This window comes from Lissotriton helveticus, chromosome 11 (genome assembly GCF_964261635.1).
Source record: "Lissotriton helveticus chromosome 11, aLisHel1.1, whole genome shotgun sequence".
Taxonomy (NCBI): domain Eukaryota; kingdom Metazoa; phylum Chordata; class Amphibia; order Caudata; family Salamandridae; genus Lissotriton; species Lissotriton helveticus.
Genome location: NC_136072.1, coordinates 882,119,949 through 883,273,381, shown reverse-complemented (window position 1 = coordinate 883,273,381; position 1,153,433 = coordinate 882,119,949). Strand labels below are relative to the sequence as shown.

The following is a 1,153,433-nucleotide window of genomic DNA, read 5'->3' as shown; positions in this document are numbered from 1 at the left end:
TAAATCCACAGTGGGTGAGGAAAAGAGTCCTTAATAATCATGCTGCACTGTACCACTTTCTTCAGCGCTCCCTCAAGCCTCTTCAAGGCGGAGCACCCTAGATGCTGCCACGAGACCAACTTTGTGGCGGAGCTTCCTCACGACCGAGCTGGCCGTTTCTAAATCCAAAAATGAAGGTTGCCCTCGTTTAAGGAAGCCACACGCAAGAGGTATGTTTTCACCGCTTTATTGAGGAAAGGCTGCAGCAGGAAATCAGGACACATCCAAAAGTCTTAAGAGCCCGACGCGTTTCGTGCAACCCTGCACTTAATCATGGGCGTGACAGTCATTCAGCAGCGCCTTGCATTTTTATACAGCACCTGGTGTCCTAGATGAGACCCGCCCCAGTGGGAGTTCACAGGTGCACTGCCTGCTGGCCTCTGTAGTGCTAGTAAATCCTTCTCATGTGAGCTGCGTGGCGCTGCCTTCCATTCCGACTAATAAATCCACAGTGGGTGAGGAAAAGAGTCCTTAATAATCATGCTGCACTGTACCACTTTCTTCAGCGCTCCCTCAAGCCTCTTCAAGGCGGAGCACCCCCAGATGCTGCCACGAGACCAACTTTGTTGCGGAGCTTCCTCACGACCGAGCTGGCCGTTTCTAAATCCAAAAATGAAGGTTGCCCTCGTTTAAGGAAGCCACACGCAAGAGGTATGTTTTCATCGCTTTATTGAGGAAAGGCTGCAGCAGGAAATCAGGACACATCCAAAAGTCTTAAGAGCCCGACGCGTTTCGTGCAACCCTGCACTTAATCATGGGCGTGACAGTCATTCAGCAGCGCCTTGCATTTTTATACAGCACCTGGTGTCCTTGATGAGACCCGCCCCAGTGGGAGTTCACAGGCGCACTGCCTGCTGGCCTCTGTAGTGCTAGTAAATCCTTCTCATGTGAGCTGCGTGGCGCTGCCTTCCATTCCGACTAATAAATCCACAGTGGGTGAGGAAAAGAGTCCTTAATAATCATGCTGCACTGTACCACTTTCTTCAGCGCTCCCTCAAGCCTCTTCAAGGCGGAGCACCCCCAGATGCTGCCACGAGACCAACTTTGTGGCGGAGCTTCCTCACGACCGAGCTGGCCGTTTCTAAATCCAAAAATGAAGGTTGCCCTCGTTTAAGGAAGCCCCACGCAAGAGGTATGTTTTCACCGCTTTATTGAGGAAAGGCTGCAGCAGGAAATCAGGACACATCCAAAAGTCTTAAGAGCCCGACGCGTTTCGTGCAACCCTGCCCTTAATCATGGGCGTGACAGTCATTCAGCAGCGCCTTGCATTTTTATACAGCACCTGGTGTCCTTGTTGAGACCCTCCCCAGTGGGAGTTCACAGGCGCACTGCCTGCTGGCCTCTGTAGTGCTAGTAAATCCTTCTCATGTGAGCTGCGTGGCGCTGCCTTCCATTCCGACTAATAAATCCACAGTGGGTGAGGAAAAGAGTCCTTAATAATCATGCTGCACTGTACCACTTTCTTCAGCGCTCCCTCAAGCCTCTTCAAGGCGGAGCACCCCAAGATGCTGCCACGAGACCAACTTTGTGGCGGAGCTTTCTCACGACCGAGCTGGCCGTTTCTAAATCCAAAAATGAAGGTTGCCCTCGTTTAAGGAAGCCACACGCAAGAAGTATGTTTTCACCGCTTTATTGAGGAAAGGCTGCAGCAGGAAATCAGGACACATCCAAAAGTCTTAAGAGCCCGACGCGTTTCGTGCAACCCTGCACTTAATCATGGGCCTGACAGTCATTCAGCAGTGCCTTGCATTTTTATACAGCACCTGGTGTCCTTGATGAGACCCGCCCCAGTGGGAGTTCACAGGCGCACTGCCTGCTGGCCTCTGTAGTGCTAGTAAATCCTTCTCATGTGAGCTGCGTGGCGCTGCCTTCCATTCCATCTAATAAATCCACAGTGGGTGAGGAAAAGAGTCCTTAATAATCATGCTGCACTGTACCACTTTCTTCAGCGCTCCCTCAAGCCTCTTCAAGGCGGAGCACCCCCAGATGCTGCCACGAGACCAACTTTGTGGCGGAGCTTCCTCACGACCGAGCTGGCCGTTTCTAAATCCAAAAATGAAGGTTGCCCTCGTTTAAGGAAGCCACACGCAAGAGGTATGTTTTCACCGCTTTATTGAGGAAAGGCTGCAGCAGGAAATCAGGACACATCCAAAAGTCTTAAGAGCCCGACGCGTTTCGTGCAACCCTGCACTTAATCATGGGCGTGACAGTCATTCAGCAGCGCCTTGCATTTTTATACAGCACCTGGTGTCCTAGATGAGACCCGCCCCAGTGGGAGTTCACAGGCGCACTGCCTGCTGGCCTCTGTAGTGCTAGTAAATCCTTCTCATGTGAGCTGCGTGGCGCTGCCTTCCATTCCGACTAATAAATCCACAGTGGGTGAGGAAAAGAGTCCTTAATAATCATGCTGCACTGTACCACTTTCTTCAGCGCTCCCTCAAGCCTCTTCAAGGCGGAGCACCCCCAGATGCTGCCACGAGACCAACTTTGTTGCGGAGCTTCCTCACGTCCGAGCTGGCCGTTTCTAAATCCAAAAATGAAGGTTGCCCTCGTTTAAGGAAGCCACACGCAAGAGGTATGTTTTCACCGCTTTATTGAGGAAAGGCTGCAGCAGGAAATCAGGACACATCCAAAAGTCTTAAGAGCCCGACGCGTTTCGTGCAACCCTGCACTTAATCATGGGCGTGACAGTCATTCAGCAGCGCCTTGCATTTTTATACAGCACCTGGTGTCCTTGATGAGACCCGCCCCAGTGGGAGTTCACAGGCGCACTGCCTGCTGGCCTCTGTAGTGCTAGTAAATCCTTCTCATGTGAGCTGCGTGGCGCTGCCTTCCATTCCGACTAATAAATCCACAGTGGGTGAGGAAAAGAGTCCTTAATAATCATGCTGCACTGTACCACTTTCTTCAGCGCTCCCTCAAGCCTCTTCAAGGCGGAGCACCCCCAGATGCTGCCACGAGACCAACTTTGTGGCGGAGCTTCCTCACGACCGAGCTGGCCGTTTCTAAATCCAAAAATGAAGGTTGCCCTCGTTTAAGGAAGCCACACGCAAGAGGTATGTTTTCACCGCTTTATTGAGGAAAGGCTGCAGCAGGAAATCAGGACACATCCAAAAGTCTTAAGAGCCCGACGCGTTTCGTGCAACCCTGCACTTAATCATGGGCGTGACAGTCATTCAGCAGCGCCTTGCATTTTTATACAGCACCTGGTGTCCTTGATGAGACCCGCCCCAGTGGGAGTTCACAGGCGCACTGCCTGCTGGCCTCTGTAGTGCTAGTAAATCCTTCTCATGTGAGCTGCGTGGCGCTGCCTTCCATTCCGACTAATAAATCCACAGTGGGTGAGGAAAAGAGTCCTTAATAATCATGCTGCACTGTACCACTTTCTTCAGCGCTCCCTCAAGCCTCTTGAAGGCGGAGCACCCCCAGATGCTGCCACGAGACCAACTTTGTGGCGGAGCTTCCTCACAACCGAGCTGGCCGTTTCTAAATCCAAAAATGAAGGTTGCCCTCGTTTAAGGAAGCCACACGCAAGAGGTATGTTTTCACCGCTTTATTGAGGAAAGGCTGCAGCAGGAAATCAGGACACATCCAAAAGTCTTAAGAGCCCGACGCGTTTCGTGCAACCCTGCACTTAATCATGGGCGTGACAGTCATTCAGCAGCGCCTTGCATTTTTATACAGCACCTGGTGTCCTTGATGAGACCCGCCCCAGTGGGAGTTCACAGGCGCACTGCCTGCTGGCCTCTGTAGTGCTAGTAAATCCTTCTCATGTGAGCTGCGTGGCGCTGCCTTCCATTCCGACTAATAAATCCACAGTGGGTGAGGAAAGGAGTCCTTAATAATCATGCTGCACTGTACCACTTTCTTCAGCGCTCCCTCAAGCCTCTTCAAGGCGGAGCACCCCCAGATGCTGCCACGAGACCAACTTTGTGGCGGAGCTTCCTCACGACCGAGCTGGCCGTTTCTAAATCCAAAAATGAAGGTTGCCCTCGTTTAAGGAAGCCACACGCAAGAGGTATGTTTTCACCGCTTTATTGAGGAAAGGCTGCAGCAGGAAATCAGGACACATCCAAAAGTCTTAAGAGCCCGACGCGTTTCGTGCAACCCTGCACTTAATCATGGGCCTGACAGTCATTCAGCAGCGCCTTGCATTTTTATACAGCACCTGGTGTCCTTGATGAGACCCGCCCCAGTGGGAGTTCACAGGCGCATTGCCTGCTGGCCTCTGTAGTGCTAGTAAATCCTTCTCATGTGAGCTGCGTGGCGCTGCCTTCCATTCCGACTAATAAATCCACAGTGGGTGAGGAAAAGAGTCCTTAATAATCATGCTGCACTGTACCACTTTCTTCAGCGCTCCCTCAAGCCTCTTCAAGGCGGAGCACCCCCAGATGCTGCCACGAGACCAACTTTGTGGCGGAGCTTCCTCACGACCGAGCTGGCCATTTCTAAATCCAAAAATGAAGGTTGCCCTCGTTTAAGGAAGCCACACGCAAGAGGTATGTTTTCACCGCTTTATTGAGGAAAGGCTGCAGCAGGAAATCAGGACACATCCAAAAGTCTTAAGAGCCCGACGCGTTTCGTGCAACCCTGCACTTAATCATGGGCGTGACAGTCATTCAGCAGCGCCTTGCATTTTTATACAGCACCTGGTGTCCTTGATGAGACCCGCCCCAGTGGGAGTTCACAGGCGCACTGCCTGCTGGCCTCTGTAGTGCTAGTAAATCCTTCTCATGTGAGCTGCGTGGCGCTGCCTTCCATTCCGACTAATAAATCCACAGTGGGTGAGGAAAAGAGTCCTTAATAATCATGCTGCACTGTACCACTTTCTTCAGCGCTCCCTCAAGCCTCTTCAAGGCGGAGCACCCCCAGATGCTGCCACGAGACCAACTTTGTGGCGGAGCTTCCTCACCTCCGAGCTGGCCGTTTCTAAATCCAAAAATGAAGGTTGCCCTCGTTTAAGGAAGCCCCACGCAAGAGGTATGTTTTCACCGCTTTATTGAGGAAAGGCTGCAGCAGGAAATCAGGACACATCCAAAAGTCTTAAGAGCCCGACGCGTTTCGTGCAACCCTGCCCTTAATCATGGGCGTGACAGTCATTCAGCAGCGCCTTGCATTTTTATACAGCACCTGGTGTCCTTGTTGAGACCCTCCCCAGTGGGAGTTCACAGGCGCACTGCCTGCTGGCCTCTGTAGTGCTAGTAAATCCTTCTCATGTGAGCTGCGTGGCGCTGCCTTCCATTCCGACTAATAAATCCACAGTGGGTGAGGAAAAGAGTCCTTAATAATCATGCTGCACTGTACCACTTTCTTCAGCGCTCCCTCAAGCCTCTTCAAGGCGGAGCACCCCAAGATGCTGCCACGAGACCAACTTTGTGGCGGAGCTTTCTCACGACCGAGCTGGCCGTTTCTAAATCCAAAAATGAAGGTTGCCCTCGTTTAAGGAAGCCACACGCAAGAAGTATGTTTTCACCGCTTTATTGAGGAAAGGCTGCAGCAGGAAATCAGGACACATCCAAAAGTCTTAAGAGCCCGACGCGTTTCGTGCAACCCTGCACTTAATCATGGGCCTGACAGTCATTCAGCAGTGCCTTGCATTTTTATACAGCACCTGGTGTCCTTGATGAGACCCGCCCCAGTGGGAGTTCACAGGCGCACTGCCTGCTGGCCTCTGTAGTGCTAGTAAATCCTTCTCATGTGAGCTGCGTGGCGCTGCCTTCCATTCCAACTAATAAATCCACAGTGGGTGAGGAAAAGAGTCCTTAATAATCATGCTGCACTGTACCACTTTCTTCAGCGCTCCCTCAAGCCTCTTCAAGGCGGAGCACCCCCAGATGCTGCCACGAGACCAACTTTGTGGCGGAGCTTCCTCACGACCGAGCTGGCCGTTTCTAAATCCAAAAATGAAGGTTGCCCTCGTTTAAGGAAGCCACACGCAAGAGGTATGTTTTCACCGCTTTATTGAGGAAAGGCTGCAGCAGGAAATCAGGACACATCCAAAAGTCTTAAGAGCCCGACGCGTTTCGTGCAACCCTGCACTTAATCATGGGCGTGACAGTCATTCAGCAGCGCCTTGCATTTTTATACAGCACCTGGTGTCCTAGATGAGACCCGCCCCAGTGGGAGTTCACAGGCGCACTGCCTGCTGGCCTCTGTAGTGCTAGTAAATCCTTCTCATGTGAGCTGCGTGGCGCTGCCTTCCATTCCGACTAATAAATCCACAGTGGGTGAGGAAAAGAGTCCTTAATAATCATGCTGCACTGTACCACTTTCTTCAGCGCTCCCTCAAGCCTCTTCAAGGCGGAGCACCCCCAGATGCTGCCACGAGACCAACTTTGTTGCGGAGCTTCCTCACGTCCGAGCTGGCCGTTTCTAAATCCAAAAATGAAGGTTGCCCTCGTTTAAGGAAGCCACACGCAAGAGGTATGTTTTCACCGCTTTATTGAGGAAAGGCTGCAGCAGGAAATCAGGACACATCCAAAAGTCTTAAGAGCCCGACGCGTTTCGTGCAACCCTGCACTTAATCATGGGCGTGACAGTCATTCAGCAGCGCCTTGCATTTTTATACAGCACCTGGTGTCCTTGATGAGACCCGCCCCAGTGGGAGTTCACAGGCGCACTGCCTGCTGGCCTCTGTAGTGCTAGTAAATCCTTCTCATGTGAGCTGCGTGGCGCTGCCTTCCATTCCGACTAATAAATCCACAGTGGGTGAGGAAAAGAGTCCTTAATAATCATGCTGCACTGTACCACTTTCTTCAGCGCTCCCTCAAGCCTCTTCAAAGGCGGAGCACCCCCAGATGCTGCCACGAGACCAACTTTGTGGCGGAGCTTCCTCACGACCGAGCTGGCCGTTTCTAAATCCAAAAATGAAGGTTGCCCTCGTTTAAGGAAGCCACACGCAAGAGGTATGTTTTCACCGCTTTATTGAGGAAAGGCTGCAGCAGGAAATCAGGACACATCCAAAAGTCTTAAGAGCCCGACGCGTTTCGTGCAACCCTGCACTTAATCATGGGCGTGACAGTCATTCAGCAGCGCCTTGCATTTTTATACAGCACCTGGTGTCCTTGATGAGACCCGCCCCAGTGGGAGTTCACAGGCGCACTGCCTGCTGGCCTCTGTAGTGCTAGTAAATCCTTCTCATGTGAGCTGCGTGGCGCTGCCTTCCATTCCGACTAATAAATCCACAGTGGGTGAGGAAAAGAGTCCTTAATAATCATGCTGCACTGTACCACTTTCTTCAGCGCTCCCTCAAGCCTCTTGAAGGCGGAGCACCCCCAGATGCTGCCACGAGACCAACTTTGTGGCGGAGCTTCCTCACAACCGAGCTGGCCGTTTCTAAATCCAAAAATGAAGGTTGCCCTCGTTTAAGGAAGCCACACGCAAGAGGTATGTTTTCACCGCTTTATTGAGGAAAGGCTGCAGCAGGAAATCAGGACACATCCAAAAGTCTTAAGAGCCCGACGCGTTTCGTGCAACCCTGCACTTAATCATGGGCGTGACAGTCATTCAGCAGCGCCTTGCATTTTTATACAGCACCTGGTGTCCTTGATGAGACCCGCCCCAGTGGGAGTTCACAGGCGCACTGCCTGCTGGCCTCTGTAGTGCTAGTAAATCCTTCTCATGTGAGCTGCGTGGCGCTGCCTTCCATTCCGACTAATAAATCCACAGTGGGTGAGGAAAGGAGTCCTTAATAATCATGCTGCACTGTACCACTTTCTTCAGCGCTCCCTCAAGCCTCTTCAAGGCGGAGCACCCCCAGATGCTGGCACGAGACCAACTTTGTGGCGGAGCTTCCTCACGACCGAGCTGGCCGTTTCTAAATCCAAAAATGAAGGTTGCCCTCGTTTAAGGAAGCCACACGCAAGAGGTATGTTTTCACCGCTTTATTGAGGAAAGGCTGCAGCAGGAAATCAGGACACATCCAAAAGTCTTAAGAGCCCGACGCGTTTCGTGCAACCCTGCACTTAATCATGGGCCTGACAGTCATTCAGCAGCGCCTTGCATTTTTATACAGCACCTGGTGTCCTTGATGAGACCCGCCCCAGTGGGAGTTCACAGGCGCATTGCCTGCTGGCCTCTGTAGTGCTAGTAAATCCTTCTCATGTGAGCTGCGTGGTGCTGCCTTCCATTCCGACTAATAAATCCACAGTGGGTGAGGAAAAGAGTCCTTAATAATCATGCTGCACTGTACCACTTTCTTCAGCGCTCCCTCAAGCCTCTTCAAGGCGGAGCACCCCCAGATGCTGCCACGAGACCAACTTTGTGGCGGAGCTTCCTCACGACCGAGCTGGCCATTTCTAAATCCAAAAATGAAGGTTGCCCTCGTTTAAGGAAGCCACACGCAAGAGGTATGTTTTCACCGCTTTATTGAGGAAAGGCTGCAGCAGGAAATCAGGACACATCCAAAAGTCTTAAGAGCCCGACGCGTTTCGTGCAACCCTGCACTTAATCATGGGCGTGACAGTCATTCAGCAGCGCCTTGCATTTTTATACAGCACCTGGTGTCCTTGATGAGACCCGCCCCAGTGGGAGTTCACAGGCGCACTGCCTGCTGGCCTCTGTAGTGCTAGTAAATCCTTCTCATGTGAGCTGCGTGGCGCTGCCTTCCATTCCGACTAATAAATCCACAGTGGGTGAGGAAAAGAGTCCTTAATAATCATGCTGCACTGTACCACTTTCTTCAGCGCTCCCTCAAGCCTCTTCAAGGCGGAGCACCCCCAGATGCTGCCACGAGACCAACTTTGTGGCGGAGCTTCCTCACCTCCGAGCTGGCCGTTTCTAAATCCAAAAATGAAGGTTGCCCTCGTTTAAGGAAGCCCCACGCAAGAGGTATGTTTTCACCGCTTTATTGAGGAAAGGCTGCAGCAGGAAATCAGGACACATCCAAAAGTCTTAAGAGCCCGACGCGTTTCGTGCAACCCTGCCCTTAATCATGGGCGTGACAGTCATTCAGCAGCGCCTTGCATTTTTATACAGCACCTGGTGTCCTTGTTGAGACCCTCCCCAGTGGGAGTTCACAGGCGCACTGCCTGCTGGCCTCTGTAGTGCTAGTAAATCCTTCTCATGTGTGCTGCGTGGCGCTGCCTTCCATTCCGACTAATAAATCCACAGTGGGTGAGGAAAAGAGTCCTTAATAATCATGCTGCACTGTACCACTTTCTTCAGCGCTCCCTCAAGCCTCTTCAAGGCGGAGCACCCCCAGATGCTGCCACGAGACCAACTTTGTGGCGGAGCTTCCTCACGACCGAGCTGGCCTTTTCTAAATCCAAAAATGAAGGTTGCCCTCGTTTAAGGAAGCCACACGCAAGAAGTATGTTTTCACCGCTTTATTGAGGAAAGGCTGCAGCAGGAAATCAGGACACATCCAAAAGTCTTAAGAGCCCGACGCGTTTCGTGCAACCCTGCACTTAATCATGGGCCTGACAGTCATTCAGCAGTGCCTTGCATTTTTATACAGCACCTGGTGTCCTTGATGAGACCCGCCCCAGTGGGAGTTCACAGGCGCACTGCCTGCTGGCCTCTGTAGTGCTAGTAAATCCTTCTCATGTGAGCTGCGTGGCGCTGCCTTCCATTCCAACTAATAAATCCACAGTGGGTGAGGAAAAGAGTCCTTAATAATCATGCTGCACTGTACCACTTTCTTCAGCGCTCCCTCAAGCCTCTTCAAGGCGGAGCACCCCCAGATGCTGCCACGAGACCAACTTTGTGGCAGAGCTTCCTCACGACCGAGCTGGCCGTTTCTAAATCCAAAAATGAAGGTTGCCCTCGTTTAAGGAAGCCACACGCAAGAGGTATGTTTTCACCGCTTTATTGAGGAAAGGCTGCAGCAGGAAATCAGGACACATCCAAAAGTCTTAAGAGCCCGACGCGTTTCGTGCAACCCTGCACTTAATCATGGGTGTGACAGTCATTCAGCAGCACCTTGCATTTTTATACAGCACCTGGTGTCCTTGATGAGACCCGCCCCAGTGGGAGTTCACAGGCGCACTGCCTGCTGGCCTCTGTAGTGCTAGTAAATCCTTCTCATGTGAGCTGCGTGGCGCTGCCTTCCATTCCGACTAATAAATCCACAGTGGGTGAGGAAAAGAGTCCTTAATAATCATGCTGCACTGTACCACTTTCTTCAGCGCTCCCTCAAGCCTCTTCAAGGCGGAGCACCCCCAGATGCTGCCACGAGACCAACTTTGTTGCGGAGCTTCCTCACGACCGAGCTGGCCGTTTCTAAATCCAAAAATGAAGGTTGCCCTCGTTTAAGGAAGCCACACGCAAGAGGTATGTTTTCATCGCTTTATTGAGGAAAGGCTGCAGCAGGAAATCAGGACACATCCAAAAGTCTTAAGAGCCCGACGCGTTTCATGCAACCCTGCACTTAATCATGGGCGTGACAGTCATTCAGCAGCGCCTTGCATTTTTATACAGCACCTGGTGTCCTTGATGAGACCCGCCCCAGTGGGAGTTCACAGGCGCACTGCCTGCTGGCCTCTGTAGTGCTAGTAAATCCTTCTCATGTGAGCTGCGTGGCGCTGCCTTCCATTCCGACTAATAAATCCACAGTGGGTGAGGAAAAGAGTCCTTAATAATCATGCTGCACTGTACCACTTTCTTCAGCGCTCCCTCAAGCCTCTTCAAGGCGGAGCACCCCCAGATGCTGCCACGAGACCAACTTTGTGGCGGAGCTTCCTCACGACCGAGCTGGCCGTTTCTAAATCCAAAAATGAAGGTTGCCCTTGTTTAAGGAAGCCCCACGCAAGAGGTATGTTTTCACCGCTTTATTGAGGAAAGGCTGCAGCAGGAAATCAGGACACATCCAAAAGTCTTAAGAGCCCGACGCGTTTCGTGCAACCCTGCCCTTAATCATGGGCGTGACAGTCATTCAGCAGTGCCTTGCATTTTTATACAGCACCTGGTGTCCTTGTTGAGACCCTCCCCAGTGGGAGTTCACAGGCGCACTGCCTGCTGGCCTCTGTAGTGCTAGTAAATCCTTCTCATGTGAGCTGCGTGGCGCTGCCTTCCATTCCGACTAATAAATCCACAGTGGGTGAGGAAAAGAGTCCTTAATAATCATGCTGCACTGTACCACTTTCTTCAGCGCTCCCTCAAGCCTCTTCAAGGCGGAGCACCCCAAGATGCTGCCACGAGACCAACTTTGTGGCGGAGCTTCCTCACGACCGAGCTGGCCGTTTCTAAATCCAAAAATGAAGGTTGCCCTCGTTTAAGGAAGCCACACGCAAGAAGTATGTTTTCACCGCTTTATTGAGGAAAGGCTGCAGCAGGAAATCAGGACACATCCAAAAGTCTTAAGAGCCCGGCGCGTTTCGTGCAACCCTGCACTTAATCATGGGCCTGACAGTCATTCAGCAGTGCCTTGCATTTTTATACAGCACCTGGTGTCCTTGATGAGACCCGCCCCAGTGGGAGTTCACAGGCGCACTGCCTGCTGGCCTCTGTAGTGCTAGTAAATCCTTCTCATGTGAGCTGCGTGGCGCTGCCTTCCATTCCAACTAATAAATCCACAGTGGGTGAGGAAAAGAGTCCTTAATAATCATGCTGCACTGTACCACTTTCTTCAGCGCTCCCTCAAGCCTCTTCAAGGCGGAGCACCCCCAGATGCTGCCACGAGACCAACTTTGTGGCGGAGCTTCCTCACGACCGAGCTGGCCGTTTCTAAATCCAAAAATGAAGGTTGCCCTCGTTTAAGGAAGCCACACGCAAGAGGTATGTTTTCACCGCTTTATTGAGGAAAGGCTGCAGCAGGAAATCAGGACACATCCAAAAGTCTTAAGAGCCCGACGCGTTTCGTGCAACCCTGCACTTAATCATGGGCGTGACAGTCATTCAGCAGCGCCTTGCATTTTTATACAGCACCTGGTGTCCTAGATGAGACCCGCCCCAGTGGGAGTTCACAGGCGCACTGCCTGCTGGCCTCTGTAGTGCTAGTAAATCCTTCTCATGTGAGCTGCGTGGCGCTGCCTTCCATTCCGACTAATAAATCCACAGTGGGTGAGGAAAAGAGTCCTTAATAATCATGCTGCACTGTACCACTTTCTTCAGCGCTCCCTCAAGCCTCTTCAAGGCGGAGCACCCCCAGATGCTGCCACGAGACCAACTTTGTTGCGGAGCTTCCTCACGACCGAGCTGGCCGTTTCTAAATCCAAAAATGAAGGTTGCCCTCGTTTAAGGAAGCCACACGCAAGAGGTATGTTTTCACCGCTTTATTGAGGAAAGGCTGCAGCAGGAAATCAGGACACATCCAAAAGTCTTAAGAGCCCGACGCGTTTCGTGCAACCCTGCACTTAATCATGGGCCTGACAGTCATTCAGCAGCGCCTTGCATTTTTATACAGCACCTGGTGTCCTTGATGAGACCCGCCCCAGTGGGAGTTCACAGGCGCATTGCCTGCTGGCCTCTGTAGTGCTAGTAAATCCTTCTCATGTGAGCTGCGTGGCGCTGCCTTCCATTCCGACTAATAAATCCACAGTGGGTGAGGAAAAGAGTCCTTAATAATCATGCTGCACTGTACCACTTTCTTCAGCGCTCCCTCAAGCCTCTTCAAGGCAGAGCACCCCCAGATGCTGCCACGAGACCAACTTTGTGGCGGAGCTTCCTCACGACCGAGCTGGCCATTTCTAAATCCAAAAATGAAGGTTGCCCTCGTTTAAGGAAGCCACACGCAAGAGGTATGTTTTCACCGCTTTATTGAGGAAAGGCTGCAGCAGGAAATCAGGACACATCCAAAAGTCTTAAGAGCCCGACGCGTTTCGTGCAACCCTGCACTTAATCATGGGCGTGACAGTCATTCAGCAGCGCCTTGCATTTTTATACAGCACCTGGTGTCCTTGATGAGACCCGCCCCAGTGGGAGTTCACAGGCGCACTGCCTGCTGGCCTCTGTAGTGCTAGTAAATCCTTCTCATGTGAGCTGTGTGGCGCTGCCTTCCATTCCGACTAATAAATCCACAGTGGGTGAGGAAAAGAGTCCTTAATAATCATGCTGCACTGTACCACTTTCTTCAGCGCTCCCGCAAGCCTCTTCAAGGCGGAGCACCCCCAGATGCTGCCACGAGACCAACTTTGTGGCGGAGGTGACCTCCCTCCTCCAAAGTCACAAATCGAGGCGCACACTGACAAAGTACGTTTTATGGATTTATTTTAGTTACACGATTAAATGGACAGACGAGTTTCGGCTACGCCTTCCTCAATGTCACATAATTCATTCCACAGTGTTGTAACTTATACAAAAATAGTAAGCCAAATTATAAAGCATGAGAGAGGACTTACGGTTCGTAGTCAACAACATAAATGAGGGACAAAACTGATCTCAGCTCAATTCATTTGGCAGCCATACTAGAATGTCTCAATCCATTCACATTCCCAGCTATGGCATTGAATGCAAGGGAGAAAATGTTATAAAAAACCTTCATCAGTCATCTTAATGTGCAACTGTACAATTAAACGTATATATATATTGCATTGGTAATCAAACATTATAATTCTTGTTGGATTACTCCACTGACCTTAGGAAACCCAACCATCTCGCCCTGAATGGGCTTACTGTCTAGTCCATTTCCGTTTCTGGTTTATCTCCCAGAGCATCCTTCCAAAAATGTATTCATCTGCATAATTGTGCCCTGAATAGGCTTAAACATTGCACACTTGCCATTTGATTCTATTATAATTTCCTCATTTACCTAATATGGACATATACACTCTATTCCAATGTTCTCATTTATTCAATATGGATCCAGAGTTCCTCATCTTCATTAATTCATTAAGTCCCCGTGGGGCTTTTGTTTGTAATTCAATAATGTATCGGGATTCAAGTGTTCTTAATGTTTTGAATCTATCTCCCCTTCTTTCTTTCTTGGAGACTTCATCTAGACAGAAGAATTTTAACAAGTTGGCATTCGCATTGTGTTGCTCTTCAAAATGTCGTGCAACAGGATATGTTGCATCATGATTCTTGATTGCACGCATGTGCTCAAGTATTCTCTTGTTTGTGGGATGGATCGTACTTCCCACATATCTGCTGTTGCAGGGGCACACTAGACAATAAACTGTATGATCAGAATTACAGTTCATCATCTTGTGCATTTTCTTCCTTCCTGGTACTGCGAATTCCTTCACTTTGTTGCTATTTCTACATGCCTTACATGCCATGCAGGGATAGAAACCAGTTACCATATCTTTCTTCCTGGTGGTTTTTGAGAAATGACTCCTTACTAGCTGATCATTAAGTGCTGGACCTCTCCTATAAGTAATCAAGGGTGAGTGTGAGCTGAGGAATCCTATTACATTGTCTGACTTTAAGATCTTCCAGTTTCTTCGGAAGATTAGAAGAAAAATAAAATATATATATATATATATAATGAAAAAGGCTACACACCGAAACGCATCGTCCTTGATCTTGGTGCACAATAAAATATTTGTGTAGTCTCCTGGTGTGCCGCTCCTTGTCTTCTGCATTTGGAGAATTGTTAAGGATCTCATGTTCATATTTAACTGCGGATGTCACCGGTTAGCAGGCACCGACGCCATAGGCTGCGAACTGCTGAGTACAGCGACTTGGTAGGTACATATATATATATATATATATATATATATATTTTCGTACAAATGGAGCGGCACAAACAGAGAGTTTTTAGAAGCCTTTAATCAGCGGTGGGGTGAAGCGCTGATTAAAGGCTTCTAAAAACTCTTTGTTTGTGCCGCTCCATTTGTACGAAAAAGTAATTGTTTGGGTCTGGATCCGACCCCTGAGCCGAGCACACATTGTTGAGCGCTCTCACAGCCTGCTGGATCACTTTGTGACAGATATATATATATATATATATATATATATATATATATAAAAAATATATATATATATATATTTCTCTCTCGCTTGCACCGAATGAATGCACTCTCGGTCGGTTGCCTTTTTCGCGGCGGTGCAGTCGCATCAACAATTGTCGCTCTCTCTCCGTAATTTACTTCTGAAGATAGGCACGCACGACATTTTTGGCTCATCCACTTTTATTTCAGCAAAACATAACGCGTTTCAGCATCCGCCTTCGTCAGATGTTTTACTTGTGCGCCAAAAAAACGACATTTCTTTAATATGTTTCAGTCAGCCGCCATACTTTGCGATCACATGATTTACTCGGGCATAGAAATTGAAAATGGACTTCAAGATTTCCGCCATATTGAATGGTTACGATCTATATATACAGATAATAACACATTATTTAATATATTTACACAATTCATTTACAATTGTCATATATACATATTTACACTACATTCGGCAGATGCATGCCACAACTTTATTCTGCCCATTTGTAATTGACTTTTGCCCGTGTATCGGCTATGGTGCCTCCAACTCTCGTTGTTAGCACCTTCATCACTATCTTAAATTCCTAGTGACTATAACTCGCCGTGAATCGGCCAAATTATTTAAAGGTAAATAATGTACCATATATGTGATCGTTAGGTGGTTGTTGTTTTTATATTTTTATCTAAAACCAAGATTTTGTATTATTCCTTTTCTTTGTTTTTTGCTTTATAGACTGGAGTTCATACTGTACTATTCAATTTACTTAAACTATTCTATTTTCCTATGTGTATTGCCAATTCTTCCCCACTATTCATTCCTTCTGGAGGTTTTGTTTCCAGATCATTGATGAATCGCGACTCAAGCCTCCTCAATTTCTTAGTTCTATCTCCTCCTCGTACACTAAGAGGCACTTGATCCAAACCAAAAAATCACAATAGATCCCTATTGCCTTGGTGATGTTCCGCGAACTGCCTAGCCACAGGATAACTGGCATCATTTTTGGCAATCGCTCTCATGTGCTCTAAAATTCGAATTTTCAATGGGTGGATCGTGCTTCCAATATACGTTTGCCCACATGGGCATACCAAACAGTATATTGCATGGGAGAAGTTGCATGTTAAGAACTTGTTAATGAGCCTCGGTGTTTTGCGTCCTGGTACATCATGTGTGAGTGTTCTCCTGCTCCCCACACACGCCTTGCATTTACCACAGGGATAAAACCCCCTCATCTCTTTGAGTTTTCCCCTGTCTTCATAACTGGTTCCAAATGGCTGTGTACTAGAGTATCTCTTAAAGACCTGGCTTTTCTAAAGGTAAATAGTGGTTCTACGGGTATATCCTGACCTATCACACTGTCAGTTTTTAAAATATGCCAATTCTTTCTAAGGATTTTTCTGAGGCAATTGGCATTATTAGAGAACGGTGTGATTAGTCGAAATTTGGTTTTATCATCTTGTGTCACTTTTTTTGTTTTGGATTTAAGCAATTCTTTTCTAGGCATATTTTTCACTCTAGCCAGAGTTCTATCTAGAAGACTTGCTTCATAACCTCCATATGACATAAAAAATCCTTAGAATCCTTTATATATGGGGGTAATTCCTTCACCAAATCAAATAAAAAGTGATCAATAAAGATAGATAAATGTTCTGTGAGACTATCCTGGGAAGACACAATCGGTCTTCCAGGTGGTCTCTGCACTTGTTTATGAATTATTGGAACGTGATAAAATGTGGGAACAATGGGATTCGGACATCTCAAAAATAAAAATTCTTCCGTGTCCAACATTTGCTTGCCATACCACACTTTAATTAATTCATCATACTTGGAAACACTTTCTAGATAAAACGTTTTATCTACTTTTTTGCAACAAGTTGCATCTGAGAGTTGTCTGTGTGCCTCTCTGCAATAACCCTCTCTTGTTTGCGGCACCATGTTTCCCCCTTTATCTGAGGGCTTATGTTATTAAAGTTTTGTCTTTTTGTATTGATTTCAGTGCACTTGTTTGTCCTTTAGTCAAATTTTTTTTCCATATTGTTTTTCATCTTAGTGCCAGTAAGTCCTTAATCACTGCATCTGAAAAGACATCTATGGCATCACTGGGTTATTGGGGCAAAAATTGTGATTCTGGTTTGAAAGGGCTCTCATCCTTTTCTTGCTCCACCCTTAGTCTGGAGACTCTTTCCAATTTACCCTCTTACATTACTCTATCTCAATACTCGTTCGCTTCCCAAACATCACTTAGATATATTCCAACTTCTAGATGGAGGTTCTATTGACATCTTACTCCTCACGGAAACTTGGTTAAATGCCGACTCCTACCCCGACATCCTGGCCGCCATCCCTGCGGGTTACTATATTCTCCATTCTGACAGAAACCCTGGCAGACCTGGCGGTGGAGTCGCTGCTATCATTCGCTCTCATTTACAGTTCACCACTCTCTCCACTCCTTCCATAGCTAACACGGACATTCTTACACTGAAACTGTCCTCCCCCAATTCCTCATTTATCTGTATATTAGTTTACCGTCCCCCTGGCAACTCGCCTCTTTTCCCATCCTTATTTAGCAGTCTGATCTCGCAAATTGCCATCAATTCCGCTAGGGTATTGGTGGCGGGCGACTTTAATTATTGGCCCTCCGACCCCCAGGAATCATCCCTCTCCCGTGAGTTCACTGACTCTCTGCTTGGCCTGAATTTCTCCAGACACATCTCTGCGGCCACCCATAACAAAGGCCACACACTAGATCAGATCTGGTCTATCAATCTTGACATCCCCTCCCCCCTGGTCTACCCTTGCCCCTGGTCTGATCACTTTTTTATTTCTTTCTCCTTGCACTTACTCTTGCCTACCCGTCCTACCATCCCCCACAACCTTCAGGTTCGGAATTGGAAACAGGCTGACATCCCCCATTTCCATTCTATTCTTGCCTCATCATCCCTTCCTGACTACTCTGACCTGGATTCTCAAGCCACTTCTATTGATCAATGGTTGTCCTCCGCCTGTGATGCCGTTGCCCCCATCAAAACGGTTAAGTCCAAACGCCCCCATGACGCTCAGCGCTGGTTTACATCCACTCTGAAGGCGGACAAACTTCGCCTTAGACAGGCTGAGCGCCGTTGGCGGCGGAATTACGACCCTTTACTCCAAATTACGTATATCGATCTATTAAAGGCCTACAAACGATCGATCATTTCGGCCAAACTCTCTTATTTTTCTCAGAAGGTCTTGACTTCGGCATCTAAGACCAAAGAAATTTTTTCTATCGTAGCTGAGCTCTCCCTTCCCGATCGGGTCACCCCTCAGCCCCTACCCTCACAAGCCCTTTGCAATTCCCTCAACTCTTTTTTTTCTGACAAAATCTCTGCGATTAAAAACAATATTCCCCTCACTACTCTGTCTCATGATTCTGTTCTCCCTTCCCCGAATCCCCACTCATTTTCTACATTTCCTCCTATCTCCATGGATACTTTTCTCTCATTGCTCCAGACTGTGAGCTCCGGCTCACCTAATGATTGCTGTCCCACGTCCATCTTAAGAGCTGCCTTCGTGGCCTGCCCCGGTCCCCCCCTTGACCTCCTAAACCAATCCCTCCTGTCAGGCTCTGTCCCTAATGCTTTCAAAAGCGCTGTGGTGGTTCCGATTTTAAAAAAACCTGGCCTCGACCCCTCTACGCTGGCCAACTACCGCCCCATCTCCCTCCTTCCTTATTTAGGAAAGGTCCTAGAGACCTATGTCACCCGCTGCCTCAGTGCTTTTATCGAGGAAATCCATTTCCTCGACGACTGTCAGGCTGGGTTCAGACCTGCCCATTCCACTGAGGCAGTTGTGGTGGCAGTTATGGACACGTTGAAACAGGGAGCTGACAGGAATTTGTCCCAGGCCCTTGTACTTTTAGACCTCTCAGCCGCTTTCGACACGGTCGACCATGGTATCTTGGTCGACCGTGTCAGAAATGCTGGCATCTCCGGCCTGGCCCTGTCATGGGTGGTATCTTTTCTTTACTCTCGTTTTCAATCGGTCCGGCTTTCTTCCTTCTCTGCCCCTCTATCCTCTCTTTCTTGTGGTGTCCCCCAGGGTTCTGCTCTGTCCCCGCTTTTGTTCAATCTCTACATGCAGCCCCTTCTTGTTTCCCTTCGTCGGTTTTCACTCACTGCTTTTAACTACGCAGATGATCTGCAGCTTATCTTTCCTCTCAATTCTTCTCCCTCCTCCTGCTCTAACTTTCAAAATGCCATGCTCTTCATCTATGAGTGGATGAACCTTAGTCAACTCAAGCTCAACCCTAGTAAAACGGAGCTTGTAGTGACTGGTGGTTCTCTTACTCCCTGGTCTCCCAACTTCTGGCCTGCAGCTTTGGGTTCCCCTCCTTGCCCTGTGAATACCGTGAAGAGCCTGGGGGTCACTATTTCTAGTGACCTCTCAATGCGGCCTCACATTAACACCGTCACTTCGGCTTGCTTTTTCCACCTCCGCCGAATCGGGAAGATTCGCAGGTTTCTATCTCAAGAGGCCCTTATTCTTGTAATCCTTGCCCTCATCACCTCACGTCTAGATTATGCCAACTGCCTATACGTGGGGGTCCCTGCCTGCCATCTTTCCCGACTCCAACTGGTTCAGAACCAGGCAGCCAGATTAATCTTTCGGCAGCCCAAACATCAGCATGTCACTCCTTTGCTGAAAACTTTACACTGGCTCCCCGTTGCACAGCGGTGTGTTTTTAAAATGGCCTGTACTATTTTCAAATCTTTGTTCCTATGTGCTCCTGCTTTTATTTCTTCTTGCTTGCACGCCTATATCCCTTCCCGCCACCTCAGATCCTCGGCTCACAACCTCTTGATCACCCCCAGGTTTAACCGCAAGAAACATGGAGGAGCCTGTTTCTCCTTCCTTGCTCCTGCCACCTGGAACTCCCTCCCTCTTGCCATTCGTCTGTCTAACGACTATCGCTGCTTCCGCAATTCTTTGAAAACTTACCTGTTCCGTCTGGCGCACGGCTAGCGGCCCTGCCCTCGTATGTTCTTCTCCCACCTGGTCTAGAGCGCCAAGAAACCAATTGGTGTATGTGCGCGGTACCAAATCCTTTTTAATAATAATAATTGTTGGACTTGGCCCTTCTGGCAGGTACACCCCTGAACTTTTTGCTTTTGGTATGTGACCTGGTGTTAGTGATTTTTGGTTTCTGCGCACTTTACCACTGTGTCCCAGGGTAAAGTGTGTGCATGTGGTGAGATTGGCCTGCCCTCCCATAGGAATGCATGGGGAATGTATGTGTCCATGTTAGTTCCTGATGTGTGGGGAGTGCAGGCTCGAGTTTAGTATGTGTGGACTTGTGTGATTAAATGCTGCACGATGATGTGTGCGGCATGATTGTGTCTAGTGTGGAAGTGCCACTTCTAGAAGTTGGCCTGCCTGTGTAAATTATGTGAATTGGCTGTTTGGCTTATGATTGGCTGGAGCTGGCTGGTGTGCCAGGCTCCATAAGTCAGGATGGGTCTGCCCCAGTGGTGAATGGGAGATCTGCATGTTAATGTGAGGGAGGGATGCACCTGGGACCTGAATAGGGCTGGGCTTTCCCCACACAATGCTGGCTCTGCCCCCTGTAGTGCGACTCATGACCCCACCCCTCCTGTGAATAGGCAGAGGGGCTGAGCAAAAAAATTGCTCAGGAACCAGTTGTATCTGGTTCGCCCCTTGCCTGCACCTTTAGACAAAGGAATGGTGTGTATAAAAAGAGGCTGTGACCTCTTGTAAAAGTTTCTCTTGCCTGATCCTAAACTGGAGGGGGGCCTGCTGCTGCTGGGCGCCAGGAGGAACCCCCACTGGGGACTGCCTTCCTGCCTGGAGGGCCCTGTGAGCTGGCCCCTGGGCCCAGCCTTGCCACCCCTACCTTTCTAAAGACTTGTTCCTGAGCCTTGCCTGCTATGCCTGGAAGCGCATTGTTTCCCTTGCCAGGAGTGCTGTGTGGCTGGCCCCTTACTCGTTTTGTGTGGGGGAGAGCAGGTGCCCACCCTGCGTGTGGCCCCGCAAATTGCTCTGATTCACGGCGCGGGTGCCCACCCCGCTCATTGCCATATTTCTACCTCGTGACTGGGTCCCTGGCAGGTGCCTACCCCGCCAGGGACTCTACATTTAATTATACTGGGAGCCTACCCCAGATTACTGCCACTTCCCCCCTCCGGGCCGCCACGCTGCCTGCGACGACCCGGAAGTGACCCACCCCAGAAAGCGGAAGCAGGAAGCCACGGGAGCCTACCCCGTGCTCCTGTGACCCCACCAGGTGAGGCAAGCCAATCGAAGAGCCCGGAGTGCCTCCGGGAAGACAGAGGGTTGCCGGCGCTGGCGGGGCTCCCGTAGTGTGGGGAGAGCCCTGCATGTAGCAAGAGTCCGCCGCGTCTGCCCACAGAGAGGGAACCAACCAGAGAGCCCTGCCTGAAGACCAGATCCCCGCGAGCGGCCCAGGACGACCGGAGACAGGAGCCCGGTAAGGTGGGGGCTTGGGGTTGTCTCTGGGAGTTCTCCCGGGCGGTCCCACGTTGCAGTAGGCCGCCCCCGCATTCCGGGGCATTTTGTACTCTGAGTCCCCAGAGGCGGGACTCCAGCGTTTAGGGACAATTTTTCTTAAGAGCCCGAGAGGCTCCTACCCACGGGGGCATTTTGTGTATTTCGAGCCCGCCGAGGCTCCAACGACCCCCAGGTATATTTTACTTCAGAGCCCCCAAGAGCCTCCGGGGGCGATTATTCTCGAGTCCCCCAGCGAGGGACTCCAACACGGGGGCAGTTGTTTTCCGAGTCCCCAGAGGGAGGACTCCAACGTTAATTTCCACATTTAGGGGGCATTCCAGACGGTAGAGCGGCCCCGGTTGGCAGCGGACCGCTCCCCCAGTGGGTGCATTTTCGTCAAGCCCACGAGGCTTCCGGGCCCACAAGTCTTCCCAGCCCACGAGGCTCCAGGGGGCCATCGTTGTTCAGAGCCCACGAGGCTCATGGGGGCACAGTTGTCTTGGTCATAGAGCCTGCGAGGCTCCTGAGGCTCCCACGTTGTTTTGGGCCCCATTGTTCCTTTAGGGCTCAGAGGAGATCCCCAGCTGCCCAGCACTTAGTAAGCAGCTGCTTCGTTTAGGCTTGCCCCTTTGCGCAATCTTCTTTGGCTGCCTGCTCAGCCTGCCCTGACATTGCTGGACACAGGGCGTTTCAGCCCCTGAGAGGCCAGTTGGCATGGGGACAGTTCTTTTGTTATACCCTTGCGTGGGGTACGTGTTCATGCCCTATGTGATATTTTGCGCAAATGTGATACCTGCCTAATGTCATTGCTGCATCATGTGTGATGTCTGGGCCATATCAATCATGTCCAAATGCGTTCGCAAATGCCGAAATTCGCAGAATTTCGGCGTTTGCGAACCCATTTTCGCAAAATTGTATGTATCACCCAAATCTGCATGCAAAATAAGGAATCACAAAATTTGCGATTCCTTATTTTGCAATTGCATTTAAGGAATCGCAAATTTTGCGATTCCTTAAATGCAATGTAAGAAGCCAAAAAAATTTGCTAAATGGCCTTAAGGAATCGCAAATTACCACCAACTTCTAGTTGGTGGTAAGTTGTGAATTCCTTGAAAAATTCACTTTTTTGCATTTTTCAAAGTGCCATGTGACGCACATACATGCCCTTAGGGCATGTATGTGCACCACATGTGCACCCATGCATATTTCAGGGGTGCAACAGGGTGTCCTTTGGACACCCCTGCACCCTTGAAATTATTCTCAGTTTGCGATTAGCAAATTGCGATTCGCAAATTGAGAATAACTTCTCATTCATTCCTATGGGCCTCCTGGCCCATAAAAATGAATGGGAAAGTATTCCTTAATTGCTAATTCGCAATTTGCGAATTCGCAATTAAGGAATATCAAGACATCGCTAAGAAATAGCAATTTTCTTGATACATACCAATTAGCGATTCTAAAATAGCGATTTCTTAAAAATCGCTATTACAGATTCGCTAATTGGTACCTTGATACATATGGCCCCTTGTGCCTATACCTCTAAATGTATTGTGATGCTTAGGAGGTTGTTTTTCCTAGTATAAGGTTATGCTAGTGGGTTTATAATTCCCTGCGTGATATTTTCCTACGGTGGTTAGGGTTGCATAGGTGGTACTTACCTCTTACCAGTGGTTACTGGTTGTGTGCTCTATTTGCTATTTTGCGCTACAGTTATGTGTTCTATGTGCTAATTATTATTCCTACAAAGTGCTAATTCTACCAAGTGCTAAGTCTAAAAGTGCATATTCCTGACAGTGGTCCATGTGGCCCTGTCCTGTACATAATCCCCCTGTAAATTCTGCCCGTGCCTGTTGGCACATTGTAAAGTGTGTGTTTTTATCTAATGTGTTGGTTATAATACAAAGGCTATTTTTATACATAACCTTGTGTGGAGTTTCCTTTGTGGTGGGCCTTGGGTGTTGTTGCTGGGTGCACGCGCAAACACTTAACCTACATTGCCTCCGAGATTTGCCTTGCTGCTCGCGTCACGTTACCTAGAGGGTGAGCAGGGGTTCTCTTTGGCGTGTAACTCCCTTGCCCTGACTAGAGTGATGGTTTCTGCCTGGCTTTGGCACAAACCTTAGCCAACCGGAAATCCCATTTCTAACAGTGATGCTATATTTGTGTCCATTCCTTCGTTGGCAATGGACGTCATTGCTTCCCAGGTGCTTAGATCTTCTATTATCGTGCCATATGTTTCTTTGGGCATTCGTGGTGGTTTCCTTTTTTTACATCCCTTTGGCCTGGTCTTAAAATATTTATGCAGTTTTAATTTTCTGGTCAACTTGATCACATCAATCCTTGTTTGAGTGTATTCCATGTTTGATGATGGGCAGAACGTGAGGCCGAGCTTGAGCACTGTCTCTTCATCTTTTGACAGTACTCTTGACGTTAGATTGACGATAGTCAAATTCTTTAACATCTCTTGCCTTTCTTGTTGCGAGTTGTTCTTGGTGGGGCGCTTTGACCATTTCTTCCATCCCCCTCTCCTGGTTGGTCGCTTTTGTTTTCTGGGCGTTTATTTTTCCCTCCCCTTCGCCATGTCTGCCTCCTGAACAGGGGTCTTTTTGAAGGTCGAGGTGGTTGCCGTGTCGTCGCCAGAAGATTCTCCTATTACTTCTGATTCTGATGTTTCCACTCTTGGTACTGTCACTGGGGGCGATTTAGACGCCATTTCCTTCCTTGTACCATCAAACTTCTTCGCAAACGTTAAAACTCGGCCTTGGGCATAGTCACGGGTATCTCGTTCAAATTTCTCTTGTTTACGTTGTTTTATTTTTATTCATATTTTAGCAAGCGTTTTTTCATGTTTTCCCTGAGTTCTTCAATTTTCTTTTTATCTTCTTCTTTGTCCAATTCGGCTTCTAATTTTTCAATTTCTTGCATGGCCTTGTCTCGATCACTCCACGCAAACTGAACTAGTATCACCAGCATCCCCTTACATGATTGTGCTATATGTTCAGCCCAGGTTTCCAATAGCTGGGGTTCGGGATTTTCATAAGCCGGAATGGTATAAATTCGCTGCCCCCTTGGGACCCGTTCCACATCAATATAACTTTGGAGGGAGGTTGCCTCCCACCATTTTCTTATTTCTCTCTCGTATACCCGTTCCAGTATATTGAATTTGGACAACACATTGGTATTCCCTCCAGTCTCTTTACTGCTCGGTATATGTTGCAATGGTGTTTCTTTTTTGAACATGTCCTGTGCCGCTTCTCGGCATGCTGTCACGTTAAACATTGTTTTATTGCACTTGCCGTTAGCAGTGTGCCAATTCTGACCTTTCGACCTGCTATGACTTTGGGTTGCGATTAGGAATAAAATAATCGCTTACCCACCGCTCCGGTGTCTGCATCGGGCGTCCTCCGACTCTCCGCTCCTGGCGCCTGGCGGCGAGTTCCTCCCAAACACGGTGCAATCCAAAATTCAATTCTCGTTCGGTTGCACCAAATGAATGCACTCTCGGTCGGATGCCTTCGTCCCAACGGTGCAGCCGCGTCAACAATTGTCGCTCTCTCTCCGTACTTTACTTCTGAGGATAGGCACTCATGACTGTCATTTTGGGCTCATCCGCTTTTATTTTAGCAAAACATAACGCTTTTCAGCATCCGCCTTTTCGTCAGATGTTTTACATGTGCGCCAAAAAACCTACATTTTTTATATGTTTTAGTCAGCAGCCATACTTTGCGATCACATGATTTACTCGGGCATAGAAATTGAAAATGGACTTCAAAATTTCCACCATATTGGAGTGGTTACGATCTATATATACAGATAATAACACATTATTTCATATATTTACACAATTCATTTACAATTGTCATATATACATATTTACACTACATTCGGCAGATGCATGCCACAACATTATTCTGCCCATTTGTAATTGACTTTTGGCCGTGTATCGGCTATGGTGCCTCCAACTCTCATTATTAGCACCTTCATCACTATCTTAAATTCCTAGTGATGTGATAGAAAAAAAGAGGAGGATGTAATAAGGCAACGTAAAGCTTATAAGTTCCACAGAGACAGATGTGACTACGAATATGGAAGAATCTTTACATTTGTCCGCAAATATGATGCACTCATAGCTGATAACAGGGGAATGAAACAACGAGTAGAAGATGCAAATCAGCATCCAGATCTGACATCAGCGTCAGGAGAAGGCTTTAATGTGGAGAGTGTGTCAGAAGCGGAGATTAGAAATAGGTCAAGAGCAGCAACTGCCTGCAAACCCTCGCTCACGGAAGAAGTTGATTTTTTATGTATGGAGCGCCTCCAATCCCAAAGGGGACAGAAACAGGAGGACAGCGAAAGTCGAGGAGGAGTAAAAAACGGAGGGAGAGAAGAAAAGCCAATATAAGAAGAAAACAGCAACAAAAAGCAACAAAAGAAACAACAGAGGAAACACTGGAAATCACTGAAGTCAATTTGACAGATTTAACATTGAACACTACAACTATTGGCTTTAGGTATCTCCTTTTGCCCTGAGAGCTCATTCAATTACTCAAAATCAAGGGTCGACATTTATAAAAGAGTGATAAAACTGAAACTGAGGAAGTTTCATGCTCAAACCAAAAAAGCAACAAATAGTGAAGACTCTTCCACTATATCTGATCTTCCAGCACAAGAAAACAAGACAGGTTCAAACATTAAACAGGGGTCACAAGAACTGGTTGATACTCTTTACGATCTGATGCAGGAAGGCAACCAAGCCAGTGGAACTTTGGCTGAAAAAACAATGCATAATGGCGTGGTACCATGCAAGACTCCCTTTAAACCACCATCATCTTTCTATCCATAAATGCTGAAAGACACAATCGATGTATTCCAAGACCAAGTCATCAAGGACTTAAAAAACTTTAACAAATCAATAACAAAGAAAAAAGTAAGGTCAAGAAAAACATAAAGGAATTACAATACCATCAACTTATGACCAAAATCAAGAATGACAAGGAAGTAGTAGTAAGAAACGCCGACAAAGGCGGAAATGTGGTTCTGTGGAAAAGGGAGCATTACCTCAAAGTAGCAATGAACCACTTAATAGACGGAACCTGCTACGGAACCAGCAACAAAATGACCTGGAATGCAATACAATCTTCTTTTCGGGTCAAATTGATGGCATGGCAAGAAATGGGCCTCTTAACAACTGAGGAATGCAAGTACCTATGGATAGCAAACCCCACAATCCTCATTCTTTACTTTATACCATAAGTACATAAGGACAGTGCAAATCCGCCGGGGAGGGCAATCATATCAGCCAAAAATAGCATTTTTGAAAACACTTCAAAATATGTGGACTACTTTCTACAGGAACATGTACAAAAGCTTGCCTCATATATCAAAGATACAGGGGACTTTATGTTTAAAATGAAAGACTTTCAATGGCAGAATGATTATCTTTTAATCACTTTAGACGTTACCTCACTCTATACGTCCATCAAACACAGGGATGGACTACGAGCATTGAAGCACTACCTGGCAAGGAGAGGACAATCTTATACAGAACACAACAGAATGATTGTTAACATGGTGGAATTATGTCTAACAAATAACATCTTTATGTTCCAAAATGTACTGTACCAACAATTACGCAGTGTTGCCATGGGAGCCAGCTTCTCTCCAGCGATGCGTGTTCACACATGGGCTGGTGGGAGGAGCTGGTTCTCAAGGCAAACTACGCGGAGACACTAAAGAAACATATAAAATGCTGGTGGAAGTTCATTGACGACCTGTTCCTAGTTTGGCAGGGTAAGGAAGAGGAGGCGAGTAAGTTCATTGCTTCACTCAATGTAAATGAACTTAATTTGAACTTCACAGCAAACATAAGTAAGACTAGTGTAGTGTTTTTAGATGTGGAGGTATTGATTAATCAAGGCAAGGTTGAGACCAAATTGCACAGGAAACCAACGGCAGGAAATGCAATTTTGCATGCTGTGGTAAATAAATAAATAATACCCTATTTTTGACTAAGCATATATCATAGCAGGTAGCTCAATAAATAAGAGTCAAGATTCGAGGTAGTAGGAGTTTCTGCAGGTTTATTACAGCATAAGGACAGGATCGGGACAACCTGCATAGGATGACCCAACAGCTGCTGGGGCCGGGTCTGGGATGAGCGCGCTAACTTTTAATAACAATACATCAACTTATATACATAGCGCAAACACATAGCATTACATTGCAGTAGGCGTAACAGTGGGTGGAGCAGAAGGCGTGACGCGTAGCAGTCGCGAGAGATAACAGTAAAAGTAGGTGTAACTGGGAGTATACATAGACATGTAATGCAAACGTAACAGAATATGTCATGAATGGGCGGAATCATTGGAGGGGGCTACCTAAGGAGCCGGGACCTCTAACCTGGTGGTGCGCGTAAACTGACAATGACGTGTTACTAGGAGAAGCTGGGGGCTACGAACTCTGTGCTAGGAGCAGAGACTTGAGTCTGGAGGGTCGGAGCGACATGTGCCTGAACCCTATCTGGTATCTGATGTTTAGGGAACATGTTGATATAAACTAGAAGTCATGAGGGGAAAAGCTAACTTGATTCTAAGACTGGACCATGCATTATTCTACATGTAGTGCGTGATGAAGAATATTAAATGACCATTAATACAGTATTTCTCTAACGTGGAGCCGAATAGGCTAGACAATGACGGAAACTATTGATGCAGTTCAGTAGCTTAGGAATGCAGAGAAGAAGGACTGAACTGATAGCTGGAATCATAACATACTCTTGGCAGACTCAGAGGCAGAGCCAAGCTGCACCGGGCACTGCGAGGCAGGAAGTAAGTGAAGGGTCGAGGATACAGGTGGGGGCTGTATCGCTCCTCAGCGAGGCTTTCAGGAGACAGGAGCTGAATCTGTTGTCCGGGCCCTTTTGAGGCCTGGAAACGGGGACTTTATAATGAAATAACGTGCACACTGAGAAACGTGGCAATATAACTTTACATAGGCCTGATATTCGTAGTATTCACGAGGACTGGAAACTGACATACCAGAGGTGGACACAACTGTAATTGCGTCATTAATCAGACATGGGGAATAACATATGCATATTGGTCATGCACACATAACCTATGATGGATGAGGCGTAGGGACACAGAACATGGCAAAATTTACTTTTCCACATTCCCTCCTTGTCACTACGTTTCCATCAGGAAACATCAATATTCATAATACCATCTATCATTTCATACAGTACCATTTGCTCGTCTCGAATTGTCTTGGAACGGGATTTAGAACGGGGCTTGGGACTAGGAATACAAGAGGTAGCACACATGCTGCAAATCGCAGGGCCACATTGTATACAGAGGCAGCAGCTGAATATGATCGCTACTGCAATACCTAGAAAGGACAGGACTTTCCATCCCCATGCGGAAATTATATTCCAGAACCAACCGGACCATGTCCAGGTGCCTGGATCTTGGTGTAACAGATGGGCAATTTTATGGAGTCTGGTTATAGCTGAATAAACAGACGGCGCGTTATTTGGAATGAAAATGCAGCAACTAGATCCGATGACTCTACAGGCCCCGCCCCTATCGGCCAGTATGACGTCAAGGACGAGACGATTTTGCAAAACGACAAATCTCATAGCAGATTGTTCTTCGGTTAGGTTACCTAGAGCAGAGGCAGTCTCATTTACTACAGCTTCAAGGGTTCTTGTTAACCTACGGATCAGTTTACTATTCTGGACAGGTCCTACAAAGAAGAAGAAACCTTTATTGAAATCTGTATACTGTTCTAGAGTAGTTTCAGTATAATCGACAATTGGGGACTCCCTTCTATGTCTAATGTGTACTAGATGTGTGTTTCTGTGATAATCAGATGGGGCTAGGAAAACAGGTGGCAGTAGGAAGGCGATGTAACAGGTTCCCTCCCAATCGAGGGGCAGACGGACATATGCGGTCTGACCACAAATAAAATAAGAATGACGTGAAGCTTTGAAAACAGATTTCCCACTGTCACTATACTGGATAACAGTAGTACATTCACTATGTCCTACATGTACAGAACCATAACTACGGACACATAATTCGCCTTTGACAGGTAGTACTGAAATAGCAGGTAAGTCTGGAGTAGTATCAGACTGAACATTCAGGACCATAAAATTCGACGAATAATTACCTAAATTATATACTTCATTTTCTAGATCTAAACCTGTTCTGTGGGGGAAACCTTGCTTGTCTGAAAAACATGTACTGTTAAGAAAAGACATATCTGTTGAGGATGACGTTAGCGTGGACCATGCTCCACACGAACCATTATGTGAGAATGGATAAGGAAAGAGTGGCAGAACTCCCTTCGGTGTCTGGAAAGGGGGGAGTCGACCACACACCCAACAATTAGTGGCATTGCTGGTCTGGTGTGAGTAATGTAACATACGGATAAATGTGTTGTTGCGCATAGCGAGGCGGTATGAATATTCGTGAGGAGGCAGATCACTAAACGTGTGCTCTACTGTAGCATTAGCAGACATATTTACATGAGGAACTGGAAAATACAGATAGAACGCATAGCTGGTGCAGGAAATCAAGATGCTGATGAATAATACGAAACTCAGAAAAACGATACATTGAATTGAACTTCGACTGACTCTCTCACTATGGGGGTCTATTTTATACATGTCAGAAACAGTCTAACCGTTTCACCTAGGGGAGGACTTATACAATCAAACTGACTGACTTATTAGACCTGAGCTTTTGCTTATACTCCTGCTGCGGAGTTTTCTCTAACCAGGGAGGGGTTGTAGTAATGTCTTTTGCGGGACAGTCCTTTAAAACAATGTTCTGGCAATCTTTCGAATCCTGGGAAATGTTTTTAGAAACGGATTTCAATCCTTTAAAAAGTTTAATATGAGAAAGGTGGATCCATCCTTTTCTGCCTTCCAACTTGACGGCTGTACGGGTGGTGAGGAGGACCTGACGGGGCTCCTTCCAACGAGGCTCCAGCGGACTTGATCGGTCAAAATTCCGGACCATCACTAGGGAACCTGGAACGATTTCATGCGGTGCCACCTCGGTATTGTCTGGAAATGCGGCAGCAACCTGTGAACGACATGAGTTGAGGGCAGACATCAAGGAAGCTAGGTAATCTGTCAGCATATTACATGAAACATCGGTAATACTTCGGGGTCTAGGAGTACCCCACATATTAGGGGGGCGGCCGAATACGACCTCATACGGGGACAGACCTGATCTGGAATGTGCGACCATGCGCATATAAAACAAAGCAACTGGCAGAGCTACTAGCCAGTCCACACCTTTTTCTTTACAAACTTTGGCAATACGGATTTTCAGGGTTTGATTATGTCTCTCGACTAGACCGGCTGCTTCAGGATGGCGTACACAATGAAACTTCCACTGGTACCCTAACAACAGGGAAACGTGCTTCATCAGTTCAGAGGAGAATGGCTGGCCGTTATCAGAATATACGACTCTAGGGAGTCCGTATCTAGGGAAGAATTCACGAACCAACTGCTTGGCAGTGGTCGCGGCTGTGTAATCTGGGACTGGATATGCTTCTGTCCACCTGGACAAAGCGCATACAACTACAAGGACATACTTGAAACCTCGACATCGCTCCATCTGAATATAATCCATCTGGAGGACCTCAAAAGGGTGGTCAGGGGGCTGGAAACCACCTTGTTCCACCGGGACACCTTTACCTGGATTAAACTGACAACATATCATACAGGTACGGACTTTCTGCTTGGCTGCAGCTCGTAAATGCTTGTTGAGCCAAATGTTCTGGATACTGTCTAACATAGCTTTTTCTCCTAAATGTGCTGGACTATGTGCGGTATTGATAATGACTTGAACCATAGAATCGGGGAGAAACCATGTGGCTCTACCCTTCGTTAACCATCCTTGATCTGTCTGGACCCCTCCTTGTTCAGACCATTTCTTGATTTCGTCGGGAGTAGCATGTAACTGGATATCTATGACATCTTGTGTAGGGTCCTTAACTGTCATGCATGTAATCGGATCTGGAGTATGTATTATGTTAACTGGAATGTCTGGATTCTGTGCTGTAAGCTTGGCTGTGCGATCTGCTAGATCATTACCTTGGGAAATAATGTCAGTAACTTTCGTATGTGCTTTGCATTTCATGATGGCAATGGATGTCGGTAAATGTATGGCATCTAACAGGGCTTGAATAAGGAGACCATGCTGAATCTTGGTTCCATGAGAAGTCATGAAACCTCTCTCCTGCCAGAGCACTCCGAAGTCGTGTACAACTCCGAATGCGTAACGTGAATCTGTGTAAACATTAACTTTCAGGTTCTTGGCATGTATACAGGCTTGTGTCAGAGCGACTAGCTCTGCTGCTTGAGCGGACAGGGTATCAATACGGTGTGTTTCAATAACTTCAGTGTCAGTAGTCACTGCATACGCGGCGACTAGTTCTCCTGTACTAGTTCTCATACATGAACCATCCACATAAAGTGTCAGGTCGGGGTCTGGTAACGGAATGTCTGTCAGGTCTTGTCTTGGCTTTGTCGTAATGTTAACTACTTCCACACAGTCATGTGTGGCTGGATTTGAATTAACTGATGGTAACAGTGTAGCAGGATTCAGGACGTTGCAGCGTCTAATTTCTATGTGTGGCTGGAACAGTGTCAATTCATAACCTGTTAAACGTGCAATTGTCAAGTGCTGAGTTTGTGTTCGGTTTAAAAGAACTTCTACTGAATGTGGAACTTGTACTGTCAGGGAATGTCCTAAAACTATGGAATCACTTTGTCTGATAGCTAGTGCTGTGGCTGCAACTGACTTGAGGCACGCAGGCAACGCCTGGGCGACTGGATCTAATGTGCTCGAAAAATAAGCACAGGGCTTGTATTGTCCTGCTTGATCTTGTGTGAGAACAGATAATGCTGTACCTTCGCGTTCAGTAACAAAAAGTGTAAAAGGCTTACTGTAGTTCGGTGTAGCTAGAACTGGAGCTTGGCATAAAGCTTTCTTTAACTCGTTGAAACTCAGTGTATGTTCAGATGTCCAAGGGAGGACAGTCGATACGGCTGCCTCCTGTGTCGTTAACTGTATCAGTGACTTGGCTAGAAATGCATACTGGGGAATCCATTGTCTGCAATAAGAAGTAAGGCCGATAAAGGCACGTACCTCCTTCTGGGTTCTGGGCTGGGGAAGACTCGCTATTAACTGGATACGGTCTGGTGTCAACTGCCTACCCCTCTTGGACAGTAAGTGTCCTAAGTATACCACTTGCTGGACACAGAATTGAAGCTTCGAAGGTGACACCTTGTGCCCCATCTCGGCTAGAAAATACAAAACTGTAAGTGATGCTCGCTCGCAGTCACGTTCAGAACGGGCTGTGATCAGTAGATCATCGACATACTGGAGTAGGGCAGTGTCAGTTGGCATGTGAATGTTGTCTAGTTGTCTCTTGAGTGCTTGACTGTAAATACTAGGGCTTTCTGTGAAACCTTGAGGAGCGCGTGTGAACATATAGCTCCTTCCATTTAAACAAAATCCGAAAAGAAACTGGCTGTCTGGATGAATTGGAACACTGAAAAATGCATTCTTGAGGTCTATGACAGTGAAAAACGTGGCTTCGGAATCAATAGCTGTTAACAGGGAAGAAATGTCTGGGACAACTGGGTACTGAGGAATAATACATTTGTTAAGCTCTCGTAAATCAATCACTAATCGATATACTGGAGGTGCATTTGGATCAGTACGTTTCATGACTGGAATGATCGGAGAATTACATACATTGGAGTCAGTTTCTACAACTACTCCCTGAACGATGAGCTCGTCAATAATTTTGGATAAGGCTGCTACAGCCTCAGGTGGCAATCTGTACTGTCTGATTCGGGGTAACACTACACCTGGTTTGAGAGTCACACGATGGGGTGTGATTTGCATGTAACCTACATCAGTTGGACCTTGCGCCCATAAATGCTGTGGAACATTAGACAATCTGGAATCAAAATCTCGTAATACATAGTGACCCTTGAAGTCACGTAGGAACAGACGTATTCCCTCTGGGGAACAGCAAATAACTGCACCTAATTCTTTCAGTGTCTTAATGCCTAATAGATTTTCTGGACATGACTTAGTAAGTAACAGATCAGTAGTGCGGGACAATGGACCTACTTCTAGAGTGACTGGCTTTGAAATCTCATTAACTATTGGTTTTCCTGAAAATCCAAGGGAAACATTTCTTGAGCCTGAGAGCGGAGCCCCTGGAACTTCGGCGTGACTGATTGTGGTCCTACTTGCCCCTGTATCGATCAAAAACTTTCTGTCTTTCCCTAATACTTGACTGTGAACATAGGGACCTTCTTGATCTACAGGTATCTCGATGAGAGGCAAGCCTACCTCCCTCTCTAGGCTGTTTCATGAATATGGCTGGTACTCTGGATACTCTGTCTGAGCATACTGGTACATCTGCGATGTAACGTGCTGTGTTGCAGCAATGGGCTGCGGTGCGGGAACTGTCTGTTGTGCATTCTGTGGCTGAGGAGTCTGTGAAACTTGTTCTTGTCTAGGCGGACGTGGTCTTTCTTTAGTCTTACCAGTAGCTATATTATGTTTCAGAACTGCACACTCGTTTATAAAATGACCTGGCTGTTTACAATAATTGCAGTTCCCTTTAACGGGAGCTGCAGGATGACTGGCTTGATTCGGACCCCTCTTCTGACTGTCTTGAGGAATAGATTGTGCAACTAGCACTTTCATTTTCGTGTCTTTCATACGTTTTCTTTCGTGTTCTTGCTCTTCCCTGATTCTATTCTGGTGATACTGGAGCATCTGGAGCATCTGGGACGGGGTGTTTGCTTGCCAGGTGCTTTCGACTTTCAAAACTCGGTTTTTAATTTGTGGACTTGAATTCTCGACTAATTTGGTAACAAAAAGGTGAGGGTATGACTCACTACTTGTCTTGAGACCACTGTTAATACTGAAACATTTCTCAAATCTAGAATAAAAATCACTAATATCTTCATCTTGTTTCTGTTTACAGGCTGAGATTGCATCCCAGTCTTCCTTCTTAGTTGTCAATAATCTGGGTAAAACTTGAATCAATAATTCTGGTAATTCTTTACATTTATCTCCAAGACCGGTACCTGGTACCCGTGCCTTGTCTTCTGCTTCTAGGACTGCCCAATCGATCTTTTTCTCTCCCACCTCCCATTCCTTTTCCTTTAGCTTTTCATACACCCCTGCGGGTAGCAGGACCTTTAACATTTTAACGATATCTGGGTAAGTGTATTCTCCCATACGGAGCATGTCTTTTAATTCTCTATGGAACCCTGCTGGATCTTTGTCATGACAGGGAATTAATTTCTTCATTTCAAGAAGTTCCATCTTTGAAATCGGAGTGTATACAAACACTCGTTGCATTTCGCCACCCGCCCCTTGGACTGGGTGGACTTCTCGTAACGGATTCTGTCTGTCTATGTAGAATGATTTGCTTTCTGGGGGTGAAACATGAACAAAATGCGGATTCAGAAACGTTCTATACTTGTGACGCTGTTCTAGAATGACACTAACTAAATCGGTACCTAGACCTCTCCATCTATACTGGAGTAACTCGTTCAGGATATCGTGTAACGGACCTGGATCAGAGTGTTGACCCTCATACAGAGTAATGAGGTACTGGATCATATACATACCCACCAGTCGTTGCTCGGCTGGGGGCAGTTTCAGAAACATTTGTGCCACTATTTCGTCTGGAAAAGTGGTAGAATCAGTAATCCATCGGACTGCTGATCGGGCTAGTTCTTGTTCGTGCATAGTACTTAACTCACTGTAACCGACTCGTGATTTCAGAATGTGATCGGTAGCTTGGAATACTTGTTCTAGAGAACCTTGTTCTGGTGCTGGATGATGAACAATAGACTTGTGTTCTAGACGTAAATGGCGATCTGGAAATCTGGATTTTCCTACATACGCTATTCTGACGGGATTCTCGTTCTCTTCTTCTTCAGGATCAGAGATACTTTCTTTCTCGCTTACTAGTGCTGCTTTACGCTGCTCGTGTATCTTTATTATTTCTTTACGGATTTTCTTGTACATACTCTCCATAGCACTGACGGTCTTGTGCTTACCCTCGGCTATATTATCACTCCACCTTGTCAGAATTTTCATCTCGGCGGAATCTTTAGACGGGTAATCTTGTTCTCTTATTAGACAATTAATCAGGAACTTTAATATCATGAGCTGGATCTCGGCTTTCCTTTGAGACATAATCTCGCCAATACTTTCTGGATCATCCCCTGTACGGATGAAACGATATATTCTGTCTAGATCTTCTTTCATATTCGGTAAGGTGACTAGATACTCGGTCACTCTCCTTACACGTAAGGAATATAAAACCATATTATATTCGCCTGGAACTGGATCATAGACACATTCGTTAAGGGTTTGCCTGATTTCTGTAACAGACTGATGTTTAGGCGTGCGCTGTAACGCTTGAGCATGTAATTCGAGTAATGTTAAACGCTTGTGTGGCGGCGGGGTTTGAGGAAGACCTCCTCCTGCGGCCCCTAGACTAGAATCGTCGACTGACATTCTTCGTCCTGGCAGGGTCGGTAATTGTAACGTGGGCTGGACTTGTATGGCGGGCTGGACCGGGGAAGCTGTTAAGGGCACCCCGGTGTCTGGAGGAGCATGAACTACCTGGTTTACAGGGACTGGCGGAGCGCGAACAGGATTTGCATATTCGGGGACTGTGTCGTCCAGATAGGACGAAATAAAAATATCAGCTGCGGTCGGTTTGTGACGTAGCTTGGTCGGAACTAATGGTGGCGGGAAATTACTAGATGCCTCTGGGGTCGCTTTTGGCAAACCTTCGGCAAGAAGAGGATACATACCCTTAATGAGGGCATGCCTCTGTCTGTCTGACTGTTCGGCTTTGACTTGTTCACCTATCTCGATTAATTCTCTTTCTTGGGCTCGTTCCTGGGATTCTCTACTTAACTCTGACTTTCTGACTTCTTTCTCGGTCCTTCTATGGGCTTCCTTACGCCATAACTCGATGGCATCTTTCTGTGACTGTCTGGCTTTCTTTTTCCATAATGCTTCTTCTACTCGCATGATACATTCGGCATCCCATGTACCCGATACGGGCCATCTATACTTTTCGTCTAACTGTTTGGTATACTCTACCCATAAATCTAGATACAATATGGCGCTTATGCCATGTTTCTGATACATAAAATGACCTGGACTGTCCCTGGGCGGGACAGGAACTGCTTCCTCTAATAAACCCTTTCTCGTTTTTAACTGACGTAACTTGGAAAAGAGCGGCATTGTAAACTTGAATCGGAACACAATACAATACACGAAAAACAATAACAATTGGGAAAACAATTCAGGCATACCACGACATTGGAAATACATTGAACAACATTATAAATGACAGGTCGAACAGAATATTACCTGGAATACTGAGAACAGAAACAGAACAGAATTTCTCGAGAACGAAACAGACTAGAGTTACTGGATGCACTGCTATAACAGTACGGAACATACCGGTCCCATAAAGGGACGCATCAAGACCCGTATCCACCTAGGTGAACACTTCGTTTGTGAGTCTGGGCACCACCAACCCACGGACCAGGAGTCAATTTAGATTGGTCCTGTCTAGATACTACCCCAGCAATGGTACTCACCGGGCAGCAAGAACGGAAGGCCTCAGACTGGACTGGACGACGGACGACGAACTTCGGACTTCAGTTACGGGTGGGCCTCCGGATACCTCGGACCTTGGACTCTTGACTTGGGCTCTGGTCGGGACTCGCCGCGTTCCTCCACCGTCTCGTTCGGATGCTGGACCGCCTCCTCCGTCTCCTCCGTGGGCCTGAGGGATACTTGAGGCAGAAATATCTGCACGTGGCCGGTATGGTTCCGTCACGGCTGCAGAGGGTCAGGGGGTCGGCGTGGCTTCACCGACGCGTGGGGAAAGGGCAAGTCCCTATTCGGGCGCCATTATGTGGTAAATAAATAAATAATACCCTATTTTTGACTAAGCATATATCATAGCAGGTAGCTCAATAAATAAGAGTCAAGATTCGAGGTAGTAGGAGTTTCTGCAGGTTTATTACAGCATAAGGACAGGATCGGGACAACCTGCATAGGATGACCCAACAGCTGCTGGGGCCGGGTCTGGGATGAGCGCGCTAACTTTTAATAACAATACATCAACTTATATACATAGCGCAAACACATAGCATTACATTGCAGTAGGCGTAACAGTGGGTGGAGCAGAAGGCGTGACGCGTAGCAGTCGCGAGAGATAACAGTAAAAGTAGGTGTAACTGGGAGTATACATAGACATGTAATGCAAACGTAACAGAATATGTCATGAATGGGCGGAATCATTGGAGGGGGCTACCTAAGGAGCCGGGACCTCTAACCTGGTGGTGCGCGTAAACTGACAATGACGTGTTACTAGGAGAAGCTGGGGGCTACGAACTCTGTGCTAGGAGCAGAGACTTGAGTCTGGAGGGTCGGAGCGACATGTGCCTGAACCCTATCTGGTATCTGATGTTTAGGGAACATGTTGATATAAACTAGAAGTCATGAGGGGAAAAGCTAACTTGATTCTAAGACTGGACCATGCATTATTCTACATGTAGTGCGTGATGAAGAATATTAAATGACCATTAATACAGTATTTCTCTAACGTGGAGCCGAATAGGCTAGACAATGACGGAAACTATTGATGCAGTTCAGTAGCTTAGGAATGCAGAGAAGAAGGACTGAACTGATAGCTGGAATCATAACATACTCTTGGCAGACTCAGAGGCAGAGCCAAGCTGCACCGGGCACTGCGAGGCAGGAAGTAAGTGAAGGGTCGAGGATACAGGTGGGGGCTGTATCGCTCCTCAGCGAGGCTTTCAGGAGACAGGAGCTGAATCTGTTGTCCGGGCCCTTTTGAGGCCTGGAAACGGGGACTTTATAATGAAATAACGTGCACACTGAGAAACGTGGCAATATAACTTTACATAGGCCTGATATTCGTAGTATTCACGAGGACTGGAAACTGACATACCAGAGGTGGACACAACTGTAATTGCGTCATTAATCAGACATGGGGAATAACATATGCATATTGGTCATGCACACATAACCTATGATGGATGAGGCGTAGGGACACAGAACATGGCAAAATTTACTTTTCCACAATGCCAGTAGTTTGCACCCCAATCACCTAGTGCAAAGTATCCCTTATGGTGAGCTACTGCGGATCAAACAAATCTGCAGTAATTATGAGGCACTAAAATTAGCACAACAGGATTGTATTGGCAGATTCAAAGCCAGAGGTTACAGCAACAAATGTTTAGAAAAAGCTTTAATGAAATGCAATCTGGTCAAAAGAGAAAAACTAATGAACAAACAGCCAAAACAATCCACTACCCCAGATGAAACAGCAAGTGATTTTAGATTCATTCTAGATTACAGTCGTCCAGAGGTAGCTGTAAGAAAAATTATTAATAAAAACTGGCACCTCATAAAACAAGACCCCGTAATAGGCAAAACAGTCCCCAAAAAACCTTCAATAACATACAGGAGGGGGGTATCCATGAAAGATACTCTGGTGGAAAATGATCCCTGTGGCACGCCAACCAAGGGATCATGGTTGGCACAAAGAACAGGATTTTACAAATGTAAAATATGTAAAGCGTGCCAAAATGGAGTGTCCACAACTGAGTACACCACACCCTTTGGAGGGCCTAAACAGGAAATAATAAAATCCTTAAACTGCAAAACGGATCATGTGGTGTATGTTTGGAGTGCCTGTGCAATCTAAGATATGTCGGTAGTACCATCTTGCCGGGCCATAAACGGAAACTCCGACACATACGAGCTATAAAAACCATGATCAGGCATATCCGGTGGCACGCCATTTTCATGAAAAACATGATGGCAATCCTAAAGACTTGAGATATTTCCTCATTGATGTGGTTCCAAGAAATAAAAGAGGAGGGGATAGAGAAAAATCCCTAAGAATATTAGAGATGCACTATATTCTTAACTTAGATAGCAAGCATCCAAACAGGCTGAATAGTTCAAGCTGTAGAGTCACAAGATGAGGTACATGAACTAGGATCGCACAGAAATAGGACTTATGAAAAGAAACCGCCTTCAGAATCTGACTGTTTATAAACAACACATTCGCCCTAAATATTTTTAAGTTACCAGGGTTTTTAATGAAGCACATTTTGCACTTTCTCTCTATATTTGCACAGCTCTTTTTTGCACGAATCCTTTCCTTTTGTTTTATTATGTTATGTTATTAAAATCTTATAGAGCGCACGCACACCCAGAGGTTTCATGGCGCTGAATCTAGCAGGTACCGGGCTAACACGGATTAAACATAAACCTGTGTGAATAGCCACGTTTTGAGCAGCTTCCTAAAGTGTAGCAGATTGTTTCAGGAGCGTATCTCCAGGGGGAGGGAGTTCCAAAGCTTGGGGGCAAGGGTTGCAAACCTGCGTCCGCCCTGGCGATGTAGCCTGAAAGATGGTGTGGCCAGAAGATGGAGGTTGGCGGAACGGAGGTTGCGAGATGAAGTGTACCGGGGTAGGAGGTTGTTAATGAATTGGGGACTGCGTCCATGGAGGGACTTGAAGGTGATGCAGGCAGTTTTGAAAATGACCCGCTGGGGAATTGGGAGCCAATGGAGTTTTTTTAACAATGGTCTGGCAGACTGCCAACGCGGTTGTTGATGGATGAGTCTGGCAGCCTGATTCTGGGCCAGTTGGAGGCGTTTGCCAAGAAAGAGTGGGAGGCCTAGATAAATAGAGTTGGCATAGTCCAAGTGCGACAGTACCAAAGCCATCACCACCTGAACCAGGGCCGAGTAGGTGAGCATCCGGCTGATCTTCCTGATTTTATGAAGCTGGAAGAAGCAGGAAGATACAACTGTGCCCACATGAGTTTTAAGGGAGAGATCGCCATCAATGATCACTCCCAAGCTTTTTGCCGACAAGGTGGGTGCGGGAGGGGGGCCAAGTTCTGGAGGCCAGTAATGCGGGCCCCAGAGAGTTTGGCTCTTGTCATTGAGGACTAGCTCGGTCTTCCCGGGATTTAGTTTCAGGTGGTTAAGGTCCATCCATTGGTGGATGTGAAGCAAAGTGTTCTGGAACTCGCAGATAGATTCTGCCGAGTTGTCTATAGTGAAAATTAATTGAAGGTCATCGGCATAATTGAAGGTGATGGCCTTGAATTGCTTCAGGGAGTGAATCAGAGGGGACAAATACAGGTTAAATAATAAAGGAGACAGTGAGGATCCCTGGGGGACACCACAGGATGTGTACAGTTTAGAAGCAGTGAAGGGGGTTAGGCGGACCGCTTGAGTGCGCTCACTGAGAAAAGACTTAATCCAGCTGTAGGCAGAGCCGCGGATACCGGCCTGTCTGACACGGTCCATCAAGATGGTGTAATCGACCGTGTCAAACGCGGCCGAGAGGTCTAAAAGGAAAAGGGCCTGTGGAATTCCTTTATCTGCATTTCCTCGGAGGACATCCATAACCGCGGTGATGACTGTCTCGGTGGAGTGGGCGGGGCGGAACCCAGCTTGGTGAGGGGCTAGGTAACTGGTCTGTTCTATGAAGGAGGATAGATGAGTGGTGACGTGGGCCTCTAGGACCTTGGCTTGATAAGGGGGAAGAGAGATGGGGCGGTAGTTTGAGGGTTCTAATGGGTCTGCTCCCGGTTTCTTCAGGAGGGGGACGACAACTGCCTCCTTAAAAGCTACAGGGACTGTACCTTTGTCCAAAGATTGGTTGAGGAATGACAGGACAGGAGGCGCAAGGGTCAGGAAGATATCTTTCAATATATGTGGGGGACAGCAGTCCCTGGGAGAGCCGGATTTTACCCAAGCCAATAGGGCCTGCAGGGTGTGGGTATCTATGGATGGAAAATGATCCAGGGTGTGGGGGGTGGGTGTCATAGCCGTGGAGTCAGTCTGAAGTCCAGTGGTAGGAATGCTGACTTTGATAGTGGCTATCTTGTCTAATAAATAGTTATTCAGGGAGTCACAAAGTTGTTGAGAAGCAGCGGGTTTGGGGAGGATTCTCTCACTATTGGACAGCTCGTTAACTATGGCAAAAATATCCTTAGATTTATTGTTAGATTTCTCGATTTTATCAGAAAAATAAGCGGCTTTAGCTAAGGTAATGGATTTTTTATATTTAGAACGGACGCTCAGATGTATGTTTGGTTTCCGAGGAGTAAGCTTGTCTCCATTTCCGTTCCTTTTGGCGGACATCCAGTTTTTGAGCCCTAAGGTCAGAGGAAAACCACTTTTGAGCTTCAAAGCGGCGGGAAATTTTAAGTTTTTTAAGTGGGGCGTGTTTGTCGCTCGCAGCTCGAAGCCAGTTAGAGATGTTGGCTTCGGCTAGGTCCACGTCTGGGGTTTCTTCAGGAATGGAGCTGGCTAAGCTGTCCAGAAAAGCAGATTTATCGAGAGTGCTCCATTTCCTGACCAAGCCTCCCTCCGCTATCGGGGGCTTGCTGTAGATAGGGATGGAAATAGTAAAGTTGATCAAAAAATGATCAGACCAGATGCAGGTAGATATAGTATGTCCCGAAACTATGATGTTCGTGGTCCATACCTGGTCCAAAGTATGGCCTTTGATATGAGTGGCAGCAGTGATGTGGTGGCTGAGGTTCAGGTTCATTAGAAGTTCCATTAATTCTGTTGCCTGGGGGCCTCCAGCATCATCATTGCACCAGTAGTTGAGGTCTCCGAGGAGGAGTATTTAGCGTAATCAGTGAGCAAAGGGGCCATCTGCTCGCTTACTGCTAGAGGAAACAAGGGCGGTCTATATATTAAGACACAGATAATTGGTATGAGTATGATCAAAATATAAGATTTAGATCAAATTACCACATCAACTTTAAATACTGTAGATCTAATAAACATAAGGGCTGACTCCAAACTAGACTGCAAACAGAGTCAAAAAGGGATTTATCCTAATACGTCCAATAATACACTCGGTGGGTTAGTATAGATGTTGTATACAAAGGCTAAAAGAGATTTTTAAATAATATTTCAAATGACAGTGAATTATCTATTTATGTATTTATTTATTTATCTATATATGTATTATATTTATGAGCAAGTTGGTGTTTTAAATGTATATTTACATGCATTTGCCATGTGCACATTCAAGCGCATAGCCATGTTCGTATTGACCCGTGACCAAGGTGCGGCTGCACCGAAACGCGTCGGGCGTTTTTTGACCATTTTGCTTAATTAAAATCATCACGCTTATGAATTTGAGGCTCGAGTTTCCTTCTTTGAATACGAAAGTTGGTGCGAAGAATTACTGAGGATCGCCTCCTCACTCGAGCCCGCCGCCATCAAGAAGGCTGGGGGATTGGCGAACAATGTTCTTTGGATATATATATATATATATATTACCTACTGGCGGTCGCCAGTAGGTAGTTATAGTTAGGATTGATTTCCATAGGAAATCCGCAACATTCTATTGGGAATAACTTTGGCGCCGGTGGACGAATCATCGTAAATTTCTCAAAGAAGATGGCCCGCTCCGCTCTGCTCCTTCCCTGAAAGTTTGGGGGGGGATTCGTCAAGCGGGGGCCGAGATAAAAGGGGGGTCCCAAAACGTGTTTTCCCCATGTTAATTTCCATAGGGCGGTTGGACTCACTTTTAGCCCGAACGGCTGAATGGATTTCCACAAACTTGGCAAAATTGTAGGGACTGGTAGCCCGATGTGCCTTTGCTATGTCTAAAGATATGTGCTCCAGTGGATTTTGAGTAATTTAGGTTCAAAAAAATATATATATCTGGGCGGAGCCTAACCACACATCTGATCTGATTGGCTGTCAGCACTTCATCCAAGAAGTGTTGGCAGCCATCTTGGGACCAATATACATGATAGCACCTCATTAAAAAGCATTGTAGTTAATAGAGGGTTTTAGGACTTTAGTTACATTATAAATCATTTGTTGATGGTACCATACTCATTTTAGGAATTGTGGTGTGTTCTAAGGGGATTTTACCATGTGAAAAAGCATTCTGCTGTGATATCATGAGTCATGTTTGAAAGAAAACTAATATCTCATGATTTTCCCACAGTGGTTTGGAAGGGTATCTATAAGCTAAACTGAAAGCATATTTTCTGTAAATTCACATTATCTTTCTCAGTCATGTGAGAATGAAGTCTGACATTCTCAGTAAAACATGTACATCCAACAAGGACAGAGACTGTCAGTTGATTCCTTTGTGTTCTACGGCAGCCTCCTAGAGTGTTCTAAAGAACAACTAGAGTGCTAACAGTCCTACTTATTACAAAGGTATAGCACACCTGAAGCCATCGTGATGGGAATAAAGTGGTAACTCTTAAAACATTTAATTTAAAAAGGAACAAAATGAGGGGGTATATTATGCCATAGAAAGTATTATTAGTGCTGCAAAAAGAAAAATTAGGCACATTTTGAGTGACTTCTCAAATCCTCTTCTATTTCATTAAAACATTCTGACATGCAGTCTCCCAAGATGGCCACCAGAGACAAAAGAGCCCAAATGTAGCCCAAATATCACCCAGATGTAGCCCAAGTATAGCCCAATGACAGAATGTCCCAGAGTGTTCTAAAGAACAACTAGAGCGCTAACAGTCCTACTTATTACAAAGGTATGGCACACCTGAAGCCATCTTGATTGGAATAAAGTGGTAACTCTTAAAACATTTAATTTAAAAAGGAACAAAATGAGGGGGTATATTTTGCCATAGAAAGTATGATTAGTGCAGCAGAAAGAAAAATTAGGGCACATTTTGAGTGACTTCTCAAATCCTCTTCAATTTCATTAAAAAATTCTGACATACAGTCTCCCAAGATGGCCACCAGAGACAAAAGAGCCTAAATGTAGCCCAAATATCACCCAGATGTAGCCCAAGTATAGCCCAATGACAGAATGTCCCAGAGTGTTCTAAAGAACAACTAGAGCGCTAACAGTCTTACTTATGACAAAAGTATGGCACATCAGAAGCCATCTTGATTGGAATGAAGTGGTAAGTCTGAAAACATTTAATTTAAAAAGGAACAAAATGAGGGGGTTCATTTTGCCATAGAAAGTATGATTAGTGCTTCAGAAAGAAAAATTAGGGATCATTTTGAGTGACTTCTCATATCCTCTTCTATTTCATTAAAGAAATTCTGACATGCAGACTGAAACATGCACTTTGAATACCAGCAGCAGACTTCCCTGGTGAGCAGTAGCTTTACTACAGTGATCTAATGAGCAACTAGAGTGCTAACATTCAGAATTTATGGCAAATGTGTGACACATCTGAATGCCTTCTTGATGGAACCAAAGTAAACAAGCATTGAAAATGCAATAGATCTCGCCCTAGTTTAAGTTAAAGCCATTCTGTTTGTAATGAGGTGGCTTTTTAGCTTTGCTTTTATTAGTGTTTTTTAAACTTTCATGTAAATAACATGCATCTGTATGCATATATGTATATGTATGAATGCATTTATATTTGTATTTATTTAGATATACAGATTATATATGTTTATATATGTATTCATATATACATACACATACATATATTCACTGAAAAAACCATAGGTTATAGACCATATATAGTTAGGAATTAGCATTTACAAAACCTTGAAAATTCACTGAAAAAACCATAGGTTATAGACCATATATAGTTAGGAATTAGCATTTAAAAAACCTTATTTTACTCACACAAAACCATTGAAATTCCATATATAGTTAGTTGCACTAACTATATATCGCGCACCTGCAATCCACTGCTGATCATGTCACATATTACATCATTCATGACATGGTCAGTGACATCACTGATGACATCACTGATGACATCTCAAATGACATCACTGATGACATCACTGATGACAACATCCAGTGACTGTATGTTTCTGTAAAGTTAAAATATATCTTACATATTGAAGAATGAGTGGATGTATAAGTGTCTGGATGAAGGATTTAGTAGGTGCGTGACTGACTGTATGAGTGAGTGATTAAATGTGTCTCACTGAATGCATGGGTTAGTGACTAAACTGTCTTAATTTGTGCATCATTATGTCTGTTGTTCTGTAAACTGCTGCATGTGTTGATCATTAGCTATACGAGAGGCTATATGTGTTATTAATTGCTTGCCCAAGTATTTCTATGGGAGATTGAGTTTGTGTGGGGGTGGCTGGAAGGTGTGTGACTCTATGCATAGATGTGTGAACAGTTTATTCACTAGGTGTATGAGTTCAAGAGTGCATGTGGAAACAGCTACATGGGCAGTTGACTGTGTGCATGAGTGTATTGATGAGTGAATGGATATCTCAATGCTACATGTCATAGTAAGTACATATGTAAAACACAGTACATGTGAGAGTTGGCATATATAAATAACTGTGCATGAGAGCCACCGAATGAGTGAGTGGTTGTATCGATCATTGTGAACTTGTATCAGGGATTGTATAAGAGAGTAAATATGTGTTAGTATATGTTTCAATAAGTAAGGTGTGTTTAACTGTATAGTTGAAGAAATGGAGATGAGATTGTTTCTTTGCATGACTGACTGGGTGTGTGAGTAACTCCATGGATGAGTGGAAGTGTGTGAGTGTCTGTATACACTGAGTGTATCTAAGGTTATATTAGAGTCTGAAGAGGTTTATCGTATTAGCACAAGAATGATGTCAAATGAGATGTCATCAGTGATGTCATCAGTGATGTCATTTGAGATGTCATCAGTGATGTCATCAGTGATGTCACTGACCATGTCATGAATGATGTAATATGTGACATGATCAGCAGTGGATTGCAGGTGCGCGATATATAGTTAGTGCAACTAACTATATATGGAATTTCAATGGTTTTGTGTGAGTAAAATAAGGTTTTTTAAATGCTAATTCCTAACTATATATGGTCTATAACCTATGGTTTTTTCAGTGAATTTTCAAGGTTTTGTAAATGCTAATTCCTAACTATATATGGTCTATAACCTATGGTTTTTTCAGTGAATTTCAATGGTTTTTTAATAGCAAATATCATAAGCTGTCGAATGTCAAGTACGTGGTAAGTAAAAACATTTTCGTGTTTATGCACACTGATCTGCTTTGAATGGTGCCCCCCCCCCCTCATTTCTATTAGGAGTACTCTCTCTTTGCAGATAGTGAAAGGTAGTTAACGCAGGTCTTTGCCCCCATTGTAATCCGTCGTGCCTGCTTCTCTCTCCATTTGATTGATTGTTATCCAAGTATTTACTGTTTTAGAATTAGTTCTCTTTGGTTCATTCTCTATTTACAAACAAACACAGAGTCGCAATACTCTGTTTAGTCTTTGCAGATAACGAAAAATCGTGTAAAAAAAAAAGAAAAGGAATCGAGCAAAATCAGTAGGCCACTAATGGGATCTCTTTTTGACCTCGCTAAAATAGAAACATTAGGAACAACCCCTCATGACAAATACAAAACTAGTGAGATGAACTGAACTCCACACAATGATGGCTGCAAAACAGCTCGGCTCCGCCACCCACCCCGCCCAAAATAACGATAAAGAACGGCTGCCATGATTGGTTGCGGAATGACCACGACGGAGCTACGAAATGGTGCTGCTCTCATGCTAACCCCAGCTTCAGTCTGAAACATCCAGAAACACTGTAGACTACCAATTCGATCAGTTCCGGTAGCGCCCCAATGTAACCCGGTAGAGAAGAACTAGCTCTCCCCTCTTTGACTGATGGTTCTTGTTGCCTGTCCCTTCTGTTGTCATTTAACAGAACTATTTAGCCTGCTGAAAGGGGTTGTGTTCCGAACGCTGGTTGGTGGAGACATTTTGACTATATTCTGTACCTGCGTTGTCGCGTAATGCGTCATATGACGCGCCGCGTTAGCGCATCCGGAAGTCATCCGGGGCGCGCAGCGCGTAACGTAAGCATAACAAGTCATGTGACTTGTTAATAAAACTTTTCATTGGTTCATTTTACTTTTCTTATTGTAATGATGAAAGGCTTGGTCATATGACCTAAAAATTACGCTTTTCATTACTTCCGAACATTATTTTTTCTTAAATATATGTTATAATGTTCCAGGCTAATGTACTTTCCCGGAAATTTTACAACTGTCCTGCAAGTAAAATATATTCTTTTTTCGAGAAAAAGAGCGTTTCTTCGTCCCATGACGGAGCCGTTGAGCAAAAGAGGGTCGACCTGCTGTCTTAGTCGCCGATACGCCTGAATATGAGATTCTTATCGATCACTTTATGTTGCAGGAATAGAAAACACAACAGCCCTTGACCATTTATCTTTACTGCGTTCCTTCGTATTATACCTTTTACCCTTCATGTAATTGGTCTGCTTTATTTCACTTGCCTTTTAATGATTCTAAAACAGTCACTATTATTAAAAACTTTACCAATGTATATACTACTACCATGTTTTCTTTTAAAAACCTTTATTGAGAAAATTTCATTATACAAATACGAGCCTATAACCACGTGGGCCTGCCACAGAGCAAACTGTAATCGTATATGATGAATAGACATTTACACTGTAGAGGAACGTAACGGGCGGGCCATTAGGTTGCAAGAACTAAGGTGTCTAACAGTTACGGAATCGGTGGACGTACATTTTATAATTAAAATACGACAGGGCCAGTTACAATAAAATTATCTAGATATACATTTGCGGGCAAGTACCATGGGTGACGTTAATTCGAACTTTCAACAGTACAGTAATCAATAACACATCAGAACTTAATATCAATAGGGATGTCGAAATATTCAATCAATTCTCGTCCCCGCCCGCCATGTGCTTCAAAACTGCATACGTATCTCGTGATTTCAAGGTTCTGCAACCAGTACACAACAAGGAGTTACGAGTCCCATTTATTCCGGCGCCATTTTGGGCGAGGACGGGCAGGTCCAGGATATAGTCAAAATGTCTCTACCAACCATCGACTATGATGATGTTCATATGCTGTATTTATTAGAGTAACACTCATCTGTCCACATGAAATTAATTTACCACAATCTAAACATGTCATTTTAATCTTTCCAAAGTTCTTCTAAATATTTGGGACCGTTTCCCTTGCCTCTGAAGCTCTCAGTGCCACTTCTTTGATGAATGTACTAGCAGGTCAGGGGTTCTCCTCCAAATCTCTCTTTTATGCAGCACTATAATTAATTGGTGCCACCTCTCCATATGACGATGCATGGTATAGTTACCACAACTATATTTTTTTTCGGTTCCTCTGGAGAGTTCATCGTGGCAGATGAAGCGTGTAACGTACCGGGCATTTACCTTTTTTTGCATGTACAGGAAAGGAAAAAAAAATCGAGCGTCTGAGTTCTAAGGTGTCCCAGGGCCATTTTGGTGGACCAGGCCCAAATCCAAAGAACAGCCATCTCACAGGCTAATGGGGCGACCCACGCCGAGTTTCAGCATTGTAGGATGACCACACAAGTACAGCAACTTGCTAGACATCACCTCGGTGCCATCCGGATCTCGGCGCCCCACTGCAGATGAAGTGCCTCTCAACTATGAAACCACCACGGTGACATCCGGATCTTGGCGCGTTGTGCTGCCTTCGGCCTATTCGCACATCGGTCCGCTACTGACGCCATCTCACAGGCTAATGGGGCGACCCACGCCGAGTTTCAGCATTGTAGGATGACCACACCAGTACAGCAACTTGCTAGACATCACCTCGGTGCCATCCGGATCTCGGCGCCCCACTGCAGATGAAGTGCCTCTCAACTATGAAACCACCACGGTGACATCCGGATCTTGGCGCGTTGTGCTGCCTTCGGCCTATTCGCACATCGGTCCGCTACTGACGCCATCTCACAGGCTAATGGGGCGACCCACGCCGAGTTTCAGCATTGTAGGATGACCACACCAGTACAGCAACTTGCTAGACATCACCTCGGTGCCATCCGGATCTCGGCGCCCCACTGCAGATGAAGTGCCTCTCAACTATGAAACCACCACGGTGACATCCGGATCTTGGCGCGTTGTGCTGCCTTCGGCCTATTCGCACATCGGTCCGCTACTGACGCCATCTCACAGGCTAATGGGGCGACCCACGCCGAGTTTCAGCATTGTAGGATGACCACACCAACTTAGACATCACCTCAGTGCCATCCGAATCTTGGCATCTCAACGCCTAGTGGTATCTTCCATACAAAAAATATTGTTACGCTGCCTTTGGCCCCATTCGCACATCAGTCCGCAACTTAGACATCACCTCGGTGCCATCCGGATCTTGGCATCTCAGCGCCTTGTGGTGTCAGTCAGAAAATATTGTTGTGCTGCCTTCGGCCTATTCGCACATCGGTCCGCTACTGACGCCATCTCACAGGCCAACGGGGCGCCCCACGCCGACTTTCAACATTGTAGGATGGCCACAGAAGTGCGACAACTTACTAGACACCACCTCGGTGCCATCCGGATCTTGGCGCGTTGTGCTGCCTTCGGCCTATTCGCACATCGGTCCGCTACTGACGCAAACTCACAGGCCAACGGGGCGCCCCACGCCAACTTTCAGCATTGTAGGATGGCCACACCAGTGCGGCAACTTGCTACACACCACCTCGGTGCCATCCGGATCTTGGCGCGTAGTGAAGCTGCAGCAGCTGCAAATAAGCTTCAGACAGTGTTACAACCGCTGCTCAGAACTCTCAACTATGACACCACCTCGGTGCCATCCGGATCTTGGCGCGTTGTATTGACTTCGGCCTATTCGCACATCGGTCCGCTACTGACGCCGCCTCACGTGCCAACGTATTTTCTCCGCATTTTATACCCTATGCCGCATAACAGGTCATGTGACTTGTTTATAAAACTTTTCATTGGTTCATTTTACTTTTGGTTTCCGAATGATGGAAGGCTTGATCATATGACCTAAAAACAACACTTTTCATTGGATGAAAACTTTTTTTTTCCCCCAAACGATGAAAGCCCCACCTTGTTTCTGGATGTTTCAGACTAAACTGGCGTCAGCATGAGAGCACCACCATCTCGTAGCTCCGTCGTGGTCATTCCGCGAGCAATCATGGCAGCCGCTCCCCACCAGAAGCCTGCAGGAGTCGGGGCCCCCAAAACTTTTGATGAATTCTCAAGGCGGAGGGGACGCTTTCGAGAATGGGGTCCAAGACCTAGCAGACAAGCGTCCGATTTCCAAGGTGTCCCAGGGCCATTTCAGTGGACCACGCCCAAAAAGGAAAGAGCCTGCCGCCATTTTGAGAGTCCTGTGGCAGCCGCCTATCGCTGCACCGCAAGAGTGGGCACAACTCAGCTGAATGGCGGATTTTGACACAGTGGACCAAAAGCGGACGGAATGGCAACTGAAACGGTAAAGGGGCGCCCCACTAAAACAGATGAGACTCCACCTGGAGAGGCCCGTTCACGCCGCCTCCCCCGGGGCGCTCCACGCCGTTATTCGGAGCAGCATTGTAGGATACCAAAACCAGTGCGGCAACTTACTGGACATCACCTTGGTGCCATCGTTCTGCTGCCTTGGAACTATTCGCACAACAGTTTGCTACTGATGACCCACCCCCCGCGACGCCCCACGCCGTTATTTGCTGGGTGGCAACTTACTAGACATCACTTTCGTGTCATCTAGATTTCGGCGCGTTCTGCTGCCTTGGAACTATTCGCACAACAGTTTGCTACTGATGACCCACCCCCCGCGACGCCCCACGCCGGAAATCTGGACGTTGTGCTGCGTTGGGACTATTCGCACAGCCGACCGCTACTTCGTTGTTTTTCTCTAAAAATGTTTATATGTTATTACTATTTTTGTTTTCTTGTATATATTTATAAATTATTAAAGTTTTATAATCTTACTACTTTGTCGGAGTGCTATATATTTTTAATGTGACACATAATTGTAAAAACTTTGATGTACAAAGAGTCATCCCTGGAATCTTCCGCTTCACGCTCGGTCCCCTCCCCAATCACAATACAGGATGGTTTTCAGATAATAGCAACGCTTCTGCTGTGACGGATCTCATCGAGTGTGGGCCTTGATCTACTATAACTCCTTTGAAGAGGGGTGATTCTTTACAGCTGTGGCCATAAACTACATCTGCAGGGCTAGCTGATAGCCTAGGACCGGCCTGGACAATCGGACACAGAGGAAAAGGAGTGTCAGAGGGTGCGGTAGTGAATAGGGCAAAAGGGAGGTGTCGGGCGGGCACAGGGTGTGATTCTCAGGGAAGAGCAGCGCAGATGGGGGGAGGTTTATTACCCATGCATAAGACAGAGAGCGGGGGTGACCACTGCCTGGGTGAGATGCTTGCGAGGGTGGGGAGCCATGCTAAGGATCGACAGCGTGCACAGAGTGGGTCTGGTCAAGGCATCTAAAATGGCTGCCGTGCACGACAAAAGTGTGGCATTTGAAAAAAGACAAGATGGCGCACACAATGTTTTTCAACAATTCCTGATTTCCTTCGAATCGAACGTTAACAGACGTTGGGGCATATTACCAAAGTTAAGCGATATTTATCCCTAACGATGCATTGCAAAGATTTTTTTACCGTCAGAAATTATCGCAGATAAACCTTGCTATTATCAAGGTTTATCGCAAATACGATAAAAAACGAGCGCAATGCATTAATATCGCTGAAAACTCCGCGATATTCATGCATTACCGAGCTAATGCTCTTAGCCATGTTATCCACCTCCCATTGAATAACATGGCTAAGAACTGCTCAGGGCAGCTGTTACTTTTTGGAGATATTCGCGCTTATCTCGAATATTTCCAAAAGTTGATAATAGGAGATAGCGATGTTAGCGACTGTTTCCAGTCGCTAACATCTTGGCATGCCCACTTTGCATGTCATTAGTGATAAATATCACTCACATGCAAAGTGGGACCCAAGATGGTCGCTATCTCCTACTAGCCGTCGCTAACTGGTGTTAGCAACAGCTAGGTAATACAGATATAATTTTATCTCCGCGAAGCGGAGCGCTGTTACAGATATATATCTTGTTTTTGAACGTTAATTTCTCAAAATGCACTGAAGCACATATATTGAGACATAGCAAAGGCACATCGGGCTACCAGTCCCTAATATTTTACCAAGTTTCGTGCAAATCCATTCAGCCGTTCGATTATTATTATTATTTTTTTTTTTTGCCCCGCGGGGCCCTTCTAAAACCTCCACATCAAACCTAGGGGGTCAGCGAGGATCTACTATGCCCCCTTATGGTCATTTGCCCCTTCGCTTTGGCCTCCTCTTGTCTCTCGATCCTACCGAGAGACAAGATGGCGGCCGCTACGTACTGTTTGGAATGTTTACAGACACCGGAGAGCCAATCAGCTTCGCTTCGCAAAGCTCCGTAACGCGAAAAGTACGCGAAGCGGTGCGCTGTTACAGATATATATCTTTTTTTGAACGTTAATTTCTCAAAATCCACTGAAGCACATATATTGAGACCTAGCAAAGGCACATCGGGCTACCAGTCCCTACAATTTTGCCAAGTTTCGTGCAAATCCATTCAGCCGTTCGATTATTATTATTATTATTTTTTTTTGCCCCGCGGGGCCCTTTTAAAACCTCCACATCAAACCTAGGGGGTCAGCGAGGATCTACTATGCCCCCTTATAGTTATTTCCCCCTTTGTTTTGACCTCCTCTTGTCTCTCGATCCTACCGAGAGACAAGATGGCGGCCGCTACGGACTGTTTGGAATGTTGACAGACGCCGGAGAACCAATCAGCTTCGCTTCACAAAGCTCCGTTGCGCGAAAAGTCCGCGAACCAGTGCGCTGCCCGGTCCGCTGTTACAGATATATATCTTTTTTTAAACGTTAATTTCTCAAAATCCACTGGAGCACATATATTGAGACCTACAAAAGGCACATCGGGCTACCAGTCCCTACAATTTTGCCAAGTTTCGTGCAAATCCATTCAGCCGTTCGGGCTAAAAGTGAGGCCAACCGCCCTATGGAAATTAACATGGGAAAAACGCGTTTTGGGACCCCCCTTTTTTCTCGGCCCCCCCTTGACGAACCCCCCCAAAATTTTCAGGGGCTGCTCAGAAACAAAATGTGCCATTTTCCTGAAAATTTCAGCCAATTCCGTCCACAAACGCCAAAGTTATTAGACATAGAATTTTCAAAAAACCCATAGAGAAAAAATCCTAACTATATATACCTACTGGCGACCGCCAGTAGGTAATATAAATGCATATGCATATATATGCATATATATATGTGTATATGTGTGCGTGTAGAGAGAGGTAGAGAGGTAGAGGTGTAGAGGTAGAGAGGTAGAGGTAGAGAGGTAGCGGTAGAGAGGTAGAGACTAGTAGAGAGAGAAGTAGAGAGAGGTAGAGAGGTAGAGAGTAGAGAGTAGAGAGTGAGTAATAGAGAGTAGAGAGTGAGTAGTAGAGAGTAGAAGAGAGCAGTAGAGAAAATAGCAGAGAGTGAGTAGTAGAGAGTAGTAGAGTGAATAGTAGTTAGTAGTAGAGAGTAGTAGAGAGTGAGTAGTAGAGAGTGAGTAGTAGAGAGTAAGTAGTAGATTGAGTAGTAGAGAGCAGTAGAGAGTGAGTAGTAGAGAGTAGTAAAGAGCTAGTAGTAGAGAGTAGTAGAGAGTGAGTAGTAGAGAGTGAGTAGTAGAGAGTAGTAGAGAGTGAGAGAGAGAATAGTAGAGAGTAGTAGAGAGTGAGTAGTAGAGTGAGTAGTAGAGACTAGTAGAGAGAGAGTAGTAGAGAGTGAGTAGTAGAGAGTAGTAGAGAGTGAGTAGTAGAGTGAGTAGCAGAGAGTGAGTAGTAGAGAGAGAGTAGTAGAGAGTGAGTAGTAGAGAGTGAGAAGTAGAGAGTGAGTAGTAGAGAGTAGTAGAGAGTGAGTAGTAAAGAGTGAGTAGTAGAGGGAGAGTAGTAGAGAGTGAGTAGTAGAGAGTAGGAGATAGTGAGTAGTAGGGAGTGAGTAGTAGAGAGAGTAGTAGAGAGTAGTAGAGTAGTAGAGAATGAGTAGTAGAGAGTGAGTATTTGAGAGTAGTGGAGTAGGAGAGAGTAAGTAGTAGAGAGTAGTGGAGAATATTCCAAAGTTTGGCACAGCACCACTTGCACAATAAGTCCAATCAAATCATATCACTTAGAGTCCTTATTGAAGCGCTGAATCTTGGTGTATATTCAAATGCTTTTATTTTCCTTAAGTTTATGTACCACAGCCAGCCGAAACGTTTCGTTCTGTACAACTGAACTTCTTCAGGGCGTTCTTATTTCCTTCAAGTTATGTCGGTATCCTGTTGTCATATAACTAGATATTTCTTCCAAATGTTAGACGAGACGTAAGTACATTCTTATTCAAAGTCACTAGGTATCAATTTTACCCACACAATTCGGGCAGACTTGAGTAATTTATAGCATCCTCAAAGTCAGTCTTTCAAAAATTCCAAAGTATAGGACATGATAATCCAAATCCAAATGTTTCTCAAGAAAAGTCATTTTCAATCGTTCGGAATATCGGTGTTTGGGCAGATATGACCCAGGGACCCCGAGTATGCAAGGGGAATTAGTCCCCCCTCTGCAAACGCACCAGTGGCCTGCGTTGCAGAGAGGTGTAAAAAGGGGCATAGCCTCATTACACCTCTGTGCAATGCAGCCCCCTGGCACATACTGGAGGCTCCTGGTGGGCTAGTTGGCCCCCAGGGACCCCCAGTATGCAAGGGGAATTAGTTCCCCCTCTGCAAACGCGGCAGGGGGCTGCGTTGCAGAGAGGTGTAACAAGGGGCATAGCCTCATTACACCTCTGCAATGCAGCCCCCTGGCGCATACTGGAGGTTCCAGGTGGGCTAGTTGGCCCCCAGGGGCCCCCAGTATGCAAGGGGAATTAGTTCCCCCTCTTCAAACATGCACGGGGGCTGCGTTGCAGAGAGGTGTAAAAAGGGGTGTGGCTTCACTACATCTCTCTGCAATGCAGTCCCCTGGCGCATACTGGAGATTCCTGGTGGGCTTTCAGGTCTTATATAGTTAGGAATTAGCAGTAAAAAGCTTTGAAATTCACTGAAAAAAACATAGGTTTCAGGCCTTATATAGTTAGGAATTAGCATTTAAAAAACCTATGAAATTCACTGAAAAAACCAGAGGTTTCACACCAGTTATAGTTAGGAATTAGCATTTTAAAAAACCTATTAAATTCACTGAAAAAACCATAGGTTTGACACCAGTTATAGTTAGCTGGAAATTTTACTGACATAAAACCATTGAAATTCCCACGTTATAGTTAGTTGGACTCACTATAACTTGCGCGCCTGCAATGCACTGCTGATGACGTCACATATTACATCACTCATGACATAGTCAGTGACATCACTCATGACATCACTGATGACACCATCCTTGTGACAGAGTGACAGACCTCCTTTCAGTGTAATGTAACCCTTGAAACACATATTCAAAAATAGAAACTAAAATTTTCAAAAAAATAGAGATACCCATACCAGTTACAACAACCAATTCAGTAATACCACCATCTACATACACATCCACTCATTCACCAACAGTTCTATATAGTCACTCATCCATACATTCACTCATCATATGTAGTGAAACACCTATACATCCTGTTACACACCGACAGTCATCCAAAAGTTACTCACACACATAATCACACATGCAAATAAACTATTGAACATCCATTTATTTGCATATACAGCTATACACACACTACCACCCTACTTCTAAGGAAACTTACACATACTTACTCTCTTAAACAATCACTTATAGAAACACATACTTATTTAAACAAGAACTCTTTCAATCTCTCACTCTCACATATACTCACTTATATACATCAATACTCACATATACTAGATTAAAACATATGTAGTTACTGATAAAGACACTAGTGAGACAGTCATTCACTCACTAACACACACATATACACACTCATCCACCCATACAGTCATGCACATATGCTGTCTTCAAAACACATACAAACAGTGAGTCAGTCATTGATGCATCTATGTGCTAAGTAACACCCCCACCAAACCATACAGACACTCATACTGATACTAAAAAGAATCTAATAACCTATATACACACACATGTAGCTACTCACCAACCCATGCAGCCACTTATACACAAAGTGAAACACTGATACAAACACTTAAATATTTAAACAATACTCGCTAATATATGTATTCACTAAGATACACTTAATAAGCCAGTTAACCAATCAATTTTTTTTTTAAAAAACATCCATTAGGACACTTATTTAAACATTTATTCTTCCATCGACCTTTACATATACATATATAAAACATATTTATTTTTCAGAAAGACACACATTCACTGGATGGTGTCATCAGTGATGTCATGAGTGATGTCACTGACCATGTCATGAGTGATGTAATATGTGACGTCATCAGCAGTGCATTGCAGGCGCGCAAGTTATAGTGAGTCCAACTAACTATAACGTGGGAATTTCAATGGTTTTATGTCAGTAAAATTTCCAGCTAACTATAACTGGTGTCAAACCTATGGTTTTTTCAGTGAATATATATATATATATATATACGCCAGTAGGTAGTTATAGTTGGGACCTATTTTCCATAGGAAATTCGCAACATTCTCTTTGGAATAACTTTGGCGCTGGTTGATGAATCCTCTGGAAATTTTCTAAACTAATGGCCAGCTCTGGTCCGCCGCTATCCTGAAAGTCTCGGGGTGATTCGAGAAGCGGGGGCCGAGAAATATTTTCCATAGGGACCTTTAGCTGCAGCTACAGCCCGAACTGCTGAACGGAATTACACTAAATTTGGCAAAGAGGTAGTCCTTAGTTCAGACTCGCGCCCCCAGTGACCAACAGAATTGAGGAGGAATTAATTATCTAACTTAAAAGGCACCACAGGGCGTGTTTGCAAACATATCACCTCAGGCTACGCCCCCTTCCTTCACAACTGTGCAAACACGCCCTGTGGCACGTTTTAAGTTGGGAATTAATTCTCTTTCAATACTGAGGGTCCCTAAGGGCCAAATAGCCCAACAGGTATCTCCAGTATGCGCCAGGGAGCTGTGTTGCAGACAGGTGTTCAGAGGCCACGGCCCTTTTTACACCTCTCTGCAGCGCAGCTCTGTGGCGCTTACTGGAGGTACCTGGTGGGCTAGTTTTACCCTAGGTACCCTTAGGATTGAAGGGGACTTAATCTCTCAACTTAGAACGGTGACAGGGCGTGTTTACAAAGTGGTGAAGGGAGGGGACGGGGCCTGACGTGATGTGTGCAAACACGCCCTGTGGCACGTCCTAAGTTGGGGAAAAAATTCTACTTCAAACCTGAGGGACCATGGGGGCCAAGTAGCCCACCAGGTGCTTCCAGAAAGTGCCACTGTGCTGCGTTGCAGAGAGGTGGTGCAGGCCGTGCCCCTTTTTACATCTCTCTGCTACGCAGCTCTGTGGCGCTTACTGGAATTACTACGAATTCCGATTTACTCACCTGTTATCAGGAGAGACCTCAGTGCTGCATCTTTGAGCCCAGAACTAATCCTGAAAAGTAATTCTAACCATACTTACCAGTAACTTGAATGTCCTTCCATAGGCTAACATTGACTGGTTTCACTTGGAATTTTTTTTCTAAATGTGGAGTTTTGGAACTTAAAAATATTCACCTAAAATCATCCGAACAACGAATTCCGATATACTCACCTGTTTTTAGCCCTGGGCGGTAAATTCTGTTCCGCTCGCGGAATTTGCGGAATTTGGGTAATTTCACGTTCCGCGTAGAACGCAAAATTACCCAAAATTCTGCGTTCCGCGACTTCGCGATATTTTTGCTTGTTCACGTTCTCAAAATGCTTGTTTGCTGGATATTTCCCCCTGAGCACGCAAACAGCAATTGCGAACAGTAAAAAATCATCGCGAACAAGCAATTCGGCGTGTTCGCGGAATTTTTGCTTGTTCGCAGACACTTTTTACCGTTTTGCGGAGATTTGCATAACGCGATTACACGAAATTCCGCCCACCTCTACCTGTTATCAGGAGAGAACCCAGTGCTGCATCTTTTAGCCCTACGAAAGGGGATGATGGGCGGAGCGTTTAAGCAAATCAAACACACACCCCCAGTCAACTGATCTGGGTTTAATCCATCACCATTCTTTAGCTCACTCCGCCACCCCAGTTCAAACATGGCCATATGCAAATCAGTCTGACCCTGTGCTTCATGGGAACAGTCCATCCCGAACTGTCAAGCCATATCTTCCCTGGACCAGAAACAAGCATCCTGGGACTGGTTTCGGATTCATAATCGTCATCAGCCAGGCTATCTTGAATCCAGTGGCAAAGTGAGCAAGGGACTCAAGCCTGAGCATACCCTGCCAACTTATGGCAAACAAAGCGATACAAAAGGGGATGGTGGACGGAGCGTTTGAGCAAATCAAACACTCACCCCCAGTCAACTGATCTGGGTTTAATCCATCACCATTCTTTAGCTCACTCCGCCTCCCCAGTTTAAACATGGCCATATGCAAATCAGTCTGACCCTGTGCCTCTTGGGAACAGTCCAGCCCGAACTGCCAAGCCATATCTTCCCTGAACCGGAAACAAGCATCCTGGGACCGGTTTCGGATTCATAATCCTCATCAGCCAGGTTATCTTGAATCCAGTGGCAAAGTGAGCAAGGGACTCACGTCTGAGCATACCTTTTTTTTTTTTTGCAGAGTTTTATATAGCGCAACTAGAACCGAACCGAATCAGTTATCAGAGCGCTTTACATAGCACCAGTTACGTTACATGAGGACACACTTTCATTTTAGGCACGGGGAGATTAAGTGATTTGCCCAGAATCACAGGGGGTTTTTGGCGTCGTTACCGAGACTCGAACCCAGATCCCCAGGTCCGAGGTCGAGCACCTTAGCCGTTAGGCCAACTTATGGCGAACAAAGCGATACAAAAGGGGATGATGGACGGAGCGTTTGAGCAAATCAAACTCTCACCCCCAGTCAACTGATCTGGGTTTAATCCATCACCATTCTTTAGCTCACTCCGCCCAGCACTGACCCTGAAAAGTAATTCTAACCGTACTTACCAGTAACTTTTATTTCCTTCCATAGGAATCCATTGTCTGGTTTTCACCAGCAAAGTTTCTAAGTGTCTATTTTCACAAACTAAAAATGTTCCTAAAAAATCGCCTGTATGACTTAAACACATTCTTTCAACTGTTTACAGGAGATGCACCAGTGCTGGATCCAGGATCCACCACTGTGTAAGAAAAACTAATGATAACACTACTTACCTGCTAAGTGAATTTCCTCCCATAGGATAACATTGATGATTCTATGTGAAAACATTTCTAAATGTCAACTTTTAAAATACAAGAATATTCCTTAAAAATCACTACTGTAACAAAAATGCTTTTACTCAACTGTTTACAGGAGATGTCCAAGGACTGAATCTAAGATCCAGTCCTGTGGTTAGAAAAGTAATCCATAAAGTAACTAATTGCATTTAACTAGAAATTCACATTGAGGTCAATATTGCATTGTGTTTGAAATTGTGTTGCCCATTGCAACAACTGTAACTACTGTACTTAAAAGTCTATTGCCTATTTGCAAAGTATTGAAACTAAAGTAATTCATTCTGAGAAAGTATATTTTCTAATGTAATGTATAATGTAATGTATAATGTCGTTTATAAAAATGCAATTTCTAAAAATAAATATTTTTTAAAAATGTAGTAAATCAGTATCAAAAAAATAAATAGAACAATTAATACATTTAAAAATTGTCATTGAAAAAACCTTTGAAATTCACTGAAAAAACCATAGGTTTCAGACATGGTATAGTTAGGAGTTAGCATTTAAAAAACCTTTGAAATTCACTGAAAAAACCATAGTGAATTTCGAAGGTTTTTTAAAAGCTAATTCCTAACTATAACATGTCTGAAACCTATGTTGTTTTAGTAAATATATATATATAAATATATATACATATATATATTACGAGATTCCAGCCTGAATCAAAGTCTCCCGATTCCAAAAACAGCAGACACGGACCCAAATTCGTGCTTAGTAGTTTTTATTTCCTGATGTTAAGACGCGTTTCAGCTCACACGAGCCTTGTTCACTCGACATTACAAGATGATTTAACAGTGCTTTTAAAGTGACAGTGCAACAGAACTCGATTAGCCATGTGACCGGCATTACAATGGAACTGGAAGTACCGTACAAGTCATTTTGCGTAAAGCCTCCTAACATGGTTGGTTCGTAAAATACATTAATTAAAAATAATCAATGCACATATTGAGGCTGCTAAAATTAGTTTTAACTCGATGGCAGTAAAATACATCATGCTATTACTAATGTCCTTTTAGATTTCATATAAGTCTCATATTATACGCTATGACACAATGTACTTAAAAGCCTGTTCGTATTGAATAAAACCAAGACATGTCCTTGAGTCACGTGGACCAAAATCAGTGCAAAAGTGTATAACGTGCAAAGTGCAAAATAAATATATAGTTTTATGAATAACAGCTGTTACATAAAGGACTATAGATTTCACCATGATGGCACCAAACATAGATTCGGATAGTACAACATTCCATGATGTGTACTGAAGTGTGTTGCCCTTCAGAAAATAGTTTCATTCATAAAGTTGATTTTTCAAAAATATTTGCGGGGGGCACATGGCCCCCCGCAGCCCTGGCGACTGCCACCCCTGGGGCTTCTTTTTTAATCTGCGGGGGACCTCTAAGGCCCCCCCAAGCCCCGGGGACCGCCACCTCCGGGGCTTTCATTAATTAATTAGCGGGCACACGCCCCCCCCCTGCCCCGGGGACCGCCACCTCCCAGGGCTTTTTAAAAAATATATCTTCCAGCGTGGGGGGCTTGAGCCCCCCCCATATGCCCCGGTGACTTAATCTCCCAACTTAAAATGTGCAACAGGGCACACATGTCACCTCAGGTCCCCCTCCCTTCACCAGTGTGCAAACACGCCCCCTGGTGCATTTTAGAAGGTAGTTTTAATCATCTGCCCTATTATGTACCAGGGTCTTACAGAGGAGGTCATGATAATCACAGGGGTACCCCAATGCATAGTGTTCCCTAGTGTATGTAGGTGTTTTCACTCAATCAATCAATCAATCAGAGTACTTGTAGAGCGCGCTACTTACCCGTGAGGGTCTCAAAGCGCTGAGGGGAGGGGTGTTGTTACTGCTCGAAGAGCCAGGTCTTGAGGAGTTGAGTAGGTATTGGGTCTGCCGTATGTGGGGACGGAGGGTGTTCCAGGTCTTGGTGGCGAGGTAGGAGAAGGATCTGCCGCCAGAGGTCTTTCATTGAATGCGGGGGACAGAGGCGAGGGTGAGGCTGGCGGAACGGAGCTGGCGGGTGGGGGTGTGGAAGCTGAGTTTGCTGTTAAGGTAGGCTGGTCCGGCATTGTGGAGTGCTTTGTGTGCGTGGGTGAGTAACTTGAAGGTGATCCTCTTGACGACTGGGAACCAGTGTAGGCCTCTCAGGTCGGGGGTGATGTGGCTGCGGCTGGCGACGTTGACGATCAGTCGGGCGGAGGCGTTTTGGCTGCGTTGTAGTCGTCGTAGGTGTTTGGCTTTGATTCCTGGTTAGAGTGCCTTGACGTAGTCCAGTCTGCTGCTGAAGAGGGCCTGTGTCACTGTTCTTCTTGTTTCGGTCGGGATCCACTTGTAGATCCTGTGGAGCATGCAGAGGTTGTTGTAGCAGGAGGAGGAGACGGCGCTGACCTGCTTAGCCATGGAGAGGGAGGAGTCGAGGATGAATCCTAGGTTGCGTGCATGGTCGGTGGGATTTGGTGCTGTTCCCAGTGTGGTCGGCCACCAGGAGTCGTCCCAGGCTGAGGGGGTGGGTTCGAGGATGAGTACCTCCATCTTGTCCGAGTTGCACTTCAGAGGGCTGCTCCTCATCCAGTCGGCGATGGCCTTCATTCCCTCATGGAGGTTGGTTTTGGCGGTGTGAGGGTCCTTGGTGAGGGAGAGGATGAGCTGGGTGTCGTCGGCGTAGGAGATAATGTTGAGGTCGTGCTGGCGGGCCACTTGTGCGAGGGGGGGCATGTAGATGTTGAACAGCGTCGGGCTGAGGGATGAGCCCTGGGGGACACCGCAGATGATGTCGGTGGCTTCGGATCGGAAGGGTGGGAGGCGGATGTTTTGGGGAGAGGAATGACGTGGTCCAGTCAAGGGCCTTCTATTGGATTCCGGCTTCTAGGAGGTGTGTCTTTAGAGTGCGATGGCAGACCGTGTCGCACGTGACCGACAGGTCCAGGAGGATGAGGTCTGATGAGGGCTGATGTTTCGCCGTTGAAGGCTGTCTCGGTGTTGTGGTTTCGTCTGAATCCGGACTGGGACGGGTCCAAGATATTGTTGTCTTCCAGGTAGCGGACCAATTGCCTGTTGGCATTTTCCTCAATGACCTTTGCCGGGAACGGGAGCAGGGAGATGGGCCTGAAGTTCTTGAGGTCCTTGGGGTCCGCCTTGGGCTTCTTGAGGAGTGTGTTGATTTCGGCGTGCTTCCAGCTTTCTGGGAATGTCGCTGTTTCGAAGGAGATGTTGATGATCTTCCGTAGTTGGGGTGCGATGGCTGCGTCTGCTTTGTTAAATTCGTGGTGTGGGCACGGGTTTGATGGAGATCCTGATTGGATGGAGTTTATGACCGTGCGTGTCTCGTCGTCGTTGACGTTGGACCAAAAGGTCAGGCGGATGGCGCTGGTGGTGTTCGCAGTAGAGGTGGAGTCTGGTGTAGTCAGGGCGGTTGTGGTGTTGAAGCTGTCGTGGATGTCAGCGATCTTGCGGTGGAAGAAGATGGCTAGTGAATTGCACAGTTCTTGTGAGGGCGGGATGTCGTTGGCGTTGGTGCTGGGGTTGGAGTGTTCCTTTACGATGCTGAAAAGCTATTTGCTGTTGTGTGCGTTGTTGTCCAAGCGGTCTTTAAAGGAGGATCTCTTGGCTAATCTGATGAGGTGGTGATGTCTGCGGGTGGCGTCCTTATGGGCTGCATGGTTGTCCGGTCTGCGTTCGTGGGCCATATTTTCTCCAGTTTCCGGCAAGCGCGTTTGGAGGTCTGGAGCTCATCGGTGAACCAGGTGCCTCTCTTGCTGGTGTGGTTGTTGGAGGGTTTCTTGAGCGGGGCGAGGGTGTTGGCACAGTCGTCGATGCACTGTCTGAGGTTACGGGCTGCGGCGTCTGGGTTGCTGGGGTCGGTGGGTGGGTTCCGGGTGGATTTTCTCCAGCAGCGGCGAGGCAGCTGTTGGGTGCGGTGGTGCGTGGATGGCTTCTAGAAGGTGAAATTAATGCAGCGGTGGTCGGTCCTGTGGAGTTCGGTGGCGCGGTTGAAGGTGACGTGGGTGCCTGAGGAGAAGACGGGGTCCAGCGTGTGGCCGGCGGCGTGGTTGGGTAAGGTGATGAGTTGTTTGAGGCCGAGGTTGGCGAGGTTGTCAGGGTGGTGGCGTTGGCGTTTTTAATGTTCTCAAGGTGGAAGTTCAGGTCCTCGGGGAGGATGTAGTCAGTGGAAGCGAGTACGTGGGTGCTGACAAGGTCGGCGATGGAGTCGCTGAACTGAGCCCGGGGTCCGTGGGGTCTGTAGATGAGTGTTCCTCTGCGCGTGGTGTTGGGGTCGGTGTGGATCCGGAAGTGCAGGTGTTCGGCGGTGTAGAGGGTGTCGTCTGCGTGGGTGGCGACCTTGCGGGTGGACTTGTGGACGATGGCTATTTCTCCTCTGGTTCCGTTGGCGCGATCCCTGTGGGTGATCTTGTAGCCGTCCGGGATGGCTATGGAGATGTCGGGCGCTGAGAAATCATTCCACCAGGTTTCAGTCAAGAAGACCACGTCTGGGGCGGAGGTGTCGAGCAGATCCCAGAGCTTGATGGTGTGTTTGCGAGCGGAGTGGGTGTTGAGGAGTATGCAGCGGAGGTGGTTGGGTCCAGTCCTTGGAGGTTTGTTGGGTCTGTCGCAGGTGAAGCTGCAGGTGTGGCAGGAATGGGAACCATGGGTCCATTTCGGGGTGGCATGGAAGCAGGTGTGGTTTTGGCCAGCATTGAGTGAGTGGGGGCTGCTGGCGTCGTAGTGGAGTTGTGGCGTTCGCGGAGTCCAGGCGTTCTGGCGCTGGGCACGGTCCAGGTGTGGACGGACTTGCCTTAAGCGCGGCCGCGCAGCTGGCGCCATTTGAAAGGGAGCTGGGCAGGAGGAGCAGCTGGGAGTCGAGAGGCAGGGGATGGCGAATGGGCGCAGGGGGGCGGGGCCGCAGGGGCAGCAGCGGTGGGAAATTGAGCAGTGGGCAAGGGGGGCAAGGGAAAACAGCGCCAGGAATGGGCAAAAACAGAAGGATGCGGGCACAAGCGCTGGTGGAGCTGCAGCGGGGGGAGTGACCTACCTGGCAAGGTCAAGGGTCGTTCTCCTCACCACGCAGCTGGCGCCTTTTGAAGAGGAGCTGGGAGGGAGGAGCAGCTGGGAGGCATTAGGCGGGAGGCAGGGGATGACGAATGGCCACGGGGGCGGGGCCGCAGGGGCAGCAGTGGCGGTAAATTGGGCAGTGGGCACGGGGGGGCAAGGGAAAACAGCACTCAGGAATAGGCAAAAACAGAAGGAGGCGGCCACATGCGCAGGTGGAGCTGCAGCGGAGGGAGCGACCTACCAGGCAAAGTCAAGGGTCGCTAATTGTCTTTAAGCATTGCACTGCCTCTGAGCCTGTTAGTCAGAGTCAGTTACCACCAGCAACCGTTAGCAAAAAGTTGAGGGCACAGGATGACTTTGCAACAAGGCCTCTTTCTGCTCCCCCTTTGGCACTTTGTGCACATCTCTTGCTTCTTCCTGCACTTTTCTTCATCTTTCTGGACTTATGTTTCCGCTTTCTGGATTTGGAGAAGTGGCGAAGTATGGCTCAACGGTTAAAGGCAGCAGACCCGGAGGCTGAGGTCGGCCCGGGACCAGGGTTCAATTCCTGACGCGGCCGGGTGCAGGACCAATGTCAGCGGGTCCGATAAATCTTGCCTCGGTGCCACTCTAACCATGGGGTCCAACGCTGCAACTCTGGGCAATAGCTTGCTTAATCTCCACTCTGGCCCCACCACCGCCGGGGATGCCTGGCTTCACCTTGGGGATGCCCAGTAAAGGGACCATCTCACAGGGAAAGCCAGGACGGGTTCCCCAGTGGTACAGCGCTGGGATGCTCCAGGGTAACCACGCGCTCTATAAATCCAACATTCATTCATTCATTTGTCTTGCTTCTTTCCGCGCTTTTTTTCCTCTTTCTTCACATGTCCTAACTTTGTAGGCATAGTTAGAAATTGCCATTTAAAAAACCATTGAAATTCACTGAAGAAACAATAGGTTTTAGGCACGTTATACTTAGAAACTAGCATTTAAAAAACCTCTGAAATACTCTGAACAAACCACAGGTTTCAGAGACGTTATAGTTAGGAATTAGCATTTAAAAAACATTAGAAATTCACTGAAAAAAACATAGGTTTCAGGGGTGTTATATTTAGCTGGACATTTCACTCCTACAAAACCATAGAAATTCCTCCATTATAGTTAGTTCTGCTAACTATAACTCGAGCGCCCGCAATGCACTGCTGATGACATTGCTGATGACATCTCAAATGACATCACTGATGACATCATCCACATGACAATCTGATACACCTCATCACACACTAGTATAACCTTTCATCACTCACTGTAAAATACAGAGTACCATATTTGAAACCATTGACACACCAATACCAGTTAATACATACCCACTCACTGATTCCTAAGTCAACACACAGAACTACCGATTCACCCACAGAATCACTTATACATGCAGTCACTGATCAATAGAACACTATCAAATGCACTCATACACTGGCGGATATACGCGACTCCCTGCACGGGGCCGAACTCCTGCTTCATAATTTTGGCCACCTCTCGGGACTAAAGGTCAATTGGGGAAAGTCTTGTCTCTTCCCCATGACCCCCAGAGAAAATACACCCCTGATCACTGGTAACCTTTGCTGGGAGCATCACTGTCTCCCGTATTTGGGCACCCATATCTACCACTCTCAACTAGATCTGTTGGAGGGCAATGTGCACAGGGCGACCAGGAACCTACAGAGTAGCATGGGGTTTTGGCGTACCCTGCCTCTCTCGGTAGCGAGGAGGGTGGCCCTGTTGAAAATGGTGGCGCTCCCTCGCATACTGTATTTTTTTCGCACGTTGCCGATATGGATCCCAGCATCAGTTTTTCGGAAACTACATTCCTTGACCACAGGCTTCATCTGGGGTTCGGGCAGACGACGAGTCGCTTTGACCACCCTGTTGCGTCCCAGAGCTGAGGGAGGCCTAGCAGTCCCTGATTTTGAATGGTACTATTTGGCGGCACAATTGCAATGGTTTACGCAGGCAGTGGCTCAGGAGTTCAGGGGACCGGAAGGTCCGCAGGGCAGACTGATTCCCAGACACGTACTCTGTTTTATAGTATTACGCCAGAGGATCGACTTAGATCAACTCACACTGGAGGAACGCACCATTCGTCTCTGTTGGAATCGGAGTCATAAACGATCGGGTACCACTCATCCGTATGCACCGGAGATTTCTCTAGGAATGTGTACGGCTCTCCCGCACGCTGGCAATTGGTCGGCATTGGTTGGTTGGGAAGACCTTGAGCTACATATGGTTGGCGATTTCTATAAGGGTGGGGCCCTACTGACTTTCCAAGAGTTGCAGACTGCTTACGGGCTCCCGAGGGGAGATTAGTTGCTTCATGCTGCGTTGATCGCTGGCATCCAGAAATATTGGAGTATGGGGCTCTCGGAGCCTCCGACTTCTCTGGGCTGCCAATACGTGGTTATGGTCGCTGGTACTTACAAAGCTGTGACGTGCCTCTATAGGAGGCTCTCAACGGAGACTTTGTTGCCGCTCGAGGGATTGCGAAGTAGGTGGGAAGTGGATATCAGAAGACCCATTCCTGAGTCGACATGGCCCCAGTTGATCCGACGCGCCTGGAAGGGTACTCGGAATGTTAGATTTCAATTAGTACAGTTCTTTACCTTGCATAGGGCATACCTGACTCCGATTAAGATCTCACAGTATTTTAATGGCGCTCCTTCGCAATGCCCGAGGTGCAGAATCGATGGGGCTGATTTCTCCCACATGTTTTGGTCATGTCCACACCTGGCAGGTTACTGGGCGGCGGTGGTGGATTGTTTAAATACTGTCAAAGGCCGGCAGCTTGAGGCGGACATGAGAACCTGTCTATTATTGTGGTTCCCGCATACATCCCGGACAAAAGTTACTAGCAAGTTTTACGACCTGGGTCTGATTCTGGCCAAGAGGGAGCTCACCCTGCATTGGAAATCGAACATAGGCCCTAGTTATCTGAGGTGGAAGGCGAATCTACTGCGCTGGGCGCATGCTGAGGGAACGCTCCGGCTGCAGCAAGCCAGACGACTGGATAATGATAAATCCCTAGCTGTGGCCAGAGCTTGGGAGGCTCTGGTGACAGCGCTACAGACTCCTACAGAGGGTTCCAGTGAAGGAGAGGATGATGGAGATTAGGGATGCATTGCCCACTGGACCTGTATCTAGCATAGGAGGGGTGGATGGGGTTTTCCCCCTACCAGATTAGCTGCAGAGACATCCCCTTTGCATCACACAATGAGGAGAATTCTTGATGTACGGTGGTAACCCGTGTAGGTTATACTTTTAGGTTCTTAGTCGCAGGCGCACTGACAGAGGGTGGGGGGGTCTGACGGGGGAGGGAGGTAGGATTGTTTTTGCGGGCTCAGAATGTCATTTATTATTGAGTGTCATGTCGATACAATGACCTGTTGTGTTCTTAAATATGATGCTCGTTTTGGTGGTTGATGCCAATAAAATTTATTTACAAAAAAAAATCAAATGCACTCATACACGTATATAGACATTGACACATCAGCAGTCATCCTAGTGGATTATGCAGTCATCCTACTCATTCATAAAAAGAATCAATCACACTTACATTTACTCACCTACACAGTTATACACACAACACCTCAAAAATGTGCTAAAAAATTCCACGGACTCGATAATTCTCTCTCCGGTGCCTACTCGACTCACGGGGTCACACTCTGCGACTCTGGGCAATAGCTTGCTTAATCTCCACTACGGCTCCTCGTGGCGGGATGCCTGGCTTTCACCTTGTGGATACCCTGCCGGGGTATCTCACAGGGGAATACCAGGAGGGGTTCCCTAAGCAAGCGCTTAGATACCGGGTCGGTGATTTGTGCTATATAAATACATGCACATTTACATTTACATTTACATTTATATTACATTTATTCATACACATAGTAACTCATAGTTACTATGTTAAAAAATCCCCATTACAATGATGCACTCATTCATAAAGTTACTCTCACAATCACTGAACCTTACATTTACTTATTTATATGCACCAACTCTCACATACAATGCCTTTTATTTTTGTACTTTGTTGGAGATGTACAACTAAAACATATATTCGCTCATCAATACACAAATAAACACACTCAGTCACCCAAACAACTGTTTCCACATGCACTCTTTAACCCATACACCTAGTCAATCAACCACATCTATGCAGAGTTACACACACCCCACCCAACCACACACACACTCAAACTCCCATACAAATACTCAGCCAACTAATCAATAAGTAATATAGACACTCATGTAGTTAGTGAGCAACTGATGCAGCAGGTTATACAGGAACAGAGACAGTGATGGACACATTCACATAGTTTAGTGACTAACCCATGTATTTAGTGAGACTCTTTTAATTAGTCACTTAAACAGACAGTCAGACAGCCACTAAATCCTACATCCAGACAGTTATATATCCCTCAATCTTCAATACAGATTGGTATATATATAATACATATTATAATTTCAAACAAAACCACATTCACTGGATGATGTCATCAGTGATGTCATTTGAGATGTCATCAGTGATGTAATCAGTGATGTCAAAGAAAACCATGTCATGAATGATGTAATATGTGACATCATCAGCAGTGCATTGCGGGCATGCGAGTTATAGTTAGCAGAACTAACTATGACGGAGGGATTTCTATGGTTTTATACGAGTGAAATGTCCAGTTAACTATAACACCCCTGAAACCTATTGTTTTTTCAGTGAATATATGTATCCCTCTTTCTCTCCCTCTCGCGATTTCTCTCTCTCCTTTTCTGTCTCACACTACACATGCTCTCTCTCAAGCATGCTAGCCTTGTGAATGTCTGGCCACCGCCCATGAACCACAGCCTTCCTACCAACTCTGCAAGAGGCAAGAAAGACTTTAAAAAAACACGAGTCGTTGGCAACACATGAGGAAAGTGGCGCACCCGACCTAGAAAGACAGTCATTATTTTACTGCCGATGTAATGCCCAACTGAGCCATGAACTGACAGGGTGTAGGAGCGGATGTATGACGTTACATCGCGAACTTTTACAACGCACACCGTTACAACGCAATTTTTACAACGCAGATACATTTACAACGAATACTTTTACAACGCATGCCATTACATAGCAGATGCTATTACAACGCATGCCATTACAACGTAAGTATATGTAAGTATATTATTTTTTTTTTAAATGTAATTTATTAAAATGTATTTAATTTAATAAATTAAATTATTTTTTAATAATTAATTTGTAAATATATATACTTTAAAAAATAGTTTATTTAAAAAAAAACAATTATTATTAAAGAACTAATATTAAAAAATAATACAATTATTAAAATTAATTATTTAAATTATTTAAAATTATTTATTTAAAAAATTAACCCTAAAAATACCCGTTACCCTGAACCCTTAAAATACCCATGTACCCCTTAACCCATACCTATCCTTGAAACCTAAAAATACCCCTGTACCCCAAAACCCATACTTAGCCCTGAAACCTAAAAATACCCCTGTACCCCAAAACCCAAACATAACCCTGAAACCTAAAAATACCCCTGTACCCCAAAACCCAAAACTAGCCCTGAAACCTAAAAATACCCCTGTACCCCAAAACCCAAACCTAGCCCTGAAACCTAAAAATACCCCTGTACCCCAAAACCCAAACCTAGCCCTGAAACCTAAAAATACCCCTGTACCCCAAAACCCAAACCTAACCCTGAAACCTAAAAATACCCCTGTACCCCAAAACCCAAACCTAGCCCTGAAACCTAAAAATACCCCTGTACCCCAAAACCCAAACCTAACCCTGAAACCTAAAAATACCCCTATACCCCAAAACCCAAACCTAGCCCTGAAACCTAAAAATACCCCTGTACCCCAAAACCCAAACATAACCCTGAACCCTGAAAATACCCCTGTACCCCAAAACCCAAACCTAGCCCTGAAACCTAAAAATACCCCTGTACCCCCAAAACCCAAACCTAAGCCTGAAACCTAAAAATACCCCTGTACCCCAAAACCCAAACCTAGCCCTGAAACCTAAAAATACCCCTGTACCCCAAAACCCAAACCTAACCCTGAAACCTAAAAATACCCTGTACCCCAAAACCCAAACCTAACCCTGAAACCTAAAAATACCCCTGTACCCCAAAACCCAAACCTTACCCTGAAACCTAAAAATACCCCTGTACCCCAAAACCCATACCTAGCCCTGAAACCTAAAAATATCCCTGTACCCCATAACCCAAAACTAAATATATACTATTAATTAAATTAATTAATTTAATTTACATTTAAAAAAAAATATTTTAAAAAATAACGTACTTACCAATACTTACGTTGTAATGGCATGCGTTGTAATAGCATCTGCTATGTAATGTCATGCGTTGTAAAGGCATGCGTTGTAACGGATCCTGCGTTGTAATGGTGTGCGTTGTAATAGTTGCGTTGTAAGGGTTGTTTCCCGTAGGGGATCGGACACTGGAAGTTCCTACGACTTCGTAGTGGACCATTTCCTTCTTGCCCAGGAGCTTTCCGGAAGGCTTGTTTTCAAGTTTCACAATGTGCGAATGCGCGCCTCTTTTGGCGTCTGCCAATGGGAGTGCTGCCATTCACATCCGGCCTCCTTCTGAGCTTTGCTGTCTACGCATTAAATAACAGAGTTCCTTGATTAGGAGCCGTGGTTGGAAAGTCGAGCTATTTCTTGAGAACTCGTAATCCTTTTGAACCGGGCCCAAGTGCTACAGTGTCCAGGCCGGCAAATGCTTTAATCTGCAATAACAGTAAAGAGGCAAAATAAAATAAAACTACAGCTCTTCAGAAATTCGTAAGCTTTCCTAGAACAGAGAACTATTTTAAGCACTGATGAGAGAGACTGGCTGTATTTGGACAACTTATTAAAGCAAGCTTTTTCTTTGCTCTGGCCTTCCTTGGCAATGTCACAGAAGGGGGAAGAGGTCAGGAAGGTAGTATAGTCGGAGCATTTTTGTGAACCCGGACTGAAAGCGCGCAGACAGGGCAGCAGGGCACACAGACAGTGTAGTGGGAAACATACATCGTGTTCTACAAGGCATTATATTGCAACATCTCTTGGCAACCATCTATACTGACAAACGGCCTCTGACGTTGTGAATGCAGCGCCTCTACTATCTCAGCAAGTTAAACTTCAGAAATATACAAACATTGATGGGTGAAATGCTTGAATTATTCTCAACCACTGGTAATCAGTCAGGGACACATCACCATCCACTGTTGTTTTGCATACAATGCCACCTCAGTTTAGACACAGCCCTATGCAAATCATTTGTGACTCTCCTAGGAAAGGAAGAGTCCAGCCTGACCTGGCACAGCAGGTCCAGCCTGAATTGTAACACAAGCACCCCAAGACCAGTTTTGCCCTGATTGGGGCTTGTCAGTCAGGCGTAACTTGGTTACTGTGGCATAGTAAGCACAGGACCAATGTCTGGACATATCCATCACCCTTACCGCGCTACACTGAAGTATACAAAAAAGTGACAGATGGAATGCTGGAATTAGTCTCAGCCACTAGTAACTACTCTTCCCGGATCATGAGAAATCCCAAGTAATCCCAGTACATCGTTTTTTGGCACACCATGCCACAACAGTTTGGACCCAGCCATATGCAAATCATTTGTGACCCTTCTAAAAAAGAAAAAGCTCAGCCTGGTCTGCTTGATCAGGTCCATCCTTAACCAAAACATAAGCAACCCAAGATCATTTTTGCCCTAATTGGGACTTGTCAGTCAGGCGTAGCTTGGTTCCAGTGGCACAGTGAGCACAGAACCAATGTCTGGACATACCATCTCACTTCGTCCTCCCTGAATAGGAACAAAGCTCTCTGATCCCTTTTGTAGATGGCCTCACCTGGCAGTTCGAGACAGACTGTTCCTTTGAGGAGCAGGGTAAGTACTGATTTGAATAAAATGGCCTTTGTCTGGCGTGACATAGTGGGTAAAAAATGATAGACTGGAATGTGGTTCCAGTGATTGCCAGTGGCTGAGATGAATTCAACCATTCCATCCATCAAAGCTGTTGTGCGGTTGATGCCTTTAGTGCAACACAATCAATCAATCAATCACAGAATTTGTAAAGCGCACTACTCACTCGTGAGGGTCCCAAGGTGCTGAGGGGGGTGGTTACTGCTACTGCTCGAAGAGTCGGGTCTTGAGGAGCCTCCTGAAGGTGAGCAGGTCCTGGGTCTGCCGCAGGTGGGTGGGGAGGGTGTTCCAGGTCTTGGCAGCGAGGAAGGAGAAGGATCTGCCACCGGAAGTAGTGCGTTGGGTTCGCTGGATGGCAGCGAGGGCGAGGCTGGCGGAGCTGAGCTGGCGGACAGGGGTGTAGAAGTTGAGTCTGTTGTTCAGGTAGGCTGGTGCGGTGTTGTGGAGGGCTTTGTGTGCGTGGGTGAGGAGCTTGAAGGTGATCCTCTTGTAGACGGGGAGCCAGTGCAGGTCTCTTAGGTGGTGGGTGATGTGGCTGCATCAAGGGATGTTGAGAATCAGGCGGGCTGAGGCGTTCTGGATGCGTTGCAGTCGCTGTAGGTGTTTAGTCGGGATTCCTGTGTAGAGTGCGTTGCCGTAGTCCAGCCTGCTGCTGACGAGGGCTTGGGTCACCGTTCTTATGGTTTCGGTCGGGATCCACTTGTAGATTCTGCGAAGCATGCGGAGGGTGTTGTAGCAGGAGGAGGAGACGGCGTTGACCTGCTTAGACATGGAGAGGGAGGAGTCGAGGATGAATCCCAGGTTGTGTGCGTGGTCCATGGACATCGGTGCTATTCCTAGTGTGGTCGGCCATCAGGAGTTGTCCCAGGCAGAAGGGGTGGGGCTGAGGATGAGGACTTCCGTCTTGTCTGAGTTCAGCTTCAGGCAGCGACGGCCTTCATTCCCTCGTGGAGGTTGGTTTTGGCGGTGTGCGGGTCCTTGGTGAGGGAGAGGATGAGCTGGGTGTTGTCGGCTTAGGATATGATGTTCAGGTCGTGTTGGCGGGCCACTTGTGCGAGGGGGGCCATGTAGACGTTGAACAGGGTCGGGCTGAGGGATGAGCCCTGGGGTACACCGCAGATGAGGTCGGTTGCTTCGGATCGGTAGGGTGGGAGGCGGACTCTCTGAGTTCTGCCAGAGAGGAAGGATGTGGTCCAGTCCAGGGCTTTCTCCTGAATTCCAGCTTCTGGTAGGCATGTGTGCGGTGGCAGACCGTGTCGAAGGCGGCTGACAGGTCCAGGAGGGTGAGGGCTGAGGTTTTGCCGTTGCCTAGTTGGCGTCGGATGTCGTCTGTGGTGGCGATGAGGGCTGTCTCGGTGCTGTGGTTCCGTCTGAATCCAGATTGCGATGGGTCTAGGATGTTGTTGTCCTCGAGGTGGCGGGTCAGCTGTATAATGGCGATTTTCTCGATGACCTTCGCCGGAAAGGGGAGCAGGGAGATGGTCCGGAAGTTCTTGAGGTCCTTGGGGTCCGCCTTGGGCTTCTTGAGGAGGGCGTTGCTGTGTTAAAGGAGATGTTGATGACCTTCCGTAGTTGGTGGGCGATGGTAGCGCCTGCTTTGTTGAACACGTGGTGCGGGCAGGGGTCTGCTGGAGAACCCAAGCGGAAGGAGTTCATGACCTTCCGTGTCTCGTCGTCGTTGACGTGGGTCCAGGAGGTTAGCTGGTTGGTGCAGGTGGAGTTCGGGGTGGGGTCTGTCTTGGTCTGGCGGACGGGGTGTTGAAGCTGACACATATGTCCAGACAATGATCCCATGCACAATGTGCCACAGGGCTCAAGCTACACCCTACTGACAAGCTCCAAGTATGGCGAAACCATTCTGGAGTTGCTTGGGGTCCCTTCTAGAGGATGCCTTTCCTGGCAGCTCTTATAGGTTTTCCCTTGAGTGTTAGTATTGATCTGCATAAGGCAGAACTTTGTCTAGTGTGGCATGGAGGGCGAAAAGCGATGGACTTGAATGCAGCCCTGAGTGATTTCAAGTGGCTGATAATATTTCATCATTCCATCCATCACCTTGTTGTTGTTGAAGTTAATCTTCAGCACTGTGCAACTGGACATTTTTCTTTGCAAGGCCACCCACTAGTGCTACTTTAGGGGAAAATGATTTGTAATGGCAGGGCTGCCTGGGCATGCTACATTCTGTGCTTAATTGTTAAAAACAATATACATCATGGCCAAGTTTTTTTCTCAGAAGCCCAGAGCCAGCACTTACCAATATCAGGACTGCCAAAGGCCAAGGATGAGTTTGCTTAATTCAACTTCATGCCTGTTTCATCAACCACCAGACACTCCTTACCCCTTTATCTCACTCTTTCAGGTTTCTTTCATCCTTGCTTTCTTTCTTTGTGACTGTTTTTGCGTTTCTATTCTTCATTCTTTCCCCCTTCTATGTTTTTCTTTCTCTTGCTCTGTTTCAAAGTCTGCTAGGAAAAAACAGAGCTGGTCCCCAAAAATAAGCGCCAGTATCCCCTCCATCAACTACTGGCTCCAATTAAGCACTGTTTATGTTATTTCTTAAAACAGACACCAAAGTGGGGGTCCAGCCACAGAAATAATGTAATTAATATCCACAATGTGCTGAGTTATTAAAGAAGGATTTCAGTCCAAAACTTCCATCGTTTTCACGGGGGTCGTGGAGAGCAAGGGCACAGTTGGAAATAGCAACTCATTTGGTCTCCCCTTCCTTGTGCACCTATTCAATGATATTTTCACCACCACTGACTCAACTAAAATGTTTATTTCCCATGCCAGACCAAATGGACTGCCATTTAAAAATCTGCCTTCTGGTGTATTCTAAATGGGATGGAGGCATGATGAGAAGAGCAGATAGAGTTGTGCCAGTTTTTGACAGATGTCCCATTACCACACTGTTGCATTTTAGGTTCATGGGCCTCATTTATCATTGGACCAAGTATCCTGTTGGCCAAACTCCAAATCGGCCCCAAGTCACTTAGTCTCCAAATTTAAAGTCATGTGCAAAAGGCATTAATGCCAGACATCAGACAAAAATGTTGTTTCACAATTACACCAATATAATGTTTTAAACCTTTATTGTTTGGACCTAATTACAGCAACTTTATACATGATCTATTGTTGCCAGAGGAATGTCAGTGGTAATAACTTAATATGAACAAAGACAAGAAACGGTTATCGCTCACCTCATGACAGACGCTAGTGCAACAAGGATTTGCAATGCAATACGTCTAGCAATTACTGAACATTTTAGCTCTTGGCATTGCAAATGATGATGTTTGTCATTTCTTTTTGTTAAAAAATATCCCAGCAATAGCATAAATAATAAAATCCACGAAGCAAGTGGATGGTTTGCACATCCATGTTGGTACTTCTTGACCTGTCAGCAGTGTTTGAAACGGTGTCCTTTTCCATCTTGCTTGATCTACTTAAGCAAATTGGCATCCATGGGACGGTGCTGGCCTGGATCAGGTGTTTCTCCGCACTTTCTCCTCCAGGGCCAAGCCTCTAAGATGGGGGGTGCCTCAGGGCACCATTGGCTGAACTCATCGCTAACACCGGGATCAATGTGATATCCTACACGGATGACATCCAAGTGAAGTTTTCCTTTAGTGAAGTGTTGGTATCCGCCTTCGACTCTTTTATAGAGAGCCTTAATAATATCTCCGTCTGGATGAGCAGCAATTTTTTAAAGCTCAATGCCGACAAAATGGAGGTTCTGTTTTTCAACCAAGCAGTCCCTACCCCAACGGCCTTGTGGTGACCGGTTGAATTGGGAATGGCTCCCACTCCTAAGGACTCGGTCAAGAATCTTGGTGTCCATTGGGACAACAACATATCCCTTTCCGTACATATCCAGCAAGTTTCTGTGGTCTGCTTTGTTAAGATGAAAATGTTTAGGACATTCATCAACTTCTTGCCAGAGTCAGAGCGTAAAACTGTGGTGCATGCGTTAGTCACCTCCCATCTTGACTACACCAATGGACTCTATCTGGGTGTGCCCTGGGGCTTGATCCGTAGGCTGCAGATAGTGCAAAATGTGGCAGCTAGCCTGATCCGCAAGGTCCCTCTCCGTCATCATATCTCCCCCACCTCAGACAACTTCTTTGGCTCCCCGAGGCCAAGAGAGTTGAATTTAAGGCCCTCACATTTGCCTTTTGGACCTACCAGGAAAGAGGCCCTAAGTATCTGAGGATGAGACTTTGCCCCTACCAGCAGGGTAGATCACTGAGGTCCAATTTTAAACGCTACCTATTCATCCCCTGTTTTGTTAAAGCGAGAATGGGGGGCAGAACTTTCACGGTGGGAACCTTTAAATGCTGGAATGACCTGCACCCTCCAACTTCGTATGATGCACTCTGAGCAGGAGTTTAGAAAGACCTTGAAGACCTGGCTGTTCAGCCGTAGAGACACCTCAATTGAGGTAGCTGCATGATTTACAAAAATGTCTCTTATAATTAAAGGGTGCAGTACTACAGGCTGTTACTAGATGTCCCTGTGGAGTTGTAATGGGACCTATATGTGCCACATAAGGTACTGAACCTTTACTTATGCTACTGCTGGGATATTTTTTATAAAAAATATCTGACATACATTCTTTTTTGTAACGCCAATAGCTTAAACTTTCAGTAATGCTAAACTGTTTCACTTTGTAAAATACAGGCATTTTTTTATGGATTGGTATATATAACCTATATGTCTCGCTCCAGGTTGCTATTAGTGCATAGGTCATCTTGAGAACCAGCACTGAGTAGAGTGACCAGATTTTGAAAGCAAAAAACCAGGACATTTCACTAAAAAATAGAAAGGCTAATTGAACATTGTATGAGGGGCAGAGAATGACAGCTTTTATGAATATAAAAACACAAAGGAGAAATAAATACAAACATCATTTTTTAACCCAGAATCAAACATGCTATTTGGACAGCTTTTTAATAAGAGCTGCTAATTAGTACCTGTGATATGAAACAATTTCTAAATAAAATATGCCCGCATTTGCGGGCATTTTGTTGCAACCCCTGCTTTTTTTGGTAAGTTGCAGTGACAGTCACGATGAATGTAAATAAATCCTAAAAGAGCTTTATTGTCCACATGTTGGGGATAATGTGGAATATCAGCCAATACTGCAATTCCTAATAAGCTTAAGCTCGAACATCCCTTTTTTTTTAATACAGCCTAGAAAGCATCTAACCTGCTCTTAAGCCATTTCGTCTTTGTTAAATTTCTCTTTCTTTACGCGTCTGTTAGAAGAGGTAAGATGGGCTGGACCTGGGCTCCTTATGGTTACACAGCACCATTAACATGTGCAGTATTCATCTGTGTTAGGAGTGAGAGAGCGCAAACTGACCTAAATGTATGAGTGCATCACACTTACCTGTAGTAAGCACAAATCATGAGGAGAAATGCCATGAGTGCTAATAGTATCTGAAATTATATTCTAAATGTATAGCTAATATAGAGATTTAAGTAGAAGTGGAACTAATACAGAAATGTGTGACATTATATGATTTTATTAGATGTGATTATTTTTGAATCTATGTCGTGTAGCTGTCAAAATGTAAGATGGTAGGTGGTTAAACGCAGAATGTGGTAGGCCTCAGGGCCAGAGCTGGAGGGAAAGGGAAGGTGTTTCTTTTCACGACACAGATTGTATTAATGTTTTGGTCATTGCATTAATGGGCCAGGATTTATGGAGATGTTTACTGAATAATAGAATAAGAGTATTAACATGCTTTAATTAATGAAGAAGTTGAATGCTATAATCATTATGAGAAATATTGTAGGCCTGAAACGTTTTAACATTGATTTACACGTACATGTCTGGGCTGAGAAATGTTGCAAGCCTTTTTGGAAGTCTATGAGAGTTGGGTTCTTGGCGGCAGATATCTGTCTGCAACAGGAAAGGGGGGATCCAATTATAAATGAATGAATAGAGGTCTGTTCAGTAGACGGCCCAGACATGGAGGAGGGTTCTGGAATGTTTAAGGGGTATCAGCGGGCCGGAGAAGAGTCTGAGAAGCAAGGTCAACTCTAACGTATGAGGCCCAATACAAAGCATCATGGAAAAAACCAGAAGCTACACCACGTGAGGGGCGTCTCGAGAGGGGCGTCTCAAATGTTGTTGACTGTTTTGTATTAGGGACAGCACCCCTGGGTGGAGTTAGAGCAGATACCTGAGGACCCTTAGGAGAGCGGATGGGTAGGCAGAGAGGGGTCATGACTGGAGAACTATAGGTTTTCACCAAGAGACTTAGAGTGAGTGACTTCCCTTGGGGGTCATTCACTGCTGACACCTTTGTTAGGTTGGGACTTGGTTAAGTAGGGATACCATCTAGAGCAGGGTAGGGACAGCCTAACCTGTGCGTTTTCCTCCAACTTAAATGAAGGAGCGATATGCGTCGATGCTAATAGCTTTATTATTCTTAGAACTTGTGTTAGTGATTTCCGTTGCTCGTCTGAGGGCTTTCCGAGAGCACATGTATGTAATTGGACCTGTGTATCTCGTGAATCTCATTCTGAGATGCCTGTATTTGCAGCTAATCATTTCCTTACAATAAACTTTTGAAAGCTAGAAGTTGTTTGTGATCTTTGGGAGTAGAGTCCTTTATTGGGTGAACTAACTTGGAAATAGGTGTACCTTGTACCTTAAAGACAGGCAACAAAGGTTCAGTCGACCAGATCGAGGTTTGGATTAATAGTGCTAAGGTATCGATCAAAATCTCGCCCTTCCAGTTGGTAGCTATAGAGGATGGTTGCCTTCTTGAGGACGGTAACCTAGGCCAGGTTAGCTTACCCCAAGGCCCCTAGAAATCGATGATCGGAAGAACAGCCCGCCGAAGAAGATCCGGATGACGTGAGACAGAAAAAGCAGCAGTATCGGTCGAGAGTGAGTATAAAGGGTTATGCGTGTTAGATTGCGGTGTTTTGTATTGTATCTATGTTGTAATGTCTGGCGGAGTTGAATGTCTGTAGAGTGACTGTGGAACAGGTTGTGAGCGCGCGCAACCGGTGGAAATCTTAAGTTCAAGGAGAGCTTAAGTGGTTCGGGTGTATCGGACACCCAGAGTAATTGTCAACTAGTGTGAAGGGGGTCATGAGGTACCATTGATCACCCGAAAGACCGAGATAGGGGGAACGTAAGAGTGAGTGCGTGAGTAACGGACGCTGGTCGGAAGTTACTGTGTGTGTAAGCAACCTATCAGAGAGACGATAGACATTTCGTCAGTTGTGTTGACAATTACAGATAGACTGTGGACGTACAGTCGAGAGAAGTGACCGCTTGGTCGGAAGTAGTCATTTTTCGGTGTATGAATGGGACGCATGCATAACCGGGAGACGAGTTGAGAAAGGAGGGGTGCTGCTGCGAAGCGGAGAAAAGTGACGTCAGAAAGGGTCGCGACGTGATTGGCCGACCGGAGAAAGACCGCGCTGCGATAGGCCAAGCTAGCAAAGCCGCGACAGGATTGGTGGATTGTCATCAGGAAGTAAACAGAGTAGCGAGGCTGGATATTGTGCGCATAATTATGAAGTGTTTTAAATGGTTGAAAGCGGTGTTTAAAAGAGAGAAGCGGGGATCGTATGAAGGGGAAGAAGCCCCGCCGGAGGGTACGCCAGCTCGTTACATGGCAGTGAATGTTGGGTTGCATACGATCCTCTGGATATCAGAGTGGAGTAAGATTACGGAAGGAAATGAGGAACTGACGTTCCCGAAGTACGGGACGTTCAGATTAGAGGTGTTACATCGATTAAAATCAGTCATGACCTCAATAAGACCCTTGCCTAGACCGACCCAGTTTGAAGCCCTTGAAGCATGGATTAGGGCAGCGCATGAAAAGAATATGAACAGACGACAAGAAAGGGTGAAACGCTCGGTAAGGGCAGTGCAGGATGCCAGGTGGGATGCAGATGCTAAAAGATGGAGAGTGCATAACCTGGAAGTAAATAAACTGTACCCAGTGTTAGAGGTGCCCGTAAATAAAAGCCCCCTAGAAGAAGATGATGAGAGCGAAACAGAGGACAGCCTGATAAACAGATTATTGACAGACAGGCCACCCCCGTATAATAGAGCAGGGGGAGAGGTCGAGCATACCGAAGGAGAAAAGGGGGGCAATGCAGGAGAGCATAGACCGCTTCCCAGTTCAGAGTGGGATCCTGAGCCAAAGAAAGAGCTGTCCCAGCCTAGTCAGGTGCAGCAGGTAGTCGGTAGGTTTGTGGTGCAAAGAGCGCCGGAAACGGAGAGAGCCACATCCTACACATTACCAGATGCACTACAGGTACCTGTTACCATAGGTCCTATAATATCGATATATGACCAAGAGAGAGCAAAAGGGGAAGAACGGGTACGGAAGGACAGAGAAAGAGCAGAGATGGCAAGGAGGAGCGATACGATTAATTCCCCTTTTCAGATGCCGATACCAAGAGAGTGGAGCACCCCGATGCACACAGCAGGGGACCCAGGAGGAGATCCTGGGGGCCCTAGATGGCCAGCGGATCTGAGGGGATCTGGACGAAAATCCTTTCAAGAGCTAAATGAGTACATGAAGCAGTGGGATGAGGCAGTGAAGGCCCAAAAGAACATCATAGCTGCGGAAGCTGAAAGGGAAAGTCAGGACAGCCGAGCTCGGACTCACTGCGGGGCTGGGGAGAGCAGCCCGGAGTGGGACTGTAGAGAGAGAGAGAGTAGGGGAGTCACCCATTGGGCCCGGAGTGGAGATAGAACAGATCTGGAAAACGGGGGCCCCGAGAGAGGAGGGGTGGCGCGTCCAATACTCAGAGAAGGGGAGAGGAGAGCACAAGAGTACAGAAACAGCTTTAAGTGTCCACACTGTGTGCCTGGCACCAGAGAACTGAATGGGAGTTGTGAGAGGTCGCACCATAGACCCTGTGATGACGGAAATGAGCGCAGCCCAGGGAATATGGGGAACCAGGAAGGATCGTATCGGATACTGAGCGATACGAGGCAAAGGGAGAGTAGCGACCAGAGGGAAAATAACAGAGAGGTGTACGGTGAGAGGAGAGAAGAAGAAGAGAGTGGGCAGAGCAAGAGTAGGGGTAACAGGCCCGTGTTCCATCACCTTCCAAGACAGGATGGCCGAGCATGGGACCTGGAGAGATGGGAGCAAGGGAGGCCACCCATTAACTCTCCCGAGCCCAAACGCAGAGCTCGAAGTTGGGATGGTAGGGAGACCAGTGAGCCCCCTTCGAAAGACATATTGCGAGCTGAGATAAAAGCCAAGAGACTTGATGTCACCAGCTTAAGGTCAGACCTGGATGACATGGTAGATGGTACCCTGCCTTTAGAAAGAATGGAAATGTATGAGCAGGATGAAATACTGTATATGGCAAAGGACATCACTCGAAAGGCGAGAGCAGTCCATGAGAAGTTAGTCGAACTAGCAGGCAAATATATGGTGGATCTGTCAAGAACCAAAGCATTACAGGGTAACCACAGGCTACATTACACAGATCGAGACCTAGATGAGAGGAGAACGATTGGGCTGAAAACGCACATAAGGGAACTGATCGCTGGAATAAGGACATGGAGGGCACTAGATAAGTGGGAAGAGAGGTGGTCCAAGAAAGGGACCGGCAGGAGAAGCACGCTTGGTATGACACCAGGACTGCAGGGAATAGAAGCATACCCTTTGCGGGAAGTCGCAAATGGGAACTATGTGCATGTCCCTTGGAGTAGGGGAGATTTAGCTGCTTTTACCACCTCCTTCCCCAAATTGCGGGAAAACCCTGTGGAGTGGTACAAGCAAGTCGAGAGGTTTGTAAAAATCTCAAAGGTCCTATGGATAGATCTGAACACGCTGTTTGACATTGTAGTACCAGGAGATCTGTGGACAGCATGCAAGGTTAGCGCTGAGTGGCCCACAACGGAGCCAGAGAGAGATGCTAAGACTAATGGGCCGTCCGAGATTGTGATGGCAAAATTCGAGAGAGTGATGACTTGGCTGAAAGAGAAAGTGCCAATGCAGGACATAGATTGGGTCAGAATAGACCGAACCAGACAGGAACCCAAAGAGACAGTCCACGAATATTACGAGAGATTGCTGAAGGCGTTTAAACAGTATAGCGGCTTGGATGTAATGGATCCAAAGGACATAGGGCAATTTGTGTCCAAGTTCGTCCTGGGACTGAGACCGGATATTAGTTTAATGATTCAGCAACACTCGATTTGTTGGCAAAGTAAACCCCTAGACGAAATACTGAGATATGCCAGGTACTGCTGTGATGAGATAGACTCCAAGGCTAAGAAACTAAAAGAAAAGTTGATGGTGGTACAGATGCAGGCAGCAGGAAAGGGGGGACCGCAGCAACAGCAGCAAGGAACAGGTACAGGAGGAAAGAAGCAGTACAGTCAGAACAAGGGCAATGAGGAGAGTTCTACCTTTAGACCTAGAATAGACATAGCTACCTTGAAGAAAACGACTAGGTGCCACCAGTGTAACGAGGTGGGGCATTGGAAACGCGAGTGTCCCTACAATGTAGAGATAGGAGAACAAGAGATAGAGGAGGAAGAGGTCCAGAGCGCACCTACGAGAGGGGTGACGCCATACCAAGGGAAGGTGCTCAAAGGGGGGGGGGCTCCTCCCCGAGCCCAGTTCCCGCAACCTCCTCGAGTAGGGACTGTGGGTAAGACTTATAGACAAATGCCCCTGTTTGTGGAAGGTGAAGAGTGCTATTATGTGGACCCATTAACCGGACAGAGAGTGGAAAGAGAAGACTGCACCCTCGGGGCAGCCTTAGAGGTGGACCAGAGGGGACCCTATGTGGAAGCAGAAGTAGCAGGGTGCCCTACGACATTTCTGGTGGACACAGGAGCCACTAGGTCCACGATCAGATCAGCTGCAGTTCCAGACCTGCCCATGTCTGGAGAGACCATACAAGTGGTAGGGGTCGCAAATAGGAGAATAACCAGCCAATTGACAGAACCGGTACAGGTGAAAATAGGGAAGTACAGCGATGAGCACCAATTTGTGGTTTGCGATTCAAGCCCTGTGTGTCTGCTAGGAAGAGACCTGTTGTGTAAATTGAATTGTACTATATATTGTACACCTCAGGGAGTGGAGGTATTGACCAATGATGATGACGCAGATTTCAAAGTTGCAAACTCAAGAATATGCGTGGAGCTGTATCCTACTTTGACAGTAGATGAGCTCCCCTGGGACTTGAGAGAGACAGTGGCATCAGAAGTATGGGATTTCACTGGGGAAGAGATAGGTTTGGTCAAAGGGGTGGACCCAGTGAAAATTGTAGTGAAACCGCATGCTGAGTTCCCAAGAACACCCCAATATAAATTGACTCCAGAAACGATTGCAGGCATAAAACCCGTGATCGAGTCCATGATTAAACAGGGAATACTGAAAGAAATCGTGGGTAGTCCATGCAACTCCCCGATTATGGGTCTGCAGAAACCAAATGGGAAGTTTCGGATAGTGCAGGACCTTCGAAAGATTAATAACATAGTCGTTTCGTGTTGTCCAGTGGTACCGAATCCATCAGTGATACTGTTTCAGATTCCATTTCAAGCAGAGTGGTTCACAGTGATCGATCTTTGTCAGGCTTTCTTTTCGATCCCTCTGGACGAAGAAAGCCATTTTCTTTTCGCATTTAAGCTGGAAAATCGCGTCCTAACATGGTGTCGTATCCCTCAGGGGTATACAGAGAGTCCATCGATCTTTAACCAGCTTTTGAAGAAAAATCTTGAAAGTCTAGTGTTGCCCCAGAAGTCAGTTCTGGTCCAGTACATAGACGACCTCCTCGTGGCGTCAGAAACAGAAGAAGCTTGCAGGGAGGACTCCATTGCTTTGTTAAATCACCTAGCTGCCAATGGGCACAAGGTGTCCCCGGGAAAATTGCAGTACTGCCTGACAGAGGTGCAGTACTTGGGACACAGAATAGAGAAAGGCAAACGAAAGGTGTCACCAGACAGGATAGAGGCGATCATGAAAATGAATGCGCCTAAGACACAGAGAGAGGTCAGGATGTTTCTAGGGATGGTGGGTTATTGCCGACAGTGGATCGCGAACTTTTCACTGAAAGCAAAACCCTTGCAAAAACTGACGCACAAGGAGGTGAGCGATCCGGTACCATGGGACAAAGACTGTTTGATGGCATTCTTACAGCTGCGAGAGGACCTGTGTCGTGCTCCGGCATTGGGAATGCCTGATTACAATAAACAATTTTTTCTTTACTGTTGTGAGAGAGAAGGTTGTGCGTTGTCTGTGTTAGTCCAAATCCATGGGAATGCCCGTAGACCAGTTGCTTATTTCTCGGCTACTTTAGACCCAGTAGCCGCAGCGTTGCCCGGATGTCTCAAATCCGTTGCTGCAACGGGTGTCAGCATTGAAAGATGTGAAAATATCGTCATGGGGCACCCGTTAGAGGTGTGCGTGCCCCATTCTGTTGAACTGTTGATGACCAGGACCAAAACACAGCATCTGACCAACAGCAGGCTCACGCGATATGAGCAAGTTATTCTTGCTGCAGAGAATGTGACCCTCAAAAGATGCTCTGTTTTGAACCCTGCCACCTTGATGCCACTTCCAAATGATATCGAGGATGATGATGAATGTACAGACCATGACTGCCTTGATGTGACTGAACTATGCACCAAACCCAGACCCGACATCGTAGATGAGCCACTGACTGACCCAGACGAAATTTTCTTTGTCGATGGCTCATGTGTAAGAGACGAAGTTGGGCAGTTGAGAGCGGCTTACGCTGTTTGTACAATTGCTGGAGTTGTGGAAGCTGGGTGCCTGGAAGGAGTACACTCCGCTCAGGTAGCCGAGATTATTGCCCTGACACGTGCTTGCTTGGCAAGCAATGGAATTCGAGTCACCATATACACCGACAGCCAATATGGTTATGGGGTAGTTCATGATTACGGGCAGTTATGGTCTCAAAGAGGGTTCATGACCTCTTCAGGCTCTCCCATTCGCAATGGAGAGTTTGTGCGCCTGTTGTTAGAGGCGTTGCAATGCCCAGCAGGTATCGCAGTTGTAAAGTGCACCGCACATACCAGAAATGAGGACTTTGTTTCAAAAGGCAATAGATATGCAGATGAAGTTGCGCGGTATTGCGCAGAGCAAGGGTACTCTTTCACAGAGGTGGAAGTGGGCGGAATAAATGTAAGAACTGAATTAGCCATGATATTGGAAACTGTTGATACTTGGGATGAACTGTCAAACATGCAAGAAAATGCTCCTGATTCTGAAAAGGAAACATGGGAAAAGGCAGGATGTGTAATGGGTGAGTCCCATTTTTGGGTCTCAGCAGATGGCAGAGCAGTGTTGCCCAATGAGATGGTGAGTCCAATGGCTAGACTCATACATGGTCCCGTACACTTAGGGAGAGATGCTATGCTGAGAGTGTTTAGACAGACTTGGTACAATCCTAAGTTTAGAATAGCAGCAGAAGCAGTGTGCCAGCGTTGTGTGACCTGCCAGCAGCTGAACGTAGGAAAAAGAACACCAGTTACACTGAGTCACATAGGAAGGTCTGGAGGTCCATTCAACAGAATGCAGATAGATTTCATTGAAATGCCAAGATGCAACCGCCTTCGCTATGTCCTGGTGGTTGTTTGTGTGTTCTCCAGATGGGTTGAGGCATACCCTACACGTAGGTGCGACACCCTCACAGTGGCCAAGATACTGCTTAGAGAACTCATTCCTCGCTTCGGGGTGCCGGCCTTTTTGGAATCAGATAGGGGAACGCATTTTAACAGCGAGCTTGTGAAGATGATTTGTGTAGCACTTAATATCGACCAGAAGTTGCATTGCAGTTATCGACCAGAAGCCTCAGGGATTGTGGAACAGATCAATGGCACAATCAAGGCCAGGATAGCGAAAGTGTGCTCCTCAACGACCCTGAGTTGGCCTGACGCCCTGCCATTGGTCCTCATGAGTCTTCGTAGTACCCCAGACAGAAGAACAGGGTTGTCACCTCATGAGGTGTTAATGGGGAGAGCAATGAGGCTGCCATCTATCCCAACTGCTGCACTGTTGAATATCACAGATGATATGATCCTGGACTATTGTAAGGGGCTGTCTGACGCCATTCGTTCTGTGTCCCTTCAGGTGCAGGCTGCCGAGGTTCCAGCGTGCCAGGGCCCGTGCCATGACCTGTATCCTGGGGACTGGGTCCTGGTGAAGAAACACGTGAGAAGAAGCTGTCTGGATATTCGTTGGCGTGGGCCCTTCCAGATCATCCTGATCACGAACACAGCTGTGAAGGTGGGAGGCCTGCCCAATTGGATCCACGCGTCACATACGCGAAGGGTTCCAGCACCTCTGGAAGAAACAGCTCCTCTCTCGGATAGACGTCCAGCAGAGGACCGAGAAGCCAGAGAGGGGGCTAGCCAAGCTGTAGAGGTGCCAGCGGAAGCAGGGGAAGAGTCTGACCAAGTTGAGGACGGTCAGTACAACAGCGAAACAGACGACGCTACAGAAGGAGGAAGTAGCTGGGAGTACGAGTCAGACACTGACCGGTCTGAGAGAGAGAGAGAACAGACAAGAAGGAGAAGGAGTAGAAGGGCACGTGGAGAAGCTAATTGGCCGCAAAGAAGGAGCTCTAGCCTGAGGTCAACTCCAGAAGCAACCCTTCCTCCGATATCAGAAGACTCAGATCCGGAAGAAGGTGCTCAGGGCGCTGAAGCACCAGACCGAAGAAGGTCAAGAAGAGTGCGTGTACCTAACAGAAGATACTCCACACCTGAGTGGACATATCTGGCGACAAATGTCTGTGAAACCGGAGACAGGGAGGATCCGAGCGGTGGTGGTGTCCAGTTCTGAGCCCATTATCACCGTGGAAATACGACTGTTGGTACCCGGTGTCGAACAAGAAGGGTCACTAACATTCATGCTCCCCAGACCTCCCCGCCTCAGCAAGTTAAAACACATGTTTCTTTCAGAATTGCAATTCCCCGACTTTGGTACAACGATAACAGCACATGAAGAGCACAATCTTCGTTTGGAAATATTGAACTATGCTATTGAAGCTGCAACAACAAATCTGATAGTAGACTGTTAAGGACTTTGTAAATAAAGCAAGCAGAGAAAGAAGATTACCTAGCGCCCAGGAAGCAGAGAATATTAGGGAACTTCCCTTGAGTTGATGGAGAAGGGCTAGGGTTGTCTTTTTGAACTGTTAAAGGACTTTTGCGGAGAAGGTTGTCAGCCTCCAGTTGTGTGGATTCTAAAGACAAAAGGATTAAAAAGAGAATGTAAAGGAACGAGAGGAAAAGAACTTTTTGCTAAGATAAGAGAGAGCCATATTGTCTGACGAAATGGAGGCCGGCACCCCGAACCGCAGAGCAAAATGTATAATAGGTACACTAATAGTAGGAGTGATAATATTAATAGCTTTAGTGGTAACAATTTCTTATGTAAAGGGACATGAGGAAGAGGCAAAGGTAACAGATGTGAAATCTGTAGAAACGCTTACACCCACTGTTGCAGGTGAAAAAGGGGAAAACAATCAAGAGAAAGCGTTATTAGCTGCAGAAGCCCGCAGGTTACACGTAGACGAGTCCCAAGGAGACTTTAGGTCAAATGCTTATGCTAAACTTTTATATGAATACGTGGATGCCATGGAGGTTAAGGATTGTTATGTCTGCATGCAGTTGCCGGCATCTGTAGATGAAGGAATCCGATATCATCACCTCCCGCTGACATATGGCATCACATGTAGCTTATTGCTTAGTATATTTTATGAAAGAGATAGTTTTGAATACTATTTCTCCAATTATGATTCAGTGCTGCCAGAAGTCCCAAATTATAAGCAGATGAACAAATGGGATTACTGGAAGAGTGAAGACAGATTGGCTAAGTTCTTCATTCCTTGGATTACCTTAGATACTTCACATGCCCGTAGAAATAACCTGACATGCAAGGTGTCAGAAGTCGAGAAGAAGTTCATAGGGCAGGTGGATGATCGTTACAGGAGACAAAAGATTTTGAAAAAATCAGGACAATGGAAAACAGATTGGACCGAGGAAGAGAAGGCACACAAGAGAAAGGGTAGTAGTGGTCCAATAGCTTTAGATAAAACGCAGAGAGGAAAGCTATGTCTTCACCGAGCCAAAACGTATTATGAAAATGTATACGTTGGAGAAGTTGACTGTGAACATGCTTTCAACATAGAGTACTATACTAAAGATTTCCTGAAGGGAATGCAAGTGATTCCAAATGTGTATTTTGTATGTGGAAGAAATGCCTACGTGAGACTACCTGACAACTGGTATGGATCATGTTACTTAGCAATTGTCTTCCCCAAAATATATCATGCACAAGACTTAGTGATCATTGAGGGCAAGACATCTTCGAGGGGAAGGAGAGATATAGGCGATGCAGAAATGGTTGGAGATGTCTTTGGAGCTATGTTCCCTCTTTTGGGAGTAATCCTTAATGATGTTAAAATTAGACGACTGGCAACAGTTGTCGACAGGTTGTCTGCCAGCACTGCTCAGTCCTTAATGCTGGTAGAAGGAGAGATGCAATCGATAAGGGCTATGGTTCTTCAGAACCGTCTTGCATTAGATGTCCTACTAGCAAAAGAGGGCGGAGTCTGTAAGGCTTTGAAGGTCCAGGAATGTTGCACTTACATTCCAGATAATTCAAAACCCCTTGAGAAGGTTATTAGGAACATAACTGATATTCACAAGGAGATCGAAGACTTGAGTAGAGAAAATGTCTGGGAAAAGGTGGGCCACGGAATGAGTGCAGTTGGTGGGTGGTTTTCCACCTTAGGCAAAAGCTTTGTGTGGTATATTCTAAAACCTGTCATCATAATATTGATCTGTGGGATCATATTGTGGGGACTGGTGAGGGTATTCAAATGGTACAGAGCAAGAAGGTCAGAAAGAGCCCAAAGAGAGCAGCTGCAGAGATTGGCTGCCATACAAGATAATCAGTACAGGAGTCTGAGGGCTCTGGAAGCGCAGAGAATGCCAGCAATAACTGCAGTTTAAATGTTAGTGATGACCCCGAGAGGTCATCAAAGGGGGGAACTGAGAGAGCGCAAACTGACCTAAATGTATGAGTGCATCACACTTACCTGTAGTAAGCACAAATCATGAGGAGAAATGCCATGAGTGCTAATAGTATCTGAAATTATATTCTAAATGTATAGCTAATATAGAGATTTAAGTAGAAGTGGAACTAATACAGAAATGTGTGACATTATATGATTTTATTAGATGTGATTATTTTTGAATCTATGTCGTGTAGCTGTCAAAATGTAAGATGGTAGGTGGTTAAACGCAGAATGTGGTAGGCCTCAGGGCCAGAGCTGGAGGGAAAGGGAAGGTGTTTCTTTTCACGACACAGATTGTATTAATGTTTTGGTCATTGCATTAATGGGCCAGGATTTATGGAGATGTTTACTGAATAATAGAATAAGAGTATTAACATGCTTTAATTAATGAAGAAGTTGAATGCTATAATCATTATGAGAAATATTGTAGGCCTGAAACGTTTTAACATTGATTTACACGTACATGTCTGGGCTGAGAAATGTTGCAAGCCTTTTTGGAAGTCTATGAGAGTTGGGTTCTTGGCGGCAGATATCTGTCTGCAACAGGAAAGGGGGGATCCAATTATAAATGAATGAATAGAGGTCTGTTCAGTAGACGGCCCAGACATGGAGGAGGGTTCTGGAATGTTTAAGGGGTATCAGCGGGCCGGAGAAGAGTCTGAGAAGCAAGGTCAACTCTAACGTATGAGGCCCAATACAAAGCATCATGGAAAAAACCAGAAGCTACACCACGTGAGGGGCGTCTCGAGAGGGGCGTCTCAAATGTTGTTGACTGTTTTGTATTAGGGACAGCACCCCTGGGTGGAGTTAGAGCAGATACCTGAGGACCCTTAGGAGAGCGGATGGGTAGGCAGAGAGGGGTCATGACTGGAGAACTATAGGTTTTCACCAAGAGACTTAGAGTGAGTGACTTCCCTTGGGGGTCATTCACTGCTGACACCTTTGTTAGGTTGGGACTTGGTTAAGTAGGGATACCATCTAGAGCAGGGTAGGGACAGCCTAACCTGTGCGTTTTCCTCCAACTTAAATGAAGGAGCGATATGCGTCGATGCTAATAGCTTTATTATTCTTAGAACTTGTGTTAGTGATTTCCGTTGCTCGTCTGAGGGCTTTCCGAGAGCACATGTATGTAATTGGACCTGTGTATCTCGTGAATCTCATTCTGAGATGCCTGTATTTGCAGCTAATCATTTCCTTACAATAAACTTTTGAAAGCTAGAAGTTGTTTGTGATCTTTGGGAGTAGAGTCCTTTATTGGGTGAACTAACTTGGAAATAGGTGTACCTTGTACCTTAAAGACAGGCAACAAAGGTTCAGTCGACCAGATCGAGGTTTGGATTAATAGTGCTAAGGTATCGATCAAAATCTCGCCCTTCCAGGAGCACGCAGGCATTTGCACTTGGACTGCTGTTGCAACTTTGGCTGCAGAGAGGGCGGACAATGGGCTCTTACTGATACTCTTGCACTTGTAATTACATTTTTATAGTGTTTTATCCCTCTCAGACATGTTATCACTTTAGATTGCATCAAAATAGAAAACAGATGTGAAACCAATAGTGAATGGGTGAGTCTGTTGGAGGCACGAAGGGCGACTGACTTAGACAAACGCCGGAGCAGGGAGTACTTGTGAAAAACTGAATTAAACTGGCTACGTCTGCCAGTACGGTATTGGTATGCTATGTCTAAAATGTACAATGGAAGCGCCGCCGCATTTAGAAACTGCCTTCACACACCCACCGGAGAGAGCAACAACTAACCAACCCCTCTTTTCCCTGCCTCAAACATGCAACGCAGTGTTCGCCGTTTTCACACGTGTGATTACTCTATTCATTAAAGTTGAAAAGATGTGAGGCTGGGTCAGTCCTGCAAAGATTTAAAGTCATGGAGCGGTTAGTTCCTGTATTAAAGCATTTTGGGGGGATAGTTAGTAGCATGTACCCTACAAAATAAAAATGCAAATGTCTGTATACTCCTCAGAAGTTCAGGCACCTAATATTTTACTGGGTTTCTTACTAGCACGAAAATCCAGTATCATCCTTCATGGTAAAATATGTGGATGTAGTCGTGTCTTTTGCATACAAATGACAACCTGTCAATTGTTTACAACAACAAGTGGGCAACATACTGGGAAACACAATGGTTGTTAATCATAAATTCCAATTTTAACAAGCACCGAAAGTCAAACACTCTTGTGTGCACACAGAAATTATCTTTTCAAACTTCATTTGCATGGAAGAACACGTATAGCATGCTCAACAGCAAAGCAAGTTTGCTTCACACCCATAAGAGGTAGCAGTGTACGTTTTTCAAAACACAAACAGACATGGAGACCCACAACAAGCATTGTCATTTAATTTATATAGCTCTTCATAGCCCTCACAGTGTGCTGAAGCCCACTTGTTAATTAGTATCATGCTGCACTGTAGGGGAGAGCTTGCTTAAACTTCTTAAAGTTCAGTATTGCTATTTATTTTTTAATGCTTTTTGCAGTTTTATACTGCGCGAACGTGGCCCAAGGGACACTGGAGGGCTTTACTTTCACTGCATTTGCTTAATGTTTTCTGGGTTGGAGGGTTCATTCTACGGGGAGCTTGGGGGGGCAGCCGACCGCAGGGAGGTCCCCCCCCCCAGCGATTTGGGAGGGGCTGTGTGGGAGGGTTGGAAGCTGGAGCGTCGGCCATTTTGGGCTTTGGGCTGTTTTTAGTAGGTAGCCCAATTGGACCCCAAGCATAAATGCTTTGGGCTCCTGCTCCCAGCCACATTTTAGGTTTGGTGACCTGGTGGCTGGGAGCTTAGGCAGGAATTTTTTCCCTCCCTCCCTCCCAATTTTTTAGGGTTTTGGTTTTTACCCTCCCTCTCTTTTTAGTTAAGGTAGGGTTTTTCTTTAATTTTTTAGTTTTGTTGGTCTTGTTGGAACAGGTGAGCAGGGGTTGTTGTTGTATTCTGTCGCTTGGAGCAGGTGCTGTGCGGGGACTATTTGTTTTTGGGCAGTTTTGGCAGAGGTTTGTTGATTAATGGTTAAGTTGTGTTATCGACAGGGAAAGGATAGGTTGGTCGTTTTTGGTTTGGTTACACGTTTTGGGGGATTGACAGATGTGAAGGGGCAGGCATGGGAGTTGGTTAACGGAGGGCTTGTATTTATAGGTTTATACTGGTTTATATGGTGATGTAATGTTTTTGTAATGTTTGAAATATTGTATTGTATTGTATGGGTGGGGGCGGGGTCATGACATTTTAGGGGAGGGGTGGGGGCGGGGTTAGGTATGTTATGTATTTAGTGAGTAGTAGTTTTGTAAGGCTTTTTGCCGAGGTTTATTTAATATGTGATGTGCACCTGTTCCAATAAAAGCGGCCTTTTGCACACATTTCTTTGTCCGTGGTCTGCTTAACCCCCCCTCACTCCTCCCTCCCAATGCTGCTGACTGTCCTATTCCTCTTCGGTGTAGCAAAGACGTTTCACATCCTAATTGATGGTACACGGGTGGATGGAAAGGTGGGAATAGTGTGTATTTGGAAGCCACACACAGAATAGGCACAGTACAGTCAGTAACAGTGGAATGATCCCTCAAATCCAAACAAATTTAAGCAAATGCAGTGAAAGTGAAAGCAATGCAAGCATTGAAGCATCTCTCTTCGAAACAACCCCAAGGAGGCAGCCGAAGACCAAGATGCAGGGGAAAGAAAAGGGAGAGGAGGAGGGATTTGGGCAACACAGGTAAGGGAAGGGGAAAGTAAACAGATGCAATTACTAAACTTTACTAAGACAAGAGGGGAGTCAGAGTGCTAACTCTATTCAAAGTGGTTAATTGAAATAATGGCATAGCCGAGTTCGAATGCAGGCCATCTATGCAGTTAAGAGATATCTCGTAAGTCGGCACCACCCTAACCTTAAGAGCAGCTGTCAAAAACACAAAAAGTGCCTAATTAAACACATACCCAATGACAGCGTAATGAAACTGTAGTTGGCCGGTGCTCCCAAAGTATGAAATTGGAAGTGAAGTATCAGGAGCATCACCAATAAGGACCCAAGAAATTCAAGTGACACGGGAGTTAACAAGCTGAAGCAAAAGTCGGGATTACCCCTGTATAGAGTAATCAAGGCAGGTCCAAAACAACGCATGCGCGCTATAGGCTTGATCTTAAAATGGGTCCAAATACGGATGTTACACTAGCACTCATTTCTAAATTAAGGGTGTGGATATTTTTAATTCCATGTGCAGTTAGGTGATATAGGGAAATTCCACCCCATGGTAGTTTGTGGCTATTGCTGGTTATGTTACAAATATGCTGTGCATAGTTTAAAAGGTTGTCTCACCTCATCGATTTCCTGCTCAAGCATGTCCTTTAAGAGCGCTTCATAAAATGGGAAAAGGCTTAGGAGAGGCTGTACATTCGCACAGTTACCTGTCAGTGCATGGAAGAGTAGCAGAGTTGTTACTGCATAGAATGTGAGGGAGGAGGGTCCATGAAGGGTGAAGATAAGCTGGGCTGAGTCGGCTGGGAAACACTGTAGGACTATGGGTATGGTAGGCTGGACTGGCTGGGAATGAGTGGACTGGGTGGATAGAGTGGCCATTCAGTGCTGCTTGCGGCAGTGGTAACAGTTGCATGCTGCTGCAAAGGAACGCTTATACTGTGCCTTCGCTTGTATTGCAACCCAGTGTTTACAAAATGATCGGTGGCGGTCACCGCTAACAAAGGTTGGTGACGCGGTAGGGGAGAACAGGGATGGGTTAATAATAATATATACCTGATGTTGCCAGCTGCCTCCCACGTCGTGTCACTCCTGCTGGCCGCTTCCTGGTCCCAGCAGCCCCTGGGACCGACTGATTTGCCTAAGCGGGCAGAAAAGATGCTCCTCTCAGATCATGGAGTCAGTGGGATTTCTCCAACCTGGCTGCTAAATGCAGCCAGGCTGGAGAAACTTAAGGGCACATGTGTGTTTTGGTAGGCCTGAGACAGCTGGCCAAACACACATGAGCACTTAGAGAGTGCACAAGTACTCCTCCTCCCCCCTCCATGCCCCGCACCTCCATGCACAAGCTGGCTCAGAGCCGGCAAGCTAAAAATAAAATGATCCTAGAGCATCATTTTATTATTGGTTGCTGGCTCTGCGCCAGGCAGTGGGGTGAAGCACCTTTGCCATTGCGGAGGAGATGCCACTGAATATGATGTAGATTTGGAAGACATCAGGCCTTGCCACGGAGTCTAGAAACACAGGTTCTGAAACAGGAAACAAAGAACAGATGTAAGAAGGGGCAAGGAGAAGTCTGATTTGGGCTTTTTATATTAAAGCTCTGAAATAGTGATTTAAATATATAGTTAATTGACATTAGTGGATTTGGCTTGACACAGTATGGGGATATTCACTCACAGACTAATGATTCTAAAAACCTGACAGGTCTCTGATCCAGACTCTCTGGCCTGCCCATGGAGGGGAAATGCAAGAATTATAGTGCCCGCGGACAAATGATATTTTGATGGTACTTTTCCCCTGGAAAGATTACTTATATGTTAGTGGCAATATGACCACGAATTAGCTAGTAGCACTCTAGGGCACCTACTACGAGTTATGTTATTTCACCCAGAGTGATAACTCTAAAAGAAATAAAGCAACCTGCAAATGTGAGTGTTTCAAGGCCCAGAATTATTGGGTCCAAAATATCCTGGATTAATAATTCTAACCCTAGAGACACCAGGCCTCTCAGCGAGGCAGCAGGGTCTGAGGCTACGGTAAGCAAGATTCAAAAGCCCCACCTGATGCCTGCTGCAAACCAGTAGGAGCAGTTATTTATGCTCTTGACACTCACCAAGTACTCACCACACCTTCCCCCTCATTCAACACCCCCATTTGCCCAGCAGTTCCACTGACATTTTTGTGCCTGCTCAAAGCTGAAATGTTGCAAAATCACTCAGAAAAACACCAGCTAGATCCAACAGTCAGCAGTTAATCCCCAGTTTAGGCAACAAAGTCGTAATGACTGGAATGTTGCCACAGAGATACCATCCGGTAAGCTTGATTCTGGGCTACTAGTATCTCGGCTGCAAACTGTGACCACCTTGTAATGAGGCCCTAGGTGGTACCCTTGTATAGCATTCTCATGACAACACCAAGACACAGTAATCATTTAAGCCTTATATGACTTCCAGGAAGATATCAGTGGCTGTCCTCCTGTATGTCTACAGGGACACCACAAGATGTAAGAGACTCTTTATCTGGAGTAACGAGCTAACCAATAGCAATCTTGGCAGGACCCTGCTGATGGCCTTTACTGTTCTTTAAGTTCTGGGAGCCTTAGTGACCAAGAGAAACTGCACCAGAAAGTCTGAAAAGTTGGGTCTTAAAAATGTTTGGCCTTCCAAGACCTCCAAAGCTTCATCACAACCTCATGGCAAAGGTGTCTGATTTCAAAAGGGCTTCTTTGGCTTCAGATGGCACGTTTTGCCCCCCTGGAGTATTTTGAGCTCATAAAAAGACATTTAGTCCGAAAGTAGAAATTTGGAAGGCATAGGCACAATAAGAATCTGACATAAGAGAGGACTTTGACTGTGGTGAAATTTCAATTTTCCCACTCGTAGGTTTTCTTGCCAAACCAACGGTATCAGTGGGACCCCGTCCAATGGTTAGGTGACTTCAAGAAGATTGTGCTTGCTACAGCCTACAACCTTGCTCCACCTGAGGATTTCAACTCTCATTTCGGAGATTAAGTAGGAAGGTAAAAACTTTGAGAGAGATGACTCGCCTGGTGTATCTGAACTTTACTGCATTGTGCTCAGCCTGAAATTGCTCCTAGGAGCCAAGTAAAAGTGACTACAGTATGCAGGAACAGGGACATCTGATTGGTGCTTTACGTTTTCCTTAAAATACAAAAAAATATTCCTTCACTTCTCCTTATTGGATTTTTTATGTAAAATTGTATTTTTAGAAAATGGTAGTGGAATTGTAATTTTGCTGTGTTTTGACTTTTTTTAAAAATTCTTTTTATTGTGGATATCTTCAATAGTTACAAGTACATATCAAATTTTACAATATGCATAGGATACATTTTGCGTGTACGTACATTCTGATCTATAACTTATGAGTTTTGCCTACCCTGTGTTTCTTCTATCTCTAGTGCCGAGTGTCTTGCTGCTTGGGGGGGTTCACAGATATTCCCTCAATATTCGTTTCATTTATCCCAAATCTGTGACCTCTTCTTGAGACAGCCGCGCGACATTTATACTTGCTTCTTCATTATCATGCACTAGTCCACATCGTTTTTCAATGCGTTCAGTGTAGGCGTCTCAACTGCCCCCCATAATTTGGCAATGTTTCTCTTAGCTACCATCAGTCCCAATTCCATCCAGGTTCTTTACCTCCCCCCAAACATCCAGAATACATAGTTTTAGTTGTCATGCATTGAGTCACTTTTGCTCAATAATGCTGGATATACACACAGTTCCAAATGATATGTATAAAGGTTCTCTCCTGGTCACATCCTCGGTTACTTCTGGGATCTTCCTTATAACCCATCCTCACCAAAACAGTGTTTGCTAAATATACTATATGTGGTTTCTTTAGTTGTACCAGTCGCAGTTTTGACGAGATTGCGACCTCTTTAGGGGACGATAGAGCTTATTGCCATTCCTCGTCTTCCATTTCCATTGTCGCAGTATTCTCGAAGTTGCAAAAGGGGGTCTGGCATGTTATTTCTTAACTTCCTTTACACCAATGAGTTTGCTTTCCTGGGCATATATACTCTTCTAAAATCCTATCTTCAAGTGGGGAGGACTCGGGAAGCTGCTGACCATGCGGGACGACTGCTTGCAGTGCGTGTTGGATCTGCAAATATCTAAACTTTTCTGTCTCGGCTATGTCATGGTCACTTTGCAAATGGGCAAATGGGATAACCTCCCCTTTTTCCCATAGGTCACCCAGATGAGAGATGCCAATCAAGTCCAAAGCTGTGAATCCCTTGGATTTCCTCAAAGTGCCCAACTTTTCTGAAACTGAATTCTGAATGCCGCCACGGAAAGGCAGGTGGTCTTCACTTTGGGGGCCCCCTGTAGGCCCCCATGGTGGAGGCGAGATGGGGGGTGCACATGGGGGGTACTTGTGGTACCCCCCTGCATTTGCATACACACCACGCGGTGTCTGCCGCTTTGTGTATGCAAATGCATTACATGCATTTTTAGCATTGTGGCGGGCGGTGCTGAGAGCACCGCCCGCCACAATGTTAAAAATGCATGATGCGTTCACCACTGTGGCGGGCGCATCCTAATACCCTTCACGGGACGGTAATCCGATAGGATGGCGGCAGACTAAGCCCGCCCGTCATCCTAATGACCCAATAGTGTTTTCTTCTTTCTCTATCTCTTTCTCTCTCTCTCTCTCTCTCTCTCTCTCTCTCTCTCTCTCTCTCTTTCTCTCTTTGACACAACATAACGTTTGTTGATGCGCTGGGTTGCTAGAAAACTTTGCAAATCTGCCCCTACATTTTGAACAATTTTTAGCCATTATTATGTGCAGAGATGAATACCGGTCTGTCCATTTTCCAAAGTGTGAAACAGCAATCTAGCAATGCCCTTGCCTTTGATTATAAAGATACAACGTCTGCTAACACACATCAATGACTCTTACACCTTGGTTTAGACACTCTTTCCATATTATAACCCACAGAGGCATACTGGCCCTTTAATTACACTGCCGAAAGCAAGAGAATGTACATTTAAATGGTCTCCAGGAGGTGACCAGTGCTGTCCCTTTAAAAGAGCTCATAGAGAGGTGCCAGATATTGTTCCTTTGAAAAACAGGAAGCACCAGTACAGAGACTGCTACTGCCAGCTAGCTCTGGGTGTAATGATTAAAAGATGTTATTTTCACGCTGTATCAGCCCCTTGGCCTGCATGAGCTAAGCAGGTTCCAACGTTAAACTGCCTCACATTTTTTTTGGCCTTCTTGGTGACTGCTCACTGGCATCACATGAATAAGCAATGGAGTACTGCACTCTATTTACTCAGTTATAGCGATTTTTTATAACTGCTCTACTGCATATGTAACTATGTACCCTGAACATGTGGAGCTGTACAACAATAAAGGTTGGAAAAATCATCTAAAGTGGAAATCAAAGTTAAAGGGATTCATAGACTCTGTTTGAGACGGATGCACCACAACCCTGTTGCAATTCCCAAAGTTAGTTCTACTGCTGGTCTGGTATACCTGAAAGCTCCTTCTTGACTACAGCTAACACATTGGCTCTAGCCATAGTAGTTGAAAATGCTGTACGGCTCAATCCACATCTTGTTAAGTAAAACTCCAAGGGCCTGTGAAGAAAAGGTATGTCACACATAGTCTGCGTTTGTAGACAAATGAGCAGTACTAGAATGGGCAACTCAAATACTTCCAGACATGGAGAAAGTGGAGCCTTTCCATAAGGGTGTGTTGGGAGGAGATGTTGACCAATGTCAATGGCTGCCAACTTTGGAATGGGGGCCATGTTCCAGTCCTCGGTTAGGCTCAACATTCTGTGATTCTGGGCAAATTATCAAATCTTCTTGTGCCTAAAAAATGAATATGACATTGTGTCTCATGCACAGTGCACTAATGCCCTTGGGCCAAGTTCATGCTTTATGAAAGCGGCAACGTCGCTGCACGTCAGACGCCGTAGGTCAGCGCAGCTCAGGGAGCTGTGGAGTAAGGTGCGTGGAAGCCGAGGACATCCAGGACATCAGCCGAGGCCAACCTAACACACGGCCCTCACATCGCCTGAGTGGAACGGAGCTAAGGAGAGCCGAAGACAGTGGTATGGGTGAGTGAACCATGGAGTGAGCTTGACCCAAATGCGGCAGCTTAAGTAGTCTGCCCCAGAGAGTGAGCCCAGGACCCTGCGAAAGCGGCCCAGCTAGGTCTGGGTGCAGTTTGTAGGGGGTAACCTGGTGAGCTCCCGCTCAGCCAGCTGCTCCCCACTTCCTCCCCAACTGCCTTTTGTTCTTGGGTTCATTCTCTTTTAATGAAGATCAGCCATTAACATCTATGTTGGCACTTTTATCATTTACAGCAATTAATTTTTAAATCAACAAATAGAAAAAAAAAATAGAAACAACCATAGAGCTCGTGAGAAAACAACTGTAGTAACCTGTGGGAAACCGCTGCCCCTCTTCCTCCTGCAGTGTTGTGCTGTGCCGTTGCAGTATGTTGACATGAGCGTGGTTTCGAAGTGAAAAAGGGATGCATAGTTATCACAGTGCTCGTACGATGTGTGCGTCATACGCTTGTGGATCTGCCGTCTTCTGCTGTTGTGGCAGACGGATTGGGAAAAATTGAGCAGTGGCCTGTAAGGTTGGTGGGGAAATTATGCAGAGGGCCATGAAGTAGTCAGCCTGAAAAGATCCTTGGAATAGTATTGCGGGAAGAGTAAAAGAGCTAATGATATCTTAAAAACCCAAAAAGATCAACTACCGAACATTGTGGGAGAACTAAAAGTAATTCGGGCCCATATGCCGACTATAGGAAAACCTCTAATCCAAAACCCGAATATGGAAACTGCTGGGGAACCTGCTCGGCCAGCAGAGTTACAGAGTGTATAAATCTCTAGGTGCCCAATGCTGGTGAAGAAATGGGGGAATAATTAATGTATAGGCAACATGTCCCGCGGATAAAAACCGGGAGCAAGGCCTAGCAACAGGGGAAGGGGCTGAAAAGGAAATGGCATAAGGCAAAAGAAGGGGAAAGTTCCCTACAAATAAATAAACAGAAGGGGAGAGACCCTGTAAGTAACCTAAAGATATGCTAGCTCATATTTGTCTTTTCTAAATGTACTAGTTTAAAAGAAATAGGAACCGTGGATCTTAGACAAGTGGGTTTCACTCAGAATAACAAACGGAATGAAATCACGAAGGTCTTGAGGTACTTAGGGTTGGTAAAGGTGGCTATTGTAAAATCAGAGAAAGAGGTACTAAAGGAAGGGATAGGATTAACCCCAGACACAGATTTGGTTGAAAAAGACCCCAAGGCAAAGCTTTTATGAAGCACCATGTGGGTCTAGGGGTAAGACAGCTCAGATTGATAGATCTGAATTGTGACGAAAAAGCAAATATCGAAATTACCATAGACACCACAGAGACAAATAAACATTGGGGTCATTGGAGTTTTGAAAATAGTTTGGCGGGCCCATCGTCACTAGCCACGGAGGAAGTAGATGGGTAAGCAAAATCGATTAGGGTACTAAGTCGCCGCACAGCCTTGAAATATTAAGATGGAACATAAATGGGCCTGAGAGAATAGCAAAACTAGAAAGCTTTAACAAGTTAGCCAACAGTCTAGAGATTATATGTCTGCAAGAAACATGGCTGTGTTACGAAACCCCTATAATCTAAGGGTTTCTTCAATTAAAAGGGTCGGTAAAGAGGAGACAGCAGCGACGCCCCATGAAGGAGGGGAGTTACAATCTTAATATCAACTAAGATTACAAAAATGGTGATAGCCATAGTCATAATATGTAATAGACTATTGGCCTGCAGAGTATGCCCGCTGGATTCTGACAATAAGTATGACAACATGGTAATCATGAATGCATACTTGCAGAGGGGGAGCCCTGAAGAGTGTAGTACACAGCTGGGGAAATTTAAGGAATATGTTAACTGTCTGTGTGAAACTATGACACTAGTGCTTATCGTGATGGGAGATTTTAATCATAAAATTAACCCAAAAGGGATAGACCCATGTTTTAAAGAAATATTATACTCATGTAACATAAGTATGGCTAGCTTTCCTGATACTCCACAATCCTCACAAGAAATGGCATTAGGAAAGTATCTGAGCATAAAGGGATTGTTTTGTTTGAATGGAATGCTAGAGACCGACCCCACTGTGAAACAAATGTTTAAGGTATGCTCGCAATGCTTCCCAATTGATTAAATTTTTATACATGCCTGGAAATTTGGAAAAATAAAGGGGTTTCATGTAGCACGAGGAGGGGGAATTGACCATGACTTGTTAAAACTAGAAATAATTAGAGGCAAAACAGTTCACAAGATACAGTATTTCCCCAACAACTTCCCTAAACGCCTCACCACTAGATTAACAGACGAATGCTTGATAAAACTGGCTAACTTCCAACAGAACTTAAGCCTGAAAAATGCCAGGATACTAATCTAGAATTGTAAAATAAAATATTCGATAAGTGGTGCAATATCTTACGGTAAAATTAAAAGACAAAGAATAAAGGGCTAAGAGGAACTGAATTAAACCTGGAATGAAAATGGAATGGTTTAGTGGGGAATTTAGGAAACTAAAGGGGCTGATGAGGAAAGGAGAGAGAAGTCTCAGAGTTAGTTTTTGAAAGTTATATTAATCTAGTAAAAATAAGGACAGTGTATAAAATGGTAATCTGTAATCAGAAAAGGAAATTTAAAGAGAAATGTTGGGGGAATCTGCTGGAAGCAATTGAACAAAAAATGAAAGAAACTTCCAGAAGTTAGTACGGGAAGGCTCAGGCAAGACACAATGGGCAATGAATTGCATGGTGGAGGAAGCTGCATGGAAAGAGCATTTGGGGACAGAGCCTGAAAAAAGAGTTATAATGTCCTGGGAAGGAGTGGATGAAGATATAAAAGTACACTTTACAGTAGACAACATAAAACGTATTAAAGTAAAACTAAACTTAACTCGCACAGCTGGCCCTGATTACCTCCCTGCGATTATAATAAAGACACTGTCTGAGTGGTGGGCTGTAGTACTATCTCAAAGGTTTTTACTCATATTAGATACAGGTCCAATCCCTGATAGCTGGAGAGGTGCCATAATTTGACCAATACATAAGAAAGGATATCTGAAAAACTATAGGGTGATAAATCTCCTAGATGTAGGAGAAATAGTATTCACAAAAAAAGTTTTGGGAATACTGAAGGAATGGGTGGAACAGAGATCAATTGTGCCGGTAGAACAAGGCGGTTTCAATGAGGGCCACTCCATAATTGATCACTGCTTTGCCCTCTGGTCTATTGCACGGAAATCAGTTGAGCAGAGAGGTAAGTTGTTCTGCTGTTTCGTAGAATTCCGTGCAGCTTTTGACCTGGTAGGCCGGAGTTTCCTTTGGGAAACCCTGATAAAATATGATGTTCCAAAAGGTTTTCTGTCTATAATACAGGAGTTGCATAGGCAAAATTGGGCACAGGCCAATAAGGAAACCAAGGGGACATTGAGGCTGAAAATAGCAATTAATAATGGATTAAGACAGTGATGCGTGTTGGCCCCACAACTCTTTTCCATATTTCTATCTGACCTACCAACTGCTCTTGTGGAGGACAGAAGTGCAAGCCCGAGAATGAAGGGCAAACAAATACCTTGCTTGTTGTACGCAGATGATTTGGTAATACTTGATCAGACAAAGATGGGGCGCCAGAAATAGCTGAATGCAATCAGTGAATACCGTAGGTCCAAATACCTAACTGTAAATATGGATTAAACCAAGGTTCTGTGCTTTTGAAAAAAAGTAGATAAGTTTAATTGGTACCTGGGCTCCACAAAACTGGAAACAGTTAACGCATATATATAAATATCTAGGGTCTGGTTTGAAAGGTCCAGGAATTGGCATACCCATATGAAGGTCTTTTAGGATAGGTAACAACAACATATTCTCCTTTCTGTGTTATTATTACTTAATGTGACAACTGTCATCAGGTAAATACTGAACCTTAGTGAGTCTATATAGAGAAACTAGCTACATGTAAATTGACAATAGTTATTTATTATTCATTTCATAATGACAAGTTAAAACCATATAAAACATGATACATTGGCAAGATTTAAAATTGCATTATACTAAGTTGATACAAAGCAATACCCAAATTTAAATGGAAAACAAGCTATAACAGTATTCTCATACTTATTCAAAGGTTTTTCTACAATCATTGTTCCATTCACAAAAACCATTTAACTGTATACATTTCATACACAACTTTCCACAAAATCAATGAAAACATTAAAATACATCATATATTAATGTCCTTAAGTCGACGCATTTCTGTGTGTCCGGTAGTTTAAAAACACCTTCCTCAGGACAAGTACATTAAAACCATATATTCTTGACAATAACCGCCAATATATCAAAAAATAAATACATACAATTAAACATTTGTCATACATGTGCTATATTCATAATTCTATTCTAATGCTCACTGTTCAGTCTATACATATATTGTATTTTATTTTTCCAAACAAGAGTACAACCATGAGTCTTCCGTATACTAACATCAGTGGATTAACTTTTCAATCACACTAGTTCTTCTTATCACTATCGGTCCCCATTGACTAAAACAAACATTTATTTTAATGGCAAGATAACTGGTGTCCTCATTTGATGCCATCTTATGCTCAGTGGGGCCAATGTTTAAGCCTCATTTACCACCTCTTGCAAATATTGTACCATACTTGCACTTGCTACAACCTTATTTCTGTATTCCTTATTTACTATCAGGGAAACACTTGTTACAGAGACAGGTATCTAGTATTCTAATATAATGTCATTTAGCACTAACTTGAGGCTATATTTAATAATGCCTCTAAGCTCGCTGTTTACTCTTGAGGGCCTATTGCACTTAAATTGTAATTTGACAATATACCACCGTGCTTACCCTTCTTGATTGGCTGCTACTGGACTACGAATCTGTACTTGATGGCAAATATATTTTTTCTCAAGATGCCATTGGTCTCGATATTTTAAAATTATAATCTGTTGGTAGTAACATGAGGGAGAAATAGGACTATCCTTGCCCTATTCTTTAAAGTCACTTAGATATGGTCATAATGATTTTTGTACTCACATTAAGTAGGCTGTATGTAGTTCCCACATTACGGGGTCGATTCCGATCTGGTAACATTCTCGTCCGTACGATTCGCATCCGGAGCCGTCTCCGTACGACTCGTACTCACACCGTACGACTCGACGAGTACGATCCGGACCGGGGTATCAGGATGCGATTCGTACGGTCAACGTCAGGTAAGGGCGATTCATATGGAAATTCACACATTCACATACACACCGTACGGTGCGTACCCCCCCATGATCGCAGGGGTACACACCATACCCCTGCGATCATGGGTGGTACGCACCGTACACCCAGCGGACACGGGGTACGCACCGTACACCCAGCGTACATGGGGTATGGTGCGTACACCCTAAGATCGCGGGGTATGGTACGTGGATCACTGACATAATATCGACGACACAAATATCGAGATACACAAATATCGAGTCAAAAATATCGATTGACAAAATATCGACTCCCTATCTTCAAACAGGTAAGTACCAAAATATCGACTCCAAAATATCGACTTACAAAAATATAGACTGTCAAAATATCAATTTTTTTAAATGTCTTAAAATTAAGTTAAAACTATTATAGTAATAAATATATTTAATATAAACTTAGAAATAATTAATAAAAAAATGTAATTTTAATAAATAATTTATATAATTAAAAAAATTATATCACCAAAAATTACACATATATATATATATATATATATATATATATATATATATATATAAACATATTATTAAATAAACATATATAACATTTTAGAAAATGTTTAAAATTTATTGTTACAACTATAGTGAGTTCAACATTAGCAAAAGTGTTGGATAGCGTAGAGGTAAAATTTACTACTCCCACTCCAGTGGGTGCAACAGTAGGGAAAGCGCTGGATAGCGTAGAGGTTAAAATTACTATTCCCACTCCAGGGATGTATGACGTTACAACGCATACTTTTACAACGCCTACCATTACAACAAAACTTTTACAACGCAAAAACTTTTACAACGCATACATTTACAACGCAAGATTTTACAACGCATATACCTTTACAACGCATACCATTACAACGTAAGTATTGGTAAGTATATAATAATTTTTTGAATATAAATTAATAAAAAATATTATAATATAATTTAATATAATTTAATTTTATTAAATAAATTTAATTTAAATGTAATTTTACTTTATTTTTACAAAGTACCCCTGTACCCCAAAAACCCAAAACTGACCCTGAACCCTAAAAATACCCCTTTACCCAAAAACTGAAAACTGACCCTGAACCCTAAAAATACCCCTTTACCCGAAAACTGACCCTGAACCCTAAAAATACCCCTTTACCCCAAAAACTGAAAACTGACCCTGAACCCTAAAAATACCCCTTTACCCAAAAACTGAAAACTGACCCTGAACCCTAAAAATACCCCTTTACCCCAAAAACTGAAAACTGACCCTGAACCCTAAAAATACCCCTTTACCCCAAAAACTGAAAACTGACCCTGAACCCTAAAAATACCCCTTTACCCCAAAAACTGAAAACTGACCCTGAACCCTAAAAATACCCCTTTACCCCAAAAACTGAAAACTGACCCTGAACCCTAAAAATACCCCTTTACCCAAAAACTGAAAACTGACCCTGAACCCTAAAAATACCCCTTTACCCAAAAACTGAAAACTGACCCTGAACCCTAAAAATACCCCTTTACCCGAAAACTGACCCTGAACCCTAAAAATACCCCTTTACATAAAAACTGAAAACTGACCCTGATCCCTAAAAATACCCCTTTACCCCAAAAACTGAAAACTGACCCTGAACCCTAAAAATACCCCTTTACCCAAAAACTGAAAACTGACCCTGAACCCTAAAAATACCCCTTTACCCAAAAACTGAAAACTGACCCTGAACCCTAAAAATACCCCTTTACCCAAAAACTGAAAACTGACCCTGAACCCTAAAAATACCCCTTTACCCAAAATCCCAAACATATAACCTTTTAAAAAGAATGATATACTTACTAATACTTACATTGTAATAGTATGCGTTGTACCGGTATCTGCGTTTTAAAAACATGCTTTGTAAATGTATGCGTTGTAAAAGTTTTTGCAATTTAAAAGTTTTGTTGTAATGGTAGTGCATAGTAAAAGTAGCGTTGTAAACGTTGCATACCCACTCCAGTGGGTGCAACAGTAGGGAAAGTGTTGGATAGCGTAGGGGTTAAAATTACTATTCCAACTTCAGAGAGTGCAATAGTAGGGAAAGTAAATACTTCACAAATAGATATAAATAACATAAATAGTAATACCAATTACAAATAATTAAAATATTAAAAAAGTGTATAAAAATATTAAATATGTATTTATAAATACAAAATAAAATTATTTAATTATAAAAATTGCCTACTCATACTAATTAATTACCTATTAACAATAAATTAATTTACAATTTAAAAATTAATAAATTAATTTCAATTACCAATTATATTTTAATTAATTACCAATTAATAATTAATTAACAATTAATTCTAAATAAATATCAATAAATAAATTAACATATTTAATAAATTATAATTAAATTACTTCCCACCCTATTCCCCTATAAACCCACAACCCACTACAGAAAATAAATTACTAAAATTAAAATATTTATCAATTAATCAATTATAATTAATTACCAATTATATTTTAATTAATTACCAATTAATAATTAATTAACAATTAATTCTAAATAAATATCAATAAATAAATTAACATATTTGATTAATTATAATTAAATTACTTCCCACCCTATTCCCCTATAAACCCACAACCCGCTACAGAAAATAAATTACTAAAATTAAAATATTTATCAATTAATCAATTATAATTAATTACCAATTATATTTTAATTAATTACCAATTAATAATTATTTAACAATTAATTCTAAATATATATCAATAAATAAATTAACATATTTAATTAATTAGAATTAAATTACTTCCCACCCTATTCCCCTATAAACCCACAACCCGCTACAGACTTATATTACACAAAAAATAAAAATTATTATTAACTTACCTTAAATTCGATATTTTTGTTGTCTATATTATGTCTAGTCGATATTATGTCCATTCTATATTTTTGATTCGATATTATGTCCATTCTATTCGATATTAATTTTCTCTAGTCGATATTTTTGTTGTCTATATTATGTCTAGTCGATATTATGTCCATTCTATATTTTTTACTCGATATTCTGTCCAGTCGAAATAAAAGACTCGATATTATGACTGTACACCATGGTACGTACCCCCAATGATCACAGGGGTACGGTGCATACCCCTGCGATCATGGGGGGTACGCACTGTACCCGGGGGGGGGCGTTCCGTACCTGTTCTGGGGCGAACTCTGCTTTTACGGCTGTTTTCAGCTCCCGTAGAAAAAGGGTCGTACGGTGCATACCCAACACAAATCGTACTTGCCGGTTTGGAAAAAGCAGCCGCGAACCGTACAGATGTCGCGTACAGCGGGTTCCGAGGGAGATTCGTATGGGGATTTCATTTGTACGGTCCCTGTACGATTCGTACGGAGTCCAGCTCCTGGTACGAATCGTACTTCGCCATACGTACGGGGGACATTGCAGGGTACGATTCGTATGGGAAAAACGCTCCGAACGGCAATTCGGAGCGCTTTTTACCGGATCGGAATTGACCCCTACATGTTAGATAATACTGATAGATCTTTGGTAATGCTGCCCTTCAATTCTGGCAGATATCCTTGGATTTCTTTTCCATCCTGCAGTATGGATATACATTTAATTATTAATTACATATTGTCCTCTAGATGGCGATAAAATCTATCCAGTAATGAAAGAGACACTTAACGATTGTAGCAATTAATGGTAGTCTTGTTAGTTCCCTTGTGGCTTTAGGGTTTAGTGCTGGGAGCCTGTTCGGTATCCCACTTAATAAACACCCTCACTGCCTTTTTTAATTGTGACTTGGCATTCGTTCCTATTAAGGAAATAAGGGACCCGAAGTCATATATTTCCGGTGTCCTGTGCACAAATTCTAGTTCAATGACATAAATCTTAGCGCGCTATGGTGCTCTCTATTTAAGTCCCGGTGCCGCTTAGACAATTGCATATCCCGCATCCTCTTGAGATTGGGATACCCCAACTCGCACCCCCGTGAATTAAAGGGCTGTCATCCGTAACTCTATCCGCATATATCTTACTCAATACCTCAAATCTATACGTGAAATTATACTATTCATTCACATTTTCATTACGCGAGCCCACAGTCTCCTGGAGTCTGACATTGTCAATTTGCGACTCCTTTAATTACGAGCTGCCGGTTATAACAATGCCGGCTGATGGGACACCCTATTTTCTAATGGTCTCTCGCTCAGCTTGATACAAAGTGCCACTGAAATGCAAACGCCAAACACGTTTAGAAAGACACCCGCTTCTTAATAGACTCGCGTCCGGCTTGTTATAAATTCATGCACAAGAACTATACGTCATGACTGGCTTCTATTTTACAGACTCTCGTATCCCAACATTATAGCTAGTCATTGTCGCGCTTTATCTATTAATATAGTATCAACTCATCTAAACTAGTTAGCGCTTAGCGTCAACTGACATAGGGATTCTCTTTTCGGTCGTTCGCGGGAGAACTGATCCCGCTGAATTTCCGGTATATATAATCCTGCGCATGTTCAGTTCTGCGCGATTATAACATTGGGCCGCCATCTTGGTAGTTTTTCTAGATAGTGTTTTTTGATAGTAGTTTAAAGTACCGCGTTTGTACACATATTTCTCTTAATTCTACCCTAAAGGCCGTATATCTACACAAAAAAATGCCGAGATTGTACATTTAATCATCAGGACGGTAAATTACTAATGCCCAATACATGTTCTCGAAGAATCCATGTATGATAGTTTCTTATTGTTATTTTTTTCTCTTTTTTTATGTAAATACCTTTATTGATATAGTTATGTATTATGCATCAGAGTGGACGGCCGGTGCATCTCGCATATTTCACCCTCCTGGAATACCAAAAAAGGGGTTAGATATCCCGCGTCTGCCTAACTTGATGCCTATAATTTGCAATATTCTTTTACATTGATAACAAATTGCAAATCCATATCCCATAGACCAATCAACCTCTGTGTTAGATATATGTTGTATGTTTTAAGTCATTAATTAATGTGATTCCTATTATTGGACATATTCTGCATACACAGTATTAGAATAATTTCTCCACCTTAGTACTCGGTGTCTGAAAAGGTCCCCTATGTATAAATATTATTACATGTGTCCTCAAAACCCCTCCACGTTCACTCCAAGTGTGCCTACACATCACACTCGATTAAACCATTATTCAAGAGTCCTATTCCATTTACATATAATTGCAGTTAATAGCCCTGCCACAGCTATATAACAGGGGGTTACAGGTTGAAACTGTCATCTATTTTCTTCCTACATTCTAGGGGTAGAAATATACTGAAACTTTTACAGTTAGTAACATATTCTAGATGCCTCAAAAATCCTTATCTAATCAGCCTCTCCCATTCTTCTCTATTGTTGAGGCCTTGATAGTACGTTTTGAATTTGGACATGAAGAATTGCTCTCTTACTTTTCTTCTTTTATCCATGTCCCCACCTCTAGTTGAGAATTTCATTTTTTCTAAGATGAACCATTTATATTCATCTTCCTTGTGGTTCATTTCCAACCAATGGTCAACAAGTGGTGCATTCTTTTTATGGATTTTTAGGGTAGACCTGTGCTCTGTTAAGCGAAGCCGTATTTCACGACTTGTTTCTCCTACATACCCCTTCTGACAGGTGCAAATGATTAAGTAAACAACATACTGTTGAAAATGGCAATGTATATGTACATAAGCGGCGTTCATTTGTGTTCACTGTACCCCCTGTTGTAAGCAGAACGGATATCGCGAAACACTGACTGTGTTATCCCGCCAGCATAGACCCATGCACACACGTACACGACAGCCATTTTAGGCACCATGGCCTCTCTGCCCGTTTGTTAAACCCCCGGCACCCCTCCCCGCGCGCACTGCTCATGCATCGGCCATAAGACCCTCTCCCTCTGCGTGACCCTGCTCTAGAAGTAACACTCCTGCTTGACCCACACCCCCCCATTTCCTCCCAAGAACACCCTTCCCCTCAGCTGACGAGCCCCCCCCTCCCCCCCAGCTGCACTTGGCCTTTCGACCCGGTCCCAAGTCCTAAGACCAAGCCCCGTGGATATACACCCCCCCCTTTTCCTGCCCAGCATAACAAAACCGTGATACACCAACCGAAGTGCCCGATCTTATAGCCTGCCCAACCTTTGATCTGATCATCCCCTCCTGCCCTCGTGTCCTGTAGGAATGTCCGGCTGAGAGATCACAATCTCTTGTTACATTCAGGAGGGGAGAATGACATCTGAGCGACTGGTATGGGAATAGGCCTGAAGCTGGGATTCCAAGCATGCTTTTTCCTACTTCAAAGCGTCTTTATTGCAATAAGGAATGTTTTGTGCATCATAAACATGTGTATAAAAGACGAAGCCTCAGAGAAACTTGTTAGAGCACCTCCTGAAGACACTATGCGAGTGTCCGAAATGACAGGCTCTCCTCATGAGAAATAAAACTCTGTTCTTGTTTTCCTGCTTCCAGCGCCCGTCTCTTTATTTGGTAATTGTTCAAGATGCGAACTAAGAGGCGTCCTGCGCCAGCAGCCTGGGCATCAGGTGCGTTATGGGCTGACTTTTCCACAATTGGCGCCCAACGTGGGGCCCATCAGCGACATAAGGTCTGGTAAGAGAGGTCCAGACGATGGGGTGAACATCTAAACGATTGGAGTATACCTGCCTTGAGAGGGCCCTCGTCCGGCTGCCGATTGAATGAACTTCACCGATTCCGAACGGACCTCTCTCAAGTGACCTACTGTCCTGACTGGAATCCCACAGAAATGCTGCGGTAAAAAAACATGGAGAAAGAGAACGATTGGGCGCTGGAAAAGGGAAGGCGAAGAATTGCCCACACGGTCCGGTCCGGGTAAGGTTAAGTAGGACGTCTTTACGTCCGATTGGTAGGATGGCTTTATCCATCTGATTGATTGATTGATTGTACTTGAAGTATTGGTTCTCTTTGAGACATTTTCTATTTGCAAACAGCGATGAATAGGAACGTTCCTCTCTCTTTGCAAATAGTTAAGGATAGGTAATGCAGACGTTTGTCCCCCATTGTAATCCGTCATGCCTATCTTTCTCCCCACTGATTGTTTGTTATCGATGTTTATCGATTATTGCTCTTTGAGATATTCCCTGTCTACAAACAAGGAAGAATAGAAATATTCTGCCCCCCTTTGCAGATAGTGAAGGATAGGTAATGCAGACGTTTGTCCCCCATTGTAATCCGTCATGCCTATTTTTCTCCCCACTGATTGATTGATTACTTGGACATTTTATTGTTCAAGGAATAGTTCGTTCGAGGCATTCCCTGTTTGCAAATAACGTAGAAAATAAATATTCTGTCTAATCTTTGCAAGTAGTGAAGGGTAGGTAATGTGGAACTTTGTCCCCCGTTGTAATCTCTCGTGCCTATCTACTCCCCAATGATTGGTAAACTAGTTCCACCCGGACCATTTATTAGAGGTAGGTCATCTGGCTCGACCGGAGGGCACCCCTAATAAAAAGGACATATGCAACAATAACGAAGTAATCACCGTATCCTGTTAACAGAAACTTTAGCATGAAACACGCTAGAAAGAGAAGAAAAAAAAAGAAAAAAAAAAGAGAGAAAGAAATAAGAAAGCAAAATCAGTAGGCCACTGATGAGTTTTTTTTTCGCCACAAATAGGAAAACGTTAGAAATAAGCTCACGATAAAACACATGATTTCGCTAGAAATAAGAAACGTTAGAAATAAGCCCGTAATAAGAAACATGAAAATGGTGAGAGAAGCCAAGCTTGACATCGCGACGGCCACGAGGCAACTAGGTTTCGCCACCTCTCACTGCTCCCAACATGTCTGTCCCGCCTGCCACGCCCCAATAACGGTAACATGAGATAGATACAAGTCAGCAGATACCTACCCCCATTCTGGAAACTCCCGAAGTGCAACAGGTCCGCGGCTACGCCCATCCGGAAGACGAGATCTTCGGCACGTGTAGGGCGGGTCCTGCTGCCAGCCGTCGGTCGGGGAGGTCGTCGCATAAGGTGGGCCAGAAGAGGAGCCGAGGCCGACGGGATCCGGGCGTCCCCTCTTCTTTCTTCAATAATGGCTGCGACAACATGGGGGGGGGATGTCTTGCTCATGCCACCGACCCCCCCCTTGCATCTCCTGGTCCAGCCACGGCTTGGTAGAAGCTCCCCATTCGGCCCTGAAGCGGCGCCTTGCAGGCCACCGGGGGGAGGATGTCTTGCCTATGCCTCCGACCCCCCCCCTCTCATCGCCTGGTCCGGCCATCATGAATGTTAACGCCGAGAAAAACGGTGTGGGGTGCGCTGGGAGGGAGAGGCGGCGCGAACGAGCCTCTCCCACCTCCCCAGGTGGAGGCCCCCAGTGGCACCCCCAACGCTCCACTCACCCGACAAGGGTTTGTCCACTCGTAAAATGGCGGTCGACCCTGCAGGAGCGGGCCCGGCGTGAAGGGATGGCCCGGTTGCTTGTTGATTAAGAAATGAGTCCCACAATCAGAAGTGTTCTCCTCGACTTTGAAGATTCTATAAGAGCCACGGGGGCCCCCGACCCCAGCAGATACCCCCGATGGGGAATGACTGCCATGATTGCCCGCGGAACGATGAAAATGTAGCCGCGAGACGTCGGCGCTCCCATGCTAGCGCCAGCCTCAGTTTGAATGACTAAAATCCGGCAGACTACAGTTCGGATCAGTTCCGGTGAAAACCCAGTTCCGGTAAAAACCCAGTATGACCCGGTAGAAAAAATTGTTGCCTCCCTCCCCCTTTGACTGATGGTTCATACTGCCGATCCTTTCTGTTGCCCTTTAACGGAACTTATGGACTGCCGAAGGAGGCTCTGGGCCAACCACGAGTTGGTGGAGATTTTGACTATGCCTGGATCTGCCTGGCTGCCCCCAAAATGGCGCTGGTACAAATGAAACTTTCAACTCCTTGTTGTACCCCGATTGCTCAGCCTTGGTGTCATGAAATATGTATGCAGTTTTTAAACACAATGAATTGACATGAGATGGGTACTGATTGAACATTCGGACAATGAATTGTTGTTAAGTTTTGGCGCATCATGATTATTGAAAGTTTGAATTTCAACACTTATGATACTCGCTCACACTGAAGTTTCGATATGATTTTATTGCACTTGTCGCACTTTTTATTATGAAATAAACGACCACCGACTCCATTAGGTTTTCCACTAATAAGTATCCCCACATGTACAGTTCCAGCCTGTTCCGTGGCCGGCCCACGGGGTTGTAGGCCCGTATTTATGCACCGACATTTTTATTAAAGATTCTTGGAAAAAGCAAGCGTAGTTGTCACGCGTAGATTGGTAAGTTTCGAATAAATGACCACTATTTCCGATATAACTAAAATACAGGTGAAATGGCTCAGCTCGATTAGTTAAGGGTTAAAAAGTATAGTACGCAGAAATATTGCAAATATGAATGGTCCAGGTTTTTGTTGTATGTGTTTTTCATTTTTGTACAGCCTAAAGCAACCGCTAAAGATCCTGGTATTTAGCCTATATTTTATATGCTACCTGTATCAGGAAAGTTGTTTTAAAATGCCCCTAAGTCGCCCCGAAGGAGTGCCACCTGACCCCCCTGCACACGATCCGTAATACCACACTTGGGCGACCTATGCTATCCACAGGCTTCCGATAATCATCTCTCCCACACTAAATGGTCCACCTGGGCTTAAACGCCAAGTTGGCAGGGACTGCGTCCCGTGGAGATAGACCGAGTATGTAGTAAGTAAAAGCCTTTTCGGGTTTATGCGCGCTAATGTGTTTTTAAAGTGCTGCCCCCGCCCCCCCCCCTTCTTTTTCCCTCTTTCTGCAGGTCACATCGGAACGTCGATTAAAGAGATGGGAAAAAGGGGTTCGATTATGGTGCCTACACACGACGAGCGAACAATGACTATTTCTCTCCCTGAACTTAGCGCTTGGGAGGACAGCCTGAAGCGGAAACTACAAAATATGACTTCGCTTGGCACCCCGAATAATACAACCAGGAATGACGTGCACTAATGAATAAATTCCTACGTTTAACTAAATAGGGAAAGTTTAAGGAATATTCCGAGATGAGGTTTACCCAAGTACCATCCGCTCGGAGGACTAGGAATGTTGCCAGTGTTTAAAATCTACTACCTCCTTTCGCACCCTCATAGACATGAAACTCAAAGCTGCCCCATTGTTCTCCCAACTGACACCCACTGTTGCCTCAGCCCACCGTGAGCATTAGCCTGACCAGGTTAGTTCTTGACCAATTGCCAAAGGCGTAAGTGTGTGCAACCAAAGCCACCAGTGAAGGCAGCCGACGATAAAAGAGAAGAAAAAGGTAAAAAGAGCTTAGGATGCTAAGGATGCGCAGCATACAGGAAGAGATCATTTTGACCAATAACTGTTCTATGTTTTGTCTTGGATTTTTGTAAATAATACATGTACTGTCTCCCCCGCCTGAGTTTGTGTGCACGTAACGTATGGATCTACGTCGTCCCTCTGCCTGTGTTTCCGTATTACTTGACCCCTGCTGTTCTGTGTTGTGTGCGCACTGAATGGCCCATTATTGTACACGTTTCTCTCTCTCTCTCTCTCTCTCTCTCTCTCTCTCTCGCTCTCTCTCTCTCTCTCTCTCTTTCTCTCTCTCCATGTCATACGTGTACCGAGTGGTTCGTTTAGAGTGCGGACGACTCTCTCTCTCTCTGAGGGTCCCCCTGTTCCCTCCTCCCTTGTGTGGTAACGTTGTGCCCCACCGGCACAAACCTAATTGGGTCTCTTCGAACACAAAGGTGTTCGGCAAAATTGACAGGAACTAAAACAATTGTAACTTGCCATATTACTACCTCTCCTTTCTGCAAAACAATAGAACCCGAGTTGGTAATGAAAGAAAGGACAGGTAAGACGACTGATGTCCCCTAATCTGGCCTTTTTATAGGGGGACTATAACGTCAATGGTCTTCTGTTTTTCAGTTCGTTAGAAATACTATCCCCAATGCCCAGATTGCCTCACCCCTCTGCACTTAAGTGCGGATGTCCAAAGCGTCCTCGCTCCTCCCGATTGACCCCAGCTCCCTGTCCAAAGCGTCCTCGCTTCTCCCGATTGACCCCAGCTCCCTGTCCAAAGCATCCTCGCTTCTCCCGATTGACCCCAGCTCCATATCAGCTATCCCCGAAGCGTAATTGATGACCTTGATTAGCCGTCGCTCCCCAAGAAAAGCATGTTTAACCTCTGCCCCCCCTCTCATGATGATAACCCCCCTGCTTGCAAGAGTTAGCCGACCCCGAAGGGAAATGTAAGATTGTCAGTACTTGGGTTAGAAAAAAGGGCGAGTCTCTACCTAAGGACTCGATTTCGAGTTTGATAGAATACACTGTCGATGGGAGTCCGATTTCTCTCCACGTACGCCACGAATGAACGCCAAATAGGCTTACGAATACAGTGGAAATTCCCTCCTACATACTCCATAAGTGATGACTTCTGACTATGACCGATGAACCTATCCCCCACCTACTTAGGATTGGGGACGGAATTGAGATGTATAAATGTCTTCTCCTGCCAGTTTTTCTAAAACTTGTTTTGTACCCATTCAAAGATACAATCACCGGAGGAGAGGAGCTGGAGGTGACGCACAGCCTGGCCACAGATCATGAAGCACGTGTGACCTCAACCAAAGGTGGAGTCGCAGAGCAACGAGACGCGGGACGAGGCACCACTCTCAAACTCGGCAGACGAAGGAATGAAGGGCTGCCTTGAAGCCCTCGATTTGCTGACCCACTCGTGCCTGAAGTCCCCGTCCCTTTTGAGCCCGACTGATGGGCCTGCCTGCTCGTCGTCCTTTGCTCCTTTGGTCCCTTGGTGTGTTCAAAGATCTGTTCCCACTCCGCCCTCTCTTCCCTCGATTATTCAACAACATCACCCTTTTCGCATAACTTTTGACTCAGAAAAGAAGAGCAGCATTTAGATAGAATAAGGTTTTGCCACGGAAGAAGAAAGACACGCAGGTGCCCAGCATGAGGCACCCCTAAGAAGATCAGTTAGGAAACAGGACTGTGATCTAACAGCAGAGGACTGATCGCACCCTGCAACGCGTAAGGATGAATCCGAGCTGGACCTATAGCTCCACCGCCGGTGCTCTACAGCGCCAACGAAAGAAGACGGACTACCAGAGCCTACCAGTAATGGCTCGCTGTTTAAAAAGACATTGTGACGAAGACCCCCCCCTTCCTGAACTTTCTGCCCACCCCTTGACTAATTGCTTGTATCGAACTGAATTCCTCCCTCAGCCATTTTTTGTATTGCTTTCAAAAATGTTTCATCGGTCACTCATGTATTTAGTTTTCCAAAAGTCTCTTATAGCACTGACAAGACCCGAAGGTATCAGAGCACTTTTTACTGTATGTTGATGTCCCCGGAGAAAAAGTCAAAACGTGATTCTATAATGTGTCGGAACCTTTTTCTTGATTGACCCCGACTAAGTATTATGCCGATCCCTAGACTTGTATGAATAACCCAACAAATGTAAATTCATATGTACCGCATTCCGCCAATCGTATCGACTGTATATGGTTACACGCAATCTGCTAGTATTGACAAACGCTGTTTAATTGGCCACACATGGCTATATGTACACTCCGTCAGTTGAGGTAAACACCGAAATGAACTTACTTATGTAAAAAAGCGGCGACTGTTGAAAATGGCAATGTATATGTACATAAGCGGCGTTCATTTGTGTTCACTGTACCCCCTGTTGTAAGCAGAACGGATATCGCGAAACACTGACTGTGTTATCCCGCCAGCATAGACCCATGCACACACGTACACGACAGCCATTTTAGGCACCATGGCCTCTCTGCCCGTTTGTTAAACCCCCGGCACCCCTCCCCGCGCGCACTGCTCATGCATCGGCCATAAGACCCTCTCCCTCTGCGTGACCCTGCTCTAGAAGTAACACTCCTGCCTGACCCACACCCCCCCATTTCCTCCCAAGAACACCCTTCCCCTCAGCTGACGAGCCCCCCCCCCTCCCCCCCAGCTGCACTTGGCCTTTCGACCCGGTCCCAAGTCCTAAGACCAAGCCCCGTGGATATACACCCCCCCCCTTTTCCTGCCCAGCATAACAAAACCGTGATACACCAACCGAAGTGCCCGATCTTATAGCCTGCCCAACCTTTGATCTGATCATCCCCTCCTGCCCTCGTGTCCTGTAGGAATGTCCGGCTGAGAGATCACAATCTCTTGTTACATTCAGGAGGGGAGAATGACATCTGAGCGACTGGTATGGGAATAGGCCTGAAGCTGGGATTCCAAGCATGCTTTTTCCTACTTCAAAGCGTCTTTATTGCAATAAGGAATGTTTTGTGCATCATAAACATGTGTATAAAAGACGAAGCCTCAGAGAAACTTGTTAGAGCACCTCCTGAAGACACTATGCGAGTGTCCGAAATGACAGGCTCTCCTCATGAGAAATAAAACTCTGTTCTTGTTTTCCTGCTTCCAGCGCCCGTCTCTTTATTTGGTAATTGTTCAAGATGGGAACTAAGAGGCGTCCTGCGCCAGCAGCCTGGGCATCAGGTGCGTTATGGGCTGACTTTTCCACAATTCTTGGTACGACAGTTTACCAAATCATTCATCCGGTGTGAAATTCCGTTAAGGTCCACTTTTTGTTTTTTAATATGGACTTACAATGTGTACAGGTGTTGCAAGGGAAGTTACCTCTTAATTTAGTACCATCCATAATACTGGCTTGACTATTTGTTTTGGGTTCCCTATATGTTTTGACCAAACAGTTGCGTATGGTTTTATTCCTTCTATACGCAAATGTTGGTTTTGCCAACGAAATTGTCCCTGATTTGTTTAAAAGAGACCAATTTTTATTAATCAGGTTTTTGAGTTTATTGCTCATCCCGTTATAATTGGACACCATCACTATATTAGGTTCTTTGTTCATAGGTTTTTCCTTATTCTCAAAGAGGCTGTGTCTATTAAAATATTTCGCTCTCTTGTAGGCTTCTTTTATCAACCTTTTATGATAACCTCTCTGAGTTAATTTCTGTTTTAGGATCATTGCATGAACTTCATAGTCTCTCATGTCACTACAATTATGCCTTATATTTACTAAATGGGATCCCATCTTTCTGGCATTTAGGATGGTAACTCGTGTGATGCAATAAGGTGTTTCTATCTGATGGTTTCACAGAGTTCAACGGTCAATTTGCCCTCCTTTTCTTAAATTTTAATATCAAGGACAGTCCTGACTCTTATTACATGTAAATTTCAGGTTTGGATCTTCACAGTTAAGCCATTCTAAAAATGCAATAAGGTCCATTTCATCACCCTCCCAAATAAAAAAACACATCATCTAAAAATCTAAACCACTGTTTAATATTTTCAAAAAAAGGGCATATTTCATTGTAAATATGCATTTCTTCACATTTTCCTACATATAGGCATGCCAGACTGGGATCACAAGTGGCTCCCATGCTGGTGCCCTTGATTTGATAGTAAAAATCATCATTGAACAGAAATATATTATTCATAATAATAATCTCAATGCATTCAACAATGAATACTTCATGGGGAGAGAGATCTTCTTCATCCTGACTAAAAATGTTACTGATCATTGTCACAGTGTCCTGCTGTGGAATGTTGGTATATAAGGACTCTATGTCCAAACACACCATCCATTGTCGCTCTTTATTAAAATCCAAACCCTTGACTTTCGAAATCATATCGGTTGTATCTTTGATATATGAGGGTCGTTTTTCAACCAAGGGTCTAATGAATCGGTCAACATATTTGCTCAACGGTTCAGTAACTGAATCAATGCCTAAAACAATAGGCCTCATGGGTGGATCAGCAAGGTTTTTGTGGACCTTAGGTAGGCCGTACAGTGCTGGTATCATAGGATGTTCATTTAATAAAAATCTAAGCTCTTCATCACATATTATGTCATCTTCCTTTGCCTGATTTACTAAATTGCGAACTTTGATTTTTAGTTTGTTCCATTCCTCCCTGCTTGACTTCCTGTAATGTGACGGGATGTCAAGGAGGGCCTGCATTCTCCTATTGTAGTCTTCGGTGTTAAGTACCACTATGCTCCCACCTTTATCCCCTGGCTTGATCGTGACTGCGTCACATTCTTGGAGATTTTTAATAGCTGTTCCTTGATTCTGTGACAAGTTAATTTCTACCCAGCTGTTTTTTTCTAATAATCTTTCTAGGCCACAGGTTACCACTTCTTTGAAAGTGTCTACCTCTTGTCCTACTAAGCAACTGGCTGATGTCCAGGTTGACAATGGTTTAAGGCCTGATTTATTGGTGGAAAGTCTCTGTTCCTTACCCTCAAAGAATGTCTTTATTCTTATTTTTCTAAAAAGATCACGGACATCCTTCTCAATAGTAAATTTGCAACCCTGAGTGCTAGGTGCGAAGCCTAGACCTTTCTCTAGTTAACTGATTTCATCTACACTCAGTTCTTTCCCTGCCAGATTAATAATCGGGGCTTTCAGTGGATCAGATTTTATTCCCAGTCTTTGTGACTGCGGGTCCTCATGTAGTGTCTCCTGATCCCTGGATCTCTATGCTGATTCCCAAGACGACCCCGCCCTCTCGTCCAGAAAGTTTGGGGCTGTCTCCTTTGTTGTTGACCTAAAAAAACAGGATAATCCCTACTGCTTCCTGCTGTTTCCTCTCTTTGTCCTTTTCTGATCCTATTGTCCGTACCTCTTTCTCCCTCAGAATGAGAACTATTGTAGGATGTGTCTGAGAAGGTAACATTCTTTTTAAAATACGTGTTTCTCTTCTGCTGATCATTCTTGAAACCTTTAGGATAGGGCCTTTACATCGGTGAGTGGTTCGAAGAAATTCAACCGCAACTATGGAAAGATGTCACATCGACAGACCTATGATGAAAGCCTTTATGGCCATGATACCTCTACAACTACAATATGGAGCAAAATTATTAGGAATAAGAATCAGTATTAACCCCTGGGTAATAAACAAGAGAATTAAAATGTAAATGATTCAACCCGGTGGGAAGTGTAGATGTTAGCTGTACACAGAACACAATATTTTGCACATATTAGTGGATTATTTAAAAGTGTTACCCTTGTGGAAATTGATTCTCTTTCCAATTTTCTCAAAATATGGAATTAAGAACTGTGCTCAAGCTGTACAACTTTTTATTGATATGGGAACCTTGATATTGCAATAGATATTGGAAGGTTCATGATTGCAGTAAAACAGTTCTTGCATGGAGAAAATAGATTATCAATGTATTTAGGTATTTAAGGAATGGAAGCCATAGTGAGAAATGAAGGATATAAAAATAAGTAGGGCTTGTTTTCCAACTGGTGTTGATTTTAGCTTGATTTTGGTACAAGCACTCTAGGCAGGTAAAATCCTTGTAAAAATGTATAAACTTTTATTTAGTATGTGCATCGAAGTGGTATGTCTATAATCAGGCATTTTTAACCAATATTATTTTCAGCCACAAAATTGATGATGAAATTATTTATGGTATTAGAATTGCATATAAACTGATAAATGTTATATAAGTGAACTATACATAGGTTTTTGTATACCAACGGTCTGAATAAACATTACTTTGACTGACTGACTGACTGAAAGCAGCAAAAATTAAAAACTGAAGCAGATCAAGGAAATTTGCAGAATCAAATCGAAAGGCAGGTTCATTTTGAGGATTTATAAAAAAAATTAATCTTCACAAATCCCTAAATAATTGAACACTACAACCAAGCAAGTGCTTTCTCATGATCAAACTCTGTATTTATGTTATCATATGCCAAGGTATGCTCTAGACCCATCAGTTGCCATAACCATAAACACATATTCACAGCTATTGATCTTTAAAGGTTTTCATTATGGATCACTAAAGAAGTTATTTTGGTGATACATTTTACTTTGTGTCTTCACCTTACACATTTTTATTGACTAACTTGGCTTCATGATCTTGTGACTAAGTGCCTAACAATTTATAGTGAAAAAACGGTTTGCACAAAACTTTACCATTTAGGCAGATGTACGCACTTGTCCAACTAGTAGATGCTTTTTTGATAGGGCAAATTCATGGCAGCTAGTCCTGAGTGTGACCACCCTAAATCATAGAACGAGTCAGACACACAACTTATTTTTGTGTGCTTCACAATATGTATCCGTAGGTTACCTGGGGCCATATTACAGAAAATGGTATTACAGAAGGGACAGCAGACACTTGTGCGGTCACTTTTGGAATACAGATAGCACAGGCGCCTATGTAGCTCCAGTGCTATCTCAAAGGGTGTTTCCACATTTGCATGGGGACATGGCCCCATGCAAATAAGGGAATCATCCTACCTATGGACAGAGGTGCAAAGACAAAAAAGCTGTCAGGAGGAGCACTGAAAGTGTGCCACAAAAATGTGGTGCACTGTCAGCCTGCCTCTGATTGCAGCCCTCTGGAGGGAATGAAAGGGCCGTATAGAAATCACTTTGCAGATGGGTGCAGTCACTCACTATACCTGCCTGAAAAGGGAGCTCTAAACCCTCTTTATAGTAAAGGCTGGTTTCTGCCTTCACAGGGAAACACAGGGCAGCTTTGAAGCAGCCGGTCAGTATTTCACTTGTATGAACTGTTCCTAGGGCAGAATGAGTTTGAAGGTGCCCTGAGAACAGCACATTCACTGGAATAGAGTGCAGTTTCCCTGTTTGCGCATGACACACCTATTTAAAGGTGAGCCATGGCATAAACAGGAAAAGTGCTCCCTATGTGTAATAGGGCCCCTGATGTCTATCCCCTACTCTCATCACATTAAACCCTTTTTGTAGTAACTGAATCGCCTCCTTTTAAAATCTCATAAAGCATAATACTCCCAAGAGAAGAGTGACGTCTGAATCCTAAAATACTAACAACGACATTTCCCCATGTTCCCCAAGAGTTTGAGAAATATAATCCGGTCAGATTTTAACTGTGTATAGGAAGCATTAAATAAAATAGCAGCAATGGAAAGAGTAAGACTCAGAAAAACAATGCTTTGACACCTCTGGAGACTGGAAACTAAGTGGAGTAAACACAATGTTTTATTTGAAAAGATTCTGTATTTGCAGCATATGTTGGTGATTCATTTTCACTGAAAGTGTTCCCAATTACACTGAGAGAGCATTTTGAACAAAGTTGCATGCCAGGCAGGGGCGATGTGTGGTGACCAATTCATTGTGTGTTTTGTTTTTCTAAAACAAATCCCACAAGCAGAGGTTTAGTTCTGTGACAAAAAGAAGCAACAACCCTGACATATAGGGAGTTTTCCTCCTGTGGATGGGGACTATTGGTAATTCGATACAAAGCATAATTTGAACTCGGCATCCAACTTCTTTTGCAGTCTTCTAAAATTGGATATTCTGAGTTAAGAGATAGGTCTTATGGAATAGCACTGAACGAAGGAGGCTGGATTAGTATATGGTGCACACTTATGTAAGTTTAGCCTCCTGCACTAATCCAGCCAACCCTTATGGTTATTTTAGTGGTCTTAGACAACCTTAGAAAGCTCTCTAAGTGGTAGCTGTGGAGAGCAGCGTTCAGGCTTAGTCCAAAAGGAATATAAGGGAGCTTGTTTACCAGTACCTAACATTATGGTGTAGGTTAAGTGAAAAAGACCCACAAAGTATAGTTATATAAATATGTATTTATCATAAACACTCACTAACACATTACAATATCTCCTACCTGGAGATATAACCACAATACACACAATACTCTTGTTAGACCTGGCACCATTGTTGTGGGCCTCCCTTCCATTTTGTCATTGTTGCCTCCTATGTTTTGCTATGTTTGCCGGACTAGATGCTTTGGGCACTTTGCCACTGATATCCAGTGCCAAAGTGCAAGTGCTCCCTTTTGTAAATTGTTGTAATGGATTAGTGACTCCATGATTGGCTTATTTAATTTACTTGTCAGACCCTAGTGCAATGCACCATGTATGCCCGGGGCCTGTAAATGAAATGCTGCTGGTGGGCTTGCAGCACTGGTTCTGTCTCCCACAGAAGCAGCTTGTAAAATGTGGCTCTGGCCTGCCATTGCAGTCTGTGTGCATTCTGGGACTGCCATGTCGACTTGGCAAGTGCACACACTTGCCAGTCCCTAAACCTTCCCTTTTCCACATGTTAGTCACCCCTAAGGTAGGCCCGGGGTACCCTCATGGGCAGGGTGCATCTTCCATTTCCAATGTGTCTGTTTCCCAGCATTCTCGAAGTGGCAAAAGAGGGTCTGGCATGTTATTTCTTAACTTCCTTTACACCAATGAGATTGCTTTCCCGGGCATGTACTCTTCTAAAATCCTATCTTCCAGTGGGGAGGACTCGGGAAGCTGCTGACTATGCTGGACGACTGCTTGCAGTGCGTGTTGGATCTGCAAATATCTCAACTTTTCTGTCTCGGCTATGTCATGGTCACTTTGCAAATGGGCAAATGGGATCACCTCCCCTTTTTCCCATAGGTCACTATGCTTCGACCTATTGTTCCCAAATGTCATAACAAACGTTTTACAAAGCTCATGATTGGAGACTGAGAGAATTTGACTGGGAACTCAGGAGAGCTGAGGCTAAGAGAGCCTTGGCCTAGGAAAAAGAAAAGTGTGTTGCTCAGGATCTAAGCTTGGCTCGGCCCGAGGGATGTGGGTGGAGTCCAGCTCAGATGGTAGCAGCAAAGATGTTAGGCCCAGTACTGACCTTGGAGATGTACACACACACACAGACGTGGTAACCTGCTTCACGGAGGGGGTGGACATACATCAGGGGGTTCGGGATTGTGAGGAAACTCCTGTGGTGCGCAGTGTCGTTGAGGTGCATTGGGGAACTGGCACAGGGGATCATATTCCTAGTGGTGAGAAGCACACTCTACTGATTCTAGATGAGAGGTGCAGGAAGAGGGGCTACCCATGGTAGAAGCCCTGGTAAGTGAGTATGGAGACCACCAAGAAGAGTATGGGTTGAGAGACAGGAAAAGTCAGACACTGTCTCACCAGTCTTGAAAGGGTGATGTGGGGTACTTTTATAAGGCACTGGATGGTTAGATGAAGGGTAGTTTGGTTGACTAGAGGCTGTGAAATTTGGATGCTGGAGAGCATATTTTGAGTCCCTGTTTTCTTGGGCTATGCCAATAACCGGTTGGAGTGTGAGTTCTATGACCCAGGGTACTTGCACTGGAGGCAGACCTTTTGGTGGGTTTCAGAGATTCTGAAGAAGCTTTTTGGAGTGATCCTTAAGGCGGAGGCTCAGGCTTTCCCCAATCAAGTGAGGTAGGGGAGGTTGGTAGTGACTCAGATAAGTCCCAGTATAGTTGGATGGGTGAGGCGTCCCATGTCCTGTCTCTGAATAGAAGGGGTGGGTTGAGTCCCAAGGTTCCCGAGACCCCATCCCAGGGCCTGCTTGGTTGCATGAGGGAATACCAAGAAGGGGGTCTAGTCTGTACTGAGAGGCTTTCCCCTGAGGGGGATCCCAAAGTGTCAGGTGAGCTGTGGGGCTGCTGTATTCGGCATTCCACCAGTTCTGGTGTCTGGAAGCACCACTTCTGTTGGGAGGGTGCTTGAGTCCAGAGCAAAGGGTGAGCTGGAGACAGTCCCCAGTGGAAGAACCCGTAGGTCGGGGTTGCCAGCTCTGAGGTCAGAGCACCCCAGGACTGACCCTGGTGAGGCCACTTGAGCCCTGGGGGGGTCTTCACTCACTGTCAGGTGGCATGGAGGCAGGAGACCTGTGCCAGGCAGACTTTCGCACAACTCAAGAGGAATGTGTTTCCCTTGGGGGGGTGAGTGTACTCCCCGGAAGTCCTGGATTTATAGGCACCGCTCCAGCCTAAGGGTACAGACCCTGGGTTGGAGGGCCAGGTCTAGGGTGTCCTCCCGGACCTGGGGAAGGTGTGACTGCTAACAGTGCCCCTACCACTTTCAATTCTAGGTGGTACTTCTCCGGGTGGGAGAGTGCAGAGCCTCCGGTAGGAGGACAGGGTGTGGGAGAGACCACCACAGTCGCTTGTTCAGCCTCAGGGTGCAGACCCCCCTAGGCTGGAAAACCAGCTGCAGGTTAGCACACCTAAACTGGTGGGAGGATTGTGTCGGATGGCTGGCCCAGTCGCCCTGACAATTCTGGAGCCTAAGGGTACATCTCCATAGTGGCGGGTCCAGGACCGCAGGAGGGAAGACTGCATGTTGGAGAGCCCACCCCAGTCTCCTGGTCAGCGTCCGTGTACCGACCATGAGCTGAGTATCCAGTTGCAGGATAGCACCCCTGAACTGGTGGGAGAATTGTGTGAAACACCTACTACAGGTGCCCTGACAGTTCTGGAGTTTGGGGGTACTGCTCCAGGTGGGAGGGTACAGAGCCCCAGGAGGATAGCAGGGTATGAGAGAACCCACCCCAGTCTCCTGGCCAGCCTCAGGGTATAGATCCTGGGCTGGTGGGTCAGTGTCAGGATGTCATAACTGATCTGACAGGAGGGAGAGTGGACAAAGGGTGTCAAGCACCTGGGGCTACCGCTCAACACTTTCTAACACAACAGAGGTTAGAGAGCCCTAAGAGGCATGAGGCCTGGCTCTCATCACTGACAGCTGTCAGTGGCCACTGTGGCTGGCTGTCCTAGTAGACAGAAGAGCCCCTGGAGAGGGGACCACAGTCATACCCTGGGGTGGGCTGCGCCATCCAACTCTCTTGGCCATGTGGGATTCATCTCCCTGCTGTGTGACATTTGTGAGCAAGCTAAGGTTAAGTGCTGCACGGATGGTGTCCACAAGTGTGGAGAAGAGCTCCCCAGGGGTTAGCTTAGTGGGGCCTGCCAGTATGGACTGAGGGATCCAACTGAGTTCGACAAGGCGTAGAACCAGAACGTATCCCCGTTGTTGTGGGCCAGGTCTATGTTATATCGCCCCAAGTAGGGAAGTCCGTGAAGGGATTGATTAATCTTCCCTGGCTTTAGGCTTGGATGGGGTTGTGTTAGACTTGGCTTTTTCAGCAGGTTTACCCCCAGACTTTCAGCTTTTTGGCCTCCTGTTTTTGACCCTGTTTTGGTTGGTTTTAAAACTCTTGGTACTTAACCACTGCTATTCAGTGGTAAAGTGCATATGTCCCACAGGAACAATATTTAAATGGATTTGTGTTTCCATGTTTGGCTTATTTGATTTACTACTAACCCCCAGATGCATCAACAACCCATTTTGCGATTCCTTAATAGCGAAAAATACCGATTCACTATTAAGGAATAGCAAAATGGAATGCATCAAGAAATCACTAAAAATATAGCGATTTCTTAGAATTCCTTCATTGCGACTCGCAAATTGCGAGTCGCAATTAAGGAATACCTCCCCATTCATTCCTATGGTCCTAGAGGCCTATAGGAATGAATGGGAAGACAATCTCAATTTGCGAATCGCAATTAGCGATTCGCAAATTGAGATTGCGATTTCAAGGGTGCAGGGGTTTCCAAAGGACACCCTGTTGCACCCCTGAAATTCATCAGTGCACATATGCTGCGCACACACATGCCCTTAATGCATGTGTGTGCGCAACATGAAACTTTCAAAAATGCACTTTAGGTAATTTGCGTGCCCTATTAGCGAATTCGCTATTTTTAAAACTTTCATGCATTGCATTTAAGGAACAAATGTAAATAATCGCAATTTAGCGATGATGCATCCCAAATGCAAAAATACCGGTCGGATTCTCAGAATCTGCCCCTTTGCGAGCGGATTTTTGTTTGATGCATCTAGCTATAAGTCTCTAGTATAGTGCACTGTGTGTTCCCAGGACCTGTAAATCAAATGCTGCTAGAGGGCCTGCAGCACTGATTGTGCCGCCCACACAAGCAGCCCTGCAAAGGGTTCTCAGACCTGCCACTACAGTGTCTGTGAGCAGTTGTGACTGCCATGTCGACTTGGGAAGTGCACCCACTTGCCAAGCCCTAACCTTCCCTTTTATTACATGTGAGTCACCCCTATGGTAGGCCAATGGTACCCCTGTGGATAGGGTGCAGTGTATATGAAAGAACGGACATGTACTGGTGTGTGTGAAATGTCCTGATAGCGAAATACAGTGTGTTTTGTTTTGCATCAATGAAAGGCTATCTGTCCCATAGGATAGAATGGGAGGTACTTTGTATCATCTTACAAGTATAACTTTTCATTGGGATGAGATAGATAAATAGAGTTTAGTATGCCTAAGCTCAGAATGTAAAAACACATCATATTAGTAAAGATAATTTTTATGTTGTGTGTTTGAAAATAATACATTTACAAAATGTGTATTTTCTTGCTTAGCCATCCTGTGTGCCTCTGCTGGGCTGTGGATTATTGCCTGGCTTTGGAGTGACAGGGGCTGAGTATGCAGCCACAGGGGGGTTAAGGTGTGTCCTGCCTTCCCCTGGATGAGTCAGGGCTGGCCTGAATAGACCTGGGATGTAGTCAGAGTAGTGGGAGGAGTTTCACTGGCACCTGAAGAGGCCTGGTCTGTATTTAGAGTGGTTGGAGGAGATTTCCCTTACACCTGAATAGGGCTTGTCTCCCTTGCACAATGCTATCTCCACCTACAGCCAGGAAACTGGGTGAAAGAGGATAGAACTGGTTTGGGCTGAGTTGGGAGACTTTTGCTACAAGAGAACAAAGAAAAATGTGCTATACATTTTGGGGCCCAAAACAACAGAACTTCAGATTACTGCTGAACCAAGGAACCTGCCAGGAAGTAGGAAAATCTGTCAGGTGGAACTGCCACTGTGCTGCTTGCTCTGCTGTGTTAGCCTGCTGCTTGCTAGTTCTGTCTGGGGAAGGGAAAGGACTGGATTGTACTTTCATCATCCTGTTGTTAGAGTTTTCTCCAAAGGCTTGAAGTAGAGCTTGCCTCCTATTGGAAGTCTCAGGGAGAAAAAAGACTTCAGAGAACTAATTAGGATCAAGGAATCTGCCAAGGAGAAGAGCTGGAAGAGCTGCCAGTAGGAGTACTGCTGCTATGCTTCGTTGTTGCTTTGCTGGGTTGGCCTGCAGTTGCTGCTTCTGCCTTGGGCAGTGAAAGGACTGCACTGAACTTGTAGTTACTTATTGCTGAGTATCTCTAAGGGCTTGAGATAGAACATGCCTCCTGTTCACCAAGTCTCAGGGACAGCAAAGACTTCACGTACCTCTGGGTACCGCCTTTGGGATTGCATGTCTCAGTGCCACAGAGGGAAACCGCAACCCAACACTGTCACCAAGAATGCTGGCGGTTCCGTGACCTGATGGCACCGCAGAGGCCACCGCCACTCCTTCACACCACAACCCTGTCCTCACCAACTATGAAGACCTACTCCACATTCGAGCCACTGCTTGCACCGCAATCTGTGGGCATTGCACTCCACATTGCCTCGCTTCACTCCTCTGCCCTGGTCTCAAAGAGGATGCCATTGCCAGCTGACCTTACTGCCGTGGTCTGTACCTTGGTCTGGGGGTACCGTTTGTAAGCTACATGCATCACCTCCCATCACACACTGCAGCCTCAGCCCACCGACACTAGCCCCATTGACTACCAATCCTCGAAGGCTGCCGAAGTTTGCACCATGACCGTCAGCACCCCAACAAGCACTGCTCTGATTTGCACTGCAGCTCTGGTCTCACCAACGCCACTAGGCGACCGCCACTGTGCCACTGTGTGCACCGCGACCTGAGGGCCGGAACAACAACAAGGCACTGTTTGAAAGTCTTCTGACAACGATGCCGGTCTACACCAATACGGTTGAACAACCGTGTTGGATTTGGTTGTTTTCAGCATTGTGGTAGCACGAGATGGAACTACCAACTTCAAGGAACTGCATTTATAAGTGTATTCTTACATAGTACAGATTTTGATCATTGAATGTTGGACTTTTATCATTTTGGTCTTGTTTGCACAGATAAATATTGGTTATTTTTCTAAAACTGTTGTTTTGTAGTGTTTTCACTGTATTACTTTATGTCATGTTCAAATGCTTCACACACTGCCTCTAAAATAAACCTGACTGTTAGTGCCAAGCTACCAAATGGGTGATCAGAGGTTATTTCAGTATTGTATCCCCCTTATCCTGACTAGAAGAAAGGGTCCGTATTTGGTCCATCTGTCGTAGTTTGACAGTGATTGGGTTAGCATTTGCTTCAGCTTCACGAACTTCTCACTGTTAGCTTGACTATATTCTGGAGGCCATTTTGTATTCCTGGCTTCCATTCTGAGTGAATGTGCTGGCTCGTGGTCAGCATGCCCTTTTGCCTTTTCTCTCTCCCGATGGCCATTTGATCTGCCCAGCAACAGGCTATTTTTAGTAATGGTCAAGCCTGCACATGCGTATTTGGGCTTACAAGGTTAATGATCGGTCACTGCTTAGGAATGTTCTCCAAACTGACCAGTGGTACTAAACTCCTCCCACAAGTTGGTTGTGTTCCAAAAATGCCCTTATATGTACCTAAAGTTGTGTAAAGTGTGTACCGCCTACTTTTCAAATTCCTGTAAACTGTATAAAAGAAGCCACATATTCAATGTTCGGTGTGATACTCCTTGCATTACCGAAGGGTGCTGTAGGATTGTATCACCACCCCATGGGGTCTTAATAAACTTGTCTTTTGCATTTTCAGTTTCCGTGCCAAATTCTATTCTATGGTATCGAGAGTTTTTGCAGAATATGTAGGTCTGTTGAAACCCAATACCACAAATTGGCGCCCAAACAGGGACTCATCTGCGACTCGGATGCCCGAAGGATTGGTCGTGACGAAGGATTGGAAACTCGCCCTGGACGCGCGCTGCCACTGAGTGACCCGAGTCTTGGCACCCACGGTGTTTTTTCCTTTCCTTCCGACCTGACCTTCCAGGTGGTGCCGGTCCTCGACTGAGATCCCGATCATTGGGTTGCCGTGCAGTGACCGTTTGGCCGATTCGAGAACTTGGCAGTTGGAACATGGACATTTGGAATATTTGGTAAGCTTTGGATTGGTAAGGTAGTCTACTGACACTTACTGTGGCTTTTTGGATTTGTTTGAGTTAGCTAACATTTGGATCTATGATTTGTACTATATGTGGAGTGCACCTCACAAAGGAAGGTAATGTGGAGATATTTCTCTGATTTTGTATTTGCTTGAACAGCACATCATGTGTAAAACACTTTAAGTGCCATTTGGTGTAATATCGCGTTTTCGTGATATTTTTGACATGCCTATTTTTAGCACGCTCCGAGGAATGTGCTGTCTTGGAAATGGTACCAGTTATCGATTAAATGAATCTCAGACGGCTCCCCTAGAGAGAACACCTAATCGTGAAATGTACATAAAATTTGGCCTTCCCCCTATTATGTATAGTACATTATGGAATAAGTACACTAAGGCCGATCTTGAATTGCAATGGCCACTACATGGGTCGTTTGATTTACGGTATGTAAGAGCAGTGTTTGTTTCAGCGCAGGTCTAGACAGGATATGTTTGATTGTGTGCGTATGTGGGAAAAAGCGGTACATGAACGAATGAAGCGTGAACAAGCCTTGGCGGACAAGGAGCAGCGAAAGGCTGCCCATGTTAAAGCTTTACAGTTACCGGAGAAGGAGCTATAGGACCAAAAAGATAGGGAGATACGAGAGCGTAATTTACAAATTAATGGTCAGTTTCCTATTCGACGCCCTCTCTATCCTGTCTAATAATGAATCTGATGATTTTTCATTGTTAGATCGTTGCCCGCCTCCGTATATTATGCCTACGTCCCCAGCTGTGGATCCTGATTCATCTGAAGAGCAGGATCAAAAGAGGGATACTCGTTCTATGCTTACTACTGCTCGATCTGCGGAATTACGCGGGATGGCTCATAAACTTAATGTTGATGTTCTTTCTATTTCAGAGATTGAAAATTGTATGCGTACGTGGTCTGAAAAAGAGCAATTGTATTTTCTGGAACATTTTGGACAAGAAGTTGTTGACCGCTTTAGAAAGTATTCATCTGAGCTGGAAAATAAGGATATAGCAGTTGGTCGTGAAAATTTACGTAAAGGTGTTTTTGTTCTCGCAGACGCAGATGGTCTCTTCCGGCGTTTGGTCCAGCTACGGGACGAGACGTTACGACTACGCGAGTTGAAAAAGACATCGGGTTCGACTGCGTCTGGATCGATGGTTGACTCCAGGGAGTGCCCTATCTTTGGAGCAGATAAGAGTGATGCAGTTTATGTTATGCCTATGCGAGAAGCTGCGACTTTGTATGTCTCTCCCAAAGGTCAAGGTACAGATGATAATAAGTTGTCTGCGGATTCGAAAGGTTATTTCATATATAATTGGGTTTATACTCCTTGGAATAGAGCGGATGTTATGGCGCTTAAAACAGCTTTACCTGACCCGTGCAAAAATCCGGCAGCTTTCTATGAGGGAGTAGACGGAGCTATTTCATCATGTGTCATGACATTAGTTGACATTGATCTTTTCTTTGGGTTAATATTGCCTCCCGATATGTGGAGGGCAATTCGTAAGTTTGATGATCGACAGATTTTAGGTGCAGATTGGAAGGATCTAGCACAGGCCGATTTGGATAGAGAACCCGCGTGTAAGCCATGCCAATTAATTTTAGACCTCCCGGCGGCTATTTTGAATAAATTAAAAACGCTCATTCCCCCTAAAAAGATTGATTGGACGATGTTGGCCTCTTGTAAACAGAAGCCAAATGAATCAGTCTCTGATTTCTTTACACGCTTCGAGGAAGCGTTTCATGATTACAGTGGTCAAATATTAACAGAGGACACGGGCAGGCATATGTTTGTTGATAAGTATGTAGCTAATCTCCTACCGGAGATTGCAAAGCGTTTAAAGGCTAGTGAAAGTTCATGGACCACTGTAACTCCTGCTTCTCTCCTAACTATGGCTCAGTATTATGAACGACAGGAATTGGAGGCTAAGGAAAGTAGTGATAAAAAGGCGAAAGATTGAAGACGAAGGTGATGTTGGCTCAGGTTTACGCTACGCAGCCGAGGGGAAACGATAGGGGTAAACGTGTGTCTTCTGGCCCGTCTTCTTCCCACTCTGATCTCTCTGTAGATCAGTGTGCATACTGTAAACAGTTTGGACATTGGCTTTCAGATTGTCCGATGCTTCGAGAACAACGTGTTCAGCGTAGTCGAGGAAATAATAGGTTTCGAAATAGTTATTCAGGTCCGAGGGTTGGAGCTAATGATCGTGGAAGGTTTGAAACTAGGGGTCGTGGTCAGGCTGACTATAATACTTTTGATCGACGGAATCAGTATCAGAAAGCTGAGGGTGAGTCTTCTGTGTTTCAGGATAATACGTATGCATAGGATTGCGTAGGATGTGGTATGGAATCAGTTGAAGTACCAGTAGATCAAAGGGGTCCATATATTTCAGCGCATGTTTTGGGTTCTACTGATCAGTTTCTGGTCGATACAGGAGCTACAATTGGTTCCAAGGGCTCCCACGTCTGACGAAACGATTTCATCAATAGGGTTCGATGGAACACCTTCCCTTAGCCCATTGCCTCAGCCCCTTCCATTTCACATTGATAAGTTCACTGCCCCATGTCCATTTTTGTTGTCTCCAAATACACCAGATAATATTGTGGGACTTGATATGCTCAAGTATTTTCGAGCAACCATACGCTGTGCCCCTGAAGGGGTGCTGGTTATTTTGAATGAGAATTACCCAGAGATTGAGAGATCGTGCATTCTTCAGGAAGCTGATGCGTTAGCCTCCCTTCCAAGTACTTTATGGGCCACTTCTGATACTGATGTAGGACAGATGAGTATCCCTCCCGTACACATCACCGTAAAGGAGGGAGTGCTTTTGCCCCGTGCGCCACAGTATAAAATGTCTAGAGAAGGTGAAGCTGCTTTGACCCATATCATAAATGATTTGATTGCTGTAGGAGTGGTGGAGGAAGTTCCCTATTATGTTTGTAACAGCCCTATTCTTCCGATTCTAAAGAAAGATGCAGACACTAGGATTTACCGTTTTAGTATTGATTTGAGGGAAGTCAATAAGATAGTAGTGCCCCAATATCCTGTGGTGTCCGATATTACTACCTTACTTACTTTGATCCCACCCACTGCCACCACCTTCTCTGTCATTGATTTAAAAAATGCTTTCTTTTCGATCCCCATTCATCCCGACAGCCGGTATCTTTTCGGCTTCACTTTAAATAATAGATCATCCAGATTTTGTCGAGTTCCTCAAGGTTATACAGAAAGTCCTAGTATTTACAGTCAGGCTTTGAAAAGACAGCTTGATTCTTTTGAGCTACTGTCTGGAGTGGCTCTTATTCAATATGTTGATGATATTTTGTTAGCAGCAGATACGCATGAACAATGCAAGGAGAGTACTCTCTCCCTGCTCTCTTTCCTTGCCAAAAATAATCACAAGGTTTCAAGAAAGAAATTAAAATATTGTAGACCGAAGGTGACCTACCTCGGTCATCTTCTGTCTAAGGAGGGGCGTGCATTAACATCAGATCGAATTCAAGCAATTTTAGACACACCAGTTCCTTGTACTCCGAAAGATGTTCGTGCTTTCATAGGTCTGACGTCCTTTTGCAGGCAGTGGCTATTAGGATTTTCACACATTATAAAACCTTTGTTAGCGTTGTTATCCAAAAATACACCGACTCCTCTTGAATGGACAGAAGAATGTCAGAATGCTTTTGAACAATTGACACAGGCCCTTTGCTCTGCACCAGTGTTAGGTACACCAGATTATACAAAGATTTTTACATTATATGTACACGAGAAGGATGGGTGCGCATTATCAGTTTTAGTGCAGACAAACGGAGATAAACAGCGACCTTGTGCGTACTTCTCAGCAGTACTTGATCCCGTAGCACAAGGATTACCTGGGTGCTTTCGAGCAGTTGCAGCAACTGCAGTGTCTATACGACAGAGTGAGGGAATAGTTTTGTCACACAAATTGTTGGTGTTAGTGCCCCATGCGGTAGACGCCTTATTGAACCAAACGAAAACACAGCATCTAACTAGCGCTCGTTTAACAGGATACGAGTTAACGTTGTTGGTGCCACATATTACACTGAAGAGGTGTGCCACTTTGAACCCTGCTACTTTACTGCCATATCCTGTTTCTGAGTCCCAAGAGGAAGAACAACATGATTGTGTTTTTCTGACTGAAGAACAAACAAAGGCCCGTATTGACTTACAGGATACGCCACTTCCAGATGTAGATGGGGAACTGTGGGTTGATGGATCATGTTTAAAGTTTCCAGATGGTACGACTTCCGCAGCCTATGCAATTACGACACTTAAGACAGTGGTAGAGACAGCTCGCATACCACAAAAATCGGCCCAAGCAGCTGAACTGATAGCTCTAACGAAAGCATGTGAGCTAAGTGCTGGATTATGTGTGAATATTTACACTGATAGTCGTTATGCTTTTGGAGTAGTGCATGATTTTGGCCTACTCTGGAAGGAACGAGGGTTTCTGACTTTGCTTGGGGTGCAAATCATGCATGGAGAGTTAATACACGATCTTCTGAATGCACTATTATGTCCAAAGAAAGTAGCGATAGTCAAATGCAGTACACATAAAAAGGTGAGAGATAAAATAGGACAAGGAAATGCCTTTGCAGACCGTACAGCGTAAGAGACTGCAATGTTAAAGAATGTCTCTCCTATGTATGTGGTGAAATCACAGGCTGAGCGATGGCATGAAGCCAGAGAAGAACTATTAGACATACAGAAATCAGCTTCTGAAGCAGAACTTGCAAGTTGGGCAACAGAGGGAGTGTTGGATGATGAGGGCTGTTGGCGTAGCAAAGATATAGAGAGATGGAAATTGCCTGCCGCCTATTTGCAAGCAATGGTTCAAATGACACATGGGCAGGCACGTGTTGGAGCTCTTGCAATTACCAAATTGCTTACACGAGTTTGGGAGCATCCTGAGATTGCCAGCACGGCTAAGAGAGTAGTACAGACCTGCTTGATATGCTTACAGTACAATTCTGCCAAAGGGACTTATACTCCTAAAGGAGGGTTCGCTCCACCGACTGCACCATTTGAAGTACTACAGATGGATTACATCCAGTTTGAACGCTGTAATAATTTCAGGTATGTCTTAGTGGTGGTGTGTGCCTTCAGTAAATGGATAGAGGCCTACCCCACGAAAGACAATATAGCGTTGACAACAGCTAAGGTGTTACTCAAGGAGTACTTTCCGAGATTTGGTGTTTGTAAATTTTTATGGAACAACAACGGTGCCCATTTTGTCGGGAAGATCGTGGAGTATGTCCTGAAAGGATTGGGGATCAAACAAAAATTCCATGCTGAGTTTCATCCGCAGTCAGCAGGTTTGGTGGAGAGATATAATGCTACTTTGAAGCTGAAGCTAGCAAAGATCGTGGCATCCACGTCTTTGAAATGGCCGGATGCCTTGCCCTTAGCATTATTATCTATTAGATCAGTACCACACTCCCGATCTGGCTTCACACCCTATGAAGTGGTGTTTGGAAGGCCTATGAATATTTGGGGTGTTCCTAAGCCTCGCTTAGTACATGATGTGCCTTGTATAATGATAACTGATTATTTGGTACGATTAACAAATGATTTACTTTCTATTCATCGCCAGATTCGAGAAGCGCTCCCAGATACCTGTCTCGGAGAGGCTCATGATCTCCGACCTGGGGACCACGTGATGGTCCGAGCATTCGAGAGGTCCAGCAGCCTAGAGCCAAGATGGCGTAGTCCTGAGTAAGTGTTACTTGCAACCCGAACAGCGGTGCGAGTTACGAACAGTAAGAGGTGGGTGCATTCCACTCATTGTCGCTGTGTCTCTCCTGATCTGGTGAACCCTGCTGTGATGTCTGATTCTCGGGATATTTTGGATGCAGAGAAGAGCCCAGCCACTACGCCTAGCGAATCTGAGGAAGCCTTCCCGGACCACACTGTTTCTGGTGCAGCGAAGTACAATCTGAGATCGAGAAAGGCAGTTGTTTTGTGCGAGACTGGTTGAGTTACCGCCCTGAGGTTTGTGAAAACGGAAACCGAGAATATCAAGGGGGGGGGATCAGTTCTGCCCAGTGTAGAGACACCCGTCTTGAATCTCGGAGAAGAAACCAGCGGCTAGCTTAGGGCTCAGCACACATTTATTTTTAGCTTTTATTTTGATTATTCTGTTTTGAGACTATGGCGCGTAATACGATGAGAAATAAGAACATTCTTGGTGCTGTGATTTTTGTTTCTATAATAGTGGTGATAGCAATAATAGCTTGAATCATAGAACGAATGGCCCCGGCGAGAAAATATTTGCTGCCTACCACTCCAATTCCATCTGAGCATTTTCAATTTACTTTGCCTTATCATGAAGAAAGACATAGGCAAACTTATTTGAATAACAGTTTCATCCAAATTCTACACCACACCCACAATATGACAAATACTACAAACTGTTGGGTATGTGGAATGTTGCCTGGACATCAAGAGAAAGGAGGAACTCCACTTATTCCTCTTCCATTCTCTCGTAATGGTTCCTGCAATGCCTGGTACACTCTCCTTTTCACCTTGAGATGGCCAACAAAAGGTGGCCTTCTTTTCCGACTCAATAAAGTTTGTCATAATGATAAAGATGGTTACCCACAAGCAGAAGGAACTAAATTTGAGTGGGAAGAATATCGACCGGACAATGTATCTTCACCCCGTATTTTTACTAATCAAAGAACTGTGAACATGTCCAATTTATTTGTGATTACAGTTATTGAAGCAAAAGCTGATCTTTGTGTAAGAAATAAAGGTACTATTCCAGTAGGGAAAAGTGAATGTACTACTACTCTAGCATTTGACACTCCAAATAATATTGCTTTTGTCGCATCACGTAACACTTATTTTATTTGTGGAAATAAGGGCTACCACCGCCTTCCGATTGGGTGGTTAGGAACATGTTACATATCTTTTTTATTACCCCCTGTGTTTATTGCCCCGCCAAAGTACCATAATGATTTTGTGCTATACCATGATTTTATATTGAATAGAGTTAAAAGGACATTAGATATTGATGATATCGATCAGACGGATTATTCTCTGCAGCAATATTTTGACTTCAATTTAGGCCTGTTTTCATTTGAAGGTGCAGCCCTGAACTGTAGAAAAATAAGACGGCTAACACGTGTTGTGGAAGCTGTTGCTAATCAAACTGCCTCCGCTTTAGAGAACCTAACTGAGGAGCTTCATATTACCAGAATTGTGACGCTTCAGAACCGAATGGTTCTAGATGTAGTATTGGCTGATCGTGGGGGTGCATGTCGCATCATCGGTAGTAGTTGTTGTGTATATGTCCCAGATAATTCACTTTCTGTATATGATGCTATCTCTAAGTTACACAAGATCCCTGCTGAAATCCACCCCGAAAATGGTACATGGACATTTTCAAATTGGTTCTGGACTTTGCTTAGTACCTGGGGTTGGAAACTATTGACTATTTTTTGTATTTTTATTGGAATGTTCTTCTTCCTTTGCCTATGTATCCAATGTGGCCCTACACTATGCTCCGTATGTATCACTGCTTGTATTCCGTCCAAACGAGCTATTGCCAAAAATGAGCAAATGATCGGCAACGAAATAACGAACATAATGCTGATTAATATTGATGATGAACACCCTTGATTACTTCAGATATAAGGTAGCTTCAGCTAAATGCTAGGGCAGCGATTGGGTTAGCATTTGCTTCAGCTACACAAACTTCTCACTGTTAGCTTGACTATATTCCGGAGGCCATTTTGTATTCCTGGCTTCCATTCTGAGTGAATGCGCTGCCTCGTGGTCAGCACGCCCTTTTGTATTTTCTCTCTCCCGATGGCCATTTGATCTGCCCAGCAACAGGCTATTTTTAGTAATGGTCAAGCCTGCACATGCGTATTCGGGCTTACAAGGTTAATGATCGGTCACTGCTTAGGAATGTTCTCCAAACTGACCAGTGGTACTAAACCCCTCCCGCAAGTTGGCTGTGTTCCAAAAATGCCCTTATATATACCTAAAGTTGTGTAAAGTGTGTACCGCCTACTTTTCAAATTCCTGTAAACTGTATAAAAGAAGCCACGTATTCAATGTTCGGTGTGATACTCCTTGCATTACCGAAGGGTGCTGTAGGATTGTATCACCACCCCATGGGGTCTTAATAAACTTGTCTTTTGCATTTTCAGTTTCCGTGCCAAATTCTATTCTATGGTATCGAGAGTTTTTGCAGAATATGTAGGTCTGTTGAAACCCAATACCACACAACTAGAGACACCCATTTCTAACACACCCCTTTAAACATTATAGAATAGGATGCATGATGCTGCCATGTAAGTGATGGCAGCTAAGTAAAATTAACAGTACGGATCAGGGGTGGGCCACAGGAACCTGGTAACAATTAACACTTCCACTACAACAATTCAAATACAAGCATTAATCTTCTGAAAAAATAGGGCTGCTTATGGACTGCCCAAGATTTAGGACCAAACAAGATAATTGCATACTTAACTGTGTTAACATATGGGAAAACATGGCGGCCACTGGCTAGAGTGGTACAAAAGGGGGTGGTGATGGACGGAGCATCTGATTCAATCAAACACTCACACCCAGTCAAAAGATCTGGGTTTAATCCATCACCGTTCTTTAGCCCACTCTGCACAGGGTCAGACTGATTTGCATATAGCCATGTCTGAACTGGGGTGGCAGAGTGGGCTAAAGAACGGTGATGGATTAAACCCAGATCTTTTGACTGGGTGTGAGTGTTTGATTGGTTCAGATGCTCCGTCCATCACCACCCCCTTTTGCACCACTGGCTAGAGTGGTGCGCGCGTCCTGGCAGCTCCTCCGGTGTATCGCTGTGTTGCTCAGCTCAGACGGCGATTTTCTAGCGTTGTTTATGGGTGTGCTAATGAAGGTCTGACCCCTCCTCTGGAGTGAGTGAGAAGACCTCGGTCTCCAGTGTTTGTGTGCCGTACCCACGCCACGTAACGCCGGACAGACGCCGCTCTTATCTTCGGACCAGACCCTGACTACCTGCCGTGCCGTGCTGCTGCATCCGCGGATGTGCTTGTTGGTCGGGGTTCGCCTCCCGCTTCCCGTCTCTCTGTGCCACTGGGGTTGGGCAGTCGTGGAGCTTAGGCGTAGCCGCAGAGCGTCGGCGCGGGGGCTCCTGACGCACAGATTGTGCGGCAACAGAGGGGCTGCTGCTAGCTTTCGAAATGTGCCTGACTCCAGCGCATTAGCATTAACCGTTGAGACAACGGAACCCTCCAGCAATCCAGAAAGCTTAGCACTGGATCCGGACTCTGGGAGTAGGGGTGAGGGGGCGGGAGGGGATGCTAACTTTTGTCCTGTTGATACCAGCTTCAAAGGAACGAACAAAAAGCTAACTCCCAAGCAGATCCTCAGAGTTCAAGGCCAGCGGAAGCAAAGAAAGAATCAGAAAGCTGGTAAAAAACAACAAGTCCCAGAATGCACCGTCAGTGAAGGGAAAAGTCTGGGTAAAGTAGCAGAGAGTGCCAGTGCTACTGGGTCAGCTGAGGGAGTACAAATGAGGGGGGGGGCTTGGGCTCACCAGAAGAGTAATAGCAATAGTAAAAACAGCATCATTAGCTACAGCTACACTCACGCTTGAACCCGCACAGCGGACCGATGGCGGACATATCTCCTATTCCAGAAGCAGAGGGGGACTTAGGTTCCCAAGAGAAGGCACCAATAGTGTTGGCGGGGGCAGGTAATGCAGCAGGCAATGCAGCAGAAGGGGGTGAGGAGGTTGAGGAGGTGGGGGGCATCATTGGAAATAGTGTTGGGAATACACTGGAGGCTCTTGTGGCGTCCATAGCCTCAATGAGGGAGGAGATCAGAAACGATTTTGTTGTTTCCAAGGCTAACCAGAATGACATAAGGTCCTCATGTGAGATCTTAGAGAGGAAGGTGGATGGCCTATATGAAAGAACAGAGGAGTTGGAAGGGGCAGTGGGCTTATTGAAATCCAGTCTGGGGATCGTTGAATCTAAAATTCAGAACCTGAGGCGAGAGGGAGACGCCATGCGGGAGAGGGTCGAATCATTAGAAAATTATTCACTGAGAAATAATGTCCGGCTCTTGAAGATCCCCGAAGGAAAAGAGGGGGGAGATGTAAAGGCATTTGTCATTAAGATACTAAAGCACTCCCTTGACCTTGAAGAGTCAGTGGATGAGCTTGCGAAGGACATTCAACGGATTCACCGTGACCCCTCCCGTCTAAACCCAGGGAGAACTAAAGCCAGAAAGATATTGGTTAACTTTCTCACCTATTCCCTGAAGGAAAAAATTTTAAACCTGGCCTTAAAGGCAAAATCATTGAAGGGCCCGGACTTCTCGTTCGAGATACGGTGAGATCTGTCAAAGACTATACTGGACAGACAGTGGGAGCTAGGCCAGCGAATGGACAAGTTCAGGACTCTAGGGGCAACGGTGCAGATGCGGTTCCCTGCGTTCCTAAGCGTGATGTACAATAATAGGATGCATAACATCCGATCACCAGTGGAGGCAGATGAGCTTTTGGAATCCATCAGTAATCACTCTCAGGGAGGGGTGTAGGTAGAAGATCTGGCCTTTGTTCTAGCCTCCACCTGGCCCGCATATGTAGAATAAAACGCAAAAAAAATCACCAGGGAGCGTAAGTGAGAGTGGGAGAGTCCTTAAAAATGCCCTCACCGGCATAAAAAATTGTTGGATCTAAGGGTTTAATACCTTAAAAAAAAAAAAGGTTATATAAAAAAAAAGGGTTCTTGTGCACATAAAGGGGGAGTGTGGCGAGCACTTGGTAGCAAAAAAAAAAAAAAATTGAAACAGAGAGAAAATTAAAAAGAAAAAAAGAAAAAGAAATTAAACATCGTAATCAGATCAAAGCACTGGGGTACGAGGGCGTTAGTTTTGCTTTTTACACTGGGGGGTATCAGGTAGAGTCTCCCGATTGTTAATTCTTTGCAAGCCGCTGGGCCTAGCAAGCTCTAGGCGGTACGGAGAGGGGGAGCTGTCGGAGGACGCAAATCCGGCTTCACATCTAGTCGGAGTAAGTATGGGTGGGTTTTCCAGGGGTGGGGGGTGGGTTGGGGAGAGGGGGAAAATGCTAAAAAATCCTCATAAGGTTGTTCTCCATAAGAAAGGTCAGTATTTTAGTTGGGTAGTCACTCATTTTCAGGCCAGAAGGTTAGGCAAGAGGGAGTATAGAGGGGGGGAGTGGAAATGTATACGTTGATGTCAGTCCAGTTCTTGTCCTGGAACGTCAACGGTTTGCGGGTGGGGAGCAGAAGAGATCGAATTTTGCAATATTTAAGGGACTCCCCCGCGCAGATTATTGTGTTGCAGGAGACACATCTTTTGAAGGTTGAGGCTAATGGCTTTTTAAAAAAAACACAGATGGATAGATAGTTTTTATAGTACGGACCATAATGCAAATATTAGAGGGATCATTTTTATTTTTTAAAAAATCTGCGAAAGTCCAGATTTTGGATTCTAAGGAGGACCAAAGCGGGAGATGGCTACTGCTGAGAATCTCATGGGATGGCTGGATCTGCACAATGGTCGGTTACTATGGCCCTAACTCGGATGATACAACATTCCTTGATATTATTAGCAATCACTTGATTTCTTCGCAAGATCCTATAGTGTGGGTGGGAGACTTTAATATTGTGCTCAACCCCGAATTGGATAAAACACCAAACTCCAGAGCCAGTGTACCCTCCAAATCGAGGCAGTCGCTCATTGCAGCAATGCTGCAACTTGGGTTGGCAGATCTGTGGCGGGAAAGGACTGGTAATAAACTAGGGGTCTCTTCCGTAACTTGAAATACAAACATAAATCAAGGATTGATTATGCTTTGTTTACTTATGGCCTTAAGGACTTCCTAACCACCATAGAATATCTCCCGTCCCATCTGTCGGACCATCTAGCTTTAATGTTTTTTCTCAAATTAGAGTCTCAGTCGAAACATCCTTCCTGGTCATTTGACCGCACCTTACTGCTGGAAGCAGAGGAAGTGGACTTCCTGGTATCCGAAACTACATCTTTTTTGGATACTAACTTAGACTCTGCAGCAGTAGCAATAGTCTGGGAAACTTTAAAAGCCTTTCTCAGAGGTTGTATAACAAACAGAGCCTCTTAATGGCGGAAAGCATACCGGGAAATGATAAGTAAGCTTGAGTTGGAGATGAGGCAATTTGAGATAAAGCTGGGGGACTCTATTGGGTCTCTGGAGGAACAATAGCAATTAGGAACAATGAAAAGACAATTGGAAAATATCCTCCAGGAAAGGGTGGCGAAAAGGTGGGAGGTTTGTAAGATCTCGCACTTCGAGGTCGGAGAAGCGTCTGAAAGGATCTTGGGTTGGAAAGTCAAGGCGGAACAAGCTAAGAATTACATTAGAGAGATAAGGGTGGAGGGAGAGCCCATGGCAATGACCTCTAAGCAGGAGATAGGGCAGGCATTCTTTGAATTCTTTGAGGAGATTTAGAGGGAGGACATTCCGAATGATGTGGCCAAAAGAGATACATGGCTTGGTAACATCTCATTGCCTACTCTTTCAATAGTACAGAGGAACTGTTTGGAGATGACCATTTTGGAGTCCGAAGTCAGCAGGGCCATTGGGCAATTAAAGCAAGGGAAGGCGGCCGGCCCGGATGGTCTGCCAGGAGAGTTATACCGAGTCCTGGGCGCGGCAGTAGTTCCTATATTGACGACCCTCTTCAATGGAATATTAAGGAAGGGGGAAGCCCCCCAAAATCTTGGGGGGAGGCGACTATTGTTTTAATCCCCAAGCCAGGGAAAGATTTAACGGACTGCGGATCTTATAGACCAATCTCGCTCTTAAATAGTGACTACAAGATCTTTGCGTCCATCATGTCTGCGAGATTGGGGGCCATAATTGGAGAAATTGTACAATAAGATCAGAAGGGGTTTATTAAAGGGAGGCAGCTTTCTGACCTAACATATGACTTGGTAGGGTCAATTGACATCGCCTCGACCTTTTCTCTCCCTCTGGCCACTCTCACCTTAGACGCGATAAAGACCTTTGACAGGGTCAATTGGCTTTATCTGGAGGCAGTGTTGAAAAAGTTTGGCTTTGGCGAGGGTTTTTGTCGTGTCATCTCTCTGATGTATAGTGCTCCATCGGCAAGGCTTATGGTAAATGGAGTCCTGACAGAACCTTTTAAAATCTCGAGGGGAACGAGGCAGGGATGCCCGCTCTCTCCCATTCTCTTCGATTTGTACATCAAGCGTTTTGCTCAGACATTGCAGGGGGATGAAAATATCCCACCGTTTAAATTTGGAGAATGGGAGAGGCGGGTCGCACTGTATGCGGACGACATTTTAGTTTTTACGTCAGACCCAGTTAAAGCATTTCCCGTGGTAATCAAGTGGGCGGAGGAGTTTGGGCATATAAAGGGGTACGAGATCAACGCCAGCAAAACTGAGATCATGGCGTGGAATATCCCCAAATTACATCTTGGGGTGAAAACATCTATGAGGTACCTCGGTATATGGGTGGTACAAGAGATAGGGGACATTGCCCGAGTCAATTTGGAGCGGATACACAATGAGTATAAGAAGCTAATGAAATCATGGACTCACCTCCCACTAACAATCTTGGGCAGGATTAACCTAATCAAGATGTCTATCCTGCCTAAATTTACTTTCATTTTTAATACCATTCCATTGGCCTTTGATGTTAAATTACTGGATAAAAGTCAGCGGGAAATCAACTCCTTTGTATGGAATTATAGGTCCACTCGGCTAGCGTGGAAAAAGTTGAGGAGGAGGAGGGAGAAAGGGGGGCTTGCCTTGCCGGACCTGCAGTACTATGCATGGGCTTTTCAGTTGTCCCACACAAGAATGCTCTTAAAAACACCAGTGGGTACATCTCCTGGGACAATATTTAAAGCCATGCTGATTGGTGCGGACCTGTCAATGGACGGGTTCCTATTTAAATTTGGGGACCAGAAATTTTTTTAAAAGGTCAAATAAATTAAAAATATTAGCATCCCTGGGGACAGCCTGGTCTCAGATTAGGAAGAGAATAGGGTTGACCTATTATTCCAACTATGCACCGGTATGAGACTCCCCTGGGTTACCATTATGCTTACAAGATAGATTGTCCATTCCGGTGAGAGACGCCGGGGTGGTAAGATGGGGGGAGCTTGTGGCTGAAGGGGGGTTGAGGGCCTGGGAGGATTTACGGGAGTTGGTATGCCCGGGCTTTTCTAGATTTAAACATCTACAGTTTGAAAGTTGGGCCAAGGTGTTGACCAGGAAGGGGGTTCCTTTAGGAAAGATATCCAGCTTGGAACAGCAGCTAGTAGAGCGGTCAGGGGGGGGGCAAGGAGGTAGCCCTATGGTATTGGAGTATGTTGGAGGAGGCTGATGGGGACCTGGCTCTCCCTGATGAATTGTGGAAGGAAGAGATGGGGTTCCCTTGTGAGGAGATATGGTTAAAATCTTTTACCCTCCTTTATAAAATCGTGAAGCCTGCCTGGCTCAGGCGAAATCATCTGTTCACGCTGCATCGAGCCTATCTTTCGCCCCTGAGATTGTCGAAATTCCTCTCAGGAAAAAAATGTAATAAATGTAACTACAGCGAAGCATCCGATGTCCATATGTTCATGGACTGTCCCCACATCACCAGGTTCTGGGATGAAGTAATAAGGTCTCTAAACTCTATCTTAAACATCTCGCTGTCTCTCACGTTGCCTTTAATCATCTTTGGCTTTGAGGCAGGCATAACTGGCCAGGCTAGGTCTTATTTGTTCTATGCGATTCTCCTGGCCAGGAGGCAAATTTGTAAAGTTTGGATGGAGAATACTGCCCCTTTACATTTGGGACTTGTTGGTTCAGTGGAGATGATGGCCCCGGGGTTTTTTTTTTTCCCCGGGTCCAATGATTATGCCTAGTTTGACTCCATGGACCTAGGACAAGGGCCCCCTTCGAAATACTGTTGGTCCAGCAGGTTGAAAAACACTGAGATGGAGTTGGAGTTATGGCATGCTTGCATTCTATCCTCCTCCCTTCATATGGGATTCTCCTTCCGCCAGTAATATTAATTCGTGTCTTGAAACGGGAGAAGGCAAAGACCTTAAGTCTTCTGGCAGGCGACACGCAAGGTGGTTGGCGATTCTGAAAGGAGGTTCCAAAAAAAAAAAAGAATAAATAAAAAAAAAAAAAATGATTTAGGACCAAACACAGGGGCCCATTATGATGGCGGACGGACCTGAGTCAGTCCGCCACCATAGAGTAGGAGGGACCATCCGCAGGGGCTGCGGCGGTCCCTCCGTGCAGGTTAGGATGTGACCGCCAGGATGGCTGTCACATCCTCAATCTTTAACATTGCGGCGGGTGCAGCTTCAAGCTGCAACCGCCGCAATGTTAACCCCTCCCATGCTCATGACGGAACGGTTCCGTCATCAGCGTTGGTGCTCCGGTGCTGATGACGGAACATTTCCGTCATGAGCCAATACGATTTTAAACCCTTCAGCACTGCAGCCAAATTCGCGCAGCACTGAAGAGGTTAAAAATGCATGCACGGCATTTGCGTGCACAAAGCAGCAGGCACCGTGCGTGCCTGCCGCTTTGTCCACGCAAATGCAGGGGGGTACCATAGGCACCCCCCATGTGCACCCCTACCCCCCCTTCACCAAGGGGGCCCGCAACAGGCCCCCGAAGACATTGTCCTTATGCTTTTCTTTGTATTGGAACACAAAGAAACTATTGGTGCTCTAACCTAGATACTATAGAGTAGTCTGTGACAGACTCCATTGCATTGCAATGATAGCAGATGTGGAGTTTGTTTAAACTAATTTCTTATTAGTTGTCATTGCTGATACTTCTAGGTCCAATCCCATTATATAAATGTCTTGTGTTTGCTGCTATTTTTCATATTGCCAACAACTATGTATGTGTTTCAAATTCAGGAACCTGGGCCCTTTACGCATTTTTTTGGAGATTGCTTATGACCACGTCAGGGCGAGGACACAAATGAAAACTGTTGATCTTTTTCAGAAAAAATACCTTTTTCTTAGAGAAACACCTATCACGTCTGGTGGAGGTTTCTGTTAATATCTGTTTTCTCTATGAATTACTAAACGGACTTAACCTCTGGTGACTTGTTTTCTTACTCTTTTCGTTGCTTTATGTCTATCTGCACAATTTTGGTGATATTCTTATGGTGCCAAAATATTTAGTTGGTATAGCACTTTTGTGACTTTTCACATGACTAGGTTTTTCCTCTTCTTCCTATTCTTCCTTTCCCCTTTTTTCTGTTTTCTCGTTTTCTTTTTCCTTAACTCCTTTGTTTTTAAAAAAATATCTATAGGTTCAACTGCTATGGTTGTATCGTGTGAACATTGGGAAGAAAATGGAAACATTGTTTATTACTTTTGTTAAACAGCTTGAAAAAGTCGTCAAAAGATGAAACACGTGTCGGCTGTCTCTGCTCTTGTTCTCCGTGTCAACTTTGAAGAATATAAGAGAATAAAAGAACCACTGTATTTGTACACAACTTGTTCTGCTTTAATATTGTGCGCATTCCTCTTTGACTCACTGGAGCTAATGGCTTTGACTTTATAGGATTGTGCTCTGTCAACCAAATTTGTGTACTGTCAATTAGTTACAAGGGCCATTATGAATGTGAACACATCTATACAAGCAGGAACACCTTTCGAGAAATCAGCACTTTTTTTAAGAAGTCTATTGGGGAAACATCACTTACAACGAAACTTTTACAACGCACTACCATTACAACGCGGTCATTACAACACAAACTATTACAACGCATTGCGCTGGGGGGCGCTCTAGGATAGGGAATAGATTAATTTACTATCCAATAACCTTCCCTAGTGTCCACGGGGACTGGAGTTGGAATAGTAAATTAAACTATTCACTATCCAACACCCAAAAGCGCTATGCGTTGTAATGGTATGCGATGAAAAAACCGCGTTGTAAAGGCATGCGATGTAAAAGCATGCGTTGTAACGTCATACATCCAGTATATTGACGATGAGAACTTCTAATGATCTGGACTGGGGAGGAGAAAAACTATTGGAAATATTTGGGTGGGTAAATAATAAGTCAAAAGACATACAATCGCATTATCATACAATAGACTTGAAATCAATTTTTTCTACATTACAATTAAAGTAGAAGATGTGAAATTGTATACAATGTTATTCTGCAAACCCACAGAATGGAATCCACTGTTAAGATATACAAGTCATCATCCTAGGAACTTACATATTAATCTCTCATTTGAACAGCTCCTCAGACTTAGAGGGAACTGTTCCCAAAATGTTGATTACTTTAGCGAATTAGACATTTTGATTCAAAGATTGCACAAGACAGGCTATCTCAAGGGCCTTTTGAAACGTTCATGTAAGAGAGCCTGGTATCCTCCCAGAGAAATACTATTAGATCCCAAGAACAGAACGGATATCACCAGATAAAGATTAATATGTGTTACCACTTTCTGCAACCGTAGTAATGAGATGAAGTGAATCATCAATCAGCATTGGAATCTGGTCTCAGATTAATTGAATCATAATAACAAACCATTGTTTGCATTCAAAAAGGACAAAAATGTCAGGGACCATCTTATGAGTTCCCTGTTGTGAGCACTGGACTATTTGAATCTGTTACTCCAATGGAACATGCCTCTTGTGCTGGGTCATCACAAATGTTGGCAATGCAAGGCTTGTGATCTGTCTATCAGTTAGACATGGGCAGAGCTCGTGGAGTTTCACACTGCGGAATTCCACGGAGTTACCAAAACACTGAGCCAAAATTTGCAGAGTTCAATGAGCAGAGCTGAGTATTGCTTGGCCAACCCTAATTGGGGATCAATAATAGCAAACATAAAAGAGGCAGGCTCACCCATAAATTGAGCCGATAGCTGGTGCTTTGGTAAAACCGCAATTTGTGTGATAGCTTGAAAAATACCTTTCACTGCTTCAAACAAACGCTTTGCTTCAAGGTGCGACTAGTGGTAACTGAATTTGTCAACATTGCATACTCTTCCCTGCTAAGGTATTCAGACAGTAAAATGTTTCAATTTGTGCAAAATCATATTTTGAAACTCTCCTCGCCATTTTAAACTTGTCATAACGTGGGATCAAAATGTGCCTTTACAGTGCCCTCTGAACACGCACACACTCAAACACCATAGTGGCCACACAGTCCATCCACAAACTCACGTCAATCTCGGGTGAGTAGTTATGCTTCACAAACTTCTGCTTGATTGATTGATTGATTGATTGATTGCTTTTTTGAACTCTTGGTGTTTTGGGATATATGATAGTGATTTTTCTTGCACAATGTCCAGTATTTGTTATTTCATGATGTCATTTGTGTAATGGATTTTTATCAATTTAATACAAAACAATTAGTTCATAACATTGTTGCCTGAGAGCATGTACCGGGTCCATAGGGGATTGTTGCTAGAATGATTCCAATCCCTTAGGCTAATTACATTCTTAAGCGATCAGCTTTAAAAAAATATAAGGTTCTAAAGAGGTCCTTAGGTTATAGTATGTTTCGCCCAGCTTGCAAATGCAGGACAGTGAATATTTTGATACACCTGATTTCGTTTTGACATGTCTTCCTGGGAACTTAAATGATAAATTACGTAACATGAGCCTTTATCTTCAGGCCACTGTGTATTATTTTGATTGGGTTAATATGTATCCATCTTTTTCTTCAGGAACACCTTGCTATATTGATTAGGAACTGAGCGAGGAGGAGTTTGACTGTAAATGTTAGACCACTCACCTCACAGCCACCATGTTGGAAAGAGGATTTTTCCCTCGCAGGAAGCATCCACACATTTCTCTGTGTGCCACTTATTCACTATCTATTTGACCGATGATGACTGCTTGGCACAAGTGGCTTACCGCTGAGAGGGGGGCATTCCAGTCATTTGGAGGTAGGTGAAAAGGAGACTTCTTCACCTACACCATGCTATTGGATGAGTTCTAGCTATTAATTCTTTCTCATTTTTATTCAGTGAATTCCACTTTTGATGTGATAAATTATAATTAATCTACGTGCATTGGACATTCCAGCAGAATTTTATATATGTTTGCCCCCCTTTCTTTTTACACACATTCTTCTAATTGTGACAAAAATTTTAAAACTGGTCTAATTCTTTATCAGGAGTTATCCCTGAAGAGGATCGATGAAAGTGACGAGCATTCCCAGCCATCAATTTTTGACCCAGAGTGGAGTCTATCACCAGTTGTTTAAGGGAATCTTTCTCCGACTCTTGGTGATTCAAAAACATGGTTCACATTTTTCAATGATCAGGTACCTATTGTTTACACATGAGGCCTGACAAAATATGCATGCACATTGTTCCATATTCAGTCGTAATGAAGACCCTAAATATGTCAAAATAAACACACACTTCTTTAGAGGGCCAAAACGCTGACAATTTGGGGTGGCATCAGCATTTGTAACTTACCCTTTTTGTGCAAAAAGTGGACATATGACTATTTAGCCCACTGAAGTGAGAATACAAATTGGGATACAACATGCAGGCTTACTAAAAGAATCAGAAATTGGTTGATGTACTGTTGCTAGGTGATGCACTGCACAAGCACCTTTTCACCTAGCACTTGTGGAGTTCCTGATTGTTGGACTTAATTATTCTTTGTCATGAAATGACCATGAATACATGACATTTTTTCAATAATTACTTTGTCTGCGCAAACATGTTTTCAGATATATTTCCAGGTTTAAGTTTAGTTTATAAGCATTTGTGTGACTTTAGACTATGCTAGGCATAAAAACTTTATCCAATGGAACCATTGCTCAAAATACCATAATTCTAAGAAAAGGCCTCCTATCTCTAGAGGCAGTGCTGGATGCCAGATTTTAACAGGAAGTCTAACAATGTTTCAGAAAATATTTCAGCAGGAAGGAGAAAAAACTGGGGACAGTAAAAGCGAGCAATGATTCAGGAACATTTGTGCTGCAACTGGACCAACAATAGAGCTATTTTAATAGTGAAGAAGAGGACATGAGATCATTTTCACATGGTTCAGCCATCTTGGAGTGGGAATGAATCTAACAATTAAGTAATTAAAAATATTCAAGAGCGTGTGTGATAATAATATATATATGTTATCAGAGAAATTTTACTTTTAATTCTGTTATGAGTGGCTATGAGCATCTTTTGTTCAACGAGCGCATGGGATAAAAGGAGTGCAGTTCTCATGGAGGACACTGCCGCATCCTTGTTACAAACAAGTTCCTCTGACCTGCGTCGGAGAAATAAGCCACAGCAGGGCAATGCACTTGCGATGAGTGAGGAGGAAAGGCAGCTTTCGCTGCAGAGCCTATCTGTGGTGGCAAGATAAGGAAAGATTCCTTACAATTAAGAAGAAGAACCACATTCCTTGGTTATGTGGAGAAACTGCAGACAACTTTTCATTATTCAGAAGGAGGAAGATTTTCAGTTGGTTGGATCCCGGGACATTGCGTGATGACTAGGCTTGCTAACAAGCTTTCCTGTGCTCCAGCTTGAACCAAATGGATCCTCAAATGAGGCTCTTGTGAAGACTCCCCTTCTCATCATAGCCAGAGACATTGTTTGGAAGGTAAATGTGGCACTACAATGCGGTGCCAAGATCATTGGATCCCCTCCTTGAGTAGTAGGGGTTGCAGCATGAAAGATCAACTGAAAGAGTTTAGTGATCATGACGAACTAGAGTTTATAAGAATGTTGGAAAGTGCCATATAATCTTGACATTGCCTGATAAAGGTGATACAACAAGAGCCATAACTATATGCACATGGTAAATAATATTGAGATAAGAAAGTACTATAAGGAGTATATTGTAAAGACAAATCAAGTTTGTGGACAACATATGAATGACATCAATTGCTTTTCTAGAATAGTTTAGTATGATTGAGAAGTGTGCTTGTGTGTGGGTTAGATTTATGTAGTTTTTTGAGGTTTTAAAATCTAGGTGCTCAATTCACAAAGGTAAAGTTAGACCAAAAGTCTACCTTTAAATCTGAAGTCTAACTTTACACCTAAGGTCTAACTTTACACCTGAAATTTAAGTTTAGTCCTGAAGTCTAAGTTTAGACCTCAAATCTATCTTAGACCAAAAGTCTAACTTTACTACTTTTCATCATTAACAATGGTAAGCTACTACTAGTAAGTGTACTACAAATAAACTTACTAGTTGTAAAGTTACTAGTAGTAAAGTTACTGCTAGTATAATTACTATTATTAAAGTTACTAGTAGTAACTTACCTTTGTGAACACCGAAAAGCAGAATAGTTAGACTTTGGTCTAAGTTAGACTTTTGGTCTAACCTTAGGTGTGATTCACAAAGGTAATCTGAGACAAAAGTCTATCTTTAAGTCTTTTGGCATTCACAGAGATCATTTACGAGTCGTATTTTTACATCTGCAGTGGGGCCGGAATCTCTGCACCCGGGCCGTACTCTTCACATCCGGGTCATACTCTCCTGCTCAGGCCGTACTCTCCAGCTCGGGCCAGATGAAGCGTAATCAATGGACCAGAATTCAATTTTTACAAAAAGGAACATTAGGAACATGTGATAAATGGTAGAGGAGGTCACAATAATAAGTTTCGGCAGGGAAAAGAGTGTGGGCAGACACTACATTATATCCCAGAAAAGTTTGCTCCTTTTCATCATGGTATACGCAGTGCACAATTTGCGTTCCCCTCAGAGCGACCTTAGTGTTGACTCTAGTGGTAACACTACAGTCAACACTGAGGGGAGCGCAAATTGTACCATGATGAAAAGGAGCAAACTTTTCCTGGATATGATGTAGTGTCTGGCCAAACCCTTTCCCCTGCCCAAACAGTGTTTCATGACCTCCTCTAACATTTTGCACGTTCCTAATGTTCCCTTTTGTAGAAATTGCATTCTGGCCCATTGATTACACTTCACCCAGCCCAAACAGGAGAGTAGGCCAGAGCCAGAGAGTACGGCCTAAGCCAGAGAGTACAGCCCGGGTGCGGAGAGTACAGCCTGGGTGTAGAGGTTCCGGCCTGACTTCGAATGTAAAGATATGACTCGTAAATGATCTCTGTGAATACCAAAAGTTGTAAAGTTAGACTTTTGTCTCAGATTACATTTGTGATTCGGCCCCTAAGACTTCAGGTGTAAAGTTAGACTGAAGGTGTAAAGTTAGAATTTAGGTCTAAAGTTAGACACTTGGTCTAACTTCACCTTTGTGAAACAAACCGTAAATGTGTAACGGTAAATAATGTGAAAATACTAATTATTGTGATGATTAAATTATATTAGATCATTTATGTGATTGAGTGTTTTCTATGAAAGTTGAGCATTAAAGAGGTGGAACATGTCCATAGATACAACTTATTCTTTATCTTAATTAATCTGGAATGTATGTGCTGGGAAAGGTATCACTGATGGATATTTTGAGGACGTCTTGAGAGTCATAAGACATGACAAAGCACAAAGACAGGATGTGAAAGATGTGCTGTCGAATTAAACACCAGAAACCTCTGACATTGCGAGAAAAATATCCCAAACTACTTTCTTTCAGGGTCATGACTGTTTTCAAAATCTGGCTTTGTGGTTCTTTTTTTGTGATTCAGCCTGTATTGTTGGAATGGTGGATGAGTGTTATTCTTGTTGGAAATGTGGCTCCAGATGCACAAAACTAAGATCAGGTACCTGGCATTTTAATCAGAAAGGAGTTGATTAAACTGACCAGTAGTCACATGTCTAGACATACGTCTTCCTAACTTCCTTCAACTGTCCATCCTCTTTTTTCTGGATTATTGGGGACTTTTCTGAATTCAATGCTACAGTCTCAGAGGTGGGAAGAGCTACATGCGACAGCATAACTTTGATTGAGTGCAAAGGAAACCGCAATTCTGATAACTTCAATGTACACATGACAGCCCAAAAAGGAGGAAGTAGCTTGTTGGGCAATATTGTGGTGTCGACAGTAATTTCTTGAGGCCAGATTACAACACGGATGGACTTCGACTAATGTAGTGTCCTAACGACTAAGAATGTTGAACGACATTTACATTTTGGAAGAAATGCTTAAATCCCACCTCACTGTTATCACTTGCTGGTACCTGGGACATGTGCCGAGTTCGAATATATTGAAACACAGATTTCATCAATGAATAGTGGGAAATTGGGTTGTGTAACGATATTGAAAAAGGTATGTATCCACAAAAATAGACTAAACTACAAAGATAAATTGTTCTCACCGAGCACAAACATCATTATAGCTACTACCCAGTCTTCTCATACGGGGTTCTCTCTCTCACATCACTCTGCTTCACTCCATGTCTAAACGCAGCAAGAAATTGTCCGAAGATTTTTATATGAAACTCACACCTGACAACCAAATTCTACCCACATACACCACTTCATTAGCCCACATGCTACCAACGTAGCAGATCAATTGAAGTGTGTGCTCCGTGACGACCCTGAATTTTTGGATTCCGTGCGAGAGATATTAGATGCTATTCAAATTCTAAAATGCAACACAATACAGTACAGTACAGTGGCTGCAGATTGCTTCTTATGTGCAAGCTTCCAGCTAGAGCGCCAGTGAAAGGACTTCAGTAACTACATCTGATCTATTTACCAGCTGCTCAGTCTGGAGCTTAACTGGAGCACTTAGACAGGAACGAGGATCTTAGTGTCTCTGCAGGCAGATAAAGCTTAAAGTCATAGCTTTGCTGTTTAAAGTAGAAAAAATAAGGAGACAGTTATGCTGCATTAAATGTATTATGAACAAGCGCTGCTTTAGTTAACAGGAATTAGCAGTTTGCTAAAACGGTGGTACAGCTGAACACTTTTAAATGTGCTGCCATGGACATTTATTTAATTAAAATTCATTAAAGCAAAAGCATATGAGCAAATTTTGCTAAACATATATGTTCTCGTAAATTAAGTGGGTCGACTTTCTTGTTTTCTTAAGTTTTCTTCAGTGGTGAGTGTCTGAGATTTTTTCCAGTAAGGAGGCATACACAGCACCTCTGTGGCAATTTAAAATGCCTCCCTTCTGAGGGTCTCATTACGAGTGCCCTCCTGAATCTCTCATTAACCCATCTCTACACTTATCCGGAATAGCGATAACCCAGGAGGGGGGAGAACAGGTCGAGGAGTATAAGGATTACAATTGAAAATCCTAGGTTCCCCTGATAAATGAAAGTGGAAGTACAGAGTAACACTCCTGGGTACACCGTAAATTCGCAAACCTTTTAAAGCTTTTGGGGCCAAATGTAAGAAGCCGTTTGCGATTCGCAAACGCCGGAATTCACAGAATTCCGGCGTTTGCGAATCGCAAACTGTGTTTTGGTATGTATGAGCAAAATAAGGAATTGCAAAATTTGTGATTCCTTATTTTGCTCAAGCATTTAAGGAATCGCAATTTTGCGATTCCTTAAATGCTATGCATCACGCATTTTTTTTTTGCCAATCCACATTAAGAAATCTCAAATTACCACCTACTTGTAGTTGGTGGTAATTTGCGATTTCTTTTACAAATGCACTTTTTGGCATTTGTAAATGTGCCATGTGGCGCTCATACATGCCCTTAGGGCATGTATGTGCGCCATATGCGCACACATGTAAATTTCAGGGGTGCAGCAGGGTGTCCTTAAGACACCCTTGCACCCTTGAAATTATTCTCAATTTGCAATTAGCAAATTGCGAATCGCAAATTGAGAATAACTTCCCATTCCTTCCTATGGACCTCCTGGCCCATAGAAATGAATGGGAAATGATTCCTTAATTGAGAGTTCGCAAATTGCGAATTCGCAAATAAGGAATAATAAGAAATCGCAAAAAATTGCGATTTTTTTAGATACATACCATTTTGCAATTCTCAAATAGCGATTCTCAAAAAATCGCTATTAGAGAATCGCAAATAGGATTTTGATACATCTGCCCCATAATTCTGATGGAGACCGTAATAGGAGTCACTGGCCTCATCAAAATCCAGGGCCACTGGTACAGAGCCCCTCGGTTAACTTCCAAATGAAGCTTAAGTGTTTTATATAACCCTTCTTTTGTGATATTCACTGCATCAGAGAGCTCACATTTCCACTGATTTAAACTTTGCATTAGATGTGTACTGTGAAACATTTGCCACACCAGTATACTGATGCTCCGCCAAACATTGTGTTGTGGTACTATTGACAACGTGATCCTGACTGACTGACTGACTAGATTTTTCTAAAGTGCACTATTGCCGAGGAGTCTTGGCGCTAAGGTATGTGCCGGCCGGCACAGGGAGACAAGTTAGCGTTGAGAGAAGAGACATGTTTTTATTTGCTTCCTAATCTTTGCACAAACCAACAGAACACAGAGTTGACGTAACCTAATGTATCCTGATTCTGACAGATGCTCATGAGCATGAATGCTGTTCAAGAAATGAAATAACCACACTACCAGTCCTTAGTGTGGCGAAGTGAACGTGGTGACAGGGCCTACAAATGGGGGCACTCTAGTAACGAGGACCACTCACACTGGGGATAGATCGGGAGATGAACCATGTGCTGTTCCTTCCCTTTTATTTGTAAATGTAAATGTAAATGTAAATGTAAATGTATAGGCATTTATATAGCGCACTACTTACCCGTAGGGTCCCAAGGCGCTTCGACCGCTGCGAAACCCTTCCTGGCTTCCCTGAGAGATGGTCCCTTAATGGGTATCTCCAGGGTGAGACCAGGCATCCCCGGCGGTCTGGTGGGGCCGTTAGTGAAGATGAGGCAAGCTAATGCCCAGAGTTGCCGAGTGTGATTGCTGATCAGAGTGGGCACCGAGGCGAGAGAATTATCGAGTCCGCTGACCCTGGTCCAGAAACCTGCCGCGCCGGGAATCGAACCCTGGTCCCGGGCCGTCCTCTGCTCTCGGGTCTGCCGCCTCTAACTAGTGAGCCACACTACTTCACTAAGGGGCCAGGGGTGGCCCCGCGGGCCACCCCTGGCCCACGGAGGACTTGTCACACATATCCGGTTTTGGCACCGGACAGATAACAGGAACGCCGGACTGGTACACTTAGCTCTGTTCATGGTAGTGTAGATCAGTGGAGAGTTGGAAACACATGAATGGCCATGGTCACCGTCTTTGTGCGCCGATGTTTGATGCTCCTTTTCAACCTATGAATGTAGTGTAAAACACTGCTGCGTTCACCTTATTATACATAGGAATGAGTAAAGGGAATGGCAATGTCCGAGATTCTTTGGCTATCTTACTAGAATAGCACTAAAATCAGATAATATTTCATCTCAGCTATTTCCATACACACCGAGAGGACCTTGAGTTCAGCCATGGACTTTCTATGTTGAAGGTTGATATATCAAGCCAGAAAAAATATGCAGATCTGTATTTTATTACAAGGTACCTGGTCACAGACATGGGGTCATACTAAAAAGATAATGTGCTGTGTTGGAGTGAATCTTTTCTCAGGAGCAGAGAGCAGGAAGATGCTCTGTGCATTTCTGGTCCTGCATTCTGACCAATTGAGTGTGGGGTGCCTCATGGTTCTTCTGTGAGCCTCACACTTTTCAACGTCCATAGGAACTCATTAGCCCATTCTTTCAAAAACCATAGAATACTTTTCATTCTGCTACGCACAAGATACTCAAGGAAGTCTAAGGCTTCCTCATCCCAAACGAATAGGACATCTGCAAAAAATATTTCAAGATTCCCTCAGGAAGATTTCTGCATAGAAACAGGCTCACAGAAACAGTTTAATCCAGAGTCATTCAAATTAGTGAAACCTTCTCCCTTTCAACTAATTCCTGGTGACCAGCCTCTATGGCCCAACACGAGTTCCTTTTTATCAAAACTGTATTGGGACACCGTCATTGATGATCATCTATCCTTTCTATCTCAAATTGCTAAGCTTGTCTGAATGTATCCGGTTCTGAATATTTTGTGCGAATTGACTTCTTTCTGCCCTAAATCTATCACTCAGGCATGTAGCTCCTCAAGATATACTTTGCCCAGTTTAAATATCTTATGCAACATATAGTAGTAATTCAAAATGTAGTTGCTCATTTCTTCACTAGATTACAGTACAAAAACACATTCTTTTTGAAGCATCATGTATATGTATATTCCATAGCATTAGCCAACATTGGTCTTCAGGCCGTGAGGCCATTCCATCTCTATCATCATAGCCAAAGGCTGTAAATCACTTCCATTATATAAAAGATCAATTTCAACCAATCAGCTTGTTTGTAATTCTGAGTTTGATTAGTTTTTTCACTTTTCCAGTCTCCAGCAATGTTTAAGCTCCAGGAAACCTCAGCGAGGTAACAGTTTTGTATTTTGCAAGTTGTTAAACCTGGCACCATTGGTAGGGGTCTCCCTTCCATTTTTTGCTGTTGCCTCCTGTGTTATTGCTATGTTTTTACTGGTCTAGATGCTTTGGGCACTTTGCTATTTAATGCCAAAATGCAAATGATCCCTATCTTAAATTGGTGTAATGGATTAGTTATTCCATGATTGGCTTAGTTGATTTACTTGTCAGACCCTAGTACAGTGCACCATGTGTGCCCAGGGCCTGTAAATCAAATGCTGCTGGTGGGCTTGTAGCACTGGTTGTGCTAATCACAGAAGCAGCTTGTAAAATATGTCTCAGGCCATCCATTGCAGAGCCTGTGTGCAGCCTGGGGCTGTCATGTTGATTTGGCAAGTGCACACACTTGCCAATCCCTAAACCTTCCCTTTTCTACATATTAGTCACCCCTAAGGTAGGCCCAAGGGCAGGGTGCATTGTATGTAAAAGGTAGGACATGCCATGTTGTGCGTGGCATATCCTGATAATGACAATTAACACTTCTACTACAACAATTCAAATACAAGCATTAATCTTCTGAAAAAATAGGGCTGCCTATAGACTGCCCAAGATTTAGGACCAAACAAGTTAATTGCATACTTAACTGTGTTAACATATGGGAAAACATGGCGGCCACTGGCTAGAGTGGTACAAAAGGGGGTGGTGATGGACGGAGCATCTGAATCAATCAAATACTCAAACCCAGTCAAAAGATCTGGGTTTAATCCATCACCGTTCTTTAGCCCACTCTGCACAGGGTCAGACTGATTTGCATATAGCCATGTCTGAACTGGGGTGGCAGAGTGGGCTAAAGAACGGTGATGGAGAGGTGTGGCTCACTGGTTAGAGGCGGCAGACCTGTAAGCAGAGAACGGCCCGGGACCAGGGTTCAATTCCCGACGCGGCAGGGTCTTGGACCAGGGTCAACGGACTCGATAATTCTCGCCTCAGTGCCTACTCTAACCAGGGAACACACTCGGTAACTCTGGGCATTAAGCTTGCCTCATCTCTACAACGGCCCCCCACAGACGCCGGGGATGCCTGGTTTCACCCTGGAGATACCCAGAAAGGGACCATCTCACAGGGAAAACCAGGACGGGTTCCCCAGCGGTCTACAGCGCCAGGACACTCGGGTAGAGTAACAGTGCGCTTTACAAGTTTCCAACATTTACATTTAAACCCAGATCTTTTGACTGGGTGTGAGTGTTTGATTGATTCAGATGCTCCGTCCATCACCATCCCCTTTTGTACCGCTGATAGTGAATTACAACAAATTTCATTTTTCACTATTGCAAGGCTACCTGTTCCTTTAGGCCAGAATGGGCAGTTTGATTATAACAGCTTATGGGGCACATGCATCAAGGTAAATTGCATTCGCAAACGGTGCGAATCGCAAAATTCTGCCGTTTGCGAATGCAATTTCCTTTTTTGGGATGCATCTTGTTTTTTAATTTTTTCGCAATTTAAGGAATCGCAATTATGTTGCGATTTCTTAAATTGCGATTGCATTTAAGAAATCGCAATTTGTGATTTCTTAAATGCAATGCATTTTTTAAAGTTTCATTTTACACACACGTGTGAAAAATTTTCTTAAAGTTAAATTTCAGGGGTGCAGGGGGGGTCCTTTGGACCCCCCCTGCACCCTTGAAATAGCATTCTCATTTTGCGATTCCTTAAAATTGGAAGGGATTCCTTAATTGCGATTCGCAAATTGTGAATCGCAATTAAGGAAAATTAAGAAATCGTAAAAAAATTGCAATTGTTTAATGCTTAGCATTTTGCGATTTCTTAATTGCGATTCCTTAATTTTTGCAATTAAGAAATCGCAAACTGTTACAATGATGCATGTGGCCCTATAATCCTAACTTACTCAGGGAATTAGGTAGACATTCAAGTATAGTATGCCTGAACTCAGAATGTTAAAATGCATCTTTTAGTGAAGGTGTTTTTTACATTCTGTGCTTGAAAATTAACTTATAAAAGTAGGTATTTTCTAGCCTCAACATCCAGTATGCCTCTCCTAGGTTTGTGTATTCCATGTCTGGTTTGTGAGTGACAGGGGGCTGGAGAGGGCCTTGGCTCCAGCAGTCTGATGGGTCAGGGCTGGGCTGTATATGACCTGCATTGAATAGAGAGTGTGGGGTGGAGATTTCCTTTCACTGACCTGAGCCCTCATAGAATAGAGATTAGGGGAGGAGATTTCCTTTCAGCTACCTGGGCCAGTTCTGCTTTCAACAATGCAGTCTCTACCTCCTGCCAGGAAGTTGCACAGAACTGGTTTTGGCAGGGCACAGGCACCCTCTGCCTTCAGAGGACAAAGGATTTACTGGTATACTTATTGGGGCCAAGTTCCGTTTTTGTGTATGTTTCCCATTTTTAACAAACTATAGTGTATGGTAATAAACTGTGCAGATCTACTTTTATTGCATCGCATCGAGGCGCCATCTTGTCGCATCGTTATCAGGACGCAGTAAGAAACAACGCCTCAACTCCCCACACAGTAAGGAAGCGAGCCTCAAATCCCCTGCACAGCAGTAAAGAACCGATGCATCCACTCCCCTGAGTGTAAGGAACAGCGCTTCAACTTCCCTGCGACCCTTTTGTTTGTATTGCGTGACGCATCCCAGGTACTTTGAGAGTAAAGTGTCGCATGTACCATCTACATTGAACTAAGCTATTTTCTACCATTTTAAAGTATATTTTTGTTAACAGTATTGTGGATTTTTGTCGTTTGGTCTAGTGTTAAGTCTAGTAAAGATTGCTTATTTTTCTAAGCTGGTTTGGTCCATTTGTATTACTGTATGTGTTCACAAATGCTTTACACACTGCCTCTGAGATAAGCCTGTCTGCTTGAGCCAAGCTACCAAGGGGGTGAGCAGGGGTTATCCAGGAGTGTACCCCCCTTTCCCTGACTAGATGCAAGGGTCCCTCTTTGGGCAAAGGTACCTACCTCTGCCAACTAGAGCCCCCCAATTCTAACACGTTATTTTAATTAGTTCATTAATTGATTGACTGATTGATTGCTTCGCTCATTAAGACAAAAAAGTGAGAGGTTAAAGAAGTACAGTGCCTCATTGTTTCAACTCATTTTTCAAAAACACTGAAAGGAGGAAATGTTATGGGTACGCAATAGTGGGACTTTTGGTGTTCCACTTATAAGGTGCACAGCCTGAGAGTGATTGATTTGTTCTACTCTTTCTGCTGAAATCAGGGATCTTAAGTAGAAGAGTGTCTGAACTTCTCCGAAGACAAGGTGCTCCTGATCTTTTTAGTTACTTAGGCAGACTGTAAAGCAAGCCAGAAAAGCTATATGTGTGTATTGTACAAGTTTATTTTTAGATAGGTCCATTCTTAATGGGTAACCACCTAAAAAACATCAAAACTGCCATGGTGTGGTAAATGCAATTACTCACTGAGACAAGACTGGCAGCTACACGTAAGGTTGCCTTTAGGATGGATTTTTCTTAGTCAAGTTTGGAGAGAATCAGGAGTTGCATTTTTACCTGAAGTCTATTCCAGAATGAAAGGTTTTGTCCCATGGTTAAGCCTGAGCTGCTGGTAACCGTTTTTGCCATATTGTTAGTATGTTTGTGTATATCGACAACAAGGTTAAGACCTAAACCAAGAGATTTAGAATTTGTGGTAGACACACCTTGTAACGTAATTGAGGAGTGTAGCTGACATCTAATTTGAGGTGATGAAATATGAGCTGGGATTGTATGTTGTTAAGCAGATGTTTTTAGGGAAGAGTCTTTTATTTAAAGGTGTGTATTGTGTGCATATTTGTGATATGATGCTTCTGATTTCTTCAGTATATCGCCAAGCGGTTCAAGATATAATCTGATGAGGACTTTAAATAAATCTCTGAGGCACTCCATGTCTAATTTAAGACTTAATATTCCAATTCCATGCAGTCTCTTGAATTTTGTATCAACAAAAGTCAATTAATACTGTTGTATGTTGCAAAAAAGTATTTTGGATCAAATTGCAAGAATCAGAAGTCACTATGGTCAACTAGATGTGCAACAGTTCTATTTTTTTTAAGAGGAGAAACTGGGCTTAGTAAATTTTCAAGCAGTCTGACAGCATCCTTGGGAAAATATTAGTTGAATACGATGGTCTTTACATTGTGCATGTGCAATTCTTTGTTTATTTAGGCAGGTATGCAATCACAGGACTAAGTAGAACGTATGTACATTTTGTGAATAGCATTCATCAGTTTGGGCTAAAATTCAGTGAAGCGGGGACACATTTTTTGTTACGTCTGAGACAGAGTTGTAAGTGACTAATTAGAAGATGATCAAGAGAGGATTAAATATTTTTGAAATTCTTATGTGTCCTCCATTGAGATGGTGTAGGGGGGATTAATAACAAAGTGTACAATATCAGTTAATATTTTGAAAATGATATTTAGCTGAGTGAATTTGGAATTTAAAGGCTATGGATTTTGCTTTGAAAATGCGTTTCTTCCAATTTTCATGATTCAACCCTTAGTCATTTCTGTATATTGAAATTGTATGCTGTTGCAGCAGTTCCTATTAATGTACAAAATGTTTGGTGGACAGCAACTGTCAGTTTTAATGGCCATTCACAAAACATTTTCAAAGTTTTTGGTTTTCAGAAACAAACTTCCAAAGCAGAAGTTTTTTTCTAAAAAAACAAAATAAAAACGATTGGTCCCACATTCTCTGAGTTTTCAGCCATGGTGTGGGGGTCATGAAGTCTTTTTTGTCATTCATCACTGGGATTTTTCCGTGGTGATGGCCAGAAAATAAAACACTAATTAGCGCGGGCAGTGTAATGTACTTCCACCAATGGCCCATTCTCTAATGGGCCGTCTCTAAACGAGGCAGAGGGACAGAGTGCTCGGTTGCATTGTGATGGCGTTTCCTCTCTGCCAAACTCTAAATCAGGCCCAAAGTATCCTCCTTACATGGTGAAAAACAAGATGGTTACTGAGATTATGATTCTTAGTGTCCCATACCCTTATTGTCTGCCGTTTAAATTGGCCAATAATAATAGCTTACAAAAATTACATATGAAAAGAAATTTGGCTGTCATCTGACCAGTCAAATGAAGCGGGGTCCTCAAACAGATGTGCACGGGTTTCATGGCATGGTTGGATTATATAATTGTTTAGAAGAAAGGAGAAAGGGGAAATTGAAGGTTCTAAATTATTTTGCTAATGCATATTCACATTTCCTAGAAATGCATTAATGTTGCATTTAATCACTATTTTGTACATCAACCAATATTCATTTGAGTCGTTATCAGAACACAGTGGGTGAAAGAGAATACTGATTCTTGTAGTTGCTGAGGAAGTGAACTTAATATGTACAATCGGGCATTAAAACAAAAGGAAGGATTCATATTGCAGATTCCTGCATTGCATCATTTGAATTCATAGCTATGCCAGCTCCCTTCTTGCTTTCACGGTAAAAGCAGGTGATGGAATAGGGCCAATACATAATTAGCTCCCTGAAGGTTTAAGCAGCTTCTTTTGGGTGCATTTGAAACAAGACAGATTAGTCAAAGCGTTGAAATTAAAGCAGCTCCAAACGGCACTTTTAAATGTGTGATATGCAAGAAAATAAAAGTTTTTCCAACCCATCTTCTGACTAGTTAAATAGAATAATAGTAAATTTAGAACTGAAATCTCTTTGGACTTTAAATTTCATTCACAATAAATTCAAAAGATTGGCAAATGCTCAGTGTAAGTGATTGCCGTTTAGGAAGCCATCATTATTTGGATGGAGAAAACAGTATCATCTTTTGGACATTAAGGTTGGCAACAAAGAGAAAATTCATACGATTAAGGTTTCAACTAATTTCTTGATTAGAGTGTCGTGCCAATTCAGATAAGCAATTAACGTTTGTGTTGTAGGCTTTCTGGATACAAATATGAATCTTTGGAACATGTGCTCTGTAGCTGCCAGCTTTATTGAGCGAAAAGAAGTGTTTTCTCATGTTAGTTTTTAATCTACAAGCAGATTTATAATGAAGTAACGCAGCGTGGTGCTGCAAGCCCTTTGGCTGGGCCGTGCTGCTTCACTTCAGAAGCAAAGGGATACGTCATATTTACAACAATATGACATATTCCTGAGTTTTCCCCTGTGCTGGCACAATATTGGCTGCCATGCGCCAATGCAGGCACTCTTGCACCACGGTGCAAGAGTGCCTGCGTTGCGGGGTGATTGTTTTTGTGCAGGGAGGGACATCTTCCTGCACAAAAACAATCACAAGGGGTGTTTTCACCTTTCTATGTGTGTGAATGCAGCACACATAGAAAGAGGAAAAACGAGGAGAAATAAGTGTATTTCTCCTCTTTGCGACTCCTATGCCTCCCCTTGGGAGGGGTAGGATTCTGACGCTTTCCCAGGCTTACGAAAAGTTGTAAATCTGGGAATGCGGCAGAACCCATGGGTGTTGCATGGGAACACCCATGGAATGCTCCTTTCACACAAAGTGCTGCGTGAAAAGGGCCCATGTCCACAAGTAGATGAAAAGCCACAAAGGGCTGCTTTACGTGTCCTTGCTAATCACAAATTGGCAAAGACTTTGCCCCCCCATAAGTCCCTAGTATATGGCTTCATGGGTACAAAAGGGCATAGGTGGTAAAGGGGTCCTCAGGGCTGCAGTACAGTTTTGTGCCACCCTGGCGACCCAAGCAAATTACTGAGAGCTGGTCTGCCATTGCAGACTGCAGGAGCAGTGCAAACCGCTCAAACTCGACTGTGCCCTCACCATGTGTGGTGCAACCAAATCCACTACCTTTACTATATATCAGAGACCCCTGAGGTAGGCCTACTCAACCAAGGAATCAGGGTGCAGTATATTGAAGGTGAGGACATATACGTGCAATTAGAGTACCTGGAAGCAGGAGGATTTATTTGATTCTAAGATCCCCAATGGGACTGTCACTAAGTTTAGTGATGGTGATGATGTTGACAAATGGCTTGCAGCCTTTGAGACGGTCTGCAGAATGAGGAGGATAGCACACTGGAACTGAGGCTCTCTACTTTGGGAGTTATTTGCAGTGAAGGTCACTGATAAACTTCTGACCTTTAATGAGGAAGAAGCTGAGTCTAATCAGCATATGAAGGAGACCTTGATAGAAGGATCTGGACTCACAACTGGAGAATACAGATTGAAGTTTAGGGACACCCATAAAGGTCATAACCAGGCATGGGTGGACTGAACTTTGTGGACTCTTCAGTCAAAGCACTAGATGGCTGGTTAAAAGGCAATGATGGGCTGTGTAATTTAAATGTGAACGAGCATATGCTAACTAATTGTACCACAAAGAAATTGCATCAGCTTGTGGTGGCTTCTAAATTGTCTTCTCCCAGAGAGCTGGGGAACGTAGCTGACACATGGCTCAGAACCAGGGTGTACAGAAAACAAAGCCCATGGTGCGAGTGATCAGAAAAAGGGTTCACAAACTTCATAGCATGTGAAGGAGGTGAGTAACAAACCAGACAAAAAGAATGAGTTTTCTAAAGGCCCCCATAATGGCTCTCAGGTGGGTGGGCCCCAATACGTCTCCCAGTTCAAAGGCAAAGGGTACCAAGGAAAGAAATGGGGTCCAGCAAAGGCTTTCGTGTTTACAAATAACTATCATAATGCAGGTCATAAGAAAGGAGATGCAACATGCTTGAAAAGTCCCCAGTGGTTGACAGTTCAAGTAATTAGCTAACATAGGAGTGGGGGTAGAGGTGTACTCTGGAGAGGCCAGAGGATACACAGAGGCTACTTTAGTTTCTCTGGGTGTGGTGGATATTGAAGCCCTGGCTGTCTTGTCTCCAAGATTGGAGAAGTATAGACAAAGGCCAAAGACCAATGGAACTCAGGTAGAGGCTCTGAGGGAGACAGGTGCCAGTGTCATTATAGTGGCAGCTAGACTGATTTCCCCAGACCAAATGTTGCCTAATGTCAGTCACAGGTTACCAATGCTGACAATTAGACTAAGCTCCATCCAGTGGCCTCGTTAAACGTAGAATGTGTCCCCTGCCATTCCAGTGGAGTGCCTGGCGGGAAATTATCTTGAGACTTCTGCATGGGCAGAGGTGGGGAGGAAGTCTCATGCAGAAATGCTGGGCCTCTCTATGTGTTTGTGTGTTACTACCAGAGCACATGCAGCACGCTAGGGCAGTACAGTTTTGTGCCTCCCTGGGAGACCCAAACAAACTACTGACATCAAACTGCCTTGGAAGACTGCAGGAGCAATACAAAATGCTCGAACTCGACCGCGCCCTCACCATGTGTGGCACAGCCAAATGCACCTCTATGGTTGGCTTCCTCAGCCCAGGAGTCAGGGTGCAGTATATTAAAGGCAAGGGCATATAAATGCAAGCCTAAATGTCCCTATAGCGGTGTTCCCCATTGGAAACATCAACAAATGTGTTAGCGGTCCACAGGATGGACATTATGGTGCCAATAAAATATGTCATGTTTGGTATCAATTGACATGCTTTCTTCCCCCTGACACAAATCTTGTGCCCTGAGTGACATTGTATGCAGCCAGGTGGTGACCTTAGAGGTTGCCCACCCGATTGCCCCTGCTTGGAGGTTGCCCACCCGATTGCCCCAGCTTCACTGTATTCTGGATAATCAGCTCATGCTTTCATGCACCTACTGCCACCAAGACAGGATTCTGACCTCCTGCCAGGCAGTGTGATTACTCCCTGGATTCAGGAAGGAAGGGTTGGACAGAAAGAAGGTCACAACTCCCTACTCCCAAGCAGGCTAGTGATGTGGCACGTAAAGGTGGTCAGCTTCAAAGGCTGTACTACCTCTGATATGCATTAGGGCTTACTCCCATCAGAAAAAATAGACCTTCCCCTGCCCCAGGCACAATTACACCCAGGCAGGCAGGAAATTAGCAATTCCCACCAAAAAGCTGGCCACACGTCCAGGGTGAGCAGCCTGGTCTCTACACCACAATTTTATTTCTGCCATCTTTAGGACTGACAGAATAGAGGATTCTGGGTAGAAAAGGTGACCTAGACCCCCAGATGTGGTTTCCTCACAGGAAGACTAGCTGCATGGATTCATTGCCCATTGGCTACTAGCTACCACACCTCTAATTTCCTTAAATTTAGGATTTAAGGGACCCTTCGACACCAAAACCTGAGATCTGAACAACATGCCTCAAGGAAGAACCAAGAGGAGACATCTGTCGCAGACAACAGAAATTTGTGAACGACCCTCGTCCTTGGCTAAAACTTGCCACTCCTGATTAGAAGGACCCCTATGTAAGCCAGAAGCATCCGCAGATTACTCCTGGACTAGTGGCAAGCCGCAGGTAAAAGCCCTCACCAGATCCAAAGATTCACTGTCTATCGGGCCCTCTGTGGGATCACCCAAATCCAGTTGGTCCAGTGCATTGTGAGAGTTGTAGTCTTGCCTGTACCAAAGTTTCAAGCTTCACTCCCCCAGACCCAGTAAAATTCCAATACTTTTTCGCTGCGCTTACTGCTGCCAAGGCTTGTTGGTCACCAATCCGTTAACTATTCCCCACACTCGACACTGTACCCACAGGGAATACCATGCAACCATCATCCGACATCAGCACCAGTATATATGTTGGGTTTTTGCATTCTGTTTCTTGCAGCACTGGTTAAACAATATAATCCAGCCCTGCTCCCGTTCAGCACTAAGGAGAGCAAGGACAACGCTGCACCCACACTCCACAGGCTAAGGAAAAATTATCTGATTGTCGTGGCCTAGTTCTGGGACCCACATGACCATAATACGGTTTCCATGTAACTCGACCTGCAAGTGACCGATTGTCTCTAGTGGTTTTTCTCATTGACCGCAATGTTATCTTTTCCATGTATTTTTCTGCACTGATGTAATATTGTTTCAAAAATCTATAACTCTGGTTATACGTATGCTATTCTGTTTGTTATGGTGTCCAAAGTAAGGTAAAGATACATTCTATATCTCTACATTGGTGTTGGATTTCTCTTGAGCCATGTCAATTACTTATCGTCCATGTTGGCCCTCTGAAATGCCTAACAAATGTTCTGTGTTCCTCTAGTAAAGCCTGGTTGCTCTAGGCCACTCTACCAGGACTAAACTAAGCATTTAATATCGTGAATCCAAAGACCATCTCTGAAGTATTGTGATAATATTACATGGTAAGGCTACCCAGCCATATCACATAATATTACACTTTTCTACAGAGTCACAAAGAGGTCTTTGCTAGTTGGGTTGAGGTAGAGTAACAAAAGAGGAGTCAAGAAAAATATATTGATGGGGAAAGTCAGCGAAGGTGAGAAAAAATGAGATAGAGAGTGATTTAGAGAGTTCGCAAGCATGACATGTAGGAGGCAGGTCAGATTGCATCTGAAATATGCTCACTTAATCTTGCCTTAAAAGTAGCAAAAGTGTCGTTTTTTGCATGTGCCTGTGTATGCTTGGATTGCCATATTTCCATGTTTCTTTCTAGCGTATGCAAATTTTTCTTTCTCTGGTACACACACTGTGAACGAAGCAGCAGGAGAGATAGCTGCAAATGGGATGACCCTGTGTGTCGGATCCATCAGGAAGAAGGAACGAAAGTAACAGTAGGTTTTCTCGTACACTTTTTTGGACATAAAGCATTGTTTAAATATCACATTGTGTTTTGGGGATAAGAAGCATTTTTCAAATATCACATTGTGTTAATAACCTAAAGACGATGCAGGAGCTGAGCATGAGCTGACCTCTCCTTTCCACTTTGAACATCAAGGGCTAGAAAAATTGAATGATGTATTGATGTTAGAGTAGAGTTTCACACACAGACTGGTTACTGGGGGGAGAATTGAACGATGTAGTTCTGACTTTAAGATAGAGCCATCTATGAAGGGGCATTTCTTGGCTTGGCATATTGCTATATTAGCATATTTGTTTATAATAAAATGTATCTAACCATGCCTTTGGAGGATAGCTACAACCTGCTTAAGAAAAACCAGAAAGACAGACACCTGTGATGAAATAGGAGTAGCAGAGGAATCAGCAGGGCCACTGAAATTATGAGGCAGGAGAGGGACAGATTATGTGGTAGAGTTCAGTAAATTATGCAGCAAGGAAAGCCAAATTATGCGAAGTAATGTGGCACTCTTATGAAAGTATTACTTCATAATATTGTCAATTTGACACTTATTAACACTTCCTGGGCATTGGTTGTACCTCATTAGTCCCAGTTTAGCATACAAATCTAGCAAAGTGCAACATAAAGGTGACCAGTCTGGCTTTGCAAAGGGTCGCCCACTGTGCGGCAACACAGGTGCTTTTTTAGTAACTTTTGAACCGTTTGAGCAAGAAACATTTTTTTATGTTAAAATCTGCAGCTAATGCAGCAGTTGATGGACTAAGTGGCAAATGCTGCAAATGTATAATTATGACAAAAATTTCACAGCCGCACAATCATGTAATTCCAGCGGCCCTTGCAATAAGCACAGAAGAGTGATTGCCCAGGAGCACAAGATTTGGCCAAATGGGAGGCAATGATTAAAAATTGTTTCTCCTGGTCCCATATTTCCAACTAGTCCACAACTGAAGTGTCAGTGATACTGTTGGCAAAACAAAGGGGCTGCCTCTCCCAGGGAATGGTCACTTAGTTACGGGCCCTGCCAGCTTTAAAAATTGTTGTTTATTTCCATCATAAACCTGGGATTAGATGACAACTATCCTAATTCCATGGATAAACGTACTGGTTGGACCAGTAACCTGCAGCAGTGGGTAGTTACTGGACAGTATGCGTGGTACATACTGATTTTTACCACTATATGAAACCCCAAAAATCTGATTTGTGACAACAGTTTACCTACTACCCAATGAAAATCTTTTGACGTCTTTGCACACGCAATGTGCCTCCACACGCGTAGTGTTTCGCCAAAGGGACACATTTTCATTTTAAGTGATAATGGAAAATTGGCAACCATATGTAACCTGGGGTAGGTAGACATGTGACACCACACAGATTGAAGTCAGAAAAGTGGGGGTTTATTTTCCAATAAACAAAATGATTTGTAACAAAAGAAGTCTGGTCTGTACTTGGCTCCCATGACGTTGTCTGCAGGGGCATATCCGTCTCCCTCCTTGGCGTCTTGTGGGGGACAAGCTGACCGGGGCTCCGAATGGAGGGGAGAAAAAACCAAAAGGCAGAGAAAGCGCTCCGTTAGTGCTCGGACCACAATATGGTCATAAGGGAGGGAAGAGATGGGAGGCAACACCGCTAGGACGTGGGATGTGAAGGGACGGGGATCGTGACCCGAGAAAAAAGAATGGAGGGTGGAATATTTACGCTGCGCATAGTATCAAACACCAGCCTCTCCCAGCTCAGGTTCCCCGCTTCCTCCTGCCTCCCGGTGGAGCAGGTTCCGACCTCCCAGGACCCAGGAGACGAGCTGGTACCTGCTCTAGCCACGTTCCTCCTGGAGCGGGGTGCAGCATAGAAACGTTGGTCTCCTGACTGGTCCTCAGCACTCCGGGTTGTCTCAGCAGACGGTGTATTCTCTTCTGGCAGGGGCTCGTCTGACTTGAGATTCAACGCGGTCTCTTCGTTTTCTGTCTTCCGGTTCGAGGCGCGCCATTCATTGGGAGACAGCTCCTTTTCACTTGCTGACGTCTCAGGATCGACCTCCAAGGGGCGTGTCCAGCGTTGTCATGCAGGGGATCCTTAATGGGCCAGTGATATATTCCTTTGGTCTGGCCACTCCCAGGCAGGCACACCTCTGAGTTCGGGAGCTAGGGAAGAGAAAAAGGGCCCATAGCATCAATCTGGTCGGGACCGCCAGGACCTCCGGAAGGATCCTGGCACACCCCTCCCCTAGAATCATCCCGTTCGGGGATGAAGGGGAAGCGGGAGAGAAAGTCTGCGTTGGCGTTTAGGGTCCCTTTCCGGTGACGTACATCAAAACTGAAGGGTTGGAGGGAGAGGAACCAACGCATTAAGCAGGGGTTATTGCCTTTGTTCCTGCTCATCCACTTCAATAGGGCATGGTCCGAATACAGGGTAAAGTGTCGACCTTCTAGATAGTATCTTAATTTATCAATGGCCCAGTAAATGGCCACACACTCTTTTTCCACAACCGGGTAGTGTTGTTCACGGGGAAAGAGTTTACGGCTGAGGAACAAAATGGGCCTTTCAGATCCATCTTTGATAATCTGGGATAGACGGCACCTAGACCCGCTTCAGAAGCATCGGTCTGGAGGACAAAGGGCCGAGTGAAATTCGGGTAAACAAGTATGGGACTACTCGTAATAAGGGTCTTAAGTCTGTGGAAGGCCTCCCTGACATACGAGGAGGGATTGGTTATGGCATGATTTGGGGTGTTATTCTTCAACAGGTTGGACAGAGGAGCGGCTATTTCTGAGAAATTAGGTATGAATCTCCTCTAGTATCCCAATAACCCCAGGAAGACTCTCACCTCTTTCTTTGTTTTGGGCAAAGGTGTTTTGGTTATGGCCTTAATTCTTTCTTCTGGGTTTCTATACTGCCATTACCTAAGAGATAGCCCAAATACTTGACCTTTTGAAACCCCATACAAGATTTTTTTGCGTTTACATGGAGCCCTGCCTTCTCCAGATCCCGAAACACTAGCTGACAATGCTCTAGGTGCTTTTCCCAGGAGGGGCTGAAGATGACGATGTTATCCAAGTAGGCAGATGTGAAAGCCTGAAGGAGATGTAATACCTGGTTCATCAGTCTTTGGAAGGTGGCGGGATCTCTATGTAAACCAAGAGGGAGGACTTTGAATTCAAAAAGACCATCAGGAGTGGAGAAGGCGGTATTTTCTTGGTCAGAGCGGCAAAGGGGTACCTGCCAATAGCCCTTGCTCAGGTCGAGAGTAGAGATATAAGACGCATCCCTGAGACATTCAATGAGCTCATCCACCATGGGAAGGGGATAAGCATCCAGTTTGGAAATGGCGTTCACCTGGTGAAAATCAATACAGAAACGTACGGACCAGTCAGGTTTCGGGACCATGAATATGGGAGAGGACCAGTTGCTTTGGGAGGGATGGATAACCCCCATGTGTAACATCTTCTCTACCTCAAGAGATATGGCTTCCCTCCGGGCTGCTAGGATTCTATAGGGGTTTTGCCTGACTACTTTTCCAGGAGTAGTCTCAATACAATGCTCAGTAAGGGTAGTTTTGCCTGGAAGATCAGAAAAGAGGGGAGAGAAGGGTTATAGGGTTTCCAATAACTTCTCTTGTTGGGGTGGAGTTAACTCTGTATTGACAACCAACTGACCCAGGGTAGAGGAAGGTGGGCTCTCTGAGGGAGAATAGGTCACTCTTTGAGGGGGCGGCCCAGTCCATTTTTTTAATAGAATGATTTGATAGGTTTGAAATTTGCTTGATCCAAGTTGGATTCGATAGCTGGTCTTCCCAATGGTGCCGACCACTTTGTAGGGACCCTTCCATTCGGTCTTTATTTTAGAAAGAGAGGTAGGAAGAAGGATTAAAACCCAGTCGTTTAAAAGTAATACCCTCCATTTTTTTCCTTTGTCATAGAGGTGCTTTTGTTTTTGTTGATTTGTTTCCAAGTTGGAGTGGGCCAACTCTCGTAACTTTCCTATACGGGAGCGGAGATGCTGGGTATACTCAAGGAGGTCTGAACTGTTATCACTCTCCGTTTCCCATGTCTCTTTTGTCATTTCAAGTAAGGTCTGAGGTTGCCTGCCATAGAGCATTTCAAACGAAGAGCACCCCAGGCTACTCTGAACCTGTCCTTGTATGACAAAGAGGGCGAGAGGTAAGAGACGATCCCAGTTCTTTCCCTCCCCGGTCAGCATTTTTTTCAGAGTCAATTTTAGGGTCCCATTGTACCCTTCTACTAGGCCATCGGTTTGAGGGTGTTAAACTGAGGTTTTAAGATGTTTTACATCCAACAGTTTACAGACCTGTGACATAAGGCAGGATACAAAGGGGGTGGCTTGGTCCGTGAGGATTTGGGTGGGGTAACCTACCCACGAGAAGTACTCTATCAGTTTATCAGCTATGTTTGCAGTGGGCGGGGCTCAGAGGGGGAAGGCCTCAGGGAAGCGGGTACAATAGTCAACTAGGGCCAGAACGTACAGAAACCCTTTACTAGACTTGGGTAAAGGACCGATAAGGTCCATTCCAACCCTCTCAAAGGGTCATCCAATAATAGGCAATGACTGTAGGGGAACTGTGGGTGGTCTGTATGGATTCTCTTGTTGACAGATTGGACACTCCTGGCAGTACCGTTTAACTTGTGCGTGTATCCCTGGCCAATAACACATGCGCAGAAGGTTCTGGCTGTTTTTTGGGGCTCCCGAGTGTCCTGCTAAGAGGTGAGAATGGGTAAAAAAGAGTACTTGATCTTGAAAGTCTTTAGGGACCAACAACTGAGGGCTGGCGCCTTTTTCAGCCACTCGATACAGTAGGCCGCTTGTAATTTGGAAATGGGGATAGGTTTTTACACAGTGGTTTTGTAGGTGGAGAGCTTCTTGCCATGCCTGGGCTAGGGCAGCGTCATTTTTATGAGCCCAGCGGAAGTCTATATGCTGGATTAATGCTTCCATTTTTGGGCTCACAAATGGAGTCAGAGTGGCCGCATTCTCCACCACGTGTAACCTAGGGTAGGTAGACAAGGGACACCACACAGATTGAAGTCAGAAAAGTGGGGGTTTATTTTCCGATAAACAAAATGATTTGTCACAAAAGAAGTCTGGTCAGTACTTGGCTCCCACGACATTGTCTGCAGGGGGATATCAGTCTCCCTCCTTGGCGTCTTGCGGGGGACAAGCTCACGGGGCTCCGCATGGAGGAGAAAAAAAACAAAAGGCAGAGAAAGCCCTCCGTTAGTGCTCGGGCCACAATATGGTCATAAGGGGGGGAAGTGATGGGAGGCTACACCGTTAGGACGTGGGATGTGAAGGGTCGGGGACTGTCACCTGAGAAAAAAGAATGGGGGTGGAATATTTATGCTGCCCGTAGTATCAAATGCCAGCCTCTCCCAGCTCAGGTTCCCCGCTCCCTCCCACCTCCCGGTGGAGCAGGTTCCGACCTCCCGGAACCCAGGAGACGAGCACATACCTGCTCTAGCCACATTCCTCCTGGAGCTTGGCGGGGCGCAGCATAGAAACGTTGGTCTCCTGACTGGTCCTCAGCACTTCGGGTTGGCTCAGCAGACGGCGTATTCTCCTCCGGATGGGGCTCGTCCGACTTGAGATTCAACGCGGTCCCTTCGTCTTCCGTTGTCCGTTTCGGGGTGCACCATTCATTGGGAGACAGCTCCTTTTCACTTGCTGATGTCTCAGGATCCCACCTCCAGGAGGCGTGGCCAGCATTGTTGTGCAGGGGATCCTTAAAGAGCCAGCGATATATTCCCTCAGTTGGATGACTCCCCGGCAGGCACACCTCTGAGACTGGGAGCTGGGGAAGGGAAAAAGGGCCTATAGCATCAATCTGCTTGGGACCGCCAGGACATCGGGAGGATCCTGACACCATACTAGGCCCTTGCAGAGGTGACTGGAGATCATGGCTTCACAGTCCAGGGAAGGGGGCACTCCTGCCCTGGGCCTGCATCACCAGACCATAAGTTTGAGTTCCAGGAGATGCGACCACCCTCCCCTGCACCTCAGAGCTGTGGATCATAGTAGCGTGGTATGGTGGAGGTGCCCCCTTCCCCTGACTTGTAGCACCGCACCATAGTTGTGAGGTTTGTGGTAGAGGGCTCCACTATTCTAGGTCCCCTCTCCTGGGCCTCACAGCACTAGACTATGGTTACAAAGCCCACACCTCATAGCCATGGTGTAGCATTGCAAGGTTTTGTGGAGGGCCCCTCTCCCCTGGGCCTCATAGACATGCTTATGTGCTGTGAGGCCCATGGGTTAGCGGGTTCCCTCCCCTAATCCTCTCAGCACTACACCATGTCTGAGAGGCCCGAGGGGCCCCCCATGTGTGTCCTGCCCCTGGGCCCAATTGAAACTGGCTCACAGCTCTGCACCATCGCTCTGTGCATGGGTACATGTCAGGGGCATAGCTATCAGTAGTGCAGTGAAGACGCCTGAAGTCACGGGCTGGAAGCTGCAGTAGGGCACAGCGGCCGGCTGCACGGGCAGTGTGGGCATTGCGGGCACCTTGCCACTGCCGCCGGAGTTGCTGCAGAGCTTGTGGAGCGGGCGGAGGTCAGAACGGAGTGCCTTGCTGGAACGGAGTGCCTGGGAATCGGCTCTTGCTCCCGCCCCTGCTCCCGCCTCTCCCGCCTCTCCACGGAGTGTTACAGCCCCAGGTGCTCGGTCGACTACGCTCTGCACCGGGCTCACCGGTCCCTCCTGGTACACCGCGAAGCTGACTACTGGTGACTGCTGGACTGGAGGACTCGGCAAACAAGCTCTGGAAGACCTGTTGACCCTCCCAAACTGCCTTCCCAGCGGCTGATCGGCACTCTAGGAACTCCTAGAGCGGTGCAGCACCTGGACTAGGACTTGGACCTGTAGCGGTGGCGGTGGAGGAGGAGGAGCGGCGTTGCAGGCACAGTGGACAGTGGAGAGGTGAGAGGTGAGCTGTTGTACCCCTTTTTCTCACCCCTTTAACACCCAACGAGAGCAATTTGAGTCAGCAGTCGTATCAAAACTCCTGGACAGTATTGTCAGCGCACGTGCCCGAGGACTCTTCGCTGTCTCTGCCGCATCATCGCCGCACCTGCGCAGCTGCGTCATCTTTCGTCCATCCTAGTGAGGAGCAGCGACCGGCGCTGAGCGACTCTGGAACCCGTCCTCTTGCCTCTCTCCCCTGCCAGTACAACCCTTGAACAAGCCCCTCGGTATAACAGTCAGCAACAGTCAGCGTAGCTAAGCGCACTCTTGAACCCATTGGTTTAAACTACTACTTAATTTCAGCATGAGGTCAGGCAAAAAAGGGTTCACATCGAGAACAAGGCAAAGAGCAAGGCAAAAGTCAAAGCTAAGCAGAATGCTGTAGCAGCTGTAGCAACTGCTAATATAAAGGACAATGCACCTGGAGTCAGTAGCAGCTGGGATCTTCCCCTAGGAGAAAGCGAAGCGGCTTGTGATCAAGTTCTACGGGACGTGAATCCTCGCCCCAACCTTCGGCAGCCAAAAATCACATCAAAATTCTACTTTCTGAAAGACCCACTCTCCACCATCTTCTCGTCCAGTGGGAAAATCCTGGGTCTTCAGAATTCATTACTTCCACTATCTCCCGGCAAAGCGCGAAACGACCAACCCCCGGGCCATGGAAGTGGTATTACGAACAGCTCTTCAACAGCAGGCGGCCAACCGGCATCGCGCTCTTCTGCGGAGGGAAAACTATGTCCCACAGGTACAGGCAATCTCACAGACACGGCCATCTGCAGCCCACCAGGCCCATGGTTGGACGACAGCGGGGTTACGTCTGACCCACAGTTACCTTCATCTCCCATGTGTATCAACTCCCGTCCGCCACCCTTACCTGCACTAGGCACCAGTCAGAACTCAAACAATGTCTCGTACAATCTTACAATTTGCAGCGGTAAGGACTACTCCCAACGGCAAGAAGCCCTAAGCAGCGATAACCCACATAATCCAAACAACTCTCTTATCACCGACAAAAGGTTTTTGGACCAATTGGTCCATTCGGACAGCTCAATACCTCATTTAATGCCAAAGGATGGCACTGGGAACGATCAGATCTCTGAAGACCAACTACTAGAGGACAGGGGTAACACAACAAGCCCTGGGAGCGACGGCCCCGCCAATCTAACCTATCTGGGCTCTCAGGAGTGGGCCGAACTAGTTGCCTCATATACTCCGACAACATTGACGAACCCATTTTCGCTCACTGAGGTACCAATAAAAAAAAAACAGCGAACAAAAAGGGGTCACGAATGTGAGGGCGTCCTCACGTGCCTAACCACTTTACCGAATTCCTCTCTGTCGTCAACCCCCAACAAAGGACAACCCAAAAAAGCCCTCTACCAAGGACTCAAGTATCAGACACGGCAAACACGTGGGACATTTTGCTAAACACCTTTCAACGAACCGTAGACACTCTTCATTTTCAATCTGACAAAATGGACTTGCAGCTGACCCTACTTGACACTCTGGCTGTTTTTGTTGGGCGAATAGATGAGAAACTTGGCCAACTCATTTCGCTAATCATCAGAGCCCAGCAAGAGGCAAAGCTAGTGTGCAGCTGTGGGCCTGTTATCAACAAACTGTCAGCCCTTCCCGAAATAGTATCATCTCTTATTGAACGGTTGCCAAAAGGGCAAAATGTAAGGCACGAGCACACCAATTCCAGTGATACAGTCTTCTCTGGACAATCAAACAGAGTGCCTACAGCAGCCAGCTCTGCCGATAAGGGGGTATTGACATCGCCATCAGCTGACCAGGTGTTATCAGAGGGCCACCCGATAACAAATACCACCCCTCCCCTAAAGAACAACACTCTGCCCTTGAACGCGAAAGGGCGGCGGCAGCAAAGGAGGAAAGGCCGCAACAAACTGACCACTACAAGCATGCCAGAGTGTATCCGCTTTTCAAGCCAGGGAGAAAGCAGGAGAAGCTAGCCCACGGCTCGACGCCAGGACCAGACACCAGCGGAAAACCTACCTCTATGGGGCCTCGATCCTCCGTAAATGGACCACACGCAGCAGCCCCCACTGGGGTTCTTTCACAGGAGGAGGGGTCGACCCCGCCTGGCATCGACAAGGAAAAAAAATGCACGTTGGAAAACCGCTGCCCGAAAAATGAAAAAGTCAACAGCCCCAGCAATCCACCTTCAATATCTGAAGCTAGGGGGGCACAGTCTAAGCATAGCTTGGACTTGGCACAAGTAGGACCCATCAGCACCTACCGGAAAGGACCCCGTGCTCAAGAACTCAGGTCAACGGCACTCCCGTGCCCCCAAACTCAGCTATACTCCACCATAGCGAGCGCCCCTACAGCTCCAGCTGCTCCCGTTTTTAAGAATTTTCCCTTCGGGGGTACTCGTCCAGGAAACTCATTCCAGCCAAACAATAGCGTCTTAGGGTCCCAAATTCATCCCCACCTGCCAACCGCTCAGGTGACTGATCCAAGCAAGACGCCCACCATTGTTCTCTTTACCCCAGAGTACGATTCAAAAGGCTCCTTTGATATTCTGAATAGAGGCAACCTCTTACGACTACTCAAGACAATACCAGCATTAAATAACATATCCTCAGCCGACCTTCTCTCCATAGAATTTGTAGAATCTGTCAGACCACATGGTAATGAAGCGACTAAAGCTACATGGATTTCATCCGAAATTGCTAGCAAAATCCTAGAAGAGCAAAATCTCCTTAAAAAACGGGGGATTAAATCTGCACTATATCACAACATCGGATACCCGCTGCCCCTGCTTGAGAGACCTAAGGAGGGAATACCTATAACAACTTCGAAAACAAGGTCGGTGCTGAGAGGCGCTTTGGGTCGATCTCCAACAACCTGCCAGGCGTCAGGGTTTAAAAACAGTTCATTGATGGCAAATCCCCACAGCACGGTAGAAGACCGACTTTTCAGAATATGCAATACATCATTTAACCGCCAATGACAAGGACACTTAACGGAGTTAGGCCTGTGCCCAGCTACACCACGTTTGGAGTTATGTTCGTGGAACTTAAACGGCCTTAACAATAAAGCGGCGGATACCGACTTCTTACAATACGTGAAATCATTTGACATCATTCTCCTCCAGGAGACATGGCTGGAGGAGCCGATTCACTTAGAGGGCTATACCTGCAATCATTCCCCAGCCATAAGGAGAAGCAAGTTCGGTCGGATGGCAGGTGGCCTACCAACTTACACAAAAATCTCAACTGTTGGTAATGTACAAGCGCTCACTTCCAATTCTCCATCCATAAATACTGTTGTGATGGTAATAAATCTTGGGGGAAACAAGAACGAGGTTCAGCTGATTAACACCTACATTAACCCAAAAAAGAAATCACAAGAGGCAAAGCGTTTAACGGACCATCTACATCATGTCTTGACAACGCAAACCTCACCCTACTTAATTGTTTCCGGTGACTTCAACCAATGTATTTTAGGGTCATCCTTGAACAGTGACACTCAGGCCCAGTCTTACCACTGGAACATCCCAAATCAAACTTGGAGCAGCCAAAGTAAAACCGCCAAGTCGGCAAAGGACCTGTTGGAAGACTTGGAACATATGGGCTTGAGGGTCCTAAATGGAAGATTCCCTGAAGACTCTCCGCCCATGGCCACGTTCAACTCAGGCAACGTAACCTCGACAATTGATTACACGCTGGTCTCCCTTCCTCTTTTTCACAACATCTTGGGCTTTAACTTAGGAGACAAGGGAGACAGTGATCATCGCTCTCAGGAAGTCTCTCTTTGCGCCCTCCCGGACCCAATACTTTTAAACCCAACTGGTCCACATGCTAGCCATACCATAGACTTTAAACGGATCAAAACCTCAGCCGCTAACACGCCGGAGGTATTACAAGCGGCAAAACACCAACTAAACAGCTTAAACTACCCCTCAGGCAATCCAGTAGCAGGCTGGGAACAATTTACGGCTGATTTTGCAAATCAATACTCATCTATTGTACGGCACAGTTCATCTGCCGGCTGTGGTGCCCTAAGGAAGATCTCAAGCTCCCAGAAATCAGCCCTAAAAACTCACAAAAAAGAGATCAACAGTCTGTTAAGAATGCTGAGAAAAAGCCGGGGGGACAAGGCCCTTCTTGTAAAACTTCAGAAGGTTCGAACGGACCTAAAAAAACTGACATGGTCAGTCAAAAGATCCAATGAAGAGGACCTCTGGGTAAAACTTCATCACGACTTGAAGGGTAACAGCAGCGCCCAGCTTTGGTCTACAACAAACAAAATATTAAATCCAAAAAACTGGGGAATAACGTCCCACATTACCAAATCTTCTTGGGAATCCTTCCTAGACTCGCACTTTAACCAGCAGGTCACCACTGAAAGCAAGCCCCAGGAAGCCCCGGATGGCCACACGCTACAAACAACAACAACTTGGTTAGAATTCGAACCTAGAATTTCAGCGACTCTGCTTAAACTTATTGCGAAGGGAAGGAAGGATGGTGCAGCAGGGCCAAATGGGATTCCCCGGCCCTGTTCAAACTTGAGCCAGAATACTGAGCAGAAACGCTCACCCCTCTTTACACGTCTGTGAGCCAACTCAGGACTCTTCCTGCCTCATGGAGGGGTTCGTTTCACCAATTTATAAGGCGGGGGATAGAACGCTGCCAAAAAATTACCGGCTGATAGCACTCCTGGATATTGAGGCTAAATATTTTGGGGGGCTCCTACTGACCCACCTGTCGGATTGGGCAACACACCACAATATAATTCCTCTGAGTCAAACTGGTTTCAGCAAAGAAACGGGAACAACGACAAACTTGCTGGCAATTTCGCAACTCATCGACAAAGCAAGGGTGACCAAACAGGCTCTCCACATTTGCTTTGTCGACTTCAAGGCGGCGTTCGATAATGTCAACCGGGCTACCTCTGGAGAAAATTGGTCTCCTGGGGGATCCCCGATCCCCTATTGCACCTTCTGATCGAACTGCATACCAACACGTGGGTCCAGGTTAAGCTTGGCAATGGTACACACCTTTCCAGGCGCATTCCGACCACCAACGGCCTAAAGCAAGGGTGCGTCTTAGCACCGACCCTTTTCAACTTATTTACATCCGATTTACCACCTGCTCTAGAAACCTGCAACGCACACACTCCACGCCTGGGGGGCAAAGCGCTGCATAGTATAAACTACGCAGATGATGTGGTCCTGTTCAGTCACACCAAAGTAGGTCTTCAAAACCTCATCAATGCACTGCACGGATACGCCGAAGCGAACCTGTTAAAAATAAACATTGACAAGACCAAAGTTCTATCTATAAATGGGAACAAAAAGCGGCATACTTGGTTCCTTGGAACAAAGGTTGTCGCAAACTGTTCAGAATATAAATACCTCGGAATATTGTTCGACAAAGGAGGTCGCTTCTCGAACCAACTAGAGGCAAGCAAGAGGAAAGGGATGCTGACAGCTACCACGCTCAAACAGCTAAAGGCTAATCTGTATGGACCCACTCTTCTCCCACTGCTCCGTGTGGCACAGGTTAAGCTAGAGTCATCTATTACATACGGCAATGAGGCTCTAAAAGGCATAGACGCGAAACTGCTGGACACAACCATTGTAAAGGCCTACCGACTTCTCTTCAACCTGCCAACCTACACCTCACAAGCCCAGATCCAGTTAGAGTTTGGACTGACCTCCCAAAAGCTTGCTAGAAGAGGCTCATACATTAAGTGCTGGCAGAAAATAAAGAACTTGCCAGAAAACTCACTTAACCACCTGCTATGGCTAGACCTAAGCAGCTCTCTTCAACTGCCGGCGAAAACTTTCCTAGAGGAATCCCTGACTGTCACAGGTCTAAAAGAACTATGGGAAACTCCTTTACCGCATGTGCAATTCAAGCATGTTGTCAACAAGAGCATAAAAAGACAATCGCACTTGGAAGATAAAGCGACCTTTTCACGCATGGATGACTTTGTCCACATACAAATCGCCTGGGTTACAAGCGTACTTTGGTCTGGGAAGCCTTCTTAAAACATAGGCTAGGAATTTTACCCTCTATTCCGCATCTGCAACCATGGCTGAGAAGGGACTGTGGGACAAAATGCAGGCTGTGCGGGGCAGAATATGAAGACTTAGAACACCTACTATGCATCTGCCCAAGGCTAAAAGAGGAAAGAGTAGCCCTGTTAAAAACTGCCTTCAATGAACAAAAAATCCGCACACGTAGACAAGCGGTTCTTGCTTGTTTCGACCCAGCCCTTCCCCCAATAAACGGGAAGTTGGTCAAATTCCTGAAATGTTTGGAATTGAAACTAAAAAATCTGGAAGTTGGCACCAGACCGGACTAGTTGAAAACTCGCCAAGACACCACACTACAACCACACACCCGCACCAAATTGTTTTTATCAAAGGTTTTTTGTTTTAAAACATAATATATTTTTTCTTACAGTTTTTTATCGGAAGGTATGAGTGATCAATGTACTTTTGTAATGGTTTTAATTAACCTAAAACAATAAAAATTACTTACTTACTTACAGTAGTGCAGCAGGTGCAGTGGCATTGCGCCCTGGGGTATTAAATGCCCAATGTTCCCATATGATGGTCTTATTTCACTTTTGCAGCCAGTGGACAAGCTTGTACCACACTTACTTTGTACTAGGGTGCATGGCACCATTACTGTGCAACTTGGCTCTCTTCCATTGGCCTCACAGCCATGTTCCAGTGCTGTGAGACTTGGGAAAGGCCATCTCTCCCCTTGGCCTCTCAGCCGGCCATGGTTGGACAATGAGGGAGGTGGCACCAGACCATGATCTTAGCAGTGCAGGAGTATGGCTGTGAGGCTCATGGGGTCCTCTCTCAGAGTTGTAGCTATCAGTAGTGCAGCAGGTGCAAGGAGACCAGGGTTAATGGATGTTATGGACTCAATGCACCCAGATTATGGCTGTGTTTTACTGTCCAGCATAATGTTCTTGCATCAGTGCCCATGGCTACATTACTATGCCACTGGTCCTTTATCCATGCACCACATCAGTTATGATCCAGATCTACAAAGCCAAAGAAAGGGCCATCCTCCCGTAGGCCTACCAGCCATGGTTCAGTGCCCAGAGGACCAAGAGAGGGAGCCTGCTGTCTTGGGCCTTGCCGTACTTGTCTATGGCTGCAATGCCCAGGGCAAGAGGCCCCTCTGAAGAGTGTGGCTATCAGTAGTTCAGCATGATCATTGGGACCATGGCAATGTGTGTTCATGGGCCCAATGCTCCCAATTTATGTCCGTAAAAAAAGAATACAAATACAATTAATCTAGAAAACTGGTAAATGTTCACGCTGCTTCCCAGTCCATTGTTATTTTGCATACCATGCCACCTAGTTTGGACTGTTAATGTCAAGTAAGAACCTTCCAGACCTTGATACAAGCAACCTCTGACCCGTTTCAGCGAAGTTAGCTTGGTTCCATGACAGTATGCAAGGGGCCCAAATCTCGACATATTCATCCCACTTACGACAACACACTGAATTATTCAAATTAATGATGGATAGATTGCTTGAATTCATCTCAGTCACTGCTGAGGCTGTGTCCCCTGAGATCAACTGAGGCCCATTGGAAAACCTCTATTTACACCATGTGCCTTTATATTTTGTGCACTTCCAATCAGAAAGATGTTTTACTTAGTTGATGAGGCACAATTATTTGTTCTATATCATTTTATCCCATGATGCTCTGTTGAGAATGTTTGCTCTTTTGCTCTGGTTTAGAAGTGAAAATACTGTCCTTAATGGCTTAATACTGACCAGAGACAGCCCTGCAGCCATAGTCCAGAACTATCGGGCTATAGGAAATGGGCCGGTTAACAGGTCAGTGTTAGAAATTGTGTTTCTGGTTGACAGAGGTATACACTAAGAGTTTGACTGTGCTCACCCTCTGGTAGCTTAGCACAGAGCAGTCCGGTTAAACTAAAGAGGCAATTTGAAAAGTATTTATGCACACACACAAACACACACACAGTAACACAGTGAAAACATCATAAAATTACTCCACATCAGTTTAGAAAAATAGCCAATATTTATCTGAGTAGCACAAGATCAAAACAACAAAAATCCAACAGATACAACTCAAGATATGAATTTTTCAAGATTAAATCAAAATGCAGTGCTTAAAAGTCAATAACTCTATCTGGGGCCATCTTGTCACGCTTGACCAGGAAAAATCCAAACGTTTAGTACGACCTTGATGGAGCATGGGCCGGATACAGGAGTCAGACAGACCCAGGTAACAGTACCTTGAATGTGTCGGAAATCACAGACGATGCATTGCGCAGATCAAGTGAGGTGTCACGAAGGGAGGTGAGACGTCAGTTTCTTAAGGCAGTGCTGGGTTGTTGAGACTATTGCTCGGGGACAAAGCAGTGCTCAGAGGTGGTGATGTGTCCATTGTCCTTCGGTGTTTGTGTTGAACTGCTGGGCTGCATGCGCTGTGTTGGTTGGAAGCCATGCGGGGCCTAGACTGCTTCGGAGTCGGAACAGTGCATCATTGATTTCGGTGAGGTGGAGTTCGGAACTCTCGCTGTGCTGGTTCTTCTGTGCTGCTGCAGCAAAGTCGGGCTGTGTGCCATGTTATGGTCAATGCATCACACACTTGCGGAGCAGGGACCACAGATTCATGCAGCCAGCGGCGATGCATCGATGAATTGGATGGAAGGCTCTGCATTGGTTGGAAACCACACAGGGCAAACACTGCATCGGAGTCAGACCGATGCGTCATGGATTTCGGTAAGGCAGTGTTTGAAACTCTTGTAGTGGCAGTTTTTCAGAGGTGCTGTGGCAAAGTCAGGGCTGCACTGTAAGTCACGGTCGATGTGTCACACACTCGGAGCGCAGGGACCACAGCTATGTGCAGGCAGTGTTGTTGCATCAGTTTTGCAGGAAAGTGCCAGTTCTGAAATGATGCTCGGAGACGATACGTTGGTTATTTGATTGCAGCACAAAAGCGCCCAGGAGTGGATTTAGCACCACTTAGCAGAGCGGACTCACAGCAGAGGAGCCCAGGTGCTGGTAGCAAGATGCAGGTGAAGTCGCTCTTGTTCCTGAGACTTCAGCAACAGGAGTAAAGCTCAGTGAAGGCCTTGGAGAAACTTTAGATGCAGGATATATAGAGTAAAGCCCAGTCCTCTCACTCCCAGGCAAGAAGCTGCTGGCGAACAAAGCAAGTAGCAAAGGGGCAGTCCCTCCTGACAGCACAAAAACTCTTCTTCATGGCCAAATGTCCTCAGTACATAAGTGTTCTGAGTATATGGAGCCAGAGTTCCAGTACTTATACCCATTTTGGCCTTTGAAGTAGGTGCATTTCAAGGGAAGTTCTTTGTAGTGCCCAGGACCTTGCACTTCATGGCCCTGGCTCCAGATATACTGGGGGGGGGGGAAGGGGGCAGGCACAGTTCTATTCAGGTGCAAGTATCAGCTCTTCCCATCACTCTGGCTCAGGAATGCCCCACAGCCTGGTGATGGCTATAAGGATATGCAAGGAACACCTCAACTCCCTTTGTTTCTGACTGTTTAGAGTGAATTCACAAAGCACAGCTGTCATCCAACCCAGACATGTATTCTCGGGACAGGCAGAGGCACAGAATGGGTAAAGTAAGAAAATGCCATCTTTCTAGAAGCGGCATTTTCAGAACTGCAACTTCACTAAAAGATGTCTTTTTTTAATTGTCCAGATTCACCAAACTCCAAATTTATATCTGTTCCCAATTGGAAAATACATGTGTAAGGTGTTACATGGCAGTTCCAAAGCTAGCGTATGGGAGAGATAAGACTTGCTGTAGTAAAAAACAAATTTAGCAGTTTTTCACTACCAGGACATGTAAAACTCAAATGTTCGTGTCCTACTTTTTAAATACACTGCACCCTGCCCATGGGGCTACCCAGGGCCTACTTTAGGGATGCCTTACATGTAACAAAAGGTAAGGTTTGGGCCAGGCAAATTGGTGAACTTGCCAGGTCGAAATAGCAGTATAAAACTGCACACACAGGCTGTGCAGTGGCAGGTCTGAGACATATTTGAAGGACTACCTATGTGGGTGGCACAATCAATGCTGCATGGCCACTAGTAAGCATTTGATTTACAGGCCCTTGGCACATGTAGTGCACTGTACTAGGGACTTATCAGTAAATCAAATATGTCAATCATGGAAAATCTAATCATACCATTTGTTTAAAGGGTAGAGCATGTGCACTTTAGCAGTGATTAGCAGTGCCCAGAGACATAAATCCAATAAAAAGAAGGTTAGAAAAATAGAAGAAGGAAGACAAAAAGCTTGGAGCTAACCCTGTAAAAAGGGCCAGGTCCAACACAACCCCTTTCCAGCCTAAAGCCAGGGTAGACTAGTCAATTCCTTGATTGGCTTCCCTGCTTAGAGCGATATACCATGGACCATGGCCCGCTACTGCAGGGGCATGTTCCAGTTCTATGTTTCTCTGAACCCAGTTGCAGTTGGATACCTCTGTATAAACTCTCAGAGCCCACTAAGCTAACCCATGGAAGGTCCTTCTCCTCAGCTGCAAACCCATCTGTGCAGCACCTAACCTTACTTTGCTCACAGATGCATCCCTGTCAGCAGACAGTACCATCTAGGCCAACGCAGTGATGTTCTCCCGTTCCATCCCTTGGGTTTCACTTCTGTCCCCAAAACCCTCCCTAAATACAGAGTGTTACAGAACTATAGACCCATCTCCTTGTTACCGTTTCCTGCAAAAATTGCTGAGCGTTGGGTGAGCTCATGTCTCTCCAAACATCAGGAGCAGCATACATTTCTGGACGAAATACAATTCGGTTTTCGCCCAGCCCATGGCACCGAAACAGCTTTACTCACTGCTATGGAAGACCTTCGAATGCGTGCGGACAGGGGTCAGGCAGTGGCTCTGATTCTGCTGGACCTGTCTGCCGCATTCGATACGGTAAATCATGGGATCCTCCTGGAGAGACTGAGGGAGGCCGGGGTAGGTGGTAATGCCTTGCGATGGTTTCGTTCCTTCCTGCTGGATAGGAAGCAGGCTGTGTCCCTTCCCCCGTTTCAATCTGCTTTTTCTCCGGTATCTCATGGGGTGCCTCAAGGCTCGTAATCCTAACAACAAAAGAACCGGGGGTCTATAACGGAGCTTCAAGTACTCCGAGCTGCTGCAAAACTCCTACATAAGTGAGTTAAGCGCTAATAGAGCTACATAAGTCTCTATATCAGAATGTGTGCCAGGACAATCCTGTCGAAGGACCTACTGAGATTGTTGGTAAGACCCGTACAGAGATGTGTTGGATTCCCATCAAATAGGTATGTAGATCAAGTGTTCTCATTCGGTCATCCAAAAATGGGGTGGTATGTCTCTTGATCAATGAGACCCATCCATCGCCCTTACTCAATTGGGTCGCACCATCAATCGCTAAGGTACCCATGAACAAATGATAAAGATGGGATCGAGTGCAGTGCAAAAATCAAAAGATGTGTTAGTTAAAAACAAGGGGTAAAAGGATCAATAGGCGAAAAACTCTAATGTAATTTGTCCTTTCCCTCAAACAAACAAGAACAATGCAGAGGAAGCAGTCTAAACATATAACTGCATTTACAAGGCCAACATGTTTCAGCCGGTAGGGACAAGATCACATGGCTTTCTTCAGGGCCAGAGTTGTAAGCATTAGCTACTGCATACATAAAGTGAACGTAACGACAATCTGTAAAGGATATACATAAATAGTCCAAAATCGTGTTCCTCTGTACCAAACGGTGTCTCTTACATCTGAATAGTACAGGGAGTGTACCTCACCTCTCCTGGAACCCAGCTCAGGAAAAAGGAGGCCCCGCTCTGTCCGGCGTTGTCTCATCGCAGGACCCGAGCTTGGTGGAAGGCCTCAAGGCTCGGCCATCAGCCCGATTTTATTTAACGTGTATCTAAAACCTTTGATTACGTTGATAAAATCTCACAGGTTAAAAGCTATTAATTATGCTGACGACACTCAACTCATCCTCTCTTGGGAGGGTGAGGAATCAATTCCTTTGGAGTCCTTTCACGACTGTCTGCGAGATACGGCAGGTTGGCTACACAACAACTCATTACAGTTTAACGCCTCCAAAACTGAGGTTTTGTTCTGTGCTGGTAGCCGGATTCCTCGTCCCTTCCCGGTGGATTTTTGGCCTCCAGAATCCGCGGGAAAAACTCAGCCTGTCTCCACTGTTCGCAATCTGGGTGTTATGATGGATAACAAATTGAGCATGGAAGCCCAGGTTGCGAAAACAGTGTCCACCTGTTCGGCCCTCATTCGGTCCCTACGTAAGATCTTACCACTGCTTCCCTTACAGGCCCGGGCATTAATAGTCAGGTGTACTATTTTAAGTCGCCTTGACTATTGTAACGCGCTGTTACTTGAGTCTCCAGGCCTGCTGTTAGACAGACTTCAAAGAGTACAGTCTGCTGCTGCTATTTGGTTCTTGGCTGGTCCAGAAGGTCCTCGGCCACAGCGGCGATGGCTGAACTCCACTGGCTCCCGTTAAAACAGCGAGTGTCCTTTAAATCCCTCTGTCTCGTTTTCAAAGCCCTGCATAGACTTGGGCCCAGCTCTTTGCAAGCCATGTTTGCCTGGTATACCCCAACCAGAGCACTTCGATCTGCAACGGCTTGTCTTGTGAAAGTGCCGAGATTTAAAAAAGCTCGGGCCGGGGGCAGATCCTTCGGAGTTGCTGCCGCTAAACTCTGGAATAGTCTGCCCCTGGATATCCGTCAAACGGAAGAACTTCTTCTTTTTAGGAAACGTGTCAAAACTTGGCTGTTTCCGAAGGGTTAACTTGATGGTCACCGTACTGCTCTGCCTCTCCCTGCCTCTTCTTCTTAGAGAATATCTCAGCGCCAGGATGCCTGTAAGGTGATAGCTGCGCTATACAAATGTTTTCAATAAATAAATAAATAATAACGGCAACTCTCACCACAAAGACAACAACCTACAAGTGGGCACCGACAGCTGTCAGTGACAAGAGCCAGGCTTCAGGCCATCCAGAGCTCTCTAACCTCTGTGGTTTCTCAGAGTGGGGGGTGGTAGCCCCAGGTGACTGGTACCCTTTGTCCACTCTCCCTCCCACCAACTAATAGGTGATATTCTGAGACTGGTCCTTCAACTCAGGGTCAGTACCCTTAGGCTGAGCATGTGCCTGGCAAACCAGGACTTCTAAAGAAGTACAACTAACACTCCAAGGGAAATACGTATTGTTAGTGCTGTGCAAGAGTCTGCCTGGCAATTCTCTCTAAAGCCCTGTCCATCTGACAGAGCATGGAGTCCTCCCCTGGTCAGAAGTGGCATCATCAAAGTCAGTGCTGGGGTGCTTTGACTTTGGAGAGTTCAACCCCTGACCCACTGGGGACTGTCTCCCCCTCATGCTCCTCCATCTGGACTTTTGCACCTTTCTCTGTGGAATGGTACTGCTAGACACTAGAACTGGTGAGTCGTGTGTGGCAGCCACCTCTTCCAAGTATTCCTGATATTATGGGACCCCCTCAGTGGATATTCTCCTGGCACAGACTAGACTCCCCTCCAAGGCACACCCTCGGGGAACTATCCAGGCTATGGCCGCTGTCCATCCCAGCTCTCCTCCACCACCACCAATACTACCAATACCACCAACACCAATACCAATACCCCCAACACCACCACCAATACCACCACCACCACAATACCACCAACACCACCACCAATAGCACCACTACCACAAATACCACCACCACCAATACCACCATCACCACTACCAATACCACCACCACCAATACCACCAACACTACCACCACCGATACCCCCACCACCATCAATACCACCACCACCATAAATGCCTCCACCACCACCAATACCACCACCCCAATACCACCACAAACACCAATACCACCACCAATACCACCACCACCAATACCACCATCACCAATACCACCACCACCACCACCAATCCAATACCAACAGCACCAATACCACCGCCAATACCACCACCAATACCACCGCCATCAATAGAACCACACCAATACCAACACCACCAATACCACTACCATCAATACCACCACCACCAATACCACCACCACCACCAATACCACCACCACCACCACCACCACCAATAACACCACTAATACCCCCACCACCACCAATACACCCACCAATACCCCCACCACAACCAATATCACCACCACCACAATCAATACCACCACAACCACCACTACCACCACCAATACCACCACCACCACAACCAATACCACAACCACCAATACCACTATTACCATCACCACTACCATTATGTTAGAGTTATGTTATATTAGAGAGTATTTATAGAGCGCATAGTAGATTTGGTTGTGGGTAGAAAGATAATTGAGGACTGAAATGAAAAGGGTTAAACGATGCTCTACATAGTGCATCTAAAGCAGTGAAATCCATGTTTTCAGGGTCTTCCTAAAGAGGGTTTCTGATTGAATGTGACGGAGGCTGCTAGGAAGTTGGTTCCATGCCTTTGTGCCTAACACTGCAATGGATTTGACCGCTTTTTAGATACATCTGAAAGCTGGGGTGTTTAATACATTTGAATTAGAAGATCTAAGGGTCCAGCAGGGTATATAGTAAGTGAACTTGGACCGAAGAGATTGGGGCCAGTGGAGTGAACATTTCTGAAAGTGATTCTAAAGATTTTAAACAAAATTCTTTTTGTGGACGGGTAACCAGTGCAGAGTTTTTAGAGCAGCAGAGGTAGATGATATCCTAGGCCATTTTAATACTAGTCTTCTCTTGCTGCAGCATGTCGAACCATCTGAAGTTTATGAAGAACAGATTTATTGGTTCTTGCATAGAGGATGTTGCAATAGTCAATTCTAGATGTAATTAAAGCTTGTGCAACTGTCTGCCTTGCCGAAAAGGGAAGTACATTTTAATGATTTGATTAGGTGAAAGCAGGTGCCCGCCACAGACAGCACTTGTTGGTGGAAAAGAGAGGGCTGAGTCAAATCTGACCGCCAGGTTTCTGGCTCCCGTTACTGTGTTCGAGGTGGGGGGGGGTGTCAGCCGGTCACTGTCTACAGGGGTAGAAATTGTTCCCCTTCCCTAATGGCATCATTTCAGTTTTTTCTGAATTACATCTCAGATGGTTGGTCTTCATCCAGTGAAAGACTGCAGCGAGATGTAGGCATATTTTTTAGTCATATAGTAACAAAAAGGAGCCAAGAGGGAACGGAAAGGTATATAAGGGATCGCCCTCCACTCTAAGAAATCAATCTACAACAAGATCCCTATACCTGGGACAATTAATAAATTTAACAGACATGAGTATAAATCACTCAGGTTGTATTTTTTCAAACATACCAGAGTAGACCCCTGCTATCTATCGCAGTGGGGTATAGATCCTCTAATGTCTTATTGTCCCCATAAACTATTGTTCCAAACAGGTTACGGAGTTCTCAACTCAAACAGTGTCCAGGACAATGTCCAACAAATGTCTGCCTTCTTTACCGGCAGTACATGTATCCACACTCAACCACATGTGCACAAAACTAAGAAAAATTGTGTGGTGGAGCGGAAGGCACCTCACGGGTGAACAACCCTCGGGGATGTTGGCAGATGTTACCAACTCAATGCCCCTTTCTCATCATCGGTTGCCTTCCAGTCCCAAAAGGAAAACAAACTAGGTACAACACATAAAATGAAATGCGTGTAAAGGTGCAAAATAAAGAGTTTTACAACATTAACTCATAAAGGACAGAGTGACATAAAATCAACAGACACACCCACTCAATTACTTTATTCTTCGTTTTAGTGTGTACTGATGAGTTAGAAACGTAGGTTGGTAGCTTAATATCGCCTACCAGTACCTGATACCGACATGTTTCACTGCCCCAATAATTTCGGCAGATTCATCAGGGTATTCAACACTCGGTCACTGCACCAATTTTTGGAACATCCTTTCTGGACACTGTTGAGTCGAGAGATTAAAAACCAGAGACACACCCCATGGGCAATGTAAATTATTAGGTCTCCACAATTGAGTAATGGTTACAAATATAACTATAATTCTCTATAATTACCCCAGGCCAGCATGGGCATCTCATACCGGCTGACCGAATCACACTCCGATTCGCTTAAAAACGATTGAGATATCAATCTATGGGAAGTGAAAAAGAATTATTTGAAATTTTTGAAACAGCCAGCACTTAGGAATCGAGGTTCAACAGCAGCGCTAATTTCTGTTATACAATGGTATGTTATGCAGTGGTATTTTGACATGGGGCCCCAGGCAACCCTCACCGGGTGTGATCCAGGAAGATTCAAGGCTCTCAGGGCCAAATGCATAACTTCATCATCGTGCCATTTACCATATGTGGGGCTCAAGGCACCCGAACGTAATGCACACCACTCAACTTCTTGATTTCTTTATCAATCGCTAGTTACGACATCACTTAATGTGACTGCCTATATAATACTACCGCTTCATGCATCCATCTGAACCCCCGACTCCTCACCGTACATTACGGAACCAGGACCATGTATCATCCCAGGAACACCGCGCTCTTGATGGCGTTTGTATTTAAAGCTCGCCGGCGAGGGTCCGGTCACGTGATTGTTCGCGCATGCGCACAGGGATACGTTCCTACGTTGAACGGTGGCGCCATATTGGAATGGGGCCAGGGGACGATTTCCTTCTTTCTCACTTGACTACAATCAATGGTCCTAGCGCCAACTTCCTCCTACAGTGAGCCACACTGTTACTTAGTGTGAGATATAACTAAATATATTATATATATATTTGTGCAGCTGGTCTAATTTGCTAATATATCCCCGCTGTACTAATCCAAGATTAAGATACCTTCGTGGCACCATCTTAGAGTGGGGGAATTTTTTGGATGATGTAGTATAATGTGCTGTCAGATTATAAGGCAGTCTATACGCCAGTGGGTTCACGTGCTCACGTCGCAGACCTGGGCAATAGATGCACAATGCCAAACATAGACTCGCTAAACAGGAGTAGGGCAGGGAAATGCAACCCTGGCGGAAGTGTATATGCATATATATTTACAACGTATTTACAACATATTTACAACCAGTTAAATCAAGAAGAAAATGTATCCACCCCATGAGTATGATTCAGGTGTTATAATTCAAAACTCTGGGATAACAGGTATAGAATCGCTACGGAGCACAGAATCACCTGTCCAAACTTATTGGTGTTTCATTCTCTCTCTTACTCGTATAGGGTGGTAAGATACCATGCAGGTTCATCCAAGAAAGAGCACATCAGACGGAATACAGGGCGCGAACCACAGCCCTTACAAATATTGGTTGGGCAACAAGGAGCACATACAAAAATTGAGGGGGAGGAAGGTAGTTGTCCTAAATTCTTTATGTAGCTGTGTAACCCTTAAAGGCCTATTTCACTCGATTCCACTCAATAATTTCATTCAGGCCTATGCTGTCACTACGCTCTCTGTATATCCATCTTGCTTCCTTGCTAAGCAACACTGTTTCCATATTCTGTGGATTTCCTTTTATCACCTCCAGGACAGTCCATGTGAAATTGTGTTTCTCTTTGTGGCAGTGTTGTACCAACTTGGTGGTTAGTTTACCCACCCTGATCGTGCTGAGGTGTTCCTGAATGCGCACCTTGATTTTTCTCGTGGTTAGCCCGATGTACTGGAGGCCACAGCAACATAACAATCTGTATATAACGTTCGTGGTGTTACAATTGCTAAAGTGGTTAAAAAACCACACCTTCCCTGTGCTCAGGGTAACACTGTTGCTCTTCTTGGTAAGGGGGCAAACTGAACATGTCCCACAGGGATAGTGTCCCTTAGGTAGAGTGGTGTGATCTTTCTTTTGTGGTACCGGGGTACGGGTATGGACTAGTTTGTCTTTGAGGTTAACTGCTCTCTTAAAAGCAAATCTGGGTGGTGGCATATGGAAGTCTATTGTGGATAGCAAGTTCCAGTGTTTTCTGATGGACTGCCTAATTTTCGTTGCCATGGGGTCGAATGTCATAACCACCGGCAGGCAGTCTCTTTTCTCTTTATTTGTGTGCTCCAGAAGGGCACTCCGGGTAATAAAGGGGGTGCGGTAGTGGTGCTTAATACTTCAGATTATGAGACAGAGGTGCTCCGTCTATTGAACATCCGCACTAACTACAAACCCCTTAGAAAAGACCCGGTGGATGAACTGCTCCAAACTATACGAGAAATGGTCAACAAAGCCAAAACTAACAAATGGATCTCTGTTAAAGAAGCGGAGTTCCTGGTGAATAACACCCCCAGGACTCCAGCTTTTTATATCTTACCAAAGATTCATAAACCCACCCGCCCTCCGCCCGGCAGACCCATCGTGTCGGGGATACAATCTGTGTTGGAGCCCCTTTCACAGTATGCGGACTACTTCCTCAGGGAGTCGGTGGTTAACCAACGGTCCTTTGTCAAGGACACCACCGACGTGTTGAACATCTTAGAAAAGACCCCATATGACTCAAGTACCCAGTTCCTTGTGACCATCGATATCGAGTCCTTGTACACGAGCATCCCCCAGGACGCAACGCTGGTGGCAGCAGCACGCGCACTGGGGGACCTCGAGTGGCCCTATGATGCTCCCCAATCATTCGTCATGGAATGCGTTGAGCTTGCCCTAACAAGGAACTACTTTGGATACAAGGACCAGATCTACCTGCAAACCTCTGGAACATCTATGGGGGCCACAATGGCCCCCAGCTTGGCATGTATCTATGTGGGCAGATTTGAGGAGCACATCGTCTATCCTGATACCAACCCCTTCCAGCGGCACATTTGCCTCTGGAAGCGATATATAGACGATGTGCTCTGTATCTGGGCGGGTACCGAAGAATCTCTGGGGGAGTTCCTGACATGGCTTAACTCGCAAGATGAGAGCCTGAAGTTCACGTGGACCTACAGTCGCACCAGTGCTGTTTATCTGGACCTTGACATCGAGTCAGGCGTGGATGGTGGTCTGAACACCAGGGTACACCAGAAGCCAACTGACAGGAATTCACTCCTGATGTATAATTCGTACCACCCGAGAGCCCTCCGCGACAACCTCCCAGTGGGCCAATTCCTGAGATACAGGAGGAATTGCTCCAGTACGGGTGGCTTCTTGGAGCAATCACAAGACCTGACAAAAAAACTCGTGCAGCGCAGTTATCCCAGCAAAGTTGTTAAGAACGCTAAAAAGAGGGCACTGAATACATCCCGGAGTGCCCTTCTGGAGCACACAAATAAAGAGAAAAGAGACTGCCTGCCGGTGGTTATGACATTCGACCCCATGGCAACGAAAATTAGGCAGTCCATCAGAAAACACTGGAACTTGCTATCCACAATAGACTTCCATATGCCACCACCCAGATTTGCTTTTAAGGGAGCAGTTAACCTCAAAGACAAACTAGTCCATACCCGTACCCCGGTACCACAAAAGAAAGATCACACCACTCTACCTAAGGGACACTATCCCTGTGGGACATGTTCAGTTTGCCCCCTTACCAAGAAGAGCAACAGTGTTACCCTGAGCACAGGGAAGGTGTGGTTTTTTAACCACTTTAGCAATTGTAACACCACGAACGTTATATACAGATTGTTATGTTGCTGTGGCCTCCAGTACATCGGGCTAACCACGAGAAAAATCAAGGTGCGCATTCAGGAACACCTCAGCACGACCAGGGTGGGTAAACTAACTACCAAGACTACCAAGTTGGTACAACACTGCCACAAAGAGAAACACGATTTCACATGGACTGTCCTGGAGGTGATAAAAGGAAATCCAAAGAATATGGAAATAGTGTTGCTTAGCAAGGAAGCGAGATGGATATACAGAGAGCGTAGTGACAGCATAGGCCTGAACGAAATTATTGAGTGGAATCGAGTGAAATAGGCCTTTAAGGGTTACACAGCTACATAAAGAATTTAGGACAACTACCTTCCTCCCCCTTAATTTTTGTATGTGCTCCTTGTTGCCCAACCAATATTTGTAAGGGCTGTGGTTAGCGCCCTGTATTCCGTCTGATGTGCTCTTTCTTGGATGAACCTGCATGGTATCTTACCACCCTATATGAGTAAGAGAGAGAATGAAACACCAATAAGTTTGGACAGGTGATTCTGTGCTCCGTAGCGATTCTATACCTGTTATCCCAGAGTTTTGAATTATAACACCTGAATCATACTCATGGGGTGGATACATTTTCTTCTTGATTTAACTGGTTGTAAATATGTTGTAAATACGTTGTAAATATATATGCATATACACTTCCGCCAGGGTTGCATTTCCCTGCCCTACTCCTGTTTAGCGAGTCTATGTTTGGCATTGTGCATCTATTGCCCAGGTCTGCGACGTGAGCACGTGAACCCACTGGCGTATAGACTGCCTTATAATCTGACAGCACATTATACTACATCATCCAAAAAATTCCCCCACTCTAAGATGGTGCCACGAAGGTATCTTAATCTTGGATTAGTACAGCGGGGATATATTAGCAAATTAGACCAGCTGCACAAATATATATATAATATATTTAGTTATATCTCACACTAAGTAACAGTGTGGCTCACTGTAGGAGGAAGTTGGCGCTAGGACGATTGATTGTAGTCAAGTGAGAAAGAAGGAAATCGTCCCCTGGCCCCATTCCAATATGGCGCCACCGTTCAACGTAGGAACGTATCCCTGTGCGCATGCGCGAACAATCACGTGACCGGACCCTCGCCGGCGAGCTTTAAATACAAACGCCATCAAGAGCGCGGTGTTCCTGGGATGATACATGGTCCTGGTTCCGTAATGTACGGTGAGGAGTCGGGGGTTCAGATGGATGCATGAAGCGGTAGTATTATATAGGCAGTCACATTAAGTGATGTCGTAACTAGCGATTGATAAAGAAATCAAGAAGTTGAGTGGTGTGCATTACGTTCGGGTGCCTTAAGCCCCACATATGGTAAATGGCACGATGATGACGTTATGCATTTGGCCCTGAGAGCCTTGAATCTTCCTGGATCACACCCGGTGAGGGTTGCCTGGGGCCCCATGTCAAAATACCACTGCATAACATACCATTGTATAACAGAAATTAGAGCTGCTGTTGAACCTCGATTCCTAAGTGCTGGCTGTTTCAAAAATTTCAAATAATTCTTTTTCACTTCCCATAGATTGATATCTCAATCGTTTTTAAGCGAATCGGAGTGTGATTCGGTCAGCCGGTATGAGATGCCCATGCTGGCCTGGGGTAATTATAGAGAATTATAGATATATTTGTAACCATTACTCAATTGTGGAGACCTAATAATTTACATTGCCCATGGGGTGTGTCTCTGGTTTTTAATCTCTCGACTCAACAGTGTCCAGAAAGGATGTTCCAAAAATTGGTGCAGTGACCGAGTGTTGAATACCCTGATGAATCTGCCGAAATTATTGGGGCAGTGAAACATGTCGGTATCAGGTACTGGTAGGCGATATTAAGCTACCAACCTACGTTTTTAACTCATCAGTACACACTAAAACGAAGAATAAAGTAATTGAGTGGGTGTGTCTGTTGATTTTATGTCACTCTGTCCTTTATGAGTTAATGTTGTAAAACTCTTTATTTTGCACCTTTACACGCATTTCATTTTATGTGTTGTACCTAGTTTGTTTTCTTTTTGGGACTGGAAGGCAACCGATGATGAGAAAGGGGCATTGAGTTGGTAACATCTGCCAACATCCCCGAGGGTTGTTCGCCCGTGAGGTGCCTTCCGCTCCACCACACATTTTTTCTTAGTTTTGTGCACATGTGGTTGAGTGTGGATACATGTACTGCCGGTAAAGAAGGCAGAAATTTGTTGGACATTGTCCTGGACACTGTTTGAGTTGAGAACTCCGTAACCTGTTTGGAACAATAGTTTATGGGGACAATAAGACATTAGAGGATCTATACCCCACTGCGATAGATAGCAGGGGTCTACTCTGGTATGTTTGAAAAAATACAACCTGAGTGATTTATACTCATGTCTGTTAACTTTATTAATTGTCCCAGGTATAGGGATCTTTTGTAGATTGATATTTTTTACTCAGCCTATGAGGAATTTTTGTCAAGTACCAGCACCAGCTGTGTACCATCCGTGTATGAGATGGTCTCAAAGTTAAAGGACAATATTAGCCTGATCAGTGGGGCCATATATGCATTAAAAAGTACTGGACTGAGGATAGAGCCTTGTGGGACCCCAGAGATCATAGGCTTTTCTGCTGACTGATATTGCCCGAGGGTGATGACTTGCCTTCGATTTTGAAGGGAAGATTTTAACCAGGTCAGGGCGAGGTGGGAGATGCCACAGGTTTCGAGGCGGTCAAGGAGAATGTTATGCGAGACCATATCTAAAGCGGCTGATAGGTCCAATAGAACCAACACAGTGCTCTTTTCCTGGTCTAGGGCGGCTTTTAAGGATTCAGCTGTGTACAGAAGGGCTGATTCCATAGAATTCTGGAGCCTGAAACCTGATTTATTTGGGTGTAGGATATTTGTTCCCCCCAGGTAGGTCATAAGTTGTAAATTTACCAATTTTTCCGTGATCTTACTTAACCTGGGAAGGAGGGAAATAGGACGGAGGTTCGTGAGGGTGGTAAAATTGGCAAGCTGTTTCTTTTGCAGAGGTTTAACTGCCGCAAGTTTCCACTCATAAGGAACCTCTGCTGTAAATAAGGAAGTATTTATTATGTTATGGATGACTGGGTTAACAGTATCTATCAGGGCATTTAAGATCATAGGGGGGCAAGGGTCATAAGATGACCCAGAATTAACAGCTAGAATTGTTTGACGATTTTGATCTAGACTGAGGTTTTGGAACAATTGAAGGGAGGAACTGTTCCTGTAGGGGATGATCTCAGTGTGTGTATGGGGGATAGGAGGAGGGTGAAAATCTTTTTGCAGCAGCTGGACCTCTTCCTCACAGAAATCTGCTATGCGGTAACAGAGAGACTGTGAGGGAGGAATTTCTTGTTTAAGTGTCGTGGGGTTTAAAAAGGAGCTCACAATTTTTAAAATAGTGTTTTTGTTTAGAATTAGCATGTTCGGGCATCTCAGTAAAATATGATTTCTTGGCAGTTTTTATATCTTGATGATAGTTTTTAAGGGTGGCCTTGAAATTGGTATGATCTGTCTGATGATATTTAAATCAAGATCTACATTATAATTTTCTGCAGTGGATGTGAATTCCTTTTAGCTCTTGGGTATACCAAGGGGCCGAGGGTTTCTTTAGCAAACGGTTCTTTTCAGGACCGGGGGAAGTAAAGTAATTCTTCAGGATGGTTAACCACATTGTAAACCATTTGTTGTCTTCAGTTGGGACCCCTGATAATATAGGCTTGCCTGTTGAGGCTACAAGATTGAGATCAGGATGAGCTGCCATGTCCTTCCATCTAGGCTGTGAGGTTTGGTTGGTGCATACGTGGCCTGTGTGTTATGTCAAATGCTCACGCCTAATCTCCAGGTGTATAAGTTTATGATCAGACCAGGTAAGGCTGACTGGATCCTTAACGATGAGTGTCGTAAGGTTTGAGCAAATATCATCCAAGGTGTGACCTGCATCATGGGTAGATATCAGTATGTGTTGCTTTAGGCCAAGAGGGGGCCATGGTTTTTCGGAACTGAATTGTCCCAGGGTCACTTTGGACGTCTAGGTAAATATTGAAGTCTCCTAATAAGGTAAAGTTGGCGTATCGAAGCGCAAGTCCACTCACAATGCCACCTATACTTTCTAAAAAGATATTGTTAGGGCCAGGTGGGTGATAGGCCAAGGCTCCTGAGAAAGCAAAGGAGTGGTCTAGTTGGAAACAAAATCCAATACTCTCTACTCCTCTGAGGTCAGATAATTCAAATACTGAACATTTCAGAGATTTCCGTAAATGATAGCCAGGCCTACTACCCACTATTCAGGTCTGTTTTGTCTATGAATAAGGTAGTCAAGGGAGGGCCCACACAATGTATGGATTGCACCAAGATTTAAGGCAGGTTTCTGTTATGAACAGGCAGTCTAATTTGTCATTGAGGATAAGATCATTAATGTGTCGGATCGGACATTGATAAGCCCTCCTCGTAAATAGGTAGTTTTGAAACTATTTCTCATCAGAGTAGCTTGAGTAGGCTCAAGAATTATGTTACAAATTCTACAGCCGATGGGACCACTCCATGTAGCCACATTGATGTAGTCTTTACACTTGTGCGGGGTGTTAATGAGTGCCAAAAAAGATTCTTGAATTTTGTGTAAATTGGACAGCATTTCTGGTGCTGGACGCATTCTGGATGCAGAAGGGCACAGACGGGCTTGCCTTTGGCACATCTGCGCCATTACTTACTTATGACAAGTAAACTAGAATCATTGAGGTAGCGTTTCAACAGTATTAAAATTCGGAAGTAATGTGCTTTTAAAAACAAACCCTTAGAATTAAATTATAAGCAGTTTCAAAATCAGTGCAATTTATACTTAAAATAAGTTAGACTGGTTCCCAAGAGGGTACCTGCCCACAACTATCAACTGCGCGTCGGCGCCATCCCTTACTTAAGTATCTGTAGAGAGGTGCTCAGGGAAGAGACTCTCCTTCCCAATATGGCGACTACTAAGTGGCCACATGGAGGTGAGAGAGTCTTCCCTCCACTAAAAAAGTACAGGAGAGCTGTAGTGGACCAGGGAAGAATGACGAGTGAACTGGAATCACTGAGGTAGCGTTTCAACAGTATTAAAATTCGGAAGTACGGCGCTTTTAAAAGCAAATCCTTAGAATTAATTTATAAGCACTTTCAAAATCAGTGTAATTTATAGGTAGACCAGTTCCCATGGGGGTACCTGTCCACAAGTATCAACTGCGCGTCGACGCCATTGTTTACTTTTAAAAAAAAACACAATATTTGACATTTTGCCATAACAACAAACATACATATCAATGTATCCCGTCTATACAGCGCAACCAATAGATATAATCTCACAACAAAACAACTTAAAAACAACCGGTCAGTGCTTGAAGTGAGTCACAATAGAATAATTTACCATTTTTGCATTCATAGAACAATTCAGTTATCAAGTACCTATTTTTACATCACCATGGAGTGTACTGTACATGAGGAAGCCACAAACCCGTAGCAAGTTTGAGATGGATATGCATGCCATTTCGTATGATATGGAGTCAGTAGGAGGAGCCGCGTATGGTCTCGTTTACAGCAGCCCTATCACGGAACCATGCCAGCAATGGCTCCCAGAAGTCCTTTGGTCTAGAGATGGTAGGCATTTGCTCCCAAAATAGTGACAATTGTGTGTGACAGTAAGTAATGTCTTGTAGCCAGTTGTTTACTGATGGAGCAATAGTGGAGCCTCAATGTATAGCTACTCTGTGCTTTGCCATCAATAGGTGCATAGCGAGCAGACAGTGATCTTTTACTTGGGCGTCTTTAACGTACCTGTTAGATCTGGGGGTCTCTAGTTGGCAGAGGTAGGTACCACTGTCCAAATAGGGACCCTTGCTTCTAGTCAGGGCAAGGAGATAACCCTCTGAGATAACCCCTGCTCACCCTCTAGGTAGCTTGGCACGAGCAGTCTAGGCTAACCAGAGGCAATGTGTAAAGTATTTGTACCAACACTCACAGTAACACAGTGAAAACACCACAAATTGACTCCACAACAGTTTAGAAAAATAAAGGTATTTAATCTAAACTACACAAGACCAAAACGACAAAAATCTAACATACACAGTTCAAGAATATGGTTTCAAAAGAGTTCTTAAGGTTTGAGTTAAAATTCTTTAGGTTGCGATAGAATAATCTACAGATGCGTGAAAAGTTCACAGTTGCGTCACGTTTACTCACAGTACCTTTTAGTTGCAACAAAGTTCCAAAAGTAGAAGCTGGTGCGGTGGAAAACAAGCGATGCGTTGCTCCTGAGACCCTGGGGAGGCGATGCGACAGTCCCGCTGCAGCAGCGGGCGTGATGCGATGAATCCGGTCTGTATGGGGAGGAAGGCCACCTGTATGGATTCCGGTGCATAGGTTCCGTAGGAAGTTTGTTCTCGCAAAGGCACGATGCGACGATCTCGAAGGGGCTGCGACGATCTCCGGGGCGAAGATGCGCGGTCCAGCGGTGATTCTCTCTCTCGCAGCTCCTCGATGCGATGGTTCTGCGACGATGCTCGCAGCGACGTGATGCGGTCCGCAAGCAAGCGGTGCGGCGATCTCACCCAGCGACGACAGGCTCTGCGACGACACTCGCAGCGATGTTCGATTTTCCCGCACCGGTCTGGTGCGTCCCGCAAACGAAGGATGCGACGTCTCTGGCAGCGGCGTCAGGCGCTGCGATGATTTCGACCTCCTTAGCGGCGGGAAACTTCTCGCACTGTCGGGGATGCGCTCCGCAAGCGAGCGATGCAACACTTTTCAGTTTCAAAAGTCTCTCAAGCTTAGTTTCAAGCTTCCCAGCACAGGTACAACTTCCAGAGGCCCCACAACTGGATCAAGCACTCTAGGAAGGACAGAACTCTCTCAGCAGAGTTCAGGGAAGCTGGGGGTGAAGTCCTTTTGTTCCTGGGACTTCAGAAAAGGGAGCCAGCTCTACTCAGGACCTTGGAGATTCCTTCAAGACAGGGGACACAGCTCAGCAGCAAAGTCCTTCCCCTCTCCTTGGCAGCAAAGCAACAGCAGGTCAGTCCAGCAGAGCTATCACACTACCGTAGATTGGGGGTCAATAGGGAAAGTTTATAGACCAATAGGTATACATTCCCTAGTACCTATTCAACAACATAAGGTATACCTATAGTCTAAATAAATGTGTGTCAATAAGCATAAGTGGTGAGTCTCTCAATATTAACCACAAGTGAATCCAAGAATTAAGCGAGAAGAGGAGACATCCCTTAAGGATAAGAACCCTCACTCACCCGAAGGTGACATGCTTCATCATTTGGGTCCTCCTTACCAATGCTGAAAACCTAGTCAACACTGGGAGCTACTACTTCAGGGAGAGTTAAGGAAGGAGCTCGGAGATGTTTTAATTGGTAAGGAATAGGATGATAATCCCAAATGAGAGCTACGGTGTAGTGAGGTGTGCAGCGCTGTGAAAAAGGTGAGTGGTGACGTTAAAACTATCTAGGTAAAATCACGAAAAAAAATACTTTAATGATGTGTTATACCTGACAGGGTTAAAAAGAGAACAGCACAGTGGTATAGATTTAGAACCACTGTCACTAAGTGGTCGACATGTTTCAGCCTATTGATCACTACCCGTGTATCAGCGGCTTTCTTCAGGACCAGATTGACTGTATGATTGTGCTGCTGCACTGTTAAGTGAAAAACCATTTGAAGTGATAATAAAGATTATTTATACAAAACCGGTATTCCTGCTTCTCTTTGTCTGTCCGGTCATACCCAGGTATCTATAAATAAATAAAACACACGTGGTAGAACGGGAGAAAGACAAACACAAAACTTATACTATGCTTAATAATCACATTTACTACACTTGTCATCACAAGTGTCATACCATTTACAACTGGTATCAAAGACTTACCCTCGAGTGTAGGATAGTCCTGCCTCACCTCTACCTGGCAGACTGCTCTGGAAGGAGGCCCCGCTCTGCTGGAAAATTTTTATATATAAGTGTCTACAAGGGTACACTAATCTCAATACACCAACCTATAGGTTGTCATATATAAGTGTCTGATGCAGTACACCTATATCAGTACACAAACCACTAAAAGCTGAGACCTGTGATAACCAGCCCCCGTGGTAACAGAGTGCCCTATCATTGAACACTGGATGCAAATGTATACAGCATAACCAGAAATTTATCACAGACAGACCTATTAATTTACAGGGTAGAAACGAAGTGACAAAGGAATGAGAAGTTTTAGACATCAACACTAATTCAAACAAAGAATGTTTCCTGTGTCCTTACCTATCCGTCGGTACCTCGACACCCACGAGAGCCAGTCCCGGGAGGTACCGACTGGTAGGTCAACTGATGTTTAAGTAATGGAAGTTTAATTGATTGCAGCCGTGAACGCGGGGTCCTGGCGAGCTATAGTGGACTAATGTCCGCCTGCCTTCTCGCTGCGCATGTCCGTGTGCAGAATAGTCATTCGCGCATGTGTGATTGTGCTGCCTAGTTCAAGACGCTACTTTTCTTGCGCAAGCGCTGGGGCTCATCCGTTAGTGCCGCTTATTATGCGCCCTCGCGCATGCGCTAAGGACCAGTGTTCAGTTCCTCAAAGTGCCGCCCGAGTATATCCCAGGGCTCTTGTATCGGGATGATCCACCATTTAATCTTAGAGCGCTTGTTTCACCTTCTGTGTGGCCAAAATTACATAATGAAGGTTTGTAACGAGGCCAACTCGTACATGAATTTAAGATGTATTAATTATCACTCGATATTATGGTCCCATATCCACATCATAAGGGAATCAATACCAGAGTAACAGTATGTTGGAACCTAACTGGAAACGTAATAACATGAGGACGGAGAAACTATCCTTAATGTTATGTTGTAATTAGGGGACAGACATTCTACTCATTCTGTCACCCCAGAATAACCTGTTTCTCCTTCTGTTAAGCAGAAAAGGAAGCATATACCCAAACTAAGTACATCGTACACTATATAAATATAAAGGTGTCAATGCCATGAGATTAGATGGATGACCAGGGAATTTCGTCATTCAGGCCCAGGCTGTCTGTGCCAAGTTTATAAATCCATTGTTGTTCCTTACGGAACAGAAATTTCATGGGGTCTGTTAACTGTGGTGGAATCCAGGGTTTATCTAGAACTACCCAACGTAAGTCAGTATCAGCGTGTCCTTTATCTAGGAAATGGTTGGTAAGTTTAGTAGAACGTTTGCCACATCTGATCGTGCTTTTGTGTTCCTGGATGCGTGTCTTAATTTTTCTGGTGGTCATTCCTACGTATCGAAGTGGACAGGGGCACCATATCAAGTATATTAGTCGCTCACTATTGCAATTAGTGTGTTTGTTGACTTTCCACGGGCAAGGGGTGCCTATATCAATCTCAAGGGTTCTCTCTGTTTGTGGACACACTGTACAGGTGCCACAAGGGAAATGTCCTATCCCTTGTGGCATGTTCCACAGTGTAGTTTGTAGCCCAGAGTTCTTCTGCCCATGTGGGCGTGTGTAAACTAATTTGTCCCGCAGATTTGCACTCCGTTTGTACGCAAACAAGGGTCGTTCAAGAGTGTTATTGGCCAGATTAAGAACTCCCCAATGTTTATTAATACTCTTTTTGACTGAGTTAGAGAAACTAGAAAAGGTATTGACAAACGTTATCCTTTGATTGGTGTCTTTAGTATGTCTTTTTTCTAATAGAGCTTCTCTGTTATTGTTTGCTGCTCTTTTCTTGGAATTGTGGATCAGCAGTGTGGGATAGTTCTTCTCTTTGAGATCTCGTGTCAGGTTTTTGGCATGTTCATCATATTTTTCTAATTCAGTGCAGTTCCTTCTGATACGTAAAAATTGTCCGAATGGCAAATTTTCACGAAGGGCTCGTGGGTGGTAGCTGTTGAATGGCAATAGGGAATTGCACAAAGTTGGCTTTTTGTATAGTTCTGTTACTAGTACTCCGTTTTATGGTTTAATCAGTAGGTCCAGGAATGGTAGACTCTCTCTTGAGCATTCCAAGGTGAACCGCAGGAAGTCATCCTGCTGGTTAAGCCAATGGTGGAACGTTTTAAGAGTGTCTTCGTCACCTCTCCAGATCACAAAAATGTCATCTATGTATCTTTTCCAGATACATAGATGACTAAAAAATGGGTTGCCCCGTGTGAGTATAGTCTCCTGTTCAACCTTGTGAACATACAAATTTGCCAAGCTTGGGGCACAAACGCTGCCCATACATGTACCTGAAATCTGAAGGTACAGCTGGTCCTCGAACTTAAAGAAGTTCTCTTTGAGAACTTTCCTTGCACAGAACATCACAAAGTCAATGGGTGTTATGCTCTCCCAAGTCTGAGTTTCAAGCATGGATTTGATAGTGGTCAGGGTTTCCTCTTGTGGGATACAAGTGTATAGTGACTCTACGTCAAATGATACCAGCCACTCTTTTTCGTTGTCAAATGGGAAATCTTGGATATCAGAAAGTAGATGTTTAGTATCTTGAATAAAGGTGGGCATCTGTGATACCAGTGGCCGAAGGAATGAGTCCAAAAATGTTGATAGGGGTTCCAACAGGGAACCTAACCCAGAAACAATGGGTCTTCCTGGTGGTGGTCTAGCAGCCTTATGTATTTTGGGCAATACATAGAAGTAAGGTATTATGGGTGAGTTCACCACTAAATAGGACGCCTCATGGTCGGTAATCCATTTCTTCTCTTTGGCTTCATCCACTTTATTGCTGATCTCACTTGTCAGGCGTTTGGTCGGATCAATTTGTATCTTTCGGTAAGAATTAGTGTCACCTAGTTGTCGTAAGCACTCATTCCTGTAGGTGTCTTTATCAAGCAGTACCACTGCTCCCCCTTTATCGGCGGGTTTTATGACTAATTCAGAATTGTTAGACAGATTTTGTAATGAAGTTTTCTCAATTCTGGTAAGATTCTGGAACTGTTTTGGGTTACTGTTCGTAATTTCTTTAAAGTCATACAGCACTGCTTCTTCAAAAGCAATAATGCGTGCAGGGATCAGATGTGTAGGTGGATTAAACGTGGATTTCGGACGTAATCCTGTGTTAACAATACTAAGTTGTCCTGCATCTTTATCCTTGAAAAAAGCATTTAAGCGAATTTTTCTGAAGAAGGCTGCTAGTTCTTGCCGGGTTTGGAAGGCATCTTTTCTGTTGCTAGGCACAAACCCAAGTCCTTTCTTCAGTACTCGAGTCTCTTGCTCCGTAGGTACATAAGAACTCAGATTCACTATCATTTGTTGGTGCCGCTCGTCGTCGCTGTTCCTGATGCTGATGCCGCCGGGGTTGTTACCAATGGGGAGTTCCAATTCACCCTGGTTTTCGATCGTCTTCTTCTGCCTCTTTGGTTGTTGTGACCAAACCCTAAAAAAGGCTGGGGTGGCATCATTTGGTTATAGGGAGGATAAGGAAAAAATGGTGCTTGCTGTTGAGGTCCTGGTGGGCCAAAAGGCATCGTTGGCCACCATGGATTATATCCTTGCCCGAACTGGTTTCCCCTTCTAGGACCTCTTCCTCTTCCTCGTCGATTAGGTGGTCTATTAGTCTGACCACCATAGTTGGTATTGTCGTGAGAATAGGAGTCCTCCTCACTAGATGTTGAGTAATTGGATCCGTATCTGCCACCTCGCTGGTTAAATTGTGGTTGGACGTAGTCTTCGCTTGTGTATGGGTAAACTTTGTCCATAGCAAATTTATCTAGGTCCTTTTTGAACTTCGCTATTTTGGTGTTTAGGATTGAATCCTTGAAGTCTGTGTTATTTTTATTAGTGTCTTCCACTTGTTTTTTAAAGACTTCTTCAGCTTGCTTTTTATCCGATTGTTTTTTGTACACTAGATTTACAATAGTTGCCCTGATACTAGCCTCCAGAGTTTGTATTTCCACAAGTACGAGGTCCGCTGCCTTCTTGGCAGTGGTGATGATTAATATTAACCAGTCTCTAGTGCATTTCCATGCAATAAGAGACCAGTAACGGAGAAAGGTTTTGTCATTAAGGAAGAGGCGTGGGGCATTTGTTACAATTAATCCTGTTGGTGCACAATTGGCTCTAAAGTATTCGGTCATAATTATCCTGTGTACTTCTGTTCTAGTATGTGCCTTTTTTAATGTGGTTAACTTAGCCCAGTCATCGTTAGGTTTAGATATGGTATTAGAGGGTTCATCTAAGATACTAGGGGTGCTTAAAATTTCACGTGTCATGTCTTCATCAAACGTTAATCCCAATCTGTCTGCCATCTTTGAACCAACCGTCACAGCACTTATGCCACCTGAAGGAGTATGGAATCACCTGATCTGAACCAAGTAGATGTGTCTGTATAAATGTGTGATTAGAACAAGTAACTAAACACACAGAAAAGACCCACGGGCTTCAGCCGTACTAAATACTATCACACTACCGTAGATTGGGGGTCAATAGGGAAAGTTTATAGACCAATAGGTATACATTCCCTAGTACCTATTCAACAACATAAGGTATACCTATAGTCTAAATAAATGTGTGTCAATAAGCATAAGTGGTGAGTCTCTCAAAATTAACCACAAGTGAATCCAAGAATTAAGGGAGAAGAGGAGACATCCCTTAAGGATAAGAACCCTCACTCACCCGAAGGTGACATGCTTCATCATTTGGGTCCTCCTTACCAATGCTGAAAACCTAGTCAACACTGGGAGCTACTACTTCAGGGAGAGTTAAGGAAGGAGCTCAGAGATGTTTTAATTGGTAAGGAATAGGATGATAATCCCAAATGAGAGCTACGGTGTAGTGAGGTGTGCAGCGCTGTGAAAAAGGTGAGTGGTGACGTTAAAACTATCTAGGTAAAATCACGAAAAAAATACTTTAATGATGTGTTATACCTGACAGGGTTAAAAAGAGAACAGCACAGTGGTATAGATTTAGAACCACTGTCACTAAGTGGTCGACATGTTTCAGCCTATTGATCACTACCCGTGTATCAGCGGCTTTCTTCAGGACCAGATTGACTGTATGATTGTACTGCTGCACTGTTAAGTGAAAAACCATTTGAAGTGATAATAAAGATTATTTTTACAAAACCGGTATTCCTGCTTGTCTTTGTCTGTCAGGTCATACCCTGGTATCTATAAATAAATAAAACACACGTGGTAGAACGGGAGAAAGACACACACAAAACTTATACTATGCTTAATAATCACATTTACTACACTTGTCATCACAAGTGTCATACCATTTTCAACTGGTATCAAAGACTTACCCTCGAGTGTAGGATAGTCCTGCCTCACCTCTACCTCGCAGACTGCTCTGGAAGGAGGCCCCGCTCTGCGGGAAGAATTGTATATATAAGTGTCTACAAGGGAACTCTAATCTCAATACATCAACCTATAGGTTGTCATATATAAGTGTCTGATGCAGTACACCTATATCAGTACACAAACCACTAAAAGCTGAGACCTGTGATAACCAGCCCTCGTGGTAACAGAGTGCCCTATCATTGAACACTGGATGCAAATGTATACAGCATAACCAGAAATTTATCACAGACAGACCTATTAATTTACAGGGTAGAAACGAAGTGACAAAGGAATGAGAAGTTTTAGACATCAACACTAATTCAAACAAAGAATGTTTCCTGTGTCCTTACCTATCCGTCGGTACCTCGACACCCACGAGAGCCAGTCCCGGGAGGTACCGACTGGTAGGTCAACTGATGTTTAAGTAATAGAAGTTTAATTGATTGCAGCCGTGAACGCGGGGTCCTGGCGAGCTATAGTGGACTAATGTCCGCCTGCCTTCTCGCTGCGCATGTCCGTGTGCAGAATAGTCATTCGCGCATGTGTGATTGTGCTGCCTAGTTCAAGACGCTACTTTTCTTGCGCAAGCGCTGGGTCCAGCAGAGCAACAGCAGGACAGTCTTCCTTCTTCAGAGTCAGCTTTCTCCTTGGCAGAGGTTCCTTCTTGATTCCAGGATGATCTAATTTTCTGTTGTCAGGGGTCCTGTACTCATACCCCTAAAGTCTTTGTTCTCTCTGTGCATGTGGGCCCTGAGCCCGGTCTAAACCAGTTCTGGGTGTTTCCTGAGTACTTTGTTTGCTGTCTTCTTCCTTCCTTTCAGAGTGAGGGGCAGGGTCGTTAGCCACCCAGCGGGAGGTGGAGCCAGTGATAGAGCGTGCAGGTCACCCGACCAACAATTTCACCATATACGTATCGGGCCCATAAACTTCAAATTATCTCATACATTAATCAGGTGACCTTACACTCTGCTACCAGTAACCCTAGTTCCTTCCTATATATTCCTACTATACCCGACTTACCAAACCACCGTTACGGGTACCTAATGACCACAATGGATCAGGGAGCTAGCTGTGAAGAAAGATACAACCCAAGAAAATACCAACATATATTCTTTTGTATTTACATAAAATGACCACAGACTACTGGGAAGTTTTAAAGATTTTATCTAAATTTCAGATTCGGAAAGCATCAAGTTTACAACCAATAGACAATCAATAACCAAAATAATGAAGAGCACAAAACCATACAAGAAGTAAATTAAGCTGATCATTTATGAGTTTACGGAAAAGTAAGAACAAGAAGCATGCTAGTCAGGAAATTCAGAGTTTAGATTTCAATGAAGTAACTTAATTTCGGAAATTTTTAGGAACACGCTAGATGTCGCTATGGGAAAAATACCCCTGATATATGGGTAGGGAGAAGAGCTTTAGTTTATTTGAAAGACTCTGGAATACTATACACCTATAGGGAAGGTAAAAATGGAACACGCTATAATTCTATAAACATCAATTCAGTTAGAAAAAGGAGAAAATTATCAATCACATCTATATTTCATAAACAAGTCTGGAGAAATGTGCTTAAAGGAAGGGTAACATAGGGACATGCTAGAAAAACAGTAATAACGTATAAGCTTTTCATTCAGTAGTTTTGCGAAAGCATGGAAAATCAACTATGCGCAAAGGTATGTCTTTATTAAAGCAAAAGACAGAAAAATGGAAGGTGCAGTATAGAGTTTCAGCACTATATATTTACCTAGAATGGTGTAAAGACCAACCCTGGTCCCGGATCAGTCAAGGACAGGAAAAACCCCAAGGAAGGACAGTCATCAATGGGACCGCAGGTGCAGAATGGACACCCCAGGACAGGACCGGAAACCCAGATTAGGATCAGGACAGGACCACCAAGGCACGAACAGCACCCGCAGTTTGGAAGCAACGCCTGCGCTCCACCCTCTCTGCAGCTATCGGCCAGAACCCCGATTGGGTTATCGAACTCCCCAGCAAAGTGCTCCACCAGCGCTTAGGGTTTCTTTAGCAAAACCCCGTGAGTCTATGGAAATTTCGGACAGAGAGCTCCGCAGCCCTCTGTATCAAGTCACCTATTGAGTGCGTTGGGTCAGTGACAGGTCAGCTATTCGGACAAGTCGGACAATTTCTCTAGCTAAACCTAGGCTAGTTATACTGTTTTCGGGTCAGTGTACCACCCCCCAAATGTTGCAAGTGTCAGAATCCCCAATTTCGATTGGTCCCTAAGTAGGATAGGTCAACACACCAATCACATTTAATTTCTACAAGCCTATATTTGCATATTCTGGGACCGCCTATTGATTTTGGGGTTCCTATGACCTATTCTACAGAATACAATGGAAAGTAATACAATTGTTGCTAATGTAAAACATTTCAGCTTCTTTGGCTGGGTGAAGGTGCATCTTCCCAGGCACGTTTTGGCCGCGACCTCTGGTTGGCAACCATTCAATGCCACCGGCAGAAGACAGTCATGCGCAGTGGTGTACTTCAATATGGATTCCTGCGTGTCTCGCAGACCCTCAAAAACCCGGTACATGAAAAGTAAGCGAAAACAATTAAAACACAGAAAATAAATGAATACACTGTATACCATGAATAACTACTCTGTACCCCTTCACTTAAAATATACTATGGCGTTAAAGTTTAGTGCAACAGACAATGACATGAAAGCATCAGGGCAAGCTTCACCATGTGAGGACACAGGCAGCCATCTTAAAAGCCAGTGCGCAAGTGCAAAGGTTCCCACCAGAACTGCAAGTACGTCACGTCACGTGAGTGTGACTAACGCATGTGCAGAAAGAAAACCCACCAAGCAGCTGCCATTTTTAGGAACAAGAGTTATTGAATTAGTAAACACATATGCAAGCGTCACTAGGACACCCCAATGTCAGAATAAAGGGAAATTAGTATGACAAACAGATTGAATTACATTGTTATATGTTATTTCGAGGTTCATGAATCCAAGCAAGTCGCGTAATATGCGAATCCTTGCTCCATCAATCCCCTCTTTGATGATATTTACTATCATCATAAAACCAATGGAATCAGATGCCAACTTTTCTCTCACACTTTGTTCATTTCAATTTTTTCTAACATTCGATTTAATTTCTCCTTTGTTTCTTTGTTAGGGTGTGAATTCTTCACCCTTTTATAAATCTGATTATTCAGTTCTTCTAATTCCAGTTCATCCACACTCCCTTTCACACCTCTTTTATTCACTGTATAATTCTTTTGGTGTTTGCGACATTTGCAACAGACAAATATAAGGAATATTATAAAACCTATTATGGCAATTGGCATCAGTACCTTAAACAACAAACCTCTACCTAATTGTGCAAACCAATGACCTACAGCTGAGAGACCATCAGTAAGTCTTTTCCAGGCACTGTCAACCTCCAGTGGTTTAAGTTCCTTTTCCAAATTTGTAATGTTCCTTACATACCTTTGGATTCCTACACTTTTGTCAGGTATGTAAGTGCAACAATGTTGCGCTTTCAACATTCTGCAGACTCCGCCCTCTTTCGCTAATAGGGTTTCAAGGGCAAGTCTGTTCTGTAAAACCATTGATCTGATCGCAACCATTTCGGTATTGACCATCAGGAACCCTCCAGCAGTGTCGGTAGATAACCGATCTACTACTGTTGACAATTTGCAAATTTTGTTTGAGTTCAGAACCACTCCCACTGCAGGTATTATTGCGCTAAAAATATCTCCTACAATCTCACCAACAGTTTCTCTTCTATTGCGTACTACTTTGTTAGTTTCTTCATTGCTTCCAGTGATTTTCCCCACATGGTATATCTTTGGGAAGACAATACCAAAATAGCAACTCATGTACCAATGGTCGGGCAATTTGAAGTAAGCCTTGTTCCCACTTCCCACAAATAAAATAAATTCCAGGAAACACAGGCTCTGTCCCATCTTTGAAACCTCAACCTCCAATTACCTTGTAATTATGCTCACATTCACTGGAACCGATGAAAACATTGTTATAATAACTAGTCATTTCCCTTTTAAGACAGAGCTTCCCCTTCTTTTCGAAATCAAGGAGCATAGCAGCAGTAGCTCCACCATTTGAGGTGCTCCCAATACTTTCTGCCCATTTAGGAATTTTATGGTTCCTATCTTTGGCTTTCTTTTGGAAACTCTCTCTTCTTTTCTGTACCATGTCCAGAAATTCTTTTTCCTTTTCATGTAAAGAACAGGTCAGGTTATTTTTATGTGCATCATCTATATTAATTTTTCCTACAGTTAGAAAATAATCGCTCATGTATTTAGCTACATTTCTAGTCGTCTGTACAGGGTTTAGGTTTCTTTGAACAGGAAGTTCAGAAAATGTCACGTCATAGTTTGAATAGTAATACTGTAAAGGTCCTTTTTTGTAAAATAAGCTAGTCAGTACACTACAGGAAATTCCATAGGTTAAGGGCAAGTGATGATAAGTCACGCCTTCAGCTACAGAAGTAGGTAGCTTCATGCAGACATAACAGTCATCTATTTCCATAGTTTCTACATAATGCAATAACAGGTTCGCGAAAACGTTTAAATGAGTCTTGTTCTTAATCTTGTTAAAGTGTAATGCTTCCTCATCTGGTGCTTCCAAATTTAACTGTCTCCGTTTCAGGCTCAATGGTTTGTCCAATGTATCTACTCTGTGTGGCGTAATCCTAGTGTGTGTTTCTACAGTGTCGTCAGGTAAGTTATTATTCGGGTACAGGCTTGGATTTTTACTCATCAGAGAAGGAAGGGTTACAGTCAGTCCTATCCAAAGGATCAGTACTATTGCTACACTACATAAACATACTTGGCAGCATGTTTTACAACAACTACGTCTAGGTCTTCCATTCACATTTGAATCAGACATTTCTGCTTAACAGAAGTTTTCCAACCCCTCTTTATTACTTTGCACAGATAGCTTACACTGAGCAACTTCAGGTTGGTTCGTCTTCTTCGGCAGACTGATCAGCTGTCTGTTCTTCGTCACTTTCGTCAGTTATATCATGATCCTCAAATTCCTCCAACACCAAGTAAGTCCACTCAGGATCTCGATACTTTTCGTTCAGTCTTTTTATTCGGTCACTCCTTCGTTTGGAGCTCTCTCCAGTTTGCTTTGCTATACGGGAACTTTGTCTTCTTTGCTCGAGTTTTTCTTCTACTGTTTTGAGTCTCAGTCTCAGTCTTTTAATGAACCTTGGTTCAGTATTTTTCTTTTTCTTGAGTCTTTTAACTGGCACTGTCGTTTGGCTTTCTTCTAAGGCTCTTTTATTTTCATTTGGCTGTGGCACTTCTGCTTCTTCTTTTTCCCTTCCTCTCTGACTAGTCCCAGGTCTTGTATCTGTTTCTTCTGCCTGGTTCCTAAGCTGGCCTTGTTCAGGTGTAGACTGGATTTGACTTTTGGACGTTTCACTTTCTGTCTCCTGAACACGTTTGTCTATTTCTATCTGATCCTGTTCAAGCACTTCGAACCTTTGATTTTCTTCCGCTTGAACTTTCGTCCTAATTTCTGTCTGTCCCTTTTCAATCTCAGGAGTTCTTGGAGGTGTGTCGATCACCTGTTCTGTCCCTATCTGATCTTCCTCTTCTTCAGATTTTACATGGACTTCGATAATCTGATTGTCTTCTTCTATTCCTGTCTCTTCCTCACTATTCCACTCTCTGTCTGCGTAAGTTTGACTTCTTGTTCTGATTGGATCATCAGTCAGGTCGATTATGGGTATCCACTCATCTTGACTGGTGCTCGGTTGTTCATCATCAGCTACTTCAGGACCAACGTCTGGAGACCCCTCAGCTGGACAACCTTCAGCGTCAGTTTTCTTGTCTTCGATCACCTTCTTGGTGTGGCTGGCATGGATCCACTTCGGCACACCAGCACACTTCACCGCTGTCGTGGTCACTAGGATCACCTGTCTCGGCTTTCCCCACTTCGGTGCAAGGCAATTCGAACGGGTGTACTTCTTGAGTACCGCCCAATCGCCTGGAATCAATTTATGGACTGGAGTTGCTGGACTGGCGACGGCGTCTTCCCCAATCTGGCGAGAGATAGAACGCACTTGGTCACCCAGTTGCTTGCAGTACTCAAGTACCAAATCATCAGAAATGCTTATCAGTTTGTGTCCTGGCACCCATGCTTGTCTCATCACTCTTCCCATCAGGATCTCATGGGGACTCCGGCCTGTATTTCGATCTGGAATACTTCGGATTCCCATCAGAACAAGAGGTAAAGCCTCTATCCAATTCATATTAGTAGACTCACACATCTTTCCTAGTCTCGACTTGATAGTGCCATTTATCTGTTCCACCACTCCAGAAGCCTCTGGACGATATGCACAGTGCAGTTTTTGTGTAATCTTGAAAGCTTAACAGAGCTGGTCAATTACTTCATTCTGGAAATGCCCACCTCTATCTGATTCAATTGTGACTGGAACCCCGTACCTAGGTATTAGTTCTCGCAGTAACAATTTGGCTACAGTGATGGCATCATTTTTCTTGGCCGGGTAAGCTTCTACCCATTTTGAAAATAGGCAGACAATGACAAGGACGTATCTCATTCCTTTACAAAGGGGCAACTGAATGAAGTCAATCTGCAATCTTACAAAGGGACCTCCTGACTTTCCAATTTTTCCCATTTCAACTACTGTTCTCTTCCCAGCGTTGAACTGTTGACACGTCAAGCACCTCTGGCAGAGAGACTCTGCTACTTTCCTGAACTTCGAGCTGTACCATGTCTGTTGGAAAACACGTATCATGGCATCCCTACCAATGTGTGTATTTCCATGTATAAGTCTGGCCATAGAAGCAAGCAAGCGGTTAGGCAACACAGGCATACCATCAGGGCCCACAATTACACCATCCTCGCTTCTCTGTTGACAACCAAGCTTTCTCCATTTTCCCTTTTCCTTTGATGTCGCAGCATGGTGCCACTCTTTCAATTCTTCCCATGTAGGCACATCCTCAAACACAATAAGTTGGCAGCTGTTTCCGTATCCCCCCAATTTGATATTGACAGACATTCGATGTCTGGCACAATGTTGGGCTACTTGGTCAGCATAGTTATTGCCTACTGTCACATGGTCATTGCCAGATTTGTGAGCAGCACACTTGACCACTGCCAATTCTTTTGGTAACTGGATTGCGTCCAGTAATTCTTGTACAACTTTCCCATTTCTGATAGGAGTACCTGAAGAAGTCAGAAACTCCCTTTGCAGCCACAATTGGCCGAAGTCATGCACAACTCCATAACCGTACTGACTGTCAGTATATACGGTTACTCTTTTATTTTTCCCAATTTTACAGGCTCTTGTCAATGCAACCAATTCGGCTACTTGTGCAGACTTTACTCCAAATAGGCAGGAAGCTGCTATAGTGCGTTTTACCGTGACTACAGCGTAAGCAGCACTTAGGCCTGCATATTCATGTCTCAGACCTGAGCCATCCACAAACAACTCATAATCTTCTACAGGCAGGGGCATTTCCTTGATATCTGGGCGTGGTTTAGTACTAAACTCAGTTAGGTCAATGCAGTCATGCTCAACCTCTCCTTTTGCTTCTGCAATCAGTGATTCGGGTAATAAAGTTGCTGGATTCAGTATGTTACACCGAGTAATGACTACATTTGCAGCACCTACGAGGATTCTCTCATACTTAGTCAGCCGACTAGGGGTGAGATACTGGGTTTTAGTTCTGGTCAGTAGGATTACAACTGCATGTGGAACATACACAGTTACATGATGTCCCATAACAATGGATTCACTGTGTTCTAGACTCATGCAAGTTGCAGCTACTGCTTTCAGGCATCCAGGTAATCCATCAGCTACTGGCTCCAAAGTAGCAGAAAAATATGCTACTGGACGTCTAGTCAGTCCATGCTCTTGGGTTAGGACTGACAGTGCACAATTATCTCTCGTATCACAAAACAGTGCAAACTCCTTTGAATAGTCCGGCATTCCCAATGCTGGAGCTTTACACAGACATTCTCGTAATTTTGTAAAGGCTATCAAGCTCTCCTCATCCCATTCCACTGGATCCTTTGCTCCTTTCTTTGTCATTTTGATTAATGGTTTTGCCAGGACTGCAAATCCCACAATCCATTGCCTGCAATAACCTACGACTCCAAGGAACATTCTGACTTCTTTCTGAGTATTTGGTAATTGCATGTTTCGAATTATTCTGATTCTTTCTGAAGTAACTTTCCTGATACCCTTCTCTATCTGGTGCCCCAGATATTTTACTGAATTGGTACAGAACTGTAGTTTGTCAGGTGATACTTTATGTCCTCCCTCACCTAAATGGTTCAACAAGGCAATAGTGTCAACAACACAGTCTTTCCGGCTCTTAGACGCCACCAAGAGGTCGTCTATATATTGCACCAGAACTGAATTTCCAGGTAAGACTAGGGATTCAAGGCACTTTTTCAGAATCTGATTAAAGATTGAGGGGCTTTCTGTGTACCCCTGGGGGACACGATTCCAAACGAACACGTGACTGTCGAATGCAAATGAGAAAAGAAATTTGCTGTCTGGATGCAATGGGATTGAAAAGAATGCGTGACATAGGTCAATCACGGTGAACCACTCAGCATCCCAGGGAATTTGATACAGGATCACTGCTGGGTTCGGAACAATAGGGCAGCAGGGAACAACAATTTTGTTTACCTTTCTCAGGTCCTGTACTACCCTGTACTTGCCACTAGGTTTCTTGATTCCAATTATGGGTGAGTTACATGGGCTACTCATCACTTTTTGTATGATGTTGGCTTCTAGCAATCTTTTTATTTCACTGGCCACTCCTGCTCTCACTTCTGCACTCATCTTGTATGGCTTCGTATTGGGGTACACTGCATTTTCTTTCATGGCTATTTTGATTGGGTCAACATTTGCCATCAAGCCTACATCCCTTCCAGTAAAGTCCCATACTTCTGGTTTTACTGTCTGTTGGAGTTCTTCAGGTAAGTCTTGTATAGTCAGTGGTTTCATTTCTGAGTCAGGTCTTATTAACATTAATTTGTATATTCCATCTTCGTCTGGGGTTTATATTTCGACGCCCTTTGGTGTACAAAAAATGGTACAATTCATTTTGCACAACAAATCACGTCCTAATAAGTTTACATGACTGGTGTCACAAACTACAAATCTATGCATTTTTTTGAAATTCCCTATTGTAATCTCCATGGGCTCAGTGACTGGGGTACTAATCAATTGATTAGATACACCTACTACTTGGATTGCTTCTCCCGAGAGGGGTAGGTTTGGAACGTCTGCTGTTCTCACAGTAGAACGGGTAGCACCAGTGTCCAACAGAAAGGTGACATCATTGCCTTCAACCATTCCTTCAATGTATGGCCCTGACTGGTCTACCGGCAAGGAGGCGCCAAGTACGCACTCCTCGTCCTCTCCCCTCAGGCCCCGTCAGTATTGGTCGTCACAGAGGAAAGTTTCATTCAATAAAAATGTCAAAGTTGCTGCATTTCTATCCTCCTTTCCTCCCCAGATTTCTATGTCTTCACCTTGCGGTGTCTTTCCCTTATAATTCGGTTTAGGTGCACGAGGCAACTGACTCGCCTTTACCTGTTGCAGTGTCTTTCTTGGTTTTTCATTCCGCGTCTGTGGATTTAAATCAGGGGTTTGGGGGTTATTATCTTGTGCATATGGACACTCGTCTCTCCAGTGCCCTATTTCTCCGCACTGGTGACAGGGGAATTTCTTTTTGGCTTCCTCTCGACTCATTTTTACTCTGGGCTTCCCTCCACCCCCAGAACCTTGATTTTGGGAATTCTTATTCATTTTACCTAATTGCTTTTCCTGCTGTTCCGCTAGTTTTACTTGTGCCCACATGACCTTTTCTTTCAGAGCTTTTCGCTTATCAGCCATCTCGTCTTTGCAATACTTTGCGGATCGCAAGACTTCATCTATTTTCTTAGACTGCCAACAGATTTTATTGTCTTTGATCCATTGACAAATTTCAGGTCTTAAACCGTTTACAAACCTGTAAATAAAGTGGGTCATATCCTTCATCTCGATGTTATCTATACCGCTGTATGTTTTAAACACCTGTAATAGTCTTTCATAAAAGGAATGCACAGTCTCATCTCTTTCCTGTGTAGTTCTATCTATTTTGGTCCAATCAGTTTCCTTTGCAGGCACCTTTCTCTTCAGGTGTAACATTACCTGTTCGTATTTTGTCATTACCTCATTGGAAGGTGCTCCTGAAATAGGATCCCTCGGGTATTCCTCACTAGGCCAACCAATGGCAATCTTACATTCCGTCCACAAATCTACGGGAACAACTATATCGAAAAACCCATCCAGGTCTTTCCACAGGCATTTTTGTACTTTCACGAACCTCTCAACCTGTCGGTACCAATATACAGGCTTCTCTCGCAATTTAGGGAAATCATTCGTAAAGGACACAATATCCTGTCGGGACCATGGAATGTGCACATACTTCCCACCAGGTACTTCTCGCATGGGGTATAACTGTTCTGGTTTGTCAGTTTCCCTTAAAACAAACTCAGAAGTCGTCTGTTTGGATCTAACCTCATCCTTTTTCTTTGCCCATCTGGCCTTCCATTTTTCGGTGTCTCCCCATTTTTGCAACACGGTCAACAATTCTTTGATCTGCACCTTTTTCCCTGACACGTTCATATTTTCCGGATCCTTGTCTGAGAAGTCAGCTCTATAGGGTTTTTGCAATGGCTTTGATTTTGAAATATCTATTCCCATACTAGCTGCAGTGTCTGTTAATTTCTCATGGAGCACTCTGGTATTACGGGTAAGACTCTTGCCGATAAACAGCAGCTCTTCCTCGGAATAGGTATTTAATCTGTCCAACCCCACATTTCCGGCCGTCAGTTGTTCCATTTCAATTCTCAATTTGTAAATATCTAATGGCTTTGTCTGAGGAGTTTGTCTCTCTAACTCTCGACTCCATCTCTCAATCTCTTCAGGAGTCACCAATGTGACACTCTTGGTACCTGAAGTCGATTCTATTTGAATCTCTCTCGTATTGAAAGGATTATGTCTTTTCTGCAAACTCCTTCCTGTGTTCCTAATCGGCAAATCCATTAAAGAAGCTTCAGATTCACATTCACTCGTCTGATCATCTACAATCAAGGGCTCTTTTCTTGGCTGCACTACAGTTGGGGAAATGATCGGAGTCTTTGGACTCCCTTGTCTATCCCCATAGAAAGGAACAACTGGTCCAATAGTTACTGGGATTGTCAAGGCTTCGGGGCTTGTATTCAACTGGGAGATTTTCTGAATTATTTTGGTTCTTTGTTGGGCTAGAGCCTCTCGCTCTCTTTCCTGCAGTATTCTTTCCAGGCTTATTTCAGGTACTATTTGCGGAGTCAACGTTGGGGCAGTTGGATGCGTCATACTTGGCCTTTCACCATAATTAGGTTTTGGGAACAGGCTTCCTGTGTTTACAGATTTCGGTTCTTCCTCATAAGGAGGTCTTGGACAAAAGTCTCTTTCACCTGAAAATCTTGATCCTCCACTAAAAGGTGGTCTTAGACAGGTGTCTCTGGCACCTATGGGTCCTAGTCCCTCGTTATAGGAAGGTATTTGACAGATGTCTCTTGTGATTACAGATCTATTCCCTTCTGTACACGGGGGTCGTTGGGAAGTATCCTCTACACTAGAAGATCTGGGTCCTTCATTATAAGGAGGCAGACTTTTCATAAACATGTCATCCAACAAATCATCATCTGAATCCCCACAGGACACCCAATGCTTGGTCTTTTCTGTCTTCTTCTCTCCCGCAGGACCACCCATTGCCATCATTGGATACAGTCCTTCTACAATCATATTCTGTCTCCACTGTTTCATATTTTTATCCCGGGTCTCTTGCTTCAATTTTGGATACCATTTGGTTAACCCTTTATCCATTCGGGGCTTATCTCTCTCAAAAGCCTCTATCTCCCATTCCTCTAATGCTTCGTACTGCGTTAATCTAGGTCTGGGATGTAAATCATTCATTCGGGTTCTCAAATTAAATAAAATCCTACCATTAAATGTACGTTCTAACGGAAAAGCCAAAATTCCGTCATCCTTTGTGTACTCCGCCCAATTTTCCAACCACACACACGAATGATACCCTTTATCAAACATCATGAACGATGCAGGAGTATTAGGTGGCGGAATGACAACACCTTCTCTAGTTTTGATAGGTTTGTCCTTTTTGAAGTAATTCTTCACTTTAGTCACAAGGGACAACTTTCTCTTATTTCTGTACATAATGTCGGTTTTATGAGCTTTCCACTGATCGTTTTCAAACCCTAAATGTCTTGGATCAGGTCTAGTCACTGGCCTATACGTATGCCAGATATAACTTCCCACAAGCGACTTTGTTTACAAAATCACTTCCAATCTAAGTGCGTCTTTTATTTTCGTGTAACCAATCAAGTGTACGGTTTCAAATAATCTTGACCAATGGGTGCGCGGCCTTTCGCGAGACAGGTTCTCACGCTTCGGCTCTCACCCCTCCTTTACAATTCCAGTTCCGTTACACACCCGCTGTTTCGACCAATACCAGCGCGGCACAGAGTGACGTCAGAGCAGCTCCGCAACTGACTCCCTCCCTCACAAGGTAACGGAAACTTTTATTTCTTTCTTAAAGTGCAAGTGCTGTATTTAATTTACAACGTAGAAACATTCGCCACTGTACTAGAGTGTCTAGAAAGAAAGATTTGTTTCACTGCAAGTAAACTACTTCCATTTGCTTTTCATACACTACGGATAGATCTCTTCCGCCTACCCTTCACTCAAGCATTAGAGAACCTGCTATTACTTTGACTCATCCACTTCTTTTCGGGATATATACTAAGTCTAAAGTTTCACCAGCGAACCCTTTTGCTGTCACCTAAGCTCCGACGAACCTGCTACTCCTTCCGTGTGACCCTTGCAAGGTTATGTCACAATAGAAGTTTTGCCAGCGAACTCTTTGCTATCAGTTATTCGAACATACATTCAGAAAACCCTAATTAGTGCTTCCAGTTCTGCCTAACCTGCACCAATTTTCCTCTAGCCAGTGACCTCAAAGCGAAGTGGATTTTCTTCACCACTCGCTATTCAATTCCCCGGGGATTCCAGACAACAAGTCACAATTTATAAACGAATGGGTTAGTACATGTATCAATATAACAATAGAAAAAACAATTTAAAACATTTCATAATTTTCAAAGCAATAACACATTTGTAAATATGTTCGAATGTTTTTTTTAGCAGCAAATCTTTCACAATTAGCAGCAATAACTTTTAGCAGCATCTGACCTACTTACTTATCTTAACTAGTCCTACCTAACTTTAACAAGTCCCTAACCATTTCCTCTGCTACCAGAAAATTACTGATAGAGCGCGCAGGTCACCCGACCAACAATTTCACCATATACGTATCGGGCCCATAAACTTCAAATTATCTTATACATTAATCAGGTGACCTTACACTCTGCTACCAGTAACCCTAGTTCCTTCCCATATATTCCTACTGTACCCGACTTACCAATCCACCGTTACGGGTACCTAATGACCACAATGGATCAGGGAGCTAGCTGGGAAGAAAGATACCACCCAAGAAAATACCAACATATATTCTTTTGTATTTACATAAAATGACCACAGACTACTGGGAAGTTTTAAAGATTTTATCTAAATTTCAGATTCGGAAAGCATCAAGTTTACAACCAATAGACAATCAATAACCAAAATAATGAAGAGCACGTAACCATACAAGAAGTAAATTAAGCTGATCATTTATGAGTTTACGGAAAAGTAAGAACAAGAAACATGCTAGTCAGGAAATTCAGAGTTTGGATTTAAATGAAGTAACTTAATTTCGGAAATTTTTAAGAACACGCTAGATGTCGCTATGGGAAAAATACCCATGATATATGGGTAGGGAGAAGAGCTTTAGTTTATTTGAAAGACTCTGGAATACTATACACCTATAGGGAAGGTAAAAATGGAACACGCTATAATTCTATAAACATCAATTCAGTTAGAAAAAGGAGAAAATTATCAACCACATCTATATTTCTTAAACAAGTCTGGAGAAATGTGCTTAAAGGAAGGGTAACATAGGGACATGCTAGAAAAACAGTAATAACGTATAAGCTTTTCATTCAGTAGTTTTGCGAAAGCATGGAAAATCAACTATGCGCAAAGGTATGTCTTTATTAAAGCAAAAGACAGAAAAATGGAAGGTGCAGTATAGAGTTTCAGCACTATATATTTACCTAGAATGGTGTGAAGACCAACCCTGGTCCCGGATCAGTCAAGGACAGGAAAAACCCCAAGGAAGGACAGTCATCAATGGGACAGCAGGTGCAGAATGGACACCCCAGGACAGGACAGGAAACCCAGATTAGGATCTGGACAGGACCACCAAGGCACGACCAGCACCCGCAGTTTGGAAGCAACGCCTGTGCTCCACCCTCTCTGCAGCTATCGGCCAGAACCCCGATTGGGTTATCGAACTCCCCAGCAAAGTGCTCCGCCAGCACTTAGGGTTTCTTTAGCAAAACCCCGTGAGTCTATGGAAATTTTGGACAGAGTGCTCCGCAGCCCTCTGTATCAAGTCACCTATTGAGTGCGTTGGGTCAGTGACAGGTCAGCTATTCGGACAAGTCGGACAATTTCTCTAGCTAAACCTAGGCTAGTTATACTGTTTTCGGGTCAGTGTACCACCCCCCAAATGTTGCAAGTGTCAGAATCCCCAATTTCGATTGGTCCCTAAGTAGGATAGGTCAACACACCAATCACATTTAATTTCTACAAGCCTATATTTGCATATTCTGGGACCGCCTATTGATTTTGGGGTTCCCATGACCTATTCTACAGAATACAATGGAAAGTAATACAATTGTTGCTAATGTAGAACATTTCAGCTTCTTTGGCTGGGTGAAGGTGCATCTTCCCAGGCACGTTTTGGCCGCGACCTCTGGTTGGCAACCAATCAATGCCACTGGCAGAAGACAGTCATGCGCAGTGGTGTACTTCAATATGGATTCCTGCATGTCTCGCAGACCCTCAAAAACCCGGTACATGAAAAGTAAGCGAAAACAATTAAAACACAGAAAATAAATGAATACACTGTATACCATGAATAACTACTCTGTACCCCTTTACTTAAAAATATACTATGGCGTTAAAGTTTAGTGCAACAGACAATGACATGAAAGCATCAGTGCAAACTTCACCATGTGAGGACACAGGCAGCCATCTTAAAAGCCAGTGCGCAAGTGCAAAGGTTCCCACCAGAACTGCAAGTACGTCACGTCACGTGAGTGTGACTAACGCATGCGCAGAAAGAAAACCCGCCAAGCAGCTGCCATTTTTAGGAACAAGAGTTATTGAATTAGTAAACACATATGCAAGCGTCACTAGGACACCCCAATGTCAGAATAAAGGGAAATTAGTATGACAAACAGATTGAATTACATTGTTATATGTTATTTCGAGGTTCATGAATCCAAGCAAGTCGCGTAATATTCGAATCCTTGCTCCATCACCAGCATTGTGGAAGGCAGGCACAGCCCTATTCAGGCCCAGGTGCTAACTCCTCCCACCACTTCAGTTGCAAATGCAGTCATCCAGCCTAGGGCTGACTCAGCCAGCCTCCTGGGGAATCCCCAGCCCCTGTCACTCTCAAACCAGACAGTCAATACACAAACAGGCCCAGGCACACAGAAGGGTCAGACAAGAGAACAGCAACTTTCTAAAAGTGCTGTTCTCAAACACAGGATTTAAAAACAACCTTTCCTAAAAGATGTGTTATTAAATTCTGAGTTCAGGGATACTAGATACTTATGTCCGATCTTGTTCCTATGGAAAGAAATGCTGTTAACCACTGTAGCCAGCATCCCCCATGTTAACCTATGGAGCAAGATAGCCTTACAGTAGTGAAAAACGAAAATGGCTGCCATTCACTACCAGAGCATGTCACCTGCACTAGTACATGCTCTACCTTTTACATACACTGCACCCTGCCCAGGGGGGTACCTTGGGCCTTCCATGGGGGTGACTGATGTGCACAAAAATGGAAGGGTTAGGCCTGGTCAGTGGGGACACTGACCAGGAGGACATGGCAGTTCTAAACTGCACACAGGCACTGCAGTGTCAGGCCTGAGACATCATTTTAGGGCTACTCCTGTGGGTGGCACAATCAGTGCTGCAGGCCCACTAGTAGCATTTGTCATTACCAGCCCTGGCACACCCAGTGCACTTTACTAGGGACTTCATGGTGATACAAATATGCCAACCATGTATATCCAATCAGAATAGCAATTTACATAGGGAGCACTTACACTCTAGCACTGATCAGCAGTGGCAGAGTGTCCAAAGCATCTAAACCAGCAAAAACGAAATCCAGCGCAGCATCAAAAATACAGGAGGTAGAGGCAAAAAGATAGGGGAAACCACGCCAAAGATGCCAGGGCTAACAGTACCCCAGTATGCCTATCAGAGAATTGGACCCGATTGTCGTATCCAGAAAGTCTCCCACCATGGCGAAACAGCAACCCAGTATGTTGTTACAATTGGGCAAGTCCAAGCCAGGTGCAGAAACATCACAGAAACAGTCCCACATTTCCTACAGTTGGAGTCCAATCGGAGGCCCATCCGGACCAACTGCATAGGGGTGAAATAAAATCTATGCAAGTATTTAAAATTAATTAGACTTAATTTGTAGTTGGGGGATAGCATGCGGAGCTGGCTGCAACAGTATTTCCATTGTTCCATATCGACTGTGGGACATAGGTCCTCGTTCCAACCAGCAAGTGCTTTGGGCATGACCACTGGATAGGATGTCTGCATATTGTTCTAGATGCGTGTGATAAGCTTGCGTTGGGAAATGCAAGTTAATATTTACTCAAGCATGAGCATTGTGGGTGGAGAGTTGGGGACTGTCTTGTATTTCTGTTTGCATGCATCCCGTATTCTATGATATAGGAATAGGTCAGCGAAGTGTGATCCGGCCCCTTTTGCCTCAACCAGTACAGAACCGATAGTACCCTCGGGAAACAAATCTGCGAAAGTATGGAGACCCAGTCTGTGTGCCCTAGTCACCGCATCCTTGTCTCCCAGGGGAGGAATATGTGGATGATAGGACAGTAGCATGGATGGTGCGTAGAGGTCCTCAAGGTTGGCTCTTCTCCTCAAGCCCTCCCAGTTCCAGTGCAGCGATTCTACTGTATCTATCTTAGCGGTTGGTCTATTGTATTTGTGATATACCGCCACTGAGAGAGGAGCAGGAACCACCCTGTCCAGCTCCACTGCAATATGGTGCTGGAGTGTAACCGGGTGTTTCCAAAAGTGCAAGTACTGGGCTTGTGCACAATAAGCATATAGCTGGAGATCCAGATCCCCAATACCTCCCTGTGACAACTGGAGAGTCAACAACTCCCAAGAAATGCAAGCCTGTGTGCCCACCCAAATGAACGATATCAATAAGGACTGCAAAGTATCGTAAAAGGCTTTGGTTAGAAAGAGGGGTAAATTAACAAACAGATGCAAATTTTTTGGCAGAACAACCATCTTGGCAATGGCAACTCTGCCAGCCAGGGAAAGCAGCAATCACGCTTAAGTTTGTACCTTACTTTCCAGCCAGGCTGTAGCTTTCACATAGTTAGCTGCCCATAACTCCTGTAAACCATTGTAGAGCCAAATGCCCAGACAACGGACAAGGGCTCTGCACCCAATCAAGAGGGAATTCCATTGGAAAAGGGTTAATGCCCTTAGTGAGAGGAAAGTGGACCGACTTGGCCCAGTTTATTTGTATACCTGATAGTCCACCAAATCGGAGCAGCTCACGCAGCACCAGGTCTAAATTTACCTCAGAGTTGTTTACATATAGGGTAATATCGTCGGCATACAGTGCTATAATGATCCCCCTGGAGGTGAACCCCAGTACCCCAGCGGCATGGTGCTGCCTAAGTCTTGCAGTCAGAGGCTCCATGGGGATGGCAAACAATAAAGGGACAGGGAGCAACCCTGCCTTGTACCACGTGTGATTGCAAACAGGGCATATGTTACACCGTTATGGCATTTGGATAAGTATATAGCAATTTTATTTGGGTAATAAATAAAGGACTAAAATCCAGCCGGGTCAGGAGAGTGTATAGGAAGGACCACTCAAGAGAATCAAAATCTTTGGTAGCATCTAAGAGCACCACTAGTGCCTTATAACTAGGATCCAGGTAATGCAAGACCATAAAAAAGGTTCAGAGGTTATGGGCAGTAGACCTCCCAGCTATAAAATGGATTGATCGGGCATGCAATTAGAGGTAATAGGGGTTGTAGCCGAGAAGTCAGGAGCTTTGCATAGCTCTTGGTGTCCGTATTGATCAAAGACAAAGGCCTATAAGAGCCCAATTCACTGGGGGACTTTGCTGGCTTGAGTAGGGTGAGGATTATGGCCTCTCTCATTGTGGGGGGAAAAACTCCCATCTCTAGTGCTTCCTGATACAACAATTGCAATTGGGGCACCAATTGTTAAGCATAACTTTTATAGAATGATGCCGTAAGTCCATCCGAGCCAGGAGCCTTCCCGGAGGGCAGGCCATTAATGACCTGAATAAAGTCCTCCCTGATGAACAGCTTGTCTAAATAGGTTCTGTGCACCCTGCCCAGCCAGAGCAACTCTAGAGAGTCGAGATAACCCTGTATCTCTTCCAGTGATGTGCCCGAGTAGGAAGTGTACAGAGAGGAATAAAAGTTTGTAAACTGCTCCGTTATGCCCTGAGTACCCCTCACCTGCCCCACATTGGCACCATGTAGTTCATTAAAGTATATCTCCCTGCTAGGAGGATGCAGGAGATTGGCAAGTGTCCTACCTGGCCTGTCCCCTTCTCCATATTTCTTAGCTTGAGCATATTTCCCTCAAAAAACTATCTCCCTCTGTGCCTACTCCTCAAACTCAGAGATCTTAGCATGGATGCCCCCTAACAACCTGGAGTCATCAGATTTAAAGTATTTCAGCTTGAGGTCTCTAATGTCTACCTCAAGCCTACTTAGAGAGCCTTGTATAGATTTCAGCACCCATGCCTGCCTGGCTATGCACTTCCCACGTATCACCACTTTGAAGGCCTCCCACAATATAGCTTGTGACTGTACCGATTCCGTATTGGTCTTGAAATTATCAATTATGTCTCCCTGATTTCTTCTCAAAACACCATGTCAGTAAGGGCATTCATGAACAACCGCCAGCTAACCTTACGTCTGTGGCAATCTGGCATGTCTAACCGAAGGGAACAGGTGCGTGATCTGAAAGTGTTTTGGGTAAGTGTTGCACCCCCGTGATCCAGGCCGCGACGTCACGAGATACCAACCAAAAATCAAAGCAAGACCAGGCATTGTGCTGAGTTGTGATACAGGTGCTCTCAAGTTTATATGGGTGCCACAACCTCGAAATGTCTACTAAGTTACCCTCTTGGGCGATATTGTTAAGTGCTATATTTGCCTTGTGATGTAGCCTCCAACCTCCACCCCTGTGGTCTAAATCATCGTTCATGAGGGTATTGAAGTCCCCCCCAAATCAAAGTGTCATAGTCCACAGTGGTGATCCGGGCCCACAGTTTTTGGAAGAAATCAGCCGAGTCCAGATTCGGGCCATAGACTGCCACCAACGTAACAGCAATAGTTCCCAGCCTCCCCGCTAGAATTTTGTACCTGCCCTCGGGGTCCATAATTGACACTATCGTGGACCAACCAATACCCTTTTTGATCAATATTGACACCCCTCTAGCAGAGTTAGAGGAAATGGAGGAGTAGATCTGATCCCAATGGTTGCAAGGAAATTGACCTTGGAAGTAGTATTTAAGTGCGTTTCCTGGAGGAAGCAAATGTCTATGCCGTGCCTTCCCAAATACAAGTAGAGTAGTCTGGTCTTGCGGAAAGTGTTCAGCCCCCTTATATCCAGGTAAGAATATTATAGGAGATCATGTGGACACTATTGTATTTATTGTAGCAGTAAAATAGTTAGTGGGAACCCAGGCATTTCCCTTATGTCTAATCCTGACTGGGTCCGATATGTTCCATCTTGTACATGCACCAGATCCTGAATACAATACTTAAACTGCGTACAAGGTAAGGAGCAAAGCAAAACCAACACCAACCCCCCAGTCAGGTTGTGCATAAGTCCCATCCACTAGAAGCACCCTCAAAGATGACCCCACGACTCTTGCGTGAAGTTCAGATACAGGAGATATCCCTGTGGCATGGGTTACCCGGCATACACCCCTGCCAAGCGACAAGGTGACTGCATTAAGATGAGATACCCCAGAACCTTAACGTTCGGAGGGCCGGCGGTAATATATTAGACTGTATATACAGGGCCAACAGTAGCATCTAAAAAAAGGAAAAGCATTATGCAAAGATAGAACATTTTAGGTATCAGCAATTACACCTTTCAGATCAACAGAACGATTCTATATCACTTAGTCTGGAGTCTGACTGGGATGCTGTAGCTCCTTTCCCTTGGTTCTTCTTTTCCCCCCTACATGTTTAGCAAATTTCAGTGCTGATTTAACATCCGTGAAATAGTGTGTCATACCCTCCAGTGACCCCTTCAATTTGGCAGGCTATAATAGAGTATAATATGGAATTTTTGCCAGCCTGAGTATATGTTTAACCAGCACGAACTTGCGCATGGCCGCCTCGACCATCGGGGTAAAGTCCAGGTACATTGAAATAGTGTCACCCTTATAATCGGTAGACCCTGTTTCAGTCGAGCTTTAGAATAGTGTCCCTGTCTCTGTAATTTACTATACGCGCCAGTATGGGTCTGGGTGTTGAACCCACAGGAGGTCAAGGGCCCAGCGTGCGGTGAGCTCTCTCCACAGTGAACATTACAGACATGTTTCGATTTTGTCTATGGCTGTTGTCTCGGTAACGCCCATAATTCGAAGGTTGTCCCTTCTGGACCTGGCTTCCAAGTCGTCATTCTTGGCGCATATCACATTCAAAAGCCTGTCCATTTGGAGCAGCTGTTCTTTAGTGTCTATTTGAAAGTCATGCAGTTCTGTGGAGCAGTTGTCAAGCTGGTCGAGCTGAGTCTAATGGGTATCAACCTGCTTTTTCACCTGATCCAGCTGTAAGGTGAGGATGTCTAATTTAGTATCTATTGTTTTCAAACTAGACTTCATGTCAAGAAGTAGAGTCCGAAGATCGTCCCCGCACCCTAAGGTACCATTCCTTGCGCCAGTTTCAGAATCTGTGTCACCTTTGTTTTCAGTATGCCTGGTTAGGCGCTTGTTCCCAAATAGCAATTTGGTTTGCTTTACCCATCTTGACTGACCTTGGGCAGACAGCAGCGGAAGGAATGAGACCAATGTGATTTAAGTGTCGAGTACGGTCAACAACCTGTGTGCAGACATACATTAACTACCAATTTGGCAAGCGACATCTGAATTAAGTGATGTGGCGGGGTTCTATGCCCAGTCAGTCAGTGACAGAGTAATGAGGGTGATCAGTGGAGAGCTGCATTGTTAATTACTGACCAGCACACACCACCTTCCTATCGTGGATTGCCCCACCACAGCTCCAAAGCATCAGGCACAAACCTGAAGCCAACTGTGCTCCCACAGGTTGTCATATACCTTTGAGGAATATGACACTCTTTGAAAATGCGGGACAGGCCGGACCCAGATGCCCCACCTGAGCTCGATCTACTGGGGGAAGAGTGCACTACAGTCTCAAACTCACACACCTTGACGACTGATACAAGGTATTTGCTGCTGTTCATATAAGCCCAAAGCAGTCACACAGCCAGTAGGTTAGGCAACAGAGAGTTTGTTTCTGTGTGGAGACAAGAGATCAACTCCTACCAGTGAAGCTCTCAATAATTCAGCCGTCTCCTCTTCGTCAAGAGCGTCGATGGTCTGGCCCGGTTCCCCCGAGGATCAGACCATGTGAGGGTGGTGAGCACACAACCCCCAGGCCCCGGGGGCACAGGTAGAGCAACTCACCACATGGGATGGCGTCAATGAACTGGTGAGATCTCCGTGCTCGCCCACCTCATAAGCAGCAGGACCCCACAATCTGCCATCACGTGCAAGACTCCTCTGCTCAGCACGATCAACAGATGGTTTGGGAGCACAGCAAACAAATCTCCCAGTAGGCCTAAGCCGGGAGCCAGCAGCACCGCCCAATGCACGTCCGGTCTACAGGACTCTGCGCGCTCAGCTCCAGGTGGCACAGCGGCGGCCTCCACCTCAAAATGGTGGGTCCTCTTTTTGCAGGTACTCACTCGGTCTACACACGGCCCCACCAGAGCGGCACATCAAGGGGACAATCGCACTGCTCAAAAGCACACCAGCGGCCAAGCCCCCTTCTTCAGCGCCAAGCAACTCCGAACACACCTGCTTGCACCCCGGAGCTGGAGTGCCGGGAACACGGACACTTTCCTCTATGACTGGCTGAACATGGTGAGTGGAAGTTCTATATTTGTAGTGATGCTGCACCAGGTTGTGGTGCAGGGTGCAGGAACTCTGCCGGAGGAGCCACTTAGCAGGCATTCCATTTATGACAGCCACCAGTTGCGGCTCGGGGCCGCAGCCCTCGTATAGACACCAGACCATCTATTATTGTCACCACTGGAGAGAAATCGCCAGCAGTGGTACTGATCAGAGCGCACTTCTGTCCACTACCATCTCCCGTGGTTCAGAGTCGTGGTTGGCTCCGGGCGATGCAGGATGTTCTTTGCGGCCGGCGGAGCCCTCTTAGTGAGTGGCCATCTTGCTGATCGGTCAGCCACGCCCACCTGCGCCATCCTTTACTTCAATACCCGAAGGGAGGTGCTCAGGAAAGAGACTAGAGCATCTCCTTCCAAATATGGCAACCACTGAGTGGCCACACGGAAGTGAGAAAGTCTTCCCTCCACTCAAATGGCACTGGAGAGCTGTGGTGGACCAGGAAAGAATGACGAATAAACCGGAATCACTGAGGTAGCATTTCAACAGTATTAAAATTCGGAAGTACAGCACTTTAAAAACCAAACCCTTAGAATTCAATTATAAGCAGTTATAAGCAGTTATAACAATTGTAAGCAGTTTCAAAATTAGTGCAATTTATACTTAAAATAAGTTCGACCAGTTCCAAGAGGGTACCTGTCCGCAACTATCAACTGCGCGTTGGCACCATCCCTTACTTAAGTACCGATAGGGAGGTCCTCAGGGAAGACACTAGAGTATCTCCTTCCCAATATGGCAACTACTAAGTGTCTTCCCTCCACTGAAACAGCACAGGAGAGCTGCGGTGGTCCAGGGAAGAATGACGAGTAAACCGGAATCACTGAGGTAGTGTTTCAACAGCATTAAAATTCTGTCTTATCTGGGGAAATTGGCTGTATGGAAGACTATCACGTAAACTACGTTGATGAAGGCTAGTATAATGCAAGACATTGTTCCTATCCATTGATTTAGTAAACAATGTAGTTCTTAATTGGCCATTATTGCCAAAGACCTCCACATCCAAAAATGTGATAGATGACTTCTACTAGAAACACAGAATTGTATTTCTACTGATCTGCCATTCAACCATTCAGTGAACAAATTTAAGGTGTCATCTTGTCGATCCCAAATGCAAATTAAGAACTACATTGTTTATTAAATCCACGGATAGGAACAATGCCTTGCATTATTCTAGCCATCATCCACGTAGTTTACGTGATAATCTGCCATACGGCCAATTTCTCTGGATAAGACGGAATTGCTCAGAAAAAAGCGACTGCTTCTCTAATGCAGAAATCCTTGTGCAGAAATTAAAGGAAATCGGGTACCCAAACAAATTGTTGAAAAATAAGATGAAACTTGCCTGGTGGACTCCAAGCGAGACCCTTTTAGAAAAAAGACCAGCAAAAGACATGCTAGAATGCATGGTATGCGTTTCCACATGTTGTTTAAAGACTAACCAGTTCAAAAAAATCATCAGACAAAATTGGCATCAGATTGAACGAATTAATAAATCATTCAAGCAGCCATTGTTTACATTAAAAAAGAACGAACTATTGGAAGCCAGCTAGTTCGTGCTGTTATACTTTCGGGCCCAAAGGAAACAATCTACGCATGCTTTGGAATTTACCACCACTAGAGGGCCAATACAAATGTGGCACATGTGTCTGTTGCCCTCAAACGATGGAAGAAACACTGTTTCAGCACAACTATGTTAAATGGCTACATAAGACTTTTTCGAACTGCAAAACAATTTTTTTTATATATGTGATTTAATGCCCTTGTGAAAAACCTGAATATTGGCAAGACCAATCAGGAGATTCGGCAAAGGATCATCCAACATAAATCACGCATAAGGCAGAAGGTTTTATCTATTCCATTAGTAAAATATTTGATAGATAATCACCATACAGGAGCGGATTTACGCTAGATACTTTTGACAAGTATCAAAGCAAATCCTCCGGGGAGGTGACATTGATAAAAAAAACTGAACCGGAAAAAGGCCTATCTTATATTACATTTTGACACTGTGTCGAGTGACTCAATGAAATGTCTGAAATAAATAATTTGTCCGTGATGTAACTTTTCTGTTTAAGATTAATTTTTTTCAACTTTATTGAGATGTGTCGTCCCCTCACATGATATTCCGTTACTTTCCAAGTCGTGCCTACTGTGTTTTGGAGTATTAACTTAAAGATTTTTTTAGGAAAATCATTTGTGGACTTGGAGAGCACATGTCCCGCAGAATTCCTTGGTGTATCGCAAAGGATTAGGCTTGACCGTATAGATATAGACTAAGTCTGAATTCGGACATCTGTTCGCTGACTTCCTTCGAGCAGGGAGCGAGCGAGCGAGCTGCAATGAGATGCTGTGCATGGCTACGAAGAACACAATTGAAAATATTTATGTTGGTTTGAAGGAGAACCAGGGTTAGCACGGCAGCCCCAGTATCAATTGTAACTGCCCACGCATTAAGTCATAATAGCGTGGCACACTATGGAAATTATTTGCGTGTCAATAAACGTGTATGTCTCAGCGACAATTTCTCATGTGGTTGGCTAAGGCTTAAATCGTCGCACATTGCCTTTGCTACAGGTATGAACTAGTAGTCGTATGAACTGGTTCAAATAGTGGCTTAAATAAACGTCCCTCTCCACTTTTTTGTTTCAATGCCTTTCAAGCTTCATGTGTAACAGCCAGCACACTGCTATGTCGACTAGACGTTTGTACGGACATGAAATGGCCCTTGGTCTAATTCATTTACTTATTTGTAGAATGTTCTTTTTCATCTTTGATGGGTCAGTATTGTATTGGATGATCGTGTCATAGAGGAGGGCTGTCAGTCCCTATTGCCTGTTAGTACATACTCGTAGTGGTCTGGTTTTCAAAGTGGTTGCTATAGCTAGTACCTGTCAGGGTGGTATAGGAGGCATCTTTTTGATATATAATGTATCGTTTTTATACCAGGAACCGAGTCTCCTTTAACACATTGGTGCTAATAATCTCAATCAAATGAGGCAATGGTGTTTTTGACGATGAGCTAGTTTAACCCCACTTTATTTAAGTATTATGATATTGATGAATGGATTTTTTGTGTTTTGTTGTAGAGTGGATATCAGTTCTTTTTGTCCTGAGGAGAACCCCTGAAAAAGATGATGTACTGTGTTTCTAACGCGTTGACCATTACTCGTGCACCTACTATGTAGTAACCTGGCTTCAGAAGTCACGTTTTTCTAGAGGTGCACTGTCCATTGATAATGGAGCAACAGTATTTCATTTAAACTATTGTGTTTATAAATGTATTTGTTAATCATTCTATGCTCGTGGTCTGGACTTCTGATGAATAAAAACTGGCATTTTGCATTGTGTTCCTTGTAATGTTATTTCTGTTTTGTATGAATTTTCAACTTTGTGATTTTCTTTTTGTATCTACAATTGTGTTGTGATTTTTGTTGGTGGGTGGGCAAATTAATATCATTGTGTGTGATCGAATTTTGTATGTGTTTCTTTGTTAACAACATTTAAGATTAGCATTTTGTATGATGACTTTTTTATATCAAAAATTTGAAAATAAATGGTGGTCATCTTTATTGGTTAAAGCGACCATGAATGAATTTAATTTTAAAGGAGTAGTCAGTTTTGGCACAGTTGGTGTTGGTTACTTTTTTGGCGGCTCAGCCTGACTGACTTTAATGAGCCCAACCCCTTTGTTTGGCTTAACACACCTCACTTGGGCATAGAGAAATATGACCACATCATCCCACCATGATGTAACTCCACAGTTTCCGCTTACCAGCCCGCTCAATCTTCAAACCCAACTGCATCATCTGTAAAGCCATCACAATGCATTAATAGTCAACACACCAGCTACCTTTCCTATCACTCTTTGACTTTATACTTGTCATTGACCCTGTATAGTGCCCTGCTGCCTTTTGGCTAGGTTTAAACTATACAACTGAAACCCATGCCTTCTTGAATGACAAGCTCGCTATCTCCAGGGGCTATCCTTACATCTGCAGCAAGGACACCTTCATACGGAATAAGGTGATGTGCAAAAAGAAGAAAAAAACAAGCAAAAGGCATTTCCCAAATGTGCACTGAGGATTTGGAATGATATCCCCATATCCATCAGGACACTGGCAGCTCAACTTCCAAGGTGACCATGAGGCCTATCCATGTCAATTAGCTGTATTAAACATTTGCAATTGGCGAATACAAGAAGTCAAAATTTAGTCTCCACACTAGGTTGATTATACTTTTTGCTCAAAGTTTATTTTATAAAAATTCATATTTAGGAATTCATTTTAAATACACATTACAATTTTACACTGTGGTACTCTGGTACAGGTATATATCTACAAGCTAACAATTCCGTGTTACGGTTCTCTATCACAAAGTCACCACTTTATAGTATGCATTCAATGTTTAAAATACAACAATACAGTAAATTCATAACAAACATTTTTTCACAGTTAAAATAGTCCAAAAGTCGACGCGTTTCGGTGCGTTTGTTATGCTTGGTGCACCTTCATCAGGACAGAATAAATTAAAAACAGGTATACTTCTTCTTTCTGAAAAAATGAATAGAATGCATATAATTAGTGCGGAATTCCTAATTTGAGTTTATCCTAGTGGTGGGCTTTATACTTCAAGATTATATTCAGTTTTTCTTACTTTAAATTAAAGAAAAGGCGTCCTTCAAGTAGTTTCTGGGACGTTTTGTTGTTAATTTGTCTGGTAGCACGTTCGTAATCAATTCACGGCCATCCGGGATCTAGAGTCATAATTACTTTTTAGTTCCTTTTGCCATTTAATATACTTTCAAGGCTAGAGCTAGTTACAGTATGCTGTACTGCACTTACTTATATAGTTTGTTAGTGGCACATAATCAATGATGCATTGTAGATGATGTCATCTCCCAGTTGCGTTTTTTTGAATATGCGCTCCTCAATGTAGTCACGTGACAATACTCTTAAATGGGAGAAATATAATATATTTGAGGTGGTGAACCATGTTTAGGGGATATTAGTATCCAACATGCCATATTTATACATACCGATCATGTGGGTCGTGTCAGGTTTCAAGGCTTTAGCTCATTGTATTGGTAATCCTGACGTTTCTTTGATTAGTTGTCACTAGTCTTGCTTGCCTGGGATCAACCACGCTCCTTTCTTGACTTTTAGAGCTGTTTGTGGGGCATAACAAGGGTGAGGCATAGATGTTATTTTTACTTGGACGTTTCTGCAGTGTTTAATGTCACTGTCAGTGTGAGAGAGAGACATAGGCCATTCTGGCCTGACAGTTTACTTAAAAAAATCATATGGGTTCATGTTAGCCATTTAATATAAGGAACATAAAAAAGTGACCGCTTGTACTCCAAGTTACCCATTTTAACTCAAGGTACACTCCTCTGCCTGTTGGAGATATTTAAATAACCCTGCCTCGACTCCGCTTTGTAGAGCAAGATTTTTAGCGCGTTCTCACCTGTAGTGTTGCTGGTGATTCCCTCGTGTGGCTGGCCTCCGCTTCACTGGAACTGACAACCACACGAGGGCTGCTGGGTGCTATTTATACCTGTGCTAATTGGTTAATTGTACTGCTGCCGGCACTGATTACGCATTCAGTGTATCTGATACGTCTATCATCGCCATTATTGTAGTTTTTGCTGCATGTCTCGTCTCGGTGCACCGGAAATACTTACTATATCCCGGAAGTGTTATCTCTTCGCGAGTAGCGGTGGCCATGACTGTAGTTTGTTGTCAATGCGCAAAAAACTACAAAATAAAAGGAGCCGATGTTCGTAAGAGCCAAGTGTTTATTAATAAAAAGGCCCGTTTGGACTTCCTTGCATATGCTGTATCTGTGTCTTGCAGTTATTTGCGCACTACGCTATGCATGCATTTCTTTAGTCACTGCCGGATTCTGGGGATATTAAATCTTCGTGATTATTCTTCGTTATGCTTAAAGCTCCCAACGCATGTAGTACTCTCCCTAATTTGCCGGGGTGTGCTATGCACAATCTATAGTGAAAGCATTACTTTGCGCGCCATCTTGAAGATATTTTTATAAATAAACAGGGGATTGTTTTGCGCATCAGGTCGCTCACGGGGGCCAAAACTCTCCCGCGGTGTCACTGTCCTATTCGCTTAGATACAGAAAATTTAGAAGGGAAATTGCCATACATTTTGGTATTAACCTTCATTCATTTCAGTGCACATGTTGAGACAAATATGATCACCAACCATCATTTTTTATAAGATGCATTGTGATGCAGTCCTTTGTTTGTTTCTGTGCAGTAGATCTAAGTCTAAAAAAGGGCATACATCCCATACATCATTGCTGTCAATACAGATGTTATACAGTGTTAATCACTATTTTACATAACTAATAGGTCTGAGTCTAACAAAACAGGGCGTACATGCAATACATCATTCCTGCCACTGCAGATGTTATACAGTTTTAATCCCTATTACTCAAGAAAATGTGGTACACAACCTCATCAAGAATATGCATTTAATGGGCAAATACACGCTGCTATACAATTAATCCATTGTTCACTCTATGTTCAGTTAAGAAAGGCTACTATCTTCACCATTTTACCTTTCTGCTCTGGATGTTCTTGGCTTTTATTATGTCACTAGCAGCATCTATTTATCATGGACTATCTGATTATTTTATCCCACTCTTCACGGTTGTTGAGCCCTTGATAATATGATTTAAATTTAGACATGTAAAACTGTTCTCTCAGTTTGCGCTTTTTATTGGCATCTCCTCCTCTCACAGAGACCTTAATTTTTTCAAGAATAAACCATTTTAGGTCGTCTATTTTATGGTTCTCTGTGGTCCAATGTTCGACTAGAGGAGCATTTTGTCTCTGGAGCCTTATTGCTGATCGATGTTCTGTCAGCCTCAAGCGTATTTCTCGTCCTGTTTCTCCTATGTAACATTTGTTACAGGGGCAGAGGATCAGGTATACCACATTGGAGGTCCGGCAATTCACGTGCTCGTTCATCCAATGGGTAATACCGTTCACTTCCACTTTGTCAGTTTTAATGATACCTTTGCAATGTGTACAAGACCCACATGGCAAATTTCCCCTGATAGGAGCATCATTGAGAATGTTTCTCTGTCCATTGCTTTTGGGTTCTTTGTACGTATGCACTAGCTGGTTTCTAATAGTCCTGTTTCGTCGAAAAGCATACGTGGGTTTTGCTAGCGGTGTAACTCCTGTTTTATTTAGTATTCCCCAATTCCTGTTTATCAAATTCTTTAATTTGTTGCTAAAACTGTTATAATCGGATACCATAATTATATTATCCCTGTGTTGGTTAGTTTTCTCAGTTGGCTCAAATAGGCTTTCTCGATTATAATACTTAGCCCGCTTGTAGGCTTGTTTAATCAAGCGTTTGGGATAGCCTCGCAGTGTCAGTTTTTCTTTTAAAATCTGTGCATGTTTCTCATAACTATTTCTGTCACTGCAGTTACGTCTAATTCTTAAGAATTGACTAAAAGGTATTCCATCTTTTTGGCATTTTGGGTGATAACTAGTGTGGTGCAACAGGGTGTTTCTATCCGTAGGTTTAACAAATAATTCCACGTTTAGTACTTGATCTTTCTCGTAAATCTTGATGTCCAAGAAATCCACAGCAGATTGGCTTTTGTTGAAAGTGAATTTTAAGTTTGGATCACCACAATTTATCCATTCAAGAAAATGGTCGAGGTCCTCTTCGGGGCCATCCCATATGAAGAAAATGTCGTCTATAAATCTAGACCATCTCTTGACATTCTCAAAATATGGACAAATTTCATTGTATATGTGCTTTGCCTCGAATCTCCCTACATAAAGGCAAGCGAGACTAGGAGCACAGGTGGCTCCCATGCTGGTGCCCTTGATTTGACAATAATAGTCTCGCTTAAACATAAAAATATTGTTCTTAAGGATAATCTCGATACATTCTAGGATGAAGGTGTTTTGAGCATTCAAGTCGCCCAAGTCATTTCTCAATATGTCATCCATCATTTTAACCGTGTCCTCCTGGGGGATATTAGTATACAATGCTTCAATATCCATGCATACTAACCATTGGGTCTCTTTATTAAATCTTAGCCCTTCTACCCTGGAGATCATGTGGGTTGTATCTTTTATGTAGGACGGCAATTCTGCCACTAATGGCTGGATGAAGTGGTCCACATATTTACTGAGGGGCTCAGTTAAAGACTCCATACCCGATACTATTGGCCGCATGGGCGGGTCTTCCAAGTTTTTGTGAACTTTGGGAAGTCCATACAGTGCTGGGACTTTTGGATTTTCATTTATAAGGAAGCGGTATTCCTCCTCACATATTACGTTGTCCTCTTTGGCAAAGTCTACCACTGTCTTAACCTTTTTCTTCAAATTTTCCCATTCTCTAACGTTACTGGGTCTATAATGCATTTCGTTGGTCAGGAGTTTGTACATTCTAGTCTCATAGTCTTCCGTGCCGAGGATGACTATGCTCCCTCCCTTGTCTCCAGATTTTATTGTGATATCATCACAGGATGACAGAGATTTTAATGCTTCCCTTTCCAATTTGGGTAGGTTATTCTGCGTCCACACTTGTGTATCCAATAATTTCTCTAAGCCCGTGGTTACCACTTTTTCAAAAGTATCAACCTCCGGACCTACCATGCTCGTGTTAGGTGTCCAATTAGATGGTGGTTTGAGGCCTGATTTGTTATTATGCACTCTATTTTCTTTCCCCTCGAAGAACTTCTTTAACCTAATTTTCCTAAAAAGATCCCTGACATCCCTCTCTATATTAAATCTGCTACCAGTGGTGCTTGGTGCAAATCCAAGGCCTTTCTCTAAAACTTTGATTTCATGCACAGTGAGTATTTTGTTTGAGAGATTTATGATAGGGGCTTTTTGGGTCAAGGGTTCTGTTATGTATGTTGCTGGGTATTCTGAATCTATTCCCAGTCTTTTTGGCTGCGGGTCCGCATGTAGGGTCTCCTCATGGTCCCCCCTGTCTGTTGGTTACCCTGACGTCCCCTCCCCCGTGTTCTGAAACCCCTCTGCTGGCGTCTCTGTTGCTGCCCTAAAAAAGCCGATTGATACTCTCTGTTGGAACCCTGTACTCCTTCTCTTTCCTCTCTCCTATTTCTGGAGTCGGAGTTTCTCTCACCCTCTGATTCCGAGCTATTGTATGAGGTGTCTGAGAAAGTGACGTTTTTCCTGAAGTACCTATTTCTATTATAGTTAAAATGTTTGCCATTATATTCAGTGGGGGCTGGTTGGTCATAGTAATCTTTTTGAGTATATGGGTATACTAATACATTTTTATAGTTAGCTACATCTTTGCGTAACTTGTTTGTTTTTTTGTTGATCATGTACTCTTGATAGCCACTGATATCTTCCTTAATCTCGTCTAGTATTTTTTTCGCATCTTCCAATGCTGTGCTCTCATTAAGTTGTTTCTCTAAGGTTTCTATCTCCTCTCTTTCTATAATAATAATGGCCTGGGCGGTCTCTATTATAAGCAACATCCAGTCGCGACTGCACCTATTCGCGATTAGGGTCCAACTTTCCTTAAACTTCTCGTTAGTCACGAACAGGCCTGGTTCGTTCCTAATTTGAAGTCCCACGGGGATAATCCCCTTCCTACAATATTGGATAATGAACTCAGAATGAAGTTCTGTACGTATCATCTTTTTCTTCAGGTTCCATAATTTATTCCATTTTTCATCATCCTTGTTAGATAATGTTAAGGAATTAATAGTTTTTGAGGAATCTCCTATTAGTTGTTTAAATTGGTCCTCTGTGAACCCGAAGGTGCGTAAAGTATCCATTTTTATTAAGCGCCCACTCTCCAGCTACAAGAGCTGTTAAACAATTCTCAAAAAAAGAGAGTTTCCCAAGGACCAGAAAGGACTGGGTCAATAGGTAATATCAAAGAAAAGATTCCTTTCTGGGTAATTATTTCACAAGGTGACCATGAGGCCTATCCATGTCAATTAGCTGTATTAAACATTTGCAATTGGCGAATACAAGAAGTCAAAATTTAGTCTCCACACTAGGTTGATTATACTTTTTGCTCAAAGTTTATTTTATAAAAATTCATATTTAGGAATTCATTTTAAATACACATTACAATTTTACACTGTGGTACTCTGGTACAGGTATATATCTACAAGCTAACAATTCCGTGTTACGGTTCTCTATCACAAAGTCACCACTTTATAGTATGCATTCAATGTTTAAAATACAACAATACAGTAAATTCATAAAAAACATTTTTTCACAGTTAAAATAGTCCAAAAGTCGACGCGTTTCGGTGCGTTTGTTATGCTTGGTGCACCTTCATCAGGACAGAATAAATTAAAAACAGGTATACTTCTTCTTTCTGAAAAAATGAATAGAATGCATATAATTAGTGCGGAATTCCTAATTTGAGTTTATCCTAGTGGTGGGCTTTATACTTCAAGATTATATTAAGTTTTTCTTACTTTAAATTAAAGAAAAGGCGTCCTTCAAGTAGTTTCTGGGACGTTTTGTTGTTAATTTGTCTGGTAGCACGTTCGTAATCAATTCACGGCCATCCGGGATCTAGAGTCATAATTACTTTTTAGTTCCTTTTGCCATTTAATATACTTTCAAGGCTAGAGCTAGTTACAGTATGCTGTACTGCACTTACTTATATAGTTTGTTAGTGGCACATAATCAATGATGCATTGTAGATGATGTCATCTCCCAGTTGCGTTTTTTTGAATATGCGCTCCTCAATGTAGTCACGTGACAATACTTTTAAATGGGAGAAATATAATATATTTGAGGTGGTGAACCATGTTTAGGGGATATTAGTATCCAACATGCCATATTTATACATACCGATCATGTGGGTCGTGTCAGGTTTCAAGGCTTTAGCTCATTGTATTGGTAATCCTGACGTTTCTTTGATTAGTTGTCACTAGTCTTGCTTGCCTGGGATCAACCACGCTCCTTTCTTGACTTTTAGAGCTGTTTGTGGGGCATAACAAGGGTGAGGCATAGATGTTATTTTTACTTGGACGTTTCTGCAGTGTTTAATGTCACTGTCAGTGTGAGAGAGAGACATAGGCCATTCTGGCCTGACAGTTTACTTTAAAAAATCATATGGGTTCATGTTAGCCATTTAATATAAGGAACATAAAAAAGTGACCGCTTGTACTCCAAGTTACCCATTTTAACTCAAGGTACACTCCTCTGCCTGTTGGAGATATTTAAATAACCCTGCCTCGACTCCGCTTTGTAGAGCAAGATTTTTAGCGCGTTCTCACCTGTAGTGTTGCTGGTGATTCCCTCGTGTGGCTGGCTTCCGCTTCACTGGAACTGACAACCACACGAGGGCTGCTGGGTGCTATTTATACCTGTGCTAATTGGTTAATTGTACTGCTGCCGGCACTGATTACGCATTCAGTGTATCTGATGCGTCTATCATCGCCATTATTGTAGTTTTTGCTGCATGTCTCGTCTCGGTGCACCGGAAATACTTACTATATCCCGGAAGTGCTATCTCTTCGCGAGTAGCGGTGGCCATGACTGTAGTTTGTTGTCAATGCGCAAAAAACTACAAAATAAAAGGAGCCGATGTTCGTAAGAGCCAAGTGTTTATTAATAAAAAGGCCCGTTTGGACTTCCTTGCATATGCTGTATCTGTGTCTTGCAGTTATTTGCGCACTACGCTATGCATGCATTTCTTTAGTCACTGCCGGATTCTGGGGATATTAAATCTCCGTGATTATTCTTCGTTATGCTTAAAGCTCCCAACGCATGTAGTACTCTCCCTAATTTGCCGGGGTGTGCTATGCACAATCTATAGTGAAAGCATTACTTTGCGCGCCATCTTGAAGATATTTTTATAAATAAACAGGGGATTGTTTTGCGCATCAGGTCGCTCACGGGGGCCAAAACTCTCCCGCGGTGTCACTGTCCTATTCGCTTAGATACAGAAAATTTAGAAGGGAAATTGCCATACATTTTGGTATTAACCTTCATTCATTTCAGTGCACATGTTGAGACAAATATGATCACCAACCATCATTTTTTATAAGATGCATTGTGATGCAGTCCTTTGTTTGTTTCTGTGCAGTAGATCTAAGTCTAAAAAAGGGCATACATCCCATACATCATTGCTGTCAATACAGATGTTATACAGTGTTAATCACTATTTTACATAACTAATAGGTCTGAGTCTAACAAAACAGGGCGTACATGCAATACATCATTCCTGCCACTGCAGATGTTATACAGTTTTAATCCCTATTACTCAAGAAAATGTGGTACACAACCTCATCAAGAATATGCATTTAATGGGCAAATACACGCTGCTATACAATTAATCCATTGTTCACTCTATGTTCAGTTAAGAAAGGCTACTATCTTCACCATTTTACCTTTCTGCTCTGGATGTTCTTGGCTTTTATTATGTCACTAGCAGCATCTATTTATCATGGATTATCTGATTATTTTATCCCACTCTTCACGGTTGTTGAGCCCTTGATAATATGATTTAAATTTAGACATGTAAAACTGTTCTCTCAGATTGCGCTTTTTATTGGCATCTCCTCCTCTCACAGAGACCTTAATTTTTTCAAGAATAAACCATTTTAGGTCGTCTATTTTATGGTTCTCTGTGGTCCAATGTTCGACTAGAGGAGCATTTTGTCTCTGGAGCCTTATTGCTGATCGATGTTCTGTCAGCCTCAAGCGTATTTCTCGTCCTGTTTCTCCTATGTAACATTTGTTACAGGGGCAGAGGATCAGGTATACCACATTGGAGGTCCGGCAATTCACGTGCTCGTTCATCCAATGGGTAATACCGTTCACTTCCACTTTGTCAGTTTTAATGATACCTTTGCAATGTGTACAAGACCCACATGGCAAATTTCCCCTGATAGGAGCATCATTGAGAATGTTTCTCTGTCCATTCCTTTTGGGTTCTTTGTACGTATGCACTAGCTGGTTTCTAATAGTCCTGTTTCGTCGAAAAGCATACGTGGGTTTTGCTAGCGGTGTAACTCCTGTTTTATTTAGTATTCCCCAATTCCTGTTTATCAAATTCTTTAATTTGTTGCTAAAACTGTTATAATCGGATACCATAATTATATTATCCCTGTGTTGGTTAGTTTTCTCAGTTGGCTCAAATAGGCTTTCTCGATTATAATACTTAGCCCGCTGGACGTCAGGGCAACCAACAGACAGGGGGGACCATGAGGAGACCCTACATGCGGACCCGCAGCCAAAAAGACTGGGATTAGATTCAGAATACCCAGCAACATACATAACAGAACCCTTGACCCAAAAAGCCCCTATCATAAATCTCTCAAACAAAATACTCACTGTGCATGAAATCAAAGTTTTAGAGAAAGGCCTTGGATTTGCACCAAGCACCACTGGTAGCAGATTTAATATAGAGAGGGATGTCAGGGATCTTTTTAGGAAAATTAGGTTAAAGAAGTTCTTCGAGGGGAAAGAAAATAGAGTGCATAATAACAAATCAGGCCTCAAACCACCATCTAATTGGACACCTAACACGAGCATGGTAGGTCCGGAGGTTGATACTTTTGAAAAAGTGGTAACCACGGGCTTAGAGAAATTATTGAATACACAAGTGTGGACGCAGAATAACCTACCCAAATTAGAAAGGGAAGCATTAAAATCTCTGTCATCCTGTGATGATATCACAATAAAATCTGGAGACAAGGGAGGGAGCATAGTCATCCTCGGCACGGAAGACTATGAGACTAGAATGTACAAACTCCTGAACAACGAAATGCATTATAGACCCAGTAACGTTAGAGAATGGGAAAATTTGAAGAAAAAGGTTAAGACAGTGGTAGACTTTGCCAAAGAGGACAACGTAATATGTGAGGAGGAATACCGCTTCCTTATAAATGAAAATCCAAAAGTCCCAGCACTGTATGGACTTCCCAAAGTTCACAAAAACTTGGAAAACCCGCCCGTGCGGCCAATAGTATCGGGTATGGAGTCTTTAACTGAGCCCCTCAGTAAATATGTGGACCACTTCATCCAGCCATTAGTGGCAGAATTGCCGTCCTACATAAAAGATACAACCCACATGATCTCCAGGGTAGAAGGGCTAAGATTTAATAAAGAGACCCAATGGTTAGTATGCATGGATATTGAAGCATTGTATACTAATATCCCCCAGGAGGACACGGTTAAAATGATGGATGACATATTGAGAAATGACTTGGGCGACTTGAATGCTCAAAACACCTTCATCCTAGAATGTATCGAGATTATCCTTAAGAACAATATTTTTATGTTTAAGCGAGACTATTATTGTCAAATCAAGGGCACCAGCATGGGAGCCACCTGTGCTCCCAGTCTCGCTTGCCTTTATGTAGGGAGATTCGAGGCAAAGCACATATACAATGAAATTTGTCCATATTTTGAGAATGTCAAGAGATGGTCTAGATTTATAGACGACATTTTCTTCATATGTGATGGCCCCGAAGAGGACCTCGACCATTTTCTTGAATGGATAAATTGTGGTGATCCAAACTTAAAATTCACTTTCAACAAAAGCCAATCTGCTGTGGATTTCTTGGACATCAAGATTTACGAGAAAGATCAAGTACTAAACGTGGAATTATTTGTTAAACCTACGGATAGAAACACCCTGTTGCACCACACTAGTTATCACCCAAAATGCCAAAAAGATGGAATACCTTTTAATCAATTCTTAAGAATTAGACGTAACTGCAGTGACAGAAATAGTTATGAGAAACATGCACAGATTTTAAAAGAATAACTGACACTGCGAGGCTATCCCAAACGCTTGATTAAACAAGCCTACAAGCGGGCTAAGTATTATAATCGAGAAAGCCTATTTGAGCCAACTGAGAAAACTAACCAACACAGGGATAATATAATTATGGTATCCGATTATAACAGTTTTAGCAACAAATTAAAGAATTTGATAAACAGGAATTGGGGAATACTAAATAAAACAGGAGTTACACCGCTAGCAAAACCCACGTATGCTTTTCGACGAAACAGGACTATTAGAAACCAGCTAGTGCATACGTACAAAGAACCCAAAAGGAATGGACAGAGAAACATTCTCAATGATGCTCCTATCAGGGGAAATTTGCCATGTGGGTCTTGTACACATTGCAAAGGTATCATTAAAACTGACAAAGTGGAAGTGAACGGTATTACCCATTGGATGAACGAGCACGTGAATTGCCGGACCTCCAATGTGGTATACCTGATCCTCTGCCCCTGTAACAAATGTTACATAGGAGAAACAGGACGAGAAATACGCTTGAGGCTGACAGAACATCGATCAGCAATAAGGCTCCAGAGACAAAATGCTCCTCTAGTCGAACATTGGACCACAGAGAACCATAAAATAGACGACCTAAAATGGTTTATTCTTGAAAAAATTAAGGTCTCTGTGAGAGGAGGAGATGCCAATAAAAAGCGCAAACTGAGAGAACAGTTTTACATGTCTAAATTTAAATCATATTATCAAGGGCTCAACAACCGTGAAGAGTGGGATAAAATAATCAGATAGTCCATGATAAATAGATGCTGCTAGTGACATAATAAAAGCCAAGAACATCCAGAGCAGAAAGGTAAAATGGTGAAGATATTAGCCTTTCTTAACTGAACATAGAGTGAACAATGGATTAATTGTATAGCAGCGTGTATTTGCCCATTAAATGCATATTCTTGATGAGGTTGTGTACCACATTTTCTTGAGTAATAGGGATTAAAACTGTATAACATCTGCAGTGGCAGGAATGATGTATTGCATGTACGCCCTGTTTTGTTAGACTCAGACCTATTAGTTATGTAAAATAGTGATTAACACTGTATAACATCTGTATTGACAGCAATGATGTATGGGATGTATGCCCTTTTTTAGACTTAGATCTACTGCACAGAAACAAACAAAGGACTGCATCACAATGCATCTTATAAAAAATGATGGTTGGTGATCATATTTGTCTCAACATGTGCACTGAAATGAATGAAGGTTAATACCAAAATGTATGGCAATTTCCCTTCTAAATTTTCTGTATCTAAGCGAATAGGACAGTGACACCGCGGGAGAGTTTTGGCCCCCGTGAGCGACCTGATGCGCAAAACAATCCCCTGTTTATTTATAAAAATATCTTCAAGATGGCGCGCAAAGTAATGCTTTCACTATAGATTGTGCATAGCACACCCCGGCAAATTAGGGAGAGTACTACATGCGTTGGGAGCTTTAAGCATAACGAAGAATAATCACGGAGATTTAATATCCCCAGAATCCGGCAGTGACTAAAGAAATGCATGCATAGCGTAGTGCGCAAATAACTGCAAGACACAGATACAGCATATGCAAGGAAGTCCAAACGAGCCTTTTTATTAATAAACACTTGGCTCTTACGAACATCGGCTCCTTTTATTTTGTAGTTTTTTGCGCATTGACAACAAACTACAGTCATGGCCACCGCTACTCGCGAAGAGATAGCACTTCCGGGATATAGTAAGTATTTCCGGTGCACCGAGACGAGACATGCAGCAAAAACTACAATAATGGCGATGATAGACGCATCAGATACACTGAATGCGTAATCAGTGCCGGCAGCTGTACAATTAACCAATTAGCACAGGTATAAATAGCACCCAGCAGCCCTCGTGTGGTTGTCAGTTCCAGTGAAGCGGAAGCCAGCCACACGAGGGAATCACCAGCAACACTACAGGTGAGAACGCGCTAAAAATCTTGCTCTACAAAGCGGAGTCGAGGCAGGGTTATTTAAATATCTCCAACAGGCAGAGGAGTGTACCTTGAGTTAAAATGGGTAACTTGGAGTACAAGCGGTCACTTTTTTATGTTCCTTATATTAAATGGCTAACATGAACCCATATGATTTTTTTAAGTAAACTGTCAGGCCAGAATGGCCTATGTCTCTCTCTCACACTGACAGTGACATTAAACACTGCAGAAACGTCCAAGTAAAAATAACATCTATGCCTCACCCTTGTTATGCCCCACAAACAGCTCTAAAAGTCAAGAAAGGAGCGTGGTTGATCCCAGGCAAGCAAGACTAGTGACAACTAATCAAAGAAACGTCAGGATTACCAATACAATGAGCTAAAGCCTTGAAACCTGACACGACCCACATGATCGGTATGTATAAATATGGCATGTTGGATACTAATATCCCCTAAACATGGTTCACCACCTCAAATATATTATATTTCTCCCATTTAAGAGTATTGTCACGTGACTACATTGAGGAGCGCATATTCAAAAAAACGCAACTGGGAGATGACATCATCTACAATGCATCATTGATTATGTGCCACTAACAAACTATATAAGTAAGTGCAGTACAGCATACTGTAACTAGCTCTAGCCTTGAAAGTATATTAAATGGCAAAAGGAACTAAAAAGTAATTATGACTCTAGATCCCGGATGGCCGTGAATTGATTACGAACGTGCTACCAGACAAATTAACAACAAAACGTCCCAGAAACTACTTGAAGGACGCCTTTTCTTTAATTTAAAGTAAGAAAAACTTAATATAATCTTGAAGTATAAAGCCCACCACTAGGATAAACTCAAATTAGGAATTCCGCACTAATTATATGCATTCTATTCATTTTTTCAGAAAGAAGAAGTATACCTGTTTTTAATTTATTCTGTCCTGATGAAGGTGCACCAAGCATAACAAACGCACCGAAACGCGTCGACTTTTGGACTATTTTAACTGTGAAAAAATGTTTTTTATGAATTTACTGTATTTTTGTATTTTAAACATTGAATGCATACTATAAAGTGGTGACTTTGTGATAGAGAACCGTAACACGGAATTGTTAGCTTGTAGATATATACCTGTACCAGAGTACCACAGTGTAAAATTGTAATGTGTATTTAAAATGAATTCCTAAATATGAATTTTTATAAAATAAACTTTGAGCAAAAAGTATAATCAACCTAGTGTGGAGACTAAATTTTGACTTCTTGTATTCGCCAATTGCAAATGTTTAATACAGCTAATTGACATGGATAGGCCTCATGGTCACCTTGTGAAATAATTACCCAGAAAGGAATCTTTTCTTTGATATTACCTATTGACCCAGTCCTTTCTGGTCCTTGGGAAACTCTCTTTTTTTGAGAATAGCTCAACTTCCAAAACACTTTTTTTTTTAAACTACATCATGACGCAGTCACAGTTCACAAACTATCTATTTCTCCTATCACAAGTTGAGTGAGTCTGACCCTGTACAGCACTTCTCAGCCTTTCGCAAAGCACTCCGATTTGCATTGGTTTTCTAAGTGCCAACCAGCTCTCTGTAACTTTTAAAGACTGTTTGGACGACTAAAAACGGATTGTTTAGACAGCTGACACACTGATTGTCTCATACAAGAAACTGCTGATCAATCCTATGTCGGATCTTTAATTTATTTAAAAACTCCTCTCCTGCATATCAGACCCCCTAAGACTTTAAATCCCTGCTGCTTAGCACTGTACTGGAATACGGGGATGTTTTATTTTATGTTATGTTATGTTACAATATGTTATGTTTGATGTTATTTTACAAGTGTGTGTACAACTCATTTCTACCCTTTGCAGTTAGGAATCCTCCCAACGTTACCTAAATGGGTTGAGACTCTCTTGGCTTTAAATTTAGGACAAGCAATATTTCTAATACAATGCATCTATCTAAAAATACCACACTCCATGATCGAACTTATTCTTTTTCATTTCCTAATGTTGAGACTTGTCGGTCTTTTTTTCCTCCTTATAAGGAGAAGGCTTTAAGTTGGGTTTGAACATTCCAGAAATTACCCTAAATCATTCAGTAGAAACACATTTAGTTAGTAGTTGTTTTAGGTTGAGCCTGGGCAGCGCATGCGCTGCTCTGAGTGGCATGCTGTATTTAAGTATGGACTGGAAGCCCCGCCCACTCTCCGCCTATATTTTTGATTGGCTTGTGTCATTGTAAATGCTGGCTTCTGATTCATTAATAGGCTTGTTGGTACCTCCTTTTACTGCCTTGTCTTCATTTGTAACTTTCCATGAGGACTGGCCCTTTTACTTATGGTGTTACACGGTATGACTTATTTAGGCTGTAAGCACTATTGTCATTTACAATGCCCATAGCTTAAACTCTTGCAAATACCAGACCTATTGCATTGCAAATTCCTGTTTTTTTCCTATATGTAAAACTGCCAGTCTCAAACTGTTTTGATGACTTGCGAGAAACTGCATTATAAGTGCTCGACGCTAGCCATAAATGTGGTACTTTTAATTATTTTGATGTTTGGCTTCATGTCGCTCTTTCGTAGCTCTTAACAGATACAGACTGCCTCCCTTTTATTCAGACTCAAAGTGTCCATCATTTCAGTAATTTAATGTCGGCGTCCAAACGTGTTACAGACACAGGGGCAGCTCTTGGATTTTCATTTGTATCATTTCGGAAACTGTCTCTGTCTAAAGTGTTAAATTCCCCTGGCTTTCCTCGTGCTATGCTCTGCAGAAAATATTTGCTTTTTTCGCCCTCACCGCTAGTGTGTTTTTCTCTCTCGATGATTTCCAGATGTGGTGGGTCACGTGTACTTCAGACTGCCATGGCAACCTAGGGATCTCATAATTCTTCTAGCTGGCGGGGGACACAGGTCTGTCGGAAGGCCCGGTTTTATGTGAGAAGCTGTAGGGCTGCCCGGGATCTTGTAGCACGAGGAGACGTGTTTAGATTGGCAACAAGGCTGCAAGGTTAGTTTCTTTTTCAATCCCACCGTCCACGCGAAAAATGGCATAGTTAGATGTAAACAGAACCTCCTGCTGTCTCTTGGGCCGGGCAATGACCCCGCTTCACCTGCCGGTAATTGTTCTCATAGAGGAGCAGTGTCAAGAGGTTTGTGCAGTGGGTGCTCCTACGGTGCCCCAAAACACTCTCTGGAGCAACAGTTGACAAGCAGTTAACTTGTCAACAGTTGCCACTCAGATGCTGCCATGTGTGGAAAATGGGGTCTGGACCAAGTCAAATAGTTGTGTCTAAGATCTGCTGACGTTCAAAACGGTTCCAAAGGAATTCCAAAATATTTTTGGTGCCATAAACTCCCAAGAGGGTACATATTGGATTACTGAAATGAAGGGGGCTCGAAGGAGTGCTGGGCAGCCCCTCCTATGAAGGGCCATCTCCGTGTGGGCTTTCAATATTTAAATGAATAGTATTGTTTTAGGCCAAACCTCTGACAAAGCATCCTAGGCGGCTGCTGATGACGCTGCTACCATAGTCCACTCATGGCACACTGAAGCAAAAAAGTTTTCCCTTGTGGCTTCATTCACAGGCCCTGCCCTTATTTTTAAAACCTTTCTTCCATTAAGTCACTAGGTATTCCAAACGTTGGGCTCTATTTACAAAGGTAAATTTAGACATGTAGATTTACTCACATGTAAATTTACTCTTTCACCTAGGAGTAAATCAGTTTCCACATAAGTGTAGGCTTGTGTGTCTCCACTCTCTGAAACGAGGTAGGGGAGACAGAATTTACAATAATAAATATGAACTTAGAATTTATCAAATAAAACATTACAGCACATTCATTCATCGACTTAAATGGTCTTTAAATAACTTACTAAACAAGTATATTATTTTAAATTATGAATATTATTTTTTTAAACACCATCACTAGCATGATAATATTTAATTAATATTTAGTAAATACATTCAAAAATTATATTTTTAAATAATGTCAAGATCTGAAAGCCACCACTTGAGGGTTAGGACTCACCCCAGTAGAGGCTAGCAGCAGGGTCCAGGGCAAGTCCAGTGTGAACTGATCGGCTGGACAGTTCTGCGGAGAGAAGGCTCTGGAAGCTTGTTATGTCCATGTAGCTCAAACAAGAGGTGAATCTACTGACCCTTGAAGTAACTTCTGAAGTACTGGGTCCAAGGCAAGCAGGTCTAGTCTTCCTTCAGGTTCTTCAGCCAGCACTCCCTCTTCTGATCCTCACAGGCCCAGGAGTGTTCTAAGAGGAGGTCAGAGAGCTCAATTTGTATGCCCAGTCCCATCCCTTAAACTAGTTCTGGTCAGTGCTTGCATCCTCACTGGGTTTGGTGCCAGCCTGCCTAGAGAGACAAAGGGCAGGCAGGCCCAGGTGTGAGCAGAATCTGCCAGTAACAGGGTTGGCACTATTTGAAGTCAAGAAGGGGCTGGGTACAGCCCCAGGATACCCTTTGAAGCTCAAGCAGGGGCTGAGTCAGTGGCGGCTGGAATGAAACAGGGGTCGTGGGAGGGTTTGAAAAATATTTTTTTTAAACCACATACCTTTTTTTCCGCCATATCTCCCCTATGCCTCTGCAATTCAGCATTGTGATTGATCTGAGCGCTGTGGTTCCGCACTCAGACGGGGGACAGGGAGCCTGTTCATGTTCCCCACCAGGCTGTGTATTACAGCCTGGTGGGGAATATGCAGAGTGTGCATGACTGTTTGGCCAGCGCAAGACAGCTGGTCAGACCATCATGCGCACTTAAGTGCATGATACACTCCTCTTGCCACCTGCCCCGCTCTAACCCAGCCCGCAGCAACAAAAAAATAAAATGATAATAATATTGTTTTGTTATTATCATTTATTTTTCCCTTTTCACTGCTTTTAGAGCAGTGGGGCGTTGCTCCTCTGTCTTAGCGGAGGAGCCGCTCCAGGCTGGGTACAGCCCTCAGGCAATGCTGCTTAGGAGCGGAACACCCTTCCCCACACCTGAAGCCCTTTTCCAATGAAAACAATACAGGGAAGCCATCATGGATCAGGTGACACTGGACACTGGCAGAAAGGTACATTTAGCTTAGCTTTGACAACTTTCTGAAAGAGTCATTTAAAAACTAATAATATAAAATCAGACTTTATCATTAACTTGTATTTTAATTACTATTCAAATGAGTCCTTGAATAATTTTTCTAGCTGCTTCAAACAGAAGGTAACCATTATAAAATGTTTAACCCAGTGTTTTTTTTTCCTATGGGAGAGCCAGCCCTGCCACAGTGAAAAACAACTTTAGGGGTGCCATGACATGTAAATCCTTAAATAATCATGTTCCACTTTTAAAATAACATACACACTGCTCTATGGGCAATTAGGTGACTTATAAGTACTAAAAATGAAGGTTTAGGCCTCGCAAAAGGTATATTTTCCCATGTCGAACTATAGGTGAAACTGCACACATAGGGCCCGATTAGGATTGCGGTGAATCGCATCCTCCAGGCCGGCGGAAGCCACCGCCGGCCCGGAGGATGTGGATTCACCGCTGCGGAGAGAGAAAAGACCCCCCGCCAGATTAGGATGGCAGGGGGGTCATCTGCGGATGGGGAGAAAAGCGCTAATATGGTGGCGGTGTCTATCAGACACCGTCAAACATATTAGGATGCATGGGGAAACATGCTTTGCCACGGCGGGTTTTCCGCCGTGGAAAAGCATGTGTTCTTTGCCGTTTGGGGGCCCGTTGCGGGCTCCCAGGGTGTCAGGAGGTGGGGGGTGCTCATGGGGGGTACCTATGGTACCCCCAGCATTTACATGCACAAAGCGGCAGGCACCGCGCGGGTCCGTCCACCATCCTAATAGGCCCCCTAGTCTGTACGGGCAGACCTGTAGACATGTTTGCAGTACTACTTCAGTGGGTGGCACAACAAGTGCTGCTGCCCACTTGCCGCACTTAATATACATGCCCAAGGTACATGAAGTACTATATACTAAGGGCTTATAGGTAACTGAAATATGCCAATTAACCCCTTCCGTGCGGCCGCGATTCTGCGCCTGTGCGGCAGAATCACGAACGGGCGGGGTTATGACGGCCCCCAGCCATCATCAGCATGCAAGCCCCGTCGTGCATGATGGCTGGGGGCCGTCATCAGCATGGAAGGGGTTAAGTGTATGCCAATTTTACTGGGTTAGCAGGGGTAACATGTGCAGAGTTCTAAGGCCAACAAAACAGGTACAGCAAAGGAAGGCAAACATCTGGGGTGATCCCACATAAAGGGCACATTTCCAACACTGTGTATAGCCATGATTGTTTTTGACAGTTTTACTGGTTAATAAACTCTTACTTTAGCACCATTTTCTACCATTGGCAGCACCCACATTGTGTTTATGGTTTTGGTAAGAGGAGGGAACCTATTTTTTTCTCTTGTATCACTGCTGAAAACTGCTTCTTCTACCTGCCTCATTTTACCTGTGAATGAGCCTCTATTGATTACAGTTATACTGGGTAGTAGTATCAAAAGATACTTGTGCAATTGCCACACACCATCATGCTAATCATTTTCTCATTCTAGTAAACCTGTTTTTTTTTCTGTACAAAACACTCCTGTTGCAAATTTCCTGAAAGTTTCTTAACCCTGTTGTATTATAAGGGGCACTTCAAAATGACTAAACCTTTTGTCAGTGGTGAAAACCAACACCATGACTTGACCATGACATGATTAGGGGAGGCTAATCTATAGTCATTCCTTTTCACCAGCACCTCACAGTGTGGAGATTTTACACTGGAAATTCCACTAGAATGCAAGAGATGCACCAGATGTACTGCTTAAACACCTGAGGGGAAGAGAATCCCATTGATGGGGTCCTCCTGTCATCCCATTTGTGGGGTCCACCTGTGTGTATTTAGTGCTAATGTCTTAGGGTACTTCATAGGCTTAATGGCAGTCAGACGTCTGCTGTCTACTATCCCTTTCAATCCCCTTCTCAGTTCTGCTTGCTGGAGTTTATCCTTTGCAGGTCGTATGTTTGAGCCTGGCTTTGAAATGAACTCCCTTTCAATGGAGAAGGGGGCACCTACATTTCCACTTTCCATTTAAAAAGATAGCTCAACAGGTCAGCCTATAGGCTAAGAGATAGGAAAAAGGACTTGACCAAGATTATGGACTCTTCAACACGTCTTCACAAGGAGTCTGAGTTCACAGAGCACCCCCCCACCCTCTCCCCCCACACACACACAGACACACACACACACCTCCTATCTCTAGAGCTCTGCAAAGCTGCTCACGAAACAGTTCCAGCAATTGCCTCATATTGGATGGAGATCACCTGTTTCCAATAAAATATACACCTCAACAGATATTATTGGATGGCTGCCATTCCCAAAGAAATCAGCGTGGCGGTGCGCCTTATGATTTTGTTTGTGCTGAACATGATCTTATAGATTATGCACATTGTAATGATTGTTACCTCCATCATGTGTGGTGACATCATTGAATTTAATTGTTGATTTGGGTCAAACTGGCACTGTGTATCCGAGTTCACCTTTTTAACGCAAGGAGCTCAGTACCGTAGACCAGATGAAAGAATATGAAAAGGAAGATGAGATTTGTCTGTACCTTTTGAAAGAGTAAGGACTTTAGACCTGAGGTACCAAACACATTTACTGACATCAGAGGAGGCAGAGTGACCTGTGAGGAGCTCTGGAGGATGAACTGTGTTGTTCAATTGTGTGCAATACTTGGCACAACAATTGCCCAGTTGGTCTTATCATCAAAGGCCTTGCCTGACACCACGTCTGGCTATAGCAACCAGTCTGCTTCTTTGCGGCCTATATTAAAAGGAAGACCGGTCATAGTAAATGAGTTGCTAACACAATATACCACTGCAGATAAATAACAATACCGCACTACACCACACAAAGCACCAAAAAGGGGGACCAAGCCTAATGTAAAACCTCACCATGCTTATGCCCATAGTGGTCTGAAAGTGAAAGGGTCATGTAGGTTCTGGAGAATTTTGTAAATTTTAAATCATAGGGCTTGATTTAGAGTTTGGCAAACAGGATACTCCATCACAACAGAAGACCCTGTCTCTAAACTCTCGGTCTGCCCGCCCAATCTTTAGTCAGATTGACCACCAGGTTTAGGCTGAATGAGAACATTTTACTCTGTCGGTCTAAACCTTCCTCTGGCAGCCTGAGGGTATATGGGCTATTAGAAGTAAGCCATCTGATTGTGTGCTCTATTGAGAGTGGGCAGTAGGATGGCTTTCTTTTAACTTTCCATCACTAGAAGGAGCATTGTGGTGGTGAATGAACTCACAACATGGGGTAAAACTCTGATGGTGTAGAGGCCATTTGTTTTTACTCATCCAAAAACAAGCTCTTGCTTTGTGGCTATGGTTTTGGCAAAGTGAAACGTTTAAAAGTTTGGTGTAAGCATCCATTATCAATGAACGATGAACACCTAACTTTTAAATGGCTTTTTGTAGGAATCTCCTTGACAGTGGGTCATACAAACCCATATAGTTCACAGCGGGGCAAGCGGTGACTCACAAATTAATGGGGGTGTAAAGACAGGGTGGAGGCAGTAAAGTTGTCTGAAATCCTGACTACCTTTACTCCATCCGCCAAACTTTAAATCAGGCTCATAGTTGTTTGTAAATTCTAGTGTAGATGCTTGGTCACTTGAGGTACATTTGTTTATGAAGTAATACAACCACAGTCATCTTTTGCATTTGCAATAAAATCTACAGTACTTGGACACTCGTGTGCATTTGTGTTGGGGGCTGTGTTCAGCCCGGGTGACTTATGTGTTCTGGAAGAGAGGTGCATAGGAATGTTTTGGCATAATGCCAGAACAGCTACAACTTGGTGAAAAGGCAGTATTTAATTTGAGGCAGCCTTGTTATTCACTTATGTCTCCACAGTAGATTACCATTAGGCGTAGGCAAAATTTTAATCATGCTGCCTTAATTTTGCGTAGTGATGTGTATGCAAAATTACCATGAATATGCCATAACACCACTTCACATAATTTTGGGGAACATTTTCTGCAATAGGAATTCTCATTACTGAGATTCCACCCAGAGTGCAGAGACTCCTCCACAACTGCTGAGTCTCTGCCCTCAAGTGTAAAGACCCTTTGTGAATCAGTCCCACAGTGTATCAATTGGGTAATTTTTTAATACAAGGCACATTTCATTTCAGGTAGATTTTGTTCCTGAACGGATGGTTTGAGTAATTTTTTTGCACAAAACTTCAAATCTGAATGTGAGCAGCAGTGTTTCGAATGTGAGCAACCAGAAATCATCTTGAAATTACATTTTCGTGTTGAATGGACTTTTTGGGTACGTTTTTGAGTGTGAAATGCATTTCTCGTGATTACGCATAATTTTGCCGTAATTTCACACAATTACACAACAGCAAATTACTCGAGTTTCGCACACCACTTGGCATTACTCATGGAGGCTACAACAGAGTCATGACTGGAAAATTTGAAGAAGATCAATTTAAACCTCTCACTTCCATTCAAGAATTCCCTATATTATGACAATCTAGGTTAATATCAAAACCATAGGATTGGCAGTATATGTGCAATCATTGCAGCCATTAATCGTCAACCATTTTATGAACCTACTTTGGCAAAAAATATCGGACTTCTCACTTGCAAAAATGCATCTTGAATTCTTTTGTACTATATTGCAAACTTAGGTTGTATCTCAATTGTGCCTGTAGCTAACTAGCCATTCGGCAAGGGTGAAGAAATCTGGCCATCTGCTGTTGCTCAGAAAATCGGGAGAAAATAAGAATTCTGTGGCCTGCATCCACCAGATGCCCCGAACATGATCTCTCTTCCTCTTACCCTCTTTCAGTATGTGGGTAGATGCATAATTGTATCCGTTAGGGAGGCTGCTTGGGGGTCAGACATTAAACACTATGGAGAGAAGGAAGAATGCAGTCTTCCAACTCTCAGGGTCTTTATCTGGCCAGCCCTAGGAATTTCTTCAACAAATTACAATGAATTCTAAATCAGCCATGCCTTTTCCCTTTTTTCCACTTCTTGAGCCGTTCTATGGGTACTTCCTACATCAATGTGTTCCTCCTTCCTGTTGCCTGCGCCCATCCTCCATACTTGCCATTCGGAGAGTTAGGACTGGCTGCTTGCAACAGGGCTTTGTCCTGTTTTACATTTTGTATTTTCAGGAGGATGCTCTCCAACCACCAGGATTTTTCTCTTTCCCTCTATTCACGCGCTCCCTTTCTTGGATTCTTTTTTCATCGTTCCTGGCCCCGCTTCAGGAGCCTGAGGTAACCTCATGGTGCCATGAACCACTAGAAATTCATGATCATTTAATACATTTTAGCCTTTGACATGATGCCCGGAACTCAAGGGACGTGAGAAGGTTTTATCATTTTGAACACGAGCATCTCATTCAAGATGAACTTTAAGAAAATATGTATATTGCAGATTTTATACACACTCCTTTCATTGAAAAATAATTGCAAATAAGTGTAAATCCTTCATCATCGCAGGGATTGCGAACAGGCCACACTTACTGTACCGATGCTTATGAAGATTTTGTTTCAGGAAAATGGCTTTTCCCTTAGACAAGCCATTCACCAAAAATGAACTTTGGTTATGAAGTTTATGATAAAGAGTACAGTAGGAGAAAGACTTTACATTCTGAAGTAGCTATTAAATAAAATTAATTGTGATGTTACTCAGCAACTGTGTTTTTTTGCTAGTTAGATGGTAGCTGCAGGATGCTTATCTTGCTCCCTGGACTGATAATATTTATTGTTTTATCATAGTCAGTCGCTTATGTTGGGTGAGGTTCTGCGCGAAATGCGCTGTTTTACAGCTGTCTCACATCTTAGGAAATGTATGAAATTATCATTTTCTTCACACATATAAGCTGTACAATTAACTCTTATGCACAAATGCCAGTAATATGCATTGTTATTTGCAATGAAAGATGATCTAGATTGGATAAATTCAAAGCTACACTAAATAAAATACATGGGGGCCTATTCACAATGGTAAATTTACACATGAGTAAAGCGACACAGGTAAATTTACTCCTACGTTTTGTAGTACTTTAATACTTTCCAATATTCTTCATTTCAGAGGGTGAATTTACTACAAAGTGTAGAGTTACATGTCTCCACCCCAACTTTACCAGTGCAAAGTTATGAGTACTAACAATCACATGTAAGCTGAGGTTTACGTCATCAGGGCAGAAATCTCCCTATGGTAAGGTATAGGGACATTTTTAAAGTTTATTCAACTTAAAAATAGAATAGTAAAAATAGTTTTTGTTAAATATTAATGTACATTAATTTTATTTATTTATACAAAATAGTACAGTACTATTAACTTAACTTTAAATTAAATATTTAATTCATTGAAATGTATTACATTAAATGAAAAGTATTTCTTAGATATGTAATAAAACAAATCCCGCCTACAGTACAATGTATTTATTTATGTATAAAGTTGGTTTCTGACTAGCTCTGTGGGTGTATGAGTGATTGTGTGAATAGTTGTACAGTGCGTGAGTGGGTGTCGAAATGGCTGTATGGGTGTGTGTGTGTGGTTTTGTGGGTGTGTGAGTAGCTGTGTCAGTGACTGTATAGGTGTGTGAGTGGGTGTTTGAGTGGCTGTATGGGTGTTTGAGTGGGTGCGTGAGTAGCTGTGTGGGTGAGTTAGTTGCTATATGGGTGTGTGAGTGGCTGTATGGGTGGGTGAGTGGATGGGTGAGTAACTGTATGGGTCAGTGAGTGGGTCTCTGAATGGCTATATGAGTGAATGACTGCAGATGTAAGTGGGTATATGGGTAAATGAGTGGCTGTTTGAGTGGTTGTTTGGTTAAATTAATTGGTGTTTGAGTGGCTGTATTGGAGAGTGAATGTCTGCGTGAATGGCTGTATGGGTGAGTAACTGGATATGGGATTGCTTGTATGAATGTGTGAATGGCTATGTAAATGGTTGTATGCGAGTGTGTGAGTGAGTGTGTGAGTGAGTGCTTGTATGGTTGCGTTGAGTGGCTGTATGGTGAGTGAGCTGTATAGGTGAATAAGTCTGTGTGTTAGTGGCTGTATGGGTGAGTGACTCATTGAATGAGTGGCTGTATGGGTGAGTGACTGGTTGTATGAGTGGCTGTAAGAATGAGTGAATGGTTGTGTGGGGGTTTGTATGAGTGAGTGAGTTGGTGGGTGAGTGGCTCTATAGAGGAGTGAGGGGTTGTGTGAGTACCTGTATGGGTCTGTGAATGGGTATCTGAGTAGTTGTGCTGGTGTTTGAGTGAGGTTATAAAGGGGTGTGAATGGGTGTGTGGGTGGTTCTGTGGATGATTTCATCATTGATGTAATTTGAGATGTCATCAGTGATGTCTCTGACCATGTCTTGAGTGATGTAATATGTGAGGTCATAAGCAGTGCATTGCAGGCATAAGTTATAGCTAGCCCAGTTAACTATAACTTCTGAATTTCAATGGTTTTGTAAGAGTGAAATCTGAGCCTAACTATAACGTCAGTGTACACAAAACCCTTTTGATTTGAAGGGATGGGGAATGAGAGAAATTATGTAGGGGAGCTTTTGCACTCTCTCTTATCATATCATAACCACAACAAAGCCGGCGTACCCCGGTATGGCTCTCAAATACGAGAACCAGACATCATCATTAGTGAAACAATTTTTACTCAATTTTAGGATGATTCCTGTCCCAATAAAAGGATAAGCAGATTTAAAAACACTTTCAATGAGAAACACAAAATAAATAATGGTAAGAATGTTTTAGATGACAGCAATAGAATCGCTTCTTGTAAACAATATATTAACAAGATGGTTTCGATTTTCATGTCCAAATGTGGGACAAAAAAAAGCTCTGGTGACAAATCTCCACATCAAAATCTTCTCTGTTGATAAACCTTGATTGAAAAACACGAGCAGACTAAGCCACGGTTAAAAATAGTAAAATCTCTAAACCTCGCATGTGTGTATCCAACCCATTTCATAATCGGCAGGCATCACTCGGTCGTCGAAAACAAGCCAATCTCTCTGTTGAGGAAGGCACAATTAGGCCATTATTAAAAGCATAACTAAAAGGATCCCAATCACGTCAATATTTTTTATTAAGAAAAGAACCTAGATACTTCAAATGTCATTCGCCACAAAAACAAGAATCTTTCCAGTAAACACCTGCAATCATCCTTTCACAGGGGTTGGTTATAGGGATAAACCGCTCGTTCTAAAAATAACAAAATTCCAGCCCATAACGTAACTTAATTGCCTCAAATGTATTCCACTAATTAAATTTTTCACAGTTCTAAAACCAGCCACTTTGATGGTTTTAATTTACTTTGTAGTAGTAATCACAAATAAAAGATAATGTTTCAAGTCAATTCCTGGCCCCTTTCCTGATTACACAAAAATCCTCAGGTTATTGCTGCCGCGAGCCTTTGGTTCAAATCTGCTGTCTGTCTCTGTTGATGTCTGCTGGGACAAGCGCGAGGAAGAAAGGAGTGATGTTTGCCACAATCCCACACACGGACACATACGTCGCCAATGATTTCCATAGTATATTTTCTCTATTTTGGTGTTTCCTGCACGTTTATTCTCTGAAAAGCACTCCCCGGTCAACATTTGTAGAACTTTGATTTGACAACTAATACAAGTAAAGAAATATTTCACAAAAGGAATCCTTGTCAGTTTTTCCCCCCCAAAAACATACAAACCTGCACATTCACCAGTTATACAATACACCGACGGAGGAAATGGCGCAGCTTTAAGACTCGAAAACAGTTCCAAATCCTGCCTTGCTTCGTTTATCATCTCTACCACTGCATGACCGAAATAATACAGAGAGAAGGGGAACTAGAAAAGATACTGAAATAAGATCAATTGAGTTGCCTATGTATAATGAGCATAATTTAAACCTATCAGTGTAAACTGTACACAAGTGAACTGCACCGCACACTTCCTCCTATAGAGGAAGGGGTTAAATGGGCTACCCCTCACTTCATGCTGCTCGAGCCCTCGCAGCGACGGGGAACAGCATTGCGGCACAACAGCAAGCAAACAAGCCAAAGAGTGGTGCGTGCACGGGCGCCACAGCGAGATTTGTGGTTTCAATTATCGCGCCCGTGTCTGGGCACGGTAATTGAAACCACATGGTGGCCGTGCGGGTTACCGACGCCAATAGACCATGGGCAGAGCAATGCACCCGCCTTTGGCCAATTGCAATTACCTGGGGCAAAAGTAAAAGCACACATGCAGAGTGTGCGAGCATCTGAAGCGAGTTCTGGAAGCCCCTACATGAAGTCTTAACCAGAACAGCGCATGCACGCTGTTACAGGCTCGACCTGAAAAAGGACCATGGGGTGGGGGGATTTCCAAAAAGGAATGGGATGTTCTCACACAGAGAATGCTCTAGTGGGGGGCACCCCACATTGTAGATAGAGGGACTATTCAGCGATGTTCTTGAGGAGTGGGGGATCCTGACAACTAAAAACATTGTGCATCTACACGTGTTCAAATTACGTCATTTATTAATGGGTGCTGCAGGGGTGATTAAAACAGGTTTTGGATACTTAAGGCACAATTACGCAGCTTGTATCCTATCTAGGATTACATGCTTCAACCCGACAAGGGTCCGCAGATGGGTCCAGAGCTTTCTTCAGGACTTGGATCCCTTTTTAAATCCCTGTCACAAGCGTCAACACCCACTCAGTGCACATGCAAACATACTGTATCAGTTCCTTATGGCTGGTCAAGGTGAATGACAGGGTCCTAAAAGGACTTACGAAATATATAAACATTTGCATTTATCAAAGCAGTACATTGTGCAAACCCCAGTAGTTGGGATATGTAATATTTAGAAACACGGGCAAGACCGATGATTGTCAGTCTTGCAGGACCCAGCCATGTCACTAGCGGGGCAGCATTACAGCCTTTTAGAAAATGTGTGTGTATGGTGTGGTCTCACTCATACAACATGCAAATAACACAAGCTTAAAATGTGATTTTTCACACACACATCCACATTCATAATCTAATTCTTACCCTAATTTTGGAACACATAAACCTCATGAAGGACTGGGATGGGGGGAGCCTTGCAGTTACACACTTTAAGTAAATGAGAAAATGGTTTCAATGTGCTTGTAGTTTAATATCTGTGAGGGTCCTTTTCAAGTATTGCAAGCAAACAGGTATGCCCCACTGAATCTCTCTTACTTCATCAATGGGCTCTCCTTCCCATCAGCACCTACTCATCCATCTTCCTCCTCCTGATGCTGCCATGTATTGTGGCAGTCCAGTTTTTAGAACAAACTTGAAGGAGACACACATGGGTGAAGGGGCGGGCAGTCACATGTGGTTACGCAACCATCCCTTTGAGCATGGTGGGAATTGTAGTCCTGTATTAGCGCAAATGTAAAGTAACCTATTTGGCAAACGGTTGTTTCCTTGAGCATGTTGGGAAAAGTAGCACCGTATACATTCTATACTTGTTTTAGACTATTGAGTCAAGACAGCGGTTCTTAAAAAGGGCCCTCACAGATATTAATTAGATGTTAGGATAAGGGTGTTTATAGGGTTTTGAGTGGGTTTTGGTTTTTTGTTTGGATATAATTTTTTCGGGTTTAGGGTGGGTGTGTTTTTTGGGTGGCAAGGGAATTTTTAGGATTTAGGGTGGGTATGGGTTTTTGATTGACAATGGAATTTTTAGGGTTTAGGGTGGGTATGGTTTTTTGGGTGGCAGGTGAATATTTAGGGTTTTTTGACTTGCCTATATCTTTTGCGCAGGTTGATGAAACCTCACAAAATGTTCCCTAAAAGAAAATGCACCTGTGGTTCTTGTTGTGAATGGAAAGTTTCGGGATGTTCCGTCAAGCGTGGGATGAGAAAAGGAGAGGGGTCAAAAATGGTAGGTTTTCCATTTTAATACCCTTTGGGCCAGATTCACAGAACTAACTTAAGACAAAATCCTAAACTTACTACCATATTGGTATTCATAGGAGGCACTTACTCATTTTGGTATTCACAGAAGGCACTTACTCATTTCGGTATTCACAAAAGTTAGGAGTCCTAACTTTAGGACTTCTAAATGCCTTCTGTGAATACCAAAAGTCTTAAAATTAGGATTTTTCTCAATTTAGTAGTAGTAAAATTAGGACTAACTTTACTACTACTAAACTGAGAAAAATCCTAATTTTAAGACTTTCGTTATTCACAAAAGGTATTTAGGAGTCCTAAAGTTAGGACTCCTAACTTCTGTGAATACCGAAATGAGTAAGTGCCTTCTGTGAATACTGAAATGAGTAAGTGCCTTCTGTGAATACCAAAATGGTAGTAAGTTTAGGATTCTGTCTTAAGTTAGTTCTGTGAATCGGGCCCATAGACTCTTTAGACAAGCCTGGAGCTGGAACCTCTCGACGGAATTACACCAAATTTGACAGAAAGGTAGATTTTGTTCTGGAGATCATGCTTTTGTTTATTTGGCTTAAATCTTTTTACTATTGTTTGGAGATATTATAGGAAAACCACATTTGTATATCTGGGCATATGTAGTACTTTTGTAGTACCTTAGTATATGTGTTTAACACTCATAAACATTTGATAAACATCCAATATCACAGGATGATGTCATCAGTGATGTCACTGACCATGTCATGAGCGATGTAATATGTGACATCATAAACAGTGCATTGAAGGGGCATAAGTCATAGTTAGCTCAGGTAACTATAACTGATGAATTTCACAGATTTTGTACAATAGGAATCTGAGCCTAATTATAACATCCCTGTAACCTTTTCTTTTTTCAGTGAATTTCTTTGTTTTTTAAAAATTCTGTTTCCTAACTATAACGCCCCTGTAGCCTTTATTTTTTCATGAATTTCTAAGTTTAACTTAATGTGAAGTAAGACGTCCATCGCAATGAACAGTGTGGGGGGGTTGAATGCTGGGCCTTACCTATTATTGTGTTGCTCCCACCCAAGCTTTCTGCTCCTGCCCCTCATCCTTGTCATCCATTGTCCATGTCCATGACCCTGCTGCCTCATTACAGCCTTGTGTGGCCGTTGTTCTGCCACTGCCCTTCCTGTCTGCCCTACAAAGTTAGCTTGCTGCCCCATCCACCTCCTCTATACCATCTGTTGTCCAAGTCCATGAACCAGCCCCTTTCTCCTGCCCTGCATGGACCGATGTGCTGCTACTGTCCTCCATTTAGCATGAGGTCCCTTCACACTCATACTGCCCTCCGCTGCCTGATTCTGTGCCCCATCATTGCCCTCCTGCTTAGGCTTTGTGCTTAGCTTGCTGACCCTACTCTTCTTCCACCTGCCCTCCGATGTCTGTGTGCATGCCTCTGTTCCCTCCATTCAGTCCACTACCTTCCATTGACCTACCATACTCCTATCTACTCTAAGTGTTCTGTTCAGCTGCTACTGCCCCTCCCAACTGCCAAGGATGGTTAGATGGCTTCCACCTGTCCCTGTAGCCTCCACCCTGCCTGTCCAAGTTCCATGCCCCTATCTACTCCCACCTACCCTCCATGGTTCATTTTGGTGCCACTCCCTTCTGCCTTCTATGCGTTCTTGTGCTACAACTGCTCCTTCTTCCTGCCTTGCATGGTCTGTCTTGAAGCCCCTTTTTGGTCTGGGTCCACCCCTACCCTTCCCTTCTAACCTCCATGGTCCTTTGTGCATGCCCCTGCTCCTCCTACTTGATAATTATGGTTTGCTGTGCTGCCACTGCCCCTCCCACCTGCCCTGTGTGGTCAGCTTGATGCCAATGACCCCCTTGGACCTTCCCTCCTTCGTCTATGTGTATGTCATTATAATCTCACTGTTGCCCTCCATGGTGTATTGTGCAGCCTGTGCCCATCCCGTCTGCCCTCCATGGTCAGCTTGATGCTTCTGCCCTGCCCACTTGCCCCCTTCCCTCTGTTTTCCATGTGCAGATCCCTATCCCCTCCCTCCTGCCTTGTCTGGTCCAGTGGCATACCCCTTGCCCCCTCCCTCCTGCCCTTTATGGTCCATTTTGCTGCAATTGTCCCTCCTGTCTGTCCAGTATGGTCAGCTTGCTTCCCATGCCTCTCTCTGCTCTGCTCTCTGTAGTCCATGTGCATGGCCCTGTCCCCTCCCTATTGCTTTCCATGGTATGTTGTGCTGCACTGCCGTCCCGATTGCCCTGTGTGGTGTATTTTGCTGCTACAACCCCTGGTGCCTGAACTGTAAGGTCAGTTTAGTGCCCCTACACATCTCCATTCTGCCCTCTCTTATCCAAGTCCATGTCTCTACCCCATTTCTCCTGCCCTTCGTGATTCAATGTACCTACCTTGCCAACATTTTGAATTTGGTAAAAGGGAGAATTTGAGAATTAAAACCTGGTGAATTAGTTCCCCCCATTGACTTACATTGAAAAAGAATAGATTTTAGGCAGGAGACAGATAAAATAAAGCCCTTTTGGGCTTAAAAACATTGGGAGTCGCCTGCCTGAATCAGGTCTGTTGGCATGTATGGCTGTACTGCCACTGCCTCTTCCTTCTGCCCTCAATGGTCTTTTATATTGCCCCAACCTCTGTCGCCTATACTGCATTGTTGGTTTGTTACCCCTGCCACGCTTTCCATACTCACCATGGTTTGTTGTGCTGCCACTACCCCACCCGCCTACCCAGCTTGGTCAACTTGTTGCCTGTGCACCCTACTCTATGAGAGAGTCTTATTCCCATATAAATTGTGGTTAGTGCTCTAAACAACTAAAATGAGAACATATTTTGTGAGTTCTCAAATAGTGAAAAAGCACGTTAAAATAATTTGCTATCTTTATGTTTTTTTCATCCAGTTGATCACTTGATTATATGTTACACTTAAGGGATAGGATGTGGCATTATTGCCAGACCTGCAGATTTTTAACTGGGGGCCCAGGTTTGAGTTCTGACATCAGCTTGACATCCTGTGATTATGGGCAAATCACTTAATCTTCCCACGCCAAAAATCAAACTGAATGTTTTCTTGTGTAATGTAACTGATGCTCAGAAAAAAGTGCTCCAATACTTTTGGGTCAAGTCTGTGCAATATAAAACTGCAAAATAAAAGCAAACAAATTAAGTGTTCTTCACATTTCTTTCATTAGGCTATACTTGGGCTACATCTGGGTGATGTTTGTGCTATGTTTGGTATCTTTTGTCTCTGATGGCCATCTTGGGAGACTTATTTGTTTTGAAGCTCCCTAATTTCCTGCAGTATCCTCAGTAGAAAATGCTTTCAGTTTTTTACTTCGATTCCATCAAGATGGCATTCAGATGTGCCACACTTTTCGCATAAATTTTGAATCTTAGCACTATATTTGCTTATTAGAACACTGTGGTAAAGCTGCTGATCACCAGGGAATTAATTGGCAGTCTGCTGCTGGTGCTGAAAGTGCATGTTTCAGTCTGCATTTCAGAATGTTTTAATGAAATATAAGAGGAAAATATTTGAGAACTCACTTAAAATGTGTCCTAATTGTTCTTTCTACAGCACTAATCCTAATGTCTATGAAAAACTGTACCCCCTCCTTTTGATCCTTTCTAAATTAAATGCTTTAAGTTTTACCAATTTGATTCAATCAACATGTCTTCAGGTGTGCCATAATTTGGTCATAAGTAACACAGTTAGAGTTCTAGTTGTTCTTTAGAACACTATTGGAGGTTGTAGTAGACACAAGGGAATCAACTGACAGGCTGATTCTGTTGGAGGTACACAATTTTATTACAAGACCGAAGGCTTATATTATGCCATCTTTTCTGGCAGTTCATTTAATAGCAACCAATCAAAAAAGAGAACTACATTACCCAGAATATCTAGATAAAAAAACTACAGAAAATGACATCATCATAGAAGCACCAATTGGACATCAAGTTCCTCTAGTAATTATCTTGACTGACAGCAACAAACCTCTTTTCTTGAGCTTGCAGTCTGGATAAGTACCATTTTTCAATTACCAATTTACTTTATTGTGGTTGTGCATATTTATAGTATTTAAGTATTTACTTTGCTTTAATTTACAATACTTTTCCTTTTACATTTCACTTGTACTCATGATTGCACTTCTTTAGCATGCGCCTTTCCCTCATGATGCTTGTTCTTTTCAGTACTGCGTTGGTTATTTATTTATTTCAAACACTCCTGGCCTGCTTGCATCTTTGCCGGCTTTCTCCTCAAGGCGGTAACGCTTTGCCCGACTGCTTTCCTCCAACAGCCACTTCTTATCACACGGGTCACTCCACTCACATGCCCACTTATGGCTAACCGATCCCCCGTGCTATTTGATTGTATTAACCCTTCTTTGACCTCGAAATTTAAATTTGTTGTGGTTTTGAGCCGTTTTAACAGTTTTTATGAACATTATCTTTGTTTTATTGTTATTATAATATCGTTCTTTTATCATGTCTGAAGAAAAGGATAGTCAGGGGTTTAAAGATAATTTAAAATCCTTCATTAAGGATTCTGTGCAATAAACTGTTGCTTTGTCTTTATTAGATGTATCAAAACATCTTGTGGTGTCCCTGTCTAAAATGTTTTCTTCCTCTGAGGACCCTTCACAAAAGGGTAAGAATCGTGCAGTCAGCTCTGGTGTCGCTCATAAAGGCATTTCTCTCACTGCTGGTCCTTCCACATGAGAGGTTTCTTTTTCAGTGCTCCCTTCATCCCCCTTATTGTTACCCATTTCAAAGACACCGATGATGATGATGATGATGATGATGATGACCATGATGTCATGGGTGATAATTTGGATGGATTTTCAAATCGTACAGAGAAAAGCTGGAAAATTTCTCCTAATGACGTTGGTTTCACTCACCCAGTGTCTGATGATTTAGTAGACCATCTTGGTGAACCCATGTTTGACCCCTCCCTCATTCATCTCCCCAGTTCTACTGAATGGTTTGCCTCTGAGCATGTGGCTGACTATGTTTCCTTTTATCTTCACCATGCTCTTGATAAGACATCACGTAACAAATTAAAATCTGTATGTACCCGCTCTTCCCTCCCAAATAATATAACTTCCACTCCTGTTATTGATCCCAATATGAAATGAGTTTCACTAAATACAGAAAAGACCCTAGAAAGGTGTTGAAAGGGCCTGCTCCATTTGTCAGGAATGCATTTTAGATCTGGTTGGTACTCTCGCCAGGATTCTGGATTTAGCCAAGGAGGCTAAAATTGAAGGCACTCAGGTGGATCGAGATACTTTATCCGACTGGGCTAAACAGGTTTTATGTTTTTTGGGCAATGCTAATGCCCATATTTCACAGGAAAGTAGAAAAAGCCTTCTTCGCTATAAATTAACCTGTGCTCACTATCTTGTAGTTTGGCACAGAGTAGTCAGGCCTAACTTAAGAGGCAATGTGTAAAGTATTTGTGCAACACTTCAAACAGTAAGAACGTGAAAATACCACACAAAAAATAGAGAAAATAGAGCTTACTTTGTTGAACAAAACTAGCCCAAAACAACAAAAATCCAATAAGTATAACAAGAGTTATTAATTTTTAAAGATTAAACTGAAATGTAGTGCTTGAAAGCAAAAAGCGTCACCCTGGGCTATCTGGTCATGAAAGACTGGGTCAAATGCAAAGATTCAGGCCACCATGATGGAGCATGAGTCAGATATAGGGACCAGCCTTGGCCTACTGAAACAGTAACTTGTATCATGGTTGCTTCGATGCCGAAGACGAGATGCAAGAGGCGATACTTCGGAGTCGATCCTTAGGATGGAGGCGATGCATTGTCCTCAATACTCGCAGTAACAGCAATGCTTCGACGGAGATGCAATGTTCTCTATCATCGCAGCCACGGAGAGGCATCGCTATCGATGGAGATGCACCACTTCCGATGGGTGCAAAGATGCCGATGCATGGATTTTGGCAGTTGCAGCATTTTATACCCACTTCGACGGAACAAGGCACCACTTAGCAGGGCAAACTCACAGATGGCAGAGTCCAGGTGCTAAAGGCACATGGGCTGGAAGTCTTTGATGTCACTGAGACTTTAAACAAGAGGAAAGCTAGCAAGCCCTTGGAGTCACTTTGGTTATGGGTTGAAGAGATGTAGGTCCAGTCCTTCTCATTCCCAGGGAAGTAGGGCATCAGGTCAGCACAGCGGGGCAAGAGTCCAACAGAGTGACAGTCCTTTCAACAGCACAGCAGCCCTTCTTCCTGGCAGAGTATTCACAGGTCAAGAAGTGTACTGCGTTGGTGGGGTCAGAGGTCCAGTACGTCTATATAGTTGTGCCTTTGAAGTAGGAGAAACTTCAAAGAGAGGCCTTTGAAGTGCACAGTGGACCAGCCCTTTCAGCCCTGGCTTCAAACTCATCACAGGGTGCTATGCAGCCCTTTGTGCATACAAGGCACAGCCTATTCAGGTATAAGTGAGGCGGTGCTCAGCTCTGCTCCCCATCAATACAGTGAATGGCCCATTAAGGTCAATCAAGTCACACCTATGCTCCCATTGTGTGTGGCTGTCTAGAGGGAATGAACAAAGTACAGCTGTTTTCCAGTCGAGTCGTGTATTCAGAGACAGGCAACCTAGTCCAAATTGTTAAAATAAGAAAATGCCAACTTTATAAATGTGGCTTTTACAGAATTACAATTTAAAATACGACTTCCACAAGTTGTCATTTTAAATTGCGATTCCAGAGGCACCAAACTTGGGGGTCCAATTTCTTCACAAATGGGAATTACACATAAAATCTAATAAGACAATGCCAATGTTATCCTATGGGAGAGATACACCTTTACATTCACTGCACCCTGCCCTTGGGCTGCCCAGGGTCTACCTTAGGTGTGACATACGTGTATTAAAAAGGAAGGTGTGTACTTGGCAAAAGGGTTAACTTACCAGGTCAACTGTGTAGTTTAAAAATGCACACAGGCTCTGCAGTGTCAGGCTGAGACATGTTTAGCAGGCTACATAAGTGGGTGGCACAATGAGTGCTGCAGGCCCACTAGTAGCATTTAATTTACAGGCCCTGAGCACATGTAGTGCACTTTACTAGGGACTTATAAGTAAATTAAAACTGGGGAAAATATTTCTTTCAGAACGTTTGTTGGAGAAATGCTTGATCTGTTCATGGTCTCCCACTTTGTGATTCTGAAGACCATCTTGCACACCAAGCCGTGCATGCCATCAGCGGCAAACAATATTTTACTTATGCTGAAATACAACTTGCATATAACTGGTTGTCATGACAAGTACTCAGATTCTTGAAGATGTCCCAAAGTTGTACTTGCAACAGCTCCTCTGAGCTCAGTATCGTCTGGTACAGTCTGCATGTCACATACTTTGAGGGGAGGTTTTTTCACCTGCAAAGATACTAAAGCACTTATATAGGATAGGCTTAGGTGGTGATCTTGAAAACTCAAATTGACCATCTTCCTATTCTTTATTGCTCTCCTGAACATGTTCTTCTGGGCTTTCTCTCTCCTATTGTTCCTGTCCTGAAGATGTTGCTAAAGAGCTAACCGTTTTGAATACCTAAAAAAGGAAAGCAAAGTCAAAATACTAGATAATCTCCTTTGCTGCAGCGCTCCTCTATTATAATGAGTGTAATGCAATGTACAGAAAGGTCAAGGAATGGTAAATGTGGAACTGTGCATTCTCAGGAAGCACTAAAACATCTCAGGTGGTCTACAAGGATTCACAGATCCATTGTGGATCCAGGAGCACGTCCTGGAACCGCGGGTCCATTTCCAAGGGCTGCAACTTATAGCAGGCTATAAATATGGAAATTTTGAAATCTACCAATTCAGGCGTGAGTTTAAAGTTGCAGTTGCCAACCAAACACATGTTTGTTAAAACAATTAAGGGACATTTGTTTCCCATTTTTAGGTTAGTGGCATGCAGAAAGAAACTTCGGTCCTTGCAATCTCATGAAAGCTGCAAACCTGGGAAAAGCGTTACAGCACCATAGCACTGTTTCTGTTGGTGTTGCAGAGGATCTGTAGACTTTGGAAAACCAACAAATTGGGAATTTCATTGGTTAAGCACTCCACACTATTTAATAAACAAGTGCAGAAATGTCACACGCATGGAGATGGTAAAATAATTAAGCATATGATGTTACTAGTATGGCATACCAACAGACAGGACAAAGGCAGGAATCAGTAGACACCAGAAAACGGTTGGTCTCTGATGAGAGACAGCAAGACGAAACTATTAGGAGATGGTAACATCTTCAAGAGTGAGGTGCATTGATATTTTCAATGATGTCATTTGAGATGTCATCAGTGATATCATCAGTAATGTCAATTAACATGTCATGAGTGATGTAATGTGTGATGTAATGTGTGAGGTCATAATCCCTGCAAGACAGAGGATCACGTTATTGTTAGCTCACTTCACTAAACTGTGACTGGCAAATTTCAGTTGTTTTTAAATGTTGGAGCTTAACTCATTTCAATACCTAACTATTCCCTTACTTTACCTTTGTTTTTTCAGTGAGTTTCTAGGGATTTTAAACATAAGTTAAGATCCTATTACCATAACTAACTATAACATCATTTAATTTTTTCTGTTCATTTCAGTGTTTTTTTAATGTAAGGGAAGAGCATATTAGCAGCATACCTAACTATAATATCTATTTAAGCTTTGTTTTGTTTAGTGAGTGTCTGTTTTTTTAATCATATTCAGCCATCTTCCCCACGGTGCATGATGGAGTGTGGGGCCGGTCCAGGCCTCCATGGTCCATTATGCAGCTGCAGCATTTGTGCTGCCACTTCTCTCCATTGCTACCCCTCCACCCTCATTCTCCCTGTGCATACCACTGCCTCTCCCCTCATGGTCCATTAAGTGGCCACCGCCCCTTTGCTGCTACTGCCGTCCATTGCTGCCCGCCCCATTCCTCTGACACATTTTTCTCAATGTGTATGCATCTACCCCCTCCCACCCTGATCAGGGGTGCTGCCAGTGCCACTGTGCTGCTACTGCCCTCTGTTGCTTCCCTGCCCAATCCCTCTGACCCCTTTTTTTCCAAGTGTGTGCCCCTGCCGCCTACATCCATGGTCTGTTGTGCTGCTTCTGCCCCTGTACTTTCACTGCCCTCTGTTGCCTGCCTATGCTCCTCCACCTTCCCCTGCCCCCATGTTCTCCATGTGTATGCCCCTGCCTCCCCCATGTGTCTGTTCTGCTGCCACTGCCCCTGTGCTGCAACTGGCAAGATTTACTGACCCTGACCCCTCCCCCACATTCTATGTGTGCATGTCCATGCTTCCTCCCTCACTGGTCTATTGTGCTACCACTGTCCCTGTGCCATAACTGCCATCTATTGCTGCACCTGCCACCCTCACAACGTTCCTGATGTGCATGCCCCTGCCTCCTTCCTCCCTGGTTTGTTGTGCTGCCACTGCCTCTGTTCTGCCATTGTCCTACATTGCTAACCCTGCTAACTCCACCCCGTTCTCCTTGTGTGTACCCCTCTCACCTATCTCCCTTGTCTGTTGTGGTGCCACTGTCCCATGCTGCCACTGGCCTATGTTGCAGCCTCTGTCCGCCTCATTCTTAATGTGCGTACCCCTCCTCAAGCACAAGTCTTTAGGATCATTTTCACATTGACAAAGGAGTTGTGGTATCCAGCACCGGTATTGCAGTATTGCAGGGGGTCATTCTGAGTATTAGGGTACCAGATGCTTGGTACTGGGGTAACAGTCCCCTGTCGGCCACCAAAGTGGGCCTTTACTGTATATTTTATAGGGCTCCTATAGCAATTAGGGTCTGAAAATAGACTCCTACATGTGACATTACGTTCTTTTAAGATGATGTCATGGCCTAGTATAAGGAAATGCCCAAAGAGTTGTTTTCTCCAGAACATATTTAGTTCTAACACTGTTAAAGTGAAAAATAGACCTCTCTCTCCATGTAGTTTTTAGGCGTCGCGCCTAGCATTGCAGTCCGCAGCACTGCTCGCGCAGCACGAGACTTCATGTAGGGGCTTCTGAAAGCTGACCACACGCTTGTGCGTGTGGTTATGTTATTGTTGCAGGCTATTGGCCGTTGCGTGCCTCTTTCTAACAAAGACAGCATGCAATTGGGCAAATGCAGGCGCATGTCCCGCATTTGCCCTGCCCATGGCCTATTGGTGTCTGTTACCCGCATGGCCGACATCTGTTTTGCATTATCGTGCTCGATAGTTCAAAACAGATGTCTCGCTGTGGCGCGCGCACGCGTACCACTTCCATGCTTGTTTAGGAAAGGAAATAATAAACACCAGTGTTCCCAAATGTTCCATGATCCATCAGTGGCGCTTCTCATTGAGTTGAAGGAGACACTTTCCACTCAGACTCTTGGCTAGCAATGTCCCACAAGTGTAATACTGCTGATCGTGATAGACTGCGACCTCTGAATCACGATTTGTAACAATGTTGAATTGGATCATAGTTTTGTCTCCTCTAAGGAGGCTTCCTTTAAGGTAAGGCGTGGACGCTTTGAACTCCCACCACGCCTGAGCAGCCAGAAAGCCCGGTTTCCACCCTCTTCTTGCTCTTTCTTCTGTTAATTTTCCCCTCACCGTAGCACACTTAGTAACACACTCAGATCTTTTGAGTGTGCTCCAGCACGCATCACATTTTGCATGGTACTCCCTTTATTCACAATGCAGAGAGTCCTGAACAACCAAGCACACACCGGTCATTATTTCTTGCTGTTATGTTCCAAACCTCATTTCTTTCTGGCCTTTGTTCATCGATCGGCCGCCTGCTTTAAGCAGGGTTTTTAGCTTTCAGCGATAAGGCTGAACCCCAGCTGCCCTGCAACTCTTTACTTTTCACACACTCTGCCTGCATTTGAATCTGACAGACGACTCGCACCTTGTCAGGCATTTCCAGTCATGGGGTGCTTCCTTTTTTTCTTTAGCTTAAATACGTCAGGGAATTTTTGGCTGTGGTTTTGCTGTAGATTTGAGACTGTGGTGTTGTTGAGGGGAGCCAATAACTGAATGTGAAAAAGGATGTTTTTTTGTGTATTAACGTTTACCTTCTACACGAAGGAGATGGGTAAGTGAGAGATCGGCTTTTGTCATTTGCAAAGTTGCTTACTTCCGGATTTCATTATGTCCGATTTCCTGTTCTACAATCCTTCTAATCAAATGCAGAAGAAAACTTACAATTCACAACATATCATAACAGATACTAATTAAACAAAGTATTTTAAATTGCCTTTTGTGACATACTTATCTCACAGTTACACCAAACACAAGGAAAATAATTGTGGTCATCAAATGCAAAAGCCACTTGTTTGCAGTTGCATCCTATACAATGATGTGCAAGACATAATGTATTCTGTTTCCTACTCAGATACTCCAAAATTAAACGCTTGACAAAATAAAATCATCATATTCTTTTTTCTAAAATATATATTGCCCTTCTGGTTCGTAACTCTAAAAAATCATGTGTCAAAATATTTCTCAATAGGTTCCTAAATTCTCAAGATCCATATATTTGTTATTTAATCCCATTTCGGTGTCTCCTTTAGATCAGATGTTACATGGTAAACTTGAAACGGTAAAAAAATTCATCAATGTAAGGCACAAATAATATTTTAGTTGTTTGCTATTCCAAAGCAGTGCTGAAAGCAGTCACTGGTACCTTTATCTGTGTGGAAGCGTTTAGTTGTTGGGTTTTCCACAGCACCAAAAAGCTCTAAGAACGTTCTAAAAATAAATTAACATAACATGACCCAATCATTGACACGTGACATAGCAAGGGCATGGCAGAAGTGAGTGAACGACGAATAGAGAGGATGGAAGTCGTGCAATAGTGCTTGCCTAGCCCCTTTCGCTAAAGATTAAAAGTGTGGAGACATAGTACCTGTTCTTGGAAGCACAGTAAAGTTTTTCTTACTTTTTAGGTAGAGCCTGGGCAGCGCATGCGCTGCTCTGAGAAGCATGCTGTATTCAGGTAGGGACTTGAAGCTTCGCCCACTCTCCGCCCATACTTTTCATTGGCTTTTGTCATTATCCACTGTAAACTGTGGCTGGTCATTGGTCAATAGGCTATGTAGTCCCTCATGGGTACTGCCTTGTCTCATTTTGTAGCCACCAATGGCCACACCCCCTGTTAAGTGTGTTGTTACTCTGTAGGATTTAATTACAGCCTCCCAGCACTATTTTCTCAAATAGCTTGACACGCTCTCGCCAAACACTTTTTTTTCTCCATTTTTATAGCATGAACCCATTTGCAATGCAATAAGTCTGGCATTTGCGAGAATTTAGACTATTGGCATTGTACATGACAATGCCTTTTATTTATAACAACAAAGGGAACCAGGAAGGACAATATTTAATGGGGTCCAGTGTACGTGTCCAAGAGACTAGCCACAAAGTAATGTACAAAGTTCCCCAGGTGGGGTGATGAGAAGTTAGAGTATGTCAAATGAAGCGTGCACAGAGAAAGATAGAAGAAAGCCAAAGAGGGGAATACCCTAGTTGGGACTAAAACCCTCACACACCTAGCAAGCTAGATGTCATGCTTCATCATATGGGTTTGCTCCTCGTCGGACTGGCGCTGCAATGTCCGGCGGGCACCCATAAAGGGGCTCTTTAACGGAGATCTTTAATCCCTGCCATATGATGCATGCGGGTGTGCGGGGAAGAAAAAGGTGTAGTCGTGAGAAGTGTGGTGAAAATTAAAAAAGGTGGGTCAGTCCACAAAGAACTTTATTAGCGTGGCTGGCGCCCTTGGTTAAAATGGTGGGAGGGGAGATAACTGCTACAGGTAGTATTGAGCAAGATACCTACAACCCCCTGGTATGGTCAACATGTTTCATGCCCGGAGGGCAATTCATCAGGACCTAAGTGGGACGTACTACACAGTGAAGAAATTAATAAGTGATCATACAACCTTATGCCATGAGGTCATAAAGAGGCAGGCAAGGAAGTCCTGCTGAGTACGGGTGACCTAGGGAAGATAGACAACAACACATAGTGAAGGTTTTGTATATGTAATGTTGCAAGGCCACACACATAACTAGCTTCAATGACATACTCGTGAGTGAAAAAAAGTGAAATTAAAATTAAAATTAAAACCAGCAATGATACTCGTAAGTGCCTACTTGACGGGGACAACAAAGGTCTATCAAGCAGGGATTAAATTGATAAAAAATTGCCGAGGGACACAGGACAAGTGAAAGAAGGGCTCATCATTACCGATCTTACCCTAAGGGAGATCATAAGATGCCCCGCAGTCTGCTCCAGTGGGACCTGCACATGTGGGTCAGGAACCTGGGAGAAGAGGGAGAGAGCGTTGATGTGAGGCAGCAGTACGTGCCCTACCGTAATGGAATGATAGCATCACAGGGGTCAGGACTCGTAGGAAGGAAAATGCCAATGAGAAGGGAATATACCTCAACAACCATTGGGGCGCCTATTGTAGCCCAAGTGAGTCAAGTGAGCTAGAGTCATCCCCGGGGTCAAGGTGAGCGCACGGAAGCCGAATCGGCGAAGACCGACCCCGCGCACCCAAATGGGGGCAGAAGTCAGACAGCACCAAAACAGCGCCCCGGACACCCATCGAGGCAACCGGGAATGCAGCCACAATCGCGTCCAATTGGAGGCGTCGAGCAATTGGGCGTGTAGGTTACACTCCCAAACCATCCACACAACCGTCCACGGCCCATGCAGAAACCGTTTCAAGCGGATCGAAGCAAGCTTACCCGGATGGCGTGCGGTCAGCGCCGCTAACACCTACCCCCACCGCCTGGTCAGGACAGAGCAGCTGGTCAACAACCCAGTGCTCGTGTGGAATATAAGTAGCCCATATCTCGCCGAGTCCGCGTGGGGGCGGGGCCTCAGCAGAAAGTCACGCATGCGTCACAGCGTAAGGCTTACGACCACTGGAACGGATTCAGAGGAGTCGATGCAAGTCCAAAGTGGCGGCCATCTTGGGGGTAGAAATCAAAAGGTCCGCTATGTGGAGCTAAAAGTATCGGTGGTCTGGCAAAGACAAAGTTTCATATTGTGGGCCATGGGGATGGGTATTACCGTGACAGTGCCGACCATGGTACAGAATCGTTAAGGCCAACTATGTCCAGTCGAAGGCGATGTACCCATCTTTGTTCAATTTTAAACAGTGCTTGCTGTGAGATGTGAGGATGGGACTCTAAGACTAGCCATCGTATGCTGTCTGCCTGATGGCCATGCTGTGTGTAATGCTCATAGAGCCTGGTATGTGTTTTCAGACACCTGATGTTGCTTTTATGTTCCATGATGCGGAGTTTGACTGGTCTCATAGTCATCCCCAAGTAATGTTTATTGCAGGGGCAAGTGATCAGATAAATGCATCTGGTACTATTGCAATTTGTGTGTTTGCGTAACTGCCACTTGAAGGTCTCTGTGAGCGTGATCTCCTTGATGGATCGTGTTTGTGGACAAACCACGCAGCCACCGCAAGGAAAGTGCCCTGTCACTGGAGGTTGACCCCATAAAGTACTTTGACTCTTGCTGTTATGTTTCTTCGGGCGTGTGTGTATGAGAGAATCCTTAAGATTGGCCGTTCGTTTAAATGCAAAACGAGGTGGTGGAATATCAAGATCACTGGAGTTCAGGATGTGCCAATGTCTATTGATAGTTTTCTTGATATGGCTGGAGTTTTTTGTGAAGCAAGTCACACAAGTGATCACATTATCAGGTTCTTTAGGACTAGACTCCAACAATGCCTCTCTAGGGTTGTTAAAGGCTCGTTTGCGAGAATTATATATCAGCCGAGCTGGATACCCTCTATCCTGTAGTTTATGTTGTAGGATATTTGCTTCATGGTTGAAGTCAGTCCTCTCAGTACAATTCCTGCGCACTCGCAGGAACTGTCCGAAAGGCAGGTTGTCCCTTAAGGCTCTCGGATGATGGCTCCCATAGAGAAGGAGACTATTCCTATCCGTCCCTTTACGATACAGAGTGGTCTTCAACCCGTCCAGGTCGAGACTGATGTTGAGGTCAAGAAAGGGAATGTTGGTGTCTGATATGGTACTCGTAAATTTAAGGAAGGGATTCTGCAGGTTGATCCATGTGCAGAAGGATTCACACGTGGTGCGGTTGCCTCTCCATAGTACGAAGATATCGTCTATATACCTTCGCCACATAGTCAGATTATCTTTGAAGGGATTATTAGGAGAGTTGATGATATTCTCTTCGAAGGTAGACATATAGATACATGCTAGGCTAGGAGCAAATGTAGATCCCATCGAGGTCCCGCTGACTTGGTGATAAAGCTGGGTACCGTACTGGAAGAAGTTTTCCGTCAAGGCTATGGTGGCACATGCCAATATGAAAGAGATAGGTGTGGGCGAGTACCATTCTTCCTGTAGCAAAGTGGACTCAACTGCGTCTAGCGTAGCCTGTTGGGGGATGCTGGTGTACAATGCTTCAACGTCTAATGTCAATAGGAGATCAACACCCTCCCTCCCATTGATGTTGTCTATTAGACGGAGCACATCCCTGGTGTCCTGGAGAAACGAGGGTATCTTTCTCACCACTGGTTGTAAAAAGGAGTCACAAAACTTGGACAGTGGTTCAAGGAGAGAGCCAATCCCTGAGACAATAGGTCTACCAGGGACTGGACTCTGCCCTTTATGAATCTTAGGAAGGGTGTAGAAGTACGGAATCACAGGGTCGGTGGTTATTAAGAACTCTGCTTCGTTCTTGGAGATCCAACCGTTAGTTTCTCCTTCCAAGACAAGGCTGGAGATCGATGTGGCGAGTCTTTTTGTAGGGTCTGTTTTGAGAGGTCTGTAGTGGGTACTATTAGCCAACTGACGTTTGCACTCTGTATCGTAATCACTACTGTTTTGAATCACAGTGGCCCCACCCTTGTCCGCCTGTTTAATAACGATGGAGGTGTCATTAGATAGATCCTGGACTGCTTGTCTTTCAATTTTACTCAGATTGTTAAAATTGCTAGTTGCAGGTATGGTTTCGAGACCTTTGAGAACAGCCTTTTCAAAGGCTAGGACCTCAGGGGGAACCATGTTATCATTGGGGGTAAAAGTAGATGGTTTGCGTAAACCAGTATCAGTACTTTCTACGGTGGATTTTTCATGGAAGAAAGCTAGTAAGCGTATCTTTCTGAACAGTTGTTTCAGTTCACACATTTCCGTAAAGCTATCGGGGATAGGTGTCGGTACAAAGCCTAAGCCCTTCTCCAGGACCCTGCTTTCAATTGGGGTGAGCGATCTTTCGGAAAGATTAACAATCAGACTCTCCTTCCCCTGGTCGTGCTCCTTGTCTCCACTGAGGGGGTTGTGGTTTGCTGGTCCTGCCACTGCACTCCTTTCTGCGTACCTCTTCTGTTGCGCCCTCTTCCTCTGCCCCAACCTCTGCCTAAAAAAGGAGGGTTCATGGGATAGAATTGCGGTGGTGCCTGGGGATAGAAGGGATATTGCCAAGGAGGCAACATCTGTGGTGGACCATGGAACTGTGGTGCATTTTGGTAGCCATGATTCCAATTACCCCGTCGTTGATTACGGTTACTCTTAGCGGGGAAACCTCCACTAGAATCACTACTAGATGAACCCCTGCGACTACCAGTATCTGAGTTCTCATCAGAGGAGTAGGTAGATCTTTTATTTGAGTATCCGTCTTTGAGGTAAGGGTAGACTTTTTCTTTATCGAATCTATCCACCTCTTTTTGGAGCTTTGTCATTTTTTGCTTGAGCAGAAAATCTTGACTATCTTCAATTTCTTGATTTATTTCTGCTAATTTGGTGGTAAAGGGGTTTTGGTGAGTGTACCCCTGATAGCTACCTCCATGGCTGTAATTTTGACCTGTAAGGCATCTGCCAATCTCTTGGCAGTTTTGACTATCAGGAAAAGGAGGTCCTTGGTGCATTTCCATGAAACATGGCACCAATCTATCTTGAATTGCCCATCCTCTAAAAAGAGTCTGGGTATGATGTTGACTATGAGTCCCTGTGGAGCGATGTTTGCTCTTAGGTATTCGGTCATCATCAACCCATGGACAGTGATCCTGAGCCATTCTTTTTTTAAAACTGTCAAGTTAGTCCAATCGTCATTATTTGTTGTGCTTGAGGAAGAAGCTCCACCCGCCCCAAAGAGTGGGGGAGCCTGTCTCAATGCTTCGGCAATAGCGTCTTCATCAAAGCTCAAACCAGGGACGTCCTCCATGTTTGGTAGGAACTGTCTGGAGATTTGTATGAGCTTTGAAGGTGGAAAAGAGGATCAACCCGATGTTCGGCAGTAGCAAAGGGGATCAAATGGTCCTAATAGTAATGGGTATACTATAGGTAGCCTAGAGTGGATTCCACGGGAGGGATCCCGTGCAAAATATATAACAACAAAGGGAACCAGGAAGGACAATATTTAATGGGGTCCAGTGTACGTGTCCAAGAGACTAGCCACAAAGTAATGTACAAAGTTCCCCAGGTGGGGTGATGAGAAGTTAGAGTATGTCAAATGAAGCGTGCACAGAGAAAGATAGAAGAAAGCCAAAGAGGGGAATACCCTAGTTGGGACTAAAACCCTCACACACCTAGCAAGCTAGATGTCATGCTTCATCATATGGGTTTGCTCCTCGTCGGACTGGCGCTGCAATGTCCGGCGGGCACCCATAAAGGGGCTCTTTAACGGAGATCTTTAATCCCTGCCATATGATGCATGCGGGTGTGCGGGGAAGAAAAAGGTGTAGTCGTGAGAAGTGTGGTGAAAATTAAAAAAGGTGGGTCAGTCCACAAAGAACTTTATTAGCGTGGCTGGCGCCCTTGGTTAAAATGGTGGGAGGGGAGATAACTGCTACAGGTAGTATTGAGCAAGATACCTACAACCCCCTGGTATGGTCAACATGTTTCATGCCCGGAGGGCAATTCATCAGGACCTAAGTGGGACGTACTACACAGTGAAGAAATTAATAAGTGATCATACAACCTTATGCCATGAGGTCATAAAGAGGCAGGCAAGGAAGTCCTGCTGAGTACGGGTGACCTAGGGAAGATAGACAACAACACATAGTGAAGGTTTTGTATATGTAATGTTGCAAGGCCACACACATAACTAGCTTCAATGACATACTCGTGAGTGAAAAAAAGTGAAATTAAAATTAAAATTAAAACCAGCAATGATACTCGTAAGTGCCTACTTGACGGGGACAACAAAGGTCTATCATGCAGGGATTAAATTGATAAAAAATTGCCGAGGGACACAGGACAAGTGAAAGAGGGGCACATCATTACCGATCTTACCCTAAGGGAGATCATAAGATGCCCCGCAGTCTGCTCCAGTGGGACCTGCACGTGTGGGTCAGGAACCTGGGAGAAGAGGGAGAGAGCGTTGATGTGAGGCAGCAGTACGTGCCCTACCGTAATGGAATGATAGCATCACAGGGGTCAGGACTCGTAGGAAGGAAAATGCCAATGAGAAGGGAATATACCTCAACAACCATTGGGGCGCCAAATGTAGCCCAAGTGAGCTAGAGTCATCCCCGGGGTCAAGGTGAGCGCACGGAAGCCGAATCGGCGAAGACCGACCCCGCGCACCCAAATGGGGGCAGAAGTCAGACAGCACCAAAACAGCGCCCCGGAAACCCATGGAGGCAACCGGGAATGCAGCCACACTCGCGTCCAATTGGAGGCGTCGAGCAATTGGGCGTGTAGGTTACACTCCCAAACCATCCACACAACCGTCCACGGCCCATGCAGAAACCGTTTCAAGCGGATCGAAGCAAGCTTACCCGGATGGCGTGCGGTCAGCGCCGCTAACACCTACCCCCACCGTCTGGTCAGGACAGAGCAGCTGGTCAACGACCCAGTGCTCGTGTGGAATATAAGTAGCCCATATCTCGCCGAGTCCGCGTGGGGGCGGGGCCTCAGCAGAAAGTCACGCATGCGTCACAGCGTAAGGCTTACGACCACTGGAACGGATTCGGAGGAGTCGATGCAAGTCCAATGTGGCGGCCATCTTGGGGGTAGAAATCAAAAGGTCCGCTATGTAGAGCTAAAAGTATCGGTGGTCTGGCAAAGACAAAGTTTCATATTGTGGGCCATGGGGATGGGTATTACCGTGACAGTGCCGACCATGGTACAGAATCGTTAAGGCCAACTATGTCCAGTCGAAGGCGATGTACCCATCTTTGTTCAATTTTAAACAGTGCTTGCTGTGAGATGTGAGGATGAGACTCTAAGACTAGCCATCGTATGCTGTCTGCCTGATGGCCACGCTAGACGCAGTTGAGTCCACTTTGCTACAGGAAGAATGGTACTCGCCCATACCTATCTCTTTCATATTGGCATGTGCCACCATAGCCTTGACGGAAAACTTCTTCCAGTACGGTACCCAGCTTTATCACCAAGTCAGCGGGACCTCGATGGGTTCTACATTTGCTCCTAGCCTAGCATGTATCTATATGTCTACCTTCGAAGAGAATATCATCAACTCTCCTAATAATCCCTTCAAAGATAATCTGACTATGTGGCGAAGGTATATAGACGATATCTTCGTACTATGGAGAGGCAACCGCACCACGTGTGAATCCTTCTGCACATGGATCAACCTGCAGAATCCCTTCCTTAAATTTACGAGTACCATATCAGACACCACCATTCCCTTTCTTTTTTTTTTTTTTTTTTTTGAAAACCTTTATTGAGACAAAAACAGGAGATACATGCGCAGGCCCACAACCATCCTGGCCGGCCGCAAAAATAGATGAGAAATAATGGAAAACAGTACATCAATATATAGTCAGGATATTACAAAGGACGCCAGAAGCGACTGTGGGGCGCGCAACTCAGGATAGGAGGTTTTACATTTTTAAATCAAAGAGAAGTGAGGGGGCTGCAACAAGAAGGAGTATATACCTTACATTAAGGGACCCAGAAGAAACACGGCAAGAGGGGCGTACCCCATGTATGAGTGGAGGTGGGCCATACATGCAGCAATTATACAGGAACAATAGGCAGCAATAAACATGATAACAGTGTCAAGCGTAACCACAGGAAGCCCATCCCAGGAACAAGATTCAAAGATCCAGTGAAACACAAGAAGAAAAAGGTTACGAGGCCCCGAAACAGCCAACCCCACGGAGAGGAAAGAACCCTCCCAAAGCAGGAAAAGAGCAATAGGGACCATAGAACAAAACAAACTAAAATAACAAACCCCCCCCCACACCCACCACCCCGCACCCCTGTAATGGCTACGGCCAAACCCACTAACAGCGTGCCTGTCGCCCCGGAACTGCCCCACAGTAGGGAAAGTATATAAAAGAGTGGAGGAGGAGAGAAACAGACCCGCTCTCGGAGGTCACTACTCGGGTCGCCCAACCCTAGACCCCATCATCAATACAGGATGAACGTAGAACAACCCCGACTATCCAACAGCACCCAGTGGTAATAGCAACAACAGTCCGAACATTGGAGGAGACACCCCCACCCCACCCCCCCACCCCCGCCCGGCGCAATGACAAAGTCCAGCTTCACAGTACCGTTCTTCACCTACAGTCCCAACAGGATACAGTATCACGGTGATTGAGAGGGAAAGTTCAACCTTGTCCCTTGCGATCGAGAATTGCGACGTGGGCCAGCAACACCGTAGCCATCTTGAATGGGACAAACAAGCCGTGTGACCCCAGGAAATCAGAACGCCGTCTAATAAAGTCTGTCCAAACCACTTGCAGGCGTGCAGCAGCGATAGAAAGGTAGACAGCAGCCTGGAACAGCCTTCCCGGCCCGGACGGTAGCAGCAGCCGCAGAAGAGCGTAGAAAGTGCCTCTAGACATCAACACTGGAGTATCCGAAGATGGCGTCCGTGGATGAGACCCCACACACTGAGCAAGCACCCGGACATCCGAGCGCTGCACCCCCATCGCGGACAACATTGGGGGGGTATCGAGAGCGCAGATCACTAGCCCCTCCGGGCACACCTGGTCAGGCAGTCCACCGCAGTCGGGCACAGGATGAGGTTCGGCGCCACACAGTCGCAAATGTGCGTGGGCAGGAAAGGGCACAACAGAGAGAACCGCATCCAAACTGCGCCCTAGGTCACAGGCAGCGGCACACAAAGCAGTATGAAAATCTTCCAGGGCTCTCAGAATATCCATAAGTCGCACTGGCGCCTTAGGAGGGAGAGATGCAACGCAGCTTCGCACACGGGGCTCAGAAACTTGGAGCAGCCCACAAAGCCGGCCATCCACTTTACCATCACCGAGCTGTGCACCACGCTCGCACATCGTAGAACACCTTCGGTCCAGGGGCACAAAGGGAACACCGCCCAAGTCATACCAAACAGGCGTGAGTGCGGCGATCGGAGCAGCCATGTCAGCAATTATAGCCCAGGATCGTGAAAAACGAGCTCCGGGGGCTCCGTCTTCAAGATGGCCCCCCCTGCCTCACACTGCGAGACCAAAGGCACACAAAGGCATACAGGAGCCCGGGCGGTGAAACAGTGTAGCAATCGCCGTCAGTGCAGCCCGCTCGGATAAAGAAGCCAGGCGGTGAGAGGAAACACACGGAATGCAGCCGCGGCACTCCGTCGGCCGGTCCAGTGTCGATCACAGCGGCCGCTTTCGTGTGTGCGATGGCGGCCGCACCCAGGAGAACAAAGACCCGTCCACGCCGGGCAGCGTCAGGAGGAGGCGAGGGTGTCCCGTCGTTGTAACCGCATGGAGCAGCGAAGGAAACACATCAGCGGAGGCGAGGCCCCCTCCCGCGCCCGAAAACAGCACTTAAAATCAGGATCGATGCCAGGACAAGATGCGGGGCGGGAGGGAAGCGAGAAGGTCGGCGGAGCCAAAGGATCAGGCGGCCATCGTGGCTGCAGGCTAGGCTCCTCCCCACCATTCCCTTTCTTGACCTCAACATCAGTCTCGACCTGGACGGGTTGAAGACCACTCTGTATCGTAAAGGGACGGATAGGAATAGTCTCCTTCTCTATGGGAGCCATCATCCGAGAGCCTTAAGGGACAACCTGCCTTTCGGACAGTTCCTGCGAGTGCGCAGGAATTGTACTGAGAGGACTGACTTCAACCATGAAGCAAATATCCTACAACATAAACTACAGGATAGAGGGTATCCAGCTCGGCTGATATATAATTCTCGCAAACGAGCCTTTAACAACCCTAGAGAGGCATTGTTGGAGTCTAGTCCTAAAGAACCTGATAATGTGATCACTTGTGTGACTTGCTTCACAAAAAACTCCAGCCATATCAAGAAAACTATCAATAGACATTGGCACATCCTGAACTCCAGTGATCTTGATATTCCACCACCTCGTTTTGCATTTAAACGAACGGCCAATCTTAAGGATTCTCTCATACACACACGCCCGAAGAAACATAACAGCAAGAGTCAAAGTACTTTATGGGGTCAACCTCCAGTGTCAGGGCACTTTCCTTGCGGTGGCTGCGTGGTTTGTCCACAAACACGATCCATCAAGGAGATCACGCTCACAGAGACCTTCAAGTGGCAGTTACGCAAACACACAAATTGCAATAGTACCAGATGCATTTATCTGATCACTTGCCCCTGCAATAAACATTACTTGGGGATGACTATGAGACCAGTCAAACTCCGCATCATGGAACATAAAAGCAACATCTGGTGTCTGAAAACACATACCAGGCTCTATGAGCATTACACACAGCATGGCCATCAGGCAGACAGCATACAATGGCTAGTCTTAGAGTCCCATCCTCACATCTCACAGCAAGCACTGTTTAAAATTGAACAAAGATGGGTACATCGCCTTCGACTGGACATAGTTGGCCTTAACGATTCTGTACCATGGTCGGCACTGTCACGTTAATACCCATCCCCATGGCCCACAATATGAAACTTTGTCTTTGCCAGACCACCGATACTTTTAGCTCTACATAGCGGACCTTTTGATTTCTACCCCCAAGATGGCCGCCACTTTGGACTTGCATCGACTCCTCCGAATCCGTTCCAGTGGTCGTAAGCCTTGCGCTGTGACGCATGCGTGACTTTCTGCTGAGGCCCCGCCCCCACGCGGACTCGGCGAGATATGGGCTACTTATATTCCACACGAGGACTGGGTCGTTGACCAGCTGCTCTGTCCTGACCAGACGGTGGGGGTAGGTGTTAGCGGCGCTGACCGCACGCCATCCGGGTAAGCTTGCTTCGATCCGCTTGAAACGGTTTCTGCATGGGCCGTGGACGGTTGTGTGGATGGTTTGGGAGTGTAACCTACACGCCCAATTGCTCGACGCCTCCAATTGGACGCGAGTGTGGCTGCATTCCCGGTTGCCTCGATGGGTGTCCGGGGCGCTGTTTTGGTGCTGTCTGACTTCTGCCCCCATTTGGGTGCGCGGGGTCGGTCTTCGCCGATTCGGCTTCCGTGCGCTCACCTTGACCCCGGGGATGACTCTAACTCACTTGACTCACTTGGGCTACATTTGGCGCCCCAATGGTTGTTGAGGTATATTCCCTTCTCATTGGCTTTTTCCTTCCTACGAGTCCTGACCCCTGTGATGCTATCATTCCATTACGGTAGGGCACGTACTGCTGCCTCACATCAACGCTCTCTCCCTCTTCTCCCAGGTTCCTGACCCACACGTGCAGGTCCCACTGGAGCAGACTGCGGGGCATCTTATGATCTCCCTTAGGGTAAGATCGGTAATGATGTGCCCCTCTTTCACTTGTCCTGTGTCCCTCGGCAATTTTTTATCAATTGAATCCCTGCATGATAGACCTTTGTTGTCCCCGTCAAGTAGGCACTTACGAGTATCATTGCTGGTTTTAATTTTAATTTTAATTTCACTTTTTTTCACTCACGAGTATGTCATTGAAGCTAGTTATGTGTGTGGCCTTGCAACATTACATATACAAAACCTTCACTATGTGTTGTTGTCTATCTTCCCTAGGTCACCCGTACTCAGCAGGACTTCCTTGCCTGCCTCTTTATGACCTCATGGCATAAGGTTGTATGATCACTTATTAATTTCTTCACTGTGTACTACGTCCCACTTAGGTCCTGATGAATTGCCCTCCGGGCATGAAACATGTTGACCATACCAGGGGGTTGTAGGTATCTTGCTCAATACTACCTGTAGCAGTTATCTCCCCTCCCACCATTTTAACCAAGGGCGCCAGCCACGCTAATAAAGTTCTTTGTGGACTGACCCACCTTTTTTAATTTTCACCACACTTCTCATGACTACACCTTTTTCTTCCCCGCACACCCGCATGCATCATATGGCAGGGATTAAAGATCTCCGTTAAAGAGCCCCTTTATGGGTGCCCGCCGGACATTGCAGCGCCAGTCCGACGAGGAGCAAACCCATATATTGAAGCATTACATCTAGCTTGCTAGGTGTGTGAGGGTTTTAGTCCCAACTAGGGTATTCCCCTCTTTGGCTTTCTTCTATCTTTCTCTGTGCACGCTTCATTTGACATACTCTAACTTCTCATCACCCCACCTGGGGAACTTTGTACATTACTTTGTGGCTAATGCCTTTTATTTGTCTGTTTTAAAAACAAGTCATAAATAAAAGGCATTATCATTTACAATGCCAATAGCTCAAAGTCTCACAAATGCGAGACCTATTGCATTGCAAATGCTTGTTCATCCTGCTACAGGTGTTCAGGGTATACATAGTTTATAAGTTGCAGTTGCACGATTGCTGGGGACCACTGGTCACGGATGGTAGAATCAGAATTCCAGACCACACTGGAGGTGAAGAAGTAGTCAGGGTGAGTACACAAGCCCTACCATTAAGATTGCTAACTCTCTGTTGCAGGAGTGAGAGTGCCAGCTACAGATATTGCATTCTCAACTGCCAAGTAAAAGTGAGTTCTTGAGAGTCTGAACATCCAAGCATTGCACAGTCATAAGTTGCTTGAAGAAAGTGTGTAGTGCACAATGGTTGGGAACAAGGGCCTCAGACAGCAATCACTCACTTGAAGAAAGAATGTGGTGCATGAGTACCTGGGAACACAGGCTTTGCACACTCATCTGTCATCCGGGAATGATAGAGATAAAGTGATGCGGGGTGCAAAAACATAGTCTTTTTAGGATAATTGGGCAATATTAAAACTTGAGGTGGTTCAGGATACAGGCACACGTGCCTCACATGTCCACTAGCTGATATGCTCTCTATTGGACTGGGGCTTTTAAGACCACATACAATGGAAAAGACAGGTCAAGCTGAGCAGAGGGTTAGAGCACCTCATCTCAGAAAGCTTTGCTTTTCCAAATGTTTAATGTCAAAATGATCATGCTGAACCCATTTTTGATTGAACTAGATAGGGTATCTCTACAATGAGGCACCTATTGAATGCTTTAGCAGGTGAAGAGTTTCATCTTAGTCCTCAGGGTGTAGTCCTTACATTTAGAAGTGAAAACGTGAAGGATCCAGTCCGAGGTCCTCAACTTCCTCTTCACTGGTCTTCAGAGCTCCTAGAAAAAAGTGGGCCCCAGATATGCTGGTGACTGGAGAGGCCAGTATATTTCCTGCCATTGAGCCTGAGCCACTTGACTCATTCCAATTCTCCAATCAAGTTATCAGTTTAATTCAACCCCTGGATGCCTGGGTGGAAAGAATCACAGTGCAGAGAATTCTCCTTTTGGCTGTCCTTTTGGCTGTCTTCCTTTTGTGGGTTCAGGTAGAAAATCCTGCTTTCACACAATGCACAATATGTGGGGTTGGGCAGATAGTCCAAGTCTTTCCAAGAGGTGTGTATCCAAGGACATACTTTCAGATCACATTCATTATTAAGACTGTACTCTCTGATCAGATACACCTTCACCTTCTGGAGGTCATTTAGTTTTAGTCCACAGCAAGAAAACATCCCTCCCTAGGGGTTTGATTATTCCAGGCATCACACTGGATTTCCAAGGGATGGGGTATTCTAAGGAGCAGTGAAGGGGGAATGTAGGGAGATGGGAGGTAAAAGTCAATGGCTACACCTAACCATGCTGATCTCCCTAACATTTAAGAGCTATACACACACAGGAGTGAGTCCTAGCATGGAGACACAGCCTCACATTACCCAAGCACATGTAGACACACTTTACATACAACCATGGGTAATTAGGGAAGACTAACTATGATAAACTACGAGCATTACATCAGGGAGTGCCAGTAACCAGTCTGCCCCCCCCCCCCAGCATCTGTTAAAAAGGCCTGTATCCTACAATTTTAATTGTCTGTCACACACGGTTAGTAGTGGATTGGCCATGGGTATATTAGTCATCTATGTTAAAAGTAGTACCATATTTTGTCGATCGTAGTGACTCCTCTTGAGCGTAACATGTAATAATCATGTAAAGCGCTGGTCAGGGGATAGCTTGATATTTTTCCCTTTCACCATATAGTATAGTATACTTGAACGATAAAGTATGGAGCAGGTACCATCAACCACAAGGTAAGTCAACCTTTTTTGGAAATGAGACATGCTGTTGAGAGTGTATTAAGAGTGAACTCCTTGAAATGCTGTGGAAATGCTACAGCAATTCATCATATTTAACTCCACCTAATTAGGCGTTCCCCTGGATAGACATCTTGATAACCCATATACTGGTCCTGATCAAGCTCACATCAATCAGTGCATCACCAGGTTGAGGTTATAGTTGCGTGGATGCTTCGTAATTGTAGAGTGGCTTTTCATCGCAAAGCAAGACTCGTCAGTGAATTGTGCTGAGCAGATATGCTGGTCCTGCGTCATGGAGGGCTCTGTAGGCATGAGTGTTAAGCTTGACAGTGATTCTTTTGTTGACTGGGAACCAGTCGAGATCGCAAAGGTGTTTGGTGATGTGGCTGTGGCAGGGGATGTTGAGAACCAGTCTGGCTGCAACGTTTTGAACATTCTGTAGTTTCCTGAGGAGTTTCTGGGTGACGCCGGCATAGAGTGTGTTGCAGTTGTCGAGTCTGCTGGTGATTAGAGCATGGGTGCCTTTCTTTCTGGATTCGGTGGGGATCCATTTGAATTGCTTTTGAAGCAGGTAAAATGTTTGGAAGCATGATGAGGATCCGGTGTTGATCTGGTGGTTCATTGTGAGTGAAGAGTCCTGTATGATGAAGAGGTTACATGCATGGTCCTTGGGGTGGTGGGGTTCCCAATGTGGCTGGCCAGCAGGAGTTGACCTAAGCTGAGAAGGTGGGTCCCAAGATGAGTACTTTGGTCTTGTTCGAGTTGAGTTTGAGGCAACTGTCTTTTATCCAAGTGGCAACGGCCTTCATTCTGCTGTGGAAGTTGATTCTGGCAGCTGTGGGTTCATTGGTGAGGAAGAGGATCAGCTGGGTGGTGTTGGCGCAGGAGACAGGGTTGAGTCCATGGTTCTTGATAATGGTATCAAGGGGGCCATGTAGACGTTGAAGAGGGTGGGGCTGTGTGAGAAGCCCAGGGGCACTCCTCAGCTGATCTCTGTGGGCTCTGAGAGGAACGGAGGTAGTCTGACTTGCAGTGTTCAGCCAGTGAGGAAGGAGTGGATCAAGTCCAGGGCCTGTTGGTGGTGGGGTGAAGCGCGGTCTCGGTGCTGTGGTTGCTTCAGAAGCCGGGTTGTGAGATGTCCAGGATGTGGTTCACTTGCATGAAATCAGACAGTTCGGAGTTATTGCCTTCTGGATGACCTTGGCTGGGAAGGTGATCAGTGAGATGTGTCTGAAGTTATTGAGGTTGCTTAGGTTGGAGAATGGCTGTAGGAGAGTAGGATCTGCTTCTTATAGTTACCCCCACTTTTTGCTGATGTTTCACTGTTTTTGACTTAGACTGGCTGGGATCCTGCTATCCAGGACCCCAGCCTAGCTGCTTTCTCCTCTAAATGTATTGGTTGTACTTTAGGTACTCTCCAGGTGGATTCTGGGGTACCCTTATAAGTCCCTAGTATATGGCATACTATGTACCTAGGGCATACGTACCCAAGAGACCTCCCAGGGGCTGCAGAATATATTGTGCCACCCTGGAGAGACCACTCAAACTGACACCATAGGTCTGCTACTGCAACCTGTGTAAGGTGGTGCATGCACCCCTTACTTAGATATAGGTTCACAATATCTACCTTATATCACTGCATATACAAACCTATCAGTCACCCCTATGGCAGGCCTTATCAATCCTGAAATCAGTGTGCTGGGTTTTATGTGAGAGGGTGACCATGCATGAGCAGAGCCCCTCTGCAGCCTTCGAAATCTATTATTCGGGGTTGTTCTGTGATGCAGCCAACCATATAATCTTAAGTGCATTATAACCTTGCGGTAAATGCTAACTTTAAAATGACTGCATGGAAACATGTTTTGTTTGGTGTCAAACACCTTGGAATCGGAGGTATGATTCCACCCTCCTAGAGGGAGAAATATGACAACACCGGTACACCCAGGACCAGATTTACAGAACCTGGTATCACAAAATGGATGCCGCCAGCCACAAACACGAGTGTGCCCTCCTGATGCTGAGCGGTGCTCGATCATGGGAAGGCTTAACAATAGGCTTCCTGTCACAAGGAGGTTTAACCACCTCCCAGACAGGCTTTAGTGTATTGGGGCTGGGTGGGTGCACTCTGAGAGTGCTTTTATGTCTGCACCGGGGACACTTTGGTGTCCCTGTGCATAGTCCAGTTCAAACCGGTTGCAGGAGCCAATTGCTCCTGCTGTGGCGTGAAACTGGACAAAGGACATGGATGTAATCACCACCCTCTGTCCTGACCCTCCCGTAGGTGGGTCCCCAGGGTTTGTTCCACTCCTTCCTTGGGTATAAAGTAGTAACTCCTGACTAAAGGACTTTAGGTTTACCTGGACAAAACTCTGCTACATAAACCAAGTACTTTGATGATCTACACTATTCTGGATGACTGAAGAATCTCCCTTGTAGTAAAGGAGTTACTCCCCTGCAAAGCAGGCACCTTAAACACATCTGACCGGTTTGCATCTCCCGAGCTCCTGAGGACTTCGAAGATTTCTGCAACACAGGAAGTAGGTTCCCAAGTGTCCCCGAGGTCAATAAGGGCTCTCAGCAAATCTGAGACCCACAGCCCTGAAGGGGACCGTCCAACCCGTACCTCCGAACACAGTATGCATTTGCAGCAGCATTTGCTTTTCGGCAATCCCTGAGGCTGTGCTTTCGGCTACCTGTAGTGCTTAACCCGAGCAGTGTTTCCACTGAAGATTACCGGCCTACACACCACAAGTGTGCCGTGGGCTGGTATTTTGTTATTCCTCTCGAGGTCCCTTCGCAATCCCTGGTCCGTTGGCCTGTGGGTCCCTGTGAAGGCAACTTTAACTTTCAGTGGGCTTTCCTGGTTGCTTCAGATGTGCCCTGACTCTCCATCACTTGGAAAGTCTCCAGGACCTTGCTGGTCCTCGCAGAAGCATCTTTCCTCTGACTGCTGGGTTGCAGTTGCCAAGGCTGTTGGTGTTCAATCCGGATTCTGACCTCCCAACACTCGTAATCCTTTGTGGGATAGCTCACAATTCCAACAGCGACTTTCCCATTGAATTGTACGGAGATCGCACCTGTATTCTCACCCTGCACACGTCCTCCGTGGGTCCCCTGTGTCACTGTCTTGGGTGGTTCCTTGGGGTCCCAGCAATTCTACGTGCTCTAGGCACTATGGCTAGTCAGGTCGTGGTTGTTATACCGCTTTCTTAGTATATGGTTCGGTCTCCCCTTGGTGCCCACTGCGCATTGTGCTATTTACTGTTGTTCTGTTGCAAAAAATGCCTTAAGTACAGGTGATTTCTCCTAAAATATTAACATCCAACGCCGCTCCGCAGTCAGGAACTTCCTTTAACCAAGCTTAAAGAGGGATTGCAAAAGAGGATAAGAGACGAGAAAGAAATCGCCATTTGTGACTATAAATACAAATCAAGGAGCATTCTCACCCCACCAATTCGATGTGAGCTTCGGATGTTGTTTAACACGGTATCCCCCCATTGTGAGCGGTGAAGTTACAGTTGAATACGCACTCCGATTTATCAGATGACGTATAAGTCTATCTAGAAGAGCCTTAAGTGAAAATTTTGACAGACAACATTTTCTGCTTCCTTATATTCGTTTCTGAAGGCACACATGTTCATTTCATACTCTTAAAAAAGAGACAATTATTCTGAGAAGTCCTGATGAAGGTGCTGCTATATTTGTGTGCACACCGAAACTCGTTGACACCATTGTGATATTAAATTCGAGGAACTATTACGTCAGAAATGTCTCTATATGACATGACTGCAATATAGATTCAATCTAATTAATGTTTTACTGATGATTTTTTAACACGTCACTTGTTTTTGTCTCTTTCTATTTGATTCCTCATTAGTATTGTTTTTATGAATTATGGACAGCTTTTGCTGACTTTTTAAACATGTGTTTTGATGACGGTTAATGATGTACATTGAATACATGTATGTGCTTTTTTAATTTATTGTGTGGTTTATAATTGCAGGTTTGGTTTTGAAAGCATTCATTTTTACATAGTGTATGGTTGATTGTAATGGATTGGTTGATAGTTGAGTCCAAGGGGATATATTTTTTCCATTTGTGACAATACTCCAAAGCCAGGCAGTGCCTTAAAATCTTTTTATAAAATTACAGATCAGTTTTCTGTGGTGAGCGTGGTCCAGTTGAGCAGGATCTGTCGGGTGTGGCGTGGTTGGGTGCAGTATTGGCAGGTGTGGTGGCAGCCGCGGCCGCTGCAGTTAAGAGCGGTGTGCATTGGGGCCAGGTGAGGGAGGATTTTGAGAGATGATTACAAGGGAATATTAATTATTTACTTCATTTTCCCTCGTGGTCGTCTCTCGAAACCCCCTCACTTGGCCCCACCGCTTACCTGCTTCAGACGCAGCTGCATGGAGGGAGGGTCTTGGGTGTCAAACCTGTCATAGATCTGCCTGATCTTGTGGTTTAAGAAGGTACTGAGTTTGTTGCAGAGGTATTGGGAGGGTGGGACGTCTGTGGTCTCGCTGATTGGCCTGCAAACTCCCTGATGATGGCGAAGGTTTCTTTGCTGTTGTGCATGTTGGCATTGATTCTGTCTTGGAGGGCCGTTATCTTTGTGGTTTTGAGGAGGAGGTAGTGTGCAGTGACAGCGGTTTTGAAGGTTGCGTGAGTTTTCGGGATTTTGTTGTTCCTCCATCTCTTCTTGAGTCGTCCACAGGTGCGTCTGGGCTTGTGGAGGGCAGGAGTGAACCGGCAGGCTTTCCTTGAGTGTTGCTTGCTGGGTGCCTTCTTGAGGGGTGCTAGAGTGTGGGTGCAGTTGGAAATCTATTGGTGGAGGTTGCGTGTTCAGGTATTAGCGTCTGCTGATGTCGGTGGTGTGGTAGTGCTGAGAAAGGTGGTGAGATGTTCTTTGGTGACCTTTTTCCAGCAACTACTGGGGGGGAGAGAGGGCAGTGGTATACAGTGAAGTGCATGCAGTGGTGGTCAGTCCAGAGGGGTTCAGTGGTGTGATAGTAGGTAATGTTTCCGCTGGCAGAGAAGACGGGGTCGAGTGTGTGTCCTGCTGCGTGGGTCTGAGCGGTGACTAGCTGCTTGAGTCTGATGTTGGCGAGGTTCTCTAGAGGCATGTAGTGTTCTTGTCACTGGGGTTGTCCAGGTGAAAGTTGAGGTCACCGAGTAGGATTTAGTCGGTGGAAGCGAAAGCCTGGGATGTGATAAAGTTGATGATGGCATCGGTGAAGGGCAGGTGGGGGCCAGGAGGCCTTGTGACGAGGGTGCCGTGGGGGGTGGTGTTGGGGTTGGTCTGGATCTGGAAGTGTTCTATGGTTGTCGTTGCGTCATCCGAGTGGGTGGTCAGGTGGAGGGTGTTCTTGTGGATAATGGCAATGTCTCTTCCTGGTCGGTGAGTTGGGTCTTTGTGGGTGGTTTTGTAGCTGTCGGGTAAGGCGGGAGGCGATGTCTGAGTCAGAGCTAGGGTTAGTCCAGGTTTCCGTGAGGAAGGCGATGTCGAGAGAGACGGAGTCAAGGAAGACCCAGATTTCTGTGGTGTGTTTGTGGAGGGAGCACGTTTTGAGGAGGATGCATCTGAGCCAGTCGGGTGTGCTGTTGTCAAGTGGGTGCCAAGAGGAGCTTAAGTGTGGAGTTGGGTGAGGGTGTAGATGCAGTTTCGGCAGAAGAAGGGTCCTTGGGTATCGTTTCGTGACCCAAGGTGGCAGGCAGCATGGCATTCTGTGTTGAGGGCTAGGATGGTGCCTGCTCTGTATTGGTGGAAGGCCCGAGATCAGGGTCTGTGGTGCGGTCCAAGCGTGGACAGACGCAGACGGACTTGCCTTTGGCATGCCTTTGGCGTACCAGTGGTGTGGCCGCACAGCAGCCGCCATGAAGTAGTGTGCAGGGGATGACAGCTGGGAGGTGGTAAATTTGGGGAGTGGGAAAGTGACACTGGAGGTTGGAGGGGGTGGGCGGGCCGCGGGGTACTGCAGGAGCAAGAGCATCCAATGGACAAAAGAAAAGTGCAAACGGGACAGAAAAAGAATCAGAAAAAGGCAAAGTCAAAAAAGGCAGAAAAATGCAGACAAAGAGAGACAGAGCTCTCTACACAAGCTGAACAACATGAATCTGACTGTATCGGTTTTGTACCCTCAAGGTGATGAGCCCTACACTATTGTGGACTGCAGACTCAATTAAATTCTGGTCACATTTGGCTGCTTCACAACAATTTACATGCTAAGCCCTACTTCCTTGCTACTCGCTACCTGAAGACCTCAGACATCAGGGAGACGTCTACCGTTCTGTAAAAATTAGAAACCTACCTCTTTAGACTCTATCTTGATATTTAACTATCTCTTTACGTTTTCTTCTTTAGCCCAATCCCTCCTTACGCATCCTTGTCTTTATCCTTTCCTCACCTGCCTCCCCCTTCCCCACCACACTCCTCCTACCCATTCCCCTCTGTGCCATCGCCATCTTGTCTCCATTTCTGTCCCAGACTCCCGTTTCTCATCTGCATCTTTGCCCAGTTGTTATCTCCTTCCTTGATTCTGCTGAAACCCTCCATCTCAAGTTGTTTTACTTGTAAACCGTACTAACTCCAGTATACAGATGCACAATCCATATGAAATGCATACGATGGGCCCCTTGCACCGTGAGACTGCACCATCATATTATATAGTATATATAAAAATGTACAAATGTATAATGAACAACTCATGCCCTGCGTGAGTAGATTAGGGAAAATATCCCCAAAAGAGAGGCAACTGCACAGCATCTGGCAAAGCACCGAAAGACCTAACAACATTTTCAGACAACACTCATGGAAAAGTAGAAAGCAGAGATTGGCACAAAACAAAACATGAAGATGAACTGTAGGAGGGTGGATTTTAGTGGGTTAGTAAACATTAAATACAATTTGGTAAGGTGGTGGCATATGGTGAAACACAGAATAACTCATTGAAGTAATGATTGAGACGAGGAAGATGAGGCAATAACAAATGTGTCATCATGCCTGCACAGACTGTCTTTGCTGTTCGGAATGTTTTCCTCATCACTGACCGTCAAGAACACAGGTTTCCTAACATTGCTGTGACCCTTGTGTAGGCCATTCAACCTGCGCCTCGAGCACGATTCGGGCCACTGCAACAGCCATGCCAATTACCAATATTAATGCGGTTCGCTGCGGGCCGCAGTTCCAATCTCGAGTAACACACAATAAAGACCCTTGCTTGTTTAGTCTGCAGGACTGCAAAATTTGTAGCACTATGTCATCACTTGGACAACATCTGGATTCAATTAAGAAGCACAAGATCTGCGTTTTCTTTTCCTCCCTTCCAGGTCCTTCTCCCAGCAGAGTAGAGATTTTCTGCATACGATACATTAACTGCAGGCCCCGCACACTGAGCTATGCCTGTTAGGATATGAATAGCCCCCTTGTCCTCCTGCGAAAACTAACAGAGGGTCCCTGACTCCAATTTCACTGCTAGTTTTGATTTAACCACTGTAGACACAGCCGAGTAGGTACTCCTTGTGCCCGCTGGGACATCAAATCGCAACTTATTGGCTGGGTAACTATTTTGGTGAATTGCATAGTGACTGGAAAGTGAATGAGAGAACAGACGGTGTCATCCGTGAAAGTTTGTGGAATTCTAAAAAAATATTCATTTCGATTAAATATGCTGGACAGTGAAGAAACTGAGATGTCGCCTGAAAGGCGAGTTAGGGCTTGGCAGAGACATTCAAAAGTCAGGCTTGTCTGACCTGTAATTACCTCCATAAACGTCCAGGCCCTCAGGAGCTTGACCTAGAAAAACTGCACGTGTATCCACGTGTCACGAAGTCAGTCAAAAACGAAATTTGGTCATATATAGGACAAGCCAAAACGAAGCAGCTACCCGTAGACGGGTACCCAGTCACCCCCAGAAATTAACGGGGTGCCGACATTGTCAGCGGACAAATGCAGGAAAATGGCACTTCATGTAAAAGCGGGGGCATAGGAGAAAACTTGCATAATGGTAATAAAAGAATGAAAGAAACAAAGAGATACAGAATGTGGGAGAGATAGGAAGAGATGAACAAGAGAAAAGAAAACGAGGAGAGTGACAGACACATGCAAGAGCTATAATGGGGATAGATGGAGAGAGATATCATTAGCACGGTTGGTAGAATGTGGAATTACAGTTTGGCCTTCATGGGAAGTAATGGGTGCATGAAGTTCGAAAGGATGCTGCAAATGTGTTTTGTGAAATTGTGGCTATGTTTACGAACGGATTAAAGGATAGAGCTGTAACAAAGAGTTGCACTTGCATATATGTGGTTGAGAAGGTGGTCCTCTGTTTTTTTGTGCGTTGCCATGACGGTGTGGATTTGTAGTGTGGCTGTGTTTACAAATGTAGTAAAGCATAGAGGTGTAACAAACAGTTGCACTTACATAAATGTGACTTCTTCAGGGTGGTTCAAGAGGATTGTCCTCTGTTTTTTGTGTGTGGCCAGGATAGTATGGGTTGGTAGTGTGTGCTGTGTCGTAAGCACTGGTTAATTTGTGTGCGGCTTAAATGGGTTCTACAATTGTGCTGTGGTGATCTTGCAACTGTGTTTATTCATAGGGTGCAGCAGAGAGGTGTAAGGCTGCTCTCTTTCCTACCTTCTGGAATTCTAAGTGGTCATTGATGATCCTTTTTTTGCCGTGATTAATTTAATTGTACTGTTGCCTGCACAGTGAAATGGGCACTGACAACACAAGATTTTCTTACCAAGGCTACAGCTGTGATTGGAATGTCCTTATTGGGAATATGTCTAAACGCCAAGCTGAAGATGTCATGCAGACCAGGCCAACTTCTTGCACTTGCTCCTGCGACTGCCCCCAGATAGCGGAATACTGGGAAGAGATCTTTCAAAAAATAAATTAGATTCTTATGATATGCATTGAGCCTGGGGCATTGATGGGCCTACGGGGCTATGTTAAGAATGCCCCTGTGGGCGCTCACAGAATTTTTAGCTATGTTATCACTGTTAGCAAAAATCAGGATTTCCATGAAATGGGGTAGAACGAATCCTCCTAAGCTCAAAGACTGGATTCTGGATGTTACGTTTTTTCAAGAACAACTCGCTGCATTTTGGGAATTAATGCCTGTTGCGTCCAGGCCAAAGGATATTTGGGGTCCATTTGTAAACTGGCTGAGGGCGGTAGACCATGATACACCAGACCCCAGAGAAGGGAATGACAAAGCCCACTGCCGTCTGCTGTATAGATCCAGAATGCATACACCTGTATAGCCATCAATTACAGTTGTAGCACCTCCTAAAGGTTTTATGTATGTGCAAGATTAACCTTATGCCGTAAATGTGCTATTGTTTAGCCCTTTGTTTGATTACGACTGTCCAGCACGATATCTAATGTGTCTTCAAATGCTTCGTATGAAAATTGTATGTCTTCTCTTTTTGAACTGCCAAAAATAAAAAAAAATAAAAAACCTAGAGCTGAGGGTTGTGACCGATGTCCTAGGTGCTTGTTTCTTTGTTGTTAACATAGTTTATTGCAAAATGCCACCACTCGCTCATGCTACTATATTTAACTTAGACGGCTGTAAGCACAAGTTCAACAGAATGGTTACTATTATTACAACAGAATCCCTTGAACTAATACCTCAGTTATCACATAAAATTAAGATTTAGTGAATTAAAACTGTTGTGTGATCCAGCCTTTGTCAGTAACTCAAAGGGTTTCTGACCCAAATGAGACAGTAAAACAGTGGGAACACGAAACGCTATGCAGTAGGTTTCTCTCCTTAAAGGGGAATAAGCGCTGTTCCAAAAAAGCTGACATAAAGTTGCCGTTCGAAAAAACGGAAGGGGAGCTAAGAACATCATTCTTATAGTCTGGCAAAATAATCAGTTGGAAAGCTAGTCCCAAAGTTAATGTCAAGAAGCATTAATAAAGAATCCAGCTGATTCAGCAGTGAATACAACGAAACAACAATCAAAGGGCAAGCACTGTACAGGTAATAGCTTAATAGAAAAAGTCCTTCAAAGCAGATGAAAACAATACTTGGGGCCTCGGGGCACCGATAAGAGAAACACATGAGAGGAACAACAGGAAAAACAATGCTACAGCCATTAGAAATGGAGGAAAAGTAATTGGCAAACACAGGAAACAATGAAAAGCAAGGTGGCGGGATGTAAGTCCGTTTTAAGATTTATGTTGAATAAAATAGATTTTTCAAGCACAGTGCAAATGCTGAGCAGGCAAAACCTAAATAAATACCAAAAGAAAATCTCAATGCATTTGCCTTTCAGAATGAGGAAGAGCTGGCTACCTTAGAGCCACTTCATCTGCTTTGTGCGAGGAGGCAATGACTCTTTGAGTTCAATTCACAAAACTAGAAAGACTGTTTCTCTAGTAACTGGTTACTATGAGTATGTGATAACTTGAATTCAAGATGTACTTTCAGCACATTTGTTTCCCCAAAACAAATAGGGCAAACTTTGAATTTGACTGGTCGGGTGGGTGTAGCCAACTGCTCCTATAAATTTACTTAGGCTGACCCTCTAAATTTTAATACAAGGTTCAACTTTTCACTCTTGGAACTCTGTAAATCTATTTAGGCAACGTCAAGGGACAGAGGCAGAATTATACTTGTCTTCTTTCTAATGCATACCATAGGGAGTGAAGAAGAAACTCCGTACTAAGGAGATGTACGTTTCGAATGATGAGAAGATCTGCTCAAATCAGTGAGAGAAAATGGCCAGCTTTCATCAGCTTTCTTAAGGAGATCGAAAATGTTGAGTCTGTCAAGACTGCAACTCTGGCCCAGCCCTACTAGTACATCACTTGGAAGTGGCATTTTTGTTTACTGCTACAGTCGAAGTGAGAGGTAAGGTTTGTGTGGAGCTGATTCCCATGAGCCCATGTGCCTGCACCCAGAATTTACCACACAACTGCTTCTTCAAGTGACCTGATGACAAGGGGGCTGTGGGCTTGCACCCTACATTTGCTGCACATCTGCACTGTGTACTTGCACACCAGATTCTCCGCACAACTTTGTTCAAGCAAATTCGGGGATCCTACAAGATCCTTAAGCCTGCATCGTGCATCATTCATTTTTACGTGGCAGGAGGACCTTATGTGGCCCAAATGTGCTGCATCATGCATCTACCCTGCAACCTTGCCCCCTTGTCTATTAATGGCTAAATGATTGCCACACAGCAAGTCACTGCTACCTACCTGCTGCACCCGTTACTTTTTGAGGTGGCCCCAGATTTTGTGACTGCTTCTCTCCAAGCTGGATCGAGAAGCGTGGCGACAATCAATAGAGACTACCTTAATGGTAAGAATAGCCAAGAATAATCCTGCTTCTCCATCACCTTTGAGGATAGGGTATCTGGATCGGCAGTGCACATATCACACTCACCAAATGTAAGTTTTGACAGGCCGACGTTTTCTTTCCCCTTATGGTCAATGATGAAAATGAATGATTTGGCATTTCAGTGAGCTCTCAGCTGTATCTGGTGTTTGCATTTGCGCAGAAGCTGAAAAACTGTCCTAACAAAGAGAGAGAGAGATTTAGAGAGCGAGTGAGAGAGAGGAGATGTCTGTTACTTCATCTGCCTATTTTGTGGATATCTGCATAATATCATATGGCACTTCATATGTGTGCTCCTGTTTGTTGGCATTTACCTACTGTCAGAGTGATTACATATATGTTAAGGTGGTCCCTGCTGTGTGTCTGATTGTACCTAAATTTGTCATTTTTAGTGTGAGTGCAGATACATCTACTTCTGCATGTTCTATGCAGTCTATTATCCTCTTGAGAATCACAACTATCTCGTTTCCTCAAAATCATAACAGACTAAATAACATCAATGGAAACAGGTCACTGTTAATGCTCGTTTTTTTTCCTCCCAGAGTTACATAAAACACTTGTCTTGGAGAAGTACTCTGTTAAACAACCTCCTGTTCCTTGCTAAAAAATCCCCAATACATTTCACTACAGAAACCGGCCGCTTGTCAATGGTGGCACTATATTGGATCCTTTTCACTTGACCTTTAGGGGCTTATGGTGGGACTCAGTAGCTTTGGGGCAGGAAGGGCAGAGTTTCGGGCCTATTTATGTCAGAGAAAAAGCTCTCCTAACCGTTTTTCCCTTCTTAATGCCCTGAGAGAATATTGTTTCATACTCTTGTGTGCACTATTGGACTGCATTTAAAAAGATTTACTACGAGTAGATGTCACTTATTCTAGTAGTATACTTAGGTTATTTTATAATTTCAGGAGCTAGGAATAATCCAGGAGTGGCCCTGGAAGTCAAGACTAAGCCAGGAGTATGACATAAGTAATCACACCTACTCACAGCTAAATCTTATGTTTCAATATGTAATGTAGAATGCATCCATAAATCACTGATAGCAGTACATTCAGAATGTATTAGGACTAAACCAGGAGTGCTTCAAGAGTAAGTAATAACAAAATGTTTGTGAATAAAGCCTTTGGTCTTTATTCCTGGGAAATTATTGGGCTGCGCCGTGTATTATTGGCTCATAATATGGCAGACGAGCTATCAGTCATGTTTTGATGGAGGATACCGTCTGTCAAACTCTAAATAAGTCCCTTAGTCTTCAAATGCAGGAGTAAGTCATGAGTACTCTAGGGTTAAGGCAGATGAGTTTTTGAAATGTGCCATGGATTTTTTTAGAACTAGCTGTAAACGGCATGGTAAATGATCCCCTAGTTATAATTAGAGGAGCTAATGTTTTTGTTCAAATAGCTTTCACATTTCAGACAACTCGGAATACATGAAAATGACAAAATCTCTTAATGTACAGTTTAGGCAGGGTTATAAGCGGTAATACAACTTGCCCAAGATAACATAAGGTACAGGTGGGGATTCACTACGAGGGCTCGTAATCTTTAAACTCAAATCTATTCCTTGGACATGGAAGGTCCGGTTTGCAAAGATTTTGCTTGGGGAAAGGGTATTTTTCATTTGTAGTACTCCTTACATACTCCTAAAGGACAAGCGTAAACCAGGGTAATACTTGATTACTCTTAAAATTCAGACATAAGCTAGCACAACAAGCAAAACTACTGGCAAAATCTTCATGAAATTGGCTCGCCAATGGTGGGGTTTTGTTACCAGAACCTCGGAAAGTGAATAAAATTAACTCACGTTGCTTAAGAAATTCAGGGCAAAGTGACACAGAGCCCTAGACAGAACAAGCATTTACAATGCATTGATCTCGGCAATATTATAGGTAGAGCTATTGACATTGCTCATAATTTTTGTATTTTTTTTTTTTATCCCTAAATAAATGGCATTGTTTTTTCTATTGGCAATAGCTGAATTGTTTGCATATGTGAGACCTTTGAACTTTGGGCCCATGATGTGGTGTTTGGGAGGCCAGGCTGGAGTGCTATACCCATGGCTAACCCACCTTCTCGGTCGGTTGTCTGCAGCCCACACTCGGCTACCTGTCCCCATATGAAGCTGATTTCAAGGAGGAGGAGCGCAGAGGTCACAACCTGAGGATATGGCTTAACTGCTAGAGCTGTTGACTTGGACGCTGGGGAATCGGTTCGAGTCTCGGCGGCGACGTTCATCATACTGTGATTCTGGCCAAATCGCGTAATCCTCCCCGTACTAAACTTCGAATTCATGAGTCCCTCGGTAATGAAACTGATGCTCGTGTAAAGCGCTCTGATGCCTTCAGGCTAAGTTCGCGCTGTATAAAACTTCCCCAAAATAAAGAAGCTATTTTGTAGCAGTCCGATTCTAAGATGGAAATCTACGATGCAAAGCAGAGGAAAAATTAGAGAGAAGGAGAAATTCCCACAATACTCTTAACAGAAGAATTGCGACATAACATGGCTTTCAGTAGAGTATGACTACAAGTGACCGCTGCGTAGATGGCGCAGATATGGGTGCACGAAAACAAGCAAACAGTCAGGGGGCTTGCTCGCGAGACAGTACTCAGCTGCAGATTGCGCAACATAAAGACAAATATAAAAAATCATAAATAAAACACACCTATCTGCAGTCTTGTGTCTCCATTGGCGCACGCACCGGAAGTCAGGCAATGTCGCCTGTGACGGGGGCGGGGCCGCGTCCGGACCAGAAGAGGAGGCAGGCGAGTAAATGCGTATCGCGGCCCGGGGCTCCTGTGAGCGGTGGAGAGCCCCGGGGCCGCCAGCAGGAGGTTACGCAAGTGTTGCGGGGCTCCCTTCACCAAGAGGGAGCCCCGTGAAAGGAGCTGACAAGAGCTGCAGCGGCGGAGTCCCCCGAGATTGGCCCGGTAAGTTAAAAAGTGGCTGGGGGGGTCTTGGTGACCTTGTGTGTGTGTCTGTGTGCGACGGGCGGGGGAGGGGGGAGCACTCGTGTGTGTGTGCATGCGCGTGTGTATGTGTGGTGGGGTGTCTGTATGTGCGTGCGTGCATGGGCGCTCGTGTGTGTGTGTGTCTGTGTGAATGCGCGACAGCAGCTGCCCACAGCAAGCGCGTTCGCGTGCTCGTTTCAAATCGCCTCCAAGGCGATGCGCGCGGCCAGGATTGTCTCCTGGAAAGCAGACACGGCAACAAAAGGTTCTCGGCGAGAACGCGCTTCCGCACGCTTAGCCGAGACCTAAAAAAAAATTCAGTTAATGCAGGAATTTCTTTTTTTTTTTTAGCTTTGGTCACCTATGCAAACTTACAAAATGTCCCAAATTTACTTTGACAATGTACGCCCAAGGCCCACAAACAAGAAATTAACCTGGCTAGACCCATTATTTCTTGAAAGCGTGGTCATAAATGGAATAAAAAACATAAGCCTAACACTGACTCACAAAACAAAGGAATGAATTATAGTGCTAGTCAGCATTAAAATGAAAACGTGGGCAGTTCTTAAGTGGAAAAATGTGGACGGGTAGGCATTTGTCCATATAAAATGACTCACTGAGTCAAACAATCCCGTACACGCTGGTGAACAAGTTGATTTCCAGTTGGGAAAGAGAAGTGGCGATATGTTAATTTACCACTGTCTCGAGTGGAAAATCTTTACCTTTTCACTTGAATTCCCTGCTGTATGTTTTTCAGCCTTTTTAAGCACCTGTGAAATCTTTTCCCTCCAACTTAACTGCTGTGAAAGATTCAACTTAATTAATCTGATAAATAGTTTCACTCAGTCTACAGACCTTGGTTGTGTTGGGGAATAGTTATGGCAGAAATGCACAAAATTGTGTGGGAGTCAGCAAGTTGGGTCAAAATTGCTCCTATTATACCATTTATGTTGTCTTAGCTTGAAAATCAGGTTGTACGAATATGCATTTGTAGAGTTTAATCACGCCCTCCCGCACTACACCTGATTCCACCATAAATCTATCTCTTGACAGGAGGGAGCTAAAATAATAATTCAAAGTGTCAAATTAAAAGTTGCAATCAATTAAAAAACTTGTCAGGGCTGGATTTAATATAACTATTGTAGGAAAGAAGTTATAGCACTGCGTTCCTAAAATTACCAAATTTAGCACTGTAACAGCCTCTTCTGATTGGTCAGCCTTTGACAGGCTGAGCCAAGCTGCCTTAATGAGGTGTGAAGTGGCCTGAATTGTGAAAAAGATGACATTTGGTTAGAGGAGATCAGCTGCCTGCAGTCACAAAGACAGGAAGGGTGCTGGGTAGCCAAACTGGTCTTCAAAGGGAGGAAGGTCGCTAGGACAAGAACTAGGTCCACCCCCACTACCTGCACATAAAGCCCAGATGGGAGCCCCTGAAATTGAATCAGGAGAGGGGATAGAAGAGTAATGCAGTGGAAGGTTAGCCACACCTGTGAGTGGGCTTAGCCAGGCCTGAATCTCCTGGAGACAATTTCTCCATTTTGATTTTGGTGGAATAGTGCTTTCTGGAACAAAAATATGCATATGGATATGTGTATATGGGAGAGCTGCTCAACTACTCAGAACCCTTCCTGGAAACATCAAGAGAAGAAGGACTGCCCTGCTGAACTACTGGTCTGCACCAAGAGTGGACTCCACTCACAAGGACTGCACCGGATTTTGCCTTTCTTCAAAGGTTTAAATAGTGCATTCCCTGAAAACAACAGGTAGAAAAGAGCTTCAAGAAGTCACTTACATCAACTGCACCAAGACAAGCTCAGCTGACCAGCTTTACCTTAACTAGAAAGATTTTGATCAGATGCATTGTGGGAATTATAGTCCCAACTCTCCAAGGGGCAACTCCGAGCTTTGAACCCTTGGCTGGTGTTGTGAAGCCTCAACGATAAAAAAAAACATCTGGAGAAGAAATACTGCCCTACTGGACCCTTGGACTGCACAAGAGATGCCTGCTCTCATAAGGACTGCACCTGCTGCACTCACAAGGCTTCATAATAAAAGGACTTTGCCTCTCTTGAAGGAGAGGACACTCTGATGAGCAACAGGTAGAAGAGTACTTGAAGAGATACCTGCAACATCAACAAGGACAACTCCAAATGAAAAGCTTCACCTGTATTTTACTTGGATTGACTAGGTACATTGTGAGAATTGCAGTCCCAGACCTTAAGTGGACAATAAGAGATTTTGAACCCTTGTCTGGTGCAGTGGGCGACTTTCCTGCATCATGAAACACTTCTGGAAGTGAGTGTAAAAGTGATACATCATGGGCTGCCTGAACTCTTGACTTTGTCCCGGTCGAGAGCTAACTGTTTTTAAACCCTTTGAGCGCTAGTTGTTTCTAAGTGCTAGTTTTACTTTTCATATTTATAAATTCATATCTCTTGTTCTTTACATTAGACATTTGTCATTTTGGTGTTATTGTAACCATAAACATATTACCTATTCTTATAAATTACACCTCTCTCCTAAATGAAGCCTGTCTGCTTGCAGCCAAGCTACCAAGGGCTGAGCAAGGATTAATTTTTTGAGAACTTGACTGGACCTTATTTTGATTGTGGTGTTATTACTCGTTGTAGATACCTACTTGCAAGTACTAATAAACCACCGTACAACATCAATGATGCAGAATTTTGAGAACCGATCTACTAGTACATTAGTCGGTTCCCAAAATTAATTCCCATTCACAAAAAGTAGAACGCAATTAAAATCACTTTCTGTAAATGTAAATTACAGACATTGGATCTTGATCTTTGCTTTTACATTGTGTTGAAAGGAAATCTTTTGTGGTTGAATCAAATAGAGGTGTCTTTTTCCAAAATGTTTTTTCCTTAAAGAAGTTAAACAAACCCTTCCAGTGGTGTTAGTTGCTGCAAGGATCATTACTCAGGAACTTAGGGCCTGATTACAATGACGGAGGGACCGCCACCAACAGCCCATCGGTGGCGGTCCCACCACCATTGTAACCATGTATTCCACCTGCCACATTAGATGGCGGAGCATGGGTGGCGGTCAGAGAGACCAACCGCCACAGATCCGACAGGTGCAAGGAGCCCGTCAGAGGAGACTTGAATCCCTGCAATGGTGGCTGTGCACCACCAAAGGTATTATGATGTCCCTCCCCGCCGACTGTTTCATGAAAAATCTGGCAGAAAGGGACATTGGGGACCTGTATCAGGACCTCTTTGCGCCTTGGCTCTCTTTTTTGGTTATTGGGGGCACCTATGGGCACAGCATGGTGCCTGCCACATAGTGAAGGGATATACTAAACGTGTATTTTTTGCACTGCGGCTTGTGCTGCAGCCCACAGCACACCTCACAATACAACACATACACTTTGCAACCAGCTTAATGCGGTCACATTGTAATACCTTTGGCGGGACCGCTGACAGCAAGCCGGGCGGTCCTGTCTCTGATGTGATGGCGGTTGGACGTAAGTCCGAACGCCATCATAATTATGCCCCTAGATTTCAAGCGTTCGTGATACATATTGAACTCATTGCTTCTACTTTTTGTGACTTAGTGAAGGGACTCAAAGAACTGCAGTAGTTAACATGGACGCAGCATCTGCACTTGTGGAAACTTGGAATCATAAAATGTTAGTTTAAAGTACACAGTAGAGGCACAGTCATACAGTTTAAAGAGTGAAGAGGATTTGCTCAACATACTTGAAAAGTTAAATTTTCAGATACAGGTATAGCATGGTTGCATTGGAAAATTAGCAAAAATTTGAAATCAGAAATGTAAGAAAGCCTTGGAAATAAAATCAGCACAAAGAAAAGAAAATACTTCACTAAAGAACTGGAAGAAAACCAGAAAAATGTTGCCAAGAACATTTAGCAAGGAGCTGAAAATTAATACACTGCAGAGGGAAAGTAATGCTCTTAGCAGCTAACAACTCTGATGGCTGCGACTGAGCAGAATTGCAACTTCTCTGGTTAGATTTCAAAGAGCAATACCTCTGTGATTTGTAAGGGTTTCTCACCGCTTCAGAGGGAGATATTAGCACTAACGTATTGGTGATGCCTATAAAAGCAAACCACAGTGGCACAAACCACTAGGATATTGGTGTCATCAGTGACGTAGCAATACTCTAGAGTCTAGAGGCTTGTGAATGCGCCTGATTTTTCCAGCTTGATGGCATGTTTATGCACTGAAGAGAGAGTGTAATTTCAGAATTTTTAATATTGAGTGAGGTTAATACGTTTAAGCGTTGGTTAGTTAAAATTAACACCATTTTAGGTAAACATCCTAACTGTGTACAAGAGATAAACTATGGGCCTTGGAGGAGAACCTCAGTATAAATGTGGACTCATTAAAGTACATACAGCAAACCTGCGAGGAAGCATAAAACAGGGGCATAAAATAATCCAGAAATTGCATAAAAAGAACACTTGAGTGCTAAAAGTTCCAGGCAAGTGGAGCATGGTAATAGGGATACAGATCTATTGTCTACGTATCTCAGTAAAGTATATCTGGTGAATTTCAGTGGTTTTGTGAGTTTAAAATATTATGGGGGTCATTAGAATGGCGGACGGACTTAGTCCGCCCGCCATCATATCGGTTATTGGGACCGCCCGCCATAAGGGCGGAGATCCCGTGGGGGTATTAGGATGCGCCTGCCACTGTGGCGGGCGCATACTGCATTTCAAGCATTGTGGCGGGTGGTGCTCTCAGCACCACCCGCCACAATGCTAAAAATGCACGTATGCATTTGCATAAACAAGGCGGCAGGCACCATGCGGTGCCTGCCGCTTTGTTTATGCAAATGCAGAGTGGTACCACAGGTACCCCGCGTGTGCATCCCCACCTCTCCTTCACTCTGGAGGATCCCAAAGTGAAGACCGCAGGCATCAAAACAAGCCCATGCTAATATTGCTGGCGGTGTCTATTAGACACCGCCACCATATTTACCTTTTCCGCCCGGTCGCCTTGCAACCTGTGCGGAAAAGGTATAATATGGTCCCCCGCCATACTAATATGGCGGGGGTCATTTAGGTGAGGATGGCGGGCAGATTGCCCCCGCCAGGCCGGCTGTGGCTACCTCCAGCCTGCCGGGGGCAATCCGCCTACCATCCTAATGGGCCCCTATGTTTTAACCGCCATTTTCATCTAGCGTCACATTAACCTTCATTGAACTGCTGAGTTTGTATTTTAAATGTAAAGTAGGATATTATTACCATTCCTAACTATAATATCACTTTAATCTTTGTTTTTTCAGTGAATTTCTAAGGTTATGTTAACTTAAAGTAAGATCCTATTACTATATTCAACTCCCCATGAGTGGCCAAACACCAAACACCACTGCGCAAGGCCTTTGGTGATGTGTGGCATAGGTTTGTGCACAGTGCCTGGTGCCGTACCTACTGACTACCCAATAGGCGGCCAATCCCCACTGTGCACAGCCTTTGGCTATGTGGGGTGTGAATTTGGGTGCAGGGTCATGCCTCAGACCAGGTCCTGTGCCCAATTGACTGTGGTTGACTAACTTATGCCATGCACAACTATCGGCCATGCACAGCGTGAGGTTGGATGGAGGGGCAGATTCTGTGCCTAACTGCCAGTGGGCACCCAACCCACCCACGTCACATGTTCTTCGGCTGTGTGCAGGGTGATGTTGGGTGCTAGGCATGGCCTGAAACCAGACCCTGCAACCAACTTCCAGCGGGCGGCCAAATTCCCTGCCATGCACGGCCAAAGGCCATAAGATGTAAAGAAATAGCTTGGAAAGTATTCCTCATTAGATAAACCAAAATCAAATTTAAATTCCTGAAACTGAATTTTAAAATGATATTGTAGTAGCTGTGAACTAGTAACAATGATTGCCTTTCTCATTCCAGTCATTGAAAAAACAGCTCTTTGATTATGTTTAACATATTCTTTGTACTAAATTATGGTAAAAGATTGCACCATTTTTATCACATAATCCCAACTCTATTTAATTCATGGATAGAATGCACACTGTACCTGTATAGCACTTCATGAAAACAAATTTATGATAATTCTATGTCAACCTATCTCATTACTTTTTTGGTGTAGCAGAAAACAACGTTCTCAGATAACAGAAAGGGAATGATAGAATTTAAAATCCAGAAATGTCAATTCACATCCATTTTAGGTTTATTCAGTTGAGTAATAGTGATCCTATAATATTTCATTTAAAAATAAAAGTTTAAAGAGAACAGTTTCTGTACTTTTTCCTAACCAATGGTTTAAAAGGACACATAGAAAATAAAAACAGAACTTTGGGTACAGCCTTCACTTCAATGGAGTCAGGACAACCCCTACAATACAAGTATGACTGTTGCCAACAATTAGTCAAAGAGGAAAGTTTCTCGTTAATGGAAGCTAATTTTATTAAGGATAACAATATTTTTAGAATTCATTTTATATGTTAGTTTTCGACTTTCCTTTTTTTATTCCATGTTGTTTATTTGATTTAGTTTTCCCTCTTACTTTAATTATTTTTAGTTTTCCAGTAGGGGGGTGAGGAAGTGCTGAACGTCTTTTTACAAGAAGCTGCTCAGTTCTAGTTATCCACTTCATTTGGCACACCACTTCGTTGGATCTTTTCTTTCATTTGGAACAAGCTAATGAGTCTGCCGCCCCCCTACCACACTCATCGGATGTGAATGGTCTTTATAACCTTGCTCTTGCCGTATGAAAAACAGATTTGCCAGTGAGACCAGCAATTGAGTACATATTATTTTAAACATTATTCTATTTTATATTTGTTTTAATTTTCTTGAACTCTGGGATAGTCTGGCATGCATGCACAGTTCATTGCTTTAATTAATTATGTTAAATCAGGCTGGAGTAAGATTTACTTTTTGAATTCTATGTTGTTTGTTTGTTTATTTCCTTTCATTTAATCCTACCTATTATTTTAATATTTTAGTTTTGTAGAATATGCAGGGAAGGAACTTATTCCTCCTGCATCAGGAGCAGCTAGGCTCATGTTATCCTCTTCATGTGGCTCACCACTTTAGTCCTGGCATAGTTTCATTTGGCACACATTGTTGGTTCCACCTGCACGTTTTACTCCTACGTAGTGCCAGGCCTCTATAAAAGGCTGGTGCTCAGCTTCTCTTGCTGCCTTCTTTTGGGGGATTTTTCTAGTTTTAGGGCAGTTCATATCGAGCCCTACTTGCCACGAGGAACACATTTTAGTTCTCCTGTTTGCTGACCCAGATCATGTACAGGGGGATGTACGTTGTTACAACACATGCTTTTACTACGCATGCCTTTACAACGCAGGTTTTTCAACGCAAGTCGTTACAACGACTTGCGTTGGACGGTGCTGGATAGTGAATAGTTTAATTTACTATTCCAACTCCAGTCCCCGTGGATAGTAGGTAAGGTGTTGGAAAGTAAACTAAACTATTACCTATCCTAGAGCGCCCCCCAGCGTAATTCGTTGTAATGACTTGCGTTGAAAAACCTGCGTTGTAAAGGCACTGCGTGGTAAAAGTTGCGTCGTAAAGGATGTTTCCCTGTACAGGGTGCTCAATTGTACTCTCTTCTGTGGACAAATCATTGCGCCATACCACTCAAACATGTGGGGCACAAACTCTCCTCTCTAGTTCCTGCTTATATTCTTAACACTAACATTTAGCTCCACCACTGTCTAGAACAGTGATGAATGTAAATTATGGTGTTAATCAATCGCTCAATAAGCTAATCCTTTTACAACATCTTGTTGTCATTGCGGATTGCCATCATCTACATGGTTTATTAAAGTTTCTCAAAGCTGAGAAATGTGTTTGCAAAAAACTGTAAAAAATCATGACCTTCCTATTATTCTCACACTAAGCACAGTGAATACAAAATAGTACTTCACATCTATTTTCAAGAACACACCTATGTTGCCTCATATTTTTCATTACTCAAGGTGGGGTCCATACACTCTAATCCCTCCACAGTGCCCAATGCTTCCGCCAACAACTAACTCAATAGTTTAGCCATCTTCTGGGCTGCCTTTCTGTAGTAATGAATTCCCTTATTCTTGAGAATGTTCCCTAGTTCCATGGTAATGGAATGTGTATATTTGAACTCCCAGGGACTGTTAGTCATTTCCCTGGAAGCTGTGGAGATGAGCGGTAATTAAACACAAGGTTTACCCACTTACCTTGTCTTTACGGTCACTTCAATTGGGAGCGAGTTGGACTGCCATTCTATGTCTCCGCCCACGTGTGTAGCTGAGAAGAAGTGGAACATCCTGAATCTTGAGACTGTACTGTGTACTTTGTTTTCAGAAGTGCAACGACGCCGGTATCTGCCAGGAAACTGCCAATGGAAAGTTGTAGTTCTTCTTTCATGGACTACAAATTCCATGCTTTCTCTGCTCTAATGCCCGTAGCGGTGGTGCCCGAGGATTATTGAGTTGAAAAGTGAGGGGTGAATTTAATTTGCCGATGGGACATCGTGTTTCGGTACACATTCTGCAGCCTCCTTCAGAGTCCTGTTGAGCCTTGTGGTCTACTCTGCAAAGCAGGTGCGCAGTTGGTTGTGTTGTCGTTTTCTTGGGAGCTGCGCGGCGAGACTGGAGGGGAATCAGTTGATCTGTACTCTTCAGTTGCTGAGCTCCTACTGATGACGTAGTTAAACGCAATATCCGTGACGTGTGCCCTCCGCATGCAGTTTCTGCCACGTATATTCTCTACCATCACGTCTGCATTGGAATGCACAAGAAAGAGAAGAGACTTGCGCCATATGAATGCGGCATCTGTCATGTCAGACGTCGGGTGTCTGTAGTCAGGTACGGACACATGGAATTATCTTCGCGTTGAAGGAAGAAGCTTATTTTTCAGTCTAGTGTGGCACTGTGGAAGTTAAACCAGTTTGGTCCCGCGTTTGTCATTGAGGACATCTTCTATGCTTTACTCGTGAGACTTTTTTCGTGGGATGTTTAACATTTTTGTGATTTACTGGTGAGACAATCTTCATGCTTATTTCAAACTTAGGGATTTAAAAAAAAAATTGAGTGTGCCATTTTGTGACCTTGAACTTTACAGAGTTCAGACTTGTTTTATGTTTCTCTTTCTAAAACAAGAGGGCTTTCACAAAAACATAATCTCAAAAGGTGTGTCTGTTACTGAAAAGGGGGCGGAAGTTAGTTCACTTATTGATGATTATTGTACACAATACATCTGTGCTGTTATTTTTAAGTTACAGTTTTTGCTTTAGTGTGCTCACATTTGTATTTCTGTTTAAAGCAACATGCAAAGTTTCTGTTTAAATCAGCATGCAAGCTCCTCCTCCCCTTTTTTTTACAGCTTCCAGGGGACCCACCAGTTAGGTGGAAAGTATGGTATAGGGTTTTTACAAATATTTAGGAGCTATTGGAGGAATTAGATTTAGTGCGGATCGAAAATAAATTTTTTAGAGCACAATCTTGGGCTTGACGGACAACCCTTTCTGTTACATTTACCTCCTCTTGAAGTACTGGAGGGTGAGGAATTTGACCAGGCTGTCGCTATATTAGAAAAACAATTTGACGATGAGGGTAGTTTAGATGTGGCTAGGCACAAATTATTTACTAGAGAGCAAGAAACAGATGAAAGTATTGTATCTTATGTAGCTTCTTTGCATATTCTGGCATCAGAGTATGAATTTGAACATTTCACTTCGCAGCTGATCAGAGATCAAGTTGGGGTACGTTGTAGGGATAAAAAGTCCAAGAAAAGCTTCTTACATTGAAAAATCCCTCATTACAAGAAACTATTTCTATTGTTAAAAGTATAGAGTTATCCCATATAGCTTCTAGTGAGTTGAAACCAGACAAAACTGCTTTTGGTGTAATAAAAGAAGGGCAGGACCATGGGGAAAAACAAACCAGTGAACAAAAGGGGAATAAGTTACCTTTTGTTAAGCCTGAAAAAAAAGTAGTCAACAAAGGAATCTTTGTACAAAGTGTGGTTTCCCTTTATATTTTCCCAACTCATGTGTGTTCCCTTCGAGATATTCATCATGTCGAAAGTATGGAACACAAGGTAATTTTGCAAAAGTGTGTCATTCCAGAGGTAATGTCAATGCAGTGTGGGTTGGCAACGATAAGTGTGACACGTCAGTGGATGTGGTAAGTTCTATGAATGATTTGTTGTTAGTGGTGTAGGATGACTATGAGGACTGCGTAGATCCCATTGTTGATATCATTGGAGATGGGAAAACCATTCAATTACTTGTTTACTCGGGTGCCCGTATGACGATGATCACAGAGGAATTCTTTGAGTCTGTTTGGACGGATAAGTGTCTGGAACCTCCTGACAAAAATCCTGTCTGATATGAGGGCAAGAGAATTGAGTTAAAAGTTTTTTTTTTAAAGTAAATTGGTGTTCAAAGAGAGATGTATCACTGGAAAAGTGTACGTCGCATAAAAAGTTTTGAACAGTTTGGGGTGGTACCACTAAGGGTTATTTGGCATGACTCTTAGACCTGGAACAAAAGAACCTGTGTCTGTGGTGGATGATGGTGTACATAATGATGGTCCATCTCCTTGGGCTATCAAGTTCAGCAGTGTATTTGATGAAAACCTTGGACTTATCAGGGTGTTCAAACATCTTATCAAGGTGAAGGATCAAGCCGTTCCTGTAAAACACAAGTTGGGTAATGTACCTTTTAGTGTTAGAGATGATTTAGCAGAGGAATTTAAGAGAATGTGTGAGTCGGGTGTGATTGAGCCTGTGGAATCGTCTTTGTGGTTAAGGCCCTTTGTCGTGGCCCAAACAAAATGGTAATCTTAGAGTCTGCATTGATTTGCGAGGCCTGAACAAGGAAATATGGGTCAATTCACACCCTTTAGCCCGTATTGATGATATTCTTTCTAAATGTACAGGTTCAAAGTGGTTTTCTAATATTGATTTATCTTCCGCGTAGCATCAGGTTGAGCTGTCCTCATCTTCTAAACACCTTACTGCTTTTGTTTTCCCTGTTGGAACTTTTCAGTTTAAAAGGATGCCTTTCGGGTTCGCCTCAGCGGCATCTGTGTTTCAGCGTATTATTTTGGTGGTAATTGAAGATACTGTTGTGTTCCCGTATGATATCCTGGTAGCAGGATATCACAGGCATATCAACAACAAATAATCTAAAATATGACCATATATATATCGAGCACAAAACAACCTAATATATGATACATTTCTTTTATTTTCTTTTTTCCTTTATTATATTGGTAGAAAAATTATTACTTTTTTATTTTCTTTTTTCCTTTATTATATTGGTAGAAAAATTATTACTTTTTTTAAAAAAATTCTCCTGTTAGAAATATTTCTCAATACAAAAAATATCTGTTCAATAATTAACAAAACATGTTTTTATATAAAAACAGGTATTTTAGTGTGCATACATTAAATACTAATAGTTTCTCTCACATTTCAAAATTATTTTATCTCTGCATATTGTTTAATTTTTTACAGAAGGAAAAATCAAGATGTTAATTTCATCAGATAACAACCCAGTTGATTATACATCCAATGATTTCAATATAGTCAACATTTTCTGAGGCAAAGTGCATCCCGTTGATACCGCACCATTCATCTAGGAGGTCGTGCTCAAGAGATCACCCATGTGCTCAAAGAGTTAAGGCATACGGTGTGTGAGAAAGCAATAGATTGAGCCTGTATATAAATTATACAAACTCCAGATTTCTTCACCAAGTTTTATCCCTTATCGTCCTTTAAACATAGTTTTTTCTATGTATATACCTTTGGTGTGGGTTCTGAACGGAGTGGCCCTGCTTGTTCTGGTTTAAAAAAAAATTTGGGCAGTTACCGGATTTCTGCTGGTGAAAAATAAGGAAAAATTTGGGGGTAATGTAGACAAACCTGTGGTTTAAGGATATTTAACATGTTTTATATTTGCTATTCACGCCGAAATCAACGCCCTGCTCAAGAAGACCAAAGCAGACCCCCAAGGAACTGAACAACTTCTGGTCCATCTCCCTGCTCCCGTTCCCGGCAAAGGTCATCGAGAAAATCGTCAACATGCAACTGACCCACCACCTGGAAGACAACAACATCTTGGACCCGTCCCAGTCCGGATTCAGACAAAACCACAGCACCGAGACAGCCCTCATCGCCGCCACAGACGACATCAGGCGCCAACTAGACAACCGCGAAACATCAGCCCTCATCCGCCTGGACATGTCAGCCGCCTTCGACACGGTCTGCCTTCGCACTCTAAAGACACGCCTCCTAAAAGCCGAAATGCAAGAGAAGGCCCTCGACTGGACCACGTCCTTCCTCACTAGCAGAACCCAGAGCGTCCGCCTCCCACCCTTCCGATCCGAAGCCACTGACATCATCTTCGGCATCTCCCAGGGCTCAACCCTCAGCCCGACGCTGTTCAACATCTACATGGCCCCCCTCGCACTAGTGGCCCACCATCATGACCTCAACATCATCTCCTACGCCTACGATACCCAGCTCATCCTCTCCCTCACCAAGAACCCACACACCGCCAAAACCAACCTCCACGAGGGAATGAAGGCCGTCGCCGACTGGATGATGAGCAGCCATTTGAAGCTGAACTCGGACAAGACGGAGGTCCTCATCCTCCGATCCACCCCCTCAGCCTGGGACGACTCCTGGTGGCCAACCGCACTGGGAACAGCACCAACACCCACCGACCATGCACGCAATCTAGGATTCATCCTCGACTCCTCCCTCTCCATGTCAAAACAGGTCAACGCCGCCTCCTCCTCCTGCTACAACACCCTCTGCATGCTCCGCAGGATCTACAAGTGGATCCCGACCGAAACAAGAAGAACGGTGACACAAGCCCTCGTCAGCAGCAGACTGGACTACGAAAAAGCACTCTATGCAAAAATCCCAGCCAAACACCTATGACGACTACAACGCATCCCGCCGCAGCCACATCACCCCCCACCTGAGAGACCTACACTGGCTCCCCATCCTCAAGAGGATCACCTTCAAGCTCATCACCCACGCACACAAAGCACTCCCCATCGCCAGACCTGATTACCTGAACAGCAGACTCAGCTGCCACACCCCCACCCACCAGCTCCGCTCCGCCAGCCTCGCCGCTGTCGTCTGGTGGCAGATCTTTCTCCTACCTCGCCGCCAAACCCTGGAACACCCTCCCTACCCACATACGGAAGACCCAAGACCTACTCACCTTCAGAAGACTGCTCAAGACCTGGCTCTTTGAGCAGTAGCAGCACCCCCCCCCCTCAGCGCCTTGGGACCCTCACGGGTAAGTAGCACGCTCTACAAAAACTCTGATTGATTGATTGATTGATTGATTGGACCAGGACCGGGGCAGATGATGCTCACTGTCATTCCCCCATTGTCCCCAGCACAGCAATTTGAGGCGCTTCACTAGGGCACAAGAGTGTCTGGGTGGGCACCATTACTGGAGGGGATCCCTCTACCTGGTCATTTTTTTTTTTGAAATATGTTTTTATTGCAGAGTTAAAAAAAAAAAAGGACAGAGCATCCAATCAAGTCAACCAGTACACCCTTGACCCCATAATGCCCAGTAGTATCCACACAATTGCACACAGCCATTTCGCCCACATCCCGGAGGCTGGGTGGCGTATCATTATTCCGGCATAGTGTCACGGTGACCATCTCACTGAGATGCCTGGTCAACAACAAAACTTAGTATCTGCATTTTCTAACCAACAAAACCCCCCCTCTCCCCGAAGCCCCGCCTAGTGTAGCTGTGTAGCCTATATGGGCTTCGTCAGTATCAACTGTGCCCGCTGTCATGGATCCTTATGAGTACCTTCCCATTGTGGCTTCTCGTGAAGTCTATCGAGGACCATTACCCCCACATCTAATACTCTACACCCATTAGACATGCCCAATCTGATATGTGTGAAGGATCCCCACTACAGGCTCCCTTCCTAGTACTACAGCGGGACTCTAACACCTACCCACCTCCCACCCCCCTCTCCAACTGCAGTTGATGTGGGTAATATTCATGGGATTCGGCTCTAGGGCTCTCCACCTATTAAAGTCAGCTTATCGCACTTCCAGGCTTCACTCTACCTCACTCTCTGGTCGTTCTCGCTCTTCACCGGACGTCAGGTGATCACGCAGCACCTGCACAATTGTCTCCCAAGCTCTCGCTGCTTCCAAACCCTTCTCACTACCCGCCTTGGTGGCCTGCCGCATTCTCACCACACTCTCACATCTGGACCATTTTAGCATCTCATTCGACCATCTCCTAAAGGAGGGGCCCTCCTTGGATTTTCAATGCCAGGCAATTTCTCTTTGGGCCAATACGAGTCCCAGGTCTATAAATGTACTCGTAAGTTTTGTCCGCTTTGTATGAGGGAACCAAAGCAGCAGGCACGTCGCCATGTCGAATTCCACCTCCCTGTCAGTCACCATGTTCAGAAGTTCTCCCACCTCGGGCCAGTATGTTCCTAAATTCGGGCAATCCCATAATAGGTGATCCAGCTCCACCTCCAGCGCTGAACACCTTGGGCACGCTGCGTCCTGTACCCTAAAATATCTTCTAATCTTCCCTGGGGTTAGATAAGAACTGTGGAGTATAAAAAAATGCACCTGCTGGAAGCGGGCATTCCTGCTACTCTTCCATGTCCTTTCCATTATATGGCTCCAGACCGTGTCCGGTATCGGTTTGCCCACACTCTCCTCCCACTTTTCTTTGAGGGTAGTCAGCGGCTCCAATCCTTCACGCAGCATTCTAGAGTGAAGGCAGGTCACCGCCTTAATCGTTCCTGCCGCCATCACCACATACTGGCAGGCCAAAGTCGTGTTCGGCTCCGTCAGACCCCCCTTCCAATACTGCCGTATCGCTGCCACCACCGCCGCATGCAGTAGGTAGTGTCCATCGTGAAGGCCATCTTGGTCCCGCAGCACCTGGAAGGGGACCAACAATCCGTCGACAAATAAGTCCCCGACCATCTGCAAACCCAGCTCTTCCCACTCCCGCAGCAGGGACCAATCGCCCCCATGCGGAAGCGCTGTCAACATCCCCAGCGGGATCTCTGGCGCGTACGGGCGAGTTGCTTTCGCCCTCCGTAGGCTTCTAGTACAGCTCAGCCGGAGAGTCCTCTCTTCTACAGCCAGATCTTTCAAGTCCAATTTCTGCTGCATAATTATGTATGAGAGGACATGACGCTGTATGCCGGACCCTCGGTCCTGTTCCGGGCCTCAAAATTCTTTAGCTACATTTTGCGTCAACACCTGTAACTGGGCAGCCAGGTAATACAGTTCGAAATCGGGAACCGCTAACCCTCCCTCAAGTTTGGGCCTCATCAGAGTGTTCAAAGCCACCCTACGCCGCCCGCTCCCCCAGATAAAGTCGATTGTCATTGACCTAAGGTCTCTGAATATCCACTGAGGGATCCAAATCGGTAGGGTACGGAAGTAATATAATAATCTCGGGAGAGCCACCATCTTTAGCAGTGCTACCCGGCCCTGTACCGACAGGGGGAGGGTGGTCCAAAAGGCCATGCATCCTCTCAGAGCCCTTACACAACGGCCAACATTCCCTTCTAGCAGATTAGCGGCTTCGTGGTAAATGCGGACTCCCAAGTATGTAAAGCATGTATCTTCCCAAACCACCTCAACGGTAAGAGGGGGATACCGCGCATTCGCCCGTAATGGGAAAACGCATGTCTTATTCCAGTTGACCCTAAGGCCTGAGTGTTTGCCAAAATCAGACAACAGCCCTACTGCTCCCTCTAGCGCCCTCTCTGTGTCCTCCAGGTATAACAGCAAATTGTCCGCGTATAACGAGATGTAGTGATTTTCCATTCCACAGACAATCCCTTCATACCACATTCTCGACCTCGCTCGTGCTGCCAGCGGCTCCATTGCCAGTGCGAACAGCAGGGGGGAGAGCGAGCACTCCTGCCTCGTCCCTCTGCACACCGGGTAATCCGAGGATATGACGGATCCCAATCGCACCCTGGCCGTAGCTGACGAGTAAAGAACCCTCGTCCACCGCCCAAAACCATCTCCCAGGCCAAACTTCTCCAGCACCCCATCCAGGTACCTCCATTCAAGGCTATCAAAAGCTTTTTCTATGTCTACTGATAAGACTGCTGGTAACTGGTCCGACTCCGTCACACCGTCCAATATCCTGACCAGACGGCGAGTGTTTATGGAGGTGTTTCTAGTCGGAATAAACCCGGCTTGATCCCGGTGCACCAGCGTTGTCATGTGCGGCCGTAGCCTAGTGGCAAGGATGCAACTCAAAATTTTATAATCCACTGTCAACATAGACAGAGGTCTGTAAGACGTCACATCAGAAGCCTCCTTGCCAGGTTTTAGCAGCGGCACCACCAAAGCCTCCCTCATCGATTGAGGCAGGTGTCCCAGCGTCATTGCCTCAGAATACACCTTTAACAGCCTGGGCGCCAGGACATCAATATACTTTGCATAAAATTCAATCGGTAGTCCGTCCACCCCCGGCGTCTTATTCCTAGCCATCTGCTTGACGGCTACCCGGATTTCCGACAGTGTGATAGGGCCCCCTAGCTCTTTCGCGATCTCGGCCTGCAATACCGGTAGACCAACTGTCGCTAAATATTCCCCTATCTCAGGAGCCTCCACTTCCAGCCTACTCTTATAGAGATTCCTATAATAGGATTGAAAGCGCAGCACAACTGCAGTCTGTGAGTAAACCACCTCCCCCGTTTCTGTTTTAATGTTCATGATCGGGGCGCTCCTAGGGTCCGGATTGGCGAGTTTAGCAAGGAGCGTTCCCACCTTATCCCCTTCTGCATGTATTTTGGTGGCGTATAACTTATAGTCAAAACAACGCAAGCGCTCCGTTTCCGTTGCAACCAATTCTTTCGCCTCTAGCAGTTGGCCCTGTATTTCAGGTCGCTCTGGCCTACGCTGCTCTAGATCCCTCAGTACTCCCTCTGCCTTCTCCAGATCAGCCACAACCGTCGTTCTTTCATTCGGGAACCTACCCATGCATACACCCCTCACCACTACTTTCAGTGCATCACATTCAACCGATCTCGTGGTAGCAGTACCTTCATTCTCAGCAAAATAATGCTCGATTCCCTGGAGGACCATGTCACTGAACACTGGATCCTCCAAAGCAACAGGCTGCAGCCTCCATGATGGAACCGCCGATCTCGCCTGCTGCCACTGCATCGTCATCAGGAGGGGGTTATGGTCCGAAAGGGTTCTAGTCAGGTATTCAGTATGTGCCGCCATGGCTGCCAAAGGGCCGCTACACAAGATGGAGTCTATCCTAACGTGTAATGCATGTAGCGCTGAAAAGAAGGAATAATCCCTGACTTCAGGATGCTGTTCTCTCCAGATATCTATGAGGCCCCACCTCTCTTGCCAATCTTTCCTATGGGCGGCTAGCCTACGTACTGGAGAGTCAGACAGTGGGGGATGTGATCTATCCAGTGCAACATCAGTAATTGAATTGAAGTCCCCTCCAAGGATGATAGGGCCCGCCAGAAAGTGCGCTAGCGAGCCGGATAAGCCGTCAAAAAACTGGGCCTGGTCAGAATTAGGGGCGTACACACTACACAATATCACATCACGACCATACAATCTTCCCTCTACCACCACAAAACGACCCTCAGGGTCCACCAACTGGTTCGTAGCCTGAAAGGGGATCCCTGCCCTCACCCATATCAGTACCCCTCTGGCGAATGCCGAGTACGCGGTGCCGAACACCTGGCCATGCCACCTCCTCTGCAATGCAGCACATTCCTGTTTAGTTAGGTGAGTCTCCTGCAACAGTGCAATCTGGACACCTCGCCTCACCAGATGGGCGTGTACCTTATATCGTCTAGACATAGTTCGGAGTCCGCAAACATTCCATGTGAGGCATTTTAACTTAGGTAACGTCCCCATTGCCACCATCACCCAACCAGTTTCTCATAATCAACCCACTACCCACATCAATGCAGTTTATCCCCCAATTCAAAACACCCCAACAAACTCCCTCAACCCCACTCCCCAGAACAGGACCTAACAACGCTGTATCAGTTCCCATCCAAACCCGTAACACAACACACAATCCACTATCCTGTGGTCGTCACCACAGAAGGCCTTAAGGGCCACGGGAGGGGTAGTCAGGGCCGACCCGGAGCAGGCGGGGCCCTCACCCCGAGCCCTCGACCCCAGTCAGCGGTTCAACACAGTACCTGCCCATCTTCAGAGCACCAGGGCAGCTCACTCCAACAGGAGTCAAGAACACAAGTTCCGCAGGCAATGTCATTCATTAAATAGACCATCCGCCGTCTGCGGGGTAACCGCTGGCCCCCCAGAGCTATCAACATCCGAAGCGTCCCCTTTAGACTTGCCATCGTCCTCACCAGAGTCCGAGTCCAGCGAGGTTCTCTCTTGCTGCGAGCCCGTGATGATCGCCGTCGCAGCAAGCGCCCCCCTCTTGTCTGCCGCCATCTGTTCCGCCTGCTGCGCTCTCTTGAGTTTATCCTTTTTGCGGAGACGCTGTGATTTCCGCACCTTGACCAGTGGTAGCCTCTCCTTACCCCCTTTACCTTTACGGTCCGTACCAGCACGATATAACTTGAGCCATGACCACACCTCATCAGGGGTTTGAAAGAACTGGGTCGTGCCATCTATGATCACTCGCAGCTTTGCCGGAAAGAGCAGAGAGTACTGTATGCCCTCATCTCGTAGTTCCTTCTTCACGGCCAGATACGAGGCCCTGCTTCTTTGGACCTCCTGCGTGTAATCGGGGAAAACCGTGAACGGGCTGTTGTCCACTTGGAAGGGGCCCACAGAGCGTGCCCTTTGTATCAATAGGTCACGATCCTTAAAGTGCAACAGGCGGACTACCATCGGTCTGGGAGGGCGGCCCTGCATAGGTGGACGGGACGGGACCCTATGTGCGCGTTCGAGAGAGAAGAAGGGGGAAAGCCCTTCCGGGGCCATGACCGATTTAAACCAGTTCTCCATGTACGCTACTGCGTCATCCCCCTCAATTTTCTCTGGAAGGCCCACCACCCGCACGTTATTCCTCCTATTGCGGCCTTCGGAGTCCTCTGCTCGCTTCACAAGCGTCGCCAAGTGACTGAGGATGTCAGATAGTTTATGTTCTGCGGTCACCACCGCCGGCTTCAGTTCTTGCAGCAGTAGTTCATTTTCCTTTACCCTGTCCTTGAGTTTAGCATGATCTGCCTTCAAGAGGCCAAGCCCCGTTACCACTTGAGCTATATCCTGACGCAGGGCCTCCTTGGTTGCGGTAATCGCCTCCAATATCCCATCCAGCCGCGCAGTCAGCCTCCGTTCCTGTGCCGAGCTCTCCGGGTCAGTACATGTTCCACCACCTGCATCCGGCGTCTTCGCCCATTCCTGTTCCTGGTGCAGCAGCAATCCGCTGCCGTCGGCGGCCATCTCCGCAGAGATCGTCCCAGTGCCGTTTCCAGAGACTATTTCGGCCCCAACGGTCGTTCGATCAGGGGAGAAGGCCCCCGAGCCCTCTGCTCGCTCAGTTGTCCAGTATCCCCTCCAGAGGAGGCAGCCACCTCCAGTAGTCAGGTCTTCCGTGACTATCGGGCCCTTACCGGCTAGCAAAGATGGACGCCCACTGTCTAGTACTCCTCATGCCGGAAGGCCTTCTCAGCCACCATGCGGCGCTCCACAATCTCAGGCTAGGGAGAATCAGAATCCCATTCGGGGGCACGAAGTGTTCAGCGGCCCTCGCTCGGCCACCCCGAGCGGTTCTGCGCCTGACCGAGCACTCGGCTAGTTCTGGGGCGTCATCCCACAGCAGGCCGTCTCATCAATCTCCAGTCGGCTCTGTACCCCAACACGCCGTCATTGCGCGGACACCGGGTCCTGCCGCCAATCGACGGGTGCCCGGCTCCGCCGCCTCCCCGGTTCCACACTCCTCTTCGTCCCGCAGTGCTTCCCAGACGCTCCGGTGCGGGGTCAGCAATCTTCCTCGAGGTTGATCACAGCAGCCGCTTTCTCGTGGTTGTCCTCGGTGGGCCACCTCCGTTCAGCTCTCCTAGGCCCAAAGCAGACGCTCGGCACCCAACCACTGCATGCGTCAGAGGTACCAGCTAGGCCGCGATGTCCTCAGCTCCAGGCCTACCCACTAGGTGCCAGGGGAGGGGCGCCCCAGTCCAGGATCTCCGGTACGACGGGGACTACTCCCGGTTGCTCCTATGATCAGCGAGCCATCCGCGGCAGGGGCCACCTTCCTCACACCCCACTGCACCGCGCTCAGTGTCGTGTCCCAGCTACGGCGCCGCTCGCCTCGGAGGGCAGGTCTCTCAGGCCCAGGCTGCCGCCATCTTGAACCCGGTACGCAGCTCTCTCAAAGTTCGAGGTCGGGTCCGGGCATCATCGGCAGACCCTCGCCGGCCCTCGACAACGACCTTTTGTTCCCCTGGTGCTCTGTGCAGGGCCCCCGTGCTGCAAGCAGCCCGGGCGGGTCGTTTTCAGGATGTTCGGCGGGATCAGGCACGGAGCTGCAGGCTCACGCCGCCATCCCGATCGGCGTCCAAGCCACGTCCCTCATCCCTCTACCTGGTCATGGTATGTTAATCACATTTGTATAGCGCCTTGCAAGATGGTGGCAATTGAATGTATCGGTGAAACCTTCCTCCCTACAACCTTACACTGTGATCTAACACACAAGTGTCTGGTAGGTTGGGCATGTCTACCACACGATGTCTGGACACCTCATCGAGGCTGCAGTCATGGACACCTCATCGAGGCTGTAGTCAGGGCCCCGACCCAGATTTCCCCCGCCTCTACAGCAGACAGGGTCAGGTTTCTACTGCCGAACTTCTCTTGACGACCTGAGAGACGTTGGTCCAGGTGGTACCGATTCCCAGCAGCCTTCGTTTCTCTTGGTCCTGCGCCTGCCTTCCTTAACCAGTCCTGCTCCTGGAGGTTGGTTTTTGCTCCTCAGATTTTTTGGGGGCGCTCATTTTCTGTTGATCTGGGAGTCTGCCATTTTGTGCCGATGTTGTTGGGGACTGTGACTCAAGGCACTCCACCTTGATTGTCTTTGACTGGTTTCTCAATCACTGCTTATCGCCGCCTGCCCGTCCATTGCAGTGGGATGGCCCCCACTTAACTCTTTGACCACATGGGTGATCTCCTGAGCACGACCTCCTAGATGAATGGTGCGGTGTCAACCGGATGCACTCTGCCTCTTGTAATCCACCCCCTTCTATCCCAAATGTGAAACTATGATTAATCATATTCATCCATCAGGCATATTAACATCAGACCATATTATTGTCAATCTCTCCTTTCAAGAATCTGTGACGGAGTCCTGACAAAGGCGCCAGTGGAACGCGTGTAGCTAGAACACAAACCGCCAGTCTCCTCATATCAAGAAAATGTTGAATATATATTGAAATCATTGGATGTATGACCAACTGTGTTGTTATATGATGAAATGAACATGTTGATTTTTCCTTCTGTAAATAATTAAACAATATGCAGAGATAAGATCATTTTGAAATGAGAGATTAACTATTAGTATTTAATGTATGCACATTAAAATAACAGTTTTTATATTTTAAAAAAAATTGCTATTAATTGAACAGATATCTTTTGTATTGAGAAATATTTCTAAAATTAGAATTAAAAAAAAAGTAATTATTTTTCTATCAATATAATAAAGGGAAGAAAAGATTTTTTTTTTTTTTTTAGCAGATATTAGGTAGTTTTGTGCTCGATATATATGTGCTCATATTTGAGATTATTTGTTGTTGATATGCCTGTGATTTGTTAAAACCACCTTGCCAAGGTGTTCTTTTCCAAGAATTCTGATTCCGACATCTTGAGGAGTTCTGCTGAGTCTCCTTCTATGCGGCGAAGTGGTAGGAGAAGAGTTCCACCAAAATGCATTGATCTGTAATCTTTTTAAATGATTCTGTGAATGTTCTTCATGTATCCCATAAGTTTGTATCTGTTTAAATGGTCATGTGAATGTTTTTTATGCATCCCATAAGGATGTATCTGTTAAATTGTATATAGTTATTTATTGTTTGTAATGCTTCCTATGATCTGTTGTTCTTGCTTCTCTTTACTATTGTTTCTTTTTTCCTTTTTCTATGGTTCACTTATGTTCTTTTTCTTCCACAGTTTAGTTTTTATTCTTCTTTACTTTTGTGTAGTAAAGAAGGGAGATGTAGTAATGTGTTCTCGGGATCAATGACAAAATATCGAATAAAGAAATATAGAATACCCAAAATATCGATGACAAAATATAGAATGCAAACATATTGAAGTCCTATCTACAAACGGGTAAGTACAAAAATATTGAATCAAAAATATCGAAAAAATATATAGAGTTAGTCAAAATATCAAATTTTTAAAAATATCTTAAAAGTAATTTAAAATTAATGAAATAATAAATATAATTAACTAAAACATACTTAAAAATACTTTAATAACCTTACAACTATTAAATAATTAATTTAAGTTAAAAAATAAATAAACATACAATTTTATTTTTTTATCACACACTATATATATATATATATATATATATATATATATATATATATATATATATATATATATATATATATATATATCCATATCCATAACACAAAAGGATCCTTCCTGAATGGTTCCCGTAGTCAGGTGGCGCATGTGCCGGCAGGACCCCAGCGCCGGTAAAGTTTGTATAAATTCCAAAGTTCCCAGCAAAAGGATTTAATGCGCACTCGAAAGGAGGGTAGAAAACACCAAGTTTTTATTTTTTGTAGTCGCTACGCGTTTCAAGACCCACCGGTCTCTTGATCACACCTTGATCAAGAGACCGGTGGGTCTCGAAACGCGTAGCGACTACAAAAAATAAAAACTTGGTGTTTTCTACCCTCCTTCCGAGTGCGCATTAAATCCTTTTGCTGGGAACTTTGGAATTTATATATATATATATATATATATATATATATATATATATTCACTGAAAAAACCATAGGTTATAGACCATATATAGTTAGGAATTAGCATTTAAAAAACCTTATTTTACTCACACAAAACCATTGAAATTCCATATATAGTTAGTTGCACTAACTATATATCGCGCACCCGCAATCCACTGCTGATGATGTCACATATTACATCATTCATGACATGGTCAGTGACATCACTGATGACATCACTGGTGACATCTCAAATGACATCACTGATGACATCACTGATGACATCATCCAGTGACTGTGTGTTTCTGTAAAGTTTAAATATGTTTTACATATTGAAGAATGAGTAGATGTAGAAGTGTCTGGATGAAGGATTTAGTAGGTGCGTGACTGACTGTATGAGTGAGTGATTAAATGTTTCTCACTGAGTGCATGGGTTAGTGACTAAACTGTCTTAATTTGTGCATCATTATGTCTGTTGTTCTGTAAACTGCTGCATGTGTTGATCAGTAGCTATATGAGTAACTATATGGGTTATTGATTGATTGCCCAAGTATTTGTATGGGAGACTGAGTGTGTGTGTGGCTGGCTGGGAGGTGTGTGACTCTGTGCAGATCAATGTGTACTTGTATCAATGATTGTATAAGAGAGTAATTATGTGTTAGTATATGTTTCAAAATGTAAGGTGCTCTATGTTTAACTGTATAGATTAGAAAATGGAAGTGTGATTGATTCTTTACAGGACTGACTAGGTGTGTGAGTAACTCCATGGATGAGTGACAGAGTGTGAGAGTCTGTATAGGTGTATGAGTGCATATGATAGTGTTGTAAAGATGAGTGATTGTATGTATGAATGATTGTATGGGTAAATGAGTGAATGTGTGTGTAAACATAGGAATCACTGAGTGCGTATGTAGTAACTAGTATTGGTGTGTCAATGGTTTCAAAAATTATACTCTGTATTTAACACTGGGTGTAACAGAGGTTATATTAAAGTGTGAGGAGATGCATTGTATTGTCACATGAATGATATCATCAGTGATGTGGTCATTGATGTCAAATGAGATGTCATCAGTGATGTCATCAGTGATGTCATTTGAGATGTCATCAGTGATGTCATCAGTGATGTCACTGACCATGTCATGAATGATGTAATATGTGACATCATCAGCAGTGGATTGCGGGTGCGCGATATATAGTTAGTGCAACTAACTATATATGGAATTTCAATGGTTTTGTGTGAGTAAAATAAGGTTTTTTAAATGCTAATTCCTAACTATATATGGTCTATAACCTATGGTTTTTTCAGTGAATTTTCAAGGTTTTGTAAATGCTAATTCCTAACTATATATGGTCTATAACCTATGGTTTTTTCAGTGAATTTTCAAGGTTTTGTAAATGCTAATTCCTAACTATATATGGTCTATAACCTATGGTTTTTTCAGTGAATTTCAATGGTTTTTTAATAGCAAATATCATAAGCTGTCGAATGTCAAGTACGTGGTAAGTAAAAACATTTTCGTGTTTATGCACACTGATCTGCTTTGATTGCTGCCCCCCACCCCTCATTTCTATTAGGAGTACTCTCTCTTTGCAGATAGTGAAGGGTAGTTAACGCAGCCCTTTGCCCCCTTTGTAATCCGTCGTGCCTGCTTCTCTCTCCATTTGATTGATTGTTCTCTTTGGTTCATTCTCTATTTACAAACAAGCACAGAGTCGCAATACTCTGTTTAGTCTTTGCAGATAGCGAAAAATCGTGTAAAAAAACAAAAGGAATCGAGCAAAATCAGTAGGCCACTAATGGGATCTCTTTTGACCTCGCTAAAATAGAAACATTAGGAACAACCTGTTGAAAATAGCAATGCGTATGTATATAAGCGGCGTTCATTTGTGTTCACAGTACCCCTTGTTGATTGTTTCAATCGAGCATTGAATTGTTCGAAGTTAATTCTCTTAAGGATCTTCTCTACCTGCAAACGAGGAAGAATAGGAATATTCTATCTCCCTTTGCAGATAGTGAAGGGTAGGTAACGCAAGCCTTTAACACGTCGTACCTATTTCATTCCTCATTGATTGATTGATTGTCCGAACATTGACTGTTTGGGAATTAGTTCTTTTTGGAGGTATTCCCTGTTTGCAAATAAACGTAGGAAAATCTTTGCAAGTAGTGAAAGGGTACGTAATGCGGACCGTTCTCCCCCGTTGTAATCTGTCATGCCTATCTACTCCCCACTGATTGATGCACCTTTTTCACCCGGACCATTTACTAGAGATACGTCATCTGGCCCGACCAGAGAGCACCCCTAGTGAAAAGGACATATGCAATAATAACGAAGTGATCACTGTATCCTGTTAACAGAAACTTTACCATGAAACAACCTGGAAAGAAAAAAATAGGAAAACGAAAATCAGTAGGCCACTGATGAACATGAACTTTTATTAAACAACGAACAAAGAAACGATAACATAACGTAATGATAAAACCTATTAATGTCCTAGAAACAAGAAAACGTTAAAATATGCCAGTGGTGAGAGACCAGAAAAACAGTAAGAGAAACCAAATCACCCCTCGCTGTCCCACCGCCTGCCACGCCAAAAAAATCGATAGACTAGGGAAAATGCAAGTCAGTAGAACATCCACCCCCACTCTGGAAACTTCCAAGGTGGGGCAGGGTTCGGGCTACGCCCAGCCGGGAGCAGCCCATATAAGGCAGGTCCTGCTGCCACGCCTCGGCCAGGAGATCCTAACGTAGGGTGTAGCCGAAGGAGAGGCCGAGGCCAGCGGGACCCGGCCAGGGGATTGCCTTTACAATGCTGAACAGTTGCAGGGGGGGGGAATGTCTCCTCGACCCTCCCCTCTCTCTCCCAGTCCGGCCGCGGTGGCCCTTGAGAGTTGCAGGTAGTCCCGCCACATGCTCTTCCGGTCCGACCACCAACGGTCGGGGGGCCGAGGCCGACGGGATCCGGGATCCGGCTGCAGCCGATAAACCAAGAAACCCGTTCATGGGGCCAGAGACAGGGGCGTCCGGCCGACATCCACCGGAAGCCCGGCCCGAAGACGGACGGGACACTTCTTTCTTTTATAATGGCTGCGACAACACTGGGGGGGGATGTCTTGCACATGCCTCCGACCCCCCCCTCGTCCTCATCGCCTGGTCCGGCCATAACAAATCTCAAGCGAGACGCCGTGGGGTGCACTGGGAGGGAGAGACGGTGCGAACAGGCCTCTCCCGCCTCCCCAGGTGGAGACTTCCCAGCTGCACCCTCAGCGCTCCAGGCGCCCGGAAAACGGTTCTTCCACTGTGGCCATGCTGCAACGTCTCGCCCGGCAGGGTGGAGCCCGTCCGCTCGTGTGACCCCGCGATCGCCGGTAGCTGCCGAACTCTCAAAATGGCGGTCGACCTGGCAAGAGCGGGCCCAGCATAAAGAAATGGCCCGGTCACTGGTTGACTCCACCACCGTAGTCCTCCACGACCTTGAAGATTCTAGAGGAGCCGCGGGAGTCTCCGACCCCCGATGGGGAATGACTGCCATGATCGCCCGTGGAGTGACGAAACTGTATCCGCGGGACGTCGGCGCTCCCATGCTGGCGCCAGCCTCACTTTGAATTACTAGAATCCTGCAGACCTCACTTCCGGTGAAAGCACAGTGTGACCCGGTAGGAAAAATTATTGCACCCCCTCCCCTTTTTGACTGATAGTTCAAACCACCGATCCTTTCCTTTGCCCTTTTAACGGAACTTTGGACTGCCTCCCCCTCTTTTACATTTTCTAGAGAAAACAAAACATTAACCACTACATTAGCATAGCAGTTGACACCAGAACTGTTTTCAAATTGAAAACCAACAACATCTTCAACAGAATCCTTTTTGTTTCTGCTGTGACCCTGCTACAGCACAGGCATTGTCCCCAGCAGTAATTCTGCAATGCCGGTAAGAATAGCTGTGGTGCCTACTGGACTCACTCACCCCCGCGGCGCCCCACGCCGTTTTTTGCTGGGCGGCAACTTACTAGACATCACTTTCGTGCCATCTAGATTTCAGCGCGTTCTGCTGCCTTGGAACTATTCGCACAACAGACCGCTACTGACAAGAATATTTCATTATTGGTGCTGTCAATTTCAATAAATCTATTGGATAATTAAAAAGAAATTGCCACGGTCTCTTCGTTGTTTAAATGTTTTTACTGTTTTTGTTTTGTTGTATATATTTATATGTTATTAAAGTTTTATATTCCTACTACTTTGTTGGAGTGCTATATATTTTTAATGTGACACATAATTGTAAAAACTTTGATGTACAAAGAGTCATTCCTGGAATCTTCCGCTTCAGGCTCGGTCCCCTCCCCAATCACAATACAGGATGGTTTTCAGATAGTAGGAACACGTGTGGTGTGACGGATCTCATCGAGTGTGGGCCTTGATCTACTATAACTCCTTTGAAGAGGGGTGATTCTTTACAGCTGGGGCCATAAACTACATCTGCAGGGCTAGCTGATAGCCTGGACAATCGGACACAGAGAAAGAGGAGTGTCAGAGGGTGCGGTAGTGAATAGGGCGAAAGGGAGGTGTCGGGCGGGCACAGAGTGTGATTCTCAGGGAAGAGCAGCGCAGATGGGGGGAGGTTTATTGCCCATGCATAAGACAGAGAGCGGTGGTGACCAGTGCCTAGGGAAGATGCTTGCGTGGGTGAGGAGCCATGCTACGAATCGACAGCGTGCAGAGAGTGGGTCTGGTCAAGACACCTAAAATGGCTGCCGTGCACGACAAAAGTGTGGCATTTCAAAAAAGGCAAGATGGCGCAGACAATGTTTTTCAACACTTCCTCATTTCCTTCGAATCGAACGTTAACAGACGTTGGGGCATATTACCAAAGTTAAGCGATATTTATCGCTAACGATGCTTACCAACCAATTTTTTACCACTAAGCATCGTCAGAAATTATCGAAGATAAACCTTACTATTATCAAGGTTTATCGCAAATGCGATAATAAACGGCCGCAATGCATGAATATCGCTAAAAACTCAGCGATATTCATGCATTACCGAGCTAATGCTCTTAGCCATGTTATCCACCTCCCATTGGATAACATGGCTAAGAACTGCTCAGGGCAGGTGTTACTTTTTGGAGATATTCGCGCTTAGCGCGAATATCTCCAAAAGTTGGTAATAGGAGATAGATATCTTGCATGTTGTAATGCAAGTTATTGTGGTATATGGAACTCATACCATAATCTCTCAGGAAAGCAGAAACTGATCCTTTTGGGACCGCCTAAAAAGGCCTAGGGGGTGAGGAGTACTCTACTTTGCCCCCTTTTCACGTTCCGAACTATTTTATTTTACTCTCTTCTGTAATTACACAAAATACCAGCGATAAGATGCATCGGAGACACACAGTGAGAGAAAGGAGGCCGGAGATGAAGAAGACATGTCAAATACACATTGGAGATAATATAGTGGCAGAAGGGAAGTAAATATGAGTAAACTTACCATGTAACATAAAAATGTTGCACTCTATACTATAAGTCTCATTTTATACTACAATCACTTCGCTACAACCTCATAAATTAAAAATAAAAATGAATAATGTCTCAAACAATTTTTGATTTCTAAATATAAATTTATTCTTCAGAATTTTCTAAATTTGAAAGAACTAGTAACATGTCCTCATCAGCAATGTCCTCATTAAAAGTCTCCAATGATGATTCTTGTAACTCTATGGTCTCCAAACACTCGATAAATTCGCCATCAAGAGATTGATCAAAAAAATCATTCAAGTCATCTCCTCCTTGTGACAATATTTCATTATTGGTGCTGTCAATTTCAATCAATGTAGTGGAATCATTCAAGTCATCTCCTCGTGACAATATTTCATTATTGGTGCTCTCAATTTCAATCAATGTAGTGGAATCATTCAAGTCATCTCCTCCTTGTGACAATATTTCATTATTGGTGCTGTCCATTTCAATCAATCTAATGGAATCATACAAGCCATCTCCTCCTTGTGACAATATTTCATTATTGGTGCTCTCAATTTCAATCAATGTAGTGGAATCATTCAAGTCATCTCCTTGTGACAATATTTCATTCTTGGTGCTGTCCATTTCAATCAATCTAATGGAATCATACAAGTCATGTCCTCCTTGTGACAATATTTCATTATTGGTGCTCTCAATTTCAATCAATGTGTTGGACAATTCAAAAGAAATTGCCACAGTCTCTTCATTGTGAGCCATTTTATTTTGAAATTGCTTGCTGTAAATTGCAGAAAAAAATAATCACTTTCATTTATCGTTTTTAGTAATACATAATATAAAACTAACTTTATCAAGTATTTAGTATAACAGAAGGACTGCAAATAAATAACAGAAAACATTTTTCAAATTATCTTCAAGTGTACAACATAGTTCCCCTTACAAATTAACAACTCACCTTTTTAAAAGTAGCAGAAGTGTTAGTACTGTGTAAATCAAACACCAGAAATTCACCACCAAAAATTCCTCACAAATGTACCTCAGACAGTAGTATCACAAAATGGCTGTGGTTTCCTCTCATTTGACATATATACATAACCAATTAACTTTAATCACACACAAATACAAAACCAAAGTAACATTTTAATTGGTTCTAAATTTCAACACTTTCAAATGTGTTTTCCCCATGCAATTTTCCATAGGACATTTACATACGTCTACAGCCTGAATGGCTGAACGGAATTACACCAAACTTGGCAAAATGGTACATCAAACCTAAGAGGTCAGGAAGGATCTACTATGCCCCCTTATGGTCATTTCCCCCTTCGCTTTGGCCTCCTCTTGTCTCTCAATCCTACCGAGGGACAAGATGGCGGCCGCTACGGACTGTTTGGAATGTTGACAGACGCCGGAGAACCAATCAGCTTCGCAAAGCTCCGTAACGCGAAAAGTACGCGAAGCGGAGCGCTGTTACAGATATATATCTTTTTTTGAACGTTAATTTCTCAAAATCCACTGGAGCACATATATTGAGACCTAGCAAAGGCACATCGGGCTACCAGTCCCTAATATTTTGCCAAGTTTCGTGCAAATCCATTCAGCCGTTCGATTATTATTATTTTGTTTTTTTTTTGCCCCGCGGGGCCCTTTTAAAACCTCCACATCAAACCTAGGGGGTCAGCGAGGATCTACTATGCCCCCTTATAGTTATTTCCCCCTTTGTTTTGACCTCCTCTTGTCTCTCGATCCTACCGAGAGACAAGATGGCGGCCGCTACGGACTGTTTGGAATGTTGACAGACGCCGGAGAACCAATCAGCTTCGCTTCACAAAGCTCCGTTGCGCGAAAAGTCCGCGAACCAGTGCGCTGCCCGGTCCGCTGTTACAGATATATATCTTTTTTTAAACGTTAATTTCTCAAAATTCACTGGAGCACATATATTGAGACCTACAAAAGGCACATCGGGCTACCAGTCCCTACAATTTTGCCAAGTTTCGTGCAAATCCATTCAGCCGTTCGGGCTAAAAGTGAGGCCAACCGCCCTATGGAAAACTCAATGTTAAAAACATGTTTTGGGACCCCCCTTTTTTCTCGGCCCCCCCTTGACGAACCCCCCCCATATTTTCAAGGGCTGCTCAGAAACAAAATGTGCCATTTTCCTGAAAATTTCAGCCAATTCCGTCCACAAACGCCAAAGTTATTAGACATAGAATTTTCAAAAAACCCATAGAGAAAAAATCCTAACTATATATACCTACTGGCGACCGCCAGTAGGTAATATATATATATATATATATATATACATAATATTGATAAAAAATATACAATATTTTTACCGTAGGATAGCGGGAGGGTAAAATTTACTATTACCACTCCAGCGACTGCAACAGTAGGGTAAACGTTGGATAGCGTAGGGGTAAAAATTACTATTCTTACTACAGAGAGTGTAACAGTAGGGAAAGCGTTGGATAGTGTAGGGGTAAAAATTACTATTCCCACTTCAGTGCGTGCAACAGTAGGGAAAACGTTGGATAGCGGGAGGGTAAAAATTACTATTCCCACTCTAGAGAGTGCAACAGTAGGGAAAGCTTTGGATAGCGGGAGGGTAAAAATTACTATTCCCACTCCAGAGAGTGCAACAGTGGAGAAAGCGTTGGATAGCATAGGGGTAAAAATTACTATTCCCACTCCAGTGAGTGCAACAGTAGGGAAAGTGTTGGATAACGTAGGGGTAAAAATTACTATTCCCATTCCAGAGAGTGCAAAAGTAGGGAAAGCGTTGGATAGCGTAGGGTTAAAAATTACTATTCCCACTCCAGAGAGTACAACAGTCGGGAAAGCATTGGATATCATAGGGGTAAGATTACTATTCCCACTCCAGAGAGTCATAATTAAACAATTACAAATACAAATAAATATTAGTTATTAAAATTAATTTCCTATTAATACAAAGTAATTAACAATTAACAATTAATTAACAATACATTAAAAATGAATACCAATATATAAATAAAAGTGATTTATTTAATTACAATTAAATTACTTCCCACCCAATTACCATTTAAACACACAACCCACTACGGAAAATAAATTAATACAATGAACATAATTATCAATTAATCAATTAATAAAAATGTATTACCAATGAAAAATTAGTTAATTACAAATGAATAATTAATAAACAATTAATTCAAAATAAATACCAATAAATAAATTCACATATTTAACTAATTACAATTAAATTACTTCCCACCCTATTCCCCTATAAACCCGCAACCCGCTATGGAAAATAAATGAATTCAATTAACATAATTAACAATTAATCAATTAATATAAATTAATTACCAATTAAAAATTAATTATTTACAAATTATTAATGAATTAACAATTAATTCAAAATAAATACCAATAAATGAATTAACATATTTAATTAATTATAATTAAATTACTTCCCACCCTATTCCCCTATAAAACCACAACCCACTACAGAATGAAATTACGCAAAAATTAAATAACATAAAAAAAACTTTAAAAAATTCGATAATATTAAAAATTCGATATATTTTAATACCTATATTATATACTTCGATATTTTAACTTTCTATATTTTAAAAATCGATATTACATTACTTACCTTCAATTCGATATTTTCCACCACTATATTCTGTCCATTCGATATTTTGTCCATTCTATATTTTGATTGCGATATTAGTGCTATTCTATATTTTTGATTCGATATTATGTCTGTATACCGTATTCTCCTAGTCTTAAGAATGTTCCCTAGCTCCATGGTAATGGAACATCTATATTTGAACTGCCAGGGACTGTTAGTCATTTCCCTGGAAGCTGCAGAGACGAACGGTAATTAAACACCAGATTTACCCACTTACCTTGTCTTTGTGGTCACTTCACTTTCATAAACTGTTCAACTGCATGTTCAGGCTCCAACAAGATTTGTTCCTCACCCACAATCTTGTGAGTAGTTGAAATATTGGTGTCCATTTTGGGAACAGTTAGTATAAAGAACATGCCCAAGGCCTCACCATTGTTTTGAGTTAGAGTTCTTGCGGGGAAGCTCACACACTCTTAGTTGTAGCCTTCTGCTTCTGTCATGGTACTTGTATCTTCTGAACTAGCTAAATTCAAAAGCTTAATCTTTAACTTTCCTCAATGTTTAAATTCCTCATGCAGTACTGACAGCAGAAACACAAAGAAGTTAGTGTTTGTTTTGAGGCTTGGCTCAGGCCAGTAAAATTGATGATGTCAATATACGCGTGTTAGAACTGGGGGTCTCTAGCTGGCTGAGGTAGGTACCTGAGTCCAAATAGGGACCTTTGCTTCTAAGTCAGGGAAAGGAATAACACCTTCTCAGATAGACCCCCATTTCACCCCCTCTGTAGCTTGGCACGAGCAGCCAGGGTTATCTCCAAGGCAAATATTTAAAGTATATGCAACCACGCTCTAAGTAACCCAGTGATAACACCACAAATGGACTCCACACGAGTTTCTTAAAAAAAATGATATGTTTATAAAAAATATATATGACTAGCTTACCCGTCGTGCGTTGCTGCGATCTCCGAAGAAAGGAAGTTCAAGGAAACTCGTTATGATAACATTCAATATATATTGTGTCATTTTTATTGAAACTCATTCATTTTAATATGGAAAACATTTTAAAGTGTCGTTTTAATTCTCTTTATTTATTCGAGTGCTTGTAGATACACATTTTTTTATTTTTCTGTCTGGTGCATACATTAGTATTCGAAAGATTATGAGGGCTCTGGGGGGCGGATATTTAAAAAACTTTTATGCCAGAAACCTTCGCGGGAGTGTACTCAACAACTTCCAAAAGTTTCATGGCGATCTGATGAATGGTGTTTTAATTCTATTTATTTATTCGTGTGCCTGTGGATACACGATTTGTTGTTTTTCCATCTGGTGCATACATCAGTATTTGAAAGATTATGAGGGCCCCTGGGGGGCCGATATTTAAAAACATTTTATACCAGAAACCTTTGCGGAGTGTACTCAACAACTTCCCAAAGTTTCATGCCGATCGAGTGCTTGTGGATACACGATTTGTTGTTTTTCTGTCTGGTGCATACATCAGTATTCGAGAGATTATGAGGACCATGGGGGGCCGATATTTTTTCAAAAATTATGCCAGAAACCTTCGGGGGAGTGTACTCAACAACTTCCTAAAGTTTCATGGCGATCGGATGAATGGTGTAGTAATGCATAAAGGACAAACAGACAGACAGACAGACAGAGACAGACATACTTTTGTTTTTATATATATACATGAGACCACACAATAAAAATCCAACATATGCATATTTGTTATATCTCACTTTGCCGGTTATTAGACCAGCAAGCCTTGTAGGTTCTTGCAGTATTAATGAGCAACTCTCGATGATCCAATGTAGTCCTAATACGATGCTATGCAGTTCGTAATGCAAGAATCAGGCTCTTCGTAATGTAAATATAATGCCGTTTGAAATGCAACAATCAGGCAGGTCCGCAGGTTGATTGTTTAAATACTTGCACTTAAGGTTGCTATTTTTCTGTTCAAAGAATAAGTTAGCCGAATAGGTTAGCCCATTTGAATGAGCTTCTCCTGCCTCTTTCAATCTTTAATTATGAGATTAGATCTGGGATTCAATGGACCGAGTAGAGAGGTGCAAATGGAGGATGAGTCCGAACCTGGACACTCCTGAACATTTGGAAGATGTGCATTGACAAGAGCATAGGGGGTCTCTATGCTTCTGACGAATGCACTGCTTGAGGACCAGAGATTTGGAAGAGCCCATTATTGTTATGCAAAGCTGTGCCTATAGCAGTTCTCGCAGAGGTGAAACAAAGGACTGAAGTAATGAGGAGGGAACTGAAGGACCGTGGATCTGGTGCTTAGTGGCATCTGTGCCCTACAGGCCAATGGCAGTGTACCAGATAAATAATGGGTAGTGGAGCAGTGGCTATGAGCACTCGGCCAACCATTTGGAAAGATTCAGTGACATAGACACATGTGGTGTGGTTTTTGCGGTCCATATTAGAGAAGTGGTGGATTCAGCCTAGAAATAGCACAACAAATATAATGAAGATGCAAAGCTTCAGTAAAAAGCAAAAGCGGATGTCAGATTTCTCCATCCATCCATAAAAGTTCTAACATGAGATACATCCCTGTTTATTCTTTACCCATCCCACTTGTGCTGCAAAAGACACAAGCATATGCACTGGTCACATGGATTCAATTGAGGGGACGATGGATTAACGTGAAATATAAACTACAGGGATAATAACATAAGTTGTATTTGCAAAGCATACATTCATTCATTCATTGGGGCACCTTGGCATTGAATAATAGATGGGTATTGTTCCTAGCCTCCATGTTGTTGCTCCTTTTGATGACCTCGGAAGGTTGAAAGTTTGAGTGATGGGTATACATTAGTCCACTGAGCCACTAGATCTGGGTCAAAGTCTCTTGCTCTTTACATATAATCACATCCATCAGAGCTTACTCAGAGTATGCACTGAGAGCTGGTAGCTTACATATCTGTGAGGATATACAGGCAAGGCCACTATTGAGATAAGTTAGTATTGCTTTTTTCAGAGTTTGTTGACATGTTTGAGGAGTGATACTAGGCAAGATTAAATCTGGGGTGGCTGTTAGCGAGTTCTTGTTTATTGCATTGATCCTTACCCTCATATGGGTTATGCATTTAGGAAGATAATCTCCACAGGTGGTTGTACTCCAGAATTTAGAGTACATGTGTGACAAGCAGAATATTCATAAAGATAAATATTTATATAGGTAACTATAGATTTAAAAAATCATAATTCCCCATATACGTAGCTTGAAAATATATATGTTCAAGGTACATTTGTTTAAAGTTAAATATAGAAAACGTATACTTACCAATATATCCCTACTTTCACGATATCCTGGTATTAAATATTATGACAATGATGTTTCAGATATTTTAGTGTCGATAGTCTGGTAGTAAACCTGACCGGCATCTGAATTAGAGAATAAACTGCAGATATTTTTCCAAGTTATCAAATTAACTATAAACAAGTCGGCAGAACTTCTAGGCCCAACTAGCCCTTGCAAATAAATTGTTGGATGGTTCCCTCATCAGCTTAAAGCTGCTATGTTGCACTTCTGGAGGCACCAGTTATGAGGCTACAGAATGAGCAGCAAGCTATGTACTGCCATGAAGTGCTGCATCAATTCAGGGGACAAGAAATTCATCCTCGCACTGCTGAGGAGAAAAAAACACAGAACGCTGACAATTACCTGCTCATCGTTGAAATTAAGAGTGAAAAAACAAAGATGCTGCTCTTCGAGATCTATATTCTGATTGGTTACAGTCATCAGCCCACTTGTGAAGCAGCTACAGTGTAGCAATACATGCCTTTTCTGCCTCCATCTGCAGTACAATATTTATAATTACACGCTAAAATACTCTTGCACTGACACTGTCAACTATCAGAGTGCTCTAGGATGAGAAGAGAAGAGAGGAGTGGTCCTTGTTTTTACTAATGGACTACTAGCTACAACTGTCATCTCAAATACCTCATTACAAATGCTCTGCCTAACCTGAAAATTACCAAACACAAATATTACCAACATTTGGTGGTTGTTTATATACCTCGTGGCTACTGCAGATTGAATTGTGATATTATGTTAGAATATTTACCTGCAGACAGTTTGTTTAAGTACTTGACTTAAATAGAGATAGTAGTTCAAAATGAAGGAGTATTCTTGAGCTTATTTTCAATTAGGAATCAGAAATCTTTAAATTAATATATTGCACATTCACCTAAAATGATCTTGATGGGGTTTATGGCTACTAACATATATTTTTACATTCATGGCTATCAAGGGTCTGACAATTCCACCTATTTTTTCCCCCTTCTCAATATCATTAGGCACTATGAATTGTATTCTCATCCTACAGAGATGATAGACATATTGGTGATAAGGATCACATGAAACCATGATTAATTCTTCAGTTTAGGCATACCAGCCAAGGAAATATAATTGAGAAAGGGAGCAGGAATTGCTCCACGTCTTATCGCCTGATAATCTTTGTTTGATGCCACAGTAAAAACTTTTGGACTGGTTATCTAGTTTTCCAGGTTTAGGAAAAATCAAGCAAGTGCTTAACTTATCCCTCATCATGGGAAAATACTTCAAGGCCAGGAGACGTTAATTACACACAGTGTTTATGGACCTCTCCTGTGCTTTTGATTTGGTGGGCAGGGAAAAGCTGTGGTGTTTGATGGGGTAGACCCACCATTGTTGAACCATATTAAGCAGTTACAACGGGGTACTACTATCAGGGTACGATATATGCAACAAGGCGATTGTACACAACCTATAAAGGTAGTAAGAGGGGTCAGACAGGGCTCTATAATGGCTCCTTTTCTGTTTTTACTCTAAATTAATTCTTAAGACAAGGCCCTGAGCTTATGTAGTGATGATACTCCTAAAATCGCCTTCTGTACAGTCCCAGTTCTTTTACATATGGATGAAGCAGTTTTAATTTCACAAACAGCAATTGGCCTAAAGACGCTTCTAAATGGATTTAACAGCGTTATGGCAAATCTAAGTCTATAAGTAAATCACCAAAAATCAATTAGTTTAACTTGTGGCCCAAAAAACACCAAAACAAAATCCTTTTTTATTGGCAAAACCCAGATTACTAAGATTTTATATTTCAATAATTTAGGTACCCTGCTTGAAGCTAATTGGTCATGGAGCGGCTTGACTAAACAGAGAATTCAGAAAATGGGAGTAGTGTGTGAATCTATCTTTAGATTCGCAAAACATTGGGACACAAGCCAATTAAAGTGATGGTCCATCTATACAAATCTAAATGTCTGATAGTGGGAACATATGGAACCGGAGTGTGGGGTCATGAATTGCCAGCTACAATGCTGGTCTTCAAAAACAAGTTCCTCTGCTGGATACTGGTTATCTCTAAATCGACCCCTAGCTTTATCTCCCATAGTGAATTGGGTAGGGGCTATTTGGGAGACAAAGTTAAAATGGCCCCGCTTTTACTTTTGGTTAAAATTTGGTGTACACCACAAACAGATTTTTCAAGAGAGATTCTTAGCGATTTCTTGACGTTAGACAGTAGACACTCTATCCATTGGCTGGCATATGTCGTGAGAACATTTATGATTTTACCAATTTTTTTGACTTACCAGATAGTATTGGCCCCAAACTAAGGCCAAAGTAAAGGAAACATTTCTCACGATGAATGAAGAAATTAGAATTATAAGGTCAAGCCCTGAAGCTCTTAACTATTTACCAACGTCATCAACGCCTGTGATAGACCAGTATTTAATCTGGATGGAAAAAAACAGAAGACAGGGTTTACCTCACGAAGCTCAGGTTACATTCAATTCATTATTTGTTTGTTGTTCCTAACTCTGGCTCCTGGTTGGAATCTCTTCCAGGCTGCCCATGCAATAACTTCTCGCCCCACACGATAGAGCACTTTATACTTTTTGGCTCTCTATATAGCAGCTTCAGAAAATGGTTCTTACTACAACTTTAAAAGCACAAGTACATTACATCGCACCAAGGGGAGCTGATCTTTTTAAAATGCTTAAATACTCACACAATTTGTTTCTCTGTCCTTGATTATATCTTATCTGTAATAAAATTGAGGAGAAGGTATGCTTAGTAAGAATATTTCTTTTTTAGCCTTGATGAGATTGTAAACAGTATTTTAATGAATCATGTGATGTATAATGTATTTGTTTTAATTTGTGTTTTATAGTGATCGTTATGACTGAATAAAGACTATTGAATGAAAGGAATACTTTAAGTTGATTGCTGATAATGCTCAGATGATCTCTCCACCTGAGCTTCTCACTTATTATACAAAAGGGTTCAGGAAGGGTGTTTTAATAGCACAAAGATTAAAAATTCAGATGTCGTCTTTTGCAAAGCTGTTACCATGATCTTGGAATTTGTGGCAGAGCGTCCTGTATCATTTAGCAGGACTGAATGTAGTAATGAATATCCTTCGAATAGTTGTATGCCAAAATATCAAGGACAGAAATTTCAACCTACAGATACTTCATCAAGGTAAGCATGCTTAGGGAAGTATAGATTTACTGTCCTGAAACCCTGTTTACTTACTTAGACCATAGAATGGATGTCAATATTTTGGAGTTGATGTATTTGCAGTCAATATTTGGGTACCACATACTTTGCTTCACTATTAGTTCAATTGTCATCTCATGAATTACATGTTAAAAAGTCTGAATTTCAGCTTGCTAAAAACAAACCCAGAAAAAACTAGAAAGAGCCCAGAATGCAAATGTTGGATGCATCTGACCCACTTGCTAACTCTATAGCCCTGATTCGAGGTTGTCTGTTACCTGCCAATAAACTCACCCAAGATTTAGGTTTAAATCCCTCAATTATGAGTATTCTGTGTCCAGTGGAGTACATTTTACTATTTGTTATTTTAGTGCACCCAGTTTTACTGGGTGCAATTTTACTGCATGCAATTTTTCCACACAAAACAGCGCATGTGTAGAGACACTTCATCAGCATGAAATAACATGTAAAAACATTAAGGGGAATATTCACAAGGAGCTATCGCCAAATTAACGACACTTTATCACAGCCAAAGTCGTGATAAATTACCACCCCATTCACAAGCTGGTGCTAACGGCCCACAGAACCAGTTTACACGCAATAGCAGCCTCAAAAAACATCGCCACAAAGGACCCCCGCAACTATCGCTAATGAGATGCGGAGTAGCCGTTCCCGTGCCAAAAGACGCGACAACACAACACCTCAACCTTCACAACAACCACCCAGATCGGCAATAAGAACACAAAACACACGATAAGGTGCGTTAGCAGCACAAAATTAACACCTGCTCTGACCTGGTGTAAAGTCGTATCACAGTCTGCACCACAAAAATGAGCAAAGCCCAGAGCCACACCTGAAGACAAACAGATGGCATGGAGCAACTGAACTTGCAGCGCGGACGCCAAGAGGGCCACCAGACCCACCAACATCACACCCAGGACCACCTCTCCCTGGCACTCCCCCAGCCAAAGACATGCCACATCAGCTACACATAAACATGTACGAAATAATCCACCTGATGTCGCACCATCACAACGGTTGACATACATGTGTCATAACAGAAATGAGCATCGCACATTCACTTTCGGAGCAATCAATGAAACTGAAATGAAATGAAGACACATGGCGGCTCCCCTCAACACAATCCATAGGTCACAGCCTGCAAGACAAAAAACATGATGAGAAGGTGTATCCTGCACACATCAAAGGACAGCGAGAGAGAGCGAAGGAGAGAAAGAGAAGAAGAGAGGGGAGAGAGAGAGAAGCAGAGAGGGAGAGAGAGAGAGATGAGAGGGGGAGAGAGAGAGAGAGAGGGAAGAAGAGATGGGGAGAGAGAGAGAAGAAGAGAGGAGAAAAGTGAGAAGAAGAGAGGGGGAGAGAGAGAGTGAGAGAGAGAGAAAGAGAGAGAGAGAAGAAGAGAGGGGGAGAGAGAGAAGAAGAGAGGGGGAGGGAGAGAGAGAGAGAAGAAGAGAGGGGGAGAGAGAGAGGGTGCCAAAACCTACACACCCAGGCCACACTGTGCACCTGCTGCCACCGGTGTGTCTCCAACCACTTGCCGGTATTTATAGCAGTACACCAGATCACACATCATAGTCAGAGCCGTCATCAGAAACAGAGTTCAGAAACATGTCTGGCACAGTGCACACACTTGCACAAGACAACATCCCCCGCCTGCCCATGCACACCCAGGCAGAGGCACCCCAGAACCCCTGCCGCACATCGGAGCATGCCCGCCCATGCACAACGGGCCTCACTGCTCAATTTCTGCTGCTGGTGTGTAGACGTGTAGACAGGATGTCCCACCACGTGCCGCTGCAAGCCACAAGTCTGGGCCCACGGACATGGCACCCTCCACACCATGCAGCCATGCTGCGCAGGCCAACAGGTCCCACGTCTGGTGCTGGGTCTTGATTACTCCATGGCATAGGACATACCAGAGCACCCGGCACCATCACAGGCTGAAAACTCGCTCAACCCAATGGGTGCCACTAACTCTGTAATCCTGGAAGTGAGCCATGTGGCAGTAGGCCCACGCAGCCCACTGCCTCGGCCTACACTGCGGTCCAACAAGGCACACAACTCCTGAGCAGTCCCGACCACGAGGACGTGGCATCATCACAGGCTGCACATCTGCTCAGCAGCTTAAGGTGCACCCAAAGTCACTGTCCCGTGGAGGGGGCCTGTGCTGGCCCCAATGCAGTGTGTGCCACAAACCCTGTTCAATCCCAGTCAGCGTCCCATGGCAGGGTGCCCTTGCCGGCTGCAATGCAGCGTGTGCCACAAACCCTGTTCAACCCCAGTCAGGCCACATGGTGGTAGGCCCGTGCCGGCCTCAAGGCTTTGGGTCTGTCATCCAGTCACCACCGGCAGACAGGTATGTGACATCGTCGGCCCCTTAAATTTGTGGAGTCACATGGCCTGTGATACCTGTGCCGGATGGGTTTGGTATGTGTGCAAACCTGCTCTCAGGGAGCGGCTGTGACATGCTGACAACTAGACCGGTGACCTGCACACCACCAGCGAGTACGCCTGCGATAGGTTGCAATGAGGCCCCCTCCCTCGGAGCGTTAGCGGAGTGGTCTGGCCTGCCGTATGCCGGAACAGCAAAAAATGACTTGTGTGCACTGGGCGTGGTTCAGTCCATGTCCAGACAAGGAAGTGGAGAAAGCGTGTGTCCCTTTTGTGGTGTCCACGGGACCCGTAACCCAAATTGCCATGTAACACCCTCTGACTGGCATCCCACAGGATGAGCATCATTGAAGCAAAGGAAATTACTGTCCCGACATTCATCCACACATACATACATGAATGATGAAAGACATGACACTGCTGTGCTGCTCTGGATGTTTATTGCTCATCCAGTGCAGTTCTGCAGATGGAGGAGTACAGGGCAATGCCGAGCACACTTCACAATGTGGGCTTGTGGAGGGCTAGCCAGAGTCCATCCAAGGATGACAAGTACTGCGGAAGAGGAAGGGTACAGTTTGCAGACTGGCCGCCGTGTTATTGGTCATCAAACAGGACGTGGCAGTCCATGTTGTTGTCCAAGGTGAGCGCATCTGAGTGAATTGGGGGTCAGTGGAAGGTCATGAGGCCATGTGCGCGACTAAGCAGAAACAGTCCAAGTGCCAGAGTGCTCTGCCCTACCTCTGAGTGTTGCTGCACCGGCTGCGGCACTGTATGCCACAGACACATCAGGGGATGGAGGTAAATTGTTGGCCGCACTGTGTCCCACTGACACATCAGGTGCTGGAGTGGTTAGGCCTGCAGCACTGGGAGGCAGAGACACACCAAGGGGCGGAGATGTGGATGGTGTGGGGCAGCAGCAATCATCATCGCCACGCCTTGTGGCAACAATTCCATGATGAGGATCTGCAGGGCATGGTAGATCCCAGCTATATTCCGCTGATGTGCAGTGGTGGCTGCCATCCTTTCCGCCTCCATCCGAATCATGTACTCCATGAGCCTCCGCATGTGTGCCAGCTCACGGCTGGTATCGCTGGAGCCACTATGAGCGGACAGGTGTTCTTCTCTCAGCGTCATGACTCCAGCAATGTCAGTCAAGGCTCGTTGGAGACCATGGAGCGGGCCTACACAACCAAGGATTGCGTTAAGTTTGGTTGCCATGATGCTGAAGATCAACCACACCTGCTCTGCGGCCTCTCTCTGTCACTCCAGCACACAGCATTGGAAGGCCATGTGTTGCTCCTGGGGGTCTTGGGGGGTGCCAAGGCTGTGGGTGCCTCCTGCTGGGTGCTTTGGGTAGTGGGTGGGGTCTCCTCTATGTAGCTCGGCTGCCCTGATCCTGGAGGTGAGTGGCGGAAGAGGTCAATGATGTCTTGGATCTTTTGGGTGTCGATGTTGGTGTTGTCATCCTCGTCATCAGTGAAGAGTGACTGGGACTGCTAGCAGGAGGTGTTGACGGTGCTCCTGCAATGTGAATGGGAGATGGTATATTTCAATGTGTCCACATGTATGTTATGTTATGTTATAAGCTGTTTTGTAACACGCTCAATTACTACCGGAGTATCCTGGCGCGGTATACCGCTGGGGAACCCGTCCTGGCTTTCCCTGTGGGATGGTCCCTAATGGGAGTCCCCAAGGTGAAGCCAGGCATCCCCGGTGTTGATGGGGCCGTTGTGGAGATTAGGCAAGCTAATGCCCAGAGTTGCCAAGTGGGACCCCTGGTTAGAGTAGGCACCGAGGCGAGAATTATCGAGTCCGCTGACACTGGTCCACGACCCTGCCGTGTCAGGAATTGAACCCTGGTCCCGGCCGACTCCTGCTTCCGGGTCTGCCGCCTCTAACCAGTGAGCCACACCACTCCACTGATGGAGCCTCATGCTACATGGACATTCTGACAGCATGGAATTGTACATTGTGACAGTCTGTAGATCTGGGCGAGGACCCAGAGTCATTGTGGGTGTGCACTGTGCACTGCTTGATTGTGCATGTGTGCCATTGTGCCCACCTCCACCCGTCCCCCCGTACCTCGTGGTCACTCACCCTGTTGCGGTTGTGTTGTGTCCTGTCGAGCAGTGTCCGATCCCTCGACTCCGGCCACAGTCTCCACACTGATGACTGTCGACAAGAACACCTCCATGTCATCCAGCTCGAACTGTGGCGCTGAGCCCCCACCTCCAGTCTGCGTTGCAGCTTTCTGATTGGCGGAGAGTTTCTCCTTGGTTCTCCGCTTGATGTCATTCCATCGCCTCTTGACCTCGTCCATTGTCCTCTTGTGCTCTCTGACAGCATTCACCTTGTCCACGATGTCCATTTTCCATTTTTGGTGCCCAGTGACACGTTGGAGGTGATGAACAGTTGTTGATGGTGTTCCATCACCTGCATGACTACGATCCTGTTCGTCTGCGGACTGAACTTTGTCTTCCTCCTCTTCTTGTCCTTGCCCTTCCCTGTCCTCGAGGTCCCGGGCTAGTCGTTCAGGCTGGTTTTCCAGGGTGCTTGTGGGGTTGCGCTCGTCCACTGTGCCTCCTCTGGCTGCCTACATGGTGCTTGGGTGTTGGTCAGTTTGTGTTTTGGAATTTTTTCTACTTTTATGGTGATTTTTCCCGCCTGCCGGGTGTGTGTTGCAGGCCTGGCACTGCTTATCGCAGATTTCCTCATTGCGCTTTGGCCCATCGCAGGTTTTTTGGTGTTGTGGTTTTATGTTTTTGTCTCCATCTAGGTGGATGTATCGCAAACATTGTCCGCGGTTACGGCAGACTATCGCATGCTACTGCTTTGTTGTGAATTCCACGTTGACATGGGGTTATTTTCCCGTGATAGGCTGCGATGTTAAAAGTTGCGTTATGCTACTCTTGCGGTAGTTATCACACTTTCTTGTGAATATACCTCTATGTGCGCAACTTCCTGTTTCTCAACTCAGTGGAAGAGCAGATAAGAGTATTTTGTTTGTGAACTCTGTGTTCCTAAGACACATCTTTCAATTTGTAACCATTTGGCAGCCATTTTATGGAATTAAGAATCCATTCTAAATTCATAGTTTATAACAGCCATCCAACTATTTTTCTGATTCTGTTATGAAGTGTGGTGCCTGAGAGGATCAGAAAGTACAAGTTCAAGGAGGCAGAGTTATAAGTAGGGGAGGGGGTCTAAGAGGAGGCATGGATAATGGAGTGTTTGGTGTCCAAGAGAATTGCCAAAATTAGATCTAAACTGTGACAGCAGGTCATGGCTAAAGCTATTGCTGTGTCTGCACACCGTTTGACTGTGGCTGAGTGCAAACACATGCTTTTAAGATCTGAAGGGTGCGAGAGCCTGGCATCTGGTGAGTGACCTGGTATGAATTTGAAACTAACTCCCTACGCAGGAAAGGTGTGCAGTATCTTAAATGGTGCAAGATTTGAGGAGATTGAAGAAGGAGCAGAGACTGAGAGTGTAGAGGACCTAGGTGATCATATATACATAGGCATCAGTATAAAAAAAGGACTATATGTGATGTTAAACATCAATGATGAATGTTTACATGCCTTTTATATATTTTATAATTAATGTTAATAACAAAAAATTAGAGCACTGTATTAAAAAGACTAAGGTCATAATTGTTTTTCAGCATTTTTCAACGGGAGAGTTCATTCAGATTGACATAACTCAAGTCTGAAGTACAAATTTCCTTGAACATTGGCATATCTGTTCCTCAAAGTACCCTAAACATAAATAATTGGCCACAAACAATCTGTCTGTCTCAAGCACTTAAGGAGCAGGGGCTGTTGGCCGCATACCAGCCTGCCCTTCATGAAACATCAGCAGTAGTCTTGAGGGAACATTTAATGCTATCCCTGTTCAGTCAAACCTCTGTCCTGTACTTATGCCTGCCACCCACCCAACCCAGCCTCCAACATCCCACTGGACCAAATGTATATAGAATAAAAAGGTTTTTTGGTATTGTGTATAGTGGATGTTTTTTCACCTGATTTGAGTAATGGAAAATAAATCATCGTTGCTAGTTCAAAGACGTTATTGTATAGTCCACAGAACAAACACAAAATAATATTTCATTTAATTTGAGGAACTATGGGAGAGTGATAGATTATGGGCCACCAGTATCACAACAACAAACAAATATACAATGTTATTCATGTTGTCAACCTATCTGTTCATCTCAAGATGCTGCTGGTGTGAAAAGTAAATAACTTTATAAATATGTCTTTATATAACACACTTCAGAGGAAGACAGGGAGGATCACCACCCCCCTCCTGCAAAGCTATCTAAAATGAAATTTGCAAAAGGGGTGCACAGACACTGGCAATTATGCAAGCCAAAACAACTCAATCTATGCCTTCAATCACTGTGCCCACAATCACAAATAGCACAAACACACGAAAAGAGCTTGCTTCTGCAATTGGGGCCACCACAAAAACTCCATCTGATAGCACTAGAACGGCCACAATGTCAATTACAATGCCACTGGTGTTGGTACCCATTCCCCCAAACTGTTGTAGATGTGCCCATTGCAGAGGGGGTAAGAGTTAGCAGTAGATAAGCTTATCAGAGAAACCTATAAAGATGCTGACATAGACTGCAACCCATCTGGTGAGGAAGAACATCCTGTTTCTGCTGACCTTCCACCACCTGTGACTACGACCTAAGTTGTACATCCCTTGGCCCCAAACATCACAGAAAATGTTCTTCATGGAGGAAACACATCCTGTTTAACAGCACAATTCACAGAAATCCACAAATGTTTTCTTCAATGAGAAATAGTATGGAGACTCTCTGTGACAATAGGAGTTAAGTGGCAAAGATGTAACAACAGTAAAATAGAGTAAATACACATCACCAGATAGACCTGGTTTAGGAAAGTAGATTTATTATTTGGGGTGGACAAGTGTTCGCCCCAAATGATAAGGACACAACTTACTAGATGTCACACCCTTTAAATAAAATAAATCAGTCAGGCTTAAATCAAAGGCAATGTGTAAAGTCTTAAAGCAGTGCATAAACAGTAGAACATATTACACCAAACACAATTAAACTAATTTTAAAAGAAAAAAAACTATGAGCAAAATAACAAAAATCTAATAAGGGGAACCGGAGAAATGGATTTTCAAAGAATTGAAGTTAAAAAGCGACAAGAAAAATAAAGTGCTCAATATAAGTCAATGATTGCAGTTGAAAGGGGCTAAGGTACAATTTCAGGCCAACCAAGATGGAGGCCGGGTCAGAAAAATCAAGTCAATTAGTCCAGATGAAATCCTGGAAGTCAAAAATGTTAAAATAGTCCTACCTTAGAAAGAGACTTTATTGTTATTTTCTTGAAAAAAACATTGACATTGTTTCTCGTCGCAGGCATAATTGACTTTGCGACTTTTTAAAAAGAAAAATCCTCTCCACACATGATCCTGTTGACACTGTAGCCACAGCGGAATCAAAGGCTAGATACATGAAGCAGTTTGGTCTCTGCTGGCGCACAGGAGCATTTGAAGTTCCTTGCTGAAAGTTTTCTAAATCCCAACTAAGAATGGAATTTAGTTATTTTTTCAAAGATGAAGAGATCTCTGCGCGAAAGAAAGCTGAAAAACAATCTGACCCAGTGGAACTGCCAGTCGGACACTTTTTTCAGTGTGTATAGTTGAAGTTCTGGAGCATTGGAGAAAAAGATTCAAAGGTTTCCAAACTTTCTACTGGTGCCTAAACAACCAGAGGAGTATACTTCTATGGTCCATAGAACTTTAGAGAAAGGCACTTAGAGACTCTCAGGGTGTCATGCAGAGATCATCAGCAAAGTCCAGTCCCAGTCCGGTTGCTACTGATCCACTGTGAATCTTCACAGGAATGTCCTGCTTTTGTATGTTCCTTGAACCATCCAGGGGATTAGTCTTATGATCAATGGGGACCTTTCTGTCCTTAAATTTCATGCGGAAGGAGGTCCACCCTCTCCTCAGGTCCTTCTCACAAGTCACAGATGTCAAGTGCTGCAGTTTCTGTCAGTCTGGTATCCTTTCACAAGTCCAGTAGTATACTGAGGAAGGGTGGGTGATGGGACAGCTCTGTAGGGATTACCAGCCAGTGGGGCAGGCCCTTGCACACCTACATTTTCAGTCATTTCTATGTGCCTTACTATTAACAGGACCAAAAGGCAATGGGCCTCATTTATGAGAAATGACGCATCGCTGCGTGAAAGCAGCGATGCGTCACTTCTCAGTGCGCACTCCTTGCGACATTCCTGATGCGTCATATTTAATGTATGACGCATCATGTCGCAAGGAGTTACAGATACGTCAGTATTTCTGACGTATCTGTAAGCGCAAAAGTGACGCATTGCTGGAGTGTGTCACAAAAGTGACGCAACACCAGCAATGCGCCCTTTCACATGGGGCAAGCCCCATGTGAAAGGGCCTGCGTCAGTCTTACGCCTGCTGTGAGGCAGGCGCAAGATTTTGACGCAACGGCGTCCTAAAAGTGACGCAGTGAAATCTCATAGATTTCACTGCGTCACTTCTACAACCCTTCCTTGCGTCAATACGCCCCCCTTGCATACATTATACCCGGCGCAGGTATAATGTGGCACAAGGGTTTACAAAGGGACGCATCTATCTAGATGCGTCACTTTGCAAATATGGCGCAACAAGGTGCATTTTTTACGCCACTGGTGCGTCACAAAAAGTGACGCACCGGCGGCGTAAAAGTGACGCACAGCCTCATAAATGAGGCCCAATGTGTCAAGGTAAAATCCAAGGTAGCCAAGGTAAAAGCGAAGGTAGCCAAAGTCTTTAACCATACTAAACTTGGACTCTGGGAGCTGGGGTGTGAGGGCGGGGGGGTGTTATGGCCCCATATCTAACACTGAAATCCAGTTTTAATTAGGCCCCAAACTCACAACAAAAACGGAGACAGATGTCTAGTAAGACAAAGCAAGGTTCTTCAGTGACCAGCCTATTAGAACCTGTTCAAAGGAGCATACGTTTTACATGTGCCTCAGATACCACTGTCATGCATAATTAAACACTGTTGCGCCAACAGGAGTAGCAGCAGACCACACTGTGAATGTTCTGCTGAGCTAAAAATGAGTCATCTCTGCCCATTCAGGTCAACCTGTCAATCAAAGTGGTCTATTTTTGGCGCCTGGGAGATCTTTCACACCTTATTACAGGTAAAGCGGCAGTTGCAGACTAAGGCTGATTATCCTATAATGGCTCAAGCAAGTGAATATATTTTTATTTTAAATAATATTTCCAGTTAGAAAAAGTCCAACTTTATCAATTAATTGGATTTTTAAAGACAGCTACAAAAAGGTTTCAAACTTTTTCTGTGGCTGTTTCCTACTGGATAAATTGTACTGGATGCACCATACGGGGGGAAATATGGAGCAATAATGAAACCAGATCCCTAGGGATTTGTTGAAAAACATTTTATGCACAACCTTAATAACCTTCCTGTCAGCACCCCACTCTTATACTGGCGGAGGCTTTAGATGGTTCCCCAGCTTCTACGGTATTTAAGGGCCCTTGAGTATGCCTTTGGGCAGCCTAGGGCCAATAGGATCTCCTGGTTTCGGTTAATTAGGCTACAACATCACCAGATCGTGTATGAGAACCTTTGGTCTACCCCTGCAGTAGCCATTGGGGTATCGAAAGCAATGCTAATGGTTGCTTACTGGTGTTATATTGATGGCCTATTGCTTAACCATGCAAAAGCAGGCACTCTAACATCCTCCTTTTTGGAGTATAAAGACTCTTGTAGTCTGGAAGGCTACTTGGATGAGATTGAGCCCCATCTGCTAAGATACTTTATACTATATTTCGCATAGGAACTTTGCCATTATGCTCTGTGACAGCAAAATGGAAGCGTGACTCCAGTGAATCAGATGGTCCTGTTCCCTTTGCTGTCAGGCGGAGTAAACAGCTAAACATATCGTATTCTTTTCTCCAATCTATTATGGTTACAGAAGGAAATGGATCCTTCCTGTATGCTGCATTTTTGGCCTCAGGGATTACAAAGCCTTATTCAGAATTTTAAGAAGTGATCCAAGGCAATATATCGCATTTTCTGTCTCACGATTCTTGACGTTTATGTGGTGGTTTAGCAGAAAAGTTGCCTTGCTGAAGGGCTTATGCTTGCCTACCCTCTTAATCCTACCTCTAACATGTATCTGTTTATTTTATTGTAATTATTGTATTTTAGTCTCTGATCACCAGTCCCTAGATGCATTTGACTGAATTTTATTCTATGAATCATTTAATCTCACAGTTTTTTATTGCTTTTAACCACATCCATGCTTATGACGAGCCCAGCTCGTCATGAGGCACAGTGGAGCTGTGCTCATGACGAGCTGGGCTTGTCATAACGGCCGCGGCACTCCCACGCGCAGCGAATTCCCCACCTGTGAGGGGGTTCTATTGCAGTGGTCGGAGTCGTGCCGAGCCCAGCTCATCATGTGCACAGCTCCACTGTTTAGCATGACAAGCTGGGATCGCCACGAATACCGCGGCGCGACGCCCCCCTGCGCCACGGAGGAATTAGCCCCGCGGCGAAGGGTTTAAGGATTCTGTACACTGTGATATTTTTATGAGCTTTTATGGCTGTATAGCACAATAAGAATTATTTGATTAATTGATTTACTGGATAATGCAGAAATACTGATTTAGTCTGCTTTACCAATTTTTCCTATGGGAACAGCTAAATCAAAATAGTGAAAATAGTTTTGGGTGATATATTCAACGTTGGTATGAGCTAACATTAATTTAGGCATGTAAAAATGATAGGCACTAGGCACCCTACTTTATTGGCAATAAGAAAAGTTATGGGATGACTTATTTTGTGCTTAGAAATAATTTTCTAATTCCTGCTAGACTTGGCATCTTTTGCCGTGATTTCCCCTGTCTTTTTGCTTCTGACCTCCTGTTTTTGACTGTGTGCTCAACTTCGGTTTTGATGGTTTTAAGGTACTCTACCACTGCTGACCATTGCAAAAGTGTAGGTGCTCTGTGACTAAAATGTAATGGGATTTGGTTTCTCCATGATTGGCATATTTGATTTACTAGTAAGTCCTTAGTACAGAGCACTATGTGTGCCCAGGGCCTGAAACTCAGATACTACTGGTGGGTCGCAGCACAGATGGTGCCACCCACTTGGGTAGCCCTTTAAACCTGTCTCTGGCCTGCCACCATAGCGCCTGCTCAGAGACCTGGCAAGTCCACCTAATTGCTAGGCCCAAACTTTTACTTTTATTGCATGTAAGGCAGCCCTAAGGTAGGTCCTAGGTAGCCACATGGGCAGGGTGCAGTGTATTTAAAAGTTAGGACATGTACACGTGGGTTTTACATGTCTTGGAAGTAAACAGCTGCTAAATTAATTTTCACTGGCAAGATCGATCTCTCCCATAGGTTAGCATTGGAGCTGCCTAGTATTACAAGCGTATATATGCCAATCAGGAGCAGATAGAAAACTGGAGCTTGGTGTCGCTGGACTCATAATTTAAAGCCACATCTTTAAGTGAAGTTGGGTTTTAAATTGGAGATTTGAAAATGCCACTTTTAAAAACGTGGCCGCTTCTTACTTAACCATTCGGTGCCTCTGCCTATCCATAGAATACACCTCTGGGTTAGATGACAGTATGGATTTGTAAATTCACTCTAGACAGTCACCAACCGGGAGCTGAGGTGTGCCCAACATATCCTGATGGACCATCACCAGGCTGGTGAGCCTTCCCGAGCTAGAATAATGGGAGGAGCTGACACTTGCTCCAGAATAGGGTTGTGCCTATCCTCACATAAAGAAGTCACCAGCACATGTAGTGCATCTGGGGCCAGCGAGAGAAAGGGCAGGGTATTTTCACTACAAAGACCTTTCTTTGAAGTATCCCTACTTCAGAGACCAAAATAGGTATAAGTACTGGTCCTCTGACACCATTTTCTTGGAACACTTCTGGACTGAGAACATTCTGCCAGGAAAAAGAGCTGTTGTGCTGCCAGGAGGGACTGCCACTTTGCTGCTTGTTTTGCTCAGTTGGCTTGCTGCCTTTGTCCTGGGAATGAGACAGCTGGACTTTACTCTCTACATCCAGCTTTCTAAGGTTCTCCAAGGGATTAAGTTAAGCGCGCCTCTTGTTGGAAGTCTCAGGGCCATCAAAGACTTCCCCCGTAGCACCTGGGCTGGCTCCCCTCCTGGGAGTCCTACTTGTCAATTGGTGCCAAATCCAGTTTCTGGGCCCTTGGAAGTGAGTTCCATGCTGCAAGTATAAACCGACGCAGAGTTATCTTTAGAATCGGCGTGTATCTGTAACGTTGATGCTATGCCGCTGCCTGCAACAAAGCCATGGTTCCTGCATGAGGTTATGACCGTGACATATAACGCAGGCTCTGAGGAGGCTGCAGAACCTCCAAAGAACTGCCTCTGCGGGAGTCTTGAGCACTGTGCCACTGACATCTGTGATGCATTCCTCCGACTCCAGCACCGCAGCTGTGGCCCAGTGATTTTTCCTCGATGCAGTGCACCCGAAGCCTCACAGATTTTCCTCCGGCTTCATCATTGACCCCTCACAGCAGTAAGGAACCGATGGTCATCACTGCAACCGTCGCATCAAATCCTCTGTGCCCCGCAATGTCCCTGGGCTTTATTGACTTCCAGACTCTGCACCACTTCCAGGAACCAATGCCTCACTTGCTTCAGTGACGCCTGACCTCCTTTGTGCAACACAGTGTCCTTGAGTACCAACTTACCAATTACCTGCATAGCAGTAAGGAACCGACACCGTACTTGCCTCCCCGATGCGTCTCCTCCCTATGTCATGTTTAGTTGGTGTTTTCCAGAGGTGTGCCAGCACGTGATTGATAGTAAGCTGACTAACCCCAGGAAGCTTGCTAAGGAAGTGGCCCTCTGGCTCGGCACCAGGGTCCAAAAGAAGTTTTATGTGGGTAGCTCAGTCAAGGGTGGGCAGTGTCCCCCACAGACGAAGGAGGGGCGGATAAGATGAAAAGTAAGGAGTTATTTAAAGGCCCCAAACTAGTTCCCAGGTTATGGATTCCTGACCCCCTGTCAAAAAGAAGAGTTGGTTCCCTTCAGAAAAGCCTGTGCGTAAGGGAACCCTGAAGTGTTTTGCCTGTAAGCAAGGAGGGCACTTCAAGGGAGAACCCAAGTGTCCCAAGCAGGAAGAGCCCTCCACTAGTGGGCAGTCACTGGGGATGGTGATTGTAGCTCTTGAGGAGTAGTTGGTCGCAGCTATTAATGGGGAGCCAGCTTAGTTGACCCTAGTCTTCCTTAGACACTGTGAAATGGTCCAGAGAACCCTCATGCTTGACAACACTAAGACGTACAGTCGGTGGTTGACCATCAATGGGAGGATGGTGGAGGGTCAGAGAGACACAGGCGCTAGTATTACAATTGCCCAGTGTCATATGGTGTCTGAAGAGCAGGTAGTCCCTAATGTGGTCCACCAAGAAGTTGCAGTAGACAACAGTAAGTATCAATGTGTGGTGGCTCAGGTTACCTGTGAATGGGGGGGTTCTTAGGTTCCTTGAGGGTAGCTCTGAGTCCATCCATGCCTGAATTTCCCATGGCCCGGGAGGAAGCTGAACCTGTGGGCGATGCCCCGGAAACTATGGGAAAGCTGTGGCCAAACTAGGAGACCTACCTGTGCTGACCCATTGGCAGCAGGGAGGAGGCCCCATAGGGAAGAATTATGTGCTATGCAGAACGGGTGCCTCACTCATGCGAGTGTTCAGAAACAGGCTGAGGACCAGGCAGCTGGTAACACCTCAGGATCTCACCAGATCTATTGGGAGAATGACCTCTTGTACAGGAAGCCTTAGGTTGCTGAGCATGGGGCAGTGCATGTGCTGGTGACCCGCCCTTTCAAACTTCTTTATGGGCACCTTGTGAGAGGACCTTTCAGTTTGTGAAAGAAGGGCTGTGAGCAAGCTTGAAACTGCTCCAGGATGGATTCAACTACATTCTGTCCTGCCAGAACCAGACCTCCCTCTTCTGGAAGCTCACCCAGTAGAATCTAAAAGCTAGACAGTATGACATGAATCGTTGGTACAAACAGAATACCACTCCGGATGAGTTTCAGCCTAGTCAAAAGGTGTTTGTGTGTTTTTGTACCAGTAGACCGCAGATCTGACCCATTTGAGGTAAGGAGCAGAAGAGTGACATCACCTACCTGGTAGAACTGCGGACTCCTAGGAACCCCTTGAGGTACCTGCACGTGAACCACCTCAAGCCACATTTTGAGAGATCAGAGTTGACAATGCTCATGGTCCCAGATGATGGGGTGGAATAGGAGAGTGAACCTCTCCCCGACCTGCTGTCTGAAGAGCAGGATGGAACAGTGGAGGGTGTGATCCTTTCCCCTACACTGACCCCAGAGCAGCAGAGTGACTGTAAACAGGGGCTGGCACAGTTCGCCTCTGTGTTTTCACTCGGCCCTGGAGTCACCCAATGTTGCACCCATGATATTGACACTGGAAAAAGCCTGTCTGCTGAGCACAAGTCTGATAGGGCCAATATCAAAGGGGAAATGTATAAGATGCTGGAGTTAGGGGTTATTAAACCATCCAACAGCCCTTTGTCCAGTCCAGTGGTCCTTAGTCCAGTCCAGTTGTTCTGTTCCACAAGGCTGCTCTGCCTGTTGTCACAACTGAACTCCTGTTCTGTGTGGATTACCGTCGACTCAGTGCAGTCATGAAAACTGATGCACACCCTATCTCTGAACTGATGAACTCATTGAGTGCCTTGGAGCTGCCAAGTTCCTCAGCACATTTGACCTAACGTCTGGGTACTCGCCTATTGCCTTGACCGAGGGTGCACAAGAGAGGTCAGCGTTCTCAACACCTGAAGGGCACTGCCAGTTCTGGGTCATGCCTTTTGGGTTGATGAATGCCCATGCCACATTTTAGAATGTGGTTAAACAGGTCCTATTTGAGGTTGGGAACTTTGGTGCCAGTTACCTTGACAACATTTCAGTTTTCAGCTCCAGTTAGAAGGACCATTTTTACCACCTCCAGGAGGTGTTGAAGGCCCAGCAGATTACAGGCCTCACTATCAAAGCCAGTAAGTGCCAGATAGGGCAGTGGTCTGTGGTTTACTTGGGACACCAAGTAGGGGGTGGCCAGGTGCAGCCCCTACAACCAAAGATTGACACCATTCGGACTTGGGCACCCCCCATGTTGTAATTTAGCAGTGATTAGGTTAAGCATTAGCAGAAGACATCTTGTATTTAGAGACTATCTTGTCCGTTTATGGACTCCATTTTGTATTTCTATCGGCCATTTTGTTTGCCATGTGCTCTCCATGTGCTCTGTCCTACCTTCCTGTCAATTGCTCTTGAAATCTGCATAGAGACAAGATATATTTAGTCTCCTCTGCTTTGCACATGCTCAGTTGAGCATATAGCTGTCCCCAACTTGTAACTGTCAAGATGTGTCCACCAGAATTAGCTAACTGTCAGTCCCTCCCACTTGTTGCTAGCACACTCTCTGTATGACCTTATATGTATTCGAAACCAGCATTCTGTACCTTGTACCGCCTTCATTTGAGCCCCTGTGTGGGTATAAAAGGACCAAGCTCCTTCCAGTCAGTGTGCTACCTCATACTCTACCGAAGGGTGTTGTGCGAATGTAGTTCCACCTCATGAGGTCTAATAAACGTTGTCTTTTTCTATTCCAGTTTCTGTGCCAACTTCTTGCTATTGGTCTAAGGACTCTGTGTAGAGAAGGGCGAATCCCTTGCACTGGTAGGCCTGGCTGAGGCTTGCTACCACACCCAGGGACCCAGATGAAAGTGAGAGCCTGCTTAGGTCCCACTGGTTACTACAGGAGATTTGTCAATGTATACTGCACCACTGTTTCCACCTTGACAGAGCTGTCTTCCAGGAAGCAGCCTCATCAGGTGATCTGGACAGAGGCGTGCCAGACTTCTTTTAAAACCCTGGGACCTGTGCTTTTGGCTCCTGATTTTTCCAAGGAATTCATGGTGCAGACTGATGCCTTAGCTCATGGTGTGGGTGCTGTGATTTCAAAGCTAAGCAAGGAGGGCCTTGACAACCTGTAGCCTTCATAAGTAGGAGGTTATTTTCCAGGGAACAGAGGTGGCGCTCAATAGAATGGAGAGTTTTTGCTGTTGTCTGAGGGTTGAAGAAGCTTAGACCCTACTTTTCTGGGACTCACTTCTGAGTTCAGATAGAACACAGGCCCCTCAGATGGTTAATGCACATGAGGGTTGAAAATCCTAAACTGATGAGGTGGTCCATCTCTCTACAGGGATTGGACTTTACGTTGGAGCACCGCCCTGGAACAGAACATGCCAACACTGGTTGTCTTTCCAGGTTTATCCGCATTAGATGATGAGAACTCCCAAGAGGTTTTGTAGATCTCCCCATTTTTAGCTGGGATGACACACGTGTTAGACCTGGCTTCTTTTGGCATGATTTCTCCGGTCTTTTTGCTTCTGCCCTACTGTTTTTGACTGAGCGCTGAACTTCATTTTTGCTCGTATTAGGGCTCTGGGCACTTTATCACTACTGACCAGTGATAAAGTGCATGTGCTCTGTGACTAAAACGTAATAGCATCTTGTTGTACCATGATTGGCATATTTGATTTATGAGTAAGTCCCTAGTACAGTGCACTACGTGTGCCCAGGGCTTACAACTCGGATGCTACCAGTGGGCTGCAACACAGATTGTGCCAACCACCAGAGTAGACCTTCAATCCTGGCTCAGGCCTGCCACAGCAGCACCTGTGGGTCCAGTCTCAGATCTGCCCGGTGACCAGACAAGTCCATCTACTTGCCAGGCCCAAACATTCCCTTTTATTGCATGAAAGGCACCACTAATGAAGGCCCTAGTTTGCACCAAGGGTAAGGTGCAGTGTATTTTAAAGGTAGGACATGTATGCATGGGTTTTACATGTCCTGGTAGTAAGCAACTGCTAAATTCATCTTCACTATGGCAAGACCAATCTCTCCGATAGGTTAGCACCAGAGCTGCCTTGTAACATCTTACCAGCGTATCTGCCAATTGGGAGCAGATAGAAAATTGGCGTTTGGTGTCTCTGAACGAACAATTTCAAAGCACGTCTTTTCATGAAGTTGGTTTGTAAATTGCTGGTCTGAAAATACCGCTTTTAAAAAGTTGCCATTTTCTTACTTAACCATTTGGTGCCTTTGCCTGTCCCTAGAATACACGTCTGGGTTAGATGACAGTTCGTCTTTGTGAATTCACTCTAGACAGTCACACACCGGAAGCTGAGGTGTGCCTGGCATATCCTACTTGTCCAGCACCATGCTGATGAGCTTTCCCGAGCTGGAATGGCGGGAGGAGCGGACACTTACACCAGAATAGGGCTGTGCCTATCCGGATGTATGACATTACAACGCATGCTTTTACCACGCATGCCTTTACAACGCTGTATTCACAACGAATACCTTTGCAACGCATAGTGCTTTGGGGCGCTGGATAGTGAATAGTTTAATTTACTATTCCAACTCCAGTCCCCGTGGATAGTAGGGAAGGTGTTGGATAGTAAATAAATCTATTCCCTATCCTAGAGCGCCCCCCAGCGCAATGAGTTGAAATGGTTTGCGTTGTAAAAGTTGCGTCGTAAAGGCCCTGCGTGGTAAAAGTTGCGTTGTAAAGGATGTTTCCCGCCTATCCTCACACAAAGTAGTCGCTACCACATTTAATGCGTCTGAAGCCAGGGCAAGGAAGGGCAGAGTCTTGTGAACTTCAAAGACCTTTCTTTGAAGTTTCCATACTTCAAAGGCTGAAATGGGGATACGTACTGGACCTCTGACACCCTTTACTCAGATCATTTCTGGACTGAGAACATTCTGCCAGGACAAAGAGCTGTTCTGCTACCATGAGAGACAGTTACTTTGCTGCTTGCTTTGCTGTGTTGGCCTGCTACCTGCTACTTCTGTCCTGAGAGGGAGAGGACTGGACTTTGCTCACTACATCCTGCTTTCTAAGGTTCTTCAAGGGATTGAGGGTAGCTTGTCTCCTGTTGGAAGTCTCAGGGCCATCAAAGACCTCACCCCTAGCTCCTGGACTCCAACGCTGGGAGTCCTACTTGCTAAGTGGTGCCAAAATCTGTTTCTGAGCCTTTGGAAATTATTTCCTTGCTACAAGAAGAAATCAACACCAAGCTGAGTCACTACGGAACTGGCGCCTTTCTTTAACTTTAAGCTGCTGTCCCCGCAAGACGCAACAACCATGGCCATGGCTTACAATGTAGGCTCTGACAACACCGCAATGCCTTCAAAGAACTGCCACAGCCTCGAGCACCGCAACACTTATGTCTATGACTCATCGCTCTGACTACCACGCTGCAGCTATGGCTCAGTTGTTCACTCTCAATGCCGTACCTCCGAGGCCTAGTGGCTTGACATCTGGCTACATTATTGACCCAGCAAAGCAGTAAGGAAACAAGGGTAATCTCGGCAACGACCGCACCAATTCCCTTGGGCCTCACAACTTCCCCGGGCATCAGTGACTCCCTGACCCTGCCCCATTGACAGGAACCAATGCCTCACTTGCTTCAGTGATGCCACACCTCCTTCGTGCAATGCACCATCCTCAAATACCGATTATTTTTTTCGTTTTGGCTCACTCAGATAAATATTGCCTATTTTTCTAAGGTTGTGTGGAGTACTTTTGTGGTATTTTCACTGAAAACGTGCACAAATACTTTACACATTGCCTCTGGGGATAAGCCTGACTGCTCATGCCAAGTTACCAAGTGGGTGAGCATGGGTTATTCTTAGTTTGACCCTTACTTACCCTGCCTACAGGGAGAGTCCCTACTTGGACAGGGTAGAAACCCCGGCCAACAAGAGACACCATCTTTAGCAGGTCCACAAAAGAGTTTATTTTTAAAGGTCTTTCTGCAAACATGAGAGTGTGTAGCCTTCAGAGGACTAGGCCTCATTGGAGGCCTTTGTCATGGTATCAGGGTAACAAAGCGTATGGCATAATATGGTGCTTCAGTCCACATGAAATTTTACATGCCATAGGTCTAGTGTTTCCACTAAATACAATGGCCTTATAGTAAAATTAACTATGCCAAATCGGGGTTTTAAGTAATTATTGACTTGGATTTGGGGTCAGAGCACATACACTTGGACACTGGATATGAATGTGTCAGTGTTAGAGTTCAAAACTGCCAGCAGATGAGTCCCAGTAAAAAATGAAAACTAGTGGTGACCACTCTAAAAGGGGTAATTTGGCTACAGTTGTAACATGACATGAGTACAGCTCAACAGTATTGATTGGTGGACCTTGCAGTAAATCGGGCCGATTGAACTGCTGTCCGTAGCTTAAGACATGCAGTTATACAACTCACAATCAAGGTGGCAGAACATGTCACCATACCTTGTCATTGAATGCACATGTATATACACATACGGAAATGAAAGATCATTGAGACATGGGCACGGTAGGAAAATTCATCTACAAACCATAATCTAAAGAAGCCTCTCAACCCCACCATCCACCTCCTCAACACCTAGTGAACAGGACTGCCCAGTCAGGTCTTGAAGAATTTCTGCCCGTATAGCAAACATACAAGCTAAAGATACTACACTTGCCGAAAAGAGCTCACCATACATATCATTAATAAGAGGGACTTTCTACTGTGTCTGAGTCTGATATTGTGTATCATACATAGTCACATGCATTAAGCAATGGTGACTAGGCCGGAGTGACTGCACATCTAAATGACACAGCGTTTCGACTGTGCGAGTCACCATAGACGAGCAGACTTATCAAGGACTTACCCTCACATCTTTCGCGGATTCTAATGAAAATAGGCAGGTGTTGTGGATTGCTTACTAGTACTGTCCATGACTGGGTCATCCAGGAGAGGTTTACCCTATATTTAAATATTTACGTGATGCAACAGAATCTGTGAGGAGCTTCTACAACTCACAGTTGTTCTAATTCTTTTAGCCGTGAAAAAGTCTAGGAGGACAAAACATGTGTTGGCTGCGGTGTTTTGGATTTTTATATCTGTGACTCTGACTTTGAAGTAAAAGAAGAACTAAACTTCAGTGGATTGAATTTATTCATCATCAACATCCTTTCACTCAATACGAGTTGGACTTTTACTGATTGGACTATTGTGTGGTGAGTGATTGATCTTTCTTTGGTCATTGTGTAGCAAACATAGGGGCACATTACGATCGCGGTCCATCCGCGAGCCCTGAGTAGGAGGGAACGTCCGCATGTGCTGCGGCGTTCCCTCCTGTGCAATTAGGATGTGACCGCCACCCTGGCGGTCACATCCTCTATTTTTAACATTGCGGTGGGTGCGGCTTCAAGCTGCACCCGCGGCAATGTTAAAAACGCATGCATTGCATTTACATGCACAAAGCGGCAGGCACCGCGCGGTGCCTGCCGCTTTCTGCATGTAAATGCAGGGGGGTACCATAGGTACCCCCCATGTGCACCCCCCACCTCCCTTCACCCAGGGGGCCCGCAACGGGCCCCCGAAGTGAAGATCCGTATGCTTTTGCACGGCGGAGGACCACCCGCGGAAAAACATGTCTGGGAAGCCATCCTAATATGTCTGGCGGTGTCTTAGAGACATCGCCACCATATTAGAGCTTTTCCGCCACGGTTGTAAGCCGACCGAGGCGGAAAAGCGGAGGACTGAAACCAAGACCCACCAGCCATCCTAATTTGGCGGTAGGTCTTTGGTGGGTCGGCAGCGGATTTTCCGCATCCTCCGGGCCGGCGGTGGCTTCCGCTGGCCCGGAGGATGCGGAAAATCCGCGAACCTAATCGACCCCTTATTTAGGCATTAATATGTTACTTGCTATACATTATTAGGTGTACTGTGTGATGCAACCTTGTTCAATTTATTCTTTTAACTTTTTTAATAAACAATTGTTATATTAGTATATACTTTTAATACCATATGTGATGGAACAAAGATGTTTTAGAAAATGCAATTTTTTAATAATAAAATAATATTTATAATATGCATGATATTTTCCAAAAATGATTTGTGTTGAAAAAATATCAAAATAAATGTTTTATTTGCAATGCATGCGTCTGTCTAATTTTTTCCTTAATCATAAATACATATATCTATTTCTAAGAATTCACTTTATTGTTGAAAAACATAAAAATGTTGTCATTAATTGTGGTTATAATTTAATTGCTAATATATTTCCTATTTTAAATTACAAAAACAGAAGGATAGGCCTGCTTCTCCTTTTTATAATCTTATTAGAATTATGATTTCTGTTTCCCACCTGTTCTAGCCAGGTGGTAAATGTAGGTTCCAATTTCTCATGTGGAGTAGATTTGCTAATAACTTGAAATAACGGTTAACCTCTCCTGCAAGAAAATTAATTGCATGGTATATTGTATATGTTTATTTTACATGCTATTATCCGCAAGCATTTTTACTTCAAGGAAAACTTGCATGAAAGAAAATCAGATGGAGCAAACATTACAACATAAAACTATGGAGTCATTTTGCTCCACCTGATTAGCAACCGAGGACTCTGAGCTGATCAAGCACTTAACTATTGAAAAGTAAAATATTTACGTCTGGTGCTTTTTCTACAAGTGACACTCAGGCTTATTGCCCAAATACTTACAATATTGCCAGGCTAAAATTGGTATGTATTGAATACAAATAATAAATATTTTCATTGGGGTAAAAAACAGTAGCGGTTGTCAGGGAAAGGGTTTGGAGAGGCAAGGTAGGGGCGGGGACAAGATACAAAAACAAACCCCACTTACCTCCTCACAGCCGCCGTGTTTGTCTCTCTACCGTCGTGTCTCTTTCTCCGGTGAATCCCGGAAGCAGGAATTACCCAGGTTCCCTTTAGCCAATCACAATGCTGCAATTACATGTTGTGAGTAGTCAGAGCCCCATGGTTCGACACTCAGACAGGCAGTGGGTGCCGGAGCATGTTCCTCACCAGGCTGTGTATTACAGCCTGGTGAGGAAAATACAAAGTGCGCATGACTGTTTTACCAGCCCAAGACGGTCAACCAAACCGTCATGCGTACTTCGAGTATGCAAACCACTCACCCCGTGCCACCAGCCCTGCCCTGCCATATGCTAGCCCGCATCTACAAAAAATAAAATGACAATAATGACAGTATTATAATTTTACTTTTCCTGCTCTGAGAGCAGTGGGGTTTCGCTCCTCTGCCTTAGCGGAGAAGCCACCCCTGGTAAAAAGCTTGATCTTTTGAGACATTCTGGCTAATCTCTAACATGGGTCAGTTCCTCGTATAAGGTGGCACTAAACTTTGGAACAAACATCCCTCCAATGTTAGAAGTGAAGACATGGATACATTTAGGGAAGGTAGATTCAGCATTCATATTTAATTGCTGTTCCACAATGAGAACACAGTGTATTCTGATGTGTTTAGTCTATCAATTGCCATTGTCTCACCATTGTCCATGACGTCACTTCAAATCCCTCGGTGCAAAACAATTCTTTTGTTGACACCTACCCATCTATAATTCTACACATGCATACTCTCCAAATAATGCTAAAACCTATAAGAACTATGAGGAGGAAATTTGGGAGCAGACATCGTATGCAACGTGACCTTTGGATGAGCTGTGCCATTTGATGCTCAACTGTCTTCATGCTTTGCTGTGGGGTTCATGCACTGGTCATAATCTTCGAGATTTCACTAACAGTAAGCATCAATCCCAAACATTACGTAACACAAGGAACAAAAATCCATCATACAAATACAGCCATGTAGTTCAGTCTAAATACAGTGTCATATAGGGGCAAGTTTTTTTGTATTTGTAAAACTTTGTAAAATTTGTAAATTGAGGAAGTTTGCAAATTTGTACACAAAATGAAACAAACATAATCTCGTGCAACAAATTAGAAAACAGTTTTGTGTAAGTAATCACTAACACAGCATAGTTTGATGAAATCAGCAAACTTTTGCAACGTGTGACATTTTACATCTTTATAGTGAAGTTGAAATTTTGCAATACTTAGGGCCAGATTATGAGTCTGGCGGGCGTGGTGGGGTGGAGGATCCAGGCACCGCCTCACTGGCAGTCTGACAGCCTGATTACGACTTGGGTAGTCGGACCGCAATTGGGCCCCTGGCTCTGTCGGGGAACCGCCGTTCCCTGGTGTAGCAGCGGCGGTTAGAGGCTGCAATATGCTTGGCAGATTTGCCACTGTCCCAGCAAGCATATAATGAGGTTCCTCTCAGCCATGCTTTTCATGGTGGTTCCACCGCCATGAAAAGCCTGGCAGAGAGAAAAGAAAGGTGGCCCTACCGGGTCTCTTTGTGCCACAACCGCATGTGCATACACACAGGGGGGCATAACATGTCCCCTGTGTGCATGCACATGGGATCCTGCACAACATGGACTTTTGAGTCCATGCTGTTCAGGAACATTGTGCAGTCTTTGCATTGGAGTGCCCTTTTAAAAGGGCACTGCAGGGGGAACTATCATGCCGCTTGTCCACCAGACCACTGAAAAGTAGTAATTTGGCAGGCCGGCGGCCGCGACCTTCGGCGGAGCAGTGGCTCAGCGGTTTGCACTGCCGTGCCACCACTCTGCTGTAACGTCGTAATTAGGCCCTTGTCGTCATTCACTTAGGGCCACACACCTATGGGGTTGTTTGCCCTTTTTCTTACCATAGTGAGGTCTCTTTTCATCATTGGTTGACTGTCGTTACTGAATGGCGTATTTCCTACAGTTACAACAATGGTGTATTGTATGTATTTCATTTCTGTCCATAGCCAATATTCCAAAACCATACTTTCTAACAGTTTCTGCACCATGTCATCAACACTGAATAATTCCAAAGAAGTTACAGTACTTTAGGGAGCTTGCAAACTGCAAGCTTTTCCTAGTAATAGTACAGTTTGATTTACCTCGAACAGAAAAGAATGGACGAACCAGAGTCAGACTATATCTAGGTACAGATATGTTTAATTAGTGAAATTGGGTTGATAACCAACGCTTATTCCCTGTGCTATGACCCTCGAGTATGCCCATAAAAATGAAAAATGTAATGCTAAGCGTTGGTATATGAAACCATTAACAAGCTGTAGTAAATTGAGTAATAGCCCCCAGGTGATTCAGTTAGATTTCAAAATGACGTGTAGAAATATAAAATGACATATAAAAGATAAATTCCTTTAAACATTGTCATTTAATACTGTATCTCCAGATATACGATGAAGCCTGATATGTGGCAACTGTCTACATATTTTATGATGCCATTGTATTTTGATTTAGGGAGGATCATTCAACTTTTGACATCTCATGTACTGATATATTCTTAAGTACAGTACACTGAGAAGCAGCTTTGTGTTTGTAACCATATTTTATCTTTTGCGTTTTTTGATTATTTTTTTGGCAGGTAGATATGAGAAGGACCATAATGACAAATTATTATGGAACAGTTTCACTTGGGGGGCGTGGGGTTAAATGTAGCACCGACAAGACTATCATTCTGGTATGCACAGATTAAGAATACATTTATAGAGTTTTGCAAAGATTACTGCGTTTTGAAAGAATGAAACCCACTAGCTGCACCATCAAACAAAATGGATGTACACATGAACATACATGTGCTTTACAATAAAACACGTGTTGTTCTTATACAGGAAGTGAGTCTAGTGTGTTTGTATAAAAGGGGTAAAGTATGCCAAAAAGTAAAACTCCTTTTGGAACGGAGATGATTGAGAAGAGAGAGGGGACAAGGGATTAAATTGTGCAAAAATATTGCAGTTGAAATGGCATTTTATTCTATTGTGTATTTCATTTACTAGCCATTTTGGTGCTAAAAATCACTGCCATTGTAACAACCAAAAGTTTTCTAAAAAAGAATATTGTATATTGGACAGATGCGAAATACTAAAATATTGCATATGATTGGCTTGTGTCTGGTAGCTATTTAAAAGGAGCTGCAAAAAAGCTTAATTAAATTTGCAACCAATTGTCCACAGTACACTCTACAGACATTCAACTTTATTTCACCAATGGAATGTTGAAAGCTTAATTCCAGAGTGGCTGAGGACCAATATTGGCTGATACTGGCCTTCTGCTTTAACATTCCAAAATATGTCTCTCTCTTTCGCCCTTTTTAATTTAGAACATTCTACCTTCAGTAGATGGAATGATATAATACTATTAAAGCTGCCATAGGCGTTCGCCTGTGCCTCTGGCCTTTAACTGAGAATCAAGGTCTTTATCAATCATTAGATCCCTCACCAGCTGCCTATAATTTAATATTATAGGATGTCATTGCAGCAAAAGGAAGATGGTAGGCTGTCGCTGCAGCTGTGAGCTTTCCCCTGCAGTTGCCCCCTGCCCACCATGCCGCTGGCTGTTTACCTGTTGGCTAACCTTTTCACTTCCCACGGCTCTTGGCATCCAGCAAATGATATAATACTCATTAGTACCCAATCAGCAACCTGATGCGACAGCTCAGTGCTTGGAGGCTCCGAGGCAGCATGACATACCTGTGGCATGTGAAGTGGCATTCACAACTCCAGACTCGGCACAGACAAATGTGCTTCATGGAGATGGAGGGGCCATACAGCAGGAAGAGCGATCAGTGAAGTGCTACCAACGGCTTACATTTTAAGGGAGGCTTCAGATGGCCGCCTTCAATCAGCGACAGAGAGGGTCTTCCGGGTCGACAACCCGATCATGAGGCTCTTGAAATCCAGCAGTGCAGCGAGCCTCCTCCAAGCATGCATTGAGAAGCATCCCAGGTCGGGCCAAAAGTCATCTGTTGTGGACATGTTAACAGAAGCAGCTCAGGCTCAAGCTGGTAACATTGTTTACAACGACTATGATACATTGCATGCTATTACAACACAGTCATTACAACGACCTTGTTGTTACATCGCATACCGTTACAGTGCAAGTTGTTACAACGGCTTGCTGTAGGGGGCAGAAGGTGTTGGATTTTAAATCCAACACCTTCCCTACTGTTGCACAGACTGGAGTTGGAATAGCACATTATACTATTCCAAAATCCAGAACACCCCATACAGCAAGTCGTTGTTATAACTTGCGTTGTAATGCAATATGGCTTACCAAAGAGGTTGTTGCAATGCCCGCATTGTAATGGCATGCGTTGTAATGTGGCCTATTCCTCAAACCGTGAGGATTGATTTATCCTCTTCAATGTCTTCTTCTATACCACCCCTGCAACGGCTGGCAACGATGTTTCAACAATTCTCTCAATTCTGGTGACTTTGCAACAAGGGAACTCTCTTAGTCTGCTTTGGACTCTCACTAAATCTCCTGAGATCGAGTTAGCTTAACATGGGGAGATTGAATTCGATGAAAATCAAAAAGTATATATGAATTCACAAACAGAGAAGGTAGCCACTGTTAGGCTGAGGCCCGACAGTGACTGAGGCAGGAGGTGGGTTGGCGCTGATAGAGCAAGATGATTCACTATCAGCCATGGGTGCTTTAGTGGGGAATTCTCCACAGCAAGCTTAGCTCAGTGAGTTCACCACTTACCGCATCAACCATGGATATTGAGTTTTCTACCAATTCTGAGGTAACTAACGCAGACACAGCTACAAACTATGCAGCTATGGATAATCCATCCAAATCCAACTCGGCCACTGCTCATATGAAAGGGGGTGCCAGAGGTAGACCATTGTGCAACTGTTTTACACCTAAAGGGAAAGTTAAAGCCTTAATCTCCCGACTAACTACCATCTGCTTATCTAGCCAACAAGCAATGGGGGTGGGGAACAGCTAGTCCTGGAAAGTCATGCTACCACCCCTTTCAACTTTGAAACTAGCCTGACTCAGGATGAACTTTTAGTCTCTTCTGGCAGCATCCCCTATGGGTATTTCACACCAATAGCTATGACCAATACTTCTAAGCCGGCTGACTCACAGGAACAATCTTTGTCCATGATTTTACAGTTTTTGCAAGCGCAATGACCTGAAGCACAGGAACATTATGCCCAAGTGTGGGCAGACAATTTGGCACTACAGCAGTCTTTAGCTGAGGTGACTCTCAATGTTACGCTGCTTACTACAGAAATGACTGAGCTACAAAAATGTATTGCAAGGGGTTGAGGCAAGTCAGCTCAGCTACAGCCAAGTACATTAGAAACCATGAGAGTCAATTGCTCTCTGTTCGAAATAAGGTTGAATACTTGAAAAATTGCCAACACTGCAATAATCTGGGGGTATTTGGAATACCCGAAGGGAGAGACTGTTTATAGTTAAGATTTTTGAACAAGCATTCCCTGAGCTTGCAGATTGGAACATAGACTCACAAATGCAATGGGCACATCGACTTTTTATAAATCAGACGCAAACAATTGGCAAAGCAAAGTCCTCATAGCCTCGCACAATAATAATGTTTGTGGGCAAATTTTTACTTAGGCAGGCAATATTTTTTGAAAGCCCATCAGGCAATGCCCATGAGAGTTGAATCTATATCCATTTCAGTTCGGTTAGACCTTTGCAACCTAGCCAACGATGGAAGTTGCACTAAGTGATCGACCCTCTGAAAGCTGTTGGCACCAGGTCTTTCTGCATGAACCTGCTCGGTTCAAAATTATCAAAGACGAACGGGTACAGCTCTTTTACACAGAATCTGACATAGTGCAGGCTTTAAGCCATTGGCAAGGGTCAACCTTGCTTATTTGAACAGGCCAACACGGGGGGGGGTGCCTGGGGGCCCCGTTCTCTTGCTACTTTGATAGAATGATGGCCAACTAATGTTTAGATACGACTGATTAGTCTATATGTGCCTCTCTTTTTTTATGGTTCTGCAAAAGCACTTTACTGCTTTCTTTTTTCTTACATTTGGCCTTTCTACTGACTGTTGGATTTATTTGCTCTGTACAAGGGGGAACGGGATATTTTCTTACTGGACTCAGGACGAGGATGGTGGAAGGGTACTCTGGGATGGGGGCTCCCAAACGCTGTGTATTCAACTGACAGCTAGGGGGCGGTCGATGATTTATTTTATCATACAAGGGTGGAGGGTTCGAGGGGGGACCTCGGGGTTAGAGGGCCAGGGGTTGTATTCAGTAATGTCAAATGGATAGGCATGGGGTAGGTGGGGAGAAAATGCATCAGAATGATTACGATAAGCTCTTTGAATAGTGGTTAACATTGTAATTTGGTGTTGTCTCTGACTTGAATTTAGGAAGTGCACAGCAGAGATTAGATTGACCCAATGGCTGGGTTAATATCCATGTGTTGGAATGTAGACGGCCTTAATCGTTCTAATAAGCGACAATTAGTTCAGGAAGAAATAATGATGTATAAAACACAGCTATTTGGAATAACCGAGACCCACCTGGCTTATAAAGATTGGTTAGTGCTGAACCACTTTGGATATTTCTAGTAAGCACTTAGCAATCTGTCTCAATATGAGGGATGTCTATTATAAAATGTAAGAACTTGGAGATATATTTACTTAAAACGTTAGCTAACTCTAAGGGTAGATGGGCCATTGCTCAGCTTGTAATATACAGTAAAAAAAAGTTATGTGCATAGTTTACGGTCTGAATGTTGACAAACCCGGAATGTTTGAATCAGTAAGACTAGAATTCTTTGATTGGCCGGGGGATCGAATTCTGATGAGCGATTTTAATAGTATATGAATTGAAGAATAGACTACTGATCGGCTCGCTCACTTGAGGATGACTAAAACTAGGGCACCTATATTAGAACCCCTGTGAATGCTTGGTTTAGTAGATGTCTGGAGGTCAGCACATCGTTCTAAGCCAGGGTATACCTACTATTACTCCCCACATAAGCAATATTCGCTCATAGATATGATCTTTGCTGGGGATCTGCTAATAGAGGGAGCAGATATAGAAGTATGCCCTAAGGTTACTTCCGATCTTAATCGGATACTGCTGGTACTTCGGAATGTAATGGGTGCGAGGAGCCATCACCTGTTTACATTTCCTCGTCACTTACTCACTAATCCAGAGTATCGGGCACATCGTGGTGGATCACTTAGAGAGTTTATTCAAGTGTATAAAGGGTCAGCTCCATTACTGCTTTTGTGGGACACTATGAAAGCATACATAAGGGGTGTTACGCTTCAGTTCATTCGCTATAAAAATAAACGCATGCAGGAGGACGTGAGACCGCTCTGGCATAAGATTTTGGCATAAGATTTTGGAATTAAAACTCCAGCACGCACAGGCAATACAGTATTAGTCAGAGACCTGGGGGAACAGTCCATACATCTTAGGCTAGGAAAATCGATGCTTGCTTGATCTTGCTTGCTTGATCGAGGGTTAGCCTCAGGGGCTAACTATTCTGATTTCCTGGAATACCTACAAGGTTGCAGATTATCACAGTTACAACCTTGCCAGGCATCTGAGCTTCAGAAAGATATCACTACGGGGGAAATTGAGGCAGCTATTAATGCTTTATCAGTTGGGAAGGCGGCAGGAGACGGTGAGCTTCTTCTTACGTTTTACAAAGTATTTATAACAGAATTTCTCAACTTGTTCAAGCATATGGATGAAGGAGATGTTACTGTGTCATGGACATTAACTAGTATTGTTGTCTTTCTGAAGAAGGATAAACTATCAAAAGACAGGGGTTAGTACCGTCCTATGTCGTTGACAAAAGCAGAAGCAAAGTTTTTTTCTAAAATATTAGCAATGCGTCTGGCTCCTTTTGTGCATGGCATAGTGGCACCTCAACAGCACGGTTTTGTACACAGCAAAGATACTACTAGTCACACTAACACGGCAATTGTAGCATTTAATATCATTGAAAAGACTAGAGATGGGATCCGCAGGACTGGGTAGGATCCAGATATATCTGTCTTGGGATACCAACTTGCTTTGGGGCTTGAAATTAGGTTTTTGTTAATAAGCTGACTGACCCTAACTACTACCAGAGAGTTTGATTTAAAATCATTAGGGGTATGGTTTGCCTTGGCAGGAAATTTTCTCCAGGTATTCTTTAGCTACTCTGCATACATATACACCACTTTGGTGCCATCTGGTCTTCACTATCATATCTCATGATTTGATGGGAAAAGCATTGGGAAAGATTGGTGGTGACAACTTTAGGACAACTGTATGATCTTAACGTTGTGATGAAGCAAAGCTTCGCATTTGCGACTTGCTTTTGTCATGAACCTCGTCCATGTATAACCAAGTAATAATTTGTACGTCTTACTAACGTTTATTTCATATTTGAAACGAAATCAATGAAGCTTGCCTATGTGTATTTCTAATACGATTAATTTGAGTCCTAAAAATGGCCGCTGCTTTGAAATAGCTCCTGCGCATGCGTCAGTCACACTCACGTGTCCTGACGTGTTTGCAGGTTTGGAGGGAAATAGTTGCGCATGCGTAATACATAGCTTTGGCAATAACGTGGTACTGCTCGTGCCATTGCTCTTGTGCCCGTGTATATGTAGCTAACATTTAGACTGCATAAGTATAAATTTTAGTGATAAGTTGAAAGTACAAACCCAATGATGTGTTTTCATATCGTTATTTCTATGTATTAATTTGTTTTCACTTACTGTTCATGTATCCTCGACTCGGAGGGGTGCTGGGCTGGGGAGACCATCTTGGAGGGTACTTGTGCGCAGACTCGCCAGGAGCCATCATGGCATTGAATTGCTGCCAAAGAAGGTTGATACCAGAAGCCACCCTGGGAAGCTGTACCTTCGCCCCGCAGCATCACGATATTGTTCCATTATGTTGCTAAATGTATTTCTTTCACTGTATTCTGCGCAATTTTCTCATGGGAACCCCAATCTTGCTAGGCGGTGCCCAGAGATGTAAATAAGGCCTCCAAATAGTCTGTTCTGATTGGTGTGTTACCCAAATCCTATCTTAGGACCAATCCAAATTGAGGGATTCTAACACTTTGCAACATTGGGGGGTGGTACACCGTCCCCAAACTGTATATCTACCCTGGGTTCACCTAGGGAAATTGTCCGACTTGTCTGGTTTAGCTGACCTGTCACTGACCCATCGCACTCAATAGGTGACTGAAGATACAGAGCACTGCGGAGTACTCTGTCCGAAAATTGACCATAGACTAAGGTTCTACTGAACCTTAAAGTGCTGGCGAAGCACTTTGCTGGGAGTTCGCTGACCCAATCGGGGTCTTGATCGATAGCTGCAGAGAGGGTGGAGCGCAGGCGTTGCTTCCAAACTGCGGGTGAGGTCCTGTCCTGAGCGGTCCTGTCCTGAGGGTTTCCTGTCCTGTCCTGAGGTCCTGTCCTGATTCCTAATCTGAGGGTTTCCTGTCCTGTCCTGGGTGTCCATTCTGCACCTGCTGTCCATTGAGGGGTATCCTTCCTTGAGGGTTTCCTGTCCTTAACTGACCCTTGGTCAGGGTTTGGTTTCCACACCAGTCTAGGTAAATATTGCTCTGAAATCTTTAAACTTGCACCTTTCTATTTTTCTGTCTTTGCTTCAATAAAGATACACCTTTGCACATGTTGATTTTTCCATGCTTTGCCGCAAACTATTGAATCATAAAGTCATTTGCATATATTCATAACGTGTTCCCATGTTACCCTATCTGTTAGAAATCATATTTTGCATTGCAGTTTGTCATTTTCTGATATGGTCTAGTACGTCCTTACTTAAACTGTCTAAAGAACTTTTGCCCTAAATGCATAGCGTTTCCTGTTGCATCCCATATTAGCATTTCCATGATTACCCTGACTTTATTTCTCTATAGTTATGTACTTTTCATTATCTTGATTATCGATTGTCTTATCCTTGTAAATCTAATGCTTACTGAGAACGAACTTTAGATAAAGACTTTAAACTTCCAGTTGTCCGTGGTCATTTACAAAAGTATTGAATGTCATTTTGAGTTGTATTTTGCTGCCTTTCCTTTTACAGCTAGCTCCCTGATCCATTGTGGTCATAGGTACCCGTGTCGGTGGATGGTAAGTCGGGTACACTGAGTAATTACAGTAGGGAATTCACACAAATTGGTAGCAGCCCGTGAAGTCACCCGGTCAATGTATATGGTGAATTGAAATATATGGGCCCGAAGCCGGAAGCGGCGAAATTATTGGTTGGGTGACCTCGCGCGCTCTATCAGTTTTTCTGGTAGCAGAGGAATGGTTAGGGACTAGTTAAAGGTTAGGTAGGACTAGTTAGTCTAGTCAAGTCGGTAGCTGCTAGTATATTGATGTTGCTATAAGAGTGGCCGTTCCGAGGGACCTGATCATTCTCTTGAGAATACGCTGCTTTGAAATTTATGAATTGTTTTATCATTGTTATTCTTGTTCTTATATTGTTATATGTATTAATCCATGCATTTGTAAACCGTCTCGTTCAGTGTTGTCCGAACTCCCCGGGGAATTGAATGGCAAAGTGGTGAATAGAATCCATTTGCCTTGAGGTCGCAGGCTCAAGGAAAGTTAGGTGCAGGTTAGGTACAACAGGGAAGCACTAACTAGGGTTTTTTTCTGAATACATGTGTGAATAAATGTCAGTAACGAGGTTCATTGGCAAAATTCCCATAGTGGCGTAACCTAGTAAGGGTCACATCGGAAGAGTAGCAGGTTCATCGGAGCTTGGGTGAAAGCAGAGGGGTCCGCTGGGAAACCTTAGACTCAGATATATCCCGGAGAAGTGGATGAGTTTAGGGGAATAACAGGTTCACCGATGCTAGAGTGAAGGGTAGGCGGAAGAGATTTACCCGCAGCGTGTGAAAAGTAAATGGAAGTAGTTTACTTGCAGTAAAATAACTCTTTCTCTGTCTAGACACTTGAGCACTGTGGCGAATGTGTATTCGTTGTAAAATAACCAAGCACTAGCACTTTAGAAAGAAAGAAAGTTTCCGTTACCTTGTGAAGGGAGGGAGTCAGCCGCGAAGCGTCTCTGACGTCACTCCGTGCCGCGCTGGGATTGGTAGAAACAGCGGGCGGGTAGCGGGGCTGGAATTGTGAAGGAGGGGTGAGCGCCGAAGAGTGAGAACTGTCTCACGAAGGGGCCGCGCACCCATTGGTCAAAACTAATTTGAACGCGTGCACCCATTGGTCGCGCGGAATTGCAAGACGCGTTCTGATTGAAGGTAACTTTGTAAACAAAGTTAAGCATAGAAATCGTATGTGGCACTCGTATTGTCCAGAGACTAGACCCGATCCAAGAAGCCATGGGTTTGAAAGGGATCAGTGGAAAGCCAATAGATACGATATTATGTACGGAACTAAGAGAAAGATGTCTCTTGTAAATAAGGTAAAGAATTACTTCAAAACGGACAAACCGATTAAGTCCAGAGAGGGCGTTATTGTCCCACCACCCAATACTCCCGCCTCATTCATGATGTTTGATCGAGGGTACAATACCTGTGTGTGGTTGGAAAATTGGGTAAAGTACACAAAAGATGACGCAATATTGGCTTTTCCGTTAGACGGTACTTTCAATGGTAGGATTTTATTTAATTTGAGGACTCGAATGAATGAATTGCATCCCAGACCGAGACTCACGCAGTATGAGGCATTAGAGGAATGGGAGATTGAGGCTTTCGAAAGGGAGAAACCCCGAATGGACAAAGGTCTGACCAAGTGGTACCCAAGGCTGAAACAAGAGACCAGGGATAAAAAGATGAAACAGTGGAGACAGAGCATGATTGTTGAGGGTCTGTTTCCCATGATGCCAGCATGTACCCCTTCGGGGGAAGAGAAAAAGACAGAAAAGTGTAAGCATTGGGGAGCTCTTGGGGAGTCAGACGATGAATTATTAGATGACATCTTTACGAGAAGTCCGCCCCCTTATAATGAAGGAGCCCGACCAGTACAGGAGGGAATCCCCAGCGTCCATCTATTAAGAAAGAGGACAGATCCCTATGTAGGGGGGGAGGTGGTCAGGTACTGCCCTATTTTGAGAATCCCGGACCCGCGGAGGTACGAGATATATATCCTAGAGTGCCCGTGAGCCCGGAGGAAAAATATTCCAGTGAAAGAGCCTTTTTCCCCGGACCTCTTTATGAAAACGAAGAGAAACCATTAAGTTCAGGAATGCCCTTTTTACAGCCTCCCTATGGGGAAGAGCGCAGGTCATTTGGCACAGGAACCCTGTTCCCTAAACCAAATTATGGTGGAGGACCAAGTGAAACGCATCCTACTGCCCCGAGTTTTACCCCTCACCTGACCCCACAGATGATACCTGACCGGACATTAGGAAGAGTACTAGATGAAAGGGAGCAAGAGGCCCTAGCTAGACAGAGAACAGAAATAATTCAGAAAATATCCCAGTTAAATAACAGTCCTGAGGCTTTGACTATTCCGGTAACAATCGGACCAGTGGTTCCGTTGTATGGGAATAATCAGGGAAGTCCAAACCCTCCAGTTATTAACCCAATCATGGCCCCACCAAGGCAGGAACCCCTACTGATAGACGATCAGTCCAGTGAGTGCGAGTCCGAAGTTGTGTTCTTGGACCTGCCAAACAAACAAACCGGGAAGGGAGTGCAGAAGAGGCAAAATCCTTTTAATGCGAAAGAAATTAAATTAGAATCAACGTCAGGTACTAGGAGTGTCTCTCTGGTAACTCCGGAAGAAATTGAAAATTGGAGTCGTGAATTAGAAAAACAGACTCCGCAAACGAAACCTTTAGACCTCTACAAACTGAGGGTAGAAATAGAGGAATTAATGGCAGGAAATGTGGGATTGGACAGATTAAATACCTACTCTGAAGAAGAGTTGCTGTTTATGTGTAAAAGCCTTACCAGAAGTACCAGAGTGCTCCACGAAAAGCTGACAGACACTGCAGCTAGTATGGGGGTAGATATTTCAAGATCCAAGCCCTTGCAAAAACCTTACAGAGCTGAATTCTCAGACAAAGATATAGAGAACTTGAATGTGTCCGGGAAAAAGTTGCAGATTAAAGAGCTGCTAGCAATTTTGCAAAAATGGGGAGACCTGGAAAAATGGAAAAGCAGGTGGGCACGAAAGAAAGATGAGGCTCGATCCAGACAAACGACCCCTGAGTTCACTCTGAGAGAAGTAGACAAGCCCGAACAGTTATGCCCCATGCGCGAAGTACCAGGTGGGAGGTATGTGCACGTTCCATGGTCCAGACAGGATATTGTGTCCTTTACTAACGATTTCCCGAAATTGCGCGAAAAACCAGTTGACTGGTACCGGCAGGTGGAAAGGTTCGTAAAGGTGCAAAAATGCCTGTGGAAAGACCTGGATGGATTTTTCGATATTGTGGTCCCGGTAGATCTATGGACCGAGTGTAAAATAGCCATAGCCTGGCCTAGTGAGGAGTACCCGAGGGACTCTAACACAGGGGAGCCGTCGATTGAAGTGATGAAAAAATACGAACAAGTAATTCAGCATTTGAAAAATAAGGTGCCCGCAAAGGAAACTGATTGGACCAGGATAGATAGAACAACGCAGGAAAGAGACGAGACAGTGCACTCCTATTATGAAAGGCTGTTGCAGGTGTTTAAAACATACAGTGGTATAGATAACATCGAGATGAAGGATATGACGCATTTCATTTACAGGTTTGTAAACGGTTTAAGACCCGAAATTTGTCAGTGGATAAAGGATAATAAAATCTGTTGGCATACCAAAAAGGTAGACGAGGTCCTGCGGTACGCGAAGTACTGCGAGGACGAGATGGCAGAAAAGAAAAAGGCCCTCAAAGAGAAGGTTATGTGGGCTCAAGTGAAGCTCGCAGAACAGCAGGAAAAACAGTTGAGTAATATGGCCAAAAACACTCAGAACCAAGGTCCTGGGGGTGGGGGAGGAGGTAAGCCCCGGCCCAAAATGAGCAGAGAAGAGGCTATGAAGAAACTTCCCTGTCACCAGTGCGGAGAAATTGGACACTGGCGAAACAAGTGTCCTTATTTGCCTGATGATAACCCCAAAACACCTGATTTAACTCCACAGACGCAGAAAGAAAGACCAAGAAAGACTCAACCACAGGTAAAAACGATTCAGGTGCCCCGAGCTCCAAAGCAAGTGTATAAGGGAAAATCCACAGAGGGTGATGAGGTAGAAGTCTGGGAAAGCAATGAGAACAGAAATGCAGCAACTTCGCAGTATTTGTTAAGTGATACCTTCCTTTGTGATGACCAGTACTGACGGGGCCTGAGAGGGGAGGACGAGGAGTGCGTACTTGGCGCCTCCTTGCCGGTAGACCAGTCCGGACCATACATTGAAGGAAAGGTTGACGGAAATGATGTCACTTTTCTGTTGGACACTGGTGCTACCCGTTCTACTGTGAGAACAGTGGACGTTCCAAACCTACCCCTCTCGGGAGAAGCCATCCAAGTAGTGGGTGTATCTAATCAATTGATTAGTACTCCTGTTACCAAACCAATGGAGATCTCAATTGGAAACTTTAAGGAAATGCATAGATTTGTCGTCTGTGACACCAGTCCAGTGAACTTACTGGGACGTGATTTGCTGTGCAAAATGAACTGTACCATCTTTTGCACACCAAAGGTTGTTGAAATTCAGACCCCAGATGAAGATGGCATCTATAAATTAATGTTAATCAGACCTGACTCAGAAATTAAACGAATGACTATGCAGGATTTGCCCAAAGAACTCCAAGAAGCAGTGAAGCCAGAAGTATGGGACTTTACTGGGAAAGATGTAGGGTTAATGAAAAACGTAAACCCCATACAGATAGCAATAAAGGACAATGCTGTATACCCCAATACTAAACCTTACAGAATGAATGCAGAAGTGAGAGCAGGTGTTACCCTGGAAATACAGAAATTGCTAGAAGGAAACATCATACAGGAAGTATTGAGTAGCCCATGTAACTCGCCGATTATGGGCATCAAGAAGCCTAGTGGCAAGTACAGAGTAGTGCAGGACCTACGAAAGGTCAACAAGACAGTGGTCCCCTGCTGCCCTATTGTCCCGAACCCAGCAGTGATTCTGTATCAGATTCCCTGGGATGCTGAGTGGTTCACTGTGATAGACCCGTGTCATGCATTCTTTTCCATTCCCTTGCATCCAGATAGCAAATTTCTTTTCTCATTTGCCTTCAATGGTCACGTGTATGTCTGGAACAGGGTCCCCCAAGGGTACACAGAGAGCCCCTCTATCTTTAATCAGATCTTGAAAAAATGTTTGGAAACTTTGGTCTTACCTGGGAACTCAGTCCTAGTGCAATACATAGACGACCTCTTGGTGGCGTCTAAAAGTCATAGGGATTGTGTGATTGACACCATTGCCCTACTGAATCACCTGAGTGAGAAGGGACATAAAGTGGCCCCTGACAAATTACAGTTCTGTACAAAATCAGTGAAATATCTGGGGCACCAGATAGAGAAAGGTGTCAGGAAAGTAACATCAGAAAGGGTGAGAATAATTCAAAAGATGCAGTTACCCCGTACTCAGAAAGAGATCAGAATGTTCCTGGGAGTGATAGGATACTGCAGGCAATGGATTCTGGGATTTGCAGTCCTAGCTAGGCCTTTGATAAAAATGACCAAGAGAGGAACACCAGATATTGTAGAATGGGATGATGAAAGCTTAACAGCCTTCACAAAATTGCGAGATTGTCTGTGTACAGCCCCTGCGTTGGGAATGCCAGACTATTCCAAGGAATTTTCCCTATTCTGTGACACTCGCGATAATTGCGCGTTGTCAGTCCTGACACAAGAACATCGCACGACCAGAAGGCCTGTGGCATATTTCTCTGCCACCCTGGATCCAGTGGCTGCTGGATTACCAGGATGTCTGAAAGCAGTAGCTGCTACTTGCGCAAGTTTAGAGCAGAGTGAGTCCATTGTCATGGGACATCCTGTAACTGTGTATGTTCCACATGGAGTGGTAATTTTACTGACCAGAACGAAAACTCAGTACCTCACCCCTAGTCGGCTGACTAAATACGAGAGGATCCTTGTGGGTGCTGCAAATGTAAACATTGTTAGGTGCAGTATTTTGAACCCCGCCACTTTGCTCCCCGACCCAATGGATATGGAAGGTGGGGTGGATGATGAGCATGATTGCATTGATTTAACAGAATTCAACACCAAACCACGCCCAGACATTAAAGAAACTCCATTGCCTGAGCATGACAAGGAATTATTTGTGGATGGTTCATGTCTAAGACATGAACAAGGAGGCCTGAGTGCTGCCTATGCGGTAGTCTCCTTAACAAAAATTGAAGAAGCAGGTTATCTATTTGACGTAAAGTCTGCACAAGTAGCCGAATTGATAGCTATGATAAAAGCTTGCAAAATTGGGAAAAACCTACGCATAACAGTGTATACTGACAGTCAGTACTGTTATGGGGTTGTGCATGACTTTGGCCAGTTGTGGCTACAGAGGGAGTTCCTGACTTCATCAGGTACCCCTATTCGAAATGGAAAAGTTGTTCAAGACCTTTTAGAGGCAATCCAGTTACCAAAGGAACTGGCAGTGGTAAAGTGTGTCGCTCATAAAAAAGACATGGACACTGTATCACTGGGAAATGATTTTGCTGATCGAGTGGCCCAATGGTGCGCCAGAGATCGGTATATCATAAATCCAAAACGAGGGGGGCCAGGAACCAGCTGCCATCTTCAAGTGTTTGAAGAAGTGCCTACATGGGATGAAGTGAAAGAGTGGCAGCAGGCGGCACCTTGGCAAGAGAGAGAGAAGTGGAAGGAAGATGGGTGTAGACCAAGACGTGTGGATGGTGTCATCTTGGGCCCAACTGGTATGCCTGTGTTACCTAGACACTTACTTAGCACAATGGCGAGATTGATACATGAAGGATCACACATTGGTAGGGACGCCATGATTCTAGTGTTCCAACAGACTTGATACAGTAAAAAGTTCAGGAAGGTAGCAGAGTCCCTCTGCCAGAGGTGCCTGCCATGTCAAAGGATGAACGCTGGCAAAAGAACTTCGGTGGAACTGGGGAAAATTGGGAGGTCAGGGGGTCCCTTTGTGAGAATACAAGTTGATTTCATCACCATGCCACGTTGTGAAGGGAAGCGATATGTCCTTGTCATGGTCTGCCTATTTTCAAAGTGGGTGGAAGCTTTCCCTACTCCCCAAAATGACGCAATGACAGTAGCTAAGTGTTTACTAAAAGAACTGATACCTAGGTTCGGGGTTCCAGTCACTATTGAATCAGATAGAGGCCGACATTTTCAGAATGAGGTGATCGACGAACTCTGTAAGGCCTTTGGAATCACACAAAAGCTTCACTGTGCGTACCGTCCAGAGGCTTCTGGAATAGTGGAACAAGTAAACGGAACTATCAAAAACAGATTAGCAAAACTATGTGATGCATCTGGCATGACTTGGGTGAAGGCCCTGCCCTTGGTCCTGATGGGACTCCGAAGTGTTCCTGACCGCAAGACAGGCCTAAGTCCCCATGAAATCTTGATGGGAAGAGTGATGAGACAAGCATGGGTACCAGGAAGCAAACTGTTGAGTATTACTGATGATTTGGTGCTTGAATACTGCAAGAGATTAGGTGACCAAGTGCGTTCTATCTCTCGCCAGATCGGAGAAGACGCCATCCTCAATCCAACGACTCCTCTCCACAAACTGGTTCCCGGAGACTGGGTAAAAATAAAGAAGCATACTCGGAAGAGCTGCCTGGAGCCAAGGTGGGGAGAGAAGCGTCAGGTGATCCTGGTAACAACCACAGCAGTAAAGTGTGCAGGGGTTCCATATTGGATACACGCCAGCCACACCCAGAAGGTATTACCAGACGGAGAGCCTGAAGAAGAAGGGCGTCCAGCAGAGGACTCTGCAGGAGCCAGACCAGAAGTAGCTGACGACGTACAGCCCAGTACCAGTCAAGCCGTGGGATCAGCAGACGTTGGCCCAGGAATAGTTGATAACAAACTACCAAGAGCCCAGCCTGCTGAAGGGGTCCGAGAAGCTGAGCCAGAAGTAGCTGAAGACGAGCTGCCAAGCATATGGCCAGAGGAGTGGATACCATTGATTGATCTCACCGAAGACCCCATCAGAACAAGCGAACGACTTTGGGAAGGTAGAGAGTGGACTAGAGAGGAAAAGCAAGGCACAGGCGAAGAACCTCAGGATCTTGAGATTCACATCAAAACTGAGGAAGGAGAAGGTCAGACAGGGACAGAACAAGTGATTGATACTCCTCCATTGACTCCTGATGTCGAGAAGGGACAGACTAGACACAGTGTAATAGTTCGAGCAGAAGAAAATCAAGAGATCGAAGTGCTTGAACAGGATCAGATAGGATTAGGAGAAAGTGTTCAGGAAACAGAAACAGAGACATTTGAAAAGCAAAAACAAAATTCTCCTGAACAAGGCCAGATTAGTAACCAGGCAGAAGAAATAGATGCTAGCCCTGGAAATAGTCAGATAGAAGAGGAAGAAACTGAAACAGAATTGCCACAAACTAATGAAAACAAGAGGGCAAGAGAAGAGAACGAGGTCTCAGTACCAACAAAAAGACTTAAGAAAAGAAAGCATATTGAGCCTGGATACATAAAGAAATTGAGACTGAGAATAAAAACAGTAGAAGAAAAACGTGCAGAAGAAAGAAGAAGTGCTCGCATAGCAGAACAACCAGAAGATACCTCCAAAAGAAGGAGTGATCGAATAAAGAGACAAAACAAAAAGTACAAGTCTTCTGAATGGACGCTTGTTTTGGATGAATTTGAAGATCTTGATATAACTGACGAAAGCGACGGAGAACCCGTCCCTGAGTACTCTGCTGAAGAAGAAGACGAGCCACCGTGAATTTGCACAAAGTAAGCTACTGGTGTAAAGACACAAAGAGGGGTCGAGAAACTTCTTCTGAGCCAAAATGTCTGATTCAAACGTGAATGGTAGACCTAGTTGCAGTCGTTGCAAAACATGCTGCAAGGTATGTGTATGTAGTATAGTTATACTGATATTACTCTGGATAGGACTAACAGTTTTCATTCCTTTTGCGGTGAGCAAAAATACTAATATTGTCCCTACTGAAATTGTAAATACTGACAGTGAGGAGCTGACAACACAGAGTGTAGCAAGACATGAGAGAGCACTTAGACAAACAAATCGAGACTTAGAAGCATCAGATGAGGGAGGACTACATTATCATGGAGTAAAGAATAGAACGCATTTAAATGTTTTCGCAAACTTGTTAATACACTATGTAGAGACTATGGAAATTGAAGATTGCTATGTCTGCATGAAGCTACCTACCTCTGTGGCTGAAGGCGTGACATACCATCACTTGCCTCTGACATATGGAATTTCCTGTAGCATTTTAGCTAGTTTATTTTACAAATGAGGACCGTTACAGTACTATTACTCAAACAGTGACTTGATCTTTTCTGAACTTCCTATACATGGGAACTTGAATCCCGTACATACCAAAAGTGACGTTACTCGCTATATGGGCGAATACTTTTTGACTATAGGTAATATAGACCTAGGTGACGCACACAGAGATAACTTGACCTGTTCTTTGCGTGAGCAGGAAAAGATGTTCTGAACATGGCAGAGAAAAGGAGAATAAAAATAAAAAGAAAGGCAGATGACGAAACACAGAAAAGGCCAAAATGGGCTGAGAACATGGAAGGCACCTCAAATGGTGGAGCGGGTCCTGCTCTGTTGCTGGATTTTGAAAAGAAAGGCAAGCTATGTCTTCACCGCGAGAAGACTAGCTATTATAATAACATTTTCATTGGTTCCAGTGAATGCGAACATAATTACAAGGTAATTGGAGGTTGGGGTTTCAAAAATGGGTCAGAGCCTGTGTTTCCTGGAATTTATTATATATGTGGGGACAAGGCTTATTTCAAATTGCCGGATCACTGGTATGGAAGCTGCTATTTTGGCATTGTCTTCCCGAAAATATACCATGTGAACAAAGTTACTGGAAGCAGTGAAAATACTAATGGCTTAGTGCGTAGTAAAAGAGAAAGCATAGGTGAAATAATGGGTAGTATTTTCAGTGCACTGATACCTGGAGTGGGAGTGGTTCTGAACACTCACAGAATTTGCAAATTGTCCACTATAGTGGATGTGTTGTCTACTGACACAGCTCATGGATTTCTGCTGGTCAATACCGAAATGGTTGCGATCAGATCAATGGTTTTGCAGAACAGACTTGCTCTTGATACCTTATTAGCAAAAGAGGGCGGAGTCTGCCGGATGTTGAAGGCGCAACATTGTTGCACTTATATTCCGGACAAAAGTGTGCAGCTCAAAAGATACGTGAAAAACATTACTAATTTGGAAAGGGAACTCAAACCACTCGAGGTTGACAGTGCCTGGAAGAGACTGGTAGATGGTCTCTCAAATGTAGGTCATTGGTTTGCTAGCTTAGGTAAAAGCTTATTGTTTAAGATACTGATGCCAATTGGAATTATAGGTCTTATCCTATTCTTCATATTTGTCTGTTGCAAATGTCGCAAGCACACCGGAAAGCATCAAGTGAATGCGAGAGGAGTGAAACGAAGTGTGGATGAACTTGAATTAGAGGAAATGAATAATCAGATATACAAAAGGGTGAAGAATTCTCACCCTACCAAAAATGAGAGAGAAAAACTGAATAGCTTGATGGAAGAGATAGAGCTGTATAAGGTGTGATAAGTTGGCATCTGGTTCCATTTATTTTGTGATGATAGTAAATATCATCAAAGAGGGGATTGATGAAGCAAAGCTTCGCATTTGCGACTTGCTTTTGTCATGAACCTCGTCCATGTATAACCAAGTAATAATTTGTACGTCTTACTAACGTTTATTTCATATTTGAAACGAAATCAATGAAGCTTGCCTATGTGTATTTCTAATACGATTAATTTGAGTCCTAAAAATGGCCGCTGCTTTGAAATAGCTCCTGCGCATGCGTCAGTCACACTCACGTGTCCTGACGTGTTTGCAGGTTTGGAGGGAAATAGTTGCGCATGCGTAATACATAGCTTTGGCAATAACGTGGTACTGCTCGTGCCATTGTTCTTGTGCCCGTGTATATGTAGCTAACATTTAGACTGCATAAGTATACATTTTAGTGATAAGTTGAAAGTACAAACCCAATGATGTGTTTTCATATCGTTATTTCTATGTATTAATTTGTTTTCGCTTACTTTTCATGTATCCTCGACTCGGAGGGGTGCTGGGCTGGGGAGACCATCTTGGAGGGTACTTGTGCGCAGACTCGCCAGGAGCCATCATGGCATTGAATTGCTGCCAAAGAAGGTTGATACCAGAAGCCACCCTGGGAAGCTGTACCTTCGCCCCGCAGCATCACGATATTGTTCCATTATGTTGCTAAATGTATTTCTTTCACTGTATTCTGCGCAATTTTCTCATGGGAACCCCAATCTTGCTAGCCGGTGCCCAGAGATGTAAATAAGGCCTCCAAATAGTCTGTTCTGATTGGTGTGTTACCCAAATCCTATCTTAGGACCAATCCAAATTGAGGGATTCTGACACTTTGCAACATTGGGGGGTGGTACACCGTCCCCAAACTGTATATCTACCCTGGGTTCACCTAGGGAAATTGTCCGACTTGTCTGGTTTAGCTGACCTGTCACTGACCCATCGCACTCAATAGGTGACTGAAGATACAGAGCACTGCGGAGTACTCTGTCCGAAAATTAACCATAGACTAAGGTTCTACTGAACCTTAAAGTGCTGGCGAAGCACTTTGCTGGGAGTTCGCTGACCCAATCGGGGTCTTGATCGATAGCTGCAGAGAGGGTGGAGCGCAGGCGTTGCTTCCAAACTGCGGGTGAGGTCCTGTCCTGAGCGGTCCTGTCCTGAGGGTTTCCTGTCCTGTCCTGAGGTCCTGTCCTGATTCCTAATCTGAGGGTTTCCTGTCCTGTCCTGGGTGTCCATTCTGCACCTGCTGTCCATTGAGGGGTATCCTTCCTTGAGGGTTTCCTGTCCTTAACTGACCCGTGGCCAGGGTTTGGTTTCCACACCAGTCTAGGTAAATATTGCTCTGAAATCTTTAAACTTGCACCTTTCTATTTTTCTGTCTTTGCTTCAATAAAGATACACCTTTGCACATGTTGATTTTTCCATGCTTTGCCGGAAACTATTGAATCATAAAGTAATTTGCATATTTTCATAACGTGTTCCCATGTTACCCTATCTGTTAGAAATCATATTTTGCATTGCAGTTTGTCATTTTCTGATATGGTCTAGAACGTCCTTACTTAAACTGTCTAAAGAACTTTTGCCCTAAATGCATAGCGTTTCCTGTTGCATCCCATATTAGCATTTCCATGATTACCCTGACTTTATTTCTCTATAGTTATGTACTTTTCATTATCTTGATTATCGATTGTCTTATCCTTGTAAATCTAATGCTTACTGAGAACGAACTTTAGATAAAGACTTTAAACTTCCAGTTGTCCGTGGTCATTTACAAAAGTATTGAATGTAATTTTGAGTTGTATTTTGCTGCCTTTCCTTTTACAGCTAGCTCCCTGATCCATTGTGGTCATAGGTACCCGTGTCGGTGGATGGTAAGTCGGGTACACTGAGTAATTACAGTAGGGAATTCACACAAATTGGTAGCAGCCCGTGAAGTCACCCGGTCAATGTATATGGTGAATTGAAATATATGGGCCCGAAGCCGGAAGCGGCGAAATTATTGGTTGGGTGACCTCGCGCGCTCTATCAGTTGTTTAGGCATTTGCCTTGTTAAAAGCAGCATATGAGCTCCCTTAAGTGTCTGCAGGCGCGGAATTATTTCATGCATGGCTGCAAGGAACAAATAGACCTCGAAACATTTGATATCTTGTTTTATCTCTATAAGGTATCTGTTTTTTTCCCATTAATCTACTATCTCAGAGGTTCTCTCTGCAAAGTAAAGATGACAGCTCACTACTACCCTCCAAATGGAGCAGAGTACCAGTCTCTGAGATCTCAGCAGTAGATATTCAGGAGGCTCTTGAGGTCTTAGATTGGTCAACTCATTCAGTGATTTTAATATTGCAACAATTTGACTGTTTGTATGCTTTATTACACATTCAACTGGGTTCCTAAGTGGATCTCGGCTTGGGGCTCAGATAAGGCTTACTGTCCGAAATGTCACTGCTATGTGGCTGATATAGTGCATTTGTTTGTTGGTTGTACGGTACTTCAGAATTACTGGACTGATGTGGTCCAGTTGATAACATCCCGCCTTTGGTTTGATTTCTAGTTGCCTATAAAATAAATGAATGGTGGTGGGGCATAAGCTGTGCTATGATTTTAGTACTAGATTTCCTTGCTTTGGAAGGCCAGATACAAAACATTACATAAAAACCCATTGAATTTCTGAAATAACAGATTGCATATCTAGATGACAAGGATTCTCATATGCGCTGCTGGAATTCCAGAAGAGGGTCAAAAGAGATATAATTCACTGGGTTTTTACATGAACATAAATTATTAATTGTTGTGCATCCATCTTGTCCTCCCATAGATGGTGAGAAATCTGAGAATGATTACGGATGCATCCCGGTCCTTTCGAAAACAGATTTGCAAACTGTATGGTCTCCATTAAGTGTGTGCCAATGATACCTAGATGTAGTTGTATTACACTATATCAAGAAAAACAACATCAAAATACACGAATATTGTCAACAATTTGAAACCATAAGTATTGTGACCATATACATAAACAGTATAGACACATATATTAATAACAAAAATGTCACACGAAAACCTCTAACTTGAAACAATATTAGAAATTAAAAAGCAATATCAGATTTGTCTACTCATTAAAACTAAGGAAACATAACAGCATAAAATCTAAAATACAACAATATATGAAACAAAAAAAATTATCAAATTTGCCTACACATTGAAACATAACACTGGATAATTGACTTAATTCTAAATAAAAACAAATGATATTATATTAAAAATATATATACACATATAAATATAATTCATAATAAAATGAATATAAATTAATATACATTAGATATATGATGAAAACCCTAATAAGCGTTTACCATAAATGGTGCAAAAAATAATAACCCTAGTCTCCAATCAACCTATAAAACAAAACAAATAGAAACACTTTTCCAGTTAAAAAATAATATAAATAGGCCACAAAAATGCAAAACAAAACGCTTTCTGAAGAACAATTACAGCAGGATGGTAAGAACCTGCCAGATTTCACTTCAATGAACCCCTAAATAATACAATAAAGCAGGTTGACATGAAATGAAAGCTAACAAATGTAATACATTTTATGATACCAAATCATTAAAATTAGGCTACATGTCTTAATCCAATATAAAGGTGTATCCTCTACAAGAAGAAAAACCTCTAAAAAAGAAAGGGACACTGAATTACAAGAATTAAAAAAATATCTCTTCAAAAGTAAGTGTTAGAAATGGGGGTCTCTAGTTGGCAGTGGTTTGCACCCTGTCCAAGTAGGTACCCTTATTCTAATCAGGGTAAGGGAGTTACACACCCATGATAACCCCTGTTCACCCTCTTGGTAGCTTGGCACAAACAGTCAGGCTTATCTCAGAGGCAATGTGTAAAGTATTTGTACAGAAAACACACAGTAGCACAGTGAAAACACTGCAAATTGACACCACACCAGTTCAGCAAAATAACTAATCTTCATCTACACCAAACAAGACCAAAACGACTACAATCAAACATACATAAGAAAAGAAAAGATATCCCTATTTGAAGGTTTAAGCAAGGTCCATAGAACTCTATGGATGCATTAATTTTACCACTAAGTACCTTTGATGCAGAAAACTTCAAGTCGAAAAACAGCCGCAGAGGAGGGAAGCATCAGAAAACACAAGCAGTGTGTCGATTCCTGAGTCCCAGGGAATGAAGGCGTCAGTTCTGCTACACGGCAGGAGAAGTGTTGCATCAATTCCTTACTGTGGTGGAAGCGATGCATCAAATTACAGACACGCAGCCCTGGCTCCTTACTGCAGGGCTATGTCGCTGGAGACTTGGTGCACAGGTGCGAATGCGTGGGAAATCCAGGCACAATGGGTGAGTGTGGGGGCGGCGAAACAGGTACTGTATCAATTCTTCTAGTTACAGACAGGTGATGCGTTGATTCCTTCAGCTGCATGACCGGTGCTTCGTCGATTCTTCAACCGCACCACAGCGATGCGTTGGTCTTTCAACGGCACTGCGTTGCTGCGGTGGTAAAAACAGGCACTGAAGGCGATGCATGGATTTTCAGTACTTGAAGCAGCAAGCCCTCCTTTGCAAGTTATAACTCCCAACCTAGGAATTCAGGGGTGCTGCAGAGGAAGTCTTTTCTGGCAGTGAGAAATCCCAAAGGAGGCAAGCACAAACAATCACTTTGAGGACCTTGACAAGCAGGATAAGAAAGTAAAGTACAGTCCTTCTTCTGCCCAAGACAGAACCTGCAAGCAGCAGGCCATCACAAGACAGCAACAAGCAGAGTGACAGTTCCCCTCCTACATTCTCCAGCTCTTCTTCTTGGCAAAGTCTCCTCTTGATCCAAAAGTGTTCTAAAAATGTGGGGTTTAAGGTCCAATATTTATACCCCTTTCCCCCTTTGAAGTAGGCATACTTCAAAAGGATAGTGTTTGTATTGCACAGATCCTGCCTTGTCCCGACCTGGTTCCAGATACACTACAGGGGGTGCAGACAGCTTTGTGTGAGGACAGGCACAGCCCTATTCAGGTGTCAGTGACAAATACTCCGACCACTCTAGCGCAGGAAGGCCCATCAGCCTGATGATGGTCAATCAGGATATGCAGGGCACACCTCAGCTCCCTTTTTGTGACTGTCAGAGTGAATGCACAAACAGCCAAACTGTCAGGCTAAACCAGAAGTGGATTCTACAGACAGGCAGAGGCACAGGAGGATGGTAAAGCAAAAAAATGCCCACTTTCTAAAAGTGGCGTTTTCAAATATACAATTTATAAACCACCTTCACAGGAAGATGCGTTTTTACTATCAGGACATGTAAAGCACATCAGTATATGTCCTACCTTTCACATACACTTCACCCTGCCTTGGGCCTACCTTAGGAGTGCCTTCCATTGGAATGGCTCGTTCGGAAGGGAATCCGGCCGGCAGTGACCGATTCGGTCGGAATCGGCCCCTTAGTGTTGTGCCCTCCAACATCTAGTCAAATATACACAATAAACAGTTATCAAAATACAAGCATCCCGATAATGTATGCACTGTCACCTAACAAGCAAAATTGCAATTTACAAATAAATTCTATCACATATAAAACAACAAAAATAAGCAACAAAAAAATCATCATAGATTTTGAAAAGGAAATGATTTCGACTATACTTGAAATGTCCCTATAACCTGCAATTCAGGAAAGCTACTATTACTTTAACCAGAGGATATAGATGCACCAACAAAAAACACCCTGAATATAGAATTCCCAGCGAGCCCATAATTAGGACAAAGGAAAAATCCAATATCTTTATCATATGTTTCTAATGATATGCTAATTAAATCCCTCTAATACCAACAACATGAGAGTGCACCGCGTTCCAGCCAGACAACAGCTGGCCCCGGGGAGGCCCCCGCACCCGTTGGTGCCAAGGCTGCTCCACTTCAAAGACAGAGATGTGCTATTACGGAAAGCGCGCATGGAAGCACTGTATGTGGTTGACAATAGTAAAGTGTCATTGTTCCCTAATTACACCTGGGGGGTTCAGAGGTGCTGCACCTCCTTCCTTGAGGTCAAAAGGGCTCTGCGCGAAGAAGGGATACAATACTCACTGATGTTCCCGGCACGATTGTGGATAATGCGGGACGGGAAGACACACTTTTGTGATGATTCACACCCAGCTGATCCTCTCCCTCACCAACGACCCCGCCACCGCCAGAGCCAACCTACATGAAGGGATGAAAGACGTAGCCATGTGGATGATGACCAGCCGCCTGAAACTGAACTCAGACAAGACGGAAGTTCTCATCCTGGGCTCCTCTCCCTCCGCCTGGGACGACTCCTGGTGGCCCCCCGCCCTGGGCAGCGCACCCAAACCAACAGACCATGTACGCAACTTGGGCTTCATCTTGGACTCCTCCCTCTCCATGACCAGACAAGTCAACGCTGTCTCCTCGTCGTGCTTCAACATCCTGCGCATGCTACGTAAGATCTTCCGGTGGATCCCCACCGAGACCAGGAAGACGGTCACCCAGGCCCTCGTCACCAGCCGACTGGACTACGGCAACGCCCTCTACGCCGGAACCACCGCCAAGCTCCAGAAGAGACTCCAGCGGATCCATAACGCCTCGGCAAGACTCATCCTTGACATCCCCCGACACAGCCACATCTCCGGACACCTGAGAGACCTGCACTGGCTCCCGGTCAACAAGAGAATCACCTTCCGTCTCCTCACCCACGCTCACAAAGACCTACACAACCAAGGCCCAAGATACCTCAACAGCCGCCTCAACTTCTACACTCCCACCCGCCAGCTTCGATCGACCAGCCACGCCCTCGCCGCCATCCCCCGCATCTGAAGAGCCACCACAGGATGAAGGTCCTTCTCCCACCTGGCCGCCAAGACCTGGAACTCCCTCCCGACCCACCTCCGCCTGACCCAAGACCATCTCGCCTTCAGGAAGCAGCTCAAGACCTGGCTGTTCGAGCAGTAGCGGACCCCCCTCCCCAAGCGCCTTGAGACCCTCCGGGTGAGTAGTGCGCTATATAAATGTTGTGATTTATTGATTGATTGATGATTCAAAGGCAGCCTGGGAATGGTTGAAAGCCTATAAAATGGAAGGCTGTACTGGGCCATCACAGACTGAAAAAGAAAGAGCGGAGGTATTACAGGCAGTGGCAGTCATGATGAAGGGTCGGCGATCATCATCGGAAAGAGGCACGGGTACGAAGAAAGGGACTGATGAATTAGACTCAGACACGTCCCGTAGTGGCAGTGTTAAGCTGCCGGATGTGACCCCGAACACGGCCGAACTGTGGGATGTTGACTCAGGTTTCCACCTATTTTTCCCACGCCTTCTTCCTTTCTTGTGCTGGCTGCCCCCACCCTCCCCCTGTCTTAAATTACTGCGCCTTCTCCTTTTGTTTGGGGCTCTGAGGAGGATGATGAAGGTGGCCGGGTGCGCTCCTGGGTGTGAGACGGACCAGTCAACCAAGGCTGACGCATTCTGTGCGAATATTGGTGCTTCTGTTGGGAGCCTGTGGTGATTCCAACGCTCCCTCTAGGTCCTAGCTTTGCAGCTCTGGGCCTTCACTTGTTTATGAAGTTTTGTCTGCGGTTTGAGCGGATGGCCATTGCTAGACCATCCTGGGGTCGGGGAGTTGTCCTATTGGGGATGTTTGTTCTTGCTTATAGTTTTATGCATGCAGAGGGGGACGGAGGCGTGAAGACTGGAGTGTTAACAATTGGGGGTGCAGCGGGGTGGGTGGGGGAGGACATGGAACCATTCTAATCAATGCATAATTCATTCAAGTACATTACATGGAATATACGGGGGATGGGGTCCATGGCTAAATGATATAAGATATATGTGTGTTTAAAGAGGAGAGATGTGCATGTAGCTCTCTTGCAAGAGACTCATTTGACTAGTGGTGAAGTGGATAAATTACGCAGGAGATGGAGAGGCCGGATTTATACCACCACTTACTCTACTTTTGCTAGGGAAGTATTGATATGGGTAAGGCCAGGGGTTCCCTTTGAACACACCCGCACTAAGGTTGGCAGTGAAGGCAGGTACGTTCTGGTAACAGGAAGACTGGCTGGGAGAGAGGTGATGTTTGGAAGTGTGTATGCACCAAATGTAGAGCAGTTGGCATTCCTCACCTCCCTTTCGGCTCGGTTGGTTTAATATGTGGGGGGAAACACAGTCATTGGTGGTGATTTTAATTGTGTGGCGGATACTGCGGCAGACAGATCCTACCCGCTTCTACTGGGGTCACAGATGCAATGGGTCACAGCGGGGTTTCGGAGCTGGATAAGTCACAGGGGCCTAGAGGATATTTGGAGGATACAGCGTGTGATAGATAGGTCATACTCGTATTTCTCCCCTATGCACCAAGTACACCTCAGGTTAGACACCTTTTTGTGCACACCAGACTTTAGCACATCCTTCACACACACAGAGTATCTGAGTAGGACCCTTTTGGACCATAGACCTCCTTTGTTAACACATCAGCTCCTTGGGAGGAGGCCCCTGATTCCGCTGTGGAGATTGAACCTGCTTGCTTTGGAAGATGCGCCATTCCGAAATTCTCTCTAGGCCCTCATTGAGACGTATTTTTTACTTAACACAGAGTCAGTGTCCGCTATATTATTGGAATGGGAGGCATTTAAGGTGGTGGTGAGGGGTCATTGTCTAGGGCAATCAATTGGTGCGCAGCACGAAATTAGGCAAGAGTTATTGGATAGGGAATCTCGGATTTGGCAACTGGATAGTGTTCAGGGGCTGGAGGCTAACTCTGCAGAGCGTCTGCAAGAGGTCCACGCAAGCTATAGCGATGAGGTAGAAAGGCTGAGGTGCCACAGTTATCGAGAATATCTTGACAGGGTGCAGAAGGAGGAGGGGAGGGCTGGTCGTCTATTGGTGTGGTTGATTAGCCTGAAAGCAGAGGAGCACCGATCACACAGGTTCATGCAGACACGGGGGAGGTGCTCCATTACCCCGATGCCGTTAATACCCTGTTTAGCACTTTCTAAAAGAAATTATATTCTAGCCTCAGGCCGGTCTCTCATTCTGACATTTGGGATTTTCTTGAAGAATTGCCATTGCGGACTATGGGCGATTAGGTGCAGGATGATCTGGGAGGCCCAGTGACTCTGCATGAGGTCAGGGCTGCTATCGCGGTCATGGCAAAGGGAAAGACACTGGGCCTGAATGGACTTCTGGCGGAGTTTTATGTAGCATACGTGGATCATTTGGCACCAAGTTTGGTGACCCTATATGCAGAGTCTCTGCACCCGGGGGCCTTCCCTGAATTGACCCAGAATGCGTTGATAATACCCCTAAGGAGGCCAACGCTCCTGTAACGGAATACCGACCACTCTCAATGCTCAACCTTGATTTCAGGTCCATAGTAAAATATTGGCGGTCAGATTGCTCCCACTTATGCACTCCATCGTTCATGCAGATCAGAATGTCTCTATTCCCTCCCGTAATACCTCCTATAATCTGCACAGGCTGTATTATGTTCTGTTCCATGAAGAGACGAGATCCATGCCCTCGGCGGCTGCGCTGTCAGTCGACCTAGAGAAGGCCTTTGACACGGTCAGATGGGATTACCTTTTTGAGACTATGCTGCGGATGGGCCTTGGGGAGGGGTGGATGAAGTGGGTTCAACTGTCGTACGCCTCACCTACTGCACTGGTTAAGACTGGGAAATCAGTATCTTCCCAATATCACATACAGTGGGGGACCCAGCAGGGGTGCCCCCTCTCATCCCTATTGTTTGCACCGTCGATCAAACCCCTTGTAGAGTTGATTCTGCAGGGTGGAGCAGGGATGGGTCTTAGATTAGATGGGTGAATACATATGATTTCATTGTATGCTGATGATCTGTTGGTATACCTGGAGGCAGCAGTGCCTGGTACCTCAACTGTGCTTACACTACTGGAGCGATTTGGGGCGCTGTCAGGCTTAAAGTTTAACAAGAAAAAGACATACTTGTTTCCTCTGGTGGGTCCGTCAGCTCGGCCAGCATGTCTACCAGCCGATATCAATTGGGCCCCTCACTCTTTAAAATATCTTGGGATACATATTTTTAATTCCCTGGAAGATCTAAGGGGTGGGAACCTCGATAGGGCACTGCGGTCTCTCCGGACATGGGTACACTTCTGGCGCACTTTGCAGCTGGATATCATGGCGAGAGTCTCTTTGATGAAGATGGTTATGCTGCAGAGACTGCTGTACTTTTTTGTTAACTTCCCGACCCTGATGCCCCGGGGATGGTTCATTCAGTCCTTTGAATGCCCAGGTGAGGGACCTAATCTGGGGGGATGATAGATGCCGGGTTTCCCTGCGGACGTTACAACGCCCGATGGAACAAGGAGGCCTGGGGGTGCCAGATTTTGAACTGTATATGTTGGCTGCCCAGTTGCATTGGCTGGCGCAGTGGATGGAAGGGGTAAATGCAGAGAGAACCTGGCTAATGGAATCCGATGGTGACCAGGCTTTATTGTTGGCCAAATTATTGAGACTGACAATCAGTGCTCCATACAAGTCAGTGATGATCATGAGGTTTATACGCCACTACATTGCATCTATAATGGTAAATCATTTTTTGTTGTGTTCCAAAAATGTGGGTACATCTTTAAAACCTGTGAATTCATTCAGGGTTGTGTCAGAAATAGATCTTTTTGTACGCTCAGTAAAAGCCCTTGTCCTAATGATGACCATGTAATTATACAAAGGTCGAAACGCCATTGACGCATATGTGGCCGTAACTAATGAAGGACACATTGTCTTGCTTGATATTGTTTCAGTTTTGTCCTGAACCTCTTTTGTAATGTAATCCTTTCTGTCTGCCACTTGTCTGGTTTTGTAATGTATAACACATTTTTTTATGTACCAGTGTATTGTTCTGAGCATTTGTCTTAATTGTTTTACTATTTATGAATTGAATACAATTGATATAATTTTTTTATTCTTTTTTATATGAGTTTCTCTCTATATTTTTTTCTATATAGTTTCTTTTTCTCCTTCCTTTTTAACAATTTAATTTGTTGGTATCACTCATTGTTTGTAAAATATGTATGTTCGTGTAAATAGTATCTTGAACCGTTGTTAGGACTAAATATTGATTGCCACTGGTTCAGGTGTGCAGGGCTGCCCCTGTTGTTGATAATTATTAGTTAGACAGGAGTAGTGGCCAGAGCCTTGAGCTGGGAGGAAGCATGGGGTATCCGGAGAAGGCCGACAGCGGATTTATGGAAATAAGTGCTGGCAAACTGGGAAAATCCGGAGCTAGCACGAAATACCAGTGAGGAGTCGGTGAGGGGCAGCGAGTGATACTCACTTGTTAGCACAGTTGAGCCTGGTAGAAGAGGACTGGACAAAGCACAGCCTCTCCCTTCTGGGAGGGTGGACAGGCGGTGCTGGCAGTAGGGAAACATAAGCAGTGGGTGAAGGAACAAGGCCCGTTGAGTGGAGGCCTCTCTCCTCCTCCCTCTCCTCCTCCAGGAGACACATACGCGGTAAAGCATACACTGCGTAATTGCTGAGAATCATGACTGCAAACTCAGAATCAAATGCCCTCTTGTCCCCCTTGCCTCGCAGAGTTTTCCTTGTTTTCCTCTTTTTGTTTCGTTGGTTTATTTTTCATGTCCCTGGATTATATGCTCAAGTTCAACTGACTGGGTGTACAATCGTTGAGGACAGCACTCAAACTCGGGTCTGGGGCCGGAGTTGCTCACGAGACAGGGCAGGGAAGCAGCATTAGACAGGGGTCATAATAGACGCTTGTTGGGGCGGTGGGCTAGTGCACGCGCAAGGATTGGCAGTTACTAAGATCAAACATGAGATTAATGACACTATGCCCTACTCCAGGATTGTAATTGTAATGTATGTTAACCTGTCTAAAGTGATAAATGAGACCTACACCAAAATCTAGTTGCAAAAATTGTACAGTGCAAATGTGAAAAAACCATAAATGTTAATAAAAATCTGTTTTAAAAAAGCAAAAAACAAAAAACGTAGAACGCACATATAGAATACAAATGAACAGAACAGTTCACATAAAGTCCTACCGCAATACAGTAAACTAACTAAAACATACTACAACAACAAAAATACACTAAAACAACATCAAAAAAGAAAGGCTGGCATAACTAAATCTAAACATGCCCCCGCCACTAAAGCCTTAGACAATAAATTCAAAATAGTATTAATAAACCAGAGACCAGCAACAGGAAACTGCAACCACAAATTCCACAAATAGCCAAAATGAGGAAGAAATACTACTAAAATCTAAGAAACTCTGAAAAATAATTGCAAAAAATGAAAATAAAAAAGTGCTCCCATCTTATAAATCAATGTAAACAAATACTTATGTGATAATAAGCATGTTAAAAAAACCTGAAAAGTCTGTGCTGAAACAAATTAGGCCTGGGTTGAATTTTTAATGCAACCGGCAGAATCTGAGGATTTTGGTAATTTCACTTTAACTCTTATAACACGGAATTACTTATACATTCTGCCACTCCACAGGCGGAATTAATCTGCAGTAAATGGTTTCTAAAGTTAACTGGAATAGGAAGTAATCACCCTATGTTTAAAAAGCATTACAGATTAAAGTTTAATCTGCAGTGGTTTTAAAACAGAGGTAATGCTCCATCTTGCAGCCCTGGTTTGAAACCACTGCAGCGCATACATCTTGGCGCCCTTACATACTCTGCAGTTATCACCGCATAGTATGCAAAGGTACCAAGTGATATTTGACCGTACTATTTTCTTAGCTCAACCATTTTGGAATGTGAGGGTGCATTTTGTGTTAAGAAAATACCGCCAAATGTGCACCCTTGTGGAATTCCATCATGGAATTTTATTGTAATTCTATGGAATGCCACAGAATAAAATTTCTCCAATCCTGCCCACCCTTAAAAACAGATGTACAAAAATAATAATTCATAATACATATAAAAAATACAGAAAATATAAAGCTATATAAAACTTTATAAATAAATAAATAGTTTGTCGCATATAATAATGTTTAAAAATGGAAGTAATGTAAAAATGTTTGTTAAAAATGACTGTAGAGCATGCTTAGAAAATTGTAAAACTGCAATACAGCTATTTCATATATAGCAATGGTAATTTTTCTGAAGTAAAAAATGTCTTGAAAATAAATTCCCAAAAATATGTTGTAATTATTGAATAATAATGCAAAGCAAAAAACAGAAGAAATGTTTTAAAGTGTATATAACAATAACATAAAAAAGTGATAATGCACAAAAACTATATTATTAAACAGGCAATGTATATTGTAAATTACTTCACCTTGTATGAGATTGGATCTGCAATCAAATGATATCCGGGTTATTATTCCTTATTCCAACCACGTTTGGGAAACAGTTAAAATTTGGGGGAATTTCACATTTAGGGCCCGATTCAGATGCGGGTTGGAAAGCATTCCCACCCAGTGCCTGATTCTGATGCGGTTAGGAAGGCCTCCTAATGGCATTTGCTCCTTCCAAATAGGATTGGGAGCGACCCAGTGCCCAATTATGATGATGCGGTTAGGAACATGTGCCCCAAATTGAAGTCAATGAGAGTCCAACCAAATCGTATCTGGAAGCATCCAGATGTATCGTCCTTGGTCGGTCGGACTCTCCCGATCCGAGTGGGTCAGAAACCATTTCCAACCCGATTCGGTCGGGAAGCATTTCCAACCCGCATCAGAATCAGCCCCTTAATATTCCCACTCCACACTTAACAACATTTTTGGAAAGTGTTGGATTTTCGGGATATGAGATTTACTATTTACACACTAAACTTAACCTAATTGAAGAAAGTGTTTCACTTTTGGAAGGTCTATATTCCCACTCCAAACCTAACCACATTGGGGAAATCCTTGCAGTTTGTGGCGGTACAATTTGCTTTTTCCACTCCACACTTAACCACAATGAGGAAAGCGTTGGATTTTGAGGATATCAGTGTTACTATTTCCACCCCGCCTTTTACTACACTGGGGAAAGTTTAAGACCTGGGAGGTAGGTGAGATTTACTAATCCCACTTCAAATTTAACCACATTGGGGGAAGTGCTGGAATTTTAGGGTCCAAAATTAACTACCTCAAAAATAGACATTACATAAAAAATATTATTTTACAGACTGCCTTTTTAAATACCCTCCAAAAAGAGCATAAGTAAGGAATGTGGGGAGAAGTACCCAAACATTTAAAATATGTACTATATTTTCAAAACATCATAAACATTGTTGATTTGAAATATGTGTTGTTATTTAAAATAGATAAAAAAGTGCAATATTTTAAACTATAGTGAAATGCATTTATAGTACTTTTTAAAATATTTAAAAAGTATTTGTAATATCTAGGTACACATATTTTTATAAAATGTTATAAAGAAAAACATACCTTTTTAATTTTTATAAAAAGTAAAATTATTTAAACAGAGATTACATTTTTTTTAACCATTACATATACAAAAACTTAGAGTTGATATAGTTTTAAAATTTCAAAAATTAAAAACAAATCGAGATGCATTTTCATACAAAAAGTAATAAATATGTGAAATATGAAAATAACCCCCTCCCTATTCCCACATAAACCAAACATCCCACTCCTAAACATATCACACAACAAATACAAATATGTCAAAAAACAAATGGATTAATGAATTTAAAAAAACTCAAAATGCACTTTAAAAGGATATAAATTATAACAACATAGCACAAAATGTTATTTTTAAATACATTACAAAATAATCACAAAACAATAATCTTATATGACTTGAATAATCTTATATGTGATACTCTGACCCAAGATATTTTTGACATCACGATATTTAAAACATGATACTCATGTCTCACAATATTCTTTCCACTATATTTTTGTAGAACAACCCAGGTGCATTAAACCACATTTGACAGTGAACTATAAAGGTTTGCCTCACGACTGAAGCAGGTGCAGTGCTTCCAAGCCCAGTTCTATGTAAAGTTTATGATGTTGTATGGTAAGCATAGGATTACCCAGAAGGACTTTTGTACGGAAGGATTATCAGATCCCAAAAAGCGAGAACTTCAAGGTTAGCATCTCATCATAACGAAGAGTCCACCCAAGTGCATCTGCAGAACTTTTGGGGTAGATCATTGGACCTTTAATCCTACATTATGGATAGCCATCTAATTGGTATTGTAACTCTTGCATAAATACAAATGTTTTAGGAAACACGTTACAACTTAGTCCAGCGGTCTTTCCCTGAGGCCAAATCCTCAGAGAACCATCATCTTTAATGGCTTGCACCTTTGCTTGTCAACTCATTTACAAGCACACCTTATGAACCAGCTAAGTGTGGCATGAAGTACTATATAAAAAAATATTTAGGGCCTCATTATGATGCCAATTGGACCAGCTTCTGTGGTCCTGTCGGAAGCAGTGGGACTGCCAACGTCTCGTCAGACTAGGTCGGCCAGACCGCCAGATTACAATGCATGCATCATGTACTCTGACTGACTGCTGAAAGACCACCGACTCCGACAGTCTTTCTCTGACCTCTGAGATGGCAGATGGAAAAAATCTGCAGCCTTACAAAGAATTCTGACCGCTATCCTGATTACTATGTGCATATCCGACAAGTCAACTCTGTCGGTCCGACTGGCTGCCTCGACTCATCGGAAATGAATGATTTTGGGTGCATACTCACCCAAATTAGCTTCTCTCCCACAGATTCTAGGGTGGATCCCTTTCTCAAGGTCCCCCCTGACCCGTAGCAGCTGAACCCCAAAGACTATGACCCTGTGGGTGCGGACTGCAGGTAAGCCCGTGGTATGTATCCCTATTCACTGGACTTTGCACAGATCGTCACACTCCAGCAATGGGGTACATGCAATGCAAGGCATATCCCCACATATGCCATGCATGTGTGTACATATCATATGTTTCCTATGAGTTTGTATACACTTTCAGCGACATATTCATGGGTATAAGCACCACCGTGGATGAGACTGCTGCAGTAGTAGCGGTTGCATCCTAATACGGCAAGAGGAACTTTCCCGGACTGGGTGGGCGGAATCGGATGACGGCAGGGACGGTCGGATGGTCGGTCCGACCGGCATCATACAAACGTCGTTAGTTGTTATTATCCTAACATTAAAGAAATGAAAGCAAAAGTGATTGTTATTCAGGCCCAAACATGCTCATTTTAAATAAACTATGCAAGTATAGAAGGGTGAGTGGATACATCTTGGAATTTTCTTGATGTTAGATTTTTATATGTTGATGTTCCATAGTCGACTAGTGAATCTTGAATGATAAGAAAAATAAAAAATATGATCTTCACCTTGTGTAGTCAAGTGCCTTCACACTAATGGCCAAAATTGTCAGGTCTCAGGCAAGGCGACAACTCCATGGGGACTGGCAAGGATGGAGTATGTATAGATATAGACTGAAACGAGAACACTTGACTGCTGTGAGTGGAGGGCTAACGTCTGAAAATTCAGTTGACCTGGTGCAGTCTCAGTCACATCTCACAAATCTATCACACGTCTGAATCTTCTCCAAATCTACTACTGTCCTAAGATCTATTCGCCTATGCCAATATTGGATAATTATCCAGCTTTCTCTATGGGAAAAATTTGCCCTTTTTTTTTTTAAAACAAATTTTATTAAGTTTTCATTTTAAGACTCATTCACATCTAATACATATCCATCCATGGGAAAAATGTGCCCATGAGGCGATATTGGCACGCTGCTGCAAATACAACCCACGGGCATCACAGAGCACTTCCTTAGTAAACTGAGCAACAAAAATACCGCAAGGCATATTTTTTCTGCACAATGAAGGTGGCTGTGGCCAGCTTTACTTATCATTTTTGGATTTTTTAAAAGGCAATAAAGAAAATGCACACCGTCTAAAAACAACCCGAAGCTTCCAGTAACACGTCTAGTATTATAAAAAAAAAACACAGGAGAGAGCGCTCAAGGATCAATGAGAGAGGCTTTGTGTTGATTTATAAAGTACAGGTCAGCAATGCATATGATATAAACAATGACGAAATACTGGCAACCGCAAGGAAAATGTACAGCAGCATATGGAACAAGGCTCCTATTTCTAGCCACCACAATTGGAGCTACTGAATGCCAGCAGCAAATGTGAAGTGAATGAAATAACTTGTAGACGTCTACACAGTTTGCCATATGACAAATGGATCCAGATGTCTACAATAGAGTAAAGAGGCTAACACAATGGCACCCCTTCAATTTTCCGACGGTCCTGAAAATAATCGGCTTTACTGGTGGTCGAATGGTTAATGAGGCCTTTGGAAAGAAGTTCCACAGTCATCAATGATGTAATTCCGGGTTAACTTTAGCAGTAATGGCCAGATAAAATATCTAATAATTCACGAGTGAGACCTCATTGTGTGGTAAGTAGCAGACATGATCTTGCAGCAGTGAATTATGGAACTTTCACTGAAACGTGTAAAATAAGGCTCAGAAGAAAAACTAAATAGTGTATTTCTCAGAGCTCACGAGTGAACTATAGAAAACAACTGTTTTCAATTGGGTGGACATGATCGAAGACTGCCACCAAAGTATGAACCGATTCTCTTCAGTGACATTACCGAGGACAGAGCGATTATTCATGTTGTGTCTCAGCTGCCTTACTTATTCCCTAATAAAGCCAAGCTGCGTAGGATTCTTTCACTTCATCCATAATATGAATTAGCAATATTTACTCTATTTAAGAAGCACATTGAAATATTTGTAATGAAAACGTTAGATGTAGGTAGAGCAGGCAAGCAGGATATACCTTACATGCCCAAACATTGTCATTGATCATGATTTTCCTGCCGTCCTCACTAATACACACTTTGATTTTAGAAACAGATACACATAATTCATTCCATATATGTGAATATTGTGGGGCTTCTGTTGAAGGTGAGGGGGCTCATGCACCCTCTGCATCTGCTTTATTAAAATATAATAAAATATTGAGCAAGTCAGGGACAGAATGTGCTTTGAACTGTAAATCTTTCGCTTCCCCATTGCACTTTGTGAATCGTGGAGGCACTGAAACAATAGTGGCATTCAGGGGGGGACAACCTTTACTATGGAACTTTTAGCACGCAGTGCTATTACAACGCAGACTTTAAAACGAAAACCATTACAACACATTACACTGGGGTGCGCTCTAGGATAGGGAATAGTTTTAATTTGCTATCCAACACCTTCCCTAGTGTCGACGGGGACTGGTGTTGGAATAGTAAATTAAACTATTCACTATCCAGCACCCCCCAGTGTAATGCGTTGTAATGGAATGCGTTTTAAAACTTGCGTTGTTACAGCATGCGTGGTAAAAGCATGCGTTGTAACAACGTACATCCCATTCAGGGTCGTACTGGGGAACTAAAAGCAGACCTGGACAAAAATGCTCAAGCCAAACCGCTCCATTCCTTCTCTCTGGCTCTCTTTTCACTCTATCCTTTCTCTCACTCCTACTCTCCTCTTTCACACTCTGACTCAGTCTCTCGTCAACCCTCTCTCACCCTATTTCTACAAGCCCGGGTGACTGTTGCAGTTAATCCCGTGGGTTGGGAGGGACCGAAGGGGGAGTGACACAGACACCAGAACCACCCCTGGCCTTCTATTCATCCTCTGATGGCTCCAGCCCACTGGGTCAAATGCCCGATAGAATGTGTGGCAGAGCAGACATTCAACAGCAAAGTGAGGTCAATGCTAACAGCGCGTCTGTGAGGTGGGTCCTGCATCCTGATGAAGTGGGTACCCTGTAACACTCAAACAAATGCCACTTCCCTTCCCTGTAATAATCATGCTTCCATTTACACCCACGTTCCTCCAATGTCTCTGTTTCTTCCTTATTGGGGTTAGCGGTCTCATAGGCTCCTGTAAATTCCTCAGCCTCATCTCACAGCCCCTGATGTTCATGTCATTAATTATATATCTTCCGAGCAATAATGTTACGTATTTGTCCCAATAATTACAGATATCCACATCTAAGCACATCCAGTAGAGTCAACATTCAAAATATCTTTATGAATACATCCTCCTTAATGGTTGTCTTATGTAGTTTATGCCACGTCATTCGATAGTCATTAAAACCACCTTTGATTTTCGCTTTCCCTATCTGCTATCTTTGACTCCTTAATGGACTAATCCTATCACTAAACATACTTTCTATGGCAGGCTTCTCCAACCAGTAGCTCCTGAGCTAATGGTTGCCCTCCGGCTACCTGTAATAGCCAGCCTGTGGTAACCACAGCCTATTAAATTAGAAACGTTTGCTAGGTTAAATTAATGTATGCACATCACATTTGAAAAACATGTATTCAAGACTAAGACTTGTATTTTCAAATCTCCTAAGTCGATATTTGAGAAAATAAAGTTATTGAATTTTCAAAATATATTTAGAGTGGATTGGTGTCACTACAACGCATGCTTTTACCACGCATGCCTTTACAACGCGGTTTTTACCACGCAGTCCATTACAACGCATAGTGCTTTGGGGCGCTGGATAGTGAATTATTTAATTTACTATTCCAACTCCAGTCCCCGTGGATAGCAGGGAAGGTGTTGGATAGTATATTAAATACATTCCCTATCCTAGAGCGCCCCCCAGCGCATTGCGGTGTAATGGTTTGCGTGGTAAAAGTTGCGATGTAATGGTAGTGCATTGTAAAAAATTCGTTGTAACCGTGCTACACCTTTAGGGATTGGTGTCACCACCCCCTTTTGTACCGCTTTGGCCGCCATAAGTGTGGTAGGGAATGCTCAGACATGAGTCCCTTGCTCACTTTGCCACTGGATTCAAGCAAGCCGGGCTGAAGACGGCAGGAATGCCAGAAACCGGTCCTCGGAAGCTTGTTTCCGGTCCAGGGAAGGCATGGCTTGGCAGTTCGGGCTGGACTGTTCCCATGAGGCACAGGGTCAGACTGATTTGCATAGAGCCATGTTTGAACTGGGGTGGCAGAGTGGGCTAAAGAACGGTGATGGATCAAACCCAGATCTTTTGACTGGGTGTGAGTGCTTGATTGGTTCAGATGCTCCGTCCATCACCACCCCCTTTTGTACCGCTTTGGCCACCATAAGTGTGGCAGGGTATGCTCAGACGTGAGTCCCTTGCTCACTTTGCCACTGGATTCAAGCAAGCCGGGCTGACGACGGCTGGAATGCCAGAAGCCGGTCCTCAGAAGCTTGTTTCCGGTCCAGGGAAGGCATGGCTTGGCAGTTCGGGCTTGACTGTTCCCATGAGGCACAGGGTCAGACTGATTTGCATATAGCCATGTCTGAACTGGGGTGGCAGAGTGGGCTAAAGAACGGTGATGGATCAAACCCAGATCTTTTGACTGGGTGTGAGTGTTTGATTGGTTCAGATGCTCCGTCCATCACCACCCCCTTTTGTACCGCTTTGGCCGCCATAAGTGTGGCAGGGAATGCTCAGATGTGAGTCCCTTGCTCACTTTGCCACTGGATTCAAGCAAGTCAGGCTGAACAGGGCTGGAATGCCAGAAACCGGTCCTCGGAAGCTTGTTTCAGGTCCAGGGAAGGCATGGCTTGGCAGTTCGGGCTGGACTGTTCCCAGGAGGCACAGGGTCAGACTGATTTGCATATAGCCATGTTTGAACTGGGGTGGCAGAGTGGGCTAAAGAACGGTGATGGATCAAACCCAGATCTTTTGACTGGGTGTGAGTGCTTGATTGGTTCAGATGCTCCGTCCATCCCCACCCCCTTTTGTACCGCTTTGGCCACCATAAGTGTGTCAGGGTATGCTCAGACGTGAGTCCCTTGCTCACTTTGCCACTGGATTCAAGCAAGCCGGGCTGAAGACGGCTGGAATTCCAGAAGCCGGTCCTCAGAAGCTTGTTTTCAGTCCAGGGAAGGCATGGCTTGGCAGTTCGGGCTGGACTGTTCCCATGAGGCACAGGGTGAGACTGATTTGCATATAGCCATGTCTGAACTGGGGTGGCAGAGTGGGCTAAAGAACGGTGATGGATCAAACCCAGATCTTTTGACTGGGTGTGAGTGTTTGATTGGTTCAGATGCTCTGTCCATCACCACCCCCTTTTGTACCGCTTTGGCCGCCATAAGTGTGGCAGGTTATGCTCGGACGTGAGTCCCTTGCTCACTTTGCCACTGGATTCAAGCAAGCTGGGCTGAAGACGGCTGGAATGCCAGAAACCGGTCCTCGGAAGCTTGTTTCCGGTCCAGGGAAGGCATGGCTTGGCAGTTCGGGCTGGACTGTTCCCATGAGGCACAGGGTCAGACTGATTTGCATATAGCCATGTCTGAACTGGCGTGGCAGAGTGGGCTAAAGAACGGTGATGGATCAAACCCAGATCTTTTGACTGGGTGTGAGTGTTTGATTGGTTCAGATGCTCCGTCCATCACGACCCCCTTTTGTACCGCTCTGACTTGAGAAATAGCCACCACCTGAAGGCAAAGACTCCTGTAGAACAAATTAATGGGCAATGTCCTTCAACACATGCATACATACACCAAATGCTCCACACAGATCCACAACTTGATGTACAAGGTCACTATCCAGTATAATCCTTCACTAAACAAAATATTAGTCTTGCCTAAACTTGTTGGACGCTTTCCAATATGACTTACTCCCAAACAATACAAAACAAACTAATCTAATATCAACAGACCCCTTTGTCTCCGGTGAATAGAATGCGAGGGCTGTACATTCCGAAAGCACCTTGGAACCACACAAATGGCGAGAATGTGCACTTCCCAAAGGCACATTTTGGGGATTATTCAAAACAAAGAGAACACTTTAAGTAGCTTAAAAACAAATATGTCAAATTGTCATAAAATCTGAAGGATGTTTTCATTGGTACTTTTCCATCTATCAATGTGCAGCTGCAAGGTGGCCAACCTTATTTGTCACACCTACAGGGGGTCCTGGCTTTTTCTTCAACCGACCATTGCACCATTCTGGAACTTCTCTTCTTGTTTTACATTTGTAGAATGCAACATGCTGCTGAAAAACACAAGACAGCTCAAGATATCACACATGAACGTGTTCCCTTCTTATACGTTACCACATGATGAACATCACCCTTTCTTCTTTGATGCCTATCAGACTGTACCTCCATAGGGGACACAACCCTGTGGCCCTGAGCTGTACATAACGCATACACCACCTATAAAGAACACCCAGTTTTCACTGCTGCACACCCGACTATGCCTTTGGCTGCATGTGATTGCAACTGAATGGTGGATATTGTGCATCAACAACTGCATGTTTGCTGATCGGTGCATGATGGTGCCTGTGATTTTGATGGGCTCTAATGAAATGGTTCTCCGTAGCTTGGCTAATTTCTGTGCATGTATTCGTATTTTGCATGCACTTCTGTACGTATTGCACCTCTGCCTCAAAGCACTATACATAAAAACAAATCTGTTTTGGTCGAGGTTTATTTATTCCTTTCTTATGCATGATGTGTATTACTTATATTCTGTTTCTTCTCTGACGTTTTACATTACACCTTGTACTACCTATACGTCCTTTGCTCATGATGGGTGCAACCCCATAAGCTTTCCTTAAACTATTCTTTTTCGGTTAAAGTTTTTGTTTGTGATACAAATAGAGGCAAAGCATGACATGATACGTGATGGTGATTTGTATTGTATGGAGATTACACCTTCTGGGCCTTCGTCACGAACTGCACTTTGTAGTACTTTTTGTAGTACTACACAACTGCACTTTTGTAGTAATTTACACTTCTGTAGCAATTTACACTTTTGTAGTATGTTCCTACCGCCATTATTTTCTATGGGATGGTGTTGTCGTAGCAATGTTTGGCCAAGTGTTGTGCTGGACTTGCTACAAAAGTGCTATAGAAATGCAAGTTACTACATAAGTACAGTTTGTGAATATCATAATCGAAATGTAGCAAAAGTACTCAAAAGTGGAAACTTACTTAAAAGTGGAAGTTACCTTTGTGAATCAGGGGCTAAGTGTTCTAAATATGAATGAGGCAGGTGTGAGATAAATATTTTTCGACCAATTCTATTCATAATGAACTTGTAATATTAAAAAGTCTCAATACTTTAGTCTAATATTATGTATGGTTGTTCTTTTGCAATCAGTGTCATTTTATGGCTTTCTGTGCTTGCTGTGTAATCTTATGGTGGCAGCACCCCTAAACATAAGTGTGATAGCACATGGGAGTGTGGGCATAGAAAGGGCTTTAATCCAGCATCACATCTTTAATTAGACTTCTGGCAATAGAACTATGATGCGGGTACGAGTACTATTTGAGTAGTTGGTGAAGGAGTGTGCTGAAGGTCTATGGTTCTTTTGTGTTAGTGGCCCTCCTTGGTATACTTTGTTCGCTTTTTCATTTTGAATGTCCCCTACGGTTTTTTACACTTCACTCTATAAATAGAGGGTTGACTACAGAGCGCATTTCACTGTCCTGAGGCTGATGCCGGGATGATAATACTATCCGCACTGTTTTAACTTTTTAAAATTGTATCTGATTACTGTCTTGAGGCGGAAGCTGGGACAATCATTTTGCTGCTATATATTTTAATTGTTATGTTTTAACAGTTGCCTATTTGCACAATCGGCATTCCGTGACCCCGGTACGCGAACCCCGGTCCCTGCAGCCGACTAGGCGCTGCGGCGGGACACCCAGGGAGTTAGCGGGGCAAGCGGACATGTTGGGAGTACTCGGGGGCGGTCTAGTCATTGAGAGCTGCCGCCCTCATCAGGTATAAATGGCCACCATCATTCGGCAGCGCAGCGGGCGCGCCGGTGGCACGCCAAAGGCTAGCCCGTCTGCGCCCGTCCGCGCCCAGACGGGGCCAGGGGCCAGTCCCCCTGCTCAATTTTCGAACCTAAGGACTGGCTACTCGAGGGCCCAATTAATGTCCCTTAGTCCAGCTCTGAAGGCAGATTGCACTGTTTTTTTTCCGTATGATAGCGCCCCAAGAGCATGCAGAATGTGTCCTTTTGATCTGGACGCCGCATACCCTTGTAGGAGCTGCGCGCCACGTATCAGGCCATTACGTGACATGGTGTTCAAGTTCTGCAGCCTTAATTGCAGATCTCTAGCCAAGCACAGGCGAGAGATCTTTGATCTCCTTATGGATCAACGTCCCGATGCACTGTTTCTTACAGAAACATGGCTGCATGACAGCTCAGGGCCAGACATTGCCGAAGCCTTACCAGCAAACTACACTATTCTCAGGCAAGACAGAGTCAGTGGAAAAGGAGGAGGCATTGAGATTATAACCAAGAGCAATGTCCAATGCCTGCTTGAACCCGCAAAACTTAAAGATTGCGAGGCAACCTACTTCAAGCTTGCACTCCATCCCAAGTACACTCTTTCTGGCCTGCTAATCTATCGCCCCCCGGGACCAGCTAATGCGTGGTCCCCACAATTATCAGAATTTGTTGCCACCGCATTATTACACTCCAGTAATTTTATGATCGTAGGTGATCTTAACATTCATTTGGAAGACCCCACATGTAGCGTAAGTACTAACCTAATGTCGGATTTGGCAACCCTTAATGTGGTACTACACAATCAGGGCCCAACACATAAAGGGGGCCATCTGTTGGACCCTATCTTTTCCTACTTGACCAACATACAATGCCATCCAGCACTTCCTATCCATTGGTCAGATCATTCTATGATCTGGTTTGATCTCTCCCTTAGGGATCTTCAGGTCCAGCCCAAATTTTCTACAACTATCTTTAGGAGAGATTGGAAAAAGCTTGACGCAGCCGCCTTTAAGCAGCATCTCAACTCCCGCCTGCCCAATGAAAAAACTAATAGGGACAGCGTAGATGTAGTAGCTGCTAGTACTAATTCCTGGCTCACTGATGCCATCAACAGCTGCCTGCCACCGTCCCACAAAAAACCAATTATCCACAAACCTCCAGCCCCTTGGTTTAATGACCAACTAAAAACTGATAAATCACACTGCAAAAAACTAGAGAGAGCATGGAGAAAGGACTATTCTCCTACTGCAGATCTGGCCTATAAAAAGGAATTAAAGCGCTATTACCAAGCATGCCACCAGGCCAGAACCATCTACGTCGCTAAAACAATAAACAACGCCACAAATAAATCAACAGTGCTTTTTGGGCTAGTCAAGGACTTAGCAGGATCAGGCACAGTGGCCGGACCTCTGCCCCTGGACAGTTCCCAGTGTGAGGAGCTGGCCCAGTTTTTCACTATAAAGATCGAGAAAATCTATCAAGATATATCTGAGCAAAATGAAGATAGAAGGTCCCCCATCATCAACAATAGCATGAGCCCCATGAGCACGCAGCCTGTTCCATATGCCCTCCTGGATGAATTATTTACAACAAGGGGTGGTGAGGGACAGAGTCTCTGAATTAAGCAGAATACTCTCACCCAGTCAAGAGATCAGGGCTAGATCCAACACCGTTTTTTAGCTCATTGCACCATCCCAGTTTCAGAACCTGGCTGTATGCAAATTAGTCTGTTCCTGTCCCAGTGCATGATGGGAACAGGGCAAACCAAACAACAAAAGCCAATTCTTACACTGGGAAGGAAACAAGCTTCCGGGGACCGGTTTCTGGCATTATAGCCGTCTTCGGCCCGGCTTGCTTGAATCCTGATGGTGCAATGAGCAAGGGACTCATGTCTGAGTATACCCTTCCACGCTTAGGGTGGACAAAATTATTTACAACAAGGGGTGGTGAGGGACAGAGTCTCTGAATTAAGCAGAATACTCTCACCCAGTCAAGAGATCAGGGCTAGATCCAACACCGTTTTTTAGCTCATTGCACCATCCCAGTTTCAGAACCTGGCTGTATGCAAATTAGTCTGTTCCTGTCCCAGTGCATGATGGGAACAGGGCAAACCAAACTACAAAAGCCAATTCTTACACTGGGAAGGAAACAAGCTTCCGGGGACCGGTTTCTGGCATTACAGCCGTCTTCGGCCCGGCTTGCTTGAATCCTGATGGTGCAATGAGCAAGGGACTCATGTCTGAGTATACCCTTCCACGCTTAGGGTGGACAAAATTATTTACAACAAGGGGTGGTGAGGGACAGAGTCTCTGAATTAAGCAGAATACTCTCACCCAGTCAAGAGATCAGGGCTAGATCCAACACCGTTTTTTAGCTCATTGCACCATCCCAGTTTCAGAACCTGGCTGTATGCCAATTAGTCTGTTCCTGTCCCAGTGCATGATGGGAACAGGGCAAACCAAACTACAAAAGCCAATTCTTACAGTGGGAAGGAAACAAGCTGCCCGGGACCGGTTTCTGGCATTACAGCCGTCTTCGGCCCGGCTTGCTTGAATCCTGATGGTGCAATGAGCAAGGGACTCATGTCTGAGTATACCCTTCCACGCTTAGGGTGGACAAAATTATTTACAACAAGGGGTGGTGAGGGACAGAGTCTCTGAATTAAGCAGAATACTCTCACCCAGTCAAGAGATCAGGGCTAGATCCAACACCGTTTTTTAGCTCATTGCACCATCCCAGTTTCAGAACCTGGCTGTATGCAAATTAGTCTGTTCCTGTCCCAGTGCATGATGGGAACAGGGCAAACCAAACTACAAAAGCCAATTCTTACACTGGGAAGGAAACAAGCTTCCGGGGACCGGTTTCTGGCATTACAGCCGTCTTCGGCCCGGCTTGCTTGAATCCTGATGGTGCAATGAGCAAGGGACTCATGTCTGAGTATACCCTTCCACGCTTAGGGTGGACAAAATTATTTACAACAAGGGGTGTGAGGGACAGAGTCTCTGAATTAAGCAGAATACTCTCACCCAGTCAAGAGATCAGGGCTAGATCCAACACCGTTTTTTAGCTCATTGCACCATCCCAGTTTCAGAACCTGGCTGTATGCAAATTAGTCTGTTCCTGTCCCAGTGCATGATGGGAACAGGGCAAACCAAACTACAAAAGCCAATTCTTGCACTGGGAAGGAAACAAGCTTCCGGGGACCGGTTTCTGGCATTACAGCCGTCTTCGGCCCGGCTTGCCTGAATCCTGATGGTGCAATGAGCAAGGGACTCATGTCTGAGTATACCCTTCCACGCTTAGGGTGGACAAAATTATTTACAACAAGGGGTGGTGAGGGACAGAGCCTCTGAATTAAGCAGAATACTCTCACCCAGTCAAGAGATCAGGGCTAGATCCAACACCGTTTTTTAGCTCATTGCACCATCCCAGTTTCAGAACCTGGCTGTATGCAAATTAGTCTGTTCCTGTCCCAGTGCATGATGGGAACAGGGCAAACCAAACTACAAAAGCCAATTCTTACACTGGGAAGGAAACAAGCTTCCGGGGACCGGTTTCTGGCATTACAGCCGTCTTCGGCCCGGCTTGCTTGAATCCTGATGGTGCAATGAGCAAGGGACTCATGTCTGAGTATACCCTTCCACGCTTAGGGTGGACAAAATTATTTACAACAAGGGGTGGTGAGGGACAGAGTCTCTGAATTAAGCAGAATACTCTCACCCAGTCAAGAGATCAGGGCTAGATCCAACACCGTTTTTTAGCTCATTGCACCATCCCAGTTTCAGAACCTGGCTGTATGCAAATTAGTCTGTTCCTGTCCCAGTGCATGATGGGAACAGGGCAAACCAAACTACAAAAGCCAATTCTTACACTGGGAAGGAAACAAGCTTCCGGGGACCGGTTTCTGGCATTACAGCCGTCTTCGGCCCGGCTTGCTTGAATCCTGATGGTGCAATGAGCAAGGGACTCATGTCTGAGTATACCCTTCCACGCTTAGGGTGGACAAAATTATTTACAACAAGGGGTGGTGAGGGACAGAGTCTCTGAATTAAGCAGAATACTCTCACCCAGTAAAGAGATCAGGGCTAGATCCAACACCGTTTTTTAGCTCATTGCACCAACCCAGTCCATCACTACCCCTTGTTGTAAATAATTTTGTCCACCCTAAGCGTGGAAGGGTATACTCAGATGTGAGTCCCTTGCTCATTGCACCATCAGGATTCAAGCAAGCCGGGCCGAAGACGGCTGAAATGCCAGAAACCGGTCCCCGGAAGCTTGTTTCCTTCCCAGTGTAAGAATTGGCTTTTGTAGTCTGGTCTGCCCTGTTCCCATGATGCACTGGGCCAGGGACAGACTAATTTGCATACAGCCGGGTTCTGAAACTGGGATGGTGCAATGAGCTAAAAAACGGTGTTGGATCCAGCCCTGATCTCTTGACTGGGTGAGAGTACTCTGCTTAATTCAGAGACTCTGTCCATCACCACCCCTTGTTGTAAATAATTTTGTCCACCCTAAGCGTGGAAGGGTATACTCAGATGTGAGTCCCTTGCTCATTGCACCATCAGGATTCAAGCAAGCCGGGCCGAAGACGGCTGAAATGCCAGAAACCGGTCCCCGGAAGCTTGTTTCCTTCCCAGTGTAAGAATTGGCTTTTGTAGTCTGGTCTGCCCTGTTCCCATGATGCACTGGGCCAGGGACAGACTAATTTGCATACAGCCGGGTTCTGAAACTGGGATGGTGCAATGAGCTAAAAAACGGTGTTGGATCCAGCCCTGATCTCTTGACTGGGTGAGAGTACTCTGCTTAATTCAGAGACTCTGTCCATCACCACCCCTTGTTGTAAATAATTTTGTCCACCCTAAGCGTGGAAGGGTATACTCAGATGTGAGTCCCTTGCTCATTGCACCATCAGGATTCAAGCAAGCCGGGCCGAAGACGGCTGAAATGCCAGAAACCGGTCCCCGGAAGCTTGTTTCCTTCCCAGTGTAAGAATTGGTTTTTGTAGTCTGGTCTGCCCTGTTCCCATGATGCACTGGGCCAGGGACAGACTAATTTGCATACAGCCGGGTTCTGAAACTGGGATGGTGCAATGAGCTAAAAAACGGTGTTGGATCCAGCCCTGATCTCTTGACTGGGTGAGAGTACTCTGCTTAATTCAGAGACTCTGTCCATCACCACCCCTTGTTGTAAATAATTTTGTCCACCCTAAGCGTGGAAGGGTATACTCAGATGTGAGTCCCTTGCTCATTGCACCATCAGGATTCAAGCAAGCCGGGCCGAAGACGGCTGAAATGCCAGAAACCGGTCCCCGGAAGCTTGTTTCCTTCCCAGTGTAAGAATTGGCTTTTGTAGTCTGGTCTGCCCTGTTCCCATGATGCACTGGGCCAGGGACAGACTAATTTGCATACAGCCGGGTTCTGAAACTGGGATGGTGCAATGAGCTAAAAAACGGTGTTGGATCCCGCCCTGATCTCTTGACTGGGTGAGAGTACTCTGCTTAATTCAGAGACTCTGTCCATCACCACCCCTTGTTGTAAATAATTTTGTCCACCCTAAGCGTGGAAGGGTGTACTCAGATGTGAGTCCCTTGCTCATTGCACCATCAGGATTCAAGCAAGCCGGGCCGAAGACGGCTGAAATGCCAGAAACCGGTCCCCGGAAGCTTGTTTCCTTCCCAGTGTAAGAATTGGCTTTTGTAGTCTGGTCTGCCCTGTTCCCATGATGCACTGGGCCAGGGACAGACTAATTTGCATACAGCCGGGTTCTGAAACTGGGATGGTGCAATGAGCTAAAAAACGGTGTTGGATCCAGCCCTGATCTCTTGACTGGGTGAGAGTACTCTGCTTAATTCAGAGACTCTGTCCATCACCACCCCTTGTTGTAAATAATTTTGTCCACCCTAAGCGTGGAAGGGTATACTCAGATGTGAGTCCCTTGCTCATTGCACCATCAGGATTCAAGCAAGCCGGGCCGAAGACGGCTGAAATGCCAGAAACCGGTCCCCGGAAGCTTGTTTCCTTCCCAGTGTAAGAATTGGCTTTTGTAGTCTGGTCTGCCCTGTTCCCATGATGCACTGGGCCAGGGACAGACTAATTTGCATACAGCCGGGTTCTGAAACTGGGATGGTGCAATGAGCTAAAAAACGGTGTTGGATCCAGCCCTGATCTCTTGACTGGGTGAGAGTACTCTGCTTAATTCAGAGACTCTGTCCATCACCACCCCTTGTTGTAAATAATTTTGTCCACCCTAAGCGTGGAAGGGTATACTCAGATGTGAGTCCCTTGCTCATTGCACCATCAGGATTCAAGCAAGCCGGGCCGAAGACGGCTGAAATGCCAGAAACCGGTCCCCGGAAGCTTGTTTCCTTCCCAGTGTAAGAATTGGCTTTTGTAGTCTGGTCTGCCCTGTTCCCATGATGCACTGGGCCAGGGACAGACTAATTTGCATACAGCCGGGTTCTGAAACTGGGATGGTGCAATGAGCTAAAAAACGGTGTTGGATCCCGCCCTGATCTCTTGACTGGGTGAGAGTACTCTGCTTAATTCAGAGACTCTGTCCATCACCACCCCTTGTTGTAAATAATTTTGTCCACCCTAAGCGTGGAAGGGTGTACTCAGATGTGAGTCCCTTGCTCATTGCACCATCAGGATTCAAGCAAGCCGGGCCGAAGACGGCTGAAATGCCAGAAACCGGTCCCCGGAAGCTTGTTTCCTTCCCAGTGTAAGAATTGGCTTTTGTAGTCTGGTCTGCCCTGTTCCCATGATGCACTGGGCCAGGGACAGACTAATTTGCATACAGCCGGGTTCTGAAACTGGGATGGTGCAATGAGCTAAAAAACGGTGTTGGATCCAGCCCTGATCTCTTGACTGGGTGAGAGTACTCTGCTTAATTCAGAGACTCTGTCCATCACCACCCCTTGTTGTAAATAATTTTGTCCACCCTAAGCGTGGAAGGGTATACTCAGATGTGAGTCCCTTGCTCATTGCACCATCAGGATTCAAGCAAGCCGGGCCGAAGACGGCTGAAATGCCAGAAACCGGTCCCCGGAAGCTTGTTTCCTTCCCAGTGTAAGAATTGGCTTTTGTAGTCTGGTCTGCCCTGTTCCCATGATGCACTGGGCCAGGGACAGACTAATTTGCATACAGCCGGGTTCTGAAACTGGGATGGTGCAATGAGCTAAAAAACGGTGTTGGATCCAGCCCTGATCTCTTGACTGGGTGAGAGTACTCTGCTTAATTCAGAGACTCTGTCCATCACCACCCCTTGTTGTAAATAATTTTGTCCACCCTAAGCGTGGAAGGGTATACTCAGATGTGAGTCCCTTGCTCATTGCACCATCAGGATTCAAGCAAGCCGGGCCGAAGACGGCTGAAATGCCAGAAACCGGTCCCCGGAAGCTTGTTTCCTTCCCAGTGTAAGAATTGGCTTTTGTAGTCTGGTCTGCCCTGTTCCCATGATGCACTGGGCCAGGGACAGACTAATTTGCATACAGCCGGGTTCTGAAACTGGGATGGTGCAATGAGCTAAAAAACGGTGTTGGATCCAGCCCTGATCTCTTGACTGGGTGAGAGTACTCTGCTTAATTCAGAGACTCTGTCCATCACCACCCCTTGTTGTAAATAATTTTGTCCACCCTAAGCGTGGAAGGGTATACTCAGATGTGAGTCCCTTGCTCATTGCACCATCAGGATTCAAGCAAGCCGGGCCGAAGACGGCTGAAATGCCAGAAACCGGTCCCCGGAAGCTTGTTTCCTTCCCAGTGTAAGAATTGGCTTTTGTAGTCTGGTCTGCCCTGTTCCCATGATGCACTGGGCCAGGGACAGACTAATTTGCATACAGCCGGGTTCTGAAACTGGGATGGTGCAATGAGCTAAAAAACGGTGTTGGATCCAGCCCTGATCTCTTGACTGGGTGAGAGTACTCTGCTTAATTCAGAGACTCTGTCCATCACCACCCCTTGTTGTAAATACTCCTGGATGAATGGCCAGACCTCAACCTATCTTCGATATCAGCACATCTGGCTAAGATAAAATCTGGCTCTCTTAACGATCCTCCCCCGTCTCTGTGCTCAGACTTCTGGAGAAGCCTCAGCTCGCCAGGATTTGCTCCACGCTCAATGCCTCACTACATCAGGCCAGTGTTCCGGCGTGTTGGAAGCACGCCATGGTTTCTCCTCTGCTGAAGAAACCTATGGCGGAGCCTAAAATCCCCGCCAATTTCAGGCCGATTTCACTACTTTCTCTCTTTTCCAAAGTATTGGAAAGACACATCTACCAGGGACACTGCCGCACTGATTCTATTAGACCTCAGTGCGGCCTTTGACATAATCTCCCACGCCATCCTACTTAGAGCACTGGGCTCTTTAGGTATTGGTGGTAAAGCTCTGAAATGGATTGAATCTTTCTTGGTTGATAGGACTTTCCAAGTTTTCTCCCACTCCTCGATATCTAAAGTCCATGCTTCCCCATTTGGAGTTCCCCAGGGCTCAATTCTTAGCCCTCTTCTTCTTAATTTATATGTAACTCCGCTAGCTCTCATTGCGAAGCGTGCTGGGCTCATGTTATTTACTTATGCGGACGATTCGCAGATAGTATTCTCCCTCTCTCAATCAGATCAGTTCCCCACTTCCCTCCTTCAGTCGGGGCTCAGCGAAATAGCCACTTGGATGAACCAAAATTTGCTGAAGCTCAACGGGGAAAAAACAAGATTCTTATCCTTGGGAGCAGGCCTGATCTGTGGTGCGCTAAACACTGGCCGGCGGAAATGGGCCCCATCCCACCAGCATCAGCACACGTCCGCAACTTGGGGGTTACCATAGATCAGGGCCTAACAATGCAGACGCAAGTGATGAAAGTGGCGGCTACCTGCTTTGCCATCTTGCGCTGGTTGAGAAAGATACTGTGGATGTTGCCATCCGACACCCAGAGGTCTGTGGTCAACGCCTTGGTGACCTCCCGGTTGGACTACGGCAATGTACTCTACATGGGGGTTACTAAGGCGGTTACCCGTCGCCTTCAAATGGTCCAAAATGCTGCGGCGCGCCTACTCTGCGGCTGCAAAAGGAACGAACAAATTACACGACATCTCAGGAAACTTCACTGGCTCCGAGTAGAGAGCCGTGTGAAGTTTAAAGCCTTAAATTATATGTACAAAATAAAAGTAGGCACGGCTCCAAGATATTTACAATCCCTGGTGACGACGTACTCCCCAACTCGTACACTGAGGTCGTCTACCCAAGAACTTTTTTGTGTACCTAAGGTCAGACTTGCTAGGATGGGCGGGAGGTCCTTTGCCTCCATAGGTCCTAGGCTCTGGAATTCCCTCCCTCCTGCCATTCGTGCGGAACGCTGCTACGGCCGTTTCCGGAAAGCAGTCAAGACCTGGTTGTTTAACCAATAACCTACTACCCACTGTATGTTGCTCCAGTCTCCATTAGCGCCGGGAAACCCTAACTGGGTAGCTGTCGCGCTCTACAAACTGACAAAATAAATAAATAAAATATTAATACCAGTGTGTGTCATATTTACTTAGAGCTGTTTTACTTTCCACACCGAATAATGGAGGATGATGCAGTAATACCACATACTTTCTCCTTATCTTATCCGCAAAGTTCTGCATACTGTGGCATTTCGCAGCAGAAATCTGACCAGGTTTAAACTTCTGAAATGTATGTGTCTGAAAAGATGCCAAATTGTATTGTTACTTGGATCCCTGATTCGTATACAAACTCAGATTTGCACCCGAATCGGGATTAGGATGAGTGTCATAAAGAGGCCCTTATGATTTATTTATTTATTGTTTTACTTATTTTGGGTGTGCTATTTCTTTCTTGGTAGCAAGATTATTTTGGTCGAGCAGTTTACAACTATCTGATGATCAAGGAGTCTATAGCTATGTATATTGCTCCTAACGTGATAGTTGATTTGTTAGCAATTATTATGTGCATGCACAGGTACACTGCAAAGATATGGGTATACCATGAGGTGCCCATATGAACATTTGAAAAAAAAGCAGAGTAGTCCAAAGCAACACAAGTTTTTTGAAGATCCTTCATGGGGAATAAACAGCAAAAACAACAGAAAAAAAGAAGCTGACATAGGATACTGATGAAAACAAATATAGTTTTATTAACAAAGCTTTTTGTCTAGTATTGATGGCAGGTAACAGTACCAGTCGCTCAGCACAAAATATATCAGCATCCCCCGCCCACTCTCCCAGAACACGGGATGGAAATACATTTTTTCGTCAACACAGTGTTCCGTTATACTGTCATAAATAATCCTTATGACCATTCCGTAAATTTTTTTCAGGTCACTGATATCATATTACTCCCTTTCACCGAAGAGCATCAGTCAAAGCCAGCTTGACATCTCTACTTGGGCAGGGGGTAGGACTCTCCAGGAGGAAACAAATGTGGCCAATCAAATACTAGGCCCCTAAGTAAATTCGCTGTCTTCAGAGGCCAAACGTTATTATTATGATATATTAAAGTATCCAACGCATTTGATTGAAGACACAAAAACCATAAAAAACTTAATTAGGCAATTGCAAAATAGACACGCCAGAAAACATGTATAACTATGGTATTTATGCAAACTAAGTATTGGAAAAGCTCTAGGCAAACTAAAGGAACAAAGCTGCAAGTTAATTTTCTTGATTTCATGGGGTCATCCTTTATATTCAAAGGAATCACAATGGAAATGAATGGGGACATTCCTCTGAAAAAACATTGACTACATTGGATGTACTCAACAGGAAGTGCTTTGACTAAATCGGAAGTGTAACCTTTCCCCAAAGGTTGACCAATGTTTTTTGCAATTAATACAGTATGTGTTCCATAAAGTCTACATTACATGTGAAGAAGTATTTTGATAAATAGAATGGCAGTCTATTCAGATAAGATGTGGCTATTCATTATAGAACCAAGGGGTGCACGCTGTGCTGCATACTTGCATACTTGCAAGAAGAATCAGAGGATTAGATTAAAAACTACAAAGAAGGTTAATAGCATGGATTTATCCAGAAGACATGTGATATGTGCATCTGATGTTTCATGTGAAAATAGGTTTAGAGTTAGCAGGGTTACGTTTTGTGGCAACTATTAATTTTATCTTGTTGCCTAGAACCACAGTGGAGTATTTTAGGCTATCCTGTTTTAGATCCTAAACTATAATAGCTAAAAGTGCCCCAATGAAAGTCAGTGTAAACATATAAATACTGATAAACACCTGCAGAACAATAAAATGTAAAATGCCTATCAAAGAAAGGTAAGTGAGAGATAATGAGTCAATTTCATTTCTTTCAGAAGCGGCTAACACAATGCAACTTTGTAATACAAGGTAGTAGCAAGAATTATTAGTCTAAGATCATTCTGCTTGAGTTTTATTACTTTGAGGTGTCACTAAAATATTGTTTCTTCTTTCTTTTGTTTCTACCAGTATTATGTGCTTGGGTTAAAGGTGCAGAGCTTAGAACGATGAGTTAGGTCTGATCTAATTATATTATATACAATGGAGGCAATGTGAATATTAGAAATCATATTTGATCTTATGGAAGTGTTTAAGTCTTTCACTGGTGAAATGACTGACTCATAATAATGTTTACCAGTCTGTAGTTTTTCATTTAACAACTGAATGGGTAAACCCATTTGATACATCAGCCCTCCTAATAAATCCAATTTTTGCAAATCAGTGTTAATATCAGGACACCTGCCAAAGATCACAATCATTAAACATACAATGCAAGGTGTAGTGACAGTTACCTGAGGAAAGAGTGTTGACATCATACATTGGATAGTGTTGAAAACATAACACAAACATTTCCATATACTATCAAAATTCATAGCTGTGAGGTGTCCCATTGTTATGAGTGATAACCTAACCTTAACAGATATGGCTTTTTACCCTTCTGCAGTTTACTGCTGGGGTTTTTGAACCTAAAGTAAAACCCAAAATACAATGCAATGTTTGTTAAAAGGTCAGGACTGACAAATTTAGAGATTTGAAATGTGGACTCTTGGCAGCTATGAATGTTTGCACAACAGCAGCAGCGCCTTAATGCATTCAGGCACAGAATGCAGAAAAGTAGTGGCAAGGACACTTGAATCATCAAGTTTTAGGTGCCTTAGAATGTAGGGCTATAAATGAATTTAAAGGTTTCACAAGATACTATGCTATTGGCAGTATTGACTACCCTACAATGTCATGATATTCTGTGTCCAGGAATTTGTTTATTAAAATTTGTTTATTAAAATTTGTTTATTAAAATATTTGAATATAGCACTCTTACTTTTTTAAATCTAGTAATAGTCCTATTAACCAGACAAAGCTCTCACAGAGTGTTTTTGAGAGGTAATGCGATGGGACAGAGGGTAATGAGGTGTGAGTGTGAGAGCAGTACACTGACTTCCTATGATTAAAACAGTCTAATATAAGTCCATTAGACACCCTCCAAATCGGAAGACACAACATACCCCTCATTACTTCTTTAAATTAAATATGTGCTTTATAATCTTCACTGCAAAAAAAAACCATAATATTTTAATAAACACTGGAAAAACACAAGTTTTGTCTATTTTGTGGTTTAACCCCGTCCCTGCGGGGCTAATTCCCCCGCTGTGCTGAGGGGAAGGGGGCGCGTGCAGCCCCGCGATGCTCGTGACGAGCTCAGCTCGTCACGCAGCACGGTGGTGCTGTGCTCATGATGAGCTGAGCTCGTCATGACCACGCCCGTTTCTATAGAACGCACAGCACAGCGGGGGAATTAGCCCCACGTGTGAGCGCCGCCATGTCATGACGAGCTCAGCTCATCATTAGCACAGCGGCACCGTGACTCATGACGAGCTAAGCTCGTCATGAGCACAGAAGGGTTCAAGCAACTGAATAAACACTAATGATCAATCGTTTCAAAATGATTTTGAAAACACTGAAATCCACACAGAAAACATTGAAAATAGACCAGTCAAACTATTTTTGCAATCCCTGCAATTTCAAAAATCTCAGTCATCTCTTTCAAGCAAATATGCTTCCAGCTCTGCAGTTGCCTAATATTCTTTTTTATTACTAAGGGTTTGAGAGCAAAGGCATACAACTGTGTTGTAAGGGGATCAAAAGATGTAAACAAGATGATTTGGTGATATATTAGAAAACTGGAATCCAGGAAATACCCGAGTGGCGGCAGATTACACAACACCCAGAATGGGAAGAAAATAATACTGTGTTGTATTCTTTTTAAAGATAATATCAACATAATGAACAAAAAGTGCTACTATTAGCTCTAAAGCTATCATTAGAAGTTGGCCTCAAAACTGATGTGGTAATGGTACACTCAGAGTACTGATACCACATGGTACGGTAAGTATCTGGATGCAGTATTGCCACCTCATTACAAGCCTTTGACCGTGGATACTAATTTTTTTAGGGTTGCTACATATTCTGGGCCATCCTCACTGATACATTTTTCAGATTGTCACTGCCAAAATGTGTCTTAGGTGTCTCAACCGAGATAAGAAGCATATTCAGAACTTTTAGAGGAATATGGATGTGTGAGTATAGATGAGCAATAGGCAAGTAAAATGCACACAAAGCGTCTACCTATTCATCTATTAGTTCTGCATGTCTAAGAGCAGGTCTTGTTTTTTCCCTTTTTTCATCTCTCTCAGCCTCTTCAGACATTGTTGAGGCTACTACTACATGGTAAGTAACATTTGTTATAGTAACCCAAACACCACTTCACCCAATTAATAACATGCTCCTCTGTGTCTATTATCAGATTATGTATGTTCCATCAGTGCCATAAGGTGAAGTAGCATACACACCACGAAGCTCAAGATAAAGAAAATGTACATGATGGAAATCCCAACTAACCAGTAACAAAAAATTTGTATTAGTGACTTCTAACAGATTCAGGTTTTGAAAATGCATGTCTATGTAAAGACAAGGGAAGTTGTACCAATTAATTTCTTATAACAATTGGAACCAGTCGAATTAGATAGAACATTATAAAACAACAGTCATTTGCACAGTGCAAAGGGAACCGGTAAGAGTGTTCTACTTGTCATCCCAATAAATGGCCAAAACCATTTGAGACACAAAGTAGATCCATTCATGGAAACTATTTGTAACTGGCCAAATTTCAACAGCGATCAAAGCACTTGAGATTAGAGTTATACCTCCGACAGTGGCCCTAACATGGTGAAATGGGGATCTTTTCCAACATGCAATAGATTACCAGAGCATGAAGTTCAATGACACTTGAAATGTTTTCATGACTAAATTGTGTTACAGTACAAAATGATGTGTTACACTTTTGATTAACTGCGATGTAGAAAGTTTGCTGCTTGAGCTTGGCTAACATCTTCATGGTTGAGGGGCATTGTTTCATGCTCTGGCTCCCACATATTTGTCAAGGGTCCCAAAACCCCCCTATTTTCCTTAAAACATGAATGGGCATGTGACTTCTAATGTGGAGAATGTCTTATACTTCCAATGCTACCATTAGTGGTGTACCGGGCAGAAATAAAAATGTACATCAATCGAGACAGGGAGTTAGCATACAAATGGGAGCAGATAACACAGACCTCCTGAAGGGAGCCAGCCTGTTATCTTCTAGTTCAACACTGAGAAAAAGGTCTCAAGCCAGTGAAAGCACAAGAGATGTTGAAGAACTGACCAATCTAAAGCCCAGAGGATGATTGACCCAACTAAGGGGCCGATTATGATAGCGGTTTTTCCGCATCCTCCGGGCCGGCGGTGGCTTCTGCCGCCCCGTAGGATGCGGAAAAACCGCTGCGGAGCCTCAAAAGACCCACCGCCATATTAGGATGGCGGTGCGTCAGGGATTCCGTCCGTAGCTTTTCCACCGTGGTCGCCTTCCGACCGCGGCGGAAAAGCTCTAACATGGCTGGCGGTGTCTATCAGACACCGCCAGCCATATTAGGATGGAGGGAATGTCATGCTTTTCCGCGGCGGCTTTTCCGCTGTGGAAAAGCATACGGAGTTTCACTTTTGGGGCCCGTTGCGGGCCACCTGGGTGAAGGGGGGTGGGTGGTGCACATGGGGGATACCTATGGTACACCCCTGAATTTGCGTGCACAAAGCAGCAGGTAGGCACTGCGGCAGGTGCAGCTTGAAGCTGCACCCGCCGCAATGTTATAGATAGAGGATGTGACCGCCACCCTGGCGGTCACATCCTGATCTGCACGGAGGGAACGCCGCAGCCCATGCGGACGTTCCCTCCTCCTCAGGGGTCGCGGACGGACTCAAGTCCGTCCGCGATCCTAATAGACCCCTAGGTTAGATATATGTGTCTAATAATGCATGTACGACTCGATGGTCAACAATAAGCATTGTAAGACACGTTCAGTTTACAGAAAATGACACTCAGACAATACGGTGAATGCTCAGTGGGAATGATGAATGCAATGCACCAAGTAGTGTATGCCTAAACCCAGACTCCCAAAGATTAATAGCATATCCATTAATAATACCGAAGTTTTTGGCTCATACACCGATCGTACAATGGGGGTACATCTCGTACACCCCATGATCGCAGGGGTACGGTGCGTACCCCTGCGATCATGGGGGGTACGGACCGTACGGTGTGTATGTGTTTGTGTGCTTTTCCGTACGACTCGCCCTTACCTGACGTGGACCGTACGAATCGCGTCCTCATACCCCGGTCCGTATCATACTCGTCGGGTCGTACGGCATGTGTACGAGTCGTACGGTATGTGTACAAGTCGTACGGTTCACGGTTTCAGCCTTGCAATACGTACGGATCGCGACGATTCGGACGGATTCACGGAATACGGATCGTACTTCGCAACTCGGACGGACGGGTACGATTCGTACGGAGAGTGCTCCGGATACAAATCGTACAGACTTTTTTTTCCCGAATCGGAATCAACCCCTTTATGTCAATCTCAGAATGAAGAGTGGGTGAGATTTTTAGAAATTTCAGGAGGTGAACATGTCAGATTGCTGTCACCAGATTTCTAGGCAATCCCGTGAGAGGCAAGCGTTTGTGGATCAGGGTGATGGGTATCACTCTCTAATAGGATACACTGGTTTACAGAATATTTCGCTTCTTCAAACAACAGAGTTTTCTCAAGAAGGCATCCACGAACACACATCTCCTGCTGCAGTATCTCAACCTATGGTGAGAGCCTAGTGTTGCCCACCTGTGCACCTCCCAAACTCTCTAGTCAAAATGTTGAGAAGTTTCCTCTCAAACTTTCTGCCATTTCCAGCTGTGCTTACTATGAGTGGTTGTGCACCGCATTTGGTGCAGAATACATTGAAGGTTCAGTGAGTGCTGTCCGATGAGAGAGTTCATTATGTATTGATGGATGTAATATGTACTCATACATGGTGCAATGTAATATAAATGTTTGGCTAATTTTAGTGGATTCCCTGCCAGAGATAACTGAGGACTCATCATAAAAATTCGAAAGAGAGCTTGCCAAATCTTGTTCAGTGCTAATGTAGGACTTTTTTTTTACTTTTTCAAACCTTGAAGATGGCAGATTAAGAAATGTATTATGTCTTTCTGATTGTCAAACTTTAGCAAGCAGGATACAGACGTTATGTGCAGTTTTTCCTTCCTTTGCAATGGATAACTTTTACCAACAGATTGGTCTAAATACTGTTGAAGGGATACACTCTAGATTTTCACACTTGCATTGGTCATGGGAAATCACCATAAAAAGGTTTACAAAAAAGTACAAACACAACAAAAAAGGAGAAAGCTAGCTTATCCATTATCGCATGATATAACTGAGTTACAAAAAATGTATTTATATTAAAATAAGCACTGCTTATGCATTTTATAATACTGTTACCGAAGTCGATCAGTTCTTTGTTTTTTTATTTATTTTATACAAAATAATGCTACCCTGATCATGTAGCACTGACCACATAAAACCAAAAGATCCCATAACATAATATTGTACCTTGATGCTTATTAAAATAAGCACTCAAAATTGAGACTTTCGGGGTCAGTATGTCCACTTCATTCTGCCTCTTTTGCTATCATTTCTAAAAGTACCAACCATTTGCGAGCCACGGCTCCTTCCGCAGCAAAAGTTGCTGAGTAAAGTTAAGAATACATTTTGGTCCCATGTTAAATATGAAGTGCTGACTATCCTGTGGAAGAGGAGGCTGAGTGTGTCACGTAAGACAAATCTGAAGTGTTTTACAGCCCTTGATATTATTTGAACACAGCACTAAGGAACCATCTCCTTTCTGCATATTCATTCCGAGTGGCAGGATCCACCCACCCTCAAGGGCACTGAGAAGATAGAAAAGCTCCTGTGACTGATGGCAAAGAGTTCCTGCTCTGTAATTCACCATCTGTGCACATGGTCCTTCGCAGACAGACCATCATCTTTTTCATCACTTGTGGTGTGTCTTCTGTATCCAAGGTTACGATCTTCGTTTATGGAGTAGGAGCATAAAGCGGCAAAGAGCTGCTGAGCTTCTCCCACTCACAGGATGAGAAGACAATAAGCCCCCATTATTCTATAAGGTACAATCATGGTTTTAGGCTTATCCAAAGCTCAAGTGTTAACCATTTAAACTGCAACTGGTTATTCCTATTTGTGACTGGGCTCACAATTAGAGCACAGCAAAATGCTTCTCAAGGTTGCTTTTCCAGGTACGTCAAAGAGTTTTCTGTTCCAAAAAGACAGAAGTAAACGTACTAATGCCCCTGTGGAAGTGTTGTTACCTCTAATCCCATCTGTACTACTTTACCGTCTGGGGGGGCATGATGGCTGTTTTTGGCTGATTCTTTGCATCAGAGTCTATGGCAGCTTCTCTGCTTTTCTTTCGGGGGGGTTTCTTGATGGGTGTTTTCTTCACTGCAGAGTCACCAATTTCTTGTTTGGAGTTGGAAACTTGTTCCTGGCTGCTGTTGGAGTTCTGCTTCTCAACACTTTTAGCTGGGCTTGGGATTGCTTCAGCTACAGGACTGATCATTTTTTGTAGGTTTGTTGTGGTTGGAATGGCTGGAGCACTTGCCTTCTGGCTGCTTGTAACCACTGAGCGTTTGGCCTTTTGAGGTGGTGTTGGCTTCTCTTTCTGGCTTTGAACTGGCCCAACTCCATTTTGCTTGGCTGGGCCTTCACTTCTGTTCAAGCTCTGGGTCTTCTCTTTTAGTTGGGCAGCCAACAGAGTTGCAGCTTCTGAGGAAAAATGGGGGTGAAGTACCTCAGAGACAGATTTGCTGTGGTTTCGGGTCTTAAGTGCTTCTTTGCTTTCTGCAGACTTTTTGTCAAAGTGGAAGTTCCCAATCTTCTTCAGTGCATTTTGGACTGATCCATTCATGTTCTCCACATGATCCGGGGCTGACTTATTTCGATGTTTGGTTTTAGAGGGAGACTGTGGCTCTTCTGGGGTTACACTTGGAATAGAAGATTTATGCACTTTATCTCTGCTCCTCGAGTGGACTTTCTCTTCATTTTTATGATGTGAGCTGGAGGATGTGTCACCGGAGATCTTCTTTGTGCTATGATCCTTAGCAGAACCTTGCCCTTGCTCTGGAGAATCGGAAAGACTTGTCACTTTTTCAGTTGATTTGTTGGTGACAGGCAATGAATTGGACTGGTTAGAGTTATATTTCCCATGAATCCAAGACACCTTTGGCTTTGTGGAAGGATCTGGTGGAGGTGGTTTCGTTCTCTCAGGAGAAGGAGGTTTACCACCAATGGTGGCACTTTTGTTTTCCATCATTGTCTCCTCTTCATCCTTCGACTGCTTGGATAATCTAGCAATTTTTGCATATAGGGCTCCACCGGTAGATCCTGACCCACAAGATGATCGTTCACTATCAGAAGACTTTAGAAGCGGGGTTTCACTCATATCAGACTGGAAGGCTTTATGCGATCCAGTTTCTTTTAAGCATGTGTATTCCCCTGCTTCGTCTTCACTGATGGGAGGAGCAATCTTTTCAACATGACTTGAACTTCTTTTCTCTTTGCTCTCTGAGACTGATTCTGTAAGAGAGAAACACAAGTCATTTATTGTTCATATTCTCAATTGGTGCAAGCATAAAACACAATTTTCTGCTTGGACACTGTATTTAATGGACAGCCCAATATGTTTCTTTTCACATATTCAGGTGATTAACATACCACACTTCCTGCATGTGTTCACTGAATGATTCATGAATAAGGTAATAGACTATATCAGCTATATGAGAAACACCTCCTGCTCACCACTTCCAAAACAGAATTCCTTCTCATTTCTTCTCTGAATCACAATCCTAAGTTAGACCTCTGGGTGAACCACCTCACCGCCTTCAACTGTTCTCCTCTCATTATTGACTCAGGTAAATCTCTCAGAATCACCCTGGACAAGCACTTGAACATGAAGACTCATTTTAGCAATGTTTGCAAGGTTGCTAACCACCTGATGAGGACACTCAGGAATCTCAAACCTTTCATTCCACAAGCTGACTTCAAGCAAATGGTCCAAGCGCTGGTTTTGCTGAGGCTAGACTATGGCAGTGCTACGCTCTGTGGTCTCCCCAAATATTCCTTGGCCCCACTAAGGGCCTCATTGAATGTGGTGGCCAGATTGGTCATGGGTACCAAAAGAAATGCACACATCTCGCCAGTCTTAAAATCACTAAACATCCTACCCAACGAAGCAAGAATACAGCTAAAGATTGCCTGCCTATCACACAAAGCCCTCCATTTCAAAACCCCCAGTTATCAGTGCAAAAGGAGAACGTGTCACCGAACTTTCTCCAGCTCTGCTCCCCAGATCTGGAACTCTCTCCTACCAGAAATACGGAGAATCTCCTCCAAGGTTACTTTCAAAGTGGAAGTAAAAAGATTCCTTATGAACAAGTTCCTACCTTAATAGGGTGCTGGATTGTCTGCTCTATTGCATTGGACTTACACCTTTTAACCCTGCGCTGGTTGTTATTCTTGTGTTTTTTTTTCCCTTCTCAAATCATCTGTTCCCCTCCTTGCTCGCTATGTACCTTTATTATATTACTCTTTGTTGACCCCTTCATTTATATCTGTTCTTGTGCTGTGATTTCTATTTTGATATGTGCTCTGTTTGGTATCCCGATTTGACTCATGTACTGCAACTTTTACTTTCCTCGCCCTCCAATTGTAAAGCACTCTGATATCCCTTGGGATCATCTTTGCGCTATAAAAAACTTTAAAAAATGAATAAATAAAATAAGTATGACCCAGAGAAAGTCAAATGTTGAAAAAACTAAAGCTGCTTTACTGCTCCCTTCACCCACACACAACCAATACTTACTTCTTATTCTCATCCAAAACTTACCTGTGAGATGTCTGAGCAGGAACGATCTACCACACTCATCATTTCCTTAGTATAGCCTAATGTGTTAATTTTCCTCCTTTTGATATGTCGACAGAAGCAAAGAGCCCTGTTCGCGGCCTACCCTTTCTGCATCAGGGCAGTAGAAATCAGCCTAGAACTGAAAATTCACATCCTTTTTCTCCCACCTTTAGGATCTCAATTCCCTCCTATTTGCTTCTGAGGCTGCGAATAAACCATTCAATTGACTGTAGTCATATCAGTTATTCACAACACTTAGAAATAGCAGAAGTGCAGTATGAAGTGATCAATAAAAACTATAAGGGCCTTATTACAATGGCAGTCAGACAAGCATCCGATGGCTATCACAGTGGGAGTGGGACCACCCGACAAGTAGTCAGAGGTCCCACCTGCCACATTATGATTCGACCAGCCCAGCACAAGCCGAAATAGAAAAAGGGAAGTTTTTAACATCTGTGCACAGTGTGGCAGTCACCATGTGGTACCTGGAACATGGTGCATGGATGTTTTGGAGTGCCACATAGCGGAGAATGGGGTTAGGGACCCCCAATGTCCTTTTCCGACAACCTTTCTATAGCGGTCGGACTGTAAAGGCCCTCTGAATATGACATCCTAATCCCCACAGCAGTCCCTCAGCAGGCAAAGCCTCCATTGTAGGGCTTAGGCTCTGACAACTGCCCCAACGGGCTCCTTGAGCTTGTTGGAGGTGGTGGTCTTTCCCCCGCCTGCTGCACTCCAACTGGTGGTATCATAATCTTGCGGTTGGACCGCTGTCCTAGATGTAGGGCGGACAGCGTGTCAGTGGGGGTACACTGGACAACATAATCGAGCCCCATGTTTTGTTACAATTATTATTGTTATCATTATCATTATATTTTCCAACAATATTAATATATTAATATACACAATAAAATAGAAATAATCATCAAAGTCTTTATTATTATCAGTATAATAAGTTGGGTACATTATTTTCTTATAACAGGTGTGCAATGATATAAAAAGACACCTGTCATTGCAGCATGATGACATCACTCACTTGTCATTTCTCAAGAATAACAAGTGAATAAAGTTATGGTGACACGTGTATTTGATGCTGACATGTCCTCATGTGAGAGAAGAGAGCCCTCTGAAAAGATTGTATTACTGAATATCACCACCAACAATATTCTGGCATACTAATATCGAGTACAGAATACAAAGGGACAAAATATCGAAAGGTAAGTGCATTTAGGGAAGTATAAAGGTACTATTCCTAACTCCACATCTACATACCTTGAAGGTATACATACCCCGTATGTATTCCTGCTTGCTGCCCGTCAAATTAGGATGTGATACAGAGAAGCATGACTGAATGAAAACTAAAAGAGTAAAGGGACACACAAGTAAAAGAAGGCTAGCAGGTAGATCATAAGTGCCTGCAGCAGGTAAAAATAAACTCCGAGTCCTGTATCCCTTCCATTTATGGACCCTGCGAACACTGAGCTTAGGGTCAAATGGGCAGTTATAATAGTAAAAAGTCAGGGATACCATCTGTTCCTCTTTTCAACCACTAAGTATTGCACTGTGCTTGTTGCCTACATTTCATAGAATCTCGTTCTAATATGGATGCAGGTTTATTCAGGGCTGTACTTTGAATCATGCTTCCTCCACCTCACACAACTGCCCCTGCTCTACCCATTTTTACCACAAGCAGCCTTATTCAGACATACCTCGTCTGTTCAGCAGCACAGCATTATATGACTACTCATGGGCCTTCATGGCATCAGAGAGAGAAGACATGTTGCAGGAGCTTGTGTTCGTGTGCACTTGTTTGCTCATTGTGCATCATCATGCATAGGCTGGGTGATTCTACCAGTTCACAAAAAGTGCATTAAAGCATTACTCTAATACGGCCCTTAATGCTGACTGAATTTCTTTGAACAATGAGACGCCTCTATCAGACCCGGTTTCACTCACTGTTAAATATTTGAGAGTCTCCTCTTATGACTTGTGCTTTAAACACTTCACCATTTAGACAGTAATCTACTAGGCAGGGTCACATCTGCTCTTCTGCGTCTGAAGACTCATAGAGAGTAACAATGCTCATTGGAAGGCCTCTAGTAAAAAGGCTTAAAATAAGGCACAATTTAGTGGCGTTTTGCCAAATAGGAATGTTGACATAGAGAAGCACCATTCCAAAAAGACTATAAAGGGAACCTTCATTTAAAAGAAAAACAAAAAAAAACAGGTTGACAGTATTTTGGCCTGGACTCAAAAGTGCCTACTTACGAAATTATGTTATCATTATTAGAATCTTAGAACTGCTTGGCAAGGGGGTTGTCTAAAGTCCAAAACATGACAAGCGCTTAAAATGGTTTGTTGTATATACCTTTGTTGAATCCGAATAAACAAGCACATCGAACAAGCCCGAGCTGTTTTTAAGGAAGTATGAGCAGGGGGTAGCTATTTCCAAGTAACTTTTGAAAACAGTGTCAAATGTTGAATTGTAAACTTAAGTTTACTAAACTTCCAGAGGTCCTGATGGGGTGGTAATGTAATATTCCAGTTACTTTGGACCTGCAAACCTTGCCCTCCCAGATGGGTTATTGGAATTTGATTTAGCCTCTCCAATTTATCTTCGAGAAAATGGTAGCAATATAGTGGATATATCAGCACAATTTGCCTAAAAATATATAACAACCTACATTTACCTCTTCCCCTGCCCCTCTTGTATCTCACCCCGCCGAAAGTGTGGATGCAAGTATGACCCCCCAATTTGCCCCTTATTCTCCCTCTATTCTTCCCTGTCATGTTTTCAGTATCCTCTTCTTTTGTGCCCTGTCACACCTTGTTACATCTTTCGTCTTAGTAATGTTCTACGCACATGAGGCCTTGTTTGCCGTCCATGTTAATGGCCCCCTTGATCCTTGAGAGGTTTTGTTTTGGGGGTTTATTTTCTGTTGTTTATGCACCGTTTTCTAATTCTTTGGAATGTAATCTGTGGTACCATATTATTACAATATGACCGGTCCTTTTTGTTCCATGCCTCCCCCATCTTTTGTAATGATATCTTTTGACTCTCTCAATCAAGAATTGCAAAACAAACAACAAATCACATTTATTGCAAGGTGTCAAAATGTATCTGAATACTCTTGACCCATCACATATTATAATGATGACAGCATCTTTCTTCACTTTATTTTTCCATCCTGCTGTACCCAAGAAGATGAAGTTATGATTGAGAATTTGCATAGAAAGGTCAGGCTTTCCTGATTTCACAATAATGTATCACTGTAAGCAGTGCTCACAGGGCGACACCACTGCTCAATTACATACAGCTTACAGGATCAGGGAGCAGACAGCTTACACCCGTATTACATGATTTAGGCTTCAGAAGAAAGTATCAATATCATGGAAAGGTTTCTAAATATAATCGATGAAATAAGTTTACTTAAGCCATAAAATAAAGAGCATATAAATAAGTGCCCTCTGGCTTCCCACACTCTGAATAAATTATCCCTTAAATGTCTGCTTTAAATATAATCTTACAATATTGTTGGAAATATCAGTTTGACCGTTTCTTATAAAAGTATTATATATACAAACAGCTTGTCGTTATCAACAAGCACTTTACTGTACTACTGTCACAAATGAACAGATTCTGTCTTCCATGTCCCTTTACGTATCAAGGATGCTCATCTAATTCCAGAGATTTACTCTTTTATTATACAAGGGACAGCCTCAAAAGTGCCAAGCATCACCACTATGTCAATATTGCTCCACCATTATGAGTACCTTCTTGTCCAGCTCTTATAAGCCTATGCTTACCACTAACCTGACCTTAAGTGCTTTCCCCACCCTTCCCTATAACCCAGATCTAGCTTTGAGGGACTCTAATGTCTGATGGTGCCTTTCAACTCCAATCGCTTTACTAACCTCTGCAACTGATGGTGCATGACCTTCATCTTGCCCTTTTATATCTCCGGGCTTCTTTCACTGCCCTTGCCTTGAAACCATTCCCTACCATAACTTACTGCATACGCTTTGAGGAGTCCCATGGCATTTATGTGCATCCATTCAAACATGTCTCTTTCTTTCTGTGTTGCTTTGGGTGGGATCCTACTGCACCCGATTTCAAAGAAGTTATTTATCTTCGCAAATATCTCCTCAGTAAATACAGTATATTTCCTTGAGGTCTGCCCTGATGTGTATATTCTTTCTATAAACACAGCAGAGAAAGATGTGGACATGGAGCAGTGAGGGCAGGGATCAGTATAAACGTTTGGGGGAGATTTTCAAACCTGTTGTACTGGTTTAGCATCAAAAATGTTGTGCTATTTTCTTTCCAGCGCAAACCTTTTTTTTGTGGTGGAAAGCACCCTTTAGGAAAAGCGCATAGCACTGCTTTGCATTACTTTGCACAGAGGGGGCGTTACATGGGTGGTACATGGGCGTTCCCATGCATTTGCGCAACACACCCAGCAGCAACATACTAGGCACACCACAAAAGGAACTCATCACAAGGTTATATCAAAAATAGCCTTTGTATTCTCATAAAAAATATAAGAATAGTAATCATACAATATACACTGTGCCACTGTCTGCTCGTCACATCTGCTAGTTATACCTTATTCGCTCATTTCCAATAATTAATCCCACCATGATGGGCTGCTTGGCTGGCATCGCAGCGGGAGCGCAGCCGCCGAATGACAGCAGTGTCCAACGCAACGGCGCCCTGGGTCGCAAATTAATTCAATGATAGGTTTGAAGGTTTATGCATCTGTTTCATTGCGAGAGAGCTCTTTCCGCTGCAAGATATAAGCCATCAGGCTTTTTAAAAGCTCTTAGTCTCAGATGTTGTCTCTGGCTGAATGAAGACAGACCTTTATTCCCCATAAATGCTAACAGTACAATCTACAGTGGATTATATACACATGACAGGGCCACTGGGACCACTGTCGGAACCATCACTAATTAAAGATAGACAATGTTGAACATATAATAAACGTGGAACATAACCAGTAATTACTGACGAACACTGTACTCAGTGACATCCTGTAACACAAACCATATTATGCACAGTATCACCTAAGGCGTGAAATATATTCTGCGCCAACCTCATAAGCCTAAACATATTAGACCCTAAGCTCCTAAACATAACTCACATTAGGAATTAATCTCACTAGCATAAACCACAGTATGCAAAACCTCATAATCAAAAGACCACATTAAAGGCATAAATCAGGGTGCGTAAATCATACTATATAAACCACATTTCCTAGCACCCCATAAATCATATTAGGGTCTGGCGCCCTACATACCTAACAGTCCCCCTGGCCAACTGGCCTTCTCAAAGGGGCTCAAATGCCCTATGTCCAAAAGTCAGGGCGGCTGCCAATGCAGCAGAGTTCAAGAGTGTGCAATTGCGGATACCTAAATGTGGCAGCTGACGCTAATTGCAGTGCAGCTGTGAAAGTACTGGGGCAAAGGAGTGTATCTCACTCCTACCTCTCTCAAAAAGCCCCCCCAAGAACTGTGGGCCTAAACATAGCAGCTGGCACTAAGTGCTGCGCAGCTGTGAATAGAAAGGAAGGCCTGGGCACTCAATGTGCCCTCTGAACAAATGTGCGAAAGCGTTGCAGCTGCCCGCGCTGGTGCGGCGCAGCTGAGACGATTGGGAATGGGCCCTGGCACGACTGTGCCCTCGGGCCCCACTGGGGCTCTCTGAATCAAAATACTCCATCGGTGCGGTGCAGCTGCCCTCTGCAAGCGGGGCAGCTGGGATAAATAAACTGAAGGGGCTTTTAATTTAAATTATCCCCCATCGTTGGAGTGACCCGCAACGGCGGGACCACTCAGGCACTGACAATGTGCCTCGACCTGTAGGGTGACAATGTGCCCCCTTGGTGGAGCGGCCCTCTGTCATGCAGGCCGCTCAGAAAATGGGCATGGACACTGTGCCTGGATCGGCACCACCCACATAGAGCCTCTACTCACCGGCTCCTTGTGGGACTCTGTGCTGCTCACCGCGGTCTCCTATTCGCCCGGTTCCCCTTCTGGGACTGGGGCTTCACCAGGGCTGGCTCTCTCCGCTTATGACAGCCCCGCCTGGATTCCGGCACCCTGCTGGGGCACACGGGGCTACCTCTTCACCATGGGAGCCTGTCTTCCGGGTCGCCTGCACGGCTCGGGCCGCGGCAGTGATTTCTTCACTCGGCAGGCAATGAGAGGCAGGCTCCCTCGTAATTCAAAATATAAAGCGGGATGGACACCCGCAAATAAGATCAATAAGCCGGGTTGGGTTATCGCCATTTCAATGAAAGTATAAGCGGGGTGGCCACCCGCATCTAAGGCATAACAGGGGTATCCCTACGCTGGGGATTCCCCCAGCAGCGCTGTGCAGCCCAGTACAGCGAAGCTCCAGCGCCCAGGGTAAATCAAAATAAAACGCTCCCAGTGCGCAAAAATGCTGCCGAAAAGTTCTGAAGGTCCTGGGCTGCCAAAAGAAGAAGAAATGGGTCCCATCAAGTCCTCCTGGATCAAGGGGGCAATGCAGGGCCCAGGAAGGCAAGCCCTCTTGACAGCCCCTCTTCGCAGCCCCCCCTGGGTCCTAGCAGCAGCACGCCCCGGCAGGAATCAGGAACCAATACTGAACTCAACATTTTCATGGGGTCACAGCTCCTATATTTATACTAGCATTTAATTTGTGTAAAAGTGCAGGGCATGGGGGAACCAGATGCCACTGATTCCGGGGGCATTTGGAGCACTTTGTTTGCCAAGCTCCTCTTCCCCTTTGTCAGGTAGGGGCTAGGTGATCAGAAACACCACAGGGGGCGGAACCAGCAGTCACTAGGGCAGGAACCATCCTATTCAGAGTCAGGGGATTACCCCTCCCACTACTCTCAGCCCAGATGTCCTATTCAGCTCAGCGCTGACTCATCCTGCCCTCCTGAGCCACCCACACCACTCAGCTCCTGTCACTCACAAGCCAGACATGCAATTCACATCAGGCAGGCAGACACATAGCACACAGAAATTCAACTTGTAAAAGTGGTATTTCTAAAATAACCACAATAAATCTGCGCACACCATTGCGCAGCATTTAGTCACACAATTTCATACATACCAGACTTGACCACACTGCTCCTCTCATAACAGGAATCCCCACTGACTCACACTGATCAGGGAATCCCCATGCATTCCTATGGGAGGGCAGACCAACCTGACAAATGTAACACAGAGAGTGCACACACTTTACAATGGACCACAGTGCTAAAGTGCCCAGAGGCCTAAAACCACCAATACCATGTCAGAGAAAAGGCAAAAAGTTTAGGGGTGAACCTGCCAAAAAGGGCCATGTCCAACATATACTATGTTTAGTTTAGGTAGCTATTGATTGCATTATCCTTGTATTTATATAGCGCCTACTATCCTTGACGAGGCGCTGAAGTACTTTGCGGGTGAGTAGGATTCCAGTATTGGCTATTAAGGCAAGTATGCATTTAGTTACTCAAGTTCTTTTATATGTATTGCTATGCATTATAAGCATATTTGTTACATTACCCTCACAGTTCCAACTTTCACTTGTATGATCATTTTCATGCCCTTTGTTTCCAAAATATTGAGTTTAGTTGTAAAGTTTCAGCACTCGTTTTTAAATATTCTAAATTAAACGACATCTTGTGCATTAGTTCTGAAAACTCTCAAAATGGTGAAGGTGAACTTATATCTTGGAACTCTGTAAGAGTTTTTAAATGCTTAAATACTTTGACCTTCCACTACCTTTTCCTTTCCTCATATAATTCCATACGAAGTTTTCACAATATGACTTAGATTTTAAATGCAGGTATACCAGCCTGAGTTGGAGACTTCGGCCCGCCGACATTCGTATACCTAAATCCGACGTTGAGAGGAACCTCAAAATTAGGCCTTTTTAAGGGCTTGCTGTTGGTTCAAGGGTGCCATTTGCATGTATTCAAATTCAGTCTTATTTGTATCTCTAAAAGCACAAAGGGGAACTAAAGCTTTATTTAGCAAGACGTCTTCTCGCATTTGCTTGGTAAACAGATGCTGGTCCCGGTGTATGGGCAAGTCCTGCCAGAGCTGACAACAGTTAAATGAATTTTCCCAGATAGAGAAAGACAGAGAGAGAGTGTTTACGGGTTAGAAAGAGAGAGTAAGAGTTAAATATGTGTGTGTATGAGAGAGAGAGAGTGTTTTTTGTGTGTGAGAGTTAGAGGGAGAGAGGGTAAGGTGTATGCGCAGGTTTGGGTTAGAAAGACCAAGTGTGAGAGCGAAAGACTATGATGGGTATGAAAGGGAGGGAGGAAGCAGTAAAGGGTGTGTGTGTGTGTGTGTGTGTGTGTGTTTGATACTTGCCTCTCATGCCCCCAGTTCATACCAAAAGCACCAACGTTAAATGTTGACAGTTAATTGTGCACAGAAAGCTCTGTGAATACTGACTGCAGCACACATTAGTACCGACCTAGATGAACAAGCATGCCTTTCTAATGGTGTTACATTTACATACTCTTTTAAATCCGTTGCTATATATAGTGTTGAAGTGTTTATTAACATCGAAAAATTGGAAATTAATTAAAATAATAATCATAAAGCCTGGCAGTAAGTATTCCCAGATGTGGACAAACTGCCTGAGTCAGTTCAAAAACATAATTACGAAATATGTGCAGGCAGGACAGTAAACTATTTAAGCAAATTCAAATCACTGTGGCCATAAAGCAGCAGGGCCCCTGCAGGGAAGGGATGGCAAAGGCATTCAGGTCTCTATGTAATATCAATGTGTGTGTATGAGTATATATTTATGAACTGCACTACATCACCCACAAGGCCATGCGAATGGCCACGCCCACAAGGACAGGTGTTGGAAGTTAAAATTGTGCATTTCAAGCAGCGCTTGCAGTCTCCATTAACTGAATGCCACTGAAGAAAGGTTTTTACCTGAAACGCGTCTGGCACACACTGTGAAAAGCTGTTCCTCGAGGGTTCCTGCTGGCAGGCTACCGTGAATAAAGAGAGCTGATTTTACCTTCGTGTGGTATGCCTCTTCAAAAGGGGTTACCTGTTTGTTGGATGTAAAGGCGGCCGCAACCCAGTCGCGAAGAGAAGCCCACCGCTGCTGGCGGGTCAGCTGCGGCACCACGCAGATGTTGCAGCACTTGGGAACGAAGGTGAGCTGGAGCCTTTACAGGGAAGGAGCCAGCTCGCAAGCTCTGAATTGGCAGTCACAAAGCGGGGAAGGCACCATCTTGGACATTGCAAGATTTATTAGTTTTATTCAGAGACTTCAAGCAGCGCGCCCACTGGGGTAACACTATGAACTGCACTACATCACCCACAAGGCCATGTGAATGGCCAAGCCCACAAGGACAGGTGTTGGAAGTTAAAACTGTGCATTTCAAGCAGCGCTTGCAGTCTCCATTAACTGAATGCCACTGAAGAAAGGTTTTTACCTGAAACGCGTCTGGCACACACTGTGATAAGCTGTTCCTCGAGGGTTCCTGCTGGCAGGCTACCATGCATAAAGAGAGCTAATTTTACCTTTGTGTGGCATGTCTCTTCAAAAGGGGTTACCTGTTTGTTGGAGATATATATATATATATATATATATGAAGCAAACATCCCTCGAAGAAGAACGGGGAGGCCAAGGGGATTACAGGTCAGACAGCTCGTTTATTTCTTCATTTTCAGCAATGGCGGCGAATGCATTTCGGCATCAGTAGCCTTCCTCAGAGCCCAACACTGCAGCATGTCCTATTCACAAATGTTCCCTCCTGCTCAAATAGTATTTCCAGCACCTGGCGCCCCTCCCCCTAATGCGGTTGACACATCCTGTTTGAGTCCGTTTTGATGCTGTACTTCAACTCCCAGACGGCACTATACCGGCACGACTGGGTCGATGGCGTGGGGGAGTGAGGCAGACTGTGGGTCCCGCTGGCTGACAGGTAGGTGGTGATAGGTTACATGCCCCGGAATGAGGAAAGTCAACAGCCGTAGTCCTGGGTCCCCTTGTAACCGCTACAGCCAGCGCAACACAAACCAGCTGCTGAGTCAAGGCAGTCAATGCGGACTATTCGCCCCACCGAAGTGAAATACCTCGTTTTCCCCAACAATAATCTGTGTCCTCTGGCGGTCATCGGAGAATATCGATCACTCGATAGTCTTAAAGCTGCAAGCAGCTGATTGCCAGTTGAATCTCCGAGACTCTTGGTGTAGCGGGGCCATCCGTACTGTGTCTCTGGCAGGCACAGAAAATATGAAGCAAACATCCCTCGAAGAAGAACGCGGAGGCCAAGGGGATTACAGGTCAGACAGCTCGTTTATTTCTTCATTTTCAGCAATGGCGGCGAATGCATTTCGGCATCAGTAGCCTTCCTCAGCGCCCAACACTGCAGCATGTCCTATTCACAAATGTTCCCTCCTGCTCAAATAGTAGTTCCAGCACCTGGCGCCCCTCCCCCTAATGCGGTCGACACATCCTGTTTGAGTCCGTTTTGATGCTGGACTTCAACTCCCAGACGGCACTATACCGGCACGACTGGGTCGATGGCGTGGGGGAGTGAGGCAGACTGTGGGTCCCGCTGGCTGACAGGTAGGTGGTGATAGGTTACATGCCCCGGAATGAGGAAAGTCAACGGCCGTAGTCCTGGGTCCCCTTGTAACCGCTACAGCCAGCGCAACACAAACCAGCTGCTGAGTCAGGGCAGTCAATGCGAACTATTCGCCCCACCGAAGTGAAATACCTCGTTTTCCCCAACAATAATCTGTGTCCTCTGGCGGTCATCGGAGAATATCGATCACTCGATAGTCTTAAAGCTGCAAGCAGCTGATATATATATTCACGAAGGTTTCCCAGTTAACCTTTCTCCAGGACAAAAAATGACTCGCACTCCAGGGTCCGTGTTTCTCAGTATGTGTTTATTGGCGACGCGTTTCGACCGGACGGCCTTTTTTACTAGCCTTTTATTAAAAGGTCTATAGCCCAAATGGCTGAACAAATTGCACCAAATTTTGCAGGAAGACAGATCTTCGTCTAGAAAATGTACCTTTCTGTGATTTTGTTTAAGTTTGTTCAGTAGTTTAGGAAAAAGTATTGTAGAAAAATATTTGTTTATCTGGACAGTTGGGTTCGAGGTACTCTAGCAAGAGTCTGGCATGCCCAACTTAAAAAAATGAAGTGTTCTGATTGGCCGGTTGTTTTTTCCCTTGGGCTACCTCTGTCCCATGTATGGTAATAAAATATTACTTTATGTTAAAAAACGTGAGAAATTAACTGAAAAATACAAAGGTTAAAGTGACGTTATAGTTAGTTTAAACTTTTATTGACAACAATGGTGTCATTTGAGATGTCATGACTGATGTCATAAATGGTGTCATAGACATGTCATTAGTGATGCAATATGTGGGGTCATAAGCAGTGCATGGCAGGGGGCAAGGTATAGCTAGCTCAGGGAACTATAAGAGGTGAATTTCTGTTTTTATTTTAGTGAAATACATTACATTGGCACTGATATTTTCACCTAACTTTAACCCTTGGTTTTTTCAATGAATATATATTTATATTTCCACACACAGAAAACACCCTCAAAAGTACAGAAAACGGCACACACTACAATGGGGTAAACTGCAAAAAGTATTTGTTCATTTCAAACTGCTCCACTCAAAAATAGTGATTATCTGTGCATATTCTAACGTGATAAAAGGACCCTATCACCATGTCCCAGTAAATAATCCAGAAAAGTGTACCTTTAAGGAATAACACCCTGGTGGGTAGTGATTTCTGTTCTAAGCATACCCTACTGCAGACTCGGTGATAACTTTGCTAATTTTTGAGTGCAACTTAGTTCCTTCATCATCTTTCCTTAGCTTTTTTATGTGATATTGCCTCATTATCTTCTCCTGCAAAATGTCACCTTAACACATGACATTGCAATAGGGAGATGTGATGGACCTTATTTCAGAGTATATTGGTATGGATTTTGTCGACTAGTATGTCACTGATTGATAAATCTTCTGGTTCTAGTTATTATTACTTGTTTTTCCTTTTGATCTCTTTATTTTTATCACTAAGTTCGATTGAAATGTATACCATCCTTTCTTTAAATCATGTAAAGACAAACCATTGAAATATTGTAATGTGTTTTACCCACATAAATGGTTCTGGAAGTTATACATTGTGTAACAAGGTATTACTATTATATTTAAAAACGGCTGCCGTATTTTCACCGCATATATTTTGTTGTTTCCTTTGTATATGTCTAGGACACTAATCGTGTTTTCAAGTCCAGTAATAATGCTTGCACTTCACCTGTGAATAAGATGCTATAGGACAAATTGTGTTGGGTTTGCCAATGACATTTGATATGAGATGAACACTAATTGAATGCCTTCTCTAGACTTGGATACATATTGTTTGTGGACGTATTGGGACGTCACTCTCCAAACACTATCACAGACCTTGGAAACATGTGAGACTCAATGAAGTATATATACACACATTCTCCAAAGAGCATCCTATCCCGAAGCCCTGTTGGCTGGCAGTGGTGCACGTTTGGGTAAGGCAACCCATACGTATCAGCCTGTTCCTCCTCTCCTCACTCCCTGCACTCCCGCCACTCCTAGCCCGCACTCCTCACTCAACGGCGCGCCCTCCAGTCTCTGCACTCAACGCACTCCAGACCTACACCCCTCCCTCAACATCTCTCCCCCCACCCCCACTCAAAGAAATACTGACATACACCCCTCCCTCGACATCTCCCCCCCACTCCCTGCACTCCCGACACTCCGAGCCTTCACTCCCCCCTCATCAGCGCCCCCCGTATGCTCGGCACTCAACCCAGGCCAGACATACACCCCACCCTTAACATATCCCCCCCGCCACTCCAAGCCTCCACTCTTCCCTCAACAGTTCACTCCCCCCCACCCTTAGCCCCCCCTCCACTCCTGGTCCCCACTCCCCCCTCAACATCTCTCTCCCCACTCTCACTCCCCATCACTACACTTGCCCCCCCGCAACGACCAGTCTCCACTCGTCCCGCATCTGCCTCACCCCGCCTGTCGCTGATTACCCTTCCAATAACTCTAACCCCACTCCCAACGTCACGCTGGATATAATCATGACCACCCTCCTCCAAGTGAAAGAAGAGCTCCACTCGCTCAAAGAATTACTCCTCCCGCACCCCCCCGCACGACCACATGTCAACGAATGAACAACACCCCCCCACATCCTAGGCACCCCTTACATGGGATTTCTATCCCCTCTCGCAATACCTCCAACAGGCCTAAGCGCACTATCAAGACACTTCCTAACCGCCCCTTACATTGGACCTCTAGCCCCTCTCGCAATACCGCCAACCGCCCCCAGCGCGCTATCAAGACTCTCTCGGACCGCGACATACACACCCTACTCAGCACATATGTCCCGGCAACCCAAAACAGCTTAGCCACCACGCACATGTCCATTTCTACGATTCTCTCCAACCCCAGTAGGCACCCCACGTATAGCAACAGAGGCTCTGTTCCCAACAACCTCACTAAAGTCCCTCTCACTACGGAACCCTCCACCTCCCCCTGCACCCCCAGTCTCAAATGCACACTTCTCAACTGTAGATCGGCCCAAAAACACTCGACGGAGGTCGCTGACCTCATCCTGTCTAGGAACCTTGACCTGGCCATACTAACTGAAACATGGTTAACCGAATCCTCCAATCCTATCATGGATATCCTAGTCCCCCCCAACTACTACATCACTAGACTTGACAGGCCCAACAAGACAGGTGGCGGAATCGCCTGCATTTACAAGAGCAACCTCTCTATTAATAAAGTCACCGCCCCTTCTCTTACCTCCTGTGAATACTTCTGCCTTGATGTCACCAGTGAGAATAAACCTGTATGCTCGTTACACATCATGTACCACCACCCGGGGGACAACCTCGTCTTCTCCCAACAACTCATGGACACAATATTAATCAACGCAGGACGGCTACACACACAAATTTACCTTGGTGACTACAATCTCCATTGGAATGATGGCAGTGACGCAGTAGTTAATAGCCTCAAAAGTTTCCTTACCGCCTCTGACCTCACTCAAATTTGCAACACTCCGACACACGACAAAGGCTCGACCCTCGACCTGGTCATTTCCAAAGAAGGCACCACTCAACTCGACTCAATACAACCTTGTGACTGGTCAGACCACCATATTATAACATTCATCATCAAGGAAAAGGTAAAACTCATCCCGGTGCAATACGCCATGCCCAAAGTCTGGAAAAGAGACATGAGGAAACTCAATCCAAACTCTCTACCCCCCAACAGATGCAATCTCCTACTCCCCCCTACCGACACCTCTGACGTGCTGGTCCTAACTGACCACTATCTCAACTCCATGGCCACAATAATCAATGAGGCCGCTCCAATTGAAATTGAAAAGAGTATCCATGAAGATATCCAACCCCTGGTACAACGGGAGTCTCAATGAAGAGAGACGGGCTATGCGATCGGCAGAGCGTACCTGGAGATCAATTCCCTCGACATTGCATCTCAAAACTCTTAGGAAAAAGAGAAATGCATACTTCAGGAAAATAAAACGCTCAAAGTCAGAGTTCTTCAGAATCCAGCTAGACCAAGCTAAAAACCGTCCAAGTAAATTGTTCGAACTAATCCGATCTCAATCTAAGGAACAACCCCCAGCTGTCGACATTATCAGCACTACCCCTTCTTGTGAAGATTTCGCAGCTTTCTTCAACAATAAAACTGACAATATAAAGAGCGACCTCCGCAATGACGCAAGCCTGTACTCAATACCCAACTGCATAACACCCACTGAACTAAAAAACAATGCGACATTGTCATCCTTTGACACCTACTCTGAAGGAGAAATTGGCAGAATACTCAGCACTCTAAAACCATCCAATCACCTCACTGACCCTCTTCCTGCTAACGCCGTAAAAGACTTCATCCCTCTGCTACTCCCACTCTGGACTAAAATTATCAATAGTTCACTACAACAAGGAACCATCCCGGACTCCCTCAAAGTTGGACAAGTTACACCTTTACTGAAGAAACCAACAGCCGACCCCACCGATCTAAACAACTACCGTCCGATTACCAACATTCCCACTCTCGCCAAGCTGCTAGAAAAATGCGTCCAACTGCAAATGACAAAGCACATAGAACAGTTTGATCTCCTCAACCCACACCAATCAGGCTTCCGAGCAGGGCACAGTACTGAAACCGCTATGACTCACATTATTGACGACGCCATCCAAATCTTAGATCAAAACAATACCTGCCTCCTCATCCTTCTTGATCTCTCTTCGGCATTCGACACAGTGAAACATGAGAGCTTACTCGAACTCCTAAAATCAAGAATGGGCCTATCTGGGACTGTGCTTCGTTGGTTCACTTCCTTTCTACACAACAGGTCTCAAAAATTCAAGAGCAAAAACCTAATGTCTTCCCCAGTACCGGTATCGTTAGGCGTCCCTCAAGGATCCTGCTTATCCCCTACTTTGTTCAACCTAGTTATGGAACCTCTGACCACTCTGTTACAAGCATCCAATGTACACTTTCACATGTACGCCGATGACACTCAAATATACCTCAAGTTACAATCCCCCAAAGACATCCTGAGTCTGAATTCAACGATCAGAAACACCCAATCCTGGTTGGCTGACAACCACCTCAAACTCAATGCTATGAAGACTGAGTTCCTCCTAATCTCACCTCCCACGAAAATATCTTCCGCACAAACATGGCTTAAGCACCTAACAGCACTCAATGTCCAACCGACCATCGTGGACTCAGCTAAATCCCTAGGCATAACACTAGACACCAACCTCAGCATGCAGCAGCATATCAGCAAGGCTACTAAGGGGGCGAACTTCCAAATAAACACCTTGAGAAAACTGAAACCCTTCCTCCCAGCAAAAGACTTCCAAACACAGTACAAGCTCTAGTCATCCCTCGCATAGACTATGGCAGCGTGGCCCTCTGCGGCCTCCCCCTAACGACAACTGCACCCCTAAGAGCGTCACTAAATGCGGCAGCAAGACTCATCACTGGATCAAAAAAGCATTCGCATATCTCTCCTGACTTCAAAGCCTTGAACTGGCTGCCTCTGGAAGCCAGAATTCAGCTGAAAATTGCCTGCATGACGCACAAGGCTATACACTTGAAATCACCCAGCTACCTCACTCATAATTTGACAATCTCTGGTGGGTCCAGAACTACCAGGAGCACGAACAATCTTCTGCTGAAACCGCGAAGATTCCGGAAGGAAAAAACCTACAAACGCTCCTTCTCTGGTATGGCGCCCAGGATCTGGAACGCACTTCCTCCTGAAACGAGGCTCATCTCTTCCTCCCTTCTTTTTAAGAAAGAAGTCAAAAGTATCCTTATGGCTAAATACACTTGAACAATTTCGCTTGATTTACATTAAGAACAGTATTACCAGTATTGTGTTATGATATTGCCTATATATTCCTATGCACGTGTGCTTTGGCGTATTTTAGTCCTTCTTTATTTTTACAGCGTTTTGATGGCCGTCGCTCCAACTATGCACTGCTACCTCATACCTGTACTATGCGTACTATACATACTATTTTGTATAATAATATTACTCTGTATTATTTACAGCGTGTGGATGGCCTACGCTCCAATTTTGCCTGCTACCTCATACCTGTACTATACGTTATATGGGTACTATGTTATATACTATATTGGTGCTATGTACATGAACTTGTTGATGACCTACGCTCCAACTATGCCTGCTACCTCATACCTGTACTATACGTTATATTGGTACTATGTTATATACTATATTGGTGCTATGTACATGATCATGTTGATCTACCTCCCTACTATGCCCCCTGGTTCCCCTACCCTCCACCTGCCTTTGTAAAGCGCTCTGTTATCTGCAAAGATCTTGTTCGCGCTATATAAAACTCTCAAAATAAAAAATAAAATAAATAAAAAGAGAGAAACACACACTCTGGCAATGTGGTTTACAAAATAATTTATTCACCTACTCCCATCGCCAATGACATGAGGAACTGAAAAATACCCTATGCGTTTCGGCGTGTCAGACGCCTTGATCACAGGTGACATACTGTTTTTTTCTTCAGTTTTAAAGCACATCATGTGTAAACATAAAAGAGGGTTTCTAGGGTTAAACATTTCAAAAATGTCTGTGGCAGCCATCTTAACATGCCATTGCTCCCTTCATCCTTGTGCATCATATGCTTCATTTAAGATTTCTCTGTGATGTTCCTTGTTTGCACAGCATTTTGTCCAAAGTTACACGTCCACTTCTACCCGTTTCCTTCCTCCTTTTCTCCCATTTTTCGGAAATTCCTGTCAATCCGCTTCATGCCAACATCTCCTCAGATCCTTCAAATTAAGGCCAAAATGCTGGACATTCTGATTTGACATGCCTAAGCTTAGTCTTGGGTATACTGGCTCCTATGTAACCCTGGGCGTAGTTTGCGTACTAGCGCTACGCGTAGCTACGCGAAGAGCACTTCGCACTATGCACGCTACGCGTAGCTACGTGAACGGCGTAGTGCGGTAGGTAAAAGGCTGTACGCAATGATTGGACAGTGCCGTATGCTTGTCCGCACAGTGCAATCATTGCGAACTGCATCATGCACAGTGCAAGCAGTCGTTTTCTGCCGCTCGAGTAGATTTGTACTCGGGCGGCAGCTTTCTCAACGTGGACTGGTAGTTTCTCATCACAAGCATACTGACCTCCCCACATTGAGAATCTCGCCGGCAGGTTTATTTTCCACTCTCGCGATGGGCAACTTGATGTTGTCGCCAGGATGTTGATTTTGCTCGCTCGCGGTCGCCAACTTGACGTTGAGGACCGCGAGCGAGCAAGAAATGCTCAACACGCGTTTTTGCACTGTGCTATGTGCGATTCGCATAGCTGTGCAAACTACGCACACTCCGCAAGCGTAGCATAAGTTTCCACCCAGGGTTACTCCTATATCTACACCACATTAAAAAACACCAAGGTAATTTTTTGGCAGACACGAATTACAGTATTAATATTATGGGGTCTTAAATCGACTTCAAGTTTTGAAACAATGTCCATGAGATTGGCTGGGATATAATGCAAAATATGACAATAATAATTTTTGGGAGGGAATATATTTTTGGCTATGGCATTACTCTGTGGTGTTAGAGAAGCGTTGTCATCCATGCAAACAGTTAGTATAGTTTCGACTCATCTGGGAACAGTGTGAAGGATACATTTCTGAATAGTCTCGAAGGATGAAGAATAGCCTAGTCTTATTTGCTATTAAGCTGCAGAGAAATGTCAGCTGACCATTTTTAAACTCATTGAAGGTAGCTCATAATCTTCTCGAAGTAGGCGAATGTGGATTGAGAACAAAGAAATATTAAAATATCAGAGTGATGGGACTATGAAGAAAAGTTAGGGATTTGTTGATGACAAATAGTGGTGGGATGAGAGTAGTGAGGATGGGAAGGAGGTTAGGCGGAAAAATAGGTAATAAAAAAAAGGAGTGTGAAAATGGAAGGAAAGCAAGAGTTTAGTTACAGACAGAGAACAAACAGACATATGACACGAGGGAAAGAAGAGAGGGAAATGAAGAGAAGCACAGAGAAAGAAATGAAATGGCAAGGTGCGACATAAAGGAAAAGAGACAAAATTTGCAGGAATTCATAAAAATAATTAAAAGCCAAAACAGTGGCGTAGGGAAAGGGAAAAGGGAGAAGTGTTAAAGGAAAAGAATAAGAGGAAGGGGGCATTCAATGGGAGGAAGATGTAAAGAGAGAAAAGTGCAGGAGTGTTCCAGAAAATGAGATGGAAGGTCAAGGGAAAAAAGAGGAGAGGGAGATCAATAGAAATACTTATGTTATGTTATGTTATGTTATGTTATGTTATGTTAACAAATGATTTATAAAGCGCGCTAACACCGATTGGTTTCTTGGCGCTAACAGACAGAAGAAGGAAGACTGCTTGAGCAAGGAGTAGACGGAATCTATTGAAATGCTTGAATGAAGAGCCATGCTTTTAATGCTTTCCTGAATGTAAGCAGGTCCTGACAGGACCAAATTTCCAAGGGAAGGGTGTTCCACAGACGGGGAGCCAGAGTGCCAAATCAGCAGCCTCCAGACCGTTTACGGCTGAACGATGGTATCTGCAAGAGACCCAGGTGGGCAGAACGCGAATTCCGCGATGGGACATACTTGATGATTAGATTGTCTATAAACCTTGGGCTCTTACAGTGTAGAGATTTGAAAATTAGGCACCCCGTCTTGAAAGTGCATCGCTGAGCCACAGGGAGCCAGTGGAGTTGCCTCAATAGAGGGGAGGCAGATATCCAGCTGGGACGATTTAAAATCAGTCTCGCCGCATAATTCTGTACCATCTGAAGACGTTTCAGAAGAAAAAGCGGGAGGCCCAGATAGACAGAGTTTGCGTAATCTAGATGGGAGATCACGGTCGCGATTACTACCTGAGTAATGGCTTCTGATGTTAGAAGACGTCGCACTTTCCAGATTTTCCGCAATTGGAAAAAACACTTGGAGACCACCTGACCTACTTGTGTTCTTAGTGAGAGATCACTATTCAGGGTGACTCCAAGTGTCCTTACCGAGGAGGAGGGGATAGGGGCTTGACCTAGGTCAGGCGGCCAGTAGTGCGGGCCCCAGTGCCTAGTGCTGTCTCCAGTGAGTACCAGCTCGGTTTTTCCTGGATTCAGTTTTAGATGATTCTGGTCCATCCATGTTTGGATGAATCTCATTGTAGATTGGAAGGTGGAGATTGATGCTTCAGAATTGTCGATAGAGAAGATCAACTGCAAATCATCTGCATAGTTGAACACCGTTATTTGTTGGTTTCTCAGTGCCTGGATCAGGGGGAATATGTAAATATTAAACAAGTGTGGTGACAGGGAAGATCCCTGTGGAACCCCACATGTGATAGTTTGTTTGGTGCCAACTAGTTCTCCAAGTCGGACTGCCTGTGAGCGGTTTTCCAGGAAGGATTTCAGCCAGCTGGCTGCAGACCCCTGGATGCCGGCCTGTGTGACACGATCGATCAAGATGGAATGGTCGACCGTGTCAAAAGCGGCCAACAAATCCAGGAGTACCAGGGCCTGGGGAAGACGCTTGTCTACGCCATCTCGGAGGGTGTCCAATACTGCTGTCACAACCGCCTCCGTTGAATGAGCGGGGCGAAACCCCGCCTGATGGGAATCGAGGCGGTTGGATTCCTCCAAGAAGTTAGACAGGCACTTAGCCACATGTGCCTCCATTACCTTTGCCATAAAAGGAAGTAGGGAGATCGGGCGGTAGTTTGCCTTACAAGTGAGGTCGGCCCCAGGTTTTTTAAGGAGTGGAATCACCGTGGCTTCCTTAAAGGCAAGGGGCACCGAGCCAGATGATAATGAGTGGTTAAGGAGAGTAAGGGCAGGGGTGGGAAAGACAGAAAGGCATTCTTTTAAGATGTAGGGGGGACATTTGTCTGACGGGGCTCCGGATTTAATTCTTCCTAGAAGTTGCTGGAACTGTTCGGGGACGATCGGGGGGAACCTGCCTAGGGTGCTAAAGTTGTCAGAGTTGTTGGGGGCGACTGATGTTAGTGGCGCCACCGCACTCAGTGGTTGAGCAATGCTGGCTTTTATGTCTGCTATCTTCTCAATAAAATAGGTATTGAGCGAGTCACAGAGGGTTTGTGTCGAATCTACCCTTGGACGTATACTATCCAAATTTGTCAACTCATTTAAAATGGAAAAGATGTATTTCGATCTATTAGTCGAGTTGAGAATACGGGCAGAAAAATAAGCGGTTTTGGAGGAAAGGATGGACTTCATATAGTCCTTCCTAGCCACAATAAATTTGCTCTTTGCGTCTGGAGCATAGTTGCATCGCCATTGTCGCTCCAATTGGCGCAGGGCCAATTTCATTGCTTTTAGCTCAGGAGTAAACCATTTTTGAGCATCTGCTCGCCGGGCCAGTTTGATTGGCTTATACGGAGCGTGGATATCGCTGGCAGCTTGTAGCCAGCCCGAGAGTTTAGCTTCGTGAATATTAATATCAGAGTGAAATGAGGGGGTAGTAGAGCCCAGTGTCTCACAGAAAGCTGATCTATCCAAGGAATTCCATCTCCTTGCTTGTCCACCTGCTTTTGTGATGGTAGGTCTAGTTGGGGAATAGACAAGGTTGAATTTAAGCAGGAAGTGATCAGACCATAGGCAGGGGGTGATAGTTGGGGTTGTAGTTATTGAGGTATTAGTCCAAATCTGGTCTAAGATATAACCTTTACAATGGGTGGGTGCTAGCACTCGTTGTGTAAAATTCAAGTTTGTTATGACAAGCAATGATGAGAGTGAAAGATAAGTGTGCAATAGGTGGAAAGATTGAAGAAGGGGCAGAGGAAAAACAATGCTATGGGGAAGAAGGAGAAAACATACATGAAAAAAATGGGTGCGAAAGAGAGAATGGAGAGTAGGGCGTCAAGAGAAGGGCACAGAGGAAAATAACCAAATGCTGATCTGAAGGAGATGGAGAAGCTGGGGGCCACTGGATAGGGTGTCACACTTTAGAGGAAGTCTTTTCCTGGGCGCTGCATTTTTATTTCTAAGTTTGTGAGAATATGTTGAATACCTTTTTATGTTATGTGACGCCGTTGATCTTGCTTCTATGACTAACCGAACAGGGGAGCCACAGGATATTTTAACAAAACACTTGTTCACCATCGCCATGACCACACTCAGTAAGTATCCACACAGCGGGAGGAGTAAAACATCACTTACAATTATACTTCTATAAAAAGCAAAAGCAGAAGCAATGCGCAGGACAAAAACCATAGAGGCAGCATTTCAAGACACTGTAAAACAACACTGCCTCCACATGAAACAATGTCACAAACCGCTGATTCTAACGACCTTGCGCCAAGTACAGGAAGGGTGGGTCAGGTTAAAAACCATGACATTGACAGAATGGAAGCGTATTCCCTCCCTAAAATAAAGGTGATAGCTGCACAATTTTTGTTTCACTTATGTTAAAACATACACTAGGTAATAAAGCATAGCTCAGTAATACTCAGTTGTATGAGTTGTACAATTCTGCATTGCTGCTTGTAATTAATCACACGCAGTCCTAGATGATCATTTTATTGCTACAGTTCATACAATCTAGGACATGCTGGGTTTAGTGCACAAATCCCCAAAATATACATATTATGCCCCATTGTAAACTACTAAACTTGTAATGGGGGATAATTATTGCGCCCATGAATTCCAAAACCTAGGGTATCTGATTAATTAGGTGTCTGCATTATCTATAATCCCTCTAGAGTGTTCGTTTTAGGGCCATAGTCTGAGCAGGTGAAAAACAAACATGTTTACTAGACTACTATCATCATATATTAAGAAGATTCCTTTAAAGTGTAAGAGGGCAGAGATGTTGATTGTGAGTAGCACTCCAGTTAAGTGCGAGAACCAAGATGTATTGTGAAAATAGGGCAACATGTGTAGGAAGAGGACACAGATGAATGGTGAACATGTGACTTCAAGCGTGTAAGATTCCAGACAGTATCATCTTAAGGATTTTGGGAAAGACACAATTTGGGAGCCCCTGTGCGAAACAAATGTGAATTCTCTTACCCATTTCCTGAGAATTCAAGTCTGCATGATGTCAAACAGTATTAAATTCTATGTTAAACATAAACAGTCTCACACAAAAACAGTTGAAAAATCTTTTGCCTGGGACCCCAAAAATCCTTAAGATGACACGGGGTCAAGAGACAGTCCGAGGTAGAAGTGGACAGAGATGGAGGGAAGTTTAGATAGATAAATAGAATAGGCAGTGGTGAAATAGAGAGAAAGGGCACTTCCTAGTGTCCCCTTTCAAGGTGGGTTCCCCAGCAATTGCCCAGTCTGCCCATGCCTTAAAACATCTCTGACTACAGAAATGGAGGAGATGGATCTTCCAGGTTCTGTTAGCCCGTTCCATGCTCGTGTCGGCCAGCGGCCCTCGCAAGCACTACCTCGCTGGTGCTGCGCACGTCCGTTGGCTGATGCAGCCCCGCCGACTCATTAATTCTCCCGCACTGTGGGAGAATTTGCCCCACGGTTAAGCGGTTAATATGCTGTCATGGGCATGAGTCAGATATCATGGGTGTAGGAGGGCAGTGACTGTTCTTAAGTGTCAACATTATGTAGGTGTTATAGAGTATTAACACCTCAAATTAGTATGTGATGCACATGAAAAAGATGAGTGAGAATGAGGGTGACCTGATGCTGGCATTGATAATATCTGTGCAAAATTAAGTGAGCAGCAAAGCATGAGTGCATTTCTAATTATGTGTAGGTATGCAGAGGTGAATGAAAATGATTTACATTCAGTCCTAAAGACCTGTAATGATGTGATTCGGTGTTGCAGGATGTGAAATTGTAGACCAGTACCGTTTGAACCGAGCCTGAATTCTTATGAACATAAAAGTCATGGGCAATATCTTGAGTCACATCCCAGTCCATTGTTTTTTTGCTCACCATTCCACCTCAGATTATCAGCAGCTATATGCAAATCAGTCTTGGGCCTGCCCCAATACGTATAGTCTAGCTTAAACTGCCAAGACATGTCCAATCCGCACTCTGAATTCTAATGTGGCATACTCCGTCTAAAAGGATGACACACCAGCTCTGACGGTCAATAATTGTTTCAAGACACTTTATTAATCTCTCATGCCATCTACAGGACCACAAATGTCCTGCCTCTCCTAATTCAATGCATGTTGCTTGGTCACCAGGATTTGATGTTGAGGTGGCTGCGATATTAAAGGATCTATGCTACGAGGCAGTCTATAATTGGAGAAAATTTCCATCAGGGAAGAATGTCCCTTTAACAGTGTTCAGAAAGTCAGTTTTAAGCAATGTGCTAATAAATATGGCACTGGCACAGGAACACCAGTTGTGAATCATAAAGGGCAGAATTCAAGTGAGAGGAAATTACTTGCTTGGACATGCTGGGAAATGGCTTGGTTGGACACACTGGGGAAACAGCTGCCACATGTCCCACTGAAAATATATTTGGTTTATACTCACCCTCATGTGGTACACAGTACACTGGGCCGTCATCCGTGGTATCAAATGATGAAAATGAGCCACGGGAAGACCAGGAAGGGGACGGCTGTTCCACAACAGATGGCGGTTCAATGAAGCTGCAGTTGAAAGTGTTGTCCATGTCGTGGTGAGCCACTGGAAGGAAAAAGAACAGCAATGACGCTATGCAGCAGAAAGGAAGCACCACAAACGTTCATTTTAGTGTACAATAGTACTTTCTTGAAGGTCTTTTTTTACCACCAGAGGAAAGGAGGTTATTAGAGCTTGTTAAAGGGGCATAGCTGCAAAAACGGCCCTGTAACAAAATCGGCCGAAAACCGGCCCTGGCAAAGAGTGCGGTCGCACCCCCAGGAGAGAGGGGGGGGGGCCGGCTGAGCACTTTGCCAGGGCCGATTTCGGTTCCCAGTCCGGCCCCGTGTGCACTTTGGAAAGAGCATTCACTGCCCACTCTCCTCCCTGCTGCTGTCATTCAGCAGCAACACCGCCCCCATCCTGACGCTCGGATCAGGGCAGGAGGATGAAAAATAAAATGGTAATGAATTACCATTTTATTTCTAAATTCGAGGCTTTGGGGGTATTTTTAAGTGGTGCAACGCTTCTCCGCTCAAACGGAGGAGCCTCCCCTGGTGTTGACTATTGGGCATAGGGAATGACATGTTCTTTCTTTTGAAATGCTGTTCTGTCCATTGTACGTTTGGTGTGCCATGTTTTCATTTAAATGCTTGTTCTGGCTGCTGAAATGCTTTCTCTGTGTTACAGTTGGTATGATGTGTACTCGTTAAAAAGGGTATTTAGGCTGTTATACATTTTGTATGGCCAATTCTTCTGCTTCAACACTTATTTGGGAAATTGTATAGTTAGTATGACTGGAACTTTTCATCAGTACTATTCATCTGGCTTCTGTACATTCAGTATGACCCTTCGTTCCCACTGGAATGCTTGTGCTGCCAGATCTGGGGTTTTAATGTTTTCTCAGTGCTTCGGATGCTTCCTGAATACACAATCTCTAGCTTCTGAGGGCCCATTGTGTTTGACTGGGCTATGGCCGTCTTTGTTTCTCTGGCCTTTAACCACCTCAAAAGAAGCGCGCGCCTGCCAAAAAAATTTGCAGTCATGGGCTTGTTAAAACTTTAAATCCAAGAGCTACACAAAAAGAGTCATTATCTTCAGCCGGTCAAGATTAGCTTTGAAGCTTTAGTCGGGCCTGTGTTTTCAGCGCCAGCAGTCTTGCTTCTGTGGACACTGTTGGAAAGTTCTTGCTCCGGATCTTCTAAGTGTTTTCCGGGGTCAAAGCAACCGAATTATCTGCTTTGGCTTCCCACCTGTCTCTGCTCAGAACTCAAAAAGTTCTTTGTATCCCAGGTTCTAAGGTATACCACCAGAATACAGAGTTTTGGATATCATATAAAAAATGTTGCAGCCAGAATATCGACTACCAAAATATGATGACGTTAAGTGTATATGAGTAAGTATAGCTGTGCTATTTTTAACTCCACTTAAAAATACTTTAGATATATGCTTCACAGGATACATAGCTGTGTAGTTAAGAATATTAAATCTATACTTAACTATCCATAGTTAACTTGACAATATTTTGTAGTCAGCATTCTGGCTACAATATGTTTGCGGGGTGATATTGAAAACTTGACAGTCATAAAAGACCTTAGGTCTGAGGGGTCAAAAAGGTGAAAAATCAACTGCGCCCTATGTGACACATATTTATTTATATCAGCTATAGTGATTTACATAGGAACTATATAGAGTTATGCATGAACTAAATTGGATGTGCTTTGTGCCCTCTGTACTAATTCATATAAACTACTGCCATATCAAGCACATTACTTTTGTAAGAAAGATATTATCATGTAATAAACATGCTTATATCAGGGATGCCTTTTCAGTGCATTGAAGCGTCTAAAATAAATATTGGTTGTAAAAGAGAGGACTATTATTTAGGGAGGTTGGTTGCCCAGCATATGGAATAATGATTCTAATGTGTACAAATTTCTAATTTGTAACTTAGGGCAATGCGTCAAGTTTTAATGCAGTACCAAAACAATAGTTAGGTAAAAACATCAAACAATAACAATCACAAACCAAATTAGTAAAATGGAGTACAATTTAATAAATAAAATGACACAAAAATAACAAAAATGCAACAAGGGTACTTCATGGCATGAACTAAAAGTGTTTACATAAAAATAGCACCAAAAAGCACTTAGCACGAATGATATGGACCAGGAACTAGCTGTGATTTCGGCTGACTAAGATAGAGCGCAGGCCGAATACACAAAGCAGGTTTGTTTAAGTCAAAGGTTTTTCATTCTGCCCTAAAATTAACATAAAGCAACATATATGGTGATAGGATAGAATAACCCTGATCCCCATGCCCTTGTGGAGGGGTTGTAAAAAGGCATCCCTCCTCACTGGATCAAAGTGGCAAAACCTAAAATTGTGCCACTCGTGCAGTGCTCATTGAGGCCCCCTACCCAGTAGTACTGTGAAATTACCATAAGATAATGGTAGGAGAAAAATAAAGTTGGGTGTGTGTCCATTGGTGTTGTGCGACCATGGTGGGTAGGCCAGCAATGTTGGAGTGGACGCCAATGGGAGGGTGGGTACAGGCCCTTTCTACATGCCAGGTCCTGCAATCAACCCCATGCCAGATTTGGTCACCCACAGGGGTTGGGCGTCTAACCTTGTGCCGTGCAAATCCAAAGGCCATGCATGCAGGCGTTATGTGTGGTTGCCCTGTAGTGCACGATCAAGGGCCTCACACTGTGGGGTATGGTAATAAAATGTTACTTCACATAAAATACAATAGAAATTCACTGAAAAAACAAAGGTAGAAGTGGCCTTTTAGTTAGGCATAGTAATACATGACTTAAAAACATTTTTACACTAGAAATGCACAGAAAAAAACAAAGAGTAAAGTGATGTTATAGTTAGGTTAAAATGTCAGTTAAAAGTACCATATATATACACTGTGGACCTTACTGCGATGTCAGGCAGAATTGCTTCTGCCCAATACCGTCACAATTACAGATCTAACCAACCTCTGGTCGGCGGTCCCGACTGCTGAATTATGATGCAAATGCACATGGTGCGGTCTCATACTCCCATTTCTCAATTGGAGGTTGTGCTACAGCCGTAAACCGGCCGTAGCACAAGCTCCCATTGAGAAATGGGAGATTGTGTTGCACTGCTTGGAGGGCACCTCAAAGTGCCTGCCATACAGTGCAGGGGTCAGCAAGGGGGACCGTAGGTGCCCCCTCGGCCCCCAACCAGAGGCCGCAAGAAGAAGGGGGCCCTGCAAGGGGCCCCCTAACCCGCTTTCCCACAGGCTTTCCTTGTCAGAAAGCCCAGCATGGAAAGCCTGTCAGAAACCAAGCATCAAAATCCCAACGGTGATGACGCTGTCCATTGGGATTACGATCCGGTGCCGACTGGCCAATGGGCTCCTTGAGCCAGTCAGAAGCAAGCCCAAATTACCATCCGGTTTCAATTTCAACTGCCTAGATGGTCAGAAGTGAAACCAATGATGAGTGTTGGAAAGCCTCCGACCTGAGGTCAGAGGCTTTCCGACAGTCATTGTAATCGTCCCCTGTGCAGTTATAGTAAGGAGCACGTTCCCATAGGAACATTTTTGGTTTACTTTCAATTTTGGCACTGTTTGACGAATGTTTACAGAACTGTTTAAAAAAATGTTTTGAAAAGTTTTGGCATCATCCATCAAGCAAGCTGAGAAAAAGAGGGAGGGTCCCAAATGCATTTCCCCATTCATTTTCTATAGGAAATGTTAGATTAACTACAGCCAAAACAACGGAAGGAAATGTCATTAGTGATGTCATCAGTGGTGTCACTGACAATGTCATGAGTGATGTAATATGTGGGGTCATAAGCAGTGCATTGCGTGGGTGCAAGTTATAGTTAACTCAACTAACTATAACAGGCTGAATTTCTCTGGTTTGTATGAGTAAAATCAGATCCTAACCATAACGTCCCTGTAACATTTGTTTTTTTTGTGAGTTTCTAAGGTTTTTTAAATACTATCTGCTAACTATAACGTCATTGTAAACTTTTTATGTGAGAATTTTTAAGTTTTTTTAATTCTATTTGCTAACTATAACGGACCTGTAACCTTTGTTTTTTTGTGAGTTTCTTAGTTTTTTAAAAATGTTTTACTAATTATAATGTCCCTGTGACCTTTTTTTTAGTGAATTTCTCAGGTCACGTTTGCAGAGAGGTGGAGAAAGTGGGCTGGGCCTCCAACCACCTCTCTAAAGTTCTGCTGTGTAGGACTTACAAGGTCCATCTGGAGCCAAGGAGACTTCATCTCCCAACTAGTAGAGTGCTGGGAGGCACAATTGCATAGTTGTGGAGAAAGGTGGCGTGGCCTCTGAAAACCTCTCTGTAATCCTGCTGTATGGGACCTACTAGAGGTAACAGGAGGGGTAGTTGGCCCCTAAGGACGCCCTTGGGGGACTACTACCCTTGCTATTATCTCCAGTAAGTCCCACACAGCAGGATTGCTGAGTTCTGATAGCAGACCATGCCCCCTTTCTCCACCACTCTGCAAACATGCCTCCTGGTGCGCACTTGGTTGGAAGATGAAGTTCCCTTCACTGCTAAGGGTCCTTAGGGGCCAACTAGCCCACCTGTTTCCTCCAGTAAGCACAACACAGTGTGTTTGCTAAGAGGTGGTTGCAGGCCTCTCCCTTTTCTCCACCACTCTGCAAACGTTCCTCCTGGTGCCTAGGGACTTGAATCTGAATCATCAAGAACTATTTAGGACTCCCTGCTTCTCTAAAGCCCGGTTGGGCGACCATGCTTTCTCAGTGAAAACTGTGTCTCTTTGGATCTCCATGCCTGTACACCTTCGTAAGGCTGAGACAAAACTAGCATTCAGAAAGGCTCTGAAGACCTGGCTTTTTAGCCATCCTTAATGGCCCCCTATCTTACTGTTGAATCCGCAGCTAGAGCTGGGACACCTCAGTTGGAGGTAGCTGACGCTGAATAAATGCCCACTGATTGATTAATTGAACATCCCACTCTGACTGAGCTCAAACATTTCCAGGGCTTTTAGAAAATTAGAATAAAGTGCACTTCTTCTCACTCATTCTGACTAAGGGTTGATCTTGGCCCTGTTTCCGGTAAATTTGCCTTCTCATATGATTCCTTTTCCTCGCCGTCATCCTTTTGTTTCATCGTCTCCATTCCTGTTTATCAAGCAGCAGCCAAACAAACAAAAGCAGGAGGCTGGAGACTGTTATAAATGTGGTCTCTAGTTGGCAGTGGTTTGCATCCTGTCCAAGTAGGGACCCTCACTTTAGTCAGGGTAAGTAAGTTACACCCTCAGAATAACCGTGTTCACCCCCTTGGTGGCTTGGCACGTGTAGTCAGGCTTATCCAAGAGGCAATGAGCTGGGGAGCCACAGTGATATCCGCGCATCCTTGCCCACCAGAAAACCATTTGGGAATGCCTGACTTTAACATGGCCGCCGAGGACTATGCCTGATCCTTTGAATGTGGCACTACTCCTGGGGCTGCTCTTCCTTCACAGCTCTGAGAAGTGAGAAGCGTTGAAAGCGGAGGTGGTGGCATCTGCCCTTGCTTCCCGTGTGGCGGTTCTACACTTTGAGGCATCTGGGCTGAGGCTCACATGAGGTTCCCCGTTAACAGCTCCTCTTTCCAATGGTGACAGCCAGTGAATGTAAGCAGCAAGAAACAGTGGGAGAAAGACCAGTGACTCACCTATGTGCTGATGCCCGGTGGAACTACCAGATAGCTAAAGAGGAGATGGGATATGGACTCTCGCCGTCACCTACCCAGCCGGACCTTGGGCAGATTTTCCCCTCGTCTCTACGTCTTATCTTCCTCCTACCCCTTTACCCTAGCCCCTTACGCCTCCTTGCTCCAGTCACCTTGTTCCCTATATTCTTTAAATGCTTTTCTTGATACTTATGTAACTTTTAACTGATGTTAATTGCAACATTATTGTTCCTCATGTTAAGCACTCTGATTCCTTCGGGTCTAGCCAGTGCTATATAATAACTCATTAATTAAATATGTTCCCATTTAGTACTCTTTCTCTCTTTGTCTACTTCCCTAGCTCCTATCCCCTCACCCCTGAATCTCTCCCCTTGCCCGCTACTCTGCCTAACCCCTTTACCTTTGTGCCCTTTGACTAAGCACTCATTCTCCCCTTGTTGGGGAAAGATCCAATATTTATACTCTGGAGTCTCAGCGAACCTGCTGAGAGAGTCCACTGCGCTAAGGGAGCCACTCACAGCTGAGGTATGGTATGGCACCCCTTGCCAAAGCACTCCCTCTCCCCTTTTTGGGGAAGGATCCAGTATGTAGGCCTTGGAGTCTCAGAGACTCCTCTGAGAGAGTCCACTGCGTAAAGGGAGCCTCTCGCAACAGAAACAGAGAAGTGATACCACTTCCCCTGGGATCACAGCTTACTGGACTTTGGATGTTGCTTTGACTCGTCTACCAGTTTGTGTCCCCGTCGCTCTTCCCCTCCTCTTTCCATACAGTGTCTCTCACCCTCCTCTCCTCTTTCCTGCCCTCATTAGCTGTCTACTTCCCCTGCTCCTACCCCCTCCCCTTAATCTCTCCCCTTGCCTGCTTTTCCCCTTGCGTATTTATGCTTATTGTTTATCTCAACCTTACCAGTAACTATGTTGCCATGCTCTAATAACTGTGTAACCTTTGTAATGATGTAACCTGTAACTATGATCTGATACTCATGTAAAGGGCTCTGATACCTCCGGGTTTAGCCAGCGCTATATAAAACCTTCAAAATAAATAAATTAAATAAAATAAATAAATGTATTTGTACACACACACACACAGTAACACAGTGAGAACATCACAAAAGGACTCCACACCAGTTTAGAAAAATAGCCAATATCTATCTGTTCAAAACACAACCAAAATGAAAATAATCTGAAATGCATAAATCAAGTTATGAATTTCCAAAAATGAAATACAATTATAGCCCTTAGAAATCAATGGATGTGCTTACCAGGAAAAAGTGCCTTAAATGCGATAAAAAACAAACCTGATGTGTGTTGTAGTGGAGGTGAGTCGCTAAAAAAACAGGTGATGCATTGGTTCCTCACTGCTATGCAGGTCACTGGCATGGTGATGCTCAGGGACAGTGTGTTGCAAGTAGAAGGTGATGCGTCACTAGTAGCAAGGGATGCATGAGGTCTTTAGGATGATGCAGACTTGTTGAGGCATCCACATCCTGGGACGATGGGTGGCACACGGGAGGTGCTGTGTCCTTTGCAGGCGTGACACCACAGTTCCTTACTGCATTGTGGTGTTGATGATGAGATCGGCACCCAGAGAAGATGTGTCGATGATCAATAATAAGTCAAAAGTCAAGTCATGCTGCATCGATACCACTGCGTTGAAGCAGGCACTGCATGAGAGTCAGAGCTGTGCATAATGGACTTCGGTGATGCATTGTTCGAGATTCATGCAGCGGTGGTTCTTCAGCAGCGCTGTAATGAATAGTTGGATCCTGCATTGTAAGCCGCGGTCATTGCATTGAGCGGAGACCACGCTCTGGTGCTGGCAGCGGCTATGCATGTTTTGCAATGATGCACTGGTTTTGAATGTCGCTTGGAGTCAATGCATTGGTTTTTCTTCTTGTTGCACCAGCACTCACTTCCAAAAGCCCCAGGAACTGGATTTGGCACCACATGACAGAGCAGGGCTCTCAGCAGAGGAGCACGGGTGCTGGCAGATCAAGCCTTTGATGGGCCTAAGACTTCCAACAGGAGGCACGCTAAACTCAAGCCCTTGGAGAACCTTAGACAGCAGGATGTAGAAAGCAAAGTTCAGTCCTTTAACTCCCAGGATAGAAGCAGCAGGCAGCAGACCATCATAGCAAAGCAAACAGCAAAGTGGCAGTCCCTCCTGACAGCAACACAGCTCTTCTTCCTGGCAGAATGTCCTCAATCCAGAAATGTTCTGAGTATATGATGTCAGAGGTCCAGTACTTATACCCATTCCAGCCTTTGAAGTAGGCAAACCTCAAAGAAAGTTCTTTGTAATGCACAAGACCCAGTCATTCCCGGCCTGGCTCCAGACACACTACAGGGGCTGGAGACTTCTTTGTATGGGGACAGGCACAGCTTTATTCAGATGTCAGTGTCAATTCCTCCCACCACTCTAGCTCAGGAAGGCCCATCAACCTGGTAATGGGCCATCGGGCTATTGAGGGCACATCTCAGCTCCCTTTGTGTGACTGTCTAGAGTGAATGCGCAGGATCTCAACTGTCACCCTGACCCAGATGTGTGTTTAGAGACAGGCAGAGGTACAGAATGGTTAAAGTAAGAAAATGATAACTTCCTAAAACTAGGATTTTCAGACCTACAATTTAAAAAAACACATTCAGTAAAATATGTATTTTTAAATTGTCCAGAGACACCAAAATCTAATTTTCTATCAGATTCCTATTGGAAGATACACTTGTAAGATGTTACAAGGCAGCTACAATGCTAACCTATGGGAGAGATAGACCTTGCTGTAGTGAAAAACGTAATTAGCAGTATTTCACTACCAGGACATGTAAAACACAACAATACAGTACATGTCCTATGTTTTAAATACACTGCACCCTGCCCATGGAATGACCCTGGGCCAAATTTAGGATTGCCTTACATATAATAAAAAGGAAGGTTTGGCCCTTCCCTGCAGTGGCAGGTCTGAAATAGGTTTGCAAGGCCACTCATGTGGTTGGCACAATCAGTGCTGCAGGCCGACTAGTAGCATTTGATTAACAAGCCCTAGGCCCCCCTGGTGCACTGTACTTAATTACTAGCAAATCAAATATGCCAATCATGGAGAACCCACTTATCTTGCATATTAGGCACATATGCAATTGCACTCTAGCACTGGTCAGGAGTGCTAAAAGTGTGATAAAGTGCCCACTCTCCTAAAGAGTGCAAAATTGAAATTCAGCACTCAGTCAAAAACAGGAGAGCAGAAGCAAAAAGAAAGGAAACCACAACAAAAGATGTCAGGTCTAACAGAGATGATGAAACAAATGAGTGAGAAGAAGTGCATTTCATTCTAATTATATAAAAGAAAAGCTCTGAACGTATTTGAGATCAGTCATAGTGGGGATGTTCCAATCCCAAAACATTTTCTGAAATTGAAATTCTAGATAAAAAAATCCTTGTATACATGTATATGTCCTTTACATAACACACCACCAAAGCTGCCGAACTCCTTAGAGACAGGTGCATCACTTGTGAGGGTGAAATTTGTATATAATTAAAGACAATCCTCAAAAGAGCCGGTCAGGCACTCACAGGTCAGAAATCTATTTCATTATTTTATTCCTTCAGAAAACAGATGTGTTTCGGCTTGTATGCCTTTCTCAATGTTTGCTCCAATTGTGCTACTTCAACAGTCCCATTTAAATCTATACAACTATGCTCCTATTGGCGGGTAACTTTAGGCATAGAAGAAGGGCAGGCCTGCTAAGTTGAATCCTCTGTTTTTGAGTTCAAAGATGAGTGATAAGAGTACTTGCATGGTGTATTATCGAGGGCCTAAATCAATCGATTGCTCAAGAGTCACTTTAATTGCTAAGCCGTGCCTACTGGCATTGACACTGCTTGTTAAGCTTGGTATCTGCCACTGCAGATCCACTTGGGAAAGTCACTGCAAATATATGTCAATACTCCGTAGGGGTGCAGCTTATCTGAGTGGAATACCCCCTGGAAAAAGACATGGGGTGTATGACAGGGCAAAAATATACACCTTCTCTGCATTTTTGTTGTACATCTCTAGACATCAAAGTGTGTCAGTACACCCTTTGTGAATCTGGATTGGATTTTACTTGTTGTGTTCCATTTGCTCATCTGTTATGTTTGGCCTCGGAAACGTCACAGGAATTCGACCCCTAGAGTAAACTTGCACATGTCTTGACACTCTCCCACCTCTCAAATTTCATAAAATGTGTTCCCAGATTATGAATCCTGTGGAATTTTAATAAACTTCACCTTTTCATTTAAAGGCGTACTTTCTATTGGGCAAGATAGACTGGGTGGTGTATATGGGACTAGCCTAGTGGAAAAATATGGGGAAATGTCTGTTGATGATACTTACTGAAATAGCAGGCGACACTATCACCCACCTCTATGGGATTCACATTATCAAGCTGAGAAGAATGAATACCTGATTGGCCCTTTCAGTTCTGAGTCCCATAAACTGCATATCTTCAGGAAGGCGTATTTCCAACTAAGTCATTTGTAAGCTATAATCGCTGTATTCTTTAGGTTTTTACAGAAAACAAAAAGTCCTTGTCCTATGCTCTAATGTAAGATTCAAATGTGAAGAGGAAAGGAAGACTACAACACATAAAACTGCCCTGTAGAGAATCTGGTGGAGGGGAGATAGAACAATTCCGTCTCAAATAAATCTAAGCCAAACATCGCCCTAATTGGATCACAGCCCTGTACTTGTAATGCCGTCTTCTTATTTTTAACAAAAAAGGGGCAAAAGAAACAAAATGACAGGTAGTTACTTAAAAATACATAAACAGGATACAAGGAGGCGGATATTGCAGTCCAGAAGGAACCCCTAGTGGGTAGCCTTTCCTGCAGCTGGCAGCTCTAAAACATCTGTTTTCACGGTGGCCAGTGAGGAGATAAATGAGAGCCTGACAGTGATGAGAGGAGGAGGGAGGGTTGGCTGGGTTGTTACCTTGGTGACCATGTCTCACAGACTGGGTGCAAGTTCCATGTTTTTCAAGGTCACCAAACTCCTGGTCAGTTTTAATAGACGACCTGTATTTTACAGGAGTCAAACATCTGGGAATGTTTGTTTTTCTGTTCAAATATCTGGAAGAAGGGCCAAATTAATAGACAATCCACTACTGGAATTTGCTCCTCCATATTTTACTTATTTATATTTATTATTTTAATATGATATGGCAGGCGCTGCACACCTCTTGGCTCCTGTTACAGAATTCCAGGGGAAGGAGTTGCAAAGTAAAATATAATAGCAGAACAATGATTATGCCTTTATTTATGATCTCATGCTAAGAAGAATTACTTCCAATAAAAAAAAGTTAAATGGAAATAATGTGGGAAATATTTTGAGTTTTTAGAGTTTGGCTGAAAGAATACTTCACCGCAAAGATTGTGGAGTACCTTGTTCACCAAACTTGTGTTCTTCTGCTCCATTGAAGGTCAGGAGAACCACCATGTTTCCGCTGCCTCCAGTGGAGCAAACCTGTAATCAAGGGGCAAAATTGCATTGGTGTGTGCTTATGCGTGTAAGGATGCAGACCGTCTACCTATTGATGGAACAACGCATTGTGTTTTTTAGTGTTTGGGTCCCTCATGGATAGCCTGAAGGTCCTGAACAGGAAGCAGGTCAATGACCCCTATGCACGGAGGAAAAACCTCACTGAACGTTAATAGCTTTATTCATTTTTTCCACAACAAACTCTCACTTTGGGAGTTTGTTGTTGAAAAACAACTTGCTCTGCAAGTGAATTGAGCATGACTTCAGCACATTGAGCTTCAGTGTCTTTAGAGGACCGGTATGTCGGCTTTTAAATTGATGGCAGCATTAAATGAAAATGTTTATTGTTTCCCTGTACCTGATACAAATCTAAGTGCACACTGTCTAAATATAAAAATAAATAAATCATCAAGGGCCCTGTAACCTTTGTACAAGTCTAAACATGTTTTTTTTAATCTGTCGTATTTTTCGCTTCTGTCGCATGGACATATGGGGATCCAGACAGGCACCCACTTTCACAGTGAGGGCTGACTGGGGGCTAGCAAAGAAGAGAATAAGGGCATGTGAAATTTCAAATCTTTTTCTGAGAAACTACACACCATGTTAAACAATTATACAAATGATGCACTTGCTTGCAATTTGTGATATCTCAATTGAGAAGTGCATGCAAGAGACTACCTCGAGTTTAAAAGTCACCAAATTAGTGACAAGTGGGCAGGTTCACTAAGATAATATATTTCCCCCAAGACATTTGCTGCACAAACGAATCCTCTGCAGCAAAAAAGACTGTGCATAATTTGATACTGGCGTAATTTGTGCAATTTTGCATAATTTGCATAACACGAAATTATACAAATTATGCAAGCGTAACCGAAAATCTTGCATGAATCTAAAAGTGAAACACCCACGCTAGGACGTTTCATGGACGAAATCCCCAGAATTTATAGGCCGTACTGAATTATTGTTTTCAACTATTAATTCCACCAGCCGATCGCATTGCAGCTGCTGTGTTGAACTGGATGACTGCTGGAGAGGAATAGCAAATGATACTGCCAGTGCTGCTGCATCTGCTGGCATTGTCTTTGCTTTGGCTGCCACAATTCCTAGAGCCAGGTAAGATGTCTTGTCCCAGAAAATACCTTCCTGTGCCCCATTTCCTTTGTTTTGGATAGAGCCTCCTTTGCCAATAAGCAACCAGTGTTCAGCCACACAATACATCTTTTCTGCTCACTGTAGGGCCCAAGCCTCACAACTATGCACATCATCTATATTGCCACCAATGAAATGCTCTTCACAGGACACTATACATTATTCAATTTGCACCATCCGCCGTCTGAAGCAGACTGTAAAGTGTGATTGAATTTCTTGTTGTGCAGTGTCTAGCTGATTGGTTTATTCGCTTGGAGATTACAATGGCATGTACGCAGATATCATTTTATGCCTAATATGACTTTTGTTCCATGAAGAGGAAATTCATTTATTTATTTATTTATTTATTTATTTTGAAGGTTTTATATAGCGCGGACAAGATCTTTGCAGATATCAGAGCGCTTTACAAAGAGGGGTACATGAGGGAGCATAGTCAGACAAATATATCAATAGATCAAACAGTACAGGTAGGTGGCTGCAAAGCCAATCATGTGAGTAATAAGATAACAATACAAATAAGCAAAGTGGTCAAAACATGTAGTACAGATCGGTGCATAGTCTTACCAGAGTTCGAAATAATAGTTCAAGTGTATTTAGCCATGAGGATAGCCTTTACTTAATTTTTAAAGAGTGTAGTGGAAGAGATAAGCCTGGTTTCGGGAGGGAGTGAGTTCCAGATCCTAGGCGCCATTCCTGAGAAGGAGCGCTTATATGTTTTTTCCTTCCGGAATCTTCGAGGTTTCAGCAGAAGATTGTTTGTGCCTCTAGTGTTTCTAGCTCCGCCAGAGATTGTCAGTTTCTGAGCGAGGTATCCGGGTGAGTTTAGGTGTACCGCCTTGTGTGTCATGCAGGTGATTTTCAGATGAATTCTGGCTTCAAAAGGCAGCCAATTCAGGGATTTAAAGTCAGGGGTGATATGGGAATGCTTTTTTGATCCAGTGATGAGTCTCGCTGCAGCGTTTAGAGAAGCTCTTAGGGGTGCGGTTGAAGATAGGGGGAGTCCGCAGAGGGCGACGCTGCCGTATTCAATTCGGGGGATGACTAGTGCTTGTACTGCGGTTTGGAAGTCTTTGGTTGGGAGGAAAGGTTTGAGTTTCCTCAGAGTATTGATCTGGAAGTTTGCTCCCTTTGTTGCCTTGCTGATATGTTGATGCATGTTGAGATTGGTGTCAAGTGTTATGCCTAAAGATTTTGCTGAGTCCACGATGGTGGGTTGGACATTGAGTGCGGTTAGGTGTTTAAGCCAAATTTGGGTGGTGGAGATCTTCGCTGGAGGTGAGATCAGAAGGAACTCTGTTTTCAGGGCATTGAATTTGAGATGATTATCGGCAAGCCAGGATTGGGTGCATCTGATCGTTGAGTTCAAGAGCAAAATGTCTTTGGGGGACTGTAATTTGAGATAAAGTTGGGTGTCATCAGCGTACATGTGAAAGTGTACATTGGATGCTTGTAGCAGGGTAGTGAGAGGTTCCATGACTAGGTTGAACAGTGTTGGGGATAGCGAGGATCCTTGGGGGACGCCTAGCGTTACAGGTATTGGCGAGGACATCAGGTTATTGCTCTTGAATTTCTGCGACCTGTTGTGTAGAAAGGAAGCAAACCACTTGAGAACAGTTCCAGATAAACCCATTCTTGTGTTTAGTAGTTCTAGTAAATTCTCATGTTTAACGGTGTCGAATGCTGAAGAGAGATCAAGAAGGATGAGGAGGCAGGTGTCGTTTTGGTCTAGCATTTGAAGTGCGTCGTCAATTATGTGAGTCATAGCAGTTTCTGTACTGTGCCCTGCTCGGAAGCCTGACTGGTGAGGGTTAAGGAGATCAAATTGTTCAATGTGTTTAGTCAGTTGTAGTTGTGCGCATTTTTCCAGCAGTTTGGCGAGAGTGGGGATATTGGTGATGGGACGGTAATTGTTGATGTGTTGTTTATCACTCTACTGTTATTTATTGTTTATTGCGATGGTCAATGCTTATGTTGCAGAAAAAGTGTTAGGGTTGTTAGCATCATATCAAGTTATAGAATGGTCCCACTCTTGGAGTCCAGCACACCACTGAACAACTGTTGCCTGTAATACCCAAATTCACTATAAAACACTTGTTATGTCTTCAGAGTGACCCTTTATCAGATCAATTTATTACAGCTCTAACTCTTTCTGTGATGGAAACACCAGATATGGAACAAGTCTCAAACGCACCTGGAAGATTGCAGCAATAAATCACCTATGACCCCAGGATGTAATACCTAAAGAAACGAGTCAGATGCACACACTCATAAGCCCAAATGCACAACCGAGGTCCTGCCTCCAGTTCAAGGAAATTATGAGCAGCCGATCAGTTGCATTGTTCAGATAAAGCCCAAACAATGCATAGTAGTAAGTGTCATCCTAGATAACAAACATGACACACCCAGCCACCTCGACCACCTCAGAATATGGCCTCCAGTTGGTATTTATGGCCCCTTCTATCAGAGTGGGATCAAGAATATAAACACGCAGTTTATGACCCACTGTGCCAGTATTTCCTGACCAAAGGGGGTCGAGCTTCACTTTATTGCGCCCACTGTATAATATAAAGCATGCACTGTACCTAATGAAAATTGGATTCCAGCACGCAGCTGTAAGAGATGAGGCTGCTATTCCAGGTCTTTATTGTTTTAATTCAACTTAAACTGTTCCTGTTTGCCAAGCCTGGCTGTTCCCCTTTTTGATAATCAGAATGTGCTTCAACAGGGTTGAATGTTCTGCGAAGTTGCTCACTGTTGGCATTCCAAATGCCATGGTTGCTGACTTCCAAGGTTACCTAGTTTTGAATCCACCTTTTACGGATTTGTTTCCGCCACTATCTATCTTGTGTCCCCATCTAATTTTCAGGCACATTTTTATCCCTACTTTCTCCCTTAGTCACTCCTTTTGTATCTCCTCCTCTTACTTCCCCCTTTTCTTTATTTACATCTCTGGACTGGGGTGGGGCAGATTGTTATGAAGTGGGGCAGTTTGTTTTGGATTGGAGTGGGGAATATTGAAGTGTGGTGGACTAGGAGGAATAGAGTGTGGTGGATTGGATTTGTGTGAGTCGTTTGGATTGGAGTGTGGTGGTTTTGATTGGTCTGGAGTGGAGTGGGGCAGAATGGCATGGGGTGAGATGGGGTGGATTGCGTGGAATGGAGTAGGGTGGATTGGAATGGGGTGGATTTGGATGTACTGCACGATTATGTGTGAAAGTATCATTTCAGCATTACACATAAGAAAGAAACAATGTCGCTTTGCAGCGAAATAATCTTTATCTTTTGAAAACCGTGGCCACGAGCAAAAACCAAAGAAAACTTGAGTGGAAAGTGAGAAAGGAAGACTTGGAAAAAGAAAAACAGTTTAACTATATAAAATAAGTCTTTGCAATTGTGTCTGTCCTAATGAGCACAGTTTGCCAATCACATGCCTTTTGTTTGCAGGGCACTAAAAGTTAAACCAAACAAAATAGAACCTCAATCACGGTGGGAGCAGCGGATGGGCACTAATTAAGTTGAATCAATCAGTGTTTGGCCCCTGCTGCACAAAGAGGGATGGAAATGATGTTAGGGCTGCCTTGACGAATTATGGGGCTATAAAGAAGAGTGCCACCATGCAAGCCAACAAATTGTAAGCAATGAGCGGGCTCCAAGCCCTCTTATGTGTCTTGCAAGCAAGACGCATGTGCTAGCACATGCTCTTGCAGGCTCGACCCTCAAAATCCTGATGAGCTGCACTAATTTTAATCCTACCCAAGCAAACAGCTTTTGAATAAGACATTTCTCTCCTGTCACAACCTGCAACTTTGATTTCCTATATCAAGTTAAATGGCGTGTTTTCTAAGTTGAATGGCATGTTTCCTCTGTTTTATGCTTGGTTTACATGAAATATTGTAATGGGAATACGTTTTTATATGGCTAAAACCTGTATGGTGTAGTCCACCGCTATATAAATGAATTAGGTAAACAAACCAGCTATATATTTGCCTTTAAAAGTTTCACAATAGAGCCCATTATATGACTAACTGCTCGTGGGAGGGTTTAATCAACCAGAGAATACAAAAGATGGGCACTGCTGGGGAAATTATATTTCGATTTACAAAACAATTGGGCCATAAACCGTTTAAGGAAATTATCCAACTATAGAAAAGTAAATGATAATCCCTGAGTGTTTATAGAGCAGGAGTAGTATGGAGTTACATAACTCCTGGGAAATTGCAGATGATGGAAAACATGTTTTTAGCTAGACTTTTACCTTTACTAAAATCAACCTCAACTTTCATTACACATGCGGAAGCTGGGGTCGGTTTTGTGGTGGACTCTATCAATTTAGCTCCGCTGCTATTGTGGTTACAGCTCTGGAATACCCCCAGGGCTGTTCTATCAAGGGAAGTTCGGATTGATTGCTTAAATCTTGAAAATGTAAATACTATCCCATGGCTGGCCTTTGTGGGAAAAAAGCTTTTACACCTTTGGTCTGACAGATCATTTTAATCTCCTTGAAAAAATAAGACCTCAGACAATGAAAAGGGTGAAAAAGAGTTTCTTTTCATTCTGTGAAGAGGGCAGGTTAATAAAATTGCTTGATTCATGTTCCTTTATTAATCATACGAAAATATCTATTGCTGCTGGTACTAAACCCTATTTGTTATGGTGTATTAATCCTCAGTTTAGATTCGACTTGTCAAGGTTGAGATTAAATGTAATTCACCCTATAGTTGCCTTTCGAAAGGCTGCTTCTTGGGTTACTTCTTTTTCAAAATGTCCGTGTGATGATGTTTTAACCCAAACGAGCTGTACATTTTATGCTATTTTGCACATTGTATCATACGTTAAGGGTTCCACTTTTATGCCCTATCCTTCTGCACAAGCACTTTTCTTCACATAAAGAAGCCATTGAATATATCCAATCTTTAACCTTACCTGAAATCTGTATGATGTCACCTAATTATATCCCTGCTTCTATAACACTTAGGAAACATTATCCAATGTAAAAGATTAAATTCAGTTTTTTATCGTCTTATAGGGATAACAAATATTTGGCTGTTATTTCACCAGCCTTAGCAACCCGATTTGCTGTGCCAATTCTGTATTGTATTTTAATCTATCCGCTGTAAAGATGGCTTAGGTCACACTGATCTTATGAACTGTACAGTATTGTGCAGGACCATATCTTGCTGCTAGTAAACCTATGGAATTTATGTTGTTGTAAAAATGATCTTATGTTTTTTTTAGCCTCTGGAAAGACAGTTATATATTTTATCTATTGTCGTTTTTGGCGCTGCTAAGTACTTTTTCGTGTGATTATCGTTTTAATGTTTGTGTTTTATGACAATTTTTGGTCAAAAAAAGACGATTAATTGATTGATTAACTAACTACTCATAAAGAAATATGATCATAAATTCGAGGTTTACACTGGAAAATAATCATATCACAATACATAATTACTCTCTTTTTCACTTGGCATTACAAATGTTGTCTATAACAGCTTGGGCTGGTGGAAGGAATAGATAACATATTTACATAAGGAATCCTGAACATTCGTTGCTCCTGTGCATGCCGAGTCTGGTAGCTCAGTCTAAGATATTCAGTACCCCTTTGTGAGGAATACTGGGACATCATAGAGTGCCCTTAGATCGCAAATTATATTTTCAGTTCAGGGTAGGGTCACTCCCTGTAAAAGTTTTTACTTGTAAATGGACTCTAACAAAAGATGATAAATGTGATAATTGTAATAGTTTGGTCGAGACCATAGCACATTTATTTTTTGTATGTCCCCTTTATGATGCCCCGCGCCGTAAATGGTTAAAACCCATTCGTTTAAACCTGGGTACCAGAAGGCACATAGAAGCGTTAAGGATATTAGAGTCAGATTGTACACCCTGTATAGCGGTAGCTGTAGCTAAATTCCTAAAATGGGCCTGGATTATACGCTCTCGCACTTTTTTAACCACATGATGTTAGCTTGTAAATTACCGGATGTTTTTAAAATTGGTTTTATTTGTGTAGTAATTTTTAATTGATTACATATGAATCTTGCTAAACATGTATAGTAACGACATGAACATATTGAATTTAATAACTTTTTAAGCACCTGTATTGTTATGTGTTATTTATGGTGTATTGTATTGTGATGTATTGTGTATTGCTTTTATGACATCCTGTCGAATAAAGCTTTTCTAAATTTGATTTGATATTCAGTACAGGGTGTGTAGGACCTTATGATCACAGGTGCAAATCCTCGCAGGTCCACTCTGCCTTCCATCCTTCTGTGGGTGATAGAATGAATATCCTTGTTTGGGTCACACTAAACATCTGTAAAACAGCTCCAAGATACCCTTCTAGGGTTAAGCATGATAGAGGAGTGGTTTAGGTTAAGTCCTCCCATTCTGCTATTTACGTTTAGCAGATCCGAGCCAAGGAAGCCATTTGGAAATGCAGGACAGACACACCAACAAATCTCATTCCTGCCCTAGCGGAAATTTTGAGCAGTAAGAAGTGGTTTGTCCCTTACTTGTTTACATCAAAGTTTAAACTCAAACTCCTAGGTTTGAAGGCAGCTTCCCACGTTCTGTCTGAAAGATTACGTACGCATGGTTAAATGTTCAGCAATGCTCTGTAGCAGAGGGGCACACTCATTCCAGCCAATCAGATTGTGGACCTATTTCACAATCCGGTTTCAAAAACTGAGCCTCAAATAATAAGAACATATGGAAGGGATTAGGAGCCAAACACCGCAGAGCCTTCCTTTAAAGTGAAATAACAGACTATCCTGGCAAAAACAAGAGGCTTGCAGAATCACTTTAATTGTGTGTTCGTACGGAAACAGAGAAAAAGAGTTGAACAGGTGAGGGACATCAGAGATAGGAATAGTACGAAATGTGAATGAGGGACGCAGGGCGGACAAAAAAAGCAAATAATGGCGATAAGGTCGTGAGCCTCATGCTGTCTGTCCATTGTCCTACCTACAAATAAACCCGCAGCCCGTCATAAAATTCATGTTTGTCACCTGTGCCTCCTCCTTTCCTGCATGTTCACTGTTACATTCATCCACTGTTCTTTATTGGTGAAAGACATCAGGGCACTATATTCTGAATTCAGTTCCCGGGAAACTGTCTTGTTTCAGGAGCAGATATAATATGCTGAGAACTCTTGCCTTATAGAGTGTAGCAACTAAAGCTGACACACCAAAAAGTTAAATTACCCATCCCTTGTGAATATGTAGACTTCAAATTCTTTTCACCAGATTGAAAGGAACACATTCCTTACCAGTAAGAATATTGTTACTGTTTGGTATCTGTCATAGTTTCCCATGCTGCTGGACATTTTCTAATCTTAGTGCACCACTGGCACGAAATAGCACCTTTATTGAACTTTCAGCCACGTTACAAAGCAGCCGTACTGCTATACAACATGGCTAAAAAAACATTGACAAAGCCAATACAGCTCGTAGGCGAGACTTATTGGCTTTGCCAAAGCTTGTTCTCACAACCAGACTTTAGATGTAGGTTTTAATGTTGATAGATGGTTGGGGGTATGGGGGCATTAGGGACTTGCTGGACCCGCACCAGCAGGCACATAAATAAAAGCTGCTCTTTTCAAACTGAGCAGCAGAAATAAACACAGACTGTGATGCGGTTTTCTCAAAATTGCCCCATGGCCTATCTGAAGTCAGGACACAGCCGGGATGATGAAGGGTTAGCTCCAAGCCCTACACAGCTGTTGATGATGCTTTTGACACATGGCATGATCCTCACGTGGACAGGACCCACCTTGTTGTAGAGCTCACTGGTATGAAAGGTTACCCTGGTATACTTTAGACACGCGCCTTTTGAGATGGTGGGGGTTCTTTGTATATTTCACACAAAAGATAGTGAATAATCCCTGGATGGGAAGATGTGATAAAAGTGCTATGCCCTTGACGTCTTGTGCACTAGTAGACACATGACGATGTCAGGGTGAACATTAGGCTATCTTTCCACAGTTCCCTGAGCAGAACTATCCTCTTGATGGGGAGCAAGTGTAACTTTCAACAAAAGCTGTCGTAAAAGCATTACATACCTGTTGTACAGGAGCACAGCTACTGTACAGCATAGCTGAACGTTTGAAACAAAAGTGCAATAATGCTTGCCGCACTATAGTGCTTTTTTTCTGACTAGGCCAGAGGGACAGATCAAGCAAAAACACAGGTGGAGGGAGGGACCTGGCAAGCAACAACAAGGGAGGAGGAATGGGGTGACATGGCAAACAGCAATGAGGGTGAGGTGTGGGGGACAGGGCAAAGAACAACGTGACAAGCAAAAAAGTGGGAGGGGCAGGGCATTCAACGAAGCAGAAGCAGGAGAGGGTGGGAGGGATGGGGCAAGCAACAAAGCAGGAAAGGGCGGGAAGGGACGAGTGCAAGGAACACAATGGGAGGGGTGGGAGGGACAGGGACAAGCAACAGCCTGGGGAGTGGGAGATTTATGGCAGGTAACAATGTGGGTGGGAAGCGAGAGATACGGGGCAAGGAACAACATGTTAGGGAGGTGGGAGGGACGAGGCAAGAAAGAATGCAGGAGGAATGGGACAAGCAATGACAGGGCAAGCAGCGAGGGGCGAGTGCAAGTAAAAGAAACAAGCCTTGGCATAGCCAATAGGTCTCGCCTTTAGGACCTTATAAGTGTTTAGCCATGCAACGGTTGATGATGTTGCACCAAGGATATTGTGCTGCATAACTAAATACTTATAAGGTCCCAAAAGCGAGACCTCAAACCCAATAGCAACTTTTCTACGCACCTATAAGAATCCTATTTTTCTATGATCTTTATTAAAACTAAGCAAGGTTTCTATGCATGGTTTATTCACAGTTGCCTAATAGGAAATACCCATTATGTTATATTAAAAATATGTGTGATGGGTAATTACAATATATATATATATATATATATATATTTTTTTTTACTGCAATCAAAGAGATGATGTCTGATGCAGTGAAATCTGCAGTGATCAATTCTGACAGGAGAAAGACCACTGACTCAATGTCAGTGACATTGCTCTCCCTCCCTCGCAGCTCTACCATTAAGTGAGGCCTTCCCCCGAGCCCCTGCACTGGTGGTCAAGTGGATCTCTGTCTCCTTTCTCAATGTCCACCTTTCACTATCCTTCTGTGTCCTCTTTGTCTTTCCTCCACTCATTTTGCACTTATGCTGCCTTATTTGCACTTTTCCCTCTCTTTTTGCCTTTTTCTGTCGGTTTTCCCCACTGCTGCTGTCCTCGGGCCCCCCGAGCACGGCAAGCATGACTGGCCCAATCCAGCTCCCCTACCCGCTCACGCCTCCAAGCTGTCCAGCCCTCCCCGACCCCTACCTAATGGCGTCTGCTCCGCAGTCACACCAAAGGCACACCAAAGGCACACCAAAGGCAAGCCTGTCTGTGCCCGTCCACGACCTGACCGCGACCAGTGCCAGGAACCCTTGCGCTATGACCCAGCAGCACTCCACCTTCTCAACCCAGGCCGCAACAACAACTGCAAGCTAGCATCACCAGCCGACACCCACAGACCCTTCAGCTGTCATCGTTGCCGGCACAACTGCAGCACCGCCAAGACCATGGACCCAGCGCAACCAAACCGAAGCCCCTGCAATGCATTCTCCGCAATGTGCAGTTCCTCCACAAACACGCCACCGAAATCTGGGACCTCCTCGACAGCACCACCCCGGACGTAGCATTCTTTACCGAAACCTGGACCAACACCACCTCGGGACCGGACATCGCCATCGCCATTCCCCAAGAATACAAGATCTCTAGGAAGGACTGCCCCACCCGCCCAGGAGAAGGTATCGCCATTGTCCACAAATCCACCCTCTGCCTGAGCACACTCTCCAACGAGCCCACAGACCTGATGGAACACCTTCACTTCAAGATACTGGCCAGCCCTACCTCCACCCTCTGAGGAACCTTCATCTACTAACCCCATGGACCCCGCGGACATTTCGCCAACCCCATCACGAATATCATCTCCCCGCATGCCATCGCGTCTACCAACTACACCCTACTGGGAGACCTCAACTTCCACCTCGACAATCAACTGGACCCCAGCACCACATCCTTACTGGACAACCTCCACAACATTGGACTCCGCCAGATAGTGACCGAACCCACACACTCAGCAAGACACACCCTCTACTCCCTCTTCACAACAGGAAACTCCATCACCTTCAGCCACACCACCGAACTCCCATGGACTGACCATCGATGCGTCGACTTCACCTTCAGAACACCCACCATCCACAGACGCCAGCACCTGTTACCACGAAGAAACTGGACCAGAATCAATGACGACTAGCTAACCTCATCACCCAGCAACTCCACCCCAACCATCGCGGAAAACAACAACCCCAACACCGTAGCCGATCCCTGCACAGGTGGATCTCCGACAGCTCCAACATCATAGCCCTCCTCAAGAAAAACAACAACACCCATGCAAAGAAAGCTAGATGGTTTACCACCGAACTTCGAGAGCCCAGACGCACTTGCCGTCACCTCGAAAAGGCCTGGAGGAACACCAGATCCACAGAAGCCCACAACAACTTCAGAGCCACCACCAACTCATCAGAAAAACAAGGAAAAAAGCAATGGAAGACAGAATCTCCACTCATGCGCACAACAGCAAAGAACTCTTCAACATCCTCAAGGAGTTCGCCCAACCCACCGGCAAGTCCACCGACATCCCTCCCTCACAAGACCTCTGCAACAAACTCAGCACCTTTTCCACCACAAAATCAAGAGCATCTACGACAACTTCGACGAAGACAACCAACACACTGAACCGCCACCAACCACCCCCGACACCCTGAAGCCAGCGATCGACAACTGGACAGCCCTCACAACTGAGGACACACTGAAGATGATGAAGTCAATCCACTTCGGGGCCCCCATGGACCCATGCTCTGCCACATTATCAACCGCTCCCTGGCAACCCCCTCGTTCCTGGATGACTGGAAACACGCCGAGATCACCCCCCTCCTGAACAAACCCTTGGCGGACTCCACCGACCTAAACATCTCCCTGTTCCTGTTCCGAGCGAAATTCATTGAGAAAGCCATCAACAGCCAACTCGCCACATTCACCGAAGAGCACAACATCCTCGACTCCTCCCAATCTGGCTTCAGAAAAAAACACAGTACGGAAACCGCCCTCCTCGCCGCAACAGACGACATTCGCACCCTACAAGACAAAGGAGAAACAGCAGCCCTCATCCTCCTTGACCTCTCAGCGGCATTCGACAGTCTCTCACTGCACCCTAATACGCAGACTTCAAGATGCAGGGATCCAAGACAAAGGCCCTTGACTGGATTTGCTCCTTCCTCTCCGGCAGTATGCAGCGTGTCCCTTTTCTCTTGGACCCTACACCTACCACCTGCGGAGTCTCCCAGTGGGCCTCCCTCAGCCCTACACTCTTCAAAGTCTACATGGCTCCGCTCGCTCCTATCGTCAGAACCTACAGACTCAACATTGTGTCATACGTAGACAACACCCAACTCATCCTCTCCCTATCTAACAAACCCAACACCGCCAAGCACAACTTTCGAGAAGGTATGGAAGCTGTCGGCAAATGGATGAAAAACAGCTGCCTACAACTAAACACCAATAAAACGGAAGTATTTATAGTGGGCCCAAACCCTGACCCCTGGACCGACACCTGGTGGCCCCCCTCCCTCGGAAGCCTGCCCACCCCCACGGACCATGCACGCAACTTGGGAATCATCCTGGACTCAGAGCTCAAAATGGACCGCCAGATCAACTCTGTCTCGCCCGCCTGCTTCTAGACCCTCCGCCTCCCATGTAAGACCTTCAAATGGATCCCCCTCGAACACAGAAAGACCGTCACTCACGCCCTGGTCACCAGCAGACTCAACTACGACAACGCACTCTATTCCGGAATAAACAAAAACCTCACTGCAAACTGTAGAACATCAAAAACACAGCCCCAAGACTGGTCTTCAATCTGCCAAGACACTGCCACATCTCCCAACACCTGCGCACACTCCACTGGCTCCCCATCAAAGCTAGAGTCACTTTCAAGATGCTCACCCACGCTCACAATGCCCTCCACAACACCGTACCAGCATACCTTCCATGCACCCCAAAGGACCCTACGATCAGCCCAGCTCTCCTACGCCATGGTCCCCCACACTAGAAAGACCAGATCTGGAGGCCGCTCCTTCTCCTTCCTCACGGCTAGAGCCTGGAACGACCTTCCACTCCACCTAAGACAGACAACATCGCTCCCCATCTTCGCAAGAAACCTCAAAACCTGGCTCTTCAACAGACCCCCTCCTTGATGAACTGGAACATAAGACCCCTGCCCTTCCCCTCCAGCGCCTTGAGACCCTTGACGGGTGAGTAGTCGCGCTTAAGAAACACCTGATTGATTTTGATTGATTGACAGTGTCCAGTGAGGTCTACATTGATGAAGTCTGACTGTACATTGAAATCTTCTACGGTGATCAAGTCTGAATATTTGCAGTGAAATGTACCTCGATGACTTCTGAGTGTGCTGTGACGTCTACTGTGAAGAAGTCTGCTAGTGGGCAGTGACACCTGGTGGAGCTTGTCAGGGTGAAATAGTAAAAAAAACACAGTTATTGTGGATTCAAAGGCTGCTTTCCCCTCGCTCCACCCCTGTATGCATGTCTGTCCTCTTCGTTTCCCAGCCCGGAGAACATCACAACAGACCGCCAAATATGCACACAGAATTCTTGTACATTGATAGGTCTCTGTGCTTTGGGTTTCCAACGACCCTCCTAACCCTCAACCCGCTCCCCCCTCTTACCCCATGTGCAAATAACACAGCGAGAGCACATTTTTTTCCCCAACTGCAGGAGATGCTGCTAATCTTTGAAAATAAGATGCGTTACAGTGGGATCTGTCTGGAAAGACTATAATAGCCCGAGAATACAGGCGTGCTAATATTAGCAGACAGTTGTTTGGGTGCCTCAGCCGGCGCTGCCACCCTGCTTTCTCCGGCTGCTTGGAGCTAGTAAAGGACACAAAGCCCCCCAAAGGGTACCACTTATGAGCTAGCATTTAACAGGGCTAGTAAATGATTGATCCCACTACACTTACCTGCATTAGCATCATCCTCGCTCCGGGAACCGCCAACCCACAAGGGCCTCTGAAGGCAGCTCTGTCATTCCATCTCAGGCACTCTCCCTCCCATGCCTGCTTCGGTACATGCCTTGTGTGTGTGCTGGGTACCGAAGGTGCCCTATATAGTCAGAGATGATTGCAAGCATGGCTCAATGCCAAAAAGGAAAAGAGCCTCTGAGAAAGCCTTACCCCAGGGCCCCTTGCCCTTTGGGGACTGGAGTCCGTGAACACAGTGGGTCCTAAAAGACAGAGGATGCTGGCTGCCTGGAATTATTCACACACATAGAAACCATACACTAAGACAATTACCAGAAAGGGGCTGGGTGGGGAAGAAATAGGTCATCTTCCTACTTTAAAAATTGTTGAGCAGTATTGCACTTCATCCCGCTGCCTGTGAGTGTTTTTCAGGCTGCAGCTGTAGACGAACAGAAAGACATCCAAGAAACATGAGTGTGTTTGTGTAACGGTGAATGGTGTTCAATGAGGCACCTGATCCAGGCGCGCCACTGCTCACTTCCGAGACCCAAAGGCCATGGCTGTCAACGTTTAGAGAAAAGGCATGACATGCACCTGCCTTTGGCCAATTGCGTGCTTTCATTATTGAAAGCGGTACAAAAGGGGGTGGTGATGGACGGAGCATCTGAATCAATCAAACACTCACACCCAGTCAAAAGATCTGGGTTTAATCCATCACCGTTCTTTAGCCCACTCTGCCACCCCAGTTCAGACATGGCTATATGCAAATCAGTCTGACCCTGTGCCTCATGGGAACAGTCCATCCCGAACTGCCAAGCCATGTCTTCCCTGGACCGGAAACAAGCTTCCGAGGACCGGTTTCTGGCATTCCAGCCGTCTTCAGCCCGGCTTGCTTGAATCCAGTGGGAAAGTGAGCAAGGGACTCACGTCTGAGCATACCCTGCCACACTTATGGCGGCCAAAAGCAGTACAAAAGGGGGTGGTGATGGACGGAGCATCTGAATCAATCAAACACTCACACCCAGTCAAAAGATCTGGGTTTAATCCATCACCGTTCTTTAGCCCACTCTGCCGGTATCGCTTTTGTCCGCCATAAGTGTGGCAGGGTATGCTCAGACGTGAGTCCCTTGCTCACTTTGCCACTGGATTCAAGAAAGCCGGGCTGAAGACGGCTGGAATGCCAGAAACCGGTCCTCGGAAGCTTGTTTCCGGTCCAGGGAAGACATGGCTTGGCAGTTCGGGCTGGACTGTTCCCATGAGGCACAGGGTCAGACTGATTTGCATATAGCCATGTCTGAACTGGGGTGGCAGAGTGGGCTAAAGAACGGTGATGGATTAAACCCAGATCTTTTGACTGGGTGTGAGTGTTTGATTGATTCAGATGCTCCGTCCATCACCACCCCCTTTTGTACCGCTTTTGTCAGCCATAAGTGTGGCAGGGTATGCTCAGACGTGAGTCCCTTGCTCACTTTGCCACTGGATTCAAGCAAGCCGGGCTGAAGACGGCTGGAATGCCAGAAACCGGTCCTCGGAAGCTTGTTTCCGGTCCAGGGAAGACATGGCTTGGCAGTTCGGGCTGGACTGTTCCCATGAGGCACAGGGTCAGACTGATTTGCATATAGCCATGTCTGAACTGGGGTGGCAGAGTGGGCTAAAGAACGGTGATGGATTAAACCCAGATCTTTTGACTGGGTGTGAGTGTTTGATTGATTCAGATGCTCCGTCCATCACCACCCCCTTTTGTACCGCTTTTGTCCGCCATAAGTGTGGCAGGGTATGCTCAGATGTGTGTCCCTTGCTCACTTTGCCACTGGATTCAAGCAAGCCGGGCTGAAGATGGCTGGAATGCCTGAAACCGGTCCTCCGAAGCTTGTTTCCGGTCCAGGGATGACATGGCTTGGCAGTTCGGGCTGGACTGTTCCCATGAGGCACAGGGTCAGACTGATTTGCATATAGCCATGTCTGAACTGGGGTGGCAGAGTGGGCTAAAGAACGGTGATGGATTAAACCCAGATTTTTTGACTGGGTGTGAGTGTTTGATTGATTCAGATGCTCCGTCCATCACCACCCCCTTTTGTACCGCTTTTGTCCGCCATAAGTGTGGCAGGGTATGCTCAGACGTGAGTCCCTTGCTCACATTGCCACTGGATTCAAGCAAGCCGGGCTGAAGACAGCTGGAATGCCAGAAACCGGTCCTCGGAAGCTTGTTTCCGGTCCAGGGAAGACATGGCTTGGCAGTTCGGGCTGGACTGTTCTCATGAGGCACAGGGTCAGACTGATTTTCATATAGCCATGTCTGAACTGGGGTGGCAGAGTGGGCTAAAGAACGGTGATGGATTAAACCCAGATCTTTTGACTGGGTGTGAGTGTTTGATTGATTCAGATGCTCCGTCCATCACCACCCTCTTTTGTACCGCTTTTGTCCCCCATAAGTGTGGCAGGGTATGCTCAGACGTGAGTCCCTTGCTCACTTTGCCACTGGATTCAAGCAAGCCGGGCTGAAGACGTCTGGAATGCCAGAAACCGGTCCTCGGAAGCTTGTTTCCGGTCCAGGGAAGACATGGCTTGGCAGTTCGGGCTGGACTGTTCCCATGAGGCACAGGGTCAGACTGATTTGCATATAGCCTTGTTTGAACTGGGGTGGCAGAGTGTGCTAAAGAACGGTGATGGATTAAACCCAGATCTTTTGACTGGGTGTGAGTGTTTGATTGATTCAGATGCTCCGTCCATCACCACCCCCTTTTGCACCGCTTTTGTCCGCCATAAGTGTGGCAGGGTATGCTCAGACGTGAGTCCCTTGCTCACTTTGCCACTGGATTCAAGCAAGCCGGGCTGAAGACGGCTGGAATGCCAGAAACCGGTCCTCGGAAGCTTGTTTCCGGTCCAGGGAAGACATGGCTTGGCAGTTCGGGCTGGACTGTTCCCATGAGGCACAGGGTCAGACTGATTTGCATATAGCCATGTCTGAACTGGGGTGGCAGAGTGGGCTAAAGAACGGTGATGGATTAAACCCATATCTTTTGACTGGGTGTGAGTGTTTGATTGATTCAGATGCTCCGTCCATCACCACCCCCTTTTCTACCGCTTTTGTCCGCCATAAGTGTGGCAGGGTATGCTCAGAAGTGAGTCCCTTGCTCACTTTGCCACTGGATTCAAGCAAGCCGGGCTGAAGACGGCTGGAATGCCAGAAACCGGTCCTCGGAAGCTTGTTTCCGGTCCAGGGAAGACATGGCTTGGCAGTTCGGGCTGGACTGTTCCCATGAAGCACAGGGTCAGACTGATTTGCATATAGCCATGTCTGAACTGGGGTGGCAGAGTGGGCTAAAGAACGGTGATGGATTAAACCCAGATCTTTTGACTGGGTGTGAGTGTTTGATTGATTCAGATGCTCCGTCCATCACCACCCCCTTTTGTACCACTTTCGTCCGCCATAAGTGTGGCAGGGTATGCTCAGACGTGAGTCCCTTGCTCACTTTGCCACTGGATTCAAGCAAGCCGGGCTGAAGACAGCTGGAATGCCAGAAACCGGTCCTCGGAAGCTTGTTTCCGGTCCAGGGAAGACATGGCTTGGCAGTTCGGGCTGGACTGTTCCCATGAGGCACAGGGTCAGACTGATTTGCATATAGCCATGTCTGAACTGGGGTGGCAGAGTGGGCTAAAGAACGGTGATGGATTAAACCCAGATCTTTTGACTGGGTGTGAGTGTTTGATTGATTCAGATGCTCCGTCCATCACCACCCCATTTTGTACTGCTTTTGGCCGCCATAAGTGTGGCAGGGTATGCTCAGACGTGAGTCCCTTGCTCACTTTGCCACTGGATTCAAGCAAGCCGGGCTGAAGACGTCTGGAATGCCAGAAACCGGTCCTCGGAAGCTTGTTTCCGGTCCAGGGAAGACATGGCTTGGCAGTTCGGGCTGGACTGTTCCCATGAGGCACAGGGTCAGACTGATTTGCATATAGCCTTGTTTGAACTGGGGTGGCAGAGTGTGCTAAAGAACGGTGATGGATTAAACCCAGATCTTTTGACTGGGTGTGAGTGTTTGATTGATTCAGATGCTCCGTCCATCACCACCCCCTTTTGCACCGCTTTTGTCCGCCATAAGTGTGGCAGGGTATGCTCAGACGTGAGTCCCTTGCTCACTTTGCCACTGGATTCAAGCAAGCCGGGCTGAAGACGGCTGGAATGCCAGAAACCGGTCCTCGGAAGCTTGTTTCCGGTCCAGGGAAGACATGGCTTGGCAGTTCGGGCTGGACTGTTCCCATGAGGCACAGGGTCAGACTGATTTGCATATAGCCATGTCTGAACTGGGGTGGCAGAGTGGGCTAAAGAACGGTGATGGATTAAACCCAGATCTTTTGACTGGGTGTGAGTGTTTGATTGATTCAGATGCTCCGTCCATCACCACCCCATTTTGTACTGCTTTTGGCCGCCATAAGTGTGGCAGGGTATGCTCAGACGTGAGTCCCTTGCTCACTTTGCCACTGGATTCAAGCAAGCCGGGCTGAAGACGTCTGGAATGCCAGAAACCGGTCCTCGGAAGCTTGTTTCCGGTCCAGGGAAGACATGGCTTGGCAGTTCGGGCTGGACTGTTCCCATGAGGCACAGGGTCAGACTGATTTGCATATAGCCTTGTTTGAACTGGGGTGGCAGAGTGTGCTAAAGAACGGTGATGGATTAAACCCAGATCTTTTGACTGGGTGTGAGTGTTTGATTGATTCAGATGCTCCGTCCATCACCACCCCCTTTTGCACCGCTTTTGTCCGCCATAAGTGTGGCAGGGTATGCTCAGACGTGAGTCCCTTGCTCACTTTGCCACTGGATTCAAGCAAGCCGGGCTGAAGACGGCTGGAATGCCAGAAACCGGTCCTCGGAAGCTTGTTTCCGGTCCAGGGAAGACATGGCTTGGCAGTTCGGGCTGGACTGTTCCCATGAGGCACAGGGTCAGACTGATTTGCATATAGCCATGTCTGAACTGGGGTGGCAGAGTGGGCTAAAGAACGGTGATGGATTAAACCCATATCTTTTGACTGGGTGTGAGTGTTTGATTGATTCAGATGCTCCGTCCATCACCACCCCCTTTTCTACCGCTTTTGTCCGCCATAAGTGTGGCAGGGTATGCTCAGAAGTGAGTCCCTTGCTCACTTTGCCACTGGATTCAAGCAAGCCGGGCTGAAGACGGCTGGAATGCCAGAAACCGGTCCTCGGAAGCTTGTTTCCGGTCCAGGGAAGACATGGCTTGGCAGTTCGGGCTGGACTGTTCCCATGAAGCACAGGGTCAGACTGATTTGCATATAGCCATGTCTGAACTGGGGTGGCAGAGTGGGCTAAAGAACGGTGATGGATTAAACCCAGATCTTTTGACTGGGTGTGAGTGTTTGATTGATTCAGATGCTCCGTCCATCACCACCCCCTTTTGTACCACTTTCGTCCGCCATAAGTGTGGCAGGGTATGCTCAGACGTGAGTCCCTTGCTCACTTTGCCACTGGATTCAAGCAAGCCGGGCTGAAGACAGCTGGAATGCCAGAAACCGGTCCTCGGAAGCTTGTTTCCGGTCCAGGGAAGATATGGCTTGGCAGTTCGGGCTGGACTGTTCCCATGAGGCACAGGGTCAGACTGATTTGCATATAGCCATGTCTGAACTGGGGTGGCAGAGTGGGCTAAAGAACGGTGATGGATTAAACCCAGATCTTTTGACTGGGTGTGAGTGTTTGATTGATTCAGATGCTCCGTCCATCACCACCCCCTTTTGCACCGCTTTTGTCCGCCATAAGTGTGGCAGGGTATGCTCAGACGTGGGTCCCTTGCTCACTTTGCCACTGGATTCAAGCAAGCGGGCTGAAGACGGCTGGAATGCCAGAAACAGGTAATCGGAAGCTTGTTTCCGGTCCAGGGAAGACATGGCTTGGCAGTTCGGGCTGGACTGTTCCCATGAGGCACAGGGTCAGACTGATTTGCATATAGCCATGTCTGAACTGGGGTGGCAGAGTGGGCTAAAGAACGGTGATGGATTAAACCCAGATCTTTTGACTGGGTGTGAGTGTTTGATTGATTCAGATGCTATCACCACCCCCTTTTGTACCGCTTTTGTCCGCCATAAGTGTGGCAGGGTATGCTCAGACGTGAGTCCCTTGCTCACTTTGCCACTGGATTCAAGCAAGCCGGGCTGAAGACGGCTGGAATGCCAGAAACCGGTCCTCGGAAGCTTGTTTCCGGTCCAGGGAAGACATGGCTTGGCAGTTCGGGCTGGACTGTTCCCATGAGACACAGGGTCAGACTGATTTGCATATAGCCATGTCTGAACTGGGGTGGCAGAGTGGGCTAAAGAACGGCGATGGATTAAACCCAGATCTTTTGACTGGGTGTGAGTGTTTGATTGATTCAGATGCTCTGTCCATCACCACCCCCTTTTGTACCGCTTTTGTCCGCCATAAGTGTGGCAGGGTATGCTCAGACGTGAGTCCCTTGCTCACTTTGCCACTGGATTCAGCAAGCCGAGCTGAAGACGGCTGGAATGCCAGAAACCGGTCCTCGGAAGCTTGTTTCCGGTCCAGGGAAGACATGGCTTGGCAGTTCGGGCTGGACTGTTCCCATGAGGCACAGGGTCAGACTGATTTGCATATAGCCATGTCTGAACTGGGGTGGCAGAGTGGGCTAAAGAATGGTGATGGATTAAACCCAGATCTTTTGACTGGGTGTGAGTGTTTGATTGATTCAGATGCTCCGTCCATCACCACCCCCTTTTGTACCGCTTTTGTCCGCCATAAGTGTGGCAGGGTATGCTCAGACGTGAGTCCCTTGCTCACTTTGCCACTGGATTCAAGCAAGCCGGGCTGAAGATGGCTGGAATACCAGAAACCGGTCCTCGGAAGCTTGTTTCCGGTCCAGGGAAGACATGGCTTGGCAGTTCGGGCTGGACTCTTCCCATGAGGCACAGGGTCAGACTTATTTGCATATAGCCATGTCTGAACTGGGGTGGCAGAGTGGGCTAAAGAACGGTGATGGATTAAACCCAGATCTTTTGACTGGGTGTGAGTGTTTGATTGATTCAGATGCTCCGTCCATCACCACCCCCTTTTGTACCGCTTTTGTCCGCCATAAGTGTGGCAGGGTATGCTCAGACGTGAGTCCCTTGCTCACTTTGCCACTGGATTCAAGCAAGCCGGGTTGAAGACAGCTGGAATGCCAGAAACCGGTCCTCGGAAGCTTGTTTCCGGTCCAGGGAAGATATGGCTTGGCAGTTCGGGCTGGACTGTTCCCATGAGGCACAGGGTCAGACTGATTTGCATATAGCCATGTCTGAACTGGGGTGGCAGAGTGGGCTAAAGAACGGTGATGGATTAAACCCAGATCTTTTGACTGGGTGTGAGTGTTTGATTGATTCAGATGCTCCGTCCATCACCACCCCCTTTTGCACCGCTTTTGTCCGCCATAAGTGTGGCAGGGTATGCTCAGACGTGGGTCCCTTGCTCACTTTGCCACTGGATTCAAGCAAGCGGGCTGAAGACGGCTGGAATGCCAGAAACAGGTAATCGGAAGCTTGTTTCCGGTCCAGGGAAGACATGGCTTGGCAGTTCGGGCTGGACTGTTCCCATGAGGCACAGGGTCAGACTGATTTGCATATAGCCATGTCTGAACTGGGGTGGCAGAGTGGGCTAAAGAACGGTGATGGATTAAACCCAGATCTTTTGACTGGGTGTGAGTGTTTGATTGATTCAGATGCTATCACCACCCCCTTTTGTACCGCTTTTGTCCGCCATAAGTGTGGCAGGGTATGCTCAGACGTGAGTCCCTTGCTCACTTTGCCACTGGATTCAAGCAAGCCGGGCTGAAGACGGCTGGAATGCCAGAAACCGGTCCTCGGAAGCTTGTTTCCGGTCCAGGGAAGACATGGCTTGGCAGTTCGGGCTGGACTGTTCCCATGAGACACAGGGTCAGACTGATTTGCATATAGCCATGTCTGAACTGGGGTGGCAGAGTGGGCTAAAGAACGGCGATGGATTAAACCCAGATCTTTTGACTGGGTGTGAGTGTTTGATTGATTCAGATGCTCTGTCCATCACCACCCCCTTTTGTACCGCTTTTGTCCGCCATAAGTGTGGCAGGGTATGCTCAGACGTGAGTCCCTTGCTCACTTTGCCACTGGATTCAGCAAGCCGAGCTGAAGACGGCTGGAATGCCAGAAACCGGTCCTCGGAAGCTTGTTTCCGGTCCAGGGAAGACATGGCTTGGCAGTTCGGGCTGGACTGTTCCCATGAGGCACAGGGTCAGACTGATTTGCATATAGCCATGTCTGAACTGGGGTGGCAGAGTGGGCTAAAGAATGGTGATGGATTAAACCCAGATCTTTTGACTGGGTGTGAGTGTTTGATTGATTCAGATGCTCCGTCCATCACCACCCCCTTTTGTACCGCTTTTGTCCGCCATAAGTGTGGCAGGGTATGCTCAGACGTGAGTCCCTTGCTCACTTTGCCACTGGATTCAAGCAAGCCGGGCTGAAGATGGCTGGAATACCAGAAACCGGTCCTCGGAAGCTTGTTTCCGGTCCAGGGAAGACATGGCTTGGCAGTTCGGGCTGGACTCTTCCCATGAGGCACAGGGTCAGACTTATTTGCATATAGCCATGTCTGAACTGGGGTGGCAGAGTGGGCTAAAGAACGGTGATGGATTAAACCCAGATCTTTTGACTGGGTGTGAGTGTTTGATTGATTCAGATGCTCTGTCCATCACCACCCCCTTTTGTACCGCTTTTGTCCGCCATAAGTGTGGCAGGGTATGCTCAGACGTGAGTCCCTTGCTCACTTTGCCACTGGATTCAAGCAAGCCGGGCTGAAGTCGGCTGGAATGCCAGAAACCGGTCCTCGGAAGCTTGTTTCCGGTCCAGGGAAGACATGGCTTGGCAGTTCGGGCTGGACTCTTCCCATGAGGCACAGGGTCAGACTGATTTGCATATAGCCATGTCTGAACTGGGGTGGCAGAGTGGGCTAAAGAACGGTGATGGATTAAACCCAGATCTTTTGACTGGGTGTGAGTGTTTGATTGATTCAGATGCTCCGTCCATCACCACCCCCTTTTGTACCGCTTTTGTCCACCATAAGTGTGGCAGGGTATGCTCAGACGTGAGTCCCTTGCTCACTTTGCCACTGGATTCAAGCAAGCCGGGCTGAAGACGGCTGGAATGCCAGAAACCGGTCCTCGGAAGCTTGTTTACGGTCCAGGGAAGACATGGCTTGGCAGTTCCGGCTGGACTGTTCCCATGAGGCACAGGGTCAGACTGATTTGCATATAGCCATGTCTGACCTGGGGTGGCAGAGTGGGCTAAAGAAGGTGATGGATTAAACCCAGATCTTTTGACTGGGTGTGAGTGTTTGATTGATTCAGATGCTCCGTCCATCACCACCCCCTTTTGTACCGCTTTCATTATTGAAAGCCACACGCAAAGGCCAATCCAATGAGTGGAAAATCTAAAGCCACAGGCATGAGTTTTCTGAAAGTCTGGAGTGATTCCAAGAGGCCCTCTCCTAGTGCAAAGCACCTCCAAAAGAACAAATTGAAGGACACAAACTGGTCATAGTAGCAGTACTTCAGCCATGCTCCACAGGACTCACCATCACATGAAGAGAAAGTGAAGCTAGCACTTGCTGAACAAAAAAAAGCAAGGAAGTGAGAGTGACGATGAAGCCAAACAATAGTAAACACTGGGCGGGCTCTAAGGCCTCTAGAACTAAACAAAAATGTCTCACAAGCGACAGCTCATGCACTGTATCAGATGAAACCTAAAAAGAAGAATCACTTGTATCTAATTTATTTTTATACATTTAAGATATCAATATTGACTGAAACTCCACAATGCCATATGCATTTTGCAACAAAGATTATATTCTGTATCTTAATTTGAGTTTGGTTTGTTACCTCTGCAATTTTTCGGAGTGGCTTTAGTTGTCTCATATGATTTCTTGTATGTATTTGGGGATATTTCTACCAAAGAAATATCTGAGACCTTAGAGTTCTAGAAATCTATAAATACTCTGGTTCTTCAAAGAATTCTGTATTGGTGCCCTCTCTTACTCAATTGTATGCACCACTTGTTAACTCTAATCATAGCAGCTATTCTCAGCACTGCAACCAATAAGTCGGCCTTTTCCCATCTTTGTCGTGGCAGATGTACAGCGACCTCCAAGACCTCAAGCATTATATGCACTCCCTGCTCGAAATGCATTGGCTGCTAGGTGCTTCAGCATTCTTCAGAGTTTCTTCTCGTGTAAACACAATCCAGACATTAACCGAACTCCATTCTCTCTACCATATTTAGAGTAAGAAACATCAATGTATCTGCTACCTTTGGTCAATCTTCACCTCTTCTTGTCTTAGACTTCAGTAATAACACTTTAACTGTATTGCCTCTTCACAATGAGGCAATATAGGGCATCCAGAACTTCTCTAAAGTGATCAAATCTCCGAAATGAGGGAGCTTGCCTCTATGAGAAAGGAACAGCAGCACAAACATATCTCCACAAGAATGCAATGGAAGGGATGTTAGTGTCAGTGATATATTATTAATATTTACATAATACTGAACCTCACTCCATTGCTTGAGCAATCCTCTCATTTAATTGGTTAAAACAAAAAAGTATGGATTTTGAACTTTAAAAATGGAAACTCATTGACATTGTTACCACTAAGAAGCAATGCTATTAAACTTGGCCACATATGTCATAGCTGTCCAGTTAGCCAGGTGTACAAATGTGCCCTTCCAAAGTGATATTAACCTAAGTACAGCTTTTTTGTATTCTAGAAGTTTTCAATAATGTAGGTACTTTCGCAATGTACTAACAATGAGTCTGATGAAGTTTCTATTTTGAGAGCAACAGTAAGTCTGATTTGATTAAAAACAATCCCTACTCTTCACTTTTCCTTTCGGCTGAGTGTTATAACCCCAACAACATCCTATAAAACCACAAGGCTCAAAAGAAGCACAGATGGAATATTTTACTGTTGTTCCTCTGGAGTCAAACCACATTGAAAACCTACTGGGCATCTTGTATAAATATTTTGTGGAATGTGATAATTGTAGTTGTGATTTGCGAATACCAGAAACATTAGATCACTTTACAAATAATGTCCTTTTTTCTGCCATTTCTTTGAGGTAGGTTGAAGCAAAGTTCATCTTTAAACATTGAGGGAAGGTTAAGCAATCGAAAATCTGCTCTTTGCCTTTTTGAACTTTGGCAAAGTCTCAGTTTGCAGGTTGAGAAATTATTTTAAACATTTTGTAAATATCATGACATTGTCAACAACTGTTTGCATGCAATGTTATTTGTCGAATGTACAAGAAATATATAACTCTAATTGTAATTATCTAAGTATTTTGAGATTCCTTATCATAGCATTGTATATAACCTGTACGAAAGTGTAAAACTAATTTCAATTTGTTTGAGATCTTAAAAAATCTTATTGGTTAAAACAGACAGAAGTAAGCCTACCACTGTTGCAGAATGTACACCAAGCTTCCACTGTATGGCATGAGGTTGTTTGAAATATTCTGCTTGTAGGCCCAGAATTCCAATGAACCCCAAGAACAATATCGGCACACAATGTGCCAGGATAAGAAAAAATGGCAAAACATGGCGAACAATCATATTACAAAGTTCTTTCAACACCTTCCAATATGTTGCCTGTTGTTTGAATGAAGGACACTGTGATCTCCTGCTGCTCTTAGCTAGCCAGTTCTTTTTAAATGCCTAGCTACATACTGTCAGGAGACGTTGTCATCAGCAACTAGATTGTTGATCCTGGCCTGTATTTTTAAAACTTGGAGTCCAGAACACATGACTGCGGGTGAGCCGTCTCTAACCAATATATCATTTGAGAGACTTACCCACAACCTTTGGTAGCTTCTGACGGCCCAGGGGGATTCTTGGTAACTTCATGCTGATCCGACTGAATCTGCCGCAAAGACGCCTGGATACCTTCTTGCTTGCGGAGGGTTCTTGGTTTGCACTAGAAGATGATAAAAGCATAATTTTTATGCAAAAATTAAACACCAAAATAATTTCTCAAGCACGGAGCTGGGACATAACTAACAAACTAAATCAATGTCTAATTCAATTGAACACACCTCCTGCAGACATTTAAAATGTCAGTATTTAAGAACAACTGCTTATATCTGGGGTGTCCTGGCACTGTAAAGATAGATGTATATAGATAAATAGCTATATTTGGATACATATATATATATATATATATATATATATATATATATATATATATATATATATATATAAATATATATATATATATATATATAAGTCAGCGTAACTTCTTCTTCAAGAAATGACAGCGCAGGACACCTCAATATGCTTGATTTAATTTATTTCGCAAGCCATAACTGGCGAAACCCGTCGGTAGGAAGCTTTCGCAATAAATTAAACCAAGCATCTTGAGGTGTCCTGCGCTGTCATTTCTTGAAGAAGAAGTTACGCTGACTTATTTGGAAGGGTAACCGGTACCCGGGCAAGACCGCCGCACGTTAGAAGCCACGAACCACCGGAAACAAGTGTACGGAATATAATATATATATATATATATATATATTACTGCAACAATTCTTCCTAGTGCACGAAGAATACCAGTATATATATCATATATGTATTACACAGTGGTGGTCACCAGTATTTAGTTATACTTTAGGTCACAGTTTCCATATGTAGAGGATTTTTATTTTGCTAATACATTTGGTGCCATTTGAAATATCTTCACAAAAATTTTCAAAAAATTTTCATCCGCCTCAACTCTTACCTGCAATGTCTTGGGTAATCTGTTAAGAAGAGACTGAGAAAAAGGGGAGTTCCCAAAACATCATTTTTCTATGTCCATTCTGATAAGTAGTTCAGAAAAAAATAGTTTAACAAAATGACATCACATTTGGCAGAAAGTTAGATTCTTGCTTATTTGATGTAAGTCTGCTGAGCTGTTTTCGAGAAATTAGCATTTAAATTGTAGTGAAATCTGGACAGTTGGTCTTGCGGTGCCCGCGCAATAATACATATTAAAAAAAAGAGCATTCTGATTAACCTTCCTGACTGAGCATTGGCTTTCCACAACTTGAAGAAACATGTTGTGGTCGCCACATCAATACAAAAGGACTAGTCCTGAAAATAAAATTGCAAAATCATAGAAGCAGGTATCAGATGACCCCAAGGAATTTGTGAGTGTCGGGTTGGGTAGTGGACCCCAGAGAGCTAAAAATGAAGAAAAAAATATTAATGCGGATCCGGTGGCATTCTTCTGGGCCCTGCGTGTCCTCCTTGTGAGGTACAGCAGGATTCCTGTTGGAGACTATTACCACGAGATTCCTTGAGTGAAGCTAGTGCGTCTCGCAGTACTGAAAGGTAACACTTGAACTGCAACACTTCGGGATTATAGCTGTACTGACGCAAAAGTAAGAAAATAAAGTAAGGTGGGGTGTGTGTGGGGGAGTTTATTGCCTTTGGGTGCAGGTCATGGCTGCAAGCCAGGCCCTGTGGCCATCTCCATGTCACACAAGTAGGCCCTGTGCAGTGGGGGTTAGCTCCGCTGTGCTCAGTGAGGGAGTTTGTTGAATATGATCAAAATACCCGAACAGTCAGTGAAAAAAAACAGGAAACCAAATTGGTTATAGTGATGTTCTAGTTTGATGTGGTACTAAGAGCTTACTTCACATTAAAAAAACTCCGAAATTTAGCGAAAAAAAGCCAAAGGTTTAAGTGATGGAATAATTAGGTATAGTAATAAGATTTTAGATTACATTAAAAAATATGAATAATTCACAGACAAAAAGGAAGGAGCAGCAACAAAGTACAGCAGTAGGAGGCCTTGGGAAAAGCAACGCAAGGGAGGGTGCTAGGGAAGAGGATGGAACCAGAAACAATGTACAGCAGGATGAGGCAGAGAAGAAATAAGGGAGATGCGGGGGACCAGGGAGGGTGCAGTAACAATGAACAGTGGGAGGAGGGTGGGGGGCCAAGCAACACGTGGGAGGGGCGGGGAGAGAGACAGACTGCATGCACACATACTTTTAAAGAGTGCATTACAAAAAATAAAATAAAATATCTGCAGTAGCGCGTGGCCAGGGGAAATACATTGGCTCAGAAAGGAAGCTGTACTAGGTCCATGCTCCACAGCAGGGACAAAGATTAAAGCCTCAGGGGAAATCAAGAGGTGGTGACCAATAAGAAGCAAGGAAATGAGAGTGATGTCGAAGCCAACCAGTGGAAACTAATGGCAAGTAACAGAAGGACATGAAGTCCATTTTAAGCTTTTTTTTTTTGGTAACACTGCATACGCTGTCTCAGGCGAAACCTATAAATGTTCTTCCTAAGTAAATTCTGACTCACAAATAACTGCATAAATATCTGTATCTATATATAAATTTAGATATAATTATTCATTAAAAAAAGGTTACAGGGACATTATAGATTATAGTTAGGTTTGGATTTGACGCACACAAAACGATAGAAATTCAGCAGTTATAGTTATCTCAAGTAACTATAACTCGTGCCCTAAGGTAACCATAAATCATGCCCCTGCCAAGCAGTCTTCTCATGAATAATTTCACTGCAAATGCTGCAGTGATATCATCAATGGTGTCATAGAATACGTTGTGCAAGTTATAATTACCTTACGGCACAAGTTATAGTTACTTGAGATAACAATGACTGTAACTGCAAAATTTCTAAGGAGTTAACCCCTGCAGCCAACCTCCCACAAGCTTTTAATCCTAAGCCATGCCAGCCTTTGGCTGTGTGTGGGGTGGTTCAGAAAAGGGGGTGGTGATGAACAGAGTGCCTGAATTAAGCAGACCACTCTTACCCAGTCCAAAGATCAGGGCTTGATCCATCACCGTTTTTTAGCTCACTGCACCATCCCAGCTCAGAACTTGGCTATATGCAAATTAGTCTGTTCCTGTCCCAGTGCATGATGGGAACAGGGCAAACCAAACTACCAAGCCAATTCTATACTGGGAAGGAAACAAGCTTCCGGGGACCGGTTTCTGCCATTTCAGTTTGGTCTGCCCTGTTCCCATGATGCACTGGGCCAGGGACAGACTAATTTGCATATAGCCAGGTTCTGAGCTGGGATGGGGCAGTGAGCTAAATAACGGTGATGGATCAAGCCCTGATCTTTGGACTGGGTAAGAGTGGTCTGCTTAATTCAGACACTCTGTTCATCACCACCCCCTTTTCTGAATCGTTTTTGGCCACTATAGGTGTGGCAGGGTATACTCAGACATGAGTCCCTTGCTCACTGCTCCATCAGGATTCAAGCAAGCCGGGCCGACGAGGCTGAAATGCCAGAAACCGATCCCCGGTAGCTTGTATCCTTTCTGGTGAAGAATTGGCTTGGTAGTTTGGTCTGCCCTGTTCCTATGATGCACTGGGCCAGGGACAGACTAATTTGCATATAGCCAGGTTCTGAGCTGGGATGGGGCAGTGAGCTAAATAACGGTGATGGATCAAGCCCTGATCTTTGGACTGGGTAAGAGTGGTCTGCTTAATTCAGACACTCTGTTCATCACCACCCCCTTTTCTGAATCGTTTTTGGCCACTATAGGTGTGGCAGGGTATACTCAGACATGAGTCCCTTGCTCACTGCTCCATCAGGATTCAAGCAAGCCGGGCCGACGAGGCTGAAATGCCAGAAACCGGTCCCCGGTAGCTTGTATCCTTTCTGGTGAAGAATTGGCTTGGTAGTTTGGTCTGCCCTGTTCCCATGATGCACTGGGCCAGGGACAGACTAATTTGCATATAGCCAGGTTCTGAGCTGGGATGGGGCAGTGAGCTAAATAACGGTGATGGATCAATCCCTGGTCTTTGGACTGGGTAAGAGTGGTCTGCTTAATTCAGACACTCTGTTCATCACCACCCCCTTTTCTGAATCGTTTTTGGCCACTATAGGTGTGGCAGGGTATACTCAGACATGAGTCCCTTGCTCACTGCTCCATCAGGATTCAAGCAAGCCGGGCCGACGAGGCTGAAATGCCAGAAACCGGTCCCCGGTAGCTTGTATCCTTTCTGGTGAAGAATTGGCTTGGTAGTTTGGTCTGCCCTGTTCCCATGATGCACTGGGCCAGGGACAGACTAATTTGCATATAGCCAGGTTCTGAGCTGGGATGGGGCAGTGAGCTAAATAACGGTGATGGATCAAGCCCTGATCCTTGGACTGGGTAAGAGTGGTCTGCTTAATTCAGACACTCTGTTCATCACCACCCCCTTTTCTGAATCGTTTTTGGCCACTATAGGTGTGGCAGGGTATACTCAGACATGAGTCCCTTGCTCACTGCTCCATCAGGATTCAAGCAAGCCGGGCCGACGAGGCTGAAATGCCAGAAACCGGTCCCCGGTAGCTTGTATCCTTTCTGGTGAAGAATTGGCTTGGTAGTTTGGTCTGCCCTGTTCCCATGATGCACTGGGCCAGGGACAGACTAATTTGCATATAGCCAGGTTCTGAGCTGGGATGGGGCAGTGAGCTAAATAACGGTGATGGATCAAGCCCTGATCTTTGGACTGGGTAAGAGTGGTCTGCTTAATTCAGACACTCTGTTCATCACCACCCCCTTTTCTGAATTGTGTGTGGGGTGGGGTTGGCCTTTTTTTCAGGATTTCATGATTTTTCTCAGTTTAGAGTAGAACAGTTACTACTTCTACACTGAGAAAATTCTAACTTTAAGACTTTCGGTATTCACAGAAGGCATTTAGGAGTCCTAAAGTTAGGAGTCCTAACTTTACTACTCCTAAACTGAGAAAAATCCTAACTTTAAGACTTTAATGAGTAAGTGCCTTTGGTGAATACCTAAATGAGTAAGTGCCTTCTGTGATTACCAAATGGTAGTAAGTTTAGGATTTTGTCTTAAGTTAGTTCTGTGAATCGGGCCCTTAGTTTGACCACTGTGCATATGAAGCCCTCATGAGCATTTAGGAAGCAGGGTTATAGGCATCATGTGTGAACGTCCACCACCTGCATGAATGTGTTTTAGCGGAAGATGTAGGGTTAGTGTTTAAGTTGAGTGACAGACAGAAGAAAGCAATGTCAGTGCTTGTCGTCAGCACTCAGACGCAAACATAGGGATCACTTGTCAAGATTTCCTTCCCACCCTCAACTTTCCCTAAATTTGTTTGGTTTGGCTGCTTTCATCATAAGGTGTATATCCGTAATGCCAGGAATACATGAGTGAATCACTAGTAGGCTATATTATAATCAAAGCCAAACGCCCATCAGCAGCTGATATGAGCCTGGAGTGCTTTCTGCAGACGAGAGCTTCCTTTTGGAAAGTCTCCTGTCATGTGGCCAGGAGACAAGCTCAGCAGACAGAGTCTGAGCAGCAGCAAGCATAGCCCTGATTGTGTGTTCCATCCCACACAGAACCCTTGGCTAGACAGAAGGATTTTTAATAACCAAGTGCAATGATCCTCACGTGTTGTAGCCAGGAGGGCATCTTGGCAAGTTGTAGAGTTGGACACCAATGACCTTTGAACTCCAGTTGCTTATATTATGTGAATCAACGGCTGGTGTGGTGCACTGGCACCATTTCGTTGAGGACCATGGAGAATGCAAACCCCTTACAAAGGAGGAAAATATTTTAAACACCAACAACTCAAAAACAATCTTATTCACAGAGGTCTACCACTTTACCAAACGACATAAATAGACCAACATGGAAAATACTTTCAGGCTCCTATCAGAAAAAGGTGCTCCTGGAACAAACTCTGGATGGAATCCTATGCGATTTGCCAACCGTGTTTTGACAATGTCAATCTTAATAGCTAGCTTTGTTGCAGTGAGGAATAGACTTCAAGCATCGACCAGGCTTAATTTTTTTCTGGAAAGGTGGATATATACAGTAGATATCCTGACATCCTGACTTGGATTCGAAATCATCAAAGGTAGCAAGGGGGAGCCACAGGATTAGGCTCCAAGCCACACCTTAGATAAGATAATATCCAAATAGCCGCACTTGCCAAATTTTAAGAATCCGTTTGGGCCCTTCTGTTCGATCCACAAAATGGATGGAAATCCTGCAGTTATCAGAGTAGGCTTTCACAACAGTACATGCACCATTGCCCCTTATATGTATAACAACGTATATGGTGTTTCAAAGCCTGCCAATAATATGTTCAGGATCTTGGTGGCCTAGGTCTTTAGGGTACCAACTTAGACGAATGACCACAACCAAGGCTTCTTTTTAATACAACCTTCACACTGGTACTGTAGATTAATGGTGCGATTTCAAGTTAAAAAAAATATGATCCTACTTATTCCCTAGTCGCCTTGCATATACTACAGTAATGCTATATATATAGTGATGACTGGATCTTTAACTGCCCTGCATGCAAACAATCTGGAATGAAGAAGCTATGTTTATGGTGGTTCTCAATGGGACATCAGTATCTACTCACATTCGGCCTTTGTATTGCTGACAATTTCTTAAAGAATCACTTTCAATGGTCACCTTTATGTAGGCTCAATCCAATGAGGAAACGTCGTACAGTAAACATGAAATGACTCGAAAACGAAGAAATCTCCTGATTGGTTGGAAACAGGGCCTGTATTTGAGGACTATGACATGTTAATAATTTAGTGAAGTGGTATGTTTCATGTAAAAATAGAGGATGGTGGTGTTAACTAACATGAGTTACTTTCAAGTCTTTCAGTTCTTGAAGATTTTGTATAAAGTATATGGACATTTACTGAAAATAATCACCTGCCATATTGCGCACCCAGGATATTTATTAACTACATCTCTACCCTTTTAAACTCAGCTTAGAGATGCAACCAAGCCCACAGCCTTAAATGCTCAATGATATGTGTAAAATAGAGTGTAGATAACCTATGTGTTAATTTAATACATGTATTATTCAGCATACACCTAGCCACACGGGCTGAGCACACTTCACAAGTAGCCTAATGTTTAAAATAAACAAAAGCAACAGCGAAATGTAGCAGTTTATAGTAAGATGGTCAATACAAATAATTCTACAGGTTTAAGGTATAGTTTAAAAAGCCACGGTTTTAGTCTTATTCTGAAAGTAACCTAATTTAAACTGAGTTCTACAAGGTAGTGAGTTGAGATGTTATCATTTAGGCATGAAAAGACATGAAAAGACATGGGGTTGTATTACACATAGTGCCCCCGTGAGCACAACAGGACATATGTTGCTGCTGTTAATGCCCCTGGGCACTATGGGATTACAAAAGGGGCAGCAGGCGCTTGTCCATCCCCATCTGTAATGCTGATGGGGCTGGTGCACATGCAACTCCAGCTCTATCTTTAGAGGGCATTCCCTCATTTGCATGGGGGCATGGCTTTATGGAAATGAGGGACTCACATTGACTCGGCACCCATGTCGTATTATGGAAGAGGGAGCTGACGTAAACATGCCAAAAAGGTGACACATTGTCAGTGCGCCTCCTTAAGGCAGGCCTCTGCGGGTTTGAAAAGGGAGTGCCATGGACCCCTCCCACACATCCCCCTGCAGGAGGGTGCAGTCACTCATTGCACCCACCTGTAATGGGATCTCTGACCCCTCTTCAAAGTGCAGGTGGGTTGCTGCCTACTCAGAGAATCATGGAGCCGCGTTAACAGCCACTCCGCATTTCAATGAATGCCCTGATCCCAGGACTGTGCGAGTTCATGGTTTCCCTGGGGCCATGAATTCATCATAATAGGACACACTGTCCCGGTCTGCGCCAGGGGCATCCTTTGAAAGGTGCGCTGTGGTGCAAACAAGGATGGTGTACCCTATATATATTGCAGACCCTGGTAGGAGGTTTTTTAATGTTATGTTTTAGTGACTTCTAGTAAGATGCTGTATTTGTCTCTGATCTATTTTTTCTGGTCCTGTTGTGTGGAGCTTTATTTTCAGGTATCTGAGCAAAACTGGGAGGAGGGGGGTGACTTTGTGTGAAAAATAAAACTTTAAAGTGTAATCTGTTTTTGAGAGTGAGCCACAGAATGTGCGGTAAAATACAAATGATATAATGATTGCTCATCCTGACTGCTTCTGGTAGTTCGCAACTATATGCCAAAACAGCCCTATGAAACTTTTTAACATTGACATTTTCTACTATGGGTACCATCAGAATTCATCAAATACACAAAAGGTAATTGTAGGCATGCTGTGCCACAAGTTTAACCACTGATAATAGCTCGGTAGCATTTCGCCACAACATTCTTTTGCCCACGATGCAACATCAGTTTGGACATAGCCATACGAAAATCTGTCTCGTGCCTGCTCCAATAGGAATGGTCCAACCCAAACTGCTAGGCCAAGTCCTACCTGAACCAGGACATAAGCACCCAAGATTGATTTCTCATTGATGGGGCTCTTCAGTTGGGTGTAGCTTGGCTTCAATGGTACAATGAGCACAGGACCAATGTCTGGACATAACAATGGCTTCTTAGGACGTTTCATCAAACACATAACAGGTGGAAGTAGACTATTCCTATTGGAGCATTATCAACACTGTTTTGCATATGTCTGGGTCCAAACTGGGGTGGCATGGTGCGTCAATAAATGATTGATTACAATGCTGCCCCAAGTGATTACCAGTGGTTAGACTTATTGTAAGCATTCCTAACATCACCTTTTGTGTGTTTGTGCATCACTAGGCTGGTGGTGGATCATGCTGAACAGCCAATGGCCTGGGTATGCTTACATTCCCATCTGGAGGGGACCTGGCATTGCAGTCTGGGTTGGACTTTTTCTGTTGGAGCAAAAGCAACACCGACTAGAATAGCACACTGAGAAGAAAATGATGGTCTGGAATGTAGCCTGCAGGATCGTCCTTCCATCACCTTGTATTGTTGCCACATTGTCTTCTGGGCAATGCATGAGCACGTACAATAAATCCAACTAACATATGTCATCCATAGTTAGTGGACTTCACAAGTAACGTATTTGCTCAAGGAAACAGGTATCCAGACCTATATTTAGGCATTCCCCAAAACTGACTTTATGCATTCACATTAGCAGTGTCATAGTCCACTTTCATTAGTAAATCATTTTGCATGTGAATACTATGTTGAAATAAACTAGAAGCAGGAGATTGGAGGTTTGTTTCAACCATCTCATCACGTGCCATGAAAAATAACACACCTGAAAAATGTAGGTGAAAGGACAGCAGACGGTCCTTCTTATGGAGCAGATGTTCCTAATTGTAAATGTTTCTTTAAAACACTATTGTCTTTATGATGAAATGTAGACAGCTCTTAATGTGATAACAACAAACCCAGAATTACCAATATTAGGGAGGGTAGTAATTCCTGGGCCTGGCATTAAATCAGCATTGTGAGATTTTAGTCCGGGAAATGAGAATACCCAGATTTGTGCACTGAGCACCATGTTTCATGGGCATTTTAGCATAAGTCTTAACCAGGTTTTTACTGGCAAAATCTGCATGGGAAAAACAACTCAGGAGTATGATTCCTGCAAGCATAGACACCTGGATTAAAGACTTGACAAGATGGGAAACCGCTGAAGCAGACATGCTAGTAGCACTGGGCAAGAGAGGGTGAGTGGCTGCAATGGGGATTGCCTGGGAAAGATATCTATTAGTGTTAGAGGCAAAGTCCAATATAAAATCCCCCTGAAGGGAGCAGGACAGGGAGATTTACCTACTGCGTAAAAGGATCACAACGGCAACACGATAAGGGCCACGATAAACAAGTTGGATGTGGACATAAAAAGCTTAGCAGTGAACTACACACCTTTAGTTGGTTCTGGGCCACCGTCGACAAAGTTAGTTGTGTACGTGGACCCTTAGAGATCTACTTCGGCTATGACAACATGTGAGCTGGGAAGCGGAGACTGTGGTATGTGGGAGGATATGAGGACACCGTTTTTGTGGAGTTTGTTTTGTAGGCAGTGCTCTGCTCTGGATGTCATGCCAGCAGCCCTAGTATACGGGACGTGGCCAAAATGTGTGCAGGTGGCAGATGGCAGTAGGGGGAGGCACCCAGCCCTCCAGGGATAGACACAAGGCTGCAAAGCGAATGGATGGCCATGACAAGATATTCGCTACTATATATTTTGTTTGATCTCTGCATTCATGTATCATGTACCTCAGTTTGTTGGTTAATGAAAAAAAGAGCAATACAAAAAAAAGAAAGCACAAGACCCTTGGCTTCCCACAACAACAAAATTGCGCACTTACTCCAAGAGGTCTTCCTTCTTGCGGCACACACAGCAGCAAAACAAAAGGGATAGCAGCAGTATTAGCAGAAACGCCACCAAGGCCCCGGCTCCAATCACTCCCATACGTTGATTGGCTTCTGAAAGAATATACAGAACACTCTGTTAGGATAAAAAATGAAAACTTAATAATCACAAACTGTTGTTTTCAATATGTTATTCAAACACTCATTTTTAGAGATAAAAACTTTAATGTAGGGATGCAAAACTAACCAGTACTGCACAGAAGACCTCATGTCTACTTAGTCTTGTGCTGTATTGAAAGTAGTGGACTTTGCTCAACCTTTTGCTATGCACCGGCAGGAATCTCTGGGCAATAACTATGAAAAGCCAGAATTACTGTCTATAATTCTGCATAACGTTCCCTCTTTCTAAGGGGGGGGCTAGTGAGAAGCACTGTTGCTGCTTTTATTACAGGGGTCTGCAAACCCTGCCCCCATTAACAACAAGCATTTACAATGCAACGTTCTCGCCTTAGCCAAAGTTAGAGCTATTGGCATTATAAAAGACAAAATTGTCATTTATGTGTTGGTTTTGAAAACAGATAAATAAATGGCATTGTCATTTACAATGCCAATAGCTTAATCTCTTGCAAATGCCACACACAAACACACAGACCCACACACACACACAGAGCCCCAACACACACACAGAGCCCCACACACACACACAGAGCCACACACACACACACACGGAGCCACACACACACAGAGCCACACACACACACAGAGCCACACACACACACACACACACAGAGCCACACACACAGATCCCCCCTCACACACACAGAGCCGGTGCATTGAAAATGCTTGTTGTTAAAATAATTGGTTTGAGCCAGTCCTTCCATCTGTAGAGCGGGGCAGGTGCATGTTAAGTGCGTGAACTGCTCTTTCTGACATGTTCTGCTGGTGGAGATCTTTAAGGCAACCATAAGCTATTCTGTGCATGCATTGGCCTTAAGAAAGCACTAATGACTCAACGATGGCTGGTTTTATAGGACTGTCTCGCAGAATCAATTCATTTTGATGGCAGGCTGTTTAATGTTAACCTCACTTTCCCTTGTAGTTGCTGCTTTGACATTTTAGTCAAGAAACAATGGGTTTGGGACTTAGTGAGAATAAGTCACAATCACTTTTATAATGTTCAATGCACATAACACGTGTGCACCCTGCTAAACAAAGAGCTGCTCTGTGTCTCCCTATTCAGTGGGTGCATTTAGAGAAGTGAATGTAAGGTTGAGACACTCGCACAACAGATAATCTGTTAAGGTTATGTCCTCCCATTTGAAAGGTACAGGAAACATACATGATATCATCTTTTTATCATAGCTTTAACGAGTCAGAATTAAACACCGAAACATCTGTTCACCAAAATGGCAAGGGTAGCGGTTGCAACATCACTTACCGTTGACCCCTGGTAACACCACGGGTTAAAGAGAAAAAAAACGATTGCACGGTGTATGAAAATATATATGGTTTTTTGTGCGCAAAAAGCAACTGTGTTCTCGGGCAGTTTCCAAGAAAAACAGAATAGCAGTGCAGGGCTAGCCTAGGTCGGGAACGCGTCAGAACACAAAGAGCAAGGGCATTTCAAGCATATGGACATTGCCTAGATATTACGGAGCACGTGGGATCTGAAAGTATATATCGCCACAAAAAACAATGCATGTGTGTTCTAGCATGCTACATTTGAAACGCAAACTTTCCTTGCAAAGTGTATTTGAACATGTATAGGCAACACATCACTACACCCCAAGCATTTTCGCCACAACCCCGAGATGGCAATATAGGTGCATAAACCACCGTTAATTATACATATATAAATAATGCATGCTTATTTTTAAGTAGTTCGCTTGAAAAGGCAGTTTTTTAAAACAAATAAGCGAACGGTGGAACCAAAATGGGTAATTTTTTACATTTCATGAATACATTGTTCACAAGTTAATGAACGCCACAGCGACCACAGAACTAAGGATTTACTGTATTTGCCGCATGCAACACAGAATCGAGCTCAAACGGAGGAAAATATTGCATAGAATGTACCTCTCATTTTTTTTTTTTTTTAACCGGGCATACATTTAGAGATAATCATGATGCATAAAATGATTTATCATGCTGCATTATTCTGTATCGCAGCCGATGGTAAAGCTCAGCGTGAAACCACATACACAAGGAAATAGAAGCAGCACAATGAACAAATGCACAGCGTGATCAGATGTGAGTACATATTTTACACTATAGTTGACGTTTCTATACAGCATATATGGAGTAGGAGCAGCGTGCTAGCAGACCCCAGCAAACACATCGGACCTACATATACCACCGCACACAGGCCGAAATTGCACACGCATTCCTGCATCTGGGGCACAATGAGCATACTGCACGCTCCAGCGCCGCCCCAACACCCAGCCTTGGGCAACGCAGGCAGTGCCTCGAAACCCCCTCGTCAGCAGCAGGATTATGATGGGGGGGAGGAGAGGGGCTGAGAACTTGCTTTGACATGTCCGAAGGGTTTGTGTTTTCCTACACAGGTCATTAGTGCCAGGGCTTGGCGCAGCTGGGAGACATGAGGGAGAGGCTAATGTTCAGGTTGCTGCACACCCAGATATTAGGAGTGTGTGCAGATGTAGCCCGGAGTGATTACACCTGGTCTGCGTGCGGGGCGTCGACCATCTCTCATAGAGGTCCACTGCTGCTTCAGAGCAGGAAACGCACCCACAAAGAAGACCCCGGACACCCCCACAAATAAGAAATGGTTGGGACCGTTGCTCAGATGAAAATCTGGATGAACATTTATGGCGAAAACGAGCATTTCTTTCCAAAAGATAAATACATCTCGCAAGCCGCAGCTTTCATGCTGAAAACACAACATAAACAATCACTCGCCTTACAGGAAACAGCAATAAAGAAGACCATTAAAAAATAATCCAAAAAATACATCAAAATGTTTTTGAAAAAGCAGCGTACATCGATAACTATAACTCCCTTTTTTTATTAAACACACTGTGAGTACACCCAACGACTACACCAGAAAAAAATGTACAGGTATTAGAAGATAAGGATTTATTTTATCGCGACTGAGCCAATGTAAACAACAGTCAAAAACACGCCCCTCAGTCTGAAAAGAAACAACAGTCAAAAACACGCCCCCCAGCCTGAAAAGGACGGGGCTTAAAAAGAAAGAAATACGTCATGGCGACCTCTTCTCCAATGGCTGGCCACCGTTTAGGAGGCCAGTCAATGGAGTAGAGGGGTGGGGCTTAACCTTGCTAGATGTTCTCCTCTATCTCATTAAATCTCGCCAGCGAGACTGCGCAAGCGAAGCCATCGCAGGCTGAAACCTAAAAACAGCCTCCACCTTTTTGACCCACTGGGAAAACGCCCAGTGCCCGCTGCGACCAGTCCGGCCTTGAAAGCAGTACTTTCCCAATGCAACTTTACAGATAGAAAATTGGTTCTGTTGTTCTTGCACATACGGAATTCACTTGTGAATAAGAAGGCTAGGATTTTATATGGGTATTCTGTTTCACTCAACTTATTATCAGGCCCCAAGTTAATAATAATCCACATTTGTAAAGCGCGAACAATCACCCGTAAGGGTCTCTAGGCGCTGGGTCCGTTGGGAAGATTAAGCAAGCTATTGCCCAGAGTCACATGGTGCTGGGCTAACCGGGGATCGAACCAATTCCAGCGTCAGTCGCCCTGGCCACGGCGCCACACCTCTCCCAGATACTGCCATGTTATGCCAGGGGACAACTACCACCAGACACAACCACCGTATGTCCAAGTACTTTCACAATGCCAAAGCAGAGGTCCAAACACCTGGGCATCCCACCAACTGGCCAGACACAACCTGATTTGCCCAATCACCCTCAACACAGAGGTAACAGTATACCGCAAGTGTGGTCAATAATCCCTCAAATACTCAGTTTTGTATCACAATTTTTATCAGCGAATGCTTAATCTCGCCTGCTGTGCTTCAAATGTCAACGCACAGCCTCAAGCCTCCGAACTCAATAAACAAACATATGGTACAACATAATTGTTTCCATACATATCCTCAAATGACCGGTACCCCATCTCCATGTATAGCTGAATATGCCTACAAAAACCTCTTATATGCAGAGAGAAGCTTCAAACTATGCTATCACCTCAGCTGATCAATTCAGCCTTGCAAACTGCCCTAATTGACCACTGCAACCTCAAATTTAACAGATACTGAGTCAACAAACCACAGCAGCTTCAAAGTGTGCAGCAACTACCTAACAAATATGACGTAGGATGAGAATAAGTAACTTAAAAAGAAATATCAGGTTTTTGTTGCCTATCAACCCGACCAAAACAAAAATGAATTAATGTGCTTAAGTTTAGCATTTTTTAAATAGGTATTAGGGGTGTGCAAGTTCCAAAGCTGTTTCAAATTCTGGAAGCTACACAAAGTATATGGCTCCCATAAGTAAAAAAAATATTTGACAGGAAGCTCATGGCAACATCACGACTGGTGCCTGGAGAGGAAGGCAGGGCTGGACTGGGAACCCCAGAGAGCCCTGGCAATTCTATTGGACCGGCCTCTGGAGTGGTTTGGAGGCACAAATGGGAATGTTTGTGCTAGTGAGAAGAAGCACTGCTTCCCCTGCCGCTTTTGTTACAGGGGGCCGATATTGCAGCACTGCTGCAAAACCAGCCCCCAGTAACAAAACCAGCCCCCACCCCTCCGGCCCACTGAGAAAACACCCTGTGCCCGCTATGGCCAGTCTGGTCCTCGAGGAAGGTATGAATACAAGGCACTTTTTGGATCAACCATGAAACCCTCACACTGAATACTCCAGCTGCCAGCCAAAGCTGTAAAAAGTGGATAGTATTGACAGGCGGCACACTCCACCAATGCCAGCCCACACACTTGTAACCATCCAGCATAACTTATCTGGGGCGAACCGCAATGTCACCCCATATCTATATTCTGCATTTCACTTATTTCTTATGAAATATATAATACACTTATTCCAATGCCATTTGCTATATTATTATTTTTTTCTTTTCGCAATCCATGAATCTTTATATATATTGATTTCATGACAGTGAAAATCAATGCAGCCCAGTAACACCTTTGCATCTCTAGCTCTAACTATATTGGGGAGAATTTTCCCACACACAAACCAATCTTTTCCTTGTGAACAAATATTACATGCCTGAATTCATGTCTCCTTCCTTGGCTTGATAGTCATGGCTATTATAAAAAAGATGGATTGTTTGAGACAGTTATTCATGTAAATCCCTGAATAATTAGTTTATTGGCCAAACAGGGTTTAAAAGTCTAAGGGCTTTATTACGAGTTTGGCAGTCCTCCTGCAGCACCACCACTACTGCGCTGGCAAGAGAACCGCCAAGCCCGTGGTGCTCCCGCCCACCAGATTCTGAGTTGATTCTAGGGCGGGTGGACAGTGCTACGCCACTCTCACAACAGCAGCTGTGTTAGGCTCATAGGAGAGCCTTAATAGCAGATCACCACTATGGCAACACCTGCTGCATGTTCCTGCACGGTGTGGCATGCACCATGTCATGCTTGCCACACCATACAGGAACGAGGGTGAAATTCCAGGGGGGCATGATATGTGATATGTGCCCCCCAAAGTACCCACAGGCCCAGAAGCAGCAGTAGACCTTGCTAGGCCCCCTTACCAGCATCTTCCCCACCCTTTTCTTGGTGGGCTGACCATCATGAAAGGCAACTCGGAATATGCTCGGAGGTGCTGCAACAGCACTGCCTGCATACTCCTGCCCCTTACTGCTGTGCCACCACCATGGGATCCTGGATCACGGTAGAGGAAGCGGTCCGCTGAGCAGACCCGCAGTGGAGGTTGGACCGCCACTGCAGGTACAGCGGTCTTAGGCCTGCTGTACTTATAATAAGACCCCACTTACTTTAGCAAATAACCATGATGCCATGTGTTTAAAATGAGTTCTTCTGAATTGTTAATAGGCTATATATTTTTGCTCCAAGTTCACTACTCAATGGTCTTATGAAATTGCCATTATAGCCATGTTAGAAATTGGGTTTCTGGTTGGCTACAGTATACACCTAAGCCAGGTAGAACCCACCGTTCTAGTCAGCATAAGCAAGATACACAACTTAGATAACCTGTGCTCACCCTCTGGTAGCTTGGCGCAGAGCAGAAATGCTTATCAAAAGAGGCAATGTGTATAGTATTTGTGCAACACACACATTAACACAATGAATAAAAGACAAAAGACCACATAAGATGTATAAAAATGACTTTGTATGTTATAAACACATCAGAACCAAAATGACATGAATAGCCTTTATATTTTGTAAGCTATCACAGTTATCAATAGTACTGGTTAATGTTATATTCTCCCCTGTCCTCAGCATGCATCTCGTGCTGCGCTCGAGCTGCCCGTTTCCTTGACGTGGCCAGTGTTCCATGCTAACGGTTATTATTGCCCGTTTGATCCCGGTCCTGTTGGTCGGGTCTTTCAGCGCTCTACTTAAATAAACTCCTTACCGTCTTGACACCCTGTGTGACTTCTTCAATTACCATTTACAACATTTTGGCGACTTGTGACGGAGAACGAAGAAGAGAGAAGGCAACCGACGACGAACATCCATGCAAAGGAAGGAAAATTAGCGGAAGACCCGACCGGAGAAGAATCCCTGCGATCCAGTAAGAGGAATCGCTCTGAGGGTTGAAAATACCGTAAGCCAAATCCAAAGGTATGTGGAAAGTAACTCACCGGGGAAGAATCCAGCCTTGAGTGAAGCGTGACGGAGCACCAGTAACTGTAAGCTCTTAGCCCGTCAACGCGAGCAACAGCGCCCCAGTGTCGTCGTGGGTAAAAAGGGAAATCACTTGCTAAAGCAAAAAGCAGCATTGGTGAGCCCCACCACTGAGAAAGACCGTTTAAAAGGGCAACGCGCTCAAAGAAGTAGAGGATAATTTAGAAAATTAAAAAGGTAGCGCACTCGAAGTGAAGTGCATTTTGAACCAGCACAAAGAAGTGACATACTTTGGCTAACTAGAAAAGGTAGCGCACTCGAGGTGAAGTGCATTTTGAACCAGCACAGACAGCTATTTTAAAATGACATTTGCAAAATACAGACAACAGTGACACACTCACTTTAAAATACAGTGTGTCATACATTTGCGGGTTGAAACAGCAGTGACACACACACTTATAAGAAGGATCACATGAAAACCAGACAACAGTGACAAATACAGGCAACAGTGACACACTCACTTTAAAATACAGTGTGTCATACACATTACCGATCAAAACTGCAGTGGCACACACACTTTTATTGGGGTAACTTATACCGTTTAATGTGTAAATTGTTTATCTTACTATAACCTGAGTTTAGCCATGAATGTGAGCAATACCATCCAAGCCCCTGTCCCTTTCTTAAGTGCCCCAGGTGAGCCATCCATGGAATGGGATGATTGGTGTGAAGCATTTGAAAATTACATCATAGCCCTAGATGGCACAAAGTTTTCTGCCATCAGGAAAAAGGCCTTGTTACTAGGTGCTTTAGGGAAGGAGGGGCAAAGAATTTTCAAATATTTACCGAATCCCCCCTTAGATATTGATGATGTATATAAGGATGCTTTATTTAGACTGTACACTAGATTTGCAAAACAAGAAAATGTTGTAATGCGCAGACATAAATTTTATACTGCTCCCCAGAGAGAAAATGAGACAATTGATGAATTCGTGTCCAGGTTGAGGGAGCTTTCTGTGAAGTGCCAGTTTGGCAATATTCAGGATGAGATGATCCGTGATCAGTTGATTGTGCAGTGTCTTAGCAAAAAAACACAAGAAAAGTTATGGGCAGCTAAGAACCCCACTCTCACAGAGGCAATTACTATTGCTGAGGTTGCTGAAGAGAGCGACAGATGTATGAAGGAACTTAAAAGAATACAACATGGGCACGCCAGCGGGCAAGATGTTGCAGTCCTGCTAACAGATAGTTCAGAGAGCGTTAACCTACTACAAGGGAGACAGACAAATAGAGGGGGGAAGGCTACAACCTCGTTTAATAGGGGTGGGCAGCCAAACAAATTCAGACAGGTCACACGCTCATGCAACAGGTGTGGTAGCCCTTTTCACTTGGCTGACTCAAAGAATTGTACAGCCTTGTCCAGAGATTGTTTGAAGTGTGGGAAGAAAGGACATTATGCACGTATGTGTAGAACAAATAGTTCAAAAAAGGTTGCCATAGTGGAGAGTGAAACCACTGATGATGAGGCGGAGGTAATGATGATTTCTGCAGGGAGCCAGGAATTGATGGAAGGTGTTATTTTGTCTCGCCCAAAAGCAGACTTTGAATTAAATGGGTGTGTAATAAATTTGATGGTTGATACTGGGTCATTGTACACAATTATTCCAAAGAGCATGTTCAACTCCTCTTGCAGAGAGTCGACTCTTGTCGAATCCGACATCACCTTGAGAGGTTATCAAGGGGTCAGCATAGGTGTCCTTGGGTTCTTTGAGGCCACCATCAAGTTTAAAGGAAGAATTACTCAAGGGAAGGTTTATGTATCACCAAACGGCCCAGCTATATTGGGATGGTTACATCAGTACGAGTTAAACATAAGGGTGAACCCGAGAGCAGACCCACCCGTGATGTGTATAGATAGTGACAACGAGTGTAATAGTGTTCATGGAGACTTAGAAGCTATTCTTAAAAGGCATGAGAACATCTTCAGTGAGAAATTGGGGGAAGCTGTTGGCTATCAACATATTATCAAAATAAAGAGGGGTGTTGCACCTGTAAAACACACTGCGAGGAAAATACCTTTGTCCGCCAGAGATGAAGTCAGGAAAATTATCAAGCAGTTATTGGATGATAACATAATAGAACCTGTGGAGGCCACACAATGGTTAAGTCCTGTAGTTATCACACAGAAACCGGACAATTCTTTGCGTTTTTGTGTAGACATGCGAAGTCTTAACAGGGCTGTGATAATGGACAATTTTCCACTCCCCAATATAAATGAAATTGTTCTAAGTTTGGGTGGAGGCAAGGTTTTTTCGAAGTTGGATCTTCGCAGTGCATACCACCAGGTGAAACTTCACCCGGACTCAAGGCAGTTCACATCATTTATCACCCCGGAAGGAACATACCAATTCAGAAGACTTCCCTTCGGCCTTTGCTCTGCGGCAAGCGCATTTCAAAGAATCATCACTGACGTCCTGAAAAACATTAAAAGAGTGGTATTTTTTCAGGACGATATCCTGATTTATGGTTTAGATGTTGATGACCATAATGCAATTCTTGATAAAGTTCTCACTGCTCTTTCAAGGGCTGGTATGACTTTGCGCAAGGAGAAATGTGTTTTCGCTGTTGGGGAGGTAGACTATTTGGGGTATCATGTGTCTAGCCTGGGGATTCAGCCAAAGAAGGATCTAGTAAGCGCAATATGCAACGTGGCTGAACCTGATGACAAAGACAAGCTAAGATCCTTCATGGGCATGGTAGAGTACTATGCTAAGTTTGTTAAAAATTTTGCAGAAAAGGTAGAACCCTTGCGTGCCATCATGAGAAAAGGAAAAGGCTTTACATGGGAAGCTGACCAAAGGAACGCTTTTTTAATGATCAAACAAAATATTGTGGATGCTAACATCCTCTCAAGTTTTGTACAGTCATTTCACACCATTCTCACTGTAGACGCCAGCTCGGTTGGGATTGGGGCTGTTCTTACACAAAAAGGTGATGGTAGGCAGAACACTGTTGCGTTTGCTTCGCGTTCCTTGACCGAGACTGAAAGGAACTACTCGGTCATAGAGCGTGAAGCATTGGCGGCTGCATGGGCCACTCGGTACTTCCGGGTGTACCTGTGGGGGATCACATTCACACTCAGAACGGACCACAAGCCACTATTGAAAGTTTTGGCCCCTGGGGGTATTAGGAATTGCTCAGGGCGGTTAGCGAGGTTAGCCGTCAGCGTCCAAGAGTTTACGTGCAATGTGGAGTATCTACCTGGTTGGTGCAACAGTGTTGCTGATTGCTTGTCGAGGTTGCCTGACACTAAAGTACTACCTAGAGAGTTGGTGACAGAGTGTGGTCGCGTTTTTAGATGATCTAGAGAGTGACTTACCTTCTTCCATATCCAAGGCGGAATGGATGCAGGAAATGAAAAAGGATCTTGTGATGGAGAGTTTGATCAAGATGTGCAAGGAGGGTGTATCTAGGCAAAGTACGGTCTCACCCGCACTCAGACCTTACGTGCAGTTACAGGATGAAATTTCTTTGCTGACTGAGTTCATCCTTGTGCGGGGTGAGAAATACATACCACCTGTTTCCCTTAGACCCCGTATCATTGCGTTGGCGCATGAGGGCCACCTAGGACAGACCCTTACTGGCAAACGTGTTAAGGCTGACTTCTGGTGGCCGGGAGTTGATGCACAGGTGAAGAGTTGGGTGGAGCAATGTCAGTCATGTAAAGAGTCGGAAAAGAGGCTACAGGTTCGTGCCAGCAAGGGTACTACGGGACAGATCGTCTCGGATGATGGTGCGTGGCAGAAAGTCTGTGTTGACTTCATAGGACCTTTTCATGACCTGCTGGATTCAGAGAGGTTTGCTCTGGTATTAGTGGACTCGGCCTCAAGGTGGGTGGAGGTGGCCTTTATGAAGAGCATCACTGCTGAATCCACAGTTAAGGTTCTAGATGAGATATTTAGGCGTGAAGGGATCCCTTCGGTAGTTTTATCAGATAATGGCACACAACTTACCTCTGCAACCATGGAGAATTATTTTGTGTTTTTGGGTTTAAAGCATCTGCGCACGTCACTCTACAACCCTCAAGGGAACGGACTTGTAAAAGGCACTATGCAACTTGCTTTGGCCGCTGGTCGGTCTGTGCAGAGGGAGATCAAAGAAATGTTATGGGCATACCGTACAACTGTTCATAGTAACATGTCTGTCACACCTTTTGAACTCATGAGAGGGAGGCCTGCGGGTACGAAGTTGATTCCCACTTGGCTACATGGGAAAGTAGAGAACGGTAGTCACTGTAAGTCAAGGAATTGTGCCCCCAGTAACATAGCTGAAGGGGATTTGGTAAAGGTAAAACCTGGCGGGAATCAGAGTATGTTTAACAAGTTTAGAGGACCTTACCAGGTGAAGTCCGTGGCTGGTAATTACGTTAGGCTGCAGAATGGGCAAACCTGGAATCTGCGCAGAGTAGCGCTTTACCAGAAAAAGACCAAGCCAACCACTCATGTGCCTGTCACCAAAGAGGTTATTGCTGAAGAGGTTTGCAGACCAACCCGCAAAAGAGTTACTCCTGCTTACTTAAAAGATTTTGTGTAAATGTTGCTCATCCAAGGAAGGGAGTGGGGTTACATAGCTTTATGTTACTTGGAAAGCTTATATTCTGAGCAGTGCTATTTACAATGCTATTTACATGGTCTTGATCTATTTGTTTCTTTTGCTCTTTAACTGAAAACTATGTGTTATAAGCAATATCTTCATTTTTGTATTCTGCTGTGTTTTGCTTAATTTACTGTAAGGTGCTTTCCCTTTCCACTGTTTAAGGAAAGGAGATGTGTTATATTCTCCCCTGTCCTCAGCATGCATCTCGTGCTGCGCTCGAGCTGCCCGTTTCCTTGACGTGGCCAGTGTTCCATGCTAACGGTTATTATTGCCCGTTTGATCCCGGTCCTGTTGGTCGGGTCTTTCAGCGCTCTACTTAAATAAACTCCTTACCGTCTTGACACCCTGTGTGACTTCTTCAATTACCATTTACAACAGTTAAACTGATGGAAGCAGAGCAAAAATGACATAAATCATCCAAGTACTGTCCCTGTTACCACACTTTGACAAAGGATAGCCCACAAAGATAAAAATCGGGTGAGGCACTCAGAAGATAGGCAGTTTCAAAAATTACCTGTCAGGGCAGAAACGCAAGAATAGTGCTGGAATCAGCTGAGCTCCTTTTAGAGCTCTTGCCGCGCCACACTAGGTTTTGAAAATGGGACTCAGTGCGTCACTTCGCTGCTTCAAATGAGGAGAAAGTGGCAGTTAACACAGGACGACACGGTCCCAATGCCCCCTACCTTGTCGGATGAACTTGGCCACTGTCAGGTGAGACGCGCTGTGGCACAGCACAGAGGTGAAGGCGGGGCTGGGGAACACACGCCCGACAGAGCCTCCAACAATGCTCTTGCGATGAGCGCTGCACCTCAGGCACTTTGCTTACAACAAAAGTGATGTTCTTTCAGCAGAGAAAGGAGATGGTGCACTTGGTCGCCCAGCAACATGTCGACAGGGGCAAGTGGCAATTGGGGGTACCGCTTCAGATTCTGATGCCTGTCTCCTCTTTGTCATGCTGCTTTCTTTCAGAAATGCTCACACCACTCTGAAGACTGCACAAGCGATGTGGTTAAACGTAAGAGCGCTCAACACACTTTGGAGTTGTGGAGCACAGGCGTGATATAGCACGGGTTCAGGTACAACCTGTGCTCATAGTAGGGAGTCTGAGATCTCATGAAGAGGAGCAGAGGGGAGAGGGGTTGGCCTAACGGCTAAGGCGCTCGACCTCGGACCTGGGGATCTGGGTTCGAGTCTCGGTAACGACGCCAAAACCCCCCTGTGATTCTGGGCAAATCACTTAATCTCCCCGTGCCTAAAATGAAAGAAAAAAAATGTGTCCTCATGTAACGTAACTGGTGCTATGTAAAGCGCTCTGATAACTGATTCTGTTCGGTTCTAGTTCGCGCTATATAAAACTCTGCAAAAAAAAGCCAAATAGCCCTAGGGAGAGCACTTAAAGGTACACAGCACAGCAGTAGGTAGTAGGCAGCGTGCCAGCAACATGAGGCAAGTAGCAGAGTTGCAGTTCCTCCTGAAGCACAGCAAGCAGCAGGCTAACACAGCAAAACAGTTAGCTAAGTGGCAGTCCCTCCTGTTAGCACAACAGTTCATTGCATAATGTGCAAAATGTAGAACCAGGGATATCTGGTTACCGGTTCAAAAATGTCTCATTATAAGGGGTCAGAGCCCCAGTACTTATACCCTAAAATGCCTTTGCGGTGGAGGTTACTTAAGGAAAATCCTTTAGTGGAAAAGATTTGCTAATAATGGGGGAAAGTGATCTAACAATGTTTCTGTCACATGGAGTCAATAACAGTTCGAGTGAGCAGGCTCAACAATTAATTTTGCAGTTATCTGAAACCTTTCACACGGAATCACATAGACCCACCACTTAGCACTCAAAACCCCAAAAGAGACACCCTGTTATTGTGGAACATTGCAGGTATCGGCTCCAAATTATCATCTACAGATTAGCTTGGTTTTATCGACACTTTTGACATCTGTTGTTTCCAAGAAACCTGGTCATTAACTCTGCTTCAACGGGTAGGTTTCTTAAATTATTATGTGCTGGCAGCAGAGGGGGCAAAAAGGTCATCCCTCGGGTGGTCTGTCTATATTGGTCCGGCAATCTTTAGGTATCAGCATCAAGGAACTTCCTTCTAATAATAATAATGACATCCTAGCACTAAGTTTAAACTTGGGACTGCTAGGTATTACGGATACCTATAATATCTATGTGAGGGGAACAAGAGCGGGTAGATCTCACGTTTTAGCAGCTTTAGATGAACTCCTCGATTCCCACTCTCGAGAAAGTAACATAATTAAAGCCGGTGATTTTAACTCAACGATTGAGCCCCTTACTAACGAGGATTGGCTCCTCACTGAAGATGAAGACGCCCAGTGGTGAATCCAAAAGTTGGAGCTTGCTCCCATAAAGAAATGACAGAGCCGGTTATACAGATAAACTTCATTTGCCTAGAGAAGGGGCTTAGGGCATTAAATGGTAGAACCACCTGCGACAGGCTGGGGGCTAACACATTTAATAACGGATTCAATAAAAGTAGAATTGACTACATACTGGTGAGTTTGAAACTCTGGCATACTGTTGATGATATGGAAGTAAGGGTTCAATTGGAAAGTGACCACAATCCTCTGTATGCAGCTCTTAGCTGGGGATCGCCCAGTAGTGGAGCTGAACTACACACTAAGGATGTAGTCCCCACAAATTATATGAGATGACTCAAGTGGTCGAGCATAGCTGAAAATCCAGAGTCCCTAGAGAAAATTGTAAAGGATGTCCTTAATAATGCCTTAATAATGCTGGATAATGCATGTTCAAACAGTATTGGCTCGGATATCATCACCCAGTCCCACAATAGCTTTTTCTTACATATGAGAACTTATTTTATCAAATCTTATAAGCCTAAGAAGGCAACATACCATGAATCTTGCTGCTGGTACAATAAAGATTGTCGGTGGACAAGAGCTCTTCTTGGGGAGGTCATTAAAAGTGGGGAACCAGTCACAGTACGAGCAGCCAGGAAGGCAGTCAAACACTCCATGGCCATAGCAAAATACTCATGGGATGAAAAGAGATGGCTTGATCTTAAAGAAGCTAGTAACAAAAAGGACAGTAAACTATTTTGGAGCATTATAATGTGGGACAGAGAGGTCACCCCTGAATCTCCGCATAATTATGTTTCGCAGGAACAGTGGGTCAAACACTTTGAACCAAGATACGCATGTAGCCCACTAGAGCCAACTGAGGGTGGGGTAAGCCATGTCTTTTATGTAGATGAGGCTTTTAACAGCAAAGATGTAGAGACAGCTCTCAGTGCATTAGTTTGAGGGAGAGCGCCCAGCCAATATGGCATTCCTGCCAGATGTTTTCCTCTACGATAAATCCAGATTGGGAAAGTACATCATGCTACTGGTAAATGCAATTGCGCGAGGAAACCAAATACTGGACTCCTGGAAAGGAACCGAAATTATCCACGTGTATAAAAAGGGTGATAAATCATTGTCAGGGAATTATCGACCCATTAGCCAGATCGACTCACCACAAAAAATACTGGGGAGATTAATCCTTAATAAAATCCAGGATTGGGCTGAGGAGAATAACATACTGTCACCCCTGCAAGCCGGCTTCCGCACATGCACAAGTACCATCGATCAGGTGTTCCGGTTTGTCTTACTGCACTGGAAGGTGGTGGTCCTGGGCAAAGGCAGTATATGTGGGCCTGAAATCGGCCCACATATGTGGGCCTGAAATCGGCCTTCGGTCTTGTTCCCCGTTCCAAGCTTTGGGCAACACTTCATGAATTAGGGCTACCTATCGAACTTTTGACACTCCTTATGAGATTGCATGAGGGTAACTATGCTAAAATACGATGGGGATCTCAGGGTCAGGTGACTGATTCATTTCCTGTTGAGCGTGGAGTGCGACAGGGATGTGTTATGGCCCCGACTTTGTTCACTCTATTTGTTAATGGGATAGTTGATTGCATGTCACGTGTGAACACAGATGCCCCGATTTTAGCGGGGATTAAAATCCCGATTTTAATGTTCGCGTATGACACATTAATAATTTCGAAGACCCTGAGTGGGCTCCAACGAGCACTGATTGTATTTGAGGAATTTTCCTCAGCTCGTGTTCTCGAAGTCAATGTGTTGAAAACGAAACTTATGACTTTTAACCAACACAGAGTTTTCAAGGGAGGTATTTTAATGAATAATCGTCCTTTGGAGCAAGTTTGGGAGTTCACTTATCTGGTGGTGACCATACAGTGCGACCTAAAGTGGAATCACCAGATTGACATGGCAACATTGTAACATCGTCAATTGTCGGGGCCCTACACCTTGAACATAACAGGTCCCTTATGAAACCTATTAGTCCGGTACTCCAAGTATATGACTCAAAAGTCGTAAGTTCTGCTCTGTACGGTGTTGAACTATGGGGGCTAGATAATCTGCTTAAACTTAGCGTGTCATAAAATAAATTTGTGCAGGGCATCACTAATCTCCCTCAAAGCACTCCACTGTGTCCATTGTTTTATGACCTTGGGAGAAAACCCCTATCTGACATTGCTAAGCTACGTATTGTGTTGTATTGGCGTAGATTGGGGACAACACCAGAATTGGCACCTTACGCTGAGGGTTTTATGGATATCAAAAAAACTGTCATTTTTCATAAAATCAGTTGGCTACGTGGTGTCAAAGATATCCTAGCCAAAATTGGTATGTCTATGCTTTGGAAGGACCCCACTACCACTTGTTTTCCAACAAAGAAGGTCTTATAAAAGAAAAGTATTGGGAGGCGATCACGGCACATGTGCTAAGAGTTAGTGATTCAACTTCTTTAGTAGGATCCTTCCTGGAATTTAAATCCACCCTGAGTTTAGAACCGTACTGGGACACTGTGTCGAAACCATTAGACAGGAAGCTTTACTACCAGCTGAGAGCGGGAACGCTCCCCCTAAGGTATTTTACACTAAGGTGGAAAAAATCATCTGATAGTAAGTGTCCAAGCTGTCTAGCATGCACTGAATCAGTTGTGCACATGGCATTTGCCTGCCCAGCTTAAGATACCCCGCGAAGGGTGTGGTTAAGGCCCATATGCAAACTCTTGGGGACAAGAAGTAGCTTGGTAGCTGGAAGAATCCTGCGAACCGATACCACATCCCCGAATTTTTTTAGCAGTGGCCAAATACCTAGGGTGGATGTGGATAATCAGGTCGAAATGTATCTCTGTCTAAAAATGTGTATGTTAACAAGTTAAAATATTTGTCTGGTTTAATGGTAACAAGTATCTATGTTCATCTTTTTAAAATAGTGTTCCCTAACAGTATGATTCCCTTCCTATAATATTTTCAACGTTTTTTTAGGCACAGTGTTTTAGGAAATGAGATGCTCTGTGTTAGGATTGATTATCTGTTGTGGAAGAGATTGTTCCAGGAATATTATGAATTATTTGTCGATCAACCAAATGTGTGTAATTAATTATCCAGCATTCAAAGAAGCCTATTTTACATATTCTGTGTGCAATATTTGTATTGTAAATAGTATATATGTTTTTATGTGCTTTTATGACTATCTGTCGAATAAAGCTTGTTTGAACTGAACTGAACAATGTTTGACACCTCATGTCATAAGAAGAATATCATCTTTTACTTTCTTCCTTTTAAAGTTACTTAAAGTATTGCTTAGAAGATTTGTATTTCATGCTATTATACTCTCACAACTGGACTATTGCAACTTCCTATTGCGCGGTTCTCCTACGTTTTAACTGTATGAACTAAGTTACCTCAAAACTCGGAAGCACACAACATGCTAAGATTGTATAGCAGGACTAGGATGTCCTCGACCAGTACTAGCTTTTGGTAAAAAAACAATTTTTTGTTCAATAGGGTGTGTGTAAGTCACTGCACCTTCTATAAGCATTGACAAATTCAATAGGTCTGATTTTGGCTGCCAGTCATTTAGCATGTAAATTCTTGTTTTGTTTTGTCATGGTTTTTGCAAAACGTATTGTTGGGGAAGCTGCCAGGCCTTTGTCATTTGAAAAAAGGAAATTTGCTAAGGGAAAAATATTTTTGTCTCAAAAAGCACACAATACCATAGTAGTCTCTGTCACAGAAAGCTAGTTTGTATGTGGATGTACTGCTTGTGAAAATGCAGAACACTGTCACACAGTGAAGTTAGCCAAAGGTTCTTATTTTTGTAGCCACAGCGGTAGCACAATTATGTATCACCTTGGACTGGCTGACACCCGATACCCGACATTTGTAATGTGGAGAAATAGGTTCATGCCCATCTATAATATTGAGGTCAGCTTGTATAAATTCAAAAGTAACGAGAAGAAAAGACTAGGTGAGATGATGTGGTTCCCAGTTACAAATTAGTTAGCAGGTCTAAGAGCTGATCCAGGTCCTGCCTCACTAGCTGAGTGCAGATTAAGGTAATACATTAAGCCTACCTAGATGGAACTCATCCGTTTAATTTACTAGAGGATATTGTGTTTTTATTTATTGGTCTATTCTGTTAGAGGATACTATGACCACAGGTTGTTCCTTTATGGAAAACTATGATTTACTTATGTGTATTCCGGTGCATATAAAATAATCTGCTATGAATTGGTGCTAGATAAACATCTTGCTAGTTTAAAATATTCATTTAATTGTAATTATGTTTCTCTCTTAAAGCAGATCATCCTTAGTCTTACAGTCCATGTGACCTCTTTGTCAAAGACTATTATAAACTAAATTTCCGTCCATTAAGGTTTATACTAAAATTCGATGTGCATGGCATATTCTCAGTCAAGTCTGTTAGATATTTATTAACAGATGTCCCCATTTCCTGACACAAAAGCACATTCTTGCAGAATTAACAGCTCAGACAAAAGTTATTCTTCACGTTATTGTTTTACTTTAGACCCAGAGAAGGGAAGAGCCCCTTCCTATCTTTACGATCACCCTGGAGTGCAAGAAAAACAATTCTGAATATTTCAAAGATCTTTGGGGTCCTTATGAGCCTTGCTGGATATAGAAAGAGATTTTAGTTTTTTACAGTCACTATTATTAAACTTGTTTTTAATATATTTTCTAGCACCTTTTGGCACATTCTAGACACTATTGAGAGCTTCCATAAACTCCTTACACTAAGATTAGGCTAGGCTCATTCCTTTCGCAGTAATAAATCCTTGCTAGTGTGTACAGTGAAACACCTTGAGATGGAGATGAACGTTAGTCACGTCCGAGGCCTGATTTAAATAGTTCAATATTATGCTTTTGATTTAATTGATCATAAATGCTTCTAAAACAGGGGAGCCCAGAGATGGGACAGGAGGGCTGTCTCCGTTCCAGAGTATATGACAAATATATTTATTTACATTGAATCAAAACAGAAAAAAAGAAAGCATTTACATAGCCACCAGCTATCTAGAGAATGTGTACGATATAGTCTCCCTGGACCAACAGTGGATATCCCAATGCCCAAGCATCATGTATCTTTTGCATGCCTGACTCTGCTTCTGAATGCATTCATCCCATTTAAAGTAAGTAACCCTTACTTCATGGATGGCATGATTCTAAACACCCTCAGGTTGAAACATGTGTAAAGTGTATGACAAAAGATTATTTCTGGATGAGCGAAAAGACGCAAAAGCTGGTTCTGGGCACCAGAGAGATCCACGTGGCTATTTAAACGTTGGACCTGCTCTATGTAGCCTGAAGAAATGAAACCCTGTCTGCCTCCAACTTTATCAGTCTAGAACTGAGGCTTCAAATTGCAAGGACCTCTTTTCAATGTAATTTTGGCCTCTCGCATTCATCCTAAACGGCTACAAACTATTCCTACCCTCCTTACCATCTCTCACATAAATCTGAAGCTATAGCACTTGTGTAATCTTGTCTTTGACAATTCCATTGGTATTTACTTAGGTCATCGACTTTGGCCTTCTAATATATTTAAAAGGACCCTTACATAGAGTGAAAAATGTTGCAGGCCAAATATGTATGAATATATGTTGTGAGTACATTAAACATGCATAGATATACTTTCATCTGAAAGCATTTTCTAAGAAGATTAAATTCTAGGCCTTGTGCACTCACCACAATGTATTTGAATAAAGTTTTTTTTTAAGCCATTGCTAATTATCGTCAACTTTGTGGTTGCTGCTTTGTGATAATGAATTTTAGAAGTCCCAAGTGAATATCACTCTATTGAACTCTATGGATCTTACCAATACACTATTCAGCAGAACTTTCATATAGGCTAATTTCAGGAAATTAAAGACAATATTAGCACCAAGAGGTTGCGTTAATGTAAATCGAAATTTCTTCATTTGAGGAAATATTTCCTATCACTTCTTTTGTCACCACGTTAAATTTGTTGTCTTTGGTTTCTTTGCAAAAGAGATTTGGACTTTCACTCTGTTTTGTTTGGAGTTCTACATGTCTTCATGAGGTTCACCGAAACATTAATATTGCCTACTCACTTTAAAATAATTCCAATTTGTCATGTATAATGTGAATAGAGTGGCTTTTTAATCTATGTTATTGCTGGTTGGCTCTGTTTTGCTGACTAAATCAAATGCCTCCAATCCAGTGAATGGCTGTCTCCTCCTGTGTCAGGTAATGTTATGTCTTTGCTTATCTTTTTAGTTTTTCTGATTTGCCCACAGTATGTTCATAATTTATGTTACTAAATAATGTGAATATCATTTGGCAAATTCCTTCAGATAAATCAGGATTGAACCCTTAAGGGAAATGTGTCTTTCTTGTAGTATTGAAACTTTTGCACAATCTCTTTCCATGTGAATATGTCATTCTATAGCTGATTGTATTATTTGGGGATTTCCTTCGGGGTATTTTTCTGCGTACATTTAGTACATTTTTGTTGGAGTCAGGTTATTTCTTATGCTGCAGCTTCCTTCTTTTGTGGGCCAACATCTTGTTGAAGTAGTGTGTGTGGTACACTGAAACTGTACATATTAAGGAGACGAAGTAAGATGTGTCTCAACATTAGCTATTTACAACAGACGAGTACTATGAAGGGCAGGGCGTTAAAAAACTGTTATAAACATGATGCATTTTTCCATGACAATTAACTGATGTCCTACGAAAGTGCTTTTATCTCTTAAACCGGGAAAGTTCAACTATTAGTGATCCAAATGTATTAATTTTGACCATTCATTTTGTCCAGGAGTTCGTAAGATTAGCCTTGCCCTACAATTGAAGTGACCCACAATTAGAAGGAAATTACGTGATGTGGGAAAAATATACACACTTGTGTCCACATGTCACATCACTTCAGGAAAGGATATCTCATGAAACTGAAAAGTCATGACTCTATGGCCCTTACAAGCCGCTGTTTTTCTCTTACTTGCCTAGTTCCTTTTACACTTCTTATTACTTTTGACCAGTCTTCCATCAAGATTCCTAGTTGGTTTATTGGATATAATTTCAGTTTCCTCACTTTTCATTTACGCACTAACGTGCTCTGAATTGAAGAATTAAAGTATTAAAAATCAAACCTACTCCCCTGTGTAGTTACTCCTGACAGACCAGGAAGTCCTTATTGCCAATGACTCTAAATATGAAAGGATAGGACTGGGTGTCTCGGACTGCAGGCTGTGCCAGAGCTACATTATGTGTCATCAGCATTATAAACTAAGCTACGAGACAATGTACAACTTTTGTTAATGTAATTCTCTTCCTATTGAGCCCCCACACATCCTCATCCCCCACCACAGAGTATGTTTACTCTCTCAGTGATCTGTCTGGCAATCCACTGCACACTAACAGCATTATTTTGAAATTATTTATAGTGTACTGTGTTTTGGTTTCCATTCTGATTCACATTTGTGTGCAGTGTTATCCTTTCAGTACTCAAGTGTATATACATTCACTGATGCATCTGTTAATTATTTATATGTATTGCCATTGACTTTTACTTATAGATACAGACCAAAACCCTTCTCATCCTCTCCAAAATATGCTATTTTTTTCCTGATATATCTTAATAGACCACGTCAGCAGAAGTATGAGGGCTGTTAGTTCTTTCATGTGATTTTTAAATACCATTATATGAATAAAGAAAACAATGACTTTTTAAAATCTTTACACTTTTGCTGCTTTTCCTATGCTTGACGTGAGTGGCAATTGTTGTGTAGGTATGGAAGCAGGTTTGTAGCTGTTTTGTATGGTCTTGGGAGCCACCGTATTGAGAAATATCTAGCGTTTCTCTGGAGAAAAGAGAAAAGATACCTTGTGAGCGATTTTTGATATGATTTCTATGAATAGCAATCCTGCTGACTGTACCTCATGTGGAAATGTGGAGCAACATCTATAAATTACAGAGGTCTGTCTCGGTGTTTGACCTTATGCACAGGGCTTTAAGTGGGATGAAAAAACTGGGGGTGAGGGGTCTCTTAAAGGGGCGTGGCCGATGCAATTAAGGGCATGTGTTAAAAACACATTAGCTAAAAATCTGTGCTTAGCATACTGTGCCGGCCGACTGGTATTTTGCTGCTTGGGTACTTGCATCCAGATACATAATACAACAAGTAACATTACACTTACAACAAGCCAGGACTTTTGGTTTTGTCAATGGTTGTTAGTTGTGTAAGATAAATAAGCACCAACTATGCCTTTGCTGTATATAAGATTGAAAATGCTTCAGTTCTGAAATGATGAGACTGTGAAAGAACTTTAACAAGTCTCTTTGAAGTTACATCAAAGGTACTGAAGGGTGCTACTGCTGCAGAGATAAGATTTATTTTTCACCCTGAGTGTGAGAACAGAAATGGAGGGGCCATTAGGACCTGTCCCAGCATCAGCTTTCTAGAACTGCCATTCATGGCCCACTTAAAGCCCTGCTAATCCCTCTCCTTCATGTCACATCTTCAGTTTTCTTATAACCAGCAACAAACACTTGAAGATTAGCATGGGTGAAGATGTTGATTTTAACATAGGGATTCATATTTTTTTTTTTTGATTTCAAAAGATTTTATTAAGGAGATTTTAACAGAACATGTGAAGCGAAGGCAGTACTGGTGTCTTATGCGCCATAAGGTTACAGTGGGCATAAGGTTATATAGTTAGGTGCATGTTACATTCGTTGTCTGGCATGGTACAGGCTTACATTGGCACACGGTCGTTCTGCGTACAGCCCTCATGCGAGTGAAAGGGCGAGATTTTGATCGATACCTTATATCTATTGATCCAAACCTCGATCTGGTCGACTGAACCTTTATTGCCTGTCTTGGAAGGAAACAGTACACCTATCTGCAAATTAGTTCACCCAAGAAAGGACTCTACTCTCAAAGATCACGGACAACTTCTAGGTTTCAAAAGTTTATTGTAAAGATATAATGAGCTGCAAATACAAGCATCTCAGAATGAGATTCACGAGGTACACAGGTCCAATTACATACATGTGCTCTCGAAAAGCCCTCAGACGAGCAACAGAAATCACTAACACAAGTTCTAAAAATAGCAAAGCTATCAGCATAGACGCATATCTCTCCTTCATTTAGGTTGGAGGAAAACAAACACAGGTTAGGCGTCCCTACCCTGTTCTAGATGGTATCCCTACTTAACCAAATCCCAACCTAACAAAGGTGTCAGCAATGAATGACCCCCAAGGGAAGTCACCCACTCTAAGTCTCTTGGTGAAAACCTAAAGTTCTCCAGTCATGACCCCTCACTGCCTACCCATCCGCTCTCTAAAGGGTCCTCAGGTCTCTGCTCTAACTCCACCCAGGGGTGCTGTCCCTAATACAAAACAGTCAACAACATTTGAGACGCCCCTTGCGAAACGCCTCTCACGTGGTGCAACTTCAGGCTTTTTCCATGATGCTTTGTATTGGGCCTCAGACGTTAGAGTTGACCTTGCTTCTCAGTCTCTTCTCCGGCCCGCTGATACCCCTTAAACATTCCAGAACCCTCCTCCATGTCTGGGCCGTCTACTGAACAGACCTCTATTCATTCACTTATAATTGGATCCCCCCTTTCCTGTCGCAGACAGATATCTGCCGCCAAGAACCCAACTCTCATAGACTTCTAAAAAGGCTTGCAACATTTCTCAGCCCAGACATGTACGTGTAAATCACTGCTAAAACATTTCAGGCCTACAATATTTCACATTATGATTATAGCATTCAAATTCTTCATTTAATTAAAGCATGTTAAACTCTTATTCTATTATTTAGAAAACATTACTCTAAATCACGGCCCATTAATGCAATGACCAAAAACGTTAAACAATCTGTGTCGTGAAAAGAAACACCTTCCCTTTTAGCTCCAGCTCTGGCCCTGAGGCCTACCACGTTCTGCGTTTTACCACAGACCATCTTATATGTTAACAGCTACACGACATAGATTCAAAATATTCACGTCTAATAAAATCATATAATGTCACACATTTCTGTATTAGTTCCACTTCTACTTAAATCTCTATATTAGCTATACATTTAGAATATAATTTCAGATACTATTCGCACTCATGGCATTTCTCATCATGACTTGTGCTTACTATAGGTAAGTGTGATGTACTCATACATTTATATCAGTTTGCGCTCTCTCAGTTCCCCCCTTTGATGACCTCTCGGGGTCATCACTAACATTTAAACTGCAGTTATTGCTGGCATTCTCTGTGCTTCCAGAGCTCTCAGGCTCCTGTACTGATTATCTTGTATGGCAGCCAATCTCTGCAACTGTTCTCTTTGGGCCCTTTCTGACCTTCTTGCTCTGTACCATTTGAATACCCTCACCAATCCCCACAATACTATCCCACAGATCAATATTATGATGATAGGCTTTAGGATATACCAAATAAAGCTTTTGCCTAAGGTGGAAAACCACCCTCCAACTGTACTCATTCCGTGGCCCACCTTTTCCCAGACATTTTCTCTACTCAAGTCTTCGATCTCTTTGTGTATATTAGTTATGTTCTTAATAACTTTCTCAAGGGGTTTTGAAAGGTCTGGAATGTAAGTGCAACATTCCTGAACCTTCAAAGCCTTACAGACTCCGCCCTCTTTTGCTAATAAGACATCTAATGCAAGCCGATTTTGAAGAACCATAGCCCTTATCGATTGCATCTCTCCTTCTACCAGCATTAAGGACTGAGCAGTGCTGGCAGACAACCTGTCGACAACTGTTGCCAGTCGTCTAATTTTAACATCATTAAGGATTATTCCCAAAAGAGGGAACATAGCTCCAAAGACATCTCCAACCATTTCTGCATCGCCTAAATCTCTCCTTCCCCTCGATGATGTCTGGCCCTCAATGATCAATAAGTCTTGTGCATGATATATTTTGGGGAAGACAATTGCCAAGTAACATGATCCATACCAGTTGTCAGGTAGTCTCACGTAAGCATTTCTTCCACATACAAAATACACATTTGGAATCACTTGCATTCCCTTCAGGAAATCCTTAGTGTAGTACTCTAAATTAAAAGCATGTTCACAGTCAACTTCACCCACGTATACATTTTCATAATACGTTTTGGCTCGGTGAAGACATAACTTTCCTTTCTGCGCTTTATCTAAAGCTATTGGACCACTACTACCCTTTCTCTTGTGTGACTTCTCTTCCTCGGTCCAATCTAATTTCCCTTGTCCTGATTTTTTCAAAATCTTTTGTCTCCTGTAACGATCATCCACCTGCCCTATGAACTTTTTCTCGACTTCTGACACCTTGCATGTCAGATTATTTCTACGGGCATGTGAAGTATCTAAGGTAATCCAAGGAATGAAGAACTTGGCCAATCTGTCTTCACTCTTCCAGTAATCCCATTTATTCATCTGCTTATAATTCGGGACTTCTGGCAACACAGAATCATAATTGGAGAAATAGTATTCAAAACTATCTCTCTCATAAAATATACTAAGCAATAAGCTACATGTAATGCCATATGTCAGAGGGAGGTGATGATATCGAATTCCTTCATCTACAGACGCAGGCAACTGCATGCAGACGTAGCAATCCTTAACCCCCATGGCATCCACGTATTCATACAAAAGTTTAGCATAAGCATTTGACCTAAAGTCTCCTTGGGACTCGTCTACATGTAACCTGCGGGCTTCTGCAGCCAATAACGCTTTCTCTTGAGTGTTTTCCCTTTTCTCACCTGCAACAGTGGGTGTAAGTGTTACTACAGAATTCGCATCAGTTACCTTTACCTCTTCCTCATGTCCCTTTACATAAGAAATTGTTACCACTAAAGCTATTAATATTATCACTCCTACTATTAGTGTACCTATTATACATTTAGCTCTGCGGTTCGGGGTGCCGGCCTCCATTTCGTCAGACAATCTAGCTTTCCCTTTCTCTTTGCAAAAAAAGTTCTTTTCCTCTCGTTCCTTTACAGTCTCTTTCAATCCTTTTTTTGTCTTTAGAATCCACACAGCTGGAGGCTGACAGCCTTTTTCGCAAAAAGTCCTTTCACAGTTCAAAAAGACAACCCTAGCCCTTCTCCATCCACTCAAGGGGTTCCCTAAAATTCTCTGCTTCCTGGGCGCTAGGTAATCTTCTTTTCTTCTACTTGCTTTATTTACAAAGTCCTTTAACAATCGACTATTAGATTTGTGGTTGCAGCTTCAATAGCATAGTTCAATATTTCCATGCGAAGAGTATGCTCTTCATGTGCTGTTATCGTGGTACCAAAGTCGGGGAATTTCAATTCTGTAAGAAACATGTGTTTTAACTTGCTGAGGCGGGGAGGTCTGGGGAGCACGAATGTTAGTGACCCTTCTTGTTCGACACCGGGTACCAACAGTTGTATTTCCACGGTGATAATGGGCTCAGAACTGGACACCACCACCGCTCGGATCCTCCCTGTCTCCGGTTTCACAGACATTTGTCGCCAGATATGTCCACTCAGGTGTGGAGTATCTTCTGTTAGGCACACGCACTCTTCTTGACCTTCTTCGGTCTGGTGCTTCAGCGCCCTGAGCACCTTCTTCTGGGTCTGAGTCTTCTGATATCGGAGGAAGGGTTGCTTCTGGAGTTGACCTCAGGCTAGAACTTCTTCTTTGCGGCCAATTTGCTTCTCCACGTGCCCTTCTACTCCTTCTCCTTCTGGTCTGTTCTCGCTCTCTTTCAGACCTGTCAGGGTCAGACTCGTACTCCCAGCTGTCTTCTCCTTCTGTAGCGTCTTCTGTTTCGCTGTTGTACTGACCGTCCTCAGCTTGGTCAGACTCGTTCCCTGCTTCCACTGGCACCTCTACAGCTTGGCTAGCCCCCTCTATGGCTTCTTGGTCCTCTGCTGGACGTCCATTCGAGAGAGGAGCTGTTTCCAGAGGTGCTGGAACCCTTTTCGTATGCGACGCGTGTATCCAGTTGGGCAGGCCTCCCACCTTTACAGCTGTACTTGTGATCAGGATGACCTGGTAGGGCCCACGCCAACGAATATCCAAGCAGCTTCTTCTCACATGTTTCTTCACCAGGACCCAGTCCCCAGGATACAGGTCATGGCAAGGGCCCTGGCACGCTGGAACCTCTGCAGCCTGCACCTGAAGGGACACAGAACGCATGGCGTCAGACAGCCCCTTACAATAGTCCAGGATCATATCATCTGTGATATTTAACAGTGCAGTAGCTGGAATAGATGGCAGTCTCATTGCTCTCCCCATTAACACCTCATGTGGTGACAACCCTGTTCTTCTGTCTGGGGTACTACGAAGGCTCATGAGTACTAATGGCAGGGCGTCAGGCCAATTCAGGGTCGTTGAGGAGCAAACTTTCGCTATTCTGGACTTGATCGTGCCATTAATTTGTTCCACAATTCCTGAGGCTTCTGGTCGGTAACTGCAATGGAGTTTTTGGTCTATATTCAGTGCAACACAAATCATCTTCACAAGCTCGCTGTTAAAATGTGTTCCCCTATCTGATTCCAAAAAGGCCGGCACCCCGAACCGAGGGATAAGTTCTCTAAGCAGTAACTTAGCCACTGTGAGGGTGTCGCACCTACGTGTAGGGTATGCCTCAACCCACCTGGAGAACACACAAACAACCACCAGGACATAGCGGAGGCGGTTGCATCTTGGCATTTCAATGAAATCTATCTGCATTCTGTTGAATGGACCTCCAGACCTTCCTATGTGACTTAGTGCAACTGGTGTTCTTTTCCCTACATTCAGCTGCTGGCAGGTCACACAACGCTGGCACACTGCTTCTGCTGCTATTCTAAACTTAGGATTGTACCAAGTCTGTCTAAACACTCTCAGCATAGCATCTCTCCCTAAGTGTACTGGACCATGTATGAGTCTAGCCATTGGACTCACCATCTCATTGGGCAACACTGCTCTGCCGTCTGCTGAGACCCAAAAATGAGTCTCACCCATTACACATCCTGCCTTTTCCCATGTTTCTTTCTCAGAATCAGGAGCATTTTCTTGCATGGTTGACAGTTCATCCCAAGTATCAACAGTTTCCAGTATCATGGCTAATTCAGTTCTTACATTTATTCCACCCACATCCACCTCTGTGAAAGAGTAACCTTGTTCTGCGCAATACCGCGCAACTTCATCAGCATATCTATTGCCTTTCGAAACAAAGTCCTCATTTTTGGTATGTGCGATGCACTTTACAACTGCGATACTTGCTGGACATTGCAATGCTTCTAACAACAGGCGCACAAACTCTCCATTGCGAATGGGAGAGCCTGAAGAAGTCATGAACCCTCTTTGAGACCATAACTGCCCGTAATCATGAACTACCCCAAACCCGTATTGGCTGTCGGTGTAGATGGTGACTCGAATTTGATTGCCTGCTAAGCAAGCACGTGTTAGGGCAATAATCTCGGCTACCTGAGCGGAGTGTACTCCTTCCAGGCACCCAGCTTCCACAACTCCTTCAATTGTACAAACAGCATAAGCTGCTCTCAACTGCCCAACTTCGTCTCTTACACATGAGCCATCGACAAAGAAAACTTCATCTGGGTCCGTCAGTGGCTCATCCACGATGTCGGGTCTGGGTTTGGTGCATAGTTCAGTCACATCGAGACAGTCATGGTCTGTATATTCATCATCATCATCAATATCATTTGGGAGTGGCATTAAGGTAGCAGGGTTCAAAACAGAGCATCTCTTGAGGGTCACGTTCTCTGCAGCAAGAATAACTTGCTCATAGCGCGTGAGCCTGCTATTGGTCAGATGCTGTGTTTTGGTCCTGGTCATCAACAGTTCAACAGAATGTGGCACGCACACCTCTAACGGGTGCCCCATAACAATATTTTCACATCTCTCAATGCTGACACCCGTTGCAGCAACGGATTTGAGACATCCGGGCAACGCTGCGGCTACTGGGTCTAAAGTAGCCGAGAAATAAGCAACTGGTCTACGGGCATTCCCATGGATTTGGACCAACACAGACAACGCACAACCTTCTCTCTCACAACAGTAAAGAAAGAATTGTTTATTGTAATCAGGCATTCCCAATGCCGGAGCACGACACAGGTCCTCTCGCAACTGTAGGAACGCCATCAAACAGTCTTTGTCCCATGGTACCGGATCACTCACCTCTTTGTGCGTCAGTTTTTGCAAGGGCTTTGCTTTCAGTGAAAAGTTCACGATCCACTGTCGGCAATAACCCACCATCCCTAGGAACATCCTGACCTCTCTCTGTGTCTGAGGCGCGTTCATTTTCATGATCGCCTCTATCCTGTCTGGTGACACCTTTCGTTTGCCTTTCTCAATTCTGTGTCCCAAGTACTGCACTTCTGTCAGGCAGTACTGCAATTTTCCCGGGGACACCTTGTGCCCATTGGCAGCTAGGTGATTTAACAAAGCAATGGAATCTTCCCTGCAAGCTTCTTCTGTTTCTGACGCCACAAGGAGGTCGTCTATGTACTGGACCAGAACTGACTTCTGGGGCAGCACTAGACTTTCAAGATTTTTCTTCAGAAGCTGGTTAAAGATCGATGGACTCTCTGTATACCCCTGAGGGATACGACACCATGTTAGGACGCGATTTTCCAGCTTAAATGCGAAAAGAAAATGGCTATCTTCGTCCAAAGGGATCGAAAAGAAAGCCTGACAAAGATCTATCACAGTGAACCACTCTGCTTGGAATGGAATCTGAAACAGTATCACTGATGGATTCGGTACCACTGGACAACATGAAACGACTATGTTATTAATCTTTCGAAGGTCCTGCACTATCCGAAATTTCCCATTTGGTTTCTGCAGACCCATAATCGGGGAGTTACATGGACTACCCACGATTTCTTTCAGTATTCCCTGTTTAATCATGGACTCGATCACGGGTTTTATGCCTGCAATCGTTTCTGGAGTCAATTTATACTGGGGTGTTCTTGGGAACTCAGCATGCGGTTTCACTACAATTTTCACTGGGTCCACCCCTTTGACCAATCCAATCTCTTCTCCAGTGAAATCCCATACCTCTGATGCCACTGTCTCTCTCAAATCCCAGGGAAGCTCGTCTACTGTCAAAGTAGGGTACAGCTCCACACATATTCTTGAGTTTGCAACTTTGAAATCTGCATCATCATCATTAGTCAATACCTCCACTCCCTGGGGTGTACAATATATAGTACAATTCAATTTGCACAACAGGTCTCTTCCTAGCAGACACACAGGGCTTGAATCGCAAACCACAAATTGGTGCTCATCGCTGTACTTCCCTATTTTCACCTGTACCGGTTCTGTCAATTGGCTGGTTATTCTCCTGTTTGCGACCCCTACCACCTGTATGGTCTCTCCAGACATGGGCAGGTCTGGAACTGCAGCTGATCTGATCGTGGATCTAGTGGCTCCTGTGTCCACCAGAAATGTCGTAGGGCACCCTGCTACTTCTGCTTCAACATAGGGTCCCCTCTGATCTACCTCTAAGGCTGCCCCAAGGGTGCAGTCTTCTCTTTCCACTCTCTGTCCGGTTAATGGGTCCACATAATAGCACTCTTCACCTTCCACAAACAGGGGCATTTGTCTATAGGTCTTACCCATACTCCCTACTCGAGGAGGTTGCGGGAACTGGGCTCGGGGAGGAGCCCCCCCCCCTTTGAGCACCTTTCCTTGGTATGGCGTCGCCCCTCTCATAGGTGCGCTCTGGACCTCTTCCTCCTCTATCTCTTGCTCTCCGATCTCTACATTGTAAGGGCACTCGCGTTTCCAATGCCCCAACTCGTTGCACTGGTGGCACCTAGTCGTTTTCTTCAAGGTAGCTATGTCTACTCTGGGTCTAAAGGTAGTACTCTCCTCATTACCCTTGTTCTGACTGTACTGCTTCTTACCTCCTGTACCTGTCCCTTGCTGCTGTTGTTGCGGTCCCCCCTTTCCTGCTGCCTGCAATTGTACCACCATCAGCTTCTCTTTTAGTTTCTTAGTCTTGGAGTCTACCTCATCACAGCAGTACCTAGCATATCTCAGTATTTCATCTAGGGGTCTACTTTGCCAACAAATCGAGTGTTGCTGAATCATTAAACTAATATCCGGTCTCAGTCCCAGGACGAACTTGGACACGAATTGCCCTATGTCCTTTGGATCCATTACATCCAAGCCGCTATACTGTTTAAACGCCTTCAGCAATCTCTCGTAATATTCATGGACTGTCTCTTTGGGTTCTTGTCTCGTTCTGTCTATTCTGACCCAATCTATGTCTTGCATTGGCACCTTCTCTTTCAGCCAAGTCATCACTCTCTCGAATTTTGCCATCACGATCTCGGACGGCCCATTAGTCCTAGCATCTCTCTCTGGTTCCGTTGTGGGCCACTCAGCGCTAACCTTGCATGCTGTCCACAGATCTCCTGGTACTACAATGTCAAACAGCGTGTTCAGATCTATCCATAGGACTTTTGAGATCTTCACAAACCTCTCGACTTGCTTGTACCACTCCACGGGGCTCTCTCGTAACTTGGGGAAAGATGTGGTAAAAGCAGCTAAATCTCCCCTACTCCAAGGGACATGTACATAGCTCCCATTGGCAACTTCACGCAAAGGGTAAGCTTCTATTCCCTGCTGTCCTGGTGTTATACCAATCATGCTTCTTCTGCCGGTCCCTTTCTTGGACCACCTCTCTTCCCATTTATCTAGTGCCCTCCATGTCCTTATTCCAGTAATCAGTTCCCTTATGTGTGTTTTCAGCCCAATCGTTCTCCTCTCATCTAGATCTCGATCTGAGTAATGTAGCCTGTGGTTACCCTGTAATGCTTTGGTTCTTGACAAGTCCACCATATATTTGCCTGCTAGTTCGACTAACTTCTCATGGACTGCTCTCGCCTTTCGTGTGATGTCCTTTGCCATATACAGTATTTCATCCTGTTCATACATTTCCATTCTTTCTAAAGGCAGGGTACCATCTACCATGTCATCCAGATCTGACCTTAAGCTGGAGACATCAAGTCTCTTGGCTTTTATCTCAGCTCGCAATATGTCTTTTGAAGGGGGCTCACTGGTCTCCCTCCCATCCCAACTTCGAGCTCTGCGTTTGGGCTCAGGAGAATTAATGGGTGGCCTCCCTTGCTCCCATCTCTCCAGGTCCCATGCTCGGCCATCCAATCTTGGAAGGTGATGGAACACGGGCCTTTTATCCCTACTCTCTCTCTGCCCACTCTCGTCTTCTTCTCTCCTCTCACCGCACATCTCTCTGTTATTTTCCCTCTGGTCGCTACACTCCCTTTGCCTCGTATCGCTCAGTATCCGATACGATCCTTCCTGGTTCCCCATATTCCCTGGGCTGCGCTCATTTCTGTCATCACAGGGACTATGGTGCGACCTCTCACAACTCCCATTCTGTTCTCTGGTGCCAGGCACACAGTGTGGACACTTAAAGCTGTTCCTGTACTCTTGCGCTCTCCTCTCCCCTTCACTGAGTATTGGGCACGCCACCCCTTCACTCCCGGGGCCCCCGTTTTCCAGGTCTGTTCTACCTCCATTTCGGGCCCAATGGGTGACTCCCCTACTCCCTCTACAGTCCCACTCCGGGCTACTCTCCCCAGCCCCGCAGTGAGTTCGTGCTCTGCTGTCCTGACTTTCCCTTTCTGCTTCTGCAGCATTGATGCACTTTTGAGCCTTCACTGCCTCATCCCACTGCTTCATGTACTCATTTAGCTCTTGAAAGGATTTTCGTCCAGATCCCCTCAGATCCATTGGCCATCTAGGGCCCCCAGGATCTCCTCCTGGGTCCCCTGCTGTGTGCATCGGGGTACTCCACTCTCTGGGTATCGGCATCTGACTTGGGGAATTAGTGGTATCGTTCCTCCTTGCCTGCTCTGCTCTTTCTCTGTCTTTCCGCTTCCGTTCTTCCCCTTTTGCTCTCTCTTGGTCATATATCGATATTATAGGACCTATGGTAACAGGTACCTGTAGTGCATCTGGTAATGGGTAGGATGTGGCGCTTTCCGTTTCCGGCGCTCTTTGTACCACAAACCTACCGACCACCTGTTGCACCTGACTAGGCTGGAGCAACTCTTTCTTTGGCTCAGGATCCCACTCTGAACTGGGAAGCGGTCTATGCTCTCCTGCATTGCCCCCCTTTTCTCCTTCAGTATTCTCGACCTCTCCCCCTGCTCTATTATACGGGGGTGGCCTGTCTGTCAGTAATCTGTTTATCAGGCTGTCCTCTGTTTCGCTCTCGTCATCTTCTTCTATGGGGCTTTTATTTACTGGCGCCTCTAACACTGGGTACAGTTTATTTATTTCCAAATTATGCACTCTCCATCTTTTAGCATCCGCATCCCACCTGGCATCCTGTACTGCCCTTACCGAGCGTTTCACCCTTTCTTGCCGTCTGTTCATATTCCTTTCATGCGCTGCCCTAAGCCATGCTTCAAGGGCTTCAAACTGGGTTGGTCTAGGCAAGGGTCTCTTTGAGGTCATGACTGATTTCAATCGATGTAACACCTCTAATCTGAACGTCCCGTACTTCGGGAACGTCAGTTCCTCGTTTCCTTCAGTAATCTTACTCCACTCTGATATCCAAAGGATCGTATGCAACCCAACATTTACAGCCATATAACGAGCTGGCGTACCCTCCGGCGGGGCTTCTTCCCCTTCATACGATCCTCGCCTCTCTTTCTTAAACAGTGCTTTCAACCATTTAAAACACTTCATAATTATGCGCACAAAATCCAGCCTCGCTACTCTGTTTACTTCCTGATGACAATCCACCAATCCTGTCGCGGCTTTGCTAGCTTGGCCTATCACAGCGCGGTCTTTCTCCTGTTGGCCAATCACGTCGCGACCCTGTATGACGTGTTCGCTAGCTGGCCTATCACAGCGCGGTCTTTCTCCTGTCAGCCAATCGCTGCGCGACACCACCTGACGTCTCTTTTCTCCGCTTCGCAGCAGCACCCCTCCTTTCTCAACTCGTCTCCCGGTTATGCATGCGTCCCATTCATACACTGAAAAATGACTACTTCCGACCAAGCGGTCACTTCTCTCGACTGTACGTCCACAGTCTATCTGTAATTGTCAACACAACTGACGAGATGTCTATCGTCTTTCTGATAGGTTACTTACACACACAGTAACTTCCGACCAGCGTCCGTTACTCACGCACTCACTCTTACGTTCCCCCTATCTCGGTCTCTCGGGTGATCAATGGTACCTCATGACCCCCTTCACACTAGTTGACAATTACTCTGGGTGTCCGATACACCCGAACCACTTAAGCTCTCCTTGAACTTAAGATTTCCACCGGTTGCGCGCGCTCACAACCTGTTCCACAGTCACTCTACAGACATTCAACTCCGCCAGACATTACAACATAGATACAATACAAAACACCGCAATCTAACACGCATAACCCTTTATACTCACTCTCTCTGATACTGCTGCTTTTTCTGTCTCACGTCATCCGGATCTTCATCTGCGGGCTGTTCTTCCGATCATCGATTTCTAGGGGCCTTGGGGTAAGCTAACCTGGCCTAGGTCACCGTCCTCAAGAAGGCAACCATCCTCTATAGCTACCAACTGAAAGGGCGAGATTTTGATCGATACCTTATATCTATTGATCCAAACCTCGATCTGGTCGACTGAACCTTTATTGCCTGTCTTGGAAGGAAACAGTACACCTATCTGCAAATTAGTTCACCCAAGAAAGGACTCTACTCTCAAAGATCACGGACAACTTCTAGGTTTCAAAAGTTTATTGTAAAGATATAATGAGCTGCAAATACAAGCATCTCAGAATGAGATTCACGAGGTACACAGGTCCAATTACATACATGTGCTCTCGAAAAGCCCTCAGACGAGCAACAGAAATCACTAACACAAGTTCTAAAAATAGCAAAGCTATCAGCATAGACGCATATCTCTCCTTCATTTAGGTTGGAGGAAAACAAACACAGGTTAGGCGTCCCTACCCTGTTCTAGATGGTATCCCTACTTAACCAAATCCCAACCTAACAAAGGTGTCAGCAATGAATGACCCCCAAGGGAAGTCACCCACTCTAAGTCTCTTGGTGAAAACCTAAAGTTCTCCAGTCATGACCCCTCACTGCCTACCCATCCGCTCTCTAAAGGGTCCTCAGGTCTCTGCTCTAACTCCACCCAGGGGTGCTGTCCCTAATACAAAACAGTCAACAACATTTGAGACGCCCCTTGCGAAACGCCTCTCACGTGGTGCAACTTCAGGCTTTTTCCATGATGCTTTGTATTGGGCCTCAGACGTTAGAGTTGACCTTGCTTCTCAGTCTCTTCTCCGGCCCGCTGATACCCCTTAAACATTCCAGAACCCTCCTCCATGTCTGGGCCGTCTACTGAACAGACCTCTATTCATTCACTTATAATTGGATCCCCCCTTTCCTGTCGCAGACAGATATCTGCCGCCAAGAACCCAACTCTCATAGACTTCTAAAAAGGCTTGCAACATTTCTCAGCCCAGACATGTACGTGTAAATCACTGCTAAAACATTTCAGGCCTACAATATTTCACATTATGATTATAGCATTCAAATTCTTCATTTAATTAAAGCATGTTAAACTCTTATTCTATTATTTAGAAAACATTACTCTAAATCACGGCCCATTAATGCAATGACCAAAAACGTTAAACAATCTGTGTCGTGAAAAGAAACACCTTCCCTTTTAGCTCCAGCTCTGGCCCTGAGGCCTACCACGTTCTGCGTTTTACCACAGACCATCTTATATGTTAACAGCTACACGACATAGATTCAAAATATTCACGTCTAATAAAATCATATAATGTCACACATTTCTGTATTAGTTCCACTTCTACTTAAATCTCTATATTAGCTATACATTTAGAATATAATTTCAGATACTATTCGCACTCATGGCATTTCTCATCATGACTTGTGCTTACTATAGGTAAGTGTGATGTACTCATACATTTATATCAGTTTGCGCTCTCTCACGAGGAAAGTAAAGGAGAGAAAAAAAAGGATAGGGGAAAGAGAAGAATGACAGAGGGGGCAGAAAAGTGTGGCGTGGTCGTTCATAGGCCGCACGCCAGTGTATGGGCTGGGAGGAGGTTAGTAGTCTCTGTCTAAGGTGGTTATGCAATCCAAGGGTGAAAAGGAACACTTTCAGAACGCATTGCCTTTGTTTCTTTCCTGCACCTGTCCAAATCCTAAAGTGTAAAGCAATTGAAACTGTTTCTCGCTGTGAGAAGACTGTGTGTGAGGCATCTAATAACCACAGTGTCTGCGTCGTAAACTCAGCAAATAGAACATGCTGAGTATTTATGAACAGGATGTGTTCAAGAGGCTACGCCTTCACAAACAAGACGACGGATACAGAGTTAGCCAGAGAAATTCATTTGTATGACGCCTGTTGCTAGCAGGCCTATACCTCAGCAGGGCCAGGGTTTTGGGTGTAAATCAGACAAGGATGCAAGAACAGCATGAGCTGACTTAACACTACAGACCAGATTCTCAAAATGAAGTACACACGTCTTAAGTAAGCCTTTCTTTTTTAGGGCTACGGGCCACACGTTATTGTAGCTTATGAGCGTTGTAGGACCTCAAGTCTATTGCCATACGATATTTGGACAAGCGAGTCATGGTGTATTGTTCCCGTCCAAATATACGTATTCATACAGGGACATCTTAAGACTTCTGGGTGGCCTTGGTCAAAGGTATTTTGGGGGCCCATGCTTGGAACAGCTTTGTATCCATAATCCAATGTCAGCTTTTTCATTCACTCTTTAGATAGGTCGCTGACAGTGAACTGATATATTGGTCCAAATTCTAAATGAGTTTCCATCTAACATTCTGGGGTAGTGATGCGTATTTTCAATTTGTAATATAGCTGCAGCTCAAGAATTGTATTACAAATAATCTATGCGAACCACAGGCATTTCTCATACGTGAAGTCCTGTGTTGATCTAAAATGAACTTTTTTATGGACGTTGCATGTTGTTGAAAAATCTAAACACATGACTTATGTGCAAATGGACTCCCTTATATCAAAAGTCTGAAAAATAAATGAAAGAAAATGGTATTTAAAACAATCTATGTTTAAGATTCATTTAAGGTCATCAAGGCAGGACCATCTGGACAACAGAGCAGGATCTATCAGGGGGCCCCTGGCAAGCTGGGGCCCTGGATAGAACCCACTTTGCCCATGCCTCTGTATACAAATACACTGGCGCCAATTTTTCTAACCATGCAGGTGTGTTAAATATGAATTGAATACAGTACACATGTGCAGGGTTGGATGAAATTCGACAAAGCTGTCCATCTAAATAATGTACTTTTTTCTTTCTTATCAATTATTTTAAGTGTATACATACTATTCCCTGCACACGCACACTATGCAAACATTTATACTTCGAGGCACTCTCTGACACTTAATATTCCAGACCATTCAGTTTAACCTCGAAATGCAGGTATATTTTTGGGAATGCATCTCTGTGAATAAGCTAAGTTATGGCTGTGTAAATATTCACATAATTTGTACTGAAAATCTGTGACAACTCCTTTGACTCTCCTTGGCTACACCAACTAGTGCTATGTCAGTTTAGTAATTAATGTGCGTGTGGTGTGTAGACACGAGTTTCATACACTGCACTCAAGTAGATTAATTTATATGCTCACATGCATGCTCTCCGTTGAATACTTTGTGCACAGAATGTGCTCCTATATCCATCATGACTTTAGTTAGTTACATCAAGAAAAAAAAGACGTGTTCCTTCAGCAATCATACCTGATCAGGACCAGAGCGCTGATTGCCACAGGCAGAAAAGAGCATGACGTATGCACATTTCCTTAGTACCAACATTAGGGTGTTATGCCGAACCATAACGTTCCTACCACTGGTACAGATCACAGAAGGATCAGCTGTTTGCTAGATCCTCATCTGGGTCCATTCACAGGAACACCGCAGGCACATGAGGGCGGAGTCACATAAGCACTGCACTTTGCCCAAAGCACGAGATAAGCTGACAACTTCAGCAGCCTGTAGAGCACTTCGATTCTCGAATGCTCTGGAATGCTGATGAGGCACTCCTATGCCAAGTTTGCATTCTGGCGCAAATGATGTCTAACCCTGAGCAGGACCTGTAACAGGGCATACAGTGCCACTGGCTGAGGCCTGGGCAAGGAAGGCACGACTCCTGCAAACACCACTATAATGGAGACATCATGCAAGTTACAGTGTGCTGAAAATATACCTTGTGAGGAAGAGGCTTAAAATCAGCAGACACCACACTTGTAACTCGTAGGGAGCAGGTAACTGCGTGCCACTGACAGCTGAATACACCCATAGCATGACCAGGCTAGGAAGTCAGTATCACTAGAAGCTAGATGTGTGTAAGAGGCCTGACAGCTACAAATACAAAATCTGTACTTACCCACTAAGCATAAAGGTTTCTAAAACAGAGTACTTTTCTATGCAGAGTAGTGACTGCCTCAAGCTGTGTGCGGTGAGGAATGGTGGGAGTACTGTCATATTCAAAAATGTTTGGTACAGACACTGGGTGGCAAAGGTACCTGGAAAGCAAAGAAAGACTTGGAGACCAGGCAAGGTTTAGTAGTTAGGAAAGGAGCCAGTGCTTGCTGGTACTGTACTGACAGCCGAGACAGGATATTAATAAATAGAGTGTGTTTACTCAGCTCTGTGAAAATGTAACACACTACTGTCGTTATGACTATGAACCAGCCGGTTGCTCTAAATTCACTTTGTATTTTCCAAACATTAAGAAGAGATCCAGCTTTCAGACCACTTCCTGTCTCCCGCTTTCCACGCGGCACTGCTGTGCATCAGAAGCCAAGGGCTGGCTTTATCCGGCATGCCAGAAACAACAGCTGCTATGAATAGCTTGGGTTGGACACTTACTCAGTGCCCACAAGCAGGCCTTAATACAAACAATTCTTTTTTTCATACGCCCTGGCCGGCATGCGGGCTGAACACTTTCAAAATAAATGTGCAGTTAAAGTAGCCCTCTTAAACATTCTAGCTAGTGCTGTGCATGCCAGGGCAAAACAATCCGAGGGTAAGCATAGTGAGAGTGTACGGCTTCTGTAGCACTTTTAAAGTGAAAGCACACACATTAATCTCCCAAAGGCTACTACGAGTCTTGTAAAAATTGAATTTTCTTAGAAATTCTGCTCCACCTGATATCAACTGGCCTGGTTTCCCCAGGTACCGGATCTAATTTTACCAGTGGGTAATTAACATAAAAAAGAAGGCATGAGCTGTGCTTCAGTAGCCAATCTTTTTCCACCCATGACTTTTCAGGTCTCGCCTAGGCAGCGCTTGCGCTGTCTCTTCGAGAATGCTGCCTTCAGGATATGCGGTACAAAAGGGGGTGGTGATGGACGGAGCATCTGAATCAATCAAACACTCACACCCAGTCAAAAGATCTGGGTTTAATCCATCACCGTTCCTTAGCCCACTCTGCCACCCCAGTTCAGACATGGCTATATGCAAATCAGTCTGACCCTGTGCTTCCTGGGAACAGTCCAGCCCGAACTGCCAAGCCATGTCTTCCCTGGACCAGAAACAAGCTTCCGAGGCCGGTTTCTGGCATTCCACACCACTGGAGTCAAGCTATCAAGACTGATGAAGGCTGATAGCCAGAAACCAGTCCTTTGATGCTTGATTCTGGTCCAGGAAAGACATGGCTTGGCAGTTCGGGCTGGACTGTTCCCATGAGGCACAGGGTCAAGGCTGATTTGCATATGGCCATGTCTGACCTGGGGTGGTGTGGAGTGCAAAAAAACAATGGATTTAGGCCCAGATCTCTGTACTGGGGTGAATGTATGACATTGTTCTGCATTCTGTCCATCAATTTTTGTTTTTGCATTTGTCACCCGAGTGGGATGGGTATGCTCAGACGTGAGTACCATGCTCTCCACACCAGTGGAGTCAAGCTATCCAGGCTGATGAAGGCTGATAGCCAGAAACCGGTCCTTGGATGCTTGATTCTGGTCCAGGAAAGACATGGCTTGGCAGTTCGGGCTGGACTGTTCCCATGAGGCACAGGGTCAAGGCTGATTTGCATATGGCCATGTCTGACCTGGGGTGGTGTGGAGTGCAAAAAAACGATGAATTTAGGCCCAGATCTCTGTACTGGGGTGAATGTATGACATTGTTCTGCATTCTGTCCATCAATTGTTTTTGCATTTGTCACCCCGAGTGGGATGGGTATGCTCAGACGTGAGTCCCATGCTGTCCACACCACTGGAGTCAAGCTATCCAGGCTGATGAAGGCTGATAGCCAGAAACCGGTCCTTGGATGCTTGATTCTGGTCCAGGAAATACATGGCTTGGCAGTTCGGGCTGGACTGTTCCCATGAGACACAGGGTCAAGGCTGATTTGCATATGGCCATGTCTGACCTGGGGTGGTGTGGAGTGCAAACAAATGATGGATTTAGGCCCAGATCTCTGTACTGGGGTGAATGTATGACATTGTTCTGCATTCTGTCCATCCATTGTTCTTTTTGCATTTGTCACCCCGAGTGGGATGGGTATGCTCAGACGTGAGTCCCATGCTCTCCACACCACTGGAGTCAAGCTATCCAGGCTGATGAAGGCTGATAGCCAGAAACCGGTCCTTGGATGCTTGATTCTGGTCCAGGAAAGGCATGGCTTGGCAGTTCGGGCTGGACTGTTCCCATGAGGGACAGGGTCAAGGCTGATTTGCATATGGCCATGTCTGACCTGGGGTGGGGTGGAGTGCAAATAAACGATGGATTTAGGCCCAGATCTCTGTACTGGGGCGAATGTATGACATTGTTCTGCATTCTGTCCATCAATTGTTGTTTTTGCATTCAGGATATGGGCATAAAGCTCCGTCCACTTCCCACTCATCTATTTTATTGGCTCCTGTCCCTGTCCTTGGTAAATCGGGGCTTTTCATTGATCAATAGGCTTAGTAGTCCCACCTTAGTTTCCACCTTGTCTCTTCTTGTAACCTCGTTTGGGGACACCCCCTGTTACATGTGTTGTTACTCCCTAGGTTTTAATTACAGCCTCAAGACACTATTTTCTGAAAAGGCTTCAGGCGAGACCCAGGCTTGGTCAAAAGCAAGGCTGGCAGTGGTTACTTCGATCACTAGAACATCTCACATTTATATGAGACCGTCTATAAATTTGCCTTCACCAGCTCGGCACAGAGTACAAGCTAATCCAAAATTAATGTAATAATCCTTTTGTCACATTTCAGAGCTACTAATTGTATATATGGACATAGCTATTTGAATGTACTTGTAGTACTGTCTTGCATGCAATGCATTATGGGTAGGGTGGATCTACCATATCTTTTGCAGGGTGCAGTACCATATGTGACCAAAAGAGGTCTGCAGTGCAAATGTCTTGCTCACTAGGGACCTATAGGAGCAGCTTGCTATACTGCACCGAGTTATGCAGTGCTGGTGCCTTGCTCACTAGGGACCTATAGAAGAAGCTTATGGTACTGTACCTAGACATGCAGTGCCGATGCCTTGCTCAATGGGGACCTCTAGGAGTAGCTTGCGGTACTGTACCGAGACATGCAGTGCTGGTGCCTTGCTCACTAGGGACCTCTAGGAGCAGCTTGCGGAACTGCACCGAGACATGCAGTTGCACTGCCTTGCTCACTAGGGACCTCTAGGAGCAGCTTGTGGTACTGCACCTAGACATGCAGTGCTGGTGCCTTGCTCAATAGGGACCTCTAGGAGCAGTTTGCGGTACTGCACTGAGACATGCAGTGCTGGTGCCTTGCTCACTTGGAACCTCTAGGAGTAGCTTGCGGGACTGCACCGAGACATACAATGCTGGTTCATGGCTCACTACGCAAGCATTTGCAATGCACTAGGTCTCACATTAATGAAAGTATGAGCTATTGGCGACGCATTATTACTTGCAACGCCGGTACCTCAAACTATCTGTAATGCAAGACCTATTGCATTACAAATGTTGTTTTCATTAGCAAAAGGAGAGGATTCGGTGCTCCCCCTGCCAGAAGTAATCTCCTCTCCCCCTTCCTTATCTTCCCTAGGTCCACCCCACCCCAGACAGAAGTCCATGCACTCATTAATCACCTACTTAAAACAGATTCATTTTTGTTGGCTTAGGACACCAAAAACTTTACCACTGCTAACCAGTGCTAGAGTGCATGTGCTCTCCCCTATAAACATGATAACATTGTCTTATACTGAATTTGCATGTTCAATTTACTTATAAGTCCCTAGTAAAGTGCACTACATGCTACTAGTAGGACTGCTGCACTGATTGTGTTACCCACTTAAGTAGCCCTTTAAACTTGTCTCAGGCCAGCCATTGCAGAGCCTGTGTGTATGGTTTAAAGTGTCATTTTCACCTGTCAAAATAAACCTTTTACCAGGGCCAGACCTTCCATCTTATTACATATGTCACCCCTAGGTGCCAGAGGTAATCTCCCCCCCCCCCTTATCTTCCCTAGGTCCACCCCACCCCAGACAGAAGTCCATGCACTCATTAACCGCCTACTTAAAACAGATGGTAAATGTGATATGTGACTTAACGCAGCAATTCTACAACCGCACAGGTGTACCTCATTCCAAGGGAGTTAGCTCTAAATAGTAGTAAACATGTGCTGAGATGCAACTTTTAAACAGTTATAGCCATCAATTTGAATCTCCACATGTAGGAGTAGGCCCTGGGCAGCCCAAGGGCAGGGTGCAGTCTCTTTAAAAGGTTGGACATGTACTCTTACGTTTTACATGTCCTGGTAGTGAAAAACTTCTTACATTTGTTTTTCTCTACTGCCAAGCCACGCCTTCCCTGGACCGGAAACAAGCTTCCTAGGACCGGTTTCTGGCATTTCAGCCGTCTTCAGCCAGGCTTGCTTGAATCCAGTGGCAAAGTGAGCAAGGGACTCACGTCTGAGCATACCCTGCCAACTTATGGCGAACAGAGCGGTACAAAAGGGGGTGGTGATGGACGGAGCATCTGAACCAATCAAACACTCACACCCAGTCAACATATCTGGGTTTAATTCATCACCGTACCTTAGCCCACTCTGCCACCCCAGTTCAGACATGGCCATATGCAAATCAGTCTGACCCTGTGCCTCATGGGAACAGTCCAGCCCGAACTGCCAAGCCATGCCTTCCCTGGACCGGAAACAAGCTTCCTAGGACCGGTTCTGGCATTTCAGCCGTCTTCAGCCAGGCTTGCTTGAATCCAGTGGCAAAGGGAGCAAGGGACTCATGTCTGAGCATAAGCTGACAACTTATGGCGAACAGAGCGGTACAAAAGGGGGTGGTGATGGACACAGCATCTGAACCAATCAAACACTCACACCCAGTCAACAGATCTGGGTTTAATCCTTTACCATTCCTTAGCCCACTCTGCCACCCCAGTTCAAACATGGCCATATGCAAATCAGTCTGACCCTGTGCCTCATGGGAACAGTCCAGCCCGAACTGCCAAGCCATGCCTTCCCTGGATCGGAAACAAGCTTCCTAGGACCGGTTTCTGGCATTTCAGCCATCTTCAGCCAGGCTTGCTTGAATCCAGTGGCAAAGTGAGCAAGGGACTCACGTCTGAGCATACCCTGACAACTTATGGCGAACAAAGGGGTAGAAAGTTGGCTTTGTCTTGCCTTGGGCATTTGGTGCCTGCTGTCTGTCTCTGGGCACATGACTGGGGATAGTTGGCAGTTGGGCTTTATGCATTCCTCCTAGACAGCCACACACAATGGGAGCTTAGCTGTGACTGGATGAGTCAGGCCATCACTGGCAGGTTGAGAGGAAGGATCTGGGCCCAGTCTCACTTACACCTGAAAAGACTGTGTCCTGTCTTCACACAAAGGGCCTAACAACCCTGGATTGTCAACTCAGCCTGCTTCGAGCCAGGCAGGGGAGGCAGGAATTACCATGCAATTCAAAGCCACTATCTAGAAACCCCTCCCACTTTCCAAGACCAGGCCTCAGACACCACCACTTCAGTACACTTCTGGACCTGTGGATGCTCTGCAGAAAGAAGGATTGCTGTGCTGCTACAAGGACTGCTACTCTGCTGGATTGCTCTGAAGGAGCTGCTTTCCTGTTGTGTTGACCTGCTGCCCTCTTGCCTGGGGAAGAAGATCCGGTCCTGCAACCCATCTTTAACTCAGGACCCCAGGGTTACTCTAAGGGCAAGTCTGTTGGCCTTCTGATCTGAGTCTCAGGAACATAAAAGACTCAGCGACAGCTCCTTCAGCGCGTTCCTGACCATGCAAGTGCTGCCCCTCAGGTCCTTGACCCTTAGATTGGCTCAGCAGGCTCTTAAGTAAAGCTTTTGGGCTGTTCACAACTGAGACCGGTCGTGTTTGCTCCGCGCAGTCGCACCAAAGCTCAGCGCAAGCCACTGCCTGCCTTTCTCCTAGCACAACTAGCATCGCTTCCACCAAGGATTGCCACCACGAAGCTCCAGCCTGTCCATCTGCGACACCCAGCCTGCACTTCATACCATGCCTACACCCTCCTTGTTCCCTGCGGCCCTCTGCAATGCGAATGGGTCTCTTGGCAAAAAACTTGAGAAGGTAAACCCTTCAAGCGGGACTCATTTGGTACTGTATCTGACCCATGCTTCATCACGGTTAGCCTGAACTTTTGACTTTGACCAGATCCAGTGTGACCAGATAGCTGCAGTTGGTACTTTCTGCTTTTAGGAGCTATATTGCAGTTTATTCTTTAAAAATCCATAACTCTGGTTCTACTGATTGGATTTTTATAATATTGGTCTTGTTTTATTTATTAATGTAAGCTCTATTTTCCTAACCTGATATGGGATTTCACTGAGATTTACTATTTGAAGTATTGCACAAATACTTTACACATTGCCTCGAAGTTAAGACTACCTGCTCTGTGCCAATCTACCAGGGGTGAGCACATCTTAATTTGCTTGTGGCTTACCCTGTCTTGGGTTGTGGTTGCTGCTTGGCCAGGGCTCACACCCCTGTCAACTATTAACCCACTTTCTAACATCCAATATTCAACTATTCTTTACTCCTCTGCCCAGGACCCTGCCTTTCACTCCAGCTGCATGATCTGATCCTGAAACCTCATTTCAGATTCTTTACTTTTTCATTCCAGTGCGACCTATCACTGCCTTTAAACCCCTAACTACTAGTTAGGAGTACACGTGTGGAGATTCAAATTGGCAGCTATTACTGTTTCCAAGTTGCATCTCAGCACATGTTTACTACTATTTAGAGCTAACTCCCTTGGAATGAGGAATACCTGTGCGGTTGTGGAATTGCTGGGTTAAATCACATATCACATTTACCATCTATTTTAAGTAGGCAGTTAATGAGTGCATGGACTTCTGTCTGAGGTGGGGTGGACCTAGGGAACATAGGCGGGTAGGAGATTACTTCTTGCACCTAGGGGTGGTATATGTATTAAGATGGAAGGTCTGGCCCTGGAAAAAGGTTTATTTTGACAGGTCAAAATGGCAGTTTAAACCATACACACAGGCTCTGCAATGGCAGGCTGGAGACATGTTTAAAGGGCTACGTAAGTGGGTAGCACAATCATTACGGCAGACCTACTAGTAGCATTTAACTTACAGGCCCTAGGCACAAGTAGTACACTTTACTAGGGACGTATAAGTAAATTTAACATGCCAATTCGGTAGAAGACAATGTTGCCATGTTTATAGGGGAGACCACATACACTTTAGCACTGGTTAGCGGTGGTAAAGTTCTCTGTGTCCTAAGCCAACAAAAATGAATTCAGCAAAAAATAGGAAAAGGAAGGGAAAATGTCTGGGGATAATCCTGCCAAAAGGGCCAGGTCCAACAATGGACTTGAAGCAGAATTCAGTCATTTTCAACAAATCGTGCAATAAGCGCTGAAAGGGTTACAATGGCTTTCGATGGTCAAATGCCTAAGAGGACAGGTCATTAGTACAAATGACAAAGAAGGAGATTAGCAAAAACTGTTTTTAGAGGCTAATAACCAAAACTATATTAGTTGAACTTGAAGCAGTTTGGGAAGATCGTAAGGTCGCTTTTAATATGCCAAACATTTGCAGGAACAAGAAACCTACCTAACCAAGTCTATCACAATTGAAGTGGTTGAAAAACCATAAATACCTGAGATGCTGATAGTAGGACTATACAGAGTGACAAAAATAATTGCCTTATTGAGCAATCCCTCATCAAGGTTTCATTGCAATGTGGCCCTTGGCTGATCAGATAGGATCAGTCTTAAGTTGTTTAATGTTGTGTATTTTGTAAAGCTCACTATCACGTGGGGATGTATTCTGGTATTGGTGCAAATCTAGCCTGGCCTAGGGCTGGCAAGTCGATTATTTGAAGAGTCAGGTCATAAGCTTCATGCGCAACTCAAAAAGTGAGGAAGGGCTCTGATGTGTAATGGCAAACCGTTCCAGGCTTTAGGGGCAATGTTGGAGAAAGCTCAACTACTAGTTCTGATTCTGTGTATGGGTGGTACGTGTGCAAGTAAGATCCATCTCAGAGGCCTGAACTGGGCTCACTTATAATGCATAGTATTTGGCTGTGAAAGGAGCTAACTAAGAAGGAAGGTCTTATCTCACTGGATGTCAAAAAGGGACATGATTGGGAAGAGGACCATACTTGTTGCAGTCGCTGAGGTAGACTAATACAGTAGAGGCATTTTTGAAACAGAGTGGCATCATGCATATACTAGCCACATGATTAGTGGTAGCTATCATTAGGTTGTTTTCTGAGAATGTTATGCACAAATGGAAGCTTTAATAAAGCCATACGCAAGAAAATGACCACTGCTTGAAGTAGAAGATAGTAAAATAAGATAGCATATTTGCAGAAGGTGATGGCTCAATGTAAACGCGTCACTGGGTTCAGGCCACAGCATCAGTCAATGGGGCTTAGACTTGGTACCAGTGGAAAGCCAGGAAATGGGAATAAAGAGGACATGGTAAAGACATAACTTTCATTCACAAAACGTCATGATTGTGAAAGAGTGTCTGCATGAGTGATTATACGACTGGAAGTGAAAACACAGTACTTTTTACATTTGTTTCGTTTACCAAAGTGACGACGAGGATAGAAAAAAACACTATTATACTTAGAGCTATCTTTCAGTTCAAAAGGATGTGTGGACCTTGAGTTTAATCAAAAAGGGTGACAAAGGACAACTTTGCATCTGCAAATGAAATGTATGATGCTTCAAGTGAGGTTTTAACCTCAAAATAGTGATTTGCCTGGTAATGATAAGCCTATCACAGATTATCTTTACAAAACGGTCAGTCAAATAATTCTACAAAGGTATTTCTGTGATCCCTATTCACAGTTAAATATTGTACAAAAGGGTCCATTTGAAAGCCTAAGTTAATCACTTATAGCAGTTGTTGTTTTGCCTAAAGTTATCAGCAAGAGAAATTGGCAGCTTCGTTTCTCCTCTTGTTCCATGCAGTGGAAAGCTCCTCAGACACCATTGATGAAGCAAAGCTTCGCATATTTTGCGGCTTGCCGAAGTCAAGAACCTCGTTTATGTGTAATAAGGTAACAAAATGTATGTTTTACTAACATTTATTCTGTTTAGGCAAAGTTCCCGAAGCTTGCCTATGTGTATTTCTAATGAATTTAATCCGTGTCCTCTAATATGGCCGCCGCTTGTATTTTAGTTACTGCGCATGCGTCAGCCACACTCACGTGTCCTGACGCGTCTGCAGAAGTGGAGGGAAAGTTATGCGCATGCGTAATTCATAGCTGTGCTTATCATGTGGTACTGCTCGTGCCACTGCTCTTGTGCCCGTATCAATGTAGCTAACATTTAGATGCAATAAGTTTATTTCTTGATGATGAGTTAAAGGTACAAACCCTGTGATGTGTTTTCATAATGACATTATTATGTATTAATTTGTTTTCGCTTACTTTTCATGTACCGCGGGAAATGGGGGTCTGAGTGAGAGGAGAGCCATATTGGAGGTCCCTTCTGCGCCTGTGCGACATTCGGCAGCACGAGGGACCTTGGCAGATGGAACACCGCCAGTTGGCAGTGATGGGCAAGATGCTCCTGAGAAAGTCACCTCTGACCTGCGAGAACAGCGAATGTGGCTTATTATATGTTACAATGTAAATGTATTGCTGCTTGCCGTGTAGTCTCTCATGGGAACCCCTATCTCAATAGGCGGTACCAGAAAATGTTAATGTGGCATACAAATAGACTGTTCTGATTGGTGTGTTACCCAAATCCTACCTTAGGACCAATCCAAATTGAGGGATTTTGACACTTTGCAACATTGGGGGGTGGTACACTGTCCCCAAACTGTATATCTACCCTGGGTTCACCTAGTGAACCGTCCGACTTGTCTGGTTTAGCTGACCTGTCACTGACCCAACGCACTCAATAGGTGACTGAAGATACAGAGCGCTGCGAAGCACTCTGTCCGAATTTGACCATAGACTGAGGTTCTACTGAACCTTAAAGTGCTGGCAAAGCACTTAGCTGGGAGTTCGCTGACCCAATCGGGGTCTTGATCGATAGCTGCAGAGCGGGTGGAGCGCAGGCGTTGCTTCCGAACTGTGGGTTCCGGTCCTGTCCTGAAGAGGGTCCTGTCCTGAGGGTTTGCTGTCCTGTCCTGAGGGTCCTGTCCTGATTCCTATTCCGAGGGTATCCTGTCCTGTCCTGGGTGTCCATTCTGCACCTGCCGTCCTTGAGGGGTATCCTTCCTTGAGGGTTTCCTGTCCTTAACTGACCCGTGGCCAGGGTTTGGTTTCCACACCTTTCTAGGTAAATATTGCTCTGAACCTCTTGAAATTCTTGCACCTTCTGAATTTCTAACTTTTGCTTTAATAAAGTTCAACATTGCATATGTGATATTTTCCATGCCTTTCTGCAACTATTGAAAGTCATTTATATTTTTCCATAAGTTTATTCCTATGTCTTCTCATTTGTTAGAAATTATATTTTGCATAGCAGTGTGTCATTTCCTGATATGGTCTAGAACTTCGTTGCCTAGATTGTTCAAAGGCCCCTTCACCTTAAGTGAAGCGTGTTATTCATTATAAGCTCTCCTATAGTCACTCACACTTAGGCTATCCCTGTTTAGATAATACTGACTTGCATAGTATCTTTTCTCGTTACATTTTATTAGTACTTTGATGATTACTCTGTCATTATTTCTTTATGCCTATGTGATTTACGTTATCTTGGTTATTGATTGTCTTGTTTTATTGTACCTCATGCAAGAAAATAATGAACTTTAGATAAACATTTTAAAACTTCCAGTTGTCCGTGGTCATTTAAACAGTACTTGAATGTTATTGGTTGGGTTTGTATTTTGCTGCCTTTCCTCTACAGCTAGCTCCCTGATTCATTGTGGTCATTAGGTACCCGCATCGGTGGATGGTAAGTCGGGTGCACTGAAAATTGTTAGCAGGGAACACACACACACACCAACTTGGTAGAGCTCGTGAAGTCACCTGATCGATGTATATGGTGATTTGAAAAGTATATGGGCCCTGAAGCCGGAAACGGCGAAAACTATTGGTCGGGTGGCCTCGCGCGCTCTATCAGTTTTCTGGTAGCTAGAGGATGGTTAGGGACTAGTTGAGAGTAAGGCAGGGATTAGTTGGACTAGTTAAGTCGGAAGCTGCTATTATATTAATGCTGCTATAAGAGCGGCTGTTCTGAGGGAACTGATCACTCTCTTGTGAATACGCTGCTGAAATTCATGAATTACTGTATTGCCATTATTCTTGTTCTTATATTGTTATATGTACTAATCCATGCAATTGTCAATCGTTTAGTTGTATGTTGTCCGAACTCCCCGGGGAATTGAAAGGGCAAGTGGTGAATAGAATCCATTGTCCTGAGGTCACAGGTTCGAGGAAAGTTAGGTGCAGGTTAGGATAACCGGGAAGCACTAACTAGGGTTTTCTGAATACATGTGTGAATAAATGACAGTAACGGGGTTCATTGGCAAAATTCCCATAGTGGCGTAACCTAGTAAGGGTCACATCGGAAGAGTAGCAGGTTCCTCGGAGCTAGCGTGAAAGCAGAGGGGTCCGCTGAGAAACCTTAAACTCGGAATATATCCCGGAAAGAAGTGGATGAGTTTAGGGGAATAACAGGTTCACCGATGCTAGAGTGAAGGGTAGGCGGAAGAGATCTGCCCGCAGCGAGTGAAAAGTAAATGGAAGTAGTTTACTTGCAGCAAAACAATTCTTTCTCTGTCTAGACACTTGAGCACTGTGGCGAATGTGTATTTGTTGTAAAATAACCAAGCACTGAGCACTTTAAAAGAAAGAAAGTTTCCGTTACCTTGTGAAGGGAGGGAGTCAGTCGCAAAGCGCCTCTGACGTCACTCTGTGCCGCGCTGGGATTGGTAGAAGCAGCGGGCGGGTAGCGGAGCTGGAATTGTAAAGGAGGGGTGAGCGCCGGAGCGTGGGAACTGTCCCACGAAGGGGCCGCGCACCCATTGGAGGAGCTTATTTAGTGTCGCGCACCCATTGGATGCACGAATTTCTGAAGCGCGTTCTGATTGGAGGTAGTTTGTAAACAAAGTTTAGCGCAGAAGTCGTATGTGGCACTCGCAGACTACAGGAACTCGACCTGATCCAAGGCACCTAGGGTTTGAAAGGGATCAGTGGAAGACTAATAGATACGATATTATGTACGGAACAAAGAGAAAAATGTCACTTATAAGTAAGGTGAAAAATTATTTTAAAACGGACAAACCGATTAAATCTAGGGAAGGTGTTCTTGTCCCACCACCTAATACTCCTGCCTCATTCATGATGTTTGACCGAGGGTACAATACCTGTGTGTGGCTGGAGAATTGGGTGAAATACACAAAAGATGACGGAGTATTGGCTTTTCCGTTAGATGGTACTTTCAATGGTAGGATCTTATTTAATTTAAGAACCCGAATGAATGAACTGCATCCCAGACCGAGACTAACGCAGTATGAGGCATTAGAGGAATGGGAGATTGAGGCTTTTGAAAGAGAAAGACCCCGAATGGACAAGGGTTTGACCAAGTGGTACCCCAGGCAGAAACAGGAATCCAGGGATAAAAGGATGAAACAGTGGAGGCAGAGCATGATTGTTGAGGGTCTGTTTCCCATGATGCCGGCATGTCATAACATTGGAGCGGGTGAGAAAAGTACGGAAAAATGTAAACATTGGGGGGCCCTGGGGGATTCAGATGATGAACTAATAGATGACATCTGTACCAGAAGTCCGCCACCTTACAATGAGGGAACCCGACCTTCCAGTGTAGGAGATGTTCCCCGACGCCACTTCCTAAAGGAAGAAGACAGGTCCCTGGGACTGGGAGGGGGTGGTCAAGTATTGCCCTATCCTGAAAAACCCGAACCGACGGAAACAAGGGATATATATCCCAAAGTGCCCGCGAGCCAGGAAGAAAAATATTCACGTACGAAAATCTTTTTTCCCAGACCCTTGTATGAAAGCGAAGAGAAACCATTGAATTCAGGACTGCCTTTTGTTCAACCTCCATATGGGGAAGAGCGCAGGTCCTTTAATACTGGAACTTTATTCCCGAAACCTAATTATGGGGGAGGACCAAGTGAAACGCATCCTACTGCCCCGAGTTTTACTCCTCCGTTGACCCCACAGATATTACATGACACAACTTTAAGAAGGGTACTAGTGGAAAAGGAGCAAGAGGCTCTAGCTAGACAAAGGACAGAAATAATTCAGAAAATCTCTCAGTTAAATACCAGTCCTGAGGCATTGACTATTCCAGTAACTATTGGACCGGTGGTCCCGTTATACGGAAATAGTCAGGGAAATCCGATTACTCCAGTTATGACCCCAGTCATGGCAACCCCGAGACAGGAACCGATCATCATAGATGATCAGTCCAGTGAGTGCGAGTCTGAAGTTGCGTTCTTGGAATTGCCAAACAAACAGACTGGAAAGGGAATACAGCAGAGGCATAACCCTTTTAATACAAAAGAAATTAAGTTAGAGACAGCAACAGGTACTAGGAATGTCTCTCTGGTAACTCCGGATGAAATTGAGAGTTGGAGTCGTGAATTAGAGAAGCAGACTCCGCAAACAAAACCTTTAGACCTCTACAAGCTGAGGGTCGAAATAGAAGAATTAATGGCAGGAAATGTGGGGTTGGATCGATTGAATACCTACTCTGAAGAAGAATTGTCGTTCATATGTAAAAGCTTTACAAGGAACACCAGAGTGCTCCACGAAAAACTGACCGAAACAGCAGTTAGTATGGGGGTAGATATCTCAAAATCCAAGCCCTTACAGAAACCGTACAGAGCAGACTTCTCAGACAAAGATATAGAACACCTGAATGTGGCAGGGAAGAAGTTGCAGATTAAAGAATTAATGGGGGTACTGCAGAAATGGGGAGATGTGGAAAGATGGAGAAGCAGGTGGGCGAAAAAGAGAGAAGAGGTTCGCTCCCGACAAGTGACTCCCGAGTTTGCTTTAAGAGAGGTAGAAAAACCTGAGCAGTTATGCCCCATGCGCGAAGTTCCAGGAGGGAAATATGTGCATGTCCCCTGGTCTAGGCAGGATATTGTGTCCTTCACGAACGATTTTCCAAAATTACGAGAGAAACCAGTTGACTGGTACAGGCAGGTGGAAAGGTTCGTGAAGGTACAAAAATGTCTGTGGAAAGACCTGGATGGGTTTTTCGACATTGTGGTTCCAGTAGATTTATGGACCCAGTGTAAAATAGCCATAGACTGGCCCAGTGAGGAGTATCCCAGAAACAAGGAAACTGGGGAGCCATCAAAGGATGTCATGCGAAAATATGAGCAGGTAATTCAGCATTTGAAAGAAAAGGTGCCTGCAAAAGAAACTGATTGGACAAAAATAGATAGAACAACTCAGGAAAGGGACGAGACAGTGCACTCCTTCTATGAGAGGTTATTGCAGGTATTTAAAACATACAGTGGTATTGATAACATCGATTTGAAGGACATGACGCACTTTATTTACAGGTTTGTAAATGGTTTAAGACCTGAAATTTGTCAGTGGATAAAAGATAATAAAATCTGTTGGCATACTAAGAAAATGGATGAGGTCCTGCGGTACGCTAAGTACTGCGAGGACGAGATGGCAGAGAAGAAAAAGGCCCTTAAGGAAAAGGTGATGTGGGCTCAGGTGAAGCTCGCAGAACAGCAGGAAAAACAATTGAGTAACATGGTTAAAAATGCTGAGAACAAAGGTCCTGGGGGAGGGGGTGGAGGAAAGCCCCGGCCCAAATTTAGCAGGAAAGAGGCTATGAAGAAATTTCCCTGCCATCAGTGCGGCGAAATTGGACACTGGCGAAACGAGTGTCCTCAATTAGTCGATGTTAATGAAAAAACTCCTGATTTAACTCCACAGACGCAGAAAGAAAGACCAAGAAAGACTCAACCCCAGGTAAAAACAGTTCAGGTGCCTCGAGCACCCAAGCAGGTATACAGGGGAAGACAGGCAGAAGATGAAGAGATAGAGGTTTGGGAAAGCGGGGAGAACAGAAATACAGCAACTTCGCAGTATCTGCTGAATGATACCTTCCTTTGTAATGATCAGGACTGACGGGGCCTGAGAGGGGAGGACGAGGAGTGCGTACTTGGCGCTTCCTTGCCGGTAGACCAGTCTGGACCATATATTGAAGGAAAGGTTGACGGAAATGATGTCACCTTTCTGTTGGACACTGGCGCTACCCGTTCTACTGTAAGAACAGTGGACGTTCCAAACCTACCCCTCTCGGGAGAAAATATCCAAGTAGTGGGTGTATCTAATCAATTGATTAGTACTCCTGTTACCGAACCAATGGAGATTTCAATTGGAAATTTTAAACAGATGCATAGATTTGTCGTCTGTGACACCAGTCCAGTGAATCTACTGGGTCGTGATTTGCTGTGCAAAATGAACTGTACCATCTTTTGCACACCAAAAGGTGTGGAAATACAGACCCCAGATGAAGATGGCATTTATAAATTATTGTTACTTAGACCTGACTCAGAAATTAAAAGATTGACCCTGCAGGACTTGCCCCAAGAACTACAGGAAGCCGTAAAGCCAGAGGTGTGGGATTTCACTGGAAAGGATGTGGGGTTGATGAAAGATGTGGACCCCATACAGATAGCCATCAAGGACAATGCAGTATATCCTAACACTAGGCCCTACCGAATGAATGCTGAAGTGAAAGCAGGTGTCACTCTGGAAATACAAAAATTATTAGAAGGAGACATCATACAGGAAGTGATGAGCAGCCCATGTAACTCACCGATTATGGGCATCAAAAAGCCTAGTGGCAAGTATAGGGTAGTGCAGGACCTGAGAAAGGTTAACAAAATTGTAGTTCCTTGCTGCCCTATTGTCCCGAACCCTGCAGTGATATTGTACCAGATTCCTTGGGATGCTGAATGGTTCACTGTGATTGATTTATGTCATGCATTCTTTTCGATACCCCTGCACCCCGACAGCAAATTTCTTTTCTCATTTGCCTTCGAGGGTCACGTGTATTGTTGGAACCGGGTCCCTCAAGGGTATACAGAGAGCCCCTCTATCTTTAATCAGATCTTGAAAAAATGTCTAGAGACTTTGATCTTACCTGGGAACTCTGTGTTAGTGCAGTACATAGACGACCTTCTACTGGCGTCTAAAAGTCACAGGGACTGTGTAGTTGACACCATTGCCCTCCTAAATCATCTGTGTGAGAAAGGGCATAAAGTGGCCCCTGACAAACTACAGTTCTGTGCGAAATCAGTGAAATATCTAGGACACCAGATAGAAAAGGGTGTCAGAAAAGTCACATCAGAAAGAGTGAGAATAATTCAAAAGATGCAGTTGCCCCGTACTCAAAAAGATGTCAGAATGTTCCTGGGGGTATTAGGGTACTGCAGACAGTGGATTCTGGGATTTGCAGCCTTAGCCAGGCCCTTGATAAAAATGACCACGAGAGGAATGCCAGATGTTGTAGAGTGGGACGATGAAAGTCTAATGGCTTTCACAAGACTGAAAAACTGTCTGTGTACAGCCCCTGCGTTGGGAATGCCAGATTATTCCAAAGAGTTTGCCCTTTTCTGTGACACTCGCGATAATTGCGCATTGTCAGTCCTGACTCAAGAACATGGCACGACCAGAAGGCCTGTGGCTTATTTCTCTGCCACATTGGACCCAGTAGCTGCTGGGTTACCAGGCTGTCTGAAAGCAGTAGCTGCTACCTGTGCAAGTTTGGAACAGAGTGAGTCCATTGTCATGGGACATCCTGTGACCGTGTATGTTTCACATGGAGTGGTAATTCTATTGACCAGAACTAAAACACAGTATCTCACCCCTAGTCGGCTGACTAAATACGAGAGGATTCTTGTGGGTGCAGCAAATGTAAGCATTGTTAGGTGCGGTATTCTGAACCCTGCCACCTTACTCCCCGACCCCTTGGAAATAGAAGGTGGGGATGATGATGAACATGATTGTATTGACCTGACCGAGTTCAGTACTAAGCCACGCCCAGACATAAAAGAAGTACCATTGCCTGAGCATGATAAAGAACTATTTGTGGATGGTTCCTGTCTAAGACATGAACTAGGAGGCTTGAGTGCTGCTTATGCAGTAGTGTCTTTCACCAAAATTGAAGAAGCAGGTTACCTATATAACATCAAGTCTGCACAAGTAGCCGAATTGATAGCCATGATAAAGGCTTGCAAAATTGGGAAGGACTTACGCATAACAGTGTATACTGACAGTCAGTACTGTTATGGAGTTGTGCATGACTTTGGCCAATTGTGGCTGCAGAGAGAATTCATGACTTCCTCAGGTACTCCCATTCGGAATGCAAAGGTTGTTCATGACCTTTTAGAGGCCATCCAGTTGCCCAAAGAACTGGCAGTGGTAAAATGTACTGCTCATCAAAGGAGCATGGACAAAGTATCACTGGGAAACGATTATGCTGATCGAGTGGCCCAATGGTGTGCCAAAGATCGGTATATTGTAAATCCAAAACGAGGGGGGCCAGGAACCAGCTGCCAGCTTCAGGTGTTTGAAGAAGTGCCTACGTGGGATGAAGTGAGAGAGTGGCAGGAATCGGCTCCTTGGCAAGAAAGAGAGAAATGGAAGGAAGATGGGTGTAGACCGAGACGTGTGGATGGTGTGATTTTGGGCCCAACTGGTATGCCTGTGTTACCCCGACACTTGCTTGGCACAATGGCAAGATTAATACATGAAGGATCACACATTGGTAGGGATGCCATGATTCTGGTATTTAAACAGACTTGGTACAGTAAAAAGTTCAGGAAGGTAGCAGAGTCCCTCTGCCAGAGGTGCCTGTCATGTCAACAGATGAACCCAGGCAAGAGGACAATGGTTGAACTGAGCAGGATTGGGAGATCAGGGGGTCCCTTTATAAGGATACAGATTGATTTCATCACCATGCCCCGTTGTGAAGGGAAACGATATGTCCTTGTCATTGTTTGCGTATTTTCAAAATGGGTAGAAGCTTACCCTACTCCTCAAAGTGACGCACTGACAGTAGCGAAGTGTTTACTAAAAGAACTGATACCTAGATTCGGAATACCATACATTATTGAATCAGATAAGGGTGGACATTTCCAGAATGAAATACTGGCTGAACTATGTAAGGCCTTTGGAATAAGGCAGAAACTCCATTGTGCATACCACCCAGAGGCTTCTGGAATAGTGGAACAAGTAAATGGAACTATCAAAAACAGACTAGCAAAGCTGACAGATGCTACTGGCATGACCTGGGTGAAGGCCCTGCCCCTGGTCCTGATGGGACTGAGAAGTGTTCCTGACCGCAAGACAGGCCTAAGTCCCCATGAAATCATTATGGGAAGAGTGATGAGACAAGCATGGGTGCCAGGAAGCAAACTGTTGAGTATTACTGATGATTTGGTGCTTGAATACTGCAGAAGATTGGGTGACCAAGTGCGTTCTATCTCTCGCCAGATTGGAGACGACGGCATCCTCAATCCAACGACTCCTCTCCACAGCTTGGTTCCAGGAGACTGGGTCAAAATAAAGAAGCACACTCGATCAAGCTGTCTGGCACCAAGGTGGGGAAAGAAACGCCAAGTAATCCTGGTAACAACCACTGCAGTGAAGGTCGCAGGTGTTCCCCAGTGGATCCACGCTGGACACACCCAGAAGGTATTGCCAGACAAAGGATTTGAAGAAGAAGGGCAACCAGCAGAGGACCCTGAAGGAGCCAGACCAGAAGCAACTGACAACGAGCAGCCCAGCACCAGTCAGGTTGCAGGAACAGCAGACGTTGGCCCAGGAGTAGTTGACTACGAACTGCCAAGAAACCAGCCTGTGGAAGAGGTCCAGGAAACTGAGCCAGGAGTAGCTGAAGACGAGCTGCCAAGCATATGGCCAGAAGAATGGATACCGATGATTGATCTGACCGAAGATCCTATCAGAACAAGAGAACGACTTAGTGAAGGTAGAGAGTGGACTAGTCAGGAAAAGCAAGGCACAGGCGAAGAACCTCAGCCGCTTGAGATTCAAATCAAAACTGAGGAAGGAGAAGGTCAGACAGGGACAGAGCAGGTATTCGATACACCACCGCTAACACCTGATGCAGATAAGGGAGAGACTAGAAATAGAGTGATAGTTCGAGCAGAAGAAAATCAAGAGATCGAAGTGCTTGAACAGGATCAGAGAGGGTTGAAAGAACGGGTTCAGGAAACAGAAACAGAAACAGAGACAATCGAAAGCCAAAAACAAAATATTCCTGAACAAGGCCAGATTAGCAACCAGGCAGAAGAATTTGATGCTAGCCCTGGAACTAGTCAGATAAGGGAGGTAGGAGAAGAAAGTGGAGAAGAATTACCACAAGATAAAGAGAACAAGAGAATAAGAAAAGAAAGTGAAGTCCAAGTACCAACTAAGAGACTAAAGAAAAGAAACAACCTTGAGCCTAGGTTTGTAAAAAGATTGAGACTAAGGATAAAGACAGTGGAAGAAAAACGTGCAGAAGCAAGAAGAAGTGCTCGAATAGCAGAGCAAGAAGAAGACTCTTCCAAAAGAAGGAGTGAGCGAATAAAAAGACAAAACAAAAAGTACAAATCTCCTGAATGGACTCTGGTTTTGGAGGAACTTGAAGATCTTGATATAACTGACGTGAGCGACGGAGAACCCGTCCCAGAGTACTCAGCTGAAGAGGAAGACGAACCACCGTGAATTTGCACAAAGTAAGCTAATTGTGTGAAGCCAAAAAGAGGGGTTCGAGAGACTCCTTCTGAGCCAAAATGTCTGATTCAACGGTGAATGGTAGACCTAGTTGCAGCCGTTTTAAGACGTGTTGCAAGGTGTGTATATGTAGTATAGTAGTGCTGATAGTTATCTGGATAGGATTAACAATTTTCATTCCCTTTGCTGTAAGTAAAGATACTAACATTGTCCCTACTGAAGTTGTAAATACCGATAATGAGGAGCTAACAACACAGAGTGTAGCACGACATGAGAGAGCTTTGAGGCAAACAAAGCAGAACTTAGAAGCATCAGATGAGGGAGGACTACATTATCATGGAATGAAGAACAGGACACACTTAAATGTTTTCGCAAACTTGTTAATACACTATGTAGAGACTATGGAAATTGAAGATTGTTATGTCTGCATGAAGCTACCTACTTCGGTGGCTGAGGGCGTGACATACCATCATCTGCCATTGACATATGGAATCTCCTGTAGCATTTTAGCTAGTTTATTCTATAAAAGAGGACCGTTACAGTACTATTACTCTAACAATGACGTGATCTTTTCTGAACTTCCTATACGTGGGAACTTGAATCCTGTACATACCAAAACTGACACCATAAGATATATGGGAGACTACTTTCTGACTATAGGTAACATTGACATAGCAGACGCACACAGAGATAACTTGACTTGTTCTTTGCGTGAGCAGGAAAAGATGTTCCTGAACATGGCAGAGAAAAGGAGAATTAAAATTCAAAAGAAGGCTAATGACGAAAGTCAGAAAAAGCCAAAGTGGGCAGAGAACATGGAAGGCACCTCATCTGGTGGAGCGGGTCCTGCTCTGTTGCTGGATTTTGAAAAGAAAGGCAAGCTATGTCTTCACCGCGAGAAGACTAGCTATTATAATAATGTTTTCATTGGTTCCAGTGAATGCGAACATAATTACAAGGTAATTGGAGGTTGGGGTTTCAAAAATGGGTCAGAGCCTGTGTTTCCTGGAATTTATTATATTTGTGGGGACAAGGCTTATTTCAAATTGCCGGATCACTGGTATGGAAGCTGCTATTTTGGCATTGTCTTCCCGAAAATATACCATGTGAATGGAAAAGCTGGAAGCAATGAAGATACTAATGGCTTAGTGCGTAGTAAAAGAGAAAGTATAGGTGAAATTATGGGTAGTATTTTCAGTGCACTGATACCTGGAGTGGGAGTGGTTCTGAACACTCACAGAATTTGCAAATTGTCTACTATAGTAGATGTGCTGTCTACTGAAACAGCTCATGGATTTCTGCTGGTCAATACCGAAATGGTTGCGATCAGATCAATGGTTTTACAAAATCGACTTGCTCTTGACACCTTATTAGCGAAAGAGGGCGGAGTCTGCCGGATGTTGAAGGCGCAACATTGTTGCACTTATATTCCGGATAAAAGTGTACAGATCAAAAGATATGTGAAAAACATTACTAATTTGGCAAAGGAACTCAAACCACTCGAGGTTGATAGTGCCTGGAAGAGACTGGTAGATGGTCTCTCAAATGTAGGTCATTGGCTTGCTAGCATAGGTAAAGGCTTATTATTCAAAATTCTGATGCCAATTGGTATTATAGGTCTTATTATACTTTCCATTTTCTTATGCTGTAAATACCGCAAGCGCACCAAAAAGCACGAGGTAAATGCAAGAGGAGTGAAACGAAGTGTGGATGAGATTGAATTAGAGGAGGTGAATGATCAGATATACAAAAAGGTGAAGACTTCTCACCCTGCTAAAACTGAGAGAGAAAAGTTAGAACGGCTGCTGGAAGAAATAGAACTTTATAAAGTATGAAAGAAAGTTGGCATCTGGTTCCATTATAATTTGTGATGATAGTAAATATCATCAAAGAGGGGATTGATGAAGCAAAGCTTCGCATATTTTGCGGCTTGCCGAAGTCAAGAACCTCGTTTATGTGTAATAAGGTAACAAAATGTATGTTTTACTAACATTTATTCTGTTTAGGCAAAGTTCCCGAAGCTTGCCTATGTGTATTTCTAATGAATTTAATCCGTGTCCTCTAATATGGCCGCCGCTTGTATTTTAGTTACTGCGCATGCGTCAGCCACACTCACGTGTCCTGACGCGTCTGCAGAAGTGGAGGGAAAGTTATGCGCATGCGTAATTCATAGCTGTGCTTATCATGTGGTACTGCTCGTGCCACTGCTCTTGTGCCCGTATCAATGTAGCTAACATTTAGATGCAATAAGTTTATTTCTTGATGATGAGTTAAAGGTACAAACCCTGTGATGTGTTTTCATAATGACATTATTATGTATTAATTTGTTTTCGCTTACTTTTCATGTACCGCGGGAAATGGGGGTCTGAGTGAGAGGAGAGCCATATTGGAGGTCCCTTCTGCGCCTGTGCGACATTCGGCAGCACGAGGGACCTTGACAGATGGAACACCGCCAGTTGGCAGTGATGGGCAAGATGCTCCTGAGAAAGTCACCTCTGCCCTGCGAGAACAGCGAATGTGGCTTATTATATGTTACAATGTAAATGTATTGCTGCTTGCCGTGTAGTCTCTCATGGGAACCCCTATCTCAATAGGCGGTACCAGAAAATGTTAATGTGGCATACAAATAGACTGTTCTGATTGGTGTGTTACCCAAATCCTACCTTAGGACCAATCCAAATTGAGGGATTTTGACACTTTGCAACATTGGGGGGTGGTACACTGTCCCCAAACTGTATATCTACCCTGGGTTCACCTAGTGAACCGTCCGACTTGTCTGGTTTAGCTGACCTGTCACTGACCCAACGCACTCAATAGGTGACTGAAGATACAGAGCGCTGCGAAGCACTCTGTCCGAATTTGACCATAGACTGAGGTTCTACTGAACCTTAAAGTGCTGGCAAAGCACTTAGCTGGGAGTTCGCTGACCCAATCGGGGTCTTGATCGATAGCTGCAGAGCGGGTGGAGCGCAGGCGTTGCTTCCGAACTGTGGGTTCCGGTCCTGTCCTGAAGAGGGTCCTGTCCTGAGGGTTTGCTGTCCTGTCCTGAGGGTCCTGTCCTGATTCCTATTCCGAGGGTATCCTGTCCTGTCCTGGGTGTCCATTCTGCACCTGCCGTCCTTGAGGGGTATCCTTCCTTGAGGGTTTCCTGTCCTTAACTGACCCGTGGCCAGGGTTTGGTTTCCACACCTTTCTAGGTAAATATTGCTCTGAACCTCTTGAAATTCTTGCACCTTCTGAATTTCTAACTTTTGCTTTAATAAAGTTCAACATTGCATATGTGATATTTTCCATGCCTTTCTGCAACTATTGAAAGTCATTTATATTTTTCCATAAGTTTATTCCTATGTCTTCTCATTTGTTAGAAATTATATTTTGCATAGCAGTGTGTCATTTCCTGATATGGTCTAGAACTTCGTTGCCTAGATTGTTCAAAGGCCCCTTCACCTTAAGTGAAGCGTGTTATTCATTATAAGCTCTCCTATAGTCACTCACACTTAGGCTATCCCTGTTTAGATAATACTGACTTGCATAGTATCTTTTCTCGTTACATTTTATTAGTACTTTGATGATTACTCTGTCATTATTTCTTTATGCCTATGTGATTTACGTTATCTTGGTTATTGATTGTCTTGTTTTATTGTACCTCATGCAAGAAAATAATGAACTTTAGATAAACATTTTAAAACTTCCAGTTGTCCGTGGTCATTTAAACAGTACTTGAATGTTATTGGTTGGGTTTGTATTTTGCTGCCTTTCCTCTACAGCTAGCTCCCTGATTCATTGTGGTCATTAGGTACCCGCATCGGTGGATGGTAAGTCGGGTGCACTGAAAATTGTTAGCAGGGAACACACACACACACCAACTTGGTAGAGCTCGTGAAGTCACCTGATCGATGTATATGGTGATTTGAAAAGTATATGGGCCCTGAAGCCGGAAACGGCGAAAACTATTGGTCGGGTGGCCTCGCGCGCTCTATCACCATCACTTGCTCCACTTTTGTTTATAATATGTAGGGATTTGCAAACTTTGGGTAATTTGGCATCCTTAACATTTCTTTAAGGGTTCGCCGGTGACACCTTGATATTGTTAAATATCCAATGGTATGGAGAGATGAATATTATATTTTTTCTTGTTTTCTCCCATGCACCTAATATCTTTTGCATGGGTGTTACAAGCATTTAAGACTGAATGAGGGAAGTGGTTAGTCCTCAATTAAAGGACTGCTCAGCCCATACTCCAACCAACACACTCAAGCATCCAGGCACCCAAACATTCAATTCAAGACTCTCACACCAACATTCCATGCATCATATTCACACTGGCTGAGCAGCTACAACAACACCCAACAACAACTGAATAGAACAGTTAGGGGAAAAAAAGAAAAGAAAGTAAACAGCTGTCCATAAAGCCACTCTGAAAAAGGGGCAGACAACAGCGCATGTGGCACATGATGACAACACACCACACAACAAAATATCCCTAAATGAAGGGTATGCAAAGGTGATTCACAAAAATGGAACACCTACCCATTGGACACCCTGCTGAAGTGGTAGTGTGAATAAACAAATTGCATTAATTATACACATAGGACTCGTACCTATTGGAACTCCTTGTGTGGAGGTTAGAAAAGTGAAACATAGAACAATAGAACACATGGGACTCGTACCCATTGGAACCCCTTGTGTAGAGGCTAGAATGTGAACAAAACGAATGAATACATGGGACACGTATCCATGGGCAATAGAAAAAAAACATGGGACTTGTACCCATTAGAACTACATAGATGGGACTAAAACCCTCAACAGACTGCGTAGATGTAACTAGCACCTACTACAAAAATAGTGGGACTTTTATCCATTAGAACTTCCTAGATGGGACCAAAACCCACAACAGACTGCGTAGATGGGACAAACATCCACTACAAAAACAAAGTGTGAAGCAAAACGTGACTACACCCATGAACTGTGAACACAACGTTGAAAGGGAATAAAACTCATCAACTTTGAAAAGGGAGAGACACCCCTTAAAACAACCCTCTAGTAAGGGTAAAGACTAACTGTCTATGTCTCTTATATTACAATCCTTAAAACTGACCCTTCGCCGGTGAGCGGCCTCTCACCTGAGTAGCACTAACATGACAACTCTAGTCTTGTTGGCCCAAACAAGCATGTAATAAAAGACATAACACATTAAAAACAAGTTGGAAACAAACATTGTTGTTAAAATAAAGATGAGTGTGCTCTGCCTTGAACTTCAGGCATCGTACTTTGTGTCCATGAAGAATGAGGAAACTGCGAGTAGAGAAACTAGTGTGACATTGAACATTAAAGCAGTACCTGATAATGCTCAGCTAGAAAATGTGAGCGTGTGCTAAAAAAAATCAGCGTGTCCACTGGAGCAACAAACCTAAAAGAAACAAACACGACTGCCAGCACCATATCCGTGTCCTCGGGTCCTTAAAATAATTGAGATGCTGTTCTCCTGGGTAGTACCAAAATATGTGGCCTGGTACTGAAAGTAACCAGGGCTCTATCGCGCATCAACAAAAAATTCAAATTCTCCAATATATGCAATCAGTATTATTTTTTATCTCATCATTAAACTAATAGTATCACAAATTCATTTACATATTGGTAAATATCATGTGAATATTAAACATTCAATCAAAAAGTAAAAATTATTCAATCATGTAGTTCATGGATCACATAAAGTATTCATCACAGTTGATTTAACCCAATGCATTTCGGGGCACGAGCCCCTTCGTCAGGGGTCTGTTGTGGAGAAAAGAAAAGAGAAAAAGAAAAAAGAAAAGAAAACTAAGTTACTCCTAATGCTTAGGGGACTTTGACATTTCTACATGTCGGGTTGCTTGACCATTTTTACCGCAACTGTGAAGTCTCGAATCCAATCGTGGATTGGGTAATCACGTTGCATACAACTGTGAATAATCTGAAGAGTAAGTGAATATTAAGGTAAACACGTTGCCACTTGTGTTGTAAATGACACCAGCGCTTATGTATATTAATACGAAAATGCTGATTACCTGTATCCTTGCGAGTACTAAAACTGTGAATAGACAAAAGTGTATAATGTTTGGGGTTAGAAAAAACCTAAAAAAACTTGTTCAACCGATATTTGTAGCGATATAGTGCTGAGCTCACCTGGATTACGATTATTTGGGACCATCTATCCTGCAAAATTTGAAGAAAGAGGAACTAAATGAGCATTCTGTTAGTGCATCAATAAACTACTGGCGGCTGATGCTCTAAGACATTTGAGAATTGAATTTACCTGTGGTTAGTTCGACAGCGTTAAGCTTGGCCGTTTGGATGAGAGACTCGACTCACTATGAAAAAAATAATGATGGAAACTTTCAAGAACGATTCTTGTGTGTTAAACGAAGTCTAGCGGTTTAGATATGCTCTACACAACGGAGCTTACCGTTAAATCCGACCGTCTCTCTATGAATGTGATTCACTTCCGCGGCAACATTGACCGCGACTTGTCCTTTTTACATTATTTATTTTACTAGATGTTCGGAAACCGAAAAATAGAGGAAGGACTCCTCTGTAGTACAGGAAAAACGGACGCCATTACTAAACGTGTCGTTTCTATACTGAATTAGATATTAAGGCAATCCACTCAGATTTTTAATTTTCTGTTTGGAAAAACGAAAAAGGGGGGAATGAGGGACTGAGAGTGACCATCGGAAATTAAAATTACAAATACAGCAAATATTCGTTTCATTTCCTGCCTATTCATAATTTTATACAAAAACTGGTTTTTGAATGTCTGTTTAAAAAAACAAAAAAAAGGAAAATAAGTACAAAGAGAAACAAAGGATAACCATCGGAAATTAACGATACAAATAAGGAAAATATTCATATTCATTTCCTACCTATTTACAATCTTGTGCTAAACCAGTTAGTACTCAACGTTTTATGAACATAGTGTTATTAGTGTACATTCCAAGGCTATACTGGGAATGCTATTCATTTCCTGCCTAATTACAATCTTATGCAATTCCGGTTAATAATGAACATTTTATGAACATAGTGTTGTTAGTATGTGTTCAAGCGCTATGCTGAGAATGTTTGTGCGTGCAGAAAATAGTCACACCGCGGAGTTGAATCCCTCATAGGTCCTACAATTTAGATGTTTATAAGAAACAGCTCATTTCCATTTTATCATTAAGCCCATTGGGGGTCATGGTTTGTAATTTACGGATCCAAAAAGCCTCCCTCTGGAGGAGGGTCCTTGCATTGTCTTGACCTAGTCGCTGTGGGATCAGTTCAATGATTTGAAATCTTAATTGGGCCAGAGTATGCCCTGCATCAATCCAGTGTTTAGCTAACGGAGAAGTGCAATTCTTGTTGCGAATTCGACTTTTATGCTCTGATAGTCTAACCTTAATTTTTCTGTCGGTTTTTCCGACATACAAGAGTCCACATGGACATTTAATTGAATATACTACATGTTCTGAATTACAGTTCGTAGTGTGTCTCAATAATATTTTTTCACCAGTGCGAGGATGCAGTAATGTATTCCCTAATATGGCATTATTGCAATTCTTGCAGTTAAAACATCTGGTTGTGCCTTTGTGTACTCCGTTTTGCTGTCTCCCATCATTTAAAGGTTGGTTTAATAGCTCTTTCAAATTTTGCGCTCTTTTATAAGCAAACAGGGGTTTGTCAATGAACAATGTGCCAAAGTCTTTTTCACCTTGTAAGATTTCCCATCTTTTTAGGATTGCCCTTTTTATATCCCTAGATGCTGTGGAGTATTTCGATACAAAAACCATCCTTTGTTTGGCGATTTTTGGTTTCTTTTGCAGAAGGTCATTTCTTGAAATTGTTTTGATTTTGTTCAGATGTGCTTCTAACAATTTTTTGGGGTATCCCCTGTCAAGGTATCTGTACTTTTGCTCTTCAAGACTTTTCTCGCACTGTACTTCATCCGATGATATTCGTTTTATCCTCATAAACTGTGAGATGGGAAGATTATTGATTAAGGAAGCTGGATGGAAGCTGCCATGTAGTAAAGCTGTATTTTTATCAGTCTCTTTTTTGTAAAGTTTTGTTTGAATGGAACCGTCTACTAATTCTACCATCACATCCAAAAATGGCAACGATGTTGTACTGGTGCTATGCGTGAATTGAATCCTCGGGTTAGCTAGATTCAAACTTTCAATGTTATGCTGTAGTTCCAGGGCTGGCCGTCTCCAAATTAAAAAGATGTCATCAATGTAACGCTTGTAGTATACAAGGCCTTCCTGCCAGGTGCAATCTTCAAGAATGTAGTCCAACTCGAATTTCGCCATGAATATATTGGCATAAATACATGCCCCCGGGAATCCCATTGCTGTTCCAGTTAATTGGATGTAATAGTCATCACACCATGAAAAATAACTGTTCTCTAAACAGAATTCTAACAGTTGCATGATCAACAGCTTTTGCTCTTCAGGTTTATCTGTTTTTAGTAAGGCCCATTCCATGGCTTCTAATCCTTGCTTGTGAGGTATCGACGTATACAATGACGTTACGTCTATAGTACACATTATCCATTCCGTACAATTGTCAGTCGAGATAGTCGAAAGACTCCTAAGGAAGTCAGAAGTATTCTCCAAATGTGTTGGCCATTCTTTTATGAATGGCTGCATCTGAGCATCAATATATATTCCAAGATTCTCGAATATTGACGAACATCCAGATACTATCGGTCTAATGGGAGGATTCATCAAATTTTTGTGTACTTTCGGTAGAAAGTAAATCCTAGGTCTTCTTGGATATAGCTGCCTTAAATAGCGTCTGGTTGTGTTGTTAATCCACTCCAATTCTTCTGCTTTATCCAAGATCGTATCCAGCATTTTGGCAATTTCTGAAGTTGGATCTCTCTCCAATCTGGCGTAAGTATTGGCATCCTGGACATGCTCATTGCCTCTTTGTATGTAGAATTCTGAGTCCATTATTACCAAGCCTCCCCCTTTGTCTGCCTTTTGGATCTTGATAGTGTTGTTTTTAGCCAATGAGTGTAGTGCGCTGCGCTCTGCTCTCGTTAGATTGCTAAGCTTTCTTTTGTATTGAATTCTGTCAAAGTCGGCTTTAACCAGAATCTCGAAAGTGTCCAATGATTTATGAGAAACCGGAGCCATAAAATTGCTTTTGAGTTTAAATTGTATTTCTGGAGTCTCTGCTGTTTCAATTGGGTTCAAAATTGTGAAGAAATGTTTAAGGCGCAGGATTCTCATGAACTTAAAGAACGCTACTTCTGTTTCAAGCTCATTCGTGTGGTAAGTGCTGACAAAAGATGTCCCTTTATTTAGCAGTCTTTCTTCAAACTCAGACAGAGGATACTTGGAAATGTTAATTATGAGGTTTTGGTTTGACTCCGTAACCCTGTTTTCTTTGATAATTCTTTCTCCTTCTCCTTTTCCCTTTCCTCTTCGCGTCTTTTTTCGCTCGTTTGTGCAACTGGTAGATCCGGTGGCTTGGTTCGAGATTGGCCCACTTCTAAAAAAGCATCGGATCCAGATGCTTGATCAGGTGCGGTTGGTATTTGAGGACCTGATATTTGGCGCTGTTGTAAAGAAATCGGCTGCCTGGATGTATTAGCATCATTATCTGACACAACACTTTCATCAGATGAGGCTGCTGGTTGCTTTTTGCCAGTGTATCTCCTTTTGACATATATTCCTGCCCAAGTGTAGGCCTCATTGAGCTTATAATCTATTGTGTCGCGCTTAAACTTACGCAATTTCGTTTCTTGGAGTTCCTTTCCATATTTATCAAGCCTTATATCCATATCTTCTAGAAATTTTGACCATGGTTCTTCTTCCATTTTAGCTGATAATTCTCTTTTGACGTTGAATATCTCCTCTTCAAGATCATGTATGGTTTTTGCAAGCTCTTCAATTAGCAGAAGTATTAAGTCTAACGAGCATTTGTTTAGTATTTCAAACCATTTTTCCATGAATTGAGGGTTATTGTTTAGTCTGTAAAGCATTGGTCGTATTGCCAGTCGAAGTCCTCTAGGGATTCGCTTAACACGGTGGTACTGAACCAGTGTCGATGCGTGTAAGCGCTGATTCAATTCGCGCCTTGTTAAATATTCAAGCTGTTTGAGCTGTTGCGTAACTGAGCCTCCTTGAGCATCAAAAGTCTTAGTCTCCTTAATGACCTTGTAGATTTGGGTAGCTTCATCCTGAGTGTAAACTTTGGTATTTGCTCGATTATCGGTAATTGCGGCAATTGAATCAAAAGACATTTTGGTTTTGGTGCTAGTACCCATGGTTTTGCAGTATGAGTAAAACAATGGATGCGTGCGGGGACTGCACTCGTTTGATCAATATTTTAAATGTTTATGCGGTATGTGTGCTGCGGTAGATTAATGCCTGCTCACTATATAATAACAAAATATGTGGCCTGGTACTGAAAGTAACCAGGGCTCTATCGCGCATCAACAAAAAATTCAAATTCTCCAATATATACAATCAGTATTATTTTTTATCTCATCATTAAACTAATAGTATCACAAATTCATTTACATATTGGTAAATATCATGTGAATATTAAACATTCAATCAAAAAGTAAAAATTATTCAATCATGTAGTTCATGGATCACATAAAGTATTCATCACAGTTGATTTAACCCAATGCATTTCGGGGCACGAGCCCCTTCGTCAGGGGTCTGTTGTGGAGAAAAGAAAAGAGAAAAAGAAAAAAGAAAAAAGAAAACTAAGTTACTCCTAATGCTTAGGGGACTTTGACATTTCTACATGTCTGGTTGCTTGACCATTCTTACCGCAACTGTGAAGTCTCGAATCCAATCGTGGATTGGGTAATCACGTTGCATACAACTGTGAATAATCTGAAGAGTAAGTGAATATTAAGGTAAACACGTTGCCACTTGTGTTGTAAATGACACCAGCGCTTATGAATATTAATACGAAAATGCTGATTACCTGTATCCTTGCGAGTACTAAAACTGTGAATAGACAAAAGTGTATAATGTTTGGGGTTAGAAAAAACCTAAAAAAACTTGTTCAACCGATATTTGTAGCAATATAGTGCTGAGCTCACCTGGATTACGATTATTTGGGACCGTCTATCCTGCAAAATTTGAAGAAAGAGGAACTAAATGAGCATTCTGTTAGTGCATCAATAAACTACTGGCGGCTGATGCTCTAAGACATTTGAGAATTGAATTTACCTGTGGTTAGTTCAACAGCGTTAAGCTTGGCCGTTTGGATGAGAGACTCGACTCACTATGAAAAAAATAATGATGGAAACTTTCAAGAACGATTCTTGTGTGTTAAACGAAGTCTAGCGGTTTAGATATGCTCTACACAACGGAGCTTACCGTTAAATCCGACCGTCTCTCTATGAATGTGATTCACTTCCGTGGCAACATTGACCGCGACTTGTCCTTTTTACATTATTTATTTTACTAGATGTTCGGAAACCGAAAAATAGAGGAAGGACTCCTCTGTAGTAGAGGAAAAACGGACGCCATTACTAAACGTGTCGTTTCTATACTGAATTAGATATTAAGGCAATCCACTCAGATTTTTAATTTTCTGTTTGGAAAAACGAAAAAAGGGGGAATGAGGGACTGAGAGTGACCATCGGAAATTAAAATTACAAATACAGCAAATATTCGTTTCATTTCCTGCCTATTTATAATTTTTATACAAAAACTGGTTTTTGAATGTCTGTTTAAAAAAACAAAAAAAAGGAAAATAAGTACAAAGAGAAACAAAGGGTAACCATCGGAAATTAACGTTACAAATAAGGAAAATATTCATATTCATTTCCTACCTATTTACAATCTTGTGCTAAACCAGTTAGTACTCAACGTTTTATGAACATAGTGTTATTAGTGTACATTCCAAGGCTATACTGGGAATGCTATTCATTTCCTGCCTAATTACAATCTTATGCAATACCGGTTAATAATCAACATTTTATGAACATAGTGTTGTTAGTATGTGTTCAAGCGCTATGCTGAGAATGTTCGTGCGTGCAGAAAATAGTCACACCGCGGAGTTGAATCCCTCATAGGTCCTACAATTTAGATGTTTATAAGAAACAGCTCATTTCCATTTTATCATTAAGCCCATTGGGGTCATGGTTTGTAATTTACGGATCAAAAAAGCCTCCCTCTGGAGGAGGGTCCTTGCATTGTCTTGACCTAGTCGCTGTGGGATCAGTTCAATGATTTGAAATCTTAATTGGGCCAGAGTATGCCCTGCATCAATCCAGTGTTTAGCTAACGGAGAAGTGCAATTCTTGTTGCGAATTCGACTTTTATGCTCTGATAGTCGAACCTTAATTTTTCTGTCGGTTTTTCCGACATACAAGAGTCCACATGGACATTTAATTGAATATACTACATGTTCTGAATTACAGTTCGTAGTGTGTCTCAATAATATTTTTTCACCAGTGCGAGGATGCAGTAATGTATTCCCTAATATGGCATTATTGCAATTCTTGCAGTTAAAACATCTGGTTGTGCCTTTGTGTACTCCGTTTTGCTGTCTCCCATCATTTAAAGGTTGGTTTAATAGCTCTTTCAAATTGTGCGCTCTTTTATAAGCAAACAGGGGTTTGTCAATGAACAATGTGCCAAAGTCTTTTTCACCTTGTAAGATTTCCCATCTTTTTAGGATTGCCCTTTTTATATCCCTAGATGCTGTGGAGTATTTCGATACAAAAACCATCCTTTGTTTGGCGATTTTTGGTTTCTTTTGCAGAAGGTCATTTCTTGAAATTGTTTTGATTTTGTTCAGATGTGCTTCTAACAATTTTTTGGGGTATCCCCTGTCAAGGTATCTGTACTTTTGCTCTTCAAGACTTTTCTCGCACTGTACTTCATCCGATGATATTCGTTTTATCCTCATAAACTGTGAGATGGGAAGATTATTGATTAAGGAAGCTGGATGGAAGCTGCCATGTAGTAAAGCTGTATTTTTATCAGTCTCTTTCTTGTAAAGTTTTGTTTGAATGGAACCGTCTACTAATTCTACCATCACATCCAAAAATGGCAACGATGTTGTACTGGTGCTATGCGTGAATTGAATCCTCGGGTTAGCTAGATTCAAACTTTCAATGTTATGCTGTAGTTCCAGGGCTGGCCGTCTCCAAATTAAAAAGATGTCATCAATGTAACGCTTGTAGTATACAAGGCCTTCCTGCCAGGTGCAATCTTCAAGAATGTAGTCCAACTCGAATTTCGCCATGAATATATTGGCATAAATACATGCCCCCGGGAATCCCATTGCTGTTCCAGTTAATTGGATGTAATAGTCATCACACCACGAAAAATAACTGTTCTCTAAACAGAATTCTAACAGTTGCATGATCAGCAGCTTTTGCTCTTCAGGTTTATCTGTTCTTAGTAATGCCCATTCCATGGCTTCTAATCCTTGCTTGTGAGGTATCGACGTATACAATGACGTTACGTCTATAGTACACATTGTCCATTCCGTACAATTGTCAGTCGAGATAGTCGAAAGACTCCTAAGGAAGTCAGAAGTATTCTCCAAATATGTTGGCCATTCTTTTATGAATGGCTGCATCTGAGCATCAATATATATTCCAAGATTCTCGAATATTGACGAACATCCAGATACTATCGGTCTAATGGGAGGATTCATCAAATTTTTGTGTACTTTCGGTAGAAAGTAAATCCTAGGTCTTCTTGGATATAGCTGCCTTAAATAGCGTCTGGTTGTGTTGTTAATCCACTCCAATTCTTCTGCTTTATCCAAGATCGTATCCAGCATTTTGGCAATTTCTGAAGTTGGATCTCTCTCCAATCTGGCGTAAGTATTGGCATCCTGGACATGCTCATTGCCCCTTTGTATGTAGAATTCTGAGTCCATTATTACCAAGCCTCCCCCTTTGTCTGCCTTTTGGATCTTGATAGTGTTGTTTTTAGCCAATGAGTGTAGTGCGCTGCGCTCTGCTCTCGTTAGATTGCTAAGCTTTCTTTTGTATTGAATTCTGTCAAAGTCGGCTTTAACCAGAATCTCGAAAGTGTCCAATGATTTATGAGAAACCGGAGCCATAAAATTGCTTTTGGGTTTAAATTGTATTTCTGGAGTCTCTGCTGTTTCAATTGGGTTCAAAATTGTGAAGAAATGTTTAAGGCGCAGGATTCTCATGAACTTAAAGAACGCTACTTCTGTTTCAAGCTCATTCGTGTGGTAAGTGCTGACAAAAGATGTCCCTTTATTTAGCAGTCTTTCTTCAAACTCAGACAGAGGATACTTGGAAATGTTAATTATGAGGTTTTGGTTTGACTCCGTAACCCTGTTTTCTTTGATAATTCTTTCTCCTTCTCCTTTTCCCTTTCCTCTTCGCGTCTTTTTTCGCTCGTTTGTGCAACTGGTAGATCCGGTGGCTTGGTTCGAGATTGGCCCACTTCTAAAAAAGCATCGGATCCAGATGCTTGATCAGGTGCGGTTGGTATTTGAGGACCTGATATTTGGCGCTGTTGTAAAGAAATCGTCTGCCTGGATGTATTAGCATCATTATCTGACACAACACTTTCATCAGATGAGGCTGCTGGTTGCTTTTTGCCAGTGTATCTCCTTTTGACATATATTCCTGCCCAAGTGTAGGCCTCATTGAGCTTATAATCTATTGTGTCGCGCTTAAACTTACGCAATTTCGTTTCTTGGAGTTCCTTTCCATATTTATCAAGCCTTATATCCATATCTTCTAGACATTTTGACCATGGTTCTTCTTCCATTTTAGCTGATAATTCTCTTTTGACGTTGAATATCTCCTCTTCAAGATCATGTATGGTTTTTGCAAGCTCTTCAATTAGCAGAAGTATTAAGTCTAACGAGCATTTGTTTAGTATTTCAAACCATTTTTCCATGAATTGAGGGTTATTGTTTAGTCTGTAAAGCATTGGTCGTATTGCCAGTCGAAGTCCTCTAGGGATTCGCTTAACACGGTGGTACTGAACCAGTGTCGATGCGTGTAAGCGCTGATTCAATTCGCGCCTTGTTAAATATTCAAGCTGTTTGAGCTGTTGCGTAACTGAGCCTCCTTGAGCATCAAAAGTCTTAGTCTCCTTAATGACCTTGTAGATTTGGGTAGCTTCATCCTGAGTGTAAACTTTGGTATTTGCTCGATTATCGGTAATTGCGGCAATTGAATCAAAAGACATTTTGGTTTTGGTGCTAGTACCCGTGGTTTTGCAGTATGAGTAAAACAATGGATGCGTGCGGGGACTGCACTCGTTTGATCAATATTTTAAATGTTTATGCGGTATGTGTGCTGCGGTAGATTAATGCCTGCTCACTATATAATAACAAAATATGTGGCCTGGTACTGAAAGTAACCAGGGCTCTATCGCGCATCAACAAAAAATTCAAATTCTCCAATATATGCAATCAGTATTATTTTTTATCTCATCATTAAACTAATAGTATCACAAATTCATTTACATATTGGTAAATATCATGTGAATATTAAACATTCAATCAAAAAGTAAAAATTATTCAATCATGTAGTTCATGGATCACATAAAGTATTCATCACAGTTGATTTAACCCAATGCATTTCGGGGCACGAGCCCCTTCGTCAGGGGTCTGTTGTGGAGAAAAGAAAAGAGAAAAAGAAAAAAGAAAAAAGAAAACTAAGTTACTCCTAATGCTTAGGGGACTTTGACATTTCTACATGTCTGGTTGCTTGACCATTCTTACCGCAACTGTGAAGTCTCGAATCCAATCGTGGATTGGGTAATCACGTTGCATACAACTGTGAATAATCTGAAGAGTAAGTGAATATTAAGGTAAACACGTTGCCACTTGTGTTGTAAATGACACCAGCGCTTATGAATATTAATACGAAAATGCTGATTACCTGTATCCTTGCGAGTACTAAAACTGTGAATAGACAAAAGTGTATAATGTTTGGGGTTAGAAAAAACCTAAAAAAACTTGTTCAACCGATATTTGTAGCAATATAGTGCTGAGCTCACCTGGATTACGATTATTTGGGACCGTCTATCCTGCAAAATTTGAAGAAAGAGGAACTAAATGAGCATTCTGTTAGTGCATCAATAAACTACTGGCGGCTGATGCTCTAAGACATTTGAGAATTGAATTTACCTGTGGTTAGTTCAACAGCGTTAAGCTTGGCCGTTTGGATGAGAGACTCGACTCACTATGAAAAAAATAATGATGGAAACTTTCAAGAACGATTCTTGTGTGTTAAACGAAGTCTAGCGGTTTAGATATGCTCTACACAACGGAGCTTACCGTTAAATCCGACCGTCTCTCTATGAATGTGATTCACTTCCGTGGCAACATTGACCGCGACTTGTCCTTTTTACATTATTTATTTTACTAGATGTTCGGAAACCGAAAAATAGAGGAAGGACTCCTCTGTAGTAGAGGAAAAACGGACGCCATTACTAAACGTGTCGTTTCTATACTGAATTAGATATTAAGGCAATCCACTCAGATTTTTAATTTTCTGTTTGGAAAAACGAAAAAAGGGGGAATGAGGGACTGAGAGTGACCATCGGAAATTAAAATTACAAATACAGCAAATATTCGTTTCATTTCCTGCCTATTTATAATTTTTATACAAAAACTGGTTTTTGAATGTCTGTTTAAAAAAACAAAAAAAAGGAAAATAAGTACAAAGAGAAACAAAGGGTAACCATCGGAAATTAACGTTACAAATAAGGAAAATATTCATATTCATTTCCTACCTATTTACAATCTTGTGCTAAACCAGTTAGTACTCAACGTTTTATGAACATAGTGTTATTAGTGTACATTCCAAGGCTATACTGGGAATGCTATTCATTTCCTGCCTAATTACAATCTTATGCAATACCGGTTAATAATCAACATTTTATGAACATAGTGTTGTTAGTATGTGTTCAAGCGCTATGCTGAGAATGTTCGTGCGTGCAGAAAATAGTCACACCGCGGAGTTGAATCCCTCATAGGTCCTACAATTTAGATGTTTATAAGAAACAGCTCATTTCCATTTTATCATTAAGCCCATTGGGGTCATGGTTTGTAATTTACGGATCAAAAAAGCCTCCCTCTGGAGGAGGGTCCTTGCATTGTCTTGACCTAGTCGCTGTGGGATCAGTTCAATGATTTGAAATCTTAATTGGGCCAGAGTATGCCCTGCATCAATCCAGTGTTTAGCTAACGGAGAAGTGCAATTCTTGTTGCGAATTCGACTTTTATGCTCTGATAGTCGAACCTTAATTTTTCTGTCGGTTTTTCCGACATACAAGAGTCCACATGGACATTTAATTGAATATACTACATGTTCTGAATTACAGTTCGTAGTGTGTCTCAATAATATTTTTTCACCAGTGCGAGGATGCAGTAATGTATTCCCTAATATGGCATTATTGCAATTCTTGCAGTTAAAACATCTGGTTGTGCCTTTGTGTACTCCGTTTTGCTGTCTCCCATCATTTAAAGGTTGGTTTAATAGCTCTTTCAAATTGTGCGCTCTTTTATAAGCAAACAGGGGTTTGTCAATGAACAATGTGCCAAAGTCTTTTTCACCTTGTAAGATTTCCCATCTTTTTAGGATTGCCCTTTTTATATCCCTAGATGCTGTGGAGTATTTCGATACAAAAACCATCCTTTGTTTGGCGATTTTTGGTTTCTTTTGCAGAAGGTCATTTCTTGAAATTGTTTTGATTTTGTTCAGATGTGCTTCTAACAATTTTTTGGGGTATCCCCTGTCAAGGTATCTGTACTTTTGCTCTTCAAGACTTTTCTCGCACTGTACTTCATCCGATGATATTCGTTTTATCCTCATAAACTGTGAGATGGGAAGATTATTGATTAAGGAAGCTGGATGGAAGCTGCCATGTAGTAAAGCTGTATTTTTATCAGTCTCTTTCTTGTAAAGTTTTGTTTGAATGGAACCGTCTACTAATTCTACCATCACATCCAAAAATGGCAACGATGTTGTACTGGTGCTATGCGTGAATTGAATCCTCGGGTTAGCTAGATTCAAACTTTCAATGTTATGCTGTAGTTCCAGGGCTGGCCGTCTCCAAATTAAAAAGATGTCATCAATGTAACGCTTGTAGTATACAAGGCCTTCCTGCCAGGAGGCAAGATGGCGACCGTGTGAGACGGTCGGAAAGCAGCTCGTGTGAGGAGGAGCGCTATGTAGGACTAAGATCCCGTATTTCCCCAACAAAGCCGGAATTTGGTGAAGTGAAGTAAAATACGAGTCTCCTACAACTTAAGACAGAGGAGAACGGGTGAAAAAGAAATCGCATCAAAGCGAACGCGGCTGGATGAAACTGACGTGTAGTCAGCCGCTGAAGCGGCTGCTTCTGGAGATTGCTCAGCTGACACGGCGGCTCAGAGGCGGAGTTGTCATCCGATCACAAGCAGAGGCTGCGGAGCTCGCGGAGCTGGTATTCAGCGTGGAAGCCTCGCGGAGCTTGGCTCAGAAACGACGAATTCGGCGGAGAAGGAAGCTCTATGCCGAGAAACAAGTGAAGGCGGTTTCCAACCTCCCGTGTGGCAGGGAGGAGCAGACAAGCTACACTCTGGAGGGCGTCGGAGCTCTGCTGACTGAGACGGAGACAGAGATTGCCGAAAACGGTGACTTTTCAAACGGTAAGGAGACATTTGGGCCAGAGGAAAGGCGGAGGGCAATCATGGCTCCCAAGTCAAGCGCCAGCGCTAAGGCGGCGGCTAGGAGGAAGGCAGCAGCGGAGCTAGCGGAGGCATTGGACAATGATGGCGGTAAGAGGAAAAAGCAAGGCTCCCCTCAAGTAAAAAAAACAGCACAGCAGGGTGCCAGTAAGGGAAACCTGGATAATTTGGGTACTATCCCAATATCGGATATTTTCCAAAAGCTGAATAAGACCAAAGATGCAAAAGATCAAAAGGAAGATAATTTACCGGCTGCCCCTGTTGCTGGGAATGATGAGGCATCTCCTGACACTATAGTGGATGAGCTCGCTGATCAATTGAATTCAGTAATAACGGTGGAAGGTGGAGAACAACAATCGGAGACCCCAGCAGCAGTTCGGTTGGGGGATAGTAATTTACTACACCAAGGCTTAGAAAAGATCTTGGAAGACGACACAGGGGGGAGTAGCTGCAGTAAAAAAGAGACACCGAGTGAGGCATTTTTCTCGGTATCTGAAGGCGGTGAATGGTCTGAGGAAGGAGAGGATAGTTTGGAGCAATAAACCAGTGACATAGAGACTGGCAGCGATTTAGAAACCGAGGAAAACAGCCCCCCAAATACAGCAGTAAAAATGGTGGTGAGAGCAAAAGTATCTAATCAAAAAAAAGAAGTATCACAATTGAATGCCTCAGCAGATAGCCCGGAAGGAGACTCAGCACAAATGTCACTCTTGGAGATCATTCACCAGGAGATACTGGCTCATAGAGAAGAATCACGGCAAGAAAGTCGGAAATCGCAGGCGGCCGTTAGAAAAATGCAAGGGGTGGTTAGAAAACTGACTAAGGCCTGTGTGAACCTGGGGGAACGAGTGACCAATTTGGAAGATAGAGTGGTGTCTACAGAAGCTGATGCGGCAGCAGCAGTTGATAAAGTTGACACTCAAGCAAAACATCTTACTGACATCCAATGGAAACTGGAGTCGTTAGAGAACAGATCGAGGCAAAATAACCTGCGTGTCCTGGGCATTCCGGAGGGGGCTGAGGGGACAGACATGAAAGCATTCATCGTTAAACTCTTTGTGTCCGCCTTCAAAGAGCTGAAAGACTGGGATTTCGATAGGGAGATTCAGAGAGCGCATCGTACCCCAGCCAATATTTATAAAAAGGCTAAAGAGGGAGATAAGCCCAGGGCGATATTAATCTTTTTGGGTAATTTCAATTTAAGACAAGCAATCTCTGAAAGGGCAAGGCCTGACAAAAAAAAGACAGTAGATGAATATACCTTTTTTGTCCGTCCAGACTTCTGCCATATTACAGTCGAGAGGCGTTGGAGGCTGCGGCAAATGATCAAACCTTTTCAGGACAAGGGCATGCAGGCATACTTGATCAACCCCGCCCAGCTGAAAGTAATTCAGGGTGGAAAAACATTTTATTTCTCCTCAGAGATCAAAGCTAAAGAGTTTTTGCAGTCATAGATGGAGTATCGGGAGTGCCAAAATGTACAAAATGTACAAGTAAATTGCAAATGGAGTTACTGAAATATCTTTATGGGGAGTGAACAATTCTTGGGCGAGGTGTTTTCACTGAGGGAGTTCAGGCGGAAAAAAAAAAAAAAAAAAATGGTAAGGGAAAAAAAAGGTGAGGGATCTATATAAAAGGTAAATGGTTGAAGTGTGATCACTTCTCCTCACACTAAGCTGCAACCATCACGTGCACAGACCAGTGGTCTGAGCGCCTCTAGACAAGCGGGGGGGGGAGGGTGTTGGAGCCCAGGAGGGGGAGGGCGAGAGTGCAGAGGGAGGAGTGGGTGGGGGTGGGAGGGAAGGGGGGACGAAAATAATGAAAAAGTATGAGATGGAAAAGAATAGTTTTCAGGTTGATATCAGGTATCTGGATATGAGTTATTGTGGGAAAGGTAAACTCGCAAAATATGCCAGACATTAGAATTTGTAGTATCAATGCAGGGGGGTTAAATGACTGGAAGAAGCGGCAGAGATTGAGCCATCTGGTTAGATCGAATAATATTGATATAGTCTGTGTTCAGGAAACCCATATCCCCTGGAACAAAAGGAAGGTCTTGGAATTGTATGGGTTTACCTTGATTGGATGTTCCACCCAGACATCAATGATAAGAGGAGTGGCTATATTAGCTAAGAATCACCTGGGCGGTGCGAAACGCATAAAAACGGATGGCTCGGGTAGATGGGTATTAGCAGAAATGAGTATGGGGTTTACACTATGCGTAATATATGGTCCAAATAAGGATGATCCTATGATGTTCAACAAACTAGAAGAGGAATTGGCCAACTGGACAGCCCCAATGATAGTATGTGGGGACATGAATATCTCTGTGGATTGGCAACAGGGGACTAGTTTTACAGGCCGCAAACGAAAAGTTAACACAGCGATAAGTTCCATGATACAATCCCATGGCCTGTTAGATGTATGGGGAGAAAAGATGCCAGGTGATTGTGGTTACACGTACTTCTCTCATCCAGCACAAAAGTATTCCAAGTTGGATTATTTTTTTATTACACTAGGGGAGATAGGTAAGGTAAATATTCAGAAATTACCTAGAATAATTTCTGATCATAACCCTTTGATACTCTCTTATAAAGTTCCCAGTGTTCTAAGAAAAATATCCAGATGGACTTTTGATAGAAAGTTATTAAATGACGAAAGGTTCTTAAAGCATATGAAAAGATGGGCAAAGGAATTCTTTGAATGCAATAGATATAGTGCCTCCAGAAATGGAGTTTGGGAGTCGTTTAAAGCCGCATTAAGGGGGGAGACGATCAGCTGTTCATCGAGAATTAGGAAAGAGGATAAAATCAAGATAGATAAACTCACAGCAGATCTGGCAGAAATAGAGAGATACCATATTGATGAAATAATAACTGGTAAGGACAGTAGAGAGACCACAAGAAATATGGCCAGGATTAAGGGGGACCTCTTAAAAATAATTACCCAAAAGGAGATTTGCGAATACCAGACTCAAAGAGCTAGGCGTTATGAGACAGGGGAGCAGGCTGGGAGAGCATTAGCATTGCGCATAAGACAGGATTTGAATAGAAATAAAATCAGTAAAATGAAATTTAATGGGAGAGATTATAACGACCCAAAATCTATAGTACAGGTGTTTCAAGAGTTTTATCAAAAACTTTATGATCAGGAGCCGGGGGTGGTATCTCATATACAAGACCAATTTCCTATAACAGCTAGGGTGGGGGAGGAAGATAGGGATCGATTGGAAGTGAGTATAACAAGTGAGGAGATAATGAATGCTTTAAGTGAATTGGCATTGGGTAAAGCAGCAGGCCCAGATGGGATTCCAATCGAGGTTTACAGGGCTCTGAGTGAAGAAATTCTCCCAATACTTGAGGATCTTTTTAACGGAGTCATATGCTCAGGTGTTATCCCTGATACGTGGAAGCAGACCAATATTGTGGTATTTCACAAAAAGGGGAAGCCAGAGTATAATCCCGGTTCATATAGGCCGATATCTTTAATAAATACAGACGCGAAATTATACTCAAAAGTTTGGGCTAAAAGATTAGGAGGGATTATAGGTCAACTTGTGTCACCCTGGCAGCATGGGTTTGTCCCAGGGCGAGGTACCACCGAACATACAGCCAGGGCTATTACATTATTTGACGCTGTTACGGCTGCAGGGAGTGACATGGCTATGATTTTATTGGATGCCGAGAAGGCGTTTGACCGGGTTGTTTGGAACTTTATGTGGGAGGTGTTGGAGAAAAGGGGTTTCGGAGAAAACTGCAGGAAAGGTATTAAAGCTATGTATATGAACCCGGTGGCCAGAATTACCACTATGGGGCTTCAATCAGAGGAGATAACGATTAAAAGGGGTACACGTCAGGGCTGCCCGTGTTCACCCATTTTATTCGCATTATACATAGATCCTCTGATTAGGAAAATTGTGGCGTCAGAGAAAATTTCCCCTGTTATATCTCACGGTCACACTACTAAGATACTAGCGTATGCTGATGATTTGGCAATCGTCACAAATAAGCCGGATATAGCAATACAAGAATTAAATAACCTGGCTCAGCACTTTGGGATATATTCAGGATACAAACTTAATACTGATAAAACTATAATAATTTGTACAAAGAATATTCCGAAAAGAGATCAAAGATATGTTGACGCTGCAATTTATCTAGGAGTCAGAGTCAGAGTCAAAAACACTTTATTCGATTAAATTAAAATCACACAAGTATGCTATACATTCATAGTTGATTATTGGAGTATATAAAAATTTTTATATATATAACTTAAAAACAAGACACATTATATACAACCAGATTTCATATTTACAAATTTCATATTTACAAAAATTTAAAAAAAAAATTAAAATATTTGTCCTCATACTGCACTGTCTGTGGTTTACTACAGAGTTTCATTGCACTTGTACGGTTTGTAATATGGAGTATGTTCGATGATCTATTTACAATGATATTTACAAACCTATAATACAATCATTTACAGTGCTACCCCAACTGGGCGTACAGTTTTTAACAAAGGCTAGGACAATTATTCAGTAACTTCACTCTATTTCGACGAGACCTGATGGACATTGTGAGAAAATTTGCTACCCCATACATGATTAGGGGTGTTTCCATTAATTGTAAAAACAGAAAGGCCGGTTTCACTTGGGTAAACTTATGATCATTCAATATGGGCTTAATATATTTCTCTCTTGGAATTCTAAAAAAAGGACAAAAAAGAGGAAATGAAGAGAATCCTGGTCTGAGAAATCGTCACACTTACAGGGGGCGTTCTCATGTGGTTTACACCATTTATTGTATTCACCCAACAGGAAGTGAGACTGATCAAAGCGAAATTTAGTGAGGAGCCACCGGTGGAAAGGTTTGTTTACTACCGCCAAGTATGGTTCGATAGCTAAAGATGTTATTGTCAAAAAATGTGACCTCACGGTTGGCTTCATAATCTCGCGAGTTTCTCTATCAGCTTCTCTTTTCTTTATATATTCCAGTTTTACCCAACTAATGTCCTCTTTTTGTAGGCCTTCAGGGTTGGTATATAAATCAGGGCGGCCCAGATATTGTGCTATTTTCTTAATATGTGAAAGCCACTCAATCTCAGCCACACGATCCCGCCCCATACAGTCTTTAATGATCGTGTGGTTCAATATTAAATTGGGATTAAGCCAAGTTTTAATCCATGCCCCTAGTGGTGCAAGGGACAACATATCTTCAATGTAACCCATCCCTAATTCCATATGGACTGAGTGAGCAGGTGTGGATTTTGATAAGCCCAGAACAGTTCGCAGAAATATGTTCTCTGCCCTTTGGATTTGGGTTGTGTTCTTATATCCCCAAATGGAGGCTCCATATCTTGCTATTGCTATGGTTTTAGCTTTGTATATGGATAATATAGCCTCTGGTGGTTTGCCGCCAAGACGTTTGGCGAACCCCAATATAGCAGCAGAAGATCTTTTTACTGCTGCGGTCTTGTTCTGGATTTGTGGTGCCCATGTCCCTTTTGCATCGAACACCACGCCTAGATATGTAAAGGTTTTAACCTTACTAAGTGCGGCACCATTACAGGTCAGGGTTCTGGTATTACTTTTAGAATTACCCACAGCCATGACATGCGACTTTCCTGCGTTAATCACTAAATCCAGGTCTTGCATAAAAGCCCCAAAGGTGTTAAGTAGATGTTGAAGACCCCTCGGGGTCCTTGACATCAGCACCGTGTCGTCGGCATATAAAAGTACCGGCGTCACGGCACCACCCATGCAGGGCACATCTGCAGAGGCAGTTTTTAGCGACTCACCAAGGGAGTTAATATAAAGGGAGAAGAGCATAGGCGCCAAGATGCACCCTTGGCGCACTCCCCTTCCCGATTTAAAAAAAGAGGTGCAGTTCCCTTCTTGGGTCATACGGATGGTTGCCTTTAAATCACTGTGGAGTCGTGCTAAAAAATCCACAAGTGCCCGATCCAGTCCCATTTCTAGGAGTATTGTCCACAGCTTTGACCTATTAACTAGATCAAAAGCTGTGGACAAGTCCATAAAGGCCAAGTACATCATTCCCCTTGAAGCTACAGTGTATTTGCTCAGTATAAGGTGCAAATTGAGGCATTGATCTTCTGTACCTCTGGCAGATCTAAACCCATACTGTGCATCACACAAGATGTTTTTATCGGTAGTCCAGGCTGAGATTCTCTCTAGTATTATTTTACCCAGGATTTTAAATGAGGAATCTAGCAGGGATATGGGTCTGTAGCATCTAGGGTCCCCCCTTTGACCCTTCTTGAATATGGGGATGATGACAGCCTGTGACCAGGTAGTTGGAGGTCTTCTTTTGTCTATACCAACTACATTAAAGACATTTGTAAGAACAACTGACCACATTGCTGAGTTTATTTTGTACATATCAGCGGGTACGCCATCTGGCCCGGGGGCCTTCTGTGATGACATGCCCTCGATAGCACTGTGTACCTCTTTAATAGTAAAACTTAGAAGGGGGGCTTGAGTGTCGATCGGTGTTAGATTAGAGGGTCCAAAATCGATGTTACTGCCATAGATTTTTTGGAAATGGTCCAGCCAATCCTTCTCAGGGATATTTAGCTCCAGTGGCGCATTTTCTTTCCCATTGAACAAAGGTGTGTTAACAATGGTCCAGAACTTTGCGCTGTCCCTCAGGGTAGCTTTTTCATACAGATTATCCCACGCCTGTTTCTTGATTTCCTTTTTCCTAGCTAGGATATCCTGATTGTATTGTTTTCTAAGCCTCGCCACCTCCACTCTATCACGGGGTACCTTTTTCAGTGCTTTATGAAGCGCACGATGTGATTTGGAGCATGCATTATTGAACCACCCCTCAACCTTTCTCTCTCTATTAGTGGGTTTACATTTTAAGTCATCGGCCACCTGACGACAAATGGTTTCAAAGGACCCAATGATATTCCCTTTGAATCTCAATGGGTCTCTACAAACATTAATATCGCTACCCACTTTCTCGTTAAGGGAGTAAAAGAACTCTTCAGGTATAACTTTGCTCCATTTCACCCGTCTCCCTTGGTCCTTTACGGTGATGTCAACAGCGATATCTACTTCTGGGTTTTTATTAAACATTGATAAAATATTATCCTCCATATTCAACACAACCGGGTTGTGATCACTATGTGCGGTATGTATAGCATTGTAAAAAGTAACATTCTGCAACATAACTGGTGAAATAAATATATAATCAATAATACTGTTGCAATCCCTGGCTCTGTAGGTTGGGACCCTTTCTTTACTATCAAAAAACTCTGGTTCGTACAGTTCGTTTTCAAGAAGCAAATCTTCTAGGGTCGACCCTTTAACAGAATGTTCAAAATGTGGGAGTTGGAACATGTCTAGATTCACATTATCTATGAAATGACAGTTTTGTTGACAGAGATGTACATTAAAATCTCCTAACAAAATAAAATATATCGGCGCGGTTTGACTCTCTTTAAAATTACACAGAAAATTATTCAAAGAATTGAGGTTTCCGATATCACCAGTGCCTTGGGTAGCGTTATAGAAGTTAATGTAGACGCATTTGGAATGATTAGTCAATGTGACTTCCAAGGCTAGAATGTTTTGGGATCGAGTGTTTATTACTTTCACAGTTCCATTCATTTTAACTGACATTAAAAATTGTAAACCTCCTTTGTTTCGACCAGAATTTGATGGTTGTGCAGCAAGAAAGTAGGATGTATACCCATCTATCCAAAAATCGCAAACCATATCCCATGTCTCCTGCAACGCTATCACATCAAACTTTTTCAATATATTCAACCAGTTTATATCTTCCCTTTTGGAGCGGAGTCCTGCAATATTCCAACTCATTATGTTAACTATAGAACCCCTTGCATTGCTATCATTAGTTGTAGACAATGGGTCAGTAACACAGTCAACAGGAACTAGTCAATCAGTTTCCTCCAAATTTGATAATGCTGAAAACATATTTGATAGCTCCAAACCATTACTTAATTCACGACCCTGGTTTACATGGGATTTAGGTGACATACCAATTGTTTGTGTTGCCCAAGAGCTAATACGATGAGTTTTGGTTGGGGGAACAATACGACTTGCCCTTTCAGGGAGCTTTTTTGGGAGTACAGGTGGGGGGTAGAAGAAACCTAAGGGTACTGCTCTTATTCTACCCTCTCTAATCTCAGTTGCATCCCAAAATAGGCGGGATGCCTCATGGGGTCGGTTAAAGTTAACAATTAGGCAATCCCCAGAGAATTTCTTCTTTGTATATCCCACCCAATCCACACGCCTGCCTGTTTGGATGTATTCAGAAATATTGTTAGGGCCAGTACAGTTAGCATTGCACCATGTTTTTATATTGTCCAATACTGAGTCATTTGACTCAGTTTCCCCAGGTTTTAAGACTGGAATGTTCACCAAGATTGCGACAAAAGGTGTTGCTTCTGGTGGAAGGTGAACTGGTGGCCTCGGACGAGGTCTTCTAGACCCTGCTGTGATAAGCCCCTCTTGGTTAGAGGTCAGGGGCAGTATCTGTAGAGGGCGGGGTTTGGGTGCGGAGTGCAGTTTTGTACTAATTTTGCTGTCCCCTTGCCCCATTCCATGACCAATTAACCCTTGTAATGGTGCAGGTGGAAACTGAGGGTTGACTAGTACGATATTTCCCTGCTCCATAGGGGATTGGGATTGGGATTGCCTCTGTGGGTTAGTAGGGGAGTGTGGGGTAATGTTGGGTGGTGGGCACCGATGATCTTTCTCGAAAGAAGTTACAAATTTATTAATCCTGTCACATTTCTTTAAAATATCGGAAACACATTCCCTTAAAGTATCAATAATATCTGTGGAGATTTGTATAAGTACCCCTTCAAGTTTGTCAACCAGGACCTTCTCCACCATCTCCTTGATTGATGATTCTAGGGCACTCAATGGGGTGTTTTGTTGCTTACATCGCTGTGCACCATGTGTCCGTTGTTTGTTAATGAGCTTGCTACTTTGGGGTTCAGGCTCAGGTTCCTGGGTGCAGTCAAGTGAAGAGTGTACAATTTGGCAATCAGTCACTTCTCCCTCCGCACCTTCTTGTACCAGTATATTATCTATGTCTGCGTCTGATGACCTAGTAATGGGTGCTTTTTCAATCACAATTACCGGATTCAAGGGAATTGGGTGTCTAGACAAATTTGGCAAAATTTGACTATCCGATGATATGGGATCCAAGCCAAGTTCGCGCTCTTTGTCTGCTATTTCCTGATTCAGCTTACCGACAGCTGTGGTCAGGAACGACATAATGTTAGATGATGCAGGGGTTTTTCGCGCCATTTTAGCCTTGATTGTACCCCCATTAACAGAAGTTTGTAGTTTACGCTTACCCATTGTCCGGTGTGCAAATCAAAGGGGGGATGCCCATCCCGTCCCCTATCGTCCCCTGACGGCCACAGACGGCCCGCCCTCTGCCCGGGCTCAGCCCGGCGCCGCCCGCGCGCGTCCCGCGCGCGTCCCGCGGGACGGGAGGCTCTCGGTGCTTTTGTGGCGCCTCCGGGCGCGGTGAGAAGTATCACGCCCTCACCGGGGCTGCTGGGAGCGGTAGTCCGCAGGTGAGTTTGCCTGGAGCCGTTTCCCTCACGGCGGCGTCAGGCTGTGCAAATGCCCCCCAGGAGCGCTCGGCGCTCGGTGCTTTTGTGGCGCCTCCGGGCGCGGTGAGAAGTATCACGCCCTCACCGGGGCTGCTGGGAGCGGTAGTCCGCAGGTGAGTTTGCCTGGAGCCGTTTCCCTCACGGCGGCGTCAGGCTGTGCAAATGCCCCCCAGGAGCGCTCGGCGCTCGGTGATTTTGTGGCGCCTCCGGGCGCGGTGAGAAGTATCACGCCCTCACCGGGGCTGCTGGGAGCGGTAGTCCGCAGGTGAGTTTGCCTGGAGCCGTTTCCCTCACGGCGGCGTCAGGCTGTGCAAATGCCCCCCAGGAGCGCTCGGTGCTTTTGTGGCGCCTCCGGGCGCGGTGAGAAGTATCAGGAGTCAAAATTATTGCTGACGTGGGTAAAATAACTCAGGAAAATTATGTGCCAGTATTAGCGGTGATTGAGAAAGATCTAAGGAGGATCGACGTTTTACATCTCTCCCTGATTGGACGTGTTAATGTACTCAAAATGAAAATGTTCCCGAAATTGTTGTATTTATTTCGTGCTATCCCCTTGTTAATTGATGAATCCCTGATGAAAAAAATGGAATCAGTTTTCTCACAGTTTCTCTGGCAATATGGGAAAGTAAGAAGGTCATTAGCTAAATTGTCATTACCAATAGAGAGAGGAGGGCTAGCAGCTCCCAATCTAAGGCTATATCATTGGGTATGTTTACTGTTACATATGAAACACCTACTATGCTCCAATATCCCTGATGATTCCCCTAGGGTCCCTACAATCCATGAATTAGTAGTAGGTGAAAAAGCTAACGGAATTTTAACCCGGGAAGTAAGTGTTCAATTTTTCAAGAGGAGCAAAAGTAAGGTGATGCTAGGTGTATGGGGGGTTTGGAAGTTAATGTTGAAATTTCTTAAAATCCCCAAGATTAATGGAATTACAGACCTGTGGGATTCAACCCCATTCATACATCTGGGACAGAATAGAAATAGTGTTCTCTGGAAAAGGCGGGGTATTCGGTATTTGGGGGATGTTATGAATAAGGAAGAGATGTTGGGATTTGAGACCCTACAACAAAGATACGGTATCTCAGCGAACCACTGGATGTTGTATAACCAGTTAGAACAATCAGTGAAATCCATAAGACCCAGGATCTCTATTCAGGAGGTTAACCCGATTGTTCAGTATATAAGGAATGGGGGTAGGAAGATTAAAATAGGATATGGTTTTCTATTACAGGCCATGGAAGAGGATGTTGTACATGTGGAAAATGCTTGGGCTCTTAAAATTGGGGATCCAAATGTAGATGTGGACTATGCACTGGCGCTGAATAAGAAAATTCTAAGAGCAACTAATTTAAAAGCTCAACATTATAAGATGATCTTTAATATATACTACACACCCGCGAAACTGTTTAAATGGGGTAAAAGGGATACGGACAGATGTCCAAGATGTGACCAAGGCCCAGCAGATTTAATTCATATGTTCTATTCCTGTCCAAATCTGAAACCTGTTTTAACTGAAATGGAGAAGTTTTTATCGGGGCTGCTAGAGGGCCACATTTCTCTATCCCCAACGACTGTTCTAATTGGCAGGGATGAAAATCTTAAAAGTACACAGGAAGCGGAAGCCTTTGTATTTTTGTGTGTTGCAGTATTAAGAATTTTAATAGCGGCAGCCTGGAAAGATCCAATAGCACCTTCATTCCAGATATGGTTAACTAGATTGCTTGGGATCCATAATATTGAGGATTGTTTATATAATTTTAAGGGTCAAAAGAAGAAAGAATTTGGGAAAAAAATTTGGGCACCCCTTAATAAATGGAGGGAAACAAGAGGATGAAATTGTTGAATCTATGCCGGCTTGTAAATTCTGTTTTAGATAAGGGTTTGATATCGCCTTTTGTAAGATCTGAGGTACTTTATCAGTATTTGAACGTGTGTAAATATAAAAATAAGAAGCAAGTGTGTAGATTGAAATGGACCTTTTAAAACCTCTGTGTATATTTCTCTCTTTTATCCAGCTGATAACCTAAATGTATGTATGTATGTTTTTTCTTTTTGTATTCTAATCCATCTCAATAATAAATAAAAAAAAAAAAAAAGGAGTATTTCGATACAAAAACCATCCTTTGTTTGGCGATTTTTGGTTTCTTTTGCAGAAGGTCATTTCTTGAAATTGTTTTGATTTTGTTCAGATGTGCTTCTAACAATTTTTTGGGGTATCCCCTGTCAAGGTATCTGTACTTTTGCTCTTCAAGACTTTTCTCGCACTGTACTTCATCCGATGATATTCGTTTTATCCTCATAAACTGTGAGATGGAAAGATTATTGATTAAGGAAGCTGGATGGAAGGTGCCAACTTTCAATGTTATGCTGTAGTTCCAGGGCTGGCCGTCTCCAAATTAAAAAGATGTCATCAATGTAACGCTTGTAGTATACAAGGCCTTCCTGCCAGGTGCAATCTTCAAGAATGTAGTCCAACTCGAATTTCGCCATGAATATATTGGCATAAATACATGCCCCCTGGAATCCCATTGCTGTTCCAGTTAATTGGATGTAATAGTCATCACACCATGAAAAATAACTGTTCTATAAACAGAATTCTAACAGTTGCATGATCAGCAGCTTTTGCTCTTCAGGTTTATCTGTTCTTAGTAAGGCCCATTCCATGGCTTCTAATCCTTGCTTGTGAGGTATCGACGTATACAATGACGTTACGTCTATAGTACACATTGTCCATTCCGTACAATTGTCAGTCGAGATAGTCGAAAGACTCCTAAGGAAGTCAGAAGTATCCTCCAAATATGTTGGCCATTCTTTTATGAATGGCTGCATCTGAGCATCAATATATATTCCAAGATTCTCGAATATTGACGAACATCCAGATACTATCGGTCTAATGGGAGGATTCATCAAATTTTTGTGTACTTTCGGTAGAAAGTAAATCCTAGGTCTTCTTGGATATAGCTGCCTTAAATAGCATCTGGTTGTGTTGTTAATCCACTCCAATTCTTCTGCTTTATCCAAGATCGTATCCAGCATTTTGGCAATTTCTGAAGTTGGATCTCTCTCCAATCTGGCGTAAGTATTGGCATCCTGGACATGCTCATTGCCCCTTTGTATGTATAATTCTGAGTCCATTATTACCAAGCCTCCCCCTTTGTCTGCCTTTTGGATCTTGATAGTGTTGTTTTTAGCCAATGAGTGTAGTGCGCTGCGCTCTGCTCTCGTTAGATTGCTAAGCTTTCTTTTGTATTGAATTCTGTCAAAGTCGGCTTTAACCAGAATCTCGAAAGTGTCCAATGATTTATGAGAAACCGGAGCCATAAAATTGCTTTTGGGTTTAAATTGTATTTCTGGAGTCTCTGCTGTTTCAATTGGGTTCAAAATTGTGAAGAAATGTTTAAGGCGCAGGATTCTCATGAACTTAAAGAACGCTACTTCTGTTTCACGCTCATTCGTGTGGTAAGTGCTGACAAAAGATGTCCCTTTATTTAGCAGTCTTTCTTCAAACTCAGACAGAGGATACTTGGAAATGTTAATTATGAGGTTTTGGTTTGACTCCGTAACCCTGTTTTCTTTGATAATTCTTTCTCCTTCTCCTTTTCCCTTTCCTCTTCGCGTCTTTTTTCGCTCGTTTGTGCAACTGGTAGATCCGGTGGCTTGGTTCGAGATTGGCCCACTTCTAAAAAAGCATCGGATCCAGATGCTTGATCAGGTGCGGTTGGTATTTGAGGACCTGATATTTGGCGCTGTTGTAAAGAAATCGTCTGCCTGGATGTATTAGCATCATTATCTGACACAACACTTTCATCAGATGAGGCTGCTGGTTGCTTTTTGCCAGTGTATCTCCTTTTGACATATATTCCTGCCCAAGTGTAGGCCTCATTGAGCTTATAATCTATTGTGTCGCGCTTAAACTTACGCAATTTCGTTTCTTGGAGTTCCTTTCCATATTTATCAAGCCTTATATCCATATCTTCTAGACATTTTGACCATGGTTCTTCTTCCATTTTAGCTGATAATTCTCTTTTGACGTTGAATATCTCCTCTTCAAGATCATGTATGGTTTTTGCAAGCTCTTCAATTAGCAGAAGTATTAAGTCTAACGAGCATTTGTTTAGTATTTCAAACCATTTTTCCATGAATTGAGGGTTATTGTTTAGTCTGTAAAGCATTGGTCGTATTGCCAGTCGAAGTCCTCTAGGGATTCGCTTAACACGGTGGTACTGAACCAGTGTCGATGCGTGTAAGCGCTGATTCAATTCGCGCCTTGTTAAATATTCAAGCTGTTTGAGCTGTTGCGTAACTGAGCCTCCTTGAGCATCAAAAGTCTTAGTCTCCTTAATGACCTTGTAGATTTGGGTAGCTTCATCCTGAGTGTAAACTTTGGTATTTGCTCGATTATCGGTAATTGCGGCAATTGAATCAAAAGACATTTTGGTTTTGGTGCTAGTACCCGTGGTTTTGCAGTATGAGTAAAACAATGGATGCGTGCGGGGACTGCACTCGTTTGATCAATATTTTAAATGTTTATGCGGTATGTGTGCTGCGGTAGATTAATGCCTGCTCACTATATTATAACAAAATATGTGGCCTGGTACTGAAAGTAACCAGGGCTCTATCGCGCATCAACAAAAAAATCAAATTCTCCAATATATGCAATCAGTATTATTTTTTATCTCATCATTAAACTAATAGTATCACAAATTCATTTACATATTGGTAAATATCATGTGAATATTAAACATTCAATCAAAAAGTAAAAATTATTCAATCATGTAGTTCATGGATCACATAAAGTATTCATCACAGTTGATTTAACCCAATGCATTTCGGGGCACGAGCCCCTTCGTCAGGGGTCTGTTGTGGAGAAAAGAAAAGAGAAAAAGAAAAAAGAAAAAAGAAAACGAAGTTACTCCTAATGCTTAGGGGACTTTGACATTTCTACATGTCTGGTTGCTTGACCATTCTTACCGCAACTGTGAAGTCTCGAATCCAATCGTGGATTGGGTAATCACGTTGCATACAACTGTGAATAATCTGAAGAGTAAGTGAATATTAAGGTAAACACGTTGCCACTTGTGTTGTAAATGACACCAGCGCTTATGAATATTAATACGAAAATGCTGATTACCTGTATCCTTGCGAGTACTAAAACTGTGAATAGACAAAAGTGTATAATGTTTGGGGTTAGAAAAAACCTAAAAAAACTTGTTCAACCGATATTTGTAGCGATATAGTGCTGAGCTCACCTGGATTACGATTATTTGGGACCGTCTATCCTGCAAAATTTGAAGAAAGAGGAACTAAATGAGCATTCTGTTAGTGCATCAATATACTACTGGCGGCTGATGCTCTAAGACATTTGAGAATTGAATTTACCTGTGGTTAGTTCAACAGCGTTAAGCTTGGCCGTTTGGATGAGAGACTCGACTCACTATGAAAAAAATAATGATGGAAACTTTCAAGAACGATTCTTGTGTGTTAAACGAAGTCTAGCAGTTTAGATATGCTCTACACAACGGAGCTTACTGTTAAATCCGACCGTCTCTCTATGAATGTGATTCACTTCCGCGGCAACATTGACCGCGACTTGTCCTTTTTACATTATTTATTTTACTAGATGTTCGGAAACCGAAAAATAGAGGAAGGACTCCTCTGTAGTAGAGGAAAAACGGACGCCATTACTAAACGTGTCGTTTCTATACTGAATTAGATATTAAGGCAATCCACTCAGATTTTAAATTTTCTGTTTGGAAAAACGAAAAAGGGGGGAATGAGGGACTGAGAGTGACCATCGGAAATTAAAATTACAAATACAGCAAATATTCGTTTCATTTCCTGCCTATTCATAATTTTATACAAAAACTGGTTTTTGAATGTCTGTTTAAAAAAACAAAAAAAAGGAAAATAAGTACAAAGAGAAACAAAGGGTAACCATCGGAAATTAACGTTACAAATAAGGAAAATATTCATATTCATTTCCTACCTATTTACAATCTTGTGCTAAACCAGTTAGTACTCAACGTTTTATGAACATAGTGTTATTAGTGTACATTCCAAGGCTATACTGGGAATGCTATTCATTTCCTGCCTAATTACAATCTTATGCAATACCGGTTAATAATCAACATTTTATGAACATAGTGTTGTTAGTATGTGTTCAAGCGCTATGCTGAGAATGTTCGTGCGTGCAGAAAATAGTCACACCGCGGAGTTGAATCCCTCATAGGTCCTACAATTTAGATGTTTATAAGAAACAGCTCATTTCCATTTTATCATTAAGCCCATTGGGGGTCATGGTTTGTAATTTACGGATCAAAAGAGCCTCCCTCTGGAGGAGGGTCCTTGCATTGTCTTGACCTAGTCGCTGTGGGATCAGTTCAATGATTTGAAATCTTAATTGGGCCAGAGTATGCCCTGCATCAATCCAGTGTTTAGCTAACGGAGAAGTGCAATTCTTGTTGCGAATTCGACTTTTATGCTCTGATAGTCGAACCTTAATTTTTCTGTCGGTTTTTCCGACATACAAGAGTCCACATGGACATTTAATTGAATATACTACATGTTCTGAATTACAGTTCGTAGTGTGTCTCAATAATATTTTTTCACCAGTGCGAGGATGCAGTAATGTATTCCCTAATATGGCATTATTGCAATTCTTGCAGTTAAAACATCTGGTTGTGCCTTTGTGTACTCCGTTTTGCTGTCTCCCATCATTTAAAGGTTGGTTTAATAGCTCTTTCAAATTGTGCGCTCTTTTATAAGCAAACAGGGGTTTGTCAATGAACAATGTGCCAAAGTCTTTTTCACCTTGTAAGATTTCCCATCTTTTTAGGATTGCCCTTTTTATATCCCTAGATGCTGTGGAGTATTTCGATACAAAAACCATCCTTTGTTTGGCGATTTTTGGTTTCTTTTGCAGAAGGTCATTTCTTGAAATTGTTTTGATTTTGTTCAGATGTGCTTCTAACAATTTTTTGGGGTATCCCCTGTCAAGGTATCTGTACTTTTGCTCTTCAAGACTTTTCTCGCACTGTACTTCATCCGATGATATTCGTTTTATCCTCATAAACTGTGAGATGGAAAGATTATTGATTAAGGAAGCTGGATGGAAGCTGCCATGTAGTAAAGCTGTATTTTTATCAGTCTCTTTTTTGTAAAGTTTTGTTTGAATGGAACCGTCTACTAATTCTACCATCACATCCAAAAATGGCAACGATGTTGTACTGGTGTTATGCGTGAATTGAATCCTCGGGTTAGCTAGATTCAAACTTTCAATGTTATGCTGTAGTTCCAGGGCTGGCCGTCTCCAAATTAAAAAGATGTCATCAATGTAACGCTTGTAGTATACAAGGCCTTCCTGCCAGGTGCAATCTTCAAGAATGTAGTCCAACTCGAATTTCGCCATGAATATATTGGCATAAATACATGCCCCCTGGAATCCCATTGCTGTTCCAGTTAATTGGATGTAATAGTCATCACACCATGAAAAATAACTGTTCTATAAACAGAATTCTAACAGTTGCATGATCAGCAGCTTTTGCTCTTCAGGTTTATCTGTTCTTAGTAAGGCCCATTCCATGGCTTCTAATCCTTGCTTGTGAGGTATCGACGTATACAATGACGTTACGTCTATAGTACACATTGTCCATTCCGTACAATTGTCAGTCGAGATAGTCGAAAGACTCCTAAGGAAGTCAGAAGTATCCTCCAAATATGTTGGCCATTCTTTTATGAATGGCTGCATCTGAGCATCAATATATATTCCAAGATTCTCGAATATTGACGAACATCCAGATACTATCGGTCTAATGGGAGGATTCATCAAATTTTTGTGTACTTTCGGTAGAAAGTAAATCCTAGGTCTTCTTGGATATAGCTGCCTTAAATAGCATCTGGTTGTGTTGTTAATCCACTCCAATTCTTCTGCTTTATCCAAGATCGTATCCAGCATTTTGGCAATTTCTGAAGTTGGATCTCTCTCCAATCTGGCGTAAGTATTGGCATCCTGGACATGCTCATTGCCCCTTTGTATGTAGAATTCTGAGTCCATTATTACCAAGCCTCCCCCTTTGTCTGCCTTTTGGATCTTGATAGTGTTGTTTTTAGCCAATGAGTGTAGTGCGCTGCGCTCTGCTCTCGTTAGATTGCTAAGCTTTCTTTTGTATTGAATTCTGTCAAAGTCGGCTTTAACCAGAATCTCGAAAATGTCCAATGATTTATGAGAAACCGGAGCCATAAAATTGCTTTTGGGTTTAAATTGTATTTCTGGAGTCTCTGCTGTTTCAATTGGGTTCAAAATTGTGAAGAAATGTTTAAGGCGCAGGATTCTCATGAACTTAAAGAACGCTACTTCTGTTTCAAGCTCATTCGTGTGGTAAGTGCTGACAAAAGATGTCCCTTTATTTAGCAGTCTTTCTTCAAACTCAGACAGAGGATACTTGGAAATGTTAATTATGAGGTTTTGGTTTGACTCCGTAACCCTGTTTTCTTTGATAATTCTTTCTCCTTCTCCTTTTCCCTTTCCTCTTCGCGTCTTTTTTCGCTCGTTTGTGCAACTGGTAGATCCGGTGGCTTGGTTCGAGATTGGCCCACTTCTAAAAAAGCATCGGATCCAGATGCTTGATCAGGTGCGGTTGGTATTTGAGGACCTGATATTTGGCGCTGTTGTAAAGAAATCGTCTGCCTGGATGTATTAGCATCATTATCTGACACAACACTTTCATCAGATGAGGCTGCTGGTTGCTTTTTGCCAGTGTATCTCCTTTTGACATATATTCCTGCCCAAGTGTAGGCCTCATTGAGCTTATAATCTATTGTGTCGCGCTTAAACTTACGCAATTTCGTTTCTTGGAGTTCCTTTCCATATTTATCAAGCCTTATATCCATATCTTCTAGACATTTTGACCATGGTTCTTCTTCCATTTTAGCTGATAATTCTCTTTTGACGTTGAATATCTCCTCTTCAAGATCATGTATGGTTTTTGCAAGCTCTTCAATTAGCAGAAGTATTAAGTCTAACGAGCATTTGTTTAGTATTTCAAACCATTTTTCCATGAATTGAGGGTTATTGTTTAGTCTGTAAAGCATTGGTCGTATTGCCAGTCGAAGTCCTCTAGGGATTCGCTTAACACGGTGGTACTGAACCAGTGTCGATGCGTGTAAGCGCTGATTCAATTCGCGCCTTGTTAAATATTCAAGCTGTTTGAGCTGTTGCGTAACTGAGCCTCCTTGAGCATCAAAAGTCTTAGTCTCCTTAATGACCTTGTAGATTTGGGTAGCTTCATCCTGAGTGTAAACTTTGGTATTTGCTCGATTATCGGTAATTGCGGCAATTGAATCAAAAGACATTTTGGTTTTGGTGCTAGTACCCGTGGTTTTGCAGTATGAGTAAAACAATGGATGCGTGCGGGGACTGCACTCGTTTGATCAATATTTTAAATGTTTATGCGGTATGTGTGCTGCGGTAGATTAATGCCTGCTCACTATATTATAACAAAATATGTGGCCTGGTACTGAAAGTAACCAGGGCTCTATCGCGCATCAACAAAAAATTCAAATTCTCCAATATATGCAATCAGTATTATTTTTTATCTCATCATTAAACTAATAGTATCACAAATTCATTTACATATTGGTAAATATCATGTGAATATTAAACATTCAATCAAAAAGTAAAAATTATTCAATCATGTAGTTCATGGATCACATAAAGTATTCATCACAGTTGATTTAACCCAATGCATTTCGGGGCACGAGCCCCTTCGTCAGGGGTCTGTTGTGGAGAAAAGAAAAGAGAAAAAGAAAAAAGAAAAAAGAAAACGAAGTTACTCCTAATGCTTAGGGGACTTTGACATTTCTACATGTCTGGTTGCTTGACCATTCTTACCGCAACTGTGAAGTCTCGAATCCAATCGTGGATTGGGTAATCACGTTGCATACAACTGTGAATAATCTGAAGAGTAAGTGAATATTAAGGTAAACACGTTGCCACTTGTGTTGTAAATGACACCAGCGCTTATGAATATTAATACGAAAATGCTGATTACCTGTATCCTTGCGAGTACTAAAACTGTGAATAGACAAAAGTGTATAATGTTTGGGGTTAGAAAAAACCTAAAAAAACTTGTTCAACCGATATTTGTAGCGATATAGTGCTGAGCTCACCTGGATTACGATTATTTGGGACCGTCTATCCTGCAAAATTTGAAGAAAGAGGAACTAAATGAGCATTCTGTTAGTGCATCAATATACTACTGGCGGCTGATGCTCTAAGACATTTGAGAATTGAATTTACCTGTGGTTAGTTCAACAGCGTTAAGCTTGGCCGTTTGGATGAGAGACTCGACTCACTATGAAAAAAATAATGATGGAAACTTTCAAGAACGATTCTTGTGTGTTAAACGAAGTCTAGCAGTTTAGATATGCTCTACACAACGGAGCTTACCGTTAAATCCGACCGTCTCTCTATGAATGTGATTCACTTCCGCGGCAACATTGACCGCGACTTGTCCTTTTTACATTATTTATTTTACTAGATGTTCGGAAACCGAAAAATAGAGGAAGGACTCCTCTGTAGTAGAGGAAAAACGGACGCCATTACTAAACGTGTCGTTTCTATACTGAATTAGATATTAAGGCAATCCACTCAGATTTTAAATTTTCTGTTTGGAAAAACGAAAAAGGGGGGAATGAGGGACTGAGAGTGACCATCGGAAATTAAAATTACAAATACAGCAAATATTCGTTTCATTTCCTGCCTATTCATAATTTTATACAAAAACTGGTTTTTGAATGTCTGTTTAAAAAAACAAAAAAAAGGAAAATAAGTACAAAGAGAAACAAAGGGTAACCATCGGAAATTAACGTTACAAATAAGGAAAATATTCATATTCATTTCCTACCTATTTACAATCTTGTGCTAAACCAGTTAGTACTCAACGTTTTATGAACATAGTGTTATTAGTGTACATTCCAAGGCTATACTGGGAATGCTATTCATTTCCTGCCTAATTACAATCTTATGCAATACCGGTTAATAATCAACATTTTATGAACATAGTGTTGTTAGTATGTGTTCAAGCGCTATGCTGAGAATGTTCGTGCGTGCAGAAAATAGTCACACCGCGGAGTTGAATCCCTCATAGGTCCTACAATTTAGATGTTTATAAGAAACAGCTCATTTCCATTTTATCATTAAGCCCATTGGGGGTCATGGTTTGTAATTTACGGATCAAAAGAGCCTCCCTCTGGAGGAGGGTCCTTGCATTGTCTTGACCTAGTCGCTGTGGGATCAGTTCAATGATTTGAAATCTTAATTGGGCCAGAGTATGCCCTGCATCAATCCAGTGTTTAGCTAACGGAGAAGTGCAATTCTTGTTGCGAATTCGACTTTTATGCTCTGATAGTCGAACCTTAATTTTTCTGTCGGTTTTTCCGACATACAAGAGTCCACATGGACATTTAATTGAATATACTACATGTTCTGAATTACAGTTCGTAGTGTGTCTCAATAATATTTTTTCACCAGTGCGAGGATGCAGTAATGTATTCCCTAATATGGCATTATTGCAATTCTTGCAGTTAAAACATCTGGTTGTGCCTTTGTGTACTCCGTTTTGCTGTCTCCCATCATTTAAAGGTTGGTTTAATAGCTCTTTCAAATTGTGCGCTCTTTTATAAGCAAACAGGGGTTTGTCAATGAACAATGTGCCAAAGTCTTTTTCACCTTGTAAGATTTCCCATCTTTTTAGGATTGCCCTTTTTATATCCCTAGATGCTGTGGAGTATTTCGATACAAAAACCATCCTTTGTTTGGCGATTTTTGGTTTCTTTTGCAGAAGGTCATTTCTTGAAATTGTTTTGATTTTGTTCAGATGTGCTTCTAACAATTTTTTGGGGTATCCCCTGTCAAGGTATCTGTACTTTTGCTCTTCAAGACTTTTCTCGCACTGTACTTCATCCGATGATATTCGTTTTATCCTCATAAACTGTGAGATGGAAAGATTATTGATTAAGGAAGCTGGATGGAAGCTGCCATGTAGTAAAGCTGTATTTTTATCAGTCTCTTTTTTGTAAAGTTTTGTTTGAATGGAACCGTCTACTAATTCTACCATCACATCCAAAAATGGCAACGATGTTGTACTGGTGTTATGCGTGAATTGAATCCTCGGGTTAGCTAGATTCAAACTTTCAATGTTATGCTGTAGTTCCAGGGCTGGCCGTCTCCAAATTAAAAAGATGTCATCAATGTAACGCTTGTAGTATACAAGGCCTTCCTGCCAGGTGCAATCTTCAAGAATGTAGTCCAACTCGAATTTCGCCATGAATATATTGGCATAAATACATGCCCCCTGGAATCCCATTGCTGTTCCAGTTAATTGGATGTAATAGTCATCACACCATGAAAAATAACTGTTCTATAAACAGAATTCTAACAGTTGCATGATCAGCAGCTTTTGCTCTTCAGGTTTATCTGTTCTTAGTAAGGCCCATTCCATGGCTTCTAATCCTTGCTTGTGAGGTATCGACGTATACAATGACGTTACGTCTATAGTACACATTGTCCATTCCGTACAATTGTCAGTCGAGATAGTCGAAAGACTCCTAAGGAAGTCAGAAGTATCCTCCAAATATGTTGGCCATTCTTTTATGAATGGCTGCATCTGAGCATCAATATATATTCCAAGATTCTCGAATATTGACGAACATCCAGATACTATCGGTCTAATGGGAGGATTCATCAAATTTTTGTGTACTTTCGGTAGAAAGTAAATCCTAGGTCTTCTTGGATATAGCTGCCTTAAATAGCATCTGGTTGTGTTGTTAATCCACTCCAATTCTTCTGCTTTATCCAAGATCGTATCCAGCATTTTGGCAATTTCTGAAGTTGGATCTCTCTCCAATCTGGCGTAAGTATTGGCATCCTGGACATGCTCATTGCCCCTTTGTATGTAGAATTCTGAGTCCATTATTACCAAGCCTCCCCCTTTGTCTGCCTTTTGGATCTTGATAGTGTTGTTTTTAGCCAATGAGTGTAGTGCGCTGCGCTCTGCTCTCGTTAGATTGCTAAGCTTTCTTTTGTATTGAATTCTGTCAAAGTCGGCTTTAACCAGAATCTCGAAAATGTCCAATGATTTATGAGAAACCGGAGCCATAAAATTGCTTTTGGGTTTAAATTGTATTTCTGGAGTCTCTGCTGTTTCAATTGGGTTCAAAATTGTGAAGAAATGTTTAAGGCGCAGGATTCTCATGAACTTAAAGAACGCTACTTCTGTTTCAAGCTCATTCGTGTGGTAAGTGCTGACAAAAGATGTCCCTTTATTTAGCAGTCTTTCTTCAAACTCAGACAGAGGATACTTGGAAATGTTAATTATGAGGTTTTGGTTTGACTCCGTAACCCTGTTTTCTTTGATAATTCTTTCTCCTTCTCCTTTTCCCTTTCCTTTTCGCGTCTTTTTTCGCTCGTTTGTGCAACTGGTAGATCCGGTGGCTTGGTTCGAGATTGGCCCACTTCTAAAAAAGCATCGGATCCAGATGCTTGATCAGGTGCGGTTGGTATTTGAGGACCTGATATTTGGCGCTGTTGTAAAGAAATCGGCTGCCTGGGTGTATTAGCATCATTATCTGACACAACCATTTCATCAGATGAGGCTGCTGGATGCTTTTTGCCAGTGTATCTCCTTTTGGCATATATTTCTGCCCAAGTGTAGGCCTCATTGAGCTTATAATCTATTGTGTCGCGCTTAAACTTACACAATTTCGTTTCTTGGAGTTCCTTTCCATATTTATCAAGCCTTATATCCATATCTTCTAGAAATTTTGACCATGGTTCTTCTTCCATTTTAGCTGATAATTCTCTTTTGACGTTGAATATCTCCTCTTCAAGATCATGTATGGTTTTTGCAAGCTCTTCAATTAGCAGAAGTATTAAGTCTAACGAGCATTTGTTTAGTATTTCAAACAATTTTTCCATGAATTGAGGGTTATTGTTTAGTCTGTAAAGCATTGGTCGTATTGCCAGTCGAAGTCCTCTAGGGATTCGCTTAACACGGTGGTACTGAACCAGTGTCGATGCGTGTAAGCGCTGATTCAATTTGCGCCTTGTTAAATATTCAGGCTGTTTGAGCTGTTGCGTAACTGAGCCTCCTTGAGCATCAAAAGTCTTAGTCTCCTTAATGAGCTTGTAGATTTGGGTAGCTTCATCCTGAGTGTAAACTTTGGTATTTGCTCGATTATCGGTAATTGCGGCAATTGAATCAAAAGACATTTTGGTTTTGGTGGTAGTACCCGTGGTTTTGCAGTATGAGTAAAACAATGGATGCGTGCGGGGACTGCACTCGTTTGATCAATATTTTAATTGTTTATGCGGTATGTGTGCTGTGGTAGATTAATGCCTGCTCACTATATAATAACAAAATATGTGGCCTGGTACTGAAAGGGACCAGGGCTCTATCGCGCATCAACAAAAAATTCAAATTCTCCAATATATGCAATCAGTATTATTTTTTATCTCATCATTAAACTAATAGTATCACAAATTCATTTACATATTGGTAAATATCATGTGAATATTAAACATTCAATCAAAAAGTAAAAATTATTCAATCATGTAGTTCATGGATCACATAAAGTATTCATCCAAGTTGATTTAACCCAATGCATTTCGGGGCACGAGCCCCTTCGTCAGGGCTCTGTTGTGGAGAAAAGAAAAGAGAAAAAGAAAAAACAAAACTAAGTTACTCCTAATGCTTAGGGGACTTTGACATTTCTACATGTCTGGTTGCTTGACCATTCTTACCGCAACTGTGAAGTCTCGAATCCAATCGTGGATTGGGTAATCACGTTGCATACGACTGTGAATAATCTGAAGAGTAAGTGAATATTAAGGTAAACACGTTGCCACTTGTGTTGTAAATGACACCAGCGCTTATGAATATTAATACGAAAATGCTGATTACCTGTATCCTTGCGAGTACTAAAACTGTGAATAGACAAAAGTGTATAATGTTTGGGGTTAGAAAAAACCTCCTGGGTAGTACGCCATCCGAAGGTAGATGAAAATTCAGACTAAACAAACAGGCACGTAAGGATGACAAACACCGGCAGAATCAGGGTTAGGGTGCTGGCAAGCTGGGATGTAAACTTCCTCGAAACCCCAAAATGGCGGCACGCATAAGAGATGCACACCGAGTGGCTCCAAGCACATCTGAGCAGCAGAGATTTTCACAGCAGCTCGAGGAACCCCAAGACAAAAGGAACGTCGTTGCAGACTCTCCTCTCTGCTACACCATAATGATGGTACGTGAGCGCAATACATGACTCGAGCTGGTGTCTCTATTTAAACACACCGCATTGGTTAAACGGCCAATGTAGTGGGCTGTGATTAGAAATAATTCATAAAGTTCAATAAAACTGACTGAAACAGTCTCCCGGCATATTGGGGGCTTCTCCAAAGTGCGCGCATGGAACATGTGACACATGCCTATGTTTTCAAACATAAACACAGTTGTTAATAGCAAAAAAATTGAGGAAGAGCCTCAAGTCAGTAAATACGAGACAGAATGAAAGACAAAATGAGCCTCTTCAGAAGTCCGGCCCAGGTCGCTTGCACAGGGACAAAATCCAAACGAGTGCCGAACATTTTCCATAGATGAAATTCCGGCACTGTAGAAGGAACTCCAAAAGCAAGTCTAGACCTTCATGCACCCAAACAAGTCATGTGTAGCCAATGTCCAGAAACAAATCTGTTTCAAACAGATCGTTGGTTGAAGAGTGGGAAGTAAACACCAGGCTTTGACTCCGTCCATGATCCCGAGTTGAGCAGCCATTAATCCTGTGTTGAGTAGTTGAGCTACTGATCTCATGTTGAGTTGTAGAGCATTGTCCAGTGTTAAGTGGAAGATGCCTATGAGCATTCTATGCGTTTGCTGGGGTTGGCCAGCGTGAGGAAAACAGGCGAAGAGCAAATAAAGTGCTCAGGATCATACAGGCTGTCATTGTAGCAGAAATTGCTAATCCTTTAGCCCAATGAAGTACAAGCAGGTTGAGGCTGTCCATTGAAAAGGACACTGGTTAAATACTCAAGATCACACAACCAGTCAGAGAAGCAGGAACTCCCAATACATTAAACCAATGAAGTACAAGGAGGTTGGGGCTGTCCGGTAAAAAAGACAGTGGTGGGGGTGGCACGCCTTCTACTTCAAACTAGAGGTTTCTTCTTAGTTTCTGTAAGTTTCCTTTAAAGATTTATTGTTTCAAAGTCCTTTTTAAAACATGTGTAGTTTCAAGAATCATCGCCAAAACTCTGTAGTGATGAAGTCCGTAGCCAAGATGTTTTTTTATATATCAGATACAGGTAGATGAGTTGTGGAGATACAGCCCCTCCAGGAGCAGTCTGCCTGCTGCACAGCCCATACTCCAACTGACAACTCAAGCATCCAGGCACCCAAACATTCCATTCAAGACTCTCACACCAATATTCCATGCATCACATTTACACTGGCTGAGCAGCTAGAGAGAAAGTAACCAGATAAATACAATACAGGTTACAACACCTAGATGCCACTTTATACTCGTGAGGCACAATTGATAATTATATCTGACCTTTGACACTCACAAGAACCAAGTAATGAATCATATGAATTACTATTCTCATTTGCAAATAGAACAATTTTGCTCACAGATAAAAATGCCATTACCTTTCCCCTACTAGGCTGGTCACATAGACTTCTCTAGAAGCTAATACACCAGCTCCAGAAACAAACCAGTCAGCATCACGGCTGATCATGAAAGACTGCAGTGGTACCTGGTATGAATAGGATAGAATACATGCTCGGATGGAGACAGCTAAAGTCTATATCAAATTAACAGGGATACACCACAGCAAGAAGGTAATTGCAATCAGTAAGACAGGTGATAGTATGGTTGAAAAAACATGAAGAGTGAAGTTCAGAAATTGATTTTCCATGAATCGCTGTGTTAAGTTCATAAGTCACCCCACGCACTCCTAGTGTAGTTTCCAAGTATTTATTCAAGACAGGTTAAAGTCCACCAACCCATGCAGGCAGCTAGACCAATCGACCTACGTTCTAAACATTCCCTTAGCCCAGTGTATGATGCTTTGTGCTGTCATCAATGACCTAGACACTGCTCTGGTCATCTAATTGGGGAGAAGATGTGGCCTGACGGCTAGGGTGGTCGACCTCAATCTGGAGAACCGGGTTCGAGTCTCAGCAACGACACTCAACATCCTGTGATTCTGGGTAAATCACTTAATCTCACTGTGTCTAACAATAATTAATGTGTCCTTATGTAATGCAACTGGTGCTCATTTAAAGCGATCTGATACCTGATACCTTCGGGTCAAGTTTGCCACTATATAAAGCTCAGATAAAAAATAAATACAAATAAGCACAGATGACATAGGTAACATTCCAGTGACAGGGTACTGAGACAATTAAGCAGATCATAACACACTTCTATTAAGCACCCTGCATTTCTGAGTCTCAACTATTGAAGACTGTGAGATTTTTCAGTGCAATCGTCAGACAAAACTTCTCAGGGAAGCCTTCAAGAACCTTTACAGCTCCTTACTACATGAGACTTTATTGGATTTTCCCAGACATTTCTTTCAGGCACTCACGTCTATGCCTCTCTAGCCACTCATTCCTAAATGCACCATGAAAGTAAAGACATTCACCGAGTCATGGCCAAAAGACCCTTAAACTCCAGACTGTTACTCCAGAAGTATAACCTTATGTTACCAAAGAGACACTAACAACCAAGTACCAAAGAAGATTTAAGGCTGTACCATTATGCACATTGTGAAACATGAACTAAAAGGAAGCCTTGAGTAATAATACAAGATCGCTTGTGACATGCTGGGTAAGTTTCAGGTTAGTGCTGGTGATCAGAATCTGGCTGTTCAATTTGATATCCCGACCTTCCTTATAAAGTACATATCTTCATTTTCAACTCTGAGGCATTGGAACAATTTCTCAGCAGACAGTTCATACATTTACGCACTTAAGGACTTTTACATTTAGAAAGTAGACATTCAGCATGTATATAACAAGTATTATTCTCAGTATTCTTAAGGATTACAGTAACAAGGTAAAGGAATTCAGAGTAAACAAAGAGAGAGGTATATTCGCCTCCAAGATTGGACTCTAAAAAGTTGAGTTTTTTCCTTTTTCCTTCTTGTTTGCCTGAGGGAAGGGCTACTCCTTCCTAAAGACACTGAACCACACTCTATTTAAAAGTACTCAGGAAAGGTGTCATGGGGCACATTATTAAGATCACAGTTAGGAGGAAAAAACACAAATAGACAAAACCTCCTTGGCAATTTTGTAGCTCTGGGTGATTGAAAATGAAGATTAATACAAAAGTTATTAGCAAGACATCAAATTTCTCTAAGTATCAGGGAAGAGGAAGAAGCCAGCAGACTATCCAGAAATAAATTCAACATGATTTCCACCTGCAAGAAGCAAATAAATTCAGGGACAAAAGCAGTAGGAAGGGGGCGAAAATAGAGTTGAAAATGTAGGTACAAATGCTTTGTGAATCATCCATCACTTGTAAATGATTCTTTATGTATGATTCCAACAGGAACTAAAATCATCTTGGATTGGGTATAATATATCTGATATCATTTTAAGTACAGACCACCATCATGGAAATGGTTGTTTATAAGTCTTGTCAACGTATGGCAGTAAAGGTTTGAAAGCACACATAGTGAAAGGGGTGACTGCTTTTCTCTCCATATCAAACTATCTTGTCCCATATCAAGCTGGATTTCATCCACAATACACTGCACTGAAAGTGTAATTCTACAGGTCATAGACAAGTTGAGAGAAGATCTGAATAGAGGGCATACCCTAGCCCTGATATTATTAGATGTATTCTCGGCCTTCGATGCAGTCGACCACAAGATTCTTTGACGATGTGTGGTGGGTTTCAGGGAAGTGCCCTAAGCTGGTTCACCTCCCTCATGGAAAATAGAATTCAGACTCTGCATTGAAATCTTTTAGGGCCGCAGATCTTAAGACTGAGTGTGTTGTGCCACATGGATCTGCCTTGTCCCCTCCAAGTATTCAATATCTACTTTCAACCCCTCATTATGGAACTTGTGCATAGAGGGTGACTGTCAGAGTCAACGTAACCTTGATTCACTGAAACATGTCCAAGATCATTTTAACATTATGTGGTGTTTTATCAGTGTTTGAATGAGATGAATCCACTCAAAATTAAATGGAGATAAAACTAAAATTGTGGTGCTAGGTCAAAATCCTTATTCATGGAGCAATTCCTTCTGGACTGTGGAAATAGGTGTTTTTCGCCCCCAAACCAGTGGTAAAACATCTTGGCGTTTGTGCGCATCAACTTCTTTCTTTTAAGCCACATATCAGTGAGGTGGTTTCTAAATGCATCTTCATGTAAGGAGCGATTAGGAAGATCCACCCATTTCTGACCATGGATGCTGTAAAAACCATCATGGCAGCCGTGATTAGTGCCAGATTACACTATGCCAATAGTATAGATCTAGCGAGAGCGAGATTAAAAGATTGCAGTTGATTCAGAATGCGGTGTCCAGGCTGGTTTCCATAATTCCTCAAAGAACATGAATCACTCCTTATCTGAAGAACCTTCATTGGCTCCTCATTAAACAGCAAATTACATTTAAAGTCTGCTGCCCAATTTCTAAGTCTCCTACGGGGATACCCCAGAGATTACTGAAAAATCTTAAAAGGACTCTGATCTGCATCCACAAATGTGTTTGTTGTACTCTGATTAAAGAAAACTAGTGAAGGTGGGGGCAGTTTTTCAGTGTTGGTCCCTAAGGAGTGGAATGCCCTCACAAAAAGAATTTGCTTGATTGAGGTATTGGCACCTTTTAGAAAATCATTAAAAACGTGACTCAGCAGTCATTCAATTAACAGTTATAGCTTCCCTTCTTTGCTTGCGACTCTCTTAACTATTAGCGCCAAGATACCTACAGGTGAATCATGCATTTTAGAAATAGCATATAACATAACATAACATAACATTCCTCTCCTGCAAACTCCTGCAAACTCATGTGTCGGTTTGGCAAAAGAATAGAAGCCCAATTCTGACATGAGTTGGCCAGCACTGAACTCCGCAATGCCACTACTACCCTTCTCATCGAGTGATCTGCGATGCTTGTGAAACACCCCAGTGGGTGAATGTGAGCATGGATACTTCAGTGTGGTATAGGATGCCACGACTAGGAGCAGACTGTTTTCTGCTGAATGCTTTCAATCTCTAGAAAGTTATTGCTGCAGATGTAACTTGTGCTGTTTATGCTACTGTTTTACAGTAATGGGTGGTTTGTGGTTTTTGGACTGTATGTAGTTTGAACTGTTTGAATTAAACTATTTTAAGTCTTAAACCAATGTCACAAAAGAGGAGTTGCAAAAGGAAAACAGGGTCTGGGGCCAGTCCCTGGAGAAAGTGGCTATTTTGAATAGTTTTTAAAAGTATTTTAAATGATGTTTATTGGGCAAGACTGGGGAAAGGCATCTTTGGGGAAATTAAGATTAGCCTCATCAAATGTACACCTCAACGCTAACCACAGTGTGTCAAGTCTTTCCAAGGACTTGACAAACATTTGGTTAAAATGTATAAAGGCTTGAGCAGTACTGTCTGTAGAGTAGAGAAGGCCAGACACCTAGGAACTCCCTAATGAGATGAACTTGGTGTGAGTCAGGGAGGCTGGAACTCCAAAAGTGCTATCAAGGTTAGCAGACTGGTGGGCCGTGTTGTGCAATTAATTAATGGCTGCACACAAAATCATATCTTTAATGACTAATATGTTTTCTACATTTCAAGGCATAAGTGTCTCACTTCATCACCCTATACCATGCACCAGAGCTGGGATTTTCATAATGTCATCACTGCTATTGATCACCCCTCACTGCTGTCTCTCTGGTGTGGTAGATGTGAATATAAAGCTGTGGTTCATCACTTCTGCGTGCCATGTGAACCAAGATCACAGTCAGCAGAGTGTACAGTCCAGTAATGAAGCTCAACCGGTGTTAACAAAAATAAAATATAAATTGGAGCTTATAAAGCGCGTGGCTACTCCAAGGATTGTCCCGGCGCTGCTGGAACGAGGGAACTGAGAAATCAGGTATCAGAAGCTGGCACACCAGGGCATGGCCTAGTGGTTAAAAAAGCCAAGTTTTCAACTGTCTCCTGAAAGCAAGCAGGTCGTGAACCATCCTAAGATAAGGGGGCAAACTATTCCACAGGCGGATGGCAAGCACTTGAAAAGAGAGCCCGCCTGCCCGAGAACGGGCAAAACTGGGAATACGTATGAAGGCCTGCCCAGAGGACCTCAGGGAGCGGGTGGACACGTAATGGTGGACCCGTTTCCTCAAATAAATGGCTCCCGTACCATGAAAGGCCTGGAACGTCAAAACCCATGCTTTAAATTGAATCCTCTTACGGATTGGGAGCCAGTGCAAAGTTTTTAGATGGGAAGACATATGTGCTCTGGGCCCCACCATAAGAATGGCCCTGGCTGCAGCATTTTGAGTCACCTGCAGGCGGTTAAGTAGATACTCAGGAAGACCCAAATATAACACATTGACATAGTCAAGCCTTGAGATGATCAAGGCCTGAACTACCGTCTTCCGGTGCTCTGCAGGCAGCATAGGGAGAAAGTTACGTAACATTCTCAACAAGCCAAAACATGTGCCAACCACAGAAGGGAAGCAATGTACTGACCACATGCTCCGGCTGAAGAAGGAATGGCATCAGAGAGTAATCACAGGGCAGAAGTGCATTCTTTCAACAAGTCAGTAATATATATGTCCAGCTGCCTGCTGGATATGCTCCATCCCCCATTAATGATGTTGGAAGGCAGCCGCTCCTAGATGGCGCTCCCAGAAGGCAGGGCTCTTATTGCTGCCCCATGTCTGAGCTACACTTCACAAGAAGGCACCAGGCCGTGGCCACGGGTTTGAAGCAGTTAAGCCGAGACCTCAGACATGCAGCTGGCTTGACCAATTGTAGCTGCTCCTTGCCACGTGGATGTACAAGGAATCTTCTACTTTTGGCAATCAGATGCAAAAGTTCTGTCATTCCATGCTACAGCTGGAGCAGCTGTTTATTCGGGCATGCTCCATTCTGCATTGAGTGGCATCTTGCTGCTGCCAACCATGAGAGAGACGTCCCCAATGACAGGTGCCTCACCATATTAGCACATTTGCTGCAGCATCAGTAAGACATATGAACATTTCCTAGAGTTTACGCCCTGTCTGCTTGAGGGGGCACTGCCCAGACTTATTGGCTTCCACTATACAGAAGGAAAGCTCACTGATTTCATAAAAATATTTTTGTTTTGAATCACTCAGTCATCACGCTTCACACAAAATCCCTGCCAAAAATGAAAAACTAATGTAAACAGACAAATATGGCCTAATGGCTAGTGCAGTCGACCTCGAAGCTGGGGAGCCAGGTTCGAGTCCAGGCAAGGACGCTCAACCTCCTCTGATTCTGGGCAACTCACTTAATTTCCCCCTGCTTGAAACATGAATGTATCCGTCTGTAACAAAACTGGTGCTCATGTAAAGTGCTCCGATACTTTTGGGTTGAGTTCGCACTGTATAAAACAAAAAAACAATAATGACATGACGGTCATATATTTGACAAAGGATTTACATCCCATCCATGAAACACATCATCTTGGAATCTCCTATGCTTCTATATGCTGGTGGTCACCACATAGTACCCATAAAACTGGCCTCTCTTCCTTTCATGTTGGTAGTTCCCTACTTGTCTAGTGAACTTCAGACAGAAACTGGGCAGATGAGATGCCACTAGGGAAGCATCAGGTGGCGGTACCTGTAGGACCATCGAAAGATCTCTATTGGAGGTGCTCGAGTTTGGTGATTATGGAGTAGATCATATGGATCTGACGGAAAAGAGCTGCCTGCAAGGGAAATCTCTGCTTCCTGTTCCTCTGGGAATTTTTAAAGGTTTCCTTTTGAAGAATTTTGAGAGGACAATGACCACCTGTTCAGGCCCTAATAACAAATTACATCCTAACTTCTACTACCAAAACCCTTGGGATCAGTTTCCTCTTCAAAACATCGGCCACCCGCATTGTGTAAGCTCATTCTCCACCTTGTTCAACTCTGATAAGAGATGCATTTGTGTCTCACAGTAACGTACTGTCTGGTCAATATGTAGAGTCACTTGACAACCTTTCAAACTCCCTTTGCCACTGGAACACCAAAATAACAATTTAATCAAAACCTCAAAGTGTCACTTTCTGCAACCATGTCATCATATTGGCAATAGTATTGACTTAAAGCTCCTATCAATTAGAGCTCAGACAAAACCATTTTCCTGCTTGTCGTAAGAAGATGTTTTGTCTCCCTTGATTTCCTAGTAGTTCACTAGAGATAAGAAGGACACCTACAACTTTCACTCATGTGGCCCAATGTGAGCTGTATTGTTTAGTCACAGCTGGCAACTTGACTTGTGCATTGTGTGGGATGTCCACAAGACCATATTTATTACGGCTGTTGCTCTCTATTCAGTTTTGCTCTGCACTGTTGTGCCACCATTTTTATTGGGTTTGGGATAACAGACTGCTTGGACTGGAATTTCAGATGTCTGCTTTACTGCTGCTTTGTTGCAAGGTGTGTGGAAATGGGTGGCTTTAACTCTACTAAAGAAAGAAAGGGAAATCCTCTTTAGGCACACTACAATATGACGAGATGGGTGCTATCTAAGCATTAATTGAAGTCTACGATGGAAGAGACTCTGGAGGAAAAAGACAACGATAAACAGGTGAAAAAGTTTAACTATTTCATTGGTCATTCCCTCCTCTCCTTTTCGTAAGTTTATTCTTCCACATTGCCTTCTTCACTCTGAGTCTAGCTTCAATAATCCACTTGCGAGGAGGTTGTAGAGTAGAAGCTTGGAGCCTGATCATAATGGTAAATATGTTAACAAGGACAAACTCCCTCTTCTCTTGAAGAATCTCTATGAGAACCTGGGACCCTAACACAGCATTAAGGCTAAAAGACTTAGCTGCTGGATTGAAAGGCCTATATCAGACACATTTCATATGCAGTTGACACTTTAGAGACCTATGCACCATGAATGATGAGATTTTGACAAGATGGATGTCTCCAAGTTCATTTCCTGCTTGGCTAAGACCAACATTTCTTAGGTCATCAAGGTGGGTCTTATGTTGGCTACTTTGATGTGATACCTAGTCATGTCACCAAGGACGTTACTTCTGAATGCTCCATATATCAAGTTGAATCAATCTTGCCCTTCTAGTATGCTATTCTGAAATATACCTTTGAGGGCAGGCGCTAGTGCCCCTTATCCCTCTGAGTCTTTATTTAGGGTCTTTAAGAGTCTCTCCTCAGGGAGAAGGAGAAGAATTGCACTGATGTGCTGGAAACGACAGAGTTAAAGGGCAACATCTCATTTGAAGGTCTACTGCCCTAATTGCAGTGTCATTTATGATAGCACACCAGCAGGGTTGACAGGGTATTGGAAGTAGGAGAAAGTTCAAAAAGCACCATCATTGACTCCCTTTTCAAGGCATTCAGTTCATCGGAAAATCCCTGAATTATATGATGCATCTGACCTTCAGTATGGAGGTGCACTCTCTTCCCTTTTTCTCTAAGGAAAAGGAGCCAATACTCCTGCCATGTTTCGCCAAGGCTAAGTGGTTCTCTTTGTATAACTGGCAAAATTCATTTTGATATAGTCAGTTTGGGTGCTATTGCCAAGAAGACGGTGAGCAACTGTTGCTCAGCTGAACAAGAGGTATGGGTGAACTGTGTGCTCTGGGTGACTATGGTGCTGTGCAGTTGGTACTTGGTTGAATTCTGGAGGTCACTCAAAATTCAGACAATGTCTTGGATTCCAAATGCTTCCTCAAGGTTGTGATGCAGGCCAATGACACCAGTTAGTTGGAGAATGGCACCATTTGTGCTATTCTCAATAAAGAGAAAACCCAGGGTTGAATTTGAAAATGATTAAACTGTTCACAAGGACTATACTTTTGAAGATAGGAATCGTCCATTGCTTTAGCCTGTTTGTACTTCTGGAGAAGTTCATGATTTCCTGTGAACAGAACAATGTTTATCTCATCACCATAGTCTTGTCCACCAGGAGGCTTCAATTTCCCTAATTTCACCCTCCAGGATCTCTACTTCCATATTCAGGTCTTGCCTTTTTGGTTGATTGAATGAGTATCTTCATTCAATTATAAGCATATAATAATAAAAAAGCATGCATAAATATAAAATTCACAAAAATTCCGTAATTACATACAACAACGTCAAATAAAAGCCACACCATGTGATCAAACAATAGTGAATTAATCAGCTACCTCATATGCGCTTGAGAGCAAGACGCAATTAGGGGCAAATAAAGTGCTTGAGTGCATCACATATACAAACATATTTAAAAAAACTAGTGAAGATAAAATACACATTGTACATAATTTTCTACCTATAGCAAATTCTTTGTCATTACATAAACATTATATACTTAGGAATAAAAAAAAGTACTAAAGATCAATTGATTTACACCAGCACAACGTATTTGTTAAAAATGCTGCAACAGAATAACATACAAAAGGGTCGGGCAACATTCCAAGAAAATAAAGAAGAGGCTTATATTGATGATTAAAAACCATGAGTTTTGAGATTGGTGCCAAGTATTTGCATCTAAATGGTTGGCAAAAGCTATTTTCCAAACATTATTCACATAGGAAAGATATGGTTACTCAGGATTGGCTTCATTAGTATTCTATTGTCCCCGTTGGCAGCCTCCCCCCTCAAATAAAGCTTCTGCATCTTGCCAGCCTCTCTACTTAAGATGGCACGAGATGAAGTAAATAAACCAGGTCTTCCTGAGCTTCTGCTGTTTTCTTTATATAGTTCAGCAACGGAATTCTGGGCACAAAGTCACTTGCAAAACAATCAGCTATAAGTTAGTGATTAAATGTTGATTTTGGTTATACCATAATGAGATCCTGAGGAGGAGTGAGACAAGCAACACATAATCAATAACGTAGGCCAGTCCCAGCTCCTCATGCAGAAAGTGATGAGGACTGTTTGGTCCTAGTCCTAACAGGCGCCTGCAAAAACGATTCCCCTGCTGCTGAAGCCTAATGCAGTTGTGAAAACCACATATACCTGCCCCATATGTTTACACTAGTAGGCTTTTCAGCGTGTAAATTTCCAGTAGGGAAGTTTAGGCTTATAGCCGACTTTTGAAGACACATCAAACAAGGTCCTGAGGCAGGAATAAAGTGATGACAGCAACTGGAGAGACAGGGCAAAAGGCGATTAGAGGAGTCAAAGGTCACCACTAGGTAAAAAAATTCATTAACCCTCAAGATGTTATTGCTCTTAATAGATATTGGCCTGACTTTACTGCTATGTGAACCATACCACGGAATTTAGCTGTATTTGTTTTGAGGTTTAAATTACCCTTAAAATGCACAAAATTCTTTCTCAACAAGATCCCATAACCCATTGGATGTGCGGGAGAGCAGAACAGCATTGTCGGTATAAAGTATTGTTGGAACTGGGATTCACTTCACTATTGGAAGATATTTACCTTTGGAAATGAGAAATTAATTTAAATCATTTAAATATAAAAGAAAAAACATTGGTGCAAAGACGCAGCCCTGCAATAAACTTCAGGACAAACCACAGGTAATTGTGCACTCTCACTCAGTGCCCTACCTGACCATTGCTGAAACCCCAAAATATAATGCTCTTAAAATGTCCACCAAATATTAGAACAGGCCCATGTGAGTTAGGATGCGCCGTTGTTTGGAGCAGTTCACATGGTCAAAAGCACTGCTTAGGTCCATGAATGCAGGAAAGAGAGATCTCTTTTTGGCAATAATGTATTTCCCAATCAAGAAACTGAGATTAAGGCATTGTTCCTGGCTCCCCATATTGCACCTTACTGAGGACACTTGACTGTTGGACTCAACTCTCTATCCTGTGCTAGATAATTGCTCCAATAATTTTAACCACCGTTTCGAAGAGCAAAATCAGTTGATAACGGGGGGTGGGGAGGATGTGTCGGGGGGGTCTTCTTGCTTATTGCTTTTCTTAAATATTGGAACGATGATGGACACCTGCCAAGAGTCAGGAATCCCACAGAGTAGAGCAGCATTCAGGGTGTTGGAATTAAAGGGGCCCACTTTGCAATGTTCTCCATTGTAGAGATACATTGGGACCCCATCAGTGCCAGGTGCCTTTCTAGATGGACTGGTGGAAATGGTAGTGATCACCTATTCAAGGAAGTACCTAATATCTAGGGCAGTGGATCCAAAAATGTTGACTCCTGAGGACCCCCACTGAATGACTACTGGAAGTCGGGGACCCCCAAGCAATTTGTACAATTTAAATTTCTTTTAAAAACACCTTTTGAAGCAGAGGCAATTTCAAGAGGGAGACAGCCTGAATTGGGTCTATTGGCATGGACATGTATGCATACAGCAGTGTATTATTTAGTGGTACAAGACTCCTGCTCTCAGCCATAGCAGCACCTCTACATTCTCATTCCAGAGCCTTGGAGTGGTGACCCTTCCTTACAGCAACAGGTTGAGTGATTGTGAATTATTAGCATTTTTACCTATTCACAGTTTAAAAAGGTCTAAAATATTATACAATTATGAAGCCTTTTAACATAAAGACATGCCCCAAGGAGCCAGGAATATTGTGAAAATTCTAAAAAGATAGTGCACAAAGCGATGAGTCTAGTGTACAGAGCAAATTCAAGGTCTATATTAGGAGTTCATCATGGAAGTGCAAGAGATGGCAGGAAGGTATCTGCACAGGAGGCATATTGTTTCAGCGAGATCATGGAACAATGCTTTGCCAATTACCATAAACCCCTGTTAGACATAATCTTTAGTCACAGACAGCAGAACAACATTTTACCACCAAGGGGTGAGCAGTGCAAATAAGGCATATTTCAGAGAGGCCTCGCGTGGCACCTGACATGACCCTCTCCTGTTAGGATGCCCACTGCCCCGTCCCTTGCCAACAACAAACTGCAAAGGCTACACATAATAAGAGCTTGATATGTCTGATATATGAAAGCTTGACAGCACACATAATTCACCCAAGGGCTTGTGGAAAGTGAGCAATCAGACAGCAGCACGAAAATCCTACTGCTGATGCTGGCTGCATCTATTTTTACCTGCCTGCCAGGTAACGGTAACCTATACACATGTGCCTTTCAACGCTTTATTGCTTCTATTGTATTGCCTGTATTTTCATTATTGTGTCTGTGACTGCTGTTGTCGGTCTTCCCCCGCTGCCTGTACGTGGTCCGTGCCCCTTTTTCTTCCCTCTGTTCCCCTCGCTGTCCCCATGCTCTCTCTGCCCGGTCTTTCCTTCTGTACCCCTCGCTGCCCCGTGTCTCTGCCCGGTTTTCCCTTTTGTTCCCTTTGCTGCCCTCGTGCGTCTCTGCCCGTTCTGCCTTCTGCTCTTAGTAGCCCCTGTATTTCTGTATTCTGTATTTTGCCACTGTGCCACTCGTTTTTTGTGCCCGTCTGCCCTCAGTGCCACTTGTTTTTCCCTCGCTTTTGTGTCCCTTTTGCTACTGTTCCACTCATTTTTTGTGCCCTTCTGCCTTTTGTTCCACTTGTTTTTCCCTCGTGTTTTGTGCCTTTCTGCCCTCTGTTCCACTTGTTTTTGTGCCTTTCTGCCCTCTGTTCCGCTTGTTTTTCCCTCGTTTTTGTGCCTTTCTGCCCTCTGTTCCACTTGTTTATCCCTCGTTTTTTGTGCCTTTCTCCTCTCTGTTCCACTCGTTTTTTGTGCCTTTCAGCCCTCTGTTCCATTTGTTTTTCCCTCGTTTTTGTGCACTTCTGCCCTCTGTTCCTCGTGTTTTTTGTGCCTTTCTGCCCTCTGTTCCACTCGTTTTTTGTGCCTTTCTGCCCTCTGTGCCACCCGTTTTTCCCTCGTTTTTTGTGCCTTTCTGCCCTCTGTTCCGCTCGTTTTTTTGTCTGTGCCACTCATTTTCCCTCGTTTTTGTGCCTTTCTGCCCCCTGTTCCACTTGTTTATCCCTCGTTTTTGTGCCTTTCTCCCCTCTGTTCCACTCGTTTTTTGTGCCTTTCTGCCCTCTGTTCCACTCGTTTTTCCCTCGTTTTTTGCGCCCTTCTGCCCTCTGTTCCACTCGTTTTTTGTGCCCTTCTGCTCCACTCATTTTGTTCTTTTTTTTTTGCCCCTTTTGCCTTCCGTTCCACGTGTTTCCCAAGCCGCTGTGCCCCCTGCGGCCCGACCCCCTGACTGCCCATTCGCTGCCCCGCCTCCCGATTGTATTGTTGTGGTCTGGCCGCCATTGCGCCAACATTCATAGCTCTTGTGTGCTGTGAGGACGCATGAGCGTTTCATTTCTCACTATGACCATAGGCACTCGAGTCCTGCGGACCCCCTTGAAATGTCTCACGGACCCCTTGGGGTCCGCGGACCACAGTTTGGGAAATGCTGATCTAGGGGATATGAACAGGGGTACTCGTCTGGATTCTCACTCCAGTTGTTGTCAAAGAAATAAATGTGTTTAAAGTGGTTGGACCACCTGTCTGTACTAATATTGGTCCGTAACCCATCACTTTTGAGGCCTGCTAACTATATCACATTTAACCTCATAAACCTCAAGAATTATTTTCTTTGCATGATCTTATAAAGCCAGCCCAAACTTCCTCTTTAAAGGCCAACTTGCATTTGTTTACGGTCCTTTTAAAATCATGGCTTGCATTAACAATAGCATCTCTATCCCTAGGGCAGTGGTTTAGAGCAGATCGCAAAGAACGATTAGCTGCCCTGCATTCTCAATTTAACCAGCCAGGCTGGGTAACTTTAACATTTTTAGCAGGACCAGTATGGAGGGACTTGATGGATTGGATTACATTTTCAATTTCTGCAATCACTTCAGATGCTGGATGGTCCACAATTAACAAGTGATTGAGAATCTGGCCAAGCTTAATTTTTACAGTGTTAGTCAGCAAGAAGGATATATTTGCTGCCTGCCACATAAGCCTAAATCCTTTATCCTTGGGAGTTAAGTTTCTAACACCTTTACACATTGAAATGTTTGGGCACAGATTGGCAAACAGAGGTTTAGTTCACAAAAAACAATACCTCAATTTGATAGCCCAATTCCATCACAGAATAATCAAAATTAATAAGAAAAGAAATTGAACCTATTTTAGAAAACAAATCCATATTATTTGGATACCAGAATGATTGCAAGCAATCGAGGTTCCCTTAAATGATTTGGAGACTCAGAACATAGTAGTCAGAGCCCGCAACCTCTGCCCACAACAGTGCGAGTAATCGGATTAAGGTTTCAAACCCATCCCTAACAAAGGCCCATAAAAGCCAATTTTTCCTGCAGCATCACAGTATCAAAGTTTACCATATGTGTAAGCCAATTTGGGTCTGCCTGCTTGGTCCTCAAACCAGCAATGTTCCAACAGATCAAATTAGTTCATATGCCTATAGCTGGCAGCAGCTCAGGGGAACTATCCTTATGGGATGTTGGGTTCGGGTTACTGCTAACCGCAGCAGTACTTTCTTTTTGTACCAGAGAGACACAATAGTTGGGCAGTCACTCAATATCCTTTCGACCCCATTATGGGGATGAATCTGTTGGATGTAGGGATACAAGAGCGGGCAACGGGTTCAGGATACTAGGGGAAGCGAGCAAACCGGTACTGATGACCAGAATAATGTTGGTTATAGTAGCCCAGTAGCAAGATTGTAGTATGTTTATTCCGAAGATTCCAAAAAGAATGTTCAGCACTATGTGAGTTTAACCAGCCAGCTAGCGTCAGATTTCTGCAGTTTGTAAACACACAGTCCACTCTAGAATGTTACTTGATGGCTCAAGCCAATCAACTCTTCTGACAAAGTGGGTCTCCTTGTATTCTGAAATGTCTAAATCAGAATTCTTAGTACCCAGTGGCACACCTCGTTCTTATGGTTTTCGTGTGTTTCCTCCCTAACTGGGCAAACATGGGACATTAGACAAAACTATTGCATATGGGTAGCACTCAGGAGGAAGGTTAAGATGTGGATGGTTGATAGCATTCTTTAGTAAAGACAGCCTTCCTAGTTTGGTTACAGGAACAACATTCCTGTTTCCAGTTCACACCATGATGTTCGTTGTGCCTATTGGATAAGGTTCTCCCAATGGGAGCAAGGGCCGAGGTAGCTGAGGTACCATTGCAGTGGCCACTGAACACTGTGTGTGCACCCTTCCACAGTCTTCCACTACAGAGATATTATTTGTGGTACTTCTTGTCATCACCTCCACTATCCTGGTATGTAGAGGAGCTGAACTCATGCAGTGATTGTTGTTAGATAGCTTTAAGATCACTTGCTGAAGACTTGCAATTTTGTCCACTAAAGGGGTAACGAAGGTATGAGTTAAATCTTTAATATTATCAAATATCATATCCCAACTGATTTCAACAATTTTTTTCCAAATGGCTGTGTAATAACATGAGACCAGGGTCTGATTTGGGTGAGAAGTCTGGGAGCCTGTGCTGGCCCATGGACTTCCAGAAGTGATGTGCTCCTTAGTCATTCCCCATGCGTGTTTTCACATTTGTGGTGCTGTTAACTTTTCATGCAGCCTTATTGTGGAGGTGGGGGTCCTGTTGTTGTCTCTCCTGGATGGAACAGGAAGCACCCAGGCTCCCCTAAGCCAATCACAACGCTGCAATGCAGCTTTGTGATTGGTCTGAGCACTGTGGTCTGGCACTCAAACGGGGACTGGGACGCTGCGCATGTTCTCCACCTAGGCTGTAATGCAGCCTGGGTGGAGAACATGCAAAGTGCGCATGACTGTGTGGGCAGCCTGAGACAGCCGGCCAAACATTCATGAGCACTTACAGAGTGTCCACCATTCCTCACCCTGCTCATAGAGCAGAGCAGCCCTGCCCAAACCCGCAAAGCTGCTACAGCAGGAAAAAATAAGCACCCCTGTTTTTAAATACACCAACTAGGAGCAGGAATAAAGTATTAGCCCACTAGTTAGGTATTTTTAACCCACTCTTTCCCACCCCACATCACTGCACTACACAATTTTTCCACAAAAGTGCTCCTACGTAATTTTGCAAGTCGCAGATTGAGAGGACCCCTATGATGAAGTATGCCACCAAGGGGAAACCCTGATGGCTGAGAGGACTCTAGAAAGAAAAATTCTTCTTTCTCGATAGGAGGTTTTTCTACTTCATAAGAGTCGAAGCCCTGTTTCTCTCCCATGGTTAGGTACTTATTCCGGTATTGCGTTTTTTTTGTTTTCGATTCTGAAACATAGTCTGCCACTCCAATTCAGTGGTGCCAGGCTTTGGTCAGATTTGGGGACATTGTTTCCAACCACGTCTATGGCTAACAAGCAGATGGATCGTCTGCTTGCACCTTTTTGACCAGGAGGCTAAGAGAGCTGAAGGAGGGTTTACTGTGAAGGTTGACATTGCACACCTGTTGGGGCCACCACTTAATAATGACGTTGATCACTAGGGTTGGCAGTTTCTGTCTACAGGTAGTGGTAGTTCACATTTGTGTACAGACAAGGCTGAACCTCTATTTCTGGATGTACTTCCTCACTGGGATCAGGATTCACTTCTTAAGGCAGTGAGTCCCATGTTAGCTCAAATGTGCAGGAATCTGCAGTGGCCTCTCGTACCTGTGAACCTATTCAAGTGTAGTACTCAGATCTTGCCGAGCCATTAATAGACATCATAGAAACTTCTGGCCTTTGTCTATTTCGACACAGGAATGGGCTACACAGAGGATTCAGACAGGTCCTCGAACTTGAGCAGCTCCTTTACGTTACCTCACTGAGGCTGCTCAGTGCTGTTCCAAATTGAAAATACAATGTTCAAGGCATATCTAAACCAACAGGTGACACTCAACAAGGTATCTCACTGCAGTGGCAGTACCAATTTGTTTCTCAGTAAAGTTGAAAAATGTTAACATTTTTGGCAAAAAGTGTCAACTTTCTCTGAGGAATAGTCCAATGAATTTCAGCATGACAAGTACATTTTGACGTTTTTCTGGCCACTCTACTTTACCCACATAAAAATGCCTGCATTTGGAGCTACCATTTCTAATGTAGTGCTCCTTGCTGTTCCTTGTTAGTGGCATAAAAAGGTGGATGCTTGACCACTTCTTAGGTAGCGTGTGTCGTCCCTAGTTTCACTCTAGAATTGGAGGAGTTGACACATAGGACACTCAATGAACGATATTTTATACCAGGCATATTGCGTAAGCATGGGCGTAAAATCCGTTCCGCTTGCAGAATTTGCGAATTTTTGACCAATTCGCGTTCCGCAAATCGCGCAAATTTGTCAAAAAATTTGCAATTCACAAGCTTGTGGATTTTTTTGCTTGGTCACAAGACTTTTTGTCCACGAGCACGCAAAAACAGACGCGAACACGCAATTGCACAACGCGAGCATGCAACTAGCCCATGTACGACCGCATGGGTAACCTCACGGTAGCCGCGCTGAAAAAAATCCCACGAACACGCAAAAAGCCCCGGAAGCACGCAAAAAGCCCCGCGAACACACAAAAAGCCCCGTGAACATGCAAAAAAAAAGAAATTCGCGGATTTCGTGATCCGCGAATTCGCTTTCGCATGAATTCGCAGATCACGAATTCGCAAATTTCGCCCATACTTAATGCGTTGAGTTACTTTCGCTTAACAGATGCATTGCTCAAATTCTTGGTTTGTGTTAAACAATTTAATGCATTCTGGGAGCTGTAATCTTGATTAATTTCCATTGATCCAATTGAAAGATCAAACCTGAAAACAAAGATTTGTAAAAGAAAGCTTAGTTCTACAGCACTGTGTCTTTGGTGACATGGTATTATCTGTTAACCTTATGGCACCTCGAGCAGCACTGTTTTTGTAACCCCACCAAAGTCCACATTAGTTTCGAGTTTAGTTGGGCACGACAAAGGCTTTCATTGTTGTATTGTGCGTGCACATAAAAACAGTACAACTTTCAAAGACTTCTTTTACAATTGGAAAGTAAAGTAATGAAAGACTTTACTCTCAAAGGGCGGCTACACCCTGTGTTTACATCTCTGCTTTGACCTGGCTGTGCCAGAGAGCCGCTTGCGGTGATGTTTGGTCGGTTTAAACTTTCTATTAAACTTAAGTACATGTGTACTGTTTATATAGAGCATTACAACAGTCAGTTATGTATACGCGTCTGCCACGTTACTATCTCTGCTTTCCAGAGTTCGCTTACCCTTCGAGAAATCTCCAGAAATCCCAATTCACATTTCCAGTTCACACATTTATTAAATTTTACTCAGACATTTCAGTCTTTGGCTGGCCTTATTAGATAGGGGAGGGCTGCTTTTGACAGAAGGAGCCTCGTGTTCTTGTTTGTAAGTGGAATGCAGCCTGGTGGTAGAACTGCCTAAGCCTTGACGCTTTCTTGTCTGGACATTTGTGTTCACTAAAAGTGGTCTTAGGTACTTCAAACTTTCCGTCATTAGCACAGCCCACCCGTGGCTGGTGACGGAGTGGTTCCGTCACCAGCATAGAATGGGTTAAAGTTCCATACAGTGAAAAGTATAAAGACTGTTGTTCTCTTACCCAATCTTATAGCATCAACATACAGTGGTTCCTGAATGTCCTTGTATTCAATGAAGTCTGACTGGATTGTAAAACTTTTTGCCACAACATTCACTAGATGGAGATATTAAATCTGCAGAATGTCCTTCAACGAAAATAATCAGTTGTTTGCGTTTCACTCAATGCATTCTAGGCTCCATACCTCTAGTGCCTTTGCCGACCGACTATCTAGGGGTGGAAGGCTCTCTCCGTGGGGGCATTAGGTCCTACCTATGTATAAAGTCTCAGTAAAATACTTGCACCATTTTTTCTCACTTATTGTGTTATATGTTTAAAAATAAAAAATAAATGGAAGGGAACCAATTAACACAAAGCTGCTGAGAAATCCATGCCCATCTTTAACCACTGATAACGAAACCAGAGTATTGCACTAAAGCAGCACTAGCCAGGATGGCCAATTCCTAAGTGATTCACTTTCGTTTTGAAGGCTCTGCAGTGTGGCAAGAAAAGTCAGTAAATTTGCCCATAAACTCTCCTCTAAATCATCTACTGCCTATCTGCAGCACTTAGGCTCTTGTGAAGAATGCCTATCACCCTGAGCGTTCCCTTTGGGTGGGATACCCCCTGGACATTACAGGTAGACTGGTCTCTCTTCACATAATTATGGGACTGGAGACAACAACAGAAGCAGCTACTTTGGACATGAGCATCCCCCCACGCTGCTGTCCCGCTGGCATGCTCTGCCTGCTCTGAGACTCTGTGGAAAATATCAGCAGATATTTCCTGGAATCAGGGAAAATCATTGGAAAAAGTTCCAATATTACTGTTTTTGGATGGGTATTCACCAGAGCTGGAACAAAACTTGTAATTGCTGTATTTTAACATGAGGAACCCAGCTGGAAATGAAGATCTCCCCTTTGGTATCCTTGCAACTAAACAACCGCGTCTTCCAAAAGAAGATGAAGACCTGGCTTTTCAATTAGCCAACCTACTCAGTGCCAGGAAATCCTCACATGTGATAGTGCGCTTTTTAAATACACATAACATAACATGACAAAGTCATAAAGATGGTGTGTCTGAAATTAATCAATGCCGTATGTGAGGATGACCCACCAATAGAAGTTTCTCAGCAGAGAGGCATGTTCCATTAATGATACCTCATTCAATTGATCCCAACTTTTACTCCATCATCTGCAATACTTCCATATGTCAACGTCCCCAGTAGTTACACTTTCATTGATACAGTTACAATAGGCTCTGAAGTGGCCACAACGAGACATCTTAGGCATTCTATAAAAACAAACAAAGGCATTTGTTGGCTCATTGTTTGCCCCAATTCTCACCATGTTCTTAATGAGACCTCAGTAGGTCTTTGCACAGGAGGTTCCTTTCAAATAAACTTCATTAACACATGACAATATGTAATAAACTTTACAGACACATTTCCAAGGCTTATTACCCTTTTTTTAGCTAGACGTGGCAAGTATCTTCCCTCTGCATTATTATTGGCAAACCGTAAAACCCCATCTGCCTTTGGACAGCCTATTTTCAAGCAGTAACTAAAGTTTCCTGTAACATATGTTTTTTTTCTGTCTTACGAGCTCAACTGGACATCGGCTTCCCTTCGGTATCTGGGTATCCAGATCTTCCACTCCCTGAGGGAGGGTAACTTGGGGAAGGCACCACGATCCAGCATGGCATTTTGGAGTTCTCTGCGGTTGCCCTTGATGGCTAGGATCTCCCTGACAAAAATTATCATGTTGCCCTGCTTACTGTATTTCTTTGGCCATCTACCAGTCTTGATGCCTGCGTGCTGGTTTAAGCCATTGGATGCGTTACTGCGGGACCTTATCTTGGCAGATGGAAGATGCAGAGTCGCACTGCGGACGTTGCAATGCCCTATGGGGGATGGAGGACTGGGGTTGCCAGATTTTGAACAGTACCATCTGGCCGCACAGTTGCAGTGGCTGGCGCAGTGGCTAGTAGAGGTTAACCAAGACGGCATATATCTAGCTGAACCAGGGCAGCACCCCCATCTATCATTGGCCAAATTATAGAACCCGGCCACCAAGGTCCCCTATGCATCAACTCTACAAACCACTGATTTACAATGCTGGAGGAGGTGCATGGTCCGACTTCCGATAGGTCTGAGATACACGCCAGTGTTGCCATTGATAGGGCTCCCTCATTGAGACCCCAGGTGATATTTGGTGCAGAGCAAATGTCAGCTTGGACTGAAGTGGGAATAGACACAACCGGGGATTGTTTTGAGGAGGGATGCATGCTCCCTTTGGCGGAGCTGGTGGAGGGCTATGGACTGCCTCCTGGCCACTTCCTCTTGTACGAGACGCTGGTGAGGACATCTGAACAATTGTGGGGCGCAGGGCGGGAGGAGCCGGCGACACATGGGGTTCTTCATTCAGTGGCCACACTGGGCATGGCCAGGCACCAAATTAAGTGGTTCTATGCATCACTGTTGGAGGCATCCCTGTCCCCGCTGTTAGATATATGGGGTAAATGGGAGAGATGTCTTAACAGAACTCTCACTGATGCGTGGGGACTTGTATTAAGATCTCCCAAGAAGATCTCCCATAATTCACACCTCAAATATTTACAGTTTAATTATGTCCATATGACATATATGACCCCGCATTGCATGCAGGTTGCATTTGGGGGTGAGCCCAGGGAGTGTCCACGATGTTGACAAATGGATGCGGACTTCCTACACTTGACGTGGAGCTGTACAATTATACAATGGTTTTGAGAAGCAGTGGTGAGTAAACTTACTGACACACTGGGTTGAGCGTTGACTCAATCGATTGAGGTTTGCCTCATGGAGCTGTATCCAAGACCACCTAAAAGTAAGGAGGGAAGTCGATTTATCGACCTGACCCTGGCCTTGGCCAAGAGGTGAATCACGATCACCTGGAAATCAGTGGCTGGACCACAGCTTGTGACTCAGAGGTCTTGCCCTGGGCGGCGGCGGAATGCAGGGCACTGCCCAGGGAAGACCTGAAGGGCTTGCGCAGGTGCCCTATCGTCGAGGCTTAGAGAGAGGTATTATTCAACTGGGAACATCCGAGCTGCCCCAACAGCGAAGAGGAGGAGAGGGGGATTACCCCAACACAAAGGACCTAGTTGAGAGAATGTACAGAGGGGAGGTGGGAGACCGCAGGAGAAGCTACGCCATGATTTCTGACATATACCTGTACTGACCCCTGCCATTCGCTTCACCCGAGTAGCGTTCTCCTCTTGTGGAAGCTCTCCCTGGTTGCTCCCCCTCTTCCTCCCCTTCCCCCTCCACTTAGTTGTAGGTGGTTGATACTATTCGAGAATGGGCCTGAACCCGATGACAGATGGACGACTCCACTTGGCTGTGCCAGTGGTGGTGAGCGATCCCCCTGCATGGAGAGTTGTAGTACTAGAGACAGTGCATATAAGGAATGGTTTCTGTTTTTGTTTTCTTAAGATTTAGTTTAATGGTTTCCCTCTGTAATGGCATACGACCATTGATTTTCACTGAGATAGATCGCAGGTAGCCCACCTCTCATTGATAAGATTGGGCCCTAGGGATTGCAAGTAGGAATGACATGGGCACAACCAAAATATATGATTGGGTGGGTTTGCTATGCCCACACCCTGTGACACATGCACCGAGTAGTATCTGTTCCATTTGATTGCATTGATTGCTTCACTGCTTATTTTTGCATTGTATGGAATACACTCAACTTAAGACCAACTGCCCAAACAGATAAACATTATATATCATGAGTTTGTTAGATATCACATCTTGCATTACTTTATGTGAATGTTTTATGTATGATTAGAAATGCCAATAAAAATATTTTCAAAAAAGATATATATATTTTTCTTGCCTTTCTGCAACCCACTCAATTACTCCCTAGAACCATCTCTAAGCTATTTAATAATCAATAACACATTATTAACTCAATACCGAATACTATAGAACTTAATTTGAAAACAGACACCACTGTGCTCTTTGCTTCCTTGGAAACTCCTATCGGTTATTGTATTGAGACCAATTATTGTAGAATGAGATCTTAAGGATCCTTTAATCTATCACTCTACTATATCATCCAAGGGCCTATTCACAAAGGTAAACTTACAGTTTTGTGTAAGGGTGGAGTTTTTTTTGTTGGTATTCACAAACTACAAGTTAATAGTAAGTTTATGACTGTGGAGATTCTGCAGTCGAGACACAGAACTCCGCACATACAAAGATAGCTTGTCCTTTTCCAGTAGGCTGCATTATGAACTGCATCCTGATAAAAGTGTCCAGACATTTTGCAACACATATATTGTATTCATTTGCTTGTACTTGTGTTTTCAGGAGCAACGTACATGAGGATATACATGGTGTTAAGAAGGAGCATAGAATCACTGATTTCAATGCATCAATATGAAGTAAGCAAATGGGCTCAATAAACAATCAATATGCAACCACAGTAAATAGACAAACTTAACACTATAAACAATCACTGTGGTTAAAACTACAAATGTACATCAGAGTATTGTATACAGCTATTGGGCAAAGAAAAGTAAATTAGCACTATAAACAAACAACTTGGATCCAGATGAGCGAATATATAATGATCTCACACGGAAGCATTACCGCCCCCCAAACTTTTACTTCTTCCTATAAATATGAATTAACACTTAGCAAAACCAGTAGTATACCATATTTTCCAAATACCCTTTCTGAAATAACTTCTTTGAACATTGAGTAATAGATGAACAGTATTTTGGTTTCTTGGGTCTATAAGTTTGCAGGGGCATAACCCAGGCCCCTGCAGCCCGTGGCACAAAGGGGCCCTTAACACTCCAAAGGGCCCCAGGCCTTCAGGAGGGGGGAATAGCTCATAGTCAATTGATTTCTTTGGTATGTGCAAGACTTAGGGGCCCTCATCACATACTGCAGGGGGGGGCACCATTATTTTGTGTTACGCCACTTTGAGTTTACACTGCTATATTTAACTACTGGCCTCTGTTTTATAGTTAACTTTCAGTCCAGGATCTGACGGCTTATTGGCTAGTTGCCACACCACAGTCCACATTGGAACCTAAAGGAGGTCTGGAGATATGTTAAAGTTGCTCTTATACTTACCCATGTGACATGCTCCAGTTACTGCATCACACCGGTCATCGCGGCAACTGCAGCTCTGTTCACAGTTAACCCCATATTGCCCGGCTAGGCAGGTCATGTTGCAGCTGAAATAGAAAAAAATATATATTTACGAAATATTCCGAATCCATGGTGCCTAAGATAAGACATATGGGTTAGAAGGACCACTTACTCAGTTTTACTGGGTTTTACTTAACAACCTTACTTAAGGGTACAGTCCGACGGAACAGACAATTGTCAGTTGTGGTGCGATGGCCACATCACAAAGGAGTTCGAGCCTTACAAGATTTTATTATCTTCAAAGGAGTCTATTTACTTATTTTTCAAAGGTAAATTTCAACCTACGAGTGGTCCTATGGAACAAATAGTAGCTCTCAGAGAGGTTGTGCCTACATATAATTACAAAGAAGAAGAAAAATGTGTACCTGCAATTCATTTCTGAAAGCTCAGCCACTTGCAGATAGTTGCCCTTGCTTCTGAATTAATGCGTGACCATATCTCAGAACTCTTGTGGGTCATGTTTGTGCTGAAGTAGCCAACATGCAGACACCATTTACAGTAGCACACAATGGCCCTAATTATAGGGTGCACAGAATTACTGTGCAGTAAAACCATCGTGGAGTACTTCTGTTACTACAGAATGATACTGTTGCTGTACAACTCGAGGTTTAATTGCTGCCCTATTCTAAGTTATTAAGGTCAGAATGGGGATTAATATGCATATGGCGTTTTACCACACCTGAAATCAGCACATTCCTGACCTCCTTTCCCTCTGCAAATTCTTACAGGTGCCACATGGAGGATTTGTGCAAGGAAAAATTGCAGGAGCACGGTAATACACCCACCTCATGGTGTAAGCATGATCATGGTAATACTGGCATGCTCATAATGATGTATTTTTTGGGGGGGTTGTTTTGGTTCTTTGGTTGAGGGTCTTCAATACAACCCCTGTGAGACTCTGGTTTACTGATACAAGTGATTCATTCTCCTTTGATCTAAAAATTGCAAATCTTCGGAAGCTGAATTCATCTCTGCTTCACTCTCCCCCTTGATTGAAATCATACTTATAATGATGGCTTAAGGATCTGGGTGTGCAGAGGGGTTAGGCAGTGTGAGTCTGTGTTGTCTGAGTACCTGAAAGATTAATCACCACTTTGTTCAAGCAGTATCTGCAGACAAATTTAAGTCAGATGAATCCAGTATTAATTAGTTTGCAGAGTGCCTTTATCATCCCAGTGTTCCCAGTGTTGTCATCTTTCCCCTCATGCACAGCACTCAGAGAAGAGGAACAATCACCTCTTAGTAAACCTGTAACCCTGTTCTACTCCTTAGTTCTGTTTCAATTGGTTTCACATATAATCTCTAACCTGACTCCAGCCCATCCTTAGAGCAAGGCAATGTCTAAGGCCTGGCTGATTCACAAAGGAAAACATATTCTTCTTTGTAAATTTAAATTATTTGCTATCCACAAAGGAAGTTTACCAGAAGTAGCTTTATAACTATGGAGTCTCCGCACAGAAACGATAGGACGTAATTTTAATTGCGGAGACTCCACAGTCGTAAAGATACTACTCGTAAAATGCCTTTGTGCACAGCAAACAATCATACACTTACACAAAAGTATAACTTTACCTTTGTGAATCAGTTCCAAGGTATCCAGGTTTAGTGAACAATTCAATTACTGCCTTCAGTGCCTACTACTATCTGAATTACAACCTGCCAACTACAGTATCTGCTGTACATTAGGGAGCTTTGGGGACGGAGTGGAGTAGAGTTAATCATCGTGATTACTAATCTAAGAGCCATTAGGCCTGCACTTTGACTCTTTTCAGTGTCAATCGCTGACATGCATCATCAGTCGGTCTACATATTTTTAGCACTTTTCTGTGCCACGTCTCACTCCCTGGGTACTCACAGTAGCAGCACTATCTCGCAGATAAGTCTATCTGGGGAGAACACTGCTTACCCAGGGTATATTTAAATGAATGGAATCTATTGGTTTTTGCCCAATTGGTTGAAGAAACCATTGAAGTTACTACTCAATACGTTTTATTCACCTAATACACAAGTGTCCCCCTCTCTCAGTATTGCACCTTCTTCTGTTGTGATCACATCTTCATCTGTATCAAAATAAAAAATAAAACTGGTGTGAAGCCGGTAAATAGCCTGGTCAATTTCCTCCATGCATGGTACAGATGCTGCAGTCCCACACTAAATCTTACATATCGAGAGGGAAAGCTCCTCAAAAGAGTTCTTAGGATGATTTAGATAATGAGTGTAGAAAATAATTTTTTTCAGCATGGCCATCCCAGAATTTCACCTTTTTCGGGACACTTTATGCTGGTTATTGAACTCTGTGCACTTATCCCTGCTAAACAGAAGTAAAGAATCTGTGCTTTTCCTTTAACATGGCTATGTTGGCTCACCCCGATAGGCCTATTTATCGTGCCTTTAAGTCCTTTGTAGATGGTGTTAGAAACATACAGGGCCTGGAATTTAAATGCACCTTGGGACTGCAGCACAGTCGGTGTCATCCACTGAGTGGGTCTGTAAAATATTGCTTCATGACTACCTTGTGTAGCAGGAAGGCAGCATCCTAAAAACCTGCTGTCAAAAAAAACCTTTTTGACAGGGGGGAAACCCTTCTGTTAAAGATTAATACATCACCCCTCATTACACTTTGTCAACCACAAGTTAGTGTCTTAAATTGGTATGTTCCTCCCATGACTAACTCTCAAATGCTATTTTCACTGGCAGGGCTGTGGCTGGATCCTAGAAAATGTCAAAGTGCATATTATAAACTTTAATCTGTAACTTTTCAACAGGAAAATTAGTCGTTTAGGAACTATATTTTATATTTAGTAAAAGTACAATTCATTAATAAAGTTGGATACATATTTACATATCTAGGACAAATAACCTTTAGAAAGTTGTCTTTTACCTGCCTGAAGCTCATGGAAATAATTTCCATTAGTTCTTTAGCAGCTGCCCCCAAGTACCTGAAGGTATAAATGTGCAAAACCTGCTCCAAGAGCAGACCAATGACTTATGCCTGGTAACAGGAAGATCTGGGTTTGGGGCATTTGATCCCTGTCAGCCCAGGAAGGATGGTTGGGTCAATAAATCAATCAATCAGGATTTCTGAAGCATGACTAATCACCCATGAGAGTATCCAGGCACTAGGAATAAGCTGCTGTGGGTGGTATCATCAAAGAGCCAGGTCTTAAGTCCCTTTCTTAATTCCGGGAGGGGCGTGGGGAAGGGTGAGGACCCAAGATCTTTGTTAACTTGAAAGGGACAAAGGTGAGGTCACTCCATTCATAGTGTAGTGTAAGGAAAGAGCGGAAGAAGAGAAAGCCTTTCTCCCATATGCCCACAACAGCTAGGTTGGTTATGAACCCAGCCGAAGGAAACTATCCCAGAACTGATTTGGAGTGGGCACAGAGGAGTGCACTACATATTTCACTTGCCACACCTTTGGGTAAACACAAAAGGTCTGCACAAGGAAGGAAGGATTCCTCCATCTTGACTTTCAGGAGTATGTCAGTCAGTCAGAATATCTTTATTCGACTTATTCAAAGTCATACAAAGAAACAAAAAACAATAAAAACATTACATGCAAAGCTTTTTCCTACATTTTCCTAAAGAACAATAATATAAATATACAATTTAAAAGGTATTATACATAGTTAAAAAACAATATTTCATTTCAGAAGTAAATGTAAATAATAAAACATTTGCTTTAAGGCGAAGTTTGACAGACAGCTTTCGCCCTTGCAGCGGCTACCAGAAAATTAGCAATGCAGAAAGTAATGCGGGGATTAGGCATTAATTGTAAAAAGAGCAGAGCCTGTCCCACCTGTGTGAAGCCGGCCTCTTTCAAGATGGGAAACAAATATTTTTTCCTCTGCTCTAAGTACAAACTACAAAACATGACAAAATGCATTGTATCCTGCACAGAAAACTGGTCACAACTACAGGGAGGGGCTAGATCTGGCTTCTGCCAACTCTTAAAAGAACCTAGGTGAAAATGTAACAAATTAAATCTAAACTTAGTTAATAAAAACCTGTGATAAGGGAGTGTAACAAAACTAAGATAAGATGCAAGTGAGGATGAGCTAACCAGGAGGCTATGTTCCCTTACCGATGGTTTCAGCAATTCGTATTCCTCACGGCATGCTTCCTTCCTTTCCCTAAATGACTTTTTTATAAAGTCAATATCATGTGCCTTAATTTTCTCTGGGAATGAAAAAAGCTCCGGGCGACCCAGATCTGTGAATGTTTTAGCTAAATAGGCCAGCCATGGAATATTGCTATATTTGTCCAGAGATAAAACATCGTGCAAAATTTTGTGGTTCAAGGGAAGATCTTCGTTCAACCACATTTTCAGCCACAGAATCAGAGGGGACAAACTCAGTGTGTCTGACAGATAAGGTAAGCCCACCTCTTTGTGAATAGAGTAAGTTGGGGTTGACTGTGGTACAGAAAGCAGGGTTCTGATAAATCTATTCTCTGCTCTCTGTATTAGGTCTAGATTTGCATACCCCCACAAGGCGGAACCATATAGCGCAATGGCCACAGGTTTACACTTATAGATTTTTAAGAGGGCTTCCATAGGCCTGGCCCCTATCTTACCAGCAAAACCCAAGAGAGCTGATGACGATCTAATTACAGCCAGCCTCTTTGCTCTTATCTGTGGGCCCCAAGATCCTTTCTGGTCAAACAATACACCTAAATAGGGAAATGTGGATACCTTTGAGACAGGGTCTCCCCTGCAAAAAAATGTTTTATGTCTTTTTTTGTTGCACTCACGCCCCATTACCATTGTATGTGACTTAGAGACATTTACCTTAAGGTCCAAATTTTCCATAAATGAACCGAAGGCGTCCAAAAGATGCTGAAGGCCAACACCAGTACGAGCGATCAGCACGGCGTCATCCGCATACAGAAGTGCCTTGCCGTACCCCCTTTAATAAAGATTTAAACAGTGGGGTACGTCTACCATCATTTGTTACGCGCACAGCTGCAAAGAGCTCCTGGTGCAGAGTGGCCATAAACGCAACCAAGGCTTCATCAATGCCCATCTCCAACAAGATCAACCACAGTTTTGACCTATTGACCAAGTCAAAAGCCGAGGAGAGATCCATGAATGCAAGAAACACGGACCCCTCCTTGGCCACAGTGTATTTGGAAATAAGCAAATACAAATTAATGCACTGTTCAATGGTCCCTTTTCTTTCTCTAAAGCCGTATTGTATTTCGGACAGCCCGCCACAACTCTCAACATTCTCCCTCAATCTGAATAAAAGGACTCTACCCAAGATTTTTATGGTTGAGTCCAAGAGGGATATAGGCCTATAACAGGCGGGATCATCCCGCTGGCCTTTGTTTTTGACTTTCAGGAGTAATGTGCACTGTGGCATTGAGGTACTGGTTGCAGTAGGAGAAATAGGAACTGCTGAAAAAGTGGCTGGGATTGCCCCATGGAGCATTTTCCAGGAGTCCCCCCTCCCACTGGCTAGTGCCAACCATAAATGTGGCAGCCCAAGCAACTCTTTCCAGAATACTTTTTTGACCTATAGAAGATCAGAAGAAGACTAGACCTGCTGCCTGGGATTTGAGAAGAGCCCAACAGGACTGGACTTGCTCCCTCTTGTACCCAGGGCAAAGAAGTGAATTCCAAAGGTCATTTGGCTGACCTCCTGAGTTACAACAGGGACACAACAAGACACACAAGCCCTTTTTCTTGAACCAACCAGTCGGGTCAGTACCAATTAGACTTTGGCTGGACCTTGCTGGTGGCTCTGCTGGAGTGCGTCATGGCCCTTTACTGCTGTCGCTGAGGTCCCGGGAGCCTTAGAAGTGACTCAGAGGTGCTGCTCCAGAAACCCTAACAAGTGAGGATCTTGGCAGCTGTCAGGGTGACCTTGCAGAATAGTTGTCTGACGTTGATGCATCTTCCTCAGATACAGTTTCAGGCTTGGTCCGTGGACGGATTTTGAGCTTCATAATAAAACAAAGCCAGAAGGTAAAACCTTTGACTGGGACAAACCAGCTTGGAGTATTCAACCAGTGCTCCATCACGGTTATCCTGAAATAGCTACTAAGTTCCGACCTATTATTTTCATAGTCTATTATTGGTGCTTAGGGCTTTCTGGTGGTATTTTGACATTCAAATTAAGAAATTCATATCTTCCGTTCCTCTTATTCAATTTTTGTCATTTTACCGTCATTCCACTTATTAGGATTTACTCTACTTGCCTAATTCAGCTTTGGTATTTTTATTGTTTGGTGTTTTAACTTTATTACTGTCTTCATACTTCATAAATACTTTACACATTGCCCTAAGTCAAATCTTTCTGCTATGTGCCATAGCTACCGTGGGTTGAGCGCAGGTTAATTTGTTGACTTTAGGGTTCAACCTGGCAAGTTTGTGTTCATATTACTTCAGTTATACCATTGCCACAATCCACAGCATCCACTGGTTCGATTTGTTGATCATACTACTTACCATAATCAAGCCTATATTTGGTGAAAGCATCTATACTTTTTCTATGATCACTGAGTCAAAACCATCCTTTTTGGCAATATGCATCCATAGTGTCAAAGTAGCCCAACTGTAACCTCCTGCCCTTTACTCCCTCACCTTTTTAGGCAGTTCAAAGTAATCCCACTATAGAACCAAGCTAATTCAGATCCTACAACCTAAGCAACCAACGGACCCATCTCTTGAACCCCCTGTGTGACTAGGACTCTTAAAATGGTTGGCACTGCCAAACCTACCTCACATCTGGAACAAAAGGGTTTTCTCTGCAGTTACTAGTCAGTCTTATAACTGGCTCAGCTGAAACTATTTTATTGTCTCCTCTGCAAGATTTTGATCCCAACAGCTGACAATGTGTCTCTCCCTCATAGACTGTTGACTTTTATCTAAAGCTTTGAAGTACCTGTGCTCTGCAATCTACTTCTCAATGGTCCATAGACTTCAGAACTTCTACTTATAAGGGAGGCATACATGATAGGGTTGTCCAGAAATTATAGACAGCACATCAACCAGTTCACTTCATAGCAGGCACAACTAGAAATGCAATTTTCGATCTGCCCATCTCTTTATATACTTGCACATCCATTCGTAAACTGCCCTTCAAAGGCCATGGTCATACTTAGTATGCTGTTCAGTTTTTCATGTCCGATGTTGACGCTCGTCTTTTGTAGTGCCAAAAGTGCAGCCACATTAGTCCCTACTTATTGAGCAGGTTCAGTTGATATACACATTAACACCATAGCCAGGCTGAGCACAAATCAGGTGGGTATATTGTTGATGAACTGAGCTCCTTTACAGAACAATAGGATGATCAAATAATCATTGATTACATTATGTTGGTGGTTAGATGCATTTTTGACTGGTTGCAGCCTTCCTTTGATATGTGTGTTTGGAAAATATCAAGCTGCATCATGAATTAACAATCAACTAAAGCAGCTTTCTAAGTTGTCCTGTGGTTTTCTGTTTCCTTTTCTTATTTCTGTGCTTTTATTACTCTGGGATTCTGCAGTGTAGAAAAATAGGCTTTGGCTTTAACTTTGAGAATACTGAAATGTGGTGGAAAGTGCAACAACATGAGCATAGATAAAATGACCTACAACGTGGACTCACATCCAGCTTCCAAGACAGAGCTCTGTGAGCCTGCTACCTAGAAAGGACCATCTTCATGGGAGTGAGATCTTCTTATAAATGTGTCTAAGGTGTGGAGTGTGGATTTTAGACTCACAAAGTTCAGATTTTCAGGCTAATGGAGGTGAGGTGTAAAGTCTCCTTTTCTATGAGAGATGAGGTCATCCTCCATGTAGCATCATGTGCTAATAAACATTGGTTTCAACCAGGGACGACTTTGCCACTGGTGGCGCGCAGTGCGGCAATCTTTGTTGGTGCCCCCCAATGACCATGTTCTTCATAACCCGTCTCTTTACATGTTTTATCATTTGTTATAGTGCTATCATATCAGTGTAGTGTGTCAGAGCACTTTACATCACACACATTATACAGAATCATACGTGTGTAAATCAGTTCATAGGAACGGTTACATTAAACAATGAGGATTTCAAGGTGTAGTAATCAGATGCCATCCAGGATGCAAAACATAAGACAGTTATCGGGTTGGCTTCACTAATGAGAATGTATTTCTACCCAAACAAACTGTTTTTAGCAACATTAGGATAATGAAAGACTAGGGAAAAAACATAGGGTTTTAACCTATACCTTGCAGTTTGCATGCAGCTCTTTGATGACAGTTCATAGGTCACGGGTATATTAGGATTGTAACTTATGAACTACAAGTAACATAAGGATCTCTAACAAAAGCAGTAACCCACTGAGCTATCCACATAAAAAAAACATTTCTGTGATCTGCATAGCACACATGCTGTACAGCAAGCCCATTAACCCTCTATGCTACTTTATGATGAATCAACATTGCCACTAGAGAAAACTATGATCTCTCTCCAACAGCTACATTAATCCTCAGAGTTATCTTGACATTTGTATTAGTCCCTGAAAATTGCAGGACACACAAGGAACTTTGCAGAAGGTGATTTGAAACGCATAAGATCTTTCAAAACACAGCAATCACCAAGCGTGGCGCATGGTTCTGTGGCACTGGTCTCACCAACTTAAAGAAATGGTAAAACATGACCCAGTGTCTACCTCAACATCAAGAGTTGAATTTTAATGAGTATTCGACTAAATGCCTTTTGCCTTAAACCATTCAGTTACATTCCCATTAGGAGCAGTTCCATTTCATGCCAATGGAAACAGCTTATTGTCCATTGCTATGTTAGTCGTTTATTCTACATGCAATTTTTGAGGCAGGCTCAATATTCAGAAACATGGAGCAGAGAAAAGAGGACTGACTCTCAGTGTCCAATGGAGATTCCTCCTCCATGCCTATTACAATTGTTTATTGAGGCCTGGGTGAACGCTATCAATTCTACAACAGATATTTTAGCATCAATTAAACAATTCAGGCAATCATTTATACAATCAATTAACCACATGAATTACCAGTAAGGCCTCGAGGAGGCAACTGATCAATTTATAATCAATTAATACATCATTCTTGTAATTTGTTAAGGCTTGGCCCATGAAAATCCATCAAAAATTGATCAAATACCTCTTACTGCACAAAGAATGAATATCAACCATACAAAATCATTTATGTTATCAAGCAATTACTTGGGGCACCTCAATCTGTAAGACGTTTGGGGTGCAGTTCGGGGTATCAAACGGACAAAATACAACAAAATGGAGGTGGTGAGGAGAAAGCACATGGGCGAGAAGGCAACGCTGAGGGTGTGGGGGAGAAGCACACGAGAAGAACATAAAGCGCTGCAGAGGGGTTAGAAAAGCACACAAGGGAGACAGCTGGAAACACAAGCACTCTCATAGAATACTGAACCAAAAAGAAAAAAGATGCGCCAGAACAAACAAACCGTGGAAAGATACTGTAATGCATCCTTGCTCTAGCACATGGACAAACACAAGAGAAGGAAGTAAAGCCCACACAACTGTTAAAGAAGTAGCAAGCAATTGAGAGTGACAAGGAAAACAAGCAAAGGTAAGCAATTGACAGGCTCTAAGCCTACTGTAATATGATCACGTGAGGATGGTGAGACAACTATAGCTTTCTGGTGGCCCGTCCTAAAAATTAACGCTATCTGTTCAACCAGTAGATACATTGATTAATTCATAAATCAAGCATTAGCAAACAGTCAGAAACAGAACAAAGAACATTTTTCAAACAACATTCTTAACCCCTAATACCTCATCCCATTTAACCAGCATTTCTTCAATAAATCCATCCATCAATCAATTAGTAAAAAATAGATTAGACCAAGGATTAATAAGCTCAGTAATCAACTGGATCATCTATAAATCATGCTGATGAATTATGATATATTTGTTAATCAATCAATCAATCACCTAATTAATTTATTCACTCAATCAATCCATTAGTAGTAGTATAACTTTTTATATAAGTTAAACCATCCTAGGGTAGATGAAGGGTAATGTAATGAAAAACCCACCTAAATAAGTCAAAAGAATAAAAAACTAATACGAAATATTACATAACGAAATACTCATTATAAAACCTATAATATGAATGACTAAAGAGAAGCCTACTTGGATGCTCTATCAATTTGGATTAAGAATTATTGGGAATAAAAACATTGCGTTTTACAGAGGACGGAGACAACACAAATGTTGGCCTCATGATCCACATCAATAGAGTTAATCAATCTATTAACTAATAATGGAGCAACTTGCCCTTAAGTACCAGGCACAATTTAGTTATCTCGATAATGCCAACACTGTTTGTTCACATGTATCAGATCTCAGGGTGCCTCGTGACACAGCGCAATGATTGAATCCCAGAAGGATGCATGTCAGAATTCTCCACTTTGAGCGATGTAAAAAGTACTTTGGGCAAAAAAATAGAAAGTGAGCCTCAGTTTCCTTAACTGAAGGGCAGAAAGGTCACTCCTATTGCGAACCAGTTAACCAGTTTCCATTTTTCAGTCAATTAATGAAAAAGGAGGGTACCAATTCTCACTAAAAGTGTAATATTTTGGCTTTATGGGGGGTGATCTTATTGGTGTAGGGCTCACGTTTTGGAAGACACTTTTGGGGGTAGGAACCCGTCTGTCACATCCTCCCGCCATGCACCCCGCCAGGTTTCAGTTACAATAAGCTCCAGTAAACCCTCTTAATCTGAACAGTCATAATAATAAACATATTTTCTGGTTTTCCCACATTTCAGACATATGTAAACTACTACAGAGGTCCTTAATCACCTTTAGCCAAGGTGTGGAGCAGTTCATATGTAGTGCTATCAACTCTTTCAGCACCATCTTGTATGGAGCCAGTTCAGGGGTGGACCAGACTCTTATCCAAATGTTAAGGTCCTTAGATGAACAATGTGATCATCCCTCTGTAGAGCAAGGTCCAGTTTCAACAGTATCATATGAGCACTACTTGGTAAGTTGAGTAGGGACTGTTGGAATGCATTTTCCATACAGACTAGTGGGCTAATAATACAGTGTCCCCAAATTTCAGCCCCGTACAGAGCCGCGGCCAGTGGAACTTCTTTATAAAACTTTAGTATCGGGTAAAGTGCTGTACTGGAAGTACATCTATACTTTAGTAAGATGGCTGACGATTGACGTTGCAGCAGAGATTGGCTTTCCTCAAGTTGGGGCTTCCACAACAATTTGCCTGATAGTCTCATTTCTAAATATTGAAAACTCGTGACCTGCTCAATTGGGATACCATCTACTTTCATCTTGCCTTTAAATGTATAATGAGTTTTTAAAGCCATAAATTTAGTTTTCCCTGCATTTATTTTGAGATCTCTCATTTCACGGAAAAAAAATTAAATTCACCCAACAATACTTGGAGACCCATGGCAGTACATGATATGTGTAGGGTGTCATCCGCAACCATCTGCACTGGAATACTGATGCTTGCTAATTTAGGAGTGTTGTTTTGGCACCTATTCAGCCATTCCACCAGGCCGTTTATGTATAAACTGAAGAGGGTGGGGGCTAATAGCCACCCTTGTCTAACCCCGCAGTCAATGGGATTTCTGTTTGTGAGCTCTCCTTGGTTATTCCACTTTATTTGAGAAAAGTTAACTATATGAATTCAGATTCAAATTATTACAAGATCTTCAGGGATATTATATTATTTGAGGACATCTCACAGGCCTTTCCTGGAAGCTAAATCAAAAGCAACCTTCAAATCCATGAAGGCCACATAAAGGTGATATTTTCTTAGAGGGATGTACATCCAGCAAAGTCCAACCTGGGAGTCAATTACAATCTGATGCTCTTCCATCCAAGCTTGGAGTCTGAAGAGAACATGATCTTTTGCAGAAATTTATGGACGAATCAGCTTGTAGTTTTACGGTCTGTCTCTTGCACCCTTCTTGTGGATAGGAAAATTATTGACCCACACCATCTCTCAGGCAGTTCTTGTTCAATAACAACAGCATTTGCTAGACTGAGTATTAAGGTATGAAATCCAAACCTCTGGTTCAGAGAGAAACAAATCCTCTGGGATACAATCAGGCTCTGGTGACTGCCTCCGCTTAACTAACTGAAGAGCAGCCTCAGTCTCTTTTAAAGAAAAAGTGCACATAAAGGGTCTGCGAGCTCAACGAGCACTGGTCTTTTTGCTCAATGTCACTTGTATCAGTTAGTTTAGGTATATCACACTCTTTATAAAGGGAAGAAAAATAACAGGCCTACTGCTCATATGGAATAAATGACTACATTTGGAGGATAATCGTTCTATTTCCTACTATAATAATGTTCTAAAATGTTTGGGTATCTTTCTTTTTTAGGGACTCTGTAAGCTTCACCCAGTGGGCCTCTTCCCCCCCTCTTTATTGTTAGTCCTCAAAGTATACTTGTATAATTTCCTAGTTGTAGTTAATTCGATTAGAGTACCTTTTCTAGCAGCCTCGAGCAACCCCAACTTGACCTTTTGGCACACCCTGTTAAACAACAGGCAGGATGAGTACAAGTTGGTTTTACCTTTAGCATGTGACAGCAAATTGTCCTTAATATGGCAAACAACTCAGAATGAGCCAGAACAAAATTCCTATCTACAAGGCCAGTTGTATCATAATAACTAAAGAAATCGGCAAAAGCCTGATATACTCTGCCCGGCTTAGAGGTATCATTAACTATATCTACCCATTTTACGTTTCTTTGGTTATTGGTAAGTGCCAGGCGAGCAGGGTAAGGCTCTGCTTTGCTAACAAGAGGAAGGGCGAACACTTCCGATGCTAATTTCAAGGCCGGGGCATTGTAGTCGCTGTATGAGCGAAATACGACTCAGAAGTCAATTATGTGCGACCAAAATCTTTGACCCAAAAAATATATCCAATATAGCTTGAAGTACCCCTCTTAAAGGTGGGATTGGCTGGGTAATCCAAATTCGAGTGTCCATTAATGGCTCATAACCCATTCTCCAATATGAGATAGAAAAGGTGCTCAAAGGGGAGCCAAAATCTCAGATATTACCCACTGCTTGTCTCCATCTACCAACAGTGACAGGAATGGCTCATGGAGACAAGAATGTATATTAAAACCCCGCTAAAATCACTGGCTCGTCATGTTTAATGGAGTTAAGAAGATTTTGAAGATAAAGTAGTATTTGGGCGTCGTTATTGTCCATAACAGTGCAGGCACATATGTAAGTATCAAGTAAGGCCAGGTTGATACCCACAATGTCCCTTGAAGCAGACTCTAGTATTTGAATCTTACTGGCAATTGCTGACTTAACCCAAATGAAAAGCCCCTCCTCACCCCTCCCCAAGGCTCGTCCTGAAGTAGCAGGGATACCATTGCTATAGAATATTAGAAAACCCTGCCTGAACTATGGTTGGGTCACCAACATTTCCTCAAGGTCTGTAACTTTTGATTAAATTCCTGCTAAGTTCCATGACAACATTTTCACCATTTCAAAAGATCTACCATCCTGGTGACTTAGCACATGGGGTAACACCTCTTCCTGCACACAGGCCATGGCATTCCTAATCCTGCAAACCTGAGGCTGTGTCTGCTGTATTCTTAGCACATGAGATAACACCGCTTCCTGCAGACAGACCATGGCATTCCCAATCCCGCTAACCTGATGTTGTGTCTGCTGTAGTCAATCAATATCTGATGTCTTTATTAAGCCTGGTCTTTGGGTACAATTCTTGGAAGGTTGGGCAGTCAGTGGAGGCAAAGGACTCAGGGCTCCTAAAGAAAATTCTTGGGGTAGATGAAACTTAACATGAAGAAGGGAGTCACTAGTGAAAGTTGATCTCAATTCCATTTGAATTAGGCCATCAACTGTCATTACTCATAAATGTTACACCAATACAATCGGTTGACCTGTCCTTACTCACATATGTTGATGTAGAGGCAGTATCTTCCCTAATCACCATAATTCCATACATGGCACAGCCAATGAATTGTTTTATTGGTAAGAGATGTGTCACTTTAATGGTTATCCGATTTAGATTTGGGAACATTTGTCAAAAAGTCTTCTCTACTCCTCTGCCTACCCAGTGAGCCATCCCGTATAATCATCCTGTATAACCATCCCATATAACCATCCTGTATAACCCTCAAGGAGCGAGAGGAAGATCATAATAAGGGAACCAAATTGGCTGCCTGTGGATTGGACCGGGATAGACGACTATCAGAAGCAGGCCATGAAGCAGGAGGGGTTTCTAAACTTGTAGCATTTGGAGCAAGATAATTCTGTCCAGTATTTCTCCGAGTGAGAGGCATCACTCCCAGTTGTTAACATTTGAGGTGCCTTGTGGCGAGGAAAGCCTCTCCCAGGGGGGAATAGATTTTGACATAACCCAAGGCCCTGTACTAGAATTAAGGGGGCTAGATGCTTGGGATTAGGGCAACCAAAAGTGTTTGTATGCTCTCTCCTTGCTAAAGTTTCAAGGAAAGTCCCCATCTTCTCCATCTTTTCCATGAGGAATTGTGTGAGAGTAGAAACATCAGTGTTAAGCCCCATAATTTCAGACTTAAGTCAAATAAGATCACCCCCCTTCTCCGTCTCCCAACATGTTGTTGTAAGGGTTGACACTAATCAATGGAGATGATGTCACTAACTTAGGAGTGGGGGACATCATGTGTCAATTCATTGTCCAATTTTCCCAGACCGTGGAATCTATTTGAGCACTCAACTGTGACCATGTTGAAAGTTGTAGGAGAGGCGTCCTCTAAATGAGCTACTTTCTCAGGATCACTACTTGGGACTGCCTGGCAGGCTAAGTGGACATGAGCCTCCGTTAGTGAGCCTCCAAAGTGTACCGCACTGCAGGATTGCATATCCTTTTAGGCTCATTGACGGGAGACCACACCCCCTTTGTTGTATGGTGTTTTAGATTCCGAATGGATTTTCCCCGATTCATGCCCTTATATAGGTACAATCCACGTTGCCCTTATATAAGCATAGAAATCAAGCCCTTATTTAGGCATAGCCCATGCTACCCAAATACAGGCCTGGCTACTTGCATCCGTTCATCAACGTCACAACGATTTCTTGGAAAACCAGACTCTTAAGCAGAAGGGATTTCTCCTAGACTAGATATTGATTTCTCCAAGAAACTCCTTATTATGCATGAACAACTATTCCTTAGCGGTTTATCCATGACGTTCATATGCCCGACTTTACGACAAAGCTGGCATTCCTAAACACCTTCAAGGTATAAATATACCTTCACTTGCTATGGCAAAGCACGGTGGTTCGATGCAGTTCGACGACCTACTTGCCCGACGCAGCTCGCAACAGCAAGTGCCGAAGGAAGCCGACTCTCCAGCTGACGCACTGATCAGGAAGCTGCCCTCCTCTGCCGAGTATCCAGCTCCACTGTTTCTGACTCCCCTTGCGGGGTGTTGGGAAATGGAGTCCCGAGACAGAGATACCAGACCTCCTTCATTCTAAGGTATGGAGCTGATTAGAACCTAGAGAAACCTTTGGCAATTCTTGGCAGAACTAAAAACTTATGCTAAACAATACTTACTTATTCCCTCGTACTAGACCTAGGTTAGGTACATTGGGGTAGGCGTATTTTAGAAGCACCAGTTGAGTATTTTAGCCTGTTTTATTTATGTATGTATTTTTATATGGCTTAGAAACCATACAATGCTATTTCAGTATTATTTTATAATACTATTCTCGCTGTACGCATTATACTTTGCATTCTGCCTAATGATTGTAGCAGTTCACCTCTCTTGCATGAGAAAGAAGACTGTTCAATAAACCTTTTATTGAAAACGCCTGTCTCACTATTTCTCTGCAATTTTGTAGAAACGAAGCAAGCACGATTGACTAAGTGAAATACTTATCTATTGTTCCAGTCCTAGGGAAACAAAGTTGTCATGTTTATGCAGTTGTCAGAAACTAATCCCTTCTTGTGTATTCAATATAGTTTCTAGTGACCTCTGAGCTAGGTGGCACTCACAATTAAGTTTAGCATATTCGATAGAGACCTACTGAGCTAAGTCCTACTTCATATCTATAGGATATATTATTCCAGTGCGCAGAGCCCATTGGGAATATAGGAACTACACTACACCTTGAGGGAAGAAGCTGCACCTGTACCTCCTGGAGGATTGTCGGATAGAGTAGTGATTTCCCAGAGGTCTTGACAGTCCAGAAGGATAGTGTACCCACAAGTAAACCAACAAACATGTCCCCACTAATCCATTACTTCCTCTGGTTCCATGTAAGAGTATGGAACACAAAAATGTTGTACTAAAATATATCATATCCGAAATACCAACTACATAAATAGGTAAATATATATACCTAAGTACAGATTAATTATTCTTAAATCCACATCAATGCTTGTAAAGTTGTTAATATTGCTCAGTGGCTATCACCACTCTGTTGTTATGGGTCAGATGGTGTTTTCATTAAAAGTCATTTTTGCTTTGCCTACACATTTTGCTCCCATGGAAGGATTTGCACAACACTTACAATCTGCTTACTCAGTCAGATAAATTTCAGCATGCCAAGTTTCAGTGCTTAGTTTATAATAGTGCTGGTGTCCAAAACTCTGCTCAGAAACCTGAGGCCAGTACCCTTAAATGTCAGCACCCTGAATAATATGGCTGCAGAGCTTTTAATCCACTTCATGTCTCTTTAATGGACAACCAGACATGCCCTGCCACGAGTCCAGGTTGCTGTCTTCTCCACTCGTCCACCTTTCTCTTTTTACTTCTTCCCTTTTTGTGTGTTGCCGGTCCTCTAACCATGCCAGCAACCACTGGCTTAAATTAAGCACTGCAAAGTTTAGTGAAGATCCATCTCGAAAAAAAAGTAAAGAGGGTGAAAAAAACAAGTGATATCCGATTTTAGCTCCCATAGAAAGTTTGGCTCACAACTATAGCCAAAAAGTCTGATTAGATGTACACCACAGTTGGTATTGAAGCAGAACTTCACTCAAAAGATGTTCTTTTTTTAGTGTGGTGTAAATTCGTTCAGTGGTTTATGAGATATAAGCATTTTATAAAGTTCCTGAGTTTGCTTGAAATGATAAACCTCTTCCTATATTTCTCCCATTTTAACTTATGAGCCATGACTCATGAATACTATCCACCATATTCTGATTTATTTACAAAATGAGATTGGCTGGATCAGGGTTTCAATTTTTGTTTATGCCATCTTGAAACTCGAGAGTTTGTTTCAACACCTGATTCTTGTGCTGTGAATAAAACAATTCACACCCAAGGGGGGGTGAGGGGGGAGGGAGGCATGCCCAAAAAACTGACCATCTCCCATGCATCAGTCAGGAGTTCCACAACAGAGGTGCAGCCAACTACACCGTTTTACTTTGTGTTATTTCTGGGTTGAGTTGAATGTTTGTGGTACATACATCTCAAACTGCGCCATATGTCAGTGAAGATAATATCTCGAGATTCTAAGGATACAATTTCATAGATATTGATCACAATCAGCTCGAAAGATGTTTCAAGAATGTGGCTGGTAGGGCTGTCTTGCTTGAATATTGACTTGTCCAAGAACTCATGGAGTTTACAAAGAACTACTATTCCCTTGGGGTTCCTTACTGACGTTATTATGCCTGACTTTACATCAAACTAGGCACATTCAAGGTATAAATATGCCTTCACTTGCTCTAGCAAAGACACGGTGGTTTGGAGCAGTTTGACTATCTACTTGCCTAACGCAACTTGCTACAGCAAAGGCCGAAGTAAGCCGATGCTCCAGCTGACGCACTGATCGAGAAGCTCTCCTTTCTCTCGCTGAGAATCCAGCTCCAGTGTTTCCAAGCCCCCCCTTGCGGGTTGTCGGGAAATCGAGTCCCGATACAGAGATACCAGATCTCCTTCATTCTAAACTAAGGTATGGAGCTGATTAGAACCTAAAAGAAATCTTGGATAGATTCTTGGCAAAGAAAAACTAAACCTATGCTACACACCTACTTACTCCTTCCCACATACTGGACTTAGGGTAGGTACATTGGGGTAGGCGTATTTTAGAAAGCACCAGTTGATTATTTTAGAGGCCAGGGCGACTGACGTCGGACGCTGGGGATCACGGTTCGATCCCCGGCACCGGCAGCAGGGGTCTGCCAAGCACCATGTGACTCTGGGCAATAGCTTGCTTAATCTTCCCGACGGCCCCAGCGCCGGGAAACCAACTATGGGTAGCTGTGCGCTTTACAAATACAGGATTATTATTATTATTATATGGCTTAGAAACCATACAATGCTTCTACAGCATTATTTCATAATACTATTCTCACTGTACGCATTATACTTTGCAGCCTGCATTACGATTGTAGCAGTTTACTTTACTTGCATGAGAAAGAAGACTGTTCAATAAAACCTTTTATTGAAAACGCCCGTCTCTCTAGTTCTCTGCAACTCTGTTGAAAGGAAGCATGCACGATTGACTGAGTGAAATATTTATCTATTGTTTCCGAGACTCTAGAGATACAATTCGCATTCTTGGGAAACAAAGTTGTCATGTTTATGCAGTTGTCAGAAACTAATCGCTTCTTGTGAATTTGAGAAAGTTTCTAGTGACCTCTGAGCTAGCTGGCACTCACTATTAAGTTTTAAGTTTAATATATTCGATAGAGACCTAGTCGACCTCAGTCCTACGTCTAATCTATAGGATATATTATTCCAGTGCGCAGAGCCTATTGGGAATATAGAAACTAAACTACAAGATATCCTGGTGTTATTATGAGGCTGAATTGACCAATTGTAGTGGTAAATTGTATCCTTATAAGTACTTTAGTTAGTAACACAGGTCAAAACATGTTGGGATTTCTGGCCAAAGGTTCAGATTTCCAAACCATTTTCCCTGATCTGTGCTAGCAGTGCTGGCCAATTGGACATGGGACGCAGGGCACAGAAATTTCCCACCTTCTTTGCAGACCGCTATGCCACAGCTATGTTGAAACAGTTGCTTACTAATGTATATTCCCTCCCTGACATAGGGGTAGAAAGTAGTTTTAAGCATTGACCAGAACATGCGCTTAAAGGCCCATACTTGTAAAATATGCTGCCATGTTGAACATAAGAATAGGAGCTGTTGTCAACATGCCCAATTAGCTCATGGGAACCAATGCATAGCAGAGCAACTGGAGTGATATCTCCGCTTTGCAATGCGTAGAGTGCTGAGGAATAAATGCCACTCCATCATCTAGATTTTCCCTTAAACAGCTCAGTAGCCTTCCAACCGACCTGATAGTCCCATTCTTGATTTAGGGCATGAAGACAAAGTGGGTAATTTTACCTCTCACAAAAGTGAATCTGAAACTGTCTAAATGGGAAATATGTGAAGCTATGTTTTAACTTTGTTCAAAAGGACAGGGTACTCAGGCTTTAGGGGGAGCTCACCGAATGATTGGGACCCGGTAATACACTAGTAGTATATTCAGCTGGCGCTCCAGGACAAGGGGTTGGCTAACATGCAACCTCAAAACATAACCCCATAGATGGGGTAAGTGTAATAATAAAGAAATGGAAAGTCCTGAGCACTCAAATAGTCAATCGTCAAATTTCTGAAGTCATGTAGATTAAAATATTCTTTATTCCATATCCATCCTGTAGTTTATAAAAGGTTGATACAAGGACAGGCAGCCGTATTTCGCAAGCTGTTGGTACAAAAGCAAGCAGCCAACATGTTTCGTCATATGGCGAGCATGCTCTCGACTTCCTTAGGACAGCAATGTAAAATCAAAAATTGCCTATGTGAGACTACAAATATAATGTTTTGAGGACACACCATCACCCACTCATGAGGCATCATTGAATCTAGAAAGTAAGAGGAAGTTAACCTAATGGCTAGGATAAACACCTATAAAAGGCCAAGAATCTAGGGGGATATTACCAAGCAATAGCGATAATTATCGCTATGGTTAGAGACAGAAATTTACCGCTGAGCTGCGGCGATTTTTATCGCAAATAAACCTTGGTATTACCAAGGTTTATCGCAAATGCGATAAAAATCGGCCGCAATGCATGAATATCGCTGAAAAGTCAGCGATATTCATGCATTACCGAGCTAATGCTCTTAGCCATGTTATCTACCTCCCATTGGATAACATGGCTAAGAACTGCTCAGGGCAGGTGTTAGCTTTTGGAGATATTCGCGCTTATATCTCCATAAGTTGGTAATAGGAGATAGCGATGTTAGCGACTGTTTCCAGTCGCTAACATCTTGGCACGCCCACTTTGCATGTCATTAGTGATAAATATCACTGAGATGCAAAGTGGGGCCCAAGGTGGTCGCTATCTCCTATTAGCTGTCGCTAACTGGTGTTAGCGACAGCTAGGTAATAGAGAGATAATTTTATCTCCGCTTTCTTGGCTTTTAAAGCCAAAAAAGCGGAGATAAACCCCCTTGATAATATGCCCCCTTATCTTTATCAGTATCGCAAAGCACATTTTTACGACATAACGTGTTATCAGGAGAAACTTCGAAAAAAGGGATCAATAGTCTCTTAAAGTGATAAGTAAAAATGTAGAACCAACCACTAAGCATGCACTTCATTATCACCCTCAAAACACCAGTGCACCATGAGGTTTAAGAGAACATACTAACCAAAGCAGAGAGACAAGAATGTATATGCAAAGTTGTACTGCATCGAGTAGGTTCTATTGGGGCCATAATACCAATATTAATTCCAGTCATCAATGAATTCCTATTTGGGAATACATATAATCCATAAACATACACACACCATATTACACAGTCCAATATGATAACAGTCTCATTGATTATCACACCTTTACAGTGGCAGTGAGGTGAACAACCAAAAGCTAAACACACGAAAGCGGTTCACCAAAATATGTGCTCCGCTAAATCAGAGTAATAAAGGAATGTATCATCCCCGTGCAGGTCTAAACCAAATTATTGTCCTAGAACTATTTGTACAGCTCAAGATTTAAAAAGGCTCAGTGCGATCTCTGAATAAAGAGTAAAACAGACAGAAGGTAATTTATATAAGGAGACAATAACCTGCAAAATCCATTAATGCGCACAGCAGTTTACGAAAAGATAGTGATGTTTGTAACAGTTCCAGTCTACGGTTAGGTCCTGTCAAGGAATACACATAACAGATAAGTGTAAACACATCCATATAACACAAACCAGCATTAAAGCTTTTCAGTAATTCAGAACCAGGAATACTCAAACAGGCGTTAGTACAAGCAGTTCCCAGACAGTCTGCTGGTTTGTGTAATGTGGATATGTTTACACGTATTTGTTACGTATATTCCTTGACAGGACCTAATCAGAGAACTGTTACAAACATCACTACCTTATCGTAAACTGCTGTGTGCATTATTGGATTTTGCAGGATACTGGGTTACGGGATGTGAAATCTCCTCAGAACACAGCTGGCAGGCTTAGTTAGGAGCATTTTTTTAATATATATATTTTTTTTTAGCAACACTGTGCTGGGCACTAAGCCCTACTACTCCAAGGCTCCATCACTTCTCACACATGGTGAAACCTTTTTTGAATTTGGCACACAGGGCTCGAGTTGAGGGTAGACTTGGGTGGACACAGTCCAACCACTGTTTTCAGGGGGTAGAGGACGTCTACCCTGCTGCACAGCTGGCTGCTTTCAAATTCACTGAAATATGCTTAACTCGACCCTGTGTTATTTTCTGACACCAGGACACTTTCAGCTGTGTCTGCTTTTGTTCCAAGCAGCAATGTGTAGGCGGGAGGGGGCTTATCAGATTCAAGCTGGGCCCATAACAAAAGCTGGAGTTAAGGGGCCCTTAGGTCTCTTTATGTTGGAGCATCCTGACTGGGAGCTATGGGGAGCCTCACACCTAGATGCAATGGAGTGGAAACAAAGGCTCACTTCTTGTAACTTCACAGGTGCTTAAGAGAGAAATGCTTTTGACTTTGTTCAGTACCTGTATATAAGAGATATGCACAGTGGAAAATATCTTTCCCAAGCAACTTAAAGAGCACAAATGCAAACGTAACTATAAACAGATGAATGAGTTCAAAAAGGAATACAATATTTAACAATCTTTAATAAAATTCATTGTAATAAAAAAACATTTCAATAACATTTATATTTTTCATCTGTTAAAAATACATAGGAGGCAAAGGTTATTTCTTCGACGCACGTTTCGACACGAAAAGGTGTCTTCGTCAGGAATAGTTAACCAAATACTTGTGATTTATTCCACGAAATTAATGATGTGGGCAAACTTTCACAGCTGGGACCTTGAAAACTTGATGGCGAGGTAGCATGTAAGTACTTTTTTAATAGGGATCGTTATTCTCAGCACATCTTGATCGAAGATCACGATATTAGCTTTTCAATAAATAGTATTTGGGTGGGGGTTCTAAAAATATTTAGGATTGGTATGCAAAACGAGCCCACCTCAGATACTGCATGAAGCGCTATGTACCGTATAGTTCTGACTCGCTTTAATAAACAAGCATTTACAATGCAACGGTTTCGCCTCAGTGTCGATCCGCGCGAGACTAGTGCACCCCGGGGTGCACTAGTGCACCATTGCAGCTCCAGTGCTTCAATGCACCAGCTCACCGACAGGGGTGGGAACGGACAGCGGGAGGGGGCGGGAACGGGCACACCTGGACAGCGGGAGGGAGGGGGCGGGCGGGAACGGGCACACATGGACAGCGGGAGGGGGGGCAGGAAAGGCACGGACAGCGGGAGGGGGACGGGAAAGGACAGCGGGAGGGGTGGCGGGAACACGAACAGCGGGAGGGGGGGGCATTGCACGCTGAAACTTGGAGATTAGGTTTTAAATGTGAGTGTGATGTAAATGTATTGAAGACCACAAGTAGAGGTAAGCTTGATATAAGCTTTATTGCAGCACAGAGATTAGTAGATCAGCTCCCTGTCTGACCAGAGCTCCAACTGCCAACAGGGCAAGAGAGAACTCCAGAACCTGGAACACATAGTGAGATCTAGAGTGCTAGCTCGGGAGGGAAGCAAAGCACTGTACAACATATCTCCCTTCCTTGCGAGGGAAGAAAACACAGGAACACAGAAGAAAGAAACATTAATGAACATAGTCATTCAAATATACAGGAGGGTGGCGGGAGCGAGAGCTCCTTGATCGGACATCAGGTAGGGAAAAGGAAGAAGGAGTAAGAGTACAAGGTACAGATGAAGAAGCAAGAGAAGTAGAACCGGAATCAATCACAGAACTACTATGATGGGTACATAAGGAAGTGGAGGCATCACCACCACCCACCTCCCCCCGACTGGTTGACAAGGGAATAAGAGATGAGGAATTACCAGAGGACAATAAATAACTATTACAACCATCCCCTTTGGCCGGAGTGAGGTCATCAGAAGAGGAGTCTTTACATTTCTGGTAGAGAGCTACCCTCCGGTAATTCCAACTCTCACCATTGGCCAGTAAGATGAAGTTGGGAAAAACTTTCTTGACTTTGTAGGGACCTCTAAATTTGCCAAGACCCTTGGTAAACCTACCAGGCTTAACCTTGACTAAGTCACCCACGGAGATGGGCAAGGAAGCACTGTCATGGGTAAAGGGAACATCACTACTAGAATTCAGCCAAGAAGGGGTCAACTTACTCACTGGTGTGCGACCACGCATAAGCTCAAAGGGAGACTTTTCACCAGACTTGTGGGGTGTGGAGCGATAAGCCCAGACCAGTTCTTGTACACGCTCATCAGAGAAACAGCCAGACTCCACAAACATTTGAATCACGCCCTTAACAAGGCGATTCACCCTCTCACAGAGTCCATTGCCTTGTGGATTATAAAGACTCGTCTTCTGATGTTTGATACCACAATCATTAACAAAGGAAACCATTTTTGAGGAGGTGAGCTGAGTACCATTGTCTGAAATGAGGACAGAGGGGTACCCTTCATTGTTAAATATGCTCCTCAAAAACTTAATGGTAGCATCGGTGGTAATCTCCTTTACAAACTGTACACACAACCACTTTGAAAAACAGTCAATAAGAACAATTGCGAAGTGGTGATCATTGGGAAGCTCGTTCATGGGGCCTATAAAATCTATACAGACACTATGCCAGGGCGTATTCTCAAAGAGAATCTTGTGAGTGGACTGGGAGCCTAGAATCTTGAGTCGCTTCTCACCCTCCTTGCAGAAGCTACACTTTAACACGCAATCTACAGCTTCACTATCCATAGAGGGCCACCAAAAGTTCTGTTTGACACGGCGTTGTGTAAGACTTTGACCTAAATGACCCTCGTGGGCCAAGTCCAGAATTCTCTTTCTTAACGAACTAGGGGGAACAAAGCGATCACCCCGCATTAGAACATCCTTTCCTTCTAAGGAGAATTCATCCAAAATTTTCAGGAAGGGTCTGACGGAAGGACTGACAGTGCTTTCCCTCCTAGTACCACTTGATATGAGACTGATAACGGCCTTCAAAGTCAGCTTTATTGCAGCACAGAGATTAGTAGATCAGCTCCCTGTCTGACCAGAGCTCCAACTGCCAACAGGGCAAGAGAGAACTCCAGAACCTGGAACACATAGTGAGATCTAGAGTGCTAGCTCGGGAGGGAAGCAAAGCACTGTACAACAGAGTGCCTAACAAGTTTTACATGGCTTTGGTTAAAAAAATGTTTTATAAAAAGTAAGGCTTGTTGAAATTGTCCACAAATGAAGAGTTGTGCCATTTAACGGGCTTGCATTCAGTCGCTTGTCATCCGACCCCCACTTTGACAGTACAAGGGCTCACCGTCTCCACTTAATCATTCGGGTCTCTGCCAAAACGCTCCAAGAAAGACAGTGCATAAATACTCTGCGTTAAGTATCCAAACATATGATCGCACACCTGGTTCATAAGGTCGGGGTGAGAGACGATACCGCGCAGGTCAAAGTAGGCTGGGGTGAGGAGACCACTCTTTAGCTGGAAGCTCCCAAACTTAACCGCCTCGATCTCAAAGAGCCGCAAAGCCAGCGCCTCCATGCCTGCGTTTAAAGGATGAGAAGATGCGAAGAGGAGAGCGCGAGACACGCAGCATTTCAACGAGCCAATCACCTGACCTCTACTAATAGGCGCAGCGTGATGGCGTCACCAGCATGGGGGAGTTAAGCCATTGCGAGAAATAGGAGTAATAAAAGCGTATATCCTTATCGTGAATGTGTTCTTTAATTGGCGCACATACATGACTAACAGATTTAATTTTAAACAGCCGCTTACGTTTTTGCTTTGATACTGCTTGTGAAAACTAAAGGCAGGAAATCAAGAACTATCGAAGCAGCCAGGCAAAGCAATACATATATAAATCCAAATAGAGATGGAAATGGAGGCTCGGGCGTAGACCGTAAAATGTGTTCTCTATGCTGCCTGACCTAAAATTACTTTCGCCCAAGACGATACAAGTAAAACCAGTTTAGCACGCCACTCGTTTTTTGCCTTCACTTACTCCATTTTGGAGGCGCCTTTCTGATTGGTTCGACTAGACATACAGTTAGCTCTCATTGGCTATTGCAAGCACGAGCAAGGATAGCTCCGCTGGCCGAAAGATTGACATCGCTATAAGACTGAAAGAAAAACAAGTCAGGTCCCGGGCCGGCCAGCCAATCACAGCGCGGCCCGGGGAATGACGTCACGGGGGTGTCCCAGGCCGGCAGCCAATCACAGCGCGGCCCAGGATAAAGGGGCGGGACTTAAAAAAAGACCGAGAAACGCCCCTGAATCGAGTTTTCACGGGGAAAGCGTGATTGACGCTGATGTCTTCCAATGGCTAGCCTCCATTTATGGAGCTAGCCAATGGAAGACAGAGGCGGAACCAAAGCCCCATGTGTAGGATCATAAGATTTCGCCCTGGGCGGAGCAACTGCTACGCAGTTGCAACGGCCAGGGCGAAACCTAAAAACGCTTCCCGAGTGCAGGAAATGGGTCCAGGCGTAACGTAAGGCCGGCATGGTAATGCGATTGATCTCACTTAAAAACGGTCCTCTTAGCAATCTGATGTCTGGTCTCTGCTGGTGTGGATATCGCGCGGTCGACCTACATATAATAGATATGCATGCACTGTAAGAATGTCAGATATGTTGGTCGCCCAAGTATTTGCACAAATAACAATTTAAATACTGCTATTTTGTTTTATTTCTTTTATAGCGCTTTAGCTTTACAGTAGTGACCCTACTCATCCAAATGCAGGGTGTCAGAGCACTTTACATCACACATAAAGATTATACATTGACAACAAATCGAGTGTGTACCTCAATGTAAAAGGATGTGTTGCATAATACAAGGGTTACAAGGTGTAGGAGCAGCATGATCTGCATACCTCGCTGTGCTTTATTAGAAGAATTACAACTGAACTGCAAGTAAGGAAAGGATCTCTATCTTAAAAGCAGTAACCCCCTTAACCATTTCCATAAAATGAAAATCTGCCATCAGTGTGTTACACAATGTGCTTTGCAGTAGTCATATTAACCCTCTATGCTACTTTGATTCACAAATAGGACTAGGCGAATCACGGACCCCTCCAGCAAATATGATATCCTTCAGAGTTATCTTACTATTATTATTATTATTCCTTGAGATTAACTCACACACAAATATCTCTGCAGCAGGAGCTCTAACAGCATAAGATAATTTAAAATACAGACATTGCAAGCAATTAAGCAGAACAGATTTGTTGCCACCTTTCTCCTTGTTGCCAATTTCTTTGTGTCAGGGTTTCAAAAAGAAATGTATATGTTGAGGCACAGATTTTGCATCTGGGTTGAGGCAATACTTTGGCACAACCCCAATGCAAAATATATTTTGTTAAATATTGTGATGTGCTCAAACGTACTCATGATAGACCTGTTAAACATATGTGAGGTTGTAAGATCTGATGCCACCTTCTGCGATGCCACCTGCATTTTCAAGTGCCATGATGTCACTTCCTGTGATGTCACATGTGGTCATGTCACTTCCTGAGATGTCACCCGCGGTGGTGTCACACCCATACTGCCTAACTTGATGAGTCCCCCTACTTCTTTTTTTTAGGACTTAAGCCGTGTTGGCAGGTCTACAGTTTTATTAAATTACATTTTTCTTTTTTTCTTTTTTTTTTTTCTTTGCAAACTTTTTTCAAGGACATGTTTCACGTTGCCAGTTACATTTAAGTAACAAATATAAGATTACAAGTCGACCCTTCTAATTTCTCATTCTTTTTGCAGCATATGAGTTAAAGGAAAGCTTCTTCTTTCTTTCTCCATTTAGTGTTTTTCTCTCTTTTTGTCTCTAGATTATCGGCTGTTATGGGAAAGTCCACGTCCCTAAAAAGGAGTGCCGGTGGGCCCCAACTGCAACCACTGGCTCAAATTAAGCACTGAATATCGTCCTTATTTTCTAGGCCAAAACCTGTAATACCAGCATAAAATCTACCCCTTTACTAAGCAGGAACGCTCCTTGCTGTGGAGAGGACGCCAGCCCTGCTAGTCTCACCTGCTGCCGAGTTTGAGGCCGTCCAGTCAAGGGTCCAGTTGCGTTCCACATTTTAGCAGGTCAGTGCCATCCCTCACATATGCATCTTATTACCTTGAATCTTGGCAGTCTGGTAAAACCACTCCACACAATGTGCTATTCCACCCTGTCCGGGTGATGGGCTAACTGTGCTCTAACTCAGGGGCTATTCCTTTTAAGTCTCTGACCTTGTGGACAGCGATGTGACCACTGCATGTGGGGAGCTGGCTCCGATAACCAATTAGCTAAGTCGCCCAGCAGGAGAAGGTCACTTAATGATGTCCGTGGGGAAGAACCGAGGCCTTTAGTAACAGAATCCGCCACGGGGAAACTGTTCAAATGCGGACACAAAGCAGCAAAGGCAGATAACTTGACAAGTTAAGATGGGAAAATGAATTCCCGAAGACAGCTCAGCCGATAGATCAGCAAGCCTGCAGAGATCGTGTCTAGAAAGAACCCCCCAGCTTATGTTTCAAAAGGTCTGCTTTTTATTAAGATTGAAATTACTCATATTTTATTTTTAGCAAGAAAAGGGGGGCTTGAAATTGTCAAAAGATGGTCCACGGGGATCACACAGCAAAAAACAATCTAGACAAAGATAGACAAAGGGAAAGAGAGAGAGGGAGAGAGAGAGAGGGAGAGAGAGAGGAGAGAGAGAGAGCGAGAGAGAGAGAGAGAGAGAGAGAGAGAGAGAGAGAGAGAACGAGGCAACGGAGACAAAAATAGAAAGCCAGGGAGATAGAGAAAGAGAGAGCAGCAGGGTGGGTTAGAGTGAAACAAAGAGTTTGGAGACAGAAGGATAAGCAGGAGGAAGACAGAGATAGAAACAGGAGGGAGCATGGGACACAGAGCACAAGTGAAAGAAATGTTGTAGTATAAGAAAAAGAAAAGGGAGATAGTGAAGGAGCAAATAAGACTTTTAGACAGAAAGAGAGAGAGAGCGAGAAAGAAACAGGGAGAAACAGAAAGCAAGTGATCATCTTGCCAGGATCAGAGGGAGTGAGAATATAAGGGAGAACAACTAAACAGAAGGGGGACCCCCGGCAAAGTAGAGGCAGGTAAGCAGGGGAATTAAAGAAACACCAAAGGCAAAGGAGTACCTGCCAGATAATTTCGGGCAAGGCCCAGCAAAGGGGTCCTTGTACTGATTAATTAACAACGGAGCAAACAAGGGCTAAATCAATTAATCACATCAAAAAATGTAAATATATATAGTAATGTTATTATAAAGAGAACATTTTCTTCAATTCATAAACAAACATGATAAATATCAGACCACACAATAATTTAAAAAAAGAACGAATCCATAAATACAGTCCCACACACCCAGTTCATCACTCACAATCATACCATCATGCATTCCAAAATTCAACATAATTCATACAACAGACACACAAAATATCCAAAAAGTACATAGCAGCTACAAGATGATTTAGATGACAAGATGGCAACAAATCATCCGGGGGGTGGAGATGAAATCAGTCCAGCTACCCCCAAGCAAATGATGCCAATGCGCCAACCCGCGTTTCGGTGTATTGCTCCAGGCGGGGCTACACCTTCATCAGGGCGGAGATGTACAAAGAGGAGTGGGACAATATATCCGAATTGGGAGAGCAGATAACGCTGGGGGTATATTTTTCCCCCATCGGAGCTAGGAGGATACAAGAGCCCCAGCGATAGATGCTTGACAGTAATGCTCAGAAATTATCCTCGCGATTCTTTTAGGGGGAAGAACACAGGGGCATATTACCAAGCAATAGCGATAATTATCGCTATTGCTTGGTTAGAGACAAAATTTTACCGCTGAGCTGCGGCGATTTTTATCGCAGATAAACCTTGGTATTACCAAGGTTTATCGCAAATGCGATAAAAAACGGCCGCAATGCATGAATATCGCTGAAAAGTCAGCGATATTCATGCATTACCGAGCTAATGCTCTTAGCCATGTTATCCACCTCCCATTGGATAACATGGCTAAGAACTGCTCAGGGCAGGTGTTAGCTTTTGGAGATATTCGCGCTTAACGCGAATATCTCCAAAAATTGGTAATAGGAGATAGCGATGTTAGCGACTCTTTCCAGTCGCTAACATCTTGGCACGCCCACTTTGCATGTCATTAGTGATAAATATCACTGACATGCAAAGTGGGGCCCAAGATGGTCGCTATCTCCTACTAGCTGTCGCTAACTGGTGTTAGCGACAGCTAGGTAATAGGGAGATAATTTTATCTCCTCTTTCTTGGCTTTTAAAGCCAAAAAAGCAGAGATAAACCCCCTTGATAATATGCCCTACAGTTCCTTACTCACAGCCACGGGAGGGCAGCAACGGGTCTGTCAACGGCGTGAGCTGGTAGGGCAATCTTTAGATCACATTCTCGAGGTCCCTATCAACTGCGTAGGACTTTTTTGGGATCGATAAAGTAGAGGAGGTACTTTCGCTGGGATGAATCCGACCAAAGATTCCGTACACGCCAGGTGTCCCGCGGGAGAACAAGACATATTGGGTGAAATAAAGAGCTTTGAAGGGAGACTAGGGTGTAAAAATAAGAGAATCTGCAAGAGAATAAGGTAGCGAAAGAGATAAAGAAAGATTATGGGTTTGATTGAGAGAGATAATAAAGAGAGCGAATTAGAACAAACGTGAAAGGGAAAAAGAGAGAGAGAGATGTGGGGAGCGAGAAGGAGAGGAGAAAGAGCGAGAGTGTGCGAGAGAGAGGTGAATACACTGAACATACAACATGATGCACGAACTTCAGCACTGAAAGGAGTGCGTGAATTGTTGACAGTAATTGTATATCTAACCATAAAGAGATGTGTAACTCAGGCTAGGGGTGGCCAGAGTGGTCACAGGCCTCTCATTATTCCTGCGTCAACTGACATGATTTAATTTGGGTTAGATGCCCACATGTCATCATGCATGCCATTTGGGCCTCTTGACATCATGTCATTGATGTAATTTTGTTTAATGTGATCAGTGTTCTGTTTACAACTTATAAAACTCGAAAAGGCAGGCCTGTTTTTGTCCGAAGAATGGTGTCAAGTAACTCCACCACTGAATCCCAGAGAAGAAAGTCACTGTACAAATGGGGCAGACATTATTACTTTGATTATGCAGTGTCTGATCACACAAGGTCATTGATTTTGTGCTGAAAGAGAGGGTGTGAGCTGACACAGTAAAGCATCCTGCTAAATCTAAACTTTATGTTATTACACATTATATTATTAGTTTTTTTTCTTTTTATGCCACTTGAGTCGGAGCCGTTGCTTAGTTGAATGACTTTATGGTGGACGGTAAGGGCATACTCGCAGCTAGCTAGCAGTATTTTATTGGCTACATCCTAAAGTTTAATTCTGCGATCCCTGCATGCTGCAGCCCTGATCCATCTAAGTAGAGTGCTTTAAATGGGCCGGTCCAGTCCGGTACGGAGTACCGGCACTTACTTTTTTTACATTTCTTTTTTCCATTTCAAGCACTGTCTAAGTAGATCCACCTCCCCCGGTGTCCACCTGTTTCCAGTCCCCCTATAACTCATTAATCTACAATTTTTTTAATGTAACCTCTGTGCTTCCTATGCCCATATGCTCCTCCCAGCAGCAGTCCCTCCACGCTTCCTGGGTTTCCCACTACTGCTCTGATGCCCGTCCATGCAAGCTTCTGTATTCCACGCATTTCCTGCCCAGTCCTGTTAGAAACTACAATCAATCAATCAATCCATTTCCATTTGTAAAGCACGCTACTCACCTGTGAGGGTCTCAAGGCGCTGGGGGGGGGGGGCTCGGGTGCTGCTACTGCTCGATCTGCCAAGGGAATAGGACATGCCGTCGTAGTATATGGTACAGTAATATTGGTAAGGCATGAGTTCTACGGGGACATATGTTGACACATTCCCGGTATATGGCTAATTGCAGCAAGTACTCAATGCACTGTCTTCCTCAAAGGGTCTTTTGTAAGTGTTGTTTTTTTTTCTTTCCCTTCCACCCATTGTTTTTGGTTTCTGTGTGAGCGCTCTTGTGTGTTGCCCCTCATCCTATGTTCCTGCCCTAGCAATAAAGCAGCACTCACTACAGACTTAAAGCCTGACAGCTCTAGGGTAGATATGTGCAATGTAATGTTTTTACGTAGGGGAGCAGTGGCATAGCAAGGATGCCATGGGCCCTGGTGCAAGCAAAGAAAAAATCCCCTTTGGCTGCTGTTTGGGTAAAAAAAGTACAATATTGTCAGGGTTCAATGGCCCCCTCAGGGCCTCTGTGCCACTCACTGCAACTGTTGCACCAATGGTAGCCACTCCCCCTATGGAGGAGATTAGTGTACACCATTTTTCACTGCTGCATTCTAGTCTTTGATGGAGCCTTTTGTCTCACAGGGTGGCACTTAAGGACAACACTACACCAAATAGGTATGTGAGATATATTTAGATTTGGACACTGGGTTCTCTTAGTGGTTTGCTGATGATGGCGTAGTTTCTGATATGTAATAAACAGTGTCTGGTCATTCCTAAAAGGACTTTTTTCTAGATTGGGTGGAACCCTTTGCTTCCCAATATGTGTAGGAAAACTGGAGCTGGGCACAGCCGGAATGGGAACAGAAACCAGCACTGGCACGCAGATCGACTGCCCGAGGGAAGCACCACTTGCGCTGCACAGCTGCTGCTTTTGTTACAGGTGGCAGATATTGCAGCACTGCCCCTTGTAATAACACCGACCCCCACGAACCCCAAAACCGGTCCTAACCCTTCCGGCCCACCGGGAAAATGCCTGGTGCCTGCTACAGCCAGTTGGCCCTGGAGCTGGGTTTTGTGGAAGTGGCTTTTTCAGCATTTTACCTCATGTCTCCCCTTACTAGGGCACAACTGTGTCAGGCTCTTCCTGCGATGCTCTGATGCCATCACTGTAGCTTACGGTATGATGACAGGTATGATCACCCTTCTGATGGCCTCCTGGACAACCTCAGCAGCAGATGACATTCCAGAGCTCAGTCTTGTGTATAAGAACAATCCGAGATGAGTTGTGAGCATTTATACTATTAGTCTTTGAGAAGTTCTGGCAGATGGTATGCATTGGTTCATTCAAGTATGGAGAAAACTGTGGAACCATTCAGGAGTAATATCATGTCACGTATGTGTGACCTGGTGGTTGCACTCACTCAGTGGCTGTGTTTGGGATTCACATGGAAAACTCAGAGGCACCTTGGTTTCAGTGTTTAGCTTCATGACCACTACTAAAGGTGAGATGCAAGATGTTAGGCCACATGATTCTTCTAATATGTGAGTAGGTCCTGCAGCTCTAATTCTACTGCCTTCTGCAAGTGAAAAGGTGTTTTCCTTTGGCGATGGATGACATGTTTTATGGTCTCATTGATGTGTAGGCGCACTTCAAAGTCTCTTATTTTAACAAGTCTAGGGAGTAATTTGGACAACTGTCTTATTTCTGGGGGGGGGGTCTTTGTCCATATTATACAAGACTCCAACTATCCTGAGTTGTTCTGCTGTTGAGAGGCTGAGAAGGCAGTCTGTTGATTCTTCTCCATCCATTACGTAAACAAGGGCTTAACAGCCATCTCTTGAAAATTCCTAAGTACTTGAGAGGTTTGCTGGCTATCCATTTGTAAACTTTTGCACACTCTCTGTTTAGTTTAGAGTTGGGTCTCATTCACCAATATTCCATGGCTTCTGCATGGATTAGACATGGGCTGCTGTCCAGCACAAGTGATGGCACATGGTTTCTCTTCATGAAATGTAGTCATGAGTATGTCCTACTGGTAGCTTGCTTGTCCATCACCAGGAAAATAACTGCATTGCTTTCATGTAAATATGATGATGCGCTGATGTGAGATTCCTTTGATGATCATAAAGGTGACTTGGGTCTGGATCAGGACAAGCTACTGCTCTTGCCCATTCCTGCATGGGTGTGGTAGCAGGGTATGTTCTCTTGATCCCCATATTTCTTTTTTTATTTGTTCATTTGCACATTCTTCCATAGCAGTTTTCTTTTCTGCAGTAATGACACAACTTCCCATGGCCAGACATTTTCTTTCATGTGGGTGTTATTGGCCACAACAATAAAATTCATGTATCTTGATTTTTTAGTTCTGGCTGGGCATTGCCACTGTTTAGGTCTCGACCTGCCAATGCACTTGCGCATTGCTGGCGAGACATATAGAGGGCCACCAGCAAATCCTACCAAGAGGTTTTGGACTGCGGATTATGCCCAGTGCATGTGAGGCATTCAAGCGCGAAGCTTCGCCAGCGCGCTCGGCCTCACTTCCTGTCTTACTTTCATTATCGCTCACACCCCATATGCTCTCTCGTTTCCTCCCACCCTTCCGACTTCAAATGAACGCCGCTCCCCTGCTCCACCATTTGTCTGCCTCGCATCGGACTTCAAAGCTGCCGCTCCCCAGCCCGCCGCATCAGTGCCTCGCATCAGACTTCAAAGTCGCTACTCCCCCCCCAAAGATAGTAATATGCCACAGCTTTACAGATAGTTTTCAGTTTCCTTTTTTACCGTTGCAATACTCCTTTGCTTTTAATAAAAACCTTTCGCTTCAAACTTGCATTTAATGTACAAACTACCGCTGGCGTTCCTCACCATTTTTCCCCATATGCTCGTTCCCTCCCACCCTTCCGACTACAAATGAACGCCGCTCCCCTGCTCCACCATTTGTCTGCCTCGCATCAGACTTCAAAGCTGCCGCTCCCCAACCCGCCGCATCAGTGCCTCGCATCGGACTTCAAAGTCGCTACTCCCCCCCCCTACGGATAGTAATATGCCACAGCTTTAAAGATAGTTTTCAGTTTCCTTTTATTTTACCGTTGCAATACTCCTTTGCTTTTAATAAAAAAAACCTTTTGCTTTAAACATGCATTTCACGTACAAACTACCGCTAGCGTTTCTCACCATTTTTCCCTGCTTTACATACTATGCTTTATATACTACCTCATACTTTACTACATTTGTTATCTAGCTAGTATACTTCTTTGGCCGCAGAATTATAGTTTTTTATGCAAATTTAACTTAAGTCTGCTATTTTACGGTACATACAAATATGTATGTTACACTAACACGCAACACACCAGCTGCCTTGCACTTTGCTTGCAGTTTAGTTCGCCTTTTAATATTTCCTTTATTTCTTCCTTCCATCGCATTGCTTTTCTCAGCAAAACCCATTGCTTAGGCACACATTGCAACTAAAGGTGCTTAATATGTCGCTACTACACATTCTGTACTGCAAAGCAAATAGTTAAAATGTGTTAAACATGACTCGCCAACAGTACCAACATTTCCTCTTTGCATATGCTTCTGAAACTCACCAATATTAGTGTTTCCTAGTTCATATGCTCACTCGTTACTGCTTATATTATAAGTTGCTTTCTAAATACTAATGCTGCTACTGCTAATATTAGAAGTTGTTTCAAAAATACTAACGCTGTTGTTTACTCCCTATGTGTGTAGCTTGTTCTCAGCGCTAACCAGTACGTAACTTGATTTGCTTTGTCAAAATTCACCCGTGCTCAGTGTGTTGTCATTAGAAAGACGTGAAAAGATGAGCTGCCATTCTTTGTCTTACCCACATCGACTCTTTGTGCACTCGTGGCAAAGTTGTCAGGGCGGGAGGCATGAATGTCTTCACAATCATGTAAAAACAAATCACTTTAAAAAAATGCCCAAAACACTGCAAAGATGTATAACTTGTACCAGGGTGAACATCTGCATTTCAACCTCTCTCCACCTCTCTCTCTACCTCTACCTCTCTCTCTCTACCTCTACCTCGCTCTACCTCTCTCTATACCTCTCTCTCTCTACCTCTCTCTCTACCTCTCTCTCTACCTCTCTCTCTCTACCCCTCTCTCCCTAACCCTCTCTCTCTACACCTCTCTCTCTACTCCTCTCTCTCTCTACCCCTCTCTCCCTACCCCTCTCTCTCTACACCTCTCTCTCTACACCTCTCTCTCTACCCCTCTCTCTCTACCTCCATCACTACCTCTCTCTCTCTACCTCTCTCTCTACACCTCTCTCTCTCTACCTCTCTCTCTCTCTCTACCTATGCACGCCTCACACTGCTGCATGCCTCACACTGCTGCACGCCTCACACTGCTGCACGCCACACAGTGCTGCAGGCCACACAGTGCTGCATGCCACACAGTGCTGCACGCCACACAGTGCTGCACACCTCACACTGCTGCACGCCTCACACTGCTGCACACTGCTGCATTACTCACAGTGCTGCATGCTGCACACTGCTGTACGCCTCACACTGCTGCACGCCTCACACTGCTGCACGCCGTACACTGCTGCACGCCGAACACTGCTGCACGCCACACACTGCTGCACGCCACACACTGCTGCACACCTCACACTGCTGCATGCCTCACAACACCACCACATCACTCTAGGACACCACCACATCACTCTAGGACACCACCACATCACTCTAGGACACCACCACATCACTCAGGGGCACCCCCACATCACTCAGGGACACCACCACATCACTCAGGGACACCACCACATCACTCAGGGACACCACCACATCACTCAGGGGCACCACTCGGAGACACCACCACATCACTCGGGGACACCACCACATCACTCGGAGACACCACCACATCACTCGGGGACACCACCACATCACTCGGGGACACCACCACATCACTCGGGGACACCACCACATCACTCTGGGACACCACCACTTCACTCGGGGACACCACCACTTCACTCGGGGACACCACCACATCACTCTGGGACATCACCACATCACTCTGGGACACCACCACTTCACTCTGGGACACCACCACATCAGTCTGGGACACCACCACATCAGTCTGGGACACCACATCATCACTCAGCCCAACCACATCATCACTCAGCACCACAACAGCATCACTCAGCATCAAAACAGCATCACTCAGCACCACAACAGCACTGTCCTTGCTTGTTTTGCTGTCGTCATCTGAATACAATCAACTTCCGCAAGTGTCTTAGTTTTTTTATTTGATTCCGGAGCCAGAATGCTTGCTCCCGCTCATCTGCATTTCCTGATTTTAATTTTTACTTTGTGTATCTACATGGTCTAGAAGTCACAACATATCTTCAATCTAATCTAGCATTGCACTTTTCCATAACAGGTGATGTCGAAGGGATTCTGACTGACATCCCTAAAAGATTTTCAACTAGATTGCTGCTTCATCAGTGAACACATGGAACTTTCAGTGTAGAACCAAATTACGCAGAAGTGTTACGAGATCACTCATTGACTCACCATTTTCTTGAGTCACTAGAGAAATTGTATCTTTCAGAAACTACATTTTTCTTGGGTAAGAATCTTGTATTGAGGATCAATCTTACACTTTAATATGTAACCGTTTGAGTCGTTGTTAGCATTTTGATGACTTTTAGAATGTTTCTCCCCGCTGCATTTTCCAGTGTGTGTAGTACTTGCCTTTCATCTTCTTAACCTGACACTTTAATAACATTGTGAAAGTCATCTAGCCATTCGAGCTATTTGGGGCCTATGCAGTTGCTAGGTATTATTACAAACTGATCTGGCAGTTTTAAATATGTCATTGGTCATTTTCTGAGTTTACCTTGATAGACATTGCTGCTTGACTTGAAATTCTATTTGTGTTTCCTTTGCCAGTTAAAGTTGCTCCTAGAGCTCTTACTGCAAGTCTTTGTATTTTTTACATAACTCTTTTTATTAAGCAGTTGTTCAGTTCACAGCTATTCAGAGCGAATGAAAAGCAAATACGATACTCCACTGGCAGGAGGCATTAACATTTCTCTTCTTAATAATGGTCAGCTTCGGTCAGAACGCGTGCACTACATGTACCATGCGACGTGTTCCCTCGGATAAGTGGAACAACGCCGGACCCTCCCTCCCACACCTCCCATCACCCTTCTCAAAACTCTCTACAGTGTTTTCAGCTTACCCAAGATCTTCTCAAATTTAAGTGGACATCCTCTGCCCTCGTATATCTCACGCTGTTCTTTTTGACACCAGTCCAGATCATTTTCCCAGTCCTGCACAATCGGGGGTCTTTGTATTATTTATGTTGCCTTGACAATGGTCTTTGTGCATGTACTATTTTGCTCGTTAGGCTTTTATGTGGATTTTGTACCACCTGTTTATGTTCTTTCATTTTCTTTTACACTCTGTGGTTGTCTGGGTTGCCTTCTTGCGGCTTGCAGGTTTTTTGGCCCATTTGTTATTGTTGACTCTGCCTGATTTTAAGATTGCTGCTTGGCTTTGTGAGATCTTGCTCCCATTAGCTGAGATGTTGTGCTCCTTCCGCCTGAATTCAAGATGGCCACTAAACTGTGGAAAAGTAAATTTTGCCATGTTCTGTGTCCCTACGTGTCATCCATCATATGTTATGTGTGCATGATTAAATATGCATATGTATTCCCCATGTTCGATTAATGACACAATTACAGTTGTGTCCACCTCTAATATGCCAGTTTCCAGTTCTCGTGAATACTACGAATATCAGGCCTATGTAAAGCTACGTTGCCACGTCTCTCAGTGTGCACGTTATTCCATTGTAAAGTCCCCGTTTCTAGGCCTCAAAAGGGCCCGGACACTAGATTCAGCTCCTGTCTCCTGAAGCCTCGCTGAGGAGCCATCCAGCCCCCACCTGTATCCTCGACCCTTCACTTACTTCCTGCCTCACAGTGCCCGGTCCAGCCTGGCTCAGTCTCTGAGTCTGCCAAGAATATGTTATGATTCCAGTTATCAGTTCAGTCCTCCTTCTCTGCATTCCTAAGCTACTGAACTGCATCAATAGTTTCCGTCATTGTCTAGCCTTCACGTCTCCACGTTAGAGAAATACTGCATTTAATGGTCATTTAATATTCTTCATCACGCACTACATGTAGAATAATGCATGGTCCAGTCTTAGAATCAAGTCAGCCTTTCCTCTCCTGACTTCTAGTTTATATCAACATGTTCTCTAAACATCAGATACTAGATACTGTTTAGGTACATGTCGCCCTGACTCTCCAGACTTCAGTCTCTGCTCCTAGCACAGAGTTCATAGCCCCCAGCTTCTCCTAGTGATACGTCATTGCTAGTTTGCGCGCACCATCAGGTTAGAGGTCCCGGCTCCTTAGGTAGCCCCCTCCATGGTTTCCGCCCCATTCATGACATATTCTGTTACGTTTGCATCACATGTCTATGTATACGCCCTGTTACACCTCTTTTCCCCCTTATCTTTCGCGACTGCTACGCGTCACGCCTTCTGCTCCACCCACTGCTACGCCTACTGCAATGTAATGCTATGTGTTTGCGTTATGTATATATGCTCATGTATTGTTATTAAAAGTCAGCGCGCTCATCCCAGACCCAGCCCCAGCAGCTGCTGGGCCCTGTCATCCTATTCCTATGCAGGTTGTCCTGTTCCTGTCCTTATGCTGTATTAAACCTGCAAAACTCCTACTACCTCGAATCTTGACTCTTATTTATTGAGCTATCTGTTATGATATATGTCTAGTCAAAAAGAGAGGTATTATTTATTTATTTACCACATAATGGCGCCCGAATAGGGACTTGCCCTTTCCCCACGCGTCGGTGAAGCCACGCCGACCCCCTGACCCTCTGCAGTCGTGACGGAACTCTTCTGTGCACCGGCAGATATTTCTGCTTCAAGTATCCCTCAGGCCCACGGAGGAGACGGAGGAGGCGGTCCAGCATCCAAACGAGACGGTGGAGGAACGCGGCGAGTCCCGACCAGAGCCCAAGCCGAGAGTCCAAGGTCCGAGGTATCCGGAGGCCCACCCGTAACTGAAGTCCGAAGTTCGTCGTCCGTCGTCGTAGCAGTCCAGTCCAGTCGGAGGCTTTCCGTTCTTGCTGCCCGGTGAGTACCATTACTGGGGTAGTATCTAGACAGGGTCAATCTAAATTGACTCTGGTCCGTGGGTTGGTGGTACACAGACTCACAAACGAAGTGTTCACCTAGGTGGATACGGGTCTTGATGCGTCCCTTTATGGGACCGGTATGTTCCGTACTGTTTCAGCAGTGCATCCAGTAACTCTAGTCTGTTCCGTTCTCGAGAAATTCTTGTGTTTCTGTTCTCAGTATTCCAGGTAATATTCTGTCCGAACTGTTATGTTATGATGTTGTTCAATGTATTTCCAATGTCGTGGTATGCCTGAATTGTTCTCCAAATTGTTATTGTTTCTCGTGTATTGTATTGTGTTCCGATTCAAGTTTACAATGTCTCTCTTTTCGAGATTACGTCAGCTAAAAACTAGAAAAGGTTTGTTAGAAGAAGCAGTTCCTGTTCCGCCGAGGGACAGTCCAGGTCATTTTATGTATCAGAAGCATGGCATAAGCGCCATATTGTATCTAGATTTATGGGTAGAGTATACCAAACAGTTAGAAGAAAAGTATAGATGGCCCGTATCGGGTACATGGGATGCCGAGTGCATCATGCGAGTAGAAGAAGCATTATGGAAAAAGAAAGCCAGACAGTCACAGAAAGATGCCATCGAGTTATGGCGCAAAGAAGCCCATAAAAGAACTGAAAAGGAAATCAGAAAGTCAGAATTAAGTAGAGAATCCTTAGAACGAGCACAAGAAAAAGAACTAATCGAGATAGGTGAACAAGTCAAAGCCGAACAGTCAGACAGACAGAGGCATGCCCTTATTAGGGGTATGTATCCTCTCCTTGCCGAGGGCTTGCCAAAAGCGACCCCAGAGGCATCCAGTAATTTCCCGCCACCATTAGTTCCGACCAAGCTACGTCACAAACAGACCGCAGCTGATATTTTTATTTCGTCCTATTTGGACGACACAGTCCCGGAATATGCAAATCCTGTTCGCGCTCCACCGGTCCCTGTAAATCAGGCACTTCCCGCTCCTCCAGACACCGGAGTACCTGTCACGGTACCCCCGGTCCAGCCCGCCATACAAGTCCAGCCTGCATTTCCATTTCCCACTCTGCCAGGACGAAGAGCCTCAGTAGACCTAGACTCCAGTTTAGGGGCCGCAGGAGGAGGTACTCCTCAAACCCCGCCGCCACACAAGCGTTTAACGACAGCCGAATTACATGCACAAGCGTCACAGCGTACGCCCAGACATCAGACTGTAGCAGAAATAAGAAAATCCCTTGCCGAATGCGGCTATGATCCAGTCCCAGGCGAGGATAATATGGTTTTATATTCATTCCGCGTAAGAAAGGTGGCCGAGTATCTAGTCACCTTACCGAATATGAAAGAAGATCTAGACAGAATATATCGTTTCATCCGTACAGGGGATGATCCAGAAAGTATTAGAGAGGCCATGTCTCAAAGGAAAGCCGAGATCCAGCTCATGATATTAAAGTTTCTGATCAATTGTCTGATAAGAGAACAAGATTATCCGTCTAAAGATCCGGCCGAAATGAAAATCCTGACAAGGTGGAGTGATAATATAGCCGAGGGTAAGCACAAGACCGTCGGTGCTATGGATAGTATGTACAAGAAAATCCGTAGAGAAATAATAAAGATACACGAACAACGTAAAGCAGCACAAGTAAGCGAGAAAGAAAGTAACTCTGATACTGAAGAGGTAGAGGACAAGAATCCCGCCAGAATAGCGTATGTAGGAAAATCTAGATTTCCAGATCGCCATTTACGCCTAGAACACAAGTCTATTTTTCATCATCCAGCACCAGAACAAGGTTCTCTAGAACAAGTGTTCCAAGCTACCAATCACATTCTGAAATCACGAATCGGTTACAGTGAGTTAAGTACCATGCATGAACAAGAACTAGCCCGATCAGCAGTCCGATGGATTACTGATTCTACCACTTTTCCAGACGAAATAGTGGCACAAATGTTTCTGAAAGTGCCCCCAGCCGAGCAACGACTGGTGGGTATGTATATGATTCAGCACCTCCTTACTTTGTATGAGGGTCAACACTCTGATCCAGGTCCGTTACATGATGTCCTGAACGAGTTACTCCAGTATAGATGGAAAGGTCTAGGTACCGACTTAATTAGTGTCATTCTAGAACAGCGCCACAAATACAGAACGTTTCTGAACCCGCATTTTGTTCATGACTCACCTCCAGAAAGTAAACCATTTTACATGGAGAGACAGAATCCGTTACGAGAAGTCCACCCAGTTAAAGGAACGGGTGGCGAACTAGAACGAGTGTTTGTTTACACTCCGATTACAAAGATGGAACTCCTCGAGATGAAGAAATTAATTCCCTGTCATGACAAAGATCCAGCAGGGTTCCATAGAGAATTAAAAGACATGCTCCGTATGGGAGAATACACATACCCAGATATAATTAAAATGTTAAAGGTTCTGCTGCCCGCAGGGGTGTATGAAAAGCTCAAGGAAAAAGAATGGGAGGTGGGAGAGAAAAAGATCGATTGGGCAGTTCTAGAAGCTGAAGATAAGGCACGAGTACCAGGTACCGGTCTTGGAGATAAATGTAAAGAATTACCAGAATTATTAATACAAGTTTTACCCAGATTATTGACAACTAGAAAAGAAGACTGGGATGCAATCTCAGCCTGTAAACAAAAGCAAGATGAGGATATTAGTGATTTTTATTCTAGATTTGAAAAATGTTTTAGCATCAACAGTGGCCTCAAGACGAGTAGTGAGTCATACCCTCACCTTTTTGTTACTAAATTAGTCGAGAATTCAAGCCCACAAATTAAAAATCGAGTTTTGAAAGTCGAAAGTACCTGGCAAGCTAATACCCCGTCCCAGATGCTCCAGATGCTCCAGTACCACCAGAATAGAATCAGGGAAGAGCAAGAACACGAAAGGAGACGTATGAAAGACACGAAAATGAAAGTACTAGTTGCACAATCTGTTCCTCAAGACAGTCAGAAGAGGGGTCCGAATCAAGCCAGTCATCCTGCAGCTCCCGTTAAAGGGAACTGCAATTATTGTAAACAGCCAGGTCATTTCATAAATGAGTGTGCAGTTCTGAAACACAACATAGCTACCGGTAAGACTAAAGAAAGACCACGTCCGCCTAAGCAAGAACAAGTTTCACAGATTCCTCAGCCACAGAATGCACCACAGACAGTTACCGCACCGCAGCCTATTGCTGCAACACAGCATGTTACATCGCAGATGTACCAGTATGCACAGTCTGAGTATCCAGAGTACCAGCAGTATTCATGAAACAGCCTAGAGAGGGAGGTAGGCTTGCCTCTCATCGAGATACCTGTAGATCAAGAAGGTCCCTATGTTCACAGTCAAGTATTAGGGAAAGACAGAAAGTTTTTGATTGATACAGGGGCAAGTAGGACCACAATTAGTCACGCCGAAGTTCCAGGGGCTCCGCTCTCAGGCTCAAGAAATGTTTCCCTTGGATTTTCAGGAAAGCCTATCGTAAATGAGATTTCAAAGCCAGTTACTCTAGAAGTAGGTCCATTGTCCCGCACTACTGATCTGTTACTTACTAAGTCATGTCCAGAAAATCTATTAGGCATTAAGACACTGAAAGAGTTAGGTGCAGTTATATGCTGTTCCCCAGAGGGAATACGATTGTTCCTACGTGACTTCAAGGGTCACTATGTATTACGAGATTTTGATTCAAGACTGTCTAATGTTCCACAGCACTTATGGGCGCAAGGTCCAACTGATGTAGGTTACATGCAAATCACACCCTATCGTGTGACTCTCAAGCCAGGTGTAGTGTTACCACGAATCAGACAGTACAGATTGCCACCTGAGGCTGTAGCAGCCTTATCCAAAATTATTGACGAGTTCATGGCTCAGGGAGTGGTTGTAGAAACTGACTCCAATGTATGTAATTCTCCGATCATTCCAGTCATGAAACGTACTGATCCAAATGCACCCCCAGTATATCGATTAGTGATTGACCTACGAGAGCTTAATAATGTATTATTCCGCAGTACCCAGTTGTCCCAGACATCTCTTCCCTATTGACAGCCATTGATTCCGAAGCCACGTTCTTCACTGTCATAGACCTCAAGAACGCATTTTTCAGTGTTCCTATTCATCCAGACAGCCAGTTCCTTTTCGGATTTTGTTTAAATGGAAGGAGCTATATGTTTACACGAGCTCCTCAAGGTTTCACAGAAAGTCCTAGTATTTACAGTCAAGCACTCAAGAGACAACTAGACAACATTCACATGCCAACTGACACTGCCCTGCTCCAGTATGTCGATGATCTACTGATCACAGCCCGTTCTGAACGTGCTTGCGAGCGAGCATCCCTTACAGTCTTGTATTTCCTAGCCGAGATGGGGCACAAGGTGTCCCCTTCTAAGCTTCAATTCTGTGTCCAGCAAGTGGTATACTTAGGACACTTACTGTCCAAGAGGGGTAGGCAGTTGACACCAGACCGTATCCAGTTAATAGCGAGTCTTCCTCAGCCCAAGACCCAGAAGGAGGTACGTGCTTTTATTGGCCTTACTTCTTACTGCAGACAATGGATTCCCCAGTATGCATTTCTAGCCAAGCCACTGATACAGTTAACGACACAGGAGGCAGCCGTATCGACTGTCCTCCCTTGGACATCTGAACATACACTTAGTTTCAATGAGTTAAAGAAAGCCCTATGCCAAGCTCCAGTTCTAGCTACACCGAACTACAGTAAGCCTTTTACACTTTTCGTCACTGAACGTGAAGGTACAGCATTATCTGTTCTCACACAAGATCAAGCAGGACAATACAAGCCCTGTGCTTATTTTTCGAGCACATTAGATCCTGTAGCCCAGGCTCTGCCTGCGTGCCTCAAGTCAGTTGCAGCCACAGCACTAGCTATCAGACAAAGTGATTCCATCGTCTTAGGACATACCTTGACAGTACAAGTTCCACACTCTGTGGAAGTTCTTTTAAACCGAACACAAACTCAGCACTTGACAATTGCACGTTTAACAGGTTATGAATTGACACTGTTCCAGCCACACATAGAAATCAGACGCTGCAACATCCTGAATCCTGCTACACTGTTACCATCAGTTAATTCAAATCCTGCCACACACGACTGTGTGGAAGTAGTTAACATTATGACTAAGCCAAGACAAGATCTGACAGATATTCCGTTATTAGATCCCGACCTGACACTTTATGTGGATGGTTCATGTATGAGAACAAGTACAGGAGAACTAGTCGCCGCGTATGCAGTGACTACTGACACTGAAGTTATTGAAACACACCGTATTGATACCCTGTCCGCTCAAGCAGCAGAGCTAGTTGCTCTGACACAAGCCTGCATACACGCCAAGAACTTGAAAGTTAATGTTTACACAGATTCACGTTACGCATTTGGAGTTGTACACGACTTCGGAGTGCTCTGGCAGGAGAGAGGTTTCATGACTTCTCATGGAACCAAGATTCAGCATGGTCTCCTTATTCAAGCTCTGTTAGATGCCATACACTTGCCGACATCTATTGCTATCATGAAGTGCAAAGCACATACGAAAGTTACTGACATTATTTCCCAAGGTAATGATCTAGCAGATCGCACAGCCAAGCTTACAGCACAGACTCTAGACATTCCAGTTAACATGACACATACTCCAGATCCGACCACATGTATGACAGTTAAGGACCCTACACAAGATGTCATAGATATCCAGTTACATGCTACTCCCGAAGAAATCAAGAAATGGTCCGAACAAGGAGGGGTCCAGACAGATCAAGGATGGTTAACAAAGGGTAGAGCCACATGGTTTCTCCCCGACTCTATGGTTCAAGTTATTATTAATACCGCACATAGTCCAGCACATTTAGGAGAAAAAGCTATGTTAGACAGTATCCAGAACATTTGGTTCAACAAGCATTTACGAGCTGCAGCCAAGCAGAAAGTCCGTACCTGTATGATATGTTGTCAGTTTAATCCAGGTAAAAGTGTCCCGGTGGAACAAGGTGGATTCCAACCTCCTGACCACCCTTTTGAAGTCCTCCAGATGGATTATATTCAGATGGAGCGATGTCGAGGTTTCAAGTATGTCCTTGTAGTTGTATGCGCTTTGTCCAGGTGGACAGAAGCATATCCAGTTCCAGATTACACAGCCGCGACCACTGCCAAGCAGTTGGTTCGTGAGTTCTTCCCTCGTTATGGACTCCCTAGAGTCGTATATTCTGATAACGGCCAGCCATTCTCATCTGAACTCATGAAGCATGTTTCCCTGTTGTTAGGGTACCAGTGGAAGTTTCATTGTGTACGCCATCCTGAAGCAGCCGGTCTCGTAGAGAGACATAATCAGACTCTGAAAATCCGTATTGCCAAAGTGTGTAAAGAGAAAGGCGTGGACTGGCTAGTAGCTCTACCAGTCGCTTTATTTTATATGCGCATGGTCGCACATTCCAGATCAGGTCTGTCCCCGTATGAGGTCGTTTTCGGCCGCCCCCCTAATATGTGGGGTACTCCTAGACCCCGAAGTATTACCGATGTTTCAAGTAATATGCTGACAGATTACCTAGCTTCCTTGATGTCTGCCCTCAACTCATGTCGTTCACAGGTTGCCGCCGCATTTCCAGACAATACCGAGGTGGCACCGCATGAAATCGTTCCAGGATCCATGGTGATGGTCCGCAACTTTGACAGATCCAGTCCGCTGGAGCCTCGTTGGAAAGAGCCCCGACAGGTCCTCCTCACCACCCGTACAGCCGTGAAGTTGGAAGGACGCAAAGGCTGGGTGCACCTTTCTCATATTAAACTTTTTAATGGACTGAAACCCGTCTTAAAGAACATTTCCCAGGATTTGAAGGATTGCCAAAATATTGTTCTCAAGGACTGTCCCGCAAAAGACATTGCTACAACCCCTCCCCTGTTAGAGAAAACTCCGCAGCAGGAGTATAAACAGAAATTAAGGTCTAGTAAAATAAGTCAGTCAGTTTGATTGTCTAAGTCCTCCCCTAGGTGAAACGGTTAGACTGTTTCTGACATGTATAGAATAGACCCCCATAGTGAGAGAGTTAGTCAAAACTCAATCCGATGTATCATTTTTCTATGTTTCATATTGTTTCTCAGCATTATGATTTCCTGCACCAGTTATGCATTTTTCCTGTATTTCCCAGTTCTTCATGTAAATAAGTCTACTAATGCTACAGTAGAGCACACGTTTAGTGATCTGCCTCCTCATGAACTCTCTTACCGCCTCGCCATGCGTAATAACTCATTTATCCGCATGTTACATTACTCACACCAGACCAGCAATACCACTAATTGTTGGGTGTGTGGTCGACTCCCCCCTTTCCAGATACCGAAGGGAGTCCTGCCACTTTTTCCTTATCCATTTTCACATAATGGTTCGTGTGGAGCATGGTCCACGTTAACGTCATCCTCAACAGATATGTCTTTTCTTAACAATACATGTTTTCCAGACAAGCAAGGTCTCCCCCACAGAACAGGGTTAGATCTAGAAAATGAAGTGTATAATTTAGGTAATTATTCGTCGAATTTCATGGTCCTGAATGTTCAGTCTGATACTACTCCAGACTTACCTGCTATTTCAGTACTACCAGTCAAAGGCGAATTATGTGTCCGAAATAATGGTTCCGTACACGTAGGACATAGTGATTGTACTACTATTGTCAAGTATAGTGACAGTGGGAAATCTATCTTCAAAGCCTCACGTCATTCATATTTTATTTGTGGTCAAACCGCATATGTTCGTCTACCCCTCGATTGGGAGGGAACCTGTTACATTGCCTTCCTACTGCCACCTGTTTTCCTAGCCCCACCTGATTATCATAGAAATACACATCTAGTACACATTAGACATAGAAGGGAGTCCCCAATTGTCGATTATACTGAAACTGCTCTAGAACAGTATACAGATTTCAACAGAGGGTTCTTTTTCTTTATAGGACCTATCCAGAATAGTAAACTGATCCGTAGGTTAACCAGAACCCTCGAAGCTGTAATAAATGAGACTGCCTCTGCTCTAGGTAACTTGACCGAAGAGCAATCTGCTATGAGATTTGTCGTTTTACAGAATCGTCTCGTCCTTGACGTCATACTGGCCGATAGGGGCGGGGCCTGTAGAGTCATCGGATCTAGTTGCTGCATTTTCATTCCAAATAACGCGCCGTCTGTTTATTCAGCTATAACCAGACTCCATAAAATTGCCCATCTGATACACCAAGATCCAGGCACCTGGACATGGTCCGGTTGGTTCTGGAATATAATTTCCGCATGGGGATGGAAAATATTGTCCTTTCTAGGTATTGCAGTAGCGATCATATTCAGCTGCTGCCTCTGTATACAATGTGGCCCTGCGATTTGCGGCATTTGTGCTACCTCTTGTATTCCTAGTCCCAAGCCCCGTTCTAAATCCCGTTCCAGGATAATTCGAGACGAGCAAATGATACTGTATGAAATGATAGATGGTATCATGAATATTGATATTTCCTGATGGAAACGTAGTGACAAGGAGGGAATGTGGAAAAGTAAATTTTGCCATGTTCTGTGTCCCTACGTGTCATCCATCATATGTTATGTGTGCATGATTAAATATGCATATGTATTCCCCATGTTCGATTAATGACACAATTACAGTTGTGTCCACCTCTAATATGCCAGTTTCCAGTTCTCGTGAATACTACGAATATCAGGCCTATGTAAAGCTACGTTGCCACGTCTCTCAGTGTGCACGTTATTCCATTGTAAAGTCCCCGTTTCTAGGCCTCAAAAGGGCCCGGACACTAGATTCAGCTCCTGTCTCCTGAAGCCTCGCTGAGGAGCCATCCAGCCCCCACCTGTATCCTCGACCCTTCACTTACTTCCTGCCTCACAGTGCCCGGTCCAGCCTGGCTCAGTCTCTGAGTCTGCCAAGAATATGTTATGATTCCAGTTATCAGTTCAGTCCTCCTTCTCTGCATTCCTAAGCTACTGAACTGCATCAATAGTTTCCGTCATTGTCTAGCCTTCACGTCTCCACGTTAGAGAAATACTGCATTTAATGGTCATTTAATATTCTTCATCACGCACTACATGTAGAATAATGCATGGTCCAGTCTTAGAATCAAGTCAGCCTTTCCTCTCCTGACTTCTAGTTTATATCAACATGTTCTCTAAACATCAGATACTAGATACTGTTTAGGTACATGTCGCCCTGACTCTCCAGACTTCAGTCTCTGCTCCTAGCACAGAGTTCATAGCCCCCAGCTTCTCCTAGTGATACGTCATTGCTAGTTTGCGCGCACCATCAGGTTAGAGGTCCCGGCTCCTTAGGTAGCCCCCTCCATGGTTTCCGCCCCATTCATGACATATTCTGTTACGTTTGCATCACATGTCTATGTATACGCCCTGTTACACCTCTTTTCCCCCTTATCTTTCGCGACTGCTACGCGTCACGCCTTCTGCTCCACCCACTGCTACGCCTACTGCAATGTAATGCTATGTGTTTGCGTTATGTATATATGCTCATGTATTGTTATTAAAAGTCAGCGCGCTCATCCCAGACCCAGCCCCAGCAGCTGCTGGGCCCTGTCATCCTATTCCTATGCAGGTTGTCCTGTTCCTGTCCTTATGCTGTATTAAACCTGCAAAACTCCTACTACCTCGAATCTTGACTCTTATTTATTGAGCTATCTGTTATGATATATGTCTAGTCAAAAAGAGAGGTATTATTTATTTATTTACCACAAAACTATTGGCCATTGGGCAGGCCACCAGACCTTGATGTCTCACATAATGTTCGTCTGATATTGCTGCTTGTTATATCCGCACATTCACTATTCCTGCATACCCTTTCTTCATTATCTGGCACTCCCTCAACCAGCGTAGCTAGGGGGGGGCGAGAGGGGCGGTCCGCCCCAGGCGGCACTATTTTGAGGGCGGCCGCCTTTATAATTTATTTGGGTACACTGATTGATACTACTATCAGTCAGTGTACCCAAATAAATTATAAAGGCGGCCGCAACGGGCCAGTACTGCGCGGCCGCCGTTTGAAGTGTAAACGCTGCGGCTGCGCAGCCAGTGGATTGGCATTCACGTGACATGGAGAGGTCACGTGAATGCACCTAACAGTAAAGTCTCTGGGCGCGAAGGCAGGGCAAGCGGTAGTTAGTCGGTGTTGAAGAGAAAGGCAGCCGTGTATTTTGCAGTCAGGCAGTTTCCAAAGAGCGCATACAAATCGGAAGCAAATTATAAGTGGGCAAAGCAAGAACAAACGACGGGAAAGCGTCAATGAAAGTGTGCATCTGGGTAATGTATTTGATAGAAGGCAAACTATGTGTTAAATAGATTAACAAATCTCAGAATGTCAGTACTTCAGAATAATCACTTGCAGCAAGGCGAGGAGGTGCTTATGTAAATCAGCCTGTTTACGGAGGCTCAAGGGCACTGTCTGGATATTGGGCCTTAATGTTGGAAGTTGTAATTCATGTTGGAACTCTGGGTTTTGAAGTTTTTTGTACCATAACTCTATGGATATTCTGTGTTGTTTACATGGCTGCTGTTTGAATAAAGCAAAGAGGAGAATGAATAATCTTTGCCTTATTGAATTGAAAATTCGTGTTCACGAAAGCTATAAAACATTTTGATTCCAAAACAGGGTGATGAAATGTGAAAGAATTGTTGTTGCATAACAGTGTGCACACAAACATGCGGTATAATTTGCTTTGTGACATGCTTGCCGTTTCGTAAATGGTTTCTGAAATAGTTTTTTTTTGGGTGCAATTCTTGATATTTATGTTATGTCTTCATTACTTGATTTTGCGTGTGAGAAAGTGTCACTCCTACTCATTGAAATGTCATTCAAAATTGCACTGAAATTATAAAAATTTCACACTTTGCAATCTGAAACCTTGGGCAGCTATGTTGTATGTCATCTAAGGTTGGGCAGGGCAGTTAGGTTTGATGCGCAGTGGGGGAGGAAGTGTAAATTATGCAGCTTGATAGACAAAGCACTGACACATTTTACCTGGGCACAAGCAGTGTATTTTGGGATATGTAGTAGATTTAGATTTTGGCAAATATCACAAAGGACGGGTCACTTCAATTGTTACAAGGTTACCAGGATAAGATGAAGGGGAGTTTACTATTGTGAAAAGACGTCAGAACGTTAAATAAATCACTAATGATTATGAAGTACATGAAAGGAAATGTTACTGCCTAACGCAGCATGGAAGAGGAAGATATAGGGTTAACGGAGGTGGTTACGAAAAGGAGGAGGGTGAACACAGAGCACAGGTGTTAAAAGTACAGGTTTAGGAAGCATGCAGTATGTGGGGGCTTGTATTTCAATCGTGAAGTGTTTATGGAGGCTGATTTAGAAGGTAAAGTTTCGGGTTGACTTACCTGTTGGGCAACAATTCGTCTATGAATGGGTGTCACGTAAATGTATTGGGATGCAAGGGTTTGAAATGTAGGAAGCGGAGAGGTGTGTTTGGGCATCAACTTAGGGGTAGCTCTAGGGTTACTTTTAGCGGCTCATAACAAGCTGTGATGTTATGAGTGAGATGTCACAAACAAGGTAGGTAGAACTGATGTAAGTTTTGGGGTTTTTTCTGCTTCTCCTTCAGCGGTGTAGCTAGGTGGGGGCGGTCCGCCCCAGGCGGCACTATTTTGGGGACGGGACTGTCTAGCCCCGGACCGTGTCATGTATGTGCATGTAATTTGCATGATTGAGGTAACTAATAGCAGCGATACTACGTGTCTCTCGGACCTCTTTCAGGTGCTCGCCATCCTTTTTCCCCAGCACCACCCCAGGGGGGCGGCAAGCTGAAGGATAGCCCCGGGCGCCACAAGCTCTAGCTACGCCCCTGACTCCCTCTCTTCCTCTGGAGCTGGGTGACCACTCTGTGCTCTCATGCTGCATGTGTACCGCACTGTGCATTCCTCTGTTTATGCCAATGCTGTTGATAACTGGGCTTGCTGTGGATCCATCAGGGTTAACTGTGTTGATAACCGAGTGCAGCTGAGCTAGGTTTTACGACATGCACAAAGGCTCTTCTAGATGCACTTCTGCAATGTGCAGATGCACCAATCTAAATTATAAAAAAGGTAAAGGTCTCATTCTTTCATGCCTTCAACCAGTGATGGATGTTTGTCCTAACGTACTTCCGTTTATCTGATGTTCTCTAATCAGATATAGAACAGGTTTACCTTCATGTGTTTGCTCTACTGAGGACAGCTATAGTGTTTTATTGGATCTAGTCAAGAGATAGCTTTAGCTGTCTTCACCAGATTCATGTTTTTCAGAAAGATAATAAGAAAAATACATGCGTATATACATACTTACACACATACTTTAAGCAGCTTTCGCTCAGCTGTCATCATCCATTGGTGTTTTCAAGTGGCATCCACATTTTGCCTTTGACAACCACAGCATACACCATGAGGCAAATGGACAGCCTACCTCATTGATTGTTCTGCACTGTGGGCGATGGTATTTTGTTTATTGTATATGTGTAGTCACCTTCAAAAGACTGCACTTCAGTGCTGGAGCTACTGTGCCTGAGCTAGTGGGCTATTCCTTTCTTTTTATATTTTTATGTTTGCTGCATGTTTTAGTGCACTGGATGTTTAGAAAATTGCATTCTTGACAGGACATGTTGTCTTTACCAGTGCTTGTGTATGTTCTCTTGATTTCTGCAATCGAAAACAAATCACTATGACCTATAAGTACCCTTCTCTGCTATCTAAGCTTTTTCTCTCAATGACTCGTCTTAGTCCTCTATTAAGAGAACAGTTAGGGCCTGAGTACGAGTTCTGGTTGTCTTGGAACAGGCGGCACATCACCTCCAGGACTGCTGAAACTGACTGCTGCGCGCCAGATTACAAGTAATTTTGTGGTCTGCTGGGCAGGCAGGCAGCGCGGCACTGCTGTTTAAATGCTCATTGTGAGCCTTAAACAGCACAGCAGCAGGACTGCTAGTGCAGCTTCATGCATGGGAAGGAATGCAACATGTTGTGCATACCTTCCTGAGAAGGAGGAACTGTGGGTGCAAATCTACAGGGGGCACGACAGGTGCCCCCCAGCATGCACCCCCAAACACAGAGGCAAGAGGGTGACCTACCATCCCTCACTGCCAGCAGTTACATGGATAAAGAACCTCCATGACACCGCTGGCAGTGAGGAAAGTTGTAATATGCTTAGTGGTGCCTTGAGTATATTGTAGCCCTCAGACCATGGCAGGAGCACCAGGGACCACGATCCACTGGTGGGTGCAGCAGTGCAATGGTGGTCCAACTGCCAAAGTCCTAATAGGGCGGTCAGTCTGCCCGTGCAGCGTTGGCTGGACCACCACCACCATGCCCCGTGAGTCTGGCAGTCCGATGACAACCAGACTCGTAATCAGGGCCTCAATGTGCTCCCATACGTTGTTTTATCCGATATCTCAGTTTTGTCTCTTTACACACCATCTTTTGATCTGTCAATGGGAGTAAAACCTGGTCTCTATGCATCTTTCCCCTGATATCTCAGCTATATACCCTAACATATCATTCCTTCAGTACTCAGATCAGGTGGCCACGTACATAAGTTAGCACTAGTTTAGGCTGATGAGCCGCAGTGCCACACTTAAATGATTCATTTCTAAAGTGGTCACAATCAACATTCTATTCACCTAGGCTGACTCTCTGCTTAATAGGAGGTAGTGTAAAATCGAAGCATCTGCCATTTTTGGTCAATTATTCATCAAGAATAGGATACTTGCACATACATCACAATAATCTGCATATTGAAGTGGACTGGATAGGCTTTAGTTTAGAACCCAATCATGAGGAATGAATGGACTACTTGGGACTTCATGTCGTTCAATGATTTGCAAACGAATGGACTTACAACTATTTTGTAATAATAGTAGTATAGTAGCACAACTCACGAACTACAATATGAAATTCATAAACCTATGTGCGAAGACCTTCACTTTTGCCTCTCCTATCATTTCTATGCAAAGATTTCTGCTGAAGTACGCAAACAACACTTTTAAATGTACTACAGTCTAAAAGGTCACAAAGATGTAGTAAAGCACTCCACCCAAGCCCTGGAGTAAGTCTAGCAACAAACATGGTCACTAACGGGTACTGCGACTCAATACAATAGAAAATAATGGAGGAAGTGACTTACAATGACACCACATAGGAAATAATGTTTAATAAATTAAATTATTTTGCGTTATATATATAAAGTTATGTTCAGTGTTAATAGGTCACATTAAATTAAAAATGAAATATATTAGCATTTTATTAATCAATAATTAACTTATATGAAAAAGTAAACTTTTAAACTTTTAAAGTGTACAAAGATAACATTTTACAAAATGTACTAGATAATAATTATATTTTAAAGTGCTAGTAAAGTTTTTTATTCTTTAAAAAAAAGAATATTTCTAAATAAAAATAACATGTTTAAAATAATTATTTTGATGAGTTAATCTGCTGTAAGATTATATGCTATTAGTTCTAAGTTAATAATAATTATTTTAAATAATTACATGTTTTATTTAATATCAAGTTATTTTAAGTAATATTAAACATAAAGAATGGAGAAGTGTGGCTCAATGGTTAGAGCAGCAGACCCTGATGCAGAGGTCTAGCCCAGGACCAGGGTTCAATTCCCCGCCTAGGCGGGTCTTGGGCTCAAAAATTCCACGGACCTGATAATTCTCGCCTCGGTGCCTATTCCAATCATGGAGTCTCACTCTGCAACTCTGGGCAATAGCTTGCTCAATCTCCACAACGGCCCCCACAACGCTAAGGATGCCTGGCCTCCACCTTGGGGGAGCCCAGGTGTGGACACCTCACAGGGAAAGCCAGGATGGGTTCCACAGCGGTATTCGTACAAGCGCCTTGAGACCCTTGTGGGTGAGTAGTGCGCTATACAAGTATCAATTTACATTTACTATGCTTGCCCTGGTGGTGGACATCTCCACCTACATGAGTCTCCACCACTGAGGTGGTGCAGACATGTAAGTCTGTACTTAGGTGTAAATCTACACTCAGAAATGGCAAATAGTTAAAAAGTGAAGAGTTAGACCTAGTTGCAGGTGTATGAGAAAATCTTCATGTGTATATTAACCTTTGTGAGTAGGCAGGGCCGGACTGGGAACCCCAACCAGCCCTGGCAAAGTGCTCGGCCGCCCCCCCCCCCCTCCACTTGGGGGGGTTGGAGGTGCATACCCTTAATGCTTGTGTTTCTTTTCAATTTTAAATCCTAATAAACACAGTTATGTTCTGGTACACAGACATAATATCGACTCCAAAATATCGTTTGGACATAATATCGACTCCAAAATATCGTTTGGAGAAAATATCGACAGGACAGAATATCGACATCCAAAATATCGTTTTTAAGGTAAGTGAAGTAATATCGTTTTTAAGGTAAGTGAAGTAATATCGTTTTTATTTTTAGGGTTCAGGGTCAGTTTTGGGTTTTTGGGTAAAGGGGTATTTTTAGGGTTCAGGGTCAGTTTTGGGTTTTTGGGTAAAGGGGTATTTTTAGGGTTCAGGGTCAGTTTTCAGTTTTTGGGTAAAGGGGTATTTTTAGGGTTCAGGGTCAGTTTTCAGTTTTTGGGTAAAGGGGTAGTTTTAGGGTTCATGGTCAGTTTTCAGTTTTTGGGTAAAGGGGTATTTTTAGGGTTCAGGGTCAGTTTTCAGTTTTTGGGTAAAGGGGTATTTTTAGGGTTCAGGGTCAGTTTTCAGTTTTTGGGTAAAGGGGTATTTTTAGGGTTCAGGGTCAGTTTTCAGTTTTTGGGTATTATTTTATTATATTTTATTACTATATATATATGTTTAATAAATATGAAATAAAAAAATATTTATTTAACTTTCATTAATTATTTAATTATTATAAGTTAATTTAAGTAATTTTAAGTATATTTTAGTAATTAATTATTAATATTAATTTAATTTAACACTGTTTTTAGTAAATACGATATTTTTTACAACTATATTTTTGTAAACGATATTTTGTACTCGATATTTTTGTACTTACCTGTTTGTACATACAAACTCGATATTTTTGCTGTAGATATTTTTTCCTCGATATTTTGGGCAGTCGATATTTTGGTAGTCGATATTCTTTCAGTGATCCTTATGTTCTACCTATTCTCTGCTGGGTAGATCGCCTCTATCTCTGTGCTTCCAAACTCTTTACTCTCTGCTTCTGATATGCCACTTTGTCATTGTTCCATTTGGCAAAGGTAATTGCGCGCCAGATGCGGCTTAACATCGTCCCATGGATATACATGTTCCTGACAGGCACAAATGGTGCTGTTGCCATTTGCAATGAAACCTGTTTGCAAAATTCAACAGCCCAATTGAAGAAACCCTCGGTATTCGCTGAGGAAATGCCTTGGCCATTCAGTCAAATGCTAAATGTCAACTCCCTTCCTGGCGTCATAGCACAGGTTACAGAGCAAAAAGAACCCTGAACCATGTGACCCTCTCAACGTGTGGCCTCTGTGCTTCTTTTGTAAGGCACACCCTGCTTCATTACTTGTGAATGATGTAACCATCCAGGTGTAGAATTTTGCACCATCAGCAGAGTTCACTAGATGGACTGACATATCCACAGAACAAAGCTGCTTGCATAATACTTCGTAGTTTAAAAAAAAATTATTAACGGAACAAGGAATATATAATGGTCTAATTGAATTTATATCGTGCATCACATTACTGACAAGGCACTAAAGTGCATTAGCTGGTGGGTGTTTTGCTATAGCATGGAGAAGTGCCTAACTGGAAGGGAAGACTGTTGGATTAAAGTGTGGGCCATGTGGGAAGCATTTTGTGTCATGCTTCAGTGACCAAAGTTATGCAATTTTCTTTTGTCAGGTCTCTGTACTTACATGTGGGATGGTGGAAAGAGGAGTACAAAATATAGTGTCTGCAATTTATATTAATTAATTGCAGTGCATGATTGCATGCATCTCTGTTGGCTCCAGCCAGGAGAGATAGAAACATGTTCCACCAAGTGCCCTAGTTACAGGTACCTAGGATAAACACCCCACAGAGTGCAGGTAGGAGTGATACCATTATGAAAGCCCACCAGGAATGTAGATACACTAGACAAACAGGTTTGGCAAATCACAAGACAAAGAGACTATGGCAGAAGGCTAATCTTGTAAAAATAACGTTCACCTCTGTTCAGTCCCTCAAGAAGACGTGACTGTGAGGCCAAAGCAATGCTGGGGTGCCACAGTAGGGGGGGGGGGGAGGTCTATGAAGTCACCTAGATGTGGTGGAGGGAGAACACAAGCTTAACAGAGACACCCAAGTAAGAGCCGTATGGAGTCACCCTGATGAAGTTAAACCACAATCCAAGGATACTTACATGCTCCTCAGTAGAGGGTTTAACATCCCACCCTGCAGTGGTAAATGTGCAACACTATGGAAATTTACAGATGCCTTAGTGGAGGGTCTATTTTGTACCACCCAAGGTACTGGTGGCACAACCCAAGGAGTGCCATATACACCTTAATAGAAATTCTAAGTGGTACTACCCTGAAAAGCTAGAGGTTAAACTGAAGGATTATCACATACACCTCAGTAGAAAGGCAGCAAGCAGAGGAACAGTTTAAATAAATCACAGTGGTACCTGGCACTAGTAGGCTCAAACGTGGAGGAAGTCACAGTGAACCATTCATAATTGTTCTTCCCTCCATCTGGCTGCCCTCAATGAACATATTGAGGAGGAATAGTAACAATGGCTGGAAAAAGTCTGGGAAGAGATGGGTGATCACGTGGTTGGTGGGAACCTTGAAGCTGCTGAAAACAATCACAGCCAAGAGACTTTGTAGTTTGCAAGTTAGGGAGAGCAAGCCTCAAATGAAAGAGGAGCATGGCTCTGCAGGGAGTCGAGAGAGGGGGGAGAAGCACTGCATAAATGAGGCGCAGAATACAGCTCCACACTGGGAGATAATGAACTTAGTGTAAGTGAACAAATTGAAGCACATATAAATACAAGTTGAACAAGCAAATTGTGAAATTATAATTATTTACAGCAGGCAGTGTTGTGCTATGTCACACAAGTTAAAAGGAACAAACTTAGTGACATGGGCACTAGAAACCTGTTTCAGCCACAGCCCCTTCGTTCACCACCATCTTGAATGGGTGCTCAAGTCTAATATGTTTATGTATGTAAAGCCATGATGGATTGGATCCCTGGATTCCACAGCACATGAAAAAAAAACTATATATATATACTCTCACACCCACTCTGACACTCATACAGATACCATGATACCCTCTTACACAACCAGACACACTCTTACATCTACTCTTATGTTCATACAAACACTGTCACACCCACTCACACACACAGACAATCTCACACCAAGTGTGATGCTCATAAAAAACTCTCATGCCCACTCACACACCTATACAGACACTCCTGCACCCACTTTGACATCCATACAGACACTCTCATACCCTCTCACATGCCCAGATACACTCTCACAACCACTCTGATGCTCAACAAACACTCTCACACCCACTTTCACACACCACAGACACTATCACACCCAGTCTGATGCACATACAGATAATTTCATGCCCTCTCACATACCCAGACACTCTCACATCCACTCTGATGAGCATTCACGCTCACACCCACTCTCACACACAGATATACCTTACTACATCCTGTCACACACAGACACTGCCACACCCACTATAATGCATAGACTCTCACGCTGACTCACACACCCAGAAAGATACTCTCACACCCAGTCTGATGGTCATACAAACTCTTTCACATCCACTCACACTCATACGGATATTTCCACATTCACTCTGACTTCCATACAGATACTTTCATACCCTCTCACATGCCCAGACAGACACTTTCACACCAACTCTGATGCTCATACAAACACTCTCACACCCACTCACAGTCTCACACTCAGTTTCACACACAGTCAACCCCACTAAGATGCCCATACAGCCACTCTGACACCCACTTACACACCCATACAGACACTTCCACACCCACTCTGACATCCATACAAACACTATCACACCTACTCATACACCAATACAGAGACTAACACACCCACTCACAGACCCACACAGCCACTCACACACCCAGTCACCAACCCATATACCTATTCACACATCCACTCATAGACCCATACAGCCACTTGCATACCCCCTCACGTAGCCACAAAAATACTCACACACCAGCTCACCTTTACAGCCACTCACACACTCACTCTCAAAAGTTTCAGATTACAGTTTGGAAAATAAAATGTAAAAAAACCTTTGAAGTTCGCTGAAAAAACAAAGGTTGATGGGACATTATAATTAGGAAATAAGGTTTTAAAAAATCTTCGAAATTCACACAAAAAACCCCACAAAAGTTACAGGGACATAATAGTTAGGAAATAAAATTTAAAAAACCTTAGCGTTTGCTGTAAAAAAAAACTACAGGGACATTAAAGATAGGCTCAGATTTCACTCGTACAAAATCATAGAAATTCAGCAGTTATAGTTACCTGAGCAAACTATAACTTACCTCCACCCCACAATGCACTGCTCACATAGTACATCACTCATGACATGGTCAACGACATTGCTCACGACATCACTGATTACATATCAAATGACATCACTGATGACATCATCCAGTGAGTGTAAGTGTTTCAGAAAGGTTTCTGAGACTTGAAGATAGATACTAAGCTGCTGCATAAGTTAAAATACTATTTTTCTGTACTACTAATGAGCTATACTATTCCTAACATGTCATCTGAGTAGCTGTGTGACTGCTTGTATCAGTGTGTGTGTGTGGGTGTCTGAGTGGCTATCTGGTTGTGTGAGTGGGTTTGTCAGTGGCTGTAAGGATCTGTCAGTGGGTATGTGAGTGACTGTATAGGTTTGTCAGTGCTCATGTGAGCGGTTGTATGTGTCTATGAATGTGTTTGTGAGTGGTTTTCAGGATATGTAAGTGGTTGTGTGAATGGTTGTATAGGTGTTTGAGCAAGTGTGTGAGTAGCTGTATGGGTGTGTGAGTGGTTGTATGGGTGTCTGTGAGTGTGTGTGAGTGGTTTTCAGGGTGTGTATGTGGCTGTGTGAGTGGGTTTATAGGTGTATGAGTGGCTGTGTGAGTGGTTGGGTGTATGAGAGGAAGCGTGAGTGGTTGTATGGGTTTGTGAGTGACTGTATGGGTGTGTGAGAGCAGGCATGTGAGTTTTTTTATGGATGTGTTAGTGGGTGTGTGAGTAGTTGTGCAGATGTATGAGTAGGTGTGTGAGGAGTTGTATGGGTGTGTAGGTGGGTGTGTGAGTGGTTGCATGTGTCTGTTAGTAGGTGTGTGAGTGGTTTTTCAGGTATGTGAGTGAGTGTGTGAGTGGGTGTGTGAGGGGTTGTGTGGGTCTGTAAGTGGCTCCCCTACTCTAAATAAAAAGAATACAAAGCGAGCCCCACCTAGTCGCCGTAGGCCCTGCCCCCATTCAACACCACTCTGCAAATGCGCCTCCTGGTGCACTACTAATTGAGGGATAAAGTACCCTTGAGCCTACTACCCCTCCTGTAATCTCCAGTAAGTCCCACACAGCGAATTGCTGAGAATCATCGGAGGACACTCCCCCTTTCTCCACCCCTCTGCAAACACACCTTCTGGTGCACTACTAGTAGGGGAATAAAATCCCATTGGCTGCTGAGGGTCCTTGGGGGCAATAAACCCTCCTGTTACCTCCAGTGAGTCCCAAACAGCAGGATTGCTGAGTGGTCATGGGGCGACACTCCCCCTTTCTTCACCACTTTGCAAATGTTTGAGATGTCATCAGTAATGTCACTGACCATGTCATGGGTTATGTAATATGTGAGGTTATAAGCAGTGCATTGTGGGGGGCATAAGTTAAAGTTAGCTCAGGTAACTATAACTGCTGAATTTCTATGGTTGTGTGTGTGTAAAATCTGAAACTAACTATAACATCCCTGTAACCTTTGTTTTTTTCAGGGAATTTGTAAGGTTTTTTAAATTCTATTTCTCAACTTTGATGTCCCTGTAACCTCAGTGAATTACTATGGTATTTTAATGCTATTTACTAAATATCACGTCCCTGTAATCTTTGTTTTTTTAATGTATTTCCCCATTTGTTTAAATATTGAGTTCAAGTTATGAATATATATTTTCATAAGTTTATAAATACATTTTATTCACTCATTCATTCTATATATTTAAAACTAAAAATGTAAATATTAAGGTAAGGTAACTGATGCAGTTTTTCTATAAATGCAATGTACCAAGTATTTCTTTTTTTAAATTCACTTTATCAATCCGTAGATCCGATTCCAACCACATTCAATACTAAAACAACAACACATTTAATATAAACATATGCATTTGCAATTTCTCTAAGCACCTCACTGTCGGTGTGTGAGTGCGTGACTGACTGTGTAAGTGGCTATATGGGTGTGTGGGTGGCTGTGTGGGTGTGTAAATGTGTGCAGGAGTGGGTGTAAGGGTGTGTGAGTAGGTGTGTGAGTGGCTGTGTCAGTGTGTGAGTGGTTGTGTGGATGAGTAAGTGGGTGCATGAATGTGTGTGTGGATGGGTGAGTGCATGTGTGAGTGGCTGTGTGGGTCTGTGAGTGAGTGTGGGGGTGATTTTGTGGGTCTGTGAGTTGCTATATGAGTGTGTGAGTGGGTATATGAGCAGTGTTGTGGGTGTCTAAATGGGTGTTTGAGTGTGTGAGTAGGTGTGTGAGTGCACATATGAGTGGCTCTTGAGTCTATGAGTGGGTGTGTGGGTGGTATTGTGGGTGTGAGTGGGAGTGTGAGTGGCTGGATGGATGTGTGAGTGGTTGTGTGGGTGTGTAAGTGGGTATGTCAGTGAGTGGGTCTGTGATTGTGTGTGTCTGTGATTTTGTAGGTCTGCAAGTGGGTGTGTGAGTGGCTGTATGGAGTGTGAGTTATTGTGTGAATGATTGTGTGGAGGTGTAAGTGGGTGTGTGAGTGGGTGTGTGAGTAGGTATGTGTGGCTGTGTAGGTCTGTGAGTGAGTGTGTGAGTGATTTTTATGGGCCTGTGAGTGGGTGTGTGAGAGGATCTATGGGTGTGTGATTGGCTGTGTGGGAGTGGATGTGGATGTGAGTGAATAGGTGTGTGGGTCTGTAAGGGGGTGTATGTGTTTTAAATTGGGTTCTGGATCTGCTTACCCACCGCAGAGTGCACAGGGGGTCAAACTGAGCACCACAGTTGATCAGCCATTCCTCACATGCTAAAAAACGTTTTTGACACAATTTCTTGCCTATTAGGGGTCCCTCACAGACCCCCTCCATCAGTCCCATAGGTTCAAAGTGACTCTACCCTGACCCCTTCTATCACTTTTAAATTGTATCCCGCCGGGGAACTGAGTCCTGATGCACAAAAGGGCAGCTGCAACTCTCCTCTCCGTTTGATGCCAGCAAATCATGGCATTGCTGTTGGCACGTGGATCACCCCAGAGGACCCGTCTCTGTCTCTCTCTCTCTTTCCATGTATATATATATATATATATATATATATATATATATATATATATATATATATATATATATAACAATTTCCACGCGCAGCATGCAGCAACGTGAAACCGGCCACACAAGCGTACTTCAAAGAATCCTTTATTCAGGGCAAAATCAGCATGACGCGTTTCGAGGTAACAGACCTCTTAATCATATGCTTTTTTTCTTTCCAATGGTGGGTTCGTTGGCTTGTTTTAAACGTGACTAAAACATTGAAGAAGGACATTGTCCATTCATTTAAAGAGGCAGTCTGTTTTTATGGCATTTTTCGTTTTTCACATTTAAAATACATTTGTTTAGTTAAGGATTATGAGTACTTGTTTCGTTCTTTCATGATGTCTAGTGCAAAGGTATCATTATGCTTAAAATGTTCACCTTAACTGGTTGTACTTGCTTCACTCGGACTTCAATTCCCACAATGCCTCTTGTCAATCCGACTTTCAGTGATACTTCAATGCTGATGTTGGCAAACTTCACACGTCACCCAAACACTCTCCAAAGCCTTTTGCTGGTTTAGTACCATGTTATGGCTGCATTCGATGGTCCGGGTGACAATTAGGATTTTGCAACCTCCATTGTATTTGCTTGAACATTCTTGCCATCTGCGAGTAAAGTTCTGTACACATCTTTTTATCTAATAACTAAAAAATTACTGAACCGATTTACATCAAATTACAAAACGCACACTTTCTGGACCAAGATCTTACTTTCTGCCAAATTTGGTGTAATTCTGTTCAGAGGTTCGGGCTGTAGGTGTATCTAAAATCCGAATGGGAAACTGCATGGGGAAAACACATTTTGGGACCCACCTTTTTCTCGGCACCCACTTGACAGATCCCCCTGAACCTTTCCAGATAGCAGCTGTTGTGACTGGCAAACCAGTTTTTAAAATTTCATGGAGATTTGTCAAACGGTGCATTACGTCTTACCTATAACTACCTACTGGCAACCACCATACATACATATATATTTATATCTTAACTATAGATATTTAGCATGGTAAAGGCATATGTCTAGTAAAGATATGGGTAGTAAAGGCTTATGCTTGGTAAAATCATGCGTGGTAAATGATGTGTGGTAAAGGCACATCTTGGTAAAGGCTGCTTCCCATCCATGGTACAGTATGTCCTGCATAACACTTCACACAGTAGAGTGGTGCTTGTTATGTTTTTATATTGCACTCAAACCTGTTGACTGCCTCTCATCAGAATATTAGTGATAAAGTTCCTCCTGCAATACTTTACAAAGATGTTGCAAGCCACCGAGAAGTTCCATACCATATAGAGGAATGAGGCCAACGGTCGGAATATGTGACGTTACAATGCGATGATTTACATTGCTGTACGTTACATTGAAGTTATTACAACGCAAGTCGCTACAACAACTTGCGCTGGAGGGCGCTGGACTTAGGAATAGTATGATTTACTATTCCAACTCCAGCATATGTAACAGTAAGGAAGGTGTTGGAATAGTAAATCATACTACTCCTTAGTGTATAGCACCATCCAGCTGAAGTTGTTGTAACGACTTGCATTGTAATGACCGCGATGTAAATTTATCGCTGTTTGAGTGACCACGTTGTAAAGGTTATTCGCGCAACGGTCGAGTTTCTTTATAAAGTTATCAAACTCCAAGGTGACTTGCAATATCCTTATCATATGCCGGGGGTACTTTATCCCATATAATGCATGGTCACACATCACCTTTCCCACAAACCACTGAAAACCTTAGTGCATAGCTATTTCATTTGAAAGAGGGTGCAAGTTTGTAAATTTGCAAACATGAAAAATAAAAATAAAACCTCTAGTGCAAAATTAAACACATCAAAACCTGTTAGAGATTTATTGTAAACAGATATTAGAAACAATTCAACACAAGTTAGTTTAAAAAAAAATAGCTGCAGTAGCTCAGAACTTGTAGAAACATGCAGTATGATTCAAGCTTTTCTCTATCTAAGGAATGCGCAAAACAAAAAATAAACCTATTCTCTCTGCTTGTCATTTTAAGCTATTAAAATAGAGCAGAAGAAAGAAAAGCAATATTCTGTTTATTGCTTTAAATGGCTGCTTTAATTATGCTCAATTACCTGACCTGCCTTTCAACTGGGCTGCAGGAGGCATTGTGATGTCAGAACTCACCCATAATAACCTTCTAATAGTGGAGTTCTGACATCTGTTTATTTATAATTGGCGACTTGATGCATCACAAGTCGACAACTATAGAGAAATTAGGGGCATATCAGCAACAGACGGCGATAAATATCGCAAAGCTCGCTGAACGCTTTTATATTTATCGCCGTCTATCGCTGGAATTTATCACCCGGTTAGTACGTTATCAACAATGCGTTACTCCAGGGCGATAATATTCCAGACAAATGGTCCAACATCGCTGGAAAACCAGCGATGTTGCACCCAAAACGGAGATAGCCTTGGTGATACGACCCTGTGATTGTATCACCATAATCCACCTTCCATGTTTGCTATTCCTTAGTCAGGAATTTAACAGATGTTAAATACCTGCATTAAGGCATAGTTAACGGGATTTAAAATATCGCTACCACTCGTTGATGATTTCACAAAGCTGTGGTAGCGATATTTTCCCATGGTGTTTTGTCAGGCACGCCTCCTTTGCATCTCATTAGAGATGCAAAGCGAGGCGTGACAAAACGGGAGCTGAATCTAGGAAACACGCATTAGCGTGTCCTTGCAAATAATGCGATATAATTATCGAAAACGGACGCCAAAGTGGGGATAATTATATTGTCAGCCCTTGATGGCATGCCCCGTGGTGACTGCTGTTTATACTTCGGTTCCAGAATCCCATGTTTTATATACCAGATATATTCTGAGTTCTTCTGAGTAGGAAATAGTGACATCCGGAATAAAACTGTTTTGTAGCTTGAGATTATAAAAGGTGCCCTCTCCAACACCAACCTCAAAAACGTGCCAACAAGGCATATAAACAAATTCAAAATGTTAGTCACTCTATGAAAATTAGTAGTACCGCCAATTACAGGAACCCAAGTAACATACCAAGCTGGAAGGCTCCCTGTCCCAGGCCTAATACTAAAACTTTGGATTGGCTAATCAAGAAAGATGCCCCTGGAGCACCTGCTTCCTCTTAAATAGTCCAATACCTGTGACTGATCTAAACATGTGCTGTCTTTTAATCCAGGGTTTAGAGAGCTCAGCTATGCTTCAGAAGTTGAGGCAGAAAATGTAATCGTAAAATTGTGTCTACAATTTGAGGTATTCATGTTAAGAAGATGGTTTTGAGCCCAAGCCTTTGATGGGAGGCTGATGCAAGACATGTGACTCTACAGTCATATGACAATTGTATTTTTTCACGATTTGAATCCGTTGTCTATCACACATAGACATTAATAGGTCAATAAATAAAATCCCCATTCATAAAAGTGTAAGTAAAATCACAATAAATAATTAATCATTTTAGGTTCGTGAAGTTTTCTCAGAGAAGTCACTTTTTCTAAAAATGTTATCTTTCGACCTTTATGTTCATAGTCTTGCATTGTGTAACTCTTCACTAGTCTCCTGTTTTCCAATTCCCCTGTATCCTGGAAGAGGTATGTAAAGAAATTATGTTGAGTGTAGGTTGCATAATTTTCTTGTGAAGGGATGATTTTGCAAAGTGAATTTGCAGACACAAAAGAATGACCCAGCAGTCACAGGCCGGCACAGGTGGTCATTACTTATGACCAGATTCATATTAGTTTCAACTAATGAAACTAATAAAGTGATTGAAAGAAACACGTGCCATTATGATTCTAGTGCAACACCTCTATAAATCTGCAGTACTATCCTGACATGGTACTTAATTAGTATGTCAGTATTTACTAATCAAAAGTGTTTTTTATTTATTTTTGTGGAGTTCTATATAGAGTAAAGTAGAACCGAAGGTATCTGAGCACTTTACATGAGCACCAGTTATGTTACAGAGGGAGACATTAATTTTTGTTAGGCACGGGGAGATTAAGCGATTTGCCCAGAATCAAACAATGTTGAGTGTCCCTGCCGAGACTCGAATCTGGTTCCCCAGCTCTGAGGTCGACTGCCCTAGCCGTTAGCCCACATTGTATCCCCATGTTTTTCCATTCTCACTAATGTCTACATCACTCTCCTGACCGCGGATTTTCGATAACACATAGAGAAGGACCCTCATCCTTCCTGAATTACATTGCACGACAACAGCATCACATCTTCCCTAAGTCCATTTCTATAGTGTGATTAAAGTCATCAAATCTTGACTGTAGTACAATACAAAGCATCTACTTAGCTCTGCACACAAACGATAAAGGCAAGTGTACTATAAGAGCATCAGTCAAACCTCAGATTTTTCTGCAGTAGCCTCATTTTTATGAATCAAAAATGACATAAATATTCTTTGGCCCATATAAATATATGCCACCTTTGGACACTCTAGAACATAGATAATCGCAAACATTTTCCGAGGGGCCGCAAAGTATGGTCTCTGGTGAGCCCAAGGGTCGCATTGATGCTGGCAGGATGGGAGTGAGGCTTTGTGGGTTGTTAAATGTTGCAGGATACTGCATTAGATTCCTTTCCTTTACTTCAGTTGGCTTGTAATTAAAAGCTTCCCCATTTTTTTAACATCCTTTTGAATGTTAGTGCTCTCTGAAGTAAACAGCAGCTTGGCTTGGTGCCACCCTTACTGCATCTGAAGGTCAGGAAGGCCACAAGTGGCCCCCAGGCCGTATTCTGAATATCACTGCTCTAGACCAACAGGATGATCTGTTGAGGCTGTATACAGAGGTGTAGCTAGGGGCTATCCCTCAGATTGCCGCCCATGGCTGGTAGTAGGGGGGGGGGGAGGCTGCTGGGGAAAAAGGACGGCGAGCATTTCAAAGAGGTCCGAGAGGCACCTAGTATCGCTGCTAATAGTTATCTCGATCATGAAAGTTAGATGCACATAACGGACACCGTCTAAGGCTATACAGTAGGTAGGAAGGCACATCTTTTATGCCTTTCACCCCTCTATGTTTTTCACTTTTCAAAAAAAGCAGGGGAGGCAGTTGGCACTCAGAGCCACATTATGCCAAGACCCCTCACTCTTATCTCTTCCATTCAAGCATCCTGAAGCTCTCTTCCTCTTTTCCATCCTGGTGACTCTTGTTGGACTTAACTCGTTTAAGACCCCAAGGTAAATATTTGTAGAGTGTGTACTTGGCGGGAAGGTCTGCACATATCACCGTCTATGTGATACGTCATGAGAGGATGCAATACAGAGAACAAAGATACTTGCCTGCGGTGGCTAACCAATTGCATTTACTGTTGCATTGTACCAGAGATGATATTGAGCAATGAAAGCACCCAAGGTATTCCTGTTGGTCAGGTATGATCAGTTCATACGAGTAAATAATTGTGCGTGATAAAACATAATTTTTCCGAATCTAAAGTCTGTCTTCTTAGATGTAAAATGCTTTCAAATTCAAATATAGGGCTGAATGATGCACATAAACAACAGCACAGCAATGATTTACCTACATAAGCAAAGAGGGATAGTATATTTTCAAGATTGTCACAGGGCATTTGGCCCTGTGCCATAGAACAGATGTGCCTATAGGCATACCACCGACTGGGTGGGGTATACAAAGTGTAAGGACAGATGCTTTAAGCAGCCATGTAGCGGTACAAAAGGGGGTGGTGATGGACGGAGCATCTGAACCAATCAAACGCTCACACCCAGTCAAAAGATCTGGGTTTAATCCATTAGAGCAGCCATGTAGGCAAATCTCACATACATTAGTTTAATCACAGTATTGTAAAAAAACATTTTATAGCAAGCAGAACTGCAGACGTAGATCTGTTTGTGTCACAAGAAAATGCAAAATGCATAGGATTCGTCCCCAGTTGTCCACTTGTGCAGTCTCCGGGACAGGCACAGTATCTTCACTGTTATGGGACATTATCATTCACTTTTCCAATTCCACTAATTCTTCTACTAATCAGCCTATGCAGGGGGTTGCACATGACAATGATACTCATTGCTCCACAGTGAACACAACAGCCTCTGTGTTCACACCTTGCGATAATTTCCCAAAAACTAAATACTCAACTTGTGAGAGTTTCCACAAATACTCATAGTGGAACGGGGCAATGTACATCGCCTGGATCCATGGAGTTTACACCTGGAAGCCTGACCCATGTGGTCACATAGTCCCAGCATCTTCGTATCCCACTGCATGCCTGCATGTTATAAAGGAGGTGTGTAGAACATCAAAACAGATATGTGATGCTGCTAAGTGGTCTCATGTCTAAAGTGGTGTCTATATAATAATATGCAGGAAGACAACACAGTGGAGTGTCAGTATACCAAATATAATGCTTTCACTAAAGATGTGCATCTCACAGCATCACACGAGGTTCCAACAAAAGCTGATGTTTTCTATATCTGTCCTAGAGTGATTTTGAGAAGGAGCGAAGAGAGTGTGTGCCTTACATACAATACCCACACCAACTCGGAGCTTAAAGGAAGTGAAGGTAAATAAGCTACCCCTGAACAAGTCCATAAATCAAATCTAAAACACTTCCCTGCATTTCTAAAGCACTATTAAGTGGCCATGAGAACTAATCCAAGATGTATTCCGTAGGTAGTATCCAACTTACATGTCCATTAAAATATACATCAACCCTCTTTCTTCTGGCATACAATTGTTACTGGAAGGGCGTTCCATATATTGGATGTCAGCCGAGCCCCATACAAGACACTAAACCAATGTATAAACCTGCATTGTACATAACAATCCATGAAACCTGCACCACAAGTACCAGCCTCACCAGTAATAAACGGCACTACAGCAAGATGGATTATAAAAACTATGCAGTTAAGCCACACAATGGGACAGTTAGAAGTAAGGTCAAAAGATTATATAACAAGAAAAAAAGGCAATAGGAGCATACAGGCATATACTTAAACAAACTAAAATACTATGCTACCCTGAATAGAAAATGAGGGCAATGTGAACTAGCAAAAAACTCACCAAAATCCTCAGGCTGCTGGCTGTTTGTTATTCCAGAGTTACCAGACATCACATCTGGAGACATAGATGCCACAGAGTTTATTTCACTTCGTGGTTTGCAACAAACTAAGCCTACTGTGGTAACTTTTTCTATGCACAATCATGCCAGGCTGGTTTACCAGTACAAGGCTACCTTTAGGAATAGGGGCATAAAAATCAGCTGGTGTGTCGGGAATGCATATCCTTCATCATTTGCAAACATATGTTTTCTTGGCAGGGTAGTTTCAAACCAGCCTTCATCCTGCAAAAGTGATGTTGGGCCTCCTGCATCAACACTCCTTTCCCTACCAAGACGAGAGCATTTCCAGTTTGCCAAAATTAGGGTCTCGGAATAAAATCAAGTTTGGTCATTGCAAGGGGGAATGGGGGGGAGAGGTTTGAGCAATATCAACTGTAGTCTGAAGGTACAGGCCTCCTCCCTCAAGGAGCATGGTTTCCTTGCAGTACTTCTGGAACGTTAGTGTGAGGGGGAATCCGTCCCTGATATTTATGTAAATCCAAGCTCAAAAGAATAATTGCAAGTTCAAAAGTTATGGATCTGAAAGTGGCGCATAACACTGCTGCGATATTTTTTGCTCCCAAAAAAACATCCAACAAACTTTTTTTTTTTTGTAACATGCGAGACCTAATGTATTGCAAATGCTTGTATTAAGATGCTGCCATGCATCATAAAAATAATGGATTTTATGTAGCTGCTTGCGGACCATAGTGTTGGAAATTCTCCTTTGTGTTACAACGTAGGAATTGCTACATGTAAATTATACGTGTCCAACACATATTATGCTTGCAAACATATGGCTTATTTCCACTGAGTAGAAGGATAGTATTGTTCATGAATATTTATAGACGCACGGTACGTTGTGTGGAGGCGACAGGTTTGTGGGAAGGTTTTTGGGCAGCTGCACACCTGCAGTCGTCAGCAATAGAACAGGGTCACGTTATCAGAACATTAGAACGCCACATTCCTTGCTGTTCAGCATCCAGGGCCCTTCCCTGCCAAGCCTTCTTGGCTTGCAGATTTGTTTCAGTTTTCGGTACTCAAACTCTGCCTTTGACCGAAAATTGTATTTGACAGCAAGAATTTGCAAGCAGGTGCGCGCTTGCACTTAACACAGGCATAACTGCACATCACATGTGCATTTGCTCCGTGCCGCGCTCAGTGACAGCCGCACTGTGTACATCACTCTCACTTTCAGGACGGAGGCAGCGCGGCACTGGTCTTCCGTGGCTGCGGCCTTTATAATTTATTTGGGGACACTGACACTATCAGTGAGTAACAGTAGTCAGTGAGTGTCCCCAAATAAATTATAAAGGCTGCCGCCAGGGGCCACCACTAACTCGCGACCGCCGCCCCCAAACTAGTGCCGCCTGGGGCGGACCGCCCCCACCGCCCACCCCCACAGCTATGCCACTGGCTGTATATACCTATCAGATCCCACCTCGGCCTTTGGAAGCAACCAGAGGTCATTCCCCTCAACTGCGAGAAGGACCTAAGCAGACTAAGTCTGTTTGCATCATCACCAGGAAGTTCTTGATGCAGCATTAGGACAAGATCAAGACCGCTTCATCTAAAATGAAGAAACGTATTAGTATTACAGTTCCTGAATAATGCTGTTTTTTTGCAGCAATGGCTTTTTGCAGCACAATGTGTACTATTTCTAGCAGCTGGTGGTCTAGTGACTCAGCCAAAATTCTCTGAGAATCTGCTGTTTTAAAGTTGTGCTCTGATGGTTCTTGCAGACCTCAGGAGGAACTGCTGCCAGAATAGAATGCCAGCACAAGACCATGTGTTGATTTTACAGCGTTAACCCTTTAGGAGAAAGATTGACAAAAAAGTCCCTCTATTTTCCATCACAAATTACCCTTTGGGTTTGCTTTCATGTCGCAGCAACAGACAAACTTCTAAAACTTTTATTTTGCTGTTCACAGTAACTTAGTACTGCTTGGTTCAATGTAAAGCAGCAGTGTTAACCCATTTACTGCGGCCGTTATTTCAGTGCAGTGCGGGCGTTCTAGAGAGAGGGCGGGGCCGCGTCTGCCGTTGAACGTTCGCAACACCAGCCAGGTAGTGCTCCGAACGTTCAGCGGCCGACGGCAGTACTGATAGGGTTAAAAATGTACATAATCAGGGTAGGAGGGAATCTGTGATCAGGCATGGCTCTGTTGCTCACCCTTACTCCCAGCTCTGAGTAGAACCCATGAAGTTATGCTGCACACTTATCACCAGCACTGGGTGGTATGGGGGGTGGGAGTTATATTAAGGGCCATGCCATGATCAAGTGAACATTATTTCTTTAACTCTCCCAATAGGAACTGTCGTATTTGTGTATTATTACGGGGTATCTGTCATTATCATTATTTTCGGGCAGTACCAGTCAGAGAGTCTTGTTCTAGACTGAAATATTCCATCTCATGATGATCGCTGCTGTCAATGCCATTAGAGAGTGGAAGCCATGAAAAACATAGCTCTTCCCAGTCAATGTCAGAGAACTCAGTAGAGGCAGGAAACTACAGTTCATTCTCAAATGGAGAGGGATTGGTGGACAGACAGAATGCAACACCAGTGGAAATGGTTAATTCCTGCAATTACATTTGATGTAATATGTGAAATGGAATGGAGAACAAAATGTATATAAATGTTAATAATGACAACACATTTTCTGTGGCGATTTCAGTGTGTGAGCTTGCTGTTTACAGATTTCAGACTGGAAAGTCCCAGTTGGCCCCCATGGTTAGTGGAAAGCCTGATTCCCACCAGTAAGTTAGATTTTCTCCTCCAAGTATGCTCCAATAAAAACCTCATTATCAGCAACTCCAAACTCTGAGCGATTCCCAGGGAGTCAAACCATCACATCTGATCCCTGATATGGGACACTTGCCTACTCTCAACTCACAAACACCACTCAGTTGGCAACATCCTAGATCCAAACAAAATACACAGAAAAACCAACCCCAATGACGTGCTAGTCCTGGCATGATCACACTGCTCACAGGTCAGTTCCCTACCTTTGAACGTCTGCCCAAAATCGAATCCCTTCCTCAGTCACCCCCAAATCAAAGAACCAAAAGTAAGACTCCTTTCAAAATACACACCTTGAAATCTCCATCCACAAGCGTAATAAATCTTAACAAGTCTGACTTGCACAGGGATCTCAACATTAATATGAAGACTGGTGTACATATAAAAAGTTCTTCGATATCCAAGAAATCTCAGAAATAGAATTCGACAACTAATGGCTAAACAAGGGCATGGCGCTACACTTCTTAAATGGGAAGGAGAGAACAAAATAAAGACATCAAGAACAAATTGAAATTTGTGCGAGAAGCAATAGGGATTACAAAGCGGCAGTACCTTCCAGGATGTCGTTGTACTCTAACTCTAGATAAATAAAACTGATACAAATTTCAACCTAATCTGATCATTTTAAAATCTCTTGTAAGTGAAAATAGAAGCGGGTAAAGCAAAACTCTTGAAAATCCAAAAATCTCACCACTTCCTCAAAATCCAAGCTCATTTTGACCCTGACATCTATTAAAGTATTTACCAGTCACTTACAACACTTCATTTTGAAATAACAGCCTAAACCCCTATTAACCACATTAGTTTAGATTATGTATTGAGAACCCCTTTTTGTGAACAGTGTGGTTATGACCTTCGTATTTTCTGTTTATCTCTGGTCTTCATGTGCTCTGTGTGTACAAACCTTACACACAGAAGATGATGCCTTAAGCTTCCTTGCAAAGTTAAACAGCACTGCAAAACACACTCAGGAGCTGCTTTAAATCTTGGTTGTAAGGATACTCCGTTGCCATGGTGATAGAATATACTTAACGCCAAGGTGCTGGCCTGCCCGTTGAATTTAGGTGTGGGCTGTGTTACCATTGTATAGACTACTCCGTCTCTGCCATGTTACACCCCTATGACTGCCTGATGGCGTTAGGGCTATTGAAGGCTGACCTTTGAGTTTACCCACCTAATTTAGATAGATGGACACAGAGGACAGATTCCACTGCCCAATCCGGGTAGTAAGGTGAAGTGAAAATTGTCTAATGCCACCCATACCATGGGAGATATATTCCATGGGAATGGGGGCGGGGGTTAATTTTCCCCCAAAAAATGCTGCTTTGGGATTTTCTTTTTGAAAAAAAAAGTTTGATGAATGGCTTTGTCATGTTGACAGAGCCAAACTTAAAAACGCATTGATCGGAACTGCTGTGACTGTGGTTCCTGCAAATGCTTTTGAAATGACCCCAGCTTGGCGAGTAGTCTCGACCTGGAAGACGTTAATTCCTCTACCAGGCCAAGGGAGATTACTCTGTCCACCAAATATTAAATTGTGCCCTACGTAACTTAACCAATTGCTGTTGTAATGCCTGGATTCGAGCCAAATATGTAATTCTGTCCCATAACTCCAATAGCATAATTAAGAAAATTGTAAATGTAATAAACAAACAAGGCCACAGAAGAAAACCCAAACAAACAGAAGGTGGATGGATGCCATCAAGGTTTGGGAAGAATTGAGAGATAAGTTAAAAAAAATGAAGACATTTATTTAAAACAAGCACACACAGCTTAGGACAAAGAAACCAACCCTCAAGACATATACACACCCCCCCTCCCCAAACACATGCTAATTGCAAAGATCAAAATGTTGCAGGTGTACGTATCGGAGGGTATACATCGGGATATAATATTTTCCTTTACAAATGACTACTTCAAAATCATTTGATGAATTTTCATGAATATTTCCAAAAACAATTCCAAGTCACTTCTTTCTATCCTTTAAAGATTCGTACAGACTATTCATGGCAATTACTTCATTTGTATTCCCTAAAACAATTGGGATGATTAACAAAAGAAAACTCCTGGGAGAAATGACATGAAAACTTTGGCATGCACAATTGAATGACTTTTGAAATCTTATGTGAATTTAGGTGCATGTTTTATATAAATATGTCTAAACAAAGTGCCCTAAGCATTGAGAAGGCACACAATCAATGCTCTGCCCTCCAGCCTGTATGTGCTTCCTGCCGTTTCCTCTCTGAAATGCAGTTATACTTGCCGACGCGTTTCTGGGCACGAGGCCCCTTCTTCATGGGCACACAAAACACACAGGATACCTGCATTTGTTGTTCTCTAGCTTTATTTTAACACATACCCCGCCTCCCATAGCCAGGTGATTCATTAGTTGACACCCGGGGCATTCTGGGGCATGAAGTTTTTGCATGCAGGTTGAAAAAATTGTCCTTTGAGTAAGTTCGAGTGTGCTTTGCCAATTACTGTTCCATTATTCCTCATAGTGAGTCACAGAGAAGGAGATGCAGGAATACGTGCAACTTCGAGCATTGCGCTGTTTGTAGTCCGGAAAAGTTCTGAACTTCAGCCTCGTGCAGCAGGTTAAATAACATCTGTTCCAACTGCCGATGGTGCTCTTCTCCACGGCCGGGCCGCCGTGCGCAAAAGTGTCTAAACAAAGTGCCCTAAGCATTGAGAAGGCACACAATCAATGCTCTGCCCTCCAGCCTGTATGTGCTTCCTGCCATTTCCTCTCTGACATGCGGTTTTATATAAATATATCTATATCTGTATAGCTATATGAAAATATACATTCACTGAAAAACCAAAGGTTACAGGGACGTTATAGTTATGCTGAGATTTCACTTGAACAGAACCTGTGAAATTCAGCAGTTGTAGTTACCTGTATAACTATAACTTATGCTCCTACAATGCACTTTTTATGACCTCACATATCACATCACTCATGGCATGGTCAGTTACATCACTGATGACATCTCAAATGACATCACTGATGACATCAATGATGACGTCATCCACATAAACACTCACACACCCCTATCGAACCTTTTGTATGCCCACTGACACATCCCCTGGGGCACAGCCTTTTTTTTTTTTTTAATAATGGGTGGGGGCCTTGCTGATTTCAGGCCTGGGGACCCCAACCTTTGGGACCTGGCCTCAATTGTGGGAGCCCTGGTCCCAACCCAGGGCACCCATTGCCACTGATGGACTTCGACAGCATATGAGTAGCACCGAGGAAAAATTCCTGCTTCCTGATGGTCCGACATATATGAGTTGTCATGATATCTAGTAACTTATAATAATATCAGGTTTTATCCTAATACCTGAAGCATGCATACTAGGCATAATCTATGTATCATCTTCATTTGCATGCATGTCAGATTGTGTTAGGTACTTTCCAATATTTCGGCTGATGTGACTTGAGTTCTGCACGACATTTGAGTCTATACCTCTATATTGTGAGGTTGCACTTGGCATTTGAAGCTATACCACAGCATAAATCTATACACTAGAAAATGGTGCTGTACCTTACAACTAGACACTACATCCTTGTATATGAGGCTGAGTTGCGCCATTTGTAGGGCTGCCTGCACATTTGTGTTGACCGTCATTGGTATATTATGGTTGTATGATAGAATAGGATAGCACATAGGCCCACATGCATCAACAATGCCTTTTGCGATTCCTTATTAGCGAAAAATAAGGATTCGCTAATAAGGAATTGCAAAAGGCTATGCATGAAGAAATCGCTAAAGAAATAGCGATTTCTTAAAATTCCTTAATTGCGATTCTCTAATTGAGAATCGCAATTAAGGAATACCTCCCCATTCTAGGCCATTAGGAATGAATGGGAAGACATTCTCAATTTGCGATTCTCAATTAGAGAATCACAAATTGAGAATGCAATTTCAAGGGTGCGAGGCTGTCAAAAGGACACCCTGTTGCACCCCTGAAATCTGCCTATAAGTACATCTTGCACACACACATGCCCCAAGGGCATGTGTGTGTGTAAAATGGAATTGTGAAAAATGCACTTTAGTGCATTTTTCTACGTTTTCGCAAATTACCATGAAGGTCAACTTCATGGTAATTTGCTCCCCTTATTGGCGAAATCGCTAACTTTTTAAGTTTGATGCATTGCATTTAAGGAATCTCAATTTGAGATTCCTTAAATGCAATCGCAATTTAAGAACTCGCAATTTTGCGATTTCTTAAATTGCGAAAAGTAAAAAAATTATGATGCATCCCAAACGTTCAAATTGCATTCGCAAACGGACGATTTTTGCAATTCACACTATTTGCGAATGCAATTTTCAATGTTGCATGTGCCCCATAATGTATAGAGTGCACTAAAACCTGCAGGTGCCAAAGTGGTGTAGCTGGATGTTGATAGCTCATGACTGGACCTCAGGGAAATTATAGCAGTCTGCCATATCAAGGATGCAAAATGGGGTCTATGAGAATTGTACCCCATTGAAATGATAGCTTCAACCAAGTTAATATAGCTAGCAATGGGCGTGGCTTACGCGCCGGCGAGTGATGGCGCTGCCTCCTTGAGCTCCGAGGCGACGCGGGACTCTCTGAACTTTTCCTGGTGCTCTTCCCGGCTCCGGAGACCAGCTGCAGGCATCCCCGCATGGCGGAACATGGTCCGCGCGTGTTGCGAGATGCGGCGGTTGCTTTAACTGCCGCTTTTGTGTCATTTTGCCGTTTTGTTCTCCTTGGCAGTCGCGGGACGCGAGCGGCCGCCATTTTGCGCCGCCGAGCTCGCGTCCCGTTTTTTCTTCACGAATCTGCCTCCTCAGTCACCAGTACTCCTCCTGCTTCATTGTTTGGGCTCATATTTACAAGGTATGTTGTAGATGGTCACAGCATGATCCTCTGCTCTACCTTCTTGACTTTTTGCACCATTAATCCCTTCCTTGCTTGTGACTGGGTCATCACTTCATAACGACGGCCATTTTGTGGTGCTCTTCCTGCGCAATGCTTGCCATCTTTCTCCCACCTGCCTACAACCCTCTGTGGATTATCAATTGACCCTCTAGGTTTCATATCTTGTGGACGCTTTGCTTTGCTGTTTCTCTCGTGCCCCATTGCTGGATGGTTTTGTTGCCTGCGTATTGAACTAACTTTCACTCAATTTCGACGCCTGTCCTGTGGATTTGAGGTATTGCTTCTCCATTGCTCTCCTTTACCTCATATGTACCCTCCTCCTTCCTACTGCATCTTCGAGCTCTGCACATAGGGTCTAAGTCTTGTGGTGTGGCTTTCATCCCTGCGCTCCTCCTAGTGTGCTCCTCTGTTGCCGCAATGTCTCTAGATGGGGGTCACACAAAATCCTCCGTCACTGGTACCAAACCAAAACGCCTCAAGAATGACCCTCCGTCTCCAATTCGTTCTTCCTCGAACCCTGTGTTGGATTCCATCCTAGAAGAGGTTCGTGGTTTACAACCTTTTATGTCTGCAACTAACGAGAAGCTCAAGCAGATAGAAGATAGATGGGTTGTCATGGAGGGCAAGGTTTTGGACCTAGAGCAACGCATCAGTGACATCCAGGATGTGTCCACCAAAATTCCCATTCTTGAAAAGGAAATTCAGCAATTGAAATTACACACAGAGGACCTTGAAAATCGTAACAGGAGGAATAACCTACGTATTTATGGCGTTCCGGAGTCCCTTGAGGGGGCGGACATGGTGTCCTTCATTCGCAAATTCCTTTATGATCTTTTGGAACTCCGACCAGAATCCAATCCTCTAAACATCCAGCGTGCTCATCGTCTGGGCCGTCTCACATCCAACCCGACCTAACGCAGGGGCATTATCCTGCTATTTCTTGAGTTCACTGAATTAATGACTGTTCTTAAAGCTGCAAGACTGAAACGTCGCCTCATTTGGTCAGGTCATACCATCTTTATTGCCCAAGACTTATCAAACGCTACGAATGCACGTCGCAAGGAGTTCCTGAATCTTCGCCCTCATATGAGGGACTTAAACATTCAATATGGAATTCTGCATCCATGTCTCTGCAAAATAACTCACAACGGTCGTTCCCGTACATTTGATGATCCTCTGAAGCTTCGAGCGTATCTTCAAAGTGTCTCTACTTCCACTATGGACACCAATGACTGAAATTGTTTCTGCTTTCTTCACTGCATTAATTAACTCATGTCTTGACGACTGTTGTGGCCTTGTCCTGGTCTCTCCTTCATAACTTTTTCCTATGACTTTTCTTTTATTCTTATCTCCTATTTCTGTTTTTCCCGCGTTTCCCTTGCTCTGTGGGGTTGGCGCCCTTGCCGGCGTTTCCATGCTCCTAATGTCTTGGTATTCTCTTTTCTCTCAGATCTGGCTTCTCTGCCATGATCTGTTTGTTTCTTCTCTTCTTTTCTATCTTTCTTCTTTTGTCCTTCATTTCACAGGCCTTGCGTGTTCTTCTCCTATTCCTCTTTGTTTCCTTCTCTTTCTTGTTTACCCCTCCACCCTGCTTCTTGTTGCTCATCGTATTTTTCCTTGCTCCCCTTTTCTTCTCTTTATGCTCGATATGTTCACCCGTCCTTTGTATCTTTCTGTTTACCTGACTTTCATTGCCTTCGTCTGTATTTTGTACTCGATTTTCATTTGTAATATATTTGTTTGCATTGTCTTGCCTTGTAGTTTTTTTCCTGCAGTGTACTGGACCCGGATGTCACCCCCTTCTCCTGCCTTCCGTCATGTGTAATTTTGTCACTTGGAATGTTCGTGGTCTCGGCAACCCTGTTAAACGTCACAAGGTAATATCTCATTTATCCAAGTTGAATTCTCAGATTGTTTTTCTCCAGGAGACTCATTGTACAGATGTTGAATCGTTAAAACTCAAGAGGGCCTGGGTGGGTCAAGTTGTATTTTCTCCTGCTGTTGATAAAAAAGGTGGTGTTGCTATATTGTTTCGCAAAGGTTTGAATGTTCAAATTCTCTCTTCTCAAGCTGATGATGTGGGTCGCTGGGTTATGTCTAAAGTTATCATACAAAACAAAACTATGGTACTCCTGAATATATATGGCCCCGTCCGCCCTGACCCCAAATTTTGGTCTAACATCAAAATCCTCCTTTCCTCCATTGATTGCCCCGACATTGTCATAGCTGGTGACCTTAACCAATGGTTAGATCCCTTTTCAGACAGGCTATCTTCCTGCAAATTCCAGCCTGATAAGACGCACAAGTCCTTTCAGTCAGCCATTGCCTCCCGTCCCCTTTTTGATGTTTGGAAAACATGCAATCCGGACTCGCTGGAATATACCTTCTACTCGAATGTTCATCACACCCGATCCAGAATCGACTATATTCTAGTCAGCAAGTCCCTTCTCCCTGCGCTCCAGAAGTCCGAAATTGGTTCTATTTTTCTTTCAGACCATGCCCCTGTTTCTGCCACTTTTGACCTCACCCAAACCTCCTCCTACTTTAGCCGCTGGAAATGTAACACTTTCCTCCTGTCAGATTCAGTTTTTATGTCTGACGTTAAGGATTTCATCTCTGAATACTTTTCCCTCAACTTACCTCAGGACACATCGATTTCGAACAATTGGGATGCCTTCAAAGCTGCCCTACGTGGCTTCACAATTTCCTATGTTTCTAAAAAAAAGAAACTCAATAGTTCTAAATACAATGCCCAACTCACCAATATCAAGACACTGGAACACTCTTACTTTTCCTCCAAAAATCCTGACGCTCTCCTCCAACTTATCAAAGCCAAATCTGACCTCAATCAAATTGCCACAGTTGAAGCCTGTAACACCCTTTTAAAGATTAAATCTAAATTTCACGGGGGTCAGAATAAAGCTGGCAAAATGTTGGCGAATTACCTCAAAATTAAGTCTGAACGAAAATCAATTGGACCCATTCTCAATGATGCATCTAACTCACTAGTTACCTCAGACGAGGATATTGCAGACGTCTTTCATAACTACTATAAACTCCTCTATACTGATGACACTCATCCTACTGACGACGACCTCTCCCATTTTTTCGACGCTCTCCCTTCGCCCCCATCTCTCCCTACTGAATTCCAACAATTAGAAACTGACATTACACCTCAGGAAATCCTCAAGGCAATTACCTCTCTAAAAAAATCGAAAGCCCCTGGCCCAGATGGTCTCCCTATCGAATTTTACGCCGCGTTGCACTCTATTTTTATTCCCCACCTTTCACAACTTTTTAACTCCTTTATTACAAACGCTACGGCTTCTGGCTCCTTTTTGGACGCCCTGATAGTCATAATCCCCAAGCCTGACAAAGATCACTCTTTATGTAAAAACTTTCGCCCCATTTCCCTAATTAATTACAATAGCAAGATCTTTGCCAAAATTTTAGCTGCCCGTCTTGAATCCCTTATACCATTTTTAATCTGCACAGATCAAGTCGGTTTTGTGAAAGGTAGACTTGCTGCTGACAATGCCCGTGTTTTTGCCAATGTTATTTCACATAGTAAACATTTTAAGGCCCCCTTAGCTGCCCTCTCCCTGGATGCTGAGAAAGCTTTCGATCGCATTAATTGGAATTTTATGTTTAAATCATTACAATGGTTTGGTTTTGGCCCCTCTTTTATCTCTTTAGTTAAACTCCTGTAGTCAGCTCCACGTGCCAGCGTCTTTGTCAATAATCAATTATCGAAATTTTTCCCCTTATCAAGAGGAACGAGACAAGGTTGTCCTCTTTCCCCTTTATTGTTTATTCTCTGCCTTGAACCATTCCTGATTAGAATCCGCTCAAACCCCCTAATTAATGGGTTCCAATTGTCGTCGATTGAGACGAAAATTTCGGCCTACGCGGATGACATCCTGGTTTACATGGCCAATCCTGTCTCTTCCCTCCCTCCATTCTTGGACGAGGTTCGCTTATACTCATCTGTCTCTGGCTATAAGCTTAATCTTTCCAAAACGGAGGTTTTACCCTTAAATTCAACTTGTTACCAATATATGTTTGCTTCCACTGATTTTGCCTGGTGCCCTTCCAAGATCAAATACTTGGGTATTTGGTTTTCCCCTTCGTTGGGTCAAATCCTTAAATTGACCTTTGCCTCTCTCACTCAAAAAATCCAATCCCTCCTTCAATCCTGGTCCCCACTTTTCCTCTCCTGGTGGGGTCGATTAGATACCATTAAAATGATGATTTCCCCGCATATTTTATACACTGTTTCCATGCTTCCCATGAAGATCCCTAATTTATATTTTACTCGGCTGAACTCTATCTGCTCCAAATTTTTGTGGAATAATAAAAGACCCTGTATTGCTTTACATAAGCTTATACGCCCCAAATCTGAAGGTGGAGTTCGCTTTCCTGATTTTAAATCATACCACTACGCCTTTCTAATAAAGCAAGCTTTCTCATTGGCCTTTAATTTCCTTGATACCCCCCTGCCCAAGTGGATTCACATTGAACGGTCCTTATTAAAGGATTTTACTTTCCAACAATCTCTTTTTATGTCAAATTGTTCATTTCTGACTAACCACCCTGTACTGAAATATTCACATACTCTGCTACACACTGTATTCTCGAAAGGTCTATCTCCCTTGCAATGTTTTCTCTCATCAAGTGTGTGGTACAACAAATATCTTAAGTATAAGGGTAAATCTTTCTATTTCAAGTATTGGAAAGAAAAGGACATTGTATTTGTATATCAATTTTTCTCTGATTCATCCATTATTTCATTTCCTGTAATGCAAACCATGTTTGACCTACCTGTTCACTTTCGTAAAGAATATGACATTATCACTTCTGCCATTTTATCTCACTTATCTACCCTTCCTACTTTTGATTCCCTTCCTTCCCTTACTCCTTCCACTCCTCTATACCCTTTGTTTCCCCAACAAATCCCCAAAGCTGCTCTAATTTATAAACTTTTGTTAGATACTATTGTGCCTAGACCTAAAACTCTTACTGAAACTGCTTGGGAAACTGATCTTTCTATCTCATTTTCTGTTGATGTTTGGGATCACCTATGGTGCAAATTGTTTAAGACATCGCTTTCAGCTCGAATTACTCAGTCACTTTTTTTTATCTATCATAGAGCTCTTATCACCCCTGTTAGCTTTGCAAAATTCTCTCCCACGTCCTCCCCCCTCTGTTGGTCCTGCGCCTCTCTCCCAGGCACACTCAAGCATCTACTATTTGTTTGCGCCTCTGTTCTTGCTTTTTGGAACTCAGTTTGGGATTTTTGCATGCGTATTTTTCATCTCCCTGTTCCCTTTTCACTGCTACATGTTTTTTTAGGCTCTCAATCTGATATTTTAGATTTACATTCATATAATGCTAAACTATTTGATCTTTTCATTGCAATTGCCTTTAAAGTCATTTTGTCCTGTTGGAAGGATACTACTAAACTGTCTGTTCATACATGGTGGAATTTCATATGTGATGAGCATAGAATTGCAATTGCTTCTTCTTCTTCTGTCACCTTAAAAATTAAATCTGATCTTACCTGGCTTCCTTTTTCTAACTTCTTATCATCCCCCTCCTCTTCCTAACTTTTCCTTCTTTTCTCCCTCTCTCTTTCTTTTCCTTTTCTCCTCCTACTTTCTACTGATCCTTTCTTCCTTTTCTCACATTATCTGAACCACTTCTCTTCTTCATCTCCCTTTCCTTGTCTTTTCACATTGGTTCTGATTTTTTGTATACTGTTGTATTATGCTGTACTCTTCTTAAACAAAATAAAACTTTATTAAACTGAAAAAAAAATATAGCTAGCAATTATCTACATCAGGAACGTTTCTGTTTTTTATGTGCTTATTTTCATATTTTCATGAACTAGCAGTTTTTACCTCCTGTAATGTCACTTCCTGTGATGTCATCAAGACCAAAGGTCATCTGATATCAATTCCCACAGTGTCATCAAGGTCAGACATCAATGCAGCATCCCCTGGAGTGGAGTTAACCCCTAGAATTTGATGAAGTCATGTCCATTGGCAGGAGAGAGGAAGTGGAGGTAAGTGAACGAGTATAGTGAAGAGTGGGACAGACAGCAACGGAAAAGCACAAAGGGAAATAAGGGAGCGCTCGATAGGCGAGGTTTCCTAAGTGATCACATGGTTCCGGTTGTTCATGAGTATTTTGCAGAGTGAAAAACAGCAGATTTTACTGCATTATTCGATCTGAGAGGTATGACAATACACACTTATTGAACAATGATCAATCACCAATGACTTCGTTGAGAAAATGAGTCTGGAAAGGTGTGTTTACCTTGCTATTTAAGATGAGAGCAGATCTGGAAGACACTCAGAGAGAACAGAATTGAACATGTTGCGAAGAAAAGAAGAAAGTGGTAGAAGATGGCACAGAAGCAAAGAGACTGATGTCAAAAGAAGCAGTATACTTTTTAAAAGTATGTCAAAAGTAAAACTTCTGTAGAACAATCCAAGTGCTTGCCGCCGATCGGATTCCTCCCCACGCCCTTCCCATCACATTCCCTGCGGTCACAAGGCTCATGGCCCTGCCAAAAATAAGAGCACAGTCCTTTTAGTGCTGAATAAATCCGCGCTCAGGGATGTTTGTTCAGAAAACACCAGTGTGTACAGTGTTTTAACAAAACTCAGCTCCCGTCAGCCGAGCCCCCAATTGCTCCCTGGGAGCTGGGGGCTTGCTATGAAAGGCCATTTAATCATATTTGTTTTCATTGAAAAACGTATTTTTCCTTTGATAACGGCCTCCCTCCGAGATATGCAAAACACCATCCGCAGTCCATAACAATGATTCATTCCAAGCCCGCGTTCTCCCTTGAGCCGCGAAGAAGCCTGGGAGTTTCGTGAGCAGATTTGTCAAGCTAATGCATTTTGCATAACTGCAATTTTTGCAATATCTAAAACTATTTGCAGTTTCATTCCATTCGTCTCTCTTCCACAGATGGTTATCCATTTCTTCGAACCGATATTTCATTTCTAAGTACCACCACCTTACTCCCACATCCCAGGGGTTGCTGGTGGGAGCCACCAGCACTAATTGTTATGGCCCAGCACTTAGTTTTCCTCATAAGACATTTTCTGGGGGCCTGGAGTGGGAAAAACACACAAAAACTGGGCAGAAGGAGGAAGCGAAAGATCAAAAAACTGTCCCCAAGGAAAAACGCATAAACTTGCAGAGAGTGAGATAAGGGGGAAGAGAGGTGGAGGGGGATCTGACAGTAGATTAAAGAGGCATGAGAAGGATTAAGGACTACACAACCTTGGTATCCGGCGCGCTGGCATTTAATAGCACTGGCCCTGGGGTTCTGAGTGGCACTTTGGGCATTGGCACATATTATTTTACAAATTAAGTGTTGTCACACTCCCTCATCATTTCTCCATATAAATGTGATGTGGAACCACGATTCCCATGCCTCCGGTCTCATATCAGTACGGCCTGTCAATGTACCATTGACCTACATCGATAAGTATGGCTCCTTACTCCTAAAACATAGCTATGTAATCTCTAAATTTTCCCTAGCAACCAGTAACCCCACCCCCACCGCCACTTGCTCCTCCCTAGTATTTGTCCTGCTGAATCCATCACACGTTTTAAATCACATTTGTGGTTTATAAGACCCTCAGAGTTACACAATTGAATTCCTACTCAGGGCCATATTTATGACCAAGTCACGCAGCACGTGACAGGGAAAGGGCAGGAATGTACCGTATTTAAAACACTAAAGTGCGTTCCTTCCTTTTCTCCGGTGTTGGTGCCCTTTCGGCTGCCTACGGCCAACACAAGCACCCTTGGACAATGGTGCAAGGGTGCTTGTGGTGTAAGGAGAATTGTTTTTGTGCATGAAGTGGCACCTTCCTGCACAAAAACAATCCCCTGAGGCTTTTTCCTATATGTCTGCTGCATAATGCAGAAATTGAAAGAGGAACAAATGAGGAGAAATAAGGATATTTTTCCTTCTTACTCCTCATCTGGAGAGGCATATGTTTTTAGCACATACCCAGGTCTACCACATCTTGTAAATCTGGGAATGCATCAAAATCCATGGAGGTTTAATGGGAACAATAATGCAACGCCCATGGAAACACCTCCCTGGCGCAGAGTAATTCAACCCAGGATTTATTTATTTATTTTATTTATTTATAAAGTCTATAGTGCGAACTAGACCCTGGGAGGGGGGATTATATACATTACAGGGTCAATCGGGTCACTGTCATCATATCACAACTCACAAGTAGTGAAAACAACCAGTAAATACTGGTAAGGGTGCACTTAGCAAAACACCTTAGGCATAAAACCTCACAGATTGATATGTGTGCTACATATTATGCATACATCATATAGTGGTACTCAGCATAGTCCCTGATGCCTATCCAGGTTCAGTAACAGTGCATTAGAGCATCACCCATCATGCCCCTCTTAGGTATAAACATAACAATAGGTTATGCATACACATCATCAGCACAGTGCACCCATATCCCTACTTTCAGAGGGCACCACATACCATAATCACTGTACATATCTTGCAGTGCACCTTAGCACATCACCTTGCACCAAATGGCCCCCATTAACTAGAGGTACAAGTGCAGCTACATGCGACCATGCGGTGCACCTGTGACAATGTCAGGAATGCGTCAGACTCTTGCAGGGAAGGGGAGACTTCTGTTGAGGATCCACCCCGTTCCCCAAGCTAGCAGAAATCCCCCAGGTGCGTCTACCGACTCCGCCAGACCGGGTCTTCGGTGGAGGCTTCCGTCCCGTCTGCGAAGTTGTAACTGCTCCCTTAAGGTCGGCAGAGGGGAGGATCTGCCTCAGACTCCCCGCAACATGATAAACCAAATTGTTCAAGACAGCTGTAGCCTGCCTGGAGCCCTCCAGGGCCTTGCGGATGGCTGGGGGAATAGCGCTCGTAGGTAGCCTCACCTTCTGGTTTGGAGTGTGCGGCTGAACTCCTGCAATCCTTTCTCCTGGAATTCTGGGAAGGGAGGCCACCACTGCTCGCAGCTCTTGGCTCTCGTCCGTCATGACTGGCTCACTCTTTCACTATTTGGGCACGGCCTTGCAGCCCGGGGTAACGTAGCAGAGCCCTGGTTGCAAGCCCACATGCAGGGGAAATTAATCGCCGGCTTCGCTCTTGGACGGCGGCCCTGCCCACAGCCAGGCTTCCTCTGCCTGACTTCCGGTCACTCCTTCCTCCTTTGTTTTGTAGCACGCAGGGCTCTCCCTTTCCTCGCAGGAGCCTCGCCCACAGTCAGACTCGAGTTGCCTGACTTTCAGTTTGTGGTGCGGCAGCTCTCGCCGCTGGTGGGCCGGTGGGCAGCCTGGGGCCACAAATTAGAGCTCTAGCCACCGGTCCCGATAAAAACACCACCAGAAGGCGACAGGGAGAGAGACAACTCTTCCTGCCTCAGCTCTCCCCTCTCTTCACTAGAGTACACAGGGCAAGAGCTGCGCTGTGAGCGCTAGCTCAGAGTCTCCCTAAACAGCGCTCCACAAGCCCCACGCTCTGTTTCATCGCAGACAGGGCAAGTCACAAGGCTATGGGACACCACAGGGGCACACCAGCAAAGTGTCCCCAGGGAGGCCAGCACAAGGATTCCTTTAGGCAGAGTGGTAGTCCCCCCTAGCCCCAAAAGGGCAGCAGGGTAGCACTTCCTGCAGCCGAGGTCCATGGCGTTGCCTCCTGGTCCCACGCAGTCTTCTGTTCCAAGCAAGCCCAAAGTTCAACAGAAATGGGGTCACAGCCCGAAAATGTATATTGCATAGGTCTTTTGTTCTGCCTTGGCACAGGGCTTGGGTCTCAGTTCAAACCAGTTCTGGGGCACTTAACAAGTGCACAACAGTCCCCATTGACAGTGTAGGTCCTGGCCCCAGACACACCAGAGGGGCGGAGCCAGCATTGTACAAAGCAGGCACAGACTAATTAAGGGTCAGGGGCTATTCTTCCCACTACTCCAAATGCAGATCAGGCCCATTCAGCCTAGCGCTGACTCACCCAGCCTCTCTGGAGCCACCTCCCCAGTCTCTGTCACTTTATAGCCAGACTTGCAATACACAACAGGCAGGCACAAAGACACATAGCACACAGAAATGCCAACTTCTAAAAGTGGCATTTCTAAAATAGTGATAATAAATCTGCGCACACCACCATGCAGCATTTCTCACCACTATTCCAAACATACCAAACTTGATCACTGTACTCCTCTCATATAGGGAATTTCAACTGAAACACATATTAGGGAATTCCCAATGCATCCTATGAGAAGGCAGGCTCACAGTAGTGAGAAACCAAAATGGCTTCTTCTGACTACCAGAACATGCCACACAGTTAAGGCACATGCCCTACCTTTTACCTACAGTGCACCCTACCCATACGACTAGCTAGGGCCTACCATAGGGGTAACTGATATGTAGTAAAAGGGGAGTCACAGATGTGGCACCCACTTTATGTGCCACATCACAGCAGCAGTAAACTGCGCTTGCAGGCCTTGCAATGGCAGAGGCCTGAGACAGGGTTGAAAGGCTACTATGGTGGGTGGCGCAAGCAGCGCTGTAAGCCCACAAGTAGCATTTAATTTACAGGCCCCGGGTAAATGAGATACCACTTTACTGGGGACTGATAGGTAAATTAAATATACCAAACAGGTGTAGACCAATCTTACCATGTTTTACCATAGAGAGCACATGCACTTTACACTGGACAGCAGTGATAAAATGCCCAGAGTCCTAAAACCACCAACACCGGGTCAGAAAAAATACCAGGTGGAAGACAAAAGGTTCAGGGATGATCCTGAAAAAAGTGCCAAGTCAAACACCAGCTAAATCAATGGTTGGAATCAGGGTAAAGTTTTGTTAATTGAAAGTAGTTTGACTTCTTTTTTGAAGGAAGTGCTTGAAGGGTTAAGTCTGATTTCCGTGGGCTGGCAGTTCTAGATCCTAGGTGGCAGTCCAGAGCATGTGCAGCTGTAGGTTTTCTTTTTACGAAAGTTTTGAGGTTTGAATAGGAAGGTGCTGGTGCTTCTTGACGTCTGCCACACCCTGATAATTCCAGTTTATTGGCTAGATACCTTGGTGTGTTCAAGTGCAAGTCTTTATATGTCATGCAAGCAATTTTCAACTGTATTCTTGCCTCATAAGGGAGCCGGTTCAGTGCCTTCAGATAATGGGTGATATGGCTGTAATTTTTGGAGCCAGTGATTAGTCTTGCAGCCGAGTTGAGCAAAGCTCTTAGTGGAGCCAGTCTGGATCTTGGCAAACCACTAAGGGTTGTATTCCCATAGTCTATTCTGGGGAACACTTGAGCTTGCACAGTTGATTTGAGGTACTTGCTCAGGAGTGTTTTAGTTTTCTAAGAAAGTTTGCTCCTCTGGTGGCTACGCTGATGTGTTCCTGCATGGTAACATTCTTGATTCACTGTGATCTTGCAGAATTTATTATGCCTGGTGTGCAGTTGAAGGCTGTTAAGTGTTTCATTCAGTCTTCAATGTCTATGTGTCTTTTTGGTAGGGCAATTAGGAAGAATTTGGTTTTGAGTGAGTTGAGTTTGAGGTGGTTGCTGGTCGGCCAGTTGTATTCAGTAAATGGATATCACCAGGGGATGATATTTTTAGGTACAGTGGGGTATCATCCGCATACATGTGGTAATGAACATTGAAGAGTTTCAGAATTTCAGTTAAAGGCTCCATAAATAGATTGAAGAGAGTAGGTGATAAGGAGGAATCCTGGGGGACTCCCAGGGTGACCGGAGTGGTAGTGGAGAGCGATTAGTTAATCTTGATTCTTTGAGTTCGGTTGTGCAAGAAAGAGGCAAACCCCTTTAGGACAGACCCTGATAAACCTATTCTGTGTTCAAGTAAGACCAGGCGACTGCTATGTTTGACTGTATCAAAGGCTGAGGATAGATCTAGGAGGATTAAGAGGCAGGATTCATTTTGATCTAGTAGTGTGAGCGCGTCATCGACAATGTGCGTCAGGGCTGTTTCCGTGCTATGCCCGTTACGAAAACCTGATTGGAACTGGTCAATAAGGTGGAATTGAGCTATGTGGTTGCATCGTTGGGTATGGACGCATTTCTTAAGTAGCTTTGCTAGGGCAGGAATGGTGGGTATTGGACGGTGGTTATCTGGGATTGTGTGGTCCGCTGTGTTTTTTTTTAGAATGGGAGTTATCTGTCCTTGCAGTAGTGAAGCATTCACTAACTTGGTCCAGCGGATTATTAGAGAATTTTTTATCTCATTGAAGATGTTGGCTGGAAGAGGGTCACAGAAGTGATTTGATGGTTTAAGTGTTGTTAAGATCTTGAGAATGCCATTTTTGACAAAGGTTTTGAAAGTGTTTCATGATGCTTTGTTTTTGAGGGTGAGTCCGTGTTTGAACGGGTTTTGTACAGTCAGCGGCGGGTAGGAGCTATTTGGAGGTATCCTTGTGAGGTGTCCCATTGTGGTTTGGAGGTCACTTTCTATCTTTTTAGATTTTTTTTAGGAAGTAGGTGGCAAATATGTTGCAGTTTGGTTGCGCATTGGTACCTAATGTGGAGGCGTTGGGTTGTTGAATGGATTGCTGTTTGATAATTTTGTAAATTCGTGAAAGGAGTGTAGTGGGGTATAAACTACGCACGGTTATGTGAAAACGTAATTAGAAACCATAAGTTATCAGACAGTGCTTAAAGGAAACTGTACAACGACCACCCAACATTGTCAATTAGAGTAAATAAAAGTCCACACAGTTATAACTGAATACAAAGTCAACTTCCTGAGCCACAGTCATGTAATTATTAGCAATAAATAATCCACGCAGTAGTTTTATAGTTTGATAATTTTGAACAGTTTTCTTGGGCGATTTCCGGCTTTGTTTGATTGAACTTTGAAGAAATTAGCTTTTAAGATTCTAATGTGTTTGTTGTTGGTGATCCTCCTTCATCTCAGGTGCTTAAGGTGTTCTAGGGGCGATGAACATCTCCATGGCCACTAAGCTAGTCTCAGATTGTGTCTTTGTTCATTTAGGCTCCCATTGCAGCATGGTTTGGAGTCTTTCGAGAACAGTCTTTTCAGCTGAAAGGGCGCAACCGTGACAAGTATGCTAGTCATGGAGTTGTTATAATGGGTTGTGAGGTCGTGGACATCTGTCATGTCCGTTGCAGAGGCAGTACGTTGTTGCTGAGTGTTTTTGAATCCTTGAAGTTTATGTCGTGAGTGTTCCCTTTTCATTGTTTGGGGCTCTTAAGTAGGGGTTTGTGTGTCTATATTGTTTCGATGCTAAGAAAGGTGATGTGGTGGTGGTCCATCCAGTCACATGGGACGGTCAATACATGTTTGCTGGTGTTTGTTCTAGCAATGACTAGATCCACTGTTGCACCCAGGTTGTGCGTAGGGTTATCACAGATTTGGTCCAGGTTGAGGTCATCTAGAAAGGATTTTAGGCTATTAGCTGAGGGGTCTTTATAGTCGTTCCAATGAAGGTTGAAGAAATAAAAGTTGAAGATTTGGGAGCAGTGTTTCCGTATGTTGGAAGTGATGATTTCCATGAACTGTTCGATGAATGAGGGGTTGTCACCTGTAGGTTGGTAGATCATATGTAGTTTACATAAGCGACTATTGTTGCTCACAATGTTTATGCATAGGTATTCGCAAGTGGAAAGGTTGATGATTTTTACCTGATTCACCATAAGGTTATTGCGGTGTATAGGGGCTAATTTGCACTGCGGTGCACTATTTGAGATTTATGAAGCCACTCAGGGCCATGCAAGGTGGCCTTGCATGGCTTCATAAATCTCATTTTGAAGTTGTGTCACTCTTCACCATGTTGTGTGGTGCAAGAGTGATGCAGATGAACTTGTAAATATGCCTCTCAGGGTTTAACACTTTAACAGTTAAGACAATGTTTACACCAGAATTCTGATTTGGTATAGAAACTCTTTTATAAAAACATGTTGTTAAAAAAGTATGAGTGGTAGTGTGTAGTGAGGGAATTAACATGTATATTTAAACAGATCAGTGAGGTTGTTAGTGTATAAGTATCAGGGTAGGGGAATCTGGAAAGACGTGTTAAAATATAAAGGTGAGAAATTGAAAAGAATGGCATTAGTGCCCCCTTTTCCCTCTGGCTTGAGAGCTACGCAGCATACTGAGATGTTGTTACTAATATATATATATATATATATATATATATATATATATATATATATATATATATATATATATATATATATATATATATATATATATATATATATATATATAAAGTGGACTTCAGAGGAGTAAAAAACTCTTGCTTCCTGCTATTTTCTGATTGGTGTATCTTTCACCGACTAGGGATTGCTTGCATTGCAGTGCATGAGGGGTTACTTTACATCTATGCTGTTTGAAGTGCTCCTATTGCATTGTAGGAGGGACTATTTTCGATTTGTGTAGTAATTATCTATTTTGTCTCTCGTTTTTATTTACTGTTTTATTTGCACACAATGGCTGTTGGGGGTAAGCGCTCTGTTTCTAATTTTCTTTTTCAGCGATATCTCTACTACATAAGAAGTGTGACTCAAGCAGGGGTGTAACGTGGGCCCGTGCCACACTGCAAAGCTGGGGGCTCTCACCTTTCAGGGGACTACTCACATTCAGCCTCAGGACTATGATTCTAGGTGGCATACTGGAGTCTTAGAAGCACCTATACACATCGTGCAAGAGAGTGCCACATTTTGCGCTGCGTGGCTGGACTCAAGGACCTTCAACGGAGCATCTAACTTTCAAGCACCACGCAGACTGTAATGCCTTCTCATATAATAGAGTGACTTAGTATGTTGGATTGTAACTGCCTATTCCTACAACTCCCTGTTCCTCTGGTGTAGCCCCCCCAACTTTGCTTCCTCCATCCCTCCCACTTCCCCCCAGGGCCTGGTTCATTATTGCTTACTACCACCCTTTCCTCTTTCCTCTGGTGTGCCCCCACGATTATTGCTCACTTCTGCCACTCCACCTACGCCCTGGTGTTTCTGCTTTTCTTTTGACCCTTCGAAACCTACCCTCTGTTCCTCTCCATTGGAATCTCCAGCTTTTGTAAAAATCCTTTTGTTTCTGCACAGCACCCACCTCCATTTAAAAATGTCATTCCCGGTAAAACACTTGCGAAACAGGAAAACAACCACCCTTCAAAGGTCTAAACAAAGTCTTGCAGCTGGAAGAATGCTCGAGCTTCACAATTACTTGGTGTAATTATTTGTATGGGCTGACATTCCGGTGAACATAATTGGATTTTCTAATAATGACTAACAAAGCTTACTAGAATACTTGACAGAAATAATACAAACAAGCATTGGTAAAGCAAATTAAATGGTCTTGCATTGTCAGGTACAAGTCTAACCTAAATGCTTGTTTTGGACCCTGTTTGAAAGGGCTTCCATTGGTGTATTGCATCACACAATAATATTTCAAGTTCTGCTTTAACGAGCATGCCATTCAGCTTCAAAGAATTTTCACTCATCCTCTATGAAAATTGCTCACAGCTCGATTAATGAAGGTATCTGAGCATCTCTCAGTGTAAATGAACTTAATTATAATTACAATTTCTCCATCATGTTATTATTTGCAATGTGAGAAAAACTTCCCACAATAGGTGGTAGTAGGTGTTCCAGTGCGGGGACAACAGAAAGCAGTAGTGAGTACCCCTAAAAACACCAGTTAGTAGAAACTCACTAACCTTTTGTAAGCATAACTGTTCTAAAAATTATTGCAGATTTACTCCTATTAAGGACAGCATTAGGTCAATTTTCAGCTTATGTACAGGATATGATCATCCTTACAACTGGTGAGTGAGAAGTATTTTTATATATTCTTTAAAAAAAGCTATAAACTGATTCTTTGAATTTATGCATATCAAAAAATAAACTTACCACTTTTTTGTGCACATGCATGTTTGTGCACGTCAGTACTTTTGAAAATGTGCCACATAAACAGTTTCCCAGTAGTGCTTCTGAAACTACTTGTAAATTCCACGAAAATCAGAAATTACTCAAACATATGTGTAGGCCTATATGAGTAATTTTCCCCCTTTATTTGAAAATCAGGACTTCTATGTTATCGCCCATTTCTAAGGGTTGTTACTTTCTTCTCTGAACGTTTAACAAAAGGCAGCCTCTCTTCTCATGACCTCAGGAAAGTGATCTGGAAGCGAAAAATAATCTTGTGTATGTTTCTGATACCAAAAGCCCTCATATCTCCTTGAGTATTGTAAATTATGTTCTTGCCAGCCTGTACATTTGCCCTTGTCATCGTTTATCACTGCTCATGTTTTATCCCTGACCAGGGAGCCCATAATGTTAGCTATGACTAGAGCAAAGTCTCTGCCATGCTTGAAGTAGTTAATGTATGAGTTTTGCATTTTAAAGTTACAGAATAACAAGGAATAATCAGCTATTTACTCCTAGCCAAATATTCCTTTGTCATGGATGGGAATGGCTGAAAACGTATGGGCAAGGTATTTATTGAAATGTGAGAATAGCATTTCAAGAACTTTAGGACAGTTGTTTTTAAACAGTGAGGTTTGCAAAGTCTATGTAATTGATTATTCGACACTAACACATCAAAGTGACTCTTAATTTTCCACCTAGGTGGAGATCAACGGCCAGAATCATTTTATGATGCTTCTAATTAACAGTATAACTTTGTATCATGTCCTTAAACATATGGTATGTGTCCATTTCCTAGAACAGGTCATCCTGATGACTTTATTGGGTTAACATCTCATTCATTCCAAGAGCCTCCATTTCACCTTAGTCCCATTTCCAACAACAAACCCCTGTTATTCTTGTGTAAAACAATGTCAACAATTTGTGGAGTGCATACTATTTCAAATTTTGTCTACTAACTGAAACATTTTTACAAAGAGTTGGTGCCATTTATATTAACCCAAATGTAATTTTATTTGTTTTATTGTGTTTGTGAGTGTTCTGATCCTGTGATGAACATTATTTTGGAGGGCCTCCTTTCCTCTACTACTCTTCCCAAAGCAGAAGCCTCTAGAGGGTTCATGGAGGTCCACCCAAATACTACGTTTTAGATGCCACCCTCTTACCAGCAATGATGAACTACTTCAAGGTTTCACTCAACTGTGTCTCACCTAGGTTTGAGCTATAAAAATACCTACACAAAGGCCATAGGGACTTGCAAGTATGGTAACTGTTAGAATGAATGGCACTCCAACCCCACTGCATATGTTGACTTGGTGGAGAAATCTCATAATCTCCCCATGATATAACAAGCACCCACAACACACTGATACTGGGAGACGTCACATTCGCAGTAGCTTAAATATTATTCACCTGTGAAACAATACATCACAAGTAAAGGCAGCTGCATGGTCCCCGACTTCACTTCCTCACCTTCCAGCCTTCAGCTCCATAGAACCAATCCTGGAACTCTCGAGCTCATGAGCCCCAAAGGTTCTATGACCCAAAGAGTAAAGTGGCAGGGAAAGGAGTGAAGACTCAACAAGACGCCCTTACTGTCATGGATTATAGACACCTAAATTGTAAATTAAAGCCCATCCTTGGATACAAATACTTTGAAACTCATCCTGGTTGTCAAGTACACCAAGAAAGACAATGCATTTGTACCTACAGCAGATATAACAAAAAACTCACTCTTAGTTTCTTCAGAACTATACCCACGGAAGCCTACTACACATTATCTAATAGTTCACTTTCTCAGAGACTCTACTAATGCAGAAAAAATACCAACTAACCTACTCACTCACGGTCAAAAGCAGCTAAATCTATCTCACCCGTGCCATGGCACAAACAAGAATATAAGGGCTGACAACTTATAACACTCCGAAGACTGCTGAAGCTTGAATGTACCACAGCTGGCACCATCTTTAACATTCACAACCTCTGTGACATCAGCTCACACACTTGTTATATCCCAACCAGGAGTGTAACGGGCACTCGTGCAGCAGATGCGGTGGCACCAGAGGCTAGAGCCATGAGATTCCCCTTGAACACTGATAATCGTTGTATTTACTACCTGATCAGAGGTCAAAGTGGCTATTTTCCTTTCTTGCACAAGCGTCCATGGCATCTTTGCTATGCCACTGATTCCAATATAAGATACAGCGCACCAAACTAAAAACGAGCATTAGAAATGCAATAGGTCTCGGATTTTTTTGAGTTAGAGGTAATGGCATTGTAAATGGCAATGTGTTTTATCCATGTGTTCACCCTGCACACTCATACACTGCAGTCACTGTCACTCCGCAGTCACTATCACTCTGCAGTCACTCTGCACTCACTCTGCACTCACAGTCACTCTGGCACTCACTCTGCACTCACAGTCACTCTCGCACTCACAGTCACTCTCACACTCACACTGCACTCACAGTCACTCTGCACTCACTCTGCACTCACAGTCACTCTCGCACTCACTCTGCACACACAGTCACTCTGGCACTCACTCTGCACTAACAGTCACTCTCGCACTTACTCTCCACTCACTCTGCACTCACTCTGCACTCACAGTCACTCTCGCACTCACTCTGCACTCACTGTCACTCTCGCACTCACGCTGCACTCACTCTGCACTCACGGTCACACTCACAGTCACTCTCGCACTCACTCTGCACTCACAGTCACTCTCGCACTCACTCTGCACTCACATGGCCATGAAATTCTGCTGCAGCTTCATACGAGGCTCCCCGTGAGACTAGGCCGTTCTTCATCTCTTAACCATACCTTTGCCATGTAGTCTGATGCGCTGCGCTTCATCGCCTTTCCGTCGGACGCGGAGTTACCGCTCGGGCGACCCACAGTATCAGAAACATAAATATACTGTGCTCGAGAGGAATTCAAGCCAAAAGGCAGCTTGCGTCCTCAATACTTGTTTAGGGGCGTGAACTGTCTTTTCCTATTTCCTTTCCGCATGGCTGTGGATTGGCAAAGTCTGACCTGGAATGGGTGTTAAGGTTACGGATGTACTGCCGGAAAGCGTGCCTTGTTCATTAGTTCTCCTCTGACAATAAAATGTCTCTGGCTTGTGTGCCTTGCCGATATCTGCATGTTTTTGTTTGTATATGTGCACTATGAAAGTTGTACACACATGCTGACTGTTGGACAGGCCGCATGTTCGAGCTGTCCCCCCTCCCCGCAATGGGACCAGGACCCTGGCTCTCCCTGCATCCCCAGCCAGAGTCCACAAACGACCACCCGAAGTACCCTGCAATCCCTCCACTACAAGACACCAGCTCCGGACCCAGCGGGTCCGGGTCACCATCTACCTTACGACATCGACCCGGCCGCCATCTTGGGGCACTGCAGCACGAGGCCGCGTGGCCTCCACTCGACCCTAACCCCGGGCCCGGCCGGCCCCGACATCGAGGCCCCACCATCCTCCCAGGAGGCAGAGTGACCACTTGGCGAGTCAATGGGAGAAGGAATCGTCAACGGCTCTCCTCCGCCAGGTGTCGATTACCCCAGGCCGCCTGGGCGCTGGCTCCACCCCCCTGCTGGGTGTCTGGACTCCCTCATCCCGGACCTCCCGGCCCCCAGGCGCGAGGGTCCGGACATCAAAGGGGACCAGACCTATAACTGGGGCAGGGCCAGACCAGGAAGCCAGTTGTATCCTGGAGTCGAGAGACCCGAGAAGAACTCATCCGTGACTTGGCCTGCTGGCGCTGCCGCGGCCCTCTACCTCGTGAAACCATCGTCTTGGCCTGCTGGCGCTGCCGCGGCCCTCTGCCTCGTGAAACCATCGTCTTGGCCTGCTGGCGCTGCCGCGGCCCTCTGCCTCGTGAAACCATGGTCTTGGCCTGCTGGCGCTGCCGCGGCCCTCTGCCTCGTGAAACCATCGTCTTGGCCTGCTGGCGCTGCCGCGGCCCTCTGCTTTATGAGACTATCACCTTGGCCTGCTGGCGCTGCCGCGGCCCGATCCACAGACCCTCCAGCTCGAGGATTGTGAGCTCCCCTTCTACCACAACCTGTACCGATCCGGTACCAAGACTGTCCCGCTACCCCCTTTCCCTACAGAGACTAGAAGTGAGAGGACCCCCGGGTCCAAGTTATCCTGTATCGCTGATATACTTGCCTTAAGAACCTTATATAAAGCCTTGAACTCGACTTGGTGTGGTGCCTGTTTGTGGGGAGGGAGGGTACTTGTCTGTACGATCGCCGGAGACGGTCCCCCCCGGGGATCTCTCCCTCGGTATCCGGCCGACCCTCAGGGTCCCCGTCTAACATTGGTGGCCAGCGACGGGATCCGAACCTACGCATAATCGTACAGAAAGTCACTCGCCCCACCACACACAACAACCATGTCAATAGAGAGCGGAACAACGGAAAAATTTCAGATGGAAAAATTGGAAGACTACAACCACCGGGAACTGAAGCAATATTGCATAGAACTTGGACTTCCAACCACAGGTCTTAGCACAAAGGAAGACTTCAAACGAGCCCTAGAAGCTTGGGCAGAAACGGGTACGGCCGTACCCCGAACACAAACAACCGAAACGAGCCCCGCACCAACTAAAGAAAGAGCGGATCTCTCCCTGGAAGAGATCCGAGAAAGAGAAAAAACCAGACTCCACGAATTAGAACTTGCCCGACTTCGCTTGGATGGGGAACTCAAGCTGGCAGAACAAAAAATAACCCTGGAACACTTACGGCTCAGGGAAGAGCGGGAAGACAAGCAAAGACAGAGGGAGCTAGAGGAAAAGAGACTAGAGTACGAACATGAGCGCAATCTCAAAGCACTGGAGATCCAGAAACAGAATAAAGACCTCGGGCTCCCCGAACAACCGACCCCGTCTGCCTCGACCGAACCCAAGGTTCACATCCCCAAAGATGTCATCCGGGAATACCACAAGAACGATGATATCCAGCAGTGGTTTAAAGCCTATGAGGTGGCAATGACCTCCCACCGGATTCCCCGAAGCGATTGGGGAGCCGGATTATGGGGGAGGTTTGTCAACGAAGGGCGGGACGCCCTGCTGCAACTCCCGGACCAGCTGATGACCTCCTACGACCACATGAAGGCCGCCCTCCTCACTCGATACGGGCTCACACCGGAGATGTACCGCCAACGGTTCCGCGACTGCAAACGGATTCCGGGTACAACTTGGGTGGAGTACGTGAACTTTTTTAGCCGAGCCTTCGAGGGGTGGATCAAGGGCAACAAAGTAACCACCTACGAACAACTCTTTGACCTTATCGTATGGGAACACCTGTCGAACAACTGCTTCGTGGAGCTCCGGCAACACCTCCTGGACAGCAAGCTAACCGACCCTCGACAACTCGCCGCCGAAGCCGATCGGTGGAAAAGCACCCGAGTTGGCCGGAGCGCACCCAGCGAAGTATCCAGACCGTATCGCCCCCGAGGGGGAGGAGGAAGTCAGGGTCGGGGGAGAGACCCCGGCCCCTCATCACCCCCCAGAAACCCCTCAACCCCGGTTGGCCGGGGAAGCCCTGCCGTCCGGGCCGGTTTCCGGGCCAACATTACGTGCCACAGGTGCCAGCGACCCGGCCACTACGCCAGTGATCCCAACTGCCCAAAGAATCCGAACACTACGCCCCGCCAAGTCGCAGCGGCGGCCCTAGGGGAAGAAATAATCCCGGAAGACCAAGAGGAGTACGAGACCGATCCTTCTGAATGGGCACCCGCCGCCATGGCACTGGTTTGCTTAGGGGAGAGAGACATGATTCCGCGGGCCCCCCTTCCCGCCAACACACAGAAGTACGGTCAATGGGTCAACATCAATGGCCGCCGGGCGGAAGCCCTCCGCGACACCGGGGCCAGTGTAACGGCGGTCCGACGCCACCTCGTCACTCCAGACCAAATCTTGCCGAACATTCTTTGCCCTGTTCGATCAGCCGACAACTCCGAAAGCCTATGCCACATGGCCTGCGTCCCCTTCGAGTGGGGAGGAGTAACAGGGATGTTAAAAGTAACTGTCCGCGATGATGCCCCCGTGGACTGCCTCCTAGGAAACGACCTTGAAAGCTCTCCCTGGGCAGCTGTCGAACGGAGGGAGCACCTGGGGATGCTCGGCCTCCCCGAATGGGTCTGCGTCACGACCCGGTCCATGACCGCCCGCGCGGTCCCCCGCCCAGAAGAGCCCGAGTGGCCGGAACCTCCTCCCGCGCTCATCCCAGAGGAGGCCGCCCCAGAAGCCATTCCCTTGACCCAAACCGAAGAAGGACCCGACCAGCTTCGGGACGTCCCTGACCTGGCACAATGGCGGCAGGAGGGAGGCCCCACGCAGGAACAATTCCGGGCCGAGCAAAAAACCTGTCCTTCCCTCGAGGGACTCCGGCAGCAAGCCCTGGCCCAGAGCACCGGGGATACCTCGGGGGCCCACTGGATCTACTGGGACCAAGACCTGCTCTACAGCGAGCAGAAAATTGCAGAACTAGGGGCCAGTCGGGTGCTGGTGGTGCCCCTTCGCTTCCGAGACTTCCTCCTGAACTTAGCCCACGATGTCCCCCTTGCCGGACACCTGGGGCAGGATAAAACCTACGACCGCCTGGTGACCCATTTTTTCTGGCCCCACATGCGGAAGGATGTCGCCAACCACTGCAAGGCCTGCCCCACCTGCCAGGCCAGCGGAAAAAGTGGCCGAAAAATCAAAGCACCATTACAACCCTTTCCTGTCGTCACCACCCCGTTTGAACGAGTGGGAATAGACATTGTGGGGCCCCTCGACCCCCGAACAGCCCAAGGACACCGGTTCATCCTGGTCCTTGTAGACCACGCCACCCGCTATCCCGAGGCCATCCCTCTTCGGACTGTGACGGCCCCCGTGGTGGGCCGGGCCCTGATGGGGATCTTCTCCCGGGTGGGGTTCCCCCGGGAGGTCGTCAGTGACAGGGGCACGAACTTTATCTCCAGATATATGAAGTCCCTCTGGCAGCAATGCGGGGTCACCTACAAATTCACGACCCCTTATCACCCGCAAGGAAACGGACTGGTCGAGAGATTCAACCGCACCCTCAAGGGGATGATTATGGGTCTAGAAGAACCCCTTCGACGCCAGTGGGACGTACTGCTTCCATGCCTCCTGTTTGCCTATCGGGAGGTCCCGCAGAAGTCCCTCGGCTTCAGCCCCTTTGAACTACTGTACGGGCACCCCGTCCGGGGCCCCCTCAGCCTAGTCAAGGAAGGTTGGGAGCAGCCTCCACAGAAAACTCCCCCGGACATCTACCGGTATCTCCTGGCTCTCCGCAACCAGACCCGGCGGTTCCGAGACACCGCCAAAGCCAACCTCGAGGCCAGTCAGGAGGACATGAAGAGGTGGTACGATCAGCACACGTCCTCCATTGAGTTCGAACCTGGACAACAGGTCTGGGTGATGTCCCCGGTTGAGCCCTGTGCCCTCCAAGACAGATGGTCCGGGCCCTTCAAGGTAATCGAACGCAAGGGGCCCGTCACCTATTTAATCGACATGGAGACTGCCCGGAACCCCCTACGGGTCCTCCATGCCAACAGGCTCAAACCCCATTTTGTGCGATCCGAACTCAGCCTCCTGATGGCTACCGATACTGGGACAGAAGAAGACTCCGAACCCCTTCCGGACTTACTGAGGGCCCTCGAGCAGGATGGCTCAGTGGAAGGGGTCCAGCTCTCCGAGGCCCTGTCCCCGGAGCAACGCCAAGACTGCCAAACGCTCCTGAGGCAGTTCGCCTCCCTGTTCTCCCTCACCCCCGGAGTCACCCCCTGGTGCCTCCACGATGTAGACACCGGGGACAGCCCTCCTATTCGACACCGAGCATACCGCGTACCAGACCGGGTACGAGCCTGCATCCAGACCGAGGTGTCCAAGATGCTGACCCTAGGCGTGATCGAACCCTCCGACAGTCCCTGGGCGAGCCCAGTCGTCCTGGTTCCCAAGGCAGCTGCCCCGGGCGTTGCCCCCGAGCTCCGGTTCTGCGTGGACTATCGAGGGCTGAATGCAGTTACCCGGACCGACGCTCATCCCATCCCCCGGGCAGACGAGCTAATTGACCGGATGGGGGCCGCCCGCTACCTGAGCATCTTCGACCTAACAGCGGGCTACTGGCAGATCGGCCTCACCCCTAGGGCCCAAGAACGATCCGCCTTCTCTACCCCAGACGGGCACTACCACTTTAAAGTCATGCCCTTCGGCATGAAAAACGCCCCGGCAACGTTCCAACGGCTGGTAAACCAGGTACTGGCGGGCCTGGAAGACTTCAGCGCCGCCTACCTGGACGACATTGCTGTGTACAGCCACCAGTGGGCCGACCACCTCCGCCACCTGCGGGAGGTTCTACACGCCCTCCAGCAAGCCGGGCTCACCATCAAGGCCAGCAAGTGTCAAGTTGGCCAAGGGTCCGTGACCTACCTAGGACACCAAGTGGGAAGCGGGCTGGTGGCCCCTCTCCAACTCAAGATTGCTGCCATCCAGGCCTGGCAGCCCCCTACGAGCCAAACGGAGGTCCGGGCCTTCCTGGGGCTCACCGGATACTACCGGCGGTTCGTGAAGGACTATGGCAGCATCGTGGGGCCCCTCACAGAGCTCACCTCCAAAAAGAGCCCCAAAACCGTCAACTGGACCCCGGACTGCCAATCAGCCTTCGAGAAGCTAAAGACCGCCATGTGCACGGCCCCCGTGCTCCAGGCTCCCGACTACAGCCGGGAATTCATTGTGCAGACGGACGCCTCCGATCATGGTGTGGGGGCCGTCCTCTCCCAACTCAACGCCGAAGGGGTCGACCATCCGGTGGTCTTCATCAGCCGACGCCTCTTGCCCCGGGAACAGCGCTGGAGCACCATTGAGAGAGAGGCCTTCGCCGTAGTCTGGGCACTCAAGAAGCTCCGGCCATACCTCTTCGGCACCCACTTCCGGGTGCAAACAGACCACCGACCCCTGCAATGGCTGATGCAAATGCGGGGGGAGAACCCGAAGCTGTTGCGCTGGTCCATCTCCCTGCAGGGGATGGACTTCACGGTGGAACATCGTCCAGGCCAGGACCACGCCAACGCCGACGGCCTGTCACGCTTTTTCCGCCTCAGCGAGGAGAGTCCCCAGGAAGATGGCTGACTCTCCCCGCCTTCAGCTGGGGGGGACGCATGTTGGACAGGCCGCATGTTCGAGCTGTCCCCCCTCCCCGCAATGGGACCAGGACCCTGGCTCTCCCTGCATCCCCAGCCAGAGTCCACAAACGACCACCCGAAGTACCCTGCAATCCCTCCACTACAAGACACCAGCTCCGGACCCAGCGGGTCCGGGTCACCATCTACCTTACGACATCGACCCGGCCGCCATCTTGGGGCACTGCAGCACGAGGCCGCGTGGCCTCCACTCGACCCTAACCCCGGGCCCGGCCGGCCCCGACATCGAGGCCCCACCATCCTCCCAGGAGGCAGAGTGACCACTTGGCGAGTCAATGGGAGAAGGAATCGTCAACGGCTCTCCTCCGCCAGGTGTCGATCACCCCAGGCCGCCTGGGCGCTGGCTCCACCCCCCTGCTGGGTGTCTGGACTCCCTCATCCCGGACCTCCCGGCCCCCAGGCGCGAGGGTCCGGACATCAAAGGGGACCAGACCTATAACTGGGGCAGGGCCAGACCAGGAAGCCAGTTGTATCCTGGAGTCGAGAGACCCGAGAAGAACTCATCCGTGACTTGGCCTGCTGGCGCTGCCGCGGCCCTCTACCTCGTGAAACCATCGTCTTGGCCTGCTGGCGCTGCCGCGGCCCTCTGCCTCGTGAAACCATCGTCTTGGCCTGCTGGCGCTGCCGCGGCCCTCTGCCTCGTGAAACCATCGTCTTGGCCTGCTGGCGCTGCCGCGGCCCTCTGCCTCGTGAAACCATCGTCTTGGCCTGCTGGCGCTGCCGCGGCCCTCTGCTTTATGAGACTATCACCTTGGCCTGCTGGCGCTGCCGCGGCCCGATCCACAGACCCTCCAGCTCGAGGATTGTGAGCTCGCCTTCTACCACAACCTGTACCGATCCGGTACCAAGACTGTCCCGCTACCCCCTTTCCCTACAGAGACTAGAAGTGAGAGGACCCCCGGGTCCAAGTTATCCTGTATCGCTGATATACTTGCCTTAAGAACCTTATATAAAGCCTTGAACTCGACTTGGTGTGGTGCCTGTTTGTGGGGAGGGAGGGTACTTGTCTGTACGATCGCCGGAGACGGTCCCCCCCGGGGATCTCTCCCTCGGTATCCGGCCGACCCTCAGGGTCCCCGTCTAACACTGACACAATGACATATGTTGCCATTGCAAGGAAAACAGCGGAATTTAACTTCATAAAATGTCATTTTTGTTTTATATTTTTTTTCTTCCTACCATAGCGCTCGATCCAGGGGGTGTCTGTATAGTTCTTCGCCTTTCAAATGTAAAATCTCGCCCATTAACGTTCCCCAAATGTTAGCATGAGTCACCTATCTTTCATATGCAATAATATATACATACGAGCTGCCGATTTGAATGCTGCTTTTTAAAAGTAACGCGCACCACTTTTCTCGGCCAGTAACACTTTTTGGACAATCCCTGGAAAGGAAACAAGCTTTTGCCGGGAGCCAGCATGCGCACACACACAGCTGAAATAAAACTAACTGGAGAGTGGTGCACGCGCCCACAGCATCTGTCTTCAATTACCACGGCCCCTGACAGCTGGTAATTGAAGAAAAATGGCCTTCTGCTGCGCGTGTCCGCACGGAATACGCACGAGGCGGAGCAACTCTTCCGCCTATGGCCTATTGCGTGCTGTCTTCTAAAAAGACAGGCATGCGAGGCCCAATTGCCATGCAACTGCCAAAACAACATTGCAAAAATCACGAGCTTTCTGGAATTTGGTAGGTACGATTTTCGCAGCCCAGTCAAAAGGACTCTTAAGCCACGCCGACTTCGTGGGACGTAGGCCGAGCCCTAAAAACACCCACTTTGCAAGCAACCAGCACAAAACTGTCTTCCTCTCACACAACCAACTAATCCAAATGGACAATCCCACAATATATGGCCAACATATGTAATATTGCTCCCTTGGATGCATCGTATGAATTGTCACACACTGGATTAGAGCTCTGATTCTGCTTGAAAGATACAGGCTTGTGCTGCCTGCACTGACATACGTGTGCTGCGGCCTGGGTGAACACGATTATTAAAGCAGGCTCCTGAGGTCAGGTTCACGCAATCATATGAAAGCTAGTATAAAATGCTGTCAAATTACCCGTCAAGAAATGTCACAGGCAATGTTATCATTCTAGGACCAAAAAGCAACACGAGTGGAAACTTTGCATTTTCTTGAGCCAGAATTAAATTTCATATTGTCACTGCCCATCCTCAGCGAGATGGGAGAAACCTGCCCTTCTAGAGATACCGAATGGACTGTGAAGAGATGCTAGAGTGTGACGCACGAACTAATTAGCTTGAGCACCTATATGCAACGGGTGAAAAGCACCCGAGGAGAGAATCAAACGAATGGAGCCCTTGAGGCTGCCTCCTAAGTCCTCTGCCATTGAGACACAACCGAGCAAACAGCAAGATATTACAAATAAAAGAAATGGAGCCGTTCAGTGCAAAGTCTGTCCGTTTAACTGCACACAATGACAAGCTCAAACACCCTATTTAACAACACACACTGATCTTTTAAGAGAACACTGATCCCCTCACAGGAAAGATGGACAAAATAGGTCACTCACTGACCGATCTTGAATCTTTTCGCAGTTTTTTTTCTTCTGAAAATGTTAGGAATAGCCGAGTGTTTGGCTCGGTTTCACTCGAGTCATGGATCTTCGACAACGCCCCGAGCCTCTGTGGTGGTGGACAGGAGGAGGAAGGCATTCCCTCAGAAAACAAACAGCTCCTCTTTGAAAGACGGGCCCTCATTCCTTGCCGCGTCGTTAACAGTTCCTGACAGCATGTGCTCCACAGAAGTCTCACATTCCAGGACCTCTGAGCTCATTCCGATCCTGTCCACAGGCACTGAACCAATTAGACCTCAAGAGGAGAAGATGCTGCAAGGGCGCCTGACATCCTTCATTTTTTCATCGCGGCGCTCTATCACATGAGCAGTTCAGATCCCTGGGGGACAATTCATTCAATCACTTGAAGATATTTCTGTATTCCGGCTTCTTTATGAGCGAGGGAATGGTGCTATTTGAATAACTGTCGAAACTCCCCAAATCGCATGATATTCAAACATGACCTCGCCCCCTCTTAAGAAAACGGGAACCTTGTCTATTCCCACAGCACAGCAGGAGAACTGAAAGCAAAGTTTCGATCTCTGAAGGAAAGGACTGGCACACTTACATAAGTAAGTCATTAGGAGTTACAAGCTTAAATCACAAAGCATTTTGTGCATCTAAGTTCATCAAAAAAGGACAAATAGTTAGATTTGGGGGGCACATTGTGGAAATCCCAATTCAGGGGGCCAGGGTTAGAGTATGCCAGAATCTCTAGAGAATCCGTGGTTAGATAAGGTTTCAGCAGGATGTTAAAAATGAGATATCTCAGCAACTATAGGTCATATTGTGGTGGTTCAAAAGATTCAGGGGTCAGTCAGCTCATCTTTGTTTGGCTCTATGGTCGGTGAAATAGTAGATGCCTCATTCTGTACTGATGCAGAAATAGGGTAATACAGGACTACACAACGGCAGTGTTGGAAAAGGGGCACCGCAGTCTTAATACAGCTGCAGTCCTTAAATGTCTATTCATGTCATGGACTCTCTGGTGTTCAGAGCTCATATTTGGTCCATAATCTGGAACACAAGGTCCTCTTGGCTCCAGTAGGATTCACTACCCTGTGCAGTCTACAGTGCCCTTGGCCTCTCGAATATACTCTATTTGGCATTAATTGCCAAACTCTATGTGGTCAAAGCAGTGTTTATTTGGAAAGATATTGTCTGGACTCCCTAGGTGGGTCCCTCGAAGTTCCAGATAGCTCTCAGTCAAAACAAAGAGGGAGACCACAGAGGGCCATCTTGATGTGGGCTGAGCTCCACCCAATTAGGACACCCGCCTCAGAGATAATCAGTCTTCTGAAAGATCGGGTAACAGATCTGCCCAAGCGCTTAAACAAGGTCAGCTGATTTTTTGCTTTCAGGTTTGGCCCTGGCCTTGATGTATATTGTATTATGAAATTAATCCAGAGTAAAACTGCTATATGATTTCAGGGCTGCAACCACAAGAGCAACTTCAAGAACTGGGAAGATGGAATGGCCTTTTACCTTGTGTAGTGATCCACTATTTTGTGCTGGACACAATGCATCCTTGAAGAGGGAATCAATCATCCTGCACACTGTCTCTTACCATAACATACAATAACAGAAAATGCAGTCTTGCCTAGGTGAGGGATTCCAGTTATGGGTGACTGCACTGGTTTACAACGCTCATTAAATGCCTCTCTCATGGGTAGACATAAAAGAGCCTAGGTGATGGGAGTAAATGAAAGACGTAGAAGCTATCAATACCAAAGAAAGAAATGAAAGTAAGTATTTCACTTTCAAGGCATTTCAATTTCTGATTGCAACTGTCAGAAATTTACATTCATGATTCCCTCCAAAGGAATTAAGGTGAGGTACACCCATCAATTAAATGAATACTGGCAGACTGGGAAACAAATGGAGGTTCTCACACTCATTCATAGCAGGAACACAATCATTATTTAGCCTAGACATAAGTGAATGGTCTTCAAGACTTAAGTGCAAGACAGGAACTAATGCACTAGAAATAGATGATGGTCAAGTCATGCAGCTTAGACATAGAAAGCACCTTTCCAGAAATACGTCAAACTTGACAGACATGCAGAACCAAACAAGAAATGATCATCTATGCAGGTTACCACCTTAAAAGATTACAAACTTAAATGATGTAAATATAGAAATTGAGTGCAAAGACAAAGCCAAAAATAGTGGAACTCAGGGCCAAAGCCATGACAGAGTGGGTCTGATTCACAAAGATAAACCTACACCTTTGTGTTAGTATAAGATTGTTTGGTATTCACAAAGGTATTTTACTAGGGTAGTTATATCTTTTTATGTGTAGAGACCCCACCGTCATAAAGATACAACTAGTAAAATACCATTGAGAATAGCAAACAATTGTAAATCTACTCAAAACTGTAAGTTTACCTTTGTGAATCAGGGACACAGAAATGCTGGTCTAAGAAAAGGAGAAAAAAAACTTTGGTTCACATTTTTCATAAACCAATTTGTAACTAAATTTAGTGGGTGTTGTATAAATTTGAGTATTTTGATGCATTTCATGCAGCATTTCTCATTAAAAGACACAGGGATTTACATATTGGCACAGCAGGAGACCCGTCATAAATTGCCAGTTCACCTGCCTCATTAAAGTGCCATAAAGAAGTGGTGGAACTTCAGGGTTTCCACGGGAGGAGTCTCAGCTGGCTCTACCAGTGGAAACCCTTGATCCATTGGCCCATCTGCCACTAAGCCTCCAGTCAGAGTGAAGAACACAAACCACTGTTTATGGCGGGATGACTATCAATAGAATTTACTCCCTTTGACCACCTTATTTGGCGTGGTGATCCCAGTCAGAGAAATCAATATTCCCTTTCTTTCAGAGCCATTGTTTTTTGTTTTTTAATGAAATCCCTGCCATCTGCTAGGCAGGGTTCACTGCCAAGGGAATGAAGGCCCGATCCTCCTTTGAGCAGGGATGGCGGCTGCCAGGGTCTAAATGGCCTTCATATAACTTTAAGGTATTTCCCATAATCAATTATTCGCTTAACCTTGTGTTTCGCTTATTTAGTCAACCAGTTGTGTTGCGTCAAAAGAATCTCTCCAACTTAATTTTTGGGCTAACATAATTCTGTATCTCTTGACTCTGTCTTTTACACTGCTACACACAGTCCACAGCCTTTAGTAATGAATGTTAACGGAGCCATCCACACCCTTATAGCTGTAGTGAGAATATGATCCCAAAATGTACCCATTTATTGGCCATCTAAAGCACGTCGCCACACCGCACTAGGCATTACATCATTTATTCAAATGCCAAGTAAAATTATTTCACCACCAAGATGACATAAACCATAAACCACATCAATACATTCTTTAAAACATGCAAACTGGTAAAGCGACAATGACAACAAATAAGGTGTCCATTGCATTTATATTAAAACATTAAATTAAACATACAGGAGTTGATGCTCGTCTGTGTTGATTTGCTGATCCTTGTAGCAGTCGGAGGAAGAGAAAAGAGGAAAGAAAGAAAATGAGAAAGATAGATTGAAGGAGTAAGGGGAAGGAGAAGTAGGGGAGATGGAATACTAGCAAATGCCAAGTGTCATTAAGATATGAGTTATTTTATGTGTATGTTTTGTAGAGTATATTTTGGCCACTTCACAGTTTTTGACTGCTGTTTATTGTCAGATTGCCAATCATGAAGATCTGGAAGGAAAGCATGCCAATCATGAGTTTCAAACTAGCACCTAAATGAAGTCCAAGTCGGCCACTGTAAGCAGGAGGAAGAGAATTTGAGTGCATTAGCCTAGGTACATATGCAGCCTTACACGAGGGAAGCAGGCAATTTTGAAAAATATTAACAATAAATTCAGAAACCTCATTCCACACCAACACCAAGGCGGAAAATTATAGTATCACTTACTATGGACCATAGGATCCTGCACTGCAAAGGCACTGTCCAGTTTCAAAGTGGCATTCCCCATTGTAGCAGTCATTGCAGACAAAAGCACAGTTTTCACCATAGGTGCCATTGGGGCATTTGACTTCACACCTGGACAAAGGACAGCAATGGGTCAACTAAAGTTACAGATATTAGAACATTCCTATGAGCAAAACATTTTTCTCATTAGCACTTAAGTACATTTAAAATGTCCACATAAATGTCTATCAGTACATTAATGTTGATGTTATGTTATGTTATTGTCATTTTTAATGCGCACAGATGCTCCAGCGAAGGAGCGTCCTGGCGCAGGGAAAGGTGGACACAACACAACACTAAAACAAGCAACAAAGAAGAAACAAGGATAATAAACAAGGTAGTTTAAAACAGGAAGGTTTTCAGGGCCCTACGGAATGATAATAGATCATCCAAGAGGCGGATTTCCAAGGGAAGCGCATTCCAGAGAGTCGCAGCTCTCACTCGAAAGGAGCGTCCACCCATCCGGCTAAGTCTGAAACGGGGGACAACCACAAGAGATTGACCAAGAGATCTGAGTGAGCGAGTTGGAACATAGGGAGAGACAAGTTTATTAAGTATCTCTGGTGCCGACCCTTGCAAGATTTTAAAAACCAGGCTAAGAGCCTTAAAGTGGATTCTGTTTTTGATCGGTAGCCAGTGCAAGGACCGAAGAGTTTTAGAGGTAGGACAGGTCCGAGGCAAACCGACCACCGCCCTCGCCGCTGCATTCTGTACCCATTGTAGACGAAGGATCTCAGCTTGGTTTGCTCCAAGAAGGAGTGAACTAGCGTAGTCCAACCGGGAAATAATCATCGCTTGAATGACCAGCTGTCTTGTCGGGGCGTCAAAAAATTTAAGCACCGGTCTTAACCCGCGTAATACACCAAAGCAGCCTGCCGCCACTCTCTTGGTATGGGTCACAAAGCTTAATGTGTGGTCAAGCCACACTCCCAGATTCCTGAGTTCCAGGACTGGTACCGGGGCCGGCCCCAGCTCAGGTGGCCACCAACTGTCCCCCCAACGGTCCGCATCTCTTCCAACGATCATCACCTCCGTTTTTTTCGCGTTCAGCTGGAGACAGTTGTTATTCATCCAGCTGGCCACCTCTCTCAGTCCATTTCGGAACCTGGGGGCATCCTGCTCGGCATCCCCGCTGATCGTAACCGCTAGCTGAGTATCGTCGGCATAAGAGACCATGGTTAGGCCCCACTGCCTGGCGACCTCAGCCAGCGGCTGCACGTACAGATTGAAAAGCGTGGGACTCAGCGAGGAGCCCTGAGGAACCCCCAGGTCCAAAGGATGGTACTTGGACTGAAAAGGAGGGGTGGCAACGCAGAAGGAGCGATCACTGAGGAAGGAGCGGAACCATTGCAGAGCCGAGCCACAAATGCCAATGTCCTGTAAGCGGTGTAGAAGGATGCGATGGGACACGGTGTCAAAGGCAGCGCTAAGGTCTAATAAAATAAGCGCTGCCGTTTGACCTGCATCCAACACAGTCCGCAAATGCTCAACCATAGCCAGAAGGGCCGTCTCCGTGCTGTGACCAGCACGGAACCCATTCTGCATGGGATTGAGGACATTAGCTCGGGTCATATGCTCCGCGAGGGCCAGATTTACATGGGCCTCCATAACTTTGGCCGGCCAAGGAAGCAGAGAGATAGGGCGGTAGTTTTCTGGTTTTAAAGGATCCAAAGATGTTTTTTTGAGGATCGGGGAAACCACCGCTTGCTTCCACTTGGCAGGAACAAGGCCCGAGGTCAGGGAGAGATTAATCAGTGAGCACACTATCGTGCGTCCCTGAAAAGCAACATCCCTGAAGAGGGCAGATCTTAGCGGGTCTGCGGGCGAGCCGGATTTAACACGCTGTGCCCACTTGGCAAACCCCTCGTCAGAGAGAATGGGGAGAGAGTGCAGCGAAGGACAGCTACTGGAGCCCCTCGAGGGGGTCACGGGTAGCGTCGTACTTGGAAACGCCTGGTAGATGTTCTTAACTTTGTCCAAGAAAAAAGTAGCCAGGGTTTCGCAGTGGGAGATGGAACTATCCACCTGCGGGGCAGCTCTCTTTGCCATCAGATCTTTTATGGTTTTAAAGATGGTCTTGGAAGGATTGAGACTGCTACGGAATTCTGCCGCGTAGAACGCCGTCCGGGTTCTGCATATAGCTCGGTGGTAGAGCTTAACAGAAGCCAGATAAGCAGTTTTTCTGACGGCGTCATACGTCTTACGCCACTCCCTTTCTGCCCGTCTACAGGAGGCCTTCAAGGCGCGAAGAGCACTGTCGTACCAGGGGCTAGCCTGCCGAGGGCTGGATTTACTGGAGATGATAGGTACCAGGGCGTCAAGCGCCTTAGTAATCCAGTTACAAAACAGGTCATAGCCCGAGGTAGCATTAAGCAGGGGACCTAAGGGCTCAACAGCCATGATGTGATGAAGGTCCTCTAGCCTAAGCTTGTTCCAGTGGCGCTGAGGAATCCACTTAGAAGGTGGAATAATGGGGGTGACAGGAAGGGGTAGCCAGACGGACACCAGAAAGTGGTCAGACCATGCCACAGGAGAAACCGCCGCAATTTGGACATCCGTTAAGTTCGTAAAAAACGGATCCAAAGTGTGACCGGCCAAATGTGTAGGTTGAGAGACCAGTTGGGTCAACTGCAGGGCCTCTAAATCGGCCAGAAAACCACTGATGGCCAAGGTCTCTAGCCTGTCAAAATGGAGGTTGAGGTCACCTAAGATTGAAAAGTTGGCGCAGCCACTAGCCAGTGTACTCACCGCCTCCGGAAAGGCGCCCCTAAAAGCAACATCGCTGCCTGGGGGCGATAAACAACCATCCCTGACAGCGAGAACTGGGGACTGATGATGATCTTAAACAGCGCGCTTTCGCATCCAGCGATCTGTAGGACCGTCCAGGTACACGTGAAAGTGGATTTAATAAATAAGGCGATACCTCTACCTCTAGACCGGCGATTAGATGTGAAACATGAATAGCCAGGAGGACAGGCAAGATTGACTATGGCGTCATCGGTATCCTGAAGCCAAGTTTCGGTAATGGCAAACAGGTCTGGCAGCTCATCCAAGATTAGATCTACAATGGACAGATGGTGTTTTACCAGAGATCTGGTATTAAGATTTAGGAGTCGTAGACCATGCCCCAAGCCTCCAATCGCCGGGGAAACACCAGAGTGTGCTTGTGGAGCGAGGGGGGCGGCAGAGTCACGAATACCTACTGGCTGGCCCAACGACCACCTCTTACAGGCACACTGATAAGGGCCACACAGTGGATGGTACGATGCAAAGGAGCACCGCGGGAGAGAATCCCCGATAGCTCGAAGCGAGGCACTAGAGTAAGCGATCATCCTCTCACTCAGAGGGTAACGCCAAGAGAGACCCGCGACGCCCCGCGCGTCCTTAGCGCGGACGGGCGCAGACGGGCAGACTCTGGCTCGACTCAGGCGCGAGTCAGGCGCTACCGCTGCGCGTCACCGCTGCGCTGGAGGGGTGAGGATTAAATAGAGGCTGACCTGCTCTGAGCACTAGAGCGCTCAGGCGAATAACGTAGAGGAGGTCCCGGTCCCACCCAAGATGGCGGAAGACGCCACGAAGAGCCGGCAAATAACCAACCGAATCCGCTCAAAAAGCGGTGGGGGGCACAAATTAGAGTGCAAGTGTGTGGGCGCTATAAAGGTGACAATAAAAACAGGGTCAAATAAATTAAAAGAACAAAAATAGAAAAAACGGCGATATTTTAAAAATCAGCGCTGCACGCTCTATTCAGTGCTGCCAATAAAGCGAGATACAAATACAGCATTACCTTTCCCAGGGGCGAGTTGTAATAGGTGTTCGCCTTAAATAGAGGCTGACCTGCTCTGAGCACTAGAGCGCTCAGGCGAATAACGTAGAGGAGGTCCCGGTCCCACCCAAGATGGCGGAAGACGCCACGAAGAGCCGGCAAATAACCAACCGAATCCGCTCAAAAAGCGGTGGGGGGCACAAATTAGAGTGCAAGTGTGTGGGCGCTATAAAGGTGACAATAAAAACAGGGTCAAATAAATTAAAAGAACAAAAATAGAAAAAACGGCGATATTTTAAAAATCAGCGCTGCACGCTCTATTCAGTGCTGCCAATAAAGCGAGATACAAATACAGCATTACCTTTTGATCACGGTCCTAAGGAAAATCTGAAGAGTTTCATAGACTCTGCTTCTAGAACTGTCTCTGGAATGTAGGTGTTTTTCACAGAGCATATATAAATAAAAACCATCAAAATCCCATTCCAAATATTTATTTAAAACATATTATACAAGCCTGTAAATCTGGGAAAAAGTACTTCGGTTGATTGTATAACCCCATATCAATGTTGATAATTTTGACCTACAATAATATTGCATCCATTATCCATCCTAAACCTACATCACACGGTAAGTATACAATTGCCATTTTTAACGCTACCTATGCTTACCTTGTGAAGTGTATCATCACTATTCTAATCTCAAGCTATATGTATGTTGCAATGTAGTGATTAAATTGAAAGAATGGATGTGATACTGCTGCTATGCTTTCCAACGCATGCAAATTAGTTGGGGTATAGCACTCCTATAAAGCAACAGCAGCATTGAAAAATATTTTTGCATAACCATCTTCTCCTACGCTTTGATCAGCAGATTGTTGCAAATTGTGTTCGCCGATCTTCAGTAAAATAACGTGAATACTTGCGAAATTAGCAGCAGCTTACCTATCTCCGATCCAGCCGGGGTTGCAGTGTGAACACTTTCCATTGATATGGTTGCATGTGTGGCCATCCTTGCAAGGCGGACAAATCTTTTCGCAAGCCTCCCCGTAAAACCCAGTGGAGCAGACCTGATCACATTTCGTCCCATTCCAACCTGCTTCACAGGCAAGACATCTGCCATCAGCGATTGTGCAGGGTTGCAGCCCTTTACATTGGCCACACCTGAGGAGAAGTGACATTAATATGTAAATTAATACATGGATGAAATAAGCTATGGCTTCCTAAAGCACAACTTTAGTTCAGTGCCCCTCTTTACATGACCGGAAAATGAAACCTACTCTTTACATAAGCATAATAGTATTTGTAATACGACAGAAAAAGTCAATCTTGCTATTTGTAATAGGACGGAATATGTAAGCCTACTCTTTACATAAGACTAGCAGTATTTGTATTATGAGTTTGCAAAGGTTTCTTTCTACATGCATGTATGTATGTATGGCTGCTTGTACTTCTGTGTGTGTAAATTTTATCTGGACGTGGAATGTGTCCAGCACTTATATCGTCTCAGGAACCTTACTGCCTATAAGTACAACTCATTTCACAGCCAATGCAGCAAACTTCAACAGAGAGACTGAGAGTCAGTCCATTCACACATTGGCGATTTACAATTTAGTGAAAATCAACTTACGTTGATAAATGTTTTCTTGATAACAGTACATGCACACATTCCACAATAATGTGAGCAAATGGAAAGGTTCAAGGATAGCAGCACACGAGCTCACACATGGGTCCGTGGATGAGAACTGATTGGTTCCCAGATAGGTTCATGAATATCAATTCCTATACCCATAGCTGGGTCATTGATAAACACAACACATAGAAGGGTTAATGGAGATTCATTCAAGTGCTCACATAGTGGTTCATGAATAACAATGTGTGGGATCCATAGTTACCAAATGTAAAGATTTTGGAGAAAAAAAAGGTTTGCTCTAATGAATGGCCTAAAAGATGCATGCCAGAACATCATTGACCAATATGTATTGTTTAACTGAAATATAGTGTCCTAAATATAATTTACAAACATATTGTCTCCTTTGGTGTAGATGCTCAATTATTGAAACCAAAGGGGCAATATTTTTGTAAACAATAATTAGGACACAACATATTGTCAGGAAATATTTTTTCCACGATATGTTGATACCAGACACCCTAGAAAAAGTAATTTGTGGTTAAAGAGATGAGTTTCAATTTAACTTTGTGTGGTCTATTGGACGATTTCATGGATAACAGCATGTTAGGTAAGAAAAGTGTTGGGGATAGCAATGTGTGTGATTTTGATGGGGCCATGCATGTCAATGTTTTGCTTAATATATTGATTTAGGGAAGGCAATTATCTGGCTAATAGAGGGCTTTGTGGATAGGAATGTGTGAGCTAATTGATAGATTTATAGATAATTATAAGAGGGCTGGAGGAGGTTTTGCTAAATAGTAACTTGAGATTGAAATATCAAGAAGTCTCTCACATTTTCAATGTACAGCTGACTGCAAAACACAAAAACTTGGAATTTCTGTACCTAAATAAGTGACTCCTTTCTGCCAGCATTCTAAATCGCACTCCACCCAACAAATCCTTGTTGTAGGAACCTGCATATCTCCTCCGTGCCATAGAGCAAAATATTGAGAACTTACCGTCTCCGACATCCTTGTCCATATAATCCAGCTGGGCACGGCTCTCGGCAGAACCTCCCCCTGTACCCTGGATCACAGGTGCAAGTCCCATCCACTTGGTTACATTTTCCCTTGTGGCACTGGCAAAAGCGTTCACAGCGTGGCCCCCACAGCCGCTCACGACACTGGCACCTGCCAGTCAACTGCTCACAGGGGGAATTGTTGCAGGCACATTGGTTGTTGCAACTGCGTGCCCACCATCCAGGTTGGCAGATGCACCGTCCAGTATTCTGCTCACACTGAGAGTTGGTGCTGCAATAGCACGGGTTGGAGCACTGTGGACCCCACCAGCTTGGATCGCAAGTGCATTTTCCATTGTTCTGGTCACACTTGCCATACTTGCACAAGCAGGCCTTCTCGCAATTTACTCCCCAGCGATTTGGGTTGCAAGTGCACTGACCGATTACGTCATCGCATTGACCATTAGGGTGGCATGCACATTTTTCCTTGCAATCTGGTCCCCAAAACTGCTTAGGACATTCTAAAAGAGGAACAAACAACAGGCAACACTAAGAAGTGTATTTGATTTTTCTATAGCAGAAATCGATTATGGGTGGAGATCAAAGCCATATACAGTGTCAGAAAGTTTGAAATGATAGTCAGAGACTGAAACAATGAGTCTTAAAAATATAGATATAAAATATGTTGTCAACTTTAAATGGAAATACGTACCGTGTACTTCAGGCGGCAAAGACTCCAACTTAAAAACACATCAAAATAAGCATAAAAAACCCATCATCTTTCAACTCGTGTACAAGGTTCTAGAAGGAGTGTCCAAGGACGTTATGAGGCATAGTTTTAGAGCTATAGGTGATAAATGGGAGCAAATGCGCGCTGGATAAAATTGAATGTTGAGAAGTATACGTGAAGAATCACTGTATTAACTCAATTCGGAGAAATCAAACTTTATTTGAGGTCAAGAGTAATAATGCAAGGCTGACGAGGGGCTGCCTCGTTTCTCTCGGTATGTAGTTCAAAGTCCTGGAGCACATCCTGTGAAGGAGCAGAATAAAGTGTAAGTATGATACTTTGGGGATTTTCCAGTGAAAATCGGTTATTTATTGTGAGTTCTTTACCTTACATGAGATTCTGAATTAGTCGTTTAGGTATTTGGACGTATTTAGTTTGAGGGCTTGTAAGAAATGCACGTGGAACTTAGAATGTAGAAAGTTTCAATGAGTAAGACAAGTTTTATACGTCCACTTTTTTTGTGTCCGAAATCATTCTGGCGGTCACATGGATGATTAAATTGCAGGCAGGCCTGAAAGTAAGGTTATCCCATAAATTAATGGTATTTCAATTGCAGCATTTATATAGTGCTTACTACCCCTGTTTGCATGGCGTTGACGTGCTTGCCTACATGAGTGCATGCTAAACCATGTAGGGTGTGTGGATTGATGGATGTTGTTTTTGTTTTCATCCTATGCGGACACGACAAACGCCTGCATAGATGATTTCAGATAACTTTGGGAATGAATGGTTTTAATGGACTTAGTCAATCACTCATTTAACCTCCACATAACTGAATCATCCAACTGTTTTATCTTCTAACCATTGCATTATGACTTGTCACTTATTTAGCAGGCGCGAAATGATTGCCCTTACATTGATCAGGCAATGTGAGAAATAATATTTCCCCTTCCTCTTTACACCATAAAAAACAGTGACCCTTCATTCAAACTTCCAAGATAGGTAGATTTAAAAGTTACCGTATTTTGTTCTAATAAATTAGAAAATCCATTGATTGAATGCCACCTGCATGATCAACTCTTTATCTAAATCAGTGGCAAAAATGTATTATTTAATGGTAAACAAGGTTGAAAATATAAGTAAATTTTTCCGCAAAATACGTAAACAATGAGAACACATCACAATGTGCTCCTAAAGGGTCTTTCCCATGTACAATATAACCTTCTTATATTTAATAATTATAACTGGTGATAAGTCCAACAGGAAATCACACACACTTTTCAGTAAAGAAATGAATGTTCGTGGTTCTACACATTGTCACTGGAATGCAGCTCCTATTCACACAGGGTAACCACCTTTTTCCTATAGTGGTGAAAGTCTACACTTGGCTTCGAGTAAATCTGAATAACTCGCTTGTACCTTTTTTCGTCGCTGTCATAAATAAAAGGCAGTGAATCTTTGTGGGTGTCAGAAACATAGACCATAGTATTTCCCACCATAAATTATATTTTTAAATATTGCGTTTTCCATTTACATTATATTGGTGGGCAGCCTTTTTCTCTGTCAGGGAGATGGAGAAAATTACCAAGCAGGCGATCATTCCTTAAAGCATTGGTGGGAAACACCCTTACGGTGGTTCCTGTCAATGCATTGCGAAGTTGGGTACATGGCTCCATCAACATGATGGAGCCATGCGCCAATCTGTTATCTTTTGTATTTTTAAGAAGAAATTCCCAAACTACAAAAATAATGTTTCAAGAAGAAAATCCCAAACTACAAAAGATAATGCTCCCCTCACCATGGGAGTCTGCTTCCACTGTTTAAGAATTAACGCATATCTAAAGGCACCATCCAAACTAGTGTAACTACTCTGCCAGTACAAATAAAACAATCTAGAATTGAAGATCCATAGGTGTCAACATGCACAGGTAGCAAAAAGGTAATTGCAAGATAGAGTTGCTTCTATCAAAGAGACTGATTCAATGATGTTGACTTCCAATCCGGATAAGAATGCATTTGCAATTCTGGTAATATTATCTGAACTTCTCGCCCATGCACAAAATCCTCTGTGAATTGACTTGTGTTGTTTTTCCCTAAGGCCTGTGGGACCTGTTCAATAAAACCTCCACTTATGCAGTCTGAAAATCCAGACTGAGGTTCAGATGCCAACGCTAGTAAAGCAAACTAAATAAAATGTGAGCAATAGAACCAAATGTATTGTTACTCCAGAATTATAAAAATGGTGTTCTTTTCTGTAAGCCTTTGCATGAGTTTGATATTCAAAGAACAGAAAGTATGGAAGGCTATAAATTAGCTTTTTGTCACAAGTCTTTTCAACTCTGAAGCGTTGGCAGAGATCCCTGGTCCTATTATAGAAAATACATTTGAAAATGTTTTTTTTAAGATGCGAGGTTGGGGGTGGACTAGGGTCTGAGAGCAGTGAGAGGAAGAAATAGTAACCTAGAGGAGCTATCATTCCTCTCTGCAAAAAAACTGAAAACCGGGGAGGGGCGTGGCTTGGAGCCAACAGCAATGGCTGCACACTAGAGGACTTCCGGGATCGTGAGTGCTGAAAGCCCAACATCCGTATTTAAGTCCGTACCTGGCAGTGAAAATCAGAGCAGGGAAGCATGCTAAACCCTGAAGGAAAGATCGGAGAGGCCGAAATCACGGTGAAATTTGAGGAATGGAGGCGGGAGATGAGGCCGCGTAAGACCTGCAAGACGCAAAAGAGTGAGCGGAAACCGAAAGCAGAGGCTGGAGTGATCTGCCAGACGGGGATGCAGGATAATCGGTGAGCCCGCTCGGCGACCAGCAGTCTTCTGCGGCTTAAATGTTACTGGGCCGACTCCCAGGGGATCGATGTTGACGGGATCCCTGGAGCTCCAAAACTGTGCAATGTGCGGGCCCAACTGGGGGCCTGAGGGCGGTGAAAGTCTCTTAAAGGGAGCAAGCGGGAGGACGAGCCCTGAGAGCGATGAAGGCCGGAGAGTGAGGCCGCAGCGCCCGTGAAGACAACAAGGTTAGCGGTTGGACTGGGGCAACGCAGGGCGTCCCTAGGCGCACCAAGCAACAGGATTTACTGCATGGCCCGAGATTGCGGCAGCGGGGGGAGGAGGTGTGTGGAGAGAGGAAGGGGGCGAGAATCAAGGGAGGTGGCTGATAAAGGCTGACTGGGACAGGAGGACAAGTCGGGACCAGCTAAGTCCCAGAAGTGAATGGTGGGTGTGGCCCCAACATACAGAAAGACAGTACACCGGCCATTGAGAGGCCACAGGGGAAGAAAATGGTCCCAGCTCAGTAGCATTAGTGTGAAGAGTGTCGGGGGTGAGGCGAGATGGGTGAGGACGCCCAGGAAACACAGGGCCCACCAACCTAGTATCGAAAGCGGGCCTGAGAGGGTGCCCAGGTTTAGAAAAGTCATATTACCCACACAGAGAGTGGTTGGTGATAGGAAGTAGAGTGCCTCCTTGCTGTTTTAAACAGGAGAAATATCCGTAAAGGGTGGCCAACTGCAGGTGGGGCAAGGACCTATGACTCACCTGAGAAGGGACTGGAGATAGCAGTCAATACAGAGCTGGAGGGGCATCAACACAAGCAAGTGGGGTACTGCAAAGGCAAAGGTGGAAACCAAAGGGACCTGTGACAACAAAATCTAATAAAATGGACAAATATGCGGTGGAAAACCACTGTCACGGGACATAGGGGCCCAGGAAGAGGAACCGGGGGGTTCGGAACCCTCACTGGTGGCCATCAGGGCTGCAATAACGGATCTCAAAGGAGTGTTGGAACCCAAAATAGACACCATCACAGTGAAAGTAAACCTCCTGAGGGCAATTTCAGGAAAATCTCTGAAAAAGTAACGACGGTGGAAGGGAATGTCACACAGCTACAAGCCACCACGCAGGGTCTTGAGGACCACGTGAAGACCCTCAATCAACAACAAGACACCCTAGCAGCAAACCTCGAAGATCAGGAAGTACATGCGCGACAAAATAACCTGCGGGTGGTAGGTGTGCCGGAAGGACTGGAAGGACCAAGTGTAGAGCTCTTGCTGGAAGATTTGATAACACAACATCTATGCGCCAAAAAAATGTCAAACTGGTTCACTATTGAACGAGCACACAGAACCCCAGGCCTAAGTCCTAGCCCGGGGCACCCCCTAGGAAGATTATTGCCAAAGTCCTCAATTTTAGAGATAAGGATGTAATTCTACAAATAGTTAGAACCCATGGGGACCTACACTACGAAAAAGCAACAATCCACTACTTTCCAGATTGCACACTCCAGGTCCAGAAGCTACGCCACAGCTTTGAGGCAGTAAAAAGAGAGCTACGCACTAAAGAAATTAAGTATATGATGTTTTATCCAGCGCGACTGCGAGTAATGGCAGAGGGGAAATCTTGGTACTTCACCACGCCAGAAGAAGTCTGGGAGTGGCTAGAAGTATGGTGTTTTTTTTAAAATGTATTAAGTTTTGTATAGCGTGAACTAGATCCCGAAGGATATCAGAGCGCTTTATAGGTGAGGCCAAGAGTGTAATGACAACAACAAATTAGTAAAAGACGGGGATCATACAGTACGCAAAAGAAAGCGGGCCATGAGGGGGCAATAATATGCATAGTAAGAAACGGGGATCATATAGTAAACAGAAGTATAATATGCATAGTAAAAAACAGGGATCATATAGTAAACAGAAGTAAGCGGGCCATGGGAAGGGAGTAATATGCATAGTATACGATCTGTGTCAAATCAGGGTACCATCGTAATAATAACAAACGTCACTCGATCCCGTGAGTCTAACTCACTAGGGTGAGAATTTGTTCATTAGGAATATTTTGGTTTCCAGTTAGAACGCCGTCGTCAAGGTGAGTTTGCGTAGTTCCCGTGGTAGAGAGTTCCAAATCTTAGGGGCAGCACCTGAGAAAGCTCACTTTTTGCTAAAGATGCCAGGTTTCAAGAGGAAAGTAGAGGCGCTTCTTGATGTTCTCTCCCCACAGGATAGTTCAAGTTGTTGTGCCAGGTACCTGGGTGAATTGAAGTGAAGGGCTTTGTGTGCTAGCACTGCAATCTTCATCTGAATTTGTGCTTCATAACGTAGCCAGTTGAGAAATTTGAGGATGTATGGTGACAATTGGAGGAAACATCGCCTGGAAAGAGAGCAATGTGATGTTTGATCTTGGGTGGGGAAGCTAGGGCGGGGATGAGAGCGGACACAAAGAAACGAAGGGATAAGGACTTGATATCTGAGACAGTGCACAAGGTAACAGACTTTAACTGACATGGAGCGGCTGGAATCGTGAATGAGAATGGAGTGAAGATGGAACCCCAGCCCACCTTAACGTGAAGTAGCTCTAAGGGGCAACAGGCTCTCTGCAAGTTGGGGAGGCGAGTCGTTTTAAACCTGTCAAGCAGGGAATGGGGTGGGGTGTGAAGTTAAAGGGTTTGTGTCCCCACCAGGTGTGGGTGTTTATTAGTTTAGTTAGTATTTATATGATCAGGAACTGGAAGCGCACGATTACACGAGGAAGCAGGATTGAGGGTAGACGGAAATATGTAGCCCGAGCAGATACAGGAAACCACAACAAGGGACATAGACAAAACAATTTCCCAAGATGACGCTTACAATTTTGGCATGGAACGTTAATGGGCTGGGCAGCAAAGTTAAAAGGACGTTAGTGCTACAGCTTTAGGAAACCCACCTGCAGGGTAATCATTGTAAAGCATTAGATAGATATGGCTATAAACTTCAGGCACACGTGGGGCACACAAAGGGCTCCAGGGGAGTGGGAATTCTAATAAAGACCTTGATGCCACTGATAATACATAGATGCTGGTTTGACAGGCTGGGGAGATACATAGCGCTTTCAGCTGGATAGGAGGACCCTGAATTTTTGCTCGCCATATGTCCCTCCTCGATTGGATACTGATTCCTTTAAACAGCTCGGACCACATGCCGATGGGCATGCTGATTTGAGGGGGTGACCTGAATGCTGTTATGGACCCGTATAATGATAGATTGACAAGTGCAATAGGTGCAGCGGGAAAGGAACCATTGAGGGGGTTCATAGAGGCAATGGGTATGACAGATCTATGGAGGGCACATAATCCCTTGGGTCGACAGTAAGCGCATACCTCAGCAGCACACAAACCTCACTCTAGATTAGACTACATCTACACCTTGACCTCACAAGTGGGACAAGTCCGAGATACAACACTCAAAGCACTGGGTATTTAGGATCATTCACCCGTTATGGTCCAAATACAAGGACCACATAGAAATACCACCTTGCCTCCATGGCTAGATCCATGGCATTTCAGAAACAAATACTTCGCCCAGAAGATACAGGCACATACCACACAATATTTTTAACTTAATGAGGGCACAGTGGAGTCAGCTTCTATACTTTGGGAGGTGTACAAGACAGTGATTAGAGGGTTCATCCAGGCAGAAATAGGAATCAGAAAGAGCAAATTAAAGAGGAGGTAAACCTGGAATTTGAAATAACCCAACTGGAGGACAAACTTGGAGATGAGGGATGTATTGATGGCTCAGTGGCTAGATGACTGAAAGAGCTGGAAGGAAATAAAGCAAGATTACATGCACTACTGGTCCAGAGGAAAATCTATGATGCAGGGTATAAAGCCAACAAGATGATAGCATGGCTGGAGGGTAGAGATAGGGACAGAAGCTGGGTTTCAGAAATGGTGGAGAAAGTAAACGTACAGGGAAGGAAATAGCGGAGGAATTTGCTAATTATTATGAGGGTCTTTATACTTCCACTACGGAGTGCACAAGGGAGGATAGCGACGAACTGCTGCGCGAGATAAAAAACTCCCACAAATAGGGAAAGATGTCAGGCAGACTCTGGCAAAGAAATAATGGTGGAAGAGGTCACGAGCGCCTTAACAGATCTGCAATCAAGGAAGGCAGCTGGCCCCATTGAGCTGTACAAAAGCATTGCGAGCAAGGTGGCTCCACACCTTTTAAATATGTTTGCGGACTCGAAGGAAAAGGGGGAACTCACATAAGATCTGCATACAGCCACAATCGTAGTAATTCCCAAAAAGGGTAAGCCACCAACCGACTGCAGGTCATATAGACCTATATCACTCCTAAATGTGGAGGCCAAGGTGCTGGCCAAGGTGCAGCCAGTAGGCTATGACCAGTAATCTCCTCATTGGTCCATCAGGATCAGTCCGGGTTCATGCCTCACAGGAGCACGCAACTTAATTTGAGAAGACTATATGGGGTACTTCATTGAACCGAATCATCGGCGGATAGGGAGGCAGTCCTCCTATCACTAGACACGCAAATGGCGTTTGATAGTATAGAGTGAAAGTTTATATTTGCCACCTTGGACACACTAGGTTTTGGACCCGACTATTGCTCCTGGGTAAAACTCCTTTATCAAAACCCACAAGCTAGAGTGAAGGTAAATGGAGAGGTGTCCCGCTCTTTTCCCCTCAGTAAGGGTACGCAGCAGGGATGTCCGCTTTCACAGATAATCATTGCGCTGGCATTGGACCCTCTAGCGGCATGGGTCCGTAACAACCCAGTGATGTAGGGGATACCAGGGGGAGGGGACTGGGAGGACAAGATATCTCTTTATGCCGACAACATTCTCATGTACTTGACTAAGTCATATAGATCAGTTCACAGTATCCTACATATCTTCCAGCTGTTTGGTAGCTACTCAGGATAGACAATTAACTGGACAAAATCATTCATGTTCCCACTGGCGGGTGAGATTCCACAGAGACTATCAGATAATACTCCCTTACAAATCAAAACTAGGCTTATATACCTGGGCATGCAGATCTCCATGAAGGATGATGATTTTCTGGTGGAGAACTTTTATCCCCAGATACAGAGGCTATGTAGGGATGTGGAACACTGGCGGTAACTGCTGGTGTCCCTGATGGGGAGAGCAGTTCTTTTTAAAATGATGTCGCTGCCCAGACTATTATACGTAATGCAAAACACTCCTCACAAGATTCTCAAGAAGGTATTCTAAGATATAAACAGCGAAGTGCGTAAACTCCTTTGGGATGGTGGTAGCGCTAGGATAGCCCTAGGTAAGTTTCATAGGGGAGTATATGAGGTAGGATTGGCTGTTTCAAATATTACTAAATACTATTTGGCCTCACAATTGATAGTGGTCAATGAGTGGACTTTAGCAGATCGCAGAGACCCGGCATTCAGGGCGGATCTCTGGGCGATGGAGGTAAGGGGATAGCTAGCAGAACTACATGGTGGACACACAGATAAGCATCTTCTCCTGTATAGGCAGTCGGTAGTATGGATCTAGAAAGCAGTGACAAAGCACTCGGGCTGGAAGGGTAAATTAACAGGCAGAATGCGACTATGGGACAGTCATCAGTTGGTGGAGCTGGGCGCCCTGAGGGAGACCTTTAAGAAATGCGAAATACTTGGTATCGAGATACTAGAAGATATATGGAGAAGTCAGAAACCCTTCCAGACTATTCTCCTCTGAAAGACAGGCTGCTGATGGATCCAATGGAGACAAAGGAGCCCTCTGTGAGTTAAAGTCCCTATATCTCTCCCAATCCGATAGATCCCCTTTGGGCAGCATGGGAGGGTGACTTAGGGTTTCTAGAGGACGACGTCTGGGAGGAGGCGGTAAAAAGTCCCCGGGAAGTTGCAATAAGAGCCAAGTTCCATCTGGTACAATTGCGCATACTACGCAGATCTTACGCCTCCTGAACGTTACTACATAAACTGGGGCATGGGTTGTCTGATTTTTGCACTAGGGAATGCAGCGAAATAGGTTCCTTTTCTTTATAGATGTTATGTGACTGTAAATATATTAATGAACACTGGAAAGGGGTGACGAGTGTCATGTCAGAGGTCCTGGGGATAAAAATCCCAATAGAGTCGCGTTGGCTGCTTCTGTGTGTAACAGGGGAAGAAAAATGGCCGAAATATACAACTATTTGGCTGAGAGTTGCTGAGATGGTGGCAAAACGAAACATAGCAGCAAATGGGGTGCACAATATGCACCGGACTTGAGAGAATGGGAATCTGACTTGGATTGTTGCTCCAACGCAGAGAAGGTGATATATAAAGCCAGAGGATGCCCACACAAATGGGACAAAATCTGGGGGGATTGGCAGAAATACCGTGGGTACTAGGATTATCCAGAGGGAAGGGGGGCTGAGCTTCAGATCAGACTAGAGAATTCATGTTGTTCATTACGGGTAAGAGAAGAGACTTGCAAGTGTGGCTACACTGTTAATAGAGAATGACAAAATGCAAATATGTAATCTTGATATTGTGATTACGTGATTTACACTGAGCTTTGTTCAATAAAAATAATTTTTTTGAAAACTGAAAATCAGATAGAAGGTGAGAAATCAGCGATGGAATTACCTTAACTGTACTATGAACCTAACTTGTGCATCAGTAACATGGTATCCATTTCTGTTTACGATACAACAGGAAACAAATCAGTCATATTTTACTTGATAAAATTCTCCAGTCAAATGTGATTAGAGGTTGCAATTAATAATTTTGGATCAGCACTATCCTATGGATGCTTTTGGGTTGACCATGAGAGAAGCAAAGTTAGGCCCATTGTTGCAAAAGGTAGTATAAATTGGGTCAACAGAGCAGGAAGAAATCTGCAGAGAGATTGAAACAGAAAGTGTGAAAAGCGGGTGAAATATTTAAAGAAAATCAATCCTTGTTTTAATGACTTACTGGTCTCACAGTTGGCTCCAAAGTATCCATGGCGGCAGCGGCACTCGTTGGGTCTTACACAGACTTCATTCTCTTTGCATGTAAAGTTGCCCTCACATAATGCTAAACGGATGTTCGAAGGAAGAAAAACATGTTAGATAAAAATGAAGTCTGAGGATTTTGTGATATTATAGTAAATTGAAAGCAACCTAGATTTAGTTCTACCAAGGTAAATCAAAACATAGCACAGTTAATAAGTACACATACATGTCCTTTACTTTGAAAGATCATTGCATGCCAGATTCTGTAGTTGTTGAAACAGGACCTACATTCTTGACAGCCTCTCATGAATTTATAAGACACATTGGTGTGTTGTGAATGTTACCCGGAAGATGTGCAAGTGAGGTATGCAGTAGGCACATAAATACTTAAGGAGGGATTGCTGAGGAAACCTTTAGAGTTCCCATAAAAGCATTTAAGTCATGAGTGGATATGACTGACTTCATGATGAAGATTGAGATTGCAGTCTGCACTTCATGACTGTGGGGGAAGGCAAGGGCCCTGGAAAGCACCCAAGGGAGGAGCACAAGGTCACACTTTTTGCTCGTGTCATTTGTGTGGGATGTCACTGCAAGGTTCCCCACTTGGGTAGGACACTCGGCCCTTACATTGGCTTCCCTTGAATATTCCCAATGTTGCCTAGGTTACCTTTGTGGGTGTTTGGGAGGAGCAGAGCAAGGAGGTGTTTCAACTTAAGGTACGCAAGGGGAAGCTCTTACGCAGAGCATGCTGGAGACATACAAACCCACACAACCCCAATCCAGTCAGCTTTGTCTCTGCTCTTCATCCCTCGTCTGTACAGACAGGCAATTTCCCAGCCGCCAGTGCCTTTATTTTAATAGGCATACAGGGTGTAATTCGGAAATACAGTAACACAAAGATTGAATGCTTTGGTGCTAGCTGTAGATTTGAACTTGATCTGAATTGATTTTCATGTGGATTGGGGCTGAATTGAGATGAAGGGTGGCCGGCCGGTGGCCTACCCCTTCTAGCTCTACCCGGGGTTGCTCACATCATGGTGTCTTTAATTTTTGGGAGGGTTGTGATGTGGCAGCTCAGTGGGGGTTCTTTGGTGTCTGTGTTTCCGATTCCCAGATACGCTAATGTGAAATAATGAATATCATAATGCAAATGCTGGTTATTATCATTGGGAAATTATATTGCGAAAGAGAGTGATATCAAACCGTACAAGACATTATTTGCATTGTAGCAATGATATACATCATAAGTCGTATCTATTTTATGTCAAATTATATCATACAATCTATCTTGGTCACGATAAAATGTGTCAATTATTTTCATCTGATTCTTCAAGATTCATGACTGCAGTCGGAAAATAAGCTACGCCCGTTTTATAACCAAAACTGCTCTCCAGTCTTCTTATGTGCAGGTAATATTTGGGTGGAAGTACGGAATTAAACCATATTGCGGGTTGAAGCTAGTCTCCTGGCACTTGCTTTACATTAAAATGGTGACAAATGAATGAATAAATAAATAAATACATTAATTAATTAATTCATTAACATTAAAGTTGCGTCATGTGTCAGTTGCATAACATGCCAAAAAAAATGGCATAGAAAGCATGGACTTTTTAGGCTCAGTAAATAGCTGCCCATTTAAACTGCTATTTTTCTAAACATTAAAAAAATGTTATAGATGTTTCCATACTTGTTAGTCATACCGGGGCACGTTTATACTATCAGGGGAGGAGCAAGAAGAGTGGAACTGTGAGTTAAATGACAGATACTTTGGGCACATTGCTAGATGATGAATTATATATAGCAAATATGTCCCAGAGAACTGCAGTTATTTGCAGTGATTTCAAATATGACCCTAAATATTGTGATATTTGAAAATTAAGTGTAAATTAAGTGAAGACGTCACTTGCTAGTTAAACAATTGTACTGCCCTCAATTGGTGAGTAATTACGTTTTTCAAGGCTGGTGTAACCCCCCCCAAAACCGCAATATTACACACACCATTAGGTGCTGTATATTTCTAGCACTGTGATGAGAATGCTTGAGTAAGGGAAGAAACTGTCGAAATTCATAATTTCCATTCCTTCCTGGCCATTTCTGCATCACATGTCACAAGAGCATGGACTGAAAATGTTTCCTTGGTAGAGGTGGTTGTGCAGTTCCCCTCTGCACAACCTCAGGGAGGGATCTTTGTGGCCCCTTTCTCTAATGGTGAAATTTGTCTTCTAGGAACTCCAATATGGAGAGGAATGTTGCAGAGACCCACCCTCGCCACCCATTTAATGACCAACCCGCAGATTCATGAAAGCCACATTCTGCGAATTCCAAATTGCGAAAATTACCGAATCGCAATTTAGAATTCGCAGAATAGGATTCATGTAGAAAAGCGATCAAAATAAGTGAATCGCAATCGGCTGCAATTGCCGTTTGCGATTTTGCCTAAATCGCAAATAAATCGCAGAATCGCCCTTTTTCCGTGTTGAAATTGCGATCTCGCAATTACCGAAATCGCTAATTGCGATCTCGCTAATAGCGAGATCGCAAAAACGGGAAGTCGCATTTCGAGCACAAGGATGACATCACAACCAGGAAATAGGCAGTTTCCTGCCTCATTCTGCTCACTGAGCCTGAAAGTGGAAGCAGCACTTGCCAGAGCTCCACAACAGAGCCCCTGCAGCAGGAAACCAGGACACGATCAACCCCAGAAAATGTGCCAGGAAGCAGCAGGGAGCAGTGCCCCTGGAAGAACAAGCATTAGAAATGCAATCGGGCTCGGATTTATTTGATTTTGAGCTAATGGTATTGTAAATGGCAATGTGTTTTCGTCATGTGTGATGGAGTGTGTGCATGTGGTGTGTAGTTGTATTATGTGAGTTGTATTGTAATTTTACCAATGGTGTCATGCTGTGCTTTACATGAATATGTTTAAAAGTAAAGTGTATCATACTGCGATTGGTACAAAAGTTAATTGTGGATGCGTTAACAATTGATGCGTGCACTGATGGCTGTTGGTGTGTGTGTTTGGTGGAAGAGTGCACTGGCGCCTGGAGGTGTGTGTGCCTAGTAGAAGGGTGCACTGACGGCTGGTGTATGTGTGCTTAGTAAAACAGTGCACAGATGGCTGATGGTGTGTGTGTTTGGTGAAAGAGTGTACTGACGGTTGCTGGTGAGTGCGCCTTGTAAAAGAATGCACTGACGGCTGCCTGGTGTTGTACGCCTGATGGTGTTTGTGCTTGGTGAAAAAGTGCATTGATGGCTGGTGGTGTTTGGCCCTGGTGAAAGGGTGCACTGATGGCTGGTGTTATGTTGTTGTGTGTGTGTTTGTGTGTGTGTTTCTGTTTGTAGTGGTGAGTGTGTGGGGGTGAGTCTGTGGGGGTGAGTCTGTGGGGGTGAGTCTGTGGTAGTGAGTGTGTTGTGGTGATGAGTGTGTGGTGGTGAGAGAGTGGTGTGTGTGGTGTGTGTGTGTTATGTGTGTATCGTGTATGATTGTGTGGTGCGTATATGGTGTGACATGCTGTTTTCAGTATTCGACTTAACTATGTCTATAGATTGTTCTAACAACACACTGATATAAGGCATAAGACAACAAATGTTTAGTTTTAAAAACATGTGAAGTTACAGAAAGTAGAAAAAACAGACTCTCAAACACTCTTGGTCTCATAAAAGTGAAGAGGACATCTGTTTTCTGTTAATTACTTCTAATCGCGTCTTGTCAGAGTAGTGTCACATTCCTGCCCTCTTCCCTGGCCTCATGCTTCATGGAGACGGGAAAACATATTTGAAGCTTTGTTTTCCCACTAACACAAGGACCCGTTTCGCCTTTGGAAAAGTTAGAGTTATTGGCATTGTAAATGACAAAATCTTTATTTATGTGTTGGTTTTTGTTGGACAGGCCACATGAAGGGCTCGCTCCCTCCCCGCAGGACAGGGCCCGGGCCACCGTCAGCACCATTGCCCGGCCCAGCCGCCATCTTGGACACGGCACCACGCGGCCGTGCGGCCTCAGCCCAACCCCAACCCTGGGCCTGGCCAGGCCCCGACATCCCGGCACCACCCTCCACCCAGGAGGTGAACGGCCCACTTGGCAGGTCAATGGGAGTACGAAGTGTCGATGGCTCTCCCCCGCCAGGTGCCGAGCACCCCCAGCCTCCTCGGGCGCTGGCTCCACCCCCCTGCTGGGTGTCTGGGCTCCCTCATCCCAGACCCCCCGACCTCCAAGAGCGAGGGTCCGGACATCAAAGGGCGCCAGGCCTATAACTGAGGCAGCCCCAGGACAGGAAGGCAGTTGTATCCTGGAGTCGAGAGACCCAAGAAGAACTCATCCGTAACTGGCCTGCTGGCGCTGCCGCGGCCCTCTGCCTCGTGAAACCTTCGTCTTGGCCTGCTGGCGCTGCCGCGGCCCTCTGCCTCGTGAAACCTTCGTCTTGGCCTGCTGGCGCTGCCGCGGCCCTCTGCCTCGTGAAACCATCGTCTTGGCCTGCTGGCGCTGCCGCGGCCCTCTGCCTCGTGAAACCATCGTCTTGGCCTGCTGGCGCTGCCGCGGCCCTCTGCCTCGTGAAACCATCGTCTTGGCCTGCTGGCGCTGCCGCGGCCCTCTGCCTCGTGAAACCATCGTCGTGGCCTGCTGGCGCTGCCGCGGCCCTCTGCTTTGTGAGACTATCATCTTGGCCTGCTGGCGCCGCCGCGGCCCGATCCACAGACACTCCAGCTCGAGGATTGTGAGCTCGCCTCTTAACACCACCTGTACCGATCCGGTACCAAGACTGTCCCGCTACCCCCTTTTCCCTACAGAGACTAGAAGTGAGAGGACCCCCGGGTCCGAGATATCCTGTATCGCTGATATCCTTGCCTTAAGAACCTTACATAAAGCATTGAACTCGACTTGGTGTGGTGCCTGTTTGTGGGGCGGGAGGTAACTTGTCTGTACGATCGCCGGAGACGGTCCCACTCGGGGATCTCTCCCCCAGTATCCGGCCGACCCTCAGGGTCCCCGTCTAACATTGGTGGCCAGCGACGGGATCCGAACCTACGCATAATCGTACAGAAAGTCACCCGACCCACGACACACGACCACCATGACAACAGAGAGCGGAACAACGGAGAAATTCCAGATGGAAAAATTGGAAGACTACAACCACCGAGAACTGAAGCAATATTGCATGGAACTTGGTCTCCCAACCACGGGTCTGAGTACGAAGGAAGACTTCAAACGAGCCCTAGAAGCCTGGGCGGAAACGGGTACGGCCGTACCCCGAACACAAACAACCGAAACGAGCCCCGCACCAACTAAAGGAAGAGCGGGTCTCTCCCTGGAAGAGATCCGAGAAAGAGAAAAAACCAGACTCCACGAATTAGAACTAGCCCGACTTCGCTTGGATGGAGAACTCAAGCTGGCAGAACAAAAAATAACCCTGGAACACTTACGGCTCAGGGAAGAGCGAGAAGACAAGCAAAAACAGAGGGAGCTAGAGGAAAAGAAACTAGAGTACGAACATGAGCGCAATCTCAAAGCACTGGAGATCCAGAAACAGGATAAAGACCTCGGGCTCCCCGAACGACCGACCCCGTCGGCCTTGACCGAGCCCAAGGTTCACATCCCCAAAGATGTCATCCGGGAATACCACAAGAACGATGATATACAGCAGTGGTTTAAAGCCTATGAGGTGGCAATGACCTCCCACCGGATTCCCCGAAGCGATTGGGGAGCCGGATTATGGGGGAGGTTTGTCAACGAAGGGCGGGACGCCCTGCTGCAACTCCCGGACCAGCTGATGACCTCCTACGACCACATGAAGGCCGCCCTCCTCACTCGATACGGGCTCACACCTGAGATGTACCGCCAACGGTTCCGCGACTGCAAACGGATTCCGGGTACAACTTGGGTGGAGTACGTGAACTTTTTTAGCCGAGCCTTCGAGGGGTGGATCAAGGGCAACAAGGTAACCACCTACGAACAACTCTTTGACCTTATCGTATGGGAACACCTGTCGAACAACTGCTTCGTGGAGCTCCGGCAACACCTCCTGGACAGTAAGCTAACCGACCCTCGACAACTCGCCGTCGAAGCCGACCGGTGGGAAAGCACCCGAGTTGGCTGGAACGCACCCAGCGAATTATCCAGATCGTATCGCCCCCGAGGGGGAGGAGGAAGTCAGGGTCGGGGGAGAGACCCCGGCCCCTCGTCACCCCCCAGAAACCCCTCGACCCCGGTTGGCCGAGGAAGCCCTGCCGTCCGGGCCGGTTTCCGGGCCAACATTACGTGCCACAGGTGCCAGCGACCCGGCCACTACGCCAGTGATCCCAACTGCCCAAAGAATCCGAACACTACCCCCCGCCAAGTTGCAGCGGCGGCCCTAGGGGAAGAACTAATCCCGGAGGACCAAGAAGAGTACGAGGCCGATCCCTCTGAATGGGCACCCGCCGCCATGGCACTGGTCTGCTTCGGGGAGAGAGACATGATTCCGCGGGCCCCCCTTCCCGCCAACACACAGAAGTACGGTCAATGGGTCAACATTAATGGCCGCCGGGCGGAAGCCCTCCGCGACACCGGGGCCAGTGTAACGGCGGTCCGACGCCACCTCGTCACTCCAGACCAAATCTTGCCGAACATTCTTTGCCCTGTCCGATCAGCCGACAACTCTGAAAGCCTATGCCACATGGCCTGCGTCCCCTTCGAGTGGGGGGGAGTAACAGGGATGTTAAAAGTAACTGTCCGCGATGATGCCCCCGTGGACTGCCTCCTAGGAAACGATCTTGAAAGCTCTCCCTGGGCAGCTGTCGAGCGGAGGGAGCACCTGGGGATGCTTGGCCTCCCCGAATGGGTCTGCGTCACGACCCGCTGATGACCTCCTACGACCACATGAAGGCCGCCCTCCTCACTCGATACGGGCTCACACCTGAGATGTACCGCCAACGGTTCCGCGACTGCAAACGGATTCCGGGTACAACTTGGGTGGAGTACGTGAACTTTTTTAGCCGAGCCTTCGAGGGGTGGATCAAGGGCAACAAGGTAACCACCTACGAACAACTCTTTGACCTTATCGTATGGGAACACCTGTCGAACAACTGCTTCGTGGAGCTCCGGCAACACCTCCTGGACAGTAAGCTAACCGACCCTCGACAACTCGCCGTCGAAGCCGACCGGTGGGAAAGCACCCGAGTTGGCTGGAACGCACCCAGCGAATTATCCAGATCGTATCGCCCCCGAGGGGGAGGAGGAAGTCAGGGTCGGGGGAGAGACCCCGGCCCCTCGTCACCCCCCAGAAACCCCTCGACCCCGGTTGGCCGAGGAAGCCCTGCCGTCCGGGCCGGTTTCCGGGCCAACATTACGTGCCACAGGTGCCAGCGACCCGGCCACTACGCCAGTGATCCCAACTGCCCAAAGAATCCGAACACTACCCCCCGCCAAGTTGCAGCGGCGGCCCTAGGGGAAGAACTAATCCCGGAGGACCAAGAAGAGTACGAGGCCGATCCCTCTGAATGGGCACCCGCCGCCATGGCACTGGTCTGCTTCGGGGAGAGAGACATGATTCCGCGGGCCCCCCTTCCCGCCAACACACAGAAGTACGGTCAATGGGTCAACATTAATGGCCGCCGGGCGGAAGCCCTCCGCGACACCGGGGCCAGTGTAACGGCGGTCCGACGCCACCTCGTCACTCCAGACCAAATCTTGCCGAACATTCTTTGCCCTGTCCGATCAGCCGACAACTCTGAAAGCCTATGCCACATGGCCTGCGTCCCCTTCGAGTGGGGGGGAGTAACAGGGATGTTAAAAGTAACTGTCCGCGATGATGCCCCCGTGGACTGCCTCCTAGGAAACGATCTTGAAAGCTCTCCCTGGGCAGCTGTCGAGCGGAGGGAGCACCTGGGGATGCTTGGCCTCCCCGAATGGGTCTGCGTCACGACCCGGTCCATGACCGCCCGCGCGGTCCCCAGCCCGGAAGAGCCCGAGTGGCCAGAACCTCCTCCCGCGCTCATCCCAGAGGAGGCCGCCCCAGAAGCCAGTCCATTGACCCAAACCGAAGAAGGATCCGACCAGCTTCGGGACGTCCCTGACCTGGCACACTGGCGGCAGGAGGGAGGCCCCACGCAGGAACAATTCCGGGCCGAACAGAAAACTTGTCCCTCTCTCGAAGGACTCCGGCAGCAAGCCCTGGTCCAGAGCACCGGGGATACCTCAGGGACCCACTGGATCTACTGGGACCAAGACCTGCTCTACAGCGAGCAGAAAGTTGCAGAATTAGGGGCCGGTCGGGTGCTGGTGGTGCCCCTTCGCTTCCGAGACTTCCTCCTGAACTTAGCCCACGATGTCCCCCTTGCCGGACACCTGGGGCAGGATAAAACCTACGACCGCCTGGTGACCCACTTTTTCTGGCCCCACATGCAGAAGGATGTCACCAACCACTGCAAGGCCTGCCCCACCTGCCAGGCCAGCGGAAAAAGTGGCCGAAAAATCAAAGCACCGTTACAACCCTTTCCTGTCGTCACCACCCCGTTTGAACGAGTGGGAATAGACATTGTGGGGCCCCTCGACCCGCGAACAGCCCAAGGACATCGGTTCATCCTGGTCCTTGTAGACCACGCCACCCGCTATCCCGAGGCCATCCCTCTTCGGACTGTGACGGCCCCCGTGGTGGGCCGGGCCCTGATGGGGATCTTCTCCCGGGTGGGGTTCCCCCGGGAGGTCGTCAGTGACAGGGGCACGAACTTTATCTCCAGATATATGAAGTCCCTCTGGCAGCAATGCGGGGTCACCTACAAGTTCACGACCCCCTATCACCCGCAAGGAAACGGACTGGTCGAGAGATTCAACCGCACCCTCAAGGGGATGATTAGGGGTCTAGAAGAACCCCTTCGACGCCAGTGGGATGTACTACTTCCATGCCTCCTGTTTGCCTATCGGGAGGTCCCGCAGAAGTCCCTCGGCTTCAGCCCATTTGAACTCCTGTACGGGCACCCCGTCCGGGGCCCCCTCAGCCTAGTCAAGGAAGGTTGGGAGCAGCCTCCCCAGAAAACTCCCCCGGACATCTACAGGTATCTCCTGGCTCTCCGCAACCAGACCCGGCGGTTCCGAGACGCCGCCAAAGCCAACCTCGAGGCCAGTCAGGAGGACATGAAGAGGTGGTACGATCAGCACACGTCCTCCATTGAGTTCGAACCTGGACAACAGGTCTGGGTGATGTCCCCGGTTGAGCCCTGTGCACTCCAAGACAGATGGTCCGGGCCCTTCAAGGTAATCGAACGCAAGGGGCCCGTCACCTATTTAATCGACATGGAGACTGCCCGGAACCCCCTACGGGTCCTCCATGCCAACAGGCTCAAACCCCATTTTGTGCGATCCGAACTCAGCCTCCTGATGGCTACCGATACTGGGACAGAAGAAGACTCCGAACCCCTTCCGGACTTACTGAGGGCCCTCGAGCAGGATGGCTCAGTGGAAGGGGTCCAGCTCTCCGAGGCCCTGTCCCCGGAGCAACGCCAAGACTGCCAAACGCTCCTGAGGCAGTTCGCCTCCCTGTTCTCCCTCACCCCCGGAGTCACCCCCTGGTGCCTCCACGATGTGGACACCGGGGACAGCCCTCCTATTCGACACCGAGCGTACCGCGTACCAGACCGGGTACGAGCCTGCATCCAGACCGAGGTGTCCAAGATGCTGACCCTAGGAGTGATCGAACCCTCAGACAGTCCCTGGGCGAGCCCAGTCGTCCTGGTTCCCAAGGCAGCTGCCCCGGGCGTTGCCCCTGAGCTCCGGTTCTGCGTGGACTATCGGGGGCTGAATGCAGTTACCCGGACCGACGCTCATCCCATCCCCCGGGCAGACGAGCTAGTTGACCGGATGGGGGCCGCCCGCTACCTGAGCATCTTCGACCTAACAGCGGGCTACTGGCAGATCGGCCTCACCCCTAGGGCCCAAGAACGATCCGCCTTCTCTACCCCTGACGGGCACTACCACTTTAAAGTCATGCCCTTCGGCATGAAAAACGCCCCGGCAACGTTCCAACGGCTGGTAAACCAGGTACTGGCGGGCCTGGAAGACTTCAGCGCCGCCTACCTGGACGACATTGCTGTGTACAGCCACCAGTGGACCGACCACCTCCGCCACCTGCGGGAGGTTCTACACGCCCTCCAGCAAGCCGGGCTCACCATCAAAGCCAGCAAGTGCCAGGTTGGCCAAGGGTCCGTGACCTACCTAGGACACCAAGTGGGAAGCGGGCTGGTGGCCCCTCTCCAACTCAAGATCGCTGCCATCCAGGCCTGGCAACCCCCTACGATCCAAACGGAGGTCCGAGCCTTCCTGGGGCTCACCGGATACTACCGGCGGTTCGTGAAGGACTATGGCAGCATCGTGGGGCCCCTCACAGAGCTCACCTCCAAAAAGAGCCCCAAAACCGTCAACTGGACCCCGGCCTGCCAATCGGCCTTCGAAAAGCTAAAGACCGCCATGTGCACGGCCCCCGTGCTCCAGGCTCCCGACTACAGCCGGGAATTCATTGTGCAGACGGACGCCTCCGATCATGGTGTGGGGGCCGTCCTCTCCCAACTCAAAGCCGAAGGGGTCGACCATCCGGTGGTCTTCATCAGCCGACGCCTCTTGCCCCGAGAACAGCGCTGGAGCACCATTGAGAGAGAGGCCTTCGCCGTAGTCTGGGCACTCAAGAAGCTCCGGCCCTACCTCTTCGGCACCCACTTCCGGGTGCAAACAGACCACCGACCCCTGCAATGGCTGATGCAAATGCGGGGGGAGAACCCGAAGCTGCTACGTTGGTCCATCTCCCTGCAGGGGATGGACTTCACTGTGGAACATCGACCCGGCCAAGACCACGCCAACGCGGATGGCCTGTCCCGCTTTTTCCGCCTCGACGAGGAAAGTCCCCAAGAAGATGGGTGACTCTCCCCGCCTTCAGCTGGGGGGGACGCATGTTGGACAGGCCACATGAAGGGCTCGCTCCCTCCCCGCAGGACAGGGCCCGGGCCACCGTCAGCACCATTGCCCGGCCCAGCCGCCATCTTGGACACGGCACCACGCGGCCGTGCGGCCTCAGCCCAACCCCAACCCTGGGCCTGGCCAGGCCCCGACATCCCGGCACCACCCTCCACCCAGGAGGTGAACGGCCCACTTGGCAGGTCAATGGGAGTACGAAGTGTCGATGGCTCTCCCCCGCCAGGTGCCGAGCACCCCCAGCCTCCTCGGGCGCTGGCTCCACCCCCCTGCTGGGTGTCTGGGCTCCCTCATCCCAGACCCCCCGACCTCCAAGAGCGAGGGTCCGGACATCAAAGGGCGCCAGGCCTATAACTGAGGCAGCCCCAGGACAGGAAGGCAGTTGTATCCTGGAGTCGAGAGACCCAAGAAGAACTCATCCGTAACTGGCCTGCTGGCGCTGCCGCGGCCCTCTGCCTCGTGAAACCTTCGTCTTGGCCTGCTGGCGCTGCCGCGGCCCTCTGCCTCGTGAAACCTTCGTCTTGGCCTGCTGGCGCTGCCGCGGCCCTCTGCCTCGTGAAACCATCGTCTTGGCCTGCTGGCGCTGCCGCGGCCCTCTGCCTCGTGAAACCATCGTCTTGGCCTGCTGGCGCTGCCGCGGCCCTCTGCCTCGTGAAACCATCGTCTTGGCCTGCTGGCGCTGCCGCGGCCCTCTGCCTCGTGAAACCATCGTCGTGGCCTGCTGGCGCTGCCGCGGCCCTCTGCTTTGTGAGACTATCATCTTGGCCTGCTGGCGCCGCCGCGGCCCGATCCACAGACACTCCAGCTCGAGGATTGTGAGCTCGCCTCTTAACACCACCTGTACCGATCCGGTACCAAGACTGTCCCGCTACCCCCTTTTCCCTACAGAGACTAGAAGTGAGAGGACCCCCGGGTCCGAGATATCCTGTATCGCTGATATCCTTGCCTTAAGAACCTTACATAAAGCATTGAACTCGACTTGGTGTGGTGCCTGTTTGTGGGGCGGGAGGTAACTTGTCTGTACGATCGCCGGAGACGGTCCCACTCGGGGATCTCTCCCCCAGTATCCGGCCGACCCTCAGGGTCCCCGTCTAACAGTTTTGAAAACAGATAAATAAATGGCAGTCATTTACATTGCCATTAGCTTACTCTCTGCAGTCACTCTGCACTCTCTAACACTCCCTAGCACTCCCTACTCACTCTGCACTCTCTAGCACTCCCTAGAACTCCCTACTCACTCTGCACTCTCTAGCACTCCCTACTCACTCTGCACTCTCTAGCACTCCCTAGCATTCCCTACTCACTCTGCACTCTGCACTCCCTATGCACTCTGCATTCCCTATGCACTCTGCACTCCCTATGCACTCTGCACTCCCTATGCACTCTGCACTCCCTATGCACTCTGCACTCCCTATGCACTCTGCACTCTGCACTCCATGTGCACTCTGCACTCCCTATGCACTCTGCACTCCCTATGCACTCTGCACTCCCTATGCACTATAAACGCTGCACTCCCTATGCACTCTGCACTCCCTATGCACTCTGCACTCTGCACTCCCTATGCACTCTGCACTCCCTATGCACTCTGCACTCCCTATGCACTCTGCACTCCCTATGCACTCTGCACTCCCTATGCACTCTGCACTCTGCACTCCCTATGCACTCTGCACTCTGCGCTCCCTATGCACTCTGCACTCCCTATGCACTCTGCACTCCCTAAGCACTCTGCACTCTGCGCTCCCTATGCACTCTGCACTCCCTATGCACTCTGCACTCTGCACTCCCTATGCACTCTGCAGTCCCTATGCACTCTGCACTCTGCGCTCCCTATGCACTCTGCACTCGCTATGCACTCTGCACTCTGCACTCCCTATGCACTCTGCACTCCCTATGCACTCTGCACTCCCTATGCACTCTGCACTCCCTATGCACTCTGCACTCCCTATGCACTCTGCACTCCCTATGCACTCTGTACTCCCTATGCACTCTGCACTCTTCACTCCCTATGCACTGTGCACTCTTCACTCCCTATGCACTGTGCACGCTTCACTCCCTGTGCACTGTGCACTCTTCACTCCCTATGCACTATCTATGCCCTCTGCACTATGCACTCCCTATGCACTCTGCACTATGCACTCCCTATGCACTCTGCACTATGCACTCCCTCTGCACTCCCTATGCACTGTGCACTCCCTATGCACTCTGCACTCCCTATGCACTCTGCACTCCCTATGCACTCTGCACTCCCTATGTACCCTGCACTCCCTATGCACCCTGCACTCTGCACTCCCTATGCACTCTGCACTCCCTATGCACTCTGCACTCTGCACTCCCTATGCACTCTGCACTCCCTATGCACTCTGCACTCCCCATGCACTCTGCACTCCCCATGCACTCTGCACTCCCTATGCACTCTGCACTCCCCATGCACTCTGCACTCCCTATGCACTCTGCACTCCCTATGCACTCTGCACTCCCTATGCACTCTAGACTCCCTATGCACTCTGCACTCTGCACTCCCTATGCACTCTGCACTCCCTATGCACTCTGCACTCTGCACTCCCTATGCACTCTGCACTCCCTATGCACTCTGCACTCCCTATGCACTCTGCACTCCCTATGCACTCTGCACTCCCTATGCACTCTGCACTCCCTATGCACTCTGCACTCCCTATGCACTCTGCACTCCCTATGCACTCTGCACTCTTCACTCCCTATGCACTCTGCACTCCCTATGCACTCTGCACTATGCATTCCCTATGCACTCTGCACTATGCACTCCCTATGCACTCTGCACTATGCACTCCCTATGCACTCTGCACTCCCTATGCACTCTGCACTCCCTATGCACTCTGCACTCCCTATGCACTCTGCACTCCCTATGCACTCTGCACTCCCTATGCACTCTGCACTCTTCACTCCCTATGCACTCTGCACTCCCTATGCACTCTGCACTATGCACTCCCTATGCACTCTGTACTATGCACTCCCTATGCACTCTGCACTATGCACTCCATATGCACTCTGCACTCTGCGCTCCCTATGCACTCTGCACTCCCTATGCACTACGCACTCTGCACTCCCTATGCACTCTGCACTCCCTATGCACTCTGCACTCCCTATGCACTCCCTATGCACTCTGCACTATGCACTCCCTATGCACTCTGCACTATGCACTCCCTATGCACTCTGCACTCCCTATGCACTCGGCACTCTGCACTCCCTATGCACTCGGCACTCTGCACTCCCTATGCACTCTTCACTCTTCACTCCCTATGCACTCTGCATTCCCTATGCACTCTGCACTCCCTATGCACTCTGCACTCCCTATGCACTCTGCACTCCCTATGCACTCTGCACTCTGCGCTCCCTATGCACTCTGCACTCCCTATGCACTCTGCACTCCCTAAGCACTCTGCACTCTGCGCTCCCTATGCACTCTGCACTCCCTATGCACTCTGCACTCTGCACTCCCTATGCACTCTGCAGTCCCTATGCACTCTGCACTCTGCGCTCCCTATGCACTCTGCACTCCCTATGCACTCTGCACTCTGCACTCCCTATGCACTCTGCACTCCCTATGCACTCTGCACTCTGCACTCCCTATGCACTGTGCACTCTTCACTCCCTATGCACTGTGCACTCTTCACTCCCTATGCACTGTGCACGCTTCACTCCCTGTGCACTGTGCACTCTTCACTCCCTATGCACTATGCACTCCCTATGCACTCTGCACTATGCACTCCCTATGCACTCTGCACTATGCACTCCCTATGCACTCTGCACTATGCACTCCCTATGCACTCTGCACTATTCACTCCCTATGCACTCTGCACTCCCTATGCACTCTGCACTCCCTATGCACTGTGCACTCCCTATGCACTCTGCACTCCCTATGCACTCTGCACTCCCTATGCACTCTGCACTCCCTATGTGCCCTGCACTCCCTATGCACCCTGCACTCTGCACTCCCTATGCACTCTGCACTCCCTATGCACTCTGCACTCCCTATGCACTCTGCACTCTGCACTCCCTATGCACTCTGCACTCCCTATGCACTCTGCACTCCCTATGCACTCTGCACTCCCTATGCACTCTGCACTCTGCCCTTCCTATGCACTCTGCACTCCCTATGCACTCTGCACTCCCTATGCACTCTGCACTCCCTATGCACTCTAGACTCCCTATGTACTCTGCACTCTGCACTCCCTATGCACTCTGCACTCCCTATGCACTCTGCACTCCCTATGCACTCTGCACTCCCTATGCACTCTGCACTCCCTATGCACTCTGCACTCCCTATGCACTCTGCACTCCCTATGCACTCTGCACTCTTCACTCCCTATGCAGCCTGCACTCCCTATGCACTCTGCACTATGCACTCCCTATGCACTCTGCACTATGCACTCCCTATGCACTCTGCACTATGCACTCCCTATGCACTCTGCACTCCCTATGCACTCTGCACTCCCTATGCACTCTGCACTCCCTATGCACTATGCACTCCCTATGCACTCTGCACTCCCTATGCACTCTGCACTCTTCACTCCCTATGCACTCTGCACTCCCTATGCACTCTGCACTATGCACTCCCTATGCACTCTGTACTATGCACTCCCTATGCACTCTGCACTATGCACTCCCTATGCACTCTGCACTCTGCACTCCCTATGCACTACGCACTCTGCACTCCCTATGCGCTCTGCACTCCCTATGCACTCTGCACTCCCTATACACTCCCTATGCACTCTGCACTATGCACTCCCTATGCACTCTGCACTATGCACTCCCTATGCACTCTGCACTCCCTATGCACTCGGCACTCTGCACTCCCTATGCACTCTTCACTCCCTATGCACTCTGCACTCCCTATGCACTCTGCACTCCCCATGCACTCTGCACTCCCCATGCACTCTGCACTCCCTATGCATTCTGCACTCCCTATGCATTCTGCACTCCCAATTGCACTCTGCACTCCCTATGCACCCTGCACTCCCTATGCACTCTGCACTCCCTATGCACTCTGCACTATGCACTCCCTATGCACTCTGCACTCCCTATGCACTTTGCACTCCCTATGCACTCTGCACTCCCTATGCACTCTGCACTCTGCGCTCCTGTTGGACCCGGCCTCATGGCGTGGTCCTACCCCTCCCGCATGGCGGGCCCAGGACGATATCCGCCCTCCACCAGACCTCGGGCGGCCCCTTCGGCCCGATCCTGCACGCCCCAACCCCACCGGGGCCGGCTACCATCCCGGTCCACCAGCGCAGGCCTGACCCCAGCGTAGGCCCATCACGGCCTCAGCACGAGGCCGTGCCCGACTCCATCTTGGACCCGCAACGTCACAACCACGTGGCCTCGGCCCCAGCCCAGGCCCCAGCGAAGCCCCGACATCGAGGCACCAAGATCCACCCAGGTGGTCGAGTAGCCACTCGACAGATCCCGGAGGAAGGGGAGTTTCGATGGGCCTCCAGCCGTACCCGGACGCCTGGTATCGATCGCCCTCCGGCCTCCCTGGGCGCTGGCTCCACCCCCCTGCTGGGTGTCTGGACACCATCATCCCGGCCCCTCTGACCCCCAGGCGCGAGGGTCCGGACTTCAAAGACCTCCAGACCTATATCTGGGGCAACCCTGGATTAAGACTGCAGTTGTATCCTGGACTGGAAGCCCTGCTGATGCTGTCACGGCCGACACCAGACGAACTCATCCGTAACCCGACGACCTTCTGAGAGCCTGCTGGCGCTGCCGCGGCCTACCTTGCTGAACCTTCCGAGAGCCTGCTGGCGCTGCCGCGGCCTATCTTGCTGAACCATCAGAGAGCCTGCTGGCGCTGCCGCGGCCTACCTTGCTGAACCTTCCGAGAGCCTGCTGGCGCTGCCGCGGCCTATCTTGCTGAACCATCAGAGAGCCTGCTGGCGCTGCCGCGGCCTATCTTGCTGAACCATCTGAGAGCCTGCTGGCGCTGCCGCGGCCTACCTTGCTGAACCTTCCGAGAGCCTGCTGGCGCTGCCGCGGCCTATCCTGTCGAACCATCTGAGAGCCTGCTGGCGCTGTCGCGGCTCGAGCATCTCGGAACCCCCCAGCTCGAGGATTGAGAGCTGTGCGTAGGGTATCCCTTCCTCCGCCCAGAGTAAGACTGTCCCGCTACCTTACCCCCCTTTAAGAGACTTTCCAGATCCCTCGATCTGCTTGTACATACTGCCAAGAACCAGCAACCGTTTATTCCCTATAAAAGCTTGAGAACGTAACTTCTTGTGTGGTGTCCATCTGTAGTGTTGTGATTACTCTGCTGTACGATCCTAGGAGAGGACCCTCATTCAGGAGGCCTCTCAGCAACCGCTCAGCTACTCCTCGACGGAGAGGTGGACCTAGGGGTGGTCAGTCAGTCATCTTCTGCCTCGCCCGGGGACGCCTTTCTAACATTGGTGGCAAGCGCTGGGATCCGAGCCCACGCAGATCGTTCAGAGAGTAATTCGCTCACTACCAAGAAAAAACCACTGCAACCATGAGCACAGAATTCCAGAAAGAGAAAATGGAAGACTACAGTCACAAGGAGCTAAAGCAATTCTGCAAGGACTTAGGCATCGCTACCACTGGCTTAAGTACTAAAGAAGACTTTAAATCGGCCCTGCAGGCCTGGGTGGATGCCGGCGAGGCGCCACCCCCGAGGGAAGATAACCCGGGCCCGAACGGAGGCACGGAGGCTGCGACGAACCCCGCGGGAGGGAGACCCGCGAACCCAGACACGGGCCTCTCCCACGAAGATGCCAGAGAACGAGAGAAGAACCGGCTCCACGAATTGGAGCTCGTTCGACTCAGGCAAGAAGGAGAGATCCAACTGGCAGAAAGGAAGTTAGCCCTCGAGCAGCTACGGCTAGAATGAGACCTAGAAGAAAGGCGAAGACAAAGAGACCTCGAGGAGAAGAAACTCCTGCTCGAGCATGAGCGAGTCCTCAAAGAAATGGAATTTAAAGCCAAGGCAAACGAGACTGATCGCTCCGGGGGGAAGACCTCACCTCCCCCGGGGGACACAAAGGTGCACATACCTAAGGATGTCGTCAAAGAGTACTATAAGAACGACGACATCCAACAGTGGTTCAAAGCCTACGAGGTCGCCATGACCGCCCATCGAGTACCCCTCAAGGACTGGGGCGCCGGCCTGTGGGGGAAGTTTATCAACGAAGGAAGAGACGCCCTGCTAGAGCTCCCCGACGCCGAGATGACCTCGTACGAGCACATGAAGACCGCCCTCCTCACTCGCTACGGACTCACCCCCGAGATGTACCGACAGCGATTCCGAGACTGCAAAAAAATCCCCGGTACCACGTGGGTGGAGTACGTGAACTATTACAGCAGAGCCTTCGAGGGGTGGACTCGGGGCTGTCAGGTCACCACCTACCAGCAGTTGGTCGACCTCATTCTGTGGGAACATCTATCCAATAACTGCTTCATCGAACTCCGGCAACACCTCCTCGACAGCAAACTAACTGAGCCACGAAAACTCGCTGTCGAGGCGGATAGATGGACGAGCACCCGAGTCGGCCGGGGTCCGACGGAAGACTCCGGCCGGGGATCTTCGGGAAACCACCGACCCCGAGGCGGCAGAGTAGGCCAGAGCCGGGGACGAGACGCCCCCCAGGGGTCTTCCCCTGCCTCCACGTCGCCACCCTGGGGCCAGAGAGGGGGCCCCCCAGCCAGACCAGGGCCCCGCCCGAATGTTACGTGCCACAGATGCCAGCGACAGGGTCATTACGCGAATGACCCCCTCTGCCCGATGAATCAGCGACCCGGCACTACCGGGCCCCCAGCCCGCCAGATAATGGCCGCGGCCCTGGGTGAAGAAGGTAGTGAGGAAGAGGACAACGGCCCCGAGCAGGCCGAGTGGGAGCCCGCCGCCATGACCTTAGCCTGCCTGGGGACTCACGACCTAATCCCCCGAGGCCCGATCCCCGGCAACACCCAAAAGTACCGCCAGTGGGTCACCATCAATGGTCGCCGAACCGAAGCCCTCCGTGACACTGGAGCCAGCGTAACAGCAGTCCGCTGCCATTTGGTGACCGCCGAACAGATCCTTCCTAACGTCCTGTGCCCAGTCCGGTCCGCAGATAACTCAGAGACTTTGTGCCAAATGGCCCGCATCCACTTCAAGTGGGGGGGAGTGTCGGGCATGCTAAAAGTGACTGTCCGCGACGACACCCCCGTGGACTGCCTCCTTGGGAACGACCTGGAAAGTTCCCCCTGGGCAGGCGTCGAAAGAAGAGAGCACCTAGGGATGCTAGGCCTTCCCGAGTGGGTCTGCGCGACCACCCGCTCCATGTCCGCCCGAGCCTCCACCCCAGCGGGGGAAGCTTCGACTGAAGAGCCGGAGTGGCCCGCACCGCCGCCACCCGTCATCCCCGAGGACCCTGGCCTGGAACACGGCTCCCAAGAGCCCGACCAAGAAAACCTCCCCGAGCTCCAACACCTCCCCGAACTCGCGCAATGGCGCCAAGAAGGGGGTCCCACTCGCGAACAGTTCCGGCAGGAGCAGAAAACCTGCCCCTCCCTTGAGGGGGTCCGACAGCAAGCCGCTACTCAAGCCGCGGGAGACCCCGCGGGGTCCCACTGGGTCTATTGGGACAACGACCTTCTCTACAGTGAACAGAAGATTGCCGAACTAGGGGCCAGCCGGGTGCTGGTCGTGCCCCTCCGATTCAGAGACTTCCTCCTAAACTTAGCACATGATGTGCCCCTCGCCGGGCACCTGGGGCAGGACAAAACTTACAGCCGCCTGGTGACCCATTTCTACTGGCCGAAAATGCGGAACGATGTGCATAACCACTGCAGGACCTGCCCGACCTGTCAAGCCAGCGGAAAGAGCGGGGGGAAGGTGAAGGCCCCGCTCCAACCTTTTCCCGTGGTCACCACCCCCTTCGAGCGAGTGGGGATCGACATCGTAGGGCCCCTGGATCCTCGCACCTCGCAGGGGCACCGCTTCATCCTCGTCCTGGTGGATCATGCTACACGCTATCCCGAGGCCATCCCCCTCCGAACCATCACGGCCCCCGTGGTGGGCCGAGCCCTCATGAGCATCTTCTCCCGAGTCGGCTTCCCTCGGGAAGTCGTGAGTGATCGGGGCTCCAACTTTATCTCGAAGCATATGCGGTCCCTCTGGCAGCAGTGCGGGGTCGCCTATAAGTTCAGCACTCCGTATCATCCCCAAGGAAATGGGCTAGTCGAACAATTCAACAGGACACTGAAGGGGATGATCAAGGGCCTAGAGGAGCCCCTCCGGCGCAAATGGGATGTCCTACTGCCTTGCCTCCTGTTCGCCTACCGAGAGGTACCCCAGAAGTCCCTGGGGTTCAGCCCTTTCGAACTCTTGTACGGGCACCCGGTCCGAGGCCCCCTCAGCCTGGTCAAGGAAGGCTGGGAGACGGCAGTCCGAGATGCCCCACCTGATGTCTACCGGTACCTCCTGACCCTACGCAATCAGACTCGGAAGTTTCGGGAACTTGCCGAGGCCAACCTGGAGGCTAGTCAGGAGGAGATGAAACGCTGGTATGACCAGAACGCCTCGTCCATCGAATTCGAGCCGGGCCAGCAGGTCTGGGTCATGTCCCCGGTCGAACCTTGTGCCCTCCAGGACAAGTGGACGGGGCCCTTCAAGGTGGTGGAGCGCAAGAGCCCCGTCACCTACTTAGTGGACATGGAATCCCCCAGGAACCCCCTCCGGGTTCTCCATGCTAACCGACTCAAGCCGCACTTTGCACGCACTGAACTAAGTCTGCTGCTGGCGACCGATGACGGAGCAGAAGACGACTCCGACCCACTACCAGACCTCCTCAGCACCTCCGAGAAAGACGGCTCCTTCGAAGGGGCCCGGCTCTCCTCTACCCTGACCCCAGAGCAGCAACAAGACTGCCGGAAGCTGCTGGGGCAGTTTGCGGATCTGTTTTCCCTCACTCCGGGGGTCACCCGGTGGTGTGTCCACGATGTGGACACCGGAGACAGTTTGCCCGTGAAACACCGAGCTTTCCGAGTACCCGACCGGGTTCGGGCCTGCATCCAAACAGAAGTGGCCAAGATGTTAGCTCTGGGGGTAGTCGAACCCTCCAACAGTCCCTGGGCCAGTCCCGTTGTCCTGGTCCCTAAAGCCGCCGCCCCCGGGACAGCTCCGGAGCTCCGGTTTTGTGTTGATTACCGGGGGCTGAATGCAGTCACCAGAACCGACGCCCATACTATCCCCAGGGCAGATGAACTAATCGATCGCTTAGGAGCTGCCAAATTCCTCAGCACCTTCGATCTCACGGCGGGGTATTGGCAGATCGGCCTCACCCCGGGGGCACAAGAACGATCAGCCTTCTCGACCCCCGATGGCCACTATCACTTCAAGGTAATGCCCTTCGGCATGAAGAACGCACCAGCAACCTTCCAAAGACTCGTGAACCAGGTGCTGGCCGGACTAGAGGAATACAGCGCTGCCTATCTCGATGACATTGCTGTGTACAGCTTTCACTGGGGTGAGCACCTGACCCACCTCTGGACGGTCCTGACGGCCCTTCGGCGGGCCGGACTCACCATCAAAGCCAGTAAGTGCCAGATAGGCCAAGGGACTGTGACCTATCTGGGACACCAAGTGGGGAGCGGCCACGTGGCTCCCCTCCAACCAAAGATCGACGCCATCCGGGACTGGGAGCCCCCAGTCACCCAGACCGCCGTCCGAGCCTTCCTGGGGCTCACTGGATATTATCGGCGGTTTATAAAAGACTACGGGAGCATTGTGGTGCCCCTGACCGAACTGACCTCCAAGAAGCTACCAAAGAGGGTGCACTGGACCCCTGCGTGCCAAACGGCCTTTGAGACTCTAAAGACTGCCATGTGCACCGCCCCTGTGTTCCAGGCCCCCGACTACAGCAGAGAGTTTGTGGTCCAGACCGACGCCTCGGAGCACGGCATCGGGGCGGTCCTGCACCAAGTCAACCCCGAAGAAATCGACCAACCTGTGGCCTTCATCAGCCGACGCCTGCTGGCGAGAGAGCAACGCTGGAGCACCATCGAGAGGGAAGCCTTCGCCGTGGTGTGGGCCCTCAAGAAGCTCCGGCCCTACCTCTTCGGCACCCACTTCCGAGTCCAGACCGACCACCAGCCCCTGCGTTGGTTGATGCAGATGCGGGGAGAAAACCCGAAGCTGCTGCGCTGGTCCATCTCGCTGCAGGGAATGGATTTCACCGTGGAGCATCGGCCCGGCAACGACCACGCCAATGCTGACGGCCTGTCCAGATTCTTCCGCCTTGGCGAGGAGAATCCCCAAGAAGATGGGTGACTCTCCCCTGCCTTCAGCTGGGGGGGACGCGTGTTGGACCCGGCCTCATGGCGTGGTCCTACCCCTCCCGCATGGCGGGCCCAGGACGATATCCGCCCTCCACCAGACCTCGGGCGGCCCCTTCGGCCCGATCCTGCACGCCCCAACCCCACCGGGGCCGGCTACCATCCCGGTCCACCAGCGCAGGCCCATCACGGCCTCAGCACAAGGCCGTGCCCGACTCCATCTTGGACCCGCCACGTCACAACCACGTGGCCTCGGCCCCAGCCCAGGCCCCAGCGAAGCCCCGACATCGAGGCACCAAGATCCACCCAGGTGGTCGAGTAGCCACTCGACAGATCCCGGAGGAAGGGGAGTTTCGATGGGCCTCCAGCGGTCCCCGGACGCCTGGTATCGATCGCCCTCCGGCCTCCCTGGGCGCTGGCTCCACCCCCCTGCTGGGTGTCTGGACACCATCATCCCGGCCCCTCTGACCCCCAGGCGCGAAGGTCCGGACTTCAAAGACCTCCAGACCTATATCTGGGGCAACCCTGGATTAAGACTGCAGTTGTATCCTGGACTGGAAGCCCTGCTGACGCTGTCACGGCCGACACCAGACGAACTCATCCGTAACCCGACGACCTTCTGAGAGCCTGCTGGCGCTGCCGCGGCCTACCTTGCTGAACCTTCCGAGAGCCTGCTGGCGCTGCCGCGGCCTATCTTGCTGAAACATCTGAGAGCCTGCTGGCGCTGCCGCGGCCTACCTTGCTGAACCTTCCGAGAGCCTGCTGGCGCTGCCGCGGCCTATCTTGCTGAACCATCAGAGAGCCTGCTGGCGCTGCCGCGGCCTACCTTGCTGAACCTTCCGAGAGCCTGCTGGCGCTGCCGCGGCCTATCTTGCTGAACCATCAGAGAGCCTGCTGGCGCTGCCGCGGCCTATCTTGCTGAACCATCTGAGAGCCTGCTGGCGCTGCCGCGGCCTACCTTGCTGAACCTTCCGAGAGCCTGCTGGCGCTGCCGCGGCCTATCCTGTCAAACCATCTGAGATCCTGCTGGCGCTGCCGCGGCTTGAGCATCTCGGAACCCCCCAGCTCGAGGTTTTGAGAGCTGTGCGTAGGGTATCCCTTCCTCCGCCCAGAGTAAGACTGTCCCGCTACCTTACCCCCCTTTAAGAGACTTTCCAGATCCCTCGATCTGCTTGTACATACTGCCAAGAACCAGCAACCGTTTATTCCCTATAAAAGCTTGAGAACGTAACTTCTTGTGTGGTGTCCATCTGTAGTGTTGTGATTATTCTGCTGTACGATCCTAGGAGAGGACCCTTATTCAGGAGGCCTCTCAGCAACCGCTCGGCTACTCCTCGACGGAGAGGTGGACCTAGGGGTGGTCAGTCAGACATCTTCTGCCTCGCCCGGGGACGCCTTTCTAACAGCTCCCTATGCACTCTGCACTCTGCGCTCCCTATGCACTCTGCACTCCCTATGCACTCTGCACTCCCTATGCACTCTGCACGCTGCACTCCCTATGCACTCTGCACTCCCTATGCACTCTGCACTCCCTATGCACTCTGCACTCCCTATGCACTCTGCACTCCCTATGCACTATGCACTCCCTATGCACTCTGCACTCTGCACTCCCTATGCACTCTGCACTCCCTATGTACTCTGCACTCCCTATGCACTCTGCACTCTGTACTCCCTATGCACTCTGCACTCCCTATGCACTCTGCACTCCCTATTCACTCTGCACTTCCTATGCACTCTGCACTCCCTATGCACTCTGCACTCCCTATGCACTCTGCACTCCCTATGCACTCTGCACTCCCTATGCACTCTGCACTCTGCGCTCCCTATGCACTCTGCACTCCCTATGCACTCTGCACTCCCTATGCACTCTGCACTCTTCACTCCCTATGCAGTCTGCACTCCCTATGCACTCTGCACTATGCACTCCCTATGCACTCTGCATTATGCACTCCCTATGCTCTCTGCACTATGCACTCCCTATGCACTCTGCACTCCCTATGCACTCTGCACTCCCTATGCACTCTGCACTCCCTATGCACTCTGCGCTCTGCACTCCCTATGCACTCTGCACTCCATATGCACTCTGCACTCTGCGATCCCTATGCACTCTGCACTCCATATGCACTCTGCACTCTGCGCTCCCTATGCACTCTGCACTCCCTATGCACTCTGCACTCCCTATGCACTCTGCACTCTTCGCTCCCTATGCAGTCTGCACTCCCTATGCACTCTGCACTATGCACTCCCTATGAACTCTGCACTATGCACTCCCTATGCACTCTGCACTATGCACTCCCTATGCACTCTGCACTCCCTATGCACTCTGCACTCACTATGCACTCTGCACTCTGCACTCCCTATGCACTCTGCACTCCCTATGCACTCTGCACTCCCTATGCACTCTGCACTCTTCACTCCCTATGCACTCTGCACTCCCTATGCACTCTGCACTATGCACTCCCTATGCACTCTGCACTATGCACTCTCTATGCACTCTGCACTATGCACTCCCTTTGCACTCTGCACTCCCTATGCACTCTGCACTCCCTATGCACTCTGCACTCCCTATGCATTCTGCACTCCCTATGCACTCTGCACTCCCTATGCACTCTGCACTCCCTATGCACTCTGCACTCCCTATGCACTCTGCACTCCCTATGCACTCTGCACTCCCTATGCACTCTGCACTCTTCACTCTCTATGCACTCTGCACTCTTCACTCTCTATGCACTCTGCACTCCCTATGCACTCTGCACTCTGCACTATGCGCTCCCTATGCACTCTGCACTCCCTATGCACTCTGCACTCCCTATGCACTCTGCGCTCCCTATGCACTCTGCGCTCCCTATGCATTCTGCACTCCCTATGCACTCTGCACTCCCTATGCACTCTGCACTCTTCACTCCCTATGCACTCTGCACTCCCTATGCACTCTGCACTATGCACTCCCTATGCACTCTGCACTATGCACTCCCTATGCACTCTGCACTATGCACTCCCTATGCACTCTGCACTCCCTATGCACTCTGCACTCCCTATGCACTCTGCGCTCCCTATGCACTCTGCACTCTGCGCTCCCTATGCACTTTGCACTCCCTATGCACTCTGCACTCTGTGCTCCCTATGCACTCTGCACTCCCTATGCACTCTGCACTCCCTATGCACTCTGCACTGCCTATGCACTCTGCACTCCCTATGCACTCTGCAATCCCTATGCACTGTGCACTCCGCACTCCCTATGCACTGTGCACTCTTCACTCCCTATGCACTGTGCACTCTTCACTCCCTATGCACTCTGCACTCCCTATGCACTATGCACTCCCTATGCACTCTGCACTATGCACTCCCTATGCACTCTAGTACTGGTAGTACTGATGGTGGTACTACTGGTAGTACTGGTGGTGGTGGTGGTGGTGGTACTGGTAGTGGTAGTACTGGTGGTGGTGGTACTGGTAGTGGTAGTACTGGTGGTGGTAGTACTGGTAGTACTGATGATGGTAGTACTGGTAGTACTGGTGGTGGTAGTACTGGTGGTGGTGGTACTGGTGGTGGTAGTACTGGTGGTGGTAGTGGTACTGGTAGTGGTAGTACTGGTAGTGGTAGTACTGGTGGCCGTGGTACTGGTAGTACTGGTGGTGGTGGTGGTGCTAGTGGTAGTACTGATGGCTGTAGTACTGGTAGTACTGGTGGTGGTGGTTGTACTGGTAGTGGTAGTACTGGTGGTGGTGGTACTGGTAGTGGTAGTACTGGTGGTGGTAGTACTGGTAGTACTGATGGTGGTAGTACTGGTAGTACTGGTGGTGGTGGTACTGGTGGTGGTAGTACTGGTGGTGGTAGTGGTACTGGCAGTGGTAGTACTGGTAGTGGTAGTACTGGTGGTCGTGGTACTGGTAGTACTGGTGGTAGTGGTTGTACTGGTGGCTGTAGTACTGGTAGTACTGGTGGTGGTGGTGGTACTGGTAGTGTTAGTACTGGTGGTGGTGGTGGTACTGGTAGTACTGGTGGTGGTAGTACTGGTGGTGGTGGTACTGGTGGTGGTGGTAGTGGTACTGGTAGTACTGGTTGTGGTAGTACTGGTGGTGGTGGTACTGGTATTACTGGTGGTGGTGGTAGTACTGGTGGTGGTGGTAGTGGTAGTACTGGTGGCTGTAGTAGTGGTAGTACTGGTGGCTGTAGTAGTGGTAGTACTGGTGGCTGTAGTAGTGGTAGTACTGGTGGTGGTAGTACTGGTAGTACTGATGGTGTTAGTACTGGTGGTGGTGGTGGTGGTGGTACTGGTAGTGGTAGTACTGGTGGTGGTGGTACTGGTAGTGGTAGTACTGGTGGTGGTGTTACTGGTAGTACTGGTGGTGGTGGTACTGGTAGTGGTAGTAGTGGTAATACTGGAGGTGGTGGTACTGGTAGTGGTAGTACTGTTGGTGGTAGTAGTGGTGGTGGTAGTACTGGTAGTGGTGTTACTGGTGGTGGTACTGGTAGTCGTAATACTGGTGGTGGTGGTACTGGTAGTGTTTGTACTGGTGGTGGTATCCAAAGTACGTGTTGCTATTAAAGAGAAATACATATCTGACAGCGCTTCAAAGGAAATAAGTGAACACCATGTCCTTGGAACACTTCCTTGCAAACACACATTTTTCCGAGCAATGGTAAATCACATAAAAGTTCAATACAATAGACGTCCACATTTCTCAGCCACAAAAACGCTGCAGACGAACGCGCGCCCTAAACATGCAATGCAGAATGGTGAACGCGCTCCCACCATCTGGATTGCATTACAAGGGCACTCTGACAGCTCCTAATTAAAATTAATGGTCTGCCGTGCGCGAAACCGCACAGAAAATGCTAAAAATGGCCGACCAACATTACATATGCCCTATCGCATCAAGACTACTAAAAAAACATCACCGCGACGACCAATCACCATCATATAATAAAATAGCGCACTGAAAATGCACGAGCAAAGAAGAATTTATCCAGAACGAACGAGAAACCCGCTACAATACGGCTCGCAGCTCCTCCCCACTTCTGACGAAGTGGTGACGTCGCCGAGCCCGTAAAAAGGAAGATCAAATTTTCCGAGCAGGGACTAGAATATTTAATTGAGGGAGTCACCAAGGACCATGACCGGCTCTTCGGGAAGGATTCAAGGAGGGTGCCTGAGGCGGACAAAAGGCGCATTTGGCTGCGCATCCGCGCTAAGGTCAATGCAGTGGGAGTGTCCCAGCGCTAAATTGATGAACTTAAAAAGAGGTGGTACGACCTCAGAGGGCGTGCAAAAGAAAGAATTGCAGAGAGGTTGGGGGATCGAACTGCAACCGGAGGAGGAGAGCCCACCGTGCCACCCAACACCCCACTGGAGGACCTTGTGGAGGACACCCTGAATCCCCAAGCATGCGTGGGGGTCACCCGGCTGGACTCCTCCCGACCCACCCAACAATCCCAAGGTAAGTGCCATGCGACTGCGACCCTGTCCCCTGACAATGGCCATGACTCCAGAGCTAACCATTAGAAAACCCCAGTCATGCAGGCCATGCACACCAGAAATGCCCAATTGCATTGTGGGACTTGTAGTGTGACCACAATTTCCAGATAGCCCCATACAGCCAGACATGTCAAGTGAGAGTCATTCCTAAAGCCAGTCAGGGAATGCTAGCCTGCATGCATGTAGCAACCTCCCATGTGCAAGAAACATGTCATTAATCACGGTCCCATTTACATCACAGGTGGCACAGAACAACCCAGCTCGGACAGTGAGGCCCTACATATTGATGACAACCCCGAAGACACCGAGGGAGAGGGCCGTGCTTCACACCTACCAGGACCATCACAGGCAGCACCAGCAGCAGTAGTACCACCACCTGCCCCTGTGGACAGTACCACCCCTGCAGCCACATGCGCGCCACAACCAGCCGGTGTAACACCCATGGCAGTGGCACAGGCCACAACAGTTGCAGCCCGGAGGCAGACAAGGCGCACAGCCACTGTGCGATCACAGTCCAGTGGACTGGTGAGGGAGCAGCATGACACAACAACACGCGCTGGCAGGGGGGGGAATATCCGGGATCCTGGCCTGTCCATTGAACGTTGCATGCTCCGAGTCCATCAGAAGCAGGCACGTCACTTGGCTGCCATCCACCTGCAGCTGCACAAGACTGCACGTAATGTGGGGCAGCTCACTGACAGCATGCAAATCATGACCGCTGCTGTCCAAGAGAAAACCCAGGTCCTATTGTCCCAGCAGGATGTCAAACGCCGCCGCCACCGCCAGCTGCTGACCCGCCTGTCAGCGTACACACGCTCCAATCATATTATCGGGAATGCCACCTCCCAACTATCGCGTCGCTCCCTAGCGATGCAAATTCAAATGGTGCAGTGCTGCCAAGTCGTCGCTAGGGCAAGTCACCACAGCAGTGCACGGTCTGCAGGCGACTGGCCATGCACCAGCTAGTGGGGGGGATGATGCAAGTGAGGGCAATTCCAGCCATAGCAGCCTGTCGTTGCCACTGGTGACGGTACCCCACCGCAGCACCAGGCCCACTGCAGCCTCACGGGCTAATGCTGAGGTGGAGGAAGTAGAAAGGCGACTGGGAGCGTCTGTCCAGAGGCGCCACTGACTCTTCCTAATGTACCTGCAGGGCCATGCTGATGATACAAGCATGCCCTCATCACATACATGGGGATGTATGAGTCAATACAGCTCTCATGCAATGTAAAATGAATATGTCTACATTGTTGTGAAAAAAACAATAAGGTTTAATATGCACAAGTTAATCTGACTCATGTCATTATTTCATTTGTCATCCATGAGTGAAGTGTTGGGTGAGGGGAGTGGGTGCACTAGAAACAGTTCATTGTGATTTGGTTGCGGCGCCTGTGTCCTTCAGCAGGATTCTCCCCACCGAGCATGATGCACATGTGCAGGTGGGCGGTTGTCCCCATCCGACTCACCGCCAGAGATCTCTACAGGTATCCTCCGCTTGGTAGCAATGTTGTGGAGTATTGAACACACGGCCACGATGCGGCAGCAGACTTCAGGCTGGTATTTGAGGGCCCCACCAGTCTTGAGTAGTATGCGGAATCGGCTCTTCAAAAGCCCAAATGTCCGCTCAATGCAATTTCTTGTGCGGATGTGTGCAGCATTGTAATGCCGTTGCTGTGGTGTGGCAGGGTTGAGGTATGGGGTGAGGAGGTACTCACGGAGACCGTAGGCGCTGTCACCTGAATGAAAGGAGCAGATGGTGAGTGCCTGTTATGCGCAGCTACATGGTCGCAATGTACTGTTTGTTGGCATGTGTACTTACCTAGAAGGTGTCCTTCGCCGAAGTCTCCCCTGGCCAGTCGTGTGTGCATGCCGCTGTGCCGGAATATGAAGGAGGCATGTGTGCTCCCCGGGTATTGTGCCACTATGTCCGTGATGATTGTCTTAGCGTTGCAGACCATCTGGATATTCAGTGAGTGGTAGCACTTGCGGTTCCGGTACATGTATTCTGTTTGTGCTGGTGGGTAAATGTGGATGTGGGTACAGTCAATGCATCCAATGACATGGGGGAATTACGCAATGTTGTAAAAATCAAGCTTGGTTTGATTCAAGTCCTGTTGGGTGGTCGGGAATTTGATGTAATGGCGTAGCCGGTTCAGCATGGCCTCCAGGAAACTGTTTAGGCAGCGTGACATGGTGCTCTGGGAGATCCCCCTGCAACGGCAACTATCCCCTGGAAGCTTCCCGAGGCTAGGAGGTGCAGGCTGCACAAGACCTGGACATGGGTGGGCACGGCATTGGTCCTCCTTTTTGGGTGCTGCATCAGGGGGTCAAGGTCCCGGATGAGATTAGTAATCATTGCTCAATTCAGCCGGTACTTTGAGTAGATTTGCTCTTAAGTTTGGCCCAGAAGTGTGATCCGCTGGCGGAAAATTCGCTCCTGGATCCTGCGTCTGTTCCTTGCTGCAGCCTGGAGCCTTCGCCGCCTACCCACCATGTATAGTCCTGGCATTGTGAATTTCCTCTTGCTCCTACTGTGTCTCCTTAAGTGTGTTTGGTCAGGGCCGCACCTGTGGCTAGTTTTGGTAATTGTTTTTTTTTATGGACTTCATGGTTACCAACTGGTTTGGGTTCTCCTTAATTTGCGCCTCGCAAAATGCGATTTTGTGGTTTTTCGCAATTTGCGATTTTTGATGAATTTGGTTTGCGATTTTTTGTGAATTCGCAAAGTAAATCGCAGTTTCATTGGAATCTCGCAAATTCCGAATCGCTAAGGGGGTTCCACCTTGATTCTGCGATTTTTTTGCGAATTCGCAAAATCTATTTTGCGATTTCGCAAATTGTTCATTTTTCCTAACATGAATTGCAGGTCATTCAATTGCGATCGCAATAGCTAATTCGCAGCTATTGTGATCGCAATATTGGATGATGAATCTGCCTGTAAATGTAAGAACAGAAAAAGGCAACTTTCAACTATAGCAGTATAAGCCCTATAGCTGCTGGAAATGGACTGTCCAATTGATACATAATTGTGGTGGCAACAGGGAGCTGGAAGTAAATTGCAAGGACAAGCCAACATCCAAATTATCCTCCGCCCACCCACTAGTGTGGAAGTGCAAACGCTCCACCCTGCACAGGATTTTACACCAGCAGGATTTCTCACCTGTGTGGGAGGCCCTTTTTAGGTCTCACATAGGCAACGTTTGCACTGTCTCTTTGCGACGTGCTGTATTCAGGATATGTGGATAAAGCTCCACCTACTTGCCACCCATCTTTTTAAATGGCTCCTTTCCCTGTCCTTTGTAAATGGTGGATTTTAATTGGTCATTAGACTTTGTAGTCCCTCCTTAGTACCACCTTAATTCTTCTTGTAACATGCCATGAGGACACCCCCTGTTACCTGTGTTGTTACGCCCTAGGATTTAATTACAGCCTCAAGGCACTATTTTCTTAAAGGCCTTGAGACCGGACACTCACTTAGTCCTAAACTAGATTGGCAGTGGGTACTTTACTTGCTAGCACATCTCACATTTATATTAGACCTTCTATAAATTTCCCTTCATCAGCTCCACATAGAGTACAACCTAATCTGGAATTAATATAATATTTATTTTGTCACATTTCAAAGCTACTAATTGTATACATGGACATAGATACTTGAATGTACTTGTGGTACTGTCTTGAATGCAATATATTATGGATAGTGTGGATTTACCATATCTTCAAAGTTTATGATTCTCACTAGGGACATCTAGGCGCAGCTTGCTGTACTGCAATTACCACATCTCATTTATATTAGACCTTCTATAAATTTCCCTTCATCAACTCCACATAGAGTACAGCCTAATCTGGAATTAATATAATAATTATTCTGTCACATTTCGAAGCTACTAATTGTATACATGGACATAGCTATGTGAATGCACTTGTGGTACTGTCTTGCATGCAGTGCATTATGGGTAGTGTGGATTTACTATATCTTCAAAGATTATGATGCTCACTAGGGACCTCTAGGCGCAGCTTGTGGTACTGCACCTAGACAAGCAGTGCTGGTGCCTTGCTCACTAGGGACATATAGGCACAGTTTGCTGTACTGCACCTACCACATCTCATTTATATTAGACGTATACATTTTCCTTCATCAGCTCCACATGGAGTACAACCGAACCTGGAATTAATATAATAATTATTTTGTCACATTTCAAAGCTACTAATTGTATACATGGACATGGTTATTTGAATGTACTTGTGGTACTGTCTTGCATGCAATGCATTATGGGTAGGGTGGATTTACCATATCTGCAACATTTATGATGCTCACTAGGAACCACTAGGTACAGCTTGTACTGTCTTGTGTGCAATGCATTATGGGTAGGGGGAATTTACCATATCTTCAAAGTTTATGATGCTCACTAGGGACTTCTAGGCGCAGTTTTTGGTACTGCACCTAGACAAGCAGTGTTGGTGCCTTGCTCACTAGGGACCTCTAGGCGCAGCTTGCTGTACTGCACCTGCCACATCTCATTTATGTTAGACCTTCTATAAATTCCCCTTCATCAGCTCCATATAGAGTTCAACCTAATCTGGAATTAATATAAGAATAATTTTGTCACATTTCAAAGCTACTAATTGTATACATGGACATAGTTATTTGAATGTACTTGTGGTAGTCTTGCATGCAATGCATTATTGGTAGGGTGGATTTACCATATCTTCAAAGTTTATGATGCTCACTAGGGACTTCTAGGCGCAGCTTGTGGTACTGCACCTAGACAAGCAGTGCTGGTGTCTTACTCACTAGGGACCTCTTGGCGCAGCAGCTTGTACTGCACCTACCACATCTCTTTTATAAATTTACCTTCGTCAGCTCCACATAGAATACAACCTAATCTGGAATTAATATAATAATTATTTTGCCACATTTCAAAGCTACTAATTGTATTTGTCCTTTGCACTTATATTCGTTGCTTATGAGAAGCAAGGCTAACAGTAACGGCACCTCTTTTACTGCCAGCCTTGCTGTTCATAAGAAAGGACTATAAGCACAAAGTGCGTGTTTAGGCACTACTTGCAGGTTTTCAAAACACATAAATAAAACACATTGTCATTTACAATGGCACTAGCTCAAGTTCTCAAAATAAGAGACCTATTGCATCACACATGCTTATGTAATGTGTCAGAAGCTACTGCCCCTGTTTTAACGAGGTCCCTAGTCTTCATATGAATGAAAGGATAAGCCCTGGCTAACCTATTTCATGCACAGAATGAATGTGCGATATCCATGTAAGTTTTCATGAAATTCACCAAGTTACCTAACTATACAGTAAACATAATACTCACCAATCAAACATTCCTCTCCTTGTTGCTTCCATCCAGGACAGCAAGCCAAAGTGGAAGATCTAATGATAACAATGAAATAATAAACTCTGTTATTGTAGAACTTCAGAAATAGGTCACTTTTTTAAAGAACATTCATTTAGTCCTGGAAACAGAACTCTGGTATTTTCAGTCCTGATCATTAAATGCCAGAGCACATTTTCTCCTAGTGCAGTCAGCCCTCTTCACATCTGCGAACCATATGGCCCGTAAGTGTTCCCAAGTCTCCATCAGCTGCCTTCCCTCACAAGTTTATTTCCTTCTTAGACTTTTTTAGAGATCATGCTATAGTTGGTGCTGCATTGTATTGGTAGTGATTCTCTGGAAATTACTACATTTCTTGCCGTAGATGTACACACCAAGTATGTACTCATGTCATGCCAAAGGCAGTGGCTAACACATGAACTCCTTCTGTCAAGCTAGTTTGAGTGTTTAGGGCATGTTACCGGTCCCAGAATGACAGCATTTGGAAACTGAAATGTTCCGGTTATACAAAGAACAAGCATGTGGTAAATAAAGATGGAGGGTAGTCAGTGGTATGGGTAAAACAGGATAAGGTATACTCTCGAGATAGGAGGCTTAGGAATCATGGTAAAGATGGGGGTAAGGAAGCCCCACTGGGAACAGCATCCTTGCTGCTCAGCTCACACACTCCAACTAACCATCACAACCAGGCACATATCATAATTCTAATTACATCACAGTCACTCTGGCTGAGCAGCAAGGGGCATAACACAAAGGGGAGGCTGCATGGCATTAAAATGAAGATACCACAAAGCAGTTGTACTTTTCATAGTGGCCTTTAATTGTGCATAATTTGATTGGTTCATATAGGATATATCTGCCACCCTTCATACCTGACCTCCCCACTGGGAACGACAACAATGGCCCACATGTACCTGCTTCGACAAACATTCACTAAAGTCGTGAACTGTCCAGCACATGTGGCTGTTTTACATAAAGTTGTACAGTGGTGCTTTGTCCTGAACCAAATTGTGCAGTGACAGTGTTTTGCTCCATCTTATACTGCATGAGGAATGCTGCATAATATGCTGTCTCTTAAAAGTGTGGTTGATCTATTTATGTCCACACCGATTGCCAACAACCCCCCTTTGGAATGCAGTGCTCGTATCACCATCATATTTAAGGAGTGACTATTGACACTGATTTTTCTTTCCAGAGTCTGACATGCCAAGCAAGTTATGTCAGACTCTGCAGTGACAATCGGAGGCGATATTCCCACCCTAAATATGGTGGTGATACTCACTGATGGCCCTGTAGTGGATGGGCCATTGCTTCAAGGGTTTCCAATAGAGAAAAGGCCTGCATGCCACTGAACATTATAACTTACATAGACTAAAACAGATCTGAGCTGGTTGTAATGAGCGGGTGCTTTGCTGCCACACAATTATGATGCTTGTTTCCAGTCCAGGGAGAACCTGGTCTGACAGTTAGGGCTGGACTGTTTCCATTGGGCGCAGGGTCAAGACTGATGTGCATATGGCTGGGTTCAATTCGTGGATTTAGGCTCAGATCTCTGTACTGGGGCGAATGTATGGCATTGTTCGGCTTTCGGTCCATCAATTAACAATATTCTGTCTGTATATGTATGTGTGGGGGAGTCTTGCTGGGAAGAGTGTATAGTAAGGATCAAGTGCTAGTGAGGTGGAAGAGAATTAGACAGTTGAGATTTTTTACAAATTCACATTTACACATCTTACAACTTACAATTTCAGGTCCACTGTTTTTCACGAAGCACTACATTTTTAATCAAATGTTGAAGAAGGTGTTAGAATACAGGTCTCTGGCTTCCAAGGTTTGAAATTTAACCTCAGCCCACACTTGCACAAGCACATAAGATTAACACAACTATGCCAAGCAGTATAACAAATATCGCTGCAGATGTCATGAAGTAAATGTTTGGCCTTGCCTACTCACCCATTTTGAATGGGGCACCTTTAGCCTTGCGCAGTAGGCTCAAGGTGTAGAGCTAAATGCAGTGCGGACCTGCATCCAGTGGCGGCTCCTCTGCAATGGTGGAGGAGCAGCGCCCCATTGGCTCAGAGCTTGCAGCTGAAAAATAAAACTATATTTTATTATTGTTTTATTTTTCAGCTGCTGGCTGTGCCAGCATGTGCTTGGAGGGGCTGGCCAGGTAATGGGAGGGGGAGGAGGAGTGGTAGGTGCACTTTTAACTGTGCATGTCAGTTTGGCTGGCCGCCTTAGGTCGGCAAAACTGACATGCTCACTGAGGTTTCTCCAACCCAGCTGTATTGCACAGCCAGGTTGGAGAAACAGCATAGACTTTTTATGCCTGGGCGAGTGTTAATCCAGCCAATTCAGGACAATCCCCACACTGCCCTCATGCTTGAGAGCACCACAGGGATTGGTTAGGGAGTCTGTGATGCTGTCCCAGGGACTGCCGGGACCAGGAACTGGAAGCAGACTAGCGTGAGGCAGCTGGCAGTACCAGGTAAGTCTTTTAATATTTTTCTGATTATTAAAGTCCCCACCGCGCACCTCCTCCAACCACCCCAACCCTCTTTTTCTGTGTTGGCCACCACTGCCTGCCCTCAACCCCTATGCCTCCAAGTCTACTGCCCACGGGTTTCAGCTTTGCATGGCACACTATAGATACAGAGTCTGGCATGGCCAGGCTCCACGCATCAAACCCCATGGATCAAAGACCGCTGTGCAGCAGAATTTGAGCACAGAGCTTGGACACAGGCCAGGCCATGTGCCAGCTCCACACTTCTGATACCACTGTGCCTGGACTTCTGGCATACATAGCATGCCCATGGTTGCAAGGCCTGCTGCAGCTGTCATTGAGACTACGATAAGTTAGCTGAGTGGTTCTGTACTCTTTGAACCTTAGATAGCTCTTATTGCAAGAGGCTAGAATAGAATGTGCTGCAGCAACTGGGCCTGGAAACAACAACTGAAACCGTCTAGGTGAATCTTTGGGGAAGGCATAGTGGAGGTAAAATTAATCATAGCTGGTGCAGATGAAATAGTTTTCATAGTAGCTTATTTGTGCAGCGAAGGAGCATTCATTGTTTAAAATGACACAGAGTTAAAAAAGTTCTTCGTTTCCACTGGTGGCGGTCCTAAGGATTTAAAGCTGATGAAAAGAAGAGGTGAATGGCCATGGGCTCATAAGAAACACCTCAAACTTCAGGTTGTTAAAGTTGAGCCAATTGAGCTTCACCCAGTGCTGGACTCCCTTCTGGCAAATAACCATTGGTTATTGGCATCTCTTGCATTTTGAAGTCGGTTTGAATATTACCAGAATATAAGTGATTTCTGGTGTTGTGAACATCCAAATTCTCATCAAAGGAGACATATAGGAGTTGAGTAGAATCAGGGAGGAAGAGCAATCGGTGAGGCATGCCACAAGCAAAATTGGTATTTTTGAGAGCAAACGAGCAAGTGTCACTTCCATTCAATAATGATTCAGAAAGAAGGATATCCATGCTAACGTGGTCCGCTTGAATGCAGGAGTGGATTGAATGTATTGGATCTTCCTGTTATGATCAATGTTGTCAAATGCTGATTAAAGGTCCTACAAGATGAGTGCACTTAACTGGACTTGGACTCTGACTCACAGCAGCTCGCTAATGTAGATCGGTGCTAAACAAATCTTAGATTCTTTTTATCCTGACTTGCATTTATCAAATCTACATTCAGCCTCTGCTTTGACACCTTCAAAGCTAGACAATTACATTACAAGAAAAACCTCTATAGTGCAAGATCAACTATCCCCAATTTTGGAAATGTTTGATATAATGCAGAAGAATCTGATGCTACCGTACATCAAATGATCAGTTTAAGTATGATGAGATTTGTAAAAATTCAACAGACTTTTCTCGTCTATGAAGAATGAACGTGTGTACAGATGTGATAAACAAAAAAATTGAAAAGCTTATGCTTCTTGAATGCAACACATGCATATGATCATTTAAAATCAGACTGCTTTGACAAAAGTGGGCAAGGTTAGAGAATTGTCAGAATAGTGGTCAGGGAAATGCAATGCAAATTTGAATACATCCCACAATGTAGCAATATTTTTGGGATTCAAAAACATCCCAGGGGTTTTTTGCAGTTATTTGAAAACAAAAAGTTACACCCCTTGAATCTAAAAAAAAATGGTGTGTCAAAGGGTAGACGTATGAAGTAGGTAAGGTGCTATATACACATGTCAACTTAGTCGCTAAACATTCATGTACGTTAACATCCCTCTGAGTTCCCCGGAGAACTCTGCAGTCTAAACTATTAGCTAGTATTCCACCGCGTAACAATGAACTATTCTAAAGACAGAAATATTCTAGTTGTAACCTACAATATTAAGTCATGAGATTCACTTCTTCACGTAAGCATTATTGTTTTAATACACTATTCAGCATTGCGAATTTTTGGCAGCCAGAAAACTAACTAAATACGCGGAGAACATGTAGCTTAGGAAAATAAGAAATACATTTTTTAAGTCTGCACATTCTATAGAGATGATACATTTAAACAAGTCAAGTGTGAATCACTCATCAAGTCATATTCCATAGTTCAGCATTTCCTAAATGCATTTATTTATTAAAGAAGAAAATTAACTGAAAGGTAGAAAATGGAAGAGGCCTAGTTTGCCTAGGAGTGTTAATACAATAGGAATGAGTGCTTACTGCAAAAATCATGCTACATATTACTTTTGCAGGTTTAAGAAAAAGCAAATTTTCCTATGTTTCATTCTATTAAGCATTTTGGTGTTAATGTCTAGAGTAAATTATGACATTTGCTAAACCCAAATTCTTCTAGTCTATCACAATCATATCATAAAGTCCCAAAGGTGCACCACTTAGCAAAATGACAGAACAGACACGTTATCAGGCCCATATCCATAATTTTCTTCATATATTCTTCTTTTATTCAAAATGTATAAAAATCACTCATAATTGGAAAGAATAGCCGACACGTTTTGTCCAGACAGATGGACTTCTTCAGGGCATAAAATCAATTTGGGGCACTCCTGAGAGAAGTCAACGTCAGGGTGTCCGTACTAAGTGATAACTTCAAGCACAATGGCAAACGTGCAATTCAACAGGAGTTCATGAAAATGGCAGTATATGTATCCCTTTTTTGGGGGGACAAAGACAGCCAGCCTTAGCAGGGATTTGTCTAGCAATCTCCCCACAATAAGGAGCGCCGGAAGTACAAAGGACAATCACCTGATCCTGCCTGAATATGGCACAGATCCGACCTGGGAATTCTCCTGCTGCGGTAGAGAGTGCATTGACTCTCGGCCTCGTTTAAAAAGCCGTGGCAGTGGGTGCATCAACAGTGTGCACACTTAATCAGTGGAGGACTACCACTATATGTATATTAACTAGGGATAGCAAGTCATGTGATAGTCTTTTGCAAGGTTCACTGTCAAAGCATGTCTAATCTGTCACAATCATCGTTGGTGCTAGCCACTCAATAATAGCCATGTCTCAATATTTACAGGGCATTTTTCTACCCCAGGAAATGTGTCCAGGGGAAGCAGTTAACACTCATATCAAAAGTTATTTAGTCATTTGAAATGAGGGCTAAAACATAACAAAAAGTGCTTTAAGTCAACACACCCGTGCTAACCAAACTTTGCACCGGCGTCCCCATTGTATGTATGTTTTTTATCCTTTGCATACATTATGCCCGCTCTGGCATGCAGAGATGTGAATGTGTTTTTTCCCACTTGCTCTTTCTCCCCCTTCTCTCTCCCTCTTTGTTTTTGTCTCTGGTTCTATCTATTTCTTTTATCAATGAATCAGTTCAGAAAACAATCTAGATGTGGTCAAATAGACAATTCTGCCACATAAATGAGGGTATTCTAGGTTCCACTTGCTATGGGTGGTAAGGCAGATTGAGAAGCATCGCCTCTTCCAGTAGACAACACCTTTATGCAGTTCAAAAGTACAATCACGAGTCTGGTTATGACAAAGAGAAATTACACATCAATAAACTCTACTTTGGAACAATTCTACAGCAGGCATTTTCTGTTGCTTCAGTTTGGATAAGTGGACTTGGGCTGGGATCTATTTGTTTTGATACAGTAATGGATTAGGGTCAAGTGGTAGATTTCTTCCAAGTTTCCGCCCAGCCATCATCCCTTTGCATTCTAAAATGAAATATTTCTTGCTTCCTAGTAATGTGAACTGTACAGTAAATAGGCAAGTGGGAGGATGACAGAGTAACTGCAGATGGATGGCGAGAAAGATGAGTTGAAAAAACAGCGGCAAGAAAAGGGGAGGCATTCATTGCTGATATGGAAAGACTTGAAGTACATGGCGTGTGCAGAAAAAAGAAGCAGTGGTATTGGAGAAATGGAAAGAAAGGAGGGAGACAGAAAGTGATAAAGGGAGAAGAACCAAACACTGATAGCGCGTCGAAGCAAGATAGAACAAGCATTGTCAAAGCCAATAGGTCTGGTTTTGGTTGACAGTTTTTAATTTTTATTAATGCTTGTTTTTTTTTTAATCATGGTTTTTCTAATTCTTTTTTGAGTAGCTGCCGGGTTTTCATCAAGATAAAAAATAAACATTAATTAGAAGCAAAAATATTTGGCCTCATATAGCAAAGCACACTTTGCCATTGTAATCCCTAGAAAAAAAGGAATTTGTCTTTTGTGGGCAAACAATGCCGTCACTCACGATGAAATTAGTCAATAATTAAAGTGAGCGGACCCATTGCCCCATGTTGTATGCTGTAGTGGGCGTAAGACATACGTGAATGGCACCACAACAAACCAATGAATAAAAAGAGCTAGCTGAAAGGTCATACAAGTAAGTATGTTATGTGTGTCATTTTTATAAAATCAAAAGTCTTTGCTAATACCAAACAAGCATAAAGAGGAATACAGAAAGACTTGAAAAAAGAGAGAAATTAAAAGAAAGAAGAATAAATAGAATGAGGAAGAAATTCAAAGAAAGGGAAAGAATAAATAGGAAGTGGATGCAGATAGTAAAAGTGAAATACAAATAGAACAATCATTGCAAAAGCCAATAGGTTTAACATTTGTATAAAATGTGGACTGGGAATGCACACCCTGCACAAACAGTGAATCAGCCCTACTAATGCTAACACAAAAACTTCTAAAAATGGATTCTGTTATTGGTACTTGCATCTTGGGGCTTCAGGGATGTTCACCAACTGATTATAAACATAATGATCATCTTGGAAGGATAAAATAATAATATGAGTTTGCAGAATTTGGCCACCACAACATCTATAATCCTTCTGATAGGTCGCCTAGCAGCACTGGGGCGAGAGCACTGAAAAAGGCATGTGAAAAATGGATGCTGAAGGGAAGAAAGCAACCCTTATTTTGAAAGCATATATTTTCTAGATGATTTTGTCAGCATGCACTAGCCAGTTTTACCAGTTCAGGCACCAACTGATTTCAAATTTAAAATAGTCCCTCTAACAGTTCAGTGTAAGAGGAAGGAGACGCCCATAACAGTCAAAAGAAAATGGTGAGACTTAAACGCTCATGCGAGCTGATTGAAAACATGACCGACAATACCTGCCGCCAAGTCAAGACGCATGCACAACAGCACATTTACTAAGTATTGGCAAATCCACTAGGTCTTCCCTTTCAAAGGTGTTAGCTGACTTTTTGGATTTGCCAATCCTTACCAGCTATGCAGTTCAGCAAGGGCAAAAAAAAGTGCAACGTTGCTGGCCTCAACATGATGACGAATGCACACACACACATCACCACGCATGTGCATGAATCTATCAAGACCCTGCAGTGATCATTTTTTGTCTTTTTTGTTTTTATTTAGTGTTCCAGAATTGTGGATGCTCCTCTTGTTGTTTTTATTTAGTGTTCCAGAATTGTGGATGCTCCTCTTGCAGCAGTGAATTAAAAGATTAAGGGCCAGATGTAGGTACCAAATTTGGCTTTTGAGATGTAGGTGGGTGGTTATTTACAGAATCGGTATATTTACCAATTCGGTAAATTTACCACTTCGGTATTTTACCGAATCGGTAAATATACCGATTCTGTAATCCATATGTAGCTGACACTCCTAAGAGTGCCACAGGCCCTTAAGAGTCGGTATTTTACCACCCATTCTATTGGGTGGTAAAATACCGAATTCAGGTGTGCATGCACATTGTGCATGCACACCTGTGCAATGTGACACACATACATGCCCTTAGGGCATGTATGTGTGCCACATGTCACACAAGCCTGTACTTGGGGTGCTAGAGGGTGTCAAAGTGACACCCCCTGCACCCTTGCAAGATTCGGTATTTACCGATTCTGTAAATACCGAATCTGAATTTCCCATTGATTCCTATGGGCTTCAAGGCCCATAGGAATCAATGTGAAATACCTATTCGGTATTTACAGAATCAGTAAATACCGAATCTTACCGAATCAGTAATTAGGAAATAAGGATTACCTACATATGCCTCCTTCCTATTTACCTACTCTTAAATACCGAATCGGTATGATTCGGTATTTAGGAGTCGGTAAATAGGAATTACCTACATCTGGCCCTAAGTGTCGAAAAGCATTCTTCAGGCTCTGCCGAACTGGGAATGCAAACCAGCCCGGGCAATTAAGACAGACCGGACAGACAGGGGGCGATATTGCAGCATTGCTGCAAAACCGGCCCCCAGTCAAGGTCCTGACTACACGGAAAGGAGTATCTAGGTAGCAAACTGCAGCTGTTGGGCCTTCCAAAAAGGGAAAAAAACTGCAAACATTTAAAAACAAAAACTGTGAGAACATGGGGTCAGGATTGCAGCACATAGGGCTGGGAGGTGGCATAGGAAGAAAATGTAGGCACTTATACAGATAATAAAAATAAACAAACACTGACAAGTCCCAAACCTCTGGGTATAAGGTCCTAATGCTTCTAAACTAGTACGCTTATGTACTATTTGCCTTTGTTGGCATGCTCTATTGGCTTTCACAATGTTTGTTGAAATAGTAATGCGGATAATTATCACGCTTTTTCACAATAGCAACTTTGTTTTTTTTAATTTATTTGATTTTCTGACATTCACATATAAAAGTTAAGTATCCCCCTAGTGAAGCACATTGCCAGTTCATCTACTACTCATGTGCTAACATTCCTGAGTGAAAGGCTTCTAAGGAACCAAGTGAAGGCTGCGGAATCTCAATGGAATTCTCTGTGACTCAAATGGATACAATTGAACTTCCTCTCTGCGTCCTGAGGTTCACTATTTATGGAATCAGGACTGGACTAGCCATAAATTCCATCCGGCATGTCTCCAGAGGCAGTGGCGTAATGCAAAATGATATCCCCCCTGCAGTGATGAGGGCCCCTAGCCTCCCCTGCATTCAATACTCATTGATATCCATAGGCTTTAGAATGAATGGGGGCCCCTCAGGGTGGAGGTCCCTTGAGGTTGAGGACCCCTGCACCGCAGGGGCTGCAGGTGCCCGTGTTCCACCCTGACCCAGAGGGCTGGAATTATATAAGAGGCCATTTTTTAAAAGGCGGGTGCCAATGATGGCACCTCTGTCACTTCGGGGGACTTAAGAAGAGAGAGAGAAAGCGAGAAAGCAATCGAAAGAGCAGAAATCAAGATGTGAGAGAGGGAAGAAACAGAGAAAGGAATGAATGGAAGGAGAGATAGAAAGGGTGAAGCAAGGATGGGGCTGGTGCCAACGTTTTTGCCAGGACTGCTTTTCGTTCCAAGATTGGCCCTGGTGGTATTGGAAAAATAGAAATACTAGCCATATTATAGTGTTGGTCATATTGCTGGATTAGATGCCTAAATTAAAGTTAGCATACATTACGCAACTTCATCACTTCTAACAGAAAGGCAGAGCCAGACAGAGGTTCACCCAGCTATTGATGCAGCTTGGCCCCAGTGTAATAGGTAAATGATCAGAATTACTGCAGCAGGTACTGAAACTTACTTCAGGTCCTTTGACCGATTGTGAATGCATTAGCGTGCCACCTGGCCAGTTTTATACTGGCATGAGGGTGTTTTAATTTCTCTGCTGGTACAAAAGTTATGAAAACAAATCCGGTATTTTTCGCATTATCAGTATATTCATTGAACAGTAAATGTTAGAAGAAAACACTTTTTAATTGTGTTCTAAGAGCTAATACACGCAATCATGAAAAATCCCAAACCATATGGGCAACAAGTCATGAATAAACGAATTTAACATATAAAAGATGATTTACTTTTATTAGATGGAAATAAATGAGCCTTGCCAGATAGTTATACATGTCGCTTCACCAGACATACTTAGACAATACAAGGTGAAGCCTACAGGGTGTTGAGCAGCACAACACGCGCCATGAGGGGCGGGGTAGCAACAGCGGAGCTAGGAGGTGGTGTAGCATGGGGGGCAGGGATGCGGGAGGGAAATCAGCACACGAGGGAGAGAGCAAGAAAGCACATGCACTTGCATGCAGTCCTGAAGTAAAAGTAAAAGGTTGTTCCAAGAATGTAAGCAGTGCGAAGATACAACTCATGCGGGACACTGAAATCAACCGGACTGAGGCTTCACAGACCAGACGCTGCCCTTTTGGGAAAAACGGACCAACTTCTTGCCGCACCCGCTACGCGGGTGCCGCTGCGCACAGGAGTGCGTGGAGCTTCGTTTTCAAGGGAGAAGAAGGGGCTGTAAAGCGGCGGCTTGGGCGAGAGGCTCGGCGGGGCTGCGAGTGTGCGGGGACTCCAGCAACCAGGAGTCCCTGCGAGACCGGTGAGCCACCATCCGGTCCGCTCTCCCTGCTGGCCCGCCCCCGCACACCTGACGCCTGTAAAGGCGCCCTCCACCTTCACTCGTCGGGACACTGAAATCAACCGGACTGGGGCTTCACAGACCAGACGCTGCCCTTTTGGGAAAAACGGACCAACTTCTTGCCGCACCCGCTACGCGGGTGCCGCTGCGCACCGGAGTGCGTGGAGCTTCGTTTTCAAGGGAGAAGAAGGGGCCGTAAGGCGGCGGCTTGGGCGAGAGGCTCGGCGGGGCTGCAAGTGTGCGGGGACTCCAGCAACCAGGAGTCCTTCCGAGACCGGTGAGCCACCATCCGGTCCGCTCTCCCTGCTGGCCCGCCCCCCATCCACCACGCCCCTATATCATAACATCAGATTCCCGCAGCGCGGGACGCAGCTCGGGCGAAGACCGGGCTAAGAGCGGGCCGTTTGAGGCCGTTCGAGGTCTGCGAGGTCTGGGCTGGGCCACCCTCTTTTTCGCCCTTATCTGGCTCCACGACTAATTGGCTGTTGGTACCTCATTTTATTTTGTATATTATAGCGCTAATCTAGGAGGTCTGTCCATCTCGCCAAGTCATGTGCTCCAGGGCAACCCGGAGTAGGACTGCCAAAGGCGCGCCACCAATCAACGGCCCCATGGACGATTTTATTACTCGTACCAATTTAGCCATAGACCAAGAAATTTTCAAACTACAGACTCGTGTCTCCTTGGACTTGGCAGCTGCTAGAAGGTTGTCCCAGGACATTGCAAACTCAAGAAAATCCTCCCTGGGCCACATAGCTTCTGCTGTTACTCCGGAGCGTCTGCACGCTCCCGACAGTATACTTATCCATGCAGACGTCCATCAGCCCCCTATCCTACCCTCCCTTTCCCCAGCCACGAGTCCATTAATTCAGACAGGCGACCTGAACCTACCTGTGGTTATTTCCAATCAGCAAGTTAGCTCTGATTCCCCTCCCTTGGTAATCCCACATACACCTATATGTAACAACACTACTGGTAAACCACCCAAAAGGAAACGCAATTCCCAGTCCTCTTATTCTCGTAAGAAGGCTAAAATTGCGGTGGCACATCAGTTGAATGTGGGTAGTGCACCTGCACTCAATGTAGTAGGAAGGTGTTCCTCATGGGCACAGGCACAACGTGAGGGGGATAATGAGGGGACAGCCTCTGCTTCTATTAGTATAATTACAGAGGATGAGGGTTTACACCTAAGGGACCGGGAAGGGAAGGATGGGGAATTCATAGGTATAGTGTGGGAAACTTTAAAGAAACTTCTTTCTCCTTTAGACCTTAGACTCTCACGCATCGAAAATAACTTGCTAGAGATGGAAAAGAGCATTATTGCTCTGGCCACTCTAGGCCTGAGAAGTCTAGAAAATCAAGGCCTCCTTGGAGAAGACCCATCACCAGAACCCCCACAACTCCCCCCCCCAGTACCCACTATAGTACGGCCGGTTCCCAAACCGCGGACTGTGGGCGTGGATCAAAATATTGCTGCTATTACTTCTAGAGCTCCTAAGCATTCCATCTCTCAATCTTCAGCAAATCCCAATGTTGGTGCTTCTCTAAGACCTTGCACCACCAAAACTGTCCAACAACCGACTCAGGATTCACGTAGTAAGAATAATTTTAGAGGGGGCTATATTGATCTTCCTCCAGAGGCCAATGACTACGTGGTTGTATTGACGGGCGTCCCTCAGGTCGGAAATGGTCACCACGAGAACCACTGGTCTCTGAAGAACAAGATAATGTACTGGCTTAATGTGAACAGACCAATTCCAAATGGTCGGAGAAGCAGAGTTCTAATGGTCCGTCGAGTTCCCTGGGTGGGACCCTCTAGGAAATCCAGTCCTGGGGACTGTATAGTGGTGACCTTTGAGGACCCACATACGGCCCACCACATCTGCTCATGGCCCATGAATGAAGGTTCTTCCATCATACCTAGGCAGTTGTCCTTTTTCTATCCGCCTCGCCCCATACACACCCAGGAAGATGACTGGTCACTGGTACGGAATCACACATGGAGGAGTCACCCGAACAACCACCAAGATTTCCCTAGACGCTGGAACGGGCTCCCAACCATGAATAGATATAGTGGTCTCGAAGATGTAGATTAACTCCCAAGGCAAGCAGTTTTTCAAGTAGCGGAAGGAGCCCTTTTACCTTTGCCCCTAGGGATCCTAGAATCCTTATCCCTGACGACAGAATTTACGCTTACCAACCCCCCAGTTTTAGAAGTAATGCCTCAAGTTCTGTTAAAAGAGGGGGGTTTGAACAATTTATGTACTCTGGAATCTCAAGAAGTAGCGCAGCAACTGGATATACCCCTTATGACTCCCTTGCCACCCACTCAGAATGCTCCAGTAGATGCGAAGGGGACCACTGTAGACAGGGCTCTCATCCAACACCAGAACGAGCCCCTACAAATGTCTAATAGAGTAGCTGCAACGTTGGCAGGTCTGGAGTCTATCCCGGCTGTATCTGTCAACTCTTCAAGGCAGGTTACCCCAGGTAAACCTCTGATCAAGATCCTAAGTTGGAATGTGGCAGGGCTTGCCCGCAACCTTGACATTCCAGAGTGGAACGCCTTTGTGGACCCTTTTGACATCTGTCTTTTGCAAGAAACCTGGTGCTTAGAACCCAGGCACAGAGTAGGTTTTACGACTTACTATGTTCCAGCTTCCCAACAACATGGCAGCAAAGGTCGCCCGTCTGGCGGCCTTCTCATATGGGTTAGCATTGCACTGGGTGTAAGTGTAAATTATAAAACCACTCAATCTCTTGATCTGCAGAGGATATCCATACACTGTCAGGGGGGTAGGAAGCTAGAAGTATTTAATCTATATCTAAGGGGGGCCAGGGGAGGGCAATCATCGCTATCTTCTACAGGATTAAACAGTGAATTACACACTTGTAGCATTGATTCCTATGTTCTCCTCGCAGGCGATTTTAATTGCTGTTTCGAGCCTCTGGCCAGGGAGGACATTCTGGACACATGGAATGATGATGCAAGGAGAGGAATCCCCACCCTGACCCTCGATCCGATCAAAAAATGGACGCAGAGTGCTATAGACATCAATGCTCTCTGTATGGAACACGACCTGAGAGCAACGAATGGTCGATCCAAATCGGACCTTAAGGGTGTGCACACTTACAATAGGGTGGGATATACCTCCAGAATTGACTATATCTTGTTGAACCACAACCTATGGCCATTGCATCAAGATATGGAAGTTATATTATCTTGTGACAGCGACCACAATCCTTTATCCTTAACCCTTATTCTGCCTTGGCATGATAGGAACCCAGCCAAGTCTATCCACACGTGGAAATCCTCCCATGAACTTGTGCCTTCACACTGTGGTAGGCGGTTAAAATGGGCCAAAGTAGCAGCGGATGAGGGAAGGATGTCGCAAACAAGGTCCATAATGACAGCTGTGGGGCCGCGTCTCGACGCCTTGGAATTCACCAGACAACCTGTCCTGACGTTATTTACAGAAACAATTAAGGCACTAAGTGAACTGTTTATTATTCCCCAAAATAGGGTGAGGGCTGTAACGAGAGGTATTCCCCAAGCAAGAGACAAGTGGTACTCTTCAAAATGCCGGGTTGCCAAAGGGGAACTTGTCTCTGCAGTGAAGACCAAGGACCCAGGCACCATAAGACTTGCTAGGAAATCATACAAAAAAACTGTAGCCATGGCTAAGGAGGCTCATGATCATAATTTCTGGAGTGAGTTAATGGAAGCGAGTACTAGAAAAGATTCTAAGGGGTTTTGGAATCTGCTGAGAGCCAGGGACAAGCCCCTTGATGTACAACTCACTTGTAATATCCCTGGAGAGGTTTGGTTCAACCACTTCTCCAAACTTTACTCTGCCCCACCAGGTGTATTACAATTAACCACGGGTCTTCTAGCCAGATCTCCACATGCCTCCACAATTAATGATTTCCCCTTCAGCATTAAGGAAGTAGAAGGGGCAATCAGGTGCCTTGTTACCAACAAGGCTGCTGGCCCAGACGGAATTCCTGGGGATTTATTAAAAGAAAATCCATACTTGTGGAGTAGCATAATCTCCTCGCTCCTGAACGAGGCTGTGTTGGGAGGCTCTCTTCCTGATTCTTGTAGGGGCGCTGAGGTCGTCCCCATTTTTAAGAAAGGCTGTCGGGACGACCCAGCCAACTATCGCCCAATCAGCCTGCTTGACTCGTCACAAAAGGTTGCGGGTAAAGTAGTACTAGGCAGGATCTTGCAATGGGCCGAAGAAAACCAGGTTTTGTCAGATTTCCAGGCAGGATTTAGAACGGGGACAGGTACCATCGAGCAGACATTCCGCCTTTTAATGTTGTATTGGAAAGTGGTCGTACTGGGCAGGGGCAGTTTGTATTTAGTCTTTATAGACTTGCGGACTGCCTTTGACCTGGTTCCACGAGCCCAACTGTGGAGTGTCCTAGATGGGTTGGGTATTCCACCTTATTTGTTGGCTTTGCTTATCAAGTTCCATGAAAGCAACTTTGCCCAGATTAGATGGGGAGACCAGGGGCAAAAAACATCCCATATTCCTGTAGATAGGGGCGTCCGCCAGGGTTGCGTGCTAGCCCCCACTCTGTTTTCACTTTATGTTAACGGAGTGGTGGAGCACCTTCTTCAACAACCTTCAGACGCACCATCCCTGGCTGGTAGGAAAATACCTACGCTCCTATTTGCAGATGACACCCTCCTAATCTCAAAATCTCCAGCAGGAATCCAAAAGTTGCTCTCTAGCTTCAAGGTCTTTTGTGATACCAAGGGCCTATCCATAAACATAAGCAAGACCAAATTCCTTGTTCTTAACCCGCGGAGGAAATCTGTCATTCCTCCCGCTTTAGACTCAGTCCCACTTGAAAGAGTCAAAGAGTTTGACTATCTGGGCATTCGACTCTGCGACACCATGACCTGGAAGGTACACCACCAAAAGGTTTTTTTGACCCACAAGAGGGTCACAGGGGCCCTGCTTAAAGAACAACGAGCCTCATCTCTTAAACCTATTGGGGCTCTATTAGACATCTACAGGGCAAGGGTGGTGAGTGCTGCACTGTACGGTGCTGAACTGTGGGGTGTGCAGAGAGTCGATACCCTAACCTATCTCGAGAATAACTTCCATAAAGATCTCATGAAGTTACCCCACAGTGTTCCCTCACTCCCCCTCTTATTTGATGCAGGTACTCGCCCAATATGTGAACAAGCTAGGCTACGCCCCCTCTTATTATGGGCCAGGATATGGAATGTACCAGAACTGTGCAGCTATGCCGATGCCCTAAGAGAACTCCTATCCCTACCGGGATGGCACAAGGTCTGCTGGCTCAGGGAAGTCAAGTGGCTTCTCCATGAATTGGGTCTTGGAGATGCTTGGGTCAATAGAACGGCACCATCTAAACAGATGCTTAAGAAAATTTATTGGTTATGGGTGGCAAACAAGAGAATGTGCAATTCTAAGTTATGTAAATCTGCTGTTGAGTTTCTTTTAATCAAGGAGCTCCCCATTAGAGAACCATATCTGGATCTAATTTATAACCAGGGTGACAGAGCATTGTACTTCAAATTTAGGGTAGGAGTACTTCCCTTAGGGCTGTTAACTTCTACCTGGAAGCCACCACTACAAACCATTCCATATTGCCCGTTCTGTGATTCAAGGGTTGAGTCCACTGCCCATCTGTTGTTTGAGTGTTGTGCATATTCAGCGCCTAGGTCGAGATGGCTGAAGCCACTATGTAGGAGCTTGGGCACCAGCTCACATCTGGAAGCAATACGAATATTACGTTCAGATGCTCGTCCCTTCTTTGCCTGTTGCATGGCAACATTTTTGGGCTGGGCTTGGCGGATAAGATCTGCAAAGAAATTGTTGCTCCCCTGATGTGTCTTTTGCTTGAAATTGTTTTTATGTCTACTAATTACTTACTTTCTTGATATTTCTGTCGATCTTATAGATTTTTATAGTGTGTATTGCTAAATCGTTTTATCTATTGCTGAAATGTAATGCTTTTATGATATGCTTTTATATCGAAATAAAGCTATACAACAACAACTCATGCACTCAAAAAGATGGTAAAGAACTTGTTCTTCATGGGTGGGACAAACAAAAGAAGAGGAAGGAAAGCCATACAGTTAGATGAAAGCAAGTGAGATCGATAAGTGAACCAACAAGTGGCAAGGAGGGGTCTGACCAAAAGCACAGTGTATGTATTGATATTGTTAACAACAGGTCTTTGAAGATAGACGTTAAGCAAGACCTTATAAGGAGACAGAAAATAATTTGCCATCTGACTGGGCACCTGGAGTGCAGGCCTTACCCATACTAATCTAGTGTGTGCGCACAGAGGTCTATGCATGTCCTTTGACATGAGTGAGGTCCTGGAACCAGACCTAGACACTGAAGTGGGGAGAGAGGAAACAAGGCTTCTGTGAAAATCATATTAGGTTTTCCCTGAGAAAAGCTGCTGATTCGTTTTCCTACAGCGCTTCTAGTTGGTAGACGATGGGGGTTAAGGTTGGGAATGCACTGTCTATTGTTAAAGGTGATGGGACTCCTTAGCCAAACTTTTTCCTTTTGCTTTTCGACCCATCGCTCTTAGGTGCAGAAAGCTCACATCTACTCTTTGTGCCTCAGTTGTGGGTGGTCCAGGCTGAAGACTACCCTGCTACAAGGAGCATACCTCTACATAAAGTCTGTGCCTTGATAGCAGCCTTGAAAAGTGAACCACAAGAAACCGTTTCTGACATGTCCTATCTGTTTTGACTGTATCAAAGTGGGACCCACTGTTGCACCAGTTTCAAGCTCCCTATGACTAAAGAAGAGAGTGCTCCACACATGGGCATCCGCAGAAATGTTTCCAGGGGGGGGGCAACATTTTAACTTCATCACCACCCTCCGACATGGTTGAGCACAAGTATTAAATACATTTAAAAAAATCTAATAAGACAAAGAGCTTAAATAAACAAAGAAACCCACAGGGGGAAGAGAAAAATCTTGTGAGGCGCCACAGCAGACGACGACCTGGCAACTACAATAAAACAGAGGGAAAAACTAAAAATGGCCGGAAAAAAACAAAAACATTCCAAATCAGGTTGATGTGGTTCTAGAGCATGGGTACTCACAAACTTTCTCTCGGGGCCAAATTTACAGTGTGGTAGTGGCCGAGGGCTGCACCGGTGGGGGCAGGGTCAGTGGTGGAGGAGTGTTGTGCTAGAGCAACAAGAAAAACTATGACCATGAGGTTGAACACTTGCCCCTGCAGCGGACACCTTCGTCCACTGAGCCACCACACCTGGCATACACACATCTTTCTTTCTCTCTCTCTCTCTCTCTCTCTCTCTCTGTCTCCCTCCCGCTCTCTATCTCTCTCTCCCTCCCTCTCTCTATCTCTCTCTCTCACTCTCTCTATCTCACTCCCTCCCTCTCCTTCTCTCCGTCTCCCTCTGTCTCACTCACTCTGTCTGTCTATCTCTCTCCCTCCCTCTCTGTCTCCCTCCCTCTCTCTCCCTCCCTCTCTCTCTCTCCCTCTGTCTCCCTCCCTCTGTCTCCCTCCGTCTGTCTCCCTTCCTCTGTCTGTCTCCCTCCCTCAGTCTGTCTCCCTCCCTCTGTCGCCCTCCTCCCTCTGTCTCCCTCTGTCTCTTCCGCCCTCTGTCTGTCTCCCGCCCTCTGTCTGTCGCCCTCTGCCTGTCTCCCTCTGTCTGTCTCCCTCCCTCTGTCTCTCTCTCTGTCTCCCTCTCTCTGTGTCTCCTTCCCTCTGTCTCCCTCCCTGTCTCCCTCCCTCTGTCTCCCTCCCTGTCTCCCTCCCTCTCTCTTTCTCTCTCTCTCTCTCTGTCTCCCTCTGTCTCCCTCCCTTTGACTCTCTCCCTCTGTTTCTCTCCCTCTGTTTCTCTCCCTCTGTCTCTCTCTCTCCCTCTCTCTGTCTCTGTCTCCCTATCTCTCTGTCTCCCTCTCTCTCTCTCTCTCCCTCCCTCTCTCTTTCCCTCTCTCTGTCTCCCTCCCTCTGTCTGTCTCCCTCTGTCTGTCGCCCTCTGTCTGTCGCCCTCGGTCTGTCTCCTTCATCATGCCTCCCTCCTTCTGTCTCCCTCCCTCTGTCTCCCTCCCTCTGTCTCCCTCCCTCTGTCTCCCTCCCTCTGTCTCCCTCCCTCTGTCTCCCTCTCTCTCTGTCTCCCTCTCTCTCTGTCTCCCTATGTCTCCCTTTCCCTCCCTCTCTCTGTCTCCCTCCCTCTGTCTGTCTCCCTTTGTCTGTCGCCCTCTGTCTGCCTCCTTCCCTATGCCTCCCTCCTTCTCTCTCCCTCCCTCTGTCTCCCTCACACTGTCTCCCTCTCTCTCTGTCTCCCTCTGTCTCCCTCTTTCACTCTCTCGCTCTCTCTCTCGCTCTCTCTCTTTGTCTCCCTCTCTGTCTCTTTGTCTGCCTTAGTCTCTGCCTCTATCTGTCTGTTCCTGCCTCTATCTGTCTGTCTGTCCCTGTCTCTATCTGTCCCTGTTCCCCTCCCTCTGTCTCCCTCTCCGTCTACCTGTCTGTCTCTGCCTGTCTTCCCCTGTCTCTGCCTCCATCTGTCTCAGTCTGTCTCTATCTCTGTCTGTCTCGGTCTCCCTCTCTCCCTCTCTCTGTATCCCTCCCTCTCTGTCTCCCTCTCTCTCTCCCTCTGTCTATCGCTCTCCCTCTGTCTCCCTCTGTCTCTCCTGCCCTCTGTCTGTCTCCCGCCCTCTGTCTGTCGCCCAATGTCTGTCTCCCTCTGTCTGTCTGTCTCCCTCTGTCTGTCTCCCTCTGTCTCTCTCTCTGTCTCCTCTCTCTGTCTCCTTTTCTCTCTGTCTCCCTCTCTCTCTCTCTCTCTCTCTCTCTCCCTCTCCCTCTGTCTCCCTCCCTCTGACTCTCTCCCTCTGTTTCTCTTCCTCTCTCTGTCTCTCTCTCTCTCTCTGTCTCCCCTCTCTCTCTCCCCCCTCCCTCTGTCTTCCTCCCTCTGTCTTCCTCCCTCTGTCTCCCTCCCTCAGTCTCCCTCCCTCAGTCTCCCTCCCTCTGTCTCCCTCCCTCTCTCTGTCTCCCTCTGTCTCCCTCCCTCTGTCTGTCTCCCTTGGTCTGTTGTTAGATACCGTGGAGACTCCACATGTGGCATTTCTTTTACCAAACTATCCTATTTATTGGATTCTACTCCTGATTTGGCACTTCCTCAAAGTATCACCAACCTCTAAATCAAGCTGTAGGCTGCTGAAAATTAGAACTAAGAAGTGTGTGAAAGGCCTTGATGAATCCTTTCCTTATTATTACTGACCAGGAAACTTCTAATAATCCTCTTCTGCATCCATCCTTTGAGTTGTCATTCACTATTCGTTTTACTCCCCTTGCCATCGCACTTCTCTACTTTCGTTTCCTACCCTATCTTTACCAATCTATTGCTCTCACCTTCTCTCCACTTAGTCTGTTCTCACTCCATCTTTTACTTGTCTGTTTCCCTCTCTCATTTCCCTCTCTCCCACTCTCTCATTGTGCTTATCTATCATTATCCCCCTCCCTTCTCGCCTCTTTTCCTATCTTCTCTCGTCAATCATTTCTCCCTCTTTCCTCTCCCCCTCTCCGTTTGTCTCTACTCCCCACTCCATCTCTTATTTTTCCTTTTGGCTCTTTCTCTCTCTTTATCTCTCCTCTGCTCTTACGTCACCCGTCCCTGCCGCGCCCAGCCCCTCCTCACCGCCCACCGTGCTTACCTGTGCCAGCCATATACCGCAACCATGATCCGTCCTGTAACCAACACTAACACCACGACCTACATACATCAGTACTGGGATGTAGACCAATGTCACAACCTTGACCAATTGTGTGACCTGCACCAATAGCGTGAGGGTGGTAAATGGCGTCATTACCCACTCGAGGCTCCACCTCTCGTGAGTCACGACCCCTGCCCTCAACCAACACCCGTAATGAACAGCATATTGTAAATGTCCCAGGCAGACAAACAGCAGTCCTGGCTTTTGTGACCCTCGTGACATGAGAATTATTGGCAGAGATGCGTTTATAATTTTCCAAATCTGAGCAAAACGTGATGACTACTGTTGTGTCTCAAGTAAAAACGTTAGCGCTGTACTAGCCAAATGTAAATGATTCGTAATTAAGCATCCAACAAGGACTCGCCCGTTATTAATGTGACCAAATGACTGGTGCCACAAACAATGGAACGCTCCAGTCCTGGAGTTTTATTTCACAAAACAACTGCATTGGGGTATAACTTTAGACTGGATTTTTATGAATGAACACAAATTGACTGTGCCTCTGAATTACAAGTGTTTTTAAAAGGAAAGCTCAGAACTGGACCACTGGTTTGTATATGGGGTTCTCTGGTTATCTTATATTGAAAGCAATAATGTGCTTGGTTGGAATAAGTGACATTGTAGGTAGAACTTGATTCAACTTTGACTCAACAGGGAGGGTAAATTACATTTTTCACTACACCATTGTCAAAATCGAATTTTCATATTTTTTCATTTTTAGTCATTGTTCTTGAAATGTAGTTATTTCAGTCCTTAGTGTTTTTTCCGGAGTTTTTTCACTTAGCTGTATACAACACACATAAGAATGAAACTTTCAATTTCAATCCGGCCTGTCACTTCAGTTTTTAAAGTAAGAATGTGGCACTAGCCCGATCCCCAAACGCCTCCACCCGTGCCCCGTAACTTTTTATCAGATCGTTGTGGCCTGCTGTGCGGGACTAAAGCTCTCGTCCCCTGCCTAAGACTTGCTAATTGGGCTGCTCGAAGGCATCAGCAGCTCCCCAAGGACTCATCGTCATCTCCTGAGGCCTGGGATGGGGTGAGATGCTCCATGCTGTGTCTCCTCTGCCGGCCCATTGTCACTCTGCCCATGACAATGGGAACGGCTGACTCTGTGACCTGCTGGGACTCACACTAGGGCTGTAGCAGCCTTTCAGGTGTCACCCCAGCAGGAAAGTCGGCCCAGGTATGTGGGCCCATCCTCTAGAACCTGGCCTGGATCCAGGGGGGGGCAAGCGCCCCACCTTGCCCCCCCCTGCGGACGCCCATGGCTCCACAGAGTACTCGGATGAGTGTTGTATGGCCAGATCTGGTTTCTGCCTTACAGTAAGCTCCCCAGAGGTGAGGGGGCATCATTCACCCTTACTGGAAGAAGGCATTATATGATCTTAAGTGCCTAACGCCCAGCCTGCCTCCTGAGAGACAGAAGGGGCATGTCAACGCTACAGCAGGAGTGACTGTCTAGAAAGACCCACATATAGTGAGAACCCAGTGCTGGTGTGGTCTGCCAGAGAAGAAGGACGGATGGAGGATACAAATCTGAGTGCCATAGGTGCCAATGGGCAGTGGAAACTCCGATTTGTAGTTCAAGGCAAGAACCATGGCTTAACCAGTGCTGTGACCATGACGACGATTGTGACTTTACCTGTGTCACTGTGCACCAAAAGAAAATTGTGTCTTATCCATGTCCAGGTCCACCATGCCTCGAATACCAGCCTTGAACAGGGAAAATTAGTGATGTTTCTCTGCTCTAAAGAGCATGGAGCCACAGTCCCTGTGACCTGATATACCATTAGTGGATGGGATGTCAAGTCAAGGATATTCACTGGCAAAGCCAATTTAGCTTTTGTCAGTTGAAACTCTGCATTTCCTTTAGCTCTAAATGGAGTTGGGAGAAAACAAGGTTGGCAAACCTAGCACTTTGTGTTTGATGGCCCACTTCTTTCCACGTCTAAATTTCTCCCAAAGGCTTGCACACAAGTTTGAAATTTTAATTCTTTCTGCTTACGTATGGCGCAGCTGGACGCAGAGTTAACATTAATTGGAAAGTCCTCTGTGGCCTACCGATGAAAACACGATCAACTGTGGAAAAAGGGTTCAGGCAGATCAGGTCGTTTACCCCTTTTCTAGGTTTGCCCGGCGTTAGCCGCTTCTCACCCAACTCACGACTACCCAAATAAAGAGGCAGGCGCTGGAGACTGGAAGGCAGGAAACAGGAGTTTATTTCCGACGGAACAGAACACGTCAAATCAGACAACAGGGTATCTTCTCGAGGTGCTCTAACAAGTTTCTCTACGGCTCAGTCTTTTATACACAGGTTTATGATGTACAAACATTCCTTATTGCAATAAAGACACTTTGAAGTACAAAAAGGGCATGTTTGGGACCCCAGCTCCAGGCCCATTCCCACACTGACCGCTCTGATGTTGTTTTTCCCTCCCAAATGTGACATGTGATTGTAATCTGCAGCCGGATATTCCAACAGGGCACGAGGCAGGAGGGGGTGGTCAGATCTAAGGTTGGGTGGGCGATAAGATCATGTTTCGCTATGCGGGGCCGGAGGGGTACATCCACGAGACCTAGTTTTATGATGTGGGACTGGGTCGAGAGGCCAGGTGTAGCCGGGGGGGGGGGGGCATCAGAAGAGAGGAAGGGTGGAGGAAGGGTGTTCCTGGGAGGGATGCGGGGGTGTCGGTCAGGTCTAGGGGTGTGAAGGCCTTGATTAATCACCGCTCCTCTAATGTGCGGCGAGGTCCTACTGTAGGAAGCAATAAACTGCATCTGTTGGGCTAGGTGATGGCCTGGGATCAGGCCGGGCAATCGGGCAGGGAGGAAGAGGTTACCAAAAGGGCCCGTTCTATGAGTAGGATGAAAGAGCGAGGGGGCAGGGGTTCAGCACGGAGACAAGGTCGTGTTTAGCGGTGCGTTTATGGCCCGAACAGGAGAGACCGGGGGGGCTGTCGGGGCGCGGGGTGCTTGCGGGGCTGGAGAGAGAGAGAGAGAGAGTGAGAGAGAGATGATGGCTATCGGCAATGGGCAGGGAGGTCATGACACAAAGATGGCTACTATCTATGTTCGTGATGGAGCCTAAAAGGGAACAAGATGGCGGGGCCACTGTTTCGTGACTTTCTTTACCTTCAACAGTGGCGAGGGTGAACACAAATGAACGCCGCTTATGTACATATACATTTTGTCATTTTCCACACAACAACATTGAACAAGTATTATTTCTTTTGTGCCTTTTTTTCTGCCTAATATGTAGTGGCGGTGCCTGCATAACCAGCGGAAGAGCGTCACCTCTGCCCACACACTGCTGCTAGAAAGCTGAAAAAATGAAATGGTAATAAAAAATATTTTACTATTCCAGCTTTCTGCCGAACGGAGTGTGGGGGTGGGGCCAGTGCTTCATTTTTGCCAAGTGATTGGCAGCAATGAGGAGTGGTCCTTCAGTGAGAATTGCGCATGTAGGTTTGGCCTGCTACCATGTTACGACCTACGGCCAAACACACATGCGCAATTCAAACACTCCAACCCGGCTGCTTAGACAGCTTGGTTGTAGAGCAGGCACAGAGCTTCAGGGCCTTTTGGAGCACTTAGGCAGCCTGCTCCAGCCAATCCAGATGCTGTCCTGAGCAGCGTCTGGATTGGATAAGGTGCAGTTTGCCAAGTCAGAGCGACGGACTAGAGAGGGTGAGGGCGTGCTGCAAGCTAAGTGAACATTTTATGTATTTTGCCTTCCTGACTCGCTGTGTGATTGATTGTGTGGGTGTGATTATGATTGTTACTGTATGTGTGTGTGCTTATGAGCTCGTCTGTGTGCCCCACCTTTTTTTATGTACCCAACTGTTGCAGGTATTTTGAACACACGCGCCACCTAAGCACCAGCGCTCTTGACACTGATGGTGTTGGCCACTTTAAAAAAAAGAACAACAAAAAAGTAAATTGTCCACACCCTTAAGAGCAATTCAGTTTCAATATTTTGAGTTACAGGTTTGAATTAATATATTTGGCAGTTATAGCCAAGTTGTTAATTGTTTCTTGCATCAGAAGAAACACGCATTCCGACTTAAAAATTACATGGCTTCTAATTCCAGCAGCAATGGACAATTTATTTTACTAGAGGGTAGGTGTGGCAGCTAGACATTTAGAAATAGTGGAAAGGAGTCAATGGTATTTAACTATTGGACTTGACCACAGCTCACTTATTTTCGCTTTAGTAAAAAGCTATCTGCAGTAGTGCCCCATGTAATTACAATAGACTTCCCTCTCTGAAATGATGTTCAGTTGCTGTACAGTTTGAGGGGTGGTTTACTAGTACAGGTTAAACATCTTCCTGGCCAACACTTTCTCAAACTGCAGCTTCTGTAACATTTCATTTGTACGTAAGACAACATTAGACCACTGCCGATCCACCAAAGATTTGTCCTTGTCTCCTAAACTCTAAGTCTTAATTTAGCATCCCTTAAGATGTGCCTTATCTTACAGGAACTGTTGAAACACTTTGCATGCGTAGTGCTACCCCTTTAAGAGGAAAGACATGTGCTGTCGAAATTATTTTAAAAAAACAACCTTTCATTGTTTACTCAAACGCATGATTTCAATTTGGAGAATCCCTAATATCAGTGTCAAGTCTGCCGAGAGATGCCAGTAAAAAGCCCTAATATGGTTTATTACATTTACTATATTCTCGACCAGTGATTCTTCTTTCCTTACGTGGAAATGCTTAAGCTATGGGATCATGTTATATATAGAAAAAAGTACGTCAACAAGTCTGATCTGTGTTTATATTTTGTTGAAAGTACATCAATCTTTTGTTTCTAGAGGATCCGATATAGGAAATGCAACTCTGAAGGATTTCTTCTAGATATATAGGGTATTCTTGTTCTAAATGTACACCACAACCAGGGCATAGTGGGAATAAGATTGTGTCTTTAAGGGACAGCTGTTTTTGAATAGGATACAGCTTCTAAAAGAAGAGTCCAATGACTCCACACCACCTTTCTTGCTAGTGTTGGCCGGTTTCCAATGTAACCTAGCTCGTCATGTGTCTTCACAGCGCCTTTATCGCTAGCATTGGCTGTTTTGCCCCAAGGACCTGGCTCGTTCCTATAATTGACTGCAGTTTGTCTATCCATGTTGAATGCCTTCCAGCAGCACCACCTCCTGCGGCTTTAATCTCTGACCGCCGGCAGCAGGACCCAGCTGCTAGAATATCCATCTCTTGGCGCCGACCCACTGTTTATTCTCCAAAACCCATTAGGATCGCAAAACTCAAATCGGAGAGGGAAAATTTCCATGAAAAGTAAACCACTCCTTTCCCAAATGAGAACCTTATTCTGAAGGTCATGTTAAAGTGGAGCAATTTTCGTTGCTTGTTTGACATTTTGGTGAATACCCATCTGATAATATTTCTCATTCATAAGTCTTTCTATATTTACAATTGTGTGTACTCGTGTAATTTTTTACCTTGAAAAAGACCATTCAGACAGCCTTATTCAAATGTGCAAATGTCAATATTAGTGAGCATTCTGCACTGGAGAAAACAAATTATGGAATATGTACTTTATGCAGATCTTCATGCAACAGAAGTCTAATATCAGACCAGACTTGTCTTTCATTGGAAGCATTAATCATCAGTGTGAGAAGATCCTCTTCCTGCAGGCAATGCTTCATAAGAAGTGCCAAGACTTCACTTGTCTTACTCGTATATTGCTTGTACATCCCTTGTGCTAAATTTCACAAGACTTCAAATGCATGAAATGGTTTGGAAAGGGTGTTGTGCATTAGTATTGCCAGAACGCTCTGCCATGCTCTGCTTGGTACATGTGCTCGCCCCAGGAGCACTTAGCACATGTCCAAATGGTTTTCCAGCCAATTATGAATAGCAGTAGTGCAACAGAAAACTCAGTACATGCTGATAATTTAACTCATTTGCTCCCAAAATACACACTGTTTTAACGCCCATCATTACAGTCAGCATCAGCAAAACCAATAGGTCTCTCCTTTGGGTCCTATTGGATTTACTAATACCTCTTAGCAAAGCTGTACAGTATCCCCAATGCTGTGCACTATGACGAAATAAGGTAAAAAGGCTAGTGCATCGTTTTGCAGGCACACTTACCATGACATTATGTGGTCATCTATTTTTTTCTTTGTCAATACAACTCAGATCAGCAAATAAAAAGGAATAAAACGTGCATGCACTGTCGGTTGTGAGGCATTCTATGGCTTACTAACAACACAGAGGGGCTTAGAGCCTGCCCATTGATTCTCATATGTTTGCATTTGTTTGCTTTGCTTGTCAGTTTCATATCCTTGCTTCTCATTTGTATCTCAGCTTGTCAATCTTGTGTTTGTCTCTCCCATGGAGCATTGCCTCTTTGCAATGACTTTGACTGGCTGTCATCGCTGCTTCCACTGCTTGCTTTTGAAGCAAACCTTTGTTATTTTTCTGTGAAGCACTTGTGTGTCGGTGTGCATTCAAGCCATTTCCCTCATGTGAGTCTCTTGACCTGCACTACGCATTGCTCTCTGTTGCCCGATTGCTGTTTCTCGCCCCTCCCTCTTGCGATTGCCCTTCTCCCCATTGCTTCCCCCCAACCACGCCCTCTGTGTTCTTTTACTCCAGCTGCATGTTACTTTGCTCCTGTCCTCCCCTAATGCTTTCCCATTCCCTGTAGGCCACCCCCTGTTGCTTTTGCATACCCTCCCATGTTGCTTCAGGCTTCCCCGCCATTCAAACTCCTATCTTCTCACATCTTGCTTCGTTGTTCTCCACAACCTCCCCCTTTTTGCTTCTGATCACGCTGCCCGCTTTAAAAAGATACACTTTTGGTTGTTTGGCTGTTTTATTTTCTTTTTAGTTGTTGATCCAATTTGGATAGGTAACTACAAAGAAAAAAAAGCACCAGCTTCAATTTGTAGGAGCACATGCAAAAAGATGTGGGTGGCCTCATTATAGGCGTTTGTGGTTTTTTTTGGTTTAACTTTAGCCACACACAAAGGGGCAAAATGGGTGAGGGAGAAAATATGGGCAGGGGTGCAGAAGCAACACAAAGGGGTAGTGGGGTCTTAAGCAACATGGGGGTGCAGAAGAAATCTGGAGTGCGCAGGTGGAGGGGAATTAACAGGGAGGGTGCAGGGGAACAAATTGTTGAGAGGGAGAGCAACATGGAGTGTAGAGGGGAGGGGAGAAAAGCAAACAGGTGGGAGCTATTGGAAGCCTGGAAGGGGGAGAATCACACAATGAGAAACCATTTGAGGCAGAGGAGTACAGGAGGGAGACAGCATCACAGAGGGAGCAGGTGAGAACCACACCTGCGGAGACAGCAGTAAGGAGAGAGGAAGAGAAACACACTAGGGCGACAGCTGGAAAACAGCCCACTGTAAGCTAGCAATATGTCTTGCAGCAGACAGTGCATGCACCGAGTAGTAGGCAAAATATAAAAATGGACACAGAACATAACCTCCTAATACATTTTAACCAGTCGTGGCTGGTGACATTTGAAAGTGGTGGGGCGTAAAGGCAGGGGTAAAGTCAATAAACTTAACTTACCTTCCTTCCCGCCTTCAAATTCCGACTCCAGACTCCCGAGTCCCGAGTCCCGACTCCCGTCGCCGTCCTGTTCTTGAATTTCCCATGGTGCTCGTCGTCACGCTCACGCAGGCAGCCTCCCTCCCCTCCACCACCACACACAGCACAGCGATGTGATTGGTTCAGCCGGCTGCCCTACCTACGTCATTTCTCTCTGTATGCTGCAGCATACAGAGAGCAGGGAGAGTGGGAGGGGTTACTCGAGGGCAGGGGGGAGCGGCTTGCCCACTGTTCTTAATACAGTTAATACTGTCTGTTTGGACAGCCTCTCAGGCTGCCCAAACAGACAGTATTAACAACAGCGGGAAAGCCACTCCCCGTGCCCTCGAGTAACGCCACCCACTCTCCCAACCAGGAAGGAACTTCTGCTTTCTCGCTGTGCGAGAAAGCAGAAACAAATGGTAGTTATCTACTATTTGTTTCTGCCTTCTCGCAAGGCGAGAAAGCAGTGAGCCGGCGCCCAAACGCCCCCATGGAGGATCCGCCACTGATTTTAACACAGGTATTGTTCTTCGCAAAAACGTAATTGGCTGAAACAGATTTCTAAACTGTCAAGTGCTGTTTCCAAGGCGGTCGTTAATTTCCAGTCACTGCACAAACGTGTTTGTTTGGAGTTACAATTATGAGTATTGCAGTAATCACCACACCCCCTGTAATTTTTCCCTGGTGAATTTCGGTAGCCAGAACCTGTCTATAATTACTAGTAAATTCTGATACATGCAGAATATCCAGCAGAAAGCACCAAATTCCATCTGTAATTGCTCATTTTCATGAGAAAAACCCGAGATCCAAGGTGTTTGCCGCACCCTTGACTACCACAGCATAAAGTATCGGGTTAAAATTCATTAACAGCCTGATTCATCAAGAAAGGAAACAGCGACTCTCAACTAGCGAATCACAGCGAATCGCAAATGGAAAGGCGCAGATCGGAATTCATCATAGATAGCGAGTAATCTAAGCGATTCGCACACGGGCGCTAAAATCGATAGCGAGAAAATGAAATCGCCGAAAAAGTCGCAAAAACCCAGATATTCCGTCTCTATTTAGCGCCACGCAAATCCACATTTGCGACATCTCGCCAGTAGCGAGAACTCACCAACGGGAAGTCGCTTTACGAGCGCCGTGATGACGTCGCAACCAGGAAGCAGCCAGTTGCCACACCCATTCTGAACTGCGAGGCTGACCGCGAGTCTGCAGCGAAACTGAGAGCTCCTACCGGGACACCTCCAAAGTAGCGCTAGTCACCCTTTAGCGACAGTAGCAATGACAGAGGAGACTGCACCCGGGCCCAGTGACAGCGGGCGCAAGAGAAAGCTCAAGTTTACCGAGCCGGAGTTGGAGCACCTCATCGAGGGAGTGGTTGAAAACCACGCTAAACTCTTCGGAAAGGACTCCCGGAGGGTGCCAGAGATGGAGAGACGTCGCATCTGGCTAGGAATTTCTGCCAAAGTGAACGCTGTGGGCGTGACACACAGGTCACTGGACGAATTAAAGAAGAGGTGGTACGACCTCCGAGGTCGTGCCAAGGAAAGGGTGGCAGAGAGGCTGGGCGAGACATCTGGTACTGGGGGCGGAGACCCTACTGTCCCTCCCAATACCCCCATGGAGGACCGCGTGGAGGACACCCTCGAGACAGAGGCATGCATAGGTGTCACCAACCTGGACTCATCCCGACCCAGCCAAGACAGCCAAGGTAAGTGGCATGCGACTGCGACCCTGTCCCCTACCAATGGCCATGGCCCTATAGCCTCCCATATGCATTCCAAGTCATACAAACAATGCACATGAGATCATGGCCACAAGCAATGTCGGACATGTACACTGCCCATAATGTAAAAAAATAATGTAAAATAACCCCAAAGCAGCCAGACGTAACCCAAAATGAGCTATCGCTAAGCTGTACGTGTGACAGATACATGGCATTAATGTAAGTCCAATTCCCCTCACAGGTGGCGACGACTACAGCAGCGACAGCGACATGCTGCAGATCGCTGAGTCAGAAGAGGATGCGGAGGAGGTGCCAACACCAACACCTCATGCACCATCAGGCGTAGCCCCACACACCGCAGCCAGGCCAACACCAACAGGTCCAGCACCATCATTGGCAGCACCAATCCCTGCAGCTAGGGCAAGACATACAGCGCCAGCAACATCCGGCGCTGCACCTAACCCTGCAGCCAGGGCCAGACCTACAGCGCCAGCAACATCCGGCGCTGCACCTAACCCTGCAGCCAGGGCCAGACCTACAGCGCCAGCAACATCAGGTGCTGCACCTAACCCTGCAGCCAGGGCCAGACCAACAGCTTCAGCACCATCAGGTGCTGCACCTAACCCTGCAGGCAGGGCCAGACCAACAGCTTCAGCACCATCAGGTGCTGCACCTAACCCTGCAGGCAGGGCCAGACCAACAGCTTCAGCACCATCAGGTGCTGCACCTTTGCCAAGCACAACTCCACCACCCGTGGCACCATCTACTTCTGGTGCATCAACTGCGGTGACTGTGCACACACCCACTGTGGACAGCCAGCAGAGCAGCCATGTCAGGGCTTCCCACCATGACACATCACACAGCAGCAGGAGGGGGATGGCTGTGCGCAAGCCAGGCATGAGCACTGAGCGCCGGATGCTACGCATCCACCAACAGCAGGCACGACGGCAAGCGGCCATCCAGCTGCAACTACATAAAATTGGCCGCAATGTGGCCAATGTGGGTGATAGTGTTGAGCGCATGGCGGCGGCCATGGAGGCCAACACTGCTGCAGTTATATCGCAGCGCACCTCCGCCCGCCGACGCCACCGGCAGCTCCTAACGCGCCTGACAGCCTACACCCGCTCAAATTACATAATGGGGAATGCCACCTCCCAGCTATCACGACGGTGCCTGGCGCAGCAGCAGCAGCTGATACAATGTGTCGAGGATGTTGGACGGGTGCTGGAGCAGGTCACCACTGCCGTACTGGCACTCCATCCTACTGGTGAAGGCAATGTGGGGAGGGACGACACCAGTGAGTGCGCCTCCAGTGCCAGCAGCTTGTCTGCCTCAATGGTTGGCGTGTTACGCCGCAGCACCAGGCCCACTGCAGGGACACGTCCCGTCCCAGAGGAAGAGCCAGAGCGTCGTTTGGGGGCTGCGCGGCGGAGGCGCAATTGAGTTCCTTGCAAGTTGCCTAGATAATGCTGATGATACAAGCATGTCCAGTGGCTAGTTAGGAGCAGTATGGTGCAATACTGCTGCAATATTATGAATGTATACTTAACGTTATTATTGTGGATTTAACAATAATATTTATTCATGCAACATACATGGGCCTCCTGTCATTTTTTACATTGCCATGCAGGAGTGAATGTTGGGTGAGTGGATTGTGGCCTTCAGAAACTGTTCATAGTGATGTGGTTGCGCCGTCTGTGTCCTTCAGCAGGGTTCTCCCCGCGTGCATGCCGCACATGTGCTGGTGGACGGTCGTCCCCTTCAGACTCACTGCCAGAGATCTCGACTGGTATCCGGCGCTTGGTTGCAATGTTGTGTAATATTGCGCAGACAGCCACAATGCGGCAGCACACATCAGGACTGTAGTACATGACCCCACCTGTCTTGTGCAGTATGCGGAACCGGCTCTTGAGTAGGCCGAATGTCCGTTCTATACAATTCCTTGTCCGTATGTGAGAAACATTGTACCGCCGTTGCTGTGGTGTAGCCGGGTTGAGGTATGGGGTGAGGAGGTATTCCCGGAGGGCGTAGCCGCTGTCACCTGCATGTGAGGAGCAGAGGGTGAGTGCCTGAGCTGCGCAGCTACATCATTGCAATGTGTAATTGTTGACAATGTGTACTTACCAAGTAGGTGTCCTTCCCCAAATTCTCCCCTGGCCAGTCGTGTGTGGAGGCCGCTGTGCCGGAATATAAAAGAGTCATGGGTACTCCCTGGGTACTGGGCCACGATGTCAGTTATGATAGTCTTGGCATTGCAGACCATCTGTATGTTGAGGGAGTGGTATGACTTCCGATTCCGGTACATGTACTCCGTCGCAGCTGGGGGGCAGATGGCAATGTGGGTGCAGTCTATGCATCCTATCACAGATGGGAAATGGGCCACATTGTAGAAGTGTAACTTTGTCAAGTCCAGTTCCTGTTGGCTGGTGGGGAATCTGATGTGTCGGTGTAGCTGTGTGAGCATTGCGTCAACAAAACTCCGGAGGCAGCGTGACATGGTGGGCTGGGATATCCCCCCTGCTGCGGCTACTATCCCCTGGAAGCTACCAGAGGCCAGGAGGTGCAGGCTACACAATACCTGTACATGTGTAGGCACAGCATTGGTCCGCCTTGTTGGGTGCTGCATCAGGGGGTCAAGGTCGTGTATGAGTTGAATTATCATGGCCCCATTCAACCGGTACTTCGCATAGATCTGCTCCCTGGTTTGTCCCAGCAGGGTTATCCGCTGGCGGAATATCCTCTCCTGTATTCTGCGTCTCCTCCGTGCTGCTCGCTGTAGCCTTCGCCGCCTGACCACCATGTACATTCCTGGCATTGTGAGACACCAACTGCTGCTGCTGTGTCTCCTTATGTGTGTTTGGTCAGCCCTGTCCCTGTTCCTGATTGGCCAACAGTTTTTCAAATTTTTCGCAAATCACTTTTATGGTTACCACCTGCTTTGGGTTGTCCTTAATTTGCGCGGCGCTAATGGAGATTTTGAGGTTTTTCGCTATTTGAGAATTTTCATGAATTCCGATTGCGCTAGTATTGTGAATTCGCTAACTTAATTCTCTAATTCCGTGCTATGGCGCAAATTATTAGCGAATTCGCAATCTGTGTTTAGCGCTTTGGTTATTTTCTTCATGAATGCCGATTTGGGTAATTGCGGGCGCAATGCCATTTTCGCAGCTATTGCGCCCGCAATTTAGCTTCATGAATCAGGCTGTACGTCTTCATCACCCAGTTGTAAATTGACAGGAGCAGTGCAAATTCACTTTCAACCACCACCCCGCAGTCAGTGTGTCATTGTATTCCATTTCCTGCATCGTGCTTTTGTTAATGTTATCGCACGCGTATGTACATTCATGCTCTATAATACCCTCCTGCGGATATGCATATTTACGGGTTCTCTCGTGATCTTGTAAACACTCCACGTAGTGACAGATCCCTCTGTTTTCTGTACAGTGCTCTAAGACCCCCCCGCCGCTCTTCGTTGTATGTTTTAATGAATAATAATAATAACGAATAATACTAATTCTGCAAACCAATATCAATCAACGATCATTCATGTTATGATCGGCATACTTAAATAGAATATTCTCCAAACAAGTCTGTCAAATGGAAATGTATGCAATGAAATTTCAAACTAAGGGCCGCATTACGCAAAAGGTGGTTTCAATAACATAAGAGGTCAAATATGGCTCATTGCAGAAGGGAAAAAATATTCCAATCTAAAATGGTGTTAAAACAAACAAAAAGAAAATTAACTGTGGCATAGTCTTAAAACAGCCAATGTCACACCCAACTGAACCATCTATTCTGAGGTGTAATTTAAAAGGAGACATCAAACGCTTAGTTAATGACAAAGAAGTGTGTTTGCTACTACTACTGGTATCATAGATCCATTAATTCACATGTAGCGCTTATTTACTAAGAATTGTGCGAGTCATTGTGAAATCTTTCACTGCATCTGCAGGTTTTTATAATAGTAAACAGGGTCGTACTGACCTATAGGGCATTCAGTCAGTCAGTGGCGGCTTCTCCGCTATGGCAAGGAGCTCAGCCTCGCTGCTCAAAAGGAAAAATACAATTATAAAGTGAATTCATTATCATTGATTTTTCTATTGAATTTAGTGGCTCTCAGGTATGGGCAGGGCTGGGCTGGGCGGAACAGGGAAGGAGTGGTTTTCACTCCTTAAGTGGGCATGACTGCTTGATTGGCCCTATCCTGCAGGCCAAACATTCATGCACACTCTGCTTTTTCCTCACCAGGCTGCCTTACACAGCCTGGTGAGGAACATGCAAACCCTCCCAGTCCCCATCCGAGCGCTGATCTATGACGCTCAGATCAATCACAATGCTGCATTCCAGTGTTGTGATTGGCTGTGGGGAGGCTGGGTGGCGGGTGCTTCCTGATGCAGGGATGGCAGGAAGAAGGAAGCTAGAGAAGACAGAGGAGAGGAGGCAGCTGGCGAAAATGTAAGTGTTTTTATTTTTTAATTCCCTCTGCCACACCACTCCCATTGGGTAGCAGCCGCTACTGCAGGCAGGACCCAATGGGCTGATCTGACAGGTCAATGTGTGGGCTGGTATTTTAGATGTTTGTGAGCCTGTTTTATGATCTGTTTTTATTATTGATTACTCTGACATTAAAACATTGCCTGCAGCAAGCTCAAATCCATGCACTCTTTCATATCTTGTAAAACATGTATACAGCGGGTCTTTAAACGTTAAAAACTGCCCCAATTTGCAAATATGGGCCACTTTTTTAACCATCCAATTCACTAATGCCAGCCACTTCTATTTTTTTGCCCTGGCTTATTTTCTGTCCCAGTCCAACCATAAACAACTAATCATTGCAAAGCTCTGTGTCACTTTGTGCCACATGAGCAGCAATACAAAACATTAGTAAATAACCACCAGCATTTTTTTCCCACTATTAGTAATTTTAATACCATCTGCTGGTATTTGCTTAGCTACAGGAAATTATGTCAGAATCATGAATTAGCTCTGTGGCTGGTATTTTCTACACTGGAGGTAAATATCATCCACAATAATTACCAGCTGCAGTAATACCATATTGTACAGGTTTTGAGCTATGAGCATTAGTTGAAGAAGAGCGGTAATTCACCTCTAGTGGTATTTCTTAAATAATGCAGTCCGTACAAATCAATTTGAAGACCAGGCATCTGACAATTGCTGAAATGCCAGAGCATGGAGGTTTTTTAGTGGACCTATATTTTTCAGTAGTTTATGTGAGAGGTGATGCAAGACATTCTGAACTCCTTTAATTACATTGACAACATCATACTTCCTAGAAGGATGCCAACAGACAAAGACACAGCATTCACCCAAGCATATACAGAAGTAGACAAAACAAAACCAAGTAAATATAACTAGTTGATCCCTTGTTTATATGGGCACCTATTCCTGGCATTCAGAAAATAATGCAAGCCAAAGCACAGGACATTCTAGAAACCACACTTTCCCGAAACATAGCTTCAAAACACACTATTTTGGAGAGAGCATTATTCGCTCACAGTAATTCAAAGACTGTTTTCCATCTGTTAAGCAGATGCGAAGAATGGAGCAAGTGCGCCTTTTTTGGGGGAGGTCTGGGGTGGTCCGTTCCAGCCTGCTACGTGATAAAAACAAGCATCAGCATTGCAATAGGTCTTGCATATGCGAGATGTTGAACTATTGGCATTGTAAATGACAATGCCTTTTATGTATGTGTTTAAAAAACATGCAGAAAAGGCATTGTCATTTACAATACCAATAGGTCAAAGTTTCTAAAATGCAAGACCTATTGCATTGCAAATGCTTGTTTTTACAAGCGCCCCATGCTGTATTTTCAAGTTGATTGAGGCCACGCCCTTTTCTTTAGAGGAGCCATGTCTAAAGAACGTTCAAAGGACGCTAATAAAGTGAAAGTGCAGTATGGGGCGATTTTATCCCAAAAAACATTTGTTTGTCAAGTTGATAAGCAAATGTTTTTTTTTTTTAAAACGCGCCCCGTGAAATTGTGTGTGGCATTCTGAATGAGCTGAATGTTGAGGAAAGCATGTAGTGCCTGCAGTAGGAGAAATGCATTAAAGAAAATAGTGCTTACAGACTAAATAATAGGTACTGTGTAACAACCAAAGTAAAAGGGCAATCAATCAAACCAATCAGTCCTTTGTTAAGCGCACTAAATACCCGCGAGGGTCTCAAGGCGCTAAGGGGGGGGGAGGTGGGGGCTGCTACTGATCGAACAGCCAGGTCTTTAGTATCCTCCAGAAGGTCAGCAGGTCTTGGGTCTGTCGCAGGCTCAGTGGGAGGGTGTTCCATGTCTTGGCGGCGAGGGGGGAGAAGGATCTCCCGCCGGTGGTTGTTCTTCCGATGCGCGGGACGGTGGCGAGTGAGAGGTCGGCGGAGCGTAGCTGGCGGTGTAGAAGGAGAGCCGTCTGTTGACGTAGGCTGGGCCGGTCTTGTGGAGTGCCTTGTGTGCGTGGATGAGGAGCTTTAAGGATATCCTCTTGTTGACGGGGAGCCAGTGCAGAATTCTCAGGTGGGGGGTGATGTGGCTGTGTCGTGGTACATCACGGATCAGTCGTGCCGAGGCGTTTTGGATGCGTTGTAGTCGATTTATGAGCTTGGTCAGGGCTCCCGCGTAGAGGGCATTTCCGTAGTCGAGTCTGCTGCTGACGAGGGCCTGGGTGACTGTCTTTCTTGTATCTGTCAGGATCCATCTGTAGATCTTGCGGAGCATGCGGAGGGTGTTGAAGCAGTAGGAGGAGACGGCGTTGACTTGCTTGGTCATTGAGAGCGTTGAGTCGAGGATGATTCCCAGGTTGTGTGCGTGGTCGGTGGGGGTCAGGGCTGCCACCAGTGCTGTTGGTCACCAGGAGTCGTCCCAGGCTGACGGGTTGGAGCCCAGGATGAAGACCTCCGTCTTGTCCGAGTTCAGCTTCAGACGGCTGATCTTCATCCAGTCGGCGACGGCCTTCATTCCTTTGTGGAGGTTGGCTTTGACAGTGATCGGGTCCTTGGTGAGTGAGAGGATCAGTTGAGTGTCGTCGGTGTAGGAGATTATGTTGAGGTCGTGCTGTCGGGTGACGTGTGCGAGCAGGGCCATGTAAATGTTGAAAAGTGTCAGGCTGGGGGAGGATCTTTGGGGTACGCCTCAGATGATCTCGGAGGCTTCGTAACGGAACGGGGGAGGTGGACACTCTGGGTTATGCCCGAGAGGAAGGAGGTGGTCCATTCTAGAGCCTTGTCTCGGATCCCTGCGGTGTGGAGGCGTGCGCATAGTGTGCGGTGGCAGACGGTGTCGAAGGCGGCGGAGAGGTCTAGGAGGATGAGTGCTGCAGTCTCCCTGTTGTCTAGCAGGGTCCTGATGTCGTCGGTGGCGGCGATGAGGGCGGTCTCGGTGCTGTGGTTGCTGCAGAATCCTGACTGGGAAGGGTCCAGGATTCTGTTCTCTTCGAGGTATCGGGTTAGCTGTCTGTTAACAATTATTTTCTCGATGACCTTGGCCGGGAAGGGGAGCAGAGAGATGGGTCGGAAGTTCTTGAGGTCTCTTGGGTCTGCCTTGGGTTTTTTTAGTAGGGCGTTGATCTCAGTGTGTTTCCAGCCTCTCTGGGAAGGTCGCGGTCTCAAGGGAGAGATTGATGACGTTGAGTAGGTGGGGTGCGTTGGAGCTGCTTGCTTTGTTGAAGACGGGGTGCAGGAATGGGTCTGACGGAGAGCCGGAGTGGATTGTGCTCATGGTCTTGATGGTGTTATCGACGCTCACGCTGGTCCAGGCTAGCAAGGGGACGTGGTCGATGGTGTGTGGAGGGTCTGTAGTGTTGCTGTATGTTGGGGCTGTCTGGGTGTTGAAGCTGTCGTGGATGTCTGCTATCTTGCGGTGGAAGAAGGTGGCGAGGGAGTCGCACAGGGCTTGCGACGGAGGGATGTCATTGGTGTTGGAGCTGGGATTGGAGAGTACCTTCACGAGGCTGAAGAGCTCCTTGCTGTCGTGTGCGTTGTTGTCGAGGCGGTCTTTGAAGGAGGTCTTCTTGGCAGCCCTGACGTCCTTGTGTGCTGCGTGGCTGTCCAGAGTTTGTTCTCTGTGCCATTTCTTCTCTAGTTTCCGCTAGGCTTGCTTGGAATCTAGGAGTTCTGGGGTGAACCAGGTGGCCCTCTTGGTGTCTCTGTGGGGGGGGTTTCTTCAGCAGGTTGAGGGTGTTGGCGCAGTCCTCGATCCAGCGTCTGACGTTGTGGGCAGCGTCGTCGGTGTTGGAGGGTTCGGCGGGTGGGATGAGAGCAAGGTTTGCATGTAGTTGGTCTTCGGTGATTTTGCTCCAGCGGTGGCGGGGGATCTGTTGGTTGCGGTGGTGTGTGGTGGGTTTCTGGGAGGTGAAGTGGATGCAGCGGTGGTCGGTCCAGAGGAGTTTGGTGGTGTGGCTGACGGAGACGTGCAGGCTTGAGGAGAAGACAGGGTCGAGTGTGTGGCCGGCAGAGTGGGTAGGCGTTGTGACGAGTTGTCTCAGTCCGAGGTTGGCGAGGTTATCATTCAGGGTTGTGGAGTTGTGGTCGTTGTTGTTCTCAAGGTGAAAGTTCAGGTCTCTGAGGAGGATGTAGTCGGTGGAGGTCAGGGCGTGCGTGCTGATAAAGACGGCGATGGAGTTGCTGTACTGGGGCAGGGTTCGGGGGGTCAGTAGACGAGGGTGCCTCTGAGGGTGGAGTTGGGGTCTATGTGGATCTTGAAATGTATCTGTTTTGCAGTACTAGTGCTGAGCGGGTGTTCAGTAGTATGCATCGGAGGTGGTTGAGGTCTTTCTTGGTGGGTGGTTCAGCTCTGTGGCTGGTGTAGCTACAGTTCCGGCAGGTGAAGGTGACCGTAGGTGCGTTTCGGGGTGGCCTTGAAGCAGTTGTGGGTCCGTCCGGGGTTGAGAGCGTGCAGAATGCAAGCGTCGTAGTGGTGGCGGTCATCGTGGCGGGTGCGGGAGCCAGGGGTTCTGGCGCTTGCTGCATTCCAGGTGCGTATGGGCGCAGACAGGCTTGTCTTAGGCGCACGGATGCTGCGCCGGCGGCGCGACCGCGCAGCGGCCGGCATGTATGGGGAGGTGGGCGTGAGGAGCAGCTGGGAGGCGGGGGCAGCGAATGGGCAGTCAGGGGGGCGGTGCCGCAGGGGACGCAGCGGCAGGGCCGGTGAGGGGCAACGAAGGAAACAGAAGGCAAAAGGGCACAACAATTGAGGGGGAGACGAGTGGCACAGAGGGCAGAAAGGTCACAAAAAGGGCAAAAAGGTCACAAGAATACAGGGGGAAACGAGTGGCACAGAAGGCAAAAGGTCACAAGAAAGGGCAGAAAGGTCACAAAAAACAGGGGTAAACGAGTCGCACAGAAGGCAAAAAGGTCACAAAAATCGGGGGGAAACGAGTGGCACAGAAGGCAAAAGGTCCTAAGAAGGGCAGAAAGGTCACAAAAAATGGGGGGAAACGAGTGGCGCAGAAGGCAAAAGGTCACAAGAGAGGGTAAAAAGTCACAAAATCGGGGGGAAACGAGTGACACAGAAGGCAAAAAGGTCACAGAAATGCAGGGGCAGCTAAGCAACAGAAGGCAAAAACGGGCAGAGAGACACGGGGGCCGCGAGGGGAGCAGAAGGAAAAAGCGGGCAGAGAGACACTGGGGCAGCGAGGGGAGCAGAAGGGAGACCGGGCAGAGAGAAAGGTGGCGGCGAGGGGAACATAGGGAGAGAACGAGCACAGACAAAGGACAGGGAGCGGAGCAGACAGACAACAGCAGACACAGGCACAACAATGAAAATGCAGTCACTACAACGGGAGCGATGAAAGAAAGTACAGGCAATCCAATGGAGGATAAGCAAACCTACAGCCTACCACTGGCCACCAGCGATGAGGCGCATGTGATAGCCTGCGGGTGGTGCTCATGGGAGGTTACAAATGAAGACAAGGTGGCACTAAGCAGGGACTAACAAGCCTATTAACAAATCAGAAGCCAGCACTTAGGAATGACAATGACAAATATGGGTGGAGAGTGGGCGGGGCTTCAAGGACATACTCCGATATAGCATGCCTCGCAGAGCAGCGCATGCGTTGCCCAGGCTCGACCCAAAAAAGAAAACAGCAGACAGTGTCCCAAAGAGGTTCACGGACCTCCCTGCCATTGTAAGCCTACATGCAAGTCATGTGCTGTCCTTGCCATACCCACAGCTACTCTGAACGGCTGCCAGCAGTTAATCAACATGGTCAAAACACAGAACGAGAGGCGTTGTAAAGTTTGGCAATTGCCCTGCACCCCCTCCAAGGGGCTCCTGGGAAATTATTACTTTCTCGCTGTCTCAATTCTGTCTATTTCTAACTGTAAACCTTTCTCCCTTCGGCCTACCTTTAATTCTGTCTCTGTTTGTCCATGATTAGTTTGAGGATTTTTGGCATCTTGGGAAAGGCATATTTCTTTTTGTTGTTATAAACACCTCTTGTTAATTTTAACTTTTTAGGTCAGGACCAAATCAATCAGCAGGCTTGAGTAAATTATGCAGCAAGAAAAGGCAAATTATGCAGCATACCGTGGTGCATTTTGTGATTGTATTCATTATTTTGTCATTATTACACTTATTAACACTGTATGAGCATTGGTTGCATCTCATTAGTACCAGTTTAACAGCCAAATATAGCAATACGCAACAAGAAGATGACCAGAAAAACTTTTGCAAAGGAACATCCACCATGCTGCGACATGTGTTGTTGCATTTTTAGTAACTTTTTAACCGGTTGAGCTAGAAAGCAATTTTTTTTTGTTAAAATCTTTGGTGGATTATGTAGGACATTAGGGATTATGTGAAACATGCTGCAAATATACACATATGTCAAAAGCACAGCAGCCGCACAAAGACGTAACTATAGTGGTACGGATTATTGACAATACGAATAGTTTGCGTTTTCATCTTTATACGTGCCAGGCATGTTTAATCTGTTTTTGAGTGACCCGATTTCAGCAAGTTTGCTTGGCATTATGTAGGCTTGAATTATCAGAAAGTGAATATTACAATTCTAAGTTGTTCCCAAAAGGGCCCCCCAAATTATGTTGTGCCGAAGGCCCCAAAATTCCTAAGACAACACTGAATAGAACTCTACACTTGTATGTCAGAAAAGAAGAAATTTACCAAAATACTGAAAGAAAAACCATACCTAAGGGGAGGCCCAATGCAGGCACGGCCCGTGCAGGGCGTTATACCGGGGTGGTGACGTCAGGCGGGGGAGGGTCAGGGCGGGGGGTTGTAAAATGCGGGATATGGACCATTACAGGTAAGTACCGAAAAAAAAAAAATTCGTTACCTGCGCTGCATCGCCAAATGTGATGCAGCGCGTGCAACAAAATTCGTTTTTTTTTTCTTTTCGATACTTACCTGTAATGGTCCATATCCCGCATTTTACAACCCCCCACCCTGACCCTCACCCGCCTGAAGTAACTGCCCCGGTATAACGCCCTGCACGGGCCGTTCCTGGCCCAATGACAGGTGCCGCACACCAGGAGAGTGCTAAGAGGCACACAGAGGCATAGGAAATGTGAGTAAAAACAAAAAATAACAAATTTGCAACAGTAAAATCGTATTTCTTTTCAGCAAATCGTTAAAAAGCAGACAATGTTTTGTTTTCAGAACCAAACACTAAAAATCCCGATTTAGATTTTTTTAAAATAAAGTACAAAATCAACTATGTGGATGGGTGAAGGCCCTGGTCAAGTGCACTGGTGAGTGGCTGCTTGGCCTGACCGCAGGCCAGGCACTGCATAAACACTTTCCTGTGCATGACTATGCATAGTGAGGGAGGTCTGCCTATGGGGGTTGGGTGCAGTTCAGCCATCCCATACGGCCAAACTTCACATGTGAACGGGTACATGGGAGGTACATGCAGTACATAAAATACTTAGAAATTCACTGAAAAAGCACAGATAAAGTACAGTTATGATTAAGCGAATATAAATCCGTAAAAGTTCTGAAATTTGCTATTTATGCTATGCAACGCACCATACACACAGGAAAAAAAGGTTGTCTATCAAGAGCAAAACATTGCACACCCTGAATTATGGTGTTTATTGCTCCTTGCATATAGTCGTGGTGAAATTTAGATCACACCTGGTAAATCATGTAATTTTGGTAATTTTACTTTATGCTAATTAAACAAAATTCATGAACTTATGCCATTAAGCAACTTTGTGAAATTATGTGCCATTCGCAGTAAAAATGTGCAGTGAATGTGCAATTCATATGGTAATGCACAGTGCCAAAAATGTTGCACTACAGTTTAGTTCAAAATAACTGATTGCATTTCATGTAATTATGTGTATTTTTATGTACTTTTGCAGCAATTTCGCATAATTATGAAAAAGTCAATTATGCAACTTTCACGCAATCCTAATTGCTTACCATGTATGGCGAATTTTAGGGCTTTCTCTGGTTTGTTTATTTCTGACCCCTAGATTACCTTTACTATGATTTTCAATTCAGTTAATTGAAAATGAAACTTTTGTATTGCCTATATCGTTGCCACTTCCTTAGCGCACACAACGGTCTTTCAGGATGTCAATTTCCATGCAGGTAATGAAAGTAAAGGGAGTGGTCAAAGAAAGAAGTGCTTTTAATTTTAGAAGTCCAACATGTGTCCAAGAGGCCCTTGCTGGGGATTTGCAGACCCTGATGCACGAGTCATATAATTCTTAGAAACGGTGTGGTGGTGAATTCCCATTCTGGAGTCTACGAACCCTGCAATTAAATTTACTTTGCTAAAAAATAATATCTAAGGCAAGCAGGTGACTTTGGAGCCCAGTATCTGAACTGGGGGTCAGGGGATTCTAGTCCTGTCCCTTTATGCTCAAGTCCTTATGGCATTCAAAAGAAGGTTTAGCTGCTCGGTCTTGCAATGACCTTTGGCCAAACCCTATGTTTTTACTTTTAAGGTTTTTTACTGATCACAGTATTATATGGTTCACAGACTTGAGGCACACTTTGTGGACCTATTGGATCTCCCTTGGGATCCGTGGACCTAGTTTCAGATTCATCAAACACAAGAAAGGACCAGCTAAGGCCCATGAAGCATGTTGAGGATTCACACTATCCAGAGTCAATACTTCATCAGGCAGTATTTGCAGATCACAGGGGTCATGTTGGAGCAACAAACTCAGCTTCAGGGTCTGCACCCCCAAGAAAAATTCTACATTCTATTTCAGCATTTATGTGCATTGGGTCCCTTTTGAGCGCCCTCCCACGGTGTTCTTGAGGTCAGGGTGTTGTCACTATTGCCCCTCATGTGCCCTTTCAGGTTTTTTTTCAGCACACGGAAACCGAGTCCCTACATCCTGTTATGGAAGCTGCAACATTTTACCTGACGTTCGAGCCAAAAATCACAGTGATTCTGCACACCCAGCTTTTGGGTTTGTGACCCGAAATGGATGGCCGGAGGCAAAATTACCTCATCCAATCAGATCTGAATAGTTTCTAAGTTTTTTGTCTGCAGAGGTCTACGAAATTGGGTTTGCAGACCAATTTGAATTAACGGTCAAGAAGGCTTTTTAAATTAACCACTTCACCCACATGTTTTAAATGCTAATGTCTTCAAAACAGCTGAACAGATTTACACCAAAAGATGAAAAGGGTATTCCTTTAGTAAAGTTCTACTTTTATGATAAGTTTAGATGTAATTCTCTTCATGGTTTTTTTCATATATGAGCAAAGGACGATATGGGAACCGCAAAAAAGACATTTCGAACATTTGCAGCACGTGCTCTGATGCTCTGAAGGTTAGCACCTTCAAGTACCTAAAGCACATTTATTTAGAATGTACCTATCTCATTCCGACTTATTGTCATTTTTATATCCTATTTCTGCAATAGATCTTGCTAGCCACCTCCCTCTCCCACTAAGCTCCTTCATCCTTACATTTCTTCTTCTCATCCCTCCTATTTCCCACTTGTTTTTTTTCACTCTTACACATTCCCTTCCTCTCTACCTATCCCTGTCCAAATCTTACTGCTTCTTAAATGTAACCGTTTACCCTTTTTATTACCTCGTTTCCTTCCTCCTCTTGTCTAATTTACTTCTTTCACATCTTCTTCACTCTCTCCCTATGCAGGCTGCTCTGGCCCCCTCAGTTCTCTCTCTCTCTCTCTCTCTCTCTCTCTCCGTTTTGCTCTTGCACCCCTTCCAGTTTCTCCATTCCTCCTCTGCTCTAATTCCCACATAACATTCTTTCCTCCCTCTCGTTATCTCCTATGATACATTTCTTGCCCTCTCCCTCTATGTCCTGCTCACCCTCACTGTTGCTGTCTCTCTCCAGCTCCCTTTCCCTCTTTTCGCTTTCTCTCTGTTCTTACTTCACTCCTAGAGCTCTCAACACGACTGAATACTTGCTCTTTCCTTATACTGCCCGCTCACTCTCCTGTTCCCCTTTCCAACTCACTATATTCCTTTTTCTTCACCCGTTCCTACCTGTTTTTCCCTCCCTTCTTTATCTACTGCATCACTCTTGTTCTGTTCTAACTCACCTCCTCCGCCCTCACCCTCTACTACCCACTCGCTCCTTCCCTGTATCTCTTCTCCTACTCTGCAGTCCCCTCTTCCCTCTCTTCCTAGTGTTTCGCACTCCTACATATCCTTGCTACCTCCACTACTAATCATCTCCCATTCTGTGTTTATTTTGAGATCTCAATGCCCTCTTCCCTGGTTCCCCTTCTCCCTTAACTCTCTGTGTTGTAACTATTACCAATTCTATGATTGATGCATTGACCATCAAGTTTGTGTTATCGTCTTTTGTGTCTTTACTGTTCTTTATAAATCGCTCTCCAACCTTTCAGTGCTTGGCGCTATATAAAACTGCTAAGTAAATATATATTTTTGTATTTTAAAAAGGTAGATTCGATAATATAAGTCAAGTCAAGTCAAAGTAAGCTTTATTGGTAATCACATAGTGAATCATAAAAGCTGAAAAATACATTCATTTCAAAAATGTAAAATCAATTAAAAAAGATAAAAACAGAGATCTAAAAACGACGATAAATAAAAACAGTTGTCCCCTGTATAATCAACAGCCTTTCTACAATTCGATAATACCCTCGTCAATGGAGGTCTATACTGTTAATGCATGTGTTTACTTAAGCACTATATCTTTGAAAATGGGACAAAATAAAATATTACACAAAAGTATTACACATATTCCTAAAATGTAAGAGACTGAAAATCAGCCAGACAACAAATTTCATACACTTGGTACTTTAAATTTAATTCCAGTTAACACACAACGTAAGTTGCATAATGCCCCCGTTTTAATATAACCAGATGCCATCAAATACTTCTTAGCATGCTTGGCAAAATACCACAATGACCCAATTAGCACAGTGTGAGATTTTAGGATGCCCCATTTAATAGACAGTCATAGTCATATTCATAAATGAATTATTTAGCACACAGCCACATTCCATAAAGCTTTGAATGACACACAGCAGATTACAAGCGAGTACATAGTGACAAAGTTTGGCCATATAGCCAAGCTCTGATTACTTTGATCCTAGGGTGCACCCATGCCATTAAGCAGAAGCCTTCAAGGACATCTAATTTACTTGCACTGACACGCATAAAATAATAAATTGTTCTATACAGAGTACTTCATATCACTCTTCAGCCATTTGAAAGTGCTGCAATTTTTTTTTTTACTATTACTGAATTTTGGCTCTCATTATAAATGGCCTCGATTGCGACGGGTTGGTAAACTGGAATTATCAGCCACACAAACCCGGCTCCTTCTCTATGGCAAAGTAGCATCACCACCCCTTCCAGCAGTGAAAATTAAAATTAAAACAAAATGATAATAAACCGTGTTTTTTTTATCATTTTATTTTGTGTCCCGGAGTCTTGGGGACAGGGCCAGGGAGATAACAGGCACCCACGGGGAGTGGTATGCACTGTTATCAGTGGGCATAACTGTTTGTCCGGCCCTCTGGGGCCAGCCAAGAAGTCATGAGCACTTTGTATGTTCTCCACCCAGGCTGCATTACAGCCTGAGTGGAGAACAGGCCCAAGCCCCCAGTCCCAGGCTGAGCACTGAAAAATGGTGCTCAGACAAACGACAACGTTGCATTGCAGTGTTGTAATTGGCTTAGGGGAGCCTCAGAGCTTACCAATCACAGCGCTTCTTGGCAATTTTGTGATTCGCTATGGGGAGCCTGGGTGCGACCTGCTTCCCGACAGAGCTGAGGGACGAGGAGGAGGAGGAATAAAGTATTTTTAGAAAAACAATGACTACGCCCTACCCTCCAGCCCCCAGTCTGATCCTTGCCAGCTGCCACTGCAGCCGCATCAGTATTTGAAGAGCTGTGATAACATAGCAGATCATACATCTTTCACTTGGAGACTCAGCCTTCTCAAGATGGATGCTCTGGGTGAAAAACTGTGAGAAATGAGGAATAACCTGTGATTCCAGCATGGAACAAAATCCCCCTGTTAACTTCGAATTTTGTAGTTGACGCTCAAGGTTCCTTAAGAGCAGGTAGCTCCAGCACCTCAGAGATACGTATGCCTCTTAAACTCTCTGGTGGGATAGTGGAGTTACCGGGCCAGTCTTCAGTACATGAAGAATGAGGCACATGACGGCTTTCCATTTACTAACCTCAGAAGGATGGAAGGCTGAGTCTGTCTTTTTGAAGTTCGAGCTCATACACTTAAGATCGCTGAAAATGTCAGCTTGGAGCCTTACTCTGAATACAATGAGACTCGGTAGAGTGACCATCTGCCCAAGTTTGAGTCTGGGGTCATTCAAATGAGGCCCATCTACTTGCTCCTATCCTCAGTAGGCTCCTGTTATGAGTGACGCTTTTTATGTCATGGTGGAGCATGCAGGGGCAAAAGTAAGGTCGAATGAGTGTAAATATTTCTATACAAAGTTTCTATTTTCAGCGAAATTGTTATTAACATGCACACTTCTGAAAACAAACATGACTAAGGGGCTGTCATTTACATGGAGTCCGTAAAGTTGGCTAATATCCTCAATTTTCTGTGAAATAGATACAATAATGTACATTTATTTTAAGATATGTTTGCGGACACTCTAGTCCGTGTGAGCCTAAATGGCAGTTTTCCAAGGCATTCCTTCACATATGGTTTGCTTTGATATCATCAGTGCTTTGAAACTTACAGTATGCATTCCATCAGATACACATGTCTATGGGTCTAATGTGTTGGAGTCAGAGGCTCTGGTAAATTAGTACAATATGTGCCAAGTGTTGTATCTCAATCCACCAGAACCCTTCCATGTTTTTTAACGTCCTTTGAAGGAATGCCTTAAGTCACATTGTAAAACAGAGGCAAAGTAGGAGAACAGTTTTGTAAGATTTAGGATTTAAAAAAAACAGAAATATACTGGCAGCATCTGAACCTTTTCTAGGCTGAAACAAAACAACATTTTACATAATCCTTTCAGCACTCGTACCACAGTACTAAAAAGAGCCCACACTATCCTATATTCGCACACACAGATGCCCTGGCCCCCACCACACACACACACACACACACACACATAGACAGTGTGAGCTTCTTCAATATCATCTGGAAAGGGGACTGTATAGACTGTCATAAACTTTGTATGCCAGTATCTTATTAAGTAATTTCTAGTTTTAATAATAAAACCTGGGGATTACCTCTGCTAACTATGGCACAAAGCAGCAGGTTTTACTTCAGAGAAATGTCAGTAAAGAATTCAAGCAGCACCAAAACAACATCAAAATATCGAAATCGATTACTAAAATCAACAAACCTATTTAGTGAGAGGAATAAACGTTTAATGATTAAAACACAATTAAAATAAAAGACAAATATGTGTTATGGGGTTCAAGAGTAATTAATTTTTTATGAAAATGTAAAAAAAAGTCATTAGTAAGAATAGAGCATAAAAGGCTATTTAAATCTACCTGCATTAACAAAAGCCAAAGACTACTCTTGCTCCGTACATGAAAATCAGTTAGTCTGTGCTGCCTCACACAAGTTATAAGAGAAGGGTCAGTTATCTTCCAGGCTAGAAAATTCAAATGCTCCCAAACCTCTCTTGTTGCTGATCATCTTTGTGGCCACTCCTAAAATGCCCCAGTATCAAGACAATCAAAGCAGGGGAAGATATACCCATCCCAAGGAGTGCTTGGAAACAAAGAAAAAAATTGCTCCACAGACCGGGAGCAGTGTAAGGAGACATGTACTTGGTCCATGCGCTTTGGAGGGCCAAACACTAGAAGAGGGCATGACGCCTGCATGCCATGACGAATGGCATCAAAGAAATTGAGAGCAAAGCTGAAGTTTACCAATAGTAGAAGATAGTCGGCCTGTAAGCCCACCAATAGAATACAACAAAACAGTTCATGCACTGTCTAACCTAGAACCAAAAAAGGGATGTTTACTCTCCCCGTTCCTCCATAGTGCCCAAATTCTTGAATCCAATATATACAGTGGCTACATCAAGCATCTGTCTGGGTGAAAGCCCTTACACCAAGGTATAACAATAACAATTGATGAAAGATGCTTCTGCCACACTCAAAATGTAGTAGATGTTTCTAAATTGTAAATGCTTAGTAGCTCCCGGTCACTAGTTACATGATATTTGTTCCACAGTTTCTTTTACAAGAAGCCGTTTGACGTATCATTGTTTTATCAGTTTTATTTGTGCAATAGTGTCTAAGTGAATACACATTGGCAAGGCTGCTGGATAGTAAATGAAGGATAAACAATCCTTCAATGCAAGTTATATATAATAACTTCATAAATACATGTCGAAAAGCAGTGTTGCTTCTACTAAATATCAAACTTTCAGCCAACACATTGTGCCACATAACAGCCGGGAGCCTGGTGCTTTCTCAAGGCATACTTTTCTCTGAGTTGATCCAACCCCTTAAAGACAATGGGGCCGATTAGGATGGCGGACGGACTTGCGTCCGTCCGCCACCCCTGAGTAGGAGGGACCGTCCGCATGGGCAGCGGCGGTCCCTCCATGGCAATTAGGATCTGACCGCCACCCTGGCGGTCCCATCCTGTATGTTTTACATTGCGGCGGGTGCTGCTTGAAGCAGCACCCGCCGCAATGTAAAAAACGAAAGCTGTGCATTTGCATGCACAAAGCGGCAGGCACCGCGCGGTGCCTGCCGCTTCGTGCACGCAAAGGCAGGGGGGTACCATAGGTACCCCCCATGTGCACCCCCCGCGCAACCTTCACCCAGGGGGCCCGCAACGGGCCCCCAAAGTGATTGTCCGTATGCTTTTCCACGGCGGAAAAGCCGCCGCGGAAAAGCATTATTTTCCCTACATCCTAATATGGCTGGCGGTGTCTGATAGACACCGCCAGCCATGTTAGTGCTTTTCCGCCGTGGTCGCCTTCCGACCGCGGCGGAAAAGCGGCGGACACATTGTGAGACCCACCAGCCATCCTGATTTGGCGGTGGGTCTTTCAGGCCTCCTCGGCGGATTTCCCGCATACTCCGGGCCGGCGGTGGCTTCCGCCGGCCCGGAGTATGCGGAAAATCCGCCATCATAATGACCCCCAAAATTAGGTCTTTCACTGGAGAAATAAAGGGCCTTATGTCTGTTTTGGTGAGTATCAATGGTCTATTGTCATAAGTTCAGGATACAGTTATTGACTAAAGCTTTTCAGGCCTGCAACTACAAGCTTTAAGACATGCTTTTAAAATCACACATTAGGGTGATGTAGAGGGACTCTGGTCTCTGCTGCCCACAAGTGTAATGTGTCCTCTATACCACCAGAGTTTCTATGCAATAGTACTTTAAGTTTACTTAAGATCAAGGTATGGCAATTAGGGTTACCAGATTTAACAGGCAGAGCATATGCACAGGAAAGTGCATGTGAGCAGCAATCCAGTGCTCAAAATAGGCCAGCAAATTTCTCAGAAGCAAAACAAATCCTGGGGACCACTCAGAAAGGTGAATTTACACATACAAACACACAAACATCAAACAGACATGCAGTTGACTGACACGCCTACTCGCCAATCAAACATCGATTCACACTAGTCATTCTCAGACTTTTCAAACAGTAAGGTAGCAGGGCAGGTCACATCCAACCCCATGCAATATGCAAGCACTGCAGAGTTATGTCAAAGTTGCTAACATCATCATTATACTTGAATCATTCCCTTTAATGACACGCTACAATGACAGGCGAGTGCTTTTATGAAATAGCCGATTTATGGCGGAGCGATACCCCAGGTAGAAATAACAATTCTGGCTGGTATCTCCCAATTAAAAATAGTCCATTTAAGGATAATGCCCCCAGGATGGGACAAAAGCCATGTGGTTCCAGAGTTACTAGGTCCTTTTTCGCTGATTAAGCTGATGGCCCATGTGCAGACGTGCTAATGGGCGCTAGAACCAGAGCAACTCTTTTAAGTTGCCACCGGATTCTCGTAACATGCTACATCATTCTTGGGAGGTGAAACTGACCTCCAGGAGTCAAAACCAGCCTCTTGGGGCTCCAGCCTCCCAGGGATTGCTCGCTTGCCCGGCTGGCCTGTCCGCCAAGGTACTATGACTCTTGTTCCTTTTTTCTGGTCTTCATGGAGGATAAATATGGCCCAACATTTATATGCATGTCAGCAGGTTGCACTATTTAGATCCGTAATGTTATCCCAACTTTAGCTTATCTTTCAGCACCCAGATTCCTGAAAAATCTAAACGTCAAACATTTAAAGAATAAACGCTATGAATACTTGAAACCACTCGATATGTGCTTCAGCTGCCTGAGAAAGAAGAGGTGAGGGGTCCGGAAGGGCACAATGTCGGTGTCTGCAGTGAGTAAGGACAGAGAGGGTAAAGTCTAACACTTAAACATTCTAGGAATGACGTACCCTTATAAGCAATTCAGTGTTCGCACTTTAGTGTTCCCAGTACAAAGTCAAGTAGTTTTCTATGACTGCTAGATGCAATGTAGCCCTCATTCCAACTAGGGAGTAAATCCAAACTTGAGAACAATTAGCTGATTGCATCTGAACCCCATTTTTCGAGGTGTGTGACTACTTTGCACCCCACATTTGATCTCAGTTCAAGTTTTGCAAGCAATGCCTGGCACTGTGCACAGGAAAAAGTCAGAAAAAGGTATGTGTGAAATTTGGTGCACTTTGGTGGAATAGAAGAATTTCCATACCTTGTTCGCCATTTCAACCTGCAGAAAGTGTATGGTAATATCACCACTTCATATCAATCTACGAATATGAAGCAACGTCAGAAAACTCAATGCAATCAAAATGGAACTACGATTTCTTAGTGCCAAAGGCAGCCCCATCATTTCAATAACCACTGATCCTAGGTCAATCAGTACTAGATTTAGATTAGAAAAAAACCCTAGGCATCACTGCTGACGTTAAATTGACTCTTGAAACCCAGACTAGATGTGTTGTCAGCTCCTCTACCATTTTCTTTACCACTCCAGTGCATACGTCTTGTCTTCCCTGTAGAATACTGCCTGGTAGTACTCGGAAAGCCCAAGTTCTATCTTAAAAATACCTTACACTCTACCTTGGTATGCTAAGTAACTAATGCCCACCTTCAAGTGGTCCATAACGCAGCAGAGAGACGGGTAGCTGGAAACATACTCCTGGATAACCTCGCCCCACTTTGACATTCCTACATCAGCTTCCAGTTAAAGTGTTCATTACCTCAATAGCCTTGGCTCCATACAGAAATGGACCCATCGTGGACCCTTAATATTTCAGCAGCAACATACAAGATTACACTACTGCACCCGCCATGTGCTCATCTAAACAAAACCTGGTCCATATTGTCCTATGTGTGGCTACTCACAAATAGGCATCTGCTTTGCATTCCAAGGGTTATGCAGTGTGTTGCAAATGACAATTTACAGAGCCACAAGCCATCTTTCTGTTCGGGGCCAAAATTAAAACTCATCTTTTATAAATCCTCTTCTCCAATATTCAGAAAGTCACACTGCAAAATGTTACTATTTGTTTGTTAAGTGGCCAGCTTATTCTAAAGGGTTGTCTGTTTTGCCCTCCAAAGATTTTCATTTACTACCTGGCAAGCGAGCCGTGATGCAATGTCGATTACGGATAGTTGGTCGCATCAGCAAAGACCCTGCAAAGGCGAGAAATATTGAAATGGGAACCTATGGGGATGCCCCGGTTCCGGGCTCGTCTTGCCAACGCCACAAGTCCGGTTGTGTTTTAGGAGATGTGTCTGTAGACGGCCACCTGCCCTTCCACCCCAGTACGCCCGTCCGCACTTGCAAAGCAGCTATTTATGAGCCGGGAGGTCACTGTCTTCCCCAATCTCCCACACCCCTGTGACCTGTCGGAGGGAGAGAGCAGGGTGGCCATTCTGTGGCAGAGTGAGTCCACCGCCGCCCTCCTTCACCAACCGCTGGATGTCTGTAGATGGCCTACATTCATACTATCCTGCACAGTCCATCCTCTTACCGGAGAAAATAGGAATACAAGCTGGAACCAAGCTGTGGGGGCACTCCGACGCAGCCTCTCTACTAGCCTGCATGTTGGTGATCTCCCGGAGTGGGGGAGGGACAAGAGCAGAGCAGCCATGATAAAGAGAATGAGGCGGCCATTATGTCCTCACCCCTGCATTCCTCAGCTACTAGCCTTTTAAGGCACTGAGCAAGCACTGGCACTGTAAACCATTCTCAGGGTCCCAGGAACGCTGAGGCAACCGGTACAACAGGCAAGGAGGATGTCTGATCCATCAACGCCATCCAGCGACACACCACAGTCTGGCCGCCCCCCACTGCCCCAGTTTCTCTCCCACAGCACCGAACCAATGACTACCTTTCCTCCATTCATGAACCTCCCTACACTCGATTTGGAGCCTTTATGCCCTACAGTGCTGAGCTACCCCCCTTCCCACAGCTGGAGCCCAGAACAAGCTCAAGTACAGCCCCTGGATCCAACACGCTGCCTTCGCCTACTGCCAACTGACCTTCTACACCTGCGGCCATCACCAGCTTCGGGATCCCAAGATAACCGCCCCTGAAGGCCTGGCTGAATGAGCATCACAGGAACCCCAGCAATGGAGAGAAGATCATGCTTTGTAACTATTTAATATATATTTGTCCAACCCTAATCCCTTCAACTTTTCTTCAAATGTAATCTTGAGTGAATTTGCAACTTGTATATATGTAACTCTAACCACAAGTATCTGCAGTTGACAGATGTACTAACTACCATTCTTTTTGAGATTAGAGTGTATTTGTTTTATATCTTTTATGTAATTCATGTGCTCTGAAGTCCTTATGTAATGCAATGGGTTCTATTGTAAAGTGCTCTGCCACCTTCAGGTAAAGTTCGTGCTATATAAAAACGCATAAATAAATAAATATTTACATTGAAAGTAGTCTCCCTTGTACAGTTAAGGAAAACAATGTCAGGTGGTCTGCATTTCCCCATATGGCGTTAGACATCCTACAAAGATTGGTTTTAATTCTAACGTGATCTAATAACACCAAAAATGTATTAGACTCCATTATATTTTGATCCAATGGCAGGTGTGCTGTGCCATAAAATGGCTGACTTTAACTATAAATACAACATGAAGTTATCTCTTCCCATCACCGAGTGATTTAGCATATAATGATTTTCTTATAACATGATCTGCTTACAATATGAAGAGTTGTTTTTTTAACTTAAAGTCACCTTCATTTAACTTGATTTGAGCTATGTATCCCATAGGGTATGCATTCCATAAGGTGATTTTCTGAAAACACAGCCAAATTCACAAGGAAAGTCCTAAATCTCTATAAAACCAGGACACAGATATGCAACGTTTTGGAATTCTCAAATGTTTCCTGAAGCATGCCTTGAAAGTTTCATTGTAGAATTCCAGGGGCCATATTACACAAAGTGCCCGGGTGCACAATGGGCATTTGCGCCCGCTTTGCATGCTCCCAGGGCATTTTGGTATTACAGAAGGGGCCGTAGATGCTTGTACTGCCCTTTCTGTAATACCGATTGTGCTGGCACACATAATCGCCAGCCCCATGCAAATGAGGGAATCCCTTTGCCTTTGCACCCGTGCCGTATTGCAGACGTGGGTCAAGAAACAAAGAAACTCTCAGGAGGCACACTGACAGTAGAGGGGGCAAAGGGGGTCCTATGGACCCCACAGACAACCCCTTGCAGGCTGATGCAGTCACTGACTGCACCCACCTGCAGGGGGATCGCTAACTACCCTTCAAAGTGCAGGTGGGTTGCCGCCTTCATTGTGAAAGTATGGAGCAGCTTTAAAGCAGTTGCTCCATTTTTCACAGGAATGGGCTGCCCTGACGGCAGCATGAGTTCGGGGCTTCCCTGAGGGCAGTGCATTCATAGTAATATGGCACTTTTTCATTGTTTCTGCAGGGCATACCTTTTTAAAAGGTGCACCGGGAGCAAACAATGAAAATGCGCATTTAGTGAACTGAGTTTTCCACCAGTTTTCAGGCATTTCCACTTCTATAATTGTACATGTTCTAATGGTGCTTTTTTCTCCAAAAGGAAATATTTTACCCTTTGAGAAACCTCTATTCCTACACCCCATACATTTTATGGCTGTTCCTTTCCTTTCCATCCATGAAATCATTTTACTCCTGCCTTTCTCAGAAGTAAATATCTGCAATGGGTGAAACTAGGCCTGAGTGGTGAACTCCTCTCCTCGCGGTTTGCGGATTTTTATTCACTCAGCGTAGTGGAGTGCAAAAAACTTCACTCCACGTAGAGCAGCGGAGGTTTTTCCCCACTTGCGCTCACCAACGGTAAGTTGGCGAGCGCGAGTTGCCGCTCGGTTAGAATTTCTACTCAAGTGGCAAAAAAATCAGCGCAAACAGCTGTACACGCTGCACTCCCCCAAATGTGGAACTCCGCAGAGTGTTTTTTTGTCACTTCGTGGAGTTACTACGCAAACTCTGCCCAGGCCTGGCTGAAACCCCGGACAGATGTCCTGTACCCTTGAAAGGGATTTACTCACACACAATGTTACACAACCACGGGGAAATGTTATGCCTAAGTAAAAGGAATTTCAAGTGTAAGGTTACTTTTTGATAATAGCCCTGCGCTTGTAAATCGAGCCTTTTGTGGGTGTAAATTAACCTTGCATGCACAAATGGCCCTGTGTAATGGATCCAAAGATGTTGGGTGCTCAAAGCATAGAGTAACTGCATGCCATTGAAAATATACTATAGAGCATGTAAAGTGCACCATACATCAAAGGGGTAAAACACTATCCCAGTGATTGTACTTGCCAGATATATGGTTGTCGGTATTGGCTTTCTCCTGTGAAGATTTGGGACCAGACCCCCACCCCCCTCCTCCCCGTCAGAACACGTGCCGTACTTGCGCCTATTTCCGATGGAATCTCTCTCGTTTACCGCTTTCTCTTTCTGCCTCATATCCATTCTACTCCTCGTTTACATTGCCATAGAAAAGTCAGCGCTCTCACTGATGTTCCCGCTTAGCCTCACTGATTGGATTCCTTCAGTGCTGGCCAGAATGTTATGTTTCCACATGGAAAAAGCCAAGTATTTGGCCCAGGGCCATCTTTGAGGTTGACATATAAAACTGAAAATCAAACTGTTAAGATTGCAAACAGGAAATGCACAGCATTCCTTTAGAGAGTCTGTGCCAGAAAAAAAGCAGGGCGGGCTGGTGTAAGTTAGGGCTCTTGCGGGGTCTCTGAAGGGTTAAGGAATCAGCAGTGAAGCTTGATTGTCAAGTGTGTAGAATGCAGTTCTTTTGCAGTCTCCTGAATAATAAAATAAATTGTAAAGCTGTACTATATCTATACAAAATATAATATTAAAGTCTGACTTTTAGGTTGAAAAAGCTCAACTGATTGAATAAGTGCAACACAGACTGCTTTTAAAACAGACAGAAGCTTAATTATTATAGTCTTATTCCAGAACTCGAATACAGGGGGAATTAGGGCAGAATTCCATTGCTTTCTAAAAACAAGACATCTAAGCAGTATATGCTCTATATCTTAATACTCTTGCACAAGGACCCATGTTCCCTGAACTGCGTTTGTAAAGAACAGCCCAGATCAGAATTTCTTATACCTGCGCTTGCATTGTTCAAGAGATGTGTTTACAGAATAGAAGGAATTGTATGATATTAAAAGAACTGCTCAGCCAAATGGTAATTGGGCAAGGTAACTAGATCATGTACTGAGTCTAACAGCATCTACACCGTCAGAGTCTCCAGCGTGACTAGCTATTGATCTGTAATTGCATTTATGTTGCGCTTTTTACCCCTGACAAGGAAACAATTTACTTTATTGGGAGAGATGCAGGATTATCCATAGGTTGTACGTGTTTGGTAGGATGTGGTTAGCGCTTGATTTGAGAAGCAAAGAGGACGAATCCACAGAATCCTTAAGGGTTACATTATTGTTTTGTATGGTTGGTAAAATGTGGGTTGATATGTGGCCTCTGTGGAAATAGTTGTTGGTGTCATGTCTTGTGAATTGATTGTGCATAAGCAGAAATAGCTGAGAATTTGACCTAACATATCAACCATTTGAGGAAGAAATGTATCTTGTTCTTGGATGGGTATGTTCCTGAGACGAAAAGGCAGAAAACCGCTGCACTCCAATAGTAAGCTGGTAATCAAGTGTATAGAAGCACAAAATTCGTGGGTGCTGCGAATGATCACCTCCTAGTCCGTGAGGTGCTGGATAATAAAGTCAAAAGGAACCTTACGCCGTATAAGGATGCAATTCTGCAGCACTCCTATGGCGAAAAAATCGCCTATGGGTAAGTAAAACGTAGTAATCCGCAATGGAACTAAATTATGAAATCTCAGTTCTCTTTTATTTTATCCAATCATATTTTATCATATAATAATGAACTTGATGGTAGAAATACATGTATACTGTTCCACTGAATTCAATTGTTGTATGAATTCAATGCATACATTCAAGCAACCGTCTCCGATGCATTTACAGTATTTCATTTGCGAGCTCTTTCGCTCGATTGCACGGCTTGCACTTAGTTTTAGTTACCCCTGCCATTTCACCCCCTGTTGTTTATCTGTTCACTCCGCTCAGCATCTTTTCACCAGCCATATTTACTTCTAATTTTCAGATATTTCATCATACACTCTAACTTATATGTTAACCCAGCTTTCTCCCTGCCTGCCTCACTGCACATTTCTGAATAGCAGTCCACTGTTGGCTTGTTTTTCGGGTCCTTAGCTCCGGTTTCCTCTACACTTTCCACCCACTTCTTGAGATCTATAAGTTGAATTTTACTTCATTGTTTCACTTTGGGCACAGATTCCTACATACCTGACATTTTTTCACTTTGGTTCCTCTCCATTTTTGGTTCCTCTTTACTTCTACTACTTATGACCATTTTTGCATTCACTACATTCGACTCCTGTATAGCTTTTGAGTGGGTTTCTACTGATTTCTTTTCTAGAAATATTTCCCCTGAATAAGAGCCATCCAGCTCGAAATGCATCGGGGACGGTTGCTTGAATGTATGCATTGACTTCATACAACAATTGAATTCAGTGGAACAGTATACATGTATTTCTACCATCAAGTTCATTATCATATGATGAAATATGATTGGATAAAATAAAAGAGAACTTGAGATTTCATAATTTAGTTCCATTGTGGATTACTACGTTTTACTTACCCATAGGCGATTTTTTCGCCATAGGATTGCTGCAGAATTCCATCCTTACACGGCGTAAGGTTCCTTTTGACTTTATGTTCCTGAAACACCTGTTGCCCTTACTAACCTTGAGATAGACATTGCATCTAGTTTTTGTTGATGTGATTCTACATCATTTGTTGAAACAGAACCACTGGCAGTTTTAAAAATAATGGTGTATTTTTTGCGGCTATCTATGAACGTATACGTGTGGCTTTTTTTGCGAGAGGAGGCTATAGACCAATTACTTCTGTAATGCCAGCTGTATTTCCATTTAAGAGTAAGATTGCTTGTCCCTTTCCTGAAAAAGAATATTAAACAAAGATGGTGAGAGTTATTTTAATATCTGGTAATACTAGCAATTGCTTGAGGTTGCAGTGTACATTAGAACAGTCTATTAGAATAGGTGTCACAATAGAAATACCCTTGATTGGCTCTCTCCATTTACACCTTATACCCTGAAATAGTGGCAATGGGAGAAGACTAGAACTAGAAAAGATGATGTAAAGTTATCAGAAGTGGAAATTAAATGCAAACAGGTGTTTGCATGAGAACCAGAATAGCAATTCAATTTGAGAGATGCTATAAAGAACATTATAGTGCAAGATTAATCTCCCCATTTTGTAGAAGGATACCCCAGATAAAGATTTAAATTAATCAAAGAAGGGAGTTGATGAAGCAGAAGATTATGTGTCATGAGGAGGAGGAGACGAGAATAGATACAGTCAAGCCTACTCAAATGGTAATAAATTAATAATTATTGTGGAAATTGGCTGTCATGTACTTCTTTTTTAATGAGAAAAAAGAAGTGTCAGGTGAAGTCAGAGAAAGAAACAGGTAAGCTTTAAATGTTAGAAAATACTAAATATAGACCAATGGGCTCATTCTGAGTTCCCTGTTAATTCAGCTTGGAACTCCTGGGACCACAATCAACAATTCCATCCAGTATCTCAGTCTGAGTGGGAAACAGCATTTACAACGCTGTTTTTACAATGAAGTACCATTTCAACACGGTCAGTACAACAACCATTTTGTTCGTACGCAATACCTTTACATCGCAAGTCATTAGCACGACTTGCTGTAGGGGGCGCTAAGGTATTGGATATGAAATCCAACACCTTCCCTGCTATTGCGCAAATTGGAGTAGGAATAGTAAATAATACTATTCCTAAGTTCAGCGCACCCCCCTACAGCAAGTCGATGTAATGACTTGCGATGTAAGGGTATTGCGTACTAACAACGCTGTTGTTGTAACAACCACGAGTGTAAAAGTACGAGTTGTAATAGCATGCGATGTAACATGCTATATTGAATCCCTGCATGTAGTTCCACCTTCAGGCAGAAATAGTGTGCCCAAATCCGCAGGCATTAACCATGAGAATGTAGCAGGTGGTAAATGTTAAGGGACCTTTTTCTTCTTCCTTGGAAGTTGAAAGAGGGTAGGAGTTGGTGGGAGTGAAGGACTCTTTCTTATTCAGCTGGAGGGATCTTCTTCTGCTCCCCTCTTGCTGAAGGATGTAGTGAGTTGGGGACCAGGAACAGCAGCTGCATGCAGTCCCCACTGCTCCACTGAAAGCTACAGGTCTGGAGTTTTAGAACCTGTAATTATCAGGTCCGGAGTTGTGGACCTGGAAGCACAGAAAAATGTGAATTTGTTCTATTTTATTGAGGGCCAAAGTGTTCATATAGAAAGATGTGTTTCTGTACGTGTAAATCAGTATTTGCATTGGTGCTAAGTAATGGTCAAATTTGAACAACCATGACAATGCCATTCAATCGCAAAGAAAATGTATCTTCATTGCTTAACATATTAGTGACCCTACCAACACTTGTGGCTTACAAATGTATGTAAGAGAAGACAAAATTACAGGTTCTACACCTGTGTTTGGTAAAGACCTCATATTTTCCTTAACTATTTGCCTTGCCTTTGCAGCATGTAGAAATTATTTTTCCAAATTCATAACTTTTCTCATTTTGCATCTCCATTCATGTCCAAGAGTTTGAGGACTTCCTTCTCTTTATTTCTGGGCCGTTAATTAGCATGTGACTAATGATCCAAAAAAGCTGATTTGTTTGCTCAATGGTAAATTCCTCTGGATGCTCCCTCAAAACACCTGTCTATAATGCTTTTATTCTTAACATTCACAAACAATATGACTTTAGGTGTCTATAGTGTTATGGGAATGCATGTAGCCAGTGCATTATTGGGTTTACACTCTACTAAGCCGCTTTCTTGAAATCAGGCTTTCATTTTACCAGATTCAGGCAGATTTCCTTCACTGTATATTTTGTGCATTTGGTAAATAATCCCCTTATTAGGAAGTGAAGGAAAGATCTTATTGCAATTCAAGTTTATTGCTTGATCTTCTTTATTGCCCTTGAAGTAACTTCTGATCTGCAAATATTGTTTGAAAAGTGCTCTACTTGCAATTCCAAACCTATCTACTAACTCAGAGAAGGGAACACAAACATTCTTTTATTACAACTGCTTTAATTCACAAACCCCTGTTTCCATCTAATCCCTTAAAATCCTAGTAATAATTTCTGGGAGTGTGGGGATGTTCCACAGTGGTAGTAGCCTGCATCTCCTTTATGTCTACATCCCTTTAACCAGCCTAAATATATTAGGCATATGACTCTGGCCATTTTTAATATGCACCTTTTACTTTTCCACCCAGGGAAATTATGCAGAAATCCATTGGTGGTCGGTTCCTCTAACATGTTAGATGGGAAAAAGGAACAATCTTTCTGCTGAATAGGCAATTTCTGTATGAACTGGACAGAAGATGCCAGATAATATCATTCAAATTCTGGGCAGGTAAAGCCACTTAGCTCCAACGGTGCACATAGTTTCCTTTTGGAAACTCTATGGGACGTTTTGTCCATATAAGAGAAGTGACCTCCCTAATTAATTTCTTAAAACTTTCTTCTCTAAAAGAGCAAAAAAAAAAGTGTGGAAGATAGTAAGACAGAAATCGACATTGGGACAATGTAACCATTTTTGAAAGGTTGTTTTTCAAAATCAAAGATAAACCGCCTGATTCATCAAGCTAAATTGCACTCGCAAAGGGCAAGATTCTCAGAATCTTGCCTTTTGCGAGTGCAATTTTTGCATTTGGGATTCATCATCCCAAATGCAAAATTCGCTATTTAAGAATTCGCACATTTGCGAAGAATTGAATTTAAGGAATCTCTAATTGAGATTCCTTAAATGCAATTCATGAAGCATTTTAAAATTGCGAAAATGCAATTTTGGGCCGCTATTTACCGAGAGGTCAGACCTCTCGGTAAATAGTTAAAACTTAGAAAAATGCTTTTAAAAGCATTTTTCTAAGTTGCATGTTGCACACGCACATTCCTTTGGACATGTGTGTGCGCAACACCTGTTTCAATTTGCATTTAAGGGGTGCTACAGGGTGTCCTTTGGACACCCCTGGCACCCTTTAAATCGCTATCTTATTTGCGATTAGCTAATTGCTAATCGCAAATAAGGAATACTCCCCATTCATTCCTATGGGCCTTTTGGCCCATAGGAATGAATGGGGAGTTATTCCTTATTTGCGATTAGCAATTTGCTACTCGCAAATAAGGAATGTGTAGGAATCGCTATTTATTGAGCAATTCCTACATGAATCTTGTTTTGCAAGTCCTTAATAGCGATTCGTTATGAATCGCTATTTGGGGCTCGCAAAACGGGAGATTGATGAATCAGGCTGTGCGTGATATGTCTCTATTCGCAGAAATCATGTTCAATCTTGCTCAACATGCATTTGTAGTTTAAATCAGCTATTCTTAATCTGTGGTCTATGGACCATTGGGTGCCTGCAATGACTACTCAGTGAGTGCAAGTAATCAGAAAATGAAATATTAGCAGATTCAAAAAGTATATATATATACATAAAGATTTTTTTTTATTAAATGTTATAAAATACTTGATTTGTGTGAGCAACACAAGTGCAGCAAACAAAGTCTAGTGTGGCCTATTGGTCGCGTCAATTGAAGCAGCACTGGTATAAGCCAACAAAAAAAGAGTATGCGTTTGGAGCAATAAAAGAAAGTAGAATGAGAGAATTTAGCAATTTGCTTGGCTTTTAAACAAAAATATAAATATTTGAAAAGCTCTAACTGTATCCTTATAATTAAAATGGATATTTTCACAATTTTTTTGAATGAAAAAACTATAATTTGTCTATTTGTTTGAAGTGTATCTGTATTTTTGTGCATTGGTTTGAGGTACAAATCATTGAAATTGCTTAGGTAAGGGTCATTGGCATCCACTACTGATTCAGTGGAGAAGTCAAAAGGATAAGCAGCACTGGTTTAAATTATGCATGTCATCCATGGTACGGCTCACCTGTATTTAGAAATTTCTTACTGGAGCAGATGACATAGTTCTATGAAATTCCGGTTATAGATCTAATTTATGAGCGTTTACCAAGATTTTTTACATTTTTTATTTATTTATTTTTAGAGCTTGTAATTTCGGAGAATTTCACAATAAATTAGCACATTTTCCCCAGATTTGGATGCTCAGGGAGTTAAAAACACGCAACATCATCAGAGTATAGCAGTAAATATTCCTTTGTGGAATACAGGGGCTAGCTATGGGAGAATCACTGTTTGTTATCAACCTAGAACGTGGTTTGATAAGCAGAGCAAACTTCATGGGGCAGCAGGCAGCCAGTGCGCTAAAAATTATCTATTCACACCAACTAGAATTAATACTGCCATAGCCACCCACACCCCCCAGGACATTTTAGTGACCGTCCTGGTCAAATGGAAGGAAAAAATCATACATTCAAACAGCATTTCTAGGATAGCCCGGTTTGCCAGGTCAACAGTTTTTTTCAAGTCAGTGTTGGCTACGCTAAAATTCCTAAATATCTTTTAGAACTTTAGAAAAACAGAGATTAGCTGATTATCAGTAACAAAATGCATGCAAATATATATCCTAGGGGGTACCAGAGAGCTGTGTCCTCCTGGTCCAGTTTGCATAGTTGTGTTTTTCAGTCCACGGCCCACCAATCTTGTGTTTTCCTCGTTAGCCAGTGTGTTTGATGTGTCCTGCTGTGCACTAGTGCAGCTTCCGGGCTTGAACTCATTGGAAGAGTGTTTCTGCAGAGGCCTTCTGTGCGGGCCTGTTGCCCAGTGCAATATGGCTAAGTGATTCTTGGAGAGACCCAGTAGTGGTGCCACTGCAACCAAGCCAATGTGGAGGATCTTGGGACATCAGGACCGTGGCTGATGTCGAGCAGGCAATCAGAAGCAGTAGCCCTCTGGGGCAGTCACTGTTCCGGCATCAGTGCCTTGTAGATGTGCGAGTAGTAGAGGGCCTGATCTGGTGGGAAACAGGGCTGTGCAGGTGAGTGTGCCTGCTACGGAATAAGGGCGGTGTGGGTGCTGGGAAGATCTTGGCATGTGAAGGTATGTAACTGCAGCTGGTGAGTGATCAAGGACCACAGCTCCTGGGGGGGCGTGCTTGAAGGTCTGTGTCACTGGATGGACTTACACTGGGAATGCCCAGTGAGATGAACCGAAAAGAAGGGTCCAAGTGCTTGTCAGCCTTTGTGCTACACAGCCTCTGTGTGTGGCCACTTATTTGGCCTGCCCTGCTGGTGTGATGGCCCATTAGCACATGGCAGATCGTGAACGTATATTACATTGGTGGATGTGCAGATGGCTCTGTGAGAACCACTAATGGGCATGGGTTGTCACCATTTTGCCACATAGTTTGTTTTGAAGCAGTCTATGGGTGAAAGTTCTCATTTAACCAATTCCTGAGCAGACTAATACAGTGCTGGAGTTCTCTGTAGGGGTAGGTTTGTGGGACTGGCTGAGGCTGCGCCTTTTCGGGCCCTATGCTGCCATTGGGCAGGTAGCTACCCATTGGATCTCGGATCTGTTGATGCTGCATTATGGTCTGGAGTAATGCAGCTGAAGCCATCTATTCTACAGAGTGTTCTTGTGAGGAGGGGGGCCATCCCTGCATAATTATAGCAACGCAGACTTTTTGCTCTGTGATGAGGACACTTCAGAGGTGAGGGTAAGGGGTCCTGATTAAGGGAGCCGGATAGCAGGAGGGCTTATCTGACAATGTATCTACCTCTGCAATGCTTATAGGGTCCTGTGTGGACTGTGGCCTGTTTTGGTAAAGTGGCTCCGATTGTCCCTCAGTAAGGGAGTCAGTCAGAGCAGGGCAAGACAAAAAAGAAGCAGGCGAGGCTACAAGATGATAAGTGGCAGGGTACTCAGAAGACCAATGACAAGCACCCAGTGCCCCCACCCCATGACAATAAAATAGCTGTGCTGCTCAAAGATAAAATAGAAAACCTGTGGGTGTTAGATGGGAAAATAGCCAATCTGGATGAGAGAATGGATCAGTTCTTGGAGTGATTGAACAGGCATAATAATCAGCTGTCAGAAGCTAAACGAGGATCTCTGCCAGGATTCCCATTGACTATCAAAAGGCATTCTGTCTAAATTTGGGCATGAGATAAAATTGGAGAAGATGAAGAATGCGGGCGTGGAAGTGCACTTGTGCCAAAACAATATTCATATCATGGGGTTGTGGAGACCAATAAAGCAACCAATATGGAAATGTTTGTGGAGCGCTTGCTGGAATCATTGTTCTACTATGCATCCTTCTTTTAGGTGTTTATCATTGAGAGCTTTATAGATCTTTGAACTCCCAAACTGTGACCAGGCCAAACTCAAAAGGCACGCCTTAAATTCTGGGGCAGGGATGTGGTCTTCTGCCTTAACAGATAAAAAACTGACCTACAATACACAGGCTCCCCTATAGCTTTCTTTCATGACTTTATACCACTAGTGCCTAAAAGAGTATTCTTGGATGTTAGGAAGATGCTATGGAAAAAATCCATCACGTTTGCAATGTTATAACCAGCGAAACGTAGAGTGGAGCACAGTGGAAAAGCAGTTTTTTCACTCAACCAGAGCAGCTTGGACTTTATTGACATACATCTGAAACATAAAGTTGAAATGCAGTCTGTCCAGTGGTCCAGTTTCCACTCTTAGGGACCAGCAGAATGACCAAGTGATGATGACTAAGGCCTGATTAATTTTGTGGCGGACGGGCCATTTTTACTCCAGGCCGATGGAATAAATTACTTCATTGCCTCTTTAGAGAGACTTCCCGCCAGATTTATAAATGACTGCCAAACTGGTGGTCAATTATAAAGCATTGCCAGGAACCACCACATCAGTTCCTGTCAAAGCATGTTGTTATTTGGTGGAGGGCTCCGTCAACTTGACAGAGACCTGCACCAAATAGTTTTCTTTTTTTATTTTCAAAAAGAAAATGCAGACCCTGGATTTTGTTTTTGAAAATATAAGAAGACAATGTTCCCTTCGTCATGGGAGTTCTCTCCATGGCGAGGGTTGCATTTAGCAGTTTTTCCATTTGCATATTTTGATGGCCATCCTACATAGGACAGATAAATATTAGCCAGTATCAGCTATCCTACTAGATGCTGAGAAGGCATTTGATGCGTTAGACTGGCCATAAAACACAGGAATTGCTGCGATGTCTGAGCCTACGAAAGCACTTTTTAAACCTGATAACACTGGTCCTTTGGCAAGTGTGAAAGTGAGTAGCTTATATTCCGACACTGCACACATTGGTAGGGGAGCTCATCAGGGTTCCCCGCTATCCCCACTGATGTTTGTTCTGGCTATAAAACCTCTTGCATGCTTACTACGCAATTATCAATCTCCGCTGGCCATTTACAGTGGGGGTAGGCCCTTCTTCATCTTCCTATACGCTGATGATGTTGTCTTATATTGACCAACTTATTGCAACTTTTAGCAAGGTTATCTATAACGTTTAAATGGCTTAGCAACTGATCTCATGTTTTAAACTCCTAAAAACATTGTCTAACATTTAACATTCTACTTGGTTTACAAACAATTACAGGTAACTTTTATATCACTTGCACAAGCAAAGATGAAATTCTTACTATATCTTGTAACAATTAAAAAATGCTTTTATTTTTGGAGGAGGAAATCTTGCCCATCCCTTTACATTAAAGTGAATGCTGCATCTGATATTCGCTGTCTCACTTTTCTACTGGGATTCTACCCGTTGGCACCCCTGTTCAACGTCCTACACTATTGCTAGTGATGAAGGTAACATAAGATAGCATCGGTGATGTCACTGATTGTGCGCAAAATGCGGAACCCTCTTTTTAGACATACAGTAAACTAGTCATTGTTGTTTTCGGCTCCACGAAGCATTGTCATGTCATATCATATTATAAGCTGTGTTGTGTAAGCACACAACCACAACTGGCAAACACACCCAGAAATGACCAGGGATGAAGTGAAAAAAATCATTACATTTTAAAAGGAAAAACTCAACATGTATGATGGACATGCACACAAAATAACGAGAGCAGGCAGATATATGTAAGAACAATATCATTCTCACAGCAAATGTGTTCACCATGTCCACAGAGATCGACTGAACTCCACTGCCAAGACATGTTTTAGGGAAAATGGTTTCCTTCACAAAATAGTTTGCACATGCATAACAAACTAACTTGCTTCAAAAGTGACAACATTGCTTCAAAATACCAGATCTCTATTCATAAAAACAAAATCTGTGGACTTCACTGTACCGCATTGAAACTCTAAACTTACAACCACTTCAAATGGGCCTAAGCAGTGTAGTACACAGCACCAATACCCGGACATTTTTTACAGGTGTATGGAAAGGATTTCTTCACACTGAAAAATGTTTTCACATGAATAAAAATCAAAATCAAGTAAATGTTCAATTTCATATCTCATCTAATCCTACCACTGCGGAGATTCTGCTGGTTATGTTATACATATTTGGTATAGCGCACTGATGCCCCAGAAAAGAGGCGTCCCGGCGCTGACAGCAGTGAAGGAACAAAGACCCAAGGGGAACTTGAGCCTATGGCAAAAGAAAGAGGTATGTTTTAATTGCCTTGCGTAATGTTAGATAGTTGTTCAAGCTGCGGATCTGTAACAGGAGAGAATTCCAAAGTTTTGCCACCATGGTGCGAAAGGAGCAGCCCCCAGCGTGCATCTTCCTCACCCAAGGGACTAACAGTAGGTGCTGCCCCAAAGAGCGGAGTTGGCGGGTAGGTACATAGGACAAAACCAGGTTAGAGAGGACCCCTTGGGAGGCAGATTTCAGAATCTTAAAGTCCATGTAGAGAGCTTTGAACTCTATCCGCCAGGCCACCGGCAACTAGTTAGGGCGGCGGATGGCATCTAAGAACAGGCTCTAGGGAGGCAGAGAAGGGTCCTGGCAGCTGAATTTTGGACCCTTTGTAGTCTCAGAATGTCTGCCTTATTAGTCCCCAGATAGAGTGAGCTGGCTTAGTCCAGTCTCAACAGAACTGCGGACTGGACAATAACTTGCCGAGTTGACGGGTCAAAGAAACCCAATAAAGGTCTGAGACCCCGCAGTTGCCCGAAACATGTCCCTGCCACCTTTTTAGTTCGGGCTTGAAAACAAAGGGCCGAGTCCATCCATACCCCCAGATTTTTTTCACCGTCTGTTTGGGGCGGGCGCTGCCAAGGGCAACAGGCCACGACCGCTCCTTCCATAACCCAGCGTCTTTCCGACCAACAACACCTCCGACTTGCTGGTGTTGAGCTGGAGACAGTTGGCAGTCATGGGAGCGTCCTGCATAGAGTCGTCCAAGAGTGCCACTACCAACTGTGTGTCGTCAGCCTAGGAGACAATGGTCAGTCCTCTGTTCCAAGCAACGGCGCCCAGAGGTTGGACGTATAGATTAAATAACAGAGGGCTCAGGGATGAGCCCTGAGGCCCACCCTGCTTAATGGTGAGAACTCCAGAGGTAAAAGGAGGGTCTCTCAGAGAGAAAGGAAGAGAGCCATGGTGCCATGGTGCATTCCAATGGCTGACAATAGCATGGTAGGCAAATTACACATATCTTAGTGTTCGATGGAATATGTATAGACCTTGTCTCAAATTATTTTTGGTTGTTTTTGACTTCTATACCCCACAACACATCAGGGCCTATTCACAAAAGGCATTTCGGAGTATGTAAAATACTAGTTCTGTAATAAACCTATACATACTCTCACATGAAATTTTGCTTCAAAAGGTGTCACATTTAAATACAATGGCAACATGAAGAAATTAGACCCAGATGCCTACACAGACATGATCTTTCTGATTGTTGAGATTCAAATTCAAAACAAAGCTGAGGTGCACTGCACTGAGATACAGGGGCATATTTACCAATATTTCACACAATGCAGGGCAGAAAGCAACAAGTGACAGCAGAAATATGTCATATCTACTAAGATATGGTGCATTTCTGCTGTCTCCTAGCGCTGGCACACTGTGTGCTGCCTAACACCAACGCAGGCACTGTTTTTGTGCAGGAAGGGACACTTTCCTGCACAAAAACAATTCTTAATGGTGTTATTTATCTCTTTCAAGGTGTGCTGCAGAATGCTGCACACATGCAAAGAGAAAATAACAGAGACGTGTTGAGTCGTAATGGAGAAGGCACAGCATTTTGACACATCCCCAGGTTTACAAATCTTTGTAAATCTGGGAATGAACCAAAATCAATTGGTGGATGCAAGGGAACGCCCATGATCCACCCTCGCCTTCCTAAAGCAAGATAACGCAAGGCAGCACTATGCGCTACCTTGCGTTATCTTCTATTTATTAAACCACACAAACCCACGTTTAGTGGCTTTGCATGCCTTAGTAAATAGCAAACAATATTTAGCTGACTCAAAATCTTTGTAAATCTGCCCCAATGTACTTACCCACAGCCATACCATATTGAGAGTTTCTCTAATTTAAGAGAAAACAGTGGCTGGCAATTGTTAAAATAATGTATGTAAACAACCAACATTTATAGTGCACCACTATAAAATAATTTCTGCCGGTGGCAACACCTCCAGCATTATTTCAAAAATACAATTCTGAAGTTGTCCACTAAAGTGTAGGTTATTAAGTCAAATAAGGCAACATTTCCTTCCCTTGTGTCTCCTTAAGTTTCATTTTCATGCACCGGCGGCATGCACTGTTGAGATGCCAAGGCTTGGTGGATATGTCAGTGCCTATCTAAGGTGACTTTCTTTGTAGCATCAGCCACTGGAGAGAACTTTCGCGTTATCTCAATGTAAAATAAACTCTTTTTACTTTCACGTCGGACTACGAGAGCTGGGAGGACAAAAAAAGCACATTTGAACAGGAAGTTTCCTCATAACTCGTGGCTTCCACGCTCTATAGCCAGAGGGCCTGAGATCACAGGGAGCCGTGGTGGCAGCCTTCCAACATACTGTGTGAATGCTTCACTGTGCATCATTCACTGGCACGCGCTTAGTATGGACATTAAGGAGTATAGAACCCTAACACATCACAATAGCACGGACACCTACATCATGGAATAGTGTTAGTGTGCATCCCTGTATTTTCACTATGAACGATATCTGTAGAGATTTTTAACAAATTCAGGTATTCTCTTATTAATGGGTATTGCACTCCTCCTGTGCACTCAACTCTAGTCTATAGCTATCCCTTCTGTGTTATACTTGACAACCAGGTATGTGCATTGATCAACTGTGTATGTTGTGCCGCTACCAGCCGCGGCCCATGCTGGTAAGAGCGGTGAGCCATGTTGGGGGTGATTCAACAGATGACCACCAGGGAAAATGAAATAAATAATTAATTTTCCCACGTCATCGTCTATCGAAACTTCCCCACACACACCCAGCCCCACCACCCCACCACTCTTACCTGCACGGGCCATGGGTGGTCGCTATTTTTAAAGTAAATCTGGACTTGTCAAGTCATTCATGAGGTGTATTAGTCAGTCTACATGTACGTATCATTTCGACAATGGAACTGGATAAAAATCCAAATTTTCCTGATTTTGCAAAAGGTTCCTCATTTTTGCAAAAGATAATTTTGTGGCTATTTATTCAGCAAAGATAGTGAACAAATTCTAACTTGGACAGGAAAAGTATTGGGCATTACTTGATGGTCCAGCATTTTTTAATTTTGGTTGTGTTGAAAGCCTTTTGCATGGCATCAGGTGACTACCGCTGGACAAACATTTGCCTGCTACACATCTAATGCTGTGTACAAGGCACACAATATGTATAATTACACTGATGATTTGCTGCAATACAAAATACTTCCCTATCCTTTGGAAGAAACTAGGAGCTGCATAAAATGTAGCTTTTTAATAAAACAAATAGGAAAATTGTAATGTAAAACTAAACCCAAATGTCCAACCAGTCTGTCCTTTTCCTAACTTCTCTTTACCATTCCTAATTTCTCTTTACCCTAATCATAACATTATCTCCTGTTCTACCCAGACTTTTTCAGAGATATTGCACCTCTGGAACTTGCTAAGGCTGTTTATAGAGTTCACTGTTTATCCAAGGTTTTCCAATTTAGAATAACTGAACGAACAGCACAAAAGTAATCAGATTTTGAAAAACATGGTCATTGGATAACATTCCACTAAATATTAACAACTAATTAAGCTGGTTAGTGGTACTTTCACTGTTGTGGAGAAAGACTCATGATTAGTTGCGGACTGAACAGGGCCAAAAAAGCTGTTTCTTGATTCTTTCTTGATACCTATCACTCAGTAAAGCTGGTCAGGAACGAGGGTGGCGAGGCAGTGAAAAAAAATATAAATACACCTCTGAACAGCCACCGTCTTTCCTCCGTCGTCTCTCTTCCACTTCTATTCCTGACTCCAAGAAGTAGGAAACTGATGTAAAATGCAAGTAAGGTCCACAGGCACAGGTAAGCTTAAATTGAGCTTTATTGCAGCACAGAGACAGTAGGTCAGCTCCAAGTCCGACCAGGGCTCCAACTGCCAAGAAGGCAGGGAGAGCGCTCCAGAATACAGAACACAAGAAGGAATCTAGAGTGCAGGCTCAAGGAAGAGCAAAGCACTGTACAACATATCTCCTCTCCTTGCAATAAAATAAGAGACAAAGAGCAACAGAAAAGGAAATGCTAATGTACATAGTCATTCAAATACAAAGGAGGGCGTCGGGAGCGAGGGCTCCTCAAGCAGACATCAGATAAGGAAGAGGAAGGAGGAGCAGGAGTACAAGGTAAGGAAGGAGCATCAGGAGTAGTAGAACTGAAATCAAGAACAGACCTATTGAGGTAGGTACCCGAGGAAGTGGAAGCATCACCACCACCCACCTCCCTCCGACTAGCTGACAGTGGAATGGGAGCAGCAGGAGAACCAGAGGACAATAAGTAGCCATTACAACCATCTACATTGGCAGGAGGCAGGTCATCAAAAGAAGAAGCTTTACATTTCTGGTAGAGAGCTACTCTCCGGTAATTCCAGCTCTCACCATTGGATAGAACAATGAAGTTGGGAAAAACTCTCCTAACTTTGTAAGGACCTCTAAATTTACTAAGGCCCTTAGCAAGTCTGCCCGGTTTAACTTTGACCAAGTCACCCACGGAAATGGGTGAGGAGGCACTGTCATGGACCAAAGGAATTTCATGGCTGGAACTCAGCCAAGAAGGGGTCAATTTGCTCGTTGGTGACCGACCCCGCATTAACTCAAAGGGAGACTTTTCACCAGACTTGTGGGGTGTGGAGCGGTAAGCCCAAACCAATTCCTGGACACGCTCATTAGAAAAAGAGCCAGAATCCACAAACATTTGAATCACGCCCTTAACCAGGCGATTCACCCTTTCGCAAATGCCATTGCCCTGTGGGTTGTAAAGGCTCGTCTTCTGATGCCTGATGCCACAATCATTAACAAAAGAAGTCATTTTAGAGGACGTGAGTTGCGTCCCGTTGTCAGAAATGAGAACAGAAGGATACCCCTCGTTGTTGAAAATACCCTTCAAAAACTTAATAGTAGCATCTGTAGTGATTTCCTTTACAAACTGCACACATAACCATTTTGAAAAACAGTCGATAAGGACAATTGCAAACCTGTGATCGGTAGGAAGCTCACACATGGGGCCTATGAAGTCAATGCATACACTATGCCAGGGAGTATTAGCAAAAGAAATCTTGTGAGAGGAGTGGGAGCCTAAAACTTTGAGGCGCTTCTCACCCTCCTTACAGAAATTGCATTTCAAAACACAATCCACAGCGTCATTATCAATAGAGGGCCACCAGAAGTTCAATTTGACACGACGTTGCGTGAGACTTTGACCCAGGTGTCCCTCATGGGCCAAGTCTAGAATTTTCTTTCTCAACAAAACAGGGGGAACAAAACGATCACCCCTCATGAGAATATCTTTACCTTCTAAGGAAAGTTCGTCCAAAATTTTCAAAAAGGGCCTGACTGAGGGATTTACTGCACTTTCTCTCCTGGGACCATTAGAAATGAGACTGATGACGGCCTTCAAGGTCAGATCCTCCTCCATACCTTTGGACCAGTCATCACGAGTAAATGTGCCCCCACACACAGACAAGACATCCTCTATTACAGCAACTGCGAGATCATCGGACTTGGTCCCAGAACTACAGTCAGTGGAAGGCATGGGGAGCCTAGACAGACAATCCGCTTGGATGTTTTTCCACCCATGAATGAATTCAACCTCACACTGGAAGTCCTGTAGCCGAGAAGCCAGTCTCGCCAACCTGGGAGAACCTTTACCAGCTCCACCAGGAGCAAGGATGTTGACAAGGGGTTTGTGGTCGGTCGCCAAATGATGTAAAATGCAAGTAAGGTCCACAGGCACAGGTAAGCTTAAATTGAGCTTTATTGCAGCACAGAGACAGTAGGTCAGCTCCAAGTCCGACCAGGGCTCCAACTGCCAAGAAGGCAGGGAGAGCGCTCCAGAATACAGAACACAAGAAGGAATCTAGAGTGCAGGCTCAAGGAAGAGCAAAGCACTGTACAACAGAAACACACAGGCTTCCCTAAACCCAATCACAACGCTGCTGTCACCAGCATGGCAGCAGTAACGTGATTGGTCTGAGCAGCCTGGTCCTGCTTTCAGACATGAAGTAGTAGCCTGTGCATGTTAAGTGTCTATGACTTTTCGGTGACCCAAGACCACCCACCAAATCGTCATTCTCACTTAAGTGCACACATTTCCTCCTCCCCCTGCTCTGACAGCCCAGCCCGCCCCATTCAAACCTAGCTCGCAACTGAAAAATAAAGTGATAATAACATTGTGTTAATATAATTTTATTTTTCCTTTTTTGCACTTCTGAAAAGCAGTGAGGCCACGCTCCCCCACATTAGCAGAGGAGGCGCCGCTGCTAGCACTGGAATTAAAGGATTCGTGGTGATTGTTACCCATCAATCAAACCTCCATGCTTCCCTGTAGTTTTTTGTTGGTCAAAGTTGTTTTCTCCGAACCTCGAAGAAGACAGTGCTTGCGATCAATCTTATTGCACCTAACTACTCAAAGAAAAGCACCCATTTGCATCACTCTGCATATAAATGTCACAAAGGTGGGCTGGTATGAAGCACAAATCTCGCTAAGGAAGACAGCTATGAAGCATGAATCCAATCATCCTTCTAAGATCTAATGTCTCTCATTGTTCCGAGAAATCTCCTTGAGACATTGCATGCAGGTTTAAAACAAGACACCTTCCTGAGAAACCCAGAAAACCCTACGTAACCAGGGCCAGACTGGGAACCCAAAACTGCCCTGGCAAATTTTGTCAGACCAGCCCCCATATGGTGCACAGTGAGCGAGGGCTGCAAGCGAGTCTGACCACTACAAGGGAGCTTGGGGTGGCTCTCGCCAAAAGAAGATTTGGGGAAAAATTGGAAAAATGGTGCATTCTACGAAACATTTTTCATTCTAAATTCAATTGTATTCATTTTTAAAGCATAGTAAATGATGATCTTACTGTGCACAAGGATACAGCAATCTTTATTGTGGCTCTTCAAAGATTTCCTCACTATAACCCTCCAACAGTGTCTCTCATTTCTCCATAGCCCCTCTCTTAATTAATTGTATTTGTTTTATACTGTCTCTCATACAGCATAGGGTGTCGGAGTACTTTATATCACACACAAATACAGAGACAATGAATCATACTTGTGCAAATTAGTGTATAGAAAATGTTACATTAGATAAAGGGGACTAAAAGGTAAGGGATTCATGTCATCCATGCTGGTAGGCGTTTTTTTAAAGTGCTTGGTCTGGGGAAGTGCAAACTCAAGATTCAGAACTTAACATAGTGGTTGTGGTTGACTTTATAAATATTAATGTATTTCTACCCAAACAAACCCTTTTTTAGCAAAATTAGGATAATGAAAGACTGGAGCAAAAAACATACATTTCTAACCTAGATTACAATTGTAATTTATGAACTGCACTGTATCAAAATGATCTATGTGACAAAAGCAGTAACCCACTGAGCTATGAACATAAAATACTGTTCTGTGTGATCTGCACAGTACATTCTCTTTGCAGCAGATATATTAAACCTCTATTTTACCGTAGATGAGTCAAAACTACTGCCACTAAACAAAACTCCCATCTCTCTCTAGAAGGTGCGTTAATCATAAGATGTATCTTAGCACTTTTATTGTTGCCTGGAAACTGTTGGATATGTAAGGAATTGTGCAGTGCTTTTAAAACTGCTGCACTGCTCCAAAACCTGGCCCCATTAACAAAAGTGACCCCCGCACTTACATCCTGTCAGGGAAATGCCTGATGCCCAGTACCACCAGTCCGGCCTCGTCCTTCACCCCCAAAAACAGCTCTCCATTTCAATTCAACAACAATAATTTGTCTCGCCTGTTTCTGAGAGATATCACAAAACATGCTGCAAATCTTCTAGGGGTAATAGTCTGATCGATGTCTGTCTCAATGCTTCTTGTCTTTGTGAAGAACTCACAGTTGCATCTCATAACACAATAATCACACCTTAGTGACCATCACACACTAAATGGATCCACTTCTCACATATGCTCAAAGACAAGACGTATCCCACCAAACACTTTTCATGTTTCAGCATGCTACCAGTGTAGATAAGAGCTTCAACACCCCACATAGGGGTAGTAAGCACTATGTAAATGCTACAGTACAATACAGTACAATAGCATCTTAAGACTATACACCCATGGGCCACATATATTTGAATCATCATCGGGCAATTAACGGCTTCTCTCACTTGTTTGCAAAGTTCTGCTGGATATTTCATCAAGATATTAGTAAATCATGTGGAACTATATTCCATGCAATATGCACATTTGATCATAGAGGAGAGGGGGACTTAATAGAGTTGGTGGCTTCTTCACTGCAACTGTGTAACCGGTTCAAGTGAGAAAATCCATATTCCTCCCCACTTCATTGCGACATGAAGGGTGCCACAGGGGTCACCCCTGTGTTTAATATGCATGCCAAGGCCCTCGCAGATTTAATGATCACACAGTGCATTTCCACCCACTTGATGACATGCAGATCAATCACAGCGTCATCTCCAGAGGACGTCCACGATTTGTAGGTTTACCTTTCTTTTAGATAACAGTGGCAAACATCACTTGAAACTCAACCCATCCAATGTATCATTTACAACCAAACAACAGTTCTTTGACTGCTCAACACACCAGGCAGGGGGGGGCGGTGTGGGGTGGGAGGGGTTAAGTCGATAGAAGAAGGAATAGGTATAATTAAATAAATAAATAATACATATTCCATCGTCTATTGGCTTTCCCCCTGCCGGGTCCTGTCCCGCCGCACGACGCTTATCTGTGCCGGCCATCGCTGCAACCCACTTCTGAAGGGGCCATGCATCCTACTGCATCATCTGCATTTTCCCTGAAACCTTTTCTTGATTCTCAGCTCGTGCTCACATTCCATACTGTGAAGTAGTCCCAAACAGCACAGTTCAACTGCAGCCGCCTAATAGGATTAAGCTGTAGATCCAAGTAGAAGTGTTCTGCTCTAAGGTACAGGCTTTGGTTTTATCACACATTTTTGGGATTAATACCCTCCTTGTCGGATTGCCAGTGACCCCGCTTCTCCCACTGAAGCCGTGTTTACACTCAGCAGTCCGCCTAGATACAGGAGCCAGGAAATATGACCACATCTCCCACATACTGCGCTCTCCACACGGGCTTCATCATGACGCCTGTATACTTTTCAATTTTGGCTGGATTATGTGCAAAGCTTTTTATTTCATTACTTTATTCTGTGCAAGGGAAAGTTTTCCTTACTGGTGGTTCTCGGGTTACTAGAAGTAAAATGGTAGCACATTTAGATATTCCACATGCTAAAATAACAAACACTCTGACTCAGGCCTTCTCTGATGCCACACCACGCTTTTGGAGCCAACAAATCTCTGTCTCCAGGATCTGTTTTTGCAAAGAATTCAGAAATTCTCTTGCCTAAATTATTCCTCATCCATATTTCGGGTAATATTCGAGTAATCAAGCGTATATTTAACGTAAAAATATAGTTGTATACGTTATGTTTATTATGTTACACATGTATGCTGTTTTATTGTTAAGGATTTTGCCTGCGTGAGAAATTTGGCTCAAATAAGCATTTGACAAGTTTTGCACAAAAAAGCAAACTCATTTAAGCAGAAATGTGGCATAAAAAATCTTAAAGCCAAACCAAAATATGCCCAGAGGATAAAATGGATGCCAACCACTCGCAAAATGAAGCTGAAGAACGAGGACTAATAATCAGTGAAAACAAATGACTTCCTTGCGAAATGGTGCCGTCCATGTCAGGCAGCTTGATAACTAGCTAACTGATCGGCACCTGTGGAAAACCAATTCATTTGTGTAACGCCTACCTTTCCTTGGTAATCCCTGTAGCACCTTCCACCTGCATGACGATTCAGACACTCATTTTACTAGTGATGGATTACCACAATTTCTGATAAAAGTCTGCTGAGCAGGGCACATTCTTAAGCAAATCAACCTTAGGCAGCCACTCAAGGTCGGGCTGGCCTATCGGGCAACCTGACAATGCCAGAAGGGTTGGTCTGGCAGGTCAGTGTGTGGGCTGTTTATCTGGCTGTTTGGTGGCCTGTTTTGTGGTCTGAAGGGGCGTTTTTAAGTCGAGCCTGGGCAGTGCATGCGTTGCTCTGCGAGGCATGCTGTATTCAGGTAGGGACTTGAAGCTACGCCCACTCTGCGCCCATATTTTTCATCGGCTTGTGTCATTGTCCACTATAAACTGTGGCTGTTCATTGCTCAACAGGCTTAGTAGTCCCTCCTTAGTGCCACCTTTTCTCATTATGTAACCTCCCATGGCGACACCCCCTGTTACATGGGAAGTTACTCCTTATTAATTACAGCCTCCGAGCACTATTTTCTCAAAAAGCTTTGTCCTGCTTGCTGGTGCAGTCAGGACACGCTTTCTCCTTCCCCTTTTTTAAAAAACTTAATAGGAAGGGTGCTGGCATTTGCAATGCAATAAATGTCGCATTTGCGAGAGTTTAAGCTATTGGCATTGTAAATGACAATGCCTTTTATTTATCTGTTTTAAAAACAACACATAAATAAAAGGCATTATCCTTTACAATGCCACCAGCTCAAATTCTCGTAAATGCAATATCTAGTGCTTTGCAAATGCTTGTTTACTGTTAATTTCCCTGATGTTGCCACAAATGTTACCTGTACCAAGAAGAAATGCATGCAGTAACCATACCTTGTAAAACAGATATACAGCATGGCTTTACAAGTCCAAAAATTCCCAATTAGCAAATTTAGGCCACTTTCTAGCTATCTGATTCATTAAGAGGATTTACTTTTATATTGGTGACCTGGACTATTTTCTATCCTAGTGTGACCCTGCAACCAAGTTGTGGCTGGGAATATCGAATCCCGAATATCGACAAGGTAAAATACTTTTACAACAATATTAGAGGGTCAAAATATCGACAGGTACGTAGGTGCGCAGAAGGAGGTAAGAAAATAGCATTCTTAACACCACATTATGTATCTACGTAATTTGAAGATATACATATAAGCACCAAGGTATGTATATGTGGTGTATAGAAACAACCTTTTGATATTTTGCCTCTTGGCATTGTTGTAATGATATTCTATCCCATCAATATTCGCGATTCGATATTCCCAGCCTACACCCTGCAGCTGCTTAAGGCGCAGATACCAGGTGGAGCCATATTGCCTCTGTAAATAGCATCTAATGGCTCAATGCCATGTGAACAGACAACCAACTGTCAGCTGTTTCAAACCGGTAAAAATAATTGAACAGATACTTCTGTTCAATCTATTATAATAATAGCCTTTGCATAGTGCCCTGAACCCTAGCACTGTGCGGGTAAACAGAGCAACTGGATGTTACAGTTTACTTCTAGCCTGAGTAAAGACTGCTGCCTGCAAATTGGTGGTAGGCACACTTTTTGTATCATCCACAGAATGTTGAATCGAGAGTACAGACATTAAATAACAAAAATAGACTCTACTAGTTCATAACCCAACCAGCCAAAGTATCATGATATATATATTTGTAAAAATAAAGACACCCATTGCTCCCACCCCACTACCTAGATACCAATACCATATTTTTTGACTTCAGAATGTTTGTCTTTGTTGCTTCTTTTATTCCTTGAGGATGGAGGGGCTCTCCCTCACTGTTCCCACTTTATTATCCACATTTCCAGTGTCATGTCTCAAGATTCGCATCTCCCAAATTTGCAGTAATGTTTTTCTTAGCATTTATTTTTTCCCGGTATTGTTTTTTGTTACGAGGTTCAGATCTCTTTTAACCTCTTCAGCGCGACCGCGATTTCCCCTCCGGTGCTGGGCCCTAATAAAAACGGGCGTGGTCATGACGGAACGGTTCCGTCATGAGCACAGCTCAACCGTAGCTCATGACGGAACCGTTCCGTCATGAGCATCGAAGGGGATAATGATGTATAACTATTCTAGTTATACAATTTTGTTTTGATTTGGTAAGTAAATCGTTATTCACTCTTTTTTGTGTGCCAACTTGAGCAAAATGTTTTCTTTGATATAGTTCTCTACCGAGATCATCGCAGTGTTGCACGTTCCAGGGGATATCTTGTTTGTCTCTTGGACATCTTGGAGTAATGCGCATGTCAAAGACTCCACTTTCAGTCCTCCTTCTCCTGAGTTAGATAAGCTGATCCTTTCTTTGGCAATTACCCAAACCACTTACTATGAGGCTATTGCAGCCCTGGTTTTGGTCCATGCAGCAGTTACAGCGGGATTGTCCACCACAGGTCTTGGTAGGCTGGATTCCTTCCTGATTTTCAGGATAACTACTCACTATGTAAATGGATTCCATTTTGATTCTTTTTGTGCAAATTTATGATATTGTATACGTATGTAATGGATTTGCCCTCATGGATGTATGTTAACTACCCTTGATTTAGAACCTCCACTATTTTAGTCGCAATATTTCTTATTTCCAGCTGGACAGTCTAGAGGAAGGGTAGGTATAGGGGTCAAAGGTGAGAATTGATCAATGATCTTTAGTTATTTAACATGCGTCTATGTCACTACTGCCCCAAACCCTCAAGAGTATTTGTTCACAGCCCACTTTCCACAAGTTGACATCAAAAGGGATATGTCAGAATGGTCTAAGCAGCCTCCAGGGTAGTGGTCTACTAACAGGTTCGGCAAGTCCTTAAGGTGGTGAGGCAAGGCAGCACCAGCAGGGGGCAGTAAAGCGCACTATACTGTGGAGGAGAACTGTAAATTTGGCCCTTTTGCATGCTATAATAAATTTTTGCTTGTGATACGGATAGACTTTGCAAAATTCCTGTGCACCCAAGAGCTTCGTTTTTTAATTCAATGGGAGGAAGGTGCTTCATTTTCACATCCAATCACTTTTTTCCTCTGGTGATGGGCAAATTAACACTTTCATCAAGAAACAAAGCAGTGCCCGGTAAGTTGAAAAATAATGAAGAAATACGACTGCCTGCTACCCCTTCCACCTCCACCAAAAAAGCTGCAGCTTTAAAGTTATACCTTAAAATATGTACTGTTAAAATGTTAGTTTGCCATCCTCCCCTTTTGGCATGGGATATAGAGTCAAAAGACAGAACTACTGTTAAAATCTGTAGCAACACTGCAGTACACAATGTCTCATTTTGTGTTCAGTTCTCAATTATAGGGCAGTAACTTTCTTGATTATAGATTTCATTTTGGTCTGACGCCGCTACAGTACACTGCGTTCTGGGCGGTGAGTCACGTCAGCTTACATGCAAAATGCCTAAAGTTTGTGTACTGATTATACCCCATAAAGATAGGTACTAATATAAACTACGTTTGTTTAAGAGGTTATGTTTGGTAGCACATTCGCTCGCAGGGCCGACTTTAGCACTGGTGACACCCTGTGCGACAATGTTTGTTGGCGCCCCCCAATGAACCCTGCTGCCACAGATTCCCTCTCTACCATCATTTAACAGTGCCCCTCAAGTCTCCATAACCAGTCGCTCAGATTCATTTAGTTTTATAGTGCCACTCATACCAGTGTGAGGTGTGAGAGAACATCATACACACATTTAACAGAGAAAATCACACGTTTAAATCAGTGTATAGGAAATGTTACATAAAACAGAGGATTACAAGATTAGGAGTCACATGTCGTCCATACTGGTAGGCAGTATAGTTTAAGAGTCCTTGGTCTGGAAAAGCACAAATTCAGAATTTAAAACATAACACTAATTATTAGGGGTTCTCTTTAATAATAATAATGAATTCTACCCAAATGAACCCATTTGCAAGATTAGGTTAAGGAAAGACCGGGCAAAAAAACATGTAGGTCAGTTTGCATGCAGCTCTTTGATGACAGTTAATACCTCATTTATATATTCGGATTTTAACTTATAAACTGCAAGTAACAAAAAAACATATCTGACAAAAGCAGTAACTCATTGACCTATTAACATTATATGCACTTTGTGATCTACATGGCACACGTTCTTAGCAGCAGCCATATTAACCCTCTGAGCTCCCTTAGGAGTCAAACTTTCACAAGACAAAACTCCATCTCTCTCCAGGAAGATCATTAATCACTGGAGTTATCATGACCTTTTAATGGATTTCTGAAAATAGCTGGAAGTAAGGAACGTAGCAGCAGGTGGTGCCCCCACCACAAGTCAATGGCTGGAGCGGTGGCACCAATTGCACTGCTCTAGAGCCGGCCCAGTTCACTCGTCTCACTTGACTGAAAATGTGGGGTGAGAGAATTCCACAGAATTTACATCTTGCTTCCTTAATGAGAGCCTCATGGGCTGTCAGGATGTCTCAGACAAAGACTGCTTCAATGACCCTTTGGAGTTAATTAAGTCTTATTAGTACACACTTTTGACAGCTATGGCTAATAATTGAAATTATAATTGCATTTATATAGCGCTTACTACCGATAAATAGGCGTCAAAACTTTTTTTTGGTGAGTAGCACGCTACTCTGGACCCAGAAAAGGATTAGTAGTCTGTTATTTTGATTAAAAAAGGATAGTGGAGGGATAGAAGAGGGAAGGGTCTAGAAAGTGTTTATTTAGCGACCATAGCAGCAGGAGGAGGTTTGGGATGAGTAAAGAGGAGGGGGCGGGGGAAAGAGTCAGAGGGAAGGATTTAGAAAGGCTTGTGCGGGAGATATGAATAATAAAAGAAGTTTGAGATGATGCAAGAAAAAATGAAAATTAAAAAAAAGGAGAAACACCAGGACTCCCTGGGTCTAGTTGCTTTTGTTACTCCCCACTGAAGTTTTATAATCACACATCGTCTATAGCCAAATCACACTCTGCTTTGTGAATAAAACCTCTGAACACTATGGAAAATCAGGCCCGGACTATTGATAGTCCTGCTGTGCAATACCAGTGGTAGATTGTGTGCCACACAAATGCCATCAAATAACATCATGTAGCACAGCATAATGTGAGAATACAACATATACAACATATGAGACATAATATGGGATAACATAACATGAAAGAAGCATTTTTCTATTAAAATAGCCATTCTGATAGACCCTGCCCTGCGTATGTGACATAAAATAAGACAAGCATTTGAAATGCAAAGGTCTCGCATTTACGTGAGTCTGAGCTATTGATATTGCAAATAACAATGCCTTTTATTTTAATTTTCGTTTTTAAAACATAAATAAAAGGCATTGTCATTTACAATGCCAATAGCTTAAACTCGCGTAAACGCGATACCTATTGCATTGCAAATGCTTGTTTAGACATGTTAGACAGCAGCGCTAGCTGCTATGCAGTGTGTCTTAACGTTTTTTAAAAAAGCAGTGTGACCCGGTCAGCGCATAGACGTTGCACAGTGGCGCTATGTATTGGAGCGCTTTCACAGAAGCAACAATTAGCATTACACAAGGTCATGTTACTTTTTTAAGCAAGGGCGGATTAAGTGATTTACCCAGAAACACGGGATGTTGAGCTGACCGCGAGATTCAAACCTGGTTCCCCATTTGTAGCGCCATGCCTTCTCCGTTTTCTCTCACTTCCCTTTCTCTTGCTGATAAGCGAAGTAGAAGTCAGGAATCAACCGATTTAAGCAGTTTGAGTTGAGACTGAGTGGCACCCAGAAAAAAGGCAAAGAAACTATGTTCTATGCAGTTACTACCACAATTAGGGAAGCAATGGGCTTGAATGAGTATGTGGACATGTCCTCTGAGCCAACGAGTACCTTGGTGCGCAGGGCACCACTGAGGTGAAAAAACAAGCATTTATGTTAAGTTTAAAATTGAGCGCGGCACCGCTTCAAGGCCTCCGCACTCGGTTTCTTTTTTTTTTAAAAACGTTAACACTGATCATAGTGTCCTTAAAGCGAGCACTATGCTCAGTGTTAAAGTTAAAAAACATATAACGAAACCGAGCGTGGTGTCCTTGAAGCGGTGCGGCGCTCAGTTTTAAAGTAAACAAAAAACAAACAAAGAAATAAAGTGAGCGCGGTGTCCCTAGTAGGCGCCAGGCGCCGCGCTCCTTAATGTAATACATGAAAAACATACAATTTTGAGCGCAGAGCACTGCAGCCGCCAAAGTCCCCATCAGTGTCCATGTTAAAAATAGTGTTCACTCACCATATAAAGCCCACCGTGTAACGCCGGAAACAAATGATCCGGTCCGGATGGGCCATCCCAAAAGGAGACAGGGCGGTAACAAAGAAGCCTCATTTTCAATCGGAAGCCAGCGTTTAGCATAAACAATGACGCCAGCCAATGAGAATGATGGGGGGGGCTTCAACTCCACTTCTGAAATCCCCTCAATTACAATAAGCCTCGCAGAGCGAGCAGCGCATGCACATTGCAATGCAGGTCTGCGATACCTAAAAATGAGAGGGGGAAACTAAAAGTGAGAGCATGAGGGTGTATTTCATGTAGGGACAAGAAAGAAGGAAGTGGAGAGAGGAATAAAGAAGGAGAACCAGGCAGAGATAAAAAAAAATATTTTGTCAGAAAGGAAAGCTGTGCCACTCTTGCACTGTTTGACTTTTTCTCGTAATCTGTTATTTCTTTATGGAACTGAAAGGTCTGTGAGTTTACTCAAGGTGCTCCAGGTTGTTGATGATTTTCACTAGTACCTTAAGAGTCTTTCTTGGTCATGGGTGCATTCACATCGAACCCAACCATGGTTACTATTGTTCCTTTAAACCAGGTTATGAAGATACTGGCTGTTAAGGGCAACTGATTATAGGGTCACTGACATGTGCTTTTCTATCTGTACCCCTGAAATGGAGGCACCCTCTGTCCCTCCACTGCAAATTCTGTTAATCTTTTATGCACAAAATACTCATTGTGTCCATCTATGGAAGAGCATAATACATTATTATTGTATGACGATGTAAAAGTAATTGTGACTAAATGTTTCCAGATTGGTCCAGTCTGAAAACTGCTTGGAAGAAATATTGTTATAAAAAGAAGGAGAGTATGTGGTTTGATATGGAATGTTATAAGATTAAAACACTTAATGTGGAAAGGTCATTGCATATTGAAACACAAGAGTAAATATTGCCTCTTGATTGAGTTTCAATTATGAGAACATATGATAGACAAATTAGTAAAAAAAGAAAGTGACACTAACAAAGAACTGGCAAGTTGTGCATAAAATGACTAAAAACAAGAGATGACCCTTACTTTTTCATATGGAGACCAAAAGAGCAATGTGTGTATTAAATACTCTTGCATGTATTGTAGTGGAATCCTATTGTATATGATACCATTCATAAACTTTTCAGTAATCCACGTAGAATTTCATTGGCTTTATCTAAACAGTAGAATTAATTTACAATAGCGGCAGTCAGTAGCAAGCACTGATAAATGCAATAGGTTTTGCCTATCTGATAATAAATTATTTTTTGTTGTAAGTTTTAGCTTGGTGAGCAGTTGTGCAATTTAAGTTACTGAAACCAAGTAAAAGTCTATGTTGTGTTTCATTTATTGCCACGCATTTTGTTTCCTTTATAAGTCACTAGCAGCCCGTCCCGATGTTGTCCGGGTATGAAATAGAATGTGTGTAATGTGTGTATTTGGCAAGGGCAATTTATTTTAAAATGTTGCGGTGGACAAAATTTTTTGTTTCATTAGAATAGGGATGGAAAAGGCCCAGCTGCAGCCCTGGTTGATGTTAGCAGGCGCGTGTAATTGGTGTAGTGATCCACCGCCTGAGCCCGGCTACAGCCCTGGTTGATGTTAGCAGGCGCGTGTAATCTCGTTGAATGAGAGAGTTATCAGCCGTGGGTAAATCCGTTTAATGAGAGAGTTGAGTGACAGCGAGTAGGAGAGGCTGCAGTAATTGTCCCTGCAGACACGCTCATTTGCCTGTTCCCCCGCTAGAGGCTCAGATGCAGGCCTGTTTGATGTTAGCAGGCGCGTGCAATTAGTGTACTGATCTGCCGCCTGAGCCCGGCTAGAGCCCTGGTTGATGGTAGCAGGCGCGTGTAATTTCGTTGAATAAGAGAGTTCAGTAACAGCGCGCAGGAGAGGCTGCAGTAACGTTACTCACCAGGCCTCCAGGTGAACGTCTGCTGTGGCCGTGTGCTGTCACGACACCAGCACACAGCCACAGCAGACGATGTTCTGATTAATGAACGACCCACATGGCATGAAGGGCGGAACGTAGCACATGCCCTCAGCGTTTCTCACGCCCCCAGCGTGCCCCGTGATGCGGCGCAATTGCGTTCACATGGCATTAAGGCCGGACACACGCCCCCAGCGTTTCTCACGCCCCCAGCGGGCCCCTTGATGCTGCGCAGCAACATAATTGGCGGTTGTATGTACGACTCACATGGCATGAAGGGCGGACACACGCCCCCAGCGTTTGTCACGCCCCCAGCATTTGTCACGCCACCAGCACATGCCCACAGCCCACGATGTGATGGCGGTACCACACGCCCCCAGCGTTAATCACGACCCCAGCCCATGCCCACAGCACAACGCAGACACGCCCACAAGGGATTACTTTGCTGGCACAGTTCTTTTAACTTTCAAATGTATAGAGGAGTTGGCCTAACGGCTAAGGCGCTCAACCTCGGACCTGGGGATCTGGGTTCGAGTCTTGGTAACGACACCAAACATCCTGTGATTCTGGGCAAATCACTTTATCTCCCCGTGCCTAAAAAAATGAATGTGTGTCCTCATGTAACGTAACTGGTGCTATGTAAAGCGCTCTGATACCTGATTCAGTTCGGGTCAAGTTTGCGCTATATAAAACTCTGCAAAAAAAATAAAAATACGGTGGCCGTCTGCATAGCCTATGTCCTTCTGCTGCAACTGCCCTTTCCAACGCTGTATTGGGTGTTGTGATTGGTGCTGTGGTTACTGAGTTTACCCGCCTCAAAAGTTTGGGCTCTCTCTTTATAATATTAGTATGGATTATGAAAGGTAGCAAATACAGACAAGGTGGTACCGAGGAGGAACTAACAAGCCTATAATCACTCGGAAGCCATCGTTTACGAAGGACAATGACACAAGCCTAATAAAAATGTGGGCAGAGAGTGGGTGGGGCTTTAAAGCCATACTCCAATACTGCATTCCTCGTAGCAGCCCATGCACTGCCCAGGCTCAACCTAAAAAACACACGATAAAATAATAATAATAAATAACCATACCGAGAAATATAAGGGATACTTCTGTAGCACATTGAAATTAACAGTGAACAGAAATGGGACATTGGCATGAAAAGAATGATGACTGACTCTTGGTGTCAAGCTTGTGCACACAGGGTTGGTTGATTAGGATTTATTGGTTAATTCTGATAACAAGCCCAGGGGGAGGGGGTGCTCAGACATCAATTGACGCGGTGTCGCATGGTGAGGCGCGCGTTGTGCAGTTGATAACTGCAGATTTTGTGTCTTAGGACTGAGAGACTGGCAGAGTTTTATACAACAAACCGATGCATGGACACGTATATAGTGGCACCATACCTGCGGTATGTAAACTGTTGCGTGGAGAGAGGTGTGCAAATGCATTTCAATAAACATCCATGGATTAATAAACCTAATAATAATTTTAGAAGTCTAAACACTGGTCAATTGCTTAGAGTTATGTCAGGGCCACGGTATTGTGTTCGTGATTTTGTGAGACTTTTTGAATTTTATGGAAGAAATCTTTAGTGTCATTACGCTTGAGATATATTATAATTTCTTTTATTGTGCTCTATCAAAAAGATAGGAAATTAGACTTACAAATCGACAATTCATATTTCAGATAGAACGATTTAGTTTATCTTCACTTTCTATAAATGGCGGAACGTATTTGCTAAATGACGCTCTAGATGTTTCTGTCTCTGCGTGACCGGAAACAGATGTTGTCTATCCGGTTCTTTTTGCCGCGATTCGGAGGTATTTAAATGCCGGAACTAGGTTGCAGGGATTGTCTCGCTTTCTTTGAATATTTCCGGAGGCGTATGCCTCGTGACCTCGATTACGAGAGATACAGGTATGTGGTGCGGGGACTCCGAGTTAAAGTTAATGTACTCTGCGTTTCTTATGTTGGGAGTGTTAACGCCAATATTCTTATTTTTAGACCACTGGTGGCACTGTTTTATTACATGCGGGGTTCTCTGAGATAATCTAAGTGCATTTTGACAGACGCGGGAGTAATTTGGACCGCGCATTCTTTCGCACATCATTGCACTACAAGGTAATATGCTCGACTTTATATGGTGTCAGAGTGAGGGTGTAAACATACATATTGGCTTTTGAGTAACTCATGGTGAGCGTGTTAGTACAAACGGCTATGAACATAATGTGATGGGTGGCCTCTGGTTCGACTAAGTGGGCGAGTTCTGGTAATAAAATTTAAAACAAGCTTTCCCGCTGCTTGACAGAAGTGCTACCAAAAAGAAGTCATGCTTTGTAGTGAAAATGGTAGGCATAACAGTGTTTATGGATTGGGTACTGGCAGCTGTTTTTTTAATTTTTCTGAACGATAGCCCTTAGCTAGATTTTTTTTTTTTTTTGTTTATGCGAAAATTTCTCGGCTAGCATTGAAATACGTTTTTTCTTTAAATTTCAGATCTTTATCGAACCCAAAAGTTGTCAGCACGTAGAATATTGTGCGACCTTCCCTTAGAAAAACGATGCGAGAATAGCCAGCACAAAAGAGGTTTGTCTGAAACCCCGGTAAATAGATACAATATGAAAGGATGACATTCTTACACTGTTAATAACTGGGACTCTGTCCTTTTATTTTTATCTTGGATGTAGATATTGACATTTTTATCTTCAAATAATTTCGATTTCTGGAGGTCTTTTCAGCCCTAGGACTTACAGGTACTTTGTTGAGACTCTGTCTTGATGTGTGGCCAAAATGTTAAAGCAACAGTGTGTGCTGTATGTTGGGTCTCTGTCACTGACCGTAGCTTGGGTTTATTAAGGCCTGTTACTACCGCCATTGGGGTAAATGCACCAATGACCTTGTGCAATGTCTGATTTAATCCCTGGAATTAGTATAATATATATGGCATTGTATTTACTCTGGTTCATGACACCATCTATATCATGGGTACTCACAAACTTTCTGTCGGGGGCCAAAATGACAGTGTAGTTTGTGGCCGAGGGCCGCACTGGTAGGGGTGGGGTCAGTGGGGGGCGGGGTCAATGGGGGCGGGACTAGAGTAAAAAAATCAACTCTGTTTAAAAAAGTAGACAATGCAATCTTAACAGGCATTGCATAGCTTCATACACACTTTACCCCAATTCCGTCACAGGGTTACTTTTGGCCCATCCTTAGCCCCGCAATAGCGTGCAATGTCTTGCAAACTCAATGGTGGAAAGGCATGGACGAAAAACTGCATAAAGTCAAGAGGACTGGAGCAAACTCCATGACTGCTGAGGCCAGTCTCTCTCTCTGTCTCTCTCAGTCAGTCAGTCCCTGTCTCTCCCAGTCAAACAGTCTGTCTCTCTCTCTCTGTCAGTCAGTAAGTCTCTCTCAGTCAGTCAGTCAATCTCTCTCTGTCAGTCAGCCTCTCTTAGTCAGTCAGCTAGTCTGTCAGTCTCTCTGTCAGTCAGTTACTCTCTCTCTATCAGTCACTCTCTATGTCAGTCTCTCTTAGTCTTTCCTAGTCAGTCTCTCTCAATCAGTCTCTCTCTCTCCTAGTCAGTCAGTCTCTCTCTCTGTCAGTCAGTCTCTCTCTCTGTCAGTTACTCTCTCTCTATCAGTCACTCTCTCTCTATCAGTCACTCTCTCAGTCAGTCTCTCTCTGTCAGTCAGTCTCTCTCTGTCTGACTGCGAGAGAGAGACTGACTGAGGGAGAGAGACTGACAGACAGAGAGACAGAGTGACTAAGAGAGAGACTGACTGACTGACTAAGAGACTGACTGACTAAGAGTGAGACGGACTGGGACAGAGAGACTGACTGACTGACTAGGAGAGAGAGACTGACTACGAGAGAGAGAGAGTGGCTGAGAGAGAGAGACTGGCTGTCTCTCTCTCCTAGTCAGTCAGTCTCTCTCTCTCCTAGTCAGTCAGTCTCTCTGTCCCAGTCCGTCTCACTCTTAGTCAGTCAGTCTCTCAGTCAGCCAGTCTCTCTCTCTTAGTCACTCTGTCTCTCTGTCTGTCAGTCTCTCTCAGTCAGTCTCTCTTTTGTCAGTCAATCAGTCTCTCCGCCAGTCTTTCTCTTAGTCAGTCTGCCTCACCCAATCAGTCAATCTCTCTGTCAGTCAGTCTCTCTTAGTCAGTCAGCTAGTCTGTCAGTCCCTCTGTCAGTCAGTTACTCTCTCTCTCTCTATCAGTCACTCTCTCTGTCAGTCTCTATCAGTCTTTCTCAGTCAGTCTCTCTCAATCACTCTCTCAGTAAATCATTATCTCTCTCTTAGTCAGTCAGTCTCTCTCCACTCTCTCTCACCAACCTCTCACTCTCTCTCTCCTTTTTCTCTCTCCACTCTCTCCCCCGCTCTCCACTCTTCCTTCTCTCCTCTCTCTTCACTCTCTCTCTCTTTCTTTCCACTCTCTCTCCACTCTCTCTCTCTCCACTCTTCCTTCTCTCCTCTCTCTCTCCACTCTCTCTCTCTTCATCTCTCTCTCCTCTCCACTCTCTTCTGTCACTGGTGAAAGTGGGTTTCTGGAGGGCCATGGGTACATTAACTGCAAGGTAAGTGGGCTGCCAAGGAAGGCCTGCCCGCCTCACTATGAGTACCACGGGAAGCAGCAACAGTCCTGGGGAGAGGTATGCTTGGTTGTGAACCATAAAAGTACAGGGATATGTATGATTCCCCTTCAGTATCTATGTACTTTGTGGGCAAATGTAGGTGAAAACAATGCTGTCAAAATCGTAATTTAGTGCGTTAAAAAAAGAAAAAACTTTGCAAGTACAATTAGCATATCTCACAAATTGAAAGGTTGTGTACTAATTGAAAATACTTAGTAGGGCTGTGTGTGATCTTACCAAGTGTTCAGCAACATTCATTTCTAGATTGAGGCCCTCTCATGACGGAGAAGTAACCCAAAGCAGCCTTATGTGAAGTTGCACGACATTCCTGATTCTTCTCGTGATTAACTGAATTGTGACCACCTAAAATGTGTTGTGCTTTAAGTTTCGTAGCCTCTTTATTCCAATCATAAAAAATAAAAAATGTTAAATGCCCATGTACACGTGCTTGCTCTGTGAGGTGAGCTATTTCAATGATGTGTTCGTGGGATGGTCACGGTTTGAGGAATAATTTTAGCCATTCCTGCACTTGTAAGTGTGCAGTGTGCACCCACGCCAGCCCAGAGCCTGGCCGAAAGGGCTTCAGCAAATTCCCCCGTCCCCTCTCCCCCCTCTCACTCCCCCCTCCCCGTGTGGCAGCCCGTCTCAGACAGCTTCCCCGGGCACACAAAGAGCCGCACCCGAGTACTTCACTGGTCTTTTAAAGACCATTTACTTGCAAATGAGGCTTTGTTGTGTTTCGCCTCTCCTTAGCGCCCTTGCATCTCCACTCAATTACCAGAACATCGCCCAGCCCCCAGAGAGCAGAGTCTCTCGGAGTCCAACCGGCGGTGTCTTACTCAAGCTGAGACATATAAGGATACAGACACGCACACAATGAATCAAAACTTTTAAAAAAATACATAAAATAATATATAAAAGTGTATTTGCGCAAAGATCCATTTTTAGCATCTGCAAATTATTTCAAAACGCCAGTGGCTCTCGTTCCATGAGACAGGGGTCGCATCTTGTGCGTCTATTTACAAATATAAACCTCTCTTCTTTTTAATCCTCACAGATTATAAATCACTACAGCTAGCAAACACCGCACTGGCCGCTGGCAAAACATCACACAAACAACACACCCCGCATAAATTCAAAGTCTTGTTTTAGTTGCAGTGAGCCGGTTGGAAATGGCCATTTCCTCGCCAGCATAAAGTCAAAAGTCATGAGAAGCCCGTCCCCGCCGGCTCGTCTTCCTAAATTAACAACTGTTATGTCTGCCTGGGGTAGGACACGCAAGTCGCCTTCTGCCGGAGTTGCCACAATTTAATGTTGTGCTATCTCTAGCCCAGGGGTACTCATAGTACGGCCCGAGTACTTCAAGGTCTTTTAAAGACCATTTACTTGCAAATGAGGCTTTGTTGTGTTTTGCCTCTCCTTAGCGCCCCTGCATCTCCACTCTATTACCGGTACATCGCCCAGCCCCCAGAGAGCAGAGTCTCTCGGAATCCAACCGGCGGTGTTTGTTGACACTTTAAAAAAAAAAAAAAAAATCACCGGTAGGATGTGTGCAAGGTCCGCGGGCCGCAAAGGAAGGCTTGCCGGGCCGCTATTGGCCCGCGGGCCGTACAATGAGTACCCCTGATCTATATGGAGGTTTTCTAAGCCCTATCTACCTGATATATTTGCTGTATGAATGCTGTGACAGTATGATTGCATTTTGCCATTTGATCTTAATTCTGAGCACCACCAGCGATATGAACTTATTAAACAATGAGGTTATGTAATTATCTGTAATAACTGTGATATGTTAGTGGTTATGTGGTTGGATTAAAAAACATCTTTTTATTGTTTTTATTTTTTTACAGATTGTAATGTGGTAATCGGGAATCTATTATGTTTTCCTGAAAAGGTGTTGGCTGTATAGTATTTGCCCACCGAAACGCGTTGATGCTTTTAAGAGTGGAAACTACTTTAAGTCTGAGGAGACAATTTGTCTGAATGAAGATTGGAATATAAATCAGAATTGATCCCTGTAGTTTCTCTCCATAAATAGGAACCATTTCTTCCTTATTGTATTCCCAATTGTGTTTGCTTCCTATGATGTCTCTGTGCATGCTATATTTTGCTTGAAATTGTAAAAAAAATTTAAATGATTATAACTGTATTTGTGATAGGGAAAGATTACTAGGACCTAATGACCACCTTAGATACTGTGTCTAATATGTTTTAAATGATTTTCTGAATACATTGTATTTTTTTTTATATTTTGTATTTTTACATTTTCTCTTTGTTCATCCTATTGGTGTGTAAAGAATGTCAGTGGCAAATTGATGATTGGTGTGTGACATTTACCCAAAGGGGATTTTTCTTTAGACTTCTGTCTTTTTGGCACCCTACCCCTTTGGTTGTTGGGTCCCTCTCTCTTTGTTTAGAGACCTAATAATAATTTATACACAGGTTCTTGCCACTCTTCTTCCACACCTAAGTACTATAAACAGCGGATTATTGTCATCCAATTTAATTATACTAAATGTATAGACCACACGTTTGGGGAATACTAGATCCACTGTGCCGAGGTTCAAATTTGTGACTGACAGACCATCACACAGCCCACCAGAAAATGTTAAACTTACATAGCTATCCACCAACAGAAGTGTGAAATATTACTGATGGCTGGAGACAGGCACTCATCAAGGTGCTTTGCTGAGTGCTTGCATGTCTACTGACCGATTCAAAGCGCTTTTTATGACAAGTGCAATGCTATATTACGCAAATAATTGGGCATGTCCGTGCTGAGTAAAGTGTAGTAATAATGTATTTACTGACTTGCAGAAACTGTGCCCAGAGGAGTCCTTGGCATTACATGCAGCTGAGGGAATATCTGTCACCAGTGTCTCTCTTCAAGGGGCACTGTAAACATTGGAAATGGGCAGGCCGCGCAGACAACAATGACAATAAATATTTGAATAATTCCTGTATGAGCAAGTTGCAGCGCAATTTCAAACTACAATGCAACCTGTTCATATAGGAATTATTGAAATATTTATTGTCACTGCTGCTGGACAGCCAGAGTGAAACACTGCTATGCGAGGAGCGGAGAGATGCCTATCTGTGGCCGTCCAAATCCAATTTGGGCTCTGCCGCTTTCTGCTGCAGTCTATTGACCCATCTAGGAGCCCACCTTGTCAAGCTCCGCAAGCTTCAGCCTGACCTCCCGAATAGGTTCACAGCTAGGATAGTTAAAATGGAACTGGCTGTTCAGCACTGCAAACTTCAGCCTGGCCTTGTGGGCCGGGTCACAGTGACAGGCAGGACAGCAACAACGGCGCCCGCTGTACCAGAGCTCTGCAAGTTTTGGTTTGGCTTTGACTCTCGGGCATGCACACAGGTGAGACAGTAACAATGGCGAACATGGTGCCAATGGTCTGCAAGTATCAACCTGTTCTTTCAGTAAGTAAGTAAACACGTTTAATGCAAACATGTCTCTACATGTGCAATATCAATATGAACAAGCAACAGTGGGAAAGAACAAGTACTAAAATGGATGCCTGCTTGTGCCCCAGGGGGATGGTGGAGTGCACGCGATATGCCCTGGCGGCACTAGGTAGAGTGTGCTTCATCTGGATCACGGAAAAGAAGTAAAAGGCACATTGGCGGTCACAGCGCACTAGGCTCACAGCACTTGTGCAGCACTGTAACTTTAAAACACGGGAGTAGCTCTTGACTTTATTTTGTTTTCATGATCATTGCTTGAAACGCTTAAAAGACGCTCCACACAAAGTGAAAGAACGCGGTACTTTGCCAAAGGGTAAATGATAAAAAAAGCACACATTGAAGAACAGAAAATAGAATGCCTACAACCAATAGAAATGAGGAAAAGTAAAGTGACAAGCACAGGGACCAATAAGTGGTGAAGGTGGGATGTAAGTCCCTTTTAGTATATATTTAATACAATAGGTTTCACTTGCGCTGTGCTGGCGAAACCTAATAAGTGCCATTTTGGAGGACTAGATTTAGGATTTGTGCAAACCTTCTACCCTAAAGAATTCAGTAATGTGACAAAAAGAGTTCCAGGTAGTTAAGAAGATATTTGGAATAGCTTAAAGTAACTCTAGGAATAATTTCATTGTTGCACATGTATGCTTGGCCAGGACACCCTGTACCATTTTGCCACTATATTGTTGCTTCTTCTCTTTCCTTGATATTTCTGTATTCCTTTCTCTTAACTTTATTTGTAACATGCTTTTGTTTATCTGGGAATCAAACTGCAGAAGGACATGAGGTGGAAGCCACACATCCAAGTCATGGCACTAAAGCAACGGCAGTGAGCTGGCACCCTGAGAAAGCAACTTAAAACCTCTCTGACAAAGCCCTTCAAATCTATAACAGCAAAGTGGTGAGCTCAGTCCTTTATGGGGCTGAGCTGTGGGACCTAGAGAACCTGACCCAGCTAACAATTGCAGAGAATGCGTTCCTGCATGCTATTACCAGTTTGCCTAAGAGTACACCTACCCTCCCCCTAAGGAATGACCTAGGCAGGAAAGCCCTGGTGGATCTAGTCAGGCTACGGCCAATTCTATACTGACATAGAATATGGTGTACTCTGGAACTGGCAGCATATACAGAGGGTTTAAGGGATATTATCAATCTGGATTGCTTCCACAAAATCAGCTGGCTGCGAGATCTGAGAAGTCTAATTAATGAAATGGGATTATCACACCTGTCGGAATCGCCTTCTACCTCAATTTTCCAGTCAAAAAATTGCTTCAAAGAAACCTACTGGGAAAAAGTTGCACACAAAGAGTTTATGCGCCATGAACCCACCTCACTTTTGGGGCACTTTCTTCAGATAAAACCACGCCCGAGCCTTGAGCCCTATTGGGATATCATTAAAAAGCCTTTGGACCGAAAACTTTATTTCCAATTCAGATCAGGATCCTTGCCCCTGAAGGGCAAATGGTCTTCCACCGGGGATAACAAATGTAATATATGTACCAAAGATATTGAATAATTTTCGCATGGGCTGTTTGCCTGCCCCGCCTACGCCGGCCAGCGCGAAGTTTGGCTGCCACATCTTGGTAAGAATATGGGCATAAGATCACACAGCATAGCCCTGCGAATCCTTTTCTCAGATCCATCACCTAGGTACGCAATCCCTGTGGAAAAATTCTTGAGGTGGATGTGGCACATTCGTTCCAAACAAACTGTGGCTGAAAAACAAACATGATAAAAAATGTTACCATCATGTAGGTGCATGTGGGCATAACGTGACCTTTGGGGCCCAATATGATTGCAAAGGCTTACAGGACTGTCTGTATTTTATGTGTTTTAATCCTGTCATGTCATATAATGTTTCATATAGCGATAGCTCTGGTTGCCTTACTTGCCATTTTTTGCACAAACGTTTTAACTTAGATTTTAACTATTATATTGTTTTTTTAACTTTTATCTGTAGTGCTTTTATGACTTGCATAGTTGAATAAAGCTTCTTTGAATTGACTTGTAACATCAGTTGTTTTCTGTACAAAATATGGCTGTGAAGGCTAATATGCCTTCAATGTACTTACAACTCTAATCAAAAATGAAATTACTGATTTGTATATATGCATGATATTGTCATAATTCTGCTTCACAAATTAGAACAAAAGAAAAAAATAGCAGCCTTTCCTGTTCATCACATCTCTTAAACCACCTACAGTTAGGTTTAGCTATTTCATTTATCTCATTCTAATTAATGTCTTTTTTTACGGTACCGGAAGAGGGTAAGTAATTTTGATCTCCCTAAAATCTTGGGGCCGGATTCACAAATTGCACATTGTAGTATGTTCTGTAGTACTACAAAATGCATTATAAATTGCAATTCACAAACTACATGTGGAGTTTTACTACTCAGTACTGCCTATACTTAGATGTGCAGAGTTCTCCACCTCAACGTAAGTATGCGCAAGTATTTGTTTTAATTTAATTTGTTTTAATAGCTAATGTGGCAGGGACTGGAGGGAGTGGTTCGGAAAAATGGGATTACTAAAGGGATTGGGACTAGCAAGGAGCAGGAGTGGGTAAGGGAGCATCAGGGAGGGGTTTAGGGAGGAAAGTCCACCATCCACACAAGAGTAATCCAGGTGCATTACTCTGGGGGTGGAGACAGGTAACTTACCCTTTTGTAGTAAGTTTGCACTCAGAGAGTCGGATTCACAAAGGTAAACTTGAACTTAGTATCTTTATGACTGTAGAGTATCCAGTCTCCTTGTGGAGACTCCGCACATAAAAAGATAGGCATTCAAGGATACCACTCGTAAAAAATGTTCTGAAATGCAGGAAATCATAAACTTACACTAAAGTACAAGTTTACCTATGTGAATCAGGTGAGCTGAATACCAGAAGTAGTAAACTAACTACAAGGTGTAAACTTATTCAAAAGTGTAATTTACCATTGTGAATTAGGCCATTACTGTAGATGGTGTGGATTTTGTTTAGATTTTTTGGTGAACTGAGGCCCATCTATCATGCCCAGAGTACTTTGATATGTCAATTGAGTACCTATTAACACGCACTGTACAAATGTATTTAATATAACTTCACATTTAGGGGACTATTTCAATGTTGGTCGGAAAGCTTCCGACCTGTGGTCGCAGGCTTTTCGGCCAACATCTACGGTTTCACTTCTGACTACCTAATTGCAATCTAGGTGGTCGGAAGTGAAACCAGATGGTCATTCCGGCTGGATTACGACAGGCTAAAGGAGCCCATTGGATAGTTGGAACTGGCATGTAATCCCTTTAGGAAGGGGTTTCCACTGCAGGGATTACAATTCCAACACGCTTTCCATGCCGGGCTTTCCGACATGGAAAGCCTGTCGGAAAGCGACTTTGGGGGCACCTAGCAGCCTCTCTTCTTCCTGCGGCTTCCGGTTGGGGACCGTGGGGGCACCAATCCCTGCACTGTGGGATAGGCACCTTAAGGTGCCTGCCACGCGGTGCAGGGATTACCATAATCTCCCATATCTCCAGAGAGCTTGTACTGTGGCCGGTTTACGGCCATAGCACAAGCTCCCATAGAGAAATGGGAGTATGTGCGGTCGCATTGTAATTTCAGTGTCGGGGCACCCGACGGAAGGTTGATCGGTCCAGAGACCTTGACAGTCAGTGTCAGTCGAAGGCAACTCCGACCAACATTGTAATGAGGCCATAAGTGTTATTAGGTCAACTCCGTAACAAACCCCAAAGTCCACACAATGATATTAGAGTCCACCCCATTCCTCTATAGTCCATAAAAATTTGCATTTTTACAAATCCAAGTAATATTAGGTTACAACTGTGTCTTCCATATCAGTGATAGGATATTACACTACAACATTGTGTCACTTTACATTTTGAAAAATGTTATATTCTTTTCTCTTTTTAAGCATATGTCCCATACAAAGAACACCTGAAAGAAGCTTAGCTCGTTTTGCATAGCACATACGTATTCCCACATAACAATTCTCTGGCATTACCCCACCACCAGCCCTGTTTCTCCAATTCTTCTTTTATAGGCTCTGGATGGGCCCCAATTACACCGTTGTAGACATTAAACCCACATCTTAGAAAATCTCAAGAGGCAAGACTCTGAATTACTGCCATGCAAATAGAAATGATGGGAAAGCCCTGTTTGGACGCCGCTTGAGGAAGAAAGGTGTCACTGTGAGCTCTGATGACACGCAAAGTCTATTAAGGAATCAGTGTATGGGTAGAAGTATGTCTGAATTTGATGAGCCTAAGAAATGAACAATCAGAGTATCCCTACCGAATGTTCTTGGGGGTGGGGTTCCTAATAAACCAGGCAATGATGTTCCCACTATGAATGCCTTGCGCCTAATCTTTCAGCATCACACTTTCAGGTTCACCAGATGTGCTGATAACAAGCAAGCCGAGTGCCGAAGGCTCAAGGAAAAGCTAATTCTGACAAAATCCAGCTCCTTGGAGGATCGCATCAGAATGCTGGTATTAGGTGACATGGAAAACACAGGCCACCTTTTGAAATGCTGTAATCAACAATGACTGCTATGTCATTCGTTGTGGACTCCCTTGCTGAAAGACTACAACCCGAGACGCATCAGAAATCTCCAACATAAACACTTAGGATATTCTGACCAATCACATGTTAACTCCTTTCAAATCAAATTCACCATCTAATCAGAGCACCTCTATGTATGGTTCAGCAGTCTAGTCACAATTCAAACACAAATGCAATGAGTTAAATCCTGCTCTTTCATTCTTTCCCACAGGTTCTTCGCTCCACTCCATTGCCATATCTTAAGTTAACTGTTTTCACTACCACTAAGAATATTCTGTCACTTGATAGCCCTCTCCACCGTTCCCCCTCTCCGTACCCCTGGCCGCTTGTCCAAACACCCTTGCTCCTCTCCAACCTCCTTCTCCAACACCCACTTCTAATGTAAATATTCCTCCTGCACAGCACTACTCTGCTTTTTAGCCAGGTGTGTGCTTTACAAATCCTAAACATAGAATATGCACATTCAATATTCTGTGTAGAAGGTGGTTCAGTGGTTCCAACCAATAGTCCCAGCCTTCACCCTCATTCATTAAATCATGTCCACTCACAACATGCTGCACCATTTCACTGCACTACGGAAACAACAGTCCACTCCAATAAGTCAAACATGAGGGATTTAAGAAAAATGTCATATTTAATTTACGTCTCATGTATGTATGTAGTGTATTGGTAAAGAGTGAACCTAGATAAAGAGCAACAGACAGATACCATAAAGGTCTGAATGTGGTGAGGGTAAATTGCTTCTTTCTTCAAAGTGTGTAAAGACAAAACATGGTGTAAATATGGAACATTTCTTTCTTGCCTTGGGCACATTTTATTACATTTTTTAGACGAAGTCCCCTTTTGTGACCAGGCACGTTTCCAAGCTAAAGCTAGAACATCCCCCAGATGCATGTGGGCTGCAGTGGTGTTGAATTTACTCTCGACCCCCTATTGAGATAAGTGTGCAAACCCTAGAGCCCAGATGTGAGCCCTCACAGCTGGAACCCGTAGAGAGCAACCTAAGGCAGATGTTTGAACATGGCGGGAGGGTATGGTGGGAATGTGGCAGGAATTAGGAGGTTAAAGAGCATTAATAATAAAATAATAAGAAAATAAAGTAACTTTTGTGTTGGAGGCACCTCTGGAGCTTGATCTGGCATGTATAAAAAAGGAAAAAAATATATAATTCAGGCATTCTGTAAGCAGAAGCAGGCATTCTTTAAGCAGAAGGAATAATTTGGAAGTTAAACTTTTTGTTGTCATTTTAATGGAGTCCCAGGATTCACAGGTACCGATCAGTTCTGGGTTCATGTGGTTGTAGTACAAAAAACCTGATCTTTATGCTTAAAGCAATTATTTTGAAAGAGAAATATAGAAAATGGAATCCATAAAAAGTAACTACTATGGTTATTACTCTGATGGCGATATGTATTCCCACAATGCAAAAAGCAACACCTTTATTTTGTTCTGCTCTTTTGAGCATGCATCACGGTTTCGGAGACGTTCCAAAAACATATTCAAAATATTATATGCAAAAAGGCACAGATGCAGGGAAATTCAAGACCCATATTGTAAAATTGAAGTTTGTTCAATGGTCAGGGTGTTCACTGTACGTTTGTAAGTTCTAAGGGCCAGGTGTACCAACATTAGTAATACTGATTTCCTAATTGTGATTATCTCTGAATCACTCTCAGGAAATCGGTATTCTTAATGTATCAACCTTTTTATTTCCAAATAGCGATTCCTAATAGGACACAAATCGACCTACCTCATGAATATTAACGAGGTAGGCTGAAAGATGCGACCAATTTGGAATCACAGGCATCAAAGGGATGGTAGCAAGGGGGCGTGGCCAAGCGGGCTGCGATGGCAGACACGCTCTAATAATGCTCCGTGCCATCCACCCTGAATCGCTCTGCATCCGAGGTCTAGGCCCGGCATTTTAGCTATTTCGCACACCCAGACATAGATGAGGAGCCAGAGGCATGCTGTGCAAGGTATCTGAGGCTCAACTTGCCTCCTCCGTGACGACCACCGGCCGGATTGAAGACCTCGCTGCAGGGGAGGGGCAAATGATAGCCCGCATTAGAACCTGAGGCGTGGCCTGGTAGTTTGTGAGCCCCTCTCTCTCCTGACTTGCACCCGTGACCTACCCCATGACAGGAGGGCCCTGCGGAGGGTGCACCGGGAGTCCATCATGCCCCCTATGACAACCAAGCCGTTCGCACTGCAGGATGACTGCGCAGGCCCCAGATCCGCAGTGGCAACGACCTCCCACAGGGAGCAGGAGTCATCACCACCCCCTTGTCCCACACCCAGATATTCTTGCACACATACTGGCAGTAGGGAGAGGACACTACCAGCCGGTGGTGCGAGCAGGGGAGCAGACGTACTCACCTGTAAACTCTTATCGGCCACCACATACCCCCGCTTCACTGCCAAGACAGGTGGCTGGGACTCCATTTCTGTGGAGGACTTCTGGCCTGAAGGGAGCGCCCGCGCCTTTTTGGCTGCTCCATGGCTGACCAATCTGGGCCAATGAGTGCCACCTAATTTTCACCCGATCTGATCTCAACCCTGGAGGCAGCACCCTGTATCTGGCACAGGCTGGTTTTAGCCTCCTTTGTCTAGCCCCTCCTGAAGCACCATGTGATGCACAATTCTCTTGCTATGGACCTCATTGCCCTTTGAAGCCACCCACACACTGTCATTCTGTGCTCACATCGGGGCACGGCATATCAACGATTCCCCATCTACCTCACTGGCCATACTGCAGCCCTTGCCAGATACCTTTACCGGCTTCTTGCATACGCAACGCTCCTCGCTGTAGCTTCTGTTCTACAACTACCTACCTACACCTGACCTACAGTGTGATTTAATCGGCTGTCAGGCCTCATTCACCGGCACTCCCTCCGTTCGGCGTCTTGGGGCACACTGCGGAGCGTTACGCCTCTGGTGATGCCTTTGGTGCTCGTGTCGGGCACACTCCACAATTGACCACTCAGCACAGTGGTGCTTCTCTGCTCCCCCACCGACCTCTGTCCTGAATAGCATGAGGTGAGCTGTGCTGGCAGATCAAGTACCCTAGGGCCTCCTTGCACTTATGCTGATTGCCCAGCACAGGGTCCCTATCACTGGAGCTGATGTGCATAACACTCCTTGGGCATCTGGTGTCCAGATCAGGGCATGGCCTGAGTGTAACTACCTGATGAGGCATATTTCCACTGGACTCCAACTTGCAACTGCCTCAATTAAGGGCAGGATAGGCATTGGCCACCCTACTCTTACTGGATCCCCCCCACCACATCTACAGCACCTAAAGTCACTGTTGTGTGTGTGGATCTTTTTACACCTCCCGCCCCCTGAAGCCACACGTGGACAATCCATGGCCATCTGTTCTGCTGCTCTGTTCTTGCTTGTACCTCGTGCCTCTCGAACCTGGTGCCACGTTCCTGTACTTTCCTAGAAACTGGGAGGCAAAGGATCTGCCCCCTTTCACATCTTTTAATGGACCGCCCGAAGGGCACCACATCTGCTGTGAAGCCAGGGTAGCCAGATTCTCCCTTCACGGTGCCGGACACTACTCTGCAGGAGGCACTGGGCAAACAGTCAGAGCCGCCACAGGATAAACTGGATCAAGTCTTAGTAGCTATTGAAAGCTCACGGAAATAAATGGGAACAGCTTTGGGATCCTGGGTTGCGGAACTAAGCTTTCTCACGGATGACCACCGGAGGCTGGCTGACCGAGTGACAGACGTGACAAGACATTGACAGCACTGCAACCTCAAAGAGTGGACAATCAACGTGTTATGCAGGACCTTCAGGAATGGGTACACATACTAGAGGAGCGAGCAAACGATGCAGAGGGTAGTTCACATAGGAGCAATATTTTTATCCTTGGCCTGCCTGAAGGGGTTGACGGGATGGACCTCGGATCATTCCTGGACACGTGGTTCTGATCGTTCATTACTACTTCTGACCTCACTGCCTTCGTCTCTTTGGAGAGGGCACACCAAGTCACATTACTTCGCTTCTCACGGGGTGAACAACCTCGTCCTATGCTGGCAAGCTGATTCATTTTTGGCACTGAGATGCCATTCTATAGGCATCCAGACTTCATGGTCCCTTATGGCTAGGGGATAAGCATGTCATGCTTTTCCCAGTTTATACCTTGGTAGTTCAAAGCCAGCTTGCTACCTTCCTAGAGATCAAGAAATGTCTCAGGCATATAGGGGTCCAGAACTTATTATTTCCAGAAAGCCTCAAGATTCTATATTAGGTAAGTCCCAAGGAGGCATGGGACTGGATAGATAGTCACTCAGACATCTCCCTCCACCACAACATCAAAGAGACTGCCAAGCCACCCATACCACAGCTGAAGCAGAAGCTCTCTTCTCATAAGAGCCTCTTCCCAGCCTCTCTGAAGTCACCTTCTGGGAAAGCCCCAGCATTGGAGCAAATAATTGAAGACCACAGACAAGCCCTCTGTGCTGCAACGCACTTGCGATCAGAGGCTGGCTCATCAGACTTGGATAGTCGACCTTACATCTTCTCCTCCACGTCACCTGCTTTCACACAGAACTCCCATTGGTGAAACCCCAAACAACAGAAGCATAATATGATTACCTTCTAAGGCCTTCCCTCATGGGTGGTTCGCGCTCCACCCCCTCTGCCACATAGCCATTTTTTTTATTATTGCATAATCACAACAGCAGTGAAGCCAGTACAGTGATGTACAATGCACTTCCAAGTTGATAGAAACCCTCAGCAGAGTGGGATCTATTACCGAGAGCAAACAGCGGAATTCAATGTCACAACATTTCCAATGATATCCACTCTATGGAAACAAATGCACAGGGAGGGAAGTAAAAGAAACATAGATGAAGAAAGTGTTGGGTCACCCACATAGCCTTTTAACAAGAAACACATACTACATCCACAGAACTGCCTCTACTCAATAAGTGCTGGCTATGTCTGTTTATGTTACCACATACTCTGCATATGCAAGAGGTACTATGATCTGGATATGACCAGGGATTCTTTTCAATTCTCAGATGTCATAGTAGAAAAAAAGGAAGTTATATCCTACTTGAGGGTCACCTAAATGACCCACTCGTATTACTTGGGTGCATCTATGCTCCTAACACTGACTAAGTCACTTTTTGGACAGCACTATCACCAGTTCGAGCTCATAAGTCTCATGTCCCCAGGATTTTAGGTGGTGATTCCAACTGCATTCTTGACCTGCGGCTGGACCGTTCACACCCACTCTTGCCCTGTTGCCCTCCACATACTCAGACAGATAATTTTGCATCCAGGGTGTCACACTGGTCCTTTACGGACTTGTGGAGGGCTCTTAACCCTACCTCTCAAGTTTGCTCTTTTCATTCAATACCCCATGATCTGTTTGTGCGTCTTGAGCATGTCGATTGCTCCAACACTTGGCTAACCTCCTTCCAAACTGCAGACTACTTAGCATCCTCACCCTCTGACCCCTATGTGGCATCTACCCGAAGACTGCCTGGAAGATCCCATATTCCGAGATGCCCAGGAAATTCATATCCGACATTACTTTACTGATAACGATGGCATGGCCTCTAATGTACTTTTTGAGTGGGATACCTTCAATGTGGTCAACCATGGTATCTGCCTGCAAACAATAGTAGTAGTTTGTAGAACTCTTGACAAAGAAGTCATGGAGGCAGAGCTGAGCTTGCCATTATTTGAGCAGCAGGCTGAGTGGGAGGCATCTTATCAGCGTCAATTGTAACAGGCTAAATGCCACCACACCTGCCTTTTGGAGCGCTTGTGGTGCTTCAAACCTATGGCCTATACAGATAAAACTTAAAGAGAGGGTAACAAATCATGTCACCTTCTTGCATCGTTAATTCAACAGGAGCAAAGGGAGACCCCCATCCTCGAGGTGATTTCCTCCTCAGGACAGTCCTTCATGAACAACATGACGTTCTTTCGGATTTCCACAGATACTACTCCCATATCTATATAGTACTCCAGTTGACCCCGGAGCGGTCTGTTGGCTCTTTTGTTACACACCTCGCTCTACCACCTATCACTACGATCCAACATGAGGCACTTAAGCTACTATCTTAGGACCTCGCTTTGAAGCTGTATATTATGAGGTCCTTCGACTGGGTGAGTTACCATGTTCCCTTCAGGAGTCTTTGCTAATCTCCATCCCCAAACCTAATTGTGATACTACCAATGACTCTTCTTACTGCCCTATCACCATAAATGGGGCAGACTATAAATTCTGGGCAAAATTGTATTTCACAGTGCTCAGTTAACAGTACATGGAGGACATATCACACAGTATATCATCCATCAATGAATCATGAGTACAATGGTCAAATCAACTATCACTTGATGAAATCATTGCAACAAAGTTATATAAATATCTACTTCCTGTAACTAAACGTCCCTTCTTGCAAACCCTGACAAGTTTGCCAGTCTCCTCATACCTTTTCCCATTTACATGGGCACCATCTACTCTTATAAATTGTATGTTCAGTTTGCCAGCACCAATCCAAATCTGTTTTCCAGTCAGCTACTCACGGTGGAGAGATTGCTCCCCAGCACCTCACTATATTATGCTTTGCCAACACCGTGGCCAGTGCCACCCATAACTTTTTATGTCTAGGCCAAGCCTCTTTATAGTGAGGAGGAGAGTCCCACCAGGAGCAGCCTGTCTGCTGCTCAGCCCATGCTCAACTGTCATTTCACCTCTCTGTGTGCCAACATTCCGAGGGTCATCAAGACTTCAACATTCTATAGAGTAAAGAGCACATGCACTGGCTGAGCAGGAGAAGTAAAATACATTACATTACAAATGCAGGGTCCTACATATCCCTTTTCGTTCGAACAGAAGAACAATATGCAATATGTGGTAAAATACAATGAGAGTGAACAAAGGACAGATAGCAAGGAAGGAACAACGGAGTGACAGAGAGTATGTCAAGGAAAAGAGCAAGCAAAGCAGAGCAAGGAGATAGATGGGAGATTACAATGAGGAGAAGGTAAAGTGTAAGTAAGCAAACAGAATAAACCCATCCTCTACAACAATGAAATAGAAAGAAGGAGACAGTGAAACGCAAGAGAGGAAATAAGAAATTAAGAGAGACAGGCATACCAAAGACAACCCCTATGCACACCCACTGGCCAGGCAGACAAGCAAGGAATGAAGGACAAGGCACGATGGGAACAGAACAGAAGACATACCCAAGCACAAGGAGAAGAGAAGGAAGAGATTCCTCCTCAACAAGGAAGAACACGAAGAACACTGCAGAAAGGTAAAGACTGAAGACCAAAGAAGAAATAACAGAAAAATGTGTATGGTCCAGATTCCAAAGATGAAAAGGAAGTGACATTAAGAGGAAATCTGAACAAATGATAAACAGAGAAGAAGAAGTGAAGTAAATACAAACAGTATCACTTATCCTCCCCATTATCAAATAGACAAACCAATTAAGATATAATTTATAGCGTTGCGTAATAAAATAAACAATGTAACAAAAATGATTACATAGCGAGAAAATAACAGCCAATCCGACAGAGACCCATGGCCATCCTCTACTCCTAGGCAGGAGGGTGAGGAGCACTGGGATGGGACCTAAACCCATGACAAAGAAGCCCGTGTAAAGTCAACCCCCATGTAGGGGGAAACAGTACTGCCCTGTAGAGATGGGACTATAACCCATAAGACGCCCTGTGTAAGGGTGAATGTGTAAATGTAAATGGGTCTGTGACCCATAAAACGGTGCCCTGTGTTAGGGTACCTGTGTAAATGTAGATGGGACTGTGACCCATGCAACTGTGCCCCTTGTAAGGTTGAAAAACGCTTGTAGCCCAAGTAGGCATGTGTATGAGCAAATGGGACTAGAACCCATTGCCCTCCCTATTGTGGGAAGAGATAAATTGTAAAATCGTACACATGTAGATTGATCAATGAACCACTGAAGTCCATAAATACAAAATGTAGCCCATGTAGGCAAGTGTACTATGTGTGAAAGGGGCTAAAACCCTTGGCCCTCCTTAAGTAGGGAAACCTAAAGTGTAAATAAACACATGGTATGAACACAGAGAAGCCATGAATGTGTCTGGCATGTCAGAAAGTAGCAAAGTGTTTGACAAATCTCACCCTACAATGGCATGAAGTATGGCTGAAGAGTAAACAAGTTCCCTGATGTAGTGTTCCGAAAATGACACCATGAGCGATAAAGACTATGACATGAAATGCTGTGGAATACTGTAGTGAAAGAGCGTTCAATAGAGTGGCGGCGATGAACAATAGGCAGTACTCTTTAAAGTTGCACACATGTGCATACATCCGATGTAAAGCATGGAGAAAAACGTTGAATGTACAGGCCGCCTGACATCTTTATGCACCGCACGGTGCATTTGGAAGCAAATGAAAAGGAGTGAGGAAAGTGGTGGCTGAATCAGGAGTATGGCTGAAGACAAGTCGCGCAGCAGATGAATGCAGGTAAGTTGTGAAGGAGAGCCCCCCCAGGAGCAGCCTGTCTGCTGCTCAGCCCATGCTCAACTGTCATTTCACCTCTCTGTGTCCCAACATTATGAGGCTCATCAAGACTCCAACGTTTTATTAAGTACAGAGCACAGGCACTGGCTGAGCAGGAGGAGTAAAATACATTACATTACAAATGCAGGATACTACACTCTTCCCCACGGATAAGCAACTGATACCATTTTGCTTCGAGAGGGACCTCCAACCCTATCACCTCTGCCATGATCATCCCGATATCAGACCAGTATTTATGAATCAATGGATATTACCACAGCAAGTGATAAAAGGTCCACTCTTGCCCACAGACCCTCTGAAAGAGTGTGTTTTCAGCTGATCTCAGACGATGTAGCTGTGATCTGGTGTAGTATAGTCTATAAAAAAAATTCTGCTGAACCAGCTGGAAGTGGGAGCGTATGGCCAACTCTCTTGGCGCAGTCCTCGTCATCTATTGGACCAAGATTGGTCACCCATGCTGCCCTCAGTAGCCCCAGCGGGTCTGGAGAGTTGTTCACCAGTTTTTTATAGATTAGCTGTGTCGCCTTCCAGATGGGCTGCCTTGACCAACACCTACCCTTCACAGATGTGACCCTGAAGAGTGTGTTCCAAATGAAAGTATTGGAATCACTCCCGTTCCCCTAGGTCGTATTCTTGTTGTTAAGTGGCAAATGTGATGTTAGCTTGTCCCCTCCACACATCTCTCAATCTTTCAAGGCCAATCAGTTCCCATTTGTAGAATCCCCGCAGGTCCCCCATTCTGCAAAGAAGGTCGCTATCCCAGTGCTGTGTAATCCCCATTAAACGACACTCCCTACCCAAGCATTTTTTGGCATCCCGCCATACCCTTACCACGGTTTGCATATGTACAAGAAGACCCTTTTGCCTCTCCCTGCAGTTCAGTAGCGGGGGATATCCCCTTGCGCCCATGGCCATTGTGTCTACTCGATAGGCCGACACCCAGTCGTTCACTGTGACCAAATGGGCAGCCCAATAATATTTCTTAACCTCAGGGACCGCCTGTCCCCCGTCTTAGACTCCTCTCTGCAGTTTATGCAGAGCTATACAGGAGGTACCCCCACTCCAAAATAGTGACCACAACTCAGACTCTAACTTTTCAAAAAAGGATTGTGGAACTGGAAAGGGCGTAGCCTCCAAAATATATAGCAGGTGCAGTAGAGTCATCTTCCTAAATATGGCCACACGGCTCAATAATGAGAACGGAAGTGTCCGCCAGTGCTGGGCATCTCTACTGAATCTGTGCAATTGAACCAACAAGTTTTGTGCCTAGAAGATCTGGGCCCTCCTAGTCAAATACACCCCCAGCTATTTAAACCCATTCATCTCAACCATGACTTTGCATCTAGACATCAAGCTAGGCATTCCCCCACCAGTAGCAACAGCAGGGACTTGTCCCAGTCAGTTTATACGATATCCAGAATAGTTCCCATATATGTGGAAGATCTGCAAGATTCTATCAATAGATTGCATTGGTCTCATTATGCATAACACAATATCATCCGCATATAAGGAGATGCATTCATCCTTCTGGGTAAAATCTTATCCGTCCGTTATGCTCAACTATTACCTGGACTTAGTCAAAGGACCAGAATTGGCTTGCTCCCGGGCGCAGCACTTCCCATAACCTTCCCTGGTTGTTTAACATTCAGGATCATGTTGGGGGTCAGTTCCCCTTCATGGTGTGCCTGGACCTGTTGAAAGCATTTGATTCCTTAGACTGGACTTATCTTTTTCAGGGTCTTGAGAGAATAGACATAGGCATCCGTCTTTTAGAATAAGCCAGGCTCCTATACACACATCCTGTTTTACATGTCCAGGTGTACAGGTGTGTCTCTGACATCTTTACTATGGAACATTGCACTCTGCACTCGGCAGGGGTGTCCTCTCTAACCCTTGCTCTTCGCATTGGGTATGGACCCCTACCTCTGCCGAGATGTTGTACATTGGGGTATTCCCCTTGCAGACTAGACATATGCAGTGTCATCGTAGGCTGACGATCTATTATAATTTGTCTGTGATGCTTGCACGGATCTCACCCTCATTAAAGTGTTCTGCACTCATTCATCAGACTGTCAGGCCTAACAGTCAACTTGAACAAAACCTTTGTGTACCCACTCCACAGTGATCTAGCCCCACAAGTAATCACTTTGGGTGGAACTCCTCTCACCTGGTACAATTCTGCAGTATAATAGTTAGGGATACGCCTCTTTCATGCCAAGTCTGACCTCTTCTAGGGTAATTTATGACCCACAGTAACATCGTTGAAATCCCTGGTGTCTTTTTCGAACAGATTCCCATCGGCAACAACTGGGTGGATTGAGCTGTCAAAGATGGTGAATATCCTATGACTTCTGTACTATTTTGCCAATCTCCCAATGATACCTCCTTGTAACACTTTTCAGGACCTCGACACCCTGTTATCTGAACTTATTTGACGCAATGGTCAGCACCTGGTTTGCCCTGAGGAAGTTGGGGAGGTGAACTAGGCGCTCCCTCCTTTGAGGCCTATTTGCTAGCCGCCCAGTTGCAATGTGTATCTCATTGGAAAGCCAACCACATTCTCAGAGAAACATGCAATTGCTCCATGCCGCTCTCGTCCTTTGAAGTTAGTCGTCTCTTGCTCCCATGGATACCACCGGTCTCCGCCCTACCCTCACTACAGGTACAGTTAACCTAAAAATGATTGATTAGGACTCGCACTCTAATGTGTCAAGTTCTCCCATATGCCCTGAGGTTTCCTCTTCATGGCCTTCCTCGCTACTCTGGTATATATACAGCCTTGCTTTTATGTAGCTGGTGGGACTGCTCTCTGACCACAGTCGGTGACCTATTTTTAGATGGTCATCCTATTCCTTTTGAATAGCTCTAAACAAAAATTGGTATTCCCCCAGGGCAATTTCGCACCTGACACCAACTCCATAATACTTATCATACACTATGGTTGACTAGAGAAGAAGAGTCCCCTACCGACTCAGTACTGCAGGCACTCGTCATCATGGGAGATGGTGATCATTTAATCACGTTGCTCTCTAGGGCAATCCGTAGCCACCAGTGGTGGCTCCTCCACTATGGCGAAGGAGCGTTGCCTCACTGCTTTTAAGCAGTGCCAAATAGAAACATAAAATTATAATAATTTAGAGTTATTATGATTTTTATGCTTCAAGTCCTGCTGCTTTGTGGATGGGCAGGCTGCTGTGCTCTCGGAGCAGGGGAGGAGTAGTTTGCCCACTACAAGTGCGCATTGACTGTTTGGTCGGCCCTCTCGGGCTGCCAAATCAGTCATGCACACTTTCCCCGTTCTTTATGCAGGCTGCATTACAGTCTGCATGGAGAACATGGCTGAGCGCTGTGTCACAGCACACAGTCTAATCACAACGCTGTATTGCATGGTTGTGATTGGTTTATGGTTGTGATTGGTTTAGGGGAGGGAGTCTGGCTGCCTGCTTCCTTTTCCTGGAGTCAGAGGCAGAAGAGCAGGACCAGAGACGCAGGACCCAGCCTCAAGTTATGATTTTTGTTATTCCTTCCCCCCTGCGACTCCCCTGCGCCTACCCCGCCATCCACTGGTAGCCACACCATAATTTCCCTAGGACCTCTCCGCGTTAAATGGGGAGATTAATTAGCAAGGGTACTTAATGACACATAAGAGACACAGGCACTGGAGTTCCCACATACCATCTCTAAAAACTCTCTGTATAAAAATGTTCAATTTAATATCCTTCAAGGTGCTTATTTGAACCCCGCACAACTCAATCTGTATTTTCCGATTTCAGACCAACACTGTCCCCGCTGCCATTCGGGAAATGCAGACTTCCAACATACGCTTTGGCCCTTTCCCACCCTAACCACCTACTGGTGAGATATTCATGCCGCACTTCACGTAGTTACCGAACTCAGTGATATATACACTTGGGAGGCATGTTTCCTCTGTATTTTTAAATGTAGAAAGAAACATGATGTCCATAATCACTTTTCTGGTCTGGCCTTGTTACTAGTCAAGAGAACACTCACACAACATTGGAAGGCCCAGCCCACTCTACCGCTGTCGACTTGGCAGGGCACAGTACACAAAAGGTGGACGGCACAGGGAACTGCCCTCTGCTATAAAGAGGCATGCCACATTCGCAAGCGTCCCATTTCACTGGAACGGGACGCACATGTGACGCTGTTCCTCCACCTTATATCCCCATACGATCTACCTCCATGAATTCATAGGAGTGACACCAATGGTTTGTGAGTCCACCAAATGTGCTACCTTCTGCTACTGTACACAACACACCTACCCTCCTAGGCACTGCCCCTGCTCCTCTCCCTTGCACACACCAATACCATACTCACACAATGGACCAACCCTCTTATTCACCCTTGCAACGTACACATATTGTGACCTCCTTACCATCGACCCCACAGCTCAAAAGGTAGTATTCCTTCACCGTCAGCCTCTGGACCCACTCCTACCTAAGTTCTAGTTCCAAATGCGTTTCGTTACTACAGAGGACTACATCATCGATTGTATCTCTAGCAAAAAGCATTTTGTTTTGACGTCTCCTTATGCATTTTGTTTTCGAGAATTGTTTGTTAATTGCATTCCTCTGGAAGCTTTGTTTTCACTCACAAAACCTAAACAAAAATATTGTTTTTAAAATCACTGTGATGTTGACCTGCTGGGTTCAGCAGGCCACTATGTCTGTGATTGCTGTAAATAACGCATTATTTTCTTTTGAAATGCAGTCTGATCTCCTTAAAGGAAAACAGGATGCATTTCAAAATAGAAAATAAAACATTTAGGTTTTATGGCAGTCCATTGAACCACTGCCTGTTTTAAAAAAATATTATTTTTCACATTTGGGGAAGGGGTCCCCTGGGGATGCCTTCCCTTATTACCAGCAACTTTGAATTTGTGGTAAAGTATTCAGAAGGGACGCTTTAAACATGCCCCTTTCGAATACCGAATCAATATGCATTCTCAATCCCAAACAACGATTTGGTAAAATGTTAGTAAATCAAAATTTTGGATTAATACATACCAAAATGCCTTTTTGCATTCACAAATTGCCTGATTCAGTGAATCAGGCCATTCGTAAATGCAAATGCAAATAGGCTTGATACAGCTTGCCCTAAGTGGGTCTGCATTTGGCATGGTAACCACAAATTTCCTGCAAGGCTCTTTTCCAAGAAATGATATTATGTCTCATCTCGCAGCCTTAATGGAACTTGTGAATTATGTTGATGGGGAAAGTAAGATCAGCATTATTGCTGGAGACTTCAATTTGAAGTCTGAAAATAACACAATTACATAAACTTTGTAGGAGAAACATTGACATAATTACAGTGATTTAAAGACTACATTATAGAATGTTACATAAAAGTTTCAGACACAAGGTCATACTATAAGCTTATGCTATGATGAACTATGATATAAGAATCACGGCAAGTACTTCTACCAGGTGAGGTAAGGCAGCAGCGTAAATGAAACTGCCTCTTGATGCTAACAAGTTACTGAAAAAAAGTCAGGATTGAACTTTCTTTTACTAAGAGTTCTGGAATTATTTGCATCAGCAATGTTAACAAAACAAAATACATTATAAACAATACCTACAGCCCTACATTATAAGGATATTGCATTCACCTCAGATTTCTATGACCTTATAAAGTATCTTGGCCTTTGACCTTATTTCTTTCTACAGTCCTAGAACTCCTCGGTGACTTTCACTATATTTGTCATGCATGGCATGGGGTACTTTATCACAGGTATAGTGTCATTTCAAAAACTGAAAAAACATATTAATGAATTTGTCCATTATTAGTCTCAATGACGCAGAAGGTACAGCTGGTGTTTCAGAAATGATCAGATAGTATCATTTGGCAGAAACAAATATCACAAATAACTATGATCTGATAAAGTAAGAACTAATTAAAGAAGAGCAAATTAAATTATTCCATATGTAAACAGGTAAACACCAGGAGAACATAAAATGATGTAAAGACAAATTGACTTAGAGAATAAATAAAGTGAAACAAAAACATTTACTATTATTTGCAATTACTTTTGGCAGGCAAAAACAATGTGAGGTACTATAGAAGAAGATGTGTCAAAGGGTTTACCCACTTTGTGCCTATGGGGAAATGCATTGATACATTTGGACTTATTTGAGGAAAAGATCCATCAAGTGCTGCACCAGCATTCTGATCCTTGACAGAGAATTGGGATGCCTTTACATCCAAAACATTGGTTAATTGTGGGGAAATTAGTTATGCAATAGATGAACAACTAATATAGGACACATTAATATTAAGGATGGGGTTCTTGACATTGATGAATTCCCAAAATGAAGCATACCAGTGTTACGCAACCCGGCTGAACAAATTCCATTTTGATGACTTGTCCAAATAAGGAGTAGGATTTTCTACAAAAAGAGGAAGATCTTGTGGAAAAAATGTACTAGACCTGGGTTATATATCCAGGTCCGGTCTACAAAACATTAACAAAGTATCACAATCCCTAGAATAATAATAATCTCAAAAAAACTTTAGTAAAAAAGATGAAAACCATAAAAAGGTTTGATTATGGGTAGTCCATTTTCAATGTCCACAGAGGCAGAGAAAAGAAAAAGAAGGCAGAAAAGAATGAAAACACGCCCACAAAAAGAAAACAAATTACACAGATTGGCGAGGGGTGAAGTAGAACTAGATACAAGACAAAAAGAAGTGAGGCGAGACTTATCATTAGCCGTTTATATTACGGAAGAGGAGTGCAGAAGCATAACCATTCTGAAACTTGAGAAAGCATGGGACTGAAAGGGTAAACATATTGAAAAGGGGGAAAAGCAGAATTACATTTTTTGTATCCAGAAGGGCATTCACCAGAAAGGAAACATCAAACAGGCTGGCCTCTCATTGTGTACATTTTATAGAAACTAGGTCAACGGAAATGGTTTGTTTAACCTGGTTTCTGCAACTTAAAACGTAATTAAGTACACATATAACCATGAAAGGTACGTTTTTTAAACTGATGTGTCTTCCTAAAGTGAGGATGCTTTCCACTAACAGAGACACCACTAGCAGTAATAAAAACTGCTAGCAAAACATTATATTATCAGTGTACAGGGATGACCGAATTCCTTCAAAAAAATATTCTAGAAAATAGAGAATTGTTTGCACCCATGATTATTAACCCTATTAATGCAACATTTAAATTATGCATTAAAAAAGACATAGTATAGCCTTTCACTAAGACCCGCACTAGGCCACAGGCGAAGGCTGTTTTAGGTCTGGCCTTTGAGACAACTTTAAATGTGTCTCTAGACAATAGTTTTTCTAAATAATTCACACATAATATACACACAAAGAGAGGACTTTAATCAGAGGGCTTCATCCATTGTTCAGTTTAATTATCATTCACTTTGGTCAGTTTCATTGTCATTCACCACAGCATAGAGCATGGGACAATGGGTATGCCCGCTTTACACTTTGGTTCCCTTCACTCCGAGTGACAGCACCAAGTTTATGCACGTTGGTCACATCCACGTAAAAATAGTTCCCTTCTTTTCATTATCAGAGGTGTTTCAAGGTGTGCATTTTATTAATTTATATAAACTTTATTATTCTCTTCAACTTAATTTATTTTCTATCACTCTTTTAAAGAAGGTGTTAACGCGGGATTTCAGGTCTATTATTATCTTACCAGATCCCAGCTCAGGTCGACTGAATCGTTGGTACCTGTCATTGAGTAAAAGGCAATCCACTACTAGGTTACTCAAGAAAGAACTTACACCACTCTAAAGAACCACTGACTACAAATAAGTTTAAAGATTTATTATAAAGCCAAAAGTATATGAAGATACAAACATCTCAGAATAAGATTCAAAAGATATACAGGTATCAATATAAAAAGAAATTCTCTAAATGCTCTTAATCGGCAAAAGGAAATTATCAAAAATATCTCAAATACCATTAGAGTTGCAAGAATCGCTATGAGTTGCAACTTGAGAGTCATTTACAGAAAAGAAAAATACAAGTTAGGCTGTCCCTACACTAGACTAAGTGGCATCCCTACTTAACAAGATCTTAACCTAAAAAAGTGTCAGCAGTGGTGACTTCCAAAGAAGATCACACACTTCTCTTAGTCTTCTTGGTGAATCGTTCTCTTGCAGTCAATCTATCTGCCTACCCATCCGCTTTCTTAGGCTTCTCAGACCCTCTGATCTATCTCCTCCCCGGGGTCCTTTCCCTAATACAAAATCACACTTTCAATAGGAACGCCCCTTGAGACGCCCCTCACGTGGTATCGATTCTGGCGGCAAATTCCAGTCTGATCCTCTTCTGGGCCCTTCGTTAAAGTTGACCTTGCTTCCCAGGCTTCTTCTCCAGCGAGACGGTACCCCCTAAAATTCCTGAAGACTCCTACAGGCCTGTGCCTGGCTTTCTTGAACAAAAGACCATTCATCATGATACTGATTAGGGCTCCTCGCACCTACAACGGACACATGTACTGTGGGCCTCAAATTCCAACCTCCACCGTATCTTTAGTCATAAAACATGTAAAAGGATTTACAGTTAGTGCCTTGCACGACTTTCCCCTAACGAGCACATTTATCAAAAGAAATGGCTTTATCTGTTCAGGCCTACTCAAATCACATAGAACGAGTTTCTGCTCCTCTGAAAACATTTAATTTCTTCACTTAAACAATATTCTAACTAACACTCTTTACTATAATGCAACACATCTATATAAAACATATACTTCAGTTCTATGCCTAGTAATACATTTGGTTATAATAATTTTAAAAGCCCATATCTTGTGACAGTGTAGCAGCACTTATTCATTTCTTGTGAATTGCCATGTGGCCTACACATTTTCATGGTTTTCAGAATTACATTTCTTTTTCACACAGCCCCATAACGTGTGACTCCAACATCATTCTAACATTTCTACATCTCTACATTAGTTTTTCACACTGATATATGTATCTCTATTCTAATTAAACACTCATGTATATATTTTCTCTATATAAGTTTGACACTCTTGTATATTATCTACTAGACTAATACAACGTGCTTGTAAATATGGTGCACTTCTACATTTTCCAGATTTGTGCTCTCCCAATCCCCCCTTTGATGACTTACAGTAGTCATCACCATCACAACACCCTCTCTAAGGTATAGAGTATCAAACTGAAGTCGTTGCAATCTTCCCTCGTTTCATCTCCTCTAGAGCCCTCAGACTCCGGTACTGATTCTCCTGCATCGCAGCTAATCTCCTTCCCTGCTCTCGCATAGATCTCTGCAACCTGTTTGCTCTATACCATTTGTACAGTTTCACCAATCCCCACAAAGTGATTATACAAATCACTATTATGATGATAGGTTTCAGTATGTACCAAATGATATTCTTTCCCAGATTGGCAAACAAACCTCCAACTTTACCCATTCCTTGACCTACCTTTTCCCACACTGTCACCTTTGTCAAATCTTCTATTTCATTATGTATTTCAGTAATGTTTCGAATGTACTTTTCGAGAGGTTTTGAATTGTCTGGAATGTAAGTGCAACATTCCTGGACCTTCAAAGCCTTGCAGACTCCGCCCTCTTTGGCCAACAAAACATCTAGAGCAAGTCGGTTCTGAAGAACCATTGCCCTTATCGATTGCATCTCTCCCTCCACCAGCATTAAAGATCGAGCAGTACTGGCGGACAACCTATCTACAACTGTTGCCAATCTTATTATCTTAACATCATTTAGTGCTATCCCTAAAATAGGAAACATAGCACCAAATACATCTCCAACTACTTCCTCAGCGCTTACATCCCTTCTTCCTCTAGCTGATGTTCCTCTCTTTTTGGTTTCTAAGCCCTCAGCGTGGTATATTTTGGGGAAGACAATTGCTAAGTAACATGATCCATACCAATTATCTGGTAGTTTCCCATATGCATTTCTTCCACAGACAAAATATACATTTGGAATCACCTGCATTTCCTTTAAGAAATCTTTGGAGTAATACTCCAATTGGAAAGCATGTTCACAACTGACGGCTCCCACAAACATATTCTCATAATATGTTTGACTTCGGTGTATACATAGCTTTCCCCTTTTCTCTCGGTCTAAAGCTATTGGACCACTGCTACCCTTTCTTTGGTGTTCCCTTTCTTCCTGGGTCCAATCTGTTTTCCATTGTCCTGAAGCTTTTAGAATCTTTTGTCTTCTATATCGATCATCCACCTGCCCTATACATTTTTTCTCAATTTCTGACACTTTACAAGTCAAATTATTTCTTCGGGCATGTGAAGTATCTAATGTTCTCCATGGAAGGAAAAACTTCTGTAACCTGTCTTCACTTTTGTAATAGTCCCATTTATTGAGGTGTTTATAATTTGGCACCTCTGGCAATACCGAGTCGAAGTTCGAGAAGTAATACTCAAACCCTTCTCGTTCATAAAATATGCTCAGCAACAAACTACATGAAATTCCATAGGTCAATGGAAGATGATGGTACCTGATGCCTTCATCCACAGAAGCTGGCAACTGCATACAAACATAGCAGTTCTTCGCCTCCATGACATCAATATATTCATAAAGCAATTTAGCATAAGCATTTGACTTAAAATTCCCCTGGGATTCGTCTGCATGTAACCTCTTAATCTCAGCATCTAATAAAGCCTTTTCTTTCGCTGTGTTTTCCCCCTGTTTACCAACCGTAGGAGGCTTCTGTGTTGGTACACTTTTTTCTTCTTTTTCTGCTTTCACATCATTTTCATGTCCCACTATATAAGATACAGTAACTACTAAAACTATAAGAGAAATCACTACCCCTAAAAGTGTGCCTATTATGCATTTTGCCCTGCGGTTCGGGTTGCCAGCCTCCATGATCTCAAAACAGTGTAGTTCTGGTTTTCTTTCACAGTACAAGTCTCTTTTCTTTGCTTTTCCAATCTCTCGAACCACACCTGGAAGCTGAAAAATCCCCTCCGCAAACAGTCTCTGAATTTTGTAGCAACAGGCAACCTTAGTCCTTCTCCATCCTCTAAAATGGAAATCCCTAATTTCTTCTTCTTCTTCTTGGCACTAGGTTATCTCTCAATCTGTATTGACAAAGTTCTTTGCAAAGTCTTTAGTAATCCGAAACTATGCGTGTTCCAAGAAGTTCCACCACTTGCTCGAATATTTCCATACGAAGAAGGATTCCCTCAAGTATTGGACACCTCGAACAACAACATGGAAATTCAACTGTCTCTAGGATCAACTTTCTTATTCCGCTCAGAAGAGGAGGATAGACGATGTTAAGTGTCAGCAATCTTTCAACCTCCGCTCCTGGTATCAAGAACCTTACTTCCACTGTGATGATCGGGTCAGTTCTGGTCAGGGTCACTTCCCTCACCCTCCCAGTTCTGCGTCCCGCTGAGGACATCTGTAGCGAGGTAGGTCCACTCAGGAGTAGCGTATCTTCTGCAAGGCACTCGCACCCTCCTTGACCTTCTCGGACCTTCCTGCTCTTGTCCTTGTGCACTTTCCTCTGGATCTGAGTCTTCGGATATAGGAGCAAGAGTTTCCTCTCGAGCTGGCTTCAAGCTTGGCCTCCTTTTTCTTTCAGGCCAGGTAGCTGCTCCACGCCTTGTTCTCCTATTTCTTGTCCGTTCACTCAGTTCTTGATCACTCTGAACTTGCTCTGTCTCTGAGTTGGTTTCACAACAGCTTTCTCCTTCAGTAGCAACTTCAGTTTCACTGCCGTTCTGTCTTCCTTCCTCTTCTGGATCTGTTACACTCCCAACTTCTTCAGACACCCCCACAGCTTGACTGATCCCCTCTTGTGATTCTTCTTCCACCACTGGATTTTCGTCTGCGAGAGGAGCTGTTTCTTCCAGGGGTGCTGGAACTCTTCGAGTATGGGAAGCGTGGATCCAATTTGGCAGTCCTCCGCACTTCACGGCAGTGTTCATGATTAGGATTATCTGGTAAGGCCCCTTCCAGCGCACGTCCAAGCAGTTCTTCCGGACGTGCTTCTTCACCAGCACCCAGTCTCCTGGGCACAGGTCGTGGCACTGATTTCTTGAAGGTGGGACTTCTGCGGCCTGTACCTGAAGAGACACAGAATGAATGGCGTCAGATAACCCCTTGCAGTAATCCAGGATCAGGTCATCTGTAATGTTCAGTAATGCAGTTGTTGGAACAGTTGGAAGTCTCATTGCCCTCCCCATCAACACCTCGTGTGGAGAGAGACCTGTCCTCCTGTCGGGTGTGCTACGCATGCTCATAAGGACCAAAGGAAGAGCATCAGGCCAACTTAGGGAAGTTGATGAACACACTTTAGCAATTCGACATTTCAACGTCCCATTTATCTGTTCCACGATACCTGAAGCCTCTGGTCGATAGCTACAATGCAATTTCTGATCAATGTTCAATGCAGAGCAAAGCATCTTCACAACTTCGCTGTTGAAATGTGTCCCTCTGTCCGATTCCAGAGAGGCAGGCACCCCGAAGCGCGGTATCAACTCTCTAAGCAACAACTTTGCTACTGTAAGTGTATCGCACCTGCGTGTAGGGTATGCTTCAACCCATCTGGAAAATATGCATACTACCACCAGAACATACCTAAGGCGGTTGACCCTTGGCATTTCAATAAAATCCAATTGCATTCTGTTGAAAGGCCCCCCAGACCTCCCAATCTGACTCAGTGTAACTGGTGTTCTTTTCCCTATGTTCAACTGCTGACAAGTGACACATCGCTTACACACCGCTTCTGCTGCAATCCTAAACTTTGGGCAATACCAAGTCTGCCTGAACACCCTCAGCATGGCATCCCTTCCCAAATGCACTGGACCATGTATCTGTCGTGCCATTGGACTCGCTAACTCCTCAGGTAACACGGCCCTTCCATCTGCTGAAATCCAAAAATCCATTTCGCTTCTCACACACCCTGCTGTTTCCCACGCCTGCTTCTCAGATTCAGGTGCATTGTCTTGCATTTGTTTCAAATCTTCCCAAGTATCGACTGTTTCTAACATCATGCTCAATTCTGTCCTTTCCTGAGCCCCACTTACTTCCACCTCCGTGAAAGAATAACCATGCTCCGCACAATAGCGGGCAACTTCGTCTGCATATCTATTTCCTTGTGACACAAAATCTGTATTTTTCGTATGAGCTACACACTTTACAACCGCGATTTCAGCTGGACCCTGTAATGCTTCCAACAACAGCCGCACAAATTCTCCATTTCTGATTGGCGAACCAGAGGAAGTCATGTAACCCCTCTGAGACCACAATTGCCCGAAATCATGAACTACACCGAAACCATATTGGCTATCAGTATAGATGGTGACTCTAATTTTGCTACCTGCTATACAGGAATGTGTCAATGCAATGATTTCTGCTACCTGAGCGGAGTGTACTCCTTCCAGGCAAGCGGCTTCCACAACTCCAGTAATGGTGCAAACAGCATAAGCATAAGCTGCTCTCAACCGACCAGTATCGTCTCTTAAATATGGACCATCGACAAAGTAAATTTCATCGGGGTCGATCAATGGTTCATCCACAATATCTGGTCTGGGCTTCGTGCATAGTTCAGTCACATCAAGGCAATCGTGATCTTCACAGTCTTCGCCTTCTATGTCATTAGGAAGTGGCATCAGAGTAGCAGGATTCAAGACAGAGCACCTCTTAAGGGTCACGTTCTCTGCAGCAAGAATAACTTGCTCATAGCGCGTGAGCCTACTGTTGGTCAAGTGCTGGGTCTTGGTCCTGGTCATTAACAGTTCCACAGAATGAGGTACATACACCACTAACGCTGCGGCTACTGGATCTAAGGTAGCCGAAAAGTATGCAACTGGTCTACGGGCATTTCCATGAACTTGCACTAAAACTGACAAAGCACAGCCCTCCCTTTCGCAGCAATAGAGGGAAAATGGCTTCTCATAATCCGGCATCCCCAGAGCCGGAGCACGACGCAAGTCATCTCTGAGCTGTAGGAACGCCATCAAGCATTCATTGTCCCATGGTACCGGATCACTCACCTCCTTGTGCATCAGTTTCTGTAAGGGTTTTGCTTTCAGTGAAAAGTTAGCTATCCACTGTCGGCAATAACCAACCATTCCTAGAAACATCCTGACTTCTCTCTGTGTTGTAGGCGAGTTCATCTTCATTATTGCCTCTATGCTATCTGGTGATACTTTGCTTTTTCCCTTTTCTATCCGATGACCCAAGTACTGTACTTCGGTCAGACAGTACTGCAATTTACTCGAGGATACCTTGTGTCCATTCTCAGCTAAATGGTTCAGCAAGGCGATGGTGTCTTCCTTGCAAGCTTCTTCTGTTCCTGACGCAACAAGTAGGTCGTCTATGTACTGGACCAGAACCGAATTCTGGGCAGTACCAGACTTTCAAGATTCTTTTTCAGTAACTGATTAAAGATTGATGGGCTATCGGTGAACCCTTGTGGGATTCTACACCATGTTAAGACGCGATTCTCCATTTTAAACATGAAAAGGTACTGGCTCTCTTCATCTAATGGGATTGAAAAGAAAGCCTGACAAAGATCTATCACTGTGAACCACTCAGCTTGGAATGGTATCTGAAACAGTATCACTGATGGATTCGGTACCACTGGACAACATGAAACAACAATGTTATTAATTTTTCGAAGGTCCTGTACTATTCTAAATTTCCCACTAGGTTTCTGCAAACCCATAATCGGGGAGTTGCATGGGCTTCCCACGATTTCCTTCAGTATTCCCTGTTTAATCATAGAGTCGATCACGGGCTTTATTCCTGCAATCGTCTCTTGGGACAGTTTGTATTGTGGCGTTCTTGGATAATCGACATTTGGTTTCACTATGATCTTCACTGGATCCACCCCTTTGACCAATCCTATCTCTTCTCCTGTAAAGTCCCATACTTCTGATGATACTGCCTCGGATACAGCTCTATGCATGTTCTCAAATTCACAATTTTAAATGTAGCGTCATCATCTGTCGTCTCTACCTCTACTCCCTGTGGTGTGCAGTATATGGTACAGTTCAGTTTGCACAATAAGTCCCTTCCTAACAGACACACAGGACTTGAATCACATACTACAAACTGATGTTCATTCATGTAATTTCCGATTTTCACTGACACTGGTTCCGTCAAAGGGCTAGTCATTCTCTTGTTTGCGACTCCTACCACCTGAATTGTTTCCCCCGACATTGGTAGATCCGGAACCACTGCTGACCTCAAAGTTGATCGAGTAGCTCCGGTATCCACCAAGAATGTCGTGGGACACCCTGCCACTTCTGCCTCCACAAATGGTCCCCTTTGATCCACTTCCAGAACTGCCCCGAGGGTACAGTCCTCTTCTTTGCTTACACGTTGTCCTGTCAATGGATCAATGTAGTAACTTTTTTCTTCATCCACGAAAAGAGGCATTTGTCTAAAAACCTTTCCCCCTGTCGAAATCTTTGGTGGCTGCGGAAACTGAGCTCGTGGAGCCGACGTCCCCCCTTTGGCCACCTTGATTCTCGGCACTGGTACCCCTTGAACTGGAACCTCTGGAACCTCCTCCTCTACCTCTAATTCTCAGTTCTCAGGGTTATAGGGACACTCGCGTCTCCAATGTCCCACCTGTTGACACTGGTGGCACTTTGTCGTTTTCTTTAACGTAGCAAGGTCTATTCTAGGTCTCGGGTTTTCCTCGTTGTCTCTATTCTGTCCATTTGGTTTTCGTCCCATTGTCCCTGTTCCCTGTTGGCGCTGTCCACCCTTTCCAGCTGACTGCATCTGCACTACCATCAGCTTCTCTTTTAGCTTCTTTGCTTTGGAATCTATTTCGTCACTGCAGTACCTGGCATACCTCAAAATCTCATCTAATGGTCTGTTTTGCCAACAAATCAAATGTTGCTGAATCATCAAACAAATATCAGGTCTCAACCCCAAAACAAACTTTGACACAAACTGTCCTATATCCTTGGGGTCCATTACATTGAGTCCAATGTATTGTTTGAATGTTTTCAGCAATCTCTCATAAAACTCATGAACTGTCTCCTTGGGTTCCTGTCTTGTTCGGTCTATTTTTACCCAATCTATGTCTTGTGGTGGGACCTTTTCCTTCAGCCAAGTTATTACTCTTTCATATTTCAACATTACAGTTTCAGACGGTTCATTTGTGGCAGCATCCCTTTCGGGTTCTACCGTTGGCCACTCGACACTAGTCTTGCATGCTGTCCACAAATCTCCTGGCACCACAATGTCAAACAAGGTGTTTAAATCAATCCACAATACCTTCGAGATTTTCACAAACCTTTCTACCTGCTTGTACCACTCAACTGGATTGTCCCTTAACTTCGGAAATGAGTTGGTAAATGCAGCCAAATCTCCTCTACTCCAGGGCACATGTACATAGTTCCCATTCGATATTTCTCTCAAAGGAAATGCCTCCATCTGCATTACCCTTCCTTCCGGAGACATCACACTCGTGCTCCGTCTGACAGTACCCCTTTTGGACCACCTCTCTTCCCATTTGGCATCTCGCACTGCCCTTACTGAGCGCTTCAACCTTTCTTGGCACCTGTTCAGATTTCTGTCGTGTGCCGCCCTAAGCCACGCATTAAGGGCCTCAAACTGTGTTGGTCTAGGCGGAGGATTCAATGAGGACATAATTGATTTTAGCCGATGTAACGCCTCCAACCTGAACGTTCTGTACTTAGGAAACGTCGGTTCCTCATTCCCTTCCGAAATCTTATTCCATTCACTAATCCATAGTATCGTATGCAAGCCAACATTCGTTGCCATATAGTAAGCTGGTGTACCCTCTGGCGGTGCCTCTTCCCCGTAATAAGACTCTCCTCTTTTTCTCATAAAAATCCCTCTCAAACATTTAAAACACTTCATGTTCAAAACCTACAAAATTTCTATTTTCTCCGCGTTTGTTTACTTCCTAACGACAATCCACCAATCTCAGCACGGATCTCGCTAACTGGCCTATCAGAACGCGACTTCTCACTGACGTCACACCAGCCACCCAATCTCAGCGCGGCTCTTGTCGACGTCACACCAACCGTCCTATCACGTCACGGCTCCTCACTAACCGCCCTATCTCAGCGCGGCTCTTGTTGACGTCACTCGTCCCCCTTCGCAGCGGTTTCCCTCCTTTCTCAGCTCGTCTCCGCGGTCATGCATTCGTCCCATTCATACTCCGAAAAATTATTACTTCCGTCCAAGCGATCACTTTTCTTTGACTGTACGCCCACAGTCTATCTGTAATTGCCACCTTAACTGACGAAATATCTTTCCGTTTACGTCCAGACAATCGCCTTCTCTGATAGGTTACTTACACACAGTAACTTTCGACCAGCGTCCGTTACTCACGCACTCTCTCTTACACTCCCCCTATCTCGGTCCTGCGGCGGTCAATGGTACCTCATGACCCCCTTACTCTGGTCGACAATTACTCTGGATGTTCGATACACCCGAACCACTTAAGCTCTACTCCGAACTTAAGATTTTACCAGGTTGCGCGCTCTCACAACCTTCTCACAATCACACTACAGGCATTCAACTCCGCAAGACATTACAATACAGATACAACACAAAACACCGCAATCTGTCCACGCATGACCCTTGTTATACTCACTCTCGTCCGATACTGCTGCTTTTCTCTCTCCGTCAGCGCCTTCTTCGGCAGGCCACCTCTCGATCTCTAGGGACCTTGGGGTAAACTAACCTAGTCTAGATCACCTTCCTCAAGAAGGTAACCATCCTAATCTGCTACCAACTGTTAACGCGGGATTTCTGGTCTATTATTATCTTACCAGATCCCAGCTCAGGTCGACTGAATCGTTGGTACCTGTCATTGAGTAAAAGGCAATCCACTACTAGGTTAATCAAGAAAGAACTTACACCACTCTAAAGAACCACTGACTAAAAATAAGTTTAAAGATTTATTATAAAGCCAAAAGTATCTGAAGATACAAACATCTCAGAATAAGATTCAAAAGATATACAGGTATCAATATAAAAAGAAATTCTCTAAATGCTCTTAATCGGCAAAAGGAAATTATCAAAAATATCTCAAATACCATGAGAGTTGCAAGAATCGCTATGAGTTGCAACTTGAGAGTCATTTACAGAAAAGAAAAATACAAGTTAGGCTGTCCCTACACTAGACTAAGTGACATCCCTACTTAACAAGATCTTAACCTAAAAAGGTGTCAGCAGTGGTGACTTCCAAAGAAGATCACACACTTCTCTTAGTCTTCTTGGTGAATCGTTCTCTTGCAGTCAATCTATCTGCCTACCCATCCGCTTTCTTAGGCTTCTCAGACCCTCTAATCTATCTCCTCCCCGGGGTCCTTTCCCTAATACAAAATCACACTTTCAATAGGAACGCCCCTTGAGACGCCCCTCACGTGGTATCGATTCTGGCGGCAAATTCCAGTCTGATCCTCTTCTGGGCCCTTCGTTAAAGTTGACCTTGCTTCCCAGGCTTCTTCTCCAGCGAGATGGTACCCCCTAAAATTCCTGAAGACTCCTACAGGCCTGTGCCTGGCTTTCTTGAACAAAAGACCATTCATCATGATACTGATTAGGGCTCCTCGCACCTGCAACGGACACATGTACTGTGGGCCTCAAATTCCAACCTCCACCGTATCTTTAGTCATAAAACATGTAAAAGGATTTACAGTTAGTGCCTAGCACGACTTTCCCCTAACGAGCACATTTAGATCAAAAGAAATGGCTTTATCTGTTCAGGCCTACTCAAATCACATAGAACGAGTTTCTGCTCCTCTGAAAACATTTAATTTCTTCACTTAAACAATATTCTAACTAACACTCTTTACTATAATGCAACACATCTATATAAAACATATACTTCAGTTCTATGCCTAGTAATACATTTGGTTATAATAATTTTAAAAGCCCATATCTTGTGACAGTGTAGCAGCACTTATTCATTTCTTGTGAATTGCCATGTGGCCTACACATTTTCATGGTTTGCAGAATTACATTTCTTTTTCACACAGCCCCATAACGTGTGACTCCAACATCATTCTAACATTTCTACATCTCTACATTAGTTTTTCACACTGATATATGTATCTCTATTCTAATTAAACACTCATGTATATATTTTCTCTATATAAGTTTGACACTCTTGTATATTATCTACTAGACTAATACAACGTGCTTGTAAATATGGTGCACTTCTACATTTTCCAGATTTGTGCTCTCTCAAAGGCATTGTAACTTACTAGCTGTCTGCGATTTAAGTACTTTATTAGGTGATCATTTATTCTTGTCTCCTTCACCAACAATAACAAAATGAAGGCGCACTAAGTATTTTTTGAAACCATCACGAGTCAAACAGCCATATCATCATTTTAAATGTAATGTTTTCATTACAAGTATATAGCAATCATATTTTGGTGGAAGTGTATTTTTTTTTTATCCCTTTTCTGAAATATGCTTGAGATTAAAAATTAAAATATTTTATGTTATGTTATGTTAACCCATCTTATATAGCGTACAGGTGCCTCAGCAAATACACATCTCGGTGCTGCCAGCAGTGTGACAATGGAGCTAGAGCCTAAACCTGAGGAAAGAGATATGTTTTAATTGCCTTCCGAAAAGCCAGATAGTTGTAAGGGATGGGAATTCCAGAGTTTAGCCGCTAGGCTGCAGAAGGAACGCCCCCCCAGCATGCAGTCTTTATACCCGGGGAACAGTGACCAAGTATTGCCCCATCGAGCACAGTTGGCATGTAGGAACGTAGGGCATCAACAAATTGGCCAGAATACCAGGAGAGGAGAGTTTCCGAATTTTAAAGGTCACGCAGAGGGCCTTAAATTCAATTCGCTTAGCCACTGGCAGCCAATGCAACAGGCGCATCGCGCCAGCTGTTGGGCAGCTCCTAGAGAGCCCAAGCAGGGCTCTGGCTGCCGTGTTTTGGACCCTCTGCAGTCACATGACCTCTGCTTTGTTTGCCCCCAGGTAGAGCGAACTGGCATAGTCAACCTTGACAAAATAGACGCCTGGGCTATGATCTGCCGGGTGGATGGGTCAAAGAGCCCAACAGAGGTTTCATCCCCCGAAGTAGGTCAAAACAGGTTCCAGCCACTCTCATAGTATGGTCCTGAAAGCAGAGGATCGAGTTCATCCACACCCCTATTTTTTACCACCGACTTGTGGGTGGGGCACTCCCAAGGGTAGTAGGCCACCATTGTTCACCCCATAGCTCAGTGTCTCTCCCCACCAGCAACACCTCGGACTTATTAGCGTTAAGCTGGAGGCAGTTGGCGGACATGCACTCCGCGACCGCCGTCAGGGCGCTCCTAAATTTGAGCGCATCCTGCGTGGAGTCATCGGAGAGAGCCACCACCAACTGTGTGTCATCAGCACAATGGTGAGACCTCTGTCTCTGGCCACCGCAGCCAGCGGTTGTCAATACAAATTGAATAGTGCAGTACTCAGGGCAGAGCCTTGTAGCACACCCTGTCTGATAGACTAGACACGGGAGAGAAAAGGAGGGACTGTCACTTGGAATGATCTCTTGGAGAGGAAAGATCTAAACTATTGCAGAGCTGAGCCGACGATACCGGCCTCCTCCAGCCGATGTAGTAGAATCTGGTGCGAGACCATATCGAACATGACACTTAAATCTAACAGTATCAGTGCCGCGGTGTGCCTAGAACTGTCCATAGATGTTCAGTCACTGCTAAGAGTGCTGTCTCCGTGCTGTGACCCGGACGAAAGCCATTCTGCGAGGGATCCAGGACGTTGTTGTTGTTCAAATTTTTTGTTAGAATGGTGTTAATATGAGCCTCGGCAATCTTGGCTGTCCACAGTAGGAGGGATATAGGGCGGAAGATTTCCAATTTAGCGGGGTCCAATGTGGGTTTATTAAGTAAGCGGACCACCCTTGCCTGCTTCCATAACCTAGAGACAACTGCTGTGGAAAGAGAAGTATTGATTACCGGGCAAAGAGGTGCCAAGAGCACATGCAGAGAGTCTATAAACTGGTCCTGCTTAAGGGGTCAGCAGGAGAGCCTGATTTGACTTTACTGCATAGCAGGCAGAGCTCATCCTGTGAGATCGATGGAAAGGCCGCAAGAGTACGCGTAGGGGGGTTTATGTAAAGAACTAAAGCAGACAGGAGACAGAGGAAAGGACCTATAGTTTCCACTTTCTTAACAAAGAAAGTGGCAAGGTCCTCACAGTGCTGGTCGGATGTGATCACAGATGCAGTAGGTGTTTTCCTTGACTTAAGATCATTAAGTATTGCAAAAATACACTGGATTACTGCTTAACTTAATTTTGTTTGCAAAATAGGCCACCCGTTCTGATTGAATGGCCCTATGATAACTCTTGATGGCGGCCTGATAGCCACCAGGTCATAATCTTTTCTCCAGCCCCGCTCCAGTTTTTTACAGGCCTTGCGCATTATGGCCAGTCTGTCATTAAACCAGGGGCTGGGGTTAGAGTGGTGACACTTTGACCATTTGTCCAGAATGAGGGAGTCTAGTGACTGAAGAATCCAGTCACATAGCGTTTTATATGCCTTGTCTGGATCACTGGGCAGCTAGGGAATCTTTAGAGAAAAGAAGGACATGAAATTGCTCAAGATTCAATTTGCACCAGGGGCGCTTAAAAGAAGACTTCTAATCCACCCTGTGCAAAGGCTCAGAAGCCGGGAGTGTCATAGAAATCAAAAAATAGTCAGACCAGCACACCGGGCTAAGGGTGTAATCAGTAAGGGAGGGGAGAAGACGGGATCTAACAAGTGTCCAGCAGAGTGGGTAGGACCTGAAACTAATTGAGTTAGTTGGCAGACTGCAAGATCAGCAAGAAAGCTGCCCATTTCTGTATCTCCATGGCATCAAAGTGCAGGTTCAGGTCTCCAACAATACTAATGTTGGCGGCTCTCGTTGCCAGAGCACTAGTGATTTCACTAAGTGCAGTCTTAAACTCCCTGGATGTTCCAGGGGGACGGTAGACCAACAAGCCTTCGCAGTCTGCCACAGGCTTTTTAACAAACGTACAGCTGTAACAGGATTTAAAAATGACCGCAATATTGCCTCCTCTCTACTCTCTATTTAGGGTCAAAATACTGCAGCCCTGAGGGAGCGCTAAGCCTGGCTCAGCAACCATATCGTCAGAGAGTCAGGTTTCTGTTAAAAAAAAAAAACGTCAGAGGACTCCTCCTCCACCAAATCATACACATCCATGTAATGTTTAGCCAGGGAATGGCAGTTGAGGCTCAAAATTTTGATAAAAGGCCTAGAAGAGAGCAAAGGGAGTGGAAGCGGCGATTTCGTCCAAGAGTAAAATCTACAACGAATACAACAGACTGGCCCCTCTAGGGAACCAGGTAGAGAATGACTGCACAGGCTTACCGAATCACTAACCGCCAACAGATCCTCCCTAGAGTAAGACAGCACATTTTGCCTGACACCACCAGCATTTCTGGTGCCTGGCGACATCCAGGCGCGGACAGGTGCAGACGGGCTTGCCTTTGGCGCGCCTTCGACACTCCCGTGCCATGGCCTGCCTTTAAGTGGTGAGTCCGGGCAAATGCGAGAACACTAGACCGCCTCTCTCCGAAAATGGCAGAAGAGACCCAGCCCACAGGAAGTGAGTTAATCCGGAGCCGGCCGTTAGATTTTCCCTTCACACAAACAGCCCGCTAATGACTGCTGTGGACCGGGGAGCAAACAACACTCCACTCCCGAAATACTGGGACGGATCAGGTCAGTGTAACCAAAATTAAAAATAAAGTCACATGGCTTAAAGCAACAACCAGTCAAAGCCAGTCAAAGCCAGTCAAAACCAGGCCTATTGGGGTTGCCAATGCTTGTTATATTTAAATACCTAAAGAATATTGTAACTGCAAGATTACATTAACATTTAGGGTCCCAATCAGAAATAGTTTTTTTACTTAGGTATGTAAACTTTTATGAGGGCAAATTCTTCTTTCTGATCCATACTGGCAGAATTTCAGTGTAGAGGTGGGTTGGCCAACAAATTAACAGGGAGAGCCGAGCCAGAGCCGAGCCAAGGATCTGGCTCGGATATTAGAGCCCATATATGAGCCGAGCTCTGAAATATGTGTTATGTAAATCATGCAACAAACCATGTAAAATATGAAAAGGTCTTTTTAATGTTCAATTGTATTTCTTCAACATGTGGAAGCTTTCACATTAACTAGGACACAATGTAGCAATGCACTCACACATTCTTATTAAAAGTGTTGTATTGTATTTGTTTTGTATTTGGTATTTGTTAGGTGCGTGTATCACCCGTAGGTCTTGCAGCGCCAGCAGATACTCAAAGACCAAAGGTAGGTGACTCATCAGAGCTGGAAAATACAGGTTTTATGAGTTTTGCGGAACCTCTTGTGATCTTGTTCCATTCAGAGATATAGAGGTAGGGCGTTCCAGGTTTCACGGCCTATTATGGAGAAGGCTCTGCCTCCGTTCCTTACTGTATGCACTTTGGGTACTGTTAGGAGTTGTTTACTGGTCGAGCGCAGAAGTCTGGTTGGTTGGTATTTTATTAGTTTTTTGGCTAGATATTTTGGCCCTTTGCCATTCAGGTTCTTGTGGACCAAGCAGCATATTTTGAAGTTGATCCTCTTTTTTATGGGGAGCCAATAGAGGGTCTTTAGGCTAGGCACGGAAGAGGTGCGGGGAGGGAGGTTTAGGACCAGTCTGGCCGCAGTGTTTTGTAGGACTTGAGGTTTTGACAGCTGCTCCTCATTAATGGAGGCCAGTAACACATTTCCGTAATCTAAACGGCTAATGATAAGTCTCTGTACAAGGGGCATGCGGGACGATAGGGGAATCCACTTAAAGATTTTTCTAAGGGTTCGCATTAGACCGTAGCTGGTGCGAACCACATTGTTTACGTGGTCCGTCATGGAGAGTTTATCATCTATTATTATGCCCAGATTCCGCGCTGTGGATTTGGGTGGAGGGTAGGGTCCTAAAGACGGCAGCCACCAGTCATCTGTCCATATTTCTGAGCGTTGCTAAAGAGCAGTATTTCAGTTTTGCTAGCATTGAGTAATAAATGGTTACTCGCCATCCAATCCTTAATGAACGACATGCATTGTTTGAATCTGGATTTGGTGTCATTGGTATCGGATCCAAAGGTGATCAGTAACTGAATGTCATCGTGTATGACACCGTGCCGAACCCATGTGTTCGGATTATGTTTGCCAGTGGTGACACATACAGATTAAAGAGTGTGGGGCTCAATATGGATCCCTGTGGGACTCCCTTGTCTATTTTCTGATTTTTGGAGGAGAAGACACCTATTTGGACCTTGGAGGACCTGTCTGTCAGGTAGCTCTTGATCCAGCTTAATGCTGGGCCCTCGACACCAAACTCCAATAGTCGTTCCAGAAGGACGTTGGGTGAGATGGTGTTGAAGGCCGCTGATAAATCAAGCAAGATCAAGATGGCAGATTGCTTTGCTTCGAGAGAGAGCCTGCTGTTGTTGACTATCTAAAGCAGGGCAGTTTCGGTGCTGTGAAACGCCTGGAAGCCCTACTGAAATGAGTCCAGCAAATTGTTGTTTTCCAGATATTTATATACCTGGCCGTTGCCCAGTGATTCCATGACCTTGTCAGATAAGGGTAGGAGGGAGATTGGTCGATAATTGGCGAGTTGTTTAGAGTCGGCTGTTGGTTTTTTCAGGATTGGTCTAATTATGATTACACTGACAACAGATGGAGCTCGGCTCTAGAATATGTTTGATTGCATGCTGGCAGTGCACACAAATCATCTAAAATTCAAGACTAAGATGAGTCCAGCAAATTGTTGTTTTCCAGATATTTATATACCTGGCCGTTTATCAGTGATTCCATGACCTTGCAGATAAGGGTAGGAGGGAGATTGGTCGATAATTGGCGAGTTGTTTAGGGTCCGCTGTTGTTTTTTTCAGGATTGGTCTAATTATGATCACACTGACAACAGATGGAGCTTGGCTCTAGAATACATTTAATTGCATGCTTACAGGGCACACGAATCATCTAAGATTCAAGAAATATTGTATAACCGGGTTCTTCATGAACACAATCAATTTAGTGCTCATATTAAGCATCCTATCTCCCGTTTGCTTACTTTGAGATTTGTGGTCCATTATGCAAGATGCATGACAAAAAACAGATCTCAAGAATCAAACCAACATGGATGGTGGAACCTATGTGCATCTGTCTCAATATCCAACAGCATTTATATATGAATTTTCATACAATCTAATATGGACTAAAGGTACGAAGTACGCCCATGATAACATGGCCCATGCTTTGTTAAAACTCTGGGGGAAAGATTTACTAGATTTGCACGGAGCGCAGTGCAGCAGCTGCATATACTGTGCTGCGCTGTGTGAGAAGGAGAGAGCAGGAGAGTGCCATATTTACAGAAATATGGCACTTTCCTCCCCCCTCACAAGCGCCGGCACAGAAATATGCTGCCGTGAGCCACGGACACACCATTGCATCATAGTGCAAGGGTGTCTCCTTGAGTCTAGCATAGGTTTTGAACTGGAAGGGAACCCTTCATTACAAAATACCATGCTTAGACTAACTTGAAATCTTTTCCCACTTTGTATATGTGCTGTACAGTGCAGCACACATTAAAAAGTCAGAAAATAAAGGCTAAATGCTTTCACGCAAGATCAAGATGGCAGATTGTTTTGCTTCAAGAGAGAGCCTGATGTTGTCAACTATATAAAGCAGGGCAGTTTCGGTGCTGTGAAACGCCCGGAAGCCCGACTGAAATTAGTCCAGCAAATTGTTGTTTTCCAGTGATTCCATGACCTTGCCAGATAAGGGTAGGAGGGAGATTGGTCGATAATTGGCGAGTTGTTTAGGGTCGGCTGTTGTTTTTTTCAGGATTGGTCTAATTATGATCACACTGACAACAGATGGAGCTCGGCTCTAGAATACGTTTGATTGCATGCTGGCAGTGCACACGAATCATCTAAAATTCAAGACTGAGATGAGTCCAGCAAATTGTTGTTTTCTAGATATTTATATACCTGGCCGTTGACCAGTGATTCCATGACCATGTTATCATGGGCGTACTTCGTACCTTTAGTACATATTAGATTGCATGAAAATTCATATATAAATGCTGTTGGATATTGACACAGATGCACATATGTTCCACCATCCATGTTGGTTTGATTCTTGAGATTTGTTTTTTGAGATCTGTTTTTTGTCATGCAGCTCGCATAATGGACCACAAATCTCAAAGAAAGCAAACAGGAGATCTGATGCTTAATATGAGCACTAAATTGATTGTGTTCATGAAGAACACGGTTAAACAATATTTCTTGAATCTTATATGATTTGTGTGCACTGTAAGCATGCAATCAAATGCAATAAATGAAAGCATTTATCCTTCATAAAGCCTATTTGAAATGGGCACTATTTTCTGACACTAACCCCTGTCTCATTTTTGAAGTAAATATGGCTTAGTGTCAGAAACCTTGCGTGGTTGCATGGGAACACCCATGCACTGACCGTGTTACGCCCACTTGCTGCTAAGTAATGCAAAGCAGTGCTATAAACTGCTTTGTGTTACTTTCAAGTTATTTTCCAGTGTAAAACAGGTTTTACGCTAGAATGTAAATTGATGAAAAAAGATTTTGGGTCATTTTGCGTCACTTTTGTGACACTAACACAGCGTTAGATCTTAATAATTAGACCCCTAAAATAATAACTAAACACAACGTGTTACCATGCAGACAATCACTTTGTTAAGAGCCTGGCAATTAGACTACCTTACTTAAAGTTGTAATGAATCTTAAAAATATCTGTATTGAATTTTTCAAAATAAGAAGATACATATTTCATACAAATTAAACACAATATCATCTATCAACATCTAAAAAAGAAACTATATATTAACAGTCTAACTTGTCTATCAGCAAACAGAGGTTTGGATCAGTAAGAATTTAGTATATAAAAATGAATAATATCAATATATAAAATCACTATTTCAGGACAGCATTTATCTAGAAAGCACCCCTAGTTAAAGTGTCTTTGGTGCCCTACACTTGTGAGCCCCTTGTCACCGCTTAGTCACTCAGCGGACTAGGCGTGACAACATCACCCGGCTCGAATTGGTGATATTAAAGTATTTCTTGCTTGCACCGGCATCCTACACTTTATTTATTTATTTGTTAATTAATTTATTTTTATGTTTTTTGTTTTATATACAACAAACTTGAGGGATTCAGAGCGCTTTACAGAATTTGCATAGCAACCTGTACACTCAATATACAAGGAGAATAGTAAAATACATTTGCAGACAATATTAGTCACTGTTGCCAGCTAGAGACATCCCTGTAAGACTTAGGTGCAAGACAATGACAGTGTTTGGAATTAAGCACTTCCAGGCAACTGCTTGGAATACTTCATTGGAAATGGAGTTTTGAGTGGTCTCTAAAATCCAAAAGGACTATTTACTTTTCTTTATTTCCACCAAAGTCTGAAGCAGGTGGGATGCAGCAGAAGGGTTACAGTGGCACACTTGAGAAGAGGCACTATTCTCAGAGCCACACGCAGCAATTGCTGGAATGGCACACGTGGAATGTGGCACCATTGTAGAATTAGACAAACATCTGTAAAGTGCTGTTTGCATTAAATCATGTTATGCACTCACCGTCGATACAGGGCTTGAACAGCAAATGGCCCAGTATCGAATCACTAGGGGGCTTGTGGAGATGTCTGGTCACTACACCCAGTTTAGATTGAAAACACAGCTAAGTGTTTTGCCATAGTTTTCAAATGGGCATGCGTTAGGCACACAATGGAGCAATCTGTTCAGGAATACTATACATCTATTTGTGTCATGAACAATATGACCTCCGCACCAGCATTCATGCACTTTCCCCCACATTCATCAACCTATTTAGGAAGTGCAAACGGTGCGAATCGGTAAATTCGGCCGTTTGCACTTCCTAAATACGTTTTTGGGATGCATCAAACAGAGTGTCAAAATTTGCTATTTTTTGCATTTCTTAAAAATGCAAATGCAATTAAGGAATCGCATTTGTGCGATTCCTTAAATGCAATGCATAATTTTTCAAAAAATTGCGAATTTTGAAATTGGAAGTGCAAATTAACACGAGGTTGACCCTCGTGTTAATTTGCGAAAAATTTTAAAAAAGCAAAAAAATTCATTTTTTAAACTTGCATGTTACAGACACACATGTCCTTAGGACATGTGTGTGTGAAACATGCACTTGAAAATACATTTCAGGGGTGCAGGGGGGGGTCCTTTGGACCCCCCTCTGTACCCTTGCAATGCATCAACAAATTGCGAGTGCAAAACAAAAAAATGCAAAACGGCATTGATTCCAATCAATGTAATGCCATTCCTTAATTGCGATTTACAATTAAGGAATCGCAATTTCCGAAATTAAGAAATCCTAAAAACTTTTAGGATTTCTTGATGCATAGGATTTTGCATTTCCTAAATAGCGATTCCTTAATTTTCGCTATTTAAGAAATGCAAAATCCTAGATTGATGTATGTGGGGGTAAGTTACCCTTTGGGAGAGAGGAGCTGCTGTGAGACTTCAGTGCTATATGATAAAGTGAAATCACCGGCTGGTGGCTAGACAACGTTCCCAGACACAGGTGAAAGGAGAACGGTGAGATTTACACCAGGCCCAATTGCAGTTACCAAATCAATTCCCTATGTGCCCAAGACTGTTGCATGCTTGAGAGACAGCATTCCATTTGTGTACAGCATTATAGCTCATGGTTTTTGAGTCCAAAAGAGGTCTCCTTGATGTGGACTTCATATTCGTTGTAAAATGTCCCTTCCTTCTTCCCACCCTCAACTCCTTTTTACCTAATTGGAAATCGCAAATTAGGCAATGCAAAGCCCAGGCTCCTCTGAAGCACCCTAAAAAAATTAATTTGCTAGTGTAAAGCGCACACATGCCGTAGAGGTGTGCGTGCGCTACATGGCACATTGCAGAATGCATTATTGTGCATTTTCAAATTTTTACGCATGGTTGCCATTGACTTGAAGTATATGGTAAGAGCATTTTTTAAATGCACAATTTGCATTTAGAAACTGCTTGGAACATGTGCTAAGGGAATCACAAATGCAATTTCTTATTTGTTTTCAGGTAATTGCTATTTTTGCGATTACCTAAAATTGCGACCACAAATCCTTTTGTACATCTTGAAAGGCCATTTTGTATTCGCAAACGGCCGACATTTACTGATTCACACCGTTAGGGAATGTACTTCTTTTCGATACACGTGGCCCACAAGGGCCAAATTCACAGATTACCTCTCACAAGTCTGAGGTGTGCACAGTACACACATGCCAGATTCTTGGTGAAAATGGCAGAACAACACTGAATGTCACATTTCATGAAGAGGAATTATTTGCTGTTGGCATTAAGGGGGGTTAATGGAAAAATGGTGCTACTATAACCCTTTCCACTCTCCTTGAATAGCTAAATATAACATAAGAGCCCAGCACTAAGCTGTTCATTTACTCGATAGGCAACGAGGACTGGTAGGAGCCTTCGGACAATAGAAGGCCCTTCACTCACTGCTCCCTTAGGCAAAGGAAGTGTATATCAGTGGACCGGCCTTAATGGGCGAGTCCTCTGGAATGCAATGTTTCAGTTACCCACCCTGATTGTGGAGTGGTGAAGGACAAAGCTAAGACAATGCTCATACAATCCCTCTGGATTACTTCCAGGGCTTGCCAATAAAGGTATATGTCTAACGAAACCATTGTCTGCCTAGTATGTTTTACTATGCCTGCCCTCTCTCTGTTCAGATCAGACATAAGGGAATAGTGTCCAGGGACATGTGCCCCTGTGTGGGTACCCTACATGAAAGGACAAGCCTCTTTCAGAGATAATCTAAAGGCTTGCACGTAGGGAGCAGGAAAGTGCCCTTGGTAAATTGTGTAAGCACTTTGAGCACTCCTTTTCATACTTTGATATGAACAAGACGCAGTGAAATAGAGCAAGTGTCTTGTGAATTAATCACTTATATTTCGAAAATGTGGATACCTCTTATGCTACCAACTTTACGAGGGAATGGGGCACAAGAGATATTGAATCATTCATTCTCAGAGTCTTCTTTGAAATACACCAATGTAAAGGGGCTCCTTACCAGTTAAATATTTGAACCCCCCCAAACAGATGATGCGGTCGGTGTTTCCTGGGGTATTTGCTAAAGTACTCTTTTCCCATCTTATCAGATTTGCTGGGACTGCAAATTCTTAGTGCCATTGAGGCTGTGTTATTCAGTTGGGGCCTTCTATACATAAGGACAGTGGGCGGAATTATCCACACTGCATTAAAATAGTGACGCCCCTTCGTGGTCAGCCATTGGTTGTCACATGATAGACTTTGACTGTCATTTTTGATATCCTTGACATTCCAGGAGAGGAGGTGAGAGTACCAATACTCTCCTGGACCACACTCATTAGTGCCTCCAGCCCTGGCCTGGGTCAGGAATGTGGAGAGGGTGCCTGAGGACATCTCGTAACATATCTATAAAAAGAACGGCTTACTAGCCTCGGACATCCCTTTCCCAGCGCCAAGCTACGCCCCGAAGCTGGGAAGCACTAACCAGACACTTATTATCCTGAGCATTTAATACACAAACGAAAATCCGGCCTCCAGTGCTCGGAGTTTTCAATGAAAAGCAGAACAGTTTGTTTCTGGATGAAGTGAGCACTTACTGGGACAATGCGTCCCCGCCGACTGCTGAGGAAGTGCCCAGCACTCGCAAGGAACACAGGGAAATGATAAAGCTCTGCTTTCCTTCCTCAGTCTATGATTACATTCTGCAGCCCCTTCAGCTGAAGCTTTGGTGCCATTTTGAGTGTCGGGGGGTCCCACAACACTTGAATGGGCCCCCAACACTTCAGACGGTGGGTGCGGGGAGATGAGCAGGGGTCAGTCAGCCGATGGCCAATTCATTTTTATGAGATATAGAAACTCAGGGACCACTCATCATATTCAGCAGGGGGAGGGGTATCAACTTGCGTTCCTCCACTTTAATGCTGCAGTCCAAAAAACTCGTGCATTTACATGTATCTTCTTTTGTAAGCCAGCCCCAGGCTTTTACACCCCCTGACCCACGAGTACTGCAAGAAAATGATACACGTGGTGTAACCCAATGTATCTGCGTATTACCGTTTGAGTATTTAATTATATGGAAATGCCTAAATCACCTAAAATGGGAGTTTATGGCTGAATTCGAATTGTTATACTGAGGGAACACCACACCTCCGGTTTCCATTTATCAATAAACTTTTACCAGGGAAATCTCCTCCAAAGTGCACAGAATGGAGGAAAACATGCCGAAATGTGATTGCGCAAACACATTTCTCTCACAAAGAATGTTTAGATACGATGCAGTTTCACCACATTAGCGATGCTGTTAAACAGCATCATTACAGTTCTCGTTATCACCAGTTTGCGTTTTTTTGTGTGGGAAAAACGGGCAAAAGCATGGTGCTGCAAACCATGATTCCTCCTTATCTTTCCATTACTGAAAATTGGATTTTAAAGCACTGTGTAATGATAATCTTGTTTTCAGATGTTACCACCGAACTGTGGCCCACATTACGATAGCGGTCGCTTGGACCACCAACTATTGTTGTATCGGGTAGGTGACCATCCGACAATGAGTCGAATGCAGGTGGTTGGAAAGTGCCTTTTTCTACCAGAAAAAGGGCTGCAGACCAAACCGCAGTAGAAAAAGGCACTTCATGCACATTCACGCATCATGTGCCAAAAGAGTGCATGGATGTGTGGGGGTCGCTACATGTGAATACATGGGACTGGGCCCTGCTTGGGGCCCTCGAAGTCCATTTCCGCTGGGAAGGTGCCTGAGGTTCTGACACGTCATGGGTGAGTGAACCCGAGAGTAGTGGGTCAGGTATTTTCCAGACCAGTGTGGTGGAAGAGGCTCAGAGTAGCCCAGCTAGGTCCCAGTGTAGCGAGAGGGGTGTAGGGGCTCACATCTTATCTCAGTGGAGTAAGAGTGAGCGGGGGACTGAGTGTTCCCAGGTGCCCGAAACCCAGTCTCAGAACCTGGATGGTTTCTTGAGGGAACACCAGGTTGGGGGCCTAGGCTGTCCTGTTAGGCCCCTTGAGGGGGATCTCCTAGTGTCTAGAGAACCTGGAGTATCTTTAAATAGTGTTCCAGTGGTTCTAGTGTCCGGCAGTGCCACTCCCGTTGGGGGGGGCACAGAAGTCCGAAGTGAGGAGTGAATGGGGGATGTGTTCCCCAGTGGGAGAACCAGTGGGTCAGGGACTACCCAGTTGGGCGAAGTTCCCGCTTAGTGACCATGGTGACACCACTTCTGTTCTGGGGGTTCTTCCCGCACTGTCAGGTGGACAGGGGACGGGAGATCTGCGCCAGACAGACAGTCACACAGCACATGAGTCATGTGTTAGCCTCAGGGGGATGGTGAGTGAGTCCCCAGAAGTCCTGGAGTGCCAGGCAATTATCCCACCTATCGGTTTAGACCGAAGGTTGGGAGGCCAGGTTCAGGATCGGCCTGACCTGAAGGGTGGGACGTCTGTAACCAGAGTCTTAGCCAGTGCTTCTTCCAGGGGTACCTCTCCAGTTGGGAGGGTGCAGAACTCTGGAAGGGGGTGCAGAGGGTGGGAGAGCCCGCCTCTGACCCCGGTGCAACCTGAGGGGTTAAACCCTGGGTTGGAATGGCGTTCTAGGTGTCCCCCTCGCATGGGGAGGAGGAACCCTAAAAGAAGAGGTAAGGGGAGGAGAGCCTTCCCTGAGACTCCTGGTCTGCCTGAGGTTGTAGACCCGAGGCTGGAGAACCAGTGGCAGTCTAGCCCTGTCTTGCAAACAGGAAGAGTGGAGAATGGACACTATGTGCCAGGGGTTACTACCCCCCACTCTGTGGATAGGCAAGGACCGGTGGCACCTGGGTGGCCCAGGGCCTGGTCCTGGCCGCGGACAGCTTGGGAGTACCAGTGGGGTAGCCCAGTTGTTCCAGATGGTGGTTTGAGAAGGAATCCCAGGGCTTCACAGTGGCGTGGAACAGGACGGTGTCCCGGCAGTGGCGGGCCCGTGTCCGTGTTCTTTCGCCCAAAGCAGGGAAGCCCATCACGGTGGTGATCGGTCTACCCTGCGTTTTGGCTGGAAGGGGGTTGTGTTGGACCCGGGCTTTATGGCTGGTTCACCCCTGAACTTTTTGCTTTTGATGGCGTTCCATGATTTCTGGCTTGGCGCACTTTCTCCCTGGGTCCCAGAGTAAAAGTGCATGCGTGTAGTATGGCTGGCCTGCCCTCCCATAGGAATGCATGGGGAATGTGTGTGTCCCTGGTAGTTCCTGATGCGTGGGGAGTGCAGGCTCGAGTTTAGTATGTCTGAACTCGTGAGAGTGAATGCTGCGAGATGGTGTATGCGGCATGTATGTGTCTAGAAGGGAAGTGCTACTTCTGGACATTGAGATATGTGTGCAGTGAGGGTGCTGGTGTGTGATTGGCTGGAGCTGGCTGGCATGCCAGGCTCCAGGAAGTCTGGAGGGGTCTGCCCGGTGGTGAGTGTGAGATTAGCATGAGTGATGTGTGGGAGGTGTGTACCTGTGTCCTGGATGGGCTGGGTTTTCCCCACACAATGCTGGCTCCGCCCCCCTGTGGTTTGTCTAACGACCCTAGCCTCCCCAGTGAATGAAAGATGTGGTTGGGCCATCAAGGGTGCTCCAAAACCAGCTGCGACTGGTTTCTCCCCCCACCCTGCACCTTGAAACAAAGGATTTGTTAGTATAAGAAGGGGCTGTGTCCCCTTAGAAAAATGTTCTCTCTTCCAGGATCCTGAGGGGGCTGTTGCTGCTGCTGGGCCAGAGGACCGCCACTAGGGGTGTCTCCCTGCCTGGAGACCCAGTGTGCTGCTCTGGGCCCAGCCTTGCCCCCCTGCCTTGCTGAAGGACTCTGCTGGACCTTTATTTTACTTATAGCGCCTGGGAGCGCTCTATTTTGGTCCTCTAGCGCTTGGGAGCGCTTGATTTAGTTCTAGCGCTTGAGAGCGCTGTATTTTGCATTTAGCGCAGGGAGCGCTGTAAATTGCCTTTTAGCGCTGAGGAGCGCTTTGCCTGCGTGCTGGTTTTCGGATCAGATCGAGTGCCTACCTCGATTTATGGGTTATTCGTAACAAGCCGGTGCCCACCCGGCATTTGCCCAAAGCGCCGCTAGTGGAGAGCAATTGAGAGGCGCTGTCCCGCCTCCCGTCCCCAGGGCCATGCTGCGATTGGCCGCAGCCGCGACCCGGAAGTCAGGGAGGCTGCGGCGGGACAACAGGACGACCCGGAAGTGCTCGGATCCTCTCGCGGGGCTCCCGTGCCCGGGGAGAGCCCCACCGACGGCCGAGGGTGGATCACCATCAAGCAGGAGGACGAGAGCCCACCTCGCCTCCACCTGACCCAGCGCGTGGCCCGCTCTGCACTGGAGAAGCCTGACCGCGAGGCTCCCAGAGCGGAGGGAGAGCCCCGCAGCCGGAGAAGAGAGCTGCCTTCAGGAAGCAGACCGGTGAGTGCGGGGCCGCCTCGGGAGAGGGGAGCAGTTGTGGGATGGTGAGTCTCCAGACAGACTCTAGCTCAATACTGTGAGAGGGGGGCGTCGGGGCACATTGACGGTGCCCGCCCCCTCCTACCACGTGCCCCTCCTGATTCTCAGGGCCATTGCTTAATGTACGAGCCCGGCGAGGCTCCAACGAGTGCCGTTCTTGTGTAGAGCCCTGAGAGGGCTCAAGGGGCATTCCTTCGGTGTCAGAGCCCATGAGAGGCTCAAGAAGGCGCCACGTTTGTGTTGAGAGCCCAGAGAGGCTCTAGGGGGCATTCCCTTTGTTGAGCCCTGCGAGGCTCCCGGCCCATATTTCTTTTAGAGCCACGAGAGGCTCTAGTGTCCCCCAGTTGCTTAAGAACCCAGCGAGGCTCAGGGGCAGTGATTTGTGTTGAGAGCCCAGGGAGGCTCCAAGAGGGGACAACTAGTTGTCCAGAGCCTGCGAGGCTCCCCTATCGCCTTTGGCCCCATCATTGCTTCACAGCTGCCCAGCACTTTGTGGGCAGCTGCTACGTTTAGGCACCTGACACTGGGACACAGGGCGTCCTAGCCCCAACGAGGCCAGTGGGCCTAGGGACTGCCACAGGTTGTGGCTCATGTGAGTTTTGCGCAATTGCTTGTGCTTGCACCTCTGAATGTGTTTTTATGCTTCATGTGCCTTGTTTCTACACCGCTGAATGTGTTTGGATACATCATGTGTTTTATTTCCCTACACCGCTGAATGTTTGGATACATCATGTGTTTTATTTCCCTACACCGCTGAATGTTGATACATCATGTGTTTTATTTCCCTACACCGCTGAATGCATTGCATCATGTGTTATGTTTTTACACCCCTACAGGTATTGTGATATGTAGGTGGTTGTTTTCTCCCTAGTACAGGTGGTGCTAGTGAGGTCCTGTTACCAGTGATTACTGGTTGTGTGCTCTATTTTTATATTGTGTGCTACAGTGATTTTTATTTCTACAAAGTTTTAAAAGTGCTGATACCCCTGACAGTGGTCCAAGAGGCCCTGTCCTGTACAATATCCCTTGTAAATTCTGCCCGTGCCTCTGGCACAGTGTAACAAGATGTGTGTCTTATCTAATGTATGTTTCTTATAATACAAAGGCTATTTTTATATAACCTTGTGTGGAGTTTCCTTTGTGGTGGGCCTTTGGGTGTTGTTGCTGGGGTGCGTGCGCAAATACTTAACCTACATCGCCTCCAAGTTTAGCCTTGCTGCTCGCGCCACGTTACCTAGAGGGTGAGTAGGGGTTATCTTGGCGTGTAACTCCCTTGCCCTGACTTGGGAGTGGTGGTCTCTGACTGACTTTGGCGAAAGCCCTGGCCAGCCAGGGATCCCATTTCCAACATGCACACATGAGAGTTCTGGGTGGATGATCAACTACTTGTGGGGTATGTTGGAGTGAAGAAGGGCAAGGGTGTGCAGAAGGCAAATATCTCCCAATAAATTGTGCTCTGCATAAAAAAAATCTGCTACGAATTGGCTAAGAAGCAACCACCTGAGGGTTTGCGTGCTCATTCCACCAGAGCTGAAGCTACAACCACTGCGTTATCTCACTGAGTTCTGGTCCTGGATATCTTCCAGGTAGCAACATGGGCCTCGTAGCACATGTTCCCCAAACATTGCTGTCTGGACAGTCAGGTCTTTAGAGATGAGCACTTTGCATTTTCGGTCCTGCAGGACTTCCTAATATGAAGTTGGTGCGTAGGTCCACCTTCGTGGAGGTATTGCTTGGGTATCTATTCTAAGGTAAGGAAATCTGCAGCTAGAAGTGTGTATTAGATGAACAAGTTACTTACCCTGCGGTCCTCATCAATATTTTATAGGCCCCAGGTAGGGACCCCAACTCTCAGGACATATTGTTTTTTAAGGGGGAAATGTTTGACCCCACTTTATCAATAACTTTACAGCCCCCCCTCCCCAGGAACCCTACCCCATGGACTGTTTACTTTTCTATGGGGAGGAAGGAATTCAATCCTCCTCCCAGAGACTTTACATACCCCATGGACCCCTTCCCCCAGGGCTGTTTCCATTTTTGGTGAGGGGAGCACACTGTGCCTCTCCCATGGCTCCTATGGGCCCATGTAACTCCATCCCTTGGGCTGAATTATTTTTTAAGGGGAAGGGGCACACAGCCCTACTCCCAGAGCCTTTACAGGCCCCAGGGGATCCCACAAGACGCAGATAATGGCGGGCAGCATTGGGAGCCCCAAAGCCCTCCCAGGCCCCCAAAGCCCCAGTGAATCCCTGCATATACCCACCCTGGGTGCAGCGGGAGCAGGCATTGCTCTGACCTGGCAGAACCAGGTATTTTCCAAGTCCCCACCAGGCGGGAGCAATCTCTGTTTCTCTGCCCATAAATGCACAGGCAGGGAAATGAATATGTTCTCCCACCTGGTGGGAACCTTTTTGCATCTCCCATCAAGAGGGAATGCACATTTTTTCCCTGCCCATGCTCCTGTGGGCAGGGGGCTGTGTCTCTGGAATGGTCTCCGTTGGACACATCTTTTGAGCTGCCTGCGGGAGATGGGGTACCCATGGCCTTTAGAGGCTTGGGGAGGGGCGATGCACGCCACCTACCCTTTTGGAAATAGTGGCTTCAGGGGATTGGGCCCCTGAGGCCTTACAAGGCTCAGAGAGGGGTGCTGTATGCCCCTCCCTTTTTAAAAAATGTTGACCCCGGCAGATGGGGTCCCTGATGCCTTTGCAGGCTCAGGAAGGTGGGCCATGTGCCCCCTCCTCTTTTATTTCAAATTTGCCCTGGGGAATGAGACCTGGGACCTTTCCAGGGAGGGGGACCACATGCCCCCTCCCCTTTAATTTAATCACAGGCCCAGGGGATGGGATACATGGGGCCTGCTAAAGGCAATGGGGAGAAGGGCCACGCACTCCCTCCCCTAATATATAAATGTGACACATCAATGTTGATGAGTGTTAGGTATTTTGGGAAGTTATCCTTGATATTGTGAAATACAACCCTAAAATATTACCGCTCCACTACCTACAAGATTCATGTGTTCAGTGTCATCATGCTATAGAACCCAAAGATGTCATTGACATATGTACTAACTAAGGTCCTGGTGTTGACAGTTGGTGATCTGGCTGCCCAGCAATGAGGTTGGTGGTTTGATGTTCTATATTCTGAGGCCATTAAAAGATTGTGCGCTCATTCTCACATGGACTGGATTGTTATTGGAGTCAACTTAGTAATAGGTCTTAGGCTGAATGGTGGGGCCTGAATGTCCACCATGATTTCATTGGGATATAAATCAATGTTTGGAATCTATGTGCTCGCCATTGCATAGATTGCATAGGTTACACAAAATTTGTATAGCAAATAAATTCTCACGGTATTCATAAATTAAGTTCCAAATGTTATTTAACCTATTGCTGGACCATATGATATGGGACCAGTTAGCCGTTGCTGAACTAAGCATGAGATCTTATTCATACAACTGGGGGTAAAATATTAACCATTATAATACAATAAAATTTTATGAAATGTTACACTTCAAAAAGTTGAGATATTGAGCTCATTAACTTTTTTCTGATATCTGTTGAGTTATTTTTCTTTTTTCTTTTGACCATCTATTAACAATGTTAGAGTATATATTCAACAAGATTATGCTCATCGGCAATGGCTTCCAGCTCCACGCTCTTTTAAAAGTAGAATTTTCTCCAAATATTATACCCAAATTCTTCCTGCTCATATATCAATGAGGGGTATATTTTCTTTAGAAATTGATAAATCCCATTATATGACCATTTCATACATTTTTATCAATCTTACTTGACCCATCTATGTCAGCCCATATTTTTAATACTTTGCTAGGTATGAAGTCTGAAATCTTATAATACCCATATATTTTCAATCTGGCTAATATTGCACAGTCTAGTTTCAATGGGCTTTTGCAAGGCCAGATCCTCAAGGCTGGTAGAGGCACTGCATTGTGGTATCCCAAAATGTTTAACAGATTTTGCTTGTTTAACTGAGATCCAATTAAAGACCTTATACTTTTGTGGGAGATTTGGTTAAGCGTAGCATATGTCAGATATTTTTATCATTCAGCATAATTCTGAAATTGGGTAGGTGTAACTCACACTTTAGTCATAAAGTGCTGAGTGGTAATCATAGGCCCAAATCTTGCCATAAAAAGAAGGAGATCATTGCTTCCAGCTTGAAAGAAAGAAGCATGTAAGACACAAGTAGTGGCAGAAAAATTCAAATTAAGTATTGGCACGATTTTGATTTTATCAGGGCTACTCTCTCCAATATCATGAGTAGGAGCAGCTTCCATTTGTCTGACAAAGTCTTCATCTTATTTAACATAGGTTTATAATTTAGGAATGTTAGACCTGACAGCCTTAGGGTGGTCTTCCCCAAACATGTTGCCTGTTACCCTCACCTTTTTGCTGATTTCTTTTTGCTGGACTTAGGACTCTGAGCACTTTACCACTCCAACCAGTGCTAAAGTGCATGTTATTCTCCCCTAAAATATGGTTAGATTGACTAATCCACAAGTGGCATATTTAATGTGTCTATAAGTCTCTAGTAGAGTGAACTACCTGTGCTCAGGGTCTGTAAATTACATGCTAACAGTGTGTCTGCAGCACGGATTGTGTGTTGCCCACACAAGTAGCACTTTAAACGTGTCGCAGGCCTGCCACTGCAGAGCTTCTATGTGCAGTTTACACTGCCATGCTGACTTGACATTTAAAACGCTTGCCAAGCATTAAACTCCACTTTTATTCTATATTTGTCACCTCTGGGATAGGCCCTATGTAGCCTATAGGGAAGGGTGCTGTGCAGTTAAAAGGTAGGACGTGTACTTTTAAGTTTCACGTGTCCTGGTAGTCAAAAAACCCTAAATTCTCACTACTGGGAGGCCTGCCTCTCTCATAGGTTAACATTTGGGAATTCCTTATTGTACTTGCTGTAATTCCTAATTGAGAAGGAGTAGATCTGTCATGCTACATATCACTGGAATGGCAATGATGAATCAATTTTACTGTTAAAGATGACATTATCACTACCCTTTTAAAAATACCACTTTTAGAAAGATAACATGTGTTCTGCTCTTAGCCCTGTGTGCCTGCAGCCTGTCTCCAATATATGTCTGGGGTGGATGACAGCTGGACTTTGTGCATTCCTTCTAGACAGCCACACACAAAGGGAGATTAGGTGTGATTGAGTGGCCATCCACATCCTGGGCAGGATGGGAGGAAGGAGCTGATACTTACACCTGAATAGGCTGTGTCCTGTCCAAACACAAAGGGCTGCATAGCCCCCTGTAGTGAGTCTGGAGCCACAGCTGGGAGGGAGGACCTCTGTCCACTTCAAAGGCCCTCTTTGAAGTCACCTCGCCTTCAAAGGCAAAACTGGGTTTAAGAACTGGGTCTCTGACAACACCAAATCAGACACTACTGAACGCATGGAAAAACTCTGCTAGGAGCAAGGACTGCTTAGCTACTCCAAGGGCTGTCATTTTGCTGGACTGCTGCTCTGGAAGAACTGTTTTTCTGCAGTACTGCCCTGCTGCCTGCTACCCTCTGCCCTCCTGAAGAAGGACTGGATCTATCACACATGAACCCAGAGTGACTTCTAGGACATGCTGGCTTTCCCCCTGTTCTAAGTCTCTGGGACATCAAAGACTTCTCGTCCACCTGCAACAGCACCTGGAATTTGCTTGCTGTAAGTCTTGCCCTGCCAAGTGGTGCCATTCCACTCCTGGTGCCTTGGAAGTAGGTGTAAAGTGCTGCAACTCCTAAAAATCTATGCATTGACGACATTATGCTGATCAGAACTGGCACAAACATCTTTGATGCCAATGCATCCCTGCTGCTGCAAGGACCATGGACCACCCATCGCCAACTATGCTGCGCATTGACTCCAGGTCCTGACACATCCTAGACTTTGCGCGGTTTGGTGCCGACGCATTGTTTTGTGCTGTATGCACAGCCTACAACTGAGTGGATCGATGACGATGCATCGCTTTGGTGCTTCTTGTATCTTGACTCTCGGCGCATCTTCTGCAGCTTGGAGCCAATGCATTGTCTTCATCAGAAGCGTCAACGACAATGCATCCCCTACCCTGCTCCTTGTATCATCTCCCACATCTCCGCATCTAAGGTACTGTTTCAGCGGGCCAAGGCTGGTCCATGTATCTGGCCCATGGTCTAGCGCGGTCGGCCTAAACCTTTGAATTTACCCCATTCAAGCGCAACCAGATGTTCCCGGTTGGTGCTATAAGCTTTTAAGCGCTATATTTTCATTTTTTCTTCAAAATTCATAACTCCGATTATACTCATCGGACGTTTGCCATTTTGGTCTTGTTTCGTTCATTTAAAATATAAGCTATTTTCTAAACTGGAGTGGGATCTTTTTGTGGTGTTTTTACTGTGTTATTGTTTGAAGTGTTGCACAAATACTATACACATTGCCTCTTTAGTTAAGCCTGCCTGTTCTGTGCCAAGCTACCAGAGGGTGAGCACAGGTTAATTGATGGTGTGTATCTTATGTCACCTGACCAGGAATGTAGTTCCTGCTTGGACAGAGTGCATACTTCTGCCAACCAGACACCCAATTTCTAACACTGCTTTTTGCTTAAAATAGATACATTGGTGCTTGATTTTTGAAGCCACCAAAAGCAAATGGAGAGCTTTCAGTGCTGATTACACATTGTCTCATTTTATAGCCCGTGGAAAAATCTGGCCACCCCGTTCTAACACCTTTGTTGTCTGTCATTAAGTTTTTGAGGAGCCTGGTGTAAATGAATTTGCAGTAGTCCAAGCGATAGCTCATCTGCCATATTACAAATACATTGCATCATATTTCAATATGATATCTTGTTTTATGGGCATAATAACGAACGAGCAGCAGGATGAAGAATTAAGTCAAGTTTTAGACAGTTTAAAAAACAGTGGTTATTCCAACAGGAGGAGGAAGAAGCACAGATTGAGAGTAGGAACAGTTTTGTATTTTGGGCATACTATATCAGTTAAATGAATAAGTCCTAAAGTTCATTTAGCAAATGCCATTGAGAAAGCTTCAATAACTGTGGACAGGAATGAGGTATGATTGTTCCTTGGATTTGCCGGATTTTACTTACCGTTCATAGAGAACTTTGGTGCAAGAGGATTCTACATAAATACTTAAAAGGAACTCTAACATACCAGCCACCTTATGCTAGCCTGCAGTGATTATTCCTGTTTGCAGAGGAACGTTTGAGCTATGTGGATTCCAACGTGGAGTGCCCTTCCCTAGGAGACTGCAGATGTCTTTATTTGTACACATGAAATACCTGCTCCACATCAAGCATCCTGTGAGCAGCAGTTGCCCACAGAGGCCAGAGCAGGAGCGGCTGCCAACAGAGATTATGATATGTCAGAGGGAGTCAGGCTGGTTGGTGATGCAGTTAGGTATTTTGAGAAAGCTGACAAACTCAACACCTAATACTGAATGCTTCAAACCCATCTTTTACTGTGCAGTGTTTAGAGAACAACCAAGGCAGGTGGAGATATTGTCTAATAGGCCACCGCTCAAACATGCTGACTCCAGTGGGAGAATGTAAGCTACATGTCAGTCTAAACTGACCCTCCCATTCACAGAACTGTTCACGGTGTGAGAACAAGTATTTCAGATAATACTGCTGTTAGTGGTTGTTCTCTGTAAAGTGCTCTCCGAGGCTTGCAGTTCTCTTCGTGCCTTGACAAATAACTAAGATAAGATAATACAGTAAGTGTTCAGAGCCTGGGCTGATAACGCTGCTTTGAGTGTGTAAGCTTCCCATAATTCATGGTCTCCTTATCAATTACAAACCGATTAGGGCTCTGCTCTGACCACTGTGCTTGCCCCTCCACAAATTGGAGTCTGGCTCTGCCCCGACCCCCTTCCATCCTGTGAAATAAAAAGATTGTACCTCGGCACTCTCAATGTTTAAATATCAACTTTTTTGTGGCAGTAAGCCTAAAAGATAGATCCGATACTCAATGTGACGACTCACAGGAAACACTGGTCTGGAAGCATACATTTAACAAAGATCTGTTTTAATGTTAACTGACCAAATATACAGTAGTGTAGTTCAAGCTAGCACAGTCCTTATAGTTAATTTGGACAATTGAGGTACAATTGGCATATGGAGGTCCTGTTCTTAGAGCCTCCTTAGATGATGACACATGATGGCAGCCGACACGTGTTTTGTTACTTTCTGTAACTTGCTCAAGGCTTGTTTTGGAATAACAATGCCCTGATCTTATAAAATCCACCCAAGGTGGATGGGCTGGAAAATTTCAGCAAAAAGTCAGGAAACCCATTAGAGCAACCCTCTCTGAACATAAACAGTTCAGGACCATAGATATGAGTACCCTCCACAGCTCTCCACTCACTAGCAAGATGTTTATTTTTGCCACACAATACAACACAAAATCTCGCAATCGGATTGCTGCACATTGGTACTTAACGCAGATGATTGGTGACTCCGCCCTCAGTGATTTGTCTAGGCTGCAGTTCTCTCTCGCATCTTTTTCTCGATCTCTGTATCATATTGAGTGTATATGACGCAGAGCTGAGCGCCTGTTTTATGCGTCAGCAGGTTGTAAAGTAAATTCATTCAACCCGATATTTCTTTGAGTTGGTGCTTTATTTTCAGGTAGTACAGTTCGAAGAAAAGAGCAATAACTCAAAGAAACGTCAGGTTGAATGATGTCTCTTTACTACCTATAGGCCTGGGGCGGCTCCTCCGCTAAGGCAAAGGAGCATTGCCCCACTGCTCTCACAGCAGGGAAAATAAAATGATAACGCCATTTCCTTATTATTATTTTATTTTTCGTAGGTTCAGAGCTGGCTTAGGGCAGGGCGGGGCGGGGCGGGGCTGGTGGCACAGGGGGAGGTGCGGTTTGCACACTCCAAGTGTGCATGACGGTTCAACCGGCCATCTTGGGCAGGCCAAACAGTCATTCACACTTTAAATGTTCCTCAACAAGCTGTAATACACAGCCTGATGAGGAACATGAGTAGGCTCCCATTCTCCGTCTGAGCGTCAAACCATGGCGCTCAGACCTATCACAATGCTGCTTTGCAGCGTTGTGATTGACTTTAGGAGCCTGGGTGCTTCCTGCTTCTGGGACTCGCCAGAGAAGGAGACACGATGGTGGAAAGACGGTCACGGCGGCTGTCAGGAGGTGTTTAAAAAAAAAAAATCTTTTGTCCCCCACCCGCCAACCCTCTGCTCCTCCACCCCTCTTCCCTGCCAGCCGCTACTGCTATAGGCAAATAAAACAGTGGTTCGGCTATGCGCTGCACTGTGCCACAAAAACTCGGTCGACCCCAGTTCTCATGCATAAATTATGTTTCTATGCTGAAATATTAAAAAATAATATTAAAACAAGTTGTTATTCTTTACACCAAGCAATGTGGCTACTGCCTTTTTGCAATGCTAGTCTTCTCTTAAATTGTAATTACGGAACACTGGCCTTGTGTGCATAGTTTAATCGAGGAACACACACTTATAAAAGGCCAATAAAATAAAATGAAAACATAACTCTTTTCCCTAGTTATCGGAACGCAAGAGGTGCCTTGTGAAGCAATCTCTCTGGCAGAATTATATGTGAATGAAACAGATTCAGCCAATCAGAGCGCAGCAATACACATCTCAGAGGGGCTCTAAGGACAGAAGTTGCAGGAACTCACGTGACTGCCGAGCACTGCTTCCCCCTCGACAGAACCTCAGCCTCAAATTCCCCACATTAAAAACATGTGATGTGGAGAAGCTCAGTGGAAATAGCACACCCGGATCTGTGTTAGGCACATAACAGTGTGCTGCACCTCTACAATGTCACCTAAGATACACTTTATAACTCGGTAGTACACTTAGCATGTATGATGACGTTGTAGCCAACAGTGTGTGGCCCGGTCCTGGTTACTTGTTCTTTTGTAAGACCAAAGAGGCTAAAGAATTGATTAAAATTAAGGTTGAACATTTGGCCACTTGAGAGCCTATCAACGCCATTATTCGTGTCCTGTTTTATTGTTTGAGCCTCCTTAAACTTCACGTTGCCCTATTTGTTTCTGCAATTTGTCTGACCCAAATGACCCTCAATTTAAATGTCTAATGTTGTGCTCGCGGTAGAAACAACATGAATATGAGTGCACATGACCATTATTAAACTATTTTCAACTTTTATTTTCATGTTCCCTGCCTTTCCCCCCAACCTGAAGGGTTTGTGTAATCAGACAACTTGAAACGACCAATGTGGATTATAATGTTTCATACCTCATTGTACATTAGATGATCAATTACATGGATCTCCTTCCAAAGGCCATGAAAAGGATGGGCTCATATGGAGCCTTAAGACTACCCACACTTACCCCCTGCAAAGATTCTTCCCACAGCTTCCTTCCTTTTACCTCTGTCTTTTCTTTCATTTATTTTAGTACCCTACAAAATGCAAGGCATATTTCATTACCAATTAGGAATGTTAGCGATTAAATGCTATGTGCCTCCTTTTAAGGTTCATAAACAGGAAACCATCGGAGAAATGAGGGTGGACGTATGTGGGACAGACACAAAGAAAGGCACAAGACTTTTTCAGGATTATGGAAAGAATAATTTCAAAATGCCGAATTCTCTCTGCAGTTTTCAGGCATATAATTTACTCAAAGTTTCTCCAGTCAAATTATTTCGAACCCAAACCTGATCTCGACACTACTTCTTTCTTTGGCTCATCAATTAACACAATTAATTTACTGTCCATTCCTCTACATTAATCTCATGACTGGATTCCCAATATCTCAGGAGGCGTTGGTTTAGGCAAACACGGCCTTGATTGCAAAGTGACTTAATTAGCTCAGGAGTAATAACCAGTATGGATAAAATAAAGTCTAATCTCTCAAATAATATAGGAGATAATGCCGGAGAAACACAACTGTGTTAAAACCTATGCCCAGGAAAAGGATCACATTCATTTTTTTTGTTCGCCACAGTTATCCCTGCTAACGTACATGTGCATATAATGGGAGGGTTTCACTCCTGCAGGTTTTAAGATTTTGTCAGTGAACTCAGTTCCAAACACTGGTTTCCCAGTTACAATGGATAATAGGAGTCTTAGCGGTGAGAATTACTCAGAGCAATCCCTTGGAGCTCTACTCAGGAACACTGGGGCATATTATGAAGAAACAGCGTTAAAATTATCGCCGCTTTAGCGGCAGAAAATAGCCACTAAAGCGGCGATAATGGTCTTGATAATATGCCCTTGTGAATTCCCAGAGAAGCCCATGTTCTGGAGTGAACATGGGCTTCTATTGGAATTCTCAAGGGCGTATTATCAAGCCCATTGTCGCCGCTCTAGCTGCAGTTTCCTGCCGCTAAAGCGGCGATAATTTTAACGCCGTCCTTGATAATATGCCCCACTATTCTTTGAGCAGACTAGTGATAGAAGAACAGTGGGGAACAGAGATTAAACAACAGACAACAGCAACAAAAAGGTGTAGTTTGGAAGGATAGCTGGAAGCCCCCCATGCTTTCTGACATCTAATGTGCTCCTGAACAGTTCGGCACATGGGCGGACAGGTATTTCTAATTCAACCAATCGTCACCCTTTTAGAAATTCGTGATGCTGCATTCAGAAATTGAGAATTGGGACATGGAGAGAGATCGATAGAGACTCACATGAGAGAGAAAATAAAAATGCAATGTAGCCTTTGAACTAGATCACTTTCAGGTGTCTCTGTATAATGAGCTCAACTACACTCTCATCTCTCCTGCCTTACAGTACGTGGTGGACAGCTGCATGGACATCTATCTCAGCCCGAAGAACCATTTTCCTATACTAGAAATGGTGACTTCAGACTCACATTAGATCTTTACCGTTAGGTATGTTTGCATTTCAGTTTATTTTTCTCACTTGTAATAGTTTTGTATTGATGAGTAGGTCAGCCACTTTTAATGCTCAAAAACAGCACCAATTATCTTTCGAACTAATTCTCCGTCTGGCACGTGTTGACCCCACCATCTGCCAAACATGCTATGTAAAGATTCATTTGTACAAAAAGTCTGTTTGAAATGTCATGGGTCTTTAAACATAAATAAACATGAGTAACCTGTCCCCATGGATCCAGAGGCTGGTAACGTCCGCAAATAGATAAACCCAGCAGAAGCTGGCGCTGTCCACAAATGCAAATACTCAGAAGTCCATGGAAAGGTTTTCTCCACAAACATACTGACCTATAAGTCCAGAGACCATTATGTCTACAGACAGTCCCTTATGTCCACAGACTGATACCTTTCAGAAACAGAAAGGCTCGGATGTCCAGAGCATGATTTAGGCCACAAACAAATAATCACAGAAGTTCAGATTCCACAGGCTGGTTCTACCCAGAAATTACGTCTCAGAAATCCAGCAATGAATGCTGCACACATACAGAATCAGACGTCTACAGACTGCTGCTGCCCCTAAAGAGGCTGACTGAAAAGTCAGACTGCAAGTCCTGTCGACAAATAGAGAGACTACAAAGTTCCAGAGACCGGTCCTCTCACAAATAGATCTGCTGAGTTTATTAAGGAGTCCTCAGCACTATCATTTATTTGCCCCTCGGCTATACAACAGCTGTTCTCATTCGCCCACAGTCGCCAACATTCCTAAACAAAGCTCTGACCTCAACATTGTATCAAGGAAGCAGTACAATCTAAAGGCTAAAGGAAGCATGGTTGTACAGTACATCCCCCTACACCTAAACATAACTAAAGGAAGCAAACAAAATACTTGGCTATAAAACAATACAGCTTAGTTATATGGCATAAAGTGACCCTGTTGCAAATTATAAGGATAGTGCAAGTCACCGAGGAGTTCCTTCACCATATAGTGGAATAAGGCTGAAAGTTGAGTTCTTTTATGAGGTCTTGGAACTCCGAGGTGACTTCCAATATTCTTATAATGTGTAGCAGAGGGTACTTTATTCCTTATAATACATGGTCACACCATCACCTTTCCCACTAACTGCTTAAATACTTGTTATTTTGCTTTTTCATATGGGAAATATGTGATGTTTGCAAGCATGAAGAAAAAAGGTAGATCCTCTGGTGCAAAATTAAACACACAAAAAACAATTAAATATTTGTAGTAAAAATATATTGGAAACCGTTTAATAGGCGCAAGATTTTAAAAATAAAATGCAGTAGCTCAGAATAAGTAGGAACATGAAAGAGTCTCTATCATTTCTACAGTTTCCAAAGAGTAATACAAATAAACATATTGCCAGAAATATTCGATTTCTGCTTATCAGTGTTCATCTAGAAAATGAGAGCAGAGGGAATAAAAGCCAAGGTTTGTTTTTTGGTTTTAGACTGCAGCTTTAATTATACTCTGCATCCTGCTTTCACCTTGATTGCTGGTTCTGGTAGCAGGCATTATTTATGATGTCAGAACACACCTTTAATAGGTCATCACAGTTAACCAGCCACATCATTTCTTTAGTACAGCCATCTAGCGATGCCACACATCAGCTGTAATAAGGAAATTATATAGTGATTGAGGGCTCCCAAGTATCATAAAGGAATAACAAAGAGAAGCATCTCAGATAATCTGAAGAACATACACATCTATACAAAGAAATTAACATGAAAACATACATAATACAAAGTGAATCCTAGTACCCAGAGTGAAGATACTTACAATTCAATTGTGAACTAATTGTGAACAAATTCTTGGAGTTTCTTGCAAATCTTGATTCTCTTTATCCAATTCAGGTAAGAGGGAACATCTTCCACTCAGGGAATCAACACATTTATTTTTTCACTCTCCTGACCTGCCATACACTGAATCACACCATGTTTGACTTCACCCAGTTGGTCACTCCACGCTAAGTACCCGATTAGGAGTTTGAAGTTGCGGTGGCAGGCCCCCCCCCCCACCGCCACAACACTGCCACTGAGAACCACCTGCCAGATATTAATTTTTTTGTCATTGGTGGGCGATTCCTTTGCCGTTCCCCCGGTGGTGCCTATAAAATATGCACAGCAATGGGAATATCAAAGTAAGTTCCAGCACGGCATGGACTCAAAAGTCTATGCCATGCTGGAACTTCTGTGCATGCACACAGGAGGTTTCTTGTTGGGCCCCATTGTGTGCATACACAAGGCATGAGGCAAAAGGGGCCCTGAAGGGCCCCCTTTCTTTCATCTCCACCACTGTTTTTATAGAGGAAAGATCTCCGTGAAATCGGTGGCGCAGATGAAAGTCATGGGGGGATCGCGGCGGTCTCACCAAGCATATAGATGCTTCTTGACCACCATGCAACTGCCAGAGAACGGCGGTCCTCTGGCGGAGTTGGTGGTGCCACGCTGGCATGACCACTAGGGTCGTAATGTGGCAGTCACAAGACCACCAACGCAGCACCACTCTGAGTGTGGTGATCCTCGGACCGCCAGACTTGTAATTAGGCCCTTAATTTTTCTCACTATGATGCTGGTGGTTTACTATTCTATCTTCGTCCTAACACTAATAATGAGAACAAACATCACTGTTAGAGTCCACAACCAAGCTTATGCCCACATTCCTGCACAATAAATCAATTTGTGTGTCACATCTTTCCATTCTTTACTCTGACTGCATTATTAATACTTCTTGCATTTTCTTTTCGACTCCATTCTACGCTTTTTTACCCCCTCCGAATTCCAACCCACTACCCTTGCCTTTGATAATTCACCCTGGATTACCCTTTGAACATGGTACACATCCATGCATAATTCCAGAGAAACTTTCTCATGTGGTCTCTTGTTTCCTCAGGCAATAGGCCCATAAAATCTTTTGAATTCGCCTTCCCAAATCTCTATTCTTATATTTGGTACACAAAATTGCCACTGGAGCACACTGTTGCAAGGGAAAGCATATTAAAAATCATGCCATGTGCATGAGATGAGGTGCGTAAGGCTGCATGTACTAGGGAGTAAATTCTCAAGTTGAGATACGCAGCGCACACTAATAACTCTGCTGCTTGCGCACTCAGTACCTTTGAGTTATCAGTGAGTTATTTACAAATTCATTGCTGCTGAATCCATTATGTAGAAAATTCCAGCTGAGTTTCTGGTTAGTTCTATAACAAATGCAATTAAATTCGCAAATAGTCCACGTCACCTAAAGGGTTGTGTGTCTGTATCAGGGTTGTGTACGCCAGCTAGTCACTAAATTGTAGTGTTGTTGTGGATCAGGCAGCACACCAACTTCAAATTGAGGAATTTCTTAAGAAGCACAATCCCAAGTCATCAGCTCAACCATCCGTTTCCTCCACCATTCTCCAATTGCCAGGTTTGCTCTAGATCCCCCAACATTCCTAAACAAAGCACCGGCCCATCATCCTACTAAGGAAGCACAGAAATACTCGGAAGAAAGCATGAATGTAACACTCAAAGTATGAATGTATATTAGAGCTAACCTCTGCCTCCATGGATGTACAAGACCAAACTATTGTACTGTATTGTAATTGTATTTATATAGAGCTTGCTACCCCTGACAAGGCATCAATGCACTTTTTGGTGAGTAGCACTCTACTCTGGAACCCGAAGAGGATTAGTGTTAATTATTATAGGGCGATATGAAATTAATTTCAGCAGTGGAAATGTGAATTTGTTATCTGTGTTGAAAAAGGATAGTGGAGAAATAGAGGAGAGAAGGGTTTGCCCTTATATAGCGCTTGCTAGCCCTGATGAGGTGTGGAAGTGTTTTCGGCAGGTAGCACGCTACTCCGAAACCCAAACAGGATTATTTGGAATTAGTATAGGGAAATATGATGAGGGCAAGATGAAGGTATCTCCAGGACTGGAGGCATAGATCCAAGTATCTCCAAAGTTTCCTCACTGGTCTCTCCTGTTAAATTCTATTGTTGTTTAATGTGAGGTAAGAATTCACGCCTACCACACGAGCCACAAAAACCTTCCCCCAATAATTAAAGGTGGTCTATGCTGGTGTATATTGTATACATAGCTGGCCATTTGTGAAGGCACTACAAGTCCTCATTCAATGACGGATGCTCTCTTTTACGTACCATGTAGCACGCTATGCTTCCTCTGCAGCCCACCCACACTGCGTGCTACATAAATATTCAAATAAATAAAAGAGCAATGTAACGAATAGATTGCCACACACCGGCCATATGCCAAATGCATTGCTCTCCTCTTTATTAACCGCCCAAACTACCCGTCGGTGATTAATGCCCCATTAGAAAGCAGTATGCAAAGTTTAACTTGTAAAGTTGATTGATAACTACCGTCTTGACTTACAACAATAATAGTGCTCTAGTGTATGTGCAGAGACATGAAAGGGGCTGCACACAGGGGGCAGGGGCTAATATAGGCCTCTATCTGACTGCGGGCGTGGGGGAGGGCCGTAGGAGGGATGTGATTAATTGTAAGCTAACAATGTGTGGCCTGTTGTCAGGCAGGTAGAGGATTCCCCCAGTCTGGGCGCTCACATGGAATGATTTATCTGCGGCTCTCTCAAGCCCAGACTCGGGTTGAGTTTCTCCCCCCAGCAATGTGCCCGCTCCTGACGCCTTTTTAATGGGCGTCTTAAAGCAGGACCATGTGCAGAAATGGAGACACAGAATTGATAATTTACTGCTTCCTGTTTCGTTCGGTGCGTGGAGCTCGGGTAAGAGGAGGGGTTTCGGAATGCGCAGCTAAATACGGAAAGAGAAGAAATCCTCCTCTAAAGGGACAGCCTGTGAAACCATCCTGTGCCCTGAGACAAAAGAGTGCGGTACCTCTGTGTTGTGTGATTTAGAACTGTAAAACCAAAGGGACACACTGAGGGGAGCTAATGCATTCCGACGCACAACATTCCAACATGGGTGACTAGATGATCTTGCATTCCAAAGTGAGACTAGGAGGCACACAGAAGCAGTACTAAACCATCAGCATCAAGGCATCCCACTTTCAACCTACTATTGCATCAAAATTATACCTGCCTCCTGTCTTGCTTGTCCTCCCTCCCTCCCTCTCTCTATTGGCTGCTCCTGCCTACATACTTAAAGCTTCTGTCTCCTTTCATCCCCTACCGCATTGTATTTTCACCTTGGAGTAGAGGGTACCACTGCTTTGTAGCTAGATTTGCACTATGCAAGACTATAGATAGCGGTTCACCAGTACCAGGAGCAGCAGATGTGACATCACACACCCTTTGACACCTGGCGACTGTTGGACCTGCCATCCTTAGGGTGGTCTTTCCCCCAATTTTTTGCCTTTTTCCTTCTAAATTTTGCTGCTCTTTGTTGGCCTTGGGACTCTGAGCACTATAGCACTGCTAACCAGTACTTAAGTGCATGGGCTTCTCCCTTAAAACATGCTGATATTGGCATATACCTGATCTGCATATTTAGTTAACTTATAAGTCCCTTGTGGTATACCATGTACCCAGGGTCTGTAATCTATCTGTCTCCGGCCTGCCTTCGGAGGGTCTGTGTGTGCAGTTTACTGCCACTTAGACTTGGCATCTAAAAACACTTGCCAAGATTTAAACTCACCTTTTGTTACACATTAATCACCCTTAAGGTAGGCCGTAAGTGACCCTAAGGGTAGGATGCTGCGTTACTAAAAGGCAGGACAATGACATTTAAATTTGTATATGTCCTGGCACTTATAAACAGCTACATTCGTTTTTCACTGCTGGGAGGCCTACTGTTTCTGTAGGCTGGCATTGGGGATTCCTCAAAATACCTTTTAAACTGTAATTCCTAGGGCCGATTAACAGTAAGTGCCCTGGGGATACAACAGGCTGTTGTGCCTGCTTTGTGTGCCCCCAGGGCATTTTGGTATTACGGAAGAGGGCGCAGATGCTTGTATGTCCACTTCAGTAATACAGATAGCGCTGCCATTGCTACCTTCAGGGGGCATTTCCTTATTTGCATAGCGGCGTGCCCTATGGAAACAAGGGAATCCCTTTGTCTCTGCCCCCGTGCCATATTAAAGACATGGGCGCAGAGGCATAGACACTCTCAGGGTGCACAATCACAATGCGCCACCTTTTTGGTGGCGCACTTACAGTGTGCCCCCTCAGAGCAGCCCTGTGGAGGAGGACATGCCTGCAAGGTGATCTCTAATCCCCTGTAAAAGAGCAGGCAGGTGCTGCCTGCACTGCTAAAACATGGAGGGGCTGCAATCAGCTGGTTTGTGTTTACACACGAATGCCTGCCCTGGGGCCAGCGCGAGTTCACGGCTGCCCTGGGGGCAGCGCATTCATCATAATAGGGCGCACTTTCATTGTTTGCACCGGGCGCACCTCTTAATTGGTGCACCCAGCGCAAACAATAAAAATGCATAATACTGCCCCTGATTGGAAAGGAGTAGCAACTTCATATTTAAAATCTTTGGAATGGTGGCGATAAATCCGCTTTAGTGGCAAAGTTTGATTTAACATTACCATTTTATAGATGCCACTTTTAGAAAGTGGACATTTCTCTGGTCTTAACTTTTCTCTGTGTGCCAGACTCCATACACGTCTGGGCTGGGTGACAGCTACACTTTGTGCTTACTTTCAGAAAGCCTCAGCATAGGAAGAGCAGGATGTGACAGGGGATTCATCTGTATTCATCTGCATACCGATAGTATTCATGGCAGGTAGAGGGAGAGGCGGTTCACACTTACATTTGAATAGTTTGTACCCTTCCTTCACACAAAGGGCTGATTTACCCCTACAGGTATTCTGAAGCCAGGAATGGGTTGGAAGGGTTCCCTGTGCACTTCAGAGAACTCCTTTGAAGTCACTCACCACATCAAAGGCACCTTTGGGTATAAGTACCAGGGCTCTGGTCCTATCAAATCAGTACACTACTGGACTTGGGGATGAACTCTGCTGGAGTGAAGACTGCTGTGTTGTGAAAATTGCCACTTTGCTGTGACTGACTGTTCCAAGGAATTACTTCTCTGCTTTACTGAGCTGCCCTGCCGCTGGTTGATCTTGACCTGCTGAGGATAAGGACTGGACCGATCCACTTGAACTCAGAGAGACTCCAAAGGCTTGCTGACTTTTCTCCCATTCCCAGAAGTCTTTGAGATATATAGGACTTCCTCCATCTTCTTCTGGTGCTGTTGGACTCTGCCTCTGTGAGTCCTGCCCTTGCCAGAGGTGCCGCTTCAGTTCTAGTGCCTATGAAGTGGGATTTCCTGTACCACAGCTCTTTAAATCAAGCTTTTGGATTTTTTTTGTAAATGCAAACGAGCCTATTTGCTCCAGAACTGTATCGATCAGCACAAGCTGGAGCAAGATCATCTCTTCGCACTGCAACATTGCCTCTCGCGACCATGAGCCCACAACCTGTCTGCCTGTGCCTGCCCAGAGGCTCTTTGTGCTCCATGGACCTTCACCAGTGACGCGCATCGTGCTCTTGGCACCCGTTTTCTCCGCAAACGGGGCACCTCACTCAACTTGTAAAGGTAAAATTTGGGCAGAACCCTTTTGGAATTTATCTGACCTGCATTCCATCACAGTCGGCTTGACTTTTCAGATTTACCCCAGTCTAGCACAACCTCAAATAACCTTTGGTGGTATAGACTTTCAAGAACTGTTTTAGCATTAATTGTTTAAAAATGCATATCTCCACTTCTGCGGATTGGCTTTTTGTTATTTTGGTCTTGTTTTACTAATTCTCCACTAGTCACAAAATGTATAGAGTACTTTTGTGATGTTTTCATGGAGTTACTGCAATTTAATTGTTTTACAAATACTTTACACATTGCCTCTGAAGTGAATCCTGACTGCTCTGTGCCAATCTATAATAGAGGGTGAGCACAGGTTCATGTAGGGTGTGTTTTTGCCTTACCCTGACTAAGGTGGTGTTCCCTACTTGGACAGGATGCAAACCTCTGTCAACTAGAAACCCTATTTCTAACAGCAACATAAAATGTTATTCCCCCTTGTTCCAAACATAGACAGTCAACAATGTTCTTGCTGCCTGTGAGGAACTAAGGAACGGGTGGGTAGTGCAAACTACATAAAGTGCTTTCTTGACCCCTGACATTAGGGGCAGCAAGGGCAGTGCAGGGGGGCCAAAGTGCTACTTAGGGGGAGCAGTAGAGACCCATGTATACAATAATTGAAGTACATGTAGGGGAACACATGGGTACATCTCACTCAAACCATACCTTTATCCACAACTGGAACTGGACATTGCTTGCAGTGCCTAATTTGAGCCGGAGCTTTCCGGTGCTGAGCACCGGCACTTAATTAGTTTCCGGTGCTGGGCACCGGCACCTAATTGTCAACACCACACTTAGGGCAGTCTGCCACAAGGTGGCGTGGCTCATGTAATTTAGAAAGGAGCAGCATAACAGCTGTTCAGAGAAACAAAATACATTTAAAAATTACTAATACCTGCCTCCCCAGCCATTCTTTTAGTTTAGCTTTGGGAACCTGGAATAATCTTTACTGTCACATGTACATACGAGAGAGCGGGTTAGTAGTTGTTTTCGCAGCGATGACAGGGACGATGGATGGTGCAAGCTGCAGTGGCCGCCTGATCAGAGCCCTGGCACTGAATATTTTACAAATTAAGCACTGATTGCTTGATGTGTTTTCAAATGGTTCTTCACCCTCTGAGGATCTTATTGCCTCCTAGGTGGTCACAAAGGGGAACCAGATCCTCCTGGGTGCAAGTATTCACATTCTGTTGAACGCTGCAGAAGTCTACATTTAAAAGAAAGCAGTGCCAGTGGTAGACACTATGTGCCTTACTTTGAGAACATGTCTGGCTAAGTTAATCTCTCAGACCATCACAGCAACACACATCTCTTCCAATTCCAAGATTAGTACACATTGCAATATAGCGCGGACAGATTTACTTAACAGTCACTAGCAATCTCAAGTCTTCCAGAACTGGCAGAATTAAGTGTCTCGCCAACAGATCTTGCCGTATGGAGGGAGAACATACACTGCTCGGTTCAATATCCAAAACATTTTTTGGTGTTCCAGAAAGGACATTTTCAGAGACAAGGTAAGTTTTATAAAATATACTAAAATGCATCAGAACTAGGCTTGTATTACTGAGAGAAGTAGGTAAATTGTTGTTTTTCATCAAACCACATGACCATCAGGCAAGTTTTAATTTTGCAGTCACTGCACTTTTGTGGGGTAGAGCTCCTCTGTTAAACACATTAGGTCTTTTTAGAAGAGCAAGCATGCATAATTTCTCTTCAGCACAGGCTAGGTTCTAAAGACGATTAAATAGAAATAGTGAGAATTTTCCAACGAGCCGCTGCACATAAAATGCAGACAGGACAGTTATAGGATCAGTTAAATTTCAGGCTTGCTGGGTAGGTCTGACATTTTCGGGATAAGCTCAGATTTTACAGAGCCAGATGGTCATTCAAATTTACTTACAAAATGCACCCTTTCTCTCTAATGTGAAAAAGAGTAATCTGATGTGCACAGAAGCGTAGCAAGGGGGGGCGGGGAGGAGGGTCAGCCCCAGGTGGCACAAGTTTTGGGGGCAGCAGCTTCCTTTCGCTCTTACCTGCTGTCTCGGGAGTGGGAATCACCCCCTATACATTGCGGCTGTCGCGGAACGGCAAAAGCAGGCACCACCATGGGCAGCCATAGGGCTAGCTATGCCACTGGACGTGCAAATTACTGTGATCCACCCCTCTCACCCTTTCAGATGTACTACACTATTGAGAAATGTTTGTATTTCCAAGCACACCAGCCTTCCTTTCCCCTGCTAATCACACTGAACCCATGTTTAGGAATCAAAAATAGAAAAGGAAAGATCTAGAAAGTTGCCAAATGTGCCAATAGGAAAGCTGGTGCAAGCTATGATTTGTGATCATAGCTGGATCCTGAATGAGTTCATATATGGAAGCAGGTCATTTATTGATTGAAGTACTCATAAAGCATCCCAAGTGAAGTAATCCAGTGAAAGGACCATGCGTGATTTAGATTTAACCAGTGGCGGCTCCTCCTCTATGGTGAAGTAGGGTTGCCCCACTGCCTGGCTTAGAGCCAGCAGGTGAAAAATAAAATGATGTTCTAGCATCGTTTTACTTTTCATTTGCAGGCTCTGAGCCAGTGCGTGCAGGGAGGGGTGGTGCTGAGGTATGGGAAGAGGGAGAAGGAGTGCGATGTGTGCTTCTAAGTGCTCACGTGTGTTTGGCCGGCTGTCTCAGGCCTGCCAAACAAACATGTGCACTTAGGTTTCTCTAACCTGGCTGCATTGAACAGGCGGGCTGGAGAAACCTCACAGACTCCCTGTCCTGAGCTGAGCGTCTTTTCAGCCCACTCAGACCAATCCCCGTGCTGCTCTCATACCACGAGAGCAGTGTACGGATTGCACAGGGAGTCAGAAGAGGGGCTCCTGGGACCAGGAATATCACTGGAGGTGCACGGCGACGCGGGGATGGACCGCAGCTTAATGCAAGTTATTTTTCTATTATTATTAACAACCTCACGGTCTCACTCCTATGCGCTTCCCCTCCCTCGCACCCTCCACCCACCCGCCCCACCACCCATTGTTTGTGGTGGCCACCTCTGGTTTTAACACGAGCATGAATTATTCCTAAATATATACAATTACCACTACCTACTTTAGTATGTGATTGACTATTAAGGATAAATACTTTTATTTTTACAGTACCAGCTTTTGAAATATTTGACTACTTCATGAATATTTATAAAAAAATCTATGTAAAATTGTGTTGCTGAATCAATTATGTGGTGCCAATTTACGACATGTTAGTTCGCTCTACCAAACTTTATATGAATCGTTCAGACTTATAATGAAACCTTGACACCCTGTGCATTCAGGGCATTTTATTTGAAACCCCAGGGAAGGTGTATTCTACAATTCAGATCAGGGGTTTAGTTGCATTCATCTACCACAGACACTGTGCTCCAATAGTAGTATTCTTCTGACCAGCTTCAAGACAAATAACATTGTGATAACTGTTCTTACTCAGAATGTAGACCTTTCCAGCACAAACGACAAAGCACTACATTTTTTACTACAGATGCTCATTTGGATAGTAAAGCTTCCCTCTCTACGGCCACACAGGTGGGGGGAATGTATGATTTAGTGTGGTAATTGAAAGTCCTTGGAGCCAGGTATATAAAATAGGTTGGATTTATTAAAGCTTAGTTCCAGGTTAAGTTCATTAGAATAAGATAGGTAGATGGAAATAAAACCCTATCAGGAGCAGCCTCCCTGCCGCTCAGCCTGCCTGCCATCAACTGACACTCTACACTCAAGCCAGGCACGCAAACATTCCATGAGGTCATCAGGAATTCTAACACTCATACTAGCTGAGCAACAGAGTAAGGCAAGACACAAGTCAATTATAACATATCCCCCTACCTTAGGGAAACAACAAAGTAGAAGTTAAGGAAAGAAACATGAACATCAATATACACAATGCATTTTGAAAGTAAAACATTTACATAGCAAAGGAAAGTATTTACATTGCATTCTCAAATATAAAGACATTAAGATTAACCCCATCCCCCTTCCTTTGGGAAAATTAAACTAAACATTGATGCCACTAATTGGCATAACACTCAAAACTTGAAAATCTGGTAAACACCCAGAAATGGGGCACTCAGCTCTAACAGCCTCCATGTAATAGGATCCAGCACTGGGACACTCGCAGTCCCACAATCTACATGGGTACACACCACCATGTGGAACCCTGTGAAAAATAACTGGAGCACATAACTCCCCACAACCTACACCTACATATAACAGGGTACACACCCCCTGTGGAACAGAACTGGAACTCAAATCCCACAACCTCCATGTAATGTAAAACACATGTCCCTATGATCCAGCACTGGGACTCTTAGGTCCCAAAACATCTTAAAATTGAATTGAGGCACACTGCTCCCACAACCTCCACATCATAGGGCAACATCACCCTATAATCTAGTACTGGGTCACTTAGCTCCCGGGAAACACACCTCCCAATCATCCACGACTTGGGCAACTAGCTCCCAAATCCTCTCAAAATTGAACTGGGGCACACAGCTCCCACAACTTCCACATAATAGAGGTAGGAAAACACACCTCCCTATGACCTATAACTGGGGCACTTAGCTCCCAAAACCTCTCCAAATTGAACTGGGGCACACAGTTAACACAACTTCACATACTACTCCAAACAAAATAAACTGGGGCACTTAGCTACACCACCCCACAACCTCCCCGCAAGAGGACATTGCTAACACAACCTTGATGTGCAAAGGACACTGCAACGTAACCTTGATGTGCAAGGCAAAATAAAAAAATAATACACGGGGTACATGACCCCAAAGCATGCCTAGGCAAAATATGGTAAATGGCCCTCAGGCATAGCATAGAAAATACACACAATGCATATAAAAGTAGATGAAGGAAAGGACCAAAAAAAACAAGGGAACAAAATAGTTCAGGATGCACACTAAGATGACATGCACACTATGATGACACCTAACACTCCTAGTCACAATAACAGTAAATGATGAATTGACTAATTAATTGCTACTTACACCTTGATGACTCTTAAAGTTGATCAGTAACACTGCTACTTCATTCACTTTAAATGGTGCATCGACTTGATAAATTGCCAAAGTGTTCAATAGTTGCTAACACAAGAAACTAAAACAAAAGAAGTAGTCACCGTTGTTGTCATCAAGGGGTTGTACGAACAAAATCACCACCATTTAACAATTTGAATAACGAGCCGGTCATAAGGCTCGCTCCACACTCTGCTAACTCTGCGCACTGAGTGTGCTATCGCCTCCTTGCTGCCTTCCGGAAACGCGCTGCAGATCGCACCAGCTCCGCAGTGCAGCCGTGATCGTAGAGCTCACTGCACGTCGGTGACTGAGACATCATGTACTGGTAGTCACTGAAAATCAAAGAAAGTGTAGATGATATGAGTTCAACTCAAAGCTCCCCTATCTTTCAAAATGGCCATCGAGTGCCTCGTCACGTTTAATGCGTTGTAACGTCAAAAGCGTCCCTTTGTCAGACCCTGATATCAGGGTTCCTGGGCAACCGCATCAGCAATGGAACACTGTAACACAGACCGCGACGACACATGGTGGAGAACTCATGTGATTCCGCTCACTCGCAACTCGAGTCTCTGAAGGTAACGGCCAAAACAAATTCCAATAATCACTAGTTTCCAGGCCGATGGCGAAGTCTTTAATTAAAGTGAACATTTTCCCACTTTCAAGGTATTTGCACAACACCACAGCACTGTCTCCAAGACTCAAACAACTGACACATCTGTACACTTCCTCGCAGTTGCAGTTTTACCTTATCTACCTCTTTTTGAAAAATCGATCACTGGCAGGTAATGCCCGTAGAACCTTCCGTGTAGATTCATGCCATGAAAGTTACTGTTGCCAGTTTTACCAGTTTTCCCTGCACACTTCACTGCTGCAAATTCCCAAGAACCAATTGCTAATGCCACACCAAATTAGCAGCTTGTCCCATAACGGTAGAAAAACAGCTGGGCAAGAGCAACTCCTCCAAGGCAGTAGGATGGCAGCAATCTCCACAGTGGAAGCCCAAAAACTGGCAGTATGAGGTCAAACGCCTTGGGGGGCAGGCTGTCCAGATGAGAGAGGACACTGGTGGGGTTGACCAAGGCGTTTCCTTTCTTTAGGTTACAGTAGTTCCAAGATCCTTAGTTCCTGTAGGCTCCTTTAAACACAGTCTCTTTCCTCAAAGCTGTAGGTTCTTTTCAGTAGTTCCAATTTCTTTTTCTTTGTAGGTTCCTTAGTTGCAGTAGTTCTTTAGTTCCTTCAAATACAGGCTCTTACCTTCACGCTGTAGGTTCTTTGAATCGTCGCCAAATGTGGTAATTGAAAGCCATTGGAGCCAGGTGTATAAAATAGGTTGGGTTTATTAAAGCTTAGTTCCAGGTTAAGTTCATTAGAAGAAGATAGGTAGATGGAAATAAAACCCCATCAGGAGCAGCCTCTCTGCCGCTCAACCTGCCTGCCTTCAAGTGACACTCTACACTCAAGCCAGGCACTTCAACATTCCATTAGGCCATCAGGCATTCTACCACTCACACTAGCTGAGCAACAGGGAAGACACAGCCAAGGAGGAAAGGCACAAGCCAATTATAACATTTAGTAGTATGCATTTCCATCATTTCAGAAGCACCTATCTCTCAGCTTTGTTAAGGTAAATTTAAAGCTATGTTCGATATGCACTATTGCAGAGAATCTATGCCACTACACCACACAGCACAACTAAATGTAAATATACCAAATGGCAGACAATATATCCAAGATGTAAACACTGAGGGCTGAAGTGCGCCACAGTGCTTGGGCTTTAGCACCCTTGAACGTTGAAGAAGCTTCACGTTTGTCTGGCGTGCTGCCATTTTGTCCAAAACTCGGGGCATTTTGATCTTGCGCATGAAGAGCCTCACACTGTGTCTCTTATTCTGTGTGCCCTACCATTCTTCCGCCACTGCTTGTCCATGTGCCATCCACACTAGTTGAAATGCATTTATCTGAGCAGTCCACGTTTAACACACTGGGCACGTGCCCTCCAAGCTCCACCCACTGTCTGCCAACGTGTCTTCAATCCTCCCCACTGCCTATTCGTGTGCGCTGTAATCTCCTACGCTAAAAGCAACTCACTTGTGCCACGGGTCCGCTGAGGAGGATAAAAGAGGCTGTACTTTCACCTTTTTAGGTCTTGCTAGACGAAAGCAAAAGCAAAGCTTTTGCTGTCTATGCGAGACAACTAATGTAATCACTTTTAGGGGAATGTGGACAGCAGACTGTCACGAGCTTCTCCTGCCAGAGATTGTACCTCGTGAGCGCGCACGTATTCCCATGCGCAAAGAAAGCCTCACTCACGCATGCGCACATACACACACTGCATACACACACGCACCCCCCCTTAAACAGACACACGCGCACACAGACAGACAGACGCATGCACAGACACACTCAAACAGACACACGCGCGTACACCCCACCCCCACTCACCCCTCCTCTCCCTCAACACACTCACCTGTTCTGGCGGTGCTCGGCGGCGGTTCTGCCTCTCGGGCGGCGGTAGCGCTTTGCGGGGCTCTCTCACCACATGAGAGCCCCGCCTTCCCCATGCGCCCGGCCGCTCTTCACCCGGTCCCCCATCTCGGGACCGGGACTGAATCCGGAGCCTTCGTGGCTCTCTCTCGCTCTCTCCGCGATGGGGCGGGACTTCCGGTTGGGGCCGCGATGGGATTGGCCGGCTGCCCAACCGCTTCCGGGTCGTCGCAGGCAGCGCGGCGGCCCGGCGGGGACTTTAACAAACTCCTGGTTCTTTAACCCGGATGCTTCTCTCACGCCCCTGCTGTGCACTTAGCTTGACAACATGGCCACTACCTGCGGCTCAGATGGTGTTTGGGTGGACGCGGCGAGCTGTTTTCTGGGTCAGTGTCAGTGTTTTCTGTCTCTTTCCTTGAGTAAGTGACGTTATTTGCAGTACATATGAGCCTTTTATGCCTGCTCTAATTGTGAGTGCTCGGTGTACACTAAGGAGCACATTTCGGAGTCATGCGGCACTGCTTAGTGTCAATAGTGAGCAGTTTGCCTGCCTCCGTAGACACCGACTGTCTATATATAGAGGTGTCAGTGAATATTTCTAATCATCTGTGTTGATTTGAAAGTGGTCAGTGTAAGTGAGAGCACCATGTTTATTTCAACATCAACACAGATCGAGCGGATCGGCGTGTTTGTAAACTTAACATGGGCGTGTGGGTGTGTGGGTGTTTATCAAGGTGTGTGTGTTCGGCTCTCACAGGCTGCTGGTTTAGAGTTGCTGGGGCTGAGGCAATCTTGCATACAAGTGTGAACATTTCGGTCCCCTCTGAGGCAGTTATGAACGTTCTGGCGCTGTGAGGGCATGCGGTTTAAATATCCGTGTAGTTCGCGTTCGGAAGCTCTGACGGTATGTTGAAAGTATGTGCATATTTCAGCTGTAAGGCTCGGGATGTGACCATATTAGTTATGAGCGTGCGCCGCCCGGTCTGTGAAGCTGTGGTGAAGATGAGGACAGGGTTGCATGCCCGTTCCTGCCTGCCCGGCTGCTGCCCCGGACTCTGGAATGCCGCTCTCTGGATCTTTTCTGCATCTCTATACATATTTCAGCTTCCTGCAGGTAGGAAGTTTTCCAATAAGCTGGCGCATTCCAGGGCGACAAAATGTCAGAGCTCTCATTATTCTGTAGCACCCCTTGCTCTCCGAGGAGCCATACATACTGATCTGCTGGGGAGCTCAGAGAAAGTGGATCATAAAAAGATGTGCGGTAACCTGTGACCTGCTCTTTACATATTGTTTGTGGTCGGAAAGTCTGCACTGCTGCTGTACCTTTGATGTGTTGTGTAGCTTGTTTTAGAACGGTCTGATACACAATGCTAAACAATTCCCGTTGCTAATGCTTTTTTTAATGCATGGTGTGAATGAAAGACTTAACACTCACAAATACATGAGCAGAGTTTGTTTACTTTTGAATCTACATATAAAGCAAGCAGTTTTTCACATGGACTAGACTACTATGTAAAATCTTAAAACAAGGTTGACAAATGGCTCCATGTAAGGTACAATGTCTTAGGCTAATTCTGGCCTTTTTGCCAACAGTACTTAAAAGCCAAGGTTTTGAGTCCATAAAGACCATGTTAAAGCAAAACCGTAAGCTCTGCAATGCCACACGTAGTTTGCTGAACTGAAAAGCCTAGAATAGCTGATGGCATCATGTCACAGTGCCCCTTGGAAGATTTGTGAAATGTTAAATACTTTTTTGTTCCCGAGCTTCTGCCCTTTTCTTGTTGGCAATCAAGGGTTAAACAGGACATTGGAGAGAGGGCAGATTGCCTTTTAAATGCAGATGTGGACATGCCATTGCTAATGGGAAATATTAGAACTCCTTGGGAAAACAAATTGCATGCAAAAGGCCGTTAACTAGAACAACAATGAAAGCAGTAGCTGTGCCAAAAAATAAACTGAGAAAGGAAAAACAATGAGCTGACACCCCAGGGCCCATCCTTTGCCTAAGGGTTGGTTTAATTGTAAGTAGAGCGCCTGCAACACTACCATGTTGGGCCCTGCTTTGAAAAGGTTCAGCAGGTAATGTAGATGCTGTTCCACGAGGGTCGCCAGTGCCTAAGATTACACTGTTTCAAATAAAAGCAGCTATTGCAGTGCCAGGGTGCATATTCACAGCTTCTCCCTTGACTCTGGAATTAAAAACGCTTAAGGGTGAATACAAGTATGTGCAAGTTTGTGTGCTTCGGTACTGAGTGGGGGAGATGACTGGTTCATGAAGTCGTGTTAGACCAAACCGTATTAGGGCAGAGTGGAGCAACTTTAAGGATGGGTGGATATTGCATTAAATTGGTTGGAGTAAGCTTAGTGGAAAAACAGCACCACCGTACAGCTACTTGAAGATTTCTAAAACCAAGGGCAGTCATTGGTCAGACGTGCGGGGTTAAAAGCCAGCTGTGGCATGGCTTTCATAGTTTTTTGTGGGCATGTACATTGGCTGAATAGTGGACCTGTGTAGCCGTATTAGTCTGAGCTTCCCTCTTTTAAAGTAACTTGTTCCTCTGTGATTTCCTTTCAGTTCTTTCAGAAACTTTCGTAGAAGAATTATTGAACGTATAGAGAAGCAAAGCTTTGACGCTATCTGATTTCCCTGAGGAAATTAGTATATTGCACTCAGTCCATTAGCTTTAAGGCTCTAGTGAGTCTAGTCTCTCATACAGTAGAAAGTGCTTTAAATGTTCGTTGGTTGTTGGATATTATACTGTCTCAAATTAAAATTCATGGCCTGTGTTAGGAAAATGTGGTTGTCCACAATGTACTACTGTTTTTTAAAACTGTTTTTTATTTTTTTAAAACACTTTATGCCGAGGATCATTCTAAACCTGAAAATCTGTAACAACATAATGTTGCAACATTGCAGATTTGTTATTGCATTCAGACAGAGGCATTTGTTCTATTAGTGGTCCCTAAGCAGACTAATGTGGTGGATTTGTGCGTCTGCAGACTAAGCCTGATGATGATGTACACATCTGTATGGCCACTTCACACCGTCACTCAGAACCCTCAACCGGCTCTCAGTTGAAGCTTGGATTCAATTGAAGGTGGCTTGCAGAACACACAGTGCCCTCCATAACTCTGATCCTCAATACATGGCAAATAGGATAAAGCTCTCAGGAGGCGGAAGGGTTTAGAGAAGTGCTAAATCCCTAATACTGGAACCACCCAGATTAAAAAATATGCATTTGCAATGCAGTAGGTCTCGCAATTGCGAGATTTTGAGCTATTAACATTTTAAATGGCAATGTCTTTTATTGTTGCAGGTTTTTTAAACACAAATAAAAGGAATTGTCATTTACAATGCCAATAGCTCAAAATCTCACAATTGCGAGACCTATTGCATTGCAAATGCTTGTTAAATAAGAGTTCCCTGACGCTCAGAAGTACATCTTTGTGGCTCCTGTGCTAGAAGTGAAGTGTAGCCAACGTGTGAATTATTTGGAAGTGTAGCCAACGTGTGAATTATTTGAAGAACAAATGAGGGCTTTCGGTCACACTACAGAGAAAAGGGATTGGCTGAGATGTGAAGGGACCAATTTGCACGCTGTTACTTTATTTTCCCGCTCACTGATTGGTGAAAATCTTAGAAGTAATGACGGGTATGGCTTAATATATCACCTCAGAGAAATATTCTTTGCCATGTTATTTCTTGCGGTAAGTGTGTCGCGCAGCAAACGCTGTAGCCAGACCCAGCCGTCCTCGTGACCCTGGGACACCAGTCATTAAGGAATGGCAGTAATTATGGGTTAATTCCAAGCCACTAAAGAAAGCAGACGTCTCGCGGGGAACTCGCCGGTGCCTGGTTTACCCTCTGCCCATCCACTGTGAGACCCTGGTCGCAGTCTCTGATCTCGAGGCCTGCGGTGCTTGACCCTGCCACCATGTCACTCTCACCCCCCCCCAACACCTCCCCCCCACATACACACACACTTTCCTTGGGGACCTTCCCACACTCCAGTACCGCGGCACAAGGGGCTTTTATTCAGTTAGTTTTAGAGCTTCTGTCAGAGCCCAGATTGGAATGCAAAACTACGTGAACACCCTCAAAAGGGGACTGGACCCCTATAAGAGGCCTTGTGCAGGCCCGCAGAGAGTGATGGATGAAATCTGATATAATGTGAGGGTTTGATTAGCTTTGCCCTGAGTATCCTGTAAAGTGAAGTATCTCAGTATGAAAGTATTCGGCTGCTTCACATAGTTAGAAGAGTTACATATGTAAATGACCAAAGTTGTATTTACTGGACTAGCAGAGGTAAAAAGATACGTTTGATGCACAAGTGGTGTGCGACCCAGCACTGCAATAAGTAAGACACATTAATATTGTCAGACAGAGCCACCAGAATAGTAACAAGTCAAACAAAAACAAAAAAAATCGTACATGTAGCAGCAGTAAAAATGTCTTTACATACATACACATTTATTAAACAGTTGCAGCACGTCTGGTAATAGGGTAAGATTCCCTTAATCCCTCCCCTACACACAATAGCATGGTTACAGACAGTAACCGCACTGCATGTACGGGCAATACAAGTTTCTGAAGTAAACACAACATTAGCAATCCATGCAGCATCTATGCACACTTCCACCGGCACAAACCAGGTACCCCATGTGCAGCAGCAGTGCAAGATTTCCCCACAGGATGTGTGTCTAGGTGTGTGTGAGGGTGTGTACGGGTGATGTGGTGTAGGGCCTGCTGTGGTAATATGTGATATGGATGGTGATATGTGTGTGATGTTTGAGTGGTGTGATGGTATTGGGGTGAGTGGGAAAGTGAGCGGGAAGTGTGTGTGTGAGAGAACGTGACTATGATGGTCTTACATATGTCTCAGTGTGATGTATGTTTGTTGGTGAGATGGTTGTGTCTGTGTGTGTGTGCATGATGGTGAGTCTGTGAGTCGGAGCACCACAACTGCAAACGCGGAGACTGCAGAGAGAAAGCCCAGAATGAGGTGCAATTAATGGTTAGGAGGATAAGATCACTTTGAATGGCTGGAAGACGATGAAAGCAGGACAGAACAATATGAGTTTTGGATGGGGCATCAAACGCAAACTGCAACGACTGTTCAGAACAAAATGAACCGACCCAAGTGAAGGAGGAGGAGATTGGCAAACTTGGGCTCCAGGAATTACTCTTTTACAAATTATGCACTGTTCAGCTATCCCCACCCTTTCACATTGACTTATAGTTATGATTGTTGAGGGTGCCTTCGACATCACCCTTGTATTACACACTTTTACAAATATATAGTACATCACAGTTTTGGTTCACACATCCTTACAGTGTGGGTTAACACCGTATGTCACTATACTTACACTTCGGAAAACCATATATAACACAGTTTGTTAGTGTTGGTACATATCAGAAATCCTCAAACCAATGATCACAAACCCTTTTTAGGTCTCGGCTAGTAACGCGCTGAAAGCGCGTTCTCGCCAGAGAACTATAGTCGGCGTCTCAGCCCATAACGAGCTGGAATGTGGAGACAAGACCTGGCTGCGCGCATCGCGTTGTCCCATAGGATAACGTTGTGCGCGGCCACTTCTTCTCTCCCCAGCATAGAGCGGACCGGATCGCGTCGCGCGCCTCTCTGGAATGCAGGGGGAGTCTGCAGAGAGGCGTGCGGCGCTGCTAAAGAGGCTGACGTCGGAGACTGAGTGCGGGAGAGGCGCAGGCAGAGGAGGGCTCTTGTGTTTCAATTCTTGGCAAGAACTAGCATAACATTTGGCATAGCTCGTCTCACATTATGCCTAGACTTCTCTTTTAAATGCAGTGCTATTTTCTGTTGCTTAAAATAAAGCTTTTATCGATGCAGAAAAAACGTAGCGCTTTTTTTGTGTCAAAATCTAATTATTGTGATATGTGGTTGCTTACTGGCATATCAATTTACCCTGGATAGAAGTCTTATGTGCATGAATCCATCCTCGACCGTTGTTTTTTTGTCATTAGTGAAAGGTTAGCTATTTCATGTTTGATTATTAGTACATTACCTGTAGGCAGTATTTTCACAGCTGCTGTGCTTAGCTTGTTCTGTTTTGGCATATACGGGTTAGTGTATCAACCTCTGTTCTCTTTGCCTCAATTTTTAACGGTACAAATAATATTTGTGTACAGTGTTTGCCCTGATGCTTATTTTCTCAAGACTATTGGAAGCCTGAACGATATATTAAGTATCCCAGGCTGCTGTTTTGCTTCTCTGGGCCTTTGCATGTGCACCAAAACCTAACACTTTTCAGTGACAACTAAACAATGCTGTAAACAATTATTTTCGTTGGGTCATGTTTTTTGGAAAGTAGCACAGAAATGCACTGGGCAGGTGTCTTCTTTGAGAATCTAAAGTGCTACAGCAGTTTTAGGAGGTCTTTCAGGTCCTATATCTCATGTTTATAGTATGGGCGATGCTGTGTGATATATTAAAGGTGTAGGCAATGCCAATAGCTCAAACTTAATTAACCCGAGACCTATTGCATTGTAAATGCTTGTTATTATGGCTCACATTGCAGCCTCTTATTGAAGAAAAAAAAGCTTTGAAATGAGAGTGCATTTAACAGCCTTCTATGACAGCGCATTATAGTGAGAGCTCATATTATAATAAAGCCAAGTACAGGAAATGGATAATAAAGCATCATATCACAGAGACTTGAAGCACTTCTTCATTTCACATATTAATTAATCCATTTCTTCACAATACATTTTTTTTTATGCATGCATGCATCTATTTATGGGATTGTTTAGCACAGACATTGGCTGTAGGCATTTGAGGACTTCACATTGTAACAATAACATTAAATATAGTGGATCAGATTACATACAGTTAGAAGGAACAAATGCAGTCCAAAAACTTACTAGGAGGATGAAGAATGGACATCGGGGAGGCAGTGGGGAGGGGCTTGCGGGAGGCTCTCTCCATGAGATTAAACAGTTAATGGGTAAGGAAGAGCTGAAAGAGATGAGTCTTAGGTCTCTTGTGAAGGAAGGCAGAGAAAGAAACTGCCTTAGACTCTCTCTTAGCCATTTCCAGAGCTTAGGGACATTCTTCATTGTTATTTAATTCACATTTTTCTTCTATCCTCAATAGCATGGGGCAGCCCACTTTTGCCACTGGCTAATTTAATTGTGAATAACAACATTCAGCCATTTCTATAGGGAGGCAGTAAACTCCACTTGTCTGGCGGAGTTTGTGGAGTTTTGCCCACTCTGCGATCCACTGTGAGCATGGAGTTTTGGGAAAACTCCGCTAACTGCTGCGAGGCAGAGTTTTTTTATACACGGCTTGCTAACAGTAAGTTGGCGAGCATGAGTGAGAAAATCAAGTGCTAGATAACCTCCTGGTGAGATTCCTCAATGCAAGGGTCACAACAGGTTGTTGCCACTCGTGTTGAGAAAACTGCAGCTCGCAGTAGTTGAAATCTACTCGAGTGACAGAAAGAAGCAGCTTCCTCTGGCATGCCACAAGGTGCCATTTGGGCTAATTTTATAGCACAGGACAACCTCCTGGCACTAACAATCAGCGGGAGCATCACAACGTGCCACAAATCCACTGCTCACGGAACTCTGTGGAGTCAGGCAGAGATTTTGGGTAGCTCCACGGAGAAAAACTATGCAATTTCTGCCCACCCCATGGCATTTCACAAGCAGCACATCAACACAAAAAATAGTGGCCTTCAGTGCCAGGGACGACTATGGCAATGTGTCTTTTTAGACCAAAAAATAGTTTTGCCTTTTGTTAAAGTTTTCTATTTTATTGGATTGACAAGGGTTGAGCAGCTTCCATGACAATAATGTTTTGCAAAAATCATTACAAAACAAAACACTCAAGTGCAAAGTAAGAAGGCAGGCAGCCAACGCCAGACTTCTAGGCTTTGCCGATGCTTGTTTCACTTTGGGGATTTCAAGAATAGCTAGGAACTTGATTCTGACATCAGCTCAGCTGTGGATATGTTCCGGTAGCATGTTTTAGGAGCACTTCTTGATTCCTTATGAAATTGATGAAGGCCAAGTCCTAAGTGTGTAATATCACCTCTTTTTCTGTTACCCAAGAACAGTTTGCCAGAGGCTTGCAAGATCGCTTTAACAAGACAGGAGCAGCTTTGAACAGATCTGTGAGGATAGCGTCATTCCTCTCTAAATAAGACAAGACCATAACATGCACTTTTCACTTGAATTTTTTCACGGGGAATAGAGTGATTGAGTTTCTTTAAAATGTGCAATTTGCACAGTCTTTTTGCCACAGAACCATAAAGCACTTTCCCCCAGATGCATCAAGCATCCATTTTGCGATTCCTTATTAGCGAAAAATAAGGAATCGCTAATAAGGAATAGCAAAATGGTATGCAAGAAGAAATCACTTTAAAAATAGCGATTTCTTAAAATTCCTTAATTGCGATTCGCAAATTGCGAGTCGCAATTAAGGAATACCTCCCCTTTCATTCCTATGGGCCTTGAGGCCCATAGGAGTGAATGGGAAGAATTTTCAATTTGTAAATCGCAATTAGCGATTCTCAAAATGAGAATGCGATTTCAAGGGTGCAGGGGTGTTCAAAGGACACCCTGTTGGACCCCTGAAATTGATCTGTGCACATATGTTGCACACACACATGCCCTTAGGGCATGTGTGTGCGCAACATGAAACTTTGAAAAATGCACTTTAGTGCATTTTTCAAAGTTTTTGCAAATTACCATGAAGTTATACTTCATGGTAATTTGCGTGCCCTATTAGAGAAATCGCTATTTTTAAAACTTTAATGCATTGCATTTAAGGAATCTCAATTTGAGATTCCTTAACTGCAAGTAATCGCAATTTAGCAAATTCTCAATTTGCGATTTTTGCATTTGGGATAATGCATCCCAAATGCAAAAATACCGGTCGCAAAGGGGCATATTCTGAGAATCTACCCCTTTGCGACCAGATTTTCCTTTGATGCATCTGAGCCTAAGTCACAGCTGAGAGCCATGCCTCACAGATTTAAAGTGCTGATTCATATAACAGAGCCATATATCACGCCCCTTATAACACTGTTCATACCTCAGAACCCTGTAAAACACATTCTTGTAATAAGAGTACATATCATAATCTCAAATCCGGAGATATACAATAATAATTTATATATCAGAGCCCTACATATACAACACGCCTTATGGCACAAGAAATACTGGAAAATGCAATGAGAGTGAATATGACAAAAAGAAACGTTTTGCTCAAACTTTCCCATTTTTTCCAGGTCTGCATTTACCTTTTAGACTTCTAAACGTAATAAGAATGTGGCCAATATTTTGGAATTACCTGCAAACAAGGAGTCTGAGTTTTGAGGAAATACCCACATGTAACCTGGCAAAATAGTGATGGCTAGAAGTGCCCAGTAATAGGGGCAACTGGAGAGATCAATGCAGAAATTTCCTTTGTTGTGCCTCCTTGCCATCACCAAATCTTTTTTAGAATCCAGGACCTAGGAATTACTTTTCCCAGTGACATCGGTCAATCATTGGTGCAGTAATTCCCAACTGATTACTAGCCACTTTAAAATGAAGGCACAAGCAAGGATCTTCTTTAATTGCATCAAAACTATTTTAGGGAGAAAGTATGTCCTCAGAACTAGCACCCTAAAGCTATCATCTCAGCAACATCTGATGCTCTTTTTTTCGGAAAAATACTATTATTTTATAATATTAATTTATATTAGAAAGCCCTGTATACATTAATGTGAAGATCAGCGTCTTATATTAAAGAGCCTTATAATAACAAAACAATTCATATTACAAAGCCATATTTTAATCGTTCGTACAGTGTTAATCTGTCCCATGGGATTCTCTTTAACACGTTTCTACTGCACTAATTCCTACCACCGATCTATATGAGACCGCCACGTAACAGTTTCATATCACAAAGTCTTATAGGGATGTCTGATATCCTCAACTTTTATATCTCACATCGCTTTAATGAGGATGTATAGCACACAGGAACTGCGTGCGCCACATAAGGTACATCACCTTTTTCATCATTCTCACAGCCTTACGATGGAATGCATATGACAAAGTAATGTGTTGCACAAGTTTATATACCAATATTTTAGGATTATAGATGTGGACGCATGCCACAAAGTCCACAATTACACTCTAACATTGAATATTTACATGGCAGATGCTTATAGTAACAATGCTTAAAACAGGTGCATTGAAAGGAAGATACCACTGGCTGAATACATTGAAATTTGAGCCAATTTTCTTTGACTATCTATTAGCTTGGCCAATATATATTATCTCCTAATTCAACTCAGGCTATGCCCTCCTTATGAGTGGCCTGGAAAAAGGCCTGGATTTTCCTCACCCCGAGTTACCAATACTGGAGGTTACCAGTAACTCTGGGAGTGGAAATAATCCAAATTCAGTAAAAGTTGGACCATGAGAAATGATGCATTAGTGAAAGAATCAGTAATTCTGTCATCAGATCCACCAGTATTTCCTTATTTCCCCCCGGATTTTTGCACACAAATAGGAAATCTGCTGAAACATTGTGGATCTCATAATCCCGATGGAGCCGATAAATGCAGTCACTTGCCTCACTGGAATTAAGAGACCACTCATAATAATATGCAATGTGTCCACCAACAACTCTTCTTCTCACAGCACAATGCATTTGCAATACCACTATGTCTTCTAAAAGTAAATGCAGATTTGATTTCAGTCCAATAATTAGCATTTTAATATTCAAGACACGTGTTGGCATAATTACAGTCCCCGAGATCTATAGAATGCTAGCCAAATGCATACCCTTAAACATTAAAATCTCCAATAAATGGAAAACTTGCAGTGACAATGTATTGCTTGGCTTAACAAGATTCCCCTGACTAACCCAAATGATTCATAAATAGCACAATGTTAGACATCAGTTCAAACTGGGATTAACAAATTAGCATTGGCATGAATCACAAACCACATCTCAACTCTTCTAGACAGGTCACAACCTCAACATTTTCCATTTAAAGCACCAATCAGTGCTAAAGTAACCTCCATAAATAGTAGAAGTATCATGAATCCAGGAGAAAAAAAAACAAACGTGACAGTTAGCACACCACAAGCCACACAGAGACGATATCACAGCCAAATAATCTGGTTCTATGCAGGCAGTCGCAAACAATCTAACTCTAAGAAAAGAGAGGTTTGTTTATGAACGCAAGAGAAAACATTAGACTTCCATGTTTAAAACTCTGAACTTCTACTCAGAAAACAACAGAATAAATAAATGATAAAACCAGTAATGAAATTGACCACAGAAGAAAGATAGTCTTATTGTGTACTAATATATTACAAACTGCAATGCACACAAAAAACATCTTCATCATCCAGGCACCTTACACTTTGAAATCTATCCACAGAATTTCCACAGGGTAGCAGATAACCCAGAGTAAATACTGAAGTGCTAACATGGAGAACTGGATGTGCCATATATAGCGGAACAATAAGGACTCAACATTTCACACTCTGACCGCCAACCTTTTAACCTATTAATAACTACTAAGGTTTTAACTGGCTCAGCGAAGCAAAAAAACTCAGTCACAACATTTATAGAAAGTACTGAACCCCCTGTTGAAGTGTAGCAGAGCGCCTTCAGAGTAATTGGGGGAATCGTTTAGAACCAGTTTCAGGAGTACATCCAGAGAGTGGCGGGTAAACTGCATATATTATTATAGCATTATTGTTCTACTATTATATATTTTTGTCATCGAGAATGTTCTATGCAGAGATAAATATTTCAAATTTACAACCTTTCCATGTAATGACAGCTATCACTAAGGTGTGTTTATCTCGTCTACCCATGGGGAGTGTTTCAGGACAAACGAAGCAGTAAACAGCAAAGTAAAGTGCTGTATGTGCAAACCAGAAACTTTGAAACTCTGTTGCATGTTTTCGTGCTAGGTCATTGTTATGTGACATTTGGGACAACATGTTTCAAGTTATTGCTTTCAAAATCGTATTTGATACTCTTAACACAGTTTATTGATTCTTCGAGAGAAACCCCGCTACAATGGGCCTATGGGGAATTATACATTGTATACTATGGCACCTGAAAGATCCTCATTTAATCCACAGGCGCTTGGAATCTTATTTTCTTATTTTTTCAGATGAAGATATTTTGCCATAATCCGAAAATTACGTTAACTACTACAATTAACTGCTGCAAAAGCTTTCAACATTGCGCTCTACTACCAAGGTATTTAATGGTTCCAATTACAAAGGTAAATTGACTTTTCGATTAGAAAAAGTAATTTGACACTTCTCAAGTGATTTCTTTGATGGAATTTAAAGGCAATATCGAGTAATATTACATGTGATTGAATGTACATCAAGGTGCAGGCTGTGAGTGTCCCACCAACTGAGAATCCACAAACCTTGAGTTTGTGCTATATACAAACCAACAGCCAGGCACGTTTCCGTCCTTGGAAGAGCAGGAGTAAGTTTGTATTAAGGATGGCAACAATACACCGCAAAAGTTGTGGCGCGTCTACAAAAAAAATATATATTTCCAACACTGAGAAAACAAATACAAAATGTGGCAAAGTGGCAGCCATTTTACAAGCCTAAATTAAGGCTTGTTAGATTTAATATGAAAAAAATGTTTTTGTACATGAATAATGTGGGCATCACACTTTAAATACAGAAACTGCCATGAGGAAACACAGACTACATCTTCTCAATGGTACTTTATAAATTACGATGAATTCCAAATAAGTCCTCCATCTGCTCCAACTATCAGCATAGGCCTGCATACTAAATTTCAAACTTTAAAAAACATAATTAAATCCCACAATATTTACAATCGTGTAATATAATGAATTAATAAATATTCAAATATACGCACACACGCACCAAACATTATTTATTTATTTATGTGTTTTATAGAGAGCAAACTTGACCCATTAGGGTATCAGAGCGCTTTACAGGAGAGCAAAGCAATATACATGCAGACTTAGATTCAACCAGTTGCAGCTTGAGTAGTAAGGGGGAGGGGTGCCGGATACATAAAGGAAAGAAGAGCACGTATTTACAGTTTACAAAACCAGTTACTCAAGATGAGATACCATATTTACAGATTACTTTTAGAATTATTCAAGCCAGGCCACAAGTTTCTGATGGGGTGACAAGGTAGTCCGAAGGGAGGTAGTGAACGGCCATAGGTCGGGCCAGAGTGGTGGTTGAGGCAATATTTAGCAGAGAAATGTGCCCATAAGGAAGGTTTTGGCATCCTTTTTGAAGCGAGTCAAAGAGGGGGTTCTTCTGAGCTCGGGTAGGAGAGAGTTCCTTATTCTTGGAGCAGCCCCCGAAAGCATGCAGGTTGGAGCAAGAGGTCTCAGGATGATCTGGAGTTTCTGGTTCCTCTGGAGATCACAAGTTTCTGTGAGAGATAAGCAGGGGAGTTAGAGTATAAAGCTTTGTGCGTGATGCATGCTAGTTGTATTCTTGCCTCCAGGGGAAGCCAGTTGAGAGCTTTCAGGTGTGGGGAAATATGATCGTATTTCCTTGTGCCGGTAAGTAGTCTGGTGGCCGTATTGAGGCAGGCTTTAAGAGATGTCAGGCAGATCCTAGGTAAATCCGAGAGGGTTGAGCAGCCGTATTCCAGTCTAGAGATGACGAGTGCTTGGACTGCCATTTTTAGGTCAGGAGCATCAAGGAAGGTGTTGGGACGGGAAGTCTCCTGCATGTCTCTGGAGAGAGTGCTTCCCCTGCCTTATGCAAATCTCCAGGCAAGTCACTCAAAAGCTACTGTATAGTTTCTAGATCCCTACCTCAGTGAGCATGACAATCATACATGTCCACTGAGGGTCTCCCTGTTTACATGGATTGAGACCCCAGAGCTTGGCTCTGAGGTCGAGGGGGCATGCCTAGTGCACCCCTATTTTTCAGAGAGTGGCTACTGCCCTCTCTATTAAGGCTGTGGTACACTGACAGTGGTGGCAGCAATAAATCTATAGTCAGGAGGGGTGAGTCCCTAGGCACCCTCCTGACCAAGTCTGTGCAGTTTGCCATGCCTGTGGGCCTGTTGCCTTTGTCCGGCTGATGTGTGTTTGAGAGCCCGTGGGTGTACAGGGGAAGAATGGTGATTTGAGCCAGTGTGAGGAATGCGAGCTGTCCTGCTGGACATCCTAGCTCCCCCGTCCCCCTCCCTATTTCCTTGGAAAGGCCTGGTGGGCTGGGGGAGACACTCAGCTCTTATCTGGGTTTAGCTGCACTAACTGTGTGGAGAGAATCCTCCCCCAGTGGTCAGGGCCTCCTGGGCTGGAGTTAATTAAAATTCCTCTCTAGAGGGTGGCGCAGCCTGATACCAGAACACGACCTGCTACATGCTTTACCCATGCATTGAACACGCGGTGAATGGTCTGTGATTGGAGGTGTAAAAAGTAGCAGACCTTCTGATTGGATGAGCCTATCAATCAGAGGTGATAAAAGTCTGGCCTGAGTGGTCAGCTGTTGTTCAAAGACTGGGCTATGACAGAGAAGATAGCCAGGCACGGACCCCGCTGGTGTGAAGACAGAAGATAAGACTCTGTTCACTGCGGTCTGGAAGGAAGGTCATTAAGGACCAGCTGTTTGTAAGGCTTGGAGGAGCGTTCGCTTTGGACCAAGGAAATTACAGACAGCTGCCCAGTGTGGGAAGGAAGCTTGTGGCACATCACCAAAGGTGTGGGAAGGAAGCTTACAGCACATCACAGAGGCTGGTGGAAAGAAGCTTGCAGCCCATGACGAGAGCCAGAGAGGAGGATGCTTGATTCTAGTCTTTGAAGGTGAGATCAAATCCCCTCTAGGCTCCTCCCTTACGCTGTGGGAGCCTGTACAAGCAGTAACTGGGAAGAGAGGCCAGTGAAGCAGACCCCACCTTTCTTTTTGTGATCTCTGAGGGTATCAGGGTGAACTGGCACTCTGCCCAGCCACTACCCTTCTTCAGCTAGCCAGTGGCTACTGGACTAGTGGGACTCCAGTAAACTGTGCCAAGACATCCGGCACCTTTGATCAGATCCCTGACACCACTAGAGCGGTGTCCTCACTCACAATGGGAGGGCACTTCTGTTGTTTGGTTGGGGGGTTATGGGGCTGATCACGACCATTTGACTTCGCATCATATGCTGAAACTATATCCTTTCAATACAAAGTTTGGTATCAAGGCTCTAGTGAATGAGAACAGCCCTGTGTAACATGATCTGTAATATGCAATGCTTACTGTGTGTTTTCATGTTAACTGTGTTTTTATAGTGATTGGCATCTAGGCGCTATAATACTGTTTGGGGTCAGAACTCTGCCCCAGAGGGTTGTAGAGACTTCTGGTTTTTACTGTTTATCCTAGTTTTATGTGTAGAATAATTATCTTATGTGTATTAAAGTACTTTTCTTTTATAAAAAGTAAAGCACTGACTGGACATTGAGTTTATCAGCTGGTGGTACGGTTTACACTGTATTCTGAATGTCTAACCCCACCTCACCTCCTTGAGTAAGCCTTGGACTGCTCTGTCTCGCTATCCTGAGAGAGTCAAGTGCTGGAGAGGAGTACTTGGTTATCCAGTTTTGGGTCCTTTAGTACTGAGGCCCCAGGACATCAGTGAGGGAACACTCCAGTTGATGCAATTGGAGCGCAGTTACCCCTGAGTGCCCTGGTGCCCAGGAAGCCGGGTCTAACATTGGTGGCAAGCGGTGATGGATCACTAGACTTCAGACTCAGTGGACATTGAGGCCAGTTGATAATTCCAGTAGATATCCATAAGCTATATGTAAAATGGCAGATAACATTGGAGATGATTTGGAATTGCAGAACTTGACTGTGGAGAAATTAAATCAAATGTGTGCTGAAAGGGGGTGGAAGGTCCCAAGGTCTAAGGACAGGGGGGCCTTGATTAGCCACATGACAAAATGCTATGAGCAAGAGGTCACTGTTGTGCAAGAGTTGGAGAGCACTGATACCACAAGCCTGCCAAGTCAGTCAGTGCAGGCTTCTCCTGTACCAGCCCCAAGGCATTCCCCAAGGCTTTCCCCTATGCTTTCCCCTAGTTATTCCCCTAGACCTGCCCCTAGACTTTCACCTCCCACTATCTCCAGGGCTACCTTTTCCCATGTCCCAGGATTCGCCTCCTTAGGAGGGGCTGAGCTAGCAGAGACCCTTAAACTTCAGCTGAAACTCCAGGAAGCTAAGGATTTAGCAGAGGAGAAAGCAAGGGAGTTTGAAAGGGAGAAGCTAAGGATGGCCCGCCAGGCAGAAGAGGAGCAGCGAAGGGTCAGACAGGAAGAGTGGGCTTGGAAGGAGAAAGAGAAAGAAAGGGAGAGACAGGAGAAAGAGAAGGAGAGGGAAAGGGAGATGCTGGAGAAAGAAAGGGAGAGACAGGAGATAGAGAAGGAGAGGAAAAGGGAGATGCTGGAGAAAGAAAGGGAGAGACAGGAGAAAGAGAAGGATAGGGAATTGGAGAAAGAGCGGATAGCCCTAGAGAAAGAGAAGCTCAAGTTAGGAGCTGATAGAGGGCTTAGCTCTGTGGATGGTGCATCCACTTCAAAGTCCCAGGGGAAGGAAAATACCACCAAGGTACCAAAAGAATTGATACACATGTATGTCCCTGGCACTGATATTCTCAGTTGGATGCGTGCCTTTCATCTAGCATGTAAGGCTCAAGGTCTTAATGGTCAGTCCAAAGCAGCGACTTTACTGAGTCGCCTCCCTCGGGAAGGGACTGAAGTGATTGAAAGGATGCCTGAGAAAGACAGTCTGACATATGAGTGCATGAATGATGCTTTGATTAGGCGGTTTGGGTTGAAACCAGCCCAGTACTTGCAGAGGTTCCGTGAGAACAAGAAAGCAGAGGGGGTTCCTTTTGAGAATTGGGTCCATGACATAGTGAGAGACTGGAATGAGTGGGTGAGAGGGATGGAAGCAAATGATTACCAGTCCCTAAATCAGGTGATGATTGCAGAGCGTCTCCGGGAGGAATGCTCTGTCCCACTCAGACAGTATTTGTCTGACCTTCCTGAGGGGGATCCTGAGAAACTTGCAGTGATGGCAGATAAGTGGCTTGCCAACAGAGTGAACAGGGGGCAGAGGCAACCCCTTTCCAACCCCAAGGGGGAGAAGAGCTCCCAGCAGGCTGGCCCTAAACCAGAGGGGAAGGGCCAGAACGGTTCCCAAGGCTCTCAGTCAGGACAAGAGTCTAAGGGGAACGGGCCTCTAGTCAGTACCAGGAGGGGAAAGGAGGTAAGGCTCCTTTCACTCCAACGGTGATTACATGCTATAAGTGCCACCGAGAGGGACACTTAAAGCCAGACTGCCCAGTGAAGGACGTGGTGCCAGTGGCACCCGTGATAGCAAGTGTGCTTTCAGTGGGGGCAGACATGAAGGGAGGCCCAAGTGAGTTTAACTTAGTCACCAGGGACATCTGGGAACTGGACCCAGAAGCCCTTAAGCATATTCACCCTAACTCAAAGGGGTATATGAGTGTGGCAAGTATCAATGGAAGGAAGGTTCCTGCCATGAGGGATACTGGTGCCCACAGGACTATGGTTGAACGCAAATATCTCAAAGCCGAAGAGATCATTCCTGGTTCCAAGGGGTATGGACTTGTAGCTAGTGGTGATGACATTGAATACCCTCTTGCTAGAGTGCAGGTAGGGGTGAATGGCAAGAAGGCCATGGTCAATGTCGGGGTGCGAGAGAAGCAGGGTGCTGGGTGCTTTCTGGGGAATGATCTTGTTGAACCTGGGTTAGTACCAGGCCCTGAGTCCTATATGGCCTGGATTTCATCAGCTGTGCTCACTAGGGCACAGTCTGAAAAACTGCTTCCTAGTGAAGTGGGGACCGCTCTAGTGGAAGAGACACTAGAGGGGAACAGGCCAGAACAAGCACTAAGGGCAGATTCTGAGAAGGCACCTGTCCTGGTGTCTGCACCTCCTGCTCCTGTTGGAGAGGAGGGTGTGCATCCAGAGGCGGATAAGGTGTTGGAGTCTGGGTCTTTGCCAGAGCTGCAGGAGCTGCTTGTGGCAGGAGGACCATCCCGTGAGGAGTTTTGTAAGGCACAGGCTGAGTGTCCTACACTTGTTGGCCTGCGGACGACTGCTCAGGAGCAGGCCTCCACTGGAGTAGTCGGAAAGCACAAGGTGGCTTGGGAAGATGGACTCCTTTACAGTGAGCCTCCTGAGCCAGGAACCAGCAAAAGGTTGGTGGTTCCTCAGGTGCACAGGAATTTCCTGCTGCAGCTAGCCCATGATGTACCCCTAGCTGGTCACCTGGGCATCAAAAAGACAAAGGACAGGTTAGCACCTCTGTTCTACTGGCCAGGAGTTGGTCAGGAGGTGGAGAAGTTTTGCCATACCTGCCTGGTCTGTCAGGCCAGCAGCATGTCTGGTGGCCCGATAAAGGCACCCTTGGTTCCCCTACCAGTGGAGGTACACTTAGAGAGGGTGGTGTGTCTTCCCAGGAATGACACGGTTTCTTTACTTGCAATGGCTGAAGAGTTGGAAGAGGAGAGTGAGTCCCTCCCTGACTTATTGCAAGGTGATGAGAAGGATGTTTTATTAGAGGGAGTTAATCTTGCCTCTGAACTGACACCTGAACAGCAGGTGGAGTGTAAAGAGCTGCTGGGTAGATTTTCCCGTCTCTTTTCACTTACACCTGGGTTGACGCCTGTCTGTGCGCTTGACACAGACACAGGGGACAACCTGCCTGCTAAGAAGCAGCCCAGGAAGGTGATCTGGACTGAAGAGTGTCAGAAGACATTTGATGGATTGAAGGCTGCACTATGCAATGCACCTGTGTTGAAGGCCCCTGATTACAGCCAGATCTTCATTGTGCGGACAGATGCTTCAGACAAGGGAGTTGGGGCAGTTCTTGCCCAGCTCAATAAAAAGGGAAGGGAGCATCCGGTGGCCTTTATCAGCCGCCGACTACTCCCCAGGGAGCAGAACTGGTCTGCAGTTGAAAAAGAATGCTTTGCCATAGTGTGGGCCCTGCGAAGATTCAGGCCTTACTTGTTTGGTGCAAAGTTTGTGGTTCAAACAGATCACAAGCCCCTCAAGTGGCTTATGGCAATGAAAGGGGAGAACCCAACGTTGCTCAGGTGGTCCATATCTCTGCAGGGACTAGATTTTACAGAGGAACATAAAGCAGGCTTACAGCACGGTAATGCAGATGGACTTTCCCCGCCGGTTTACCCAATCAGATGATCGGTCTTCTCCCACTGGGAAGTAAGTACCGGCCATTCTGATCTGGGGAGGGCATATGTTGGGACGGGAAGTCTCCTGCATGTCTCTGGAGAGAGTGCTTCCCCTGCCTTATGCAAATCTCCAGGCAAGTCACTCAAAAGCTACTGTATAGTTTCTAGATCCCTACCTCAGTGAGCATGACAATCATACATGTCCACTGAGGGTCTCCCTGTTTACATGGATTGAGACCCCAGAGCTTGGCTCTGAGGTCGAGGGGGCATGCCTAGTGCACCCCTATTTTTCAAAGAGTGGCTACTGCCCTCTCTATTAAGGCTGTGGTAGACTGACAGTGGTGGCAGCAATAAATCTATAGTCAGGAGGGGTGAGTCCCTAGGCACCCTCCTGACCAAGTCTGTGCAGTTTGCCATGCCTGTGGGCCTGTTGCCTTTGTCTGGCTGATGTGTGTTTGAGAGCCCGTGGGTGTACAGGGGAAGAATGGTGATTTGAGCCAGTGTGAGGAATGCGAGCTGTCCTGCTGGACATCCCAGCTCCCCCGTCCCCCTCCTTATTTCCTTGGAAAGGCCTGGTGGGCTGGGGGAGACACTCAGCTCTTATCTGGGTTTAGCTGCACTAACTGTGTGGAGAGAATCCTCCCCCAGTGGTCAGGACCTCCTGGGCTGGAGTTAATTAAAATTCCTCTCTAGAGGGTGGCGCAGCCTGATACCAGAACACGACCTGCTACATGCTTTACCCATGCATTGAACACGCGGTGAATGGTCTGTGATTGGAGGTGTAAAAAGTAGCAGACCCTCTGATTGGATGAGCCTATCAATCAGAGGTGATAAAAGTCTGGCCTGAGTGGTCAGCTGTTTTTCAAAGACTGGGCTATGACAGAGAAGATAGCCAGGCACAGACCCCGCTGGTGTGAAGACAGAAGATAAGACTCTGTTCACTGCGGTCTGGAAGGAAGGTCATTAAGGACCAGCTGTTTGTAAGGCTTGGAGGAGCGTTCACTTTGGACCAAGGAAATTACAGACAGCTGCCCAGTGTGGGAAGGAAGCTTGTGGCACATCACCAAAGGTGTGGGAAGGAAGCTTACAGCACATCACAGAGGCTGGTGGAAAGAAGCTTGCAGCCCATGACGAGAGCCAGAGAGGAGGATGCTTGATTCTAGTCTTTGAAGGTGAGATCAAATCCCCTCTAGGCTCCTCCCTTGCGCTGTGGGAGCCTGTACAAGCAGTAACTGGGAAGAGAGGCCAGTGAAGCAGACCCCACCTTTCTTTTTGTGATCTCTGAGGGTATCAGGGTGAACTGGCACTCTGCCCAGCCACTACCCTTCTTCAGCTAGCCAGTGGCTACTGGACTAGTGGGACTCCAGTAAACTGTGCCAAGACATCCGGCACCTTTGATCAGATCCCTGACACCACTAGAATGGTGTCCTCACTCACAATGGGAGGGCACTTCTGTTGCTTTGGGTGGGGGGATATGGGGCTGATCACGACCATTTGACTTCGCATCATATGCTGAAACTATATCCTTTCAATACAAAGTTTGGTATCAAGGCTCTAGTGAATGAGAACAGCCCTGTGTAACATGATCTGTAATATGCAATGCTTACTGTGTGTTTTCATGTTAACTGTGTTTTTATAGTGCTTGGCGTCTAGGCGCTATAATACTGTTTGGGGTCAGAACTCTGCCCCAGAGGGTTGTAGAGACTTCTGGTTTTCACTGTTTATCCTAGTTTTATGTGTAGAATAATTATCTTATGTGTATTAAAGTACTTTTCTTTTATAAAAAGTAAAGCACTGACTGGACATTGAGTTTATCAGCTGGTGGTACGGTTTACACTGTATTCTGAATGTCTAACCCCACCTCACCTCCTTGAGGAAGCCTTGGACTGCTCTGTCTCGCTACCCTGAGAGAGTCAAGTGCTGGAGAGGAGTACTTGGTTATCCAGTTTTGGGTCCTTTAGTACTGAGGCCCCAGGACATCAGTGAGGGAACACTCCAGTTGATGCAATTGGAGCGCAGTTACCCCTGAGTGCCCTGGTGCCCAGGAAGCCGGGTCTAACAGAAGGGTTTCAATTTCCTAAGGTAGCTCAGGTGGAATCTGGCTGTTTTGGCCATTGAATTGATGTGGTCCCGCATGTTCAGATTGCTGTCAAGGGTCATTCCCAGGGATTTAGCTGAGTTCACAATGGTCAGTGGGCAATTTAAGGCTGTGATAGCCTTAATCCAGGATTGAATCTCGAGGTTGGTATTGGGAAGGGAAATCAGGAGAAATTATGTTTTCTTTGCATTGATTTTAAGTTGATTGGATGTGAGCCATTGGACGGTGAGTTTCAGGGCTTCATTCAGGGAGAAAATCTCTTTGAGAGAAGAGGTTTTGGTGTAGATCTGGGTGTCATCAGCGTACAATTGATAGGAGATAGCTGCACGTAATACTTCGGTAAGCTGTTCTAGGTAAAGGTTGAAAAGGGTGGGGGACAGGGTTGATCCTTGAGGGACTCCAACCATGACCGGGGATAGTGACGATAGGTTGCCATTGATTAGGAATCTCTGTGACCGGTTATGGAGGAAGGACCTAAACCAATCTAGAACAGTGCCATCCAATCCCATCCTGAGTTTGAGGCGTTCGAGAAGTTTTTCATGGTTGACCATGTTGAATGCAGAGGATAGGTCCAGGAGGATTAGGAGAAAAGTTTTGCCTTGGTCAAGGGCTTGGAGGGCATAATCCACGATATGGAGCATGGTGAGTTCGGTGCTGTGCCCTGGTCTAAATCCGGATTGGAAGTCATCAAGTAGGTGGAACTTGTTAATGTGGTGACTTAGCTGCTATTGCACACATTTCTCCAGCACTTTTGCTAAGAGTGGGGTGTTGGAGATGGGTCTGAAGTTGTTGGGGGAGGCTGGATCTAGCAAAAGCTTTTTCAAAATGGGGAGGACTTGGCCGGCTTTTAGAGAGTCAGGCATCGTTCCCTTCTGGAGGGAGGCATTGATTATTGTAGTCCAGCTGGGAATAATGGATTGGGCGATGGCAGCTAGGCAGTTGACAGAGAGCGGGTCATTAAAATGGTTGCTCGGGTTTAATGTCGAAAGGATTTTAGAGATGGAGTCTTCATCATAGTCTTTGAAGACAGTCCAGTAAGCATTATTTTGGGGTGGAGCCTGTGGGTGCGTCGCGGTGGGAGGCGGCGGGTCAGGCAGTGGTTGAGGGTGTGTGAAGGAGCTAAGTTTGTTTCCAAGGGCTAAGATTTTGTCAGCGAAGAAAGAGGAGAATTCTTTTGAGGATATAGGAGATTTGGGGGTTTCTATCGATGTTTTGGCCAGTTTGAAGAGCTTGTGGGGTCTGTGATTGACTTTCTCTAGTTCCGTTCTGAAGAAGTATTTTCTTTAATTGAGTATGTTCCGGCCATAGACATTTCTAGCCTGGTGGAGGAGTTTTAGATGTGCGGTAGAGGGGTGCTGCCTCCAGGATCTTTCAGCTTGCCGGAGGGCTTTCCTCTCATTATTAAGGGATCCCGTGAACCAGGGGTTTCTGTCTTTGATTAGGATTCTTTTCAGTTTAAGTGGGGTTAGATCGTCCAGGTTGTTTGAGATAGTCGCAGAGTACTGATCATTGAGGCCACTGACTGTTGTGATATGTGAAGGGGGGGAGGTCGGATTAGCATCAGGCCTCAAGTTCATTGCGGTCCAAGTTCTTGGTGTCTCTGATCCAGTGTTTAGGAGTCTGCTTTTGCGGTGCTTTTGTCTTGTTTGGTGCCAGGTAGATGGAAGGTGATGGTCAGACCAGTCGTATGGGTCAATAGAGATAAGCTTGACAGTTGATTCTTTGGAGATGATCCAGTCAAGGGTGGCCCCTTTTGAGTGAGTTGGTAGTGAGCAGGCTTGCGTCAGGGATTGATCTGCCAGGAGGTCTTTAATGGTGTTGACATGTGGATCTTTGGGATCGTTCCAGTGTAAGTTAAAATCACATAGGAAAATATCTTTGGCATTGGTGGGAATCTTAGCTGTGATGATTTCCATGAGGTGGTCGGTGAAGAAGTTGTTCCTGCCAGGGGGGTGGTAAAAGATGTGTAGGTTGCACAGTTAGGTGGAGTTGCTGCAAATAGCGAGGGCAAGGTATTCACAGGATTCGGTGGTGTCCGCCAAAAGTTCTGTGACAAGAAGGTTAGAGCTGTAGATGCAGGTGATGCCTCCTCCTTTCTTGTTTGATTGTCTGTCCAGACTTGCGATGTTGTAGTTAGGAAGTCCAGGCATGAAGATGAGGATTCATTGAGTCATGATTCTGTTAGGATTGCTAAGTCAAAGTTTTTGCAAAGGATAAGATCAGCAATATCTGTGGCGTGCTTAGCTGCCGATCAGCAATTGATTAACAGACCAGACAGAAAAGATTTGGACAGAGTTTTGGGAGTCTGGGCAGACAAATGAACAGGTGCTAGATTACTCTTGACCACAGTTCTGTTGCAGAGGGTGGCTGGCCTGTTGGGGTTGACAGTGACCGTGCAGATGGCATGTTCGGCATTCCCATCGAAAGGATAAGAGGTAGAGTTATAGTCTCGGCGGATGGCAAGGCTTTCCATTTCAGTGACGTCTAGTGGACTTGGAGCAGCAAGGGAAGAGGTGTAGGAGAAGACCAGAGCGAGGGTTTCTTCCTCTGAGAGGTGACATGGTTGCTTACGGGGGTGAAGCTGTCTCAAGGCTAGCTAGCAGAAGCGGTTGTTTAGGGCGCTCTATCAAATGTGGAGGGTGGAGTTTGGCAGGGGCATGAGGTTGGCAAGGTAGAGTTTAGCGAGGTGAAGAAGGTTAATTAATTCCAAGATGGAGATATGAATGTTCTGGGTTCGTTTGGTAGCTCTGAAGAGCAGAGAAACCATGTCCCTGTCAGGTGGGTGCGTTAGAGGGTGGGGGCAGTGTTTTGGGAACCGTTCTGTCGGCATGTATAGGTGATAGGAACGGAGGACTAGTACGGCCTGTGTTGAAGTTGTTGGATCTATGATGGGGCCCCTTTGCGGGTTGGGTTGAGAGCTGGGAGGGCAACCACGACCTGTATCATAGGTCTTTGGGGGCGTACCAGTGGCATAGTCTACTTGGGGACCTAGTAGGGAGGGGACCAAAGGTCTAGGGGTGGTTCTGATGGCAAGGCCGGGCGCCGTGCTGGAGTGGATAGGGGGGTTTGTGTTGGAAGACCCTAGAGGGGCTTGTGGATGGCTAGCTACGCTGGGTAGGCTGGATGAGGACTTATCAGAGTTGGTTACCCTACCAGAGTCATGCATGTGGTTTCAGAGGGTGAAAAGGTCTGCAAATGTATCCAAGTTTTTGGTTGAGACTTGGATCAAGACAATGCCATTTTTGTAAAGAGTGATGGTGAGGTCAGCTCGCATGGCTGGAGAGGGTGTTATTGTTAGCTTAGTGCCGTGTGGAATGTTCTTTGTTGCAGTACATTGAGAGGTGGGCAAAGATTTTGCCCCAGGCAGAGGTTCTTCTAGAGTAGAAAATGAGGTCGTTAATGACTGTGCCGTTGTCCGCACTGTGACGAACGTCAGAGATCAGTGACTGAGGGAGCCTTTTCAGGGTGGGGTGCATGAAGGATTTAGCGGTGGTTTTGGAGCTTGCTGGTCTGAATCTCACGCTTCCCGCGTTCGGGCCATTTGCGGCGCACAGAGGGCGTTGTCTATCCAGTTTAGAAAGTATACGCTACGCACAGGACCTTCAGTGACTGTTGCTAGCCTGCCTGACGTTTGAGCGGCAGCGTGTTGAACGCACCCATGGCAGTGAAACGGCTGTTCCTGCCACGCGAGTGGAATTAATCTTTACCATTCTCACCACAATGACATACGGATGAGGAAGTCCATACCTCAAGTTGGTTGCAACCTCTTACAATATTATTGCAAATTTGAAAAAGTATATACCAACCCCACCTCCAGTATACCAACACCAGTATTTTGTCACAGGAGCCTGGAATGCTAAGAATTGCCTTCAGTATGCCAGGGTCAAGGGCAGAGTCAAAAGCATAACACCCTTATCATCCATGCTCACTTACATTCACTCACTCAAGCTCATTTGCACTTGCACTCACTCATTAATTCTCATTCACTTGTACTTAACATTTACTCGCTAATACTCATGTATTTGTAGACACGAGCACACTCATTCTCACTCAGTTACACTCAGTTACTATAACTCAAACTCACTCATTCCTTCTCACTTACACTCTAATACTCTGTTACACTCATTCATACTCTTTCATTCTCACTGAGCAGCACCTGTGTTCTTGCCACTCATTTGGTCACCTCTGAGGACAGGAGTGTCAAAGACATTTCCAGGGATCACAAGAGGTAAACCAGAGGTCACAGTTACAACCCCTAAATGACATCCATGCCACGGTTATTTGTGAGAGTTATGCTGCAGAAGGTTCCTGATGCATTCTCTGGTTGCATGACTTACTGACTTGAATACCAACTAAACAAGAATTAAGTCTTCATTATGAAAGGCTAGTTTTTTCTGATCTCCTCTCAAATAAATGCCAAACCTTTTATCCATGTGAATTTTGGAAGGTCAAGTCAAGCGAAATTTAACAGGGAGGAAAACTCTTTAAATACCAGGAGATGCAAATTTTGGTGAAGAATGATGGAGAAAATTTGTGATAGCACATATTCCTTCGACTTTGGTTCTGGTTTTTCGGACTATGATAAATAACTAATATCCCTCTTGCCCTCTCAAAATGAAGGTCTCAATGCTAAGTTTGCTGCTACAAAAATTGTTACATGATAAAATTTTTATTGTGAACTCATAAAGGGCGCCGATACAGATGAGCACCACCTCATTCTAGATTTTCCGTAAATAGTTCCACCCAAATAGCTGCAGCATTTTGACCATGTTCCCATTGGGCCGGTCACTCCAGGCCCATTCCCTCCTTGCAGAAATGCAGTTTGGTTACTTACAGTGATTTCTTATGTACAGGAAGTCAGTGGTGGGAGACCCACCTGTGCTTCTAAACTGAGTTGTTCAGACAAAACAAGTGTACGATAATATCAAGGAAGCTATGTGCCTTTGTAATGAATCCTTGTATTCAAAGAGCTTGGTTTTGGAAGACAGGAACAGGAAGGCGGTACATGGACAGTGTGTCTGACCTTTTGATGAAGTTCGCACAGATGTTCTTTTGGCAAGTCACACTGCCCAGACTATTGGACGCATCTGTGTTAGAAGAGTAAGGCATGTTTGAAAGGAGAACTACATGCACCAGGACATCAACTGTACCTGAATAGTTTTAATATAAATGGAAATCTATCTGTGTATGCAAGCGTGCTGCAGTCTGGTGGAGGCAAGCACATATACCTGTGTCTACAACTATGCATGTCACATAAAAGCATGGTACAAACCATTTATCATGCATGAGTCTTGGTCCTTCAACAAACTGTATAGATTGGCACTCATTTTTGTGGACCAGCACTTATTTTTCCTCATCAGATATTGACCACGAGCAAGATAGAGAAAAACACAATACAGAAACGAAAGAGAATGAGAAAGACAGATAAATAGGCACAAAGAATGGATCGGAAAGACTAAGATAAAGGGGCAGTAGGGTCTGGTAGTGGATTAAAGAAGCATGAGGTTAAATTCAACACTCCGCAGCCTTAGTATTTGGTGCTCTGATTAATAATAGCACCGCTGGAGCAGAGCTTTGGGCACCAGCTCTCAATCTTTTTCAAATTAAGCACTGATGGGTGTCACTAATCATTCCTAATCCTGCTTTCTGCTTGATCATTATTTTGTTCTGTCGTTCATATAAGATTTAGAAAGATCTTAGAAGCCCTCTATTACACCTGGCATATTTGGTGTTGTTTCCCCCTATCTTTTTGCCTCTACCTCCTGTATTTGTGATGCTGTGCTGGATTTCATTTTTGCTGGTTTAGATGCTTTGGGCACTTTGCCACTGCTGTTCAGTGTCAAAATGCAAGTGCTCCCTGTGTAAATTGTTTTTATGATTGGTTATCCATGATTGGCATATTTGTGTCACAAAGAAGTCCCTAGTAAAGTGCATTAAGTGTGCCAGGGCTGGTGATAACAAATGCTACTAGTGGGCATGCAGCACTGATTGTGCCACCCACATGAGTAGCCCTAAAATGGTGTCTCAGGCCTGCCACCGCAGTGCCTGTGTGCAGTCTGTGAACTGCCATATCCTCCTGGTCAGTGTCCCCACTGACCAGGCCTAACCCTTCCCTTTCTGTACACATTGGTCATCCCTATGGAAGACCCAAGGTACCCCCTTGGGCAGGGTGCAGTGTATGTGAAAGGTAGAGCATGTACTTGTGCAGGTGACATGCTCTGGTATTGAATTATAGCCATTTTCGTTTTTCCACTATTGTAAGGTTACCTTGCCCATAGGCTATCATTGGGAATACTGGCTACAGTGGCTATCATCATATCTTCCCATAGGAGCAAGGTAGGACATAAAAGTCTGGTATCCCTGAACTCAGAATTTAATAACACATCTTTTAGGAAAGATGGTTTTTAAATCCTGTGTTTGAGAACAGCACTTTTAGAAAGTTTCTGTTCTCTTGTCTGACCCTTCTGTGTGCCTTGGCCTGTTTGTGAATTGACTGTCTGGTTTGTGAGGGGCAGGGGCTGGGTGGCTCCCAGAGTCTGAGTGGGCCATCTCTGGGCTGAATAGTTCCATAGATCAATCAATCCCAGACTGCGAAAGCCTCGCATTCAGCATTGAATTCTCCCCCAACAATTGTTTCTCAGGCACCCTTATATATCGGCCGCCGGGCCCCCCAAAGCAGTTTCACAAGGCCCTCCCACCGACTCTGGCCGAGTCGGTCACAACTTCCTCCAACTATACACTGCTAGGCGATCTTAATTTTCATTTTGATGCCGCCTTACGACCATACTGCCACTGAATTGGCGGATGACTTAGCAGCTCTACAATTGGACCAGTTAGTCGATTCTCCTACCCACATTAAGGGCCATCTTTTGGACCCAGTATTCAACAACTGTATTGAGCTCAAGGCTGGGCAACCTATTTGTCTTCCTTGGACTGACCATTTACTTGTCCCCCTCACATGGTCTACACACAGGCCACCCCATTCAACCCCCATTGTGAGGAACGCAAGAAATTGGGCTAGACTCCCAGTGGAATCCTGGTCCAATAGCCTCATTGCTTCCCGTCCCCCCTGTAATGGGGATCCTTGTGTAGCCAATCAGGACTATGAAGAGTGGATCTCGAAGTCTCTTGAGGCCACCCTTCCCCTCTGTAAAATCACTACAATGCACTCACAAAAAACTGCCCCCAGGTTTTCCGAGGAACTCAGGGGAAAAAAACGGCACTGCAGGAAACTAGAAAGACAGTGGCGCTTGGATAACTCCTTGGACGATAAAACCCAATATAGAGAGGCGATTAGAACCTACAAAGATGAGGTAAAAACTGCCCAATCAACCTATTCCGCTACAAAAATCATGCGGGCAAAATCTAAACCTAAAGAAATCTTTCATATAGTAAAAAGCCTCACTAAACCTCCCCTACCCTCTACGCTTCCATGTAAAACAATACCCACTGTAATGACTTGGCAGAATTCTTTCATCAAAAAGTTCACCAAATCTACTCCTCCTTCCCTGCCATGGATCTCGACCCCGCTGCTCAGGCGTGGTCAAGTCCGGTGGAAGCTCTCCCTCAACCCCCTGCAACTTTGGAATACTTTACGTTGTTGGAACAGGAATTCCTGGAATCTCTTGCTCGGCAAGTAAAATCAGGGTCACCATGCGATCCAGCTCCACCAGAGGCAATGATCTCGGTAATTCAGGCCGTCCTCCCCACTATCATGAACCTTCTCAATGCCTCTATCACCTCCTGCATTGCCCCGCCCCCCTGGAAGCAGGCTATGGTACGTGCACTGCTGAAGAAATCGACTCTGAACCCTGGCGACTTTAGCAGCTACCGCCCCATCTGCCTGCTTCCCTGGGTGAGCAAAATTCTTGAGAAGCACATCAATATACATCTGATGGACTTTCTCGAGAACAACCAGTTGCTGGATGCCACCCAAACGGGCTTTCGACCTAGACATGGGACGGAGACCGCCTTATCAGCAGTCACCGAGGAAACCCGAAGGATTTTAGATCGAGGGGGATCAGTGGCAGTGGTCCTCCTCGATTTGAGCGCAGCATTTGACACGGTTAGTCGCGATGTGCTGCTGCACCGCCTCTCCGATGTTGGAATCTCAGGTAGGGCAATACTCTGGCTCAAATCCTTTCTGAGCAACAGGTCTTTTCAGATCTTTGAGGGAGATACGGTCTCCTCCAGAAAACCTCTGAGCTGCGGGGTACCGCAGGGCTCCTCCTTAAGCCCTGCGTTATTTAACATCTATATGAGACCATTGGCTGAGGTCGCCCGTCCGTTTGGTATTAAGATCATTTCATACGCGGACGACACTCAGCTAGTGGTCTCCCTGTCGCAGATGGACGGCCAATCAGCACAAATGGGGTTAACGAAATGCTTGGAGAAAGTAAAAAGCTGGATGACGACATCCTCCCTTAAGCTTAACGGGGATAAAACTGAGCTGATGCTCCTGGGCCCGCTGTTCTAACGCATTTTGACTCCCTCTGGCCTCCGTGCCAAGGCACTCCCCCTCTACCCAATGACAACATAAAAAGCTTGGGGGTATGGCTGGACAAAGCCTTAACCTTTAACACCCAGGCCACGAAGCTTTCTGCAACGTGTTTTGGCCTCCTTAGGATGCTGAAAAAAGTACTCGCACTTCTACCTACGGAGGCCAAGCAAGTTGCCGTCCAAGGCCTGATCCAGTCTCGGCTGGACTTTAGCAACATCCTGTATCTCAGTGCACCCGACTACACACTGCGCATGTTGCAGATTGTCCAAACTGCGCGGCTCGCACATTGCTCCAGTTGCCACGCAGACTGTCAGCCAAACCTGGGCTGAGTAGCCTGCATTGGCTCCCGGTCCGGCAAAGAATTGCCTTTAAGGCAATGTGCATATCCCATCAAGCCTTTTGGCACAAAGGACTGGCAATTAGTCGCCAACTAATCACACAGTACCACCCTAGAAAACACCTTCGCTCTAGCCAGGCCTTCTTAGCCACAGTTCCCAGAATCAAGAGAACGAGAGCTGGTGGCAGAATGTTCTCCTACAATGCCGCCAAACTGTGGAACTCCCTTCCCCTCCAACTTAGGTCCAACCCTGATCTGCCCTCCTTCCATAAGCAATTAAAGACCTTTCTTTTTAACGCTCATAACTAACCCCCTAGCTGATCGCCTCTGACAAGTGGCTCCACTCTCTAATCAGAGCTTGGACGCCTCAGGGCAGCAATCGCGCTTTATAAGTCTACGTTTCATTTCATTTCATCTGCATCTAGAGTAGTGGGAGGGGATAGCACCTGGGCCTGAATAGGGCTGTGCCTGCCTTCCACAATGCTGGCTTCACCGCCTGCTGGGCGGCTGACGACCCTGCCCCTCTCCCTGAAAGGAAAGGAGAGGCCAGGAAAACAAAGTGCTCAAGGAACACCCAGAACTGGTTCAAACTGGGCTCAGAGCCCTCCTGCACAAAGGGATCAAAGACTTTTAGGGGTATAAGTACAGGACCCCTGACTACAGAAAGTTAGATCATCCTGGAATCAAGAAGGAACCTCTGCCAAGGAGAAAGCTGAAACTGAAGAAGGAAGACTGTCCTGCTGTTGCTCTGCTGGACTGACTTGCTGTTGCTTTGCTGCCAAGGAGAGGGGAAGGACTATGCGTTGTGCTGTGTCCCATTGCTTGAAGGAATCTCCAAGGGCCTGAGAAGAGCTGGCTCCCTGTTATGAAGTCCCAGGAACAAAAGGACTTCACCCCCAGCTTCCCTGAACTCTACTGAGAGAGTTCTGTCCTTCCTGGAGTGCTTGGCCCATGTGTGGTGCCACTGAAAGTTGTACCTGTGTTGGGAAGCTGGAAACCAAGCTTTCAAAGGAACTTTCTGCAAGTTTTATCGCAACCCCAGCATAGCGAGGAAATTCCCGCTGCTACGCAGACCGAGATCGTCGCAGCGCCTATCGCCGCTGCCTGAAGACGTTGCATCCTTCGTTTGCAGGAAGATTTCCGCCGCTGCGAACATCGTCGCAGAGCCTGTCACCGCTGGGTGAGATCACCGCATCACGTCACTGCGGGAATCGTCGCAGAGCCATCGCATCGAGGAGCTGCGAGAGGAAGATCGCTGCTGGACCGCGCATCGTCGCCCCAGAGATAGTCGCAGCCCCCGAGATCATCGCATCGTGCCTTTGTGAGCTTTTCCACTACGGACCGTCCGTACCGGAATCCATACAAGGTATCGCATCCCTCCCCATACAGACCAGATTCGTCGCAACATGCCCGCTTCACCTAGCGGAATTGTCGCATCGCCTCCCCAAGGTCTCAGGAGTGACGCATCGCTTGTTTTCCACCGCACCAGCTTCTGTTTTGGAACTTTGTCGCATTTAAAGGTACTGGTGGCTACACGTGACGCAACTGTGAACTTTTCACGCAACTGTGGATTATTTCAATGCTAACTTTAAGAACTCTTTTACAATCATATTCTTGAACTGTGTATGTTGGATTTTTGCCGTTTTGGTCTTGTGTAGTTTAGATTACATACCTTTATTTTTCTAAACTGTTGTGGAGTCAGTTTGTGGTGTTTTCACTGTGTTACGGTGAGTGTTGGTACAAATACTTTACACATTTCCTTTGATAAGCCTTGACTGCTCGTGCCAAGCTACCAAGGGGGTGAGCAGGGGTTATCTCAGAGGGTTTCCTCTTTACCCTGACTAGAAGCAAAGGTCCCTATTTGGACAGTGGTACCTACCTCTGACAACTAGAGACCCCCAGTTCTAACACCCTCTTTTTTGTTTCAAAACAGGGCTGTTTTAAGTTAGGTTTCAAGCACTGAAATGTTGTCTTTAATTTTTTCAAATACATTTTCAACCATCCTTTGCCATTTCACTACAGTCTTCTGCTTCGTAATTACACTACCAACAAAATACCTAGGGTAGCCGTGTAATGCATGGCATGTCTCACACCTTTTCTACTCAATTTCACCACAACATGCTATTTGCCATTTTATGGTCTGGAGATGTCACTAGACAATTATGTGCGCAGTGCTTTGGCTCCGCCCACATGTTGGGAGCCAAGAGTGCATGTTTAATTGGGCAGAAGTTTGTGTTGTGTGCATTCACAAAATAGCACCACCAGCTGTGATCATTTAGTTTATTTATCCAGCTGGCTTAACTTGGAATTTCAGGACCATGCACATGACATTGTAATGCTGTAAAAATGTTTTAAATAACTAGATACTTTATGGTGTTTGTCTTTCTCTGGCAGTAGCACAAATGAAAGAAAGTCAATCTGCAACCTTCAAGGATTTTAAGGTCTAGCTTGACAGTGCAATTATCAGCTGATCTTTTAACATACCCAAATATTGGATGTATGACGTTACAACACATACTTTTACAACGCCTACCTTTACAACGCGGTTTTTACCACGCATACCATTACAACGCATAATGTTTTTAGGCGCTGGATAGTGAATAGTTTAATTTACTATTCCAACTCCAGTCCCCGTGGATAGTAGGGAAGGTTATTGGATAGTAAATTAACCTATTCCCTATCCTAGAGCGCCCCCCAGAGCAATGCGTTGTAATAGTTTGCGTTGTAAAAGTTGCGTTGTAATGGTAGTTCGTTGTAAAAGTTTCGTTGTAAAGGCTGTTTCCCCCAAATATTATTCTACAGTTTTTTGTATCAACAAAAATACATATTCATTAATTCCCAAACTTTTCAACAGTAATGCTTCACATTACCATGCAACATTCCTTTAAAGCAAGGCCTAATGGCCAATTTGCCAATGCTTGATGATTCTCCAGGCTCTGCCACAGTATCAAGGGACAACATTTCTTGAAAGCAAAGACGATCAAGTATATGTCATACACCTGTGTGCCTCACTGCATCCCCGTAATTCATTCTGTCACAGACACTGCTTGTCAAATCGCAGTTTTTTGACTTGCTAGAATTTAGAACCAAAACTGTAGCAGGATTTTTTTTGTTATAAAGTGATGCTTCTACCTAATATTGAGAAGGAAACATCATCTTCAGGCAGGTGAACCCTCAATCTAAACCTCAACCAATTTAATTTGACAAACTGGAGAAATGGAGCAAATGTAAACAGGGCTTTGTTAGAAATCGGTGGTGTGGCAGCTGCAGAGCCTTCCATTTTGGCTAAAAGTGCAGCCCTGCAGGAAACTTTCTTTTTTCCCTTAACTCTGTGCAAATAGGATATAGCCCCTTAAATGTAGATCCTCTGGAGTTGAAATGAGGTTCTGGGGCTCGAAGTTTTTTGACAGAGGTTACGTTCTTTTTAGGTCTGGCATTTAACGTCAAGCCTCATATATTTACATGATGTACCTACTTCAGGGGACCTTCAGCCAAGCCCTCTTCATCAATTGTTCTATTGTTGTATCATTGACATTTTCTTCCACCTACTAGAGCATAGGGCAATGGTTCAGCCCACTTTAGTCATTGGCTAATTTCGTTGCGATTGACAGCATTTTGCTCTTTTACAAGGAGCACATTTGCACACAAAGTAGTTTGCTTCAGTCCCAGTGATTACAATGGCAATTTGTGCTTTTTAGATTCAAAAAGTAATTTTGCTTATAGCTATTTTTTTATATTGTCTAGGGCCCACTAGCCCCTCCAACAACCATGTTTTATCAAATCCAAGGTAAAACTTTAAATAAAAAAAACTGTTTCTGACAAAGCCAAAAGGCTGGCAGCCAACACCAGACCAATTGGTATAACCATGGATGTTTACTCTAGCAAATTCTCAGCTAATTGAATTATTTGTATTTTTTCCAGCACATACCTTGGCAAATCACAGTGCTCGCAAGTGGACCTCTGTTAAAAAATGCCCTCCCAGGACGCCCCCTAGCCTTTCAGCAAATTGCATTACACATTCTAAGAATTATGATTTTGCTGTGAAGCTCATAATAGTAGGTCTTCATATCCCAGAATGCAAAGTCAACGCCTCCTTCTTTGCATGTTTGCTTTTTATAACAGGCACCTCAAGTCTCACTCACCGAAGAAGGAACTAAACCTTGAAGCAAGGTCCTCTTCTCCCAATCCCATGATTTGCATCATATGGAATGATCCTGCAATGTGGTGAACAGACTCTAGAATGGAGTGGCACAGTCCTGCGTTACGCATGGCCAAAGTCTGCCTTAAGAAGATTAAAATCAGTGCTATTCTGAATAAAATACAGAAAGCTTGTGTAAGAAGGTGGCCACCTGACTATGGTTACCCCATATTTTTTGCCTTGTGTTTAGCTGGTTTTTGACTTAGTTGGCCTGGTTCCCTGCTAATCAGGGCCCCAGGCCATCTTCTCTCTCTGTAAAATGGATTCCATGTACCCTAGGTACATACCACAATTGGAAATGGACTCCTTGTTAGCCCCTGTGCCATGCACTATAGGTGCTCAGGGCATAGGTGCCACCAAGGCCTACCAGGGGCTGCAGCACATCTTTTTCCACCCCTGGCTGGTTCCTAAATTGACACAACTGGCTGATCACTCAGCTGGGGCAAGGTGGTGTAATCACCTCTTGCTTAGGTATAGTATACCTATATCTAAACCTATATCTGGACACATATAAACCTGTGAGCCACTCCTATGGAAGGCCTCATCAATCCTGGAGGCAGAGTGCGTGGTTTAATGTGAGATGGAGCTCTAGCATGAGCTGAGCCTGTCTGCAGCTGTCTGGAACAACTCCCTAAGCTGTGTCAGGATAATGCCATACCATATACTATTAAGTGCATTATAATCCTCGCGGTTATATAGCAACTTTGGTTTGGCTTTATCAAAACATGTCGTGTAAGGTGTCATACGATTTGGAATACTATCCCCTCGCCAGTTCTGGCGACGGGGATAGCATTCCACCCCTTTAGAGGGAGAAGACATGTTACTTTACTGAAATGCGGTTAATTTTAAAAGAGCCTCAGATCCACAAAATGGATGCTTCTGCCACAGACACAGGTCTGACCCCCTGCAGCTGACCGAAACTCAGCCAAGGGGGCCTGGACAAAGGGTTTCCTGTCACAGGGCGGTGTTACACCCCCTCAGACAGGAGATAGTGGATTGTAGCAGGGAGGTTTGAAAGAAACCAGACACTGCATGGGGAGCACAAGGCTGCCCCTTGCATAATCCGGCCAACCCGGTTCTAGGGCACTCCAGCCCCCGTCCCAGCGCGGCCAGGATCAAAGGAAGGGGGTGTATCCACCCACTTCCTGGGTCCCACCCATAGGAGGGGACCTAGCAGGTAATCCAGCCCCCTAGATTCGAATAAGAGTGGGAGCAGTGCCAATGCACTTCAGATTATCCTGATGAAACATAAGAAACAAAACTCTGGACCCTTCGACATCCTACTCAACGTAGAAGACTGAAGAATCTCCCTTGTGGTCAAGGAGTGACCACCCTGTGCAAACAGGCACCATCCAGCCATCAACGTCTGCTTTGTTGCAGTTCCCGCCGGAACTCAAGCGACAGAGATCAACGAGATCAAGCTTGCCTGCCTTCCAACAGCCCGATCCACACTCCCTGCAGAGCTGAGACCCGTGGAGGCGACAGGAAGCGTGGGGCACGCAATCTTGAAAAGACCACGAGACGCTGACCGTGCAGCCCACGAGTGACCCTCGAAGCTGTACACCAGGGTTTAAGAAGCCCCAACCCTGACCCACTCTTGCACCGAAGTTCAGCCCTCCACACTCAACGAGTGCTGCGTGGGGCTCTTCTGCTTCTTTTGGCTCAATGCGTTGGTCCGGTCACTTGCCAGCTGGCTTGTGGCCCCTGTGCTGACGAAACTTGAAAAACGACCTGCGATTCTGGTTGCTCCAGATTTGCACCAGCTCGCCTGAAAAGGAGCCCCCACTCTGACCCTCCTGGTTCGAGTGAGAAGCAATCTCCCGGTTTCGCGTGGATTGCTTTTGCCAAGTGTTGTTTGCTCCAATCTTGAAGCCGACAGCGCCGACGGCGAGAGCCTGCGTGGGACAGATCGTGACCCGCTCCTGGACATCGTAGATGCCCCAGAGCCCACGTGACAGCTGAGAGAAGCTCCTCGACAACCACCTGATTGCGCCCGACATTGCCTGGTTCCGTCCTGGTTCCACCCTGGTCACTGCTGAGTGACCCAGACTCTGTCCCCTCTGCTTTCAGGTACTTTTCGACTTGAGTCCACCCTTGGACTCCACCGGACACTTCTCTTTCACCTCGCCTGCAGCCCTTTCAGCTCCAAGCACCAAGAACCTGCGTGACGAAACCCGACACTACTTCGACCCTGTGCACCCGCTTCCTGTGGGTGAGGTAACATTGCAACGCCGGTGTTCCCACACTGGTACACACCTCTAGGGTCTGTGTCTTAAGTTTTGTCTTTCTAGGTTCAGCGGAAGTGTCCTTAAACTCTATTTGTGTAACTTTTACGCACCATTGGTTAACATTGGTACATGCTTGTGCTTTCAGCACTGCACCCGAATCCCGCGGGCTTTTCCCGACTTCAGCATTGCTTGTCCCGACTGCTCCCAGCGATTCCCTAGGCTCTAGGCCTAACCACTGATCGAATGGTATCTCTTATACCATTTTTTTAGTATATGGTTTGAGTGGCCCCTAGGCCTCATCCAAAATTGTGCAACTTTGTATGTTATACTGTGCTTTTGATTTAACGCTTGTGCCCCTTTGTTCATAAAGAATACTGGGGATTGTTTTTAGTAATAAATACATATATTTTTATAATATATACTTGTGTGGTGTCCTTTCATTTGGTATTACAGGATTGTATTTGGTAAAACAGCTCGCTTAACACGACCTCTTGAGTTAAGCCTTTAGGCTGCTTAGTCCATGCTACCCCTAGGATAGCTTGTCTAATAAGGTTGACTTACAACCAGACACCATAAGGGTTGTTTGGACTGATACAAGGTGGTTCCAGAATTGGAAACATCATATATCAGGCCAACTTCTCACATTACAGCATTTTGCTCTTTTACAAGGAGCACATTTGCACACAAAGTAGTTTGCTTCAGTCCCAGTGATTACAATGGCAATTTGTGCTTTTTAGATTCAAAAAGTAATTTTGCTTATAGCTATTTTTTTATATTGTCTAGGGCCCACTAGCCCCTCCAACAACCATGTTTTATCAAATCCAAGGTGAAACTTTAAATTAAAAAAACTGTTTCTGACAAAGCCAAAAGGCTGGAAGCCAACACCAGACCAATTGGTATAGCCATGGATGTTTACTCTAGCAAATTCTCAGCTAATTGAATTATTTGTATTTTTTTCAGCACATACCTTGGCAAATCACAGTGCTCGCAAGTGGACCTCTGTTAAAAAATGCCCCCCCAGGACGCCCCCTAGCCTTTCAGCAAATTGCATTACACATTCTAAGAATTATGATTTTGCTGTGAAGCTCATAATAGTAGGTCTACATATCCCAGAATGCAAAGTCAACGCCTCCTTCTTTTCATGTTTGCTTTTTATAACAGGCACCTCAAGTCTCACTCACCGAAGAAGGAACTAAACCTTGAAGCAAGGTCCTCTTCTCCCAATCCCATGATTTGCATCATATGGAATGATCCTGCAATGTGGTGAACAGACTCCAGAATGGAGTGGCACAGTCCTGCGTTACGCATGGCCAAAGTCGGCCTTAAGAAGATTAAAATCAATGCTATTCTGAATAAAATACAGAAAGCTTGCAATTTTAAGATTGTGGCAACCTGTAAAATGCTATGATGTGAAGGGAAAGTGAGTGAGAGAGAGACAGAGAGAGAGAGAAAAGTGGGAAAGGAAAGATGGAAAAGAGGAGGAGATAGTGTACTCCATTTTACTCAGTCGGGTTTCAGGGCAGGCCATTCCACCGAATCTGCCCTCCTGGGAGTTACGGAAAAGATCAGGGGGCTCTTGGACGATGGGCAAACAGTTGCTCTTGTCCTGCTCGATTTGAGCGCAGCCTTCGACACCATCTCCCATAGCAGACTGCTTGCCAGGCTGCGTGTGGATGGTGTCGGAGGTACTGCGCTGGACTGGATTAGATCATATTTGAGCAGCAGGACGTTTCAAATCTCGTCCTCACAGGCCCAGTCGGATGTCTTTCTGTCACCCCATGGCGTGCCCCAGGGCTCAATTTTAAGTCCGCTGTTTTTTAATCTTTATCTCCGCCCCCTTGCTGATTTAGCAGAACGGGTAGGTCTTGAACTCATGACCTATGCGGACGATTCACAGATCATTTTTTCCCTTACCAACTCAGAGTCTTCATCCCCGTCTGTACTGAAATTAGGTCTTCAGGAAGTCTTCAGCTGGATGTCAGCTAACCAGCTGAAGCTAAACGGGGAGAAGACGGAGATTCTTCTCCTAGGGAAAAATCGTGATCTGTGGCAGGACTTTCATTGGCCGCCCTCTCTAGGCACTTTCCCTATACCAGCAACCCAGGTTAGAAACCTTGGGGTGTGCATCGATGACTCTTTATCGATGAAGCAGCAGGCTAATAAAGTGGCTGGGATCTGCTTCACGATCCTCAAATGGTTGCGGAAGATTATCTGGATGCTGCCCGTGGATACCCAGAAGACCGTAGTCAATGCACTAATTACATCTAGGCTTGACTACGGTAACATCTTATACCTGGGTTCCAATTTGGCAGTAATTAGACGGCTACAGCTGGTCCAGAACTCCGCAGCCAGGCTGTTATGTAAGATCCCAAGGACAGCGAGGATCTCGAAGCACCTCAGAGATCTTCATTGGCTGAAGGTGGAGAATAGGATCAGGTTTAAAGCCCTGACCTATATGTTTAAGATCAGGGCAGGAACTGCCCCTAAATACCTGCAAAAATTGGTCAGGCCCCATGTCCCTGTACGAAATCTCCGTTCTCTTAGTGGAGCTACTTTCGTGGTCCCTAGATTTAAATTGGCCCGAATGGGGGGGAAATCTTTCTCCTATATGGGACCAGTTCTTTGGAACTCCCTCCCTTTAGCCCTTCGCAAAGACGACAATTTCGCCAGTTTTAAGAAAAATGTCAAGACATGGCTGTTTAATAAATAATTGTGGTCATTGACAGCTGTTTGCCTTTTGTGTTTGATCTCTGAGCCCTGGCGCCGGGAAACCCTTTGTGGGTATCTGTGCGCATTACAAATGCAAAAAATAAATAAATAAATAAATAAGATGGACAGATAGACATGAACACAATCTGTTAGATTGGAAGATACAGAAAAAGAAAGAGGGAGAATCACTGAGGAAAGTAAAAGAAGAAAGAATAAAGCAAGGTCCGGGTCAGATTGAATACAGTACGTGCAAGAAAGATAGGGATGGCCATCGGGGACAGAAGTGATATGTTGCTGTGAGAACTGCGGTGTTGCACCACTCCCAGGCTTGCCAGAAGCTTTTTGTGGAGCTTGAGGTAAAAGATACTTGAGGAACTGCCACAGGCCATAACTCAAAGTACTTCCTGTCCACGACCTACATCAGGGGCGGCTCTAGGCTCATGGTGGCCCTGGGCAGGAAGCATAGGTAGGGGGCCCTGGAAGAGGGGGTCCGGGCGGGGTGGAGCACGGAGGCCAGTGAAGAGGGGGGGGGGCGAGGGGTGCTTGGAAGTGAAATCCCTGCATGGGGCAGCCATGCAAATATGTATCCATCCTCAGAGGATTATTATATTAAGGATATATATTGGCGTGGTGGCCCCTGGAGTTTGGTGGCCCTGTGCAGGTGCACAGCTTGCACATGCCTAAGGCAGCCCCTGCCTACATCCCAATTCATATTAGGTGGGCTGAGCAAATATGAAACATCTACCCTCAATGTTACCCGTACATATGTTTTCATTAAATATGCATTTTTCCTGTGATCTCAGATTTGTCACCTAATGTGTCCAAAGTTGGCTTTGGCAGTCAGACCTAGTGACTACCGTGCTGGATGTGTACAGAGGTGTGATCATGGTTCTTCTACTGCATGAGTAGGCAGGCTCGCAAGTAGCATTTGACTTCTACGGAGATACTTGGCATAGACCTACAGGCCTTAGCACAGTTAGGACAGGGTGGGTCAAAGGATGAACATATGATATGCAGAACCCATCCACTCATTAAGTGTATGGCGCAGAGGTTTAACACCTGTTATTTATACAGAGCTTGTTACATCTCGGGGTGAAAAAGCACAGAAAAATATTGTTGGTTTATAAAGTTGTTGAATTGTAATACCTCAGGGTATTGACGCAAAAGGAGAAATGGCTGTCGCCTTTTGTGAATGGTGGGCTCGGAGGATTAGCAAAGTCGGCATAATAAAAATTGATATGTGGGGATATGACACGATGTGCGCTATTCAGTTATGTTCCTTAATTATCTGCAAATCAGTAGCCTTCCAGTCTTACCTGACAACCACTATGCAGAAAGTCCTGCTTTTAGATTTTGTCCCAAAATGATTTCCACCCAGCACGCACATCCCTTGCTCATACAGAGGGTGCCCACTGCTTCTGATGCAGGATTACCCGGCGCCCCAAACAACCCTCCACCTATCCAGCTATGTGGTAACCTGTGTGGTCCAATTCCTCTGGCTTCATTTTCTTGGGTACAGATTTGAATAAAGAGGACACAATAAAATATTATCACGTCAGCCATGATGCTGGGTCTGGCGTTTCACTAAACTAATGCGTCCACTGCAGAGGTCTGTGTTACACCTCATGGGCACAGGTTCTAAACCCTATGGGTCCCCTCAGCCTTTCATCCATTTGAGATCGATAAAAAGAGTACCGTTGAGTTGGGTAACAAAAAACATCTGCTATTTAGAGCCAAGATACCTATGGGTGAACGTGAGCTTCACAAATACACTTTATGAAAGTGAGGGAAATATTTTTTGTGCTTACCACGTTTGCACAGACTTGTGGTGTGCATTCAAATCCATGGGGTCCAGTGCAATATACGCCTCAAATCTTCCCCTGTGACTGACATCCTTGTGTGCTCCTGCTAGAAGGACTTTACCACAGGAACCAGAACCTCTTCCTTCCTCAATAAATCCCGCCTCAAAATGTGATCTTTGGCTTCAAGTTTCCCTTCTCGCTCCCGAGTGACGCAGCTGTTTTTGAAACAGCCACACAGCTGCACTAATAAAATGTACACAGAAAAACGAGGGGCCTTGTTGCATGCAGCTGATCGTGTTCGGAGCCCGCATTCCCCTGTGCTCCCTGTGGGCCTCCGGTGAGGCCTTCCTTTAAGAGAGCCGCCATCTGCCTGCCAAGCCACGAGGCTGCTCCGCCTCGCAGGCCGCCTTACACGGATCCATGCAGCGTACGGCGCCAAAGGGTTGAGGCTGCACCAGGCAACGCTGAGCATCCTCCTCGCGGCGAAACCAAAACGTATGGATGTGCAAAAACGCACAAAATAAGTACTGACGAGCAACGTGTGTGTTTTCCGCAGGAATTCCACATACAATATATGCTTGTCGTTTGTGTATTTTCGAAATCCTATCTTCAGTATTCTTGAGTCTGACCTTGTAATTTTCTTTTCAATACTGCTTTATCTGGGTATTAAGAGAAAGTGTTAATTTGCGTTCGCCACAACCCCACCACGTTTCCCAGTTACATGTATTTCTCTTACAATTCTGGGACTTTCTGGGACTTGTAGGCTTATTTGACCCACTATAAAACCAGGACTACAAGTCCCAGAATTCTAAGGGAAAAAATGGGACGGGACTAACTAATCAAGTATGGATCTGTGAAACTTGGCAACCATGCTGCCAGAATCCGAGGAACTCTGGGTGGATGCCCTGCTTAGTTAGGTTTCTGTAAGTGACAACACACAAAGTTAAACCATGAAAAAAGTGGGATGCCGCGTGTTTTGCAAGGTTTCTACACATCCCCCGGCACCGGGTAGTTGCAGAATTGTCTTTCAGAATCAGCACTGTGGTTATCAAGAAATACCTTGAAGTGTGCACCCAGTGATGGACATTACAGCCACACAGGAGGCCCGAACCAAGGTTCTTGTCACATGTTGGGGCCGGGTATGGGAGAGGAAGTTGTGTGCTATTTACTCTTGATTTTAACCCTACTCCATAATTCAAATAAGGCTTTCTTACAATTGCCGTCTTCTACCCCTTTTTGTTTATTAGCTCCTTTAGAGCGCACGGACTTCCACTCAATAATGATGTCCCAATTTCTACCTACCTACAGAAGTACACATTACAGCGAAATGTAATATCCGAAAGTTAGAATCAGCCCAGAAGCACTTGGGAGCCTAATAATTAAACATGCTCAGACAAAGTGGCAGTGACTTAAGAGAGAATGCAGAGATGAGGATACAATTAATATTTAAAGTAACATAAATGAAAGGCAGAATGAAAAGACTGACTAACAATAAATGACCACAGACGTGAATATGAGTAACAGGAAATCACAGTCAGGCAGCACTCATTAGCTATATAATAACTTACAGGGCCAGTTTAGTAAAATTACAAATAAAAAAAACATAAAGATCAGCTGCTTCTAATAAACAGTTCACCATCCCGCCAAAAAATAATGATTTTTAAAAGCATATGTAGCAGAATGTTGCTGATGTTTTCAAGCTGTTTGTTATAGATTTGAGATACTGCTCAAAGGACATGAAACCTAGTGAGAACCCAAAGTCAAAATCTAATACCTGAACTGAGCACTAGGATTCTCTTAAGGGTTCTGGAAGCAGTGATAACTGCAATATGTTGGAGAATAAAAAGATTATATTAATAAACAAAGACATGGGTAATTTTTAAATCAAAAGCATATTTATTTCCTACAAACGCCTATGGAAATTGTCTGGATGGACGCACTCGATGGTACTAAGCAGGATAAGGAAAAGGAAGACAATGCAAACAAAATACCAGCAAATGGTAAAAAGCATAACACAATACGTAAAAAGTGGTGAAGAACTGCAGATGTCTTTCAATGGTATGTTACCAGAAAAACAATGCATCCCTTCAGAAACCCTGAAAAGAATGTCTCACTCTCAAATCAATACAAATTAACTTTTGACATTAAGGCCCACAACAACATTTACAGTAATGATTATTCTGACTAGAAAATGTTACGCTATTTTTTTAGGACAATTGGTAATAAGCACGCATTTTCACTTGCACTTCTCTTCTCTTGTAGGACTTAGAGATTGGCTTCTGTGGTCTGATGTTTGGGCAGCAACAATCGTTATCTTATTATGCTTGTTAGACAACTTTGAAAGAGCTGACCAGCCTCCCTTGAATAAGGGAATGGAGAATTAATAGAACTTCAAGATGAAGGCCTAATAATGAATGGAATCATTTGTGGTGTGTTGAAACAAATAGTGAAGCAAGAGTGGTGTTACTCTAAGGTTGTAGCACTCAGCTGTGGGATCCCAAATGGCTCAGCGCTGTTCTCAATTTTTTTAATTTTTACATCCAGCCTCTGGCTAGACTTCATTTAGAAGCAGCTTCTTGATTTTTAGATGCATTCTGACACTACCCAGATGATGATGAGGATAGACATGCAGAATACATTAATCCACAAGATCACGTCCGATATCCAAGTTTGGATGAGATTGACCATTTTGGCACTGAATAGGAAAAAGAGTGAGATCCTGGTAGTGAACATTGTGGCTCAAAGACCATCCATTTGAAATGCCACATTTGTTTGGACCTACACCACTGACCTAAGAGGCTATTATGAACCCAGATTAATGGTTTGATTAATGACCTCACAACTAAGCGGTATATCTCTGAGGATGTCATGGTATCATCTGTCCCCAGCAAAAAACCCACACTCAGCACACTAGTCAAGGACTAGTTTGCACAGGGCATCCCTCCACTCAATGATAAACTATGCAAATATCTCATATACAAGGCTACCAAGCTGTTCTATTAGGGTACCCCAGAGAGTTCAGAACATGGTGATTTAGGCAGTTTTCAAGTTAAGCTCTAGAGAACACATCTCTGCTGATATGGCCTATACACACAGGTCTGAGGTTAAAAAATGAATTCAGTTCAAGGTCCTGATGATTTTCCACAAACCCATTCTTAGATCTGAAATTCTTGGTGTTGTATTCCCCCACACCTTTTGCCTTCATCCCTGCTGTTTTGCAGAATTAGTTTTTTTTGCTTTAGAATTTAGTGCACTTTACCACTGCTAACCAGTGCTAAAGTGCTTGTGATCTCTCCCTCAAACATAGTAAACTTGTCTTACTCCTAATTGACACATTTAATTTACTTATAAGACCTTGTAATGGTTCTAATAAACCTTCCTATTTAATATTTATAAGACACCCCAAAGGTAGGCCCTAAATGCGTATAGGGAGGGGTGGATTATATTTAAAAAGTAGGACACATGTACATACATTTTACATATCCTGTTTGTATATTTGTAAGTTCTGTCTCTCCCATTGACTAACACTGTGTTATCTTATTATATTTAACCAGAGCTAACTTTATATATTAGGAGCAAATAGAGGAATGCTGTTTACACTCAAATGAATTGTAATTTAACATTCTATTTATTGGTAACGTTGGATTTTAAGTCATAATCCCGAAAATGCTACTTTTAGAATATTGGTATTTTCTTGTCCCAACCACTTGAGCCTTCTGCCAGTGTCCTGGGTCATATGATGGTGAATGGCTCTGCTGGTGGTGTTTGTGTATTGCTGCAGGCAGTAACACAAAGGGGGCTTAGATGTAGACAAGATGGGCATTCTGGCAGGAAGACTGGGTTGGAGCAGTATCCAGCCCCACTTACGCAGGCCTTTGCCTTTTGCACACACAAAGGGACATGACATAAGGCCTGCCCTCCCTTCTGTCACTCCCAGACAGCTTGGAGCCTTGACAGGGGTAGGGGAAGATCTTTTCAGAACCCGATATGGGAGTGGGGCAAGGAGTCACCCCCACACAAAGTCTGGCACCAGGTATAAATATTGGACCTCCAGAGCCACTCTTCAGAACACTCCTGGACCTGTGGAAGTTACAGAATAAGGAATGCCCTGCTACCAGAGAACTTCCCTGCTGCTTGAAGGACTGCCTTGCTGTCTGAGAAGAAATACTGACCTGCTTGCCTTTATCCTAGGCTAATCAGAGTGACACCAAGGGTCATTTGACTGACCTCTTGTGTGAGCTACAGGGACACAACAAGCTACAGAAGGTTCCCTGCACCTGCCTAGCTGACCTCCATGGACATGCAACTAGACCTGACTGACCCCTGCTGACCTCTGCCGGAGTGAGTCTGATCCCTAAATGTTGCCTCCCAGGTCCTGGACCCTTAACTGGCATCAGAGTGAGCTCCTCCCTAACAGGAGATTAAAATCTTGAAGTTAGGGCTCCTTGTGACTGAAACTCTGCCGCCTTCATCAACTGCCAACATGAAGCTCTGGTGAAACTTGCTTTTCATGTCAACTACTGTTCGTGTTGACCGGCAACGCAAGACCTGCACTTTGCGCTACAGCAACAACAGCCTACTATGACACAAATCGAAGAGACAGAAACGACTGGCCATGATACCCGACTGGCTCTTTATGCTACAGCAATGACCGTATGTGATGCCTGACCTGCTCTTCATGATAAAGTGATGACCATCCATGACACTCATCCTCCTCCTCCAACAAAATCGGAACTCTTTGAGTCGGACTTAAGTGGGTAACCCCTCAGCGGGTCTAACCTGGTGCTAGTTTCTGAACCATGATCCATTGAAGTTACCCTGAACTTGTAACTTTACCCCTGTCTAGCACGACCAGATGACCAGGAGAGTTGTATGTGCTTTTAGGCGCTATTTTTTACTAAAAACATTCAAACAGAATACATCCAGCTCTACTGATTGGAATTGTGCTGTTGCATAATTGTATTTATTAAAGTTTAATCTATTATTTTATTTTTTTGGGGTATTTATCTTGTGCTGTGTTTTCACTTCATTACTGTTTGTGTGCTGCACCAACACTTTACACATTGCCTCTAAGTTAAGGCTGACTGCTTTGAGTCAAGCTAGCAGAGAGTTCAGCAAAGGTTAATTTAGAGACTTTTTGTGGTTTGCCCTGAGAAGGATTGTGGTTGTTCCCTGAGGGGAGCTTCCACCCCCCTCAACCAATGAACCAATTATTACAACCATCCAGACACAAAATCCTTCGTATTTGTATATAGTGCTTCTTTGATGTGTGTTGTCACACCAGTTTAGAAAATCAGAGAATTCTCTGTGAGAGCATTTTGAGGTAAGAGTTACAAAAAATCAAGTCTTGGGTGAATATCATTTGTGGAAAGTTGTTCAATGAGATTCCTTGCCACTTAAGACTTTAAGACAGTCGCCTGGGATTTAGAATAACAGGGAAATCAGAGCTGTTTGGGAGTGCTTTGGTAAGGACAACTACCAACATTTGCACAATCGTTCAACATGTATTCTTGCACTCTGAAGCATCCTGTGGGAAATGTTATTGTGCATTCAATAAAGCATTTGTAAGTTAATATGATACCATGGTAGCCACGCAAAGTGTGGTACCATAGTGGAACATGTACAGGTGAAGTCAAACTTGACCCTGAATAATCTGGACATACTGGTGGCAGAGGAATAAAGCTGTCTTAAAATGAATCAGAGTTCACATTAACGAAGAGAGGAGTTGGCCTAACGGATAGGGTGGTCGACCTCGAATCAGGGGAACTGGGTCCGCGTCTTGGCAATGACGCTGAACATCCTGTGATTCTGGGCATATCACTTAATCTCCCCGTGCCTAACAAAAAAAAAGGAATGTGTCCTCATGTAATGCAACTGGTGCTATGAAAAGCGCCCTATACCCGATTCAGGTCAAGTTTGTGCTATATAAAACTCTGTAAAAAAATGAAAAGGTCTGGTCTCTGGTTACTCTTAAACCTGTGGGTAATAGTTACATTTATGAAGGCTTGGATGTTTAATGGAGCATATTATATGCATTAAAAAGATATATTATTTTTAACAGATAGTTTAAAACTGTATTTTTTGTTTTTTACAACATTTGGCGGTCAGGAGCGTGTGCTGTGAATATTGCTGTGTCCAACTGAGGTGGCACAGTGGGCAGAAGAACGATGGGTTGGAATGCTACCTGAAGTGATTGCCAGTGGTTAGACATATCACAAGTCGCCTCCCTTCCCATTTTGTGTTTGAAGCATATGGAGGAAGCAGTATGGCAGATGTGCGGTAGAGAAGCAACCTTTCCAGAGGTAATGTATTGCTTAGATACACAACAGCGGCTCTCATACCCCAAAGATTTGTTCACTCTTTGGTTGTTTAAAAGTATATTTTAGCTTTATAATGAATTACTTATTTTCAACAAATCAAGGTAGATGTCATTCCTGGCTAATAGCTACAAAGAAGGGGAATGCGCCGGAACTCCATGTTCTTGTGTTTATGCACTTTATAGATTTCTCATTCATCATTTATTGAATAGTAATGGGCTGGCTAGTCAGACAACCACCCAACCCATGGTATCCATGCGATGGACATAAGGTACATTACAAGATAAATCAGTAGTTCAAAGTAGTTTGTCTTCACCTTGGTTCTAATACACTGAGGAAGTCCCTTGTTTCTGCAATTACAACCCTAACCCACCACTATGCTGCCCCATGCAGACACCCACAGAAGTAAACATTTGAACCATTTATTTTTCCTTTGTCATACGGGTAAAATCTAGGTACTCCATTATATCTCATTCAAAATGCCCAACCATCAAGTAACCTGGACATCAACTGCCCCCAGGCTCTCTAGGAGCATTGACACTTGTGTTAATATTTCTGCTCTCCTTCCAAAATTGTCAATATTTGACAGCATTGTGCTATCAGATCAATTCCCTGCTGCATAACCTTTGTTCTAGGAAGTAAAAAAAAATTCTTCCATCACATCAGGCTTCAGGACTCCACAAATAAAAATAAATTACCGATTCTATGTATAAATGAAGACTGCCGAAAATTGTTTTCATATTTAATAGAAATTACTAAGGACTGAGCCAGAACTTGATGCTTATAAAATCTGTTTAAAATGTACAGTCTGATCAATTTCTAAACTTTTACTGGGTATCATAATGTGGGATAAGTATAAAGAGCTACCCCTCATACAAAAAAACATAATTAAAAGCCTTTTATCCACCGGTCCCGTGGATTTCCTCCAATAGAGAATCAAAATTCCAGACTTACTCAAAGGGACACACTGTCCTGTCTGTAAGAAATCGCATTAGGGCAGTTATACCACAATGATTGGTTGATCCCAAACCAATCGAATTGGTGACAAATTCTATGCGCTTGCAGCAAATCTGATTGGTGACAAGATGGCCAACTGGGGGCACCATTATGGCCAAAGGCCTTCATGGACATGACCAGCACATAGTGTCCCTTGCAAGGGCTGCAGAGTGGAAAAGAAATAGCATAATGAAACGCAGTGTGCCGAAAAATGGATGGAGGTAGTGTTAGTGCAAAAAAAGCACTGTGTGACTTGCTAAAGATATACTTTCCTCCAGTCTGGTGTTTTGGATAGTCTCATGCCTTTGTTTCTTTAAGTTAGACTAACGATTATGCAAGCCCACATCAAGGTTCTTCGATTTTAATTGTTGTGAAAAAGCAGAGTGGGGCTCTTATGTTTAAGAGGCATCAAAACCACAGCATGACTAGCATCCCTTCTGACAATGCTGTGGGAGATTGCAAATGGTTTCAGCAAAATAAACAGTCACCAGTTTAGCCAATTTACCAGCACCCTATAGGACGAAGGTCTTCTGGCTCCCTATGTGTAAAGTCTGGTCCATCTCCCACAAAGGGGGTCCTTTAATTCTGCCTTGTCTCGGACATTGATTGAGAGTTGTTAGATGAGTGTGTTGGCATTGGTGAGTGCGTGGAGTTTCCCTGGTGCTTGCTAGAATGAATGGTGGAGCCAAATAGACTACAGATTTGTGTGCATGAGCTTTCTATAAGGTTCATGCTAAATTATGACGGCTAGGCTTGTTTAAAAATTCACAGTGATCCCCTGAAGAAGAGCAATCACATAATGCTCGAAATGCATTGGGAATATGAAGACTCACTGAATGATTTGTTTAAAAGTATGGGCATACGACAGCAAGAAGTTCTTACACAGCTGCCGTGTAGAAGCATGTATACTTTTTAATCAATGACCTCGAAACCGGCACAACTGAAGAATGAATTGAATACAATTGTGAATAAAAGGATTGAACTTTGACTAAACTTTGTGGACTTTTGAAATATGCCATTTCGGCAAACTGCTGTGCTCTCAAGTCTGAGGCTTACCCGCTTCAATTTCTTGTCTAGTATTAACCCAGGTGGTCTTAGGGCAGACCGCTTTTTGAGAGCACGCCAAGTATCAGAACATCGAGAAAAGGAGTAAAAACTGCTTAACACCGGGAGTGCGCTTGTATTTCCATATTGCTGATATATCCTTGTCCTAAACAAGCTGCACCCACGATTACCAAGAATCTAACATGAACTTAAGGAAACTTCAAAAACAGAAGCGTTGTATCACTATCCGGCAGTTGACAACACAGCACGTCAGACCTTACGTGTAACGACTGTATTTCATGTTTTAATACGCGGTACTTTGGTACCTTAAACCATCAGGTTCTGATTGACATCAGTATAATCTTATAAGGGAGGGCGGAGTATACGAGTTTAATTTTGTGGGATTGACTGTTTACAATTCCAGCATGTCGCACGCATATTGTTTGTGTATGAAGGGGTGGGGATACCGGGAGGTAACAGCCGGCACCAAAGGTTGAACGATGGCGTCTATGTTCATTGGCTATTACAGGGGGGAGGAGCCCCGGGTTACACCTATCAAGACTCGTAATGTTAGACGGTTTCACATTGATGAAAATTTTGAAAAGAGGAGGTTGTCATGATCGAAGGTAGGCATAGGAGAATTCATGTGTATTGAATTACAACGCATATTAGTCTATAAATTTCAAAACATTGAGGATAATGTTGCGATGTATACACAAGCTAAAGTACGAGGATGCTTGAATTGTTTCATGTGTAAATTCGTAGCGCCATTACGTGGCGCATAGCGGGAAAATGTCAATCAGTTTTAAATATACTCTTTTTTGAGAATAGTTATGTAAACGTGAAGTATATGGTTGGTTCATGCTAAATTATGACGGCTAGGCTTGTTTAAAAATTCACAGTGATCCCCTGAAGAAGAGCAATCACATAATGCTCGAAATGCATTGGGAATATGAAGACTCACTGAATGATTTGTTTAAAAGTATGGGCATACGACAGCAAGAAGTTCTTACACAGCTGCCGTGTAGAAGCATGTATACTTTTTAATCAATGACCTCGAAACCGGCACAACTGAAGAATGAATTGAATACAATTGTGAATAAAAGGATTGAACTTTGACTAAACTTTGTGGACTTTTGAAATATGCCATTTCGGCAAACTGCTGTGCTCTCAAGTCTGAGGCTTACCCGCTTCAATTTCTTGTCTAGTATTAACCCAGGTGGTCTTAGGGCAGACCGCTTTTTGAGAGCACGCCAAGTATCAGAACATCGAGAAAAGGAGTAAAAACTGCTTAACACCGGGAGTGCGCTTGTATTTCCATATTGCTTTCTATAAGGTTGACATGGGGGCTTGCAAGTACACATTCTCCTGAGCCCCTACCTAAATCTATTTGTCTCTGTTGATGGAAGAGGTAGGCCACCAGCTCCTTTGAAGTAGCCAATGTTCCCCTTGCCAGAGAGAAATGAATCCTCCTCCTCCCGCCCTACATTCTGCACTCCTTAACCTCATAGAAGCTATGGAACGTCCAGCTCCAGTGCTGGACGTTCCATTGTGCAGGTGAGGTTCGAACGTTCCACGGCCGACGGCAGCACTACGGAGGTAGTGGTGCCGTCGGCCGCTGAACGTGCGCAGCAATTAAGGGGTTAAGAATCGGTCCTTATGCGTTAAGATAATACCAGTTTTAGATGTACCAGTTCAGATGGGGCTGGAGCATTTCAAGACCAAAGCAGGGGAGACTGTGCCAATTCTTGCACTTCTAGAACTGGGTGAGTACTCAAGGACTGGAAAGCAGCAGTGATCGTGATTCAGAAGGAAAAGTACTGGGGCCTCAGACCAGTAAGTCATTCAAAGTTTAACTCTATAAATAAGGAGGAGGTGTTCATCAATACAGTAGGGAAGATAACGAAGCAAACTTTTGAGTATGGCCTCTCTCCTGAGTCCAGACTGAGGCTTAACCTGTATCAGGTTCTGGAAGTGTTGCTTTTGTTATGCTGTGGGGGAGAAAGCCTGGCTGCCTGTATGAGCCACTGGAGAATGACTGCAAAGAGAAGTGATTGACACTCAGAGAAGGACGACAGAGATCAGTTACAGTGTAGGACCAGTGTTGGCAGCCCAGTAGACTGCATCTAGGTATCAACCCTCCAGGCAGCTGCGATCATCTAGTGCCTCACTACTTACGGTGCCTAGGTTCAAACGGGCCAGATTGGGAGGTAGAGCTTTTAGTGTAGCCGGCGCTCGGTTGTGGAATGAACTCCCCCAAAGCCTTAGACAGATCAGCGCCTTGCTAGAATTTCGTAGGAACCTGAAAACTTGGCTCTTTCCTAAAGCCTAGTAGAAATCCATTCTAAGATTAGGGCTGATGTGATCTGTTTAATTGTGACTCCGTTTTTTCTCTAGTCAGAAGCGCCAGGATACCCGTGGGGTGACAGTAAGCGCTATACAAGTTTTAAATCAATCAATCAATCAATCAATCTGCTCTGGAGATACTCGACTGCCCCTCACTCAACAGAACACCAGATTTACAAAAAAAGCATCTAAGTTCAGAGGATGATCAATGCCTACAATCACCACTGAGGATGTCTGTGGCATTTCGGGCCCTCTCCATGACACCCTTAGGGAGCTTGTATAATTCTCTCTCTTTGCCCCCAAGATGCTGAGCTTTCTCCAATTCAAACCTTCGCATGGTGATTCATTGGGGATAGCCAGATAACTTTTTCTAGGACCATCACCTACCTACCTAATTCTTCCTAGAATTATCAACTAGTAGGGGCATTCAGGGTGGAAAGCCACCTTGAACTGTTAGTGTCTCCAACTAGTAGTCCAGTGGCTATGGACTGTTGGGACTAGTGTGGACTGTGTCCCCATAAGTGGCACTTGGAACCAAGCCACCATTCACTGTACCAGAAACTGCACACAAAAAAACAAAAAATCTTGGTTTTATTTGCCAAGCTTGATGTGGGCACTTTATCCTTTGGGAGGTGGGTCCACAGTTAGTTGTCTCGAGTGTTCAGCTGGAGTTTCACGGAAGAGTTACTGAAACCTCAAATTCCATCACCTGTTACCAAAAATAAGTCTCTGCAAGTCAATCACACTACCATTACTTTGATTTCGAAGTTTAACATTGAGAACATCTGCCTTTGGAGTGCATCCTTTAAAAACGTTGATTCAGCTACTGCGTTACAGTGGATGATCTCTTTGCGAGGATCGTTAGTTTTGGCTTTGGTTGCATCATGGAGTCTCACAGTGGGCTTCACAAACATTTTCCACAGACTAACATTGACCACAGCATCCATGTTAACTTTATTTATAGCTCTTGGAACTTAGGAGCTACATAACTGGCTGGAAGTTGGATGTCTGATTAGGAAGGTGCTGGAGACTTCTGGTTTTCGCCACATATACTAATTCTATGAGCAGTATTTGACATGGATGTGTCTTAAAGTACATTCATTTTAAAAAATAAATTACTCGAAAGGATGCCAGCATTTTGGCCTGTGGTTATTACCTTCACTGTATTCTGAGTGTCTATCTCACACCACCTCTGTGAGTAACCCTTGGACTGCTGGACTTAATTATCTTGAAAGAGTCAAGTGGCAAAGGCAGTTCTTGGTCAATCAAGCGGAGTGCCTCAATATTGTGGTGCCAGGGAGGGCACCAGTGGTAAACTATCTCACATGTTACAGTTGAGGCCCACTACCCACATCTGCACTGGCAACCCCAAGAAAAGTTCTCATAGTCCATTATTAGGCATCATTGCCTTCAGGTGACACATTTCACAAGACCCTAGCGATAATCTCTTGAACCCACAGAATTGTCTGGTTGAGTGCCTGGTTCTTAAGGAACTGATAGCATTCCCAAACCATGATGGACATAGATTGCACAGATCTAATCATGTCTGTCTGTGATTCTCACTCGAGGTATGTCTTTGCAGCTTAGTGGTGGCACATGCTTGATACATAACTCGTTAGTACTGCTGCTGAGTTGTACTATAACTCATTTAAATATGAGTAAACGGGAAAAAAACGTCCACCCCACCCCCGTCTTTAAAAATAATAATCCCTCTGTGGGATCTTCCTTCATAGAGCTGGAGTTTTCAGTCACCATGAAGGCAGCCGCCCCGAAGGCCACCGTTTGACACTTCCAACACTCACAGCAGGGCCGCGTGATGGAGGGCCTGAAAGTTGACACTGCGGCTGCCTGTGCAGTGGCGGTGCAGGCCCCCTCGATGAATGGGGGGCACTGTTCAAGTCTGTGAGCCTCGCGGAAGAGGGCTCGGAGTCGGAATGGATAGGAAAGACGCGCGCGCACAGCCAAGCCTCCCACTTCCTACCGAGCGTCTCTCCTGACAACCGTCGCGTGGCGTTGCTTCGAACACCACCGCACAAGCACCGCACTGTCCCGCGCATAATTCGCACGGTATGGGGAAAAACACAGAAATGTTCTCCGTCCAGGTCATCTTTAATACTCACAAACATTTAGGAGCGGGAGACCCCGGGTCCTCTCCATTTCGCAACAAGCTCCAATGTGAAGCAGATGTCTGTCCTCATCACGAGGAGCCCCAGCTTACTACAGCTCAACACTATTGTTTTTGAAACGCCAGAGTAGAAGGATCACACCTGTTGGGCGGGGGAGGGGGCATATCTGGAAAAAGCTTCAGCAGGCATCCAGAGCTTCATGCTCTCCCAAAACGTGCATGCGAAATAATCAACTAGGTCTATGTCATGATGATGACGTTCAACCCGTCCTGCATTTTCAGCTACAAACACATAGCATGCTGGGCTTTGTAGTTCCACATTTCTTGTAAGTATGGATCTCCAAATTCCACAGGCTCCCAGGGTTTGGCTAAAAGACCCAGACTGGGTGGAAGTCGTTGACTAGTTGACCTCTTATAAATTAAGTGCTCGTTTTCATTGCACAGTAAAATATATTTGAATCAGAATACTGCTATTTGTGGGCACACAGTATATGTCTGGTACTGCCTATAGAAGAAGAGAGTGATATTTTCTGACATACTGAGGGATTGGGCATAGTCAATTACCAATCACAATTCGACTGACATGTGACTGACTGCCATTCCCCATCACGTGGCCTGTGAATGACTCTGCCCAGCCCCATAAGCCTAGAAGCCTAATTCATTCGTCTGGGTGTTAAACAGAGCACACGTCTAACCCGCAACGTTCACTTTGCTAAATCCAGTGTCGAATTCTAACTGTATACAGAAACTGATTTGAACCACACAATAAGCTATGAAAAGCACATAACTAGGGCGCATGCAACGTACTTTATACATACCGTTTTTTGTCGCACTTCCTGTTGGTTGCACTGATTTTCATACTTCACAAAATTTCTCTAACAAAGAGTTCCAGAGGTAGGCAGTCATAACAAAAAAGGAGCATCACCACGCAAGCAATGGCAGAAATGTAGGTTGAAGAGGAAGCCAAAGAAAGCAGATCGCGACGGAAAGGTTAGGGTCGTTGAATTGTAGGGCTTGAGATCTACTGCACAAATAGGGTAATTGTTAAGCGAAGCACCAGATGCAATGGACCGTGATTTAAACTAACATCTGACCTCAGCTGGAAGCCAGTGAAATGTCTAGAGTCCTGTGGAAAAGTAAATTTTGTTATGTTCTGTGTCCCTACGTGTCATCCATCATATGTTATGTGTGCATGATTAATATGCATATGTTATTCCCCATGTTCGATTAATGACGCAATTACAGTTGTGTCCCCCTCTAGTATGCTAGTTTCCAGTCCTCGTGAATACTACGAATATCAGGCCTATGTAAAAGCTACGTTGCCATGTTTGCCAGTGTGCACGTTATTCTATTGTAAAGTCCCCGTTTCTAGGCCTCAAAAGGGCCCGGACACCAGATTCAGCTCCTGTCTCCAGAAACCTCGCTGAGGAGCGATACAGCCCCCACCTGTATCCTCGACCTTTCACTTACTTCCTGCCTCGCAGTGCCCGGCCCAGCCTGGCTCAGTCTCTGAGTCTGCCAAGAATATGTTATGAGCCCAGTTATCAGTTCAGTCCTCCTTCTCTGCATTCCTAAGCTACTGAACTGCATTAATAGTTTCCGTCATTGTCTAGCCTATACGGCTCCATGTAAGAGAAATACTGTATTTAATGGTCATTTAATATTCTTCATCACGCACTACATGTAGAATAAATGCATGCTCTAGCCTTAGAGTCTGTTAGCTTTCCCCCTCATGACTTCTAGTTTATATCAACATGTTCCCTAAACATTAGATACCAGATAGGGTTTAGGTACATGTCGCTCCGACCCTCCCGACTTTAGTCTCTGCTCCTAGCACAGAGTTCATAGCCCCCAGCTTCTCCTAGTAACACGTCATTGCCAGTTTGCGCGCACCATCAGGTTAGAGGTCCCGGCTCCTTAGGTAGCCCCCTCCAATGTTTCCGCCCATTTATGACATATTCTGTTACATTTACATCACATGTCTATGTGCACACCCAGTTACACCCTCTTTAAGCCCTTATCTTTCGCGACTGTTTCGCGTCATGCCTCTTGCTCCACCCACTGCTACGCCCATTACAATGTAATACTATGTGTTGGCGTTATGTATATATGCTCATGTATTGCTATTAAAAAGTGTTCCCAGTCCCGATCCTGTTGGTGAGCCATTCTAGACCCTGACCACGGCAGCGCTGCCAGGCTTGCCATCCGATTCCGTGCAGGTTGTCCTGTTCCTGTCCTTATGCTGTAATAAACCTGCAAAACTCCTACTACCTCGAATTTTGACTCTTATTTATTGAGCTATCTGTTATTCATTCATTCATTCAAAAATAGATCCGGTATTATTTATTTATATACCACATAATGGCGCCCGAACAGGGACTTGCCCTTTCCCCACGCGTCGGTGAAGCCACGCCGACCCCCTGACCCTCTGCAGTCGTGACGGAACTCTTCTGCGCAGTGGCAGATATTTCTGCTCAAGTATCCCTCAGGCCCACGGAGAAGACGGAGGAGGCGGTCCAGCATCCAAACGAGACGGTGGAGGAACGCGGCGAGTCCCGACCAGAGCCCAAGCCAAGAGTCCAAGGTCCGAGGTATCCGGAGGTCCACCCGTAACTGAAGTCCGAAGTTCGTCGTCGTCGTCGTAGCAGTGCAGTCCAGTCCGAGGCCTTCCGTTCTTGCTGCCCGGTGAGTACCGTTACTGGGGTGGTATCTAGACAGGGTCAATTTAATTGACTCTGGTCTGTGGGTTGGTGGTACACAGTCCCACAAACGAAGTGTTCACTTCGGTGGATACGGGTCCTGACGTGTCTCTTTAAGAGACCGGTAAGTTTCGTACTAGTTTCTGTTCTAGTCAGTTCTGTTCTCGAGAAATTTCAAGTGTTCTGTTCGCAGTATTTCCAGGTAGTATTCTGTTCGAACTGTTATTTTAAATGTCCTTCATGTATTTTAATGTCGTGGTATGAATGGGGAATAGGTATCGTGTTTATTGTGTATTGTATTGTGTCCAGATTATAGTCCAGTCATGCCGCTCTTCTCAAAATTACGTCAGTTAAAGACTAGAAAGGGTCTGCTGGAAGCAGCAGTTCCCGTCCCGCCTAGGGACAGTCCAGGTCACTTTATGTATCAGAAACATGGCATAAGCGCCATATTATATTTAGATTTATGGGTAGAGTATACAAAGGAGCTAGAAGAAAAGTATAGATGGCCCGTATCAGGTACGTGGGATGCCGAGTGCATCATGAGAGTAGAGGAGGCATTATGGAAAAAGAAAGCCAGACAATCACAGAAAGATGCCATCGAGCTATGGCGCAAAGAAGCTCATAAAAGAACCGAAAAAGAAATCAGAAAGTCAGAACTAAGTAGAGAATCCCAAGAACGAGCCCAAGAGAGAGAATTAATCGAGATAGGTGAACGAGTCAGAACGGAGCAATCAGACAGACAGAGGAATGCCCTCATTAAGGGTATGTATCCTCTTCTTGCCGAGGGCTTGCCAAAAGCGACCCCGGAGGCATCCAGTAATTTCCCGCCACCGTTAGTTCCGACCAAGCTACGTCACAAACTGACCGCAGCTGATATTTTCATCTCGTCCTATTTGGACGACACAGTCCCTGAATATGTAAATCCTGTCCGCGCTCCGCCAGTCCCGGTAAATCAGGTAATTCCTACTCCCCCAGACACCGGGGTGCCCTTAACAGCCCCCCCGGGTCAGCCCGCCATACAAGTCCAGCCCACGTTACAATTACCCACCCTGCCAGGACGAAAAGCATCAGTTGATGATTCTAGTTTAGGGGCCGCAGGAGGAGGTCTTCCTCAAACCCCGCCGCCATACAAGCGTTTATCAGCACTCGAATTACATGCTCAAGCCTCACAGCGTACTCCTAAAAGTAATAGGTCTGTTGCAGAGATCAGGCAAACCCTTGGCGAATGTGTCTATGACCCAGTTCCAGGCGAGTTTAATATGGTTTTATATTCCGTACGCGTAAGGAGAGTGACCGAGTATCTAGTCACCCTGCCGAATATGAAAGAAGATCTAGACAGGATATATCGTTTCATCCGTACAGGGGATGACCCACAAAGTATTAGTGATGCCATGTCTCAAAGGAAAGCCGAGATTCAGCGCATGATATTAAAGTTCTTAATTAACTGTCTAATAAGAGAACAGGATCATCCGTCTAAAGACCCGGAAGAAATGAAAACTCTAACAAAGTGGAGTGATAATATAGCCGAAGGAAAGCACAATACCATTGGTGCCATGGAAAGTATGTACAAGAAAATCCGTAGAGAGATAATAAAGATACACGAACAGCGTAAAGCAGCACAAGTAAGCGAGAAAGAAAGTACCTCTGATCCTGAAGAGGAAGACGATGAGAATACCGCCAGAATAGCGTATGTAGGAAAACCTAGATTTCCAGATCGCCATTTACGTCTAGAACACAAGCCAATTTCCCATCATTCAGCACCAGAACAAGGTTCCCTAGAACAAGTATTCCAAGCTACCGATCACATTCTGAAATCACGAATCGGTTATAGTGAGTTAAGTACTATGCATGAACAAGAAATAGTTCGGTCAGCAGTCCGATGGATTACTGATTCTACCACTTTTCCAGACGAAATAGTGGCACAAATGTTTCTGAAAATGCCCCCAGCCGAGCAGCGACTGGTGGGTATGTATATGATTCAGCACCTCATTACTCTGTATGAGGGTCAACATTCTGATCCAGGCCCGTTACATGATATCCTGAACGAGTTACTCCAGTACAGATGGAGAGGTCTAGGTACCGATTTAATTAGTGTCATTCTAGAACAACGCCATAAATATAGAATGTTCTTGAACCCGCATTTCGTTCATGTCTCACCCCCAGAAAGTAAATCATTCTACATAGACAGACAGAATCCGTTACGAGAAGTCCACCCAGTCAGAGGAGCGGGTGGCGAAATGCAGCGAGTGTTTGTATACACTCCGATCACAAAGATGGAACTTCTAGAGATGAAGAAATTAATTCCCTGTCATGACAAAGATCCAGCAGGGTACCATAGAGAATTAAAAGACATGCTCCGTATGGGAGAATACACATACCCGGATATAATTAAAATGTTAAAGGTTCTGTTGCCCGCCGGGGTGTATGAAAAGCTCAAAGAGAAAGAATGGGAGGTGGGAGAGAAAAAGATAGATTGGGCAGTCCTAGAAGCAGAAGATAAGATACGTGTACCAGGTACTGGTCTAGGAGAGAAATGTAAAGAATTACCAGAATTATTAATTCAAGTTTTACCCAGATTATTAACAACGAAAAAGGAAGACTGGGATGCAATCTCAGCCTGTAAACAGAAACAAGATGAAGATATTAGTGATTTTTATTCTAGGTTTGAAAAGTGCTTTAGTATCAACAGTGGTCTCAAGACAAGTAGTGAGTCGTACCCTCACCTTTTCGTTACTAAATTAGTCGAGAATTCAAGTCCACCAATTAAAAACCGAGTTCTGAAAGTCGAAAGTACCTGGCAAGCTAATACTCCGTCCCAGATGCTCCAGATGCTCCAGTATCACCAGAATAGAATCAGAGAAGAACAAGAACACGAAAGAAAACGTATGAAAGACACGAAAATGAAAGTGCTAGTTGCACAATCTGTTCCTCAGGACAGTCAGAAGAGGGGTCCGAATCAAGCCAGTCATCCTGCAGCACCCGTTAAAGGGAACTGCAATTATTGTAAACAGCCAGGTCATTTCATAAACGAGTGTACAGTTCTGAAACATAACATAGCTACTGGTAAGACTAAAGAAAGACCACGTCCGCCTAGACAAGAACAAGTTTCACAGACTCCTCAGTCACAGAATACACCACAGACAGTTACAACACCGCAGCCTATTGCTGCAACACAGCATGTTACATCGCAGATGTACCAGTATGCACAGTCTGAGTATCCAGAGTATCAGCAGTATTCATGAAACAGCCTAGAGAGGGAGGTAGGCTTGCCTCTCATCGAGATACCTGTAGATCAAGAGGGTCCCTATGTTCACAGTCAAGTATTAGGGAAAGACAGAAAGTTTTTGATTGATACAGGGGCAAGTAGGACCACAATTAGTCACGCCGAAGTTCCAGGGGCTCCGCTCTCAGGCTCTAGAAATGTTTCCCTTGGATTTTCAGGAAAGCCTATCGTAAATGAGATTTCAAAGCCAGTCACTCTAGAAGTAGGTCCATTGTCCCGCACTACTGATCTGTTACTTACTAAATCATGTCCAGAAAATCTGTTAGGCATTAAGACATTGAAAGCGTTAGGTGCAGTTATATGTTGTTCCCCAGAGGGAATACGTTTGTTCCTACGTGACTTTAAGGGTCACTATGTATTACGAGATTTTGATTCAAGACTGTCTAATGTTCCACAGCATTTATGGGCGCAAGGTCCAACTGATGTAGGTTACATGCAAATCACACCCCATCGTGTGACTCTCAAACCAGGTGTAGTGTTACCACGAATCAGGCAGTATAGATTGCCACCTGAGGCTGTAGCAGCCTTATCCAAAATTATAGACGAGCTCATGGCTCAAGGAGTAGTTGTAGAAACTGACTCCAATGTATGTAACTCTCCGATCATTCCAGTCATGAAACGTACTGATCCAAATGCACCCCCAGTATATCGATTAGTGATTGATTTACGAGAACTTAACAAATGTATTATTCCTCAGTACCCAGTTGTCCCAGATATCTCTTCTCTATTGACAGCCATTGATTCCGAAGCCATGTTCTTTACAGTAATCGATCTTAAGAATGCATTTTTTAGTGTCCCCATCCATCCAGACAGCCAGTTTCTTTTCGGATTTTGTTTAAATGGAAGGAGCTATATGTTTACACGAGCTCCTCAAGGTTTCACAGAAAGCCCTAGTATTTACAGTCAAGCACTTAAGAGACAACTAGACAATATTCACATGCCAACTGACACTGCCCTGCTCCAGTATGTCGATGATCTATTGATCACAGCCCGTTCTGAACGTGACTGCGAGCGAGCGTCACTGACGGTTCTGTATTTCCTAGCCGAGATGGGGCACAAGGTGTCCCCTTCGAAGCTTCAATTCTGTGTCCAGCAAGTGGTTTACTTAGGACACTTGCTGTCCAAGAGGGGTAGGCAGTTGTCACCAGACCGCATCCAGTTGATAGCGAGTCTTCCTCAGCCCAGGACCCAGAAGGAGGTACGTGCCTTTATTGGCCTTACTTCTTACTGCAGACAATGGATTCCTCAGTATGCATTTCTAGCTAAGCCACTGATACAGTTAACGACACAGGAGGCAGCCGCACCGACTGTCCTCCCTTGGACATCTGAACATACACTTAGTTTCAACGAGTTAAAGAAAGCTTTATGTCAAGCTCCAGTTCTAGCTACACCGAACTACAGTAAGCCTTTTACACTTTTCGTCACTGAACGCGAAGGTACAGCATTATCTGTTCTCACACAAGATCAAGCAGGACAATACAAGCCGTGTGCTTATTTTTCTAGCACATTAGATCCAGTCGCCCAGGCTTTGCCCGCGTGCCTCAAGTCAGTTGCAGCCACAGCACTAGCTATCAGACAAAGTGATTCCATAGTTTTAGGACACTCCCTGACAGTACAAGTTCCACACTCCGTGGAAGTTCTTTTAAATAGAACACAAACTCAGCACTTGACAATTGCACGTTTAACGGGTTATGAATTGACACTGTTTCAACCACACATAGAAATCAGATGCTGCAACGTCCTGAACCCTGCTACACTGTTGCCATCAGCTAGTCCAAATTCTGCCGCACACAATTGTGTGGAAGTAGTCAACATTACGACAAAGCCAAGACAAGACCTGACAGACATTCCGTTACTAGATCCCGACCTGACACTTTATGTGGATGGGTCATGTATGAGAACTAGTACAGGAGATTTAGTTGCCGCGTATGCAGTGACTACTGACACTGAAGTTATTAAGACACACCGCATTGACACTCTGTCCGCTCAAGCAGCAGAGCTAGTTGCTCTGACACAAGCCTGTATACACGCCAAGGAAAAGAAAGTTAATATTTACACAGATTCACGCTACGCATTTGGAGTCGTTCACGACTTTGGAGTACTCTGGCAGGAGAGAGGTTTCATGACTTCTCATGGAACCAAGATCCAGCATGGTCTCCTTATTCAAGCTCTGTTAGATGCAATACATTTACCGACATCCATTGCTATCATGAAATGCAAAGCACATACGAAAGTTACTGACATTATTTCCCAAGGTAATGATCTAGCAGATCGCACAGCCAAGCTTACAGCACAGACTCCAGACATTCAAGTTAATCCGACACAGATACAACCTCCAGATCCGACTACATGTATGACAGTTAAGGACCCCACCCAGGATGTCATAGATATCCAGTTACATGCTACTCCCGATGAAATCAAGAAATGGTCTGAACAAGGAGGGGTCCAGACAGATCAAGGATGGGTGACGAAGGGAAGAACCACATGGTTTCTCCCCGACTCTATGGTTCAAGTCATTATCAATACCGCACATAGTCCAGCACATTTAGGAGAAAAAGCTATGTTAGACAGTATCCAGAACATTTGGTTCAACAAGCATTTACGAGCTGCAGCCAAGCAGAAAGTCCGTACCTGTATGATATGTTGTCAGTTTAATCCAGGTAAAAGTGTCCCGGTGGAACAAGGGGGATTCCAGCCTCCTGACCACCCTTTTGAGGTCCTCCAGATGGATTATATTCAGATGGAGCGATGTCGAGGTTTCAAGTATGTTCTTGTAGTTGTATGCGCTTTGTCCAGATGGACAGAAGCATATCCAGTCCCAGATTACACAGCCGCGACCACTGCCAAGCAGTTGGTTCGTGAATTCTTCCCTCGATATGGACTCCCTAGAGTCGTATATTCTGATAACGGTCAGCCATTCTCATCTGAACTCATGAAGCACGTTTCCCTGTTGTTAGGGTACCAGTGGAAGTTTCATTGTGTACGCCATCCTGAAGCAGCTGGTCTGGTCGAGAGACATAATCAGACTCTGAAAATCCGAATTGCCAAAATATGTAAAGAGAAAGGTGTGGACTGGCTAGTAGCTCTGCCAGTTGCTTTGTTTTATATGCGCATGGTCGCACATTCCAGATCAGGTCTGTCCCCGTATGAGGTCGTATTCGGCCGCCCCCCTAACATGTGGGGTACTCCTAGACCCCGAAGTATTACTGATGTTTCATGTAATATGCTGACAGATTACCTAGCTTCCTTGATGTCTGCCCTCAACTCATGTCGTTCACAGGTTGCCGCCGCATTTCCAGACAATACCGAGGTGGCCCCGCATGAAATCGTTCCAGGTTCAATGGTCCTCGTACGTAACTTCGACAGATCAAGTCCGCTGGAGCCACGTTGGAAGGAGCCCCGTCAGGTCCTCCTCACCACCCGTACAGCCGTGGCTGGGTACACCTTTCGCACGTCAAGAAATTCTACGGATTAAAGCCGGTCTCCAAGAACATTTCCCAGGATTTAAAAACTTGTCAAAACATTGTTCCTAAGGACTGTCCCGCAAATGACATTGACACAACCCCTCCCCTGTTAGAGAAAACTCCGCAGCAGGAGTATAAGCAAAAGCTACGGTCTAGTAAATAAGTCAGCCAGTTTGATTGTCTAAGTCCTCCCCTAGGTGAAACGGTTAGACTGTTTCTGACATGTATAAAATAGACCCCCATAGTGAGAGAGTTAGTCAAAACTCAATCCGATGTATCGTTTTTCTATGTTTCATATTATTCCTCAGCATTATGATTTCCTGCACCAGTTATGCATTTTACCTATGTTTCCCAGTTTCACATGTAAATAAGTCTGCTAATGCTACAGCAGAGCACACGTTTAGTGATCTGCCCCCTCATGAACTGTCCTACCGCCTCGCTATGCGTAATAACTCATTTATCCGCATGTTGCATTATTCACACCAGACCAGCAATGCCACTAATTGTTGGGTGTGTGGTCGACTCCCCCCTTTCCAGACGTCAAAGGGAGTTCTGCCACTCTTTCCTTATCCTTTTTCCCATAATGGTTCGTGTGGAGCATGGTCCACGTTAACGTCATCCTCAACAGATATGTCTTTTCTTAACAGCACATGTTTCCCAGACAAGCATGGTCTCCCCCACAGAACAGGTTTAGATCTAGAAAATGAAGTGTACAATTTAGGTAACTATTCGTCGAATTTTATGGTCCTGAATGTTCAGTCTGATACTACTCCAGACTCACCTGCTATTTCAGTATTACCAGTCAAAGGCGAATTATGTGTTCGTAATTATGGTTCTGTACATGTAGGACATAGTGATTGTACTACTATTGTCAAGTATAGTGACAGTGGGAAATCTATTTTTAAAGCTTCACGTCATTCTTATTTTGTTTGTGGTCGAACTGCATATGTTCGTCTGCCCCTCGATTGGGAGGGAACCTGTTACATTGCCTTCCTACTGCCACCTGTTTTTTTAGCCCCACCTGACTACCATAGGAATTCCTACCTAGTACATACTAGACACAAGAGAAATCTCCCGATTGTCGATTATACTGAAACTGCTGCAGAGCAATTCATTGATATCGATAAAGGTGTTTTCCCTTATTTAGGCACAGTTGTAAATAGTAAGCTAATTCGTAGGTTAACAAGAACCCTTGAAGCTGTAGTAGATGAGACTGCCTCCGCTCTAGGTAACTTAACCGAAGAGCAATCCTTTATGAGAATTGTTGTGCTCCAGAATCGTCTCGTCCTTGACGTCATACTGGCCGATAGGGGCGGGGCCTGTAGACTCATCGGATCCAGTTGCTGCATTTTCATTCCAAATAACGCGCCGTCTGTTTATTCAGCTATAACCAGACTTCATAAAATTGCCCATCTGTTACACCAAGATCCAGGCACCTGGACATGGTCCGGTTGGTTCTGGAATATAATTTCCGCCTGGGGATGGAAAGTCTTGTCCTTTCTAGGTATCGCAGTAGCGATCATATTCAGCTGCTGCCTCTGTATACAATGTGGCCCTGCGATTTGCGGCATGTGTGCTACCTCTTGTATTCCTAGTCCCAAGCCCCGTTCTAAATCCCGTTCCAGGATAATTCGAGATGAACAAATGGTACTGTATGAAATGATAGATGGTATCATGAATATTGATGTTTCCTGATGGAAACGTAGTGACAAGGAGGGAATGTGGAAAAGTAAATTTTGTTATGTTCTGTGTCCCTACGTGTCATCCATCATATGTTATGTGTGCATGATTAATATGCATATGTTATTCCCCATGTTCGATTAATGACGCAATTACAGTTGTGTCCCCCTCTAGTATGCTAGTTTCCAGTCCTCGTGAATACTACGAATATCAGGCCTATGTAAAAGCTACGTTGCCATGTTTGCCAGTGTGCACGTTATTCTATTGTAAAGTCCCCGTTTCTAGGCCTCAAAAGGGCCCGGACACCAGATTCAGCTCCTGTCTCCAGAAACCTCGCTGAGGAGCGATACAGCCCCCACCTGTATCCTCAACCTTTCACTTACTTCCTGCCTCGCAGTGCCCGGCCCAGCCTGGCTCAGTCTCTGAGTCTGCCAAGAATATGTTATGAGCCCAGTTATCAGTTCAGTCCTCCTTCTCTGCATTCCTAAGCTACTGAACTGCATTAATAGTTTCCGTCATTGTCTAGCCTATACGGCTCCATGTAAGAGAAATACTGTATTTAATGGTCATTTAATATTCTTCATCACGCACTACATGTAGAATAAATGCATGCTCTAGCCTTAGAGTCTGTTAGCTTTCCCCCTCATGACTTCTAGTTTATATCAACATGTTCCCTAAACATTAGATACCAGATAGGGTTTAGGTACATGTCGCTCCGACCCTCCCGACTTTAGTCTCTGCTCCTAGCACAGAGTTCATAGCCCCCAGCTTCTCCTAGTAACACGTCATTGCCAGTTTGCGCGCACCATCAGGTTAGAGGTCCCGGCTCCTTAGGTAGCCCCCTCCAATGTTTCCGCCCATTTATGACATATTCTGTTACATTTACATCACATGTCTATGTGCACACCCAGTTACACCCTCTTTAAGCCCTTATCTTTCGCGACTGTTTCGCGTCATGCCTCTTGCTCCACCCACTGCTACGCCCATTACAATGTAATACTATGTGTTGGCGTTATGTATATATGCTCATGTATTGCTATTAAAAAGTGTTCCCAGTCCCGATCCTGTTGGTGAGCCATTCTAGACCCTGACCACGGCAGCGCTGCCAGGCTTGCCATCCGATTCCGTGCAGGTTGTCCTGTTCCTGTCCTTATGCTGTAATAAACCTGCAAAACTCCTACTACCTCGAATTTTGACTCTTATTTATTGAGCTATCTGTTATTCATTCATTCATTCAAAAATAGATCCGGTATTATTTATTTATATACCACAGTCCGAAGTGGGTGGAGCATTTGAAATAATTTCTTATCTAACCCAAAAGTACTTAGGAAATATAACTATCCATACCACAATATTGTGAATGTAAATATAAATAGGTAAGTATAGGTTTACTATTCTTAACTTCATACCTATGTATCTTGAATATATGCATATAGTAGGAGGCAGTTCTTTTATATATATGGCTGCAAGATTTGGAATACTCTGTGTTTAAAAGTTCAGCGGGCACCATCGGAAAGCATCCTTAAGGAAATCGCATCTAACCTTGCTTTTCACCCTATGGTGTATGCCTTCCATCCGTATAGCCTTTCCCATTTGGGCAGAATGCCAGTGCTCGGCAGTTGAGTCGCAACGGGTGGGGGTTTCGCCGAGAGAGACATGAGTTTTGGGGCCGGCAGCCCTCCCACTCAAATATGCGGCCGCCGCGGGCGGCAAAAGCAGGGACAGCCACAGGCAGCAAAGTGTCAGCCTACGCCACAGGCGCTGGGACACTTCAGAAGTACTTAGAAACACATAGTGGAGAAGGGCCCAAGGGGAATTTATTTTTTAGACCTTAGGGTATCTTGTCCCCCTCTATAACCTTACCTCTGAGGCGGAAATCCGGAGGAAATACGCCCTAATGTTTTAAAACTGTTATTTTGTGTTTGACATATTTTAAAACTTTGTTTCCTGCCTTGAGCTCTGTGCTGGGCTGCTTGTCATTAAAGTATTCCACTTTCAGCGGACTCTAGCGCTGCTTCGTGGAGTTTGTTGTCATCTGCCGCCATCGCCAGCCGCGATGCCACGCCCACCTGATAGGCCACGCCCACCCCTCCCGCCTATAAGAACGCACAGAATTATGAGTGCGCTCTCTATAACCTTACCTCTGAGGCGGAAAGCCGGAGGAAATACGCGCTAATGTTTTAAAACTGTTATTTTGTGTTTGACATATTTTAAAACTTTGTTTCCTGCCCTGAGCTCTGTGCTGGGCTGCTTGTCATTAAAGTATTCCACTTTCAGCGGACTCTAGCGCTGCTTCGTGGAGTTTGTTGTCATCTGCCGCCATCGCCAGCCGCGAGGCCACGCCCACCTGATAGGCCACGCCCACCCCTCCCGCCTATAAAAACGCGCAGAATTACGAGTGCGCTCTCTATAACCTTACCTCTGAGGCGGAAAGCCGGAGGAAATACGCGCTAATGTTTTAAAACTGTTATTTTGTGTTTGACATATTTTAAAACTTTGTTTCCTGCCTTGAGCTCTGTGCTGGGCTGCTTGTCATTAAAGTATTCCACTTTCAGCGGACTCTAGCGCTGCTTCGTGGAGTTTGTTGTCATCTGCCGCCATCGCCAGCCGCGATGCCACGCCCACCTGATAGGCCACGCCCACCCCTCCCGCCTATAAGAACGCACAGAATTACGAGTGCGCTCTCTATAACCTTACCTCTGAGGCGGAAAGCCGGAGGAAATACGCGCTAATGTTTTAAAACTGTTATTTTGTGTTTGACATATTTTAAAATTTTGTTTCCTGCCCTGAGCTCTGTGCTGGGCTGCTTGTCATTAAAGTATTCCACTTTCAGCGGACTCTAGCGCTGCTTCGTGGAGTTTGTTGTCATCTGCCGCCATCGCCAGCCGCGAGGCCACGCCCACCTGATAGGCCACGCCCACCCCTCCCGCCTATAAGAACGTGCAGAATTACGAGTGCGCTCTCTATAACCTTACCTCTGAGGCGGAAAGCCGGAGGAAATACGCGCTAATGTTTTAAAACTGTTATTTTGTGTTTGACATATTTTAAAACTTTGTTTCCTGCCCTGAGCTCTGTGCTGGGCTGCTTGTCATTAAAGTATTCCACTTTCAGCGGACTCTAGCGCTGCTTCGTGGAGTTTGTTGTCATCTGCCGCCATCGCCAGCCGCGAGGCCACGCCCACCTGATAGGCCACGCCCACCCCTCCCGCCTATAAGAACGCGCAGAATTACGAGTGCGCTCTCTATAACCTTACCTCTGAGGCGGAAAGCCGGAGGAAATACGCGCTAATGTTTTAAAACTGTTATTTTGTGTTTGACATATTTTAAAACTTTGTTTCCTGCCCTGAGCTCTGTGCTGGGCTGCTTGTCATTAAAGTATTCCACTTTCAGCGGACTCTAGCGCTGCTTCGTGGAGTTTGTTGTCATCTGCCGCCATCGCCAGCCGCGAGGCCACGCCCACCTGATAGGCCACGCCCACCCCTCCCGCCTATAAGAACGCGCAGAATTACGAGTGCGCTCTCTATAACCTTACCTCTGAGGCGGAAAGCCGTAGGAAATACGCGCTAATGTTTTAAAACTGTTATTTTGTGTTTGACATATTTTAAAACTTTGTTTCCTGCCCTGAGCTCTGTGCTGGGCTGCTTGTCATTAAAGTATTCCACTTTCAGCGGACTCTAGCGCTGCTTCGTGGAGTTTGTTGTCATCTGCCGCCATCGCCAGCCGCGAGGCCACGCCCACCTGATAGGCCACGCCCACCCCTCCTCTCCCTAAATGTGCTTCCCACGCAAGCGCAGCGGACGAGCTCAGCGGGAGCGCCTAAGGCAATCCCGTCTGCGCCCGTCATCGCCAGACCATCGCCTCTCGCCTGTCCCCCTGCTCAACTCGCACCACCCAAACTGCAGTACGATAGAAAATCCCTCCTCGCACTTAAACCAGACTCAAGATGCAACAAACTTGAAGGCTGCTTTGGACAAACAGGTCTGTACTGCAAGTCGTGTTGTTTTTTGACACCCTCACCCGGGCTAGCTAGCCACAATACCACGGCTTATAAGCAATACACCCTTACCATCTTCCAACTTAATGTTAGATCCCTTGTGAAACACCACGCCGAGGTGTTCACCCTCATAACAGAGGAACATCCTGACATCATGTTTATCTGCGAAACCTGGCTCCATGATGATCAAAACAGCATCCTAAACCTCTCGCTGCCCGAGGGCTTCTCCATAAAGACCATCAATAGAGACTCCAGGGGGGGAGGGATAGCTGTTGTCTACAAATCGATTTACAACTGCACTTTTGAAAAGGAAGCCATTTGGGTCTGTGAAATCGCAAGGTTTAAAATCTCCACTAGTCCCCAGTTCACCCTCTCCGGACTATATATCTACCGGCCCCCTGGCCCCACTACCAGGTTCATTGAGGAATTCCTAGATGTCGCTCACACTCTAGTGATATCCTCTCCCAATTTTACCATCCTGGGAGACCTTAACTTACATTTCGATTCCCTGACCGACCATACCATTAAGAACCTTCAGGCAGACCTTACAGCCCTTCAGCTAAACTCACTCATCCATACTCCTACTCATTCTGCCGGGCACTTACTGGACCCTGTGTTTTCCAACCTCTCAGCTGTCTCGGCTGCCCCCCCTAAACCCATGGGGTGGACTGACCACTCCCTTATCAAATTCTCCCTGAAGATCAGAGACTCGAGTGTGAAAAACACCTCCAGTTCCCGATACAAGAGGCCATGGCATAAACTGGCACCTAGTGACCTTACTAGTATACTAGGTAACCTCCACCTTAACCTCTCAGACGGAGACATTAACTCCACCTACGCGGCCTTTCAAAATTGGATTAACCTAGGACTAGACTCCCTAATACCAGCAAAATGGACTAAAACCCGTAACACGCCATCTAATCCATGGTACAATGAAAATCTTCTAACCATGCGGAAAGACTGCAAAAGGGCTGAACGCCAGTGGAGGAAAGAATATAGGGACACCGATAAAGCTGTCTACCTGCTAAAATGGAGGTCATACCACAAGGCGGTGCGCACCACCCGTGCTTCCTTCTATGCGGAAGCAATTAGCTCCAGTGAGAATCCCTCAAAAACTTTTTTTGAACTTGTTCAAAAACTTAAAGATAGTTCTAATCCTACCCCGGGCATAACCTCCGCACAACAATGCGATGAACTTGCCACCTTCTTTACGGAAAAAGTAAAGAAAATCTACACCTCCTTCCCCCAGAACCTCCCGGACACCTCCAAAACACGTGAGCCCTCGCCAGACAGTCCCAGTTTGTCTCTCATCCCCTGTTTAACATCTGACGAACTTGCCAAACTGTGCACCAAAGTTAAATCTGGCTCGCCCACAGATGCCATGAGACCCGCCAAATTCCTAGAATCTCTTGAGTTCTTCCTCCCTCCTCTGACTACCCTACTTAACCTATCATTCTCCTCAGCAGTGGTCCCCACATGTTGGAAGCAGGCCTGGGTCTCTCCGATTATAAAAAAAACCACCCTAGACCCTTCACAACCAGGAAATTTCAGACCAATTTCATTGCTTCCATGGGCCTCTAAATTGGCAGAAGCCCATGTGAACAAGGTTCTAGCCAATTACATGACGCAACATCAAACTCTAGACCCATCACAAAATGGCTTCAGGCCAGGATTCAGCACCGAATCCGCCCTGCTGACCACCATCGAAAACTTACGGAACATCCTGGACGCCGGTCAAAGTGCTGCGCTGATTTTACTCGACCTCAGCGCAGCCTTTGATACGGTCTCCCACTCCATCCTACTAAAACGTCTCGAAGCCATAGGTATCAAAGACCTTGCTCTAGAATGGTTCCGATCATTCCTAACAGATAGATCTTTCTGGGTCTCTGCCCCCCTGTTCACATCCCAGCCTCACCCCATAGAGCAAGGCGTCCCCCAGAGATCGGCGCTTAGCCCGTCCCTATTCAATCTTTATGTCCAGCCTCTCGCCGAAATAGCAAAAGAATGGGACCTGACACTAGTGTCGTACGCCGACGACACCCAGCTTGTCATCTCCCTGACTGAGGGCCCCTCGATCTCAGCGGCGAGATTTAAGAACGGGTTAGAGGCAGTTGCTCGCTGGATGTCACACAACTGCCTCCAGCTTAACGCTGGCAAAACAGAGGTGTTGCTTTTGGGTAAAAACCCTGACTACTGGACTGATCACTGGTGGCCGTCCGCACTGGGGCCTATCCCCCCTCCCAAAACCGTGGTAAAAAACCTTGGTGTCTGGGTGGACGCATCTCTTAACTTCCAGACCCACACTAAGAAACTGGCTGCCACCTGTGTGGGCCTGTTGAGGAGCCTTCATCCTATCCTTGGCTTTTTTGACCACCATACGCGCCAACTGATAGTCCAGTCCACCATCCTGGCTCGTCTGGACTATGCCAATGTCCTCTTTCTTGGCCTTAATAAAGCTGTGATGGCGCGGCTACAACGTATTCAAAACTCTGCCGCCAGGGCAGTTGTAGGCCTCCCTCGGAGGTGCTCTGCAAGAAACACCATCCAGAAACTACACTGGCTGCGCATGGAAGCCCGAGTCCAGTTTAAAGCCCTCATTACGGTTTTCAAAATTCTCAAGACTGACTGTCCTGGTCTCTTGCGCCCACTCTTAGAGCCCTACACCCCTCAGCGGACCCTACGCTCCTTGGGTCAAAACTTGGTTGTTACCCCACGTATAAGGCTAAGCAGAATGGGCGGTCGCTCTTTCAGAGTCCTGGGGGCAAGGCTCTGGAATTCCCTTCCACTTCACATTCGCTCCATAACTAATCTGCTGGCCTTCCGCAAAGCGATTAAAACATCCCTATTCTCCCCATCCTAACCTCTTACTGCCCTTCCTTTCCCTCTCCCCCCTCAGGTTTTGTTATAGTTTAGCGCCGGGACGCCTCGTTGCTGGGGCAGCTGTTCGCGCTCAATAAAACGTTATAACATAACATAACATAACATAACATACAATTAAACACACGGAAGATACCGAAGGTCTTTCTTGATCCAAACTCAATGCAGAGCCTGTAAAGTGTTCTACACCGGTAACTGGAAACAGAAGATTCTAATAGTACAGGAGACACACAGAAAAGAAGTGAATATTGAGATGTAGTTCAAAGTAAGAACTCAGTCCAGAAAAAGATTATGAACCCATAGAAAGTACCCATCAGCCCACTCAATAGTGGAACTTCGTCATCTGGGATTTTTTGTTTGGAAAATTGGTGTCCAATACGCCCTTCCTCAGATGAAACTTGAGGCTAGCTTAGGACCCAATGGTTGAACCTTCCACCATAGAGGATGACAGAGTATGAAGGCTGATAGGGCTTAGTTGCAGTGCTGAGAAAAAGTGTAAGAGAAAACAATAGTAATCCAAGTGATTAAAAATACCTATCTTCATGTCAATAAGGAAACTTTATTATGTGTGCCCATCAAGATGGTATAGTTAAAAGCAGAGTGAAAATAGCTGTGAAAATAATTGCTATTTACCATAGATGTTAGTTGGTCAACATGTTTCAGCCTCTCCAGGCTTTCGTCAGGACCTATAATTCACTACTGCAACACTTACTTTTTGTGCTGTGAAGGACAGACTATAGATATTCTTAGAAATAGTGTATCATCTCCTGTAGAACAACATAAACACAGAGAAAACCATACAGCAACAAGTTATGGTAATTTCAACGATAATCGTTAATTTGTGTTTTAACATACATGTACATTCTATTGTATGATTTGTAACTTACCCAATATTATGGGATGAGAGACCTCACCTCACCTGGCAACGGCTCAGGGTAAGGAGGCCACGCACTATAAGGGATTAATAAAAATGGTATGTTTTAGTTCATCTCATAATTTGTTTTAGTTCATCTCTTAGTTTGGATAGGTGCATCCAGATCGCGTTCTAGTGCAGACACAGTATGGCAAGAAAGAAGGCCAAAGCCTGGATGACTTCTATGGTATGGTATTTCAATCCAACTCTCAGTCCTGATCATTAGAAGTAGCAGACACGTGACTTTATACCCCGAGTGTTAAAGGCACGCTTGTATCTCAATGCGTTTCATTCCCACTCAAGCTAACGCGTACCCCTCCTAGAATCCGACATTTCTGATAGAAAGTCTGATAATATACGACGGAAGGGAAGAGACAAGTGAATCTGGCACTGTTTTCGCTTCAGAAAGGTCCATTACAAGTGCCCTTTCACGATTTTAAATAGTAGCATAGACTCAGCCAGTATTACGGACAAAGACTGAACCGCAAGACCTACCGCCGCCTGGAGCACACTCACCTCTCCGTCGTTACCTCGTGCTTCACCGAGCCGAGGGGGAGGTGATGGCCCAGTGCGGTGCGCGCGGTTAAAAGCGCGGCCTGCGGACCTTGGAGAGAGCTGCCTATCTTTGCAATCCGATAGGCTCATGTATTGAGCCAATCCGAAGGTGCATGTCGACAGCCCTGTATGCTCATCATTGGTCGTAGGTGCCTTCCTGTTTAACCGATTGTAATAAGCCTTATGCCGACCGCTCTGGGGACTCAGATGGCTGAAGCTGATTGGCTCGACGGCCTAAAACAGGAAACAAGCAAAGGGCCAATGACCTTCTACTCCTACGTGTGTTATTCTCTCTAAGCTTCAGCGCTCGTTCATGAAAAGCGCGAATTAGCATGAAAGTCCATTCGGTGGCTGAATTTAGAATACTCATTCTAAACAAAGGAGCAATGGAGTGTAGTGAACTTAGTTCGTATTAATTTCCAGTCCATTGTTGGCATTCATGGTCTCGTTTGAGATTTATTCAGACGAGACCTTAATTTTTGTAAAAAATGGGGTAAATGTTAAAACCCAGTTATAAAGAGACAGTCCACCACATATAGAACTACTACATTAGACCGCTATGCTGGCAGGGTATGCATTCTTAGTGTGTTTTATTGGGTCAAATATTATTTTATTTATTTCTTTTTCTGATGCAACATACCCTAGTTGTATGTCGTACCATAGTGAAAGCGGAGTGAAAATGAGCGGAGTGAAAAAAAGGCATTCCCCATTAAACGACTGTTTCTAATGGCTGGGGACAGTGCGTTTACAGTAGTTTCAATAAGAAAGTGAGATCCCACACATGACTCATAAACAGAAACAGAAAGGAACAAATCATTTTATGGCATGGTTCAGCCGGCACGTGTCTTGCTTAAAACCAAGCCATGTTGTTACTGGAGATGCCATAGATTGTGTTCTATCATCAGGGCACATTTACAACTGTATCCAGGGGATATCATCGTTCAACCCCTCTGTGTCACATTTCAATTTGTAAACCCATTTCTGTTCCTTTCTTAGTAGAAAATGGGATACATTAGTGACATGTTGAGGTATATAGGGTTGTTCCAGAACCACCCATCGTATCTCATCCGCATGGTGTTTTGCGGTGAGGAAATGGAAAGTCAGGCGGGTCGCCTGTTTGTTACGCCTGATTGTGCTCTTGTGTTCTTGTATACGTAACTTAATTTTCCTGGTCGTCATTCCTATGTATCTCAAACCACATGGACAGGTAATTAAGTAAATGACTCTCTCGCTGTTGCAATTAGTGTGACGTTTCAGCAACCATGGTCGCGTAGTGCCAATGTCTACATTTAAAGTTCTTTGCGTTTGGGGACACACTGAACAATTCCCACAGGGGTGATGTCCCTGAACTGGAGGGAGATTCCATAAAGTGGGGATGGGTTCCTCTGTAGTGTGTCGCGGTCTTGTGTGAACCAGTTCGTCCCTAAGATTGTTTCCTCTCTTGAAAGAAAAAAGTGGTAGAGGAATGTTCTCTCCAGCACTATTCAAAATCCTCCATCTTTGTCTTATGATTTTTTGGATCTTGGAAGATGAGGTATTGAAAGTTGTGACACATGCCAGTCTGTCCAGAGGTGGTTTGCTGACTGGGGGTGCCAAGAGCGCCTCACGGTGGTTGTTTTCTGCCCGTTTGAGAGATTTTTTGACCAGCGTTCCTGGATATCTCCGTGTTTTCAATTTCATTGAGAGATCTTTTGCTTCCGAGTGGAAATCCACTTTATCTGAGCAGTTCCTACGAACCCTCAGGAACTGACCGAATGGAAGGTTTTCTCGAAGAGAACGAGGGTGATGGCTGTCGAATCTCAGCAAAGAGTTGCGCGCCATGGGTTTTCGATACAAAGTGCTCGCTAAATGTCCATCTTGTGGAAAAATTAGGAGATCTAGAAACGGGAGTGCAGTTTTACTGTGATCCAGGGTAAATCTGAGATATTGATTTTGGCTATTGAGCCAGCCTTGAAAGGACAGTAAAGATTTTTCATCTCCTCGCCAGACTAGAAGAATATCATCAATATACCTCCTCCACATCATCAATTGATGATGGTGAGTGTTGTTGGTATTGAGGACATGATGGGTCTCGAATTGATGAACATAAAGATTCGCCAGACTGGGAGCAAATTTACTACCCATAGAGGTACCTGATACCTGTAGGTACAGGTCATCCTCAAAGGCGAAGAAGTTTTCTGTCATGGCAATTCTTGCTAATTCCATTATAAAATGGATAGGTGTTATGGTGTCTAGGGCAGAGTTCTCCAGAAGTTCTCGAACCGTATCCAGGGTGTCTGTTTGGGGTATACACGTATACAAAGATTCGACATCAAGGCTAGCCAGTATATCTGAGTCTATGTCGAACTGTACCTCTGGAAGTAAGCGGAGAACATCCTTCGTGTCTTGTAGGTACGATGGCATCGTCTTAACCAATGGACTCAGAAAAACCTCCACAAATGAAGATAAGGGTTCTAAAAGAGACCCTATGCCCGAGATGATAGGGCGGCCTGGCGGTGGTCTGGTTGGTTTGTGAATCTTTGGCAAAGTATAGAAGTAAGGAGTGATAGGAAATTTTGTTACTAGAAAAGTTGCCTCCTGTGCCGTAATCCAGCCTTCTGTGCTGGCCTCTTCTATTAGGTGTTTGATCTCATTGGTAAGCCTCATTGTTGGATTCTCATCCAGACGTGTATAGAACTGGGTGTTTCCTAGTTGCCTTAGACATTCAGTCCGGTACGCGGTGGTGTCCTGGACAACTATGGCTCCTCCCTTGTCCGCTGGTTTGATCACGATATTGGTGTCTTTAGACAAGGTATCAAGTGCATTTCTCTCTGATTTTGACAGATTTTGATAGTTATCTTGTTTAGAGAAATCCAGGGATTTCAAATCATTCAGTACAGCTGCTTCAAACGCACCTACTTTGGGCGGTACTTGATGGAGCAGTGGCATGAAAGTGGACTTCACCCTCAAACCTGTATTCCTATCTACGGTTTGTTCATCTGAATCTTTGTCTTTGAAGAGGTAGTGCAATCTCACGGTTCTGAAAAATTTCTCGATCTCCCCTCGAATTTGAAATGAGTCTCCACTGTTGGTAGGCACGAACCCGAGACCTTTATTAAGTACCTTTTGTTCATTGAGGGTCAGTATCCGAGTACTAAGATTCACTACGAGATCTTCTTCAACTTCAGGGACAGTAATTGTTGGCCTCATTTGCTGCGGGCTGTGGGAAGTTCTTGTTCGTCCGCCCATTGGACTTGACCTTGTCCCCTCCGTCTGCCTCGATTCCAGCCTCGGCCCTGTCCTAAAAAAGCCTGACTGTCAAAATATTGAGGTTGCATTGGATAATGCGACATTGGAGGAGGGAATTGGGGATATCCCCATGGGGCTGGCGGCCACCATGGTCCTGCTTGGTACATATTGCCTCGCCCATTGTATCTGCGATTTCCTCGATTTTGGCGACCTTTCCCTCTCCATTGGTTGGGACTGTTCTTATCAGTGTCTGAAGAATCCGAGTCTGAGGAGGTAGCATAGGAAGAACCATGTGTCTGTTTCTGTTTATTAGAGTCATTTGGGTTATAATTCTCACTTGTGTACGGGTATGTTTTTTCATGTGAGAATTTCTCTAAATCCTTTTAAATTTCTCTATTTTTGCAAAAAATATTGGGTCCCTATATTCCTTGTTTGCTTTATTAGAGTCTTCCTGTTGTTTTTCGAATTTTTTAGTTGTTAAAGTGGTTTTTATTTTCCCTTCAAGGACTTGAATTTCAACTAGGATGGCATCTGCAATTCTTTTTGCTGTTGTGATAATTAGAATGAGCCAGTCCCTAGTGCAGCGCCAGGCTATTAGTGACCAGTCTTTGATAAAGGCCTTATCCGTAAGGAAAAGTCTTGGCACATTCGTTACTATAAGCCCTGTGGGTGCACATTTCCCATGTAGATATTCAGCCATTATTTGGCCATGTACTGTTGTACGAGAGAGACTCTTCTTGAGATTTAGTACTGTTTCCCAATCCCCTACCACTGCTGTAGTTGTGGGGGGAGTTGGTCTAGCATGCTAGGGTTCTCACTCAAGATGGAAGATAGAAATTCATCATCAAAACCTAGGCCACCAAAGTCTGCCATTGTGTCACTAGAAAGAGAGATGAACCAAAAAGAAGATGAACAGAAAGACAAAATCCGTGCACCATTGGATGGAGCAATTGTCTTGTAGAGAAGAGAGAGAGGAGGCCCGCAGCCGTAGCTGCTCAAAATTACTTAGAAACACATAGTGGAGAAGGGCCCAAGGGGAATTTATTTTTTAGACCTTAGGGTATCTTGTCCCCCAACTATACAATTAAACACACGGAAGATACCGAAGGTCTTTCTTGATCCAAACTCAATGCAGAGCCTGTAAAGTGTTCTACACCGGTAACTGGAACCAGAAGATTCTAATAGTACAGGAGACACACAGAAAAGAAGTGAATATTGAGATGTAGTTAAAAGTAAGAACTCAGTCCAGAAAAAGATTATGAACCCATAGAAAGTACCCATCAGCCCACTCAATAGTGGAACTTCGTCATCTGGGATTTTTTGTTTGGAAAATTGGTGTCCAATACGCCCTTCCTCAGATGAAACTTGAGGCTAGCTTAGGACCCAATGGTTGAACCTTCCACCAGAGAGGATGACAGAGTATGAAGGCTGATAGGGCTTAGTTGCAGTGCTGAGAAAAAGTGTAAGAGAAAACAATAGTAATCCAAGTGATTAAAAATACCTATCTTCATGTCAATAAGGAAACTTTATTATGTGTGCCCATCAAGATGGTATAGTTAAAAGCAGAGTGAAAATAGCTGTGAAAATAATTGCTATTTACCATAGATGTTAGTTGGTCAACATGTTTCAGCCTCTCCAGGCTTTCGTCAGGACCTATAATTCACTACTGCAACACTTACTTTTTGTGCTGTGAAGGACAGACTATAGATATTCTTAGAAATTGTGTATCATCTCCTGTAGAACAACATAAACACAGAGAAAACCGTACAGCAACAAGTTATGGTAATTTCAACGATAATCGTTAATTTGTGTTTTAACATACATGTACATTCTATTGTATGATTTGTAACTTACCCAATATTATGGGATGAGAGACCTCACCTCACCTGGCAACGGCTCAGGGTAAGGAGGCCACGCACTATAAGGGATTAATAAAAATAGTATGTTTTAGCTCATCTTATAATTTGTTTTAGTTCATCTCTTAGTTTGGATAGGTGCATCCAGATCGCGTTCTAGTGCAGACACAGTATGCCAAGAAAGAAGGCCAAAGCCTGGATGACTTCTATGGTATGGTATTTCAATCCAACTCTCAGTCCTGATCATTAGAAGTAGCAGACACGTGACTTTATACCCCGAGTGTTAAAGGCACGCTTGTATCTCAATGCGTTTCATTCCCACTCAAGCTAACGCGTACCCCTCCTAGAATCCGACATTTCTGATAGAAAGTCTGATAATATACGTCGGAAGGGAAGAGACAAGTGAATCTGGCACTGTTTTCGCTTCAGAAAGGTCCATTACAAGTGCCCTTTCACGATTTTAATTAGTAGCATAGACTCAGCCAGTATTACGGACAAAGACTGAACCGCAAGACCTACCGCCGCCTGGAGCACACTCACCTCTCCGTTGTTACCTCGTGCTTCACCGAGCCGAGGGGGAGGTGATGGCCCAGTGCGGTGCGCGCGGTTAAAAGCGCGGCCTGCGGACCTTGGAGAGAGCTGCCTATCTTTGCAATCCGATAGGCCGCGCTTTTAACCGCGCGCACCGCACTGGGCCATCACCTCCCCCTCGGCTCGGTGAAGCACGAGGTAACGACGGAGAGGTGAGTGTGCTCCAGGCGGCGGTAGGTCTTGCGGTTCAGTCTTTGTCCGTAATACTGGCTGAGTCTATGCTACTATTTAAAATCGTGAAAGGGCACTTGTAATGGACCTTTCTGAAGCGAAAACAGTGCCAGATTCACTTGTCTCTTCCCTTCCGACGTATATTATCAGACTTTCTATCAGAAATGTCGTATTCTAGGAGGGGTACGCGTTAGCTTGAGTGGGAATGAAACGCATTGAGATACAAGCGTGCCTTTAACACTCGGGGTATAAAGTCACGTGTCTGCTACTTCTAATGATCAGGACTGAGAGTTGGATTGAAATACCATACCATAGAAGTCATCCAGGCTTTGGCCTTCTTTCTTGCCATACTGTGTCTGCACTAGAACGCGATCTGGATGCACCTATCCAAACTAAGAGATGAACTAAAACAAATTATGAGATGAACTAAAACATACTATTTTTATTAATCCCTTATAGTGCGTGGCCTCCTTACCCTGAGCCGTTGCCAGGTGAAGTGAGGTCTCTTATCCCATAATATTGGGTAAGTTACAAATCATACAATAGAATGTACATGTATGTTAAAACACAAATTAACGATTATCGTTGAAATTACCATAACTTGTTGCTGTATGGTTTTCTCTGTGTTTATGTTGTTCTACAGGAGATGATACACAATTTCTAAGAATATCTATAGTCTGTCCTTCACAGCACAAAAAGTAAGTGTTGCAGTAGTGAATTATAGGTCCTGACGAAAGCCTGGAGAGGCTGAAACATGTTGACCAACTAACATCTATGGTAAATAGCAATTATTTTCACAGCTATTTTCACTCTGCTTTTAACTATACCATCTTGATGGGCACACATAATAAAGTTTCCTTATTGACATGAAGATAGGTATTTTTAATCACTTGGATTACTATTGTTTTCTCTTACACTTTTTCTCAGCACTGCAACTAAGCCCTATCAGCCTTCATACTCTGTCATCCTCTCTGGTGGAAGGTTCAACCATTGGGTCCTAAGCTAGCCTCAAGTTTCATCTGAAGAAGGGCGTATTGGACACCAATTTTCCAAACAAAAAATCCCAGATGACGAAGTTCCACTATTGAGTGGGCTGATGGGTACTTTCTATGGGTTCATAATCTTTTTCTGGACTGAGTTCTTACTTTTAACTACATCTCAATATTCACTTCTTTTCTGTGTGTCTCCTGTACTATTAGAATCTTCTGGTTCCAGTTACCGGTGTAGAACACTTTACAGGCTCTGCATTGAGTTTGGATCAAGAAAGACCTTCGGTATCTTCCGTGTGTTTAATTGTATAGTTGGGGGACAAGATACCCTAAGGTCTAAAAAATAAATTCCCCTTGGGCCCTTCTCCACTATGTGTTTCTAAGTAATTTTGAGCAGCTACGGCTGCGGGCCTCCTCTCTCTCTTCTCTACAAGACAATTGCTCCATCCAATGGTGCACGGATTTTGTCTTTCTGTTCATCTTCTTTTTGGTTCATCTCTCTTTCTAGTGACACAATGGCAGACTTTGGTGGCCTAGGTTTTGATGATGAATTTCTATCTTCCATCTTGAGTGAGAACCCTAGCATGCTAGACCAACTCCCCCCACAACTACAGCAGTGGTAGGGGATTGGGAAACAGTACTAAATCTCAAGAAGAGTCTCTCTCGTACAACAGTACATGGCCAAATAATGGCTGAATATCTACATGGGAAATGTGCACCCACAGGGCTTATAGTAACGAATGCGCCAAGACTTTTCCTTACGGATAAGGCCTTTATCAAAGACTGGTCACTAATAGCCTGGCGCTGCACTAGGGACTGGCTCATTCTAATTATCACAACAGCAAAAAGAATTGCAGATGCCATCCTAGTTGAAATTCAAGTCCTTGAAGGGAAAATAAAAACCACTTTAACAACTAAAAAATTCGAAAAACAACAGGAAGACTCTAATAAAGCAAACAAGGAATATAGGGACCCAATATTTTTTGCAAAAATAGAGAAATTTAAAAAGGATTTAGAGAAATTCTCACATGAAAAAACATACCCGTACACAAGTGAGAATTATAACCCAAATGACTCTAATAAACAGAAACAGACACATGGTTCTTCCTAGGCTACCTCCTCAGACTCGGATTCTTCAGACACTGATAAGAACAGTCCCAACCAATGGAGAGGGAAAGGTCGCCAAAATCGAGGAAATCGCAGATACAATGGGCGAGGCAATATGTACCAAGCAGGACCATGGTGGCCGCCAGCCCCATGGGGATATCCCCAATTCCCTCCTCCAATGTCGCATTATCCAATGCAACCTCAATATTTTGACAGTCAGGCTTTTTTAGGACAGGGCCGAGGCTGGAATCGAGGCAGACGGAGGGGACAAGGTCAAGTCCAATGGGCGGACGAACAAGAACTTCCCACAGCCCGCAGCAAATGAGGCCAACAATTACTGTCCCTGAAGTTGAAGAAGATCTCGTAGTGAATCTTAGTACTCGGATACTGACCCTCAATGAACAAAAGGTACTTAATAAAGGTCTCGGGTTCGTGCCTACCAACAGTGGAGACTCATTTCAAATTTGAGGGGAGATCGAGAAATTTTTCAGAACCGTGAGATTGCACTACCTCTTCAAAGACAAAGATTCAGATGAACAAACCGTAGATAGGAATACAGGTTTGAGGGTGAAGTCCACTTTCATGCCACTGCTCTATCAAGTACCGCCCAAAGTAGGTGCGTTTGAAGCAGCTGTACTGAATGATTTGAAATCCCTGGATTTCTCTAAACAAGATAACTATCAAAATCTGTCAAAATCAGAGAGAAATGCACTTGATACCTTGTCTAAAGACACCAATATCGTGAACAAACCAGCGGACAAGGGAGGAGCCATAGTTGTCCAGGACACCACCGCGTACCAGACTGAATGTCTAAGGCAACTAGGAAACACCCAGTTCTATACACGTCTGGATGAGAATCCAACAATGAGGCTTACCAATGAGATCAAACACCTAATAGAAGAGGCCAGCACAGAAGGCTGGATTACGGCACAGGAGGCAACTTTTCTAGTAACAAAATTTCCTATCACTCCTTACTTCTATACTTTGCCAAAGATTCACAAACCAACCAGACCACCGCCAGGCCGCCCTATCATCTCGGGCATAGGGTCTCTTTTAGAACCCTTATCTTCATTTGTGGAGGTTTTTCTGAGTCCATTGGTTAAGACGATGCCATCGTACCTACAAGACACGAAGGATGTTCTCCGCTTACTTCCAGAGGTACAGTTCGACATAGACTCAGATATACTGGCTAGCCTTGATGTCGAATCTTTGTATACGTGTATACCCCAAACAGACACCCTGGATACGGTTCGAGAACTTCTGGAGAACTCTGCCCTAGACACCATAACACCTATCCATTTTATAATGGAATTAGCAAGAATTGCCATGACAGAAAACTTCTTCGCCTTTGAGGATGACCTGTACCTACAGGTATCAGGTACCTCTATGGGTAGTAAATTTGCTCCCAGTCTGGCGAATCTTTATGTTCATCAATTCGAGACCCATCATGTCCTCAATACCAACAACCCTCACCATCATCAATTGATGATGTGGAGGAGGTATATTGATGATATTCTTCTAGTCTGGCGAGGAGATGAAAAATCTTTACTGTCCTTTCAAGGCTGGCTCAATAGCCAAAATCAATATCTCAGATTTACCCTGGATCACAGTAAAACTGCACTCCCGTTTCTAGATCTCCTAATTTTTCCACAAGATGGACATTTAGCGAGCACTTTGTATCGAAAACCCATGGCGCGCAACTCTTTGCTGAGATTCGACAGCCATCACCCTCGTTCTCTTCGAGAAAACCTTCCATTCGGTCAGTTCCTGAGGGTTCGTAGGAACTGCTCAGATAAAGTGGATTTCCACTCGGAAGCAAAAGATCTCTCAATGAAATTGAAAACACGGAGATATCCAGGAACGCTGGTCAAAAAATCTCTCAAACGGGCAGAAAACAACCACCGTGAGGCGCTCTTGGCACCCCCAGTCAGCAAACCACCTCTGGACCGACTGGCATGTGTCACAACTTTCAATACCTCATCTTCCAAGATCCAAAAAATCATAAGACAAAGATGGAGGATTTTGAATAGTGCTGGAGAGAACATTCCTCTACCACTTTTTTCTTTCAAGAGAGGAAACAATCTTAGGGACGAACTGGTTCACACAAGACCGCGACACACTACAGAGGAACCCATCCCCACTTTATGGAATCTCCCTCCAGTTCAGGGACATCACCCCTGTGGGAATTGTTCAGTGTGTCCCCAAAGGCAAAGAACTTTAAATGTAGACATTGGCACTACGCGACCATGGTTGCTGAAACGTCACACTAATTGCAACAGCGAGAGAGTCATTTACTTAATTACCTGTCCATGTGGTTTGAGATACATAGGAATGACGACCAGGAAAATTAAGTTACGTATACAAGAACACAAGAGCACAATCAGGCGTAACAAACAGGCGACCCGCCTGACTTCCCATTTCCTCACCGCAAAACACCATGTGGATGAGATACGATGGGTGGTTCTGGAACAACCCTATATACCTCAACATGTCACTAATGTATCCCATTTTCTACTAAGAAAGGAACAGAAATGGGTTTACAAATTGAAATGTGACACAGAGGGGTTGAACGATGAGATCCCCTGGATACAGTTGTAAATGTGCCCTGATGATAGAACACAATCTATGGCATCTCCAGTAACAACATGGCTTGGCTTTTAAGCAAGACACGTGCCGGCTGAACCATGCCATAAAATGATTTGTTCCTTTCTGTTTCTGTTTATGAGTCATGTGTGGGATCTCACTTTCTTATTGAAACTACTGTAAACGCACTGTCCCCAGCCATAGAAACAGTCGTTTAATGGGGAATGCCTTTTTTTCACTCCGCTCATTTTCACTCCGCTTTCACTATGGTACGACATACAACTAGGGTATGTTGCATCAGAAAAAGAAATAAATAAAATAATATTTGACCCAATAAAACACACTAAGAATGCATACCCTGCCAGCATAGCGGTCTAATGTAGTAGTTCTATATGTGGTGGACTGTCTCTTTATAACTGGGTTTTAACATTTACCCCATTTTTTACAAAAATTAAGGTCTCGTCTGAATAAATCTCAAACGAGACCATGAATGCCAACAATGGACTGGAAATTAATACGAACTAAGTTCACTACACTCCATTGCTCCTTTGTTTAGAATGAGTATTCTAAATTCAGCCACCGAATGGACTTTCATGCTAATTCGCGCTTTTCATGAACGAGCGCTGAAGCTTAGAGAGAATAACACACGTAGGAGTAGAAGGTCATTGGCCCTTTGCTTGTTTCCTGTTTTAGGCCGTCGAGCCAATCAGCTTCGGCCATCTGAGTCCCCAGAGCGGTCCGCATAAGGCTTATTACAATCGGTTAAACAGGACGGCACCTACGACCAATGATGAGCATACAGGGCTGTCGACATGCACCTTCGGATTGGCTCAATACATGAGCCTATCGGATTGCAAAGATAGGCAGCTCTCTCCAAGGTCCGCAGGCCGCGCTTTTAACCGCGCGCACCGCACTGGGCCATCACCTCCCCCTCGGCTCGGTGAAGCACGAGGTAACGACGGAGAGGTGAGTGTGCTCCAGGCGGCGGTAGGTCTTGCGGTTCAGTCTTTGTCCGTAATACTGGCTGAGTCTATGCTACTATTTAAAATCGTGAAAGGGCACTTGTAATGGACCTTTCTGAAGCGAAAACAGTGCCAGATTCACTTGTCTCTTCCCTTCCGACGTATATTATCAGACTTTCTATCAGAAATGTCGGATTCTAGGAGGGGTACGCGTTAGCTTGAGTGGGAATGAAACGCATTGAGATACAAGCGTGCCTTTAACACTCGGGGTATAAAGTCACGTGTCTGCTACTTCTAATGATCAGGACTGAGAGTTGGATTGAAATACCATACCATAGAAGTCATCCAGGCTTTGGCCTTCTTTCTTGCCATACTGTGTCTGCACTAGAACGCGATCTGGATGCACCTATCCAAACTAAGAGATGAACTAAAACAAATTATGAGATGAACTAAAACATACTATTTTTATTAATCCCTTATAGTGCGTGGCCTCCTTACCCTGAGCCGTTGCCAGGTGAGGTGAGGTCTCCCATCCCATAATATTGGGTAAGTTACAAATCATACAATAGAATGTACATGTATGTTAAAACACAAATTAACGATTATCGTTGAAATTACCATAACTTGTTGCTGTATGGTTTTCTCTGTGTTTATGTTATTCTACAGGAGATGATACACAATTTCTAAGAATATCTATAGTCTGTCCTTCACAGCACAAAAAGTAAGTGTTGCAGTAGTGAATTATAGGTCCTGACGAAAGCCTGGAGAGGCTGAAACATGTTGACCAACTAACATCTATGGTAAATAGCAATTATTTTCACAGCTATTTTCACTCTGCTTTTAACTATACCATCTTGATGGGCACACATAATAAAGTTTCCTTATTGACATGAAGATAGGTATTTTTAATCACTTGGATTACTATTGTTTTCTCTTACACTTTTTCTCAGCACTGCAACCAAGCCCTATCAGCCTTCATACTCTGTCATCCTCTCTGGTGGAAGGTTCAACCATTGGGTCCTAAGCTAGCCTCAAGTTTCATCTGAGGAAGGGCGTATTGGACACCAATTTTCCAAACAAAAAATCCCAGATGACGAAGTTCCACTATTGAGTGGGCTGATGGGTACTTTCTATGGGTTCATAATCTTTTTCTGGACTGAGTTCTTACTTTGAACTACATCTCAATATTCACTTCTTTTCTGTGTGTCTCCTGTACTATTAGAATCTTCTGGTTCCAGTTACCGGTGTAGAACACTTTACAGGCTCTGCATTGAGTTTGGATCAAGAAAGTACACTTCAGAAGTAGCCATGCACTCTACAAATTTGCTTCTTCTTCTTCTTCTTCTTCTTCTTATTATTATTATTATATCATTAAGGTACACATACGTTGAGTTAAGAACAGCAATTCTATACTTACTCTTATATACTTACCTTTACGGTATTGTGGCAGTCAACATTCATTCATCATATTTCTGTAAGGTGACACTACAAATGCAATTTACTTGTAGAACACCGATTCAAAGTGCAAACATTCTGAAGGTGCTAGAACCTAAAGGAGGAAAACCAATGAGGTTACAGAAGTTGAGGGAAGTGGTCTTCAAATTTTGTTGGGAGGGAGATGAGATCTGATTAGGAATTAAGTCGTTTGTTGTGCAGAGATTTATGAGTCAAGGCCAGCACTTGCCTTTGCAGTTTTCTCTTGGTAGCCAGTGGAGTTCTTTATGAATCAGTTTGTAAGGGCTTTGGGTTTGGCATTTGCAGTTAGTCTTTAGCTGGAGGTTTAGGGAGTTTGGAGTTTCTTCAAATTGAACGAGTTGATGACTTCAAGAAGAGTATTAGCAGTGGTCTAGTTTAGACATTATTATATTCTGAGTAGTCATCCTGATGTTACTTTTTTGTATACTTCAGTGTACCACCCTAAGTGGAACGGATATCTCCAGGTATTGGTCCTGTGTGCACTGTGTCACTGGACCCAAGCTATACCTGGCTGATGATGACCCTTAGCTAGGGCAACACTGGCTCTGGGTTGCTCGTGTTCCAGCTCGGGGAGGACCTGGCTTGGCAGTTCGGGCTGGCCTTTTTCTACTGGAGCAGTGTCCAAGCTGAGGTGGCATGGTGTGCAAAACAACGATGCACTGGTATGCAGCATTAAATTATTACCAATGGCTAAGATTAGTTCAAGTATTCCATCCATCACTTTACTGTATACATTTTGTATACTTTAGTCATGCTGATGTCTGCATAGGAAATGCTTCTTGTTCTGATTAATGGACCAGTTTCCTGATGAGGTTATTTTGTTTTGTTTTATGTGAACTTCTAATGATAGAAGGAACTCTCACGTATCCACGGCTGGCTTTCAGTCTCACAGAGAAGGGCTCGTGACACTTATTGCATTAGCACATTCACTTCGTAAAAAGTCGTTTATTTGCATTGGTCAGAATTCCATGTACGTGTCCGCTCTCACACAGGCAACTGCAAATTGAGTAAATCCTTGGAAGTATAGCGGGTGCCCAAAAAACTGTCCCTTGCCAAAATGTGCGATACTTTCAGGATGCACAAGGACTGTGGACATTCCTGGCAGCCTCTCGGGGTCAGGGATTCAAGGACCACACGAACGAAAGCATGCACCCTTGGAGTGCATCCATAACTGCCCCTGTGGTCCCTGACAAAGGCAGAGGTGGAAAGGGGTCCCTGGCCAACTGAGACTACTCTTTTGTATCACCGATTACAATGTGAATTGGTAACGGAATCAGATTTTTCATAAATGTGACAGATTTGGGATGTGCTACTTAATCGATCACTGGCTCAGTGCTGTCAAGAGGCGAAAACATCGGTGTTGAAAAAGCTGCCCCAAAAAGTGCTCTTTTTCAGTGTTTTCTGGAGTTTCCTGACTCATTCAAACCCTCCATCATCCGGCTGTCTGTGACTGGCACAAGGTTTGGTTATTGGACTGACAGACAGTGGCTGACTGTACCCTAAAGGAAGTACACAGAGCACGCCTGACTAGAAATCATGTGAGGAGATGTGGAAATACTTAGGCATGGAGTGAGGGGGGGGGGTGAATGTCTCAATAACAAGGAGCTCAAATGGCAACTAAAGAGCAGGAAACCCACTCTGTTATGGGAAGCAAACTGCAGATTTTATGATCACTCCTCAAACCCACTGAAGCCATCACAACAGTTCTCACAAGCCTTATGGTGAGTCACATGAATACTTACATCATTAACCACAAAGATTGTCAACTCTTTCTGCTGGCACAGCAGGGTTTGGGGAGCTATTTCGGGATACATCCAACCATCATGTGATGTCGAATTAATTCAAAAGACTGATTCCAGAGAAAAAAAACCTGCTTCTGTGCTCCTCCTGTCAACATTAACTTTGCAAAACTCAATTCATGAAATCAAAGTGATCTGGTGTATAAATCAATAGTTACTATTTCTTAAAAATAAGACGCTAGTAAGTTGAATAACATATACTAATAGCACTAGTGGACATTCTAGAGGCCATTATCATGAGATAATTGCCTTCCAGCAGCTGTCTCATTGAGCATTAAATCTCAGCCGTAAGACTTTCTAAGCAATGTCTTTTCAGATGCATTAAGATGTACAACACATAACAGGATTAAGCAACTGAAGCAACCGGAAAAGCTGCTAGAGTCACTTTTTGTCTCGTGGAGTGTTATTCTATCACAAACTTTAGATTTGTGGAAAATAGAACTGTTTTGTCAATTACTTCTGATGGTACTGAATGACTAACCAGCACAAGCTGCTTATTCCACTGAAAAATGTTTTTAAAAAGTTCATCACAATTACATTGCATCGCTTCAGCACACTGCTAACACTGAAATCCAGGAAGTATCATTTATATTAGAAAAAATATTGCATGCAGACACATAGACTCAAAAAGCTTAGAAATCATTTTTAAAACAGCACTAAAAACCTTATTTTCAAAGCTATTTTCTTGTCGCAAAGGCTCCGAATTGCTAAATCAGAGCCTTTGCACGGCAAAATAGCTTTTGGGCAAGTTCAAAACCCAAATTGGGATACAGTAACTCTTTCCCAAATCACAAAATAGGTTTGCAACTACATAACGGAATGCAAATTTAAAAGGGCGTGTTTAGGGCGACTCTTTCAATTTGCGATTCCTTATGGTATGTACCAATAATTTACGACAGTAATTGCTAGGTTACCAACACCTCAAAGGAGAATGTAACCCACTTGCAAATGGGAAGGTATCTCTAAGGGATGCCATCGCCTTTGTCAATGATGTTGTAAAAAACATTTTTTAGGAGTAGATAGTGGTCACTCGCACCACTGCTTACTTGTAAAATAAGTTTTAGAAACCATTTTCCTTTTCTGTTTTTAAACACATAATGTTTTCTTAAAGGAAAACAGGATGAGTTTTTTTCTTTTTAAAAGATTGCTTTATTTAAAAGCAATCACAAACCTCTACTTACTGCTCTACTAACCCAAGCAGGCCACCATCCCTGTGATGGCAGCGATTTATAGTGGTTCGTAATTTGTGACCTACCTCATGCCTATTAAAGAGGTAGGTCAAATTGCGACCCCCTCCGAATCAACATTTTGTGAACCAACATGTTTGAACATATGTTAGTTCACAAAAAAAACAATGCATTCCACAAAAGTTGGTGCCCAAATTGCGACTACTTTAACCAAACGCAATATACGAGCAAAAGGCCATATGAGACAATGGCTAAATCATCAAGAAGATACCACGGAATTTGGATCGGCTACTAAAGCGGTAGATTAACTCAGCAGTAGATTAATATATCTGCTGCAGAGATCTATATATTGCCTGAGGGTTGTACTACTGAATATCGACCCCCAGAATATTATGGTATAAGAATATTGAGCAGGGCCGGACAGGCTACCGGGCATTTTGGCATTCTGCAGAGCTAGGGGCTGATGTCACTGCGGTGGGGGCTAATTTCGTTGATGGAGTCCTGCGAATTTCGCTTTGCACACGCAGGTCCCCATCAACGAAATCAGCCCCCAGCTCTGCAGAATGCCAAAATGCCCGGTAGCCAGTCCAGCCCTGATATTGAGGACAAAATATTGAGGTACAAATTATTGAAAAGCACGTGCATAGAGGGGAAGTATAGAGTTACTATTCCAAACTCCAAATCTATGTACAATGAAGATATGCATATATCACAAAGGTATAATTATGTGGAGTGTGGCTTAGAAAATTTAGACTCGCTTACCTGTCGAATTGTTATTTTGATATTTTGATCTCTCTATTGTACGCCATCAATACTGTGGTGTCGATATTCATGGGGCACACCTTGAGGTATTTGTATTTGGATCCAGACACAATCCAATAAGCCTTCTATCCTTCTAATGTCAATAAACTCGCATCAAGGCTGTGGTTTCCCTATATCAGGTAACTGTGTCTCTTTTTCTCTTGATCACTCTCTTAGCAATAATAGGTCTTGAAAGTCATGGGCCACACAAAATAAGAATGGAGCTCAAGGTTGAGCTGAAGCTGAATTAGAAAGTGTTCATCAAACGAACAACTGCTGATGCTAATCTTGGAGTTGGGAATAGGACATACGTACATACTGCTGCTGCACATAATGTCAGTCACTGTTCTTTGTGATTGATGAACCAAGTGAAGACACCAGTCCTATAACTCTTGTTTGCTTTAAGCAAGCTTGCACTGTATGCAAGTGGAGCACGGTGAACACCTTTTCAATACTCAAAATTCAAAGCTATGTGTACTGTCAAGGATGAAGGAGAGAACAGGGTGCCAATGGTGAGGATACAAGTTTTAAGGACGAGAGGAGACTGCAGTGGGGAGCACAAGGCACGTGGGTGTGTCATGATGCAATAGGCAGAGTTGCAGGGTGCAATACGAGGGAAACCACACTACAATTGAGGAGCTCAGGGCGTAAAGTGGAGAACAAGGTGCAAGGGTGATGAGCTGGGTCTAAATCAGCAGTGTAAGGATCACCGCTGAGGGGACACCCAGCCTTTTACAGACTTGTGATCATGTCACATCCTGTAGCCTCGCAATCATACCTTTCCACTACTCTGAATTGCAAGCACTATAGCACATATCACAAGCTTCCCCTTTGTCGCCGCTTGAGAGGATCTCTTGTGCTGGCCCACTCACATCACCATGGCCTCGACATGAATGGTTTCTCATACTACTCTTGTAGCACCAAACTCTGCTCTGCTCCACAATCTCCGGCCACTGTGAGTGCAGGTTTGTAGAAATGAGAAGCTCTGCCCACCACCAATTTGTGGAGCAAGCACTCCCGCTGTGTACACTACTCAGCACTCTATCCTATGTGTGTCTTTGAGTCCTGCACTGTCGATACGATACCTGTGCAGTGCATTTGTGTTTATATGTGGGAAGTTCCCACTTCTGCTGCCTACATTATAACTGTTCTGTGAAATCAGGGGAAAGTAGCAGTAATAATACCCAGGAGGTACTGCTCCTACTCATGTATTTGGGTAGCCTGTCCTACTACACAGGAAGCCACCATCATCTACTTAAAGCAAAGACAGCCCAACTCTCATTATGATGTATGGAAAAAAACTACTGTCCTATGATGCACCCCCAACTTTGCAAATGGACACAGCATTGCAATAGCCCAGCATTTGTTATCATGTACGTCATTTATATCACAAGCAGTCTACACTTACCCCACTACGAGTTCGTACTGTAAGGAGTGGAGGACGATCCTTCTCTTATCTTGCCCCCTATCTCTGGAACAAGCTTCCAGCCCATCTCCTTTCCATTGCTGATCATACGAGCTTTCGGAAGGAATTAAAAACGTGGCTATTCAATCAGAAATAAAGCTATCTAGCTTTGACCACCAGTCTATAGGAGTCCCGGAAGTGCCATGAGACCTTCTTCGGTGATTTGAGTGCTCTATAAGTTCTTTTGACTTTGACATTGACACTTCAATAGTTTGTAGCCTGCATAGACAAAACAACTCACAACACCCAGAAAAAGCATAGGCTGAGCATACAATGAGCCTTATTTGTCCCCTACATAAATGAACAAGCATTTACAATGCAATGGTCTCGGCATTATTAAAGGTGGAGCTATTGGCATTGCTCATGGCATTTTTTTTCATTTAAAAAAAAACATAAATAAATGGTATTGTCATTTACAATGGCAATAGGTGAGCATTATAGAGAAGTAGAGAGTATTCCTCGGACACAGAGCCACACACACACACACAGACAGAGCCACGCACACACACACAGAGCCGCGCACACACACCCAGACAGAACCGCGCACACACACACAGAGCCGCACACACACACACAGAAAGAGCCACCCACCCACACACAGACAGAGCCGCGCACACACACACAGAGCCGCGCACACACACACAGAAAGAGCCGCGCACACACACCCAGACAGAACCGCGCACACACACCCAGACAGAGCCGCACACACACAGACAGAGCCGTGCACACACACAAACACACACACACACAGAGTTCCGCAAAATCGGCAGCGCAGCCAACGGGTTAAACTAAAAGCATGATATGAGGCGCTTTTACCCAAAAACGTATTTGTTTGTCAAGTTGACAAACAAATGCCTTTTTTTGTAAAAGCGCCCCGCGAAAGCACACATGGCGCGCTGAATGTTGCAGGAAAGCATGTAGTGCCTGCAGTAGGAGAAACCATTAAAGAAAATACGTGTAACAACTGAAGTAAAAGGGTCAGATCTCAAAATAAAATAAATGAATTAATAAATAAACCCTCCCCTGTCCTACCACCCTCTGCTGGACCGGAACCAGTGGTAAGACCAGAGCCCAGAGTCCCTGCAGCCAGCCCCTCCAGTCCAACCCGGACATTGGTGACTACTTCCGGGGTGCTGCTAACTATAAAGGAATACATTAAAAACACGCGTTATTCAACCAGCGTTTCTTACATAACGTCTATGTGGTCACAGCCAGTTAGAAAGAAATATACAGTCGTGGCAGGAGGGGGGAGGCGAACGTGAGCAACACAGACCCATGGATGGAGGAAGGGAGAGAAGAGAGAAATGTGCAAAGGGGACAGAGAAACGGACCCGTGGGGGACAGGAGAGAGGGAAGTGTGTGTGTGTGTGTGTGTGTGTGGGGGGGGAGAAACGGGGTGTTAGAGATGCGCATAGCAGAAACCCAGGGAGGGGGGTGGGGGCAATGTGAGACAGGCGGGAGAGAGGGGGGAGTGATGAGAGTTGAGCCGGAGAGAAGACAGTGTGAAAGGATGTGAGAAACAAGACAGACATACATGGAGAAAGTAAGGACGAGACAAAAGAAGAAACAGAAAGAGATGAGAGAGACAGTGTTGGAGAGAGACAGAGAGGCCCTGAGAGTACGAGAAAGACGCGACAGACAGAAAGACGGGAAAAGGGTGTGCGAGAGACTAGAACAATATGGAGTTCTATAGAAAGAAAGATGAGGTGATGAGTCAGGAAAGGGATAAGGCAAGAGAGAAAAGACGGAGGGACAGAGCAGGGGATGCAAGAGAAAGTGAGGCGGGTAAAGCAAACCAGAGACACAAAGTGTGAGGGAGAGAAACGGAGAGGGGGCGGGGCAGCAACTGCCACAATAATTCTACCTCTTCCGGTATGTCGGAGTCCAATGTTCACTCCGGCCATAGGCGCTAGATTATTATTGTACAATCTCTGTCTAGCGCCTCGATGCCCCTCGGGCCTGGTTAGTGCTGGAGACTCCCTTGCATAAGTACGGGCCATTCTGTGCTCACCTCGTTATTTTTGTACAGTTCTATACAGCGCCTTAATGCCCCTCAAGTCTGGTTAGCGCTCGACACCCCCGTACATAACGCCTTTGGCCCTGTGCTTACTTCTGGGGGTGCAGTGAGCACTACGGTATTCTTATATAACCTTTATACAGCGCCTCGGTGCCCCTCGGGTCTGGTTGGCGCATGAGACACCCTTACATGAGACCCCCGGGTCCTGTGCTTACCTCCCGGGGTGCAGTGAGCATTCTTGTATAATGTCTATACAGCGCCTGTGAGCACATACGCTAGGCAGACTGTGGCGCACACCCACATCCGGCCGTTCGCTACCGCACGAGCCATGGCAGTGCTCTAAACTCTGTTTACTTCCTGTGGCTTGCTCTGAAGGTAGCCTGAGGGATAATCAGAGGCCATTTGTTTATTTTAAACCGCGCTGCTCAGCACAGCGCTGGTGGCCATGGGGAGTGCAGGCTGTGCGCGCTGCTGGACGGGGTGTGGTGGGGCTGCTGCTTGTGCCCTCCTGCTCCCGCTCCGTACCTGTGATCCTGTGCGTGTCTCCTGTCTGGGCCGGGCTGCCTCTGCCTAACGCGAGCTCTGTTGCAGTAATGGATTTGATGAGGGGCAAGGACTCGGTGACTTCTTGGGGCGGCGGGAGGCGCGAAATGGCATAAGAAAAGCGCCGCCATTTTCGGATTCAGGGGCGTGTTTTTTGCGTTCTGAGTGACGGATGATGTCACAGGGCGAAAGAACGCAAAAAACACGCCCCCGAATCCAAAAGAGACGGGGCTTGAACTGAGTGATGTCCCTCTCCTCTAATGGCTGGCCTCCGTTTAGGAAGCCAGCCAATGGAGAAGAGGGGCGGGTTCAAGCCCCCTAACTAAAAAACATTAATTCTTTGGCTCCGCCCACTGCTCCCCAGTGCGACGGTCCTCGACCTAAAAACGTATCGCTAAAACATATATAAAAGGCATCTTGGCCCTAGAAATACATAGTGATGAATTGCCAAGAAAATCATCTATTAAAATGGAAGGCTAAGTAGTTACCAATGAGCCAAAGGGTGATCGGTAAAGAGTTCATTAATTACAGAATGAGGTGAGAAAATATTTTGACCTGGCACCCCTCAAGTACAACACTGCTGGCAAAGGTAATGCTCCAGAATGCAATCTAAAAAATAGGGGTATAGTGATAAAGTCTTGAAGCAATGCAGCCAGACCCATGACCGAAGAAAGTCCCTAGAGCAAGGCAACACACCTAAAACATGATCCCCTGAGCAATAGACAGTCAATGAAGTCCTCTGGAACTTCAGGCACGCACTCCAGACTCCACAGTCTGAGTGTCAGATTCTGCGCAGCAAGCAGATTCTGGATCACCTCAGAAGGAGGTGGGTGGGGGGAGCCTCGCATCCAGGATTTGCAACTGTTAACATACAAAACCTTATTGATAGAAGCAGACAGGTACCACTGAGTTGACCTGCTTACCCCATATGTTAATCCAAAATCCTATGTTGTTCACCCTTCCCAATGGAGAGGATGGAAAGCCCATCCCTTCCGGTCAAAATACAGCACCCCTCAAACTGTCCTGGCCAAGAATCTGAACCTCTGTCTTTCTGGCATTGAGCTTCAGCAGACTATTACTCAAACTGGCCTGGAGCTTTGTATAAGTTGACGGAGGTCTGTGGAAGGGTAGGATCAACTGGGAATCATCAGCTTCTGATGCAGACTTGACAGTGAAAGAGCTCATAACGCCAGCCAGGACTTGTGTATAAACATTAATTAAAATTAAGGACAGGGAGAACTCTGATGAACTCATCACTCGCTGGCAAAGACATGGGATGGAAGGAGGAAAATCCAGAGACCGGCTTTATCTGGATGTACATGAGAAAAACTGGCCCAAAGGAACACCCCGAAGGCAAACCACCCTAGAAAATGGCTAAAGTTCGAATGACCCTCCCTTATCAAGACAGCAGAGAGAAGGAGAAGAATAAGAGTGGAAGGGTGCCCCTCCTCCGGGTCCATCAAAGATCCATTAACATAGGAACCAACATGGCTGCTGTACCCATTCCCAGAGAATAGCTGACCTGCACAAAGAATATCATGTCATGAGTTTCAGGATGCTTGAGAGTCGACTAGCTAACTACTCCTCTCCAACCTTAGTGACTGGAGGGAGAAGAAAAATTAGCTTGTAGTTAGGTGGTGGGTAAAATTGCATTTTTTTCATAAAATATTCTTGATGGTGCCTCGTGTGAAAAGTGAAAGAGAGGATATGGCTTGTATTCAAACATCACACAAGATAACAGTGGTAGACTATTTCAAGGAGAACATGTCTTTGACTGCAGTTTCACTGATCCCTCCATATTATACATTAAAACCAGTCTCTTCCGAGTAAAGTTTACCAAAATGTCACGCCTGAAAAATCTTATGAAATGTATTCGCCATGAAATTCATGAATTTTGCAATATTACACCTGTGTAAAAATAATTCACCTAGGCTTACATTTAATTAGACTCTATGTTTTCATCAATGTAGCACCTTGCTTCCAGCAAAGCGGAACTACCCATAAAAAGAAGGAAGCCCTTTGCATAGAGGTCAAAGTGGAGCTATTCACTGGAGTAAGAGCCTGTAAAACAGACACCAGGTAAATATCGCCTGAGGCACCTGTTTTGATGGGCAGGAGTGAATCACCCTAGAAATAAAGCTTCATTAGCAGAGATAAGTGGACGATTGTTCTGGTCCACATCCGAATTAGAAATTCTGAATGTGGAGGAAATGCAATCTAGTCTTTATTATGTGAAAGTAAAATAACTTATATTATTGTATGACGGGCCATCTTGGAACATTCTCTGTACTCAGAACACGAGTCACAACTTAGGAATAGCATTCCGACAGTAGAAGAATGGAGAAATGATTTGGATTGGTGCTGGCAGACACAACGCATGGTATACAAGAGCAGGGGGTGCCCCAGGAAATGGAAGACGCTATGGGGGGCCTGGCAGACTTATAGAGGCTTATAGGGAGTTTACTGTAAATTGTAATGGTCATAATCACCCATCATCGCAGTAGTGAATAACATTGCATAGAGAATACCTTACAAGTGTAAAACAAATGAAAATTGGCAACACAATATAACTGTTCCTTATATGTACTGCTCATTAATTATGTACCAATAAAAAGAGTGTTTAAAAAAAACGTAGGAATAGCTAGTGGTTGCAGTCTGATCACCAGCCCTAGGACGCATTCACTTTCAAATGAATCATGGATAAGACCTTGTTGACCAGGTCTACATGATCATGGAATCAGGGTAAGCTCTGATGCAATCATAATTAATATAATTTTATCTCAAAAGAAGTGTGCTAGTCTGACACATAGCTCTTCCGAAGGAGGGGCCAATATGTGAGCATTGCTGGGTTTCTGACCACAAACACCAGTTCCTCTCGCTGAATTGGCAGTCTGAGTATTCTTACTTTCATAAAAGTCCAGTTTTTCTTGGAGCAGGAAAGCTTTATTATGTCTATTATGTCTAAACGACAGGCCGTAATCCACAGAAGCCACTCCAGCATAGCCTAGGCACCATTTTCATTCTGCCTGTCACTTGAGATTTGCAGCTTTCACTGCCTGTCGTTATATATATATATATATATATATATATATATATACTGAAGTTCCAACATGAAGCAAATAAATGCACTTACTATATTTTTCTCTGACAATAAAGGCATCATCATGAGATAACACCTATAACACCTAAGAAGGGTCAAAGAAAGCTACCCCATGATAAAGCCTTATTCAGCCCTGAATTATTCTACTAAATCACATGACTCTGAGTTGTACAAAACATGTTTACTGTCAGTTTTAGTCAGTGACTACCTGGCACATAAAGATTGTACTTACTAAGGACAGGCTGGTGCAAAGTTGGCTGCGCAAGGGGCTAGCATCAACCCGTCACAGTAGCTTCATGTTCTTGGCCCAGGCCAGCATAAGTGAAAAGAGCGGAACGTTGTATCATGATCAGGACTGTGCTACTCCACACCCAGCAGCATGGTGTTATGCTATGTCTATTTGTAAAGTGCACTTTCACCTATGAGGGTATACTGGAGCTGAGCAGGTGAGTGTGCCTAGCCCTGCCTATGGTAGGTTGGTTAACTATAAAATGAAGGACTCACCTTCTTATGGAAGCCATGAAGAGAGGAGGAAGCTCTGATGTGGAGTGGGAGCCGTTCCATGCTTTAGGAGCAATGTAAGAGAATTCTCGACCTGCTACCTGGTTCTGTGCAAAAGTGGGATGTGTGTGAGTAGGAGTCCTGAAGAATGAAAGTGACTGGGTGGTTGGTGAAGGAGAGGCCTGAGTTGTGTAGTACCTTGAGTCAGCCGCAGTCGGTAGTGGTGAGTACCTGTCGGGCGGTGACGTGGGGAGGGGGAGGGGCAGGGTGGGGGTTGTAGTAAACTATGGATTATGGAGGTTTACAGGTAAGTAAACATATAAATAAATAAAACGAATTTCATTGTGCGCACTGCATCACATTTGGGGATGCAGTGCACGCAACGAAATTTGTTGTATTTATTTACATGTTTATTTACCTGTAAACCATAGTTTACTACCCCCCACCCTGCCCCTCCCCCTCCCCAAGTCACCGCCCGGCAGGTACTCACCACTACCGACCGCGGCTGACTTGATTGTCCGTGTGAGTTTGAATTGAGTGTATTTGTATATCAGGAGTCAGTGGAGCATCCTGAGTTGTGGTGTGATGTGAGTTCTATGTGGGAGGTTGAAGATGAGTCTGGTATCCTCTTTGGATGGATGTGAGGAGAGGCAGAAAAAGTTTGCAAACTGGCTAATTATTGGGGACAGTGGGCCTGCAGTCAACCAAAAAACTGGCTCCACATATGCACTTTAAATTGAAGTTGCAGTGTAGTTTGTAGGAGAAGCTGGATTTGTGGTAGTAGAAAAGTGGTGTCACTCACGCAGCTCTCGACACTTTACCAGACATACTGGGCCTATTGAGCTGTGCACATGGATTTACAGCACTTAATACTGCCTCATCTTTCCTCACTATGTGATCCAGATAGTGTTCAGTTTTATTTTATGCTTGCCTGCCTGTGTTAGCCGTATTACGTCAGTGCACGCAAGTGTACATATATCTTTACACTTCTTGACCCAACAAAACTCTGCCACAGTTCTACCTTCACCATCACCCTCCGACCATGGTTAACACATTCTGGGGACCTACGGAAGCCCAAGAGTGGGGTGGCTGTCCTGTTTGGTTTTGGTTGATACTTAACTCTACCAGGAAATGGCCTCTTATCTGCATATAGTATTGCCTTGACTGGGATTTGTCAGCCTTTCAACCAATCCGAATAGTCCCTGGTGTTAAGACTATTCTCCTTGGTTTTTGGTTGCCAAGAAGAATAGCTCTGAGATTGACTTCCTCCAGCTCTTGTGAATGTCGATAAGCTTGCCCTGGATTGCGGATTTCTTCACCATTAGCACCATGAGGAAAGGGTAAGCAAATCGGACCCCCAAAATTCAGATCTGTCACAAGATTTTGCTTTACCTTGGCCAGACTGAAAAGAACATTTCACCCAGAACCAATCTGAGAAACAAAGCGAAGACATGAGGTCTACTAAGATATAGAAAAGTAAGGAGATCAACAGGAAAAGTCCCATGTGTGCCTCATGGATTCTATCAAAGAGCAACATCTGACGTGAATTGGGTGCATGGTCCGCCATCCCAGCACTTTATCCAAACTGAATTTGAAGAATTGTCACTAGAAAATGTCTATTTTCAGCTCTCCCGTTTGATCTCCAATGGATTGCATTCCCTTCTTCCCCCCCAGTTACCTCTGAGGCTTGCAAGCTGTTATGGGGTCTCTCTGGAGTTCGTTTTCCCTTCTCCACACGGTGAATACACAGGTCATGTCCCTGTGTGTGCTTAAGTCGTTTCCAGCTCCCAGAACGCACACCCTTTCCCAAGACCCCCTTGGGGACTCTCTTTCTTTTCGCATTTATTTTTGGACGGATCATATAAATGACAAAGGAGTGAGACTTATGACTGACCCCAAACCTTGTGAGACTGAGCTCCACAGCATGAACAAATCACCTTTTGTCTAAACTCGTTCTCTCCTCAACTCTGACCCCCCTGCCTCCCACTCTAAGGCCCTTAGAGGGCTTCTCAAATTACCTTCATGTCACCATGCATGAAACGGAGATAGTTGTATTTTCAGTGTTTACTGTTAATGGGGTCTTGACTTGTCTTATTGATGTCTTTTTACATTTTATCGCAAATGCACCATTTTCTAAATGCAATAAAAACCATGAAGAACCAAACGCACGACTGTATTTCTATACCATTAATATACATTCGAGATAGCTTTATCATGAGATAATTGCCCGCCACCTATTGCCGGGTTTAAGCCAAAGGCGCATCATAAGTGACAAGGCCAATTACTTCAAGATAATGACCTCTGACACAGTCAGTTATTCTGCTGTACTGCATGACTCTGCACTGTGGAGAACTAGTGTTACTGCCTCTTGTCGCCCCTTTTCTGAGGACGCTGAGGGGGACTGTGCAGCATAAAAACGCCATTGTCTGTTTTATATAACTCTTCAACTGGACGACTGCAAGGTTAATTGCATGACACTGGTCTGACAAAGGACATTTTTTAGTTACAAGACTAGATTATGACACAGGAAACACATTTCATATAGTGGGCTGTGAATCGAGATAATACAACATTCCTTTTCGTGAAAACATTTCCAAATAATGTCAATAAAACAGTTTTTTTTTTTAAATCACCCACGTGTTTTGAATTGGTAGTGGTGCGTTTTTACGTGGATCAAGGGATGGAAGCTAGCTGTCTCTTGATCCAACAAGCCCGTGGTTGCTGACTTTCCTGGGGATGCCTGCCTCATGCTGGCAAACAAAACTGCTTATAGTGTTTGCCTCAAAGTAAAAAAGTGTTTTTTGTTGAATTAAAGTGTGCATGTAGGCAGTTTGTATCACCATTCTGGGAGGAAGCTCCGAATAAACGTTTACGGTTCATGTTGTTTTTCTTTTCAAAACACAATGTTGCGATTTATGTCACTTTGCATAACTTGCAATAATATATTGAAATTGTTGGGTTTGGAGGCTCTCTTAGAACAGACACATTCTGCTCTAAAAGTCATTAAAGTGGGCCTGAGATCCAACGGAATGCCAAAGTCAGGCTCCCTCGTCTGGCTCTTGAACGGTAATCCTGTGCACGCACGGAGAACACACGCACACGTGCACACACGTCACAATGAGTCAAGTGCCATCTTTGTGTAAATGCGCAGACGTCGCCCTCTAAATGTACGTACACTCGCTATATTTTATAGACATCCATCCACGCCCTCAGGCACCGAGCACAAGCTGAAAAGCATCCACAGCCCTCTGCACACGCCCCCTTCAAGCACTAAGGGTAGTGTAGATTATCCATCCGGTAAGTATATTGAACGTCGTGTTAATCAATATACAAACTGAGTCACAATACAATCAATATATTAGAATACCGACGTGAACACACTCAGTAGACATCTGAAAACACTTAGAAAACAGAGCCCCGCGCACACTTAAAACACTGACTTCCCCTCACGCTGGCCACGCCCAGTAGACCCCCTAGTACACTGTCCCTAGTACAATACCCCTATGTACATTCAATAAAGGCCAGTATACAGACACATATTTAATTTAGTATATGGGACCGTGTGTACGGTCTCCCATGTATCTTCAGTAGACAGATTCGCCTGTGTAGTCTACATCGATAAACTCCCAAACACACAATATACACAGAACCCTTATATTATTGAACACACTGATCCGCTTGCCCACTCGACACGCAGGCTCTGTGCACACTCTATATACGGACACCCGTGCATATACTGTGTGCGAGTCGCATTCATTAGAGGGGTCGCTTCCCTTTTGAGTAAACATATCATGCACATAAATAAGTATTGTGAAAATGACCGTTCAACCTCACTATTTGTACGCATACATAGCTGTACAAACGCAAAGATGACTTCCTTCCTACACATAAAAAAAGGCGCAGACTCTGCACAAGGGTCTCCGTCTCAAATTAAGGGCACATTTTCCAGTACACGCTGAGTACGCGGCACACTGGACATTCGGTATGCAGACCCCGACAAGTCAGCGCGCAACTCTTGGTACACGCTTTTTGTAGACCCCTGGTGCACTCAGAATACCGCCCACGTGCACACTCAGTATACCGACCCTGCCACATATTCAGGACACTGAGCCCCTGCATATGGTGTTTCAAGATCAGGGGCACTAGTGGTGCACACTCAGCATAGATAGCTCCCGTTTGACACCTATCGCATTCAATTCGGGAAGCACAGAATACGAACTATTCTCCCTATACGTGCAAGCCCATTTAAGTAAGTATAGAGGCATCCTGAATGCCCAGTACACAGAACGCCGTTTGCAAGTTCAATACATAAAAGTAACATGCCCCCTGCACGCGCAGGACGTGTATATTGACCTACCCTGCTGATTTGCACACGTTCCTCCCGCGCGGGCTCAGCTCCTGCGCCTTTGCACAACATACGGTGAGGACCAGGAGGGCCCAGATGAAACTCGTCCGTCGGGAGCCCTGGGGGGCCCGAAGGGTACAGCTCCGCCGGTTCCCGGGCGCCGGGTCGGCCTCCAAACCCATCTCCAGGCAGATCAGACCTGAGCCCGAAACTTCTTCCAGAGACCCCCGAGCTCACGGGCCCCCGCCAACATCCGGCGTATTCTTCTGCCTCCCGGTCAATCACTCCGAGAAAAAAAGCCACCGCAACAAAACCAGGCTAAGCCGAAGCACAAAAACGGGAGAAAATCCCACGGTTCACATCCAGCCCCGACCAGCGGAGAAAATAACGGTTCCTTGTGACAGGCAGCAAAAGAAACAGGAAAAAAACACGCACGCACAGTTCCCATCCAGCGGTGTCTGCTCTCCCTCCAGAAGGAATTCCGGCAAAGACTTGGGCTGACTGCGTGCTATGAGGGGAGAGGGAGGGGATGTCAGATCTCAGGGAGGGAACGAGCCAGACAGAGCTGAGGGGACCGAGCTAGGAGCTACAGCCTTCGGTGGAGGGAAAGAGAGAAGTGCCTTATTCACACACTTTGCACTGCCACAGAGCACGCGCTTCGAAAATTCCGGGAGGAGAGAAGAGTTTACTTCACAGAAAGGGGAGAAACGGTGCTGTGTGTGTGAAAAAAGAGAGCCTCGGATAGCAGGCGCAAGAAGAGAAAGCAGCTTGATGTACACGCAGGCAAAGGGAGCACAGGCAATAGAGAGACCAGCTTCAGTCACAGAGTGAAGGAAGGAGAGAGCATGCATCCACATATTAAACGAAAAAGAGAACACGCTTCTTCCATGATGAGGGAGAGACCATAGAAATGAAAAAGAAGAGATGTCTTCCAACATGGACATATAGCGCATTGAAAGAGCCTTGGCTATATGTGTAGCGCCTATACACATGCCCTACGTGATTCACGAAACAGTGGCGCTTTAGCACGCATACGAGAGAAAGACAGGATAAAGTGCAGCCGTGTACGAGAGATTGGAGAGTGCAGCCATCATTGCACATGACGTGAAGGAAATCATCCATAGGAAGGGACATAAGGCACACTTGAGGCGAACGGAAAACAGGCATTAATTCACATGGAGTGTATGAAAGTTCCCTCATTGGCACGGAGATAAAAAGAGTTTTTCATTTACATAGAGGGAAGGCTCGGCTCCCTAACTGTCGCGCAGGGAAGGAAGGCTGCGCCTACACACGTAGATGGATGGTACCCTAATTGTCGCGAGTGTAAAGAGAGCATGCTCCTTCAAACGAAGAGAAAGAAGGCATCATCATCACGGAAGCAGAAGGAACGAGGTCATGGTCATTCACACGGGGGAAAGAAGGACCCCTCATTGGCGCCGAGGAATATAGGGCATACTCTTTCACGAGGAGGGAAGACGACTGACTCATTCCCACAAGAGAGGAAGAGCCTGGCCTCATTCACGACGAGGGAAGGGGGGCATGCATTCTTTTAGGAGGAACCGGGGCCGTCTTTCCCACATCTGGTGGGGAAAACGCAGCCGAATTTAGCTAGAGAGGAGAAAGGAGCTGTGATCCACACAAGAGGAAGCTCGCTCGGGAGAGGAAGTCTCACAACCATTTGCCGAATGTTACTAGTATATTTCCTGTTCAGAGAAAAAGCTCTATTTTGTGAAACGTGGTTAGGAGTTTCAAAAACTTTAAATTGCAGTTGGTTTTGGATCGCCTGGCTTTCCAGAATGTTCTACAGGATGGAATGCTGTGCTAGCCATGCCTTATTAGCATCAGACGTCAGAGTCTAGGAAACAACAAGTTTCAGTTAGGGATGGAAAACCTCTCTTCTTTCTAGGACGACCAACATTTCTGCCCTTATGACTCCGGTGGCTCAGTTTTCAGAAACACACTTCTCTAGCTTTCAATCATCCTCACAGGAAAAGTACATTTTTGCACCATGTCCTATGAAGAGCCATACATGCTTTGAAGAACAGGCATGCTGAGGTTATTTAACTGATGGTCTTGGCAGTAGTGCCACTTTCGGATGCTCCAGTCTCCCATTAATCTACCTCCTCATTCTAGACTTCCTACTGACATACTGACGCAAAAGGCGGGAAGTCGGTGTGTGATGTAGGGCATGTCTAGCCGCTCCCAGCTGCCACCATGCCACCAGAAGAAGCGACAATTATTATACTTGGAGCAGAGCAGAACTGGGAAAAAGGGCATGGCTGCTCTCTTTCCATACACATATGGGACCAACCCTGCCACTACCAGAAGACAGCAGCGGTGGCAGCCTCCAACCTTCACATCTGGAACCTGAGGTGGACCATCAAGGTTAAAAAACAGCACCATGATGTCAGAGGGAGAACCGTGCACACTGAGCAGCCCGCAGGCTCACTAAGCAAAACTTATATTCACACTTACTGAAATCCAAAGCCACATGACTGTCACAGTGAGAACACCTCATCAAACCAATGCATCCCGGCGTGCTGAGTTGCATCTCTGGCATATCATGCACACTGAGCAGTCCTGTGGCATACTGAGAGCCATACTGGCACAATTAGTGTCCCCCATGAGACGTTGTGGCATACTGAGATCCATAGTGGCATCCACACTGACATAATTAGTGGCCCCTTAGAGACTTCGTGGCATTCTGAGATCCATACTGGCTAAATTAGTGACCCCCCAAGGCACACTGAGCAGTACCCCCGATATACTAAGCAGAATACATGACACACTGAAGTAGCGGCCTGGACTCACTAATCTGTATTCCAAGCACACTGCACTCTGTCAACGCCCACTCTGTCAACGCCCCCTCTCATGCACCATGTTTGGGTAGATGGACTCGCACATGTTGACTTACTGACAAGATTGGCAAGTGTTGAATGCATAAGGTTACAATACCCATCACTAGATATTACAAGAGTTTTGTGCTTAAAGTGCCCAGCACATAGCTCCAAGAGCAGAATGTCTCTGGTGAACTGCAGAGCTCGAGGGCATCTCACAGATGCAGTGACGTGCATGTGGAAAGGCGGGATTTTAACTCTAGAGCCTGCTTACCGTTCTCCAGAGTCCCGTCACAGGTCGACTGGACCTTTTTACCTGTCACAGAGTGATTAAGGCAACCTGTTCACAATTTTCAATTTAATTCCAAGACTCCCAATTTGCACCCCCCAAGAACCACTGACTAAGGACTAAATTTGAAGGTTTATTACATAACCAAAAAGAACTGAAGATACAAGCACCTCAGCAAGAGGTTCAAAAGATACACTGGTACTAATACAAACATAATTCTACGGAAAAGTCTCAAGCGACTGATGAATCATACGAGAATCAGTTCCAGAATCATCAGACTAAACAAAATTGCTATAACCTGGGTTCTAGTGCTCATTGGGATAATAGACATAAGTTCAAATTAGTCTGTCCCTACTCTATACTAAGTGACATCCCTACTCAACAACAGCCCATCCTAGCAAAAGGTGTCAGCCGTGGTGACTTCCAAAGAAGTTCACTCACGTTCTCTTGAATCAGGTGTAATTCTCGATCCTAGCTAAGCTCTTTGCCATCCAACCGCTCTCTCTAGCTCCTCAGCCCATCTGCTCTGCCTCCACCCTCGGGGTGCTGTCCCTAATACGAAACCCCAAAATGTGAATGACACGCCTTCAGGTACGCCCCTCTCGAAGGTGTTGATTTCAAGAAGTTTTCCACTATGGCGTTCTTCCATCCTTGTCCGTTAAAACGTCCTTGGGTCTCAGACTCTCCGTCGCTTCAAGTTGTATCTTCAAATTCCTGGTCTACTCCTCCATGTCTGAGTCTAGCATTTCTAACTCTCATACACAATGGGCCCTTCTACTCTACAGTCTACTTGATGGTGCACCTGCAAAGGAATACACACAATTCGGCTCACATTCCATAAATGTTGCAAAGTTTCTAAAGGCATCTTTTACAATATATTTCCACAGCTAAATGCTAGGCAAACTCTCGAACAGGCCTACATCAACTTCTATTAACTAGGCCTCGGCTTGATTTAAAGGCCCAACATTTTACATTAGCAATCCCTTGTTTCACTAGGCCTCCAACCTTAACAGCAATTCCATTTTCTACTTTAAGCTAATTATCAAATATAAAAGGCACAGTTAATTTCAATAAGCAGATCTAAATGCACAATAGTGCTCGTTTAAACGCACTTCTCATTAGTGAAAGATTTCATTTTAACGACATCTCTAGGTTATACAGCAAGTGTGGATGTAATTCATAACCGTGGCTCTTCAGATTTCTAATACCAGTTACTCTAGTTCTCCATCCCACATTGCATCTAAACATGATTAAAGTCCTCTATATATACGGGTGCTGACTACTTGTACATATGATGCACCCCTACAAATTTCACTGTAAATGGCGCTCTCTCAGCTCCCCCCTTTGATGACCCGTGTCATCACCACCCTTACACCATCCTCGGGGTAAGAACCGCCCTAAACAGTGCTCATGGCCATTTTCCCTCGCTTGAGCATTTCCAACGCTCTCAAGCTGCGGTATTGACTGTCCTGCAGCCTCTCCATTCGCATCTCTTGCGCTCTCATTGATCTCGCCAATCTAGTGGACTTGTACCACTTGTACAATCTCACCAAACCCCCCAATCCAATCACACATGCCACTGCTATGATGAGAGGTTTCAGTACAAACCCAAGGAAACTCTTCCCTAAATTGGCAAACCAGCTTCCAACTTTCCCAAATCCCTTGCCAACAGTCTCCCACGCATTCTCTTGTGTCAAATCCTCAATTTCATAATGGATTGCAGTAATATTGCTTATATATTTCTCCAGATCCTTAGAATTGTCTGGGATATAAGTGCAACATTCCTGGACCTTCAAACGTTTACAGACTCCTCCCTCTTTTGCTAGGATGTCGTCGAGAGCAAGACGATTCTGTAAAACCATTGTCCTAATCGAAAACATCTCACCCTCAACTAACACTAAGGACTTGGCTGTATTCATTGACAATTCATCCACTACAGTTGCCAACCGCCGTATCTTTATGTCATTCAGAATGACACCCAACATAGGTATCGCTGCTCCAAACACATCTCCCACAATTGCTCCAGCACTTTCCCCTCGCTTTCCCCTCTAAGAGCGCAAAATCCTCTGTATGGTAAATCTTGGGAAAAATAATTGCTAGATAGCATGTTCCATACCATTTCTCTGGCAATCTCACATTCGCATTCTTTCCGCAAACAAAATACACAGTAGGAATCACCTGTACCACACTCTTCACGAAATCTTTGGTGTAATATTCCAATGTGAAGGTGTGTTCACACGTAGTATGACCCACATGCACATTTTCATAATACGTCTGTGGTCGGTGAAGGCACAAGTTCCCTTTCTGCACTTCATCTAGAGCTATTGGACCATAACTCCCTCTTGACTTATGCTGCTTCTCTTCTTCCATCCAATCTACTTTGCCTTGCCCTGAATCTCGCAACTGTTTTTGCTTCGTGTACCTATCTTCCACTTGTTCAATGAACTTCTTCTCCGTCTCAGACAATAAGCATGTCAAGTTGTGTCGGTGTGCATACAGGGTGTCTAGCTCTTGTGTGGGAATGAAAAAATATCCAAGTCTGTCCTCTGACTTATAATAGTCCCACTTGTTCAAATGCTTGTAATTCGGGACTTCTGGCAACACTGCATCATAATTCAATAAGAAATATTCAAAATGATTTCGCCCATAAAGTATACTAATCAGCAAACTACAGGATATTCCATATGTCAATGGAAGGTGATGATATCTAATACCCTCATCTACTGAAGCTGGCAGTTGCATACACACATAACAGTCCTTCGCATCAATCGCATCGATGTATTCATACAACAGCTTTGCATACGCATTCTGACCAAAATTTCCCTTTGACAGGTCTGTATGTAGCCTACGACTTTCTGCAGCCAGCAAAGCTTTCTCTCTTCTTGCTCTGTCTTCTTTCTGGCTAGGGGTGGTAGGTGTCGGTGTCCCCTCAGCCTTCACTATCTGTTCGTGTGGTGCAAAATAGGAAACTAAAACTATTATAGCTATAAGGAGTATCACTCCTCCTAAAAGAGTGCCTATTATGCACTTGGCTCTACGATTCGGGTTTCCAGGCGCCATGGTCTCAGCACAAAGTAGTTCGTTCTCGGAAAGTACCCAAAGTTTCTTTCTTGGTTATTTGAGTCTCTCGAACCACCTCGGGAAGCAGAAATCCCCGTTTTGGTTCTTCTTTTGCTTCAACAGCAGACAACCCTAGCCCTTCTCCGTCCTCTGTGGAAAGTCCCTAAATTGGTTCTTCTTCCACTCGGCTCTAGGTTAAGTTCAACAGCTATATACAAAGTCTTTTCGAAGTCTCTACAAATCTTTAATAATGAATGATGATACTTGCACCGATTGCCTGCAACACATAGTCCAAAAGTTCCATGCGGAGCACAACTGCGTCATAAGATGGTACGTCCGGACCAAATGTAGGAAAAATCAGTCTATCCAGGAGTAAATCACGTATCTTGCTCAGGAGAGGGGGATTAGGAATAGTGAGTGTCAGTACACCTTCGATTTCAAGTCCAGGTACCAACAGTATCACTTCCAGCTTAACATTTGGGATCGTACTGGTCACCGCCACTGACCTCACCCTCCCGGACCTCAGTACACCTGGCATTTGTAAAAGAGTAGGTCCAATCAGGAGTGGCGTATCTTCGGCAAGGTACTCTCACCCTCCTTGACCTTCTCGGACCCCTTTGCTCTGCTTCTTGTTCTCCCTCCTCCGGATCTGATTCTTCGGACACAGGAGCAAGATCTCTTTCGGAAGCCAATCTCACATTCATTCGCCTCCTTCTTTCGGGCCAATGAGCCTCTGCACTTCTTGCTCTTCTGGTTCTCGTTTGCACACCCTGTTCGTCCCCACTGTCAGCCTTTTCTGCGCTCAGATCACCTTCGTCGCCACTTCCCCTTTCTGAGGCAGACTCAGTGTCACTGTTGTCGTGGTCACTTTCAGCTTGATCAGGGGAGTCCCCAATTTCCACTGGCACCCCCACAGCTTGACTCGGCCCCTCTTGTGGATCTTCTTCCTCGTCAGAATTTCTCTCTTCTTGCGGAGCTGTTCCTTCTAGGGGTGCTGGGACTCGGCGGGTGTGAGAAGCATGAATCTAGTTTGGCAATCCGCCACACTTCCCAGCAGTAGTTGTTACCAGAATAACCTGGAAAGGTCCTCTCCAACGCACATCCAGGCAGCTCTTCCTGACGTGCTTCCGCACCAGGACCCAGTCACCGGGGCACAGGTCGTGACAAAGGTCGCTAGAAGCCGGGATTTCAGCAGCCTGCACCTGAAGAGACACAGAACGGATGACATCAGAAAGTCCCCTGCAGTAATCAAGAATCAGGTCATCTGTGATATTCAGCAAAGCAGTTGTAGGAATGGACGGCAGTCTCATAGCCCTCCCCATCAGCACTTCATGAGGTGAGAGCCCTGTTCTCCTGTCTGGGGTACTACGCATACTCATGAGTACCAACGGCAATGCATCGGGCCACTTCAGGGATGTGGATGAGCACAGTTTTGCCATTCGGGCCTTGAGAGGTCCGTTTATTTGCTCCACTATGCCAGAAGCCTCTGGGCGGTAGCTACAATGCAGTCTCTGATCAATGTTCAGGGCAGAGCAGAGCATCTTCACAACTTCGCTATTAAAGTGCTTTCCTCTGTCCAATTCCAAAGAGGTCAGAACCCCGAATCGTGGTACCAATTCCCTCAACAATAGTTTCGCTACTGTGAGTGTATCGCACCTACGAATGGGATATGCCTCAACCCATCTAGAGAACACACACACAATCACTAAGACGTATCTGAGGCGGTTACACCTCGGCATCTCAATGAAATCCAGTTGCATCCTGTAAAAAGGTCCTCTGGACCTCTCAATGTGACTCAATGTAACTGGCGTTCTTTTCCCAACATTCAGCTGTTGACAGGTTACACATCTCTGACATACTGCTTCCGCAGCCTGTCTAAATTTCGGATTGTACCACGTTTGTCTGAACACACGCATCATCGCATCCCTTTCCAAATGCACAGGACCATGTATCTGCCATGCCATTGCACTCACCAATTCATTCGGCAACACAGGTCTTCTGTCAGCCGAAACCCACATGTCCAACTCTCCTTTAACACAACCAGCCGATTCCCACACCCTTTTTTCATAATCTGACGCCTGTCCCTGCATGTCTCTCAACTCTTCCCAAGTGTCTGCCACCTCAAGCATCATGCTTAGTTCGGTTCTTTCCCTTGGTCCCTCAATTGTTTGTTCAGTAAAGGAGTATCCCTGCTCCGCACAATATCGTGCAACTTCATCAGCATAACGATTCCCCATTGTCACAAAATCTGTACCTTTGGTATGGGCTGTGCATTTTACCACGGCTATCTCTGCAGGACCTTGCAGGGCCTCCAGCAATAACCTGATAAATTCACCATTCCTGATTGGGGAGCCCGATGATGTCATGTAGCCCCTTTGAGACCACAATTGACCGAAGTCTCATGAACCACCCCAAACCCATATTGGCTGTCAGTGAATATGGTGATCCGAATCCCGTTGGCTGCCAAACAGGCACGCGTCAACGCAATTATCTCAGCCACCTGTGCGGAGTGTACTCCTTCCAGGCAGGCTGCTTCAATTATTCCAGAAATAGTACAGACAGCAAACGCTGCTCTCAACTGACCAGTATTGTCTCTTACACATGAGCCGTCCACAAAGTAAATTTCATCGGGGTCCGTCAATGGCTCATCAACAATATCCGGTCTAGGTTTGGTGCATAGTTCAGTCACATCAAGGCAATCATGGTCTTCCCAATCATCTTCTATATCGTTTGGTAATGGCAACAAAGTAGCAGGATTCAAGACAGAGCACCTCCTGAGGGTCACATTCTCCGCAGCAAGTATAACCTGCTCGTAGCGTGTGAGCCTATTGTTGGTCAAGTGCTGCGTCTTGGTCCTGGTCATCAACAATTCCACAGAATGGGGTACATGCACTGTCAGTGGATATCCCATCACAATACTTTCACATCTTTCAATGCTGACACCTGTTGCAGCAACGGATTTGAGACATCCGGGCAACGCTGCGGCTACTGGATCTAAAGTAGCCGAGAAGTAAGCAACTGGTCTACGGACTCCTCCATGATCCTGCACTAGGACTGCCAAAGCACACCCCTCTCTCTCGCTGCAGAACAATGCAAATGATTTGGTGTAATAGGGCATTCCCAGAGCCGGAGCGCGACACAAGGCCTCTCTCAGCTCGAGAAAGGCCATCATACAATCTGTGTCCCATGGTACCGGATCACTCACGTCTTTGTGCATCAGCTTCTGCAATGGTTTTGCCTTCAGAGAAAAGTTAGCAATCCACTGTCGGCAGTAGCCAACCATGCCTAGGAACATCCTGACCTCTCTCTGGGTCGAAGGCACCGTCATTCTCATTATCGTCTCAATCCTGTCAGGCGACACTTTTCTCTTTCCCTTCTCTATTCTGTGACCCAGATACTGCACTTCAGATAGGCAGTACTGTAACTTGTTGGGGGATACCTTGTGTCCATTCTCTGCCAAATTGTTCAGCAAGGCAATGGTGTCAATCCTACAAGCATCTTCGGTGTCTGACGCAACAAGGAGGTCGTCTATGTACTGCACGAGAACAGAGTTCTGCGGCAGTACCAGACTCTCAAGATTCCTTTTCAGCAACTGATTAAAGATCGATGGACTCTCTGTATACCCTTGAGGGATACGACACCACGTTAAGACGCGACTCTCTATTTTGAACGCAAAAAGAAATTGGCTCTCCTCGTGCAATGGGATGGAAAAGAAAGCCTGACACAAATCAATCACAGAAAACCATTCAGCTTGGAACGGTATCTGAAACAGTATCACTGATGGATTCGGTACCACTGGACAGCATGGAACGACTATGTTGTTAAACTTTCGTAAATCCTGCACAATCCTGAACTTCCCACTTGGCTTCTGCAACCCCATTATCGGAGAGTTACAGGGACTGCCCATAACCTCCTTCAGAATTCCCTGCCTAATCATGGACTCAATCACGGGTTTTATCCCTGCAATTGTTTCCGGGGTCAACTTGTACTGGGGTGTTCTTGGGAATTCAGCATTCTGCCTTACTTGAATTCTGACTGGCTCTACTCCTTTAATCAATCTGATTTCCTCCCCTGTAAAGTCCCAAACCTCCGGTGAGACTGAATCTCTCAAATCCCAAGGGAGTTCCTCCACCTTCAAAGCAGGGTACAATTCAATGCACACATGCGTATTTGCAACTTTAAAGTCAGCATCGTCATCATTAGTCTGTAGTTCCACTCCCTTTGGGGTACAATAGATGGTGCAATTGAGTTTACACAAAAGGTCTCTTCCTAACAGGCACACGGTACTGGAATCACACACCACGAACTGGTGTCTATCTCTGAAACTTCCGATCTTCACAGGGACTGGCTTGGTAAGGGGGTTTGTAATTCTCCTGTTTGCAACTCCTACTACTTGGATGGTCTGTCCTGAAAGGGGTAAGTTGGGGACTACCGCAGACCGCACCGTGGAGCGAGAGGCGCCAGTATCAACCAAAAAGGTGGTGGGATGTCCATCTACATCTGCCTCCACAAATGGCCCTCTCTGATCTACCTCCAACACCGCTCCAAGAGTACAGCCCTCTTCCCCATCCAGGTACCGTCCTGTCACTGGGTCAAAGTTATAGCACTTGTCTCCTTCGACTATTAACGGCATCTGCTTGTATACCTTGTTCCCTGCTGCAATCTTCGGTGGCTGGGGAACCGGAGCCCTAGGGGCTGAAGTCCCCCTTTTTGTCGTCTGGAATTGCGTCACTGTCACCTTCCGTACCGGAGGGGCTTGAACTTCCTCCTCTTCGTCCTCCTGTACTAACATCAGTTTGTCCTTAAGCCTCCTTGTCTTCGAGTCTATCTCGTCACTGCAATACCTCGCATACCTCAAGATTTCATCCAGAGGCTTGTTTTGCCAACAGATTAAATGTTGCTGTATCATGAGACAGATATCAGGCCTCAGTCCCAAAACAAACTTGGACACAAACTGTCCCATGTCCTTTGGGTCCATCACATCTAACCCACTGTACTGTTTAAAAATCTGCAATAGCCTCTCGTAATATTCATGCACTGTCTCCTTTGGTTCCTGCCTAGTCCGGTCTATTTTCACCCAGTCAATATCCTGTGGTGATACCTTAGTCTTTAGCCACGTGGTCGCTTGCTCATACTTTGCCATCACCCTGGGTGACGGTCCATTTGTGGCAGCATCTCGCTCTGGCTCAGCTGTGGGCCATTCGACACTGACCTTGCATGCTATCCACAAGTCACCTGGAATCACAATGTCAAACAGCGTGTTCAAATCAATCCACAGCACCTTTGAGATTTTAACGAACCTCTCTACCTGCTTGTACCATTCCACTGGACTCTCACGCAACTTAGGAAATGTGTTTGTAAAGGCAGCCAGATCTCCCCTACTCCAGGGTACATGTACATATCCTTCATGAGCCACCTCCCACAAGGGGTACGCTTCTGTATGCATCAACCCTCCTCCCGGGGATGTCTCAATAACACTCCGTCTAATGCTCTTTCTCTTTGACCACCTTTCCTCCCATTTCTCCAGCGGGGACCACGTTCGGATTCCCACAATCAGTTCCCTAATGTGAGTTTTTAATCCGATCACCCTCTTTTCTTCTAGATCTTGATCTGAATACTGTAACCTGTGGCCACTCTGCAGTGCTTTTGTTTTCGTCAAGTCTACATTATACTTATTCGCTAATTCAGAGAGTTTCTCATGAGCTGTCCTAGCCCTCTGTGTAACATCCTTTGCTACAAACAATAGCTCATCTGGTTCGTAGAGTTCGATCCTTTCTAGTGGCAATGTACCTTCCACTATCTCTTCCACTTCAGTTTTTAGTCTCAGCACATCTATCCTTCTTGCTTTTATCGCAGCCCTCAATGTACCTTGGCTAGAGGTCCCATTAGAGTCCCTCCCACCACAGTCCTGACTCTCTCGTCTGTTTTCTTCCGGTGTGTTAGGGGGAACCCTTCTGTTTTCCCAGCCTTCACGGTCCCACTCTTGTCTACTGTCGCCAGAGGTGTGGTGGGACGACCCCCTACTTCCCACCCCTTCGCGTTCCCATTCCTGCCTGCTTTCACTAGGCACACAGCGGGACTCCATCCTATTCCCTGGTTCCTTAACCCAAAGACATTCCTCTCTCTATCGCTCTGAGTGTCCACAATAGTTTCCCAAGTTCTCAAATCTGGCCTTAATTCTCTCATCGACCTCGGCCTCGGTCCCCTCAGATCCATTGGTCCCCTCCAACCCCCCTGCTCTTCCGAGGAGTCTGCCGATGCTGCCAGAGGAGTGCTTCTTTCTACAGGCTTTGGCAACTGCCTCCGCCCTTCTATCCCATTACTCCTGTCCTCGCTAGCACATCTCTCACTCCCCATTTGCAGTGGACTCTCGCCTTGTTTCTGTTCTGGGTTGTACACTGATACTATGGGACCGATGGTAACAGGTACCGTAAGAGCATCTGGCAATTTCTGTGAGTGGACACCCTCTTCCACCCGAACCTTTTGTACTGTAAATCTTCCCACTACTCTCGTCACGGGTGAAGGTGGAGGTGCCTTTTCTCCCTTCACTGGGCAAAACGTGTCCTCTGAGGTACTCAAATCACTCACCATTTCGACCCCATCATCCCCGTCAGAGACTTCCCAGTTCTTGGCTGATGTTGGCGTGCCCCCCAACTCGGGATGGTATGGAGGTGGTCTCTCTGACAACAGCCTCTCTATCAGGCTATCGTCTGTCTCACTGTCCTCATCCTCCGTACTTTTCCTCTGTGCATCACCTGTCTTTTCCAGCAACGGGTACAACCTATCCCCTTCTATGGTCTGTACCCTCCATCTCTTGGTCAATGCATCCCATCTCGCATCTTGGACCGCCCTAACTGATCGTTTCACTCTTTCTTGTCTCCTATCTCTGTTCCGTTCATGGGCTGCCCTGATCCATGCATTTAGTGCTTCAAACTGTGTTGGTCTGGGCAAAGGTCGCAACGCAGCCATAATCGCTTTCAGCTGATACAACACCTCTAGTCTAAACGTTCCATATTTAGGAAATGTCAATTCTTCATTTCCGTCTGTCATCTTACACCAGGTACTAAGCCACAATATGGTGTGTAACCCAACATTCGTTGCCATATAATAAGCTGGAGTATCCTCGGGTGGAGCCTCCTCCCCACCCCGAGGTTCTATCGCATTTTCGCCCTTGAAACATTTCCGCAACACTTTAAAACATTTCATGATGAAAATCCACAACGTTTCCTTGTTTACAGCACTCGTTTACTTCCTGATGACAATCCACCAATCCCAGCACGGCTTCTCACTAACCGCCCTATCCCAGCGCGGCTCTTTCTGACGTCACTCGCCTCCGTTTCGCAGCAGTTCTCCTCCTCTCTCCGTTCGTCTCGCGATCTCGCATGCGTCCCAATCATACACTGAAAAAGGTTACTTTCGACCAAGCAACCACCTCCCTGACTGTACGTCCACAGTCTAACTGTAATTGTCACCAAACTGGCAAATGTCTGTCCGCGAACGACCTGACAATCGCCTCAACTGATAGGTTACAACTCACGGCAACTTCCGACCAGCGTCCGTTACCCACGCATTCACACATTCGTTCCCCCTATCTCGGTCCTGCGGGCGATCAATGGTACCTCATGACCCCCTTAACAATGGTCGACAATTACTTTGGGTGTTCGATACACCCGAACCACTTAAACTCCCCTCGAGCTTAAGATTTTCTCCGGTTGCGCGCGCTCACAACCTGTTCTCTTTCACACTACAGGCACTCAACTCTGCAAGACAATACAACATACAACACAACATGACCGCAATCTAACAACGCATGACCCTTTTCATACTCACTCTCCTCCGACCTGCTGCTTTCTGCCGCACTGTCACTCGCCGTCAGTTTCCATGGAACGCCATCCGTCCGCAGCTTTCTGGACACTCTTCATTTGAATTCTATGGGCCTCGGGGAATCTCAACCTACTTCTAGATTACCCTCACTCCAGAAGATAAACCATCCTACTCTGCTACCAACTGGAAAGGCGGGATTTTAACTCTAGAGCCTGCTTACCGTTCTCCAGAGTCCCGTCACAGGTCGACTGGACCTTTTTACCTGTCATAGAGGGATTAAGGCAACCTGTTCACAATTTTCAATTTAATTCCAAGACTCCCAATTTGCACCCCGCAAGAACCACTGACTAAGGACTAAATTTGAAGGTTTATTACATAACCAAAAACAACTGAAGATACAAGCACCTCAGCAAGAGGTTCAAAAGATACACTGGTACTAATACAAACATAATTCTACGGAAGAGTCTCAAGCGACTGATGAATAATACGAGAATCAGTTCCAGAATCATCAGACTAAACAAAATTGCTATAACCTGGGTTCTAGTGCTCATTGGGATAATAGACATAAGTTCAAATTAGTCTGTCCCTACTCTATACTAAGTGACATCCCTACTCAACAACAGCCCATCCTAGCAAAAGGTGTCAGCTGTGGTGACTTCCAAAGAAGTTCACTCACGTTCTCTTGAATCAGGTGTAATTCTCGATCCTAGCTAAGCTCTTTGCCATCCAACCGCTCTCTCTAGCTCCTCAGCCCATCTGCTCTGCCTCCACCCTCGGGGTGCTGTCCCTAATACGAAACCCCAAAATGTGAACGACACGCCTTCAGGTACGCCCCTCTCGAAGGTGTTGATTTCAAAAAGTTTTCCACTATGGCATTCTTCCATCCTTGTCCGTTAAAACGTCCTTGGGTCTCAGACTCTCCGTCGCTTCAAGTTGTATCTTCAAATTCCTGGTCTACTCCTCCATGTCTGAGTCTAGCATTTCTAACTCCCATACACAATGGGCCCTTCTACTCTACAGTCTACTTGATGGTGCACCTGCAAAGGAATACACACAATTCGGCTCACATTCCATAAATGTTGCAAAGTTTCTAAAGGCATCTTTTACAATATATTTCCACAGCTAAATGCTAAGCAAACTCTCGAACAGGCCTACATCAACTTCTATGAACTAGGCCTCGGCTTGATTTAAAGGCCCAACATTTTACATTAGCAATCCCTTGTTTCACTAGGCCTCCAACCTTAACAGCAATTCCATTTTCTACTTTAAGCTAATTATCAAATATAAAAGGCACAGTTAATTTCAATAAGCAGATCTAAATGCACAATAGTGCTCGTTTAAACACACTTCTCATTAGTGAAAGATTTCATTTTAATGACATCTCTAGGTTATACAGCAAGTGTGGATGTAATTCATAACCGTGGCTCTTCAGATTTCTAATACCAGTTACTCTAGTTCTTCATCCCACATTGCATCTAAACATGATTTAAGTCCTCTATATATACGGGTGCTGACTACTTGTACATATGATGCACCCCTACAAATTTCACTGTAAATGGCGCTCTCTCACATGTTTGACAGTATCTGCTGACTACAAATATGGCCTGCACTGCATATAAAAGCAGGGCCTGTATCACTACACTATAACAGTCTCATGTTCTCCACCATGTGGCTGGACCTGCACACCGTGAAAGGGCCCATGGTGACATAGTTAATGTGACTGTATTGATTTGAACAATGTGACATGATCTGTATCTCATTGCGTGCCTAGAAATGACTGATTCTTCGTAAGTTTGGCTTTAAAATGACAACAAATCAAAACTAACTGTCCTATAATGCAAATAAAAAACAGGACTGGATGAGCCATGCATAACTATTTGCTCTCCCCAGGGTAAATGACCCGGAAAATCTTCCCGAAAGGATGACCAGCTAACATTTTGGAGTTGTTCAGTCATGTGTGACACATTCAGACACTATCGCATTTTAAGACAAAAATCCATAATGTGGGATTGTTGTGTTATGTTTTTACTGTTATAAGGGCAATTGGCAGCTGTGCAGCTTGCATGCTGGTGGTTATAAACCAATACTAATCATGGTAAACGTGGCAATAATGTCCAGAATCCAACATGATATTGGCTAAACAACAAAATCTGACTGAAGCACGACACAACACTGAGACACTTTGACTAACAAGCCAGACATGGCTGAAGGAGTTTCATGGGGCCCCTTGGCAATTAGAGTTATTAGGAAATAATCAATCAATCAATCAGGGTTCTTGTACAGCGCGACTAAGCACCAGTAAGGGTCTCAAGTCACAGGGGTGATTCTGCAGTTCAGTTGAAGTTCCACGTCTTGAGGTCCTTTCTGAATAGAGGCAGTGAGGGCGATTGCCTAGATGCAGAGGTAGGGAGTTCCAGGTCTTTGCAGTGAGGTAAGAGAAGGATCTTCCTCCAGCCAAGGTCTTGTGGATCGTGGATAGTGGCCAGTGCTCGGTGCAAAATAGTATAGCTTGAGTGGAGGACTCACATTAGGTAGACAGCCGATAACACATGCCCCCTGGAAGCCGGCGACTGCTTAGACCCTGCTGCCAACAATAAATAGCTGGTCTAAAAAGTTGGCTGACAACCCCCGCCAAGGGATAATGAGCTGAACCCAGGAGTTCCACCTGTGAACTAATCATCATATGCCCCCGGGCAGAATCCCTCTACAGCAATAGTGAAAACTATCCCAAGTGCGTGAAGGAGGAGGGCAGAGAAAGTATCCCTGCCCAAAGGCCGAGGCAGTAGCCCAAAATCTTCTAGCCGGCCAAGGCCACTCAAGCTGACATAGGACTGAGTAGACCCTACGCAGTGCGCACTCTATTTACATGAGACTGAAGGGGAGAGCTATCCCTCTGTCTAAGAAGTTGTGCAGCACCCTAATCTATAGCCTAGGAGAACCAGCGCATGCCACTGAGACCCAACACTCATCTTTACGCAAGGCATCAGCAGACTGCACCCAGAAACGTACAACTTCTGCGGAGGTGCAGTACTCCAACTTCAACTGACTACTGTGCTTAGTGTACGCTAGCGCTACTAGTACAAGCAAAGTACTGATGGCTAATACAGTGCACGAAGCTTAATTTAGTGTACGCTAGAGCTACTAATACAAGCAAAGTACTGATGGCTATTACAGTGCACGAAGCTTAATTTAGTAACTTGCGTGGTGCACTTCCATTTTATATACAGGAATGCAAAGGTAAACAGCTGGTAACACGTGCCCCCCAGGAACCAGGGGGCCGCTTCGACCATGTTACTTCACGAATAGCTTATCTAAAAAAGTTGCCTAACCCCTCGCGCATATGGGAAGATAAGCTGGAAGAAGGAGCTCCCCCCATTGGCGATAAGAAACCGCGGGTCAACTTCTCACCTTGTGAGGTGCACCAGAGAACTAAAGAATACACAGGTGCATCACGAAGCTGTCCCCATGCAAGCTAGGGGAGGAAACGAACAAACAAGGGGGGGGGGGGTTGGAGTACCAGATAAACATTCTGAGTTTCCAAAACAGCTGCCACTTCACTTCTTGCACAATACAATAGAGCGTTTTCTATGTGCCCACTTTTCAGGTATACTGTGGCAAGGGCTTGCATGCCTACAACGCCTGCTGCATAAATAAATTGATGGCATAGGCCTACAAACTAACCAACAAGATCTCCCCTTACTTAATTTCTAGTAATTCTACTTGCCTCGGGTGTGGAAGAGTCTTCCCAGTGAGATCTTGTTGAGAGGGAGTCTGACAACTTGTCAAGTGGTCTCCTACCAGTGTGATAACTCGAAGTGATCTACTGCCAATGTAATAACTCGAAGTGACATACGCTTATTAGTAACCTCATGCAACCGCTAAGTGCTACAAAGCCACGATTGGTTACCAGACCAACACCTGTGGCACTAGCGCCTGCGTAACCATTCGCTCCTGGGTAGGCCTGTCTACCAGCAGGTACGGTTGGGACCACCTGTGGCCCCGGAACCTCCTGGAGAGGTGGCCCACATTCCTGCCCAAATACGTGAAAACCAGCCACAGGCTGTTCTCACTGGGCTCATCAATAAGATGTGTTCGATACCTATCAAATGTTTAATGCACAAACTGTATGAAGCTACATCTAGGCCGTGCTAAAATAGGATAATTAGGAAAATGATAGGTCCGCACACCCCACAAGCAGGACTCAAAAGAAACAATATACTTAGAGTGTAGTTCCCGGGAGTGCCTGCCCTACACTGTATGCAAAACGACACAAATTAGGCGCTAGACCCATGAAAAGTGACTGAAGATAACACCTTTGTCACCTGCCTCCACGCTGGTGTGGCCTACGTGCCTTCTGTGATGGCGGACGCCGCACTATCATGATTAGAGGGAAAGGTTAGATGTAGTACACTTTTTACGTGTGACATATGAACGACGTATGTCTAGCACTTCGCCGCATGTTAGAAAAGGACTGAAAAGAGATCGGCCGTAGTGCCTATCTAGTAGGATGATGACCTCTTTCGTGGTAGATGGGACCAAGTTATAACATAAGTGTTTCGAAAATAATAATTAACATAAAACGATACTGGATTTTCTTTGAAGATTACCTGCGGGTCAGTTGCAAGGCAGAACTGACCCGCAAGACGTCAGGTTACTTTCCGTAACATAGCCCGGGGTGCAGCATTATCTATAGCTGCGATTGCCTTGTTTCTTTGCGCAGGAATCGCAAGGTTTGGGTGCGGGGTGCAGGCCTAATAGAGTAGTTGGTGTGTCATAGGCACTGCTACAAGCAGAATATGGGCCCCAGGGTAGTGATAGAATGATAAAATTACAGGCATGATCAACTACAGCAATAAGGAGGATACAGGCGTCCTAGGTGCCACTGCAGCCGCTGCCGCTACGCTCTTGTTTATGCCTGTCTCAGTGAGGGAGTTTCTTCATATAAGAAACAGGTGTAGGGTATATTCTCAATTCCTGTCCAGCATCCAGCTATAATATTATCAGACCAGTTCTATCACATGCTATGCTGGTGACATACTCCCACCCACACCATTGTAGATAACTACCTGCAAAGCTGATCTATAGCTTGATAAGGGAGTACCAGGCTACATTAGAGTAGAGTTATAAGCTATAGTATAAAGCTGTAAAAGAAAACCCGATACATGTACGATATGACGACCAGTGTCACTACCACTTCCAGAATTTAAAAGGGGCAAAATCCGTCATTAAAGCTCTGTTACTAGAACGATTGAGCAGGTCGTACTTGGATCTTTTCGGCAACTCATACTAGAAACCCAAAATGAAAGATCCGATAAAAGATGAGCAGAAAGCGGGCGGGGCATCATGCCCTTATCGTGCCTGCATCATGCCTCGATGAGACAGCGCAAGTGCTGCCTGGGAGAGACCTAAGGCCTATACCCTGCATGTATAAAAACTAAGTATAACCAACTGTTATAATCTGCAGGAAACAGCTTCAGTTTTGCTAATCACAAGGAAGAAATGTTTGGTAATCTGCGAAATCAAAGTCTATATTCGACAGTGATCTAACACAACGAATAACAAAGTTTTTGGTAGACACACACCAAATGCAAGCAAACAATGCAGCTTTGAGTAACTCACTGGTTGGATTCAAGTACCGAACAGGGTAGGAGTAACTACAGTAAGATCTTAATGTCGAACAGGCCACCTATCCACTATAGTTCCCTTCTATCAATAATTGGGTCGCGTGATATATCCTATTTGGACCTCTGCAAGAACTTGACGTTGCCTGTTAGGGTATCATTTTTGGACTCTACTGGTCCTGCGAACTCTGGCACCAGGGGGTCTTATGCCGGGAGCAGCAATACCAGGGGGGCAGTTAGCTCACATCACGGAATATTCCCTGGGCAGCTTTTGCTAGCAAAACCTGGCATCCTTGAGTTCCTATTATCCAAGATACATAAGACAATCAGGAAACAAGGTGTGGTAATGCATCCATAGCTGTAGACAGTATATTTTAAGAGTGTTTATGGAAAGCACAAACTCCAGACTCCGAACATACAACAATGGTTGGGATTGGCATTACACATAATAGTGCATTCCTAACCAAACAAACCCTTTTTGGAACATTAGGATAATGAGACTGGTGAAAACATAAGGCTCCAATCCTATAACTTGCAGTTCGCAGGCAACTCTGTGATGACAGTTAATAGCTCACAGTACTACATTAGGATTGAACTTATAAACGAAGTAACAAAAGTATCTGTTACAAAAGCGGAAACCCACTGAGCTTATCCGAATAGCCAGATAAGAAATTGCGAGGCGCGGCTTAGACAACGCGGCGCAATACCTAGTTCCAGTTTGTATTACCTGGCGCGTACATCTTGGCACGGAAGAAATGCATAGCGTACAAATCACAGGAAGTTCGGGAGCATCGCCGAGGCTCAAACCCGGGACCCATAAATCCCCTCGCGGGCACAAGGTAGAAGCATCCCCGAGCTGTAACCTCACCCCGCAAGGTTCTAAACTGTAGCTCCCGCAGACTGGCAGCCGACCAGGACAAAGCTGGCGAAAGACACCATGCTGCAGAAGGCATTCTTTCTATCCATGAAATTATATTCTGGCCTTGCGGAGCGTGCTGGCATTACTTCACTTCGCCGTACATTAAACTGCGCATACTACACAGACTGCTGGGCGCAAAATGGTGTACCTCTGAACGAACCAGCAAGCAGTGCTTAATAGAGGTCTGCTTCAAAAACGGCCCGTACCTAAAACTGCGCATACCTCATAGATGGCTACACTGTACTGGGCGCTAGAATGATATCCCGCTGTGCGAACCAGCAGGCAGTGCATATACAGAGGTCTACTACATGAATGGCACGTACATTAGACTGCGCATACCTCAGATAGTTTCACCATAGTGGGCACTTGCACAAAAAGGCAACAAAATGGGGGAAAAACCCGTACATTGTATCCCCCTTAAACATACATTCAAAGGAAATGCCCATCAAAATGTCCGAACTTACCCACATGCGCAGGTATTGAAGAATTGTGCTCCCAAATTCACTGCCCACCGGCGCCAAACACGTCTTGCGCCGGACAAAAGAAACAAGCCGCCCTAGAAAATGGCCGCACTGGACGCCATTACCCTAAGCGCCAAACATCACACCATGGTTTCCCCAAAATGGCCGCACCCGGCCACTATTACACACGTGCACCAAAGTAGTCGAACACAACTGCCAGGGACCAGCACCATCCTCGCGCTTGCCCATCCATATATGCGTGCACTTAACAAACACTGCGTTATAGAAATCGCGCCGTTCTTAAATAACGGGCTCGGAGTAAATACATTGATGTCGCAGAGTTTAAATTTATTACCCGTCATAGACGAGTATGTATGCTGGGAATTAGCGCCGCGGTCAGAAGCGTATCAAAAGAAACCACAGCAGGCACCGCCGCATTTCGGAGCCGATAGCCCGGGGCTAAAACAGTGAAAATGACCTCATGCCTCTTACAACCACCCCTACGCGCCAAGTCCGGGACAGCAGCAAAACAACAACATGCCGAAATTAATTCTGTAATCCACGGGACGGAGGGCAGCATAGAACTGGCGACGCCCGCCTCGTACTGCGCTCAGCACCATACCACCACCACCCGAGCTCCAGCCGAACACCCGACGACTTGCCCCATGATTAAAAGGGGCCGTAACCCATAAGCGCAACGCTTACTGCCCCCGGAAGGGCGAAACAGCCTGACGCACCCGCTGCCCTACCTAGGATGCGCTTAAATCCGCTGAGCCGCAACGGAGCACTGCCACCGGCAGCCAAGGCCTCAACGCCCACGGGACGGGGCCCCGCAGACTCCTCCCGAAAACTACCGCACCTGCAAATGACCCCTGCTGCCATCATCCACCCCGTTACTCGCGTGCAAACCAGTCACTAAAGGAAGTGCCACACCTCCACAGAGTCAGGCTGAGCAGCCGAGGAGGAGGGAGCCAGTTGGGTCACGGTGGGGCTGCGCCTGCAAACGGTAGAAATCTATCTCCCGCGCCCGGGTGCTGCTCCGTTCACGCCGCCCTCGCAGGCTTTAAACTTCGGGACCTACTGTTCTCCCGACACACAACGCAGGGCAAGACTCACCGCACACGGAAGAAGCCAACAGACACGACGCCAGACCATCGAGGTGCCCCCTTGGGACCTCAGACTGAAAGGGGACCTCCCGCAGCAACAGGGAATAGAGCGTCCCCCGCGAGGACACTACCACGCGTCAAGAGTGTCCCAAAAGAGTGTCCCGACGTGTCTGCCGCAACGTCCGGAGCGCCAAAGAGGCCGCACAATGGCCAGGGGGTGAGATATACCCTCACCCTGCCCGTGCCCCCGGATGTGCGTCACCTGACCGCCCCCCTCCACCTAGGCAACCTGCCCTGAGGAGGGGTGGCCAACTTACCAGCTGGGGGAGGGCGGGGGCAGCCCTCCGTGACTAAGGGCCCGCCCTCCTGATGGCCACCGGGTGGCCTCGGGCAGGCGCATTGCACATGACATGAAGGAAATCATCCATAGGAAGGGACATAAGGCACACTTGAGGCGAACGGAAAACAGGCATTAATTCACATGGAGTGTATGAAGGTTCCCTCATTGGCACGGAGATAAAAAGAGTTATTCATTTACATAGAGGGAAGGCTCGGCTCCCTAACTGTCGCGCAGGGAAGGAAGGCTGCGCCTACACACGTAGATGGATGGTACCCTAATTGTCGCGAGTGTAAAGAGAGCATGCTCCTTCAAACGAAGAGAAAGAAGGCATCATCATCACGGAAGCAGAAGGAACGAGGTCATGGTCATTCACACGGGGGAAAGAAGGACCCCTCATTGGCGCCGAGGAATATAGGGCATACTCTTTCACGAGGAGGGAAGACGACTGACTCATTCCCACAAGAGAGGAAGAGCCTGGCCTCATTCACGACGAGGGAAGGGGGGCATGCATTCTTTTAGGAGGAAACGGGGCCGTCTTTCCCACATCTGGTGGGGAAAACGCAGCCGAATTTAGCTAGAGAGGAGAAAGGAGCTGTGATCCACACAAGAGGAAGCTCGCTCGGGAGAGGAAGTCTCACAACCATTTGCCGAATGTTACTAGTATATTTCCTGTTCAGAGAAAAAGCTCTATTTTGTGAAACGTGGTTAGGAGTTTCAAAAACTTTAAATTGCAGTTGGTTTTGGATCGCCTGGCTTTCCAGAATGTTCTACAGGATGGAATGCTGTGCTAGACATGCCTTATTAGCATCAGACGTCAGAGTCTAGGAAACAACAAGTTTCAGTTAGGGATGGAAAACCTCTCTTCTTTCTAGGACGACCAACATTTCTGCCCTTATGACTCCGGTGGCTCAGTTTTCAGAAACACACTTCTCTAGCTTTCAATCATCCTCACAGGAAAAGTACATTTTTGCACCATGTCCTATGAAGAGCCATACATGCTTTGAAGAACAGGCATGCTGAGGTTATTTAACTGATGGTCTTGGTCGTGCCACTTTCGGATGCTCCAGTCTCCCATTAATCTACCTCCTCATTCTAGACTTCCTACTGACATACTGACGCAAAAGGCGGGAAGTCGGTGTGTGATGTAGGGCATGTCTAGCCGCTCCCAGCTGCCACCATGCCACCAGAAGAAGCGACAATTATTATACTTGGAGCAGAGCAGAACTGGGAAAAAGGGCATGGCTGCTCTCTTTCCATACACATATGGGACCAACCCTGCCACTACCAGAAGACAGCAGCGGTGGCAGCCTCCAACCTTCACATCTGGAACCTGAGGTGGACCATCAAGGTTAAAAAACAGCACCATGATGTCAGAGGGAGAACCGTGCACACTGAGCAGCCCGCAGGCTCACTAAGCAAAACTTATATTCACACTTACTGAAATCCAAAGCCACATGACTGTCACAGTGAGAACACCTCATCAAACCAATGCATCCCGGCGTGCTGAGTTGCATCTCTGGCATATCATGCACACTGAGCAGTCCTGTGGCATACTGAGAGCCATACTGGCACAATTAGTGTCCCCCATGAGACGTTGTGGCATACTGAGATCCATAGTGGCATCCACACTGACATAATTAGTGGCCCCTTAGAGACTTCGTGGCATTCTGAGATCCATACTGGCTAAATTAGTGACCCCCCAAGGCACACTGAGCAGTACCCCCGATATACTAAGCAGAATACATGACACACTGAAGTAGCGGCCTGGACTCACTAATCTGTATTCCAAGCACACTGCACTCTGTCAACGCCCACTCTGTCAACACCCCCTCTCATGCACCATGTTTGGGTAGATGGACTCGCACATGTTGACTTACTGACAAGATTGGCAAGTGTTGAATGCATAAGGTTACAATACCCATCACTAGATATTACAAGAGTTTTGTGCTTAAAGTGCCCAGCACATAGCTCCAAGAGCAGAATGTCTCTGGTGAACTGCAGAGCTCGAGGGCATCTCACAGATGCAGTGACGTGCATGTGGAAAGGCGGGATTTTAACTCTAGAGCCTGCTTACCGTTCTCCAGAGTCCCGTCACAGGTCGACTGGACCTTTTTACCTGTCACAGAGTGATTAAGGCAACCTGTTCACAATTTTCAATTTAATTCCAAGACTCCCAATTTGCACCCCCCAAGAACCACTGACTAAGGACTAAATTTGAAGGTTTATTACATAACCAAAAAGAACTGAAGATACAAGCACCTCAGCAAGAGGTTCAAAAGATACACTGGTACTAATACAAACATAATTCTACGGAAAAGTCTCAAGCGACTGATGAATCATACGAGAATCAGTTCCAGAATCATCAGACTAAACAAAATTGCTATAACCTGGGTTCTAGTGCTCATTGGGATAATAGACATAAGTTCAAATTAGTCTGTCCCTACTCTATACTAAGTGACATCCCTACTCAACAACAGCCCATCCTAGCAAAAGGTGTCAGCCGTGGTGACTTCCAAAGAAGTTCACTCACGTTCTCTTGAATCAGGTGTAATTCTCGATCCTAGCTAAGCTCTTTGCCATCCAACCGCTCTCTCTAGCTCCTCAGCCCATCTGCTCTGCCTCCACCCTCGGGGTGCTGTCCCTAATACGAAACCCCAAAATGTGAATGACACGCCTTCAGGTACGCCCCTCTCGAAGGTGTTGATTTCAAGAAGTTTTCCACTATGGCATTCTTCCATCCTTGTCTGTTAAAACGTCCTTGGGTCTCAGACTCTCCGTCGCTTCAAGTTGTATCTTCAAATTCCTGGTCTACTCCTCCATGTCTGAGTCTAGCATTTCTAACTCTCATACACAATGGGCCCTTCTACTCTACAGTCTACTTGATGGTGCACCTGCAAAGGAATACACACAATTCGGCTCACATTCCATAAATGTTGCAAAGTTTCTAAAGGCATCTTTTACAATATATTTCCACAGCTAAATGCTAGGCAAACTATCGAACAGGCCTACATCAACTTCTATTAACTAGGCCTCGGCTTGATTTAAAGGCCCAACATTTTACATTAGCAATCCCTTGTTTCACTAGGCCTCCAACCTTAACAGCAATTCCATTTTCTACTTTAAGCTAATTATCAAATATAAAAGGCACAGTTAATTTCAATAAGCACATCTAAATGCACAATAGTGCTCGTTTAAACGCACTTCTCATTAGTGAAAGATTTCATTTTAACGACATCTCTAGGTTATACAGCAAGTGTGGATGTAATTCATAACCGTGGCTCTTCAGATTTCTAATACCAGTTACTCTAGTTCTCCATCCCACATTGCATCTAAACATGATTAAAGTCCTCTATATATACGGGTGCTGACTACTTGTACATATGATGCACCCCTACAAATTTCACTGTAAATGGCGCTCTCTCAGTTCCCCCCTTTGATGACCCGTGTCATCACCACCCTTACACCATCCTAGGGGTAAGAACCGCCCTAAACAGTGCTCATGGCCATTTTCCCTCGCTTGAGCATTTCCAACGCTCTCAAGCTGCGGTATTGACTGTCCTGCAGCCTCTCCATTCGCATCTCTTGCGCTCTCATTGATCTCGCCAATCTAGTGGACTTGTACCACTTGTACAATCTCACCAAACCCCCCAATCCAATCACACATGCCACTGCTATGATGAGAGGTTTCAGTACAAACCCAAGGAAACTCTTCCCTAAATTGGCAAACCAGCTTCCAACTTTCCCAAATCCCTTGCCAACAGTCTCCCACGCATTCTCTTGTGTCAAATCCTCAATTTCATAATGGATTGCAGTAATATTGCTTATATATTTCTCCAGATCCTTAGAATTGTCTGGGATATAAGTGCAACATTCCTGGACCTTCAAACGTTTACAGACTCCTCCCTCTTTTGCTAGGATGTCGTCGAGAGCAAGACGATTCTGTAAAACCATTGTCCTAATCGAAAACATCTCACCCTCAACTAACACTAAGGACTTGGCTGTATTCATTGACAATTCATCCACTACAGTTGCCAACCGCCATATCTTTATGTCATTCAGAATGACACCCAACATAGGTATCGCTGCTCCAAACACATCTCCCACAATTGCTCCAGCACTTTCCCCTCGCTTTACCCTCTAAGAGCGCAAAATCCTCTGTATGGTAAATCTTGGGAAAAATAGTTGCTAGATAGCATGTTCCATACCATTTCTCTGGCAATCTCACATTCGCATTCTTTCCGCAAACAAAATACACAGTAGGAATCACCTGTACCACACTCTTCAAGAAATCTTTGGTGTAATATTCCAATGTGAAGGTGTGTTCACACGTAGTATGACCCACATACACATTTTCATAATACGTCTGTGGTCGGTGAAGGCACAAGTTCCCTTTCTGCACTTCATCTAGAGCTATTGGACCATAACTCCCTCTTGACTTATGCTGCTTCTCTTCTTCCGTCCAATCTACTTTGCCTTGCCCTGAATCTCGCAACTGTTTTTGCTTCGTGTACCTATCTTCCAGTTGTTCAATGAACTTCTTCTCCGTCTCAGACAATAAGCATGTCAAGTTGTGTCGGTGTGCATACAGGGTGTCTAGCTCTTGTGTGGGAATGAAAAAATATCCAAGTCTGTCCTCTGACTTATAATAGTCCCACTTGTTCAAATGCTTGTAATTCGGGACTTCTGGCAACACTGCATCATAATTCAAAAAGAAATATTCAAAATGATTTCGCCCATAAAGTATACTAATCAGCAAACTACAGGATATTCCATATGTCAATGGAAGGTGATGATATCTAATACCCTCATCTACTGAAGCTGGCAGTTGCATACACACATAAAAGTCCTTTGCATCAATCGCATCGATGTATTCATACAACAGCTTTGCATACGCATTCTGACCAAAATTTCCCTTTGACAGGTCTGTATGTAGCCTACGACTTTCTGCAGCCAGCAAAGCTTTCTCTCTTCTTGCTCTGTCTTCTTTCTGGCTAGTGGTGGTAGGTGTCGGTGTCCCCTCAGCCTTCACTATCTGTTCGTGTGGTGCAAAATAGGAAACTAAAACTATTATAGCTATAAGGAGTATCACTCCTCCTAAAAGAGTGCCTATTATGCACTTGGCTCTACGATTCGGGTTTCCAGGCGCCATGGTCTCAGCACAAAGTAGTTCGTTCTCGGAAAGTACCCAAAGTTTCTTTCTTGGTTATTTGAGTCTCTCGAACCACCTCGGGAAGCAGAAATCCCCGTTTTGGTTCTTCTTTTGCTTCAACAGCAGACAACCCTAGCCCTTCTCCGTCCTCTGTGGAAAGTCCCTAAATTGGTTCTTCTTCCACTCGGCTCTAGGTTAAGTTCAACAGCTATATACAAAGTCTTTTCGAAGTCTCTACAAATCTTTAATAATGAATGATGATACTTGCTCCGATTGCCTGCAACACATAGTCCAAAAGTTCCATGCGGAGCACAACTGCGTCATAAGATGGTACGTCCGGACCAAATGTAGGAAAAATCAGTCTATCCAGGAGTAAATCACGTATCTTGCTCAGGAGAGGGGGATTAGGAATAGTGAGTGTCAGTACACCTTCGATTTCAAGTCCAGGTACCAACAGTATCACTTCCAGCTTAACATTTGGGATCGTACTGGTCACCGCCACTGACCTCACCCTCCCGGACCTCAGTACACCTGGCATTTGTAAAAGAGTAGGTCCACTCAGGAGTGGCGTATCTTCGGCAAGGTACTCTCACCCTCCTTGACCTTCTCGGACCCCTTTGCTCTGCTTCTTGTTCTCCCTCCTCCGGATCTGATTCTTCGGACACAGGAGCAAGATCTCTTTCGGAAGCCAATCTCACATTCATTCGCCTCCTTCTTTCGGGCCAATGAGCCTCTGCACTTCTTGCTCTTCTGCTTCTCGTTTGCACACCCTGTTCGTCCCCACTGTCAGCCTCTTCTGCGCTCAGATCACCTTCGTCGCCACTTCCCCTTTCTGAGGCAGACTCAGTGTCACTGTTGTCGTGGATACCTTGTGTCCATTCTCTGCCAAATGGTTCAGCAAGGCAATGGTGTCAATCCTACAAGCATCTTCGGTGTCTGACGCAACAAGGAGGTCGTCTATGTACTGCACGAGAACAGAGTTCTGCGGCAGTACCAGACTCTCAAGATTCCTTTTCAGCAACTGATTAAAGATCGATGGACTCTCTGTATACCCTTGAGGGATACGACACCACGTTAAGACGCGACTCTCTATTTTGAACGCAAAAAGAAATTGGCTCTCCTCGTGCAATGGGATGGAAAAGAAAGCCTGACACAAATCAATCACAGAAAACCATTCAGCTTGGAACGGTATCTGAAACAGTATCACTGATGGATTCGGTACCACTGGACAGCATGGAACGACTATGTTGTTAAACTTTCGTAAATCCTGCACAATCCTGAACTTCCCACTTGGCTTCTGCAACCCCATTATCGGAGAGTTACAGGGACTGCCCATAACCTCCTTCAGAATTCCCTGCCTAATCATGGACTCAATCACGGGTTCTATCCCTGCAATTGTTTCCGGGGTCAACTTGTACTGGGGTGTTCTTGGGAATTCAGCATTCTGCCTTACTTGAATTCTGACTGGCTCTACTCCTTTAATCAATCCGATTTCCTCCCCTGTAAAGTCCCAAACCTCCGGTGAGACTGAATCTCTCAAATCCCAAGGGAGTTCCTCCACCTTCAATGCACACATGCGTATTTGCAACTTTAAAGTCAGCATCGTCATCATTAGTCTGTAGTTCCACTCCCTTTGGGGTACAATAGATGGTGCAATTGAGTTTACACAAAAGGTCTCTTCCTAACAGGCACACGGTACTGGAATCACACACCACGAACTGGTGTCTATCTCTGAAACTTCCGATCTTCACAGGGACTGGCTCGGTAAGGGGGTTTGTCATTCTCCTGTTTGCGACTCCTTCTACTTGGATGGTCTGTCCTGAAAGGGGTAAGTTGGGGACTACCGCAGACCGCACCGTGGAGCGAGAGGCGCCAGTATCAACCAAAAAGGTGGTGGGATGTCCATCTACATCTGCCTCCACAAATGGCCCTCTCTGATCTACCTCCAACACCGCTCCTAGAGTACAGCCCTCTTCCCCATCCAGGTACCGTCCTGTCACTGGGTCAAAGTTATAGCACTCGTCTCCTTCGACTATTAACGGCATCTGCTTGTATACCTTGTTCCCTGCTGCAATCTTCGGTGGCTGGGGAACCGGAGCCCTAGGGGCTGAAGTCCCCCCTTTTGTCGTCTGGAATTGCGTCACTGTCACCTTCCGTACCGGAGGGGCTTGAACTTCCTCCTCTTCGTCCTCCTGTACCTGATTGTCCGGGTTATGGGGACACTCGCTTCTCCAATGCCCGACCTCATGACATTGATGGCACTTGGTCGTCTTTTTCAGAGTTGCTATATATCCTTGGTCTCGGACCTTCCTCGTTGTCCCTTTTCTGTCCCCCTGATTTCCTTCCCAAGGTGCCATTGCCTGACTGACCCTGTCCTCCAGCTTGCATCTGTACTAACATCAGTTTGTCCTTAAGCTTCCTTGTCTTCGAGTCTATCTCGTCACTGCAATACCTCGCATACCTCAAGATTTCATCCAGAGGCTTGTTTTGCCAACAGATTAAATGTTGCTGTATCATGAGACAGATATCAGGCCTCAGTCCCAAAACAAACTTGGACACAAACTGTCCCATGTCCTTTGGGTCCATCACATCTAACCCACTGTACTGTTTAAAAATCTGCAATAGCCTCTCGTAATATTCATGCACTGTCTCCTTTGGTTCCTGCCTAGTCCGGTCTATTTTCACCCAGTCAATATCCTGTGGTGATACCTTAGTCTTTAGCCACGTGGTCGCTTGCTCATACTTTGCCATCACCCTGGGTGACGGTCCATTTGTGGCAGCATCTCGCTCTGGCTCAGCTGTGGGCCATTCGACACTGACCTTGCATGCTATCCACAAGTCACCTGGAATCACAATGTCAAACAGCGTGTTCAAATCAATCCACAGCACCTTTGAGATTTTAACGAACCTCTCTACCTGCTTGTACCATTCCACTGGACTCTCACGCAACTTAGGAAATGTGTTCGTAAAGGCAGCCAGATCTCCCCTACTCCAGGGTACATTTACATATCCTTCATGAGCCACCTCCCACAAGGGGTACGCTTCTGTATGCATCAACCCTCCTCCCGGGGATGTCTCAATAACACTCCATCTAATGCTCTTTCTCTTTGACCACCTTTCCTCCCATTTCTCCAGCGGGGACCACGTTCGGATTCCCACAATCAGTTCCCTAATGTGAGTTTTTAATCCGATCACCCTCTTTTCTTCTAGATCTTGATCTGAATACTGTAACCTGTGGCCACTCTGCAGTGCTTTTGTTTTCGTCAAGTCTACATTATACTTATTCGCTAATTCAGAGAGTTTCTCATGAGCTGTCCTAGCCCTCCGTGTAACATCCTTTGCTACAAACAATAGCTCATCTGGTTCGTAGAGTTCGATCCTTTCTAGTGGCAATGTACCTTCCACTATCTCTTCCACTTCAGTTTTTAGTCTCAGCACATCTATCCTTCTTGCTTTTATCGCAGCCCTCAATGTACCTTGGCTAGAGGTCCCATTAGAGTCCCTCCCACCACAGTCCTGACTCTCTCGTCTGTTTTCTTCCGGTGTGTTAGGGGGAACCCTTCTGTTTTCCCAGCCTTCACGGTCCCACTCTTGTCTACTGTCGCCAGAGGTGTGGTGGGACGACCCCCTACTTCCCACCCCTTCGCGTTCCCATTCCTGCCTGCTTTCACTAGGCACACAGCGGGACTCCATCCTATTCTCCTGGTTCCCTAACCCAAACACATTCCTCGATCTATCGCTCTGAGTGTCCACAATAGTTTCCCAAGTTCTCAAATCTGGCCTTAATTCTCTCATCGACCTCGGCCTCGGTCCCCTCAGATCCATTGGTCCCCTCCAACCCCCCTGCTCTTCCGAGGAGTCTGCCGATGCTGCCAGAGGAGTGCTTCTTTCTACAGGCTTTGGCAACTGCCTCCGCCCTTCTATCCCATTACTCCTGTCCTCGCTAGCACATCTCTCACTCCCCATTTGCAGTGGACTCTCGCCTTGTTTCTGTTCTGGGTTGTACACTGATACTATGGGACCGATGGTAACAGGTACCGTAAGAGCATCTGGCAATTTCTGTGACTGGACACCCTCTTCCACCCGAACCTTTTGTACTGTAAATCTTCCCACTACTCTCGTCACGGGTGAAGGTGGAGGTGTCTTTTCTCCCTTCACTGGGCAAAACGTGTCCTCTGAGGTACTCAAATCACTCACCATTTCGACCCCATCATCCCCGTCAGAGACTTCCCAGTTCTTGGCTGATGTTGGCGTGCCCCCCAACTCGGGATGGTATGGAGGTGGTCTCTCTGACAACAGCCTCTCTATCAGGCTATCGTCTGTCTCACTGTCCTCATCCTCCGTACTTTTCCTCTGTGCATCACCTGTCTTTTCCAGCAACGGGTACAACCTATCCCCTTCTATGGTCTGTACCCTCCATCTCTTGGTCAATGCATCCCATCTCGCATCTTGGACCGCCCTAACTGATCGTTTCACTCTTTCTTGTCTCCTATCTCTGTTCCGTTCATGGGCTGCCCTGATCCATGCATTTAGTGTTTCAAACTGTGTTGGTCTGGGCAAATGTCGCAACGCAGCCATAATCGCTTTCAGCTGATACAACACCTCTAGTCTAAACGTTCCATATTTAGGAAATGTCAATTCTTCATTTCCGTCTGTCATCTTACACCAGGTACTAAGCCACAATATGGTGTGTAACCCAACATTCGTTGCCATATAATAAGCTGGAGTATCCTCGGGTGGAGCCTCCTCCCCACCCCGAGGTTCTATCCTATTTTCGCCCTTCAAACATTTCCGCAACACTTTAAAACATTTCATGATGAAAATCCACAACGTTTCCTTGTTTACAGCACTCGTTTACTTCCTGATGACAATCCACCAATCCCAGCGCGGCTTCTCACTAACCGCCCTATCCCAGCGCGGCTCCACGCTAGCCGACCAATCCCAGCGCGGCTCTTTCTGACGTCACTCGCCTCCGTTTCGCAGCAGTTCTCCTCCTCTCTCCGTTCGTCTCGCGATCTCGCATGCGTCCCAATCATACACTGAAAATGGTTACTTTCGACCAAGCAACCACCTCCCTGACTGTACGTCCACAGTCTAACTGTAATTGTCACCAAACTGGCAAATGTCTGTCCGCGAACGACCGGACAATCGCCTCAACTGATAGGTTACAACTCACGGCAACTTCCGACCAGCGTCCGTTACCCACGCATTCACACATTCGTTCCCCCTATCTCGGTCCTGCGGGCGATCAATGGTACCTCATGACCCCCTTAACAATGGTCGACAATTACTTTGGGTGTTCGATACACCCGAACCACTTAAACTCCCCTCGAGCTTAAGATTTTCTCCGGTTGCGCGCGCTCACAACCTGTTCTCTTTCACACTACAGGCACTCAACTCCGCAAGACAATACAACATACAACACAACATGACCGCAATCTAACAACGCATGACCCTTTTCATACTCACTCTCCTCCGACCTGCTGCTTTCTGCCGCACTGTCACTCGCCGTCAGTTTCCATGGAACGCCATCCGTCCGCAGCTTTCTGGACACTCTTCATTTGAATTCTATGGGCCTCGGGGAATCTCAACCTACTTCTAGATTACCCTCACTCCAGAAGATAAACCATCCTACTCTGCTACCAACTGGAAAGGCGGGATTTTAACTCTAGAGCCTGCTTACCGTTCTCCAGAGTCCCGTCACAGGTCGACTGGACCTTTTTACCTGTCATAGAGTGATTAAGGCAACCTGTTCACAATTTTCAATTTATTTCCAAGACTCCCAATTTGCACCCCGCAAGAACCACTGACTAAGGACTAAATTTGAAGGTTTATTACATAACCAAAAACAACTGAAGATACAAGCACCTCAGCAAGAGGTTCAAAAGATACACTGGTACTAATACAAACATAATTCTACGGAAGAGTCTCAAGCGACTGATGAATAATACGAGAATCAGTTCCAGAATCATCAGACTAAACAAAATTGCTATAACCTGGGTTCTAGTGCTCATTGGGATAATAGACATAAGTTCAAATTAGTCTGTCCCTACTCTATACTAAGTGACATCCCTACTCAACAACAGCCCATCCTAGCAAAAGGTGTCAGCCGTGGTGACTTCCAAAGAAGTTCACTCACGTTCTCTTGAATCAGGTGTAATTCTCGATCCTAGCTAAGCTCTTTGCCATCCAACGGCTCTCTCTAGCTCCTCAGCCCATCTGCTCTGCCTCCACCCTCGGGGTGCTGTCCCTAATACGAAACCCCAAAATGTGAACGACACGCCTTCAGGTACGCCCCTCTCGAAGGTGTTGATTTCAAAAAGTTTTCCACTATGGCATTCTTCCATCCTTGTCCGTTAAAACGTCCTTGGGTCTCAGACTCTCCGTCGCTTCAAGTTGTATCTTCAAATTCCTGGTCTACTCCTCCATGTCTGAGTCTAGCATTTCTAACTCCCATACACAATGGGCCCTTCTACTCTACAGTCTACTTGATGGTGCACCTGCAAAGGAATACACACAATTCGGCTCACATTCCATAAATGTTGCAAAGTTTCTAAAGGCATCTTTTACAATATATTTCCACAGCTAAATGCTAAGCAAACTCTCGAACAGGCCTACATCAACTTCTATGAACTAGGCCTCGGCTTGATTTAAAGGCCCAACATTTTACATTAGCAATCCCTTGTTTCACTAGGCCTCCAACCTTAACAGCAATTCCATTTTCCACTTTAAGCTAATTATCAAATATAAAAGGCACAGTTAATTTCAATAAGCAGATCTAAATGCACAATAGTGCTCGTTTAAACACACTTCTCATTAGTGAAAGATTTCATTTTAATGACATCTCTAGGTTATACAGCAAGTGTGGATGTAATTCATAACCGTGGCTCTTCAGATTTCTAATACCAGTTACTCTAGTTCTTCATCCCACATTGCATCTAAACATGATTAAAGTCCTCTATATATACGGGTGCTGACTACTTGTACATATGATGCACCCCTACAAATTTCACTGTAAATGGCGCTCTCTCACATGTTTGACAGTATCTGCTGACTACAAATATGGCCTGCACTGCATATAAAAGCAGGGCCTGTATCACTACACTATAACAGTCTCATGTTCTCCACCATGTGGCTGGACCTGCACACCGTGAAAGGGCCCATGGTGACATAGTTAATGTGACTGTATTGATTTGAACAATGTGACAGGATCTGTATCTCATTGCGTGCCTAGAAATGACTGATTCTTCGTAAGTTTGGCTTTAAAATGACAACAAATCAAAACTAACTGTCCTATAATGCAAATAAAAAACAGGACTGGATGAGCCATGCATAACTATTTGCTCTCCCCAGGGTAAATGACCCGGAAAATCTTCCCGAAAGGATGACCAGCTAACATTTTGGAGTTGTTCAGTCATGTGTGACACATTCAGACACTATCGCATTTTAAGACATAAATCCATAATGTGGGATTGTTGTGTTATGTTTTTACTGTTATAAGGGCAATTGGCAGCTGTGCAGCTTGCATGCTGGTGGTTATAAACCAATACTAATCATGGTAAACGTGGCAATAATGTCCAGAATCCAACATGATATTGGCTAAACAACAAAATCTGACTGAAGCACGACACAACACTGAGACACTTTGACTAACAAGCCAGACATGGCTGAAGGAGTTTCATGGGGCCCCTTGGCAATTAGAGTTATTAGGAAATAATCAATCAATCAATCAGGGTTCTTGTACAGCGCGACTAAGCACCAGTAAGGGTCTCAAGTCACAGGGGTGATTCTGCAGTTCAGTTGAAGTTCCACGTCTTGAGGTCCTTTCTGAATTGAGGCAGTGAGGGCGATTGCCTAGATGCAGAGGTAGGGAGTTCCAGGTCTTTGCAGTGAGGTAAGAGTAGGATCTTCCTCCAGCCAAGGTCTTGTGGATCGTGGATAGTGGCCAGGGCCAGATGAACGGAGCAGAGAGGCCTGGTCAGTGTGTAGAAGGAGGCATTGGTTGAGGTATTCGGGTCTGGTATTGTGGGAGGCTTTGTAGGCATGCGTGAGACGCTTGAAGGGGATTCTTTTGTTGATGAGAAGACAGTGGAGGTCTTCGAGGTGACCGGAGATGTGGTTTCGGTGGGGGATGTCCAGGATCAGTCTGGTGGAGGTGTTCTGAATGCTTTGCAATTTCATTTGGAGTTTTTGGGTTGTGCTTCGTAGACTGCTTTGCAATAGTCGAGCTTGCCGCTGACAAGCACCTGGGTGACCATTCATCTGGACACAGTGTGGATCCATTTGAAGATCTTTTGGAGCAGGCGGAGTGTGGGGAACCAGGAGGACAATATGGCATTGATTTGGAGGTTCATAGAGGGCGAGGAGTCAAGAATGATGCCAAGGTCTTGTGTTTGGTCAGTGGGTTTGGGGGGGTTCCGAGTGCTGCTGGCCACCAGGAGTAGATTCAAGCAGAGGGAGTGGAACCCAGGGTGAGGTCTTTGGTTTTGTCGGAGTTGAGTTTGAGGCAGTTCTCCTTCATCCAAGCGGTGCCTAACTTCATCCTCTCTTGGAAGATGCTCTTAGCGGCTGTAGGTTCATCAGTGAGGGAGAGAATCAGCTGTGTGTCGTTGGCATAGGAGACGATTTTGAGTCTGTGGTTTCTGACGATGGCTGAAAGCAGGGCCGTGTAGATGTTGAAGAAGGTTTGGCCTAGAGAGGAGCCCTGGGGAACTCCACAGCTGATCTCTGTGGGTTCTGAGGAGGACGGTGGGAGCCTGACTCTCTGGGTTCGGCCTGCGAGGAAGGAGCAGTTCCAATCTAGAGCTTTGCCGCAGGTGCTGGCATCATGGTGTCTTGTGCAGAGGGTGTGGAGGGAAACGGTGTCGAAGGCGGTAGAGAGGTCCAGGAGGATGAGGGCTGAGGTTTCGCCTCGGTCGAGGAGAGTGAGGTTGTAGTCAGTTGCAGCAAGGAGTGCAGCCTCAGTGCTGTGGTTGTTCCTGAAGCCAGATTGGCTGGGTCCAGGGTGTGGTTTGTTCAATGAATTCTATGAGTTGGGTGTTGATGGTCTTCTCAATGACTTTGGCAGGGAAGGGGAGAAGGGATATGGGTCTGTATTCTGAAATCATGAAATTATTTATTTTCATGGGGTGGAATGCAGGCTTAACTGTTCCGCTCTCCCTAAAAATAAACTTCAATAGCCATCTGTCCTAGGCAGCCCCGGGAGAACCTTCAGTAATGTTTGCAAAGAATGCTTCAAGGTAACAAAGAGCATATCTGTAACGTGGACATGTGTCATTTGAGACATCAGGGCTGCAACCCTAGACCATCGCTGATGGCAGATGTATTGCCTGTGAAGCAGGTTGGAATGGGACTAAATGTGATCAGGTCTGCTCCACTGGGTTTTACGGGGAGGCTTGCATAAAGATTTGTCCGCCTTGCAAGGATGGCCACACATGCAACCATATCAATGGAAAGTGTTCACACTGTAACCCCGGCTGGATCGGAGATAGGTAAGCTACTGCTAATTTCGCAAATATTCACTCTATTTTACTGAAGACAAGCAAACACAATTTGCAACAATCCTTTGATAAAAGCATAGGAGAAGATGGTTATGCAAAAATATTTTTCAATGCTGCTGTTGCTTTATAAGAGTGCTATACCCCCACTAATTTGCATGCGTTGGAAAGCATAGCAGCAGTATCACATCCATTCTTTCAATCTAATCACTACATTGCAACATACATATAGATTGAGATTAGAATAGTGATGATACGGGGGGCGTGGCTTGCGCCCGAATGGCGGCTCTTCCGTGACGCTCCGCGGCGGTGGAGATGGGAGTGGGACGAACGCTGCACCCCACATCGCTCTTGACCTCCAGAATGTGAGGGGAGCTATCTAAAACTGTGGAGTACCTGATGTTATCCTTTTGAGCCTCCTTCTCTACCTGACTTCAGAGTTTCATCTGCTATTTGTTTCCAGTACGGAGCCTCAGCATTGCGACCGCCATTTTGTCGCTTGACTCCCGCTGACGGAGACGTTCCTCCGAGCGGCTCTTTACGCGACTTTTCAACGAAGGGTTCCTGCTTCTTGACATGCTCCTGCCGACTTGAATTTCACTACCAAAGCAGGTATTGCACATGTTTCCTTTACCGGCTATCACATTTTTTAATGCCTCACATTGCAGTGACTCCACCAGCAAGGGCGCCATCTTGTGAACTTCCTCACACGTTTTTTTTTTTGCTTGATTCCGCCGACGGAGACGTTTCTCCCAGTGGCTTCTCCAGCATTTCTTCGCAAGTTGGCCCTGCTTTCCTTCACATTGCTGACGCATTGTTCCTTCATATCCAGCAAGTGTCATACTGTTTTCTTTTCTTTACCGGCTGTCCTACTTCTGATGCCTCATATTGAAGTGACTCTACCAACATGGGCGCCATTGTACAACCTTCTCTCATGTACTCTCTCTTACTGACATGTTTGGCTGTTTTTGCCTCATAACGTTTATTTCCTCACACGCTCTTCAATGGATGGACATACTACCTGAAACATTCCTTTGTCTCAGCATGCTCATTGCTTCTGATATAAGTTGCTCTATTTCAAGGTCCTCTAGCAAAATCTTTTTTGCTATTTGATCCTATAAATATACCTTTGCATGCTGATATTTATTTATTTCTACCACCATTTATGAAGTTGTACTTTCTCCATTGCTTGTATGTGTTTGCACCTGGGCTCCTTGTTCTTAGAATTCAGGGGTCTCTTTTCCTCAAATGGTTCAACATCTATCGTTACAATGTAATTTCAATGTATAATTTATTTTGAGCCTATGGGAAGATTATCTAAAGCTTTTTTATCGACTAATTCTACTCCTCGCAAATTTTTCTTGCGTACCAGCTCTCGCTTCGACTGCCTCTCCATGGAACCCTCCGAATCCTCCTCACCCAAGGGAGCTGCAGCGCCTCCCTCTACATACAGCTCTGTAACCTCCAAAACTTCTACGAAAAGACAGAAAAAAGACCCTCCCTCTCCACCCAAACAGGCAAACTCTGTCACAATGGAGCTACTACTCGCGGAAATTAGAGCACTAAAGCCTTTTATGGAGGACACTAAATCTACCCTTCAGACACTCTCTGACAAATGGTCCACCATAGATCAGCGTGTGACTACTTTGGAGAACGATGTTGCATCCATTTCGTCTTCTACTTCGAAGATTGACTCTCTTTCCTCTCAGGTTTCCATTCTTCATCGACAAGTGGAAAGTTTAGAAAACAGGAATAGAAGGAATAATTTACGAATGTATGGTCTTCCTGAGGGCACAGAATGGTCGGATCCAATTGCCTTCTTCAAGACTTTTCTTCCAACCCTTCTTCTACTACCTGAATGCACAGTTTTAAATATCCAGAGAGCGCATCGACGTGGTCCTCCATCTCGTTCCTTGTCGTCTACATCCACACACAAGCCACGGGGAACGATCTTATACTTCCTTGAGTATACTGATTTATTGATGGTTCTCTCAGCTGCCAGAGCGATGAATCGCATAACTTGGTCAGGAAAATCCTTGTTCTTTTCTCAGGATTATGCTAAACCAACTGCAGATAGACGCAAAGAGTTTTTGTCCCTGAGACCACAACTGCGCTCAATCAATGCTTGATATGGCCTCTTTCACCCATGTCTATTTAAGATGACCATCAATAACAGAACCACGACATATGAAGATCCGCTCAAGCGGAAAAGCTTTCTTCATTCCTTCCATGCTGATGAAATGGATACTGCCTCATCGTCGCACCCAATTTAACAAAGCGTATTGCATGTTGGAAATGGTTTTTTTTTCTCTCCCTTTCTTCATTGTTGCAGATTCGTTTGTCTAATTTGATTGTTTTACGTCTGTTATTACTGTATCAGAGTTAATTAGCTTTTAGCATTGTTGTTTTCCTTACAACTCTTCTTCTTTGCCCTAACCTTCTTTTTATCTTCACAGGTTGTCTCCCAGTGTTCCCCTTCTTCCCTTCATTTTTGGGGTTTGTTTGTTCGTTCCGTCTTCCCTCCTGCCTTTCCCTGGTGGGTCTTGGCCGTGTCGTTGTCCAGTGTGGCCTTCCATCCCCTCACTACCCACATGTTCCGGATTTTATGTAAGTTCTTTTTTTAATATGTATGTTTTATTGTCCCACTTCTCTTTTTTCTTCTTTTTTTCTCTTCTTGTTCTTTTCTTGCATCTACCCATTTCTTTTTTTTCTTCCTCTCCTTCGCTATTTCTCATGGGCTTTCCTCTCACAACCTGACTCTATTTCTCTTTTCTATTTTTCTATTTGCTTACTTCACTTTGTATTCAATTGGTTGGATGTTTACTGTGTTAGACTCTTCATAAAATGCTATGTTCATTGGATTTTATCATACTGTTGTACTTTTAATATATGCCCTTAAAAATTGTTTCATGGAATGTCAGAGGTTTACATTCACCCATAAAGCGCCAAAGGGTTTTGACACACTTGACCAAATTAGATGCGGATATTGCTTGTATACAAGAATCTCACTTGACAAATGGAGAATCCGCGAAACTGAAGAGGGGTTGGGTAGGGGAAATTTTCTTCTCCTCCGGAGATGGCAACCGTAATGGAGTTGCTATTCTTTTTCGTAAATCCTTATCTCCTACAATTTTGTCGCATTGTCATGATCCATTAGGAAGGTGGGTGTTTGTTAACTTTATAGTAGACAATGTGCCAGTTTCCCTATTGATTGTTTACACCCCTACCTCTGGTGACCCTTCCTTTTGGGTCGATCTTTCTCAACAGATTACACAATGTTATGATGATAACTTTATTTTAGTAGGTGATTGCAATGACGTCATGGATCCTTTTTTGGATAGTTGTTCCTCGCGTCAGTTTACCCCTCTCAAATCTCATAAGTCTTTCTTACGCACTATAAAACAACATAACCTCATTGATGCATGGAGATTATGTAATCCTACACTGCAAGAATACTCCTTTTTCTCACCGGTGCACCATACCCAGTCTCACATAGATTATATTTTCATTTACCATAATATTTCTCAATCTCTAGTCAGATCAGATATTGGCTCCATCTTGATTTCAGACCATGCCCCCGTCACCATGACCCTCGATGTTTTACATAAACCTAATTCTCCCGTAAATGGCGTTTTAAAAATGCCCTTCTCTTAGATCCTGTTTTTTCTTCCTCTTTTACTTCTTTCTGTACAGAGAACCTCTCTCTTAATCAAACGGATGATTTATCTTATCATACCATATGGGATGCATTTAAAGCTTCATCCAGAGGCTGCCAAAAAAATAACAGTCTTTTCACTCAAATTAAACGTTTAGAACATTCTTATTATTCCTCTAAATCAAAGGAATCTCTGTCTGAACTTCTAAAAGTTAAATTACAGTTTAATCAGGACACCACCAATAATGCTTCTACTTACTTATTAAAATCTAGCGTGAAATTTTATGGTGGACAAAATAAGGCTGGCAAATTACTAGCTAATTACCTGAAAACCAAACAAAATAAATTAACTATAAAGTCCATATATGGTTCTGATAATTTGCTCAAATTTAAAGACATGGATATTTTAAATGAGTTTTTGCATTTTTATCAGTCGTTGTATTCTTCTGAGACCCTATCGTCTGATTCTTCTATTTCTCATTTTCTCTCTGGAATCAGTCCTACCCCTGATCCACGCCCAGACTTGTCGTCTCTAGAAATGGATATTTCTCAAAAAGAGCTTCACTCTGCTCTTCGAATTCTCAAACGAGATAAGGCTCCAGGCCCGGATGGCTTTACAGTAGAATTTTTTTCTCACTTTGCTACTTTGTTGATTCCCAAACTGCATACCCTCCTCCTTTTCTTCTTACATGGTCCAGGTCCCACAGGCTCCTTCTCAGACGCTCTTATCTGTCTCATACCAAAAGAGGGCAAAGATTCCCAACATTGCAAAAATTATAGGCCGATCTCCCTTTAAAACGTAGATTATAAATTTTTTTCAAAAGCCCTAGCATTACGATTAGAATCTCAATTACCGGAACTACTAGGATCCGAACAATCTGGATTTGTTAGAGGTAGGCTTATCACGGACAAAACACGTTTATTCTTTGATATCCTCTCCAAAACCTCACAGGTCTCTCATTCATTAGCTGCTATCGCTTTGGATGCGGGGAAAGCATTTGATAGGTAACCACTGCGCCTTTCACGAGGCCGGGTCACCCCCCTGCTTCCCACGCCTGCCGCTGCTGCTACCTGCCTCCTGCCGGACTCCTGATTGCTGCAGAGCGACCCAGCCGCCGCTGGGCCGCCCGGATCTCCCCCGCCTCCCACACTTGACCCAGGGACTCCGCCTGCCGGCCAGAGGTTCCCGCCGCTGCCCCCCTGCGGCCCCGCCCACCACCAGCCCATTGGCCGCCCCGCTCCGGCCACCCAGCTGACCCGCCCACCCGGCTCCTTACTTAAGGGGTCCACGGGGTCAGCCAGGGAGTGACCACTGTGCCTTTCACGAGGCCGGGTCACCCCCCTGCTTCCCACGCCTGCCGCTGCTGCTACCTGCCTCCTGCCGGACTCCTGATTGCTGCAGAGCAACCCAGCCGCCGCTGGGCCACCCGGATCTCCCCTGCCTCCCACGCTTGACCCAGGGACTCCGCCTGCCGGCCAGAGGTTCCCGCCACTGCCCCCCTGCGGCCCCACCCACCACCAGCCCATTGGCCGCCCCGCTCCCGCCACCCAGCTGACCCGCCCACCCGGCTCCTTACTTATGACGCCCCCAGAGCGACTGCGCAGCGGACGCGCGCAGCGGGAGCACCGAATGAGCGCCGAAGGTGCGCCAAAGGTAAGCCCGTCTGCGCCCGTCCGCGCCTGGCCCGTGCCCAGTGCCAGGACCCCTGGCCCCCACCGTCGGAAGCCGACCCGACGGACCTACGACGCCAACGAACTCAACGCACTCAACACCGGCCGAACCCCGGGCTGCTACCGAGCCACACCGAGACACACCCACGGACCCTTCAGCTGCCACTCCTGCAAGTTCACCTGCAACCGGACCCACGCCACACCAGCACCCACCAAGCCGAACTCCAGCAGCACCCACCTGAAGTGCATCCTGCTCAACACCCGCTCCGTTCACAGACACGCCGTCGAGCTCTGGAACCTGCTCGACACCACAGCCCCAGACGTCGCCTTCCTCACGGAAACCTGGATGAACGCCTCCTCAGCGCCCGACATCGCCATCGCCATCCCAGAGGGCTACAAGATCATCCGGAGAGACCGCGTCAACCAGACAGGAGGAGGCATCGCCATCATCCACAGGAACACCATCCGCATCATGACCGACACCGACAATACACTTGCACCCGCCGAACACCTGCACTTCCAGATCCACGTCAACCCCAAGACCACCCTCAGAGGCACCCTCATCTACAGACCCCCGGGACCACGCACACAATTCAGCGAAGACATCGCCGACTTCATCAGCCCACACGCCCTCCCCTCCGCCGACTACATCCTCCTCGGGGACCTCAACTTCCACCTGGAGAACAACAACGACCGCAACACCACCACCCTGCTGGACAACCTCTCCAACCTCGGACTCAAGCAACTGGTGACCACCCCCACCCACTACGCCGGACACACACTCGACCCGGTCTTCTCTTCCAGCAAGGACATCGCCTTCAGCCACGCGACGGGACTCCACTGGACGGACCACAGCTGCGTCCACTTCAGCTTCAGAAGGACCACGGTCCACCATCACCAGCAACAGGTTCCCCGCAGAAGCTGGAACAAGATCACTGCAGACCAGCTCGCCGCTTCCCTGAGCAAGAACCCTCCCACCAGCACAACGAACCCGAGCCAAGCGGCCACCAACCTCACGAAATGGATCACCGTCTGCGCAGACGACCTCGCCCCTCTGAAGACCCCGCCGAGCAGACCCGGCAGCAAGAGAGCCCCATGGTTTACCGACGAACTCAAGAGCTCCAAGAAGAACTGCAGAGCACTCGAGAAAACCTGGCGCAGAGACCCAACATCGGACAACATGACTGCCCTCAAGCTCGCCACCCGAAAACACCACCAACTGATCCACGCCACCAAGAAAACTGCATTCAAGGAACGACTGGACATCAACGCACACAACAGCAAGGAACTCTTCAACATCGTGAAAGAGCTCTCCAACCCCAACGCCGGAAACAACGACATCACCCCTTCGCAAGACCTCTGCAACTCCCTCACCTCCTACTTCCACAACAAGATCGCGGACATACACAACAGCTTCAGTACCCAACCGACGCACGCCACGACCGAACCAGAGCCCCCCACCACCACCCTCCGCACCTGGACCCAGATCAGCACCGAAGACACCATCCGCACGATGAACTCCATCCACTCCGGATCTCCGACCGACCCCTGCCCTCACCACGTCTTCATCAAGGCCGACGCTGTCATCGCACCCCACCTGCTGGACATCATCAACACCTCCTTCGACACCGCCACCTTCCCGGAGAGCTGGAAGCACGCCGAATTCAGCGCTCTACTTAAGAAACCATCAGCCGACCCCACCGACCTCAAGAACTACCGCCCCATCTCGCTGCTCCCGTTTCCGGCAAAAGTCATCGAGAAGACCGTCAACAAGCAACTGGCCACCTTCCTCGAGACGAACGGCTCCCTCAACCTCTCGCAGTCTGGCTTCCGGGCCAACCACAACACCGAGACCGCCCTGATCGCAGCTACCGATGACATCCGAGCCCTGCTCGACAACGGAGAAACAGCGGCCCTCATCCTCCTGGACCTCTCCGCGGCCTTCGACACTGTCTGCCACCGTACCCTAGTACAGCGCCTCAGCAACGTCGGAATCCAGGAGAAGGCTCTGGAGTGGATCAGCTCCTTCCTCGCCGGAAGGACACAGAGAGTCCGCCTCTCCCCGTTCAGATCGGAGGCCACCGAAGTCATCTGCGGCGTCCCTCAAGGATCCTCGCTCAGCCCAACACTCTTCAACGTCTACATGAGCCCCCTCGCAGCCATCGCACACCAGCACAACCTCAACATCATCTCCTACACCGACGACACCTAGCTGATCCTCTCCCTCACCAACGACCCCGCCACCGCCAGAGCCAACCTGCACGTAGGGATGACAGACGTAGCCAAATGGATGTCGAGCAGCCGCCTGAAACTGAACTCGGACAAGACGGAAGTCCTCATCCTGGGATCATCACCCTCCGCCTGGGACGACTCCTGGTGGCCCCCCGCCCTGGGCAGCGCACCCAAACCCACAGACCACGCACGCAACCTGGGCTTCATCCTGGACTCCTCCCTCTCCATGACCAGACAAGTCAACGCCGTCTCCTCGTCGTGCTTCAACATCCTACGCATGCTACGTAAGATCTTCCGATGGATCCCAACCGAGACCAGGAAGACGGTCACCCAAGCCCTCGTCACCAGCCGTCTGGACTACGGCAACTCCCTCTACGCCGGAACCACCGCCAAACTCCAGAAGAGACTCCAGCGGATCCAGAACACCTCAGCACGACTCATCCTGGACATCCCCCGCCGCAGCCACATCTCCGGACACCTGAGAGACCTGCACTGGCTCCCGGTCAACAAGAGAATCACCTTCCGGCTCCTCACCCACGCACACAAAGCCCTACACAACCAAGGCCCAGGATACCTCAACAGCCGCCTCAACTTCTACGCTCCCAAACGCCAGCTTCGATCGACCAGCCACGCCCTCGCCGCCGTCCCCCGCATCCGAAGAGTCACCACGGGAGGAAGGTCCTTCTCCTACCTGGCCGCCAAGACTTGGAACTCCCTCCCGACCCACCTCCGCCTGACCCAAGACCACCTGGCCTTCAGGAAGCAGCTCAAGACCTGGCTGTTCAAGCAGTAGCGGACCCCCCCGCCCCAGCGCCTTGAGACCCTCCGGGTGAGTAGTGCGCTATACAAATGATTTGCTTGATTGATAGGGTTGAATGGCCGTATCTGTTCAGTACACTTAAATGGTTCGGCTTTGACCCTAAAATCATTGCCTTAATTTCTATCCTTTATTCTAACCCAAGAGCCGCTGTTACTATCAATGGAAGCATTTCTTCTTACTTTAATCTTGCACGAGGAGTTCGACAAGGTTGTCCTCTTTCCCCCTTCCTCTTTAATATTGCTTTGGAACCTTTCTTGCTTAGAATCCGCCAAAATACGAATATACATGGCTTTACCTTCCGGGATTCCACAATTAAAATGGCGGCTTATGCGGATGATGTTCTTTTATTCATGTCTAATCCCCAATCTTCCTTACCTGCTTTTTTATCAGAGGTTGACTCATTTGCAGCGGTCTCTGGTTATAAACTAAATAAAGACAAGTGTGAAATATTGCCCCTGACGAAATATACTTTCATTGCTGACTTTATTACATCAGGTTTCTCTTGGAGTCCCCATTCCATCAAATACCTGGGCCTACATTTCTCTCCTTCTATTCCGGGGACCGTTTCCAATTGTTTGGATAAGTGTATTGCCAGACTGACCTCCTTAACGTCCAAATGGCACCCTTTATATTTATCCTGGTGGGGTCGCTTAGACACCATCAAAATGATGCTTTCCCCCATCGTTCTGTACACACTCGCCAACATTCCGGTACCGGTTCCCCTTAAATTTTTCAAAAAAATTAACTCTATCTTATCTACCTTTTCGTGGAACAATAAAAAATCACGCTCTCTATCTGTAAACTCACTCGTCCTAAACAAGAAGGAGGAGTTCATTTCCCGGAGTTTTCTCTTTATCACAGATCTTTTATTATGCCTCATTCTTCGCATATGATTGCAGATTCCTCTCTTGGTTGCCCTCTTTGGACACAGCTCAAGCGCTCTTTTCTCTTCCCTTTCTCTTTCTCTGAATATTTATCGTTCACTCGCAAACCCCAATCAGTTTCCACCCCTATCATTAAGTTCACATCAAAACTTCTTCCTGTCTCCTCCTACACTACCTTTTATGAACTTCCAATTTGGCACAATAAACTTATCTTAATTCATAATAAACCCTTTATTTGGAAATCTTGGCGCTCCCACGGGATCACTTGGGTTTATCAGTTATATTGTCAAAATGTACTTATGTCATTTTCACAAGCGGCTACCGCTTTGAATCTTCCTCATTCTTTCCGTGCTAAATATTCTACCTTATTGCATGCCATTCAATCTGCCCACACGACCTACATTTCACCTCCCACGCCTCCTACTTCAGTCAATTTACGCACTTTATTACTCCGCAAATCCAAGGCCTCTATCATTTATACATTTCTACATATTCCAACTACCCCCAGGGACAAAACCAAGACAGAACTATCTTGGGAAAACGATCTGGCCACCTCCTGGACGGATGATCTCTGGAGTAAAATATGGCTTAAACTTAGAAAATCCTCTAGAGCAGCAAACACTACCCAAACCCTCTTTTTCATTTATAATAGACTTTTATTCACCCCACATACCTTACATACATTTTGCTCCACCACTTCCCATGCATGTTGGTCTTGCACATCCCCACAAGCTGACTTACTTCACATGTTATTCTTATGCAAGTTTGTCCGCCCTTTTTGGGATAAGGTCTGGTCGCAACTCAACTCCATTTTCCACACCAATCACTCCTTTTCTATCATACATATCTTTTTGGGTAGCTTGTCTCCTATCTGGGAACATACTCCTAAGAATGTTAAGATTATTGACCTTTTATTAGCAGTGGCTTTTCAACAAATTACCAAAAACTGGAAAGACTTTAGTAAACTCTCTTATCAAGCGTGGTGGTATGCGGTATGCTATAACCATGGGCTAGACACTACCTTTGGATATCCACTATCCCGTGCACCCAAACGATTAGCTCTATGGGAACCTGTTATTCTCTTCATTGATAATAGTGCTAGACGTCTTTCCTCTGTTTCCCCCATACAACAAGAAGTACCTAAACCTCCATGACTTCCGTATTTTTCCATATATATAACTTACTTTATAACTTTCTTATGATATATTGTTAATCATTTTATTGTATCAATTATGCTTTTGTCTACTTCTTTTATGCTTTTAATGAACTTGTTTCTGATGCCTTAGTTGTTATTTGGATAATTTTATACTCTATGTTTCGTATTCCATTCTAATTCATGTATTGTTTTAATTTGTACTATTATTTATTTATTTATTATTATTATTATTATTATTTTTTCTTTCTTCTCTCTTTTTTCTTTTTTTTCTTTTTGCTGTTCTTTATAATTCAGTGTTATTTTATTGCTTTTCCATAATAAAATACTTTTGTACTAAAAAAAAGAATAGTGATGATACACTTCACAAGGTAAGCATAGGTAGCGTTAAAAATGGCAATTGTATACTTACCGTGTGATGTAGGTTTAGGCTGAATAATGGATGCAATATTATTGTAGGTCAATATTATCAACATTGATATGGGGTTAGACAATCAACTGAAGTACTTTTCCCAGGTTTACTGGCTTATAAAATATGTTTTAAATAAATATTTGGAATGGGATTTTGACGGCTTTCATTTATATAAGCTACGTGAAAAACACCTACATTCCAGAGACAGTTCTACAGGCAGAGTCTATGAAACTCTTCAGATTTTCGTTAGGATCGTTATCACCATGAATGTACTGATGGACATTTATGTGGACATTTTAAATGTACTTAAGTGCTAATGAGAAAAATGTGTTGCTCATAGGAATGTTCTAATATCTGTAACTTTAGTTGACCCATTACTGTCCTTTGTCCAGGTGTGAAGTCAAATGCCCCAATGGCACCTATGGTGAAAACTGTGCTTTTGTCTGCAATGACTGCTACAATGGGGAATGCCACTTTGAAACTGGACAATGCCTTTGCAGTGCAGGATCATATGGTCCATAGTAAGTGATACTATAATTTCCACCTTGGTGTTGGTGTTGAATGAGGTTTCTGAATTTATCGTTAATGTTTTCCAAAATGTCCTGCTTCCCTTGTGTAAGGCTGCATATGTACCTAGGCCAAGAAACTCAAATTCTCTTCCTCCTGCTTTCAGTGGCTGACTTGGACTTCATTTAGGTGCTAGAATGAAACTCATGATTGGCATGCTTTCCTTCGAGATCTCCATGATTGGCAATCTGACAATAAACATCAGTCAAAATCTGTGAAGTGACCAAAATATACTCTACAAAACATACAAATAAAATTACTGATATCGTAATAACACTTCACATTTGTTAGTATTCCATCTCCCCCTACTTCTTCTTCCCCTTACTCCTTCAATCTATCTGTCTCATTGTCTTTCTTTCCTCTTCCTCCGGCTGCTACAAGGATCAGCAAATCAACACAGAAGAGCATCAACTCCTGTATGTTTAATGTAATGTTTTAATATAAAAGCAATGGACACCTTATTTGTTGTCATTGTCGCTTTACCAGTTTGCATGTTTTAAAGAATGTATTGTTGTGGTTTATGGTGTATGTCATCTTGATGGTGAAATTATTTTACTTGGCATTTGAATAAATGATGTAATGCCTAGTGTGGTGTGGCGACGTGCTTTAGAAGGCCAATAAATGGGTACATTTTGGGATCATATTCTCACTACAGATATAAGGGTGCGGGTGACTCAATTAACATTCATTATTAAAGACAGAGCCAAGCAGTGTAAAAGACAGAGCCAAGAAATACTGAATTATGTTAGTCAAAAAATTAAGTTGGAGAGATTTTTTTGACACAACACAAATGGTTGACTGAATAAGCGAAACACAAGGTTAAGCGAAAAATTGATTATGGGAATGCCCATAAAGTTATTTAAAGGCCATATAGACCCTGACAGCGCACCCTACCTGCTCAAAGGAGTATCGGGCCTTCATTCCCTTGGCAGTGAACCCTGCCTAGCAGAAGGCAGGGATTTCATTGAAAAACCAAAAATAATGGCTCTGAAACAAAGGGAATATTGTTTTCTCTGACTGGGATCACCACGCCAAATAAGGGGGTGAAAGGGAGGAAAATCTATTAATAGTCATCCCACCATATACAGCGGATTGTGTTCTTCACTCTGACTGGAGGCTTAGTGGTAGATGTGCCAATGGATCAAGTGTTTCCCCCCGTAGAGACAGCTGAGACTCCTCCTGTGGAAATCCTGAAGTTCCACCACTTCTTTAAGGCGAGTTTAATGAGGCAGGTGAACTGGCAATTGATGACGGGTCTCCTGCTGTGTCAAGCTGTAAACCCCTGTGTCTTTTAATGGGAAATGCTGCATGCTTTGCATCAAAATACTCAAATGTATACAACACCCACTAAATTTACCTTTGTGAATACCAAACAATCTTATACTTACACAACGGTGTAGGTTTATCTTTGTGAATCAGACCCACTCGGTCATGGCTTTGGCCCAGAGTTCCACTATTTCTGACTTTGTCTTTGCACTTAATTTCTATCTTTACATAATTTAAGTTTGCAATTTTTTAAGGTGGTAACCTGCATAGGTGATCATTTCTTGTTTGGTTCTGCATGTCTGTCAAGTTTTACGTATTTCCGGAAAGGTGCTTTCTATGTCTAAGCTGCATGACTTGACCATCATCTATTTCAATTGCATTAGTTCCTGTCTTGCACTTAGGTCTTGAAGACCATTCACTTATGTCTAGGCTAAATAATGATTGGGTCCCTGCTATGATTGAGTGTGAGAACCTCCATTTGTTAACCAGTCTGGCAGTATTCATTTAATTGATGGGTGTACCTCTCCTTAATTCCTTTGGAGGGAATCATAAATGTTAATTTCTGACAGTTGTAATCAGAAATTGAAATGCCTTGAAAGTGAAATACTCACTATTATTTCTTTCTTTGGTATCGATAGCTTCTACGTCTGTCATTTACTCCCACCAACTAGGCTCTTTTATGTCTACCCATGAGAGAGGCATTTAATGAGCGTTGTAAACCAGCGCAGTCACCCATAACTGGAATCCCTCACCTAGGCAAGACTGCATTTTCTGTTATTGTATGTTATGCTAAGAGACAGTGTGCAGGATGATTGATTCCCTCTTCAAGGATGCATTGTGTCCAGCACAAAATAGTGGATCACTTCACAAGGTAAAAGGCATTTCCATCTTCCCAGTTGTTGAAGTAGCTCTTGTGGTTGCAGCCCTAAAATTATATAGCAGTTTTACTCTGGAATAATTTCACAATACAATGTACATCAAGGCCAGGTCCAAACCTCAAAGCAAAAAAACAGCTGACCTGGTTTAAGCGCTTGGGCAGATCTGTTACCAGATCTGTCAGAAGACAGATTGTCTCTGAGGCGGGTGTCTTAATTGGGTGGAGCCCAGTCCACATCAAGATTGCCATCTGTGGCCTCCCTCTTTGTTTTGACTGAGAGCTATCTGGAACTTTGAGGGACCCACCTAGGGAGTCCGGACAAAAATATGAGGGGGCCACCGGGGCACCCGTGGAGCAAACATTTGTAAATTATTGTATTCGTAGGTTTAAATAATTACAGTGGAAGGACTTTTGTAACATGGAAAAATGTGCAATATAAGCAATTGCTGCAGGATTAGACTTCTTAAATTGCCCATAGGTTTAGAATAGGAAGCGCAATTTCTGATATGTTACTCGAGTTCCTAGTTTTCTTCATTTGATGTGGGTGAGGTCATTACCAGCAGTGCAAAATTAAATGTTCTCCTAAGAAAAAAAATTGCTTATTGGCCATTATTTAAATAAGCAAAGGCAATCTTTTCCCAGTTCCCGATATATATATTGTTATTGTTTCTTCAACTATTGTACTGCTTTGTTGTAACCTGTGTAACTTTTTCCTTTGTTTTGTATTTGATGTCTGCCTGAACATCCTTAATTGTGAAGCGCTCTGATATCCTTCGGGATCATGTTCGCGCTATATAAAACTTTATAAATAAAATAAAAATAAATCTTAAGTCATCACTGGCATTTAAAGGGGGAAAAGATAGCTCCGTGTCACAGGGAATACCACTGTTCTATTAATAGATTATGGTTTTACATATCAATGCATTCTGGGAGTTGAAGTCTTGGTTAATTTTAATTGTGCTTATTGGGCCGACACATCTGATAACAATTATATGTAAAATTAAAGTCCAGGAATGGAAAATTGGTGACTCAGTGGCATAGTGCAATCTGGTCACTTAGCTTGTTGGCTCTGGAGCTGTTCTGCTGCATATGATTGCAATGTAAAATAATATACTACATGTCCGAGATTGCAATGTCTGTTGTATGAAAATGTATGCCCAGCAGAAGGTATCACTGTATTGTAATGGCCGCTCAGAAGTTATGGAACAGACTAAAACCTCGAAGAGCCTCTAACAGTAAATATGGCAGAATTTTGCAGATTTGCGGTCTGCGAAATCGCGTAAAAATCTGCAGGTTCGCGAAAAAATTTGCGAATTCGCTGATTTGCCCAAATATACTAGACTACTGTTTCTACTGGCTAATCAGTAAGTGCTAGCTCGTTGGGTAAATGTATAGTGCTTTCACTTACTGATTAGCCGGTAGAAAGTACTTCAGTTGAGTAGAGGTATTGCACAAAACGGTCGCATCTTCGTGGATAACTATGCAGGGCAGTATTCATTCTGGCACGAGGCTCCTATCACAAAAATTAAACCTCAACAGGAAGCACTTACAGATATAAATAAAGCAGGTGCCCGAGTTGAAGCTCAAATTCAGTAACGTTTTAATCAGCCCAACACATTAGTGAGCACGGTCGAGGCTGGGCAAGTGTGCTTTATCCCCATATCTGCTGTCCAAAATTTGCTGTAATAATTGAGGGAGGTCTTTGCATCCATGAGTTTCTCGAGCGCAACCCCTGTGTAGTTCCTGTGACCAGGAGGCTACTTTCTCCTCATCTGCTGGCCTGCTCGCTCTCTGACCCTTTATACACAAGAGGCATGTAAACACGCTTAGCAGCCCCACCCGTTTGGCCGGGCACACCACACACTAGCGGTATCAAACGTCTTCCCGCCCTTTCCCAACTATGATGGACAGCTCACTCAAGGGACCTCGGTGCCTTTTGGCGCGGTGGCAAAGTTACAGGCACACATGGTCAGTGGAGAATAATCTTCTGGCCCTTTACACAGCTGCAGTGTAGGAAAGGCACTATACATTTACCCAATGAGGTAGCACTTACTGATTAGCCAGTAGAAATTATTCCAGTTGAGTAGAGGTGATGCACAAAAAGGTGGTACAAAAGGGGGTTAGTGATGGACGGAGCATTTGAACCAATCAAACACTCACACCCATTCAACAGATCTGGGCTTAATCCATCACCGTTCTTTAGCCCACTCTGCCACCCCAGTTCAGATATGGCCATATGCAAATCAGTCTGACCGTGTGCCTCATGGGAACAGTCCAGCCCGAACTGCCAAACCATGCCTTCCCTGGACCGGAATCAAGCTTCCTAGGACTGGTTTCTGGCATTTCAGCCGTCTTCAGCCAGGCTTGCTTGAATCCAGTGGCAAAGTGAGCAAGGGACTCAACGTCTGAGCATACCCTGCCAACTTATGGCGAACAAAGCGGTACAAAAGGGGGTGGTGATGGACGGAGCATCTGAACCAATCAAACACTCACACCCAGTCAACAGATCTGGGTTTAATCCATCACCGTTCTTTAGCCCACTCTGCCACCCCAGTTCAGACATGGCCATATGGAAATCAGTCTGACCCTGTGCCTCATGGGAACATTCCAGCCCGAACTGCCAAGCCATGCCTTCCCTGGACCGGAATCAAGCTTCCTAGGATTGGTTTCTGGCATTTCAGCCGTCTTCAGCCAGGCTTGCTTGAATCCCGTGGCAAAGTGATCAAGGGACTCAACGTCTGAGCATACCCTGCCAACTTATGTCAAACAAAGCGGTACAAAAGGGGGTGGTGATGGACGGAGCATCTGAACCAATCAAACACTCACGCCCAGTCAACAGATCTGGGTTTAATCCATCACCGTTCTTTAGCCCACTCTGCCACCCCAGTTCAGACATGGCCATATGGAAATCAGTCTGACCCTGTGCCTCATGGGAACAGTCCAGCCCGAACTGCCAAGCCATGCCTTCCCTGGACCGGAATCAAGCTTCCTAGGACTGGTTTCTGGCATTTCAGCCGTCTTCAGCCAGGCTTGCTTGAATCCAGTGGCAAAGTGATCAAGGGACTCAACGTCTGAGCATAACCTGCCAACTTATGTCGAACAAAGCGGTACAAAAGGGGGTGGTGATGGACGGAGCATCTGAACCAATCAAACACTCACACCCAGTCAACAGATCTGGGTTTAATCCATCACCTTTCTTTAGCCCACTCTGACACCCCACTTCAGACATGGCCGTATGCAAATCAGTCTCACCGTGTGCCTCATGGGAACAGTGCAACCCGAACTGCCAAGCCATGCCTTCCCTGGACCGGAATCAAGCTTCCCAGGACCGGTTTCTGGCATTTCAGACGTCTTCAGCCAGGCTTGCTGAATCCAGTGGCAAAGTGAGCAAGGGACTCAACCTCTGAGCATACCCTGCCAACTTATGGCGAACAAAGCGGTACAAAAGGTGGTGGTGATGGACGGAGCATCTGAACCAAATCAAACACTCACACCCAGTCAACAGATCTGGGTTTAATCCATCACCGTTCTTTAGCCCACTCTGTCACCCCGGCTCAGATATGGCCATATGCAAATCAGTCTGACCATGTGCCTCATGGGAACAGTTCAGCCCGAACTGCCAAGCCATGCCTTCCCTGGACCGGAATTAAGCTTCTCAGGACCGGTTCTTGTCATTTCTGCCGTCTTCAGCCAGGCTTGCTTGAATCCAGTGGCAAAGTGAGCAAGGGACTCAACGTCTGAGCATACCCTGCCAACTTATGGCGAACAAAGCGGATCAAAGGGGGGTGGTGATGGACGGAGCATCTGAACCAATCAAACACTCACACCCAGTTAACAGATCTGGGTTTAATCGATCACCGTTCTTTAGCCCACTCTTACACCCCACTTCAGACATGGCCGTATGCAAATCAGTCTGACCGTGTGCCTCATGGGAACAGTGCAACCCGAACTGCCAAGCCATGCCTTCCCTGGACTGGCATCAAGCTTCCCAGGACCGGTTTCTGGCATTACAGCCGTCTTCAGCCAGGCTTGCTTGAATCCAGTGGCAAAGTGAGCAAGGGACTCAACCTCTGAGCATACCCTGCCAACTTATGGCGAACAAAGCGGTACAAAAGGTGGTGGTGATGGACGGAGCATCTGAACCAAATCAAACACTCACACCCAGTCAACAGATCTGGGTTTAATCCATCACCGTTCTTTAGCCCACTCTGCCACCCCAGCTCAGATATGGCCATATGCAAATCAGTCTGACCCTGTGCCTCATGGGAACAGTCCAGCCCGAACTGCCAAGCCATGCCTTCCCTGGACCGGAATTAAGCTTCTCAGGACCGGTTTTTGGCATTTCTGCCATCTTCAGCCAGGCTTGCTTGAATCCAGTGGCAAAGTGAGCAAGGGACTCAACGTCTGAGCATACCCTGCCAACTTATGGCGAACAAAGCGGTTCAAAGGGGGGTGGTGATGGACGGAGCATCTGAACCAATCAAACACTCACACCTAGTTAACAGATCTGGGTTTAATCCATCACCGTTCTTTAGCCCACTCTGCCACCCCAGTTCAGACATGGCCATATGCAAATCAGTCTGACCCTGTGCCTCATGGGAACAGTCCAGCCCGAACTGCCAAGCCATGCCTTCCCTGGACCGGAATCAAGCTTCCTAGGACCAGTTTCTGGCATTTCAGCCATCTTCAGCCAGGCTTGCTTGAATCCAGTGGCAAAGTGAGCAAGGGACTCAACGTCTGAGCATACCCTGCCAACTTATGGCGAAGAAAGCGGTGCAAAAGATGGTGGTGATGGACGGATCATCTGAACAAATCAAACACTCACACCCAGTCAACAGATTTGGGTTTAATCCATCACCGTTCATTAGCCCACTCTGCCACCCCAGTTTAGACATGGCCATATGCAAATCAGCCTATCCCTGTGCCTCATGGGAACAGTCCAGCCCGAACTGCCAAGGCATGCCTTCCCTGGACCGGAATCAAGCTTCCTAAGACCAGTTTCTGGCATTTCAGCCGTCATCAGCCAGGCTTGCTTGAATCCAGTGGCAAAGTGAGCAAGGACTCAACATCTGAGCATACCCTGCCAACTTATGGCGAACAAAGTGGTACAAAAGTGGGTGGTGATGGATGGAGCATCTGAACCAATCAAACACTCCCACCCAGTGAACAGATCTGGGTTTAATCCATCACCGTTCTTTAGCCCACTCTGCCTCCCCAGTTCAGATATGGCCATATGCAAATCAGTCTGACCCTGTGCCTCATGGGAACAGTCCAGCCCGAACTGCCAAGCCATGCCTTCCCTGGACCGGAATTAAGCTTCTCAGGACCGGTTTTTGGCATTTCAGCCATCTTCAGCCAGGCTTGCTTGAATCCAGTGGCAAAGTGAGCAAGGGACTCAACGTCTGAGCATACCCTGCCAACTTATGGCGAACAAAGCGGTACAAAGGAGGGTGGTGATGGACGGAGCATCTGAACCAAATCAAACACTCACACCCAGTCAACAGATCTGGGTTTAATCCATCACCGTTCTTTAGCCCACTCTGCCACCCCAGCTCAGATATGGCCATATGCAAATCAGTCTGACCCTGTGCCTCATGGGAACAGTCCAGCCCGAACTGCCAAGCCATGCCTTCCCTGGACCGGAATTAAGCTTCTCAGGACCGGTTTCTGGCATTTCAGCCGTCTTCAGCCAGGCTTGCTTGAATCCAGTGGCAAAGTGATCAAGGGACTCAACGTCTGAGCATAACCTGCCAACTTATGTCGAACAAAGCGGTACAAAAGGGGGTGGTGATGGACGGAGCATCTGAACCAATCAAACACTCACACCCAGTCAACAGATCTGGGTTTAATCCATCACCTTTCTTTAGCCCACTCTGACACCCCACTTCAGACATGGCCGTATGCAAATCAGTCTCACCGTGTGCCTCATGGGAACAGTGCAACCCGAACTGCCAAGCCATGCCTTCCCTGGACCGGAATCAAGCTTCCCAGGACCGGTTTCTGGCATTTCAGATGTCTTCAGCCAGGCTTGCTGAATCCAGTGGCAAAGTGAGCAAGGGACTCAACCTCTGAGCATACCCTGCCAACTTATGGCGAACAAAGCGGTACAAAAGGTGGTGGTGATGGACGGAGCATCTGAACCAAATCAAACACTCACACCCAGTCAACAGATCTGGGTTTAATCCATCACCGTTCTTTAGCCCACTCTGTCACCCCGGATCAGATATGGCCATATGCAAATCAGTCTGACCCTGTGCCTCATGGGAACAGTTCAGCCCGAACTGCCAAGCCATGCCTTCCCTGGACCGGAATTAAGCTTCTCAGGACCGGTTCTTGTCATTTCTGCCGTCTTCAGCCAGGCTTGCTTGAATCCAGTGGCAAAGTGAGCAAGGGACTCAACGTCTGAGCATACCCTGCCAACTTATGGCGAACAAAGCGGATCAAAGGGGGGTGGTGATGGACGGAGCATCTGAACCAATCAAACACTCACACCCAGTTAACAGATCTGGGTTTAATCGATCACCGTTCTTTAGCCCACTCTTACACCCCACTTCAGACATGGCCGTATGCAAATCAGTCTGACCGTGTGCCTCATGGGAACAGTGCAACCCGAACTGCCAAGCCATGCCTTCCCTGGACCGGCATCAAGCTTCCCAGGACCGGTTTCTGGCATTACAGCCGTCTTCAGCCAGGCTTGCTTGAATCCAGTGGCAAAGTGAGCAAGGGACTCAACCTCTGAGCATACCCTGCCAACTTATGGCGAACAAAGCGGTACAAAAGGTGGTGGTGATGGACGGAGCATCTGAACCAAATCAAACACTCACACCCAGTCAACAGATCTGGGTTTAATCCATCACCGTTCTTTAGCCCACTCTGCCACCCCAGCTCAGATATGGCCATATGCAAATCAGTCTGACCCTGTGCCTCATGGGAACAGTCCAGCCCGAACTGCCAAGCCATGCCTTCCCTGGACCGGAATTAAGCTTCTCAGGACCGGTTTTTGGCATTTCTGCCATCTTCAGCCAGGCTTGCTTGAATCCAGTGGCAAAGTGAGCAAGGGACTCAACGTCTGAGCATACCCTGCCAACTTATGGCGAACAAAGCGGTTCAAAGGGGGGTGGTGATGGACGGAGCATCTGAACCAATCAAACACTCACACCTAGTTAACAGATCTGGGTTTAATCCATCACCGTTCTTTAGCCCACTCTGCCACCCCAGTTCAGACATGGCCATATGCAAATCAGTCTGACCCTGTGCCTCATGGGAACAGTCCAGCCCGAACTGCCAAGCCATGCCTTCCCTGGACCGGAATCAAGCTTCCTAGGACCAGTTTCTGGCATTTCAGCCATCTTCAGCCAGGCTTGCTTGAATCCAGTGGCAAAGTGAGCAAGGGACTCAACGTCTGAGCATACCCTGCCAACTTATGGCGAAGAAAGCGGTGCAAAAGATGGTGGTGATGGACGGATCATCTGAACAAATCAAACACTCACACCCAGTCAACAGATTTGGGTTTAATCCATCACCGTTCATTAGCCCACTCTGCCACCCCAGTTCAGACATGGCCATATGCAAATCAGCCTATCCCTGTGCCTCATGGGAACAGTCCAGCCCGAACTGCCAAGGCATGCCTTCCCTGGACCGGAATCAAGCTTCCTAAGACCAGTTTCTGGCATTTCAGCCGTCATCAGCCAGGCTTGCTTGAATCCAGTGGCAAAGTGAGCAAGGACTCAACATCTGAGCATACCCTGCCAACTTATGGCGAACAAAGTGGTACAAAAGTGGGTGGTGATGGATGGAGCATCTGAACCAATCAAACACTCCCACCCAGTGAACAGATCTGGGTTTAATCCATCACCGTTCTTTAGCCCACTCTGCCTCCCCAGTTCAGATATGGCCATATGCAAATCAGTCTGACCCTGTGCCTCATGGGAACAGTCCAGCCCGAACTGCCAAGCCATGCCTTCCCTGGACCGGAATTAAGCTTCTCAGGACCGGTTTTTGGCATTTCAGCCATCTTCAGCCAGGCTTGCTTGAATCCAGTGGCAAAGTGAGCAAGGGACTCAACGTCTGAGCATACCCTGCCAACTTATGGCGAACAAAGCGGTACAAAGGGGGGTGGTGATGGACGGAGCATCTGAACCAATCAAACACTCACACCCAGTTACCAGATCTGGGTTTAATCCATCACCGTTCTTTAGCCCACTCTGCCACCCCAGTTCAGACATGGCCATATGCAAATCAGTCTGACCCTTTGCCTCATGGGAACAGTCCAGCCCGAACTGCCAAGCCATGCCTTCCCTGGACCGGAATCAAGCTTCCTAGGACCAGTTTCTGGCATTTCAGCCGTCTTCAGCCAGGCTTGCTTGAATCCAGTGGCAAAGTGAGCAAGGGACTCAACGTCTGAGCATACCCTGCCAACTTATGGTGAACAAAGCGGTACAAAAGGGGGTGGTGATGAACGGAGCATCTGACCCAATCAAACACTCACACCCAGTCAACAGATCTGGGTTTAATCCATCACCGTTCTTTAGCCCACTCTGCCACCCCAGTTCAGACATGGCCATATGCAAATCAGCCTGACCCTGTGCCTCATGGGAACAGTCCAGAAAACTTTTCCTACCCTGCAGCTACGTAAAGGGCCAGGTGATTTGTCTCCAGTGACCATGTGTGCCTGTAACTTTGCCACCGCGCCAAAAGGCGCAGAGGTCCCCTGAGTGAGCTGTCCATCATAGTTGAGAAAGGGCGGGAACACGTTTGATATCGCTAGTGTGTGGTGTACGGGGCCAAACGGGCAGGGATGCTATGCGTGTTCACATGCCTCTTGTGTATAAAGGGTCAGAGAGTGAGCAGGCCAGCAGATGAGGAGAAAGCAGCCTCCTGGTCACAGGAACTACACGGGGATGGCGCTCGAGAAACTCTTGGATGCAAGACCTCCCTCAAGTATTACAGCTAATTTTCCACGGCAGAGATGGGGATAAAGCACACTTGCCCAGTCTCGACCGTGCTCACTAATTTTTTGGGCTGATTAAAACGTTACTGAATTTGAGCTTCAACTCGGGCATGTGAAATCCGCCCGTGATTGGATTTGCGGTTTTTTCGGCAATTGCGCGAGATTTGCGGATCGCGAAATTGCCGAAAATCCACAAATTCCGCGAGCGGAACGGATTTTGCGCCCATAGTTATCTAACAGTGGAATGACTTCCTAAAATTATCTAAGTCTATTTGCATCTAGAATGGGGCAGATAACCCCAATTTTATTTACATTCTAAATAAATCAGTATCCCTCATTCCATAACACATGTTCCCAACCCTAAATTCTGCCCTCTAAAGCCACTGTTGTTCCTTAATGTAAAGGGTTTTTTAGTCAAAGGGAGAAACCAAGGTATGTCATGCACAGCCCCAGGACGAATCATTGGTCTGGCTGGTAGGAGCAGGAAACTGCAAGATCTGGGATGATTTGTGACACTATTTTACATGGAAATGACAAAAAGTGTGTCAGGCTCTACATTTCAAGAAATTTCAAAACGTAGTTCTGATTTAGATACTGCATGGTAAAAGCATGCAGAATGTTAGAAGTAGTTTGTGTTACATTTAACATTCAATAAGTAGATGTGAAAACTGTAACAATGTAATGATGTAATCTTTTGATTAGATAATGTGATAATAACAATAACTCCGAAATTCTTATGTGAGAATTAAATGCTTCATATGTTAAGGATGAAAAATATATTAGAATGTGTAATATGGGCACTGAAAATGACAAAAGAAAAGTAAGTGCTACACAAGTTTATATTCAGATTGCATTTAGTAAATCATAAATTTGATATACCTTTAAACATGTATGCTTTAATAACATATAGCATGCACAAGAAATGTGCAAATTTATATGTGAGTTACAGTGATATATTAAACATTTTATTGGTATCCTATACTTACTTGAATTAATTTCAATTCTATTGAAGTGGTATTAATACGTTCAATTGAAAGATTAATACATTATTCTATGTAATGCAGGATTCATATTTTAGCACAATTTCATTATGTATTAGCTGTATTTCAAGAAGGCCTCAACATTGCTTCTTTCCCTTCTATGAACTAATTAACAGAATGGGAACCATATGTAAAGTTGCCACTTGTGTTCTAACTTTCAATTGCCTTCTTTGACATTTGTAGCACACTTGATTAGACTGGCAACAAAAGTGCTACATACGAGAGCACAATGTACAAAATTATATGTGAGTGACAGTGATATATTAAAAAATGTATGAGTACCATATACTTAACGGATTAATTTCAATCCAATTGATGTGTTATTGATATGGTTAATTGAAAGATTAATACATTATTCTATGTAATGCGGCATTCATATTGAACTGTATTTCCTGAATGCCACAACTTTGCTTCTTTCCCTACTATGAACTTATGAACTGAATAGTATGAAGGCTATGGGAACCTTTGGTAAAGTTACCATTTGTGTTCTAACTTTCAATTGACTTTTTAAAATTTGTAGCACACTTGATTAGCCTCGCAACAAAAGTGCTACATACTAGAGCGAATGCTTCAGAACTGACAGACAAACGATTCAAGCATAAAGTCGTCTACTGCCTGAATGCTACAATGATAGCATGGCTACACTACAATGGTTCTAAGGAAAATCACAAGTAAAGGATTTCTTAATTCTTCCACATGTGGTCCGACAAATCTGGTGATATCAACGGGTAGAACCCTGGAATCGAAGGAGTAGAATTACTCTGATTTTGGACCTGGTTGGGCAGCACCATTACCAATTGCGTAGCATTGATATTGAAAACTTGGACTTTCAGAAACAACATGAACTGTGACGAAATACTGCAATCTGCTCCTGGCTGGTATGCTAGGATAGTGGAATCTTTTTGGCTGAAAGGGTTTGTGTCAGAATAGCTATGGCATTAATGCTGCAGTTGTGGACAGAGGCAGATATTCTGTCTTAAATTAACGGATAACTTGGAATATACTGGATACTTCTAAAGGGTTGGTATGAGACACAACTAATTTCCTTGTTGATCAACCTTTTTTTAAGATAACAATCTTCCTCAGCTGAGAAAGATCAAACTCTGTATATCTGCATCTCATATAGTTGTCCTAAAGCTTTATTAAACCTGATCTAATTTGAATAGGGTTGCATGCCATTCATTTTAAATTTGAATAGAATGCAAAAAATGAAGTCATATGCATAATATTCCATGTTAGCAATTATCGTATTCCCTGTCCTCATTTAATAATTACTCATCCTTTAAGTATTCAGACCCTTCCAGCACAGAACAAGATTTATCATAGGATCATAGAAATTTGTGATGGTAGTTAAGGTTATTTGGGATAGGAGAAAATTAGACAAATGATAGTCAACGCAAAAGGGCCCAACATGTTAATGCTACAACAGGTGTGTGAGTCAAAGGATGTGGTCTTTTTTTATCCAATTTGGGAAGTATTTCCATGTCATGAGTGATGACCTCTGAGGTGTGGTTATCGTGTTATGGAACTCACTGGTTAGCCATCTGGTGGATGAAGAAGTGTTGGAGATAGGTGCAAGGTTTATGGTTTTCAGTAATCTGGCAGCTTTGAGAAACTCTGCAGGTCCCTTATGGTAGATTTTATTTTCATAGTTCACTGAGCTAGTTACTGCTAGGGGTTGTCCATTCTGTAATATCTTGTTTAAAGTCCATGGTCCTGAGCAGGTTGGAGGGAAACATGGATTCGCTAACTGATGGGATGGACATTCTTACTGTTATCCCATATCTGAATATCATTGTGAGATGTTGAAAGCGGTCATAGTATGTAGCTAGTTGGAGCCACGGTTGTGGACTATGTTAAAATCCTCCATTGGCCAGAGGTATGTGGCAGATCTCTTCAGTTATACCATGCCTGTTTAGTTGGAGATGAGTGGTTTATGGAAGGGAAACACAGTTTTCAAAAGCAATGATACTGAAGTCCTAAGCACCAATTTATCAGTAAAAAAGTAATATATGGTGACCAAACTTACTGCCCCTACGGTGCACTAATGCTGCGTACCTTACTAATTGCAATGAGAAACACAGTCATTAGGGTCTAGATGCCATTGTGGCATAAGAAAACATATACATACATAAATGTATGAAGGTATGTACACATATATGTATCCTACTGGCGGTCGCCAGTCGGTAGTTATAGTTAGGACCTAGTTTCCATAGGAAAAACATTTTCAAAACTTGTGGTTCAGTAAGGTCGGCTCCTGTCTTGAAAGTTTTGGTGTGGATCGTCAATCGGGGTCCGAGAAAAAAGGGGGATCCCAAAACACATTTTGTCCACGTTAATTTCCATAGGACAATTTAGACAAAGCTACAGCCCTAACTGCAGAACGGAATTACACTAAATGTGGCAAAAAGGTAGGTCTTGGTTCAGATGACAGAGGAGGATTCACGAACCCTCCTAATCACGAGCTACATTTTGATTGGCTGACAACACTCCAGACCAAGAAGTGGTGGCAGCCATCTTGTGACTCTGGGGGATGAAGTCCACTTTTCTCCTGCAGGACTTTGGGGGCCAAGAAGCCCTCCTGGTACCTCCTGTAAGTCCTACACAGCAGAATTTCTGAGCGGTGGTCAGAGGCCCAGCCCCCTTTCTCCACCTCTTTGGAAACATGACTACTAGTTAAAGAAGCATTTGCAATGTAATAGGTTTTGCATTTGCGAGAGTTAGAGCTATTGGAGTTGTAAATGTAAATGTATTTTATTAATGTTTCATGGAGTGGAGAGGATGTAGGTTGTGTGTAGTGGAATTATGTGGTATGTTGTGCAGTGAAATTATATGGATAGAAAGTATGTAATATTTAGTGTATAGGAATTATGTAAAGCAGGATTATGTGTTATGGAGAGTAATTGTGTGGTATGATAGTCTGTGTTCTGGAGTGGTAACCTCAGGTTTAGTATTCCTCATCTCCATAGAAGCTAAACTATAAACTCGATGGGACAAAAAAAGAAGCAACCACTCAGGAGCACTTCTGAACCTCGTCAGTGGTATGAGCAGGGCCACTCGAATAATGCGACTGTTTGGCTGCACCAACTTTTTCACAATGATACATTTTCCGCATTTGCTACATAATCCATCATCTGCTGCATAATCTGCAGATTTGAACCAAAAAAACCTTGTTTCTAGTTCAAACGGCGCAAACGCTAACACAATAATACAGCGACAAGTGTTACAGCGTGGTGGCAGGCCCTTTGCAAACCTAGAATGGTCACCTGTTACTTATTTCTAAATGTGGGTATTACATTGGTACTAATGGTGTGCAAACCACTCTTGCTTCTTTCTGCGCCTCTCATTCTTCTTTCTGCATTTCTGTTGCTTCTTTCAGCACCTTTCTTTCTTTTTCTGCACTTCTTTTGCCTCTTTCTGCTCATCTCTTCCATTTTCTGCACCTCTCTTGCCTCTTTCTACGCCTCTCTTGCCTCTTTCTGCACCTCACTTGTCTTTTTCTGTACCCCTCTTTCCTCTTTCTGCACTGTTCTTCCCTCTTTCTGCACCTCTTTTGCCTATTTCTGTACCTCTGTTTCCTCTTTCAGCACCTTTCCTGCCTGTTTCTGCTCCTCTTTTGCCTTTTTCTGCACTTCTCTTGCCTCGTTCTGCACCTCTGTTGCATCTTTCTGCACTTCTATTGTCTCTTTCCGTACCCCACGTATCTCTTTCTGCACCTCTGTTGCTTCTTTCTGTACTTCTCTTGCTTCGTTATGCACATCTGTTGCATCTTTCTGCACACCTTTTACTTCTTCCTGTACCCTTCTTCCCTCTTTCTGCACCCCTCTTGCCTCTTTGTGCACCTCTGTTCCTTCTTTCTGCACTTCAATTACCTATTTCCGCACCCCTCTTGTCTCTTTCTGAAATTCTGTTGGTTCTTTTGCACTGTTCTTGCTTCTTTCTGCATCCCTCTTCATACTTTCGGCACCTCTCTTGCCTCTGTCTGCACCCTGTTCCCTCTTTCTGAACCTCTTTTGCCTCTTTCTGGAGTTTTCTTGCCTCTTTCTATAGTTCTCTTGCCTCCTTCTGCACCTCTGTTGCTTTTTTATTCACTTCTTTTGCCTCTTTTTGCACCTCTCTTGCTTCTTTCTGCACTCCTGTTGTCTCTTTCTGCACTTATCTTCCCTCTTTCTGCATGTCTGTTGCTTCTTTCTGCACTTCTCTTGCCTCTTTTTGCACCACTCTTGCTTCTTTCTGCACCCTTGTTGTCTCTTTCTGCACTGATCTTCCCTCTTTCTTCACCTCTCTTGTTTCTTTCTGGAGTTCTCTTGCCATTTTCTGCACCTTTCTTGCCTCTTTCTATACCTCACTTGCCTCATTCTGCACTTCTCTTGCTTCTTTCTACACCTCTCTTGCTTCTTACAGCAATTCTCTAGCCTCTTTCTGCACTTCTTTAGCTTATTTCTATATCTCTCATGCATCTTTCTACACCTCCGTTGCCTCTTTATGCACCCCTCTTGCCTCTTTCTGTGCCTCTGTTGCTTCTTTCTGTACTTCTCTTGCCACTTTCTGCACCCTTTGTGTCTCTTTCAGCACCTCTGTTGCTTCTTTCTGCACTTCTATTACTTCTTTCTGCACCCTCCTGCCTCTTTCTGTACCACTCTTGCCACTTTGTGCACATCTCCTACCTTTGTTTGCACCACTGTTGGTTCTTCCTGCACTGGTATTGCTTATTTCTGCACCTCGTTTGCTTCTTTCTGCATCCCTCTTGTCTCTTTCTGCACCCATCTTCCCTATTTCTCCACCTTGCTTGCTTCTTCCTGCACTTCTATTTCTTCTTTCTGCACTGCTCTGGCTTCTTTCTGCACCTCTCTTGCAAATTTCTGTATCCAATTTACCTCTTCCTGCACCCCTGTTACCTCTTTCAGCACCTTTCTTGCCTGTTTCTGCACATCTCTTGCCTCTTTTGGCAACTCTGTTGCTTCTTTCTGGACTTCTCTTGCCTCTTTCTGTACCCCTCTTGCCTCTTTCAGCACCTTTGTTGCTTCTTTCTGCATTTCTTTTGTTTCTTTCTGCACCCCTCTTGCCTTTTTCTGTACCCCTTTTGCCTCTTTCTGCACCTCTCCTGGCTCTTTCTGTACCTCTCTTGCTTTTTTCTGCAGTTCTCTTGCCTCTTTCTGCACATCTTTTGCTTCTTTCTGTACTTTTCTTGTCTCTTTCTGAACTCCTCTAGCCTCTTTCTGCACCTCGGATGGTTCTTTCTGCAGTGCTCTTGTTTCTTTTTGTACCTCTGTTGCAAATTTCTGCATCCCTTTTGCCTCTTTCTGCAGTTCTTTTCCCTCCTTCTGTACCTCACTTGCCTCTTCCTGCACTTCTCTTGCTTCTTTCTATATAATTTTACCTCTTTTCTGCACATCTTTTGCCTCTTTGTGCACCTCTGTTGCCTCCTTCTGCACATCTTTTGGTTATTGCTGCACTCTTCTTGCCTCTTTCTGCACCCCTCTTGCTTCTTTCTGTACCTCTTCCCTATTTCTCCACCTTGCTTGCTTCTTTCTGCACTTCTATTTCTTCTTTCTGCACTTCTCTGGCTTCTTTCTGCACCTCTCTTGCAAATATCTGTATCCCTCTTACCTCTTTCTACACCCCTGGTCCCTCTTTCTGCACCTCTGTTGCTTCTTACTGCACTTCTCTTGCCTCTTTCTGCACCCCTCTTGCCTCTTTCAGCACCTCTGTTGCTTCTTTCTGCACTTTTCTTGCTTCTTTCTGCACTCTGCTTGCTTCTTTCTGCACCCTTTTGCCTCTTTGCGCACCTCTCCTGCCTCTTTTTCTGCAGTTCTCGTGCCTCTTTCTGCACCTCTGTTGCTTCTTTCTGCACTTTTCCTGCCTCTATCTGAACCCCTCTTGCCTCTTTCCGCACCTTTGTTGCTTCTTTCTACACTTCCCTTGCTTCTTTCTGCACTCCTCCCGTCTCTTTCTGTACCCCTGTTGCCTCTTTGTGCACCTCTCCTGCCTCTTTCTGCACCCCCCTTGCCTTTTCTGCAGTTCTTTTGCCTCTTTCTGCATCTCTGATGTTTTTTTCTGCACTGCTCTTGCTTCTTTGCGCACCTCTGTTGCAAATGTGTCTCCAGCCTTGTTCCCTCTTTCTGCACCTCCTTTGTCTGTTTCTGCAACACTCTTGCCTCTTTTTGTAGTTCTCCTGCCTCTTTCTGCACCCCCTTCCTTCTTTCTCCAATTCATTTGCCTCTGTCTGTATCCCTGTTCCCTCTTTCTGTACCTCTTTTGTCTGTTTCTGCAACTCTCTTGCCTCTTTGTGCAGTTCTCTTGCCTCCTTCTACACCTCTGTTGCTTCTTTCTGCACCCCTCTTGCCTCTTTCTGCACCCCTGTTGCTTCGTTCTGCACTTCTCTTGTGTGTTTCTGTACTCCTCTTGCATCTATCTGCACCCTTCTTCCCACTTCCTGCACTTCTCTTTCCTCTTCCTGCTCCTCTCTTGCCCCTTTCTACACCTCTGTTGGTTCTTTATACACTTCTCTTGCTTTTCTCTGCATCTCTCTTGCTTTTTTCTGCACCCCTCTTGCCTCTTTCTGCACAGCTGTTGCTTCTTTCTGAACTTCTTTTGCTTCTACCTTTTGTACACAAATTTACAGAGTATGTTGTTTGAAACACAGGTATTCAAGTATTTGTATGTTTATTTTTATGTAAAGTGTCACTAGGTAAAAGCAGAAACACACACATATGTACCTTCACAAACGTGGTCAGACTTACAACAGTGATATGCTTAGGATTGCTGTTTTATATTTGGTAGGCTTAACATTCTGAGCAGTCAATAAATATTGAACGTTCGAGAGAAAAGTGAGGTTTAAGACATCTTGGGAGACGGATTAGTGATTAGGCTACTTTGTATGAGTCTGTTGAAAGGTACAGTCAAAGTAGACCTCTTTCTACAGTTCTGTTGGTTCTTTCTGCACATCTCTTGCTTATTTCTACACCTTTCTTCCTCTTGCTGGACTGCTGTTGCCCCTTTCTGCATTTCTCTTGCTTCTTTTTACACCTTTTTTCCTCTTTCTACCCCTCTCTTGCCTCTTTTCGCACTTTTCTTGCTTCTTTCTGCGCCTGTCTTCCTCTTTCTACACATGTCCTACCTTTGTAGGCAGAGTTAGAAATTAGCGTGTAAAAACACCTTAGAAATTCACTGAAAAAAACAGAGGTTTCATGGAAATTATAGTTAGGGATTAGCAATTAAGAAACCCTAAAAAATGTACAGAAAGAGCCACAGGTTTTAGGGATGTTATAGTTAGACATTTTCATTTAAAATTCTTTTAAATTCACTGAAAAAACCATGGGTTTCAGGAATGTTATAGTTAGAAATTAGCATTTAAAAAACCTTAGTATAATTGTGGTGTGTCTGAAGGCCTCATTAATGCCAGGGGAGTGGGAGTAGTGCTTTGCAGGGCCGGGGTGGCGGTAAGGTGGGAGTTGGGAAATCAAAGCATGTACATGGTGTGGTCAGTGGTCAGTAAGTCATGGAGTTATTTCGAAGGTCTCATTTTATACTGTCTTTTAAGTGAACCCCATGTCTCTGGAAGATACATAGATTGGACAATACAGTGTTATACAGTATCTGAATCACTATCCCTCTACCACTCCTTACGATAAGCCTTCTCTACTTACTATCACTATCTTGGGAGAGTTGAGTATGCAAAAAAGAAGCAACCAGAAAACATACGATCAGTCCTGGCTACCCCACTTGACCAAAATTATGTGATCCTAGGCAATTGCTTTCTTCATTATCATATGTAAGAGCACCTTGAAATATGGGTGTTCAGGATATACACTGTAGAAAACCTTCTCTTGTGTTTGATATAATAAACTATAATGTTGCCAACATATAATAGCAACCCAGGCAACCCAGAGGGGTCCACGCAATAAATACTTGCCTCTTAGTTCACTATTGGCATTGTTGTCAGGGTGGGAGGAGGCATGTATGCTTCTACGTTCTTTTTCAAAACTAGCCCTTTTAAAAAATAGTTTTTACTGCACTAATATAAATTGATGTACTGAAGTGAAATGCTTATGCATGTCAATGGAATAAACATTTTTGTATTTTGAAGGTCGTTGACATTTTTATACATGTTTATTGCAAGAGGTCTTACAAATGAATGTGCTCCTAAAGTTTGGTGGTGTTGGTTACCTTATTTGCTTCTTTTCCTTCAGTTATCGAGTAAACAAACGCTTGCCCCTTTATTTAACATATTTCTGAAAGTTAGTGTGTTCTTAACTAAACAACAGCCTAGTGCGGTAGGTTGGCAGAGGGCCCCATGTAAAGGTAAGGAGGGCCGCAAGCGGCCCCAGACCATACTTTCGGTATCAGTCATTTAGGTATAGGGAGGGGGTGTGTGCCCCCCCTTCCACACCTTAGGGAGCCCCGGGGACCCAACCCCCCTGGGGCTAAATACTTTTACATTAGGGGAGGGGGCATGTGGCCTCCTCTCTGAACACAAATAGACCCCAGGGACCCCACCCCGGGCCATGTTTTAATTTAAGGGGAGGGGGACATGACCCCCCTTCACAAAGCCAAATGGATCCCCGGTATTCCATCACTCAGGCCATATTTTAAATAAAGGGGAGAGGACACATGCCCCTCATTCCTTGAGCCTATAAAAGAATCGGAGACCCCACACCCTGGGGGCCAATTACTTTTCTATAAGTGGAGGAGGGCATGGGATCCCGCTCCCCAAGACCAAATGGGCCCCAGGGGCCCCATTCACTGGGGCTAAACTTAAATGTGGCTGCTGTGGAGGAAGCCCCAAGGCTCTTGCGGCCACAGCCAGCTCCAATACTGGAGCCGGCATTGCCCCCACCCACAAGAAGCAGCTACTTCTGCTTGCTTCCGACAGATGGGAGCGATCATAGTTTCTCTGCCCACCTGAGTGCAGGCAGGGAAACAGAAGTGTGCTCCCACGCAGCAAGAGAATTTTCAAAGCTTAGGAGCACACTTTTTTCCCTTCCTGCGGTCAGGGGAAACCACGGTGTTCCGTGGGGGGGCTCCTCAGAATACAGGGAAAGATCCAGCACAATGAGATGAGGTTCTCGAGGCCTTGTAAGGTTCAGTGAGGGGGGAGGGGCTGCACACCCCCTCCCCTTTATTTATTTTTGACCCTGGGGAATGGGATGACTGGGGCCCATTTTGGCTCAGGGCGGGGGTACATTAAATGTTTGCTCCTGATGGATAGGGTCCCCGTGCCTCTTACTCTCTTTCCTCTAAAAAAAGAGTTTGGCCATAGGGATGGGGCTACAACAGGCTTGGGATGGAGGGCCAAACATCTCCTCCCCTTGTTTTGTAAGTGGGCCCCAAGGGATATGTTACCCAGGACCCAAATTGGCTCAGAGAGGGGGCCCCACTCACAACCCCTTTATAAATTTTGGCAGGCAGACATTTCTTTTTTCACCTCAACCCTCGTGACTCCTGAGGGATTGTGGCAAAAACACCAATTTATTTTTTTTGTCCCCCCCCCCCACAAAGTGTATGGGGACAGTGTATCCCTACCCTGCTCCCTTATATATATTTTTTTAAAATAACTTTGCAAAACAGGGAACTATGTCCCCAAGTCCTGTAACGGCTGCCAGCAACATTGTTTTTCATGTTGTTTTTAACCAATCAGATTCTTGTTCCTGTGGGACCGTTACTCCCTTGGGAGCAAGATGGTCAAGGGTAAAAAAGGCCCCTGAATCAATCAAAATGCTCTATATTTTAAAATTTTGGTTTGAGAGTCCCTTAACCCCAACTGTCCAAATATAGAAATATTTTTGTATCCTAATATTTCCAAAACTACCAAATGGATTTACACAAAAAGCACGCTCTGTGGACCAACATCTAGCTTCCTGCCAAATTTGGTGTAATTCCGTAAAGAAGTTTTTTTCGTAGAGCTGCCCTGGAATATGCATGAGGATTTTGTGTTTTGGGATCCCCTTTTTTATTCTGCTCCACTTGACAGATCACCCGAAAAGTTTTTGTCAGTTTATGGTGGTTTACGAATAAAGCATTCAAAGTAGAGCTCCCCTGTGTGCTATGTTTCCTTTTTGAGGTTTTTTAATGGTTTGCGGAATCACCTCTGCGAATAGCATCACTCGTTGCATTTGAGAGCGGTAGTTTCGACAAAGTGGGAAACTAATATATATATGAATTTTCCTGAATTGGATTTTGCTCCATTTCCTTTTTTTCCGTTGCCCACTGACTTTCCTCTAATGGACTTTAACTTGATCCCTTTGTCCCTTTTTGAGTGAACTCTTTTGAATCCTCCTCCTGCCTTCATTGGTATTAGGAGTCTATAAACTTAATTCATCCTCTTTATGATTAGAAAACTTTGACTAAATGTGTGGTTTTATTCTATGTGCTGTAAGATTCTTAACATAGCAACTTAAAATATTGTTTATATGCATTGATTTCACATCTCTTATACAAATAAACAAATTACCTGAATTGTCTTAGTCTTATTATTGTGTCTTAATATTCTTTCCATAGAAACTGTGCTTTAGGGAGATTGATTTCTAAACACGTAACAGGGAGAGTCATAGATTATTTTCAGAACATCAGGTTCTGCTTTGTTTATTCTGTGTAGCGACTGCAGAGCTTTGGTGTGTATAATCCTGGTTGGATTAACCTTCTTTAGGAGGTTGGGTCATCCAGTGGCAATTCCTTATTTTTACAGCGTGGTTCTGAGGATAGTGTATTTGAACCTTATCTCTAACTTGTGAGTTGACTACCAATGAATGGTCCTCATTGGGGGGCCAACGGGTTTGACATCCTGAATTCTCACCCCTCACTACAACGAAGAAATTAACCATCTGAGGACCAATGCCTTTAGAACAAGATCAGAACAAGATTATTTATATGTCCAGTGCAGTAATTGAAGCAGAAAAAGTTTCAGCTGTATCAGCTAGTGATGTGGATGTCTGTGGTTGATCCATGCCGAGCACTTCTGACACTGTTAGGTGAAATACAACCACTGAAAAAACACAAGTCACTGCAAGATGAAAAACATGTTCAGATCCTGAGCCATGCATTGCCTTTCCCAGTCAAGGACATTAATGACATTACAGATATTATCCATGTCTTAAAGCAAAGCATGAGCTGTTAGGGACATAGTGTCTTTCCCACCACTTTTCCCCATAGATCTGCTCTATCATGGCCCTCTCCATAAAGACCTTGTAGGCACAATGTTCCTAATTGGAGAACAACAAGCCTCTGTGTTCTGACCACTACTCCAGATGTCCATGATAAATGGAACTTTCAACCCCCAAAACCGTTCAAAACTTTTCCCTCTGCAAGAATTATTTGCCTGTGCAACTTGGATCTAGCCTTCCATTAAAAGTAATAGCAATTGATAATCTGGCAGCTGCATCAGCATTTGTCACCAGCTTCCCACACAGTAATATCACAAAAGATCTACTTGCTAGCATGAGCAGCAGTTTGGCATTACGAAAAGGCCCACCCAGCTACAGTTCTGGTCTGAATTTGTTCTAAACTCAACCGATGCACAAAGGCTAGACTGGTGCATGTATTCATGCTTGCTCTGTCTCTGGGGTCCAAAAGAGCCACTCAGCACGTAGCTTGTACTAAAATACGCCCCCATGGTGTTAGCGTTCAATGGCGTACACGAATGCTGTTGTGTGTGTTGTGCACATTGCTCTTTATGGTGTTGCTTCACGGAGTCCTGCAGGGAAGAGATACTAAGGTTGCTTTTTGGCTTCCCAAAGGCAGTAGTTGTCATATAATATCTGCGAGCCATGCAGGATGTAAATGTCAAGTTCGAGTGATGTCCTTCTTGCAAACAAAATGAAGCTCATGCACTGGCACCCTGTGATCACTGAGGATTTGCTAAGAGAGCACACAGGCTCTCAAGTAGGTGAACTCAAGTAGGTGTTCTGGGTGGTGTTTGAGAGTTGGTTTTTGAGAGTGTGTTTGTTCGTCCATACCTTCATGCCCTGGCACAAGTGGTTTGTGATCAGTTTCAGTGGTGTTTTGAAATAGTTCTGCCACTGTTCTCTTATGAAACTTTATAATCATAAAAATCCTCCTTCAGAGAACTAGAAGGGGCGAAAGATTACATTAAAGTGGAAATGGGCGAGAGACCATGCTCCTCTGAAAATGACAAATCACCCTGGATCTGACCTACTTCTAAAAACAGCAACGCCGAGGCCCCCCTAAATCACATTGCCTTTTGTCACAAGTCCCTCGAACTGAACTTCCCTTGGAACCTAATCAGCCCTCTGTGACACTTGGACTGGTATTGTCATCTCTTACCAAGAGGAATTCCGCCACATTTTTATACTTCTGCAAGTCCCTGGTGTTAGGGTAGGTGGCCGTTGAGTCAACTGTCGTGAAAGAACAGTAACAATAGAAAACCTGCCATGTAAGCGTTTATGTGCTAAATGTCTTTGTAGCTGTGGTCAATGTGCTCCCTTGGTTGCTAGCCACATCATACCACACACAATCTGTGCATTCTCACCAGAAGCAACAGCAGCCGTTTCGTTATTACACAACACACCATTTGCAAGTGTTTCCCCCTCTTTAATGTTTATTAGGCACCTGCAGTCGGAGCATGCTATTTAGTGTCTCTCTTTTTTTACCCCATGCTTCAAGCCTTGGGACGCCGAGAGTCCGGCCGGCATTGGAATATGCAATTTCTAGTCTTCGATGCACAAATCCGCACGTTGCTGCTATCATGCCTCAATTACAGTGGCCTGCCAACTCCCATCCTCTTCCACAGTCCCTGGACCAGGTGGCGAAATGTAGTACGTGCAATAAGGAAATGTGGTGCAAAAATCCAGAAGCAAGCAATGACGTGTCACGATATAACCGCCAAAAACCCACCATAATCAGCAATCTACATCACTGAAGAGTGTTCATGAAATCAAGAATGTACAAAATATGATCATCAGAGCTTACTTCGTGCAAATACTCAGAAGCAGATACTTTCAAATCTTTCAACACTTTGGTTGAGTTTCAAGCCTCACTTGCCAAAGTCTGTCTGTCAGTGAAATATAGATAAAACATAGTTTTTCTTCTCTCTCGCTTTCAGTGCAAGAAATGAAATGCAGCTGTTCTGTAATGTCGAACCCAAAGTGTTCCAATAAGAAAGAACCTCGTAGCTTTTCTCCTTAATAACAACATTTCAAACCGCACTGTAGCAGAGACTTGAGTACTGCCAGGGATCCATGTATGCAAACAGGAGTTCTCACTCAATAGCTTTTTTAAAGGAGACCTAACATGATAGCGCGGGACCCAATTTGGGAGTGGGTAGGAGTAGACGTGGGCGCAATTGCATTAGCAAATTTTACTCAGGATTCTACACACGGGGTTGCATGAGTGTGTTTCACTTGGAGCTTAGAACCTCTACAGCAGGGTTCTCCAACCTTTTCTATAATGAGTGTTATTTCTGCTCAAATAAAATCAACCAGAGCTACTAACACATTCAAACACATTCAATCACAGTACAAATGTGAACACATTTGTTAACACCACACTAGGTCCAATACAACAAGAAAACAAGAAGGGGCAGAAATAGATTGTCATGCTACAAAAACGAGGGCCTAATCACCAGCTCAAACTCCAGGGCACAGAGGAATTGATATTGCCAATAAATGGGGTGGATACCCATGATGTCATTGCAATTAAAGTGAATGGAAATATACCATCTGATGCTATTTCAATTGTTAATCCCTCCTGCCATGTACTAGATAATGCAAAAATAAAACTCCTTTCGAAGGGGCTTAGTTTTTGTCCTGCTTCCAAACCACAATTTTCTCAAATGCATATTGATTTATTTAAATTTACTCGCAATAAAGTTCTTTTACTTAACCCCAAACATAACACAAATTCAGATGAAGTGTCTTTTATATCTTGTCAAAAAGCAATCTGTGATATTGAGGATATACATTTGTTATTATCACTAGATGAAGAAGAGTCAACTTCATCCTCCATCACACATATTTTTTCTGACTTGGGTATTTTGGCTGATCAGTGGCCTGTGCACCCAAGTCTACTTTTTTGCCAGCATTTGCGAATGATAATGCTATACATATTTTTCATCAACGAGTGACCCAGGAACTATTTAAATGGGAAGACAGGACCAAATAACATACAAAGATTAGTAGTAAAAATGTATTAGAGAGGGAGACACATGCTCTTTTGAAACGAACTGCACTTCCAGAATTAATTATTAAGTAAGCAGACAAGGGAGGCAATTGGTGCTAATGAACACACATGATTATATCCATGAAATAGATAGACAATTGTCTGATATCACAGCATATGAAAAATGTAGTTCTAATCCCTTACATCAGATTACAATAAAAATAGAAAGGAAACTCAAGTTCTGGTGTGACAAATTCCTTATCAGTGATTTAGAATTTCGATATATGTTTAGACCTTATCCTAGGGCACCTTCTATATATGCTCTACCTAAAATACATAAACCTGGCAACTTTCCGCCAGGGAGACCAATTATATCTGGTATTGGATCTCCAACTGAGCACATCTCTGAATACAGTGACATCTTCCAACAACCATTAGTGTGTAATCTTTCATTGTAAGTACGTGATACAAAAGATTTACTGAATCAATTAGTTGATTTTAGTTGGTCTGATGAATGTTGTTTTGTAACTTTGGACATTTACTCACTCTATATCTCTATTCTCAAAGATGCAGGCACCAAGGCTAGTCTATATTTTTTATCATCTCGAGATGCTAGATTGTGGGAACATACATTGATGCTAATAGAAATAATACCATTGGTCTAGGACAGCAATGTATTTTTACACAATGGTAAATGGTACCACTAGTGCCAGGGCGTGGCCATGGGGTTGAAATGTTCTCCTTTTTATGGCTTGGATAGATTAAGTTTATATCTGGAGGAACTACCCTGGACAAATGATGGATCATGTGGTCTATTGGGGACGTTATATTGATGATGTGTTAATGATTTGGACAGGGGAGATGCCCCATTAGGTGAATTTTGCTCCTTCCTTAACAATAATCAGTGCAACATGGTATTTACACATCAACACAGCCAGACAGAGATCACTTTTCTAGATCTTAAACTGAATATTAAGAACAAAAAAATTCTATCTTCACTGTATAGAAAAACCACGGCATGTAATTCAATTCTACACGCTCATTCTTCACATCCTAGATCACAGGCCTTTCCTATTCCTTTTGGCGAGATGACTATGATAAGATGTAATTGCAGTGAGGATGAGGTTTTTTGATGCGAGATAGGCATAGCTGAAAAAAGAGTTCTAGCAAGGGGATATCCACCAGGTATAATTTCTGCTGCCAAACATCTGATATTAAAAACAGATCGCAATAAGCTACTCAAGTACAATAAGAGACCAGCAATAAATAAAAATAGGGTATCTGTGATTACACCGTACCATACCAAGAGTCACATGTTTTAGAATATCATGTGCAAACATTGGCACATACTCAGAGTTGACTCTACCTTGAACAAATGTATAGCAGAGAAACCAGGGATCATTTACAAAAGAGGTACAAGATTACACAATATACTGTGTCCTAGTTTCAATAATCCTAAAAAGACAAACACAGGATTAGATTGGTTACCTCCTCAACAAATTGATTCTATAAATGTGGTCATTGTAAGATGTTTCAATACACTCTGGATAAGACCAAAGAATTCCAATACAATAAGGCCTTTGAACACAAGATAGACACCTTTATAAATTGCAACACCAAATTTGTGTCTACTGTGTTCTGTGTGTATGTAAACACATCTATATTGGCAGTTCCATTCGACCCTAAGAGAAAGGATTCAAGAGCACATTTGTGCAATCAGGAATTATAACACAAATTATCCTCTGGCTATGCATTTTAATACTTGCCAAGGATCTGCAGACTTGACGCTAATAAGATCTCATGGTGTGCGGGGTTGCACTGCATCATCCCAAAGGGCGAGCTAGAACTCAAATGTTGAGAAAACTAGAGACAGGCTGGATAACCAAAGTCAGGGCCGTAGACAATGGCTTGAATGTGGACAGGGAACTGTACGGATTTTTAAATGACTAATTGTCAGCCAGATTTTCCCCTTAGATCCTGTCTTGATGCTCTGTGAAACCTCCCGTACTCTCTTCACATTAATTCTGGGGGGGTAGTCACCCAATTGACCCTCTACATTGTGATACATTTCGAGGTCTACTGATATTTGGAAGCATACTATATAAGTTGAGATGATTCATCGATGACCCGTCTGTATCTGTATTGGATAACTTGATGTTTTGTCTTTACACTATAAGAATTATAAGACATATAAAGAGTATGTTGCTGCTGTTGTTCACTAATGTCTTTAGGGTTTAAGTCTCACTCATGATTTCCATATGGAACTGGAAATTTTCCTTCCGTTTTGAACACTATGCTTATCAAGATGTTATTTTCCCCTTTTTCATTTTCCTCATTTTTCCAATGGAATATTTGTTATTAAACACGTTCTTCATATTATGGCACTTTTTTGGGACTGACATTTCCTTCTTTTCTCTCACACTTCTACTTTAACTTTTTTAACCATAGCATGCTTGTTTATTTTACATCACGTGATACGCGTGGTGATGGTTTTTACACCTTTAACCTTTTGGATGCTTCCTTGAATGTGTACACATTGATTTTTATGCCGTCAATTTCGTAAGATTTGACGCAACACATAGGGCACCTGTTCTCGTTTATTGAAAGGAGTAATGAGCTGTCATTACTGTCTGTTAACCCCTTTGATTTAAAGGAGCTCACCACGCAATACACAAGGAGTTGGGTTTCACTATACTTTTAGACTTTTTAGATTTAGATTTTGATTGCTCCGCTTGAACTTTCATACAGTGTTTTCTACTGCTGTGGATTTGGTGAGAACTTGACGTGTAAATATGGCACACAGTTTATAAGACCGATTATTGTTCAATTACTTACCGGTAATCTTCATTATTCCAGGTCCCGTTGTCCTCGTCCTATTCATTAAAAAGTGGAGATAACCATCTCCCGACAGAAAAAAAGAGCAGAGGCATGCTGGGACCCTAATACTGCCCCTCCCACCGGGAGTACATAAGCAGTACTTACCCAGCATCTCGTCTGTACAACCAAGCCCAGACAGGAAGGCCGGCCGCCCGGGAGGGAGGGAGGGGCGCATGAATGGGATGAGGACAACGGGACCTGGGGTAATGAAGATTACCGGTAAGTAATTGAACATTACCCCCAGGTCCCTTATGTCCTCGTCCCATTCATTAAAAAGTGGAGAATACCAAAGCAGAAAACCCGGCCTTCCGCCCCCACAAGCACACCCAGGAAACCACAACAAAAGCAGCAACCAAGGGAGCACCGAGAAGGAGAAAAAGGGAACCGCAGGAAACAACCGGTCCGTAACCCAGAACAAGACAGTAGGAGCAAAACAAGGACCGGAGACAATCCAAAAACAGAAGGCCAGAACCACCAACAAGGAGGCCGCCAACCAGAGAAACCCGGAGACAGAGCAACCGGAACCAAGACCCGAAGGACGCGGCTAAGCAACCCACCAGACAAGGCCGCCCAGCCCCGAACCAAGGCAAAGGCCAACAGGACACGCCCGCCACAAAGGCACGGACCAAAAAAGGACGAGGAAGGACAGGCCAGAAACAGGCACGCCCCACCAAACCAAACGATGCAGCACCAGAGAGACCAGAGCAAGAGCTGAGCAGGAGCGAAACCCCAACCAAACAAAAAGACAGGGAAGGGGAAAACACCCAAAAACCCAGGAGGCCAAAAATCCCACAGGGGAGGAGGCCCCCAACCAAACCAGGAAGGCCACCGAACCCAAAACAGCAGGGGAAGGGAAGGCCAACCCAAAGACCACAGGCCAGAGACGCCCCCAGAGGCACCAGCCGAAAGCCAACCAACAAAGGAGAGGCCAACAAGACCGGAAAAACTAACAAGCCCAACAAGGGCGGGGACCGAGCCACCGGCCACAGCCCACAGAAACCCCCAACCCCAAAAGGAAGGGAAACAAACAGGACCGGAGGCCAGAGCAACCGGGAAACACCCCGAAGCCCCCACACCAGGCACAGAGGGCAGAAAAAAGCAGGTGCCAACACGGCAGAGGACCGCACAGGCACCCCACACCCAGGCCAAGCAGGGAGCACGGGCAGGAGCAGCCGAAAAACAGCCACAGGGCGCACAGCACCTAGACCAAAAGCCCACAATGCCCGACACCAGCAAAGCCGGGGAGGGGCCCAGAAAACAGGGAAAACCCATGGCAACAAACGCCAAAGGAACCAGGAAGCCAGGACCAGAGCCAAGCAACCGGACCATGCAGGCGGACCCGCAGGCCCAACAAAACCCCGGAAGGAGCCCAAGCAATGCCCAGGCCACAGCAAAAAGGGCAGGGAAGAACAGGGAACCCCCAGCACACCACCGCCCCGACCACACAGAAGGCCGGAACGAAACAGGTCAACCGCCAAAGCGGAAGCCGGAGGAAGGAGAGAAGCAGAGGGCCAGGCAACAGGAGACCCCAGACAACCCGCAGCCAGGAGGGAGGACCCCACCGAGGCAAGAACACCACGGAGGCCAGCAACCACAAAGCCAGGGACAAGAAGAAACCAGCCACCCAGCAAGCCCGGCAGGCCAGGAGGCAGGACAGCAGACACCCCGACCACACAGCCAGGCAGCCGGACGGGGCGGGAACCAAGCCGGGAGCAGCAAGGGAGCCAGAGGCGAACCAGGACACCAAAATCAGGAAACGCACCCAAAAACACCCCACCGAGCAGGCAAAAACAGCCAGGAAGCCCAGGAGACACAGCCCGAGGACAACCAGAACAAGCAGGAAGCCGGTAGACCCCCAGAGCCATAGGACCCCACAAAGGCCCCAACCCAGGCAAAAGAAGACCGGGAAGAGAACCGCCGGCAGGAAAAGGCCACGAAGGACCCACCAGGAAGTGGCCACAACAGCAGAGGGCCCCGCCAGGACACAAAAGAGAGCCCAGACAAGGACACAGAGCCCAAAAAGAAGACCAACACGCAGGAGCAGAAAGCCCCAGCAGACACCCAGCCAGAGCAGAGCGGAAGCACAGCCATAGGCCACCAACTGGGAGAACCGGAGACCAAAAGAGGGGAAAAGAGGTGCCCCGCCAAGGACAGGGCAACCAGCAAAGACAGCCAGGCCCAAACAGCAGAGGCACGAACCCCAGGGCCCAAAAGGCGAACCACCACCAGGAAAACAACCCGGCGGGAGGGAAGCACCACGGACAGGAAGGGCAAGCGCCCAACAACAGCAGCCCGAGAAGCCGCACCAGGCATCCACAGGAGGCCCCAACCGGGAACAAACCAGGCAGGAACACAGGCAGCACCAGGAAGGGCAGGCAGGAAACACCCAAAGCAAGCCAAAGGCAGGCACAGGGAGAGCCAGGGCACGAGCAAGGAAGAACAGAAGCAGCCAGACCCCAGAAGCAACCAAGCACAAAGAAGGCCCAGGGACAATACCCGAAGCCCCAGGCCGGAGCAAAGGAGAACAGAACAGGCACATCCAAGGCAGGACGAACAAACGAGGCGCAGGCAGAGTGCCCTAGAGAGCACCAGGAAGGACACCAGGAGGCCAAACAAGGACCAGGCGCCCCCCAAGGGACGGGAGAAACAAAGGCACGAACCAGGAACCCCCGCGCCCCACACCCCGACCAACCAAGCCAAAGCCAGGAAGCGGAGGGGCAGAGCCAGCAAGCAAGCGGAGCACAGGCCACAAAACTACAGCCAGCCCGCAGCGGAGGCAAGGAGGGAAAACATAAATAAAACGCGGATGCAGCACCACCAAGGCGAGGATATGACACCCACACTGGCGAAACCCAGAGAAGGAGGCACGCAGAGTATACAAAGAAAAGCGGGAAAAACCCGCGGCAGTCAAACAGGAAACCAGGGGACCCAACAGGACCGACCCCCACGCAGCCCTCCAAGAAGCCGGAACACCGACCCACCAGCAGCCGCGGTCAGGGAGCCGCAGAGGAACCGGAAGAAGGGGAAACAGAAGCGCAACCCCAACAAACCGCCTCCAAGGAAGTGAAAGGCGACACCGACACACGAGCCGGACAGGGCAAGGCGGATGCAAGCAGGCAGGAGAGACCCCAACACCTGGAACCCCAAGAGCAAGCACACATGGGGCCAGGAAAAAAGGGAAACAGCCACCGCAGAGGCGACAGGAACCGACGCCAAAGCGGGGCAGGCCACCAAACGGAAAGAGCGAAGGCCAACAACACAGAGAAGTAGCCAACGCCCGCCTGGGAGAGGAGGACCCCCCCCCCAAAAGCGCCCGAAAGAAAACACAGGAGCACGAGCGGCCAGGAGCAGAGGCACCACCAGAAGGCAGTGAACCAAAGGGAGAAGCCCAGCAACAGAAACACCCACCACCCAGACCAAGGGAGAGGAGCACAGAAAGGAGGCTCCGCAGAAGGAAACCAAAACCCTCAATCCCAGGCCAAGGAAGCCAGCGCCAAAGCCAAAGGCAACCGAGGGGCAGGTGAGGCCAAAGAGGACCGCACCCGGAAACAGGCCAGCACCCCAAACCAGAGGCCAGCCGCGAGAAGTAAGGAGCACGGGCGAGCAGCAATAGAGCAGGAGTCCCCCTCCAGACCCCAGCCCACAAAGAAAAGGAGCCAGAGAAGAGGGAAGAACGGGGAAAAAAGAGCCCCGAAGCGCGCAGAGAGCAGAACCAGGCACCCCCAAGTGACCCAGCAGAAGGCACAGCCATCAACGCACCCCAACTCCGGGAGAGCGACGCAGCAGGCCAGCCCGGAGGAGGAGGAAAGCAGCCCAGACAGGAAAACCCAGAGCAACACAGCCCTCAACCCGCAAGGACACGGGCACCTGCAGAGAAGCGAGTCCACCACAACAGACCCCAGGGCAGACACCCCAGCACTGAAGGCGGGGGGCGAGTGCAGAGAGCCCCAGGCGGGAGAGCGCAGCAGGCAACCAGAGAGGAGGAGAAGAGCCCCCACAGGAAGCCCCTCCCGGGAAGCCAACAGAAAGCGCACACACAGGAAGTGAGACCCAAACCAAGGGCCACGACCAGGACAAGGAATCCCTGGATCAGCGAGGGGAGCCCACAGTGACAGCACCAGGACACGCAGGCGCGGACACAAGCGCAGAAGCAGCAAAGCAGCAGAGCGCAGGCATATCATGCAAGAGGCCCCAGGGACAAACCCCTGCAACCCCAGGAGCCGCCGGCGTGCAGCAGGGCATAAAACAGCCACAGCAATAACAGGCATCCCCACAGAGGAGCACAAGGAACTCGAAACGGTCCCAAAGCACCACTGCACACCCCAGAGCATGAGGGATGTAAGGAAGCTGAAGAGCAAACAGAACCCATGCAGGGACCAACCGAATTGCAGTCCAATGCACACCAAACAGAGCCACAGCAGCCAGTCACACTCTCCCAAACAGCGGAAAGAGAGAAATGCCCAGACAGCTACGGAGGCCACTCCAGAAGCACAGGAAGCCCAGGACCCCCGGGCCATGCAGGAACACGAACAGCCGGCAAATGACCCAGCAGCGCAGAGGAGCAGCCCCCAGCACCAACAACGGCAGCTCACAGCACACAATGCAAAGTAGCAAAGAAGGGTAAAGAGAAACCGCTACGCGGAACTTACCCGGGAGAGAGGCCGCGACACAAACAAGGGACCCTCTCCCCACCAGCCCAAGCAGCACCACCAGAACCACGCCAGGGCCGGGCAGGCAGCCGGAGGCAAACACAGCGCGTCTCCCCTGCATCCAGGAACCAGGAAGACGCGCCCCCTGACCTGGAAGAGACCCGGAGGCCGGCGCACCAGCCGCAAAGGGCCGGCCCGCATCCAGAAAGCCAGGGACAGGAAGAAACCAGCCTCCCAGCAAGCCCGGCAGGCCAGGAGGCAGGACAGCAGACACCCCGACCGCACAGCCAGGCAGCCGGACGGGGTGATCCAAACAAGGTAAGCCACCCAAGCCCAGCAGGAGCAGCACCAGCAACCAAAGCAAACTTCTGTCGACAGACAGAAAAAAAGAACAGACGGGATGCTGGGTAAGTACTGCTTATGTACTCCCGGTGGGAGGGGCAGTATTAGGGTCCCAGCATGCCTCTGCTCTTTTTTTCTGTCGGGAGATGGTTATCTCCACTTTTTAGTGAATGGGACGAGGACATAAGGGACCTGGGGGTAATGAGCCATCGTCACTGTCCACTAACTTTTCCAACTCTTAAGGAGTTATCATGTGATTACACTATGCTCGGGTCCACACTGATGACAGTGTCAGTAAGCGTTGGCTTCACTTTTTAAACTTGTTAAGGATATGATTGGATTGAATTAGGCGGTGCACTGGATGCTTAAGTCATATTTTTCTATATCTTTTGTTACTTTTTCAGCAACTGCAATATATGACAATTATCCGCTTACCATAGCTGTTGATGTTACAACGTCTTCACTATGATGTTGTTCCTCTGCCTCAGGCAAAATGGCGTTACCTGTTGGGGCGTCCTCCTCTTTCGGCGTTCAGTGTTTGTATTCTGTGTGTACTGGCCAGCGTTTGTGACTAACGGATTACATTGGTAATAGAGTGTTGACTAAAAGATACACCTTGGATATGACATTGACCGCATGGATTATAGTCTCTTTTTACAGTTCTTTTTCCATTTTTAGAGCATGTATAGTTTACATGCGGTTAAGAAAAACTTGCAAAGTGTTTTACTTTTAAAGTAGGTATAGAATACGCAACATGGTGGGACAGAGCAACACAGGAGGGGGCGAAAGCAACGTGGAGGCTGTGAATGGGGGAAGCAAACTGAGGGCAGGGTGGGGTAGAGAAAAGCAATCGGATGAGGCAAAGAGTAAAATGGAGCATGGGGAGAAATGTAAGCATGTGAACAGCAATGTGGAGAGGGGGGAGAAGCACATGGGCAAGAAAGAAATGCAGGGGGGAAGCACATGAGGGCAAGTGTATCACAGAAGAGGGCAGTAAAGAAGCACTTATGCGAGAAGGAGGAACACGGAGCACAGAAGGGAGAAGAGAAGTGTGTGAGGAAGCCAGCTGGAAAACATATGCATTCTCAAGGAGTGCTTAAACAGAAAGAAAAATGTAGTGCCTGAAAAATTAGCAGTGAAAGGACACAAGTAATGCAGTAATTCACCAGGAGGGACAAACACAAATAGAGGAAGGAAAGCCAACACAAGCTAATGAATAGAAGCAAATGAGAGTGACAATATAGCCATCTAATAGTGAGCAATGAGCAGGCTCTAAGCCGACTGTAAGCTGCAATAGACCTTTTTAGGGGTATCCGGAGGCAGCACATTCACTATTTTGTGCAAGACATTTTATTTATTTTCAGGGAGCTTAGAGCCTATCCATTGATTTCCACTGGACAGCTTAGTAACTCTAATTTCCTTGCTTCTCTTTGGTCAGTGCATGCCAATTTCACTTCCTCTTCACGTGTTGTCCCCTGGAGCATGACCCAAGTAACCCTTCCTTGCCCAGTGTTCTTCCACTGCTCGTGTTTTCAGAGCTACTTTTTTATTTGTTTTGCAGCACTCTATAAGAGTGCTTGTGTTTGCAGGCCATCTCTTCCCCACCCACCCCCTCTCTCATTGTGTTGCTTGCCCCAGCCCCTCCTCTGATGTGTCACTTGCCTCATCCCCTCAAGCCCTGCCAAGTTGTCCAGGTTTATGCATTTTTGCTTTTTTTGTAAGAAAGTAGAATGGTTAGTTCACAAGAGAGAGTACGGCTCTCTAATTTGTGCACTCCTCTGTTCTCCCTCATCTCTCACCTTCATTTGTAGTATAATATATATATGATATATATTTTGTCAACGATCCTTCATTTAGTCCCTCATTTAGCACATTCTTGTTTTATCCTGAGATTTCATTGGTAAAATTGGAGAGTGTGTGTATCTAGTGTGCCTGACTGTTTAAATGTCTACAGAATCTGTGCTTCGTATTTTGCTTTATATAGGATCACCCTTAAACTCCCTATATCCACATGCTTGATCTGAGCTGTTGGGTTTTTTGAGTGCGTTCAATGCCATTTGTTCTTCGGTAGATAATGTTTTATTTTTTTCACAATAGTTGACATCTTGTCCAGTTCTTGTAGGACTGCTTTTTCGGAGATTGATATTTATGGTGCTAGCATGTGTGTTGGAGAATGAAAAGAGGATTTATGTCTAAGTCATGTATTATCAGTGGTGCATAATTCTTTTTTGGAAAAACTTCCCCATCAAGGACGCTTAGATGAGGACATTATACATAAATATGTATATCATTTATTGCTGCATAACATGCCACTTTGGGTCTGCAAAATGCTAGATTAAGTCACTCGTTTTGTTAAAAAAAATCAGTGTATTTAAAAGGGAAGCATTCTGTGTGTTCAGTTTTCATTTGTAGTGGATTGTTATCTCGTTTTGTTAGGGGTTTCAGAGTAATTCAACATTTGTAAAACATTAGGGTATCAGTTTTTATGGGCCCGATTCACAGAACTAACAAGACACAATCCTAAACTTACTACCATTTTGGTATTCACAGAAGGCAGTTACTCATTTTGGTATTCACAGAAGGCACTTACTCATTTTGGTATTCACAGAAGGCACTTACTCATTGATGAGTAAGTGCCTTCTGTGAATACCAAAATGTGTAATTTACTCATTTTGAGTAACTTACTCATTTTGGTATTCATAGAAGGTACTTACTCATTGATGAGTAAGTGCCTTCTGTGAATACCAAAATGAGTAACTGCCATCTGTGAATACCAACATGAGTAAGTGTCTTCTGTGAATACTAAAATGTGAATCAGGCCCAATATTTTTAGGCACTGCGTTTTTCAGTGCTTGCAGGGAAGTTTACGTTTTTTCTTAGTTTCCTTTCAGCATCTATATTGCATGACACATTTACAGCATATAATAGGTTGAGACAGATTTTCTCCAAATGCATAGCCTATATGTTCCCTGAAATACCATCCAAGTGTGAGGCCTTTAGCAGCTGTCCATGATGATGTTTGGCCCTACCTCTTCACACGTTACTAGCACATAAGTGTGGTACTCCGAGCCAATCCTTAATATTCAACCAAAGATTGAACTGGGTACTGAGAAGTATTCTATGAAACCAGTTATGTTTAATGCTCTAGACTTTATTTACAAACACTAATCCAGGAACCAACTTTTGAAGATCATGAACCAACATTGTTGAATCTTTTCATTTCCACAGGAGGAGCAAGTGACCCTCGTCTCTTCACAGACGTTGCTAACCTTTCTTTATGCTATTCTTATGGTATTGAAGTATTGCCATAGTTTGGGAAATGATTGCTTGTCCTCAGGTGAACTCTTTCATTGTAAAGTGTACTTATTATGTGAGAGTTTATGACAGGGGCGTCTCCTCCACTAAATTGATAAAGAAAAATAAAACAATAATAATGTAGTTATTATCGTTTCTCAGGTTCGGGTCTGGGTCAGGGCAGGGCGGGCTGGGGGCACAGGTGGAAAAGTGGTTTTCACACTCCAAGCGTGCATGACTTTTTGGCAGGCCGCCTTGGCACGGCCAAACAGCCATGCACAGCCATACACGCTTTGTATATTCCCCATCGGGCTTCAGTGAGTGTGCTCAGACCAACTGCAGCACTGCATTGCAGTGTTGTGATTGGCTGTGGGAAGCCTGGGTGCTTCCTGGTTCCAGGACTCCCAGAAAAGCAGAAGAAAAATGCAGATGCAAAAGATGGAAGTGTTCCCCCCCTATTTTAGTTTGTCCCGCGCTATAGCAGGATTGATAAAAATACTAAAGACTTCTTTTAGGCTGTAGATATCATGGCTCCTTTATTGAAGCAGTGCATGGCCTACCAAAGTAGTGCTATCCAGTGTCTTGGCTTTCTCGTTTATCCCATTCCCAGTTTTATCAAGCATACTTCTAACCAACATACACAACATTTAGTGTGAGATTGTCAGTGGGTTGATAGGCAACAGTATTGTTAGTCCTAGCATTCATGGTGTGTTCCCTCCCCAAACATCTTGCCTTCACATCTCCTGTTTTCTGAAATTCTTATTTTTTGGCATTAGAACGTTGTCGACTTTACCACTGCTAACCAGTTCTAAAGTGCTTGTGCTCTCTCCCTAACACATGGCAAAACTGGCTTACACCAATTGCTAAAATTACTTTGCTTATATGTCCATAGAATATGGTACTAAATGTATACAGGGCTTGTCAATTATTTGCTACTAGAGGGCCTGCAGCACTCATTGTGAAACCCACTACAGTAGCCCTGTAAAAACATGTCTCAGGCCCGGCATTGCAGCCTGTAGGGCGGATTTAAACTGCCAATTCGGCCTGCAAAAATAAACCTTTTAGCAGGACTAAAACTCCTTGTTTAATAAATATAAGTCATCCTTAAGGTAGGGTCATAACAGCCGACAGGGCAATTTGAATTCTATTTATTTATTTATAAAGTTTTATATAGCGCGAACTAGATCCCGAAGGATATCAGAGCGCAAAGGTGGGACATGTGTTTTTTAGTTTTCTATTTTCTGGTAGTGAAAGACTCTTGAATTCGTTTTTTACTACTATATGGCCTACCTCTCCCATAGGATAACACTGTGCTATCTTATTACATTTATTAAGTGCAAACGTTTGTTTGGAAGAAGGTAGAAATGTCATGTTTGGACTCAAATTAATTGTAATTTTAAAATCTCTTTTTTTTCTGTTCAAAGATACGTTTAAAAAAAAAGAAATATTGGTATTTTCACAATACAGTATATAGTATGGGCCATCCTTCTAGGATGGCTGGGGGCAGAGCTGTTCCCTGCCCTACATAAAGTGCAAAGAGGTGCCTCCTGCACACACACAAAGGAGCCTGACACTACTCTTTTATCACACCAGACTTCTTGGAGCTTTGGCAGGTGAAGGGAAGTTATTTTCAGAACCTAACACAGGAAATCCCCAAACTTCAAACGCTGGCACTTGTCACAACCCACTCCTGCTCCCTTTCTGTCACAACCTCCACTGTCATGACTCTCACATGCACCCTCTGTGTAGTGGGTTCATGATGTATTGCGCCCGTGGCACTGTAAGGCACGCTATGATATCATGACAGATGTCCCCCAGAACCTGTGATTCCATTACGTTTTTATTGCTGCAAGCATTCCCTAAAACCCATGATCCCATTACGTTAAACTCCCCACTAGCATCCCCTACCCCTAGGCCTCGTAACCCCTAGAGCACCTTATGCCCACTGTTACTAGGGCCTTGGTGTGTTTTCCTCATCCGTCTCTGCAAGACTCCCCCAGGATGCTGTGAACAAATAGAATGCCTTGCACTCACTGTTATTCAGGCCTGGTGTTGTTTTCCATTATGCACGTTCAAGCGAAAATTATACATTCATTTCCTATTATTGGTTCAGATCTTCAAGTTGCACCTGCCCTTCCTCTAAGGTCATAGTGAGTGTACTAAAACCTATTTTTCTCCCAGGTTCAGGAACCTTCCAGAAGGCCATGTGTCACATGTGATCTAACTACATCCTTTGAGCCTATGAGAGGGTTTATTAACTCTCATACAAACCCTAAGTCTTTGCTTGACTTCACTCCCTGTGGAACTAGCTTCAGCCTTCCCACTCCCCTGAAGAATTGTACTGGAATGGGTGATGTGGCCCGCAGCCAAGGAAGATGGCCGCACGCTAGGAGAACTGCGGTCGCAGATCCTAACAATACACCCATAATCTGACATTATCCGGTCCCAAAAATGGCACCTACCGCCTTGTGAAGCTGTGGGGAGGCGGCGGACAGTATTTCAACCTGAAACGATCCGAGTGCAGGTGGTCCCCGGCCGCCGATCGGGAGCTCGGGCCGTGAGTCCAGAAGAAAGAAAATGGCGCCCGAACCTGCCGAGCTCTGTTACTGAAGCCTCATACCAGACGGAGGGTCCCAGGAAGCTGCTGGCGGGCGGTTGTAGTGCGGAGCTGTGACGGCTTAAGAGTGTTGGTGCTGGGGGAAGCCGCAGCTTATTCTCAGGAGGACCCCACGTCCTAGGGGCTGAAGGCTCTCCGAACACTGCAGCCGTCGTGCGGCCTGATGCTCTCCTGGGAGCTGGTGACTACGCAGAGCCAAGGAGTGCCGGGCGGATCAAAGGTAGGAGCGCCGCGGCTGGCCCCGCGTGTAATGCTGAGCTACTGCTAACTGTGGCATCCGTGGGCACCGTAGGGAAGAGTACAGAGTGGCTGGGGCAGCGCGAAAGAGGCATCGACCTGAGAACCGAAGCGGACGGAGCCTGGTGGGGCCGATGAACTAACGAGCCAGGGAGGGGGGGGGGCGGTCTGGCTTTGATGCTCCCCGCCTGGAGAGAGAGAGAGACACGGGTATGAGGCCTAGTCAGCGGCATTGAGATGTGGGAGAGCAGCGCCACAGCGCCGGTTGCAGACAGATGGTGGCCCTGGGTGGCATGGTGGAGAGATTCTGCAGGACATGAACTGCACCAGACGGCGGTAGCAGCAGTGGGCACAGTACACGACCGCACGTCAGGACACACACCTACAGTCCCACCACAGCAGGGACTGCTGAAGCAGCCGTGGTGAGGTGACAGCCGGTGCATTTACGGGCATTGGAGCCCAGCACCTGGAGCGTTTGGAGTGTGGGGGTCACTCCTATTGGGAGAGCATTGAAGGAATTGGCGCTGGCTCGTACGAGAATTGAGGCTTTGTAACCGGTGTGGCAGAGCGAGCTAACTCCCGTGCTGCACGGAGACCCCTACGCTGCAATATCAGAGAACCCCCCCCGGGTGCATCAGGGCCTGAACTGCACAGATGTCCACACGAGTGGTGCCGGCCTGAGGGGCGACGTGTTCCGTCTGATTGCTGCCTCAACTAGGAGCCAGATACGCCACATGAGATCTAGAGACATTGCGATCGGAGGGGTGGGGCACAGAGCCACCAAGCGTGCACTGAATTGAGCTCCAAGGGACCTCGAGGTGCGATACCGGCCGCATCCCCGCGGGTGCCTCGGACAGGCCTGGGAGAGTGGGGGTTCCGACCCGGGTGACCAGCGGGCCGAGTCGACCACCGCGGCAGACTTAGAGGTCATGGGCCGCAACAGCCAGCTGAGGTTCTGTGATTTTGCGTGCTTTTAAAGTGCACGACTTTCTTTTCTAAACATGGGTTTTTGCCATGAGTCGTGACTGCCATCTGGTGTTGCCTTTTAAGTAGGCCTCAGAAGTTAGTCTGCGAGCAAAGCAGTCTGACCTTTTGTGGGTCATGTGTACATCAACTAAAGTTTCCTTCGTGCGCTGGAGTTAATTTCAGAAGCTGGCCTTTCACCTGGAATTGACCCTGCCAAGCCAATTTCCCTGCAAGATCGTTATCCACTTTCCCAATCACCATTCAAGACATTTGTTAACTTTTAAGTTTCTTTACGTTTCTGTTATCTTGCACATTATCTGAAACTACTTTTCTTTACTGTTTCTTCATTTCATGGGTTACGCTTTCAATTAAGGGTTTGTCCAGGCCTTACAGATTATTATTTAGATATGCCTAAATATTAACTTGTGGGTTGGGACACTGTAAAATGAGCTTTACTATATGATGCTGTGGGATGTCATGTATTTTCTATTGGTTGAATTTTGGTGCAGGGGCGTGCATTTTAAATGTACCTTTTTGTGTATAAATAGAGATGTCTCGCCTTAGTAAAATTGAGCAGTTTCTTGAGTTGTACACCGTGTTGTATTGCTGGGATTTCTGCTACTAGCTGCAGCTAATAGATTTGATCTCTGACGCCACCTAGAAGTATTCTGTGTCTCTGTATACCAAGGTAAGGGAACCCAGAGGACTTTGGGCGTGTCCCTGGCGCCGCTGGGTACTTGAAATCCCAGTTCTTCAGTTGGCGCCCAACGTGGGGCTCGACTTCAGTGGTACCGGTCCAAGCCCGAAGATTGCGAGGAGCCACATGAGGACATTCTGGAGGGGGGCCCCCACTTCATCGACCTCTGCATGTCGACGTGGACCAAAGGTCTTTTCTGCGAGGCTTCCCGCTTTCCAACGGCTACGAAGGACTGCTGCCCAGACTGTCGCCTTGTCTTGGACCCTCCAATTGATGTTTGTAAAGCGAGACGATAGACGGTCTTCTGGTGGCGTGACAGATATTTGGTTAAGTATAAGTGGGTCGCTCCCACGACTTTGTTTGTTTTCTTGGTTTTGATTTGGCTGCTGCAGTACCCAAAGCCGAAGGGCTTGTATATTTACGAGTGTATCATTTTTTGATTCCCTTTGAAGTTTGAAACCAGACTAGTGAGCAAGATGCCTGGTCTTGGTAAATTTGGTAATTGGTTTGTTTGTGGTAGTAACAGGGATTTCCGATTGGAGGATTCATGTCCGATACCTCCGGTTGGAACTCCAACTTATGAGCTCTATTCAAAACACGGAGTGGGCCCTATTACTTATACTGAAGTATGGGTGCACTACACTAAAAAGGATGGTGTTTTGCTATGGCCCCCACATGGTAGTTTTGAAACAGAGATTTTAGACAATCTAGAAGTTAAGCTATTTAAGAAGAAAGCCCGGCCGGCAATGTTTGACTCTTTCCGCCTTTGGCGTAAGGAAGCCAAACAGAGAGAAATTAAACAAGCAAAGAGAGATAGGAAAGATAAGAATATGTCAGTACTACAAGCTGCTAGACAGTTTAATGAAGATGGAGAAGAGCATACGAGTGAAGTTTTAGATAGACAGCGTTGCATGGCCATAGATAAATGTTATCCGGCCTTGCCGTCTTCTCCTCCGAAAGTGATGGAAGACCCTGAAAAAGATCCTTTGATCTCTCATTTACTGAGATTGCCTCCTCCCTATGTGCAGGGTGCTACTGCGCCTCTATTACCCCCGGTTGTTCCACCCTTTGTTGTTCAACCTCCTGTTGTTGTTCAGCCACCCGGTGCTCCACAGATGGTTTTGCCTCCTCCTGCGCAACCCATTCCAGGGTCGCCAGCTTTGCTACCAGCTTTGCCTCAAACTCCTTTGCCTTCTGCTTCTGCATCTTCGATTTCTACTGTTCTTGTCCCTACACCTTCCTTGCCTCAGAATACTTATTCTCCTGTTCTTATGTCTGCTTCTTCTCCTTCTGTTTGAAAACGAATGACAGAAACTGTTTCTAATTTGTTGTCACCATTGTTTGGGTCACTGAATATGACCCCTGTTTCGGAACGTAAACAGAGTCGTAGTCAGCTTCCTAGTTCTGAAGAACGGACAGTGTTGGATTTGTTGGCTCGTAGGTGGATTTTAAATGCTCCGAGGTATGATTTGCCAGCAGTTATGGATGTTTTCTTTCAGTGGGAACCGCCTAAGCAAAGGTATGTTTTTGATGTAATGTGTACTTTTCTGCCTCAGGAATGGGAAGATAATGAGTTGGGTCCGATTTCGCAGGATGTGCTCGATGTTCGGTCAGAGTTTGCTAAGGGGATGATAGTGGAATCTGATGTTACAGATGCCGTAGAGACGATACTTGCTTTCAGATCTAGGCTTTCGCCTCAGACATTGTATAAACCTGATTCCTCTGTTAGGAGGCAAGTGAAACAGAACCCTATGAGAGAAGTTCCTCCTGTATGGAAAGAAGCAGTTCAGGCTAATTTAAATCAGGGTATTCAGGCCGCTCCGGCTCATTTTCAGCGAGTATGGGTACATGTCCCTTGGAAGAGAGCAGAGGTCTTGGCTCTTAAGCAGACCTTACCTGTCCCTCGTAAGAATCCTGCTGGTTATTACAAGGATTTGTCCCAGACAGTTGAAGGGTGTATTATGAATTTAGCTGACATTGATATGTTGATGGGTAATGTAGTCCCTCAACCTTTGTGGGCGAAGATTCGTCATGAGAATCATGCTGCTGAATTAGGTGATACCTGGGCGAATATTGTTGCTGTAGATGGTAGACAGGAGGGAGGTGCTAAACCTGAACCTCTAGTTTCAGAATTACCAGGTAGAATTATTAATTTGATGAAAACGATGATGCCCGCTTTACGAGTGTATTGGGATAAGTTAGCAGCATGTAAGCAGAAGAAAGACGAGAGTGTATCTGATTTCTTCACTAGGTTTGAAGAGACGTTTATTGATCATAGTGGTCAGGATATGATTACGGAGGGTGGTCAAAGGTTTTTCGTGGATAAATTTGTCTTTAATTTGCTTCCCGAACTTTCTAATAAGTTAAAGGACTCTGAGAGTTCATGGGCTGTCTCTTCGTCAGCCCAGATATTGGCTACTGCACAATATTACGAGAATAGGGATAAAGATGAGAAGGATAAAGTGGAGAAGAAAACTAAAGAGTTAAAGACGAAAGTTCTTTTGCAGCAAGCTTATCCGCCTCGTCAGAATCAGCCTCAGTTTTAGCAGCCTCCATAATTTCAGAGATTGTTACAGAAGCCTGAGCCCTATGCTCCGCGATTCTTTCCTGGCCCTAATCAGTGTGCTCATTGCAGAGAGGAAGGTCATTACAAGAATAGTTGCCCGGCTTTGTTACAGCGTACGAATGGTGTATCTGGTCAGAGAGGTCGTGGTAGTTTTCAGCAAGCTCCTAGGGGTAGGGGACGTGGTGTGTTTCCCCAGAATGAGCGTTCCTCTTCCCTACAGAATTCTGCGAATTATTTTTACAGACAGAATGTTCCGAGTGGTCAGTCTGCCCAGTACTATGTTGAGGATTACTATGTCGAAGGTGAGAGTTCTGGTTATAATGATAACTAGGACTGCCAAGGACAAAGTGAGGGAGTAGTGTCAGTTCCAGTAGATCAGAGTGGACCTTATGTTGAAGTGATTACATCAGGTGTGGTAGAACCTTTTCTTTTGGATACTGGTGCGATGAAGAGTTCTATTATGCACTCTAAACTTCCTGGCGCACCTTCGTCTGGCTTGACCAATGTTTCAGTAGGATTTTCAGGCGCCCCAGTTTGTAATCCGGTTTCCAGTCCTTTGTTCCTTTCCATTGGCCCTCGTGAATTGGAAGCTCCACTTATTTTAATAACTGGTTGTGGTGAGAATCTGTTGGGTTTGGACTTGCTGAAAAGATTGTATGCGACATTGCATTGTTCTCCTTCAGGAGTACAACATACCCTTGGTAAGAAAGTGATTTCTCCAATGTATTTGTCTAAGGATTGTTTGCCACTGGAATTGCGTTCGCTTCCTGATACACTTTGGGCCACAGGTCCAAATGATGTTGGTCTTTTGCAGATTCCTCCGTATGTTGTTACCCTTAAGTCGAATGCTAGGCTGCCTCGTATTCCCCAATACAAGATCTCAAGTGATGGTGAGAGAGCTCTTTTAGCGATTGTCTATAATCTGGTTGAGAAGGGTGTAGTTGAAGAAACAAGAGGTAATGTGTGTAACAGTCCTGTTTTACCTGTCCCTAAACGTACTGATGCTTCTCAGCCACCTGTGTACCGGTTTGTGATCGACCTTCGAGAGGTCAATAAGATAGTCGTGCCACAGTTTCCTGTGGTACCTGATATCACTGCTTTGTTGATTTTGATTCCTTCTCCGGCAGCTTGGTTTTCTGTCATCGATTAGAAGAATGCTTTCTTCAGTATTCCTATTGCTGAGGAGAGCAGGGATATTTTTGGCTTCTCATTAGGAGGCCGAAGCTTTCGGTTTAAGAGAGCTCCCCAAGGTTATTGTGAAAGTCCCTCCATTTATAGTCAGGCATTGAAAATTCAGCTTGACGGTTTTGTGTTACCTGTTGGTGCTACTCTTATTCAGTACGTCGATGATTTGTTGATTACTGCTGATGATGAAAAGATTTGTAAAGAGGCTACTCTTTCTTTGTTGCGGTATTTGTCCGACCTTCATCATAAAGTGTCACCTTCAAAGTTGCAATATTGTCACCAAGAAGTGACCTACTTAGGTCATCTCTTGTCGAAGGAGGGAAGGAGATTGACCCCAGAACGAATTCAAGCGATTGCACAAATGAATGTGCCATCCACGCAGAGAGAAGTGCGTGCCTTTTTAGGTATCACTTCGTATTGTAGGCAATGGATCCCCAATTTTTCCTTGCTAGCAAAACCACTGTTAGCGTTGACTCGGAAAGATACTCCGCATCCTCTTCCTTGGTCTGACGAATGTCAGAAAAGTTTTTCTGAACTACGCGATGCATTGTGTTTGGCTCCTGTGTTGGGTACTCCAGACTATAGTAAGCCTTTCACGTTGTACGTGCACGAGAGAGAAGGTTGTGCGTTGTCAGTGTTGACACAACCATTTGGGGACAAGCAGCGTCCATGCGTGTATTTTTCAGCAACGTTAGACCCAGTTGTTAAGACGTTGCCGAGTTGTCTGAGAGCTACAGCTGCAGCGGCTGTTTCTATCCGACAGTCTGCTGGTTTGGTATTGGATAATACGTTGATTGTGATGGTCCCACATGCAGTGGATACCTTATTGAACAGGACTAAGACACAGCACCTTACTAGTGCACATCTTTCAGGTGATGAGTTGACATTGTTGGCTAGCCATGTTCACATTAGAAGATGTAATGTGTTAAATCCAGCTACATTATTGCCGATCTCTACAGAGACGGATGAGCAAGAACAGCATGATTGTTTTCTTCGTACAGAGGAAGAAACGAAGGCTAGAGTTGACCTGAGGGATACTCCCCTTACGGATGTTGATGATACACTATGGGTAGATGGTTCGTGTTTTAAGCTTCCGAATGGTGAAACGACTGCAGCGTATGCTATTACAACTTTACATACAGTTGTTGAGACAGCACGCATACCACAGAATTCTGCGCAAGCAGCAGAATTGATTGCACTGACTAGAGCGCGCGTGTTGTCAGAAGGAAAGCGAGTGAATGTTTACACAGATAGCCAGTATGCGTTTGGTGTTGCCCATAGTTTTGGGCGTTTGTGGAGAGAGCGTGGGTTCCTTACTTCACATGGGACAAAAATACAGCATGGGCAGTTGGTGAATGAACTTTTGGAATCTCTCACTCTCCCAAAGCAGATTGCAATTGTGAAGTGTAGTGCGCATAAGAAAGTTATGGACGATGTTGGTTGAGGGAATGCGTTTGCGCATGAAGTTGCGAAGGAAACAGCGAAAGACATGATGAGCCGTATGTATGTTGCAGGCCCAGCTAATTGGGTTATGGCTGGTGGAATGTGCGAAGACACAATAGAAAGTGTGAAAATGATTAAGGCTGAAGCGACTGAGAAAGAAGTGAGTGTTTGGAGAGAGACAACGGGTATGTTGGATTCGACGGGTTGTTGGTTTGAGTTGTCAGAACACCAGCGATGGCTGTTGCCAGATGCGTATGTGCTCCCAGTGGTTACAATGGCTCATGGAATGGCTCATATAAGTTCGAAGGGAATATGCAAGTTGTTGGCTCCAGTTTGGCAGAATGCTGGAAGTCCGAAATGTGCAGAGAACGTGGTGAAACATTGTATGATTTGTCTGAAGTATAATCCTGGTAAGGGAACTCCCACTCCAGATGGTCATTTTGCTCCTCCGACGTATCCGTTTGAAGTGATACAGTTAGACTACATTCACATGGAGAGATGCAATAATTTGAAGTATGTCCTTGTGGTTGTTTGTGCCTTTTCCAGATGGATAGAGGCCTACCCCCTAAAGGATAATACTGCCTTGTCTACAGCCAAGGTTTTGCTCAAAGAGTACTTCCCTAGGTATGGTTTGCCGAGAATTGTATGGTCGGACAATGGAAGTGAATTTGTGGGTCAAATCATGAAGAAAGTATGTGCTGGTTTGGGAATAAATCAGAAGTTCCATGCAACGAATCACCCCCAGTCTGCTGGACTTGTTGAATGTTACAATGGTACCTTGAAGCTGAAATTAGCTAAGATACAAGCAAGCACTGGTCTTACATGGCCGGATGCCTTGCCGTTGGCTCTTTTGTCAACAAGGACGACTGTGCATTCTCGAGTGGGACTTAGTCCGTATGAAACCGTGTTTGGTCGTCCGGCCAATGTTTGGGGTGTGCCTCATCCTAAAGAATACAGCAGTATTGAGTACCCTATGTTGGTGGATTACTTACATGAATTGACTGCTAAATTACGTGTTCTCCACCAACAGGTCCATGACAGTTTACCGACAGCTACTACAGATCCAGGCCATTCCATTGAACCTGGACACTACGTTCTCGTTAAGAATTTCCAGCGCACCAAGAATCTGGAACCGAGATGGACTGGTCCCTACTTAGTTCTTCTGATCACTAGAACTGCTGTTAGAGTAGCTGGTAAAAAGAACTGGGTGCATGCCACCCATGCGAAAAAAGTTCCTTTGCCTTTACCGTATGATCAGTGGGTGAGGGATGGTATAGTTGACACAGATTGCGAGAGAGTCCCCAAATTCGTGCCTTTTAGTGATGCTCATTTGACATGGACACGGTCGGAACGCGAGGATGATGATGTTCTGCAAGCTGCTGTGCCTCCTCATCTAAAGATTGACACCACCAATCCAGAACTTTTATTTAAGGATCCAACTGTACCTGATAAATAGCGCTACAATCTAAGACCGCGAAAGATTGTACATATGGACAAATAAACGTGAAACTGGAATATGTTTTTTAGATAGTGAATTTACACTTTGGCAGATCAAGAAACTTTTTTTTTTTTTTGCTTTTTCCTTTTTCGAGTCACCATCCGGACTCAGCTGCAGGGTCACGGTAGGAAGTTCTTAAGGGGTGAGCCACGTATTGACACAAGGTCTGTGGTTCAGGGTCATAAGTGCGATCTTGGCGCACACTTAAGTGAAGAAGGAAAATTTCCGTGAGCAGCACGTTAGAGGATGGAGTTTCTTGAGTCTGAAAAATGTGTTAGGAAAGTGGATTCTAAAAACCGAATATGTATATTGGTTCGTAGCAAATGTTTTTTAATAATGTGTTTTCTTATGCTTGTGAATATTACGCCTTGTTGGTCTTCCCATATTGACTGTGTATTTGTCAATATGGTTTGTTTGGCCCTGTGCTGGCTGTGAAGAACTGGGATTTCAAGTACCCAGCGGCGCCAGGGACACGCCCAAAGTCCTCTGGGTTCCCTTGCCTTGGTATACAGAGACACAGAATACTTCTAGGTGGCGTCAGAGATCAAATTTATTAGCTGCAGCTAGTAGCAGAAATCCCGGCAATACAACACGGTGTACAACACAAGAAACTGCTCAATTTTACTAAGGCGAGACATCCCTATTTATACACAAAAAGGTACATTTAAAATGCACGCCCCTGTGAGCCCATGAGGGTGTGCTTGTGCTGACGTGAAGGGGACACTCTGCCAGGAGGAGCCGCCGTGGGACACTGCGTGCTGGCCCCTGTGCCCAACTCTGCCCCTCTACCTTCTAGACACTCTGCTGAATTGAGAAGGAGCTATGCTGGAGCATGGGCTGCTGCACTTCAGGATCGCCATCCTCACCGTGCCTGACTATCCCAAGGGATTGCTGCTCTGCCTGGATGAGCTGCCCTGTGGTCTGCTGACCTGTGCCCAACCCTGCTTGCTTCTCGGGCCCCCCCACGGATTCCG

General features: G+C 44.8%; 1 protein-coding gene and 1 long non-coding RNA gene across 2 annotated transcripts; one reads left to right on the top strand and one right to left on the bottom strand.

Annotated features, from left to right (window-relative positions):
• Positions 1-426,454: 426,454 nt before the first annotated feature.
• Positions 426,455-1,055,953, bottom strand: SCARF2 (scavenger receptor class F member 2). Its single transcript, XM_078667105.1, has 11 exons — positions 1,055,356-1,055,953; positions 785,995-786,053; positions 752,910-753,011; positions 742,457-742,976; positions 740,771-740,989; positions 736,007-736,135; positions 627,710-627,813; positions 501,751-501,868; positions 491,438-491,559; positions 454,002-454,154; positions 426,455-428,597 (listed from the first exon to the last, which is right to left on the bottom strand). The coding sequence occupies exons 1-11, from the start codon at positions 1,055,523-1,055,525 to the stop codon at positions 427,348-427,350; spliced, it is 2,946 nt and encodes a 981-aa protein (XP_078523231.1). The 5' UTR covers positions 1,055,526-1,055,953; the 3' UTR covers positions 426,455-427,347.
• LOC144791276 (uncharacterized) lies at positions 872,275-880,565 on the top strand. Its single transcript, XR_013602347.1, has 4 exons — positions 872,275-872,368; positions 872,456-872,572; positions 872,948-873,204; positions 876,932-880,565. It is a non-coding gene; the product is annotated as an uncharacterized LOC144791276 (long non-coding RNA).
• Positions 1,055,954-1,153,433: the final 97,480 nt, after the last annotated feature.

Coding starts and splice junctions, on each gene's coding strand:
- SCARF2 (XM_078667105.1), bottom strand. CDS start 1,055,525: ATGGGTTTGGAGGCCGACCCGGCGCCCGGGAACCGGCGGAGCTGTACC. Junction 740,990..742,456: donor GGACAAGGATGTCGGAGACG/GTAAGTTCTCAA, acceptor ACTTCTCCTCAG/GTGTGGCCAATGTAAAGGGC. Junction 736,136..740,770: donor CCCGGCTGGATCGGAGATAG/GTAAGCTGCTGC, acceptor TCCTTTGTCCAG/GTGTGAAGTCAAATGCCCCA.